Source organism: Hyperolius riggenbachi, chromosome 5 (genome assembly GCF_040937935.1).
Source record: "Hyperolius riggenbachi isolate aHypRig1 chromosome 5, aHypRig1.pri, whole genome shotgun sequence".
Classification (NCBI taxonomy): domain Eukaryota; kingdom Metazoa; phylum Chordata; class Amphibia; order Anura; family Hyperoliidae; genus Hyperolius; species Hyperolius riggenbachi.
Window position 1 is genome coordinate 384,968,652 of NC_090650.1, and position 999,459 is coordinate 385,968,110.

General features: G+C 44.2%; 2 protein-coding genes and 1 long non-coding RNA gene across 6 annotated transcripts; 1 reads left to right on the forward strand and 2 right to left on the reverse strand.

Annotated features, from left to right (window-relative positions):
* Window positions 1-77,972: 77,972 nt before the first annotated feature.
* On the reverse strand, window positions 77,973-654,532 carry CPQ (carboxypeptidase Q). Of its 3 annotated transcripts, none has more exons than XM_068237698.1 (8): window positions 654,514-654,532; window positions 555,224-555,679; window positions 425,433-425,640; window positions 384,093-384,300; window positions 227,128-227,239; window positions 180,066-180,157; window positions 144,231-144,432; window positions 77,973-78,906 (listed from the first exon to the last, which is right to left on the reverse strand). In XM_068237698.1, the coding sequence occupies exons 2-8, from the start codon at window positions 555,651-555,653 to the stop codon at window positions 78,746-78,748; spliced, it is 1,413 nt and encodes a 470-aa protein (XP_068093799.1). In that variant the 5' UTR covers window positions 555,654-555,679; window positions 654,514-654,532; the 3' UTR covers window positions 77,973-78,745. The 3 variants fall into 3 exon arrangements, with proteins under 3 accessions (XP_068093799.1, XP_068093798.1, XP_068093797.1); XM_068237697.1 differs by lacking the exon at window positions 654,514-654,532 and adding an exon at window positions 621,080-621,186; XM_068237696.1 differs by lacking the exon at window positions 654,514-654,532 and adding an exon at window positions 557,730-557,760.
* On the forward strand, window positions 621,249-729,724 carry LOC137519063 (uncharacterized). The gene is made up of 3 exons (XR_011020952.1): window positions 621,249-621,338; window positions 638,937-639,031; window positions 729,241-729,724. It is a non-coding gene; the product is annotated as an uncharacterized lncRNA (long non-coding RNA).
* Window positions 696,994-876,628, reverse strand: SDC2 (syndecan 2). Of its 2 annotated transcripts, none has more exons than XM_068237699.1 (5): window positions 876,190-876,628; window positions 727,436-727,547; window positions 718,768-718,910; window positions 709,724-709,838; window positions 696,994-702,039 (listed from the first exon to the last, which is right to left on the reverse strand). In XM_068237699.1, the coding sequence occupies exons 1-5, from the start codon at window positions 876,247-876,249 to the stop codon at window positions 701,876-701,878; spliced, it is 594 nt and encodes a 197-aa protein (XP_068093800.1). In that variant the 5' UTR covers window positions 876,250-876,628; the 3' UTR covers window positions 696,994-701,875. The 2 variants fall into 2 exon arrangements, with proteins under 2 accessions (XP_068093800.1, XP_068093801.1); XM_068237700.1 differs by lacking the exon at window positions 876,190-876,628 and adding an exon at window positions 870,829-870,887.
* Window positions 876,629-999,459: the final 122,831 nt, after the last annotated feature.

The following is a 999,459-nucleotide window of genomic DNA, read 5'->3' on the forward strand; positions in this document are numbered from 1 at the left end:
TGCCCCTTTAACAGTGTAAGAATGGCTGTAGTTTATATTTGACCAGTGAAATTTGTTTTTGGCTCCGCCCACTTTTTGTAACCTTGACACACAGTCACCCAATTACCAAGTTTGTGAGCTTTCAGGTTATTGGCATCAAAAATGTGTGAATGGAAGCAGTTTATCCAGCAAAGAAATCTGATAGGCTGTTTGTGGCCCCGCCCCTTTAGTGAATTTTGATCCTAGTCACCCAATGACCGACAGTAGCAGATTTGATGCCTCTGTCATAAACAGTGTAAGAATGGCAACAGTTTAAATTTTCCCCTTGAAAATCAATAGGTGAATTTTGATTGGCTGTTGTAGACTCCACCCACTTTCCTGAATATTAATCTCAGTCACCCAGTGACCAAGTGTGCCAAGTTTGAGAACCCTGCATTTAACAGTCTAAAAATGGCTGCAGTTTACATTTTCCCATTTAAAATGACTGGCTGAAATCTGATTTGCTGTTTTATGCTTTGCCCACTTTACTGGATTTGTAACCTCGGTCACCAAGTGACCAACTGTGCCAAGTGTGGGGACTCTGGCTTGACTTCTGTGAGAATGGCAGCCTTTTACATCTTTTCTATTGACATGAATGGGTAAAATCTGATTAGCTGTTTGAAGCTCCGCCCAGGTGTGCAGGGGGGACATGAGACCCCCAGAACATATCATCCCAGGTAGTAAGGGATCTGTATACCAAGTTTCATTCAAATTGGTCAAGCCGTTTTCGAGTGATCACGGCACATATATACACACATACAGGGCCGGCCTTAGGTTTCACAGCGCCCTGAGCGAACCAGATTTTGGTGCCCCCCCCCCCCCCCCCATTCATCCTCTTCACGCACGCAGACACAGATTGCACACATGCAGATCACACAGACACATGCAGATCTCGCACACACACATACACACACTCACAAATGCAGATCTCATACAAGCAGATCACACACACACGCAGATCTCGCTCTCGCGCGCACGCGCACACACACACACACACACACACACACACACACACACACACACACACAGATCTCGTACACACACATGCAGATCACACACACACATATACACACTCACACACATATACATATATATATATATATATATATATATATATATATATATATATATATATATATATATATACACACTCACACATGCTGATCACATACAAGCAGATCTCGCGCACACACACATGCGGATCTCACACATAGACATATACACACTCATACATGCAGATCACATACAAGCAGATCGCACACACACACAGATCACATACAAGCAGCACACACACACACGCAGATCACATACAAGCAGCACACACACACGCAGATCACATACAAGCAGCACACACACACACGCAGATCGCATACAAGCAGCACACACACACACACACACACGCAGATCACATACAAGCAGCACACACACACGGGCAGATCACATACAAGCAGCACACACACACGCGCAGATCACATACAAGCAGCACACACACACGGGCAGATCACATACAAGCAGCACACACACACGGGCAGATCACATACAAGCAGCACACACACACGCGCAGATCACATACAAGCAGCACACACACATGCGCAGATCACATACAAGCAGATCGCACATACGCAGAACACAAACACACACACACACACACACACACACCACACACACACACACTTACACACACACCACACACACACACAAATAAGAAGCCCCCTGGCACTCAGCTTCCCTCCCTCCAATAAAAGTATCTTTCCCCGGCACACAGCTTCCCTCCTTCCCTTTGATTAATGCGCCCCGCTCTGAGCACCTGTCATTTCCCTTCCTCCCTTCCTTCCTTCCCTCCCTCCCTCATAGAGAATGGTGCAGGCAGTGTCACTTACCATCCATCTCGCAAACAGCAGCTCTGGTCAGCTCCCGGGACATAAGGGCTTTGCTTGATGACCTCATCAAGCGAGCACCCTTAAAGCCACAATGCAGAAGAATGTCCCGGGAGCTCAGCTGAGCAAAGCTGCTGTTTGTTTGCGAGATAGACGGTGAGTCAGAGCCACTGCCTGCACCGTTCTCTAGGAGGGAGGGAAGGAAGGAAGGGAAATAAGAGGTGCTCAGAGCGGGCGCATAGGGAAAGAGGGAAGCTGTGCGGCGGCCGGCGGGGAAGATACTTTTATCTTAGGGAGGGAAGCGTTCGCCCCCCTGAAAGCAGGCGCCCTGAGCGACCGCTCCGGTCGCTCAGGTCAAAGGCCGGCCGTGCACACATATACACACACACACACACACACACACATACACATACTGTACATACATCTGACTTTATATATATATAGATTCAGGAAAACGGAATTCCACAAGCTGTTTGACAAGCTCATTTGCATAACAACTTCAATTTCTCAACTCTTGCTGTACTGGAAAACAGAAAGGGACCTCAAACAACATCTTAAAGTGGACCTGAACCCTTGCACAGGACAGAAGGAAAACGTAAAGAAATGCACCCTCAATGTATTTAGAGAGTTTAGCCTGTTAAATTCCCCTCATTCGTGTCTAATCATTGATGTAATTTGATCCTCCCCTGTGTCACATGACTGCCTAAGGCAGATAAACAGATAAACCTATTTGAAAGCACAGGTTGGAAACAATGTCTGCTTCCATGAATCAGGAAGTAGAAACTGCAGATTTATTTTAGGATTTGTATCAGCTGTAACAAAGAAATACTTTTTGTTTAAAGGTTATTATGCTGTTGTGTAGCTTTTAGAGCAGAGAGGAGGTCTAAGTTCATGTCCACTTTAAGAGGGCTTGTACTACATGTACCTACCGGTATGTTTACAGTATCTCATTATGCCACATGTCACTTCAGATATGCCTTACTGAAGTTCTGTTTTAGGAAGTCGGCAATGCACAGCACAATATATTTCAGCTTCTGCAGTGCCCTAGTATTATCTCACAGCTAGAGAGGGCCCGAACCTCCGATTTTAGGTTCGCACAAACTTTCGCGAACCGCAATAGACTTCAATGGGGAGGCGAACTTTGAAAACTAGAAACACTTATGCTGGCCAGAAAAGTAATGGAAAAGATGTATCAAGGGGTCTAATATCTGAGTTTTTGCATGGATGAGTGGGATAGACGGCAAAAGTCCCAGGGAAAAATCTGGATTTGGCGCAAAGCGTTTTTTAAGGGCAGAAATCACATTGAATGCTAAATTGCAGGCCTAAAGTGCTTTAAAACATCTTGCATGGGTATACATCAATCAGGGAGTGTAATTAGAGTACTGCTTCACACTGACACACCAAACTCACTGTGTAACGCACCGCAAACAGCTGTTTGTGTAGTGATGGCCGTGCTGGACTGGTGCGCATCATGACGAGAGTGCAGGTGATGGCGGCTTTCCAGCCCATATGGTTGCTGGGCTGAGGTAGCTGAATGACTGACAGTGACTGTCCAGCTGATCAAATTTGGTCTGTCCACAATGAAGCAACGAGTCTTTAGTCTTGGGGCAGGCAGTCACACGGCGTGCAGGCAGAGATGCTGTGTGTGCAGACTGACTTAGTCTTCGGGCAGGCCTGAGCATGCTTTGCAGACCAGGCATCCGTGGTCAGATGGACCCTTGACCCAACGCTGTGTGCCAGAGATGTCACCACTTGCCTTTCAAAATCACGGTACAGTTTAGGTATCGCCTTTTCTGAGAAAAAATTGCGGCCTGGTATCTTCCACTGCGGTGTGTGGCTTTGCTTTTGTGTGCTGCTTTTCCTCAGGTGGTCATCCCATTGCAGTTTGTGCTTTGTAATCATGTGCCTTCATAAGGTAGTTGTCCCAACATGGGTCTTGGTCTTTCCATGGCTCAATTTTCAGTGGCAGAGAGTACAGATGGCATTGCTCTCATCTGAGGCAGCCACACAAAAAAATGTCCACACTGCTGAGCCCTGGGGTGATGGCACTTGGTGGTGGCGGCCGACTAAGTGTTAAGTGGGGTGCCAGAATCAGAGCAGGAGGAGGAAGATATGTCACGCTTCCGTGTGGAAGCTGAGAAAGATGAGGTGTTCTGTGTTAAATAGTCAATTACGTCCTGACAATATTGGGGGTTGATGGCAGGTGCCTTCTTCTGAACACTGTACTTTGGTCGAGGGCCGCACGAAATCACGACAGCGCGACCTCGAACAGACCTGAGAGGTGGCCTGCCTCTGCCTTTTGTATTGTCCATATTGGGGGGGATGAAGTGAAAGGTATGCACTGACTTGACTAATACAATGTGCAGTCACACAGGTGCAGTTAACAGGTATGCACGGAGTGGTATATCACACTGCGTACACTCACGTAGGTAGGTGGGTGCACTGAACACAACAGGTAGATATACGCATTGATGGGTATTACAAATGTGCACCTGTCACACACACGTACCGTGAACAGGTAGAGTGACTGGTGGTATTAAATATCACACTGCGTGCGCTCACGTAGGTTGGTGGGTGCACTGAACAACAGGTTGGTATATGCAGTGATGGGTATTACAAATGTGCACCTGTCACACACACGTACCGTGAACCGGTATAGTGACTGGTGGTACTGAATATCACACTGCGTGCGCTCACGTAGGTAGGTGGGTGCACTGAAGTGAACAACAGGTAGGTATATGCAGTGATGGGTATTACAATGTGCACCTGTCACACACAGACAGGTACTGGACAGGCACAGTGACACTGCGTGAGCTCACGTAGGTAGGTGGGTACACTGTGAACAACAGGTAGGTATATGTAGTGATGGTTATTATAATGTGCACCTGTCACACGCAAAGGTAGTCACTGAATGTGCTGGACCGGGCAGTGGCACACACAGTAGGAATTACCAAGGCTGTCTATGCAACACAAATGTCTGTGACACACACACACACACAAAGATCACAAGAACAAGATTAGCTCTCAAAAGAGCTGTTGAGGGGTGCTTTTTTATCAATAAGAATCAGCAAGGAGCAAGCTAACGAGCCTACAAGAGCCTAACTAAGCTTTCCCTATGTGAGTCTGCAGCAGCTCTCCCTTCTCTAATTACTGCAGGCACACCAGTGAGTCCAATGCCTGACGCTGCCTGGGGGTGGGGCTCTAGGAGGGAGTGTAGTTTGATTGGCTACAATGTGCCTGCTGACTGTGATGTAGAAGGTCAAAGTTGACCCTAATGATGCACTATGGGGGCGAATCGAACTTCCGGAAAAGTTCGCAGTTCTCCGCGAACGCGAACCACCGAAGTTCGCCGGCCATCTCTACTCACAGCTTTTCAGTGTCTCCGTAGCTCAATTTTTGAGTAATGCAACCCCACTCATCCTCTCTCTTCTCTCCATAGAGTTGGTATGTGTAGGTTGGGAAGAAGGAATCACAGCTTGTTGTGCCTGGGAACCCAAAGAGATCTGAAATGGCCCTGGGGACAAGCCTTGCTTCTCTAAAATCCAAATACAGGTCCCTCTATTTTTCAGCAGCTATTTCATATGTACATCATAATGTATGAGCAGATTATTACATATAAATGACTAAGTATGACATTAAGTACATCAATTGATTAGAGTTGCTTAATTGATTGGGGCATTGTGTTCATTGATGGGGCAATGAGTCTGAAAAAATGATGATGCTATTATGTTCATTGACAGAAGGGAATATAATAATTAATTGAATATTTAAATGTTGAACTTTTGATTGGGTCAATTGTTATTGTGCTACGTAGGTGGAAAGATGTATTATACATTAGTTATTATCACAGCCATTCTGTTTATAGATTGGTGCATTATACATACTGTATGCTTATTACCTGGGTTTAATTAGGGTTTTGTTGGAACATGATTCAATTTTATTACATATAAATTAAAGAACATAGTCTTTGTGTTTATTGAGTCTCATTAAAGTGGCATTGCACTCAAATGTCATCTATGGTCTAAAGCATTAAAGTGGTCTGAAACTCAGACATAACTTTCAATAAAAATGTTTATTCCTACTTTTTATCACTCATACAGTTATCTTATTTGCTTTGCTTTTGTGCACAAGTAATATTGTCCATTTACAAGTTTCCAAAGCTGCCATTGTATTTTATTCACAGCTACTGTAATTATATATTAACATAGTAGTGGCTGGATAGTGTACTGGTTAAGGGCTCTGCCTTTGACATGGAAGACCAGGGTTCGAATCCTGGCCAGGGTCAGTACCTATTCAGTAAGGAGTTTAAGGCAAGAGGCCACCCTGCAGTCCATAACACTGCAGGGTGGCCTCTTGAGCGTGCTCCAGTGGCTGCATCTCGTGAGCGCTTTGAGTCTGCCAGGAGAAAAGCGCTATATAAATGTTCGGATTATTATAACATCTTCTAGTGAGCTCTTCTGAACTTTGTGCATGCTAGGAGCAGAGACAGCTCCTTCTAAACCAGGCATGGGCAAACTTGGCCCTCCAGCTGTTACGGAACTACAAGTCCCACAATGCATTTGCCTTTATGAGTCATGACTGTGGCTGTCAGACTCCTGTAATGCATTGTGGGACTTGTAGTTCCGTAACAGCTGGAGGGCCAAGTTTGCCCATGCCTGTTCTAAACATAGCTAAGAATGTAACAACATTGGAATGTAAACAAAACATAATGTTATCTCCTCTGTTGATGCGGATCATAAACTGAAGGGGCCTGTCATGGCAGGACTAAGTACGGTGTTTGACTGTTTGAATACAGTTCTGCTACTTTTTTTTTTTGTGCTAGTAGGTTTAAAGCTATAAGGAATCTTTTCGAGCAAAGAAGAAATGCTAAGTTTTAGACCACTGTAGCCTCCCTGGTGGTGGTAAGGATGAGGCTGACTCGTTGTTAAAAAACTTTCTACAAACGGTATGGACGAGTTAGCTTCATCCACGAAAACTAGCCTGGAAAGAGTTATAATGGTGTATGTGCACCACCTACTGGCAGTAGGCAGATATTACAGCATTACAGAAAATTCAGTTCTAGAATCTAGTAGCATACTTGATATTGTACACAGAATGACACTTATTGCCACACTGGTCTGAACTCGGCCGTGACAGACTATAACGACCACCATGGCTAAGAGTTGTGCAGCAGACCAGTGTGTGCAGCGGCCCAATGATGATCCCTAAAGATCTGGCATGTCGGACCTTTAGCTATGCCTAAGCATGACCCAACGACATTGTTCTTGGCACCTCCCCACCCGCTGTAAGCTGCTCCGTCAGATGCGCTTGTCGTTCCTTCTCCCCCCCGCACATCGCAACAGAGGCGCCATCAGCCAAACGCTGTACAGAAGTGTCATCAGCCTTTGCACACGACGTGTCTTTTGCTATGCAGGAGGAGCAGAGAAAGGATGACCGTGCGTAATGGAGAAGTTTCTGGTGGTGGGAGCAGCGAAAACAATGCTATTGTGCTGTACCCGAGCATTGCTAACAATCTAACACGGCATGCAATCTTCATGCAATCGTTGTGCGCCTGATGTAGTCACGCTGGTCTGACCATGATGACCACCCCCGCCAGGCAGTCGTTATGGTGTACCACTCAGAGTTCAGCCCAGCATGTGTATGGACCTTTAGGGCTGGTTCAGGCGGATGTCTCAATCACCTGCCCAGTGTCTCGTCCAAATGCTTTTCTGCAAGCGTGCAGAAAAGCATTTGTTGACTTTAAATGGCGATTCCCAGGGATCGTCATTTTTCATCCCGCAGGGGGACACAGAAGTGCGGTGCTAATGGACCCCAGAATGACCAGACCCTGCTGCTTCCAGACAATGGAAAAAATAAAGATCAAAATGCTGCTTTTGCATAAACAGCAGTAAATGACGTGCAAGTGTGCGTGTGAACTGGCCCTTAGTTGTACCACACAAGGGAGATGTTTTAGGTAAACACTGGACAGGATTTATTTCTGCATCTGTAGATTTATTTCTTCATCCATATTTGAGGAGGATTTTTCTATTTGTTATTAAAAAGTTTATTTTAGAAATGTAAATTCGACTTTTTGACATGATTTTGTATTTGAAACTTTTATTATACTCAAAATGGATACTAGACCCTTGCTTGACGGATTTTAGTAAGTTGCGAGCAAAAATTTCATAAAAATTAATTGAACCACTTTTTGCCCAGAAATTCTGCAGAAATTGAACGCTAGGGAGGTAAAACACAGCATGAAATTCACAGCTAAATCATCTATCGACTATTTTTCAAGCTATGAGAAAGATTAAAAACGTTTTAACTCATTTACCTGCTTATTGATGAGTCTTCTAGCATTATCAGATTGTTTTGGAAGTGTAATAAACTGTGTAAACAAAGTAGAAAAGTTCCTGTTGTATCCAACAGATAACTTTTTCTCCTTTATTTGCTCACAAATTACTTAATTAGGAGTCAATATGATAATTTGTCATACAACCTGCAGTGATGTCTTTTGGCTTCACTGAGGTGTAATGACATCAGAGCAGTCTTACAGTATTTTATATTCGTTTTTTTTTACTTTGTTTAAAGGACAACTATCAACAAAAACAAATTTTTAAAATTGCTGTATGTTAGGGCACATAGGGCTTGATTCACTAACCAGCCCTAAGTCGGTTAGTGTGCCCTAAGTGTTAGTGGGCGCAAACCACGGCGTTAGGTGGTTTGCGCCCACACAGTTGAAATAATCCCGCTCACTGCGCACGCAGAGCGCTTCACGGATAATAGTGCGCATTGCTGGCCCTTAAAAGTCGCACCCGATGCAACGAAAATGACACATCAGGTGCCCGTTAAGCAGCGATATGATGCGCCACTTCGGGGAACCCGATGCATCATTTTCGTCGCATCTGGTGTGACTTTTAGGGGCCAGCGGGTGCAACGCTATCGGCGCACCACGCACTAATATCGGCGCACCCGCGCTGCGCGCGCAGTGCACGGGGCCGCGTGCAAAGTAGGTTTGCGCAAACTAGCAGCCAAAAAGGGCTTTTCACACCGGCGCTGCCACTTAGCGCCGGTTAGTGAATCAAGCCCATACAGTATTAACACAAGTAATAGGAACAATTTATTTCTTAACAGGTCTGGCTCTCTGCTGTAAAATCATCAGCTGTTTATGAGCTGTATGAGCAGTGAAGGATGATTTTACAGCAGAGAGGCAGAGCTGTGTGAAGAAATAATGTGCCCCTAGCACTAGTGTAATGTGTACACTTATATCTATATATATATATATATATATATATATATATAATAGGCTAAGTGTCTCAACCTTCAAGCAAGAGCCCATCTGTGCTCCCCCTCTAGCTTAAGCTCAGCAGCAGCCGCCGCTATTAGTAAGAGGCACTGGGCGGGGATGACTCACCGCTTCCACGTTCCAGCGTGCGTTCCACTGTCGTCACTTCCTGCAATTCCGTCCACTTACAATACAGTGGGCGGCATTGCAGGAAGTGACGACAGTGGAACGCACACTGGAACGAGGAAGAGGTGAGTCATCCCCGCTCGCTGCCTCTTACTAATAGCGGCTGCGGCTGCTGCTGAGCTTAAGCTGAAGGGGGAGGGAGAGCGCAGATGGGAGACCCAGGTAAGGGAGGGGTGGTCCGACCCCCCTCCCCGCTGCTGTGCCCAATACCCCCTTGCTACCCGCTACCCTCTTATGCAACGTATGCTACGCCGCGGGTCCGCTAGTAGAGTTGTGTTTATAATTAGGTCTATGTCACAAGTATATGTCGGTATGTGTAGCTCTTTTACTGTTTATATTAGTTTTTTAACCACTTCAGCCCGCAGGTGTTTTCACCTTCAGGACGAAGGCAATTTTCCCCTGTCGGCGCTCCTCCCATTCATCCGCCAATAACTTTATCACTACTCATCACATGTAATGATCTGTACCTTGTTTTTTTGCCACCAATTAGGCTTTCTTTGAGTGGTACTTTTTGCTAAGAATTATTTTATTCTAAATGCATTTTAACAGGAATCATAAGAAAAAAATGGAAAAAATCATTATTTCTCAGTTTTCAGCCATTATAGTTTTAAAATAAAACGTTCTACTGTGGATAAAATCCACACATTTCTTTGCCCATTTGTCCTGGTTATTGCAACATTTAAAATATTTCCCTAGTACAATGTATGGCACCAATATTTTATTTAAAAATAAAGGTGCATTTTTTTAGTTTTGCGTCCATCACTAATTACAAGCCCATATGGGCTCAAGGTAATAAGGTGTATAGTAATATACCTTCACAACATACATATTGAAAAATTTTAGTCCCTAAGGTAACTATTTATGTATTTTTTTTAAACTGTAATTTTTTGTATTTTTTTTAAACGTTTTTATTTTTGTAGTTAATGGGCAGGGTGGGGAGTCAATCAGTTTTTATTTAGTTTTTTTTTTTTTTTTTTTTTTTTTTTTTTGCCCACTAGGTGGCGGTAAGCACTCTCCTGGAAGATACCAGGGAGTGTGAGATTTTTTTGTACATTTCACAGTTCCTGAATCAAATACCTACTGTTTGGAGGCATCTGATTCATTTGCAGGGAATCGTTTGCCTCCGGGGAACACTGGTTCCTCTTCAGCAATTGATCCCCTGTAATAGCGGCAGGGAATGAGCCGCCTGCAAGCAGATATGCGTGCACAAGGGCAGCAACACTGCTGGAAGGATATATTCGTCCAGATTGCCTTTGAGTGGCGATTTGTAGACAAATATATCCGCCCAGATTGGCTTAAAGGGAACCTGAAGCGAGTAAAATTATTTAAAATAAACACATCACATAGCTGCAAATGATATTACATACTAACATCACTGTCAGTTCCTTTCTTCTAAGAACGATCCCTTCCAGTTCTGACAAGATTTTGTCAGAACTGAAATATATCAGTTGCTGTCAGTTATATATAAGCAGCTGTCAGTCAGAGGCATTTCAGCGCCTGGGGACAAAGAATATTAATGCGCCCCCTAAGGTGAAGGGGGTGTGACCACATAATAAATGTGGGCGTGGTTATGGGTGGAGCCAAATGTACAGGAAGTTAGCAGGCTCACGCTCACCCACCCTCCCTCAGTATGTACCTTCCAGCATGTTCCAAGACAAATTCAGCAATCATGAGCCCCCCCAATCAAGACAAATTCAGCAATCATGAGGCCCCCAACATGACCAACTCAGCAATCATGAGGCCCCCAACAAGACAAATTTAGCAATCATGAGGCCCCCAACAAGACAAATTTAGCAATCATGAGGCCCCCAACAAGACAAATTCAGCAATCATGAGGCCCCCAACAAGACAAATTCAGCGATCATGAGGCCCCCAACAAATCATGAGGCCCCCAACAAGACAAATTCAGCAATCATGAGGCCCCTAACAAGACAAATTCAGTGATCTTAAGGCCCCCAACAAATTATGAGGCCCCCAACAAGACAAATTCAGTAACCATGAGGCCCCCAACAAGACAAATCCAGCAGTCATGAGGCACATAAATAGACAGCATTTCACATAAATAGACAGAATGCCCCCTTAATATGGTAGACACCTCTCACCTGGCAGCAGTTCCCCAAAATACACTCAATCTGACAGCAGTGGTTCCCCAAAAATAGGTAGCCCCAGGTCTATAGATGTCCCCAGAATAGGTGGTCAGCAGTATAGATGTCCCCAGAATAGGTGGCCAGCGGTATAGATGTCCCCAGAACAGCTAGCCAGGGGTAGAGATGTCCACAGAACAGGTAGCCATGGGTATATGTGCCCAGTATATGTAGCCAGGTGTATATGTGCCCAGTATATGTAGCCAGGTGTATATGTGCCCAGTATATGTAGTCAGGGTTATATGTGCCCAGTATATGGAGCCAGGGGTATATGTGCCCAGTATATGTAGTCAGGGGTATAATATGTGCCCAGTATATATAGTCAGGGGTATATGTGCCCAGTATATGTAGCCAGGGGTATATGTGCCCAGTATATGTAGCCAGGGGTATATATGCCCAGTATATGTAGCCAGCGGTATATGTGCCCAGTATATGTAGCCAGGGGTATATGTGCCCAGTATATATAGCCAGGGGTATAATATGTGCCCAGCATATATAGTCAGGGGTATATGTCCCAGTATATGTAGGCAGGGGTATATGTTTCAGTATATGTAGGCAGGGGTATATGTCCCAGTATATGTAGGCAGGTTTATATGTGCCCAGTATATGTAGGCAGGGGTATATGTCCCAGTATATGTAGGCAGGGGTATATGTCCCCAGTATATGTCCCCAGTATATGTAGTCAGGGGTATATGTGCCCAGTATATGTAGTCAGGGGTATATGTGCCCAGTATATGTAGGCAGGGGTATATGTGCCAGAATAGGTAGCCAGGGGTATATGTCCCAGTATATGTAGGCAGGGGTATATGTGCCAGAATAGGTAGCCAGGTGTCCCCCCAGCAGGAGGGGAGCAGCGCAGTGGAGGGAGAGCTATGGGCACAGTGGGAAAGGCGGACGTCTCCCCCCCTTCCCTCATCTTAGGGGCTCTCCCTCGCTCGCTCTCCTCTCCAGAAGTAATGTCCGGGTGGCTGGCAGCGGCGGGCGGAACTCCAGTGAAAATAATGTAATAAAAAAAGTCTTCCTCTCCCTGATTTACATTTTGACATTTATCACATGGTAACATTTTTACTGCTGGCAAGTGATGTCAGTGGAAGTAGCTGCTGCTTGCTTTTTTGGCAGTTGGAAACAGCTGTAAACAGCTATTTCCCACAATGCAACGAGGTTCACAGACAGGAAACTGCCAGGACCATGGTCCTCACAGTTTCCTGTGGGAGGTGTTTCACCACAATATCAGCCATACAGAGCCTTCTGATGATCCAATTGTGAAATGGAATACATTTCTTATGTGAAAGGGGGTATCAGCTTCAGCTACTGATTGGGATGAAGTTCAATTCTTGGTTACGGTTTCTCTTTAAGTTGTGTTTATGGATAGCTGACCTTTAATGCATTACGGCAAAAAATACATTTTGAGTGCAATCCCACAAGGATAAAGTAATACCACAAGGGATCTCAGTTTTGAGCTGCCTAGGTTCAGATTTCCTGTACTGTGTGTGACCTTGAAGTGTAATGTATAGGAAAGTGTGAGTCGTGATCAACGAGGAACAGTTGTTTGGTGAAGTTATGAACTACTTTCTTCCTCCACGCGTGCGGCTGGTGTGTCTCTTCTCTTTGTAACTCAGTACATCCGCTCAATGGACCATGCAGTGCTTTTGTTAAAACAGCATCTGTGCCTAATGTGATATTGCTGGAAGAAGCTTTGCCGCAATTTAAATATTAAAATTGTAATTATATCAAATCGCACTCCTTTCTTTAAAAAGACACATTATATTAATTATGTGAGAGATTTCAAGCCAGGAAGGCCGTGGGCAAACACTTTCGCAGAGCTCAACCCTCATTTTCTGGATTTTAAAGGGAAATTACGACGTCATTACCAGAAATGTATATCAGCACCGCACAAGCTTTTTTTTCCTTCCGTGGTTTAATGTTATAAAAAATGTTCCACTTCAGTTCTCAGCCAGTTTAAAATTTTCAGAGATGGGTAAAATCATTAAAATCCAGTCTCCCATTTTCCGTTCCGAGTTTCCAGCCTAGTTTCCTTTTTTGGGATTGATTTTCTGTTTTTTTATTGTGAGCCGATTTTTTCCAAACTCTACAATAGCGATCTTCTGAGTTCATAGTGAAGCCCCCAAACATCCTATCATGAGAAAATATAAGCATATAACTAGGGATGGACAATGAGATGCAAATAATTTCAAGTTGACACAGGATTATGCAAATTTTGTATGCAAATTTATAAAGCTTGAAAATGGACCAATTGAATTTTACCTCAACCAGATTTGTTTGGTTCATGTTCAAGATGCATACATTTTCATACAAAATTTGCGTAGTGCTGCATTAACGCTCATTGGCCATACCGACATATAACAGGCTCATGAGTGTGAACATGTAAAAACAAATGTTTTTTTAACATTTCGAGGAAATTGATTTTAAAGTTTTGGAGTGAAAACAGTATCAATTTACATTGCTTTTGGGCGTATTAGCTTCCCCATACTTCAATCAATAACATATTTTTTTTCTGGAGTGAATTGGCAAATCTTTAAAAATTAAGTGACAGTATTCATTTAACACATATTTGAAACACCAGATGGGGTCCCTCTTCTCAGTTCAGTTAAAGTGTAACTGCCGGGCATAAAATAAAAAATCAATTCTTTATTTTTATCTGGTAAACAAGTAATAGGGATGCTAACCAGGCAATCCAAAAGTTAAAATCTCTATTACTTTTCTTGTTTATAAATGATCATTCCCCAGTTTACTTGACTCTTATTTGGTACGTTGCCACAAAAAGGAAGTTGTACGGCATACTGGGTTGTCTTTTTTTGCTTCTTTATTCTTCCTCAGGCTAAACTAATGTACAGAAGCAAAAAAGGCCAACCCAGCATGCCCTGCAACTTCCTTTGTACGGCAATGCACCAAATAAGAGTCAAGTAAACTGGGGAATGATCATTTATCAACAAGAAAAGTAATAGTGATTTTAACTTTTGGATTGCCTGATTAGCATCCTTATTAGTTGTTTACCAGATAAAAATAAAGCATTGATTTTTGATTTTATGCCCGACAGTTACACTTTAAGTCCTTGTCCCCCCTGCAAGCTGATGTCCCCCAAAGAATTTAGAGCCTGCCAACAGTTTGGAGCTCAACTGAGCAATATCAACCTATATGGTTCATAAGATTGGGGGTAGAGATGATCAATGAAATGCAGATTGTTCTTAAATTATGCAAATTTGTATGCAAATGTATGCAGTTTTAAAATGGACCAATCAATTTAAATTGATTGGTCCATTTTCAAGCTGCATGCATTTGCATATAAATTTGCATAAACTTGGAACAATTTGCATCCCTAATTGGGGGTACCTTGCAGAGGGGTGGCGTCAAAGACTTCCCAACTCATCCTCAGTGTACTGCTGCCCAAATTTATGGACACCCTCACATCTGGTGGGAATGTGGAGGTGGGGGGGAACAAGCACCACTAATGTGGTGGTAGGCCTCAGAGGAAGGGCAGCTTATGGTGGAATCTTAAGTCCCCATTAATGTCAAGATGTCCACACTCCACCTAGGTAAAATGGGTATAAGGGGACCTCCGTCTTTTCCTAGACATTGATTGTAGATCCCTGCCCTGACACATCTCAACACGCGCTGCTCTTCCCCAACACTATGCTGACAAACTATCTGCTATGGGAGTTATCAGGTTTGCAGCAACTCCTGCATCAGAAAATAAGTTCCCATAACAGGGAGTTCCTCAGCTATAGTAAGTGCATAGTTTGTTGCATGGCTTGCAACCAACATTGATAAACTTCTAGCTATGAAAGTTGTTCAGCATAGTGTGGCCAGTGAGCAGGGTCTGCGCACTTGCAGTGGGGGTTCTTCAATCAAGAGCTAGAGGATATTGGCTTCACTACCCGCCTGTCCTCAATCTTGTCTTCTTCTTCTTCTCCTCATCATCTTTCCTTCCTTAAAGCATCTTCATTGCTTGACTGATATCTTCTCCTAGAAGCCATGGGGTACTTGCTGCTGCTGTCTCATTCAGGGCCGGTTCTAGTAACAGTGGGGCCCTGGGGCGGAATAAATCTGGGGGCCCCTAATAGACCAAAAAGCAGCCCTTTTTTGCAACAAATTCCCCTCCTGGGTCCCTGAGCCAGCTGCTGACCCTCCCTCCCAATCACCACCCAACTTAAATGTGCTCCCCGGGGCAGAGTATTTGGCAGTGTAGTTTTTCACCTGCCCCCAGTACAGATGAGACGCTACTCTACAAAATACTCTGCAGAGTCCCCAGTGAGCAATAGTTATGATGGGAGGAGACACCTTGGGGGCCCCTACAGGCTCTGGGACCCTGGGGCAATTGCCCCCTTTGCCACTATGGTAGCGCCGGCCCTGGTCTCATTAAGTTCAAGCCTCAGACTGACAGGAATGCTGGCCATTGTGTACATTTATAAACTTGGTTTCAGTGCTGAACAGTTTTTTTCTGGGACCTCATCTTTTATTCATGTACTTTTCATGGGTATATGATTTAGCCACTTAACTTATTTATTTATACATAATAATAATAATGTCTTTAAATATACAGAAAGGCTAAGCAATCATCTACCTGGTGCCACTATCAATGCATGCTTTGACCTCTAGAAAAAAATGATAAATGTGCCACACATAGTGTATCAAAATTTAATGCAAGAAGCCCACAAACACTTAAAACATGCTTACGTCTTGTAGAAGAGTGAAGTCTTCAAGTGAGTTTGAGCCAAAGTGGAAAAACCATGGCCAGTCTGTTGCAGGGCTTGCACTAAGCCTCGTCAAAGTGATAAAGAACATCGTACAGCTGCATGCCCAAACACTCCTCCCCCTGTGAGTAACACATCACAACATGTTTCGGGGCTCTCCCTATCAGACGGCCCCATCAGAAGCTAGAGGTGCCCCCAAGTATTAGGTAGCTAGAGGAACCTCAGTATTAAGTAGCTAGAGGTGCCCCTGACTGAAGGGAGATCTCGCCAGTGGAATGCAGAGAACAGGGTGAGTAACCTCTCATTTACACTCTGATCAGGACTCTGCATAGGGAAGGAGGGAGGGAGGCATTAGGGAAGGGAGTGAGCCGACTTTACATCATCTGGCGCCTGTAGGCACGTGCCTACAGTGCCCTATGGTAAATCAGGCCCTGACTATAAATGCTATTGCTTTTGCTAGACTCTTACTACAATCAGACATCCTGACATCCAAGGCTCTCAACTCCAAAATACTCCTCTGTTTATCAGAATCTATCCCACAACTTTGTGACACAGAAAAAATGATGAACAAAACTGTCAGTTTTCAGGATTTTTGAAAAAATCTACACATTTTTCCTGCAAAATTTCATCAGTTAAGAAGGTAAAACGAGGGTGGTATGAAGTGTTCTTTTTAGGGTTGCCACAGACTTCAAACTGTAACATCTCTGGGATGACAAAACTATACAAAAGACAAAACAATAGTCACATGGGATCCTTTACGCCGTCTTCCTGTTATTCTGTTTTCTATATCTATTGTTAGGTTCACTTTAATGAATGTCTACAGCATGATAAAGAAACAATGAACAAAATTGCAATCAAAGTTCAGAGTGTCAAGGAGGTACATCAACCGCCATATTATACTCATTTGCCTTTCTTGTGTATGAAGGTCATACTTACATACCTGTCCCTGGTACCGAAACGAGCAAGCGTGGCCACGCATGTGATGTCAAAATAGTTTAGGGTCGCTTAAAAATAAAAGCCATTCCTGCTACTAAAAAGCCAGCTAGAAACCTCAACCTCATAACAAATTATTTATTCAGGCTGTCACATTCCCGGTAATGACTGCTCAGTATGAGCCATCCTTGATCTTGCAAAGTCAATCAAGCAGTAAGTGAAATGAAAACAATAGTATGAATTTGTGAAAGATATTACCCATCCAAGACCAAGAAAAGTTCTGTGTTTGGAAAATGTTTCTCCAAACAAAAGCTATTTCTGTAGAACACCAGACTCTGTCCTGCAGAGAAGGAGCAGAGCTACAGGTGAGCGCGGTCTAAATAAAAATCATTTTCTCTCTTCACCTGTGGATTTCCCAGCAAGACCTTCAACATTATTTATGAAAATGTGACAATCCTGATATAGCCCATCAGCTGAAGAAAAATAAGAATCTCAGAACAGGAAGAAAACAATTTAGGATGCTGGATAAAATGACTGCAAAACAGCGTATGTAAATAGACAGTGCTTTCAAGTTTTATTTGTTCCCAGGAACATCGCTATGCTGTGACGATAGTGACAAATCACCTGATGAGTGACCCATTGGTCTGTCATTTTTTGCATCGGCTTCCTCTGGTGTACAGGAAAACTACAAAGTAAAACTACAAACAAAGCCTTCAAACAATTCCACATCTTATATTGGTTTTCTTAGCCACCAGGCATGCTCTCAGCTAGAACCTTATCTTCACTCCTGTACTTTTCTTCATCCTTGTCTCCCTTTGTACACAGTTTACTTAATTAACTTCTCTGGAACTGTCCATGCTGTCATAGACTCAAAAACGTTTTTTGTCTGAAAGCAGAACTCTGGACACGCATCCAAACATTCACGTGTGGCGAACAGCTGATACTGACTTCACCACTGATCTCCAGTTCTCCATATTCTTTCCCTGGTCAGTCCCTTCCCCTACCATGAAAGATCCTGCAGGCACATTTAACAAGATGTCTACCAGTCTTGGTCCGGTGAGCACTTGGCTTTACAGTAAAGTAAGATGGTGGTGTGGCACCTTCGATATGTCGTATCAAACGCATCATAAACTATGCAGTGTCATGTCAGCAGCAGGACTCTGAAGTGAATAAAAATTGCTATTTTTACCTGCCAATTCACTTCAGGAGCATGGGTGCTCGGATACCCCTTTGTAAAATCCGAATTGATTCGGATCCGGATACCCAGATATCCGGATCCAAATCGGATATCCGAATTCAAACTTTTGGCTATCCGAGTAGAATCGGATATCCGAACCCAATATCCGGTCGGATTCGGATATCCGGATAGAAAACCGGAAGTGGCCTTGAAAATGTTTCCAAAACGTTTTGGTAGGTAAAAAATCTCTCTCTCTCTCTCACCGAACTGAATTTGTCTTGAAAACCTTCTGCTCCGATACCACAATGAAAAATCCAACCAAGATTTCGGATTTCAAATAGAAATCCTAATTAACTCAGATAGTGCTATTCAGATTTGCACAGCTATCCGGAATCCAATCCAAAGTTCGGATAGGGCTAAAAAGTTCGGATTATCTGGGTAGTTCAAAAAACCGAATATTGGATGAGCACCACTGTTCAGGAGTCTCAGTAGAGGTAAACCACCACATCCCCGTGGCAAACCGAGGGGTTTATACCCTCCAAATCCCAGGGCAAAAAATCCATGACTTTCAAAGTCGTGGATTTTGCTGCCCGGGGAGGCAGAGCTTTGAGCTGTAGCATTGCTTCTACTGATGTCAATTGCTGTGCGGATCTCTGTCTCTCCCTGCCCCTCTCTGTGAAGGAAGACTGAGAGGGGTGGGGAGATGCAGCGATCAGCGGCGATTGACATTAGTAGAGGCAGAGCTGCAGCAGAATGCTCTACCTCTTTCAGGAAGCGCTCCCCGGTTTTTCCCCCAGGGATTTGGGGGGTCTAAAGCCCTCGTTTTGTCATGGGGATGCAGCGGCTTACCTCTACTGGGACTACTGAAGTGAACTACGAAGTAAAAAAAACTATTTTGATTTGCTTCAGTCTCTCTAACACTTGTCGGAGGCCCCCTGCTGTTTAGTAAGCGATCAATCTGGCATCAATGCTGACAGAAATTGTTAGGACAGACCTGTACCAGCAAGATCAGCTCCAAAACACCAGAGCCCATATGCAATTCACTTTTTCTCCTGAGTTTTCTCCTAGGAGATAATTTTTCATCTTTGATTTTGAATAACTTTTCAGCACTTTGCAATGGAAAAAAGTCCCAAAAAGTAGGTGAAAAACAGGTGCGTATCTGGGTAATATAGAGCCTATGACAAACCCTGAAATTGAGCCCCACCCCATTCAGAGCCCCCTTCCCCTCTAAAAACAGCATTGTTTCTCGTGTACAGTTGTTATGGTTGCCTGCATTTTTGGGTCGGGTTATTGCTTAAGTTACTTTTTTGGAATCTCTCTGTCCTCTTTTCTAACACTAAGCCAAGTGTGGGGCAGGCATGGCATAGTAGCACATGGGCAGGCATGGGGGTGCAGCACAGGGGCAAGCATGGCAGTGCAGCACAGTGGCAGACATTGGGGTGCAGCACAGGGGCAGGCATGGCACCCATGGTGCTGTGGCGCCCATGGCACAAGCCATGCCTGCACCCCTCTAGATACGCCTCTGGTGAAAAAGTACTATCACAATTATTTTGAGTATTTTTATTGCTCGCTGGTGGTTTAAAAGGCATTTTATTAACAAGTTTGAAAATATCACCTAGGAGAAAAGTCAGGAGAAAAAGTTAATTGTATAATTGTATATGGGCCCAGGGGTGCTAACAGGTCTGGAATTTCTACCGGCTTCAAAAAGATGCTTATTCTGCACACTGATGTTCACTAGCATGTCAGGCAACCCCCCATGAACAATTTGAAGTTAATATTTTCTTCACATTGCTCAATAATATTTTCTCCATATTTAATGTATTTCGAGCATTTAGAAGAATGCTAGCAAAACAATATCCAGCAAGTAGAAAAAGACGGTTGTGCACATCCCTTGATAAAACATCACTTTTATTTAGATTCTAAAAAAGGCATACTTTACATATTCCATGCAGTATAGAGAGAGGTACAAGGCTGGTGGGGAGGTCGACAGCTGTTTCGCGCCGTCACATGCTGTGGCGCATCATCAGCAAAACAATATTTTTAAACGGTATTAAGGATATTCTGAGGCCCATTCCAGGAAATTTTCAGGGAAAACGCACATTTACAACCTGAGATATGAAGGTTCTCGTGCATACTTTATTGTTTCATAATCATAATTCATATATGTGGATTCATAACACTCTACTGAATGTAAATATGTCATCTACTTTTTGATATGTCCTACGGACACTGAGAGACTGACAACGCTGGACTTTGCATGTCACAGCCCACCCATCAGGATGAGCATCTTAAGAGACCTGACACAACAGATCTCTGGGTCCTTTGTCATTCATCTGTTGTCAAAATACCATTCTGACAGGCTGGCAGGACAGCGACCACACATCATCATTTTAGATTATGAACTTCAAAGTCTTTACTGCTTACTGGACTTAGGACTCCAACACGGTATACTTCTACTGGCCCCTGCAGTTGCCCTGTGCCTGCGCCAGTACTCACGATCCTCTGGTCCCCTACTGCGGCTAAGTTTCGATTTTCCTCCACTGGCCAGTCGACGGCCACTGCGCCTGCGCGGCCGTGACCGCAAGCGTCCTCGCTCTCACTCCCATCGCTGGTAGCGTCCTGAACAGGCCTCGCTCTCTATGCAGGCCTCGCTCTCTACGCAGGACGTTCCTGTTGATGGGAGTATGAATGAGAATGTGCGCTGCCACGGCCGGGCAGGTGCAGTGGCCTCACTCTCTACGCAGGACGTTCCTGTTGATGGGAGTATGAATGAGAATGTGCGCACGGCCGGGCAGGTGCAGTGGCCTCACTCTCCACGGCCGGGCAGGTGCAGTGGCCTCACTCTCTATGCGGCCTGCTCTCTACGCAGGACGTTCCTGGTGATGGGAGCATGAATGAGAATGTGCGCAGCCACGGCCAGGCAGGTGCAGTGGCCATCGCCTTGCAAGTCGGGGGAAAGTGAAACTTAGCTGCGGCGGGCGAACAGAGGATCGTGAGTACTAGCATGGGCACAGGGCAACTGCAGGGGCCGGTAGTAGCCCCAGGTAAGTAAAACTTACTATGCTTTAGGTTCCCTTTATTCATTCCAGATTCACCCTTGTTACCTTATAATAGTTGCAATTATGCGCTTATCAGCAACTACGAAAACACAAGTTTCCCAGTAGCCACAATTAGAATTGCAGTCTATGTTGCACTAATTTTGCCAGGCGGCCACTGGCACCCAAATTACCTGCTTCACATTGTGAGGGCTGGTGCTGCCATTCAGATTATTATTAACATGAACATGTTGTCTTGATAAAGAGATCAATTAAGGTTTCAAGGTGTTGGCATAAGCATTGTTCTTCAATAAAGTTTGTTCATCATTTAAAGGATGATGGCTGTTACTGCAATTATGGCCTTATGTGTACAAGGCGTTACATCTTAAACCTGTAATGGGAGCCTCTCCTTCTGCACAGAAGGAGATAGTGCTTGCTTGATAGTTGGAAAAAGCTGTTATTTCCCACAATGCAACGAGTTTCATAGACAGCAAACTGTCAGGATCATGGTCATGACATCACACAGTGGGAGGGGTTTCACCCCAATAACTGCCATACAGACCCCCCTGATGATCTATTTGGGAAAAGGTAAAGATTTCTTATGGGAAGGAGGTGGAATGAAGTTCAATCCTGGGTTAAAGTTCCTCTTGAAGTACAGAATACACGGCATCATACTGTAAGAAAAAAAATAAATAAATAAATAAATAAAAAATTCTAAAAATAAAAAAACAAATGAACCTTCTGGCAATGGAAGCAATTTAATCTCATGTGGGCCTTCCGACATTCATTGCAGGACATTTCCTTTCATGTGACGCCACAAGACGTGAAGACAAGTGTTACCTTTTTCCGACGAGTCTATAAAATGTTCTGTCGTAGAATGGAATGAAATATAAAATCATTTATGAATCCTCCCTTGAAGGCATATTTAATTTATCTCCAAAAGCTGTATAAATATTTTTTTTGTTTGTTTTCGCAGACAACAAGTCCCTTCAGAAAAACAAACCAATCAATCATCATTTACAGCATAAGAGGAACATTAAGCACTCAGCAGACTGTATCCCACGTCTGGATCTGCCTCTTTCTTGTGGGGGAAGATATGGCTGCGTTGTAATCACTGATTGTCAGGGTTCGTATGGAATTAAGAATTTCTTGTTCCCATAGAAATGTATCAGCAGTATTGTTATAGAAAGAGTGAGCACTAGCAGTGCTTGCCGATAGGAACAGTGGTCCCATATAGGGTGCTTCCACTGCAGCCAAGGCCGGATTTATACTTTTTCTGCTCCTAGGCCAGGTATGTTAGGCCCCCTCTTTTATATGCAGCAGTGCCCCTCCCATTCCACCTGCAGCCCCCTCTTATCATCCATGTACTGTATCCCCTCTCTATTATGAATAGCTCCCTTGGGCACCAGTAGGGATGGCCCTGCTTAGGAGAACTCATGGAGAAGCATGTGATCAGTTTGATCAGCTGATAGATTTGTAAGGTCCTGATTTGCTGTGATGACTTTCTGGTTTAACACATGATCAGGACCAGCAAATCAGAACCTTACAAATCTATCAGCTGATAAAAATGATCACATGCTTCTCCATGAGTTCTCCTAAGCAGGGCCATCCCTAGGCACCAGTTTCACTTTTTCATGTGTTGCTCCCCATTTTCAGCCTCCTCTTTCATATGTAGCAGTCCCTCTTTCTTGTTCTGGTGCTCTCTCTTGAGCTGCAGCCGCCCAAGGCCTGGGCCTTTGTGGCCCGTCCAGAAATCCAGCCCTGACTGCAGCGTTAAAACAAGCATTAAAAAAAAAAGACTCTGTATCTGTTACCCAATGCCCCCGCTGTCCCCTGTTCAAAATTGACATCTTTGGGACTCCTCTGAAGGCCTCAAAAGTGCTTCCAAAGACAAGCACATCTGTAGTACGCATTTAGAGTAGGGATTTGCTTATTTTCAGAAGTACTGCTTGGCTCAGAGACATTAGTACTTCTGAATCCTACCCGAGGAGGGCCGAAGACAGTGCTACAATGTAACGTATGCGTTATTGTAACTTCCTGCATGCAGGCTTTGCATTAAAGTCTATGGCCAGTCCACATTGCAGTTCACAGTCATTATAACACATTGTGCTGAGAGGAACTGGAGGTGCCCGTGATCTGGGGAAATGGATATGTATCTCTCCCTATAAAGTAGTATCCAACTATATATAATAAAATTGTCCTACCTTATAGCTGTCTCTTCCTAAGCACTTGACAACACGTTTCACGGCGAGAGCCGCTTCGTCAGGTCAGTAATCGTGCCTGACAAAAATCACGTGCCCGGGAGCACAGCATCCTTATTGTCAGGCACGATTAATGACCTGAGGAAGCTGCTCTGGCAGTGAAACGTGTTGTCAAGTGCATTAGTAAAATAATTTTTAATTTTACCATGAACTACGAATTGTCTTTGCAGAGAATGAGACAGCTATAAGGTAGGACAATTTTATTATATATTGTTGGATACTACCTTATAGGGAGAAATACATATCCATTTCTCCAGATCACAGGCGCTTCCAGTTCCTCTTAGTACATTGGAAATACCCCTAGTTGTAGGGGGGATTAGTCTAAGGTTCATTCCTTGACCTCGAAAATCCTATTTTTTTGGAGCAGCAACCACTATTATACCGATTAAAGGCCGAGTGGGGACGGTACTTCTCCACAAGTGTTACCGAGCGGTTGCCTCTTAAAGCAACCCATTTTTGTGAGTAAAGGTATATTTCCTACTGTCTTCTCTATTTCCCTGGTGACCTAACGATATTGCACCAGATTAGGCTCCAGGATCTCCCTGTGTTTTGTTTCTCCACAACTCTACATTATAACACATTATAGCTCCTGCAATATGCAACTGACCACTGTGAACCTAGCCTAAAGGTGTCTTTGAGCTGCTCTTAAAGTGAACTTAAAGCCTGTTAAAAAAAAAATGAGATTAACTCACCTGGGGCTTCCCTCAGCCCCCTGCAGCCGATCGGTGCCCTCACAGCTCCGGTCTGATGCTTCTGGACCCGCCGGCGAACACTTCCGGTTTGTCCGTCACCGGCCGATGGGCATGGGAACGCGAGTGATTGTTCGCGTTCCCAGCCTGTATATCGCCCCCTATGCTGCTTTGGGACCTCCTGGCCTCTAGGGGGCGGGCGCGCCTGACAGACACGCCTTTATACTCTTAGGAAGCGTGTCAGCTGACCTGGAGATCAGTTAACATTTTAGCCTGCTCTGATTGGTTGCTGCCTGGGGTGGGGACTTCTCTCCCAGGCAGTATATAAGGAAGTGCTTTTCAGTCACACTTCGTCTGTGTTTGCGATACCCTGTGTCAGCATTCAGACCCAGTCAGCCTTGTCTCTGATATTGTGTTATATATTGGTTTATCACCAATATATACACATATTATTACTGTTTGATTTATCGTGTATGATTCTGTGCCTGTCTTGACTACTCCTCTGCTTCCTGATTTTGTACTTCGCCAGCCCGTACCGTTATCGACTATTGGCTTGGTTTCCGACTATTCTCTTGTCTCACGTTTCTGTACTGTTGCCGAACCTCATTTTGTCTGACCTTTCTCCCTTCAGTGGAACGTCTCCCACTGTAGGGTTCTATCAGAGGCTTGCCTCTTTGAGACAACCGCCACTAGCAAACCCTTGCTGCTAGAGGCCGAGACTCCTCCACTATGTTCTTTGGAGGATCTCACACACAGGGTTCCCATTCAGAGGTAACCACACCTCTGAGGAATTACGGTGTGGTGGATATTTCCACAGACTTGAATTTACACTGTATATTATTATTGTTGTCTGCTGTTCCAGCTTGCTGGAGGTTGTATCTCTGTGCCCTATAGAGATACTCTATTGTACCCAGCACCCTCTTGCGTACGATTGTATCGTGTCACGCTATACTTGCATTATTGGTGATTCTGCAGATCACCATATAATCAGGTATAGCATCTGTATTGTTGGTGATACTGCAGATCACCAATAATCAAAATAGCGGTGCTTGCTGACACCAATCGTTACGGGGGGGACGACGACACTCTATATTACCTAGATAGGCCGCTGAATGCAAACCAAAAAAAACACTCCAGATGTAGCTGGCATTTTGGAGTTCTGCATTTGAGTAGCTATTTAACTGTCCGTTGTCGTCCGTTTTTATCTTTATGACAATGCATTTTTGTCCATTTGTAACAGAAGCGTGGAAATGCTTTAAACCACACCCATCAACACATGAACACAAATAACAGTCAAATTAGACATAACAACTAAAAACAGCTAAACAGAAAAAAGGTTAAAAACACCAAAGAAAATCACTTCCACACATCAATTTAAAACAAAGTCGGCTCTTAAATTAACCAGAGCATTGGAGCTAATCAGGCAGAACTGAATCTGAACCAAACTGAGGCAAATTCAACCAACACTTATAAAGTGAGCAGGCACTAGCAGGTCAGTAAAGGTACCCACACACTACATCGATTTCCCACCGATATATAGCAGATTCAATCACTGTGTGAGGAAACGCGGAAAGCCGCCGCGTGTGCCAAGAGCTAGGCGGCTGACTCCGCGTCCTACGCGGCGGTTTGCACGCGTCTGGTTGTGTGTTGGATCGCGGAAAAGCCGCCGCATGTCATGACAGCAAAGCGGCTGTTTGCATGCAGCAGCGTGTGCTTGGTGTGGCGCGCGCGGGCCTGAATTCAGGACCTTTATACCAGCAGGGGAAGTGTCAGCTGATCAGGAAGGTCAGCTGATTCCTGCAGGACTCATGATTGGCTGAATGGTTCGGGCGGGGCGGCAGTGTCCAGCAACTATATATTCTGCTGCTTGGTCAGTTGCTGGTTGCCTGTCGTTGCAAACACATACGTGGGAGCACTCAGACCTGTAGTCAGATCCTTAAGTGTGCCGGGACCAGCTGGAGCTGTAATCCTACACTTAGCTAGATTCTGTTGATAGCTTAAAGTACTAGTTTGATTGTGATTATCTGTTATGACTTCCTGCTTGTCTGACTACTCTTCTGATATCTGACTCTGTACCTTGCCTTTCTGATTCTCCGTTGCCAACCTCCGCTAGCCCCTGACTCTGCCTCTTTCTTCTGATCCTGTACTTTGTTTGTCTGTGAGTTGCCGACCTGGCCTTCCCGACCCTGAGAACTATCTCTATCACTAGGAGATAGTTCATGCCTTGTATGTGCTGGGCACCTGCTTCACAGGGCCAGCTCTGTATGTGCTGGGCACCTGCTTCACAGGGCCAGCTCTGTATGTGCTGGGCACCTGCTTCACAGGGCCAGCTCTGTATTCGCTGGGCACCTGCTCCACAGGGCCAGCTCTGTATTCGCTGGGCACCTGCTCCCCAGGGCCTTCCCGACCCTGAGAACTGTCTCTATCGCTAGGAGATAGTTCATGCCTTGTATGTTCTGGGCACCTGCTCCACAGGGCCAGCTCTGTATGTGCTAGGCACCTGCTCCACAGGGCCAGCTCTGTATTTGCTGGGCACCTGCTCCACAGGGCCAGCTCTGTATTTGCTGCCTCAGGGCCCATCCTGTATTCATTGGGAACTTGCTCCTCAGGTTCCCCAAGCTTGTTACTATTCTGCTGTATTTTGATCTTGTACCTTGTCATTCTGATACCCTGTTGCCGAACCTCGGCTCGCTCTTAGACTCTGCATCTGATTCCTGATTCTGTACCCCGATATTTCTGATACACTGTTGCCGAACCCTGCTTGTTTATTAGACTCCGCCTCTGCTTTCTGAATCTGTACTGTATCTGTCCGTGTGTTACGACCTGGCTTGCCCGACTTCGAGAACTGACCTTACTGTTAGAGGCAGTTCCCAGATCTGTTAGTGACACTCTTTCCTAGGTGTCACTCACGTTCAGTCCTTCCTACGCTCCGCCTGACTCCTCCCCCAGGAGAGTCCAGGCCTTCGGAAGGAATCTGTATTGCTGCAGTACTTCATACTGTACAGCACTTGTTTCTGAGGCTTAGTCCTCACGGTATTACTGTTGCACCAAGCACTCACACTACTCAGGTGTTCAGAGGTTAGCGTTATATCGGATTATCGGTGATACTGCAGATCATCAATAATCAGATATATATCTGTATTCCCAGTGATACTGCAGACCACCGAGAATCAGACCCTCTCTGCTACACCGATCGTGACACACTGTTATTGAATCTGCTATGAAATCTTTAATCCAAATGTTGACCGATCAATCAATTTCCATCCGGAATAGATCAATTCAGTCTATATGTCCAGGCGGAAAATTTTGCTCGATCGCCGGCGGGTCGGGAGTGCTTCGTTAGTAGCGTTCGATTTGGAGACTAACGACGCAGAAATACTATCACCTGTCCACCGGCACGAGTCCGTGCTGTCCCTTCTTCCGGCTGGCCTTCTTCTCTTTCTCCTCTTCACTTCCTGTCCTGTCCTGTGAGAAGGGGAAGTTCCAACAGTAGAACGCCCTTGCGCAGGGGCGGCCAGGCACGAGCAGCTCCACAGGTTGTGAATCGATTTCATGCTGAAATCTTTTCCAAATCTGTGTAGTGTATGAACAGCCAATAGATCCCTCTCTGATCAGATTCGAGAGGGATCTATCTGTTGATCGATCTGGTGGTAATCGACCAGTGTATGGCAGCCTTAAAGTAAACCAGAGACGAAGCACCTTCATGTATTTTACCATATATATCAATGGGAACATGACTGTAAACACCTACTCTGCTCTTTGTTTCATTCCTCTCTGCTAAATCTGATAAGAATCCCCAACTGAGCATTCAGTCTAGCTTTGCCCCGAATGATTATAGCTGAGTCTGTCTTCTGTGATGTCTTTTCAAGCCCAGGTCTGCCCCCTTGTGGCTCTGCTTTCCTGTTATCAGGATACATAGCAGGAAAGCAGAGCCACAAGGGGGCAGACTTTGGCTTTAAAAGACATCACAGAAGAATGACTCAGCTATAATCATTTGATGGCAAAGCTAGACGGAATGCTCAGTCGGGGATTCTTATCAGAGCTGATAACAGGCAGATTTAGCAGAGAAGAATGAAACAGAGAGCAGAGTAGGTGTTTACTGTCATATCCCCATAGATATATATAGTAAAATACATGAGGGTGCTTAGTCTCTGGTTCTCTTTAAGGATCTAAGAATTGGTGCACCATCTACACCCCTTTTATTTTTTACCAAAACTACAAAGTCTTTTTACAAAACTTTTTAAAGGCATAATTAATTTAAAATAATGTCCTATTAAATGCATATAAAAACTGTGCCTGACTGGAGCTTTAAGTGGACTACTTCTTAAGCAATTATCCATTTTTTTATCCCTTTGATGTGGAACATATCTTCTTTTTTCTTGCAGCTCATTAACTGGCCCTTAGCAGAGTAAAGATGTGGGTGAAGCAATATGAAATATGTAACGGCATAATGAATTTGCTATTTCTTGTGGCTGGCAAGGAAAGCTTGCAATTATGTACAGTTACATAACATGAATAAAGCACAATACCTTAAGTGACTAAAAGCATATTTATCTGAAATGGATTTCCAGAAGTCAATAATGGAGGGCGAGGGCTACATTAAGCTTGTTACTCTGCCTATCACAGGTGTCTCATGGCTCCAACACTGGGAGACGACGAGTGACCCACCTCTGCTCACATCGAAGTGTATTACAGTTTCCTGCTGTTTTGTAGAGTTTCCCGCCTCCGACACCTTTTCAGGCTGTATACATTTATAGTACATACACAATTTGCACATTCCTGCATCAACTTGATATTATTTGCATCCCATTGATCATCCCTACTTCCCACATCCAAAAGATACACTGGTAAAATTACTAAATTCCCCTGACACACTGACTCCAGCTCCGTAGCATGACGTCGCGTATACCTGCCGGCAGGAAGATAGGTCTGGGAGCGCTTGTCACTGGGATTCATATTCCTGGGTCGCAAGGTGAGTGTTCAGCTTTAGTGATTCTGTAGGACAATGTGCAGCACTATAGAGACCCAATCTCCCCCCCCCCCCTTCCACACTCCGCTCTTATCGGAAAATGTGTGTCTTTCAGGTTTGCCCTCAAAGCTGTATGAAATAAGACTTTCCCACCATGACGTGTTCTGTATACTTTTTCCATGTAATAATAAAGTGTTCCACAGAGTCATACTGTAATTGGCTTGCAGTATTAGTGTCATTTTGGTACTATTTTCGAAGTGGGCTTGGCGCAAGTCTAGTTTAGGGGGCTGCTAATCTAGTTTAGGGGACCCAGCGGAAAACATCATAGACCAAAAGCTGCTCCCTGCCCACACTAATTTGATTGCTTTCCTGGGCATTATGCATAACAACATCACAACTGGCAAATGCTACCAAAACGCTCATCAGTGGATGCAAACATATGATACAGACAAGAAAGCATGTTCATGCAGGTAAACCATCAACACAACTGAGGAACCAGCATATTGAACATTGCTGTGTTTATAATATTAATTATTGTGATGTATCCTCTGAGTTCATAGTGCTGCCCATAATTACTCATAACCCTAGCACATTTTGACTTAACCACTTCAGGATCACAGGTTTTTTTCCCTGTAAAACCAAAACAATTTTCACATTTCAGCTCTCCTCCCATTCATTCAGCGATAACTTTATTGTTATTATCACTCTGAAATGATCTATATATTGTGTTTTTTTTGCCAAAAAATTGGGTTTTCTTTGGGTTGTACTTTTTGCTAAGAATTATTTTATTTTATTTGCATTGTAAAGGGAATAATAAGAAAAAAAATACATTATTTCTCAGTTTTCAGCCATTATAGTATTAAAATAAAATGTGCTTCGATATACAAAACCCACACGTTTTATTTGCCTATTTGTCCTGGTTATTACAATATTTAAATTGTGTCCCTAGTACAATGTGTGGCGATAATATTTTATCTGGAACAAAAGGTGTATATTTCAGTTTAGGGATTTTTAATACTATTTCACCTATTAAAGGACTTTATTTGAAAAATGAATAGTAGTATACCCTCATGACATACATAATATACAAGATCCTAAGGTAACTATTTACGTAAAAAAGTGTTTTATTTTGGTAACTATGGGGCAGGGTTGGAAGGAGTTAAACATAATAAAATAATACAAATTAATAATAATTTTTCTATGTGAAACAGTATAGAGGTGTAATTGGGTGTATTTTTACTTTTTGACCACAAGATGGTGTGACTGAGACCGTGTTCTATTAATAGAAGCACAGAAGTACCTGGTCTGAGAGAGTGTGTCTCCTTTGTACACGCTCTCGGAAGACACAGGAACGGTGATCGGGATTGAGAATAGTTGACTCTCATATCCCCATCACAGATCGAGGGGCTGCGATGGTGAGGTGAACGAAAATGGCGCGGGGATCGTGAACGCGGCGGTAAGTTAACAGTACGCATATCTACAGCCCTGATCCGCACGTCAAGTATACAGGGGCGTAGATATGCGTACCGGGGATCCTACAGTGGTTAAAGTTACTTACTTTTATTTACATTTGAGCAAAAAGTGTCCAGTCCAAAATTATTCATACTCTTCTCAATAATCAATAGAAAAGCTTTTATTGGCTATTACAGCAATCAAACGCTTCCTATAATTGCAGACCAGCTTTTGCATGTCTCCACTGGTATTTTTGCTCATTCATCTCTTGCAATGAGCTCCAAATCTTTCAGGTTGGAGGGTCTTCTTGCCATCTCCCTGATCTTTAGCTCCCTCCACAGATTCTCAATTGGATTCAAGTTAGGACTCTGGCTGGGCCACTCCAAAACGTTAATGTTGTTGTCTGCTAACCATTTCTTTACCACTTTTGCTGTGTGTTTTGGGTCATTGCCATGCTGAAATGTCCACTGGTGCCCAAGGCCAAGTTTCTCTGCAGACTGCTTGATGTTGTTGTTCAGAATCCTTATGTATTGCTCTTTTTCCATGGTGCCATTTACTGTGACTAGGTTCCCTGGTCCATTGGCTGAAAAACACCCCCAAAACATTAGGTTCCCACCACTATGTTTGAAAGTGTGCATGGTGTTCTTTGGGTTGACGGCTTCTCCTTTTTTTACGCCAAATGAAGGAAACATCATTGTGACCAAATAATTAAATTTTTGTTTCATCTGACCATAACACAGAAGACCATAAGTCTTCTTCTTTGTCCAGATGAGCATTTGCAAAGGCCAAGCAAGCTTTTGCATGCCCTATCTGGAGAAGTGGCATCCTCCTTGGTCTGCATCCGTGGAACCCAGCAGTGTGCAGTGTCCGTTGGATTGTCTGCCTTGAGACATTGCCACCAGCAGAGCCCAAATTCACCAGGATGGCCTTGGTGGTGATCCTTAGATTGTTTTTCGCCTCTCTCACTATCTTCCTGGCCAGCACAGATGTCACTTTTGGCTTCTGACCACGTCCTCTGAGATTTTCCACAGTGCTGAACAACTTGTATTTTTTAATACTTTGCACTGTAGCCACTGGAACTTGAAAACATTTAGAAATGGCCTTGTAGCCCTTTCCTGACTTGCAAGCATCCACAATGCACAGCCGCAGGTCCTCACTGAGCTCCTTTGTCTTAGCCATGACTGTCCACAAACCAACTGCAAAGAGCTGCTGTTTTTCACTTGTTGAGTTGATTAAAACAGCTGTTCCCAATTAATCAGGGTAATTAGGATGCTTTAGAGCAGCTTGGACTGTTTGGAATGGTATAAAACTTTGGATTTTCCCACAGACTGTGACAGTTTGTGAAGGGTATTAATAATTTTGAACTGGACACTTTCTGCTGAAATGTAAATAAAAGCTGAGAAATGTTTTTTTTTCTAAAATAATGGAAAAAAAATTACTTGCTGGTTGAATATAAGTAACTTTAAGTAAAAATTTGCCAGGAGTATGAATAATTATGGGCAGCACTGTAATTACCGTCTGAATAGGTTTAAATGAAAAAGGCAGCAAACAGGGAAGAACGATAGTATTGTGTAGCATTGGAAAGGACATGAAAGCTTTGCTGCACTCTGCTGAAATCATCTAACACAAATATCTGACCCAAAAGTTATTTGGATTGTAGTTTATTCATCATACATGCTGTACTTAGCCTATACATACTAGGGGTCTATTCAGTGGCGGACATACGGCCGTGCAGGCCGTGCCGCCGCACGAGGGCCCCTGAAGTTCCGTTTTCTTCAGGGGCCCATTAAGTATTTTTTTTTTTTTTATATTTTTTTTTTCCCCCGGGGGGCCCCGACTCCTATCCTCCCTCCCTCACCTCGGGGGTCCCCCTCCCGGTATGCGCGGCGGGAGAGCGGCAAATCCGGGTCTCCAGGCATCCGCTAGAGGGCTCAGCCGCTTGGTCTCCGATATGTCTCCAAGTTGGAGACATATTGGAGACTAAGCGGCTGGGCCTCTAGCGTCTGCCTGGAGAGCCCTGAAGACATCCTGTATTTGCCGCTCGCTCGCTCTCCCGCCGCGCATATCGGGAGGGGGGCCCCCCCGAGGTGAGGAAGGGAGGGAGGGAGGATAGGAGTCGGGCCCCCCACCCGGATAGCTACTCAAAGGGCTACCTGCCTACCCACCCGGCTACCTAACCACCTACCCACCCGGCTACCTACCCACCCACCAGGCTTCCTACCTACCTACCCACCCGACTACCTAACCACCCACCAGGCTTCCTACCTACCTACCCACCCGGCTACCTAACCACCCACCAGGCTTCCTATCTACCTACCCACCCGGCTACCTACCCACCCACCAGGCTTCCTACCTAACCACCCACCCGACTACCTAACCACCCACCCGGCTACCTACCCACCTACCAGGCTACCTACCTACCTACCCACCCGGCTACCTACCTACCTACCCACCCGGCTGCCTAACCACCTACCCACCCGGCTACCTACCCACCCACCAGGCTTCCTACCTACCCACCCGGCTACCTACCCACCCACCAGGCTTCCTACCTACCTACCCACCCGGCTACCTACCTACCCACCCGGGTACCTACCTAACCACCCACCCGGCTACCTACCGGGCTAGTTACCAACCCACCCACCAGGCTACCTACCCACCCACCCGGCTACCCACCCACCAGGCTACCTACCTACCCACCCACCCGGCTACCTACCCACCCACCCGGCTACCCACTCACCAGGCTTCCTACCTACCTACCCACCCGGCTACCTACTTAACCACCCACCCGGCTACCTACCTACCCACACGGCTACCTACCTAACCACCCACCCGGCTACCTACCGGGCTAGTTACCAACCCACCAGGCTACCTACCCACCCACCTGGCTACCCACCCACAAGGCTACCTACCTACCTACCCACCCAGCTACCTACCTACCCACCCAGCTACCTACCTAACCACCCACCCGGCTACTTACCTACCCACCTGGCTACCTACCTAACCACCCACCCGGCTACCTACCGGGCTAGTTACCAACCCACCCACCAGGCTACCTACCCACCCACCAGGCTACCTACCTACTCACCCACCCACCAGGCTACCTACCTACCCACCCACCAGGCTACCTACCTAACCACCCACCCGGCTACCTACCGGGCTAGTTACCAATCCACCCACCAGGCTACCTACCTACCCACCCACCCACCAGGCTACCTACCTACCTACCGGGCTAGTTACCCACCCACCCACCCACCAGGCTACCTACCCACCAGGCTACCTACCCACCCACCCACCAGGCTACCAACCCACCCACCCACCCACCAGGCTACCTATCCACCCAACCACCCATGGGAGCTGCGCGCCGGATGGAGGCTGGGACAGGAGGTCTGCTGCTGCAGGTGAGTAAATGTTTTTATTTTTTTATTTATATTAGCAGGTGTATGTTCTGGGCAGGTCGGCCACATGATTGCATGTATTTTCTGCGCAAATCTGCCGACATGATTGCATGTATTTTCTGGGCATATCTGCCGACATGATTGCACGTATTTTCTGGGCATATCTGCCGACTTGATTGCACGTATTTTCTGGGCATATCTGCCGACATGATTGCACGTATTTTCTGGGCATATCTGCCGACATGATGTGTATTTTATTGAGAAAACCTGCACAATTATGTGAATTTTCTGGGGAAAGGGTCACCAAAACTTGGGCCCACTGTCTTTGCGTTGCACTTTTCAAGGGAACCTGAGGTGAGAATAATCTTGAGGCTGCCATATTTCTCTCCTTTTAAGCAATACCAGTTGCCTGGCTGCCGTGCTGGTCCTCTGCCTCTTATTCTTTCAACCATAGACCCTGAACAAGCATGCAGCAGGTCAGGGGTTTCTGACAATATTGTCAGAACTGAGAAGATTAGCTGCATGCTTGTTGCTGGTGTAATTCAGTTTATTACTGCAGCCAAATAGATCAGCAGGGCAGCCAGGCAATTAGTATTGTTTAAAAGGAAATAAACCCTCACCCCGGGTTCGCTTTAAGTTACAGTTAGCTCCGCCCTCATCCGGTCATTGCCACGCCCATTTTTTTGCCACGGCGCTACGCGCCGCAGGTTCTATCCACTATTTAGCCACGCCCATATTTTGCCACAACGCGATACGCGCACCGCAGGTCGTGGGGGGCCCACAATTACAATTTTGCGCAGGGGCCCACTGCTGGCTGTGTCCACCACTGGATCTATTCTAGAGGGGAGCAGCTCCTGCAATCACAAGGGGGCCCAGAGCTGTGGGTGCCCCCCATCTACTAACCTTCCCTTCCTTCTATACAGGGGACTATACTTCAGATCAGGTGTTTTTTTCTGTTTACACTGATTATGGGTTTGAAGATCATGATGCCACATTTGTTTTATGACCCTTGTGAGATGGGGCCCAGGCTGTAAAGGGTACCAAAGGGAGGCAAGAGAAAGAGTGTGAATATCAGGATGGCTCCATCAAAGCATTGTTTGCATTATGCCACTGCAAAATGTGTACGTTATAAAAAGGTTGCAGAAGATAGCTGCTAGTAGAATATAAATAAAATTACTAAAATTACTGCCCACCTGGCTCTGCCTAACTCTAAGGCCACTCCCCCCCCCCCAACCCGGTGCTGCCTGATCCTAAAACACCCTTGGTATTGCCTAACCTTAAAGAAAACCCGAGGTGAGGTTCTGACAATGAAATCCGCAAACAATGGCTGGGTCTGCCTATACAGCCCAGCCTCTGTTGCTATCCAGATCCCCCCGACACGCAGCATGCCACAGCGGGCTGTGTTTACCTCTGCACTGTCAGACTGCTGCTCCCCCGCCTCCTGCATAGCTCCGGTCCCCGCCCGTGTTCCTTCCCTCCCCGCTGATTGGAGGGAAGGGACACGGGCGGGGACCGGAGCTATGCAGGAGGTGGGGGGAGAGCCGAGACTGACAATACAGAGGTAAACACAGCCCGCACAGAGCGGCTGCGATTTATGGGTGATCGCAGAGCGCAGGGGGTGCTTAGGTGGGACCTAGATAGCAACAGAGGCTGGGCTGTATAGGCAGACCCAGCCTCTGTTTGCGGATTTCATTGTCAGAACCCCACTTCGGGTTCTCTTTAACATTGTCACGTGTGGTGGCGCTATTTCCACCTGTTTCCATACAAGGGAAGCAGAAGTGAAAAACGGTATGGGTAACTCTGCACACTTTAACTATGGGCTAAGTACACAAGCATCAATCTCTCCGATTTTTACTAGTCATATTTTCCCCTCCAGAGTGTAAGTACTTCTGTAAAAGGCGGTGTTTCATGATAATAAGCCTGTTTAATGGAGGCAGAGAAGACAGCCAATAACATATTTTTAATAAAAATAAAGCACAGTTGTGTCTGTTAAACATAAAGGATCACGCCCATTAAAAAAACGCGTATTAAAGTTTGAACAACCAATGGCATCAATAACCTGAAGATGAGAAGCTTTGTTAAGTCGGAATTCACTTATGAGCCGAGGAAAGTTCCCAAAGTGGGTGTAATGCTGTTTCAAAGTGGGCTTAATGTGCTCTAAAAGGCTCTCTAATAAAAGCTCTTGACAAGACGAGGCTCGCGGGCCATGCTCCGCATTGGAAATGTATTTCTAATGCCACATAAATTGTGGGAGGAAAGACAAACCAACGCACTATTTCACCATTATTAGTTTTTTATACTGATAGAATGAACAATCATTGCCACTTTTTAAATACAAGGGCTTCCAGACCCGAAAAGAACAAGAGTATATTAGGAGTTGTTTTGCTACTTTCTATATCCATTTTTGTGAGCAGAAAAGTTCTGGGTCAAATAAAAGTTTCTTTGCTTCTTCAAAAGGATTTAAGGAACTGTAACCCAGGGCTTAACTTCATCCCAATCAGTAGCTGATACCACATTTCCGTCAAGAAATCTTTACCTTTTCTTGAATAGATCATTGGGGGCTGATATTGTGGTGAAACCATTCCCACAGTGTGATGTCAGGACTTAGGTCCTGACAGTTACTGTCTACGAGCCTTGTTGCATTGTGGGACATAACGTCTGTTTGCAACTGCCAAGCAACCAGTATCTCCCTCTGTGTATACAGTATGTATATCTATAAAAAAAAATATTTTTGACTATGACATTGTTAGGGGCGTGGTTATAGATGGCAGCAGTTTGTGATGTCTGTTGTTTTTTCTTGTCTGCCAGTATTATTATCATTATTATTGATTTATAGAGCGCCAACATATTCAGTGGTGCTGTACAAAGTAAGGAAACAAACATGGGATACATAATGATACAGACAATGATATACATAAAACATGGACACTGGTACAGAATGGTACAGAACTGGTGATTACAATGACAAATTTAACATGATGATACACTTTGCAGTGTGTTTACTATTATTTTTTCCCCTTTTGCCAAAAGTTCCTCTTTAAGGGATATACCACCATCTTTCTAATTTAATGAAAAAGTCTATACTGTAATAGAAAAACATAAAAGCAGGACTATTATTCTAATTCACCACTGTTTCTGCTGTTATCACTGTTCCGGCTGGTATCACCGTTCCTACTGGTATCGCTGTTCCGGCTGGTATTACTGTTCCTGCTGGTATCACTGTTCCTGATGTTATCACTGTTCCTGCTGTTATCACTGTTCCTGCTGTTATCACTGTTCCTGCTGGTATCACTGTACCGGCTGGTATCACTGTTCCTGCTGGTATCACTGTTCCTGCTGTTATCACTGTTCCTGCTGGTATCACTGTTCCTGCTGTTATCACTGTTCCTGCTGGTATAACTGTTCCGGCTGCTATCACTGTTCCGGCTGGTATCACTGTTCCTGCTGGTATCACTGTTCCTGCTGTTATCACTGTTCCTGCTGTTATCACTGTTACTGCTATTATCACTGTTCCTGCTGTTATCACTGTTCCTGCTGTTATCACTGTTCCTGCTGGTATCACTGTTCCTGCTGTTATCACTGTTCCTGCTGGTATCACTGTTCCTGCTGTTATCACTGTTCCTGCTGGTATAACTGTTCCTGCTGGTATCACTGTTCCTGCTGGTATCACTGTTCCGGCTGCTATCACTGTTCCGGCTGGTATCACTGTTCCTGCTGGTATCACTGTTCCTGCTGTTATCACTGTTCCTGCTGTTATCACTGTTCCTGCTGTTATCACTGTTACTGCTATTATCACTGTTCCTGCTGTTATCACTGTTCCTGCTGTTATCACTGTTCCTGCTGGTATCACTGTTACTGCTGTTATCACTGTTCCGGCTGGTATCACTGTTTCGGCTGTTATCACTGTTCCGGCTGGTATCACTGTTCCTTGCCAGGCTTTCCATGTAGCCTCTTATTATATTACTAGTAGATCTAAGTCCGTTACAATAACAGACTCAAGGCCTCCCTCACAAACCCCCTCCCGCCCGTTTTACCACCGCCATCTGCTGCCACCGCATGTTAGTGTGCATACGCGCGCACACACCCATGCACCATGCGCACACACGCACACCCCCTGGCCCCATCCTCCTCCTGTCCCAATGGCTGTCCGGGTGCGCGGTACACAAAAGCATGGGCACAGGGACACAGGGCTTTTATTGTATAGGATTATTTAGTATTATTATTATTTAGTATTTATATAGCTTCGACATATTCTGCAGCACTGTACAGAGTATGTAGTCATTAACTGTCCCATGGAGGAGCTCACAATCTAATCCGTGTGTCAAACACAAGGCCCAGGGGCTGAATCAGGCCCTTCCCACCATATTATATGGCCCTCAAGAGCTTCATATCTGCAAAATTGTAAGTAGTAAAAGAAATTAGGTAAATTGATCCTTGCTGTATACTTGTGTTTGTACCAACCGGCTTTGACATTTCCATGGAGACGGCAGGCCACTGCAGATGTATATTTGCAAAGGTAATTTTTTTGGCTTCTGCACATTAGTACCATTTTATCTATTTAGCTCTAATTTTCTGGTAGAGTGACATTATATTAAAGTGACATTACCCATCCTTACATTTTTTTTTTAATTTTATCTCTAAAATACATGCACTCTCCTTATCTCCCATTATGATTTGTTGTATACAGGTCTAATGTTAGCCAGGGCCAGATCTAGAAGGCCCCTCTCCCTGAGAGGAGAGACACATCAGACTTTGCGTTGCAGGCACTGGTACTATGCTTACCTCCTTCTGCTTTCACCAACACAGCATCGGACTTTGCGCTGCAGGCACTGGTACTAGGGATCAGTGAATAATGGCGCACAGTGCCTATGCATAGAAATGGCGCCGCATTAAAAAGATACGCTTATCGCTATTTATCGTCAGTACTGCATAATAATGGCGCACAGGGAAAAAAAGAAGAAAAATGGCACACAGTAATGTTATTTATCAATAGTGGCACACACTAACGTTATTTATCAATAGTGGCACACACTAACGTTATTTATCAATAGTGGCACACACTAACGTTATTTATCAATTGTGGCACACACTAACGCTATTTATCAATAGCGCCCTACATAAGCCAAACTGCAGAAGTTATTTACCTGCAAAACGATGAATGGATTTAATGTAACACTGTCAAGGTTAGGGTTAGGCACCACCAGGGGGGGTCTTAGGGTTAGGCACCACCAGGGGGGTGGTTAGGGTTAGGCACCACCAGGGGGTGGTTAGGGTTAGGCACCACCAGGGGGGTGGTTAGGGTTAGGCACCACTGGGGTGGGTCTTAGGGTTAGGCGCCACCAGGGGGGTGGTTAGGATTAGGCACCATCAGGGGGTTGGTTAGGGTTAGGCACCACCAGGGGGGTGGTTAGGGTTAGGCACCACTGGGGGTGGGTCTTAGGGTTAGGCACCACCAGGGGGGTGGTTAGGGTTAGGCACCACCAGGGGGTTGGTTAGGGTTAGGCACCACCAGGGGGTTGGTTAGGGTTAGGCACCACCAGGGGGGTGGTTAGGGTTAGGCACCACTGGGGGTGGGTCTTAGGGTTAGGCACCACCAGGGGGGTGGTTAGGGTTAGGCACCACCAGGGGGGGTTTATGGGTTAGGGGTAGGTACAGAGAGGGTTCTGAGTGTTAACGCTAAATAACAATAAGGCTTTAACGCTAAATAACAATAAGGCTTTAACGTTAAATAACAATAAGGCTTTAACGTTATATATCGATAAGCGGCAAACGGATTAGCGGCAACACTGTGCGCCATTATTCACAGGCGCCATTTTCAGATGTATGCCTGGTACTATGCTTACCTCCTTCTGCTTTCACCAACACAGCATCGGACTTTGTGTTGCAGGCACTGGTACTATGCTTACCTCCTTCTGCTTTCACCAACACAGCATCGGACTTTGCGTTGCAGACACTGGTACTATGCTTACCTTCTTCTGCTTTCACCAAGACAGCATCGGACTTTGTGTTGCAGGCACTGGTACTATGCTTACCTCCTTCTGCTTTCACCAAGACAGCATCGGACTTTGTGTTGCAGGCACTGGTACTATGCTTACCTCCTTCTGCTTTCACCAAGACAGCATCGGACTTTGTGTTGCAGGCACTGGTACTATGCTTACCTCCTTCTGCTTTCACCAAGACAGCATCGGACTTTGCGTTGCAGGCACTGGTACTATACTTACCTCCTTCTGCTTTCACCAAGACAGCATCTCCTTCCTGCTGGCCTGCAGCATCTGATCCCCAGGATGCCGGGTATGGGCTGCACCGGCACCACATCACTTACCCACTCTCAGCAGATTTGCGATGGGATAACCAGCCACATGTGAAGTTCTGCTTACTCTCTGACTACAGTGGCTCGTCATGTGACGGGGAAGACCATAGCAGGTCAGATGAGGCAACGCTGTAGCCATGGATACAGGATGCTGGGGATCTCATCCCTGGAACGCTGAGATCAGGTGAGTGAAGCAGCACCGTGCATCTAGGATTGGGGAGATGGGAAGTGCAAGGAGGGGAACATTTGGGGAGGGGAGCCGCCTCTTCTCGCCTTCTAATTGTTGCCGCCCTGAAGCATGTGATTCTTGTTGCTTCATTTGCTTTATGCCTTTAAAAGCATGGCATCTATCTATACCACTGAAATCTGCAAGCAAGCATTCCTTTTAAGCGAGACAATGTGACGTGTAAGTGTTGCTTTACATACATTTTCACAGGAAGGTGGGTCCCCTGTATGATATTTCATAGTGCTTTATGCAGAGGTTGCAGTACGGTCGCAACCTCTGTATCTTCTATTGCTATGCCACCAGCGGCATAACTAGAAATCACTGGACCCCCCTGGGAAACTTTGGATGGGGCCCCCTCCCACCAGTGGGGCTGGGCACTGTACACAAGAGCCTGATACACACTGAATAGGGACTGTCTACAAATCTTTGTCTGCAAAACTTCATATGATTCCTTATCAGTGGCTGAGCAGATGCAGTCAGTAGAACAATTGTGCAGAGAGCAGAAGGTTTTTACTCTCTTTTCCATTAGTGGTCAGTCTCTCAGGATGGCCCTCCCCCCCGTGGCTTCTGGACCCCCTTGCAGCTGCATCCCTTGCAGGGTCTATTGTTACGCCCCTGTACGCCACTGTCCCACCTTCCACTTTGATTCTTCATTTTCTTTGACGAATGTTTGGCAATTGGAAGTCCATTCCTCACAGGGAAACATTCGCTACTAGCCCAGCACCCCAGCATACATCTCAGATAAAATGAGGATAAAAACAGAAATACATTGTAGATCAGCATGTTCTGCTCAGCTAATAATGCCATGCTGTGAATCAGTGACAAAACTCACACGGCTCCTTCGCGCTGAGCCCAGAAAGTCAGCGGGGGGATTAGGATATAAGGAGGGAATAAATACTGAATTCATAATGACATATGTGTTCATCGGGAAACGTGTTAATGTGCTCCTGAAACAATGCCACGTTCTCATCACTTGCAAATAACACTATAAGCAAACACAAAAGTATTAAACTGTTCACGTAAACATTTCCAATTTCCTTTGATATTATAACAAAAAAGTCTGGTTAGGGCAGATAGATTCTGTTCTTATAGAAAAAGTTCAGGGTTCCATTTCTTAAAGTGAACCTCCAGACTAAAAATTTACTCAGCAGCACTGAAAAGGCTTGGTGTGTCTTTAACAGTTTTACAGCATCAGAACTTTGTTTTTCATACCCAAGCCTAATTTTTAGCTGCACAAAAGAAAACTGCCTGGGCATTTTTCCCCTTATGCTGTGAAAAACATGATGGGATTTCTGATGTTGTTGTTCTCGTACTGCTGTTTTGGGTGCACTTTTTTATTTGAATTTGAGATTTGAAGCCTAATGCGCGCAGCTGGGAGGGGTGATCAGGACACAGGACAGTTGGAACTGTGTCTCATGCTCCCTATCACCTCCTTTCAACCAAAAAGATGGCTGCTCCCATGAAAAAGATGACTGCCCCATGACATCACAAACATTTGCCTGTTCTTTTAAAACCGGGTGGGTAAGAGATTATATTACCTATCTATTTTAATTAGCATAACTAATGTAACTTAATAACAGTATGTTTGTTTAGGCTGAAGTTCCCCTTTAATTCATATCAAGGCAAATTTTCAGTAAAGACGCACCGTAGTGACATATTGTAAGACATGCAATACGTTTTTCAGAATACCACTTTTATGGTCATTTTCCTGGTTTCAGCATCAGAAACACTTCCTATATCTATATATTGCTATGTATTGAATGTAGCCCCACCCTCCCAGTGACATTTAGCCTAGGCTGTTTAGCTATACGGAATTCTCTCCCCCCCCCCCAAGAAAGGCATAAACAGTGCATGAGATTTGGGCGCAGTATGCGCTGCCATAGCCCACAATGTGATTTACAGCTATAGCGGCACTCAGACAGTAATTTGGGTGCCGTCAAGTCCAAATTACTATAAAAACAGCGTAATTGAATTACGTGTTACAAAAAAACCCAAGTGTCCCGAATTGTGAGGGACTTTCACGATTTTCAATGTCCTGTACCCGGCTATTTTCCCCTCTGGATTACAATAACGGGCGGGCGCTTGCTGCTGTTTCCCGACAGGATGACACACAGGCAAACTGCAGGACCTTTCAACTTGGCTGATCCGTGCAGATCACAGAGACTTTGCCTGGCTCCGCCCCTCCCGCCTCATTCACTGCTAGTTCCGACCACCCTGGCAAGCACATGAATGAAATGCAGGAGGAGAAATAATTCAGGGCATCTACAACAACAGGCAGGATCAGGAGGTGAGACACTCCTCTTGTGCAATCACAGCTGGCCAGCACTGCACACACACTCCTGTCTCATCCAGGGCAACCCTTCACTCACATGTCCTGCAGACTGCAGTCCTCCCTTACAGCATTCCAGTCTCTTTCCTTTATGTATTTTACCCACAATCCTATTACTGCTCACTTCCTCCTCAGGAGGAGTTCTTTCTTTGAGGACAGCTCTGTGTCCACTTATTTCATCTAGCACCCGATTATACAATGTTTTTTTTTTTTTTGCACAGAAGCAGATTTCTTTATCAATCACAAGCAGATAGGATATGCTGAAGATGAGCAAAAAATGGGAAACTTTCTGTTGATCTGACAGGAAAATTGCAATGTGTGTACAAGGTATAAGAGATTGGAATTTATAGGGGCAGGGGCGTAACTAGAAATCACTGGGCCCCCCTGCAAAACTTTGGATGGGCCCCCCTCACACTGAATAAGGACTGTCTGCAAATCTTTGTCTACAAAACTTTGTATGATTCATTATCAGTGGCTGAGCAGATACAGTCATTAGAACAATTGTGTAGACAGCAGGTAGTTTTTTCTCTCCTTGACCTTAGTTGTCAGTCTCTCAGGATGGGGCCCCATGTGGCTTCTGGGCCTCCCTGCGGCTGCATCCCTTGCAGGGTCTATTGTTATGCCCCTGTCTAGGGGCAACCAAAAGACAACAGGAATTTGTATTGGGAGGGGTCGCATGTAAAATTGGGGTGTGGCTTATTGTCCCTCTTTCCTGCCTTCAAAAGTTGGGAGGTATGGTCTTACCGCAGACTACATGTTAGCCTGGAGGGGGAAACGGCCCTTACCAAAGTGGCCAATGACCTTCTTACAGCTAAATCCAAAGGTCAATTTTCCATACTCATCCTTCTTGATCTATCATCAGCATTCAATACGGTCGACCACACCTTACTCTTACAAATACTTTCAAATGTAGGAATAAAGTGCCTTGCTCTCACATGGTTATCTTCCTACCTCTCTGGAAGGTCCTTCACAGTCTCCTACTCAGATCAGATCTCTTTTCCTCATGCTTTGTCTGTCGGGGTTCCTCAAGGCTCTGTCCTTGGTTCCCTCCTCTTTTCCATCTACATGCACAGTCTTGGTGACTTAATCAACTCTTTCGGGTTTTCAATACCACTTATATGCAGACGATACGCAACTGTACCTCTTGGACCCAGACCTTAACTCCCTCCTGAAACGTGTTCCTGACTGCTTGTCTGCTATATCCCCCTTCATGTCCTCTCGCTTCCTAAAACTTAATATGAGTAAAACAGAACTAATAATTTTTCCACCGTCTCTGGCCACTTCTCTGCCTGAAGTAACTATAAATGTTAATAACACTCCCATAATTTCAGTTCCCAAAGCACGGTGCTTGGGGGTAATATTCAACTCTTCTCTCTCTTTTATTCCTCATCTTAACTGCATAACCAGCTCCTGCCATCTCCAACTCAAAAATATATCTCGCATCCGTCCCTTTCTCACTCAAGACACAACCAAAATGTTAATACATGCTCTTATAATTTCTCGTCTGGACTACTGCAACGTACTACTTTGTGGACTACCTTCTAACAAACTGGCCCCGCTCCAGTCGGTACTGAACTCAGCTGCTCCTCTCATTCATCTTTCTTCTCGATCTTCCTCTGCTGACTCTCTCTGTCAAGCTCTTCACTGGCTGCCAATTAACCAGAGGATCCAGTTCAAACTCCTAAAGCGGTCCAATTTCTAGCGAAAAATCGTTCGAACGATCAGAAATTCTGATCGGACGAAAAATCGTTCACTACACCATCAACTAACCAATCATTGCTTCCTATCTATCACGACCAAAAAGAAAATCCAAATTTTTGTTCGACGAAAATTCATTCGGGCGACATTTTTTTCACTCGTTCATAATCGATTGTGTCCACCAATGGAGATTATTTACAACCAATCCAATCAGAATTTCTGATCGCTCAAACGATTTTTCGCTAGAAATTGGACTGTTAGTGGCCAGCTTAACCCTAATCTACAAAGCTCTCCACAATCTCTCTCCCCGGTACATATCCTCACTAATTTCCAGAAACAAACCCAATCGCAATCTCAGATCTGCACACAATCTTCTCTTGTCCTCCTCTAGAATCAAATCCTCACATTCATGCTTACAAGATTTTGCACGCGCTTCACCTCTTCTCTGGAATCCCCTCCCATAACACATCCGTCACTCGCCAACCTTTATTACTTTTAAACGCTCTCTAAAAACTCATTTGTTCCGGCAAGCATATGCGCTACCCTAGGCCACTTCCCTTTGTCCTAAGACCAAATTGCACTCCTACTAGGTATCCTAAAACACAAAGCCTCTATATATTTTATCGTATACTACCCCTCCTCTTGTTTCTCCCCATTCCCTTTAGATTGTAAGCTCGCAAGGGCAGGGCTCTCTCCTTTTGTGTCTTTGAAATCATTATACATTTTATTCATCATGTTACTTTTATCACTGTCATTACCACTTCTGTATTTTGTATTCTGTATGCTGTATCATTTTTTGTATTTTGTCATTAATTATGTATCTTGTATATTAGTGTACACCATTGTCTGTATTATTATGTACCCCATGTTTGTTTCTTACATTGTACAGCACCACGGAATATGTTGGCGCTTTATAAATCAATAATAATAATAGTAATTAACACTGCCGGGAATTTTGCAGGAGCAGGGTGAGACTTTTACGGCTTCGCCCTGCGCCCAAATGACCTGGAACCTTAATTACATGCATACCTCTACCCCAGGGCATGGAGGAAAGATTTTACAATGGGAAACACTAACTAAATCATTTATAAATGTATATTTATTTAGAATAAAAAATAAGCAATTATATTAATTATGTTATTTTCACTACAGTTCCTCTTTAATTGACAATGCACAATTTTGTTTGCATAGGATGACTTTTTGCAAAAAGTATATTTAAAATTCCTGGCTGGCTGCCTACTGGCTAGGTCCTTTAGTTCCCTTCTGCCAGCAAAGTGGAAGTTAGCACTTAGGGATCTTTCACACTAGGAGCTGATCCAAGCGTTTTAGCGGATCACTCCTGGGATGCGTTTAGAAAGGTAACATGAAAGTCTATTTGACTTTCATGTTAACGTTCACATTAGACAAAGCGTTCCAGAGCGTTACATTGTATGATTGCATGATGAGATGCGCCAGACGAGTCAAGTCGGGGCAGCAAACTTTTTGCCATCCAGCAGGAGACACGTTAAAAAAAATTCTGTCGAGGTTGCAAAATAAAAAAAAAAGGTTTGTTTAGCATGGGCAACACCGGATTTATAATTTTTGTGCCCCTAGGCAAAGGCCAAGTATGTTGTGTCTCCCCTTTCATGTGCAACACTGGCCCTCCCATTCCATGTTCCGCCCCCTCTTCCATGTGTATCATCCATGTACTGTAGCCCCTCTCTCTGGGCATTAGTTTCCCTTTTTCATGTGTTGCTCCCATTCAGCCTCCTCTTTCATGTGCAACAACTTCTCTTTCATGTTCAGGTGCTCCCTTGGGTTACAGCCACCCAAGGCCTGTGCCCTTGTGGCTTTTCCAGAAATCCAGGCCCGAGCATGGGTTCTTGTTACATCTCAATAATATGGGGTATATGTGATGGTTGATTTTACAGACTTCAATAATATGAGTTTAGCCACACTTGTGTCGGAAAGTAAAGAAGATTGAAGGCTGTCCATTTGCTACACTTGACAGACATTGCTATGCTGACTCCTACTCTCTCAGGTGATTCAGTCTCAAGACATAAATTGGAAATCTGTTAGATCCGCATCATAAATGCACAATTAGTCCTTCCGCTGTTGCACACCATTCTGTGTGCGTGTGAAGAATGATACATTTTGCTCAGTGGTCTATGTCTAATGAACTTGCAAAGGAGCTGATTCAAAAGGATTGCTGTAAGCAGCAGTATCCTGTGAAAACATTACCACCGGGCGTCACTGTATGCCTACTTCATTAAAGGACAACTGAAGTGAGAGGGATATGGAGGCTGCCATATTGATTTCATTTTAAAGCAATATCAGTTGCCTGGCTATCCTGCTGATCCTCTGCCCCTAATATTTTTAGCCATAGACCCTGAACAAGCATATGCAGATCAGGTGTTTCTGACTAGATTAGCTGCATGCTTGTCTCTAGTATAATTCAAACACTACTGCATTCAAATGGATCAGCAGGGCTGTCAGTAGAGATGGCCCAGCCTTGGAGAACTCATGGAGAAGCACATGATCAGTTTGATCAGCTGATAGATTTGTAAGCCTCTGATTTGCTGGTCATGATCATGTGTTAAACCAGAAAGTCATCTCAGCAAATCAGAGGCTTACAAATCTATCAGCTGATCAAACTGATCATGTGCTTCTCCATGAGTTCTCCAAGGCTGGGCCATCTCTAGCTGTCAGGCAACTGGCATTGTTGAAAAGAAAATAAATAGGGTAGCCTTCATATTCTTCTTACTTCAGTTGCCCTTTAACCCTTTCCACTCGGAGTTCTTTCCTAAAGGAAGTTGTTTCTACTCAGTTTTTTTTTTTAAAGAAATGCGCTCTCCCTCTTACTCCATCCCTCATTTTAACATGGAACATAACACCGTAACATGGTATATCTTATTTTAAAGAACACATTATAATGTTTAATTTGATGCCTTTTTTGGACAGTTTGGTGTCTTCTATTGGCTGGTAGCAGAGGAGAAACCAAGGTATGGTAAATTGAAAAACAGTTTCCTGGGTGTAATCCGGTCCTGCGTGAGAAAGTTTCGCAATAATAGGTGGTTTTATGCCCGCCACCCGGGGTCTTACTGTCCCTACACACAATGCAATTGTTGGCATTTCGATTGGGCAGATGAGCAATAAAATACTGGTAACAGTAAAAAAGGGCGCAGGAGGCTAGTGGACAAATCGGGCGCCGCCATTCACTCCCATAATAAATATCGTTTAATGGGCGCCCGATAGGAAAAAAGGGCGCCGGAGAAAAATAACGTTTTAAAAGCGGCGCCCGGAGACTTAATGTTTTATTACTGCTTCTCATGATTACACATTATTTAATGATTTATACATTTTTTCATATTATTTTTAAACGAAAAACAGTACAATATTTTTTTCAAACATTATTTTTAAACGAAAAACAGTACAATTTTTTTTTTTTACATTAATTTTAAACGAAAAAACCGCACAATATGTTTTTGAAACTTTATTAATGCTTATCACAGGGGGGTCTTAGGTTTAGGCACCAACAGGTGGGTCTTAGGTTTAGGCACCAACAGGGGGGTCTTAGGTTTAGGCACCAACAGGGGGGTCTTAGGTTTAGGCACCACCAGGGGGGTCTTAGGTTTAGGCACCACCAGGGGGGTCTTAGGTTTAGGCACCAACAGGGGGGTCTTAGGTTTAGGCACCAACAGGGGGTCTTAGGTTTAGGCACCAACAGGGGGGTCTTAGGTTTAGGCACCAACAGGGGGGGTCTTAGGTTTAGGCATCAACAGGGGGGTCTAGGGGTTAGGGGTAGGTACAGGGAGGGTCACTTAGTAATTTTTTTTAAAACGTTATTATAAGACAAGACAAGACAAATAACATTTATATTGCGCTTTTCTCCTTGCGGACTCAAAGCGCCAGAGCAGCAGCCACTAGGGCGCGCTCTATTGGCAGTAGCAGTGTAAGGGAGACTTGCCAAAGGTCTCCTACTGAATTAGTGCTGGCTTATACGTTTCACTATTTAAACGAAAGATTAACGTTTTTACAATTTCCCATTTAATGCACATTATTTAATGATTTATAACTTTATAAAACATTAATTTTAAACGAAATACAGTACAATACATTTTTAAACGTTATCCATGCTTATCGTTTAAAACCCCGCGCCCTTTTTTCCCAGCGCCCCTTTTTAACGTACGCTAAAATACTGGCTACTATTTACACCCTCCCCCAGTCCCTTCCATAGGATGCCATTGATTCCCTATGCAACTTTGCAGGCAATCTGCAAAATATCTCCAAGGAATCTGCATGGAACCTGCAGATTTGAATAGGGAACTATTTTTTATTAAAAAAAAAAAAAAAAAAAAAAAAACAGCAAAGAAGCAGGAGTGACATTTAAATGTACATGTCACTTCCTGTGGATGGCGATCACGGACATCCGGGATGGGGTAAGGGGGCACGGACTGTGTGGGCATGTAGTAATACATGCCCACTAAAGAGCGCACAGTGATCGGCAGTCTGCAGTGGTCCCGATGCGCCGCAAACCGCCTCTGCAGGGATGCCCCGCATGGTGGGACATACGAGCGCATCAGGACGTACGAGTGGAAAGGGTTAAAGGAAACCAGAGACGCTGTAAACTCAGGTTTTAGAGCACGCATTAATTTTCCTCAGGTAAGCAAACTCAGGTTTTAAGATGTCGCTCTCTGTACATATGAAAAGTATGGGGATACAGCCCTCCACCAAGGGTGGACTAGACTAAATGCAAATTTTTGAACAGAGGTGCCAAGAGGAATAAAAACGTCTAAAAACCATTTAAAAAGGGGGAAGTTTAGGTGGACTTACCTCGCTTGTAGATTAAAGTGAACCTAAAGCCGATAAAAAAAAATGAGATTAACTCACCTGGGGCCTCCCTCAGCCCCCTGCAGCCGATCGGTGCCCTCGCAGCTCCGCTCCGATGTCCCAGGACCCGCCGGTGAGCACTTCCGGTTTCGCCGTCACCGGCCGACAGGCATGGGAACGCGAGTGATTGTTCGCGTTCCCAGCCTGTATATCGCCCCCTATGCTGCTATTGCGGCCAGGAGGCCGCAATAGCAGCATAGGGGACGATATACAGGCTGGGAACGCGAACAATCACTCGCGTTCCCATGCCTGTCGGCCGGTGACGGCGAAACCGGAAGTGCTCACCGGCGGGTCCTGGGACATCGGAGCGGAGCTGCGAGGGCACCGATCGGCTGCAGGGGGCTGAGGGAGGCCCCAGGTGAGTTAATCTCATTTTTTTTTATCGGCTTTAGGTTCACTTTAACAGACTGAAAACAGTTATTTTCAAACAAAATAACATTTGTTTAGTGCTCCAAACTGAAATGCGTTTCACAGGTCGCAACCCCGCTTCACCAGGCAAAAAATGGAGAAAACTGGGGAAACAAGAATGCCAAAGGACACTAAGCTCAGGACCCATAAAAATATATTGCTGGTAATAACATTTTCAGGGAACAGTGATATCCATATTGTCATGTGTACAGATTGCCAATATATGAAACACACATCCTACTAATATAATAAATGGGAAAGTTCGGATGTTTGGATGTTTGTTACTCGATCACGCAAAAACGGCTGAACGGATTTGAATGAAATTTGGCACACACATAGTACATTACCTGGAATAAAGTATAGGATACTTTTTATTCCCATAACCAAAAAGAGACAAATACAAATTTCACTGGAAAATGTAAACTGCAGCCATACACTGTTACACTGGAGGTGTGTTTAGCTTCTAAGGGTAGAATTGTTAATTTGCATATATTCAGCAGTGATGCTCTAGGAGACATCTCAAGCTCACTCCAACCTGAATTATCGCAAATTCTTTCTGTTTTAAGAAAGCAAACGTTTGTTTTTCTTAACATCTTAGTAAAGGGGCTTTTAGGACCATTGTAGTCCCTTACACACTCCAATGAGTTCTGGGTCACCATGAGCTCGCTGGGTAGTCTGTACCTCTCGGTGTTACAAGCCCTACTGCATAGAGCCAAATTAATCTATGCCATGCACTGATGAGGATCAAACAATCCAAAACAGTCTGTATGCATGTTGGATTATTATGGCTCTGTACAATTTAACAAGCTGACACCTCATTGCATTCCAGCGGTTCTGGAGGTGTGTTTAGCTTCTAAGGGTAACAATGGTTATTTTGCATATTTTCAGCAGTGATGCACTGGGAGACATCTTGGTTATTGAGTAATTGAGTAATTGAGTGTTAGGGTTAGAAAAAGTGGGCGCAGCCAGCACCAGCCAAATACATAATCGGGCAATGCTGGGTCATCAGTAGGCGGAGACAAATACAAATTTCACTGAGAAAATTTAAACTGCAGCAATTCTTACACTATTAATTGTAGGGTTCTAAAACTTTGCACAGTTGGTCACTGGGTGACTGAGATTAATATTCAGAAAAGTGGGTGGAGCCTACAAAAGCCAATCAAAATCCACCTATTAATCTTTAAGGGGAATATTTAATTGATGCCATTCTTGCACTGTTAATGGCACAAGCCTCTTGCACTGTTAATCACCTGTACCTGGTACAGTTGGCCATTGGGTGATTGGGGTTCAAATTCAGAAAAGGGGTGGGGCCACAGACAATCACATTTATTTTATTTCAATGCAAATTATTGATGCCAAAGACCGCAAAGCTCACAAACTTGGTCATTGAGTAATTGAGTAATTGTGTGTTAGGGTTAGAAAAAGTGGGCGGAGCCAGCACCAGCCAAATACATACCTGGGCAATGCCGAGTCTTCAGTGGGCGGAGACAAACACAAATTTCACTGGGAAAATGTAAACTGCAGCCATTCTTACACTATTAATTGTAGGGTTCTAAAACTTTGCACAGTTGGTCACTGGGTGACTGGGAATAATATTCAGAAAAGTGGGTGAAGCCTACAAAAACCAATCACAATTCACCTATTGATTTTCAAGGCAAATATTTAATTGCTGCCATTTTTGCACTGTTAATGGCACAAGCCTCAAACCTGGTACAGTTGATCATCGGGTGACTGGGGTTAAATATTTAGAAAATGGGTGGGGCCGCAAACAGCAAATCAGATGTGTTTCATTTCAATGAAAATTATTCATGCCAAAGACCACAAATCTCACAAACTTGGTCATTGACTATTGACAATTGTGTGTTAGGGTTAGAAAAAGTGGCCACAGCCATCAGCAGCCAAATACATACCCGGGAAACATTAGAACATCAGTGGGTGGAGAAAATTACAAAGTTAACTGCCAGAATGTAAACTGAAATTTGGCACACACATAGTACATTACCTGGAATAAAGTATAGGATACTGTTTATTCCTATAACCAAAAAGGGGGCAGAGACAAATACAAATTTCACTGGAAAATGTAAACTGCAGCCATTCTTACACTGTTACACTGGAGGTGTGTTTAGCTTTTAAGGGCAGAATGGTTAATTTGCATATATTCAGCAGTGATGCCCTGGGAGACATCTCAAGCTCACTCCAACCTGAATTATCGCAAATTCTTTCTGTTTTAAGAAAGCAAACTTTTGTTTTTCTTAACATCTTAGTAAGGGGGCTTTTTAGGACCATTGTAGTCCCTTACACACTCCAATGAGTTCTGGGTCACCATGAGCTTGCTGGTTAGTCTGTACCTCTCGGTGTTACAAGCCCTACTGCATAGAGCCAAATTAATCCATGCCATGTACTGATGAGGATCAAACAATCCAAAACAGTCTGTATGCATGTTGGATTATTATGGCTCTGTACAAATTAACAAGAAGATGCATCATTGCATTCTAGCAGTTCTGGAGGTGTTTAGCTTTTAAGGGTAACAATGGTTAATTTGCATATATTTAACAGTGATGCACTGGGCGACATTTTAAGCTCACTCTAACCTGAATTATCGCAAATTCTTTCTGTTTTAAGAAAGCAAACTTTTGTTTTTCTTACACTGTCAATGGCAGGGTTCTTAAACTTTGCACAGTTGGTCACTGGGTGACTGGGATTAATATTCAGAAAAGTGGGTGGAGCCTACAAAAGCTAATCAAAATTCACCTATTGATTTTCAAAGGAGTGGAGCCACAGCCAATTAGATTTATTTCATTTCAATGCCAATTATTGATGCCAAAGACCACAAAGCTCACAAACTAGGTCATCCTTGAGTAATTGTGTGTTAGGATTAGAAAAAGTGGGCAGAGCTTACACTAGCCAATTACATACCCAGGCAACGCCGGGCGACCAGCTAGTATTGAATAAACAAAGAGAGATTATTTACTATATGATTATCCAAACTTTATATTCAATGCAGTGGCGTAGCTAAGGAGCTGTGGGCCCTGATGCAAGTTTTACAATGCCCCCCCCCCCCCCCCCCCAAGCACTCTATACATGACAATTGACACGGCGCACCAAAAACTGCCAATGGCAACTACAGTGTCAGAGGTGCAAGAAGGGGATGGGGAGCAGTTTGTTAATGATTACCACTATTCAAAGTATGCAAGTAAAGATCTGGGGTATTCTTGTTTTCCAGTTGCCACTGCTCATATTATGCAGGATTTAGCAAATAGAAGCTTTAAAAACACAAATAGAATATCACCTTCACTTATCATTTATTTCAGTGACTTCATTGACTGAGAAAAGGATCTAGTATGATATCATCTTGTATGCCTGACATCATTTATTTGTTTTATTTCTCGCTTGTTAGATTAATGTACATCCTTTTCTGAATCTAACAGTTTGGATGCTTTTGCTGTATACTTTCCATTGAAATTCCTTCCACGGCTTGTAATGACCTTGTAAAGGTTTTTCCTTATCCACAGAGCGATGATTACATTTCAGTGTTAATTGGCTTTCTCTTTTATATAAGTATTTACATGCTATTCATTAGGCTGAGATAAGCTTCAAAAGTTGATTTGCTCTGAAAAAAAAGTAAACAAATGACACCTGCTGTTAAGGGGCCCATACACTGGTCGATTTCAGCCATCGATCGATCGATCAAGTCTATAGAATCGATCGATCAATCAAATCAATTCTTTCAAATCGATCGATCGATTTATGGCGGATTTTGATGGATTTGATCTATCTGACAGGATGGAAGATCTAGGTCGATCAGATCCATGGCCCATAGAGTTACATTGGATCTAATGGTCCAATAATGAATTTAGATAGATTTCCAATAGATTTTATTCTGAAATGTATTGGAAATCTGTTCCTAGTGTGTGGCACATATCAGATAGATTCCTGTCAGATTCGACTTGACAGGCATCTGACAGAAATCTATCTGATGGCCTAATCTGCTACAAATCTGTAAGTGTATGGCCACCTTTAGTTAGCAGTGCTGCATTCACAGAACATTGTCAGCAATACTATTAATATATATATATATATATACACACACATATATATATATATATATATATATATATATATATATATATTCGAGTGTGTGTGTATGTACTGTATGTGCAGTGATCACTCAAAAACACCTTGACCAATTTCAATGACACTTGGTATACAGATCCCTTAGTACCTGGGATGATATTAATATTATTATTATTATTGATTTATAAAGCGCCGACATATTCCGTGGCGCTGTACAAAGTAAGAAACAAACATGGGGTGCATAATACAGACAAAGGTGTACACTAATATACAAGATACATAATTAGTAAGAAAATATTGAAAAATGATACAGCATACAGAATACAGAAGTGGTAATGACAGTGATAAAAGTAACATGATGAATAAAATGTATAATGATTTCCATGACACAAAGGGGGAGAGAGCCCTGCCCTTGCGAGCTTACAATCTAAAGATGATATGTTCTGGGGTCTCACCTCCCCACTGCACACCTGGGTGAAACCATAACAGCCAATCACATTTCACCCATTCATGTCAATGGAAAAAAATGTAAAAGCCTGCCATTCTCACAGTAATACAGCCAGAGTCCCCAAATGTGACACAGTTGGTCACTTGGTGACCGAGGTGAAAAATTGGGGGGGGGGGGGGAGTAGGCTGAGCATAAACAGCCAATGAAATGTCAGCGAATCATTTTCAATAGGAACATGTTAACTGCAGCAATTTTTAGACTGTTAATGGCAGGGTTTTCACGCTTGGCACACTTGGTCACTGAGTGACTGGGATTAATATTCAGGGAAGTGGAGCCTACAACAGCCAGTCAAAATTCACCTATTGACTTTCAAGGGGAATATTTAAACTTCTGCCATTCTTAGACTGTAAATGGCAGAGGCTTCAAACTTGCTACAGTCGGTCATTGTGTGACTGGGGTTCAAATTCACTAAAAGGGGCGGAGCGACAAACAGCTAATAAGATTTCTTTGCTGCATAAACTGCTTCCATTCACACATTTTCGATGCCAGGAACCCGAAAGCTCACAAACTTGGTCATTGAGTGACTGTGGTTACAAAAAGTAGGCGGGGCAAAAATTAAATTACACTGAGAATATGCAAACTGCAGCCATTCTTACAGTGTTAATGGCAGAAGGGTTCTCAAATTTGCACAGCTGGTCACTGGGTGACTAGGATTAATATTCAGGAAAGTGGGTGCAGCCTACAAATGCCAATCAAAATTCACCTATGTGGCTGGATGGTGTAATGGTTAAGGGCTCTGCCTCTGACACAGGAGACCAGGGTTCGAATCTCGGCGCTGCCTGTTCAGTAAGCCAACACATATTCAGTAGAGATGGCCCAAACGGTTCCAGGCGAACTTTAGGTAGTTTGCGTTCGCCGGCGAAGGTGAACTTTTGCGGAACATCGATTCGCCCCCATAATGCTCCATTGAGCACAACTTTGACCCTCTACATCACAGTCAGCAGGCACATTGTCCCCAATCAGACTACACTCACTCCTGAAGCCCCACCCCCCCTTATAAAAGGAAAGTTTCTCCTGTCAGTTTACTCACTCGTCTGCCTGAAGTAATTAGTTAAGGGACAGCTGCTGACAGACTCTGCTAGGGAGAGTTTAGTTACGCTCTTGTAGGCTTGTTCCTAGCTGATTTTTGTTCCTTAAATCGAGTGTCTTGTCTTCCAGGGAATTGTAGTATTTCAAAAGCCAGCTTACATACCTTGGCCGGGAATTGAACCCAGGTCTGAGTGCGTGGTACTAGGAGCAATTTGATTCCTCACACAGCTGTTCCTCTCAGCTGTAAAATCCTCCGTCAGTTTTGGCGTCAGTGTTGGATACAAAATGTATCTAATACTGAGCTCCCAGAGGGCTAGACCATGTCTCTGCAAAGGGGAGTTGCTATCAACTCCTCAGTTTATAGTTTAATTATCACCTTGCTGAAAGAATCTTGTTGATATGGTGGTAAGGGGTTAAAGATTCTAGCAATGTGTGTTTATTATCTTTGCTTCTCTTTACTGATAAAGATACTAATAATGCTAATTGTAGACAGTGGTCAGCGCTTCTCAGCAGCTTGTAAAGTGAATGCAGCCTGGAGTGAATCGCCTCAAGCAGGCAGCCAGTCTGAGTGTAAACACAGACTCCTGGTATAGCTAGTTATATTCCAGCTCATTTAGTTACCTGTTACCACCTCAGATCAGCCTATTTCTCCTCATGTCTCCTGCATGCTGTGAGTGACACAGTGAAATATATTTGTGAGCTGTGTGACAGAGTAACCAAGCAGCTCAGGGTGACCCAAACTACTATGAGCTGTGTGAGAAATGAATTTTTAAGCAGGGATAGTGAGAGAGACCTGGGTGAATAATTAAAGTGTCCCTAGCACTAGTGGTAATGTGTACACTAATATAGAGTATTAAAAAAAAAAGTCGTTTCAATCGATAGTACTCCTTTAAGGATTTGTAGTATGTCAAAAGCCAACTCACATTGGACAGGAATAGAACCCAGGCTTACCGCTCTGTAGGCTACTATACTAACCATTATACCACCAACACTACATGCTGAAACTTCTTGGAGCAGACTTACTTCCTCCCTCCAAAAGACACACATATATCCCCATAAAATCATTCAACAGCAACTGCGTGCACAGTCTTAGTGGTACACAGTCTCTGTGGCACAATTGGTTAGCGTGTTTGGCTGTAAACTGAAAGGTTGGTGATTCAAGCCCACACAGGCATGGCCTTGCCTTTTGTGTTCAACAGTTGTCCGAAGAGAACCCCAGATAGCCATGTAGATTCATCTCTCTCTCTCTCTCTAGTAGGGATGGTCACCGCTTTCCGCGGAATTGTATTTTCCGCAATTTTGGGCGGAAATTGGTCATTCCGTTCTGTTTGGTCAGAACGGATTTGCTTTTTCAAGCCAGCGGAATTCTGAAATTGCCTGTGAAATTCTGTCGGTATTCGTTGATGGTTTTAAGCTAAAAATTCACTTCAATGGCATCAAGTCCGAGAGAGAGAGAGAGAGAGAGAGCTCATTTTTATCTTGGGTATATCACAATGGTACATGCTAGGCTGGCTTCAGCATGTAGCATTGTAGTGTGTTGTGTTGGTGGTATAATGGTTAGTATAGCAGCCTACCACGCGGTAGGCTTGGGTTCTATTCCTGGCCAATGTGAGTTGACTACAAATCCTTAAGCAAGCTCATTTTTCTCTTGGATATATCATAATGGTACATGCTAGGCTGGCTTCAGCATGTAGCATTGTAGTGTGTTGTGTTGGTTGTATAATGGTTAGGATAGCAGCCTACAGAGCACTAGACCTGGGTTTGATTCCTAGCCAATGTATGTAAGCTGGCTTTTGAAATCCTACATTTCACTAAGCAAGCTCATTTTTCTCTTGGATATATCATAATGGTACATGCTAGGATGGCTTCAGCATGTAGTGTTGGTGGTGGTATAGTGGTGAAGAGAGCTACCTACCATGCATTCAGACCTGGGTTCAATCCCCAGCCAAGGTATGTAAGCTGGCTTTTGAAATACTACAATTCCCTGGAAGACAAGACCCTCCTCCCTCCGGGAGGAGGGAGAGATTACACTTCCTGATGTTGTAAAGCAGTGTAGGCCTGAAATTGAACATTCAATGAGATTTCTGATCTTAAAACCTACTTTGTGTTAAATCCAATTTTTTTCTGGGACTTTTGATGTGTATTTCACTCAACCATGTCTTCCTCCAGGTATTAGACCCATTAAAACATCTTTTCTATCATTTTTCTAGTCAGCAGAAATGTTTCTAAATTTTTAAGTTCGTCTCCCCATTGAAGTCTATTGCGGTTCGCAAAAGTTCGCGCAAACCGAACCTTTAACGAAAGTAGTTCGCAAACGGTGTTCGTAAACCGAATATCAGAGGTTCGCGACATCTCTAGTATTCAGTAGGAGACCTTAGGCAAGTCTTCCTAACACTGCTACTGCCTATAGAGCGCGTCCTAGTGGCTGCAGCTCTGGCGCTTTGAGTCCGCTAGGAGAATAGCGCGATATAAATGTTATTTGTCTTGTCTTGACCTATTAATAACATGTAAATTGCTGCCATTCTTTCACTGCTAATGGCACAAGCCTCAAACCTGCTAAAGTTGGTCATTGGGTGAATGGGGTTCAAATTCAGAAAAGGGGGTGGAGCCACAAACATATAAGCAGATTTGTTTCATTTCTGTGGGAAACACTGATTGCATTTATTGCATTCCAGCGGATCTGGAGGTGTATTTAGCTTTTAAGGGCAACAATGGTTAATTTGCATATATTCAGCAGGGATGCACATGGGAGACATCTCAGAGCTCACTACAATTATCGCAAATTCTTTCTGTTTTAAGAAAGCTAACTTTTGTTTTCCAGTGGGAAAATACAAATTATTAATGCCAAGGTCCCCAAAGCTCATAAACGTGGTCATGGAGTGATTGTTTGTCAAGGTTAGAAACAGTGGACGGAGTCAAAAACAACTAACTTTTTACACAGGAAAATATAAACTGCAGCCATTTTTATACTGTTAATGGTAGGGTTCTCAAACTTGACACAGTTGGCCACTTGGTGACTAGGATGGATATTCAAAAAGTTGGGGGAGCCTACAACAGCCAATCAAAATTCACCTATTGAAATTCAAGGGAAATATTTACATTGCTGCCATTCATACACTCTTAATGGCAGAGGCCTCAAACCTGATACAGTCAGTCATTGGGTGACTGGAGTTCAAATTCAGAAAAGGAGTTAGGCCACAAACAGGCAATCAGATTTGTTTAATTTCAATGGGAAAATGCAAATTATTAATGCCAAGGACCCCAAGGCTCATAAACTTGATCATTAATTGACTGTATGTCAAGGTTAGAAACAGTGGGCGGAGCCAAAACAACTAACTTTTTACATGGGGAAATATAAACTGTAGCCATTTTTACACTGTAATGGCAGAGTTCTCAAACTTGACAAAGTTGGCCACTGGGTGACTGGGATTAATATTCAGGAAAGTGGGTGGAGCCTACAACAGCCAATGAAAAATTCACCTGTTCATTTTCAAGGGGAATTTTTAAATTGCTGCCATTCTTACACTGCTAAACTGTTGTTCAGGAAATGCTTTTGAAAGCAAAAAAAAAAAACCATGGGAAGATGGTGTAGTCCAAAATCTGTCAGTTCTGTCCAATTGTAACTGCTTACTTTTTTTGCTGGAGTTGTCCTTTGACAAACTGTTTTCTTACTCTGATTATAGCTCTCTGACACTACAGGTGTTCTTGGTAGGTATTGAAGCTCCAAATCAGTAGAGGTCTTGGGGCCCGTGTAAAACTTGCACAATTCGTTATTATGCCACTGCGCATTTATTTTTGCCCTTTACAGCGCTTTGTGAAACTCCACTGCAGGATCTACCAGAAATAATTCCAAAGAATAATAAGCCTATGTGATTCCAGCAGCTGTGAGATACACTTTTTTGTCATTTAGCGAGATAAATTAAAGCGGGAAAATAATTACTCTGTGCATTAAGCCATTTCAGTAACGCCAAAAAGCTGTTATTATTTTGATCTGAGAAGTAAACTAACACATGAAAGTTATCAGGATGTTCCAAAGTGACTACTAAGAGATTATACGATGCCTCGAGCTCTTGGAGGAAGAAAAAAAACTATTTTAATATGATATCAGTATGATCTGAAAAACTGGAGATTCTGAGCTCATCAGGTTTAGACCTCAAACTGCTAATCTCTTGCAGAATTCTCTGAAGTCCTCTATAAAGGCTTTCTAAAGTATTATGAAGTTGAAATAGGATGTTTTTGATGTAAAATCTTTGAGCTTTGACAATAACTTAAAGTGTAACTGCATTTTTAAAGTTTCTTCTCAGAAAGCTTTAAAGGAAACCTGGGAGGATTTTAAAACCTGCCACTTTATTCCATTTGGCAAATTGTCATGATTTGTTCACTAGTGACTGGATAGTGTACTGGTTAAGGGCACTGCCTTCGACATGGGAGACCAGGGTTCAAATCCTGGGTATGGTCTGTACCTGTTCAGTAATGAGTTCAAGGCAAGACTCCCTAACACAGCAAGGCTACCTCTTGAGCGTGTCCTAGTGGCTGCAGCTCTTGAGCGCTTTGAGTACAACAGTAGAAAAGCGCTATCCAAATGTTTGGATTTATTATTATTATTATCTGGGTTCTACTCAGTGGCGTAGCAGTGCAAGTTTTACAGTGGACCTCCTCAAATGCTCTGCACAGAGGGGCCAAAAAATTAGAGACACCCCTTGTTTGAAAGTAAACCAGTTCTATGGTGATGTAGAGTGACGTAACAACACAGAGTTGCTTATGTAAGGAACGCTCAGCTTTGGATGACGTAGTTATTACAGAAGGTAATGTCCAAATGGGTAAAACTAAAGATTTAAGTGACTTTGAATGAGGGACAATCGTCAGTGCAAGAAGAGCTGGTACTCGCATCTCTGAAACCACAACTCTTTTGGGATTTTCTCACCCCAACAGTATCTTGGGTGTTTACAGAGTAGCAGTTGAGAAAAAATAAAACTTTGAGTGATAAGGACTATTCTGGTTGAAAAAGACTGGTGAATGAGGGAGGTGAAAGTCAAGTTGCTTGAATAGTCCGCACCCCCAGAAGGGCAACAACACGACAAATTACAGGTGAAATCAGTGCATGTGCATCACAAAGCAAACCCCAATGCACCACAAGAAGGACTTTGAAAAGGATGGGCTTTAACAGCAGGAGACCATCACAGGTGCCTTTGGTATCACAGAAAAATAGGAAAAGACGCCTGTTGGGCCCTTGCCACCATGCTCGATCAGTCTCAAATTGGTTTAAAGAACATACATCAGAGTTTAAACTGCTTCCATGGCCAGCTCAGTCCCCTGACCTCAATCCTATTGAGCATTTGTGGGACGAAGTCAAAAGATCACTCCAAAGCTTGGAAACGTCACCATCCAATCTGATCCAACTTAGAGCTGCCATTATGTCAGCAACGGGCAAACATTCCTCAGCAATGATATCAGCGTCTTATTGAGTCCATGCCAAGAAGAATATTGGCTGTGATCAGAGCTAACACGGGACCATTAATTTAAGGTAAATATTTATTGTTTAATAAGAATATTTTCAAATGCTGCCAGTGAACTACTCCTAAACTCATTTTGGGTGGGGCTTTCTTGATATTTAAGGGGGTTTCCAGATTGAACTATACGTTACCTCACAGGAACTACCACCACATACATAGAAGGTAGTTACCCACCAGGAGGGGTATCCCACTCTCTCATGCAGGGTACTGCCCAATCTTATGAACTATATGAAGATATAAGCTGAGACACCAAGTGCCCAGTATAGTGTAGTATGTACTGGAATTATGGTTATGGAGAGTAAATATAAAATAGTTATACTCAAAAACAAGGGTTACCGTCCAGGTAACCACTATGAAGGCAGGTGGGAGATTAGACCTGTCCACACTCAGGATTAAGAAGTCGCTCTCTGCAGAATTGGAGAAAGGAGGTAGCAATTTCCCTCCACCAAGGGTGGATTCAATGATATGCGGTTGTACAGAGGTGCCAGAAGAGTAAAAACAGTTTTTTAAAAAGTTTAAATTGAAGTAGGTAGTAGTGGACTTACCCCTCCAATGCAGACACAAAAATTGCTGGTTTTAACAACAAAATAGTTTATTTACATACTCCGAATAGAGTGCAACGCGTTTCGCGGATATATCCCACTTCCTCTGGAAATAGATAATAAATAAACTATTTTACTCTTCTGGCACCTCTGTACAACTGTATATTACGAACTATATGGTTTGGTATTGCTCAGGAGAAAGAGTCTAACACTGGTGGGCTTTGAATTCCCTGAGGAATACCAACTTATGCGCCACCCAACCCTACAGGGCTAGGGGCCGAGGGTCAAATCCAGAAGTGTAACTACAAATTATGGGGCTCCCCAGCAAAACTTTGATGGGGACCCCCCCCAAGTTCACACCCTTTTCCAGCACAGGTGCTGCCCATGACACCAGGTGAAACCTGGGCATCAGGTGGCATCATGTGGCTGAAACGGCATATCTCCCACCTCCTTCCCTGCGGCTGGCGCTTGTCTTACCTTCGCGGCCACCCCTATATAACAGTACCCCATTCCCCTCGCTAGCCGCTCCACTACACAAGACCTCAGATCAGCACGACCCGCTGTGCCGCTGTGAACAAGCAGATCAGATGCTTTGACACTAGTCTGACTCTGCTGGCTGCAGGCTTGTTGCAGTTGCGTGATTGAAAAGCAACTAAAGGCTAAAAGTCAACATTACAGCCAGGAAACAGGAATTGTTTATAAGGGAATGAAAATGGAAGCCTCTGTATTCCCCTCAATTCAGGTTCTCTTTATAGGACAGCTGAAGTGAGAGGGATATGGAGGCTGCCATATTTATTTCCTTTTAAACAATGAACAAAAGTTGCCTGCCTATCCTGCTGATCCTCTGCCTCTAATACTTTTAGCAATAGACCCTGAACAAGCATGCAGCAGATCATGTGTTTCTGAGATCTGACAGGATGAGCTGCATGCTTGTTTCAGGTGTTATTCAGACACTACTGCAGCCAAATAGATCAGCCGGACAGCCAGACAACTGATATTGTTTAAAAGGAAATAAATATGACAGCCTCCATATCCCTCTCACTTAAAGAGAACCAGAGACGGAGCACCCTCATGTATTTTATTACATTTATCAGTGGGAACATGACAGTAAACACCTACCCTGCTTTTAGTTTCATTCGTATCTGCTTAATTAGTCTATTAGCAGCTGTGATAAGAATCCCCGACTGGCTCAGTCTAGGTTTGACCTGGAATGATTATAGCTGAGTCACACTTCTGTGGAGTCTTTTCAAGCCCAAGCCTGCCACCTCCTGGATCAGATTTCCTGCTTTGCATACTGAGAGCTGTGATGACATGGGAGGGGCTGCTGCTGCTGAGAGAGAATCTCTGAAACAGACACGTGTGGCTGCAATATGATCTGTGTGCTCTGTGTGCACTCTGTCTCTGTAGATACTGATGATGACTGCAGTTTCATTCCTATGAGAGACACTTCCTACAGGCAGCTGCACATCATACCAAAATGAAAGCACACAGATGAAGGGCTGCAGCAGCCTTTCTCATATAGCAGCCTTGTCTCATATAGCCTAGACAGCACATCCAGAACAACTCATAACCCGGAAGGAGAAGGGATATGAGCCGGCGGCCATATTTGATTTTTCCTGGAGCAATAATGGATAAAAAACACTAAAAAAGGCACACCAGAGCGGCGAAATTATCAGGTAGAGCATTTATTCTTTACAAGCTATCGACTGATATGTTTATTTTGTGTGAAATGTTCATCTCTGGTTCCCTTTAAAGACTTCTGCTTCTTTCTCTATGCCTACTTGTGTGTTGTTGTGCCTGATGTTTGTTGTTGTTGTATGAAAGAGTACATGCAAAAAAAATAAAAGAAGGGACTGATTTCACAAATTAAAAAGAACTTTCCAAAATAGCTGTCCCAAAATGGCTTTTTTAACAGTATAGAAAAATATAACAACATTTTCAAACAACAAGTGTTCACCATTCAGAAAACTTCTACTAACAAGGTACATTTTTTTTCCAACTTCTGTAACTTTTAACCGCCTTCCTTTTTTATTATTATGTTACAGTTCTGACGTACGTTCACAGCTTGTGTAGAGTGGCCTGACAAGTGAGAACATTGAGTTTGCAATGTAGTTTATTCCATGGAAAATAAATGCTCATCACACTGAGGTAAGAAAGTAACTAGAAAAAATGTTGGCCGTACTGCCATGCATGAATGCAAAGACCAGCCCTCATTCAGGTGAAGGGAATAGTGCTTGTAAAATATTAGATGCAGGAATGGAATTTATCAGCTGGGCCAAGTCCATTGGTAGGCAAGGAGGCACCTGCCTGGGTTGCATCAGCAGTAGGGGAAGCCTGTTGCCCTTTTCTGATTAGTGGTGGTTCAGACTCATTACATGACAGGATTGAAAAGAAGCCCCAGGTATGTATTGGCCTTTTTTGAATTTAGGTTTCTTGCCATGGTGCTCCACACTGAGTCGTTCTCCTTCAAGGTGATCAGGTGTCGGGAGAATGAAGAGCAGCAACTGTACAGGTAAATGAATCCTCTCTGCTGCGGCCCCCTTCTGACAAAAAGGGTACCATTTTGCTTCACAAACCTGTGCTTGCTTATTCCTGATGAAGAGCTCTGATGAGGATTACTGCCCAGGAAATTGGATGGCAAGAGGGCTGCAGTGTTTCTTCCTGTCCTCCTTGTTGCAGAGCTGACAGCCAAGTGGCTGCATACAAGTCCCTGACGGTGTTGTCTTACTCCTGTCTTATCTCTTGAGTCACTCGCTTGTGCTCTGCTCTCCACCCCTCCCCTTGGCGTCATGGTCACAGGTAGGGGCGGAGCACACAGCAGATATCGGTGACCTGAGGTGAAGTTTGGAAAAACACCAACAGGGATAAGTAAAATACTGCAGCTCTCTAATGGCCCATACTCACGGGCTACTTTTGCTGCCTGTCGCTAGCACACGGGAGCATGTGCGCGACAGTTCGGCGACAGCTCGTCACCAGGTCCCTCCGCATACACACGCGGAAGTGGGACTAGGGTTGCGACGGAAGCTGTCGCCGACGTTCCTCCCCCTGCCGGAAACTCAATGCTATTAGGTTGCTGTCGCTAGCGCGGACTAACGACAGTTGCGGCAAGGTTGCGGCGGCAACTGTCGCCATGCGATTGACCGCCGCCAATCGCCTGGCGACAGCAGCGACAAGTGACGATTCGGGGTCCGCGCCTCATACTCACGGCCGACCTGTCGCCGCAATACACGCGCGCCACATGGTTGCGGCGACAATTGTAGCCCATGAGTATGGGCCATAAGGGGGCAATATTTTATACAAATTTAGCACTGATGCTGGTTTGTAGCTATGCCACTAGTTGGTAGGGTGTAAAATTGTGGGGCCCAGTATTGCATTTTATTCTCTTTCACTTCAGGTACCCTTTAAAGGGCAACTGAAGTGAGAGAGATGTGGAGGCTGTCATATTTATTTACTTTTAAGCAATAGCCCCTAAACAAGCATGCGGCAGATCAGGTGTTTCTGACATTATTGTCAGATCTGACAAGATTAGCTGCATGCTTGTTCCTGGTGTATTTCAGACACAATTGTAGCCAAATAGATCTGCAGGATAGCCGGGCAACTGGTATTGTTTAAAAGCAGATAAATATGGCAGCCACCATATCTCTCTCACTTCAGTTCCCCTTTAAGTAGCTTGAGAACCAGAATGCAGCCTAGAATGTGCCCCTGCCATGTGTGTGATCCCACACTGGTGCACCTTGCTTAGGCTTTCTGTGAGTGAGCACTGACTGTTTATAACTTGCTGTCTTATTATCCTTCACCATTGCACAAGAGCTTTGCATTATCTTGCTTATAGCAGTTAAAGAGACTCTGAAACGAGAATAAATCTCGCTTCAGAGCTCAGAGTTAGCAGGGTCACGTGTGCCCCTGCTAAACCGCCGCTATCGTGCGTCCCTTCACCCCCAAACCCACCCCCGCAATAGTTAGTCGTAGAGTTGGTCGTGATTTATGTCTTCCTGGAGGCAGGGCTAACGGCTGCAGCCCTGCCTCCAGTCGCGTCTATCAGATGCGCATCGCCGCCTCCCCCCCGCCCCTCTCAGTGAAGGAAGACTGAGAGGGGCGGGGGAGAGGCGGAGATACGCGCTGACAGACGCGCGTGGGGCAGGGCTGCGGCGGTTAGCCCTGCCCCAACCAGGAAGCGCTCCCCCGCTGCACCGAGGGGATTTGGGGGTGAAGGGACCCCCGTTAACCCGCGGGATAGCGGCGTTTTAGCAGGGGCACACATGCCCCTACTATCTATGAGGTCTGAAGCAAGATTTATTTTCACTTCAGACTCTCTTTAAGCCGGGTAAACACGTACGACAAATGTCACCCAACAGAGATCGCAACAGCGTTCCACACAGTTGCGTTTCTAGCCTGCAGGCATTCTGTTGCTATGGAGTAGAGAGGAGGGACAACAGAGCAGCAAGCTATGGATGGGGAAAGAACAATACCCTTGGCCGAGATGATCCACCGTGGTGGACAAGGCCGGGTTTACACTTTTTGTGCCCCTAGGCCAAGTATGTTGTGGCTCCCCTTTCTTGTTCAGCAGCATCCCTCCCATTCCATGTGCAGCCCCCTCTTCCATGTCTATCAACCATGTACAGCAGCCCCTTTATTTCATGAACATCTCCCTTGAGCTTCAGTTTACCTTTTGTATGGGCTGCTTCCCATTTTCAGCCTCCTCTTTCATATGAATCAATCAATCTTTCATGTTCATGTGCCCCTTTGTGTTGCACATACCTCCCAACTTTTTGAGATCAGAAAGAGGGACACTTAAGCTGCACCCGTAACCACGCCCCAATAAAATCCTAGTCACGCATAATATAATAATTTCAGTAGAAAAATATACATATTTGCACAAATCTTTACATTAGTCATGAAAGTTGGACTAATGAGGAATAAAGATGGACAATTGGATTTGGTGCCCAAAGAGGGACTGTGCCTCCAAAAGAGGCAAAAGAGGGACAGTTAGGAGTTATGAAGCAGAGGAACATACAGGAGGCAGGGGAACACACAGGAGGCAGAGGGACAAGAGACGGGGGACACACAGGAGGGCAGAGAGAGAGAAGACACACAGGAGGGCAGGGGAACACACAGGAGGCAGAGGGACAAGAGACATAAGATACACAGGAAGGCAGGGGAAAACATAGGAGGGCAGGGGGACAAGAGACAGGAGACACACAGGAGGGCAGGGGAAAACATAGGAGGGCAGGGGGACAAGAGACAGGAGACACACAGGAGGGCTAAGGACACACAGGAGGGCAGGGGGACAAGAGACAGGACACACAGGAGGGCAGAGGAGCACACAGGAGGCAGAGGGACAAGAGACAGGACACACAGGAGGGCTGGGGAACACACAGGAGGGCTGGAGAACACACAGGATAAAGCAGCACTAACTCACCAAAGCAGCTGCAGCATCCACTCTTCCTTTCTGCCTGAGCTCCAGTACACAGCACTACACCACAGGAGGCTGACCATGCAGGCAGTTGTCTCCGCAGCCAAGTCCCTGGCCTCCTTCCTCTCTGGGCTCTTCACAAAAGGGGCGGAGCTACACAGAGCTCAGCCAGACTGAGTTCCGCAGCACAGTGATGATGCGATAAGCATCATCAGCCAGTGGTGTGTGTATATGTGTAGTGTCTCCAGCATAGAGGGACAGAGCAGCATGGTGATCAGCCCTATTGCCCTGCACAACTCAGGATTTTGCCTGCAGAGGGGCGGGGCATGGACAAGAGAGGTGAAAATCGGGACAGTCCCACGAAAATTGGGACTCTTGGACCCTTTGGTGTTGCAGTCGCCCAAGGCCCAGGCCCTTAGAGGCCTTTCCAAAAATCTGACCTCAGTGGTGGTTCAGCTGCCGGAGCATTGTGGATGGTCAGGGCCTACTGTGTACACACTAGATTCCTTCACTGGCCACCTCTGCCATGAACTATCATATGTGGGTACGCAGGCTTACGGTTCGAAAGGAAGTCATATGAACTGCAAACTCTTTCATGTGTGTGAAACGATTACAGCCGCTTATTACAGGAAGGAGAGAAAACTGGAAGAAAGCAAGAAATGTAAAGGCAAAGTTAATGACTTCTAAAAGAGTCATAAAGTAAATATCTGAGCACGAAGCACTAAGGAGCTATATTGCAATCAGCTGTGACCAATCACAGAACATCGCCGTACATCTGCTGCCAGTATGAAAGCCCAAAGCAACATATCGGAGTTCATTCATTATCCTGCTCAATTCTAGATGTCATATGGATATTATCGCCATTAGCTATGTGTCACTGCTTTCCACTTACAAAAGACCCGAGCTTCCTTTACACTCTTAAAGATTTATGCAGATTCAGGATTAATGCATGCTGTGGTTATATAATGGAAATAGTCTATAATCGGGGCTCTAGGCATACCTGATGCACAGTATTACTTTAAAGGGAAAGGAGATTAAAGGGAAAATTAAAAGTGAAATTGAAAGAACTCTTGTAGTGACCATAAAGCTACACTATATATAGCTATCCCTGCCATCCCTGAAATGTTGTATTATACTGTATACAGTTATACTTATCATTATACTACATCAGTGTACTGGTTAAGGGCACCACCTTTGGCATGGAAGACCAGGGTTCAAATCCTGACAGGGGTCAGAAACTATTCAGTAAGGAGTTAAAGGCAAGACTCCCTAACACTGCGTCCCAGTGGCTGCAGTTCTTGAGCATTTGAGTCCAACAGGAGAAAAGTGCTATACAAATGTTCAGATCATTGTTATTACAGTTTTATTATTACATCAGTCTACAGCTGTCCCTTCTAAGACTGGTGCAGGGTTATGGCTATTGTATAATATACAGTGGGTTGCAAAAGTATTCTACCCCCTTGAAGTTTTCCACATTTTGTCACATTACTGCCACAAACATGCATCAATTTTATTGGAATTCCACGTGAAAGACCAATACAAAGTGGTGTACATGTGAGAAGTGGAACGAAAATCATACATCATTCCAAACATTTTTTACAAATAAATAACTGCAAAGTGGGGTGTGCGTAATTATTCGGTCCCCTGAGCCAATACTTTGTAGAACCACCTTTTGCTGCAATTACAGCTGCCAGTCTTTTAGGGTATGTCTCTACCAGCTTTGCACATCTAGAGACTGAAATCCTTGCCCATTCTTCTTTGCAAAACAGCTCCAGATCAGTCAGATTAGATAGACAGCGTTTCTGAACAGCAGTTTTCAGATCTTGCCACAGATTCTCGATTGGATTTAGATCTGGACTTTGACTGGGCAATTCTAACACATAGATATGTTTTGTTTTAAACCATTCCACTGTTGCCCTGGCTTTATGTTTAGGGTCATTGTCCTGCAAGAAGGTGAACCTTCGCCCCAGTCTCAAGTCTTTTGCAGACTCCAAGTGGTTTTCTTCCAAGTTTGCCCTGTATTTGGCTCCATCCATCTTCCCATCAACTCTGATCAGCTTCCCTGTCCCTGCTGAAGAGATGCACCCCCCAAGCATGATGCTGCCACCACCATATTTAACAGTGGGGATGGTGTGTTCAGAGTGATGTGCAGTGTTAGTTTTCCGCCACACATAGCGTTTTGCATTTTGGCCAAAAAGTTAAATTTTGGTCTCATCTGACCAGAGCACCTTCTTCCACATGTTGTGGCAAACTGCAAACGGGACTTCTTATGCTTTCTGTTAACAATGCCTTTCTTCTTCCCACTCTTCCATAAAGGCCAACTTTGTACAGTGCATGACTAATAGTTGTCCTATGGACAGAGTCTCCCACCTGAGCTGTCGATCTCTGCAGCTCGTCCAGAGTCACCATGGGCCTCTTGACTGCATTTCTGATCAGCGCTCTCCTTGTTCGGCCTGTGAGTTTAGGTGGATGGCCTTGTCTTGGTAGGTTTACAGTTGTGCCATACTGCTTTCACTTCTGAATGATCGCTTGAACAGTGCTCCATGGGATGTTCAAGGCTTTGGAAATCTTTTTGTAGCCTAAGCCTGCTTTAAATTTCTCAATAACTTGATCCCTGACCTGTCTTGTGTGGTCTTTGGACTTCACGGTGTTGTTGCTCCCAATATTCTCTTAGACAACCTCTGAGGCCCTCACAGAGCAGCTGTATTTGTACTGACATTAGATTACACACAGGTGCACTCTATTTAGTCATTAGCACTCATCAGGCAATGTCTATAGGCAACTGACTGCATTTAGATCAAAGGGGGCCGAATAATTATGCACACACCACTTTGCAGTTATTTATTTGTAAAAAATGTTTGGAATCATGTATGATTTTCATTCCACTTCTCATGTGTACACCACTGTGTGTTGGTCTTTCACGTGGAATTCCAATAAAATTGATTCATGTTTGTGGCAGTAATATGACAAATTGTGGAAAACTTCAAGGGGGCCGAATACTTTGCAACCCACTGTAAGTGATGAGTTTCAGTTATTGTAAATGGGGCCAGTTCTGAAGATTGTGTGGACTGCCCCCCCCAGCCCCCCCCCCCCCATGGGCACGGCGGTCCCTCCACCTTGGTTAAATAAGGAGTGTGGCCAGTGTTGTCCCCCCCCCCCACCTTACATTATGAAGAGCAGGCACAGCAGTGTACAATTACTCGGTCTATAGTCAGGTGCTCTTTGCTTCTTGAACTGTGCCTCTCATATTACCATGCAGCAGCGTCATTGCCTAGGCTCCTGGTGTCACATGACATGCATCGGGAGCCTATGGGGAGATGCTGCCACATGGTGATAGGAGAGGTACAGTACAGGAAAGATGGACCAGATAGTTGTGCTTCTGCTGCGGCCACTCTGCATATACAGATGTTGCCAGCCCTGCCTTCTAGAACAGCGCTGTCCAACTCATGGGCCACATCTAACCCACAAGAGGCGGCCTGTCCTGCTAGGAAACCAGAAGCCTGGCAGGCACATTCCCCATCTTACTGTACCTTATCAAAGGAGCAAGGCCGGCTCAGGGGGACCTAAATTTTCTATGTTACCTAGGGCCCCATTTCACATTAACCCTTCTCTGGTCTTTGTGGTCCGCTCTGCTCCACCTCCAGCTATGATCTATTCACAGGCTCTGCCCCATTTAGACCAAAAATCCAGGAGCCTTGGCTCTCCATGTCCACAAAGTTGGACAGCACTGCTCTAGATGTTCATCGTTGGATTCAGGTGGCTTCATGGTAGTGCCGACTCTGTAAGGAGTTTAATGTTAAGAGCCAGAAAGGGGATTATGCCAAGCATGAAGGTTAGGCTTAAGCATTAGGAAGGGGAAGGAATTTTTAGAATTGACATCAGGAATCAAATTATGTTAAACAGGGAGCTTTGGATTAGTCATTTGAAATAGCTGTAGAGTATTGTACAGTGTTAGCCATAATTAAAATTAAGAAGTTTTGAATTAGGATGATACCATTTATTGGCTAACTTAAAAGAATAAGAGTAAGCTTTCGGCTGTGCAGTTTTAATCAGACTTCAATTGCTCGTCTGATGAAGGCTGCACAGCAAAAAGCATCTTGGGGAGCCTTGGAGGGAAATTCAAAGATGCTTTTTGCTCTCAGCTATACTTATACTTAGTATAGCTGAGAGCGCCATCCTATGCGGACGCTTTGGTTGTTTGTCCTATGCGGACACTTTAGTTGAATATCCACAGAAATATTCTACGCCAATATCCTCTATTTTGGTTGAAGATCTCCACCGGCCTCCGTCACGCCACCACACACGACGCCCCACCACATCTCTCAGCTATACTAAGTATAGCCGAGAGTGCTGTCATCAGACGCTCCAACGCTGGCTCCTGCTATCCTACTCACCTGCCCACACTTATTACCCTCACCCATGCTGGCACCTAGTACACCCATGGGTGGGGGTTACAGGTGTGGGAGGTGGGGAGGACAGCGGGAGTCAGCGTTGGTTCATCTGATGACAGCGCACTCGGCTATACTTAGTATAGGGTGTCGTGTGTGGCGGAGGCCGGCGGAGATCTTCAATCAAAATAGAGGATATTGGCGTGGGACATTTTCGAGGATATTGGTGTGGGAACATTTTTTTTAAAGGTACAGGTAAGTATTTATGGTTAATTAAGAACATTAAAGGACTTTTTTCGTTGTTGTGTTTTTATTTCATTTAACCCTTTGTGGAAATGGGTAAGGGGTACTATGTACCCCTATACTCATTTCTCCCGGTGAGGGGACGGACATCTGGGGTCTCTTTCTTATGGGGACTCCTAGAAGCCACCATTAGCCCCCCAGGACGTCGGTGTCCCCACCTCCTCCTGGAGCACCGGAGATGGGGAAGAGCCCCCTGTCCATGGATTGGACAAGGGCTCTGAGGGAGAGGGGGAGGCTTGGCCACCCCTCTCACCAAGAGCTCCCCCATACCATGGACCATGCGGGCTAGTATAACTCAGGGTGCGAAGCCTCACGCGGCCGGGGCTCTGCATTCTGGCTATCTCAGTCTGCATGGGGGACAAGGGGTTAAAGAGGCTAAGAAGGGGATCCCCTCATAAATTATAAGGCCTTTTTGTTTCCTCTTATACCCACTGTCCTTCTCCACATGCCCTGAAAATGTGGTGTTTCTAGCACGTAAGGGGCTTTGCTATTAACCGCTAAAGTCGGCGGCCCTGGAAGCATTTAACACACTCAGAACGAGAACTTTAAAGTCCATGGCCCTGGGAAAATTTCCCATACTCAGAATGAGAACTTTCAAATCGATTTTCTCAAAAACTAAAGGTCTTTTTGAAAACATTTTTTCCCTGTTATACCCATTGTCCTCCTTAACATACCCTGAAAACACCACATTTTCAGGGTATGTGAAGGAGGACAGTGGGTACAAGAAGAATTTTTTTTTTCAAAAAGACTTTTTGTCCTCCTTCCCATACCTTGAAAATTTGGTGTTTATAGCATGTAAGGGGACTTTGCTTTTAACCGCTAAAGTCGACAGCCATTGACTTTAACGTAAAATGCAAATGCACATTTAATTAAAAAAAAAAAATTAAAAAAAAAAAAAGTGTGTTAAATGCAAACGGCAATCAGCCCAAGTTTGCCAGGAACTATTCGCCGGCGAACTGTTCGGGCCAACTCTATCCTCTAGGAACCTTTTGCATGTATGCATTTACATATGCTGGGACTGACATTAGCATTCAAGTTATATATTTAGTTGTGTTAAACAGTGATTATACTTTCTATCTATACCTAATACAGGTTTTATTTTAGTACCAATATGGCTTTTCCCTGTTGGTGTTCCATATGTCCTAGAATGCCCATGTGGCCTTCAATATGTAGGCTGTAGTTATATTAGGAGTTGATTCTAAGAGGATATAAGCACACCAGTTTAGCAGGAAAAAGCACGTTTTATTATGCTCAGCTCCCACAAGATACCGACATTGTTTTAGGGACCACGCAGGATCCCCCTTTATCTTCTGGGACTTGAATACAGGCGGCACTGCCTATACCACCGTATTGTGCACCGAAACTTCTGACAGAGCGCCTGCTCAAATCCATGGACTATATATAAGGAGCTGATGGAGCTCCCACAGCCTGTCTATTTTTAAAAAGCATATTCAGATATACTAGAGCGCATTCGTGCTTGGAGTTGAACGATTGCAAAGACATTGAAGAGAAAGTAATGCAAAGACATTGGACAGAAAGTAATATTGTCAAACGCCTTTCCCAGAGTGAGGCCAGGTGGATCCATCGTCTGGTTGTGCTGTGCCCATCTGGTCACAATCTGGAGATAGTCTTCAACCATGTTATTACTATGGACAAGTGATCTTATATTATTTTATCTTTTTTATGTTTTATAATGTGCCTATTGATTAGAATCCTTATATCTCGATTTATTTTCATGACTAATTTGAATATTTTATGAAGGACGTCTACAAAAATGATTTGTATTCAATATAAGGATTAATGATGATGAACATTAATTTGTGATGCTGTACTAACCTGAAGAGAGCAACAGATGACTATGTGGCCGTTTAACTCATTTACGACCGCGTGGCTCTGACTATGAGACTATGCTGTGTTCTTTTGGTTTTTCTCTGCCTGAAAGAGTTAAACATCAGGTATGCAAATGCCAGTTTCTGTCCGGGTCAGGACTGGGCCAGACTATAGAGTAACCCTCACTGATAAGGAATTACAGCTTTCCTGTCAGTAAATGGCTTCTGGGAGCAGGAAAGAGATTAAAAGGGTGAATAGTTCATGGATTTGCGCTCTGGCATACTTCAATGCATGTGTCATTGAGCAGAGAAAATGAAACAGTAAAAACGTAGAAAATAGATTTAACATAAAAAAGGGATTTCAATATAGAAAAAATAACTGTGGATATCTGGAAAAAGAGCGCACAACCACATGGAGGGGAACTCGCCCCCCCCCGCCTACTTCTACATTGGGATAGCCCAGCACGTCATCCCCTAGCCGCATTCGACTCTTCATTGCGGCTCTTTAGTGAGCCGGACTTCCCATCCAGCTAGAGACGAGTCTCTGCCAGAGAGTCTCTAGCAGGCTGCTCCTGTGACTCATGAGTCGACTCATGAGTCGACTCATGAGTCAAAGATTGCTGGCCTAGAATCTAGGGCAGCAATCTTTGATTCATGAGTCGACTCATGGGAGCAGCCAGAGCGAGCAGCCTGCTAGAGAAACTCTGAATAGCGTGGGGAACGGTTTTCCTCTCTGAAGGCTCAATTTGCGGTGGGGGCAGGGCGCCATGAATGGGAGCAGGACCAGAGGGGGGACGATTTATTTTTTGTTCTCCTGTTCAGTAACAGCTTTACTGTAACAATACATGAAATCTACTACACCAAAAACGCTTCACAAAACCGCAAAATGCTAGCTAAAACGCTACAGAAAAAGAAGAAAAAGCGCTGCAAAATCTGCTAGCATTTTTTTTTGGTGTGCACCAGGCCTAAATGTGTGAAAGCTTGTATTAAGATGTTTATTTCATTTACCCATTGTTGCCACATTCCTTGTAATTATCAGAAATATCTACATTTTTATTCCACATGTAACTGAAAGACGCCTACACAGTACTAAATCTCTGTTCACGCCTACACAGTACTAAATCTCTGTTCACCCCTACACAGTACTAAATCTCTGTTCACCCCTGCACAGTACTAAATCTCTGTTCACCCCTGCACAGTACTAAATCTCTGTTCACCCCTACACAGTACTAAATCTCTGTTCACGCCTACACAGTACTAAATCTCTGTTCACCCCTACACAGTACTAAATCTCTGTTCACCCCTGCACAGTACTAAATCTCTGTTCACCCCTGCACAGTACTAAATCTCTGTTCACCCCTACACAGTACTAAATCTCTGTTCACCCCTACACAGTACTAAATCTCTGTTCACCCCTGCACAGTACTAAATCTCTGTTCACCCCTGCACAGTACTAAATCTCTGTTCACCCCTGCACAGTACTAAATCTCTGTTCACCCCTGCACAGTACTAAATCTCTGTTCACCCCTACACAGTACTAAATCTCTGTTCACGCCTACACAGTACTAAATCTCTGTTCACCCCTACACAGTACTAAATCTCTGTTCACCCCTGCACAGTACTAAATCTCTGTTCACCCCTGCACAGTACTAAATCTCTGTTCACCCCTACACAGTACTAAATCTCTGTTCACCCCTACACAGTACTAAATCTCTGTTCACCCCTACACAGTACTAAATCTCTGTTCACCCCTACACAGTACTAAATCTCTGTTCACCCCTACACAGTACTAAATCTCTGTTCACCCCTGCACAGTACTAAATCTCTGTCCCCCCCTGCACAGTACTAAATCTCTGTCCACCCCTACACAGTACTAAATCTCTGTTCACCCCTACACAGTACTAAATCTCTGTTCACCCCTACACAGTACTAAATCTCTGTTCACCCCTACACAGTACTAAATCTCTGTTCACCCCTGCACAGTACTAAATCTCTGTTCACCCCTGCACAGTACTAAATCTCTGTTCACCCCTACACAGTACTAAATCTCTGTTCACCCCTACACAGTACTAAATCTCTGTTCACCCCTGCACAGTACTAAATCTCTGTTCACCCCTGCACAGTACTAAATCTCTGTTCACCCCTGCACAGTACTAAATCTCTGTTCACCCCTGCACAGTACTAAATCTCTGTTCACCCCTACACAGTACTAAATCTCTGTTCACGCCTACACAGTACTAAATCTCTGTTCACCCCTACACAGTACTAAATCTCTGTTCACCCCTGCACAGTACTAAATCTCTGTTCACCCCTGCACAGTACTAAATCTCTGTTCACCCCTACACAGTACTAAATCTCTGTTCACCCCTACACAGTACTAAATCTCTGTTCACCCCTACACAGTACTAAATCTCTGTTCACCCCTACACAGTACTAAATCTCTGTTCACCCCTACACAGTACTAAATCTCTGTTCACCCCTGCACAGTACTAAATCTCTGTCCCCCCCTGCACAGTACTAAATCTCTGTCCACCCCTACACAGTACTAAATCTCTGTTCACCCCTACACAGTATTAAATCTCTGTTCACCCCTACACAGTACTAAATCTCTGTTCACCCCTACACAGTACTAAATCTCTGTTCACCCCTACACAGTACTAAATCTCTGTTCACCCCTACACAGTACTAAATCTCTGTTCACCCCTACACAGTATTAAATCTCTGTTCACCCCTACACAGTACTAAATCTCTGTTCACGCCTACACAGTACTAAATCTCTGTTCACCCCTGCACAGTACTAAATCTCTGTTCACCCCTACACAGTACTAAATCTCTGTTCACCCCTACACAGTACTAAATCTCTGTTCACCCCTACACAGTACTAAATCTCTGTTCACCCCTACACAGTACTAAATCTCTGTTCACCCCTACACAGTACTAAATCTCTGTTCACCCCTACACAGTACTAAATCTCTGTTCACCCCTACACAGTACTAAATCTCTATTCACCCCTACACAGTACTAAATCTCTGTTCACCCCTACACAGTACTAAATCTCTGTTCACCCCTACACAGTACTAAATCTCTGTTCACCCCTACACAGTACTAAATCTCTGTTCACCCCTACACAGTACTAAATCTCTGTGAACCTCTCTACACAGTACTAAATCTCTGTTCACCCCTGCACAGTACTAAATCTCTGTTCACCCCTACACAGTACTAAATCTCTGTTCACGCCTACACAGTACTAAATCTCTGTTCACCCCTGCACAGTACTAAATCTCTGTTCACCCCTACACAGTACTAAATCTCTGTTCACCCCTACACAGTACTAAATCTCTGTTCACCCCTACACAGTACTAAATCTCTGTTCACCCCTACACAGTACTAAATCTCTGTTCACCCCTACACAGTACTAAATCTCTGTTCACCCCTACACAGTACTAAATCTCTGTTCACCCCTACACAGTACTAAATCTCTGTTCACCCCTACACAGTACTAAATCTCTGTTCACCCCTACACAGTACTAAATCTCTGTTCACCCCTACACAGTACTAAATCTCTTTTCACACCTACACAGTACTAAATCTCTGTGAACCTCTCTACACAGTACTTGTTTTGATATTACTTTTTACCAACTTTTAAGTACATTTTTTTATTTGTAGAATGCTTAAAGGTTATTTTAAAGATAATATGAAAATTGTCTCCTAGGAGATAACGCAGGAGAAAACATTAATTGCATATCGGCCACTGTGTATTTGTAGTCATATATAGAGTAATATACTGTAAGGTTTTGAGATACAAGACCCGCATGCATTGGGCATTATTGTTTTTTTCTCACATTTTACATTCGTAAGTGCATCTGCATATCTTGTGTTATTTTACCTACAACTTTCTATCTATGCTACGCTTTTCTACATCCCTGAGAACTTCATCTCCAGCACAGGGGTGTAGATGTGAGTCTCTCTGAGTTCGCTGCAATTCACATACGCGCCGCTGTCAGCCCACGATTGGTGAATTGGAACGGTTGTTCCAAAGCTGATCAATGTCAGCCAATCAATGATCAATCAATGATTACTGGCATCAATGAGATGCCGGTGGTCATTGACAAAGTAAACACATACACACATTATTTCCTTGTAAACTGCAAATGAGCAGTTGTAATTATATATACAGCATACACAAAACACAAGGAAGAAAAGGATACATCTTTATTTAAAATTAAAATATTGTTGCCATACCTTGTGCTAGCGACACAATTTAAATGTTGTAATAATCGGGGCAAATAAAAGGTGTGGGTTTTATCTACAGAAGAACTTTTTATTTTTAAATTATAATGGCCAAAATCGGAGAAATAATGAATTTTTCCAATTTTTTTCTTCTTCTTCCCTGTGAAATATTTATAAAATAAAATATTTCTTAGCAAAAAGTATCACCCAAAGAAAGTTTAATCTGTGGCAAGAAACAAAACAAAAAAACAATATATAGATCATTTTGGTGTGACAAGTAGAGATAACATTATTGGCAAATGAATGGGAGGAGCGTGATGTGAAAATTGCTGTGGTCTCGAAGGAGAAAAAAACCTGTGGTAGGGAAATGGTTAAGCAACTCTCGTATATCAAACTGCTCTGGAAGATTTCAGATCTGTGTAAATGAAACATGCAAAATGAGAATCTCCTGTATTGTCATTTCACTGGCTGAGGTCTTCTGTAAATACTGTATAGCACTGCGCTGCAAGCTAGGCAGTCTGCACTGCATTGATGCCTTCTTTGCTCCCATCTTGTCACATACTGTCATAATGATAAAATCACAGCAACACAAAAACATAAAAAGAGATGTAAAACTGCATGCAGAAAACGATGATCTGCACAAGTTCACCGGAAGGCCTGGCATATAAAAAAAATGGAGCAATAAACTGAATTACAGTAAGCCGCAGATCGGCTTCTTTATTTCAAGTAATCAGGCAGAAGTAGAATTTATACTGAAATTCAACCAGATTGGACAATAAAATAAAAACATAAACAAATGAAATATATGCATAGGAGTGATATTCCAACGGGAGTGAAATAAAAAGATATAATCAAGTTTGCTATAATAAAATTAAAAAAAGAAAATTAAAAAAGATTTTGGAATACAAAAGAGGAGGCAGATAGACAAACGTCTTCACATTGCGGGGTGTATGGCAACCTCTCATCACCTCGGCAGCATCTCCTCCAGGTCAGCAACCACGTAGGCCACGACGGTCCAGATGGCAGCACACAGATTCATCCATGCCGGGTCCTGCACTGTCATGGTGTCCCCTTCAGAGTGATGGAACCAGAAGTACCGACTGGCGTCATCCATTAGACTCGCACCTACAAAAGCAACAATGAGAATTATAACTTGATTTTCATACAGCTGTTAAGTTCCAAGTTAACATTATTAATTAACTTACTCAGCAACTATTAGTGCTAGTGTACCTATACTTAAAGGATACCTGTAGTCAGCTAGTGAAAAAAGGTTACATACTCACCTAAGAAGAGGGAAGGCTCTGGATCCTATAGAGCTTTCCCAGTCCTCTCTGCTGTCCCCCGCAGGCTGTGTCTTCGGCTCTCCTTGGAAGGCATCAGAAGTACTTGTTTCTCAGAGGACTTCCAAAGATGAGAGGCTCCGTACTGCTGATACTTCTGAAGCCTTCAGAGGAGGTCCGAAGGTTTCATCAACATTAAAGTGGGTTTGCTGCAATGGGGCTCGTCAGTGTGCAGTGGCGGCTTACTGCTCAGGCTCTGGCAGATCAGCCACATGCTTGCTTCAGGTGTGTAATTCAGACACTACCGATGCCAGAATGATCATCACAACTGCCAGGCAACTGGCATTGCTTAAATGGAACTAAATAGCCTCTATATGGTCTTTATATCGCTCTTACTTCAGGTTCCCTTTAACCCATTAGCAGCTTCAATAGACTAGAGCTATCTTGTAAGAGATAAGTTCACTGCTTTTGACCTCAGTCAGACCTTGTTGTGCTGTAAATTCTTGGAATGCTTTGATGTTCCTCTGCTAGCAGGAAATACAGAAACTGAAAGCAGTTCATACACATTACATCAGTACTAATTAGAAGCAAAGGAAATTGAACAAATAAGGAATTAAAAAAGTGCTAAAATAAATTGATCTGGAGCACCCTGCAAGCATCTTAAAGGGAAGCTAAAGTGAGAGGGATATGGATGTTTCCTTTTTAAACAATACCAGTTGTCTGGCAGTCCTGCTGATCTCTGACTGCAGCAGTGGCTGAATCGCACACCTGAAACAAGCGTGCAGCTAATCCAGTCTGACTTCAGTCAGAGCACCTGATCTGCATGCTTGTTCAGGGGCTGTGAATGAAAGTATTAGAAACATGAGATCAGCAGGAGAATCAGACAACTGGCATTATTTTTAAAAGGAAAAATCCATATCCTTCTCAGTTTAGGTTCCCTTTAAAAAATCGGCTGCTTAAAGTGGATTCAAGATGAAAAACTAACTATAACAAGTAACTTGTCTATATATCTTATCTCAAGTTTAGATAGTTTTCACAGTAAATCTGGCTGCATACAGCTTCAACAGTTAATGATGATTTATTCCTGTGATACAATGAAAGCGGCCATGTTCTGTTTGTCATCATTACACAGGTAATCTGCAACTGCATCTCCACCCCTCAGCCTGTGAAAAATTCACTCCCCCCCTCCTCTCTGCCATCAATGGCTAGTAACCTCCCCCTCCTCCTCCTGCCCAGACTGAGCTCCCATAAGCCCTTGCTACCTGGGACTGAGTGCCTTGGCGTTTTGGAGAAGCTGTGGGCGAGGCTTGTTTAGTTTATAAGGAATTAGAGTATTAAAAAAAATAGCATTTGGCTTGAGGAATGCCCTATAAACTATATGTAAGGAGCACAATTATGCAATGAATAAAAGTTTATCTCAGATGCACTTTAAGGGTTGAGGTTGATCCTGGTTGACTAGGGGGCTTATACACAGACAGAAGAAAGCTCTTGCACTGAGTGGTTACAGCACTAGGAAAGTGTCTTGTGTTTTAAGCTATGAGTTAACAAATTTTGAAGACAGTTTATCAGCTTAAAAAGTAAACCAGCCGCAGTCACTCTTTCTGCAGGAAGAGAAAGTGTTTATAAAAGTTAATTTGTATAAAATAAAGCCGAGTGGAGAGAAAGACAAATCTTTGATATAGATCTAGGGCCATTTTAATAGACGTATCAAATCCACTTAAATAGGAATGGATAGCCTGAAGCAGAAACAAAATAATAAATAAAATATACACTATAAGAGTAAATGGATTTTTCTTTAGAAAGCCCTCAATTACTTATATTCCATCTCCGTCCTCCGTGAACGGAATTTACATTTTGATTCCATTTCAGGCCTCTCAGCTTCCCTCCTCTTATCTTGCGCTGATAATTACTTCACTGCCAATAGAAATGGCGCAGCACCTTTACCAAAGTGGCAGTTAATTAAAGTTGAACACCCACTTCAAAGTTTAATGAATTATCTAGTAAAGGTCTTATGTAATATAATACAGACAGTAATCATGGGGGCTTAAGAAAACTCATTTATATTGACCTAGGCTGAAAAAAAAGAAAATACTTTTATTAAATATGACAGCCTTAGAATGTATTTCTGTAGAAATAGGAAAATGAGGGAAACTTTGCATAAAGCGAGGCAGAGCAGAAGTGATATTGAAATTGGAGCTGAGCAAATAAAAGTGAGCCCGAGGATTTGACATTATTTGACATGCGGGAAAATGGAGAGCTAGAAATAGCCACTTCTGAAAAAAAAATTAGATTGGTTTATTTAATAAGGCAAGAGTAAAGAGCAAGGATGTGTATTCATTCAGGACAGCCAATCACGTGTCGCCTCTGCGCAGCTCAGAATACCTTTGCAACGATAAAGGCTAAATCCGCCTGAAACAGCTGTTTGTATTCTAAGCTGGAATAAAGAGGTCCTGCAAAAATAACACTTTATGTAATTTAATTGGACGAGCCAGTCCTAACCGATACAATACCGCTGGTACGCATATCAATGCCCCAGAAAACTTCACTTGTGGACCAGGGGCGTAGATATGTGTATCTATTTATTTACATTGCCGCTTGTGAGCCCACCCATTCTCCTCCATCGCCATTATGCCGTCCCATGATCAGTGAATGGGAGCATGTGTTCCCAAAGCGGATCAAAGTGCCTGTAATGATCGAAAGCCGGCATCAGTGAGATGTCGGTGTTCATTCACATGGTAAAAGTAAAAAATACAGTGGGATGCGAAAGTTTGGGCAACCTTGGTAATCGTCATGATTTTGCTGTATAAATCATTGCTTGTTACAATAAAAAAATGTCAGTTAAATATATCATATAGGAGACACACACAGTGATATTTGAGAAGTGAAATGAAGTTTATTGGATTTACAGAAGATGCACAATAATTGTTTAAATAAAATTAGGCAGGTGCATAAATGTGGACACTGTTGTCATTTTATTGATTCCAAAACCTTCAGAACTAATTATTGGAACTCAAATTGGCTTGGTAAGCTCAGTGACCCCTGACCTACATACACAGGTGAATCCAATTATGAGAAAGAGTATTTAAGGGGGTCAATTGTAAGTTTCCCTCGACTTTTAATTTTCTAAAAGAGTAGCAACATGGGGGGCTCAAAACAACTCTCAAATGACCTGAAGACAAAGATTGTTCGCCATCATGGTTTAAGTAAAGGATACAGAAAGCTGTCTCAGAGATTTCAGCTGTCTGTTTCCACAGTTAGGAATAAATTGAGGAAATGGAAGACCACAGGCTCAGTTCAAGTTAAGGCTTGAAGTGGCAGACGAAGAAAAATCTCGGATAAACAGAAGCGGTGAATGGTGAGAACAGTCAGAGTCAACCCACACACCAGCAGCAAGACCTACAATATAATCTTTCTGCAGATGGAGTCACTGTGCATCGCTCAACCATTCGGCACACTTTACACAAGGAGATGTTGTATGTGAGAGTGATGCAGAGGAAGCATTTTCTCTGCCCACAGCACAAACAGAGCCGCTTGAGGTATGCTAAGGCACATTTGGACAAGCCAGCTTCATTTTGGAATAAGGTGCTGTGGACTGATGAAACTAAAATTGAGTTATTTGGGCATAACAAGGGGCGTTATGCATGGAGGAAAAACAACACAGCATTCCAAGAAAATCACCTGCTACCTACAGTAAAATATGGTGGTGGTTCCATAATGCTGTGGGGCTGTGTGGCCAGTGCAGGGATTGGGAATCTTGTCAAAACTGAGGGACGCATAATTTCCACTCAGTTTTAGCAGATTCTGGAGACCAATGTCCAGGAATCAGTGACAAAGCTGAAGCTGCGCCTGGGCTGGATCTTTCAACAAGACAAAGATTCTAAACGCTGCTCAAAATCCAGTAAGGCATTCATGCAGACAAACAAGGACAATGTTCTGGAATGGTCATCTCAATCCCCAGACATGAATATATTTAAAAACCTGTGGTGTGAGTTAAAGAGAGCTATTCATACTCAGAAGCCATCAAACCTGAATGAACTGGAGAAGTTTTGTAAAGAGGAATTGTCCAAAATACCTTCAACCAGAATCCAGACTCTCATTGGAACCTACAGGAAGCGTTTAGAGGCTGTAATTTCTGCAAAAGGAGGATCTACCAAATATTGATTTCATTTCTTTTTTGTGGTGCCCAAATTTATGCACCTGCCTAATTTTGTTTAAACAATTATTGCCCACTTTCTGTAAATCCAATAAACTTCATTTCACTTCTCAAATATCACTGTGTGTGTCTCCTATATGATATGGTAAAGGGGGAAGATGCGCCCAGAGCAGATAAAATACGTTAAAAACAAATAAAATGAAAAAAGTGAGGTGGCTTACCTCAATGAAGACAAATTCACGTATTAATAGAATTTTATTGCACTGGCAACGCGTTTCGTGGGTGCATACCCACTTCCTCAGGCCAAATAGCAGTGCCTAATAGTGCTTGTAGCCACAAATAAGGCGCCTCTGGAGGCGCCTTATTTGTGGCTACAAGCACTATTAGGCACTATTAGGCACTGGTTAAGCACTATTAGGCACTGCTATTTGGCCTGAGGAAGTGGGTATGCACCCACGAAACGCGTTGCCAGTGCAATAAAATTCTATTAATACGTGAATTTGTCTTCATTGAGGTAAGCCACCTCACTTTTTTCATTTTATTTGTTTTTAATGTATTTTATCTGCTCTGGGCGCCTCTTCCCCCTTTACCTTGTGCCTTCACCCTCCTTTTGGAGGGGGATCAACCCTCTTTGACCAGTTTAGGTCATTTGAGGTTTGCTTTTTATCAAGAGTGCGACCATCACCAGCTCCGTCTGGTCACCCGAGTGGAGTCGGGGTTGTACATCTCCACCTGCTTCTAGTGGTCGGTTGCCCTTCTGCAACCCACCTTTGTGAGTATAATACATTCGCATATTTTACAGGCTTCTGGTACTGTGACATACTGCACCATTTGGGCTCCTGTTGTCTCTGTGTTTTCTTCGTGCAGGGTGCAATTTTTATTATCCCTACTTTTTGTCCTATATGATATATTTAACTGACATTTTTTATCATAACAACCAATTTATACAGGAAAATCATGACGATTAACAAGGTTGCCCAATATCGTAATATCTATCTATAAAAAATAGTATTTGACCCCTTTCACCCCTACCCCATAGTTACAGCAACAACAACAACAACACATAACAAATAACATTTGTAAAGCGCTTTTCTCCCATGGGACTCAAATAGTTACCAAAATAAAAAGTGACATAATTAAAAAAAAAAACCATAGATAGTTCCTTAGGGACGTTTTTACATGGCTGGATAGTGTACTGGTTAAGGACTCTGCCTCTGACGCAGGAGACCAGGGTTTGAATCTTGGCTCTTCCTGTTCAGTAAGCCAGCATCTATTCATTAGGGAGACCTTGGGCATGTCTCCCTAACACTGCTACTGCCTACTGAGCGTGCCCTTGTGGAAGCAGCTCTGGTAGTCTGCAAGGAGAAAAGCACTATATAAATGTTCTGTGTCTTGTTTTTTAATATGTATGTGATGAGGGTATGTTACTGTTATTTTTGCAAATAAGGGTTTTTAATTCTTGATATAGTATATCAAACAAAATACGCCTTTATTTCCAAATAAAATATTATTGCCATACATTGTGTTAGGAGCATAATTTAAATGTTGTAATAACTGGGACAAATGGGTACATAAAATGTGTGGGTGTTATCTAAAATAGCGCATTTTATTTTAAAACTATATTGGCTGAAAACGAAATAAATAATGTTTGTTTGTTTTTTCATTTATTTTTCTTCTTGTTCTCTTTAAAATGCATACAAAATAAATTCATTTTTACAAAAAAATACCCAACAAGGAAAACCTAATTTGTGGCAAAAAAAAAAAAAATAGAGAGATCATTTCAATGTGATAAGTAGTGTTAAAGTTATTGGCAAATAAATGAGAGGAGCGTGAAGTGAAAATTGTTTTGGTATTTAAGAGAAAAAAACTTATGGTAGGGAAGTGGTTAATAGCAGTATAATAATTGTTATTTTCTGTTACATATCTTGTCTTTCTTGCTATAAACAAAAAAGCGTTGATCCCATATTTCTATCTTGTGTGACTTTGCCACTGCAGAGGAAGTAGAAGCCAGGAAGCAGATCACAAGTAATATGAGGTCAATTATGTGTTATATTTATAATACATAGAGAAAGTATTACCTTAAATTACATAAGGTACTGAGATAAGCTAAAAAGATCAGTTATTATTAATATTATTATTATTGATTCATAAAGTGCCAACATGCTTTCTAGCGCTGTACAGAGTAAGAAGCAAACATGTGACACATAATGGCTATTTTATTGATCCATTAGGTACACTGCAACTTCTATGTCATATCCCATATTACTAACTCAATCAAAGGCCACTTGATACATCCAATCATAGGTCGTGCAACGGTACTAGACCATTTGGGTCTAGCCATTCACACTGTTAATTTAGCTATATTATCTTACATATCAGCAGGGGCGTTGCTAGCCCCAATGGTCAGTGGCACGTGCCCCGGATCTATTCTGGGGTGCCCCGGATGTCCTCCAGGCAGTCAACTGTGGTGGCTCAATGATGGGCATGCTAATGGCTGCCACCTGTATAACCCTAGTAATGAAAAGAGAAGGGTGAAAAGCATGCGCTGAAATGTTCATAGGCTTGAAGGAGTGTTTATTTATCTTTGTATGTGTCAGCGTGGTGCAACTAAATATTTTGAATTAAAAAAATGTTTGGTTTGGGTCCACTTTAAAGGAATACTGTAGGGGGGTCAGGGGAAAATGAGTTGAACTTACCTGAAGCTTCTAATGGTCCCCCGTAGACGTCCTCTGCCTGCGCAGCCACTCACTGATGCTCTGGCCCCGCCTCCGGTTCACTTCTGGAATTTCAGACTTTAAAGGACTTACGAGGCCAAATAAAAAAAAAAAAAAGTTAAGTACCTGCATCATGTATGCACGGAGGACTCCATTCGCGCCCTCCGTGTAGTTCCGCCGGGTCCCCGCTACTGTGCGTGGATCGGGGGGGAGGCCCTAGAGCTGCGCAGCCGCACTCGCGTCTATGCGGACTGTGCAGCCACAGCCAGCTTTGGTGGCCATTTTACAAGAGGCAGGAGAGCCCGACCCGGGCTGTGGGGTCGGGAGCGGCCTAGGGGAGGGCGATTGAACTGTGGGGACCCGGCGGAACTGCACGGAGGGCGCGGATGGCGTCCTCCGTGCATTCAAACATGATGTAGGTACTTAACTTTTTTCTTATCAGTGAGGGTCACACTGAAGTCACTTCCTGTCTGAGTCAGAACTGAGTCAGCCACTAACATACCTGATATTTAACTCTTTCAGGCAGAGAAAGAAAAAAAAGGAACACAGCATAGTTATTTGTGTGCTAGGCACTGTACATACCCTTGTCTATATCATCATGTCACATGTCACTTCGGGTATCCTTTAAGTGTAGATATAAGCAGTAGAGTGTTGTACCGTGTTAGTCATCGGTAAAAGCAAGAAGTTTTGAATCAGGAAGATACCATTTATTGGTGATCTTGGAAGAAATGCAGTAAAGTTTCAGCTATGAAGCCTTCATCAGGTTTCATACTGAAATCAGTCTGATGAAGGCTTTATAGACGAAAGTTTAGTAAAGATAGAAGAAGGGGGGCAGGGAGGTGGCATCAGGGGCCGGATTTAGAGCAGGGACTTGGGGCTCTTGCCTAAACTGACTGTGACACTAGCTTTACATATTCCTGTAAAAAACTAAACAGGACATAAAGCAGAAGGTAAAGGTGACTTCTGTCAAACTTCCGTAAAAAAAACAAAAATAAAATCACTTTTATTAAGAATTACAGCTTGGAAATACGCAAATCGGCAAGGTTCAGCATGTAAATGAACCATGACAAATTCTCCTCGCAAACTGGGCGTACCTCCTACGAAAAATGATACATTATAAGGTTTAAAAGATTTATAGCCCCCTCGAAACACTGCATAATGATTACGTATCTACAAAGTTTACCCGAAACCTTCATGTTTGGCTCAGAAGATGGAGGTGAAGAGCGGCTGTCACGCAAATGATCTATTGATGTGCCGTACCCTGCGAGCATAATAATTCATCTCATTAAGGCTCAGAAAAACACTCCATTTCTAATAGGAAGGTAAAAAATAACAAGTAAAGTTGATTCATAGCAGTTGGTCATTCCAATTATCCAGACTTCTGCGTATAATTTATTTAAAAACTAAATTATGCATGAATGGTGCACAACTAATTACGGGGAGAGAAGGGAAATGTAATTTACATTCTTGATAAGAAAATTGTACTTTACAGAAAAAAAAATATGTAAAACAAGACAAAGTATAGAGTTAGTGAGGTTATTAGTGGAGTAAATTACTGTGGGTCACACAAGGAAGTTAGAGAGGGTGATGGACTCATTTCCATGCTGTATAGAGAGATTGTGTGTCGCAAGAACACAAACTTACACAGCAAAAAAAAAACAGCAGCCATGAAATATGGAACATTTTATTGCTATTTACAGACGGAAACAGAGAAAAAAAATACAGTAAAAAAAAACAAAAATAGTCTTGGGACAAAACGCCTATAAGGAATAAACCCATGTATGACTACAGAAACAGAAAAACCTACTTCCAGATCTCAACATACCGTTTAATGCTAATAGCTTTAAAGAAATCACCAGCTAAAAAATCAAAATCAGCTTTACTCACCTGGGGCTTTCTCCAGCCCTTTGCAGCCAACTGTCCCACGCTGACCGCTCCGCTCTCCGCTGCTGTCCCAGGCTCTCCTACTGCGCAGGGCAGTAGTTCGCACTAGTGGAAATCGTCCCTTAGCTTTGTTGATCGTTTAATGCATGAGGACACGTGAATGATTTTGCATGATTCAGTAATCATAATAATGCTGGGAGAATATTAGCCCTCCGGACCACACATAAAACTTATACAGACACAAATGGCTTTTTATTGTCCGATGCTTCTTTTCACCAGAGCAGTAGAAAGATGCTTCTTGCCTGCTATTTGTAGCCGTACTTCACATAGCAGGTGGTCCTGTCACACAGGCACCCTTTTAAACAGGACGCCAGGGGTCAAGGTTGGGCATCCTCGAGGGGGGGGGGGGGCACTGAGGCGAGGGGGGGATTTAAGGTTAGGGCATAGTTAAGGTGTTAAGGTTAAGCACCCTTAACCTTATGGTATGGAAAGGCCTCAGGGTGTCCCCAAGCATCCAACTGGTTAATGAGCTAAATGTGTTCTACTGCAGATTAGACCAACATTCCGAGCTGCTGGGGATACTGGCATCCCTGTCAACAACAGGTCCTTACCTCTCCTTCTGGGCCAGTGTGCCCCAGTAACGCTCGTAGCCCAGGAAGTAAACATTCTACAACACTTCTGCAAGCTTAACCCAAAAAAAGCCACTTTTAAAAAGATGTCCCATGGTGGTTATCACTAGTCCTATACCACCTGTGAACTGGTTTACAGTAGTAATGTGGCTTATCTACAAATCCTGGGGACAACCCAACGATTCCCTTGGTTGTCCTCACAACCTGGGGGACAGCATCTTGCAAGAGTCATAAAACAAATGTGGTCATCAAGAGCTTCGCTCCCATAACAAGTGTACTCACAATACACACCTTTATCTGAGGGAGAGAAGGTTATAAGTTACTCCCCCCCCCCCCCCGCTCTGCACCCCCTGAAGCAGTGGCTGCTCTTATAGTTATGACCTTATAGTAATAGAGGTTATAGCAGTGATGTGGCAGTATTGGGGATTATAGTACTAATATGGCAGTATTCCCTAGGTTGGTGCAGCACTAGAGGGGTGGCCATATTGGAGATAGGGATATTATGACACTACTGAGGGCAGTATTGCAACATTTGCACTAAAGCCATGATCATATAGCTACATTATTATTATTATTATTTATATAGTGCCAACATCTTCCGCAGAGCTGTGCAGAGTATATTGTCTTGACACTTATCTGTCCCTCAGAGGGGGCTCAAAATCTAATCTAATCCCTACCATAGTCATATGTCTATGTATGTATCGTGTAGTGTATATGTTGCCTTGTCTAGGGCCAATTAACGGAGAAGCCAATTAACTTATCAGTATGCTTGTGGAGTGTGGGAGGAATCCAGAGTGCCTGAAGGAAACCCACACAGACACAAGCAGAACATAAAAACTCCATGCAGATAGTGCCCTGGCTGTGATTCAGAGCGGGGTCCAGCGCTGCAAGGTGAGAGTGCTAACCACCACGCCACCGTTCTGCCCATTATGATCTATGTCACCCACACCAGTCTGACAAAGCAGAGCGTACTGCCTCCTCCCTGCCAGGTTCATTTTCAGCTTGCAGCTTATGAAATACACAACAGACATTTTTTTCCCCTCTAAGCCTGCGGTTCCCTTACTGTGACCCGAATCACGGCTATGCACGGTGAGTGAACTCTTCATCACATGCAAACCCGTAATTCTGAATATTCCCCTTCTATTGATCAGAGCAGAGACAGAAAAGCCATCGAACTATCCAACAAAGATCCCTCTGTTAATTTACTACATGATTGATTCTCCACACCTCAGGATGCCCAGAACATGTGATGGGCCTGTGACCGGACCGTTCCGCGCATCTCCACAGCTCCCGTCATGAACTTGTAACCCCTCTCATACACTTTCTGATGACTGTGTACTGAGCACAGGGGATGCGGCTGACAGAATTGCGACACAGAGAGAAATGCATGACTGGGGATGAGGTATTAATGCTGTGAGCGGAGCTGCTGTAAGCATTGTCACACACACAACGCCTGACCTTCCTATCTCCACCTCAATATAAACACAGAGGAATTCACTGAAGATGTACTGTTTACTAAACACCTGAAATCGCATGGATACAATGACCTTGTCAGAGAATCTCAGTTTCAGGGACCTGCAATTCTTCAGTAATGAGACAGTATCATGAAATGAACAAACATTATTCAGGTCTGATAACCTTTTCTGAGAACAATGCTATCTCACCATACCTAATCAGAGGGAACCAGCATGCTATAGGAAAGCACATAGATGGAGTTAAAGAGGAACTCCAGTGAAAATAACATAATGAAAAAAAGTGCTTAATTTTTACAATAATTACCGTATGTATAAATGCTTTAGTCAGTGTTTGCTCATTGTTAAATCTTTCCTCTCCCTGATTTACATTCTAACATTTATCACATGGTGACATTTTTACTGCTGGCAGGTGAGGTCAGTGGAAGTAGCTGCTGCTTGCTTTTTTTGGCAGTTGGAAACAGCTGTTATTTCCCACAATGCAACAAGGCTCCCACAGTGTGATGTCAGAAACATGGTCCTGACATCACACTGTGGGAGGGGTTTCAACACAATATCAGCCATACATAGCACTCTGAAGATCCGTTTGAAAAAAGGAAAAGATTTCTCATGGGAAAGATGGTATCAGCTAATGATTGGGATGAAGTTCAATCCTTGGTCATGGTTTCCCTTTAAAGAGACTCTGTAACAAAATGTTCAGCCTTATTTCTTCTATCTTATAAGTTCCTATACTTGTTCTAATGTGGTCTGTCTTACTGCAGCCTTTCCTAGTTGCACAGTGGCTGTATTATCTCTGTTATATAATCTAATCTTCTTTCCTTTGTTGGCTCAGGCAGGAATGTGCTGCTCTGCTGTGATAGGTAGAAGTTATACACACCCTCTCGACGTCCCCTCCAGGCTCTGTATCAGTCACAGACTGAGCTTCTCTCAGCCTATCACATGATGGTTAGCAGCCATGTTTTTGTTAGTGAACACTGCCTAAGACTGGCAATTACAAGCTAGGATTGCAGCAGGGAGTGGCAGAAACAACAAAGAGGGGCCCAGGAGAACATAATGAATAGAATGGTATGCTGTTTATTGTAAGAATTTTAGAGTACAGATTCTCTTTAAATTAAGGTGCCCATGCATTACTTAAGTTTGCAGATCAATCAACCTAGTTTTATTGAATCAGAGGAGAATTAGTGCCCCAATATGGCAGACTGATCAATCTTTCAATCATTTTCAGTCTGAAATTGGTCAAAAGGCTTGATTTGGAATGCTGGTAAAATCTTGTTCGCAAGGCCTTGATCGGGTGCAAAGTGGTAATGGTGTTTAAAATTGTGACCACCGACGGATTCAACGCAGCACCAGTTGGTGTCCTCCCAAGTGTATATGTGTCCCCACATGCCCGTGTGAAGAATTAAAGGATTACCTATCCACCTGGCGCAACTCATTGCGCCTTCCGGTGTCTGACGTCACCGCGAGGACCTGTTTCACGTGACATTGGCACATGTTGTGACGTCACAACATGTGCCAAGTCACGTGATACAGACACTCATGGTGACACCGAACACCGGAGGAGTCCTGGAGTTGCGGTGGTGGAGGGCTTTTAAGCTGAGCACAAACATGGAAGTGCACTTACACCTGGGGAGGCAGGCCGGTAGGTGGCGGCGTGAGGATGATTTCCAATAGCTTTCATGCTGAAGTCTATTGAAATTTGCTGTGCAATGTGTGACCTGGCGATAGATTCCTCTCTGATCAGATTCGATCGAGTGATGTATCACCTTTACTGACTCTCTTGCCATCCTCAATGTATATGCTATTCAAGGCATACCACAATGAAGACCAAACCATATTATTTATCTTTCATATGGGGCTATTATATGTATTTAAAAAAAAACACCAAAGATTTGATGCAGTCAGGAAGGCTGTGGAGCTAAAACTGAGCAGTGTACCTGGCAGACTGCTCTTATTTGCAGGGCTGTAAAGCATCTCATCTTTGGTCTTGGACACACCCATTATAGAAAGTGAAGGTGTCACAACATCACCCCTCCCCGCGATCATATTTGAGATAGTGAAGGTACTTTTTTTAATTTTAAGGGTTAAATGTTAGGCCTGCTTTACCCATGACAGAATTTGTGTGTGTTTTCTGCTTTTGCAAATTAGTGTTCACTGCACATCTAATGCAAGTCGATGATATCACATTTGACATGCGTTGTGTGAATTTTCGCATCCAAATATTCTGGGTAAAAAAAGGCCCACTTATATCCTTTTTTTTTGGAACAGATCTTGGAAAAATCGAAATGCGAAAATTCACCCAAAAACGCCTAAAAAAAGAGAATCAGATGTGAAAACCTCAATGCGCAGTATAGGTAATCTCCGACTTATGAACGCCCAACTTACGAACATCCCACTGATATGAACAACATATATTCTGTGATTCTGTGGGAACAAATCAAAACACAACAGAATGGTTAGGAGGAGCACCACAGTAGGTCACTCTGGTGTGCCAGGATCTCAGCCCCTATGTCCTCTGAGGCTCTCAGCAGTAGACATCCAGCAATGGATCGGCACCAGACAAAAATAAAGATGTATAAGCTCTTTTATTGCATCAAGAATCAAGCATAAGCAATGACAGATGCTGTTTCGGACATAGCCCTTTCTCAAATTGCATTAGCTAGCTAATAGCTAATACAATTTCGGAAAGGGCTATGCCCGAAACAGCGTCTGTCATTACTTATGCTTGATCCGTGATGCAATAAAAGATCGTATAAATCTTTATTTTCGTGTGGTGCCGATCCATTGCTGGAACAAATCAAAATAAAATTTCCAACTGGACTTGTAGTTTTTGAGAAAATCAATTTTAGAAAATTCAAATAAAAAATGGCTTTTAAACTTGTATAAACAGGTACAGGGGACAGAGGTGACACCGAGGGGGCCTGGGGAAGCACAGAGGAGGCACAGAGGGCAGAGATCGCACTGTGTTCCAACTTAAGAACAGATTCAGGTTAACCACATAAGGACCGCAGAATTTTCATATGATCTGTGCTGGGTGGGCTCTTCAGCCAACAGCACAGATCAGTTTTTAGCCAGGGCGATCAGACTTCCCCCCTTTTTTCCCCACTAGAGGGATGTCCTGCTGGGGGGGGGGGGGTGTCTGATCGCCGCTGTCTATCTGTGTTTAGCGGGGGGGCTCCTCAAAGCCCCCCTCTGCAGCGCTATTACCCCCTCCCTCACCTTCCCTCTATGGGCGGTACAGGACAGCGATCCGTCCCGTACCGCCTCTGATAGGCTTCAGCCTATCAGACGATGGCGATCCCCGGCCAATCAGAGGCCAGGGATAGCCGATCTCCTTTACGGTGCTGCTGTGACAGCAGCGCCATACGCTGTTTACATACGCTGTAAACACCGGGGATTTCTTCCCTGGGTGTTTACATTTCGCCTGTGAGCCGCGATCGGAGGCTCGCAGGCTGTTCACGGAGCCCCCCTCCGTGAACTGACATGGAACGGCCGCTCGAACGAGCAGCCGTTTCCATGGAAACACCACTGCGACCAGCCGCCGCCTATCGGCGTTGGCTGGTCGTTAAGTGGTTAAGGACGACCCTTAAGTTCCTGTCTCATTCATTAACCGGGGACAACCTGTATTGCAAATCTGAAAAGTCGTGCAAAAAGCAGGGCAAAAATCCAAGGATAAACAAGAAGGCACCCTTTATATAGCTAATTATTCAGTATGACTTGTCTTTTAACCACTTCCGGATCCTTGGGACATATATCCTTGGGACAGCCCCTGAAAACGTCACTTGTGGATCAGGTCTGTAGATATGGATCTCTGTTTTGCGGCTTGTGGGTGCGACTGCGCTTACCCCCTTTGCCGTTCTGCCGGTCCGTGATCAGTGAATGAGAACACGCTTTCCCAAAGCCAACCAAAGTAAATGCCTGTAGTAGCGAATGATCACCGGCATCAGTGAGATGCTATTGGTCATTCACAAAATGAAAGTACACAGGATACAGTGTGGGGACATCTAGTGGAAAAAAAGACAGAAATGAACATTTTATATGTATGTAGTTTACATTTTACAATTTTTTGTTATAGTGGTCCTTTAACCACTTTACCCCCGCCCGTACGAATTTCTCCGTCCCTTTTTCCATCCTTTAACCCCCAGGGACGGAGAAATCCGTACTTTCCGCGCTCCCGCCGCTGCCCGTGCTCCCGCTCGCTCTAGCGCGCACTCCCGCGGGTAAACACGCCGCCTGCCGCTTGCCCGGAGATCAATGAACGGGAAAATCCATTCCCGTTCGTTGATCTAAGCCCCGCAATTATCCGCTGCTTTTCCACTAAGCAGCGCGATTATTGTAAAAAAAAAAAAAAATTTACCCAGCCTCCTAGTACTTCCTCCAAGCGTCCAACATTTTTCACATACAAATGAATTACTTATACACAAAAAATTAACTCATTACCTCCCACACTCCCCATTTTTTTTTTTTTTTTGTAATTAAATTTTTTTTTTAAATTTACAATTAAAAAAAATACATAAATAGTTACCTTAGGGACTGAACTTTTTAAATATTTATGTCAGGAGGGTACAACACTGTTACTTTATAAAGTATGGGCTTGTAATTAGGGATGGACGCAAAACTGAAAAAAATGCACCTTTATTTCCAAATAAAATATTGGCGCCAAACATTGTGATAGGGACATAATTTAAACGGTTTTATAACCGCGACAAAAGGGCAAATACATTTCATGGGTTTTAATTACAGTAGCATGCATTATTTAAAAACTATAATGGCCGAAAACTGAAAAATAATTAATTTTTTCCCACATTTTTCCTATTTTCCCATTAAAACACATTTAGAATAAAATAATTCTTGGCATAATGTGCCACCTAATTGTCCCACCTAATTGGTGGCGGAAAAAACAAGATATAGTTCATTTCATTGTGATAAGTAATGATAAAGTTATAGACGAATGAATGGAAGGAGCGCTGAAAGGTGAAAATTGCTCTGGTGCTCAGGGGGTAAAACCCCTCAGTGGTGAAGTGGTTAATGCATAAATCTGCACTCAAATCACAACAATGGTCACCTGACCAGCAAGTGTAATTAGTTTACCAAAGAAGGCACAATTGTTTTCGTTTTTTCTGTGTTGATGGCTCAACAAGAACAGAATACTAGTACAGTATCTGGGAAAGTAAAACTCTGTAATATTTAACAGGTCTATGTTGGATGTTCATGTACAGTGGATATACATGAATGCTAATAAGAGGTGATTCAACACAGTGTTAGTTTAAAGGTGTGCACACTTAGGCCCGGTTCACATTAGCGGCTGCTATCCGGAATCGCCGTGCCGGAGCCGTGCCGGAGCCGGACCGCATGCGGACCGGACGAAACGGACGCACGGCATAGCAATGAAAGTCTATGCGACCGTTCACATGCGTCCGTTTCGTCCGGACCGGAGCCGGACCGGATCCGGACTCCGGCGTCCGTTCCAACATGCGCTATTTTTTGGTCCGGCTGGTCCGGCTGACGTATCCGGACCGGAGCCGGAATGTTGCATCCGGCCAATGGAAACCAATGAGAACCGGAGAGCGCACAACACACTGGCTATAAAAACCGGATGTTGTACCACACTTCCTATGCAGACTCTATGGTATGGTGGCCATTTTGGATGGGGACCACATGGCACCAGCGTTCACAGAGTGGAGCAGCAGTGACTTCATGCTGGAGCTCTTTGGCAGCAATATGGAGCAGGATCTGTCTGATAGCGAGGGGGTGAGGCCCTACACATCAGAAGACCTCATCCTACAGGTGCAGCAGGTACCAGCCCTGTGGGACAAGGGGGATGCGGACCACAGCAACATCAAAAAATGCAGAGGCCTGTGGAAAAAAATTGCCAAGCTGTATGTGGAGGACTTTGAGAACTTGAGCAAGAGACAGCAAGGCACAGAGGGTATGTTGACTAGAAGTTTTTTTGGGGGGGCTTGTGGTTTAAGCTTGTGATGTATTCAACTTTTGCTATGGATTTGTGTCACCCACGTGTTGCCCACCCACCTGTTCCCCACCCACCTGTACCCCACCTGTGCTGTATCCCACCCACCTGTGATGTATCCCACCCACCTGTACCCCACCTGTGCTGTATCCCACCCACCTGTGCTGTATCCCACCCACCTGTGATGTATCCCACCCACCTGTGATGTATCCCACCCACCTGTGCTGTATCCCACCCACCTCTACCCCACCTGTGATGTATCCCACCTGTGATGTATCCCACCCACCTGTACCCCACCTGTGATGTATCCCACCCACCTGTGATGTATCCCACCCACCAGTACCCCACCTGTGATGTATCCCACCCACCTGTACCCCACCTGTGCTGTATCCCACCCACCTGTGATGTATCACACCCACCTGTACCCCACCTGTGATGTATCCCACCTGTGATGTATCCCACCCACCAGTACCCCACCTGTGATGTATCCCACCCACCTGTACCCCACCTGTGATGTATCCCACCCACCTCTACCCCACCTGTGATGTATCCCACCCACCTCTACCCCACCTGTGATGTATCCCACCCACCTCTACCCCACCTGTGATGTATCCCACCCACCTCTACCCCACCTGTGATGTATCCCACTCACCAGTACCCCACCTGTGATGTATCCCACCCACCTCTACCCCACCTGTGATGTATCCCACCCACCAGTACCCCACCTGTGATGTATCCCACCCACCTCTACCCCACCTGTGATGTATCCCACCCACCAGTACCCCACCTGTGATGTATCCCACCCACCTCTACCCCACCTGTGATGTATCCCACCCACCTCTACCCCACCTGTGCTGTATCCCACCCACCAGTACCCCACCTGTGATGTATCCCACCCACCTGTACCCCACCTGTGATGTATCCCACCCACCTCTACCCCACCTGTGATGTATCCCACCCACCTCTACCCCACCTGTGATGTACCCCACCTGTGCTGTATCACACCCACCTGTACCCCACCTGTGCTGTATCCCACCCACCAGTACCCCACCTGTGATGTATCCCACCCACCTCTACCCCACCTGTGATGTATCCCACCCACCTGTACCCCACCTGTGCTGTATCCCACCCACCTGTGCTGTATCCCACCCACCTGTGCTGTATCCCACCCACCTGTGCTGTATCCCACCCACCTGTGCTGTATCCCACCCACCTGTGATGTATCCCACCCACCTGCGATGTACCCCACCTGTGCACATATAACATACACAATGACCAATTATTATACATCAATTTATTGTAAAAAATTAATACATTTAAATTCACTCAAACTTGAAACTCCAAAATAAACACATTTCAACAAAACATATTAAAAACCAAACATTCACCCTCGTCCAGGTGGTGTGGTAAAATAAAGTCTCAGTTGGTCCCTGTTCCGCAGTGACACTACCCTTGGCCTGGTTGCATACCTCCGCAGGGGCATTAGTGGAAGCACATTCGGGGGTTCCGGAGTCTCTCTTTCCTCCTGCCGCACAAAGTTGTGGAGGATGCATGCTGCCTTCACCACGACAACTGCGTTGCCCGGTTTCAGCAGCATGGGCGTGTGGAACACCCTCCACTTTGACACCAGGATCCCAAATGTGCACTCCACCATTCTCCTTGCACGGCTCAACCGAGCATTGAAGTGTAGCTGGCTGGCATCAAGTCCCCTGTCTGGGTACGGACGCATTACATGGTCGGACAGGGCGAAGGCCTCGTCCCCCACAAACACATAGGGGTAGGCCGGTGCCCTTGTCCCAGGCCAGGGTCTGTCACGGGGGAGACGCAGTCTGCCTTCCTCCATCAGCCGGCAAAGGGTCGTACGCTGGAAAATTCCAGAGTCATTGGAACTACCGTACGACCCCACGTCCACGTACACAAACTTGTAGTCCGCATCTGCCACTGCCATTAGAACAATGCTGAAGTATTTTTTATAGTTGAAATAATGGCTGCCACTCCCCACGGGTTTCTGAATCCGGATGTGTTTCCCATCCAGTGCGCCAACACAATTAGGAAACTTGCACTCGGTCCAGAAGCCCTGGGCGATCTCCTCCCATTTCGTGGTGTCCGGCACAGGCATGTATCTGGCCCTCAGTCGCGTCCAAAGGATCCTCGAAGTCCTCACGACGATGCCTGCCACCGTGCTCTTCCCAATACGAAATGTGACATGTAGCGATGTATATGTTTGTCCTGTTGCGATGTACCTACAAGAGAAATAATCGAAATCAAATTTTCATGTCATTACAGGAGAAAGGTACAAGACAAGGTGGCGGAATATACGGGATGCATATGTGAAATGGCTACGGAAGAAAAAACTTGCCGAACGAAGTGGCAGTGGCGGGGGAAGGCGACAAAAAGACTACCAATTTGCCAAGCAATTGTCTTTCATCAATGCAAGCCTGGAACCTAGACTGTAAGTACCACTACTGTGGGCAGGAACTGAGAGCTCATTTACCATGACTTCGGCCATGTATTGCTATGGCCTCAATTCCCATGGCTAGCGAACTTTTCTCACAAGCTTTATCAAATGTTGGGTAGAAACGGGTGATAAAGTGATTGCTAGTGTTTGCTAGCTCTGTGAATTGACGCCACATGCTGTTTGGCACACCAATAAATATTTTTTTTATCTACAGGACTGAAGACAATTTGGAGCAAGAGGAACCGACCCAGGAGGCACGGTTCAGCAGTGAGGAGAGCTTGGTGGATGATGACGTCGCCGATGTAACCTATTGCCCCGAGGCGAGGAGTAGGAGAAGGGAGTCCTTAATCACAACTCCGTCCTTTGATGATGACTTGGCAGAAGAGAGCTTGGATGTTGAGGTTGCAGGACCGAGTGTGGAAGAAGCTGAACCTCCACAATCGACCGCTATGGAAGCTCCAGGGGAACAAGAACAAAGTGAGGAGCACCGAGAGACTGCAGCACAACCAGCGCGCAGGGCAACCCCGACACAGGCCAGAGGACGGGAAGATGCTGCCACACCACCAGTGAGGACCACCACACCAGTGAGGCGTCGAGGTACCCTCCCCCCAACAAGGAGAGAGACAGAGTCCGAGATGTCCGGGGCTGTCTCCGGACTTCTCGGGATTCTTCAGAGCCACCAAACTCTCATAACCCGGCAGTTGCAAGATGAGGACAGGGGCCATATCATGGAGCAGTACAAGTCCCACATCACTACACTGCAATGTGAGCTCGACGCTGTACATGGGCACTACAGGGACGAGCTTAAAATGATGCATGAGATGCACAGAGGAGAAATCGACCAACTGCGTGCGCAGCATCATCAGTCGGTGGGCCAGCTGCAGAACATGATGCAGCAAATGCATCAACAAAGCAAGGAACTACTGAAATTGCAGGCACACCCGTGTTTTCACACTGTGATGTCTCTAATACCATATCTAGAAAAGGTGCCTTCACAAAACCTGATGGCGTGCCATTCCAATTTGCTGGAGGTGATTAAACAGCACATGGACACGCCATTATTGCAACCACCAATTTTTAGACCCCCACAACCAACAGCGGTGCCCACCTGGCAATCATCACAGATGTACACCGGCTACAGAGGCAGTCAATATGGGCCACCGCTGTCAGGGTCCAGCTCATCCACGACCAGCACCCAAGAGAGTCCAGATTTCCAGGCAGCAACTCCCACCTTTTCTAGTAGTGGTGCCGATACAATTTGAAAAAAAGTCAAATTGTTCCTGGACATGCTCCTCTGAATACCTCCGATCCTCGGAGGAAGGATACCATCACAGGGCTTTTTAACTTTTGGTTTTGCTGGACTTGAACTTTAGGGCCTGGTGTCCCCGAAAGACACTACCTGGGTCACAACCTTGTGCCTGTTGCACAGCACCTGTAGTCCTGCACCTGTGCCTTTGATTCCTCTTGTTCCTTACTTTGTTGATCCTAATCACTTGCACAAGACCCTTGGAGCCATGGGTGAAGGACACCTTCACTGGTCGGTGAGAGGCCTAGCCTTTTCACTGACCTGTGTCCTTCATCCATGGCTCAGAGGGTCCTGTGCCAGTCGTTAGGTTTTAGAAGCACTAATAATTTAGGGCCTGGTGTCCCCGAAAGACACTACCTGGGTCACAACCTTGTGCCTGTTGCACAGCACCTGTAGTCCTGCACCTGTGCCTTTGATTCCTCTTGTTCCTTACTTTGTTGATCCTAATCACTTGCACAAGACCCTTGGAGCCATGGGTGAAGGACACCTTCACTGGTCGGTGAGAGGCCTAGCCTTTTCACTGACCTGTGTCCTTCATCCATGGCTCAGAGGGTCATGTGCCAGTGGTTAGGTTTTTGAAGCACTTCAATTTTAGGGCCTAGTGTCCCCGAAAGACACTACCTGGGTCACAACCTTGTGCCTGTTGCACTGCACCTGTAGTCATGCACCTCTGCCATCGGTTCCTCTTGCTCCTCACTTTGTTCTTGTTCCTAACCACTTGCACAAGACCCTTGGAGCCATGGATGAAGGACACCTTGACTGGTCGGTGAGAGGCCTAGCCTTTTCACTGCCCTGTGTCCTTCATCCATGGCTCAGAGGGTCATGTGCCAGTGGTTAGGTTTTTGAAGCACTTCAACTTTAGGGCCTGGTGTCCCCGAAAGACACTACCTGGGTCACAACCTTGTGCCTGTTGCACAGCACCTGTAGTCCTGCACCTGTGCCTTTGATTCCTCTTGTTCCTTACTTTGTTGATCCTAATCACTTGCACAAGACCCTTGGAGCCATGGGTGAAGGACACCTTCACTGGTCGGTGAGAGGCCTAGCCTTTTCACTGACCTGTGTCCTTCATCCATGGCACAGAGGGTCCTGTGCCAGTCGTTAGGTTTTAGAAGCACTAATAATTTAGGGCCTGGTGTCCCCGAAAGACACTACCTGGGTCACAACCTTGTGCCTGTTGCACAGCACCTGTAGTCCTGCACCTGTGCCTTTGATTCCTCTTGTTCCTTACTTTGTTGATCCTAATCACTTGCACAAGACCCTTGGAGCCATGGGTGAAGGACACCTTGACTGGTCGGTGAGAGGCCTAGCCTTTTCACTGCCCTGTGTCCTTCATCCATGGCTCAGAGGGTCATGTGCCAGTGGTTAGGTTTTTGAAGCACTTCAATTTTAGGGCCTAGTGTCCCCGAAAGACACTACCTGGGTCACAACCTTGTGCCTGTTGCACTGCACCTGTAGTCATGCACCTCTGCCATCGGTTCCTCTTGCTCCTCACTTTGTTCTTGTTCCTAACCACTTGCACAAGACCCTTGGAGCCATGGATGAAGGACACCTTGACTGGTCGGTGAGAGGCCTAGCCTTTTCACTGCCCTGTGTCCTTCATCCATGGCTCAGAGGGTCATGTGCCAGTGGTTAGGTTTTTGAAGCACTTCAACTTTAGGGCCTGGTGTCCCCGAAAGACACTACCTGGGTCACAACCTTGTGCCTGTTGCACAGCACCTGTAGTCCTGCACCTGTGCCTTTGATTCCTCTTGTTCCTTACTTTGTTGATCCTAATCACTTGCACAAGACCCTTGGAGCCATGGATGAAGGACACCTTGACTGGTCGGTGAGAGGCCTAGCCTTTTCACTGCCCTGTGTCCTTCATCCATGGCTCAGAGGGTCATGTGCCAGTGGTTAGGTTTTTGAAGCACTTCAATTTTAGGGCCTAGTGTCCCCGAAAGACACTACCTGGGTCACAACCTTGTGCCTGTTGCACTGCACCTGTAGTCATGCACCTCTGCCATCGGTTCCTCTTGCTCCTCACTTTGTTCTTGTTCCTAACCACTTGCACAAGACCCTTGGAGCCATGGATGAAGGACACCTTGACTGGTCGGTGAGAGGCCTAGCCTTTTCACTGCCCTGTGTCCTTCATCCATGGCTCAGAGGGTCATGTGCCAGTGGTTAGGTTTTTGAAGCACTTCAACTTTAGGGCCTGGTGTCCCCGAAAGACACTACCTGGGTCACAACCTTGTGCCTGTTGCACTGCACCTGTAGTCATGCACCTCTGCCATCGGTTCCTCTTGCTCCTCACTTTGTTCTTGTTCCTAACCACTTGCACAAGACCCTTGGAGCCATGGATGAAGGACACCTTGACTGGTCGGTGAGAGGCCTAGCCTTTTCACTGCCCTGTGTCCTTCATCCATGGCTCAGAGGGTCATGTGCCAGTGGTTAGGTTTTTGAAGCACTTCAACTTTAGGGCCTGGTGTCCCCGAAAGACACTACCTGGGTCACAACCTTGTGCCTGTTGCACTGCACCTGTAGTCATGCACCTCTGCCATCGGTTCCTCTTGCTCCTCACTTTGTTCTTGTTCCTAACCACTTGCACAAGACCCTTGGAGCCATGGATGAAGGACACCTTGACTGGTCGGTGAGAGGCCTAGCCTTTTCACTGCCCTGTGTCCTTCATCCATGGCTCAGAGGGTCATGTGCCAGTGGTTAGGTTTTTGAAGCACTTCAATTTTAGGGCCTAGTGTCCCCGAAAGACACTTGGGCAGCTATGCCCTACAACTCTTCCAGCACAAAGTTGGTGGTTGGTGTTCCTTAAAACTGACCGGGCTATACCATAGATATGTTAATTTTTTGTCTTCCATGTTGGAAGAATGTTTCCATGTTGGAAAGTGGTTGTTTTTGCAATAAAAAAATTTGTTTTTACATACCTCAGTGTGATGAGTAGTTGTTCTTGTGGTGTGACTGCTCTCCTGAACGTGGTATCCTTCTTCCTAAGGTCATCCTTCACCATCTCCAAAAGGGTATCAAACCTGTCAGGAGATGTAAAGGAAGGTAAAGTATGTTGTGGGACAAGGTGTTGGGTGGAGGATGGGGGAGGTGTGTTTACAGAGGTTTGGGAGTGTTGTGGAGGGTGGGGGTGTAGTGTATAGCTAGGTATACAGGGGTGTGGGGGTCAGGGTGGTGTGTTTAGCTAGGTATACAGGGATGAGGTGTTGTGGGGGTGAGGGTGGGGTGTTTAGGAATGGTGGGGGTTGGTGTATTTAGGCCTATATACTTACAGGGGAATAGACATCCGAGTGTAGCTGTAGAACTTCTGTGGGTGTCGTCTGAGGTCCCGGTAGAGGGCCTGGAACTCTCCCTTCCTCTGCCTCCTGGCTAGTAGAGGGTGCACCCACCATCTCCTGCGAGGAGCACGCCTTCTCCCCACATAGTAGTAGGTAAACAACAGGAAGGAGAGAATTCCCAGGTAATAAGCGTAAAAAATGACTGGATCCATGGTCCCAACTGCTGTCTCTGTATCCAAGGATGGTCTCCACACGTCCAGCTGTCTCCAACAATGACCCCAGAGCTTCTGCTGACCTCCCAGAACCCCAGGTATTTATACAGGTTGTTATCTCTTTAAGAATCCGGATCCGGACCGCAACCGTGTTCATACCGCACGGAAACCGTATGCAACCGGACCGGATCCGGACCGGATCCGGACAGGAACCGTACGGTTTAGGTCCGATCCGGATCCGGTGCGGTCCGGACATCCGGTGCGGTTTTTGCAAAACCGCAAGTGTGAACGGGGCCTTATGCAACCAGTTTATTGAGTGTATTTTATTTTTTCTTCTAACAGATTTGTTTGTTTTTCAGTTGCACATTGTAGGTTTTAGGTCACATTAAAGGGAGAAAAAAATGAAATGATTTATTGTGTCACTCAGGGCCGGTTTAAGCAACAATGGGGCCCCAGCGCAAAATAAACCTGCCCCCCCCCCCCCCAACAGATACCCCAAAACAAAAATCTGCATTAAGGGACCTTTTTTTGCAACTGGTATAGTCAGGGTGTGAAGCCCCAATCGGTCGGAGCTCCACATTTTGGCTACCCCAGCCTGCATGGGGGAGAAGGGGTTAAAAAGTTTCAGGAGGGAGGACCCCACAATTTTTTAAAAAAAAATTCCCACACTCTAAACATAAAAAAAAATTGGGAAAATAGGAAAAAATGCCAGGGATCTTCATACAGCCATATGGCTATATCCCTGGCCAAAGCGCTGCGGCTGCGTATGGACCCCCTGGAAACCCCGTCAGAAAATGTATTGCTTTTTCTTTTGATGCATGTAAAATTACACTACCGTTAGGTTTGCTACTAAAAGTGACATTTACCGCATTTAAAAGTATACTTTTTTCCTTCGAAACTTTAAAATCGATTTTCTCAATAACTATAATGTCTTTTTGAAAAATTGTTTTTTCCTCTTATTCTCAATGATCTCCTTAACATACCCTGCATATTTAGAGTTTCTAGCATTTAAGGTGGATTTGCTATTAACCATTAAAGTCAGCAGGTTTTTAAATGTGAATTTTTTTTCCCTTGAAACTTTAAAATCGATTTTCTCAAAAACTATAAGGTCGATTTGAATTTTTTTCCCTCTTGTAGCCACTGGGGGCCCCTACAGGCTCTGGGGCCCTAGGGCAGCTGCCTCCTTTGCCTCTATGGTAGCGCCGGCCCTGGTGTTACTGTAAAAAAAAAAAAAGCTACTGTTGAACCACTCGGTCCCTGCCCAGTAGTTTTCTGACCAATAAGTAATTTAACATGTAGAAATGATATGCTAAAACACACATTGGCCCTCATGCAATTAACCTTTTCTCCTAAGTTTTCTCTTAGGAGATAATAAGCTTGATTCACTAAGACAAATAGCATGCCTTCCTTATTAGAAATAACACGCCTTATCAAAGTTAACACGCCTTGTCAGAGTAGCATAGCGAGCCCGCATCGGTTCAGGGCAGGACGAGTGGAGCTCTCGTCATTGCCAATTAGCAGGCATAAGTTCGTAGCGCTCGTTATGATACTCTGATAAGTCATGTTATCTCTGATAAAGCGTGTTACCTTGGATAAGGCATGCTATTTGTCTTAATGAATGAAGCCCAATGTGTCATCTTCTGCTTGAAATAACTTTTCAGCATTCTGCAATTGAAAAAGTACCAAAAAGTAGGTGAAAAAGTACTACTAAAATTATCCTGAGTATTTTCTTGCTGGCTGGTGTCTAAAAGGCATTTCATTGACAAGATGTGAAAATATCACCTTGGTGAAAACTCAGGAGAAAAAGTTAATTGCACAAGGGCCATTAAAGCGGACCTGAACTTTGCTCTAAAAGATACGCAACAGCATAATGACCTTTAAACAAAAACATTTCTTTGTTACAGCTGATACAAATCCTAAAATAAATCTGCACTGTTTCTACTTCCTGATTCATGGAAGCAGACATATTGTTAACATCCTGTGCTTTCAAATGGGCTTATCTGCCACCTCTGCTGTGGCGGTCAGTGATACACGGGAGAGATCAAATTACAACTTGTGATTATACAAATAATGGGGTACTAGACAGGCTCTTTAAATACACACATGGTGCATTTCTCTATGTTTTCCTTATGTCCTGTGCAGGAGTTCAGATCCACTTTAAGTCAAGGCACTTATCTTGGAAGGGACTTATGGTAGGGGACCCATATATACGAGTGTAAACATTGTAAATGCATCAAAATGGTCAAAAGCAGACCTAAAAGAACTTTCAAACCAGGGGTATAACGTACCGGTGTGATGGGGACATTAAAACCCATCTCTGGCATAAGTTTACAAAGTTCTCCATGCAGATGAAACATGCTTACTTCCTCAAGGAGTCTTCCTCTGCTACCTAAACCTCATCTTCTGTGTTTGAGACCCTTCTTTTTCCTTGGCACTGCTGTCACCCTCAGACAGATAACACAGAGTCTTCAGTGCTATCTGACCCACAGCTTCCAAACACCTTACTGGTAATTGAGTATCAGGCTTGCTAATCAAGGCTGCAGCCATAACTGTGCTACAGTGCAGGTTCTCAGAGGTGGCATGATATGGTGCTCACTTTGGAGGTGGCAGGCAGACAATCATTACTGGGGAAACAGCAGCATCCAAGGAATCAAAGGAAGTCTAGGGGCTTGATTCACTAAGACAAATAGCACACCTTACCAGAGTTAACACGCCTTATCAGAGTAGCATAGCGAGCGCTGCAAACTTATGCCTGTTAATTGGCAATGGCACTCGTCCTGCCCTGAGTCCCAGCGGGTCCAATCACTATAAATGACACATTTTCCCCGCACTTTGATTGGCCCAATAGGCTGCCTGTCAAGTTTCCTGTCAAGTGACAGGCAGCCTATTGGGCCAATCAAAGTGCGGGGATAATGTCCTTTAAAGTGATTGGACCCGCAGGGGCTCAGGGCAGGATGAGTGGAGCTCTCGTCTAGTGGCTGGATGGTGTAATGGTTAAGGGCTCTGCCTCTGACACAGGAGACCAGGGTATGCCTGTTCAGTAAGCCAGCACCTATTCAGTAGGAGACCTTAGGCAAGTCTCTCTAACACTGCTACTGCCTATAGTGCGCGCCCTAGTGGCTGCTGCTCTGGCGCTTTGAGCCCGCCAGGAGAAAAGCGCAATATAAATGTTATTTGTCTTGTCGTCAATGCCAATTAGCAGGCATAAGTTTGTAGCGCTCACTATGCTACTCTGATAAGGTGTGTTGACTCTGATATGGTGTGTTAACTCTGATGAAGCATGCTATTTGTATTAGTGAATTAAGCCCTTTGTGAGAGGGTAAAAATAATGTTTTCTCCAGTCAACATTGCCTTTGAACTCCGTTCCTAGGCCCTTATTCAATTCACTTTTTCTCTCATGTTTTCTCCTAGGTGATATTAGCACACCTTATCAATATAGTGCCCTTTAAAGAGAATCTGTATTGTTAAAATCGCACAAAAGTAAACATACCAGTGCGTTAGGGGACATCTCCTATTACCCTCTGACACAATTTCGCCGCTCCTCGCCGCATTAAAAGTGGTTAAAAACAGCTTTAAAAAGTTTGTTTATAAACAAACAAAATGGCCACCAAAACAGGAAGTAGATTGATGTACAGTATGTCCACACATACAAAATACATTCATACACAAGCAGGCTGTATACAGCCTTCCTTTTGAATCTCAAGAGATTATTTGTGTGTTTCTTTCCCCCTGTTCTCATGCACTGAAGTTTCAGGCTGCTTGTTTCTTCCTGCAAACAGCTTTGCCCTTGTCTGTAATTCTTCAGTATGTGAAAGCCCAGCCAGCTCAGAGGACGATTTATCCAGCTTGTAAAAGATAAGAGAGAAGCTGCTCTAATCCTAAATAACACACAGGCAGTGTGCATAGAGCGGCCTGGAAGGGGGAGTTCATAGCAGAACCACAACACTGAAGAACTTGGCAGCCTTCCAGACACAGGCTGACAAGTCTGACAAGAGCGAGACAAGTTGATTTATTACAGAGATGGTGATAGTAGAACGTGCTGCAGTAAGCCAGAACACATTAGAATAGCTTTTTGAACTTGTAGGATGATAAAAAACAGGATGCAATTTTTGTTACAGAGTCTCTTTAAGCAACCAGCTTAAATAGGCAGAATAATATTGACAATACTTTTTAGCCTATATTTTTGTCCTTTTTGTGCAGAGTGCTGGAAAAGGAATACCCAGAGGCTCATGGTGAACCAGAACCACCAGGAAGGTATAAAAGCAATGCTTAATGTAATGTTGCCTTCTTAAAACAGAAAGTATTTGCAATAATTCAGCTCTAAGTGAGCAACTGTGGTTTCCCAGGACGGATCACTCCCGAATATGCAAATCATCTCTTTATGCACTTTAACAGCAAGGCTGCACATCCAGAACCTCTGGTGCATAGTGAGCCTGTAGCTTATAAATGTTACAGAGCCACACCAATCCAACATCTATACACACTGTTTTGGACTTATTGGTCCTCATCAGTGCATGGTATGGATTGATATGTCTTTAAGGGATAGGGCTTGGCCCAGTACTAAAGATTGCCCAGACAGCTCATGGTGAAGAGTTATTTCAAAAAGAAGAAGAAAAACTATCTCCTAGGAGAAATCTTGAATAAGGGCCCCAGATTTCTATTATAACCAAGTAGATGACTAATTTCCTGTGCACATTCCAGAGAATGGCACAAAGCAGAATCATCCACATGGCATTCTAGGCAGGTGCTTGGGACCTAACAGGTGTCAAAGGGCCCACAAGTAATCAGAATCAGAATCAGAATCAGCTTTATTCGCCTAGTGCAACAGGTGCCGCACCCGGAATTATTTGTGGACACATGGCAGACATTGATGGTATTGCGAGTTGACAGCATTAGTAGTAGCTACATAGGAATGCAACAGTATAACAGCAGCAATATAGGAGTACGACATAGGAATACAACAGTTAACAGTGACAATATAACAACAACATTGATAGTAACAATAACCAAGCATAGTGTGGCTGAAACAGCCCCATTGTGCAAGAGTAGCGTGATACAATTATAAAACGTGGAACAGTGTGGACTACAGGCATGCACGCATGCTCTCATTCGTTGAGTAGGAGAACTGCCTGGGGGAAGAAGGTGTTTCTGTGCCTGGTGGTTTTGGTGGGGATGGTCCTGTAGCGACGGCCTGAGGGCAGGGGGTCGAAGAAGCCACTGCCAGGGTGGGATTGGTCGTCAGTAATCCTGTTGGCCCTGGACCTCATTCTGGATGTGTGGAGGAGGTCCAGGGGAGGCAGAGGTGACCCGATGATCTTCTCAGCGGTGCTGATTACCCTCTGAAGTTTGTGCTTGTCCTTTGTATTTGCCCCCGAGTACCAGACAATGATGGAGGAGCAGAGGACAGACTCAATGGTGGCCGTGTAGAAGCTAGTCATTAGCTCCCGCGGCATACCAAACTTCCTCAGCTGCCTTAAGAAGAACAGTCTCTGCTGGGCTTTTTTTTGAGTTACGGAGGTGTTCACATCCCACCTTAGGTTCTTAGTGATGGTGGTGCCAAGGAACCGTGCGCTGTGTACTCTGGAGACCTCAGTGCCATCAATGTAGACTGGACGGGGAGATGGGGCATTCCTTCTGAAGTCCACAATCAGTTCCACAGTTTTTGCTGCGTTTAGAACCACCCTCACCTCAGCTTACCAAAAGGACTATAGGGGGCGCCACTGCTACTGCCACGGCTATTGTCTTGCTTAGGGCCCCACTTTGCCTACCTACTTTGTGTACCTTAATTATAAATTACAGTTTGCTTTAAACCAAATAAGTTGCCAAGATATAATAAATCCCACCTAATAAAATGTGATTTTCTCACCCCCAGGGTCCTTATTCAGCATATGGTCTTGAAATCCCTGCCCCCAGTGTTAAGTTGGGTCAGTGCAATTTTTTTCTTTCCAAACCACAGGCGCAAAGGATGCTGGGGGATTGATGTCATAACCACACCCCTGATGTCCTGCTACCCGCCCACACCCACTGTGAAAAGAAATGTGATCTAATACAGGCAGGCAGACATTTGGGATAAGAATTACAGCAAACAGACATGATAAGACAGACTGCAGCTCTTCTGCTTTGTCTCCTCTCTCTTACACATTGTGAAAAGAGATGTAATTTGATCCAGGCAGGCAGAGGGCAGGGGAGGGAGCTGCAGGGGAGGGCAACAGGCTGGAGGGGAGGACACAATGCTGAGTGTGTACTTACAAGACATCAGCATGAGGAGAAAGATGGAGGTGCTACTACAGATGTGAATGTGCATCTGTTCTTTCCACTATGATGTACCAGATGTAAACTATATATATTCATCTAACTGTACACAGTGCATAGACTAAACATAGGTTTTGCCAAACGTTTTTTGGGGGGGCCGGAGGTTGTCTTTAATCCATCTCTTGAGCCGCAGAGCCATATAGAGATATACCATTATTGCTCCATTCAGCTACAAATGGTGGAATAAGGAAACAATTATCTAATTTCTGTGCATACTTTTAATTGACTATGCCCATCATTTGTATTTAGTGATATTAACAGCTGCTTCTTAAAGGATATCCGAGGTGACATGTGACATGATGAGAGACGTGTATGTACAGTGTCAAGCACACAAATAATTATGCTGTGTTCCTTTTTTTTCTTTCTCTGCCTGAAAGAGTTAAACATCAGTTATGTAAGTGGCAGAGGTCAGGACTGGGCCAGACTACAGTGTGATCCTCACTGATAAAAAAAAATAAAACTATAAAACACTTTCCTAGCAGACAATGGCTTCTGAGAGCAGGAAAGAGATAAAAAGGTTCAATAGTTCATAGATTTTACCTCTGGCACTTTTCAATGAATGTGTCATTGAGCAAAAACAATAAAATGTTAAAAAGTAGATTTAAATATACAATAAAACTGTTGAATATCTAAAAAGTCATTTTTACAAGAAGGAATATAGATACAAGTGTTTATTTTATTAGTTTATTTTCACCTCGGGTGTCCTTTAAGAAAAACAAAATCCCTGTTTTTTTTATTAGACCTGACTATTTGTTAAGCTGTAAATCCTGTCACAAAATCTACAGCAGATGTAATTTGTATACTCAGAACACTCAGATTTATAATAGGTTAACTATCCCTCCCCTCCTGATATTTGCTGGTGAAATGTAAGAGCATCAGCCAAGCCCCTGCAGTTGCTTGTGTTTAAGCTGTGGGGACACATGTGTGTGTGACAGCTGGGGGACTTACAATGCTGAGGTTGTGTAAATATCACATGAAGAAACCACTTATGACCTGGCACAGTGTCAGCATGCTGTTAGAGAACACAATGGCTTGGACAAGAATGCCGGCGGTCTTTATAACTGAGCCATTGTAATGTACACATCTAGGGTGACCACAGGCATACAAGACAGATCAGGAGTGTAGATACAATCCAACCACCCTGTTTTCTAGAAAGGATCTAAAAAATGTACTGGAGCTGGGGAGGAAAAAGAATGAGGCTCCAAGTGTTGCTTACCTCAGTGGCAACAGCAGCTGAGCAAGATCTTTAAACCTTCCTGACTGCAGGGGTGTATCTGAGTAATAAACTGTCTTTTTTGGACTATAAGACTTACTTTTTCTCCCCCAAAAGTGGGTAAAAAAGTCACTGTGGGGGGGATTTATCAACGCATTACCGACAGTTTTTTCTTCTTAATCTGTTCTAACCAGCAGGTAGAACAGTTCTGCATACTAATAAGAACCTTCTTAAATCCTAGGTAATAGTGGCAGTTTAGCATGAATTTGTAGAGCTGCACTACAGTTAAGAGAAGTGCAAATCCATCCCTAAACTAGCGCAGAATAAGCTTAAGTGCTTGACGGTAGTTCTACAGATGTAGAACTGATGTAGACATGATTGCAGAGTGCAGGCTAGACATGATTTGTGATGTGCTCCTCCCACCTGCTGAATTCCTCCTCAGAGCTTGCTGCTATCAGTACAGCAAGTGTGTTGGTTACCTCAGCAACAGCAATTCCCCTCACACACTGCCCTGTCTGAGAGACCTTCCTAGCTCCTCCTATTATACAACAGTTCTAGAAGGAATCTGCACTATCTAATGATTTTTTAAGATGCCTGAGACAGTTCTGCATGGATTTCTAAAAACCTACTAATTTTGTCTCAGACACTCTTGATAAATCTGGCCCTCTGTCTTATAGTCCAAATGCAGGGACTCCCTGCACTATGCCCATGCAGAGGAGGACACAGGGACACAAAAGGGGCATAGAGGAGAACACAAGGAGGACAGAGGCGGAATAGGAGTACAGAAGTGGGACAAAGGAGGACACAGGGAGACACAAGAGGTACAAGTGGGCATGAGGTACAAAGGGGGCATAATCCACAAGATGCCCCTTCACAATGGATACACCAGATTTAGTATTTTTTTTTATCCCTGCTTTTTGTCCTCTAAACCTAGGTGCGTCTTATGGTCAGGAGCATCTTATAGTCTAAAAATTATGGTAGACATAGCTCCCAACTGTCCCTCTTTTGGAGGGACAGTCCCTCTTTGGGAACTCGGTCCCTCTGTTCTCCTCATTTGTCCCTTTTTCAGAGCAAGGCATTCATGCAGAGGAACAAGTACAACGTTCTGGAATGGCCATCTCAGTCCCCAGACCTGAATATAATTGATAATCTGTGGTGTGAGTTAAAGAGAGCAGTCCATGCTCGGAAGCCATCAAACCTGAATGAACTAGAGATGTTTTGTAAAGAGCAATGGTCCAAAATACCTTCAATCAGAATCCAGACTCTCATTGGAACCTACAGGAAGCGTTTAGAGGCTGTAATTTCTGCAAATGGAGGATTTACTAAATATTTATTTAATTTCTTTTTTTTTGTGTTGCCCAAATTTACGCACCTGCCTAATTTTATTTAAACAATTATTGCGCACTTTCTGTAAATCCAATAAACTTCATTTAACTTCTCAAATATCACTGTGTGTGTCTTCTAAATGATATATTTAACTGACATTTTATATCATAACAACCAACGATTTATACTGGAAAATCCTGACGATTAACAAGGTTGCCCAAACTTTCGCATTCCACTGTTTAATTGACGCTAAACTTTATTCCCATACTTTAAATTGATATATTTCTTATTTTTAAATGTTATTGTGAAGGAAAATGAACCAGGATAGAAAGGACCAGTGTGTTTTGAATTATAAAACAACTTCTGCATTATAAAACATCTTTATGGTATGCATAACTAGGGATGTGTTGGGGGCGTGATAAGGGGTGTGGCAGGGGCGTGGCTTAAGTGTCCCTTTTTCTTACCTCAAACAGTTGGGAGGTATGAATATAGAGTCTATGGCAAACATTGAAATTGCGTCCCCTTCCCTGGTCAGAGCCCCCTTCCCCTCTAAAAACAGCATCCTTTCTGGCGTACATGTGTTATGTTTGCTTTGATTTGTCTTTGGATTTTGCTGAAGTTATTTTTTGGGGAAATATCTCTTCTTATTCCCTCTCTGTCCTCTTTTTTAACACTAAGCCAAGTGTGCTCTACATACATAAATTAAGTAGCCATCTTCCTCAGATGACAGAATTAATCTAATCTGAGGTGTAAGTGATAGGGAGGCACAAGGGCAGGCATGGCGGTGGAACAGAGGGACAGTTATGGCGCCCATGGTGCTGTGGCTCCCATGGCACGAGACATGCCCCCTCTAGATAAGCCTCTGATCTTTTGCATTTTTACATTTTTTTACCTAGAAAACTGGTTTGACTTCACCTTCCAAAATATTCACTAAGGCGTAATCAACGAATCAAAACTCCTCTCCCATCAGGCCCGGTTCACACTTGCGGTGGCCCTCCGGAATCGCCGTGCCGGAGCCGCACCGCCTGCAGAACGGACGGAACGGACGCACGGCATAGCAATTAAAGCCTATGCGTCCGTTCACATGGGTCCGTTCTGCAGAACCGGAGCCGGACCGGATCCGGGCCGGATCCGGACTCCGGCCTCTGTTCCAACATGCGCTATTTTTTCATCCGGCCCCTCCGGCAGCCGTATCCGGGGCGGAGCCGGACTGCACCATCCGGCCAATACAAACAAATGGGAACCGGAGGCCGCACAACACACTGGCTGAGAAATCCGGATGTTCTACCCCACTTCCTATGCGGATTTTTGCGGCGATATTGGCTGGGGACACCTGGGCAAGCATTTTGGAGTGGAGCAGCACGAGCTGGAGGTGTTGGCAGGATGTTGGCAGCATGTCGGAGGTGGAGGTGAGTGCTAAACAGCAGAGGGCCTGATTCCACAGGTCCCCCTTCTGCTGACCTCCCAGACCCCAACATTTTTTTTTTTTTTTTACGTTAACTTTGCCAAACGGATCCGGATCGCATCCTGATTACCACCTGATGCAACCTGACCGGATCCGGATCGGATCCGGATCAGAACCGTACGGTTTCCGATCCGGATCCGGTCCGGATCCGGTCAGGTCATCCGGTCCGTTTGGCAAACAACCGCTAATGTGAACCGGGTCTCAGTGTGACTACTCAATAATCTATGTACTAGGTTGTGTAAGGAAGTCCTATAGGCTTCCAACTTACTTGTGTCAAATTCTCCCGGCATGAATTATTTATTATTGTGTCCTTACTTGAGGGGTCAGACTGTTTCAGTTATTGTTGGATGCATGTCTTATGTTATTTTTTAGTGGTTTCTGAAGTGAGATCTCTTAGCATTACTTCTCCGCACCACTGAGATCTAAACGCAGATGGAGCAGAGCTGGGAACTTCAGCGAGATAAAACAAGCGAGTGATTGTCAGTTTTGGACAGCACAGTCTTTTATATCATACTTATGGATATTTCTAGTACAAACTCTGGGAAAAATAGATTTGTTTCTACAAAAAAATAAAGAGAACACCGAGAGCCCAATATAGTGTAGTATGTATTGAATTACGTTGGAAAATGAAAATGTGAGAATGAGATACTCACAAACCAGGGTTACTGTTATAAACTGTTCTTATCACCTTGCTTCGACACCATCGTCTCACAGACTGTGAGATCACTTGACTCTCCACACAGCAAACAGGAGATAGACTTTCTCAGGCTTCTTCAATGTTTACGTTATTTATTCAAGTCACAGAAAGACAGATAGATACAGTCATCATATCCTAGCTATGCCAATCTTCATGTTGCGTTACAAGCTCGTGATGAGACTCCCTGCTGAAGTCTATCAGGTACCTTCTTCCTAACTACGTTACACTAAACTACCTATGTACAGCATACATTATATCAGATTACAGAAAGGAAGAACATGCTTAGAAGTCGTCCCAGTCAGCCTTGCTAGCTAGTGCGGAAGGAAGAAGCAGAAGTGAGCTCTCATAGCTCCCTCAGCCTTTTATACCGACTAGGAAAGAGTTAAATATGACATCATCTTCGCCACCCCCTAGACCAGATTATTGGTGGACCCACTCGTGGTGTCATCATACACACCTACTTGATTAATAATCAATGAGGCATTTGACCCATATGCAGGAACGTGGATGTTTAGTAAATATGGCCAATGTTTTCTGTTCCTGTGGTGTAGTGTTAAGGTCAGAGTAGTCCAATGGCCTTCTTTTAGGAACATGTTCTCAGTATCTGCGTGTATCCTCTGCTACACGCAGACCCTGAGATGCCTTTGCCTGCATCACAAAACCTCTATTTATTTTAAAGGAATACACTGCGGACAAGCCTTTTACATAAAACTCAGGCCAAGTAACTGAGGCCTACTTAAATTATAACAGTTACCACATAGGCAACCACTGTACAGGCAGGTGAGGAGATTAGACCTGTCCTCACTCAGGATAAAGAAGTTGCTCTCTGTAGATCGGAAAGAAGGGGGCAGGTCACCCCTCCACCAGGGATGGACACGGTACAATTGCTAGAGAACAGAGGCGGCAGCAGGATAAAAAATATCTAAACATTTTAAAATGCTTGGGAGGCAGTGGTGGACTTACCTCCAAGAGGAAGACAAGGGCCTCAATTCATCAAGACTTATCGAATCAATTACCGACAGCTCGGTAAAATACAGAACTCGATAAGTTGATTTCAGGATTCATCAAAGTTATCTACAGCTGTTAGCGAGCATTCGGTAATCATTCGGTAATGATGCAATAAAACGGAAGAAAGTGCAATGATGAAAATGAAAGTGGGCGTGGTTTAGGTTTAGCGATACAGTTAGGATTAGTTAGCTCCTTTACTGCTCTGTCGTTATTCCTGTCAGATCATTGCTGGCAGAGAAGATGGAGCCATTTGAAGTGGTTATGTATCAACTGAGAGTGATGCAAAGGTGCAGGAGGGCAAGAATAAGGTCTAGAATCATACAAGAGAATAGATTTATTTGCTATAACAGGACATCTGCATTTCTCTTGAATCATCTTGTAAGAGAACACAGGCAGTGCCAGGGTTAACTAATTTGCTAGCTGCACTATATTTTTTTGTTAGAAAAGGTTCCTATCAAGCCGCAGCTGGCGAAATTGTGGGATTGTCCCAAGCCACTTCCAGAATCCTGGTCCAGGTGTTAAGCCCTATTCAGAATGTTGCTACGTGGTGTTCAAATGACTGCCTTTTACCCACAATTCCATGGGAATCTTATGGCCTTGTGTTAAATTACCGCTGTAAAATGGAAATATCGACACGTTACTGAATGGTTACCGAATTGTTACCGATATTTTATCGAATCTACACCGAATGCGGAAAAACCTTGATGAACACAACTAGAAATCGATAAACTCCGAATTCGGTAATTTAACAAACTGGAAAAAGTTATCTCAAAGACAACGATGAATCGAGGCCTTGATAACTGTCAATTCAAGCAAATTCATTTAGTGAATTAATTGGATCACTTTTTGCACAGAAATCCTGGGCAGATTGAACGCCAGGGAGGTTAAAGGACAACTGAAGTGAGAGGGCTATGGAGGCTGCCATATTTATTTCCTTTTAAACAATACCAGGTGCCTGGCAGCCCTGCTGGTCTATTTGGGTAAGTATTGTCTGAATCACACCAGAAACAAGCATGCAGCTAATCTTGTCAGATCTGACAGTAACGTCAGAAACCCCTGAGCTGCTGCATGCTTGTTCAGGGTCTATGGCTAAAAGTATTAGAGTCAGAGGATCAGCAGGATTACCCAGGCAACTGGTATTGCCTAAAAGGAAATAAATATGGCAGCCTCCATATCCCTTTCACTTCAATTGTCTTTTATAGGATACCCAAGGTGAGAGGGATATGAACGCTGCCATATTTATTTCCTTGTAAACAATGCCAGTTGCCTGGCAGCCTGTTGACCTTCTAACATAAGTAGTGTCTGAGTCAAACCCTGGTACAATAATATGGTTAATCCAGTAAAAATCTGAGTCAGCTGAGTCAGAGCAACTGCTGTATGCTTGTTCAGGGTCTATGGCTAAAAGTATTAGAGACTAAGGATCCAGAGGTCTGCCAGGCAACTGGTATACCTTAAAAGGGATTAAATATGGCAGCCTTCAAATCCCTCTCACCTCGGGTATCCTTTAAGGGCCAATTAACTCTGCATCAGATGAAAAACCGATCCCGTAAAAACTGATCCATTTTCAGTTTAAAAGGATCAGTTCCTTACATTGTGGATCAGTTTTTCATCCGGTTTTCCAATCCACTCCATTTGCTACCCACTCACCGCGTATTCCCACACCGCTGCTGCCGTCCATTCGCGTCCTCAGTTGCTGCTGCTGTCGTCCATTCAGGTTCCTGGATACTGAAAATGCTGGTAAACCAATCCCAGAGCCCCAGCAGAAAAATCACAGGCTTTATTGATTTGCAATAGACCAATGGGAATCGTCCCTCCCCCAAGGAGGTTTTTTATTGGTCCAATACTCAGTACTCGACTTGCCTTTGAGGATTACTACGTAAGTATGCGGTAATCCCCTTCTGGCTCACAGCCAAACAGTAAGTGACGCTTGCTGGTGCTTACTTCTTGTTTCGGAAATGCGGAAGTTCACGGAAGCATATTGTAAAAATACGTTCTTCATATGCGCGCCGAAACACCGCCACCAACATTTTTAAAACCCGTGTCGCCATTAACTTACATGACTTTTGGTTCACCACAGATCACCACAGGAGCCACACGGCAACGTAGGAATGCGCTCAGGTTAGATAGGGCACTTGTGGCGCTGTATACCGCACTGTAGGTAGTATGAAGTACCCCATAGACTTTCATTGTCCTGCGGTGTGGTGTGGAAAATTACCGCATTGCACCGCCCGTGTGAAAAGGCCCTCGGGTAACTATGTTGTTAAACTTCCAACATGAACTATGTCACTGAGGTACTCATCTGAATAACTGGACATGGGGTCTAACTCACTGATGGATGGGGGTTTTAAAAGCACCTACCACTATTAAACTAAATATGTTTATTTTCTATACAGTATTAAAAAAGTACTTTATTCAGTTGTCTTTATTTAAGATGTGTATTCAAAATATAATATTATTTAGCATAAGAAAGCTTTTCCTGAACTGAAGTTTTCACACTTTAATGAGAGAAAAGTGCTGTTTTGTAAGTTTAATGCAGCCATTTCATCAAATGTATTTTTTACTTAATTAACCACCCTGGCGTTCTGATTAAATCGCCAGGGTGGCTGCGGGAGGGTTTTTTTTAAATAAAAAAAAAACTATTTCATGCAGCCAACTGAAAGTTGGCTGCATGAAAGCCCACTAGAGGGCGCTCCGGAGGCGATCTTCCGATCGCCTCCGGCGCCCAGAATAAACAAGGAAGGCCGCAATGAGCGGCCTTCCTTGTTTCGCTTATATCGTCGCCATAGCGACGAGCGGAGTGACGTCATCGACGTCAGCCGACGTCCTGACGTCAGCCGCCTCCGATCCAGCCCTTAGCGCTGGCGGGAACTTTTTGTTCCGGCTACGCTGGGCTCAGGCGGCTAGGGGGGCCCTCTTTCGCCGCTGCTCGCGGCGAATCGCCGCAGAGCGGCGGCGATCAGGCAGCACACGCGGCTGGCAAAGTGCCGGCTGCGTGTGCTGCTTTTTATTTCGTTAAAATCGGCCCAGCAGGGCCTGAGCGGCAGCCGCTGGCGGTGTTGGACGAGCTGAGCTCGTCCAGACCGCTCAGCTGGTTAAAGTTATTCCTAGCAAACTTTTATCCTCCTAAATCTGACAGAATATAATTAGAAAGTCTTGACTAGTTGGTATTAAAGTAGGAAAAAAAAGTGGCTATTTTTCTTCTTTCAATTAATATTTTGCTTGTTGTGAAAATATAATAGGGCACAAAGTATGAGAAGCAGCGTGGCTGAACTAATCATATCAGAGCTCATGAGATACAAATGAAACTCATTAACTAGTCTAAAAGAGTTGTTATTTTTTTTGTTTCTCGTGGTTTAAATACACTTAGGCCTCTTTTTCATGAGCAGTTGATGGGCAGTGAAAAGCCTCTCAAACTTTCACAACTGCTTGCTGCTGCCTGGTAACTGCTTTCTGAGCACACATCCCAACTGCCCATGGAAATGAAATCTCAATGTATTCTGTGCTCTGTTACACAAACATGGCTGTCCATAAATGACCTCTGACGAGGCCTCCAAACACTACAGTAAACTGTCTATTTCAATTACTCCTCCATGATAGGGGCTGCCATATTGGTTAGACTGCTTGGGCACCATGCATGTGCCAAGGCTCCCTAACTCTGAATACATATAATTATTATTATTTTTATTTATAGAGCGCCAACATATTCTGTAGTGCTGTAAAACTTTCAAAACTTACCACAATGGGGATCATAGATACATGAGCAGTCCACCATAATGTACAATCAGGACACCCCGCGACATAAGTACCGATACATACAACTGATGTGTAGTTTGAATAACATCACCAATACTCATAGATGTTCATTTGACAAATTTCACAGAATAAGGAACAAGAAACAAAAGGGGGAGGTCCCTGCCCTTGCAAGTTTATAATCTAGTGTACAATCTAGTGATGGCAACACTGTCAGAATGGTCCCATGAGGCAGAGTTGCATTTTTTTTTTTGCCTAGGCAAAATTCCTTGGAGGAAGTTGTGGAAAAAGTTTTTTAAATAAAATGTTTGTTTTCTCAACACAAAAAAACATATGATGGTTAGCAGATAGTTTGATATGAAAGAAGAACATATAAGTAACTGCAGCCCTCTCGTAACTTAATGAATGTTCACCTTTTTTCTTGCTAATCTTTTCTCCACACAACCTTTTGTGTGCATTATCTTCTTTTTTTCTGTAATTTTTGTTTGCTTTCGGTTTTTCTTTTGTGCTGCTGTTGTTTTTTTTGTAATACAAACCATGATGTAATCTAATGCAAGGAACACGGTGATGAAGCCAGTCTTTATTACTTGGGAATACTATGGCTTAGCTGAGAGTTTGCAGGAAAAAAAAATATCTATGAATCGACAATTAAAAAGAGATTGTTCAAAAGTGTTTCCATGACGGAGTTGCAAAACATTTAGGAAGACACGAGTCCCGTTAGATCTGATGTGCAGCTAATGCAGCTTACCACCATTAAAAAAAAACAACAACAACATGATGGTAGTAGTATGATGGTGGGGGGATGCTTTACAGACTGTACAACTTGCTATAACTCTATAACTGAGGGAAACCTGAATTCATATACCAGAGACGCATGATGCAGAACGAGTGGTCACTAGTCCAGGACCTGAAGCTCAAATGCAGTTAATAATGCAGCAGGACAATGATCAGGAAAACAATTGACTGACTGAAAATTTAGAGTCTGTATTAGCCAAATGAAAGTCCTGACTTGAATCTCACTTAGATTCTGTAGTTGGACCATAAAAGGGCAGCACCATAAAGTGGCACAGCCAAGTATTAGAGTTTAAGGGGCAGCTACATTTTACTTTAATAAATCATACAGGCAATAGGCATTCAAATATTGTAAAGTGTCCAATCAAGTTGTAAATACTACATTTGTTGTTCTCTAGAGATAAGAAAACTACTATTACCATAATAAGCAAAAAATAAAGAAAAATAAGTACTTTTTCACACTACAAATAATCCGTACTACCTCCACCCAAATTGATAATAATAATTCAAACAATGAAAAAGTTGTGGATAAGAAGTGTAAGTGTTATTATAATAATAATAAAGCTAAAGCAAACTGGCGTTGTGAAGGAACAAGTATGAGATTTTGTTTGTGAAAGAAATCTACTTCTTCAGGTGACATAAACATTGAATGGTCTCTTTAAGGTGATTCTGAAGCACTCAGCATCTACGGGTTTTTCCCTTTTTTTAAATTGAAGAAAATGAAGTTGAACTAATAATTACTTTTGTGTTTGTGTCGGTGTTCCACCTGCACCCCAACCTGGCCATGAGGCACAATAGACTGTTGTTATACCGGTGCAGTGAAGATATCTCCAACATTACAATAGTAAAAAATAAACTACTGGGTGAACTACTGGGTGAAGGCACGCAAAACATGGTATTCACACCAAATCATTTACAGTATATTAAATATCACAAGTCGAATAGCAAGGGATGTAACCATCAGTATGAGCTTATTGAGGAATAACAGCCTCCTCTCTGGTTCCTAGGATCCTCGGTACTCAAGTCGTTGCACGCTTCATTTGGCTTTTGTATCAACAATCAACAAAAACTATAAATTACACCCTCCCATCAGGGTTGTATAGAGGATTACTACAGGATGGAGTCACCAAACATATAAAATAATTAAAAACAGTTTAAAAGGAGAAATGCTGGCTTTCCTCTCCCAAAGATAAACCCCAGGTGTATGTGGTGGAATATTTCAATTTTATTGCACAAAAACAATTTTATTTGTCCAATAAAATTGAAGGATTTCACCACATACATCTGGTGTGTGTCTTCAAGAGAGGTAAGCCAACATTATCTCTCCTTTTAAACTGTTTTTAAATATTTCATATATTTTAGGCAATTCCATTCGGTAGTTTATCCTTTATACATCTCTGATTGGAGGTTGAAATTTATAGGACCCTGGGACCAGTACCAGAGAGGAGGCTGGTATTCCTCAATAAGCTCAAACTGATGGTTGCATTCCTTGCAACGCGACTTGTGAGTGCATCTTTTGTATACAAATTATTTGATGCACATAAATACCAAACTATTGGCTCTTGGTCTCTGTCTTTATTTTTTTAGGTCCCCAGTGTTCTTAGAAGATCATCTGGTCCCCATCTCTCAAGTGATTAGAAAAGTAAAGTCCTCTGACTTGGTGACTGGGCAAGAGAAGAAATTGGTAAATGGAAATTTGGAGGCGTTCTTTGTGCCGAACTGTAACGATTGGTGTCAGCAACAGCTTTTCTGATTACTGGTGATCTGCAGTATCACCACTAATACAGATGCTATATCTGATTATATGGTGATCTGCAGAATCACCAATAATGCTGATATAGCGTCACCGACCAAGGTACTTGATATGTGTAGGGTGTTTGGTGCAACAGTAATACAAAGAGCACAAGCAAAAGATCAGGATCCCCTGAAGAGCAGGAGACTCTGACTGCATCAATGTAATTCACAAGAATGATACAGATACTACTGCAGCCGAGGATCTCAAATGCTAGGAGATCACGGTCTGCAAGGAGATTGAATCACCTGAGTGTGAGAGGTGATTCAGACCTTACTGCAGAAGTATATTCCCGAGGCGCGGGAATATCAAGAACCCCTCAGCCTGGGCTAGACCCAGTGCTGAGGGTAGAGTAGTCAGGCAGGCAGATTCGGTAACACACGGACAGAGGCAGTACAGGAGCAAGAGGCAAGATCAGAGTAGTGTCACAGGCAGAGTTCGGCAACTAGATCAGATAGGCAACGGCACAGAATCAGAAGACAGGAGAGTAGTCAGGCAAGCAAGAGGTCATAACAAATAATACAGTTCAATAGTACTTTAAGCTATCAAGGAATCTGACTAAGTGTGGATCCCCAGCTCCTGCTGGTTTTAGCACACTGTGGGATCTGACTCAGGTCTGAGAGCTAACACATATAGTATTCGCAACAGCAGACAAGGCTCAACTGACAGGCAGGGTCTATATATACTTGGATCACTCCTTAGCTCTGCCCCATTCACTCAACCAATCAGAAGGGCGGCTGGAGTCAGCTGACCGGCTGGTCAGCTGACTGCCCTTCTACTTGCATAAAGGTCCTGTCGCCTTGCGTGCGCGTGACCCTCAGCCTCTGTGTGTCAGAGAGACTATGTACAACGTCAGAATGTGAATGTGTGTTAAAGGCTGCCGGCTGGGTTGCAGGAACCGCCGCCATGTCGCCGGCGTCCCTGATGCCCTGCGACACAGGCGCTGTGCTGGGAAATGACTGTGCGATGGAAACCGCCGGCTGAGATGCAGAGACCGCCGCCATGTTGCTTACCACGGCGGCGGTACTTCTGCTAGCCCTTACAGTACCCCCTCCCCTTTGAGGAGTGGACTCCGGACACTTCCTACAAGGTTTCTCAGGATGTAACTGATGGAACCTCTTCCTCAATTTCTCAGCATGCATGCGATCCTCTGGTACCCAAGATCTGTCTTCCACACCATACCCCTTCCAGTGGACCAGATACTGCACAGAATTCTGTACCCGACGAGAATCCAAATTTTTTTCAACCTCATACTCTGTCTGGCCCTCCACTACCACTGTGGGGGGGGGGGGGAGGGGAGGAATCCACATACACTGCTGGCTTCAATAAAGAGACGTGGAATGATCTCCCACTTCTCATGCTGGCTGGGAGATCAATCACATAAGAGACATCATTGTCGTCGTTTTTGGCCACCGGATCAGGCCCTATGAACCTGGGACCCAACTTGGTGGACGGTTGTCTGAGTGCCAAATGTCTGGTAGACACCCATACCATGTCTCCTGGGGCAAAGTGCCACTCAACAGACCGCCTCTTGTCGGCCTGTTTCTTCTGATTTTGAAAGGCTACTCCTAAACTTTTCTTCACCTGTCCCCAAAGCTCCTTTAAAGCCTTCTGCCAATCTTTCAGGGCTGGGAAGGGAGAGGAACACACCGGCAATGGAGAAAATTTAGGAGACCTTCCTGATACAACCTGAAAAGGGGACAACCCCGTTGAAGAGCTTTTCAGATTGTTGTGCGCAAATTCTGCAAAGGGCAAAAACTTAACCCATTCTGTTTGCGCATCTGCCACATAACATCGGAGGAATTGTTCCAGTGCCTGATTAACCCTTTTGGTCTGCCCGTTGGTCTGTGGGTGATACCCAGACGAAAAGGACAGGTTCATACCCAAACTATGGCAAAAAGCCCTCCAAAACTTCGACACAAACTGGACTGCTCTATCAGAAACCACATCATCCGGGATTCTATGGAACCGGAAGATGTGTTGTACAAAGAGATCTGCCAACTCTTGAGCTGAAGGAAATCCTTTAAGAGGAACAGAATGGGCCATTTTGCTGAACCTGTCTACGACCACCCATATGACAGACATACCTTTGGACCTGGGGAGCTTGCCGACAAAATCCATGGTCACCTCGTGAGCAGATCCAGAGTGCGAGTGACACCAGGGTGACCTGCGTTCTTATGGGCATGGAACAACTGCATGATATGTAATCGGAAGGGAAGTGGTACAAACAGAACCCCTTCCAGTTTCCCTTCCGGAGTATCTAGCTGGTAGGTAGCTAATGTGACTGCCCAATCCTCCCAGGTCTCAGTGGCAGCTAGCACCACCTTGTGAGGTAGAGTGCTCTCGGGAAGTGCGGGCTGAGCTGTCTAAGGCTTGAAACATCTGGAGAGAGCATCCGCCTTGACGTTCTTACTACCTGGGGTGTACGTGATGACAAATCTGAAATGCGAGAAGAATAAGGACCAGCGGGCCTGTCGAGGACTAAGCCTCTTGGCCCCTTCAATGTACTCCAAATTCTTATGGTCAGTATATACAGTAATAGTGTGTTCTGCTCCTTCAAGCCAATGACGCCATTCCTCGAAGGCTAGCTTGATGGCAAGGAGTTCCCTATTGCCCACATCTTAGTTTCTCTCAGCAGGGGAAAACCTGCATGAGAAATAGGCGCAAGGGTGTATCTTGCCCTGCGGACCCGAGCGCTGAGACAACACAGCCCCCACCCCAATTTCTGAGGCATCCACTTCAACCATGAAGGGGAGGGTGACATAGACATGTCTTAGAATGGGTGCTGAGCAGAACAAACTCTTTAACTGAACAAATGCCTCCTGGGCCTCTGTGGACCAATGGTGAGAGTCAGCCCCCTTCTTTGTCATGCGAGTGAGGGGTGACACTACCGCAGAGAAGCCCTTTATAAACCTCCTGTAATAATTGGCGAAGCCAAGAAACCTCTGGAGTGCCTTTAAACCCACAGGTTGTGGCAAATCTAACACAGCAGAAACTTTTTGCGGATCCATAGAAAGGCCAGTGGTGGAAATGAGATTGCCTAAAAATGGAACTTCGGTGACCTCAAAAAGGCATTTATCCAACTTGGCATAAAGTGAATTCTGTCTCAACTTCCTTAACACATATTTCACGTAATTTCTGTGTTTAGTTAGATTAGGGGAAAAGATCAGTATATCATCCAAGTATATTAATACGAATTTTCCCAGAACCTCTCTAAAGACCTCATTAATCAGTTCTTGGAAGACAGCCGGGGCATTACACAACCCAAAGGGCATGACCAAGTACTCGTAGTCGCCATCGGGCGTGTTGAAGGCCGTCTTCCACTCGTCACCATCTCTAATGCGTACCAGATTATAAGCACCCCGTAAATCGAGTTTGGAGAAGATGCTAGCATCGGTTATCTGAGCAAACAGGTCATCAATCAAAGGTAAGGGATAACGATTCTTTACAGTGATTTTATTCAAACCACGATAATCGATACATGGTCTGAGACCACCGTCTTTCTTCTGTACAAAAAAGAACCTGGCCCCGGCTGGAGACCGAGAAGGACGGATGAACCCCTTAGCCAAATTCTCCTTAATGTATTCCTGCATAGCAAGCTTCTCAGGGCCTGACAGATTATACAAATGGCCTCTAGGGGGCATGCAACCTGATCTCAATTCAATCGGACAATCGAAGCTCCGATGAGGTGGGAGCTTATCAGCCGACTTGGGACAAAATACATCTGAAAACTCAATATATTGCTTTGGTACCCCCTTGACTTGAACCTTGGTAGCACGGATTGCAACTTTCTCCAAACAATGAGTACGACAATGCTCTGGCCAACTCAGTAATTGGCCCGAGGACCAGTCAATTTGAGGAGAATGTTGTTGCAACCAAGGAATCCCCAGGATGATGGTGGAGGTTGCCATCTGTAACACAAAAAACTGTAACTTCTCCTTATGTAAAACTCCTATGGAACACCCTAGAGATGGGGTTTGTGAAAGAGGGTGTTTACATTGCAGCGGGGAGTCATCTATGGCAGTAACCATGAACTGTCGGTTCAAGGCTGGACAGTATAATGGTTACGGGCTCTGCCTCTGACCCAGAAGACCTGGGTTCAAATCTCGGCTCTGCCTGTTCAGTAAGTCAGCACCTATTTCAGTAAGGAGTTTCTTGGGCAAGTCTCCTTAACACTGCTACTGCCTACTAAGTGCGCTCTAGTGGCTGCCTCGCAAGCGCTTTAAGTCCGACAGGAGAAAGGCGCTATACAAATACTGCCATTAAGGGAAGCATATGAATTCCCAATTTTATTACTAAATCGTAATCAATGAAATTGGCTTCAGAGCCAGAGTCCACTAATGCGTCAGTAGTGAACACCTGACCCTCCCAGGTAATGGAACATGGAAGATTTACTCGATTCTTATTTAGAGGTAAAAGTGGCTCGCCCAGGGTATTACCTCTGACTACACCTAGGAGGCAGCGTTTCCCGACTTCATTTTGACAATTCTGCACTACATGACCCACCTCATGCTCTGGAGGTAACCCATTTGCCCAGGTCTGTGAATCACCAGACAGTAGGGTCTTAATTAACGTAACCCTCTGGTGTTCAGATCCTGACAAGTTAGGCCTCATTTCAAAATAAGAAAGGACACGGTTCTTAAAATTCTGAAAATCGGATGTATGCCCTGAAAACTTTACAGGTATATCCATCTTGAGATCTGAGACAAAAGGGGATTGTAGTGCTTTTACAGCATTTTGAAGTACCTGAACAGACTCATATATTTGAGTAATCTGTGTCTGTTGAGTATTGACCACCCTGGTAAGAGTGTTTACAGCAGTGGTCAGGACTTCCATCTGGCTGTGCAGTATATCCATTATGTTTGATCTGCTGTTCTGTAACGATTGGTGTCAACAATAGCTTTTCTGATTACTGGTGATCTGCAGTATCACCACTAATACATATGCTATATCTGATTATATGGTGATCTGCAGAATCACCAATAATGCTGATATAGCGTCACCAAGGTACTTGATATGTGTAGGGTGTTTGGTGCAACAGTAATACAAAGAGCACAGGCAAAAGATCAGGATCCCCTGAAGAGCAGGAGACTCTGACTGCATCAATGTAATTCACAAGCATGATACAGATACTACTGCAGCCGAGGATTTTAAATGCTAGGAGATCACGGTCTGCAAGGAGATTGAATCACCTGAGTGTGAGAGGTGATTCAGACCTTACTGCAGAAGTATATTCCCGAGGAGCGGGAATAATAAGAACCCCTCAGCCTGGGCTAGACCCAGTGCTGAGGGTAGAGTAGTCAGACAGGCAGATTCGGTAACACACGGACAGAGGCAGTACAGGAGCAAGAGGCAAGATCAGAGTAGTGTCACAGGCAGAGTTCGGCAACTAGATCAGATAGGCAACGGCACAGAATCAGAATAAAGGAGAGTAGTCAGGCAAGCAAGAGGTCATAACAAATAATACAGTTCAATAGTACTTTAAGCTATCAAGGAATCTGACTAAGTGTGGATCCCCAGCTCCTGCTGGTTTTAGCACACTGTGGGATCTGACTCAGGTCTGAGAGCTAACACATATAGTATTCGCAACAGCAGACAAGGCTCAACTGACAGGCAGGGTCTATATATACATGGAGCACTCCTTAGCTCCGCCCCATTCACGCAACCAATCAGAAGGGCGGCTGGAGTCAGCTGACCCTTCTACTTGCATAAAGGTCCTGTCGCCCTCAGCCTCTGTGTGTCAGAGAGATTATGCACAACGTCAGAATGTGAATGTGTGTTAAAGGCTGCCGGCTGGGTTGCGGGAACCGCCGCCATGTCGCCGGCCGCGGTGTCCCTGCTGCCCTGCGACACAGGCGCTGTGCTGGGAAATGACTGTGCGGTGGAAACTGTCGGCTGAGATGCAGAGACCGCCGCCATGTTGCTTACCGCGGCGGCGGGACTTCTGCTAGCCCTTACACGAACAATGTAACGCTTTGGGAAGCGTGCTGATGAATTCTAGAAAATTATAACACGTTGCTAGTCATAGATTCATGATGTGGAAAATGTAATAATAGTGGTTAATGAATAATAATTGATTTTGCTGCTAGTATTTAAAGGCCATTTTACTATGAACCCGGGCGGCCTCAGTCAGGAATCCCCTGCAATTTTTATTTTTTGTTCAGCTAGGAAAGATTAATATAAACCCTAAAGCCTAAAAGTAGATTGTTTACTCTCTCAAAAAATAATCCAAACCTTCATTAAAGAGATACATTCCTACAAAAGTGAGCCAGGAAGGTGTCTATAAGATGTGAATAACTGACACTTTTTACCAAACCTCCCTTTATAGTACCTCTTGCCTTATAATAGATATATAAATAGACATACAGGCATCAGAGCAGGAAGATGCTGTGATGCTTTCTGCTTGCAGCTCGTAAACTGAAATCAAAATAATGGCTGCAACTGTCTGCATCCAGAAATATTTCCAAAATGCAGCTTGCAGGTCAGTTTTACTGTGATGAAGCTGATTAAACGCTGTGTAAAAAGAATATTATGTACCAGAAGACAGCTGTAAAAGTGCCATCTGATGTTGTAGAAGAAGCTTTCTGCTTAAAAACGCTTTTCTAGTAGAAGGAATACTTTTGTTTTGAATGCATCCCTTGCATGGGAAATATACATTGCTGCCCAAGGCTTGACTGACAAGTAGAATGACCTTTCTCCATTCTTGGCTACTGAGAACCCTCCTAGTACCTAAAGGACCACTATCACAAAAAAAAAAAAAATTTAAATTACTTATGTACACATTCTTATAAGAAGTATCCAGCATTTGCTGAATGGCAGTTGCTAAATCTAACTGCAAAAATAGTTAGGGAGGGTGGCTGGTATCTAACTATTTTTGGCAGATGAACTGCCATTCAGGAAATGCTTTTGAAAACAAAGAAAACCCTGAGAATTCCCATGAGGAGATGGGCCAGTCCAAAACCTGTTGGTTCTGGCAGAATTTAACTGCTTACTTTTTTCCCGCTGGAGTGGTTCTTTAAAGCGTAACTGTCAGGCATAAAATAAAAAATTAATTCTTTATTTGTATCTGGTAGACAAGTAATAAGGATGCTAATCAGGCAATCTAAAAGTTAAAAATCACTCTTACTTTTCATAAAAATTAAATAGATAAAATAGATAAAAAGATAAAAGATCATTCCCCAGTTTCCTTGGCTCTTATTTGGTACATCTGCCGCACAAAGGAAGTTGCAGGGCATGCTGGGTTGTCTTTTTTTGCTTTTTTACTTTCCCCTCAGACTTAACTAATGCAGCCAGATTGGCCGATGTCTCTTTCTCTCCTGTTTTCCCCTCCCACACCTCTGTTCCTCTCTGATTAGCCAATATTTCTCATGCTGAGAAGCTGCAGAGTCACACAATGACAATGCACTTTCTATTGCAGAGCTAGGTGGAAGTGTCTGAAGACTGTCTGTAATTGCATTGGCCACCCTCCTCCCAGAGTAAGGGAGACAATGATGTCGGGATTGGCTTCAAGTTAGACACAGTTAAGATGGAAAATCCTAAGAAGGATTTTCCCTTTTTTTTACTATAGAAAAATCACTAAAATCAAAATGTGGACAGTGCAATGCATACAGTGGGATGCAAAAGTTTGGGCAACCTTGTTAATCGTCATGATTTTCCTGTGTAAGTCGTTGGTTGTTACGATAAAAAATGTCAGTTAAATATATCACATAGGAGACACACACAGTGATATTTGAGAAGTGAAATAAAGTTTATTGGATTTACAGAAAGTGTGCAATAATTGTTTAAACAAAATTAGGTAGGTGCATAAATTTGGGCACCACAAAAAAGAAATGAAATCAATATTTAGTAGATCCTCCTTTTGCAGAAATTATAGCCTCTAAACGCTTCCTGTAGGTTCCAATGAGAGTCTGGATTCTGGTTGATGGTATTTTGGACCATTCCTTTTTACAAAACATCTCTAGCTCATTCAGGTTTGATGGCTTCCGAGCATGGACTGCTCTCTTTAACTCACACCATAGACTTTCAATTATATTCAGGTCTGGGTACTGAGATGACCATTCCAGAACATTATACTTGTTTCTCTGCATGAACGCCTTAGTGGATTTTGAGCTTTGAGCAGTGTTTAGGGTCGTTGTCTTGTTGAAAGAACCAACCGCGGTGCAGCTTCAGCTTTGTCACTGATTCCTGGACATTGGTCTCCGGAATCTGCTGATACTTAGTGAAATTCATGCGTCCCTCAACTTTTTACAAGATTCCCAGTCCCTGCACTGGCCACACTGCCCCACAGCATTATGGAACCATAACCATATTTTACCCAAGGTAGCAGGTGTTTTTCTTAGAATGCTGTATTCTTTTTCCTCCATGCATAACGCCCCTTGTTATGCCCAAATAACTAAATTTTAGTTTCCAAAATTAAGCTGGCTTGTCCAAATGTGCTTTAGCATACCTCAAGCAGCTCTGTTTGTGCTGTGGGTGGAGAAAAGGCTTCCTCTGCATCACTCTCGCATACAGCATCTCCTTGTGTAAAGTGCGCTGAATGGTTGAACGATGCACAGTGACTCCATCTGCAGCAAGATGATGTTGTAGGTCTTTGGTGCTGGTTTGTGGGTTGACTCTGACTGTTTTCACCATTCGTCGCTTTTGTCTATCCGAGATTTTTCTTGGTCTGCCACTTCAAGCCTTAACTTGAACTGAGCCCGTGATCTTCCATTTTCTCAATATGTTTCTAACTGTGAAAACAGACAGCTGAAATCTCTGAGACAGCTTTGTGTATCCTTCCCCTAAATCATGATGGTGATCAATCTTTGTCCACAGGTCATTTGAGAGTTGTTTTGCAATTATTGCACACTTTCTGTAAATCCAATAAACATTTCACTTCTCAAATATCACTGGGTGTATCTCCTATATGATATATTTAACTGACACTTTTTATCATAACAACCAACGATTTATACAGGAAAATCATGACAATTAACAAGGTTGCCCAAACCTTCGCATCCCACTGTATGTAAGTAGAGCAAGTATTTATTTACTTACTGTATATATGGGTTTTCTTTTCAGAGATAGTATGGCTGACAGCTCCTCTTTAAGTGATTTCTGTTACTAACTTATTGTTATGATGTAAGACTATTGTGAGAGAAAGATTCAATAAGTAAAAAGAACATTAATAATATCCTGTAGGCTGGTGAGTGTACTCATAGTCAGCCTTCTTCCACTCCTTGCTAGTATAGCCTTGTCCTCTCATATATCGTGCAAATCCAACTGTCACTGTAGTCCTCTGAAACTCAAGGGTAGAGGAAGATGGAAAAATCATGGAGGCTTGACCTGGATGCAGAATATTACTACTCCCATCCACTCCCCGTCATAGAGTCATAGCTTTGAGCCCAATCATTGAGGAATCAGGTGAGGAAGAAACACCCAGACTACTATGCTGGCAGCTCCATACTTTGTGCACACACATCCGGGTCATGTGACAGACTTTCTCTAAGGGAATTTCTCTGGATCAGCTGCATCAAACATGGATATTGTGTGACAAATGACATAGGGCCTGATGCAGTAAACTACTATAGCAACGTGTTACCACGGTAATGCACATGGTGCTAAGGGTTAACGGCCAGTGCTCCCCCTGCACTAGTAATGTTAAAATCTGCAAGAGCTCCCTTCACACAACAACGTTACCAGAGTTTACTGCATCAGGCCCACAGTTTCCTATTCAGATTTACCTACAACGGAAAATCCAGGAGGCTGAATAAGAGCTTTACAACAGCAAAAAACTTGTCTATTTTGTTTCTATGAGACTTTGCAACAGGCCAATGCCATGACAATGAGAGCGGCAGTCTCTTTCCTTCAGACTCCCCCCAGGCACAGCTGATTGCATTAATCAGTACCTTTATTTAACCAAAGGCCAGAGCAGAAGTAAAGCAAGCCTTCAATGGGCCAAAACTGCCGTCCAATCAGAGCTCAGCCACATCCATTATTTATGTGGATGATGGTTTTTATGCTGTTACGTTGTCATGTATTGTTTATGAGACAATAGAAGCCCTAATCACAAGCGGCATCTGGTTGCTAAACAATACGCAAGTCCTGGAAGAATCATTCCTTGTAATATTATATGATGTGCTTGCGAGATGCATAAAAAGATCATTCATTGGCTGGCACTTATCCGATGATCCCACAATGATCTAATGTTCACAGGCAGCTTCAGCACGTAAATGCAAGTCACATGACATAATTGCAGAATCCATCCCTGCCACCACCACAGAGATAATTACACCATATGGGTGGGTAAGAGGGAGAATTTCACAATGCCAGAAAGCTGCATTGGCTTTCATTTCAGAATATTATTTTGTGTGATATTTTTTAATTGAACACAGTGCAGATGTTTCCAAATTTCTCATAAACACTTCACTTAGAAACCATGACTTCCACTGACAACACTGTCACATGCCCTCCCCCGGACTGTGTTAGTTGCAGGAAAGTTACAATATAGTTATTAGAGATAGCATGTGCTGCTATAATGAGTAAGGATGTTTAAAGTGACCCATGCTTGCATTCAGCAACAATTTATTTATTAGCTTCTCCCGCACCGACGCAGTACAGATCTATGTCCAGCAGGTGGTGCTGCGGCCCCGACTGGACGTAGACTGTACGTTGCAGTAAATTACGCGTCCCCGCCTATAATGCTGATCTCACCGATCTGCACCTGCCGCAACTCACTCGCTCTGCCACGGCAGAGCTCTGTGAGCCGGTCAGGAGCCGCTTTCATTGGCTCCTGGCCCTGTCATCACTGTAAGCCTGGCCTTGTCATCACGGCAAGACCGGCGGGAGTGATGGATTATTGCAGCGATTCGTTGGTATTCGTCAGTAAGCGCCGTTGTACAGCTCCAACAGTCTCTGGTCCTTAAGCTCCCTGGCGTTCTATTAAGATCGCCAGGGCGGCTGCGGGAGGGTTTTTTTTAAATTAAAAAAAACTGTTTCATGCAGCCAACTGCAAGTTGGCTGCATGAAAGCCCACTAGAGGGCGCTCCGAAAGCGTCATTCTGATCGCCTCCGGCGACCAGAATAAACAAGGAAGGCCGCAATGAGCAGCCTTCCTTGTTTTGCTTACATCGTCGCCATAGCGACGAGCGGAGTGACGTCATGAACGTCAGCCGACGTCCTGACGTCAGCCGCCTCCGATCCAGCCCTTAGCGCTGGGCGGAACTTTTGTTCCGGCTGCGCAGGGCTCGGGCGGCAGAGGGGACCCTCTTTCGCCGCTGCTCGCGGCGGATCGCCGCAGAGCGGCGGCGATCAGGCAGCGCACGCGGCTGGCAAAGTGCCGGCTGCGTGTGCTGCTTTTTATTTCGCAAAAATCGGCCCAGCAGGGCCTGAGCGGCGACCTCCGGCGGTGATGGATGTATATATTCGTCCATACCGCTGAGGAGGTTAAGGGGGCAGAGACTGCTGGTACGGAAGTGGTTAAAGTGTACCTGATCTGACAGGTGATAAACATGTGAGTCATTGCATTTAACTGGGCTTTGTTCATTTTTTTACTTTTCTCCCTAAAACAGTTAATCATTCAGGTATGCAAGTGATGTAAATCAAACTATAGAGTAACCCTCATTGATAAGGAATTACAGCCATAAAACTTTTTCCTGGAAAAGAACAGTTTATGAGTGAAGGGGATAGAAAAAGTCAATAGTTCAGAGATACTGTGAAAAATAATAGAGTGCTGGATATAGCCGAGATGAGTGATTTCGGTTTCTAAAAGAGCTCAGGCAAGATAAGTGATTTTTTTTTGTATAAAAGGGCTCTAGATATAGCCAAGAAAAGTGATTTTAGTTATAAAAGGGTGCCAGACAGCCCAGTTTCTAGGGGCGGGCGAGACGGATGTCCGCCCCTGGTGCAGTAAGAGTGGAAGGCGCAGTAATAGAGGAGGGAGCAGTGGGCACACAGAGACTCAGCCTGGTGGAGGGGGCCAACTCCATCCCTCCGTGCCACCCATATTGCAACAGATTTATGGCAGCGGCAGGTAGCATTAGTAGTACAAACTCACCTTCTGGGCTCCATGCGAGGATCACATTTCCCCAGGTGCTCTATTTCCAGCACTGCTCACTACTTCATGAGTAGAGATAGTAGCGAGTGGCACAGTCTTCTCCGCCTCCATCAGTGTAATACCCCAGCCTGCCAAAGCTGAGGGGGGGGGGGGGCGCACCTATACCTGGCTGCTTTTACTGGTACACCTATGCCTGGCTAACCTATACTAGGGCACCTAAACCTGGCTAACCTATACTGAGACACGTATACCTGGCTAACCTATACTAGGACACCTATACCTGGCTAATCTATACTGGCACACCTATACGTGGCTAACCTATACTGCGGCACCTATACCTTGCTAACCTATACTGGTACACCTATGCCTGGCTAACCTATACTGGGGCACCTATACCTGGCTAACCTATACTGAGGCACCTATACCTGGCTAATCTACAGTGGTGTGAAAAACTATTTGTCCCCTTCCTGATTTCTTATTCTTTTGCATGTTTGTCACACTTAAATGTTTCTGCTCATCAAAAACCGTTAACTATTAGTCAAAGATAACATAATTGAACACAAAATGCAGTTTTAAATGATGGTTTTTATTATTTAGTGAGAAAAATAACTCAAAACCTACATGGCCCTGTGTGAAAAAGAAATTGCCCCCTGAACCTAACAACTGGTTAGGCCACCCTTAGCAGCAATAACTGCAATCAAGCGTTTGCGATAACTTGCAACGAGTCTTTTACAGCGCTCTGGAGGAATTTTGGCCCACTCATCTTTGCAGAATTGTTGTAATTCAGCTTTATTTGAGGGTTTTCTAGCATGAACCGCCTTTTTAAGGTCATGCCACAACATCTCAATAGGATTCAGGTCAGGACTTTGACTAGGCCACTCCAAAGTCTTCATTTTGTTTTTCTTCAGCCATTCAGAGGTGGATTTGCTGGTGTGTTTTGGGTCATTGTCCTGCTGCAGCACCCAAGATCGCTTCAGCTTGAGTTGACGAACAGATGGCCGGACATTCTCCTTCAGGATTTTTTGGTAGACAGTAGAATTCATGGTTCCATCTATCAGAGCAAGCCTTCCAGGTCCTGAAGCAGCAAAACAACCCCAGACCATCACAATACCACCACCATATTTTACTCTTGGTATGACGTTCTTTTGCTGAAATGCTGTGTTACTTCTACGCCAGATGTAACAGGACACGCACCTTCCAAAAAGTTCAACTTTTGTCTCGTCGGTCCACAAGGTATTTTCCCAAAAGTCTTGCCAATCATTGAGATGTTCTTTTAGCAAAATTGAGACCAGCCTTAATGTTCTTTTTGCTTAAAAGTGGTTTGCGCCTTGGATATCTGCCATACAGACCGTTTTTGCCCAGTCTCTTTCTTATGGTGGAGTCGTGAACAATGACCTTAATTGAGGCAAGTGAGGCCTGCAGTTCTTTAGGTGTTGTCCTGTGGTCTTTTGTGGCCTCTCGGATAAGTTTTCTCTGCGCTCTTGGGGTAATTTTGGTCGGCCAGCCACTCCTGGGAAGGTTCATCGCTGTTCCATGTTTTTGCCATGTGTGGATAATGGCTCTCACTGTGGTTCGCTGGAGTCCCAAAGCTTTAGAAATGGCTTTATAACCTTTACCAGACTGATAGATCTCAATTACAGTACTTTTGTTCTCATTTGTTCCTGAATTTCTTTGGATCTTGGCATGATGTCTAGCTTTTGAGGTGCTTTTGGTCTACTTCTCTGTGTCAGATAGCTCCTATTTAAGTGATTTCTTGATTGAAACAGGTGTGGCAGTAATCAGGCCTGGGGGTGACTACAGAAATTGAACTCAGGTGTGATAAACCACAGTTAAGTTATTTTTAACAAGGGGGGCAATTACTTTTTCACACAGGGCCATGTAGCTTTGGAGGTTTTTTTTCTCACTAAATAATAAAAACCATAATTTAAAACTGCATTTTGTGTTCAATTATGCTATCTTTGACTAATAGTTAACGGTTTTTGATGAGCAGAAACATTTAAGTGTGACAAACATGCAAAAGAATAAGAAATCAGGAAGGGGGCAAATAGTTTTTCACACCACTGTATACTGGGACACCTATACCTGGCTGCCTATACTGGTACACCTATGCCTGGCTAACCTATACTAGGGCACCTATACCTGGCTAACCTATACTGGGACACCTATACCTGGCTAATCTACACTGGGACACCTACACCTGGCTAACCTATACTGGTACACCTATGCCTGGCTAACCTATACTAGGGCACCTATACCTGGCTAACCTATACTGAGGCACCTATACCTGGCTAACCTATACTGGGGCACCTATACCTGGATAACCTATACTGGTACACCTATACCTGGATAACCTATACTGGGGCACCTATACCTGGCTAACCTATACTGGGACACCTATACCTGGCTAACCTATACTGGGACACCTGTACCTGGCTAATCTATACTGGGATACCTATACTTGGCTAATCGATACTGGGGAACCTATACTGGTGGCATTCATAACTGGCTACCTAAATTGGGGCACCTATACCTGGCTAACCTATACTTGGGCACCTATACCTGGCTAACCTATACTGGTACACCTATGCCTGGCTAACCTATACTGGTACACCTATGCCTGGCTAACCTATACTAGGGCACCTATACCTGGCTAACCTATACTGAGGCACCTATACCTGGCTAACCTATACTGGGGCACCTATACCTGGATAACCTATACTGGTACACCTATACCTGGATAACCTATACTGGGGCACCTATACCTGGCTAACCTATACCTTGCTAACCTATACTGGGACACCTATACATGGCTAATCTATACTGGGATATCTATACTTGGCTAATCGATACTGGGGAACCTATACTGGTGGCATTCATACCTGGCTACCTAAATTTGGACACCTATACCTGGCTAACCTATACTTGGGCACCTATATCTGGCTGCCTTTAATGGGGGGCTAAATACTGCATCATAAATAACGTTACCCATGGGTGGGTGCGCAAATTTGCTTCGCACCGCACAAGCGTTTACATTTACTGCATCCCTATAAACTAGCATTACTGCATAATACGTGTGGTAGGCATGGCATGTGGTAACACACTGTTGATTTTGTATTAGGATTGCATCGATTTAATTACTTCCGTCACACCATGTAGTACTAAGTATAAAAGTCTCCACAGACTGCCATTTACTTAGCTGCCTCTTGTGGATAAATTGCTTAACGCAACTTTACCGCAACACCATAGTGTGAAAGGGCCCTTAGTGCTACATAAGTTCTGGTGAGTTTGGAAGCAACTGGAGTTCTTCACTTTTCAGAACTAAACTCAGATAACCCAAGAAGAGGACCAGACAAAGTAGGTCTGAAGAACACAAAAGGTGCCAAATTTTGAGAAGAAGGTCCTCCATCATCTAGAAGATGTACTCTCCTGGACATGACAACAGACTTTATTCAGTTTAAGCTTTTGAGGCTCCTGTCTTGTAACCGCCGGAGTGTTTCCTTTGCCACCTTATTGTTCCCTAAGAGTGATGTACTGTGTTTTGTGCTGTCACTCAGAGTTTCATATCACAGACACTCTGTGATGAGCTAGGTGTGAATGTGACAATATATTTATTGCAAGACTGCACTTTGTGTTCCCGTCTGTCATTCGCTGTGCTGTTCTATTTACGACAGAGCAAAACGCACTGACCCCATCATTCTTTGAAATAATCCTTAATTATACCTCATTAGACTTGGCAGAAAATAGTCTCTGTGGGCATGAAGACTCCTTAGACGATAGTAGAAAAAAAAGGGGAGTTATTTTCTGCTACATTAAACAAATGTCGATGGCTTATTACGAGCATAAAATTATGGAATTCGGAGCGAGGATTGCAGTTCTAGATTTCTGGCTTGGTTGCTGAAATGTGTCGCTTGTTTTCAGTAACTTTCATGAATTGCTCTTTAATTGACTGGATAATGTTGGTGATTGTGACTACGCATTTCGCCTTTTTGCTTTTCTTGTAGAGTTACAGCAGAAACAGCAGCTTGATTTGCTACTCAGACCCGGAATGCCTCATTAGTGCCAATGCTGCCTGTATGCAGAGAATGTACCCTGGTGTTATACTGCAGAGTCAGACCTCATTGACTTCTTACAACCTGAGCTAGTCTTATAGTGGGAGCAATATAAGACTGACAAATAGAAAGCACAAATGGACTGAAAACAACACAAATGGTGATTGAAAGTTTAGAGGTATTTATCTAAAGAAAACCAGCTTCTGATGCCTCATATGTAATTGTCACCGCCGCAGCGCATTCCATTGCTATATGCCTTCACACTGCTTGAATGCATTTTCTACAACAGATTAAAGAGGCCCTGTAGTGACATATAATAGAATGCAGTAAATTATTCACTATATCATTTTACATATTCACATATCCACTTTTAAAGGATACCCGAGGTGACATGATGAGATAGACATGGGTACATACAGTGCCTAGCACACAAATAACTATGCTGTGCCCCTTTATTTCTTTCTCTGCCTGAAAGAGTTAAACATCAGGTATGTAAGTGGCTGACTCAGGAAGTGACTACAGTGTGACCCTCACTGATAAAAATGTACAACTATAAAACACTTTCCTGGCAGAAAATGGCTTCTGAGAGCAGGAAAGGGATAAAAAGGGTCAATAGTTCATAGATTGTAGCTCTGGCATACTTCAATCAATGTGTCATTGAGCATAAAGCAATAAAACAGTTGAAACTCTAAGTAGCGTTAAACATAAAATGAAACTGTGGAATATCTTAAAAAGTCATGTTTAGGAGAAGGAGGATAGATACAATTGTTTATTTCATTAGTTTATTTTAGCCTCGGGTGTCCTTTAAGGTAATTTTCAGCATCAAAGACACTTTTAATATCTTTATATTGGTGTATATTGGTTTGTAGCCCCGCCCTCCCGGTAATGTTTAGCCTCGTGTGTTTAGCAAAGCGGAATTCTCCTCCTAGAGCATAATTCCTGGAAGGCCAGGTATTATTTGTACTGACTCTCAGCAACCAAACATTCCGAAGAGATCACCTGACAGGTCTAAAGATGCCACCACCAGTGATACATTTCAGAATGTAAATCAGAGAGAGGAAAGATTGTACAATGTGCAAACACTGACTAAATTATTTATACATTAATATTGTAAAAAGAAATAAGCAATTTTATTCATTATGTTATTTTCACTGTAGTTCCTCTAAGAACTTGGCCCTTATCGGTTTGTCTCTCAATTAAAACACTCAGGGCCTGTTTCCACTCTACGCGGATTCTGGATGCAGAAAACCTGACTACAATGAAAGCCTATGGGCCTGTTTCCACTAAACGCAATTTTTCTGATGTAGATTTCCCATAGACATTCATTGGAGTCAGTTTTCTGGAATCCACGTGTAGTGGAAACAGGGCCTTACCTGAAATGGCACTTAAAATAGTGGCCAATGTTTTCCCTTAGAGCCAAAGGGACTTTTCCTTCCTCTTCTAGATTTTCCTCTGCATTTGACACTGTTGACCACCTTCTACACCAAAGGTGGTGAATGGGTGTCTGAAAAAGCACCCTTGTTCTTCATCCTTCCACAGTATTTTCAAAGTGGTGGACAGTATTGGCAGTTTGGAAGGTGGAGCGAATTTGCCACCATGTGGTTCGAAACCTGAAACCACTCATTTGGCACCATTTTAGCATGGAACAGAAGGAGGACTTCTTTCTCCAAGCTGAAAGGAGTAAAATAAAATGCACACCAGAACCAATAGGATTTTATGTGGTGGGCTACTTTTCTTCTTTCATGTCACACTACCCTCTTTCATTTTTTTTCCAGGTAACCAGTTGCAGTTTTAATACTAATTCCAATATTTGTATAGCACATTTTTCCCATTGGACTTGAAGCGCTTGTGAGGCAGCCACTAGAGCACACTCAGTAGGCAGTAGGTGTGTTAGGGAGTCTTGCCCAAGGCCTCCTACTGAATAGGTGCTGGCTTACTGAATAGGAGCAAGGTCCTGCACACACCAAGGATTTAGTTGACTCTAAAGCCCCATACACACATTCAACAGCGTTCTTTTAAGCTTTCACAGCTTTTGTTGTGAAACAAGTTGAAACACCTAAAAAAAGTATTTTGCTATTGTTCAAAGAGCTGATATGACTGGTAAGAAGTCAATCCAACTGTTGAATTTACTTCTTATCAGTCTTATCAGCTCTTTGAACAATAGCACAACAACCTAACTTTTCCTTGTATAACTTTGTTCTACGTTGTATAACTTTGTTATGTCTGTCATCCTTGTATCATTTTATATATTTATTGTCCAGCGCTGCGTAATATGTTGGCGCTTTATAAATACAATAAATAATAATAAAAATAATGTAAACAAACTCATGATTGCCATCTTGTGGCCAAATAATAGAACTACATCTACATGTTAAAAAAAATAATAAACACATTTACATAAAAAAAATTACTATTTACATCCCACCCTCCCAAAAATACTCCTAAAAAATGTTTAATAAAAAAAAATATTACAATAAAAAAAACGTAAATATTTACCTAAGGGTGTAACTTTTAAAATATCTATGAAAAGATGAAATATTTCTATTTTTTTTTATTATAAGCTTGTAAATAGTGATGGATTCAAAATGGAAAAAATGCACTTTTATTTCCAAATAAAATATTGTCACCATACATTATGATAGGGACATAATTTAAATGGTGTAATACCCGGGACTATTAGGCAAATACAATGCGTGGGTTTTAATTATGAAGGTATGTATTATTTTAAAACTATAATGGCCGAAAACTGTTTTTTTCTTATTCTTCCTGTTAAAATGCATTTACAGTAAAGTATCTCTTAGCAAAATGTGCCACCCAAAGAAAGCCTAAGTGGTGGTGGAAAAAAAAAAAGATATAGATCAGTTCATTGTGATAAGTAGTGATAAAGTTATAGGCAAATGAATGGGAGGGGAAAATTGCTCGGATGCATAAAGTGAAACACGACTGAGGGCTGAAGTGGTTAAAAAAAAATTATGAACATTGTGATGAAAATACTGAGGATAACAATGCGTTTAGAAATGAGGACCTCATATGGGACTATTCTTTTGCTCCTAATGTTACAAGCCACATCTCCCTGTAACAGCTACAACACTAGCAATGTCTTTACCATTCATCCATGGCATTCAGGCAATTGGAGGGGCAGCAGCTTTATTTAAATCAAAATAATACTTGCTGTACACAGAGGGCCAATGACTATTCTGCTGCTTCTGAGGATTTAAAAGGAAACTAAACGAAGAACTTCCTCTCTGCACTTAAAAATTTGCCACCGTATGATAACTTTTTTTTTTATATAGAAGCATGATAACTTTTATGGAAAAAAAAATATTTATTTCAATTTATGGAAATCCTAAATAAGAAAAAAAAAACTGAAGTTTTAATAGTTTCACTTTTGCAGAAGGCACTGAAGTTGTTAAGCCTCAGTGTTTACTATTTGGAGAGCTGTGTTGGCAAAGCTTTCCTGCAGTGTATTAAAAATGCCGATAAGAACTAAGGAACCTACCTAAACAAACAAATAACACAGATAAGTGCATTTGTACAGCAACTGTATGTGGAATAAAGACTTTTTATTGTGTGCTGTGCAAGTTTTCAGGTCTGCTTTAAAGGGACACTTAAGTCAAACAAAAAAAATGAGTTTTACTCACCTAGGGCTTCCAATAGCCCCCTGCAGCTGTCCGGTGCCCTCGCCGTCTCCATCCGATGCTCCTGGCCCCGCCGGCAGCCACTTCCTATTTCGGTGACAGGAGCTGACAGGCTGGGGACGCGAGTGATTCTTCGCGTTCCCAGACACATTAGCATCCTCTATGCTGCTATATGGTATATGATATATGCTATGGCAGCATAGATGGCGCTATTATGGTCAGGAACGCGAAGAATCACTCGCGTCCCCAGCCTGTCAGCTCCTGTCACCGAAACAGGAAGTGGCTGCCGGCGGGGCCAGGAGCATCGGATGGAGACGGCGAGGGCACCGGACAGCTGCAGGGTGCTATTGGAAGCCCCAGGTGAGTAAAACTCATTTATTTATTTTTTTACTTAAGTGTCCCTTTAAAAAGATAGGGGATGTTAGGAATCATTCTGCCATCTCTTACCTGCTGGTGGCAATATGGACTTGGACTGTCCAGGACTTCCACTGTCCACCAGCTAGTGGCTATATGCTGTTTTTGGCAGCCCTGGACTTCCGCCATCCACCAGCATGTGGCCTTCTGCTGACTTTAACCTCCTTGCCGGTCCAATTCCCGCCGGCAAGGAGGCAGCACTTTTTTAATTTTTTTTTTCAAATCATGTAGCGAGCCCAGGGCTCGCTACATGATAGCCGCTGAGTGGCGGCATCCCCCCACCCACTCCGATCGCCTCCGGCGATCAGAGTAAGCAGAAAATCCCGTTCAGAGCGGGATTTCCTGCAGGGCTTCCCCGGTCGCCATGGCGACGGGGCGGGATTACGTCACCGACGTCGGGACGTCAGAAGGAATCCCGATCCACCCCTAAGCGCTGCCTGGCACTGATTGGCCAGGCTGCACAGGGGTCTGGGGGGGGGGGGGGGGCGGCTCGTCGCGGCGGGTAACGGATAATTGGCGGGTAGCGGTGGCGATCGCTTACCACACGCAGCTAGCAAAGTGCTAGATGCGTGTAGGAAAAAATAATTATGCAAATCGGCCCAGCGGGGCCTGAGAAATCCTTCTGCGCAGGTTACCCCGAGCTGAGCTCGGGATAACCGGCAAGGAGGTTAAGAGAGACCTGCAGTTCTTTGTCTGGCCTGCAGGTGGTTCAGGAACACTTTCTGCAGGATCACACCACCAGCTGCTTCCTGTGTACAGGTAGTCCCCGAATTATCAACGCCCGACTTACGAACGACCTGCCGATACGAACGGCATGGATTCTGTGTTTCCATGGGAACAAGTCAAAAAACATGTTTTCAAATTGGACTTTTTGAAGTTTTTGAAAAATCAATTTTAAAAAATTCTGAGAAAAAATGGCTTTTAAACTTGTATAAGCAGGTACAGAGGGCAGAGGTGACACAGAGGGGGACACTGGAGGCACGGGGGGAGGGGGGGGCACAGAAGAGCTACAGGGGACAGAGATGGCACAGTGTTCCAATTTAAGAATAGATTCAGGTTAAGAACAAACCTACAGTCCTTATCTCGTTTGTTAACCGGGGACTACCTGTATAGGAAATGCATTGGCTATTTAAAGATTGCCGATACTTTGTACCTTCAGACCTGAGTCTCTTGAAATTCCTGTACCTGTTCCCTGATCTGTATCTGAATGTGTACTCAGTCTGAATCTGTACCTGAAAACCTCTTGGCAAACCTGTCTTCCGTCTTGACTTTTACTTGCGGCCTGCACCCTTGGTATTATGCCTGATTGTGTGTATATATATATATATATATATATATATATATATATATATATATATATATATGTCCTTAAAGCGGTATCGTCACCATAAAAATCAAATTTCAACAGCAACTGGTCTGAGTGTATTAAGTGATAAAGATGCTAATCCTGCATTCAAAACTTTCAAAACTTTTTCTGCTGTTATGATTTGGAGTTATCATATACCTTAGGAGCACTGGCTCTTTAGTAGTCAGTGCCAAAGAATTGCATGCTGGGGGTTCTTTTTATCTATAATATATTCCTCCTCTTCCCTTTATTTCTCTGCCTGCTGATTATCTGAAACCTGATCCCCTACTCACTTGTGTTTACAAGCAAGGCTTGGAGGAGACAAGAAAAAAAAGTAAAGGGCAGAAATGACATCACGAGTTAGCCTTAACTGTGGGCAGAGCAGGGACAAGGTCCTCCAGCACCCGAGGCTGAGACACCAAAGTGCGCCCCTCTATCCCTCCCACCCCAGCCTTCACACACTGATTGCTATTAGACTAAGAGGGCCACAGGGCCCACAACCTCCCCAACACCTTAATATCTAGTTATCTGGCTTGCAGTCACTGCTGTGTATCCCCTTTTCTTATTTCTTTCTGCTTCATACACAATTAGGAATGACAGCTGAATGAATTGTGCGCCCCCTCCTATACTGCGCCCTGAGGCTGGAGCCTCTCCAGCCTATGCCTCGGCCCAGCCCTGACTGTGGGCAAAAGACATGGCCCCCACCACTAACAGAAGTCTTGTCATTTACTATACAACATTCACTGAAATCAAAACGTGGACAGTACAATACATGTGTTATGTAAGTAGATCAAGTATTTATCTACTTATATATGTGTTTTTTTTTACCTGGAATAGTATGGCTGATCCTACTGCTTTAAAATAAAACTTGTCAATAAATTACCGTTTAAACCACCAGAAAGCAAAAAAAAATAAAAAAATACTCAAAATAACCTTGATAGTACTTTTTCACCCACTTTTTGGTACGTTTTCAATTGCAAAGTGCTGAAAAGTTAATTTTAAATCGAAGATGAAAAATCATCTCCTAGGTGAAAAATGTAATTGCATATGGGCCCTTATCTATAAAACTGGTGAAAGTAAGGTGAGATAAGAAAAGAACCATCCTTCATCTGTACAAATAACAGTAACTAATCACAATCAAAATATCATGTTTTACTACAACAAACTGAAAACATTTGGCTGTTCACATGGTGGTTTGATGTTTGCGCTGTATAAGAGATAAGAGAAATGCTTGCATAGTACTGTGTGGCATTGTACTGTACTGCTCACCTGGAACCCCCGCCTGCATCCAGAAGCTAATGTCTGTTCCGTCGGCCTCGTCGTACAGTTTGGTTACATTAATGGGTGCCAGCAGCTGCATAACTTCCAGCATGATGTCCCGGGCATCTGACTTCCCAGAGAAGCGGATACCGAGTGGCCTAAATGTGCCTATATCACTCTCCATTACCAGATCCATGTTTCCAATGTCTTTCTGTGAGAGAAAAGAAGCACAGTCACAAAACTGACAATTTATAGAACCCGTAGACATTCACACAAAAAAAGTATTAGAGAGGTTTAATTTAAGGAGGAATCACACCTGTGCGGTTCAGCAGCATTTTGCCGCAATGCGAAAAATTATGTAGTGCTTTTCTATGGGGCCGCTGCATTTTCAGGAGGCATCTCGATACTGCAGAGCGTGCAAAAAAAGATACAACCTGCCCTACTTTTCTGCACTGCACCTTAGCGCAAGGTTTTGCATCAACTTCAATGAATATTCAGCACTTAGCCAGCTTTTCTCACTTTAAATTGGAGGTTTTTTTTTTTTTTTTAATAGCCTCAAAAATCGGAATCGCATGTAAAATTGCATCAAAATCGGAATCATATGTAGTGTAAAACAGCCCCTAGACTGGTCTGCTGTCATTTGAAGGCATAAGGCTCGTACACACGTCTGATCAAAGGCAATAACGGGTCCGTCGTCACCTCCCGCTGGGCGTGTTTTCAGCAGACAATACAGCGTGTCTACAGTCTGTCGGTGGACTGATAAGGCTGTTTCTGAGCGATCAGTCCACCGACAGACTGTACACACGCTGTACTGTCTGCTGGAAACCCGCCAAGCGGGAGGTGACGACGGACCCGTCGTTGCCTTTGATCAGACGTGTGTACGAGCCTATAGTTACATTTTACAGAAGCTAACTGATAACATTGCTGACTGCAGGACAAATTATCAGATTTACTTGTAATTAAGTCATTACAGAGCAAATAAAGGAGAGAAAAGTTCTCTGCTCCTCCTGGATACATCAGAAAACTTTCTGCACTGTTTACAAGAGCTTAGCACACTTTTACAGAAAAATAAGAAAAAACAATAGGTAAAACTTTGATAATTACATGAAAAGTCACGGACATTCAACTCATTGAAATGCACTAGGAAAACATTTTTTAATTATGGCTTATAATAATTAATTATAATGGAGGGTAGGAAACACATTAGCGTGGTTACATTTTGTTCAGTCTATGTGGGGTGAGATCAGAGGGATAAAGTGCAAGAACGCAGGCCAAGCGATTTGGTGCAGGATCACCAGGGCTGCCATGTCTTAGTGAATTCTTCTAATCTGCTCATTTTAGACTACAATGGCAATCTTTTCTTTTAGCAGCTAAGTGAAGTGAAAAGTTTGAGTATTAACCCATCCAGTAATTCATATGTTGTAGTTCATATTGCTTTTAGCTATTAGTAGTTTCACCATAGATGAAATTTGGGTTTCACCTTACTTTAAGCAATGTTTGGTGAAATTTGCCTTCTTAAAAAAATAGAAGGAAACTTGCAATAATTCAGCTATGAATGAACATTTGTGGTTACCCACAATGCACCACTACTGAATATGCAAATGATCTCTTTTTTCGCCCCTGTAAGCCAGGCAACCGTCCAGAACCGCTGGTGTATAGCAAGCCTATTGCTTTAAATATTACACAGTCACATCGACCCCACATGTAGACAGCCTGTTTTGGACTTTTGGTCCTCATCAGTACAGGGATTGATATGGCTATATCGGATGGGGCTTGGACCAGTACAACCGAGTAACCAAGCAGCTCAGGGTGACCCAAACCACTAGGATTGTATAAGCAAACCTGAGCCAGCCCAAGAAAAAAAAATTACCTAGGTAGAGGGAAACCTCTGGACGGTCCAGAGGCTTCTCGTGTCCTTCTTGACCCCACCACGGCTGGCTGGGACCATCTCTTAGTTTGCGTTTGTGCTCCCCTTTGTGCACAAGTGTGGCCATACTCCACCTGTGTGAGTACAGCAACATCTGAGCAGAAGCAAAAAGCTGTTAATAATGGAGCGGCATCAGCTTGTTGCACAGGCTCGGTTGTACTCTTGCAAGTGTAGTACGGTTGTGCTCATTCAAGGTGGGGTGGGTGGCCATGAGAACATATCTGACAAGCTCTTTTGTTCAGAGGGTCCATGCGTTGCAATGGTGGGGTCGAGGAAGAGATGGGAAACCTATGGACTATCCAGAAGCTTACCTCCACCTACATAACCAGTTTGGGTTCACTTTCACATGCTTCAAAAACAAATGCCATGAAAGCCTGACTAGCTTCTTGAGGAGTGCTACACTATTTCTTTCTACATGAAAACCCTTTACTAGCAGGCATGATCACTACTGTCTACTTATCCTCAGGGTATTCCAAAAAAGTCACTTAAAGGAATACTATCAATGGCCAAGTGTTTTAAAATGACAATGTACAAATAATATCTAAGTAGCTGTGTTAACATTTTCCTACTTTTCATGTTAAATATCAGAGGCAAAAGCTGTAATTTATTGTGTGTAGGTTTTAGCTACGTTTGGAATGTCTCATTTACAGAGGTGACACGGGTTAAGCCGCTGGAGGGTGCCGCTCAGGCCCTGCTGGGCCGATTTACATAATTTTTTTTTCAAACACGCAGCTAGCACCTTGCTAGCTGCGTGTTTGGTCTGATCGCCGCCGCCCGCTGCGCTGCTACCTGCGCATACCCCTTGCGCAGCCTGGCCAATCGCCGCCAGGCTGCGCTATGGGGTGGATCGGGACTCCCTGTGACGTCACGACGTCGATGACGTCACTCCGTTCGTCGCCATGGCGATGAGGGAAGCCCTCAAGGAAATCCCGTTCAGAACGGGATTTCCTTATGGGCAAGCGGCGCCGGCAGCGATCGGAAGATACGGGGGGATGCCGCAGGGAGGGGGGAAGCATGTAGCTAGCGCTAGGCTAGCTACATGCTAAAAAAAAAAAAAAAAAGGTGAAAAAAACCCCTCCCGTACCGCCAGGGAGGTTAATCTGTATGAATCTTTGCAGTCTGACATGCTAATAACAGTGTAATATTGAAGCAGATTATTTGAAAACAGGTATCAGGTTTCACACACTACAGTATTACAAATGTTTATGTTGCACTTAAGATACATTTCCTCTGCTCTCTGTGAGAGAAAGCTCTGCCTGTCTCTGACTGATATCTCTGCACACAGAGATAACAGACACACTGTGAGGGAATTTTCCCCCTCCCCTCATGGCTGAGCCTGCCGTCAGAATTTCAGCAGAGTGCCGTCAGAATTTCAGCAGACTGCCGTCAGAAAAATGTGAAAGGAATTAGATAACAGTAATCAAATAGATAAGCAATGAAATGTATACACCAGTACTTAGCAGCACTTTCCAAACATTTCCTATCTCAATTGGAAAAAAACATGTTAATCGATAGTGTCCCTTTAACTACAACATATAATAGTAGCAGTAGAGTTAGCCATCAGTAAAAGCAAGAAGTTTCAGGATGATACCATGTATTACCTGGATACAGGAATCGAAGTCTGAGGAAGGCTTCATAGCCAAAAAGCTTACTCCTTTTCTTCTACGTTAGTCAATAAATGGTATCATCCTAATTCAAAACTTCTTTCTTCCACAACATACAGTATAACAAAGTGGGAATCAGACTTAGGAACAAAGTTAGAGGAGAAACTATCGCCAATTTGGAAATAAATTCCCAGAAACTCAATTTACTCTAATGCAATGGAAACTAACTATAAGGTATAAATAAGGTGGTACCTGACACCAGTTCGAATAGCCTACTATACTGTATACTTCTTATTATAATCTTGGTTGCTTTAGAGCCAGACACATAAAAATCCACTTACTGGCTATTCCACTGTATCGAAGAACATAGGAATGTAATTTTTGTTAAAGTAAACCTGAGTGGCAAAAAATGAAAAAAACAAAAAAAACAAAAAAACAGATACTACTTGAAAAAGATGGAAGAAGCCTCTGGATCCTCCAGAGGCTTCCCGTGTCCTCCTCCAGACCACCACCACTGCCCGGGACCCTCTTGAAAAAGATTGCATCTGCGTTTCTCTTCGTGCATGAGCATGGCTGTGCTGCACCCGTGTGAGCACGACCACGCCTGGGCAGTAGCATAAAACTGCTCAAGGACGAACACCTCCGGATTACTGCGCAGGCATGACCATACACGTGCAGATGCTATATGTGTTACGGCCAGAACCCGAACCCTGGCCACTTCAGGTTCTGGCTGGTCAAAAGTCAAAACTAGAAGTGGCCAACTCGCTGCGGTCAATGTGCGAAATGAATTGAATCCCAGTGGCTCTGTTCCTCGCCCCCCTCCCCTGCTCTGGCTCCTATTGGCTTCTGGCAGCCGGGGACACACGCAATGCAGTCAGAGTCATTCGTTGCGTGGCAGGAAAGCAGGAACTCATGCCGTTTGTTCCCGCAGAGTGGGTGCTGCAGAAGCAATGTCTGCAGCATTTCTGCTCTGCTTCCCTGCCGCGACAAACGACTCTGGCTGCACTGCGTGTGTCTACAGCTGCCAGAAACCAACAGGAGGGGGGCAGGGGAAGGAGCCAGATCCAGGGGACAGGAACGGAGACACCAGGATTCAATTCATTTCGCGCATTGGCCGCAGCGAGATGGCCGCTTCTAGTTTTGACCGGCCAGAACCCGAAGTGGCCAAACTTTGGGATCTGGCCGTAACATATGCAGTAAAGTTCCTCTTCAAAGGGAGTCTGAAGCGTAATTTAAAAAAAAAACAGATACTCACCTAAGGAGAGGGAAGGCTCTGGGTCTCCATGTCCCACTGCTGGCTCCCCCGTTAGCAGTCTCCGACTAATGGGTCGGAGACTGCTCTCTGCCCCTGCGAGAGGTTTCTGAAGTCTTCAGGAGCCCGAGTGCTCCTGAAGATGGGCCGATCTGTACTGCGCATGTACGAGCATGCATATTCCTGATGACTGCCAAAGCCACCTGGGGTGGGGGATTTGAACGGGGGAGCCAGCGCTGGAACGACAGGACCGGGAGTGGAAGGGGAAGGCTCTATGGCATCCAGAGCCTTCCCTCTCCTTAGGTGAGCACCGGTTGTTTTTTTGTTTTTTTAATTTGCTTCAGACTCACTTTCAGAATAATGGAATTCCACCCTAACGTTTGCAGCACTAGTTTTACATGTAACATTCAGAAAGCCCCACAATCTATGTTACGTCTTTTCACACCGCAAATAATGAACTGCCTATTCAGAGCTCTGTGTGTCCTCTCAGTGACAGTATGTTGTCCCTGGCCAGAGTGAGTTAATGACAAAGGGCTATAAAATACTCTATAGTTAGTACATGGGCTTCCCTGGAAATCTCCTGCACCCATGTGTTGCTGTGATTGCTCCTCTAACCACTCCACACACAAGGCGAGGACCCCCTGTAAGTCACATCATTGCGTAATTGGCATTGACGTTGCTGAATCACGTCTCAGTGTATCCATGAATCTCATTCTTCTTAGTGACCAGAAAACATAGCCTGACCTCGCCTGTCTACTGAATTCCCACAGAGCCTCATGATTCTACTCAAAACATAATATATATTTCAATGTATACAGTTCATACAGTGAGGTTAAGATCTCCTGCTGATTATGCTTGTTTGCTCTCTGACAAGAAATAACCAGTCTGTAATGGTAAGTTTATTGAAGCTGTGAGGTACAGAGTACCCAGCAAGCTCATGATGAACCAGCAGGGCCGCCATCAGAAATTTTGGGGCCCCTCACAAATCATCAGTCCGGGCCCCCCCCCCTCCCACAAACTGAGAAATGTGTGTAGCCATTACATGTTGGCAGAGCTAGTTGGAGGCTTGCTGTCCACAAATTAATCACGAATAACCACGGTGGATACTCGTGATTCAAGTTAGCTCTAATTGCCACAGCTGAGCGGCTAGATGCGGCGGGGTTAATTACCCAGAACGCCGATCTCCACCCAGCGTTTCAACGAGGTGCAAGTGTCTGAATGGACGCGTTGCAAGCCTCGATATCGAGCACTTCCTCCTTCAAGCCGGAAGGAGGAAGTGCTCCATCATTTTTTTAGAACCTCCCAGTTTTATTTTCTGTTTAAAAAAGCTAAAAAAGTAGGTTTAATGCTATTGTCTCATATGGTAATGATTCAGATTTTCCCATAGTCTCGCAGTTAGCAATCATGAGGCCCCCAACAAACCATGAGGCCCCCAACAAGACAAATTCAGCAATCATGAGGCCCCCAACAAGACAAATTCAGCAATCATGAAGCCCCCAACAAGACAAATTCAGCAATCATGAGGCCCCCAACAAGACAAATTCAGCATTCGTGAGACCCCCAACAAGACAAATTCAGCAATCATGAGGCCCCCAACAAATCATGAGGCCCACAACAAGACAAATTCAGCAATCTTGAGGCTCCCAACAAATCATGAGGCCCCCAACAAGTAAAAATTCAATCATTAGGCCCCCAACAAGACAAATTCAGCAGTCATGAGGCACATAAATAGACAGCATTTCACATAAATAGGCAGAATGCCCCCTTATTATGGTAGACACCTCTCACCTGGATTCTGACAGGGACCCCCAGGTTAGGTAGTGAGTGACATGGAGCCCTTTAGGCAGTGAGTGACAGGGAGCCCTTTTAGGTAGTGAGTGAGTGACAGGGAGCCCCTTTAGGTAGTGAGTGAGTGACAGGGAGCCCCTTTAGCTAGTGAGTGAGTGACAGGGAGGCCCTTTAGCTAGTGAGTGAGTGACAGGGAGGCCCTTTAGCTAGTGAGTGAGTGACAGGGAGGCCCTTTAGGGAGTGAGTGAGTGACAGGGAGGCCCTTTAGGGAGTGAGTGAGTGACAGGGAGGCCCTTTAGGGAGTGAGTGACAGGGAGGCCCTTTAGGTAGTGAGTGAGTGACAGGGAGGCCCTTCAAGTAGTGAGTGAGTGACAGGGAGGCCCTTTAAGTAGTGAGTGAGTGACAGGGAGGCCCTTTAGCTAGTGAGTGAGTGACAGGGAGGCCCTTTAGGGAGTGAGTGAGTGACAGGGAGGCCCTTTAAGTAGTGAGTGAGTGACAGGGAGGCCCTTTAGGTAGTGAGTGAGTGACAGGGAGGCCCTTTAGCTAGTGAGTGAGTGACAGGGAGGCCCTTTAGGGAGTGAGTGACAGGGAGGCCCTTTAGGGAGTGAGTGAGTGACAGGGAGGCCCTTTAGGTAGTGAGTGAGTGACAGGGAGGCCCTTTAGGGAGTGAGTGAGTGACAGGGAGGCCCTTTAGGGAGTGAGTGACAGGGAGGCCCTTTAGGTAGTGAGTGACAGGGAGGCCCTTTAGGTAGTGAGTGAGTGACAGGGAGGCCCTTTAGGGAGTGAGTGAGTGACAGGGAGGCCCTTTAGGTAGTGAGTGACAGGGAGGCCCTTTAGGTAGTGAGTGAGTGACAGGGAGGCCCTTCAAGTAGTGAGTGAGTGACAGGGAGGCCCTTTAAGTAGTGAGTGAGTGACAGGGAGGCCCTTTAGCTAGTGAGTGAGTGACAGGGAGGCCCTTTAGGAAGTGAGTGACAGGGAGGCCCTTTAGGGAGTGAGTGAGTGACAGGGAGGCCCTTTAGGGAGTGAGTGAGTGACAGGGAGGCCCTTTAGGTAGTGAGTGAGTGACAGGGAGGCCCTTTAGGTAGTGAGTGAGTGACAGGGAGGCCCTTTAGCTAGTGAGTGAGTGACAGGGAGGCCCTTTAGGGAGTGAGTGAGTGAGTGACAGGGAGGCCCTTTAAGTAGTGAGTGAGTGACAGGGAGGCCCTTTAGGTAGTGAGTGAGTGACAGGGAGGCCCTTTAGCTAGTGAGTGAGTGACAGGGAGGCCCTTTAGGGAGTGAGTGACAGGGAGGCCCTTTAGGGAGTGAGTGAGTGACAGGGAGGCCCTTTAGGGAGTGAGTGAGTGACAGGGAGGCCCTTTAGGTAGTGAGTGAGTGACAGGGAGGCCCTTTAGGGAGTGAGTGACAGGGAGGCCCTTTAGGTAGTGAGTGACAGGGAGGCCCTTTAGGTAGTGAGTGACAGGGAGGCCCTTTAGGTAGTGAGTGAGTGACAGGGAGGCCCTTTAGGGAGTGAGTGAGTGACAGGGAGGCCCTTTAGGGAGTGAGTGAGTGACAGGGAGGCCCTTTAGGTAGTGAGTGACAGGGAGGCCCTTTAGGTAGTGAGTGAGTGACAGGGAGGCCCTTCAAGTAGTGAGTGAGTGACAGGGAGGCCCTTTAAGTAGTGAGTGAGTGACAGGGAGGCCCTTTAGCTAGTGAGTGAGTGACAGGGAGGCCCTTTAGGAAGTGAGTGACAGGGAGGCCCTTTAGGGAGTGAGTGAGTGACAGGGAGGCCCTTTAGGGAGTGAGTGAGTGACAGGGAGGCCCTTTAGGTAGTGAGTGAGTGACAGGGAGGCCCTTTAGGTAGTGAGTGAGTGACAGGGAGGCCCTTCAAGTAGTGAGTGAGTGACAAGGAGGCCCTTTAAGTAGTGAGTGAGTGGCAGGGAGGCCCTTTAGGGAGTGAGTGACAGGGAGGCCCTTTAAGTAGTGGGTGAGTGACAGGGAGGCCCTTTAAGTAGTGGGTGAGTGACAGGGAGGCCCTTTAGGGAGTGAGTGACAGGGAGGCCCTTTAAGTAGTGGGTGAGTGACAGGGAGGCCCTTTAGGGAGTGAGTGACAGGGAGGCCCTTTAGGGAGTGAGTGACAGGGAGGCCCTTTAGCTAGTGAGCGAGTGACAGGGAGCCGCCGCCGTCGTCGTCGCTGCCGCCGCTGCCTCCCCTACCTTGCCAGTGAGTGCTGCCCAGCGTCAGACCTCAAGATCAGCGGCGACCCGACCAGAGCGGGCGCTGGACGCACCCGCTCTATATGCGGAAGTGACGTCACTTCCGCATATCAGTGCGGGCGCTGGGTCCTAGCGCCCGCACTATTGTCGCCGCCTGATCGGGGTCTGACTAGGCGGAGGCGGCGGAGGCGGCGGCGGCGGCTAGAGGGATGGAGGGAGAGGGAGGGAGAAGCGGTCAGGGGGGGTTGAGCGGCGGCCGGGCGGCACCCGGCAGGGCCGCGGCGGGGATGGGGCCCCCCTGCAGGGCCGGGGCCCGTGACGGGAGTCACGGATGTCCCCCCCTGATGGCGGGCCTGTGAACCAGAACTCCTAGGATTGTGTAAGAGGCTATAATGGACCTAAACGCCCCCTTACTAAAATGCTATGGAAAACAAAAGTTGGCTTTCTTAAAACAGAAAGTATTTGCGATAATTCAGGTTGGAGTGAGTTCCGAGATGTCTCACAGTGCATCACTGTTGAAATATGGATAATTTGCATATATTCAGCAGTGATGCGCAGGGAGACATCTCAGAGCTCAATTAATCCTGAATTATCACAAATACTTTCTGTTTTAAGAAAACAAACTTTTGGTTTTTTTTTTAGCTGTGAGAGACATAACAACAACAACAACAATAAGCAACATCCTTCAAAGACCCAGCACCAACAAGTAGAGTTTGACGAGCACTGTAATAAGTAGAAAAAGTCTCGATCCTTAATGGTTACCCGTAACCTCCAAATCTCTGCGAAATGAGAGAGACCAGGAGCCCAATGGTGCAGTATCGTTAGACAAAGGGATGTAGGCAACCATGTATAAGTATCATACTCACAAGGGTGGGTTGCAAGATTTACAACCACTGGCTAAGCCTGCAGGAATATAACCGTCCCCGCTCAGTGTCCCTGGTCGGTCGCTATCCTGGATTAGTTGTGAGGACTAAAGGTCCTTGTGACTAGAAAACCTCTCGAGAAGGTAAGAAACTAAGCTCTCATATATACAACATCTAGTAGTATCATATCATCAAGGGCACCTCCACCAGTGTGTTTTAGTATTTTAATAAGCAAAATTAGTATTTGATCCCCTATCAACCAGCAAGATTTTAGGATCCCAGTTGTCTTCACTGTACTCAGGTAAGGAGCTAAGGTTAGGAGTGCAGTCTGTAAGGGAATGCTCCTTCTCACACCTTTTTACATGAGATGTGTAAAAGACAACTGTCAACAGAAGCAATTCATTATATTCCAAACTAGGCACCAAGAGCTGTCCAAGTATGGTGAGGACAAGACTGTAGACCTGCACAATGCTGGACTGGGCTACAAGACTTGCACCAATCAGCTTGGTGAGACAGTGACAGTCTGCACAATAATTCACAAATGGAAGAAACACAAAGTAACTGTCAATCTACCTCGGTCTGGGGCTCCATGCACAATCTCACCTCATGGAGTGACAATGATCATGAGAATAGCGACGATGCAGCCCACAACTACACAGGGGGAACTTAGGGCAGCTGGGTCTATAGTCACTACACTACACTGTGAAGGACTCAAAACCTGCAGAGCTCGCATGTTTCTCCTGCTCAAGAGAGCACTTTAGCACACTGGGTTTTTGAAGGTTGTTAGTACTCTGTACCTCAGAGCTACAATAAACTACCTACCACTACAAGAATAGACTGGTCATTTATTGGTCAGAGGGAAAATGAGCAAAGTCAGCAGGGGATCAAATACTTCTTCCCCTCACTGTATATAGGAGGTGATACACATAAAACAAGTTTAAAAATGCAGTTGACTGATAAACCAAAATGTTAATCTCATCTCTGCATAAGCATTTGTAAATTAAAGTGGGACTCTAGTCTACATAGAAAAATAAACGTGACACCTGATTACCTTTATACAATACGGTGAGCTTGTCTAAAGGGGCCCATACACTCAGCCGATTTTTGGCCGATCGATCGATTGCAAATCGATTGACCAATCGATTTTTGGCCGATTTTGATCGATCTGACATGTTGGAAAATCTAGGTCGATCTGTTGAGATTGCTTATCATTTTGCATTGGCTCTAATTGAAATCTGATGGAAAAAAATGTAGTTATTTATTTTTTTGCATAGAAAGACAGAAAATACCTGACGCGCCAGTGCACCAGTGCATAGATCTTCAGTGATTGACAGCAGCTTGCTCACACCCAGCCTTCAGTCACATGGATATGTAGGGGGCGGAGAGTGATTGCTTTGCCAGCTGAAGCCCCACCTCCATGCTAACCTGTAGCCTGTCGTAGCTGCAGATTGGCCGGGAGAGGGAGTAAGCGGGAAGCTGCAATTTTCAGGATGGATGTGTGAACTACTGCAACACATTTTCCTTTGTTATTTCGGGAAAACCACATTCTTTCTTCCGGATTTACAACGATTTCCGGGGCACAATTAATTTAAAATGAGGTGCTATAAATGCATGTTTAAAAAAAGCTCAAACTGGGATTATACCTTAAATACTAAAAGAGAAAGGCTTTCTGGTGACTAGCCGGCACCTTCCCACAGCAAAGTCCTGGGAGCTGAGATGACTCCACACACGCCCTGTACATAAAGCCGGGTTTACAGCTGTGAATTGCGCTTTTGCTGGTGAGAATCTGAGACCGCAAGGCTGCTATTTTCCTATTTATAACTTTGCGGCATGTGCTTTTAATAATGAGCCACCCACATATTACAATTACAGTCCTTGTTAAAAAAAAACACACAGGCTTTTCGTACCTGAAAAAAATGATAAGCACATGGCGAAATAATTAACATTTGGAATAACTGGATGTAAAACTGTGTTTTTCACTGGAGGTATTAATATTTCAAAAGTGTTACATACTTGATTACTTTTACATTTCACTGCTGGTTTGTTATGGTAGAACGCAGTACCCTGTCCTGATCTACTGCTCAAAGCTGAAGAAAAGGGAAAAGTCTGGAAATCGCGAAGAACTGCTCCCAATAATAACCTGCTACAACAGACCACTACTAGCATCGGAGCAGCTAATTGTAGAACAACCAAAAATGGGCGCCTGCTATGGGAACTGCAGCAACCAATGGCGGGCCAAAGCATTAGTTATCAGTAGCCGCAGTTCCCATAGCGGACCACAATTTTTTGTCGCAGCTAGGGAGGGGGGTTATTAGATGCCTGGTGGAAGATTATTAGTTGCCCGAGGAGGACAGTTATTACTTGCAAGGGGGAAGGGTGATTAGATGCCCGGGGAGACTGGTATTAGTTGCCCGGGGGGCGGTTATTAGTTGCCCAGGGGGGCGGTTATTAGTTGCTCAGGGGGAGAGTAATTAGTTGCCTTGGAGGAGGGTTATTAGTTGCCGGGGGGAGGATTAATAATTGCCCAGGGAACAGGGTTATTAGTTGCCCGGTGGAGGGTTATTAGATGCCCCGGGGGGAGGGTTATTAGTTGCCAGGGAAGGGATATTAGTTGCCCAGGGGGAGAGTAATTAGTTGCCTTGGAGGAGGGTTATTAGTTGCCCGGGGGAGGGTTAATAATTGCCCAGGGGACAGGGTTATTAGTTGCGTGGTGGAGGGTTATTAGTTTCCCCGGAGGGAGAGTTATTAGTTGCCGGGGAAGGGTTATTAGTTGCCCGGGGGAGAGTTATTAGTTGCCCAGGGGGAGAGTAATTAGTTGCCTTGGAGGAGGGTTATTAGTTGCCTGGGGGCGGGTTAATAATTGCCCAGGGGACAGGGTTATTAGTTGCGTGGTGGAGGGTTATTAGTTTCCCCGGAGGGAGAGTTATTAGTTGCCGGGGAAGGGTTATTATTTGCCCGGGGGAGAGTTATTAGTTGCCCAGGGGGAGAGTAATTAGTTGCCTTGGAGGAGGGTTATTAGTTGCCTGGGGGCGGGTTAATAATTGCCCAGGGGACAGGGTTTTTAGGTGCCCGGTGGAGGGTTATTAGTGTCCCTGGGAGAGTTATTAGTTGCCTCTGGGGAAGGGTTATTAGTTGCCGGGGAGGGCTATTGCCATAGTGGTCATTTAAAGTACACCTGTATTGAAAAAAGTGCCATTAGGGGGTACTTACCTTGGAAGGTGGAAGCCTCCAGCGCAGAGACCCCCAAACTCTCAGCATCCGTAACAATCCTGTGACGTGCCTCGCAGTAGCGGCTTTACAGTGTGCTCTAGCAGAAATATCCAAGCCCAATCTGATCCCCTCTACTGCACAGGGGCAGACACCTCGTACCTGCGCAGTATAGCCGACCCAATCGGGCTAGGATATTTCCGCCGGAGCCTGAACAGAAAGCCGCAAGTGCACCTGTGTGAGGCGCGTCACAGGCTTGTTATGAGTCTGAAGCCAGATGACTACTGCGCCTTTGAATTTTCGGGGGCTGCCAGTGCTGGATCCCTGTGGCAGAGCAGGATGGGGGAAGCCTCTTTCGGATCCAGATGCTTCCCCCTCCCAAAGTAAGTACCCATAGGGGCCTTTTTTTTTCCTTACAGGTTCACTCTAAAGTACGATACACCTCTGACAAATTCTGCCAGGCTATATAAGTCTATGAGCACACCTGTAATGCATTTTTTTGCCATTTTCTTTTTTGCTGTTGATCAAATCCCTCTGATTTCAAACAAAGTGTTAGACAAATACCAGCGCGCTGAAAATGGTAATTGAAAACTGGAAACAACTGAATGCACAGAAAAGCCATTTTTATCGCCGGGCATAAGAACTCTCAGCCCAAAACGTCGAAGCGTACAACAGGAACATAAAGCGTAGCTCAACAACACCACCCCGCTAGAAATTACACTCATAACGCCAAGAGCCATTCTTGGCAAGCGTTTAGCGAGCACAATTAAACAGCTGGAAAAGGCACAGGCTGACTTTTTTGAATCCAGCTAAGTACAGACCTGAGGTGTTTTAAAGATTTTTTGAAAAGAAGTATTCCATTGCCCGACTCTGCCTGCCAATTTTCAGAAGGTCGAGGGATTTATGCATCGCGTTCCAGATCGAAAACCCTTAAGTAAAACCATCTTCCACATTATTTTGACAGGCAAAGATTAAAAAGGCCATTACGGCTTATCAGAAATAGGCTCGGGTAGTTTTTTTTCTCTCTCTTGTAAGTACTGCAAGTTAAATAAGATTACAATATAAACCGCGTTATAAATAGACTGTGGGCACAGCTGTTTCTAATGAATCTTGCTTAATGCTTTTAAATGTTTCGGCCTTTCAACATTCAAAGGGCTACTGGCACTGCTTCTACAAATGTCGAGACAGACAGTGTATTTATACGCGGGCATGGTTACCAACTTTACCTTTTTCCCATAGACCTTAAGTTGTCCCAAAAGACCCAGAACAGGGTTAATTTTAGCATGTGGTGTGAGCCAAGAAAAACTGTAAATCCCTAATAACTATAGTAAAGTTTAGAGGGCAGATAAGGCAAAGCTGTACAGTATAGAACATGATTAATATGGGAATGTTTATGAAGGAGGACATGTAAGCATGTGTGCAGCAAAATTAAAATAAGGGGAAAAAATAATGAAGTCCCTGTAATTAATTATGGTGTTTAAAAAGTCTGTGTGTCAGAAAAATAAATGCCTGAAGTTTCTCCCACCAACCTAAATAACAGGAGGAAGGTCTCTCACAGCTCCTCAACCCTTCTCATACTCACCTATTGGCAGGGTCGGGTTTACCATAAAGGCACTACAGGCGCGTGCCTACAGGCGCTTTATGTGGCAGAGATGGCTTCCCTCCCTTCCCGAATGTCCCCTCTTTCAGTAGAGCCAGAGGGCGATGTCACTCACCATCCAGATCCAGCCCAGCAGCCGCAGGCACGTAGTTGGGGTGGAAATCAGTGCCTCCTGTGAAAGTCAGAGTAGTGTGGTGGGCGGTGTGGGAAGTAGAGGGGGCCTTATCCCAAATTTTGCTGGGCAGGCCCACTCTTTGAATTACACCGCTGCTAGGTTTATGTACAATTAGCTCTGTATGTGATATAAGAAAATAAGAGCTGGGATTGGGGGTGTGGCCTGTGTTGAGGGTTGGAGTTTAGGGCCCTAGAATCTCTGTGGCTACAAGCTCCTAAAGTGTAAATCTGGCCCTGCCTATTGGGGTCCTTCACAGTAATCAGTGCCACATTATCCCACAAGGCCATGCCCTGTATGTGTCCCCCTCCAAACATCTTGTCAAACACCAACTCTCTAAGGCTGTTACCGCATTGAGAAGTAAAATTATCGACTTGTGAGGTAAATTACCGACTACTGAGGTTAATAACCAACTAGTGAGGTAAATGACCGACTTGAGGGTTAATACCTCAATAAATGTCAATTAACAAAGATTTAAGAATTTGGTAAAACAAATGTTCGGTACTTTAAGAGCTGCCTAGACTTGTTGGTAATTCGCAATCAGCATGCAGTAAAATTGACAGACTAAGGACTCATTTACATATAGCGTGCTTTCATTTGTGCTAGATAGACTGCACTGTCTGCCGTTTTTATTAATGCTAGGCGATTCACTGCTGAATCGAAGCGCATGGTTTGCTGCATTTCGGGGCACTTCAGCCTGCGATCCCATTCAGTATGTATTTAGTAATGAATGGGATTGCAAGCACCGCCTCAAAGTGACGCGCAGCATAGAGCCACGGGCTCTGCGCTGCATGGAAACGAGCCGTAAAGGAGACAGCCAGTAGGAAGAGCCAATTGGACCTGCTACTTACTCAATTTGATCCAAAGCTTTTTTTTGCATGTGCAGCTACAGGTAAGCACAGCTATGAAGTGGGCTTTTTTAATTTGAAAAGTTCAGTTTCAGAGGTAATACTTGTGGTTAAAACTTATTGATATGATTGCTTAAATAATTTGCCTGGTACAATTTTGGATTTCATTATACTTAAAGAAAACCTGTAACGACAAAACGTTCCCCTGGGGGGTACTCACCTCGGTAGGGGGAAGCCTCCGGATCTTATTGAGGCTTCCCCCGTCCTCCTGTGTCCCACGGTGGTGTCGCTCTGGCCCTCCGAACGGCGGGATGTAAATACTTACCTTCCCGGCTTCAGTGCAGGTGCAGTATCGGCTCTCTGCCTGGAGATAGGCAGAAATAGCCAATTGCTGTCGGGCCGCTCTACTGCGCAGGCGCAAGTCTTCTGCGGATGCGTAGTGGAACGACCCAACGGAGATCGGCTTTTTCTTCCTATCTCTGTGCTGAGAGCCGCAACAGCGCCCCCACTGGAGCCAGGAAAGGTAAATAAATGTAGCTTGTCAGGCTTGTCGAGCCTTGATTACCGGAGACTTCGGGGGAGCCAGCGCTGGATTGCCTGCAGTTACAGGAGGGAGAAGCCTTATTGGGACCCTGAGGCTTCCCCTACCGAGGTGAGTACCCTCCTGGGGAACTTTTTTTTTGTTACAGGTTCTCTTTAACAGTATAGTCCATTGCTTATCATGTATTTACAGGTATGCACAACAAATAGTTTAGATTTTATTACATTCAAAGACAGGTACTTCAGCAGACCTGATGAAAGAGCATCAGAAGGCCCCTTAAAGAGACACTGAAGCGAAAAAAAAATTATGATATTATGATTTGTATGTGTAGTACAGCTAAGAAATAAAACATTAAGATCAGATACATCAGTGTAATTGTTTCCAGTACAGGAAGAGTTAAGAAACTCCAGTTGTTATCTCTATGCAAACAAGCCATTAACTCTCGGACTAAGTCTTAGTAGTGGAGAGGGCTGTTATCTGACTTTTATTATCTCAACTGTAGGTGAACTGTTTACTTTTTCTCTGCTAGAGGAGAGGTCATTACTTCACAGACTGCTCTGAAAGACTCATTTTGAATGCTGAGTGTTGTGTAATCTGCACATAATATAGAATGATGCAATGTTAGAAAAAACACTATATACCTGAAAATAAAAGTATGAGAATATTTTCTTTGCTGCTAATCTTCTAGTAATTATTCATAGTACACAACCAATTCACTATATCATATTTTTTTTTCGCTTCAGTGTCTCTTTAAGGTTGCTGTAAGTAATTGTGGCAAGGTTTACAGTGAGAGTTGCATTGCATTCCCTGTAACAGCGGGAATGTAATGGAATTGCGGCACTGCACATTATCTGCACAACAGTCAATGAAAACTAAGCTTCACTGTACTGCTAACCGGATCGTTATTCTGTAAACACACTGCATACATTGAGTTGTGATACTGTACTCCATCAGACCGCACTGTGATTGTTGCATTCTTTTTGCATTGCTGATGTTGTGCGTTACAATGTGGCCGCTACATCGCACTGAAATGACCACTGTAAACCTGTCAGTGACAAGGATTAGGAAGCTGTTATTGTTGCAAAACCTGAGACTGATTGATCTAGAAACTACAGCAAAAGCGGATCTTTCCCCTTAACACCGACTGTCGGAATTACAAAGGCAGAACGCACCTAAGTGCCTCCCTGGGATGAAGTTTACTATGAATCTTGCAACTTCTGGTATTTAATTGGTCTCAAGGGGATTTTTTTGTTTTCGATAAAGCTGTAGGTTCCCTCTGAGGATTGTATTGAAAAAAAAACCTTTGAAGTGGACCCAAATTAAAAATACAAGATTTCAGAAATAAAATCTATTTTCTAAATTATAATAATAAATAGCGGGCTTTTTTCAGCTGCATGATGACAAATATAAAATATTTTACATTTAATGGAGGAACCCCTCCCTTCCTTTCATATTGCCGGGACAGAATCCGGCAGACTGGTGGAGTAGGTGGTGTCTGGCAAAGGAGGAATTGCTAATGGCTGCCACCTGTATAACACTAGTTATGAAAAGAGAAGGGTGAAAAGCATGCACTGAAATGCTCATAGGCTTGAAGGAGTGTTTATTTATCTTTGTATGTGTCAGAGTGGTGCAACTAAATATTTTGAATTAAAAAAAATGTTTGGTTTGGGTCCGCTTTAACTTTTTCTCTTTTTTTTTTGCAAGAAAATGACATTGTTGAAAGTAATGTTTAAAGCAAATCTGAAGCAAGAATAAATCTATGAGATAATGAATTGTATGTGTAGTACAGATAATAAAGAGCACATTAGTAGCAGTATTATAGCTTTATTTATAACATTGCATCATACTGTCACAGTGGCAGCATAGAATCCACACTCTCTATTTTAACTGGTTAATCCTATCTAGACAAATATTGTCGTCCAGATAGGAGCCGCGCATTGCCATCTGGACGTATATTTACATCCAGTGTAGCTGGGGTGCCCGCCACTCATTCATGTCAGGATTTAAATGGGAGTAATTGGTGAAGAGGAACATGTGTTCCCAGGGCCTATCAAAGTGCCTGGAATGGATGGACATGATCCTGATCAGGGGCCATCTTCATTTATAATAACAAAAGTAAAAAACACTTCCTAGTAACCTGGGATAATGTTTGTAGCACCATCTTGTGCCGGAAAAAAACTAAAAAAAAGCAGCCAGAATACATATTACTTAAAAATAAATACAATTAATCCATTCTAAAGCTCCCCCCTCACCCCCAGTTATCAAACAAAAACTTGCCATAGGGACTCATATCTTTTAATATGTATTTCATAAGGGTTAATAACTGTTTTTTCCCAAAAAGAGTTTGTAATTATTGACCAGATACAAAAAAAGCACAAAATAGAAAAAAAAAATCCATCTTTATTTTACACAGTATTGCTTGTTCCTCCAGGTTACTTATGGCGGGTTCTACCAGTAGGTCAGGCGCTTATTAGTGATATTGGATCAGTGCAAAAAATGGCTGCTTCTCCTGCACAGAGACAACAGGCACCAGGCTTACTTTGAGAACAAAAACTTGAAAGACACCCTTACTAGCTCCAATTATGTTGTTTTATGGTTGAAGGGAATTATTCACAGCAAGGCTACTGTAAACTATAACATAAAATCTAATTGAACCGATAAAAATAATGCACATTACCTCAGTGAGAAAATCCAGTTTTTAACAACCACTTTTATTGCTGTATTATTGGATGTCTGTTTTGTTTACTATTGCTCATGTATACAGCAGCTCAGAGGAAACTTTGGAGGGTAATCTACCTCAAGTATCAGAACTGTATGTGCTGCCTGCCACAATGAACAGTCTATGTACAGCAAAACCTTTTATTATTTTGCATTTACATAGCACTGACAATTTCCACAATTAATTGAACAGTTCATGTCACCAAGGGCCCTTACACACTGAAAATCGCAATTGCAGTGTGCTGTGTTCACAATTATCACATATTTATAAGCATTTTCAGATGTGATAAGCAATAAGGTAATTGTGTTTACTGGTTTTTCAAATAGGAGATCGCATAGCACCGCATTTGCTATGCTATTTAATGCGCTCCCATTCTTCTAACCCAATCACAAATGCAGGCAGACTAAGACCCCGTTTCCACTGCTGCGGGAATCGGGCCGAATCCACAGAGTTTCCCTGCAAACAAATTGTGCGGGGAAACTTTGCCATAGTAGATAATGCTGCCGCCGTCCGCATCGCTTGCCTTAGCAATTCCTCCGACATTGCAGAATTTTTCTGTGAGGGAAGCAGCGAATCCCATAGTCGTGCATGGCGCGACCTCTTAGATTCATCTGCGTACCCACAGACCAGGATGAGCCGCCGCACGTGGCGGCTAATGGAAACGGGCCCTAAAGCAGGCAGGCACTACATTTGCGATTGGGTCAAAAATGAATTGCACCACTCTGTTCAGGGCACCACGATTAATGTTAACCTCGTGCCTTTGCCAACGGCAAGGCACATGCACATCTGTGCACATCTGCGCCTGGCCGCACATGCGTGACAAAGCGCGACTCGGCCACCCGTGGAGACGGCGAAGGATTAGCGGCCCTGACGGGGCATAAAGTGTATCCAAGATTAACTTTTACTCATTGCATAATTGTGTACCTTTCCTATTATTTATAGGGCATTCCTCAAGCCAAATACTTTTTTGTTTTTGTTTAATACTCTAATTCCATATAAACTAAACAAGCTTCGCCCACAGGTTTCCAGAGAGCCAAGGCACTTTCAGACAGTAGCAAGGGCTCATGGAAGCTCAGTCTGGGCAGGAGGAGGGGAAGCTATTAGTAGCCAGAGATTTCAGGTGCAGAGGGGAGGAGGGGGGAAGAGGGGGGAATTAGGTTTTTTTCACAGGCTGAGTGCTGAAGATGCAGATAAGCTTGCCTGTGTGTAATGTTTACAAACAACATGGCTGCCCTCATTGTATCACAGGAAGAAATAATCATATACCGTAGAAGCGGTTTGCAGCTAGATTTGCTGTGTAAACTATCTAAACTTTAGATAAGATATATAGACAAGTTACTTGTTATGGTTAGTTTTTCATCTTGGATGCGCTTTAAGGATGCCCCAGGTGAGTATGGTACCTGAGATGCTTCTCGTCTCAGGTACACTTTAAATGCTAAAATATACAGCGACTTGCTTACAGCGAGCACATGAAAATGCTACATATATATGTACCAGGGGTCAGCTGGATAGTGTACTGGTAAGGGGTTGAATCCCGGCTCACTCCAGTGCATAGAACAGTACGGGGTCTTTGGGCAAGGCTCCCTAATGATCCTGGTTGCCCATGGAGAGTGTCTTAAAGCGGACCTGAACTCAGACCTCCTCTCTGCTCTAAAAGATACACAACAGCATAATAACCTTTAAAGAAAAAACATGTCTTTGTTACAGCTGATACAAATCCTGCAATAAATCTGCAGTTTTTCTACTTCCTGATTCATGGAAGCAGACATATTGTGTACAGCCTGTACTTTCAAATGGGCGTATCTTCCGTAGGCAGTCATGCAACACAGGGGGGAGATCAAATTACAACTAGTGATTGGACACAAATGAGGGGGAATTACACAGGCTAAACTCTTTAAATACATACATACAGGGTGCATTTCTGTTATGTTTTCTTTGTGTCCTGTGCAAGAGTTCAGGTCCACTTTAAGTGGTTGCAGCACTGGCACTTTAAGTCTGTCAGGAGAAAAGCGCGATATAAATGTTCTGTGTCTTGTCTTCCAAATGAAAAAAACAGTCAGAAATAAGAAGGGACAATCAAGTTTAAAGACACTGCTTGCAGCTTTTAAATTAAACATGACAGAGAATCATTCTCAAGCAGCTGAGCTCTCTTTGGTTTTATTTTTCTGTATGAAAGTTTCTTGTGAGCTGCAGGTACATGTCGTCCATGCTTTGATGTTTTATTGCTCTGTGATCTGTCTGGGGCCAAGCTCAGAACTCAGCTGGAACTGTGAGCGGATAGACAGCCGAAAGTCAGGAATGATAAACCCGCTGTAATGTCCCCACTGTGCAACCTAAAACTCCCTGTGCAGAGGAGAATTAACTACAAGACGCATTTAAAGACAATAATATTGTACTTTCGTATTCATTTTGTCAGGTTTTTTATTTCTTTTATTTTAGATATTTTTAGGAAGACGGGCTTTCAGAGGTTTGGTTCTCTAAAATCAAACATACGGAATGTTTCCAGGGCCGGTTCTCTCATGAAGCAAGGTGAAACATTTGCATCAGGCGCAGAGATTACAGGGGCAGCATGTGTGTGTTTTCACTAATAGCATGCAATCAGAGTAGGAGGAGAGCGAGGTGAAGAGGTCATCATTGGGGAAAAGCAGCTTGTTGTGCTGTGTGAGGAGTCTGACAGTTGGGGGGGGGGGAGAGAGCAGCAGTGTTTCATTTGACTTGCACAGCAGAAGGGAGAAGGTGGCACTGCTGTCCTGACGGCGGAGGATTGGAGTGGCTGAGGGTGAGCAGTTTGTTTATCACAGACAGAAAGTGTGCCAGTGTGCTATTGTGTTGAGCTGCAGCATGTCATGTGAGAACATTAAATGTAGCAGAGTAGCTTGCTAAATAGCAGCGAGAGCAGTGATTAGTCCAATGACAGCGCCATGGTCCCGCCCGCGGGATCATTGGCTCCAGTAATAACACAAGTTGCTATACTTTTTCCCCTTACTTCCACTAGGGCTTACTTTGGTGGTAGGGCTTATATTTAGAGCATGCTCGATATTTCTACTAGGGCTCACTATTGGGGGATGTCTTAATTTCAGGGAGACTTGGTAGTGAATGGCTGTTGCTCAGTCCATTCAAAATAGTGTGCAAACAAGTAGGGATGTTGGCCAACATATTTGTATAGGTCCTTTCCCTGGAGGAAAATATTAAAGGTGTTTAGTAAAGACTAAAGGAAATACTGAGAACTCCCCATGAGGAGATGGACTAGTCCCAGATCTGTCAGATTTTTACAACCCACTGTAAGTTACAACAATATAGGAAAAAAATCTCTAGGTCATTTTACTTCGGAAAAAAACAAGGGTACATTTTTTACACATGCATACATGTGCACTTTAAATTTGACATTTTTTTTGTCACAGTGTTCCTTTAAAGGGACACTGTACGGGGGTCAGGGGAAAATGAGTTGAAGTTATCCGGGGCTTCTAATGGTCCCCCACAGACATCCTGTGCCCGCGCAGTCACTCCCCAATGCTCCGGCCCCGCCTCTGGTTCACTTCTGGAATTTCAGACTTTAAAGTCTGAAAACCACTGCGCCTGCGTTGCCGTGTCCTCACTCCCGCTGATGGCACCAGGAGCGTACTGCACAGGCCCAGTATGGTCTGTGCCTGCGCCGTGCATTCCTGGAGACATCAGGGGTAGCGAGGACACGGCAACGCAGGCGCAGTGGTTTTCAGACTTTAAAGTCTGAAATTCCAGAAGTGAACCGGAGGCGGGGCCGGAGCATCGGTGAGTGGCTGCACGGGCACAAGATGCCTGTGGGGGACCATTAGAAGCCCTGGGTAACTTCAACTCATTTTCCCCCTACAGTATCCCTTTAAGTAATGAAATTAGAATGTTTTGTGTCCAGTGGCAACAAGTAGCAGATCTCTGGCAAAGTGACTCATGTTATGTGTTCCTCCTTTGCTTTATTTCTTCCATCGCTCATTCCCAAAGACACATTTCTGCCAAATGTCAGACTGAACTCTGCACAAATGGACTGTAATTTAGTGGTGTATTTGAATAATCCCACAAGTGACAATCCAAGTGGCACAGACAGTGAGTCACATAGCTGAGATGTTCCCTGTCCTCGCTGGTGTCATCGCCGTGTAGTCTCTGATCATCTGAGGTCACTGACACCCATTGATCCATGCACAGACTCTGCTAAATGTACTTAGCAAAGGTCACTGTATGGTAACCACTGTCTGTTATTGTTACCATTCTCAATGACTCATTTAGAGTACACTGGCTTGTGGTGCATTAAAACTGGCATCATTGTTTTGGGGTCCTCATAGGCAAACGCAGGGAGGGATTACAGCTGCCCAGAATCCCCCCTCAGACCAGGGCCAGTGCAGTGTCTGGGGACAGGCAAAAGTTGAAACACCAGAATATATGCAGGTATCCTGCAGCTCCCAGCACTGCCCCCTTTCTTTCCCTGCTACAGTTGACTTTGGATGGAGCAGCAGCATGTGTACAGAGCATGGAACAGCAGCGTGTGTACAGATCATGAAGCAGCAGCGTGTGTACAGAGCATGGAGCAGCAGTGTGTGTACAGAGCATAAAGCAGCAGCGTGTGTACAGAGCATGGAGCAGCAGCGTGTGTATAGAGCATGGAGCAGCTCTGGGGAACGTAACAGAGCACAGATCCAGGTATGAGCACAGCCCTGTGTCCTGCTGGGTGAATGCTTCACTTTCCCCTTCATTACCAATGCCGGCTGTCCTCATTATTATCTGTATCCAAACTGCTCCTGATCGCTACCTTTGTCGATTGGGAGATCGGACATATAGGAAATAATTGTCAGATCCTGTCAGTAGGATGGGAAATTGCATTATGTGTACCCAGCATGATCAGGGGAGGACTGGGGCCTTTTGGCCTGGAGGGAAACCACAAACTAGAGGCCCATTTTCACGGCAGCCCGGGCCCAAATTACATCACACACGTGCCCCACGTGCTATATGCCAAAAGGCACATGGGAAATACAGCAAGGACACATGAGGGACAGCGTGACAGGTAAAGTATAATGCACTGGCAATAGGGGGGGGGGGGGGGGAAACATAAAACATTTTGAGTTACAACGGCCAGGGTTTCCGTCGCGTTCATTGTTTGTGATTATCGCACTGGATCGACCACATCATCCTGAGATTTCCCAGCATCTCAGATCGATACTTTCAATCAATTTCCACCCGAAATCAGACAGATATTTTCCCACGGACCCTGCAGGCAAGCCTCTGCTCTGCATCATGCTGTTTATATTTACCAACTTGCCCACCCTCTAATTACTCTGTAATTAGGCATTGATTTCCCTCGGCCAGCCTAGTGGTTCACATTGCCTTATACAAAAACATGTACCAGGCACTGTACCAGCCCTAAATCATTAAATGAGAGGCAGCCTGGGGGGAAATTTCCCCCCTTCCCCCCTGGCCAGTCCTCCCCTGAGCATGATGATCTACCATATTATTATATTGTATTGTGCGTGGCTGAGGAAGACCATTCAGGAATCCCCCTTTGAAAATTCTGGGTTTGCCCCTGGTCCTGGAGTTGTTGACTAAAAAAGTTGCTAAACTGTTTCAGGAACAGTACATAGCCAAGTTTGCAGACGTGTATCTGGGACTTACATGCCGATAGGCACTCATAGGTAATTGAGGGAAATTTGGGTGCACATGGTGCTTGATTTTACCAGGTGGTGTTGGGGTCCAAATTTCCCTAAATTACCAACAATAACATGGGCGCCTATGGAACATCAAAACATCCACTGTACTTCCAGAATCCAAATTTCCTGTCACTCATACATGCAACCTCAGCTCTGATCATCTCCATGCAGGATCTTTTTGAAGCAACCGTCTCCTTCTTGGCTGCATTGTTGGCGTTCTCTTGGAAGGGGATATTTTAGGGGTTTTAGTTCTACTTTGAGGGCTCTTTCAGGTTTGGGGGAATAGTAGCAGGCATTGGAGAGGTTATGTTCTGCTTGGATGGGGATTATGGTAGTTGGCGGGTGGGACAGTATTAGGCACTGACAGTTATGTTAGGTATGGAAGCTTAAAGAGACTCTGTAACAAATTTTTAAGCCTTAGTTCTTCTATCCTATAAGTTCCTATGCCTGTTCTAATGTGCTCTGGCTTACTGCGGCCTTTCCTAATTGCACTGTCTCTGTAATAAATCTTATCTCCTTTCCTCTGTCGTGTCTGTCGGGCTAAGGCTTGAATGTGTGGAATGTGCAGGGCTGCTTGTGATTGGATAGAAGCGATACACACCCTCTGCAGGCCCCCTGCACACTCTGTATGACTCACACACTCTGTTTATGTGAGCCTATCACAAGCAGGTTAGTTTGTTTGTACACACTGCCTAAAACTGTTAATTACAAGCCAGGATTGCAGCAGAGAGTGGCAGAAACAGCACAGAGGGGCACAGGAGAAAATAAGGAATAGAATGGTATGCTTTTTAGTGTAAGAATATTACAGTACAGATTCTCTTTAAGGACAGGTTTTATGTCAACCTCCCTGGCGGTAAGCCCGACCTCAGGTCGGGCTACGCGCGCAGGAGGATTTCTCAGGCCCTGCTGGGCCGATTTGCATAATTTTTTTTCTGTACACGCAGCTAGCACTTTGCTAGCTGCGTGTACTTCCCGATCTCCGCCGCTCCTCGCTGATTCGCCGCTATCCACCATGCCGTACCGCCCCCCCCCCCCTAGACCCCTTGCGCAGCCTGACCTATCAGCGCCAGGCAGCGCTGAGGGGTGGATCGGGACTCCCCATGACATCACGACGTCCATGACGTCAATGACGACCGTCGCCATGGCGACCTGGGAAGCCCAGCAGGAAATCCCGTTCTGAACGGGATTTCCTGCTTCCTGCGATCGCAGTAGGTAGGGGGATGCCGCTGCTCGGCGGCTATCATGTAGCTAGTGCTAAGCTAGCTTCATGACTTTAAAAAAAAATATATAGTGCTGCGTTGCCCCCTGGCGGTTCTAATTGACCGCCAGGGAGGTTAAAGAGACACTGAAGCGAAAAAACAATTATGATATTATGATTTGTATGTGTAGTACAGCTAAGAAATAAAACATTAAGATCAGATACATCAGTCTAATTGTTTCCAGTACAGGAAGAGTTGAGAAACTCCAGTTGTTATTTCTATGCAAACAAGCCATTAAGCTCTCCGACTAATTTAGTCGTGGAGAGGGCTGTTATCTGACTTTTATTATCTCAACTGTTCCTGGACTATTTACTTTTCCTCTGCTAGAGGAGAGGTCATTACTTCACAGACTGCTCTGAAAGAATCATTTTGAATGCTGAGTGTTGTGTAATCTGCACATATTATAGAATAATGCAATGTTAGAAAAAACACTATATACCTGAAAATAAAAGTATGAGAATATTTTCTTTGCTGCAAATCTTCTAGTAATTATTCATAGTACACAACCAATTCATTATATCATATTTTTTTTTTCGCTTCAGTGTCTCTTTAAGCTTGAGGGAAGGCGCAGTTATAGGCACTGATAAGGGTCTATGCTCGGCTTAACAGAAGAATATTAATATTCTATCTCCAGAATGTTGTAATGTTGTGTAAGATTGCAGAATGAGATGATTCACCATATATACAGTAAATAGACAGTAAAACCTTGGATTGCAAGTAACTTAATTTGCAAGCGCTTTACAAGACAAGCAAACCTTTTTATGAAATTTTGACTTGATAAGTATAAGGAATCCGCCTTTGTACGGGCGTGATTCCGCCAAGACCTGGGTGGAATCTGCCGCTTACGGGTCTCGGCGCTTGTTCCCCGCTGAGGACGCTGCCGATGGCTCACAGGCCGTACATTCTGATAAGCGGAGGGCGCGTTCACAACGTACGCCCTCCACAACGATAAACAATATCTCCAGTCAGCTAACAGAGCAGTGTCAGCTGGCACCTAGGCAGGGCCTTGCTGTGTGATTGGATGCTGTATTGTATTTAAACCTGCAGAGTGCTCCCAGTCATCGCCCATGATAAGCATAGCTTTGGCTAGTTGCTGGGTACGCACTCTTTGATTACTGGTTTCTGGATATTGACCTTGGCTTTGACTGCTGTGATTAACCTTGCTTGCTTCCTGGATATCCCTTGCCTGCTGTCTAGACTGACCCTTGCTTGTTTACTGGATACTCTCTGCCTGCTGCCTGGACTGATCAGTGCCTGTTTACCGGATACCCTTGTCTGCCACCTGGACCGACCATTGCCTGTTATTGGATACCTCTTGCATGCTATCTGGATTGTCTGGGAACTTTCCTGTCATCCCTGCTACTACTGACACTCGACACTGATTGCCTCACTCCTCTGGACCCAGGTAATAACCTGTGTGATACTGCTGATTTGTTGAACTGTGTTACTAGCCTCATTAGTGGTTCTTGGTGGTAAGTCTGCCTTCTACGTCAGCTTGTGTGCTGTGCTCGCCTAAGTCCTAATTAGGGCCAGGTAGTGGTGCGCCAGGCAGGGGCAGCTAGGTAAAGAGCGAGACCTCTAGCCTGGGGCGTACACGCTGAATCCAAGAGTTATACCACCAAGCCTGACAATATGCAAGAAACATCTTGATTTACAAGTACAGGAAGTATATGCGCTGATGAGAACCAACCAGTCCAAAACAGGCTGTATGCATGATGGATTATCGTGGCTCAATTGTGTACAATTAACAAGCTAACACATCATTGCATTCCAGCGGTTCTGGAGGTGTGGTTAGCTTACAGGGGCAACAAAGGATGATTTGCATATTCAGCAGTGAAGCATTGTGGGAGACATCATATGCTCACTCCAATCTGAATAATCGCAAATACCTTCTGTTTTAAGAAGACAAACTTTTGTTTTGCATAACATTTTATTAACCTCCTTGCCGGTCTAAAAAATCCGGCAAGGAGGCAGCGCCGCACTTTTTTTTTTTTTTTTTTTTAAATCATGTAGCGAGCCAAGGGCTCGCTACATGATAGCCGCTGAGCGGCGGCATCCCCCTACCTACTCCGATCGCCTTCGGCGATCAGAGTATGCAAGAAATCCCGTTGAGAACGGGATTTCTTGCAGGGCTTCCCCGGTCGCCATGGCGACCGGGCGGGATGACGTCACCGACGTCATGGACGTCGTGACGTCAGAGGGAACCCCGATCTGCCCCTTAGCGCTGCCTGGCACTGATTGGCCAGGCTGCGCAGGGGTCTGGGGCGGGGGGGGGGCGGCTCGGCGCGGCGGGTAGCGGCGAATCGGCGGCGAGCGGCGGCGATCGCAAGTTACAAGCAGCTAGCAAAGTGCTAGCTGCTTGTAACAAAAAAAAAAAATATGCAAATCGGCCCAGCGGGGCCTGAGAAATCCTCCTGCGCAGGTTACCCCGAACTGTGTTCGGGATAACCGGCAAGGAGGTTAAGAGGGCTTTTTGGTCCATTGTAGCTTCTTACATACTCCTGGGAGTTCTGGTTCACCATGAGATTGCTGGGTTGTCTGCATCTCTGGGTGTTTCAAGTCCTACCCTATAGAGTCACATTAATCCATGCCACGCACTGATGAGGATCAACCAATCCAAAACTGTAAGCAAGGTCGGGGCCAGCTTGCTGGCACTGGGGACTTGTCCCCTGGGGACTTCGGTCCCCGCCCTGACTCCCTCTTGGGGGAGCCACCCAGACCATGTGGGTGTCCACATGGTCAGGCCCTGTGGGTAACCACAGGGCAGGTTGGGGTCCTCCAATACTTCGGGTGTCGGAAGATGCAAAAGCCCCCTGCGCCGAAGGCAAAGGGGAGGTTCCCTTTGGGGGACACCGGAAAGGGTCCTGCTTCGGTGGGGCCTGGGACTGCCCATGCACGTTTTTGTGGGGTGTTTCTGCACCTTCACTTTTTCCGTGCATGGGCATCAAGCCTTGCGTACTCCGGGCTCCTGTTGCATGCAACAGGGGCTAAGGAAGCTAAAAAAAACCAAAACTGTATGCATGTTGGTTTATTGTGGCTCTCTGTACAATAACAAGCTCCAAATCCAAACTTGGAATTCAAAGTTATGTCAGAGGCCTTTGTGTTTTGTTACTATCTGTGATGTGTCCCCCAAGTAATCTGCGATTTACAGGCAATGTATTTCCAGCCTAATTCTTGTATACAGCTATTTCTTAAAAACAGCTAGTTTCTTTAGAATGGCGTCTTGCCGAGGGACAGCAGGGCAATGACAACACCCAAAATGTCCAGCCAACAACATTCCTGCATAAAAAATAAATCCATTTCAGCTTTACTCTCCCTCCATCACATTACTCAGCCCTCAGCTTATTTGGTCAGTTGCTACAATAAAAACCAAAAAATATATTGCGGAGGATTGTTGTGCTGGTAATTCATTCTACATAGCTATGATTCGAGGTTCTGTGGGCATGGTAAAACAGAAAAAACAAAATAATTTGCCTTTTATAGATCTTTCAAAGCAGAGCTGTCAGCCATACTATCTCAGAAAAAAACACACATATATGAGTAGATAAATACTTGCACTACTTACATAACACGTGTATTGTACTGTCCACATTTTGAATCTAGTGATTTTTCTACAGTAAAAAAAGAGAAAATCCTTCTTAGCATTTCCCATTTTAAATGTGACTATTTTGAAGCCAATCCTGATGTCATTTCCTCCCTTACTCTCCTCTGCCTGATTTGCTCGCCCTTTACTATAGAAAGTGCTTTTAAAGAGAACCCGAGGTGGCATTGTATTACGTTAGTGGGGCACAGAGGCTGGTTGGGCACTCTAACACCAGCCTCTGTTGCCCCATCGTGTGCCTCAAAGACCCCCCTGCTCGCCGCTATAGCTTCCGCAGTGCTGGCGACACGCAGCGTGTCGCCAGCACAATATTTACCTAAGCGCTGTCTGTCAGCGCCGCTCCCCCGCCTCCTCCGCATTGCCGCTACCCGCCCGCGTCCCTTCCCTCCCGCTGATAGGAGGGAAGGGAAGCGGGCGGGTAGCGTCGATGCGGAGGAGGCGGGGGAGCGGCGCTTATAGACAGCGCTAGGGTAAACATTGTGCTGGCGACGCGCTGCGTGTCGCCAGCACTACGGGAGCTATAGCGGCGAGCAGGGGGGTCTTTGAGGCACACGATGGGGCAACAGAGGCTGGTGTTAGTGTGCCCAACCAGCCTCTGTGCCCCACTAACGTAATGAAATGCCACCTCGGGTTCTCTTTAACTCAGCATGAGAAATATTGGCCAATCAGAGAGGAACAGAGGTGTGGGAGGGGGAAACAGGAGGGAAAGGGGCTTCAGCCAATCAGGCTGCATTAGTTAAGTCTGAGCAGAAGTAGAGAAGCAAAAACGGACAACCCAGCATGCCCTACAACTTCCTTTTTTTGCGTAGCAAATTTTGTGTGTACCAAATAAGAGTCAGGTAAACTGGGGAAAAAGTAATAGCGATTTTAACTTTTGGATCACCTGGTTAGCATCCTTATTACTTGTTTACCAGATAAAAATAAAGAATTGATTTTTGATTTTATGCCTGACAGTTACTCTTTAACACATTCATAAAAGTACCCTGGCAGATTGCCCATGCAGTTTCAATAGATAAAATAGTTTAAATTATCTATATAAAAAATAAAATAAAATATGCACAAAGGGAAGAAGATGGATTTGCCTTTTGTAGACAAGAAAAAGAACCAATCTAGGGCTAATTTGCACTAGGTATTCTGGGTCCAATACAGCGTTCCGGACGTATGAATGTGTAATTTGCATGTGTCCTGGAAGGGGCCGTGCTATGAACCTCTATAGAGGGAAGCACGTTATCCAAGATTTTGCTGCAAGTGCGATTTCTGTTTCCGGATGTGAATGCACGCAGTTTCACGCATTAGGTTATTTTCAATGAGCTATTACATTGTCGCTGCAGACATCAGAAAAAGGCATAAACCAGGCACTCTGTCGGAGCGCAGTGGGCCACAATGATTTGAATAAAGTGATGATGTCCCAGAATCAGCCACTCCCAGCCCCTTGTGGTCAGTAGAAGTGCCTGGCTCTTCTACTGACCACATATGCTATTGCTCCGTTGTTATTGCCTGATGAAGCGGGATCAAACCTGCGAAACGCATTGCATATTTGGAGTTCATAAATAAAATATATTGACTGTGTTTACTACAGTCGTTGTGTGTCTACTTGGAGGAGGTAAGTCCACCACTACCTCCTCTATTTAGCAAGAATTTGGTTTTTAAGCTCATTTAGCTTCCTTTTATCCTTTTGGAGCCTCTGTTCTCCTGCCTAATCCTACTTAGAACTAGGCTGTGTTCCTTTCTTTATTTGACCATAATGCGCAGACAGCGACGGATGGCATTATATAGATGTATATTAATTTGTGTTTATTGTATTGCGTGGTTCCTTAGCACTTTAATTCTTGCACTCCTGACAAAGCCTCTATATGTGGTGAAACATGTAGGCTCACTAGTGTATTAATCGTTTTTAGGATAGGAGGAGCACTAGCCTGATCATATGCAATTTCTGTGAGGGATTTTACTGCATAGGATTTTTTTTTCCATTAATTTATTTGTATCTGTGTAGTACCCACACCTTTTAAAGTTATTATTAAAAGTTATCTTTTATATTCTAGTACCAATAGTCCTCTCTATAGTGTTCCTTATTGTGTTCTGAACCACAACAACTTACATTTGTTTCCTGACGATTTCAAGAAAAGAGATGCTAATATTTCTGGCATGAATGTATATTGAAAGCAAATTGTATGCAGCTTGGCAGTAGACCAATCAAATTGATAGAACTCAACTTCCTAAACGCCACCCTCAAATTCCCAAGCTGCTCATGTGTGTGATCTTTCTGCACAGGAGAACAATAATGAAGCACACCCTAAGTACAACGTTAATGCTCTGCTTTATGTATTTGAAAACAAGGTATATATAGACAGTCAGTGAATGTAGGATTTTACAGACCAATCAGCTGCTTAAACATTTCAGTGTGTTTACAGATCAATCAGATGCTCGTACAGGATGGCATACATGTTTGGCTAACTGACCCTAGTTTGTCATTATATTTACATACACAATAGCAATGCTTTCTACTTTAACACAATGGTGTACATTTTAGTATGTTTGGCTACCTGACTCTAGTTTGTCATATTTACATACACAATAGCAAAGACCCATATAAACAATGCATTCTAACTTACATAAGTGGTCCCAAGATCAATATGTATCTCCTTTAACAAATAGCAAACATTAACAGACTTGATCAACAACACTGAATTACACTGAGGGATTTTCCACAATGCACACTTGTTGTGTGAAGGACCAGAAATTCATATTGTCACTAAAGGTAAATAATTTGATCTTTATTATTATTATTATTATTTATTAGATTTATATAGCGCCAACATATTACGCAGCGCTGTACAATAAATAGGCTTACAGACAATGATAACAGGGTTGACAGAACAATACAGGTAACGGACCATAGATACAACAATACAGGTAATAGCAATAAGATACACAACACAATGCAGATAATAGTACAATGCCAGATCATAAACTGGAATGGTAGTGGTAAAAAATTACCAGTTCCAAATTCTGATCTTTAATTATATAACAGGTTCTTTACAACAATGCATGAAAGGAATCTTCTCATCTATGTTTCTGTCTACAATTTACCTGCCTTCCATATTCCATAAGAAATGTGCTTCCCTCAAACCCCACAGAATATTCAAACTAAGATTATACAGAAAATCTAACACACTATATGCCAAATTTAACAATTAGATCAGATAAAAGGCCTGTTAACACATTCATCCAGTCACACATATACACCCCCAGCAGAAGGGCCCTTCTACCCCTATGCGTTCCTGTGTGTGCACAAAAATAAAAACAAGTAGGGCAAAAAAGTTTTAAAAAGTATTATGCGGAATAAAATTAATCAATAAAAATAAATGAAAAAAATGTTCACATCCGTAAGGAGTCTGTCCCGAGAGTTTCTTCTAATGGATTTTCTTATGACCATCTATTGACACAGATCCTCCGATTAGGAGGTGTCCAGTCTATCTCATAGATTCACACTTCACACACACAGTAAATGTCGGAATAGGTAGGAAGGCAGTTGTTCCAATCCTTCTTCTCCTTCTTCTTTGTAGTAAATGTCTCCTTCATGTGACTCCACAGACAGTCCGTCTAGCTCAGGCATGGGCAAACTTGGCCCACCAGCTGTTGAGGAACTACAAGTCCCACAATGCAATGCAGGAGTCTTACAGCCACAGTCATGACTCATAAAGGCAAATGCATTGTGGGACTTGTAGTTCCTTAACAGCTGGAGGGCCAAGTTTGCCCATGCCTGGTCTAGCTCCTTGTCTCTCCGCTCCCCTAAAATTCTCACCGCTGCGAGTCCGGAGGAGTCTGGTAACAAAACAATCCGCTCGCTGTTCTCCAAGCTGGTGCTCCCGTGCGGCATACGTCACTTCCATGTGTTAGACTCAAGGGTTAGCTCGCCGCATTTCCGCCCAGCCGGTTCCAGCTCGTATTGGTTCCTATGGGTGACGTCACCACCAAAGGTCTCTGAGACTTTGCTTACAGGCTGCCGCTGCACGCTTCTACGGCTCGCTTCTTGTCTTGTCTTGGACCACCTGTTCTTTTATCACCTTGTGGGTTCTCCACTGAAGTCCATCAAAGTTTAACAGTGGGGATATCGGACAATTTTTGTGAATAGTATGGAAGAAGCTCAGCGTAAGCCTAATCAGTTCTTCTTAGTTATTTTGGTGTCGGGGTCAGGCAAGACTAGCTGGCTTTTACATTTACACAAACATTTAGTTTATCTAGGGGCATTTTGTTGATGTGTGTACTATAAAGCCGACCTAAACCCAGAACTTCCTCTCTGCACTAAAAGATAAGCAACGGTATCATAACCTTTAAAGAAAAATATTTCTTTGTTGCAAACCCCAGAACTCCTGCTGAGATGCTGCAGAGTGGTTATTACCTGGTTTCATGGCAGCACAGAAACAGATAACCTCCTATGTTTACATATTAGCCTGTCTGAACGGCACAAACGTCGGCACAGATCAGACAGAGATGACAGCTCAAATTACAGTGGCTCATTATTAGCAGATAAGGAAGAATTAGGCAGGCTGTTATCTGGTTTCTCTGTGTTTTCATTCTCTATTGTGGAAGAGTTTAGGTCTGCTTTAATTCTCAACCAAACTTTAAATTAATAGGGTCTCCCAAGGCTTGAAAACAATATATAACGTTTTTCATGACTACAAATGTATTTTATAAACAGTATAAACCCCTTTGAGCCATCCAGAGGTGTACCCAGTGAAAAAAGTGCCTATGGCTAAGACTGAAATATGCCCTGGAGTAGAGAAGGAGGGGGAGGTGTCACCATCCACAAATGTAAGATGTAGTCTGAGTTGAATTGTTTGGGTTGATGTGAAGCATGAACTGCAAGAATGAAGTATGGCAATATATCAGCTTGTACATTTTTCTTTAAAAACAATTTGGGCAGCTTGTCCCCCCAAATAATGTAATCAAGCAGAAAAATGCCTCCCCCCTCCCCCCCCGATAAAAACTGTAATCTAGATGGAGAACATCAGGGATGCTATGGAGCAGGCCCCTTAGTAGGAGGCGCCTATGGCACATGCATTACCTGCACCAGTGTAGATACGCCTCTGGAGCCATCCCATGCATGACAAGCTATGTCATGTACTGTAAATGTTTTAAGGTGGATGATCCTATATACTGAGTGGTATATATTTACTCCTATGTGCACAGGAGGAGCGATCTGGATAGGTGGTGTGAATTTGTAGAGACAACAGTTGTATGATGGTGGCGTGGTGCGGCTCTATGATGACCACTCACTGTGGTTAGTAGAATATCTGTGTAGACAGGGATGGGGTAGGGACAAGACAAAAGGGGAAGAGTGCACTCAATTTCAAAACAATATAGACATTCCACCACCACCTGCCCCCAAACCAGGAGGATTACAAGTACCAGCCAGCTTGGAGACCACACTTGGAAATACCAAGGCAGAGTTATCCTGCGACCAAAAGGAGACAGCAGGCGATCGGCGACACTGTATCCAGAGCCTATGTCCCTGGCCTACAAAGGGACAAAAGCGCTGACACTGACCAACCCATACGGGCGAGTCAGCAACTTATAGAGGTGAGAATATTCCACGGAGAGACTTGTCTCTATATTGTTTTGAAATTGAGTGCGCTCTTCCCCTTTTGTCTTGTCCCTACCCCATCCCTGTCTACACAGATATGTACTGTAAATGCCTTATACGCTCAAAAAACTTCCTGCTACAAAACAATATACAAAGTTCCCATCTGCAGATATTACCTGCTGCTAAAGTTCCTGTTAACTATCTTTATTCCTTATTTATGCTATTCAGTCGCTGCAGCAGTTGTCCCATTAGGCCGCGCGCACACAGCCTAATGATGGTGAATGGGACTATAGGAGTGCCAGGAACAGCTGAGACGCCAGTGTTCCTGAGCTCATGGGAAGCAGCCGCTTCAACAGCGAACATGTTCATCAGCATAAATAATGAATAAAAGAAGCTTTGACAGCAGGTATTACCTGCATATGAGAACTTTGTATATTGTTTTGAAGCCCTGGGAGACCCTGCTAATTAAACGTTTAATTGGTTGAGCTTTTAAGGGAACCCGAGGTGAGAGGTATATGGAGGCTGCCATATTTATCTCCTTTTAAACAATGCAAGTTACCTGGCTGCCCCACTGATCCTGTAACAAAAGACATAGCAAATGATAGGCTGAGAGTAGCTCAGTGCGTGAGTCATACAGAGTGTGCAGGGGGCCTGGAAAGGGTGTGTATAGCTTCTATCCAATCACAAGCAGCACAGCACATTCCAGCCTGACTGCCTCAGCCCAACAGAGCCGACAGAGGAGAGAAGATTAGATCATATAACAGAGATAATACAGCCACTGTGCAAATAGGAAAGGCTGCAGTAACACAGACCACATTAGAACTGGAACTTATAGGATAGAAGAAATAAGGCTCAAAGTTTTGTTACAGAGTCTCTTTAAGGGTGAGTTTCTAGCCCTAGCATCAGACAATTTTTTTTGTTCAACCTTCGTCCTCTTCAAAATTGGTATTTAAAAAAAAAACTGAATTAAAATTTGTGTGTATGTAGCAAGTAATTGGCAAAAGTAATTTCTTACCTTATGTCTTTCGTAATACTGGTTGGCACCCACACCTCCTTGTTCCTCTCCAGTCCACAGGACCAGGCGGACTGTTCTTTTAGGACGAAGACCTGAAAAAAAGAGGCAAAAATATGTAAACAACATACATATATGGACAGCAACACTCACTGTATCATTGATAATGGGTAGGATGCCGCCCAATGAGTGTTCTATTTTAATATTTTAAAATGCAAATAAAAAAATATATAATAAAAAGAGAGGTTATTGCTTACCTCTCCAGAAGATCTAGACACTAGTTTAACTGGAAAAAGTTTTTAATCAAAAAGCAACGTGTTTCACGGGTCATGGCCCACTTCCTCAGGTCAGTACAAAATGCCTTGATAGCATAGGGGAAAGATTGTGGGTGCCTCTAATCATAGGGGAAAGTGTGTGGGTGCCTCTAATCATAGGGTTAGAGTGTGGGCGCCTCTAGAGGCACCTACACGCTATCCCCTATGCTATCAAGGCATTTTGTATTGTCCTGAGGAAGCGGGCCATGACATGTGAAATGCGTTGTCAGATTGATAAAAACTTTTCCAGTTGAACTGGTGTCTATATCTTCCGGAGAGGTACCTCTCTTTTTATTATATCATTTTTTATTTGCATTTTAAAATACTAAAACAGAACATACATTGGGCGCCTCCAACCTACCCATTACCAGTCAGACCTCCTTTGGAGGAAATAGCTTTGCAGTTTTTCTGGAAAGTCTATCATATCACAGGAGAGCAACCATCCAGTATCCAGCAGGACCTGGAGTACCAAGCGGGGACGGTTATTCCCTGCAGGCCTATATGGTGGTTGTGAGTATATATATATAATGTTATCCTCCCTATACCTGACAATACTGCAGCATTGGGCTCCCGGTCTCTCCCTACTTCTCACCTAAGTATTCTTGTCTCCTACAAGAATCACCAAAGAAAAAAAAACCTATAACTGTGTCATTGAGCAGAGCTCTTAGCAAAAAATGATTTGATGATTATAAAAAGAGTACTCATAAGGGTCTGCACACTGAATGAGAGACATGGAAGTGGATGCAAGCCACATCTGGGTCTGCACAATACATGAATAAACAGGAGCAATCAGGGTCTGAAAGTACATTGAATGGGCGTACTTTCGGGGGTCCCTGGAATGGATGGGCGGAGGGTGACGGTGGAAGCCTCTTCAGGGTCCAGAGGCTTCCCCCTCGCGAGGTAGGTAGCCCCTAGGGGCACTTTTTTCACTACAGCTTTACTTTAAGAAATATGTGCTGATCTTATACCTACTTTGTTTAACAAATGATCATAGGAGAGACAAATATCTGTGGTCACCATCTTTGGAGCTCTTATGCAAACTTTTTTTACAACAGTTTTCAGCAGATCGATTGTTGATCGTTCAATTTTCAAAGACTTTTATATCACGTGTGTACGCAGCTTAGGAAACTTTAGCCATGCTCATAGCCACACTGTAGGGAATAAAGCAGAATCTTCCTTGTCCCTTTCCACCTCACCTTTCCAGTGATGGGACCCAGCAGAGCCTGCGCAGCCTTTCTCTGCAGAGCCCAAGCTGCTCCGTGCTACTGTACAGCCACATGGGGTCCTGCGGCCACATTCAACCATGGGTGGGAGCGTGGCCATGAACTTCCACGCTGTGCCTGTATCTGTGATAGCTGTTAGCGTCTCTGACTTCTATCAGAGGCGCTCACACTAACAGTTATTACAGTTACAGGCACAACTCTTTGAATTGACCTGAGGAAGCGGACAAGTACCCTTGAAACGCATTGTCATACCTTTTTGTGTTGACAAAAAAACCCTTTTTCTAACATGCTGGTGTCATATCGTCTAGAGAGGTAAGCAATTACCTCTTTTTACCTAATATGGTCATATACAACAAATTGCTTTAGATCTACTATAGATATACCGGGTGCCTCCACCACAGTTATCAGTATAAGCCTAGACTTCCAGGGAGGTTTTCCATAATTTTTCAGTTTTTTTAAACTATAAAGTTTTCCAGGAGAGCGACCACTTTGCCTGGCAACTGAACGGGAACAGTTATGTCTCCCTCAAGCGAGTATGGTGGTTGCTAGGATGGCAAACTACCTTTGTGATTATAGATTATTATTAGATTATATTGTATAGTATATATTGTATAGTATATTTAATATAGTATATTGTATATGTGATTTTATGGGCAGCACGGTGGCATAGCGGTGAGCGCTCTCGCCTTGCAGTGCTGGGTCCCGGTTCAAATCCCAGCCAGATCAACATCTGTAAGTAGTTTGTATGTTCTCCCCGTGTCTGTGTGGGTTTCCTCCAGGCACTCCAGTTTCCACCCACATCCCAAAAACATACAGTTAAGTTAATTGGCTTCCCTCTAAAATTGGCCCTAGACAACAATACATTCACTACACGATACATACGTAGACACATGACTATGGTAGGGATTAGATTGTGAGCCCCTCTGAGGGGCTCTTATACCTAACAGTACTGCACCATTGGGCTCCCAGCCTCTCTTATATTTCCTCTAGGGGGCATTATACCCATAATAGAGACCTTCAACACTTCTGCTGGGATGAAGTGGCAGACATGATAATAAACAAGACATGCGCTCTACCTCCTTGTGAGGAGAGAAGTTGAGATTTATTATCTTCATTTTGTATTTCTATAGCTTCGGGGGGAAAAAAATCCTCATTTGATGTTTTCCATGCAGCAGGGGAATATAATGCAGAGATTATGGGCCAGCCTTAATTAATACACCGCTAACATAATGTCTTTATATTTTGACGTCTCTTTGTGACCCTGTCAAAGAACAGGCGCTGCTTTCCGCTAACTAACATTCGTGTTACTTATTGGTTACCGTTCATTACGACGATAAAGATATCACAGCGCAAGTTGTGTGGGGCGAATCCACCGACAACAACATTACCATATTACTGTGCACCGGAACGCAATGCAATATTTAAAGGCTGATTCAATTATTTATATAATGTAAGGCAGTGTATTATCAATTCATTCAGCTGATTCTAAACACAGGTAAAAATAACAGCGCACTCTACCAGCTATGCGCTGACACTGTGTGGGGGGTATAAAACATATTTATATGAAGGCTTGTTAACAATGCATGTGTTGCTGAGCGGTGCAAAATGTTTGGCAACAGGCCTAAATTGCAGCTGGACAGATTTTGTATTAAGTCTGAAAGATAACTGTACTACACATTCGTACAGCAGTCTGTCATTCCAGAGCATCAGCATACTCGAAGCAGGGAAAAAAGACGCAGAAGCCCTTTTGGAAAAAACGGCACCACCATAGGCACCTATAATAAAAGCCACATTTTGCGGCTAGAAAGGGAAATTTGGGCACATGACGGCAGTCGCTATTGGGTGCCTCTGGGCGCTGAAAATGACCAAATCACACCTTTTATATTGGCCACAATATGCGGCAAAGCAGGTAAATTTCGGCACCCGGAGGCACCCAATTAGCAGCAATACAGTAAAATATCGGTGCCCAGATGCACCTGATAGAATCACAGGTCAGGGGGCTTATGGAAAAGCAAATTGCGGCAATGCATAACAGTCTCTGCGCACACAATTCTATTAGGCACCTCTGGGCACTAAAAAGTACTTGCTGTGCTGCAGATTTTAGGGTTAGGCACAAGGGGGGGGGGGGGAGTCTTAAGGTTAGGCACCACGGGTAGGGGGGATCTTAGGGTTAGGCACTACCCGGGGGGGTTAGGTTTAGGCACCACCAAGGGAGGGTCTTAGTGATAAGGCACCACAAGGGTGTCTTAGGGTTAGGCACCACTATGAAGGGTCAAAGGGTTAGGCACCACCAGGGGAGAGTTCTGTGTGAGTAGATAAAGTGTAGAGAAACCGAGAGCCCAATATAGTGTAGTATGTTAAGCATAAATGAAGTAAAGGTTATCGTGAGAAAATTATACTCACAAACGTGGGTTACCACAAAGGCAACCACTGTATAGGCAGGTGAGGAGAAAACTGTGGACTTCCACCGCTTCCTCCCAGCAAATTTTAAAGTTTTTATCCGCTTTTATCCTGCTGGCGCCTCTGTTCTCTTACTGCTATTCTGTGTGAGTAGGATTAGGTTTAGCCATAAACAGTAGTATAATATCACTAATTTTAGCGATATTCTATTAGTGGCTTTCCCCTGCACCTTTTTTTCATGTATGCCAAAATACTATACTGGAACTGCTGCCTAGTGTATACAGCTAACTCATGACATTGTTTAGCAATCCACGGCCGTAGATCACTAAACTACAATGGATAAGCGCATGTTCTTAGTTTGTCTGCCTAGCAACAAGATGCCGTTCGCTCATTCAACAATAATCTCCACCCAATGCATGGAACAGCGTACAAATCTCAGCTAAAGTCAAGCAGCAAGTCTGTAAAGTACTTGTTCCAAAAATTGAGCAAGACTACAGGGCCCCTTTCCAATCTCATGTCGGATTATGTCCGACATTGGCATTTTCCTCTATAGCAGCAATGATGGACATAGTCCGACATAAGAGAACACTGACTGCCACAAGATGGCGCTGTTGCACAGAGTCATCCTGTACAGATCAAACAAACAAACAAACAAACCAAGAAACAAGTATTGGTTCTGTACTGGAATGGATCATATTGGAGGATATACAATGATGTTTTGACCCTACAAGCACCTACTTTAACTGCTCAATGTCCACGTAATGCCAATGGGCGTGAACGTGGCTGCAGCCCCAGGACCGCCTAACGCCAATTGGAGTCAAGTCCTGGGGTGGGGTTTTGCAGGAGATTGCGCGCGCCGATGCTCCATTCCGTCATCAGTCTTCTAGCTGCGATCTACGGCAGTGCTGCACTGGGGACAGTGGTGTCACTTGGCTGTCCCCTCCGGCAGCACAAAAGCAATCATCTCTCATAGGGTGACGCCTACGACAGCCGATCGCTGTCATTGGGTAGCAGGGGGAGGGCATTAAAAAAAATAATTAATAAACTAGCAAAATGTATTTAAAAAAATAAACAAATAAATATTTATACAAAAATAAATAAACATAACAAGAGCAATCACAGCCCACCAACAGAAAGCTCTGTTGGTGGGCCCTGCAGCAAGCCCTTAAAGCTGCAGTGGCCTAATTAATGAAAAATAGCCTGGTCACTAGGGGGGTGTAAGCCTATGGTCCTGAAGAGGTTAAAATGAACCTCTGTTTTGGCTTCATTGACTTGGTGCAACTCGGCAAGGATATAGCCAGACTTTACCTTAAATAGGTTCATAATAAAAAATAAGAAAAATCCTGAACATCAACAACAACAAAAACTGCATCCGCAGCATACAAGAGAGCTCCTATAGAGTTCTCAAAATTCTTCCACTGCTAAGTGGTGAAAGGTATTTCTTTGCTTCTAAAGAAAGGCATACCTGGATTCCGTTCCACTGATTGCTCTATGAAAGCATAGAGGATTCTGTGCCCTGCTGCCTATCTGCTGCACAAATGATGTATTATTCAGAAGAAGGCTTACATGCACAGGCACGGAGCAGCATGCAGAAAGAAATAAGAAACAAGTTTGGAATAATGGCATATTGTTTTGTCTAAGACCCAGTATCACTTCTATGGAAACTATGTGGAATTCGAACATTTTTTTTGGGGGGGGGGGCTCTTTTGAATTGCAGGATTCAGAATAAACTATATTCAACAAGAACACCATTTCAAAGGTAGCAAAAAATAGCAACCATTGCTGGTTCCAGAATGAGGTCTGCATTCAGGAACGACTGTTACTGATTCCGCCATAGTGTTATTGGAGACATTCCGATGAAATGTTTACTGGTTCGAAGATAATTTCATTCCCATAGCTAAGTTATATTGTGCAAAGCATTTGTGTATATGGGAAGTATTATCAGCGAGGGACAACGAATGCAGAAAAGTACAGAAATACCTTTACTTTCTGCCTTTATTGGTGAACATTATCATTCCTGGTATATAAATGTCTTCCTGGTATCAGCGACTCATGGTAGAGAACTTGCAGAATACGCTGGATGGAATAGCAAATGTCCTTATCTTTTTTTTCCTTCCACAATCTCTATAGTTAGGATCTCACAGATATCACCTAGTCTTCGGAAACCAAATCTTGGTCAAGTCTCATTCTACAACCCTCAAAAAATTGAGAAATTTGATCACATTTCTCAATTGAATACAAAATAAAACAAAACCCTTTGATTTCTTGATAAAACTGATCATTTTAATTGAATTGGGGTAAAATCAAGCCAAAAAATGTTAATGAGTGTGACCGACTTTAGGCTGGGACATTGATAATTAGGCAAATTAGAGTCTTTGTGAAAATCTCATATAATGTAAGACATGGCTTCGAGTAATTTTAAATAGTATTCAGGCAACAACACTAGTTTGTTTGGAGCTGTAAAGTACCAAGTTACCTTTACCAGTGATGGTGCCGATGCCAGACCTCGGTCGGATTGCTCGCCCAACCGTGGTGAATTACCAAAAGCAAGAAAGAGGCGGCACACCACTGGCTGCAAAGATGCTCTGTATTGTGGAACATATACTATACACGGTGTATCTGTTCCACAATACAAAGCATCACTGCAGCCGGTGGTGTGCCGCTTTTTTCTTGCTTTTGCTTTACAGTAAAAAGACTCCCCCAGACCAGTTACATTGAATACAACAAGACACCTGTTCCCAAGGACCTAGCAATAAATCATGCCCCCCCCAGCAAAACTGTGATTGAGCCCCCATCACACCCTTTCTCTTGCCTATACCTTGTGACCTTCCCAACCTGGGGGCCCCATTTTCGAAAGGGTCATAGACAAGTGTGGTCATCGTAATCTTCACACCCATAATACGTGTAGCCACAAAAACCCCAGATCTGAAGGTTGGACCCCTCGATCAGAGGGAGTGAATAAGCAGTTGTGGCCCCCTTACAGCTCTGCCCTGCCCCCCCCCCTGCAGTTGCAGGGGATGCTCCCCTGTAGTTACGCGTCTGCCTGTTCCCACCAGGCATTCTCTGACACAATCTTTTGGGCGGAGAAGGAACACCACCATGCAGGCTAACCTCTCTTGGTTTGATATTTTTGTGAAGATCGACTGATGATGATCAAAAACCTAACGAAAACATTTTATATCTTTGTACAATAAAATTGAAATTATTTTTAAGGACTGCAACATATGCCTTGTGGTTTCTGTTGCGTTTTGATGTCCTTGTTAGACGAACAAGTGTCTAATCAGGGTGGGATGGATTACCTTATTAGGGATATTTTTTTGAGTTGCTTTCAAAAAGGTCCTCACAAATATGACATACTCTCCATTACAGACTGAAAACCCAATGCTCAGAAAGGTGAAAACATGCGTTAACCACAGTGGCAGCTTATATTCTGCAAACATTCCAAACAGAAGCTCCAAAGGCATTATGGAGCTGGTGTGTTTGTTACTGTTTGACCCATAAGGTCACTGCATGCCGAGAAGTGACCACGCTCAGGACCTGTTTTTGTGCATGATTGTTAGACTCATACGTACCCCACAGGCAAAATGAGCCAAGTTTAGATTCTATAAAGAAACTGAATTGGTGGGGTTCCTCAATTTCCCACAGTACATAAATTTACTGTCTAAAGAATTCTAGGTGGCTAAATGCACTACCTTGAAAAATTCCAGCCGCGTCCTGAAGTTGTATTAAATGATCTATTCATATTGACATTTATATTCTTTAACACTGGACAAAAAGCCTGAAGCTCTTTCATGGTGAATTAATTTACTGTGAGGCAAAGGGAACAGTATAGAAAGTACATTTCTCCTGCTGGTACCAAAAATGTCATGTAAATGTGATATTTATTTTCAGCGGAGCTGTGAGAGGAAGTGGCGTTCACATGCGTTGTATTTTAGAATGATTGCTGTTGACTGTTCTTTGAAGCTGCGGTGAAACTGCTGATGCTGTCCTGGGGATGTAGATCCTGATTATAAAGCCTTTGAATGAGAGCTGAAAGACCTGCTCCGAGCACACTGACCTATTTGGTTGTATGTCAAGTGGGGTTTCATTTTTTACTTCAATAATACCTTATATGTTCAGATAAGACAAAAGACAGAATACACCGAAGTCCAGATTAGTTTTATGATGAAACACTTTTAGCCGCGGGACTCAAAGAGTACTGTATAAGAAGCAAAGGAAATCTGCAACTACCATACTTACAGCATGCTTAGTAAGTTGGAAGAACTGAACTCAGAATTTCTTTGTTGCTCTAAAAGATAAGACACAGCATGATAACATCAGTGGACTAAAGGTAGCCATACATCTAGTGATTCTGATTCAATCTACAAAGCGATCAACTTTATTGGGGAATTTACTTCAGTATGGTTGATCAGAAGTTGACCAACTAAGTTCATCGGGGCATTCATGGAGGCGAAAACGCTGAGAAACGGGCTGAGGCGCAAATGTCCGGTTCTAGGCAGACCGCTGACGTCACTGGATCGCAGCCTGGCGCTCAGCTCCCATTGGATAAGCAGCGGACACGCTCTCAGTACACGCTCCGCCACTGTAAACAGTAACCACGTGTGTGTGTGTTGCGTGTCAGGTCTCTATTGGTTGTTTTCAATTCTGTTTGTTTCTGATTTGTTAGTCCTTGTATTTAAGCATGGTGAGCGCCCCCAGACATCGACCGTGATAGCATTAGCTTTTGGCTTGTTGCTGGGTATGCGCTCACAAAACCTTTTGACTCCTGTTGCCAATTTGCCTTGTATCTTGACCACGCTTATTCTAGATTGAGTCCCTGGTGCCGACTCTGCCTGTATCCTGACCACGCTCTATTGGATTAGCTGTTGCCGACTCTGCTATTACACCTGGGCTCTGTCTGTTTGCCGCCTAGATTGACCTCTGCCTGGATAAGGACTTGTAAAAACGCTGCCTGAACTGACTTCTGCTAGTACTGACTATGCTGACTATGCGTACTGACGATAACGCGGACTTTGCACGCGATCACGCTGAGTTTTGCAGGCGATCACGCGGATTTTTGCATGCGATCGGCCATGCAAAGTCCACGTTATCGCGTGCAAATGTCCGCGATAGCGCGATCGTGGCACTTTGCGCGCACAAAAGTCCACAAGCGGTACTTCACATGCTAACTGTTTAGCACGCCCGTGCTAAACAGTTAGCACGGCTTTGTGAATCAAGGCCCATCTGTCAGTCTGTATGCTACATCTACCTGCAGGGGTATTGTAGTTCTGTGCTAGGTAGGAGTTTGTGCAGGTGTTACGGGCTGGGCTATAAGTCAGTCAAATGGGCATACAGCCTGACCTATAGTCATTGACCAGACAAGCCTGACACCCACACACTACAAGCGATTCTTACGTGATTCAACTTCACTAATCGATCTGACTGATGTTCTGTCTCCATGCTCTGAATGCAAAAATTGATTCAGAGTCAATTGAATAATGCGTAAACAGTTGTCGATTCCTGTGCAATCGACCGATATCTTGCATCCTGCTTGATCCGCTAAGCTGGTCGATTCAACATGAAATCAGCCACTTTTCAACGATTGGGAATTCTGAAACACACTCGATTCCCTCTCGATTCGATAAAATTATCGAATCGAATGGTCAATCGTACAGCAAAATCGCTAGATGTATGGGTACCTTAAAGTGACTCCGAGCTCATCTAAAAAATAAAAGTTGTACTCACCAAGGGCTTTCTCCAGCCCAGTGCTGGTCGGGAGGTCCCACGCCGGCATCCTGGCTCCTCTCCTTCTCCCCGCTCCGGAATGGCTGGCAGGCCGCAGCCCGGGCGACACTCTCCCGAGTGTCGGGCTGCTTCTTCCACATATGACGCGGATTACGTCACACGCCGGCCGCCTCGCGTCATCACGGCGGCCGGCGTGAAAGTACTGCGCATGCCCTAGGCTCACTACATGATCTAAAAAAAAAAAATTACAAAAAATGGCTGCGCTGCCCCCTGGCGGTTTTTAATAGACCGCCAGGAGGGTTTTAAACTAAGTACACACCACCCGATGGGTGCAGCGGCATCCCCTTGACAACAAGCATTCGGCGATTCCTCTTCCTGCTTGTGGCGTCATGCGTCATTACACAACAGCACGCAACAGGCGTGAACGAGAAGTCAAGAGATTGTTGGAACTTTTCACAGAGTCGTCGGGGATCTTACTGATCCGATCTGCTGTGACGGTCGTTTTTGGCACGCGTTGCTAAACGTAGCTCGCGTGCCTGTACTCACATCGTGAGATCATGGAAACGACCGTTTGTCACTCAAAAAAACCCTCCGGTCGTCGAAAAATCACGTGGTGGGTACAGGCCTTAAGATGCCCACCTGGGAGCCTGGTACCAGGCAACAGTGCTAGCTCCTTCTATTGATAGTTTCTAATCTAAGGGGAAAAAAAGAACGATAAACATTTTGCATACAAAAACACAATAGCTCTGTTGCTGGTTGAGCAATACATTTGTGTATCTCCACACCTACTTTTTATGGCAACACGCAGAGTGAATATTTAGAGAATTTATAATTAGCAACATTAGATACTGCCTTGAGGCATTCCTAAACTAAATATAAAAATATCATTCTCTGAACAGTTCATTTTCCTGTAGTATTGCTCACTTGCGTAGCCAAGAACATGTCACGTATTATTAATAATTCAGTCTGATTTCCTAATGAAGAGGTCATTGCTTTGCAGCTGTGAACACAATCACGGCAGCGGCTGCCAGACTATAGCAACAACAGACAGAGGTGACAAGAGCAGCTGGACAACCACAGCACCCACACATGCACAACTGTCAGAACACACACATGCACAACTACAGCAATCACATATGCACAACTACAGCACACACACACATGCACAACTGTCAGAACACACACATGCACAACTATCAGAATGCACACATACACAACTACAGCACACATATATGCACAACTGTCAAAACACACACATGCACAACTACAGCACACACATGCACAACTACAGCACACAGACATGCACAACTGTCAGAACACACAGGCACAACTACAGCACCCACACATGCACAACTCTCAGAGCACACACATGCACAACTACAGCACACACACATGCACAACTGTCAGAACACACACACACATGCACAACTACAGCACACACACATGCACAACTGTAGCACACACACATGCACAACTGTCAGAACAACACACATGCACAACTGTCAGAACACACACATGCACAACTGTCAGAACACACACATGCACAACTACAGAACACAAATGCACAACTGTCAGAACACACACATGCACAACTACAGCACACACATATGCACAACTGTCAGAACACACACATGCACAACTACAGCACACACATATGCACAACTGTTAGGATACGCACATGCACAACTACAGCACCCACACATGCACAACTGTCAGAACACACACATGCACAACTACAGCAATCACATATGCACAACTACAGCACACACACACATGCACAACTGTCAGGACACACACATGCACAACTATCAGAATGCACACATGCACAACTACAGCACACATATATGCACAACTGTCAAAACACACACATGCACAACTACAGCACACAGACATGCACAACTGTCAGAACACACACATGCACAACTACAGCACACAGACATGCACAACTACAGCACACAGACATGCACAACTACAGCACACACACATGCACAACTACAGCACACACACATGCACAACTACAGCACACACACATGCACAACTACAGCACACACACATGCACAACTACAGCACACAGACATGCACAACTGTCAGAACGTGCTCTAATCTATGTTTTAGAAACCTACATGGACGATATGTGTCAGCCAAATGTGGGCCAAATGTTCTACATGAGCACTTCACCTATACATGCGCTGATCTTGAGCTGTAGGAGTCTGAAGAAACCAGCTGAGATAAAATGACACAGCCCTAATCAGGACTGGATTTCTGGAAAGGCCACAAAGGCCCGTGCCTTAGGCAGCTTCAGCCCCAGGGGCACCTGGACCTGAAATAGGGGTTGCTACAGATGAAACAGTAGACTGCAAATGGAGTACAACACATGGAAAAGGGAGGCTGGTGCTCAAGGGAGCTGTACATGAAAGAAAAGAGCTGCAGTACATGAATGTTACACATGAAAGAGTGGGTTACATGTGGACTGGGAAGGGTGTTGTTGCACATGAAAGGGAAGCCCTAACTTACAAGGCTTAGGGGCAGAAAAAGTATAAATCCAACCTAGGCCCTGATTTAGCTGGATCAGTTTCCCGATCTCATGGTTTTAGCCGATGACCGCCCACCAACTGTTGTATGGTGGGATCAATGAGTCATAATAAGTAGGGCTGGATATATCTGCAGCCTTCCCACATCCATCTACCTAAGGCTTTGTACACATGCTACTTGATTCTCAGCTAAGGCATCCTTTGCTGAGATTCTAGCTTATGTACTGTGGCCCCAATGCAAGAGATTTGGCATGTCGGATCATCTCCTCCAAACACAGGTTAAAGCCACTTTTCTCCTCTTTAGCCTTCCAGATCCATCATGTGCTTTGCCATTGTCCCTCCACCCCCCTCTATAGCAACAGAATGTACAGCTAGCCTATAGGCTATACAGCACTCACCTCTGAACTGTTGGCCAACCGATCAAGTATCTATCCATGTGGGTGACAGTCCTCATACATGTGGACAAGGCTTTCCTTTTACATGTATTGGTACCCTAGGCTACCGCAAAGACAGTGAGCGCATCTGCAAATGGTGAAAAGACAACAAGCTCATTTTGAACATGGCAATATCTGTTGAACTGACGGTTCGAAAGCGGTCTCTATCAAAGTTACTGTCTCGAGGGTATCAAGTGCTCGGTTCCTAGGCACCAACGACACCAAGGATTTGAGATTGGGGGAAGAACACTACCAAAACCCAGAAGAAGGCCCAGCAAAGGCTGTTCTTCATGTGACAAGTGAGGAAATTCGGAATGCCATGGGAGCTGTTGCCTAGCTTCTGCACTGCCACTATCGAATATATATTCTCTGCTCCTCCATCATCCTCTGGTACGCAGCAGCAACAGCACGCAACAGGCTCCTACCTCAAAAAGTAATTAACTTTGCAGAGAGGATCAACGGGTTCCCCCTGTCCTCGCTGGAACTCCTCTACACAACTAGACTGAGGTTCAGAGCCAACAGGATAACACACGACCCCTCTCACCCCCAGGAGTAAATACTTCATCCTTCTCCCGTCTAAACATCGCTACAGAACCATTCCCACCAAGACCTCCAGGTACAGGAACATATTTTACCCTTCAAGCAGTTCTCCTCATGAACTCTAGCCCCCTTCCCACTAAATCCCCCTAACCTTCCATACCCACCTCCCCAGCATATTTTGCTAATTGTAACTATGCCTAAAGACTCTTTCTTTTTCATTACCTCTCTTATCCACCAATTATACATATACTGATGTATAGCACCAGAAACATTTACACTAATCTTAAGAGCTGGAAAACATCACACGTTGAAAGCATGAACTTTAGGTGTGGATATACTAACAGGTTTAGCCTGGATAGAGCAGAACATAACCCTAATCAACAATATGATGACCTTTGCCTAAAAAATGTAACATTTAAAGCTTAACCTCTTCCAGATGACCATAGTTGAAATCTACGGCCTGTGTGGCCGCTTATTCTTTCAGGGTGTAGATTTCAACTTCCGCGTTCGTGTGCTCCCGCCGTTCCTGTGTTTTACACTGATAATGCAATGCTGCAGCTCGCTTGCTCTGCTGTCACACTGATAGCAGAGCTCCGTATCTTGGTCAGACCCCGTGATCACTGTGAGCCAAATACAGTAATCACAGCTCATTTTTTAATTAAAAAAAAAAAGTCTGTGTTCCTTATAGGGAGTCTAAAGTGAAATAAAAAAACAGATACTCACCTAAGGAGAGGGAAGGCTCTGGCTCTCAGTAGGAGGGTATCTGTTTGATCGTTTGGAACCACTAATGGACAAAAATCTCCTAACCAATCTAATCAGATTAATAAAATCGATCCAATTTTCGGATTGGTTAGGATATTTTTGTCCATTAGTGGTTCCAAACAATCATTTCTGATCATTCACATGAATAATCGTTTGTAAATGATCTTTCACCAAACTGTATCGTTAGTTGCCACCTTAACACCTTCAAATTTCTTATCAATGCTCTCAGTTCTTTCATTGAAAATATTAACATTAAAACTGGGATGAAATATATCTCATGTGGCTTAATTCCCTGTACGACACCAATGGTTGGATCCATTCTGAGAACCTCAGGGAACAGCATCCTCTTAGAACACATTCAGTATTTGCAAATTAAACACCTCTTCCTCTACCTCAAACCACCTGAGAATACATTCCCTGAGACTATCATACTTTGCTCCCAAGAACAACTTAAATTCATTAAAGGCATCTTGACACTCTACAATACTCACAGTTATTAGTGGAAACAGCTACCAGACATTCTAGAAAACAGGAAAAGGTGCATGACTTTTGAAGCCCATGGGCCATATGCAATTTAAGATGATGATAAGCTTGCAGCATGCCAGCTGCTCACTACTTGACATGGCTCAGGATTTACCTGCAGATTCAATTGCTGCCTTCACCTGAGAGGTCCAAGCGAGAAGAACTTTGTACAGGCATATAATAGCCATTCGTCTGAGCATTGCTCATAGTCATAGTTGTTGAGAGAGCCTTTGTGCTGTGGACCTGTCTTTCAGTACCATGTCACTGCTACCTTGCTCCTGTGCGCTCTGCCACACCCGTTGCACTCACCACTTCATTAGCTGGGCACCCAGCATACTCTCAACACCCCTCACTTGCTGCCACTCCTGCACCAGGAAACCGACTCTCACCCACATCAGTCTTTTATTTTCAGAAGATTCCACCATTTAACTAATCTGTTTTCCTCTGTACAACCTTTGATCCTTCTTCTTAGTAGTGTCTTGGGCATTGGTTCTGGGTCAGAACTGATGCTTTGTACATGCATGAGTGAGTCCCCTTAACGTATACCTATAATAGTGCCGCAAGTAAATAGGGGCACACAATAACAGTAATAGAATATCAGTCATTTTGCCAATATTCTATTAACTACTATAGTGGAATATAGGTAATTTTATCGATATTTTACTATGTCCTAACCCAACCCTATTGTCATACAGAACCCTCCTTCTTGATTCCTAACAATAACCAATACCCGAGGTGGTGCCTAACACTAAAACTCCCCTGGTAGGCACCTAACCTTACCCCCCCCCCCCCACGCCTAACCCTAGGTGGGTGACTAACCTGAACCTAACCCTAAAGACCAAATTCACCTGGGCGCCACCATAGACACAGATAAAAACCAACTCACATGTAAGATAAACCTCAACTTTTTTTTTTTTTGGTAACTTCCTACCAGAGGACATGAAAATAAGTCCCTGCACGGTTTATTCATCTCTGAGCTGTTAAAAAGGCTACAGAGTGGAAAACTAATGACAGCAACCCCCCCGGTGAAAGGCTGCGTTTTATGTCATGTTTTATGTTAATGTTGTGTGCGGTTTTTTTTGAGTATTTTTACTGCGCTTTTGGTGCATTTGCGATGCGTTTTTCATGCGTATTGCATGCGTTTTAATGCGTTTGCGGTCCGCATATACAAAATGCATATGCGTTTTCCATGCGTTTGTATATTTCCATCTATGCAAATCACTAGGAAGACAACAGGAAGCGGAAATACAGCAAAAAAGAATATTCATATATGCATTTCCATTGACTTTCATTATGTTCATTTTTAGACTTCCATTAGCAGCAAAAACACAGCGTTTTATGCAACGCTAGCGATTCTGCTATGTGTGCGCTCAGCCAGATTCTGTGCCGGATACATGATGGACACAAATAGGCTGTCTTAATAAACAGACGAGATAGACAAATAAAATGTGTGGGTTTAATGTACAACAACACTGTTGACATTAAAGCTATAATGGATAAAAAAGAATAAATAGTGTATTTTTTCCTTAAAATTCCCTTAAAATGCATAGACAATAAGGTAATTACTACAAAAAAAGTCACCCACAAAAAGCCTAATTTGTCCAGGAAAAACAACAACCAAAAAAACAATATATAGATCATTTAGGTGCAATACGTAGTGATAAAGTTATTGCCAAAGTAATCAGAACTGTGCTGAAATGTGAAAACAACCTCAGTAGCAAAGTGGTTGGGTGAGCAGCAAGCTGCGGTATCCACTCGTAATATGAGCGCCGGGGACTGCAGCTTACTGAGAGTCTGACGAATTTTAAGGAAATGACATAACGGTATTTAATTTTGATCAGCAATTCAACATTTCTTTGCCGTAAGCCAATATCCTGGAATTCCACATGAACCGGTTTCAACTGAAAACTGCACGCTTGCATTTAGACGTTTCCAGGAACAATACGAATATGAACAACTCCTTACAGTAAAGCAAACCCACATGTAGCTCGTCCCCTGGAGGATCACACATTTTATTACGGGATTGTGATATTAGACTGGGACACTGAAATGTGTGCTTGGAAATCATAAAATACATTCCTGAGAGTGAAATACAAGCTGTTTATCTGAGCAGAGCTGTTACAAAGTGAGAGATCAGGGGAAGGGGAGCCCAACTTCTTTCCAGAGTTGTGTGTTTGCAGGATATCTGCTCTGCAGGATATCTACTCTGCAGGCAAAATCTCGATTGATAATATCCGACAGATCCGATGACCTGCCGGATAGATTCCCCGCTCGATCCCCGCCGGCGGACAATAGCGGGGAATTGAGCGGCTGATTAGGAGCGCCTGCGGGGACGAGCGGGGATCGATCCACGCGGACGTGCATAGCCTGGGTGCGGCCAACCATGTAAAATTGAAAATTGAAATCTGCGCAAAAGGTGGATCAGCGCATCACCAGGCCGCCTCAGAATTTTCAATTTTACTTGGTTGGCCGCACCCAGGCTATGCTTATGCATAGGTTAGGATTTAGTTAGTGTTAGGTCCCCTCCCATCAAGGATGACTTCGCAGTGGGAGGGACGAGTACTTAACAAGTTGCATGCAAGCTGTTACAGGAAACCAACATCCTCCTCCAGTGGTAGACAGGTCATGTGTATGCTCGGTGTGTATTTTATCCCACAAGTGGGGCTTGCACTCTCTTGCAGGTAGGCACTTATCTGTTTTTAAGTAGCGCTGTTCATTTCCTTGCCATGTACTAAATAAAATAAATAAAGATATCAGTCATAGGGAACCCCCTGATGATCTATTTGAGAAGAGGTAAAGATTTTTTGTGGGAAAGTTCAATCCTTGTTCTAAGTTCCTCTGTAACCTTGATAGAATTTATGAATATCTGAGATAAGGAGAGAAGGAGAAGGCATCTATCGATTCTACCGCAAAAACAAAACGTGTGTTCCCAGCATTAGGTAAAACCTTCTAAGATGGATTGTCTAGTCCCTAGGTTCTAAACGTGTGGTACGCGTACCCCAGTGGGTACTTCTGATGATTCCAGGGGGTACTCAGGCTTGAAAAACTTAACCAAGAATAACAAATTTAGAGTTTTAGAAAAGGATAAATACTATTTAAACAACACCAAATTAGTGTTTTAGCTAATTAAAAGCAATTGTAAATGCTTAGAAATTGTTTAGAACCAATTATCATGTACTATGATTAAATATATATTTCTCAAGCGGTACTTGGAATAATGTTTACTATGCTAGGGGGTGCTTTGCAAGTACAGGGTTTGAAAAGGGGTACATACCAATAAAATGTTGAGAAACACTGGTCTAGTCCATAACTCACTCAAAACATTTTGCTGGAGACAATGAACTAAAAAAAAAATAAAAAAAGGAAAATGAAAGAATGCTAGTGAGACCCTTAAATATCTGAGATAATGAGATTTTCAGAAGAATTTAAGAAGGATTTAAAACTATTTTTTTAGAGCATAGTGGAATGTGGATCCCATAAGCTTTGGATTTCTCAGAATTAATGTATAATACAGAAGGATAACAGATATCATGGTGAAAAGAATGAGAATGAGATCAAAGGGTTCTAGAGAGTCAGTAGTATCATCTGTGTGGAAGCCAACCATCTTTAAAAGCCATCCAGATATTAAGGCATGACGTCTCATTGCAGATCTACAGCCAAAACAAACACCACATGCCATATTGTTGTCATTATTAAGGGCCCGTTTTCACTAGAGCGAATCTGCATGCGTTTCCTGGTTCGTTAGCTTCAGTATAAATAATATGTGCACAAATTATTCCCTACTAGACTTCCCCACGGCGGTGACAGGTCCTCTCGGGGAAGACCTACCGCTAGTCTAACGATAAAAACACGATTTTTTTTTCCTAGTGCTGCTAGTCGTAAAATGGTATACACATTTCTCTCAAACATACATCAAACAAATGACAGCGCTCATAGGCTGCAACTGAATTGTAGACCAACAGCAGGGCCGGCGCTACCGTAGAGGCAAAGGGGGCAATTGGCCCCCAGAGATTGTAGGGGCCCCCAGTGGCTACAAGGCGAAAACATTTTTTCAAAAAGACCTTATAGTTTTTGAGAAAATCGATTTTAAAGTTTCAAAGGGAAAAAAATACACATGTAAAAACCCGCCGACTTTAATGGTTAATAGAAAATCCACCTTAGATGCTAGAAACCCTAAATTTGCAGGATATATTAAGGAGATCATTGGGAATAAGAGGAAAAAACAATGTTTCAAAAAGACCTTATAGTTTTTGAGAAAATCGATTTTAAAGTTTCAAAGGGAAAAAAATACACATGTAAAAACCCGCCGACTTTAATGGTTAATAGCAAATCCACCTTAAATGCTAGAAACCCTAAATTTGCAGGCTATATTAAGGAGATCATTGGGAATAAGAGGAAAAAACAATTTTTCAAAAAGACCTTATAGTTTTTGAGAAAATCGATTTTAAAGTTTCTAAGGAAAAAGTATACTTTTAAATGCTGTAAATGTCACTTTTAATAGCAAACCTAACGGTAGTGTCATTTTACATGCATCAAAAGAAAGAGCAATACATTTCCTGACGGGGTTTCCAGGGGGTCCATACGCAGCCACAGCGCTTTGGCCAGGGATCGCTATATATGGTTGTATGAAGATCCCTGGCATTTTTTTCCTATTTTCCTAATTTTTCTTTTTATGTTTAGAGTGTGGTAATTTTTTTGTAAAAAATTATGTGGGGTCTCCCCTCCTGAAACTTTTTAACCCCTTGTCCCCCATGCAGGCTGGGATAGCCAGAATGTGGAGCTCCGACCGATTGGGGCTTCACACCCTGACTATACCAGCTGCAAAAAAAGGTCCCTTAATGCTGATTTTTGTTCCAGAGGTATCTGTTGGGGGGCCCCCCAGGTTTATTTTGCCCAGGGGCCCCATTGTTGCTTAAACCAGCCCTGACCAACAGAGGCATGCAGAGCCCCACAGGGCTGAATACAAGCCTTGAATGCAAATCAGATGCAAATCATGTACTAGTCCAGTGATGGCTAACCTTGGCACTCCAGCTGTGGTGAAACTACAAGTCCCATGAGGCATTTCAATACTCTGACAGCTCTAAGCATAACTCGGGGAGGCAGAGGCATGATGGGATTTTTGTCACAGCTGGAGTGCCAAGGTTAGCCATTACTGTACTAGTCCTAATCTATAATTTGAATGCAAATTGATGCACATGGATGCAGCTAGCCATAAGTATACTTACATATGTTTTGTACAGCAGGAGACATTGGCAGCACTTCCAAACAGAGGCTGCACCTGAATTGACTACCTGCAATAGATGTGCAGAGCTCCACAATTGTGGACTAAAATACACAACATGCATTCAAAACAGGTACAGCAAAGGAGGACGTTAGCTTCAGTATAAATAATATGTGCACAAATTATGCCCTACTAGACAGCACGATGGAACGCGGAAGAGGTGAGTGATTCCCCGCCCGTTGCCTCTTCATCATATGCACGCTGGTTACTTAACGCTGGAGGAGGAGCGCAGATCGAGGGACCCAGGCGAGGGAGGGGGGGTCCGACCCCCCTCCCCACCGCTAGGCCCAATACCCCCTTTCTGTCAGCTACCCCTCTAGCTCAGCGCCCCCCCCCCCCACCCACGGCTGGGGGGGAGGGGGGGCGGCGATTTTTTCTAATTTTGCCTCAGGCGGCAAAAAGTCTAGGGCCGGCCCTGCAGGTAAGAACATTTATTCTTACCATAGAAAACAGATATTTACTTTATACAATATCTGTGATCTCTTTGGGCGCCTCCAATAGTTTCGTCTGTTAGAACAATATTGGAAAGAGAGTACAACAATGCTGCATATTGTCACTCTATTTATTTAACTTATATGCAGAGTATATCATCCGAAGTGCTGGACTGGCCGAGGCAAAAGCTGGAATAAGAATTGCGGAAAGAAATTTCAAGAACCTCAGATTTGCAGATATATGACTCTCATGGCAAAAAGTGAAGAAGAATTAATAAACCTCTTGATGAGGGTGAAAAAGGAGAGAGCAAAAGTCGGCTTAAGGCTCGTTATAAAAAAAAATCATGGCATCAAGACCCATTCCCTCCTGGCATATAGAGGGGGAGAAATAAAAGCAGTACCAGACTTTGTGTTCTCGGGCTCAAAGATCACTGCGGAAGGAGAATGCGGCCATTAAATTAAAGACCTTTACTCCTTGGAAGGAAAGCAACGACAAACTTGGACAGTGTAATAAAAATCAAAAATGTAACCTTGTCATCAAAGGCTTGTATGGTGAAACCATGGTTTTTCCAATAGTAATGTACGGTTATGAGAGTTGGACCAAAAGGAAGAAGTAACGCCTTTGAATCGTGGTTCTGGAGAAGACTTTTGAGAGGCACTTGGACTGTAAGAAGATCCAAACAGTCAATCCTGAAAGACAACAACCCTGTTTTTTGAAGGAGCAAAGTTGAAGATGAAGCTGAAATACTTTGGACACAATGAGAAGGCGGGACTCATTGGAGAAGGCAGAGAATGAGATGGCTATATAGTATAACGGAAGAAACAAACAAGAGCTTGGAAAAGCTTCCAGAGGCAGTAGAAGATAGAGGGACCTGGTATGCTGAGGCCCATGAGTTGGGTACGACTGAAGAACGACTGAACAACAACAAAGAAGGCATTCAAACTCTAGAAGGTCAATAGAATGCAGCAATCACATTGCAGCATAGCATTCACTCCCGGCCTGAAAACGTCATCTTTTAATTTGTAAGAGGGGTTCATGAGATCACCGTATTTATGTACAGGTGAAGCAGAAAATCCCTTTTAGCCAGCCATTGAAAGCGCAGGATGTGGAACGCTGCAATTACTCAGCTTTAATGACAAAGCGTATAATCACATTGTTTTGTAATGGAGAGGGATAACCTTGGAGAAGCACTGTGTTAAATACTGCTTACTCTTAAATATGAATGCTAATGAATTCAGAATGAGTGGCTGATACAGGGCTCACAACAAACCGAGCTGAATACCCTCTTTGAACAACCTTCCCACTTAATGTTCTTCCTCTATGTAGGAAGTCCACAAACTATAATTTAGAAAGTCAATTCTATAAATTTTTCCGAAAACAAAGAAAAGAAGAGCGGTGAGGGAGCTCCTCTGGGTTAAACCGTCTCAGCTCTCACATGGATTTCAAGTACTCCAAAGAATAGCTAAATAATTACTTTAATTTCTGTACTAACAGCGAAAATAACGGCTAATAAAATATATACTTGTCTTTAAAAAAAATACAAGACACACAAAAAAAAACAAGACTTACATGCGGCAAAACTGTAATCTACAGTGAACTATAAGTCATTCTTGCCTCACCAGCCAAACTTTCATTGGGACCTCTTCAATGACTCCCACAACCAGGAGGCCCATCTACCGAGACAGCTATATACAGGAAGGGTAAGTATGACCAACATAACTCTCTGCACCCATGACAACATCTGCTCTGGAGGGAAGACCTAGTATACGGAGGAGGGGGGGGGGGGGTTAGAAGTTGGGACTCTTAACCCTTTAGCGGCCAATTTATTTGTGTATTTATAGTCAATTGTCACTAGGGGGCAGTGTGAGACAATAACAAAGGACTTTTACGCTCAGTTTCTATATTTTCTGCTAGTAGAGAGAGATCAAAGCATTTCAAAAATTACAGCACAACCAGTTCTGCTGACTGAGCTCAAAAGCAGTGCACTTATCTCCAACGAGATAACTCTATTGAAGTTGCTAACGGGTTAAAGCCCTGCCCCCCCCCCCCCACCACCCCCTACAGCTACAGGGGTAGACAGATTTTATCACTTCTTGTCAAGACAAAAAAAAAAAAGGAAACATCTCCTCGATGAACCAAATCAGCAATAAAAAGTACAAAGAATTTCTAAACCAGTGGTCCTCAAATTAAGGCCCGCGGGTCAAATGCGGCCCCTGAGGTTTTTTTACCGGCCCCCCATACACAAAATGTATTACTTATAGATGCAGTCAACTACATCTTTAAATAATGGTGGTCCACATATAGAATAGCAGTGCCGGCACCACCCATCCACATGGAAGCCAGAAAGCAGTCATTCGCTGGTTTCCAATCAAGCTCCACATCAAGTGACACTGTTGTCCAATTGGACTGCAGGTTGTCACATGGTTTAGACCAGGGGTCCAGAATGTTTGGGGACCCCTGTTCTAAACTATCCAAAACTGAAAACAAAAATGCCAGTGCTGAATCTTACCAAAAATACATAGGGCCTGAGCAGTTAAGTCTGGTAAAGTTGGTGTGCGCCAGGAGCACACAGAAATGTTACCTTTACTACCACAAGGAGAACATTGACCGTTAATACTTAGCGCCATCCGCGGTACCCTAGGGAAAAAAGCGCACTTGGTGATAAGGCCCAGTCTCTCTCTGTGCAAGTAATGCAATACAAACTTTACTGGACTTTACTGTATCAGGCCCATAGTGACTCACTAAATGGACATGATGGGCAAATCCATGTAATGGGCAGTTATTACCAATAACAGGCAGATACAGTAGCTTGCCAGTTATTGAGGTAGGCAAGTAGAAGTGATAGATAGCTTTTAGTGACAGGAAGGCAACGATGATAATATTCTAGTGACTAGCGAAAGACACACTGCAGTGACAGGCAGGCAGTGATAGGTAGATTATAGTGAGAGACAGCGGGAGATAGGTAGTACTGTAACTGACAGGCAGATAATGATACAAACTCTAATGATATGTGGTGGGTAAAAGACAGTAAGGCAGCAAGTGAAAGACAGTCAATGGTATGCAAGAGGTGACAGGCAGCAAGCAACAGACAGTAGATAACAAGTAGTGAAAAGCAGTAAGTGACAATTAGTGACAAGCCATTGGTGGCAAGTAGTGAACCCCAGTAAGTACATTACCCTTGGTGGTGGTGGGCTGCTGCAGTAGTAACTCCCTGGTGGCAGTGGGGTGGGGTGGAGATTCAGTAATGTGGTGGCTGGATAGTGCAATGGTTAAGGGCTCTGCCTCTGACACAGAAGACCTGGGTTCGAATCTTGGCTCTGCCTGTTCAGTAAGCCAGCAGCTATTCGGTAGGAGACCTTAGGCAAGTCTCCTTAACACTGCTACTGCCTATAGAGCGCGCCCTAGTGGCTGCAGCTCTGGCGCTTTGAGTCCGCCAGGAGAAAAGCGCGATATAAGTCTTTTTTTTGTTTGTTTAATCCCTTGGTGGTAGACTGGTGGGCTGGTTCATGCAGTGAAGAGTGTCATATCTACTCCATCCTCAGTCCTCCCTTATGCCCTAAAACACCCCCATCCATCTTTGCACAAGGGCTGCAGTTGTGCTCCCTCCTTCCCTTTGTTGGGCTGAACTGTCCACTCACACTAGAGCAAGGGTGTCAAACTCAAATACAAAGTGGGCCGAAATTGTACACTGGGACCTAGTCGCGGACCAACCTCAATGTCTACTGGCCACCTTTCTCCGTTATAAAGTTCTAAGGTGTCTTATGCCCCCCCCCCCCCTCCAACCCCCATGCAATTCCCTGGTGTCTAGTGGTCCTCCTTCCCCTATACACTTTCCCTGGTGTCTAGTGCTTTCCCCCTACCTCCCCCCACATGGCTTCCCTGGTGTTCTAGGGCTTCACCTCCAATATAGCTTCCCTGGTGGTCTAGAGTGGGCCAAACATAATGAAAAGTGGGGAAACCACTTGAGGGCCAAATGTAATGGCTCCGAGGGCCAGATTTGGCCTGACGTCCAGAGTTTGACATGTATGCACTAGAAGCAGGATACCAGGCAGCGCTCCGTTGGCTTAAAGGTGCCATGCTGCAGGGAAGGAGGCAGCAAGGACTATACCATATGTAGTTTGCCCACACCTCTAGGGGCCGCCCAAAACACAGGACTTAGTATAACATGCCTACAATTGGCCTGCCAACAATTCGTGGGCGCTGAGAAGAAGATGAAAGTCTGGTGCAGCAAATAGCTTCCATTTTTTTTTTTTTTTTTTAAACTATAAAATTATTATTATTATTTTTTTTTGTCAAATGCATATTGAATCACTTCACCCCAAAGCGTTTTTTACCCTAACGGACAAGAGCGATTTTCACCTTTCAGTTCTCATCCCTTTCATTTGCCAATAGCTTAATCACTACTAATCACAATGAAATGATCTATATCTTGTTTTTTCACCAACAATTTGTTTTCAGTAATTACTTTATTTTCTATGCATTTTAAAGGGATAAACAAGGAAATAAAATGAAAAAATACACTATTTCTCAAACTTTATTTGGAAATAAAGGTGTATTTTTTCTATGGTGTTTTTTCCCCCTAATCTCACGTGCAAGCAGGGGGGAACGCACGTGCATGAGTGGGAGCACGCGCGTGCACGCACATAGTGGCAGCAGCACTGTTTAACCTAAAAACATCATGGAGCCATTAAGAGGCTCTAGCAGGACGTTTTTTATAAATCTGCTTGTCATTAAGCGGTTAAAAACATTTTCAATAAAACTCCTGAAACATAAAAATGTACCTGAACTGGGACTTAAACGTTCAAAGTGTGATCAGAACATGCAAGGAAGCAGAGAAAGGCCACGCTGAACAGAACCTGTGTCCAGAGCAGGATCATCCACCAGGTAATCTAGGCAGGTGCTTGGGGCCTAGTGGGTGTCAAGGGGCCCATCTGTCACCTTCTTAGGCCTCTCTTTATTTCAGATTATCAAAAGAACCACAAGGTGGCGCCAAATCAACTACCTTGCCTAGGGCCCCATTACAGCTCAATCCATCTCTGACTGTGTCTGCCACTGTGAGAGCCATGAATGAATACCAGCTGCAGAAAGCAGAAACCAGCATCAAACTCTATTGACTCTGGGCACCGGCAGCCATTTTGTTCAATCACAGCCTCTACGGTTTTGTGGAAATGACTGCTTTGATCTAGCGGTTTACTCAGATGTTTCCACTTCTTTTTATGTACAGCATATAGCATCCATTCATCCCCGTATAAACGTTACACAGGAACCGTACTAGGCTACAATTTGATCATTTTCTTCCTGTAAACATCAAGCTCGGTAGAAGAAATTGAAATGTAAGATGGCATCACGAAATGACAGGAAGTAATTGAGCAATGTTTTCCCTGGTATGTGTAAATCTGATTTGGGTTTATTTACTGGATAGAAAGGTTTCACTGTACGAGCAGCAGATTGGAACAGGACATGGCTACATGAAATACACAGATGGACGCAAACATACCGGCTAAGTGCCTGCAAATCCAGCAGATATTTGTGTATTTTATGTTCAGTACTAAAATAGCCTTCTCAAATCTTATACAGGATTATTTCATAGTTACAATATGGAGATGGAGCGCCGGAGGGAAAGATAATGTAGGCCTCGAAAATTGTCTCAGATGAAAGTGGTGATTATAAACATGTAGAATGAATTCTACTGAACTGAACGTTAAAAGAGCTGCTTGTAATGTGAACCTTATTGCGTATTTTTGAGACACACCGACCTGAATGTGAATTGTTTCCAGGCCTTCCACCCATTACACTGCTCCTATAGGCCAACTATCTCTAGGCCAGTGACCACTAATCCTGTCACCAGTATCACATGACTACAGACAGGGGCGTAACAATAGACCCTGCAAGGGATGCAGCCGCAGGGGGGCCAACAAGGAGGCCCCGTCCTGAGAGACTGACAACTAAGGTCAAGGAGAGAAAAAAACTTTCTGCTCTCTGCACAATTGTTGTAAGGACTGCATCTGCTAAGCCACTGATAAGGAATCATACAAAGTTTTGCAGACAAAGCTTTGTAGACATTCCCTATTCAGTGTTCAGCAGGGTCTTTTATACACGCTGCTTTTTGGCAGGTTGGCTGAAGGGGGCCCCATCGAAAGTTTTGCAGGGGGGCCCAGTGATTTCTAGTTACGCCCCTGACTACAGATATAAACAGTTGTCCAATGGAGGCAGCTTAGTGGTGTACCTGTAGGGAAAAAGTGCCCCAATGATGTTATGCAGCATCAGCATTTCTTATTTACTCTAAAAGATTAGTTACAGCAGAAAATCTACAACCCCCCAAAAAAAAAAAAAACTGTAGCAGAACAGCATTCAAGCAGTTAAACAAAGCACTTTGTTCCTCAGCGGAAAGCTCCTTGCTTCAGTGGGCAGCTTCTGGCCGCATCCAAGATTTGGTAACATTAGCTTTTGTTTACATTCCTTTGTCAGATGCATTTAGTAAACATTAGCGAAGTGCTGAAACTGATCTGCACTGAGCTGAGGAGCAGAAAGAGCTGAGAAGTGATTAGTAGATAGACTTTAATATATAAATACAGTAGCTATGCAATAAAATGCAATGGCAGCTTTCAGAGCCGATAAACTGTACATGGAGACTTTGTAGACAGACAATTTTACTTGTGCACAAAATCAAATGTTATAACTGTATGGGTAATAACAAGTAGGAAAACACATTTTTATTGAATTTTATGTCAGAGTTTTATCTCACTTTAAAGAGAATCTGTACTCTAATATTCTTACACTAAAAAGCATACCATTCTATTCCTTATTTTCTCCTGGGCCCCTCTGTGCTGTTTCTGCCACTCTCTGCTGAAATCCTGGCTTGTAATTAACAGTTTTAGGCAGTGTTTACAAACAAACTAACCAGCTTGTGATAGGCTCACATAAGCAGAGTGTGTGAGTCATACAGAGTGTGCAGGGGGCCTGCAGAGGGTGTGTATCGCTCCTATCCAATCACAAGCAGCCCTGCACATTCCACACATTTAAGCCTTAGCCCGACATACACGACAGAGGAAAGGAGATACGATTTATTACAGAGACAGTGCAATTAGGAAAGGCTGCAGTAAGCCAGAGCACATTAGAACAGGCATAGGAACTTATAGGATAGAAGAACTAAGGCTGAAAAATTTGTTACAGAGTCTCTTTAAGCACTCAGGTACTGCAATGGTCTGATTTATAAAATCTCATGAAGTCTTGGCCATTCAGTAAGACCAACACCTTGCATTACAATTTTATTTGAAAAGCAAAGGTTAAAGCAATAATACAATATAAAACAGCCCTACTATTCAAGAATAATTGATTTTACAGGGATATTTTAGCTGTATTTAATTGCCCACAAGAATAGTAAAAAAATAGTTAAAAATACATGGTTATGCATATCTATAAAATGTTCATTTGCTCCATATTAAAATGCACTATCAGTTACTTTCTTTCCTGTCTTGCTGTCACTTACAGTAAGCAGTAGAAGTCTGACAGATCCGACATGTTTTAGAGTAGTCCATCTCCTTATATGGAAATCTCAGGGTTTTCTTTCATTTCAAAAACACTAACTGAATGGCAGTTGCCCTGTCCAACTGGCAAAATATGTGTGTAAGTGTGCCAGTGAGGAGGGAGGCTGGCCCGCATGTTTGTATAGGTCCTTTCCATGTAGTGGTTTTGTACAGCAAAAAGGAAATACTGAGCCCCCCCATGTGACAATGGACTAGTCCAAAACCTGTCAGATCTGGCAGGTATTCATTACCTACTGTAAGTGACAGCAACATAGGAGAAAAGTAATTTATAGTACATTTTACTTTGGGAGAAATGTACGTCTTACAACTATGCGTATTTTTCGGAATATAAGACGCTCCGGCATATAAGACGCACCTAGATTTAGAGGGCAAAAATCAGGAAAAAAAATAAACTAAACCTAGGTGCGTCTATGGTGCAGGGGCTTCTTATGGACCTCTAACTCCCCCAAAACTGTCTTTATCTAAGCTACACTGCCCATCTATACTAACACCTGCTACACTACACTTCACCCCTGCTGCCCCCATCAACTACACATTACTTCACTAACCCCTACTACAACTACACTACACTACACTACACTACACTACACTACAGTATACTACACTTCCCTCACTAACATCTGCAGCCAACCCAAACTACACTACACTTCACTAAGTAACCCCTTCAGCCAACCCAAACAACACTACACTACACCCCTGCTGCATCTCACCTGATCCTGTCGCCGCGATCCTCCCCTCCTCCATCTGCCTGTCATCACCCGAGAGTCGCAGCCGCCATCATCTGAGGGTCCCATTAGGTGTCATCAGAGGGTCCAGCAATCCCATCCAGTATCCCCGCTCTTTAAGTGTCCAGGTTGCCGGATCCTCTTCGCTGCAGTCATGCTTGTATGCAGCCCCGGGGTGATCACGCGGTGATTACGCGCTGCCGGGGCCGCCTTCCTCCATAGTTACAGCGTCCTCTTCTTAGATACAGTGCCCCGTTCTGCGTGACGAGCGGCGCACGTGCGCCTGACGTCATGCGTGACCCCGGCGCACATGCGCCGCTCGTCACACAGAAGGGGGCACTGTATCTAAGAAGAGGACGCCGTAACTATGGAGGAAGGCGGCCCTGGCAGCGCGTAATCACCGCGAGCCTGCATACAAGCATGACTGCAGTGAAGAGGAGCCGGCGACTTGGACACTTAAAGAGCGGGGATCAGTCGGGGATACTGGATGGGATTGCTGGACCCTCTGATGACGGCTGCTGCGACATTGGATGACGGCGGACAGACGAAGGAGGCTAGGATCGCGGCGGCAGGATCCGGTAAGTATGTTATGGGGCGAAAATACCGTACCTTTGGAATATAAGACGCACCCACTTTTTCCCCCCAGTTTTGGGGAAGAAAAAGTGCGTCTTATATTCCGAAAAATACGGTATTTTAAATTTGTTTGCGATAGCGGTCCATTAAGTGAGAATAAAATATTATCAAATAAGGCTCTGGCCAATAATGTTATATATTTGTATTACTTATTTTTGCTCTGTCTTACACACCAGCAGTGTCTCTCATCTCATGACTGGCTGATATGTACCGACAGATTACATGATTTGAGACACCGCTGGACCCATACAGACTGGGACTATGGAAGAGGAAGGACAGTGATCTCCTCACTGGAGCCTAAAGTTGTGAGATACCACACTGCTGGCACTCTGCATGGGAGCATCTAACTCTCTAATTCCTTGGGGGGTACCCATGGCTGCCTATACCAGAGGGGGACTATTATTGACTATACTGGGGGGACACCTCTGGCTAGCTTTACTGTAATTACTAGGGGGAGCAAATCTGACTAATGATACGGAGGTAGGAGGGATACCACTGACTACCTATGCTAGGGGGGACGTCTGGCTATCTAATTGCTGGGAGGCGCATCTGGCTACCAATAACTGGGGGACTTTGTATGCCTAAAACATGGATGACACCTCTGACTTCCTAATACTAGTTGGGAGACATATCTGTCTGTTCTGCTTCTTTTTTAAATTCCCTTTCATCTCATCTGTTCAGGTTGGGGATGAGGTAGGCTTATCCAAGGGTCTTGCGTTTTTGTTTTTTTAGGGAAAAGTGGAGATGTGGGGATTGGCTTATACACAAGATACGATGTAAGCTTTAAAGGGAACCAGAGATGAACGATTCACACAAAATAAACTTATCGGTCGATAGCTTGTAAAGAATAAATGCTCTACCTGATAATTTCGCCACTCTGGTGTGCCTTTTTGAGTGTTTTTTATCCATTATTGCTCCAGGAAATATCCAATATGGCCACCGGCTCATATCCCTTCTGCTTCCAGGCTATAAGCTGTTCCGGATGTGCTGTCTAGCCTCTATGAGACTATAGACAAGCAGGGCTGCTGCAGGCTTTCATCTGTGTGCTTTCAACTTTATTATTCTGGCATGCTGTATGGCTGCCTGTAGGAAGTGTCTCTCATAGAAGTGAAACTGCATACAGTAGATAATGACTGGCTGCACAATGCACACAGATACACTTGTCTGTTTCAGAGCTTCTTTCTCGGCAGCAGCAGCCCCTCCTATGTGAACAGCTCTGAGTAGGAAATTTGAGCCAGGAGGGGGCAGGCTTGGGCTTGAAAAGACTCCACAGAAGAGTGACTCAGCTATAATGATTCCAGGTCAAACCTAGACTGAATCAGTCGGTGGATTGTTATCACAGCTAATAACAGATAGATTAGACTGAGAAGCATAAAACTAAAAGCATGATAGGTGTTTACTGTCATGTTCTTACTGATAAATGTAATAAAATACATGAGAGCGCTTCGTCTCTGGTTCTCTTTAAACAGTGAAGCTTAAAGAGGACCTAAACTCTTCCACAGGAGAGAAGGAAAACAGAGACAAACCCACCCTGTTTATATTTAGAAATAAGGGGCTGTCTAATTCTCCCTTATCTGCTAGTAATAAATCACTGTAATTTGATCTATGTCTGATCTGTTCCCGATGTGTGCCTTTCAGACAGGCTGTATGTAAACAAAAGAGGTCAACTCTGAATGTGCTTCCATGAAACCAGGAAGTAACTACACTGCAGCATCTCTGAGAAGCTCTGTAAGCAGTAACAAGGGGATGTCTTTCTGTAGAGGTTATTATGCTGTTGCTTGTCTTTTAGAGTTGAGAGGAAGTCCTGGCTTCAGGTTCGCTTTAACGTGCATAGACTTTTATTCACATAAAATAACATGCGTCATGTTGAAGGATAACTTGTTAACTGACAGCTACAGCCTCAGAAAAATGGCCAACTGACACGTGGAGCCCTACTACAGCATAGCTCCCAACTGTTCCTCTTTTGGAGGGACAGTCCCTCTTTGGGAGCCCTGTCCCTCTTTCCTCCTCATTTGTCCCTCCTTCAGGACCTTGTCCCTCTTATTATGTAAATGTATATATTTCTCTACTTAAAAAATGTGTGTGTTTGACTCTAAACTTTATTCCCATCCTTTAAATGTATATATTACTAATTTAAAAATGTTAATATAAAGGAAAATGAACCAGGATAGAAAGGACCAGTGTGGTTTGATTCATAAAACAACATTTTTCTTATGACATCTTTATGGAATGCACGACTACGGGTGTGTTGGGGGCGTGATCAGGGGTGTGGCAAGGGCATGGCTTAAGTGGCTGGATAGTGTAATGGTTAAGGGCTCAGCCTCTGACACAGGAGACCTGGGTTCGAATCTCGGCTCTGCCTGTTCAGTAAGCCTGCACCTATTCAGTAGGAGACCTTGGGCAAGTCTCCCTAACACTGCTACTGCCTATAGAGCGCGTCCTAGTGGCAGCAGCTCTGGCGCTTTGAGTCCGTCAGGAGAAAAGCGCGATATAAATGTTCTGTGTTTGTTGTTTGTTTGTTTGTTAAGTGTCCCTCTTTCTCATCTCAAAAAGTTGTGAGGTATGCTATAGACAATCTGAGTGTTTCTGCATTTAGTAGGACCCCTGAAATGATGGACCGCAGATCATACACTGCTATATAGTTACATGCCTGGTTAGGGCATGTGAACGAATGGATGGAGTGTGAGAACAATATATGAACCATAGAAGTAGAGAATGAACCTTCACCCTTCTCCCCGCGTCTCGTGTCCTCATATATGAACCCAGCACGGGCCGGGAACTGTTATTTATCTCTCATGTCACATTCCATTTTCCTGTATATTTATGAACATTCTTTCTGCAGTCTGGCTTATTAAGAAATATATGAAGGGCGAGGCGGCCGCCAGGGACAGCAGGCCATTACTCTTTGTCAGCCAGTGAGACAATGTGCAGTGGATTAATGCGCTCTGTATGGGATCAGACCATTCTGTTTGGTTCTGCTCTCCTCTTTAGGTCAAGGTACAGCACAAACACAGAGTGTCAGCCATGGAGCGGTTCCCCTAAAAACAACATAAGGGTCTGTTATCTTAACTCTCTTCAACCAGGGAAAGGTATTTCTGGAATTATTTGCACATCTTTGATGTTGAAAAGAACCCACCGCTAGCACAAACTTTCACGGTTTATATATAGATGAGATGCCAGAAGTCCCTCGACATAAAAGCGCTCTTGATTTCGGAAACATTTACACTGGAGCCTTTTTTGGTCTTAAATAAAATCAGTGTACGCTCCTCACGCTGGGCCACAAGAGATAAACAGAAAAATTGCTCCGGTATATTAACAGCGTTTTATACCGTGTCAGGTATATTTTATCTGCTCTGTGGGTAGGACGCATTGTTTATGCATTCCGAGAGAAGGCAAAACTGAATCACCGCAGCCTTATATTCTGCAATGCCAAAACACACATCGATTTTTCCTTATGCTGTTCATCTATAAGGGGGAGGGGGGCGAACCAATTCTGCAGCATTTCTCAAAGTACATGGCATAGAGGCGCCCACACTTGCAACCATTGCAACTTAGGCACTTTATATTGACCTGAGGAAGCGGGCCAGTGCCCGTGAAACGCGTTGTCTTATGTGTATCAATAAATATTATACCAACCTCATGCGGTTTGTTTTTTTTGATGGAGGTAAGATCAAACTACTCCTAATCTTATATTCCTTATTTAGATTTAAAGCACCTTTAGGGTGCCTCCTACAGTCCTTTCTAGATAAAGTACATGGGCCATTTACATCCTATACAGCCTCTTGTCTGAGGGTGTCAGGTCTTGTGAGTAGGGCTGTTATTAGGATGGACAGGCACATGTACGTGTCACACAACACATAACTAGCCAGCAGTCCTGTACACCTTCCCTCCTCAGGCTTCTGCCATAGATAATGGCATCACTGTCAGTTCATCCATATGTCCATTCTTGATCATCACTTCCCTTGCCTTACTGATGTCTGAGTTGGTGTTTAAAGACTCAGCAGGTGCTAAAGGCTGATTAACAGGCGGAGGAATACCCATCAGCAAACAATATCAACCAAAAACACTGCCCTCCACAATCACGTAACCCCCACTACAGGGGTAATACAGATCAGCCCGTCTGGATGCTTTCACTCTTGCGTATCGGTACTCAAAGTACTAATCTCCAGTTCCTAATGTCAGCCACAGTCTCTGTACTCCACAGTCACATAACCCCCACTACAGAGGTAAAGCAGATCCACCCTGGGAATAAATCAAGCGTCGCACATAGTGCTGAATATCGCTTGAGTTAGGAGACCCATTCACCACAGTCTGCACTCCACCGGGATGTGCCCACAGATGGAAGTAATAATCACGCCCCCCCCCCCCTCCCCCCTCTGGGTATGCACTCACTGTCTAGATGCTTTCACCAATGCGTATCAGTACTCAAGGTACTAGACTTCAATTCCCATCGGGTCTCGCAAGTTTAAAGAGAATCTGTATTGTTAAAATCACACAAAAGTAAACATACCAGTGCATTAGGGGACATCTCCTATTCCCCTCTGTCACAATTTCGCCGCACCCCGCTGCATTAAAAGTAGTCAAAAACAGTTTTTAAAAGTTTGTTTATAAACAAACAAAATGGCTACCAAAACAGGAAGTAGGTTGATGTACAGTATGTCCACACATAGAAAATACATTCATACACAAGTAGGCTGTATACAGCCTTCCTTTTGAATCTCAAGAGATCATTTGTGTGTTTACCTCCTTCCCCCTTCCAGCTCTCATCCACTGAAGAGTGACAGGCTGATTGTTTCTTCCTGCAGACAGCTCTGCCAGTGTCTGTAATTCCTCAGCATGTGACAGCCCAGCTCCTTTCACAGCCTAACAGAGGACAATGTATCCAACTTGTAAAGCTCTCTTCTCTCACTGAGAGAGCAGAGAGGCTTCCTAATCTAAATAACACACATGGGAGTGTGCATAGAGGGGGCCTGAAGGGGGGGGGGGCGTGCATAACAGATCAACAACACTGAAGAGTTGACAGCCTTCCAGACACAGGGCGACAAATCCGACAGGAGAAAGATAAGTTGATTTATTACAGAGACTGCAGTAAGCCAGAGCACATTAGAATAGGATTAGGAACTTGTAGGATAGTAGAAAAAAGGATGACATTTTTGTTACAGAGTCTCTTTAAATCTCAGACTCCAGAGGTCCAGTAAAAAAGTTAATTTTTATTCCAATAAAAAACTCCCATAAAAAATTAATATAAAAGATAATAAAAAATATATATGTAGTTGTAGAGGATCAGCTTACTAGCTATGGCAACAAACAACAGCAGCTACAACAGCCACTGGAAATCACCATAATGATTTGTATGTGTTGTACAGTTAAGAAATAGAACATTAGTACCACAGATGTGAGTCTCCTATTGTTTCCAATACAGGAAGAGTTAAGAAACTTCCGTTATTATCTATGCAAAAGAGCTTATCTGAGCTCTCTGACTACTTTACTCAGAGAGCAGTGCTATTTTCTGAAGCACTTATCTCAACCTGTCTCTCCTTCTTTCTTGTTTGGTTAAGGTTTTACTGCAGAGCTAATTACCCTTTGAACTCTCCTGCTCTGTGTCACACTTTAAAATACAGAGTATAGTTTGTAAACTGCAAATATTAGAGAATGATACATTGTTATAAAAAAAAGCAATATAAGTGAAAATAAAAATATGAGGCTCTTTTCTTTGCTACTAATGTTCTATGAATTACCCATACTACACATACAGTTCATCATATCATACGTTTTTTTTCTTCGTTCCAGTGTCACTTTAAATGAAGGTGGTTCTGTGAAGTATCACAACACTTCATTAGCGGCCGCTACTGTGTTAACCATTTTCGCCTTTTGGACATTGCGCGCGCGATCATGTGTCCACCAGCACGCTCCTGTGCCCCCCCCCCCCCGGTAGCCCGGAGATCAATGAATGGGAACATTGTTCCCATTCATTGATCTAAGTCCCTGGTAGAAAAACCAACGGCTTCTTTTCAGAGGCCGCGGTCTTTCTGAAAAAAAAAATCATGTCCTTCTTGTAGTTCCTGTAAAATTACAATAATAAAAAAAAACGAAAAAATATAGTTACCTAAGGCTCTGAACATTTCTAATATGCATGTGAAAAGGGTATACAACTAATATTTTTTAAATTATAAGCTTGTAAATAGTGATGGATGCAAAAAAAAAAAAATGCACCTTTATTTCCAAATAAAATATTGGCACCATACATTGTGATAATTTAAATGGTGTAATAACTGGGACAAATGGGCAAATAAAATACGTGGGTTTTAATTACGGTAGCATGTATTATTTTAAAGCTATAATGGCTGAAAACTGAGAAATAATGATTTTTTTCAATTTTTTATTAATATTCCTGTTAAAATCCATTTAGAAAAAAATAATTCTTAGCAAAATGTACCACCCAAAGAAAGCCTAATTGGTGGCCAGAAAAACAAGATATAGATCAATTCATTGTGATAGTTAGTGATAAAGTTATTGGTAAATAAATGGGAGGTGAAAATTGCTCGTATGCATAAGGTGAAAAACGAATGAAGGCTGAAGTGGTTAATTAACATAGTTACTATGTTAGTTCACAGGACCACCCTCATTTAAAGTTACGCGTGTTGCTATGTAAGCAATGCGTGCAACTAAGGAAGGGACGTTCCTTACATAGCAACGAGCACTGCTATGCAAGGCGTGCATAGTGGCCACTCCTTTATTTTACAGAGCACTTCCTTCCTCAGTAATGCAGCTTAATGAGTCAAGCCCATAGTGACAGAACACATCATTAGCCTGAAGGCTAGCGATGTGTCTGTATACCATCAGTATCCAAATCAAGAGTCTGTTAGATCACAGTGAGTGTCTGTAGTTTCTCTCTAGCCCCTACCCCTTCTCACTTCTCAATGTCAGTTAGGTGGTCAGTCCACCCTCTGTCCATTCAAATTCAGTGTTTCAGCTTTATAGCCACAGCACTGACAATAACTGAATTTGTTTTACGGAACTAGCTATGCGATTACTAAAACATTTAAAATGTGCTGGTGCAGAATCCACTACATTGGATCCTCCTGCTTCTGCCCTATTCTTTTGCTGGAGCATTTTCAGATGGTTCCCACTACACTGCAGTCATCACTGTGTCTGTTCAGTACTGTTTGGTACCCATTGCTGTCCATTAAAGAGGGAATGAACAGCAACGGAGCAGAAAGCATAGGAAGGATAGAGGGAGAGTTCTAGGAGAAGGTGGGAGGGTAGTGACGGCTGGACCTGGTTGTGAAGGGAGGAGACGAGGTGGGAAGGATGAATAGGTAGTCGCTGTCCAATCAGCAGGCCAGAATGGGTCTGCTCGCTGCCAATGTGCAAAGCAGAGCCAGGGGGCAAGGGTGGCACACAGAGAAGAGAGGAAAAATCCTGCCAATAGCTGGAGAGGTACGCCACTGAAAGCTCTAGTGTTATCGTCTACATACATAGCATACGCAGTGTCTAGAAAGTTATGTGAGTCGAGACTAAGCGTTCCACTACTCCAACGGAGACAAAGGATACGTTGAAAACAGACATAGCTGAACGGGTCTTACAGTCAACATTGGATCTGTCAATATGTCCATTTATTAGTTAGTCTCTGTTGCGGTTTTGCGTGAATTGTGAACCCAAACAAATACTTTGGAGGAAGATTCTTTCCACAGCTGTTCATAGCGAGTGTATTTGCAAGGTTTATTTTATCTTACACAGTTTAGTTTATCTTTAAAGCGAACCTTAAGTCAACTAAAAAAATGAGATTTACTCACCTGGGGCTTCCCTCAGCCCCCAACAGACGATCGGTGCCCTCGCAGCTCCGCTCCGATGCCTCTGCACCCGCCGGCGACGACTTCCGGTTTCGCCGTCACCGGCCTCCTGGCCGCAATAGCAGCATAGGGGGCGATATACAGGCTGGGAACGCGAACAATCACTCGCGCTCCCATGCCTGTCGGCCGGTGACGGCGAAACCGGAAGTCGTCGCCGGCGGGTGCAGAGGCATCGGAGCGGAGCTGCGAGGGCACCGATCGTCTGCTGGGGGCTGAGGGAAGCCCCAGGTGAGTTCATCTCATTTTTTTTTTAGACTTTAGGTTATCTTTAAAGCTGAATAGCTGTGAGGAAGTGCTAAAGGGGAATCAACTTTCCTAATCAAATTTCTCCCAAGATAGTCAATTCTGCAATAGAGGGGATTTTAAGAAAAAAAAAACGCATCAGAAAACCCCACCACGGAACTCCACCACATTCTCAAAAACCTTAAAGCGGAATATAACCCTGCATTTCAACTTTGCTCTAAAACATTATTTACAGCCTATTATATGCAAAAAGCATTTTTTTTTTACTATACCAGCATTGGAAGGGTTAAACACAGAGGTTTAAAGTTCCATGGAGAGATATGCAGAAGTTCAGATTGTTACATTCTATTTAGTTATATGTATCTATTGAGAAATGTTACACACTCTTTGGCTGTCCTCCAAGTCCTTCTCAGTCAAAGAGATGAGTCACATTCAACACTATAATATACTGTAAATAATGTTTTAGAGCAAAGTTGAAATGCAGGGTTATATTCCGCTTTAAATAAAACTTGAAATATTAAAGGTGGATGTAAGTAAATGGAGAAGGCATGGCATAAATACTAGCTTGCTAGCTATCTAGATTGCATGACCTGAGAAAGTGTCGCACACATCCACGAAACACAATTTTTATGAAACTTTTTGGAGTCATTTGTGGTATGGGGCTTGTTTTGGGGAAGCAAATAGATTACATGGTCTTGGGGACCCTCTGGATTTGAGTGTTATTTATTATTTCGAACATCTAACATTTCTTGCCCTTGACATATCACACTAATGCTTTTTGTTCATGTCTTTTTCTCTTTAACTATTTATGAATTAGTGTAATTAAGACCTATAGGAGTGCTATAAACCAATAATTATGAAATGTTTTGCATCTTCTGCTCATTGTTTTGTATCAAACCACAATTGTATACCTATATAGAATAAAGAAACCGAAGAAATAGCACCACTCCATGATTTGGCAAAATTATATACAACTGATCTTTACTAGTAATGATCCGTCAAAAATGACAAAAAAGGCACTTCATGATTGTTCAACAATTAAAAACACTTAAAGTGAACCAGAGACGAAGCACCCTCATGTAGTTTCCCATATATATCCGTGGGAACATTAGAGGAAACACCTAACCTGCTTTCTGTTTCATTCTGCACTGATAAAATCCCTGATAAAATCCCCGACTGAGCATTCAGTCTGGCTTTGCTATAATGACTCCGCTATAAAAATTCCTGAGCAGAACCAGCAGGGGGCAGGCTTGGGCTTGAAAAGACATGAGAGAAGACAGACTGAGCTATAAATATTCCTGAGCAAAGCCAGACTGAATGCTCAGTCGGGGATTTTATCAGGGTTGATAAGAAGCAAGCTGTGCAGTGCACAATGAAACAGAAAGCAGGGTAGGTGTTTTCTCTAATGTTCCCACTGATATATATGGTAAAAAACATGAGGATGCTTCGGCTCTGGTTCTCTTTAAGAACATGATCCCATAAAACTCTCTGCCTGTAATAAACCAAATGCATAGCATGTATTGCACATGAATAATATGTTACCAAGCACTGGGGGTTCCGAAACTAAGCCCCCAGGTGGTTTAACGCGGGTTCATTAAGTGCACAGTGCTTAAATAAATAAATATCCACAGTATCACTAATCATTTCCTTCAATGTGCAAACCAATATAAACTATAAAACAATGAAATACAAAAATAATCAATTGTCAAGGTGTGCAAATTGCAATCAATAACCCTGAAAAGTGCTAATGTCAAAGTGAATACGACTGAGCATAATTATAGAGGATCATAGACCATAATGGAATCAGTGAAGGATAGTGAAAGTGCATAGAAAAAGAAACGTAGCCCAGTAGAGTAGTCAGGTACAGGCACTGGCGTGGCGGCAGAGAGAGACGGAATCAAACGGATCCACTAGTTCCGCGGGCGTTACCTCACTTTATCAAGCAGAGAGGGGGCGACCGAAAGCACACCCCTAGTGTTATCAACTAGGGATGTGCTTTCGGTCGCCCCCTTTGATACCTATATAGAATGTTAATGTGAGGATCCGCGTGGCTGCCTGACCACTGTTCAGGTCTGCATTCTGCAGGTCTCTGGAAGAGAGACCTTTTGTCAGTAGTGCAGCTTGCTGCTGAGGAATTTGCATACGTTTGTCATGCAGATTGCCTAGCCACATCCCTTGTGGGCTTGCTCTATAAAGAGCTATGTTTCCCACAGTAAGTTGCTGGTCATAAGAGTTAGTCCTGTGGAACACTCGCCTGGAGTGTCAGCCTTGCTCTTTGTTTGAAGATTAGCCTAGAGTAATTCCTGGAACTGCACTGGGCAGTTTCCCTAGTGCAGTTAGGATTGCATTATTTGTATTGCCTGTTCTGTCTGTCTGTGGGGTGCTAACCAGAGCAGCGGTTGTTGCTGGTTGGTCCTTCTGTTTTGTTGTTGCCTTACTTGGATCGCACTCGCTCTGACGGTAAGAGCAGTGGATCGTATCTCTTACGTATTCCTGTTTCCGTGTATCTGTCTTGTCTGCTACGAACGCTTGCTGGAGGCTCGGTGAGGTAACCGTTAAGCAAGCGCTCGCGTCCTCTGTTTTATGTTTGTCTGTCGGTGGTTAGTTAGGCATGCTTGTCCCTGTTGTGCTTATCACGTGGGGTCCGCGCATAAACCCGTGCACTGTTGCGAATGAGTGCGGTGTTCGTGTTTAGTTAGCGTTTGTTATTTTCCTTATCTCCTCATTGTATGATTTGCTGTGCCTTTGCTACTCTCTTGCTCTGCCTTGCTGTAGCCTTGTGTCACCTCTGGCAATCGCCTCTCCCGCGATTGCGTTCCTACTTCATATCTGCTGTTGTGTATGCACCGTCGCGGGTTGGCGACTAGTTTGGTGCACACACATACAATCTGTCCCTTTGCTCAATCTCTTTCAGGGCTATCTTGCCCTGCGTTTCTTCCCTTCGTGCAATTCCTGTCTGGCGTGTGTGGCAGGGCAGAGGAGCTGTTCCTCTGCACTCCACAGCTCCCCCTGTCGACAGGAATTTTCCTCTACAGGTGCATTGCACCTTTTGCTGGGTTCCCGCAAATTATACGCTTGTGGAGGATTTCCGCAGTGTCAGCGCACGTCTGGTGCGCTGATCACAGAGAGAATTCCACAATCGTTACAGTTAAAACTTAGCTTTTACTTAATATATATTACAAGAGTACAAAACATAATAAATAGTAGGCCTTCAATGATAAAGATACTTATTAAAGCAGCTCTTGACATATCTATGAGAGGCAATTATAGTTTGCAGGCTAAACAGGAGGCTGTATCAATTTGTATCCACCTAGTGTCTACCCTCTAAGCCAGAAAAAACTATTTGCGCACATCACTCCACCACAACCCAACATGTTTCACCCCCCTAAAAAAACTGGGGCTTCATCAGGGTAAATCATAGGTGCAAACAAATGCATAGGTGCATATAGTGCTATACAATGTAAATATGGTGCAAATGTCAAAAATGTCAATGGCAAATGTCACAGCTATCTTTGCAGGCCTGCAAATATGTATTTGTATTAAGTTCTACATAGGTATAACATTGTGTTTTGATAACTTAATCAGAAACTAAAGTAATTAAAGCAAAGCATTATGGGTGATCTATCTTGCACGGGGAAAGTTAGCACAGACAGCTTCTGTTTTAAAAAGATCTTATTGCACAATGATATTGTCAGTAGAGCATTATCAAGTTTAGAACAGCTGTATCTAAATAACTTCCCACCTCCAATGAATATATATTTCTGAGAATTATAAAGGGAGTTTTCCCACAGAACAACATAAAATAGGTCAGTGCTCTATAAAGATGGAAAGTTAGTGCTGAATATGAGCAAAGTGATTGTTTCCATTGCAATGGTGTTTTCCCTTTGAAGCGCATATATGGGCATTGCTGGGAAATTCTTTCCACCAGCCAATTTCCTGAGTCCCAGTGGGCTTTGCAAGTAATAAATTTCATCTATGTAAACCTGGAAATTGTGTGTCATTCCCAATCTCAGAAAAGTAGAAGCAGGTTACATTTCAAATGGAAGTAACATGCAAATGAGTTTCTTAGTAGGCCGCAAATGCCTTAAAATGCCATTCTCTTTCTCTGTCATCGCTGGATGATGCTGTTAGGGGAGTTTGTGTTCCAATCCGCTAATTCAAAACGTCAACTACAAAAATGAGTCGTGTTTTTCCAGCTTGTCAGCAATAGGTACGGAACTTGCATAAAGTCTGATTGCGTTTCATTATTTTGAGTGCCAGCCCCCCCCCTCCCCCCCCCCCCATTAAATAAATGCACTCTGTACAAAAAGCTCTCGCGGAGTGGGGAAGGGTTCGTTTTTATTGCTTTCTGTGTCAATATCCCTAAAATTTGTTTTTAAAATACGTGTAAACACATACAAATAAGAAGTATTTTTCTTACAGAGTACAATGAGCCATAAATTATTTTTCTCCTATGTTGCTGTCACAGTAAGTAGTAGAAATATGACAGAACCAACAGGTTTTGGACTAGTCCATCTCTTCATGGGGGATTCTCAGCAAGGCTCGTACTCTTTATAAAGACTTTATCTGAAAATAATTTATACAATGATGCTGGCCAGCTTCCCTGCTCGCTTCACGCTTTTTTGGGCAGTTGGACAGAGCAACTGCCATTCACTAAGTACTTTTGAATATAAAAAATGCCCTGAGGGTCGCTTTAGATGAGATGGGCTATTTGAAAAACCTGTCAGTTCTGTCAGATTTCTACTACCTACTGTAAGTGACAGCAACATAGCAGAAAAGTAATTTATGGCTCATTTTACTCTGGAAAAGATGCACTTCTTATCTGTATGTGTTTACATGTATTTTAAATGTTATGATTTTTGCAATAGTGGTCCTTTAATGCAGGAAGGTTTGAATCACAGTGCATAGGCAAGTTCAGGAGGAGGTGTGTGTGTGTGTGTGTGTGTGTGTGTGTGTGTGGTGTGTGTGTGTGTGTGATTGGGGGTGGGGGGGTTATAGGGGTGTGTGTGTGTGTGTGGGGGGGGGGGTGTTCAGGTTACAGATGCCAGTGCAGTGTCTGGGGAAAGGCACAAGTTGAGACACCAGAATGTCTGCAGGTATCTTGCAGCTCACAGCACTGCCCCCTTTCTTTTCTTGTAACAGTTGAATTTGGACGGAGCACCAGTGTGTGTACAGAGCACAGAGCAGCAGTGTGTGTACAGAGCATGGAGTAGCAGTGTGTGTACAGAGCATGGAGCAGCAACGTGTGTACAGAGTATGGAGCAGCAACGTGTGTACAGAGCATGGAGCAGCAGCATGTGTACAGAGCATGGAGCAGCAGCGTATGTACAGAGCACAGAGCAGCAGTGTGTGTACAGAGCATGGAGCAGCAGTGTGTGTACAGAGCATGGAGCAGCAGCCTGTGTACAGAGCATGGAGCAGCTCTGGGGAACTTAACAGAGCACAGAGTCAGGTATGAGTTCAGCCCTGTGCCCTGCTGTGCAAATGCTTCACTTTCCCCTTCATTACCAATGTCGGCTGTCCTCATTATTATCTGTATCTAAACTGCTCCTGATCAATCCCGATGTCGATCGGGAGCAGATCAGACATGTCAGAAATAATTGTCAGATACTTTCAAATGGAAAATTTCATTGTGTACCCAGGATGATGTCCTACCATATTATTATGCTGTATTGTGCGTGGCTGAGGGAGACCTTTACAGCGGACCCAAACCAAACAATTTTTTTAATTCAAAATATTTAGTTGTACCACTCTGACATATACAAAGATAAATAAACACTCCTTCAAGCCTATGAGCATTTCAGTGCATGCTTTTCACCCTTCTCTTTTCATTACTAGGGTTCTACAGGTGGCAGCCATTAGCAATTTTTCCTTTGCCAGACACCTGCTATTCCACCAGTCTGCCGGATCCTGTCCCGGCAATATGAAAGGAAGGGAGGAGTTCCTCCAATGAATGTAACATATTTTATATTTGTCATCATGCAGCTGAAAAAAGGCTGCTATTTATTATAATTTAGAAAATAGATTTTATTTCTGAAATCTTGTATTTTTAATTTGGGTCCACTTTAAGGAATCCCCCCCCCCCCCCCTCCTTGAAAAACCTGGGTTTGCCCCTGTAGTGATACCAATTAGCGATCTCTTTCTGCACTGCTTGCTTAAAACGGTATTGTCACCATAAAAATCAAATTTCAACAGCAACTGGTCTGAGTGTATTAAGTGATAAGGATGCTAATCCTGCATTCAAATCTTGCAAAACTTTTTCTGCTGTTATGGTTTGTAGTTATCATATACTTTAGGAGCACTGGCCCTAGTGCCAAACAGTTGAATGCTGGGAGTTCTTTTTATCTATAATATATTCCTCCTCTTCCATTTATTTCCCTGCCTAGCTGCTTATCAGAAACACCCTCTGATTACTTGTGTTTACAAGCAAGGCTGAGGTGACTCAGTGATTGGATGTGTAAATAAAAAAATAAAAATAGACAGTGCAGTTGTTATTATACACCTCAGTGGGAGTGTTTGAAGACTCTGGGAGGAGGGCAGCTAATGAATACACAATGAGCAAGAGAAGGAAGGGAGGGAAAATAAGAGTCAGGGAGGATATAATGTCAGCATTAGCTTGGCAAGATGGCCACTGCCTAGAATAGGATTTTCTGCTTTTCCTTTATAAAATTCACAGGAATCATAACGTGGATAGCACAATACATCTGCTATGTAAGTAGAAGTAGTATTTATCTACTTATATATGTGTTTTTTATTTCTAGGTTAGCATGGGTGTCACTTGTTCTTTAATGAGAGGTGTCAGAGGGGCAGCAAGTAAAATCAATCAATCAATGGGAACTCAACGCATGGTACATGTACCCTATGGGATACTTATGCATACCTCCCAACATTCTGAAATAATAAAGAGGAACTCCTTTAGGACATGCCCATGCCACACCCCTAGTGACGCCCCCACTATACCCCTAGCCAGGCATACCATAAAGAATTAATAAGCAAAAGTGTAATTTTATAATTCAAACCACACTGTTCCTTTTTATCGTCACTTCTTTTCCTTCATATTAACATTTAAAAATAAGACATATTCAATATCAATTTAAAAGATGAGAATAACATTTAGAGTAAATTAAATACATTTTTCAGTAGGAAAAGACAGATATTTATATCGATAGTTACATCAGTCCTAAAAGAGGAACAAATAAGGAAAAAATGAGGGACAGGGTTCCAAAAGAGGGACTGTCTCTCCAAAACAGGGAGAGTTGGGAGCTCTGCTTATGCTGGGCTTGATAGATACTCAAACGTGTTTCAGTTTGCTTGGGATTCTGAGCTTTTTTGCGTTCATCTTCGTTATTTTTTTCACGTTTCTTTCCGCAATTATGATTTTATTTTTTAGTATTAGGATTTTGTCATGTCAGTAAAGTTAAGGTTAGGCAGAAGTTTTAGGTACGACCAAACTAGGGCTAGGGTTCAGCACAAAAGAGACAAGAAGGTTAGTGCTAGTTATAGTTCAGGGCTAAAGTCAGTATTAAAGTGGACCCAAATAAAAAATACAAGATTTCAGAAATAAAATCTGTTTTCTAAATTATAATAATAAATAGCAGCCTTTTTTCAGCTGCATGATGACAAATATAAAATATTTTACATTTATTGGAGGAACCCCTCCCTTCCTTTCATATTGCCGGGACAGAATCCAGCAAACTGGTGGAGTAGGTGGTGTCTGGCAAAGGAGGAATTGCTAATGGCTGCCACCTGTATAACCCTAGTTATGAAAAGAGAAGGGTGAAAAGCATGCACTGAAATGCTCATAGGCTTGAAGGAGTGTTTATTTATCTTTGTATGTGTCAGAGTGGTGCAACTAAATATTTTGAATTAAAAAAATGTTTGGTTTGGGTCCGCTTTAACCACTTGAGGACCGTAGTGTTAAACCCCCCTAAAGACCAGGCCATTTTTCAACAAATGGGCCACTGCAGCTTTAAGGCCTTGCTGCAGGGCCGCAAAACTTAGCACACACGTGATTCCCTGACACGGCTGTCCCCTGTACAGCGCTGCCTTAGATCGCAGCGCTGTATTGAGTAAATAGACGGCGCTGGGAGACTGCTCCGCCATTAAAGCGAGGATGCGCATGTATCAGTGGGCGCGATCCCCTGCAAACTCCGCCCCAAGGACCTTACGCCAATCAGCGTGGTTGCAGAGGAGCTCGGTCGGCTCTAGATGCTGAACTGGCAGGCCTCTGGGGGTCCGGTAGAGTACTCGCTGTGCCTCCAGACAAACAGTAATGAACACTTAAGAAAAGGAACAAAGAGAATCCGGGCACCAGCTGAGTATGCAAATTACCACCGATTGATTTCATCCCCAGACAAGACAATACAAGCAAAAGATAGCTACGATCTGACAGCTGTTTCGCAAGCTGATAGCTTGCTTCCTCAGAGATGAGTCTCTCATACTCAGCTGGTGCCCAGATTCTCTTTGTTCCTTTTCAAGTGTTCATTACGCCAATCAGCATTAGGCGGTCCTGGGGCTGCCGCCGCGTCTAGGCCAATTGGCATGGAGTGGGCGTAAAGTGGTTAAGCTATAGTTGGTGGTTAGAGTCCAGGTAAGTTATTCAGGAGTATATACAATATATTCATGCCCAAGTCATTCAGCATCACAATATTAGTACTGCAAAGAACTTAAAGAGACACTGTAACAAAATGTTGAGCCTTATTTCTTCTATCCTATAAGTTCCTATACCTGTTCTAATGTGGTCTGGCTTACTGCAGCATTTTCTAGTTGCACTGTCTCTGTAATAAATCTTTTCTTCTTTCCTCTGTCGGCTGTCGGGTTCAGGCTGGAATGTGTGGAATGTGCAGCACTGCTTGTGATAGGCAGAAGCTTTACACACCCTCTCCAAGCTCTGCATGAGTCACACAGTAAGCTAGTTCTCAGCCTATGATACTCTGGTCAGATGCCAGTCTTTTGTTTGTAAACACTGCCTAAAACTGTTAATTACAAGCCAGGATTGCAGCAGGGAGTGGCAGAAACAGCACAGAGGGGCCCAGGAGAACATAATGAAGGGAATGGTATGCTTTTTATTGTAAGAATTTTAGAGTACAGATTCTCTTTAAAGAGTCAGTGTAAAGGACAGAGCCTGTCAAGTAAGGCTCTGTCTCAGGATTTGGGGGGGGGGGGGGGGGTGTCTGCTGGGCTGTAATTAGTTAGATAAATGCTGCACTCTATCCCCCCCCCTCCCCCCATGCCTGACTAGCTGCCTATTTTTCAAAAGTCCCAAGCTTAGCAGTCATGGCCTAATTGGTGGCTGCGGAGCTCAGGAGGCCTGCAGGAACGCAGGAGGGGGTGGCCACAGAGCTTCGGGAGACTTCAGAACTATGGCAACAGCTGCCCTGTCACTGGAGGAGGTGGAACATCCCCTCTATAGTGAATTACAGTTGAGCAGGTACGTTATCAACACTGAGCTATCCCCCCCACCCTCCCCACACTTTAGGGTTACCCTAACTCCCTGCAGCTTTAAGACTTAAAAGACTTTTACGCTGGAAGAGCTCTTTAGAAAAAGGAAAAATCGTAATGGGAGGCCATATCTGTTTCAAAATGGATCAGGCCTCTTTCAAGATGATCAAGAAATGTAGTTCAGATAGTGAATATCTTCCAGGTTGTGTGGTAAAAGCAGGACAAGTGGCCAAGTGGCCCAAATTAGCAAGCCGTTTCACAACCGTACGTGTTAATTTTTTCATTTGTTCCAAATGTATCTCATCTAGAATTAAGCAAAGAACACCCCACGTGTGAATTGATCCAAGTCGAAAAACAACCAGATCTTTTCTGTCAACTCCAAGTAAACATCTTTAATATGTTCCTTATTAAACATATTACGTATTACTCTGCAGAGATCAGACTATTTATAAATATTTACCAAGATCTCTAATAAGAGACAGAGCTTCCCATGAGATGAATGCTCCACCGCCATCGTCCATGGCTCCTTGCCCAACATCCCAGCTGTCCAGATGTCCACTGACAATCACAACCTAAGACATAAAACAAAAGTCGTGTATGAACAACTCTTACTCGTAACACTTCTGCTTCTTAGTAGACTCATTTATCAAACACCGTGTATTCCAAGGAGAGATGAAGTTATATGTATTACTGAACATAATAGATGAATTGCTATGACTATTGCTGGAGACCTTACAATGTGTTGTAGAAGAAGGTCCCTGGCAGCGGACTCAAGGAGCTGTTTTCTAATGGGATGACATGTTCATTCTGGAATGGGAACAAATACCGAAACAGCCGGAAACTGCTTGTCTCCGGGTGGGTGTAATTCCTAAATAGGCCTGTAAAAGCCATTTGGGCAGAACTTTCACCGAGGAGTTTCATGAGATCATAAAATTAGCAGAGATTCAGTTTCACAGTTTTCAGAGAAGACAGAACTATTTTAGGAGATGCTGTAAGGGAAGATAATAGGGGTAAATTGCTGAATTAGAGAAATCTGTTCTTATTTCTTGTAGGTCTCATAGGAGATACTTTCTTTTAGTGGAAAGTTTTCTCTCTCTTTCGGACAAAAGATGAACAATTGGAAATAAAGCAATATCAACTGTAGCGGTGAATATTAATAATAATAATGAAGATTAATGGACACATTTGAAAAAAGACGGTGGCCCAGACAATGTTCTTTGAAGGTAAATATTTCCTTATCTGCACAAAGTAAGATATTTCAAATACAAGGGATTTTACTGTGTAGTTTATTATTAATTTTTATTATGCTTTTAAAACGTTCCATATCACTTCATTTTCATTTCATTATTACATAAAACATTTCAGCCCTCACTCAATTCAATTTTTTGCCCGCATTTTCTCCTGGGTGATGTTTTTACACCTTGTCAATAAAATGCCAACAAGCAAGAAAATAATTTTGACAGTACTTTTTTGATGCTAAGTGCTGAAAATTTATTGTATTTTTTGACTATAAGACTCACTTTTTGTCCCCCCAAAAGTGAGCAAAAAAAGTAACTGCGTCTTATACTCCAAATGCAGTAGGTATCTGAGCCTGCCAATACGAATTTCCAACCCGCCGCAATGTCGTGCACTCCCTGTACTGTGCCCATGCAGAAGAGGACACCGGGGGACACACATGGGGACACAAAGGAGCATAGAGGAGGACATAGGGAGGACACAAGGGAGACACAAAGGAGCATAGAGGAGGACACAGGGGGACACAAAGGAGCATAGAGGAGGACACAAGGGAGACACAAAGGGGCATAGCTGAGGACAGAGGAGGACACATCGGGGACACTGGAGGACACAAGGGGGACAGAGGAGGACGCAGGGAGAGGTACAAGGGGACATGAGGAACAAAGGGGGCATAATCCACAAGATGCCCCTTCATCATGGATGCACCAGATTTAGTATATATATATATATATATATATATATATATATATATATATATATATATATATATATACATATATATATATATATATATATTTTATTTCCCCCCCCCCCCCCCCTGGTTTTTGTCCTCTAAACTAAGGTACGTTTTATAATCTGGAACATCTTATAGTCCAAAAAATAGTGTATTTTAAAGAGAAGATGAAAAATTATCTCTTAAGAAAAAACTTTTCCAATTTTTTTCTAACTTTTCTCCTAGGAGATAATTCTGCTTAAAGAGGAACTGTAACGACAAAACGTCCCCTGGGGGGTACTCACCTCGGGTGGGGGAAGCCTCCGGATCCTAATGAGGCTTCCCACGCTGTCCTCCATCCGTCAGGGGTCTCGCTGCAGCCCTCCGTGCAGCGGTGACGTAATATTTACCTTCCTGGCTCCTGCGCAGGCGCTCTGACGGCTGTCGGCTCCGAAGTAGGCGGAAATACCTGATCGTCGTCGGGTCTGCTCTACTGCGCAGGCGCAAGTTTCCGGCGCCTGCGCAGTAGAGTGGACCCGACGGAGATCGGGTATTTCCGTCTATTTCCGTGCCGAAAGCCGCCACAGCGCCCCCGCTGGAGCCAGCAAAGGTAAATATTGAAGCTACAGTCGGCTCTGTCGCCGGCTGTTCGGAGGGCTGCAGCGAGACCCCCGTGGGACATAGGACGGCGTGGGAAGCCTCATTAGGATCCGGAGGCTTCCCTCACCCGAGGTGAGTACCCCCCAGGGGAGGTTTTTGTTGTTACAGAGTCTCTTTAAATTATTCTTCTGTTTAAAATAACAAAAACATAATCGCAACTGTGTTCCTAACAAGAGGGGCAGAGCATCACCTGTGACCCAATGAGGCCTGAGACACCCCGTAATCCATCATCATCCTGTCATCTTTAAGCTATTCAATAGTTATCAAGGGTGACACATTTGCAATTGGTCACCCTGTGTACATATTATAACTCCAAACCTACGCCAAATGCTCACAGATGAAAGACTGCAACTCTCCTCCCTTACATGTCAGACTCAGTCTCATACTCTCTGTAAGAAATCCTCGCCGCTCATGACGGCGGAACGCCGACACCCATGCTGATGCACAAGCCTCTGGGCCTCGGCGGCTCTCTGACATCACTGGAGCGCACGGCGCCTCGCTCCCATTGAATAAGCGGCGGACACGCTCTCAGTACTTGCTCCGCCGCTGCAAGCAATGATGACAGGTGCACTGTACGTGTCAGCCTCTCAGATTTTTTCTGATTAGTTCTTTTTGGATTCCTTACTTTCTGATTGGTTAGTCTTTGTATAAATGAAAGGTGAGCGCCCTCAGTTATCGCCCGTGATAGCCGCTACTGGGCTTGTTGCTGAGACTGCGCTCACAGCTGCTGATCTTGCGCCGACTTTGTCTGTATCTTGACCAAGCTTATTTCCAGATTGATCTCCTGTTGCCGACCCCTGCTTGTTCCTGACAATGCTCCCTGATTGGATTACCCGTTGCCGACTCTGTTTGTTCCTGGATATCCCTGACTGCCGTCTGGATTGACCCCTGCATGTTTAAAGGTTCCTCCCATGAACTTTACCTGGTCTAACTTGGATTGGATTGACTACGCTATCTGTTTAGTGTCTGAACTGTCTACAACCTATCATCCCCAGCCTGTCAATACCTGTCTATCATTTGGACTGCCTACAACCTCACGCCTCAGGTGACTATATATCTGAGTTCACTGTGCTTATATTACTCATACTGCTTGGTTTGGTGAATGCTATCTGTCAACCTGTATGCTACATCTGCCTGCAGGGTATTGTAGAATTGTATTAGGTAGGAGTTTTGTGCAGGTGTTACGGGCTGGGCTATAGGTCAGTCACATGGGCATACAGCCTGACCTATTGTCATTGACCAGGCAAGCCTGACACTTTCTCTGTAGTTCAAGCTCAGTCAAGCTTTGTTCTAGTGAAGTGTTACTTATTTCAGAGCTGTTGTGCAGGGTTCTCAGAAAGACCGAAAGTAGACCTTCTGTAGCTAGCGTCACAGTACAAAAGAAAGGTCTCCCTCCTGCAAGTTCACATCCTTTATAAAAAAGTTTTCACACTAAGTGGATAAGTATCAATTTGAAGTATCGGTTTTATGGGAAATGCGTCTTCCTCTTTAATATTTTTTCTATTTTTCCTACATTAACAGTGGTGTTGAAGCAACCGGAATCCTGCCGTGGCCACTGCGCAGTCAGAAGACACGCATTACACGGCGGTGTTAAGTGGAGTCAATGTGTGCAGGAGACAGACAAGCTGGAATAATCTGACCTTATCTTCAGCACCATCATCCATTTTTATGGCTCTGCTTTAATTAATTCAAGACAACCAAGTCATTTTATCCAGCTGAATCCAGCCTTTCTACCCTCTGACATCACTTAAGCCGTGAACACTGACCAGCTTGTCTGGGGATGAACATTTGCATTAACCTGCGAAAGTTTCATAACTGGAGTTCTGCTCCCAGACTGTGCCGCCTCCTCCTATCAGTTTGGCAATCGTTTGCTCTGGCTTGGCTCCACGATCTGAAGCATCCCTGTCTCTTGACAGCTGAATCGAGGTCCTGTTCCTGCTGCCTGTGAGAGCCCTAGACAGAAGACTTGTTCTGACACTGCGCCGTTCCTGTTTAATGCTGCCTCTGTATGTGATGAAGCTAATACTGGCTTCACATTGATGACAGCAAACATGCTGGGCAACGGGATGTTGGATTTTCAGCTTAATGTGCTTTCCGCATTTGTAGTAATGAATGAATCCAGCAGTAAATGCAGTCATTTAAATTGACACCGTCCTTTACCACTTGACTTATGAAAAGAAAATATCCTCAAAATTTTGTCGGAAAGCTGGAAGACTGCAGTGTATTAAAGAGGAACTGTACTGAAAATAACAATGAATAAAATTGCTTTTTTTAATCTTTTTTTTCTATAAAATCTATAAGATTAATTTATAGATTATTAGCCAGTGTTTGCATTGGAAAATTTTTCTTCACTGCGACTTACATTCTGAAATTATCACATGTGGCAACATATTTAGTCCTGCCAGGGGATCTCTGCAGAATGTTTATTTCCTGAGAGTTTTGAAGCCAGTACAAAATGTACCTGGTCTCCCAGAATGCTCTGGGGTGGGGAGGGAATAATGCATAGCTAATCAGTCTAGGCTAAACTTCGTTGGGAAGGTATTCCCCTGTGGCCCCCCGCAGTAAGCACAGATTAGTGAATGGGAATATACGTTCCCAAAGCAAATGTAAGTGTCTAAATTGACAATGATCATTGTTGCAATGAGCAACAGTAATCATTGCACTGTAAATGACAGTAACTGTCATTTCCTGCAGGCTGGAACCAGGGACGGATCTAGGGGGGGGGGGGGGGGGGGGAAGGGGGGGGGGGCAAGCGGGTATCTTGCCCCAGGCGCAGTTTGTTGAATTCTTAAAAAGGCAGCAAAATTTGGATGAGGAATGGCAGTTTAGGCGCCAAAACCTGACCTTGCCCCAGGCGCAACTTGGTCTAGATCCGTTCCTGGCTGGAACGCAGCTGGAGCTGTGTTCTAACCAGACAGGAAAATGTTTGTGGATGTCTAAGGCCAAAAAGAAACAATAAAAAATTGAACAATAAAAAATTATAAAATATAAATTTCCTATCCCTATAACCTACCCATTAAACTATTCTGTTGCCTCCCTGCCTCCATATAACACAGTTGTAAAAAAAACAAAAACTAAAGAGACAAAATTTAAAAGAGGATACATAAATTGTCAACTTAAAGCGGATCCGAGATGAAAAACTAACTATAACAATATCTGCATCTTCAGCACTCAGCCTGTGAAAAAACCTAATCCCCCCTCCTCCCGTCTGCCTCTGAAATCTCTGGCTAGTAATACTTCCCCCTCCTCAGTCTGGGCGACTGAGCTCCCATAAGCCCTTGCTACTGTCTGAAAACGCTGCGTTTCGATGCGTGGCGGTACGACGCACCCGGGAGCATTTTATCATCGGGAATCGGCGTTTCCCTATCGGGTTAATTGATACTACCGCCGCTACTCAGCATCGCACCACAGCATCCCGACGACAGCCGCAGGCTAGTCAACACGTGCAGGAGAACGGCTCCTGCACGCGTTGTTAGATGTGAAAGGAGCCTTAGACATGAAGTGGTTAACTTCAATGGTATGCACGCAAAAATGACAAAAACACAGAGTCGCATACAAACTTTCTCAAGAAAAAACCCCTGAAAAGTTGGAAAAGTGGATTCATGAATGAGGGAAAACCTAGGCAGAAAACAATAGGGCGATTGTGAACGGCCCCTAACCGCTATTACTTCTATAAGTTCGCCATCTAATTTTGAGACTATTTTTTCATGGCAAACAGGGATTTCTATGTATAGTAAAAATAACCAAACACCAGCTTCCTCTCATCGCCATTAAGCCCAAAATAGAAAAATACATTTTTTGTATGTTCCTTCTCAATTAGGTCTAAAAATAATGCACCCAAAATAAAATCACTAATATTTAATCATAAAAATTATGGATAATATATCCTGGTTATGCGCTCCTCACTTCAAACCAATAATACCACTAAACAATAAAATATATACTAAAATCCACTCAATTACTATCACAATGGATGGATCGCCTTCTGTTATCTCCTGTGTGTGCCTCACAGTTCAACAATCATATATATAAAAAGACAAAATGGCGCTCAACACCCTTTCCACATATATCTGTCCTCAAGTTGAGCTCTGTTCCTTCCAAAGTCCTGCAAAATTCACTTGGTCTTCATGAAATAAAACATTTGAACGCTCACCAAAACTCGTGGCCGATCAATTACAATCAGCTTGTCACACTTTTGGCCCAGCCAGTATCTCTCAGACTCCCCGCTCTGCTTCAATTCCTCCACACATGTAAAGAGAAGTAAGGTACAGACACATAGCGTAATACTGCTATATACATATACACGCTTATGCACCAGTGTGTACCCCACTAATAGTCCAGCATCACCCGGTGTGTCCTCCACCAAAGTAATAATGCAAGCCTCTCACCAGATTGCCTGCGCTGACCAGCAGGGACCAGCAACAACAGCATGTGGCATCAGCCGAAGTTTTTATTGATGCTTAGATCACTTGTCCTAAGACTCAGAAAGATCCCAACATAGCATAATTCCGTTTTTATTAAAAAGAAGTTAAAAGTAGTGCACTTACAATCTCCAAAACATCAATGCGCATATAGAACAACGTGTAGCGTCTTCCGTGCTCCGTAAGCCACGCCCTACTAGTTTCGTCACTTGACTCATCAGGGGCTTGGCCTATCGGAGCAGCAAGACGCTATTTATTTACTTCCCCTTCTTGTAATGCAGCCTTAAGCGATGCATTCATTCGCCACGCGTTGTCACCTGACCGCAGGAACCTAATCCTATTGGTTCATATCTTCCACTAAGAACTACATTTCCCAGACCCACTAGTGCGCTGCCACCTGACTATAGAGCCTGTTCCTATTGGTCTGTGGTTTGTGTTGCGAACTACATTACCCAGAACATCGGCAAATTTTAGACCCGCACTAGCAATTGGCCGCGCAACCGACCCACTATTGACCAATGGCATACGCTGGGGATTATTTGAAATGAATCTCCCGATTCAGCCCCTATATTGCAACCTTTCGAATTATTGAACTGATAATTATACTAACGCTATCATGTTACTCACACAGGATTGTAAAAAAATGTATATATAAATATAAAATATAAAAATAATAATTAATAATAGCAGTTTCCCCCCCAAAAAGGGTAGATTCTGCTAATTTACTCATTTCTAGCTGAAAGAGCTAATGGCAGGCAAATTCCATGCACAACCAATGTGGTTTCTACCCAGAGAGGGAATTATTTACTTTCTAACCAGCTGCCCTTCATAACTTTAAACAGCTCATGAATATTGCATAAAGCTGCATTACACTATCCCACATATCAATTAGATATTAACAATAAAAATAGTAAACAAGCTGCCCCTCATAAAATAGGAGCAGCTTCCACAATGTCACATACAGCCCTTAGTATACATCAACAACTGATTTAATAACATTTCATAATCGAAAAAAAGAGAGAACAGGGACCTCCATCCCATATGTTACCCATGAACCCAAAAATAGCAAAAAACCCCATAAATTAGTTTCAGCGGACATCACAACTATTTTCATAACATTTCAACCTGGAAAAGAGAACATTCTCCCATATGTTACCCATAACCCCAACAAACAGCAAATATCCCCATAAATATCAGCGGACATCAGTCATCTGCTATGAAGCAATTGATGTCCACTTCCACATTGAGACCATTAGGGGTCAACGATTTCATGTCATATATCCACTTGGTCTCCATTTTAGATATCTCCCTAATCTTATGACACCCCCTCCATTTCGTAGTGAGCTTTTGTATCCCACAGAACCCCATCAAACTCGCATCGCAACCATGTCTATCCGCAAAATGTTTGGACACACTATGTCCCCTGTATCCATTAGTGATATTATTGATGTGTTCACCAATACGTTGTTTCAACTGTCTCTTAGTGCGACCCACATATTGCAGCCCGCACGGGCACCATAAAAGGTACACCACGTACGGGCTGCAGCAGTGGATAAACTCCCTGATCTTAAATTTATTGCCAGTAATGGATGACACCACCTCCTTCATCCTTTTCCCTTGGGCCCTTTCACATACACTACACTGACGACAAGGATAGAACCCCACATTACCCCAAATGTCCGTTTTGTTATTAACTTTAGGACCCTCTACATAAGTTTTCACCAAACTTTGTTGCAAATTTCTTGCTCTCCTATAAATAAATTTTGGTCGCCTTGGTAACACTTTACCCAAAACAGGGTCATTTTGCAGCAATTTCCACTGCCGTCTAAATACGTTCTCTACTTGCCTGTATTGAGAATTAAAACCCAACATTATCGCATACTCAAAAGCACTGGCGCCGTGTTTATCCTCCCTGCTTACACCATCTCGCAGGAACTCATCCCTCTCTTGATACATAATTGCCTCAGACATTTCCTCTAAATGCTGCCTGTTATAACCCTTCTCCACAAATCTATCAATGAGGACTTCTGCTTGCATCATATAATCAGTAATAGTGGAGCAGTTCCTCCTAATCCTGCTTAACTGTCCCTTGGGAATATTCCCCATCCACTTGGGGTGATGGCAGCTCTGCATTGGGATATATGAATTTCTGTCGGTCTTTTTAAAAAACGTTTTTGTGCCCAAATACCCATCTCTTTTCATAACTACTATATCCAAAAAATCTATCTCTTCTGTGCTATACTTCATTGTTAATTCAATCCCAAGTGGGTTGGCATTAAGCCACTGCACATATTGCTGCAAATCTTCTTCATTACCTTCCCATATCCAAAATAAATCATCGATAAAACGTCTCCAATTTTTTACCTGTCCACTACTGGGCATCCCCATTATCTTCCTCTCCCACTGATCCATAAATATGTTGGCTACGCTGGGGGCGAACTTCGCCCCCATAGCGCAGCCAACCTCCTGCACATAATATTTACCCTCATACCAAAAATAATTATGCGATAAACAAAAACCCAAAACTTCCAGAATAAACATAATCTGTTCTTCTTCCAATAAATTTTGCTCACCCAGTGCTATTCTTACGGCCTCCAGTGCTTTATCATGCGGAATGATGGTATATAACGCCGTCACATCCGCCGTGACCAAAAAAGTTTGTTCATTAACCTGTAATCCATTAATAGTTTGCAAGAAATGTTTGGTGTCCCTCAGTAGATAAGGTAAAGTTCTCACTATCGGCTGTAAGAATTTATCCACATATTCCCCCAGCCTCTGATTCAAAGAACCAATGCCACTAATAATAGGACGTCCAGGGGGGCTGGTTTGGCTTTTATGTATCTTAGGATTAATATAAATGACCGGAATTCGGGGGGCATCTATCATCAAATAACGAAATTCAGCATCATTCAGAATCCCTTTATCCAAACCTCCCCTAAGTATCTGCCTCATTGTTTCCTTATACTCACCTGTGGGGTCACTTCTTAATTTTTTGTATGTTACATTGTCAGCCAGAATTTTGGACACCTCCTGTTTGTACTGGTCCTTATGCATGATAACCACTCCTCCTCCCTTATCTGCAGGTCTAACAAGGATTTCTTTCCTTTCACTTAGTTCTCTGATTTTTTTAGATTCTACCGTACCCCCAGAATTTTTTAACTCCTCAATATCTTTGAGCACCATATTCTTAAAACTCACTATGGTGCTGTCCCTGGAGAAGTCTGGTGGGTTAAAAACTGATCGATTTTTGAGGCCAGTATGCACCACATGTTGATCCATCCCCCCCCTATTGATTCTATTTGTCGGCCCTTCCTTGGCTAAAAAATATTTCTTTAAATTCATCTTTCGGATAAACTTATGCGTGTCAATGTAGGTCTGGAACTTATTCACCCCTTGTTGGGGGGCATATTTTAGGCCCTTATCCAGTATCTTCAATTCTGCTTGACTCACCTCTACTCCACTAATATTGAAGATTCCTTTCCCAGCTATTTTCTTCTTTTCAAATCTGCCCCCTCTTCTACCTCTTCTATGTCTCTTTTGCGGACATTCCTCACCTGATACTCCATCTCCTCCCATTGTCCGTCCCTGTCCCTTCTGTTCTCTAAAAAATGATGGTGTACAGTTTCATCAGTTTCACGCTCCAAGGGTTCATATCTATTGTATGTGGGGAATGCTGAATCCCTTCTCTCCTTTTCCTCCCAACTTCCCCTTGCCGGTTGTTTTCTATAAGGACTGTATGGTTTCCTATAATTAGTATATGAACCTCCATTCCTCATTCCCATTTGAACACCCCTATCTCTTCCCCTGTTGTAATGGGGGGTCACCCATTTAGTATCCTTCTCATATCCAGGGTTTCTACCTACCGATTGTGCAAACGTGTTTCTTCCTAATTGGTTTCTCCCTCTTCCAGTGGATGGGCCCGCCATTTCCCATCGTGTATCTCCCATCCCATATCTTTCTTCTGAGTGGATAGAATCTAATATATTCCCCATAGCTTCACCACCTGGTCCGGGTCTATCAAACTGCCCATCTGCTCTCTTTGTTTCCTCCTCCTTTTTCTTTCTCTTATCCTGTTCTATCTGCCATTTGTATGCAACTCGTTTCTTGTATTCCTGCCAATCGTTTTGAAACCTGTTAATCCTAATCTCACTAACTTCCTTCTCACATTTCACTATAACCTTCCCGAGTGCACCTGCATTATTGATAAACTCCTCCTCCTCTTTAAACGGTTCTAGTTTGGCTTTAATACCCTCAATTTCTCTACCCAATCTATCCAATCGATTCTGCTTTCTTTTTGTTAATATTTTTAATAAACCAATTCCACAACCATTTAGGTATTCACCAAGTTCTCTATCATTCTCATCATTTTCCTCCCCATCACTGGGGAGAATATCCCATCTGAATCTTTTTGGGATTATACCCTCATTAGTTTGTTTCTTAAGACTGGCTAAGTCCCACCAAGCATTGGTTTCCCTAATCATCAGATGCTGCAGCTGTTTAAACAGACTTTCTGCACTCTGATTATTAGGGTCAGGTTCCTTCAAGAATACTTTATCCAAATCTATGACTCCCCTATTTCTAATGTTAAACACCTCCATTTCTTTTGTGAGTTTGCTGCACTCCACAACACAAGGTTACAAATATAAAAATTATGGATAATATATCCTGGTTATGCGCTCCTCACTTCAAACCAATAATACCACTAAACAATAAAATATATACTAAAATCCACTCAATTACTATCACAATGGATGGATCGCCTTCTGTTATCTCCTGTGTGTGCCTCACAGTTCAACAATCATATATATAAAAAGACAAAATGGCGCTCAACACCCTTTCCACATATATCTGTCCTCAAGTTGAGCTCTGTTCCTTCCAAAGTCCTGCAAAATTCACTTGGTCTTCATGAAATAAAACATTTGAACGCTCACCAAAACTCGTGGCCGATCAATTACAATCAGCTTGTCACACTTTTGGCCCAGCCAGTATCTCTCAGACTCCCCGCTCTGCTTCAATTCCTCCACACATGTAAAGAGAAGTAAGGTACAGACACATAGCGTAATACTGCTATATACATATACACGCTTATGCACCAGTGTGTACCCCACTAATAGTCCAGCATCACCCGGTGTGTCCTCCACCAAAGTAATAATGCAAGCCTCTCACCAGATTGCCTGCGCTGACCAGCAGGGACCAGCAACAACAGCATGTGGCATCAGCCGAAGTTTTTATTGATGCTTAGATCACTTGTCCTAAGACTCAGAAAGATCCCAACATAGCATAATTCCGTTTTTATTAAAAAGAAGTTAAAAGTAGTGCACTTACAATCTCCAAAACATCAATGCGCATATAGAACAACGTGTAGCGTCTTCCGTGCTCCGTAAGCCACGCCCTACTAGTTTCGTCACTTGACTCATCAGGGGCTTGGCCTATCGGAGCAGCAAGACGCTATTTATTTACTTCCCCTTCTTGTAATGCAGCCTTAAGCGATGCATTCATTCGCCACGCGTTGTCACCTGACCGCAGGAACCTAATCCTATTGGTTCATATCTTCCACTAAGAACTACATTTCCCAGACCCACTAGCGCGCTGCCACCTGACTATAGAGCCTGTTCCTATTGGTCTGTGGTTTGTGTTGCGAACTACATTACCCAGAACATCGGCAAATTTTAGACCCGCACTAGCAATTGGCCGCGCAACCGACCCACTATTGACCAATGGCATACGCTGGGGATTATTTGAAATGAATCTCCCGATTCAGCCCCTATATTGCAACCTTTCGAATTATTGAACTGATAATTATACTAACGCTATCATGTTACTCACACAGGATTGTAAAAAAATGTATATATAAATATCGGGTTAATTGATACTACCGCCGCTACTCAGCATCGCACCACAGCATCCCGACGACAGCCGCAGGCTAGTCAACACGTGCAGGAGAACGGCTCCTGCACGCGTTGTTAGATGTGAAAGGAGCCTTAGACATGAAGTGGTTAACTTCAATGGTATGCACGCAAAAATGACAAAAACACAGAGTCGCATACAAACTTTCTCAAGAAAAAGCCCCTGAAAAGTTGGAAAAGTGGATTCATGAATGAGGGAAAACCTAGGCAGAAAACAATAGGGCGATTGTGAACGGCCCCTAACCGCTATTACTTCTATAAGTTCGCCATCTAATTTTGAGACTATTTTTTCATGGCAAACAGGGATTTCTATGTATAGTAAAAATAACCAAACACCAGCTTCCTCTCATCGCCATTAAGCCCAAAATAGAAAAATACATTTTTTGTATGTTCCTTCTCAATTAGGTCTAAAAATAATGCACCCAAAATAAAATCACTAATATTTAATCATAAACATGAAAAGCTTTTAGAAAATACAATTTTAGACAGCCAAAAATACACTTTAATCTAATTTAGGAGTATAATAACACTTCCATATTAGTCTTTTATTCTGCACAAACACACACAATCCACACACTCACCACTCAAAATAGAGCCCTAAATGTTGTCTCACTGCTTGCCAAGAAAATTAGACCAATAATAACTATGAGTTTTCTCAACAGTCTTTTTTTTTTTTAAGACAAGAAACAGACCGTAGCCTTCACATGCTATTCAAACAGAAAGAAAATCCAGGCACTATCCAAAGGATTGTAGATTGCGATGCAGGCAGCATGTAAACAATTCGCAAACAGTAGGTGTGCACTGTAACGATTGGTGTCAGCAAGAACAGATTTTCTGATTATTGGTGATCTGCAGTATCACCAATAATACAGATGTTATACCTGATTATGTGATGATCTGCAGAATCACCAATAATACAAGTATAGCAAGACACAGGACACTCAGGTGTAAGATAGTGTTTGGTGCAACAGTAAATATTGATAGAGATACCTGTCAGGAATATACTGGGGTGCTTATGATGTAAGGATAATATTTTCATTTTCCTGTCTGCTATGTACTTCAGATGTGTATGTATGGGTGGTCATTTGGCTTTGGGGAAGCTGTACTTGTCTGTATGACAGTGTGGAATACAATTACCCTCAGTTCCTCTGGGAGCAGGGAGCTAATTAGAAGCCCCATTGTCCCATTATACAAATCAGGACAGAGTCAGGGAACTTCAAAGGCTAACAAAAGACTCTAGAATTTACATCTGACAGGCCTGCTGGGATGTGAAGGAAGCCTTAATCAATTGTCACCTGGAGTGGGGAAAAGACCTTTTTGATGATCTGAAAACTGAGACAGGAAAGGTTTAAAGTGGCATATCACAGGAAAGGATATGACGTTAGGTATGGACTAGGCCTGGAAATCCAATTATGACTGAGGATGTAATTAAATTTAGTTCCCCCCCGTCCACACAGGCTTACAGCCTCGAGGCGAATATTTCATTATAAAAACCAGGGGACAGATACCTCAAATCAGTCCCCTCCCGACGGTAGCTGCGGCTGGTCTCCTGGCCCAAGCTAGTGGACTCCTGGTCTAACCAGAATTGTGTCCGTCCACAAAAGTCCAAGGTTCTTCTATCTGGATCCCTCTATTTTGGTAAGCAAATTTCTTGGTGTGTATTTTTTGTAACTTTTACTTTTGTAACTTTTTAATTTCTTTTTTTTTTTGTAATCTTTTGTATATATTAAGTTCTGAATTGTTCCACGTTTTTTATGGAATATTAAATCGTTATTTAATAAGCCTGACTTCTGCTGTGCTAAACTAACACTCATAGCCTAGAAGAGATTGAAGTGTGTATAAATCCATGCCTATTTGTATGCTTGAGCAACACTACCATATGAGATTGTAATTGCATTGTGTGTGGGGGCGTTTGTCATACGTTGGCCTAAAGCGCGCAGCTGACCCAGCATACGAAAAACGCCCCCACGTCCCCTCTTCCAGATGGCGCCGGCGGATGATTCTAACGAATGGTCCTGCCAAAGCCGACACTGACGGCCGGGCCTGGGGGGGGGGGGTAACTCCTTAGCTCCAAGCTACAGGACTGGAAAGCTAGGTCAGGTTGCTGCAGTGTGTCATTGCCCCTGACAACCTGACGTAACCAACCAGGGGAATGAGGGTCAGTGACGACCGTGAATTCGCAACCATAGAGACGGTGCTGCAGCTGGGGAAGGGTTCCAACAGTCGCTACACGCACTTTCTCTATAGTGGTAGGAGCTATCTATCGGTCCCTTTGGGGAACGATTATCTGCCAGTCTGCCTCCTCCACTTTGGACAGCTCCGAGGGAACAACTTCCCAGAACCCTCTCAGCCTGCCCCTCCCAGCTGGTGACCTGCTGGCTAGCCCCCTGAGCTCTTCCAGGCTGCTGTCAAATCGAACAGCCCCAGTGCTGCCTGTCACACATTTCAGGAAGGCTGCAGACGGAGAGGCTCCTGGGCCCTCAGGGCCAGATTCCGAAGTGGATGTTGCTGACCCAGCAACATTTGTCACTTCAGTGGACAGTCCCTCAGCTGTAGACCCGCTAGCGCTGCGGGTTACCACTGCAGCTGAGGGAGCGTCCACATTACACGTATCATAAACCACATCACCTTTGGTCTTATAAACATCTGAAGGGGGAAGACCTGGCCTGGTGCCGTCTGCCCCTTCAGTGGGCAATCCATCTGCTGCAGCCCAGCGAGCCCCGCTGGTTACTCCTGCAGCCGACGGGGTGTCCACCGGACACACAGCATTATGTAGCACAACACATATGACATCAGCATTATCCGTCTTACACATATTGACATTTAGAACATTACATTCCACATCAACGTTATCTGTATCATTACACACATTGCTACTCAGCACTTCACAAGTATCATCAACAGTTCCTCCATCGATCGCCTCGATAGTCCGTGCGTCATAGATGACATCATCAGTTTCTGCATTCTCTGTATCAACAGGTCCCACTCCAGGCCTAGGCACTGGAGAATCACTAGGGCTGGCTCCTAGTATACAGTCCGTAGCCCCTGGGGCCTCACCAGCACTCCCCCCTTGCCCAGCATTATCAAACAGTACCTTGCAAGAGTCCTGAACTTCTGCTGGGGATGCAGGCTCCACGGGGTTTGGAGTAGGCTCATACCGGGCCACTAACCGTCCCAGGTCAGTACCCAGCAAAACGTTGGTGGGGATGTTGTCAGTTACCCCAACTTCCTTCATTCCGCTGCCGGTCCCCCAATCCAGGTGGACCAAGGCGGTGGGTATTGCAGGGGTGACACCCCCAACTCCTCTGACAGCAATCATTTTCCTAGGTATGTACTGCTCCGGGTTCACAAGCAGGGGATGTATGAGAGTCACTTCTGCTCCAGTGTCTCTCAGCCCAGTGGCAACTGTACCCCCAACCGTGACAAACTGCAGGTTCTCTGCATAGCGAGTGGCATTCCTGGTAGCACACAAAGCAGTTGGGACTTCACGGGGGTTTGAGGCCTCACTGGATTTTGGGGCCTCCCTCTTCCTCTCTGGGCAAGTCGTGCTGATATGACCCACCCTGTCACATACAAAGCATTTCCGAGTGTCAGTGGTTGGTTGCTTGAATCCAGGAGACAGCGGTGCTTGCCTCCTCTGGGTGCTGGGTGAAACAGGTTTAGCAATCTGTTCTCTCTTCCAGCTGGATGGAGTAGTCCTCCGGGACTCGGGTGCTCTATGGACCGTGTAGGAATCGGCCATTTCCGCAGCCTCATCCACGGTCTTTGGTTCTCAATCCAGCACAAACAGCCGGACCTCAACAGAACACGTGTGGAGGAACTGGTCTTTTATCATCAGTTCCTGCAGGGCATCCAAGGTTTCCACTGACAGTCCTTTTAGCCACTGCTGGAAGGCAGTGCGCAGGTTGCACGCATGATCCAGGTAACTGTCATTAGGACCTCGCTGCACTGTCCTGAAACGTTTTCGATACACCTCTTACGTGAGGTGGTATCGCGCAATGATGGCTTTCTTAATCGCCTCAAAGTTTGTTTCTTCCTCCTGGGGGAGACTCACAAACGCCTCCAGGGCCTTGCCTCTCAGCCCTGGTGTGAGGTATCTTGCCCACTGCTCACGGGGCACCCCATACTGCCGTCAAGTCCTTTCAAACCCCTGTAGGAAAGTGTCTATGTCAGAGTCCTTGTCCATATCGGGGAACTTATCTAGGGGAATTCTGTGGACTCGCTCACCTTCGCGTTATGCAGGTCCAGCAGACCGGTTCTGCTGCTGAAGTTTAGCCAGCTCCAGCTGGTGTCGCTGTGCAACTTGTTCCCTCTCGGCCTGGAGTCTTTCCCTCTCGGCCTGGAGTCGCTGGGCAGCTTGTTCCCTCTGGGCTTACCGTATTTCCCTCTCTGCTTGCCGATGTTCCAGAATCAGCTTTAGGTGCAGTTCGGGCTCAGCCGAACCTAGTAGCTGTAGGTCGGCTTCCAGAGATGTCATCTCCGCGTTCGGTGGATCATCCAGGACATCGTCTCCACTCGCATTCTGTGGTGGGAGCGATTCCTCCTCTGGCGTGTCGTGAGCTGCATCCGCTGACGTTGAAGCACGGGCTCGCTCTGCCTCATCATACTCCTCGAGCGCACGAACTAACTGCTCCTTAGTCTTGCCGCTTACCATCTCGATGCCTTTGTGCTCACACAGGTTGAGTAGTATCTCTTTGTTCTGCCTTGCATAGCTGGATGCTTTCTGAGCCATCGTGTTGCAAAAAATAAAAAGAAAAAAAGGGGGGGGGGGGGAGGGAAAGCAAAATACCAAGTGTGTATCTTTGAACAAAAAAAAAATTTATATAGATTCTGCACTGAGTAGACTTCTGTAGGCTAGTTGCTTCTAGCAAGCTTCCAGCCTTTAGTACTCAGAATAGCGAGCTAAACTGCGTACTAATGTACTAAACGATCCCACCACTGCCGCCAATTATGTCAGGAACTGGCCCGCGGCACGCCTGCGTATACGGTTCCCGACTGCGGGTTTGACCAGATCGAGAGGGGAAGCAGCCTTAGTCGAGCTAAAACAAGGCTGGGACCCCTCAGAACACCTCTCACTGCCACCACTAGCTGTTCGCTAGACACTTCCACTCTGCTGTTGAGTCCTCAGCGCGCACTCCGCGTTTTTCGTATTCGGGTCAGCTTTGCGCTTAGGCCGAATACGGGAACGCTTTGCACCCCCACACACACACAGTTGCAATCTTACACTGTAGTGAAGCAAAAAACCACTAACAGTCGTTCCGAACAATACTGTTAGCCACTCTGCTGTCGCTACTCGCATTGGCGTTTTTCGTACGCTGGGTCAGCTGCGCGCTTTAGGCCAACGTATGACAAACGCCCCCACACACAATGCAATTACAATCTCATATGGTAGTGTTGCTCAAGCATACAAATAGGCATGGATTTATACACACTTCAATCTCTTCTAGGCTATGAGTGTTAGTTTAGCACAGCAGAAGTCAGGCTTATTAAATAACGATTTAATATTCCATAAAAAACGTGGAACAATGCAGAGCTTAATATATACAAAAGATTACAAAGAAAAACAAAATAAAAAGTTACAAAAGTAAAAGTTACAAAAATACACACCAAGCAATTTGCTTACCAAAATACAGGGATCCAGATAGAAGAACCTTGGAGTTTTGTGGATGGACACAATTCTGGTTAGACCAGGAGTCCACTAGCTTGGGCCAGGAGACCAGCCGCAGCTACCGTCAGGAGGGGACTGATTTGAGGTATCTGTCCCCTGGTTTTTATAATGAAATATTCGCCTCGAGGCTGTAAGCCTGTGTGGACGGGGGGAACTAGATTTAATTACATCCTCAGTCATAATTTCATTTCCAGGCCTAGTCCATACCTAACGCGCGTCATATCCTTTCCTGTGATATGCCACTTTAAACCTTTCCTGTCTCAGTTTTCAGATCATCAAAAAGGTCTTTTCCCCACTCCAGGTGACAATTGATTAAGGCTTCCTCCACATCCCAGCAGGCCTGTCAGATGTAAATTCTAGAGTCTTTTGTTAGCCTTAGAAGTTCCCTGACTCTGTCCTGATTTGTATAATGGGACAATGGGGCTTCTAATTAGCTCCCTGCTCCAGGAGGAACTGAGGGTAATTGTATTCCACACTGTCATACAGACAAGTACAGCTTCCCCAAAGCCAGATGACCACCCATACATACGCATCTGAAGTACATAGCAGACAGGAAAATGAAAATATTATCCTTACATCATAAGCACCCCAGTATATTCCTGACAATACCCACAATCCCAGAGAGGCTGGTAGAAGGGGGTATCTCTAAAAAACACAGTAATCAGTACTCCAGCTGGCTGGAGACACAGAGGAATAGTGATAGTTTCACCCGAGGAGCGGGTGATGCCCGGTGAGACAATGTAGAGTGATCACTCGAGGAGTGAGTGATTCAGGCTGTACTGCAGTAGGTGATTCCCTGAGGGGCAGGAGATCTAGACAGTATGATATTAACTAGTCACCTGAGGAGCAGGTGATTAAGACTGTACTGCAGCTATCAACCTGAGGAGCAGGTGATTAAGACTGTACTGCAGCTATCAACCTGAGGAGCAGGTGATTAGGACTGTGCTGCAGCTATCACCCTGAGGAGCAGGTGATTCAGACTATACTGCAGCTATCAACCTGAGGAGCAGGTGATTAAGACCGTACTGCAGCTATCAACCTGAGGAGCAGGTGATTCAGACTATACTGCAGCTATCTACCTGAGGAGCAGGTAATAACTAAACTGAGAGTCCCTCACCAGGACTAAGCTCCCTGGTGAGGGCAGAAGAGTCAGACAAGCAGGTTTGGCAACACACGGACAGATACGGTACAGAGACAGGAAGCTAAATCAGAGTAGTAGTTCAGGCAGAGTCGGCAACTTATATCAGATAGGCAAAGGTACCGAATCAGAGAGCAGAAGAATAGTCAAACTAGCAGAAGGTCATAACAAATAATACAATTCAATTAGTACTTTAAGCTATCAACAGAATCTGGCTAAGTGTGGATCCCAAGCTCCAGCTGGTTCTAGCACACTTTGGGATCTGACTAGGTCTGAGTGCTAACACGTAGCATATGCAACAGCAGACACGGAGGAACTGGCAGTCAGGTCCTATATATACTAAACGCGCTCTATAACGCCGCCCTGATCACTCAGCCAATCCAGAGCATGGCTGGAGTCAGCTGACCAAGTGATCAGCTGACTCCCCTTCTAGATACATAAAGGTCCTTTCGCTCGGCGTGCGCGCGCGTACCCCTTAGTCTATGAGCGATAGAAGGACCAGGCAAAGCACCAGCATGTAACTGTGTGGCGGGAACCGCCGGCTGCGACGCGGAGATAGCCGCCATGCCAATTGCTGTTGCGGCGGTATCTCCGCTATCCATTACATGCACATAACATATGTGCAGTGCAGTCAGAGGTGCATACCTCCCAATTTTTTTAGATGACAAAGGACGACACTTAAAGCCACACCCTGCCACACCCCTGACCACGCCCCTGACACACCCCTAGGCATGCATACCATAAAGATTTCATAAGAAAAATATGCTGTTTTATAATTCAAACAACACTGGTCCTTTGGCTCATTTTCCTTCATATTAACATTTTAAAATTAGTAATATATCAATTTAAAGGATGGCAATAAAGTTTGAAGTCAAACAGATTTTTTAGTAGAGAAAGATATATATTTACATAGAAAGAGGGACACAGTCCTGAAAGAGGGACAAATGAAGAGGAAAGAGTGACAGAGGGACTGGGCTCCCAAAGAGGGACTGTTCCTCCAAAATGTATTTATATAGTATGTATATAGCACCAACATATTATGCAGCGCTGTACAATAACTAAGGTTACAGACATTGATAATGGGGGTGACAGTCAACACACAAGAGACAATAAGGTACACAATGCCAGATTATACATTGGAGTAATAATCAGTAATTCAGGTTCATGTTACTCTGTGTTATCTGTGATATTACACAGGAAGGGAGGGTCCTGCCAAAGGGGTTGGTAACACAAAAGGAGGTGGCTGAGTGGAAATTACTCTGATGTGACGTTGAATTGTGGGGAATTACTGGTGAATTCTGATAAATTCGATTCGATTGCTTTACCATTACAATGCTAACCTTTAAACGAGAACTGACTAGAGGCCTTGCTTATATACACAGCCACACAGCCAGAGCAAACCAGGATGGTCTACTCTCTACTCAGCTGAGTTAGCATATCAGCTGTGGGGGTAGTCTCCACAAGGCTCATGCATATCAAACAGGATTGTAGGCCTAACAGACTGTAATGCTGGGAATACACAATGAGATTTTTCTGAAGATTTACTGTCCGATCGATTTTCCGATCGTTTGATTGATTTGTTGAGATGACTCCGCATGTTTCCATTCCCCTCACAGAGTGTCGCGGATTCCTCCCTTACCTTTCAGTTTATTTGCTTTCAGTTAATCCCTTTTGATTAATTTCATTTTTGGCCTGTGCAATCACAGAAATGTGTATTTGTGAAAATAGTTAAATTAAGCTCTCTCTACAACTTTATTTGTAAGAAAGAGGTGGAGCTTAGTCATAATGGGTGTGTCATGACTATACGCTCTTCCTTCTGCCATTTAGACCAGATCTACTGTCTACTATAACATACTATTAAAAAACCTGTCTTTCGTATTATGTAACTCGTCTTTCACCCAAAAGTAATCCGTGTAAGAATTTTAATTCCTCATCTTGTCACATTCATCTAGTACAGGGGTCCCCAAACGTTTTGGGTTGAGGGCCGGGTCAACATACTTCAGACTGCTGAGGGGCCGCAGTATACATAAAATGATGTAGAAGTCTTTGCGGGCCAGACAGTGAAGCATACCCGGGTGACAACCTGCAGTCCAATTGGACATCACTGTCACCTGATGTGGAATTTGATTGGAAACCAGCAAATTACTGCTTTCTGGCTTCCATGTGGATGGGTGGTGCCAGCACTGCTATTCTATATGCGGACCACCAATATTTAAAGATGTAGCTGACCACATCTATAAGTAATACATTTTGTGTGTGGGGGGCCAGTAAAAAGCCTCAGGGGGCCACATTTGGCCCGCGGGCCTTAGTTTGAGGACCACTGATCTAGTATGTAAGCAGGAGCATAACTAGAGAAAAGCAGTCACTGCAACAGCAGGAGGGCCCAGAGCTGGGAGTGGGGCTCAACTACTAAATTCCCTCTTACTCTCTGATACAGGGGTCCAACCGACAGATCAGGTGTTTCTGTTGTTATGTGTATGCAGATAATGATGGCCACACTTGTTTTATGACCTTGCAAGATGGGGCCCCAGGCTATGGGGTAATAAGCGGAGGCAAGGGAAGAAGAGTAAACATTGACTGGGACCCCTCAATGTTTTGATAGGAGGGCCCCATGATTTGAAGTTATGACACTATATGGAAGCTTCTATCTTGTACAGAATGGTTCATTCTGCAGAATATTGATTTGTAAGAAGCAGGCTGCTTGGTATGAAACTGCACCAACAGCGCTCACGACCTCAGATCAGCAGGATCCATAAACTTGATCTCTCCCAGAGTGCACCTCAAAACCTTTGGAGCCAGAGCTTTATGTCATGCTGACCCTACCCTCTGGAATTCCCTACCACACCCAGTAAAGACAGCCCTACCCCAAGAGTTAACATTCCAAACTAGAATGCTTCACTTGTACCACAATTTACCAATCAACCAAATACTGGTCTGAGCCATGTTTATGGGCTTTGAGTTCTACCAGAGAAAAGCGCTTTACAAAGGTTGTTTGTTGTTGTACTTTCTGTTTGTGCCTTGCAAAGGTGTAGGAAGGAGCCTTTAGAATCCATGACAGCTTTTATTGCTGTCCTTCATTTCCTGTCCCCTGGACCAATAGTTTTAACAGGAAGTGGTTCAACATTTCTACAATGGAGACTCAGGCTGGGTGCACACATTGCAGAAATGCTAGCATTGCGTAAAACGCTAATGCACCTTCCTAAAGCACTACCTTTTGATGCTATGACATATGTGAGCCCAGCCACAAATGGCAATAATAATTATAACCCCCAAACATTTCTGTCTCTTTTCCAGACTAGCCTGATCCCTGTGCATTTGAGGGCTTGTTCAGACTATCCGTGCTGCCGTGCGCAATTTGGCATCGCGCATAGTGTGCGACACGCAAAAACGATACAAGGGCATAGACAGCCTTTCTATCGCTCCCATCATATGCGCTGCGCAGCTGCGAGATGCGCTATAGCGCCACTGCATGGATTTTTGGGAATCGCAGTGCATATCCCATTCACTGTAATGAATGGGATCTGCAGTGCAGCGCATAGTAGCGCAGATGGCGTGCTATCGTACGTGTTGTGTTCCAATCGCACAGACATCTGCGCTAAATGATCTGAACGAGGCCTAAAAACAGGAACATTTAAATACCTCAGTAGAGGGAAGCATCTGGATAATCCACAGGCTTCCCTTGACCCCCTTCATTCCAGCGCAAAGACTTCCCTGAAGCGCCTCAATAAGGGTTGTTGACGGGAGAGCGGCCGCACTGGGCAGGATGGCTCGCGCCTGAGTGGTAACACGGAGTTGCTCAGACTCGGCTTTTTCTGTCCAGCACGAGCAACTCCAACCTACTGTGCAGGCGCGAGCTGCTCTGTGCCGGGACGGTGTGCCGTGCTCATTCACGGATGGGAGTGCACCCACAAACTTTTCAGAGGGTCCCTGCATCTAATGATGGTCTCAAGGAGGACGTTGTAAGCCTCTGAACCAAGGAAAGTAACTTTTCTTTTTAATGAAGTCACAATGCACAAAGGTTTTAGACTAGTAGAAAGCAAATAATTTGTTTTCAAGTAATTCAATCTTACTAATCAAACTGCACCTTTCAGCAGAGCCGGGGGCTGTTACATCTGAATTATTACATCACTGCAGCTGTTGTTTGGGCTCATAACATAAGAGAGATGGTGAGATTCTGCCATCACCTCACACGACAGCCTCCAGCTCTATAAATAAGGAAGACGGATCCTCTGTGAGAAGAAACAGCAGAGGATGTGTGCGGAGCTTACTTCACGGGCAATCAGACAAATCAGGATTCACAACTCCTGACGCCAGCATCACTTCACAATCATCAAAGGTGAATCCAGACGGCTCTTCTCTTCAGGAGGCAGCAACCTGACTGAATCCCCCTCAGTCGCTGCCTCTGGCGCCTGGCTCTCTTTTTTTATCACTGGCAGGAATCCAGGAGCTGCAATGATGAAGAACACAGTTGTGTCTTGTAGTATGTTTTCCCCTAAAGACCAAGGCCTAGTCACAGGCACAGAGAGAGCCTCTCCGGGAACTAAGCAAGAACTCCTTTCTGAAGTGGGCAATAAGGCCAGACAGATCGAAAACAATCTTGTGAAGGCACAAACACTGAAATAACCATATAACCCTACCCACCTTCCCTTTCTGTACTCCAGTCCATGTAGTGTTTCCTAGAGATTGAGATAGCAAATGATTGCATGGCCCCGCCCACGTTTCTGCAAGATTTTCAGGAAGCCACATGTGGCAGCACTAGAGCTTGGATAGCGTACGTATGCATTAAATACTATTTCCCCATCCGAATTGTCACAACTCGGAGGGAGGTGTAATTCGGAGTCCAGCGATCGCCGGAGCCCCTAATAACCCTTACGCACCCTGCGCGGTATAACATTACTGATATGGGGCGCCTAGTTTCAGCACTCCGTGCTAAGCGGTGCGCCAAAACGTCCTGCTTCGCGTGGGCACACCGATATCAGCACAGGGTGCCTTTAACGAGAATCTGTTATGGAGGGCAAGTCTGCCATCCATTCAAGTGAAAGGTATGCACTGACTACCAGGTATAATACAATGTGCAGTCACAGATGCAGTGAAAGGTATGCAGTGACTGGTATTACAATACAATGTGCAGCTGTCACACAGGTGCAGGTAACAGGTATGCTCGGAGTGGTATATTACACAGCGTGCGGTCACACAGGTACTGTGAACAACTATGCAATGACTGGTATTACAAATGTGCACCTGTCACACACACAGGTACCGGACAGGCACAGTGACACTGCGTGCGCTCAAGTAGGTATGTGGGTGCACTGAAGTGAACAACAGGTAGTAGGTATATGCAGTAATGGGTATCACAATGTGCACCTGGCACACACACAGGTAGTCACTGAATGTGCTGGGCCTGGCAATGTCACACACAGTAGGAATTACCAAGGCTGTCTATGCAACACAAGTGTCAGAGGGCCACACACAAAAAAACAAAAACAAATAGATCACAAGAACAAGATTAGCTCTCAAAAGAGCTGTAGAGGGTGCTTTTTTAGCAATAAGAATCAGCAAGGAGCAAGCTAACAAGCCTACAAGAGCCTAACTAAGCTTTCCCTACTTTAATTAATGCAGGCACACGAGTGAGTGAAAAGCCTGACGCTGCCTGCCTTTTATAAGGGGGTAGTGGCTCCAGGAGGGAATGTAGCCTGATTGGCTACAATGTGCCTGCTGACTGTGATGTAGAGGGTCAAAGTTGACGCTCATGATGCACTATAGGGGCGAACCGAACTTCCGGAAAACTTTGTGGTTCTCCAAGATCGACAACCCCGGAAGTTCGACGGGAACCGTTCGCCGGCGAACCGTTCGGGCCATCTCTAGTGAGGTGGAGTGGAGAATTTGGAAAGGAGTTTTAGTGTGTAAAAAACACAAATATTCTTTAAGGTTTTGCTTGAGTAATTGTGTGTGGCTTCTAACTATACAATAATTGCATTTTTTTTTATTACCAAGCAGCCTGATATCTGAGCGTCTCTGCATGGCAAAGCATGACTACAGGTGGGGGCAGGGAACACATTATTCCGCTTCAGTTACATAAATCTACTTACTTAGCACCTTTCAAACTCGCTGAACTAAATCTCTCCATTCTGAAATCACCAGGTATTGTTCGGTTGGCGTTCAGCTTTATATTTAATTTCACTTATTATACAAAAGAATAATTCAGTTTTTTGAAACACCCCACCGCATTTCACAATAGGCTTTTGTTATGGATGTACTCAGATAATAATGATGGTGCATCTGAAAAGTTATTGAGAAATTACTCATTTTCATTTTAAATCTACTCTACGTTCTTGTTATGAAAAAGAGGACTTCTAATAGGATGACAAGGCTTGACGATCTTTTTTTCAACAAGTGCCATCATTGTGACATTGAGCTGGAAATGGCGACGCTGTATCTCAAGTCTGCAGACAGTCTGATATGGATCATGAAGCCCGGTGGATGCTTACACATCCAGTCACGCCCATCCCTCCTCTGCTATCCAAAGTCTATCTGTATGCCAGGCATGACGAATGGACACAGGGGGAAAGGGAGATTATTATATAGGATACTTCATCAAATCTATTGTAAGGAGTATAGCACAAGTTTTTAGAACAGTTCATTTTTAGAAATTTGAAGCATTTTACTATATAAATAATAGACGTATATACCGTATTTTTTTCGGACTATAAGACGCTCCGGACTATAAGACACACCCAAGTTTAGAGCATAAAAATCATAGGAAAAAAAAATTATACTAACCCCGGTAGGTCCATGGTCCAAGAGCATCTTGTATATGTTCTGCCCCAATTATTGTCCCCCTTGTGTCTTCCTTGTACACCTTGTGTCCTTATTTCCTCCTGTATCCCCCTATGTCCCCCTGTGTCATTTTTTGTCCCCCTGTTCCTGCGTACTCTGTCCTCCAGTGGCTTCTCTGATAAAATGACAGAAACTGCAATCTATTAACATTCACTAATTAGCTCCTTTAGCAGCTCTTCAGCTGAGTCCTGTCTTTAGCAGCAGATCACAGAGAAATCAGGCTCTCAGCTGGCTGGCCACTAGGATGATCGCCTGGAGAGGGAAGACAGTGCTACCAGGAGGTTGCCTGGCTGAAGAGATGCTGCTTTTCATTACCAATGCCAGCAGGTGGCTTCCAGCATTCTGTGTCCCTTCCACCTGTCCTTGGCCCCCTTGGGTATCACTGTGTACATTGTCCCCCCTCTGGTGTCTGCTGCCCCCTGCCCATCATCCCCTCTGGTATACACTGTCCCTCCCCTCTGGTGTCTGATGCCCCCTGCCCATCATCCCCTCTGGTATACACTGCCCCCCCTCCTCTGGTGTCTGCTGCCCCCTGCCTATCATCCCCTCTGGTATACACTGTCCCTCCCCTCTGGTGTCTGCTGCCCCCTGCCCATCATCCCCTCTGGTATACACTGCCCCCCCCTTTGGTGTCTGCTGCCCCCTGCCCATCATCCCCTCTGGTATACACTGCCCCCCCTCTGGTGTCTGCTGCCCCCTACCCATCATCCCCTCTGGTGTCTGCTGCCCCCTGCCCATCATCCCCTCTGGTATACACTGTCCCTCCCCTCTGGTGACTGCTGCCCCCTGCCCATCATCCCCTCTGGTATACACTGCCCCGCCCCTCTGGTGTCTGCTGCCCCCTACCCATCATCCCCTCTGGTGTCTGCTGCCCCCTGCCCATCATCCCCTCTGGTATACACTGCCCCCCCCCCCCTCCGCTGTCTGCTGCCCCGTGCCCATCATCCCCTCTGGTTTACACTGTCTCCCCCTCTGGTGTCTGCTCTCCCCCTGCCCCTCATCCCCTCTGGTGTATACTGCCACCCTCCCCCCGTGTCTGCTGCCCCCTGCCCATCATCCCTTCTGGTATACACTTGCCGCCCCCCCCCCAGTCTGGTGTCGCTGTCCCCCATGCCCCTCTGCTGTCCTCTGCCTCTTTAACATAGATAACAAAACCTCTGCAGATTAGCAAGTACCAGTATATACACACCAAGAAAAGTGGCCACACACAGACTTCACATATCCCTCCTCCGCTTGTGTCCTTTGCCCCCCGACAGACAATGCTGCATGTTACCGGCAAGTACCGGTATATGCACACCAAGAGAAGTGGCCACACAGCTTCACATATACCTCCTCCGCTCCGGTGTCCTTTTCCCCCCTCGACAGAAACCGCTACAGATGACCGGCAAACACGGAAAGGAGCCACGCAGCTTCAGAGCGCAATACCCAATCAGGCAGGTGGCGCTGCGCGAGACGGCCAATCACAGCCTTCCCGATAGTCTGGCGGGCGGGACAAGGGCTCTGTCATCAAGGCTCGTGATTGGGAGTAAGCAGTGAGCTGCGGGGGCTGTGATTGGCCGTCTCGCGCAGCGCCCCCTGCCTGATTGGACATTGCGTTCTGAAGCTGTATGTCTTCTTTCCGTGATTGTGAAAAAACTTGCCGGTTACCTGTAGCGTTCTCTGTAGCGGGGCAAAGGACACCGGCGTGGACGAGGTATATGTGAAGCTGTGTGGCCACTTCCCTTGGTGTGTATATACCGGTACTTGCCGGTAACCTGCAGCGGTTTTCTATCTATGTTAAAGTGACATAGGACAGCAGAGGGGTCACGGGGGATGGGGGATAGTGATAACAGGGAGGGGGGGACAGTGTACAAAAGAGGGGATGATGGGCAGGGGACAGCAGGCACCAGAGGGGACAAGGGGAAGGACAGGGGCAGTCACAAAATTTAGTATTCGGACTATAAGACGCACCAACTTTCCCCCCCCCCCAATTTTGGGGGAGAAAAAGTGTGTCTTATAGTCCGAAAAATACGGTAGATGTAATAATACATGTAGAACACTAAGATAGTCATTAAAGAGCCTGCCACACCATTGCTATGATAATGAGGTTGCTATTGTTATGTAATTTGCAGGAGTCTGAGTATCTGAGCAGCTTTTTCTCCTGCCCTTTGATCGATTATATACCTGCCTATGATGTTACCAGCAGCCCAGTATAATCAATTATTATAATTTGGTACTTGCCATGGTTGTCTGTTACTACCTCTAGCAGGCAGTTCTTATGGTGTCTGCCTGAGTTGCCTATGCCTATAAACGCCCCTGCTTCCTGTGCTAATAGGAGCTTAAAAAGTTTTGAATGGGTACATTTTTTAAGCAAGTGTACATTGACCCTTACGGTCCCTCCAAAGAGGTTACCAATTTTAGTGTTCAAAAAGAGCTTCATTGAAGAGCATGAATCATACAATTCTTCATAAGAAAAAGTCAAATTCAAGTTCAGCTCTTAGCATCACAAAATAATCAGTTTCTGCGATTAGTACAGTAACATAAATGTGACAGAAAAGACATAACAAACAGGATATGCAATGAACAATAATAATAATAATAATTTTTTAAAGTAAAAAAAAACCCCACACACAGAGAGGAACATCAGGGGCATCATTTGTAGAAATACACAAGTGTCCATTGGCAGTAGGGCTCAAGTGTGCAGCATAAGATAAAAAAAAATATATGCTACAAATAAGGTGCACACGATACCTTTTTTTAACCCAAATATGTAACTGGTGTGATGGTGTAATCCCACTTTTAATGTCCCTACCCTTATCATAGTCTAACATTCAACATGCAGTACATTCTAGAGCTAATCTGAGGGGAAGCCAGTAAGGCCACTCATATGTTTTATATTACAGAAGTCCCCATTATCCAACTCAGGCAACCAGAAGTCTCACCTAACCGGCAAGTGTGAGGGAATAATGGGAACTACCGTATGTTTTGGAGTTCTGTGTTTTTTTTTTGTTTTGTTTTTTTTTTGGGGGGGGGCGCCTTCTTCTTTCCTGTAGCTCCTAGCAGCTTTCCGGCGACCATGCCATACACAGAGGATGCGGGAACGCTGCAAGGAACTACAGGAATATTAGAGGATGGCACTGGACCAGGGGCGTAGCTAGGGGTGAGCGGGGTAGATCATGTGCCCCCAGGCGCATGGTACCTAGGGGTGCCCAGCCGTGACCGCCAGGTTTTTTTGTTCGTTCCCCGCAGGGAGCACAGAGAAGGGGGAGCGGTATGCACAACGGTGGGGAAGGGGGGACTTCTCCCCCCCTTCCCTCACCTTAGGGCTCCCCCCTCACTCGCACCCCCCTCCAGATATCAGCGGCGGCCAGCAGAACACTTACTCTATTTCCGACGCGGCTGATCTGAGCGCTGCTACTCTGGTCTAGACTAGACCAGAGTAGAGGCGCACAGATCAGCCGTGCCGGAAATAGAGTAAGTGTTCTGCCGCCCACCCGCCCGCTGCTCATATCTGGAGGGGGGAGCCCTAAGGTGAGGGAAGGGGGGGAGATGTCCCCCCTTCCCCACCGCTGTGCATACCGCTCCCCCTTCTCTGCACTCGCCCCTCCTACTGGGAAGGCACCTGGCTACCTATTCTGGGGACTACTATACCATTGGCTACATATACTGGGGACATATACCCCTGCCTATATACTTGGGACAGCTATACTGCCTACATATACTGGGGAAAGCTATACTGGCTATATATACTGAGGACATATACCCCTGGCTACATATACTTGGGAGAGCTATATTGGCTACATATACTTGGGAGAGCTATATTGGCTACATATACTGGGGACATATACCCCTGGCTACATACAGTATACTGGGGACAGCTATACACCTCGCTACATATACTGTGGACATATACCCCTGGCTACATATACTTGGACATATACCCCTGGCTACATATACTGGGACATATACCCCTGGCTACATATATTGGGGACAGCTATACACCTGGCTACATATACTGGGGACACCTATACCCCTGGCTACATATACTGGGCACATATACCCCTGGCTACATATACTGGGCACATATACCCCTGGCTACATATACTGGGGACACCTATACCCCTGGCTACATATACTGGGCACATATATCCCTGGCTACATATACTGGAGAAACCGATACCCCTGGGGACATAAACCCCTGGCTACATATACTTGGACATATACCCTGGCTACATATACTGGGGACATATACCCCTGACTACATATACTGGGGACACCTATACCCCTGGGGACATGTACCCCCGGCTAAATATACTGGGGACACCTATACCCCTGGCTACATATATTGGTGACAGCTATACTGGCTACATATACTGGGGACATATACCCCTGCCTACATATACTGGGGACATATACCCCTGGCTACATATACTGGGGACACCTATACCCCTGGCTACATATGCCCTTGGCTACATATACTGGACACATATACCCCTGGCTACATATACTGGGGACACCTATACCCCTGGCTACATATGCCCTTGGCTATATATACTGGGCACATATACCCCTGGCTACATATACTGGGGACACCTATACCCCTGGCTACATATACTGGGGACAGCTATACTGGCTACATATACCCCTGCCTACATATACTGGGGACATATACCCCTGGCTACATATACTGGGGACACCTAGACCCCTGGCTACATATGCCCTTGGCTACATATACTGGGGACATATACCCCCTGTCTACATATACTGGACATATACACCTGGCTACATATACTGAGGACATATACACCTGGCTACATATACTGGGGACATATACACCTGGTTACCTATACTGGGGACACCTATTTTGGGGGAACTGCTGCCAGATTAACTGCATTTTTGGGGAAGCGCTGCTGCCAGATTAAGTGTATTTTGGGGAACAGCTGCCAGATCATATGTATGTTGGGGGAACCACTGCTGCCAGATTATCTGTATTTTGGAGGAACCTCTGCCAAATTATGTGTATTTTTGGTGAAATGCTGTCAGATTACATGTATTTTAGGGGGAAACACTATGACAGAGCTCAAACTTCCCTGGCAGACCTTTTACTCCACTGCTAAGGTCATGTATATTTGGCCCCACCAATTACCATGCCCACATTCTGCTGTGTGGACACGGCCCTTTTGTGGCAAGTCCCTCCTTAGGGGGTGCATTAATAGTCTTTGTCCCCGGGCGCAGAAAGCCCTAGCTATGCCTCTGCACTGGACACTGTATTTTATGTTGCACGGGAGGAATGGGGGGGGGGGGGGATGTACTTTTTCGACAAGCACATGTATCTGGCATAAGGTGATCCTCATCGATGCCAGATACAGGGGACTTTGCTGTGTTTGAGAGGAAACTAGATTGCCCAGAGCAAGTTTACAAAAATGCAGGGAACACATGAAATCTCTGTGCACATGTACTGGGCAATAGTCAAATTTGGGATTACAGGGCTGCAAGGTGAGTGGACTATCCACATAGCCACCTATCCAGCCAAAAGCCAATCATGCAGGTACATCCCATTCTGTTAAGGAGGAACTCCTTAAAAAAAATAATGTAATAAAACAGTGCTTCATTTTTACAATAATTATGTATAAATGATTTGTACAAGCTTTCCTCTCCCTGATTTACATTTTGACATTTACCACATGGTGACATTTTTACTGCTGGCAGGTGATGTCAGTGGAAGGAGATGCTGCTTGCTTTTTTGGCAGTTGGACCCAGCTGTAAACGGCTGTTATTTCCCACAATGCAATGATGTTCACAGACAGGAAACTGTCATGACCATGGTCCTTACATCAAACGGAGGAAGGGGTTTCACCACAATATCAGCCATACAAAGCCCTCTGATGATCCGTTTGTGAAAAGGAAAAGATTTCTCATGGGAAAGGGGGTATTGTCTACTGATTGGGATGAAGTTCAATTCTTGGTCACGGTTTCTCTTTAAACTAATCATCTTCCCAAGTAAAGGGATGACACCATTTCTAATACACCGTTAGTACTTGCCACGTGAGCTATGTAGCACCACAATGCAACCCAAGCAGAGCTAGCTGCCACTAAAAAAACAAATCAAGTTTATTTCTAGTTCCCAATCCTTCAAGACCAGAATGAAAGGGCGAACCTGAAGATATTGGGAAGTTTATACGTCAGGTGTAAAAACATCTTCAAAATCAAACGTCTCTTCATAAAGTCATAATAAAAAGCGCTCTTGTAATGATCTCGGTTGATCCATCCATAAAGCTAAACCTACTTCACAATAAAGTTGAAGATGAAAAACAAGAAGGTCATACCGGGATAAAACATATGGAGATCAATGGAATGTGAGCATGCCAGGTGGAAGAGTTAACCCGCATATTATGATAGGTAAAAGATCAGGATTACAGAGGCTATTTACATACCCTCCATGTCACAGGCCTCATAAGCTGCCAGCATTCCCTCTCAAAGGGAATAAATAGTGATTTTTATGTTATCTCCATAAATAGTAGTGTTTAAAGAGGAACTTAACCATTTCAGGACCAGCACCCTCTGCCCCCTTAAGGACCAGAGGGTGATGGTCCAGTAAAGTGCCGCTTCCCGACGAATCGCCGCTAAAATCCGCCGCTCCCGCCGGTTACGTCGCTCTGTCCCCGCCGCAGGCTGCTCTCTCTGTCGTCGCTATGAAGGCAGAGCGCTGTGCGCAAGTCAGGAGCCGCTTTCATTGGCTCCTGACCCTGTCATTCCATGTAAGCCAATGGGAACGGCTTACATGAATGACAGGGCCAGGAGCCAATGAAAACAGCTCCTGACCGGCTCACAGTGCTCTGCCGTCATAGAGACGGCAGGGCAGCACATTGCGGCGGAGTTCGAGTGGCGACAGCGGCGGGGACGCGCGGTGAATAGGACGTAGAGTTTACGTCCGGTCAGAACCGCAGCGCCCCCTGCCCGCCGTAGATTTATACTGCGGCGGTCCGCAGGTAGTTAAGTGAAAAGGGGAAACAAATATAAATCAATACATTGCAAAGTGAGAAGTAAAAAAATAGATGAGAGATCAAGAACTGATTGATATTTACCATGTAATTTATGTTTTGTATGATCCACAATCAGCTTGCATGTAATCATCTTTACTACTAGCAGACATGAAAAAAAAAAAAGACAGACAGCACCAACTGCCATTATTTATAACCACTACCCCTAACTATGTGATAAGCTTAAAACATTTTTTTATAGATACACTTGTACACAGAGGGAGATACTGGTTGCTTGGCAGTTGGAAACAGCTGTCATTTCCCACAATGCAACAAGTTTCATAGGCAAGAAACTGTCCGGACCTAGATCCCGACATCACACTGTAGGAGGGGTTTCACCACAATATCAGCCATACAGACCCCCCTTGATTATCTATTCGAGAAAAGGTAAAGATTTATAATGGGAATGGGGGTATCAGCTACTGATTGATATAAGGTTCAATTCTTGGTTACAATTCCTCTTTAAGGCCTGGTGCACACCAAAAACCGCTAGCAGATCCGCAAAATGCTAGCAGATTTTGAAACGCTTTTTCTTATTCTCTGTAGCGTTTCAGCTAGCGTTTTGTGGTTTTGTGTAGGGATTTTGGTGTAGTAGATTTCATATATTGTTACAGTAAAGCTGTTACTGAACAGCTTCTGTAACAAAAACGCCGGCAAAACCGCTCTGAACAGGCGTTTTTCAGAGCGGTTTGCGTTTTTCCTATACTTAACATTGAGGCAGAAACGCATCCGCAATCCAATAAATGCCTCACCCCGGGAGGATTCGTTTCCGCAAAACGCCTCCCGCTCTGGTGTGAACCACCCCATTGAGATACATTGACCAAGCGTATCCGCAGCCGCAAGCGGCTGCAGAAACGCTGAAAAAGTCGCTCTGTGTGCACCAGCCCTCAAAATGTTTAGAACATTGAGATTTCTCTTTGCATTTATTGTGAAGAAAAAGTTGGTTGAAGCCGTACAGGATATAGACACAAAGGTAATTTAATAATACTTCACATATCAGTAAGGCCAATATGAACAAAAGGAAATAATACAAAAAACACAAACATAAAATCAAGTCTTTGGTGGTACAGCCAGACCAAAATGCAATTCCGAATAAAGCTTTCCCCATAAATAAAACTCGATGTCCAGGAAATGAGTCGGAATATAATGGGGTCAAAATCCCCGATAGACTATCCACTCCTCCCAAATAGCATAATACCGTAACCGATCCAATCTCTCAATGCTGGCACAGAAAATTCTATCTGTAAGCATAATGAGATCAAGCATGTTCTGTACAAACTGTATATCAAAAGCAGGATGTTTCCAGTTAAAGGCAATGGACCAGTGAGCTGACTATAACATATATGTCTACATAATTGTAACATGGAAAACCGTTTCATACAGCCCACACCAATAAGCCCAGAATTTGGTAGCTACTGACAATCCCAAAATCTATGAACAAACATTAAAGTAAACCTCTGATTTTAAAATGCTTGGAGGAACAAAGAGAAATCGAGAGCTCGATATGGTGTAGTATTGTTAAGTTGGTTGTGGTTAAAGCAAAATATTTAGATATACTCACAAACATGGGTTACCCATAGGCAACCACTTCAAGTGCAGGTGGGGAGTATTAGAACCTGACCCCACTCAGGTTTTTAAGATGTCGCTCTCTGTAGATAGGAAACAGGGTAGCACCCCGCCACCAAGGGTGGACTCAAGATTTCAGCAAGGCTTGGTGTACAGAGGCGCCAGAGTAGAATAAAAATGTTTAAAAACCGTCTAAAAGAGGGGGATGTTCAGGTGGACTTACCTCCCTCAAAAATATAAAACTCAATTGAGTCACAATATATCAATACAAAAATATTTTATTGAACTCCACTTAGTGCAACGCGTTTCACAGGTGTGATCCTGCTTCATCAGGCAAACAGAAGTATAACTCAATGGGTCTAGATGCAAAAGTGAGCGCCTCTGTCACAAATGAAATAAACTCATTATTTCTCAGTTTTCAGCTATTATAGTTTTAAAATAAAACGTGTTACCCTGGATAAAACCCACACATTTTATTTGCCCATTTGTCTCGGTTATTTCAATGTTGAAAATATGTCCCTACTACAATGTATGTTAGCTTTATAAGTATTTTGAGCGAAACAATTGTCGGTTGACTCATACAGTGCAAGCACAATCACAATAAAGTGTGCTGTTTTTACCTGCAAACTTGGTGTACTGATTTATCTTGGATTTTGTACTACAATGTATGGTGACAATATTTTATTTGTAAATAAAGGCGTATTTTTTCAGTTTGGCATCTGTCACTAATTACAAGCCCTTATTTACAAAAATGACAGTAATATACCCTCATGACATTCATATTAAACAAAAGTTGAGTCCCTAAGGTAGCTATTTATGTATTTTGTTTAAATGTCTGTTTTTTGTTAAACAAGTGTTTTATTTTGGTAACCATGGAAGGGGAGATAAGGGGTTAATTAATGGGAGATTTTATGTATTTTTATTTAATATTTTTATTTAATTTTATGCATGCAGGTGTAATTTTACTATTTAGCTACTAGATGCCCCCCACACTTTATTCCTGTGTACTGGGAACAGCATACAGGAAGTGTAGCATGTGTTTTCACTTTTATTTTCTCAATGACCAATGGCATTGACCAACTGTGTTCTCATTCACTGATCAGTGTACTAAAAGGCGGTGACGAGAAAACGTGCTTGGCAGGCAATCGTGGCGAGGCACGTATATCTACGCCACTGGGACTTTAGATGAAGTTCTGCGGGGGGTAAATATACTGACTCGGGATGCATAACTAGCTAAGAGCTAATACAGTGGTTGAAGGGGGGCTCTCTGGTCCAGTGCAGTCACAACCTCTACATCCCCTATTGCCATAGCTCCCAACTGTCCCTCTTTTGGAGGGACAGTCCCTCATAGGGAACCCTGTCCCTCTGTCCTCCTCATTTTTTGTCCCTCTTTCAGGGCTCATGCACAGATCTGTGTAAATATATGTATTTTTCTACTGAAAAATGTGTTTAATTGACTTTAAACATTATCCCCATCCTTTAAATTGATATATTTCCTATTTGCAAATGTTAATATGAAGGAAAATGAACCAGGATAGAACAGACCAGTGTGGTTTGAATTATAAAACAACATATTTTTCTTATGAAATCTTTATGGTATGTTAGACTAGGGTGTGTGCCAGGGCGTGGTTAGGGGTGTGGCTTAAGCATCCCTCCTTCTTATCTCAAAAGGTTGGGAGGTATGTGTATTGCTCCCCCACTGAACCCTACCCAGAGACCTGTGGAATACTTCCTGATCTGTGTGTGTATAAAGCAGAGGGACACCAAGAGCCCCAATAGTGTAATTCGTCTTGGGGACAACAAAATAAATGAGAAGTTAAAATTATACTTACAAACCAGGGTTACCAATAGGCAACCACTGTATAGGCAGGTGGGGAGAACAATCCTGACCCCACTCAGGAATAAAAAGTCGCTCTCTGTAGACAGGAAAATAGGGTAACAACCCTCCACCCAGGGTGGACTCAATGTAGTGTACAAGATACAGAGGCGCCAAAAGAATAAAAGGTAATTAAATGAACTTAAAAAACCAACTGGTTAAACAGAGGAGGCAGCGGTGGTCTTAACCCCTCCAAACAGACACAGGCAAGGACTGCGATTCAGACAGTCAACAATTTATTCGGAACTCCAAAAAACAATGCAACGCGTTTCACGGGCCATACATCCCGCTTCCTCAGGCAACATACAGTAGGAGTCACAGCATCTGTACTATATCAGCGAGCTCGGTGCCTCTGTGTGTGTATGTCTGTCTATCTCTCTGGCTCTTTCTCACATTATTTTCAGTACTGATGTCTGAGGAGATTAGATAATATAAAAAAAAATAAAGACAAGCTACCGGCAGTCTTTGTCAGTTACATAAACAATAAATAATATAAGCTTTTAAAAAATAATAGCAGAAATTCCCACAAGGCGTTCAACTTCATCTTGAGAACAGCATGGTGTTACTTGTACTGTGTACATCTCCATGCTCAATGCAAACACTTATAGTCAAGGTTATAGATTACAAAACACTTGTAACTGTCAGCTGTATATATTTAGAGACTCTGCTAATTTTTTGTTATCTAAAATAATGTAAAATACTTGTAGACTGAATAGCCTCCTATACTCCAAACTAATTCTAGGCTTATAAACTATAATGTAAAACAATTCTACCTATAGAAGCCTGATCTACTCCAAAACCAGTGGGGTAGCAATATGGGGTGCAGAGGTAGTGACTGCACTAGGGCCCCTAGACCAGAGGGGTCCATTAAGGAGCCTTCCTTCATCCATCTTATTAGCCTTTCATTGATGCTATGCTGGTAATAATCACCTCTATATCTGCATTGCAGTTATCCTTAACCGCTTGCCGACCGCGCCACACCGATGGGAGTGGCGGCAGCCCCAGGACCGCCTACCGCCAATCGGCATAAGGTCCTTGGGGGTGGGGGGGGGGGGGGGTGGGAAGTATTGCAGGAGATTGCGCATGCATCTCCACATGGATGACAGAGCGGAGCTTCGCCATCAGTCTCCCAGTGGCGATCGCTGCTAGGAGACTGTTAGGTGGCGAAACCGCCGTCTAATTAACTTGTACAGCGCTGCGATCTAAGGCAGCACTGTACTGGTGACAGCTGTGTGACACGGATGTCCCCTCCATTGGCTCAGGGGTGATCCGTTGTTATAGGATGAAGCCTATGACAGCCGATCACAGTGATAGGCTGGTGGGGGGAGGGAGGGGCCACTGCAAAAAAAATCAAAAAAATACACTATTTTATTTAAAAATAAAACCAAGAAATATTTGTAAAAAAAAAAAAACATTGGGTGAGGGATTAGACCCCACCAACAGAGAGCTCTGTTAGTGGGGAGAAAAGGCAGGAGCGGGATCACTTGTGTGCTGTGATAGGCCTTAAAGCTGCAGTGGCCCTTTTTGTGAAAAATGGCCAGGTCTTTAGGGGGGATTAACACTGCGGTCCTCATGTGGTTACAGAGAACCCGAGGTGAAAGGGATTTGGAGGCTGACATGTTTATTTCCTTTTCAAACAATGCAGGTTGTCTGGCTGTCATGCTGATCCTCTCCCTCTAATAATTTAAGCCAAAGACCCTGAACAAGCATGCAGATCAGATGTCTATGACAAATCTGACAAGATTAGCTTCATGCTTAGTTCAGGTGTGTGATCTAGACCCTACTAACCAGAAAGATCAGCAGGACTGCCAGGGAACTGGTATCGTTTAACCACTTGAGGACCACAGTCTTTCTACCCCTTAAGGACCAGAGCCTTTTTCTCCATTCAGACCACTGCAGCTTTCACGGTTTATTGCTCGGTCATACAACCTACCACCTAAATGAATTTTACCTCCTTTTCTTCTCACTAATACAGCTTTCTTTTGGTGCTATTTGATTGCTGCTGCGAGTTTTACTTTTTATTATATTCATCAAAAATGACATGAATTTTGTCAAAAAAATTACTTTTTTAACTTTCTGTGCTGACATTTTTCAAATAAAGTAAAATTTCCTATACATTTGAGCGCGAAAGTTATTCTGCTACATGTCTTTGATAAAAAAAAAAACATTCAGTGTATATTTATTGGATTGGGTAAAAGTTATAGCGTTTACAAACTATGGTGCCAAAAGTGAATTTTCCCATTTTCAAGCATCTCTGACTTTTCTGCCCACCTGTCATGTTTCATGAGGTGCTAAAATTCCAGGATAGTATAAATACCCCCCAAATGACCCCATTTTGGAAAGAAGACATCCCAAAGTATTCACTGAGAGGCATGGTGAGTTCATAGAAGATTTTTTTTTTGTCACAAGCGGAAAATGACACTTTGTGACAACAACAACAAAAAAAAAAAAGAGTTTCCATTTCTTCTAACTTGCGACAAAAAAAAAAATGAAATCTGCCACGGACTCACTATGCTCCTCTCTGAATACCTTGAAGGGTCTACTTTTCAAAATGGGGTCATTTGTGGGGTGTGTTTACTGTCCTGGCATTTTGGGGGGTGCTAAATTGTAAGCACCCCTGTAAAGCCTAAAGGTGCTCATTGGACTTTGGGCCCCTTAGCGCCGTTAGGCTGCAAAAAAGTGCCACACATGTGGTATTGCCGTACTCAGGAGAAGTAGTATAATGTGTTTTGGGGTGTATTTTTACACATACCCATGCTGGGTGGGAGAAATATCTCTGTACATGACAATTGTTTGATTTTTTTTACACACAATTGTCCATTTACAGAGATATTTCTCCCACTCAGCATGGGTATGTGTAAAAATACACCCCAAAACACATTATACTACTTCTCCTGAGTACGGCGATACCACATGTGTGACACTTTTTTTGCAGCCTAGGTGCGCTAAGGGGCCCAAAGTCCTATTCACAGGTCATTTTGAGGCATTTGTTTTCTAGACTACTCCTCACGGTTTAGGGCCCCTAAAATGCCAGGGCAGTATAGGAACCCCACAAGTGACCCCATTTTAGAAAGAAGACACCCCAAGGTATTCCGTTAGGTGTATGGCGAGTTCATAGAAATTTTATTTTTTGTCACAAGTTAGTGAAAAATGACACTTTGTGAAAAAAAAACAATAAAAATCAATTTCCGCTAACTTTTGACAAAAAATAAAATCTTCTATGAACTCATCATACACCTAACAGAATACCTTGGGGTGTATTTTTTCTAAAATGGGGTCACTTGTGGGGTTCCTATACCGCCCTGGCATTTTACGGGCCCAAAACCGTGAGTAGCCTGGAAACCAAATGTCTCAAAATGACTGTTCAGGGGTATAAGCATCTGCAAATTTTGATGACAGGTGGTCTATGAGGGGGCAAATTTTGTGGAACCGGTCATAAGCAGGGTGGCCTTTTAGATGACAGGTTGTATTGGGCCTGATCTGATGGATAGGAGTGCTAGGGGGGTGACAGGAGGTGATTGATGGGTGTCTCAGGGGGTGATTAGAGGGGAAAATAGATGCACTCAATGCACTGGGGAGGTGATCGGAAGGGGGTCTGAGGGGGATCTGAGGGTTTGGCCAAGTGATCAGGAGCCCACACGGGGCAAATTAGGGCCTGATCTGATGGGTAGGTGTGCTAGGGGGTGACAGGTGGTGACAGGAGGTGATTGATGGGTGTCTCAAGGTGTGATTAGTGGGGGGGATAGATGCAAGTAATGCACTGGCGAGGCAATCAGGGCTGGGGTCTGAGGGTGTGGGCGGGTGATTGGGTGCCCTAGGGGCAGATAGGGGTCTAATCTGATGGGTAGCAGTGACAGGTGGTGATTGATGGGTAATTAGTGGGTGTTTAGAGGAGAGAACAGATGCAATGCACTTGGGAGGCGATCTGACTGCGGGTCTGCAGGCGATCGGATGGTGTGGGTGGGTGATCAGATTGCCCGCAAGGGGCAGGTTAGGGGCTGATTGATGGGTGGCAGTGACAGGGGGTGATTGATGGGTGGCAGTGACAGGGGCTGATTGATGGGTGGCAGTGACAGGGGGTAACAGGGGGTGATTGATGGGTGATAGGTGATTGGCAGGTGATTGACAGGTGATCAGTGGGTTATTACAGGGAAGAACAGATGTAATTTAATGCACTGGCGAATTGATAAGGGGAAGGGGGGGGTCTGAGGGCAATCTGAGCGTGAGGGCGGGTGATTGGGTGCCCGCAAGGGGCAGATTAGGGTCTGATCTGATAGGTAACAGTGACAGGTGATGATAGGGGGTGGTTGATAGGTAATTAGTGGGTGTTTAGAGAAGATAACAGATGTAAACAATACATTTGGGAGGTAATCTGACGACGGGTTTGCAGGCGATCTAATGGTGTGGGTGGGTGATCAGATTGCCCGCAAGGGGCAGGTTAGGGGCTGATTGATGGGTGGCAGTGACAGGGGGTGATTGATGGGTGATAGGTGATTGGCAGGTGATTGACAGGTGATCAGTGGGTTATTACAGGGAAGAACAGATGTAATTAATGCACTGGTGAATTGATAAGGGGGGGGGGGGGGGTCAGAGGGCAATCTGAGCGTGTGGGCGGGTGATTGGGTGCCCGCAAGGGGCAGATTAGGGTCTGATCTGATAGGTAACAGTGACAGGTGGTGATAGGGGGTGATTGATGGGTAATTAGTGGGTGTTTAGAGAAGATAACAGATGTAAACAATACATTTGGGAGGTAATCTGACGACGGGTTTGCGCGCGATCTAATGGTGTGGGTGGGTGATCAGATTGCCCGCAAGGGGCAGGTTAGGGGCTGATTGATGAGTGGCAGTGACAGGGGGTGACAGGGGGTGATTGATGGGTGATAGGTGATTGGCAGGTGATCAGTGGGTTATTACAGGGAAGAACAGATGTAATAAATGCACTGGTGAATTGATAAGGGGGGGTCTGAGGGCAATCTGAGCGTGTAGGCGGGTGATTGGGTGCCCGCAAGGGGCAGATTAGGGTCTGATCTGATAGGTAACAGTGACAGGTGGTGATAGGGGGTGATTGATGGGTAATTGGCGGGTGTTTAGGGTAGAGAACAGATGTAAACACTGCACTTGGGAGGTGATCTGATGTCGGATCTGCGGGTGATCTATTGGTGTGGGTGGGTGATCAGATTGCCCGCAAGGGGCAGGTTAGGGGCTGATTGTTGGGTGGCAGTGACAGGGGGTGATTGATGGGTGATTGACAGGTGATCAGGGGGGATAGATGCATACAGTACACAGGGGGGGGGGGTGATCAGGAGGGAGCAGGGGGCAGGGGGGGGGGGGGATACAAAAAAATAGTGTTGACAGATAGTGAGTGACAGGGAGTGATTGATGGGTTATTAGGGGGGTGATTGGGTGCAAACAGTGGTCTGGGGGCTGGGCAGGGGGGGTCTGAGGGGTGCTGTGGGCGATCAGGGGGCGGGGGGGGGCAGATCAGTGTGTTTGGGTGCAGACTAGGGTGGCTGCAGCCTTCCCTGGTGGTCCCTCGGACACTGGGACCACCAGGGCAGGAGGCAGCTTGTATAATACACTTTGTATACATTACAAAGTGTATTATACACTTTGTAGCGGCGATCGCAGGGTTAACATCCCGCCGGCGCTTCCGTATGGCCGGCGGGATGTTGCGGCGGGTGGGCGGAGCCAGTTGCCGGGGGAAGCGCGCGTCATCAATGACGCGATCGCTCCCCCGGCATGCGAAAAGGACGCAACGCCCTTGGGCGTATTGCGGTCCTTTAGGGATCCACTTTGCCGCCGCCCATCGGCTGTGGGCGGTCGGCAAGTGGTTAAAAGGAAATAAATATGGCAGCTTCCATAAGTCTCATACTTTGGTTTCCTTTTAACCAGTTCACCCCCAAGGGTTTTTATCCTAACGGACCAGAGCAATTTTCAGTTGTCAGCGCTCCTCCCTTTTATTCCCTAATAACTTTATTACTACTTATCACAAGAAAATGATCTATACCTCGTTTTTTTCGCCACCAATTAGGCTTTCTGTGGATAGTACATTTTGCTAAGAATTTTTTTATTCTAAATGCATTTTAATGAGAAAAACAGAAAAAAAAGAAAAAAAATCATTATTTCTCAGTGTTCAGCCTTTATAGTTTTAAAATTAAACATTCTCCTGTGGATAAAACAAACACGTTGTATTTGCCCAGTGGTCCCGATAATTAAACCGTTTAGATTATGTCCCTACCACAATGTATGGCGACAGTATATTATTTTGAAATATAAGTGGTTATTTTTCTGTTTGTTCTGGCCATAATTACAAGCCCCTATGTAATAAATTAAAATTAATTTTCCCCCATAAAATATAGAATAAAAAAAGCTGAGTCCCTAAGGCAACTATTTTTTTTTTTTTTTAAGCTGATTTTTTTTTTTTACAAGTGTTTTTTTTTGGGGGGGAGGGTTGGAAGTGTAATTTTATTAATGATGTGTATATACTTGAAAATGTATGTATTTTGTAAGTGTAATATACTTTTTGGCCACAAGATGGCGCTGGTGAACACTCATAGGACGTGTTCACTTTTTTTTTTTTTTTTTACTACACACTTTATTAAACTGTTACATTTCCTGTTTATGTGAATGGACGTAGCCGCTGTTCGCGGTCACGTCCATTCACTCCAGGCACTGCGATTGGGTAGAGGACTGTTCAGTCCTCTTCCCCAATCGCCCAGCACGGGATCCCGACGGTAATGGCGGCGGTAGCGGCGGACACACGGCGGTAGCAGCGGCGGGAATGCGCGACGTATTAAAACGTCATGTTGCTGTTAATAGCGGTAAGCATGACGTTTTAATACGTTAGGATGGCAGTAAATGGTTAATAAACTGTTTCCTTACTCTAAATATACCTAGGAGAAAATTCAGGAGAAAAAGTTATTTGCATATGGCCCCTGGTCTCCCAGAGTGCTCTGGGAAGAGAGGACATCTGGTGGCTACCTATACTGAAGGGGGCGACGTATACTGCGGTGGGAGTCATCTGGCTATCTATACTGTTGTGGGGGGAGGAGATATCTAGCTACCTACACTTGGGGCTGGGTGGGGGACATCTAACTATTTACACTGAAGGGATCATCTGGTTACCTATTCTGACATTTGAACACCTGTATTGGCTAAGTAATTTAGCTACCTACAGTGCTGCCCATAATTATTCATACCCCTGGCAAATTGTGACTTAAAGTTACATTTATTTAACTGGCAAGCAATTTGTAAAAAAAAAAAAGAAAGGTTAGCAGACAACAATATTAACATTTTGGAGTGGCCCATCCAGAGTCCTGACTTGAATCCAATTGAGAATCTGTGGAGTAAGCTAAAGATCAGGGTGGTGGAAAGATTTGGAGTTCATTGCTAAAGATGAATGAGCAAAAATACTTGTGGACACATGCAAAAAGCTGGTCAGCAATTATAGGAAGCGTTTGATTGCTGTAGTAGCCAATAAAGGCTTTCTATTGATTATTGAGAAGGCTATGAATAATTTTGGACAGGACACTTTTTGCTCAAATGTAAATAAAAGCTGAGAAATGTGTTTTTATTCCCACAAAAATGCATTTGGGAGATACCTATGTCATTTCCCGTCAAAAAATTACTTGCTGTTTAAATAAAAGTAACTACGTCAAAATTTGCCAGGGGTATGAATAATTATGGGCAGCACGGTATACTAAAAGAAGGAGGGGCATCTGGCTTCCTAATACTGATATCCAGGGGCACATGGCCCCTATTTCATTCTTTTATCTTGAGGCACCTGACTACTTAATTCTTTTGGAGGCATGTGACTGTATAATGTTTTTCACTGGATACTTGTGACTATTTGATGTTTTTATCTTTAGGAATTTGAATACTTAATTCTCTTAAATGGGGGCATGTGACTACTTTATTTTTCAGGTCTTTGTTGCTATCCATTGTCAAAAACACCAAATACTACAATGGACACCAATGGATAAAAAAAAACAAAAAACAAAACATTGACACACACAGCAGATTCCTTAAAGGAAACATCTGGGAAACCCTAAAAAAAAAAATAAGATCTACGTACCTGAGGCTTCATTCAGCCCCTGGAGGCCTATGTATCCCTCGCTGCAGCTCTGCTCCAAGCCGGCCTCCCAGGGTCTACTCTGTAGTAGGAGCCAAACTGGTAAGGTCGTCGGCCACTGCACATGTGCAGAACGCTCTAGGCGCATGTGCAGTGCCTGGTAGGGGAACCCGGGAGACAGCCCTGGAACAGAGATACGGTCGAGGGACACATCGTGCTTCCAGGGGCTTGAGGAAGCCCCAGGTAAATAGATCTTATTTTTTGAAGTTTCCCAGAAGTTTCCTTTAAAAACATCAGATCCACTGAGTCTCTATACATTGCCAATCTGGCATAGTGTTGACCAAGCCTACATCAACAACAAACATTTATCCCTGACATATCACAGCCTGAGTCCAACTAGAGGGGGAAGAAGACTAGCCGTGGAGGAATCTCATTACTGAGATTTCCAGGAGATATCAAAAATATGCTCAGAGTTTCAAGCCATCAATGCCCACTCCGAAATTAATGTGGATTTGACCTTTGAAAATACTACAGCACAAGCAATCACAAAGAACCGGTGTGCATACAGAAATAGTGACACTAACTAACAGGAAGCAGGCTGGTGTTTTGTGAATCAGAGTGCTGTTGTCGGAACACCTGCAGGGAGACGGCTGAGCAGCCTGTGAGGGATCTGCTAAAAGCTCCAAAACCATAAAATGATTCACTTTCATCTCACCCTGTGGCCGATATACGCTGTAAATCTATTTTTTATGTCATATTCCGGCACTATATGTTATGGTAACAAAATGTGCAAGCAGCTGTACTGTCCAAGGAGTTGATTAGAGATAAATTATGAAATTGATACTGGTTGCTACTATAAAAAAAACGGAAGACTTCACATTACAGGAGAACTCAGTAAGGCCTCACTGGATTGGGCACTGACATTTGAAACGTACCAGTATACTTTTTATTTTGTCTTTGTTCTGTAAGTGTCCTTTCACACTATGCATTGCATTCCATTGCAATGATATTTCTATGGTACATTCACATCAGGTTTGGAGCAGCGGGTGCTGACACAGTAACACACTATGGCCTCAATTCACTAAGCTTATCTCCTGTCTTTAATAACGTTTCTAGAGTGGTCACCATGGTGATGAGGCATGTCGTATTCAGGAAACATTTTACCTCAGGCAAACCTAAAGTTTACTCTTCTGTCTTTAAGTTAACTCTTCAATCCTAAAAATAACTCCACAGTTAAAGACAGGCTGTTTATTAACTGCGTGTGAAAATAACTACAGAGGAGGTAACTTAAGGAATGAAGAGATAAAATAACTCTCTTAGGGCCCTTTTCCACCAGCGCGTTTGCGCTCGCTGAATCGCAAAAACGCAAACCGCTAGCGATTTTACAATCGCTACGGTTTGCTTTTTAACATAGGAATCGCGGTAGGTCATTTCCACTACCACGATTCGTTTTTGCCGGGAACGCGAACGCGCGGCGGAGCGATATTTGCCGCGATTTTGCTATGCAGTGCATAGCATAGCAAAATCGCGGCCGCAAACGTCGGGGAATCGCCGGTAATTGCGATTCAGCAATCGCTAGCGTTCAGCGTGAACGCTAGCGATTGCTAGTGGAAAAGGGCCCTTACTGTGTGGAGGTAAGTTTTCTCTTGCCTTATTATCTTCAGTATGATCTTAGTGAATTTAGGCCAATGTGATGTATGTTTACCAGATGATGTGCATGTTGGAAATAATCGATCGGACAGTAAATCTGTTAGAAAATTGCATTGTGTGTACCTAGCATTAAATTAAGTCAGATAAGTATAATCGTTAAACTTCAGTAAAGTGGCCATGTACAGGGCGCACAATGTAACGGGGGCCGCGATAATTGAGCAACATGCACTACTTTGTCAGCGTGGGTAGCGGTAGAGTCGATGTGTGCTAAATAACTAAATCATTACTTAATAGGTAAGAAAATTCATGAGATAAGGGTTTGTTCACACCTAGTAGGGCATTTTGCGGTTTTTTTAAGCGCAGACTATTTTCAAAATCGCCTTAAAAGCGTTTGTGCAATGATTCCCTATGAGAGTGTTTACATCTGAGGGGTTCGATTCCGATCCGCTCAGCAAAGCGCTGCCTGTACCATTTACAATGGAAGATATAGGAAAAACGCAAAACGCTTACAAAATTGCTTTGTGCTGCGATTGCGTTCGCACTTTTAAGAATAAATACATTGTATGTATTTTTTTCGGGGTCAAAGAGTTCACTTCCTGACTTGCGTCAGGAAGTGAAAAAAGAAAACGCTCTGCAAAAGCACTTTGAAAAGCGTTATACACAAAATCGTAGAGCGCAGGTAAGCGCCAGGGAGGGGAAAAAATCACTACCAAAATCGCAAAACGTGTCCGTCAGCGATTTCGATTTTAAATGTGAACAAAGCTTAAGTCTTGCAAATAAATCCCAATGTTTCCTGTTGTAGTAAAGTTCTGCAGCGGTGTCACCAACTCGCGCGCTCCATCGGCTTTCACAAACACGATTGTACACACAATGATGCCCTGATGTTATTTTATATTCCAGGGCTGCATTATATTCCCAGTACTTTTGTACACTAATCTATAAAGGAAGTAGATGGCTTGAGTTTTGGGACACAGACGGCTGTGTGAATAGAGAGGTGAAGTGCCATGTCATTGGAGATAATGGATTCAGCGATGTGTAATATTTTGGCACCAGTAGAAAGGACAAGCACACTGGCTGCAGTTCCAGCACATGGGAGCTGAGTGGTGTATGCTACGCAGAAGTCAGCAATCTCACAATGACATCCATTGGTGCTGAGGGACAAAGTGCCTAAATTACAGTAACATAAATGGGACTCCCCAGCACATTAATGTTATAAACTAAGTTGTATGTAATGTGAAGAGAAAATGTGTGAGCCTGTACTAAGATATTAATGTTGTAAGAAACTTGGAGACATTCACACCAGGCACGTTGCTGTCAGTTTTTTAATGTGCACACAAAAATGCACTTGAACTGACTGTCCCTGTTAATTAGTTGTCCTCGATGACATCTAACATGCTTTTGTGTGCTATTTAAAGAAACTGAGAAATGTCTTCATTTTTTAGCCTGTTGTTATTTAATAGGCAATTAGGCACGTTTCAAAAATGGGCGCTAGAAGCATTGACCCCCACGCACAGCGCCGTGGCTGCGCACCTGCACATTCAGCGCCTGACACGGGCACAGCTCATAAACGCAGGTACCAGTGCTTTAATTAGGTAGGATGTGGCTGAACACAGGAACTATAACACTATGGTCTCTATTATTTTAACTTTTAATCTCACAGGAGATAATTTCACACAATGGGCTTGATTCACTAAACCGTGAGAACTCAAATATCACACCTTATCAAAGATATCAAACATTAACAAAGTTAACACGCCTTATCAGAGTAGCATAGTGAGCGCTACGAACCCGCAGGGGCTCAGGGCAGGGCGAGTGCCATTGCCAATTAACAGGCATAAGTTTGTAGCGCTCGCTATGCTACTCTGATAAGGGGTGTTCACTTTGATAAGGTGTAATATCTTTGATAAGGTGTGATATTTGAGTTATCATGGTTTCGTGAATCAAGCTCGTTATCAGTAAAAAAAAAAATTGCCTCTAGTAAATAGTAGAAAAACAAACAAACAAAAAAGTTTGATACTACATTTTTGCTTGCTTTTTAGTATTTATTCAACTGTTAGGTGCTGAAAGGTAATTTGTGGAGAAGATGAAAAAATCTTGGGAGAAAACTCGGGACTTGGAAAAAAACTCATAGTTTTGAAGGCAGCTTGGAGTATCAAGAAAATTGTATGCCATTTCCATGCATACATAACCAAATATCCCATGGCTCTTAGTATTCCAGAAGTGGAAATTTAGAAACCTTCCAACAAAAGAATAGAATATTAAGTTTAAAACGAGGTAAAGCTCGGTAATCCATTCACTGTAAACTCAGGCGTTTGATGAGGCTGTTTTCACTCACCGACATTATTTCCGCTGGAGTTAGATCATGTTATCATAGAGTAGCAAGTAGAAAAAAATGATTGCAATGTGGGCTGGAAGAGCAGGACTTTGCAGATGACATTTGTTTGCTGGCAAATGCTTTGAAGAGATGGAAAATTAAAACTGGTGAAAATAGAGGGAAAAACATCTGCCACGGGATTACAGATTAATCACAGGATGGAAAAGAAGATGAGAATCACTGAATTGACCGTTTTAAGATGTTTTGATTGGCCAGTAATCCTTCAAGGAAATAGAAGATATGACTAAACGTTTGTAGGATTATTGGGGCGTGAGATGCAACCACGTTTTAGAAGATAATAAATAATGAAAGCAACATACTTTAGATACTGTTGTTCATATTGTTGGGATCCTGGATCCACTCCAGTCATCACTATAGAAACAAAAAGTCCTTCTGGTTAGCCGCCTATAAACAATGAAGTGAAGCAGACTCTTCTGTTACCTCCAACAACAACACTAAAGTAGCCTCATAAGCAGTATAAGCTTTCTTTCAGAGAGAAAGGATTACTTGTGGATTACATGACTAAACTGATTTGCTCATCTTGTGCTGTAATTTTGAGTACAGCATCACTGGCCTGACACAGTTCCATTAGCTGAACACGGTTCAGGATGAAGTAGGGATGGACGCAGTAAAGTTGGCTCAGGCTGAAATGAAAGCTGCCTTAGGTCTTTGAGTCTTTTATTACAGTTTGGACGTTAGCCGATATCTCCAGATGCGATTCCGCTGTGAATTGAATGTCTCATGTTAGGATTCAGTGATCATTTCTGAAAGGAGATTATTTTTTAGCTGCTAAAGCTCACCACATGCAAAACCTAACCTCAGTTATAAAGCATTGAGCTAAGGAGATACAGTGAGTACAGAAAACCTGAAACACACTTATCATAAGAGAAAGAAAAGAAAAGGATCTTTCATTTTCTACACTCACAAGTGAGATAATGGAATCAAACCGGCTGCATCATACAATGTAACGTACAAGAAAGGAGGGGCTATGCTCATCTTGCTTAGGGACCATGATTTTAAATGCAATAGCAGGTGCTGAGGGGGGTGGTCTAATTTACATATAAACAATCATTAGCTCTCTGCACTTACGACACTTACATCACGCTGAAACACTAGCAGTATTATAAACAACCAAGTTGCAAAATTATGCGATTGAAGAAAGGGGACGTTAGCTTCCAAAATGGATTGCATGCAATAGCATTGTGTACTAAACCCTTAAGCTGGGAATACACGGCTCAATTATGAGCCATTTAGATGGCTCGATAGATCGTTTCCGACATGACCGATCCCCCGCCTGATCGTTTTTCTGCTCAATTCAGCATTGAGGACAATGCAAAAAGATAAGAAAAAAGAGCAGAAGATAAGAGAATTGCCTGCGGAATCGAGCGGGGAATCAATCGAGCAGGAAAATCAAGCGGCAAAATCGAGCCGTCTATGCTAAGCATTACACAGCGATGAGGCCTCCCTGTTAATGGTAAGTGTACATCACCACGCATAAGCCGACTTTTTAACATGAATATTTTGGGCTAAAAGTGAGATGTCAAATTATTCGCAAGTAATATACGCGAGTAGTACTTTGCGGAGCCGCCCTCTGCAGAGCAGGCATTCTAAGCATGCTGGAAAGCATATCTACCTCTCCTTGATCCAGCTTGCATCCTCAATTTCAGGCTCACTGGGGTCACATGACAGTGAGTCTGAAGCTCCAGGGGCCAGTTAAGAAGCTATCAGGGAGATGAAAGGACGCAAGCTCCAGTGAGCAGAGGCAGCTAAGCTTTTACTGGCATGCTCCAACATGTGCTCTTCATAGGGTGCTAGGGTAGTACATTGAAGGGGTTGCCTTATCAGCAGGCCCTGACATTTGGCCTATAATAATTATTTGCACTGATCAGCATGTCTGCTTTCAGAATTTGCATGGTTTTGATTCCTTCCTCACTACCTGCATAAGTTTATACAGGTAGTCCCCGGTTAACGAACGAGATAGGGACTGTAGGTTCATTCTTAACCTGAATCTGTTCTTAAGTCGGAACACTGTGCCATCTCTGTCCCCTGTACCTTCTCTGTGAGCCCCCTCCCCCCCCCCCCCCCCCCCCCGTGCCTTGAGTTTCCTCCTCTGTGTCACCTCTGCCCTCTGTACCTTTCTTGTACAAGTTTAAAAGCCTTTTTTTCTTAGACTTTTTTAAAAATCGATTTTCTCAAAAACTACAAGTCCAATTTGAATTTTTTTTTTTACTTGTTCCCATGGAAACAATCCATGCATTTGTATCGGTGGGCCGTTTGTAAGTCGGGGACTACCTGTACTTCTCATGTGAATAAATAATTAACATCAAAGTTCATTTTTTGCACACTAAAAAGTGCTGGTCTCATCATATTTTTGCTTGTTTGCAAAAGAATACAATAGAAAATAAGTTGTTTTAACCCATCAAGTCCTTAGGGATGGTAAATGAGATGCAAATTATTCCAAGTTGAAACAAATTCTATGAACATTTATGACCCTGGTTCATGTTTAAGTTGCATCACATTGACCATCCCTGCTCAGAAGCACCTAGCAGCCACAAATGGCTGCAATGTCCTCTCTAACCACAGCTAGGAAGACCCAGATATCATCCAAAACACTTATTATACTGTAACTTGCTAGCATCCTCCACCTGACAGTGCCCTAGTCTTATTTACAGGGTATTTCTGCACTGTCTTATATTGGATGCACAGACAGTTGACATAGTGCACACATGTAAGTGGCCCACACCCCCTGAACACTCTGAGACAGTGTCGTTTTCACAAACCTGTCTTCACTCATCCCTGATCTCTATGCAGTCAGAGTGTAACATTGAACTTAGAGAATAAGCACCAGAAGAATGAGGCCGTTTGTGCAGAGATGTTGTTACTCCACACCAGATTGGCCAGACAACCTTCTAGAATTTTTAACATAGGTGCCAAGTAAGGATAACATACGTAAAAAAATGTTAAAATGGGAGGAAGTGGTGAGCTTACCTTCCCAGAAAGATTTGGACAATCATTATGCAATACAAAATTTATTTAATAATGGAATTTCAAAAAACGCAATGCATTTAACGGGATACAACCCGCTTCAATGGGCAGTAACGGGGGTAACTGTGTGTGAATCCAAGCTGGCAAAAGCGTCTCTGGCACCTTCAAGAATGGCAAGTGTTTGAAATAGGAGTATACTTATTATACCTTCTGTAACTGACATGGGGGCAGGTTTAGTCATTAGACCGGTTGATGGCACAGGAAGCTCAGGGATGGGGGGACTTAGAGACTTAAAGGGTTTGTTGTTGACAAAGTTGATAAACTGTGAATGAAAACTGAAAGTAAACGCCACTGTCAATCACTCGCACATGGGCTGGAGTGTTCTGGGCAGTAGTTTCGCGCCTGAGCAGAACACTCCAGCCCACATGCGAGTGGTTGCCAGCAACGCTCGCGCAGGCACAGTAGAGGACGACCTTGTGAGGTTGACCTCTGCATCGGCAGGGACCCCGGGGATGTGACTGCGAACAGAGCTGTGGCGTGGGATATGTCAGCTGCAAGGTGCTGGAGAAAGCCCCGGGTAAGTAGATCTGGGGTAGCTTAGAATGCCTGATGTTTCCTTTTAAAAAAAAATCTATCTGCAACATTCCAAGCTTTTCATAATAGAGAAAAATCAGGTACTTAGTGTCTGCTTTTTAATAAGCTTATGGAGCTTATCATTTCTTATGAAACGTGGGTGTTGACAGATCTGCAAGTAGAGATTACAGCTACCCTACCAAGGATTCTCTTAAACAGTCCGACACACTCCACTGATATGATAAGCTTAATTCAGGGACTCAGAGACAATATTTGCAAATTAGAACACTTGATTAAGGAGGTGAAAAAGATCAATCTCCAGAAAGATTTTACAGGATTATACCACCAAGACAGCTGATGGAACGGAGGAGGGAAAACCCACTTTATTAAATAATTAAGTCTATATTAAAGTGAAATTGAGATGAAAATGAACTGATGAAATAAACAATTATATTTATCCTCCTACTCCTAAAACGACCTTTTTGGGGTATCTGGAGTGTGTCGCCCTCTGGCTGCGCTATGTGGATGACATATTTGTCCTCTGGAAGGGTACCGAGGATCAATTAAAACAATTTGTTATTGGTTTAAAGTGTAACTGTCGGCCATAAAATCAAAAATCAATTCTTTATTTTTCTCTGGTAAACAAGTCATAAGGATGCTAACCAGGCAATCCAAAAGTTAAAAATCTATATTACTTTTCTTGTTTATAAATGATCATTCCCCAGTTTACATGACTCTTATTTGGTACACATAAAATTTAGTACACCAAAAAAAAGTTGCAGGGCATGCTGGGTTGTCATTTTTTGCTTCTGTACATTAGTTAAGTCTGAGGGGAAATAAAGAAGCAAACAAAGACAACCCAGCATGCCCTGCAACTTCCTTTGTGCGGCAACGTACCAAATAAGGGTCAGGTAAACTGGGGAATGATCATTTATAAACAAGAAAAGTAATAGAGATTTTAACTTTTGGCATCAAAAGACATGAGATCATAACCCTCTTTGGCCACAGGGGCAGTTGACAATCTATATATCATAATATGTCAATTTTCTGCCAGAAAAGAGAAAGAGTCTGAATTATACATTTCGTTATATGAGATAGTATGAGAAATATGAGATAGTATGAGAAAATTAAACTTAAAGAGAAACCGTAACCAAGAATTGAACTTCATCCCAATCAGTAGCTGATACCCCCTTTCCCATGAGAAAACTTTTCCTTTTCACAAACGGATCATCAGGGGGCGCTGTATGGCTGATGTTACGGTGAAACCCTTCCCACAAGTGTCTGTGCCTCAAAGCACTGAGGTCTTGACAACACACTGTGGGCGCCTTGTTGCATTGTGGGAAATAACAGCTGTTAACAGCTGTAACTGCCAAAAAAGCAAGCTGCATCTCCTTCCACTGACATCACCTGCCAGCAGTACAAATGTCACCATGTGATAAATGTCAGAATGTAAATCAGGGAGAGGAAAGATTTTACAATGGGCAAACAGTGACTAAATCATTTATACATAATTATAAGCACTTCTTTTATTACATTATTTTCACTGGAGTTCCTCTTTAAATGTGACATTTTCCTGATGCGCACATGAAGATGAAATCAGCAGACACTTCCCCACAGTTGTCAGGTCTTCTTCAACTTAACACAGAATAATTATGTTAGTCTGCTTTCTCCTGTTAGTGAAGTGTAAGCATGAACCATATGTTAACATGGCTCTCAAAAGTAAATTGAATCCACTACAATGAGATAATAAGAAAATTGTAATTACAATTATAATGCCCTTTCAGTGTGAATGCCGTGAGAGGTGTATCAAATCAAGGCTTTCCCTGACAATCATTGTTAGCGACCGCAGCTGTACAATCCAGTAATGAAGCTCCGAGTCCCGATACAATGCTACTAATAGCTTCATTCTCTTAGCAAAGAAGAGAACTAACTGCATGTCAATGACAAAACTCTATTGTACCTTTAACCCTTCTGGAAATCATATCAAAAAGACATGTTTATAGAGTTCAAGTCTATCTAATGAGCAAGATCTGGAGTTTTGTCTCCTGTGTATTTAACCTCCCTGGCGGTAGAATTATTTCCAGATTTTAGAGTCTAAAAGCAGTGCAGTTATTTTGCACGCCACAGACTCTAAAACCGGGAAAAAAATCGTGCTGCTAGAGAGATCTGCAGCAACCCAGCACTTACCTTCCTGTGATCCAGCGATGCAATTCTCCCTCCGTCCTCCAGGTGGCGCTGCAACCCTCAAGTGAGATAGCCGTCTGCTGTCATGACGACAAACAACGATCTCACCAGAGGGCTGCAGAGTCTCTGAGGAAAGGAAGAAGAATGGCTGGATCCGGGGAGATGAGTTGAAATGCCCGCTGCACGCTATGCTCTGCTCTGCACAGAACTCCCGGTGGGTACCTCGAGTCAGGCCCGGGGTTACCACTCTGAGCTGCGGTTTTCCTCCTCGAGTCTGACTCGGGGTTACCGCCAGGGAGAGTAAGGGAGGAAATGACATGAGGATGGGCTTCAGTCAGAGGCAGTAAAGATGGAAAACTCCTGAAACAGTTTTCTCTTTATTTACTATATAAAATTCACTGAAATCAAAGCATGAGCAGTACAATACATAGGTTATGTATGTAGAACAAGTATTTATCTACATATATATATATATATATCTTTTTTTCCTGGGATAGTATGGCTGTCCCTGCTGCTTTAAGGCAGAAAGCAAAGTAAATCAGTCCAAAGTAAATGGGAAAGGCAGAGCTCTGCCATTCTGCCTTTCTAACTGATTTCAACGTATTTTGCCTTTCAAAATCCACCTATCATCCTCAATTGTCATCTGGATAAATATTTGATGAAATAAGTATGTTTTTGAAATACTGTGCTTCAAGGCACGAGCTACTTATTCAGTTGAGTTTGAAAGCTAAATTTAATTTGTTTAATTTCATATATACTTTTGAAAGTTATTTTCGGTTTTAATTACCCTATCTTAACATCCCTTCAAATCTGATGGACTCCAGGCGCAGGGAGACTTTTGGACGCCTCCATGTATATTGTGTTAATCTGATTCCATCACACAAATATGCACAACATGAAAGACAGGCTGAAGTGCACTGCAAAATAAATCATCTTAATTATGTATTTCAAAATACACTAATTAAGGCTCATAACAGGTCTCAGGTTGTCCTTTGATGTGTTTATTAATAATAATTTATTTTGCATACTCACAAAAAGCAATTAAAACGAAGACCACTATTAATTATAAATTAATCACGGATAATCCCATCTTCAAGATTAAATAAATCCCTGCTGTATGTTTGCCCTGATAAAGTTAACATAATGCAAAATAATAGTTTCTTGCAGCACCGTATAAGTATAATTCCCTACTGTCCATTTTTATGGACCTCAATATGGTGTATTGTGCAATCCACAGAAGTGGGGATGGCTGAGAAAGATATGACTGTGCTGTGAAACTGGGCAGAGCCTGAATGTAGTTAGGATAAACCTTAAACACCACTATCATGAAAAATTGTAACATTTCAAATACATGTGTATGTATATACATATTTGTTCCCGAATAAAGTGTGCTATAAATTACAATAGGTTGCAATATTATGCACATGCATATTGTTAATTTTATATATGGATAGTGAATAAAAGTTCTATAGATTATCATTTCTCTGTTTGGGAGCGGAATGAACAGAAGTAATGTAAGTGTGTGCACACAGAAATAAACAAACTGTAAATTAATTAAATACATTTGTAATTTATTACAGGGGTATAAGTAAAGTTACTTCAATATACCTCAATAAGAATCACTTACCAAGTGCAATATCAAGATGTTTTGAATCAGGATGATACCATTTATTGGCTAACTTAGAGATGGATAAATAAACAGTGAGCTTTCGACTTATAAAAAGGCTTCCTCGGACTGGTTCCTGACCAAAACTGAAAAACACAGCTTATATACACTGACATACAGAGGAGAAACATTCTTTAGCAAACATAAATGTAATTAGATGCCTTAACTGTTACTGAGGAGGCTTTCCCAGGCATCCTATCTAAATTGATAAGATCAATAGAATCCTCAACATGACATAAAGCAGACTCTAGTGATGAAGAGACATCGTAAATTTCGAATTCAAATGGTAACTGGCCTGGTTACATGCACCATTAATTCTAAGCTTAAAGGACTTAGGAGGCAAATATCAGAAAAAATGTTAGTTACCTTATTGCAATATCAGACCTCAGGGCAGACGATCAGTGCCTCCCCTGTCAGTTTCAGGCGCTCTGTTATCTAAATCCAGGATTCATTACAGGCCCCCGACCCTCTGCAGGGTTGCCTGAACTGATGAGATAAGAATTGCCGCTTTAAACAGCAATGTGAGAGTTACACTCGTGGCCGCCACATAGCGGCTCCCTCCTCCGCTGTGAGCCGCTGCTAGAAGGGAGCCGCTGCTAGAAGGGAGCAGTGGTTCTTTGTTATGCGCTCGTACGTGAGCCGGCTCATATTGAGCAGAGAGTCACTGAGGAGCCGCTGGTGAGCCGGCTCACGCACGAGCGGAGTGCGGATAACAAAGAACCGCTGGTGAATCAGAATTCTGATTCTGATTCACCAGCGGTTCTTTGTTATGCGCTTGTACGTGAGCCGGCTCACCAGCGGCTCCTCAGTGACTCTCTGCTCAATATGAGCCAGCGGCTCTTCTTCAGTGACCGCATGTCAGCATGCCCAGAATTCCTCCGCAAAAGGGGGTAGATGTGCTGGCTGCTCGGCGGGTGGGGGAAGGGAGGCCGCGGCGTGTGAATGGATGATACCGGCAGGGCTGCCTACGATAGCAGCGGCTCCCTTCTAGCAGCGGCTCCCTCCTAGCAGCGGCTCACAGCGGGGGAGGGAGCCGCTATGTGGCGGCCACGAGTGTAACTCTCACATTGCTGTTTAAAGCGGCAATTCTTATCTCATCAGTTCAGGCGACCCTGCAGAGGGTCGGGGCCTGTAATGAATCCTGGATTTAGATAACAGAGCGCCTGAAACTGACAGGGGAGGCACTGATCGTCTGCCCTGAGGTCTGATATTGCAATAAGGTAACTAACATTTTTTCTGATATTCGCCTCCTAAGTCCTTTAAGAGAATTGTGGCATTTAAAGCCAGCACCTGAAAGCAAATAAAATGAATAGTGACAGTGAATTCCATCTTACACAGCATATGGCACAAAAATGAATGAAAAGATAGAAAAATTTAAATTAAAAGAATTGTGGCATTTATAACCCATCGTACCAGCACAAGAAGTTAGAGTCCTTGTTTAAACCATCTTCTACAGTTTTGAACCAATGTATAAACTTAGTTTCTGGTGTTAGTCTCATGTTTCCCGATTTGAAGCCACCCATTAATACAGTGACGCGAAAATCGCTTAAACTGTGTCCAGGTAAACAAAAGTGTGTTGGTATTGGGAGATCAGTATATTTTGCAATATCCTTTTTCCTGCTGTTAATAGTGGATCTGTGGTGTGTCATGCGATCACGCAGTGGTTGACTTGTTTCTCCCACATAAATTCCTTTGGGGCATTTTGCACACATGATCATGTATACCACATTAGATGAGTCGCAGGAAAAGGTGCCTTGTACTTTGTATTCCTGTTGTGTACCTGGTATTAGTATCCTGTCAGTGGAATGGATGTGTTTACAGGTCCCACACTTTTTTCCCTCGGCAGGGGACTGTTCCATTCTGTTCTTGCCTATTTAAGGCACTCCTCACTATCAGCTGCTTAAGATTGGGTGGCTGTCGGAACGCTAGGAGGGGAGGTTCAGGGAATATCTTTTTCAGTCTCCGATCCTTGTGTAGAACAGGATGAAGTTCTTTTGCAATCTTTCTTAAGATTTCCAGGCGTGGGTTGTAGGTTACTACCAGTGGGACACGGCTCTCTTCCTGGCTCTGCTTGTAATACAGGAGCTGAGTCCTAGGGATGTTGTTAGCTTTCTTGATTTGGGTCTCAGCCATTAGAGGATTGTATCCCTGTTTTATGAAATTCTTCTTCAGGTAATCCAGGTGTTTCTCTTTGTCATCCTTGTCAGAACAGATCCGATTGCATCTTATTGCCTGGCTGTAAATTATGGAATTCTTTATATGTTTGGGGTGGAAACTGTCATACCTGAGGTATGTGGGACGATCCGTCGGTTTGCGGTACATGGACGTTTGTAAGCTGTTCTCTCTGATGTATATGGTGGTGTCAAGAAAGTTAATCTCCCTGTGAGAGTAGCTCAATTTCAGTTTGATTGTGGGATGGAAGGCATTGAAGTTCCTGTGAAATTGGATAAGATCCTCCTCACTTGCAGACCAGATGATCAAGATGGCGTCGATAAAACGGAAGTAGGCCATGGGTTTTATATGACAAGTATTCAGGTATTCTTCTTCAATATTTGTCATGAAGAGATTTGCGTACTGCGGTGCAAACCATGAGCCCATTGCCCCTCCCATTTGCTGTAAATAGAGGTCCTCCCCAAAAGTGAAATAATTTTGGGTGAGAACGAATATCATTAGTCCAGCAATTAAGTTTATAGGTGTGCCCAAACCTTGAAGATATTTGCGACAGGCCGCAATACCATCATTGTGGGGAATGTTGGTGTACAGAGACTCTACATCCATAGTGGCAAGGATGGTGCCTCCAGGCACTGGGCCAATGGCTGCCAGTTGGTTCAGGAGGTGTGTAGTATCCTGTATGTAGCTGGGTCTTTTACAGACTAGAGGCTTCAAAATGTTTTCCAACCACCCTGAGATATTCTCTGTGAGAGTTCCATTCCCTGAGATTATGGGCCTGCCTGGGTTCCCCTCTTTGTGGACTTTGGGAAGCATGTAAAAGCAGGCGGTTCTCGGCTTTTCCGGGATAAGAGTCTGTACATGAAGCCTGGTGTTTACGGGCAATTTCTTTACCATCCCATTGAGTGCCATCCTGTACCAAGTGCAATATAAAGTGCTTTTAGTGCCGTCAGTGCGCTCAGACCACAGCCTAAAGCCTAACTAGTGTCATGGACCACTCCGCGTCATTGAGTCTCTGATGAAGCGGGGTGGAACGCAACACTGTTTAGGCTCTTACCGGAAAATGTGGTAGTCTGGGCACACTGGTGGTCTGGGCAGCGCTTCATATTGTGCTTTGTAAGTTGGACTAATTTATGTATATTCTTATTCTGGTATACAATTTTCTTTATTACAAATGGAATTGTAGTATCATTTGAATTTTGACCTATATACTATTTACTATGTATATTGATATTTTTGTATTTGTACTTACAATATACAATAACACGTAATGGTTATTTGTTTTTATTGATGCAATGGTTATTTCTATTTCAAAGGTTTTATTGAAATATTAACAAAATCAACAAATATACAATCAGCCAGCTGTATCATAAAATTAATGTACATAACAAAGACAGATACTAGGCATATGATCCTGTGTTTTGAACACTTACGACTAATTGGGTGGTCAAAGGCACACTTTAACAATACTTTATTTGAGGCTCTCAGGTTAATGCTATGGTCTCCAATATTTGGAAGTTAAAGGCTCAAATTTAAGCCTTCTATACCAGCAAAGATACTAATTTTGAGGAAGATGTTAAAGAAAGGTTAAAGGGAACTTGAAGCGAGTAAAATTATTTAAAATAAACACATGACGTACCTGCAAATGAATATAACATACTAACCTCACCGTTAGTTCCTCTCAGAAGCTCACCATTTTCTTACAGTGATCCCTTCTCATTCTGACAATATTTTGTCAGAACTGAAATATACCAGTTGCTGTCCGTTATATATCAGCAGCTGTCAGTTACAACTGAATGTGCAAGGTAATGTCAATGTTTTCCTATGGCTCAAGTGGGCGATATTACAGTTTAACAGTGTACTGACCAGGAAGCCTTATGGGGTATTGGACATTTTTAAAATAGAGGACGGAAAATTCCATTGATCACAGTGGACAAATGAAATGCAGGAGAGAAGAAAGATTGAGGAGTAGCCTACACAGGAGGCAAGTATGACCTGTGTATGGTTATTTTGACTTTTTATTTTCTGTTCAAATTTTCTTTAAGAAAGAATAAATAAAAGAAAAAGATTAAAACAAAAAAGAAAAAAATATAAGAAAGTCATAGTAGTCCAAAATCCCGGGGATGTATCCCCCTTTACTCGATTGCCATCATTTGTTTCAGTGGATCCCACATTTTAGCTACTTGGGTGGAGCAGAGATATTTATTATATATGATTTTACCTAAATAGCACTTTAATTCATTTTTGTTATGAGTATGATATGAATTGTTACACAGATATAATTTTTTTTCACATTATTATTTACTTTAAAAAAAAGTTTTGTGATGCAGATAGATATAAACTACTGGATATGAATATTCTGGTTAAGCTGCATTTTTTTTTAAACTGGGCACATACCGGTATTACAATCACATTAACCTTTTCTGGACCGCCTCTATTAGATCCTACGCCTCACTTGTGGCTGTTCTAGCCTGATGCGGCATAGGATCTACACTGCACGCCGTTAACAGTCCCCGACGCGATCATTAACACCCGAGACGGGAGATTAAGCTGTCATATGACATCACGTATGGCTGCTGATCATGTGATCACTATGATCACCGGCGGATCGTAGTGATCACCAGTAGCAGCTGAGGCGGTAAGGGGGAAAGAAGAGGATCCACTCACCTCCCTGCTGTTCCAGTGACGATCAGCACTCCCCACCGCTCTTGCTGGCATCTATGCTCCCTCTGACTTAAGCGCCGAGTCCCGGCTTGATGATGTCATCAAGCCGCAACCCGGAACTGAGCAGCAGAAGGAGCAGAGATGCCGGCCGGACCAGAGGGGTCCACTGCGGCTCATCACTGGAGCCTGGAAGGTGAGTGAAGGCTGCTGCACACAGGGGGGGAAACCTGGCCACCACGGGGACACACAGCCCAGCAAGCAAAACTGGGGATCCAGCTGCCTGAACCCCCCAAACGCAACCCCCCTCCCATGCGATGCAAAAACGCCTGGTCCTTAAGGGGGGTTAGGCGGCCGGTCTCCAAATGGTTAAAGTCTATACTCTTATTCAATTTTATGATATTTTCACAATTTAGCAAAAAAACGCCTTTTAAGCCAACAGCAAGCAAGAAACTACATTTTGACAGTACTTGTTTATCTATTGTTTGGTACTTTTTCAATTGCAGAGTGCTGAAAAGCTTTGAAAAGCTGAAAAATGATCTCTTAGGAGAAAACTCAGGAGACAAAGTTAATTGAATAAGGGTCCATGGCCCATATACAATAAACTTTTTTTCTCCTAGGAGATCACTTTTCAACTTCCATTTAGAATAACTTTCAGCATTTTGCAATTGAAAAAGTACCAAAAAGTAGGTGAAAAAGTACTATCACAATTATTAGTATATAGTATTTTCTTGCTTGCTGGTGGTTTTTAAGGCATTGTATTGACAAGTTTGAAAATATCAGAAAACTCAGGAGAAAAACTTAGTTGAATAAGGGTCTATATGTGTGTTGCCAGCATGCTGGTTAAACTTCTAAAAAGGGTAAGGCGTTATTCTGTCTACTTTTCTTATTTGGTTTGTTTTTGGTATATAAAACTCTGCAGCCCAAACTAAAGAGTTAAAGGAATACTATCGATACCCAAGTGTTCTAAAATGACAGTGTGCAAATAATGTCTAAGTAGCTGTGTAAACATTTTCCTACTTTTCATGTTAAATATCAGAGGCAAAAGCTTTAATTTATTGCGGGTAGGATTTAGCTATATTGGGACAAATCAATTGCAGAAGGGGTGTCTGCTTCAATGCACAGCCAGTGTTGCAGATCAGACTGCAGAAAGCAAATATCAAACATATTAAAGAGACACTGAAGCGAAAAAAATATATGATATAATGAATTGGTTGTGTACTATGAATAATTACTAGAAGATTAGCAGCAAAGAAAATATTGTCATATTTTTATTTTCACGTATATAGTGTTTTTTCTAACATTGCATCATTCTCTAATATGTGCAGATTATACAACACTCAGCATTCAAAATGATTCTTTCAGAGCAGTCTGTCAACTAATGACCTCTCCTCTAGCAGAGAAAAAGACATTTGTTTACTTATAGTTGAGATAATAAAAGTCATTAGACAGCCCTCTCCACGACTTTGAAAGTCGTAGAGCTTAATGGCTTTTTTGCATAGAGATAACAACTGGAGTTTCTTAACTCTTCCTGTACTGGAAACAATTAGACTGATGTATCTGATCTTAATGTTTTATTTCTTAGCTGTACTACACATACAAATCATAATATCATAATTTTTTTTCTGCTTCAGTGTCTCTTTAAACTCAAAGCAAAACAGTATGAATAAGCTGTGACAATTAGTTACATTTCCTTCAGACACTTCAGTCAGAAACACAGGAGCTGCTGCTGTTGGGAGCTCTCTTCTCTGTCACACACAGAGCTACACATAGAGTTAACTGATCAAGTGTGAGGGGAATTTCCCCTCTCCTCATGGCTCAGTCAGCCGTCAGTTTTGGCGTCAGTAAAGTTTGAATGTAGTTTGATAACAGTAAACAAAGAAGTTGCTACTAAAATGTATACACCAGTACTTAGCAGTACTTCCCAAACAATTCCTGTGTCAATTGAAAAAAATATGTGAATCGATAGTATTCCTTTAAGTTTCCGTCTCTTGGAACTAAAGTACCTGGTGTGTTGGACTGTAATCTGCCATTTTAAATTTATATTGAAAAAAATATTTTTTGCTGAAGAACAGATTGATAGTGACAGCACTACATAAATTTTAGTACGTGGCAAAACCAGAAGTGATGAACTGTACAGAACGTAAGAAAATAAGGAATGACCGCAGTGGTTTGGCATCTCTGACCTCTCTTCTCTCATAAAAGTTAGGAAATATTTTTAATAAAGGAAGAACCTGAGTCATTTACTCAAGATGTGCAGATGGAAGTAAATTGTAACTTACAGAACACAGGCTCAGCATAGAGCTCCAATGTGAATTTTCCATATATAGGCCTAACAGCGTTTAAAGAGCAACTGTAACATTTTATACCAGAACATAAAAAATTGCAGAATACCCACTTTACACCCCACCCTGGCAACTTCTTCCTCAATCTACTCCCATTGGGTCGCCGCCTCAGGACCATCGCCACTAAGACCTCCAGACACAGGAACTCTTTCTTTCCCCAAACTGTCCTGGCCCTCAACTCAGCCAACCCCCTCACCTAATCCAGCCACACACTCTGAAAAATGCAGTTGTTATACACACTGCGCTCCGAATGTGTATTGTAAAGTGTAAACTGTAAAGTGTAAACTGTATGGTATTGTAAACTGGATTGTAAATTGTAGAATTGTAGTATTGCAATTATGTTGCCAATTCTTGCAGTGTATTGTAACATGCACTGGAAATTGTTCATTGTACTATCATAATATGTTCCTCATTCTTTTATGTTCCTGTCCTGAAGGTTGCTGCTCTGTACTGCCGAAAACAATTCCTTGTACAATCCTGTACTTGGCGAATAAAATATATTCTGATTCTGATTATTCTGGTTATACCAACAGAAACACTTCTTATAACTACGTACAGTGGGATGCGAAAGTTTGGGCAACCTTGTTAATCGTCATAATTTTCCTGTATAAATTGTTGTTTATTACAATAAAAAATGTCAATTAAATATATAATTTAGGAGACACAAACAGTGATATTTGAGAAGTGAAATGAAGTTTATTGGATTTACAGAAAGTGCGCAATAATTGTTTAAATAAAATTAGGCAGGTGCATAAATGTCATTTTATTGATTCCAAAACCTTTAGAACTAATTATTGGAACTCAAATTGGCTTGGTAAGCTTAGTGACCCTTGACCTACATACACAGGTGAATTCAATTATGAGAAAGAGTATTTAAGGAGGTGAGATGTCAGTTTCCCTCCTCTTAATTTTCTCTGAAGAGTAGCAACATGGGGGGTCTCAAAACAACTTTCAAATGACCTAAAGACAAAGATTGTTCACCATCATGCTTTAGGGGAAGAATAAAGAAAGCTGTCTCAGAGATTTCAGCTGTTTCCACAGTTAGGAACATATTGAGGAAATGGAAGACCACAGGCTCAGTTCAAGTTAAGGCTTGAAGTGGCAGACAAAGAAAAATCTCGGATAAACAAAAGCGACGAATGGTGAGAACAGTCAGGCCCCGTTCACACTTGCGGTTTTGTAAAAACCGGAACGGATGTCCGGACCGCACCGGATCCGGACCGGACCTAATCCGTACGGTTCCTATCCGGATCAGGTCCGGATCCGGTCCGTTTGCATCCGTTTTCTGTGCGGTATGAACACGGTTGCGGTCCGGATCCGGTTTCTTAAAGATATAACAACCTGTAAATACCTGGGGTCTGGGAAGTCAGCAGAAGCTCTGGGGTCATTGTTGGAGACAGGTGGACATGTGGAGACCATCCGTGGATACAGAGACTGCAGTTGGGACCATGGATCCAGTCATTTTTTACTCGTACCTGGGAATTCTCTCCTTCCTGTTGTTCACCTACTACTATGTGGGGAGAAGGCCTCACCTCCTCGTTATCAGACATATCATCAGACATGTTGCTGCCAAAAAGCTCCAGCATGAAATCCCTGCTGCTCCACTCTGCCAAAATGGCCACTAGAAAAAGCATAGGAAGGGGGGTAGAACGTCCGGTTTTTATAGCCAGTGTGTTGTGCGCTCTCCGGTTCTCATTGGTTTGTATTGGCCGGATGCAACAGTCCGGCTCCGCTCCGGATACGTCTGCCGGAGGAGCCGGACCAAAAAATAGCGCATGTTGGATCTTATGCCGGAGTCTGGATCCGGTCCGGCTCCGGTCCGGACGAAACGGACGCATGTGAATGGACGCATAGACTTTCATTGCTATGCCGTGCGTCCGTTCCGTCCGTTCCGCATGCGGTCCGGCTCCGGCACGGCGATTCCGGACGGCGACCGCTAATGTGAACCGGGCCTCAGAGTCAGCCCACAGACCAGCACCAAATACCTACAACATCATTTTGCTGCAGATGGAGTCACTGTGCATCGTTCAACCATTCTGCGCACTTTACACAAGGAGGTGCTGTATGCAGGAGTGATGCAGAGGAAGCCTCTTCTCCACCCACAGTACAAACAAAGACGCTAAAGCACATTTGGAATAAGGTGCTGTGGACTGATTAAACAAAATTAAGTTAAATAGGCATAACATGGGGCGTTATGCATGGAGGACAAACAACGCAGCATTCCAAGAAAAACACCTGCTACCTACAGTAAAATATAGTGGTGGTTCCATCATGCTGTGGGGCTGTGTGGCCAGTGCAGGTACTGGAAATCTTGTCAAAGTTGAGGGATTCCTCTCAGTATCAGCCGATTCTGGAGACCAATGTCCAGGAATCAGTGACAAAGCTGAAGCTGCGCCAGGGCTGGATCTTTTAACAAGACAACGACACTAAACATTGTTAAAAATCCACTAAGGCATTCATGCAGAGGAACAAGTACAACACTCTGGAAGGGCCATCTCAGTCCCCAGACCTGAATATAATTGAAATCTGTGGTGTGAGTTGAGGGCTGTCAATGCTCGGAAGCCATCAAACCTGTCTGAACTAGAGATGTTTTGTAAAGAGGAATGGTCCAAAATACCTTCAACCAGAATCCAGAATCTCATTGGAACCCACAGGAAGCGTTTAGAGGCAGTAATTTCTGCAAAAGGAGGATCTACTAAATATTGATTTCATTTCTTTATCGTGGTGCCCAAATTTATGCACCTGCCTAATTTTATTTAAACAATTATTGCACACTTGCTGTAAATCCAATAAACTTCATTTCACTTCTCTAATATCACTGTGTGTGTGTCTCCTATACGATATATTTAACTGACATTTTTTATCATAACAAACCAACAATTTATACAGGAAAATCCTGTCGATTAACAAGGTTGCCCAAACTGTCGCATCCTATTGTATAACTGTATATTGGTATGTAAGCCCACTTAACCAGTGATGTTTAGCCTAGGCAATGATGTCACACAGCCTTCGGCCCCAGAGCACCCTGGGAAATAAACTGGCATTACTACTCATTACACAGAGGAGGAAATACCATCCAACCATTATTCCCCTTTCCAACAGTAAAGATTCAAGCATAACTGACAAATGTGAATGTAAATCAGGGTGAGGCAAATATTGACTACCTTATATTATAAGCCTAATTTTTCAGCACAATAAATGTGCTGAAAAGTTATCCCTCTTGAAAAAAAAAGATATATATCACTAAGATGGCATAAATAATTAAAAAGTTACAGCTGTATCAAAACAACACAGCTAAAGTGTCAAAAATGTCAGATTTCTTAGACCCTAATCAGTTGCTCTCAGTTATAGCTAAAAGAATAACTGATTTTAAAAGTAATGCCCATGGTTTCCTATGGCACAGTTCACACTTAACACATTTTAACTGAAATCTTTTTCACAATACACTGCTATGAAGAAGAAAACAAAACACGTACCAACTGATTAAGTGTAAACGGGGCCTTAAGGGATAAAAACCATGGAAACCGCGCAAGCCAGTTAAACTTTACAATATTTTTTATGATAGTAGTTCTTTTATTTTCCCTTCCTACTGCCACAGCTTACTGTCCAACCCACAGCAAACATCAACAGGCTTACATCCCTGTGTAAACTCTTCAAAGGGAGAGGGGGATTCAATTGCCTTCTGGTCACTGTGTCCTTATCTTATCCAAAATAGGAAGCTTCCTGTTGTTTGAATGCTGAGATAAGCTTCTTACTGTAACTAAAAACAAAAACATCCCACAATCCTGCAGGAACTGCACAGTTCCTGCAGTTAGGAAAGGGCCATACCAGGTAAAAAAGAATAAAAATTAGGGGACATAGAGCGAAAAAATGGTTTATATATATATACTGGATAGTTCTTATTTTTGGATGTTACAACTTCCTAAAAGGTTGATGGGAGAGTGTGAGTATATCTTCAGGTGACGTGGGTGGGGAATAATTCCTTAAACTGTACATATACCGTAACTACAAAATGCAGGGCAGCATTCATTGTCAGACTTCAGTTATGCTTTATGACCCATTACATAACATACTTTTTACATGATTGCTTTACAATGATTTCAGTTACAATAACTCAACTGCCAATGTCAAACCGCTTTTCCATACTTCCAGTCGGGGGTAATCACAACTTGGAAAAAATACTGCAAAAATAACTGTTTGCAACTGGATATTTCTGGTGAATCTATTTGCATGTAGAGCTTCCTTTCAGCATTTTATGAAAACAAAACAGACTAGGGCAGATCTCTAATTAGCCCCTATTAAGCTACAAAAACAGGCCTCCTAAGGCAGCCTCTGTGCCAAAAGCTTTCGCAGTTTTCAGGAAATTGTGTCAAGTGGTCACATTAAAAGAATTCAGGTTGACACAGGCAGCATAAACATGCAATGCATGTAAAACCGCAAAGAACATAGTGTTACCACTGAAAACCTCACATGCTGATAATAATGGTCCTTTCTGGCCAAATGGAAATCGAAGAAGTGATGGATCTGGCGTGCAGGGCAGTGACCTGTGCTGCGGCATGTGGGACAATTCCCAGATTCAACGCCTGCTGTTAGCCGATAAATGAGAGTATATATGCATCTCAATTGTGGATTTAAAGGATGTTTTTACCAGTTTTTTTTTTGTTTAATCCTGTTAAGCATCATACTACAAGTAGATTTGCCGCATTCCCGTTGCAAAGTTCCACGACTTTGTAGGTCGCAGATCGTGCTGCCCTGGAGAGGCAGAGCTTTGTGCTGTAGCTCTGCCTCTCCGCAATTAATCTCAGTGGATCTCCGCCCCTCTCAGTGAAAGAAGAGAGGGGCGGGGAGAGGCAGCGATCGGCAGAGATTGAGTGGAGTAGAGGAAGAGCTACAGCGTAAAGTTCTGCCTCTATGCGAAAATAGCCTCACCAGAGTCCAGGAGCTTTGCTGGGCCATTTCTCTGTTTTATAACAGCGGGAATGCAGCAAATCTACTTGGAATATGATGCTGAACAGGATTAAATGAAAAAAAAGGTAAAAAAAAAGAGACTTCAGAGTCTCTTTAAAGAGAATCTGTATTGTTAAAATCGCACAAAAGTAAACATACCAGTGCGTTAGGGGACATCTCCTATTACTCTCTGACACAATTTCGCCGCTCCTCGCCGCATTAAAAGTGGTTAAAAACAGTTTTAAAAAGTTTGTTTATAAACAAACAAAATGGCCACCAAAACAGGAAGTAGGTTGATGTACAGTATGTCCACACATAGAAAATACATCCATACACAAGCAGGCTGTATACAGCCTTCCTTTTGAATCTCAAGAGATCATTTGTGTGTTTCTTTCCCCCTGTTCTCATGCACTGAAGTTTCAGGATGCTCGTTTCTTCCTGCAAACAGCTTTGCCCTTGTCTGTAATTCTTGAGTATGTGAAAGCCCAGCCAGCTCAGAGGACGATTTATCCAGCTTGTAAAAGATAAGAGAGAAGCTGCTCTAATCTAAATAATACACAGGCAGTGTGCATAGAGGGGCCTGGAAGGGGGAGTTCATAGCAGAACCACAACACTGAAGAACTTGGCAGCCTTCCAGACACAGGCTGACAAGTCTGACAGGGGAAAGATACATTGATTTATTACAGAGACTGTGATAGTAGAAAGTGCTGCAGTAAGCTAGAACACATTATAATAGCTTTTGGAACTTGTAGGATGATAAAAAACAGGATGCAATTTTTGTTACGGAGTCTCTTTAAAGTGAGACTACAGTTTTATTTTTTTTTTTTATTATTTCTGATGACAAGGAAAAACTATTCTTTCTTTACCAACTGAAGAAGTTCGGTATGGCCCAGGAGCTTTTGACGAGCTTCTACTCTGCCACTATTGAATCTGTCTTCTCTTTTTCCATCTTGGTTTGGTATGCCGGCTCCTCTGCCAGCGACAGAATCAAACTACAGAGGGACATCAGAACAGCAGAGAGGATCATCTGGAAACCCCTCCTACTTTTGGACCTCCTCTACAACTCCAGACTGAACACCAGAGCAGTGAGGATTGTCAATGGTTCCTCACACCCAGGCCATCTCTTCTTCAGTCGGCTCCCATCAGGCTAGTGGTTTCAAGCCATCTCCACCAGGACCTCAAGGCACAGGAAACTGTTCGGCTGTCAACCCTCTGAACACTCGCCACGCTCTATCCCCGTAGGTTTTTCACTGCTTACCGAAAAATTGTATTTTCATGTCTGTGTACTGTGTGTATACTGTGCTACTCTACTGTTTTTCCTATCTCATGCTTTAAGTCCTGTATGTGCCAAACTAGTGATGAGCATATTGACCTAATTATGATTACGCGAAATTACAATTATGGCCGTAATTGTAAATTTGTAATTCCATGGAATTAACGTGAAATTTCAAAATTCCGATTGTTTTCTGTAATTACGATTATTTCCATAACTGAAATGAATTGGAATTTTGAACAACGTGGAAATTCGTCCATTCTCGAAATTGTGTTCAAGTCCAGAGCCTCCTGATACATTTAAAGTGACAGCACATGCACAAACCTTTGCATTATTATTATTATTGCAAGGCCCAAAACCAAGTGTCTCAGCATGCATGACCGCTAAGTGCACCTTGACAAAGAGCACCTGTCTTAGAAGTGGCTGCATGTAGAGCCTCCTGATACATTTAAAGCGACAGCACGTGCAGGGGCCTTTGTGTTATCAGTAATTGCAATCAAATGAGTGACTTTCGTCAGTTTAGTAAATACTTAAATTTGCATAATTACTATTAGGAACAAAATGTCATCCATTTTCGTAATTAAATAACTTTGTTTCTATAGAAAACACAAAATTTCGTGTTAAACGTGAATTTGCCGCAAAATGCAAAATTACGCAACTTAAATTACGCTTACAGAATTCCGAATGACTGTTTGTATGGCAATTACAAAATTAAGAATTTGCGTTGTAGTGCCAAAATTTGCGTCCGTAATTACGGAAACGCAAAATTGCACAAATTTCAGCTCAACACTGTGCCAAACCCAATTTCGAGCATGACCCAGTCGTGCTTGGCGAATAAAAATAATTCTGATTATTGACAAATGACCAGTCTGTTTGGTTTAGTTATACAGATTGCTTAGAGTATTGGAGAAAGTTATTTCAGTTCAGTTATCTTCTTTTTGTGCATGTAAATAGACAGCTTTTCCTCTGTGTTCCTAAGGTTTGGAACACATGATCCAGTATAGCTGGCTGATGGTGTAATGGTTAAGGGCTCTGCCTCTGACACAGGAGACCAGGGTTCGAATCTCGGCTCTGCCTGTTAAGTAAGCCAGCACTAATTCAGTAGGAGACCTTTGGCAAGTCTCCCTTACACTGCTACTGCCAATAGAGCGCGCCCTAGTGGCTGCTGCTCTGCTCTGGCGCTTTGAGTCCGCAAGGAGAAAAGCGCAATATAAATGTTATTTGTCTTGTCTTGTCTATTCGCTCCTGATTAACAACCAGCCCAATCTAATGCCAGCTTACACACCACTCCTGGAGCTGTACAGCGAGTATGTATTGGGTGCCCGAGTGGTGCTGCTAGTAAAAACTATTGGGAATTTATTTTACAATATACACTATGCACTTAACTGGAATCTGAGATGACGATAATAGATATTTTTATACTTACCTAGGGCTTCCTCCAGGACCTAAGAGGTGTGTGGGCTCCGTCACTGCCCTCTCCAGCCTTCCAATCCCCCGCCCTGGTAATCTGGCTGGCCGCACTCTTCTGCACATGCGTGGCTTGGCCGCACATGCAAACCCTTTACGCTCCCAGACACAGGAGCGCGGTGGGAGCATGCGCAGGGAAGCACATGACTGGCCACAATTGGTCAGATTACCGGGGGGGGGGGGGGATGGGCAAGTTAGAAGACGGAGGACGGCGAGGGAGTCCACACATCTCATGGGGCTAGAGGAAGCCCCAGGTAAGTATAAATATATCCATTATTGTCATCTCAGGTACACTTTAACCGAAACCCATTCTCACTTGAACTCTCCACTACTAGTGCCTAAAACTAACTTCTAACACTTAACACTAACACCCCTTCAGGTGCCTAAAACTAACTTACCACCCCTAGTCTCTAACACTAACCCCAGCTCCCAAATAACAGTTATTTGTAGGCAATCGTCTACTACCGTTATTTCCTGTGTAGTAGCCCTTCGGCTCCTATCCACACCTGGTGCCCAGCTCTCCACTTGGGCACCAGATTACTGATAATTAACACAGGTGTCTATTAGGTGCCTAATGATTCTTGCACCCAAATTACCTGATGGACAATACATACAATGGTACAAAGGATGACAGACGTAACAAGGTTATACAACAAAGCTATATAAGGCAAACAGGGTACAAGATACCTGATCATGCAAATCTGGGCTGGTTAGGTAGTTCCAGGAATACAAGTACGAGGCGGCCATGGGAAAAGAGCACAATGATGGGGCACATGATCATGTAGAATACACTAGGGAAGGGAGGACCCTGCCAAAGGCTTACAATCTAAGGTTTACCAACCAATATAGCCACCCCTGCTTGTTCCCCATACTGCATAGAGTCCCTGGTTCAGATCTTCTATTATGGGAGACTGTTGTGCACATGCTGTGGGAAGGGAAACCAGGGTGTACGTATTGGTATGCCCATAGTGAATTGGGCACAGGGTGAGCCAAATGAGGGCTCACCCTGCTGCTGCTCAAATTCCCGGCAGTGTAAAATACTATTCCCCCTCCGAGTCATCGCAACTCGCATGGAGATGTAATTCAGGGTGTGGCAATCGGCTAATTTCGATGCTCGTCGCTGAATGCCGAAACCACCTGCTTTGCAACCAGGCCCCTCCTCCCCTACCCGAGGGTGCAAAGATGAGTGAGGGAGGATGAGGATGAGGAAGAGGAAATCTTTTTATTGTGTACTCCAAAAGTGTACACAATAAAAAAAGAGTACAAACAAAAAGACTGGAATACACAATAAAAAGATGGTTTAATGACAAATGCGTAATCTTCTATGGGGAGGTAAGTGCTACTTCCCCTTGTTTCAATTATTTTAATTTTATTTTAATCTGATTGACACCTCCATTTTATTTGTTTACCATACTTCGAGTCCACCAAAGGTGCAGGGGTCTATCCCCATTTTTCCATACCTGCAGACAGTGACATCTTAAAGTGGCACTTAAGTCAAATAAAAAAAAATGTGTTTTACTCACCTGGGGCTTCCCTCAGCCCCCTGCAGCTGATCGGTGCCCACGTAGAGTCGCTCCGATCCTCCTGGATCCGCCGCCGGCCACTTCCGGTTTCGCCATCAGCCGCCGACAGGCTGGGAACGCGAGTGATTCTTCGTGTTCCCAGCCACAATATCACCCCCTATACTGCTATTGCGGCCTTCCTTGCCACAATAGCAGCATAGAGGGCGCTATTGTGGCTGGGAACGCAAAGAATCACTCGCGTTCCCAGCCTGTCAGCAGCTGACGGCGAAACCGGAAGTGGCCCCCAGCAGGTCCAGGAGGAGCGGAGCGACTCTACGTGGGCACCGATCAGCTGCAGGGGGCTGAGGGAAGCCCCAGGTGAGTAAAACTCATTTTTTTTATTTGACTTAAGGTTCACTTTAAATACCCTGAGGGGGGAGGGTTAAATTCCCCCGCTGCCTAAAAATTGGGTGCCTGCTGGTAACCCACACTTGTTAGTATATCTCTATACCCATTATTTTATGCCTATCTTGTTCTAATATACTACTCCATAGTGGGCTCACGATTCTTCCTTATATTCCGAGGCTCCCCCACCCATGACTGCTGCAAACTTAGGCACTTGTTATTGACCTGAGGAAGCGGGCCAGTACCCATGAAACGTGTTGTCCCATTGTGCATCATTAAAACGTTATGTCTACCCATGTAGTTTGCTCTTTTATGGAGGCAAGATTTATGTATTCCTATTCAGTATAATTTAGAGATTAGAATATATCTTTGGGCGCCTCCTATAGTTCTTCCATAGTTCTTCCTAGCATTCTTTATATTCCGTTTGTTATATAGGGCTCATTAGCAAATTATTAACATTTTTCAATCACCCTTTCCCTCAGAATCCTGCCACCAATGGTTGGGAGTTTGTGTTCTAAAACACACCAGTACATATGCCAATGTCAGTTTGATTAACACATAGTAAATTAAATGCGTTTGGCAACTTTAAGTCGGCATATGGCTTGGCACAGTAAGACATGATATTTAAAAAAAAATCTGTTACATAAAATGGATAATTTATGTAAAACTGTAAATTTTAAGATTGTGGCTGCTGAAGGAATATTATGTTATTGATGTATATAAATTGCAGTTACGCTGTAAAAATGGTGCAGAATAAATTTAGAAGAGAATCAAATTAAATAAAGTAAATCACCATACTCCCTGCTGAAATGTACTGAATAAAAACATATGCCGTTTAAGAATTCATTTAAATATTATTATACCTGTCTGGTGAGGAGGCTCCCTGGTATTAGCTTGGAAGAACTATACAGAAGAAACATGTACTGTATATTCTTCGCTGGTATACAGATCGAACAAGAAACTGTGCAAAGTGGCGCAGGGATATTTGGGCGCACCATGCGCCACCATAGGCTGTAAGGTGAATTATATCAGCACTCAGACAGTAATTTGGGCGCTGTCTAATTACTTTAAAAACAGCATAATTTAGCCACCAGCAGTAGCTGGCAGCAAAATTACCACTTGCCCAATCGCATCAACTGGTGCACGGAGAATACGTGAATCAGGTCCTAGTCCTGATTAACTGCCGGTGCCTTGTCTCAGCCGGATTGCTCCCACGGCTAATGGAATCTCCAAACAACAAAAGAGACGGCACACCACTGGCTGCAACAAACTTGTTGTATTGACGAACAAGTGACACTACATGTTACGGAACATTACTTCCTTCATCAGGTGATAAACAGCAAGTGAATAAACAAGCACCAATATATATACTCATAAGGTCACCACACCCATGGTGACTCCACCCCCTTCATCAGTTAACCCATTGTCCAGAATCCCAGTCTATGGTCATATGGCACTCCATTACGGCTACCAATTGTTAATAAATGACTGACCGTGATTCAGGCACTTCCGCAATGGACTGCCACTGACCCACCTAAAGGAGGGAGAAAACAAACAATAACATGTAAACAACCATTAATCGAACTTGCACATTATAAATACAAAATTTTAAATACAAAACTTTACATCACTGATCCTTATTGCACTGTTGGCCCAAATGACTTAATCTATAAAAAACATTTTAGGGGCAGCCTCTCGTTCATACCTCTAGGGGCCACCACATCCAAATCATGAATCCACTTCGCCTCTTTTTGCTTTAATAACTTTTCTAAATTACCTCCTCTAACTGAAGGATCCAGGGCCTCCGATACGCACCACCTCAGCTGCGCCGCACCATGGCCTGCCACGCCAAAGTGCCTCGCAACTGAGGTGTCATAACTCTTTCGTTCTCCCATGGCATACCTAGTAATTGCTCTCTTGTGTTCTTGGATACGTGTTCTGACTGGTCTCGTAGTCTCCCCTACGTACATTAGGCCACATGGGCATTTAAGCCCATATATGGCCCAAGGGGTGGAACAATAATGTCTCTCCCTGATCACAATTTTTCGTCCAGTATGTGGATGGCAAATAGCTTCTCCCTTTATTATGCCACTACATACATTGCAATTCAAACACGGGTGGGTCCCTGTTTTTCCTGTACTCAACTCCTTTTTGTTAGGGGCAGTATCAGTATGCCTAACTCTGTCCAGGATGGTCCTACCTCTCCTAATCGAAAAAAAGGGTTCATCTTTAAATAAAGGTCCTAATTCTTTATCCGTGCTCAAGAGGGGCCAGAATTTACGTATGGAATTTTTTATAAGCATTGTATTTTTTCCTAAGTTGGTTACAAACGGTATCCCTCTCTGATTTCTAGTTCTACCTGTTTTATGAAGCAGTCTAGACCTATCTAGGGTAGACACTTCCTGTCTGATTTCCTCAATTTTGTTTGCGTCATAACCCTTCTGTACAAATTTGTCACTTAATAAGCGACTGGCTTTCATGTACTCATCGTCACTGGTGCAGATCCGCCTGGCCCTGAGGAATTGCCCCCTCGGAATGGCTTTCACTACATGCCCTGCATGATGACTATCATGCCTTAATAAATTGTTACGATCTGTCGGTTTGCGAAATAATTTAGTAACAAACCGACCATTGGATATCTTAATGGATACATCTAAAAAATTAACACTATCCCTAGATGACTCTAAAGAGAATTTAATTGTGGGGTGCATGTGATTCACCTCATCCACCATTTCCAGGAGCAATTCCTCAGGGCCTTTCCATAGTAACAACACATCATCTACAAACCGAAAGTACTGAAAAATGTATGTTTGATACTTTGCATTGCTTAAAAACATAACACGCTCCAGTGACTCCACAAAAATATTCGCGATGGACGGAGCGGCCGGAGAACCCATGCTCGTTGTTTACATGTTATTGTTTGTTTTCTCCCTCCTTTAGGTGGGTCAGTGGCAGTCCATTGCGGAAGTGCCTGAATCACGGTCAGTCATTTATTAACAATTGGTAGCCGTAATGGAGTGCCATATGACCATAGACTGGGATTCTGGACAATGGGTTAACTGATGAAGGGGGTGGAGTCACCATGGGTGTGGTGACCTTATGAGTATATATATTGGTGCTTGTTTATTCACTTGCTGTTTATCACCTGATGAAGGAAGTAATGTTCCGTAACATGTAGTGTCACTTGTTCGTGAATACAACAAGTTTGTTGCAGCCAGTGGTGTGCCGTCTCTTTTGTTGTTTGGAAATTACCACTTGCCACCTGAGTCAATGGCGGCCTGGAGGGGGAGTAGTAATTAACGCCACTGGGACTTTTTCAGAAGCAGGTTGAGCCATTTTTCGGTTTCACCCTGGACCCCAATTTGCTGGTGCAGTTTTTGCATGTATGCTTTCTAACTTGGGATCATGTTCTAGGTGTGACAGAGTTACAGATTGCCCAGCAAGCTCATGGTGAACCAGAACTCCTAGGAGTGTGTAAGGGGCTAAAAAGGACCAAAAAGCCCTCTTACTAAAATGCTATGTAAGGGCTGGTTTACGCTTGAGTGGATGCAGAAAAAAAACGTAAGCGTATCCGCGAGTTGAATGCAAACCATCCGTTCTGCATCCGCATGCACAAATACAAAAATTTGCTGAAACAAGAATGCAGCTAATCCAGTCTGACTCCAGTCAGAGCACCTGATCTGCATGCTTGTTCAGGGGCTGTGGCTAAAAGTATTAAGAGGCCCATACACTAGTCGAATTCAGCCATTGATCAATCAATTTTATATAATCGATCAATCGATCAGAAATCAATTCCCCATTCGATCGATTTGCGGACGATTTTGATCGATTTCGATCGATTTGATCTATCTGACAGGATGGAAGATCTAGGTCTATCTGCTGCTGGCAGCACATCAATGGCCCATAGAGTTGTATTGGATATAATGGTGCAATAATGCATTTACTTTCTAATAGTTTTTATTCTGAAATCTATTGGAAATCTGTTCCTAGTGTGTGGCCCACATCAGATAGATCCCTGTCAGATTGTACTTGACAGGCATCTGCCAGAAATCTATCTGATGGTCGAATCTGCTGAAGATCTATAAGTGTATGGCCACCTTTAGAAACACAGAATCATCAGGAGAGTCAGGCAACTGGTATTATTTTAAAAAGAAAAATCCATATCCTTCTCAGTTTAGGTTCCCTTAAACAAGTGTGAACTGGCCCTAAATCAGAATGTTGCCTTCCTAAAACAGAATGTATTTGCAATTATCCAGGTTGGAGTGGGCATTTATATTCAGCAGTGATGCATTGTGGGATGCCTTATATGCTCACTCCAAACTGATATATGCGTTATATGCCTTATATGCTCACTACAAATTTACTTTGATTATTCCGTTAGATCGAATATATAGATTTTGCCAACATGTCTGATCAGATTTTTATAGAAAAAATGGATAATCGTTCGTTTTCTTGATAAAAAAAAAAAAAAAAAAAGATTCTTTTAAACTTTTATTCAATTCAATCATTTTAGTAAAAAAAAACGGGAAAATCTAAAGTTTTTATTGTACCGTGTATGGGTAACATCAGTGGATTGAAGCCTATGTCTATTGTATAACATCATAGAAAATGCTGGCACTATATAAATAAAACAAATATTAATGTTAAAAGAATCCGATTTTATGGGAGAGGAATCACGTCAGGGACTAAAATATGTGCAACAGGTGAGGGACCCAACTCAACTACTGCTGGGGCTTTTGTTTCATTCCAAGGTTCCAAATGTTCAAGGCTGTTGGAATCGCCGTGTAATCTCAATAATTAAAGAGTGGAATATCAGCAAAGCTGGCACCACATTCCCTCATTGTGAACTTCATGAGGTTCTTCACAAGTAAGATATCTATATGGATGTCCATACATTTCATAGTTTATATTGCATCCGAAAAAGAGACTCCTCTTGGTGAACTTAGGCCTGATCCTAACTAATTCTTGGAACACTTTTTCTCAAAATGCTGAAAAGATTTTTCATAATGTGCATCTGAAGAACTGGCTTATAAATTGTGAAGCAGATGGCGTTATAAGCCACTGAGACTACATCAATGTTTTCCAAGGCTTTGCTCCTCAGAGTTCCATGAGCCACCAAATCACAGATGCTGAGGACCTCACGCATCCAATTCTTAACCATTAAAGGGAAACTAATGCAGATCAAAACTGATGGAAACAACATATTTTGCTCTAAAGCTACTTACAGATTTCTATAATCTATACAGTAATTCTATTAACTTCATTTTTACATTGAAAACAAGCAAAACTAGTTATCTGATGAGAGGCGCATGTCACAACTCAAGGCTAAGTTTTCACCTAGGAGATAATTTATCATCTTCTTGTTTAAAATAACTTTTCAGCGCTCTGCAATTAAAAAAGTATTAAAAAGTAGGTGAAAGCGTACTGGTAAAATTATTCTGAGTGTTTTCTTTCTGGTTTAAACGGCATTTCATTGTTCAGGAGTGAAAATATCACCTAGGAGAAAACGTAAAGTAATGTCAACCAAACTAAAACAAAACCGATAGAGAGGGTGGGCTCTGGGTTCTATAGAGCAGGGGTCCCCAACCACCGGGCCGCGACCCACTGCCGGTCCGTGGGCAGTTGCCAACTGGGTCGCGGCGGGTCTGGCCTCTCGCCCCTCCTCCCCCCGCGGCCGCCGCTCCTGTCATCTTATGAGCTGGCGGCCGCTTCCTGTCAGATTCCCCGTAGCTGCTCTCCTCTGTGTAGCGTCTGCGTCTCCTATTACAGCAGCGCTTCCTGTGCGGCTGCTGTAAGGAGGGAAGGAGGCGGGGCAGCGGCGTTCGCCGTTACCATGGGAACCGCTGCCCCTCCTCCTTCCCTCCTTACTGCAGCCGTGCGACGCGCTGCTGTAAATAGAAGATGCTGCACGGAGGAGAGCGACTACGGGAATCTGTGACAGGAAGCGGCCGCCAGCTCATAAGGTAACAGGAGCGGCGGCCGCGGGGGGGGAGGGAGTCGGCTGCACTGGGGCACTATACTAGCTATCATGGGGCACTATTCTAGCTATACTGGGGCACATGGGGCGCTATACTGGGGCACTATGCTAGCTATACTGGGGCACATGGGGCACTATACTAGCTATACTGGGGCACACTGGGCACTATACTAGCTATACTGGGGCACACTGGGCACTATACTAGCTATACTGGGGCACACTGGGCACTATACTAGCTATACTGGGGCACACTGGGCACTATACTAGCTATCCTGGGGCACACTGGGCACTATACTAGCTATGCTGGGGCACACTGGGCACTATACTAGCTATGCTGGGGCACACTGGGCACTATACTAGCTATACTGGGGCACACTGGGCACTATACTAGCTATACTGGGGCACACTGGGCATTATACTAGCTATCCTGGGGCACACTGGGCACTATATTAGCTATACTGGGGCACACTGGGCACTATACTAGCTATACTGGGGCACACTGGGCACTATACTAGCTATGCTGGGGCACACTGGGCACTATACTAGCTATGCTGGGGCACACTGGGCACTATACTAGCTATACTGGGGCACACTGGGCACTATACTAGCTATCCTGGGGCACACTGGGCACTATACTAGCTATGCTGGGGCACACTGGGCACTATGCTAGCTATACTGGGGCACATGGGGCACTATACTAGCTATACTGGGGCAACTATACTTGGTCACTTTGATACTAATCATACTGGGGCACTATACTAGCTGTACCGGGGTAACTAGACTCCCTATACTGGGGCAACTGTGCTTGCTGTGTCGCCGCTCCAACCTCCAGACCCCCCCCCCCCCCCCCCCCCCCCGCCGGGCCCCAGAGAAAATTTTGGACGGTTACCGGTCCCCGGGCCGAAAAAGGTTGGGGACCCCTGCTATAGAGCCTTCCCATTCCTCTCCTGGTCCCCTAGTTCCAGCGCTGTCACCCCCTTTAGCAGTGTTCGACTGATTGGTCGAATACTGCTCTGTGCTGCCACAGGAGGCTTCAGACGTCTTCAGGAGCCCGAGTGCTCCCGAAGACTGGCGGCTTCATAATGCGCCTGTGCACTCTCTTTCTCGTGCTCATGCATGCGCAGTACAAAGCCGTCCATTTTTGGGAGCACTCGGGCTCACAAAGATTTCCAAAAACCTTCCTGGCTGCAGACTGAAACAAGGTGAGAGTGCTGGAAATAGGTGACGTGAGAGAAACGGTAAGGCTACCCAAACTGGGCATATGGGAATATTCTCAAGCATTCAAAATCTGGTAACTAGTATAGGTCAGCCAAGAACAGTAATAGTAATTAACTAGTTTAGCCTTTTGGACGTAGCTGCTAGGTTCTATTAGACGGCGAAATCGTAGATCGCAGTGCTGTGCTGGGGACAGCAGTGTCACTCGGCTGGCCCCTGGGGAGGCTCCAAACGCGATCCCCTCTCATAGGCTGATGCCTATGAGAGAGGATCGCTGGGATTGGCTGTCAGGGGGAGAGAGGAAAGGGTAAAAAAATAGATTAGTTTAAAAATGAAGCCTGCAGCAGCGATCAGAGCCCACCAACAGAAAGCTCTTGGTGGGCAGAAAAGGAGGGGGGATTCATTTGTGTGCTAAGTTGTATGGCTCTGCAGTGAGCTCTTAAAGCTACAGAGCACTGTAAAAAATAGCCTGGTCACTAGGGGGATGTAAGTCTATGGTCCTTAAGAGGTTAAAACGGATCCAAGATGAAAAACTAACTATAACAAGTAACTTGTAGTTTAGATAGTTACATATAAAATCTAGCTGCAACCAGCTTCAGCAGTATATGATTATTTATTCCTCCATTGAGAGCAGCCATATTCTGCTTGTCATCATTACACACAGGCAAGCTGCTCTGCATCTCCACCCCTCAGCCTGTGAAAATTCCACTCCCCTCTCCTCCCCTTGCCTCTGAAATCTCTGGCTGGTAATGCCTCCTCCTTCAGGAAAAGCCTCCTCTACCCCAGACTGAGCTCCCATGAGCACTTGCTGCATGGGACTCAGAATACCTACGCGCTGGAGGCGCTGTGGGCGAGGCTTGTTTAGTTTATAGGGAAGTACGGTATTAAAACAACAACGAAAAAAAGTAGTTGGCTTGAGGAATGCCCTATAAACTATAGGTAAGGGGCACAATTAAGCAATGAGTAAAAGTTTATCTAAGATCAACTTTAACATGAAAAGTAAAAAAAGCAGACTCTCTTTGGGCCGAGTGAGAGTGATAAACATTGACGGAGAGGAATATACAGTAATTAAAGGGTGAAAGCCGAGACAGATTCTCTTTCAGTAAGCTTGTTAATGTCTGAAGCTTCCCGTGCTGTTTTACCAGCGCAGCAACGTCACCCAACAGCTGTGATGAGGGAAAATGTCTGTAAAAACAAATGTTACTGCACAGCATCCATGAGAACCCGGGATCCCTGCCTGATTATTCCTCCAAGCGTTCCCTTGCCAGGAGAACAAAGATAATTATAATTATTATATATTCCGAGTACAGATGTTTAATATTGGAATGTCTGCTGGAAAGGATACCGCAAAAATATAGGTTTCACTGAATCATGACATCACCCGGGTCCATAAGTGCTGCACAAATATCATTATGGCCAGTTTGAAAATATCATTCTGCCCGATTCTCCAGAGCTGGCGCTTCATGTGGCTTGCGATACTCAGGTGCTAGATCATATGTTTTATTAGGAGGTACTGGCTGCCGTTCCTTCTCATCAGGACTCTGCTGCAGAATGACCTACATCAGGCAGTGACGGTACAAGGATGGAATGCTCGCTGCTCAGCCAACCCTCACATCGCAGTAGCCAGTGTTATGCTGAAAGTAGTGGAGCAGAACTCCAGCCAAAGCATATTGTTTTTGTTTTTTCTTCATGATTTTGCAGAGAGATGTTATAATTTCTGTTTGGCTTTTATTACTATATAACCCTGCTTTGTCTAGGCGTAAGATTTTGAAATGCATGTGCCTTCGTTCTGGGCTCCCAAAAACTTACTCCAACAAATTTGCCCGAGGAAGCGGATCCGCCCGCAAAACGCGTTGCACTTTGGAGTTTTTTTTATGAAAATAAAAAGTCTGACAACTACATTGCTTAGCTCAATCCTTGTTATCCACCCTCGGTGGAAGGGCGTTCTCCTTTTTCTACACTACAGAGAGCGACTTTTTACACCTCAGTGGGGACAGGTCTAATCTTCCCACTTGCCATTTACAGTGGTTACCTTTGAGGTAACCCTGTTTTGTGAGTATTAATATTCTTACTAATCTAGCAATTCGTAAATAAATTTAGATTTATCCCTAAGTATAGGCTTTCAAATTAATTCATTAATATGACCTCATACTACGAACCTTCACCTTACTATGCCAAATATTAACCTACCCCACACTATGCCTAAAGGTGCCCATATACAGTACAATAAAAATGTTTAATTTTCCGGTTTAATTAACCAAAATGACCGAATCGAGTGAAAGTTTAAAAGAATCTTTTTTTTTATCAAGAAAAAAGAATTGATCATCCTATTTTTTTCAATAAAAATCTGATCGGATGTGTTGGAAAAACTTTATATTTGATCTAATGGAATAGTCGAACAAAATTTTCTAATCGAAAAAAATGAAGAAATTGTACCATGTATGGGCACCATAACACTAACCCCGACCATGCACTCACAGAAACATACTTTTGACCTGCTCATTTGTCTTTTATCTCTATCCCATTGACTTGTAACTGTCTATATTTTGTACTCAATTTTGTACAGCACCATGGAAGATGCTGTGCTATATAAATCCAAAAGAATACAAATGATAATTTTGATTATGGGCTAGATTCAATGGTGTGCCGCAGGGTGCAGAATAGGGGCCAATTCTTTCCACTCTTTTACTAATGGGAGTGAATTGCCCCGTACCTCCAAGCAACATTAAAGTGAACCTCCGGACTAAAAATCTACTCAGCAGAACTGAAAAAGCTTGGTGTTTCTTTAACAGTTTCACAGCATCAGAACTTTGTTTTTCTTACCAAAGCATAATTTTTAGCTGCATTTTTAGCTAAGCTCCACCCATCAAAGAAAAAAAGCCCGGGCTTTTTTTCCCTGATGCTGTGCAGGAGCATGATGGGATTTCCTATGTTGTTATTCACGTTGCCTAGTAACGGAGAGGTGCTCAGGACAAAGGACAGTTGGTACTGTGTCTCATGCTCCCTGTCACCTCCTTTCATCCAAAAAGATGGATGCCCTCATGAAATCAAACATTTGCCTGTTCTTTTAAAACAGGGTGGGTAAGAGATTATATTACCTAACTATTTTAATTAACACAACTAATGTAACTTAATGACAGTATGTTTGTTTAGGCTGAAGTTCCTCTTTAAGGAGACAGAAACTAAAAATGATGATCCCCTTTTTATGCGTTTGCTCTGTAAGTCATTTCTGCCCCTTAAACTTAGTTGCTCTCCCTGCATGGGGTAAATACTACTGAGTATGGTGGTTAGGCTGTTTAATTGTAAACTTCCACACAAATTATTAAAATAAAAATTATACGGAATTACTAAAACTAAAACATCCCCGTGGTGTCATTTTTAGACCTTGTCCAAAATCAGTGACTTCCCCTCTAAACCTTAAAGAGGAACTGTAGTAAAAATAACATAATGAATAAATTTGCCATAATGAATAAAATTGCTCTTTTTTTACAGTATTCATTTAATAATTATGTGTTTGGTCATTGTAAATTATTTCCTCTGATTTACATTCTGAAATTTAACACAGGTGGCGACATCTTTAGTGCTGGCAAGGTGTATCGGCAAGGAATGTTTGTTTGCTGTGTGCAGGCATGGGCTTAAATTCGGATTCGGGTGATCCGGAAAGTTACTATCCAGATTTCATCCAGTAATGCTGTGCGGGTCGAAGGAGGAAGTGTTTGTAATCACGTGACGGCGCTTTGGAACGCATCGTGGGAGGCGCCGAGGGACGAGCAAAGAAGACGTCAGACGGGTAAGCTTGACCCCCCCACCCACACCACACAGCATTACTGGGTGAGATCCGGATAGTAACTATCCGGATAACCCGAATCCGAATTTAAGCCCATGCCTGGCTGTGTGTTCTGAGCTGAAAGGAAGAAACACCTGGTTTCCTAAAAGTGCACTGGGAGAAGAAAAGCACACAGCTTATCAGCCTAGGCTTGACATCACTTGGTGGGGTTGCATTTCAGTATACAGCAATATATAAGTATAGGAAGTGTTTCCAATGCTAAAACCAGCAATATTACCAAAAAAGCGGGTATCCTAAATTATTTACTGGATTCTACTGTATGTCATTACAGATCCTTTTTAACCACTTCCATACCAGCAGTGTCTGCCCCCTTAAGGACCAGAGACTGCTGGTACAGTACAACGGCGCTTACCAATGAATAGCCACAATAATTTGTAGCTCCCGCCGGTCACGCTGTTCTGTCCCCGCCACAGGCTTCTTCATCTTTCTGCCGTCTCTATGACGGTAGAGTGATGTGTGCCAGTCAGGAGCTGCTTTCATTGGCTCCGGACCCTGTCAATCAATGTAAGCCAATGGGGTTGGCTTACAGTGATGACAGGGCCAGGAGCCAATGAAAGCAGCTCCTGACCGGCTCAGTCAGGGCCGCAGCACCACCTGCTGGACGTAGATACGTACTGCGTCGGTCCAGGAGAGGTAAAACTTCTTGCCGACCTCTCCACACCGATTTGCGTGAACACGGCCCCAGGACCACTCCACGCTGTGAACGGCTTTCCATGGGGCTAGCAGGAGATCGCGCGCGCCGATACGCACGCATCTCCGCTTGGAAAGCGGAGATCGCTGCTCGGAGACTGTTAGACAGCGAAACCGCCGTCTATTAACATAGTACAGTGCTGCGATCTAAGGCAGCACTGTAATGGGGACAGCCGTGTGACACAGCTTTCCCCCTGGGACACAGGAGAGCTATCGGCTTTCATAGGCTGATCGCCGTGATTGGCTGGCTGGGGGGAGGAATTTAAGAGAAAAAAATAAATAGTAAAATGTATTAAAAAAAACAAATATTTATGAAAAAAAATAAACACTGGGGGAGCGATCAGACTCCACCAACAGAGAGCTCTGTTGGTGGGGAGAAAAGGGTGGGAATCACTTGTGTGCTGAGTTGTGCGGCCCTTAAAGCTGCAGTGGCCCAATTTAAGAAAAATGGCCTTGTCTTTAAGGGGGTTTAACACAGCGGTCTTTAAGTGGTTAAGCAATGTACACATATTCAAATTTAATCCATCCGGTGGCTATAGTGAGCTCTAACGTGATTGGTTGCTATAGGATGCTTTCCACATCATTAGTGTTGTTTGGATTGCCTTTCTTCACAAGCTCTGGTATAAAGTTGGATTGTAGCTTCAACAGCATGTCCAGGAACCTTCTGTGAGCAAACATGTTGTGTGATGAGAAAGACATGCGCCTCACATGGGGTTGTGAATCATTCACAGAAATGTGTTCTAATAATAAACAGAATAATCATATAGGTAGAGGAGAGAGCAGGGCCGAGCGTGCATATGTTAGTGCAATTAGCCTGGCCAGGAATCTGCCCAGCAGTACGCTGATTACATTCCATGTCTGCCAGGAAATTACCAATCTAACAATCAGGCCAGACACAATATTGTATTAAAATGAGGACTTGTTAATAAATACTTGTGTAATTATATACGCAGCTCTTCACACACAGAAAATAATAATAATAAAAAAAGGAACTAAACATTTCACATTTTCTGCAAAACAACATGCTTGGCTACTGAGTCATAACTTGACACAAAATAAAATTGTATTTGGCTGTCCGCAGATCTCTAAGTGGCGCTAAGGACGCCAATTTAGAAAGAACTGGCATGCCCATATGGTGACACCGTCGTGTAGCAACATGCTATGGAGAATTAACAGATAACAAACAAGATAAAAAAGAAAGGGGGGGGGGTTAAAGTGTACCCGAGGTGACATGTGACATGATTAGATAAACATGCGTATGTACAGTACAAAACATTAATAACCAGGCTGTTTTACTTGTTTTATTTGGCCTTTTAGGCATGGAAGTGACAGTTTAAGGGCCCTTTTCCACTGCGCTGCGATTTAGCAAAATCGCCAAACACTAGCGATTGTTCAATTGCTAGGGTTGCTACTTTAACATAGGAATTGCGGTAGGTATTTTCCACTACCGCAATTCAATTTTTTACAAAGCGCAATCGCTTTCTGGAGCGATTCTGAGAGCGATTTTCTATGTAAAATCGCAATCGCTTAACTAAATTAATGAAAAATCGCAATCGCAGGCGTTTAGCGATTGTGATTGCCATTGCCAGTGGAAAAGGGACTTTATTCTGCTGCATGAAATATTTAATTTCTAGGAATGGAAGTTACAGTTCCTGTCTTGTCAGCACCGTGTCTGGTAATCAGTAAACATTATTTTTAAGCAAATTAGTAAAATATGCTGCTATACTATTCTGCAGAAGGTGGAGGAGCAGATATCTCCCCCCTCCCCCCCCCCCCCCCCCCCCGCTCACTGTAGTTACGTCATGTGGTTTGAGACTGTTCAATAAATGCTACATTAATAAACAATTTGGCCCCTGACCTAGACTAGGTTTTAGATTTTGGCCTGTTACATGACTGAGTTTGACATCTCTGCTGTAGTAGACCAAGACTTACGCTACACATATGTATTTGCACATCCCACATTGTTAATAAAGTAGTTATAACTAAAAACACCCACCACAGCCCTTGTCTATTCATTTTGAACCACAAGATTTACACATTTTCTGATAATCTGAATTGATTTAGGACCTGTGTGTTTATAACCTCACTGGAGTTCCCTCAATGACATCACTTTTAATATAAGTAACTAATCCCAATGAGGGCCCGTTTCCACTGTAGCGTTACGAAATCGCCGGCGAATCACCGCAGGCAAATCGCATGCGGGTGCGATTCCGCATGCGTTTTTTGCCGCGATTTCGCATGCGATTTCGCATAGGTAAGGCTGTATGCGATGTCACTGCCTGTGTGAATTAACATGGGCACCTATGCGAAATCGCATGCGAAATCGCGGCAAAAAACGCATGGGGAAAACGCATGCGATTTCCCTATTAAATACATTGTGTGCGATTCGCCTGCATTCCACACGCAGGCGAATTCTGAGGCCCCTACCCTGCAGATTTTTTCTGCACAGAAAAACGTGCGGGGAAACGCACAAGTGGAAACAGTCCCATCCACTTCTACTGACTGTGCGGATCCGCATGCGTTGCCCGCATGCGGATTCGCGATAGTGGAAACGGGCCCTGAGTTAGTGATGTAATGATTATGATTATATCATTGAGCCTATTTGGTGTGTTAGGCCTTTCATTGTATCTCTAGTGATGTCAGTGAGGAGACCCCTGTCAGGCTATAAACACACCCGACAGCTGGGATACCCCATCCTATTACCACGTGACCTGGAGCATAGTGTCTCCTAGGAGAACATACACAAACAAAACAGTGACAAAGAAGTAAGAAGACTTAAAAAGTTGCAATTTAAAAACTGGTGGTTTAAAAAAAGAAAAGAAATAAAATTGCATCAAACACAACTTAAATCAAACCCCAGCTTTACTCCCTATCTCTCAGCAAAACCAAAATTAATACAGGCTCCAATATCAGACGATACGCTACTTCCGTGCTGCGTGTACTCTGCTTACACACATTGCACTTACACCGGAATGAGCGTTACCATTGTCAGCAGATAATGAAAAATAATAATGATAAAGATAAAGGATACCAGAGCCGAAAGGCTCTGGTAAAAAGTGAAGGTGCAGTCGGGGGGGGGGGGGGGGGGGGATAAGCAAATAGTTACCGCGCCTCCCGTTTCCCTCCGTCACTCTCCGTTCTCTTAAGATCAGTCCTGGTATCCTCGGCAACTTGGGCAACTGCTGACTCTGACATACTGCGCCGCATGTTCGCTCCAGGCTGTAGGAGTGAGCACGCTCCTGTCCTGTGACATCACTGCGCGGCCACAGGGGAGCAGAATGGACATACTGCGCATGCGCAGCGCAGTATGTCCGGGTTACAGGTCACTATAGTCACCTGAGTCTCCAGAGGATACCGGGACGGATCCTAGGAGAATGGAGAGTGATGAAGGGGAACCGGATGCGCAGTAAGTATTTGCTTCTGCCCCCCTACCCACGGCACCTTCACTTTTTACCAGAGCCTTTCAGCTCTGGTATCCTTTAAGGCAAAATAATGATTTTAACTTACCTCTGGCTTCTTCCAGCCACCTGGACTTGTACTGTGCCTACGACCTCCTCTTAATCCCCTATGACCAACCGCGGCCCTGAGCATTCTGTGCATGTGCAGAACGCTCCCGGCAATGGGAGCACGATCAGGGTCCACGCAGCTCGGGGGCCGCTTATGTGCAGTCGCCGCCGACTAGCCAGCTTTGCGGGGGTCACCGCTGCTGGCCGGAGGGGATCAAGCGGACATTGTGGGCACAGTACGAGTCCAGGGGGCTGGAAGAAGCCCCAGGTAAGATAAAATCATTTTAATTTTGCCTTAAAGGCACTCAGAGCTCGGGGAAATAAAAAGATTTATACATACCTGGGGCTTCCTCCAGCCCCATATGCTCCGATCGCTCCCACGCCGCCGCCCTCAGTCTTCTGCTGCGCCGGTACCGGGTCCCCATACTGCCATCAGTTGGAGCCAGTCTATGCAGGAGAAGTGCACTCTTCGCATTTCTCTCCAGCAGCTGCGTAGAGGGCGCACTTTTCTTACGTCAGACTGGCTCCGACTGATGGAAGTGCAGGGATCCAATACTGGCACTCCAGAAGACTGAGGGCGGCGGCGTGGGAGCGATCGGAGCGTATGGGGCTGGAGGAAACCCCAGGTATGTATAAATCTTTTTATTTCCCCGAGCTCTGGTACACTTTAAGCTTCCCTTTAAGCTGCACAAAACAGTCAATACATTCTAAACACATCAAGATAATACATATTCTCCGAACAGAGGCTTAGAACAAGATAAATGATCTTCCCTTTCATAGGAAATGTGGAGTTTGGGCTTTAGTGAAGTATAGCAGGGCTGTGCATTAGTTAAAGCAATATTGGATACACATGGCAAATTCCTGCGATAGGGCAGCATAAATCAGCAATCTCTGTCTAATGCATGTTCTATTACAGCCTGATTGGAAGCATTAAGAAGGAATTGATTAACTAATGAAAATATACAGTAACCAGATGAAAGTGAAATGAGGATTTCACAGTTCCAGACAAATTAAATAAACTTTTATTTACTGCTTGATTTATGGACGCCGAGTCCTCACGGTAGACGCTTTGTCAGCTGTAATGATCTGGAGATGGGATAGATCGAGGAAGGAAATTCTTGTTTCATCACAGTTTTCATGGACGTATATAAGTGACCGGTCAGACAGCTGCGACTCATTACTGGCTGTCACTGGCTGACGGCAGGTCCTTCCACTCTGTGTGTCTGAATTACATGATATGCTGGACTGTCAATTTTGTTTGAATTACATGAGCGGTTTAAAATAACATGAAGGTGAGTCATGAAGGTGTACTGAAGAGGCTGCAGTGTGGAGAGGCAGGATGTAAGGTTGCTTCTGCATACAAATAAGTGGCCTTAAAGCGGACCTGAACTCAGGACTTCCTCTCTCCTCTAAAAAATATGCAACAGTATGAAAACTTTTAAAGGACCTCCGTCACGAAAATCTTAAAATTTAAAATACACCTAAACATATACAAATAAAAAGTAGTTTTCTTCCAGAGTAAAATGAGCCATAAATTACTTTTCTCCTATGTTGCGATCATTTACAGTAGGTAGTAGAAATCTGACATTACCAACAGATTTTGGACTAGCCCATCTTCTCATGGGGGGGGGGAGGTTCTAAGGTTTTTTTTAAAAAAAAAGCAGTTAGTGAATGGCAGTTGCTCCGTTCAATTGCCAAAGAAGTGTACAGTGAGCAGGGAGGCTGGCCAACATCATTGTATAAATCTTTTTACAGGGAGTGTGTGTCTTTATAAAGAATAAAGACAATGCTGAGAATCCCCCATGAAGAGATGGACTAACCAAAAACCTGTCGGTAATGTCAGATTTCTACTACCTACTGTAAGTGACAGCAACATAGGAGGAAAGCAATTTATGGCTCATTTTACACTGGAAGAAGCATACTTCTTATTTGTATGTGTTTTACATTTTAAGATTTTTGCGACAGTTCCTCTTTAACCACTTAAAGACCACAGGATTACACCCCCCTATTTCTATTTCTTTTTACAAATTAGGGCTCTCCAGCTTTAATGGCTCGCTGCAGAGCCACACAACCAAGCACACAAATGACTCCCGCCAGCTTTCTGTTCTTTCTGATCGCTACTGCCAGTTGTAGTTTTTTTTCATACATTTTTTGTTATTACAGTAAATTTTGAATAAAAATGTAATATTAAAAAAAAAATGTATCCATCCTCCCTTCCCCCGATGTCCAATCAGGCCGATCCTTTCTCAAAGGCATCAGCCTATGAGAGGGGATCGCGTTGCGAGCCTCCCCAAGGGACAGCCAGCTGTCCCCAGTACAGTGCTGCCGTACATCGCAGCGCATTACAATGTAAATAGACAGCGGTTTCGCCGTCTAACAGTATGCTAGCGTGCCATCGCCGCTGGTAGTCTGATGGTAGTCTGTTTAGTCTGGGAGCGTTCTGCGGCTGCGCAGAGACGGAGAGAGACAGAGGAGCACACTGCGCATGCACCGACTGGCCACGACTAGCCGAAGTTACTGGACCCGGTACCAAAGAGGGAGAAGACTAAAGACTGCAGCGTGGGAGCGATCCGTGCAGATGGGGCTGGAGGAAGCCCCAGGTATGTATAAAACGTAATAATCTCTTCTCTGGTTTCCTTTAAGAAACTTCACTTGTTATCTATGCAAAAGAGCTTCTCTGAGCTCTCTAATTTAGAGAAGTGATAATTTCTGAAGCACTTATACATCAAAAAAACAATGAAAGACAACTTCAGATTAGCCCTGCTCTGTTTCACAGTTTAACCTTTTCGGGACCAGCCACCTACCCCCCCTTAAGGACCAGGCATTTTGCGTGTGAAGTGGGTGCGCGCGTTTGGGGGGGTCAGGCGGCCGGATCCCGTCTGTGGCTGCCTGGATTTGTGTCCCCCCATGGTGACCTGTGCCCCCCCCCCCCTTCTGCCAGCAGCCTTCACTTACCTTCCAGGCTCCAGCGATAAGCCGCACGGGACCCTCTTCTCCGGCCAGCATCTCCGTTCTGTCTGACGATCAGTTCCGGGTCGCGGCTTGATGACGTCATCAAGCCGGGACCCGGCGCTGACATCAGACGGAGCGGAGATGCTGGCCAGAGCGGAGGGGGGTGCCGATCATCGCGGGAGCGGCAGGGAGGTGAGTGGATCCTCTTCTTTTCCCCCCTGCCGCCGCAGCTGTCAAACTGATCACTGCGATCCGACGGCGATCGTAGTGATCACGTGATCAGCAGCCATACGCGATGGCTGCTGATCACTCAGGGGAGATGTCGGCTGTCATATGACAGCTTAATCTCCCCCTCCGGGTGCGCACGATCGCGTCGGGAGCGGAAATTGCGGGCCGGCGTAGATTCTACGCCGCATCAGGCTAGAACAGCCACAAGTGTGGCGTAGAATCTAATGCACGTGGTCCCGAAAAGGTTAAAATGCAAAGTGTAATTTGTAAACAGCAAACATGATAGAATGATGCAATGTTATAAAAAAAAGCTATATAACTGAAAAAATATGATACTCTTTTCTTTGCTACTAATATTCTATTCATTATTTGTACTACACATACAATATATATTTAAGAAAAAAACGGGGGCTTCTACCAGCCACCTGCAGCCGTCCTGTGCCCATGCCGGTCCGCAATGATCCTCCGTTTCCCCAGCTGCCAGCTAGTTTAGTTGGGCCACTGCACCTGCGCAGGACGCTCTTGCAGATGGCAATGCGTGCAAGGATACCCATTGCCAGGGCTGCGGAGGCACAGTAGGCCGCTGACTCTGAGTCGGCGAAAACGAAACTAGCTGGCGGCGGGGGAACGGATGATAATTGCGGACCGGCGTGGGTGCAGGATGGCTGCAGGGGGCTGGCAGGAGCCCCAGGTTATTGAAACTCTTTTTTTTATAGGTGACTTAAGTTTCCGTTCAAGTGTTTTGAATAGTGGTAACCATTCCTCTTCCTCTGCTTACACCTCTCTAACACAGTGACTGTCATTGGTAAGCTGGTTTTGGTGGTCTGTGCTATTGGGGCCCATTGCTCTATACCTCCGCCCCAGGTGGTAAGCATGGAGATCATGTACGCTTGAGGTCAAGTTTTACTATAATTTATATATATATAAATATATACATTAGAGAGGGGGAAAAAATACACTGTAAAGGCAATTCAAGTTCTTAGTACCAATTTCTGATTTCTGTGCTGGATGACGCACTGTCTCAGGAACTAGCGAGATGGGAAAGAGATAAGACATGAAAAGAGCAGAAGTCGCTGGATATTTTATGCCTTCTTCCTTCTGCTCAGAGCTCAGATCCCAGCAGTAAATCATTTATCTCTGCGAAGAGTGAAGTGCAAATACAGTGTAATGTGATTTACAGGTATAGGCCTCCCTGTGCACTATATACACCGGGGGAAGCCTGGAGATGTAGCAAAGCTCCATTTATCTCTCTCGGTTTCCTTGCCCCGGGATTTTAATTGAATTCTAAAGCTGCAATACCATAGGGTCTGTTTAGCCGATACATGACTTGCTTAAGAGAAAACAAGCCAAAGGGATGTGCAATTAAATAAAGAAAATGGAAACAATAGCTGCTGCTAAACAAGTGGAGAACCAGCCTAAATTATTTTAAGTGGACCTGAACTCGTGCACAGGACAGAAGGAAAACATAGAGAAATGCACCCTGTATGTATTTAGAGAGGTTAGCCTGTCTAATCCCCCCTCATTTGTGTCTAATCACTAGTGTAATTTGATCTCTCAGCTGTGTCAGGTGGATGCCGCAGCAGAGCAGCTAATTTGTAAACATGGGATGTTTACCCTTTGTCTGCTTCCATGAAAGCAGGAAGTAGACAAACTGCAGATTTATTGCAGGATTTCTATTAGCTTTAACAAAGAAATGTATTTCTTTAAAGCTTACTAGCCAACCCGCGTCGTAGCATTCGCCGCATCTATCTATCTATCTAATAGAGTACGTGCCTCAACCTTGAAGCAAGAAGAAGTAGGCTTTCCGTGAGAAAATGTATGCGTGCTCAAACACCAAGTTTAACCCTAGCAAGTCTGGCTTTGCAAATCCGGCCTAATTGGCTGGCTATTCATGAGGCAATGCTCATGCAAATATGCATTTGCTTTCACATGCCAAACTATGCAGGGTCAAAAAACCAATACTGCAAAGTGCTCTCTCGCTGCCTGGGAACCACAGCGGCACCCCTGTGGGTGCCCCCCCCCCCCCCCCCAAGCGTGGCCAGCGCTGGGGAGAGCCGTCCGCACCCACCTCCTAATATTAACCTCCTCAGCGGTATGGACGAATATATCCGTCCATCACCGCCGGAGGTCGCCGCTCAGGCCCTGCTGGGCCGATTTTTGCAAAATAAAAAGCAGCACACGCAGCCGGCACTTTGCCAGCCGCGTGTGCTGCCTGATCGCCGCCGCTCTGCGGCGATCCGCCGCGAGCAGCGGCGAAAGAGGGTCCCCCCAGCCGCCCGAGCCCTGCGCAGCCGGAACAAAAGTTCCGGACAGCGCTAAGGGCTGGATCGGAGGCGGCTGACGTCAGGACGTCGGCTGACGTCCATGACGTCACTCCGCTCGTCGCTATGGCGACGATGTAAGCAAAACAAGGAAGGCTGCTCATTGCGGCCTTCCTTGTTTATTCTGGTCGCCGGAGGCGATCAGAATGACGCTTCCGGAGCCCCCTCTAGTGGGCTTTCATGCAGCCAACTTTCAGTTGGCTGCATGAAACAGTTTTTTTTAATTAAAAAAAATCCCTCCCGCAGCCGCCCTGGCGATCTTAATAGAACGCCAGGGAGGTTAAAAACAGCCACTTACCTTAACGTCCATTGGGTTCTGCTACATGCGCATAAATTTTGTCATGGAAAGCATTTTGTGCAGTTTTTATCCTTTGGAGGCAGGTGGTGGATGGCTTGCTCCGGTGGTGTGAACCCTGGAGTGAGTGCGCCTGTCCTCCCCCCCTCTGGAGTGCTGTATGTGAGCCAGCCCTGAGCTCTAAAGCTCGGGGTGACCCATGCTTCTCTCCTTTCTCATGTGGTGCCCCCAAATTAATGCGCATGTAGCAGAACGCAATGGACGTTAAGGTAAGTGCCTGTTTTTAATATTGGGAGGTGGGTGCAGACGGTTCTCCCCGGCGCTGGCCACACTTGGGGGGGGGGTCATCCACGCCACCCAGCATCCCCCTCCGGGGTGCCGCTGTGGTTTCCAGGCAGTGAGAGAGCCTGGGACCCTGCGGTCCCCCCAGTTGTATAAAAAGGGGGCATTGGGAATGGTCCCCGTGGCGCTCCTGGAGGCCCGGAGCACACCAAAAACTGCTAGCAGACCCGCAAAATGCTAGCAGATTTTGAAACGCTTTTTCTTATTTTTCTGTAGCATTTCACCTAGCATTTTGCGGTTTTGTAAAGCGTTTTTGGTGTAGTAGATTTCATATATTGTTACAGTAAAGCTGTTACTGAACAGCTTCTGTAACAAAAACGCCTGCAAAACCACTCTGAACTGCCGTTTTTCAGAGCGGTTTGCGTTTTTCCTATACTTTACATTGGAGGCAGAAACGCCTCCGCAATCCAAAAAATGCCTCACCTCGGGAGGATGCGTTTCAGCAAAACGCCTCCCGCTCTGGTGTGCGCAAGCCCATTGAAATACATTACCCAAGCGTATCCGCAGCCGCAAGTGGATCGCAAAACGCTGCCGAACCGCTCTGGTGTGCACTAAGCCGGATAGTGCTAATGTAGCATGTAGCAGGGTGAGGGCCCGTTTCCACTAGTGCGGTGCGGAATCGCCGCATATCACCGCTGACAAAATCGCATGCGGATGCGATTCCGCATGCGTTTTTTGCCGCGATTTCGCATGCGATTTCGCATAGGCAGGGTATATGCGATTTTAACCATGTCACTGCCTGTGTCAATTTACATTACTTTCAATGCGAAATCGCACGCGAAATCGCAGCAAAAACGCATGCAAAAAACGCATGCGATTTCCCTATTAAATACATTGCCTGCGATTCGCCTGCATTCCACACGCAGGCGAATTCTGCAGGGTCTACCGTGCAGAAAAATCCTGCACATAAAAACGCAAATGAAAACTGACAAGTGGAAACCGTCCCATCCACTTGTATTGCCTATGCGAATCCGCATGCGTTGTCTGCATGCGAATTCACGCTAGTGGAAACGGGCCCTGAATGCTTTGTGGTATTGGTTTGTGCATGCATTTGCATGAGCATTGCCTCATGAATAGCCAATTAGGCCAGATTTGCAATGTCAGACTTGCTAGGGTAAGGCCTCTTTTCCATGGACTGTGAATAGGCAGTGAAATGCCTCTCAAACTCTCACAACTGCTCACTGCTGCCTGGTAACTGCTCACTGCTGCCTGGTATCTGCTCACTGCTGCCTGGTATCTGCTCACTGCTGCCTGGTATCTGCTCACTGCTGCCTGGTATCTGCTCACTGCTGCCTGGTATCTGCTCACTGCTGCCTGGTAACTGCTCGCTGCTGCCTGGTAACTGCTTGCTGCTGCCTGGTAACTGCTTGCTGCTGCCTGGTAACTGCTTGCTGCTGCCTGGTAACTGCTTGCTGCTGCCTGGTAACTGCTTGCTGCTGCCTGGTAACTGCTTGCTGCTGCCTGGTAACTGCTTGCTGCTGCCTGGTAACTGCTTGCTGCTGCCTGGTAACTGCTTGCTGCTGCCTGGTATCTGCTCACTGCTGCCTGGTAACTGCTTGCTGAGCACACAGCTCAACAGTCCGTGGAAAAGAGGCCTTAAACTTGGTGTTGGAGCACGCATAAATTTTCTCATGCAAAGTACTTCTTCTTCTTGTTTGAAGGTTAAGGCACTTAGTCTATTATATATATAGATTATGCTGTTGGGTAACTTTTAGAGCATAGAGGAAGTTCTGAGTTTAGGTCCGCTTTAAAGAGGAACTATACTGAAAAAATTGCGTGGGGGAGGGAATATATACATTGTAAATTGAGGAGTTAAAAAACAGAAGAGAGATCAAGAAATGATTGATATTCACCATGTAATGCATTCATGTTTTTTTAGCTACAATAAGCCGGCACGTCATCATCTTTACTACTGGAAGACATGAAAAAAACTAGACAGCATAAACTGATAATCTATAGCCACGCCCACTAACAATGCGATAGGCTAAAAGGTGTTTTTTTTTAATAGATATACATATGCACAGGAGGAGATAGTGGTTGCTTGGCAGTTGGAAACAGCTGTTATTTCCCACAATGCAACAAGGCTCACAGACAGGAAACGGTCATACCCATGGTCATGACATCACAGTGTTTCAGCACAATATAAAAGGGGGGTATCAGCTACTGATTGGGATGAAGTTCAATCTTTGGTTAAAGTTCCTCCTTACGGGACTGATTTACAACAGTGCCCAACAGCAGCAAACTGCTTAATTAATTCCCTCGGATGACTTTTTCCGCTGCAGACAATTCCAAAAAACATTATGACAACTTACTGAAGTTACTGCCACTCTTTTTTGTCTGGTCTCCACCTGCCTTTTTTATTCTATTAAATCAAGCCTGCGACTTTAAGGATGGTTTTACACTTTGTATTTTTGCAGCACAAATATAAGGCTTCAAATGACTCTGCGGCACAGTGCAGTGACAGGGTCATGTGCATAGGCCTGCCCCCCCAGCAAGTTACATGCTCCCTGCTGAGCAGAAAGTACGTAACTGGGATACCCGTTGTTCTGTGCTGCTAGGCGCTCCCGTCATGTACACTGCCTGTGACGCCCATTGTCTTGCATTACTGCATAATCTGTGCGGTGGGCACATGTCGTGCAGTAATGCTGTAGCCTGTGTATGAAAATTGCAGCGATTGGGGTACTTCAGGCACACCATGTCACATCTCGTGAATTGTGTAAGTCTTCATAGACTTGCACGGCCTTTGTGACAAGCTGGAGCAGGAGACACAACCGTGATGCGATGCAACCCTTAGGGCCGGTTTCCACTACTAAAGTGATGCGAATGCAGCTACCTAGCCGCATCACATCCCTTCCGCCGCCGGCCGCATCACTTCCGCATCTCCCGATGTGGAAGTGTATTGGAGGAGATGGGACGCGGCTGCGGGTGGATGCGGCTGTGCGAGAATCTGCAGCATGCTGCAGATTCCTGGATCACTCCATACAACATGCATGCAGTGGAAACTCTTGCATTGCTGTGCATGTGTTTCAGGACACCCGCAGTGTGATGCGGCTATTTAGCCGCTTCGCACCGCTCCTAGTGGAATCGGGCCCTTAGAGTGTGCAAGGGGCCTAAAAGGGGAGAAAATCACATAGTTCCCTCATAAGAGGAAAACCTCTGCATCCCCCAGAGGCTTCCCATGTCTTCCTTGAGATGCAGTGCAGGACACCTTGAGCCAGTTTCTAGGCTAAATTGCTCCCAGGTCGAGAGTGTATAAATTACGCTTTCCCCCCCCTCCTTGGGCTCGAAAAACATATTTGCGATGCAATATTAAAGAGAACCTGAACTGAAAATAAAAAGTTAAAATAACCATACACAGGTCATACTTACCTCCCATGTAGTCTACTCCTTAAAGGGATACTGTAGGGGGGTCGGGGGAAAATGAGTTGAAGTTACCCGGGGCTTCTAATGGTCCCCCAAAGGCATGCTGTGCCTGCGCAGCCACTCCCCAATGCTCCGGCCCCGCCTCTGGTTCACTTCTGGAATTTCAGACTTTAAAGTGAAAACCACTGCGCCTGCATTGCCGTGTCCTTGCTTCTGCTGATGGCACCAGAAGCGTACTGCGCAAGCCCAGTATGGTCTGTGCCTGCACCGTGCACTCCTGGTGACATCAGGGGAAGTAAGGACACGGCAACGCAGGCGCAGTGGTTTTCAGACTTTAAAGTCTGAAATTCCAGAAGTGAACCAGAGGCGGGGCCGGAGCATTGGGGAGTGGCTGCGCAGGCACAGCATGCCTTTGGGGGACCATTGGAAGCCCCGGGTAACTTCAACTCATTTTCCCCCGACCCCCCTACAGTATCCCTTTAATCTCTCTCTATCCTCTCCTGCGTCCCATTAGTACACAGTTATCAAGGGAATTCTCCGTCCTCCATTTAAAAAATGGCCATTACCCTATAACAGCTTCCTGGTCAGCACACTGTTAAACTGAAATATCACCCACTTGAGCCACAAGAGAAACATGGACATTACTTTACACATTCAGTTGTAACTAACAGCTGCTGATACATAACTGACAGCAACCGGTACTGTATATTTCAGTTCTGACAAAAATCTTGTCAGAACTGGAAGGGATTACTGTAAGAAAAAAATGGTGAGCTTCTGAGAGGAACTGATGGTGAGGTTAGTCTGTAATAATCATTTGCAGCTACGTCATGTGTTTATTTTAAATAATTTTACTCGCTTCAGGTCCCCTTTAAGCCCCCCCCCCCCCCCCAGTATAGGTAGCCAGCTATAGGTTCCCCGGTTTACATTTGCAGCTATGTCATGTGTTTATTTTAAATAATTTGGCTTGCTTCAGGTCCCATTTAAGCCCCCCCCCCCAGTATAGGCTAGCCAGCCATAGGTGCCCCTGTATAGGTTAGCCAGCCGTAGGTGACCCAATATTTGTTAGTCAGCCATAGGTGCTCCAGTATAGGTTAGCCAGCCATAGATGCGCCCCCCCCCCCCCTGGCTGTGGCAATATAGAGGAGGGGGAGCAGCGGCACAATGGGACTCATCCGCAGGGAGGGGGGCCCAACTCCCCTTTCCCTCTTCTCAGGTCTTCCTCCATGCTTTTTCTCCATTAAAGAAGTGCCCGGCAGCGGCAGCGAGGTGTTTGCAATTACTCACCTTCTGCCCTCCAGGTGATGTTCACTCACATGCCGCTGGGCTGCTCTGTGTACATCAGCGCATACAGGAAGTAGTGTAACTACTACTTCCTGTTAGTGGTGGTGTACACAGAGCAGCCCAGCGATATGTAAACTGATTATTTTTTTATTTGGGCTTTAGTAACCCACTAAAGTTTCAAAAGCTTGCAAAGAAATCTTATACAGTTAGTCATTAAAGGTATAAACTAAACAACTTTTGTTGTTATGTCTTTGGATTCTTCCCGTGACTTACACCGGACCACACACAACCAACATTCATTTTATTGCAACAGAATAAGGAAGAGCCCTCTAGGGGCTTTTCAAAGGTACTGCGGCTCTTAATTGACAGCTCTCCACACTGAATATGACAACCTCTCCATCGAAATTGAAGTGCAGCTTCAGCCAAATATACTATTTAGGTTTAAGATAGGGCCGCTAAACCATAAGTCAGGTTCCAGCAGCTGCCTGTGTTCCAACTAGGGAGATTTCTTTACTGCTCTCAGTGATCCTATTATCCGGATGTGTTATTTATGTGCCGCAAAGACTTTACACAAGCTTTTTTACAAAACACAATGCATTTTTATATAGCATAACTACAGCATAGACTATATGTCTCTATGATGTGCACTTTTCTTAGGAAAATATATCTGAGACAAGCTTATGCAATTTGGGTCCTGCAGGAGAAAAGCACTTCACAAATGTTCTGCTGTTGTTGTAGCTTAGCACACGTGTGCTAAGATGCACGCAACCCCACCCTTTTATGCAGGGGTATATCTGGGCAATATAGCTCACATGGCAAAAACTGAAATTGCGCCCCCAATCCTACCAATACTAATGGGTAGCCAGATGCACCCCCCAGTATTATGAAGCCAGAGGTGTCCCCAATGTTAGGACAGAGATGTGCCTCCAGTATAGGTATCCAGAGCTATACTCCCCAGTATAGGTAGCCAGAGGTGCCCAGTTTATTTAACCTCCTCAGTGTAAGTTGTGAGAGGTGTCCCCAGCCCCCCCCCCTTTCCCCATGAGCTTCTCTGATGTAGGTACCCCCCTACTAGGGCATTGCATTGGCATCAGAGGGCTCTCAATTACTCAAAGACCTCAGATCACCGGCAATCGAAGAGAGAGAGGGAGAGAAAGGATGCACAATAGCACCGTGGCACACTTCACATGCCGGAATTGACCAATGACGTCACTTCCTCATATGAAGTGCTCTGTGTCCACAGTCACTGTGCACACTCTCTCAATCAAGTTGCCCCTGATCTGAGGTTTGAGTGACGAGGAGGCACCGGGGCAGGCATGGTGGCGCAGCACCGGGGCAGGCATGGCACCCATGGCAAGAGCCATGCCTGCACCCCTCTAGATACGCCACTGTCTTTATGCACTTACATTTGTTACCCACACACTTTCATAGCCATGTTCTGCCTGAATCAAAAATGCATACTGCTGTGCAAAAATGTATCACACAACAATACACTGCACAGAAGTGAAGAGTACTAGGTCTTTGCAGATCTCACAACACGTGTGAAGCAGTAAAATGGATGGCATTCAGTGGCCTAAGGATCACCATAGCAGCCGTAGCACGGGAAGGTGTGGGGAAGTGTGCGTGGCCAGCGGTGATATGTGGGTCTGCTACAGGCCAGAGGCCACAATGCAGATTATATCTAGGTGAGGTACACACCAGTGGCCTAGCTTCAATTCATGGAGCTCCCAAGCAAAGTTTGAAGAAGACGGATCTCCCCCACATTCATACCTCCTTCTGGTACAGTGGCGGGTAGAGGGAAGCTTGTTATCTCCCCTCCTACATTCCTGCTCCTCACTGATTGGCTGATGGCAGTTTAGTGTGACATGAGTCTGAGAAGCGAAATACACCTCAATCCTCTGTAGAAGCTGCTGAAATACAATCTATGCTGTGTTCACATGTGTTTACAAAGCAAGCTAGATATGACGGTGCGGTTTCTAGGAGAAAACAAGAGTAAGTGAGGAAATGACATTAGGATTGGCTTCTGTCAGAGGCAGTAAAGCTGGAAAATGCCTGGAACAATTTTCTATTTATTTACTATGTAACATTCACTGACATCAACACGTGGACAATACAATACATATGTTATGTAAGTAGAACAAGTATTAATCTACTTATACATGTGGGTTTATTTCCTGGGATAGTACGGCTGTCCCTGCTGCTTTAAAAATTCTACACTTTTAGTCAAGTAACTTTAATCATTAACATAACCATTAAGAGCATCAATTAGGCTAGGTCTATTTCGTGGAGCATAATGTGAATAAGCCACACGTCTGGCTAAACTGGAGAAGTAGCTTGTATTAGCAATAAAATGTCTTCCAGCACACAAAGAGAACGTCCAGCTAAAACTGCCTGACTTCCCCTTAGATACACAATGGATAAATGAAAACATTCGCAGGCAATAACAGCAGTAATTAATCTACAGAAATGTAGTAAGGCCTTGCAGCAAATGTCAGCTCATCCCTCTTCCAGATTGCTGAATACTTCTCTGGATTAAGATGGATCTCACCACAAGGCAAAGCACGTGACACAAACTAACGTGTCTTCCAGGGTTTTTACTTGTTCTATATAAATTCCGAGTTTTGTACATCAGGGGACAACTTTTGCACATCAGTGTTTCCAAATGTTATTAATGAATGTGCGCCTTTATTAATGACAGTCCTAACCAAGTACAAGCTGCTATGGATAACATTACCTCAAGTTCCCTGTGACACATGTATATTTGTAAGGCGAGGTCCATCATTTTGTTCGATGTTTTCCACGTGCTCCCTTATGGTTTTAATTAACTGAGAAAATACTCACACTGGTTTCACTCATGTATGAGTTATCAATCTTTAATCCGAAAAACTATTCTAATTAATTAACTACAACAAGTTCAAGTACTCTCCTGAGCCAAGCCTGAGTATTCCCTGAGGTACACCTCACTTGTTGAGAACGTAGATTGTACACAAACGATCAGATATGATAGATTTGGAAGAATGGTCTTCCAATGGCCCTATAAAGAACAACTTTAACCAGGGATTGAGCTTCATCCCAATCAGTAGCTGATACCCCCATTCCCACAATAGCTGGACCGCTCATTGTATGGGCTGCATAGTCTCTAAAGTCTGTTTCCAGCATAAGCCACATAAGCAGTTTGAGATATATTGCTTCAAGAACTGGAAAACACAGAAGACTAAATGGCTACCTTGCTGCTCATGTCACAGAGTACATAGTGCTGATCCTGTTTATACCCAAAGAATAAACAGTGGCAGCTCAGTAAGCCTTAAAAACAGCCAAACGCTGGTATGTTTGTGATGAACTCTCCCCCCCCCCCCCCCCCCAAGAAAAAAAAATCACTGATTTCTTGTTTAGCTTCTCAAGTCCACTTGAAATACATGAATCAGGCTACGGAGAACTGCACAGGAAGCACAAGGGAGCCTGAATGGGCACATGTTGTCGACTCGAGCGGTTTCCCGCACTGAACTGTAAAGCCATCTTGTGAAATCACTGAGCACCGAAGGACGCTCTGTCTACTCTGTGCTCTGACAAATATTTAGGTAAGGGTTTTGGGAAATAGACTCTGGCAACCAGCCATCGGAGCTCGGTTTATCACATTTCCTCACATAAAACTGCAGTGAACTTGGAAAAAAACAAGCAGAAGAGGTCCGTCTGCTGAAGCAAAGATCGGAGCTTTATTGGCGCACAGCTTCCCGCAGAGGTTCCAGCTTCCAAAACTATTTTTCTGAAGTAAAAAAAAGTAGTCAATGCAGGGACATGGATAAATGTTCTGTAGCTCCTGGTCTGTTCTGGGGAACTGAAGCGTTTTATGAAATACAAAAGGTGTAATTAAAAAAAAGGAGTATAAAACTTGTTTTTCTAAATAGATAAAGGCTTTTTGGCAGAACTATGGTCAAGAATTCTCTGTTACTGCAAGAAGTTAGTCACATTATAAAAGTTGTAAGAACTACCTGTTAAAAGCTTTACTTTCGTTTTGCCTTGGGAACCTAATTAATCTGTCACACTGAGCTGCAGGTCAGATGTTGTATCTCTGACTGCATGAGATAAGGGACTTCTTTATAGTAGAGAGCTCCTCTGCGTAAGTTACACCGATTGCAATTTTATTTTCCTGACTGCAAAGCTTTGTGAATAAAAAAAAAATTGCATTATGCAAAATGTCTGCTTCCAGCAAGCTGACTGTTACTACAAGATAAATTGTGATTTCCACAAATAAGTCAAAAGCAGATAGGATAACTATATAGGAAAGAGGAATTAAAGGGACACTGAGCAGTATATAGAATAAAAAAATTCACTTACCTGGGGCTTTCTCCAGCCCAGTGTCCTCCTGGCTCCTCTCCCTGTCCCTCCGGCGGCTCTTGACACTTGGCGTCATCACGGCGGCCGGCGTGACAGTCCTGTGCATGCGCAGTTTTCTAACTCTAAACTGTGCATGTGCAGGACTGTCACGCCGGCCGCCGTGATGACACCAAGCGTCAAGACACAGGAAGAGCCGGCCCGGGTGTCGCTCGCCGGTAACGGGAACCGCCGGAGGGACACGGAGAGGATCCAGGAGGACGCCGAGGTACCTCGTGGCCTCCGGTGGGCTGGAGGAAGCCCAAGGTAAGTGACATTTTTTATTCTATATACTGCTCAGGGTCCCTTTAAGAGACAGTTTTTATAAGCAAATTATAGTTTTGATGTGGCTTTATTGCAGGGCAACTAGCACTGAACACTGATCCGGTGTGAACATGGAACAACCAATTAACAAAACAACAGTCATATTGGTGTAGACAGCGCATTTTAAGATTATTGGGATTCACACAATTTATGTAGCATTTAGCAAAGACAAATAGTGTATGTGGCTATATACAAGCATCCCTTACGCTGCCAGTTACCCAATGTAAGTGTTGCATGTATAAGGCAAGTTATGCAATTTGTCTAACTCACTACGTAAATTGTGTAAATCCCAGTAATCTAAATGTGCTGTCTGCACACGTTTAGGCCCCGTTTCCACTTGTGCGTGGCATGCGTCTTGTGAGATGCGATGCTGGCACAGCTGCTCGTGTCTCGCAGCTGAATCCCTCCACCGCGCTATGCACAGCTATAGGATTCGGACGGCGACACGCAGAATTATGCTGCAGGACCTCAGATTTTTCCCCAGCCATAAATTCAGATGCTCTGCATAGAGTTCTATAGGCTGCCAAATTCCATCCGAATTTGTGGCTGAGGAATCGGCCCAAATTCGCACAAATGGAAACCTAGCTTAAAGCTAATGGGAACCGTTTTTTTTTTAAAAGTCAGATACTCACCTAAGGAGAGGGAGGCTCTGGGTCCCATAGAGCACTCCCTCTCCTCTCCAGGTGCCCTCTGCTGTCCTGGCTCCCCGTATTGGTATTCAACCGTTTCGGTCAAATACCGCTTTCTCCCAGCCGAAGGGAGGCTTTGGAAATGCTTCGGGAGACCGAGTGCTCCCGAAGACGGGCCGCTCTACACTGCGCACGCGCCCCCTCTATGACGCACTCGCATGTGCGCCGCCTGTCTCTTCGGGAGGACTCGGCTCCCGAAGACTTCTGAAGTCCCCTCGGCGGGGGATACGAACGGAGGAGCCAGCGCAGCACCGAGGGCACCGGGAGAGGAAAGGGAAGGCTCAATAAGACCGAGCCTTCCCTCTCCTTAGGTGAGTATCTGTCTTTTTTTTCTTTTAAACGGGGTTACATTAGCTTTAAGATTACATTGTTTTTGTGAATGTTCCCCTACATCCCTCTGACTGCAAATTTCCTTTAATCTGTTTTTAAAGTAGCCCTAAACCTGGAAAGCAACTTGTCACCAGACATTGCCTGTCTCAAAGCTATAGCAGTGTGAACCGCTTTGCTAAGATTTACAGTAGCAATAAAAAGTATGTGAACCCTTTGGAATTATATGGATTTCTGTGCAAATTGTTCATAAAACGTGATCTGATCTTCATCTAAGTTACAGCAATAGAAAATCACAGTCTGTTTAAACTAATAGCACACAAATAATTAAATGTTCCCATGTTTTTATTGAACACACCATGTAAACATTCAAAATGCAGGTGGAAAAAGTATGTGAAATCCTAGACTACTGACATCTCCAAGAGCTAATTGGACTGAGGTCCAATTAGCTAGTTGGAGTCCAATCAATGAGATGAGATTGGAAGTGTTGGTTACAGCCGCTCTGCCCTATAAAAAAACATACTAGTTTTAAGTTTTCCCAAGAAGCATTGCCTGATGGGAATGATGCCTTGCACAAAACAGCACTCAGAAGACCTACAATTAAGAGTTGTTGACTTGCATAAAGCTGGAAACGGTTATTAAAGTATCTCCAAAAGCCTTGCTGTTCATCAGTCCACAGTAAGACAAATTGTCTATAAATGGAGAAAGCACAGCACTGCTGCTACTCTACCTAGGAGTGGCTGTCCTGTAAAGATGACTACAAGAGCACAGTGTAGAATGCTCAATGAGGTGAAGAAGAATCCTAGAGTGTCAGCTAAAGACTTTCAAAAGTCTCTGGCATATGCTAACATCTCTGTTAGCGAATCTATGATACGTAAAACACTAAACAAGGATGGAGTTCATTGGAGGATACCACAGAGGAAGCCACTGCTGTTCAAAAAAAAAACATTGATGCATGTTTAAAATTTGCAAAAGAGCACCTGGATGTTCCACAGCAGTACTGGCAAAATATTCTGTGGATAGATGAAACCAAAGTTGAGTTGTTTGGAAGAAACACACACTATGTGTGGAGAAAATGAAGCACAGCACACCAACATCAAAACCTCATCCCAACTGTGAGGTATGGTGGCGGAGGCAACATGGTGTGAGGCTGCTTTGCTGTATCAGGGCCTGCACAAATTGTTATCATCGAAGGAAACATGAATTCCCAAGTTTATCAAGAGATTTTGCAGGAGAACTTGATGCCATCTGTCCACCAGATGAAGCTCTGCAGAAGACTGGTGTTGCAACAGGACAATGACTCAAAGCATAGAAGTAAATCGAAAACAGTATGGCTTAAACATAAGAAAATACACCTTTTGGAGTGGCCCAATCAGAGTCCTGACTTCAACCCGATTAAGATGCTGTGGCATGAAATCAAGAAAGCCATTTACACCAGACATCCCAAAAATATTGCTGAACTGAAACCGTTCTGTAAAGAGGAATGGTCAAGAATTACTCCTGACCGTTGTGCACGTCTGATCAGCAACTACAGGAAAAGTTTGGTTGAAGTTATTGCTGCCAAAGGAGGTTCAACCAGTTATTACATCCAAGGGTGCACATACTTTTTCCACCTGCACTGTGAATGTTTACATGGTGTGTTCAATACAAACATGGAAACATTTAATTATTTGTGGGGTATTAGTTTAAGCAGACTGTGATTGTCTATTGGTGTGACTTAGATGAAGATCAGATCAAATTTTAGGACCAATTTGTGCAGAAACCCATATTACTTTGTACAGCGCCACGGAATATGTTGGCGCTTTATAAATCAATAATAATAATAATAATTCCAAAGGGTTCACATACTTTTTATTGCTACTGTATACTCACCAATAGAGGTCAATGAGATGCAAATAATTCGGATTTGCTTGTAAAATTAATGGAATTTAGAAGCAGCTTGGAAATGGAGGAATCAAATGCACGTCCTGCTGAGTATGATTGGTTCAATTGCAAAACCTGCATGGAAGTGAGAATTATTTGTTTGTCATTGACCAGCCGTCTTTTCCTGAGGATAAATCTCCTCCAGCCACGCCCCCTCAATCCACTCAATGGTACACCACTGTGGCGATACGTTAGTAAATGCAAGTGCTCTTGAGAGGGCTCATCATTGGTGGAGTGGCCAGAGGCTTTGTCTGTCAGTATGTATGCGCTGCAAGTGAACTTGTGGGAGGAGCAGACCCGTCTGGCAGAGCAACAAGGCCAACTACAGCACGAGATTACAGAGCACGGGTAATATTAGACACCAGGACAGTTATTTGGCTATTGATGCTGCTTGGGGAAGTTCTACAACAAACATAAGGCCATGTACTTAGTTAAAATGTAATTGAGTTTATGTCCCCTTTAACCTTTTCGGGACCGCGTGCATTAGATTCTACGCCGCACTTGTGGCTGTTCTAGCCTGATGCGGCGTAGAATCTACGCCGGCCCGCAATTTCCGCTCCCAACGCGATCGTGCGCCCCCGGAGGGGGAGATTAAGCTGTCATATGACAGCCGACATCTCCCCCGAGTGATCAGCAGCCATCGCGTATGGCTGCTGATCACGTGATCACTACGATCGCCGTCGGATCGTAGTGATCAGTTTGACAGCTGCGGCGGCCGGGGGGAAAAGAAGAGGATCCACTTACCTCCCTGCCGTTCCCGCGACGATCGGCACCCCCCTCCGCTCTGGCCGGCATCTCCGCTCCATCTGACGTCAGCGCCGGGTCCCGGCTTGATGACGTCATCAAGCCGCGACCCGGAACTGATCGTCAGACAGAACGGAGATGCCGGCCGGAGAAGAGGGTCCCGTGCGGTTCATCGCTGGAGCCTGGAAGGTAAGTGAAGGCTGCTGGCAGAAGGGGGGGGGGGCACAGGCCACCATGGGGGGACGCCAATCCAGCCAGCCACACACGGGATCCGGCCACCTGACCCCCCCCAAACGCACGCACCCCCCTCCCGCGCAAAATGCCTTGGTCCTTAAGAGGGGGTAGGCGGCCGGTCCCTTAAAGGTTAAAGTCTTGATACAAACAGTGCTCAGCAGGCAATTTTTTTGTATTAACAATACAACAATGTATAAATGGGATAAAGCAGAGCGGAGAGATGAAGAATTCAGGCAAACCGTTTTATTTTTAACTGCAGAGCTATGCTGATTTTACTAAAACCTATAATTTTAGAAAGGCTAATTTTATTCTTATAAAAGCAAATTGTCTGGGATGTTGTTTTTGTGAAAGGAATTCAGATGACTTGCGGATCTTCAAAAGGTTCTGGATAAATGTACTTGTATGAGGAAATACCCCAGGGGACGAAGCAAGAAGAACATATAAAAACTAAAATGACTTAAGAAAATAAAATAACTGAACACAAAGGAAGAGCAGGCGTTTCATTTAGATGCCAGAAGGAATGAAGACATAACTTGATTCCATTCCTCATAGACTGTTAACCATTTATTGAAGAAAATTCTCACTCGCCGAAAGCTCATTCTAATATTACATTTTAAACGGTTAGAAAAAAAGATGCCTGTTTAACCATTTCCCAGACCACAGCAGTTTTTACATTTCAGCTACGTTCCTATTGGTTTCAGCAATAACTTGTCTACTGCCTGTAACATTTTTTTCAGGACAAAAGGGACTTTTTTCAGGCCCTGTTCTCCTATTCTATTATAAAAAATTACATTTTTTTTTCTATGCATTTTAATTAGAATAAAAATTTGGGACAAACATGCTGTTCCTCAGTTCTCACACTTTATAGTTTTATGTTAAATAACAAAGTCAGCTGGTTATATTTCCACCACACGTCCTCTATTAGCAAGGAGTTGTGAAAGAGGATGGTACCATTTATTGGCAAACTTAAAAGAACAAGAGTAAGCTTTTGGCTGTGCAGCCTTCTTCAGACTTCAATCCTGTTTGCTTACAAAATGTTGGAACAGACAGCTATATGCACGCAACAACAAAATGGGTTTCATAGATTGTTTGCAAGCATATATACAGGTCATTAAGATGCCTTAAATGAAACATAACATCAAAATACGGTCTTAAGAGGATGTTAGCTGATTTTTGACGAATAGATAAGACTCCTTTGTTTACTTAACCACGTGTATGATGCCATGGAAACACCTGTTCAGGTATATGAAACCTGCTAGTATGCCGGTGCCGAGTCTCAACCGGATTGCTCAAAACGATCCTGGAACCAACAAAAATAAGAAAGAGGCTGTGCTCCTGTTCTGCAATACATAGCAACGTTTTGCAGCCAGTGGTGTGCTGCCTCTTTCTTATTGCCCTTGTATACGCAATCCTCACACAATTGGGAATGTCACAAAGGCATCGTAAATTCCAAGTTCATGTGTTCTGCTTCATTTAAGGCATCTTAGTGACAAGTATTTATGCTTGCAAAAAAATCGACGTATCCCTGTAAGGCCTGACAGGTTATGTCCCCAATCAGTCTCTATGCCCTAATCTATTGCCACAGCTCTGAGCCTGGCCCACGGTCTTTACCTATAGACAAGCTCCAGCATGAACAGGACACGTTATTTGTCTCCTGACTATGGTTACCCCCAGGTCTTAATGTGCAAGGCATACAGACTGAGGTAGAGAGGACAATAACCCGCCAGAACCCCATTGAGGCAAGTAACACAGTTCAATAGTTCATAAGTATCACACAGGACTATTACCTTGATTCAGGAGGATGAGGCCCTCAGCGTTGAATGCCAGTAATGCCAGATGTTTCAGGAACAGGCAGTGAATTGTCCAGGCAGTTTGTGAGAGAGTTCATGCAAGGTCCACATGCAAGGTTATTCAAGCATCAAGCAAGGATTAGTCCAGGTATAACTAGAGTGTCCAGTAACAAGCAATGGTCGGTCCAGGTAGCATGCAAGAGTATCCAGTTAACAAGCAGAAGTGGGTCCAGACGACAGGCAAGAGTATCCAGTTAACAGGCAGAAGTCAATCCGGGCAGCAAGCAAGAGTGTCCAGGAATCAAAGCAAGGGTTAATAACAGCAGACAAGAATGGTCAGATACAAGCCAAGGTCGAGATCCAGTAATTCAACAATGTGAATGCGCACCCAGCAACTAGCCACAGCTATGCTTATCACGGGCGATTACTGGGAGCACTCTGCAGGCTTGAATACAACTTTCATCCAATCAGTGGCCGGCCACAATGCGCACATCCAATCACACAGAGGTACACCTACCTAGGTGTCTGCTGTTACATCAGCTGACACCGCGCGGTTAGCTGACTGTGGTCAGCTGACTATTGTTTACATCTACTGGGCGTACTGGGAACACACCCTCCACCTATCAGGACGTGCGGCTTGCGTTCCAGCAGTGGTGGATTCCTGCCTGGGTCTCGGCGGAAACATTATTAATAACAGGCAGGTTCCTTATAAACCTCTTTTGAAGTTGCATGTATATAGCTGTGTGTTCCAACATCTTGTGAGCAAACAGGATTGAAGTCTGAAGAAGGCTGCACAGCTGAAAGCTTATTCTTATTCTTTTACGTTAGCCAATAAATGGTATCATCCTGATTCAAAACTTCTTGCTTTTACTTATGGCTAACATGGTGCAGTACTCTACTGCTACTAGTATGTCCTCTATTATTGTCCGCTATTACTTGGCTCTTTCTCTCCTTTTTTAGTGCTCGCGTTAGAGTGCCCCTTTTTTAGTGTCTCCTATCATAGTGCCTCCATATATAGTGTCCCCTCCACCATTCATAACATCCTCTATAGATACTCACCCTCATATTGACCTCACATATAGACAGCCATTTACACTGGTCCCATTATAGGGGCCCTAATTTAAAGTGCCTCCTATAAAGTGCCCCAATTTATTTACATAATTGTATTCAATGTAAACGTACCCCACCATCAGAAACAGTGAAGGTGTAATGCTGGGGAGGCGTGTGTGCTCCAGACTATGTAGCTGGGTAATGGAAGAAGCTCCACAGATGGACACAGGAGTAATGAAGGGAGCAAGATTGCCCAGAGCAACTGCAGCTCTGGGCCGCCTATCAGGCTAGATGCTATGTGATACAATACACAACAGACGGAGTTGGTAACAGGCTTGGGTCATACACGATAGATCAGATGGCAGTAATACAGAAGGGCTAGGCAGATTCGTAGTCAAGGGTTGGAACACAAAACAATATACAATATTACAGTAATACAAAACTGACTGACTAAAGTACATATGTATCGTGCTGATGCGCAATATATGAAATGTAGCTCTCAAATAACTCAATAGCTAAAGCACAAGTAGTGACAATTAACAAGACAGACAGCAGACAGACAGACGGAATGCTTAGACAATCTAGTCGCTGTTTTCAGTGACGACAGCATTCACACTGAGATAGACAGGACTAACAGGTAGGAGCGTAACTAATGGCAACTGCTGCTATAGTTCATCCTCAAGAACAAGGCTAGAAGGAATAGTACCAGTCACCAACATGGTGCTGGCAGAATCCAAACTATCAGGATCAGAAGGACTTTACTGACCTACGCAGGTCAGCAAACATCCAGCAGACATGACAATACAGAGCAAGGCATTATACAATAACAACTTTCACAGCAAAGACCCAACGACAACTCAAAGAGATGAACGCTATGTTGGGTGGGGTCTGAAATGGGAGACAGACTTTTATGTCGGCATCAGCCAATGGATGCAGGCATGCAAATTCCCACACAGCTGAATGGTAATTATGCAATCCTGAGCCAGCTTGATCACAAACTGCCAGCTGAAAGACTCTCATAACAAATACACGCAATACTATGCAACGACTTGCATGTAGGAAATCCAGGGATATCTGGCTGCAGTTCAACTGCAGCAAGCAAAGGGAAGAGTTATGACAGCATCCTGAGCTGCTCTGAACTTCAGAGTGACTGCAAATGACAATGAGACTTATTGCAAATGTGCAACTGAATGCAAGCAGATAAGTCAGAACTGCCCAGTTGCAGTCCCACTGCAACCGACAGAACATACTACAGGAGAGATCCTGACAGAAGGTGTGGTAGGGGTGCATGAAACAATGTGCTATGAAGCACTGCAATGATCACTGGCATGCCGAAAAGTGGCTACACTACTTGTCCTGGCATTGTTTCTGATCTTCTGATCCCTGTAGGGGTGGGGAGGAGGGTTGATCAGTCACTAGGATCAGTTGCCTAATTAGTCCACTACAGATTTCTGAGGGTAGCAAGCATAGGTGCCTGCTAGCATCCATCCTGTGCTCACTAACTGCTGAGGACGCAGATCCACATTCATGGCAGTTAGGTCTTGCTCTTAAGCTGAATGCTCACCTGACGACGCAGGAAGATGGATCCCAGCGACATCCGCCGTAGGGATAAACATGTGGTTAAAATATTATGCAGTAACCCGCTCACTGCAGTAGGACTGATGAAGAACTACGATCCGTAACATGTAGTGTTTCAGTTAAGCAGTGGTGTGCCGTCTCTTTCTTTGCAAGGTTTGACCTGGGACTGTGTGAGCCATCCGGTCGAGACCAGGCATTGGCCAGCTTTATAGGTTTTATACACCAGGATCGCTGGGTCCTTGGCACTACACATACAATCTTTATAATACATGGAAGGGTTAAAACTGGTCAGTGATTAGGCAATCATAATTGAAAGTGTGTACCAGGCTTTGGTTGTTCCAGTGGAAGTGGTAGTACCAGGCTTTGTTTAGTTGTTTGTGGTCACATGACTGGGGGAAAGGAATGTGATGTTGGAGCAGAGAGTACTAAAAAGCTTGAGAAAACCTAAAATTGATAATTGATAACTTTGATAATGTCGTTCTGTTATCAGTAATCAAGCATATAGTTTGGGAATTTTGGGAACAAAGTATTTTTTTCTCTGCAGATTACACAGACGCGCAGAAATGCTGCTGATGATGAAGTTTTACATCCTTGATCCCTGTTAGCAAATTGCTCTTTCTAGTCCAAAAGAGCAGTTAAGTGCTTTGTTCTAATGATTGCTCTGGCTGCCAGGCTGCTGAGCTAATGCCCAGAGTATCTTCATTATAGCAGTCCCCTGCTGTGGTAAGATTTAATTAAACGCCTCTGCCCATACACCTTACTGCAGGAATCTATGAGACAGCACCACAAAGCCATACCAACACAAGAGAGGGGAATGCATGCCTCGCCAACAGTGGAAACCAGGATATTAATGCTTCTATTTCTTTAAGGAACAAAACAATTATTCAGCAGTGGCATTTCAACTGGAAAAAAAAAAAAGAAATGTTTTAAGAGAAGATCAAAAAGGGATTTCTATGGTTTATATAGAAAAGATGTCAAATCCATAAGTAACAGAGTAAATACAATCTAAATCCCCCAGAGCTATATGGTCAGGCTCTCCCCTCCCATAAAAGAAACCAGTAGTGAGAGGGATATGAAGGCTGACATCTTTATTTTTCATTAACCTCCTTGGAGGTTCATTGTTTCTGCCAAGGAGACTGCATTGCAATTTTTTGGGAATTTTTTTTGTTTGTTTCATGTAACTACCTGAGTGGTAGCTACATGAAACACCACTAGAGGGCGCATGTGTCCCTCTAGTCCGATCGCCGCCGGCAACAACAGCAAACAGGAGATTGCGTATAGAACGCGATCTCCTGTTTGGCTTCTCCTGTCGCCATGGCTACGATCGAAATTACGTCATGGACATCAGCCGACGTCCTGACGTCAGAAGCATCCGATCCAGCCCTTTGCGCTGCCCGGGAGTGATTGGTCCGGGCTGCGCAGGGCTCTGGCGGGCCCTCTTCCGCCGCTACATGCAGCGCCGATCAAGCTGTACGCGCGGCTAGCAAAGTGCTAGCTGCGCGTACAGCAGTTTACAGATTGGAAATCGCCCCAGCAGGGGCCGAGATATCCTCCACGGCGGCTTACCCCGTGTCCAGCACGGGGTTACCGCTAAGGAGGTTAAACAGGTTTACTGTGGATTCCCGAGGTTAGATACACAAATAGCTGTAAACCATACGTAGTATATTGTTTACTTAGGGGTATTTTTATAATGAAGTGGTTAATGGTTACTAAATTGGTGCTCTGAAAAAGAGAAACAAAGCTCAGACACTGTCTTGTATTGACCCGAAAAAGTGGGTAGGTCCAGTGAAACGCGTCGTCTTTTTATTGGTGTTTAACAATAAAAATCTTAACCTCACTACACATTGTATCACAATTGGGGCGCCTCCTCCCATCTTGCATTGTCTCCTCCCCTGTCCCAAGGGTTACCTCTGCGACTACATCGAGTGGTCCTTTGTGTTTTCTGGAGCATGATCCACATGAGTTAACATAACCGAGTGGAAACGGTCCTTCTCCACATGGCCAAAATTGTGGTTGCCTATAGCAACCCACATTTGTGAGTAGTTGTTATTTCTTTACATTTCCCATTTTTCTGAAATATTACACTATTGGCGCTCTTGGAGCTCTTTTTTCTCTCCTATTCTGGTAACTGGGTTTCCAAATGTGAAATTGACCAGTGCTTTGATTGCCTACGGTAACTACTCTAAAATGGTGATCTTCAGCTCCATGGTCTTGACTGGCAAAAATTAAATAAAAGATTCTACTGGCTTCTACTGCTGTTTGGGCTTCCCCCCATTAGAATCTCTCCTAGGTATATCTTCCCCCCCCCCCAAAAAAAAAAGTAACAGCAATGATGCCACTGATGCCACGTTGGGTTGTTTCAGACCAGGTCCACTTCTGGAGGCAAGCCTCAACGTTGCTGCAATAGCCTGACCTCCCATATTGAAAACTATGAGAGGTCATAGCCCTTGCTCCACTTCTTTCTACTTCATCCCCTCCCTCCCTCCCTCCCTCCCTCCTGTTAAAGCCACAGTTCCCCGGTCAGCAGGTGATGTGGTTTCATTCATATGACACAACGGGAAGGAAGTTGTAGCCATGAAGGAGTGATGTGGGGCATTCTTGGGATTAGGGTTGCAACGGTATGAAATGCCACGGTATGATAACCGTCAAAAAAAAAATACCACGGTATGACGGTATTACACAATTATTTGGACCCGGGGACCCCCTCTGTAGCCAGTAGTAGGTGGCCGCAGCATAGGTAGCCCGGGATGGGTGTAGCCAGTAGTAAGTGGCCGCAGCATAGGTAGCCAGGGATAGGTGTAGCCAGTAGTAGGTGTCCGCAGCATAGGAAGCCAGGGATAGGTGTAGCCAGTAATAGGTGCTCGCAGCATAGGTGGCCAGGGATAGGTGTAGCCAGTAATAGGTGCTCGCAGCATAGGTGGCCAGGGATAGGTGTAGCCAGTAGTAGGTGCTCGCAACATAGGTAGCCCGGGATAAGTGTAGCCAGAATTAGGTGGCCGCAGCACAGAGAGCCGGGAGGGAGGGAGAGGGGACGCAGCAGCAGGGATAAATACTCACTTGTCGGAAGCAAGGTCCTTCACGATGTAAGGGCTTCATTCTACTTCCTGTCCTTGCATCATCTTGTAATAGCACCCAGGGGGCGCTGTTTCAGGGAATTGTGATACAAGAACAGGAAGTACAATGAAGCCAGTACATCGTTCAGGACGAGCTGGCTGCCGGCAAGTGAGTATTTGTATCCCTGCAGCTGTTTGTGCGCTCGCCGTGTCGCATCCCCACTGCTACATCGCCCGCCCCCCCAGTCGCCCCGCCCCCTAAAACCGGTAAACCGAAATTGTGCATGGTATGATTACCATGCACAATCAAACCGTTGAATATCGTCATACTAGTATACCGCGGCAACCCGACTTGGGATGCGGGTCAAAGGGCTTCACCACTAGTGATAATGATTCATGGAGAAGTATGTGGTTTGTTTGATCAGCTGATGGATTTTCAAATCTCTAATTTGCTGTGATCACATCCTGCTTTAGCACGTGATCATGACCAGCAAATCAGAGACTTACATATCTATGACCTGACCAAACTGATCACATGCTTCTCCATGAGTTCTCCTAGACATGACCATCACTATTCAGCATCATGGTTGCCCACCAGTGTTAGGTTAATTAGGAAATAACGAGAGTCTAGCCTATAAATAAAGTAAATCTGGAAAAGGGCTTTGAGCAGGTAGACACTTTTATTAAAGCGGACCCAAATATTTAGTTGCACCACTCTGACACATACAAAGATAAATAAACACTCCTTCAAGCCTATGAGCATTTCAGTGCATGCTTTTCACCATTTTATTTTTATTACTAGGGTTATACAGGTGGCAGCCATTAGCAATTCCTCCTTTGCTGGACACCATCTATTCCACCAGTTTGCCGGATTCTGTCCCGGCAATATGAAAGGAAGGGAGGGGTTTCTCCAATAAATGTAAAATATTTTATATTTGTCATCATGCAGCTGAAAAGAGGCTGCTATTTATTATTATAATTTAGAAAATAGATTTTATTTCTGAAATCTTGTATTTTTAATTTGGGTCCACTTTAATATGGTGATCTACAATACAATAATACAATAAAATTTGTAAAGCGCTTTTTTCTAAAAGGACTCAAAGCTCATGACTACAGATATACAGAAAAGTGGTGTTGTTTTTGTGGAAATAACAACACTTATTTGGCCACCTATAGATTGTGACCTTTATAAATAGCCCCCTTCAGATATAATACATCAAACAAAGTCCGAATCAAACCATCTGGAACATGATAGGAGATTACACAGACGGCATGTGCTATTCAGGTGAGAATAAATGACTCAAATTGAATGGGTTCCTAGATAACACAACAATCAGAACTTTAAATGTTCAAACAAACACATAAAACGCTTCATCTAAGCATCCCGAAGGAAAACAGGAAGTAAGTGAGAAACTCCCAAGACATGCCACATAGTGTATGAATATGAGGATCAATATAGGGATGAATTACAAGAAAAAAAAAGCCAATTTGTGAAGCTGCCTCTACCTGAGATAAGTCTGGACTAAATTTGAAAATCATGTGTCAAAAATAAACTGAAAGAACAAATATTTGTAGGAAGTAGGGATGTAAACGCAACAGAATAAATTATTCTGAGCCTGTCATAAAATATATGGAATATATAATAATTTATAAGAGTGTATTTTTGTGGTGCTTTCTGTGTATAGACATTTGTTTTATATGGGAGATGTGTTAGAGATTTAACAACATTATTACCTTAAACTGCAGTATCATAAAACAACCACAAGATGTCACTGTGTGTAAATGTGATGATGATTTTTATGGGATTGGCATTTCCTGTATTCTCTTAAGTTCCTGTCTGTTCTAAGTAAGCTGAATTACCTGATAGTGGTGTGTGACATATTTCTGCATGTTTTCTTCAGTAAAGAGTTCAAACTTGTTATACTGGGTGCCTAGCTGTGTATAAAGTAAGGCACACTTTGACATGAGAACACTGCTGGCAATAACTAAAGAGTCTGTGTGTAACAAAATCTTCAAATAATGGAAAGCAGATATCACATTAAAAATACCTAATAGGCATTAATATTATGTTTTCCAGGTTTGGAAGCAATCAAAATTAGAGCTTTCCCTATGGCCCAAGAAAGAAACTCATCGTAATGGCTGTTAAACTTACCAAAATCCTGCGCCGTCTTCTTCCATGAAAACACAGACACCCTTGTCTTACATACTTAAAGTGGATCCGAGATGAAAAACTAACTATAACAAGTAACTTGTCTATATATCTTATCTAAAGTTTAGATAGTTTACACAGCAAATCTAGCTGCAAACAACTTTAATAGAAAATGATTATTTCTTCCTCATCTTTGAATCATCTTTCTTTCCAGTCCATCTTGTATTGCCTTGGCCTGCACTTGTATCCAGCTCCGTTGACAAATCTTTTTTTTTTTCATTGTCCCAGTTTTGATCTTTCCACAATGCAGGGTCCACCATCCTATTCTTCTCGTCACCAGTGAGGGTAACTCCACGGAGGTCGTAACCTGGTGGTCAATTGCAGCAAACGTCTTGCTTACTGTTGGGAGTAGCATTACCCCTTGTGGGGTTTATCTGTCTAAGTAGACACACTACTAATGAAAATGGTCTAGACTGTGGACCAATGGGGAGCCCTTGAGGGAGCTTTAAAGATGCTTTGCCAGGGCTAAATAGACAGTAATTACAGAGATGTACACTGTAATTACAGTGTCGGGACTGGCGTCGAGAGACTGCGGGTGTTTAGCGGTGGTAGGTTAATTACTGACGGGTAGCAGGAGCAGCTGCGGGGGGCAGGTGTGCGCGCATCTATGTGAAGCGAGGCGGTGGTGCTGAAGAACAGCACCACAGCGTAAAACATTGCTCCCCATCGCCCGTAACATGGGAGCATCGCTCTGGCTTTCGCCTGAGTAATGCTCCCTAACGATCGGCTATCGCGCAAAGGAAACCGGCAATAGGATTTGCTGGTAATCCTCGTGTGATGGCAAGGTGATAAGTAGCACGCATCTGCAAGCTACTTATCCCCTTGTATACGATATGGTCCACATTGTTAAATCCCCTAACCCATATAGTTGAGACAAAGATATATGTAATACAGTTCTCATTCCTTTAGATATCCAGGATGAAGTCCAATGATTTCTTGGAAACACCTCTGGCAATATTTGGAAATGCAAAGTGGAATACATTTCCAACCCACAACATCTTAATGCAAGTATTTTACTTTCCAACACGTCAGTCTATTGAAGGATTACTGAATCCGAGTTATTTTTCTTAGCGTGATCCATGACAAATTATCTCTTAATATCTTGTTAAGCCTTCTTACATTCCAGCTAAAAATAGCATTTATGTCTCAGTGTACTGGATATGTCCCATGTGCACTCTTTTTATGGAACATTAGACAATGGCATAAACTGGTGTCTGTATTAAGAAAAAAAATGTAAGAAAGAAAGGGAAAAAAAGGAAAGAAACAGCTGCTAAATGTACTCTAAGGCATGCATGTAAAATGTTGGCCCTCAGAGCCATCAAATTTAGTCCTCAAGTGGTTTCACCACTTTGCATTATGTTTGGCCCACTCTAGACCACCAGAGAAGCTATATTGGAGGTAAAGCCCTAGAACACCAGGAAAGCAATAAGAGGGAGGTAGGAAGGAAGCCCTAAACACTAGGGAACTATATAGCAGAGGGTGGGGGCCTCGTCTAGACACTAGGGAACTGTATAGGGGAGGGAGGACCACTAGACACTAGGGAACTGTATAGGGGTTGGAGGGGGGCCATTAGATACCTCGGAACTTTATAAGGGAGGAAGGTGGCCTGTAGACATTGAGGTTGGCCCGCAACTAGGTCCCAGTGTACGATTTCGGCCCACTTTGTATTTGAGTTTGACACCTCTGGTCTAAGGTTTGGTTCACATTAGACATTGATGCATTGCTTATCACCCTCTGAGGAAGTAAGGTTGGTCCTTACGAAACGTGTCAGTGGTACTCTCTGAGCAGATGCACTATATGTATGTTTAATAAACCTCTAAACTTAAGCCCTGACCATAATATTGTCTATTTCACCCATTGATGGTGAAAAAAAATGGAACGGTCTAATCATTGGCTTATTGGAATAACAACCATCCATCCAGCGCTGTGCGCTAAAAGCCTTTATTGCTGAATCTTGTCACATGACATTAATCAGCCAACACTGAAGTGAGCACATTATCATATGTGTGTAACCGAATAAAACAACAGTCACACACAGGGTGCTGTTTTGTTTTCCCCATTCCCTTTTTTCTTTCTTGTTCCTTATGCCATATGCTGTACACATCTGCAGGCATTAACAGCATACCACAGGGGTCTCAAACTCGCGGCCCGCGGGCCATTTGCGGCCCGCGATACAACATTTTGTGGCCCCAGGGCCCTAGAGCTTGTAGGGGCCCCCAGTGGCTACAAGAGGAAAAAAAATTTTTTCAAATCGGCCTTATAGTTTTTGAGAAAATCGATTTTAACGTTGCAAAGGAAAAAAATACACATTTAAAAACCCGCCGACTTTAATGGTTAATAGCAAATCCACCTCAAATGCTAGAAACCCTAAATTTGCAGGATATGTTAAGGAGATCATTAGGAATAAGAGGAAAAAAACAATTTTTCAAAAAGACCTTATAGTTTTTGAGAAAATCGATTTTAAAGTTTCGAAGGAAAATAGTATACTTTTAAATGCGGTAAATGTCACTTTTAGTAGCAAACCTAACGGTAGTGTAATTTTACATGTATCAAAAGAAAGAGCAATACATTTCCAGACAGGGTTTCCAGGGGGTCCATACGCAGCCGCAGCGCTTTGGCCAGGGATCGCTATACAGCCGCAATATGGCTGTATGAAGATTCCTGGCATTTTTTCCTATTTTCCCATTTTTATTTTTTTTATGTTTAGAGTGTGGGAATTTTTTTTTAAAAAAATGATGTGGGGTCCCCCCTCCTGAAACTTTTTAACCCCTTGTCCCCCATGCAGGCTGGGGTAGCCAGAATGTGGAGCTCCGACCGATTGGGGCTTCACACCCTGACTATACCAGCTGCAAAAAAGGTCCCTTAATGCCGATTTTTGTTCCAGGGTATCTGTTGGGGGGAGGGAGGGCAGGTTTATTTTGCTCTGGGGCCCCATTGTTGCTTAAAATGGCCCTGCCTGCCGGCAAAAGCAAAAGAGACACGGAAGCGAACTATATTTGCCCATTTTACCTTATAGTTCGCTTCAGTGCTCCCAAGTAATCCGCCGCATCCCCGCCGCTAAACAAGGGCTGCAGACCCCCAAATCCCCCGCGCAAACATCCACGACTGCGCTGAGGGGCAGAGCTTCCAGCTGTAGCTCTGCCCCTCCTGACGTCAATCGCCGAATGGATCGCCGCCTCTCCCCCGCCCCTCTCTGTGAAGGAAGAGTGAGAGGGGCGGGCAGAGGCGGCGATCCGCCGCGATTGACGTCAGGAGGGGCAGAGCTGAAGCTGAAAGCTCTGCCCCTTCCAGGAAATGCCGGCGGATTGCCCCCCGGGGCAATTTGGGGGCTCTGCAGCCCTCGTTTTGCGGCGGGGACACGTGAACTCCCTTATGCGGCCCAGCCTCATCCTGACTTTGCCTCCTGCGGCCCCCGGGTAAATTGAGTTTGAGACCCCTGGCATACCAGGACACCGAGTGAAGCTTCCCCAGGCTAGCTGCACAAGGGTTCATTTCTACATTAAACTTTAGACATGCGTTTTAGTTTTGCAGAGTCCAATGCTGGGTCCACTGTGGGTCTAAGTGGGCTCATGACATTGGACAGACGACAATGGATTCTGCTGTCTAGGAAGATATTTGCAGCAGGACATTTCTGAAAAAAAAAAACAGAATACGGAAACGTACAAATACATTTTCAATCTTGAAAGAAAAACTACAGGGACACCGAGAGCCCAATATAGTGTAGTATGTATGGATTAGGGGAACCACTGTACCAGCAGGGGGACCCTGTGTGGCCCCCGAAACAATTGTCGGCTTAATATCCTTGTGGGAACACATGGCTCAATAAAGGAGCGTGAATTATTGAAAAATCGGTGTGCTGATACATTTGACTACAGGTGAGAACTTAAAAAACACTGCACACTGGCAGGAGGGACATTTTACACTTGGGGAGACAGCGTCAGGCATCCATGGAGTATGTTGGTCATTTTGATATTGAAAGCCGTTATTGCCGCGCATCCAATCAAGCATTTTCTACCAAGATTTTCTAGCGACATGACATGAGTAATTCAACATTGACAGTGAAAAAGCTCTTCAGAAAGTGTGTTACCATCACTGTCATCGCTCCAGCTAAAAATCAGCAAAATCAATTTGACTGGACAACCCATAACACTCATTGTTGGAAGTGGTAGTTCCTGAACAAGTGGATTGTTACAGTGATTTCTGTCTGATTTAGGAGAGAATAACAGTGCGGATGCATTTTTACAGAAAACAGACCTTCTCTAATTCTATTTCCTCTCTTACTTCCACTGCGCATTTTCTAAATTATGTGTAACAGCAACACTCCCCAGAACAGCTGGGCCACCTTAGATCAGATGCACATGAGGTAAGGCGGAGGAATTTATTAAGTCTTAGCCATGAAACACTGTTGCTATGATAACAACGTCCCAGTAAATGGATGTGACCATCTACGAGTATGAACTAAAGAGGGCAAGATCCAGAGCATCAATAAACATTGTCAGGATGGTGAGCTTTAACCACTTCGGTACCAGCAGCCTCTGCCCCCTTAAGGACTAGAGGCAGCTGGTACGCTAAAACGCACATACCGACGAATTGCCGCAATAATCCGTCGCTCTGTCCCCGCCGCAGGCTGCTCTCTCTGTCGTCTCTATGACGGCAGAGTGCTGTGCGCCGGTCAGGAGCCGCTTTCATTGGCTCCTGACCCTGTCACTCAATGTAAGCCAATGGGAACGGCTTACAGGAATGACAGGGCCAGGAGCCAATGAAAACGGCTCCTGCCCACCTCACAGTGCTCTGCCGTCATAGAGACGGCAGGGCAGCACATTGCGGCGGGGACAGAACGGCGAGAGTGGCAGGAACAGGTGAGGACGCGCGGTGAATGGGACGTAGAGTTTACGTCCGGTCAGAACCACAGCGCCACCCGCCCGACGTAGATGTAAACTGCGTTGGTCTGGAAGGAGTTAAAGTGAACCTGAACCGAGTAAAATAATTTAAAATAAACACATGATGTACCTGCAAATGAATATATTGCTGGGAATACACAATGAGATTTCTCAGTCGATTTACTGTCCCATCTTATTTCCAATCGATTTTCCGATCGATTTTCTTATCTTTTCTTATCAATTTCCATTCCCTTCTATGAGAAATTGATCTGGAAAACGATCGAAAATAAGATCGAACATGTCGGAAATTAGCTATCGAACCATCTATCTAACACAAAATCTAATGGTGTATTCCCAGCATTACATACTTACCTCTCGGTCAGTTCATCTCAGAAGCTCAACATTTTTTTCTAACAACAATTCCTTTCAATTCTGACAAGATTTTGTCAGAACTGAAATATATCGGTTGCTGTCAGGTATACAGTATATCAGTTGTTGTCAGTTATAACTGAAAGGACAACCGATGTCCAAGGTAATGTCCATGCTTCCCTAAGGCTCAAGTGGGCGGTATTACAATTTAACAGTGTGCTGACCAGGAAACTGTAATGGCCATTTTCAAAATGGAAGACGGAGAATTCCATTGATCACAGTGCACAAACAGGATGCAGGAGAGGAGAAAGAGATTGATGTGTAGACTACATGGGAGGTACATATGACATGTGTATGTTTATACTTTTAATTTCATTTCAGGTTTGCTTTAATTGCAGCTTGCAGGATCACTTCCTGTCATTATCACTTCTAAGGTAGAGTACACCGTAAGTAGGCAGCATGGTGGTGTAGTGGTTAGCACTCTCATCTTGCAGCGCTGGGTCCCTGGTTCAAACCCAGCCAGTGCACTATCTGCACAGAGTTTGTATGGTCTCCCCATGTTTGTGTGGGTTTCCTCCAGACACTCGGGTTTCCTCTCACATCCCAAAAATATACAGAAAAGTTAATTAAATCAATATATCGTATGTTCAGCGTACATCCTTAAACACATTTTACTTCTTAAAAGACAGTCCTATTTGCTGTGTCTTGCATCAACATCGGCAGTACCTCCACCATAGACACCCAGTAGTGAACAGACTCACCGGACGTATTGGCCACTGTTAGACTGGCCAACCATGCACAATTCCAGGAAGCCTAGGTGCTTCAGGATCCTGGTGTCAGTAACTGCCCAATATCGTTTTCTTACCTTGCAAGACCTCAGAAAAAAGCTTCACATAGCGTGATACTGTCGCTTTAAAATCACTTTTATTAAAAAATTACACTCACATGTCCAAGCTGTTAATCCGCACATAGAGTTTTTTTCCCCCGTTGCCAGGCTGGGCATGATGTAAATAATAACTCCCACTACTCAGGGACGGATCTAGGGGGGGCAAGCGGGTCTCTTGCCCCAGGCGCAGTTTGTTGAATTCTTAAAAAGGCGGCAAAATGTGGATGGGGAATGGCAGTTTAGGCGCCAAAACCTGACCTTGCCCCAGGCGCAACTTGGGGCAACTTGGTCTAGATCCGTCCCTGCCACTACTGGCTGCTGTCCACCCTAATCTCGATTTTTCGCTGCTCAGGGGGCCGCTCTGCTTGTCCTGGTACGTCCACCTCCTCCGGATAATAAAAATACACCTCTCTTATTTTTGTAAATATTTTATTATGGGTTTTCATGGGACAACACTGAAGATTTGACACTTTGATATGATAGTTTGCGTACAACTTATCTAACAGTGTAAATTTGCTATCCCATCAAAATGACTTAACACAGCCAGTAATGTTTAAACCGCTGGCAGCAAAAGTGAGTACATTCCTAAGGGCCCTTTTCCCCTAAGTACGAATATTCGCATTGAAATTGTAACCAATGCATCGTAGTTTCCATTAAAGAGGATCTGTAACATCAAAAGATCCCCTGGGGGGTACTCACCTCGGGTGGGGGAAGCCTCCGGATCCTAATGAGGCTTCCCCCGCCGTCCTCTGTCCCACGGGGGTCTCGCTGCAGCCCTCCGTACAAGATGACGTCATTATTTACCTTCCCGGCTCCTGCGCAGGCGCTTTGATGGCTGTCGGCTCGAACTACACGGAAATACCCGATGGCCGTCGGGTCTGCTCTACTGCGCAGGCGCAAGTTTCCGGCGCCTGCGCAGTAGAGCGGACCCGACTGAGATGGTGTATTTCCTTGTAGTTCGGAGCGGAAAGCAGCCACAGCGCCCCCGCTGGAGCCAGCAAAGGTAAATATTGATTTTACAGTCGGGCCTGTCGCCGGCTGTTCGGAGGGCTGCAGCGAGACCCCCGTGGGACAGAGGACGGCGTGGGAAGCCTCATTAGCATCCCGAGGCTTCCCCCACCCGAGGTGAGTACCCCCCAGGGGAACTTTTTGAGGTTACAGAGTCTCTTTAAAGGCAAATTTGCCATTGCAGTGTGATGCAGAAAAAATATGGGCTGCATGCTGACTGAATGATTGATAGAAACATCCGGATTTCTGCATTAACATTTGCAGTAAGTGAAGACTGTCAAAATTCTGCCCAATTAGACATTTTTTCCTCCCAGCGGTCATGTTAATCATTAGTGTTACAAGGTATAAGGTGTGAATGGGGAGCAGGTACAGTAAATTTGGTGTTATCGCTCTCACACTCTCTCCTACTGGTCACTGGAAGTTCAACAAGGCACCTCATGGCAGACAACTTTCTGAGGATCTTAAATAAAGAATTGTTGCTCTACCTAAAGATGTCCTGGGCTATAAGAAGTTTGCCAACACCTTCAAACTGAGCTGACGCACGGTAGCGAAGACCATAAAGCAATTTAACCCTCTGGGCGATACAATTGCATCGCCCAGGAGGGGGCGCAGCACTTTTTTTTTAAATTTTTTATTTTTTAAATCATGTAGCGAGCCCTGGGCTCGCTACATGATAGCCGCTACGTAGCGGCATCCCCCCACCCACTCCGATCGCCTTCGGCGATCAGAGTAAGCAGGAAATCCTGTTCAGAACGGGATTTCCTGCTGGGCTTCCCCGGTCGCCATGGCGACGGGGTGGGATGACGTCACCGACGTCATGGACGTCGTGACGTCAGAGGGAGTCTCGATCCACCCCTCAGCGCTGCCTGGCACTGATTGGCCAGGCTGCGCAAGGGGTCTGGGGGGGGGGGGGCTGCGCGGCACGGCGGGTAGCAGCGGATCGGCGGCGATCGGAAGTTACACGCAGCTAGCAAAGTGCTAGCTGCGTGTAACAAAAAAAAATTATGCAAATCGGCAAACCAGGGCCTGAGAAATCCTCCTGCGCGATATACCCAGAGCTCAGCTCGGGATTATCGCCCAGGAGGTTAACAGGTAAGGTTCTACTCAGAAAAGGCCTCACCAACAGTGGTGCTTATCCAATATTCGGGTATCCGATCTACCCAAATAATCCAAACTTTTTCCACTATCCGAACTTTGAATAGCAATTCGGATATTTGTTAAAATCCAAATAGCATTATCCGACAAAGTCGGATTTCCCATCCGAAATCCGGGCGGATAGTTTGTTCAGATATCCAAGCAGAAACCAAAATCACCTTCAATGGCAAAAATTCCATTCGAAGGGAGGGAGAGGGAGAGGGGGAGAGAGAGAGAGAGAGAGAGAGAGACAGAGAGAGAGAGAGAGAGAGAGAGAGAGAGAGAGAGAGAGAGCTCCGAAAGGGGGTTTTGCCATTTGAAGAGACTTTTGGAAGCATTTTAAACCATTTTCAGGTCACTTCCGGTTTTATATCCAGGTATCCGAATCCGGCTGGATATCCAGGATATTGGGTTCGGATATCCGAGTTTACTCGGATACCAAAAAGTTCTGATTCGGATATCCGGGTCAATTCGGATTTTGAAAAGGGGTATCCGAGCACCCCTGCTCACCATGGTCGACCAAAGGAGTTCAGTGCACGTGCTCAGCATCATATTCAGAGGTTGTCTTTTGGAAATAGACGTATGAGTGCTGGCAGTCATAAAATGTTTACTATGTTTACAAAGATTCACTGATACTGTAGATCAGGGGTCCCCAAACCGGGTCAACATACTTTAGACTGCTGGAGGGCTGAAACATACATAAAATGCTGTTGAAAAACATTACATCAAATCTAGGTATTGATTCCCCCCAATCATGCCCAGAGGAGACCTCCCAGCAGCAGCCATTCAGTCATGTTGCGCCCGAAGAACGTCTTTGTGCACCAGACAGTGAAGCACACCCAGGTGACAAACTGCCATCCAGTTGGACAGCAGTGTCACCTGATACAGAATTGGATTGGAAGCCAGCGAATTACTGCTCACTGGCTTCTACAGTATGTGGATGGGTGGTGCCAGCACTGCTATTCTATATGCGGGCCACTGATATTTAAAGGTGCAGTGGGCCACATCTATAAGTTGTACATTTTGTGTTTGGGGACCAGTGAAAGAGCCTTGGGGGCCGCATTCAGCCCGCGGGCCATAGTTGGAGGACCACTGATACACTCTACAGAAATGAGAGAGATACGTCACTCTGCAGAGACCTGACCAGTGGGTTATCTGGATGGACATTCAGGGCTGTTCAGTACAATCTGACCTCCAAAGTGATCTTTGCCGAAAAAATACAGTCAAATTATTATAACCAGATCTCATCATTCACTTGAACGTACAGTAGATTATAATGATACTGGATTCTGTTGACTTTAGTGGAACTCCACTATTTACCGTACATTATGCGGAGTATGATTTATGGAAATGCATGTTTTTGGAACACAATGGTGATCTAAGCTGAGAAGATTCCATACCGTTAACTGCGCAGAAAGGGTTCATCTTTTACATAAGCATTTCTTGAACATAATCCAGGTGGCTCCGGATGTAAGCCTGGCTTCAGGGGTCATAAAGAGATCATTTGCATATTCAGTAGTGATGCATTGTGGGAGACCAGAATTGCTCACTTAAAGAGACTCTGAAGCAAACAAAAATTGCTATTTTTACCTGGTAGTTCGCTTCAGTAGTCTCAGTAGATGTAAACCGCCGCATCCCAGAGCCAAAACGAGGGGTTTATACCCCCCAAATCCCAGGGCAAACATCCATGACTTTCTTGGTCGTGGATTTTGATGCCCGGGGAGGCAGAGCTTTGAGCTGCAGCTCTGCCTCTACTGATGTCAATCGCCGTGCAGATTTCCGCCTATCCCCGCCCCTCTCTGTGAAGGAAGAGTGAGAGGGGTGGGGAGAGGCGGAGATCCACGGCGATTGACATCAGTAGAGGCAGAGCTATAGCAGAAAGCTCTGCCTCTTTCAGGAAGTGCTGCCCGGTTTGCCCCCCAGGGATTTGGGCAGTCTAATGGCCCGTACTCACGGGCTGCAAAACTCGCCTGTCGCCAGCACACGTGAGCGTGTGGGCGACAGGCCGGCGACAGCTTCTCGCCAGGTCCCTCCGCGTACACATGCGGAAGAGGGACCAGCGGCAAGGCGGAAGCTGTCGCTGACGTTCCTCCTCCCCCCGCCGGAAGCTCACCGGAAGGTCTGTGAACCTCAATGGAGGTTGCTGTCGCTAGTCCGCGTACTCACGCGGACTAGCGACAGTTGCGGCGGGGGGGGCAGCGGCGACTGTCGCCATGCGATTGAAAGTTTCAATCGCATGGCGACATAGCGACGGGCGACAGTTCGGGGGCGCGCGCGCGTGCGACGGCCCATACTCACGGGCGACCTGTCGCCGCAACACGCGCGCGCCGCGTGTTGAGGCGACAAAAGTCCCTCGTGAGTATGGGCCATTAAGCCCTAGTTTTGGATCGGGATGCGGTGGTTTAAATCTACTGAGAGTACTGAAGCGAACTACTAAGAAAAAATAGCAATTTTTGTTCACTTCAATCTCTCTTTAAAGCTGAATTATCGCAAATACCTTCTGTTTTAAGAAGGCAAACCACACTAACCATTGCTTTTTAGTGGGAAGGCTTCCTAGACTCGTTTAGTCCCATACTTTCCTAGTGGTTTTGGTTCACCCTAAGCTGCTTAGGTACTCCATAATCCAGGTGTAAAAGAGAACCTATATACCATTCAGCTTCTCAGTAGGTGTTATGAGTTCACTGTAAAATACAAAGCTTTTTTTTTTCACTGTAGGTTTTATGAATTTAACATATATACATTTAGCCAACAAGACAACGTCCGCTTTAATGAGAAACCAGAATTCTATAAAACTGTACAAGCTGTACGGTGGAACGCCGATGTATTAACAGGAGATATATTAACAGACCACCGTTTCTATTTCTAAGACAGCTCTGGAATTTGAATGTCTTTGTGTCAAGATTAATGGCAGATAGACTCCTCTTCAATTAAGGAGATGGATCTTACAATTTATTAATCAAGACTGCAATCATTAGCATTCCCATGAGGCCATGTCTAAGTAGACCACCCGCATGTCCTGCACATGGCATGATTCAACGCAGAGAAAATAGAGAGCTGAAAACTGATTCAAATAAAAAAAAAACAGATTGCAAGAGATTTAAAGAAATAAAAAAAATAACAGTTATGGAAACGTGAGACCCAATACAGAACTGTGATTTAAGGAATCGTGATTCTATCTCTGGCATCCCATAAAAGATGTAGACGGATACATCAGATACATCAGCTTTTATTAGATACAGCTCAGCAGCAATTAGAGTTTATTATGTAGTCACATAAACTGTTTGTTATGTATTGCGGAGTTTTGAAATGTCTGTTATAAGCAAGGCACATGAAATTAAATGCTTAAGGGGAAATTATAATGGATTGTCAGGAAATGCACTTTTAAAGTTATAATTCTAAAGTTGAGCTGGACGTGACATTTTTGATGTGATTTTTACATTTTAATAGCTTGTCGTATCATATTTTCAGAACGTTATTTTATGCAAAGGTTCTTAAAGAGGAACTCCAATCAAGATTTTAACTTTATCCCAATCAGTAGCTGATACCCCCTTTTACATGAGAAATCTATTGCATTTCACAAACAGACCATCAGGGGGCGCTGTATGACTGATATTGTGGTGAAACCCCTCCCACAACAAGCTGTGAGTACCGCGGTACTCTGGACGAACTGCCACAATGTAACAAGGTTCACAGACAGGAAAGAGCTGCTTACAGCTGTCTCTAACAGCCAAAAGAGCTAGCAGCAGCTACATAACCTGCTCACAGTAAAAATGTCACCATGTAATAAATGTCAGAATGTAAATCTGGGAGAGGAAAGATTTTACAATGAGCAAACACTAACTAAATCATTTATACTTAATTATTGTAAAAATGAAGCACTTTTTTTATTACATATTTTTCACTGGAGTCCCTCTTTAAAGGCTATGTACACTTTCTGACAGTAGTTGCACTTCTGCTGCATTCTGCTGACATTGGGTGCAGGGGGCTGATTCACTCAGTGGCGTACCTACCAAAGAGCTGCAGGTGCTCACAGTACCGGGAGTAGCCATGGCTAGGGGTGCCGCTGTGGTGCTTAGCAACAGTGTACTTCCACCTGGGACCTTTTTTCAAAGTTTGGGCAACATTTGGGAAAATAGCAGCAGGCAGTCCATGGGACTGTTTTCTGCAGTCCTGATGAGAGTCCTTCCTGCCAATTCTCCTCCCCCACCAGGCTCTGTCTTGTGCCTCTACCTCTTTATCACCCTTTTTCCCCCGGGTCACAATCTAATCTTACCATAGTCATAGTCTAATGTCCTACCATATTCACAATCTAATCTTACCATAGTCATAGTCTAATGTCCTACCATATTATTATTGTGTATTCATATAGCACTGGCATCTTCTGCAGCACTGTATAGAGTACAGAGTTTTATAATGGTTAGCTCTGTCCACATCCTGACAACTCCTTTTACCCAAAAATTTGCAGCAACCCCCAACCCGTCAACCCTCCCATCAACAAAATAGGTTGTTTTGGGGGCTTGTCTGTAAATAATCAGCACCAGGTGTCAAGTTCCCCAGGTACACCACTGGATTCACTAAGCTTTTCTGTTGCATTGTCTCACCTTACTTATTAACTCACAAATTATCTCTTGTTAAATTACTTAAATCATGATTTAGCTCTTGTTAACTGACTTAACTCATGGTTTATGTCTTCTTATTTGACTCAACTTGTGATTTATTTCTCCTTATCTGTTTATCTCATGCGATAACTCTCTTTACAGTTAAGGTGGAAAATAAGTAAGCTTTGTGAATCGACCATACAGTAATAAGATCAAAACTCTGAGGTGCTTCGATTTTGGCTCTTGATACATCGTTGGCACTGTATTTGGCCTGAGGAAGCGGGTGCAGACCCACGAAATGCATTGCCTGTGCTTATTAAAATTCATATTAATATGAACTTGTCATTATTGAGCTAATTCCACCTCTATTTTTAGCATTTTTTAGCACAGTTTTATCTACCTTGGGTGCCTCTTACCCCCTTTGTGCTTTTTCCAAGAATGTGACTGTATCCAGTTCCTACTGGGCACCCGAGTGTAGTCGGGGTCATACATCTCCACCTGCTTTCAGTGGTTGGTTGCCCCTTATGCAACCTGCCTTTGTGAGTACCCAAAATTCTTTTGATTTCCATCATTCTTACTGTGACATACTGCACCATTAGGGCTCCCATTGTCCCTGTGTTTGTCTTTCTTTTTAGGGTGTTTAGTCACCCTCCATTGCAGTTGTGGGTGATATGGTTTTGAAGCACACACTTGCATAAAATTACGTTCTTCAGAACAGCTGATCATAATATCTGTTTTGGGTTAGGGCCGGTTCAGATAGATAACTATCGAGGATAGGGATCCATCATGTTGTAATTGAGATGAATAGCAGTGTTCATATCACAAAGTTTACCGTTGTTTACTCAAGCACCGCAGTCGAGTTTTCCCGGACTCTACATGTAGCTTCTGGAAACAGCAGCATTTGTGGTTACATTCTATCCCCTAGGATAGAATGTAAACGTGATGCGGCGACAAACAACGTCAACCGCTTTTCTGCGCAGTAGCAGAAAAAGAGTCAGATCTGTCAGATTTTTACTACCTACTATAAGTGACAGCAACATAGGGAAAATATTTTTAGTACATTTTACTCTGGAGGAAATATAAATTTTATATGCATGTAATTGAACCACTTATTGAAATTTAGACAGTATATCAATGTGTTACGGGAAGACTATTCCCATTTGGGGTGGGGGAGGGGTAGAAATACGTCTCCCTTCGTGATCGCCCAACGAGCGCGCCTGTGCGCTCTCCTGCATGCGTTCTCGTTGCCATAGAACACCACTCCCATTCACCGATCTAAGTGCCTGTGATCAATGATCACCGGCATCAATGAGATAGCGATGATCATTGACAAAAGTGAAAGTAAAGCATACACGCATTACTTCCTATAACGCAATAGGAATAAAGCAGGGAGGACATCTAGTGGCCAAATAGTAAAATGAAACCTACATACATCCCATTAACCACTTGCCGACCGCGCACTCATACCGCGCGTCGGCAAAGTGGCAGCTGCAGGACCAGCGACGCAGTACTGCGTCGCCAGCTGCAGGCTGATTAATCAGGAAGCAGCCGCTCGCGCGAGCGGCTGCTTCCTGTCAAATCACGGCGGGGGGCTCCGTGAATAGCCTGCGGGCCGCCGATGGCGGCTCGCAGGCTAAATGTAAACACAAGCGGAAATAATCCGCTTTGTTTACATTGTACGGCGCTGCTGCGCAGCAGCGCCGTAAGGCAGATCGGCGATCCCCGGCCAATCAGCGGCCGGGGATCGCCGCCATGTGACAGGGGACGTCCTGTCACTGGCTGCACAGGACGGATAGCGTCCTGTGCAGCCCGGAACACCAGGGGGGCCAGGTAGGAGAGGGAGGGGGGGGATTTCGCCGCGGAGGGGGGCTTTGAGGTGCCCCCCCCCGCAACACCGGCAGGCAGGAGCGATCAGACCCCCCCAGCACATCATCCCCATAGTGGGGGAAAAAGGGGGGCGATCTGATCGCTCTAGATGCACCCTGACCTGTGCTGGGGGCTGTAGAGCCCACCCAGCACAGATCACAAATAACAGCGCTGGTCCTTAAGGGGGGGTAAAGGGTGGGTCCTCAAGTGGTCAAATCAAAATACATAAAATACCCCTTTAACTAACCGCTTACCTCCCCCCCCATAGCTACCAAAATAAAACATTTTTATGTAAAAAAAAGACATTTAAAAGAAAAATACATAAATAGTTGCCTTAGGGTCTCAACTTTTTTTAATATGTATGTCATGAGTGTATATTACTGTTATTTTTGCAAATAAGGGCTTAGTGATGGATGCAAAACGGAAAAATACACCTTTATTCCCAAATAAAATATTGTCATCACACATTGATAGGTACATAATTTAAAATCGAAAATTGAAAATTACGCAAAAGGTGGATCAGCGCATCACCGGGCCGCCTCCGAATGGCCTACAATCAGAGGTGCGCTGAGCCCCCCCAGAAACTGCAAACTCAGCGCACCTCTGATTGTAGGCCATTCAGAGGTGGCCTGGTGATGCGCTGATCCACCTTTTGCGCAATTTTCAATTTTCGATTTTACTTGGTAGCGCACCCAGGCTATGCATATGCATAGGTTAGGATTTAGTTAGTGTTAGGCCCCTCCCATAGGGGGATGACTTTTCCGCAGTGGGAGGGACGAGTACTTAACAAGTTGCATGTAAGCTGTTATGGCCCATACTCACGGGCTACAATTGTCGCCCGTGAGTATGGGCCGTCGCATGGGCGCGCACCCCGAACTGTCGCCCGTCGCTGATGTCGCCAGGCGATTGAAAGTTTCAATCGCCTGGCGACAGTCGACGCCGCACCTCCGCCGCAACTGTCGCTAGTCCGCGTGAGTACGCGGACTAGCGACAGCAACCTCCATTGAGAATGTGTAGCTTCCGGCGGGGGAGGAGGAACGTCGGCGACAGCTTCCGTCGCGCCGCTGGTCCCTCTTCTGCGTGTGTACGCGGAGGGACCTGGCGAGGAGCTGTCGCCGGCCTGTCGCCCACACGCTCACGTGTGCTGGCGACAGGCAACTTTTGCTGCCCGTAAGTATGGGCCATTACAGGAAACCAACATCCTCCAGTGGTAGATAGGTCATGTGTATGCTAGGTGTGTATTTTATCCCACAAGTGGGGCTTGCACTCTCTTGCAGGTAGGCACTTATCTGTTTTTAAGTAGCGCTGTTCATTTCTTTGCTTTGTACTAATTTAATTCATTTTTGGTCAGCTGCTCCCACTTAACAGCCATGCTTTTGGTGTATATGCAGAGCTTCTGTTTGGGTTCAAGGTGCGTTTGCAGTTTCTGGGGGGGCTCAGCGCACCTCTGATTGTAGGTCATTCGGAGGCGGCCTGGTGATGCGCTGATCCACCTTTTACACATTGTGATAGGTACATAATTTAAACAGTGTAATAACTGGGACAAATCAGCAAATAAAATACATGGGTTTAAATTACAGAAACTTATTATTTTAGAACTATAATGGCTGAAATAAATACATTCTTTTTTTTCCATTTTTTTATTATTCCCGTTAAAATTAATTTAGAATAAAATAATTCTCAGCAAAATGTACCACCCAAAGAAAGTCTAAATGGTGGCGAAAAAAACAAGATATAGATCATTTCGTTGTGATAAAGTCATTGACAAATGAAAGGGAGGAGTGCTGAAATGTGAAAATTGCTCTAGTGCTGAAATGTGAAAATTGTTCTAGTCCATAAGGGAAAAAAAACCCTCAGTGGTGAAGTGGCTAAATTCTACAAATTTTAGTGATAGTGCTCCTTTAACCAATTGAATTCTTCCTGTCATGTAGCCATCACTAGAACTACCTGCGGCTCATCAACTATTCTTTCCTGCACTTTATTATATTCAAGGCCAATCTGTCCTATGACAGGAGAACATAACGAAAGCAACGCACAGGGAACAGGCTGCTTTATATTCTGTGCTGCGAGCCCAGATCAGATCCACTTTCATTTAACATGGTTATAAAAAATGATTGTTCATAAAAAAAAAAAGATATTGTGTAGATACCGTCACCGTAGTAACCATTTATTGCTTCTAAACAGTTCCTGACTTCCCCACAGTGCTGAAAGTCAGTGGGTGTGCCTGATTTGTGTCAGTGTTCCTGGCTAATTTGCAGTAATGAATAAATGCATAATCTGAGGTAATCAACCACTGGGATTTCAGCAAACGTGTGTTTTGTGTTTGCCGAGCTCAGTAACAGCACAGCTTCCCCCACGCGGGGTCTGTCATTTGTTATTCCTGAGGAGAAATGACGCGTTTCACTAAGAGAAACAAAGTGGAGCTGTCGTTTTTACAGTAATTAGACTCAGGGCTGATTAAAATAAGTGAAATAGTAAATATAATATGAATATAAGAAAAACAATAACATAAAGTAATTCTCAACTCTCCACATCGTCACCCCCGCTCTGTAAATCCCTGCACTGGCTCCCTATCGATTCAGGATAAGTTTCACGATTATATGCCTGGCCTATAAATCTGTGCACAAAATCTGCCCTACCTACATCTCGGAGCTTGTTCACAGGTATACACCAGGCTGCCCCCTCTAACAACCTTCCCCTAACTGCCCCATGAATTTCACATCCTCATGCACACCTGCAGGATTTCTCAAGAGCCCCCCCACCCTCTGGAACTCCCTCCCACTCCCCATCAGACTTGCTCCCTCCTTCAACACATTCAAGCAAGTCCTCAAAACCCACCTCTTTAAGATGGCCTGCCCATCCCCCACCACATAGTAACTCTCTACTGAATACTTATTAGTCCTACATAGTCCTACATAGTTATTATTAGTCCTACATACGGTCCTACATAGTGTGTCCCCTCCCTTTGCCAGGGTCCTCTCTTTCCTAGTGTATTCTACATGATTGTGTGCTCCTTTCCTATGACAACCTTGTACTTGTATTACTGAGCTTACCAAACCAGCACACAATCTCATAATCATGTACCTTGTACCCTGTTTGCCTTGTATAGCTTTGTCTTATGTTATACTAATAGACCTAAGCCCACTGAAAAACTGGCTCTAGGTCTGTCTATCACTGCCGCCGTCACCGCCGCATATCAGTGGATATGCGCGCGCACACGCCCCGGCTAACTGGCCCCGTCCTCCTGTCCCAACGGCTCTCCGTGCTGCACACATGCATGTACGCAGGGATAGTTAGGTTTTATTAGGTAGGATAACATTGTTACATTACGTCTGTCATCTTTTGTACCACTGTATGTATTTATAATGGATGGACTATAGAGAGCTCAAGTACCGCCTGAACCCTCCTAAAGTACCCCCAGGGCAGTTTTCTGCAAACTTGGCTCTCCAGCTGTTAAGGAACTACAAGTCCCACAATGCATTGTGGGAGTCTGACAGCCACAGTCATGATTCATAAAGGAAAATGCATTGTGCCATACCTGCACTGAGAAAAATTATTTAAAATAAACACACGATGTACCTCCAAATGAAAATTAGACAAGACACAGAACATTTATATCACACTTTTCTCCTGGCAGACTCAGGAGAAAGAGATATTAATCAGCACCTCCTGGCTAATGGCCCTTGGCTAATACACACCAAGAATACAACAACTTTATCAACAACTCACATTGCAGACACAGGATGTAAGTAGTAAGAACATTGCTACTAAAACAGCACTGCACACCCTGTGGTTAGCTGCTAATGCATCTTACCTACATATATACATAATAGACTATTGTTGCTAAATACACATTCATTCAAACAACTATCCCATCATGAAAACCAACTATCTCCCAAACCATTCGGGAATGTCTGCCAGCCTATGTTGGCTCTTTGCACTGCGGCATTTGTATATCACTTCTACAATGTACCAAACACACAAATGGAGAAACTCACTCCCAAACAGTTCTCTGCTGCTTTATAAAGCCTGCAGGCTGCTTATAAGCCAATGAGAAATGCACACATATATTACATCTAGCTTGCAGTGATTAATCAAACAGAAGCTGAGCAAGTCAGCCAGTCAGTTGGAGAGGGCTTCAGTTGCATATAGACAATGGCTATATGACCAGCAGGGGGCACCAGTGTGCAGGATATTCCCTCTCATCTGCCCCCCTCCTAACTAAACTGCATGGGATACTACAATAAAATTAAAAACAATGGTGCATGGTCTATATGCAACTGAAGCCCTCTCCAACTGACTGGCTGACTTGCTCAGCTTCTGTTTGATTAATCACTGCAAGCTAGGTGTAATATATGTGTGCATTTCTCATTGGCTTATAAGCAGCCTGCAGGCTTTATAAAGCAGCAGAGAACTGTTTGGGAGTGAGTTTCTCCATTTGTGTGTTTGGTAAGTTTTAAAGCAGTAGGAGACAGGCCTTGGGGGTGGCAGCTCCAAGGGTTTGGCTGCGCTCACATATGGTGTTAGATGCTGGTTCTGGGGCCCCGGGCAGTGAGAGTACCCGGGGCCCCAGGCTGGCTCATGCACCATTGTTTTTAATTTCACTTCTACAATGTGTTTTTGGACACAGTTTGAGCACCGTGTTGGAATTTAGAATGATATGTTTATGAAGTAATATAACACTTGTATTTGCAGTTGCTTTTACAAGAACTGTGTGATGTTTTGTAATCCTAGCCTGCCTTATTATGCTTCATTCAGAGGCGTATCTAGAGGGGTGCAGGCATGGCTCATGCCATGAGCACCACAGCACTAAGGGCGCCATGCCTGCTCCTGTGTTGCACAACCATGCCTGCCCCCGTGCCTCCCTGTCACTCAGCCCTCAAATCCGATTGATTCTGTAATCTGGAGAACATGACAGAGAGAGAATAAGAAGAGATATTTCCAAAAAAGTAACTTCAGCAATATGCCAAGCAAAAAAATACATGCAACCATAACACATGTACACGGGAAAGGATGCTGTTTTTGGAGTGGAAGGGTGCTGTAACTGGAGGGGGTGCAATTTCAGTGTTTGCCATAGGCTCTATATTACCCAGATACGTCCCTGCCTTCATTTGAAGTGCTTTGCAGATTGTTTTCAAATGGTAGTTTAACTTTCAAACTCCTCTCATTAGTTTGTCAAGTCATTGGAAGTGGCTCCTTTTCCAAGCACAAACCATCTATTCTGCTGATTCAGTAACCACCGTGTGGTTATGAACATGTAATAGTCGATGTACATTGCTGTACCAATTCTGTGACCAAATGTGATGAAAATAAAAGGGGATACCATTAGCAGTTATAACATAGCAAGGCGATAGCAAGGGACTGTTCCTATGAATTAGTCCTTAAAAGTGATAACCTGGGGATATTGGTTACACCGTATGCTTAGAAATCCCTCCCATTCACCGACAACCACAAACATAAAGGATGCATAAAAAATATTAAAGTATCAATATATAAAGTTACAGCAATGACATCACACTGAGGTTTCCGGTGCCCATAGGATGAGGAGGAGCAGTATGGCCAAATTAGAAGGAGAAGTATTGATCCCAGAAAGATGAGGAAGAGCAGTGTGGGCCAGTCAAAACTTCCTGGCTCCGTTAAATACTATTCCCCTTCCGAATTGTCGCAACTCGGAGGGAGGAGTAATTCGGGGTCTGGAAACCCCTGGAGCCCCAAATGACACTTACGCACCTTGCTCAGCATTACATTGCTGCAATGGGACGCTTAGTTAGTCGGCGTTGAGCGCTGTGTGCCGAAACAACCTGCTTTGTATCTTCCTACCTTTCACCCAAAGTAATGTTATCCATACCTCCCAACATTTTAAACTAAGAAACCGGGACACTGGCCACATCCCTAACCACACCCCTAACCACACCCCCAAGACACGCCTACCATCGTTTTTTGAAGATTTTTTTTGTATTAATATTTATGCCCTTATTCTTTTTTTTTACTAAATATACCCTCATACACCCTGCCCGTGGGTGGGGAGGAGGTTGAGGATGGGTGCCAAAAAAAGATCCAAGTCCCGGCGGCAGTGGGCAGCAGTAAAAAAAAAATGATCGAGGCGCCAGCCGCGCCTAAGTGGTATGCAGGATGTGGCCATATCATTACTACCTCCCTACCTCCTTCCCTTGAGATCTGCCCCCCTGTGTCCCCGTTAGCAGAGTGCGCAGCGAGCGGAGCGGGCTGTCATCTTACCTGCGTCCATGCACGCATACCGATGTCTTTATCCAGCTTCCTGCTTCCTGTGACTTCACAGGAAGCAGAGTGAAGCCGGACATTGGTACTCGTGCATGGACGCAGGTAATGACAGCCCGCTCCGCTCGCTGCGCACTCTGCTAACGGGGACACAGGGGGGCAGATCTCAAGGGAAGGAGGGAGGGAGGTAGTAATGATATGGCCGCATCCCGCATACCACGCGCGGCTGGCGCCTCGATCATTTTTTTTTTTTACTGCTGCCCACTGCCGCCGGGACTTGGGGGGCTCATACCGTGACAGCGAGAGAGCCCCCCCAAATCGTGACAGTCCCGACGAGATCGGGACGGTTGGCCCCTCTGATGTTATCTGTGTGAAAATCCCAATTCTTCCCCTAGTCAGAGCAACTAGCGTGGAAGCAGCCATCTTGCAGAATACTGCCATATCCAGATCGATATGTAAGCTGCCCACTGTTATTTTACTGCTTTTTTATTAGTTTATTAATTCCCTGCAGTCAGGGATAAAAGTGTAGGAATAAGGAGGTAACAGATCTAATGGCTGAAAGGGATACAGCGTTGAACACTGATAAGGCTCCCTGACAAACTGAAAGTAAACCTATTAACCCTTACAGACTCTTTTTTTTAAGAGTTTGCTTTCAGAATTTATAATACCGTGGCTAATCTATTAGGGTAGAGAGAAATTATGCCTGTAGTTCTACTTTAACATATCTAGATATGAATGGTCTTGTGGGATCTTAGGGCCAGATTTATCAAGAGTGTCTGAGACAAAACATTGGTAGGTTTTTAGAAATCCGTGCAGAACTGTCTCAGACATCCTAAGAAATCATGCAGATTCCTTTTAAAACTGTTGTATAATAGGAGGAGCTAGGAAGGTCTCTCAGACAGTGCAGTGTGTGAGGGGAATTGCTGTTGCTGAGGTAACCAACACACCTGCTGTATTGATAGCAGGAGGCTCTGAGGAGGCATTCAGCAGGGGGGGAGGAGCACCTCACAAATCATGTCTAGCCTGCACTCTGCAATTATGTCTAGCCAGCAGTTCTACATCTGTAGAACTGCTATCAAGCACTTCTTAATCTGCGCAAGTTTAGGGATGGATTTGTACTTTTCTTAACTGTAGTGCAGCTCTAGAAATACATTCTAAATTGCCACTATTAGCTAGGATTTAAGAAGGTTCTTATTATCACGCAGAACTGTTCTCCCTGCTGGTTAGAACAGATTAAGAAGAAAAAACTGTCGGTAATGCGTTGATAAATCTCCCCCTTTAGAGTCAGGAGTATAGGACGGTTTGCTTTAACCAATGACAAATATCCTTTAGACAGCTACATTGACAATCCCAATAAAACATGCTAATAAGAAGACACTATATTTTACAAGCGGACACACCAAACTGATGCATCTCTAATGAGATAACAGAGACAATCTATCGTCCTCACCCGCCAAGAATCCCACCAGCCATAAAACTGAGAGATTAAAAATGCTTCTTTCCATAATATAAAAAAAGGGTGTTTATCATAAAGTCTGATCCTTATAAAAGAAGAGAAAACACTTTTAAAATAGTCCTGTGCATAAAAGGTCAAATGTATATAAAAGTGGTATTTATGAGCTGGAGGCTTGACAGCTGCAACTAATCGAGTTTGGAAAATGTTCCTTTTTCAAACTTTATGTGTCTGAATAAGAAAAAATAAATAAAAATCACAGAAATACCTTTCACTGTCCTCTTCTGGGCTTTAGAAATAGTTATAATTTTAAAGAATGGTTATGTACTCGTAGCTACTCAGAATCAAAATTTAAATTAGACAGCGCTGCCAGCGGGAGAGGGGATGAAATAACCATGCGGCCGTCTGATCCGATGCATCCCGCGTCACGTTCCACATCACTCCCACGCTTCCTGCTTCAATCCAGGACGAAGCGTAGGAGTGACATGGAACATGATGTGAAGACGCGACATGGGACGCATCAGATCAGATGGCCACATGGGTATGTTAAAGTGAAAGTGAAAGTGAAAAAAAATGATATAATGAGTTGGATGTGTTTTTATTTTTATTTTCAGTTATACAGTGTTTTTTTTATAACATTGCATCATTCTCTTATATCTGCAGTTTACACACTACTCAGCATTCTAAATGATTTTACAGAGCAGGCCAGTGAACTTTTGAACTGTTCTCTGCAGAAGAAAAAACAATACAGTGCCAGACACTTGAGATAATAAGCTTCAGAAGACAGAGCTCTCTGTGACTTTGAAAGTCGTGGAGCTCAATGGCTCTTTTACATAGATAACAACTGGAGTTTCTTAACTCTTCCTGTTACTGGAAACAATAATAGACTTAGGTCTCTGCTCCTAATGTTTTATTTCTTAGCTGTACTACACATTCAAATCATTATATCATCTTCAGTGTCTCTTCCCATGGCCATAGCTGTCTAATTTAAATTTAATTTCCGAGTAGCTATGAGTACGTAGCTACCGTTACTTGGTAAAATCTTCACTATTTAGAAATACATTTACTACATTTCTGGTGAGTAGGTGCAAGCCCACTATTCTCCCCAGGCTCTTTTAGCTGGATGCTCCACCCAGCTAATTTTGGAGCGCACCCGGCTGTCATCAGCTTGCATCCTCATCCTCCTCCTATGCTGTAAGCAGAAATGTGCCAGCCCTGCATTCCCTCATCGTATCCCACCCGGCTAATTTTTCATGCCACCCGGCTGCGGAGAACACTGAAGCCTATATATAACTAAAAGAAGGAGCTGGGACTCCTTAGTTTTTTCATAAGGGGGTGAAACCACAAATCAAATAGCCATACATGCATTGATATTTTTGTTCGAACCTTCCAGTAATCTTTTGCTTCAACATATACAATCTCTTGACATTCGATAGATTTTGTGCAGTTTATCAATTGATAGCACATGTGAAGCTATGAACATGACTATGCAACATCTGAAAGAAGCAGTGATTGACACATTTGATCACAAATTCTCTCTGTGTAAAAAGGTATACTTTCACTGCAGAAAGCAGTGCAAGATGGCACATCTCTAGCTAATGGCCAGCGCCACGGACTATGTTGGTGCTTTATAAATCAATAAAACTAGTTTCTGGCGGAAGCTCTTTGAAGACATGTGCTTTCACTCTGCCCTCCCCCTTTTCTACTGAAGTGACTCAGCTGTTCCCAGCGTGCAAAGCAGTTCATTGCGGCGCCCAGCAGTGAACGATGAGTGCCGAAACTGGGCGCCGACATAGCAGCAATACTATGCTGCATGCCCTGCGTAATGGTAATTTGGGGCTCTGGGGGTTGCAAGAACCCCGAATTACATCTTCCTCCAAGTTGCTACAACTCGGATGGGGAATAGTATTTTACGCCTCCGTGGAGCTTAGCGGCAGCAGGGAGAGCCGAACTCCCCGGTGCTGTAATAACGTGTTCCCACCAGGGCCATGTGTCGGTTAGGCAGAGGGAGGGTGGAGGGAGCAGAAGAAGCAGAGAATATCCTCTGCCTTTGCTGATGAGAAAAAGCTATTTTATACTGCTCTCTGCAGTGAAAGTGTACATTTTTACACACAGAAAATGTGTGGGATTGCTTTAAAATGTTCTTTTATTTAACTTACAGTAGATACTGAATTTTTAGTTTCAAGGGTCGTTCTTTGCAGGAGAGGGACACCTTCTCCTGCACCAAAAACGCTCCTTCCTACCTCATTTACTGCTTCTCCCGCCTCTCACCCGCCCCTCCCTACCGCTTCCCCTCCTCTCTGTGCTCCGTGAGAGAGGAACAGATAGGAGATGCAGCATCGTGACCCCAAGTCGTGGCTAATCTTTTTTTTTACAAACGTGAATCCAGCTAATTACTGCCAGCAGGAGTGGCCAGGAGCGGCGGTAAGAAGCACTACCTGATCCGGCTGCCCCCTTGGATCAGGTAGTATATATTTTGTTTTTCACCATTATGACCAACTCAAGTCCACTTTAACAAATAAATTCCACAATAATTGAAAAAAAAAACCTGTCACTGGGTGGCCAAGAATGGAAGCCTAGAGCAGGGCTATATTAGCTGACTGTGACAGATATATTTCTATATTTATGGCATGACTTTGATATCTACATTATCTGCTTTCTCAGCATATAGACAGTCACAGCTCTACTGCATGGGTGAGCAGGGATCCAATAGTGTGGAAAAAAAGAAGATAAAATCTTGCAGTTTAATGAAGTGTCCCCCGCTGACCTGAGTCCAGCTGAGCATATTCTTGTTTCATAGGGAGGTAAACGCCATCTTCATGCACAGAGGAGGAGAGAGAAATAAAAAGTATACGAAAAACATCCTAAAGGGATGCATGACAGAGCTGTGTATCAAGCCCGAGCAGGAAATCACATAAAGGAGTAGCCTGGAAGAAAAGCACAAATCCTTTCAGATGATCTGTGATGCTTGACTTCTTTGTTCTGCTAAAACAGCTTTAAAAATGGGAGCCTTCAATAGAGATTAGTATATGTAGGTTGAGAAACAAAGTGCTGTGAGCTCTGAGGACTCAGCTGAATGAAAGTTTGTGAAGGTCGCCTCCTCCTGCACTTCCACCGCAAACACCATGAAAGGGAGAGTGGAGACCAACACATCTACTTCTCAAGAGCTTCAGCTCGTCTCTTTATCTAACAAAGAAAGAAGAGTTTTGCTTGCAAATTATTACTGCAAGCATAAAAGGAGACATGAGAGGGGACTTTCGTAGCCACATGTTCTTCTATATCCTCTCTTTAACCACTTGCATACCAGCAGTCTCTGGCCCCTTAACAGGGACTGCTGGTACCAAAAGGCGGCTCCTACCGACAACTCACTGCATGGACCCACCAACCTCGACGCTCACTAAAACTCTGTGAACCGGTCAGGAGCCAATGAAATTGGCTCCTGGCCCAGTGGTCAATGTGAGCCAATGAAATTGGCTCATAGTAATCACAGGGTCAGAAGCCAATGAAATGGGCTCCTGATCGGCTCATGGAGCTCTGACGTCATAGCGAGGGGCCTGCGGCAATGGGTAAGCAGCGCAATCGGTGGTAGCGGTGAGTCTGTGCTTGCATGGTAATTGAAATCTAAGTCATGCCAGGAATAAGGGGCCACAAACAGGGCATAGCGGTTAAAAAACTAACAAAAAACCGCCAAGCACAGGGCATCACACATATAAAGTGCTCAACTCCATCCAGGTGCATAAGTGAAAAGGGTAATCTTGACGAAACAAAGACACTGCAAGCTAGCTTCTTCCTTTTTTTTGTTCTTCATCTGTAACATTCTAGCTTGACTGAAGAATAGCTGAGATGTTGTCTGCTCTCACTGCTTCCCAGTAAAAAACAAGCCCAGGACTTGACATCATTGAATTTTAAGCCAAGCCTTCCCAAAAGTTCGATGGGTATGTCTGGATTTCTGAAAGGGCACAAAGGCCCAGGCCTTCGGCGGTAGCTGGACATGAAAAAAGAGGTTGCTGGATGTAGAAGAAAATACTGGAAATGGAATAGTGAAGGTACAAATGGGGAGAAACACAAAGAAGACAAGAGCTTCTACCTAAGGAAGTTGTACAAACAATGTATATTGCATTTTACGCTGGGCGAAATATACTGTATAATTTTACAGTTTTTCACAATAGTGATTCTTTAAAAAAGACCAGAAAAAAAAGAAAAGCCACAACACAATAATCCATGTAACCTGTTTCTGAGAATATCTGGTAAAAATAAACTGAAATAAAGAGGTATATACACTAGCAGGTGCTGAACTAGCGACATTTGGATTTGGAGTGTAAGCCAGAGACTCCGAAAATTCTGATATAACAGTGAATCTACTGCTTCCCCTGCTTGTCTGTCACATATCTCTGAGTTATGGACACAACAAACACATCCTAGATCTAACAGGCCAGTCCCCACTCACAGCTATTATTGCTGTAAAGGATTTCTGCTAGATGTCCCCAGTGAGATAACGTAAGAACTCTAGCTGTAATCTGTCAGTTATTATTACACTTAGCTCAGAGCTGAAGCAAGGTTCCCATGTGGTGCGGTCCCTACAAATTACATTGTGTGACCAGGGAGCAATGCCAGCCAAATCACAGCTCCCGATGTAATTCTGTTTCTCCTGCTCCGTCACATCTCCCCGGCATGTGCGCGATGCTGATATTCAGCGTGTGCTGGACTGAGTAATTGACGGGGAATCTGAAGCAGAACGCAGTGGGTTTCCATGTCCTCTCCAGGAGCAGATCCCGGGAGAATCTATCCCTGAACGGAATGTCATTCTTCAGTGTCACAACAGAAGGGCCTGGTGGTTTGCCAAGTGTCCCCAGAAGGGGGCATAGTGCCAATCTGAAGAGCATGGCTGCTGCTTTCAACCAAAGTTAAGAGACAAGACATGTCCGCAAGAGATGTCGCACACAAACTATTTTTACAGCTTTCTGCTTGTTTGTGGTTTGAGCTTTTCTTTTTGTGATTTTGCACATTCTTCATCAGAAAGCAGTCAGAAAATCAAATACCTTTTATTAGACACACTATTTAAAAAGTTCAACTACACCCATTGCTTTTGCTTCACTTTCTCCCCCTCAACCCCCTAAAAAAGGACACTGGCCCCCTTCCACTACCCCCTCCCTTCCCAATTATAGTCATGTGGACCTCCAAACGTTCCAAAGATGATGTCATGATGATGTTGGAACTTCTAGCCAAGATTATGTTAGTATTTAGAGGAGGGATGTCACATTACCCTTCTGCAGCCACATCTGGGAGAGGCCACAGAACACATCCCATCTGTCACCGAATGGACAGAAGTATGGTTGATTACATTTTTTCCGCTCCAGCTATTAGCCTCCACTTGATATATCAACCAATGGGACATGACTACACATCAGGGCAATGTAAAATTGAAGAGGGGGTTTCTGGTTTATGTTAGTAGGTAGACTTGGGAAAGTCGGTCCCAGAGTGGCTCAGAGCACAGTGGCTATTCTGCTTACACAGTAGAATCATTTGAAACCAAAGAAGAAGACCCCCACGGCGAGACTAGGTGGTTAGGGGCACAGCATCAAATTAGTAAGGAGGTGTGGGGGGGGGGGGGGGGGGGCGGGGGTGAAAGGGAAAGGCAAATGATTATTAAAATAAATAAATAAATAAAAATAATCATGGAATTGGAGTTTCAATGTTCTCGCAATGTTAAGCAGCACAGTTGTAAAAGAACCCTACACCTGTCTCTTTTTGTAAGAATCATCTGCTATCATTGCCCTTATATTCATATATCATTCATATATCATTGCCCTTATATTCATATTTCATTCATATATCATTGCCCTTATATTCATATATCATTCATATATCATTGCCCTTATATTCATATTTCATTCATATATCATTGCCCTTATATTCATATTTCATTCATATATCATTGCCCTTATATTCATATATCATTCATATATCATTGCCCTTATATTCATATTTCATTCATATATCATTGCCCTTATATTCATATATCATTCATATATCATTGCCCTTATAAAAAATGTATGGATTACTAATATAACATACTACAAGATTTGCATGCCTCAGCTGACATTAGATGACTGTATTATCAACGGCATGTCCAGATGGTCTCAGGTAGCACAGGCACCAGACCTGATTATGAGAGTTTTTAGAAGGTTTTGGATGGAAGGGTGGCTCACAGCAGGGGCGTTGTTGGCCCAAAGATCAGTGGCACGTGCCCCGGATCTATTCTGGGGTGCCCCGGATGTCAGAGTCAGTGGTGGTGCCTCAATGGGGGGCATGCTGGGAGCTGTGGTGCATCAGTTGCGGATATGCTGGGTGCTGTGATTAGTGATGCAAGTAATCTACGCATTTGTGTAATTACGCATCGTAGTTCAATTCGTAGTTCCAAAATTACACTTATGAATTTATGCGTAACTTAGTACCGCTATGCGTAATTACGCCCGCTACGCTTAGACCACATGTATATTGCGAAGTTAACTACGCATGTGTTAATGCATCTATTTTTATGCGTACGGATGTTCATGCATAAATTACGCATTGGACAGGGGAATGTACATGTAAGAGAGTTCCGCGCATACTTATTTGATGGATTAATGCGGAAATTTTTCCGCACGACGGCATATTCGTCCACCTCTGGGAGAAGCCACAGAACCCATCCACTCAGTTACTGAATGGAAAGAAGTTGTGTTATGGATTACGTGTAATTTTGTAGATTAATGCATAATTACGGTGCACATTAGTAGTTGAGCAAATTGAAACGTAACGTAATTTAACTTTGCGTAATTGCGGAAAATTACAAGTAATTCCAGAGTAGGGTAGAATGCTCCTTATCATCATCACTAGCTGTGATGCCTCTATGTGGGCATACTGGGTGCTGTGGTGCCATGCTGGGCACTGTGATGCCTTTCTGGGGGCATTCAGGGAGCTGTGGTTCTTCTATGGGGGCATTTTGCTGGGCAGGCCTACTTAGACCGCTATTAAGTTCATTTAAATTTGGCTCCACCCATGACCACACCCACATTATGGTGCATGGCCACACCCATTTTCTAGCGGAGTGCCCCGGATCTCTTCAGATCCTAGCAACGCCCCTGGCTCACCGGACACAGAAGTACAGCAATTTGCATGTATGCTCACATAGGAGGAATCCTACACTGGCCTACCAAAGGAGGAGGCAGCCAAAGGGACAAACAGGCACCTTTCTTGGTCAACCAGTTTATTCACAGGCACAATAACGCAGGAGGCACAGGTATTGCTGGGAATACACCATGAGATTTTTTGGCAGATAGATGGTGCGATGGAAAATTTCCGACAGGTCTGATCTGATTTTGGATCGTTCTTCTTATCAATTTCACATAGAAGTGAATCGAAATCGATCAGAAAAAAGATCAGAAAATCAATCGGACAGCACATCTGTTGAAAAATCTTATTATGTATTCCCAGCACTACTCTTATCCTACAAATAATACATACTGTTAACTAAGCTAAGCATACTGGTAAATGTGTACTTTTGCAAAAACTTCAGTACAGAAGGGCTACAGTGCATCCAGTGCTATGCAGCTAAAGTAATACTGAACATAAACACCACAGAGGTCATAGAGTACCACAGCTGGATCGCAGGTAAACATGAATGGATAAAACGTTCAGCAACTAAATGCTGTTGTCCAGTGACGTAAATAACACTGATTGACTTGATTCACAAAGCGGTGCTAACCTACTTAGCACGTCTAAAGTCTTTAGACGTGCTAACCAGGGTGCTAAGTAGGTTAGCACCGAATTTCTGAATCAGATCGCGCGCTAAGTACCGCGCACAAAGTCCTATGCGCGCACTAAGTCCCATAGGCTTTAATGGGCACTTTGCGCAGCGCCCTGCGCTCTGTGCAGTGCGCGAGTAAAGTTTTACGCGAATAAAGATTTGCGCGCGTAAAGTTTTGCATGCGAAAAGTTTATTTAGACATGCTAGGGGGGTTTTCACAGGTGTGCTAACAGTTAGCACCGCTTTGTGAATCAAGCCCATTGTCTCATTATAATGACATGTGTCAAGGGGTGATTTACAGGTATATCAGACAGCAAGTGGAATGCCAGTTCTTGCAGGTGATGTATAAGAAGCCAGATAAATGGATAGGTGTAAGAATCTCAGTAACTTTAAAACGGACCTAAACCCGAACTTCCTCTCTGCTATAGTAGATAAGCAACAGTACAATAACCTTTAACCTCCCTGGCGGTAAGCCCGTGCTGAGCACGGGCTATGCCGCCGGGAGGCACCGCTCAGGCCCCGCTGGGCCGATTTGCATAATTTTTTTTTTGCTACACGCAGCTAGCACTTTGCTAGCTGCGTGTAGCATCTGATCGCCGCCGCTACCCGCCGATCCGCCGCAATTCCTCTCGCCGCGGCCGCCCCCCCCCCCAGACCCCGTGCGCTGCCTGGCCAATCAGTGCCAGGCAGCGCTATGGGGCAGATCGGAGTCCCCTCTGACGTCACGACGTCGATGACGTCGGTGACGTCATCCCGCCCGTCGCCATGGCGACGGGGGAAGCCCTCCAGGAGATCCCGTTCTTTGAACGGGATCTCCTGATCTCCGATCGCCGGAGGCGATCGGAGGGGCTGGGGGGATGCCGCTGAGCAGCGGCTATCATGTAGCGAGACTTTGTCTCGCTACATGAAAAAAAAAAAAAAAAAATTTAAAAAAAAGATTTGCTGCCCCCTGGCGGATTTTTTGCAAACCGCCAGGGGGGTTAAAGGAAACATTTATTTGTTACCACTTATAAAACTTTTGTTATAAATCTGCATTCTACTTGGTTTCATGGGAGCACAGAAAGAGTTAACCTCCTGTGTTTACATAATTAGCACAAAAGTCAGCACACCCCTGGCACAGAGCTGACAGCTCAAATTACACTTGTGAATACTTGCAGACAGGGCAGCCATCAGGGGGGGGGGGGGCAACTGACACTGCAGTGAGGGGCCCAGGGCTTGTGGGGGCCCTGCCCCCCCCCCCAAAAGCGCTGGAAGGGCCACATGTGCTGGCTGCGGGCCTGTGGCTCACTAACCAGCACACCGTGTTCCAGCACTGAGAGAAGAGTGACATCAGCGCTTGAACGTGGGGAGCAGATGAGTGAGCCCGCTACAGCAGACTTTCTATACTGGGGCACCACCTATATCTGGCTACCTGTACTGGGGCTGGAACCACCTATGCATAGCTACCTATACTGGGGCACCACCTATACTTGGCTACCTTTACTGAGGGCACCACCTGTACCTGGCTACCTATACTGGGGCACCACCTATACTTGGCTACTTATACTGGGGTGCCTATAGCTTGCTACCTATACTGGGGGCACCTGTACTTGGCTACAGTGCAGTTTCTAGGCTAAAATGCACCCAGGGCGAGGGTGTAAAAATTGCGCCCCCCCCCCCCCCAGGCAAGGTATGGGTGCCCGCAGTATAGGTTAGCCAGGTCTAGTTGCACTTTGTATAGGTCCCCCCAGTATAGGTAGCCAAGAATAAGTACACCAGTATAGGTAGCCAGGCATAGGTGAGCCAGTATAGTTGCCCCCGCTATAGGTTAGCCAGGTAGGTGCCTCCAGTATAGGTAGCCAGTATAGTTGCCCCCAGTATAGGTTAGATAGGCAGGCGCCCCCGGTATAAGTTAGATAGGTAGGTGCCCCAATACAGGTTAGCTAGGTGGGTGCCTCTAATATAGGTAGCCAGAATAGTTGCCCCCAGCATAGGTTAGATAGGTAGGTGCCCCCAGTATAGGTTATTTAGGTAGGTGCCTGCAATATAGGTAGTCAGTATAGTTGCCACCTGTATAGGCTAGGTAGGTAGGTGCCCCCAATACAGGTTAGATAAGTGCCCCCAGTATAGGTTAGATAGGTAGCTGCCCCCCAGTATAGGTTAGATTAGGTAGCTGCCCCCAAGTCTAGGTTAGATAGGTAGCTGCCCCCCAGTATAGGTTAGATTAGGTAGCTGCCCCCCAGTCTAGGTTAGATAGGTAGCTGCCCCCCAGTGTAGGTTAGATAGGTAGCTGCCCCCCAGTGTACGTTAGATTAGGTAGGTGCCCCCAGTGTAGGTTAGATTAGGTAGTTGCCCCCCATCGTAGGTTAGATTAGGTAGCTGCTCCCCAGCGTAGGTTAGATTAGGTAGCTGCCCCCCAGTATAGATTAGATAGGTAGCTGCCCCTCAGTGTAGGTTAGATAGGTAGCTGCCCCCCAGTGTAGGTTAGATAGGTAGCTGCCCCCCAGTGTAGGTTAGATAGGTAGCTGCCCCCCAGTGTAGGTTAGATAGGTAGCTGCCCCCCAGTATAGATTAGATAGGTAGCTGCCCCCCAGTGTAGGTTAGATTAGGTAGCTGCCCTCCAGTGTATGTTAGATTAGGTAGGTGCCCCCCAGTGTATGTTAGATTAGGTGGGTGCCCCCCAGTATAGGTTAGATTAGGTAGGTGCCCCCCAGTGTAGGTTAGATTAGGTAGGTGCCCCCCAGTATAGGTTAGCTTAGGTAGGTGCCCCCCAGTGTATGTTAGATTAGGTAGGTGACCCCCAGTGTAGGTTAGATAGGTAGCTGCCCCCCAGTGTATGTTAGATTAGGTAGGTGCCCCCCAGTATAGGTTAGATTAGGTAGCTGCCCCCAGTATAGGTTAGATTAGGTAGGTGCCCCCCAGTGTATGTTAGATTAGGTAGGTTCCCCCCAGTGTAGGTTAGATAGGTAGCAGCCCCCCAGTGTAGGTTAGATTAGGTAGCTGCCCCCCAGCGTAGGTTAGATTAGGTAGCTGCCCCAGGATAGGTTAGATAGGTAGCTGTCCCCTATAATGGAGGGGGGAGCCGGAGCCGCGGGGAGGGCAGCCCGACCTCTCCCTCCCTCTCCCGGGCCGCCCTCCGCGCTCCCCCCTCAGATGCAGAGCGAGCGCAGCAGGAAGCACTGTTTACAACTCACCTGCCTGGCTCCAAGCGCTGCTCTCTCGCCGCCGGTCTTCTCTCTCTGCATAGATGCGGATACACACACACGCTGCTTCCGGCTAAACAGGAAGCAGCGTGTGTATCCGCATCTATGCAGAGAGAGGAGACAGGCGGCGAGAGAGCAGCACTTGGAGCCAGGCAGGTGAGTTGTAAACAGCGCTTCCTGCTGCGCTCGCTCTGCATCTGACGGGGGAGCATGGAGTGCGGCCCAGGAGAGGTCGGGCTGCCCTCCCCGCGGCTCCGGCTCCCCCCTCCATTATAGCGCCCCCCTCCCAACACCTAGAAACGGGCCTGCTTGGCTAACCTATACTGTGTCCGTAGTACACTTCGCGCACGGACATGGGGGTGAGGTGGCTAGTGGGCAGGCACAGCAACCAGTGGGTGGGCCGGGGGGGGGGCAGGCCTGATGATGTGTGAGGGGCCCCAAAATTTCTGATGGCGGCTCTGCTTGCAGATAAGGGAGAATTAGACAGACTGTTCTCTCTAAGTACGCCCAGGGTGGACTTCTCTGTGTTTTTCTTGTCTCCTGTGCATGAGTTTGGGTCTGCTTTAACAAACACCACGCCATAACAGTTAGATAACTAGATCAGAGCATCTCCAGAACCGCAGGCCTTGTGGTTACCATTCTATATTGCAACCAGTATTAGAACACCTGCCTTTACACACACACATGAATTTTAATGACGCCCCATTCTAAATGCATAGACTTTAATGGATTTGGCCCTGTTGCAAGTATAACAGTGTGTTTATGGGAATGTTTGACCATTCTTCCAGAAGAGCATTTATGAGGTCAGGCACTAATGTTGGCCAGGAACGTTTGACTCACAGTCTTCACACTAATTCATCCCAAAGGTATTCTGTCGGGTTGAGGTCAGGGCTCTGAGCAGGCCAGTCAGGTTTCTCCACCCCACACTTGCTCAAGCAACCTTGCTTTGTGCGCAGTCATGCTGGAACTGGAAGCATTCAGAGTTCCTTTCACTGGAACAAATGTGCCAAGCCCAACCTCTAACAAGCGTGTACCGTTCTCCTAGCCAAACCCAGATAGAGAAGTGTAATTTGTCACTCCAGAGAACATGTCTCTACTGCTGTACAGTGCAGTGGTGGTGTGCTTTACATCATTACATCCGGTGCTTTGCATTGTGCTCAGTGATGTAAGGCTTGGATGCAGACTGCTGTGCAGTGCAGTGGTGGTGTGCTTTACATCATTACATCTGGTGCTGTGCATTGCGCTCAGTGATGTAAGGCTTGGATGCAGACTGCTGTACAGTGCAGTGGTGTGCTTTACATCATTACATCCGGTGCTTTGCATTGTGCTCAGTGATGTAAGGCTTGGATGCAGACTGCTGTACAGTGCAGCGGTGGTGTGCTTTACATCATTACATCTGGTGCTTTGCATTGCGCTCAGTGATGTAAGGCTTGGATGCAGACTGCTGTGCAGTGCAGCGGTGGTGCGCTTTGCATCATTACATCTGGTGCTTTGCACTGCGCTCAGTGATGTAAGGCTTGGATGCCTACTGCTGTGCAGTGCAGTGGTGGTGTGCTTTATATCATTACATCCGGTGCTTTGCACTGTGCTCAGTGATGTAAGGCTTGGATGCAGACTGCTGTGCAGTGCAGTGGTGGTGTGCTTTATATCATTACATCCGGTGCTTTGCACTGTGCTCAGTGATGTAAGGCTTGGATGCAGACTGCTGTGCAGTGCAGTGGTGTGCTTTATATCATTACATCCGGTGCTTTGCACTGCGCTCAGTGATGTAAGGCTTGCATGCAGACTGCTGTGCAGTGCAGTGGTGGTGTGCTTTATATCATTACATCTGGTGCTTTGCACTGCGCTCAGTGATGTAAGGCTTGGATGCAGATTGCTATGCAGTGCAGTGGGGTGTGCTTTATATCATTACATCTGGTGCTTTGCACTGCGCTCAGTGATGTAAGGCTTGGATGCAGACTGCTGTGCAGTGCAGTGGGGTGTGCTTTATATCATTACATCCGGTGCTTTGCACTGCGCTCAGTGATGTAAGGCTTGGATGCAGACTGCTGTGCAGTGCAGTGGGGTGTGCTTTATATCATTACATCCGGTGCTTTGCACTGTGCTCAGTGATGTAAGGCTTGGATGCAGACTGCTGTGCAGTGCAGTGGGGTGTGCTTTATATCATTACATCTGGTGCTTTGCACTGCGCTCAGTGATGTAAGGCTTGGATGCAGATTGCTATGCAGTGCAGTGGGGTGTGCTTTATATCATTACATCTGGTGCTTTGCACTGCGCTCAGTGATGTAAGGCTTGGATGCAGACTGCTGTGCAGTGCAGTAGGGTGTGCTTTATATCATTACATCTGGTGCTTTGCACTGCGCTCAGTGATGTAAGGCTTGGATGCAGACTGCTGTGCAGTGCAGTGGGGTGTGCTTTGCATCATTATATCTGGTGCTTTGCACTGTGCTCAGTGATGTAAGGCTTGGATGCAGACTGCTGTGCAGTGCAGTGGGGTGTGCTTTATATCATTATATCTGGTGATTTGCACTGCGCTCAGTGATGTAAGGCTTGGATGCAGACTGCTGTGCAGTGCAGTGGGGTGTGCTTTATATCATTATATCTGGTGATTTGCACTGCGCTCAGTGATGTAAGGCTTGGATGCAGACTGCTGTGCAGTGCAGTGGGGTGTGCTTTATATCATTATATCTGGTGATTTGCACTGCGCTCAGTGATGTAAGGCTTGGATGCAGACTGCTGTGCAGTGCAGTGGGGTGTGCTTTACATCATTACATCCAGTGCTTTGCACTGCGCTCAGTGATGTAAGGCTTGGATGCAGACTGCTGTGCAGTGCAGTGGGGTGTGCTTTACATCATTACATCTGGTGATTTGCACTGCACTCAGTGATGTAAGGCTTGGATGAAGCTACTCAGTCATTTCATGAAGCTTTCTTCGCAGTGTTCTTGAGATAATCTGAAAGCAATACGAAGTTTGTAGATCAGTCTGTAGCTATTGACTCAGAAAGTTGTCAGCTTATGCAAAATGCGCTGACCCCATTCTGTGAATATGTGGCCTACAACTTTGTGGCTGCTTGTGAGTTACTGTTGTTTGTAGAATCTCTCTGCAGGCCTTCTAGGGGTATACATCGTTGGCCATAGAACACACAAATTCAATGATTTGCATGATTGATGATCTGTGGCGGTATTGATGATTAATGATTTGCTTAGGGTGTACCTACCAAAAGTGGTCCACAGAAGGACAATAGCAAACTGGCATGAGTGCTAAAATCTCCCTTCTGCATGTGGGCAATGTAGCAAACTGGCATGAGTGCTAAAATCTCCCTTCTGCATGTGGGCAATGTAAGCTAGATTGTCTGGCTTCATCACTCAACAAGAACACTGTCATTAATAATTAATAAATACTAAATAATAGTTAATAATTATAGTGTTAGAGCCCACAGTGTATCACAGCTTGTTGCTTACATGAGGTCTACATAACAACAAAACAGTCTGATTTACTACACACTGCACAAAAATCAAAAACAAAAAGTAAAGTCTTCACCTACAATGCTGAAAATTGCATCTATTAAAAATAGCCATAGTGCTACTGCAGGGACATCGAGCAGGAGGAAGCCCTGGTTGTCCCGAGCCTGTTTACTCTCCTTTCTATTGTACTCCTCCAGACTGTCACCACTAGGGATGATCATAATCTGCTAATTACCATTATGCACATTTTTGCATACATTTTCGCAATTACGGTCAAACATAATACTATTTGGACATTCAACTGGGCAAAGCTCCCTAACGATCCTGGTCGCCTGTGGAACGAGCCTCTTATGGCTGCAGCTCTAAAGTGCTTTGAGTCCGTCAGGAGAAAAGCACGATATAAATGTTCTGTGTCTTGTGTATATAGTGTATGTGACTGGACTGTAAATAATTATTATTGATTTACTAGTCATTTAGCCCACCCGTTAGATAACGGGCACTAGGGCTATGACGTCAGGACGCACAGCCTCGCTTCCCACCGGTTCACTTCTGGAATTTTCGACTTTAAAGTCGGAAAACCACTGCGTCTGCGCGGCCTTGTCCTTGCTCCCGCTGATGTCACCAAGAGTGTACTGTGCAGGACCATACTGGGCCTGCGCAACACACTGCTGGTGACGTCAGTGGGAGCGAGGACACAGCCGCGCAGGCGCAGTGGTTTTCGACTTATAAGTAAGAAATTCCAGAAGTGAACCGGCGGCAGAGACTGGAACATCGGTGAGTGGTTGCGCAGACAAAGGATGTCTGCGGGGGACCATTAGAAGCCCCAGGTAAGTTCCACTCTTTTTCCCCCTACCGCCTACAGTACTCCTTTAAAGGGTTATTATGCTGTTGCTTGTCTTTTAGAACAAAGAGGAAGTTCTGAGTTCAAGTGCTCTTTAAATGAAAAATGTTAAGACATTATTTGCTATTCCACTTCTTCAGAAAGCCTTGCTCAACCCCAACAAAGATATAATCTTTTATCAAACTACAGAGTGGGCCATTTATATGGATACAACTTAATAAAATGGGAATGGTTGGTGATATTAACTTCCTGTTTGTGGCACATTAGTATATGTGAGGGGGAAAACTTTTTAAGATGTGTGGTGACCATGGTGGCCATTTTGAAGTTGGCCATTTTGAATCCAACTTTTGTTTTTTCAATAGGAAGAGGGTCATGTGACACATCAAACATATTGGGAATTTCACAAGAAGAACAATGGTGTGCTTGGTTTTAACGTAAAGTTATTCTTTCATGAATTATTTACAAGTTTCTCTTTGTTTACAGTCATTGACATGTCGCCCGAGGTTAACACGTGAGGAGCGGATAGAAATTGTGTTGATGTCTGGTGAATGTAGTAACCGTGTCATTGCAGCAGATTTCAATGCAAGACACCCTACGAGATCACTCATCTCCCATGATACAGTTAGCAAACTGCTTGCTAAGTTTCGTAAAACTAGTTCAGTGTTGGATTTGCCAAAATGTGGACGCATGAAATCTGTCACTAATGAAGAAACATCAGTGGCTGCCCTAGCTTCGTTCAGCAAGAGCTCACAGCGTAGCACTCTCCGCATGTCACTGGAGAGTGGCATTAGTCAAACATCCCTTCGGCGTATATTAGCTTTTCACAAATGGCACCCTTACAAACTCCAGCTACTGCAGCATCTCAATGAGGATGCCCCAGATGGTCGCACTGAATTTGCAGAATTGGCAAAACAAAAATTGGCACAGGACCCTAAGTTTACGCAGAAGATTTTGTTCAGTGATGAGGCAAACTTTTATGTGAATGGTGAAGTTAACAAACAAAACCACCGCTTTTGGTCTGACACTAACCCACATTGGATAGATCCCTCCAAGACTGTTGGAACAAAAAAATTGATGGTATGGTGTGGTATATGGGGTACAACGATAGTTGGGGCCATTCTTCATCAATGGAAACCTCAAGGCCACTGGATATGCGAAATTGCTACATGATGATGTGTTTCCCTCTGTATGCACTGAAGCTGGCACGTTCCCTGAGTTTTTCCAGCAAGATGGTGCACCACCACATTATGGGTGTCAGGTCCGAGCATCCCTAGATGAACAGTTTCTTGGAAAGTGGATTGGTCATCGTGGGCCAGTTGAATGGCCCCAAGGTCTCCCGATCTGACCCCCTTAAACTTTTATCTTTGGGGTCATTTGAAGGCAATTGTCTATGCTGTGAAGATACGAGATGTGCAGCACCTAAAACTACGGATACTGGAAGCTTGTGCTAGCATTTCTCCTGCGGTGTTGCTATCAGTGTGTGAAGAGTGGGAGAAGAGGGTTGCATTGACAATCCAACACAATAGGCAGCACATTGAAATCATTTTATAAATGGTCAGAAACTTGTAAATAACTCATGAAAGAATAAAGTTACATTAAAACCAAGCACACCATTGTTTTTCTTGTGAAATTCCCAATAAGTTTGATGTGTCACATCACCCTCTTCCTGTTGAAAAAACAAAAGTTGAATTCAAATGGCCAACTTCAAAATGGCCATCATGGTCACCGCCCATCTTGAAAAGTTTTTCCCCTCACATATACTAATTCGCCACAAACAGGAAGATAATATCACCAACCATTCTCATTTTATTAAGGTGTATCCATATAAATGGCTCACCCTGTAGTTCAAAAAGCTTGTATACCACAAATATAAGAGAAGAAGTACAGTTTCAGCAAACAGTTCTTTCAGGTTATGATCAATGGTATTGAAGGAACCATCAGTCTGATAATCAGAAGAAAATGAGGCAACAAGTAAATATTAATGGTAAATACCATGACGCTTATTTTTACAAAAATCATGGAACCATAAAGTGTGTCCTACCAAATGGGCAAATTGCAGCTTATAGGCACAAACTGATGCCATCTTCTGGTCCACCACATACCTGTTCTGGATATTTGCTTCCAACAATTTCTGCCACTGTGTTAAAGGAATCAGCATCAGGGTGCTGGACAGCTCCCATTTTCAGTTGAACCACAACTTTGACTCCACGAGAGGTCAATCGAGCCATCAGTTCAGCATCTTCTATTGTAATGCACGCAGTGGGGATCTTGGGAACACCATCTTCGTAATCTTGCCATCCTGTGTGAGGGCTACAAGGAAAATGCAAATTCATATAAACAAAAGTTAAAATAATAGGTCCAAGCACAAAAACATGTAATTATTTTTACAATAAATAGGGTAAGTATCTTTGGTTCAAACCACAGGATCAGATACAGTTTATTAAACAAGTCATAAATAGTGGGCATGGCAAGGGATAAGCCAAGGAAAGTCAGGCATTGCCTCACCTTAAAGAGAACGCGAGGTGGATCTTCGAGGGGCAGATGGGACACAGAGCCATGTTCTCTGCATAATGACATGGCTCTATGTCCCCCAACCGCCGCCGCGCTATAGCCCCCCGAGTTTAGCGAGCAGATTTGTCGCTAACTTGTAGGTAAACACGGGAGAGGAATTCCCTGCGCAAAACGCCCACGAGGGACGTTCCTACAGGGTTTCCTGAGCTGCCATGGGGCAGCTCTCTCCCCTGGCCGCGCCTCCTGCCGCTCAACCGCTTCCCTGCACGCTGTGAGAGACAACACAGTCTCTCAGTGCAGTGTCATGACCCAGAGAGGTCACACAAGTGAAAATGGGCCACTGCAGCCCAGAGGAACGGTGGGGAGCTGCGGTTTTTGCTGCTACCTCATCCGCTCACCCCTGTGGATCAGGTAGCCTACTTTAAAAAAAAAAAAGCACACCTCGGGCTCTCTTTAAGGTAGCGACACACGGTACAATTTTTTTTTTAAATTAAACCGAGAAATTTGACTGAATGTCATTTTTTTCCCCTGATTTTTTTGACATCGGATGTGTTGGAAAATTCAGACCAACTTTACCAGAATTGTATGGTGTGTGGTAGATTGGCAAATTGTATTCAATCTGTATAAATTGTATGTAATGATTCAGTACATACAAAACTTAATTTATTATTTAAAGATGAACTGTCGCGGAAATCTTAAAATTTAAAACACAAGCAAATAAGAAATACATTTCTCCCAGAGTAAAATGAGCCATAAATTACTTTTCTCCTATGTTGCCGTCACTTACAGTAAGTAGTAGAGATCTGACTTTACAGACAGGTTTTGCACTAGCCCATCTCTCCATAAGGGATACTCAGCATGGTCTTTATTCTTTATAAAGACATTGGCCTCGATTCACCAAGCGGTGATAACTCAGTTATCACGCCTAAAGTACTTTAGGCGTGATGACCTCTTCACCACTGAGTTATCACCGCTTTTGCCTGCACTTCGCGCGAAGTTATCGCACGCAAAGTTTTGCGCGCGCACCCGCACAGGCGCGCGCGCAAAGTCCCATAGGGTTTAACGGGCGCATCGCGCGAAGCGCGAGGCGCTTCGCGCGCACGCGCGCTGGTGCGCGCGCAAAACTTTGCGCGCGGAAACTTCGCGCGAAGCCCTTCTTATCATGCCTAAAGTGAGTTTAGGCGTGAAGAGGGCCTTTTCACCACGGTGCTAACACTTTGCACCGCTTGGTGAATCGAGCCCATTGGGCTTGATTCACAAAGTGGTGCTAACAGTTAGCACGCTGGTAAAAAGCCCTTTATCATGCCTAAACTCAGTTTAGGCATGATAAGTTTAGGTGTGATAAGTTTAGGTGTGATAAGTTTAGGCATGATAAGTTTAGGTGTGATAAGTTTAGGCATGATAAGTTTAAGCGTCAACTGGGTTAGCACCGCAGTGCACAGCTGATCAAAAGTTTTACGCTAGCAATGTCTGGTGCACTTTGTACAAAGTTTAATGGCGCTGCTTTGCAAGCGATCTAAACTTATCTAAACTTATCATGCCTAAACTTATCACACCTAAACTTATCACGCCTAAACTTATCACACCTAAACTTATCACGCCTAAACTTATCACACCTAAACTGGCTTTTCACCAGCATGGTGCAATGGTTATAATGCCTAAAGTCTCTAACTGGGTTAGCACCGCTTTGTGAATCGAGCCCATTCCCTGAAAACTATTTATACAAAGATGCTGGCCAGCCTCCATGCTAACTGCACACTATTTTGGCACTTGGACGGAGCAACTGCCATTCACTAAGTGCTTTTAAAAATAAAGAAAACCCTGAGAACCCCCCTATGTGAAGATGGGCTAGTCAAAAATCTGTTGGTAATGACAGATTTCTACTTCTTATTGTAAGTGACATGAACATAGGAGAAAAGTAATTTATGGCTCATTTTACTCTGGGAGAAATGTACTTCTTATTTGTATGGGTTTTAAATCTTAAGATTTTTGCCACAGTTATTCTTTAAGTAGGAATGTGGTGTTCAGTGGTAATTGTAATGCTAAACAGAGCCGGAGAGAGCCAGAGGGAGCGCACTGCGCATGCTCAGACGCGCCACAAATGGCCAAAGTTACGGAACCCGGTACCAGAGCTGGAAAACACTGAGGACATCGGCGTGGGATCCATCCATGTAGATGGGGCTGGAGGAAGCCAGAGGTATGCATAAAACTTTCACTATTCTTCATCTCTGGTACACTTCAAAGTTATTATTCAGTAGTATCTTTTAGGCTGCTTCCACACAGGGACGTTACAGGCGCACGTTAGTGCAGCCTGTAACGCTCCCCAACTCACAGCAATAAAAAGTCAATGGGGCTGTTCACACTGCCCACGTTGCGTTACATGCTACATTCTTCTTCAGAACGTGCAGCATACTATAGCGTTCCAGTGGCTTAAGCCGCGTTAGACTGTTTGCACATGCTCAGTGTTGGGACAGAGAGGAGGCGGGGAGAGGCCACTACGTAGCCGCGCACATGGCTACTCAATATGCACTGCACTGGTGGCCGCTGATTGGCTGGCGGTACCACGTGATGCGGAGTGTTTCACTCCGCATCACGTGGTCCCGCCGGCCAATCAGCGCCACTCTCACTGCCCTAATGTGGAAAGAGCCGCTTGACGCGGCTCACTCAACGTCCTCTACCAACACCGGCAGGCGTTGCGTTAGGGGACGTTATGCGACCATAACGTCCACTATAACGCAACGTCCCGGTGTGTAACTAGCCTTAGAGCAGAGAGGAAGTTCTGAGGTCAGGTCTGCTTTAATGTTTTAAAGCACAGATGCAATCAGGTGTTTACCACTAATAGAAAGAAAAATGATGACTGAGATAGAACATTTACCCGGATGGTTGGTGTAGATTGGGCTTAATTAGCCCCTAGAATAGAAAAAAAAACGCAGGTCTTTCTTTTGCAATGAAGCACTTAATTACGGAGCTGCAATGTTAATAACCAGTTATATATTCTTGCACACTTTTTAGCAGGATTATTTTAATAGGAGAAAAGCAAAATTAATCTATTTTGGCGCCAAGAAAGAAATCAGCATAAAAGCATTCATCTAGGAAGCTGCAAATCCAAAGAAAATTGGTCTTTACAAAAAAAATAAAAAAAGGGAAAAATTACAGCGGACACTTTCCTGACTTGATATTTAGTAAGTTAATTGAATGCAGGCATAACTCTCTGAAAATTTCATTATAAAACAGTTTACTGCAGGAGAATACTGACTGTGCTAATAACCGCAATGTGTCTCTGCAAAATAGTATCCCATTAACGAAAATTAATTGAAAAATTGTCAAGCCTCACAATGTCTCTAACCCGGCAAACTGCCCCCGAACAGTTCCAGTAATTACATAATTAGAAAAGTACACTGGTGCATTTACTAATGGGTAACTTAATAGGCTGTTTGCAAACAGGTGCCGATGACTAGACTGATCTGCACATTTGCCTGTATTTCTGCATTGGGGAACATCTATGGACTACACTAATGTGTTGAACTTGACAATTGGCCTCAATTCTCAATTCTTTGCATTAATTTTACCAAAAATAGCTATTCTCATGAAAATCAGGGGGCATGTTAGCACATAATTTACTGATCAGTTTAAGACCTGCCAGTACCTGGAGGTAAAGTCAATTTGTATGCGTTTTGCAGTTTTTAGTGGAGTTCCTATTGCTGTTTTAGTGGATTTCCTATTCAGGCTGTGTAATAGAAAAGAATAGTAGAAATAAAACTCCAAATATTTACTAGATTTTTTTTTATAGGAGATGCCTATAAATATACTTTCCATAGGCTGCTACATAATTAAAGAGACTCTGAAGCGAGAATAAATCTCGCTTCAGAGCTCATAGTTAGCAGGGGCATGTGTGCCCCTGCTAAACCGCCGCTATCGCGCCACTAAACGGGGGTCCCTTCACCCCCAAACCCCCCCGCATACCTTGGTCGTAGATTTGGTCGTTCATGGAGGCAGGGCTAACGGCTGCAGCCCTGCCTCCAGTCGCGTCTATCAGCGGCGCATCGCCGCCTCTCCCCCGCCCCTCTCAGTGAAGGAAGACTGAGAGGGGCGGGGGAGAAGCAGAGATACGCGCTGACAGACGCGCGTGGGGCAGGGCTGCGGCGGTTAGCCCTGCCCCAACCAGGAGGAGGGGATGCGTTGCACGGAGGGAGATTTGGGGGTGAAGGGACCCCCGTTTAGCGGCGCAATAGCGGCGGTTTAGCAGGGGCACACATGCCCCTGCTATATATGAGGTCTGAAGCGAGATTTATTCTCGCTTCAGACTCTCTTTAAATACACCTTCCCCCCACCAGAAAAAAAAAAATCTTCCAAAGACTATCCTAACTTCTGGAATACAATTAAAGACTACTATTATTTATTTATTGCATGCTTACTGCTGAAATAGCTAATGTTTTACATCACTTTATGCATTTACCTCATTGTTTTACCTCATGTTCAGAAATGCAGAACAATCTTTAAGGCCTCTTGCACACTGCAAGCGATTCCTATTCAGATTCCGCTTTTTAATCGGTTTTTACATCCGATTCAGATTCCGATTTGCAGTGTGCAGGGATCAAACTGCAAATCTGAATCGGAATCGGATGTAAAAACTGATTAAAAAGCGGAATCTGAATCGGAATCGCTTGCAGTGTGCAAGAGGCCTAAGAATTGCTAAAAATACGAGGAAAATACCGCATGAGGTATTTTATCTGCAAAAAAAATATTTACTTCACGTAGCTACAAGAACTGGGGCCAATGGGCCTGATCCAATTCATTTTTTTCTCCCAAGTTTTCTCCTAGGTGACATTTTCACATCTTGTCAATAAAATGCTTAAAGAGGAACTCCAGTGAAAATATTGTAATAAAAAAGTGCTTAATTTTTTACAATAATTATGTATAAATGATTTAGTCAGTGTTTGCTCATTGTAAAATCTTTCCTCACCCCGATTTACATTCTGACATTTATTACATGGTGACATTTTTACTGTGGGCAGGTTATGTAGCTGCTGCTAGCTGTTTTGGCTGTTAGAGACAGCTGTAAGCAGCTATTTCCTGTCTGTGAACATTGTTACATTGTGGGAAACTGCCAAAAGTACCGCGGTCCTCAGAGCTTCTTGTGGGAGGGGTTTCACCACAATATTAGTCATACAGCGCCCCCTGAGGGTCTGTTTGTGAAAAGCAATAGATTTCTCATGTAAAAGGGGGTATCAGCTACTGATTGGGATAAAGTTAAATTCTTGGTTGCAGTTTTAAGCCCCCAGCAAGCAAGAAAATACTTGGCAGTACTTTTTCACCTACTTTTAGGCAATTTTTTAATTGCAGAGAGCTGAAAAGTTATTTTGAACAGAAGATGAAAAATTATCTCTTAGGAGAAAACTTAAAGTGGTATAAAAGCCACTATTTCTTCTTTGCTCTAAAAGATTATTTACAGCATATAATATACTACCACATTTCTTTTTTTAGCAGAACAGCATTCAAAGGGTTAAAACATAGGACTAATGCCTAGTACACAGCATACAATTTTCTGTTAGATTATTTTCTGTAGAGACTGGTCATTATATCTGGTGCATTGTCTTCTGGTTATCTCCTGCTGAGTAGAACAATGCCTAATTGCTAGGCAGATAAATGGTTAGATAGATAATTTACAACATGTCAGAAATTAACTATCTGGCAGGTAAATCTAATGCTGGGCATACAAGGGTCGTTTTTGAGCCATTTAGATGGCTCGATAGATAATTTCCGACATGTCCGATCTCCCGCTCAATGGTTTCGCTGCTTGATTCCTGATAGCAGTGAATGAGAAAAGATAAGAAAAACGAGCAGAAGATAAGTGAATCGACTGCAGAATCAAGTGGCGAAACGATCGAATGGGTGAATCGAGAGGCAAAAACGAGCCATGTATGCCCAGCATAACAGAAAATCTAACAGGAAATTGTATGGTGTATACCTAGCATTACTTTTTCAATAGCAAGCTCCCTGCAGGGAGATCCACATCCGAACTGGTGATAACATTAACTTGGGTTTACTTAAGGTGCGTACACACGCACTACTCTAATGAACGACGGGTCCGTCAGACCCTCCCGCTCAGCGGATCGTTCAGAAACAGCCTTATCAGTCTGCCGACAGACTGTACACACGCACTACTATCGGCAGAACGCCCGCCCGGCGGGAGGGTCTGAAGGACCAGTCGTTCATTAGAGTAGTGCGTGTGTTCGCACCTTGAATTGTAGCAGAGAGGAATGTAAACATTCCCTGACTGTGCAGAAACTTCTTCTTTTTTTCACAAATCAATTTTTATTTTTGAAAAGAACAAACATAGATACATTACATGAATAGCGTCCTGCTCCCACCACAGGGAGTCTAAAGCCAGTTAACACGGTATACAGCAGCAACATAGGAGAGGTCAACATACTTGTCATACATTAAGATGCATATGTAGGCAATCATTATACTGATTTAAAATGGACATAGAGTGCTACCCTATGAAGCCTGCGTTGCCTTATGTATATTCCCTACATTCGGAGCACCGTGCCATAGGAGCAGGGAAGCAGAAACTTCTTCTAATGTGTCCTGAACTGATACACTGCTTAGAAATCATTACTGGGCACATTACAATAAAAAATACACCAGTTATGAATAAAATGCAATGGCAGCTTTCAGAGCAAATAAAACTGTACTTTGTAATTTCTAAACAAATAATAATACTTATGTACAAAAGTAGGAAAACACATTTTTATTGAATAATATGTCAGAGTTTAATACTGCTTTAAGAGAAAAAGTGAATTGGCCCAATATGACTTTGGCTAATGGAACGGGAAGGCATTAGTCAAACTGTCTCATCATTGTACGCACTATTGTGCAAGTGTGTGCATTAAAAATTCAGGTGCAAATTTTCGCATCCAGGTATGCGAAAAAACGGAACTCTGCCTTAAAACTGCTGGACGAGCCAGACTTGTCCATAACAATTTTCAGCTATTTTTCCCTGGATGAGTCAGGCTCGTCCATACCACCAAAGAAATTAAAGGGAGCCTGCAGTGAGAAAAATGTAAATAAACTAAGACAGACCACCGCGTAGGGCACTGACTGTATTCACAGGTATTGCTGTCTGTTACCTGAAGTACAGTCAAAAGGAGAAAGAGATATACTCCCTAAACTGAGGAAATATCTGACTGGAAATGGGAGGAGTTTCCCTTAGTGTACTCAGGAGCATAACCAGTTACCACTGTTACAATAGCATAGCGGGTAAGAAAGATAAAACAACAACTGGTGCTACTATGCTGTAAACCCTACTATAATTTTTTGTTCCTACCTCACCTCATACATCTTTCATGTTAAGATTAGCCACGCATGTTAACATTAGCTGAAAAAACACAGCTTTTTGTTTCAGAATTATAAGAATCACGGTAATGGTAGGAATCACGTTATAGTAGCACCCAACAATCTTTAGTCAAACTATTGTCATGTCGTAGCAGATATCATCATACCTTCAGATTTTATTGTGAAGCTGAACACAGTAATAACTGACCACTGCATATGTCATTTTATCTGCAGCATGCCATGCTAAAAATTGCGCATTCATTTTAGTTTTTATACATAGCCCAGATGTCATATTAATTTGCGGACCATATGAATTATGTTCTGACTTTCAGCCCTATCTAAACTAGCTGGTGGCGCGTGGTATGGAGGAGAGTGCACACCATCTCTCTGGACATCACATTCACCATCTTGCCATACACATGCATGCCATCCCACTGTGCGCACCATTACACTGCATATGCGGGCCATGCACACAAGCATCATCCAATTAGCGTTGCATCAATTACAGTGGGGTGGGGCAGGAGGGGGCATATGTGGGGTGGGCGGACACAGAGCGGAGCAGGAGGAGGTGTGTCTGCGAGACAAAAGGACATACAGATATACAGCGACCGGCTTTGAAATATTATTATAGATACACAACTCTCTCTTCCCCCCCCCCCCCCACCCACCCAACTCCACACCCAATCTCTGTTTCATAACATTCCACATTATACTGTGTGAATTTTACAAAACAAATGGTTTACCTCAGAGTATAATATATGAACTTAGATGCACTGGAACGCCTTGATACGGTTATGGCAAGTCTATGAGCTGCTGCTCAACATTACAACCTAATACAGCAGAACTATGTACTTTCCTATTATAAATGTGAAGGGCTCACATAAAAACAGAACGGTGAGCTGGAATCCCCTACAGATGCCGTGAAATGCAGACCCTCCAAAACGGAAGATTAATAGACAGACTGAGGCCGAGAGGCAGAACTCTCTGACTCCAGTATTGATCAGTAAACACAGAGGCGGTGATTGCACCTGCTTATTGATCTCCATAGACTGCATACTCAAAGGCTAACCTGACCCCCTGTGCATTTTTCAGCTAAACTGATACCAGGGCAGGAAAGTAATCATCTTCACAGAGAGAAATCACAATGCCGGTACCAGCAAGCCTGCATTATGCCAGCTGCGGAGGTTCACTTTCTCCTCATTGCCATGTGAGAAGCAAAGAGAAATATCGTGCTGTGCCTGACGTTAACTGCAGACGGTTTGTAGACCAACTACTGTGGCATCAAGCAAAAGTCTGAACGTTCCCAGCAAAGCAGAACAGACACTTGTAAGCCCTGCGAAGAGAAATGATGCCACTTGGATAATGAGCACAATTTACAAAGTTTAGGATTTCACTTTCTGAGTTTAAAGTAAAACTCCTCTTCTGTTGTGAGCAGTCAGTTTAGTCCAGTGCTACAGATTGCTAGGATTCATTTCAAACATTTTATCTGGTTGGAGTGCAAACAAATGCACCACTATCCTACAGTGGGGGTGATGCAGGAAGCAGCGTTAATACTGCTATGTAGAGCAGGATCATTTACCAGGCAACCTAGGCAAGTGCTTGGAGCCCAGTGGGTGTCAAGGGGCCAGAAGGAATAAGCTAGCTAGGAAGTCAGACTCTGTGGCCTGGGCAGTTCCAGCCAATCAGGTCCATAACATGATTGGGGAGGAGTTTGCAACAAGAGGACTGGAATCTTTCCACTCTCTTGGCAGCCCCTTTTGTTCAAGTCAAGTGGCTCCTCTCCACCTTGTACTCAGGAAAGTGGGGGTAGCTAATAAGGAGAAACCAGATGTCTGGGTGAAAAGGAGGTCACTTGATCCCCCACCACCACCACCACTTTATAACCAATGGTTAACTTTAACATTTAATTGGCCCAATAGGCTGTCTGTCAAGTGATGTCAAGTGATAGACAGCCTATTGGGCCTATCAGAGTGCAGGGATCAGGTCCTTTAATGTGACTGGACCGGCTGGCGCTCAGGGCGGGAGGAGTGGAGCCAACGTTAATTACTAGCATTTGCTATGCTGCAATTCAGCACCACAGCATGCGCAAAGCGCCCGCTCCCCGATTACGCACGCTACGCTGCCAATAGCACGCGTTGCGTGCAGGGACACTAAATTGAGGCCCTCTGATTCATTAGCGCGCGTAACAGCAGCTAACTCGCGCTATTATGCAGCGCTAAGCTTAGTGAATCAAGCTCAATGTGGCTTCCACAATGAGCCTACCTGAGGTGCATACATGTAATTAAGGCACCGGAAAAGCCGAAACACGGCTCACCCTGCTTCTGCAAAAGTCCCAGCAGCGTTAATTACTATTCCCCTTCCAGGCCGCCACTGAATGGGTGATGAAACAAAATTCGGCTTCTAGCTATTGCTGGTGGCTGAATTACGCTGTTTTTAACATATTTTGGGCTACTTCTTTTGACGGTGCCAAAATTACCGATTGAGCGTCGTTACAGCCGCAATTCACATTATAGCCTATGGGGGTGCCAACTGCACCAAATTTTCAGTGTCGTTATTACCTGACTTGACCTGGGGTTGCCCATTAGACCAAAGGTACTAAACTTTGGGAGGGAAAACCATGACAATCTCTGTATATCACTGTATACGCCAGTCATGTGAGGGGTGGAAGCAAGTGTTATGTATAACTGCTCATGTTAGATGAGCCAGGGTTACGTTTGTCTGTGTGTGACTGATTGCCTCGCCATGTACGCTCTTCACATGCTGCTCGTTAGCTTATTTGAGCGAACCAATATTTTTCTTTTTCTCTTTCTGTGGTATATGCAGTCAGACATGGGATTCTCATGAGGGTTCCTTCTATTGTAAACTGGATCCAATTAAATTTACGACGTCAAGCTGAATCGCCAATCTCAAGTGGATTCATTGTCTATTTTTTCCCATCCAAATAAGTTACCCAGACATGATTTCACGCCCTTCCTCGTGACTCGATCTGGCTCTTTTGGCTACTTCCTGTTCTCTTCAAGACATTAGATGCCTTTGCAGAAATTCCACAGACATTTCTAAGGTCTTACAGAAATAGTACAGTGGCCATAAGAGTGGAGCAAAGCGATGCCCACACACAATGTCAAGGACTGGGATTTTCAATAAAGAAGACATGGCACAAGTTTTTGGAGAGGGGAGTACTCCTTCTGTACCCCCACCTACGGCCCTCATATGGCGATTGGTGGAGTTCTTCTTTAAAATGTACCTGAGGTAAACCTCAGGTACAAAAACACATACCTAAGTAAAGCAAAGCCTCTGCATCCGTCGTCAGGGCCGGTTCTCTCATGAAGCAAGGTGACACATTTGCATCAGGCGCAGAGATTATAGAGCAGCATGTGTGTACTGTGTGCTTACACTTACAGCATGCAGTCAGAGTAGGAGGAGAAGCAAGAGGAGAATAAGCGAGGTAAAGAGGTCATCATTGGGGAAAAGCAGCTTATTGTGCTGTGTGAGGAGTCTGACAGTGAGTGAGGAGGGGGGAGGCAGGAGAGCAGTAGTGTTTCAATTGACTTGCACAGCGGTCACAGGGTTGAGGGGGGGGGGGGACATCCACGCAAGCAAAAAGTCTAGAACTGGCCCTGTACGTCGTCTTCCGGTCTCCAGTTTTCGAGTAAGGCCCACAAAGAATTCTGAGGTCTTGTTGAAATGAACATTGGGGACATGCTCCTCTTCCGATATGAATGTGGCCATATTGTGCCAGTGCAGTAAGCCAGAGCTGCTCATGTGCAAGCGGCTCTATGCTACTGCACAGTCGCAGTCATGCTCGTGCAGGTGCAGCATGGTCTGGATCGTGTCAAAAGAGTAGCAAGGCTCCGATGTTCTGGAGGGACCAAGGCAGCGATGGGGGTCCAGAGGACAGCATGGGATGCCTCTGGAGGATCGAGAGGTTTCCCCCCCATAGGTAGGTATTTGATGTTTTACCCGAGGATCACCTTTTCAAGCCATTTGACATTCCAAACCATTTTTAACCTCCCTAGCAGAATGAGTACTTCCAGATTTTAAATTCTAAAAGCGGTGCAATTTTTTCACAAACTCTTAGGCCCTTAAAGCAGGAAAAAGTCATACCGCTAGATAGATCTGCGGCAGCCCTGAACATTACTTGCCTCTCCTGGAACTAGCATTGCAATTTTCCCTATGTCCACCGGGTGGCGTTCTACAACTATAGGGAGATCACCGACAGATGGCAATCTTACCAGAGCAATCGGGAGCCTCCAAGGACCAGAAGGAGGATGGCTGCCAGTGTCTGTATCCCAGGGAAGGTGAGTTACAAACCCTCACTGCGTGCAAGTTCTGCATATACCTCCTGGCAGCCAGGGATGCTCATCCGGACCCGAGTAAACCCGGGTACCCGACCATTTTTACGCTATCCGGGTTGGATCCAGATCCAGATACCTGGGCCAATATCTGGATAGCTCTATGCGGGTATCTGGCCGCATAATCCGGATACCCGTGGGTACCCGCGGATATCCGACAGATATCTGGATCTGGGTACTGTAACAAGGGAGATGATGTCATTGAGCCAATCAGAGGGCTCCCAGCCAATCAAAGGGCTTCCAGCAGAAGCCCTAGCAACCAATCACAGAGGGGAACTCTGGCCAGCCCCACCTGACCTCATTGAGCCAATCAGAGGCCTCCCAGCCTAAGCCCTGGCACCCATTCACATAAGGGAACCCTGGCCAGCCCCCCTGTGTAATAAGGAGGGCTGGCATGATGAGACAGATGCTTGTGTGGCTGGCTGGCTGGTCACTGACAGACTTGCTCCAGTGCTGTTGGCTTAGCAAGTGCTGTATACAGTGATAAACCTAAAGCTTTAAGTGCTAAACACCTTCACTACACTATTGTTCTATTGGTTTTTTTTTAGCTAGCTAGTGTAATTGTTTGATTTCATTCACTCAGTTAGGTCCTGTCTGTGTCTGTGTGTGCTGTGCAGGCCAGCAGGACAGTATAGGTTAGGGAATAGGATTACTGTGTTATTGTATTGTATTATATAGTTAGTTAGTACTGCAGTTAGTTGTTAGAGAGAGTAGTACTGTGTTAGCTTACTACAGATTACTGCAGTGCTGCTGTGCTGACCATTGTCAGTGTGACTGTTAGACACATTGGCCTCAATTCACTAAGATCATGCTGGAGATAATAAGGCAAGAGAAAACTTACCTCCACACAGTGAGAGAGTAATCTTATCTCTTCATTCCTTAAATTACCTCCTCTGTAGTTATTTTACCTCCTCTGTAGTTAATTTACCCTCTCTGTAGTTAATTTACCTCCTCTGTAGTTATTTTCACACGCCTGTCTTTAACTCTGGAGTTATTTTAAGGATTAGAGAGTTAACTTAAAGACAGAAGAGTTAACTTTAGGCTTGCCTGAGGTAAAATGTTTCCTGAATACTACATGCCTTATCACCATGGTAACAACTCTAGAAGAGTTATTAAAGACAGGAGATAAGCTTAGTGAATTGAGGCCATAGGCCTCAATTCACTAAAATCATGCTGGAGATAATAAGGCAAGAGAAAACTTACCTCCACACAGTGAGAGAGTTATCTTATCTCTTCATTCCTTAAGTTACCTCCTCTGTAGTTAAGTTACCTCCTCTGTAGTTAATTTACCTCCTCTGTAGTTATTTTTACACACAGTTAATTAACAGCCTGTCTTTAACTCTGGAGTTATTTTAAGGATTGAAGAGTTAACTTAAAGGATACCACAACTGAAATGTGACATAATGAGATAGACATGTGTATGTACAGTGCCTAGCACACAGATAACTATGCTTTGTTCCTTTTTTTCTTTCTCTGCCTGAAAGAGTTAAATATCAGGTATGTAAGTGGCTGACTCAGTCCTGACTCAGACAGGAAGCGACTACATTGTGACCCTCACTGATAAGAAATTCCAACTATAAAACACTTTCCTAGCAGAAAATGGCTTCTGAGAGCAAGAAAGAGGTAAAAAAGGGGAATTTCTTATCAGTGAGGGTCACACTGTAGTCACTTCCTGTCTGAGTCAGGACTGAGTCAGCCACTTACATACCTGATATTTAACTCTTTCAGGCAGAGAAAGAAAAAAAGGAACACAGCATAGTTATCTGTGTGCTAGGCACTGTACATACACATGTCTATCTCATTATGTCACATTTCAGTTGGGGTATCCTTTAAAGACAGAAGAATTAACTTTAGGTTTGCCTAAGGTAAAATGTTTCCTGAATACTGTATGCCTTATCACCATGGTAACAACTCTAGAAGAGTTATTAAAGACAGGAGATAAGCTTAGTGAATTGAGGCCATTGTGTGCACTGTCTGTCCTCTACTCTGCGGTCTGTCACTCCGTGCTGATTTGATTTAAAGTCCAAACCCGATTTCATTAACGTAAAAGTACCCCACATCATCTGGTGACATCATCACATCATCACATATCATCATCACATATAAGTCGTACTATGTCTGCTGGCACCGGCAGCCGGGAGAGGGGTAGCAAGGGCAAGAGGACAGGAAGCAACATTACAGCCACCCTCAGAAGGTCTGCCGTGTCAGTGTCGACCCCAGTGTGCAGCCTACCCTCAGTCAGCGAGCTTTTCGATCCAGGCGCCACGATTGAACTCAGGGCTGTTAGCCGCAAGGAGTTTGAGGAGGATGTTCTGGGTTTTGAGGAGGGGGGTATGATGTTGATGATGGGATGAAGGTCCGTGACTACCATCCACAGGATGGGGATGTCAGCTCTGACTCTGAGGAGGAGGATGCATCGGTGGGTTTGGCACGGAGGATCAGCATTACAGACAGTGGCCGTGGAATGCGGGACCCACCACATCCTTCTGCCGCTACCACCAGCCGCACTACTCAACCCCCAACCGCCACAGGGAGAAAAGCCGCAGCATCCCATTCAGGCCGCAGGGGAATCTTCACCTCCCCGATCTGGCGGTTTTTCACTCTGCCCTCATTGGACAGCAAGTTTGCCATATGCAAACTACAGATGAGCAGAGGTTGTGACCCCTACAAGTATGGCACCTCCAGCTTCATCACCCATCTGGCCAAAAAAACATGTTGTTGAGCATGAGGAGTACAAGAGGCTGAAGCAAGCTGGTGCTGGCTCCCACTGCCGCGGTGCCACAGGCCACTGCTGCTACTACCACCACCTATATTCAACCCAAAACACAATTGCGGTGTCATTTTTTGGAGGTATCTGGGCTGAAAACTGTCATGTCCCAGTTGTGCGATTGGATTTGGACACAATGTGGGCTGCACGACCGCTGTCTGGAACCTAGTCCTGATGTGAATAGGTCGGGTACCCGCGGGTAATTTGGTCGGATACCCGAATTCACTCGGGTATCCGCAACGTCGGATCCGGGTACCCGAATCTGATCCAGATATCTGGTTACCCGGATCCGGACAGGTATTAAAAAGTACTACCTGAGCAACCCTGCTGGCAGCTACCCCGACTCAGGCTCGGGGTTAACGCTCTGATTTGCGGATTTCTGGCCTGAGACTGACTCAGGGTTACCGCTAAGGAGTTTAATAAACTATACAGCTTTTCATCGGCAACAAGATTATATAGATACTGTATCTACTTTGTTTCTATGGGCTTATTGACAGAATAACAAATAAGAACAGCATTTTGAAAAGTTACCTCCTTAGTCTTAAAAATAAGTACATCACACTATATATAGTATATATACACATCAACATATATTTATGTTCTGTTTATAATTTATGAAGTATATTCTCTACAATTGATTTTACATCCCTGACAGAAAAAAACAAAACCCTGAAACTAAATTAGGTACATTATTAAAATCACCACATTACAGTTTTCATTGTGTAAAGAAATAAAAGCACTCAAATCTTATCTCTGAAAATTGTCTCGCCGCCTGCCAAGAAAATAAATCCCATTGTAACCATGAGCTTTATAAACAATCTATTTCAGAAGAGCTGAAGAGGATTATGGTTGTTTGTGGAGTACTCAAAGTAAGGAAGGGATTCATCTGCTCTCAGTTAATGCTTTTTATTTTATTTTTGTTTTCTGTTTAAAACGAACCTAAGCTTTTGCACAGGAGACAAGGAGAACATAGAGAAATCCACCCTGTGTATGTTTATAGAGAACAGCCTGTCTAATTCTCCCTTTACAGCAAGTAATGAGCTAGTGTAATGAGTTCCCAGCTACCTACCTGAATTATGAGTTAATGTGTAAACATGGGAGGGTAACCCTTTCTGTGCTCCCATGATACCAGGAAGTAATTACTCTGCAGAATCTCAGTAGTTATATAAGCTTTGTAATAGTGGAATATCCAGCTTTCTATGCTGTATTGATGAGCGGCATAAAGGTGGCCATACACTGGTCGATTTGCCATCAGATTCGACCAACAGATAGATCAGAGAGGGATCGTATGGCTGCCTTTACTGCAAACAGATTGTGAATCGATTTCAGCATGAAACCGATCACAATCTGTGGTGGTGGTGCTGCCGCTGATGCCCATCACTCCCCCCCCCCTTCCCCCCATTACATTACCTGCTCCGGCCGGCGCGAGTCCCCCGGTCTCCGCTGTCTTCTTCTCCGCTGGGTTCCGAACCGGCAGGCTTCACTTCTTTCTGTCCGGGGAAGTTTAAACAGTAGAGGGCGCTCTACTGTTTAAACTTCCTGCCGGGACAGGAAGTTCAGTGAAGCTGCAGCCCTGGAGCCCAGCGGAGAAGAGACAACGGAGACCGGGGGGCTCGCGCTGGTCGGAGCAGGAAATGTATTGGCGCTGTATTGCGTCGGTCGATGGGCATTCGAACGCCGCTGGCAGGAATCCTCGCTCGCACTGCCGTTAAGTTCTGGGTTTTGGCTTGATGACGTTATCAAGCCGGGACCCAAAACTTAACGCAGAGCGAACAGAAATGCCGGCCAGAGCAGAGGGGAGCAACAATCGCTGGGGGAACGTCAGGAAGGTGAGTACCCCTCCTCTTCTTCCCCTCAGATCACTGCTGCCAATAGTGATTGCTACAATCCGCTGGCGATCGTAGTGATCATGTAATCAGGAGCCAATCGCGATGGCTCCTGATCACTGAGAGGAGATGTCAGCTGTCATATGACAGCTTAATATCCCCTCTCAGGTGGGCACGATCACGTCAGGAGCAGAAAAGGAAGGTGGTGTAAATCCTACGCTGCAACAGGCTTAGGTAGCCACAAGTGCTGTGTAGGATGTACTAAACGCGGTCCCCAAAAGGTTAAACAAGTAGGGACCTGGGATTGCACATGAGTGAAAAGGACAAAGAAAAATGTATATTTCTTCAACTCAGCTACCCAAGCCAGCACCAAAATTCTCTCTTATCAGGTAGAAAAATATCAGTAAACCCTTGCAGGGTCCTCAAGGAACCCCGTTTGACAAACCATGGCCCAGGATGTTCGGTATAACAGTGTATAGAAGAATCTCACTAACAGGAGTTCCTATTTGCTTTAAAGAGGAATTGTCAGCCACAAAATAAAATTCCACTTACCCACTGCACTGTTTAATATGCAGCCTGCAACCTTACCCTGCATTGCAAGCACTCCAATCTATTCAGAAATGTTTCTGCTGTAATAAATCTTATCTCAGTCAGCCTGACTCTATTTGTGCCATTGCCAACGACAAGGAAGCTTGTCATCACCCCCTCCCACATTCCTGCTCCTCACTGATTGGCTGAGGGCAGTTTGGTGAGCTGCTGAAATCTGATCTATGCTGTGCTCACATGTGTTTACAAAGCAAGCTAGCTATGACAGTGCAGTTTACCAGGAAAAAAAAAAGTAAGAGAGGAAATATTAGGATTGGTTTCATTCAGAGGGAATCAAGATGGAAAATGCCAGAAATAGAATTCTCTTTATTTACTATATAAAATTCACTGAAATCGAAATGTAGACAGTAAAATACATCTGTTATGTATGTGGAACAAGTATTTATCTACTTATATATGTGTTTTTTCCCTGGGATAGTATGGCTGCCCCTGCTGCTTTAAAGTTATTTAATATTACTCCATGTTTATTTGAGTCTACCCTTCGCAGTGGCATCCTCTTTAAACCCCTGACAGAGTTTACAGTAAATTGTTGCTGTTCTGTGGGTGCCAGACGGTCGTTACCAATATCATCTGTAAGATCTGCAATCCCAACCCAGATCTCAAATTCTCCCAGAAAGATTTAATGAGCCATCTGGCAATATTTTTATTTTTTCATCCTGTGTACAGAAACTCCAGAAAGAGGATGAAACTCGGCATCAGAAGCAGAATTGTTTACCTCGGCGCTTGAAGATGCTGCCATTAACACTTCAGACGCATTTTCTGCTGAACGAGGTGTTGACACATGATTCCTTCTCCATGAGACAAGTGTTGGGACCGCATGAGAGCGGATACAGAATAGACTGAGGAGCTGTCAGTTTGCATCTGATGTTCCACAACTAATATCTGCCATGTTAGCAAAATAAACAAGAGGGTGCCCAGTTAAGGAGCAGATTTATTATGATGGCAATTTGTTTGGCATATTTAGCTGCCAGGAATGTTACCTGTTCCTGTCTACAATGACATTTTGATGCTGAAAGCTGCTAAGAACAGGGAACACACTGGAACATCACTCAAGTCCAGCTCCATGTTCAAACGTTTTCCTCACAGAGATATACGGAAGAGGTTGTGGTATTCACACCACTAAAGGTGGCCACACATGATACAATAAAATGATCCGATTTTACAGTAATTCGATAAAAACAAGCGTATCTCTCGAAAAAATCGAAACTTTTTTTTTTTTTATTCGACTGAAAAATCCGATCGGATTTCCAGATTTTTTTCTATTTAAATCGATCCGGAATGCCAGATAGTTCTCTTCAATCTCTACTAAAGATTGTATGGTGTGTGTTGGATTGTTAATTTATTAATATACACACCCTAGCAATTTTCTCTGAGTTTCCAATCATTTTTATCATAATTGAGGAGAAAATTGAACATAGGTGTGTGGTACATTGTTCATATATTTGGACTGTTACAATCAGTCAGAAAAATTGATTGCAATTCTTAAATTGAACAGATATTTTAAAAATTGTATGGTGTGTGGCCACCTTTACTCTCTTCCCTGCATCGTTGATTGGATGGAGGCATGGGTGTTACAATAAACTGTGTGCCAGTACAGGGGAGTTTAAGTGGAACTAAACTCAACACTTCCGCTCTGCTCTAAAAGATTATTCACAGCATGATAACCTTTATGGGTAAAAATATTCTTGATTGCAATTTATGGAAGTCATAAAGAAAAACATGGTGTTACTTCTCATTTTTGCAGAAGGCACTGAAAGTGTTGAGCCTCAGTGGGCCAGATTTATCAAAGCATTACTTACAGTTTTTTCTTCTTAAACAGTTCTAATCAGCAGGGGAGCTGTTCTGCATGATAAAAAAAAACGTATAAAATCCTACTTAAAGCGGACCCAAACCAAACATTTTTTTAATTAAAACTATTTAGTTGCACCACTCTGACACATACAAAGATAAATAAACACTCCTTCAAACCTATGATCATTTCAGTGCATGCTTTTCACCCTTCTCTTTTCATAGCTAGGGTTATACTGGGGGCAGCCATTAGCAATTTCTCCATTGCCGGACACCATCTACTCCACCAGTTTGCCGGAAAAATCCCGGCAATTTGAAAGGAAGGGAGGGGTTCCTCCAATAAATGTAAAATATTTTACATTTGTCATCATGCAGCTGAAAAAAGCCTGCTATATATTATTATAATTTAGAAAATAGATTTTATTGCTGAAATCTTGTATTTTTAATTTGGGTCCACTTTAATAGCAGGAGTTTAGCGTGAATTTCTAGAACTGCACTACAGTTAAGAAAAGTGCAAATCCATCCCTAAACTGCCACAGATTAAGTACTTAAAGAGAGTCTGAAGTGAGAATAAATCTCGCTTCAGACCTCATAGAGGGGCATGTGTGCCCCTGCTAAACCGCCGCTATCCCGCGGCTAAACGGGGGTCCCTTTACCCCCAAACCCACCCCCGCATACCTTGGTCGTAAACTTGGTCGTAAAATTTTCTCTTACTGGAGGCAGGGCTAACGGCTGCCAAATTTGTTTGGCATATTTAGCTGCCAGGAATGTTACCTGTTCCTGTCTACAATGACATTTTGATGCTGAAAGCTGCTAAGAACAGGGAACACACTGGAACATCACTCAAGTCCAGCTCCATGTTCAAACGTTTTCCTCACAGAGATATACGGAAGAGGTTGTGGTATTCACACCACTAAAGGTGGCCACACATGATACAATAAAATGATCCGATTTTACAGTAATTCGATAAAAACAAGCGTATCTCTCGAAAAAATCGAAACTTTTTTTTTTTTTATTCGACTGAAAAATCCGATCGGATTTCCAGATTTTTTTCTATTTAAATCGATCCGGAATGCCAGATAGTTCTCTTCAATCTCTACTAAAGATTGTATGGTGTGTGTTGGATTGTTAATTTATTAATATACACACCCTAGCAATTTTCTCTGAGTTTCCAATCATTTTTATCATAATTGAGGAGAAAATTGAACATAGGTGTGTGGTACATTGTTCATATATTTGGACTGTTACAATCAGTCAGAAAAATTGATTGCAATTCTTAAATTGAACAGATATTTTAAAAATTGTATGGTGTGTGGCCACCTTTACTCTCTTCCCTGCATCGTTGATTGGATGGAGGCATGGGTGTTACAATAAACTGTGTGCCAGTACAGGGGAGTTTAAGTGGAACTAAACTCAACACTTCCGCTCTGCTCTAAAAGATTATTCACAGCATGATAACCTTTATGGGTAAAAATATTCTTGATTGCAATTTATGGAAGTCATAAAGAAAAACATGGTGTTACTTCTCATTTTTGCAGAAGGCACTGAAAGTGTTGAGCCTCAGTGGGCCAGATTTATCAAAGCATTACTTACAGTTTTTTCTTCTTAAACAGTTCTAATCAGCAGGGGAGCTGTTCTGCATGATAAAAAAAAACGTATAAAATCCTACTTAAAGCGGACCCAAACCAAACATTTTTTTAATTAAAACTATTTAGTTGCACCACTCTGACACATACAAAGATAAATAAACACTCCTTCAAACCTATGATCATTTCAGTGCATGCTTTTCACCCTTCTCTTTTCATAGCTAGGGTTATACTGGGGGCAGCCATTAGCAATTTCTCCATTGCCGGACACCATCTACTCCACCAGTTTGCCGGAAAAATCCCGGCAATTTGAAAGGAAGGGAGGGGTTCCTCCAATAAATGTAAAATATTTTACATTTGTCATCATGCAGCTGAAAAAAGCCTGCTATATATTATTATAATTTAGAAAATAGATTTTATTGCTGAAATCTTGTATTTTTAATTTGGGTCCACTTTAATAGCAGGAGTTTAGCGTGAATTTCTAGAACTGCACTACAGTTAAGAAAAGTGCAAATCCATCCCTAAACTGCCACAGATTAAGTACTTAAAGAGAGTCTGAAGTGAGAATAAATCTCGCTTCAGACCTCATAGAGGGGCATGTGTGCCCCTGCTAAAACGCCGCTATCCCGTGGCTTAACGGGGGTCCCTTCACCCCCTAAATCCCCTCCGTGCAGCCGGGGAGCGCTTCCGCATTGGGGCAGGGCTAACCGCCGCAGCCCTGCCTCATGCGCGTCTATCAGACGCGTACCTCCGCCTCTCCCCCGCCCCTCTCAGTCTTCCTTCACTGAGAGGGGCGGGGGAGAGGCGGCGATGCGCATCTGATAGACGCGACTAGAGGCAGGGCTGCAGCCGTTAGCCCTGCCTCCAGTAAGAGAAAATTTTACGACCAAGTTTACGACCAAGGTATGCGGGGGTGGGTTTGGGGGTAAAGGGACCCCCGTTTAGCCGCGGGATAGCGGCGGTTTAGCAGGGGCACACATGCCCCTGCTAACTATGAGCTCTGAAGCGAGATTTATTCTCACTTCAGAGTCTCTTTAATAGCACATTCTACAGATTGTGCAGGCTAAGCATGATTTGAGAAAGGCTCCTCCTCCTTGTTGAATTCCTCACTTAGAAAACGTGTGTGTGTGAGAGAAGAGAAAGATAAGGGGAAAACAAAATTTGATGCTGCAAATTCCTAAGCTTGATTTTGTTTTAAGCTCTAATACATTTATATTATATATTTATTTACATTGCATTTTGTCAGTTAACCTAAAATAATCTTCCTTTAATAAAATGTTTATGCTATTATAATTTCTCTTTTCTGTATCTTTTCTGTATCACTACAGCAGATGTATTGGTTACCTCAGCAACAGCAATTTCCCTCACACACTGCACTGTCTGAGAAACCTTCCTAACTACTCCTATTTTAGAACAGTTTAAGAAGGCAACGGCACTATCCAGTGACTTCTTAAGATGTCTGAGACAGTCCTGCACAGATTTCTGAAAATCTACTAATATTTTCATACTCTTGATATATGCCCCCCAGTGTTTACTAGCTGCCTAGACAGAGCTCTCCTGCATTCTATTCACAGTTGCTGATAAGAACTTATTAGACAATTTGATCAGCCTAAACAAACATGGAACGCAGGGGGACATCTATGAAGAGTGTCTGAGACAAAATATTGGTAGGTTTTTAGAAATGCATGCAGAACATTTTAAGAAACCACTAGATAGTGCATTTTCCTTCTTACCAACTGTTCTAAAATATGAGGAGTTAAAAATGTTTCTCAGCCAGGGCAGTGTGTGGAGTGTACTGCACAGGCGCTGTAGTTCTGAGTCTGAGCAGTACACTCCACACCACATGCAAGTGATTGACAGCGGCTCTCGTGCAGGCGCAGTAGAGGACCACCTGGCGAGGTCGGCCTCTGCACCGTCGGGGGCCGGGAACCAGCACCTGAAAGTGGAGCTGAGGCGAGGGACATAGCGGCTGCTAAGGGCTGGAGGAAGCCCCGGGTAAGTAGATGTCCTTTTTTTATGCAACGCGGACATTCCCTTTAAGCACTTCTTAATCTGTGGCAGTTTAGGAATGCATTTGCACTTTTCTTAACTGTAGTGCAGTGCTAGAAATTCATGCTAAACTGCCGCTATTAAGTAGGATTTAAGAATTTTCTTATCATGCAGAACAGTTTTAAGAAGAAAAAACTGTGAGTAATGCTTTGACAAATCTGGCTCACAGAGAAGTGAATTTCTTTAGCAACTACATGTGGAATAAATACTTTTTATTGTGTGTTGTGCAAGCGTTCAGGTCCACTTTGAAAAGCTGTTGGGGAGACGCGAGAACTCAAGCTGGAGCAAGTACAGGTAGCTATGATTTCCTGTGTGCTCCCAATGCACGCTCTGCATAGGGGGGCCCACACATATAACTGCTGATAAGCCGACCCCACTTTTAGCCCCAACATTTGTGCTTATCTGAAGTGATATATAGTACATATTTATGGAATGATATCAACTTCTTGGGATTGTAAGTGCTCTTTGTTAAACTTAATAAAACTTTACCTGTTACATGTTAAACATTTGTTTTCCCAACAAAGCAACGTTGGGAAAATGGCTATTTTTAGCACTAGTGTGACTCTAAACTTAGAGTCTCTAATTTCCACAGAGCAGTAAAGAAACAGGGTTTTTTTTATTTTAAATTTATATTTATAAATTTAATTCCTCATTGTTTCTCATTCTATAACATGCTTTTTTCTGATGTACCTTTAAATATAATAAACAACATATGTCTGTTTGATACCAATTAACACATTTTGTAGTGGAACAATCTATGGAGCTAAACTGTTCTATGCTTCCAAATGAAACAAAGACAAACTTTCTTTGTTAAGTGAAAACCAGCTGTGAAGCCAGTTTTATTGTATATTCAGCCAGTTTTATTGTATATTCAGAGGAAAACTTCAGTGTACACAATGAATTAATATTTTTATAGGCCTCCCTAAGCAGAACTTAATTTGGGTCCTCCCAGGTTTCCCAGTGAAGACAGCAAATAGCCTTCCTCAGCTGACCTGAAACTAAAATAAGAAGAAAATACAGTTTACCCGGGTATTTCCACCTCTACTTCTTCAGTCTCTTAAAGAGAATCTGTACTCTAACATTTTTACAGCAAAAAGCATACCATTCTATTCATTATGTTCTCCTGGGCCCCTCTGTGCTGTTTCTGCCACTCTCTGCTGCAATCCTGGCTTGTAATTGCCAGTTTTAGGCAGTGTTTACAAACAAACTAACCAGCTTGTGATAGGCTCACATAAGCAGAGTGTGTGAGTCATACAGAGCCTGCAGGGGGCCTGCATCACTTCTATCCAATCACAAGCAGCCCTGCACATTCCACACATTCAAGCTTTAGCCCGACAGACGCGACAGAGGAAAGGAGATAAGATTTATTACAGGAAAGGCTGCAGTTAGCCTGAGCACATTAGAACAGGCTAAGGAACTTATAGGATATAAGAACTAAGGCTGAAGATTTTGTTACAGAGTCTCTTTAAAACAAAAGTAAATGAATTGTATGTGTAGAAGGATAATAAATAGAACATTAGTAGCAAAGAAAAGAGTCTCATATTTTGAATGTTCAGCTATATAGCTTTATTTATAACATTGCATCATACTGTCACAGTTGCAGTTTAGAAGCCACACTCTGGCCCATATGGACTTAACTTTTTCTCTTGAGTTTTCTCCTGGGTGATATTTTCAAACTTGTGTATAAAATGCCTTTTAAGTCACCAGCAAGCAAGAAAATACTTAAAATAGTTTTGATAGTACTTTTTTTCACCCACTTTTGGTACTTTTTTCAATTGCAAAGTCCTGAAAAGTTAGTCTAAATACAAGATGAAAAATTATCTCCTAGGAGAAAACTCCTGGATAAAAAGTAAATTGTACACAGGCCTCTAAAGTACATAAAAAAAAGGGCGCGTGGCAAAAAGGGAGCCGGATATAAGGTCTAATGTAAAACAATATTTTTCGTTTATAGCTTATAAATGAAAATCTAGTGCTAAACAGGTTGAATAAATGGAAATGAAACGGCAAAATACCATCTGCAACAAAAAACAAAATCGGAAAAGAAACGTCAAATAGCGTCTATGAAAAAAAAATGATATTTACAGTTATATTAAGCATAGGAATACAATGGTAGATTTTACAGGTATTTTACTGCAATTATACTTAACTGTAGGCGCACACAGATCTCTCCCTATCCCTATCCCCTAGAACCCCTCCCCCCTTTCTGTAAATATACATAATTTAATAAATTGTATATGTTACAAATATTGTACTGTAACTATTCCTAACCCTACTCTCACACAGAACCCTCCCTGTACCTAACCCTAACCTCCCCCCTGGTGGTGCCTAACCCTAACCACCCCCCTGGTGGTGCCTAACCCTAACCACCCCCCTGGTGGTGCCTAACCCTAACCTCCCCCCTGGTGGTGCCTAACCCTAACCTCCCCCCTGGTGGTGCCTAACCCTAACCACCCCCCTGGTGGTGCCTAACCCTAACCTCCCCCCTGGTGGTGCCTAACCCTAACCACCCCCCTGGTGGTGCCTAACCCTAACCACCCCCCTGGTGGTGCCTAACACTAACCATAAACTAAAATAACGGTAATATTAAAAGCGATATATTAGTAAGATAATAAATCTGAAAACTATAATCGACGCATTATAAGTCTAAAAAACAAAGTTAATTACTAAAGTGATGTATTTCTAATAGAATAAAGTTGAAAACGATATTTAAGCATTATACGTATGAAAACAAATTTTACAATGATAAAATAAATGCAAACGGAAATTTACTTGTTGCAGTCCTGAAAGCGAAATTTAAAAACGAAAAAATAAGTAAAACACAAAGTCAAACGAATTTGTAAATGATATTTGTAATAAACTTTATTCTGTAAACGAAAACTTTTGTTAACACCATCCCTGCAACCGCTATTTCTCGGGCGCCCAAATTTCTGGTCGGCCGACCAATAGCCGATATTTTGCATTGCAGTCTTTGGCAGTGCCCTTTTTGTCCATTAGCCATATGCGCCCTTTTTTACTGCTTTCAGGCATCTGTCCTTTAGACTCTAAAACAGAGCAGAGCTAATAACCTTTTGAACTTTCCTGCACTAAAACCATATCTCAAGCTGTCTCTCACTGTTTCTTGGCTGTTTAATCTCTTCAGAAAACAGGACTGACTTTCGATTTTCAACTCTGCCTAAATCTGGGCCTAATCTGGAGCATTTCCCCACTTAAGAGAGGGACGGGGGAAATTCTGTCTTTCTAACTAATGGCTTGCTGTACAGATCACACTGAAGTGTAATTCTGGATGGCATGCTACATATTTGTGCAGCACGCAGCCGAATCCCTGTTGTTGTGCATGGCAAGGCTTCGGGATTTGTGATGCGGCTACACAGCAGAACAGGAGCCGCGGCCACATAGGAAACAGCAGTGACTCCGACTGGAAACACACACTTAGGCCAAGTTCGTCAGACAGCTCAAAGAAGAACTTTTGCATGGATAACAACTGACGTTTTTTAACTCTTCCTGTACTGGAAGACAATATGAGACTCGTTTCTTTGCAACTCATGTTCTATTTATTATCCGTACTACACATACAATTAATAATATCATACGTTTATTTTTGATTCAGATTTGCTTTAAAATGGTAAATAAATCATATTTGAAGAAAATCAGTTTGTAATTATGATAGGCATTCTGGTTTTTGAATCTGGTCATACTGAAAACTGTACTGTCTCACTTCTGTGATTGGAGTTAAATTTTGTATGTGGCTTAAAGTGGAGCGGTCAGTCATACTATGTCAGAGAAAAATCCCACATATATAAGTAGATAAATACTTGCTCTTCTTACATAACATATGTTTTGCACTGTCCATGTTTTGATTTTAGTGATTTTTCTATAGTAAACAAAGAGAAAATCCTTCTTAGGATTTTCCATTTTGTCTGTGTCCATCTTGAAGCCAATCCTGACATTTTCTCCCTTACTCTGTCTGTGTATCTTTGCCTGCCCCCCTCCCAGTCTTCAGACACTCCAACCCAGGTCTGCAGGACAAAGTGCATTGGGAAATATTGGCCAATCAGGGAGGAACAGAGGTGTGGGAGGGGAAAACAGGAGGGAAAGAGGCTTCAGCCAATCAGGCTGCATTAGTTAAGTCTGAGGGGAAAGTAAAGAAGAAAAAAAAAAGACAACCCAGCATTCCCTGCAACTTCCTTTGTTGTACCAAATGTACCAAATGAGAGCCAGGTAAACTGGGGAATGACGTTTTATGGAGAAGAAAAGTAAGAGTGATTTTTAACTTTTGGATTGCCTGGTTAGCATCCTTATTACTTGTTTGCCAGATAAAAACAAATAATTGATTTTTGATTTTATGCCTGACAGTTACTCTTTAAAAGGTGCCAAAGTGAAATAAATACAAAAAGAAAATCGAGAGCCAATAGTGTAGTAAGTTAAAACAAGTGGTAAAAAGTGAGTAATTACAGAAAGGTGCTCACAAAAGTGGGTTACCACTTAGACAACCACTGTAAAAGCAGTTCGGTAAAAGTCGCTCTCTGTAGACAGGAAAGGAGATGGGGTAACACCCCCCCCCCCTCCCCCCACCAAGGGTGGACTAGATTCATTGAATGGCTAGGTTAATAGAGGCGCCAGCATAGCGTAAAACTAATTAAAAACCATTTTAAAAAAGGGAGGTAGTGGTGGACTTACCTCCCAAAAGACTAACGCTCAGTTTTATCAGTAAAAATCAATTTATTCTTAGCTCCAATTTTGCACAGTTGGAGATAATAATAAATTGATTTTTATTGATGCTGGCGCCTCTGTTAAACTAGCCATTCAGAAAAGTGAAATAAAATTATTAAAACTAGTTTAAAAAACAGGTGAGGTGAAGGTAAACTTACCTCCTCTCCTGGAAAAAAAATGGTGAGTTTTAGAGCTGTAATTTTATTTATCTAAATGATCAAAACTGTTATAGACTGCAATGCGTTTCTTGGGACTAGGTACACGCTTCCTCAGGTGCTAAACTCTACCACTCTTTATATGCCTGACAAAGCATGAACCTAGGACCCAAAAAATGCATTGCAAGCTATGAGAGTTTTGTTCATTTGAATCAATAAAATGATTGTTCTTAGCCTTACTGTTGAGTTTTTCCCTGAGAGGAAGTAAGTTTACCTTTACCGCCTGCATTTTTAAAATGTTTTTTAATTATTTATTCTCACTTTGGCACTTCTGAACCACGTGCATAATAATAATCACTTGAAGGGTTGTTTAGTTCATAACTGCGGACTACGACTTTTTAACCTGAGTGGCATCTGGTTTGTTCTCCACATAGCCTGCTGTGGCACACAAATGTGAGTATAAAAATTGTTTTAGTAATGTATTGTTTTAGTCCCTGTGTCAGAAACTTCCTATACTATATTGGCTCCTGATTTCCTCCCACATTCCCCTCCCTTTTTTTTCCTTAGCGTTATATTTTAAACAAAAAATAAAGATTCCAAGAAAATATTTTAAACTACTGATATAACAACTTCTGCAGCAACAACAAAAAATTCCATCTGATTTATTTTTTTTAATCTATTTATATAGTCCTGACATATTAAGCAGCGCTGTACAGAGTATATTGTCTTGTCACTAACTGTCCCTCAGAGGGGGCTCACAATCTAGTCCCTACCGTAGTCCTATGTCTATGTATGTATCGCGTAGTTTATGTATCATAGTCTAGGGCCAATATAGGGGGAAGCCAATTAACTTATTTGTATGTTTTTAGGATGTGGGAGGAAACTGGAGTGCCCGGAGGAAACCCACACAGACACAGGGAGAATGCTAACCACTACACCACCGTGCTGCCCTCTACATCACAGAAAAGAGTAGAGTATTGTACAGTGTTAGCCATCATTAAAAGCAAGACGTTTCTAATCAGGATGATACCATTTATTGGCTAACGTATTATTATTATTATTATTATAACCTAAAAAATAAGCTTTTGATTATTCTGCCTTCATCAGACTTGAATCCTGTATGCTTGTATGCTTCAAGTCTGATGAAGGCAGAATAGCCAAAAACGTATTCTTTCTTTAAAGGAGAACTGTAGTGAGAGGTATATGGAGGCTGCCATATTTATTTCCTTTTAACCCTCCTGGCGGTCTATTAAAAACCGCCAGGGGGCAGCGCAGCAGTTTTATGTTTTTTTCAAATCATGTAGCTAGCCTAGCACTAGCTACATGACAGCCGCTGTGCAGCGGAATCCCCCCACCCTCTTCGATCGCCTCCGGTGATCAAGCCGGTCCAGAAATCCCGTTCTGAATGGGATTTCCATTAGGGCTTCCCCCATCACCATGGTGACGGGCGGGATGACGTCATCGACGTCGTGACATCAAAGGGAGTCCCGATCCACCCCTCAGCGCTGCCTGGCACTGATTGGCCAGGCAGCGCATGGGGTCGGAGGGGGGGGGGCGTAGCGGTGGATAGCGGCAAATCAGCGCAGAGCAAAGTGCTAGCTGCGTGTAGCAAAAAAAAAAATTATGCAAATCGGCCCAGCAGGGCCTGAGAAATCCTCCTGCGCGGCTCACCCCGAACCGCCAGGAGGGTTAAGCAATACCAGTTTCTTGGCTGTTCTGCTGATCCTCTGTCTCTAATAGTATTAGCCACAAACCCTGAACAAGCATGCAGCAGATAAGGTGTTTCTGACATTTTTGTCAGATCTGACAAGATTAGCTGCATGTTTGGTTCTGGTGTGATTCACACTACTGCGGGCAAATAGCTCAGCAGGGCTGCCAGGCAACTGGTATTGCTTAAAAGGAAATCCAAATGGCAGCCTCCGGCGTGACTGTACAGCGCATGCGCGGTTTAATCGCGCATGCGCCGTACAGTCACGCCGGCCGGCATGTGAAGTCGGCAAATGACATTTACGGAAGAGGAGCCCGACACTTGTCCCAGTGTCGCCCGGCTGCCGCCCGCCAGCCATTTCTGCAGAAGTGATGGGAGAAGAGCCAGGACGCCGGCGTGGGACGTCCCAACCTACACTGGGCTGCAGAAAGCCCCAGGTGAGTGCTATTTTATTATTTATTTTGAGCTCAGAGTCCCTTAAAACCACTTTACCTTCAAGGGGATTTCCCCTTAAAAACAAGAGCAATTTTCACCTGTCAGCGCTCCATCCATTCATCTATAACTTTATTACTACTTATCACAACAAAACAATCTAGATCTTGTTATTTTCACAACCAATTAGGCTTTCTTTGGGGGGTACTTTTTAATAAGAATTATTTTATTCCAACTGCATTTTAACAGGAACAATAAGAAAAAATGGAAAAAATTATTATTTCCCAGTTTTCGGCAATTATAGTTTTAAAATAATACATGCTACCATAATTAAAACCCACACATTGTATTTGCCCATTTGTCCCGGTTATTGCAACGTTTTTCCCAAGTACAACGTATGTCGCCAATATTTTATTTGGAAATAAAGGTGCATTTTTTCAGTTTTGCGTCCATCTTGACATACTTATTAAAAAAAAGTTCAGTCCCTAAGGTAACTATTTATGTATTTTCAACACCTTCAAAAAGGCCCTCAAAACTCACCTTTTCACTCTTGCCTACCACCCCTCACAATTGCTCTAAACCCACAGCCGAACTCTGGTCCCCTACCTCTCGTGTCCCTACCTCTCCCTCTAAATTGTAAGCCTTTGGGCAGGGTCCTCACTCCTTTTGTGTCCTACCTGATCATGCACCTCTATTACTGTGCACCCATGCTATGCATTTGAGTGAACCTAACTTGCCTAACTCCATGCTCCCATCCAGTGACTGACTAAGCATTACCTGGTACTCATACTGTGCTGTGTGATCTGGTTTTCTTGTATTCCTGTATTGTCATATTGCTGTTTGTCACCCCTAAATATTGTCTGTAACCTAAATTAATGTCCAGCGCTGCGTAATATGTTGGCGCTTTATAAATACAACAAATAAATAAATAAATAAATAAATAATTGTATATTTTCTTAAAAATGTTTTTACAAAAAATACTTTAGGGTAACAATTGGGGAGTGTGGGAAGTATGGGGTTAATTTTAAATGAAAAAAAAAAATGTATTTTAATGAAAAAAAAAAGTTTGTACATGTAATTTTACTATTGGCCTCAAGATGTCCTTGCGCATAACTTTCCTATGCATAGCATTACTATACAGGAAATTATGCATGGACGTGTAAGTATCGTTTTTTTTGTGAATGACGGTGCCATCTCATTGATGGCCACGGTCATTCACACGGGGACTTAGATCAAGAAGAGGAACTGCGTTCCTATTCATTGATCTCCCGACGGTGGTAACCGACGTAGTTCTTTGTCACAGGGGAGGGGAAGTGGGGGCAATGCAGGGACTTAGAGACTTGTCCCGGGGGAGGGGAAGTGGTTAAGTTAGCCAATAAATGGTATCATCCTGATTCAAAACTACAGAAAAGAGATCAACCTCATGCAGACATGTGGGTCCTAAAAAATAAAGTCCCTAGGAAGCATTGAACTGGCCATCTGTTTACATTTAGCTTCTACTAAGCAGAGAAGAGGTGGCACAAATGTGAAGAGAATGGACTTTGGAATTTTTACAACATATGGTATGTTTTCTTGCCCTAGTTTTATGGCACAATCAGACTGTTATTTTGGTACTGAACACAATAGAATACTTCCTCACTGACCTAATCAAGCCCTTAATTGCTATGTAAGGAAAACATTTTTTTTCAGAATTCCTTTGAGCAACCATGGTAAATTCTAGGAAGCCTGGGCACAAGTAAACTGCAGAAACCTTATTAATCTTATTACACACGATCCAATGTGTTTTCTATCATATTTTAAAGAGAACATACGGTATTGCTTTTCAACTGCAGAAGTGGTGTTATTTATTTTTGTAATTGCTTTCTTAGATTTCAGAAAATACAGCATGCAAGAACCAATGTGGAATGCTCAAATGTGTTTTGACCTTGTGCCTTATTATGTAAATCCACAATGGATAACATACACTAATCAGTCAAAACATTACAGGACCACTGCAGCGAAAAAAAGCAAGCAGTTAAAAAGGAACTCCAGTGAAAATAATGTAATAAAAGAAGTGCTTAATTTTTACAATAATTATGTATAAATGATTTAGTCAGTGTTTGCCCAATATAAGATCTTTCCTCTCCCTGATTTACATTCTGACATTTATCACATGGTGACATTTTTAATCCTGGCAGGCGATGTCACTGGAAGGAGATGGCAGTTAGAAACAGCTGTTATTTCCCACCATGCAACAAGACTCCCACAGTGTGATGTCAGTACTGCAGACAGAACCAACAGATTTTGGACTAGTCCATCTCCACATGGGGGATTATCAGGGTTTTCTTTGTTTTCATAAGCATTTTCTGAACGGCAGTTACTAAGTTTAACTGACAAAATAGTGTGCAAGTGAGTAGGGAGGCTGGCTGGTATCTTACTATTTTGGCAGTTAAACTGCCATTCAGGAAAAGTTTTTGAAAAGAAAGAAAACCCTGAGAATCCCCCATGAGGAGATGGGCTGGCCCAAAATCTGTTGGTTCTGTCAGATTCTAACTGTTTACTTTTTTTTTGCTGGAGTGGTCCTTTAAGTCCCCTTTTACACCCGCATCTCAGCGCAGAAGCAATAATTGCCCCATGGGGCTATCTCACTTAATGCAGTGTGTTGTGGGGCAGTGGGTCCCCGCACAGTAACATACTGCATGCAGTGTATTACCGGCCAACTTCCGGGTATATCCCGGAAGTGAGGCATACTTTCAAATGAATATTTATTTCCTTTTAAACAATACTAGTTGCTTGCTATCCTGCTGATCTTCTGCCTCTAATACTTTAAAGGGAAGGTTCAGGGAGGGTGGGGAAAAAATAAAAATCAATTTCCACTTACCTGGGGCTTCCTCCAGCCCGTGGCAGGCAGGAGGTGCCCTCGCCGCTGCTCCGCAGGCTCCCGGTGGTCTCCGGTGGCCGACCCGACCTGGCCAGGCCGGCTGCCAGGTCGGGGCTCTTCTGCGCTCCAAGTCCTTGTACTTCTGCGTCCCACGCCGGCGCTCTGACGTCATCGGACGTCCGCCGGGCTGTACTGCGCATGCGCAGAACTACTGCGCATGCGCAGTACAGCCCGGCGGACGTCCGATGACGTCAGAGCGCCGGCGTGGGACGCAGAAGTACAAGGACTTGGAGCACAGAAGAGCCCGACCTGGCAGCCGGCCTGGCCAGGTCGGGTCGGCCACCGGAGACCACCGGGAGCCTGCGGAGCGGCGGCGAGGGCACCTCCTGCCTGCCACGGGCTGGAGGAAGCCCCAGGTAAGTGGAAATTGATTTTTATTTTTTCTCCACCCTCCCTGAACCTTCCCTTTAAGCCATAGCCCCTGAAGAAGCATGCAGCAGATCAGGTGTTTCAAACATTATGGTCACATCTGAAAAGTTTAGCTGCATGCTTGTTTCTGGTGCTATTTAGACACTACTGCAGCCAATTAGACCAGCAGGGCTGTCAGGCAACTGGTATTTTTTTTAAAGGAAATATTGTGGCAGCCTCCATGTCACACTCACTTCAGTTGTTCTGTATATGGATAGATAGATTTAAATTTACAAAAAGTAATCTTTGCTCCACTCACTATACTCAAACACAACACAAGCCACTTCCACAACAATGGCCAGTAAATTTGGAGATAATAAAAGACATGACATGTTTTGTACAAATATTGATAAAAGATTTCTCTTCAATCAGCAGCACAGCGTAGGCTTAAATCATAATTAGGTAAGCTTAATTTCAATCCAAAAAAAAAGACTAATGGCTACATCATATCCATCTAACCAGAAATACATCCTCATATTTCAATGCTGTGAATATAGCTGATATTACAGAAAGAAATAAGTACTTGATGCATGGTAGCACACAATTGTGGGAAAGAGGCGCCCTGGTGTAGATAAAACTATTAAAAACAGATAAAACTAAGAAAATGAGGTGGCTTACCTCAGTAACGAGATCTTTGTGTAAAGTAAACAAAGAAATTTTATTAACACAGGCAACGCATCTCACGGGTCTGAGCCCACTTCATCAGGCCAACAACAGTGCCAAGTACAAAAAACAGTCTGGCATAGGGAGCCTATTACTCATACATTACATGGCAGCAATGTATGAGTAACCGAAAATATCACAAGTACCCGGCCCCCAGATCAGGCCCATTTTAACAAGAAACAGAAGGGGGGTGGTTGCCCGGAGTGAAGCCAAAGGCAGGGGTGGAGAGCAGGCTTGCAGTGAGGGGGGAGGTGGGTGGTGGCTTGGAGTTAAGGCAGGGGTGGAGAGCAGGCTTGCAGTGAGGGGGAGGGGAAGGGGTGGCTTGGAGTGAAGGCAGGGGTGGAGAGCAGGCTTGCAGTGAGGGGGGAGGTGGGTGGTGGCCCAGAGTGAAGGCAGAGGTGGAGAGCAAGCTTGCAATCAGGTGGAAGGTGGGTGGTGGCCCAGAGTGAAGGCAGGGGCGGAGAGCAGGCTTGCAATGAGGGGGGTGGTGGCCCAGAGTGAAGGCAGGGTGGAATGCAGGCTTGCAATCATGGGGAAGATGGGTGGTGGCTCAGAGTGAAGGCAGGGGTGGAGAGCAGGCTTGCAATGAGAAGGGTAGTGGGTGGTGGCCCGGAGTGAAGGCAGAGGTGGAGAGCAGGCTTGCAATGAGGGGGGGAGGTGGGTGGTGGCCTGGAGCGAAGGCAGGGGTGGAGAGTAGGCTTGCAATGAGGGGGGGGAGGTGGGTGGTGGCCTGGAGTGAAGGCAGGGGTGGAGAGCAGGCGTGCAATAAGGGGTGGTGGTGGTCCGGAGTGAGGGTAGAGGTGGAGAGCAAGCTTGCAATGAGGGGGGGGGTGGCTTGGAGTGAAGCCAGGGGTGGAGAGCAGGCTTGCAGTGATGGTAGGGGGTGTTGGCCCAGGAGTGAAGGCAGGGGCGGAGAGAAGACTTGCAGTGAGGAGAGAAGGTGGGTGGTGGTGCGGAGTGAAGGCCGGGATGGAGAGCAGGCTTGTAGTGGGGGGGGGGGGGGGTGGCCCAGAGTGAAGGCAGGGGTGGAGAGCAGGCTTGCAGTGATGGTAGGGGGTGTTGGCCCAGGAGTGAAGGCAGGGGCGGAGAGAAGACTTGCAGTGAGGAGAGAAGGTGGGTGGTGGTGCGGAGTGAAGGCCGGGATGGAGAGCAGGCTTGTAGTGGGGGGGGGGTGGCCCAGAGTGAAGGCAGGGGTGGAGAGCAGGCTTGCAGTGATGGTAGGGGGTGTTGGCCCAGGAGTGAAGGCAGGGGCGGAGAGAAGACTTGCAGTGAGGAGAGAAGGTGGGTGGTGGTGCGGAGTGAAGGCCGGGATGGAGAGCAGGCTTGTAGTGGGGGGGGGGGGTGGCCCAGAGTGAAGGCAGGGGTGGAGAGCAGGCTTGCAGTGATGGTAGGGGGTGTTGGCCCGGAGTGAAGGCAGGGGCGGAGAGAAGACTTGCAGTGAGGAGGGAAGGTGGGTGGTGGCCCAGAGTGAAGGCAGGGGTACTGCACTCACATAAAATAACATGTAAAATAGCATAGAGTTTTATGTACGGCTCCCCCCCATTCAGTTGGCCTCGGCTGGGCCCTTACCGGGGTGCTGTCCTTGCAGTGGACCCCGAATGTGGCAGCGCATGAGTATTAGTGAAGTGTACTGTATCGAGAAGCGGCTGTGTGCCCGGAGTGCAGTACCCTTTTATACAGTGGTATAACTATAAATCAAGCCCCCTCCCCCCGCAAAACTTTGATTGGGCCCTCCAATGTTCACACCCCTTCCCTTGCCTCCCCCTGGTGCCCTTCACAGCCCGGGGGGCCCATCTGACAAGGGTCATAAAACAAGTGTGGCCATCATGATCTTCACACCCATAACAAGTGTAGCCACAAATCACCTGATCTGAAGTATAGTCCCCTATATCGGAGGAGAGGAAGGGTAGAAGTTTGGGTCCCCCAAAGCTCTGGGCCCCCCTAGGCCCATAGGGCCGGGTCTGCTCCCTTCTAGCTATGCCTCTTGTGTTTATACTATTAAACGGTTTGTATTCCGCTATTACCAAAGGCTTTTAGTCTGACACCAAGCGTACATATGCAAATACAGTACAGTTAAAGTGGACCTGAACTCTTGCACAGGACAAAAGGAAAACATAGAGAAATGCACCCTGTATGTATTTAGAGAGTTTAGCCTGTCTAATTCCCCCTCGTCTGTGACTAATCACAAGTTGTAATTTGATCCCTTAGCTGTGTCAGCTGACTGTCATGGCAGAGATCTCATTTGTAAGCACAGGATGTTAAAGTGTACCAGGCATAAAAGATTTATACATACCTGGGGCTTCCTCCTGCCCTTTCTGCGTAGATTACTTCCTCACCACGGTCTAGAGCCTTCTGGATCGTCCGGCGTCAGTCCCGTTCTCCTCAGCCAGTCAGCGCAGGCTCAGTGCAGCCAAACATGCTCCCCTGTCTTGCTCCCACGAGCAGTTCTTGCATGAGCCACCTTGCACTAGTAGTTCTGCGCAAGGTGGCCTAGATGTGGTTATTTAAAGGATACCCGAAGTGACATGTGAGCTGATGATAGCCGGGTGCTGGCAAAAATAATCTGGGTCAAACACTCGAATAAAAGAGCCCGGGGAGAACGCTGAACACTGGGAGAGCCCGGGGAGAACACTGAACACTGGGAGAACCCGGGGAGAACATTGAACACTGGGAGAGCCTGGGGAGAACACTGAACACTGGGAGAGCCTGGGGAGAACACTGAACACTGGGAGAGCCCGGGGAGAACACTGAACACTGGGAGAGCCCGGGGAGAACACTGAACACTGGGAGAGCCCGGGGAGAACACTGAACACTGGGAGAGCCCGGGGAGAACACTGAACACTGGGAGAGCCCGGGGAGAACACTGAACACTGGGAGAGCCCGGGGAGAACACTGGGAGAGCCCGGGGAGAACGCTGAACACTGGGAGAGCCCGGGGAGAACGCTGAACACTGGGAGAGCCCGGGGAGAACGCTGAACACTGGGAGAGCCCGGGGAGAACGCTGAACACTGGGAGAGCCCGGGGAGAACACTGAACACTGGGAGAGCCCGGGGAGAACACTGAACACTGGGAGAGCCCGGGGAGAACACTGAACACTGGGAGAGCCCGGGGAGAACACTGAACACTGGGAGAGCCCGGGGAGAACACTGAACACTGGGAGAGCCCGGGGAGAACACTGAACACTGGGAGAGCCCGGGGAGAACACTGAACACTGGGAGAGCCTGGGGAGAACACTGAACACTGGGAGAGCCTGGGGAGAACACTGAACACTGGGAGAGCCCGGGGAGAACACTGAACACTGGGAGAGCCCGGGGAGAACACTGAACACTGGGAGAGCCCGGGGAGAACATTGAACACTGGGAGAGCCCGGGGAGAACACTGAACACTGGGAGAGCCTGGGGAGAACACTGAACACTGGGAGAGCCCGGGGAGAACACTAAACACTCGGAGAGCCCGGGGAGAACACTGAACACTGGGAGAGCCTGGGGAGAACACTGAACACTGGGAGAGCCTGGGGAGAACATTGAAATCTATTTAATAGGAGAGCAAAGTGAGTGAGTACTTTAAACTGATACTTTGGCGCCGGGCCGTGCATGCACAGTACACCCAACTGGCCCAGGAGAACAGAACTGATATCCTTTAGACCGCGGCGAGGGAGCGATCTGCGCAGAGGGGGCTGGGGGAAGCCCCAGGTATGTTTCAATCTTTTATGCCCCTTTGTCTCAGGGTCACTTTAAGCCTATGCCTGCTTCCATGAAAGCAGGAAGTAGACAAACTGCAAATTTATTGCATAATTTCTATCAGCTGTAACACAGAAATGTTTTCCCTTAAAGGTTATTATGCTGTTGCTTATCTTTTAGAGCAGAGGTGAAGTTCTGAGTTCAGGTCCGCTTTAAAGGACTTCCGAGGCCAAATGTCAACTGTAGCGTGGATCGGGGGGGTTGGCCCTAGAGTTGCGCAGCCGCAATCGCAGCTATGAGGACTGCGCAGCCACAGCCAGCTCATGCGGCCATGTTAGTGCAGGCAGGAGAGCCCGACCGTGAGGTCGGGAGCCGGCCCGGGGGGCTATTGAGTGGCGGGGACCCGGCAGAACGGCACGGAGGGCATGGACGGCATCCTCCGTGCCTACAAAAGTGATGCAGGTATTTAACTTTTTTTGACATTTGGCCTCAGAAGTCCTTTAAATATTTATCCCAGACAGATAAAACTGCATTGCACCAGCTGTTCTAGGATTTAAATTCAGATAAATGGCAATTAGCAATAGGTTCAGTTTAAGAAATAAACAATGATCACGATATCCAAGGTCGGTATGATAATGAAGTTGGCATAAGCCGAGTACTGTGAATAAAGCGGCAGCATTATTCACAGCAGGATACCAGCAGTAACTTCTCCATTGTAGGTTAGAAAATCAGAAGAGACATCTGATTAGCGTAATTTATTTTACCAGAATAAAACAATAAGCAGTTTAATAAGAAAGGTTAATGAAAATGTAGGGTGTTTTTTTTTACATAAACTGCTACAGGAGCATTTTCGATTTCCCCAGTAAGCATTTACACACAAGAATTACACCCAGATCAATAATATCTGCTCTTCACTTAATTCTTTCATCAAACCCAATTAAAAATTAAACCATTCTAAAGGCTTGTTTAGAGTAAACAAAAAAGCTTTTCTAACATATATTTAAAGAGGCATTCCAGCCAAACAGTCTTACATGGCCCTGGGGAGGTAGGATTTAAGAAAAGAACGTCAAGGGAACATAAGGTGAGAGGGATATGGAGGCCGACATTGGTATTGCTTAAAGTGGACCTGAACTCTTGCACAGGACACAAGGAAAACATAACAGAAATGCACCCTGTATGTATTTAAAGAGTTTAGCCTGTGTAATTCCCCCTCATTTGTGTCCAATTACTAGTTGTAATTTGATCTTCTCTCTGTGTTACATGACTGCCTGTGGCAGATAAGCAGATAAGCCAAACTGAAAGCACAGGCTGTAAACAATTAGGGCTCGATTCACAAAGCAGTGAAAACTCAGTTATCACGCCTAAAAGACTTTAGGCGTGATAACCTTTGCACTAGCAAAGTTATCACCGCTTTGTGCTCTAACTCGCGCGAAGCTCCCGCGCGCAAAGTTTTGCGCGCGTACGCGCGCGCGCACAAAGTCCCATAGGGCTTAATGGGCACTTTGCGCGAAGCATGGTGCGCGTAGCGCAAAACTTTGCGCGCAGGAGTTCGCGCGAATTCCTTCAGATCACACCTAAACTAAGTTTAGGCGTGATAAAGGGCTTTTCACAGGCGTGCAAAGTGTTTGCACCGCTTTGTGAATCAGGCCCTATGTCTGCTTCCATGAATCAGGAAGTAGAAACTGTGCAGATTCAATTTAGGATTTTTATCAGCTGTAACAAAGAAATGTTTTTTGTTTAAAGGTCATTATGCTGTTGTCTATCTTTTACAGCAGAGAGGAGTTCTGAGTTCAGGTCCACTTTAAAGGGAAATAAATATGGCATAGCCCACTCTCCTCAGCAAGGCAGTTTCTAGGCTAAATTTCACCAAGGGCAAGAGTGTAAAAATTGCACCCCCACCCCCATGGACTTGCGAACCCTTACTTTTTAGGGACGGTCACACAGCCACAAGTAGATCTGCCTACTTACTAGTGACCGGTTGCTCATCCAGGAAGAAGCGAGGACCAGGAAAACACAGAGGCAAAGAGACTCCGACTCCTCCATGGGCGCCGCACACTGACAGCCTGCAGTACCGCTACAGGACATTAGGTGTCATCACGCGGTGGTGATGTCATGTGATGATGACTTGACCTCTGACGCAGGCAGCCAAGGAGGAGTTAAGGAAGGTGATTGCGCTAGTAATCTTTTTTCTTCTTCCATTTGGCTGCACAGCGTCACCAGCTCCCTAGCGGTTATGTCTTTCTGCCTGCGCCCCCCCTTCTTCTACTTGCCGGTCTGCGCCCAGGGAAGTCGCCCTGCCCGCGCTGCCCAAGAAACGGCCCTTCACCTCAGGTTCCCTTTCAGAAGAAGAGCCAACTGCAGTTATTTGAACTGCTGCCACCTGGTGTCCCTGAGGGCCCTGTACAGCCACAGAAGCATTCAGGCAGCCAGTCAGAGGCTGCACTTGCATTGTATGGACCCCTGGTGGCAGCAGTGATAACGGCTATGGGATACTCTACTCATCCCTTGCTGCCAACAGATGAATCTGTGTCAGCGCTAGTTCACACTGGGCGCTTTTTTAGCGCTTTGCTGATCGCCGGCGTTCAGCAAAGCGCTGTTGCTAATGTATCCCTATGGATACATTCACACTGCAGTGTTTGTGATTGCGATCTGCATGCAGCGTTTTGGGGGCGATCGCGCTGGGATTCTCATTCTATTGAACGGGAATCACAAGCGCAAATCGCAAGATTTCACCAGGACAGGAACGCAATCGTCGGGAAGCGCCCAGTGTGAACTTGCCCACACTGCAGTGCAACTAGAAACTAGGGAGGGATCACTACCTGTTTGTCATTAGTTAGTGTAACTTTTTTTACCAATCAAGGTCTGGTCCTTATTCTTTGTGGCACATGTTGTGACTAGGGGTGTGGCAGAGGCGTGACTAGAGGTGTGGCAGAGGCATGACTAGGGGTGTGGCAGAGGCGTGACTAGGGGTGTGGCAGAGGCATGACTAGAGGTGTGGCAGAGGCGTGACTAGAGGTGTGGCAGAGGCGTGACTAGAGGTGTGGCAGAGGCGTGACTAGAGGTGTGGCAGAGGTGTGACTAGAGGTGTGGCAGAGGCATGACTAGAGGTGTGGCAGAGGCGCGACTAGGGGAGTGGCAGAGGTGTGACTAGGGTGTGGCAGAGGCGTGTCTAAAGGTATTTATCCTTATCTTAGAAAAGTGGCAGCTATGCAGTATGTTTTTTTGATGGGCTTTACAAGTTTAGAGTGTGACACACATCACTATTTATTTAGGATAAAAGCACAAAACATGGCAAACAAAAAGATATGCAACAGCATAATAACCTTTAAAGGAAGACTTTTCTTTGTTACAGCTGATACAAATCCTTTAAAAAATCTGCAGTGTGTCTACTTCCTGCTTTCATGGAAGCAGACATATTGTTAACGCCCTGTGTTTACCAATTAGCTTCTCTGCTGTGGCAGCCAGCTGACAAAGCTGCAAGATCAAATTACAACTTGTGATTAGTCACAGATGAGGAAGAATCAGAGTGGCTAAACTCTCTTAATACATACAGGATGCATTTCTCTCCATTTTCCTTCTGTCCTGTGTAAGAGTTCAGGTCCAGTTTAACTATTTATCAAGAGCAAAGGATAGGGGAATAAGTATGCAAATAACCCTGGAAACTGCCCATACACTTCAAACAGCAGGTAGTTTGCATTCAGCCAATGCTTCTGTGTCACAGACGGGAACAACGCCAGCGACACCGCGGCCACCGCTGTTCGCACAGAAATGAAAAATGTATTTCCTTTTATATTATGGTGTATTTGAATTATTCATCAAAAAAGGCTTACAAAAGTATATTTGCTGTCAACATAAACACTGTCACCCGGCACCTGACAGCAGAACCGATCGGCGGAGAGCGAGAACATTTTCTGGCAGACAGAAGACAGAGAACAGACCTTACCTGTTAATGGAAAACGATGCTACAGATCTAATCAGAGATGCCACAGCACCAACTCTAGAAGCTTCAGCTGCTCCCCTCTCTCTGTATTCCACTGTCACCCCGTAGCTGACGTATGGCTGATTGTAAACAACAATCTTCCCTTTGGCTTCTTGTGCTCTTTTCTGCAGTTCATTGAAAGACGTCACGACAATCACCTCTGCTAATACTCCTGGAAGACAAAAACAAAAGCCAAATAAGTCTACTCAGTGTTTAATTATCCACAGCATTCACCTGCGGTAAAAAAAAAATGTTAAAGCCCCTCTCCGGGCACACATTTTATTTGCCCCTTGCCTGGGTATATGCAAGTTTTATTTGCCCTCTATTGCGCTCCCCCTCAGTGTTATAATGTTTTTTCAGTGCACTGGCTGGCTCCTCTTCCAATGTTCTGGGAAGCATGCCATTCAAACCATTCCCCCTTCAAGCATTCAACCTAAAGTGAACCCAAGCTAAGAGTGATATGGAGGCCGCCATATTTATTTCCTTTTAAGCAATACCAGTTGCCTGGCTGCCCTGCTGATCCTCTGCCCCTAATACTTTCAGCTATAGACCCTGAACAAGCATATGTAGATTACGTGTTTCTGACAATATTATATACAATACCTCGGGTTCACTTTAAGAGGAACTGTAACCGAGGATTGAACTTCATCCCAATCAGTAGCAATCTTTAACTTTTCTCTAATAGATCATCAGGGGGGTCTTTATGGCTGATATTGTGGTGAAATCCCTCCCACAATGTGATGTCAAGACCAAGGTGCAACCATACTCCCCTCGGAACCCAAAGACTTTTGTTTCCCGGAAGCTGCTCGGAGGGTCAACGCCACTTGTCCCTCTAAGAAGTTGGACACGGACCGCCGGGGTCGCGTAACTAGTGAGCATGGGGGGAGTCTCGTTCATTATCGGAATTAACCAGACAAATCACCCCACCAACTAAGAACGGCCATGCACATCCACCCACAGAATCGAGAAAGAGCTATCAATCTGTCAATTCTTTCCGTGTACGGATGGTTGAGGTTTCCCGTGTCAAGACTAAGGGCCTGTTCAGAGTATGTGCGTTCCTAGCCGTTTTTCAAGAACGCATACAGGCAGACTTTCCGCATAGAAACGGCTACTAATGTTTTGAGACGCATACGTTTCTCATCCGCATTGCTGCACTCAGTTCTGTGCGTCACGCATAGAAACGGACGCAATGAAGGTCTATGGACGCGTATCAAAAACGCGTACTATTGCGTTTTTAGTGTACGTTTCCCTCTGCGGTTCCCATAATTCTTTTTTTGTCCTGGGTCACGTGTGTGTGTGCAAAACGCAATAAAAAACGCATTCGAACACAAGAAAAACGCATGCGTTTTTCAACTTGCGTTTCTTTGAATTTATACGCGTTCTACAAACGCTGACAGTCTGAACATGGCCTTAGGTGCTGACAATTTCCTGCCTGTGAAAAGTGTTGCATTGTGGCAAATAACGTTTCCAACTGCCAAACATCCAGTACCAGTGGCGTAGCTTAGGAGTAGAGGTGGGCGAACAGTTTGGCTGTGTTAGCCGAACTGTTCGGGCTGCCCAATCTGTCATTTATCTATGCCTCTTACTACTTCCGGGTCGCAATGACCCAGAGTAGTACGTCTGCGCTGCCCGGCGGAGCGCGTCCTAGCGACGCGCTCCCGTTGCCGGCCACTTTCTGCGCATGTGCGTGACGTCATGAGAAAGTGCCCGGCAACGGGAGCGCGTCGCTAGGACGCGCTCCGCCGGGCAGCGCAGACGTACTACTCCGGGTCATTGCGACCCGGAAGTAGTAAGAGGCATAGATAAATGACAGATTGGGCAGCCCGAACAGTTCGGCTAACACAGCCAAACTGTTCGCCCATCTCTACTTAGGAGCTGTGGGCCCCCGATGCAAGTTTTACAACAGGGCCCTCCAAGCACTCAATACATAACAATTGATACGGCGCACCAAAACCTGCCAATGGCAACTACAGAGTCTGAGGTGCAAGATGGGGATGGAAAACAGTTTGTTAATGATTACCACTATTCAAAGTATCTATAGAAGTGATTATTATGTGCACAGGACCAATAAAGAGCTAATACTGTAGTTGAAGGAGGGTCCTTCGGGGCCCCTCTTGCCCAAAGGCCACGATGCGGTGGCTACTTAGTCTTAGTATAGCCTTAGTATAGACAGCTCCCCCAGCATACGTTAGGTAGCCAGATTATACCCCCACTTCAGTACCTCAGTATAAGTAGCCTGATGCACACCCCCCCCCAGCTGTGAGCAGAGCTGTATCACTCAGTTATGCAGGTTCCCCCACCACATCCCCAGGCTTCTTCTCCTCAGCACCACCTAGAGTCTAGTCTACATGGCTATAGCTGTTGCCTCTCCTTATGTGACTCGCTGGCAGGTACCAATGAGTCACCCAATGAGAGACCACAGATGGAGCTAAGTGGCACTGGGAAGAAGAAGCCTGGAGATGCGGCAAAGAGAGCCTGGAGAGGTGAGATTAAGGTTGAGAATGCACCCTAATGGGTCGGCACCCAGAGGCTGGGGCCTATTCAGCCTATGCCACGGCCTGCCCCTGCATACACATTACTTAGAAACACACTGTAGAAAGTCCACTCAGATAACATGATGTGCATACTGTGAGCGGACCTTAAATCTTCAAGCTATTCAATTACCAGTTGATTAAAAAAAAAATCAATTTTCCCATCGTGAAGCAGAACAATGTGAGTCTTGCTTTTGGTAAAATTGCTAAATTGCGTTAGACTGTTAAATTAAATTTGAAAATGTTCAAGCAAATACAATATAATAATAACCATCAAGAACAATAAAAAAATAATAATCAGAGACGGACGCACCAAGCGATGAAAAGTCACCGCCTCCTCCATGGCCAAAGCAGGGAGTGAGCGCTTAAATTATGCGCTCATTTTTCCTCCTCCCTAATGGAGGCTCTTTATTCATGTTTCCCGTCCCACTAAGCATCCGATTCCCTCGGAGAGATAACACAAGTGTCTCTGCGCTGATCACTGTCACCGGGCAGAGAGGGAAGCTGGTCTCTCTTTCAATTTCTCACCTGTTATACGAGCCGCACAGCCCCGCCGCCGGGTGCCCGCTGAGATTTACGCCTGCTACTTTCCATTTACAGTTTGCTGTGATTTATAAGATGTGTCAGGCAGAGCTGTGGTGATTTGGCTGGTTTGTTACAGGGAAATATGGTGTCTAGGGGGACGCTGACTCCAGCTTGTTTATTTAATGCTTGAGAGTGCAAAGAATTTTGCATTGGTATAATAAACGTGACCCCGGCTCTCTCCGATCGGCGGCCATTGTTGGGAGTGAGGCTGGCACTACTATAAATCAGGTGAGCGAGTGAACGCTGGTTAAAGTGAGACTTTGGGGCACAGACTTTGGTTTATGTCCAACTTTCCACTGCTGACTACTTATGCAATATTAAAACATTATTGAAAACAAAATCATGAGCTGCTTATGGTGCCCATGCATTAGCTCAATTTTCCTGGCAGAGTCAATCATTATGATGAGGAGATTCCGAGAGATCAATGCCACACAAGGGCGGTTTTTCCATGAAGCAATGTGAATCACGTGCATCAGGGCGGCAACAATTAGAGGGCAGCAGGAGGCGGCTCCTCTCCCCAAATGTCCCCCTCCTCCCACTCCCCATCTACCCCTCCCTAGATGTGTGGCGCCACTTCACTTACCTGCTCTCAATGTTCCGGCGATGGAATCTCCATCTGCCTGTCCAGCGTCCTATATCCATGGCTACAGCGGTGCCTCATGTGACTTGTTACATTCTGTTGGGTAACATGAGGCGCCGCTGTAGTCAGAGAGGAAGCAGGACTTCACGCGTGGCTGGTGATCCCATCGCAAATCTGCTGAGAGAGGGTGAGTGATGCGGAGCCGGTGCAGAACGTACCCGGCATCTTGTGGATCAGATGTTGCTGGCCAGCAGGGAGGTGATGCTGTCTTGGAGGAAGAAGAGGGAGATAAGCGTAGCGCAAGTGCCTGCATTGCCCAGCCCCGCATGCATCCCCACATGTATTGCTTGAGGTGGCAAAAAGTCTAGAGCTGGCCCTGATGCCGCAACAGGGCTGCCTAATTCTAACTATTGATCGCACAGGCTGAAAAGATTTTGGTTTAAAAGGGTAGGGTGTGCAGTGGTAGTGGCGTTGGATTTCCGGATGACACATGTAAAATGTGCTCCCCCTGGACCCGTTCTGAGTATTGCAGCAGAGCTCACACTCACCTATCCACTGGGGCGCTCCTCCTGTATCTTCTCTCCATCTGCAACGGAATGTAAGGGGTCACATATCGTATGTGCCACCGGGTCATGGGGACAGGCACCCGGAGCGAAGGAGAGTGCACTGGCGTATAGGTGAGCCTATGCTCCACTGCTCTGTACAGCCTGGGGGGGGGGGGGTTACATGAGGGAGCCCTGGAGGCCCAGAAGGTGGTGGTGGCTCAGCCTGGGAGAGAGAACATTTTACATGGGGAGACTTGGGAACCCAGCATGCAGTGGCAGCTCTACAGATTCTGTCATTTTCAAGAAAGTTCGCATTTTTGCCAACAGGTGTATCTTGTGAAAATCCATGATATGTTTGTGAAGTCGGGGAAAAATGAAAATATTAATGGCAAAAATCCAAGTTCATCCCCACTGCCTACACAGATTTAGGAAAATACATAAGCTTGGGGTGAGGATTTAAAGTGAATCTAAAGTGATAAACGTATGAGAATGGCCTCAATTCACTAACCTTAACTCCTGTCTTTAATAACTCTTCTGAGCTGTTTTACAGTTATCACAATTATATCACCATGGTGATAACTGTAAAACAGCTCAGAAGAGTTATTAAATACAGGAGTTAAGGTTAGTGAATTGAGGCCATGAATGGTATGAGTAGTACAGCTAAGAAATAGAACATTAATCTATATATATATGTATAAAATCGGATGCGTGTGTGCGTGTGCGTGTGTGTCGCGATCACTCAAAAACGGCTTGACCAATTTAAATGAAACTTGGTATACAGATCCCTGACTACCTGGAATGATAGGTTCTGGGGGTCTCATGTCCCCCCTGCACACATGGGCGGAGCTACAAGCAGCTAATCAGATTTCACCCATTCATGTCAATGGAAAAAATGGAAAAGGCTGCCATTCTCACAGTAATCAAGCCAGAGTCTCCACACTTGGCACAATTGGTCACTTGGTGACCAGGCATGGGCTGAAATTTGGCTTCAGGTGATCCGGATAGTTACTATCCGGATTTCACCCAGTAATGCTGTGCGGGCTGGGCGGAGGGGGGGGGGGGGGCAAGCTTACCTATCTGGCGTCTTCTTCGCTCGTCCCTCAGCGCCTCCCACGATGCGTTCCACGCGGCGTCACGTGACTACAAACACTACCTCCTTCAACCCAAAAGGAGAAAGTGTTTGTAGTCACGTGACGCCGCATGGAACGCATTGTGGGAGGTGCCGAGGGACAAGCGAAGAAGACATCAGATAGGCAAGCTTGACCCCCCCCCCGCCCAGCATTACTGGGTGAAATCCGGATAGTAACTATCCGGATCACCTGAAGCCGAATGCCTGTTGGTGACCGAGGTTACAAATCCAGGAAAAGTGGGTGGAGCATAAAACAGTCAATCAAATTTCAGCCATTTATTTTTAATGGGAAAATGTAAACTGCAGCCATTCTTAGACTGTTAATCAGAGAGTTCTTAAACTTGGCACACTTGGTTACTGGGTGAATGAGATTAAGATTCAGGAAAGTGGATGGAGCCTACAACAGCCAATTAAAATTCACCTATTGATTTTTAAGGGAAATACTTAAACTGCTGCTATTCCTACACTGTTAATGGCAAAGGCTTCAAACTTGCTACAGTCAGATTTACTTGGTGGATAAACTGCTTCCATTCACATATTTTTGATCCCAGGAACCTGAAAGCTCACAAAGTTGGTCATTGAGTGACTGTGTGTCAAGGTTACAAAAAGTGGGCGGAGCCAAAAACAAATTTCACTGGGAAAATATAAACTGCAGCCATGCTTACACTGTTAATGGCATGGTTGTCAAACTTTGCACAGTTGGTCACTGGGTGACTGGAATTAATATTCAGGAAAATGGGTGGAGCCTACAACAACCAATCAAAATTCACCTGTTGATTTTCAAGGGGAATATTTAAATTGCTGCCATTCTTACACTGTTAATAGCAGGTGCCTCTAACCTGGTACAGTGGGTCACTGGGTACCTGGGGTTCAAATTCAGAAAGGGGCGAAGCCACAAACAGCCAATCAGATTTGTTTAATTTAAATGGATATATACAAATTATTGATACCAAGGCCCCAAAACTCATAAACCTGGTCATTGAGTGACTGCATGTCAAGTTTAGGAAATGTGGGCGGCGCCAACAACTAAATTTTTTACATTGTAAAATATAAACTGCAACCATTCTTACACTGTTAATGGCAGTGTACTCAAACTTGGCACAGTTGGTCACTGAGTGACTGAGATTGATTGATTTTCAAGGGTATTATTTACATTGCTGCCCTTCATACACTCTTAATGGCAGAGGCCTCAAATCTGGTACAGTCAGTCACTGGGAGACTGGGGTTCAAATTTTGAAAAGGGGCGGGCCACAAACAGCCAATCAGATTTGTTTAATTTCAGTGGGAAATTGCAACTTATTGATGCAAAGCTCATAAACTTGATCATTGAGTGATTGAATGTCAAGGTGAGAAATCGTGGGCGGAGCCAAAAACAACTAACTTTTTACATGGGAAAATATAAACTGCAGCCATTCTTACACTGTTAATGGCAGGGTTCTCAAACTTGACACAGTTAGTCACTGGGTGACTGAGATTGATATTCAGAAATGTGGGTGGAGCCTAAAACAGCCAATGAAAATTCCTCCATTGATTTTCAAGGGGAATATTTACATTGCTACCATTCTTACACTGTTAATGGCAAAGGCCTCAAACCTAAAACAGTCCTTGGGTGACTGGGGTCCAAATTAACTAAAGGGGGTGGAGCCATAAACAGCCAATCAGATTTGTTAGATTGATTTCAGCCAATCAAAATTCACCTTTTGATTTTCAAGGGGAATATTGAAATGGCTTCCATTCTTACACTGTTAATGGCAGAGGCATCAAACCTGCTCGAGTCGGTCATTAAGTGACTGGGGTTCAAATTCACTAAAGGGGCAGAGCCACAAACAGCCAATCAGATTTCTTTGCTTGATAAAATGCTTCCATTCACACCATTTTGATGCCAGGAACCTGAAAGCTCAAAACTTGGTCATTGTGTGTCAAGATTACAAAAATTGGGTGGAGTCAAAAACAGATTTCCAAGGGAAAATGTAAAATGCAGCCCTTCTTCACTATTAATGGCAGGGTTCTCAAACTTTGCGCAGTTGGTTATTGGGTGACTGGGAATAATATTCAGAAAAGTGGGTTGAGCCTAAAAAAGCTAAACAAAGTTCACCTGTTGTTTTTGAAGGGGAAAATTGAAATTGCTGCCATTTTTGCACTGTTAATGGCACAAGCCTCAAACCTGGTACAGTTGGTCACTGGGGTTCAAAGTCAGAAAAGGGGGTGTAGCCACAGCCAATCAGATTTGATTCATTTCACTGGGAAAATACAAATTATTGATTTCAAGGACCCCAAAGCTCACAAAATTGGTCATTGAGTGACTGTGTGTCAAGGTTACAAAAAAGTGGGCGGAGCCAAAAACAAATTTTACTGGGAAATTATAAACTGCAGCCATTCTTACACTGTTAATGGCAGGGTTCTCAAACTTTGCCCAGATGATCACAGGGTGACTGATTCATATTCAGGGATGTGGGTGGAGCCTATAATAGCCAATCAAAATTCATGTGTTGATTTTCAAGGGGAATATTTAAATTGCTGCCATTTTTACATGGTTAATAGCAGATGTCTCAAACCTGCTACATTTGGTAATTGGATAAAATTCTGGAGAGGGGTGGAGCCACAAACAGTCTATCTCATTTGTTTGATTTCTATGAGAATATACAAATTATTGATGCCAAGGACCCCAAAGTTTACAAACATGGTCATTGAGTGTTTGTGTGTTAGGGTTAGGAAAAGTAGATGGAGCCAACACAAGCCAAATACATACCCGCCGGGCAAAGCCAGGTCATCAGCTAGTAGCAAATAAACAAGCCAAGTTATTTTTTTACAATATCCATGTATAGATTATTTAGTCAGCGTTTGCTCATTGTAAAAGCTTTCCTCTCTCTGATTTACATTCTGAAATGTATTACAAGTGGCCACAGTTTAAAGCGGAATATAACCCTGCATTTCAACTTTGCTCTAAAACATTATTTACAGTATATTATATGCAACCAGCATTTTTTTTTTACTAGACCAGCATTGGAAGGGTTACACAGGGCTTTAAAGTTCCTGGAGATTTCTGCAGACACATCCGAAGCTGAAATAGATACATTTTGTTTACATACATGTATCTAAGTGTTGAATGTGACTCATCTCTCTGACTGAGAAGGAGCTGGAGGACAGCCAAAGAATGTGTAACATTTATCAATAGATACATATAACTAAATAGAATGTAACAATCTGAACTTCTGCATATCTCTCCACGGAACTTTAAACCTCTGTGTTTAACCCTTTCAATGCTGGTCTAGTAAAAAAAAAATGCTTTTTGCATATAATATGCTGTAAATAATATTTTAGAGCAAAGTTGAAATACAGGGTTATATTCCGCGTTAAGTTCTGCCAGCTTTTCCATGCTGAATGTTCGCTACTGAGAGTTCTGTGCACAGAGGGAGATACTGGTTGGTTGGCAGTTGGAAAAAGCCATTATTTCCCATAATGCAACAAGGTTCACAGTCCATAAACTGTCAGTACCATGGTCACGACATCACAGTGTGGGAGGGGTTTCACCACAATATCAGCCACACAGATGTTCCGGATGAACTATTTAAAGTGAACCAGAGACGAAGCACCCTAATGTATTTTACCATATATATCAGTGGGAACATTAGAGAAAACACCTACCCTGCTCTCTGTTTCACTGCTCAGCCTGAATGTTATCAACCCTGATAAAATCCCCGACTGAGCATTCAGTCTGGCTTTGCTCAGGAATCATTATAGATGAGTCTGTCTTCTCTGATGTATTTTCAAGCCCAAGCCTGCCCTCTTCTGGTTCTGCTTTCCTGTTTTGTAATACTCACAGCATCACAGAGAGCTGTGATGAGATATAGGAGCTGCTAATGTTAGGTATATTGAAAAAGGTTTTTTTTACCTATATGTTAGTCATAAGACCTTTTTAGAAATATTGATTTTATTTTGCACACAGCCCAGTAAATAATATGCTTTTCTGATGAACTGTGTTTTGCATGGAATTTTAGTAAAAAAAACTCACAAAAAACGGCGCACCGGAGCAACGAAAGTATGCCAGGTATAGTATTGTATTTTGTAAAATCTATAGGGGGAAATATATTGGTTTACTTTGTGCCAAAGCGTTCATCTCTGGTTTCCTTTAAGAAAAGGTAAAGCTTTCTTGTGGGAAAGGGAGTATCAGCTACTGATTGGGATGAAGTTTAATCCTTGGTTACAGTTGCTGTGGGCAACAGAGACCGTTTCCTTTTAGAATCTATTATTCCTAAGTCCTGATCATTGCATGTTCTCCAATGAATTGGCCAGATATACAATACATCAATGGCCGGATCTACATGGCCTGGCTCGATCAACATTAAAAATTGAACAGTCATTAGGTTTTTAAATTGAAATGGCAGTCAGCGCAAGGAGAGGAAATGAAGTAATGCGTCATCTGTATTCTTTGTGTGACACAAGTAGGTCACCTGCAGATAAAAATACAGAAGTCGGTGATGACAAGGTCTCATTTCCTCGCGTTCAGAATGTGAGCAGCGGATCTGTCACCTGCCAGCGCTGCAAAAAAGGAAAATCTCACAGCAAACTCGAGTTCAGCAAAGAGAACACGTCTGTGGCGTGCGTGTCACATGGCGTCACCCATCACACACCACCAGACTCCTTCACAGACACAAACATCATTATCAGGGGGCTGTGCCAAGGACTAAAACCTTAAAGGGAACCTGAAGAGAGGGAAATTATTTAAAATAAACACATGACGTAGCTGCAAATGAATATTACATACTAACCTCACCGTCAGTTCCTCTCAGGAGCTCACCATTTTCTTCTTACAGTGATCCCTTCAAGTTCTGACAAGATTTTGTCAGAACTGAAATATACCAGTTGCTGTCAGTTTTATATCAGCAGCTGTCAGTTATAACTGAATGTGCAAGGTAATGTCCATGTTTCCCTATGGCTCAAGTGGGTGATATTACAGTTTAACAGTGTGCTGACCAGGAAGCTGTTATGGGGAAATGGCCATTTTTAAAATGGAGGATGGAGAATTCCATTGATCACAGTGGACAAACAGGGCGCAGGAGAGGAAAAAGAGATTGATGAGCAGACTACACAGCGTGTATGTATGACCTGTGTATGGTTATTTTGACTTTTTATTTTCAGTTCAGGTTCACGTTAAAGAGAAGCCGTGATCAAGAACTGAACTTCCTCCCAATCAGTAGCTGATACCCCCTTTTTCATGAGAAATCTATTCGTTTCCTCAAGCAGATCATCAGGGGGCTCTGTGTGGCTAATATTGTGGTGAAAACCCTCCCACAGGAAACTGTGAGGACCATGATCCTGGCAGTTTCCTGTCTGTGAACCTCATTGCATTGTGGAAAATAACATCTGTTTTACTGTTTACAGCTGTTTCCAACTACCAAAAAATGCAAGCAGCATCTCCTGTCACTGACCTCACCTGCCAGCAGTAAAAATATCACCATGTGATAAATGTCAGAATGTAAATCCGAGAGAGGAAAGATTTTACAATGGGCAAACACTGACTAAATAATTTATACATAATTATTGTAAAAATCACGATGCAATTTTCGGACATATTTACTGTCAGATCGATTATTTCCAACTTGTCCGAATTGATTTCTGATTGATTTTTCAATCGATTTTACATTCACGTCTATGAATTTTTTTTCGAAAAATCGATTGTAAATCAGATCGGACCAGTTGGAAATAATCGATCTGACAATAAATATGTCAGAAAATTACATTGTGTATACCTAGCATTAAGGCCCCCGAAACAAGTCCAACAAATCCGCCTGGTTGTTGTCTGAATTTGGTCTGTTGGGTGACAATCAGGCATGTGTACACGTGGCTAACGAATAGACGAGTGACTGATAACAGGCGGTTTGCCCGATCCATCTGGCTAATCAACTCACACAAATGTTGGGCTGATATCGGGCAATTAGCCACGTGTGTACAACGTTGTTTGAGTGCCGTGTGCTTCTTTTGAATGCGGCCATGTCATGCAGTCCATCGTTTCACTTGCAGTAAGTAAATAAGTTGGTCATTCAGTTGGGTGGTGTGTGCAAAATACAAGTCCTGTAAATGGTTTGTTGGGGTGTCGGAGTCATGTCATGGAGTTGGTCGTGCACTTTGTTGGAAGTGTGTGCGAGCCTTAAAGGATACCAGAGCCCAAAAACATTGGAAAAAGAGGGGGAGCAGGCATTTGCTACCATCTGTCCTTATGCCCACCGCTCCCCCCGTTCCCCTATCTGTCCCCCGCCCCTTTTCCGGTCGGTTCTTACTGCGCAGGCCCCGGCCGGGCTGGGCGCGTCCTACCACATGCGCCCATGGCCAGGAGCGCACTGCGCGTGCATATGATGTCATTGCGTCACGCAATAAGGACAGGTAGTAGTATATGTCTGCTCCCCCCCTGTTTCTCCAAAGTTTTTGGGCTCTGGTATCCTTTAAGACAAAAAAAAACCAACAAAAGTATTACCAGTAGTAAAGGTTTAAAGGGTACCCTGCAACTGCTGCAACTGGGGAGAAAATTAAGACCACATCTGAGTAGCTCCATTTTTCATTGAGAATTGCAATCACGATTGTGTTGCGATGCAATTTCAGGTATACCCATTCCGTGAGTTGCCAGCACAATTATTATGCGATATGACAGGTTTACATTACAATCAGTGGCATACCTACCATAAGGCTGCAGGTGCTCACAGCACCGGGTGTAGCCATAGCTAGTGGTTCCGCTGTGGTGCTCAGCCACTGCGTTCTTCCACTTGGGATCTTTTTTCATAGTTTGGGAAACATTTGGGACTAGCCGACCCGCAGCGTAGCATACGCCGCATAAGGGGGTAGAGGGCAGGAAGGGGGTATTGGGCACAGTGGCGGGGAGGGGGGTCGGACCCCCCCCCTCAACTGGGTCCCCCATGTGTGCTCCCCCTCCAGCTTAAGCTCAGCAGGAACCCCCCCCCTCCCTCACCTGGGTCCCCCATGTGCACTCCCCCTCCAGCTTAAGCTCAGCGGGAACCCCCCCTTCCTCACCTGGGTCCCCCATGTGCGCTCCCCAGGGGAGGACTGGCCCAGGGGGACGGGGGGCAATTGCCCCCCGGGCCGCCCGAATCTTAAGTAATTAGGGCTGCAGACATACCACAGGTGACAGGTTCGCAGTGGGGATCGCAACCCCGCGCGATATTTCCCGGCAAGTTGAAGTATCCAATCAAAGAAGGGGCTGAGGCGGCCGGCCGTGGTGTGCCCTTGTGCGTGGCTGCGCCTGCGGTGGATGTGAGCGGCACAAGGACACAAATAGCTTAGGTCCTCTCCGGCCCGGTGGGTTGACCCTGCTTGACTCCGCCCTCCGCCTGAAACCATTGCCGCCCGCAACGTGCTGCTGTGCCTGCGGTGTCATCGGAGTGAGCTGTCTCACTCTTCAGCTTTCTGTGCTGTGGGGGCTGGGGGCCTGGAGCTGTGGCTACGAGTGGCTGGCTGGAGAAGTCGGACACAGTCCTCCCCTGTGCTGCTGTGCCTGAGGTGTCGTCGGAGTGAGCTGTCTCACTCTTCAGCTTTCTGTGCTGGGGGGGCTGGGGGCCTGGAGCTGCGGCTACGAGTGGCTGGCTGGCTGTCCTGGCTGGAGGAGTCGGACACTCTGGGGGCTGGGAGTCGAAGATGCCACCTATAGCTGCTTGCTGTTGTGGAGGAGGAGGAGGTGTAGGACTGAGGAGACAGGAGGATAGAGGAGGTCGGGTCCAGGTTGCCAGAGGAGAAGGTGGTTTTTATAAATTTTGTTTCTGTACTTCTTCTCCCTTCTTGTCACTGAGTTACTCACACTTTGCTGCCTGCCTGCTACTGCTGTCAAATTCAATTCTCTGCCCAGGCCAGTGCCCTCTGAGTTTTTTTTGTGTGTGATAATCATCCCCATTCTGACCCTGGCCTGAGGGGGAACGTTTTTTCTTCTTGTGGTGTGATTGGCGGCAGGGGAGGGGGGAGGCAGGTAGGCACTGTCAAACAGGTAGTTGGAGGGGGGGTAGGTGTCAGACAAGTAGTTTGTATGGTGGGTGGGCAGGAGTGGGGTTAGGCATCACCAGGTAGGTAGGTTTGTGTGTGTGTGTGTGTGTGTGTGGGGGGGGGGTTGTTTAAAGGAGTTATCAGGCATTTTTAATGAAATAAGTGCTACTTACCCGGGGCTTCCTCCAGCCCCACGCTCCCAGCATGTCCCTCGCCGCAGCTCTGCAGTCAGCCATTCGCTGCCGCTGCCTCCCAGTTCCCGGCGATGGCACCAGTCCGACCTGGATGTCGGCCTGTACTGCGCCTGTGCGAGCAGCACTGTCAATCACCGCCACGTGGACCTGAGTGTACTGCGCAGGCGCAGTAGTTCTGCGTCTGCACAGTACGCTCTGGTCCATGTGGCGGTGATTGACAGCGCCGCTCGCACAGGCGCAGTCGGCCTGATGTCATCGCCGGGGGCTGGGAGGCAGCGGCAGCGAACAGCTGACTGCAGAGCTGCGGCAAGGGACATGCTGGGAGCTTGGGGCTGGACGAGCCCTGGGTAAGTAGCACTTATTTTCATAAAAAAAAAAAAGCCTGATAACTCCTTTAAGGTTAGGCATCAGACATAGACAGGTAGATTGTGCGGAGAAATGGGGTTAGGCATCAGGTACATAGTGTGTGTGTGTGTGTGTGTGTGTGTGGCTGGGGCTGTTAGTCATCACAATTTGAAGATTTGCACACAAGAAAGATATGGCTTTGGGCTGGGGATGCCGTGAAACGGGCCTCTAGTTTGTGTTGTCCCCCCAGGCCAAAAGGTCCCAGTCCTCCCCTGGCGCTCCCCCTCCTGCAGGACCACCCTCCCTCACCTGGGTCCCCCATGTGCGCTCCCCCTCCTGCTTAAGCTCAGCAGGACCCCCCTTCCTCACCTGGGTCCCCCATGTGCACTCCCCCTCCAGCTTAAGCTCAGCAGGAACCCCCCCTCACCTGGGTCCCCATGTGCATTCTCCCTGCAGCTTAAGCTCAGCAGGAACCCCCCCTGCCTCACCTGTGTCCCCCATGTGCGCTCCCCTCCTGCTTAAGCACAGTAGCAGCCGCCACTATTAGTAAGAGGCAGCAGGCGGGGATGCCTCACCTCTTCCGTGTTCCAGCGTGCGATCCACTGTTGTCACTTCCTGCAATGCTCCCCACTGTATTGGTGTAATTTGCCTTTTTAAAACAGAAGGAAATCTGCAATAATTCAGCTATAAGTGAACATTTTTAAATATGCAAATTATCCCTTTTCAACCTTAGTAATCCAAGCAGGCATCCAGAACCACTGGTGTATAGCAAGCTTATAGCTTTAAATTTTACACAGCTATATCAAACCCACATGTGACAGCCTGTTTCAGACTTTTGGTCCTCATCAGTACATAGCAGAGATTGATATGGCAGTATGAGATGGGGCTTGGACCAGTACAACAGAGTAACCAAGCAGCTCAGGGTGACCCAAACCACTCGGAATGTATAGGGGGATAAAAGGAACCAAAAAGACCTTCTACTAAAAAAAATCAAAGCTTGGTGTAATTTGGCTTCTTAAAACAGAAGAAAATCTGCAATAATTCAGCTATAAGTGAACATTTGTGGTTACCCACAATGCACCGCTACTAAATATGCAAACTATTTCTTTTCACTCTTGGTAAGTCAAGCAAGCCTATGGGCCTGATTCACAAAGCGGTGCAAACTGTTTAGCACGGTTGTGCTAAACAGTTAGCACGTGAAGTGCCGTTCGTGGACTTTTGCGCGCACAAAGTGCCGCGATTTGCATGATTGCGGTCTTTTGCGCGCGCAATTTGCCACAAATCGCGGTACTTTACACACGCAAAAGTCCACGATTGCGGTCTTTTGCGCGATTCACAGCACTTTCCACGCACAAAAGTCCACAAATGGCACTTCACGTGCTAACTGCTTAGCACACCCATGCTTAACAGTTTGCACCATTTTGCGAATCAGGCCCTATAGCTTTAAATTTTACACAGTCATATCAAACCCACATGTGACAGCCTATTTCAGACTTTTAGTCCTCATCAGTTCACAGCAGAGATTGATATGGCTGTCTGAGATAGGGCTTGGACCAGTACAACAGAGTAACCAAGCAGCTCAGGGTGACCCAAATTACTAAGAATGTATAGGGGGATAAAAGGGACCAAAAAGCCCTCCTACTAAAAAAAGCAAAGCTTGGTGTAATTTTTCTTCTTAAAATAGAAGCAAATCTGCAATAATTCAGCTATAAGTGAACATTTGTGGTTACCCACAATGCACTGCTACTGAATATGCAAATTATCCCTCTTTGCCCTTGGTTTGATATGACACTACTTCTTCTTGCTTGGACCAGCCCCTTCTTCTTGCTTGGACCGGCCCTGGGGGCAGGGCGCTACTTCTTCTTCTTGCTTGAAGGTTGAGGCACTTACTCAGTTATATATATAGATTCCCCCTCCAGGCCGCCATGGATAGTGGGGGAATGATATAATTCAGCTTCCAGCGATTGCTGGAGGTCGAATTATTGTGTTTTTTAAGCAACTTCGGCTCCGTCTTCTGACGGCGCTGACGTTACTCACTCAGCGCCGCTATAGACTGATTCCCATTACAGTCTATGGCGGCACTCGCTGCGCCCAAATCTAGCAGTGCTGAAAAGCACTGCTCCACGACCGCTTTGCAGTATTGGTTTTTTGACCCTGCATAGTTTGACATGCGAAAGCAAATGCATATTTGCATGAGCATTGCCTCATGAATAGTCAATTAGGCCAGATTTGCAAAGCCAGACTTGCTAGGGTTAAGCCTCCTTTCCACAGACTGTTGATAGGCAGTGAAATGCCTCTCAAACTCTCTCAACTGCTGCCTAGTAACTGCTTGTTGCTGCCTGATAACTGCTTGTTGCTGCCTGATAACTGCTTGTTGCTGCCTGATAACTGCTTGTTGCTGCCTGATAACTTCTTACCTGTGCCTGGTAACTGCTTGCTGAGCACACAGCTCAACAGTCCGTGGAAAGGAGGCATCAAACTTGGTCTTTGAGCACGCATACATTTTCTCATGTAAAGTACTTCTTCTTCTTGCTGGAAGGTTGAGGCCCTTATTCAATTATGAATAGCCAATTAGGCCAGATTTGCAAACCCAGACTTGCTAGGGTTAGGCCTCCTTTCCACCGACTGTTGATAGGCAGTGAAATGCCTCTCAAACTCTCTCAACTGCTCACTGCTGCCTAGTAACTGCTCATTGCTGCCTAGTAACTGCTTGTTGCTGCCTGATAACTGCTTGTTGCTGCCTGATAACTTCTTACCTGTGCCTGGTAACTGCTTGCTGAGCACACAGCTCAACAGTCCGTGGAAAGGAGGCCTCAAACTTGGTCTTTGAGCACGCATACATTTTCTCATGCAAAGTACTTCTTCTTCTTGCTGGACGGTTGAGGCACTTACTGAATTATATATATAGATAGATATTAGCAGCAGGCAGTGCAGGGGACTGCACTACTTCCTGCACTAGATGTAGCACCCCTCCCCCTTCCTGTCCCGTGGGCAATGTGTCTCCTCGCTCTCTACACAGAGCCTGCAGTGAGTGAATGTGCAGAGTAGCGGGGTGAGTAGAGAGAATGATTGCTGTGCTGCAGCTAGGAGGTTAGCAGGGAGAGGGGTAGCAGGATGTGTTTAGTGCTTCAGAAGTTGCCTGTCATTAGTAGCCATGTGCACTGGCTGCTGTAATACCAGAGTGCCCTAGACTATTGATTATTTATCCTGACCAGAGTCATTAATCAATAATGCAGGACTTTCTGCTGCTGCAGAAGCCAGTGGCACTGACATCTTCTGCAGCACTGTATAGCGTACAGAGTTTCATAACTGTTAGCTCCATCCACATCCTGATGACTCCTTTTCCACCAAAAATCCTGCAAAATTTGCATCAACACACTTGGCGCCCCCCAACCCGTCAACCCTCCCATCAAAAAAATTGGTTGTTTTTGGGGGTGTCTCTAAATAATTAACAGCAGGTGTCAAATTCCCTAGGTACGCCACTGACTACAATTAATATAAATCTACTACTGTCCAAGCCCTATCCCACAAAGCTATATCAATCATGCACTGATGAGGAGCAAAAAGTTAGAGACAGGCTCTATGTATGTTGGGTTGATGTGGCTCTGTAAAATTTGGCTCCCTATACCCCAGTGGTTCTGGATGTGTGCCTTTCTTTCAGGGACATAAAGAGATGATTTGCATATTTGGGAGTGATGCATCATGGGAAACCACCGCTGCTCACTTTCAACTAAATTAGGGCAAATACCTTGTATTTTATGAAAGCAAAACTGCATTTAGCATTGCTTTTTAATAGATGGCTTTTTGGTCTCCAAGCCCTTAATACCTTATAGGTGGTTCTGTTTAACCATGAGCTGTCTGGTTATTCCTTACAAAGTCAACAGCGCATTACCGAACAACTTCCGGGGCGGAGGTAATGGAAGTCAATGGCCGGCGCATACCTTTTAAAAAGGTTGGCGCCCCATTGCGGTGTGAATGCCAGAATGACGAGAATTTGATGAGGATCTCCTGGAATCCAAGTGATGCACTTCTTGTTAAGGAAGGCCCAGCGTGGGGCGTGTGTAAGGGCGGCGCTATGCTCATGACCCTGTTGGCGCACTCTGCCACAGGGTCATATGTTAGTCACTTTTTGTGTTGTGGTTGGAGGCAGCAGGGGGTGTCGCATTCCCACCGTAACGCAAAAATAAGATGTAAAACAGGCCAACAGCAAATGACTAGATAGGGCTGTGCCTTCATTTCGTACATTATAAAAACAAACAATATGCAGTGTGTGTTTTTACTTCATAGCGATTCCGCTGTCAGAGCCATAGAGAGCAGTGAGGACTGTGGCCGGCGGAGGGGAGTTATTCTTGGCATGCAGGTGTAAAGTGCTGATAGGTCGCAGCTGCCTGGAACGAACAACAGGTTCAGTATTCTTCCTGAGGAATGTCCCAAAGACAGGCTAATGCGGGGGCCTGGAAGACGGCCACTGCAAAGGAGGCCAGATAACTCGGCATTTCATATTCCATTAGAAAGCCGACGTCCCAGCAGGCTGGCACCGCAATCTACATTTCATATCTCCTAACTGATGAAAGAGGAATTACTGCAGTGCTTCATTTAGCCCAATCCTCGGCTCAGGCACCATGCGAAGACACCTAATGACATGCAATATGTTAGTGATTGCTCATCAGAGGAGGAAAATAACTTTTTGGCTTCACTTTCCTGCATAAATGATTAGACGAGAAAAAAAACCCCCCAAAAAATAATAATGCATCTGAAAATCATCTCCAAAAATTGACAGGGGGTTATGTAATCAACATAATGCTCATATCACAAAACACCAAGTGTGCAGACTACGTGGCTGGCTATTCTCCTTACAATCTATCTGTACAATATTTTGGCAAACAGAAAGAACACTTGAAGTGAAAGGATTATGAAGGTTGCCATTTCTATCTTAAAAAAAAAGTTATATACTTACCTCAGTAGGCGGTAGCCCCTGGATCGGCCAGAGGCATTCCCCGGTCTCACTACACCCTTCCTGCACTGTGCCTCAGTGTACAACTCCCGGTGTGTCATCTGACCTGCATCAGGTCACGTGACCCGCTGAGAGCAGTGCAGGGACGCCTGAAAAACCACTGGGAGCTGCAGAACGCGTAGAAGACGGTGCCTGCATGTCAGTGAGTAGTTTCTGCTACCCCGGATTGGGGAGGGGGGCAGTTTATAGGGATCCTGAGCAGTACATAAAATCAAAATCTGCACTTACCTGGGGCTTCTTCCAGCCCCCCTGTAGCCCGCAAGGTCCCTCGGCATCTTCTGGGGCCCTTCCATGGCTGGCAGTTCGGTAGTCTTCGAGAGCCCAAATGCTCCTGAAGATGGGAGAGCGCACTCGCGCATGCGCAATAGGAAGCCGCCCTCTTCGGGAGCGCCCGGGCTCCCGTAGTCTTCCGAAACCTCCTGTGGTGGCAGAGAGCAGTAGGGATGATCAATGAGATTCAAATTCTTCCAAAATTATGCAAATGTATGCAGTTTGAAAATGAACCCATCAATTTGAACCCAGGTCTAAATTGATTGGTCTATTTTCCAGCTGCATATATTTGCATACATTTTCATCAACTCAGAAGAATTGGCATATCTTTGATCATCCCTAGAGAGCAGTATTGAACCGATTGGTCAGATACTGCTACAGGGGGAGACAGCGCTGGAACATGGGGACCAGGAGAGAAGCGGGATGGCTCTATAGGACCCTCAGCCTTCCGTCTCCATAGATGAGTATCTGCAGGGCCGGATTTAACATAAGGCATTGTAGGCATGTGCCTACAGGCGTCTGATGATGAAAAGTCGGCTCACTCTCCTTCCCAAGTCATTCCCTCCTGCCATATCTATGCAAAGTCCTGAGAGGAGTGTAAATGAGAGGTTACTCACCCAGGTCTCAGCATTCCACTGACCCGATCTATCTCCCTTCACTTGGGGGCACCTCTAGCTATGCAACACTTGGAGGTAACTCTAGCTACCAATTACTAAGCATACAGATATTAGAAGAAAAAAGTGAGAGTTGGCTCTTGGGTGCATGGGAAAATACAAAAAAGTTTTATTATCTATCAAAATTCATCATAAAACATTAATCAACACCAAAATTATTGTAGAAAATCTAAAAACACTAGCTGAGTCACCCCCGGGATCCACTCCTAGAGAGAATTAATGAGGCTGCAGTCCTCAAAAATAAACCCCATGCAAGAGTCCAACTTCAAAACTAATTCAGATATCCAGAACAGGTGATGCATCCAAAGCAGTATTCTTACTGAAAAGAGCTTTAAACACAAGATGAGGTGTCCATCAAATTGTGAAGGGGCATCTGGTGGTCATAGGCCCTGAAATCATCACAATGAGTAGCTGCATCTGTTCACAATCAAAGGATAGATGTATAGTTTCTTTGCATAGCCGATCCACAACACAACTTTGGGCTTATCAGGCACAGATGTTAATAAGCAACGACGTTTCATTTCACCAAGGCAGCCATTAGTATAACCGTGACATATCCCCCAATCGCAGGGAAATTGAAGTAGGTAGATACTAGATTCTGAGCCATTTAGGTAAGTCAGCCGTGGATGTAAGTAGGCAGCATTATTGCATTTCATCTAGACAGCAATTGATATAGCAGTGGCATATGGGCATGAAAGTCTTAGATGTCCCCCAATCGCAGGGAAATTGAAGCAGATAGGCACTTGATGCAAGGCAATATATAGGATTAAGCAAAGCAGATGAAGCAGATGCACCGATATACGTCAATGTGCTAGGCAGCTCATGCACATGCATATGCAAAGTGGCAGTCCATAGTTACCATCCTGTTATAAGATTATTGGAACCTGTAGGCAGTTCAGTAGCTCAGTGACTCCTGGGGTGATGCCGGGGAGAGCTGGGTGCTGTCACAATGGCCTGACATGTTTCGCCACCTCTCGCGGCTTTTTCAAAGGCAGACAGCGGCATATGTGTCCTGCACGCCATAACGGCGTATATAACCCCACTGCGTGCGCCCTGGACCCGCCCACCCCTTCCCACGTCACCGCCTACGTCGACCAATGAGCGTCAAGGGCGCACCGAGCGGCCACACGTCACAAGGTACGCTCATCGACGCCCAACGCGGACCTGCGGGTGGCGCACTGCTGGAGCGCAAATGCGTCCCAACCAGGAAGCGCATAGCGCGACATGGTAGGATGAAACGCAGAGCGACGTCCAGGGACGGAGACAGGGCAGGGAGGGGCGGGACAGGGGCGCAAGCCCGGGCACATCTTACATACATCATAATACCAAAACATCAACATATCCCAATACCCTGTGACAAACTTATCATCAGGGTCGGGTCTATTATTGTATATAAGAAAACTTAAATAACAATAAGTACATGTTTCTTTCAATGTGTAAATGCAAATAAGGACTCGGGAGCCCCGCTGCTATGGCCCGGAAACAAATAACCGACCACAGCAGCAGGGACACAATCGCTAATGGCAGCCAAGTCCATAGCCAGAATATAGGCAAGAAACTAAAAATAAATGAAAAACATGGAGTTAAGGTGGGGGGAGCAGTCATGAAAATAATGCACAGCACTGGGTCCACAATTCGGCAGGCCCAGTGAGTAGTTGGTCAAACAAATGCCATATAGTTATGTTTTGACATTGAATTGTTTGTGAACATGAGTGATACTCACAAAACCTGCCTTACACTATGTCCTCTGACACTTTGTTTTCAGCTGTATGCTCCTTTTTGATTGGCCTGATGAAGCAGGATTGAGCCCGTGAAACGCGTTGCCTATTTTTACTGTGGAGTATAAATAAAATTGTTGTTTGACTGTTGATGCCACAGTCCTTCTTTTGTTTTCTTTGTATGCATGGATGGGATAGGCCCACCACTGCCCCATCGGTTTTAAGCTCGTTTAAGTGACTTTTATTCTATTGGCGCCTCTGGAAAGCTTCTACGTATTAACTACCGGGTTTTCTTATCTAACTAGGTTTGGATTGCTCGGTTGTTCGGCGTTGCTCCGCTCTGTTTTCTCCATGTGTGCCTCGCTTGTCCCCGATCTGCCTATGCCCTCTCTTTTCCCCCTGTGGCATTTGTTTGACCAACTACTCACTGGGCCTGCCGAATTGTGGACCCAGTGCTGTGCATTATTTTCATGACTGCTCCCCCCACCTTAACTCCATGTTTTTCATTTATTTTTAGTTTCTTGCCTATATTCTGGCTATGGACTTGGCTGCCATTAGCGATTGTGTCCCTGCTGCTGTGGTCGGTTATTTGTTTCCGGGCCATAGCAGCGGGGCTCCCTAATCCTTATTTGCATTTACACATTGAAAGAAACATGTACTTATTGTTATTTAAGTTTTCTTATATACAATAATAGACCCGACCCTGATGATAAGTTTGTCACAGGGTATTGGGATATGTTGATGTTTTGGTATTATGATGTATGTAAGATGTGCCCGGGCTTGCGCCCCTGTCCCGCCCCTCCCTGCCCTGTCTCCGTCCCTGGACGTCGCTCTGCGTTTCATCCTACCATGTCGCGCTATGCGCTTCCTGTTTGGGACGCATTTGCGCTCCAGCAGTGCGCCACCCGCGCGTCCGCGTTGGGCGTCGATGAGCGTACCTTGTGACGTGTGGCCGCTCGGTGCGCCCTTGACGCTCATTGGTCGACGTAGGCGGTGACGTGGGAAGGGGTGGGCGGGTCCAGGGCGCACGCAGTGGTGTTATATACGCCGTTATGGCGTGCAGGACACATATGCCGCTGTCTGCCTTTGAAAAAGCCGCGAGAGGTGGCGAAACATGTCAGGCCATTGTGACAGCACCCAGCTCTCCCCGGCATCACCCCAGGAGTCACTGAGCTACTTAACTGCCTACAGGTTCCAATAATCTTATAACAGGATCAGGGCCGGGCCAAGGCAGAGGCTGGAGAGGCTCCAGCCTCAGGGCGCAGTGTAGGAGGGGGCGCACAATTCATTCAGTTGTCATTCCCAATTGTGTTTGAAGCAGAAAGAAATAGGAAAAGGGGATACATGGCAGTGATTGCAAGTCAGATAACTAGAGATTAAGGTATTAGGGAGGTTGGGGGCCCTGGGGCGCCTCTTAGTCTAGCAGCAATCAGTGTGTGACGGCTGGGGGGGAGGGATGGAGGGGCGCACTTTGGTGTCTCAGCCTTGGGTGCTGAAGGACCTTGTCCCTGCTCTGAACAGGATGGTAACTATGGACTGCCACTTTGCATATGCATGTGCATGAGCTGCCTAGCACATTGACGTATATCGGTGCATCTGCTTCATCTGCTTTGCTTAATCCTATATATTGCCTTGCATCAAGTGCCTATCTGCTTCAATTTCCCTGCGATTGGGGGACATCTAAGACTTTCATGCCCATATGCCACTGCTATATCAATTGCTGTCTAGATGAAATGCAATAATGCTGCCTACTTACATCCACGGCTGACTTACCTAAATGGCTCAGAATCTAGTATCTACCTACTTCAATTTCCCTGCGATTGGGGGATATGTCACGGTTATACTAATGGCTGCCTTGATGAAATGAAACGTCGTTGCTTATTAACATCTGTGCCTGATAAGCCCAAAGTTGTGTTGTGGATCGGCTATGCAAAGAAACTATACATCTATCCTTTGATTGTGAACAGATGCAGCTACTCATTGTGATGATTTCAGGGCCTATGACCACCAGATGCCCCTTCACAATTTGATGGACACCTCATCTTGTGTTTAAAGCTCTTTTCAGTAAGAATACTGCTTTGGATGCATCACCTGTTCTGGATATCTGAATTAGTTTTTAAGTTGGACTCTTGCATGGGGTTTATTTTTGAGGACTGCAGCCTCATTAATTCTCTCTAGGAGTGGATCCCGGGGGTGACTCAGCTAGTGTTTTTAGATTTTCTACAATAATTTTGGTGTTGATTAATGTTTTATGACGAATTTTGATAGATAATAAAACTTTTTTGTATTTACCCATGCACCCAAGAGCCAACTCTCACTTTTTTCTTCTAATATATTTACATCGTTGGCAGGTTGCATGAGATCTGATATTACGAATTTCTAACCAAGTATATAGATTATTTGATTTCCCATTTAACCATCTTTTCCATACAGTGGGTTGCAAAAGTATTCGGCCCCCTTGAAGTTTTCCGCATTTTATCATATTACTGCCACAAACATGAATCAATTTTATTGGAATTCCACATGAAAGACCAACACAAAGTGGTGTACATGTGAGAAGTGGAACGAAAATCATACATGATTCCAAACATTTTTTTTATAAATAAATAACTGCAAAGTGGTGTGTGCATAATTATTCGCCCCCCTTTCATCTGAGTGCAGTCAGTTGCCTATAGACATTGCCTGATGAGTGCTAATGACTAAATAGAGTGCACCTGCGTGTAATCTAATGTCAGTACAAATCCAGCTGCTCTGTGAGGGCCTCAGAGGTTGTCTAAGAGAATATTGGGAGCAACAACACCGTGAAGTCCAAAGAACACACAAGACAGGTCAGGGGTCAAGTTATTGAGAAATTTAAAGCAGGCTTAGGCTACAAAAAGATTTCCAAAGCCTTGAACATCCCACGGAGCACTGTTCAAGCGATCATTCAGAAATTGAAGGAGTATGGCACAACTGTACACCTACCAAGACAAGGCCATCCACCTAAACTCAGAGGCCGAACAAGGAGAGCACTGATCAGAAATGCAGTCAAGAGGCCCATGGTGACTCTGGACGAGCTGCAGAGATCTACAGCTCAGGTGGGAGACTCTGTCCATAGGACAACTATTAGTCAAGCACTGTACAAAGTTGGCCTTTATGGAAGAGTGGCAAGAAGAAAAGCATTGTTAACAGAAAGCATAAGAAGTCCCGTTTGCAGTTTGCCACAAGCCATGTGGGGGACTCAGCAGCCATGTGGAAGAAGGTGCTCTGGTCAGATGAGACCAAAATGGAACTTTGTGGCCAAAATTCAAAACGCTATCTATGGCAGAAAACTAACACTGCACATCACTCTGAACACGCCATCCCCACTGTCAAATATGGTGGTGGCAGCATCATGCTCGGGGGTGCATCTCTTCAGCAGGGACAGGGAAGCTGGTCAGAGTTGATGGGAAGATGGATGGAGCCAAATACAGGACAAACTTGGAAGAAAACCTCTTGGAGACTGCAAAAGACTTGAGACTGGGTCGGAGGTTCACATTCCAGCAAGACAATGACCCTAAACATAAAGCCAGGGCAACAATGGAATGGTTTAAAACAAAACATATCTATGTGTTAGAATGGCCCAGTCAAAGTCCAGATCTAAATCCAATCGAGAATCTGTGGCAAGATCTGAAAACTGCTGTTCACAAACACTGTCCATCTAATCTGACTGAGCTGGAGCTATTTTGCAAAGAAGAATGGGCAAGGATAAAAGTCTCTAGATGTGCAAAGCTGGTACAGACATACCCTAACAGACTGGCAGCTGTAATTGCAGCAAAAGGTGGTTCTACAAAGTATGGACTCAGGGGGCCGAATAATTACGCACACCCTACTTTGCAGTTATTTATTTGTAAAACATTTTTGGAATGATGTATGATTCTCGATCCAATTCTCACATGTACACCACTTTGTATTGGTCTTTCGCGTGGAATTCCAATAAAATTGATTCATGTTTGTGGCAGTAATGTGACAAAATGTGGAAAACTTCAAGGGGGCCGAATACTTTTGCAACCCACTGTAGCTCTGGCTACCTAATACTAAGGGGCACCTGTAGCTACCTATGATGGGCAAGGGACCGAAGGGAGAAGTGACAACTGTGCCAGCCAGGTTTTGTTTAGGCTAATGAAGGAGGAGCCTCTAGGGTGCCTATAGGCTCCTGGGATGCAAATCCGGGCCTGAGTATCTGGGTTTTTTTTTTTTTGTTCAGCTAAAAGTGGATACGAGATAAACTTTTACTCATTGCATAATTGTGTTCCTTACATATAGTTTCTAGGGCAATCCTCAAGCCAAGTACTTTTTTTTTTGTTTTAATACTCAAATTTCCTATAAACGAAAAAAGCCTCGCCCACAGCTCAAAGTGCCTTGGCACTCCATGTAGCAAGGGCTTATGGGAGCTCAGTCTGGGCAGGAGGAGGAGGAGGTTACTAGCCATAGATTTCAGAGGCAGAGGGGAGGAGGGAGCAGGAGAGGGGAGTGAGCTGAGGGCTGGAGATGCAGTTGTCTGTGTGTAATGTGACAAACAAAACATGGCCGCTGTCATTGTATCACAAGAATAAATAAACATGAAACTGTTGAAGCTGTTTGCAGCTAGATTTGCTGTGTAAACTATCTAAACTTTAGAGAAGATACATAGGCAAGTTACTTGTCATAGTTAGTTTTTCATATCGTATCCACTTTAAAGAACAAGCGACACCCATGCTAACCTAGGAATAAAAAACACATATATAAGTAGATCAATACTACTTCTACTTACATAACAGATGTATTGTACTATCCACGTAATGCTTCCTTTGAATTTTACAAAGGAAAATCAGAAAATCTTTTTCCAGGCAGTGGCCATCTTGCCAAGCTAATGCTGACATCATATCCTTACTGACTCTTGTTTTCCCCCCTCCTTTCTCTTGCTCATTGTGTATTCATTAGCTGCCCTCCTCCCAGAGTCTTTTTTTTTTTTATTTACACATCCAATCACTGAGTCACCTCAGCCTTGCTTGTAAAATTACAAGTAATCAGAGGGTGTTTCTGATAAGAAGCTAAGTAGGGAAATAAATGGAAGAGGAGGAATATATTATAGATAAAAAGAACTCCCAGCATTCAAAAGAACTCCCAGCATTCAACTTTTTGGCACTGTTTGGCACTAGGGCCAGTGCTCCTAAAGTATGTGATAACTCCAAACCATAACAGCAGAAAAAGTTTTGAATGCAGGATTAGCATCTTTATTACTTAATACACTCAGACCAGTTGCTGTTGACATTTGATTGTTATGGTGACAATACCGCTTTAACATTCACTTTAATAATATTATACTACAAAAACCTTTGTGCAGCGCTGTTTAATGCTTACAGCAATTTTCTGTTCTTTAGCAAAAGTGGAAACTAACCTTCAAAAGATGGAGCTAAGCAAAGTTATTTCCACCATTATTTCTACATTGGAAACAAAGTGCTGTGAATTTGTCCACACATAAAGATGATATTTTTGTGCTACTGACTCCAGAATCCTCCCCAGGACAGAAATCCCCATCCAGCTTTACAGGCTGGCCACCGGCACATCCGCCAGGCCTTGTCCCATTAGTGTCACAGCTGTAAGAGGGGCATTGATGACAAAGAGTGGCAATCCTGCCGCCATTCATGTCATTGTGATTGCCAGCCGGCTGAATTACAGGGGAACACCTTAAATAATGCATCGTATACATCATTCAAAAACATAAAAACCACACAATTCAGCTCCCTGTAACCGTGCAACAATAAAGCTTGCATTCTAATGTCAGCCGTAATATGACAGCGCCTGAAAGGCAAGATATTACCATTATCTGTGAAACGCGAGGAAAGCTGCTTACAGTCACTCATAATGTCTCCCAAACGCGGGGCTTTCACCGTATTATCATAATAATGCTGCGTTCTGCCATATTGGAGACCGCACGAGGGCTGCGAGGAATGTTTCTGTGTCATTATCATTTGTGCATTATGGAAATGGAGCCAGATATAGGCATAAAACTCATCTCTCAGGCAACACTTTATCCACAGCATTTCCATTTTACGCATTTTTTCTTAACCCCTTGCCGACCGATCCACCCCGATTGGCGTGAAGGCGGCTGCAGCCCCAGGACCACTCCACGCCAATTGGCATGAAGTCCTGGGGCGGGGTTTTGCAGGAGATCGCATGCGGCGATGCGCGCACATCTCCACTTCAATGACAGAGCTCCGCTCCATCATAAGTCTCCTAGTGGCAATCGCCACTAGGAGACTGTTAGACAGCGAAACCATCGTCTAATAACACTATACAGTGCTGCGATCACAGCTGTCACCCTGGGAGGCACTGAAGCGATCCGATGTCATAGCCTGATGCCTATAACAGGCGATCGCGCTGATTGGCTGGTGGGGGAGGGAGGAAGGGTAAAACATTTTTTAAAAAGCACAAATTGATAATAAAAAAAGACAAATAAATACATAAATAAAAGATCCCTGCAGGGATCAGAGCCCACCAACAGAAAGCTCTGTTGGTGGGCAGAAAAGGGGGAGGGGAAATAACTTGTGTGCTAGGTTGTATGGCCCTGCAGCGAGGTCTTAAAGCTGCAGTGGCCTAATTAGTAAAAAATGGCCTGGTCACTAGGGGGGTTTAAGCCCGTGGTCCTTAAGTGGTTAAAGTGGACCTATACAGAAAGCTTATGAAAGCTGCCATTGCCGGCCATGCTCTAAAAATTATCACATTGAGCAGTATGTAACTTAATACAATTTAAAGATGACCTTAATTCACACATAGGGCCTAATTCATCAAGCTGCGGTGCTAAAGCAGCACAGCTTAATGTGCAGTAGTGCGCATTATGCACACCTAACATAGCAGCGCTCGCTGCTATATAGGAACGTGTCTTCCCTTAGTTACGCACATTGCTCCCTTAGCAACACGCATAACTTTCAATGCGGGCGGTCCTGTGAAGTATCGCTACCGTGATACTTCACTAACAGCCGCTACTATGACAACTAACATGTTAATTGTCATAGTAATTATTTTCAGTAATTACTAGCAAATAGCAATACAGGGTCTTTTTTCATCTTTTCGTGTTTCATATGAAGAAAATGACATTTACAGAGAACAGGTCTCACTGTGGGCATTACTATGGAGAATTGTGTCCAGCACATCCAGCATACAGAAACAATCGACTTTGACTGTGACTTGAATCTGTTCAGGATGATAAAAACATCAGAAATATAGCTTCAAATAGTGTGTAAATCATCATCAGCTGAAAGTATGTGTGTCTCTCTCTTTTTTTTCCACACAGGCTGTGCTGAGAGACCTCTGAAAAGCATTTTAGTGTTGCTAGCTAAAAGCTCTGTGTGGGGTTTACTGAAAAACAGTTTCTTTGATAGTTGTTCTTTAAACGTGTACTTTTCCCAACGGGTGACACTTGGTTTACACATTAAAAGATGCCAAGTCCTGTCCTGACAGTTTTTAACAGTTGGCATCAGTTTTATATGTGTTTCTATGGATGTGTTCACACATAAAAGTTGTACATTTCTGGTCCAGTCAGATAAAACTGATAGAAAACTGATGCAAATCTGACAGGACAGTACTGGACTGGACCTGAAAATGTACAAATGTATGTGTGAACCAAGCCTAACACCTGATTAACTAGCATATGTAACATAAGTTCAGTTTATACTGCCCATGTTTAGCTCTGGGTCACTTTAAGGAGGAGAACGGCACCAGAAAAACAGAAGATATGTGAAAAGTGGCACAGTCCCTAGACTGAGGAGTTATGTAAGGGCACATTGTTACTTATGTCCACATGTATTTTTCCCTGGAGATCTGCCCTGAGGAACGACTTCTTTTACTAGCAGAGCTGTTAAATGCACATGTGTTCCACAGTCGCCCTGTCCTGTTTATAAGCCTTACGCTCACATGCATTCACGCAGGGAGGAATACAAGGAAGCTTCCAACAGATGGAAAACACAGAGCGACTTTCCCAAAACACATGAGAGCAAACATGAGGCATTGTACAGATGTGGAGAAATCTGCGCCCCCATAGAGGACAACTTGTCTTCTGTTACTATGTGTAAACACCCCTGTAAAAACTGCACAAAGGGCATCTCACACAGGCCAGTAAACTCAACGAGTACTTTCATTTACTTTGTTTTTGTGACGTCCCATTCCTTATATATCCTCATTTCCTGCCTTATCAATCCCCTCTCATCTTTGAACTGGCCCTCCTCCCTCCTATGTTAACAGGGTTATCTCAGCAATGCTTGGAGGCAGACATTAAAGGGAACCTAAAGCAAGGCTTCCATATGTATTTCCATTTAAGCAATACCAGTTGCCTGGCTATCCTGATTTAAGTTTTTAAGTTTTTGGCTGCCATAGTGGCTGAATCACACACCTGAAACAAGCTTGCAGTTAATCCAGTCAGACTTCATCGGCATGCTTGTTCAGGGTCTTGTTCTATGGCTAAAAGTATTAGAGGCAGAGGATCAGCAGGACAGCCAGGCAATATGCATTGTCTAAAAGGAAATAAATATGGCAGCCTTCGTATCTCTCTTCCTTTAGTTCCCTTTCAAGCATCATACACACATTTGATTGTTCTCGCCCGAGGCAGCTGGGTAGAGCCATCTTGGGCAAAAATCAGGCTTATATGCAGGTGTCCACCAAAATCTGTTAAGGCCGCTTAATGATCCAGCATGTCTTTAAAGGTGGTCACTTACGATACAATTTGATGAAGGATTGTTTATGAACGATTATTCATATGAATGATCAAAAATTATCATCAATCTGATCTGATTGCTTAGGAGAATTTTGTCTGTTAGTGGTCTGAAACGGTCATTTCCGATCGTTCACACAAATAATCATTCGTAAACTATTGTTCAAACTATGAAATAGAATAAGGGAGGGGTGAGACCTGATTGAATACAAACAAGTCTTATTCCAAAATACAAAACTTTATTCAAAAACTTACTTATTATTTAAAACTTACGAATAAAACTCCCACCATGTTGGCCCATCCCCCACCCCTTCCATGCACGTTCCCACCCAGGTAATCCCCGACACACTCCCCCTCCTAATCACCAATACCCCTCTGGATCCTGTGCACCTATGATGCTGGCTAATAGATACAGAAAGATGGCCAAATAGCTTAATCTGAAAAAATGCTGCTGGATATGTCACCAGCGGAAATTATAGATGTTATAATCATTCGTAAACTATCCTTTTGCCGAATTGCATCATTAGTGGCCAGTGGACCAAAAAGACAGCCAGGCAATGTGCATAGTTTAGAAGAAAATAAATATGTCAGCCTCCATTTACCTCTCACTCAGGTTCACTTTAACAGTACACTGTGAGTTTCTATAGAGTAGGAACCACAGCGGTGACCTATCAGTGTGCTGCTGCTCTGCACCGTCCAATCAGCATGTCTTGACCGGTCTGCTTCGAGTTCTCAAAGCAAAAGTCAAGTCAATTAGCTGACTGTGCTGCCTTACTGGCTGGACTGCCTAGGCCAATTTAAATGTATAGGACTGGCTGGAGAGAACTACACATTTTTAGGCAGAAAAATGATTTCGCTTACGCCGCATTCTAGTTTGTGTATATTGCTGTATGCCCAGAGATCAGCTTTAATAGGCGCACTGAGAAATTGTTTGTGTGGTTTCCGAAGCAGCTGGTTACCCGCTGACTGCGCGAAATAATTATTCAATAGCAAAACAGATTGGTCTGATTTAGCAAAGCAACATCATTTTTTTTGGTCTTGTATTAAAAGTCGGTGAAGCATTTGTTCATCTTGTAAAGGATCTGCTAGTCAAAAGTGCCAGTAAACAAAGTTTGCCAGCCTAGATTCTTGCCAGAGACAGATGGGCTCTTGCCGAGCATTGGGGAATAGTTACAAATGACAGGCTTGACAGTGGACTATGAGCCTTCCAAGCATAAGGCAGGTCTCTACCTGCATATTAAGTGTTCAGACACAGAGGACCCGTGTCACACGCAAAACAATCCCGATAGCTACACAGAGGAACACACTGGCAACCTTCCATTTTAGCTGATTCTAATTAAATTGCTTATTTGTTGCTCTGTCCTGGCCAGCTATGGCTGCTATTGTTATGTGTTTACTCCATCTGCAACTTATTTACAAAAAAAGGATTTGCAGAGACTCGAAGAAATACCTGCCATGGCATTGCTCTAGGGCTAGGCAACCAGGGCCAGATTTACCATAAGGCACTGTAGGCACATGCCTACAGGCGCCTGATGATGGAAAGGCGTCTTCCTTCCCTCCCCAAGTGCCTCCCTCCCTCCTTCCTTATGCAGAGTCCTGAACAGAGAGTAAATGAGAGTTATTGACCCAGCCCTTGGCATTCCACTGACAAGATGTCCCTTCAGTCGAGGGGTCCTCTAGTTACTTAATACTGAGGGGACCTCTTGCTGCCTAAGGGACACCTGTAGCTACCTATGATGGGCAAAGGAAATAAGGGGGAAGTGACAGCTGGGCCAGCCAACACACTTGTGGTGCAGCTAGGTTGGGGTTAGTAGGTTCATGGATGGTGAAGTCTAGGGTGCCGGGATATCTGTGCCTATAGGCTCCTGTGATGTAAATCCGGGCCCGTAGGCAACGTAACTAAAGGAAGCCATACATCTAGCGATTCTGATTCAATCGACAAAGCAAGACAAAGCGATCGACTTTATTAAGCCATCAACTTCAGTATGGTTGATCGAAAGTATATCGACTAGTGGCCCACACACTTCAGGAGATATCCTATGCAATTCACCTTCACTGTTTGATCTGAACTATGTTGCGTCTCCATGTTCTGAATACAAAAATCGATTCAGAGTCAATCGAATGACGTATGAACAGTAGCCGATTCCTGTGCAATTCACCGATATCTTGCATCCTGTCCGATTTGACATGATATCAGCCTCTTTTCATCGATTGGGCATATTGGAACACACTCGATTCTCTCTAATGATCGAATTGAGTGGTTGATCGCAGTCGAACGTACAGCCAATTTGCTAGATGTATGGCTACCTCAAAAAAGGCCATACATCAGGCATCCAATCAAACATCCAATTTGATTATTATGATCGAATCAAATGAAAATCGGTGCTGCCAAGTGCATGCCTGATGGCCGAAATCTAGTAACGGGGCGTTAAACCCCCCCCCCCTTCCCCTGGACGTGCCCATGTGTATGGCGTAAGGAGTGTGCTCGGAGACTGCGGCGGCCAGGTAATGTATAGTGCACTGGGCACCTGGGGGGGGCACATTACATATTGGTGGACAGCGTCGGACCGGCGAGGTGGCCAATGAGCCGTCACAAGGCTGATTCTGGATCAATTTCAGCATGAGATTGATCGGGAATCGGCCTACGGTGTAGGGGCAGCCGACAGATATCTCTCTAATCATATTTAATTAGAGAGAAATTTGGCTCTTGGTCGAAACTGCCCATCATCATCTGCACAACGCGGCGTCATGTTTAGCCGATGCTATAAGCTTCTCTGCAAACTAGCAGAGAAGCCTGCAGAAATGAGTTGCGTTTATAACCCCTGCAGGGGAACCCGGAAGTGCACGCGACATGCAGGGCCCAGGACGAAACTATGGGAAACAGCGATATTAAGCACGGCGTTTAAGCCAACAGCAGTGAATTATCATACCACCAACTGTACATTAATTTTAATGGACATCGCTTAAATGGCAAGCACTACAGCCGTCGTTAAACGTACATTCAGCACCCATCTGAACCAGCGCTTACATACACTGAGGGAAAGGAGTATCTGATCCTCTGCTGATTTTGCTTGTTTTCTCTCTGAGGAATGGCCAGTCTATAATAGTAATGGAAGGTTTACTGTAGCTGTGAGAGAATAACAACAAAATAAGTAAAGTATTTGACCCTTATCAAAAGATGATTTAGTACTTGGTGGCAAAACCCTTGTTGGTAATCACAGAGGTCAGATGTTTCTAGTAGTTGGCCACCAGGTTTGCACACATCTCATGAGAAATTGCGGGCTGATGTTTGGCAACTCAAACCTTTAGCTGAGTACATGTGAAACAGCCACTTGTAATATGTACATAGGTGGAATCTGAGAGACCTGGCTCTAAACTAGCTCACAAATCTCCTTCACTGTGCTTCCCCCCCCCCTTCCCCCCCAGTATGTAGGAGAGTCTGAAGAGGAGGTAGACAGGCTGATCAGAAGAGGTGACAGGTAGCCAGTTGCTGTAATATTGTTGTAATAGAATTAGCAGTCAGGGAGATGTATACATACCACTCCTGACTGGCTGTTTGTGATACAGTATTACACTTCTGGCTGCATGCAGTGTAACTTCCAAGGCCCTGGCTGCTCTGCTGGAAGGGGGGAGACATACTGATAAAGAAACACTGATAATGCCTTTGTGAACAGTCAAAGAAGTGAACAAAAAACACACATTGCTGGAAACCTAAGGGAATCTGAAGTGAAAATAAACTTATGATATAGTGATTTGTATGTGTAGTACAGCTAAGAAATAAAACATTATTAGTACAGATATGAGTCTCATATTGGGCCTGATTCACAAAGCGGTGCTAACAGTTAGCACACTGGTGAAAAGCCCTTTATCACACCTAAACTCAGTTTAGGCATGATAAGTTTAGGTGTGATAAGTTTAGGTGCGATAAGTTTAGGCATGTTAAGTTTAGGTGTGATAAGTTTAGGCATGATAAGTTTAAGCACCAACTGGGTTAGCACCGCAGTGCACAGCTGATCAAAAGTTTTGCGCTAGCAAAGTCTGGTGCACTTCGCATAGAGTTTAATGGCGCTGCTTTGCGTGCAGGACTTTGCGTGCGATCTAAACTTATCTAAACTTATCATGCCTAAACTTATCATGCCTAAACTTATCACGCCTAAACTGGCTTTTCACCAACGTGGTGCAATGGTTATCATGCCTAAAGTCTCTAACTGGGTTAGCACCGCTTTGTGAATCGAGCCCATTGTTTTCAATACAGGAGACGTTAAGAAAAATCAGTTGTTATCTATGCAAAAGAGCTTCTTTGAGCTCTGCGACTTTGTAAAGTTGTGGACAGCACTAGGGCTGAACGGTTTTGCGGTTTTAAATGGAAACCGTGGTAATTGTCAAGACGATCTAGAGATCGTCATTAGCTGTGGTTCCCCGGCATCCTTCCCGGCTGCTCAGTACGGCTCCCCCCACCATCACACTGTCATATATGACGAGGGTCGTCACTGGCTGAAGCTGTGCTGCTCTATACTTAGACGGCTCCGCCTACCGCTGCCGCCGTCGCACAAAGTAGAGCCAGCCAGCGATGGGTAGAAGCTGAGCTGTTTGCAGAGAGAGAGCGGGCACAGAGTGAAGCAGAGCGGGAACAGAGAGGGCACAAAGAGACTCAGAGCGGGCACAGAGGGGGCACATAGAAACGCAGAGCGAGCACATAGGAGACACAGCGGGGCACAGAGAGGCGCAGAGCTAGCACGGAGAGGGCACAAAGACTGAGAGCAGGTACAGAGGGGTACATAGAAAAGCAGAGCGAGCACAGAGGAGACAGAGCGGGCACAGAGATGCAGAGTGGGCACAGAGAGGGTACAAAGACTCAGAGGGGGCACACAGAAACGCAGAGAGAGAACAGAGGGGGCACAGAGATGCAGAGGGGGTACAGACGCAGAGAGAGCACAAAGAGACACAAGAGGAACGGGCACAGAGAGGGCACATAGAAACCCACAGCTAGCACAGAGGAGACAGATCGGGCACAGAGAAATGCAGAGGAGGCACGGAACAGGCACAGAGGGGGCACATAGAAACACAGAGCTAGCACAGTGGAGACAGAGCAGGCACAGAGAGATGCAGAGGAGGCACAGAGGGGGCACATAGAAACGTGGAGCTAGCACAGAGGAAACGGAGCGGGCACAGAGACGCAGAGCGGGCACAGAGAGATGCAGAGCAGGCACAGAGGGGGCACATAGAAATGAAGCACAAGCACAGAGGAGACAGAGCGGGCACAGAGAGACGCTGAGTGGGCACAGAGGAGGCACAGAGAGGGCACAAGGAGATTTACAGCCGGCACAGAGGGGGCATATAGAAACGTGGAGCCAGCACAGAGGAAACAGAGCGGGCACAGAGACGCAGAGCGGGCACAGAGAGATGCAGAGCAGGCACAGAGGGGGCACATAGAAATGCAGCACAAGCACAGAGGAGACAGAGCAGGCACAGAGAGACGCTGAGCGGGCACAGAGGAGGCACAGAGAGGGCACAAAGAGATTTAGAGCCGGCACAGAGGGGGCATATAGAAACGTGGAGCTAGCACAGAGGAGACAGAGTGGGCACAGAGACGCAGAGCGTGCACAGAGAGATGCAGAGCAGGCACAGAGGAGGCACAGAGAGACGCAGAGCGGGCACAGAGGAGGCATGAAATGGGCACAGAGGGGGCACATAGAAACGCAGCACAAGCACAGAGGAGACAGAGCTGGCACAGAGAGACGCTGAGCGGGCACAGAGGAGGCACGAAGAGGGCACAGAGAGACTCAGAGCGGGCACAGAGGAGGCACGGAGCGGGCACAGAGAGACAGAGGGGGGAAACAAACAGGCACAGGGTGGACAAAGCATTGATTTGAAAAAAAATCATGAATCGAATCGAAATCGCGATTTCGGACATTTTCCTAAAATCGTTCAGGCCTAGACAGCACTGTCTTTCGAAGCTCTTATCTCAACTGTCTCTCATTGTTTCTTGTTTGTTTATGTTTTTTCTGGAGAGTAAAGTTCAAAGAACCAATAGCCTGCTCTGTGAGATTATTGAAAATGCTGAGTGTATTGTGGAAACTGCAATTATTAGAGAATGATGCAATGTTACAAATAAAAAAAGCTATATATATGAAAATTAACATGACACGATTTTCTTTGCTACTAATGTTCTATCAATTATCCGTATTACACAACCAATTCATTATATCATAAGTATTTTTTTCGCTTCAGTGTCACTTTAAACCCTTACCACCACCTGAATAAGATCATTTCAGCAAGGCCATTGCTAGAATATACACTGTGGAGTTCATAACAACCCCCATGTGCAGGAAAATGGTCCAGTCCTGTCTGAGCCATCAGATTCTGTGCTTGGGATGATTTTACAGCAGAGAGGCAGAGCTGTGCTGTGTGAAGAAAGAAATTGCTTATACAGTATAAAAAAAAAGAAAAACGTTGTTCTTACCGATAATTGTCCTTTAATCAACAGAAAACAAGAAAACCATCTTGTCTTCGATACAATAAACATACTGGGCCTGATTCACAAAGCGGTGCTAACAGTTAGCACCCCGGTGAAAAAAAGCCCTTTATCACGCCTAAACTCAGTTTAGGCATGATAAGTTTAGGTGTGATAAGTTTAGGTGTGATAAGTTTAGGCGTGATAAGTTTAGGCGTGATAAGTTTAAGCACCAACTGGGTTAGCACCGCAGTGCACAGCTGATCAAAAGTTTTGCGCTAGCAAAGTCTGGTGCACTTCGCTTAGAGTTTAATGGCGCTGCCTTGCGTGTGGGACTTTGCACGCGATCCAAACTTATCTAAACTTATCACGCCTAAACTTATCACACCTAAACTTATCACGCCTAAACTGGCTTTTCACCAGCGTGGTGCAATGGTTATCACGCCTAAAGTCTCTAACTGGGTTAGCACCGCTTTGTGAATCGAGCCCAATGTCTATCCCCAAACAACCCCCACCACCAGCACGCATGCACCCACACCTAAAGTCCCCTGCCCACACATACACCTACATTTATACCAGTCAGTCTCCGCACGAAAAGTCCTTTGGTGATGGCGGGTGGCCTCTTCTGACTCTGAGGAGGAACTCCAGTGAACATTTTACTGTTGGCAGGTGATGTAGCTGCTGCATGGTTTTTGGCAGTTGGAAACAGCTGTAAACAGCTATTTTCCACAATGCAACAAGGTTCACAGACAGGAAACTGCCAAAAGTTTGAACTTTTCTTGTGGGAGGGGTTTCTTGTGGGAGGGGTTTCACCACAATATCAGTCATACAGCGCCCCCTGATGGTCTGTTTGTGAAAAGAAATAGATTTCTCATGTAACAGGGGGTATCAGCTACTGATTAAGATAAAGTTCAATTTTTGGTTGGAGTTTCTCTTTAAAGGAGTTATCCGGGCTAGATAAAGAAAATAAAGGCTACTTACCGGGGGGTTCCTCCAGCCCCAAGCTCCCAGGACCTCCCTCGCCGCACCTCTGTGCGCAGCCATTCGCCGGAGCTCCATCCCGGTCCCCGGCGATGCCGTCAGAGCGACCTCTAGGCCGCTCTGTACTGCGCCTGCGCGAGCGGCGCTGTCAATCACCGCCACGTGGGCCGAATAGAATAACATAAATAACATGATCAGTTACAATGCAGTTCTGTGAACAGGCCTATAGAATTGTATGGGCCGTGAGATGACATGCACAATTATTCCGCAATACAACTGAAGCCCTGTGAACTAACCCTTAGGGAGGTAGAGCTACTTGAGGGTGTATAATGCCAATCTCCTTACCTGTCTCTGGCCCAATAGGGTGGCTTGATTAGGTCTGCTACCCAACCAACCTCAGGCTGTGTACTACAGGAGGGGATATGGTACAGAAGCCTCCTTTTTCCTCCACAGTGCCTCTTGAGGGACTACTCAATCACCTTAACTCCAGTGTAGTTCTATGGTTAGGGGATGCTGAAGCAAGCAGACATCCAGGTTCCTATTGAGTGTGAGGAGCAGGGCTGTGACGTCGGTACAAAAATCATCCAGCTCCTCAGTTTATGAAACCACCGACTCCAGGTAACCAAAACTGCTCCGACCCCTCCACTCTGACTCCACATCCCTCACAGGACTATAGAGTCGGTACAAAAATCATCCGTCTCCAACTCTGACTCCTCAAGTCTATAAAACCTCCAACCCGGACTCCAGGTCCCAAAACATTGGTCTGACTCCTCAACTCCACAACCCTGGTGAGCAGCAGTCTGCCTGACCCTCTGTGACTGCAGAATTTTTGGAAAGGCCACAAAGGCCCTGGCCTTGGCCAACAGCAGCCTAAAAGGGCACCTGAACATAAAAGAGGATGAAGCTACATAGGAAAGAGGAGGCTGAAAATGGAGAGCAACACATGAAAAACGGGAAACGGATGCCCAAGGGAGCTGTTCATGAAAAAGAGGGGCTATAGTAAAAACATGATACACATGGAAGAGTAGGCTGCACATGAAATGGGATGGGCGCTGCTGCACAAGATAAGGGAGCCACAACATACTTGGCCTAAAGCACAAAAAGTATAAATCCGGCCTTGTTCATAAGTATCAAGGGAAAGTTACGCACAGAATCTGTTAGTGAGGGAAGAATGAAAATCCTAAAGATAGACTCTAAACTAAAATGATGACAAGATTTCATTACAAGTTTAAACCAACATAACATGCAAGTTTGCCGGCACTTCATCGCTGCTCAGCATCACTCATATAATTGTCCTCTGCACATTTTGCTTTACTTTGGATCAGGTCTGAGGTCGTAATTATCAGCATTCTCTGCCGCGCTGCCATCCAGTAACCCCGGCTCCCACCGTTACCTCTCCGCACCTCCCATCACTCCCTTTTTTTCAAATGCCAACACTTAAGTCGCCCATTTCGCCTGCATAAAAGCGAACGCTTTAATAGACTCCACAACAGAGGAATAATTACACGGCTGGGAAACGTGTAATTAGAGCAAACTTAGAAGGAAAAACTATATTAAATTACATTTTTACATGCCGCTCAAATGATATATTGTCCTTGCGGAGAGAAAATGTGCATCCAGACAACGCAAAGCACGCATTGTGTGTCCAGAACAAAAAGTTCAAAATGATAATTACAGGCCCCGAGAAGTCGATATTCCCACACGCTCAGACGGCGCGCGCCACTCAGTGCAAGTGAACAGAACACGTGTTCCTGGCAGGAGACCGAGGTACAGTTGTGTTGTGCGACAGAGGGAAAGCATGAAATTCTGGTGTTGTCTACACACATCATGAAAAATGCAGCATTAAAGCGAACCTAGATTCAGAACTTCCTCTCTGCTCTAAAAGATAAGCAATAGCATAATAACGTTTAAAGGAAAACATTTTTGTTACAGCGGATACAAATCCTGCAATAAATCTGCAGTGTGTCTACTCCCTGCTTTCATGGAAGCAGATATAGGGTTACATTCTTTATTTTTATCTGGTAAACAAGTAATAAGGATGCTAACCAGGCAATCCAAAAGTTAAAATCACTATTACTTTTCTTGTTGATAAATGATCATTTCCCAGTTTACCTGACTCTTATTTGGTACACACAAAATTTGGTACACAAAAAGGAAGTTGCACGGCATGCTGGGTTGTCCTTTTTTGCTTCTACAGGATCTTCTCAAAAAATTTGCATATTGTGATAAAGTTCTTTATTTTCTGTAATGTACTGATAAACATTAGACTTTCATATATTTAAGATTCATTACACACAACTGAAGCAGTTCAAGCCTTTTTATTGTTTTAATATTGATGATTTTGGCATACAGCTCATGAAAACCCAAAATTCCTATCTCAAAAAATTAGCATACTGTGGTGTGAAAAACTATTTGCCACCTTCCTGATTTCTTATTCTTTTGCATGTTTGTCACACTTAAATGTTTCTGCTCATCAAAAACCGTTAACTATTAGTCAAAGATAACATAATTGAACACAAAATGCAGTTTTAAATGATGGTTTTTATTATTTAGTGAGAAAAAAAACTCAAAACCTACATGGCCCTGTGTGAAAAAGTGATTGCCCCCCTTGTTAAAAAAATAACTTAACTGTGGTTTATCACACCTGAGTTCAGTTTCTGTAGTCAGCCCCAGGCCTAATTACTGCCACACCTGTTTCAATCAAGAAATCACTTAAATAGGAGATATCTGACACAGAGAAGTAAACCAAAAGCACCTCAAAAGCTAGATATCATGCCAAGATCCAAAGAAATTCAGGAACAAATGAGAACAAAAGTGTAATTGAGATCTATCAGTCTGGTAAAGGTTATAAAGCCATTTCTAAAGCTTTGGGACTCCAGCGGACCACAGTGAGAGCCATTATCCACAAATGGCAAAAACATGGAACAGTGAAGAACCTTCCCAGGAGTGGCCAGCTGACCAAAATTACCCCAAGAGCGCGGAGAAAACTCATTCAAGAGGCCGCAAAAGACCTCAGGACAACATCTAAAGAACTGCAGGCCTCACTTGCCTCAATTAAGGTCAGTGTTCACGACTCCACCATAAGAAAGAGACTGGGCAAAAACGGCCTGCATGGCAGATATCCAAGGCGCAAACCACTTTTAAGCAAAAAGAACATTAAGACTCGTCTCAATTTTGCTAAAAAACATCTCAATGATTGCCGAACTACAGGCGCATCCGGATTTTTGCAAAGCCACATAGTCGGCACTCACTTGACCTGAGGAAGCGGCTTACGCCGAGAAACGCGTTGTCATTGTGCTGATCGCATTCAATAAATTAAATTATATTTTATTGCATATATTTTATTGCATTTTATTAAGAAACTTTGATTTTATTCTTCGGGAATAACACTTCCCTTCAATAGTGATCTTCCTCGAATTGAAGATCTATATTTGATATATTTGATTCCAATTGGGCGCCTCCAACCTTCCAAATTTATCAATGATTGCCAAGACTTTTTGGAAAATACCTTGTGGACCGACGAGACAAAAGTTGAACTTTTTGGAAGGTGCGTGTCCCATTACATCTGGCGTAGAAGTAACACAGCATTTCAGCAAGAGAACATCATACCAACAGTAAAATATGGTGGTGGTAGTGTGATGGTCTGGGGTTGTTTTGCTGCTTCAGGACCTGGAAGGCTTGCTGTGATAGATGGAACCATGAATTCTACTGTCTACCAAAAAATCCTGAAGGAGAATGTCCAGCCATCTGTTCGTCAACTCAAGCTGAAGCAATCTTGGGTGCTGCAGCAGGACAATGACCCAAAACACACCAGAAAATCCACCTCTGAATGGCTGAAGAAAAACAAAATGAAGACTTTGGAGTGGCCTAGTCAAAGTCCTGACCTGAATCCTATTGAGATGTTGTGGCATGACCTTAAAAAGGCGTTTCATGCTAGAAAACCCTCAAATAAAGCTGAATTACAACAATTCTGCAAAGATGAGTCGGCCAAAATTCCTCCAGAGTGCTGTAAAAGACTTGTTGCAAGTTATCGCAAACGCTTGATTGCAGTTATTGCTGCTAAGGGTGGCCCAACCAGTTATTAGGTTCAGGGGGCAATTTCTTTTTCACACAGGGCCATGTAGGTTTTGAGTTTTTGTTCTCACTAAATAATAAAAACCATCATTTAAAACTGCATTTTGTGTTCAATTATGTTATCTTTGACTAATAGTTAACGGTTTTTGATGAGTAGAAACATTTAAGTGTGACAAACATGCAAAAGAATAAGAAATCAGGAAGGGGGCAAATAGTTTTTCACACCACTGTATTTCATCCGACCAATAAAAGAAAAGTGTTTTTAAAACAAAAAAAGTCAACCTTCAAATAATTATGTTCAGTTATGCACTCAATACTTGGTCAGGAATCCTTTTGCAGAAATGACTGCTTCAATGCGGCGTGGCATGGAGGCAATCAGCCTGTGGCACTGCTCGGGTGTTATGGAGGCCCAGGATGCTTCGATAGCGGCCTTAAGCTCATCCAAAGTGTTGGGTCTTGCGTCTCTCAACTTTCTCTTCACAATATCCCACAGATTCTCTATGGGGTTCAGGTCAGGAGAGTTGGCAGGCCAATTGAGCACAGTAATACCATGGTCAGTAAACCATTTACCATTGGTTTTGACACTGTGAGCAGGTGCCAGGTCGTGCTGAAAAATGAAATCTTCATCTCCATAAAGCTTTTCAGCAGATGGAAGCATGCAGTGCTCCAAAATCTCCTGATAGCTAGCTGCATTGACCCTGCCCTTGATAGAACACAGTGGACCAACACCAGCAGTTGACATGGCACCCCAGACCATCACTGACTGTGGGTACTTGACACTGGACTTCAGGCATTTTGGCATTTCCCTCTCCCCAGTCTTCCTCCACACTCCTTGATTTCCGAATGACATGCAAAATTTGCTTTCATCCGAAAAAAGTACTTTGGACCACTGAGCAACAGTCCAGTGCTGCTTCTCTGTAGCCCAGGTCAGGCGCCTCTGCCGCTGTTTCTGGTTCAAAAGTGGGTTCATGCTTCCATCTGCTGAAAAGCTTTATGGAGATGAAGATTTCATTTTTCAGCACGACCTGGCACCTGCTCACAGTGCCAAAACCAATGGTAAATGGTTTACTGACCATGGTATTACTGTGCTCAACTGGTCTGCCAACTCCCCTGACCTGAAACCCATGGAGAATCTGTGGGATATTGTGAAGAGAAAGTTGAGAGACGCAAGACCCAACACTCCGGGTGAGCTTAAGGCCGCTATCGAAGCATCCTGGGCCTCCATAACACCTGAGCAGTGCCACAGGCTGATTGCCTCCATGCCACGCCGCATTGAAGCAGTCATTTCTGCAAAAGGATTCCCGACCAAGTATTGAGCGCATAACTGAACATAATTATTTGAAGGTTGACTTTTTTTGTTTCAAAAACACTTTTCGGATGAAATATGCTAATTTTTTGAGATAGGAATTTTGGGTTTTCATGAGCTGTATGCCAAAATCATCAATATTAAAACAATAAAAAGGCTTGAACTACTTCAGGTTTGTGTAATGAATCTAAAATATATGAAAGTCTAATGTTTATCAGTACATTACAGAAAATAATGAACTTTATCACAATATGCTAATTTTTTTAGAAGATCCTGTATACTTCCTCCACAGAGTTAACAAACGCAGCCTGATTGGCTGAAGCCTCTTTCCCTCCTGTTTTACCCTCTCACACCTCTGTTCCACTCTGATTGGCCAATATTTCTCATGCGGAGACAATGCACTTTCTACAGTGAAGGGCAATGCATACACAATCAGGCAGAGGAGGGTAATGGAGGAAATTACATCAGGATTGACTTCAAAATAGCCACACTTGAAATGGGAAATGCTAAGAAGGATTTTCTCTTTTTATACTGTAGAAAAATCACTAAAATCAAAACGTGGACAATGCAATACATATGTTATGTAAGTAGAGCAAGTATTTATCTACTTATATATGTGTTTTTTTATGAGATAGTACGGCTGACACTGACAGCTCTTCTTTAAGATCCTCTGTTTACAAATTAGCTGCTCTGCCGAGGCAGCCAGCTGACACAGCTGAGAAATCAAATTACAGTAGTGATTAGTCACAGATGAGGGGGAATTAGACAGACTAAACTCTCAAAATACATAAAGGGTACATATCTCTATGTTTTCCTTCTGTCCTGTGCAAGAGTTCAGGTCCACTTTAAAGTGGACCCAAATTAAAAATACAAGATTTCAAAAATAAAATCTATTTTCTAAATGATAATAATAAATAGCAGCCTTTTTTCAGCTGCATGATGATAAATATAAAATATTTTACAATTATTGAAGGAACCCCTCCCTTCCTTTCATATTCAGGAATTGCTAATGGCTGCCGCCTGTATAACCCTAGTTATGAAAAGAGAAGGGTGGAAAGCATGCACTGAAATGCTCATAGGCTTGAAGGACTGTTTATTTATCTTTGTATATGTCAGAGTGGTGCAACTAAATATTTTGAATTAAAAAAAAATATGTTTGGTTTGGGTCCACTTTAAACCTGGAATGGGAATCACACTAGCGTCAGAGTTGTAGTGAATAGAACCCTCACCTTGCAGAACTTAAGTCCTGGGTTTGACTCCCAGCTGGGACTTTATCTCCGTAGAGTTTGGGTGTTCTGGCCGTGCCTGTGTAGATTTGCTCTAGGAACTCTGGTTTTGTTTTAGATCGTCAAAAAACAATAAGGTTAAATCCCTCCATGGTGGCCCTAGATTACGGCAGGGTCATCAGACTGTGAGCTTCCTGAGCTTCTTTCTGGTGGCTGGATAGTGTACTGGTGAAGGGCTCTGCCTCTAACACAGGAGACCAGGGTTCGAATCTTGGCTCTTCCAGCACCTATTCAGTAAGGAGCTCAGGCAAGACTCCCTAACACTGGTACTGCCTATAGAGCGCATCCTTTGACGGACAGTTAGTACATTAACCAGTGTACGCCTTAAAGTGCTGTAGAAATCACTTCTTTGGGTCGGAACTCAATCCCTCAGGTAACAGTTTGGAGGCAGAGAGATGTACAGACACCATACACAAGTTAGATTATCAGCTGAGGTGTGTTTGAGGCATTAGAAAAGGTCTAGAGATAACACAAGAGTAAAGATGCCCATACACTTATTGATTTTCCCACTGTGATCTAATCTGCCGGAGAGAGACACCCCAACATGGCCTCCTGATTGTAATTTTGATCAATTTGCAGCCGAAATCAAACAATTCAAATGGAAGAATCTCGCTTGAAAGGGGGTGGGGCAGGTGCATGGCAGCAACGGCGGTAGATTAGCAGTCAATAGACAGACCCCCTCCAGTTCTCGCCCATTTAAAATAGTGCGCCCCGAGCCCATGGCTGTGGAGTCAGTATAAAAATCAGTTGACTACAACTCTGACTTTTTAGTTTATGAAACCACTGACTCCGACTACAGGTACCCAAAATTGCTCCAACTCCTCGACTCCTACTCCACAGCCCATGCAGGGCCATGGAGTGGGTACAAAAATCATTGGACTCCTCAGTTTAAGAAACCAGCGGCTCCGAATCCAGGTACCAATAAATTGCTTTGACTCCTCAACTCCGACTCCACAGCCCTGTTTGAGCCCATGCAGATTGTCAGTAGTGGTGGACACTCACCTGTCCACCAACACCCTTCCTCCTGTGTCCTCATCGGGGCACCTGTTCTCCGTGAACCAGCGGTATGTACATTACCTGACTACGTATATGCCATGGGGTCACATGGAAATGGGAGAGGACACAGGAGGAGCGGGCCAGCAGACAGATGCGTACAATCAGCTGCTAACAAATTCCAGGGGCCCCTGGGGGGAACACTAGAGGGGAGAAGACCTTGGTGGTCTGCCAGTCATCCATGCATTATGATTCAAGGTGAAATCTATTAAAAATCTATTTACAGTGTGTGGCAGTAATACATCCCTCCCTGATCAGATTTTACTTCATAGAGAATCTAACCCAAAAACAGCAAGTTTTAACCACTTACCCTCCCCAGGACGAGTAACTACATCCCTGCAAATTCCCATATCTTCTTGCAGGGGCGTAGCTACTACGTACCTTCAGGCTCGCCCCCTCGCACGATTCCACGATAGTTACCGTTGCCAATCGTTTGTCAGGAGATCAATGAATGGCAACACTGTTTCATTCCATTCATTGATCTAAGTCTCCATGTGAATGACCACAGCCGACACCACCATTCACAACAACCGATACTTACACATCCACGCAGTTATGTGCCAGGACATCTTGTGGCCAAATAGTGAAATTACATCTACACACTTTTTTTTTTCATTAAAAGACATTTTTTAACACCTGAAATTACCAGTAACCCCTCTCCAAAGTCTCCAATAGTCACCCCCCAAAAAATGTTATAAAAAAATACATACAGTAAATAGTAACCTTAGGGAGTGAACTTTTTTTTTTACTATGTATGGCAATATGTATGTCAAGAGGATATATTACTATAAAGGTGCGTACACACATGCAACTATAGTTGTTTAAAACGATCGTTCCCCGATCGTTTCAAACGACGATCGTTTAAAAAAAAGCAGCCAACGACCATTAAGTCTAACGACGGACGAGCTAGATCGTTAAAAACGAACGATCTAGCTTGGCGGATTTTTTCCAACGACGATCGTTTGCAAAAGTAGTACATCATTGGAAACGGTCGTTCGTACTAGGCTTGACATGCGCATTTCGCTATTTCTCCATGGAACTTTTCATTTTTATGCGCAAGCGCAATAGTTGCTTTACGGGATGTAACGTTCGTTCTAACGATCAGATCGTTACACACTTTTAAAAAACGAACTTTACTTAGGTCGTTCTTTCGTCAATTAAAAGTTTGTTCATTATTCACAACGAACGATCGTTGTCGCATGTGTGTACGTAGCTCTACTTTATAAATGATGGGCTTGTAATTGGGGATGGATGCAAAACTGAAAAAATGCACCTTAATTTCCAAATAAAATATTGGTGCCATACATTGTACTAGGGAAACATTTTAAATGTTACAACAACCAGGACAAATGGGCAAAACAAATGTGTGGGTTTTAATTATGATAGCATTTATTATTTTAAAACGATAATGGCCAAAAACTGAGAAATAATGAATAGTTTCAATATTGTTCTTCTTTTTCCTGATAAAATGTAGTTGGAATAAAATCATTCTTAGCAAAAAGTACCCCGCAAAGAAAGCCTAATTGGTGGCAAAAAAAAAAATCAAGATATAGATTGTTTTGTTGTGATAAGTAGTAATAAAGTTATAGGCGAATTAATGGAAAGAGAGGTGAAAATTGTTCTAGTTTTTTAAGGGGAAAAACTGTTGGAAGTGAAGTGGTTAAATAATAATGTAATAAACGTTACTGAAGGGGCACACCCAACACACAATTAAAAGATGAGAAGTATGTGAAATAGTCGTGGAGTAGCGTTTTTGTTAGAGAAGCTGTTCAGTTTACAGCTCTACTGTAACAAAATATAAAAAATGCTACACCAAAATGCTCCAAAAATCGCTAGGCATGCTTAGAAAAATGCTAGGCACATGCATAGAATCGCCTTAAAAAAATCACTTCAAAAAGCGACGAGCGCTTGCTTTTATGCTAGTGCTTTTTGGTGTGCACTGGCCCTTAAAAATAGACCAATTGAATTCCACTCTGATGGGATTCAACTGGTCCATTTTCATGTTGCAACAATGTGCATACAAAATGTGCATAATCCTACATCAACTCGGAATTATTTGCATCTCAATAAAAATCCACACACAGTTTAGTCCTCTTAACCCTCCTGGCGGTCTATTAAAAACCGCCAGGGGGCAGCGCAGCCGTTTTTTTTATTATTTTTTTTCTTTAAATCATGTAGCGAGCCTAGGGCTCGCTACATGATAGCCGCTGCTCAGCGGCATCCCCCCAGCCCCGCCGATCGCCTCCGGCGATAGGCGATCACGAAATCCCGTTCAAAGAACGGGATTTCCTGGAGGGCCCCCCCCCCGTCGCCATGGCGACGGGGCGGGATGACGTCACCGACGTCATGGACGTCGTGACGTCTAAGGGAGTCCCGATCCACCCCTTGCCGCTGCCTGGCGCTGATAGGCCAGGCAGCGCAGGGGTCTAGGGGGGGGGCTGTCTTGCGACGTGGATAGCGACGATCGAAGTGCTGACGCAGCTAGCAAAGTGCTAGCTGCGTACAGCAAAAAAAATATTATTCAAATCGGCCCAGCAGGGCCTGAGAAAACCTCCTGCGCGGCTTACCCCGAACTACGTTCGGGGTTACCGCCAGGAAGGTTAAAAGACAAATGAAGCGAAAGGGAAATGGAGGCTGCCATATTTCTATATATCCTGCTGATCCTCTGCCACTAATACATTTAGCCATAGACCCTGAACAAGCATGCAGCAGATCAGGTGTTTCTGACATTATTGTCGGATCTGACAAGATTAGCTACATGCTTGTTTCTGGTGTTATTCATACACTACTGCAGCCAAATAGATCAGCAGGACTGCCAGGCAACTGGTATTGTTTAAAAGGAAATAAATATGGCAACCTCCATATTCTTCTCACTACAGTTGTCCTTTAAAGAAATAGGAATATAATACTTAAAGAGGAACTTCAGCCTAAACAAACATACTGTCATTAAGTTACATTAGTTATGTTAATTAAAACAGATATGGCAATAGGCAACATAATCTCTTACCCACCCAGTTTTAAAAGAACAGGCAAATGTTTGCGATTTCATGGGGGCAGCCATCTTTTTCATGGGGGCAGCCATCTTTTTGGTTGAAAGGAGGTGACGGGGAGCATGAGACACAGTTCCAACTGTCCTGTGTCCTGATCACCCCTCCCAGCTGCGCGCGCTAGGCTTCAAATCTCAAATTCAACATTTAAAAAAAAAAATTGCACCAAAACAGCAGAACGAGAACATCCCAACATCAGAAATCCCATCATGCTTTGCACAGCATCTTCACTTTAAGAAATAAGGCCAGGTGTTTACTAGAAGGGCTGATGCTACTATTAAAACTTAAATACTTTGGTCGCATAATGAGAAGACCAGTTTTTTGGGAGAAATCCTTGATGATTGGAAAAATTAAGGGGAAAAGAAGAAATCCAAGAAGATATGAATAAGCCTGTGCAACAGCTGAAAGAAGCAGTGATTGACGGACACATCTGGCGAGCAAAATTACATATGGAGATGAAGAATCTGAGCCTACTAAACTTATGTGGGGAAGGGGGAGCAGTAGAGGGGGTCATTTTGGGTGCTTTTGGGTGGTCATTGAAGGGACCCACAGCAGCTGCCTGCTTGTGGCAATTTGATTGCGACCACTGATGAGCAACAGGGGCTGAAGGCCGAGGGCCAGGGTTCTGGTGTACAACGTTAAAATCGTTTTCAGCTTGGTCCTCTATTTCTTACAAATTAGTGGACACAACCAAAATGCCACGAGCAGGAAGGAGCTGTTGGTCTATTAGGTTTCCTGTTCAGTTCACCCCTTATTTAGATTAGGGCCTCACCTTGTTACAGAGCCTACCCTGTGCTGGCTGCTAATTAGGGATGCTATCCACCTGCTCTCCCCCCCCCTTTTCTACCCACAATGCTCTGTAGAAGTGGGTGTGTCTCAGACAGCAAGCATTTCAGAACATGCAGCATTCTGATTGGCGGAGCGAGACTGAAGTGAGCTGTGGTCACATGACTGCAGTTTCACATACAAAGAGGAGGCATTTAGCAATTTCTTTAGCAACACTATCTATTTACAATACAGGATTCGGGAGGTGGGGACTGCATTCTGCATTTGGTATAAATAGGGATAACATTTTCCTGGAATGTGACTTTGAAGCTTTGCAGATATTCATCTGAATCTGAATTTCCTTAAAGTAATTGACTGTACGGAAGGAAAGACTGCTTTGAAAGGACAACGGCATATAAAACTCGGTTGAGAAAAATCTTCACAGTCCACAGCAAGGCCGGAACTGCACTGAAATGTGCAAAGTGTCACAACTTGCGGTGATGAAAACCCCAGACTGAAGCCAAACACTGCTGGGTGTAGCCTGCACAGTCTGGTGGTGTCATTCCAAAAATAGTAGATTCGATTACATGGGAGAGACACTATGTCCAGAATATGATACTTTAACCTCATTTTGCAGAGGAAACAGTCATGTCATTTCGCTAAAGAATATAAACTCGGCAGTAATGCCTTGACTTCTGTTTGTGTTTCTAGCTACGAGATGAATATGATTAGGAAGATTTCATTCTGCAGCCCAGGATCATATGTCTGTGGCAGTCTCTCCATCACTGCTGCAGTCAGCACAGTCTATCTCTTTGTGGTATTGCCAAGCAACTCAAATAAACAGGCCCAGGGCCAGCGCTTCCATAGAGGAAAAGGGGAAAATTGCCCAAGGCCCGAGAGCCTGTGGGGGGGCCGCCTGAGGTGCCCCTCCAGCTATGGTGACCCATGAGAGCGGGGATGCTGTGTGTTTACTCTGTATAGGAAAAAGAGGTGGATAATGGGAACCCCAAAAAATGCTTCTTAGGAGAGATATGATGGACACCTAATGATACTAGCTTATGTCAATTGTTCCTGTGATTGTAACAACCCTCGGCTCATCTAAAAGACAAAAGGAGTCCAAGAGCCCAATGGTGCAGTATCTTGTTAAATTCAGAAAAGCAAATGCTAAGGATTTATATACTCACAAAGGCGGGTTGCAAATCCTTACAACCACCGTCAGAGCAGGTGGGAAATTAACCGTCCCCGCTCGGTTTTCCAGGTCTGTGACAGGAACTGGGTGGTCGCACTCCGGAAGTTCTTTAGGACAACTAAAAAACTATTACCTATGACAAGACACTTAAAACAGGGGTGAGGCGCCCAATGTATAAAAAAAAGGGTAAAAAGCTGTTAACCTTGTAAATAGAGAATTAATCTTACCTCTCTTAAAGAATTTGGACCGACACTTCCGGTTCCGGCGCCTCATGGAGTAGCCGCATTTCCTGGAGCTCCGTCTCCCTCCCTCATAATCTACATCCATCTACGTTCCTGGCTGCTAGAACTGCTCCCGCTTTGAAACTATTCCACACTGGAACCCCCTCCTGCGCTCGCTATGGATAAATTTGTGGCCAAAACCCCGCGGGCATCACGGACGGCTAAGTCCCAGGACCGGGTTGTCACGCGGGCCACCGCCCCGGCTGTGGACCAGGACTCTGCGAGCGAGGAAGACATCGCCGATGATACAGAAGGTAGGCCGACTCAACTAGATTACAAAAAGCTGGCCGCAGAAGTGGCAGCACACCTACAAAAAGACGTGACCGCCATTTTAGCAAAAACGATTGATGCGCACATGGCGCCGATCACAGCACAGCTTTCACAGCACGCTTCCCATCTTGCAAATATCGATCAGAAATACGACTCATTGCAGGGGAAGATTGACTCTTTGCAAGCCAAAGCTGAGCTGAGCGATAAAAAACAGCTGATCATGGCCGACCGTATCGAGGACTTAGAAAATAGATCTCGTCGCAACAACTTAAAGTTTGTCGGCCTACCCGAATCTTTTAAGCCCGAGGAACTAGCGGAAATATGCTCAGATGCTATACCTGATGCCCTTGGATTGTCTGGACCTTTTCGAGTTGAAAGAGCGCACAGATTAGGCCCCCTCAAACCTGAGTTCACTCGCCCGCGTGTGGTGATAGCACGCTACCTTGACTTTGCGGAAAAAACGCAAGTTCTAAAGGCCTTTCGTGCAAAGAAATTGCTCCAGGTACATGGCCATAAGCTCTTGGTGTTCGCAGACTACTCGGCGGAGGTGGCCAAGGCAAGGAAAGAGTTTGGCCCGACCTGCCAACTCCTGTTTAAAAAGAGGGTACGCTTCGCTTTGATCTACCCAGCAGTGTTGAAGATTTTTCCAGACAACGCTTCAGCGGAATCTTTTTCAACGCCAGCAGAGGCCTTCACTTACGCCAAGGCGCTTACAGAGGAATCTTCTAAACAATCGGAGGATCCAGGTGGCTTACCTGCTAACCCACGAAGTCGGAATCAAGATCGAGGGGGATCATCCCCTAAATCCCCACGCATACAGGAAAACGAAGAAGAGCGCCCACTTCAAACGGGCAGCGACTGGGCCTAGGCGGGAAGCTTTCGAAGCGGTTGGGACACGGACATTCTCCTATAGGATACCTGCAGGAGCGAATGGCTATTAAGCCCAACAAACGGGTGAAGTAGCACTAGATATTTAACTTTCAAGGATGCACCCGCAGAGGTTATTTATGTTTTTGTCTTCCCTTCTGACATTGACTTAATGCGGATGCACAGCACCTTTAATCAGTCGCACCTGCGGTTCCTAGAAAATTACATGTAGATATAATACAATTTAACCTGCTCATATAACGTTTATACTAATATGTTGGGGGTAGGGAGACGGGCTACTGGGGAAACAATATTGATTGTGAATGCTGTATGAGGGATCTGCTCGCTGCGGCCCGGGGCCCGACCTGGCAATAGCAAGACTGATTTTATCGGTTCTGATCGTTTCTTGTATTGGGTCGGGTTGTGCGGGTTGTGCCCTGGGCCGCCGTGGGAGATTGTTCTCTGTACATACTGAGGTTACTATTTGCATGGGGAAAAAAGGAAGTCCAGCGATTGACATTGCCCCATATGACTTCTTGATACCTAATTTGCATTCTTTATGTTCATGTTATAGGTTAATTTTAGTTTATTTCTGTTCTCCCATCGCAGTCCATCTGAGTTTAAGGATTAGGTCTAGCCATTCTTTGACAGGGGGGTGCTCGACTGGGACACCCTCGCCTGTCACAGTTACAACCTGGAGATTGTACATAAGTCTAACTTACTTTGACCCTCCTTGATGTCAAGGTTGTGACGTGGAATATAAAAGGGCTGAGAACAGGTGAAAAAAGGATGAAAGTTTTACGTCACTTACAAAAGCTGAAAGCGGATGTGGCCGTATTACAGGAAACGCATCTTGCGACAGAGGAACTAAAATTTCTCCAAAAGTTGTGGGTGGGAACAGTTACAGGAGCCCCCTCCGTCAGACGGAAGGCTGGCGTAGCCATCTTAATTCATAAAGCTCTTCAATGCCAAATAGAAGAGCAGCATTTCGATTCAACAGAAGGTAGGTGGGCAATGATCCGTCTAAACATCAGAGGCTACCATTTATCAGTTCTCAATGTCTATTGCCCCAATTCAGCGAGTGGTGCGTTTCTTGATACGGTTGCATCCCTTATTGCTCAGGAAGAACAATCCTCTAATCTTATAGTTACGGGTGACTTTAATGGTGTTGTTAATTCTAGTGAAGATAGACGTTATGAAGACCCAGCAGGGACAAAACATAGAATAAATGATAATGATCGTTCATTGGCGGAGTTTGTTGAAGTCACAGGTCTCGTGGATGCCTGGAGATTTCTTCATCCACTGCAAAGGGATTTTACCTTCTACTCCCCTCCCCATAAGTCACTGTCACGAATTGATTTATTTCTTGTCTCTCCTAATACCATGCGAATGATTAATACTTCAGAGATTCTAGATATTGTTATCTCGGATCACGCTCCCGTTACCTTGGATCTGCGGTTGCCTCTGACCAATGAGCGATCATTTGTTAGTTGGAGATTTCCCAGTCAGCTGGCACATGACGAGGATTTCTTGGCTCAGCTTGAACTATGGTGGCTAGATTATCGGAGAAACAATTTTCGACATGCAGACAATGTTTTGCTTTTCTGGGAGGCTGCCAAGGCGGTACTCCGTGGAGAAATAATATCATATGTCAGTGCCCGGAAAAAAAAGTCGTTTGCTGCTTATTCAGATGCAGCTTCTAAAGCCAGACAAACATATTTGGAGTATTTATCTGACATGACGGAACAATCCAGACAAAATTGGCTTGATGCCAAAGCAACTCTAGATCTTTGTTATGACAGATATGCCATGCTATGGAGAGCTCGCTCTGACTGGACCTTTTTCAAGTTTGGAAATAAGTCTGGAAAGTTGCTAGCTAATGTTGCGAGAGGTAAACGACATACTCAACATATTACTCACTTACGTGATGCAAAAGGAGTAGTTCACTCTGAGTCAAAAAAAATTATTAAAATTTTCCAAGACTACTATCAAAATCTATACAGTAGTCACACCCAGGACGAGGTCAAAGGACAGGAGTTTTTAAGTAAAGTACAGCTACCTAAATTGTCAGAGGAAGATATTCAATTCCTTAACGCCCCGGTAACGGAAAATGATGTTCTTACACTGCTGAAGACTGGCCCCAATGGCAAGGCTCCTGGCCCGGATGGTTTCTCATTGGAGTTCTATAAGGGCCTGAAAAAACATATATCCCCATGTCTGGCGAAACTATATAACCACATCTACGATAAAAAAATTTTCCCCCAGACAGGATACGAAGCCTATATAAAGGTGATCCCCAAAAAAGACAAGGACCCACTTGATCCCGGGTCTTTTAGACCCATATCATTATTAAACTGTGACATTAAGCTGATGTCTAAAATATTAGCCGATCGACTAGCAATAATATTGCCAAATCTGATCGAACCATCCCAAGTCGGCTTTATTCAAGGTAGGGCAGCAGTTTCCAATGTAAGGAAGGTGATGACAGTCCTGGAACATAATAGGCTCTCTTGCAATTCTCGGCACCCGGGGGCGATTTTGTCCCTGGATGCCGAGAAAGCTTTTGATAATGTTGGTTGGCAGTGGCTGCATCAGGTAATGTCCACTATGGGCTTCGAAGGCTCCTTCCAGGACTATATATCCTCTATGTATCTATGTCCTACGGCTAGACTTATAGTGGAGGGGGTGGCATCCTCTCCCATCCACTTACAAAAAGGCACACGTCAGGGATGCCCTTTGTCCCCTTTACTTTTTAATTTAGCCATTGAACCCCTGGCGGTTCACCTCAGACAAGGGACTTTGTTTCAAGGAATCACAGTAAAAGGTATGACATTGTTCTGCTCTCTATTTGCGGATGACATTTTGCTCTATCTCAATAACCCAGAGAGGGACCTCAATAATATATTTAAATTCTTTGAACAGGCTGGGTCATTTACCGGGTTTAAAGTAAATAGAGCAAAATCAGAGATGCTGATGTTATCGGGCCACATCAACGATACAAAAAAGACAAAGTCAATAGCCTCACGCTTGGGGATTCAAATTCCAACAATCTCCCTGAAATACCTGGGCATACATTTCTCACGAAATACTACCCAAATGTATAGGCTGAACTATACCCCTATTATAAATAAAGTGCTGCTCGAATTAAAAACCTGGAAAAATTTACCACTTTCTTTATTAGGTAGATGCCACTTAATAAAAATGATCAGCTTTGGACGCCTATTATACCCACTTCAAACCTTACCCCTTCTGCTTAGACATGGGGACACTCAGGCCCTTATTAGGGCTTTCAAAACTTTCCTATGGCAAGGGAAAAGATCCAGAATTCCTCTACGCTTACTGCAAAGACCTACACTTGCCATTGGGGCCAACTTCCCAAATATTAGAGCATATAATGTAGCGGCTCTTTTACGTCATTGCAGGGATTGGCTGGGAAATACAGAATTCTTCACTAACACTACCTTGGAACAACAACTAGTAAAACCATGGTCTCTGGCAGGAATCCTACATGTTAGAATTTCTCAACTTCCAATTCACATTAAACGCAATGTCCTGCTTAGGGACACCTGCATAGCACTAAGGGAAACGAGGAAGTTCTTGGCCCTGCCGGGACACCTCTCCCCCCTGATGCCTTTATGGTCATCCCCTTCTTTTCCGGGTGGTCAGGGGGGAGTGATGGCCAGAACTTGGAAGCGCAAGGGAATAGCATCTCTCTCACATGTTCTGAATCACAGAGGGACATTGCTTACCTTCCCAGAACTGCGGGCGCGCTTTCGCCTTCCTAACACTCATAGCTTCTTATACATTCAGCTGCAACACTTCTTCAAGTCTACCTTTGGTCACTCAGGCTCTCTACCAAATCATGATAATTTACTTAAACTGTTAGGTAATTTAAAAGAAAAAAAGTCGATCTCGGAAATATATAGTGAAATAAAAAATTTTAAGCTAGACCAGAGCCTTCCAAAATATCTGAATTATTGGGCTAAGTCTTTGGGGTGCACAACTGAAGAGCTATCTGTTCTAATGGAACAGGGCTGGCACAATGTTAGACAAGTTATAGTAGGGGAGGTGTGGAGGGAGATGCAACTAAAAATAATCTGCAAAGGATACTATGCATTCAACTTTAAAAAAACAACTAAGCCCACAAACTATCTGACTGCCTGCCCTAAATGTGGAGAACCCTCCCCAGATTTATTTCATCTTCTTTGGACATGTACGAAACTAAGATATTTCTGGGAGGGAGTGGGGAAACTCATATGCAAGGTAACTAAACTCACAAGAACTCTAGACCCGAAAATATGTATATTCCATAGTGTCCCTCAACAGCCCTCACTGAAATTAGCTCCTTTAAAACCTTTAGAACATCTGTTTCTTTTGGCGGCAAAAAAGTGTATCCTTAACTTATGGATATACTCGGAAGTCCCCTCTCAGAAACAGGTACTGGAGCTAATGCGCAAGTTGCTATATATAGCTAAGTTCAATGCAGAACAAGCCAAAAAGGTTAACACAAAAAAGTTTTTTAAGCTCTGGAGACCATTTATCATACAATTTGCTCCTAAAGCAGAAATAAAGCAAATAATGAGACCATTTACTTATACCACATGGTACTTGAAGGGGAAGATTGCAGGTTCTCTGGGGCCCCTGGAAATTAGTGATGATGACGTTTGACTCAGACCTAACTGAGTAGCCTACCAGAAGACATATACAGTGATAGTATTTCTATCAGCTCTCGCCCTTTGGATATTCATAATTATCTAGACCTGGACCCGCTACATCTACCTTATGCAGTGAGTGAGATGGCTGCGATGGGCAGTCCTGGACCCCCCTGATTCCGTCACGGCCGGAGTTATAAGGGGGGGGAGTCTGGGGCTGTGTGTTTTCTTTTTGGGGGAAGGGGTGGGTGGGTAAGGGTGGAGGGGATTTCTATATCTATATGTAAAGTTTTTTCTTTTTGGCTTACATATTCATTTCTCTTTTGAAATATAGCATATAGATATATATATAAGGGGTAAAACCCATGAAAATGTCAGATATATCTCTCAAACTGCTGCATACCTATGTTTATAGCTGCTTAAAAAATATGTTCTAACATGTATATACTGGAATATGTACATTTGGATGCTTTAATATGTAAAAATATATTTCCTCTGACTTTTCATGAAAATAAAAAGTTTTATAAAAAAAAAAAAGAATTTGGACCAGTTTATTGAAAAAGGTATTTTATTCGAGCACATAAAATTGACAGCACATTTCGCGGGTGCTTGCCCGCTTCCTCAGGTCAGTGAAAAAGCAGGTGCCTTAGAGCGGTATTGTCACCATAAAAATCAAATTTCAAAAGCAACTGGTCTGAGTGTATTAAGTGATTCAAAACTTGCAAAACTTTTTCTGCTATTATGGTTTGTAATTATCACATACTTTAGAAGCACTGGCCCTAGTGCCAAACAGTGCCAACGAGTTGAATGCTGGGAGTTCTTTTTATCTATAAGATATTCCTCCTCTTTCTTTTATTTCCCTGTCTCAGAAACACCCTCTGATTACTTGTGTTTACAAGCAAGGCTGAGGTGACTCAGTGATTGGATGTGTAAATAATAAAAAGGCAGTGCAGTTGTTAGTATACACCTCAGTGGGAGTGTCTGAAGACTCTGGGAGGAGGGCAGCTAATGAATACACAATGAGCAAGAGAAGGGAGGGGGGAAAACAAGAGTCAGGGAGGATATGATGTCAGCATTAGCTTGGCAAAATGGCCACTGCCTAGAATAGGATTTTCTGCTTTTCCTTTATAAAGTTCACAGGAATCATTACGTGGATAGCACAATACATCTGTTATGTAAGTAAAAGTAGTATTTATCTACTTATATGGGTTTTTTTATTTCTAGGTTAGCATGGGTATTGCTTGTTCTTTAACTGCCATGACTGTGTAGCAAGCATGAGTGCCTCTCTGTGACATTGGGCGCCTCCACCCTTGTTTTAAGTACCTAATGATACTGGGGTGGGATTGAATCGGGCCTGGCAGCTGACTCAGGGGCACGAGGGGTGATTTGTAGGATAGTAGAGAGAAAAAACACAGAGAGATCCGGGAGCCCAATCTGGTGCAATATGGTTAGTGGATCTGGACGTAGCTATTAAAAGCAGTAAATATACTCACAAACGTGGGTTGCAGTAAGGCAACCACTTGTGTCCGCAGGTGGGGAAGTACCGTCCCCACTCGGCCTTTAGGTCCTAGGTGGTCGCTGCTCCAAAGAAAACGATTTAACGGTCGACTAAAATCGGCCTAATCTCCCCTACTGACAAGAGGGGTGTAAACTTGCTGGGTACAGGTAGGAGGCGCCCGGGAAAGGATGTTCAATATAATACTCTATATGGCAGTATCCAACTACTACAAAATAGGTTGTCCTACCTTATAGGTGTCCCTTTAGGAAATAGAGACAATCAGAAGTAAAAAGGGAATAATTTTAATGGTGCACTAGATGACTAGTGCACCATTAAAATTATTCCCTTTTTACTTCTGATTGTCTCTATTTCCTAAAGGGACACCTATAAGGTAGGACAACCTATTTTGTAGTAGTTGGATACTGCCATATAGAGTATTATATTGAACATCCTTTCCCGGGCGCCTCCTACCTGTACCCAGCGAGGGGTGATTTGGTTGGAGGGGGGGCGTCAGGTGGCCCCCCCAAGTTACTTTTGCCCCAGGGCCTTTTGTGGCTAGAACTGGCTCTAAACAGGCCTGTTGGAAGGGACACAAAAGCTAATAGGCATACATTGACAATTCCAGACCAAATGTATTTATTTATTTATCTATTTATTTTTGTAGTTTTGGATAGAATGGGAAATGATTCATCAGCATAGCTACAGCCACATGGTTGTAGCAATCACCCCTGCGACCCCTGCCATTGTATGGGAGCCCAGAGGCTTTGGGGGCCCCTTCACCTCCCGCTCCCCAACCGCAAATGCAGCCAGTTAGCAAAAAAACCTCTCCATTCACTCACCAAAACCGTATGCAGGAGCGTGTGTATTTCTATCCTGCTTCCAGAGGCTGCTTCACAGCTGAACACTCTCTGCTGCCAATCACCAGCTCCTGATACCGTGCAGTTCGGGAACAAAGGGGGCCCCATGTTATCATTTCTGCAGGAGGGCCCTATTAAAGCGAATCCATGATGAAAAACTAACTATAACAAGTAACTTGTCTATATATCTTATCTAAAGTTTAGATATTTAACACAGCAAATCTAGCTGCAAACAGCTTCAACAGTTTATGATTATTTATTCATGTGATACAATGAGAGCAGCCATGTTCTGTTTGACACATTACACACAGGCAAGCTGCTCTGCATCTCCTCCCCTCAGCCTGTGAAAACTCCACTCCCCTCTCTTCCTCCTCTTGAGAGCAGCCATGTTATGTTTGTCACATTACACACAGGCAAACTGATCTGTATCTCCCACTCCACTCTCCTACTTCCTCCTCCCCTCTGCCTCTGAAATCTCTGGCTAGTAACCTCCTCCTCCTCCTGCCCAGACTGTGCTCCCCTAAGCCCTTGCAACATGAGTCTGAGAAAGCCAAGGCACTCTGGTGAAGCTGTGGGCGAGGCTTGTTTTGTTTATAGGGAATTAGAGTATTAAAAAAAAAAAAAAAGTATTTGGCTTGAGGAATGCCCTATAAACTATATGAAAGGAACACAATCATGCGAGTTTATCTCGAATCCACTGTAAGTCTAATTGTGCCCCTGTACATCCACATAAGCTAGGAGAGGGATGGTTCCCCTTTCTTATGTCACCTTCCTAACTTACTTTTACCCCAAACTATATGAGAGACACAGTGAGCTGAGAGTCAGGGGTCAGGAAATGTGAGGTGAGCAGCCTGTATAGATGATGTAATTCTGTGTAAGGTTGTCACTCAACCTGTGTAGCAAGATTGTAAAGTGAGTTGATCAATGTAACACAGCCCTCTCCCAGTAACAGTTTATCATGTCAAAGCAAGAATAACCTGGCAATAAAGGACTGGTGATAATGGCACTCCTCACATCAGCGCTCATCAGCAGACTGCACGTCTGAGGTAGCATTGCTGCAGCACACTCTATTTAATGCCTTCTTTACAGTCATCTGTGAATTCCAGTGTCTTTAGGTCTGAGGAAATGAGAGCATGCGAGGTGAGAAAGGTGGTGGGGGATACAGAAGAAAAATGAGGCCAATTGTAATGCCTATCATCAATAGTCTATCAATAATTCAATTTATGGACGTGGCCCTCCTTAGGACTCGTTTCCACAGACGACTGAATTGCTCGTTTGTCGAACAGTTCAGCATCCCATCTGTTTCCCACAACTGCCATTCAGGGGCAATTTAGATGCAGCCCAATGGCAGAATCTGTTACACGAGCGTTGACACGTGACGGAGTTGCCATCCAGCGAAAAAAGGCTCGCTGTGCTCAGATGAAACTCCATGGGGTGCTCCCTGTCTGCCACCCATGCCAAGCGCTAGCAAGCTTCCGGCTGGTGGACGGGAGCAGCTGGCACTTGGTAAATTCATCGCCTATCAGCTGCTCTTGGAAAAAAGGCCTAAGTAAATAGTAGCTGAAAAACTTTATTTAGCTGAGCAAACAATCTTGACAACAGAAGAGTGCTGAATAACTAATTATTTATTCTTGTTGGGAGCTGAATGAACCAAATTTTATGTTCACTGACATGTCTCCTATGCGCAATTCAGAAGTAAAACTTAATATATTAAACTGAAAATATGAGATACCAGGAAAATTCTTTAAATATCATTGCTACTACACATACAATTTATTATCTCAAGTTTATTTTCAGTTCAAGTTAGCTTTAATTATTCCACTCTTATGGGTCTCAATTCATGAGTTATTTCTCCTTTTGCTGTTTATCTCACAAATTAACTCTCCTTATACTTCAGAATGAACTCTCCTCTTCAGGCAAGCATACTCTCCTACTTAGGACACTTCAGCCACTGACCACCATTTCTATCACCTCATACACAGCTTCCCTTTACCTACTGTTCTATCCCTTAAACCTTAGACTGTAATGCCTAGTGCCCTAGTACACATGATGAGATTTTCTGGAATATTTACTGCCAGTTCGATTATTTCCAATATGTCCGATCTGATTTCTGAATGATTTTCCCTTCACTTCTATGGAAAATCGATTGGAAACCAGATGGGACATTTGAAAATAATTGATCTGGCATTACATTTGCCAGAAAATCTCATCGTGTGTACTAAGCATAAGACCTTTTGGGCAGGGCTCTCTTCCCCTTTTGTCTCACAGTGCTGTGTAATGTGTGCACATACCTCCCACCCCTGAGTAAAAATATGTAGTTAATTTGTTTACTGCATCAGCAGTAATCCACACTTGTCTTGTCTTATAGCGGATCTGAGATGAAAAACTAACTATAACGCGTAACTTGTCTATATATCTTTTCTAAAGTATAGATAGTATACTCAGCAAATCTAGCTGCAAACAGCTTCAACAGTTTATAATTATTTATTCCTGTGATACAATGAGAGCAGCCATGTTATGTTTGTCACATTACACACAGGCAAGCTGATTTGTATCTCCCACTCCACTCTCCTACTTCCTACTCCCCTCTGTCTCTAAAATCTCTGGCTAGTAACCTCCTCCTCCTCCTCCTGCCCAGACTGAGCTCCAATAAGCCCTTGCTACTAAGGCTGAGAAAGCCAAGGCTCTCTGGGGAAACTGTGGGTGAGGCTTGTTTCGTTTATAGGGAATTAGAGTATTAAAACAAAACAAAAAAAGTATTTGGCTTGAGGAATGCCCTATAAACTATATGAAAGGAACACAATTATGCGAGTTTATCTCTGATCCACTATAAGTCTAGTTGTGCCCCTGTACATCCACATAAGCTAGGAGAGGGATGGCCCCCCTTTCTTATGTCACCTTCCTAACTTACTTTTACCCCAAACTATATGAGAGACACAGTGAGCTGAGAGTCAGGGGTCAGGAAATGTGAGTAAAAGTTTATCTCAGATCCACTTTAACTGTTTTATTGTTTACCCTGTATGCTGTTGTACAGCGTCACTGAAGATGTTGGCGCTATATAAATCAATAATAATAATAATAATCTCCTTATAGGTGAAAACTTGAGGTGAAAACTAAGGAAGGTGAGACAATTCATGAGAAAAGCTTGGCGAATCAGTTCCAAGGATTTAGCAAAAATCTAATATTGACCACACTGCTGCCACCACTAACTTTGTGGGGGACAGTGTAGTACAAAGTTATGTAAATGCTAATCACATATCGTTCTCACTCAATATTTTGACTAAGAATATAAATGGATCCACCATAGTTTGTAATAGTTTTTCTCAAATCTTATGTCTAATCTATAAAAAAAAATCTAAAAATGTATGCCAAAATTAAGCTTTATATATTAGTATTATTAGTACTTATATAGTACCGATATCTTCCGCAGCGCTCTACAGAGAATATGTAGTCTTGTCACAAAGTGTCCCTCGGAGGAGCTATGGAAGACCAAACTTAGTCCTGAATTTGACTTGACTGTGTCTGTATGAGTCTCATCAACACTCTTTAGTGAAACATTCTCGTTTAGAAGGACTGCAATGTATCGGCAAAGGCGTTTCACATACATTTCACCAAAAAGACCCATTATTTGGAAATGTAGCACATGATCTCCCGGTTTAAGAAATGAAAACAATAGTTCTCTAGTTTAAGACGTAAACTTTGACTATATGGGTGTAGGAGACATTGTACCTGGAAGTAGGCCAAATGTTCCATTTAACACTCTGTATTGATAAAATCAGTAAAGGAATGAGTAATGCTGGACTACGGTAACAGCAGAGGGTGTCTAACCTGATGTCACCAGAAGTAGACTGCATGGCTAGAAGCAGACAAGGCCAAATCCTGTTTTAGAACATTGCTTTCTACATTATTTTGGCAAGATTATCTTTAAGCTGACCTGAAATCAGAACTACCACTCTGCTCTAAAGGATACGCAACAGCATAATAACCTTTAGAGAAAAACATTTATTTGTTACAGCTGATACAAATCCTGCAATAAATCTGCACTGTCTACGGGCTGGTGCACACCAAAAACCGCAAGCAGATCCGCAAAATGCTAGCAGATTTTTAAACGCTTTTTTTTATTTTTATGAGGCGTTTTGCTAGCGTTTTGCGGATTGCTGCTGCGGTTTTCAGTATAGTAGATTTCATATATTGTTACAGTAAAGCTGTTACTGAACAGCTTCTGTAACAAAAACGCCTGCAAAACCGCTCTGAAGTGCCGTTTTTCAGAGCGGTTTGCGTTTTTCCTATACTTAACATTGAGGCAGAAACGCACCCGCAATCCAAAAAATGCCTCACCCAGGCATTTTTCGTTTCTGCAAAACGCCCCCCGCTCTGGTGTGCACCACCCCATTGAGATACATTGACCAAGCAGATCCGCAGCCGCAAGCGGATCTGAAAACGCCCAAAAAGCCGCTCGGTGTGCACCAGCCCTACTTCCTGCTTTCATGGGAGCAGACATATTGTTAACATCCTGTGTTTACAAATTAGCTGATATGGAATGGCAGAGGAAATTCCTAAACTCACAAAGCTGAGAGATCAAATTACAATCACAGATGAGAGGAGATTAGGCTAAACTCTCTAAATACATACAGGGGGTATTCCTCTGTGTTTTCCTTCTGTCCTTTGCAGGAGTTCAGTTCCACTTTAAGTACTGCATTACACAGATATATTTAATATTAGTACATGGTAACTGTTTATAAACAATCTCCAAGCATTAAAGAGGAACTGTAGTGAAAATAACATAATGAATACAATTGCTTATTTTTTTTTACAATATTCATTTATAAACTATTTAGTCAGTGTTTGCCCCTTGTAAAATCTTTCCTCACCCTGATTTACATTCTGAAATGTATCACTGGTGGTGACATCTTTAGATCTGCCAGGTGATCTGTGTGGAATGTTCGTTAATTTTTGTTAATGAGAGATACTGCTTGCAGTTGGAAAAAGCAGTTATTTCCCACAATGCAACAAGGTTCACAGACAGGAAACTGTCAGGACCATGGCCATGACATCACACTGTGGGAGGGGTTTTACCACAATATCAGCCACACAGACACACCTATTGATCTATTCGAGAAAAGGTAAAGATTCCTCATGGGAAAGGGGGCACCAGGCTCAGCTACTGATCCTTGGTTAACGTTCCCTGTTTAAAGAGAACCCGAGGTGGGGATCTTAGAGTTAAATCTATACACAGAGGCTGGGTCTGGCTATAGTGCCCAGCCTCTGTTGCTAGTTGAATATTCCCTAAATCCCCCCTGCGCCCCGCTCTCCCCCATAAATTACAGCCGCGCTGTCGACACTGAGCGTGTCGCAGCGGGCTCTGTTTACCATTCTAATGCCACTCACGCCGCTCACCTGCCTCCTGCAGAGCGCCGATCCCCGCCCACGTCCCTTCCCTTGCCGCTGATTGGAGGGAAGGTACGCGGGCGGGGGCCGACTCTCTGCAGGAGGCGGGGGAGTGGCGTGAGTGGCACTAGAAAGGTAAACAGAGCCCGGCTGTCATTTATGGGCTAGAACGGAGCGCAGGGGGGACTTACGGGGGATTCAACTAGCAACAGAGGCTGGGCACTATAGCCAGACCCAGCCTCTGTGTATAGATTTAACTCTAAGATCCCCACATCGGGTTCTCTAACTATTGCTTTCAGTTAGCTAAAATACTAACTTGGTGGTGTCCATATAGGATTTATAATGTTGTAAAACTCTAAATTTGTTATACTTAATTAACTAAATCAACCTGAGTACCCCCTGGACCCACCAAAAGCACCCCCCCCCCCCCCGCCGGGGTACACGTACCACTTGTTGAGAACCTAGGCTATAGAGAATATTTGTGTTATATAATCAGTGGTCAAATGCCTGCAAAATTGTCAACCAACCAAATGACATTTCCAACAGTTAGCTTCTCCCGGGGTAGCTTACCGCCACTACTGCCTGATTCCATACACTAATGTTCGGGGCCCTACTGATAACAGTAGAATGGGTTACTTTACTATATGTTCTTATTTATTGATGATAATAATCAACTAATATTGTAATTGACAGCAACATGGGAGAAAAGTAACTTATAGTGCATCTTACAAGTGTACATTTTTTTTTCACTATTGAAAATATTGAGCAAAGATAAACATGTTATAACAAGTTGTAGAAATTCTGCTTAAAGGGATACTGTAATGGGGTCGGGGGAAAATGAGTTGAACTTACCCGGGGCTTCTAACGGTCCCCCGCAGACATCCTGTGCCCGCGCAGCCGCTCACCGATGCTCTGGCCCCGCCTCCGGTTCACTTCTAGAATTTCAGACTTTAAAGTCTGAAAACCACTGCGCCTGCGTTGCCATGTCCTCGATCCCGCTGATGTCACCAGGAGCGTACAGCGCAGGCACAGACCATACTGGGAATGCGCAGTACGCTCCTGGTGACATCAGCGGAAGCAAGGACATGGCAACGCAGGCTCAGTGGTTTTCAGCCTTTAAAGTCTGAAATTCCAGAAGTGAACCAGAGGCGGGGCCAGAGCATCGGTGAGCGGCTGCGCGGGCACAGGATGTCTGCGGGGGACCATTAGAAGCCCTGGGTAACTTCAACTCATTTTCCCCCGACCCCCCTACAGTATCCCTTTAAACAGATATACAGACTCCCGACGGCATCGAATACTATTAATAAAAGAAGAAATTGCATATTCTACAACGATAAACACCAACAAACGCAATCATGAGAGAACATTCTTGTATTCAAGTACTCATAGGGGAGCATAGTGACCATAATATACAGAGGAAAGAAAGGAAAAACAAAACAAGGAATCATTGAGTTGGCCACCCATAAAAACAATTTTTGGGTCAGGAAGAGGTGCTCATACCAGTCTGAGACGACAGCAAAACTGGCGCAATCTATATATATGTATAAAATTGGATGTATGTATGTGTTGCCATTCTTACACTGTTAATGGCAGAGGCTTCAAACTTGCTACAGTCGGTCATTGGGTGACTGAGGTTCAAATTCACTAAAGAGGGGGGAGCCACAAACAGCCAATCAGATTTCTTTGCTGGGTAAAATGCTTCCATTCACAAATCCTTGATGCCAGGAACCTGAAAGCTCACAAACTTGGTCATTGAGTGACTGTGTGTCAAGGTCACAAAAAGTGGGTGGAGGCAAACAAATTTCATTTGGAAAATATAAACTGCAGCCATTCTCACACTGTTATTGGCAGGCTTGTCAAACTTTGCACAGTTGGTCACTGGGTTACTAGGATTAATATTCAGAAAAATGGGTGGAGCCTACAACAGCAACATCAGATTTGTTAGATTGATTTCAGCCATTCTGTTATTAGCAGGGTTCTCAAACTTGACACAGTTGGTCACTGGATGACTGGGATTAATATTCAGGAGAGTAGGAGGAGCCTACAGCAGCCAATCAAAATTCACCTATTGATTGTCAAGGGGAATATTTACATTGCTGCCATTCTTACCCTGTTAATAGAAGATGGCTCAAACCTGGTACAATTGGTCACTGGGTGACTGGTGTTCAAATTAAAAAAGGGGTGGATCCATAAATAGTGAATAAGTTTTGTTGACAGCCAATCAAAATCCACCTATTGATTTTCAAGGGGGGTATTTACATTGCTACCATTCCTACACCGTTAATGGCAGCGGCCTCAAACCTGATAAAGTCAGAAATTGGGTGACTGGGATCCAAATTCACTAAAAGGGTGGAGCCACAAACAGCCAATCAGATTTGTTATATCGATTTCAGCCATTCTGTTATTGGCAGAATTCTCAAATTTGACACAGTTGGTCACTGGAATTAATATTCAAAAAAGTGGGAGGAGCCTACAGCAGCCAATCAAAATTCACCTATTGATTTTCAAGGGGAATATTTACATTGCTGCCATTCTTACCCTGTTAATAGAAGATGCCTCAAACCTGGTACAATTGGTCACTGGGTGACTGGGGTTCAAATTCAGAAAGGGGGCGGAGACACAAACAGTGAATCAGATTTGTTTAATTTCAGTGGGAATATACAAATTATTGATACCAAGGTCCCCAAAGCTCATAAACTTGGTAATTAAGTGACTGAATGTCAAGTGGCCGATGCAAACAACTACATTTTTTACATGGAAAAATATAAACTGCAACCATTCTTACACTGTTAATGGTAGGATTCTCAAGCTTGACACAGTTGGCCACTGGGTGACTAGAATTAATATTCAGAAATGTGGGTGGAGCCTACAACAGCCAATCAAAATCCACCTATTGATTTTCAAGGGGAATATTTACATTGCTACCATTCTTACATTGTTAATGGCAGAGGCCTCAAATCTGGTACAGTCAGTCACTGGGAGACTGAGGTTTAAATTCTGAAAAAGGGCCGGGCCACAAACAGACATTTGTTTAATTTCAATGGTAAAATGCAATTTATAAATGACAAGGACCCCAAAGCTCATAAATTTGGTTATTGAGTGACTGTATGTCAAGGTTAGAAACAGGGGCAGAGACAAAAAAAAACTAACTTTTTACATGGGAAAATATAAAATGCAGCCATTCTTACACTGTTAATGGCCGGGTTCTCACACTTGACACTGCTATACTGCTTACACTGTTAATAGCAGAGGCCTGAAACCTGCTACAGATGGTCATTAAGTGACTGGGGTTCAAATTCACTTAAGGGGCGGAGCCACAAACAGCCAATCAGATTTCCTTGCTTGATAAACTGCTTCCATTCACACAATTTTGATGCCAAGAACCCGAAAGCTCAAAAACTTGGTCATTGAGAGACTGTGTCAAGGTTACAAAAACTGGGTGGAGTCAAAAACAGAATTCCCTGGGAAAATGTAAACTGCAGTCCTTCTTCACTGTTAATGGCAGGGTTCTCAAACTTTGCACAGTTGTTTGCTGGGTGACTGGGATTAATATCCAAAAAAGTTGGAGAAGCCTAAAAAAGCCAATCAAAATTCACCTGTTGATTTTTTAAAGGGGAATATTAAAATTGCTGCCATTCTTGCACTGTTAATGGTACAAGACTCAAACCTGGTATAGTTGGTCGTTGGGTCACTGGGGTTCAAATTCAGAAAAGGAGGTGAAGCCACAAACTGGTAATCAGATTTGTTTGATTTCACTGGGAAAATATAAATTATTGTTGTCAAGGACCCCAAAGCTCACAAACTTGGTCATTGAGCGTTTGTGTGGTAGGGTTAGAAAAAGTGGGCAGAGCCAACAGCAGCCAAATACATACCCGGGCAACGCTGGGTCATCAGTAAATGATAAAGAGGACCAGACTCAAGAAATGTGTTCTTACATGCCAATAGAATTCCAAATCAACACACTTTGCTCAGCCCTTTCTTTAAAGTAAACCCGAGGTGAGAGTGATATGGAGGCTGCCATATTTATTTCCTTTTAAAGGAATGGTCCGCGGTAATTAAAAAACAAAATTCTACTTACCTGGGGCTTCCTTCAGCCCCTGGCAGCAGTCCTGTGCCCTCACCCTCACCGTAGCTCTGTTCCCAGCCGGCGGCCCAGGGTCCCTTCCGGTGTAGAAGACGATCTCGCCAGGTCGTCTTCAACTGCGCCTGCACGAGCGCCGCTGTCTATTACGCTGATGTCGCCTGGAGTGTACAGCGCAGTAGTTCTGCAGCTGCGAAGAAAACTCCAGATGATGTCAGCGCAACCGAGAAAGACTCTCACGCAGGCGCAGTAGATGAGCATCTGCATCTACACCAGTGGGGACCCAAGGCCAGTGCATGGAAGCAAACCTGCAGCAAGGAGCATATCGACTGCCAGGGGCTGGGGGAAGCCCTGGGTAAGTAGTTTTTTTGTTTTTATTCACCTTGCATCTGTCCTTTAAGCCAGTGCTTTTCAACCTGTGGTACGCGTACCACTTGTGGAACTTTGCATCTGGCCAGGTGCTGCGCTCTGGGGAGATGAAAAGATAGTGTCTGCTGGTTGTAGGGAGATCAAAGGGAAAAGTGATTTAGGGCCAGTCCAGTGCCTGTTGAATTCAGGTTTGTTAAGACAATGTGAATTACTAGCCTGGCTGATAAAAGTGCAATTACAGAGCAATTAGAGAAGAGGCAAGCTGGTAAATATACACAGCATGATGCAGAGCAGAGCTTGCCTTGAGGGTCTATGGGAAAACATTTGCCTGGTCTCTCCTCATTGTTATAATGACTGCATGTGCGGATAAGGTGTTAAACAGTTTGAAAAGTTTTTGACAGTCCCTAGACTCCAGAAGGGGTGCTGGCAGCTTGTGTAAGTGACTGGCAGGGACAGAAGTCATATCGGACATGTTGGAAATCGGACATGTTGGAAATAAACGAATCGACGGGAATCGAGCGGGAAATCAAGTGCGGGAACGCACCGTATGTATCCAGCATAAGGCAGCCATACATCAGAAGATTGTGGGCAGATTCGACAGAGACAGGTTTATCTTTAATTGAATCTGATTAGAGAGAGATTTGCACCCAGAAGTGGGAGGAAAGCTATTGTAGCTTTACTGCAATTTGGTTCCACATACTTGCGTGAGAAGGAGTTTTTTTCATTGACATGTATAAAAACTAAAGAAAGGAAGGTCTTCAGCTGGAATCTTACTTGATTCTATCAGTGTGTATTCTGCAGCCACGACTGCAAAGATTGATGTCAGAGAAACGGGCACAAATTTCCCATTAAGTGTAATATTGGTTAACACTGTATGTATCCCTAATTATTGGCCAGTGCTGAGTAATATGTTGGCGCTTTATAAATACAATAAATAATAAGTGTACATACTTTATCATTTTTTTTCACTTATTGAGTTGTTGACACCTTGCGAAATCACTGCTGGTACTTGAAGATTTCCATGCAATAAAAGTGGTACAATTTCTGAAAAGGTTGAAAAGCCCTGCTTTAAGAATTACCAGTTGCCTGGCTGTCCTGCTGATCCTCTGCCTCTAATACTTTTAGCCATACACCTGTAACGATCGGTGAAGCACAGAGAGGATCTGATTACCAGTGATCTGCAGAATCACTGGGAATACAGATGTATACCAGATTATACGTGATCTGCAGTATCACTGATAATCCGATATACTAGCTAACCTCTGTTCACCTGAGTAGAGTGTAGTGTTTGGTTTAACAGTAACACAGAGGACTAAGCCTCAATGCAGCAAGGAGTACCGCACAGATTCCTTCCGCAGACCTGAGCTTTCCAAGACGGGAGGAGTCAGACTGACAGTAGGAAGGCAGAACTGAAAGTGACACTCTGGAGGAGGTGTCACTGACAGGACGGGGAACCGCCTCCAACAGTGAGGTCGGTTCTCGAGGTCGGAAATGCCAGGTCGTACACACACGGACAGATATGGTACAGTATCGTAAAGCAAAGGCGGAGTCAAGGTACAGGCAGGGTTCGGCAACAGGATATCAGAAATATCGAGGTACAAGATCAGGAGGCAGAAACGGAGTCTAAGGACGAGCCGGTGTTCGGCAACAGAGTATCAGAAATATCGAGGTACAGGATCAAAGTTTCAAGAGGATAGTCAGGCAGGCAAATAGGTCATAACAGATAATCACAATCAAACTAGTACTTTAGCTATCAAAAGAATCTAGCTAAGTGTAGGATTACAGCTCCAGCTGGTCCCGGCACACTTGCGGATCTGACTACGGATCTGGGTGCTTCCACGTATGTGATCGCAACGCCAGACAAGGAACAAGTGAACAGCCAGCAGTATATATACACAAGGACCTTCCCAGGACCTCCCTAATTGCTGGACCAATCAGAGTTGTGGAAAATGTCAGCTGACCCGCCTGGTCAGCTGACTCACTTCTGGCTGTTATTTAAACTCAGCCTCTGAGCACGCGCGCGTGTAACTCTGAGCCTTGGTGGACTATCCGTCCCAGCCACACCAGTACTGTCTAACAATGTATTTTGTGAACCGCTTGCGGGGGCCGCCTCCAATGCGGATTCCGCCGTTCTCAATGCGGATTCCGCCGTTCCCAATGCGGATTCCGCCGTTCCCAATGCGGATTCCGCCGCTCTGCCTAAGCGGCATGCGGCGGTTTTTCCGCGTTGTGACGCCCTGCTGGACGCGGAAACAGCCGCCTCACTTTGAGAGACGACGGCTTTTCCGCGTTTCCTCACAGTACCCCCCCCCCCGAGGAGTGGACTCCGGACAACTCCCACCAGGTTTCTCGGGATGTAAGGCATGAAATTCCCTTCTTAATTCGTCTGCATGCATGCGTGTCCCCGGTACCCATTGCCTCTCCTCAATGCCGTACCCTTTCCAGTGTACGAGGTATTGTACCGAGTTTTGTACAGAGCGTGAATCTAGAATCTTCTCCACCTCATATTCGGGTTGGGCATCTACCAAGACAGGAGGAGGAGGAGTGGGACCCACCTGGACTGCTGGCTTAAGAAGGGACACGTGGAAGGACCTCACTCCCCGCATGCCAGAGGGAAGATCAACGGTGTAAGTAACATTATTGACTTTCTTGACAACCGGGAATGGACCCACAAACCTGGGACCAAGCTTATTCGAAGGCTGTCTTAGGGTCAAGTGACGTGTGGACACCCAGACCAAGTCCCCTGGTCGGAACTTCCACTCCAGCGACCGTCTCTTGTCAGCTTGACCCTTCTGACTCAAAAAGGCCTTCTCCAGGTTACTTCTAACCGTCCCCCAAAGGTCCTTCAATGACCTTTGCCAGGCCTCCAGGGCTGGGAATGGAGTGGAGGCTATAGGTAATGGGGAAAATTTGGGTGATCTCCCCGTCACCACCTGAAAAGGAGAGAATCCGGAGGATGAGTTTTTTAAATTATTCTGGGCAAATTCTGCGAAGGGCAGGAATCTGACCCAATCGTCCTGCGCCTCTGCCACATAACACCTTAAAAATTGCTCTAAAGACTGATTTATTCTCTCAGTCTGGCCGTTGGTCTGTGGGTGATAGCCAGATGAAAAAGACAGCTTTAGGCTCCCTGCACACTGCAAATCCGTTTTCCGATTCCGATTCCGATTCCGTTTCCGATTCCGTTTCCGATTTTCCTTGAATACATTCAACAGAAAAACGGATCAAAAAACGCAGCATGCAGTTAAGATTAAAAATCTGAATCGGAATCGGATGTAAAAACAGATTAAAAAGCGGAATCGGAATCTGAAATGCATGCAGTGTGCAAGAGGCCTTATGCCCATGAGGTGGCAAAAAGCTTTCCAAAATCGTGAGACAAATTGGACTCCCCTGTCTGAGACTATGTCTTCGGGAATGCCGTGTAAACGGAAGACATGAGTGATAAACAACTCGGCCAATTCCTAAGCCGAGGGGAGTCCTTTCAAAGGCACAAAGTGGTCCATCTTACTAAAGCGGTCGACCATCACCCAAATGACCGCCATACCTTCAGACCTGGGAAGCTCGCCCACAAAATCCATGGACAGGTGGGTCCACGGCTCATTCGGGGTGGGCAAAGGCTGCAAAGTACCGACAGGTGCCACCTGGGAGGGTTTACTCTTGGCACATATCAAACACTCTTTCACGTATTCCTTGCAATCCGCTGCCAAGGAAGGCCACCAGGCGCATCTGGCTACCAGATCCTGTGTTCTGGATGCCCCAGGATGCCCTGCATTCTTATGCGCATGGAACATCTCAAGAACCTGAAGGCGAAAAGGCAGAGGAATGAACAGGACCCCTGCGGGCTTCCCTTCTGGGATGTCTTGCTGAAAGGGAGCCAACGTCTCCCTCCAATCCTCCCAAGTTCCAGTGGCTGCCAGTATTAATCTCAAGGGAATAATGGTCTCTGGAACGGAGGGCTGTGCTGTCTCTGACTCAAAACATCTGGATAGAGCATCCGCCTTAACATTCTTGCTCCCTGGGGTGTACGTAATAATGAAACTAAACCTGGAGAAGAACAACGACCATCGAGCCTGGCGCGGGCTCAACCTCTTAGCCCCCTCGATGTACTCTAGGTTTTTGTGATCGGTGTAAACCGTGATGGTATGCTCAGCTCCCTCTAACCAATGTCGCCATTCCTCGAAAGCCAATTTGATGGCCAAGAGCTCCCTGTTGCCAATATCGTAATTCCTTTCTGCAGGGGAGAACCTGCAAGAGAAATACGCACACGGGTGCATTCTACCCTGCAAGCCTGACCGCTGAGACAGCACAGCCCCCACCCCAACCTCCGAGGCATCCACCTCCACAATGAACGGGAAAGAGGCATCCACATGTCTGAGGATGGGTGCTGAACAGAATAGGCCCTTCAGGGTGGCAAAAGCCTGTAAAGCCTCAGGAGACCAGTGGGTGGTATCTGCCCCCTTCTTAGTGAGACAGGTAAGGGGAGCAATGACCGTGGAGTACCCCTTTATAAACCGTCTATAGTAGTTGGCGAAGCCAAGAAAGCGCTGAAGGGATTTCAACCCAACCGGCTGTGGCCACTCCAGAACAGCAGAGACCTTGGCAGGATCCATAGATAGGCCCGTGGTGGAAATTATGTACCCCAAGAAAGCGACAGATGTTACTTCAAAGATGCACTTCTCAAGCTTTGCGTATAACGAGTTCTGCCTTAACTGATTCAACACAAACCTCACATGGTTTCTATGTCCAGCGAGGTTGTTGGAGAAGATAAGAATATCATCAAGATAAACTAGAACAAATTTCCCCAACACCTCCCGGAATACCTCGTTAATGAGTTCCTGGAAAACGGCCGGAGCATTACATAGCCCGAATGGCATCACCAGGTACTCATAATGCCCGTCTGGTGTATTAAAGGCCGTTTTCCACTCATCGCCCCTTCTTATACGTATCAGATTGTACGCACCCCGTAAATCTAGCTTAGAAAAGATTTTAGCGTCAGTAATCTGAGTGAACAAATCATCTATCAGTGGCAACGGATAGCGATTCTTTACAGTAATCTTGTTGAGACCGCGATAATCGATGCAGGGTCGCAGGCCTCCGTCTTTCTTTTTGACAAAAAAGAACCCTGCTCCAGCAGGTGACCGGGACGGGCGAATGAAACCCTTGGCCAAATTTTCACGGATGTACTCCTGCATAGCCAATTTTTCGGGCCCTGATAGATTGTACAAATGACCCCGGGGGGGTACACAACCTGAACGGAGATCAATGGGACAATCAAAAGGGCGATGTGGGGGCAATTTATCAGCTGCCTTGGGACAGAACACGTCGGAAAATTCAGAGTACTGATCTGGTACCCCTTCCACCTGAATTCTGGTTTGCCCCAAGGTCAACTTCCCCAAACACCGCTGAAAACAACGAGGTGACCAAGTGGTTAACTGACCCGTGGCCCAGTCTATTTGAGGTGAATGAAGTTGCAACCACGGCATGCCTAGGATAATAGTTGAGGTAGACATGTGCAATACAAAAAACGATAATTGTTCCCCATGCAGTACCCCTATGGTGACCTTCACCTCCGGGGTCTGTGACAGAGCACGATTCCGTTGCAGAGGGGAATCGTCTACTGCCGTGACCTGAATGGGGGGTGTCACAGGAGTGAGAGGAATACCCAACTCCTGAGCAAACTTAAAGTTCATAAAATTGGCCGCTGAGCCCGAATCAATGAAAGCCTCAGTGGCCACAGATTTCTTCTCCCATGTAATTGTACAGGGGAGAAGCAATTTCTTTTCTTGAAGGGGTGAAAATGGTGTGCCTAGGGTGTCACCCCCCACTACTCCTAGGCAAACTCGTTTCCCGACTTGTTCGGGCAGTTTCGCACCCTATGCCCTGCTTCTGCACAATACAAGCACAGCTGTTCCGTCATCCTCCGCCTTCGCTCCACCTGGGTCAATTTCGATCGACCAATCTGCATTGTTTCGGGTGGAGGCAAGGCCGGAGGGGATGAGACAGAGGGAGACGGTGTTACTAAGGGTGCAGCAGAGGGTGCCGCATAGGATGCCGCCCTTACACGGTGACTGCCTCGAATTTGCCTCTGATGGCGTAATCGACGGTCGACTCGGATGGCCGATGTGATGGCCTCATCGACTGTCCTGGGTTCGGGCAAAGTTAACATTAAATCGGAGACCTCCTTCGACAACCCAGACAAGAAGTAATCCATCAGGGCAAAATTATCAAATCTGGCAGTGACTGACCATCTGCAGAATTCTGCCGCGTAATCCTCGACTGAGCCTCTGCCTTGCCGCAAAAGTTTGAGCTTGCGCTCAGAGGTAGCCGCAAGGTCAGGGTCGTCGTATATCATGGCCATGGCCTTAAAAAATTCCTCTACCGAAGTTAGAGCAGTATCAGTGGGAGGCAGATTGTATGCCCAGGTCTGGGAGTCACCGGTTAAAAATGTTTTAATAAATATGACCCGTTGGGTCTCAGTCCCCGAGGATCGGGGTCTCAGCTCGAAGTATGACAACACTCTACTCCTAAAATTCCGGAAGTCAGACTTGTGGCCGGAAAATTTATCAGGTACAGGCATACGTATGTCATCACTAGGAGAGGATCGCACTGAATCAACTGACGTCTGAAGAGTTTGCACAGAGCCTTTTAGTGCATCAATTAAGGCTTTGTGCTGGCCCAGTGCTTGATGGATGGTATCCACCGAAGTGGCAAGCACAGTCAGAGGGTCAGCGCGTGCGTCCATCAGTATTGTGGTCTGGCGTTCTGTAACGATCGGTGAAGCACAGAGAGGATCTGATTACCAGTGATCTGCAGAATCACTGGGAATACAGATGTATACCAGATTATACGTGATCTGCAGTATCACTGATAATCCGATATACTAGCTAACCTCTGTTCACCTGAGTAGAGTGTAGTGTTTGGTTTAACAGTAACACAGAGGACTAAGCCTCAATGCAGCAAGGAGTACCGCACAGATTCCTTCCGCAGACCTGAGCTCTCCAAGACGGGAGGAGTCAGACTGACAGTAGGAAGGCAGAACTGAAAGTGACACTCTGGAGGAGGTGTCACTGACAGGACGGGGAACCGCCTCCAACAGTGAGGTCGGTTCTCGAGGTCGGAAAAGCCAGGTCGTACACACACGGACAGCTAACGTACAGTATCGTAAAGCAAAGGCGGAGTCAAGGTACAGGCAGGGTTCGGCAACAGGATATCAGAAATATCGAGGTACAAGATCAGGAGGCAGAAACGGAGTCTAAGGACGAGCCGGTGTTCGGCAACAGAGTATCAGAAATATCGAGGTACAGGATCAAAGTTTCAAGAGGATAGTCAGGCAGGCAAATAGGTCATAACAGATAATCACAATCAAACTAGTACTTTAGCTATCAAAAGACTCTAGCTAAGTGTAGGATTACAGCTCCAGCTGGTCCCGGCACACTTGCGGATCTGACTACGGATCTGGGTGCTTCCACGTATGTGATCGCAACGCCAGACAAGGAACAAGTGAACAGCCAGCAGTATATATACACAAGGACCTTCCCAGGACCTCCCTAATTGCTGGACCAATGAGAGTTGTGGAAAATGTCAGCTGACCCGCCTGGTCAGCTGACTCACTTCTGGCTGTTATTTAAACTCAGCCTCTGAGCACGCGCGCGTGTAACTCTGAGCCTTGGTGGACTATCCGTCCCAGCCACACCAGTACTGTCTTGCAATGTATCATGTGAACCTCTAGCGGGGGCCGCCTCTAATGCGGATTCCGCCGTTCTCAATGCGGATTCCGCCGTTCTCAATGCGGATTCCGCCGTTCCCAATGCGGATTCCGCCGCTCTGCCTAAGCGGCATGCGGCGGTTTTTCCGCGTTGTGACGCCCTGCTGGACGCGGAAACAGCCGCCTCACTTTGAGAGAAGACGGCTTTTCCGCGTTTCCTCACAACACCCTAAACAAGCATGCAGCAGATCAGGTGTTTCTGACATTGTCAGATCTGACAAGATTAGCTGCATGCTTATTTCTGGTGTACTTCGGACACTACAGCAGCCAAATAGATCAGCAGGGCTGCCAGGCAACTGGTATTGTTTAAAAGGAAATAAATCTGGGAGCCTCCATATCAATCTCATCTCATGTTCACTTTAACTCATTAGCAGCTTTAGAACAGTTATCTCGTTTGAGATAAGTGTACTGCTTTTGACCGTAGTCAGCAGAACTCGTCGTGCTGTAAATTCTTGGATTATTTTGATCACTCTCTACTAGCAGAACATATAGAAACTAAAAGCAGAAGTTCTCTGTTATTGCCTCACATTGTCCCCTAGTGAGAAATGGCCATAAATACACATTACAGCAGTACTAATTAGAAGCAAAGGAAATGTAACAAATAAGAAATAAAAAAGGTCAGGCCCAGATTTACCTCACAGGTGCCCATAGGCACAGCTGTCCTGGCACCTTAGACTTCACCATCCATGAACCCACAAAACTCAGCTGAACTGCACTGCAAGTGTGTTGGTTGGCCCAGCTGTCACTTCTCCTCTACTTCCTTTGCCTATCACAGATAGCAACAGGTGCCCTTTAGTAGTAGGTAACCAGAGCTATCCTCAATATTAAAGAGAACCAGAGACGAAGCACCCTCATGTATTTTATTACATTTATCAGTGGGAACATGACAGTAAACACCTACCCTGCTTTTAGTTTTATTCTTATCTGCTTAATTAGTCTATTAGCAGTTGTGATAAGAATCCCCGACTGGCTCAGTCTAGGTTTGACCTGGAATCATTATAGCTGAGTCACTCTTCTGTGGAGTCTTTTCAAGCCCAAGCCTGCCACCTCCTAGCTCAGATTTCCTGCTTTGCATACTGAGAGCTGTGATGACATGGGAGGGGCTGCTGCTGCTGAGAGAGAATCTCTGAAACAGACAAGTGTGACTGCAATATGATCCCTGTGTGCTCTGTGTGCACTCTGCATAATGATGATGACTGCAGTTTCATTCTTATGAGATAGACTTCCTACAGGCAGCTGCACATCATACCAAAATGAAAGCACACAGATGAAAGGCTGCAGCAGCCTTTCTCATATAGCCTAGATAGCAGCCTAGTCTCATATAGCCTAGATAGCAGCCTAGTCTCATATAGCCTAGACAGCACATCCAGAACAGTTCATAACGCGGAAGCAGAAGGGATATGAGCCGGCGGCCATATTTGATTTTTCCTGGAGCAATAATGGATAAAAAACACTAAAAAGGGCAAACCAGAGCGGCGAAATTATCTGGTAGAGCATTTATTCTTTACAAGCTATCGACTGATATGTTTATTTTGTGTAAAACGTTCATCTCTGGTTCCCTTTAAGTACCTAGAGGTGCCCCCAAATATTAGGTAGCTAGAAGAACCTCAGTATTAAGTAGCTAGAGGTGCTTCTGGCTGAAGTAAGCTCTCATCAGTGGAATGCAGAGAACATGGTGAGTAACCTCTTATTTAGACTCTCATCAGGACTCTGCATAGGAAAGGAGGTAGGGAGGCGGTCGGGGAGGGGAGAGAGCCGCCGTTCCATCATCAGACGCCTGTAGGCACGTGCCTACAGTGCCTTATGGTAAATCCGGAACTGAAAACGGTGCTAAAATAAATTGCCCTGAAGCCCTTGCAAGCCTCTAAATAAATTGGCTGCGTAAAGAGGTAAGTGTAACACTTATTAATTTAAATATTGTTATCTGCTGTATCTGCTGTATAGCTCCTTCTGTGTGTGCTGAGAAAAAGAAAGATGGCAGACTTCATGGAACAGAGACAGCAGATTCTGCAGCTCTGGCCAGCAAGGTGGGGAGACATTATGCACTAGTAAAACAAGGCTATGTATGTGTTAATAATGTATCAGCAATGGAATTGAGTAGAATAACATTTAGTTTATGATTGCTTTAAAGGGGTACCTGAACTGAAATATGACATGAAGAGATAAAAAATAGGTACACATAGCACTAGTCCTACTAATAACTCATCTGGGGTAACTTTAGATTTCCCTGCATTGCAACAGTTAAAAAAAAACTAGTGATGTTGTCTATGTTGATCAGCCAGTCGAACAGTAAGTTGAAATTTAATTGGATGTCATGAAAAGTAAATATAAAGCAAAACACATTTATTTGGCTGAGAAAACACTGCTAGTCACATTTTAGGGCTAAAAAGTTCAAAGGACCATTACTTCTGTTTGTTCAGCAGTTGAAGCAGATTTTCCATCAGACTGTCAAGGCTTCGGTTTTAGAATCCAGTCTTAAAATATAAAATACTAATTTCATTTATGTTTGGTATTCCGTCTGCTGCAAATTTTAGGAAGTACTGCACATTGCATCTAAAGATCAGCAATTGCTAAGGAAAGAGGTTGTAGCAAAAACCGGGCCAAAACGGCATGATTGTCACTATAAAAGCAAGACGGTTGAAAATAAAGCCGTTGATAGGAATGTAGAGCTGCAGACAGTGGTTTCTACCTTGTTATCGAATCAGAGGCGACATATTGAACAATACGGCCACAGTAGGTTATTACAAAACCGAAATGGAATAAACAATAATGGCCAATTGAGCAACTTCTGGAAACTGTACAGAAGAGATAAGAATGTGGACATGATGACTCTCAGGGTCACTTTTCACATACAAAATGTCACTGACAGTGAAATGTTTTCAGAGGACAACGAGAACACAGGTCAGCATGACACAACACACCTACTAGCTAAAACACGTACTGCTTGCTGAACTTTTACAGTTTATTGTTTGTGTAATAAAGTTAAACTACAGCTAAACTTTTTTCTTTTGATTTTTTTTTTTTTTGGTTTGTTTTATTTTTGGAGACCTGAAAGTCTTTTCATTACCCTTCATGACAACTGCCCAGCTTCTGCTGTTAAAACAATACTGAAGCCACCCTAAAAAAAAAAAAGTTCGATGCTCATCTATGGAGCCTTCGGAATACAACAACAAGCTGTAAGTGATACATTTAATGACTAACTGTACAAGATTTCTCTGCAAGCTTTCAAAACATTCAGTTTCTTCAGGCATCAAGTTCTGAAACATGCCTAAAGGTGGCCATACACTGGTCGATTTGCCATCAGATTCGACCAACAGATAGATCCCTCTCTGATCGAATCTGATCAGAAAGGGATCGTATGGCCACCTTTACTGGAAACAGATTGTGAACAGATTTCAGCCTGAAACCATTCACAATCTGTGGTGGTGCTGCGCCTCTCCCCCCCTCCCCGCATACATTACCTGCTCCGCCGGCGCGAATCCCCGCTGTCACTGCTGTCTTCTCCGCTCTAGTCTCTGGCATGCTTCACTTCTTCCTGCCCGGCAGGAAGTTTAAACAGTAGAGCGCCCTCTACTGTTTAAACTTCCTGCCGGGCAGGAAGAAGTGAAGCATGCCGGAGACCAGACCAGAGCAGACAAGACAGCAGTGACAGCGGGGATTCGCGCTGGCCGGAACAGGTAATGTATGCCCGCTGTATTGCGTCGGTCGTCGGGCATTCGAGCGCCGCTATCGACGCACTCCCGACCCGCCGGCGATCGAAAAAAATCTTCAGCACGGACTGATCATCGAGAATCGGCGGGAACGCGGCGTCAGCGGTGTGCGCGGCGATTTCACAGCCGATTCGATGACTGTGATAGAATCGGCCGTACATCGGCGGGAAAATCGTTAGGTGTATGGGCCCCTTTAAGAAGAAACTTAAAGTTTCAAAGGTTTGCAACTTTTGTTGTTGCCTTTGGATTCCCTCCATGACTAATATCAGACCACACCCAACTGGCTTAGAGCTTGCCATGTCCTCTGTCTGTGACCTTGGTCCTCCACTGTCCTTTGGTTAAAATTCCGCACCTTCGGGAGTCTTCAGAAGCACTCATGCCCTTGGGCGGGGGGGGGGGGGGGGGGGGGGGAGGGGAGGTTTAGGGAGCTGGACAATAGTGGATCAAGGGGACATAGAGAGGACCCCTTCATAGTTGAGTAACTTTTTTTTAGGCTGGCTCCAGTATAACTTTAATTGTACTTCCTTTCCCAACTCTGTGAAATGCATCCTCCATACAATTTACATAAGACACTCCACTAAAGGATGTGCTTTCAAGTACAGTTAGGGTCTATTTCCACTAGGATATTACCATTTGCATATCTTTTCCCATATGTGAAGTTTCAATTTTTTTATGCAAATTTTAATGCGTATGCAGCCAACAATCATTACATGCAAAACAGATGCGTGGTTCAAAAATCTGTAGCATGCAATCCATATTTTTCCTGCATTGCACCACATGCAAAATTTTGCATTCAATGGAAATGACTCCATTGACATTCATTGGTTTCATTTTTAATGTGAAAATTTGCATTGCGAATTCATACTTAGTGGAAACGGGCTTTAACCAACAATAATTGCTCCTTCCCACACCCTGCTCACAGGCACCAGGGATCACGTGATCTTGATGCCTCTCTCACATGGAAGGCTGAACTGCACTCTTGTCAAACTAACTTCAAATAGTGAGCGCTCTATCTTAAAGAGGAGCTGTCTGCCATACTATCTCAGAAAAAAACACATATATAAGTAAATACTTGCTCTACTTACATAACATATGTATTGCACTGTCCACATTTTGATTTTAGTGATTTTTCTACAGCAAAAAAAGAGAAAATCCTTCTTAGCATTTCCCATTTTAGCTGTGGCTATTTTGAAGCCAATCCTGATGTAAATTCCTCCCTTACACTCCTCTGCCTGGTGTATGCATAGCCCGCCCTTCATTATAGAAAGTGCATTGTCTCAGCATGAGAAATATTGGCGGATCAGAGAGGAACAGAGGTGTGGGAGGGGAAAACAGGAGGGAAAGAGGCTTCAGCCAATCAGGCTGCATTAGTTAAGTCTGAGGAGAAGTAGAGAAGTAAAAAAGGACAACCCAGCATGCCCTGCAACTTCCTTTGTGTGTACCAAATTTTGTGTGTACCAAATAAGAGTCAGGTAAACTGGGGAATGATCATTTATCAACAAGAAAAGTATTGCATGGTTAGCATCCTTACTACTTGTGTACCAGATAAAAATAAAGAATTGATTTTTTATTTTATGTCCGGCAGTTACACTTCAAACATTACACAGCTTTGGATAATTGCAGAGTCCAGATAAGTTCCACCAGGTCCAATAATCAGTGCTCCTTAGATGTTAATTAACTCATCCAAGCTTGTCCATCAGCACACCTCAGAGCGAGGAGACACACACACACAATGATTGATCTCCAGCAACCGCGGGAACTACTGAAGATCTCTAGGGAGACGGATGGTGATATGACATGCTTGTGTATTTTTACTTGATGTGGTGTACCTTTTTTTGTAGATTTGCCTAACTAGTGGACTATATACGGTATATGTGTATGCTCCCAGAAGCATCTGGAGAGTAGGGGCATAACGCAGGACCCCACGGGCAACCTTTGGTGGCAGTATCATGTCCCTGTTTAGTCCTCTGCATTTGCACCATGGTGGTGATTGCACAAGTGTAAGTTTTTACATTTTTGTGGCACTTTCATCTGTTTTTTCCTGAGGTGTGCTGACAGACAAGTTTGGATGAGTTAATTAACATCTAAGGAGCAATGACTATTGGACCTGATGGAACTTACCCGGACTCTGCAAATATCCAAAGCTGTGTAACTTTTAAAGATAAACCGTAAACAAGTATTGAACTTCATCCCAATCAGTAGCTGATACTCTCTTTTCCATGAGAAATCTATTCCTTTTCTCAAACAGATCATCAGGGAGCTCTGTATGACTGATATTGTGGTGAAACCCCTACCACAGTGTGATGTCAAGACCATGGTCCTGACAGTTTCCCATCTGTGACCCTCAATACATTGTGGGAAATAGCTGTTTACAGCTTTTTCCAACTGCCAAAAAAGCAAGCAGCATCTCCTTCCACTGACATCAGCAGTAAAAATTTACAACAGGCAAACACTGACTAAATCATTTATACATAATTATTGTAAAAATGAAGCACTTTTTTATTACATTATTTTCACTGGAGTTCCTAGAGCGCGCACTATTTGAAGTTGCCTTGTACAATCTGTAGTAGCAGTAGGATATTGTACCGTGTTAGCCATCAGTAAAAGCAAGAAGTTTTAAATCAGGATGATACCATTTATTTACAGTATATACATCCTGTAAGCCCGACGAAGTCTGCAAGGCCGAAAGCTTGCTTATTCTTATTCATTTTTAATTAGCCAATAAATGGTATCATCCTGATTTAAAGGATACCCAAATTGACATGTGACATGATGAGGTAGACATGTGTATGCACAGTGCCTAGCACACAAAAAACTATGCTGTGTTCCTTTTTTTCTTTCTCTGCCTGAAAGAGTTAAATATCAGGTATGTAAGTGGCTGACTCAGTCCTGACTCAGACAGGAAGTTACTACAGTGTGACCCTCACTGATAAGAAATTCCAACTATAAAACACTTTCCTAGCAGAAAATGGCTTCTGAGAGCAAGAAAGAGATAAAAAGGGAAATTTCTTATCAGTGAGGGTCACACTGTAATCACTTCCTGTCTGAGTCAGGACTGAGTCAGCCACTTACATACCTGATATTTAACTCTTTCAGGCAGAGAAAGAAAAAAAGGAACACAGCATACTTATTTGTGTGCTAGGCACTGCCCATACCCATGTCTATCTCATGTCGCATGTCAGTTCGGGTATCCTTTAAAACTTCTTGCTTGTACAATCTGTGTTGGGATTATTAGTGTGTGTGTTCCATCTATGTATAATTTATTTAGGACAGCATTATTTTATGTTTGTGCAGTTGAATAGCCATTGCCCTTGTCAAACTGTTTGATTTTAACTGAAGAGTGGGCCCAGCAGCTAAGGGCTCGTTTCCACTATTGCGGTGCAGAATCGCCTGGATTCCACCGCTGTTGAAATTGCATGAAATAGCATGCGGACGCGTTTTTTGCCGCAAATTCGTATGCGAATTCGCATAAGTGATGGTATATGCGAATTTAACCATGTCACTGCCTGTTTGAAGTTACATTGGTACCTATGCGAATTCGCTTGCGAATTCGCATTAAAATTCGCATACCATAGCCGCATGCGAATTTCCTATTAAATACATTAGCGGCGATTCACATGCATTCCACTCGCAGGCAAATTCGTTGGCTCTTTTGTGCGTTTTTTTACCGCTGAAAAAAAACGCACCTCAACAACGCTACAGTGGAAACAGGCCCATCCACTTGCATTACATGTGCGAATCTGCATGCGTTGGACGCATGCGGATTCGCGATAGTGGAACCGAGCCCTAAAAGTTATAATCTATATATTAATTTAGCATTAGCAATCTATGCATTTGGGACTATGGTACTCCTGATCGGTGTGACACACAATCTTGAAGCTAGGTCATTTTTTTAATCATAAACCCACTTTCGTTCTCCCAGGTTTGTGACAAGATCACTTCTTTTGTCACGTGTTTTCTATGTAGGAGTCATTAATTTAAAGTGGACCTGAACTCTTGCACAGGACAGAAGGAAAACATAGCAAAATGCACCCTGTATTTATTTAGAGTTTATCCTGTCGAATTCCCCCTCATATGTGACTAAGCAGAAGTTGTAAGTTGATTTCCCAGCTGTGTCAGCTGGCTGCCTTGGCAAAGCAGCTAATTTGTAAACACAGGATGTTAACCCTATATCTGCTTCCATAAGAGCAGGAAGTAGACACACTGCAGATTTATTGTAGGTACAAAGAAATGTTTTTGTTTAAAGGTTATTTTGCTGTTGCTTATCTTTGACAACAGAAAGGAAGTTCTGAGTTCAAGTCTGCTTTAAACTGTTCCATTCTAGTAATCCTTTATTCCTTGGATAACAATACAATCTGATTCACCCATTTCCAGCTCATAGGCTAAACAGACAGGAAACCAGCCTCTGAAAGACCTCAAAGGGTCAGACAGCTTGGTAGTGATTATATGAACTAAACTCCGGGTCAGGAGGTGTAAAGAGACTTTAATCATGTTTTTTTTCCCCATTTTTAAGCCGCTTGTCTCCATTAACAGACAGAAAAGCCTCTTTTTCTTCCCTATGAAACAATATTGTTGCTAGTTAATATTCAGTTTTACTCTGCAATGTTTTCATTGGAAATGTTATTGGACAGGTGACGAATATTTTATTGCTGTGAGTATTTCACAAGCCCCAGACAATGTGGCAAGCCAACGAGGATGTTAATATTATGGACTAAAGTCTTGCTGTTCATGGAATCTGTACAGCCTATTAATGAGTTTTCCACAGTTATTTTTATATGTTTTAGCCCGGGACAGATTTTTATATGGAGCCCGGGACAGATGTGTTACCCAGGGCCGGTTCTAGACTTTTTGCCACCTGACGCAAACTTGTGAGAAACCTCCGCCCCATCCCAGTATAACCCCCAGAGTAGGTAGCTTGGAGGGGGTAGCAAGCAGGAAGGGGGTATTGGGCACAGTGGCGGGGAGGGGGAGGGTCGGACCCCCCACTCCCTCACCCGGGTTTCCCGTTCCAGCGTGCGTGCCATTCTCGTCACTTCCTACAATGCCGTCCACTTCCAGTACAGTGGGCAGCATTGCAGGAAGTTACGAGAGTGGAACGCACGCTGGAAGAGGTGATTCATCCCCGCCCGCTGCCTGATTGCACTACGCTGATGCGCTTAATAGCTGGAGGGGGATTGCAGATCGGGGGACCCAGGTGAGGGGGACCCACCACTGTGCCCAATACGCCCTTCCTGCCCGCTACCCCCTCCAGCTCGGCGCCCCCCCGCGACTTTGCTGCCTGAGGAACCCGCCTCACCCTGCCTTATGGGCGTCCTGGCCCTGGTGTTACCCCCATATGCTATGGGGAACGCATCCACCTGTCCAGGGTTATCGCTGACAGCACAAAAGTGTGGTCCACTTACCACAATGGATCCCACAGATGGCAAGCGTGAAGTGTGAAAACTGAAAAGCGCAAAGAGAGGAGACTGGACAAAAACATGTCAGTTCTCAGCTCAAGTGGGAACAGTCTTCCTCTCTGTTCATTCTTACCCCCCCCCCCCCCCCACACACACACACACTATCCTTTCTCATCCTTTCCCCCACTCTCCCTCCCTCCCCTCTCACCTTCTCTTCTCTGATTTCCATTATCATTACATCATTTCCATATAAAAAGTCCATCTAAAACTAAGACTGAACAAGACACATTCTGAGAGCAATTATTCATATTTTCTTTACTCATAAAGCCCTAACCTATTACACGGTGCTGTACAATATATCAGGGAGACAACAACAGAAGAGGGCCATGCCCGGCCAGCGACATTCGCGTGGATAGATCACCTTTTTGGCCAAGAGGGAAAAAGACTGTGCCAGTGAATGAAACGAATCCACCTTGTATCCAGTCTTGTATCAAGTTCAAAGCTCCAACGTTCCATTTATCCAAGTGTGCAGATTACAGACATGGCCAGCACATAGCAACATTTCAAAAGGTACCTCCTTACTTGGCCACACTGCTATAGCTAGTAATCTTGACAAAGAGAGGAGGCACCTTGCTATGTGTTGGCCATGTCTGTACTATGCACACTTTAGTAAATGGAACGTTGAAACTTTGAACCCTATATAAGATGGTGCTGGATCAGTTATTTTCTTGGTACAATAAATAGGGGAGACATTACAACGTTAAACGATGGCACAGAGATAGGTCACATTTTACAAGATACAAGTGAGAGTCACTGGTCCTTATTCAGTTTCATCTTTTGTTTAAAATAACTTTTCAGCACTTTGCAATTTAAAAAGTTTCCAAAATTAGGTGAAAAAAGAACTGTCAAAAATTATTCTGAGTATTTTCTTGCTTGCTGGTGGCTTAAAAGACATTTTATTTATAAGGTGTGAAAATATCACTTAGAAAAGAAAGGAGAAAACGTGAATTGAATAAGGGACACTGAGTCCATTCGGTGGTGGAAACGTAACACGATGAGGAGGGCCCTGCCAAACATCCTTAAAATTTAATGGGGGGGGGACTCAATTGAAGGGTGGTGCATATATTCAGGCAAGGACCTAGGATAAAGAAGATGAGAGATAAGTGAAGATGAACAGATAGGTCTTTAGGACCTGCTTGAATGAGTCGAAGATGAGGGCAAGCCAGATCGGGGAGGGGTGGAAGAGAGTTCCAGAGAGTAGGGGCTGCTCTAGAGAAGTCCTGGAGTCTTGCATGTGAGTAGGTAATGCGTGGGATGAAGAGTGTTGGAAGGCCAATCATGTTGTTTGGCGTAAATTAGAAGTACTACCTATGGAAAACAACTTTTCAAACTGAAAATCCTTTGAGCAACTGTCTTTGTATCAGAGGCTTCCCCGGTTTGGAGTCAACAAGTCCAAGCTTGCTTGCAGCTGTGCTCCCCTCCTTGTATGAGCATGGCCTGCACTGCGCAGGCATGGCAGTGTAGCATGGAGCCACTGGTGCACAGGCAAAAAAATCAGTGCAGGAGCCGCTCCGCTGTGCGCACCATACTTTGCACAGTGTGTCCATGCTCATTCATGGAGGAGAGCATGGCTGCAAAAATTAAGAGGGTCCCGGCAGTGGAGGGATCACGTAGGATCAGAGAAGCCTCTAGAGCCTAGGTTCTTAACGTGTGGTACGCGTATCCCAGGGGGTACTTCTGATGGTTCCAGGGGGTACTCGGGATTGATACACTTAACCAAGAACAAATTTAGCATTTTAGAAAATCATAAATCTTATTTAATCAACACCAAATTAGTGTTTAAGCTAATTAAAAGCAACAGTAAATGCTTGTACGTTGTTTAGAACCACCAATTATAATGTACTACAATTAAATATATATTTGTCAAGGGGTACTTGTGATAATGTTTCCTATGCTAGGGGGTACTTGGTGTGTACAGGGTTTTAAAAGGGGTACATACCAATAAAATGTTGAGAAACACTGTTTTAGGGCAGTGTTTCTCAACATTTTATTGGTATGTACCTCTTTTAAAGCCCCGTACTCACCAAGTACACCAGCAAAGTAAACATTATGACAAGTACCCCTTAACAAATATACATTTAATCATAGTACATTATAATTGGTGGTTCTAAACAATGTACAAGCATTTACTGTTGCTTTTAATTAGCTAAAATACTAAATTGGTGTTTAAATAAGATTTATCATTTTCTAAAACTCTAAGGGCCTGATTCACAAAGCGGAGCTAACCCAGTTAGCACGCCTAAAAGACTTTAGGCGTGATAACCATTGCACCATGCTGGTGAAAAGCCAGTTTAGGCGTGATAAGTTTAGGCGTGATAAGTTTAGGAATGATAAGTTTAGGCATGATAAGTTTAGGCGTGCTAAGTTTAGATAAGTTTAGATCACACGCAAAGTCCCGCATGCGAAGTGCACCAGACTTTGCTAGCGCAAAACTTTTGATCAGCTGTGCACTGCGGTGCTAACCCAGTTGGTGCTTAAACTTATCATGCCTAAACTTATCACACCTAAACTTATCACACCTAAACTTATCATGCCTAAATAAAAATCACCTGCTTTAATCGAATGGGCATAATTGCACCATCAGATGAAGCCGCTCTTTGCTAGTGAATAAAAGACTATCATGCTAGAAATGAGCAGCTATTTTCATTTTTTTCATGTGCATACACTTGTAAGGTGGCTCAAGAGGCTACATGACATATAACCTGACTGCCTCCCATGAGAGTGACATACGATTGTGTTTAATCGATCCCTAGTAATAAAGGATCCAAACTATTTCTGATATTGATACCAGGGCCCTTTTTCAAATCACTTTATCTCCTAAGTTTTCCTCCTTGTTAGTATTTTCACATCTTGTCAATAAAATGCCATTAGAGCCACCAGCAAGCAAAAAGATACTCAAAATAATATTGACAGTACTTTTTCACCTTCTTTTTGGTACATTTCAATTGCAAAGTCCTGAAAAGTTATTTTTAAACAGACGATAAAAATATATCTCCAAGGAAAAAACTTGAGAAAAAAATGAATGAGGGCCCAGGTGTATGTATGACAAAGTACATCATGCCAATTGACCAGCACAAGGCTCTATCGCGAAAATACTTATCGAAACAAACAAACACAGAACATTTATATTGCGCTTTTCTCCTGGCGGACTCAAAGCGCCAGAGCTGCAGCCACTAGGACGCGCTCTATAGGCAGTAGCAGTGTTAGGGAGACTTGCCCAAAATCTCCTATTGAATAGGTGCTGGCTTACTTAACAGGCAGAGCCGAAATTCGAACCCTGGTCTCCCGTGTCAGAGGCAGAGCCCTTAACCATTACACTATCCAAACATAGATGCATTATAAGATATATACTGTATTTGTCCCAGAGTAAATGCACTATATATTTTTAAAGTCCTCTGAACCTCCCATGAGGAACTGGATGAGAAGCGCCCACGATAGCATGACAATAATGTGGATATCACAGTTAAAAAATATTAAAAAAAAGGTATCTTTCCTCCATAAGATGTCTAGACTTTTTTCTGAAAAATACCCTAATTTATTGCACAATTGAGACAACGCATTTCGTAAGTGAACAGCTCACTTCCTCAGGTCAGTGCTGTAGTATGAAACTCAGGGCACCCCTAAATTAGTTTTTATTCAGCCAAAAGTCTAAAAGTCTTATTGAGGAAATATACCGCCTTATATATTTTTCACTATAATATTCACATTATTGTTATACTCTCCTGGGTGCCTCTCATCCAGTTGTCCAGTTCTTTTACAAATTGCATTACCCTCCCTGAGAGGGACGGGCCTCTGGCACTGTTCTACTTTTTAGAGAGAGCGACAATACAGAGGGCAATCTTCTACACAACCCAAGTGCGGGACGAGTGTTCCCCCCACATGCAGAAGGTGGGTGCGGTCAGCAACCCTAGTTTATAAGTACCTAAGTCTCTCTCTTTTTTTTTTTCTTCTTTCCTTTGATATCCAATCAAGTGCCTAACATATCTCACTATACTGGGCTCCGGTCCTTCCTTTGTATTTTTTTTTTCTCCCAAGGTTTATTGACCAACCCCCTACCTCCAATGAGAAGATCAACCAATCCAAAACCTGTCAGGTCAATAAGAGTTCTGGAGGTGTCAGATTATAACACTTCCTTTATGTTACAGCTGCACAGGAAGTAAACAAATCTACAGAGTGTTAACTCTGGGCAAATGCTCATACAGCTCATATGCGGGCAGTTGCACCATATTTAACATTTTACAACAAACAATCTAACATGTACCATAAATGAGCACCTTTAGGATCACCATGACAGTCAGGCAATGTTCAAATTCTAAAAAGGAATCAGGCCGGTTGCCTTCCTATCCCTTTAAATTACATTTTGAAGCAACTAGAAATCATTATTAAAGCGGTAAGCTTGAGAAAAGTGTGCTTGAAAAACAACACACTTGAAAGCCTCATTGAAAATGACTGCAAGTGTCTGCCACATCACGTATTCTGTTTTGAGTTGAATAAACCGATCCAAAGCAATTAAAAGTCATTCTGTTCAAGCTCTGATTTTATTTAGGATTGAAGAAAAGATCAAAAAATAAATTGCACAATAAAATGTTTGGACTGAAATGGCATCAAGTCATTTCATAACTGCTTCTAACTTCAAAGTGCCACATGGGCCTTGTTATAAAGAAGAGGAGACATGATTGATCACATTGTCATTTCTTTGTTCGCCTTTTTAAATATATGGCTACTGGTGATTTCTGATTTTTACAGTGGTGATCTGGGCTTTCATTGCCTGCCATAACTACCCCAACCAGGCGATCTGTAGCCTTGGATCTCATTTCCTGGACAGCCATACACGACGCTCTCTGTCTACCTCTGAAAGTGTAGGTGCATCCAGGGTCTCGCCGAGGCAGAGGCGGGAGAGTGTAGGAGGGGCCAGTGGCGTAGCTATGGGCCCCGGTGCAAGTTTTACATTGGGCCCCCCAAGCACTCTATACATAACAATTGATACGGCGCACCAAAACCTGCCGAGGACAGCCACAGTGTCAGAGGTGCAAGAAGGGAATGGGCAACAATAGTAATGATTACTACTATTCAAAGCATCTATAGAAGTGATTATTACTAGCACAGGAGCAACAGAGAGCTAATGTTGTGCTTGAGGGAGGGCCCCTCAAGGCCCCTCTGGCCCAAGGGCCTAGATGCAGTCGCAACCTCTGCACCCCCTATTGCTATGCCACTGGAGGGGGCGCACAATTCACTCAGCTATCAATCCCCTATTGAGTTTGAAACAGAGAGAAATAACAAAAGGGGATACATGGAAGTGAATGCAACCAGATAACTAGAGATTAAGTTGTTGGGGGCCCATCAGCGTGTGACAGCTGGGGTAGAAGGGAAATAGGGACTCACTTTGGTGTGTCAGCCTTGGGTGGATCTTCTCCTGGCTCTGGGTGCATCACTTATAGTTACAGATTGCCCGGCAAGCTCATGGTTAACCAGAACTTCCACCGGTAGGAATGTGTGTGTAAGCTAAAAAGGACCAAAAAGCCCTCTTACTAAAATGCTATGCAATACAGAAATCACCATGAGCTTGCTGGGCAATCTGTAACACTGGGTGTTTTAAATCCTATACAATGTTATATATCAGCGCAACATTCACAAAACATAGAAGATTATGTGGAAAGAAAAGCAGCCAAAGTCCAACACTTCAGTATAGCATCTTCAACAAATGTCTATATAATCTTTTTTAAATCCTACCCCATAGAGCCACATTAATCCATGCCATGCACTGATGAGGACCAACAGTCTGAAACAGTCTGTACGCATATTGGATTATTGTGGCTCTGTACAATTAACAAGCTGACACATCATTGCATTTCCACTGTTTCTGGAGGTGTGTTTAGCTTTCAGGGCATCAGAGAGATGATTTGCATATTCAGCAGTGGTGCATTGTGGGACATCTCTGAGCTCACTCCAACCTGAATAATCGCAAATACCTTCTGTTTATAAAAACATGTTTCCTACTTTTTATATGCCATACGGTTATCATACTTGCTTTTGTGCATAAGTATTAGTATTCATTTAGAAATTATACGTTCCCAAAGTACACTTTTTTTGCTCTGAAAGCTGACTTTGCATTTTATTTATAACTGTTTTATTCATGTTCTTACAAGCAAAAATGCTTTCTAAATTGTCTGACTTTGTTCAGGGGACCCGGCAGTGTAGGAGAAGTGTTTATTTACATTCTTCACCTGATACAATTAAACACAAGATAACACTATCTACAACTTCGGATGCGTCCAGATTTCTCTGCACTGAACTTTCAAGTCCTGTGTGTAACCCTTTGAATGCTGTTCTAGTAAAAAAAATGCTGGTTGCATATAATATGCTGTAAGTAATCTATTAGAGCAAAGAAGAAATGCTGGGTTTCATTCCGCTTTAAGAAGGCAAATTTCTGCTTTGCATCACTTATAGGACTCAAAACTACACTCATCACTTCTGTAACTTGACCACAATTCTCTGCAGCAACCCACACAGCAGGAGGCACCATGTAGCCTAGGCGTTCACTGGCAATTTGCACCAAACTGGTTAATAGGGAGTATAAAACAAACACCTCTGTTCTTCATAGCAGCATATGGGTACTCTTATATAAATATGATCATTACAGTTACCTGGTGACCACTACAGGAAAGTAGGGATCTCAGATAGGTGTTTCTTGTTGCTTTCATAAAATTGGTGATCGTATTATCTGCTCCTAATATCTAATATCTAGTGTCCAACAGAATGCAGCAGTCACTGCAACGCATTTCAAGAGTCCAGGCCCACTTCCTCAGGCTATAACGAGTAACCGTTATTTGAATCTAAGCCTGCAAAGGGCCTTCCATAGGTGAAATGACCAAATGGACGCTGTCACTTTAATAACCTATATGTCTAGAATCCTGAAATGCTCCTTTATGATTGCCAACAAAATAATTTTAGTTAAACCTCTATCCTTTGCAGTAATAGCATTCTACTGAAGTATCAATTTGCCTGCTTTTCACTATTTGTTTTTTACAGGAGACAAAATCGATGCAATCTATGTAATAAAGCTCCATCATTATTTCACCTGGCTGCCAAATATTAAAGCTGAAGCAAGTTTGGGAGATTTGGAAAGTGCAGGCATCAGCTGTCTCTTATCTAATTCCAAGTCTATGAAACTTACTAAGCAAAGACGGGCAAGGCAAAAAATATCCAAGCGCAGCAGCAGCAGCAAGTAGAGGAGGATACGGGAGAGGAAATCTGATATTTTTAACCGTTTCACCTGACATCTCGGGTCGTGATATAAGTGATCCTGCAAATCTAGACCGGATTAAATTAATAATTGTGTGCTGAATGTCTGCAGAATGTAGAGCCATTCTGTGTCTTTTTCCATTCCCAGTGCGATCCCTCATGTCTCGATCTTGATTGCCACCACAACAAATAACACATAAAACACTAGAAACTTTGGCCCTGATTCAAGAAGCGGCACTCATGTCAAACTTTACGTTTATGCAAGTGACTTAAAGTGTACCTGAGATGGCGCCAAAGGAAAAATGTATACGCACCTGGCGCTTCCTCCAGCTCTTTCAGCCTGATCGCACCACAACCATCCTCCTCTGCCTCCTGGATCCTCCGCCACTGCGCAGAATGCTCACGGCCATGGGAGCGTTGCCAGGCAGCGCGTGTGCACTACGCCCCGACTGGCCGCATTACCAAGAGCCATAGCGGAGGATCTAGGTGGCAGAGGAGGACGGCGAGGGACTGATCAGGCCAAAGGGGGCTGGAAAAAGCCCCAGGTATGTGTAATTTTTTTCCTTTGGTGCCATCTCAGGGTCACTTTAAGAGCTTAGACTTGGTTCTTCCAGCTATTAGGTATATTTTATAACTAATGTAGCAGGTGTGTTAGCATGCAAAGCATGTTTCGGTTGAGCGCAATAAACATTTTTCCTTATTGTGGCTATTGTGGTTCTTTAGAGGCTCTTAATTAACCTGAATGTATTTATTGAAAATTTTCAAAATACAAGTAATGCATGGTGAAGATTCATACAAGCAGAAGTCAACCCTTAACAAACAGGGTTGTCCTAGTCAGGGCTGTGGAGTCGGAGTTGGAGTCGGAGTCTGAGCCATTTTGGGTACCCAGAGTCGGAGTTGGAGTAGGAGTCGTGATTTCATAAACTGAGGAGTCGGAGTTGGAGGCGGAAGATTTTTGTACCGACTCCACAGCCCTGGTCCTAGTACAAATAGCAGTGGATCTATATTTAAGTACAAAGGTATATACTTACTAGTATACAAGGCCTACAAACACATAATTTCCATTAAGATTTGGAAAAATTGGCGAAACAAAAGTACTTTCAAGAGTACAGGTAGTCCCCGACTTACAAACGACCTGCCAACACAAACAACATGGATTCTGTGTTTCCATGGGAACAAGTCAAAAACAAATTTTCAAATTGGACTAGTTTTTGAGAAAATTGATTCAAAAAAATCAAAGAAAAAATGGCTTTTAAACTTGTATAAGCAGGTACAGAAGGCAGAGGTGACACAAAGGAGGATACTGAAGGCACAGGGGGGCACAGAGGAGGTACAGGGGACAGAGATGGCACAATATTCTGACTTAAGAACATATTCAGGTTAAGAACGAACCTACAGTCCCTATCTTGTTCGTTAACCGGGGACTGCCTGTAATTCCGAACAGTATAACAGGTATTATAACAATAGCACACTCTAGCCTCTCTATGATCCTACTAAAGAGGAACTACTTGAGACAGGGGCTAGGCTCTCAATTAACCTGATGGAAATGGAATGTAGATCTCACAAAACATGGGGTTTTTTGTAGCTTTAATAAATCGTTCATTTGAATTTGGGCTTGATGAAATAATTGGAAGCCCATCACAACCCAATGAAGGGCAGCTCAGCAAGACCTCTCCATCCCAGAAAGCATCACATGACCGGTGTGCCAATGGAGGTATTTGGGAATGTTCGTATAACCTATAACATGTTATTTACCTGTTAGACAGGTGGCAAAAAGTATTAGTTAAAAAGGACCTTAATGGGAACCTTAAAGAGAATCTGTATTGTTAAAATCGCACAAAAGTAAACATATCAGTGCGTTAGGGGACATCTCCTATTACCCTCTGTCACAATTTCGCCGATCCTCGCTGCATTAAAAGTGATTAAAAACAGTTTTAAAAAGTTTGTTTATAAACAAACAAAATGGCCACCAAAACAGGAAGTAGGTTGATGTACAGTATGTCCACACATAGAAAATACATCCATACACAAGCAGGCTGTATACATCCATCCTTTTGAATCTCAAGAGATCATTTGTGTGTTTCTTTCCCCCTGCAGCTATCTTCCACTGAAGTGTCAGGCTATTTCTTCCTACAGAGTGCAGACAGCTCTGCCTGTATGTAATTCCTCATTATGTGAAAGCCCAGCCAGCTCAGAGGAGGATTTATCCAGCTTGTAAAAGATAATAGAACAGAGAGAAGCTGCACTAATCTAAATATCACACAGGCAGTGTGCAGAGAGGGGCCTGGATGGGGGAGTTCATAGCAGAACCACAACACTGAAGAACTTGGCAGCCTTCCAGACACAGGCCTGACAAGTCTGACAAGAGAGAGATACGTTGATTTATTACAGAGATAGTGATAGTAGAACGTGCTGCAGTAAGCCAGAACACATTAGAATAGCTTTTGGAACTTGTAGGATGATAAAAAACAGGATGCAATTTTTGTTACGGAGTCTCTTTAAGTGACATGTGACATGATGAGAAAGACGTGTATGTGGCAAGCATATAAAAACCTATACTGCGTTCCTTTTCTCCCTTGTCTGCCTGAAAAAAGTTAATATCCCGCTATGCAACTGACAGTTTCTCTCCAGCTGGGATCCAGTCAGACTATAGCGTCCCACACTCTTAAGGAATTAAAGCCATGAAACTTTTTCCTGGCAGAGAACTGGACTTCTGAGAGCAGGGGATATATAAAAAGGTTCAACAGTTCATTTATTTTAGCTTTCTGAGAAAAAGGACAGACTGTGTCATTGAGCTGAGACACAACAATAAATATAATTTTTTAAAGTTTTTAAACGTAACATTAATTGATGGGATATCTGAAAGTCAGGATTCAGGAGGATAGATATAATTGTTTATCTCAACAGTTTATTTTCACTTAAGGCTCTTTAAATATTGTTCTTTAGCCTTCAGCTGACTACCTGGCTTTCCTCAGTAAAGCATAAAAATGATGGCCAGTTCATGCATAACCAAAGCAACCCATTGGCTTCTTCTCAAGTCCTGCTAGCAATATACCCGTTTATGTGGATGTAGACATGAAACTTGGCCTAGAATAAAACTAACATCTAATTTTTTTTTTAAAAAAAGCAGTGAGTATGAAAAATTCAACATCTTTATTAAAATGTCTTGCATGTCGTCAGATAGAACATGTCCATGGCTTACCTATTCGAAGCCTGCAGGCTTCTGCTCTTAATTAGTCCATCAATTATTAATTCCACTGAAATGCCAGCTGCCAGTTAGCATCAGTATGTAAGTACAGAGGCAGCTAAAACATGGGCTACAAATTGCTAGCCCCAGATGATGCAAATATGACGTGAGGTCCATCACACCGGGAGTCTTCAGGCAACACCTATTAGCAATTCTGGAAGTGTAAGCCTATGCATATGCATTCGCATACGGTGTGAGTTTGGACATGAGTTTGGATCTAACAGATGCATTCAGACCAGGCTTGCTTCTATGTGTGTCATTGAAACAGTATATTGTGTTTAAAGAGAACCCAAAGCGTAAAAAAAACCTTCAAAACGTAAAAACCTACCTAAGGAGAGGGAAGTGTATAGAAATGCAAATATGCGTCGCACTCAACCATTAGGAATGTGCTATGGGCAGATATAGAGATTCAAGGTAAAAAGAAAGAAAAGGTCTCCCCATATGAACAGCACCACTCCAGGGTATATTCAAAAATATATAACAAGTTTATTGGTATCAAAAAACACACCACAGCTATGGACACACAATTAAAAACAATTAAAACCATCCACACTCCCTTGGGATCAAAGGTATAATTACATATATATTATCAGTATCACCTAGCAGGACCTTAGTAGACACACACTTGTTATCAATCTGATACAGTGTGTGTTGAACCCAGGTTCAGTATAAAGTACTAGGCAGAAAACTCAGTGTAAAAAGTGCAAACACAACAAAAAACACACATCAGTACATACAATGGCCATCTATATTAAATTATGCTGATAGTGGCTAGTGGGGTATAGGAGAGCATATATATACATCACCCTGGTAGGACAAACCAGGATTCCCAAGTACAGTGTGAGCATCTCAAGATTTCAGGGCGGACAAGACCACCGGTTCCGCAGGACGTAACCCTGCTTCATCAAGGACGAGGCCCTGTTTGAATGCACGCTGGTTCGGCATTAAACGGAGGAGAGAAAGGGCATGTGACACATCAGGAAATCGCGCCAGCGCGTACTTCCGGTTGCGTCAAATGCATACTTCTGGTTGCGTGGAGCGTGTATTTCCGGTTGCATAGTATGCGTACATTCATATGAAATAGAGGCATGGAATGCAAACAAATGATGCGTACACGTAATTTTAGCCGCATGCAAATATACCCTGGAGTGGTGCTGTTCATATGGGGAGACCTTTTCTTTCTTTTTACCTTAAAGTGAACCTCCGCACTAAAAATCTACTCAGCAGAACTGAAAGGCTTGGTGTTTCTTTAACAGTTTCACAGCATCAGAACTTTGTATTTCTTACCAAAGCATCATTTTTAGCTGCATTTTTAGCTAAGCTCCACCCATCAAAGAAAACTGCGTTTTTTCTTTGATGCTGTGCAAAGCATGATGGGATTTCCTATGTTTTTATTCACGTTGCCTAGCAACTGGGATCGGTGATCAGCACACAGGACAGTTGGAACTGTGTCTCATACTCCCTGTCACCTCCTTTCAACCAAAAAGATGGCTGCCGTCATGAAATCAAACATTTGCCTGTTCTTTTAAAACAGGGTGGGTAAGAGATTATATTACTTATTTTAATTAACATAACTAATGTAACTTAATGACAGTATTTTTGTTTAGGCTGAAGTTCCTCTTTAACCCATTTGCGTTCCGTCGTTTTCACTTGAGCAATGTTCACCTTCCATTGATTAGCCTATAACTTTATCACTACTTATCACAATAAACTGATCTATATCTTGTTTTTTTCGCCACCAATTAGGCTTTCTTTGAGGGGGGTACATTTTGCTAAGAGCCACTTTACTGTAAATGCATTTTAACAGGAAGAATAAGAAAAAACGGAAAAATTCATTATTTCTCAGTTTTCAGCCATTATAGTGTTAAAATAATACATGCCTCCATAATTAAATCTCACGTATTGTATTTGCCCATATGTCCCGGTTATTACTCCGTTAAAATTATGTCCCTATCACAATGTATGGCGACAATATTTTATTTGGAAATAAAGGTGCATTTTTTTCATTTTGCATCTATCACTATTCACAAGTTTAAAATAAAAAAAAAAAAAGAAATATTTCATCTTTACATTGATATTTAAAAAGTTTAGACCCTTAGGTAAATATTTACATGTTGTTTTTTTTTTTTTAACCACTTTACCCCCGCGCGTACGTATTTCTCCGCCCCTTTTTCCATCCTTTAAAAACCAGGGACGGAGAAACACGTACTTTCCGCGTTCCCGACGCTGCCCGCGCTCCCGCTCGTAAACACGCCGCCCGCCGCTAGTAAAACCGCCGCCGCCCGCTCGCCCAGAGATCAATGAACGGGAAAATCCATTCCCGTTCGTTGATCTAAGCCCCGCAATGATCAGCTGCTCTCCTATGGGCAGCGCGATCATTGTGAGAAAAAACTCACGTGTCCATGCTCATTATACTTCCTCCAAGCTTCCGGAAGGAAGCTTGGAGGTCGCATTAAAACAAAAAGTTACTGTGGCCATCTTGTGGCCAAATAGTAAACTACACCCTACACATTTTTCACATACAAATAAATGACTTTTACACATAAAATTAACTCATTACCTCCCACACTCCCCATTTTTTTTTTTTTTTGTAATTAAAAAAAAAATAAAAAATTTACAATTAAAAAAAATACATAAATAGTTACCTTAGGGACTGAACTTTTTAAATATTTATGTCAAGAGGGTATAACACTGTTACTTTATAAACTATGGGCTTGTAATTAGGGATGGACGCAAAACTGAAAAAAATGCACCTTTATTTCCAAATAAAATATTGGCGCCAAACATTGTGATAGGGACATAATTTAAATGTTTTATAACCGGGACAAAAGGGCAAATACGTTTCATGGGTTTTAATTACAGTAGCATGCATTATTTAAAAACTATAATGGCCGAAAACTGAAAAATAATTATTTTTTTCCCCACATTTTTCCTATTTTCCCATTAAAACACATTTAGAAAAAAATAATTCTTGGCATAATGTCCCACCTAAAGAAAGCCTAATTGGTGGCGAAAAAAACAAGATATAGTTCATTTCATTGCGATAAGTAATAATAAAGTTATAGACGAATGAATGGAAGGAGCGCTGAAAGGTGAAAATTGCTCTGGTGCTCAGGGGGTAAAACCCCTCAGTGGTGAAGTGGTTAATATTAAACATTTTATTTCGGTATTTTTGGGAGGGTGGGATGTAAACAATAGTTTTATAATGTAAATGTGTCTTGAGTTTTATTTTTTTTACTTTTAGTTGTAGTTTTACTTTTTGGCCACAAGATAGCTGCCATGAGTTTGTTTACATGACGTCACTCTAAGCGTAACATACGCTTAGAGAGATGCATGGGGGAGGCAACAGCCAGAAAAAGCTAAGCTTCCGAGAGAAGCTGTTGCTTTTTCAGCGGGGGAGAGGAATCAGTAATCGGGCACCATAGCCCGATTCACTGATTGCCTGGCTAACAAACCACGGGCTGGGAGCGCACGTGCGCGATCGGCCGCGGGAGCGCGCATGGTTCCTGGACGTAGTTTCTACGTCCAGGAACTAAAATAGGTTAAGGAGAGGGAATCCTCTGGATCCTTCAGGAGCTTTCCACACCGTCCTCTACAGGCCGTGGAGTCGGTACAAAAATCATTTGACTTCAACCCCAACTCCTCAGTTTATGAAACAACCGACTCCAGGTACCCAAAATTGCTCCGACTCTACTGCCTTGGCCCTCTGGTCCGCCGCCACTGCTCAGGACCCTCCTTAACATCAGAGCCGCGTTCCTCTTCTGTCACGAGCAAGGATGTGTTGTACCCGCATAAGCATGGCTACGCTCACCAACAAGCCCTTGTCGGTAATCTACAGGGGGTCCGCAAGTTGGCGATGGGGAAACAGAGCGTGGCATGGAAAGCCTCCATAGGATCCAGAGTCTTCCCTGTTCTTAGATAAATATTTCCTTTAGTACTCGAGGTTCGCCCCAGGTACACTTTGTGAGTGCTTCTCAAACTGATTAAGTGCTTCTCAGATTGTTTCAGTGAGTGCTTCTTAGATTAAAACATTATTGCAACTTATCAAAATCATACAGCTGTGGTACTTGATTAGCTGTCAAAGGCAGCAAATACTTCAACTCTCCTAATAATAAGATTTTCATAGGATATGAAAAAGTACTGCAGGCCAAGTCCTACATTTTTAGGAAGCGATACTAATGACTCATAGATCAAATGAGCTTGACATACAGTTATTAATAATAATGCAATGATGTCTTGCGGCCTGGTTTTAAAAATACAAATTGTCACAAAGGTCATGCATGAGTTGTGTAAGAAAATTTTTAGGCATACAAGGAAGCTATTATCGATTGCACAAAAAAAGGGGGTGACAGTTCCAACATGTCTCAGAGTACTTTAAAGCAGGAATCACACTTGAGTTTGTAGAAAATGGTAGCGGTTTTCCATGGGAGATTCTTTGCATTTTCGGCACACTAACGGCACACTAACTATTGGCAATAGAAATCGCATACAGTGTGTGAAAAAAAGCAACAAAGCTGGTATTTCAGTCTCCTGTAGTTGACACAGAACTGTGTGGTCTTGTCCATTTTGGGAACAAGAAAAACCGGTGCGGCCCATGGACTAGAGGATTTCTAAATGACTAATAACTGCAGCATCTCCTCAATCTCACTCCTCATCTCTGCCTGCACCTCAGGAGAGGTGCGATAGTGGAATTGCCGCATGGGCTTGTGGGTCCCAGTATCCATTCTGTGGACTGCTAAAGTGGTTTGCTCAGGTGTTCCTAGGAATGTTTGCCTATAGGGGCGGGGCCGGTTCTAAGACTTTTTGCTGCTTGAGGCAAACTTGTGCCCCCCCTGAAATGGAGTGATTGTATAGCACCCAACAATTTGCACCGCATGTTATAGCTGCGGTGAACCCCCATAAATCACCCTCAGTATAGGTAGGTAGCGACAAGAGTAGTGGGCAGGCACACAGAGACAACACACGTGGAGAGGACGTCTCAGATTGCGATGAGCAGTCTGAGTGCACATCTAAGCCTCAGAAGAAGCTATTGCAAGGAAACAGTCCTCAGGCCGTGCACCAGTCGGCACCCACTGGCCATCCCACACCCCCTCCATCATACTGTATGCACCATAAGTATTTTCATGAATGTCACTTATTTGAATATGAACTGACATTTTTTTGACAAGAATTGAATGAAAGTGCATCACCAATAAATCAACATTAGCAGTGCCAAGCTTGTCACTGTCTTTTTGTTGTTGCTGTATAGGTAGGTAGCCAGGTATACGTGCCCCAGTATTGGTATCTCGGTACAGTTGCCCCCCCCCCTCTCCGTATAGGCTAGACAGGTACAGTTGCCCCCAGTATAGGTTGGCCAGGCACTCTCTTCACTTCCTGTTGCTGCCTGGTGCTGCCCCCAGACTTCTGCCACCTGAGGAAGTCACCTCACTTGGCATCATGGGCGGACTAGGCCTGTATAGCTGCTCAGCACTTCCGCCTGAACTTGTTGGGAGTATGAGAGGTGGAGGTTAACTTCCTCTTCATCTACCGGGAATCAGTGCTGGAAGCCCCCAAACAACATGTGCAGCAAAATTTACATTCTGCGCTCCTGCACAGCTGCAGTATCAGCTTTCTGATTGGCTCAGGCAGAAATAGTCACACTCTATCACCTGAGCCACCTGCGCAACAGAGAAGACCCAACTGAGCTCCGCTATTTCCGCATGAGCCCGATCGAAAAGCATATATTGCAGCTGTGCAGGAGCGCAGACTGTAGATATTGCCACACGTGGTGTTCTGGGGCTGCCAGCTCTTGTTCCCGGAAGGTGAAGAGGATGAGGAAAGCGTCATTAGGAACCAGAGGCTTCCCCCTCCCGAGGTACATACCCATCATGGGGAGTTTGGTTTTCTTACAGATCCTTTGATTAAATGGGATTGTATCTGGACCCCGTCATTATAAATAGGGCCCCAATCAGTTTACACAGAGCAACAGTGTTACTTTTTACCAGGCTTGTATTTCTTCCAGTGTTCTCTAGTAATAATGTCCTCAGTTCATTCCATGGCCAGACATTCCACATGGCCAGACTGTCGGAGAACAGCTGAAAGTGCATTGCCTTCCTGTGCTGACAAGGGTATTCTGACCCTCACTACTAATCACTGCACTTCATATGCTCTTCACAAGGGTATATGCGGCTCATTTTTAGAGATAATTTAAGGGAGAGTTCACCTCAGTGTCAGAGCATGTAAGAGCACAGTAATTTCCCTAAAAACATCCATTCCATTAAACTCAGCAGAATCTTTACAAATATTAGCTTATTTCAGAGTTCTACAAAATGTACAACAGTAGTACTATCTCTATCCGCTCTACTTCAGCCTCTGCCCACTTCTTCAAGTCCTATGCTTTCAAATACATTCCTTTTTGCATACTGCTTATGTGGAGCAATCAGTGTCACAGCAATATATGTCAGTGACATTATCAGTGTAGTTATTCCTTAAAGGACACCTGAAGTGAGAAGGATACGGAGGCAGGCTGCTATATTATTTTTCTTTTAAACAATGAAAATTGCCTGGTAGTCCTGCTGAGCCTCTGCTTCTAATATTTTTAGCCACAGCCCCTGAACAAAGCATGTAGATGAGGCGTTTTACTGAAGTATGATTGGATATGCCACATGCTTGTTTCAAGTGTGTGATTCAGACACTACTGATTCCAGAAACCTCGGCATGGTAGCCAGGCAGGCAGCTGATATTGTTTAAAAGGAAATAAATATGGCAGCCTCCATATCCCACTCATCTATCTTAAACTATAGGTATCCTGAAATAAATGCCTGTGATCATTTTGAGTAAAAAAACAATTTGCTCCCATAAAAAGACAATAAAACAATTCTGTAGAGAAAAGAGTGAGGTAAAATTTCTCTACAACAACATTTAAAGCCTCGTACCCACCTGACGATTTTGCCGACGCTTTTCCCACCGACAGGCGATTTTTAAAGGAGAACTGTAGAGAGAGGTACATGGAGGCTGCCATATTGATTTCCTTTTAAGCAATACCAGTTGCCTGGCAACCCTGCTGAGCTATTTCCCTGCAGTAGTGTGAATCACACCAGAAACAAGCACGCAGCTAGTCTTGTCTGATCTGACAAAAATGTCAGAAACACCTGATCTGCTTTATGCTTGTTCAGGGTCTAGGCCTAAAAGTATTGGAGGCAGAGGATCGGCAGGACAGCCAGGCAACTGGTATTACTTAAAAAGAAATAAATATGGCAGCCACCATACACCTCTCACTACAGTTCTCCTTTAAACAACGTGGTGAAGTGGGTACAGGTGCACGATTGCGAACGTCACCTAGCATCGCGACGATGACGACAGACCGACACGGTGGATCGGATCTTTGAGATCCCTGACGGAACTGCACAAAGTACCGCGATCGTCTTGCTCGTGCCACTGTGTATGTCGCGTGACCTCCCGCTTTAACCCGCTGACAGGAAGATAATCAAAGTCCAGAGGAAGAATCCCACACCACTAATAACACAGAATGGTAACGGTACCATTCTGTGTTATTACCTTGACAAAGGGGACCCCTCGGGGCCCCGAAATGAATCGTTGACTTATGGAATGGAATTGTGTCATGTTTATTGAATAAAAGTAAACTTGGTCTACAAGTGAGAGTGCGGACCTTCTACATTTGCCGCTGACAGGAAGAAGCGTCACTAGCGATCGTCGTCAAGGAGACGTCGCTGGACCCGTTGCGCAGTGAAACATTTGACAGCAAATGCTAGTAAATGTGGCTAATGCGGATATTAAGTTTACAGTGGACCCAGTCACCTTTTCGCAAGTAATTTATTGATGTAGCTGGTTTCATGTTAAATGTTCAAAAAACAATATGAGTGTGGTTTTCTTTTATCCAGGTAGAAAAACAACATATTGTAAAATGACGCCTTTAATGGGCAAACTGTTAAAGTGTAACTGTCGGGCATAAAATAAAAAATCAATTCTTTTTATCTGGTAAACAAGTAATAAGGATGCTAATCAGGCAATCCAAAAGTTAAAATCACTATTACTTTTCTTTCTGATAAATGATCATTCCCCAGTTTACCTGACTCTTATTTGGTACGTTGCCGCACAAAGGAAGTTGCAGGGCATGCTGGGTTGTCCTTTTTTGCTTCTGTACATTAGTTTAGTCTGAGGGGAAATAAAGAAGCAAAAAAAAAGACAACCCAGCATGCCCTGCAACTTCCTTTTTGCGGCAACGTACCAAATAAGAGTCAGGTAAACCGGGGAATGATCATTTATAAACAAGAAAAGTAATAGAGATTTTAACTTTTGGATTGCCTGATTAGCATTCATATTACTTGTTTACCAGATAAAAATAAAGAATTGATTTTTGATTTTATGCCCGACAGTTACACTTTAAATTTTCCATAACTTTCATGGAGCGAGATCCCGTCTTCGGGGATATTATAAAGTAAACAGTTAAATACTGAAATAACAGCATTAGATTAAAATAAACCTCCATCAGCATTAAATGTCAATCCACATAATATCCTCCACAGAAGGAGAACTATGGTTAGCAAATCAGCAAGTCATGTGTTGTGCCTGCAGCACAGTAAATGAGGCAGATCTGCAAACAATACAAAAGGAGAGAGATGCTGATAATAACACTATGTCAGCACTGCAGAGGAACATCCATAGGAGACAAGAAAGAGGAACTTTAACCCAGGATTGAGCTTCATCCCAATCAGTAGCCGATACCCCCTTTCCCACGAGAAATCTTTTCCTTTTCTCTAATAGTGTATCAAGGAGGTATTGTATGGCTGATATTGTGGTGAAACCCTTCCCCCAGTGTGATGTCAAGGCCATGGCCATGACAGCTTCCTGTCTGTGAACTTTGTTGTACTGTGGGAACTAAGGGCTGTTGCTAACTGCCAAGAAAGCAGTATCTCCCTCTGTGCATATATATGTTACGGCTAAAACCTGAAGTCTGGCCACTCCAGGATCTGGCTGTCCAACAAGGAAAGAAACTGTGTTAAACTTACATTTTTAGACTTTGGCCAGCCAGAAAGTGAAATCATATAGGACACGGCCGGCCAAGTCCCGAAGCTGCAGGCACAGCCTACCTGTGCGGTGCCCAGCTGAAGAGTAATTCACTGCAAACACTCAATTTCTTGGTAGATGGGTTCACATGAAGCTGTTCTGCTCTGACCTCTGAGACTTCCTGACTCCATCCAGCACTGCCTTCTGCTCGTCGCAGGATGCAAAACAGCTATTAGCTGCCCCATATCATCACCAGGTACCCACCTGCTCTCCCCCCATCGTGTTGTAATCATCCTAGTCATTTCTTGTTGATTTGTCGTTTTATGTGGAGTCAAGTTTTGCCTTGACTGCTGCAGTGCCGGCTTCACCTCTTTTCAGAAGATAACTAATATGTTACCTTACCACGCATACAAGGGTGAGGGCGGGGCTAATTTCTGGAAAAGCCAAAAAGGCAGGGCTTAGAATGGCTGCAGCGGGCGGCTGGAAATAGAAGACAAATTGTTGCATATATGGAAGAGGAGGCTGTACATTGATAAGAAACCACACAAATAGGAAGCAACAAATGGAAGAAAAGATATGCTGTCCAAGGGACAGTGGTGCTCTTATGGGTCAATTATGAGAAATTTTGCGTAATTTTTCGCAATTACACATTGCATAATTGCGTTTATTTTACGTACAGCATACTACTTTTGTGAATTGTAATTACGCCTGTAATTATGTGTGCAATGCGTACAAATATTTGAATATATAAATGTGAAAAATGCGTTCATATGTGAAACAAAAATTGCGTTCAGCCAGCGTACTGCACATGTGCAGCTATTATATGAATATTCAATGAGAAAAATGCATTCGTATGCAAAAAAACGGTTGCGTCCAAAATTACGTGTAAATTAGCCTAACATGCACAACTACGGTTAAAAATTACGCTTCCATGCAAATTATTGTACATGCAATCTGCAATTTTTGCATTACAATTACGATGCATAATTACGCATAGGCGTTATTTCTGTCCACCACTGCAGGTTACACACCCAACTAACCAACAGCAAGTTGTGCCATACCAAACCTCCTACTACATTCTACTTAGACAAGTATCTAAATTGGGCACTTCCCCCTCTGCAGGTGCCCTAGTATTTGGGCTAGGTTAAAGTTGGTAATTAGACCCACTTAACATGTTCGGGGGTTAACGAACCTATCTTATGGTTATGCTTGCCATTATTTGGACTTCTACATAAGTAGACCTTTGAGTGCCATTTGAGAGTTATATTCAACCTGCCAAATGCTGCTGCATATGCTATAGTGCCTATTGCTTCCTGGTGAAGGAGCTGCAGAGGACACTCAGTGACAGGACAGACTGCAAGGGCAGGAAATCTCAATGACGGCAACATGGCAGACACCGAGACTGAGGGCCCTTCTCTTTAAACACATGAAACACGCAACCAATAACAGCTGTTCCAGAGAGAGCTGCGTGGTTTTGATTAGAAATGAAAGCACTTTAAAATAAGTGCTTTAATTTTCAATGGCTGCTAATCCTTTAAATCACACAGCGGATTTACTTTTCCCAGTAAATACAAATCAACACAAACATATGTGCATCTTTTCCTGGCCTGACCATGACACAAGCTTTAGGAAGTTTATAGTTAGTATCTTACAGCCTCTCATTAAAACGTCTATGCAAACCATATATTGCCTCTTAAAGGGTAAGTGTACTTTCCATTTGAAAATGTATAATTTGAATGTAGGTCATTTTGCAATCTACTGCATATAGGGAAAGATATGCCAATGAACAAATAGTCTGATGTTAAACTTTCAAATCAGAAAAAAACGAATAACCTAGAAATAAGCCATTTATCCACATCCTTGGTGGTCCTAGTACTCATTACTTAGGTTCACATGTGCCACTCCCCCTTATACAGTCTATACTGAGGAGCCCTTATGAGGAGATCTGCAATTGGAAACCATACAGAAAAGATACTACAGTACAGTCCTGGTGTAAGGGTTGCAGACAAATCATACACTGCACATCCAGCATAACGCTTTATGAGCAATGCCTGAATGCTGCAACCAAATGGAAATGTCACTGTTCAGGAAATGACTGAAATACTGAGGCAAGGGATCCGATACAATAATCTCCCTGTGTCGCTGCATTATTATTATTATTATTTTTTATTTATATAGCGCCAACATATTCCGCAGCGCTTTACAAAGCACAATACGACGACAAGGGGAACATAGATACAACTAACAAATATACAGCAGAGTTCCAAGCAGCACAAATATTGTTACAAAAACAGTAAACATTAGGAGGATGACCCTGCCCTTGCGAGCTTACAATCTAATGGGTAGTGGGGGACACACTAGGTAAGGGGGTGGAGGATGGATGAGGCAGTGATTCTTTGCCTCTGATTACATTGTGACAAATAAGTAAATAAAGGGCTATAGAATGTTATAAGCTTGTCTGAAAAGGTGTGTTTTAAGAGTGCGTTTGAAGATGTCCAGGTTTGGAGCATGACGTACAGGCTGTGGAAGAGAGTTCCAGATAAGGGCTGATGCTCGTGTAAAGTCCTGGATGCGAGCATGAGAGGAGGTGATCAGCTTAGAGGCCAGGAGAATTTCTTGGGAGGAGCGAAGGTTGCGGGAGGGACAATATCTTGAGATTAGTGAGGAGATGTATGGAGGAGACAACTCATGGAGGGCTTTGTATGTTAGAGTCAGGAGTTTGAACTGGATCCTCTGGGTAATGGGTAACCAGTGGAGAGAATGGCACAGTGGGGCTGCATCAGAAGAGCGTGTGGAAAGGTGAATGAGGCGGGCCGCTGCATTTAGAAGGGATTGGAGAGGAGCTAGCCTGTTTTTTGGTAGGCCACAGAGCAGGGTGTTGCAGTAGTCTAGGCGGGAGATGATTAAGGCATGAACAAGCATTTTGGTGGCCTCTTGTGTGAGGAAGGGACGGATACGGAATATATTTTTGAGCTGGAAATAGCAGGTGGTGGTTAATGAGGCAATGTGAGGTTTAAAGGAGAGCTCTGAGTCAAGTATAACCCCCAAGCAGCGGGCCTTAGTGGTTGAGGTTATTGGGGTGTTGTCTACCGTTATGGTTGCAATTGGTGGGGGTGTAGATAGCAATGGTGGAAAAATCACAATTTCCGTTTTAGTCATGTTGAGTTTGAGGAAGCGGGAGGACATGAATGCAGAAACGGCACGTAGACAGTCGGGGACTCTGGATAGTAGTGAGGACAGGTCAGGAGCTGAGAGATAGATTTGGGTGTCATCCGCATAAAGGTGATACTGGAAGCCAAAAGAGTTAATTAGTTGTCCCAGGCCACGGGTGTAGATTGAGAAAAGAAGTGGCCCAAGAACAGAGCCTTGAGGTACACCAACAGACAGTGGGTGTGGAGAGGACTTGGTGTTAGAGAAGGAGACAGTGTAAGAGCGTCCAGAGAGATAAGAGGAGATCCAGGAATGTGCTTGTCCCTTGATTCCTAAAGATGACAGTGTCTGCAGAAGCAGAGCATGATCAACCGTGTCAAAGGCAGAGGAAAGGTCAAGGAGTATTAGAATGGAGAACTGGCCTTTGGATTTAGCTACCAGTAGGTCATTAGCAACTTTCGTGAGGGCAGTTTCAGTGGAATGGTGTGTGCGGAATCCAGATTGAAAGGGGTCAAGTAAGGAGTTGGTAGAGAGAAAGGCAGACAATTCTGAATGGATGTGACGTTCCAGCAGTTTAGAAGCAAAGGGGAGGAGCGAGACAGGACGGTAGTTGGATAGAGAAGTTGGATCAAGAGAGGGTTTTTTGATTAGTGGTGTGATGATAGCTTGTTTGAATAAGGAAGGAAAAGTGCCAGTGGAGATAGAAAGGTTGAATAGAGTTGTTAGAGCGGGATTAAAGGAGGAGGAAAGCTGGGGGATTAGATGAGAGGGAATGGGGTCCAGGGCACAGGTAGTGAGATGCGCTTTGGAGATTAGTGAGGAAAGACACTGATCAGTTAGTGTGGTGAAAGATGTTAGAGTGGGAGACTGGTCTTGTGGAGCGGGGGGGAGGCAGTTAGTGGTGGGTGAGGGTGCAGGGCACCCTCACATGGACACTGTCCCTGTGTCCATGTTTTTGTGTAGCGCTCATGCGCGACACGCGGGCGGACTTTAGAGCAGGAGGAGGACAGGGTCAGGGGGACAGGCGGGTGCACGCGCAGGTTGGTGTGAGCAGTGTGCATGCATGCGGCCGGCGGCGGTGACGGGCGTGCGGGGGGGGGGGGGGGGGTTGTGAAGGTGGCCTAGAGCCCGTTATTGTAACTGGCTTAGGTCCAATAGTATTCATACACAGGATAGCAACAAGGAACAAGAATAAATTATATCAGGACACGGTTAACAAAGGCAGGTAACTAAGGCTAGGAGGGCCAGGACACAGAAACAATGAACTAGCGCTGGATTAGTGCTCAGGCTTGGTTTAAATCCTAGTGCTGAGATATCAGGCAACCATCCAAATCTCCTCCCAACAGTCTGCAGAGAAATACAAGCTATGGAGGAGTGAGCCCTCTGCTGGCAGGCAGAGAAACTACATGATTCTAGGCAAATTTCATGAGGACATCTGCTGGTGAAGAGAGGAAGTTCATGTACCATTTCACAGGGATGTCACCAGCAGAAGCAGAGCATGACACCCGATTATCCAGGACTCAACTAATCAGCTGTCTCAACCAACCAGCACAAATCTCTGGCAGTACTCACTGTGGTAAATGGTCAACTTCTTAGGCCGTTAGTGGGCTCTGCTGTGCTTAACCACTTAAGGACCACAGGCTTTACTCCCCCTAGTGACCAGGCTATTTTTTTTACAAATTAGGCCACTGCAGCGTTAAGGGATTGCTGCAGGGCCGTACAACTCAGCATGCAAGTGATCCCCCCCTTTTCTGTCCACCAACAGAGATTTCTGTTGGCGGGCTCTGATTGCTGCCAGCATGTTTGTTTAATTTTTTTTTTATTTGTTTATACATTTTTTTTAAAATACATTTTCCTATTTTCTTTTCTTTAGGTCAGAGCAATTCCCTCGGCTACCAACTTCTAAGGAATACCCAGTTAGCTCCTGGTGACCCAGAACAACGAGGAAGTCAATATAAACACTAGGAGGACCTGGCGCTTGGTGGCTGGAGGATGCAATGTCCCTGAAAACCAGCTGCTGTATTGAATATGTGAAAGCAGTACCTGCAAACAGCGTGAGTACAAGGGAAATACCTCCTGCTGCTACATGAAGTTCTCCGTGGGCATAAGTTCCGTGCTATGTGCACAAACACTAATTGCGAGGATGTACTGGATCTGACTGAGGACGCCGAGTCTCTCCACCAGCAGTGATGTCGCACGCTCTGCGCAGAGTGTGCGACATCACTGCTGGTGGCCGGTGACGGCCAAACCGGAAGTGGCCGCCGGCGAGACCAGGCGCATCGGAGGGACCCAGCGAGGGCACCGTTCAGCTGCAGGAGGCTGAGGGGAGCCCCAGGTGAGTAAAAGTCATTTTTTTTGTAGACTTAAGTATCCCTTTAAGGTCTGGAAACATAACTGGTCTAGGGGGCTTAATGGAATTGTTCACTAATGCACTACCTACATTAGGTGGACTCCTATATATAATGCAAGGATTTTTTTTTCTTTACGTCAGAGCAATTCCCTCGGCTACCAAGGGGGTTGCTCTCCACTGAATAATCACGAGTAACCACGGTGGGTACTCATGATTCAAATGAGCTCTAATTGCCGCAGCTGAGCGGCTAGATGCGGCGGGGTTAATTACCCAGACCGCCGCTCTCCGCCCAGCTTTCCAATGAGGTGCAAGGATCCGAATGGACGCGTTGCAAGCCTCACTATGGAGCATTTCCTAATGAGCAAGTGCTCCATAGCGAGGCTTGCACTCTGAAACGCTGACCGGATAGCGGCATTCTGGGTAATTAACCCGCATCTAGCTGCTCAGCTGCGGCAATTACAGCTCATTTGAATCACGAGTAACCACCGTGGTTACTCTTGATTATTCCGTGGAGAGCAACCCTAGCTACAAACTTCTAAGGAATACCCAGTTAGCTCCTGGTGACCCAGAACAACTAGGAAGGTGTAAAGGGCTAAAAGAGACTAAAAGGTCCTCTATTAAATAGCAATGCCAAATAAAATTAGCCTTCCAACTACTAATAAGAGCTCCTGGACCGTCACATGACTCAGTGCCAAGTTTGCCTGCAAGGGCCCAGAATTTGAAGGGTCTTTCCCATGTCAATATCTCTCCCAGGCCCAATGTCCCTACCAGCCATCCTTCCTAACATTGAGGGAAGCAGAGAAAGAAAGGAACATGTTTTATCTAGCTGCTTTCTTCTGAGCTGCAAAATCCACAGAGTAGCAGTCTGCCCTGTTGAGGAGCCAAACACCAAGTGGCAGGTACAAATAGATGTCTGTGAGCCAGGCAAGTTTGCCCAATGGATAGAAGACAGCGCACACCGCCGTCAGACTCTCCTATCACGCCGCCGGCTGTGGTGGATAGGATTTTGTTGGAATCTTCTTTTGCTGCGGATAAAAAGCTATTGATCCACCTATTGCTACATTGGTACAAGTATTCATCAGTGCTGTTTATAATTACCTATTAAGTGGGAATCAAGTAATATAAAAGGTCACCCTATTTTTATACATTTTTTACTTTTTATTTTTGCAATTTCATTCATATTCTTTCTTTTAATTTTTGCATGCAAATCTTTCCATTGCAGTGGCTAAGTGGATGTGGTTGGCGTGTGTATGTATGCAGGTTTTTATAGAATGATTCTGCACAATTTGCATACTAGCAATTGACATGAAGCTTACTAAATATCATTTTATGCACTAGCTTAGTGCTCATTGGATACAATCTGCATACCATTAATTGTTACAAGGTTTATTAAATACAATTTTATGCAACAGGATATGTATGCATGCAGACTCGTATGAGGTTTAATACATACAATTTTATGTAATAGTTTAGCGCTTACTGGATATTTATTTTTGTATTTATAATTAGCAGGGAATAAGCGGGATATTCCCCTTCCAGATATAGCTGCTGATTTATTAAAGGCCCAACACTGTTTATATCTCTAACAAATAGAAGCAGATTTTATTCTCTTATCAGTTATCAATGTGTCTATACAATGACCATCATTACAGAGCCATGCATGGTCCCCTTTGTCAAAGTACTGGACCACAACTGGGTAAATAAAGCCTGCACCTATTTACATTTAGTGCTTGTGCAGATAACCAACACAAGTGGGATTACACTCAAAATTAAATGTCTGCTCTTATGCATTAAACACTGTAAAAAAAAATGAATATGAAACACTATAAGTCTCTCCTGATGTCATTTGAATGCATATGAACACCTCACTGAAGCTTACTGATATCATTGGGGGCTGCAGGACAAATTATTAGATTGACCCCTAATTATTAGTGTACAAATAAAGGTCAGAAAGTTACTTTTTCAAGAAAATGAACACAAAGTAGTCTTCAGAATTCTGGAGAGCTCCATAGGTTCTCTGTTTTTCTTATTTCTTTGAAACAGTTGTGTACTTTTAAGAAGTCATGTTATGTTATCCAATATTACTCTATAAAAGCTTCTGGAAGTACATGGAGTTCTGTCTAAACGATTGTATGAGCCCCGAAGATGTTTCAGATCTAGAAGAACCGATTACATGAGCTTTTTCAGTTCTATTCCCAGGTCATTATGATTGTAGAAAAATAATTTCATTAAATAAAAGTACTCCCCGAGTTATAACAGTTATAATATTTCATATTAAACTCATTTATCATTGCTTTTATTCCACTTGAACAATCATGTAAACGGTTTCTTTTCCTACCGCGGAAAGGTTTATGTGTCATGGCCTGAATTTAAAGCAAACTTGTAAGGTTTGCATTCCAAAAATGTAGACACTTACCTGGGTAGAGGGAAGCTCCTGGGTCCTCCACCAGGCTGTTACAGCCCTGAGACCTCGAGCAGCGAACGCGGCTGCACTGCACCGATGCGCTAGCACAGAATTGCTTGATTTTGGGTGAAGGAGCAGAGAGAGACCAGCTCCATGCTATTGCACAGGTGGCTCAGCTTTTTCCACAGAAGCGTGATCAGGTCTGAGGCGTGACAAACCCGTGTTGATGGTCTTTCAGCGACGCAGCGCTGGCACATCCTGGTGAAGGAGGATATTGGAAGCCTCTGGAAGACCCAAAGGCTTCCCTCTCCCAAGATGGGTACCCCTTTGGGGTACGTTTCTTCCACAAACCATAAAAGCTCCTGCTATGTTAACAACGATAAGCAACACCTCCCAGACATTTTAGACATTTAATGGTTCCAGAAAAAGAAATCTGCTTTCTTTGTGCCTATCGGTCAAACAATTGTTCCCTCTCTCCCTCCCTCTGGGTCGAATAGCTCAGAGAAGTTCTTTTGCATAGATGACAATTGAAGTTTTTTTAACACTTCCTGTACTGGAAAACAATATGAGACCCTTTTCTTTGTTACTAATGTTCTATTTCGTAGCTGTACTACACATACAAATCATTATATCATAAGTTTATATTCGCTTTAGGTTTGCTTTAAAGAGAATCTAGAGTACTCTAAAATTATTACAATAAAAAGCATACCATTCTATTCATTATGTTCTCCTGGCCCCTTCTGTGCTGTTTCTGCCACTCCCTGCTGCAATCCTACCTTGTAATTGCCAGTTTTATCCAGTGTTTACAAACAAAAGACATAGCAAGTGATAGGTTCAGTGTGTGAGTCATACAGAGTGTGCAGGGGGCCTGGAGAGGGTGTGTATAGCTTTTATCCAATCACAAGCAGCACAGCACATTCCAGCCTGACTGCCTCAGCCCGACAGAGGAGAGAAGATTAGATCATATAACAGAGATAATACAGCCACTGTGCAATTAGGAATGGCTGCAGTTAGACAGAGCACATTAGAACAGGTATAGGAACTTATAGGATAGAAGAAATAAGGGTGAAAATTTTGTTACAGCGTCTCTTTAAAGTGTAAGAATTAATAAAGAACGTAGCTCTCTGGATAGTGTAAAGGGTTCAGTACTGAATCTTGAAATAGCAGAAATCTAGGTGTGTGTACGTAAGACATTGGGTCCAGGAGAACTAACACCACACATGAAACTGTCAGCTCAGAGGTCCTCATCATTACAGGAGTTTTCCTGGACTTACTTTTAGGACATGATCTTCGTCCAATGACTTTTCAGTCATAAAAGGTTCACTTTTAGAGCTAAGAATTTGAATTTCCTTTTGGCAAGTTAAGTGAACTTGTCCAAATCTGGTTTGTACACATAAAACGTTGCTGGCTAGTGCTGGGCTCCGCTCTGTCACCTCAGCCTGAGCTGTGTTTAAATTAGCTGTCAGGGGACTGAGCGCTGCCTGCCTTCACTCTCCGCTTAGATGATTCAGAAACACGAGTCGTTCCCTAAAGGCCTCGTATTGTCATCTCATTCAGACTCTTAATCTTCATTTTTTATTTTTTAATGCACTGTTTTTGCACATACGCGACCTGCCTGCAGGTGCTTCGCTTCAGCGTTATTGCTTCTCAGAATTGTAGCGGTAATAACTTTGTCACGCAGTCACTCACTTTGCTTAATTATCATCTTAGCTGGTGTCTCTATAAAGCAGAACTCCAGGGAAAAAACAGCAATCAATAACATCACTGAAGCCTAAAAATATATTAGCAAGGCTGCCTCGGCTTAGCTCCGCTTTAGGATGTTCCGCTAGTAAGAAACAAATAACATTCCGTAAAGCTTTGAGCTCATAGCAGGGGTGAAATGAATCTCTTAGACCGTACTAAAAACACTGGTGGAGGCGCCCTTGATTATATGCTACTATAGATAACTGTATTAAAGAGAAGTGTAATACCTTACCTTATCAGAAAGACAAACCATTGGTAAAAAGTCTATTTTATTATTGCACAATAGACAACATGTTTTCGGGTCTTGGCCCGCTTCTTTAGGTCAAAACAAGTGCCTATAAGTAAGGTAGGAAGCTGGCACATCCAATATGTATCATCCCTCTTTTACAGCTGTAGCACACCTTCCTGAGGTGCAATCCAGTTGTGAGTACGAGGCAACACAAATTCTTTGATCAATATAAGTGCGTGACAAGTTTTCAGTCAACCTTGTGAGTATAATACTTACACATGTATTCTTCTATTTACCCCATTGTCCAATAATACTGCACCATTGGGCTCCTGGTCTTTCTCATCCCACAGATACTTGGAGGTTACGAGTAACCCATCAAGGATCAAAAATTTCTTCTATCTCTTAGAGCAGTGCTTCTCAACACTATTCCATCATGTAGCCCTTTATGAAAGATAGTTTTTGGAGAATACCCCTTATTGAGGACAACATGCTTTCAAATACCCCTTGACGTAATAGTATTTGTTAGGATTATTAAATATTTGCGTATAAATTCTTTTCAAATATTCCTTCATGCTTTCCATTATTCATACATACAGTGGGTTGCAAAAGTATTCGGCCCCCTTGAAGTTTTCCACATTTTGTCACATTACTGCCACAAACATGCATCAATTTTATTGGAATTCCACATGAAAGACCAATACAAAGTGGTGTACATGTGAGAAGTGGATCGAAAATCATACATCATTCCAAACATTTTTTACAAATAAATAACTGCAAAGTGGGGTTTGCATAATTATTCGGCCCCCTAAGTCAATACTTTGTAGAACCACCTTTTGCTGCAATTACAGCTGCCAGTCCTTTAGGGCTGGTGCACACCGAGCGGCTTTTTCAGCGTTTCTGCAGCCGTTTGCGGCTGCGGATCCGCTTGGTCAATGTATCTCAATGGGGTGGTGCACACCAGAGTGGGAGGCGTTTTGCAGAAACGAATCCTCCCGGGGTGAGGCATTTTTTGGATTTCGGATGCATTTCTGCCTCAATGTTAAGTATAGGAAAAACGCAAACCGCTCTGAAAAACGCCTGTTCAGAGCGGTTTTGCCGGCGTTTTTGTTACAGAAGCTGTTCAGTAACAGCTTTAATGTAACAATATATGAAATCTACTACACCAAAACCGCTACACAAAACCGCAAAACGCTAGCTGAAACGCTACAGAAAAATAAGAAAAAGCGTTTCAAAATCTGCTAGCATTTTGCGGATCTGCTAGCGGTTTTTGGTGTGCACCAGGCCTTAGGGTATGTCTCTACCAGCTTTGCACATCTAGAGACTGAAATCCTTGCCCATTCTTCTTTGCAAAACAGCTCCAGCTCAGTCAGATAAGATGGACAGCGTTTGTGAACAGCAGTTTTCAGATCTTGCCACAGATTCTCGATTGGATTTAGATCTGGACTTTGACTGGGCCATTCTAACACATAGATATGTTTTGTTTTAAACCATTCCATTGTTGCCCTGGCTTTATGTTTAGGGTCGTTGTCCTGCTGGAAGGTGAACCTCTGCCCCAGTCTCAAGTCTTTTGCAGTCTCCAAGAGGTTTTCTTCCAAGTTTGCCCTGTATTTGGCTTCATCCATCTTCCCATCAACTCTGACCAGCTTCCCTGTCCCTGCTGAAGAGATGCATGATGCTGCCACCACCATATTTGACAGTGGGGATGGTGTGTTCAGAGTGATGTGCAGTGTTAGTTTTCTGCCACACATAGCGTTTTGCATTTTGGCCAAAAAGTTCCATTTTGGTCTCATCTGACCAGAGCACCTTCTTCCACATGGTTGCTGTGTCCCCCACATGGCTTGTGGCAAACTGCAAATGGGACTTCTTATGCTTTCTATTAACAATGCCTTTCTTCTTGCCACTCTTCCATAAAGGCCAACTTTGTACAGTGCATGACTAATAGTTGCCCTATGGACAGAGTCTCCCACCTGAGCTGTAGATCTCTGCAGCTCGTCCAGAGTCACCATGGGCCTCTTGACTGCATTTCTGATCAGCGCCCTCCTTGTTCGGCGTGTGAGTTTAGGTGGATGGCCTTGTCTTGGTAGGTTTACAGTTGTGCCATACTCCTTCCATTTCTGAATGATCACTTGAACAGTGCTCCTTGGGATGTTCAAAGCTTTGGAAATCTTTTTGTAGCCTAAGCCTGTTTTAAATTTCTCAATAACTTGATCCCTGACCTGTCTTGTGTGTTCTTTGGACTTCACGGTGTTGTTGCTCCCAATATTCTCTTAGACAACCTCTGAGGCCTTCACAGAGCAGCTGTATTTGTACTGACATTAGATTACACACAGGTGCACTCTATTTAGTCATTAGCACTCATCAGGCAATGTCTATAGGCAACTGACTGCACTCAGATCAAAGGGGGCCGAATAATTATGCACATACCACTTTGCAGTTAATTACTTGTAAAAAATGTTTGGAATCATGTATGATTTCCGTTCCACTTCTCACGTGTACACCACTTTGTGTGGGTCTTTCATGTGGAATTCCAATAAAATTGATTCATGTTTGTGTCAGTAATATGACAAAATGTAGAAAACTTCAAGGGGGCCGAATACTTTTGCAACCCACTGTATGTTTTCAAGCCTATTTATACTTGATTATGTTTAAATCCCACAATTCCCTGTATTAGATTAGCTATTTTGGGGGGTTTAAGTACCCTCAAAAACCAACCCAAGTACCCCCAGCAGCAGGGCTGTGGAGTCAGAGTCAAGGAGTCAGAGCAATATTTGGGTACTTAGAGTAGGAGGTTTCATAAACTGATGAGTCGAAGTTGGAGTCAGATGAATTTTGTACCGACTTCACAGCCCTGCCCAGTGGTACCCATACCACATGTTGAGAACCTAGATCTTAGACAACATTTCATTTCTAGGACCTCTCATTTTATCTACATTTTGCATCACTCTCAATTAACACTACTGTGCATCTTACCAGCCTCTATACTGCCCCCTATATTTATCTCTGAAGGTCTGCAACTTTGGCGTCATGGACCTTACCACTAACAGAACAGCTATGGAGCCTGAAGAACTTGGAGCTTTCGGAATGTCTGGAAACAAAACTGTTCCATCATCTTCCACTTCTACGACTCCTTCTCCCACTCTTCCCTGCATCCACTGCGTCTGCATCCCCACTTTTTACTTCTTGTAATTTACTGAGCAAGGCCTCCTCTGACATGTTTCAACTTCAAGTCAGACCAATCCAGAAGGTCTGAAATGAAGAGTGGTTTTATTATACCATCACAGCTTTAGTGTTAATATGGGGGATAGGAAGTAAGGGGCAAAGAAATTAGAAAGTGCACAGACTTTTAAGTTTGCCATATGGAGGATTATTGGACATCATAAGAGATCCACAAACCCTTTTTACACAGTGCGGTTTTATACATATATCAAGCAGCATGTCCCAGTGATAAACCAGACCTTCCTGACAAGCCACAGGAACAGATAGCACCTCATGAAAATCTGCAGGTAACAGACACTATCCCTATGACAAACCACAGTAAATACAGTCCTCCAATGGCAGACCATAATAACAGACATCCCCTCAGCTACAGACAGCCCCCCCCCAACCCCATGATAGACCATAGTACCAGACAGCACTCTGGCCCCCAATAACATCGCTCAGAAAATGCTGCAGGCAGCGCGGTTGCGTTTCAGTAAATTGCAAATCGCTTAGATGAGAACACTTCCATATAGGGTACTTTTCATTGTACAAGCATTTTTCAAAACGCTAGCGATTTTCAGTGATGCTGAAATCGCTTTTTAAAGCGCACAAGTGTGAATGGGCCCTAAGAGTCAAACTAGCCCATCTTGGGCTTCAATCAATAAACAGGTTTTTACCAGATATCGGGGGTACATGATACCTTTTGTCAGTCCACATCATGTGGGAAGAGGACTTTTGTTTTTCTATTTGAAAAATATATACTAAAATCACTCTGAAGTTCTCTCAGAGAAGTGCACAGGATTTATTTTCATCCCTATTGTTGTATAAACCTGAGGTAATTAAACAGCATTGTTGTGAAGATTCGCTCTGTACTGTCATTTCACCTCACATTCCTGTCAGACAGGCAAATTCTCAGCCCCTTGGGACTCTGATGTTAGATTTCTTTCACAGTTTACAAGTATTTTTTTGTTTTGTTTTTGTTTTTCACAGAAAAACATATAACAGTTTTCAAAGCATTTTTTTTGTTTAACAGATGTATATAAAGCAGTTTTTAATGTAATTTTTTTGTTTAACAGATGTTGAACCAGCAACACTTTCAAAGCAGTCTCTTTGAGAACTGGAATAGTTTCATGTTGTCTCTAGAAAAGCCAAAGGGGTTTGTTTTCAGGGAGATGCTGCATGAAATACAGTCTTCATATTTGATGCAGATATTCCAGAGATGTTGCCTTTAGGAAAAGTCAGTCATGTGACTTAGGATCTACCCACAAATGCTTGCAGTTATAAGGAGGCTGGGTAGCAGTGGCTGGATAGTATATTGGTTAAAGTGAACCTGAGGTGAAAATACACTGATGAGATAAACAATTATATTTATCCTCCTACTCCTAAAAATGACTTTTTTGAGTATCCCAGGGTTTTCTTTAATATTTAATGTGAACCTAAAGCCACACAAAAAAATGAGATGAACTCACCTGTGGCTTCCCTCAGCCCCCTGCAGCCGAGCGGTGCCCTCGCAGCTCCGATGCCTCTGCACCCGCACACTTCCGGTTTGGCCGCCACCGGCCGACAGGCATGGGAACACGAGTGATTGTTCGCGTTCCCAGCCTGTATATCGCCCCCTATGCTGCTATTGCAGCCTCCTGGCAATAGCGGCATAGGGGGCGATATACAGGCTGGGAACGCGAACAATCACTCACGTTCCCATGCCTGTCGGCCGGTGACGGAGACCGGAAGTGTTCGCCGGCGGGTGCAGAGGCATCGGAGCGGAGCTGCGAGGGCACCGATTGGCTGCAGGGGGCTGAGGGACGCCCCAGGTGAGTTTATCTCATTATTTTTGTGTGGCTTTAGGTTCACTTTAAACATTTACAAAGTAGGTTGAATGTTTCACTGTCTCTAATCAGTGGCCACCTGTGCCCCAGAGTTAGAAAATGGCCAGTAGTTCATGTATTTTGTCTCTCTCTGCCCTCAGAAGTTGCATTCTGCCAGGAAAACTTTAATAGCTGTAAAACCCCCCTTCTCCGCTGCAAATAATGTTCATACAAAAAGCGATATGTTCCTAAGACTATACATTTCAAAACGATAATTTACGTAATGATACTTCTCAAAACTAATTTCAAGATGATAAAAAGTAAAAAAACATAATTTACAAAATGGTGATTGCCGACTTCCGGTTCCGGCGCCTGTATGGGAGGAAGCAAGTAGCTGAGCTCCGTTAAGCCAGGCAGCCCGCGGCGGTGAAAAACCTACTCACACACCCGAGGATAGCACCACCGGGTGGCCCACAGTCTCCCGACCACGGAGACATCATCCATGGACCGCTACCTCACCCGCTCCACCAACGCGCGAGGTGAAACAGCGCAGCAAACACCACGAGGCAAGATGGCGCCTGGCACAGGGAAGCGCGGCTCCCGTCACGACTCCCAGGCCTCACAACCTGACTGGGGAGAGGACTCTGATGCACCCTCGGAAGACGGTAGGAGAGCCCCACCATCTCTAAACTATAAAGCCCTGGCCAAAGAAATGATGAAACATCTCACCCCAGACCTGGAAGCTGCAGTGGGGAAAGCTGTCTCCAAGGCCTTATCGTCCATTACTAAAGAGTTGCAGAAACACTCTGCCAGGCTAGATGATGCTGACCAACGCATTGCACAATGCAAAGGAGATCTAGACAAAGCATTCAACAAGATAGACTATCTTACTAAACAGAATGTTATCTCCCACGATCGCATTGAGGATCTGGAAAACAGATCAAGGCGGAATAACCTCCGCGTGGTGGGTCTGCCCGAGCATATACGCCCAGATACGCTACCTGAGTTTTGTGAGGTCACCCTTCCCCAGCTACTATCCCTGGAAGGGAACTTCAAAGTGGAAAGAGCCCACAGAGTAGGCCCACCTAAGTCGGAATCCGCGAAAGCTACCCCACGACTAGTCATGGTCCGCTATTTAGATTACAATGCGAAAGCCAAGATCCTCAGAGCGTTCAAGTCCCTAAAACAACCGCTACTCCATCAAGATAAAACCATCAGGTTATTCAATGATTATTCCTACGAAGTTTCCCAGAGACGCCAGACCTTCACCAAAGCCTGTTCCTTTCTTGCCTTAAGAAACATCAAATTCTCTCTCCTATACCCGGCCACTCTTAAAATAATGGAGGACGACGAGAAATTTCGCATCTTCAAAAATCCCAAAGACGCGGATTCTTACCTCCGTGCGCGATTCTCCTCTCCCAATCGGAAAGCCGCCTCTCCAGCGCCGCAGTCAAGAGATGATGATGATGATCCTGCGTGATTTTTAGCCCATCTGCTCAGGTCCAAGAGCACTGCTGCGGTCTGAGGGATCTCCCTCTCTGGCTTCGGATGCGAGGAAGCTTTGGAGCTACAGGGAAGAAGAGAAGTCCATGCTTCCGCATATTTTCTTAGTTCTTGTTATTCCAAGGAAGTTGGATTTGCTCCCTCCAACTATACCTCACTATCTTCAGCCACCATACGCTTTTATTTGGCGTAGGAAATCAATACTAAACTGTTGGAGCATAAGTTCTTTTTTTGGTTCCGCTATTTTTACTTCTATTTTTACTTTTATTTTTGGGTTGCTCTCTCTGGGGTTTGTTGTTCTCAATACATGGATTATGTCATTACTCATTATGCATATCTGTCTGTTCTTATCTGCTATACACTGCTCGCCACCATATACTCACTTTTTTGAAACACCCATAATATGAAAGTGATTTCTTGGAATGTCAAGGGTTTGAGGTCCCCTGTAAAACGAGCACAAGTTATACGACATCTTAAGCATAGTAATGCTGACATTGCTCTTTTGCAGGAGACACACCTGGGAGCCCAGGAAATACAATTCATGAACAAGAAATGGGTCTCCAAATGCTTTGGCTCCCCAGCTATCAATAAGAAAGCGGGAGTCCTTATACTAGTTAGTAAAAAAATTAACGCTTCAGTTGATCATATTTTCAATGATAAGGAGGGTAGATGTGTGGCGATCAGAATCAACTTTCCTGACGATCCTCTAATCATATTTAATGTATATGGTCCCCAAGAGGGGAAAAATAATTACTTCAAGCAAATTCACACCCAAATACTTGCTATCAATCCCCAACAAATGCTAATGGGGGGAGACTTCAATGATGTCATGCATACACTCGAAGATAGGAAGCTAAAGACACCCAAAATCACCCCAGGTCCAGCCAAACCCACCCCCTTATCTGAGCTCGCTAACTCCTTATCCCTACAAGACACTTGGAGATATCTCCATCCCTATGACAGAGAGTATTCTTTTTATTCTTCCCCACACGAATCCTTCTCCAGGATAGATTATCTATTCCTATCAGCATCACTTTGCTCCAGATTGGAGTCGGCTGAAATAATGGATCTCGTTGTATCTGACCACTCCCCTATATCTATAAATCTCCTAGAACATACACCCAGAGGAACCGACTATATCTGGCGATTTCCCTCCCACCTATACAATGATGAAGAATTTCACTCTTTACTTCAATCTTGGTGGCTGGAATACAAAGAAGATAACTCCCAACATCAAAAAGATCCCCATTTATTCTGGGACACAGCTAAAGCTGTGCTCAGAGGTCGAATTTTAGCTCACACAAGCTCCAAGAAACGTTTAGCGCTCCAAAAATATAACCAACAATTACAACTCACTAGACAAGCCTATATCCAATATAAGCAATCTCCCTCCCCTCACCGCAGAGCACAATGGCTAAAAGCCAAAGCTCTAACAGACAAGTGGGCTGAAATTGAGAGAAACCTTCACCAGACCATATCAGGCCCTCAAATTTTTTAAATTTGGCAATAAAGCCGGGAAGCTCCTAGCCACCTTAGCAAAGGGTAGAGTTGCCCCATCTCCCATATCAATGCTCCAAAATGACCTTGGAGAGCTCAAGCACCACCCAAAAGACATCAACGATATTTTCTCTAAGTTTTTCAAGAAACTCTATTCTTCTCCCGCTTCAGGTGATGAAAATAAAAGCCTCTCATGGCTAGAGAAAATCCCACTCAAAACCCTTAACCAGGATGAATTAGCAGACCTTAATGCCCCCATCACAGCCTCTGAAATCACACTAGTAATAAAAAATCTGTCGAATAATAAAGCGCCTGGACCTGACGGCTTATCCTCAGAATTTTATAAAATTCTCCAAAAAGATATATCTCCTACTCTAGCCAATGTATATGATGAGATCCTAAAAGACAGCCGATTCTTATCTTCAGCCAACGAAACCTATATCAAGCTGATTTTCAAGAAAAATAAAGATCCTACCAAACCAGAGTCCTATCGCCCCATCTCTCTTATAAATCAGGACCTAAAAATTCTAACAAAACTAATGGCCAACAGACTTGCCCCATATATGCCCAAACTCATCCATCCTAACCAAGTAGGATTTACACAGGGGCGGTCAGCAGTCTCCAATATCAGGAAGCTCCTCACTATCCTTGAACAAGTAAAGGCTTACCCTTCCACCCACCAAAACAGCGCAGTTCTACTACTAGATGCTCATAAAGCTTTTGATGAGGTAAACTGGAAATGGCTGGACCTGGTTCTCACGAAAATGGGGTTCTCAGGTAGCTTCATGAACCTCTATAGGTCAATGTATCACTCCCCCAAAGCACGCATTTACACCCCGGGTTTCCTTTCTTCTCCCTTCTTACTGCAAAAGGGCACCCGGCAGGGATGCTCCCTATCCCCCCTTCTATTTAACATTGCTCTGGAACCCCTTGCCAGATTGCTTGATGAGCTGATTGAAGGCATCACAATTGGGGGGGAGCGGACCACCCAGGCTCTCTTCGCTGATGACATCCTGTTATTCTTAAATAATCCCGTAGAGCAAGTGCCAAAGATATTTAAGTTAATACAGGAAATAGGACAAGAATCCGGCTTCCGGATCAATAAATCCAAAAGTGAACTTTTATTTCTATCAAATAGAACCCCTTTGGCAACCATAAATAATATCTCTGAGGTACAAATGACTAAAGGACCCATAACCTATCTAGGCATTCAATTCCACAAAGACCCTTCCTCTTTGTACAACCTTAATATAACCCCTCTTATCCGCAAATTAGCCACACAGCTACAAGGATGGTTTAATCTTCCTTTAAACCTAATGGGTAGAGCAGCATTGGTCAAAATGGTCACTTTTGGTAAACTCCTTTACCCCATGCAGGTACTACCCCTCCTACTCAAACACTCCGATACCCAGCTCCTAAACAGAGCTATCTCTCAATTCCTATGGAAAAACAAAAGAGCCAGAATTTCTCTCTCCAAATTACAGCTCCCAAAGAGCCTGGGTGGTCTCAATCTTCCTAATATCCGTCTCTACAATCTAGCTTGTATGCTAAGACATATTAGGGACTGGCTTTCTAAAACATCTGGCTTCTCAAATTATGCCTTAGAAAACGCCTTAATTGAACCATGGTCCCCGACAGGCCTTCTTCACTCCAATTGGGCTACTCTACCCTCTCGACTGAGACATAATGTCATTGTTCGAGACACTATCACTACGTGGAAGGAAACCAGAAAACTATTCCACCTACCCTGGAGGGTATCCAAGTACATGCCGTTCTGGGGCAATCCGGCCTTCGAACCTGGCATGCAACACGGAGCCTTCCTTAGATGGGAGGAACAGGGTCTAAATAAACTTAGCCAACTCTTTGAAATGCACAAATCTAAATGGTTCACTTTCCATAAAATTGCTCAAACCTGGAATTTACCTAAGTCGGATTTTTTAGTGTATGGTCAGATCAGATCTTATGTCCAAAAACATCTTGTAAATAAATCCTGCCTAGACACATTCACACCATTTGACTTGTTTATACGACCAGGAGGCGAGATACTCTCCCTTTCTACACTCCACCGAGGCCTTCAAAATATTCAAGCACCAAAATCAGCCCTGGCCAATTTAAAGCGATGGTCCAAATACTTTGATATACCTGAACTAGAAGGAAAAATATGAGAGGGACTTTAAACATATAATAGCTTAATAATAAACGAAACATGGCGTGAATCTCACTTACTATTCCTACACCATGCCAAATATGCATTCAACATTCACTATAAAGCCCCACCTCCCCACTATCATCCAGAATGCCCCAAATGTAACTTACCCAATGCTGACATGGTCCACTGTATGTGGCTATGCCCAAAAATCATACAATTCTGGGACCAAGTATGTCGGCTCCTCCAACGGTTAAAATGTGGCTCACATATTAGGGAACCTCTGCTCTATCTTTTTCACAATAAATCCAATCCCCCACCCCCATCACCCCATCCCCCAAAATATCCTGATATCCTGCACCTCACTTTAGCTGCTGCCAAGAAAGCTATACTCAATAGATGGATTTACTCCACCACCCCCACTATACAAGATGTCAAGGACATTCTCCTGGACCTTTTCCTAATGGATAAAGTTGATTCCCTATTACACAAGGAAAAAAATGCCAAGAAATTTTTCAAGAAATGGAAACATTTTATAACTCTGATTTTCACCGCTGAAGAAATACAATCCCTGGTTAGCCCTTTCCGCTATACAGGCTGGTACTGCACGGAAGACCTACATGACACCCTAGGTGTCTTCAAGCTCACTTCTTAAATTAGCCAAATGAGCCCTGACCACCCCCAAAAGGAGCAGACTCGGATATGACCTACTTTACAACTTTCAATAAGGACCTTACTTACTGGATTACCCCACGAGAGAGCAACCACAGGGAGGGAGGGGGGGAGGTTTAAAGGGAGGGGGGAGTTTGTACATTAAACTTGTTTTCCATTAAGGATCTATGATGCTATATTGCTCTGCTGTACACTATCACTGTTACCAGAAGACTCTGAAAATTCAGAGTCTCCTAGGAATTGGTTATCTAGCCCACCCAACATTCTATGATCAAAATGCATGTCAAAACGACAAGATTCTACCATTTCCTGGTTGTAATTTCTCATACTCGTTGTATATTTAAAAACCGAATAAACAAGTTTAAAAAAAAAAAAAAAAAATGGTGATTGCCAATTGAATTTCAAAACAATATTTTTCAAAACACTAATTCTCAAAACAAAAGTTTTTATCGGGCGCCCAAATTTCTTCTTTGGCACCCAATAGCCGATATTTTGCATTAGCACCTTTGAAGCACCCAAGTAGTCCATTTTCCCCAGGTGGCCAAATTTCCTGATTCCACTGACAGTGCGTACGAAACGCGTAGGACGGAGCCTTGGGACAGACACTGTTGGCATACTGAAAGCCTCCTTCTTCTTAAATGCTTGTAATTGGCAATTTTAATATGAGTGCAAGCTCTTCAGTTTGATAGGAAACCCCAAAAGCAATTGGAGGGGGATTAAAAAGCTGTGTGAGGGCTAGTTCACACTGCAGGCGTTTTGGTTTTTTTTCGGCCGCATGCGGTTTTTAAAAAAGACCGCGTGGCCAATAAATGTCAGCGCAGGTCATGCGTGGTGCGGCTAGCAAAGTGGTGCATGTTCCATTTTAGGGGCGATTCCGCCTCAATGGACAGTATAGGAAAATCGGAAAACGCGTACAAAAACGCGCAATAAGGCAATTGTGTTTGCGTTTTTAAGAATAAATACATTGTATTTATTATTTTCCGGGTCAAAGAGTTCACTTCCTGACTTGCGTTAGGGAGTGAATTACAAAACCGCTGAAAAAAAACGCTTAGAAAACCGCTAAGCACAAAAATGAATCGCCCACCCAAGCGCCGGGAATCAAAAAAAATATGCGTCAAAAAACGCCCAGAGCGGACGGAGACACGGACGGAATGCAATGTGAACAAGGTCTAAGGATTGAAGAGGTGGATGTGAAGGGGGGAGTCATTGAGTGCGGTTAGCTGTCTATGGTAGGGATTAGTGATTTATGAGTGAGGGAGTGAGGGACAGTTACAGTGGCTTGCAAAAGTATTCGGCCCCCTTGAAGTTTTCCACATTTTGTCACATTACTGCCACAAACCTGAATCAATATTATTAGAATTCCACGTGAAAGACCAATACAAAGTGGTGTACACATGAGAAGTGGAACGAAAATCATACATGATTCCAAACATTTTTTATGAATAAATAACTGCAAAGTGGGGTGTGCGTAATTATTCGGCCCCCTGAGTCAATACTTTGTAGAACCACCTTTTGCTGCAATTACCGCTGCCAGTCTTTTAGGGTATGACTCTACCAGCTTTGCACATCTAGAGACTGAAATCCTTGCCCAATCTTCTTTGCAAAACAGCTCCAGCTCAGTCAGATTAGATGGACAGTGTTTGTGAACAGCAGTTTTCAGATCTTGCCACAGATTCTCGATGGGATTTAGATCTGGACTTTGACTGGGCCATTCTAACACATGGATATGTTTTGTTTTAACGCATTCCATTGTTGCCCTGGCTTTATGTTTAGGGTCGTTGTCCTGCTGGAAGGTGAACCTTTGCCCCAGTCTCAAGTCTTTTGCAGACTCCAAGAGGTTTTCTTCCAAGATTACCCTGTATTTGGCTCCATCCATCTTCCCATCAACTCTGACCAGCTTCCCTGTCCCTGCTGAAGAGAAGCACCCCCAGAGCATGATGCTGCCACCACCATATTTTACAGTGGGGATGGTGTGTTCAGAGTGATGTGCAGTGTTAATTTTCTGCCACACAGCGTTTTCAATTTTGGCCAAAAAGTTCCATTTTGGTCTCATCTGACCAAAGCACCTTCTTCCACATGTTTGATGAGTCCCCCACATGGCTTGGGGCAAACTGCAAACGGGACTTCTTATGCTTTTCTGTTAACAATGGCTTTCTTCTTGCCACTCTTCCATAAAGGCCAATTTTGTGCAGTACACAACTGATAGTTGTCCTATGGACAGATTCCCCCACCTGAGTTGTAGATCTCTGCAGCTCGTCCAGAGTCACCATGGGCCTCTTGACTGCATTTCTGATCAGCGCCCTCCTTGTTCGGCGTGTGAGTTTAGGTGGACGGCCTTGTCTTGGTAGGTTTACAGTTGTCCCATACTCCTTCCATTTCTGAACGATCGCTTGAACAGTGCTCCGTGGGATGTTCAAGGCTTTGGAAATCTTTGTTTAACCTAAGCCTGCTTTAAATTTCTCAATAACTTTATTCCTGACCTGTCTTGTGTGTTCTTTGGACTTCATGGTGTTGTTGCTCCCAATATTCTCTTAGACAAACTCTGAGGCTGTCACAGAGCAGCTGTATTTGTACTGACAGTAGATTACACACAGGTGCACTCTATTTAGTCATTAGCACTCATCAGGCAATGTCTATGGGCAACTGACTGCACTCAGACCAAAGGGGGCTGAATAATTACGCACACCCCACTTTGCAGTTATTGATCTGTAAAAATGTTTGGAATCATGTATGATTTTTGTTCCACTTCTCACGTGTACACCACTTTGTATTGGTCTGTCACGTGGAATTCCAATAAAATTGATTCATGTTTGTGGCAGTAATGTGACAAAATGTAGAAAACGTCAAGAGGGCCGAATACTTTTGCAAGCCACTGTAGTGACAAGACTACTATACATTATGTTAAAAGCGCTGTGGAAGATGTCCGACACTATAAACACAACAAGAGACTTTCAAAAAAAAGTATGTGTTTTTGACATTTGATAATACGCCCAGTGATCTCTTTACCCTGAGAACAACCCTTAAATAGGCACTCCAGTGAAAATAATGTAATAAAAAAAGTGCTTCATTTCTACAATAATTATGTATAAATGATGTAGTCAGTGTTTGCCCATTGTAAAATCTTTTAAATCCCTGATCTACATTCGGACATTTATCACATGGTGACATTTTTACTGCTGGCAGGTGATGTAGCTGCTGCTTGCTGTTTTGGCAGTTGAAAACAGCTGTAAACAGCTATTCCCCACAATGCAACAAGGTTCACAGACAGGAAACTGCCAGGAGTACCATGGTTCTCAGAGTTTCTTGTGGGAGGGGTTTCACCACAAAATCAGCCATACAGAGCCCCCTGATGATCAGTTTGTGAAAAGGAATAGATTTCTCACGTAAATGGGGGTATCAGCTACTGATTGGGATAAAGTTCAATTCTTGGTCAGAGTTTTTCTTTAAAGCAGATCCAAGATGAAAAACTAACTTTAGCAACTTGTCTATATATCTTATCTAAAGTTTAGATGGTTTACACAGCATATCTAACAACTTCAACAGTATATGATTATTTCTTCCTGTGATACAATGAGAGCAGCCATATTCTGCTTGTATTCATTACACACAGGCAAGTTGCTCTGCATCTCCTCCCCTCAGCCTGTGAAAACTCCACCCCCCTATCCTTCCCTCTGAAATCTTGTGTATGCTTCAGCAAAAGCCTCCTCCTCCCCAGGCTGAGCTCCCATGAGCATTGCAGCATGGGACTTAGAATGCCTAGGCGCTGGAGGAGCTGGGGGCATGGATACATTCATCTACATGCAATAAGGTAATAAATACACTTTAAAAAAGCATTGGGGGGAAGAATGCCCAATTAACTACAGTATATGTGAGGTGCAAAAAAATGAAGGCAGCAAAAGTTTGCCTCGGATCCCCTTTAAGAAAGTAGCAACACTGTACCTTCTGGAGGCGTACCCACACTGCCGCCCAGTCCGAGTATGGCGAGTTTCTTCTTTCTTGGCTGCATCATCACGGCTGACTCTTCGCCGCGCTCCCAGTGGGGGATCTTCACGGGTTCCAGCGACACATTCTGTAGCTTATCTTCTTGCAGCGCACTGTACATGTACTTAATGGCCTTCTTCAGATTCTCTGACCCGCTAACCCTATTACCTATAGTATCAACAAACTGTGCCAGTCTCTCATAGGACCTGTTCTGAGCGTTGCCGTATACCGCCAGATTGATGATGGATTTAGCCACATCTTTGTAGTTGGCGACTTCTTGCCTAATGCTTTCCAATCTCTTTGCCTTGCCTCCATCGTGACGGTCTGTTCCGGAGCATATATGAAGAATATAAATCGTAACAACGCTTACTGTCGCAAAAAGCTTCATTTTAAGGATCTGTTGTAGATTAATTCCTACGGGAAGAAATAATAATAATAAAAAAAAATTATTTAAAAATTATTCTCGTAAAAAAAATGCACATATATCAACACAGTACTACCTACTGCCAGTTACTCTATGTTGGAGTAACCGGGTGCACTTTTTATTTAAAGTACAAATGTGTTTATTTATTTTTTTAAGTACGCCAGTCACAAACTCGCATTATATACAAGTCGCATTATAAAAATAAGTAAACAATGCAGCAAGGGTGTGTAGAGCGCTCATGTGTTAGCAAAAAATAATGTCAGAAAATCCACATTAACCTCCTTAGCGGTAACCCCGTGCTGGACACGGGGTAACCCGCCGCGCAGGATTCCTCAGGCCCTGCTGGGCCGATTTGCATAATTTTTTTTTCAAACACGCAGCTAGCACTTTGCTAGCTGTGTGTTTGGTCTGACCTCTCCACTCAGTTGTATCAGATGTGACATTTATTTTCCTAGAACTCCAGAGTCGGCAGCAATAACTATGTCGCTGCAGTCTGTGAAGACTTCATAGACTGCAGTGGGGTGACCTATACCCCAGATGCGAACACGGGCCCAGGTTGGCCACAACATCTGGTGAGTCAGGGTAATAAGGGGGGACTCACATGGTACCCTTTACCAATTAGCATTCAAATGGCACCCACTACTGTTTTGCATTATCTGCTGCTCAGTCAGCACCCAATAGGGGTTAGCTCCCCATACTACTTCTCCACTACAACTTAACACAAACAATGCCCACTGAAACTTGACAGAGACTGTACTTTGGCAACTCAGCACCCACTGCAACGTAGCACAAACTGGACCTTTGCATCTTAGCACCCACTGCACCTCGGCACTTACTGCAATTTTGCTAATGTTTAGCACCTACTGCACATTGGCAGCCACATCGTCTTTGCCTGAAAAGAAGCCTTGCGGCTGATCAAGAGAGACAGAGGTGAATCAGGGCCTACATCAGACTCCACTGTGTCTACTGTAATAGGGGGGCACCTATCACTGCTAATTTCAGGGTGGTTGAGCTGCTATCTAGGGGGTTGGGATAGGACATAACATCTGCCTGATACTGTAAAAAAAAAACAAGAGAGGGGGCAAAGATTGCCTAATACTGCTTTCTGGGGACGGATAATTGCATACATATTTTTCACAATTGGTTGATGCCCCCTTTTAAAATGTAAGCACCTCCTCTTGAGGATCCTCTACATGTTCCTTGCGCTATTGCAGCCAGAGCGAGCTACAGCGGGATCACCGTAAGCAAATCAGAACAACAGCCTTCCCATCCAGAGAAGCACACACATGGCAGCGTAGAGGAGCAATGTAATATTTACCTGCTCCAGCGATACATCGTATCTCTTCTGCTCTTCCCAGCAGCTGCACACCCTGTGCTTCTACACCTCCAGCTTCAGATCATGTGACATGACTCAGGAGCCAAAGATATGGCAGCACAGAGCGTGTGGCTGCCAGGAAAATTAAAGGAGACCCGAAGCAGCACTGGAGAAGGTAAGTATTAAACTGCTCCACTACACTACTCTACAGAAGGAGGAAGAGCAGGACTCTCTTGGTCGCTATAGTTACACCACATAGTTTGAGGCTGTTCAATAAATGTTAAATCTTAAAGAGACACTTAAATCATTAAAAAAAACTGACTGCGAGGGCACAGGGTGGCTGCAGGGGGCTGGTAGAAGCCCCAGGTGAGTAAAACTATTTTTTTTTAATGGCTTAAGTGTCACTTTAATGAACAATTTGGCCTGTGACTTAGACTAGGTTTTTGTCCCCTTACATGAATGAGTTTGACACCCCTGGCTTACTGGAACGCTGGAAAAGAAGGACACATCGGAAGTGGAAGGAAATGTAATGGGGAGGCCCCAGTGGTGTAGAAATAGAGGATACAAAGGCTGCGAACGCATTTGGGCCCTCGGGCCAGAGGGGCTCTGAGGGGCCCTCCCTCAAGCACAATATTAGCTCTCTTTTGGCCCTGTGCTGGAAATAATTACTTCTATAGATGCTTTAAATAGTAGTTATCACTAACAAACGGTTTCCCATCCCCTACCTGCACCGGGGCCCATAGCTCCTTAGTTACGTCACTGGAAGGCCCAGATGTTTTCCCCATAAAAAAGTTCAGACAACTCAACAACTGCACATGCCTGTCACCACTGATCCTAAAACACAGTTTGGAAATCAATGAGTTCGTGTTCTTGCAATTCCAGCTCTGTTCCTGCAAACAAGTTCATGCTTGAACAATAATAAATTCATGATTTTATTTTTGGTCACATTTTTCCTCTGTTTTGTTGTTCTGACACCGTGACATTCCCTGATTGTTTACATGCAAATCTCGTTCTAAGATGTGGAAGCATACACCATTCTTTGAGTACAAGCAGTAGACGTAGAATGGGGTCATGTCCACAAGTCCCAGCATGCACCACGGCTCCCAGTTAAAGCGGAACTTTAGTGAAAGGGGAAAAAAAGAAATCAATACATTGCAAAGCGAGAAGTTAAAAAATAGAAGAGAGATCAAGAAATGATTGAAATTTATCGTGCCATTTGTTCAAATTGTTCTGCCTGCACATCATCATCTTTACTACTGGCAGACATGGAAAAAAAAAATAGACAGCACCAACTGCCATTATCTATAACCACACCCCCTAACAATGCGATAGCTAAAAGGTTTTTTTATATATATATATATATATATATATATATATATATATATATATATATATATATATATATATATATGCACAGATGGAGATATTAGTTGCTTGGCAGCTGGAAAAAGCCGTTATTTCGCACAATGCAACAAGGCTCACAGACAGGAAATTATCGGGACCAGGTCCGGATTTACATCACAGGAGCCTATAGGCACAGATGTCCTGGCACCTTAGACTTCACCCTCCATAAACCTACAAACCCCCGACCAGCTGCACCGCAAGTGTGCTGGCTGGCCCAACTGTCACTTCTCACTTACTTCCCTTGCCCGTCATAGGTAGCTACAGGTGTCCCTTAGTATTAGGTAGACAGAGGTACCCTAAGTATTAAGTAGCTAGAAATGCCCCTGATTGAAGGGAAACAAGTGAGTAACCTCTCATTTTCATTCTCATCAGGACTCTGCATAGAGAAGGATGAAGACAGACACTTGCAGGGGAGTGAGCCGCCTTTCCTTCATAAGTGCCTGTAGGCACGTGCCTACAGTGTCTAATGGTAAATCCGGCCCTGGTCAGAACCATGGTCATGACATCACACTGTGGGAGAGGTTTCACCACAATATCAGCCATACAGACCCCCTTGCCCCCTGATGACCTATTTGAGAAAAGATGAAGATTTCTTGAGGGAAAGGGGTATCAGCTACTGATTGGGATGAAGTTTAATCCTGGGTTACAGTTCCTCTTTGAATCATCATGCAATAACTGCATAGAATATGAAATGTAGAGGAAAACAGAGGAGAGGTGCAGGCGTTCCTCTGAAGAATTGAGAGGAAATATTGGATGTAGCACACGTAGGTTGGACAAGGTCAGTGGACAACATAGAGCAGTAAAGACAGCAGCCTGCAGGACAGCGAGATATAATCTAATTGCAAAGCCAGAAGATGCAGCATGTTGGGTCACTGCTCCAGGTAAAAAGAAACGTTTCTGCAGAGTAATTCGAAGACTAACAAATATTTGATACTTTTTTTGTCTTTTAACAATTTTCAAATGCTATGGAAACACTTCAAAGCAGATAAAACTTGTTTTTTTCCTCTTGAAAAGGCGCCTTACAAGACAATTCCTTTTATATTGTGTGTTCTTCTCAACTGAATAAACGTTTATTCTAAACGCTAGTAATGGTCCTTCAGAACTGTTTGATTTTCTCCTTTGCACACTCTGGCGTGCGTTGGTGGGACTTTATTAGTCTATTCAAAACAACAGCCCACCAGCTAAAACAAAGAAGAAGAATTTCAATTGCTGCAAAGTTCCCTTTTCATTAAGGGACCTTTTACACTGGCGCGGTGCGGCATTTAATGCTAGCGCAATGAAAGCCTATGGGGTAGGTCACATGGCATTCGGTGCACGCATACCTACGTTTCCATGCGGCTCCTGCGGCGGACCGGAAGTCATGCAAGTCTACCTGTTGCGCGGAAGCGTATTTTAGCAATATGCTTCCGTGTACATCATTGATTCAGCCACAGGAAGTGAGCATCACTTTCTGCTTGGCCTGCTGCCAGACCGTGAGTACTAACCGCGTACTAATGCGGTAATCCCAGAAGGCCTGTTTTTGGTGGTGCGGTGTGGTACCCGGATCGCACCACACGGCTACCGCCAATATGCAGTGTGAAAACGGCCTAAAGGACACCTGAAGTGAGAATGATATGGAGGCTGCCATATTTATTTACGTTGAAATAATACCAGTTGCCTGCTGAGCCTTCATGCATCAGTAGTGTCTGTGGCCTCAATTCACAGAGCATTATCAAACGTTTATCAAACACTTTATCAAACGTTTGATAATTTTCCTCATGGGTAAAATCTCATTTTAAATTCACTAAGGTGTTATATATTTATCGAATGTTTTACCGATAAAACGTTCAACAAATCTATAACACCTTAGTGAATTCAAAATGAGATTTTACCCATGAGGTAAATTATCAAACGTTTCATAAAGTGTTTGATAAACGTTTGATAATGCTCCGTGAATTGAGGCCTGTATCACACACCTGAAACACGCATGTAGCAAATCCAGTCAAACTTACAGGACATATGAGGTGAGGGTATTAAAACTTACCTGGGTCTTCTTCCAGCCCCTTACAATCTAGTGGGAGAGGTAGGGGCACGAAAGGTAGGGGCACGAAAGGTAGGGGACCAGAGTTTAGCTGCGGGTTTAGAGCACAAGTGAGGGGTGGTAGGCCAGAGTGAAGAGGGGAGTTTTTATTTCCTTTTAAACAATGCACATTGCCTGGCTGACCTGCTGCTCCTCTGCCTCTAATGCTTTTAGCCATAGACCCTGAACTAGCATGCCTATCAGATATTTGACTTACAGGACATACGAGGTGAGGGTATTAAAACTAACTTTACTTACCTGGGTCTTCTTCCAGCCCCTACAAGTCACTCTGTCCCTGGCTGCAGCTCCGCTCCTCCCCCGTCTCCTGCTGTCAGTCTGTGAAGATCGGCGACCCCAGGACAGGGCGGGTCTTCTGCGCTTGTGCCTGAGCAGCTCCTGAACGTGCCTGCGTCCCCTCAAGCATACTGCACCTGTGCAGAAGTACTACTGCGCAGAAGACCTGCCCTGTCCTGGGGTCGCCGATCTTCACAGACTGACAGCAGGAGACGGGGAAGGAGTGGAGCTGCAGCCAGGGACAGAGTGACTTGTAGGGGCTGGAAGAAGACTCAGGTAAGTAAAGATAGTTTTAATACCGTCACCTCGTATGTCCTGTAAGTCAAATAGCTGATAGGCATGCTAGTTCAGGATCTATGGCTAAAAGCATTAGAGGCAGAGGAGCAGCAGGTCAGCCAGGCAATGTGCATTGTTTAAAAGGAAATAAAAACTCACCTTTTCACTCTGGCCTACCACCCCTCACTTGTGCTCTAAACCCGCAGCTGAACTCTGTTCCCCTACCTTTCATGTCCCAACCTCTCCCACTAGATTATAAGCCTTCGGCAGGGTCCTCCTCCTTGTGTCTCCTACCTGATCATGCACCTCCATTACTGGGAACCCATCCTATGGCTCTGATTGAACTTAGCTCACCTAATCTCCATGCTCCCATCCAGTGACTGACTGAGGCCCCATTCACACTAGAACGTTTTTGCCGCGATTTCGGCAAAAGCTTAAACGCTAGCGTTTTTTAAGTGCTAGCGTAATGAAACCCTATGGGCCCAGTTTTACTTGGGCAATTTGCACTAATCGCCGCAAATCGTCCCAAAACAGGCAAAAACGCAAATGCGTCACCTGCACCATTTTCAGGTGATTTCCCGGCGATCACGTTTCAGTGCTATAGAAGCGCTAAACGCGATCGCGGCAAAATCGCCGCACTGTTCTGTGATTTTTCCGCGTGAAATAGCGGAATAATCACTCCTGCAAAACACCGGAGAAAATCTCTGGCGTTTTGCGTTTCTAAGTGTGAATGGGGCCTAAGCATTACCTTGTACTCATACTGTGCTGCGTGATCTGGTCTTTCTTGTATTCCTGTATTGTCATATTGCTGTATGTCACCCCTAAATATTGTCTGTAACCTAAACTAATGTGCAGGGCTCTTTCACATCACAGCTTGGAGAACGCTCAAAGCATACGTTTTGTTGTATGCGTTTTAATGCGTTTTGATATGCATTGCACTGCAGTGAGTGTGCGTTTTTAATGCGTTTCAATGCGTTACAGCACATAGGAAAACGCAGGTAATTTTTTTTTCTTTTAGTTTTCAACTTTCTAGATTGTTCCTCTGTTGCATTCTGGGACTGATTACCTGCGTTAACGGTTTAAAAATGTGCATGGTGTGCGTTTTAAATTGACTAACATTGTAACGCATAAAGCTAGCGTCGGCCGAAAAACTGCTCCTGGGTGCAGTGTAACGCAACGCACAAAAAGGCTGCGCTATATGTGAAAGCTAAAATGAAAGTCTATGGACTTTCATTTTACCTTGGGTAACGCAAACTTTACGCGTTGCGTTGAAACGCAGAAAATCTGCCCTAATGTGAAAGAGCCCTAAGCGCTGCGTAATATGTTGGTGCTTTATAAATACAATAAATAAATATGGCAACCTCCATATCCCTCTCTAACTCATCAAGCATCTGAAGGTCACTTTACATGCATGACCCTGTATATACCTACACTTGTGGCAGTGCTTTGCTGTCAGGTGACCACACAGCACTTCCCCTCTGCCAGGCAAGCTTCACCAACCTGGAAATCCAAGGCCGTCATTGACCCTTCTCCTCCCAGAATGCTCTATGGCACCATGCTACACGGGACTGAGACACGGGACCTGCCCCCTCACCAGCCAGCAAAAACCAGTGGAAGAGTCAGAGTGGTGAAGTGGTCACATGACCACAAATATTTTCCAATAATTTCAGTACCTGATTGTGCAAAGTTTAATGCAGTTTTCCCTTATAGCATGCAAAACGTGGCTAAGCTACACATGGAATAAAAATAAACATCCCCTTGCTGACTTCCTTACCCTAAAGGGGTAAAAGCAAACCAAGTAATGCATGTGTATTGCTGGAGCAATTCATGTCATCAGGACCGGTTCTAGCTACAATGGGGCCCCAGGGCAAAAGTAACCTCGGGGCTCCCCTGACACCCTGCCCCATCCCCCATTATAGAAGTCAGAGGTGCCCGTAATGACCCCCCTAATGCTGCGGGGAGTGGGGGAGGGAGATAATTTAGTAGGGTGGTGGCAGGCACTTGGGCTTCACTATGGATGCTGGGGCCACGGGGCACTTGCCCCCTTTGCCCATATGGTAGCGCCGGCCCTGCAAGTCATGATCATTTGACATATCTAGCTGATGTTCACTATTGTCAAAATCTGCAGAGTTTTAAATAAACTTCTTTAAGATCTACAAGGCATCAATTACGACCAAATCAACGAAGTTATAGCTATTCCTTCAAAACTTGATAAGTTACAGGGATCACACTTCCAATGCTTAGGCTGGGGATGGAGAAAACAACCTTATTGGAGAACCAGTGGCGTAGCAGCAGGAGGTGCAGAGGATGACTCGTGCCAGAGCTCCTGGAACTGAGGGGTTCACATGGTCTCTCCCCATCACCATATTAGCGCTTTATTGAAGCTACAGTGGTAATGATCCCCTCCATATGAGCTTTGAAGAGTGGTGATCATTAACAAACCATTCCTTTTCCTCTGCTTAAACCTCCTCATGTTGTGGCTGCCCTTGGAAAGCCGCTTTGGTGGTCTGTATCATGTGATTATTATTTATACATTGCTGGAATGGGGACCAGTGTAAAATGTTCTTTTTGGCCAGTTTAGATTGTAAGCTCAAAAGGGCAGGACTCTCACCTTTTTGTGTCTTGAAATGTTTTATTCATATTGTAGCTTGCGCTCTGCTGTATATTTTATTCATCATGTTATATTTGTCATTGTAATTGTAAATTTACCAAAACAGAATGTACCAATTCTGTATTTTGTACCAGTGTCCATATTTGATGTATATCATTATCTGAATCATTATGTACCCCATGTTTGTTTTCTTACTTTGTACAGCACCACGGAATAGGTTGACCCTTTATAACTCAATAATAAAAAATAAAATAATAATAACCAATTCGAAACACCAGAATACTCCCATCTGCCAATTTTCAGCACCAAACAAGCAGACAAGGTCAGGAGGAGTTCACTGGCTTGTGAGTCATGTTGTGGTGCCAGTCTACTTTAGGGGACCTAGCAGAAAACCTCATAGAGAACAGTTGTCCAATCACAGCACCCTACAGCACAAAGCATTGTGACTGGCGGAATTGTGTGGGCCATACTTTACTACAACCTATTGGAAACCTAACAGTTTCAGAGGGTTCCCTCCACCCAATCACGGTAGGTAAACTTACCTATGAGGTTTCTTGCTGGGTCCCCTAAAGTAGACTAGCGCCCAAGTTGCTTCCTCCAGAAGAAGGAAGTATCAGAGTCGCATGAAACACAAGCCAGGGAACTACTTCTGACCCTGTCCGCTAGTTAACTGTATCCCTAATTAAGAACGTAACTAATTATCAGCTCAATTTTTGTTCACAAAAGAACTATGGCTGCCACACAAGCCCACAGCCTCAGCTATTGCTGTTTCCCTCTTTGTACAGGAAATGGTGGCTTTTTAAATTCATGTGCTGGAAGGATTGCTGATCCTTACATGTTCTAACAGTTGGATATTAATCAGACTTAGTGAATGAAGCAACTGAACCAGATAGGCAAACCAGAACAGAACAGGAATGATTATTCCAAGCGTTTAATTGCTCGTTCTAATAGAAAACCGATGCTACATCAGCAGGAAGCCATAACAGGAATACAGCGATGGTGGTGTAAGGCAGTGTTTCTCAACATTTTATTGGTATGTACCCCTTTTAAAGCCCTGTACTCACCAAGTACCCCCTAGCATAGAAAACATTATCACAAGTACCCCTTAACAAATATAATTTGTAAGATTTAGATTGTAGATTTACATTGTAAGCCTCTGGCAGGGCCCTCCTCCCTAGTGTTTCCAGCTTGATTATGCAATCTTACTGTCAATCGCCCCTCTTGTGGACTACAACAGTCTCTATTTTGACCTATGATACTGTACTGTTATCAAATCATTTGCATGATCTTGTTTTCGTTGTGAGATTTTTGTGTGTCCTACCTTGTATGTTAACCCAGCTATTGTGTAATATGTTGGCGCTTTATAAATACAATAAATAATAATAATAAATATATATTTAATTGTAGTATATGATAATTATTAAACAATTTCCAAGCATTTATTATTGCCTCTAATTAGCTAAAACACTAATTTGGTGTTTTTTTAACTAAGATTTATCATTTTTTTAAAACTCTAAATTTGTTATTCTTGGTCAAGTATAGCAAGCCTGAGTACCCCCTGGAACCATCAGAAGTACCCCCTGGGGTACGCGTACCACACGTTGAGAACCTAGGGTGTAAGGCTCACATTCCTATAAAGAGCTGTAGTAGTTTGTTGTAATTCCGGTGTACCATACAGCTTTTTATCTTTCTTTTTGTAAACATTAGTACACAACACCAGCCAAAACTGTTTTTGTTTTTGTCTTTTGCTTTAGATAGGAGGGTTAGAACACCTGCCATGGTTTTATTGCCGTTGATGTTCCCATTGGAAAGATTTCTACTCAATTCCTTGATTTGGTGACCCCCGTCAACAGGAGAGAAATCAAGGAAGACACAGACAGCACTGACACAGACAGCACTGAACAAACAACTCTATTTATTATGTTTTTTTTTCCACCCCCCCCCCCCCCCCCCAAAAAAAAAATTTGTTTTTTTGATAATATCATGTCAAAGTATAACACAAAAATGCAACATTGTTTAGATGCAAAAGTACCAGGTACAAGTGACTTCCGCATACAGCGGGTGAACTTTAACAGGAATAACATTCAGATGTCAGTAGCACCAAGGCATCCAATACTAACATCTTAACCCCCTCCCGACCGCCTAATGCCGATCAGCATCAGGAGGGTGGCAGCCCCAGGACAGCCTAACGCCGAAAGGCTCCAAGTCCTGGGGCGGTGTTTTGCAGGAGATCACGTGCGTCGGAGCTTGAATGACAAAGCTCCGCTCCGTCTTCATTCTCCCATCGGGGACCACGGATAAGAGACTGTTAGATGGCGAAACCGCTGTCTATTTACATTGTACAGTGCTGCAATCTACTGGGGACAGCTGCGTCACTCGGCTGTCTCCTGGGGAGACACAAGAGCGATCGGCTGTCATAGGCTGATGCCTATGACAGCTGATCGCTGTCATTGGCTGGCAGGGTGTGAAAACGAAACTGGTACTTACCTGGGGTTTCCTCCAGCCACCGTAGGCCGAAAGGTCTCCTGGCTTCTCTCCTGGTCCCGATGGCGCCTCCATTGCCGGTGACTTTCGGGCTGAAGGTCGGCCGGGTACTTCCTGAATGGAGATTCTCCACATCACGCCGGCTGCTACGCATCGTCGTGCTGGCCAGCGTGCATGCACAGTTCAGAGTTAGAAAACTACGCATGTGCAGGGCTGTCATGACGGCCGGCGCGATGACGTGGAGCGGGACCAAGAGTGGAGCCAGGAGGATGCCGGGGGACTTTGCGGCCTACGGTGGGCTGGAAGAAGCCCCAGGTAAGTACCAGTTTCATATTTTTTCCGGGGTCCCTTTAAGTCCCTTTAAGAAGGCAGGAAATTCCTTAGAAGTGAGCGATACAGCATAAAAGAAGAATGAGAGAGTTTTCATGTACATGAGACCACCCCAAGGAAGTGGGGGGAACCTGAGCATCACCTCAGCTCAGTATTTCAGTTATTTTTCTGGCAAAAAGTCAAATGTGATTACACAAATTCATTAATATTATTGATTATACAAACTAAAATAATTTCCAGTGTTTTGCAACTTCCTATATCATAAGCAGACTGACCCAGGACAAAATGTGTCCGGAGGATTAGATTCCTGGTAATTAGCTGAAGGCTAATAGAGTAGAAGAGAGAGTACAAGACAGAGATAAGGCCACGCGGATAGCACAGAAGGCCACATGGCTTCCATACAAACTGTGCGTACAAGAGGACCTGTCTGACTAAAAGGAACCTAATCTGAGAAAGATATGGATTTGTCCTTTTAAAATAATACCAGTTGCCTGACTCTCCTGCTGATCCTGTGTCTCGTACCTTTAGCCACAGCCCCTGAACAAGCATGCAGATCAGTTGCTCTGACTGAAATCAGACTGGATTAGCTGCATGCTTGTTTCAGGTGTGTGATTCAGCCACTACAGCAGCCAAAGAGATCATTAGTAGTGCCAAGCAACTGGTATTGTTTCAGGGCTCGTTTCCACTATCGCGAATCCGCATGCGTATAACGCATGCGGATTCGCACATGTAATGCAAGTGGATGGGCCTGTTTCCACTGTAGCGTTGTTGAGGTGCGGTTTTTTCAGCGGTGAAAAAACGCACAAAAGAGCCGCAGAATTCGCCTGCGAGTGGAATGCATGCGAATCGCATGCAATGTATTTAATAGGGAAATCGCATGCGATTTCTCCATGCGTTTTTTCCCGCGAATTCGCATGCGAATTCGCATAGGTACCAATGTAAATTCACACATGCAGTGACATGGTTAAAATCGCATACACCCTCACGTATGCGAATTCGCGGCAAAAAACGCATTGGGAATCGCATCCGCATGCGATTTCATCAGCGGTGGAATCCAGGCGATTCCGCACCGCAATAGTGGAAGCGAGCCCTAAAAGGAAACATCCATATCCCTCTCAGTTTAGGTTCCCTTTAAAGAGAATCTGTATTGTTAAAATCGCACAAAAGTAAACATACCAGTGTGTTAGGGGACATCTCCTATTACCCTCTGTCACAATTTTGCCGCTCCCTGCCGCATTAAAAGTAGTCAAAAACTGTTTTAAAAAGTTTGTTTGTAAACAAACAAAATGGCCACCAAAACAGGAAGTAGGTTGATGTACAGTATGCCCACACATAGAAAATACATCCATACACAATCAGGCTGTATACAGCATTCCTTTTGAATCTCAAGAGATCATTTGTGTGTTTCTTTCCCACTGCAGCTCACTGAAGAGTTACAAGCTGATTGTTTGTTTCTTCTTGCAGACAGCTCTGCCCGGTTGTCTGTAATTCTGCAGTATGTGACTCGTCAGTATGCGAATAGAGGATTTATCCAGCTTGTAAAAGATAAGAGAGCAGAGAAAAGCTGGCTAATGTAAATAACACACACACACACACAGGGGAGTGTGCATAGAGGGGGCATGCATAGCAGATCACACTGAAGAGTTGGCAGCCTTCCAGACACAGGAGGACAAGTCCGACAGGGGAAAGATAAGCTGATTTATAACAGGGATAGTGATAGTAGAAAGTGCTGCAGTAAGCCAGAGCACATTATAATAGGTTTAGGAACCTGTAGGATGGTAGAAAACACAATGACATTTTTGTTACAGAGTCCCTTTAAGCATTACCATTAAAATTATAAGGCACTATAAAGGTGGCCATACACTTACTTATAGGTTTGCAGCAGATTCGACCATCAGTTAGATTCCTATCAGGAACCTATCTGATGTGCGCCACACACTAGGAACAGATTTCCAATAGATTTCAGAATGAAATCTTTTGAAAATCGATCGAAATGCATTATTGCACCATTCGATCCAGTGCAAATCTTTGGGCCATCGATCTGCTGCCAGCAGCCAATCGACTACATTTTCCACCAGGACCGATCGAGCAAATCGAATAAAATCGGCTGGAAATCGATCAATCGGCCAATCGATTATGCTCCTGCTGCATCAATTTGTAGCTGATTCAATCAGAGCAGTCGAATCGATGGCTGAAATCGACCAGTGTATGGGCCTCTTAAAGAGACTCTGAAGCGAGAATAAATCTTGCTTCAGAGCTCATAGTTAGCAGGGGCACGTGTGCCCCTGCTAAACCGCCGCAATAGCGCCGCTAAACGGGGGTCCCTTGACCCCCAAGCCCCCCACTGCGACACTTGGTCGCAGACTTGGTCGCTCCTGGAGGCAGGGCTAACGGCTGCAGCCCGTCTCCAGTCGAGTCTATCAGCGGCGCATCGCCGCCTCTCCCCCGCCCCTCTCAGTGAAGGAAGACTGAGAGGGGCAGGGGAGAGGCGGAGATACGCGCTGACAGACACGCGTGGGGCAGGGCTGCGGCGGTTAGCCCTGCCCCAACCAGGAAGCACTCCCCTGCTGAAACGAGGGAATTTGGGCGATCAGGGACCCCCGTTAAGCCGTGGGATAGCGGCGGTTTAGCAGGGGCACACGTGCCCCTGCTATCTATGAGGTCTGAAGCGAGATTTATTCTCGCTTCAGACTCTCTTTAAGACGATGCAAGACATGAATAAACAATAGTAAAGCACAAATAACTTTGTACTTCATCAGGAAAGTCCCTGCCCTTCACAGTTCCTCCAACCGTGACCTCTTTACTGCTAGCTAATTCATTCTGCTGACCTGTAAAAACAAACAGAAAACAATGCGCCTCTATAGCGTATTACGTTTATTAAAATGTTTTACCACGCACATAAAAGTTATACTTAAAGGACAACTGAAGTGAAAAGAAAATGGAGGCTGCCATATTTATTTTCATTTAAATAATACCAGTTGCTAGTTGATCTTTCATCATCATGCACCAGTAGTGTCTTAATCGTACACCTGAAACAATCGAGCTAATCCAGTCAGACTTAAGTCAGAAATATCTGATCTGCGTGCTTCTTCAGGCTCTGTAGCTAAAAGTATTCGAGGCAGAGGATCAGCAGAATAGCCAGGCAACTGGTATTTGCTTAAAAGGAAATAAATATGGCATTCAGTTGTCCTTTAACTCCCAACTGAAGTATTGGGGCTGTGGGTGCCAACGATAGTAATGTCCAGATACAACAGTGGCTATGGAAGACCGGATCTCCGGACAAACTGCGCGCTCTCCTTAGCAGGACACCTCCTCCACCAGCACATCAGGATTATTGTCACTACATCACTACGAGTTTCGGGGACCCCCCCCCCTTCATCAGGTCAGGGGAGGGTCACCGAAACACGTAGTAATGTAGGAACTTTACTCCTGATGTGCTGGTGGAGGAATGCAGGAAGAAACCTGACAGCCTATGGTCATGTGACCTGGAGTGTTACACACAAAAAAACTAAAAGTTATTTCCTTTTTTTTCACAGCGAACCACTATTATGTATGCGGTATTCTAGGGTTGCAAGGAGTGACTAGCACAGTACTGGAATCTTCAATATATAGCACCCAGGTGTGATCTGTCAAAGTCAGTGACTGGATCTTCTTAATGAATAACAAGAGGGGGTTTGTTAGAATAATAATCCAACATTACTTCTATCCACAATACAACCACTAAAGCTTAAAGGATTTAAATTGTACAATTTGACCTGCATGAAAACACATACATAGAAAGTACATTTCTCCCACAATAAAATGTGTTATAAATTAACTTTATCTCATGTTGCTGTCACTTACAATAGGCAGTAGAAATCTGACAGGTTTTGGACTAGCCCATCTCCTCATAGGGGATTCACAGGGTTTTCCTTATTTTCAAAAGCACTTAGTGAATGGCAGTTACTCAGTCCAACTGCCAGAATAGTGTGCAAACAGGTAGGGGCGGCGGCCGGAAACTTTATATACATCCGTTCCAGGGAGTGATGTTGTAAAGAATAACTGAAATACTGGTAATCCCCTATGAAGAGATGGACTTGTCCAAAACTTGTTGGTTCCGTCACATTTCTACTAACTGCTGTATGTAACAGCAACATAGGAGAGAAGTAATCTAAAGGACCACTATCATGGAAAAGTATAAAATGTAAAATAAATGTAAACACATACAAATAAGAAACACATTTCTTCCAGAGTAAAATGAGCCATAAACTACCTTTCTCCTATGTTGCTGTCACTTACAGTAGGTGATAGAAATCTGATATTACAGACAGGTTTTGAGTTAGTCCATCTCTTCATGGGGGATTCTCTGCATGGCCTTTATTCTTTATAAAGACACTCCCTGAAAAGGATTTATACAGAGATGCTGGCCAGCCCCCCTTGCTCGCTGCACACTATTTTGGCAGTTGGATGGAGCAACTGCCATTTACTAAGTACTAAAGAAAACCCTGAGAACACCCCCCCCCCCCCCATGAGGAGATGAGCTGGTCTGAAACCTGTCAGTTCTGTCAGATTTCTATTACCTACTGTAAGTGACAGCAACACAGGAGAAAAGTAATTTATGGCTCATTTTACTCCGGGAAAACTATTATTTGTATATGTTTACATGTACTTTAAATTTTACAATTTCCACAATATGATCCTTAAAGCTCATTTTACTCTGGAAGAAACATACTTCTTATCTGTATGTGTTTACAGTACATGTATTTTACATTTTACACTTCCTCCCTATAGTGGTTCTTTAAAAACAATGATAGAAAACTGAGTGTTGGAAGCCTATTGGAAAATATAACGTATGAGGAATGATCACGGGTCTATAACGTCGGCATCACTGGAGTGGCTTATGGAAGATTTATGCCCTTTCAGAAATGGAGAGATTTGTATCTGCACATCGTACAGCAAAGAATACAATTTGTTGATGCAGATTAGTGGAGGAACTTAATCATATCTGTGTGGGGCTCTCTTTAGTGATAATAAGATCACATTAATACTCTGCGGCAACCATGAGCTAACGTTTCCTAGTTCAGGCCTGTCACTGTTACTATGGTGAAGGGATCTCTTGTTTTCTCTTGTGAAATAGTTGAGGACTTTCTGGATGAATATGTTCCAGAAAAATAGACTCACTCCCCGTATCTAATCCTCACATTCTAGTCCTCATTTAGAAAATGAAAAGTATATGCTAGGAAGCACACATCATTTCTATAGAAGAAATCTCTCTTACGTTATAAGCTGGTTGAGGCAGCCCCGCACATCCTATTTCTGCCGTGTGTCTTTGCATTTGGTACAGACCTTAAAAAGCAGAACTCCGGGATAAATAATGACTTTAGATTCCAAATGTGTCTCTGTTCCATTTTCCAATAGAAAGTCTTAAAGAGAACCCGAGGTGGGTTTGAAGAATGTTATCTGCATACAGAGGCTGGATCTGCCTATACAGCCCAGCCTCTGTTGCTATCCCAAACCCCCCTAAGGTCCCCCTGCGCTCTGCAATCCCTCATAAATCACAGCCACGCTGCTGACAAACAGCTTGTCAGAGCTGGCTGTGTTTATCTCTATAGTGTCAGTCTGCTGCTCTCCCCGCCTCCTGCAGAGCTCCAGTCCCCGCCTGCATCCCTTCCCTCCCTGCTGATTGGAGGGAAGGGACGGGGGCAGGGACCGGAGCTATGTAGGAGGCGGGGGAGCAGCCGAGACTGACACTACAGATGTAAACACAGCCTCACAGCACGGCTGTGATTTATGAGGGATTGCAGAGTGCAGGGGGACCTTAGTGGGGTTTGGGATAGCAACAGAGGCTGGGCTGTATAGGCAGATCCAGCCTCTGTATGCAGATAACATTCTTCAAACCCACCTCGGGTTCTCTTTAAAGGACAATTGTAGAAAGAAGAATATGGAGGCTGCCATATTTATTTCCTTTTAAAGTGGACCTGAACTCTTGAACAGGACAAAAGGAAAGCATAGAGAAATGCACCCTGTATGTATTTAGAGAGTTTAGCCTGTCTAATTTCCCTCATCTGTGACTAAGCACAGGTTGTAATTTGATCTCTCAGCTGTATCAGATCAGAAATCTCATCTGCCATGGTAGAGAGGTAATTGGTAAACACAGGATGTAAAAAATATGTCTGCTTCCATGAAAGCAGAAATTAGGCAAACTGCAGATTTATTGCAGCTGTAACAAAGAAATGTATCAGCTGTAACAAAGAAATTATTTTCTTTAAAGGTTATTATGCTGTTGTTTATCTTTTAGAGCAGAGAGGAAGTTCTGAGTTCAGGTGCTCTTTAAAGGATACCTGAACTAAGTCAAGGTAATACCTGGGCTTCTTCAGTGTCCCCATAAATTGCATGATCCCTCAGCTTAGCTGGTCTCTCCTCAGTGCCGGAGCTATGGCTCCATTGAAAGCTCCCACGGGGCAGTAGAAGTTTGTCTACACTGTGAACCCTTCTCAAACCTGAACGGTTGCGCACAGCCACCTTGTAAATTTTGATTCAGCTCAGGTGAGCTTTGAAAGGTTGCCCAAATTGATCCCCAAAATGATAAATGAAACGGAAGGTCCGAGCAGCAGCAAAAAAAGAATTTTACTTACTGGGGGCATCCTCCAGCCCCTAACAGCCTCTATGTTCCTCCCCGCAGCTCTGCAGTCAGCCGCTGGCTCCTGATCCCCTCCGCTGTAGAGGACGACCTTGCCAGGTCATCCTCTACTGCGTCTGCACCAGCGTTGTTTTCAATCACTCACGCGTGGTGTGGAGTGTACTGCGCAGGCAGCACACTTCACCTACCTCAGAGGGCATTGCTGCTTAGCTGAAGAAGGAGAGGGGGACAACAAGTTGCTAAAGTATTTCTGAAGGTTTATCTTCCAATACTTGAAGGAGAAGTTGGGCAGGAGGACAATACAAATTTATCCCTGTGAGATTCACAGTTCTAACATCAAAACACTTACCTTGATAGAGCCAAGCCACAGGATCCTCCAGAGGCTTCCCACATAAGACACTTACCTCAGTAGAGCCAATCCATAGGATCCTCCAGAGGCTTCCCACTTACCTCGGTAGAGCCAAGCCACAGGATCCTCCAGGGGCTTCCCACATAAGACACTTACCTCGGTAGAGCTAAGCCACAGGATCCTCCAGAGGCTTCCCACATATTCCTTCCGGCCAATGATCCAGCGCTGGGTTCCTCAAAAGAATGCAGTTAGATCATGAATTTGACTCAAGTTTGACTGGATTTGCCACATGCTTGTTTCACTTAACTGATTCAGACACTACTGATGCATGAAACATCAGCAGGGTGTCAGGCTGATATTTTTTAAAAGGACCTCTGCTTTCATTGTTCATGCACAATTTTACAGAACTGATATTGCACTCTGTACTTGCAATTGCATAGACAGTGGCACAGCTATGGAGCTCAGGACCCCCGGTGCGAGTTTTACATTGGGCCCCCCCCCCCTCAAGCACTCTAAACGTAACACTTGATACGGCGCAACAAAACCTGCCAAGGTCATCCACAGGAAGGGGATGGGGAACAGTATGTTAAGGATCACTACCATTCAAATCATCTATAGGAGTGATTATTACCAGCACAGGACCAATAACTAGCTTATACTTTGGTTTAGGAAGGGCCCCTCTGGCCCAAGGGCCCAGATGCGGTCGCTACCTCTGCAACCCCTATTGCTACGCCCCTGTGCATAGATAAGAGAACAGGGGGACAGTCTCTGCATGCGTAGAGACATATATTCCAGGATACAGTGGCAGAGCTCCACTGACATATGTTTGTTGTCAGGGCAGAAGCAGTTTATTTCAAACTAAACCCCACACTTATCACACTTTCACCAAGTGGTGCTCAAATACCCCTTTTCAAAATTCGAGTTAGGTCGAATTCGAATAGTAAATTATTCGAGGTCAGTCGAATATTCGAGTCGAATAATTTTTACTATTCGATTCGACCTCGGAATTCGAGCTCACTATTCGAGTCGGTATTCGAGCTCATTATTCGAGCTGACTATTCGAAATGGCCTTAAATAGCTTCCAACACTTGTTTTGAGGGTGAATGATGCAAGAAACCTCTTTTTAAGTAACAACAGCAAGTGATTATGTGGGGATGTTCCTTTAAAAAAAAAAAGTTGAAAAGAGAAGTTGTGTCCAGAAATTTGTTCAGTACTGTATATACTTCTTCTTCTTCTTCTTTATCTTCTATATCTTCTTCTTCTTCTTCTTCTATATCTTCTTCTTCTATATCTTCTTCTATATCTTCTTCTTCTTTTATATTGTCTTCTTCTTCATCTTCTTCATCTTCTTCATCATCATCTTCTTCTTCTTCATCTTCTTTTTCTTCATCTTCTTCATCTTCTTCTTCATCTTCTTCTTCATCTTCTTCATCTTCTTCTTCTTCATCTTCTTCTTCTTCATCTTCTTCTTCTTCTTCATCTTCTTCATCTTCTTCATCTTCTTCATCTTCTTCTTCATCTTCTTCATCTTCTTCATCTTCTTCTTCATCTTCTTCATCTTCATCTTCTTCTTCTTCATCTTCTTCTTCATCATCTTCTTCATCTTCTTCTTCTTCATCATCTTCATCTTCTTCATCTTCTTCATCTTCTTCTTCTTCTTCTTCTTCTTCATCTTCTATATCTTCTTCTTCTATATCTTCTTCTTCTATATCTTCTTCTATATCTTCTTCTTCTTTTATATTGTCTTCTTCTTCTTCTTCTTCTTCTTCATCATCATCATCATCTTCTTCTTCTTCTTCATCTTCTTTTTCTTCATCTTCTTCTTCATCTTCTTCATCTTCTTCTTCATCTTCTTCATCTTCTTCTTCTTCATCTTCTTCATCTTCTTCTTCATCTTCTTCATCTTCTTCATCTTCTTCTTCATCTTCTTCATCATCTTCATCTTCTTCATCTTCTTCATCTTCTTCATCATCTTCTTCTTCTTCATCATCTTCATCTTCTTCATCTTCTTCATCTTCTTCTCCTTCTTCTTCTTCTTCTTCTTCTTCTTCTTCATCTTCTTCTTCATCATCTTCTTCATCTTCTTCTATATCGTCTTCTTCTTCACTTATTTCTCTTTTCAAATTTTTTTTTTTAAAGAAATGCAGCTATTTTTGAGCGTAACAAATAGCTGGTGGCGCACGCATGTTGGAAGCGCCATTGTATGTGCTCCCTGGCAGTGGAAACACACAGACAGCAGGAGGTAAATTCAGCAGCAGGAGGAGGAGGATGAGTGTGTGGCAGCAGGCAGTCAATGAGGCAGGCAGCGTGACATAATAGTCCTGGTACCTAGCGGTGAAACCAGGGCTGTAAATAAACACAGCAGGCAGGAGGTCCCAGACAGCGGTCGTGCAGCCCACATTGTGTCCAATACACAACTGGGACAACACAGTTTTCAACCCGGGCACCTCAGAAAAATTAAACCTTTTTTTTTGTTTTTTTTTTTTTTTGTTTTGTTTTTACAACAAATTACACAGATATAGCTATTTTTTGACGTAATAGCTGGTGGCAGAGTGGCAGCAGAAGGTAAATCTGTGTACCCTGGCAGTGGGAAACACAGACAGACAGCAGCAGCAGCAGGAGGAATGGAGGAGTAATTATGTGTGCAGCTATTGTTTGACGTAATAGCTGGTGGCAGAGTGGCAGCAGAAGGTAAATCTGTGTACCCTGGCAGTGGGAAACACAGACAGACAGCAGCAGCAGCAGGAGGAATGGAGGAGTAATGTGAGCAGCTATTGTTTGACGTAATAGCTGGTGGCAGAGTGGCAGCAGAAGCTAATTCTGTGTACCTTGGCAGTGGGAAACACAGACAGACAGCAGCATCAGCAGGAGGAATGGAGGAGTAGTGTGAGTGTGGCAGCAGGTAGGCAGCGTGACATAATAGCCCTGGTACCTAGCGGTGATACCAGGCCGTAAATGAACACAACAGGAGGTCCCAGACAGCGGTCGTGCAGCCCACATCGTGTCCAATACACAACTGGGACAACACAGTTTTCAACCCGGGCACCTCAGAAAAATTAAACCTTTTTTTTTTTTTGGTTTTTTTTGTTTTGTTTTTACAACCAATTACACAGATATAGCTATTTTTTGACGTAATAGCTGGTGGCAGAGTGGCAGCAGAAGGTAAATCTGTGTACCCTGGCAGTGGGAAACACAGACAGACAGACAGCAGCAGCAGCAGGAGGAATGGAGGAGTAATTATGTGTGCAGCTATTGTTTGACGTAATAGCTGGTGGCAGACTGGCAGCAGAAGGTAATTCTGTGTACCCTGGCAGTGGGAAACACAGACAGACAGCAGCAGCAGGAGGAATGGAGGAGTAGTGTGAGTGTGGCAGCAGGCAGGCAGCGTGACATAATAGCCCTGGTACCTAGCGGTGATACCAGGCCATAAATGAACACAACAGGAGGTCCCAGACAGCGGTCGTGCAGCCCACATCGTGTCCAATACACAACTGGGACAACACAGTTTTCAACCCGGGCACCTCAGAAAAATTAAACCTTTTTTTTTTTTTTTTTTTTTTGTTTTGTTTTTACAACAAATTACACAGATATAGCTATTTTTTGACGTAATAGCTGGTGGCAGAGTGGCAGCAGAAGGTAAATCTGTGTACCCTGGCAGTGGGAAACACAGACAGACAGACAGCAGCAGCAGCAGGAGGAATGGAGGAGTAATTATGTGTGCAGCTATTGTTTGACGTAATAGCTGGTGGCAGACTGGCAGCAGAAGGTAATTCTGTGTACCCTGGCAGTGGGAAACACAGACAGACAGCAGAAGGGCAGTACACAGCAGCCCACTGTAGGTGTAAAATGTGTGGCTGCAGGCGACGTAATAGTCAAAGTGAACCAGGCTGGCTTAGTGAGCAGGAGCCAGGAGGTGGTAAAGGGTGGTAAGGCACATTAACGATGGTTCTTAGCCAGTTCATGTCCCCCTCTCGCCGACAACAGGGGCCAGGAACTCGCCTTCCACCCACGCCTGGTTCATCTTGAGAAACGTCAGTCTGTCCACAGACTTGTGAGACAGACGTGAGCGTTTCTCGGTGACCACACCACCAGCTGCACTGAAGCAGCGCTCGGACAGCACGCTGGAAGGGGGGCAGGACAGCACTTCCAGGGCGTACTGCGCCAGCTCGCTCCAGATCTCCAGGCGCTTGACCCAATACTCCATGGGATCAACAGGGGCATCGCTGTCAAGCCCGCTGTAGGACCCCATGTAGTCAGCCACCATGCGGGTCAGGCGCTGGCTGTGACCAGTGGAGGATGCTGCTGCATGCACCTCCTCTCTAGTCACTGCTGCCGGAGCCTCTACAGTCCTGTAGAGCTCATGGCTGAGAGACAGCAGGTCTGTGGGGCGCTTGCTGCTGGATGCAGGCACCTGCTGCTGCCTCTGTGCTGGCTGCTGGACAGTGGGGGTGGAAGGCTGGGGGAAGGCTTCCTCCAAGCGCTCAACAAGGGCCTGCTGCAAGCTCCTTATTTGTTGCGCTGGGTCTCCTCCTGCAGGCGGCAGGAACTGGCTCAACTTCCCCTTGAGGCGTGGGTCCAACATCATGCTGATCCAGATGTCCTCCCTCTGCTTCATCTGGATCACCCTGGGGTCTCTGCGCAGGCACGTCAGCATGTGCGCTGCCATTGGGAAGAGGCGGGCCACGTCTGCTGGCACATCGACGGCAGTGCTGCTGTCCTCATCCTCCTCCTCTGCCTCGTCAGCCTCATCCTCTCTCCACCCCCGCACCAACTCAGCTGCACTGTGCTGCTCCCCCTCATCACCAGCAAGGTCAGGGACCTCCACCAAGTCCTCCTCCTCCTCCCCCTCAGAGGTGGACTGTGCAGCTGCTTGCCGCTCCTGCTGGTCCAAGGCTGCCGCTCCCTGTTCCAGCAAAGCATCGAGGGCCCTGTTCAGCAGACAAACCAGGGGCACCCACTCGCAGACCATAGCATGGTCCCTGCTCACCATGTTAGTGGCCTGCAGAAAGGGAGCCAGCACTAAGCACACCTGCTGCATGTGCCTCCAGTCATCATCGGGGACGATGGACGGGATGTTGCTGGTCTTGTCCCTTCTCTGAGCGGCGGAAACAGTGGCCAGGGCAAGGTACTGGTTGACAGCGTGCTTCTGTTCAACCAGACGCTACAACATCGCCAGGGTGGAGTTCCAGCGAGTCGGAACGTCAAGGATCAGCCGATGGCGTGGCAGATCCAGCTCCTTTTGCACGTCTTCCAGGCTCGCACAGGCTGCAGCCGAGCGCCGGAAGTGACGCACAACGTTCCTTGCCGTTTCCAGCAGTTCGCCCATCCCCTGGTAGGTGCGCAAGAACTTCTGCACCACCAGGTTCAGCACGTGGGCAAGACAGGGGATGTGGGTCAGGTTTCCCCTGTCTATTGCGGCAACCAGATTGGCCCCATTGTCGGCCACCACCTCTCCGACTCTGAGGCCTCTGGGGGTCAGCCAAATCCTCTCCTGCTCCTGGAGTTTGGCCAACACATGGGTTGCCGTCAGCTTGGTCTTCCCAAGGCTGACCAAGTGCAGCAGCGCTTGGCAGTGGCGGGCCTTCACGCTGCTGCTGAGGCGGGGGGTTTGGCCAGGTGTGCCGGAGGATGGCAGAGGATCGGAGGAACCTGCTGCAGTTCCCCTGACCCTGCGGGGTGGCACCACCCACTGTGTTGCTGCTGCTGCTGTGCCCGCTGCTGCTCTCCCATCCTCACCCCCTTCCACCAAACTGACCCAGTGGACAGTGAAGGACAGGTAGCGGCCTGTCCCGAAGCGGCTGCTCCAGGAGTCCATGGTGACGTGGACCCTTTCACCAACTGCGTGCTCCAGCCCTCGCTCCACATTGGCCATCACAAAGCAGTGCAGTGCAGGAATGGCCTTGCGGGAGAAAAAGTGTCTGCTGGGGAGCTGCCAGTCTGGGGCTGCGCAAGCAAGCAGCGCACGAATGTCGCTCCCCTCCTGCACGAGCGTGTACGGCAGGAGTTGGGAGCACATGGCCCGTGCCAGCAAGCCGTTCAGCTGCCGCACGCGACGGCTGCTGGGAGGCAGAGCCCTAACCACCCCCTGGAAGGACTCGCTCAAAAGGCTCTGGCGTGGCCTTTTGCTGGCACGGGAATCAGCAGACACAGCGGAGGAGGCCACTGAGGACTGGCTGCCAGAACAGGCCTCAGTGTCGGCGGCAGGAGTTGCAGAGGGGGGAGGAGCAGTGCGTTTCCGCACTCCTGCTGGTGCTGCTGGAGGAGCAGGAGGGCGGGTGGCTGCTGTTGCTGCTGCTGCTGAAGGCTGTGCAGTGATGGGTGTGGTGCCACTGCCAGCACCAGATGCCTTCAGCCTCTGGAACTCCTCATGCTGGTGGAAATGTTTCGCAGCAAGGTGGTTGATGAGCGAGCTGGTGCTGAACTTTAAGGGGTCTGCACCTCTGCTCAACTTCCGCTGACAGTGGTTGCAAGTGGCGTACTTGCTGTACACAGTGGGCATGGTGAAATATCGCCAGATTGGTGACAGAAACATCCCCCTACGGCATGGAAGCGCTGCTGCCTGTCTCCCTGTGGTGGTTGGGGGGGGGGGGGGCTTGGGGGGCTTGGGTGCGGCTGGTGGTGGTACTGGCAGATGCTGCTGCTGCTGCTGCTGAGCCTGAGACACCAGCAGGCTGTGGGACCTGCCTACTGCTGCCAATGCTTGCAATGATGCGCCTCCTTGCAAGGCCCACAAGAGCATCCTCCTCCTCAGAGCTGCTGAGGACGACATCCCCTGGAGGTGGTGGCACCCAGTCTCTGTCTGTCACCGGGTCATCATCATCCTCCCCCTCCTGAAACATGTCCTGCTGGGATGATGACCCCCCAAACTCCTCTCCTGATGCATGGATGGGCTGCTTGACTGTCGCCACAGTCTTGCTGTCCAATCCCTCATCCCCCAAAGTGCCCATCAGCATCTCCTCCTCAAAATCGCCAACAACAGCAGACAATACCCTGATGGTGCCTGGGGTAAAAATACTGCTGAGTGAAAGGTCGCCAACTTGTGACGGTGAACTGGCCTCCTCCCCAGACCCTGCTGGGCGGCTGCTGCGAACAGGGGTGGTGGTGGTGGTGGTGAGGGTGGAGGCCTCGGATGCAGAGCTGATGGCGGGCTGCTCATCCTCCGTCATGAGTTGCACCACAGTGTCTGCATGCTTTTCCTCAATGGGACGTTTCCGACCCGGCTGGAGGAAAATCGGAGCAGGTGCTACACGCTGCTGCTGCTGTGTCTCTGCAGCGTGAGTTGCAGATGCTCCTGCTGGGCGGCGCCCAAGGCGTCCACGGCCAGTGGCTATGGGAGGAATGTTAGCCACTGACGCTGCTGCTGCGGAACTGTGCATGGTGGCGCGGCCGCGGCCTGCCACAATGCTGCTCCCTCTCCTCCTGATTCCCTTGCTGCCCTTCCCCTTGCCCAAACCGCGCTGGCTGCCACTTCCAGACATCTTCGATGTTTTGGGCGTATAGACAAAAGTTTTTTAAAAGGGCGGGTGAAAAGTGGGGTACTTTAATGGAGTGGGTTGGTGGGTGAGGTGACTGAGTGAGTGTCCCTAGTACAGTAAGTAAGTAGTAACAGTCAGGAAGTACAACTAGCAGTTACAATAATCAGTAGTAATCACAAGTAAATTTAGTGTGTGTACACTACAGACAGTGAGTGCACGCACGCGCAAACACGCGCAGGAGCTAGCCTATGAACAGTGACTGAGTGAGTGTCCCTAGTACAGTAAGTAAGTAAGTAGTAACAGTCAGTAAGTACAACTAACTAATTACAATAATCAATCAGTTATCAGAAGGAAATAGAGTGTGTGTAGTGTGTGTACACAGACAGTGAGTGCACACACGCAGGAGCTAGTAGCCTATGAACAGTGACTGAGTGTCCTAGACTCCTAGTACAGTAAGAGTAAGTAGTAACAGTAAGTACAACTAACTAATTACAATAATCAATCAGTTATCAGAAGGAAATAGAGTGTGTGTAGTGTGTACACAGACAGTGAGTGCACACACGCAGGAGCTAGTAGCCTATAAACAGTGACTGAGTGTCCTAGACTCCTAGTACAGTAAGTAGTAACAGTAAGTACAACTAACTAATTACAATAATCAATTACAATAATCAATCAGTTATCAGAAGGAAATAGAGTGTGTGTAGTGTGTGTACACAGACAGTGAGTGCACACACGCAGGAGCTAGTAGCCTATGAACAGTGACTGAGTGTCCTAGACTCCTAGTACAGTAAGAGTAAGTAGTAACAGTAAGTACAACTAACTAATTACAATAATGAATCAGTTATCAGAAGGAAATAGAGTGTGTGTAGTGTGTGTACACAGACAGTGAGTGCACACACGCAGGAGCTAGTAGACTATGAACAGTGACTGAGTGTCCTAGACTCCTAGTACAGTAAGAGTAAGTAGTAACAGTAAGTACAACTAACTAATTACAATAAGCAATCAGTTATCAGAAGGAAATAGAGTGTGTGTAGTGTGTGTACACAGACAGTGAGTGCACACACGCAGGAGCTAGTAGCCTATGAACAGTGACTGAGTGTCTTAGACTCCTAGTACAGTAAGTAGTAACAGTAAGTACAACTAACTAATTACAATAATCAATTACAATAATCAATCAGTTATCAGAAGGAAATAGAGTGTGTGTAGTGTGTACACAGAAAGTGAGTGCACACACGCAGGAGCTAGTAGCCTATGAACAGTGACTGAGTGTCCTAGACTCCTAGTACAGTAAGAGTAAGTAGTAAGAGTAAGTACAAACAACTAACTAATTACAATAATGAATCAGTTATCAGAAGGAAATAGAGTGTGTGTAGTGTGTGTACACAGACAGTGAGTGCACACACGCAGGAGCTAGTAGACTATGAACAGTGACTGAGTGTCCTAGACTCCTAGTACAGTAAGAGTAAGTAGTAACAGTAAGTACAACTAACTAATTACAATAAGCAATCAGTTATCAGAAGGAAATAGAGTGTGTGTAGTGTGTGTACACAGACAGTGAGTGCACACACGCAGGAGCTAGTAGCCTATGAACAGTGACTGAGTGTCCTAGACTCCTAGTACAGTAAGTAGTAACAGTAAGTACAACTAACTAATTACAATAATCAATTACAATAATCAATCAGTTATCAGAAGGAAATAGAGTGTGTGTAGTGTGTACACAGAAAGTGAGTGCACACACGCAGGAGCTAGTAGCCTATGAACAGTGACTGAGTGTCCTAGACTCCTAGTACAGTAAGAGTAAGTAGTAACAGTAAGTACAACTAACTAATTACAATAATGAATCAGTTATCAGAAGGAAATAGAGTGTGTGTAGTGTGTGTACACAGACAGTGAGTGCACACACGCAGGAGCTAGTAGCCTATGAACAGTGACTGAGTGTCCTAGACTCCTAGTACAGTAAGTAGTAACAGTAAGTACAACTAACTAATTACAATAATCAATTACAATAATCAATCAGTTATCAGAAGGAAATAGAGTGTGTGTAGTGTGTACACAGAAAGTGAGTGCACACACGCAGGAGCTAGTAGCCTATGAACAGTGACTTAGTGTCCTAGACTCCTAGTACAGTAAGAGTAAGTAGTAACAGTAAGTACAACTAACTAATTACAATAATGAATCAGTTATCAGAAGGAAATAGAGTGTGTGTAGTGTGTGTACACAGACAGTGAGTGCACACACGCAGGAGCTAGTAGCCTATGAACAGTGACTGAGTGTCCTAGACTTCTAGTACAGTAAGAGTAAGTAGTAACAGTAAGTACAAACAACTAACTAATTACAATAATCAATCAGTTATCAGAAGGAAATAGAGTGTGTGTAGTGTGTACACAGACAGTGAGTGCACACACGCAGGAGCTAGTAGCCTATGAACAGTGACTGAGTGTCCTAGACTCCTAGTACAGTAAGTAGTAACAGTAAGTACAACTAACTAATTACAATAATCAATCAGTTATCAGAAGGAAATAGAGTGTGTGTAGTGTGTACACAGACAGTGAGTGCACACACGCAGGAGCTAGTAGCCTATGAACAGTGACTGAGTGTCCTAGACTCCTAGTACAGTAAGTAGTAACAGTAAGTACAACTAACTAATTACAATAATCAATTACAATAATCAATCAGTTATCAGAAGGAAATAGAGTGTGTGTAGTGTGTACACAGAAAGTGAGTGCACACACGCAGGAGCAGCTAGTAGCCTATGAACAGTGACAGTGAGTGTCCTAGTACAGTTACAGTATATAACTACAATACTAATACAATCAGTAGTAAAGGACAGCAGAAATACTGGTATAGAATAGAGAGAAATAAACAGAGGACAGGAGGACAGCTGCCCACACAGGCAAGGCCCTGAGGCCTAAAGCTGTAAGCCTGCAGCAGCTGGCCTGTCTCTATGTAACACAAAAGCTACTAACTAAAATACAATGTCTAACTAACTAACAACAATATAGGTGTGTATAGGAGGTGTATGTGAGCAAAAACGCTAGGTAAATGACCACAATAGAGCTCTTGCTAAGCCAAAGCACAAAGGAGCAACTCTCTCTCTGTACAAGTCTCAGGCAAGCACGGAGAAACGGAACATGGCGGCCGCTATTTATAGGGTAGGGGCTGGCCAGGGTCCCCCTCTGTGATTGGCTGCCGTCAGAGGGCCTGGGAGCCCTCTGATTGGCTCTAAGGACATCAATCTGGGCTATGACGCTATTCGAGCTCGGTACCGAGCTCGAATAGCGCCGTTTGCTCGAATAGCTCGAATAGTGAATGGGCTATTCGAGTGTACTCGAATAGCCCATTCGAATAGCTACAGCTATTCGGAGCTCGAATACCGAGCTCGAATAGCTGGAAAAGAGCTCGAATATTCGAGCTACTCGAATATTCGAGCTCTGCTGAGCACCACTGCTTTCACCCAAGTCTTGAAATACAGTCTTACCAGCTTCAAGTCCCACACTCCATGCTAACTTTAAAGAGCTGAAGCCTTCCAAAAATCGTCCATTTATTTGACATTTATGTTAAGCACTTAGCTAAAACGCTGCATTCCCTGGCAGAATCATGTGATTAAACCTCCCAAATCCCCAGGGCAAAATTCGGGGCTCCTTCCTGGTAGAGACAGAGCTTAGTGCAGTAGCTCTGCCTCTACTCGCGTCAATCTCCGCGGATCTCCGCCTCCTTCCGCCCCTTTCAGTCTTCTTCTCTTCACTGAGAGGGTCGGGGAGAGGCGGCAATCAGCAGAGATTGGCGCTAATGTAGGCAGAGCTACAGCGCTAAACTCTGCCTCCTCCAGGTGGCAAAATCCACGACCTGGAAAGTCCTGGAATTTTGCTCCGGTATTTGGGGGGTTTGATTACATCGTTCTGCCATGGGAATGCAGCGTTTTAGCTATGCTCATAGTGCTTAACATAAATGTCAAATAAGAAGAGGATTTTTGGAAGGCTTCAGACTCTCTTTAATGCCACTAGATATACTTTGGAAAGGAGGGGCTGGTTGTGCTGAGAGGCATGAATGCCACAGATTAGTACTGACAGCTCTCTGCATTCAGTTAATGATCCTCACTAAACTAACAGGAATATAATGTGTATAAACAACAAAAGTCAATGCTATAATTTCTGTGAGCTGCAACTCTGTTCTGCTTGGACACAAGGGCCCATATGTAAAAATATCACCTAGGCGAAAACTCAGGAGAAAAAGTTAATTGCATGGGCCTAGGGATGATCAATGAGATGCAAATACTTCCAAAATTATGCACATTTTTATGCAACTATATGCAGCTTGAAAAAAGGACTAATCAATTTAAACCTGGGTTTACATTGATTGGTCAATTTTCAAACTGCACACATTTGCATAAAAATGTGCATAAATGTGCATCAACTCAAAAGAATTTGCATATCTTTGATCATCCCTATTGGACATGTGACATGCCACAGGAAAATGCAAAATGTAAACATGAGGTGAAAAAATAAAATATATACTTACCTTGATGATCTATAGGCCTCTCCAAGCGCCTCCAGGTAGAGGGGAAGCCACACATAATATGCAGCCTGGAGGCATCTGGAGGGCTCATAGATCCTGTAGGGTAGTATGTCTTTTAACTTTTTTTCCATGTAGGTATTCTTTAAAGAGGAACTGGACTGCCCCCAGACCCATCTGTTTACAGCCTTGGGCCAGGAATCCACTAGGAGCACTTTCTAAGCGCTAGTGATTTGAAAGAGCTCTTGCTAATGCAATGCTATGGGGGATTTTTATAAAATCACAGTGCTCAAGTGGGATCACACCCATAGCATTACATTAGCAACAATTTTGCGCTCAGAAAAACCCTCCTAGTGGGTTTCTGGCCTTACAGAGCTCCTCTGGCGGCCTTGTCTTCTCACCTCTCCTCAGGTTACTCTGCACCTCCTCTGTCCAAGCCCCGCCTCCCAGATCTTCAGGCTGTACATGTGCACAAAGCGATCATTGCGCAGCATGCACAGGAACAGCCTGGTCTGTACAACATTTCTGCCTCACCCTCTGCACCAATTCAAGGAAAGAGGAGCGATGTGTTAGGAGATTGAGGCCACTGTGAATATGCAGAGGACAGTTTTAGCTCATCTGAAAAGAAGATGCACACCTATTTCCTCTAAGGCTCTGCTCCCACTAGAGTGGAGAACAGACTTTTTTGTCCGTTCTCCGCTAATTGCTAAGCGGAGAGAGAATGTCTCCTATGTTATACATAGGAGCCGTTCAGACTTGTCACTCTGCAATGGATCCGTTGCAGTAAGCAGGCTGCACGTCTGTGCAGTCCGTGATAATCCCAGGCCAGGTGGATGCGTTCCCCCATATAATCTTGGCCATGCATCTGCCCTGATCTCCAGCCGTATCACTGCGGACCATCAGAGTGGACATTACACTGTCCACTCCCGCAGGCTGCACGTGATGTAGAAGTAAGTGGGAACACTGCCTAAAGAGTCCAAAAGGGGAGGGCAGAGTGTAGAAGAAAATGGGATTTTTACTGGTAAAGGTGGCCACTAACAGTCCAATTTCTAGTGAAAAGTCGTTAGAGCGATCAGAAATTCTGATCGGATTGGTAGTAAATAATCTCTATTGATGGGCACAATCGATTACGAACGATTATAAAAAAGATAGTCATCCGATTGGATTTTGGTCAAACCAAAATTAGGATTTTCTTGTTGGTTGCGATTGATGGGAAGCAAATATTGATACGTTGATGGTGTAGTGAACGATGTTTCTTCCAATCAGAATTTCTGATCACTCAAACGATTCTTCGCTAGAAATTGGACCGTTAATGGCCACCTTAAAGGGACTCCGAGCTCACAAAAAAAAGGAAAGTTGTACTCACCAGGGGCTTTCTCCAGCCCAGTGCTGGTCGGGAGGTCCCACGCCGGCGTCCTGGTTCCTCTCCTTCTCCCCGCTCCGGAATGGCTGACAGGCCGCAGCCCGGGCGACACTCGGTAGAGTGTCGGGCTGCAGCTTCCGCGTATGACGCGGATTACGTCACACGCCGGCCGCCTCGCGTCATCACGGCGGCCGGCGTGAAAGTACTGCGCATGCGCGATTAGAGCGCGCATGCGCAGTACTTTCACGCCGGCCGCCGTGATGACGCGAGGCGGCCGGCGTGTGACGTAATCCGCGTCATACGCGGAAGCTGCAGCCCGACACTCTGCCGAGTGTCGCCCGGGCTGCGGCCTGTCAGCCATTCCGGAGCGGGGAGAAGGAGAGGAGCCAGGACGCCGGCGTGGGACCTCCCGATCAGCACTGGGCTGGAGAAAGCCCCTGGTGAGTACAACTTTTCTTTTTTTTGTGAGCTCGGAGTCCCTTTAAGTATGTGCTTTATAATGAAAAACAAGGCGACCCCCTCCCACCAGGAGCACTATGCTATGGCTCTGGACATGCATTAGAAGCTAATGTATGTTTTATTCCACTTTAAAAGCTACATTTTCTCATAGAAGTTTTGAGCACACCAACTTTTTGTTAAAGTATCCTGGTCTATAATTATTTCCATATTTATGGTGGCATAAGTACACTACCACTATTAATACTGCTGGTAAAAGAAATCATAATGCTGTCATAAAATAACAGAAGCTAGTTTAAGCACTTTATAATAGCATCATTATGGTTGGAATGTATTTACATACGATTATTACAATTATTAGAGACTACAGCAGTGTTTTTCTTACATAATATATGGTTATAAGGCAGTACCGCATGCTATTCGCTGACAAGGCTTCGCGGCGTTCGCTTGGAGAATATCTTGGGCTACCGATCACTTAGTGAATTCAGAATGTCTGATTGCAGAGTGCGACCGTGGGCACATCAACGGGTACTTTTTTTGTTAACCGGTGATCATTGCTCTTTACACAAATACAACACATTGGCTTAAAGGATAACTAAAGTGACATGTGACATGACGAATGTCTATTAATGAATGGCAGCGCTCCTCTTGAAGGTATTGCATCTGTAAAAAATCAAAACATGCTCCACATAGTGCATTACTGCAAAATTATGTTAGACCCACCTGGATCTGAGGTGCCTATCATCTGGTGAGCGGCCACTTTTGTAGGAGAGCCTGGTGGATTGATACACGGTGTGGATCACGGTTGCATCACTGATCACTCGGGGTGTTTACATTTTTATAACATAATTTTGCAGTAATGCACTATGTGAAGCATGTTTTGATTTTTTACAGATGCAATACCTTCAAGAGGAGCGCTGCCATTCATTAATAGACTTTGATTTATGTGGAATTGTGGTGGCGAACACTCTAATTGTCACATAGAGGTTTGAGTTTGTGCATAACGGGCAGGCGCAGTTTGCAATTGTTACATGTGACATGACGAGAAACACACATATGTACATATAGTACTAGTCCTACTAAGGAATTGTCTGAAGCCCCTTTCTGTTTTTCTGTACAGCAAGTGTTAAAAAAACTAGAGCTGTTACTTATGCCTCTAACTATCCTAATGTTTGTTCTTAAAGTGACATCTCTATCCTTTAGTATCTTGTCTAAACTTGCCATAGCTTTTCTTCAAAGCAACAAGCATCTCTTAATCTCATGGCTGCAGTCACCTCATGCCTCTCCCTCTTCTAAAACACAGCTTGCAGTTTTTGCTCCATATATTGCTGCAGTCGGGCTTGTGATGCACTATACGTTACTTTCCTCCTATTTTGCTGTCACTTACAATAGGTAGGTTTTGGACTAGTCCACCTCCTGGGAGATTGTCAGTATTACCTTCACTCTTTACAAAATCACTCCCTGGAAAGAATCTATACAAAGATGCTGGATGGCCTTCCTAGTGGCTATTTTGTCAGTAGGACTGAGCAACTGCCATTCAGTAAGTGTTTTACAAAATAAAGAAAACCCTGAAAATACCCCAAGAGGAGATGGACTAGTCTAAAACCAGTTAGATGTCTTACCTCCTACTGTAAGTGACAGCGACATAGGAAAAGGACATTTATAGCGCAATGTCCTTTAAAGTGTACCTTTGGGGCCACAATAAAAAATTATCCATACCTGGGGCTTCCGCCAGCCCACTCCAACCTGATCGCTGCCATGCTGTCCTCTTCTGATTCCCCGTTCCCCACAATTGGCCCCGGAAAATCCTCCAGTTGGGGCCAGTCGGCGCTCCCCCGTCTCGATCCCGTTGTATAAGCAGTATGTGCAAAAGCAGAATACTCCCGGTGACATGAATGCATGTGCGCCCAGGCCGCACATGCGCAGCTGACCTCGGACCGGAGGACTTTCCGGGGCCAGTTGCGGGTGAAGCGGAGTCAGAAGAGGATGCTGTTGGAGTGATCAGGTCGGAGGGGGCTGGAGGAAGCCCCAGATACGTTTATTTTTTATTGTTGTTGCCTCATCTCAGGTTCCTTTTAATAAGTCCATTATAAAAGTGTTGGCTGTTTAAAGTGTTTAGAACAAATTTGCGGATCTGGACCGTGCTGCTATCTCAGCAATTATGTCCCCGACTGACACACGCAACAGTGGGACAGGAGCAGTGGTGACCACACATGAGGTCACAATCACATTACAGATTTTCATCTTCCTTGAAAACTCCCTTTAATACCATGATGAAAAAAAAATACTTCCTCTTTCTCTATGAAGAGAATACACAGCTATTTTCAGATCTCATCTGTTTCTGCCTATCCTGCTCTGCTGCTGTGCAATCTCACTGACCCGTGTCACAGAATATCCAAGCAGAAGAAAATGAATCTGTGTGTCTGAATCGTGTGACATCAGCACTAACGCTTTTACCTGCGCTCAGCACTTTTGTCTATCAATACCTGTTTATATGCTGTTACCTAGTTAATTATTTACATAGTTAGCTAGGATGAAGCAAAGACATGCGTTTTCCTCTATTAATAACTATTCAGACCCCCAGCAAGGCAAAGAAAACCTTGAGGTTGGCTTCAAACTGTAAACTGGCGGCAGCGATGCTGTGCGTCGCACCAGCAAACACAGACCTTCAGGGAACACCGCGTTAATACATGGTGTTACCTGTCTGGCAATTGGCCAAGCTGGAAGTGACGCGCTGCTTTGTGTATGCGGAAGTGCACAGACACCTTTTGTGACGTCTCTACGTCAACTTTTTAAAAACCCCTGCGTCGCCATAGACTAACATGATTCCCGGCCCGACACAGGTCACCGCAGGATCTGCACGGTAATGTAGGTATTTGCTAGGGTTAAATTTGGCACTTCTGGTGCAGTATACTGCAACGTGGGAATTATGATCTCCCCCATAGGGATTCATTACGCTGCGGTAGCAGTGCAGCAATTTGGCGCAACGCACAGCGCCAGTGTGAAAGGACCCCAAAGGATACTGTAGTCTTCAACCAAATCAGAAAATGGACGCCCTCTGTGTGTGTAAGGAGGTGGGTATAGGCTTACCGCACCTCCCGTGGCCCAGCGTCCCATCTCCGTTCAGCTGTAACCGGCCCTGTTTACAGGTCCCGGTCGACGGGGCGGCGCAAGTGCATTATGCCCGTGGGAAAATGCGCGCACTCCAATGGAAAGATGTAGAGAGCTCAATAGGCAGTGCAGGAAACCATGCGTTTTCAGCACTGTGCATGTTTTTTTTATTATTTTTTTGCTGCGTTTTTGTATGCATTTGCGTTTTTCATGCATTTCAAGGTTTGCATTTTTATTTACTTACATAATCAATGGAATAAACAACAGTAACACATTTAAAAAAATGCTACAAAAATGCATGTAAAAACACATTCCCCAACATTTCCACTGAGATACATTTTGTGCGTCTTACATGATTCTTTGAAAATTATGCGTTTTCAAAAAGCACCAAAATGCACAAAATAAAAAAATGTCAGTTAAATATATCATATAGGAGACACAAACAGTGATATTTGAGAAGTGAAATGAAGTTTATTTGATTTACAGAAAGTGCGCAATAATTGTTTAAATAAAATTAGGCAGGTGCATACATTTGTCATTTTATTGATTCCAAAACCTTTAGAACTAATTATTGGAACTCAAATTGGCTTGGTAAGTTCAGTGACCCCTGACCTACATACACAGGTGAATCCAATTATGAGAAAGAGTATTTAAGGGGGTCAATTGTAAGTTTCCCTCCTCTTTTAATTTTCTCTGAAGAGTAGCAACATAGGGGTCTCAAAACAACTCTCAAATGACCTGAAGACAAAGATTGTTCACCATCATGGTTTAGGGGAAGGATACAGAAAGCTGTCTCAGAGATTTCAGCTGTCTGAGGAAATGCAAGACCTCAAGTTAAGGCTCCAAGTGGCAGATCAGTAAAAAATCTCGGATAGATAAAAGCGATGAATGGTGAGGACAGTCAGAGTCAACCCACACACCAGCACCAAAAACCTGCAACATCATCTTGCTGCAGATGGAGTCACTGTGCATCGTTCAACCATTCGGCACACTTTACACAAGGAGATGCTGTATGCGAGAGTGGTGCAGAGGAAGCCTTTTCTCTGCCCACAGCACAAACAGAGCCGCTTGAGGTATGCTAAAGCACATTTGGACACACCAGCTTCATTTTGGAATAAGGTGCTGGGGACTGATGAAACTAAAATTTAGTTATTTGAGCATAACAAGGGGCATTATGCATGGAGGAAAAAGAACACAGCATTCCAAGTAAAACACCTCCTACCTACAGTAAAATATGGTGGTGGTTCCACCATACTGTGGGGCTGTGTGGCCAGTGCAGGGACTGGGAATCTTGTCAAAGTTGAGGGACGCATGGATTCCACTCAGTATCAGCAGATTCTGGAGACCAATGTCCAGGAATCCGTGAGAAAGCTGAAGCGGCGCCGGGGCTGAATCTTTCAACAAGACAACGAACCTAAATACTGCTCAAAATCCACTAAGGCATTCATGCAGACAAACAAGGACAATGTTCTGGAATGGCCATCTCAGTCCCCAGCCCTGAATATAAATGAAAATCTGTGGTGTGAGTTAAAGAGAGCTGTCCATGCTCGGAAGCCATCAAACCTGAATGAACTAGAGATTTTTTTTTGTAAAGAGAAATGGTCCAAAATACCTTCAACCAGAATCCAGACTCTCATTGTAACCTACGGGAAGCGTTTAGAGGCTATAATTTCTGCGAAAGGAGGATCTACTAAATATTGATTTCATTTCTTTTTTGTGGTGCCCAAATTTATGCACCTAATTTTGTTTAAACAATTATTGCGCACTTTCTGTAAATCCAACAAACTTAATTTCACTTCTCAAATATCACTGTGTGTGTCTCCTATATAATATATTTAACTGACATTTTTTATTGTAACAACCAATAATAATATTATTTATGACGATTAACAAGGTTGCCCAAACTTTTGCTACCCACTGTATATGTGTGTGTGTATATATATATATATATATATATATATATATATATATATACATATATACATATACACACAGTTGGATCTAGATTGGTCCACATCTGGAAAGTGACACGATTTCTGATTACATACTATTTGTCAAACAACAAAGGTTGATTTAAGGGGCCCATACACTGGAAGATTTCAGCCATCGATCGATTTGCACGATACACGATCGATTTGATCTATCTGACAGAATGGAAAATCTAGGTTGATTGGCTGCTGGCAGCAGATCGATGGCCCATAGAGCCATTGAATCTAATGGTCCAATTATGCATTTAGATCAATTTCCAGTAGATTTCCAATAGATTTCATCCTGAAACCTATAGGAAATCTGTTCCTAGTGTGTGGCACACATTAGATAGATTGCTGTCAGATACGCCCTGACAGGCATCTGACAGAAATCTATATGATGGTCGAATCTGCTGCAAATCTATCAGTTTATGGCCACCTTTAGGTAGTAATACATTCAATGATTGCAAGCTTTTAAAACTTACATAAGCCCTGTAGTGACATATAGTAGAATGCAGCACATTATTCAGGATACCCACTTTTACAGTCATTTTCCCAGTTACAGCACCAGAAACACTTCATATACAGTGGTGTGAAAAACTATTTGCCCCTTCCTGATTTCTAATTCTTTTGCATGGTTGTCACACTTAAATGTTTCTGCTCATCAAAAACCGTTAAATATTTGTCAAAGATAATATAATTGAACACAAAATGCAGTTTTAAATGATGGTTTTTATTATTTAGTGAGGAAAAAAAACTCCAAATCTACATGGCCCTGTGTGAAAAAGTAATTGCCCCCCTTGTTAAAAAATAACTTTATTGTGGTTTATCACACTTGAGTTCAATTTCTTTAGTCTCCCCCAAGCCTGATCACTGCCACACCTGTTTCAATCAAGAAATCACTTAAATAGGAGCTATCTGACACAGAGAAGTAGACCAAAAGCACCTCAAAAGCTAGACATCATGCCAAGATCCAAAGAAATTCAGGAACAAATGAGAACAAAAGTACTGTAATTGAGATCTATCAGTCTGGTAAAGGTTATAAAGCCATTTCTAAAGCTTTGGGACGCCAGCGAACCACAGTGAGAGCCATTATCCACAAATGGCAAACACATGGAACAGTGATGAACCTTCCCAGGAGTGGCCGGCCGACCAAAATTACCCCAATAGCGCAGAGAAAACTCATCCGAGAGGCCACAAAAGACCCCAGGACAACATCTAAAGAACTGCAGGCCTCACTTGCCTCAATTAAGGTCAGTGTTCACCACTCCACCATAAGAAAGAGACTGGGCAAAAACGGCCTGCATGGCAGATATCCAAGGCGCAAACCACTTTTAAGCAAAAAGAACATTAAGGCTCGTCTCAATTTTGCTAAAAAAAATCTCAATGATTGCCAAGACTTTGGGGAAAATACCTTGTGGATCGACGAGACAAAAGTTGAACTTTTTGGAAGGTGCGTGTCCCATTACATCTGGCGTAGAAGTAACACAGCATTTCAGCAAAAGAACATCATACCAACAGTAAAATATGGTGGTGGTAGTGTGATGGTCTGGGGCTGTTTTGCTGCTTCAGGACCTGGAAGGCTTGCTGTGATAGATGGAACCATGAATTCTATTGTCTACCAAAAAAATCCTGAAGGAGAATGTCCGGCCATCTGTTCATCAACTCAAGCTGAAGCGATCTTGGGTGCTGCAGCAGGGCAATGACCCAAAACACACCAGCAAATTCACCTCTGAATGGCTGAAGAAAAACAAAATGAAGACTGTGGAGTGGCCTAATCAAAGTCCTGACCTGAATCCTATTGAGATGTTGTGGCATGACCTTAAAAAGGCGGTTCATGCTAGAAAACCCTCAAATAAAGATGAATTACAACAATTCTGCAAAGATGAGTGGGCCAAAATTCCTCCAGAGCGCTGTAAAAGACTCGTTGCAAGTTATCACAAACACTTGATTGCAGTTATTGCTGCTAAGGGTGGCCCAATCAGTTATTAGGTTCAGGGGGCAATTTCTTTTTCACACAGAGCAATGTAGGTTTTGAGTTTTTTTCTCACTAAATAATAAAAACCATCATTTAAAACTGCATTTTGTGTTCAATTATGTTATTATTTGACTAATAGTTAACGGTTTTTGATGAGCAGAAACATTTAAGTGTGACAAACATGCAAAAGAATAAGAAATCAGGAAGGGGGCAAATAGTTTTTCACACCACTGTATATATTTATAGTTTCAAATTGGCATTTAGCTCCGCCCACCCAGTGATGCATCGCCTAAGCTATGTGGAAATTTTCTCCCAGAGCATTCTGGGAGGCCAGGCACTATTTTCACTGGCTTTGGAATTCTAAGAAACAAACATTTTTCAGAGCTGCACCTGAAAGGACTAAATTGAGACAGGTAATTTCGATGCAATGTTGCGTCAATGATTTCAGCTGCACCATAGGCCGTAATGCAAATAAAGGTTACTAATTTGGTCGCTGGCCATAATCTGAGGTCAAATTAGCAAAGCAACTAGGTAATTTGGCTGCTGGCATTCACTTTTTAACGCCACTCATGAGCTTTGCTAAAGCAGGATGAGCCGTGGTTCAAATTTGGCAGCGCCATTTTTCAATGCACGCCTTAAGATGATACTGCCTGTGATACATTTCAGAATGTAAATCAGGGAGAGGCAAGTACCTAAAAAAGAGACCCCTTACCTAATGCCTAACCCTAACACTGCCATGTAGGTGCCTAACCTTAATGCTCCCCCTACCTAATACCTAACCTTAACCAGCCCCCATCCTCCACCTGTTAGTGCCTAAATCTAACCTGGAAACCTGGCATCTAAACAACCGATAGTTGTAGATGATTAAGTACCATGTAGTAAATACCCTCTTTCCCTGAAAATAAGCCCTACATCGAAAATAAGCCCTAGTAGAAGTTAAAGAGGAGGATGTGGGGGTCAGCAAGCGGGGACACAGATGGGCAGTGCGGATTGGGCATCGGTCCTGTCATCCCAGCACACAGCAAGGTTGTCAGCTGTGTGCAAGGATGACATGTCAAATGCCTGATCAGTACAGTAGGGAACAGCACAGTACAAAGGAACAGGAAATGTTCTGCTGACACTTCCTGATAGAAATATAAGACACCCCCTGAAAATAAGCCCTAGCGCATCTTTTAGTGCAAAAATGAATATAAGGCACTGTCCTATTTTTGGGGAAACACGATAGCCATGTCAGGTTCCCAAATGATCGATTGGGCACCTAATTACCAAAAATTAACACAGGCGTCTATGAGTCGGTTGACCGGCTCCTTTGTCCCCTCACCCTTCTTCATCGGAAAGAACATGTACACTCACCCTGTGTCTAGCTTTCTAGCTTTACAATGGCCTGTACTTTAAACTTAGAGCAATATTTCCTTGTAAGTTGTTACTTTGCCATCATTTACATTTTTATATTATAATAATTTTATATATACCTCCAGTATAAAAGAGCTTATTGTAACAGCTCCCAGCTGAGATCGTAAATGAGCATAGAACTCATTTAATCATTTTCCTCAGCATGAAGAGAGGACTCTGGGAGTTTTAATAGAGGTGCTTTCATATTTTGGGGTCTCATTGCGCTGTGATGTTTTGCAGATTACTGGATGAAGAGGTAGACTAGCAATTAATCCTGAGAGGAGATGGGAAGCTAAACGCCAAGAAAATATTCATGTCAAAATCTGAAAGCTGTTTAACTCCGTCGTGAGCTGAGGGAAGAGAGCAACCTGTGGCTGGAGCAATTTCCTGGGTTTCGGATTTTATTTTCTATGGGATATATATACCGCTAAGAGCAGTGGCTATTAGGGATGATCAAAGAGATGCAAATACTTCAGAAAGTATGCAAATTTTTATGCTAATGTATGCAGCTTGAAAAAGGACCAATTAATTTTAAATTGATTAGTTTATTTTCAAACTGCATATATTTGCATAAAAAATTGCATTCATTTGCGTCAACTCAGAAGAATTTACATTTCATTGATTAGTACCTATTAAAAAAGAATATATAATGCATAATTATGGCTGTTATGAAGAACACTAAAGCAAGAATATACTCAGCTCTCACCTCTACTAAAGAGAATCTCCAACCTATCAGGCCATGGCTGCCGAGCTGGGGGTTTGGCCATGGCAACACAGGTGGGTGTGACCACAGAGCTCCGGATTTCAACAAGTTTCAGTCAAAGACCACCATGGAGGATTTGCAACGGGTGGCAGGGCTTAAGAATATTTGGGATTTATGGGCAGGCGGATGAGTAGTTTACCTTTTTAATAGCCGATTGTACCTTATATTTACATAAGGTACTTAACAAATTGATTATTTAGCAGTCTGGAGTTGCTCTTTAACTGTAGTAAACTCCTTAAAGGACACACAAGGCAAAAATAAACTAATGAAATAAACAATTGTATCTATCCTCCTACTTAAAATTATAGAGATATAAAGATATCCCACAGTTTTATATTTAAATCTACTTTTGAAGTTTTTACTGTTTTCTTGTTTTTGCTCAATGACACATTCGTTGAAGTATGCAAGAGCTAAAATATATGAACTATTGACCCCTTTTAACTTTTTCCTGCTCTCAGAAGCTATTTTCTGCTAGGGAAGTGTTTTATAGTTGTAATTTCTTATCAGTGAGGGTTAAACTGTAGTCTGACTCAGTTCCGACCCAGACAGGAACTGCCACGTACATACCTGATGTTTAACTATTTCAGGCAGAGAAAGAATAAAAGGAACACAGCATAGTTATTTGAATGGTTGGCATTGTACATACACATATATATCTCATTATGTCGCATGTCACCTCGGGGATCTTTAGTTATGTTAGACCGACTCCTCAGTGCCCTGATCTCCTCACCACCTTGGCCGTTGGAAGCCCCCAATCATGTGTCTTGGGCTTCCCCTCCAATGCTCCCATAGTAGCCACTACTGCTGAGTTCACAGGGAAGAAGTTTTATATTTGTTTACAAAGTGTAACTACGGTCTGGTAGGGTCTGTAGCTCATCCCAGTCTCTGTGCTAACTCCCTCCAGAGACAAGACGGTTGTTCTATGTGTTCAGTGCTGTCCAGGTGAGAAGAGGACTGCACTCATGAGTACAGACAGGATAACTCATCAGATGCGAGAGAGGAGGAGTCAGTTAGCAGCTTTGAGCAAAGCTACAAAGTATCAGACTATACTAAGGTCAGATTCTGACACAGATTTCAGCTGGCTGGATCAGAGGAGGAAACTTTTTGTACGGGATAAGAAGCAACAAAAATTAGTTTAGCGAGCACTTCTCTTTTCAGAATATAACAGTTGATTTATACTTTAACCCACTACAGGATCCCTTCAGGCCCCTTTCACAATGAGACGTTTTCATTGCGTTGCCCTTTTTTACCGCAGGCTGACACTAGTGTAATGAAAGTATATGGGGCCTTTCACACTGAGGGCTTGATTCACTAAACCGTGATAACTCAAATATCACACTGTATCAAAATTAACACGCCTTATCAGAGTAGCACAGTGAGCGCTACAAACTTATGCCTGCTAATTGGCAATGGCACTTGTCCTGCCCTGAGCCCCTGCGGGTTCGTAGCGCTCGCTATGCTACTCTGATAAGGTGTGTTAACTTTGATAAGGTGTGATATCTTTGATAAGGTGTGATATCTTTGATAAGGTGTGATATCTTTGATAAGGTATGATATCTTTGATAAGGTGTGATATCTTTGATAAGGTGTGATATCTTTGATAAGGTGTGATATCTTTGATAAGGTGTGATATTTGAATTATCATGTTTTGTGAATCAAGCCCTGAATGTGATGCGCCGCAAGTATCGCATCTGACGTGAAAGCATCAGGGCATTACCGTTGGACATGCATGGCGACGTACCACGAGCCAGAGGTCAGGTAAGTCTATGGCAAGGCAGAGATTTTAAAATCCTTGGCATTCGCGTTGCGGTGCCCATGCGCGGAAGTGTATTTTTTCAATACTCTTCCGTGCAATTCGTATTTCTGCCACAGGAAGTGAGCGCTAGAGAGCCTCATTAGCATATCTGAATCCCATTACCGCGCATTAGCGCAGGTATCTGGGAAGGCTTGTTTTGGTGATGCAACGCGATCATCCGATCGCACCGCATCAAAACCGCCAGTTCGCAGTGTGAAACAGCCCTCAGGGTTTAATAGGACAGTCATCAAAGAGTATATTATCATACTGGTAAAATAAAACTCGAAAGTAGCCAGTCATCATTCGTCAAACATGCCATTCATACAAAGACGTGTCTTATACAAGTAATAATTATTAAGATGTAAAGGAATGGGTTGTGAATGTCCCTTCTTTATTAAGCAGGTCTGATATCATTACCGTTCGCTTCAGGCTGATCAAGGCCGAGACCAGGAATAACTCCAGCATTTCAAATGTCCAATGTAATGGCGAGCTTCTGCTGGATGCAGAGAACAATATTAATCTGCAATTACCGCTGTCGCACGAGACGGAATGAGACGCTCTGCAGCCCGAGATCAGAGGGATCGCCAGCATGATGTACATACACTTGAATCCGTCTAAGGATGAATGCCATTATTATCCATTATTCTGGATATAATGTAATAAATGTGACATTGGATCGGTGAAATTACGTTATTTCAAATGTGACCTCCATTTACAGTAACCGGCGTCCAGAGGACGGCAAATGACTTCCTTTCTGCAGACTTCTATCTCTCTACTCTGTCAATATGATTGCTTTTACTACATATAATCCCGGCATAAAATATAATAACTACAATGAAAGCACAATGTGTCTGTGATTACTCAGTAGTGGAATAACATCATCCTTCTAAAGAGGCCCAGGCAGAGTCCGTCATGCTGCAGATGAGGATTCATGGGGATCTAGATAAGGTAAGAAAATTGCAGCCATCTATATAATCATTAGGGTGCCCTTTAAGGCACAATCCAGGCAAAAAGGCAGAAAAATTTCCCTACGTTTGGTTAGGCACTCTGTTGCAGAGCTTGTTCCCGTCGGTATGGAAGCTCCTTGATTAGCCAGTGGCAAAAAGAATACCTGGTCATGTGACCAAACACATCCTGGAATACAGACTGTCCTTGATGTGAACTGCAAACTTCTCAGAGAGATTCAGTTTATGCCCGCCCCCCCCCCCTCTGCAGTCTGAACAGCAGGGTGATGCAATCCAAGCAGCAGCCCGACACGTACAGAGCCTGACTGATAGTGACCGCCTTTACACAGCAGCTTTCAGTTTTATGTTTAAACTTCTAAGGGCTCTTTCACACCAGAGCCCTTTTTCCGCGTTTTAACGCAAAGTCTATACTTTGCGTTAACCAAGGTAAAGGAAAGTCCATAGTCTTTCCTTTTACCTTTCACACCCGACGCTGCGTTTCGATACGTTGCGGTACGACGCGTCCCGGTGCATTTTATCGTCGGGAATCGCCGTTTCCCCTTCGGGTTAATTAACTACTACCGCCGCTACTCAGCATCGCACCGGAGATTCCCGACGACACGCCGCAACGCGTGGCAGGAGCCGTTCTCCTGCACGCTTTCAGTGTGTAACCGGCCTTAGGCCAGGGTCAAACTTATATGAATTGCATGTGTTTTAGAAAACGCACATAATGATGGACCGCACAAAAAAACACATTGGTATGCGGTTTTTTAATGCATTTTTAGATGTGTTTTTAAAACACTCAAAAAGTTCATTCTTTCTGCATACTGTATTTCCTTTTAGAAAGTAACCAATTATTTTGGATCATTAGGTGGAAATCTATATGTGTATAGACAGCTTAACCATTTTAGCCTTTTGGACGTGGCAGTCATGTCCAAAAGGCTGCTGCTGCGGTGCTGCGCGCTCCCACGTGTGCCCCCGTGCCGCCCCCGTTAGCCTGGAGATCAATGAATGGGAACATAGTTCCCATTCATTGATCTAAGTCCCCGGTAGAAAAACCAATAGCTTCTCATCAGAAGCCGCGGTCTTTCTGGAAAAATAAAAAACACGTCTTCTTTATAGTTCCTGTAAGCAAGCGTGCTCACTCCCAGGATAGAAAAAAAAAAAAACACTGTGGCCATCTTGTGGCCAAATAGTAAAACTACATGCACATACATTTTTATCACAAAAAGACACAATAAATTACATTTAAAATTAACTGTTTAACCCCCACATCCAAAAAATACCCCCCCCCCCCTCAAAAAAAATTTTTTTTAACTAAATAAAAAAATTAAAAAAATTACAATTTAAAAAGAAAACAAAACATAAATAGTTACCTAAGGGTCCGAATTTTTTTAATATGCATGTGAAGAGGGTTTATAACTAATATTTTTTTAATTACAAGCTTGTTAATAGTGATGGACGCAAAACTAAAAAAATGCACCTATATTTCCAAATAAAATATCGGCACCATACATTGTGATAGGGACATCATTTAAATGGTGTTTTAACCGGCACAAATGGGCAAAAAAAATAGGTAGGTTTTAATTATGGTAGCATGGTATTATTTTAAAGCTATAATGGCTGAAAACTGAGAAATCATGAATTTTTTCCATTTTTTCTTAATATTCCTGTTAAAACGCATTTAGAAAAAAATAATTCTTAGCAAAATGTACCACCCAAAAAAGAAAGCCTAATTGGTGTCGGAAAAAACAAGATATGGATCAATTCATTGTGATAATTAGTGATAAAGTTATTGGCGAATGAATGGGTGGTGAAAATTGCTCAGATGCATAAGGTGAAAAACGACTGAAGGCTGAAGTGGTTAAGATACTTGGCTAAATGTAATTTGTCATAAGCAATAGAAAACTAGAAAACATCAATAAACTTAAGGTGAACCTTAACTCAGAACTTCCTCTCTGCTCTTAAAGATAAGCAACAGCACAATAACCTTTAATGAAAAACATTTCTTTGGTACAGCTGATACAAATCCTGCATTAAATATACAGTGTGTCTACTTCTGGTTTTCATGGAAGCAGACATACTGTTAACATCTTGTGTTTACAAATAAGCTGCTCTGCCAAGGCAGCCAGCTGGCACAGCTAAGAGATCAAATTACAGTTGTGATTAGTCACAGATGAGGGTTAATTAGACAGGCTTAAAAAACACTCCAAATACATACAGGGTGCATTTCTCTACATCAGGGGTCTCAAACTCAATTTACCTGGGGGGCCGCAGGAGGCAAAGTCAGGATGAGGCTGGGCCGCATAAGGAATTTCACAATCGCGGTGCATCGCCGCCTCTGCCCGCCCCTCTCATTCTTCCTTCACAGAGAGGGGCGGGGAGAGGCGGTGATCCGTGCGGCGATTGACGTCAGGAGGAGCACAGCTGAAGCTGAAAGCTCTGCCCCTTCCAGGAAATGCCGGCGGATTGCCCCCCGGGCGATTTGGGGGCTCTGCAGCCCTCGTTTAGCGGCGGGGATGCGGCGGATTACTTGGGAGCACTGAAGCGAACTATAAGGAAGCTTTTGCCGGTGAGGGCCACAAAATATTGTATCGAGGGCCGCAAATGGCCCGCGGGCCGCGAGTTTGAGACCCCTGCTGTACATCTTCCTTCTGTCATGTGCAAGAGATCAGGTCCACTCTCGTTTCAAAGGTTTTTATTGCCAAAATAGAAACCTCCTCACAAAGGAGGAGTCAATGAAAACAAGACAGCATAAACTATCCCCACGCAGGGGAAAACATACAACAACAACAACACATATTCATATAAATCATACAAAGTAATCATATGATAAGTGAGCCTACAAGCTTAGTCCATAGCACTGAAAAAGACGCTAAGTCCATCAGGATCTAAAGGATAAGAGAAAATTAGCTAGAGACAAAAGGAAAAGTGTCAAAAGAAGGTATCCCAAACCTATATTGTCGAGATCAGGTCACTTTAAAGCGGATCAGAGATGAAAAACTACCTATAACAAGTAACTTGTCTATATATCTTATCTAAAGTTTAGATTTACACAGCATATCTAGCTGCAAACAGCTTCAAAAGTTTATGATTATTTATTCCTGTGATACAATGAGGGCAGCCATGTTCTGTTTGTCACACTGGCTGAGGGCTGGAGATGCTATCAGCTTGCCTGTGTGTAAAGTCAGTCAATTTATTTACTAAAAAAATAAATTAAAAAAAATTACAATTTAAAAAAAAAACATAAATAGTTACCTAATGGTCTGAACTTTTTAAATATGCATGTCAAATGAGAATATTAATATAATTTTTTAAATTATGGGCTTGTAAATAGTGATGTATGCAAATTGAAAAAATGCACTTTTACTTCCAAATTAAATATCGGTGCCATACATTGTGACAGGGACATAATTTAAATGGTGTAATAAGCGGGACAAATGGGCAAATAAAATACACAGGTTTTAATTACGGTAGCATGTATTAATTTCAAACTATAACGGCCAAAAACTGAGAAATAATGATTTTTTTTCCATTTCTTTCTTAATATTCCTGTTAAAATGGATTTAGAATAAATTAATTCTTCGCCAAATGTATCACCCAAAGAAAGCCTAATTGGTGGTGGAAAAAACAAGATATAGATCAATTCATTGTGATGAGTAGTGATAAAGTTATTGGCAAATGAATGGGAGGTGAAAGTCGCTCAAATGCAAAAAATAAACAACCCTGTAGGCTGAAGTGGTTAACATACGTGGCTGTAATTTGTCATCAGCAATAGCAGTGTTCTCCCCAGAATTATTTTCCAGCCGGGTGGCATGAAAAAGCAGCCGGGTGGCATGAAAAAGCAGCCGGGTGGGTAGAGATGAAAATACAGGGCAACTCTGCTTACAGCATAGGAGGTGGTGAGGAGGTGAGCCAATGACAGCCGGGTGGTCACCAAAACTAGCCGGGTGGAGCACCCGGCTAAAAGAGCCTGGGGAGAACACTGAATAGAAATAAAACACCAATACACTTTAAAGCAGCATTGTAACACTTGTGGATCTCATGTAAAACAAAGTTCTTTTGATAAAGCGAACAGGTAGGGGAATAAACCCAGACCACTGTACTGAAGTGGCCTCCCTCTAACAGGTGTCTCTCCACACAGGAAGTTCAGACAGAGGGAACAATACTTTTATGAAAATGCAGGCGATCTTTAAGCAGACTTTGGTAATGAGACTCAATTATACCTCCTACATAATGTTTTTATGTAAGACTGGTGCACAGAGTTCAGCTACAGCAAAAACACGCAATTATAGCTAAAGCAGACCTAAAGTCATGTACATAATACTAGGTTAAGCCAATCGGTACTTGAGAGTAAACTTAAATAATGTAAAACAGCCATAAGAAAAACTCCAACTCGGATTCCAGAGATGTCAGTGCAATTGGTCAGTCTAGCGGTTAAATTGCTAACACACCCACCTTGCAGCACTACAGAGTCTCACTCAATACATTATTTGCATGGAGTTTGTATGTCTTTCCTGTATGGAGGGACGTAAATACAAATCATACCCCCCCCCCCCCCCCCCAGAAAAACATTGATAGGGTCCCCCAAGGTTCACAAGCCTTCCTTTGCCTCCCCTTGGTGACCCTCACAGCCTTAGGGGCCCATCTTACAAGTGCAGCCATCATAATATATCCACATCCATCACAAAAGTAGCCAAAAAACATCTGATCGGCACCCTTTTCTTAGAGAAGGTGAAGGTAAGTAGATGGGGCCCCCTCCCAGCTCTGGGCCCCTTTGCGAGTGAAGGGGCTGCTCCCCTGTAGTTATGCCCCTGCCTGTATGATTGTATGCGAGTTTCCTCTGTGTATTCAGGTTTCCTCCCAAACACATACTGCCATGTTATGTGGTCCATCACTCCGCACACTGACTTCAGAGGCAGCCATGCTGAGGGACAGAAGGGAGGGATTTATCAGAACCAGTGTAACTCCTAAGCACTTTGTCAGTCTTCCAAAACATGGCTGCAACTGCACTGCCGAGGAGGGGGCGGAGCATCACCCGTGACCCCAAGACAACAGGACAGGTAAGTATTTAACCCCACGACCACCCCAACCTATATCAAAGTCTGTCATTACATTTTTATCTTAAGTACTCTTTAACCAACCCCCTTGACATTAACCCTGTCCTGACATTTTATATTATTATTATTTAGTACTTATACAGCGCCGACATCTTCCGCAGCGCTGTACAGAATAATTTGTCTTGTCGCTTAACTGTCCCTCGGAGGAGCTCACAATCTAATCCCTACCATAGGTATATGTATGTATCATGTAGTGTATGTATTGTGGTCTAAGGACAATTTAGGGGAAGCCAAATAAAATATCTGCATTTTTGCAGTTTTGGGTTGTGGGAGGAAACTGGAGTGCCCTGAAGGAAACCCGCACAGACATAGAGAGAACATACAAACTCCATGCAGATAGAGCCCTGGCTGGGATTCGAACTGAACCCAGAGCTACAAGGCGAGAGCGCTAACCACTATGCTACCGTGCTGCCCAGAATATCCCATCTTAACCTCTTGATGCCGTTAACTCCTTGATGCCTAAAATTTACTTTCTAACCCTGGAGCTATCCTCTCCGAAACCTGTTCCCTAATCCTCCTTATCTACGCCTAACCCTAACCAGTACTTATCTTTTGCGGTCTTCATTGTCTGACATTTTGGCTGTGAATCAAGCTAAAAAGCTGACGCCAAAATGGTTTTACAACAGCCAGGCACTGGCTAAAGAGCCTTTGTACTGTGCCAATTTTAACTGGCTCCACTTCCAGGGTACTTTCCCTTTAAGACAACGGAGCACGTGCAGCTACATAAGTACAGTACAGAGCGCCCATCAAAACTTGGAAACAAGTGTTCAGATATTGAATGTAATCCTTCCATTACCATGTTGCTCCCCGAAGAGCTATTTGTTTTATTGTTTTCCGCAGAAATTAGGGCTGCCTATACGTGAGAATTTAGCAGCTGTCAACCTTTGAGTGTGTGCCGGTAAGATATGATTTGCACTGAAGACTGGAATTACAAAGTGAGATGTCAAGGAAACAAAAAGCGAGAAGAGGAAGGCAAGTTTTCTGGCATCTGTCGCTGCTGCAGAGAGGCTGATAAAAGGCGGCGTGCCTAGAATTCCCTACAAGCACAAGGGGTACCACAACAGAGGACAGCCAAGACGGAAGGGGGTCTGGGAGAAAGCAGAGTTTGGCAAGACAGATACTACTAGGTAATGTTTGTTTCCTCTGTCCGCATAATAAATCTATTTCACTGTCATATTACTTTTCCCGACTGGCTGGACTGCTTGGAATTAAGCAACTTTTTGCTGTTTGCAAAGTCAGGGCTGTCAGTCTACTTTTTCGGTTTCCTTCACGAACAAAAGCCTAAAAACTATGTATACATGCAAAAGATCCTGGGCTTGTGGTGGGAGACGAGGTGCGCGTGAAAACTGTATACTGTACAAACCCACGTGTCCCCATTATAGTGCTCCCATTACAGTATGTCATCCACCCAACTAAAGTACAAGTGTTATACACAAGGCCCGAGTGCCGAATCTGCCCCCCCCCCCCCCCCCCCCCACACACACACACACACACACACCTTTTTATGTGGCCATCAAGTTTCAAATTAAAGAGAACCCGAGGTGGGTTTGAAGAATATTATCTGCATACAGAGGCTGGATCTGCCTATACAGCCCAGCCTCTGTTGCTATCCCAAACCCCACTAAGGTCCCCCTGCACTCTGCAATCCCTCATAAATCACAGCCATGCTGCTGACAAACAGCTTGTCAGAGCTGGCTGTGTTTATCTCTATAGTGTCAGTCTGCTGCTCTCCCCGCCTCCTGCAGAACTCCAGTCCCCACCTGCATCCCTTCCCTCCCTGCTGATTGGAGGGAGGGGACGGGGGCAGGGACCGGAGCTATGCAGGAGGCGGGGGAGCAGCTGAGACTGACACTACAGATGTAAACACAGCCTCACAGCACGGCTGTGATTTATGAGGGATTGCAGAGTGCAGGGGGAGCTTAGTGGGGTTTGGGATAGCAACAGAGGCTGGGCTGTATAGGCAGATCCAGCCTCTGTATGCAGATAACATTCTTTAAACACACCTCGGGTTCTCTTTAAGGAAGCTAAGGAAATGAATCCATGCTGTATACTTGTGTTTGTACCGGTGGGCCACTGCAGATGTATGTACACACATGTCATTTTTTTGGCTTGTGCACATGTGTACCATTTTATCTTTTTTCATTAATTTTCTGGTATAGGGGCAATATATTTAAGTGACAGTTCCCATCCTTTTTTTTTTTTTTTTAGTTTTTTTTCTAAATACATGCACCCTCTCCATTGACCATTTTGATTTGTCGTAAAAGTCTACTGTTTGCGCACATTGGCGGCATGCATTTAAAATTCATGGAGTCTTTGCCCTTCCTGCCCATACCACTGAAAGCTGCGAGCCACCATCCTTTTAAAGCAAGACAGCTGTTAGTAGTGTGGAGCTGCTGCACTCCCTCCCTCCACTCCAACCCCACCCACTGGCCTGAGTATCTCACAATACACATGTAAAGTTTGGATTGCTGTGAGCAGATTTGTGGAATAAAGTATACAGCACACGTTGCTGCTCTCCATTGCCACCTTTCATTATCTGCAGATGACAGGTATTGCACCTGACACTTTTATGGTGCCCACTGGCGTACGAGAGATAACGGCGCCGGAGACTTGGGCGCAGGACACAGCCTGTAAATGGCTGATCCTGCTGCTGCACAAGTCCGGACCGTGTTAATTACTATTCCCCCTCCAGGCCGCCATGGATAGTGGGGGAATGAAATATTTCGGCTTCCAGCAATTGCTGGAGGCCGAATTATTGTTTAAAAGCAACTGGGGCGTGGCCTAGCGCTAATGGTGGATGGAAGCAAATTCTGCAGCTCCTCCACAGAACTCGGCAACCTACAGGCATCCAGCCTAATCCGACACCTTAACAACCCCTAAAACCCAGCTGGCAGCTGAAAGACTATCGGCAGAAGGGTAGAGCACCAGAATAAAGCTCCCCCAGCACACATATCGCCGGATCAGAGGTGACAGCAACAGACCTCCAGCACCAGCAACAAGCCTCCAGCAGCTCCGGCACAGAGAAGAAAAACGAGGTGGGTCCCCCAACAACTGACATCTTCACACCAAACACGAAGGGACACCCTCCTGACCCCCTCCTCAATCCAGCAACCTAAGCCTGAAAAAATTCAGAGCACCCGCGGAACTACCGCGCCAGACCCCTCCCGCGGCTCGGCCGCGACCATAAATTGAGGCCCAGGCTTTTCCAGCGCACTAGGCCGCAACTCCGGAAAACTGCCCAGAGAGCGCTTAAAAACATAAATAAACAGGAGGAAACTACCTTTAACCACCAGCTTGATCCCTTACTATTAAAAAGGGCCACTGCAAAACTTAAAAGAAACCCAGCAAACAGCAGCCCACGTTTGTCTCCTCCACTAATCTACCCCAATGCCATCCTAATGTGACTATTCCACTACAGGCATAATCTCCTGATCACTAGCGACTACTAAGCTACAAACCTCATTCTGACATTGCAATTCCTTCCTGCTTTCAGTAAAGTGCCCAAGCCTCTAACTGAAACCTACTATGGCTATGAAAAAGAAAGATGCAAAAAAGCAGTTAAAAAACTTACTGATTTTTATGTGAATGTACCTCACAACCCACAAGCTAAAAAACAGCTGCATATGGATACAAATATGTCACTAGACACTTAGCCATCCAATGCTCCTCCTGAACAAAGAAAACGCGGACACCCTGGACAATCCACTAATCAGAATTCAATGACACCCGTCAATCATAACTCTCCTCCGAACACCCCGACTACACAAAGTCCAGCCAGATCTAAACTCAGAACAAAAGATAACCTTGAATCAACAACACAAGATGACCATACCTTGGAAAGTGATGATGATACCTTAGATCCACTACAAGCACTACCAATAATAGATCAACCACTTTCTACAGCTATCCTAAAAAGCATGCTGATATCTTTAAGAGATTCTCTACAATCAGATCTTAAAGCAATAACAGATAGAGTTGATAAAAATATCGCTGACCTAGGTGACAGAGTATCACACATAGAAACAAGGATCTCTGAAATGACCACAGCACATAATGAGCTAGTCGACGCTCACACAGAAACCGCAGACGAAGTCGCCCAGCTTAAAGCTAAAATAGCCGACATGGAAGATAGAAACCGGCGCAACAACATTAAACTTAGAGGGATCCCAGAAAGTGTTGCTGACTCAGACCTCAGGCCTTTCCTTCAATCTCTCATCAAAACAATCTTACCTCAAACCACAGATCTCGATCTTACAATCGACAGAATTCACAGACTGCCTAAACCTAAATTTCTCCAACCCTCAGTTCCAAGGGATGTCATTGCCAGAATCCACTTCTACCACATTAAAGAGACATTTATGTATGCTACAAAGAATTTGGTGTCTCTCCCAGACCCATACCACCAGATCAAAATCTATACTGATCTATCACAAACAACACTACAACTCAGAAGAGGGCTAAACCCCATCACTGCAATACTGAGAAACAACAAAATCATATACAAATGGGGCTTTCCGGTCAAACTTCTGATCAACCGCGATGGTAGAACACACGTGATCCGCACTCCACAGGAAGGTAAAAATCTTCTCAACCTCTGGAACATCTTCCCAGAAAGAGAGCCTACACCAGCCCACCACTCACAAGAAAACTGCCTCACAGCAATGGATACCACTACGCCTCCAGAGAAGATATAATTAACTCAGAGGTCCTCTCCTGCAAACAGGAGTTATATTGCCTGAACTATACGTCTCCACCCTAACCTTATGGTTAGACCCCCACTTCAGGCAAACTTAGCTCTGTTGAGCGATTTACACTCGCCACTATTTGTTAACCTTACAACAGTTATGACAACAGTTATAGGATATGTTATTGTTTATCTCTTTCTCATCTACAGGTTCTCACTAACAATGAGTTCATCTCTATTGCTTAAAACGCACACTTACAATCCTACAACAGTTATGACAATAGATATAAGTTATGTTATTGTTATTGTTCATCTCTTTTTCATTTACAGGTCCTCACCAGCAATTAGCTTATCTCTAATGTTTAAAACTCGTACTCACTTATCTCACAAAAAACAACACTATATATCAAATGCCTCATATACCCGAAACTACTATGATGTGATATTGAATGGTACTACTATTGTGACATATATGGAAATACCTCATTTCACAACTCCCCATCCGTTAGAACCACATAGCAACACAAAGAAAAATCTACCGTACGCATTGTTACTAAATCTCATAAATGGCCCTTAACCTCCTATCATATAATGTTAAAGGCTTAAATACTCCCCAAAAAAGATATGCTATGTGGAAAGAAGTAACAAATCAACAAATCCACATTCTCTGTTTACAGGAGACTCATCTCACAATAGAATCAGCCCCAAAACTGACGCATCCTCAATTCTCTACGATGATCCATAGTAAATGCCATAAAAAGAAAAGAGGTGTTTCCATAGCCTTTCATAACTCACTACAGGTCTCTATAATAGAATCAGTTATTGACGAAAATGGTAGATATATAATAGTAGTGTGCTCCATAAATGATGTGATATACACGATTGCAAATGTCTATACCCCCAACACCAGGCAAATACGATTCTTGAACAGACTCATGAAAAAAACTAAAAAACTAGCAAAAGGACACCTCCTAATCTGTGGAGATTTTAATATAATTGCTGACCCCAGTCTAGACTCCTCCACCCTTAGTAATAAGAAAACAAAAAAAGCAATACCCTCCTTAAAGCCTTTTATCAGAACTAACGAACTATATGATACTTGGAGATCCATGCACGGGAGCGAAAAAGATGATACCTTTTACTCACATGTCCACCACTCATATTCTCGCTTAGACTACTGTCTAGTAGATAGATCACTCCTACAAGCAATCACGAAAACAAATATTGGTAATATTACATGGTCCGACCATGCCCCACTATACATAACAATTAACAAACAAGCTACCACAAATCCCCCCTCTACATGGAAACTAAACAACCACATAATTACAATAGATAAATACAAAAATAGAATAGCATCTGATCTTATAGACTTTTTTAATCTAAACACTAATGAAGAATGCCCCACGCCAACAGTATGGTGCTGCCATAAAGCGTATATTAGAGGGATAATTATCAAGATAAGCTCCGCCCACAAGAAAGAAAAAACCCTATTGATTAACAACTGGCTACAAAAAATTAAAACATTGGAACTATTAGACAAACAAAAAGCAGACCCTAAACTTCAATCTGAGCTATTCTACGCAAGAAACCAACTGAAATCAATTTTAGCTGAACAATATGAGAAATGGTCTAGATACAACAATACCTCTAGATATCTTGAAGCAGACAAGTCAGGGAGATATTTGGCCAACAAAATTAAAGCTAAAAGGATTAAATCCAGAATTTTAACATTAATTCACCCGCACACTAAAATATCCCACTCTAATCCCAAACATATAGCTAACACTTTCCGCGACTTTTATAGCTCCCTATATAACCTACACCAAGACCCGAACACCCCACAACCACAGAACGATAAAATTGATCACTATCTTCAAAACTTAAAACTCCCTACCCTAACCCAAGAGCAACTCCTAAAGATGAACACCCCCTTTACAAAGAAAGAAATACTAAAAACCATTAAATCCCTTCCAAGAAATAAAGCCCCAGGCCCAGACGGCTTCTCTAATGAATATTACAAAACATTTTCGAACATAATCGTACCACACCTAACTAAAACATTTAATGCAATAGCCTCCACATCTCCACCAAAAGAAATGCTAGAAGCCATAATAACTACGATCCCCAAACCAGGGAAAAACCCCAATGACCCAGCCAACTATCGCCCAATCTCTCTCCTTAACTCCGATATTAAAATTTACTCTAAAATTCTAGCAAACAGACTAACACACATTATGACCTATCTCGTTCACCCAGATCAAGTTGGCTTTGTGAGAGGAAGACAGGCCCCAGATGGTACAAGGAGGACTATTGATATACACCAATATCTCAAACAATCCAAAACCCCCTCTTTATTCCTATCCCTGGACGCTGAAAAAGCGTTTGACAGGGTACATTGGCAATATATGAAAGAAGTTCTCAGGAAATTCGGCTTCCAAGGCTTTATATTACAAGCAATACAGGGTTTATATACCTCCCCATCAGCAAAAGTATCCGCAAATAGCTTTCTCTCAGATAGCTTCAATATTACTAATGGAACGAGACAAGGCTGCCCGCTGTCTCCAATCATATTTACATTGATTATGGAACCATTTGCGGAGACTATCAGAACAAATGAAAAGATACAAGGAATAAAGATCGGCTCAGAAATACACAAACTGGGATTATTTGCAGATGACGTTATACTCTTCGTCACCAACCCTCCCACGTCTTTGCAAGCCATTAAAGAAGAATTAAGAAGCTTCGCCTCTGTCTCCTTCTACAAAGCCAATGAAACAAAATCCTTCATCTTACCAATCAATCTTAGGACAGACACTATACAGACATTAAAGACTAAATTCTCATTCCCATGGGCAGAAAACTACATTCAATACCTAGGAATTAATATCCCCATTAATATTAAAGACCTGTATAAATATAATCACGAAAAATGGCTCAAAAACTTACCTGCAATATTGAACCAAATCAATAAAACTGAAATATCTTGGATGGGTCGTATCAATGCCTACAAAATGCTATTTTTCCCCCAAATTTTATATTTATTCCGGACCATTCCTATCACTATACCGTACTCATTCTTCAAAAAATCCCAATCAATATTAACCTCTTTCATCTGGGCAGGAAAGAAACCTAGAGTCAAATTTAAAATCCTACAAATACACCCTGACCAAGGGGGGACGGGGTTACCTAACCTATATTATTATCATCAAGCAGCTATTTTAGACCAGATTAAACATATTTGGAACCATAACTCCCTTCCTAGATGGGTACAGATTGAGAATCATTCTTCAAGTCCACAAACACTTAAGGACATTCTTCTCCTGCTACCTGTTCTCTCAACCACACAAATCCCTAATTTACTATCAATCAAAGCTACCTGCACACACTGGCTGAACATACAAAAAGCATATATACCACCTAACCAAATGAAAGAACTAGAAATTCCCCTCCACAGCTTGATAAAACACACCAACCCCGTATTCATAAACCATCTAGCACAACATAAACTCCAGTGGATATCTCAATTCTTCGATAAAAACCAAGAAAGGCTTATCCCTTTCAACACATTAATAATATCCCTCAAACTATCCTATCCCTCCAATCTATATCTGAAACAAATTTATAATTTACTAAAAAAGGTCACAGCCCCTCGACTGATAATACATAGAGACATTTTTAATTTTCTAACGTATCCACAAAAAGTAATTAAAGGAATAAAAACCTTTTATAATACTCTATCCGAAACCCCAAATCCACAATACACTCAACGTAACAAATGGGAAACTCTCCTCAATACCACTATAACCACTCAACAATGGAATAGATCCATAACATACCTTAGAAAATGTTCACACTGTGTATCCCACTGGGAACTACTACTAAAAATTCAATGGCAATGGTATTACACCCCCACACTATTACAGAAATTTGATTGCACCAGCACAGATATGTGCTGGAGAGATTGCGGTCACAAAGGCGATATCCTACACATATTTTGGAAATGTCCTCTCCTTGCACCAATGTGGCAACAACTGAACTGTATAATAAAGAACATCTCCCAATCTACTATTAATTTATCACCACAAACTGCAATCCTCCACTTAGATATAGACTCATACCCTAAACATGCACGAGCTTCAATTACTCACTTATTAATTGCAGCAAAAAAAGCTATTGTTCTGTCATGGAAAACTAAAGATCCTCCACCACTACAACATATTCTATATATCTATCAATACAACATAGGAATTGAAGAATTCCATCGAAAGAAAAACCACTGTTCTTAGTAAATTTATGAGAATCAAATCTACTTGTAATATACACCATCTACCTGTAATGAGCATCACCCACCTGTAACAAACAAAACCAATATGTCACGTCATGTTCAGTTAACAAACCTTATGATTCAACACTTCTAAAGCTTCATACAATGTTTTTCAAGATAATGCTTGCGTATTAAGGAAACAATAACACTAACAGTATTTCTGAACCTGTTACTATCCAGAAGTTAGTTCTATTATAATTTTTATAATTTTATAACCTTAATTTTAGTTATGTTCTCACTTTGTTGTTTATATACATAACATTACAACCATACAGACTTGTTAATGTGATGATATACTAATTTCTGTACACGAAATGGACTAGGTTGTAACGTCAACTTCTGTTATTTTGCTTAAAATTTAAATAAACAAAGTTTAAAAAAAAAAAGCAACTTCAGCTCCGTCTTCTGACGGCGCTGAAGTTACTCCCTGTGCGCTGCTATAGCCGTAGTTCCTATTACGGCCTATGGTGGCGCCGGCTGCGCCCAAGTCTCCTGCGCTGCTGCGCCCACGTCTCCAGCGCTGGAATTAGAATGTTCGGCCCACTGGACCCCATCCCCCCACCCCATTACATGTTAATAAACAATAAGGCCCGCCAACTAAGACCATATTTCACATTTGGGCCCCTTATGTGATTGAGTTTGACCCCCCTGTACTAGGGCTTTTGTACACATGCTAGTTTTTGGCCAGATCGACTCATTCAGGCATCGGCTGAGGTCATTGTTCTCCTCTTTATCTCTCCCGCTCCACAGCAGTCTATTATGCGCCGCGCTATCAGTCCTCCCACCTTCATAGCAACAGAACGTGTCTCGAGTCAGCGTCAGTCCTGGCAAGTGACACTAATTGTGCGTGTGTACACTCCTTAAAGGGAACCCGAGGTGAGAGGGATATGAAGGCTGGCATGTTTGTTTCCTATTAAATTTGAATTGAATAGCACTCAGCCCCAAACTGCTGAGCCCTGGGCGACAGTCACTGTGTGTACAGGGTCAATTAACAGTCATTCTCAAAGCTTACTTCATACAGTGACATAAATAAGTGGTAATGTTCTGTGCACCTTGTACATAAAACTGAGCGTCTAGTTGTGTCGACAGCACTTACCAGAGAGAAAGCCCCAGCAGTGTCTTCATATCACACAGGCATCTTACATCCACACTTCATTCCTGACAAAGTCCAGGCAGCTAGAACTATCCCAGCATTTTATTCTCTACTGAGACACTTATGAATGCTCACTTAACTCTGGACTATGTTACACTACGATGCTAAGCTAAGTGCAATGCATGAATGAGAAGAGGGCTTGTCTCCTCTTACACCCTTGAAAACTGTTCCAAAATACCAAATCTTAAATATTTTAGAAGCCCAATGCCAAGTTTTTTTTTTTTATTAACCTCTCCTGGAGTCCCACTCACCCCCCCCCCCCCAACTAATCTATAGATGTACCCCCTCAACCCCCTCCCCTGTGAAGACCTCTACACCTATTATTATTGCTTTATAAAGCGCCAACATATTCTGTAGCGCTGTACAAAGTAAGAAACAAACATTGGGTACATAATAATTCAGACAATGGTATACTCCAATATACAAAATACAGAGTTGGTACAAAATACTGAATTGGTAATTACTGTGACAAAATTATTATGAATAAATGTGTAACTAATTCCACGACAGAAAAGGGTGAGAGAACCCTGCCCTTTGTGAACTTACAATCTAAAGGAATAGGGGAGAGAAGAAGAGGTGGGGTGGTATATAATATTCATACCTAGAGGCAGTGTATTTTAGGTTATCTAGCAGGAAGTACAACTCGGCCAGTGGTCAAAAGGTGAAGTAACCTAAGGTAGAGCATACGCTTGACAGAAAAAGTGAGTTTTGAGAGCACATTTATAGGTATCAGAGGATGGAGGGTGACGGATGTACTGTGGAAGAGGATTCCAGAGAAGGAGTGAAGCACGTGTGTATTTACTCATCCTATCTTCCTACCTATCTACTCAGTCTTCCATTACTCTCAGGCCATGCATCCCTTCACCTCACCTCGCTCCTATACTGAAGAATGAGAGGGGAGTTGAGTGGAAGGCTGATCCCTAACAACACAGTCCAAAAAATCCTGTGTCAATCCCACAATTCTACAGCAACCCATCTGCTCCTCATAATAATGTCATCCCAACCAAAATGATGCACCCTCCTCCACCTGCTGGTCATAATACGTACAGCAGATCTGTGACTGTAGCAGAGATGCTTCCCTTCCAACATGCAATGAAGGCTGGTGGGGATTGGTTTGTGCATCACACCCCAAATGCCGAGATATGCCTATGGGAGTTTGGGCTAGTGAGATCATCCAACAGGTGGGGTAAGGGGGTACAACAATGTACTTGGCCATTGACTGTCCAGCTTGCTGTATTATTAAGCAACTTCAAGAGACAGGTGTACAAATACCAGGTTCTCGGGTCAGACGAACCCGACTGGTCGCCAAGAAATCCGAAAAGGCTTAGAGTGTACCCAAAGCAAACTTCGGGTCAAAATAACAGATACTTACCTAAAAATAAGGAAGAAGCCTCTGGATTCTGTAGAGTCTTCCCACACCATCCTCTGGACCACCACTGCCGCTCACCGATCCCAGAAAGAAATCCAACAAGAGCATGGTAATAAACCTCTGTGCTAAACCGCTGAGCCCTGGAGGGTCCCGGCAAGCGGCGGTGGGGGGCGAGATGGACATGTGAAGCCTCTACAGAAGTTTAAAGCAACCTTGAAGCAAGAAAAAAGAAAGACTTACTCACTGAAGATTAACAGTATTGAAGCCTGAAGAAGGCTATACAGTTGAAAGCTTGCTTACTCTTATTCTTTTAAGTTAGCCAATAAGTGGTATCATCCTGATTCAAAACTTCTTGCTTTTACTTAACGTGAACCTCCGGACTAAAAATCTACTCAGCAGAACTGAAAACACTGTTTCTTTAACAGTTCCACAGCATCAGAACTTTGTTTTTCTTACCAAAGCATCATTTTTAGCTGCATTTTTAGCTAAGCTCCACCCATCAAAGAAAACTGCCGGCTTTTTTCCCCTGATGCTGTGCAAAGCATGATGGATTTCCTATGTTGTTATTCACGTTGCCTAGCAACTGGGAGGGGTGATCAGCACACAGGACAGTTGGAACTGTGTTTCATGCTCCCTGTCACCTCCTTTCAACCAAAAAGATGGCTGCCCTCATGAAACCAAACGTTTGCCTGTTCTTTTAAAACAGGGTGGGTAAGAGATTATATTACCTATCTATGTTAACTAACATAACTAATGTAACTTAATGACAGTATGTTTGTTTAGGCTGAAGTTCCTCTTTAAGAAGACGGAAGGCACTGGATCCCATAGAGTCTTCCCAGTTCTCTCTCTGTCATTTCCCTGCTGCCCCCCCCTGTTGAATTATTAAACCTGCGGGTCGAATACATCTTCAGTCCTCCTCGCGCAGCTTTCGGAGGTACTCGTGTCCCCTAGTACTCCCGAATGTGAGTGGATCCATACTGTGCTTGGCCATGCGCGGTACGGAAGCACCTATCTTTGGAAACACTTCGGGACTTGAGTGCTTTGAAACCTTCTGAGGAGTCCACTGTGAATAGGAGACAGTGGGGGAACAACTGTGTGGAAGGGTGAGCAATGCACCCTAAGAAGAAAACACAGGGACAACAGGAGCCCAAATGGAGCCGTACTTCACAAGATAGATCAACATGAAAATCAGGCAAAATGAATATTCACAAAGGGAGGTTGCATAGGGAGCAACCAACCACTGGTAGCAGGTAGAGATGCACAAACTTGACTCCACTCGGGTAACCAGAGAGAATTTTGATGCTCACACTCTTGAGAAACAGCAGTAAGGTCCTGACATGTAGCATCAGCCACCTGATGACTGAACACAGCCCTCACAAGGAAGGAAATAAGCATAAGGGGGGGGGGGGGGGGGGTAAGAGGCACCCAGGAGTGTATAAAACGGAGTTAAAAATAAATAAAAGAAAAAATGGGGAGATGGTTTTCCTCAATAACAACAAAATCATATACATAAATATAATTAACACCTACAGGACCACAGGCTTACACCCCCCTAGTGACCAGGCGATTTTTTACAATTCAGCACTGCACAGCTTTAACAATTTTTTGCCCAGCCATACAATTTACTACCAAAATGATTTTTTCCTCCTGTTCTTGCCACTAATGGAGGAATTTTTGGTGGTCTATGATTGCTGCTGTGATTATTATTTTATTTTTTTCATTAATTTTTCAAGTAATTTTTTTTTAATAATAATAATAAAAAAAAATCCTTTTCCCTCTCCCTCCCTCCCCCCTAAATTGGCACTGACTGCACTCTGTATACTTAATTTCCCTCTCATAGGTATCAGCCTATGAGAGGGATTAGATTGTGAGCCAATCAGAGGGACAACTAAATGACAGGGCTGTCCCCTGTACAGCTAAGATCGCAGCTCTGTACTAATGATTATTTGTCTTTTTTTGTTACATTGCAGCCTGCCAGCTCCAATCGCGGCTGGCAGGCTGCTAACGGATCCCCACTCTGTTGATGTGCAGGAAACGGGGGCGCATACGTGTGCTGGTTCCCTGCTAATCGCCCCTCCACCGCTGTTGACGCCAATCAGTGTTAAGCGGTCCCAGGAGAGCCACTCTGTGGCCGCCCATCGCAGAGTGCTTAATTTTTAATACGCACGGGTAACACGTTTCATGAGTCTCTGACCACTTCTTTAGGCCAAATAGAGTGCTGAAGGGTTTTAAAAGCCAAGTGCAGAACGCCTCTCAAAAGGTCCAAATGTGCACTACGCACCGACTGGCTGAATTACCGGGACCCAGAGCGGAGGATCCAGGTGGTGAAGGAGAACGGCGAGGGACTGATAAGCCTGAAGAGGGCTAGAGAAAGCCCCAAGTATGTATAATTGTTTTTTCATAACAGGTATACTTTAAGAAGGCAATACTGTAGTAGTAAAATGCTCAGACCTGATTTGTATTTCGGTCCCTTTGCAGACTATGGGGAGTGAGTGGTGGGGAATCTTATCTTCCACGCTCTGCATAATGTGCAGTCACAGGTGCCTATCAGCTCTCTCTGTGCTAATTCCTGAGATTTCCGCACCTATGGAAATATCAGCTCCTTCAGAGGCAATAGAGCTCTTCAGGCTGCAGTGAGATGGCGGATGGGACCTGAAACCTAATTGCAAGTGTGACAAGTGATGAGGAACTCTGAGGAGTCTATCGCGGCTCATCTGCCAAATTGCTCTCTATGTTTTGTCTGAAACCGGTCTTACTGCAGAGACTCTATTATGATTATTGCTTTCAAAACGAATTTGTGCCACCTGATTGTAATAAGCACTCATTAGCTGCAAGACGCAACTTCTGTTGCATGAAGAATAAGAGCGTTCAGTCTCTCATTAGGGAGGATTCTTCTAAACGGCATTAAAGGAAATGAGACCAATGTGATACGGCCTGACAACAAATCATGTGATCCTTTATTATGGGGTCCTATTACAGAGCAAGGGAGAGGTTTGTTTTCAGTCAATCCAAAGCAAATCAGCCAGAAGTAATATTATAATGTGACTGCATGTGACATTTCTACAAAACAGAATCTTCCTACATCTGCTAAAAAGTGCCTCCACCCAAAACAAATCTCACTGGTTTTCAGTGCTCCACCAGGTTTTTCTGCCCCTACATCCAATCAACAAAACAATCTGCACTCCAGAATCTAGAGAGCTTGAAGTGATAATAAAAATAAAAAACAGATACTCACCTAAGGAGAGGGAAGGCTCTGGGTCCTATAGAGCAGCGGTCCCCAACCTTTTTCGCCCCGGGGACCGCTATCCAGACCAAATGTTTCTCCGGGGGTTGGGGAGAGGTATAGTGTTGTGCGCAGCGGGTTCCCGTGGGGGCGGGGGGGGGGGGGGGGGTGTCGATGCAGAGGCCCCAGTATAAGTTGCCCCAGTATAGGTAGAATAGTTGGCCCAGTATAGCTAGTATAGTTGACCCAGTTTAAGGAGTATAGTTTAAGGATTATAGTTGCCCCAGTATCGGTAGTATATTTGCCCCAGTATAGCTAGTATAGTTGCCCCAGTATAGCTAGTATAGTTGCCACAGTATAGCTAGTATATTTGCTCCAGTATAGCTAGTATAGTTGCCCCAGTGTAAGGAGTATAGTATAAGGAGTATAGTTGCCCCAGTATAAGGAGTATAGTTGCCCCAGTATAAGGAGTATAGTTGCCCCAGCATCGGTAGTATATTTGCCCCAGTATAGCTAGTATAGTTGCCCCAGTATAGCTAGTATAGTTGCCCCAGTATAGCTAGTATATTTGCCCCAGTATAAGTAGTATATATGCTCCAGTATAGCTAGTAATGTTGCGCCAGTAGGTGGTGTAGTTGCCCCAGTATAGCTAGTATAGTTGCCCCAGTATAGCTAGTATAGTTGCCCCAGTATAGCTAGTATATTTGCCCCAGTATAAGTAGTATATATGCTCCAGTATAGCTAGTATAGTTGCCCCAGTATAAGGAGTATAGGTACCCCAGTATAGGTAGTATATTTGTCCCAGTATAGCTAGTATAGTTGCCCCAGTAGTTACACCAGTTACTGACCAGTATAGAAGTAGTGGCGGCCGCTTTTTGTTTCATGTTCTGCTGACCAGCCCCTCTCCTCCATGCTGCGTCTTCTTTCACAGCTCGCGTCCCCCAGCTGTTGTGAAGAGGCAGGAATCAGGACAGCAGTTCCCCTGGTAACGGCGATATACATCACCGCTACAGGAAGCCGCTCTCGTGCTTCTGCCTATTCACAGCAGCTACTGTGTTTATGGGGCGGAAGGAATCCCCGGGTAAGTATCAGAGCATCTCTATCTCTGAGTCTCTTTAAAGAGGATCTGTAACATCAAAAGATCCCCTGGGGGGTACTCACCTCGGGTAGGGGAAGCCTCCGGATCCTAATGAGGCTTCCCACACCGTCCTCTGTGCCACAGGGTTCCCCCAGGGGATGTTTTTGAGGTTACAGAGTCTCTTTAAAGTGTCCCTCTTATCTCAAAAAGTTTAGGAGCTATGTAAACATATGACTTTGGCTACCAGAGATCAGATAGGCATACCTCCCAACTTTTTGAGATGAGAAAAGGGGACACTTGAGCCATGTCCTTGCCACACCCCTAATCATGCCTCTGACACACCCCTAGTCATGCATACTATAAAGATTTAATAAAAAAAATGTTTTATCATTCAAACCACACTGGTCTTTCTATCCTGGTTCGTTTTCCTTCATAGTAACATTTTAAAATTAGTAATATATCAGTTGAAAGGATGGGAATAAAGTTTAGAGTCAATCAAACACATTTTTAGTATAGAAATGTATATATTTAAATTACATAGAAAGAGTGACAAAGTCCTGAAAGAGGGACAAATGAGGAGAAAAGAGGGACAGAGGGACAGGGCACCTAAAGAGGGACTGTCCCTCCAAAAGAGGGACAGTTGGGAGCTATGGATAGGTGAGCCCCTCTGAGGAACAGTTATTTAGTAACTAACTATATACTTTTTAAAGCGCTGTGGAACATGTCAGTGCTATATAAACACAAAATGAATAAAGCAACATTTGCCAAAACATCCATAGGAGTAACTTTTGAGCTCACTAAGACAGGAAATCAGCAATAAATATTCCTCTGAGCACCTCAAGCACTAATAACTACAGCAAAGTCAGTCAGAGGACGCCATTGTCACATCACAATAAGATTGTTATCCTTTGAATTGCCTCTTTCCAAACTGCAACTTACCACAGATAAGGGAGCGCCCGCCCGCAGACGATTTCAGCACACTGCAGACTTCCCTGTCTGCAATACCGAAAGCACGCCGTCCTGTCCATCCCTGCCTATCTGTGGTCTTCAAGAAAATGGCCGCCGCTGTAACTCAACTGCAGCCAGGAGGAGACACTTTTCACTTCCTGAATTTTTCTCTTCAGACAGAAACATAGAACTGCACAAACGTCGCCAAACAGCAGAGAAGAGAGCTGAAGAAGTTGCTGTAACAGAGATGGTATTTCAGAACTAGAATAACACATTTGAATAAAACGTGGAGTGCAGATATTTCCAGTTAAATAGTATACTACTAAGGTGGAGCTTAGACGCAGTCATTTGTTTCAGTATAAAACTTCAGTATTGCTCTGCAGTTCAGGCAGGGCTGTTGTACAAATACAGAGAATTTACTGTGTGGTTTGTGAGATTTACAGATTGTATTTGCACAACAAGTACACTTGAGCTGAGAGGCAAATATGCTGTATTTATTCCCTTCACTTGCCTGTCTGCATATCTCCCAACTGTCCTTTTTTTTTCTGAGGGACTTTGGGAACCAAATCTGTCTGTCCCTCTTTCTTCCTTATTTGTCCCTCTGTGAAGACTGATGTACAGATCTGTGTTATTTACATAGCTCCCAACTGTCCCTTTTTCGGAGGGACAGTCCCTCTTTGGGAGCCCTGTCCCTCTTTCCTCCTCATTTGTCCCTCTTTCAGGACTTTGTCCCTTTTTCTATGTAAATATATATATTTCTCTACTAAAAAGTTTGTGTGATTGACTAAACTTTATTCCCATCCTTTAAATTGATATATTACTAATTTTAAAATGTTTAAATGAAGGGAAAGGAACCAGGATAGAAAGGACTAGTGTGGTTTTAAATTATAAATCAACATATTTTTCTCATTACATTTTTTTGTATGCGTGACTAGGGCTGTGATGTGGGTGTGAAAATGGGCGTGGCTTAAGTGTCCCTCTTTGTCATCTCAAAAAGTTGGGAGTTATGGTTAACATATATGCTCCCTAAAGGTGGCCATACACTGGTCGATTTGCCATCAGATCGATCAACAGATAGATACCTCTCTGATCGAATCTGATCAGAGAGGGATCGTATGGCCGCCTTTACTGCAAACAGATTGTGAATCGATTTCAGCATGAAACCGATCACAATCTGTGAAGCTGCCGCTACCCCAGTACTCTCATCTATAATCAGTGGTGTAGCTTAGGAGCTCTGGGCCCCAGTGGACTTTTACATTGGGTCCCCTCAAGTGCTCTATACATAACAATTGATATGAAGCACCACAGCCTGCCCAACACAGCTGTAGTGTCAGAGAGGTGTAAGCTGGGGAGAAGTACAGCCTATTAATGGTTACAACTAAGTAAAGCACATATAGAGGTGATAAATACCAGCTTAGCATCAATAAAGTGTTCAAGGTTGGCTAGCACACCAATGAAGTTTTGCAAAGTGCGTTTTTATTCCTCAGTGCATTTGTCAGCATTGGTTTTGACAATTGTTTCGGTGCCACGGAGGGTCCCCTTCTTCAGAAAGTACAGACATACAAACATAACATCATAGTGCTCAAACATATATAGTCATAGTGATCACAAAGCGAAGCATGTCAATTGAGGGTAACACCCCCTCATTATTATGCATAATACAATGGATACAATAGATATGCATTTATATGATCAAAAATCATTGTCAAAAATAATCAGCTGACCTGCAGAAATCACCCTCTATCTCATTGGGTCACAAGTGTCCTTACAGCATATCCCTCCTCGCGGCCACTTCAGCACATCAGAGTGAAAAACTGCTATGGCAGGCAGCACTAATAAAGAGCTTATAAAGCAGTTGAAGGAAGGCCCCTTGGGTCCAGGGGCCCTGGTGCGGTCACTACCACTGCATCCCCAATTGCTATGCCACTGGCTATAACAGATCCCAATGCCGGATTTATACTTTTCCTGACCCTAGGCAAAGTGTATTGGGGTTCCCTTTCCATATGCAACAACGCTCCTCCCATTCCATATGTAGCCCCCTCTTCCATGTGTAACATATATGTGCTTCAACCCCTTTCTTTCATGTATAGCTCCCTTGGGCATCAGCTTCCCTTTTTCATCTGTTGCTCCCCATTTTCAGACTTCTCTTTCATATGTAGCAACTCCTCTTTCACTTTCTGGTGCAGCCGCCCAAGGCCTGGGCCTCTGTGGCCTTTCCAGAAATCCATCCCTGACAGGCCCTGTAGAAGGGTTTTGACAGAGCCGGTATCAGACAGCTGGAGATCATACATTCACCAGGCTGGGAAGTCCAGGCTGTCTGTTCTGTACAGAGCCTTCCACTCATCGGAGTCACTTAGCAGCCTTTCCTATTCCCCCTCACTACCAGCCGGATCTACTTTCCATTCCCTCTCAGTACTCTGACTGATTGCATTAGCTCCTATTTGTGGCTTGAAGCACAGCTATTCACCGCTTTCCCGGCAAGCCTGGCAGCCTGTGTTGTTTCATTAGATAAATCCGATTCATTTGGCCATGCGTCTCGCACTGATTTGATTTAACATGGACAACGAACGTTTTAACATGAAGGACGGCAGTGAGGTTTTTTTCATATCGCAAGCTGGAGACATAATCTAATAAGCTGGGAAACAAGATGTACAGACATTTTAAGAGCAGTAGGTTGTCATACTTGGCAGGATGCAGAAACATGTTCAGAACTCTGTCTGCATAATGGAAGTGTCAGAGAGGTTGAGAACTCAGCACTGTCTGTGAAATTCTTATTATTTATACCAAAGCCCAGTTCCAGAAGTTTTCACTACATTTCAGTGGAACCTTCACTTTTTCTTCTTCTCTTTCTTCTTGGGGGTAGGGGTGTTATTGCCATCTGCATCCCCATCTGAGAGCTTTGTGGCTTCAAGCCGGGTGCACACATAGAAAAAACGCTAGCGTAACGTAAGACACTGCGTTTTATGCAGCAATGTTAGTCTATGGGACGCAGAAGAAGCTGCGGAGCACTGCGTTTTTACAGTATGCGTTTCGCAAACGCTGGTAGTGTCGCATATTATGCAGGATGGCTGCCAAAACGCACATAATGAAAGTCTATGGTAATGCATATGCATTGCGTTTTGCATGCGTTTTTTAATGCGTTTTTGATTAAAAAAAAATAAAGATCTCTGATGCGTTTCCGCTTCCTGTTCTTCCTAGTGATTTGCATAAATGTATATAAAAAAAAAAAGCATTCAAAACACATATGCGTTTTACATTAGTGAACCGCAAATGCATTAAAATGCACGCAAAACGCTTGAAAAACGCATCTGCGTAAAAAAACACAATAAAAACGCAATAGAAAATCGCAAACGCACCATCCTGAAATGCTACTTTTTCACACTATATCATATGTGAACCCAGTCTTAAAGTAAACCTGAGGTGGAAAAAAATAATTCAGAGCCTGAGTTTTCCAGGCTCCAGCAGCATACGGTGACCAGGACAGGGTCTGTAAAAAAACTTTTTGTAACACAGAAAAACCGCAGCCTCTGATAAGAGGCTGTTGGCTTTTCTGCAGGGGGCTTCAAACAATGAATGGGATCTATAATCCCAATCATTGATTGCTGGGCTAACGGCCGGCGGCAGGAGCGCGTGCGGCCCGCGGGAGTGCGCGCAGCCCATCTGGACGAGAATGTACGTCCAGATGGGCTTAAAGAGACACTGAAGCGAAAAAAAAATTATGATATTATGATTTGTATGTGTAGTACAGCTAAGAAATAAAACATTAAGATCAGATACATCAGTCTAATTGTTTCCAGTACAGGAAGAGTTAAGAAACTCCAGTTGTTATCTCTATGCAAACAAGCCATTAACTCTCCGACTAAGGAGAGGGCTGTTATCTGACTTTTATTATCTCAACTGTAAGTGAACTGTTTACTTTTTCTCTGCTAGAGGAGAGGTCATTACTTCACAGACTACTCTGAAAGACTCATTTTGAATGCTGAGTGTTGTGTAATCTGCACATATTATAGAATGATGCAATGTTAGAAAAAACACTATATACCTGAAAATAAAAGTATAACTAAAAATGAGGGAGAGAAAAGAAACCCTATATATAGCACCACTCAGAAAACCAGTGTTTGGTATCCAAAATGTATATATGTATATCTTTATTGTATCAAAATAGATATTGTATTGCACTTCACATAATATTCATACATTTAAAAACAATTAAAAAGTTGGGGCACAACCCAACAAACAATCTCTGCCATTGTTTGTTGGGTTGTGCCCCAACTTTTTAATTGTTTTTAAATGTATGAATATTATGTGAAGTGCAATACAATATCTATTTTGATACAATAAAGATATACATATATACATTTTGGATACCAAACACCGGTTTTCTGAGTGGTGCTATATATAGGGTTTCTTTTCTCTCCCTCATTTTTAGTTGTACTATATCAACCCTAGCACACTGCAGACATATACTGGGGTAGCGGATCAACTTTTGTTGAAAATAAAAGTATGAGAATATTTTCTTTGCTGCTAATCTTCTAGTAATTATTCATAGTACACAACCAATTCATTATATCATATATTTTTTTTCGCTTCAGTGTCTCTTTAAGTGGCACTAAAAAAAGGTGTGTGTAGAGTTACACTTCCATACATTATACTGTATTGTAATCTTGGAAATCATTTTGAAAGCACAAGAGTAGCAGAAGCCTTTACCAAAGGGAAGTGTGAACTTTTACTTTTCTTTTAAATATAGGTATATCTTAGCTGCTTGTCTTGAATAAATTATTCCGAACAATATAACAGGATGTAAATTGCTGACTGAGAGGGCTCTGTTTAGTCTAAACAAAATGTCAAGGCGTAATATGTGGCTCTATTATGTCTTCAGGAAAGGATACTGGGGACGCTTCTCTGGGTACTGTTCAATCAAACGAAACATGACAAGTAGCTGCAAACAAGCTGAACGGTGACCAATAATTTATGTCATCGCTTGATATAAAGCTGTATACCTCAGAGAGCTCTGTTTAAACAGTAGAGGGATTAACGAACTTGGGTTATTTTATACAGTAAAATGGTCAAAGGCAATCCACGTTCCTCTGACAGCTTAGTCAAGTCCCAGCACATCCCGACAGCTAAAGGGGAGGCTTCTAAAGAGGGGGTAACAAATGAAGCTTCTCTTCTTCTGTAGAAGAAAACGTGCACAAGGCTGTTTCCAGGCTTCCAGACTTCTTTTAACACCAGGAAAGAAGTCCTGTGTCATCCCCTCCTACCCCCTGCAACAAAAATGCACACAAGAAGTGAATAAAAACCATGTGCCATATAGGAAGGCAAGGGAATCCCTGAGATACAAATAACCTGACAATCCTGTCCCATTTCGTTACGCACTCCCTTTCTGCACTCCCCTAGGTAGAGGGGGACTGAAGGAAGAACAAGGGGGCACAAAGGGGGACAGAAGGAGGCACAAAGTGGGACAGGAGGATGCACAATGGGGGGAGATGTGGCACAGAGGGACACAGTGGAGGCTGCCTGCAACTTACACTACCCGCCGTAGATCCCCATAAGACCCGCCATGACTACCTGACCCCCTTGGATATGGTCCGGGCAGAGCCAGATCATCCATAAGACTAACCTAGGCAGTTGCCCACGGCCTAGAAAAAGGGGCCTGGTGGATGCAAACCCCCATCCCCCGAAATCCTACTACAAAAAGCCAGGTGACCATCAGCAGTGGGCAAAAACTGCTATGTTAGCCTAGGGCCTCATTTCATCTTAATTATTATTAGTAGTATTTATATAGCGCCAACATCTTCCTCAGCACTGTACAGAGTATACTGTCTTGTCACTTAACTGTCCTTTAGAGGGTCTCACAGTCTTATCCCTCCCATATTCATATGTCTATGTATGTATCGTGTAGTGTCAGGCCAGGATTTACCTCACAGGAGCCCAGTGTTCTCCCCAGGCTCCTTAAGTCGGGTACTCCCCCCGGCTAGTTTTGGTGAGCACCCGGCTGTCATCAGCTCACCTCCTCCTCTGCTGTAAGCAGACAAGCGCCAGCCCTGCATTCTCTCATCACGCCCCACCCGGCTACTTTTCCGTGCCACCCGGCTGGAAAAAATTCTTGGGAGAACACTGGCACAAATGTCCTGGCACCTTAGCCCTTGCCCTCCATGAACCTGCAAACCCGCACCAAACCGCACTACAAGTGTGCTGCCTTTCCCAGATCAATAGAAGAAAAAGACTGGATCTCCACCTGGATAAATGCAATTGTAGCACTATTTTATTGCACCATAGTGACAAAACAACACAACGTTTCGGCCAGCAGGGTTTCCTGCCTGTCCCAGATGTCACTTCTCCATTACTTCCTTTGCCTGTCAAAGGTAGCAGCAGGTGCCCATTAGTATAAGGTAGCCAGCGGTACCCTCAGTATTAAGTAGCTAGAGCTGCCCACAAGTATTAAGTGGCTAGAGGAACTGCAGTAATAAGTAGCTAGAAGTCACTCTGACTAAAGGTAGATCCTGTCAGTGGAATGCTAAGTGCTGGGTGAGTAACCTCTCATTTACTGTCTTATTAGGACTCTGCATAGGGAGGGAGGGAGGCGCTCAGGGAGGGGAGTGAGCCACCTTTTCATCATCAGGCACCTGTAGGCAAGTACCTACAGTGCCCTATAGAGACTCTGAAGCGAGAATAAATCTCGCTTCAGACTCTCTTTAAGGTAAATCCAACCCTGTGTAGTGTATGTATTGTAATCTATGGCCACTTTTATGGGGAAGCCAATTAACTTATCTGTATGTTTTAGGGTGTGGGAAGAAACCCACGCAGACACAGGGCGAACATACAAACTCAGTGCAGATAGTGCCCTGGCGGCACAGGCACCAGGGCGCTATCTGCGAGGCGAGAGTGCTATCCACTACGCCAAAGTGCTGCCTTGGGTTTGGGCCCCATAGCAGGCATGCTTCAGAATCACAGAAATGATTATGAAGTCTCTAAGAGATACAAGGAACATTCCTGAAGCTTAACTAGCAGAAATACTACCCCTATGATATGAGCCAGTAGCACCTAGAGTTCAAAGTGCTTTAAAAGTGGAAACACTTCTGTAAATCTGCTTATGGCGACACAACTGAGTCACGTACCACAGAGCGGGTCTTTAATGCTGATAAGAATCCTGCATAAAAAAAAAATCTGTTTTCAAATCCGAGCAGTTTGATTTTCATGCCCTAATCCCTTTCATGCTGGCTGCCTTTACGTTATTTCCTGAAAAATCTGTGATAAGCATCTATAATAGCCGCTTGCCAGCTTCAATGTCAGAAAATATTAGAGGATGGATTTTGCTCTGCATACTTCTCTGCCTTTTAGTGAGAGGAAATCTCTTATCTTATGCACACTCCAATTCATATCACTGGAGAGCCGGTTTAAGGAAGTCATTTTTATATTGCTGATATCGTGCAGAGTCGACTTCAATCAGATGAATGGCAAAAATGAAGGTCAGAATGTAAAATGCTCATTGAGGGGGAGAGATGCATTTTCATAATTTAGCTTTTAACGAAACTGTGAAAGAAAAAGATATATATATATATATATATATATATATATATATATATATTATATATATATATACAGTATATGTGAGTGTTTTGTCCAGAATGTAGCAGCCTTTTCAGCAAGGCTTGGTGTACAGAGGCGCCAGAGTAGAATAAAAATGTTTAAAAACCGTCTAAAAGGGGGGATGTTCAGGTGCACTTACCTCCCTCAAAAATATAGAACTCAATTGAGTCACAATATATCAATACAAAAAACGTTTTATTTAACTCCACTTAGTGCAACGCGTTTCGCAGGTTGCACTAAGTGGAGTTAAATAAAACGTTTTTCATGCTGAAATCTTGATTCCACCCTCGGTGGAGGGGTGCTACCCCGTTTCCTATCTACAGAGAGCGACATCTTAATAACCTGAGTGGGTTCAGGTTATAATACTCCCCACCTGCACTTGAAGTGGTTGCCTATGGGTAACCCATGTTTGTGAGTATTTCTAAATATTTTGCTTTAAACCACAACCAACTTAACAATACTACACCGTATTGGGCTCTCGATTTCTCTTTGTTCTTCCAAGCAGAATGTAGCAGCCATTTGCTTTTATCCTCCACGCAAGGTATTCTTTAAGTGTCACTTAACTTGCATCTGTCAGCTTAACCTCTTCGCTCTCAACGCCACTTGTCACATGACTACAGAATGCTGGTAACTGTTTATTCAGCAGCATTAACATGCCACTCCCCCATCTCAATTCTTCCAATCCATAGGTGAGGAGTGTGATACTACTACTACTACTACTACAACAAAGAGATAAAAAAAAAACGATCTGATAAATGCTTAACCTTTTGCTGACCAGTCCACGCCAATTGGCATGCATGCCGCAGCAGCCCCAAGACCGCTCAATGCCAATCGGCGTGCAGTCCTGGGGGCGCGCGCTTCTCTGCTTGAATGACGGAGCTCCGCTCTATCAACAGTCTCCCAGTGGCGATTACCGCTAGGAGACTGTTAGACGGTGAAACCGCCATCTATTTGCAATATACAGCACTGCGATCTATGGCAACGCTGTACTGGGGACAGCTGTGTTACTCGGCTGTCCCCTCTGGAGACACATGAGCAATTGGCTGTCATATGACAGCTGATCGCTCTGATTGGCTGGTGGGAGGAAGGAGGTAGTATAAAAAAGTATGAAAAAAAGTGAGTAATTTTTTACAAATAAATAAACAAACAAATAATAAAAAAAACACACACAAGCATGCCAGCAGGGATCAGAAAGGAGGGGGGGGGGGATCACTTGTGTGCTGAGTTGTGGGCCCAATCCAATTCACTTTTTCTTCTAAGTTTTTTTCTTAGGGAATATTTTCACATTATACATAAAATGCCTTTTAAACTACCGCAAGCAAGAAAATACTCAGCACAATTTTGTACTTTTTCGCCTATTTTTTTTTGGGGGGGGTACTTTTTCAATTGTAGAGTGCATAAGTTATTTTAAACAGAAGATGAAAAATGATCTCCTAGCTAGGAGTGAACTTGGGAGAAAAAGTGTGGGTCTAAAATAAATGTAATGTTTCCTTAATTATACACTACAATGATATCACAACCTTTTAAAAGGGTTTATATTTCTATGTAAATGTAATCTAAATCATCAACTGATTTCTAAACATGTCTTAAAGAGGAACTGTAACGGTAAAACGTCCCCTGGGGGGTACTCACCTCGGGTGGGGGAAGCCTCAGGATCCTAATGAGGCTTCCCACGCCGTCCTCCGTCCCTTAGGGGTCTCGCTGTAGCCCTCCGTGCAGCGGTGACGCAATATTTACCTTCCTGGCTCCTGCGCAGGCGCTCTGATGGCTGTCGGCTCCGAAGTAGGCGGAAATACCCGATCGCCGTCGGGTCCGCTCTACTGCGCAGGCGCAAGTCTCCGGCGCCTGCGCAGTAGAGCGGACCCGGCTGAGATCGGGTATTTCCGTCTATTTCCGAGCCGAATGCAGCCACAGCGCCCCCGCTGGAGCCAGCAAAGGTAAATATTGAAATTACAGTCGGGCCTGTCGCCGGCTGTTCAGAGGGCTGCAGCGAGACCCCCGAGGGACGGAGAACGGCGTGGGAAGCCTCATTAGGATCCGGAGGCTTCCCCCACCCGAGGTGAGTACCCCCCAGGGGATCTTTTTCAAGTTACAGAGTCTCTTTAAAATTAAATAAACAAATCTTAGTTAAATAAATGGAACAAAATATTATACTTGGTCATGCATTTATTTAAAAAAAATGACCCAATAAAATATCAGCAATGTGGTAATAGTAAGTGGCTCATGCTTTCAGCATTTGGTGTAACTTCCTTGTGCAGCCATAATGGCTACTAAACGTTTGCAGTAACTATTGATCAGACCTGCACATCAAGTAATTCTAGCCCATTTCTCTATACCATAGTAGGTGTCAAACTCTAGCTTTCGAGGGCCATATCCATGCCAGTCTTTAGGATGGACTGAGAATTGTGTGCTGCTTGATGAACCACAACTTTCCCGATTCAGTCCCATCAATTAATTTGAGCTGTGCCAAAAATGTGTGAGGACCTCAGACCTCGAGGACTGGAGTTAGACACCCCTGCTATACAGAAAACCTTCAACTCTTGGATGATGGGTATTTTCAGATGTGCTGTCCAAATTCTGTTCCGTAGAACCTCAAAGACAGACAATATTGAGGACCCAAAACATGGTGGTCAGCACAAGGAGACATAACAAAGTACAAAAGAAGCCTCATGCTGGCTTCCCTTCACAGTCAGAATGACACCATTAGCTCAGTCCTGACAGAAACCAATGAGACCCTGATTCATCAGTCTACAGTTTGGAGAAGTCTCCTCAGATGTGGCCTTCATGGATGACTTACAGCTGCCTAGTCATACCTCCAAATGTCAAACTAAAGTCATGCTACGTGTCTATGTACAAAACACAAGAACTGGTGTTCGGTAAAATGGCAGCAGATGTGTCCAGATTTGAAACTTTTGAACGTAACAAAATAGAATTCATTCACTGAAGTCCAATAAAGCAGTAAAAATTTCCACCTACAACATTGATAGTTGGTGTAGGTTCCTTTCTGGTCTTGGGCTGCATTTCTGCACATGAGTTTAGAGATTTTGTCAAAATAAGGCTGGTTTCGTATTGGGACATTCATTGCAAGCCCGTGCAGGATTGCAATGGAACTTAGGTGAAAAGTTGCATGGAGTGGTATGTGTCTGCATACGGTGAAGCATCCAATAAATAAAAAGTATGCTTCAATGCAACGGTAAATGCCCTTGCTATCCGCTACTGTGCAGGATGCCTCGTCTTATTCCATCGGATTCCGTCACACTGCTAACGCACCAAATCAAAATCATAAAAAATATGTTCTGGTTCACCATGAGCTAGCTGGGCAATTTTGGGTCTTTCAAGTCCTACCCCATAGAGCCACATTACATTAATCTATGCCATGTACAGATGAGATACCACCCAGTCCGACACAGTCTGCATGCATGTTGGATTATTTTGACTCTGTACAATTAACAGGGTGACACATCATTGCATTCCAGCGGATATGGGGTGTGGTTAGCTTTCAGGGACAACAATGAAATGATTTGCATATTTAGCGTTGCATTGAGGGACACCTCAGAGCTCACTCCAACCTGAAGGATCACAAATTCCTTCTGTTTTAAAGGACAACTGTAAGGAGAGGTATGTGGAGGCTGCCATACTTATTTCCTGTTATACAATACCAGTTGCCTGGCTGCCCCGCTGATCTATTTGGCTGCCATAGTGTCTGAATAACACCAGAAACAAACATGCAGCTAATCTTGTCAGATTTGACAATAATGTCAGAAACACCTGACCTGCATATGCTTGTTCAGGGGCTATGGCTAAAAGTATTAGAGGCAGAGGATCAGCAGGACCGCCAGGCAGCTGGTATTACCTAGAAGGAAGTAAATATGGCAGCCTCCATATCCTTCTCATTACAGTTGTCCTTTAAGAAGGCAAATTTCTGTTTTGCATAGCATTTTAGTAAGAAGGCTTTTTGGTCCTTTGTAGCCCCTTACACACTGCTAGGAGTTCTGGTTCACCATGAGCTTGCTGGGTAATCTGTTATTCAGAACATACAACAACAATTCTTGGAAAAGCTAGTATGGCCATGAGGTCCAGTACGAACTGTACACCAGACCTCTTCCAACGGGTACATCAAAAAAGGGCGTCGGGAAAAAAGGGCGCGTGGTGTAAACGATAAACAGTATTATCGTTTATTGAAATATTGTGTAGAATTTCGTTTAGAAATAGTGTTTTAAGAATTTATAAATCACTAAATAATGTGTATGAGATCGGCAATTCTTAAAACGTTAATCTTCCCTATTTGTAAACTGAAACTTATTTTAACGTTTGTTAAAAACCCTCCCTGTACCTCTCCCTAACCCCTAGACCCCCTGTTGGTGCCTAAACCTAAGACCCCCCTGTTGGTGCCTAAACCTAAGACCCCCCTATTGGTGCCTAAACCTAAGACCCCCCCTGTTGGTGCCTAAACCTAAGACCCCCCTATTGGTGCATAAACCTAAGACCCCCCCTGTTGGTGCCTAAACCTAAGACCCCCCTGTTGGTGCCTAAACCTAAGACCCCCCTGTTGGTGCCTAAACCTAAGACCCCCCTGTTGGTGCCTAAACCTAAAACCCCCCTGTTGGTGCCTAAACCTAAGACCCCCCAGTTGGTGCCTAAACCTAAGACCCCCCCAGTTGGTGCCTAAACCTAAGACCCCCCAGTTGGTGCCTAAACCTAAGACCCCCCTGTTGGTGCCTAAACCTAAGACCCCCCTGTTGGTGCCTAAACCTAAGACCCCCCAGTTGGTGCCTAAACCTAAGACCCCCCTGTTGGTGCCTAAACCTAAGACCCCCTATGGATAATAATGTTTTACAGACATTAATAAATAAAAAATGTAAATAAAAAAATGTAATTAATTTTTTTGGGTGGATAATAATGTTTTAGAAATGTTTTATAAATAGTGATTTAGTATCTTTATAAACGTTATTCGTCACGGGCTGATTTTGTAAAGTTAAATCATCACAAACATAGTCATAAATCCTTAAAATTCTCCGGGCGCCGTTTGTTAAAACGTTAATAATCTCGGGCGCCTTTTTCTCCCTGTTCGGCGCCCGATAAACGATATTTATAATGGGAGTGAATGGGGCGCCCTTTTTGTCCACTTGTCTCATGCGCCCAAATCTACTGCTTCCTCTTCCAACACTGTACAAATAACAGTCTTATGATAAGAAGCTGCAGACCCTACTTCCAAGCATAGCTACAATGTGAGGGAGGTGTAGGGATGATGAGGGGAAAACATTTTAATGATTATCATTATTCAAAAGAAAAAAAAGTGATAATTACTATTATAGCATATGAAGAGCTAATATAGTGGTTGAATGAGGCTCCTAGGTGGGATGTCTGGCTGAGGGGCCTTGAAGCGCTCACACCCTCTACATCCTCTACTACTTTACCACTAATGAAAAGAGAACAAACTGAGAAAGCCTGAGGCTTCTTACACACTTTGCTGAATCCATTATGGTGTGATAATTCTTCAATTGCAGCGCAACATTCCTGAAAGTTTGCATCACACATTGACGATGCTATGCACCCATAAAGTACCATTCAAGAACGCCTGTCTTTCAATGTTAACGCGCACATTGTCCTGTTGACGCACTGTGTTACTGTGCTGTTATCCACTGCACTGCACAGCAATCAGTGTGATAGCCCCAAAGGGCTATTGTTGCATTTGCGTTGCTCCAATATGATGCAAAACACAACTGCAATAGTGTTAAAGGGCCCTAAATGCATGGAAGATTGGTGGTTAGTGCAATATCTCAGATCTGGACATGACCTTCATTTGTCCTCCTCTAGAATTTCAAACGTACTTCACCCCTCTTCTGCAATGCCTTTCCACAGCACATCCATCACTCTCCAACCTTTGGTAGCTTTAAACGGTCCCTCAAAACTCACTTTTTCCGACAAGCATCTACTCTGCCTTGGGCCATTCCCCCTTTGACCTAAGGCCAAGTTGCACTCTAACATTCCTACTAGATATCTTCAAAACACACTTCCTCTAGGTACACATATTGTATGCTATCCCACCTCTTGTGCCCCCCCCCCCCCTTCTTATTCATTTAAAGAGACACTAAAGCGTAAAAAATATGATATAATGATTTGTATGTGTAGTACAGCTAAAAAATAAAACATTAGGAGCTGAGACATACGTCTAATATTGTTTCCAGTACAGGAAGAGGTAAAAACGCCAGTTGTTATCTATGCAAAAAGCCAGTGAGCTCCACGGCTTTCAAAGTCGCAGAGTGCTCTGTCTTCTGAAGCTTGTCAGACATTGTATTGTTTTTTCTTCAGCAGAGGACAGGTCAATTATCCATACTACACAACCAATTCATTATATCATAATTTTTTTCCACTTGTTACTTTTGTCACTGTAAATATCCAATTCTGTATTTTGTATATTTGGTGTACACCATTGTCTGTATTATGTACCCCAAGTTTGTTTCTTACTTTGTACAGCGCCACGGAATATGCTGGCGCTTTATAAATCAATAATAACATTAATAATATGTGTGCAAGTATACCTGGAAGAACTGATGCTGTTTTGAAGGCTGGTCGCACCAAATATTCAGTTGTATAAAGTAAATGTCGATAAAATTTGCCATCTGCAGAAAGCGTATGACAATTTTTGAAGTATTTCTGACTCACAAACCAGGGCTGCAAGAAAGCAACCACTGACCGCGTGTGGGGAAAGCCCGTCCTGCTCTCAGGTGTTTGGAGGATCCCTTTACAAAAAAATGGGGGTCAGGTTAACAGTCCTGTGCCTCCAAAGGAGGTTATTGTAATGTTAAACGGGGTAAGAGGCTCCCAAAAGGGTTGGTGTTGAAATCGACAATTAAATATAAAGAGGTAGCCTACCTCAAAGCAGTGGTCTAAGCTTGTGTTCTCAGTTAGTATTTTTATTACACGACGGAGTACTCTGGACTTCATCCGTTGGCTACTTTGACACAGTATTGACATGAGGACATGAGGAAGTGGGTGTTTAGCCTGCGAAACACGTATTTTTTCATGCAATAAAAATATTAAATTGAGAACTTTAGGCGCCTCTTAACCCGTTTCAAAGCACAATGTACAGGCCCTAAATGAGGGTGGGCTAACACAAGAGACGAGGGGCACGCCAACTGAGCTAATCTAGAGGAGTTTTGGAAATGGGGATGGTCAATGAGTCAAACAGGAGAGATTTACGTCACAGGAGCGTATAGGCACAGATGTTCTGGCATCCTAGACTTTTCCCTCCACAAACCCACAAACTCCAGCTTTCATCTCCTCCCTACTTCCGCTGCCTGGGAGAGGTAGCCACAGGTGCCCCTTAGTATTAGGTAACAAGAAGTACCTTCAATATTAAGTAGCTAGAGGTGCCCCCAAGTATTAGGTAGCTAGAAATGCCCCCAGTGCTGAAGGGAGATCTGGTCAGTGGAATGCAGATAGCCTGGTGAGTAACCTACCATTTACGCTCTGCTCGGGACTCCTTATAAGGAAGCAAGGAGGGAGGCACTGGGGGAGGAGAGTGAGGCACCTTTCCATGATCAGACCCCTGTAGGCACGTGCCTACAGTGCCTTATGGTAAATCTGGCCCTGAATGCAAATAATTCTGAGTTGGTGCAAATATTAATGCTTATGTTATGCAAAGTTATGCAGCTTGACAATTGAGCAGTCAAATGCTGCAGCAGTCTTTACACTTTAAAAAAAATGCATTACATTCATGAAAAAAACAACACAAAAAGAGATTGGAGCCTTTAACCTGCCCAGGCACTTGTCTCTGATTTTCTCTGAGGTTTAATCACACACAGGGCCTCCTCCATTGTGATCACCCTGTTCAGACGCAGTCAAGCTCTTGAGACAGGTGAATGATTGCTCTGTATAATCTTCATTAGCAGTGGGGTGTGAGGCACATTGCTTTGTTCCGAGAGAATCAATCTTGTGCTTGTAAAGAGCACCTGGGAAATGCTGACCAATCTGTATCGATTTCTCCTGAAGGATTCTAGTTCTATTGACTGGAAGCTGATGCTTCTGGCTACTCTGGGTGGGCTGCAGCATGCAAGCTCCTCGTTTATAACAGGCAGTTCCCTAACTGAACATACATTGCGGAGATAGTCTTTTTCTTCTGTTCTTTGAAAGTAAAATCTTCTCTTGTGCCTTCAAGAGGTAAAGCTGCGTACATGGGTAAACTTCACCCGAAACAATCGCTGTACAGATTTTCTGCTCCACTAGCCTGGTACACCACTTTAATTTAGATTGGCCAATCACTGGTAGTATCATAGCCAACTCATTGTGAATACTATTCCAAGATTGTGTAGGTAAGCTCACATAGTAACTTAGTTTGGTTAAATAAAATGTTACAGGAATACCGAGGCGCTAAAAGAATAAAAGTATCTAAACATTTTAAAAATAGAGGAGGCAGTGATGGCCTCACCTCCTCCAAGCAGACACAAGATAATATCGATGTACTATCAATTTATACACTCCAAGGGATCATACAACGCATTTCGCGGAATCCAGCAAACCGCGTTTTATGATCCCTTGGAGTGTATAAATAAACTGCTTTATTGATAGTACATCGATATTATCTTGTGTCTGCTTGGAGGAGGGAAGTCCACCACTGCCTCCTCTATTTTAAATTTTTTTAGATACTTTTATTCTTTTAGCGCCTCTGTATTCCTGTAACATTGTACAAGTCCAGCCTTGGTGGAGGGGTGTTTTTTCCCCATTCTTTCCCATCTACAGAGAGCAACTTCTTAAAGAGAATCTGTACTCTAAAACTCTTACAATAAAAAGCACACCATTCTATTCATTATGTTCTCCTGGGCCCCTCTGTGCTGTTTCTGCCACTCCCTGCTGCGATCCTGGCTTGTAATTGCCAGTTTTAGGCAGTGTTTACAAACAAAAGACATGGCTGCTAACCAGCATGTGATAGGCTGAGAGGAGCTCAGTCTGTGACTCACACAGAGCCTGCAGGGGGCGTGGAGAGGGTGTGTATAGCTTATATCCAATCACAAGCAGCACAACACATTCCAGCCTGACTGCCTGAGCCCAACAAAGCCGACAGAGGAGATTAGATCATATAACAGAAATAATACAGCCACTGTGCAACTAGGAAAGGCTGCAGTAAGGCAGAGCACATTAGAACAGGTATAGGAACTTATAGGATAGAAGAAATAAGGCTGAACATTTTGTTACAGAGTCTCTTTAATCCTGAGTGGGGTCTAATCTCCCCACCTGCATCATCGACATCAGTGGTTGCCTGAGAGGTAACCCTGACTTGTGAGTATATTGTATTTATTCTATCATCTCTTCCTCTTATACCAGTACATACTACATCATATTGGGCTCTCGGTGTCCCTCTTTTGGCTGAATAAAGACATCCGTCCATCAAGTTCAACCAGAAAGGGGGGGGGGGGGGTAGTTTCCTTCCTTGTTACTGTTGACATTACCAGCGCAAGTGTGACCTGATGGCGCATGTGCAACACACGTCACGTGTGACCCCGCCACACGTGCATTGTCAGGTCACACAATAAAGGCAACAGTAACGAGGAAGGATGGTGGGGGCAGCAGGGGCTACAGTAGTGGAGCTGGTCAGTGTGGCTTAGATAGAATAGCTTAGAGACAGTTTGGGTGGAAAAGGTACATAAGATTCCCCTGACCCATAGACACACCAAGTTTAGTATTTTTTTTCCTTGATTTTTGCCCTCTAAACCTAGGTGTGTCTTAAGGTCCGTACACACGCCGGACTGCAGGAAACGACGGGTCCGTCGTCACCTCCCGCTGGGCGGGCGTTCCAGCGACAGTCCGGCGTGTGTACAGTCTGTCTGCAGACTGATACGGCTGTTTCTGAGCGATCCGCCCGGCGGATAGCTCAGGAACAGCCGTATTAGTATGCCGACAGACTGTACACACGCCGGACTGTCTGCTGAAAACACGCCCAGCAGGAGGTGACGACGGACACGTCGTTTCCTGCAGTCCAGCGTGTGTACGGACCTTTATAGTCCGAAAAATAAGGTATGCATGAAAAATCCCATTTGGATGAATAGATCTGAACAGAGGGAATATTTCTATCAGCAAAAATGGATTTTAACTTAAATGATGTACAAACCTAGTTCTACCCCCCAAAAAAGTTCCAGGGAGACGTATGTAAACTCTAAAGCACAGTTCCCCAACTCTGTCATCAAGGCACACCAACAGTACATGTTTTACATCTCTATCTCTTTTTTTTCCATGCCCTGGGCGTCCCGGACGCCTGCAGCTTGCTCCACCCTTCACTACTTACACCTTCCCAGTGAGGTGCCCCCACAACTCGTCATCAGGACCACGCTAAGTAACTTCTTTCCACATATCCTGGTAAGTGGATTTTCTTCTACTATACTTAGGAAAGCAACATTGAATTTTTTTCAGCACATGTTTGGTGCTGATAGGCAGATATCATTAACAGGCAGATATTTCCAAACATAAGCAAGCAGAAAATACCAATTGTTGGCAAACAGTACTGATATGCAAATATTACCAATGATAAGAATCTTTCAGTGACAGGTAGATAAAAGCAATGATAGGCAGATTGTCATAGGTAGGGATTGTCGGAAATGCCTATTTACGATTTAGCGGAAATTCATATTTCCGAATTTCCGTTTTTGCGATTTTCTGATTTTTAGATTTTTGTTTCACCGATTTCCGATTTTTAAAGGATACCCGAAGTGACATGTGACATGATGAAATAGACACGTGTATGTATAGTGCCTAGCATACAAATAACTATGCTGTGTTCCTTTTTTCTTCTTTCTCTGCCTCAAAGAGTTAAATATCAGGTATGTAAGTGGCTGATTTAGACAGGAAGTGACTACAGTGTGACCCTCACTGATAAGAAATTCCCCTTTTTATCTCTTTCTTGCTCTCAAAAGCCATTTTCTGCTAGGAAAGTGTTTTATAGTTGGAATTTGTTATCAGTGAGGGTCACACTGTAGTCACTTCCTGTCTGAGTCAGGACTGAGTCAGCCACTTGTATACCTGATATCTAACTATTTCAGGCAAAGAAAGAAAAAAAGGAACACAGCATAGTTATTTGTGTGCTAGGCTCTGTACATACCCATGTCTATCTCATCATGTCACATGTCACTTCGGGTATCCTTTAAGGAGACAATGCAAAAAATGAAACCAAAAGCCCTAAAAATGGAGATTGGGAAATTGGAAAAACGCAAAATTAGTGATTGGTCTAAAATTCAAATTCTGCAGAATAAAAAAATCTGCATTCTCTGACTGGTCTTTACTGAGTTGTGGTAAATTGGATTTGCGCGTTATTCCAATTTCCGATCAGAAATGCAGAAATTTCAGTTACGGTACTCAGAATACGATTTGAGCCTCCCTAGTCATCGGTCCTTTCTAGTGACATGCAGAACGTGATTGGTAGAAACTAGTGACAGCCAAAGAGTGATAGGTATATTCTCATACCATGACCCCAGAGATAACAGGAAATCCTAAACTTTTAATAGCTGGCATCTCTATTAATTCTGCCCAGATTTATTAACATCCTTTTATATGTACCTTGTATGTTCAAAGCCGTTCATTGTTATCTTTAATTTGTGTTTATCGTATTTTTTATCGATTTAACCACTTGAGGACCACAGGCTTACACCCCCCTAGTGACCAGGCGATTTTTTACAATTCAGCACTCTGCAGCTTTAACAGTTTATTACTCGGCCATACAACTTAGCAGTCAAATTAATCTTACCTATTTTTCTGCCCACCAACAGATCTTTCTGTTGGTGGTATCTGATTGCTGCTGAGATTTTTTTTTTATGAATTTTTTTTTTTTTTTAAATAAAAAATACTTTTTTTCCCTTCCCTCCCCCCGAGAGCCAATCACTGCAATCGCCTCTCATAAGCATCAGCCTATGATTAGGAATTAGAATGTGAGCCACTCCAGGGGACAGCCAAGTGACAGGGCTGTCCCTAGTACAGCGCTGCACTAGATCGTAGTGCTGTACAAATGAAAAAAGCTGGGTTTTTTTTAACAGCCTGTCAGCTCCCATCCCGGCTGGCAGGCTGATCACGGATCCTCGCTGTGTCACTCGGCAGGGAATGTGCACATATCCGCAAGAGCATTCCCCGCGAATCCCCTCCTACTGGACCTGACATCGGTGTTAGGCGGTCCTGGGGGAGCCGCTCTGCAGCCGCCAACTGGCGTAAGGCGATCGCAGAGCAGTTAACATTATATATACTAAAGTGTGTGCTACACCTGAAATCTTCTTGACACTCTCACTTGTGGGCTACGCCCATGAAGGCTACTCTCCTAGGGGTGTGGTCTAGACTACAGTATATATACCTTGTTGGATGTTTTATATGTTGGGCTATGATTAAGGACTCAGATCGGAATCATGATAGACATTTTATACTGTACCTGATTACTCAAATAAAAACTTTTGGGACTTTTCTAGGAGTTGAACTGTGCAGATCTTGCATTAGTACAGTTCCTGGCTACCTGATTCCCAGCACTTCCAGCAGAGTGGCGTAAGGTTGAGCGGTGTACTTCTACTTGTACAGATTTATTAGCAACTATATTATTAATTGCATAGATCCTTAGGGATCACTGGAATTGCTTTATTAAAGCAGATCCTTTGAGCCATATAATGGTTTCCATTAGTGGTGTACATATTTGTTGGGGAGGGGTGGGGCAAACAGTTTGCTAATGATTATCACAATTAAAAACACATACAGAGGTGATCATTCTCACAAGCCACTATGGCACTAATGAAGACAGGGACTGATTTTGGGCCCAGGGGCCCCAATGTGATCACCGCCTCTCCATCGCCTGTTGCTACATTGCAGTGCTTCAGGCACCCTGTTCCCATGGCAATGACAGTTGCCTCAGCCTAGAGATGAGGGATGTGTTGAAGGAATCCATCTGATATGGGTTATTTGTCGTTCAGATATAATAATGGATGGGAAGAGCTGTGGAAGAGCTGACATATAATGATCATCAGTGAAAAGGCTGTGTAGGGTTTTCACAGATTGAATGCCTACCTCACAGCTGCCTTCATTAACATTAATGGATCTTAACCAGCGATGTTTATTCCTACATACGGCTTGAATCATTCTTATGATTTATTGATGCAGATTAGATAATGACAGTGAAGACTATTTCCCTCTTTGGAAGAACACCCAGCATCTTTCTGACATGTGTAGCAATTACTGAGAAAAATGACACTAGGAAAGGATGGAAAGCAACAATCTATTCTATAATAGCAACCTAAAAATATGCTGGGAAAAGGTGTGGTCATACCTCCCAACTTTTTGAATTAAGAAAGAGGGACACTTAAGCCACACCCCTAACCACGCCCCTGGCACACCCCTAGTTATGCACACCATAAGAATTCATAAGAAAAATATGTTGTTTTTTAATTCAAACCACACCGGCCCAGAAAGTAACAGCTGTTTGCATTTAATCTGCCTCTCAAAGTATTCTTTCAGTGTAATTTAACTTGCATCTGTCAGGTTAATGCCTCCTCTCCCTGTCACATGACTGCAGAATAACGGCAACTGTTTGCTTAGCAGCATTAACATGAAGCCCCATTCCCATTTTATCCGACTCGTAGATGAGGAGTGTGATGCTACTACAACAAAGGAATTAAAAACTTTGTAAAAAAGTTATGATAAAGGCTTAAAATGTACCACAGCTGAGTAAACAGGACAGTTTTATACATACCTGGGGCATCCTCCAGCCCCATCTGCTCAGATCGCTCCCACACCGCTGTCCTCAATCTTTTTTGTCTTCTGTACCAGATCCCGTCACTTCCGCCAGTCAGAGCCAGTATACGTAGGAGAAGTGCACCCTCTACATATCAATGTTGCCCACCTTTCACGTTATTTTTTATTGACAAATAACTAAAAATTTACTGACAAAAGATTGTGTTTACTGACAAAATCCCCTGCGGGGCGCCGGAAAATGGGCGTGGTCACGCAACATAATGTGGGTGTGGTCATGGGTGGGGCCAAATATACATGATTTTAGTAGTGCTGTAAAAGGTCTGCCGGGAAAGTTTGAGCTCTGCCATAGTGTTTCCCCCCCCCCCTTCCCCCCAAAATAGATGTAATCTTACAGCATTTCACCAAAAATCCACGTAATCTGACAGAGGTTCTTCCAAAATACAGATAATATGTCAGTGGTTTCCTAAAAATAATCTGGCAGCAGCGATTCCCCCAACATACACATAATCTGGCAGCAGTTCCCCAAAATACACTTAATCTGACAGCAGTGGTTCCCCAAAAATAGGTAGCGCCAGGTCTATAGGTGTCCCCAGAATAGGTGGCCGGCAGTATAGATGTCCCCCAGAACAGGTAGCCAGGGGTAGAGATGTCCCCAGAACAGGTAGCCAGGGGTATATGTGCCCAGTATATGTAGGCAGGGGTATATGTCCCCAGTATATGTAACCAGAGGTGTATGTGCCCAGTATATGTAGTCAGGGTTATATGTGCCCAGTATATGAAGCCAGAGGTATATGTCCCCAGTATATCACAGGAGATCGCAAAGGCCGCCAACAGACCAGCCCAACTATTCCGCACAGTTGATAGACTATGTAATCCATCCTGTCTAAAACCCACTATAACTCCCTCAAAGGAGCTATGTGAGAAATTTGCCTGCTACTTTGCTGACAAAGTATCTTCTATTCGGTCTCTCATTCAGTCCACAGCACCCAAGACTCATGCAACTAATGGAAATAGCTGCAAAAACAACCTAACACCCTGGACTGATTTCAAAAGTATTAGTGAGGAAGAGATCTCAGACATCCTCTGTCGTCTCCGCCAGACAACCTGCGACCTGGACCCTGGACCAACTAAACATATGCTGAAATGCCCTGACATGCTTGGTCCAGCATTTCACAAAATAGTAAATTGCTCTCTGCAAGCAGGGAGGTTTCCTACCTCTCTAAAAGAAGGAATCATCAAGCCCCTTCTTAAAAAACCTTCCATGGATCCAGATGCTATGAGCAGCTACAGACCTGTCTCCAACCTCCCCTTCTTAGGTAAAGTTATTGAAAAGGCTGTCTATCTGCAACTTGAAACCAGGCTGTCAGTAAACAACATCCTGGACCCTCTACAATCTGGCTTTAAGAAACACCACAGCTGTGAAACAGCCCTCATCCAAGTCTGCAACGATCTGCTCATGGCAAGGGACAGAGGGGAATGCTCCATCCTAATCCTGTTGGATCTCTCAGCTGCTTTTGATACAGTTGACCATGAAATCCTGCTTAACAGACTGCAGGAGTACTGTGGCATCAGTGGATCAGTCCTCCAGTGGTTCAGATCATTCCTGACTGACAGAACACAGAGAGTATCCCTAGGACCTATAATGTCCAAACCTGCACCTCTACAATTCGGAAGTGCCACAAGGATCAATCCTATCCCCTCTGCTGTTTGCAATCTACATGTTGCCACTCGGTACACTTATCCAACGACATGGCCTGACGTACCACTGCTACGCCGATTACACACAGCTATACCTGTCCTTTAAACCTGGTGGAACAGACCCTACCCCAAAAATAAACTCTTGCTTAGCTGAGCTTCAGGCATGGATGAATGATAACTGGTTGAAACTGAATGCTGATAAAACTGAGGTCCTGTTTGTCCAAAGCCAGTGCTCGCCATCAAAACAGCTCTATCCTAAAGCAACACCAATCAGGATTGGGAATTCAGACATAAACAGCTCCAACCTTGTGCGCAGCCTTGGCGTACTAATCGATGGGGAATTGAGTTTCAGAAACCAAATTTCATCTGTAGTTAAATCTTCCTTCTTTCATCTGAAGAACATTGCAAAGATTAAACATCTGATTCCCCCAGAGGATCTTCAAACCCTAGTCCACGCCTTCATCACATCACGGCTGGACTACTGCAATGCCCTTTATGCTGGCCTCCCCAAAAAAGACCTGCGTCGCCTGCAATTAGTGCAGAATGCTGCTGCCAGATTGCTAACAAACCAGCCTCGCCACTGTCACATTACACCGATCCTTCGCTCACTGCACTGGCTACCAGTAGAATGGAGAATACTCTTCAAGATTGGACTGCTGACATTCAAATCCCTGCACAATCTGGGCCCTGGATACATGAAGGACTTGCTGAAGCTGCACCACACCTCTCACAACCTCAGATCAGCAAGTTCTATAAACTTGGTCACTCCCAGAGTGCACCTCAAAAAATCTGGAGACAGAGCCTTCTGTCATGCTGCCCCTACTCTTTGGAACTCCCTACCACACCCAGTAAAGACAGCACCATCCCTGGAGCTATTCAAATCCAGACTGAAAAGCCACCTGTTTAGCCTGGCATTTCCAGATTTATAAAATTCTTCCTCTGTACCACGATGGTCGGAGCCATGCTTATGCGCTTTGAGTCCCACGGGAGAAAAGCGCTTTACAAATGTTATTTGTTGTTGTTGTTGTTGTTGTTGTTGTATATGTAGGCAGGGGTATATGTCCCCAGTGTATGTAGCCAGAGGTATATGTGTCCAGTATATGTAGCCAGAGGTATATGTGCCCAGTATATGTAGCCAGAGGTATATGTCCCAGTATATGTAGGCAGGGGTATATGTCCCTAGTGTATGTAGGCAGGGATATATGTGCCCAGTATATGTAGGCAAGGGTATATGTCCCCAGTATATGTAGGCAGGGGTATATGTGCCCAGTATATGTAGTCAGGGGTTTATGTCCCAAGTATATGTAGGCAGGGGTATATGTGCCCAGTATAAGTAGCCAGATGTGCCCCCAGCAGGAGAGGGAGCAGCGCAGAGAGGGAGAGCTGTAGGCACAGTGGGTAAGGGGGGCCATCTCCCCCCTCCTTCCCTCACCTTAGGGCTCTCCCTACCTCGCTCTCCCCTCCAGAACTAAGTGTTGTGCGGTGGCAGGCAGCGGGCGGAACTTACCTCAGTCTAGTTGCAGGCGCAGGATGGTCTAATGGATTTGCCGCTAGTCTGGTCTGGTCCAGAGCAGCGGCACCAGAACTTCCGGCGCTTGGAACGAGACGGAGGTAAGTTCCGCCCACTGCCAGCCGCCACACAAGACTTAGTTCTGGAGGGGAGAGTGAGGGAGGGAGAGCTCTAAGGTGAGGGAAGGAGGGGGGAGACGTCCCCCCTTCCCCACTGTGCCCACAGCTCTCCCTCTTCTCTACGCTGCTCCCCTCCTGCTCGGCCACCCTTACGGACGCTGCTGAATTCCTTACGAAATTCACGGGCAGCTAAATTTCTAACAATTTACGGTATGCCCGTAAATTTACGGGCGGTTGGCAACACTGCTACATATCTCTCTAGCGGCTGCTGAAGAGATACACAAAGAGCACACTTCTCTTACGTCAGACTGGCCGCTACTGGAGGAAGTGACGGGATCCGGTAGAGAAGACAAATAAGACTGAGGACAGCAGCGTGGGAGCGATCTAAGCAGATGGGGCTGGAGGACGCCCCAGGTATGTATAAAAACTGTTATGTTTACTCAGCTCTGGTACACTTTAAGAAAAGGAGATGATTAACCACCCTGGCATTCTATTGACTGCGCCAGGGTGGCAGCGCAGCAGTATTTTTTGAATTTTGTTTTTAAAATCATGTAGCTAGCCTAGCGCTAGCTACATGATTCCCACCTCCCTGCGGCATTTCTCCCACCCCTCCGATCGCCACCGGCGATCAAGCCCGTCCGGAAATCCCGTTCTGAACGGGATTTCCTTTAGGGCTTCCCTCGTCGCCATGGTGACGAACGGAATGACATGATCGACATTGTGACATCACAGGGATTCCCGATCCACCCCTCAGCGCTGCCTGGCACTGATTGGCCAGGCTGCGCACGGGGTTTTGGGGGGGGGGGCTGTTACGCAGTGGGGAGTGGCGAATCGGCGGCGAATGGCGGCAGTCGTGTACAACACGCAGCTAGCAGAGTGCTAGCTGCGTGTTTTAAAAAAAAAAATTTGTGCAAATCGGCCCAGTAGGGCCGGAGCGGTGCACAGCGGCGGTCATGGACGAGCTGAGCTCATCCATGAACAAGCTGAGCTTGCCGCAATAGCAGTATAAGTGGTGCTATTGTGGATGGGAACGCGAAGAATCACTTGCATTCCCAGCCTGACGGCCGGTGACTGCGAAACCAGAAGTAGCCGGCGGCGGGTCCAGGAGCATCAGAGCGACTCTACGTGGGCACCGATCAGCTGCAGGGGACTGAAAGAAGCCCCAGGTGTGTAAAACTCATTTTTTATTTTTGACTTAAAGAGACACTGAAGCGAAAAAAAAATTATGATATTATGATTTGTATGTGTAGTACAGCTGAGAAATAAAACATTAAGATCAGATACATCAGTCTAATTGTTTCCAGTACAGGAAGAGCTAAGAAACTCCAGTTGTTATCTCTATGCAAAAAATCCATTAATCTCTACGACTAAGTTAGTCGTGGAGAGGGCTGTTATCTGACTTTTATTATCTCAACTGTAAGTGAACTGTTTTCTTTTTATCTGCTAGAGGAGAAGTCATTACTTCACAGACTGCTCTGAAAGACTCATTTTGAAAGCTTAAGCAGGCCATACACTGGCTCGATTCACGGCCTTTTCGACAGCAGATTCGATCCTGGGATCGAATCTGCTGCCAATCGTTCGCGGTAAACGCAGCCGCCGATCCGATTTCCTCCCGAAATCGGATCGGTCCGTCGATCGCGCCGTGCGGGAAATTACCCTCGATCGCCCGCGGGTAAAGTGCACGTCGCTAGCGGCAGCCGATCCGATCAAGTATACATTACCTGATGCTGGCTCCCGGGCGTCTTCTCCGCGCTGCACGGCTCTGTTCCGGCTCCATCACTGCAGTGACCAGGAAGTTCAAATAGAGGGCGCTCTATTTGAACTTCCTGGTCACGGAGTAACACAGGAAGCGCCGGGATGGAGCCGGAACAGAGCCGTGCAATGCAGAGAAGATGCCCGGGAGCCAGCATCAGGTAATGTATACGGGGGGGGGGGGGGGGACAGGGACAGGCGGCAGGAGCAGCTCAGCAGATGGTGAATCGGTTTCAGGCTGAAATCGATTCACAATCTGTTTGCAGTAAAGGCAGCCATACGATCCCTCTCTGATCAGATTCGATCAGATAGGGATCTGTCAGCTGGTCGATCTAATGGCAAATCGACCAGTGTATGGCCACCTTAGTGTTGTGTAATCTGCACATATTAGAGAATGATGCAATGTTGGAAAAAACACTATATACCTGAAAATAAAAGTATGAGAATATTTTCTTTGCTGCTAATCTTCTAGTAATTATTCATAGTACACAACCAATTCACTATATCATATATATTTTTTTTCGCTTCAGTGTCTCTTTAAGGTTCACTTTAAGCATTTTACAATCTAAAAAAATACCTAAAGTTTGTGAAAACCTACATTTAGATCAAAAAGGTAAAACGTGTTTCTTTTTAACAACTGTTGACAAAGCCAATTTCTCCAGCTAGATTCCACTGCCTCTTTTACTCTCTTTCTCGCATTCTCCACCGCCTTCTCCTTTTATTTCCTATCTTTTTTTTTTTTTTTCCTCATTAAATTGGTTTGGCTCATAACAACCATCTCCTTGAACATAAAATAGAGAAAACGGAGAGCCCAATATGGTGTAGTATGTTAAAGACAATTGGTAAGTGGTTTAGTGAGAGAATTTATACTCACAAACATTGGTTACCATTCAGGCAACCACTCAATATGCAGGTGAGGAGATTAGACCTGTCCTCACTCAGGATTAAGAAGTCGCTCTCTGTAGTAAAGAAACAAGAAAGGGGGTAGCACTCCCCTCCACCAGGAGTGGACACAGAGTATTTGTATGTAGAACAGAGGCGACAGCAGGATAAAAGTCAATAACATTTTTAAAAATTGCTTGGAGGAAGTGGTGGGCTTTCCTTCCAAAAGCAGACACGAGATCCGGTCTTCATATAAATCAATACATTTATTATACGGTACCCCAAAAACAGTGCAACGCGTTACGCAGGCCCAGCCCGCTTCATCAGGCAATAAAAGTGGGGACAAAACAGAATTTCGTCAATAGCAGGTGTATCGCCTGGTGAATGTGAGCTTATATCTCATTGCCAAAGCTATGGTTTTTATTTACCTCCCCTTTGATCCTTTGAGACAAACAGAGACTGAATTTAAATTTCGAAAAATTGTCAGATCGAACACATTTTGCCTGCAGAAGAGTGTATACAATGAAAATGGGCCCGATTTAGTAGCTTTTGTGACTTGGTTTGCATACTAGTACTTCCCCACTTATAACAGAGTAAGCAAAGTTTCCCGTTTTCCGTGCTAGCTGCCTGCGCATAATGCGTCATTCTCTGAATGCAGTACGTTGCTTTTAACTGACCTTCTCCACATTTAAATGGTGCAAAAACGGTTCTAAAACTGGCGTTCTCTCCCTGATTACAGCCATTAAGGTATTCGATTTATTTATTTATTTGATTTTTTATTTTTAAACACATTAGACATGACTGCCAGCATAAGGCAGAGATAATTAATTTGCGGAGTGGAGCCCCAAAGGTCAGCGTGTGTGTCAGCAGATGGCTGTGTTGGCTCAGTATTTCTATTCCCAGATTAAGCCGTAGTACACATGTTGTGAAAAGATTGGGAAAGCTGAAAAAATAAAAATGGAAAGCTCAGCATTTATGTAATAGCAACTTAGCTGTTTATGCAAAACCCCCCAAATATCTTACAAAATAGAAAAGAGCCGGGGTATCAAGCAAGCGCATTCCTGGGCTCACTGTCGCCTGAGGCAGCTGTGAGGATGCTGCTCTCCTCAGAGATTAGCCTCTCCTCTCCCGCAGACAGTTTTGCTGGTATAGACACTAGATAAACAGCACATCTGCTATGTCGAGTTGCCACTTTGGGAACTTTAAAGTGAATCTGCATTTTTACTAAAAAAAAATTACTATATCATATCTCTGTACTTTACGGTTAATTGCAGATTCTTACTTGCTTTTGCTGTGCAGGTATTGACACTGCAGTCAAGGCTGGTACTTTTTGTGCCCCTGGGCCTAGTATGTTGTGGCTCCCCTCTCGTGCAGCAGAACCCCTCCCATTCCATGTGCAACCCCCTCTTCCATGTGTATCGTCCATGTACTGCAGCCCCTCCCATTCCATGTGCAACCCCCTCTTCCATGTGTATCGTCCATGTACTGCAGCCCATTCCATGTGCAACCCCCTCTTCCATGTGTATTGTCCATGTACTGCAGCCCCTTCCCATTCCATGTGCAACCCCCTCTGCCATGTGTATCGTCCATGTACTGCAGCCCCTCCCATTCCATGTGCAACCCTCTCTTCCATGTATATCGTCCATGTACTGCAGCCCCTCCTATTCCATGTGCAACCCCCTCTTCCATGGGTATCGTCCATGTACTGCAGCCCCTCCCATTCCATGTGCAACCCCCTCTCCATGTGTATCGTCCATGTACTGCAGCCCCTCCCATTCCATGTGCAACAGCCTCTTCCATGTGTATCGTCCATGTACTGCAGCCCCTCCCATTCCATGTACAACCCCCTCTTCCATGTGTATCGTCCATGTACTGCAGCCCATTCCATGTGCAACCCCCTCTACCATGTGTATCGTCCATGTACTGCAGCCCCTCCCATTCCATGTACAACCCCCTCTTCCATGTGTATCGTCCATGTACTGCAGCCCCTCCCATTCCATGTGTAACCCCCTCTTCCATGTGTATCGTCCATGTACTGCAGCCCCTCCCATTCCATGTACAACCCCCTCTTCCATGTGTATCGTCCATGTATTGCAGCCCCTCCCATTCCATGTGCAACCCCCTCTTCCATGTGTATCGTCCATGTACTGCAGCCCCTCCCATTCCATGTGCAACCCCCTCTTCCATGTGTATCGTCCATGTACTGCAGCCCCTCCCATTCCATGTACAACCCCCTCTTCCATGTTTATCATCCATGTACTGCAGCCCCTCCCATTCCATGTGCAACCCCCTCTTCCATGTGTATCGTCCATGTACTGCAGCCCCTCCCATTCCATGTGCAACCCCTTCTTCCATGTGTATCGTCCATGTACTGCAGCCCCTCCCATTCCATGTGCAACCCCCTCTTCCATGTGTATCGTCCATGTACTGCAGCCCCTCCCATTCCATGTGCAACCCCTTCTTCCATGTGTATCGTCCATGTACTGCAGCCCCTCCCATTTAATGTGCAACCCCCTCTACCATGTGTATCGTCCATGTACTGCAGTCCCTCCCATTCCATGTGCATCCCCCTCTTCCATGTGTATCGTCCATGTACTGCAGCCCCTCCCATTCCATGTACAACCCTCTCTTCCATGTATATCGTCCATGTACTGCAGCCCCTCCTATTCCATGTACAACCTTCTCTTCCATGTGTATCGTCCATGTACTGCAGCCCCTCCCATTCCATGTGCAACCCCCTCTTCCATGTGTATCGTCCATGTACTGCAGCCCCTCCCATTCCATGTGCAACCCCTTCTTCTATGTGTATCATGCATTTACTGTAGCCCTTCACTTCACGAACCTTTGGTGGAGACAAGGGTTTGAATCCTGGTTGGAGCTCCAGTTACCTATTCAGAGAGGAGTCCTTAAACAAGACTCCCTAAAGGCAGCCATACACTGGTCGATTGCCACCACATCAACCAACAGATAAGTCCCTCTCTGATCTAATCTTATCACAGAGGGACCTATTGGCTGCCCATACACGGCAAACAGATTTTGAATCGATTTCAGCATGAAATCGATTCACAATCTGTGGAGCTGCCGCTGGCTGCTGCTCCCTGCGATATATTACCTCTCCTGACGGCATGAGTCCTCGCTGTCCCTTCTGTCTGCGCTGGCATCTTCTCTTTACTCCTTGTCACATCCTGTGAACAGCGGAAGTTCAAACAGTAGAGGGCGCTCTACTGTTTGAACGTCTGTTTGACAGGATGGGACAGATAGTAAAGAGAAGATGGCCAGCCGGAGAAGGGACAGTGGGGACTCGCGCCAGCGGAGAGGTAATATATTGCTGCTGCTTTGGTCGTCGGCCAATCTAATGCCGCTATCGACGTGCTCCCGACCCGCCGGGGATCGAGAGAAATTTTCCGCCGGGACAGATCGACAGGATAGAAATCGGTCGATCGGTCCACGTTTGCATTATGGATTTAACAGCAGATTCGATCACAGTGATAGAATCTGCTGTATATCGGCGGGAATTTGACGCAGTGTATAGGCACCTTAACACTGCTGTTGTGTGTTCCCTTAGTGGCTGCAGCACTCAAGTGTTTTGAGTTTAACAGTAGAATAGCACCTTACCGAGGTTAAAAGGAACCTAAAGCAAAAAACCGATCCCGCTCCCGTCGCCAGGAGCATCCTGTGGATGTTTAGTCCAAGATTTTCTCATACTGCGAATGCACAGGATGCGCCTGTCGACAGGAACGCAACTGAAGACCCGCCCAGGGTTGTGCATATGCAGTGGCCTTCGACTGGCTCAGTTGTCAGGAACTAAAACAGGGTCCCTGCGGGGGACCGGTTTGTCCCTGAGAGGGACCGGTTTGTCCAGCGGGGGACCGGTTTGTCCCGGCGCGGGCACAAGGTGGCTGCTGGGGGCCGGTAGAAGCCCCAGGTAAGTTAAACTGTCTTTTTTTTTGCTTTAGGTTTCCTTTAAAATTATTCTTTATTATAGTGTAGGCCGGCAAGACCAGACAATTAGTTCTGTAAGGCCAGGGATGTAATCTAGACAGCCACTCTTATCAAAGACAGAGAGCTCTCCAAAGAGATACATGCATTTACTGCTTAATATTGTGATATGTTATGGTATTTACTTATAGCAGACTAAATGTCAAGAACATTGTGTTATGAAGGGTTAGGAACCATAGCCTGATACTGAATGCTAAGTAAACCATAGCATGCCGTACAAGATGCGCTATACCAAAACAACAAGGATTATTACATGCTACAGGAAAAGTGGCAATACAGCAGCACCTTGGGTTGTGAAGGTACAACAATACTTTATTTAATTAATAAATTGTGCAAAAGCTTTAGACTTAGAGAAAGCCAGTACTCAGCCTGTGACAGTGTAGTAATATGCACCTTTACACACACATTGCACCTCACCAGTACAGTTTTATGCTGTTCCATTGAATTAAGAGTCACTGTAATCAGCACTTTATATCACGGTGGTTTAAACTTTTGATTGCTGCATCATTCTCTTTTTTGAACCCTGGTTCAGCACAGAGATGATTCTATTTTGAACTCACCAAAGGGAATCATTTAATATTTTGAATTATTGGATCATGGATGGAGAATTTTGAATATTGGCTTCCAGGCCCAGATTTACATCACAGCAGCCTATAGGAACAGATGTCCTGGCACCCTAGACTTCGCCCTCCATGAACCTACAAACCCTGAACAAACTGCACTGCAAGTGTGCCGACTGGCCCAGCTGTCACTCATCCCTTACTTCCCACGCTTTTCATAGGTAGCTACAGGTGACCCTTAGTATTAGTTAGTCAGTGGTACCCTCACTATTAAGTAGCTAGTGGTGCCCCAGACTTAAGTGAGGTCTCGTCAGTAGAATGCTGAGAGCAGGGTGAGTAACCTCTTATTTACACTCTGCTTGGGACTCTGCATAGGGAAAGGGGGAGGCACTAGGGGAGGGGAGTGAACCACCTTTCATTCACCAGGCGCCTGTAGGAACATGCCTACAGTGCCTTATGGTAAATTCGTTTTATGAATTGCATTGTATCATGCACTAAAGTATCTTCACAACTGAAGGTGCTGCTCTATTGCCATTCATTCTGTAGTATGTGATAATGAAACGGAATCCTCCTGAATTGTGAACCTATTTCACTGAGTTACTTGTAGTACGGTATAGGGCAGCACTGGGTCCCTGGTTCGAAACCCAGCTAGGGCATTATTTGTGTGGAGTTTGTATGTTCCTCCCAAGCTTGTGTGATTCCGTGGGTTTCCTCCGGGCCCTCTGGTTTTCTCCACATCCTCAAGACATACAGATAAGTTAATTACCTTTCCCCTAAAAAATGGGCCTAGACCAGGCATGGGCAAACTTGGCCCTCCAGCTGTTAAGGAACTTCAAGTCCCAAAATGCATTGCAGGAGTCTGACAGCCACAGTCATGACTCATAAAGGCAAATGCATTGTGGGACTTGTAGTTCCGTAACAGCTGGAGGGCCGAGTTTGCCCATGCCTGGCCTAGACCATGATGGACACCATCATAGTTTAAAAGCGCTACAGAAGATGTTGGTGCTGCATAAATAATAATAATATATGCTGCATACAAGACTGTTCTTATTGTAAATGTAATTCTGAATCTCCCGAGTGCAGACATCACATAGATATGCCAGTGCTGACGATGAGGTAAACGAAAGTTTTGAAAACATTAATCTAATTGAAAAAGTAATCCAAAGGTTAGAAAATAAAGTGCCACGATCAATTATCAGTACTGGAAAAGTCATTTTGTAACCTCTGTGCAATTATTTACATTTATGCAAATTCGTCCTGAGCAATAAAAGAATGTCATTGTCTGCATCTTCTTGCTGTCAGCCAATACAATACTGTATCTTTAACCTGCCTGCTCGGAATGTCAACGTTATTCAAAAATAGGGTGTGTCCTTTGCATTTGAATATGACAATATTATGTGGCATTAAATAGAAAAACAGTTATGTAAATGCTGGGAGGTTAACATTTGTTTAGCATTCTCTTCAGCTGCTCGTCTGACTGGCAAATAAACTCATATATCAGTGGACTGAAATTCAGTTATGAACAGGAATTATTCAAAGTGGGTTTCCAGGCAGAAAGTTACATATAAAGCTTAAATACAATAGTTTGATGGTAAGATATCTTACCTGCTAACAGATTTGTAATTTTGTGTCTAGTCAGTCCTGCGATTCAGGTAGTTTAGCAATATGAAATAGCCCTCCTATTCAGCTCTGTGCAATCTTTTGTCTATTCTCTACAGCCAAGTGACACACTCTGGGCAAAGCCCCGCCCCCTGCTGGGGAAAGCATGACTCTGCTCCTCCTCCTTCCTGAGCTCACAATGTCTGTAGTACTGTAGAGTGGTCCAACTGGCACAAAGTGCATCTCCCCCCCTTCCCCCCAAGTTTGTAATTGCAGCTGTGCAACAAGGAAAATCTGGTATTTTTACTTGCTGCATATACAAATGCATTAAAATGATGCAGTTTTCTGCAGCAAACTATAGAGTGTACTGCAGAGGTGTGGTTTTCACTGCATGGCTGTGACCAAGCAGCATGTACTGTTGAATGAAGAGGCAAGGCAGGCGAATTCAGGAACACAATCATAATAAATTATATTCATCTTTATATTTATTTTAAGCTGTGGCTGGTCGTTACGCCCCATTATGAGAAAATTGTAGTACATTTTATTAGAGTGACCATTTTTTGTTGGTTCAACCTGGGGGGGGCACGCGCCAAAAAATGGGTGTGGCCATGACATTGTATGGGCGGAGCTAACATAATGATGTAACAGTGAGGCATAAGAAAGCAGTGTTTACGCCATGATGTGGTCAGACGAGGTTTCGCATCATGGGTGTGCAGAAACTGTGTGATGCTATTTAATAGTATACCGTAACCCCAAAGCAGCAAACATAGCCAACTATGACCATTAAATAATAAAATGCAGCAACAGTTACCCCAGGCACCAGAAAATAAACGCAATGGGCTTGATTCACAAAGCGGTGCTAACCTACTTAGCACGTCTAAAGTCTTTAGACGCGCTAACCAGGGTGCTAAGTAGGTTAGCACCGGATTTCTCAATCAGATCGCGCGCATAGGCTTTAATGGGCACTTCGCGCGCGTAAAGTTTTATGCGCCAAAAGCTTGTTTAGACGTGCTAAGGGGGTTTTCACAGGCGTGCTAACAGTTAGCACCGCTTTGTGAATCAAGCCCAATGTGGGCAAAATTTCAGCACAAAATAAACGCAATGGGCAACATGTCAGCACAAAATAAACGCATTGTGGGCAACATGTCAGCACAAAATAAACGCATTGCGGGCACAAAATAAACGCACTGTGGGCAAACCTGTCAGCACAAAATAAACGCACTGTGGGCAACGTCAGTACAAAATAAACGCAATGTGGGCAACATGTCAGTACAAAATAAACGCAATGCGGGCAACATGTCAGCACAAAATAAACGAATGTGGGCAAATATGTCAGCACAAAATAAACGCACTGTGGGCAATGTCAGTACAAAATAAACGCACTGAGGGCAAACATGTCAGCACAAAATAAACGCACTGCGGGCAAACATGTCAGCACAAAATAAACGCACTGCGGGCAAACATGTCAGCACAAAATAAACGCACTGCGGGTAAACATGTCAGCACAAAATAAACGCACTGCGGGCAAACATTTCACCAGAAAATAAACGCATTGCGGGCAAACATGTCACCAGTAAATAAACACACACTGCGGGCAAACATGTCACCAGTAAATAAACACACTGCGGGCAAACATTTCACCAGAAAATAAACGCACTGCGGGCAAACATTTCACCAGAATATAAACGCAATGGGGGCAAACATGTCACCAGAAAATTAACGCAGTTCACCTGGAAAAACAAGCATTTACTCACCTGGCAGAAGTCTCCTCTGGCGCGCTGCTTCTGGGACTGTCTTGTTCCTCGTGCAGTCTCCCGCGCTCAGAGTGCAGGGCTACGGCAAGATGGCGCCCGTAGCCCTGTACTGGAGACACAAATAGTTTCCAGTACAGGGCTTCGGCAGCCATCTTGCCGTAGCCCTGCTCGCCTGCCGGTGTCGGAACAGACACCGGAAGACTAAGGAGGGTGGAGCGGGACTGCGGGCAATGAACTGGCACAGCGTCTATAGACGCCGCAGCCAGTTCATGCAATACAGTGACCAGAGTCCCGAGGCAGGGACGTCCCGCTGCTAAAAGCGGGATGTTTCCCGGGACCTCATGCAGCCTGGGACAGCGGGCCCCAAATCTGGGACGCGTCCCGGGCAATCTGGGACGCGTCCCTGGCAATCCGGGACGTCTGGTCACTCTAATTTTATATTACTACGCTAGATTTATATTTTAACGCTGTCTTGTATTGACCCGAGGAAGATGCTTTGTCTTTTTATTTGTGACTAATATTGCAAATCGTAACCTCTTATCATGAGGTAAGAGTGTTCCTATTACTTAACAGTTATAGGGCTTGATTCACTATGCGGTGCTAACCTACTTAGCACGTCTAAAGTCTTTAGGCACGCTAACCAGGGTGCTAAGTAGGTTAGCACCGGTTTTCTCAATCAGATCGCGCGCTAAGTACCGCGCGCAAAACTCCTATGTGCGCGGTAAGTCCCTTAGGCTTTAATGGGCACTTCGCGCGGAGCGCCCTGCGCTCTGTGCAGTGTGCGCGTAAAGTTTTATGCGCATAAAGTTTTGCGTGCGAAAAGCTCGTTTAGACGTGCTAAGGGGGTTTTCACAGGCGTGCTAACAGTTAGCACCGCTTTGTGAATCAAGCTCATTGTGTTGTCTTGCACACACTACAGGATCAAACCCATTGTCTCCAGGGCGAGTGCCTCAGCTGGAGAAAGACGGATGATGCCCTCTGTACAATGTTCAGTCAAAAAGAGCTGGCACATCCAAGGTGGCGTACGAGAGGAATCGGCGTGGGAGACCTGGGCACAGGATACAGGTATACTGGTATATGGCTGATCCTGCTGCTGCACAAGTTCCCGACCGTGTTAAATACTATTCCCCCTCCAGGCCGCCATGGATGGTGGGGAATAAAATAATTATTGTGTTTTAAAAGTAGCTTCAGCTCCATCTTCTGACGGCGCCGAAAGTTACTCCCTGTGCACTGCTATAGCCATTACGGCCTATGGTGGCGCCACAATAGACGTGGAGCTCCGCTCACAACCTCCATCCACCGACAGTGCAGGAAAACGGGCTGCCAAGACCTCGGATCCAAGACTGTAGAAAGTGAGATCCGCACGATGTCGGTAGAATTAGTATTGCTTTATTAGGCATTACACACAACAGGCTAAAATCCAGCACCACATGCTGACATGTTTCGGGCGTTACACGCCCTTAATCATAGCATAAGTGCAAGTGAGAGAAAGTTACTCATATATAGAGTGAGGTTACACCCAATATCACATGCTCAAATGACCCCACCCACAAAGAAGAGTGCATATAAAATAAGAGGACAAAAAAATCCCCCAGTTAGTGTAATCTAGTACATAAAAACATGATACAAACGTAAAAATGTAAATGCATACGATTAAACTCAATACAACGTTACACAGCAATAAGCATAATCATCTTCATAAAAATTAAAAAGCTCAGAGTTTGAGCATATAGCCACATGAAAACAAAAAGCAGAAATAAACATCCCAGCCACTTCAGGTGACTGTGTTAAGGTCCCATTTCGTATTGAGCCCTCCTGGCGAGCGTGTCCCTAATTGGAAAATCCAATATGCCTCCCGGGTAAGGAGACGTTTATAAATATGGTGGCGCCAGCTGCGCCTAAGTCTCCTGCGCTGGATTGACTGTGTTCGCCAAGGTGAATCTTTATTGGTTCCATATTCCAACACATATAGCCAACGTTTTGGAGCCACGTAAGGCCCCTTTGTCAAGGCACAATTTGCTCGTGAGCAAAAATCTGTCTACTGCTGTAATCAAGCTCCTGTAGTGTTAATGGGAGTAGACTCCTCTAGACACTCGGGCACAGCGATGTGTACTCAGCGGGTGGCACCACAGGAGCTTGATTACAGCGACAGACAGATTTTTGTAACCAAGCAAATTGTGCCTTAACAAAGGGGCCCTTGGATATGTTGACTCTTTTTGATTGTTCCTATTACTTACCTCCACCCACTACATATTGTTTCACAATTGGTGCACCGCCTCCCATCTTGCATTATCATGTAGAGGTCTGGCATGCTGGATTGCTAAGGAACATCATGGAAGATCCATGGACATACCAGAATCTCAGCTGAAAACTTGGCTTCAAATACAAATGCAAAACCAATATTAAATGATTAAAAATACTTGTACAAAACCATTATTCATTTCTGACAGTTTGCTTCTGATGATTGACCTTCATTTAATTCTTGCCTTACCTGACCTTGCCTTTGCCTGCTTCTTTGGTAATTGGTGTTCGGACTGCTTGATCTCCAGTCTTAGCTACACTTTGACCTTGTATTGATTGATTTTCATTTGCTGTCTTCTGCTGCCTTTAGACCTTATGCTGCTGTATATTCTGTTGCTGACTTCTTCTGCTGTTGTTTGACCTTGTTTCCATACACTTTGGAGTGTATGGATGAGGATGAGGTTGGAGGAGAAAGGCTGTGGTTCTCCCACTTGGCCAGGAATCTCATGTTGTTTGCTGATCTCAGGCCTATGCTGGTCTCCCCAGAGCTTCTCTTATTTCCTGCCTCTTCTGCTATCCATGGAAGTAATAGCAAAGAAAGAGGAGGAGGGAAGAATGCCCAAGTTGAGCACTTGCTTTTTTAGCTTATTCTCTTCTAGTGGCTTGCAAAAGTATTCGGCCCCCTTGAAGTTTTCCACATTTTGTCATATTACTGCCACAAACATGAATCAATTTTATTGGAATTCCACGTGAAAGACCAATACAAAGTGGTGTACACGGGACCAGTGGAACCAAAATCATACATGATTCCAAACATTTTTTACAAATCAATAACTGCAAAGTGTGGTGTGCGTAATTATTCAGCCCCCTTTGGTCTGAGTGTAGTCAGTTGCCCATAGACATTGCCTGATGAGTGCTAATGACTAAATAGAGTGCACCTGTGTGTAATCTAATGTCAGTACAAATACAGCTGCTCTGTGACGGCCTCAGAGGTTGTCTAAAAGAATATTGGGAGCAACAACACCATGAAGTCCAAAGAACACACCAGACAGGTCAGGGATAAAGTTATTTAGAAATTTAAAGCAGGCTTAGGCTACAAAAAGATTTCCAAAGCCTTGAACATCCCACAGAGCACTGTTCAATCGATCATTCAGAAATGGAAGGAGTATGGCACAACTGTAAACCTACCAAGACAAGGCCGTCCACCTAAACTCACAGGCCGAACATGGAGAGTGCTGATCAGAAATGCAGTCAAGAGGCCCATGGTGACTCTGGAACAAGCTGCAGAAATCTACAGCTCAGGTGGGGGAATCTTTCCATAGGACATCTATTAGTCGTGCACTGCACAAAGTTGGCCTTTATGCAAGAGTGGCAAGAAGAAAGCCATTATTAACAGAAAAGTATAAAAAGTCCCGTTTGCAGTTTGCCACAAGCCACGTGGGGGACGCAGCAAACATGTGGAAGAAGGTGCTCTGGTCGGATGACACCAAAATGGAACTTTTTGGCCAAAATGCTATGTGTGGCGGAAAACTAACACTGCACATCACTCTGAACACACCATCCTCACCGTCAAATATGGTGGTGGCAGCATCATGCTCGGGGGGTGCATCTCTTCAGCAGGGACAGGGAAGCTGGTCAGAGTTGATGGGAAGATGGATGGAGCCAAATACAGGGCAATCTTGGAAGAAAACCTCTTGGAGTCTGCAAAAGACTTGAGACTGGGGCGGAGGTTCACCTTCCAGCAGGACAACAACCCTAAACATAAAGCCAGGGCAACAATGGAATGGTTTAAAACAAAACATATCCATGTGTTAGAATGGCCCAGTCAAAGTCCAGATCTAAATCCAATCGAGAATCTGTGGCAAGATCTGAAAACTGCTGTTCACAAACGCTGTCCATCTAATCTGACTGAGCTGGAGCTGTTTTGCAAAGAGGAATGGGCAAGGATTTCAGTCTCTAGATGTGCGAAGCTGGTAGAGACATACCCTAAAAGACTGGCAGCTGTTATTGCAGCAAAAGGTGGTTCTACAAAGTATTGACTTAGGGGGCTGAATAATTACGCACACCCCACTTTGCAGTTATTTATTTGTAAAAAATGTTTGGAATCATGTATGATTTTCGTTCCACTTCTCACGTGCACACCACTTTGTATTGGTCTTACACGTGGTATTCCAATAAAATTGGTTCATGTTTGGGGCAGTAATGTGACAAAATATGGAAAACTTCAAGGGGGCCGAATACTTTTGCAAGTCACTGTATTTCAATCCCATCATGATGCGCAAGGCCACCGTTGTTTGAAACCTGGAACCACAAAAAGAGCCAAATCATAGTTGTCTAGGCTGAAAAACAGGCATGTGCCCATCAAGTTCAAATTCTTGAGCCTCATCACCTCAATTCATCGGAAAGGAAAGTCAAAAAGGCAGAATCTCCCTGACTGGATCAATTTATCATCTTCCTAACATAATACCTGTGGGTTCGCTTCAAAGTATGGAAAGCATCTAAGCCCCTTTTAAATGCAAACATTGTATTTGCCATAATTGCTCTATCTTGTAAGATATTTCACATTTTACCCACTCATACTGTGAAGGACCACTTTTGTAGATAAGTAGTAAATTCTCATTTCCTCCATGCGTAGTTTTCGTCTTCTTGTCCTTTGTGTAGACCTAGGGAGGTTAACTAGGACACCTAAGGACTTTAGTTCAAAAAGGGGACTATAGTAAAGTGTTGTAGGGCATACAGTTACTGTCTAGTACAGTCAGATTGTGCAGCACAGCAAAGAGCGGGAGGAAGAGGAGTTCAGAGGAGACGGTCTCCTCTCCAAATGTACGGTATCTTCACAATAGTAAAGCAAGGGCAAGACAGGTCAGTCAGGACGGAAATAAGATGAGGGCATCTTATCATAGTGCTGCTAGTAAAGTAGCAGAAATCCTAACTGTCCCCTTTTCAGAGGAATTTGGGAACTAAATCTCTCTGTCACTCTTTCTTCCTCATTTGTCCCTCTTTCAGGACTCATGAATCGATCTCAGTAAATATATGTATTTTTCTACTGAATAATGTGTTTAATAGATTCTATTATTATTATTTAGTATTTATATAAGCATCATCATCTTCCGCAGCGCTGTACAGAGTATATTGTCTTGGCGCTTAACTGTCCAACCGGTGACCTCACAATCTAATTCTTACCATAGCTATATGTCTATGTATCTATCATGTGATGTATGTATTGTAGTCTAGAGCCAATTTAGATGGGGAAGCCAATTAACTTATCTGTATGTTTTTGGGACATGGGAGGAAACCGGAGTGCCCCGGAGGAAACCCACGCTGACACGGGGAGAACATACAAACTCCATACAGATGGTGCATACAGATAATTGTATCTATTTCTTAGTTTTAAATGTTAAAATGAAGGATAACTAATGATGATAGAGAGGACCAGCGTGGTCTGAATTATAAAACTGCATCTTTTGCTTCTGAGTTCTTTTTGGTATCAATGACTGGGGTGTGTGGGTAGGGGTGTGATTAGGGGTGTGTCTTAAAGTGTCTGGTCCCTCTTTCTCATCTAAAAAAGTTAGGAGGTATGCAGTAGAGCATGCAGAGCATACGGCAAAGAGTGGGAGGAGTAAAAGGAAGGAAACTAGTTGTCTTCTTCTTCCTCCTCCTCCTCCTGCCCTTTGCTGTGTGGCCTGAATGCTCTGACTTTACTACTTTACCACATGTCCCCATTCTGATCTGATCCCTTGTATCATGCACTTTTGTAACTATGGCTTGATTTCGTATTGTACTATCCACAATGCATTGTTTAGGCACTTGCTGCCTGCAATAATATATATGTTTTTTGGATTTCACTTTTTAAATAGCTGTTTGAGATCAGGTAAACTTTAGTAAGGATTATTTAGAATTTAGAATTCAGGCCAGTGGCGTACCTACCATAAGGCTACATGTGCTCACAGCACAGGGTGTAGCCATGGCTAGGGGTGCTGCTGTAGTGCTCAGCCACTGTGTTTTTCCACTTGGGACCTTTTTTCATAGTTAGGGCAACATTCGGGAAAATAACAACAGGCAGTGCATGGGACTGTACTACTTCCTGCACTAGATGTAGCACCTCTTCCCCTTCCTGTCCCATGGGCAATGTCTTTACGCTCTCTACACACAGCCTGCAGTGAGTGAATGTGCAGAGCAGCAGGGTGAGTAGAGAGAAATATTGCTGTGCGGCAGCTGGGACATTAGCAGGGAGAGGTGGCAGGATGTGTTTAGCATTTCAGAAGTAGCTTGTCATTAGTAGCCATGTGCACTGCCTGCTGTAATACCAGAGTGCACTGGGCTATTGATTATTTATCCTGCACAGAGTAATTAATCAATAATGCAGGGCAGTCTGCTGTTGCAGACACCAGTGATACAGATGCTGACAGCCGACTTCTGTAGTGAGCAGAGAAGCAAGCTCCAGGCAATTTAGATTAGCTTGATTTAAGGTAATCCTATCTCTTTTCCCAGCTCTCTTTCCCACCCTATTGTCTTTCCCATGACCCTTTCCTCTTTTCAGATTTCAGTGGCTTTCTTTAACAGCATGTTCCTGCCAAACAGCACTGGTGATGTCTGCAGTCCTGGTGAGAGGCGTTCCTTGCATTTCCCCTCTCCCACCAGGCTCTTTGTCTTGTGCCTCTACCTATTTAACCCCCCCCCCCCCCCAACACACACACACAGCACAACCCTCCCATCCAAAAAATTGGTTGTTTTGGGGGGGCGAAGGTGTCTGTAAATAATCAGCACTGGATGTCATATTCCCTAGGTACGCCACTGATTTAAAACACACACACACACACATCCTGTGAGAGCGGAGGAGTTTTCTGGAGGACGTGACTGTTTTTAATAATTTTTTATTGTTTACTCTGCTGTCTGTACTTTTTGACTAAGGAATGCAATACATTAAATGTTTTGATATAATTCCATGAAACACCAGTGTCTCACACACACAAATACACATACACACAAATACACACACACACAAATATACACACACATATACACTCACACACACAAATACACACACACAAATATATACACACACACACACACACACACAATTACACATACATACAAATATACACACACACAAATACACACACACACACACACACACACAAATACACACACACACACAAATACACATACACAAATATACACACACAAATATACACACACAAATATACACACACACAAGTACACACACAAATATACACACACACAAATACACACACACACACACAAATACACACACAAACACACACACACAAATACACACACACACACAAATACACATACACACACACACACATACACACACACAAATACACACACACATACACACACACACTTACACACAAATACACACACACACACACACACACACAAATATACACACACACACAAACACACACACACACAAATATATACCCACACACACAAATACACACACACAAATATACACACACACAAATATATACACACACACACACAAATACACACACAAATATACACACACACAAATATATACACACACACACAAATACACACACACAAATATACACACACACACACAAATACACACACACAAATATACACACACACAAATATACACACACAAATATATACACACACACACATATACACACACACACAAATACACACACACAAATATACACACACACAAATATATACACACACACACACACACACAAATATACACACACACACACACACACACACACACACACACACACACACATATACACACACAAATATATACACACACACACACACACACACACACACAAATATACACACACAAATATATATACACACACACACACACATTTTAGACTAGTGTGAAGTGATGCTGTAAACCCAAGAGTGCTTTTAAAAATAGAGAGTTTATTTTTATCAATTAACAATGCAAAGTGAATGAACAAAAGCAAAAACGAAGGGCTGGTTCACACGGGCGATTGCACAACGTTTTCCGTCAGCCGTGTTGCTTGTCGTTCAAGTGAAAGGGCGGCGCCTGTACAGTCATTTACCATCATTTGTGTGAATGCTGCATTCCAATCCTGATTTTTCCTGTTTTTTCAACCAGCCCTGGAAGCAACATACTGCTTTCAGGGTCACTTACCGCCGCATCTGAAAAATGCAGAAAGCCACCGGAAGATGTCAAATGCTTTTCTACACGCTTGCAGAACGTTCTGGATTATATAGAGCCTTCCCTGTCCTCGCTTGGTCTCCTTGTTCCACCACTGTCACCAGTTCAAATTTCCTGCTGGCTGCGCTCTTGGGTCTCCTTGGAAAGCTTTTGAAATAAGATGTCCAGCAGAGCTAATAGCCTAGAGTTGGCAGAAATCTATTGAGACCCAAGTACACCAATATACTGTCCAGAGAAGTCTGACCAGAAGAGGAACCATCGAAGAGCTGAGGCTAAAAAAACATACTTCTGACTTAAAGGGAAGGTTCAGGGTGGCTCTTAAAAAAATAAAAATGCCCATCCACTTACCTGGGGCTTCCTCCAGCCGTGGGCAGCCAGGACGTGCCCTCGGCGCCGCTCCGCAGGCTCCCGGTCCCCTCCGGTGGCCGACCCGACCTGGCCAGGCCGGCTGCCAGGTCGGGCTCTTCTGCGTTTCAAAATGCGCCTCACGGGGGCGCGCTGACGTCATCGGACGTCCTCCGGGCTGTACTGCGCAGGCGCAGTAGTTCTATTTTTTTCTATTTTTTTCTGCTGTTAGCTCACTTTGCATTTTGAAAAACTGATAAGAATACAACAATTAGAATTTACACGTGTAAAGCATTATTTTTCTTTTACTGCATTTTTCCACACTTGCCTTAATAAACTTTTGCAATAGGCTGTACGTATTTGTATTTTCTCCCTCTATTTGCATGACAAAAACATACAAGCAAGTTACCTGGCTTCTCCCCAAAATTGGCCTTAGATTATAATGGGCATATGACTATGGTAGAGATTACATTGTGAGCTATAATTACCTTTCTCCTATGTTACTTTCACCTACAATAAGTAGTAAACATCTCACAGATCTGACAGGTTTTGGACTTGTTTATCTCCTCATGGGGATTCTCAGTTATTTCTTTATTTTCAAAAGCACTTACTGAATGGCAGTTGCCCAGTCCAGTTGAATAAAGGAGATACTAAAAATCCCCCATAAGGAAATGGACTAGTTAAAAACCTGTCAGTTCTGTAAACTTTCTACTACCTACTGTTAGAGACAGCAACACAGGAGAGAAGTAATTTATAGCTTATTTTACTCTGAATGAAAAGTAATTCTTATTAGTACATCTTTATGTGTATTCTTATATGTTCAGGTTTGTTCACGATAGTAGTCCTTTTAACCATTTATGCCGTACGGACGTGAGGTTCACGTCCGCAGTGGCAGCTGCTAGAGCCGCAGGGACGTGCTAGTCACGTCCCTGCAGCTTTGGGGGCTGTGCGGGCGATTCTGCAGGCAAATGCTCACGATCGCGCTGTTGCTGGGAGCAGGGGGGATTGGCTGCAGGGGACAAAAATCCCCTGTGCCAATCCGAACATGTCCGCCGAGAATAAACACTGTTTTTGTTCAAAAACAGTGTTTATTCTTTAACTTTTTGCCGACCGCATCACGCCGATGGGCGTGGCCACGGCGGTAGCCCCAGGACCGCCTAACGCCGATTGGCGTAAAGTCCTGTGGCTCTGTTTTGCAGGAGATCGCGCGCATCTCCTGCTTGGGGGGCGGAGCTCCGCCCCGCCTTCAGTCTCCGAGCGGCTATTGACACTCGGGAGACTGTTAGACGGCGTGATCGCCGTCTATTTACATGGTGCAGCGCTGCGATCAGCAGCAGCGCTGCACTGGGGACAGCCGTGTGACACGGCTGTCCCCCTGGGGGACAAGAGAGCGATCGGCTCTCATAGGGTGAAGCCTATGAGAGCTGATCGCTATGATTGGCTGGCTGGGGGAAGGGAGGGAGGGAGAACATTTAAAGAAACAGGTTTTTTTTATTTAAAAACGGCAACAATAATATTTATCACAAAAAAATAAACATGGGGGAGCGATCAGACCCCACCAACAGAGAGCTCTGTTGGTGGGGAGAAAAGGGAGGTGGGGGGGAAATCACTTGTGTGCTATGTTGTGCGGCCCTGCAGCTTGGCCTTAAAGCTGCAATGGTCAATTTGACTAAAAATGGCCTGGTCACTAGGGGGGTTTAGCCCTGTAGTCCTCGAGAGGTTAACTACAGCCGCCGTGCTATCTCCCACCATGATTTCCGCCGGTTTCCGCCACCGGATCATTAAATTTTTGAATGGGAACAACGTTCCCACTCATAATCTCCCCACCGGCACTGTGATCGCAGGCTTCCGATGGAAGCCTTACGTCACTTCCCTAGTTATAATGTAGTGATACATTGTATGCTCTGTAGCGTGTTTTCTATGCTAATAGGATTTTGCTCAGCGGGGACATCTTGTGGCCAAATAGTAAAATAACATCTACTGACATTTGGGGTTGATTCACAAAGCCGTGCAAACTGTTTAGCACGGGTGTGCTAAACAGTTAGCACGTAAAATAGCGTTCGCGGACTTTTGCGCGCAAAGTGCTGCGATTCGCGCAAACGTGGACTTTTGCGCACGCAAAGTGCCGCGATTCGCACGGTCACGGACGTATGCGTGCGCAATTTGCCACGATTCGCGCAAATCGTGGCAAATTGCGTGCGCAAAAGTCTACGATCGCGCGAATCGCGGCACTTTGCATGCGCAAAAGTCCGCGAACGGCACTTCGCGTGCTAACTGTTTAGCACACCCGTGCTAAACAATTTGTACGGCTTTGTGAATCAAGCCCTAGGGAATAAAAAAATCTATGTCAAGAGGGCATATAATTATTAAATAATGGGCTAAAAATTAGTGATAGATGTAAAACTGAAAAAATGCACCTTTATTTCCAATAAAATATTGTCACCATACATTATACTAGGGATATTATTTTAACGTTGCAATAACCGGAACAAATGGCCAAATAAAATGGGTGGATTTTAATTATAGTAGCATGAATTATTTTAAAACTATAATGGCTGAAAACTGAAAAATAATGATTTTTTTCCCATTTTTTTTTCTTATTATACACATTATAATGCATTTAGAATAAAATAATTCTTAGCATAATGTACCACCCAAAGAAAGCCTAATTGATGGCGGAAAAAACAAGGTATAGATAATTTTGTTGTGATAAGTAGTGATAAAGTAATTGGGGAATGAAAGGGAGGAGCGCTGAAACGTGAAAATTCCTCTCGTCCATTAGGTGAAAAATACGGAGGCTGAAATGGTTGAAGTGTAACTGTCGTGCATAAAATCAAAAAACAATTATTTTTTTTATCTGGTAAACAAGTAATAAGGATGCTAACCAGGCAATCCAAAAGTTAAAATCACTATTACTTTTCTTGTTGATAAATGATCATTCCCCAGTTTATCTGACTCTTATTTGGTACACACAAAATTTGGTATGCAAAAAGGAAGTTGCACGGCATGCTGGGTTATCCATTTTTGCTTATCTACTTCCCCTGCAGACTTAATTAATGCAGCCTGATTGGCTGAAGCCTCTTTTCCTCCTGCTTTTTCCCCCACACCTCTGTTCCTTTCTGATTGGCCAGTATTTCTCATGCTGAGACAATGCACTTTCTATAGTGGAGGGTGGGCAATGCATACACAATCAGGCAGAGGAGAGTATGGGAGGAAATTACATCAGGATTGGCTTCAAAATAGCCACACTAAACATGGGAAATTCTAAGAAGGACTTTCTCCTTTTTTTTTTAACTGTAGAAAAATCACTAATATCAAAACGTGGACAGCGCAATACATCTGTTATTTAAGTAGAGCAAGAATTTATCTACTTATATATGTTTTTTTTTCCTGAGATAGTATGGCTGACAGCTCCTCTTTAAGTATAGGCTCACTGCTATGCATAGCTATTTCAAAGTGATTTTGCATTTCTTGTACTACTCAGGAACAACCAGCTTAACTAAAATCCCTTGCAGAATTGAAAAACTGAAAATCGCAATTGCTTTTAAAATCGCTAAAAATTACAGGTATTGCTGCTGACATTGTTTTTTCACAACGCCTTAGTGACAATTACTTGGGAATTTTCGCCAAAGTAATTTTCGCATAGAAAATGCTATTTTGGATTTTGAGAAAATATTCGCAAAAATATACTGTAATTTTGCAATATGGTCAAAGGAAACCGATTTTCCAAATATAACAAACGTATTAAAAAATGTTTTCAATGGCATTTTCACTCGAAAAGTCGAATTTAATACAATTTTTGTCAAAATAAATGCGAAAAGAATATTGGCATTTTTGCTGATCACTGTTGATAAGCTTCTACGCACTGTGTAAAGCTCTGGGGAGGATGTCAGCACTATATAAACACAAAATAAATAAATGTGCTGTGCATCAGTTCAGCTTAAAAGACATTTATTTTTTTTCTAGCTATGATTTGTCTTTACTGGTACTTGTCAGTGATATCAAGCCTACCTGTTATAGCTTTTACTATGCCTGCTTTACCTGCATTCAAGAGGCTGCTGGGGCAATTTTATTCAGCGAATAATCTAACAAGTGTAAAAAGCAACATTTTATTTCACTTACAAAGAAGGTAAACAGCTTCGGGGGACTCAAGGACACATTTTAAATCTCAGCCTTCTCCTGTGAACTTCCAAGGCCGTGTCATTCAGTATGTGTGTGTGGGTGGCCACTTAAGTACATAAGCGTAGAATAAGTAAAGTGGTGAGCATAATATGTTTTCTCCCTGCTGTGTCTTTGTGAGATGTAAACACTGCGAAATCAGCCATTTGTCTTGACGTTTTCTCACCTAACACTCAGGGCCCTTTTCCACTAGCAGTCGCTAGCGTTCACGCTGAACGCTAGCGACTGCTGAATCGCAAAAGGTAAAAAATTACCGGCGATTCCCCGACGTTTGCGGCCGCGATTTTGCTATGCTATGCACTGCATAGCAAAATCGCGGCAAATGTCGCTCCGCGCCACGATCGCGTTTCAGGCAAAAACGAATCGCGGTAGTGGAAATACCCTACCGCGATTCCTATGTTATTTAGCAAACCCTAGCGATTGTAAAATCGCTAGCGGTTTGCGATTTTGCGATTCTGCTAGCGCAAACGCGCTAGTGGAAAAGGGCCCTTACAGATCCATACATCGCAATATATTTTTGAGGGACAATTGTTATCTTACTTTGGACCTTAAAAGACAGGGGGAAAAAAGAAGCAAACAAAACATGGTATTGCTAAATAAATGAAACCGGACTGTGCTAATTGTGTACAGACATGCCCTCATCATCTCCCGCCTTGACTACTGTAATGCCGTACTATCTGGCCTCCCCTTAAAAACGCATTGAACCCCTTCAATCAGTCATGAATGCAGCAGCTAGACTCATCAGACTTTCCCACCACTATCCCTCCACTTCTCCCCTCTGCGAAGCCCTACACTGGCTCCCTATCAGCTTCAGGATCAGTTTTAAGGTTTTGTGCCTTACCTACAAATCTGTGCACAAGACCTGCCCAACCTACATTTCTGAGCTCGTCAACAGATATATACCTGCCCGTCCGCTCCGGTCCGCCAATGATCTCCGCCTGAACTCCCCACGCATTTTTCATTCCCATGCACGCTTACAAGACTTCTCAAGAGCTGCCCCCACCCTATGGAACTCCCTTCCACTCCCCCTCAGACTCTCTCCTTCTTTCAACACCTTCAAGCAAGCCCTCAAAACACATTTCTTTAAAATAGCCTATCCCACATCTACCACACTCTAACTTTCTCAGTCAACCACCTTTTCCACAACCCACCTTATGTGTCCCTTCCCCACCCTTTAGATTGCAAGCCTTTGGCAGGGCTTCCCCCCTCCCTTAGTGTGTCCTTCTTAATTTTACTACTCCAGCAATTACACCCTTCTCATGGACTAACTCGTACTTGTTTTGCCGGGTCTCTGTAAAACGCATTTTATATCCTGATTGTATGTATAACCTTGTGCTATGTTGTATAACCGTTTGCTACCTCTCTGTCTGTCACCCCTTGTTACAATGTATGTATCCCTATTTATTGTCCAGCGCTGCGTAATATGTTGGCGCTTTATAAATACAATAAATAATAATAATAATAATGCCTTAACCTCCTTGCCGGTCTAATTAATCCAGCAAGGAGGCAGCGCAGCACTTTTTTTGAATTTTATTTTTTTTTTAAATCATGTAGCGAGCCCAGGGTAGCGGCAAATCGGCGGCGATCGCGTACTACACGCAGCTAGAAAAGTGCTAGCTGCGTGTAGGAAAAAAAAACTATGCAAATCGGCCCAGCGGGGCCTGAGAAATCCTCCTGCGCAGGTTACCCCGAACTGAGTCCGGGATAACCGGAAAGGAGGTTAAAGGGAACCTAAACTGAGAGGGATATGGATGTTTCCTTCTAAACAATACCAGTGGTTAAGGGGGATAACGGGGACAAAACTTTTGGGGTCTGCAGGGTATTAACTACTTCCTGATTCTCCACCGCCATCTTCTACCCATCCTGCTCCAAGCGGCTTTCTGCTGTCCATGCACGGCTCCTAACCTGTCACTGATGCAGGTCACATGACACGCCGAGAGCAGTACATAGAGGACATCTGCAAGCTGCTGGGAGCTACAGGGTAGAAGATGTCAACCGGAGGATCGAGAAGTAATTTCTGCTGCACAGGGGGAGGAGGAGAAGGTGTTTGTGCTATTTTTGGCCAGCTGCTCAAGCAACCGGCAAACACATGTATCTGGCATCAGGGAATCCCCATCTGTACCACATATTGGTGACTTTGCTGTATAAAGACATTTATGGAGAGCTTAAAACAGAAGGTATTTGAGACAGTTCAGCTTTAAGTGAGCGACTGTGGCCTCCCACAATGCACCTCTGCAGAATATGAAAATTATCTCTTTATGCCCCTGAAGCCAGGCTTACATTCAAAACCACTGGTGTATAGCAAGCCTATAGCTATGAATATTGCAGAGCCACATCAATCCAACCTGCAGGCAGCCTATTTCGGACAATTGGTCCTCCTCAGAACATGGCAGGGATTGATATGGCTCTAGGGCAGGGGTCAGCAACCCGCGGCTCCAGAGTCGCATGCGGCTCCTTTTCACCTTTGCCGCGGCTCAGGTAGTGTGTGTCAGTGGCTGCGGCGCGCGTGTGACGTGTGCTGCCATTGGCCGGCAGCCTATCAGAGAGGTCGCCGAACCGGTGCAGTGCAGGGCTTCGGGTGGCCATTTTCCCGTAGCCCTGCAGTGTAATGCTGGCAGGACGTGACGTCGGGAAGGAAGAGGATCGTGGGAGTTGCGAGCCACAAGGAGGTCGGGACCGAAGGTCTTCTGACTAGGTGAGTAAATTGTTTTTTCTTTTCATATCATATTGGGATCAGATCTGCTGAAGAATTGTGCATATTGGGGTCAGATCTGCTGCAGGATTGTGCATATTGGGGTCAGATCTGCTAAAGGATTGTGCATATTGGGGTCAGATCTGCTGAAGGATTGTGCATATTGGGGTCAGATCTGCTGAAGGATTGTGCATATTGGGGTCATATCTGCTGAAGGATTGTGCATATTGGGATCAGATCTGCTGAAGGATTGTGCATATTGGGGTCAGATCTGCTGCAGGATTGTGCATATTGGGATCAGATCTGCTGAAGGATTGTGCATATTGGGGTCAGATCTGCTGAAGGATTGTGCATATTGGGGTCAGATCTGCTGAAGGATTGTGCATATTGGGGTCAGATCTGCTGAAGGATTGTGCATATTGGGGTCAGATCTGCTGAAGGATTGTGCATATTGGGATCAGATCTGCTGAAGGATTGTGCATATTGGGGTCAGATCTGCTGAAGGATTGTGCATATTGGGGTCAGATCTGCTGAAGGATTGTGCATATTGGGGTCAGATCTGCTGAAGGATTGTGCATATTGGGGTCAGATCTGCTGAAGGATTGTGCATATTGGGGTCAGATCTGCTGAAGGATTGTGCATATTGGGGTCAGATCTGCTGAAGGATTGTGCATATTGGGGACAGATCTGCTGAAGAATTGTGCATATTGGGGTCAGATCTGCTGAAGGATTGTGCATATTGGGGTCAGATCTGCTGAAGGATTGTACATATTGGGGACAGATCTGCTGAAGAATTGTGCATATTGGGGACAGATCTGCTGAAGGATTGTGCATATTGGGATCACATCTGCTGAAGAAATTGTGCATATTGGGGTCAGATCTGCTGAAGGATTGTGCATATTGGGGGTCAGATCTGCTGAAGGATTGTGCATATTGGGGTCAGATCTGCTGAAGGATTGTGCATACTGGGGTCATATCTGCTAACAATTTGTGCATATTGGGGTCATATCTGCTAACAATTTGTGCATATTGGGGTCATATCTGCTAACAATTTGTGCATATTGGGGTCATATCTGCTAACGATTTGTGCATATTGGGGTCATATCTGCTGAAGGATTGTGCATATTGGGGTCAGATCTGCTGAAGGATTGTGCATACTGGGGTCATATCTGCTAACAATTTGTGCATATTGGGGTCATATCTGCTAACAATTTGTGCATATTGGGGTCATATCTGCTAACAATTTGTGCATATTGGGGTCATATCTGCTAACGATTTGTGCATATTGGGGTCATATCTGATCCTGTATATAGCATTAAGGTAAGAAACAATATATGCGGTGTTAGATTTGTTTTATAATGGTTTTGCGGCTCCCAGTTTTTTTCTCTTTTCGGAAACGGGTCCAAGGGGCTCTTTATGTATTAAAGGTTGCAGACCCCTGCTCTAGGGGATAGGGCTTGGACCAGAACACAATACCCAAGCAGCTCAGGGTGACCCCAAACCACTAGGAGAATATAGGGAACTAAAAGAGACCAAAAAGGCAAACTTCACTGAGCAATGGCTTTTTAGTAGGAGGGCTTTTTGGTCTCTCTTAGTCCCCTATACTTTCCTAGTGGTTCTGGGTCACCCTGAGCTGTGTTGGTATTCTGTTGTTACATAATTGTTTGTAAGGTTTTTCAGCTTTCCTTTGTGCTATTCAGATTGCTAGCAGGTTTTGAAGCTGTTTTTCAGAGTGATTCAAGGCATGTTTGGAGCAATTTTCCAAACATGCCTAGTTTTTTTGCAGCGTTTTGGTGTAGCATTTTTATATTTTGTTACAGTAAAGCTGTAATTGAACAGCTTCTGTAACAAAAACACTTGGAAAACCGCTCTGATCAAGCACTTTTCAGAGAGATTTTCCACTTTCCTATACTTTACATTGAGGCAGAAACACCTCAGAAATCAACAAAAATGCTGTCTGGGTTTGGGGAAAAAAACGAACCGCTCTGGTGTGCACCATCCCATTGCAATACATTAGCCAAGCGGTTATCAACCCGCAAGCGTTTAAAAAAATGTTCTTGGTGTGCACTAGCCCTTAGACAATGCCAATCTTTTAGAAAAAGAAAATGTACGACCCATTGGCATTATCCTGGCAGCAAAAACCAAATTACCTTTCTTCTCCTTAAAGGACTTCCGAGGCCAATTCTAAAAAAAAAAAGTTTTATACCTGCATCACATTTGAATGCACGGAGGACGCCGTCCGCGCCCTCCGTGCCGTTCTGCCGGGTCTCCGCCGCTCAATAGGCCCCTGGCCGGCTCCTGACCGTACGGCCCGGGTCGGGCTCTCCTGCCTCCACCAACATGGCCGCATGAGCTGGCCGCGGCTGCGCAGTCCGCATAGCAACGAGTGCGGCTGCGCAGTTCTAGGGCAAACCCCCCGATCCACGCAACAGGAAACAGCCTGTAGCGTGGATCGGGGGGTTGGCCCTAGAACTGCGCAGCCGCACTCGCGGCTATGCGGACTGCGCAGCCGTGGCCAGCTCATGCGGCCATGTTGGTGGAGGCAGGAGAGCACGACCCGGGCTGTGTGGTCGGGAGCCGGCCAGGGGTCTATTGAGCGGCGGAGACCCGGCGGAACGGCACGGAGGGCGCGGGCGGCATCCTCCGTGCATTCAATTGTGATGCAGGTATTTCACTTTATTTTCGATTTGGCCTCGGAAGTCCTTTAAGTAAATATCTATTAAAGATTTAGTTTTAATAATTTTGTCCTCAGGCAAACAAATAAAACTCCATTTTCGGAGTACCAATAAGAATACAACCCCCCCCCGCCCCCCAAAAACAAACAAAAAAAAACACCCAACAACAGCAGAACATGAAGGAAGAACAGTTTTTTTGCAATGCAAGGGGCACGCCAAAAAACCTACACCAGACAGTCTAATACAGAACGCCATCTCTCCACCCACCCAATGGATATAAGTGGACATCGCAATGGACAGTCATATTCAGCCCTGGGCCGCCCATGTTGCGGGGTGAGACAGGTTGCTCAGGCGGCCCTCGGGGAGGGGGGGGGGAAGGACAACGCCCACCTAGCCAGTGGATGGCGCAGAGCTGGAGGGAGTATCAGCCAGAATTGGGGGCAGCGGGTACAGCGGTGGTGGGGTCGGATTCCCCTCACCTGGGTCCCCGTCTGCTCTCCCCCTCCAGCTAATTGCGCAGCCGCCAGCAGGCACACACATAGGCAGCATGCAGGGGAGCAATTACTCGTCTCCTCCTTCTGCGTTCCAGCTGCTTACCACCGCTTGTCACGTCTTGCAATGCCGCCCACTTGAGTGACATTATGGGGCAATTATACTACCTGGGAGGGGGAAGGGGTGCTGCATCCTCACAAGTTTGCCTCAGGCGGCAAAAAGTCTATACAAGGTATAATGCATACAGAGGGTGTTCACAGAGACGTATAGATATACCCCCATCCGTATCATTCACGGATACCCACAATAAGTGTGGCTTTCCGCACATCATCTGGGGGCTGGGATCCTATATCAGAGGGAAGAAGGATAAGTACCGTATTTGCTGCCATATAAGAGGCACCTAGGTTTAGAGGGCTAAAAACTGGTAAAAAATATATATTCTAAACCTGGTGCATCCATATTCCAGAAGCGTCTTGTACATGTTCTCCGCCCCTACCCTTATGTGTCCTTTATGTGTTCCCATGTGTCCATAATGTGTCCTCCTGTGTCCCTTATATGTCCTCCTGTGTTTCCTAAGTATCCCTTACGTGTCCTCATGTGTCCCTTATGTGTCCTCCTGTGTCCATTTCGGTCCCAAGTGAGTGTGTCGGCTCCCCTGCCCCCTCCCCCATGTTTCTGCACATCCCCCCGGGTCTCCGCCCCTACCATGTAAGTGTGAAAGTGTATCTTTGTAGTTGGCTTTCCTAGTCCATGACGCCCGCAGGGATTGTAGTCTTCCTTCTCCTCCGCGCGGCTGGCTCTAGTAAACAGCTTGTACTGATTGTGTCATCAGTACAAGCCGTTCACTAGAGCCAGCCGTGCGGAGGAGAAGGAAGACTACAATCCCCGTGGGAGCATGGAGTAGGTAAGCCAGCTGCCAGACACACTTACACGGGGAGAGTGGAGACACAGGGTAGGGAGCGGAGGCATGCGGGCACACACAGGCAGGGAATCCCCGACGTGGCAGCGGGTCATATCAACGTACGTCTGTAAGTCGGGGATTCCCTACCTTTGCCGGAGGGACTTTTTCACCCCATTTTTGAGGAGAAAATGTGCATCTTATACGGTGGAAAATACGGTAGATTGGGGTCCCCCACAGAGTACATATGAACTGGCCATGTGGTAATTATGGCGCAGGAAGAAAAAAAACGATGGCTCTAGGTAATCATGGGGTATTTAACAAATATATTCCCCTACTGTTTACTATTAACTATTGCCAGCACCCAAATTACACAGTGAGCGCCACATTATGGCCTATGGCGGTGCCCTCAAACCCGGCACAGCATGGGCACCAATATCTTGTCTTGTCCCTGCGCCACCTGCGACTGTAGGGCTTTTTCCCCATATAGTTCCACCACTAATTGTTTGCTATGAATTATTACACTTTCTAAATCACTGTTTCCAACTTAGCTTCCTTACTGAAAACTCCCACAACTCTTGCGTCACCTCGGCAACATAAGCAACGCAGCACTTCCACAGTCTGCTATAACAGCTGGGAAATTAACAGCCCCATCCCTTCAGATAAATAATCTTATTTCTGTGCTTCTGTACAGTGAGCTGCTTTATGTTTTCAGCTTTTTATGTGTGGCGAGACATGTGAAGTATGCGTTTTTTTTATATAGTGTGTACATTATTTTTCTACACTGTTAGTTTTCGCACAGATGTGTGAAGACAACGATGGTCCTTTGTCATGTTTTGATTCTGAGGTCATACGGCCTTAGCATAACACCGCACAGCTGGTGAGCTCCAGCTAATGCCGTATGGAGGAAGCGGAAAAAAAAAAAAACCTCAGGACAGTGACTTGTGCATAATGTGCTCTACAGCTATAGCAATAAAGTACGCCCTAATGGAAGGGCATGGGGATATTTACATTAACCTAGCAACGGGGAGAGAGTAGAATTAACACAGTTTGGTAACAGCATGTGTGCAATTACTGGTAATCTTTTCAGAGCGCAAATGACTCCTTTTGGAAAGGTTATATAAGAAATGTTCATAATTCCTAATGCAGAAAAGATTACAGTTATAACATTGGGAAAAGTAAGTGTAGTCTTGTCTTTTAAACGGGAACACTTCTATATGTCGTGGCTAGAACAGAAAGATAGCCGCTTCGGGATCTGGTTGGCCAATGTGCTAAAGTGGCCGGCTGAAGCGGCCACTATGCCAAGAAACTTGTGGGTAACTTACATTTTAGGATTTTGGAAGGCCAGAACTCGAAATGGCAGGAGTGGCTGACCAAGAACCGAAGAAGCCAGTAGTGGCAGCGAGCAAAAGTTCAGCATGCAGCAAGTAGGTGCAGAGGTCCTCACTTCTGTTCCCTTTCCTAGTCTCCGCTTTGTACCCTTTGTTGGCTGGCTGGCTGCAGCTCTGGAGAAGGCTGTGGTGACGAGCAGTGGTGGTGAGCAGGTGCAGAGGTCCTCACCTCTGTTCCCTTTCCTGGTCTCCTCTCTGCGCCCTCTGTTGGCTGGCTGGCTGCAGCTCTGGAGAAGGCTGTAGTGACGAGCAGTGGTGGTGAGCAGGTGCAGAGGTCCTCACCTCTGTTCCCTTTCCTGGTCTCCGCTTTGTACCCTTTGTTGGCTGGCTGGCTGCAGCTCTGGAGAAGGCTGTGGTGACGAGCAGTGGTGGTGAGCAGGTGCAGAGGTCCTCACCTCTGTTCCCTTTCCTGGTCTCCTCTCTGCGCCCTCTGTTGGCTGGCTGGCTGCAGCTCTGGAGAAGGCTGTAGTGACGAGCAGTGGTGGTGAGCAGGTGCAGAGGTCCTCACCTCTGCTCCCTTTCCTGGTCTCCTCTCTGCGTCCTCTGTTGGCTGGCTGGCTGCAGCTCTGGAGAAGGCAGTGGTGACGAGCAGTGGTGGTGAGCAGGTGCAGAGGTCCTCACCTCTGTTCCCTTTCCTGGTCTCCTCTCTGCTCCCTGTTGGCTGGCTGGCTGGCTGGCTGCAGCTCTGGATAAGGCAGTGGTGACGAGCAGTGGTGGTGAGCAGGTGCAGAGGTCCTATCCTCCGCTGTTTCTATCACCTCAGTTTTCTTTCATATCTCTTCTCTACACCCTCTGTTGGCTGACTGGCTGGCCCTCTGAAGTGCCATTTCAATTTCTGTCTGGCCAAAGTTCAAATGTGTAAGTAAATACAGGGCCTTTATGCATATTGGCTGCATCAGACAGACACTTTGCACATAGGCCAACCAGATCCTGAAGTGGCCAACTTATGTGGCATAGAGCTAGTGTTTAAAGTGGTCTGAAAATGTGTTTTCCTACTTTTTATTACTCATACAGTTATCATATTTGCATTTGTGCATAAGTAATATTGTCTGTCTCTACATATTACAAGTTTCCAAAGTGTAGTTTATCTTGCCCTGAAAGCACAAGCAGGGGACCAGGAGGACAGTGAGGTAGCCAGTGGACTACAGGGGGGTTGAAGGAAACCCCAGGGAATATTAGAGCACTCAGAGAATATTAAAGGAAACCTAAGATGGGGCAGGAGAAAAAATTATACATATATCGCTCCCTCGTCGTCCTCCTCCGCCTCGTCCATCTTCTGCAATTCATCCCGTCTAGTTCTCCGGTCTGGGGCGTACTACGCATGTGCGGCCCCCATCTTCTGTGTCTGCGCAGTATTACCGTGTAGCTACAGATTGCTCCCAGCCACTCGAGCGCGATGAGGGAGCACACCCACCCAGACTGCACCTGCATCGGCTGGCAGGGACGGATCTAGGGGGGGGCAAGCGGGTCTCTTGCCCCAGGCGCAGTTTGTTGAATTCTTAAAAAGGCGGCAAAATGTGGATGGGGAATGGCAGTTTAGGCGGCAAAACCTGACCTTGCCCCAGGCGCAACTTGGGGCAACTTGGTCTAGATCCGTCCCTGTCGGCTGGCCCCGACTGGAGGACTTTCCGGGGCCAATTGTGGTGGATACAGAGACAGGCAGCACAGGTGTATGATGAGGGAGCAATCAGCCTGGAGAGGGCTGGAGAAAGTCCCAGGTATGTATAATTTTTTTCTCCTGCCCCATCAAATTACACTTTAAAGCATACTTATCTGCCAGAATAATGGAAACATTAAAAACTGAAATGATATAAAATTGGACCATATTATCATGATCTAAACAAAGAGCTGGTTTTCCTATTAGGCGTTTGTGGGCAAAGTGCCAGGATGTACGACATAATGGGGCCTATAATGAAGGGAGATTGTAAAAAGCAGAAAAAAATAAGGCTAAGGCAAAAACTAAGACAAGAATTTATGGCAGCAAAAGCTCCAAAATGGCTCAATGAAGCCATGATTCCAGAATATTCTGACATCTCCCAAGAAATATTCTTTCATTTGCTACCCTTTTCAGAGAAGTAATAGTGTCCTTAGAGTCCGTATTATGAGCAGTGTTGTTCTTTGTGCACAGCAGAATCATAGACAATGGGCAATCTTAACTCACAACTGAGTGCATGTAGTTCTGAAATTGTTCTCCCTCCATTGTAGCTGCCCTGTGTATATCGTGCCCGGCGCTCAGCTGCTCATTGTCGCTGAGGACATCAGTCAGTTGGAGGGAGGTAATGGGTAATCAAAGGCTACAGAAAGGTACACAATAAATAGCATAGCCAGAGACAGGCTCAATGGCTGTCGCTGTAAAGTCACTGCATAGAAAGCTACAGCTTACACAAAAGTCATCCCCAGACCCCCACTGCCTTCAGCACTTACTGCCCAAGTCTAGCCAAACTTTTATTAACTCTCTACCTCCTCCTCAACCCTACTCCATACCTTCCAACTTTTTTAAGATAAGAAAAAGGGAAACTTAAGCCACGCCCCTGCCACACCCCATAATCAGGCCCCCGACACACCCCTATTCAAGCACACCAAAAAGATTTCATATGAAAATGATGTTGTATTGTAATTAGTCCTTTCTATCCTGGTTCATTTTCTTCATATTAATATTTGAAAATAAGATATCTAAATTTAAAGGGACCATGAGCTCTGCACTTACCTGGGGCTTCCTCCAGGACTGCCCACCCCCCACAGTCGGTGAGGCCCCAGATAAGTGCAAATTTCATTTTTTATCAGTGCTCAGGGTCCCTTTAACTACCTAACGACCGCGTCACACCAACACCGCCTAGTCCAGGCATGGGCAAACTTGGCCCTCCAGCTGTTAAGGAACTACAAGTCCCACAATGCATTGCAGGAGTCTGACAGCCACAGTCGTGACTCATAAAGGCAAATGCATTGTGGGATTTGTAGTTCCTTAACAGCTGGAGGGCCAAGTTTGCCCATGCCTGGCCTAGTCCATGTCCTGGAGCTGCAGTTTACCAGGGAACGTGGGTGCATGCGCGATTGTTCCCTGCCAATTTACAGAGCGCTGCTCCGTGATCTGTGTAGAGCCAAAAGGGGAAGGTATTCCCCTTTGTTTACATTTGTACAGCACTGCTATCTCATGCAGCGCTGTACGAGGGACACTCGGCTGTCCCTCAGAGCGGCTCATACTGCATGCCTTCTCATTGGCTGATGCCTATGAGAGGCGGGGATGAGTGCCGATTGCTGTCCTATGGCGATTTAGAACGGCACAGGGGGGAGGGAGGGAGAGGGAGGAAAAAGCCTCCCTTTTGCTCATTAATAATAATAATTAAAAAAAAAAAAAGATTGCAGCAGCGATCAGAGACCTCCAGCAGAGTATCCTATTAAGGACAACAAAAGGAGGTAATATTCATTTGTGTGGTGAGTTGTAGGGCTGTGCAGCAACCTGACCAAGCTGTGTTGAGAAAAATTGCCTTTTACTGGCCACTTTACTCTGCAAGCAGGGGGGACACAGGGGGGCACATAAGGAGGGAGGGAGGAATGTATGTGATGCCAGGCATCAATCGTATTGCCGGCTGGCGCCTCGATCATTTTTTTTTTTTGCCTCCTCTCCAGTGGCACCCTCCTCCCCACCCACGGGCAGGGTATATTTATTCACTATGAAGGATTATTGATTAAAAAAATCTTTTTCCGTAAAAAAATCTTTATGGTATGCGGGACTAGGGGTGTGTTGGGGGTGTGGCCTAAGTGTCCCGGTTTCTGATTCCAAAATGTTAGGAGGTATGTAAGACACACCATGCTTGCATGATCTCACTAGTTGCTCCTCTGCATATTAATAGGAGCAAAGAATTATCGTGTACAGGGCTGCAGTGGAAACCACTTCCTGTGACAGCACTCTTCTCTGTAGTCTGAGGGAGAGAAACTTGCCCCGCCCAGCAGTCCATTGGTACCAATGGGTTGAGTAATTGGACAGGGTGACTCCTGCTATTGGCTTGTTGTCTGCTTTACATTTTGCCATATGCTGATTGTTAGTTATCAACAGCTCCTGGGTGAAAATAAATACCAATCATTTTGTTTTACAGCATGCTTGTTAATTGACATTTCTTGAGGTATCTACATTACAAGTTGGTAATTTATCTCATCGGTCAGTAAATCCAGCTTCCCATGTGGTAATAGCTTCAGGGCTTGTTTCCAATAGCCGCCAGGCGCGGCAGCACTTCCTGGTCTGCGATTACGCAGACGAATCTCAGAAGCTGTGCCATGCATGGCTATGGGGTTTGCTGCCTCCCGCACAAAAAAAAAATGCTGCAATGTCGGCCGAATCGCTAAGGCAAGCGATTTGGACGGCGGCAGCATTATCCCCTATGGCAGTTTCCCCGCTTGATTTTTTTGTGGGGAAACTGCGGATTTGGCCCGATTCTCGCAACAGTGGAAACGGGTCCTCAGCGATTTAACATTTTTTCAGTAAAATCAGATGTTTCCTGCATCACTGAATGTGGTAATGTTTTGTGAATTGAGTCCAATAGCTTGTAACTCATTACAGTGAATGGGAACCGCATTTTAAAAAAAATGAAGCAAATACTTACCTAAGGAGAGGGAAGGCTCTGGGTCAAATAGAGCCTTCTGTCTCCTCTCTCAGTGCTCTCTATCCTGTACTGGCTCCTCCCCATTTCAATCCCCCACTGAAAGGGTATTTGGAAGTCTTCGGGAGCCGTATCCTCCCTAAGACGTGCGGCTCCGTACTGCACAGGCGTGAGCGTGCAAGAGAGCGTGCTTGCGCAGGTGCAGTACAGGGCCGCCCTTCTTCAGGAGCACTCGGGCTCCCTGAAGACTTCTGAAGCCTCCTTCGGCCGGATAAAGCAGCATTTGACTAAATTAGTCAAATACTGCTACCGGGAGAGCCAGCACTGGAACGAGGGGACCAGGAGAGGAGCGGGAAGGCTCTATAGGACCCACAGCCCTCCCTCTCCTTGGGTAAGTATCTGTCTCATTTTTTTGAATGCGGTTCCCATTCACTTTAACCTCTACTGAATTATACTATCCTGATACTTTATGGGATTCTTCCTAAATACTAAAATAGATGGCAGATATACATATTTATTTACAACTCCATAAAGATGGTCTATGTAATGCTGGGCATACACGGGTCGTTTTCGAGCCATTTAGATGACTCGATAGATAATTTCCGATATGTCCGATCTCCGGTTCGATTGTTTCGCCACTCGATTCTTGATAGCAGTAAATGGAAAAAGATAAGAAAAACGAGCGGAAGATAAGAGAATCGACTGCAGAACCGAGCGGCGAAACGATCGAATTGGAGAATCGATCGGCAAAAGCAAGCCGTGTATGCCCAGCGTAAGAGATGATTACCATGTCACACATTGCTGAATATCACCAAAAGTGTATGCAGCTATGTATCGAGATAAAGTGGCTGTGATTTTAGTTCATGGGAAGAGGGGTCAGTGTTTTTCATGTAGAATTTGGAACTTGTAAACACAGACTGGGCAAGGGGGAAAAAAAGAGGAACATTTTGGTTCCTCAAATCAAGCTGAGAATGTGCAGCTTGCATGGATGTGATGGGAATTACAAACATCCCTTGAAGAAGGTTAACAAACAATTATGCAAATTCCCCATCATACGGGGACGGGCCAGCGGCTTTTGACTGGCGGGAGGTGGAAATTTATCTCCTTGGCCTGGTTTCCAGGTCAATCGAAATCCCCCTCCTACTCCCTTCCTCCCTTGTAATAAACTTTTGCTGCTTGGAATTGATCAGGTTATGGAGAGTTACAAACAGAAATAGAAAAACTTTCAAGGTCTTGTGAAATGAATCTGCAGTGGAATTAGAAGGACATCAGAGGGTGATGGACCATTTTACTGCAAAAAATGTAAAAGTAAGCTTCTTTTTACGAAATTGTTGTTTTTCCAAATACAGTATAATATCGTAATAAACTCGGGTATAGTAAACTACCTCTCCAGGTCCCGGCCAATCTCCATTATAAGTCTATGGGAGCAAGGCCTGTATAGTAAACCTGGATATAATAAAACTTGTTTATAGCAGACATGTTTTTTGGCTCCTACGTGACGTTGACTCTGGCTATATTAAAAAGTGGGCGGTGCACGCATCATATGTCAACGTGAAACCCATGGTCGGCTGCTCTCCTCAGGCTGGTGCTGCAAGTCCCGCCCGTGGAGGTATCTGAGCCACTCACAGGAAGAGAGTGGCTGCCTCTATTCAGTACCGGCTGCAATTTTTTATGGAGCCCTGAATAATGTGCTAATGATGTGTCCAGCCGGGGCTATGAAGCCCTAAGGTATATTTAACCTTGTAGTCCACCAAATGTGCAAGTGCTTGTACTGGGAGGACAGAGTCCTTTGCAGCAGTGGATGTACCAGGGCATCCTGGACCATTTATAGGACAACTTCTGATATAGTAAACCACTTTTCCTGGTCCCTTGGAGTTTACTATAACAAGATTATACTGTATTCTGTTAAAAGCAAAACATATTTCAGGAAAGAGGCCCAGAAATATCAGCATGATCTATACAGAGGAACCATAGTGCTCAGAAAGAGAATCTGGTTGACTTCTCTGGCTCCAATGTGGATTAATCACAGTCTGTTTATACTTAGAAGTGCAATACACAGAGCCTTTGATTGCCTGTGAGAGGCGCTCAGCGTTGATGATACTGGCAGATGCTGTTTACTCCTATCTGTTATTGCCTGATGAAGCGGGTTTGTACCCCGTGAAACGCGTTGCACTTTATTTGGAGTAGCCAATAAAATAGTTTTGACTGAAAATCCAGTCGTATGTTCTGCTTGGAGGAGGTAAGTCCACCACTACCGCCTCTATTACCAAGATGGTTTTTAAGTTCTTTTAGTGTTTTTTATCCTGTTAGCGCCTCTGGTATCCTATTATCTACGTCCACCCTTGGTGGAGGGTTGTACCCTTCCTTTTTCTACTACAGAGAGCGACTCTTTAATCCTGAGTGGGGTCAGGACAATCTCCCCACCTGCTTTAACAGTGGTTGCCTAATTGGTAACCCTGGCTTGTGAGTATTAAATTAATATTATTACTCTTCCAATTATACATTACCAGTACATACTACACTATACTGGGCTCTTGGTGTTCTCTCTTTTTCTAAAAGGAAATAAATAAGGCAGCCTCCATATCCCTTCTCAGGGCTGGTTCACACTTGGTGCTTGCCTGCGCTTGCCCGCAATCGAGTTCAGGCACGCGATTCATGGGCAAAATTTAGCGATTTGTGCTTGTGATTCCCATTCAATAGAACGAGAATCACAGCGCGATCGCCGCCAAAGCGCTACATGCAATCGCAAATGCTGCAGTGTGAATGCATCCATCAGCAAAGCGCCAAAAAAGCAGCCAGTCTGAACTAGTACTCAGTTCAGGTGTGGTTTAAGAAGTCGAGATGAATTTAACGCACTTCCATTAGCTATGCCTGGAAAGCGGTAAACCTTTACAGACATAGTGAATATTTGTTAACAGAAATGATAAGCTAGCCTTGGATGTACACTTGTCCTGTTATTAACACTTTTAAACTTGACCTTGGGCTCACCTTGACTATAACCTGCCTCGGCTGTTACCATAATGCTGGGAACAGACCCTGCAGATACCACTCAGGTCGGAAAGGCTTCGGCCAAGTCTGAGGTCAACAATCTACAAAGGAATGTCATTGTATGCGAGCAGCTACAATTTAAGATCAAACTAAACTTCCTTCTTTCATATTGTGAAAGAATGAGAAAAATGTAGCCATCTGTCAGCAGAACATATGAGACGTTAGCCAGGCATGGCAGACTTTGTCTTGGCAGTATGAGGAATGCACGCTTTGAAAGGAAGGCATAATATTTATTAAGAATATATTTCCCTGGATGTTTAGATTGAACTTGATGTTGGAGGGTTTTTATGGCGCAGAATTCTCTGTCGGTCGTCTTCTTGACAGTTTCTCCATAGGATCGAATGCTAAGAAGCTCTGAAGTGTCTTAAAGGAGTTTTAATTAATTAGGCTTCTGCAAACTGAAATACGTGCGAGAAGCAAGAAGTAAAGGCAAGATTCTCTGTAAAGCAAACTTGTGAAAATAAATGGATGAGATAAACAATTGTATCTATTCTCCTACTTCTAAAAATTACTTTGTTAGAATACCACAGTCTTATTTTCTGTGTATAAGCTTAAAGAGACGGTCTCGCTGCAGCCCACGGAATGCAGCCGACAATTTGTCAGGCTGTGCAATATTTAATTTTTCTGGCTCCAGCGGGGGCGCTGTTGTGGCTCTCCGCTCGGAAATAGGTGGAAATAGCCGATCTCTGTTGGATCTGCTCTACTGCCCTAGGAGACTTGTGCCTGCGCAGTACAGCGGCCCGACAGCGATCGGCTATATCCATCAACAGGAAATGATATCTGCACAGGAAAAAGAAGAGCTTTCTGGGTAAATTGTAAGGTTTGGTGGGTAAAAGCGCTGAAAAAACTCTGTTGACTATGACCAGCCCAGCGCTTCAATAGCGATTTAGCAGCACTCCTATACTTAACATTGATGCGCTAATCGCTCAGAAAATGCTGCATGCAACGCGTTTGCGTTTCAGCAAATCGCTTAAATAAGATCACTTCCATAGACTTTACACTGAACAAGCACTTTTTAAAACGCTAGCACTTTTCAGCGATACTGAAATCGCTTGCAAAGCGCACAAGTGTAAATAGGCCCTAATTCTTTCTTTCCAATGAGACTTACACTATAGTCGTTAGGTCCGGACTGGAGAAAAACGCGTATATCAAAAAAGGGCGCGGGGTGTAGCCGAAATTATAAGTTTGAATGCAAAACCGTATTTTTCGTTTAAGAGGTTATAAACGATAATTTAGTGCTAAATACGTTAAATAAACGGAAATGAAATGGCAAAATACCGTCTATAACAGTAAATGAATTCTGAAATGAAACGTCAAATAGCGTCTATAGCAAAAACGATATTTACACTTGTATTAAGCATAGTACTAGAATGGTAGGTTTTACAGGTATTTTACTACAATTATACCTAACTTTAGGGTCACAGATATCTCTCCTTATCCCTATCCCTCACACCTAGACCCCCCTTTGTGTAAATACACATAATGTAATAAATTGTATATATTACATATATTGTACTATAACTATATCTAACCTTACTCTCATACAGAGCCCTCCCTGTACCTATCCCTAACCCCTAGACCCCCCTGGTGGTGCCTAAACCTAAGACTCCCTTGGTGGTGCCTAAACCTAAGACCCCCTGTTGGTGCCTAAACCTAAGACTCCCCTGGTGGTGCCTAAACCTAAGACCCCCCTGTTGGTGCCTAAACCTAAGACCCCCCTGGTGGTGCCTAAACCTAAGACCCCCCTGTTGGTACCTAAACCTTAGACTCCCTTGGTGGTGCCTAAACCTAAGACCCCCCTGTTGGTGCCTAAACCTAAGACTCCCCTTCTGGTGCCTAAACCCAAGACCCCCCTGGTGGTGCCTAAACCTAAGACCCCCTGGTGGTGCCTAAACCTAAGACTCCCCTGGTGGTGCCTAAAACTAACCACCCCCCTGGTGGTGTATATTGCACTGTATGTATACCTAACCCTCCCTGTACCTATCCCTAACCCCTAGACCCCCCTGGTGGTGCCTAAACCTAAGACCCCCCTGGTGGTGCCTAAACCTAAGACTCCCCTGGTGGTGCCTAAACCTAAGACCCCCCTTCTGGTGCCTAAACCTAAGACCCCCCTGGTGGTGCCTAAAACTAACCACCACCATGGTCCTAACCCTCCCTGTACCTATCACTAACCCCTAGACCCCCTAGTAATGCCTAAACCTAACCATCCCCACTGCACAAAACACGCTAAACACATATAAACAATAATATATTTAATCCTTAAAATACTTCACTCCAAATAACATGAATAAAATAATTTATATATTTGTAATAGAATAACTAGCCTTAAAATCACGTAGAAATCATAAAATAACAGTAATTTGTAATAGAATAACTAGCCTTAAAATCACGTAGAAATCTTAAAATAACAGTAATATTTAAAGCGATATTTTAGTAACTATAATCAACGCATTAGAAGTGTAAAAACAAAGTTAATACCATAAGCGATATATTTCTAATACAATCAGCTTTAGAAACGTTATTTAAGCATTATACATATGAAAACGAATTTTAAATGATAAAAGAAGTGTAAACGAAATTTTAGTTGTTATAGTTTTATAAGCGCATTTTTAAAACGAAAAAACTAGTTAAAACCCATATAAGCGAAATTTACAAACGAAAAAATAAGTATAGTCTAAACGAACTTGTAAACGATATTTGTTATAAACTTTATCCTGTAAACGAAAAACCTTTGTTAACACGATCCCTGTAACCGCTATTTCTCGTGCGCCCTTTTTTCCTGTCGGGCGCCGAATAGCCGATATTTTGCATTGCAGTCTATGGCAGCGCCCTTTTTGTCCACTATCCCTGTGCGCCCTTTTTTACTAGTTCCGAGAAAAACTGCCACTTGCGTACCTGCACTTGCAAACGATTCCTGATAGACAATGCGAAATCAGTCAATTTCACAGGACAAAAATCTATAGCACATCTATAGTGGCGTTTGATTTGATGGCCACCTAAGCTACTCTCCCCTGTCCATGGCGCAGTTCCATTCTCTTCTCTGCCCTTCGCCTGCTTCTTCCTCTCTTAAAGGACACCCAAAGCGAAAACAAACTAATGCAATAAATTATTGTATCTATCGTCCTTCTCCTAAAAATGACTTTTTAAGATATTCCAGTTTTATTTTATGTTTAAATCTACTTTTTAAGTTTTAACTGTTAATTGTTTTTGCTCAATGACACATTCATTGAAGCATGCCAGAGCTAAAATCTATGAACTATTGACCCTTTCTATATCTTTCCTGCTCGCAGAAGCCATTTTCTGCTAGGAAAGTGTTTTATAGTTGGAATTTCTTATCAGTGAGGGTCACATTGTAGTCACTTCCTGTCTGAGTCAGCCACTTACATACCTGATATTTAACTCTTTCAGGCGGAGAAATAAAAAAAAGGAACACAGCATAGTTATTTGCGTGCTACACACTGTAGATACCCATGTCTATCTCATCATGTCACATGTCACTTTGGGTATCCTTTAACCCCCACCTTTCGGGGTGCCTGCGTGACAACCCTAATGCTAGAGGCCTCTAGTGGTCCTGTAATGTATGTGCTGCAGTGCCCCTAACGTTTATGTATTATATCACACATGCGCCCTGGCACTTGGGTGTGAAGAGACAGCAGCCAGCCAGCAGAGCAGAGGTGTAAAGAGACAGCATTCGGCAAGCAAAGACCGGGACTGCTGAGCTACACCACATAGCCTGGGGGGCGGGGTTAGTGGGAGACCCAGCAGGCAGGCAGGCAAAGATTTTCAAAGATTTCATGCTGAAATTGGTAGTAAATGTGTGCAGTGTGTGGAGGGATTTGAGCAGATATATTCCTCTCTGATCAGATAATGATCGAATCTGTCTGTTGGCCATATCCACCAGTGTATGACCAGCTTTAACATTATGCATGTTCATTTATTTAAGTTCATAGGAGATGGATGGCATTAAGCCACAAGGAAACAATAGATGTTCCCAGCTAAATCAGTCAGCTTAACTGGATCTTGTAGCAGCAGCATGAAAAACTGGCACGTTAGCTGTTTATCAAAGGGAAATCATACAGAGAGGTTCTAAAGCAGGGGTGTAAAATTTGAATACAAAGTGGGCGGAAATTGAACACTGGGACCTAGTCGCGGGCCAACCAATGTCTATTCGCAACTTTATAAAGTTCCCTAATGGCCCCCACCATCTCGAATACAGTTCTCTAGTGTATAGTGCTTACCCCCTCTCTTTCCCATATGGCTTCCCTGGTGATCTAGGGCAGGGCTTTTCAACCTTTTCACTAATTGCACCACTTATTGCATTAAAAATGCAAAGTACCACCAGTTTGCCTGCACAGTAGATCGGACCTGATCAGTCCCGGCTGTTTCCGCCAGAGCCTAATCGGTGAGCCGCTACTGTGCTTGCGTTCACGCCAACAAGAAGCTTCTTTAGGATCCAGAGGCTTCTTCCCCCTCTTGAGGTAAGTACCCCCGGGGCGCACTTTTTTCTTACAGGTACACTTTAAGAAAAGGGGGAACATATGGGCAGGGATGGATCTAGACCAAGTTGCGCCTGGGGCACGGTCAGGTTTTGGTGCCTAAACTGCCATTCCCCATCCAGTTTTGCCGCCTAAAGGCACCAAAGGCTTCATATACTTTCTGTATATGAAGTATACCTGCAGTCACTGTGCACCATTTGCCTGGCTGTCTCCTCACCGCTGAAGTATGCCGCAGGGCGCCACAGTGAAGAGCGAGCAAGGGGGAGCTGAACTTTGTGGAGGCAGGATGGGACCAGAACAAGAGGCAGGTGGGTAATTAAGTGGGCGGCAAACCTAGTGTGTACCACCTGGCCAATAGCAAAGTACCACTGGTGGTACGCGTACCACAGGTTGAAAAGCCCTGATCTAGGGCTTCACCTCCAATATAGCTTCCCTGGTGGTCTAGAGTGGGCCAAACATAATGCAAAGTGAGGAAACCACTGGAGGGCCAAATTTAATGGCTCTGAGGGCCAGATTTGGCACACGAGCCGGAGTTTGACATGTATGTTCTAGAGCATTTTTAGCCTTCATTCACTATAGGAATGGCTAATGCTCCAAATCCCTGCAATTTCATTTTTAGTGCAAATTGTGTCGGCTCTCTCACTACTTTATTCAATGAGGGCAATAATCCAATGAGATATATTTATGTCTGGTCAAAGTTTGCGAACAGGAAGAATTATTAATTCAGTTGAATGGAAAATCAGAGTACAATATTCTATGTAGGAAGGCTTGGCTTAAAAAGAATGTTTTATATATATACCAGATTTATTATTGATGCAACTTTGCTGAACCCCTTCAGCCACATCATTGGTGACAATTATCTCATCTTGGTCTAACTGCTGTCCCCCTGTCTATGCTTCCACCTTCCACACCCCATCCTACCTTATCCCTTCAGTGCAAAATGTACCCCTTCCCTCCTATTAACTCCCTGAGCCCTCCACCATTTCCCAGCTATCTCCCTCCCCATCTTGCTATCCCCCATCACCACATGCTCTACCTCCACCTCCTTCTACACCTTGTCCCCCTTTTGTTTCCCCGTACCCTCTCCCCTTCTGTCTTTAGACTCCCTTTTGGCCCTCAACCCCCATGCGCCTACCTTCCCTCCCCCCCACACTCTACCCACACACTCCCTCGGCATAACATTATTCCTATCCATCCTACCTCTAGGCACTCGCTCCCTGTTTCCTGTGGCTTCTGGAATGTCAGGTCCACCCGCAATAAGCTGCTCTCTGGAACTCGCTCCCACCAGCCACCAGACTCGCCCCCACCTTTAATATCTTCACACACGCTCTCAAGACTCACCCTTTCATGCTCGCATACCCCCCTACACCAGCACCATAATATGTTCTGTTAGACACCCTCTCAACAGATACACCTATTGTCTCCACCCCCACCCTTTAGATTGTAAGCCTCTGACAGGGCCCTCTCCCTTATGCTGGGAATACACGTTTCGTTTTTGCCTTCGTTTTAGCCTTCGATTCGTTTGGTAAACGAATCGAGTGTTGAAAACGTATGTGAAAATAGTCATAATCTCATTATAGTTTCGATTAATAGACCCCAAAAACGAACGACTAGTGATCGAACATGTTTGATATTATCTCTCTTTATCCATCTAATCGAACCATTGGTAGGCTTGATGGCTGTTCAGATCGATTATATATTCGTTTATGCCGTCCGTCCCTGTACTACGTTTCGTTTCTTTGCAGCCTTCGATCATTGGAAAAACGAAACCATCAGAATCGAAAAAAAAAAACGAAACCGTGGGTGGTGATATTAACCGTACGATCGATTATTTCGGGATCGAAAAGGACAAAAGGCACAATCGAAACGAAGGCAAAAACGAAACGTGTATTCCCAGCATAAGTGTTTCCAGCTTGATTATGCAATCTTACTGACAATCACCCCTTTTGTGGACTAGAACAATCTCTATTTTGACCTATGACACTGTATTATCAAATCATTTGCATGATCTTGTTTTGTTGCGAGTTTCCTGTATGTCCTACCTTGTATGTTACCCCTTTTATCTATTGTGCAGCGCTGCGCAATTTGTTGGCGCTTTATAAATACAATAAATAATAATAATAATATATATATATTTATTCACAAGGACCTCCTAAAGACAATTATTGAAGCTGTTCACCAAGAAGGAAAGGAATATAAGTCTACTGTAAATAGATAGGATTTTACTAGTCTGGTTTTATGAAAGATCATGTATAAATGGATTCAAGGCAATACTGTCATTAGGCTCCATAGAAAAGGTTGATCATCCAATATGACCCAAAGAGGCATGTAATGGGTTGGAGGAATTTTGGGGGGGGGGGGGGGGGTGACTCCCAGCGGCTCAAAGCATATAGACTTGTCTAAGTACAGTTGTGGTTTGGAATGCGTTACAGGAGAAAGTTATGTGATCATAAATGCCAGACTAAACAGGCTTTTCAGCTTTGATTTAAATGTCTCAAGGGTTGGAACTGTCTTGATTGGGTGTGGCAAGGTCTTCCAAAGGGTAGGGGCAACATGACAGAAGGCTCTGGCTCCAAATGTTTTGAGTTGTACTCTGGTAGTGGTCAAGTAATTAGAGCTTGTTGATCTGAAGTTATGAGAGGTGTGATGCAGTTGCAACAAATACTTTGGTTTTCCAGGGCTTAAAAGACAACTGAAGCCAAAGGTATATGGAGGCTGCCATATGTATTTCCTTTTAAGCAATACCAGTTACCTGGCTGTCCTGCTGATCCTCTGCCTCTAATACTTTTAGCCATAGACCCTGAACTAGCATGCAGCAGATCGAGTGTTTCTGACATCGTCAGATCTGACAAGAATAACTGTATGCTTTTTTCTGGTGTTATTCAGGCACAACTGCAGTCAAATAGACCAGCAGGATAGCCAGGCAACTGGTATTGTTTAACCACTTGCCGACCGCTCCACGATTGTCGTAGATGCAGCGGCAGCCCCAGGACTGCACAACGGCAATTGGCGTGAAGTCCAGGTGTGGGTTTTTTCAGGAGATTGCGTGCTGAGTTCTGCTCCACTCCCAGCTATTTACATTGTACAGCTCTGTGATCCACTGCAGCGATGTACTGGGGACAACCGTGTGACACAGCTGTCCCCCTGAAAAATAAAGAAACAATGCAGGGGGGGGGGGGGTAACGGAATCACTTACGTGCAGAGTTGTACGGCCCTGCAGCGAGTTACTAGAGCTGCATTGGCCTAAATTGTAATAAAAAAAAAAGTAGCCTGGTTGCTAAGGGGGTGTACGCCTATGGTTCTGAAGTGGTTACAAGGAAACAAATATGGCAACCTCCATATCCCTCTCGCTACAGTTGTCCTTTAAGTTGTATAGAGATATGAGTCATAGTAGGACAATTTTGAAGAGTATTCTCCATTTTACAGGAAGCCAGCGGAGTGATAAAAGGATCAGTGTTCTGTGGCAATAGCAGGGTTGGCTTGTCAACAGCTTTGCGGCAGTATTTTGTACTAGATGCAGCTGGTGAAGGTTTTTATTGGGAAGGCCTGTTTCACAACAGCTGAAATTGATTCCTGAAGTTTAATTCCCCACTGGGCACAGTGTCATTGCTAATTTAAAAAAAGGTAAATTAACACTAAGCTGGGCTTAAAAAGAAAAGGGGCAGAAGTGATGTCACTTTTGGCATCACAGTAGAAATTGAAACCAGCAGGAATTGTGTTTTCTTTTTTCATATCACATTTATCTTAAATCTGACAGTGAACACTAAAAACAACCAGATAGGATAGCTAAATAAATAATTATTAGATTATTAAATTAATTTTTTTTCAGTTAACTTCTTACTGCACCAGGTGCAGTATAATCACATCCTGGAAAACAATTCATATGAAGTCCCAGGGACGTGAAAGTTAGTCAATGGGAGCGGGCGGCCGCCACGCGCACTTTCATTACCGCCGGTTAGCGGGGACATGAATGAATGGAAACGCAGTTCCCGATTCAATGAACGTCAGCGTCTATGAGAGGCCTGCATTCATTGTATCTTCCGGTTGTAACAGTGCACGCATTACTTCCAATTCACGTCCTTATGTACGTGAATCGGAAATAATGACTAAGGACATCTTGAGGCCAAATAGTAAAACTACATCAAAAAACATTTAATAAAAAAAAAAAATACATAAATAGTTGCCTTAGGGACTGAACTTTTTAAAATAATTATTTTAAGGGGGTATATTACGGTTGTCTTTTAATTTGCAGGCTTATAAATAGTGATGGGACGCAAAATTGAAAAAATGCACCTTTATTTCCAAATATTGTTACCATACGCTGTACTAGGGAAAAATGTTAAACGTTGCAATAACCGGGACAAAGGGGCAAATAAAATGTGTGGGTTTTAGCCACAGTAGAATGTTTTATTTTAACACTATAATGGGCGAAAACAGAGAATTACTTTTTTTTTCTTATTATTCCAATTAAAATGAGTTTAGAATAAAATCATTCTTAGCATAATGTACCTCCCAAAGAAAGCATAATTGGTGGCAAAAACAAAACAAAAAACAAGATATAGAACATGTTGTGATTAGTTGTGATTAAGTTATTGGCAAAATAAGGGAGGAGCACTGACAGGTGAAAATTGCTGCTCTAGTCCTAAAGGGGACAAAACCCCTCAGTGGTCAAGTGGTTAAAGGGGCACTACAACGAAATATAAGCTCTTGGGATTTCCTTAATAGCAGGTTTCTATTAGAAAGAGCCCCACATATTAGATTTGTAATGTAATTTTGTAAACCAAAGCACTGTCGAATATGTGTTGCTCTAATAGAAACTTAATAGGAAAATCCCAAAACCTTATATTTCGCTGTAGTGCACCTTTAATATGGAGTTTCATCACACTTTAACCTCCCCATGTGGTGAGCCAGGTAATTTGTCCTCCACCAATTACGTCTATATTGCTGCCCGGTGTATAATTTGGGTACCGGGCTTATAGCTGGCGGGGGGTTATGTGCAGAAAGGGATGGGCAGTGTTAGGCGCAGGGTAGTAGACGGATTAGTTTTATGAGTAGCTAGGGCAAGCATGGGAAAACTTGGCCCTCCAGCTGTTACGGAACTACAAGTCCCACAATGCATTTGCCTTTATGAGTCATGGCTGTGGCTGTCAGACTCCTGCAATGCATTGTGGGACTTGTAGTTCCATAGCAGCTGGAGGGCCAAGTTTGCCCATGCCTGAGCTAGGGGGACAATCAGTGAATTGAGAAGGTAGAGGGAGGGTCAGTGTGAGAAGTGGTTTGATAAAGCGTAAGTAGAATAATAGCAGTATTGATATTCTACTAGGATTTCCCAATGCCCTTTCCCCATTATGCCCCGTGTGGGCCTCTCAGATCACAAGCTCTGCATCTTCAGTTGCTATACCACTGTCTTAACATATTAAACAAAAAAGTACCGCTCAGGCACGGTGGTTCCACTTAGGCCTGTGAGGTCACACTACACCACCAGGGATGCTCAAATTCGGCTTCGGGAGATATCCGGATTTTTGCTATCCGGATATCTCCCAGTAATGCTGTGCGGGCTGGGCGGGGGGGTCAAGCTTACCTCTCTGATGTCTTCTTCGGTCGTCCCTCGGCGCCTCCCACGATGCGCTCCAAGCGGCGGTCACCTGATTACAAACACTTCCTCCTTCAACCCGGAAGGAGGAAGTGTTTGTAATCACGTGACGCGCATGGAGCGCATCGTGGGAGGCGCCGAGGGACGGACAAACAAGACGTCAGAGAGGTAAGCTTGACCCCCCCGCCCAGCCCACACAGCATTACTGGGAGATATCCGGATAGCAAAAATCCGGATATCTCCCGAAGCCGAATTTGAGCATCCCTGTACACCACAGCCACAACATATATGGTCAACAATATCAGCACATGTACATAGAACCAATACATTCCATGGCCCCTTAACCTTCATGAACGTAGTTCGGGGTAAGCCGCGCAGGAGGATTTCTCAGGCCCTGCACTTTGCTAGCTGCGTGTGCACTCCGATCACCGCCACTCCGTGCCAATTAACCCCCCCCCCCAGACCCCGTGCACTGCCTGGCCAATTAGTTCCAGGCAGCGCTGAGGGGTGGATTGGGACTCCCAATGACGTCACGACGTCGGTGACGTCATCCCGCCCGTCGCCATGGCGACGAGGGAAGCCCTCCAGGAAATCCCATTCTTTGAACAGGATCTCCTGACCGGAGATCGCCGGAGGCGATCGAAGCGGGCGGGGGGATGCCGCTGCACAGCAACTATCATGTAGCTAGCCCTAGGCTCGCTACATGATTTGAAAAAAACAATTTAAAAACTGCTGCGCTGCCCCCTGGCGGTTTTTAATAGACCGCCAGGAGGGTTAAAGAGAACAAAGCAACACTTTTTTTCCTGGTTTCTAATAGCTATAGGAGCTGCCATGTTGCCCATTTCCCTTCTAGCTGCCCATTTATCCAGGGGAAGGTTTGAAGATAGACAGGGATGAGCAATGGATGAAATCCGAATGAGTTTCATTTGAATTCCATCCTCCTAATTAGTGCACCTAAGCAGGTGTGTGCAGGGGGGGGGGGGGCTAAACTTACCCAGCAGCCATCTTGTTTAACCCAACCCATCCCACGCTGCGTTTCAAGCTGCATCACATGACTACTATGCTTCCTCCTTCAACCCGGAAGGAGGACGTGTTTGTAGTCACATGACTGCAGCCGTGGGAAGGTTAAACAAGACAACTGTTGGGTAAATGTAACCCCCACCCCCTCCCCCCGACAGGTGCACTAATTAGAAAGAAAAAATCCAAATGAAACTCATTTGGATTTCATCCGAATTTAATCCGGAGAGTATCACTGAAGATAGCATCTCTGACTTTTCTAAACTCTTTAAAGCACAGTGTCCTATCTACCCACCCCCTGCTGATGAAAGCTTTTGTTTGCTTTCTGCTAATGAGTGCAATCAAATAATTATATCAGTCCTGATCTGACTAAAATTTCTGAGGTCAGACAGGCCCCGGAAGTAGGGTAATAAAAACCTCTGCTAAACTTTTAAATGTAAAAACAAGAGTTAAAATAGTTTTTATTATTAGTATTGACATGCATTTTAATGTGCCATTGAGATGCCATGTGTGCTAAAAAATGGTGCTTGATTCACTTTAAGCTTTCTCTCAGGAACAATCTTTGAGCAAGTGACAAGGGGAGTATTTTAATTTTTTTTTAATGTGTCTCTGCTGCACAAAAAAAAGTTATAAAAGAAGCATACTTCTGTCCAATGAGGATATTATTCTTGTTCAATGTCATCACCGCAAACCTCGTACTCATTTCTAGACAATGTAATACAGCAACAGAACAACACAAAAGACTATATTTCATAATCAACCTTTGATTTCATGTCCCTTGCCTACGTTTTTTTTATGACACAGCCTGTAAACACTATAATCCAGACTTGTCATTACCACAAAAGTAGGATGAGAAATAAAGACACGTAAATAGCCGCAATCAGGCCACATGTTTTTTTATTTAGTAGTGTTTATGTTCCCAAGTTACATTTTAGGTCTATTGAATGTAAGACTACAAAATTACCATTAGATTTTTTTTTTCTGTGCTTATAAAATACCAACATTTGTTTGTTTACTGTCATACACTCTGTAACACAGTCTGAAACAATTTACATGGAATCATAGGCACTTCAAAGGCTTAAAAAGACTTTTACAACTTAAATGCATGGAGGAGGAAAACAAAAACCTGCTCTTCAAACTTACTCGTACCTTTGGAGAAAAATAAAAATTAAGAAAAAAACAAAACAGAAATGAGTTTGTAACGTGGCCATATAGTTTGTCAGAATACTGTTCTGATCTTTGGATTTGGTTGTGTCATACAGTCCAGGCATCCATAGAAAGCTTTGGCTCTCCACTCATGTTGTACCTTCAGCTCTGCCACATGTATAAAAAAATGAGGCCAAAACTTTTTGACCTGAAGGTTTTTGAATTCATGTAAGAGGACTGCAGGGAAGCGGGTCAAGTGTGACTCCCAGGAAGTGACCCTGCTGCATTAAAAGCAACTCTAGTAAAGTACAGAGAGTGAGCCCAGTGTGTCTTACAGGCTTACGTCTTACTTTTAACCGGTTCCGGACCATGGTCATTGAAATCTACACCCGGTTTTGGAGCGGTTATCGCTGCCAGGGTGTAGATTTCAATTATCACGCCGCATGCCACTGCCGATCATGCTGCTCTCCCGCCGCTATGACAAGGCCAACAAAATCGCCTCCTGACCGGCTCACAGAGTTCTGCTGTCATACCCACAGCAGAGCAAGTGGGCTGCAGTGACGGGAGAGTGGCGCGAACGGCAAGAGAGACTAATCCGTGACATAACTCATGCATGCCCTGTATAGGTGAGCTTGTATACGGTTGGGAGCATGGCCACAAGAAAAAGATTGTTCTTTGCAGGAACGGTGGGCTCAAAAAAAAAAAAAAAAAGGATCTTGGAAGTCCAAACATGCAAGCAGGCATATAGTTCCATGTAGGCTAGAGAGCCAAATATTTCTTTACGGTTTGTGAACCCAAATCAGGTACTTCAAAACAATGTAAAGTTATATGTTCTGGTGGCTTCTTAGATCTCCGGAAGGTTTCAGTGGCAAGATATCCTGTTTTTGATCCCACTCTCAGCACTGAGTCACAGTGTACATGTGACATGAGTAGGGGTCTCTCCTGTCTGAACATTATTTAACATGAAAAATAGAACTCCACAGGAGTAGCAAGCTTTCCTTATGCTGGCTGTGGCAGTTTGGCAGAGACAGGAATTTGGGAGTGAAAATCTCACCGACCAAAGCCTTGTGAATAACAGGAAGCCACTGGGTGATATAGTCTTACAATGTTTAACAAGAAACTAAGATATCGGTTTTAGGTGTACTGATACTTCAAAACAGCAGCTCCTAAGACAATTTCAACTGATAGTTGAGGGAGGGTTCATGTCACCTTGAGAACTTTACTTCTGTCCAGGACTTTTGAGCATTCTTCCTCTGTCTCCACACCTTCATAGCAACCTACAATTAACATTGCAGCTTAGCTACGGTCACCACAGTGGGAATTCACTACATATTTATGATCATCAAGAATGGAGCTAAAAAAAAAAAGAAAATCTCTACCCTTCAGTCTCCAAGGTTGTCAGCATTTCAGACTCAAATAATTGGTAATTAGGCACCAATATGGTTTTCTGTATGTGATGGAGGGGGGGGGGGGGGGGGTAAAGCACTATTTTCATAAGGAGGGATATACGAAATGAATGTCAGCCAACAATGCTCTTGAGGATACATTATATGGGGATAACCAAAAGCTACTTACCAAAAACAATATTAAAATCTATGGTCTAATTCTGATCTCTGTGGTTAGTATATCTTTCCATTTGGTTCCATAGCATAGTGAAGAGTGACTGTGGGATAGAACCCTGCCTCACTACACCAAGTTTGAAAAATTCTGTTTAGTCTGGAGCTGTCCTTTAATGCAGGCCCGTCACCAAAGTATGCCATTTTAGCTTCCTGTTTGAGTGCTCCAAGATCCCAGAGGCAGCATAACATGCAAATACTGACTTTAAAAGGGAAAACCATTCTAGGCCCTCCACCTTTCAATTAGCATATCATTCTAATGGGCAACCTCGCTGACCAATAGTAAGTTCTGGGAGGTGGGAGGAGTGGGGCTTAGCATAACTTTTACCCAGAAAGTTGGTATTTGCGTGTTAGAGCTCACCAGGTATAAGGATGCCCAAGATCTCACAGAAGACTGTAGACAATCAACCCTAGCTGCTTGTGCTCTCTACAGAATGGTCACATGGGTGACAGGTTTACTTTAAGCTTGTGACAAGCTATACCAGCACAAAGCAACTTGTAATTCTCCAGAAATCGGTGCACTGCAAAACTCAGTGCACTCTGTCAGCTAGAGAGACTCCTCTTTTGGGCCTCATTAGTCAGTGTCCAGGAAAAGAACACCAGTGTAACGCCCCTAGACTTAACACTCTACGCTCTTCTAGAAATATAAAATTTGATTGGTTGCTAGGGGCAGTAACCTCAGTTCTTTTAAACACTTTGAAAAATAAAGCTCACCATCGTAACCTGGCTACAATGTATTTTATCTGTTATGTAAACAGAGCCACCAGCACTTCATTGTAGGTAAGGTGTTACTGGCCTTCTCCTGTAACGGAGGTCTTAAAGGTGCATCCGCTCTCTGCACTGCGGTGATGTCACTGAACTGCGACAAAGGAAGGAAATGGGTGTGGCCAACAGCAACTATACATCAGTTCCTGTTCATTCAGGATAGCTGGAAACTGGTTTAGTTTATATGTAAAAGCAGCAAGTCATAGCAGCCAAACTTTCGGTTTTCTGAAGTGAAACCCATAAGTGACTAATTCGAATTGCCTGCTACGGAGTATCCCTCTATCTATAGGGATCCCATTTATGGGACAATGAAGTAATATGCAGAGTAAATATCACAAAAATATATATCACAATACCATTTATTAGAGACTGAATTGTCTTTAAGATGCATTCTCCATTATATAAAAGCAAGACCCTGATCTATCATAGGATAGCAGTGAGAGGATTCTATATTGGATTTCCTCTGCAGAACAAAATACACTTGGGAATCCCTATTTATGGTCTGCAGTATCGGAACTGTAGGTGTTCTAGGTTACAGAAATATAAAAATGGCCCCTCCTTCAGCACTTAGCCCCACCCTCTTGCAGAGACATGCTGTGGCGTTTCCATGACACACTATTTCCAATGCAGAGTACCATGGAACTTATGTGCAAGGGCGCGGGGCTAGGCACCGGCTTACATGGGGCTCGAAGAGCGTGTTGAAAGAAAAGAAAAACTCTACAAGTAATAACTTTTTATTAAAAGAGGATCCTGTTAATGTCTAGTTTTGGCTTTATGGACTCCAAGGATAGATTTCTGCTAAGGGTTGAAGGCAAGAATCAAGGTATCAAAATTATGCTGTATATGTAATAAAAACAAAATGGAGATGACTGTGGTAGAAAGAACTTGCCGTCTTTAGTCCTAATTTGATATAACCAAATTGGGTGGAATAAATCATTCAAAAGAAAAAAACAACAACAAAAAAAAACTGCAGGCTAAGATAAATTTCTGCTTTTACTGCACCTACTGAAAAGTTTTTTCAATTTAAACCAAAGGCCAATAATGTCTTTTATAATGTGAAGATGCATTGAGGCAAAGAGCTAATCAAATCTCTGCTACACAAATTACGGGATCCACCAAAGTTAATGGGTAATAAAACCCAACACTGAAAATTCAGTATGAAATGTTATTTGATGTGATAACGAAAAACATTCTAGCTTGTTTGTTTCTCTTCATTACCCTTTGACTTTACATTGTATCACTGGCAAGTCTTTAATAGTTCAGGAGGCGTGGCTGTGATGACCTCTCTTTATTTCAACCCAGCTCGTTGCGCATTTCTAACTGTATAAAAAATTGTGCCCGCAGCAGACACATGAAAAATAGAGCAGCAATTATCATCAATTAAGAAACGCCCCTGAATTATTTCTAAAATAAGCTTCTATATTCAGTGACATGAGCCTTTAAAATCCTTAAAAATGTGAAATCGCACTTAAGAGGGGATGCACCTTTAAAACAAGATTAGCTTACGAAGTAACAGCTAGTAAATAGAGATTTCTTATTTTAATTTGATACATCAGTCAGGATATATCTCTTAAAAAGTACATTTAAAAAACAGAGCGGTAGAGTAAAAATTAAAAAAAAAAAATGAATATCAGACAGATTTATACAAATTTTAAGTTTACATAGAAAAAAAAAAAAGAAAAAAAGAAAAGAAAAAGTACATTTACACTAATATACTGTATATCTGAGTTACCCTAGGACAATTGCACCATATGACAACTACTAAAGGCATTTGTTTGGAAACAGATAAATTAATGAAATAAAACTAAAAATTTGAGCGATCTGAGACATGCTAAAAATATTTAAACAACCTTTCATAGACCCGAAGTTTGAAAGCAACCGTTTGTCCTTACGTTTTTCTTTATCATCCTGTACGTTTCTGCATAAAGATATGAAACATTTTGGTGAATACCAATGGTCATATAAAATAATACTTTGCCACTGCTACTCACTCAACAATGATTTTTTTTGTACTTTTTTGATTTTAAGGAATACATGAAAAGTTTTTTTTTTCTTAAATACAATGGGATTTTTTTTTCATATCATAAGTTGCCTCCGAGGCTCTTTAAAGAACAAGGAAAAAAAAAGAAAAAAAAAAAAAAAAAGAAAAGAAATCTTTACTCTATGCAAAAGCTTTATTTAAAAGAAAAACAAAAAAGTTCTGTGATCTCGAAAAAGAGTCACTAGGTAGGAGTTTTACGCGTAAAACTCTTTTGTAGGTGCCTTTTGGTAGACGGCGCTGGATGGTTTTCGTTCTCCCAGGTCATAGCTGCCTTCGTCCTTCTTCCTCATGCGATAAACCAGCAGCAGGATAAGGAAAACAGCAAAAAGGAAGCCGATGCCCCCACCAGCAATAACCGCTGCAAGACAAAAGGAGATATATGGTTAGACCTGAGAGTTTTGGCGAATGAAAAGCCCATGATTTTAGTTTTGGAGAGTGGGAAGATGTAAGAAACTGACAGGTCGGTACTACTGTCTAAGGACTTAGTGGGGAGGTCTCCTCCTACTTCCTGTTACTGTGATGCGCTTGTGCTCAAATTTAAAAACACGGGCCCATGTGCACTTTACTTTTTCTCATTGAAGATCATTTTTCAACTCCTTTTTAAAATAACTTTTCAGCACTTTACAACTTACACAGTATCAAAAAATTAGTGAAAAAGTACTGTCAAAATTATTGACTCGTTTGCTGGTGTTTTTTATTTGCTCATTTGCTGGTGGTGCAAATGGCATTTTATTGACAAGGTGTATAAATATATCACCTGGTTTCACTAGGGAAGTAAGCAATTGTGTCCCAGAAACACTTTCTTTAGTACAGGTAGCCCCCGACTTACAACGACCCGCTGATACGAACGGCATGGATTCTGTGTTTCCATGAGAACAAGTCAAACATTTTTTATTTTTTTTTTCAAATTGGACTTTTAGTTTTTGGGAAAATCGATTAAAAAAAATCAAAGAAATAATGGCTTATAAACCGGTACAAAGGGCAGAGGTGACAGAGGGGGACACTGGAGGCACAGGGGACAGAGACGGCACAATGTTCCGACTTAAGAACAGATTCAGGTTAAGAACAAACCTACAGTCCACATCTCGTTGTGAAAAAGAAATTAGGCAGGCAAAGATTGAAGCTGAAAAACAAATCGCTAAGGATATCAAATCTAACCCAAAAAAGTTTTACAAGTACATTAACTCTAAAAAAAGAAAGGTTCAGGCTAAGTTCACAGTGGGACGTTAAAGTCGCACGTTAAAACAGCATTTAACGCAGAATAACTCACTGCAATGGAAAATCAATGCCCCGTTCACAGTGCACACGTTACGTTAGTGACTAACGCTGCACGTTAAGTAAAAGTACTGCATGCAGTGCGTTATACACGTTATTAGCTGCGTTGGACTGTTTGCACATGCTCAGTAATGACTTGGATGCATACTTTTCATTGCCTGTATTTTTTACTGTATCTGCTGTATGCGACGGTAACGCTGCGTTGCCACTTTTTGGGCGCGTTGCGTTGTAAGCTTGCGGTGCGACTTTAACGTGGCATCAAAACGCAACGTCCCACTGTGAATCTAGCCTGACTGTATAGGACTCCTAAAGGATGAGGGTGGGAACTCAATGGTGGATGACCAAGGTAAGGCAGAGTTATTAAATGCTTTCTTTGCTTCTGTCTTCACAAAAGAAACAGCACTGTTGCAAACTACAGAGGCGGAAGAGTCTCAATCTTCTAATTGTAATATTAAATACTTAACGCAGGAAGAAGTGAAGGCAAGACTAAATAAATTAAAAATAGACAAGGCACCTGGCCCGGATGGCATGCATCCTCGGGTCCTAAGGGAATTAAGTTCAGTTATAGATAAACCCCTTTATCTTATCTTTTGTGACTCTCTTGCAACTGGCAGAGTCCCAGTGGATTGGCGTACAGCCCACGTTTTCCCATTATTTAAGAAGGGCAAAAAATCAGATCCAGGAAATTATAGACCTGTAAGCTTAACATCAGTTGTATGCAAACTATTTGAGGGGTTACTAAGAGATACTATACATGACTTCATAGTAGAAAATAATCTTATTTCTCAGCATCAACATGGGTTTACTAAAGACAGGCCCTGTTTGACTAACATGCTCAGCTTTTATGAGGTAGTGAATGCTAATATGGATATTGGGAATGCTGTAGATGTGATATACTTGGACTTTGCAAAGGCCTTCGACACTGTTCCCCACAAAAGTCTGGTTCAAAAGTTGAGGATGCAAGGACTGGGGAAGAGTCTGTGTTCATGGATAGGGAACTGGCTAATGGACAGAAAACAAAGAGTTGTGGTCAATGGATCGTACTCAAAATGGGAGACTGTTAGCAGTGGGGTCCCACAGGGGTCTGTTCTAGGTCCAGTGCTCTTCAATTTATTTATTAATGACCTAGTAGATGCAGTAGTGAGCAATGTTGCTATTTTTGCAGATGATACAAAATTGTGCAGAATCATCAACTCTCAGGAAGATAGTGTCATATTGCAACAGGATCTGGATAGGATGGCTATATGGGCACATACATGGCAGATGAAATTCAATGTTGACAAATGTAAAGTCATGCATTTTGGATGTACTAATGGTCTAGCACCATACAAAATAAATGGGATACAGTTGGGGACATCAAACTTGGAGTACTCATTGACAACAAGTTAAATAATCGTACTCAATGCCAAGCAGCTGCAGCTAAAGCTAACAAAATTTTGGGATGCATTAAAAGGGAAATAAAAACTTGAGATGCTAGCATAATATTGCCCCTGTTTAACTCTCTAGTAAGGCCACATCTGGAATATGGAATTCAGTTCTGGGCACCACATTACAAAAAAGATATTGCAGTTTTAGAGCAGGTGCAGAGACGAGCTACAAAATTGATACGTGGGATGGAAGGTCTCACTTATCAAGAAAGGTTAGATAAACTGGGTTTATTTAGTCTAGAGAAAAGACGCCTTAGAGGGGATCTAATTAACATGTATAAATACATCAGAGGGCAATATAATAGCTTGGCGGATGAGCTTTTTGTCCCTAGGCCTTCTCAAAGGACTAGAGGACATGATCTGCGCATTGAGGAAAAACGTTTTAGCCATTTATTTAGGAAAGGGTTCTTTACAGTAAGAGTGATTAAGGTGTGGAATGCATTGCCACAGGAAGTCGTTATGGCAAACTCTTTACCTGCATTTAAAGGGGGCTTAGATGCTTTCCTTGCGTTGAAAGACATCCATGGCTACAATTACTAGGTAATGCCTAATGATGTTGATCCAGGGATTTTATCTGATTGCCATCTGGAGTCGGGAAGGAATTTTTCCCTTTAGGGGCTAATTGGACCATGCCTCGTAAGAGTTTTTTCGCCTTCCTCTTGATCAACAGGGATATGTGAGGAAGCAGGCTGGAGTTGTACTTTATACTGGTTGAACTCGATGGACGTATGTCTTTTTTCAACCAAAATAACTATGTAACTATGTAACCGGGGACTACATCTACTGGTCCAAGGCCCATAGAGCCTTATCAATCCATACCATGAACTGAGGACCAAAAAGTCCAAAACAAGCTATACGTATATTATTATTTATTGGATTGATTGATATGGTATGACTCTGTAAAATGTATTAGCTATAGGTTTACTACACACTAGTGGCTCTGGATCCATAGCCTGGTTTTCAAGGGCATAAAGATAAAGAGATGATTTGCATATTCATGGTTGCTCACTTTAAAGAGACTCTGTAACAAAAATGTTCAGCCTTAGTTCTTCTATCCTATAAGTTCCTTTGCCTGTTCTAATGTGCTCTGGCTTACTGCAGCCTTTCCTAATTGCACAGTGGCTGTGTTATCTCTGTTATATGATCTAATCTGTTTTCTTCTGTCGGCTCTGTCGGGCTAGGCTGGAATGTGTGGAATGTGCAGGGTTGCTTGTGATTGGATAGTAGCGATACACACCCTCTGCAGGCCCCCTGCAGGCTCTGTATGACTCACACACTCTGCTTATGTGAGCCTATCACAAGCTGGTTAGTTTGTTTGTAAACACTGCCTAAAACTGGCATTTACAAGCCAGGATTGCAGCAGGGAGAGGCAGAAACAGCACAGAGGGACCCAGGAGAACATAATGAATAGAATGGTATGCTTTTTGCTGTAAAAATTTTAGAGTACAGATTCTCTTTAAGCTGAATTATCATAAGTACCTTCTGTTTTAAGAAGGCAAAATTACATTTAGAGAAGTAAGCAAGTACAGTAACAGTAAAAATTGGATAGAAGTTCTAATTGTTCCTGACTTCACAAGAAGAGATTTTCTTCATTATGGCGTTTGCCCCACTTCCTGTCTGGATAGGAAGTGAGAAAGATTCCCATAAATGGGGGACACCAAACTCTCCAAAAATAAAATACAAGTTTGGGTGGCGTTGGGTATGAAGTATAAAATAATGTTTGGAAATCAAACATCTGAAGGTCTGCATAATGATACGGTTGTTCATGGATGGTCAATAAGATAATTCCAAGTTGATGCAAATTTTATGCAGCTTGTATGGGCCTTTATACTTGAAATTGGAGCCCCCTGGAGATCCCTCCCAGTACTCATTACAACTTTATTTGGGCAGTTGTATGGACACTAGTGTCTCATTCACTCTACAGGGAAAAGATAAAGCTCTAGAGGACACAAGAGCTACACCTCAAAACATATGAAGCCGGCACTTAGAAGTCCAACTCCTAGTAGCTTTCCTCCATGATAAGATGGGAATCTCAGTTGTCCTAGACCCAAATACCAAAAAAAAATGTTTTTCTTCACCCATGACCAATGGGGTTGTCACATCTGATGTGGCCCACCCTCTGCACACATCTATTATAGCAGATTCTGGGACCCCTGTTGTTCCAACTACAATTTTTTTGTGAAACCGTTTTCAACTGCTTGGTTTTTGTTTTTACACTGTACTACAGCTTTAATTCAGCTGAGCGGTTTCAGGTAACATGAACACATTTTAAACCCTGATTTTTAGCTGTAGAAGCCTCGTTTGACAAAATAGTTCTCTTAATGCATTATGCTTACTAAGCCTGCATATAATGTAGTCTATTTTGTATTTAGTGCTATGCTTGGGGATGGGCTGTAGACAACTTAAAGAGGAACTCCAGTGAAAATATAATAATGAAAAAAAAGTGCTTAATTTTTACAACAAATTATTTAAAAAGGCTTTAGTAAATGTTTGCCCATTGTGAAATCTTTCCTCTCCCTGATTTACATTCTGACATTTTTCGCGTGGGGACATCTTTACTGCTGGTAGGTAATGTCTGTGGAAAGAGATGTTGCATTTTTGGCAGTTGGAAACAGCTGTTATCACACTGTGGGAGCCTTGTTGCATCATGGGAAATGTCATCACCCTGATCTCTTTGGCTGCAGTAGTTTCTGAATCACTCACATGAAACAAGTATGGGGCTAATCCAGTGCAGTCAAACACCTGATCTGCATGCTTGTTCAGGGTCTGCAGCTAAAGTGGACCCAAATTAAAAATACAAGATTTCAGAAATAAAATCTATTTTCTAAATTATAACAATAAATAGCAGGCTTTTTTAAGCTGCACGATGACAAATATAAAATATTTTACATTTATTGGAGGAACCCCTCCCTTCCTTTCATATTGCCGGGTCAGAATCCGGCAGACTGGTGGAGTAGGAGGTGTCTGGCAAAGGAGGAATTGCTAATGGCTGCCACCTGTATAACCCTAGTTATGAAAAGAGAAGGGTGAAAAGCATGCACTGAAATGCTCATAGGCTTGAAGGCGTGTTTATTTATCTTTGTATGTGTCAGAGTGGTGCAACTAAATAATTTGAATTAGAAAAATGTTTGGTTTGGGTCCGCTTTAAGTATTAGAGGCAGTGGATCAGGACAACCAGGCAATTTGCTTTGTTTAAAAGGAAATAAATATGTCAGCCTCCATATCCCTCTCACGTAGGGTGTGCTATAACCCTTCTTTGTATTTTTTGTACATTTTTGATTGTGGGTGCTTTTGTGGTGGATGTTTTTTGGTTTTAACTACTGCGCTTATATTTTCCATTGTGGCATATTGTGTGCCCATTATAATAAACTACTTTACATAGTGACTGTTAGTATTTTTTTTTCTTAATATTTATTTCACAAAATGATGCTTTTCCAGTGATTGGGCATTCATTCATTTTTCTCTCCCTTCCTCATCTGAACATGGACTACAAAACTGGCCTGGAACTGACAGCACAACTACGTGGTCTATATATAACTAGGAATTCAGAACATTCATACATCAGTGGGTTGTCGCCATGGGATTTATTTGGGTTCTGTAGCAGTGTGTAAATATTAGGCAGTGCTACGTCTCTCCAAAGATTCAGAGCAAATTTCTGTCAGCCTGGGAGAGAGAATTTACAAAAACAAATGTGCCGGGGTTTGCCCACTTTCTATAAGAGAAACTGTAACCAAGGATTGAACTTCATCCTAATGAGTAGCTGATACCCAGTTTCCCATGAGAAATCTTTTCCTTTTCTCAAACAGATCATCAGGGGGGTCTGTATGGCTGATATTGGGGTAAAACCTCTCCCACAGTGTGATGTCAGGACCAGGGTGCTGACATCACACTGTGGGGAGCCTTGTTGCATTGTGGGAAATAAAAGCGGTTTCCAAATGCCAAAAATGCATCATCTCTTTCCACATCACCTGCCAGCAGTAAAAATGTCACCATGTGATAAATGTCAGAATGTAAATCGGGGAGAGGTAAGATTTTACAATGGGCAATCACTGACTAAATCATTTAGTATTTATATAGCGCTGACATCTTCCACAGCGCTGCACATAGTATATTGTCTAGTCACTAACTGTCCCTCAAAGGAGCTCACAATCTAGTCCCTACCATAGTCATGTGTCTATGTTTGTATTGTGTAATGTATGTATTGTAGTCTAGGGTCAATTATCTGTATGTTTTTGGAATGTGGAAGGAAACTGGAGTGCCCAGAGGAAACCCACGCAGACACGGGGAGAACATACAAACTCCATGCAGATAGTGCCCAGGCTGGGATTAGAACCGGGGACCCAGCGCTTGCAAGGCGAGAGCACTAACCACTACGCCACCGTGCTGCCTAATAATTATTTATAAATAATTATTGTAAAAATTACGGACTTTTTTCTATGATGTTATTTTCACTGCAGTTCCTCTTTAAATATTACTCAATTTGTTTACAATTTTGCATACAGATCTTTACAATGAATTAAACCCAGGATTTGAGCAAAGTGACAATATTATAGAAACTTTTAAAATTCTCTAAGCTGTGCGTTTCAATTTTTCAAACTGTATGCAAATTTATTGAAGGTTTTCTTGATGTCCCCAATAGTACCGTAGCTATGTGGAGAGCCTTGATCACTAGATCGATCACACAGACAAGACAAGACACAGAATATTTATATCGCACTCTGGCGGACTCAAACAGCCAGAGCTGCAGCCACTAAGGTGCGCTCTATAGGCATTAGCAGTGATAGGGAGTCTTGTCTACAGTCTCCTCACTGAATAGGCACTGCCTTACTGAACAGAGAGAGCCGAGATTCATACTCTGGTCTCCTGTGTTAGAGGCGGAGCCCTTAAAGAGAAACTCCGACCAAGAATTGAACTTCAACCCAATCAGTAGCTGATACCCCCTTTTGCATGAGAAATATATTCCTTTTCACAAACAGACATTAGGGGGTGCTGTATGACTGATACTGTGTTGAAACCCCTCCCACAAGAAACTTTGAGGACTGTGGTACTTCTGGCAGTTTCCTGTCTGTGAACCTTGTTGCATTGTGGAAAATAGCGGTTTACTGCTGTTTCTAACTGGCAAAAAAGCATGCAGCAGCTACGTTACCTGCCAACAGTAAAAATGTCACCATGTAATAAATGACAATATGTAAATTCAGGGATTTAAAAGATTTTACAATGGGCAAACACTGACTAAATCATTTATACATAATTGTTGTAAAAATGAAGCACTTTTTTATTACATTATTTTCACTGGAGTTCCTCTTTAACCAGTACTTTCCAACTATAGACCGCTCTTACCTGCAAGTACTTCTGTTCTGTGGAAGAGGTTCTCTGACTGTTTCTCTGTGTACACTTCCACATCACTGTTGGGTTTAGCTCCTAGCGACCCTTCAGTCTTCCGTATCTGAGGCCCCTGAATTGATTGAACACAAGCCAAATGAACGAATGCTCAGACAGTTATGTTACACAGACAAGACATGTTTTCGTTAAACCAGGCCTGAACTGTGACTTTCAAAGTAAACACAAAGCAGCCTTATTTACTGATTTGTTTCTATTAAAGCAGATCTGAACTCTTGCACAGCACACAATGAAATACTTTATTCTACATACAGTTGCTGGAGAAATTCACTTCTCCATGCTCTGTGTTTGTTTTTCAAATCAAACTGTCTAATTATCAGCTCAAATCATTCTTATCAGCAACTGTGAATAGACTCTAAGTAAACACACACAGTAAACAATGAGTCTTAACCCTTTTTAGTGCTCCCTGCAGAAGTTAACCACTTACCGTAAGTACCAGCGGTCTCTGCCCCCTTAAGGACCAGAGACTACTGGTACAATAACGACGGAATACAGACGAATCGCCGCATATACCCGCCGCAACCGCCGTCCATGCCGCACACCGGGATCCTCAGGACACCCACTCTGCTGTCTCTATGACGGCAGAGTCATGTGAGCCAGTCAGGAGCCGCTTTCATTGGCTTCTGACCGTGTCTATCAATGTAAGCCTATGGGAGTTGCTTACGATGACAGACATACAATCGACTCCTGACCCACTCACAGGGCTCTGGCGCAGAGACAGGCAGAGCAAGTGAGCTGCAACGGGACACGGCGTGGAGACAGCGGCGAGATCAGCGGGATTGATGAAAGCGGCGGATTCGCACCGCGGTGGTGAATTGAAATACTCCCTGCCAGCCAGGTAACCATCAAAACTGCGTAGATTTAAATTACCTTGGTCCTTTAGTTAAACCAAGTTATAACTTCAGAAGCATGCTTCTAGTCATAGCTGATGAAAAGGGCGGTGGTGAGATAACTGCATAATGAGAGTGCAATCACAGTACATCTGCATTTAGAGACAAAGGCCCATATGTAATTAACTTTTTCTCCTGAGTTTTCTCCTAGCAGATGTTTCAACTTCTTTTTAAAATAACTTTGCAGTACGTTTTACATTGCAAAGTACTGAAAAGCAGGTGAAAAGAACATTCAAAAAATTATTTTGAGTATTTTTGTGTTTGCTGGTAGTTTTAAAGGCATTTTTTTGACTAGGTGAGAAAATATCACCTAGGAGAAAACTCAATTCACGTTTTCTCCCAAGTTTTTTCCTAGGAGATAATTTTTCATCTTTTCCTTTTTTAATTTTTCCCCTGGAGGGTACTCACCTCGGTAGGGGGAAGCCTCAGGGTCCCAATGAGGCTCCCCCTCCGCTGTAGCTGCAGGCAATCCAGCGCTGGCTCCCCCAAAGTCTCCTACAATCCTGGCTTGACAAGCCTGAAAAGGCTAGATCTATTTACCTTCCCTGGCTCCAGCGGGGGTGCTGTTGTGGCACTAAGCACAAAGATACTACGCAAGGGCAGGAGCCTTGCGCTTGTGCAGTAGAGCGGGCCGACAGAGTTCAGCTGTTTCCACCTATCTCAGAGTGGAGAGCCACTACTACGCCTGCGCTGGAGCCGGGAATGTAAATATTTACATCCCCGCTGTTCGGAGGGCCAGAGCGAGACTGCCGTGGGATGCCTCGATAGGATCCGGAGACTTCCCCCTACCGAGGTGAGTAATTTTTGTCGTTACAGGTTTTCTTTAAGAATTTGGGGGTGCCGGGCTTCACTTTAACACCATCACCCTGCATTGCCTGCTGCTAGCCGCGTCTAAATTACCTCCTTGGTGGGGTTGCCATAGCTGCTAACTTTATTGTGGGCCATTGCACCCAAATTCTCTGCTTCATATAGTGCAGTTCCGACTGTAAAATGGTGGACAATTGTGATACACCAAACAACACTGCACTTATGTCTTTTCATGTGGTGATTATCAATCAAAATTAATATGAACATTAAATATTTTCTATGCTTTAATTCAGCTTTAAAGGGATTAGCAGCGGCCATCTCCTTATTTCTTCCAATACAGGTGCAAGCAGGGTGGATAAAAATCAGATTTTGTTTTTTATTTAAATCACATTTTAAAAAAAATAAAATGTTTGAGGAAAATATATTACCAATACCATTCAAAGGTTATTCCATCATGAAATAAAGATTCGTTTTTTTTAATTAAGTAGAATAAGGCGGTATATGTTTAATTTTTTTTTTTGGGGGGGGGGGGGGTAAATAAATTCCATTATTTATTAAAATTGTTATTAAAGTAATGATTATTTTTCTCCTTCCTTCCTAAGTACAACAGAAAAGTTGTCCAAATATGAATAATTAACCTATTAACTACTTGACGACCGCATCACGTCAAGTGCCTTGAATGCGGCAGCAGCCGCCGGACCGCCTAACGCCAATTGGCGTGCAGTCCTGGGGGCGTGTTTTGCTGGGGATTGCGTGCGCCGATGCGTGCACATCCCAGAGTGAATGATGGAGCTCTGCTCAGTCATCAGACTCCCCGGCTGCCTATGACAGTCGATTGCTGTGATTGGCTGGCGGGAAAAAAAAAAAAGGGCAATTTTATATAAAAAAAGAAAAAAAAAAAAAGAAACCAGATAAATAAACAACCCAGCAGTGATCAGAGCCCTAACTGAAATTTCTGTTAGTGGGCAGAAAGAGGGGGTGTTACATATGTGTGCACGGTTGTATGGCTCTGCAGCGAGTTCTTAAAGCTGTAGAGTCTTAAATTGTAAAATATAGCCTAGTCACTAGGGGGGTGTAAGCCTATGGTCCTGAAGTGGTTACATTGGGGATAAAAAAAAACTAATATGAAAAGTTGTTATTCTAAAAATCTTCATCTACTTGCATATTAAATTTATACCAGCAAGAATTAGTCTTTAACCACTTGACCACTGAGGGGTTTTTCCTCTTTAGGACCAAAGCAATTTTAACCTGTCAGCGCTCCCTCCTATCCTTTTGCCAATAACTTAATCACTACTAATCACAACAAAATCATCTATATCTTGTTCTTTTCGCCACCAGTTAGGCTTTCTTTGGGAGGTACATTATGCTAAGAATTATTTTATTCTAAATGCATTTTAATTGAAATAATAAGAAAAAAAATGGAAAAAACTCAAAGTTCTCAGTCGGTGGATACAACCCACACATTGTATTTGCCCATTTGTCCCGGTTATTGCAACGTTTAAAATATTTCCCTAGTACAATGTAAAGCGCCATTATTTTATTTGGAAATAAAGGTGCATTTTTTTCAGTTTTGCGTCCATCACTAATTACAAGCCCGTAAATTAAAAAAATAACAGTAATATACCTCCTTGACATACCTATTAAAAAGTTCAGTCCCTAAGATAACTATTTATGTATTTATTTATGTAATTGTTTTACTTCTATAAAAAAAAAGTTTGGGTATTATGGGAGAATGTGGGAGGGAAATAGTTAATTTTAGATGGTAAGTGTTGGTATTTTTATTAAATAAAATGCATTTAGATGTAGTTTTACTATTTGGCGACAAGATGTCCTCAGGCATTTTTTCCAATTTGCGTATGTAAGTACGGGAATCAGAAGTAATGCGTGGCACTGTAACTCAAGGAAGATACAATAACGCAGGAATCTAATAGATGCCAATGTTCATTGACCCGGGACTTAGATTAATGAATGGGAACTGCATTCCCATTCATCTTCTTGTTAACGGGTGGCGACAGGAACGCATGCGGGAGCGAGCGGCGCTTGTCTGCCGCTGAAGTTGTGTATTCATGGACCTGAGACTTCAAATGAAGTTTTCCCAGGCCGTGATTATACTGCACCTGGTACAGTAAGTAGTTAAATCAAGCCTAACTGACTAGTGATTTAAATTGTGAATTGAATCAGTTTGATTTAAATCAAATCCACCCTGGTTACAAGCAACAAAAATGGGGGTGGCGCAGCACATATGTATATTAGAGGTGTGCACACAATTACAGTACAACAATTACAGTACAACACACCACTGTAGGATATCCAATATAGATCTGTTGTGGTTTCAAATATTACAAATATGTATTGGTCACATGGAATAAAAAGCAGTAGCACAACGACAGACTGCTGTTTCGAGCTTTCTCCACTCAACCTGACGAAGAGCGGAGAAATCTCGAAACAGCAGTCTGTTGTTGTGCTACTGCTTTTATCCCATGAGACTAAAGGTGCGTACACACGCACTACTGTAATGAACAACGGGTACGTCAGACCCTCCCGCTGGGCGGGCGTTCTGCCGACAGTAGTGCGTGTGTACAGTCTGTCGGCAGACTTATAAGGCTGTTTCGTTCAGAAACAGCTTTATCAGCGCCCTCTCCTGTTTAAACTTCCTGCCGGGCAGGAAGAAGTGAAGCATGCCGGAGACCAGAGCGGAGAAGACAGCAGTGACAGCGGGAACTCGCGCCGGACGGAACAGGTAATGTATACCCGCTGTATTGCATCGGTCGTCAGGCATTCCAACACCGCTATCGACGTACTCCCGACCCGCCAGCGATCGAGAAAAATCTTCCGCACGGACGGATCGTCGGGAACGATCGATTTCGGACGGAAATCGATCGTTCTGTCAACGGTGTGCGCGGCGATTTCACAGCCGATTCGATCACTGTGATCGAATCGGCCGTATATCGGCGGGAAAATAGTTAGGTGTATGGGCCCCTTAAGTCCTATCAGCTCTTTGAACAATAGCAAAAGACTTTCTTTTTAGGTGTTTCAACTTGTCACAACTAAAGTTGTGGAAGCATAAAAGAACGCTGTTAAGTGTGTGTTTGGGGCTTAATACATTTTTGTAATCTTTGAAACTACTACGGTGGTGCCTGATCTACATTGATTTTGAGCGTTATATAAAACTGCACTGGAAATCCAAACGTCATTCAGAAACCCCCTAGCAGAAAGGTTTCCTAGTTCTTGTCTTCTCTGCACAGCTATAAGCAGATATCTGCCTGATCCTGCTTTTAAACGAGGGGATTCTGAGAAGATTAAAAATGTACCTCTGGCAGGCGATAGCAAAAACCACAGGTGCTACTGACGCATTTCATCCAGCAGGTAAACATTGTAATGTGTTAGCTAAGAAATATACAGGTTTACAAACTGGTCTGGACAGACTTTCCACTCAAGTTTAATTTGCTTCATATGGGCAATGGAATATGTCAGTCAACTAGACAGAAAATAATTGCATTTAAATCTTGTTTTGTTTTGGACTACCATCAAGGAGGATATATAATATATCACACCCCAACCTTCCTTCCCCCAATAAACATCCACACACTAACTACTTGCCGTTCGCTCCACACCGATTGGTGTGAAGTTCTGGGGTGGGGTTTTGCAGGAGATTGCGTGTGCCGACCGCTTGAATGTGGCAATCGCCGCTAGGACACTGTTAGACAACGCCGGCTATTTACAATGTACAGTGCTGCGATCTATGGCAACGCTGTACGGGGGACAGCCGTGACACTCGGCTGTCCCCTTGGGAGGCACACAGAGATCAATCGACTGTCATAGGCTGACGCCTATGACAGCCAATCGCTGTGATTGGCTGGTGGGTGAAGGGAGGGATGAAAAAAAAATAATAAAAAAGGGCAAATTTATATAAAAAAAAAACATTAAAAACAAACAAACATCCCAGCAGCGATCAGAGCCCACCCACAGAAAGCTCTGTTGGTGGGCAGAAAAGGGGGGGGGGTAATCACTTGTTCTGAGCTGAGCCGTGCAGTGAGCCCTTAAAGCTGCAGTGGCCAAAATTGTAAAAAAAATAGCCTGGTCACTAGGGGGGTGTAAGCCTATGGTCTTGAAGTGGTTAACAGCAGTAACATTTTAACCTCCCCAGCATTTAATTTCCCTGCAATTTTCGTACCAAAAGTGGTAGATTTTTTTTAAACCTATATATTGCAAGCATTTTTATAGACCGCTTGCAAGTTGCAGTCTTACAAGCTGTCTGCAAGCATGTAAACAATATTTTTTTACACTTAGAATATTTTTTAGATTGGAACCAATGCAGAGGTTTGTATTGAATCCAATACAAATACAAAATTTAAATTTGCCGCCTGAAGTGATGACAGCCCGACACCAGGGGGCTCTCACAGCGTCATCAGAGGGACACGCCGTGGGACATGATCGCCAGGGGAGAGGAAGCAGATAAAGGAGGAAGAAGAGGAGCTTGCTGCAAATAAGACAGGAATACGCTTGCAGGGAAGCCGCGAGGTGCCGGCGAGGGATCCCGCACGTCAGGGACTGGATGAGCCTGACCTTCTTACTGATTCCAGCTTATTTTTAGGACCAGTCAGGCTCGTCCTTAATGCTAGGAAATTTTCAAACGAATGTCCATGCCTTGATAAAGGGGACTCGCTGTGGCCCCGAAACGTCACGTTGGTTTGCAGAATGAACATTTGGGACATGAGATAACGAACAGCTTGATTTGAGCTTATGGAGTGTGCGGACCTTTTGACATTTTCTGGACTATTGTACCGGTCCCGCATGTCACAATCCGGTCCTGCATGTCACAATAATGCTAGGAAGGTTAAAATAGACTGCATTTCACCACAAATCCCCCCTTTGTGGCCATACCATGCTGTCCATGGTATGGACCATGACCAAGACATTGAGGCCATCTCTCATGAAAGTGACTCAGCAGAGCGCATATGGCCATACGCACCCCCCATCACCCCCCCCCCCCCACACACACACACACACACACACTACACACTGTATAAGCTATTCCACATTTGCAGAAATAAATCATGCTGCAGACCCCAAAATGCTAGTCCTGTGGCCTTTGTGTATGTCTGGTTAAATCCTTCGGATCAGCTTACTGGTAGCTGGATTATCTTGCCTTGACTTGTGAGTACATAGATGGTCCATAAGATACTAATAATTCAGGGTTTGTATGCAACTTTGTATGCTGCTAATATAAGTAAGGCAAGTTCTTTTTAAACACGGACTATGTTTTAGAAATATTAAAGCGGAACTACTGACATAATCTACAATTAAAAAAACAACCTAACTCCTTAATGATCATAGGCTTTCATTTAAAGGATACCTGAAATGACATGTGACATGAGATAGACATGTGTATGTACAGTGCCTAGCACACAAATAACTATGCTGTGTTCCTTTTTTGTTTCTCTGTCTGAAAGAGTTAAATAGCAGGTATGTAAGTGGCTGACTCAGTCCTGACTCAGACAGGAAGCGACTACAGTGTGATCCTCACTGATAAGAAATTCCAACTATAAAACACTTTCCTAGCAGAAAATGGCTTCTGAGAGCAAGAAAGAGATAAAAAGGGGAATTTCTTATCATTGAGGGCACACTGTAGTCACTTCCAGTCAGGACTGAGTCAGCCACTTACATACCTGCTATTTAAACAAAAAAAGTAACACACCATAGTTATTTGTGTGCTAGGCACTGTGCATACACAGGTCTATCTCATCATGTTACATGTCACTTCGGGTATCCTTTAAAAAAAATAAAATCATAATTCCCACCGAAGTTACATTCTTCTTGTACTGTAAAGCTGCCATCTAGCATCAAAAAGTCATAGCCAGTTCAATCTGTAAGCAACACCCAGCGTTGTTTTTTTTGTTTTTTTTTTTACAGCACAGATTTCTCCCTTCACATGGAGATTTATCTCCTGTATTCTGATAAGAGGACATTCCCTGCAAGCCTTGAGAGCTCAGCTCTGTGTGCCAGAACTGCACAACTCAGTGACTGATAGGGCAGCAGGAGAAAATGAAACTTAACCTCTTAACCCTTTTAGACACTTTCTTGTTTTGTAAAAATAACAGTTTGTTTCCATTAGAAATCTTTACTTTTTTATTTTAAATAGACCAGGGGTCTGTGTAGCTGGTATTGTGATGAAACCCTCCCACAGTTTGTAACTCTGTAAACCAAGTTGCATTGTGGGAAAAAAAAACAGCCGTTCCCAACTGCCAAGCAACCAGTATCTTTCTCTGTACATATACCGTAATGTAAGCAATCTTTTAGCCTACAACATTGTTAATGGGTGTGTTTATAGATGATGGCAGTTGGTGCTGTCTTTTTTCCCCATGTCTCCCTGCAGTAAAGATGATGACCCTCAGGCTCATGGTGGATCAAACATGAATGAATTACACCGCGAGCATCAATCCTTACTTGATCTATCTTTTTTTTTTTTTTCTTAACTTCTTACGTTGCAATGTATTGATATATCCCCCTCCTCGCTAAGTTTTTCTTTAACCCTTTCTGGACCGGCCGCCGAACCCCCCTTCAGGACCAGGCATTTTTGCAGAAGGGGCGCGTTTGGGGGGTCAGGTAGCCGGATCCCTGCAGGGTCTTGCTGGGTAGTGTGTCCCCCCCCCCCCCCCCCCATGGTGGCCCCGTGTGCAGCAGCCATCACTCACCTTCCAGGCTCCAGCGACGAGCCGCAGCGGATCCCTCCACTCCGGCCGGCATCTCAGCTCCTACTGCCGCTCAGTTCCGGGTCGCGGCTTGATGAAGTCATCAAGCCGGGTCCCGGTGCTGACATCAGAAGGAGCAGAGATGCCGGTAAGAGCGGTGGGGGGGTGCCGATCGTCGCGGGAACGGCAGGGAGGTGAGTGGATCCTCTTTCCCCCCTACCGCTGCAGCTGTCAAATTGATCACTACGATCCGCCGGCGATCGTAGTGATCACGTGATCAGCAGCCATACGCGATGGCTGGTCATCACTGAGGGGAGATGCCAGCTGTCATATGACAGCTTAATCTCCACTCTCTGGTGCACACGATCGCGTCGGGGCGGTTCATTAGCGTGGACGTTGAATCAATGTCCGGTCAGAACGGTAGCACCACCTGCTGGATGTTGATTCAACGTACCTGGTCCCCAAAAGGTTAAAATTGTGTGGCTGGTCTATCGGATTAGTTTTGTTTTCATTACACATAAATAAGCACATTTGTAAATGACATGACACTTCATCACACAACAGTAATTGGCTGCTGGAGAAGCATGAAACGCACCTCGGGTGCTGCTACAATTTTTGTCTGCATCTTCGGTGTAGTCATGTTCATCACTGGAGCATCACTGGAGGGTGGACTCTCTGGAAGGGACCGTAGAGTCGTAAGCTGTACAGGAACTTCTTCAGTTTCAATGTCAGCCACCCCTGTTTAATGAGAGCAACAGAACATGATTTACCATAATGTTTTTTCTTTTCAAAACTGCTGTATGCTAAATAGCCTCACTTTACACTTCCAGATACAGATCAGGCGTTTCTGGCATTATAGTCAGATCTGACAAGATTAGCTGCATGCTTGTTTCTGGTGTGATTCATACACTACTGCAGCCAAATAGACCAGCAGACTTGCCAGGCAACTGGCATTGTTTAAAATGAAACATGGCAGCCTCCATATACCTCTGACTTCAGGTTTCCTTTAACAAATGTTGCTCACACATGACTGTTACACTGCTTCACAGCTATAGCCCAAAAGTTTTCAGTGTTCAATGGAGCAAAGCTTCCAGTGGATGAACTACAATGGACTGATTCATCCCAGTCATTCAGGGATTTGTGAGAGATTCCCAATAAGTGCTTAAAGGGACTCCGAGCAGTGCAGAAACTATGGAAAGATGCATATCATTTTAAAGCTCTCTTTCTCCTCTTTCCAATGATATATACACCGCCAACCTACGCCTTTTAGTTTTCGCTAGTTTCGCGATTGAAATTGCCGCGGCCGCGATTTCAATCGCGAAAATAATGAAAACTAAAAAGCGTAGGGCGACGATTTAGGTGTCGCGAGAAAGAGAGCTTTAAAATGATATCCATCTTTCCATAGTTACTTGTATTACACAGGACGACACTTTCCCCAGTGTCAGCAGCTCCATTCAGCAGAAAAAGTCGTCCTGTGTAATACAAGTAACTATGGAAAGATGGATATCATTTTAAAGCTCTCTTTCTCCTCTTTCTGGCGACACCTAAATCGTCGCTCTATGCTTTTTAGTTTTCTTTATTTTCGCGATTGAAATTGCGGCCGCGGCAATTTCAATCGTGAAAATAGCGAAAACTAAAAGGCGTAGGGCAGCGGTTTATATATCATCGGAAAGAGGAGAAAGAGAGCTTTAAGATGATATGCATCTTTCCATAGTTTCTGCACTGCTCGGAGTCCCTTTAAAAAAAAAAATCAAATGATCAATATATAACGGTCAAGCTTTATAAACCACTTCACTACTGAGGGGTTTATAGACTAGAGCAGTTTACACATTTCAGTGCTCTTCCCATTCATTTGGCAATAACTTTAAAGGGGAACTGAAGTAAGAGGTATATGGAGGCTGCCATATTTATTTCCTTTTAATCAATACCAGTTGCCTGGCAGCCCTGTTGGTCTATTTCTCTGCAGTAGTATCTGAATAACACCAGAAACAAGCATGCAGCTAGTCTTGTCAGATCTGTCTTTAAAGTCTGAAACACCTGAACTGCTGCATGCTTGTTCAGGGGCTATGGCTAATAGTATTAGAGGCAGAGGATCAGCAGGGCTGCCAGGCAACTGGTATTGCTTAAAAGGAAATAAATATGGCAGCCTCCGTATACCTCTTACTTCAGTTCCCCTTTAACACTATTTATCACACCAAAATGATCTACACATTGGGGTTTTTTTTCACCACAAATTGGGCCTTCTTTGGGTGGTACTTTTTGCTAATTTTTTTAAATTATTTTTTTAACTGGAATAAGAAGGAAAAAAAAAAATGAAAAAACAGTATTTCTTATACAAGTGATTTGGGTTGCTGGATCACTAAATAACTTTGTGGGCCATATGCTAGATCCTCGGTTGGCTTCTCTTGGAACAAACACCCCAAATTTTGAACAGTGCCTACCGAATTCAAAATCGTTTTTGGGTCATTAGCCTGAAGGCAAGCCAAGTGGCTACTGGAAATGCACAGGGACCCCATAACCTCCCCCCCCCCCCAATTATCTGGGAGGAAGAGAAGAACGAAGTCGGAATCCTACAGCTCCTGATGCACCATACTTTTTACTTTAGCATTTGCATCCCCTTTAACTTAATATACAGCATAACAGAATATGCTGGTGCTTTATTGTAGATGTATTTAAACAGGAACCTTAACCCAAGATTGACCATTATCCCGATCAGTAGCTCATACTCCTTTCCCACATGAGAAAAAAAAAAAAATCAGCATTTCTTAAATGGATCATCAGGAGGAGGGGGTGTCTGTATGGCGGATATTGCAGTAAAACCCCTCCCACAGTGTGAAGTCATAGCCTGACAGTTTGCTGTGTGTGAACCTCGTTGCATTGTGGGAAATGGCATCTTTTTCCAACTGCCAAGCAAGCAATATCTCCCTCTGTGCATAGAACTCTCAGTAACGAACATTCTGCACAGATCACCTGGCAGAACTAAAGATGTCACCACCAGTGATAAATTTCACAATGTAAATCGGAGTGAGGATAGATTTTGCAATAGGCAAACACTGGCTGAATACTTTATTATTGTAAACAATAAGCAATTTATTATGTCATTTTCGCTACAGTTCCTCGTTAATACTTTGAAAGTCTAGTTCCCCCTGTTCCCCAAGATAGGGGATTCCACAGGCAACTGCTGGTCTCTCACTTCTTCCCTCCCCTTAGCTATGGGGAACTTTAGTGGAACATAATTTCTAGAAGTTATTTAATATCCCAGAGAGCTTCTACATAATGCACTTCTATTTAGCAGACAGAAAGAGTTACACAGAACAATGGGAGCTCTGTGTGGTGATGGATGGGTCGTGGTCTTCTATTAACTGTTCTAATTTCTCAAGTGTTTCACCACAGTCTGTGAATAGCTTTTGTGTTGTCGATCTATTTTGTAATATTTACTAACTGATCTAATTTACTGTAAAAGCTAACCACAAAGACTGAAAATACTGGTATGGTTTAACAAAGGCCATTATCAGAAGACCGGATAACTGTCCACAGCCTCTCCTCCAGCAGACTGTGTAGCAACTGAAGTCATCCCAGCAGCTCCATAGGGCACAATGGCCTCAATTCACTAAGATAATGCTAGAGATAATAAGGCAAGAGAAAACGTACCTCCACACATCGATCTTGCCTTATTAAGGTGTAGAGATACGTTTTCACAGTGAGAGAGTTACCTTATCACTTCAGTCCTTAAAGAGAAACTCCAACCAAGAATTGAACTTCATCCCAATCAGTAGCCGATACCCCCTTTTACATGAGAAATGTATTCCTTTTCACAAACAGACCATCAGAGGGTTCTGTGTGGCTGATATTGTGGTGAAACCCCTCCCACAATAAACGCTGAGGACCGTGGTACTCCTGGCAGTTTCCTGTCTGTGAACCTTGCTGCATTGTGGGAAATAGCTGTTTACAGCTGTTTCTAACTGCCAAAAAAGCATGCAGCAGCTACATCACCTGCCAACAGTAAAAATGCCACCGTGTAATAAATGTCTGAATGTAAATCAGGGATTTAAAATATTTTAAAATGGGCAAACACTGACTAAATCATTTATACATAATTATTGTAAAAATTAAGCACCTTTTTATTACATTATTTTCACTGGAGTTCCTCTTTAAGTTACCTCCTCTGTAGTTATGTTCACATGCAGTTAAAGGGATACTGTAGGGGGTCGGGGGAAAAGGAGTTGAACTTACCCGGGGCTTCTGTGCCCGCGCAGCCACTCACCGATGCTCCGGCCCCGCCTCTGGTTCACTTCTGGAATTTTAGTCTGAAAACCACTGCGCCTGCGTTGCCGTGTGCTCGATCCCACTGATGTCACCAGGAGCATACTGCGCTGGGCCCAGTATGGTCTGTGTCTGCGCGGTATGCTCTTGGTGACATCAGCGGGATTGAGGACATGGCAACGCAGGCGCAGTGGTTTTCAGACTGAAATTCCAGAAGTGAACCGGAGGCCGGAGCATCGGTGAGTGGCTGTGCGGGCACAGGATGTCTGCGGGGAACCGTTAAAAGCCCAGGGTAAGTTCAACTCATTTTCCCCCGACCCCCCTACAGTATCCCTTTAACAGCCTGTCTTTAACTTTAGAATTCTGGAGTTATTTTAAGGATTGAAGAGTTAACTTATATATCGCAATAGAAAAAGCCTTTATTAAATCCATATAAATTAATAAAACCATAAAAACAATGGCACAAGAAATGATTGCAGCCCCAAATACAATGGTAATGTCACAGAGTCAGCATAAGACCATATGAACCAATATTAACCACTTCACCACTGAGGGGTTTTACCCCTTAAGCACCAGAGCAATTTTCACCTTTCAGCACTCCTTCCATTCATTCGTCTATAACTTTATCATTACTTATCACAATGAAATGAACTATATCTTGTTTTTTTTCACCACCAATTAGGCTTTCTTTAGGTGGGACATTATGCCAAGAATTATTTTATTCTATATGTGTTTTAATGGGAAAATAGGAAAAAATGTGGGAAAAAATGTATTATTTTTCAGTTTTCAGCCTTTATATAGTTTTTAAATAATGTATGCTACTGTAATTAAAACCCATGAAATGTATTTGCCCATTTGTCCCGGTTAGAAAACCGTTTAAATTATGTCCCTATCACAATGTTTGGTGCCAATATTTTATTTGGAAATAAAGGTGCATTTTTTTCAGTGTTGCGTCTATCCCTAATTACAAGCCCATAGTTTATAAAGTAACCGTGTTATACCCTCTTGACATAAATATTTAAAAAGTTCAGTCCCTAAGTTAACTATTTATGTATTTTTTTTAATTGTATTTTTTTTTATTACAAAAAAAATAAATAAATTGGGGAGTGTGGGAGGTAATGAGTTAATTTTTAATGTATAACTAATGTATTTGTATATGAAAAATGCTTTAGGGTGTAGTTTTACTATTTGGTCACAAGATGGCCACAGTGAGTTTTTGTTTATGCGACCTGCAAGCGTACAGGAAGTACGCTTGCAGGAAGTTCAGGGAGGCTGGGCAACTTTTTTTTTCACAATGATCGTGCTGCTTCTCGTAGAAGCAGCTGATCATTGCGGGGGGCTTGGATGAACGAACGGGAAAGGTTTTTTCCGTTCATTGATCTCCGGGCAAGCGGGAGGAGGCGTGCACGAGCACGGGGGCGCGTGGACGAGCGAGCGGGAGCGCGGACAGCGGCGGGAGTGGCGTCAGCTACGGATTTCTCTGTCCCTTGGTGGTAATAGGGTGGAAAAAGTGACGGAGAAATCCGTACCACTGGGGGTAAAGTGGTTAATAAATAAATGCTCAACTCAACAACACTGGTAAGGCATGGTGGTGAGAGTGAAAGGATTGCCTGACATGTAATTAAGGTAGACACCAAGTGCTGAATGGTGATGTGTGGAAGGAAAAAGACGTGTGCCAGATAAAGAAGACCCCAGGAAGATTGGGAACACTAGTGTGACTGCACGGAGCAGATGAGTGGTGAGGCAGCACGATCCCTGATGCAAGGGAAAAAAAAGTGTGAAGAAGGTGGAGAGCAGAGAAGAACAAGGAGGCTTACCAGCGGTGGGAGTGAGCGGGCAGCAGCGTGCCAAACCGTCGCGATTCGCCACACAGAGCGGATTCTTCCGGGCAACTTTTGGGGTCTTCTTTATCTGGCACGCGTCTTTTTCCTTCCACACATCACCATTCAGCACTTGGTGTCTACCTTCATTAAATGTCAGGCAATCCCTTCACTCTCATCACCATGCCTTACCAGTGTTGTTGAGTTGAGCATTTATTTATTAAAGAGAACCCGAGGTGGGTTTGAAGAATGTTATCTGCATACAGAGGCTGGATCTGCCTATACAGCCCAGCCTCTGTTGCTATCCCAAACCCCCCTAAGGTCCCCCTGCACTCTGCAATCCCTCATAAATCACAGCCACGCTGCTGACAAACAGCTTGTCAGAGCTGGCTGTGTTTATCTCTATAGTGTCAGTCTGCTGCTCTCCCCGCCTCCTGCAGAACTCCGGTCCCCGCCTGCATCCCTTCCCTCCCTGCTGATTGGAGGGAAGGGATGGGGGCAGGGACCAGAGCTATGCAGGAGGCAGGGGAGCAGCCGAGACTGACACTACAGATGTAAACACAGCCTCACAGCACGGCTGTGATTTATGGGGGATTGCAGAGTGCAGGGGGACCTTAGGGGGGTTTGGAATAGCAACAGAGGCTGAGCTGTATAGGCAGATCCAGCCTCTGTATGCAGATAACATTCTTCAAACCCACCTCGGGTTCTCTTTAATATTGGTTCATATGGTCTTATGCTGACTCTGTGACATTACCATTGTATTGGGGCTGCAATCATTTCTTGTGCCATTGTTTTTATGGTTTTATTAATTTATATGGATTTCATAAAGGATTTTGCTATTGCAATATATTTTGTGCTGCGGTTTTTGTAGGGCCAGTTCTTGCTTATTTTTTGGTCTGACCCCCTTCCAGTTCTGACAATATTTTGTTAGAACTGAAATATACCAGTTGTTGTCAGTTATACATCAGCAGCTGTCAGTTATAACTGAATGTGCAAGGTAATGTCCATGTTTCCCTATGGCTCAAGTGGGTGATATTACAGTTTAACAGTGTGCTGACCAGGAAGCTGTTAAGGGGTAATGGCCATTTTTAAAGAGGATCTGTAACCTCAAAAAATCCCCTGGGGGGTACTCACCTCGGGTGGGGGAAGCCTCCGGAGCCTAATGAGGCTTCCCACGCCGTCCTCTGTCCCACGGGGGTCTCGCTGCAGCCCTCCGTGCAGCCGTGACGTAATATTTACCTTCCTGGCTCCTGCGCAGGCGCTCTGACGGCTGTCGGCTCCGAACTACACGGAAATACCCGATCGCCGTCGGGTCTGCTCTACTGCGCAGGCGCAAGTTTCCGGCGCCTGCGCAGTAGAGCGGACCCGACTGAGATCGGGTATTTCCGTGTAGTTCGGAGAGGAAAGCAGCCACAGCGCCCCCGCTGGAGCCAGCAAAGGTAAATATTGAACTGACAGTCGGCACAGTCGCCGGCTGTTCGGAGGGCTGCAGCGAGACCCCCGTGGGACAGAGGATGGCGTGGGAAGCCTCATTAGGATCCGGAGGCTTCCCCCACCCGAGGTGAGTACCCCCCAGGGGATGTTTTTCATGTTACAGAGTCTCTTTAAAATGGAGGAGGACAGATAATTGTATTGATCACAATGGACAAATTAGATGCAGGAGAGGAGAAAGATTGAGAAGTAGACTACACGGGAGGCAACTATGACCTGTGTATGGTTATTTTGACTTTTTATTTTCAGTTCAGGTTCTCTTTAAAGTGAACCCGAGGTGAGAGTGATAAGGAGGCTGCCATATTTATTTCCTTTTAAGCAATACCAGTTGCCTAAATACTTTTAGCTAAAGACCCTGAACAATGATGCAGCAGATCAAGTGTTTCTGACAATATTGTTAGACCTGACAAGGTTAGCTGCATGCTAGTTTCAGGTGTGATTCAGACACTATTGCAGCTAAATAGACCAGCAGGACTGCCAGGCAACTGGTATTGTTTAAAAGGAAATAAATATGGCAGCCTCCATATCACGCTCACCTTGTGTTCACTTTAAGTTGGCTGAGTGGGCTGATAATGACCACCTCAGCCAATAATCAGTCGTGTGTAAGGTAGCCCCCGCCGCGCGAGCAAACTCACCACCAGTGATGCAAATACCCCCCCCCCCCCCCCCCGCATAACAACACAGCATAGCCCCTACATCCCAAAAACATACAGATACGTTTATCAGTTTTCACCTAAATTTGCCTTATGCTGCAAATATCGGCCGATTAGCCGCCGGATCGACTCTGGCGGCGTCAGCGCGGATCGCTCCTTATCAGCTACTCGATTCCCCGCCATTGTCCGCCGGCAGGGATCGAGCGGGCGCGGGTCGAGCAGCGTGATTGGACCAGCTGAATATTATCAGCTGGCCGGTTCAGCTGGTCGATACATGGTACAGAAACGTTCAGTGTATCCCCAGCATTAGAGTCTATCACAATGGACATGACTACATGGATAGGAGATTAGATTGTAAACCCCTTTGAGGGACAGTTATGACAAGACTATATACTCTGTAAAAGGGCTGTGGAAGTGGTCAGTGCTATATAAATACTAAATAATAATAATAGTAGGGTGAATGGGAAGGGCAAATATTGCTAATGGGCTAAAAGGGTGCACCATAGGCTGCAATGCAAAATATCGGCTATTGGGTGCCAAAGAAGAAATTAGGACACCCGTTAAATAGCTGTTGCTTGGACCATGTAATCAAAATATTTATCATATTTATCAGCTGATCAAACTGATCACATGCTTCCCTGTGATTCTCCTAGGCAGGGCCATCCCTACAGGAGAACATAAGTAGATGAAGCTCAGTGCATCACAAATACAGCCAGGCAGTTAGTAGCTTGAAATCTAAGCCAACAATGGCAGCCTGTCACTGAATCTCTTCAGCAATGGGCTGAAAAAAAAACAAACATAGAAAATGATCAGCTCAGAACAAATGCTTTTAAAATGCCTAAGTTCAGAGGTCCAGTCCTGCTATTTTTACTTTCAGGGGGAAACCCATTACAGAGATTACAAACAAGCTCCGGCGAGGTCTCCCTTCACAGGAAAGTGCATTTGTCTCCTGGTTTGGTTTGTCAGTGACAGATACGTCTATCTGAAATGTACACAAGCTGCTAAAAGGATAATGTAAAATAGTGGTGAACTTTACCTGAACCAGACCCAGATGAGTAGTCATCATCATCAATTGGGTATACTCCTGAACCCTCTTCAATTGAAGTGTTATCGATATATAAGTCTTTGTCTGACGTAGTAGCCAACCGCTGTAAAACAGGAACGGGGGGGAATGTTAGTCAATATTTCACACAGGTATAGGTTCAAAGGAAAATGGCTGAGCAAAACATTCTAACATGCAAATTTCCACCGACGCAGCAAGGAGCATCCTTTGTAAATGATACCATTTACATTTTTTTCTTTCCAGAATTATCAGCTGCCCAAATTTCAATATTCATTAAATTCTTTCTCTATTAGTTTCTATGCATGCGAGTCAGATAAATTACAGAAGCGAAAATGCTACTGCAGAGAAAAAGGAAGCCCCTTCCCTTCATCTTTACACATTGTAGTACCGTATCATCACAGATAAGCCAGCTTTTTGACAGCCACATTTTGACTGTAAAGTGAAAGGGGAGGCTTATGGTGTGTACACACTTGAAAGATAAATGAAAGATCTTAGACCAATTTTACCCCTTCCATGTAGTATGAGAGCCATAAGGTGCGTACTCACGCACTACGGCCACCAACGACGGGCCCGTCAGACCCTCCTGCTGGGCGGACTTTCAGGCGACAGTAGCGCGTGTGTACGCGCTGTCGACGGACTGATAAGGCTGTTTCTGAATGATCCGCTGAGCGGATCGCTCAGAAACTGCCTCATCAGTCCGCCGAAAGCTACTGTCGCCTGAAAGTCCGCCCAGCGGGAGGGTCTGATGGGCCCGTCGTTGGCGGCCGTAGTGCGTGTGTACGCACCTATACTCTACACAGTCTATCCTATTTAGCTGAACTCCCCATCAGATAAATCTTTGCAAGATGCTGCACACACAGATGCTGTACAGACACAAAAGATCAGTATCTGCAAAAGATCTGTTCCTGCAAAAGATCCGTTCCTGCAAATATATACGATATTTGGATATACGGTAATTAAATGCCAAGCCCCATTTCAGTAAGAATCCTCAACACAAGGTGCCGGATAGCATCCGAATGGTGGATATCCCTGTAATCATCCAGCCGCTCAACAACAAAACAGGCACATATAGGGTGACGAACACCACCAGGACTAAATGGTAGCCAATGGTCAGTAGGTCTAGTAAAAATTTATTCAGAAACCACATTACCCCTGACGACGGTGGAACGCCAAAATCTGTCGGGAATGGAGACATGGGGAAAAAAAGGTGAAACAGACGCAGGGGTACATAGAGGAGGCACAGGGGTCAGCGATGGCACAGTGTTTCGACTTCTGGACAGACTCTGTTAAAGGGACCCATACACTCAGCCGATTTTAGGCCGATCGATCGGTCAAAATCGATCGAACTTAAATCGATTGACCGATCGATTTGCGGCAGATTTCAATCGATTTCACACGATCTGACATGTTGGAAAATTTAGGCTCATCTCTTGAGATGGCTTATTTTGCATTGGACCCAATGGAAATCTGATGGCAACAAAATGCCATCAGATCGATTTTCAATAGATTTCATACTGAAATATATTGGAAATCTGTTCCTAGTAAAAAATGTTCCTAAACACATCAGATAGATCAGAAAATCTACTGATGATCTATCTGCTGCTAATCTAACGAGTGTATGACCACCATGAACCTACAGTCCCCCATCTTGTTCGTTTAGCGAAGACTACCTGTAATCAACACTTTGCATGTTTTTTTCAAAAAGTGGAAAAATTAAATAGTAACCGTCCCTTTTTGCTTTGTTATGTTGCTTGCTCTTCTTAATATATCCTATTTAGGTTGAATGAACCATCATGACAACATTGCAGTTTCACCGTGGGAAACCAACCAACGTACAAACCAAGACATAATAAAATACATCTGGCGTAAAACAATAACAAACACCTAAGACTTCCTTCCAAACGACAATTCTCTGCAAGGCATCCAGTGCAAAGCAAGTCTTGAAAATGGGTCGCTTAAGACAAATACACCTAAAACTGAAGTGAGATGGATAAATGAAGGCGTTGCCGGCTCAGCCCCAGGGAAACAAGTCAGAACCACTTATCTTCTACACGGCTAGGTTTGGGAACTTGCTGAAGTCGAACAATACTTTATTCATCTCTCTGTGTACTTCTGCAAACGGCAACTGCATCGCTATAGGCACAATCAAAGAAATGAATCTATAAACGTCACGCTGTGGGAAACGGCAGAACATAATTAATGTTGACAAGCCTCAGCACCTATGCAGATTTAGAGGAAAAATAAATACTTATGAAAACAAGATACATTTTGTTGTTAGTCAATTAGGCAGCATCTTAATCTCTGGTCTGACTGCAACGGCAAGCTATAAACAAAAGCTGTACTGTGCCCAGAGGTATCAATTAAAGCATAACTACAACCCAAACACAGGCTCGTGAAACCTGCTAATACCTGTGGAGTTCCCATATAATGCAATAAGACAGGTTCACACCACTGCAGTGACCCGGAAAAAAGACCAATCAGAAAGAAGGTTTCTCAGTGGCTCCAACAAGTGGTGATGAGCAAAGATCTTTATTAACCTTCCCGGCCATAGGCGGTACAATTTTTTTAAGCGTTTATGTTGTAAGCATTTTTGCGGACCGCTTGCAAGCTATGGTCTTGCAAGCTGTCAGCAAGCATGTGTAAAATATTTTTTTTAAAAAAACTTTTTTTTTACTTTATTTGCTGTTATGGCAGTATAGCTGCCGGTAGTTTTTTTTAACTAGAATTTTCTTTATTGGCTCCAATACAGATATTTGTATTGAATCCAATACAAAAAAATTGAATTGGCTGTCTGATGATGGCGCTGTATGGGCCGGACACCAGGGGGCGCACAAGCAGTGTCATCAGAGGGACAGGCCGGGGAATGTGATCGCTGAGGAATAGGAAGCAGCAAAGGAGGTGGAAGAGGGGATCGCCGAGAAGAAGACAAGAATATGCTCGCAGGGAAGAGGAGAATTGCCGGTGAGGGATCCCGCACGCCAGCGACACCTCAGGTGAGCAATTGTAATTACTGGAGGAGCCTGACTCGTCTTTACTGTTTCGAGCTAATTTTTTTTAGGAAGAGAGGTTAAGCAACATAAGAGTAAGTCCTTACCTCAAGCCTACATACAGCAACATTTTGTGTTAATCCTACACAATGTTTCCCTTTTAAAAATCCCTCTAGATGCAGAGGAAGGTCACATAGCTTCTTGTAGTAGTATACCAATGAAAGTGCAGCTCTTCCTGGTAGACTCAGGGAACTTCCTAGACTAATCTCCTCCCCGCTCCGTAAAACCCTACAGGACATGGGGGTTGAGCGGTATGCTGGCCACACCCTTCTTCTGCTTCCTGATTGGGAGGTTTAGTGAGAGCAGTGCAACTCAGAGGGACCCAAAGCTTTGATTCTTCAGAGTTGAGCTGCGATCATGTGACCAGCCCTAGGCACAGCAAGACTAAAGTCCTATTCCATATTTAGGTTGCATGAGCCATCATGACTGCATTGCAGTTTCGCAGTGGGAAACAAACCAATGTGCAAACCAAGCCATGCAGTCATCAAACCAACAAACGTTGATTCCGGTGAGACCTTTAATGACTAACTGATCCAGTTTTGTAGAATGCCTGAAGAAGGAACTTAATGTTTAGAAAGCTTGCAATAAACCATGTAGTCCGTAATTAAACGCATCACTGGAATTAACGTTTGTTGGTTTGAGGTCTGACTCGTTGACACATTTTACCACTAGTAGTATGAAAGCTTACCTTCACAATATCTGTTGGCCAGCATACTACATGGAGGGGTAACGTTGGCCAATCAAAGCCGAGTGTTTGCCAGCCTTTAGAAACAAATATAAAGAGGAGGTAGGCAGGGTCAGGTGATCAGCTCTATGTTCATAGTGAAAGACTAGTCAGCTGGGTAGCGTACTGGTAAGGTTTTACCTTTGATGTGGGATTTAAAGGGGAACTTCAGCCTAAACAAACATACTGTTATTAAGTTACATTAGTTATGTTAATTAGAATAGATAGGTAATATAATCTCTTACCCACACTGTTTTAAAAGAACAGGCAAATGTTTGTGATTCATGGGGGCTGCCATCTTTGTCATGGGGGCAGCCATCTTTGTCATGGGGGCAGCCATCTTTGTCATGGGGGCAGCCATCTTTGTCATGGAGGCTGCCATCTTTTTGGTTGAAAGGAGGTGACAAGAAGCATAAGACACAGTTCCAACTGTCCTGTGTCCTGATAACCCCTCCCAGCTGCACACGCTAGGCTTCAAATGTCAAATTCAAAATGTAAAAAAAAAAAAAAATTGCACCAAAACAGCAGAACGAGAACAACATCAGAAATCCCATCATGCTTTGCACAGCATAAAGGGAAAACTGCCCGGGCAGTTTTCTTCTGTGCAGCTAAAAATGAGGCTTTATAAGAGAAACAAAGTTCTGATGCTGTGAAACTGTTAAAGAAACACCAAGCCTTTTCAGTGCTGCTGAGTCGATTTTTAGTCTGGAGGTTCACTTTAAGCCTTTAACGAGTGTTAAAATCGCAGGCTCAAGCCAGTACGAAAACAGTAAGGAGCCTTTGGGCAAGGCCTCCTAATGATCCTGCTTGCCTGTGGGAGGCCACCCAAGTGGCTGCAGCCCTGAAGCACTTTGAGTCTGCCACGAGAAAAAGCGCAATATAAATGTTCCGTGTCTTATCTAGTTGGTGTTCCTCCTTGACTCCTTGTGCCATCATCACCCACAGGAGGAGGGCTCTGGAGTTGGAATTGAAGTCGGAGAGTGAGTCGGGGCAATTTTGGGTCCCTGAAGTTGGAGGTTTCATAAACTAAGGCATCGGAGTCTGAGTCGGATGATTTTTGTACCAAATCCACGGCCCTGGTAAGTATTCGACTATAAGGAGTCGGAGCCATTTTGGATACCTGGAGTCGGAGTTGGAGTCGGTGGTTCCTTAAACTGAGGAGTCAGATGATTTTTGTACCGACTCCACAGCCCTGCACAGGAGGTGAAGATCTGGCAGCTCGCTGTTCAGGATAACCAAGCAGCATCTGAGAAGGGCACAACAAGACTGTCTGCAAACCCAGAAAGCCAGGTAATAAGTGAATAATCCATAAATAGTTTTGGACAAACAAGCACAAAACTTTGCCAGGCCCCAGGATGAGGTCATTTAAAAGTGAATTACTTGACTTTATCTAATCACAGAGATTCTAAAGAGAAAAAAAAAACAAGCTCTGCAAATACAGAGACGTAGGACTGGGGCTTTAATTATAGTAATATTAAGTTACAAAATGGTTTGTGTATCAATGATATACATCAAATCATCTTTTTTTTCTATAATCAAAGCGGAGTTATGCAAGCCTCTGCAGTCATCACACACATTCAAATCAAATCCTAGCAAATGAGCGGGGCTTAATGTGAGCAATGTGGGCTCTCCCCAAGTGCGCCGCAGAGAAGGTAATATACTGCGCTCCGCTTCATAATCTCACGCTTCATTTCAATTTCCCCGAACTGATATTTTACAGCTGCATGGCGATTGCTAAGCCGCTTTACTCAAATGCAGAGTGCAGCCTAATAGGAGATATGTTAATGGAGAAAATAACTGCTCAGTGTCTCTGCATTTCTTACTGGATGGTAATAAATAGAAATGGGTGCATACACTGTGGAGGCCAACTTCAACAACTGCACAAATCTGTGTGCAACACACTATTGGATAGTCCTTAAATACTACACAGTAGCCCTAAACATGTTACAGTACTTTATGGACCTGAACATCAGCTTTGCTCTAAAAGATAAGCAACAGCATCCTAACGTTTGAAAAAAAATTCTGGGGAGAACACTGGCTGTAAATACTAAATGTTTTTATTCAGTCGGGTGGCATGAAAAAGTAGCCGGACAAAATATTCTCTAAAATCTTGGCCAATCGTCTATCAGGTGTCATTACAACACTCATATCCCCGGCCCAAACAGGATTTATACCGGGTAGGCAGACAACAGATAATACCAGACTGGCATGCAACATCCTCCAAGACGCTAAACGCCACAACCAAAGACTTTTAATGTTAGGTCTTGATCTCCATAAAGCCTTTGACTCAGTTCTTTGGCCATATCTCTATAAAGTCTTAGGAAAAATGGGTGTACATGGAGCTTTCATAGATGGAATAAAGGCATTATACCACACTCCCTCAGCTAGAATGAAACTCCCTGGAATCTTATCAAAGCCATTGGTTATAAGTAGAGGGACAAGACAGGGATGCCCCCTATCCCCCTTATTATTTTCCATTGCAATAGAGCCCCTTTCCTTAGCCATTCAGCAAAATCCTAACATTAAAGGATACATCAAAAATGATAAAGAATACAAAGTAAGTCTTTACGCAGACGATGCGTTATTATTCCTCTCTCAGCCCATAACCTCAATGCCCACCTTAATACCACTATTGGACCAGTTCAGCCTTTTTTCAGGCCTGAAAGTAAATATGGCCAAATCCCAAGCCCAAACCATTAATCTGCCCCCTCAGGTAATAAAATTATACAAAGCCAACTTTGATTTTAAATGGGTCCCTTCACAAATGTCCTATTTGGGCATACAAATTACACCTTCCTATGACTCTTTAGTCAAAGCAAACTACTTACCATTGCTCAAATCAACGGAAAATACCCTTAAAGAATGGGATAAATACAAAATATCCTGGCTTGGTAGAATCACTGCTATTAAGATGGTAATCCTTCCTCGCATTTTATACATCATGAGAGCTCTTCCACTTAATCCAACTAAAACCTGGATAATGAAGCTTCAAAAAATTATAAACTAATTCATCTGGTGCGGAAAACCAGCCAGATTCAAGAATATATACCTTTATAGATCCACACACAGAGGAGGTTTGGGAGTCCCTAATCTCTGGTATTACCTGCTGTCTGCACGCTTCTCTCAGATGCTCCCCTGCTTTAACCCAACATGCCCCTTATTGTGGGTTCAATTTGAAAGAGAATCCGTCTTACCATATAATATAATGATCACTCCTTATATCACTTTGAATCAGGCTAGGGGGGTGAAAGAAGGTAATCTATTGGTGTATGATACTCTACAGTTGTGGTATAAATACAGAAACGTTATGAAGCTGGGCTCTTTAAAACCCCCTAGACTTTCATTCATAGGACATCCCGCTTTCCCTCCAGCATACCCTGATAGTTCTCCATTCTCATGGTGGATAACTCATGGATACACCACCTCTAATAAATTCTGGATGTCAGATAAGTTTATCCCGTTTTCACTGCTACAGATGAACAGGAATATTCCTAAGGGCTCTTTTCCACTATGGAATGCGATCGCGATTGCGTTCGCGATTGCGATTGCAATCGCGTTTCAATTTCCACCATGCGATTGCGATTGAGCTACTATACTCATAGTCCAGCTCAATCGCATACAAAACGCGGCAGGACGACGATTGCGCTTTGACCAAAATCGCATCGCAATCGGATCGCACTAATGGAAATTGCTGCTGCAGTTTCCATTAGTTTAATGTACCTTGCGATTTGCGATCAGAAGCAAATCGCAAATCGCAGGCTAGTGGAAAAAGGCCCTTACTCCGAATACTATAGATATCTACAAATTAGAAATTTTTACTCGACCTCATCTGTTCCTAATGCACAATTCAACTGTACCTTTTTTGAAAACCTATACTTACTCACAGAACCAGTCACAGGGACTATTTCTAGACTATACTCTCGCCTGATAAATCTTGCACAGGAAAACAAGACAAAGCCTATGATTGAATGGGAGAAGGAACTGCAGTTTGATCTACCCCTATCTGATTGGTGCACCCTAGCCCAAAATCTACACACACTCACTAGAACACCCATGATCAGAGACACCGCAATGAAAATATTTACCAGATGGTATAGAACCCCTCTAAAACTGCACAAAATATTCCCTTCTGTTTCGGCACTCTGTTTTAGAGGCTGTGCGGAGGAGGGATCTTTTTCCCATATCTTTTGGGGCTGTATCAAAGTTCGCCACCTCTGGGACAAACTGCAGGAAATAATCTCCAATATCTCTTCTACCCAAATTGTCATTGAAGCTAAACACGCTCTATTATTTGCCCCAAATCAAAATGTCCCAAAGAAACTTAGAAGAATCTACCATGTATTTATATGCTCAATTCTATGGGCTATTGCCCGCCAATGGAAGCAAGCTGCAGTTCCTCTCATCATGGTAGCCAATAGAATAGAAGAAATACGCCTTATGGACTACCTATTTCATATTCTACACCACTCTGCCCTGAAATACTGTATTGAGTGGGAATCTTGGACCCCTATTTCTGTGGACTCAAATCTAACTCCAGGACATAGTACTTCCTGACCTCCCAAGGCTACTGCTACCAGTTTTTAGTATTATCACACACTCCAGTAATGATAGCTTGTGTAAGTTAATGTTACTATATACGACAGACATACCGAATTCTTTTTGTAGGACATACAACTTCTATATTTGTATAAAAATATGTAGTTTCAATTACTGTATTTAGATCAGATTCTGTGTAATGCTCATATTATGTCTGTAATACTTGGAATCTTTTTTTGCAATAAAACAAAGTAGAGAAAAAGTAGCCGGACAGGGCATGATGGGGGGAATGTAAGGCCATCCTACCTCTGCTTACAGCACAGGAGGAGGATGAGACAAGCAGATGACAGCCGGGTGCTCACCAAAATTAGCCGGGTGGACAGCCGGCTGAAAGATCCTGGGGAGAACACTGGTTACAACTGATACAAATCCTACAATAAATCTGCAAGGTGTCTACTTCCTGCTTTCATGGAAGTAGACATAGGATTAACATGCTGTGTTTACAAATAAGCTGCTGAGCCAAGGCAGCCAGCTGACAGCTGAGAGATCAAATTACACGCGTGATTTGTCACAGATGAGGGGAAATTCGACAGGCTAATCTCTCTAAATACATGCAGGGTGCATTTCTCAATGCTTTCCTTCTGTCCTGTGCAAAAGTTCAGGTCCACTTTAAAAGGTGGGCTAAATACTGAGTAAGTATTATCCCGGTAGCATTGTTATGGGAACGTGGAGAAGCCGAGAGACATTTCTCCCTGACTCATAGCAAAGTAGGGGAATATAACAAATATATTCCCCTGCTGATAACCTAGCCTCCCCCCTGGTGGCTTAATTCAGGGTCTGGCTATTATTGGCACCCGAATTTGAGCGTTTCCCCCTCCAGCACCACTACAGCCATCACAACATTCTGGGGTATGGCGGCCCCCAGGTCAGATGCAGCGCGACAAAGAGTGCGCACCAAAATGACCTGCTTCGTAAATATCTGTGTCCAACTGAAACACCAGCGCAAACGGAGCAATATTGACAAGAATGATTGTATACATTTCAGTCTGCAACCAGGTATGGCAATCTAAATCTGGTGAACAGCACACCCAAAGCTCTCCTCTAAGCAATCTCAGCAGTTCATCAGTTGTCACACCCTGTTATCACTTTCAGATCAGGTGCTCAATCAGCTTAGCTACTTCCCACAGCAGCTGTACAGCATATCTACCTCTACAACAAGCAACGTAAAGCTGGCCATACACTGGCCCGATTTGCCGCTGTTCGACAGCAGATTCAATCACTGGGATCGAATCTGCTGCCAATTGTTCGCGCTAAACGCACCCGCCGATCCGATTTCCTCCCGTCGATCGCGCTGTGCGAGAAATTACAGTCGATCGCCCGCTGGTAGGGAGCACGTCGCCAGCGGCGTCCGATCCGATACAGGTATACATTACCTGACGCTGGCTCCCGGGCATCTTCTCCACGCTGCACCGCTCTGTTTCTGCTCCATCCCAGCGTACATTAACTTCCTGTGTCACTCCAGTGACCAGGAAGTTCAAATAGAGGGCGCTCTATTTGAACTTCCTGGTCATGGAGTGACACAGTGTACGCTGGGATGCGGTGCAGCGCGGTACGGGGGGTGGGGGGGGGGGGGTGGAGAGACAGGAGGCAGGAGCAGCTCAACAGATTATGATCGGTTTCAGGCTGAAATCGATTCACAATCTGTTTGCAGTAAAGGCAGCCATACAATCCCTCTCTGATCAGATTCAATCAGATAGGGATCTGTCAGTTGGTCGATCTAATGGCAAATCGACCAGTGTATGGCTACCTTAAAGCGAACCTTAAGTCACCTAAAAAAATGAGATGAACTCACCTGGGGCTTCCCTCAGCCCCCAGCAGACGATCGGTGCCCTCGCAGCTCCGCTCCGATGTCCCAGGACCCGCCGGCGACGACTTCCGGTTTCGCCGTCACCGGCCGACAGGCATGGGAACGCGAGTGATTGTTCGCGTTCCCAGCCTGTATATCGCCCCCTATGCTGCTATTGCGGCCAGGGGGCTGAGGGAAGCCCCAGGTGAGTTCATCTCATTTTTTTTAGGTGACTTAAGGTTCGCTTTAAGACTATTCTCTAATGTTCATTGCAATACATGTAGTCCCCGACGTACAAACGACCCGCTGATACAAACGGCATGGATCCTGTGTTTCCATGGGAACAAGCCAAAAAATGTTTTCAAGTTGGACTTGTAGTTTTTGAGAAAATCGATTTTGAAAAATTCAAAGTAAAAATGGCTTTTAAACTTGTATAAGCAGGTACAGAGGGCAGAGGTGAGACAGAGGGGGACACTGGAGGCACAGGGGGGCACAGAGGAGGTACAGGGGACAGATATGGCACAGTGTTCCGACTTAAGAACAGATTCAGGTTAAGAACGAACCTACAAGTCCCTATCTCGTTCGTTAACAGGGGACTATCTGCATATAGAATATATATATATATATATATATATTTATTTGAGAGGAAATTTGTTTTCCCATAAACGTTTAGCTTTCCCTTGAACAATGTAATTAGAGGAAATAATTAATATTTAACTAGACTTAAAGTGAATGCACAGCCCCCTTTCCTCAGGTTTTCCTTACTTAATGAAGTTGCGTAATAAAACATAGGACTAGAATCTAGAAAATACTGATATTTACCCACGGTCATATGCTGCATTGACTAGAAAGAAGGCATGGTCAATGAAATGCTAATTATTCTGAGTTTTATGATAATTTTATCTAAATTATGCAGCATGCAAGTTGACCAATCAGATGCATTGAGACACACAAACAGTTTTACATTGATGCTCCTTTTTAAGAGATGACTATCACAGCCTGTGATTCACCAATGCCTCAGCTGGAAATACAAGCTACCAGAATGGATTCTTTACAACTGGGCACTGCGTACCATGGAAGCCCATCCAGCAATACATGGAGAGATCCTATTCCCCGCTATGGAGACACGTCCTACTGAAGTTTGTCATCTGAATCTAGGCCAGTAGGCAGAGAATGGTACTTGTCTGCAGATGTTTGCCAATGTATGCAGGCTAAAGTCTCTGGCTACCAATAGGCCTGGCATCACCAGAGATAGCATTGCGTTCACATCTCAAGATTGCAAGCCCCACCTCAGTGCTTGGAAAGCATGACGGGTTGTATCTTCCATCGCAGCAAGCCTTCATTTTTGGTTTTCAAGATGTTCAGTAAGGAAATAAGCTCTACAAGTAAACCAGTTGTATATGTGTAAACCCCCTGGTGCTAGTCTAGTTTAGGGGATCCAGCAGGAAACCTCATAGGGAAATTCCACTAATGTGATTGGGTAGACTGCACCCTCTCAAACTTTTAAGTTTCAGATAGGTGGTAGTACTACACTATTTGGCCAATCACAATGCTTCGTACTGTAGAGGGTGCTGTGATTGGAGTACTGCTCCCTATGACAGTGGGATTCTAGGAAAGCCCTATGTAGAACTAGAACTATTGATTCAATTGTTTAATGCTAGGTACAACATCCTACAATTTTCTGGCAGATTTACCTGCCAGATCGATTATTTCCTACATGTCCGATCTGAATTTAGATCGATTTCCATTGCAGTGAATGGAAATCGATCAGAAAATTGATCGGACAAATGACAAACATTGGGAATAATCGATCTGGCAGGTAAATCTGCCAGAAAGTTGTATAGTGTGTACCTAGCATTAGTCAACAGTTTACGTTTGCTTTGATTTTGCTAGGTTCCTTAGGAGAAGGTAGGTGGATTTCACGATAATAAACCATTTTCACCCAAAGTTATAACTTTCACAATGCATATATGGTAAACTTACCGGCATGGCATGTACTTAAAAATTGACTTTTAAAATTTGTATAATTAAACGTTATATTTTTTGTAGACTCCCATTAGGCCTGTAAAACTGCCACCTCCTTTGCTTGGGTTCCTTATTCATAATATTTAATGTACTTAGGGAGACACTGAAGTGAATCTTAAATCATGTTATTACTGTAAAGCACTATAGATGGTGCTAAACCGCCGCATCCCCGCTGCAAAAGGAGGGGTTTATACCCCCCAAATCTCCTCTGCAAAATCCACGACTTTCTTGGTGATGGATTGTGCTGCCCTGAATGGCAGAGCTTTGAGCTGCAGCTCTGCCTCCATGCGCGTCAATCGCCGTGCGGATCTCCCCCGCTCCTCTCTGTGAAGGCAGATTGAGAGGCGCGGGGAGGGGATTGATGCGCTAAGAGGCAGAGCTACAGCGCTAAGCTCTGCCTCATCAGGAAGCACTCCCCCGAGTTTGCAGAGGGGATTTGGGGGTATAAACCCCTCGTTTTGCCACGGGGATGCGGCGGTTTAGCACTATCTATAGTGCTTTACAGTAATGACATGCTTTAAGACTCGCTTCAAAGCCTATTTAAAGGACCACTATCCCTAAAAATTGTCAAAATTTAAAATACATGTGTATAAGAAGCACATTTCGCTCACACATTATTAATTACTTTTCTTTTTTCTGTTGCTGCCACTTACAGTAAGGAGTAATAATCTGACAGGTTTTCAACTAGTCAATCTCCACAAGGCGCATTCTTAGTATCTCCTTTATTCTTTACAAAAATCACTCCCTGGAAAGTCCCTACACAAAGATGCCAGCCAGCCTCCCTACTCGCGTGCACACTATTTCGGCAGTTGGACTGAGCAACAGCCATTCAGTAAGTGCTTTTGAAAATAAATTAAACCCTGAATCCCCCATGAAGAGATGGACGGGTCCAAAATCTCTCAGATTAATCAGATTTGTACAATCTATTTTTAAGTGGACCCAAATTAAAAATTCAAGATTTCAGAAATAAAATCTATTTTCTAAATTACAATAATAGCAGCCTTTTTTCAGCTGCACGATGACAAATATAAAATATTTTACATTTATTGGAGGAACCCCTCCCTTCCTTTCATTTTGCTGTGACAGAATCCGGCAGGCTGGTGGAGGAGATAAAAAACAAAAACAAAACACAGGCTGCTACTGATGATGTCATAGGGGAGGTGATCTCAGCTTGTGTGAGATTTCACATAGACGACGCCCCTGTGAGGGAGGGTAGCTGATGAAAAACACACCCGTGATCTAAAACCTCCTACTAAGCTCAGAAGTAATGGCTGCCACCTGTATAACCCTAGTTATGAAAAGGGTGAAAGGCCTGCACTGAAATGCTCATAGGCTTGAAGGAGTGTTTATCTCTGTATGTGTCAGAGTGGTGCAACTAAATATTTTGAATTAAAAAAATGTTTGGTTTGGGTCCGCTTTAAGCGACAGCAACACTGACAAAAAGAAAAAAAAAGGAAATGTACGGTGCATTTTACTCTTGAATAAAAATGTACATTTTATTAATATGCATACGGTACGTATGTATTTAACATTTTTTTGTGATGGTGGTCCATTCACTATTGCAGGGGAAGGAGAGGCTCCCTGCAGCAATAAGGGACAAAGCAATCCGCTAAATAATTGTGCAGCAGCTTATTACCAGTTTAATTGTTCAGGAACAATTGTTACGGCCATCAAGTGTCTGTACAGACTCTAAGCCTGGATATACTAAAAGCAAGCCATGGTTTACGGCCATTCTCTCTGACAAATGCTTTGCAATTGACCTTACAAGTTTCACTTTTAATTTTTTTTTTAAATTTCATTTCTCTGTCTTATTGTGATTTACAACTTTACGTAATCCTGTGATCTCGCAGCAATCCTCTGATTTATTGCCTACAGGATTGCTAGAGCACAATGATTAACGTCCAAATTACTCAATTACGGCAGTGCAGGCATTTCACAACGCAGCGCTGAGGCTTTTACCATGGACAGAGGACACAAGGCTGAGCTGTACAGGAGTAACCGTGGACAGAGGACACAAGGCTGAGCTGTACAGGAGTAACCATGGACAGAGGGCACAAGGCTGAGCTGTACAGGAGTAACCATGGACAGAGGGCACAAGGCTGAGCTGTACAGGAGTAGCCATGTACAGAGAACACAAGGCTGAGCTGTAGAGGAGTAACCATTGACAGAGGACACAAGGCTTAGCTGTACAGGAGTAACCATGGGCAGAGGACACAAGGCTGAGCTGTACAAGAGTAACCATGGACATAGAACACAAGGCTGAGCTGTAGAGGAGTAACCATTGACAGAGGACACAAGGCTGAGCTGTACAGGAGTAACCATGGACAGAGGACACAAGGCTGAGCTGTACAGGAGTAACCATGGACAGAGGACACAAGGCTGAGCTGTACAGGAGTAACCATGCGCAGAGGACACAAGGCTGAGCTGTACAGAGGACACAAGGCTGAGCTGTACAGGAGTAACCATGGCCAGAGGACACAACGCTGAGCTGTACAGGAGTAACCATGGGCAGAGGACACAAGGCTGAGCTGTACAGGAGTAACCATTGACAGAGGACACAAGGCTGGGCTGTACAGGAGTAACCATGGACAGAGAACACAAGGCTGAGCTGTAGAGGAGTAACCATTGACAGAGGACACAAGGCTGAGCTTTACAGGCGTAACCATGGACAAAGGACACAAGGCTGAGCTGTAGAGGAGTAACCATAGACAGAGGACACAAGGCTGAGCTGTACAGGAGTAAGCATGGACAGAAGACACAAGGCTGAGCTGTACAGGCGTAACCATGGACAGAGGACACAAGGCTGAGCTGTAGAGGAGTAAGCATGGACAGAGGACACAAGGCTGAGCTGTAGAGGAGTAAGCATGGACAGAGGACACAAGGCTGAGCTGTACAGGAGTAACCATGGACAGAGAACACAAGGCTGAGCTGTAGAGGAGTAACCATTGACAGAGGACACAAGGCTGAGCTGTACAGGAGTAAGCATGGACAGAGGACACAAGGCTGAGCTGTACAGGAGTAACCATGGACAGAGGACACAAGGCTAAGCTGTACAGGCCTAACCATGGACAGAGGACACAAGGCTGGCCAGCAAATATTGGGCAAAAGAAAGTCAGCGTTTATGAGCTTGCAATGCTGGATACACAGATAGGAATGTGTACACAGCCTGTCTCTTGTCCCAGATGTATCATGAACAGATGTTAAACAGATTACACTGTCTATATGTCTGTGGGTAGTACAGGTATGGGATCTATTAAGCAGAATCCTTGGGAATAGGGATTTTCCAATTTGCTAAATTAAGTTAATGCTAAAGTGAAATTCAGGCATTTCTGTTTAATTTTGCTTTACATGAATTTCAAATAAAAAAAATGTTGCTAGGTATGAATGATGAGCTTTTTGCAAAAACGATGTTTTAATATACAAGTCGTTTCACTAATTTATGCAAAATGGACATTTGGAAACAATCTTACCAAAACTATTTAGCAGAGCTGAGCTAACTTCGTTTGAATGTATACTGCAGGTATTATCGACTGTTATTACGAGCCGATAGGCCAGTTATTATAGGACTTAAATGCAGTGCACATGTTTTTGCACATCACTTGCACCTTAGCACTGAGCACTTTCTTCCCCTGACGAAGCCCCCTTTTGGGAGGCGGCTAAACATGTTGGGTTTTTGTGGGATAGTGTGAAAAGTTAATAAGCAGCTTTTGAGTGTCCCTACTCCCCAGCTCTAAAGACAAAGGCTGTGGGGTTATTGGTCATTATATGTGAACCCTCATCCTGCTAGGTTAGTCACAAGAGCCATTTTAGTTTGTTTTTAAAGGAAGATATATTAAAAGTTAAGTTTAATATACATTTTTAATAGTGCTCTCCTCCAACAAGGTTAACTCCTTCCCAACCGCTTAATGCCAATAGGCGCCAATTCCTGGGGCAGGGTCTTACAGGGAATCGCTCCATCATCAGCCTAACAGCGGCAATCGCCGCTATTAGACGGCTAGAGGGTGAAACCGCCGTCTATTTACATTGTACAGCGCTGCAATCTAAAAGAAATATAAAATAGCAAATTTTAAAAAAAAAATCAAATAAAAAATAAATAAACATAGCAGCAGAGATCAGAGCCCACTAACAGAAATCTCTGTTGGTGGGCAGAAAGGGGGGGTTCATTTGTGTGTTCAGTTGTGTGGCTCTGCAGCAAGCCATTAAAGCTGCAGAGCACCCATTTGTAAAAAAAAATCCTGGTCACAGGGGGGGGGGGGCAGGGTGTAAGCCTGTAGTCCTTAGGTGGTTAAAAAAATGTGTGCTGTACATTCAAATTCAGTTGTGTGTCCCCCTCATATACATAGAAGTGGTAACATTGTGCAATAAAGATTGTATAAATAATGGTCACCTTAAGTGCAAATAGGGCATTTATAAAAGTACAACAGTTTTGTTAAAGTGCATGCTCGCTGCTGAAGCGCATGTGCACACGCGTGCCTTTGAACCATTCAGCCCATGACATTAAGTGGTTATATCTAATGATCGAATAGATGCATATAGGGGGAAAAAATAACACTGTCAGAACTAGGACTCAAAGTAGCCCTGTTGATCGCTAAAGCAATGCTAGTTGAAACAAGTTTAAACCGTTTAGCAGGACTTGTTAAAACAGGATGTGGAAGAGGTTTTTGTATTATGCTCAATTTTGTTAATTCGTTCTGTGAAAAGTGAAATGCTTTACAACTTTAAGAGTGCAGATCATTTCTAAAACGTTGTGCACATCTATTTTGCTTCCATTCATGCAAGTTCTCATCCACCTGGACAGAACTTCTATACTATTTAGTATTAAAACTTTATTAGATGAGAACATTATTAAAGTTATTAAACTTGAGAACGTACAAGTCATAGAGCAGGTACTTCAGCATTGTCCATGCAGTAATAGATCACTAGCGATTACCGTATATTAGGCCTGAACGATAAACCGAATTTAAATCGAAATCGTGATTACGAAGCTCACAATTTCGGAATCTTTAAAGTGGCAATTTCTGCGATGAGGTTATTTCCACATGGGGGAAGTTTGAAGCAGCGGCTTCAAACGTCCCCCAAGTCTCAGCACGTGCGGTCTGCAACATCGACAGTGATGGACATAATTTCTGACAGGAGTCAAACGCTTTCCATCCTCTACCGCCGTCTGCCAGCTCTTGTGCACGGCATACTTCCTGGCTCCTGTGTGTCACATGACATACAGGCAGTATGCTGTGCATTAGAGCCTGCAGGAGGCCAAGTGGATACATGGGCATTGCTGGACTCCTGCTGGAAGGTATGTCCAGCACAGCTGCAGCTTGGGGGACAGAGGGGACAGATAGAGACCCAGAGGGTGCACCAATGAGGGAGAGGAGGACAGAGAGGCACAGAGGGGGAACAAAGCTTGATTTGAACGAAATAGTAAACTAAATCAAAATCGTGATTTCGGGCAGAAATCGATCAATTCAATTTTTTCCTAAAATCGTTCATGCCTACCGTATATACAAAATAGATAACATGATTCAAGGGCCATCAGCTGTTTATATGACCCTACAATTAATGGTATATGGGATACCATGAGCAAGTACCTGGAGAGAGAGAGAGAGAGAGAGAGAGAGAGAGAGAGAGAGAGAGAGAGAGAGAGAGAGAGAGAGAGAGAGAGAGAGAGAGAGAGAGAGAGAAAGAAAAGAAATAGAGCAGGAAAGCCATCTCGAACTCCCATCACTAGTCCACTCCCCATGTTATCCCTCTCAGTTAGAACCTATACTAGTCCAGACCACATTATGTAACCTAAGCCAATTTCCAAGTGGAACCTCAACAAAAGTTCCTAAGAGTGTCCAACCATATCCTTGGCCACTTGCAAGTCCCTAAAATCAACCCAGACTGCCCATGTGAAGACATATGCTTCGGTTCTATCTAGCGCCGCAAAGTATAGATTATGCATCCTACAAGCATCATTCATTTCGTTAAGTATCTGCAGCAGGAGAGATCATAAGGCTATTTCTGGGTTGAATAGGAGCTTCTGCAAATAGAGAGATTCATTAAAGTAAACCTGTGAGGAAAAATCCTACCCTGGGGGTACTCTCTTCAGAAGGGGGAAGCCTCTGGACTTGCAGACTCCAACCGCTGGGACCTCCATACACAGGTAAACAAAAAACAAACCCAGCCACCGCTGAGCGCAGGCGCAATAGCGGCTTTACGATGGCCTCCAGTGGCAATTGCAGAACCTGATCAGGTCTGCTCTACTGCACAAGCAGATCTTCGGGGGTCCCAGTACGAGATACACCTCTGGTGAGGAGGATAGGGGAAGAATCTTTAGGATCCAGAGACTTCCTCCTTCCAATATAAGTATCCTCTCCAGGGGCACTTTTACACTACAGGTATCCTTTAAGAGGACATATGGCCTTCCAAAAGGGTTGAATAACCAAGCAGCTCCACCATATATACATGTACCTACCCACCTCTGTACCACATCTAGCCTAGCAAAGATTTGATTCAGAACCCCTTTACTATGCACATATTACAACATATTATATAACAGAATAACAAAGAAAAAGAATCAGAATTCAAAATACCTCAGCAAAGAAGCTTGAATGATATAATCAGCTAGAAATCAGTCTAGAGATATACAAAAACTATCAGTTAAAGAACAAGTGACACCCATGCTAACCTAGAAATAAAAAACACATATACAAGTAGATAAATACTACTTCTACTTACATAACAGATGCATTGTGCTATCCACGTACTGATTCCTTTGAATTTTATAAAGGAAAAGCAGAAAATCCTATTCTAGGCAGTGGCCATCTTGCCAAGCTAATGCTGACATCATATCCTCCCTGACTCTTATTTTCCCCCCTCCCTTCTCTTGCTCATTGTGTATTCATTAGCTGCCCTCCTCCCAGTCTTCAGACACTCCCACTGAGGTGTATACTAGGATCTTCACTGTCTTTTTTTTTATTTACACATTCAATCACTGAGTTACCTCAGCCTTGCTTGTAAACACAAGTAATCAGAGGGTGTTTCTGATAAGCAGCTAGATAGGGAAATAAATGGAAGAGGAGGAATATATTATAGATAAAAAACTCCCAGCATTCAACTCTTTGGCACGGTTTGGCACTTGGGCCAGTGCTCCTAAAGTATGTGATAACTACAAGCCGTAACAGCAGAAAAAGTTTTGCAAGTGAGCATCTTTATCACTTGATACACTTAGACCAGTTGCTGTTGAAATTTGATTTTTATGGTGACAATACCGCTTTAATATACCTTACTAAACTGAACAGCCTCAAGAAAAATTACAGATTTTAATAAGTAAATGGAATTCCACTATAACTTTCCAGTAATATAAACACTAAAGACTAAGAGGAAGTAAAGTACAAAATAGCACCCTATAATTTCAAATGATGGCGTACACAGTCACGAGACTATAGCTTTCCCCAAAGCTCCTCCTACCGACTGCTTGGTGAAAAGTGTATTGCCATGTCCAATCCTACTTTAGCATAATAAACTGCCCTAAAGCGACCAGGCTTGTGGGGGTCCACAGATGGCTGCCAGATTACATCATAGCGAATGTGCCAGAAAATCAATCCTGCGTATGCCCCCTTAAAGTAGACCTAAGCTCTTACAAAAAACAGACTGAAAAGTGTTAATTCCACATAGAAATGCTGTAAAATTCAGCTGCACTGAGCTGTGCTTGTTTATTTAGCTTGGAGCTGGCGGTGCTGGATGTACAGGAAAAGACAAATGCTTTAACCCTTCCTTTGCTCCCTGAAAGTTCATCCAGTAAATTTTCAGGGCTTTTTTGGAGGATTTCTGTGCATTGTAACAAATAATTTTCCCGATTGTTTTCATACTGTGCCTAACCTTTTAGAGCAGAGAGGAAGTTCTGAGCTCAGATCCACTTTAAGTTTCCCATAAGTGCTGAATGGCTTTGAGAAAGGTACTGCACTTCACTGACTTTTACTGCTGGCATACAGCCTAATTAGAATCTGCTAAACGTACTACAAAGCACACATTACGTGACCTTATTTGCTGACAGTTGTGTTTCCGAAGCGGGCCGTGTGGAAAAGTTACTGGTAAAGAATAGAAGGCAGGTTTATAGTCTGGCATGAGAAGTAATATAGCAGACATAACCAGAATGACATGCTAACCTCTTATAAAAAGACAGCAGCCTCGCTTCAGTGTAAATAAAATTCCAAATCCCGTCATGGCCGCCTTCCAAACTCAAGGCTTGCTTTGTCCATATTCTGTACGGCAGGCGGCTTAAATGTTATATAATACCTGCTTTGCAGAGGAATCCTATTACATGTGATGTCTTATCAGGGAGGTTACACAGGCTCCCACAGGCCAGGTGTGGAAAGGAAGGGGGAACAAGACGACCCGTCTTGTACAATAAAAAAAAAAAAAGTTTCTTCCTGGCTACATAAATGTTCAGGGAAGTGTGGTTTATTATTAGATACATGGCATATTTAATGTATGCAACATACATAGTGCTGTGTATAAGCCAACTTTCTGGGACCAACCAATTGCCCCAAAAGTTAGAGGAAGCGGCTTATACTAGAGTCATTACATACTGAGACACATCTGGTTATCTATAACGGGGAGGAGGATACCTAATACTGGGGGCATATCTGGCTAGCTATACTGGGAAGGAGGATACCTAATACTGGGGGCACATCCGGCTATCTAGAACGGGGAGGAGGATACCTAATACTGGGGGCACATCTGGTTAGCTATACTGGGGAGAGGTGTTACTTAATACTGGGGGCACATCTGGCTATCTATAACAGGGAGGAGGATACCTAATACTGGGGGCATTTCTGGCTATGTATACTGGAGAAGGGGGTTTCCTAATACTAGGGGCACATCGGGGAGGAGGATACCTAATACTGGGCGCACATCTGGCTATCTATATTGTGGAGGGGGATACCCAATACTGGGGGCACATCTGTCTTTTCTGGGGAGCGAGATACCCAATACTGGGGGCATATCTGGCTGTTTATACTGGGGAGGGGTGCTGCTTACAACTGGGAGCACATCTTACTATGTATACTGTGCGATTTTATTGCCATTTATTTTGATTAAACACCAGTATCTGCTGCATTTCTTACCCTATACATATATACTTATACTCAAGTCAATACATTTTTCCTGCTTTTTTAGGTAAAAGTTGCTATTTCAGCTTATATTCTGGCCGGTTTATACTCCAATATATATGGTACTACATAAAAACATGTTGTCCCTTAAGTATTCAAGTTGAAGCTTAGGTATCCATTGAATAAACTTTTAAGTTAGTAAAAAAAAAAAGTTTTAAAAACTGATTTATAGTTTCTCATCTCCATTTTAAACTCCACCTTTCCAGCAGCTGGGTTCTATGGTAAGGAAGGGGGGTAATGAACTAGTGGTAGGCATTGTGCTGTGGGGATTGCAATAGGGTTAGGCAAATATTGTCCGCAGGAGAGGAAGCAACCACTGGGAGGGGCGCCTGTACACACTTGCAATTACTGTGCAGGTAAAACAGACTAAACCCCCCCCCCCTCCAAAAAAAACCGCAAAAAAAACACACACCCTTTACATTCTAAAGATAATCGTGAATATTCGAATTTGTGTGATAAAATAAATATCTTAAATAAATCACATAAATTGGTTCAACTCCTTCCATACAAAGAACGATGAATGACAAATCTGGAACCATTCATCTTACATTTGCGGCATAACACTGTTATTCCAAACATGTTTTTCAAAAATACATACCACTACACTTGGTATGCTGCTAGCTGCTTGCTCATGTCCAACAAAATCTGCATGGAAAGTAAACTAGGACCCCACTGATCCTACACAGATTTGTGCATGCAAGCATTGGCCAGCCACAGAGCAGAAATCCATTGCAGAGTGTGTCTTACTCCCGGGTGCATTGTGGAAACACAAGAGGCAGAGAGAGACAAGGAAGAACATTCAAAACTAAAGCTACCAATTCCTCCCCCTGACCTGATTTTTTCATGAAGAGCAAATTCAGAAATGTGTGTCAGGTAGCAGGGAGACTGATCTGCATACAATTGTATGATTATGTCATCTTTTCATCAAACCTATTATTTCAAGTGCATTTCCAAAGCGGTCTCTGCTTCCTTTTCCAGTCATACCTCTGAATTGCAGGGCTGTGAAGTCGGTACAAAAATCATCTGGCTCTAACTCCTTAGTTTATGAAACCACCGACTCCAGGTATCCAAAAACTGCTCAGACTCCACAGCTCTGCTGCATTGAGGGCTCAGATTGGATGGTTCCCAATGTTAATGACACTACTGGGTTCAACCCCCATGTTCTGTATGTTCTATTTTAGCATACACATAGTGTGTGTGTGTGTGTAATATATATTGTACAATGATTCTTGAGATATATATATATATATACATACACACACACACACACACAGTATGTATTCTGTATATTCCGGTGTTTTAGACGACTGGGCGTATAAGGCGACCCCCAATGTTTCCAGTTAAAATATAGTGTTTGGGATATACTCGCTGTATAAGACTACCCCTCTTCCACTACACACCAAATAAAAATTAAAAAGACATCATATACTGGTGCTATGTATGATCATATACTGGTGCTATACTGTATGTGGTACCCAGTGTATAACCGTATACAGGTGATTGAGTGGTTGGATTGATCAGCTCTCCCTGTTTATCAGAGCGGTATGGAAGAATAGATCGTGCTGTGCCCATAAAACACGCCTCTTTCACCCGTCTGGCCTGCCCTTGTATCCCATTTACCCCCTTCTCTGCCTCTCAGATCTCGCACATGTGCGCCTGCGCCGCTTCACTACACTCCTCAGCAGCGAGATCTGAGTCGGTAACAGGATAGGGTGTAGCACCCGGCATCAATGACACCCGGCGTATAAGACAACCCCTGACTTAAGACTTTCAAGAGTTAAAAAGTAGATTTATACTCCAGAATACACAGTACAATATATTTTCATTTACAATGATTTATAATAGGGCCACGTGAATTTCTCAGTGTTCTATTTAAAAGTGATCATAGGCAAGATTTGTTTTTCAGAACCTCAAGAAAGAAAAAGCACCATAACAAATGTTAAGCCCGGGGATAAAGCGTTCAGATGTCCTCACTGGTCAGAGCAATGTGCAATCACCGACATAAAAAGATTGCATTTTATCATCTCCAGCATTTATTGCCCTGCCTGATCATGAATTACAGCTCCGAGTTACCTGGAGAGCTCAGAACAGACCTCTGATTTATGGCTACAGCACTTGGCACCAATATTCTGATTAACACCCAACTTTCTAAATTACTGAAGTGAGATATTTTCTACATGGGCTATTCATCAATGGACCCGATCGATCCGACAGATCTGCTGTGGAGATTGGAGATAGACGCGGAAAAACAAAGATGAATAAGGTTCATTTATGTGCTGAACAATGACCTTTAAAAGCGAGCGCTACAACGCCGGCGTTCTGCCGATTCATAACAAGGGATGGGGAACAGATGAGAGGAACCAAGTGTTTATGATTTCCTAAATATATTCCGGTTATCCCAATAAAACGAGAGAAAAAAAGAGAAGAACCTGAACAGAAAAGGGTAAACCAATTTCTGAGGATTGGAATTATTTTCATCCAGGGAGCTGCACGATAGAGTTCTCCACAAGTCATCACAATATAGAAAGATTACTAAGCCCAGCAAATAAGAGTTTGAACAGGTTTGTTGCCATTTCTCCAGCTGCATAGTGACAGGTAATTCCTCCCTGTAAGAACCCGCACATTCTTTGGTCTCTTCCTGACATGTAAAACAAGCACATCACTCAAAATATCGCCATAAAACTGGTTTGGTGTTGGCAAATTGAACTTGTTTTTATTGAAACCGCTAAAATTGATCTGTTCTACTGAAATCAGATTCCTGTAACTGTACATTCTTTAAAGCGGAATATAACCCTGCATTTCAACTTTGCTCTAAAACATTATTTACAGCATATTATATGCAACCAGCATTTTTTTTTTACTAGACCAGCATTGGAAGGGTTACACACAGAGCTTTAAAGTTCCGTGGAGAGAAATGCAGACACATTCGAAGTTTAGATAGATACATTTAAACACAATGTAACAAGTGGTGAATGTTACACACTCTCTGGCTGTCCTACAGCTTCTGCACAGTCAGAGTGTGTGTCACATTCCACACTTGTTACATTGTGTTTAAATGTATCTATCTAAACTTCGGATGCGTCTGCATTTCTCTCCACGGAACTTTAAAGCTCTGTGTGTAACCCTTCCAATGCTGGTCTAGTAAAAAAAAAAAAATGCTGGTTGCATATAATATGCTGTAAATAATGTTTTAGAGCAAAGTTGAAACACAGGGTTATATTCCGCTTTAAGGATGTCCAAGCTAAAATAGAATTTAAAAAAAAAAGTTAAAGAGGATCTGTAAGAAAAAGAACCCCTTCCCTCCAACTGATACTTATCTCAGGAGGGGGAAGCCCCTGGATCCTAAGGAGGCTCCCCTCCCTCCTCCTCTGCCCCTCAGTTCCCCTGAAACCATTGCCATCTTCTCCACCTGACTGGCCGAGGCAACTGCAGTTTGTATGCACCGGGAGGTGTAGTCCGGGAATCAGAGTACAGAGAAGTATTCGCATCCACAAAACATTTCCTGGCATGCATTGCGGCATGCAAACAAACACTGCCAGGAAGTTAACAACTGTAGTTGCAGTTGGTCGGGTGGAGAAGATGGTGTATCCTAACCGGAAGAGAGTGTGTGTGTGTGTGTGTGTGTGTGTGTGTGTGTGTGTGGGGGGGGGGGGGGGGGGGGGGACCAAAGAAGCGCCCTGCCCACTGGTTAGAAATCTAGCAGGTGCACAACAGCTCCTGATCCCCCTCATTGCTCCGGCGAGCAATCTGCCTAGCTGAACATCTCGGCCGAGGCCAGGCAAAGGGCATTGTTCTCTCACTCGCCCGGCCCACTCCATTGTAGTTCACTCCACTGGCACTCCTACCCCCTGCATAGCAGTAGAATGGGAGGTTGTTAGCAACATGTCTTGGACAGCCTTGGCCCGAGTCCCAATCCTCGCTGGACAACAGTCTTCGAATGTATGTACAGGGCATTAAGCCCGCATGGATAGATGCAAAACTACACAAAAAGATTTTCCAATCTGAAAAGTTCTGTCCTAAATTATAAATTACAGTTAGCTTTAAACCTAATAAGTTGCCAAGATATAGTAAATCACACACAATAAAGTATGATTTACTCACCCCCAGGGTCTGTATGCCACATATTGGCCAATATGGAATTATTTTTTTCTCCTGAGTTTTCTCCAAGGTGATGTTTTCAAACTGTTCAATAAAATGCTTTCTAAACCACCAGAAAGCAAGAAAACACTTAAAATAATGTTGATAGTACTTTTTAAGCAACTTTTTGGTACTTTTTCAATTGCAGAGTGCTGAAAAATTAGTCTAAATAGAACATAAAAAATGATCTCCTAGGAGAAAACTGAGGTGAAAAAGTGAATTGCATAGGGCCCATTGTCTTAAAATCCCTGCCTCCTGTCTGAAATTGGGCCCAAGCATTTTTTTTAATTTTTTTTCTCTCCAAACCATAGGCACAAGGGATGCTGGGGGATTCAGGTCAAAACTCATCTCCCCCTCCCCCTATGTCCTGCTCCCAGCCCACAACCACTGTAAAAAGAGACAATCTAAATGAAGCAGGCAGACAGACATGTGAAAGAAGATTTATAGCAAACAGACATGATAAAACCAGTTCTGCTGTGTCTTCACCCCTACATACTGTGAAAAGAGATGTAATTTGATCCAGGCAGGCAGAGGGCAGGGGAAGGCACGAGGCTGGAGGGGAGGACACAATGCTGAGGTTGTACTTGCAAGGCATCATCATGGGGAGAAAGATGGAGGTGCTACTACAGATATAAATTGAGTCTATTCCATCCACTATGATGTACCAGATGTAAATGTTATGTACTGTGTACAATTAAATGTACATATAGACCACATATATGTACTGCCAGTCAAACTTTTTTTGGGGGGGCCGGAGGTAGTCTTTAAAGGGGTTCTGTGGAGTCCTGCAATAAACAAAAACAGACACTTACCTGGGGCTTATATCAGCCCCCTGTAGCTGTCATGTCCCACGCCCTCCTCCTACAATCACTCGTTTCCCCGCCGGTCCCTGTCTAATTACGCTTGTCACACGGCTGCACGGCCGTGTTTGCTCCCACTCGCGTCTCTGGGAGCTTACTGCGCAGGTGCAGTACTAGAAAACCTCATACTGCGCAGTAAGCTCCCGGAGACACGAGCGGGAGCGCGCATTATTTGTCTTGTTAGACGAATAATTGACTGGTGCCGGCGGTGGGGAATGGTAGAGGCCCCGGTAAGTGTCTGTTTTTGTTTTTTTGCCTTTCTCCACAGAACCCCTTTAAGGTAATAGTTACAGTTTACACAAATCAACATGATTGCCTTCAGAATTTATCTTGTTCCATTTGGGTTTAGTTTGCCTTTAAAGCTTACTATGTACAGAGCTGAAAGAAATGGATTGAGGTTTCCTTAACAAAAGTGGAATTTCCTTTTAAAGAGCATCCGATGACCAAGTAACAGCAGGGATTAATTCCATTCATGCAAAAAACCCCTTAGACAATAGTGCTGGTAATCAGGCTCTGAACTATGGAACCAAACATGTTACCCCATCTACTCTATTCTTACATGTTGCGAGATTTCAATCATACTTTTGTCCATCCCTTCCGACACTACCGGCAACATGCAGCCGATCACAGCTTCTGAGGGTGCGGGGGCTGCGCAGCGTTCACCTACCAGCCTTTCGCTCCGCTGCTCTCTTCTGCAGCAGCCACTTCCATCCTGGCAGCGGGCACATTGCAGGGCAGCCCCATGGCAACACATTCAACACTACTTAGGCTTCTACAGAAGAATGATGGCTTTAATACAGATTGTACTTGTTAAATCCTCATAAAAGCAGTTGTAATCAGATGTCTGGGGCTCGCTAGAAGGGACACATACTTGTTACTGTGGAAATCGAGCAAATAACTTTGGAAACAGAAAAAAAAATGTATTTTTTTATCAAGGTGCCCTATGGTAAGCTCTATTAAACTGCAGTTTGCTCAAAGAGCAAGTTAGTCACCCAATGGAGTGGAGAGACACATGGCTTCACCTAGCAATGGAATTGTTCTCCGCCCCTACAAACCCATTTGACGAACATGGGAGTGTTTCAGACTGACTGGGTGTGAGCAGGCTGCTGTTGGTCTATTGAGGAGAAAGTAGTAAACTGGAGCAGATGTACAAAAGTCTTAAAGGACATCCGAGATGACAAGTGACATTATGAGATAGACGTGTATGTACAGTGCTAAGCACACAAATACCTATGCTGTTCCTTTTTTCCTTTCTTTGCCTGAACGAGTTACAAATCAGCTATGCAAGTGACAGTTTATGTCCGGGTCAGACTATAGCGTAACCCTCACTGATAAGAAATTCTAGCCATAAAATACTTTCTTGGCAGAAAATGGCTTCTGAGAAAAGGAAGAAGATAAAAAAAGGGGTCAATAATTCATAGATTTTAGCTCTGGCATTCATGTGTCATTAGCAGGGACAATGAAACAGTAAAAACTTAAAAATAGATTTAAATATAAAATAAAACTGTGAGATAGCTAACAAAGTTATTTTTAGGAGGAGGAGGATAGATACAATTGTTTAACTCATAAGTTTATTTTTTAACCCCCGATGTCCATTAAGGACTTGGGCTTTAATAGATTGATTAATTGGTGCTTCTTTATTTATAAATACTGTAATCTATCTTCACCTAATGCTGGGAATACGCGTCGATTCTGGCGTTCGATTCTGCGCCCGATCGTTTTTGCCGCTCAATTCTGCGGGCGATTCTCTTATTTTCTGTTCCTTTTTCTTATCTTTTTTCATTGTTCTCAATGCAGACTCTAGCGCAAAATCGATCGGGTGGGAGCTTGGACATGTCGGAAATTATCTATCGAGCCATCTAAATTACTCCGTACCGAGCCATGTATTCCCAGCATTACATGATAGGCCTGGTAAACGGTCAATACAGGGAACTGGAAGACAGTTTGCCTGCTCTTTAAAAAATTATAGTGTATACATAGTATACACTAGTAGACATTAGGAGAGACTTCAGCAGAAACCTCGGCTACTATCGATTGCACCACTGCAGCAGCAAGCTACATGTTGCCCAATGAAAAAAAAAACAAAAAAAAAAAAACACAACCATACTGTGCAAATGCTGCTTGTATACTGCTTCTGCCTGAAGGATCCGGTCAGCATCAATCAAGAATGGAACAGGCATGTCCGATATAAAAGTTCAAATTTTGATTGAATATTCATCGTACTTGGATGCCATTATTTGAATAGATTTGATATTTTTTATTTCATTTTTGTAATACAAGCTGATAAGTTTGCAAGAATATGGAAGTTTATTTCTTGGCACAAACTTTTTTTTTCATATACTGTATTTGTGTCAGCACTTGAATGCAGAACTTTATAATGTTCTGGTCTTCAAGCTACTTGATTAGTGTCAAATAATTCACCGTCTACGCTATATACACTGCACTCTTATCAGATGGAATCAGTCTGTGCCTTCCTCCTCACAGTATGGACAGTGGAAATTATGCAATTGAGGCAACATCAGGAGCCACACCCATTAAGCCTCAGCATAGCTGCAGAATCTTCACTTTATACAGAAAAGGGGACATCTGAGAGCAATTCCATGACTAAGCTACAAGATGACATCTATAGAGCCAAGTCTGAAGACTGGCTTTAAAGGAAACCTATAACTCCACCCCCCCCCCCAAAAAAAAGAGTTCCACTCACACTCACCTACTCACCTGGGGCTTCTGCCTGCCCCCGGCAGCCTTCCTGTGCCTGCGCCTTGCAGTGGCTGTCAACTTGCAAGTTGTCAGTAAGCAAAGATAGCTGTAGCGGGGGCACAGGAAGGCTGCAGGTAAGTAAAAAAAAAAAATATTGTTTTGGGAGGGGGGGGGGGGGGGGGGGGGGAAGAGCTGGAAAACAATTCAATAGAAAAAAAATTGCCTTAATTTTAATATGTGTAGGAAATAGCCGTTGAGTACTTCTCTTTATTTTACGCCACCCTAGCTTTGACGTGCTTCTTATACCAAAGACGAGGGAAGAAACTTTGTTGCGTTTCCAAGCGGAGATCACAACACAGAGAATCAAAACAAAAAAGTAAAAAAAAAGGACTGGAAACCACGGCAATAACAATGTTGATGTGATTCTAAAAAAATTAAGTCAGCAACTGGGAGAATTAGACCACGATGTGAAGTTCTGCCAGAGGGAACACAGGTTTTTCTTCTATCTGCTGCATTTGAACTACAAAAATAATCCAGTCTGATGTGAAACAAATGATTTCCTTTATGTGCTCCCGGCTGGAGACGGCTCTAGCTGGGGACACAATGAAGAAATATTCCTCTAGCGTTAACATCTTCTGCGGAGCACAGCTGAGCTGCCATTCCCCCAGCCTTCGCCTCGTCTTAGTTGAGTCATTTCTTAGTTTCGTATAGTGTCGCTGATGCTGATGTGTTATTCAGCTTAGCCGGCTACACCAACTGGCAGAGCGCCTAATAAATGCTAAGCCCTAAAGCAGAGCTAGGCAGCCTGTTGCTCTTCAGCTGTTACGGAACAACAAATCCTACTTTCTTCAGCGAGCTGGACTTTGTAGTCCCATGGCAGCTGGAGAACCTTTAGCAGACCAGGCACAAATGTTCATCTACTCCTTTGTAGGTACACATTGGCAGAGCTCGCCGATGTAAAATAACTTTTATAGTACCTGGTCCACACAACTGAAGAGACCAGTCTATGCTATGCTGTATTGCTTGTGTGGGAAAAGCCAAAGGAGGTAAATCATTGGTGGAGGACTGTATATGGACAAATTCATACAGAATTCAAAAGCCAGTCTGTGCACTCCAGGAGCCAGAGGGACATTTTTAAGTCTCAACCAGGGATGACTAAAGAGTTAAGGTGTATGGGCAGATTGAGCATGAGATCGATCCCTCTCTGGAGAAGGCCAGAAGTCACACCGGCGGAGAGATGAGCCTTTATACACTGCATACGGGCACCGTGTAAGTATTGTCATAATACTGAACGCTGTTACTGCCTCCGACCCGAATTGAGCCCTTGCGACAGATATTACCAGCATTCGTGATTGATCCCTTTGACTGATTTCACTCTGAATTTCGATTAACTAAAAAAAAAAAAAAAGAAAGAAAAAAAAAAAAAAAAAAAGGATCAGGCGGCCGTGTGGCAGCCTGGATTTGTCTGCCGACAAATCCTTGGCTAGATGACTGCCAGGATGGTCAATCCCTGCATTACAAGGAGCTCCAGCTGCCTTACAGCACTGCCTGGCCAGTGTGTGCACTGCCTAGTCACGTGTTTGGGGAGCCATATTGTAAACCTGAAATCCCAGAGCGCCTGAATTTGCCCACTAGCGTAGTGTTGCTGTGAGGCAAGTACTCAAAAAAATTGAATCTCTCTCTCTTATCTAGTAGTAAGTTGGTATAGTACACAGCAGCACTAGTTGCCGTTATAAATGGGTCTTACTACCCCCCCCCTCCCCCCACCTCACCTAACATAATAGTATTAAAGAGGCTGAATAATGAAAATCACCAGATGACTTGAAGTGGGCATGGCTAGCACAGAAGGCCATGCCAGGGTCAGTGGCATACAGGGCTTATGAACTAGGAAGTCCATTTAAATTCCCAGGGTACAGCAGAGTCTTGTTACTGAGACCAGCCTGTGTCATTAACCACAATAGTGATATGATTATTTCCATATTTAGAGTCTGAAAGCGGTGCAATTTTTTTCATAAACTTTTAGACCCAAAAACCGAGAAAAAATGCCGCTGGATAAATCTGCAGAAGCCCAGCACATTACTCAACTCCCCTGGATCCAACGCTGCAATTCTCCTTCCGTCATGATGACAGACAGCGATCTCGCCCTCACAGGGATCGAGAGTCTCAGAGGACTGGAAGAATAATGGCTGCCAGAGTCTGGATCCCCAGAGAGGCAAGTTACAGACGCCCAGTGTGCACAGGCTCTGCACATACCTCCTGGCGGCTATCACCAGTCAGGCTTGGGGTTACTGCTCTGAGCTGCAGAATTCCAGCCCAATCCTGACTCAGGGGTTACCACTAAGGAGGTTAAGATAGTAAAACTGTATAAAACTGTATAAAACAGGGCTGTGGAGTCGGAGTCTGGGCAATTTTGGGTGCCTGGAGTCAGGAAAAAATGCACCGACTCCGACTCCTAATGAATTAAAACTGTAATTAAAATAGAAAATATGATAAAATGTTCTATTTCTAAGATAATAGTCATCATAAATAATTTATACATTACAGTAATAGCTGTGCTTAGTACACAAAAATGAAATAAACCAATCAAAATTAGTTACTTGTGCTGCTTCAATAAAGCAGTCCCTGTATTTTTTAAGTCAGATATACACATCTGATTGTGACTGTATATATGATATGTACACAGGAATCTCTTATATATACGAAATAACATCTATGCTGTAAGTATAAAGCCTGATGTGTAGCCGTGTCACTAACAGAGATGGTCAATGAGATGGAAATAATTCTGCGTTGATTCTGATTTATGCAAATGTACTCTTTGCTCATGAAATCAAATAATTTGATATGTTAAAATTTGGTTTGGTGACTACGAATTAAATGGTACCTGAAAAGGATGAAAAGAAAAGTTTTATACATACCTGGGACTTCTTCCAGCCCCCTTCAGGCTAATCAGTCCCTCGCTGTCCACCTCCACCACCTGGATCTTCTGCTATGAGTCCCGGTAATTCAGCCAGTCAGCGCAGTCCGGCCGCATGCCATTTCCACAGCCAGGAGCGTTCTGCACCTGCGCAACAGTGCTGCGCAGGTGTAGTACGCTCCCGGCGGTGGAGTGTATGCATGCGCACAACGCCTGACTGGCTCAAGTACCTGGACTCATAGCAGAAGATCCAGGTGCCGGAGGAGGACTGATCAGCCTGAAGGGGGCTGGAGGAAGCCCCAGGTATGTATAAAACTTTAATTTCATCTGTCTCAGGTTTACTTTGTTACACAGTAGTACTATACTCTACATATGCACTCCCCACAGAGATGCAGAGAATCCACTGAGAATGTTGTGCACATTGAACACAGAGGTGTTGTCTATCACCCATAAACCTCCTTATTCCCCTGCAGAGTACCTGCACATCACTCACTCTTACATGTAGCCACAGTTACATTGCCTAGGGCCTGATAGATGTTCTTTGTTCCGGCCTGTACTTTTTATAAGTACTCTTACCAAGGACTAGTTTTAGTCTATGACTAAAGGGAATAAATATGGCAGTCTCCATATCCTTCTCACTCCTGTCATCGTTTAAAATTCCTAAGCGTTGGCAGTTAAGAGACGAATTTCATGTTACATACTTTCAATCAACAAGATTGAAATATGCAAATTAGAGGAGTCGGAGTCGGAGTCTGAGTCGATAGAATCCTAAACTGAGGAGTCGGTGGATTTTTGTACCGACTCCACAGCCCTGGTATAAAATACAGCCTGTCAGACAAGAGAAGCAGCAACCCCACTATAGGGCCATTTTCATGTCAAAATAGGCCACTTCCTTCAAGGCATATCATTTTTTTAAAGTGTTAATTTTAAAGGGGTTCTGTGGAGGGGTTAAAAAAAAAAAACGACACTTTTCTAGGGCTTCTATCGGCCCCCTGCAGCGGTCATGTCCCGTGCCGTCCTCCTACGATCCTAGGCTCCCTGCCGCCAGTTTCAGTCTAATATTCGTCCAACTAGATGAATAGTGCTCACTTTCACGTCATCGGGAGCTTACTGCGCAGGACGTAGTTTTCTTGTACTGCACCTGCGCAGTAAGCTCCTGATGACGGCGTGGGACATGACAGCTGCAGGGGGCCAATAGAAGCCCCAGGAAAGTGTCTGTTTTTGTTTTTTAAACACATTAAGCACAATTCTAGACTTGCAAGCAACATACTTTGAGTTTACATTTCAAAAACAAACAACAAATTAACACCTTGATCAACTTTTTACAAGAGACGATGTAGAGTGCAGAACCCAACACACCTCTCCACAGTTCAGCACAGTGTTAGATGTTCCCATTGCATCATGGGTGTCTTCTTAGTGGAAAAGAACTCAGCTGTGATCTATACTGAAGTGAGGAGTGGCCACACATGGGAAAAATATGGTGGGACAACATAAAAACTAGCATTCTTTGCACAGAAAGGGCTGTGGTTTCTCTTACAAATGTAATGAGCTATGCATGATTCAGTTTACAGTCCCTCCCTGGTAAGAAAATGTGAACAATTCCAGGAGTACACAATGGGAACCTCATAAAAAAGCTACAGTAAACACCATTTACATGATCTACAGGCCAGCAGTGTCTGAGCACTACCAGCTTCTCATGCAGAGATACCAGCATGAACAACACCCTAACTACTTACATTGTCATTTAGTAAGCATTAGGGTTAATCAATGAGATGCAAATTTTTCCAAAATTATACAAATTGTTATGCAAATGTATGCAGTTTGAAAACTGACCAATCAATTTAAACGCAGGTTTAAATTGAGTGGTCCATTTTCACGCTGCATATATTTGCATAAACATTTGCATACATTTGCATCAACTTGGGACAATTTGCATATCTGTGATCATCCCTACTAAGCATAGCCCTTACATGAAGTTTAGCACTAATTCAGAAGCTTAACTCCAGCAAAATAAATCTGGTTATCCATCATTCGGAATGGATTTTAATAACTGGCCTGTATTTACCTGTATGGCTACTTCCTGTAACACAGGCCATCATTGCTATCGGCTGCAATCTTCTCAGAAAGATCCAGTCTGTACCTGCAACCTTGGAGTTTGAACAGCAAAAAGAAAAAAAAATCCATGAAGCAGCATCCCTACTCAAGGACTGAAACAGAACGCCACAGCACACATACTTCAGTTAATGTGTTCAAAATGCTGAAGAAAAAAAATCCTCTATCAATACAGAAAGGCAGCATATTAAGCACTCTGGTTATTAGGCTATCAGGTGGCAACTTGCCATTGTACCACAGGAGGGGCTTGAGGCAGTTTCACATGCTTTAAAAAGGAACTTTAGCCCAAGACTGAAATTCATCACAATCAGTAGCTGGGGGGGGGGGGGGGGGGAGGGGGGGGGGAAGAAACCCCAAGTGAGCAAAATTAAATTGTAATCATCACCTCAAATCCTTTAAGGCTCAGTTCACACTACAAAAACAATGGCTAGATGCTTAGCAGCGATTTTCTGAGTGATTTTTACAGGAATGTGCATTTTTTTTTCACATTTCCTTTAAGAAAAATCACTCAGAATTCTACATGCAGCAAGATTTCGATTTTCTAAAAATGGAAACACTGCTTTGAGAACACCCTCATAGGGCGACACTGCACTAGCATTTTGCCGATCACTGGCAAGAATAGCGCAGTCGCCCAAGTGTGAACCAGCTCTAACAGCTTTATAGGAAAAAAAAACAAAATATAGTCAAGAGCCAAAGACAACCACCAGCATAACATGACAAAACACAAAGCAAACGTCAGACCATCATCTGCACAAACAGCGACCCGAAGGAAAACAAAGCATCCTTTTATTAAAATGTTTCTTCTTAGTCTGTTCCAGGAAATGGTGCCCTGCCGCCGAGCCCATGCACATTAAATGGCATCACAAAGAGGCGTAATCTTTTTACCTATAATGTTGTGTATAAAACAAATCAATACTAACCCAATAATGGGAGCTGGCCTTCAGGAATGAAGCCTGTGTGTAAACCTCCCAGCACCACTTAACGCTTCTGAGGCTTCTATCGATCCTTTACCCTGCAGGTCGGTTCCATTTATGATAAATTGGTTTACAAAAGCTTACAATTAATATGTCTTCATGGTGGATCATCCTTGGTTAATACGAACCCTTATCGAGGACACCCGTTCACGTAAGCTTAGATGTTGAATTTAGCAGTGCTGATATATTTGGCAGCACTTTACAGAGCACATAGATTAATTCAGATTTGTCCCCGACTCAAAATAATGGCTAACATTTGTCCCAGAAGGAACACACAAACTAATAAGTCAAAGGAAAGTCCTATACAGGCACCAGTAGCAACCTGTTAACCACTAGAGGAGCGCAGTGTTAAACCCCCCCAAAGACCAGGCCATTTTTTTGTTAAATTGGCTCAGCACACAAGTGATCCCCATCCCCCCCAACAGAGCTCTCTTTTGGTGGGGTCTGATCGCTCCCCCAGGTTTTTTTTTTATATCATTTTTTTTAAAATAAATGATGCTATTTATTTTTCTCTAACTCCTCCCTCCCGCCAGTCAGCCAATCACGGCGATCGGCTGTCATAGGCTTCAGCCTACGAGAGCCGATCGCTCTCCTGTGTCCCAGGGGGACAGCCGTGTCACGCGTAGATCGCAGCGCTGTACAGCCTATAACAGTCTCCGAGTGGCTTTCGCCGCTGGGAGACTCTGCTCCTCCTACCAAGCGAAAATGCGCACGCATCGGCACGCGCGATCTCCTGCTAGACCCACAGAAGGCCGTTCACGCCAATCGGCGTGGAGCGGTTCTGGGGCTGCCGCCGTGTTCACACCAGTTGGCATGGAACAGTCGGCTAGAGGTTAAAGCAAACCTGAAGCGAAAATAAACTTATAAGATAATGAACTGTATGTGTAGTACAGCTTAGAAATATATCAGTAGCCTATACTTTGTGCTTGCAAAACTGGCCTTGTTATTGTTTATAGAAAGGGTGCTGTAGTCACAGTGCTAGCTAATACGGCATTAAAGGGAACCAAAAGTGAAAAAAAAATGGAGGCAGACATATATATTTCCTTTTAAACAATACCCGTTGCCTGGCAGCCCTACTGATCATACCAGCATCAGCAGTGTCCGAGTCACACACCTGAAACAAGCATCCAGCTAATCTTGTCAGATTTTTGTCAGAGCACCTGATCTGCATGCTGGTTCAGAGGCTGCGGCTAACAGTATCAGAGGCAGAGGATCAGCAGGACAGCCAGGCAACGTGTATTATTTAAAATTATATAAATGTGTCAGCCTCCATTTCTCTCCCTTCAGGTTTCCTTTAAAGAGGAGCCGTCAGCCTTACTATCTAAGGAAAAAAACAAAACAAATATATAAGTAGATAAATACTTGCACTACTTACATATGTATTGCACTGTCCACGTTGAATTGCTGTGAATTTTGTAAAGGAAAAGTAGAGAATCCTATTCTAGACAGTTCCCATATTTACTGTGGCTATTTTGAAACCAGTCGTGATGTAATATCCGCCCTTAGTCTCCTTAGCCTGATTTGCCCGCCCTTCACTATAGAAAGTGCATTGTTTCTGCCTGAGAAATTTTGGTCAATCAGAGAGGAACAGAGGTGTGGAAGGGGAAACAGGAGGGAAAGAGGCTTCAGCCAATCAGGCTGCATTAGTTAAGTCTGAGGGGAAGTAGAGAAGCAAAAAAAGATAACCCAGCATGCCCTGCAACTTCTCTTTTGTGTACCAAATTTTCAGTGTACCAAATAAGAGCCATGTAAACTGGGGGATGATCATTTATCAACAACAAAAATAATAGTGATTTTAACTTTTGGATTGCCTGATTAGCATCCTTATTACTTGTTTACCAGAAAAAAATAAAGAATTGATTTTTGATTTTATGCCCAACAGTTACTCTTTAACAAAAGCAAAGTAATAGTTTATTACATTTATTCCTAGGACAAAAATCCCCTTACAAATGAAGGAAAAAATAAAGTTTGGCATTCTTCAGTTTCCTCTCTGCTGTTGATGTAATGATGCATGCGGACTGTGTGGTCTGCACACTATAAGGGACCCCTCTGCTCTCGGAGACCTCTGTACGGACTGTCTGTTCCCCGAGTACAGAGAGAAGGTTTGGAAATAATGACCCGCTCTCCCACCCACAGCGGAGACGTCCAGCAAGAGCCGCACAAGCCTGACATGTGGCCTTTATGCTCTATAAAAATATAACAGGTTAAGAAAACACATCGCAAAGAACACAAATAATCTGGGAAAATAAATATAAATGTTTGTTCTCTTCAACAAAGAAAGTAAATAAGGAACATGCAGCTCCATTTATTAGTGAAACACCAAGATGATAACCTATATATATATATATAGACTGCTAGTTCAGGAGTGTGTGCGTGAATGTGTGTATGCATGTGTATTGTGTGTATGCATGTGTATTGTGTGTATGCGTGTGTATTGTGTGTGTGTGTGTGTGTGTGTGTGTGTGTGTGTGTGTGTGTGTGTGTGTGTGTGTGTGTGTGTGTGTGTGTGTGTGTGTGTGTGTGTGTGTGTGTGTGTGTGTGTGTGTGTGTGTGTGTGTGTAGTGCATGTATGTGTATTGTGTGTGTATGTGTATTGTGTGCGCGTGTATATATGTATAGTGTGCGCGTGTGTGTGTGCGTGTGCGTGTGTGTGGTGGTGGTGTGGGGCAGGGGCGTATCTGGGTAATATAGAGCCTATGGCAAACACTGAAATTGCGCCCCTTCCTCCCAGTCAGAGCCCTCTTCCCCTCTAAAAACAGCCTCCTTTCTTGTGTACATGTGTTAAGGTTGCCTGTGTTTTTCAGCTCAGGATATTGCTGAAGTTACTTTTTTGGAACTATCTCTGCATACATAAATTAAGTAGCCATGTTCGCCAGATAACAGAATTAATCTGGTCTGAGTGATGGGGAGGCACAGGGACAATCATGGTGCAGCACAGGGGCAGGCATCTATCGCAGTTTAGGGCCAGGCATGGCGCCCATGGTGCTATGGCGCCCATGGCATGAGCCATGCCTGCACCCCTCTAGATACGCCTCTGGTGTGGGGTGTGTGTGTGTCCCAAGTGCATGCTTGTGTACGAGTTGTGCAGTGCAACCAAATCATTTGCAGGGAGTGCAGAATTATTAGGCAAGTTGTATTTTTGAGGAATAATTTTATTATTGAACAACAACCATGTTCTCAATGAACCCAAAAAACTCAATATCAAAGCTGAATATTTTTGAAAGTAGTTTTTAGTTTGTTTTTAGTTTTAGCTATGTTAGGGGGATATCTGTGTGTGCAGGTGACTATTACTGTGCATAATTATTAGGCAACTTAACAAAAAACAAATATATACCCATTTCAATTATTTATTTTTACCAGTGAAACCAATATAACATCTCAACATTCACAAATACACATTTCTGACATTCAAAAACAAAACAAAAACAAATCAGTGACCAATATAGCCACCTTTCTTTGCAAGGACACTCAAAAGCCTGCCATCCATGGATTCTGTTAGTGTTTTGATCTGTTCACCATCAACATTGCGTGCAGCAGCAACCACAGACTCCCTGACACTGTTCAGAGAGGTGTACGGTTTTCCCTCCTTGTAAATCTCACATTTTATGATGGACCACAGGTTCTCAATGGGGTTCAGATCTGGTGAACAAGGAGGCCATGTCATTAGTTTTTCTTCTTTTATACCCTTTCTTGCCAGCCACGCTGTGGAGTACTTGGACGCGTGTGATGCAGCATTGTCCTGCATGAAAATCATGTTTTTCTTGAAGGATGCAGACTTCTTACTGTACCACTGCTTGAAGAAGGTGTCTTCCAGAAACTGGCAGTAGGAGTGGAAGTTGAGCTTGACTCCATCCTCAACCCGAAAAGGCCCCACAAGCTCATCTTTGATAATACCAGCCCAAACCAGTACTCCACCTCCATCTTGCTGGCGTCTGAGTCGGACTGGAGCTCTCTGCCCTTTACCAATCCAGCCACGGGCCCATCCATCTGGCCCATCAAGACTCACTCTCATTTCATCAGTCCATAAAACCTAAGAAAAATCAGTCTTGAGATATTTCTTGGCCCAGTCTTGACGTTTCAGCTTGTGTGTCTTGTTCAGTGGTGGTCGTCTTTCAGCCTTTCTTACCTTGGCCATGTCTCTGAGTATTGCACACCTTGTGCTTTTGGGCACTCCAGTGATGTTGCAGCTCTGAAATATGGCCAAACTGGTGGCAAGTGGCATCTTGGCAGCTGCACGCTTGACTTTTCTCAGTTCATGGGCAGTTATTTTGCGCCTTGGTTTTTCCACACGCTTCTTGCGACCCTGTTGACTATTGTGAATGAAACGCTTGATTGTTCGATGATCACGCTTCAGAAGCTTTGCAATTTTAAGAGTGCTGCATCCCTCTGCAAGATATCTCACTATTTTTGACTTTTCTGAGCCTGTCAAGTCCTTCTTTTGACCCATTTTGCCAAAGGAAAGGAAGTTGCCTAATAATTATGCACACCTTATATAGGGTGTTGATGTCATTAGACCACACCCCTTCTCATTACAGAGCTGCACATCACCTAATATGCTTAATTGGTAGTAGGCTTTCAAGTCTATACAGCTTGGAGTAAGACAACATGCATAAAGAGGATGATGTGGTCAAAATACTAATTTGCCTAATAATTCTGCACTCCATGTATACATAATGTTAAATACTTGGTGACCTGGTTTTGAAAAGCGTGAATGTCATATATAGCTTGATTAGACTGACTGCCATGGTCTGAACAGCCCAATCATCTCCCCTCTATCCCGTCATCCACACAAGGGAATAAGGGTGAAGCTGGGATGGGGGTGTTACGGTAGGTAGTCTTGACTATAATGCTTTAGGAACAGTTATATAAACAGTTATAAATATTGTATTGGTAGGTGATCCTCACTGCAATAAGAGCGATCTTATAAAAGAATAATTTTAAGTCAGGTACTTTTCATGGGTACTTTTGACCCGAGGAAGCAGAAAACGCCTGTGAAACATATTGTCTAACAATTTCTGTGCAAAAAACTTTTCTAATTCGTACTGAAGTTGTACTGGGTGCCATATTCTACAGGCGAGGTAAGCCAACCACTGCCATCTAGTTTATAAACGGATGTTCATTTCATTACTTTTGGGAACCTTCAGGTCGCTACTGTTTTATACCTCTGTTGGGAGGTTGATTTTCAGCCAAGATTCTCACAAGCCCAAGCGGTGGCAGGAAATCCTCTGCAAGCCTAATTTAGGCTCCTTTTACACTTCATCAGTTGCTCTCAGTTATAACTGAAAGAAAACTGATTTTCAAAGTAAGTCCCATGTTTTCCTATGGCACCTTTCACACTTAACGCGTTTTAACTGAAATCTTCTTCCCAATGCACTGCTATGGAAAAAACGCACACTAACGCGTACCAACTGATTAAGTGTAAAAGGGCCCTAAGGGTTGCATTTTATTGCAACCAGATAAGTGTGAGTAATTTTTTTCTAAGAGTTCTTTGGTACTTTTACATATTACACTATTGACTCCTGGTATTTTTATCCTTTTGAGTTTGAGTCCACCCCGCCCCCCCTTCTTCTAGTCTTACTATGCCCACCATACAGATTAACTTGGTAGCCAGCACTGCAGCTCTTCATTGCCTGAGCAGGTAGGACCTAGAAAAGTACTGATCAGTTTTATAATCAAGAATATTTCCTTTCCATCCCCCCAGCAGTGTGTTTATAACATAAAAAGTTCAATAAAAGAATAGTGAAACATGGCTTCCTACTGCATATATTCATTACCTTTATAAAGCTGCAGTGCTGGGCACAAAGATGAATCACCTAGCTGTGGAAGGAGGTGGGCTGGGTCAGCTGATCTGTCCTGTGCTGGGAAAACAACTCATATTCTACTGGCAAGGGGGAAAAAAAAGCCAATGACCCTTAACCAAGTTCTCCTTCCAAGTTTGTATGGGAATATTTTGGTCCTACAGTGTACTGAAGAAAAAACCCAAATGTTATCTGTACTTCTATCTAAAGAGCAAACTGTCCTGCTAATTCTTTATGCGGGCCGAGGAAACGTCTTAAAACTTTGTTAGATAGGCGTATTAATAAGTTTACTTCCAAGCAAGCTGACAGTCTTTACTGAGTGCACTCTGGGATGACTGCACAAAAAGTGAGCAAGCCAAAATAAATCCAGCCATTAATATTTGCAATGTATTAAGCTGAACGCACAAAATCCCCCTCCCAAACAAAAACAGAGTTTTGGCCTATGACAAAATAATGAAGTGATGAAAATGCCAAGTAAATTGCTTTCTTTTTAAGGGCCAACTGAAGTACGAAGAATATGGAGGCCGCCATATTTATTTCCTTTTAAACAATGCCAGTTGCCTGGCAGCCCTGCTGCTCTATTTGGCTGCATTAGTGTCTGAATAACACCAGGAGCAGGCATGCAGCTAATCTTGTCAGATCTGACAATAACATCAGAAACACCTGATCTGCTGCATGCTTGTTCAGGGTCTACGGCTAAAAAGTCTTAGCGGCAGAGGGTCAGCAGTAGAGCCAGGTAACTGGTATTGCTTAAAAGGAGATAAACATGGCAGCCTCCATATCCTTCTCACTTCAGTTGTCCTTTAAAGTGAATCAGAGACGAAGCACCCTCATGTATTTTACCATATATATCAGTGGGAACTTTAGAGAAAACACCTACCCTGCTCTCTGTTTCATTCTTCACTGCTCAGCCTGCTTGTTATCAGCCCTGATAAAATCCCTGACTGAGCATTCAGCCTGGCTTTGCTCAGGAATCATTATAGCGGAGTCTGTCTTTTCTGATGTCTTTTCAAGCCCAAGCCTGCCCCCTTCTGGCTCTGCTATAATGACTCAGCTAAAATGATTCCTGAGCAAAGTCAGACAGAATGCTCAGTCGGGGATTTTATCAGGGCTGATAAGAAGCAGGCTGAGCAGTGAAGGATAAAACAAAGAGCAGGGTAGGTGTTTTCTCTAATGTTCCCACTGATATATATGGTAAAATACATGAGGGTGCTTCGTCTCTTGTTCACTTTAAGGTGTACTACTATAAAATGTGTAAAAGTCAAAAAGAGGGTAAATACTTTTGCAAAATACAGTATAAATTATTTACTGGTAATAGAGTTATCCTTCAATTAGATTGATTGATCAGATTGTCATCCCCTCTAAGGGACAGTTCAGTGACAAAGCAACATACTCTGTTCAACACTGGGAAAGAGGTCGGCGCTATATAAATACTAAATAATAATAATAATTAGGACTTGTTTACACTTGGCGTAAATGCATGCGCTGTGCAGATACCCTCATTAAAATGTAAATTGCACCCCTTTTTCACCAGCACAATCAAAATCTCACCGATGCGCAAACAACGCACACTGCATTTCTGTGGGACTTGAGTTTGTCTGATTCACTGTAACAGAATAGACCTTGCAAGTGCATAGAAAACCACACAGCAAAAACACGCAGGAAACGCCTCTCCCTTTGGCAGGGTTCACACTTCATTAAAAATGTGTTGGGTAGTCATTTCTTGGTATCCATAGTAACCCGCACAGCAGCCCCATCTCTAAGGTGGACAGCAGAAAGTTGTCATATGATGAAACCGCCACCGCCAATAGACATTTGTGAAAAACTCGTCAGAACACTGAGCGGTTCCAGAGGTACAAGCTTTGGAAATCTGGTGGAGGGGGTGGAGCCAAAGTTGACTTTTACAACAAAAGGCTTCAGCTGGAAGTCTCTCTAGATATAATAACTAATTGATCTGGCAAGCTTTTTTTAAAGGATAACCGCAGTGAGAGGTATGTGGAGGCTGACATATTTATTTCCTTTTTTAAACAATTCCAGTTGCCTGGCAGCCCTGCTGATCTATTAGGCTACAGGAGTGCCTGAATAACACCAGAAACAAGCATGCAGCTAATCTTGTCAGATCTGACAATAATGTCAGAAACACCTGATGATCTGCTGTATGCTTGTTCAGGGTCTATGGCTAAATATTAGAGGCAGAGGAACAGCAGGATAGTGAGACAACAGCTAACTGCTATTTTATTGCTTAAAAGGAAATAAATATGGCTGCCTCCGCATACCTTTTGTTACGGTTGTCCTTTATATGCAGAAAACGTATCGGTGTGTATTTTTCCCTTGCATGATCCGTACAGGATGCCCAGGTGTGAGAGAAAAGAAAGTGTATGCACTTAAAGTGCATCTGCTACATCTCTTTACAGCCCATGACCGTAAATGCCATTTTTAGTCTTCTTCATATGTCCTTCAGCGTGTCATAGCCTTGCTTGTCTATAGCTTTTATTTTTAAAGCCTGCTTTTGTTCAGAAATGCTTTCTCTTCAGCGTTTGTAGGCATTAAAACGTTACATTTAGAAACCTTTTCAAAACTGAGGTATTCAGGGGAAAAAAAACCAGAACAGATTCTTTTTTGTACTAGCAAGGCTACAGGCATGCTCTGTGTGAGAAATGACTGCCTATGGAAGCAGGGTTGGCCAATCCACTGCTAATTATAGAGGACCTGCACTTACACATGACAGCACTATATATCTCTGGATGTAGCGGTCAGAGGGCCTGCATCCTCTGCCAGACTAATATTCATATATATATGCTCCTTTAGGAGATTTCTCCTCCAGACTTGTCTCAAAGACACAACAGGAGGGCTGATGGGACAAACTGAGGGGAAATTTGCCGTTTTGACCATTACCACCAGGTCCCCTTGTTCTACCTGGAAGATTTATAGCAGCACTCAAAATATTGGACTTCACCTCATTTTCTTTCCTAAATAGGCTAGGTTCCTACTTGAGCCAGACCACAAATGGCACGGCCAATGGTAGCAGACCGTGCAGTGCATGCTCTGTCTGGAGCCAGGGTTGGATGCATTTCAACTATAGGCTATATGGAAAATAGCACAGAAGCTTACTCACAATGGACAACAGTGAATGGATCCTATTCGTTGAAACCAGGGCTGTAGAGTTGGTATCAAAATCATACGACTCCAACTCTGACTTCTCAGTTTATGGAACCTTCAAATCCAGGTACCTAAAATTGCTTCAACTCTGACTCCTCGACTCCGACTCCACAGCCCTTGCAGGCCTACGGAGTGGGTACAAAAATTATCCGACTCCAACTACAACTCCTCAGTTTATGAAACAGACCCAGACTCCCCAGTATTGCTCCGACTCCACCGCCCTGGCTGAAACTCAAATTTTTCAAGGAGTGATTACAAGGACCGAGGTTAACAAGATGAAAAACGGACAAGGCACCGCGGTATGTGGATCCAGCATGAGCACACCTCTGTGCTTCCCTCAGGTATCCTAGCGGCATGGCTCGAACACAAAATGCAATGACCACATAAAACCAAAAAACTGTGAACTGCAGTTTTCTTGGCATTTTTGATGCTTGTACTGTATGGGATGGTTTGACCAGAATGCAATGTGGCTGGTGCTCTGCATTACCTAAGCAGTTCCTGAGCAGCTAAATGCTCCATTTTACTTCCATAGCCAGTGTTCTCCCTAGGCTCTTTTAGCGTTTTCCACCCGGCTAGTTTTGGTGAGCACAAGGCTGTCATTGGCTCACCTCCTCCTATGCCTTAAAGGGAACCTTAACTGGTGGGGAAAAAAAATTCACTTACCTGGGGGCTTTCCCGAGCCTCCTGCAGCCGTCCTGTGCCCGCGCCGGTCTTTCGGTGCCCTCCGGTCTCCCTCCGCGGCTAAGTTTCGTTTTCGTCCTCGGGCAAAGCGTCCTCTTCTTCTGCATTTCCCGTCGTAAAGAGCCGTAAAGCGCGTCCGCATGACGCAAAACGCGTCATTGGGAATGCGGAAGAAGAGGACGCTTTGCCCGAGGACGACTGGCAGTCGTCCGGAGGGCACCGAAGGACCGGCGCGGGCACAGGTCGGCTGCAGGAGGCTTGGGAAAGCCCCCAGGTAAGTGAATTTTTTTTCCCCACCAGTTAAGGTTCCCTTTAAGCCAGGGATGTCAAACCGGTCCTTCGAGGGCCGAGGTCCTCACACATTTTTGACACAGCTCAAATTAATTTATGGGCCTGAATCAGAAAAGGTGTGGTCCATCAGGTAGAACACACTCCACTCTTTCTCAGTCAATCCTAAACACTGGCATGGATCTGGCCCTCCAGGCCTGGAGTTCGACACCTGTGCCTTAAGCAGAGTTGTGCCGAGAAGCACCGGTCCAGCATTTTCTCATCTCGCCCCACCTGGCTACCATTTCATGCCACCCAGCTGGGAAAAAAATTCTGGGGAGAACACTGCATAGCCATGGGATAAATGCCATAAAAATGCCTGAAAACAACGCCAGAATGCAAAAAATGTAGTGGTTTCAAAACCGGCATATAATATTTTGCTGTAATGCCAGAGGTCCAGAAAGGTGCAACACTGGAGCAGGGATGGCTATGGAAGATGAGAGAGGTGAGAAATGCTGTTAGGAGGCATCAGAACACATTTACACCTCCAGATGAAACAAGATCCATCAGACAGACACTCCGGAAAGTGGAAGCGTTTATCTAAACAGATCTATGGTGTCTAATTGCTGTCTGGTCTGGAGTGAGAGCATCCAAGCATCACTACTACAAGCCTGCCCACAGAAAGCGGTCTGCATCCGTATACTAAACATGATATATCTACAAATGCCAATAAAGTATTTTCTTGCACTGCTGCAAATCGCTATTAGGGCTGGAACCCACAGGAGCGCTTTTGGCAGCGTTTTGGCAGCACTGCGATACGCTAGCAGTTTGCCAAAACGCTGGGCTAATGTTAATGGATGGGGCAACTTCCACAGGAGCGTTTGCGTTTCTCAGAAACGCAAACGCAGGACCTGCAGCATTTTGGGAGCGTTAGCGCTTCAATGTAAAGTATTGAACCGCTAGCGGAAACGCTCAGCAAAACCTAAACTGAGCGGTTTTGCTAGCGTTTTGCGGTTCAGCACACTGTAAGAAAATTAAAAATAATTCACAGGACCAATCAGGATAAAAACGCAAAACGCAAAACGCTAGGCACCCGCTGGGGAAAAAAATACAATGTTGCAAAACACAACCCAAAACGCGCATGAATCCGCTTGCAAACCGCTCAGACAAAACGCTAGCGGTTGCGTTTTGCGTTTGCGTTTTTCAGTGGGTTCCAGGCCTCAGGGCTGGGACTCATTAGAAATCTATTACACAAAATACAGAGCAATTTTCAAAACGATTTAAAGGGATGCAATTTTGCACCTGTATTCCTTCAACACAACAGCACTTTTGGGAGGTTCTAGAACTTGTGAGAATACCCAAGCAGCTCAGGGGTTCACTCTGGCATCGGATGTCGCTAAAGAGACAGGCACTTCAGTGGGCTCCCATACGCATGCCACAAATTTGTCAAAAAGAGCACAAACAAACATGGAGCAAAGGTTCTGCCTAAAGCAGCCAGTTGGAATTGGTTGCGGCTGGCAAGTATTTAAACTCTAAGGGCTCTTTTCCACTTGGACGTTGCATCAGATGAGACTTTAAGGTCGCATAATGTGCCCCTAACGCAACGCATGTTAGCTTTAATGTTGGACGTTATGTAGAGCCACGTTATGCGTCTCTTCATGCGTACGTGATGCGTACTTTTTGAAGCATACAATCGGACGAAAACGGCGCATGCGTCAAATATATTAAAAAAAAAAACCAGTACTGAGCATGTGCAAACATTTGAACGCAGCCACATACGAGTAGAACGCACAGCACACTGCACTTTCATGTACCGTGCTACGTTATACTCCAACGCAATGTGGGCACTGTGAACCAGGGCTGTGGAGTCGGTACAAAAATCTTCCGACTCCATTCCGACTCCTCAGTTTATGAAACCACGACTCCGACTCCGGGTGCCCAAAATTGCCCCGACTCAGACTCCTCGACCCTGACTCCACAGCCCTGCTGTCAACAGCCCAATCATTTATCATTGCTGTCAGTTGGGCTGCGTTACAGGCTGCTCTAACATGCTCTAACGTCAGATTTGTCAATAAATAAATAGGCTAGACAGATTCCAGGAATCAGGTACAGAAGATCACAAAAACACTGTTCAATATTTCACAAAATGGGAGAATGCATGCTATTACTATCCAAATTTCTGTCTAATTCAGCAAAAGAATGTACACTATCCACATGCATTCAGACACACACACACACACTAAAATATACATACCTGGGGCTTCCTCCAGCTGTCAGAAAATATATTAAAGTGGTCTGAAAGCCAGAATTTCTACTTTGCTCTAAAAAATTCCTTACAGCTTGAAATCTATACCAGATTTTTTTTTTTTTTTAGCATAAAATCACTGAAATGGTTAAACACAGCACTTTCTCCAGCTATTCAGCTTCGAATTCTCATCCAAACTGGAGATAACAGTATCTTTGTTTGCATTCTAATGTTGATAAATGTGTGTAAACACAGTGTAACAAGTGAAAAGGAGCTTTCTGTGCTTCAAGCACACAAACAGCTCAGAACAGCTGTCGGTGCATGCGCAGTCCGGCCAGGCACTTCCCCGTCTCGGCATGCACAATTGGCCCTGGACCAGAGGTCTTACCGGGTCCAATTGCAGGTGCACAGAAGGAGAGAAGAGGAAGGAAGAAGCCGGCACCATCTATTTCTTTTGCTCTTTTATTGCTTAAAGCATATATATATTCAGCAAACAATTGCAACGTTTCAAGGCTGCACGCCTCTTTGTCAAGCTTAGCTGGGAATTAAGCAATAAAAGAGGAGAAGAAATAGATGGTGCCGGCTTCTTACTTCCTGTATTGCTGATTGGTCCTGAGTGCTGTTGGATCGTTGGCCGGGCACGTCGATTTGAAATTACAAACAGAGAGTGCAGTCACATTACTACCAGAGGGAGAGAAGAGGACGCCGTGGGAGCCATCAAGCCGGAGGGGGCTGGAGGAAGTCGGAGGGGGCTGGAGGAAGTCGGAGGGGGCTGGAGGAAGCCCAGGTATTTATATTTTATTGGAGAATCGCCATCTCAGGGTCACTTGAAGTACAGCAGAGGCAACAAACAGCCTAAGAAGTTGGCCTTCACTGCCGAGTACTGCTGGCAGTTTGCGCTGGTTGGTTGAGACTTCTGGTTAGCTGAGCTTCAGAAAATCAGGACTCTACTGTATTTTCCTCAACATGATAATTTCATCAGATAGTGATCAAATGATCCGATCACTAAATTTATGGATGCCATTTCCCTCTTTCCAGAAACACACCCAGGAATAGGAGAAACAGGCAACACAATATTTGTCGGATAAAATTATCCATTACAACCACAGTACAAAAAAAAACGGTTTTCATCAAACAAACCTCTGGAAGGTTTCAGAAAGCCACAATGTCTGAAGTAAAACTGAAAACGTTTGATGGGTGTTTTTCCAAGCCCAGGACAAATAAATACCAGCATACCTGAGCATTACAGATTACATAACTAAAACAGAGATGCGTTTGTTGAAATAACCAAATATTTCACTGCATACCTGCCGTGCCTCAAACATCGGGCAAGCATTTCCAGTATGTGATTAGGGAAAAGGAGAAGGCTTGTCTGAAATAAATTCCCTTTCATCTCAGTTACATTTTTGAGGTGGGCCGAGATTCTGTGGCGGGTAAGCCATAAGAGCGCTACTGTGAGACCTCTGTGAGGAAAAATACTGTGAAGCCTTTCTAAAGGCCTTCCACCACCAGGAAGTATCACCTAGTTACTTTCCCGCAGAAAAACCTCACAAACATGAGAACTGCCGCTGAAGCAAGATATGTCCTCTCTCGCTTTCTCACAGAGGAGTTGTGTGAGAAAAACTGGTCCACAATACAATCAGCAAACCAGTTTTCCCAGAGAGAGAACCAGGACGACTGGCTGCCGGAATGTAACGAAGGAGGACACTTTGTTTCATGATTTACGTGTGGCTCTACATAATGTCACAAGAGAAAAAAAGAATATTCACGTTTTTGTCTTACGACAGTTGGCAAACAAGAGAGCTTTGGTACGCCAGCTACATTCTGTGACGTGTCTCTGAAGCAGGCTTATGGCTGGCTAGAAGCTGCTGCAGGTTCAGGTTACTGCTGGTGTGACAGTGAACAGAAGCTGCACTGAATAACAAAACCACAAAATTCACTACTCTGTGGTAGTAGAGGAGTTTACTTTGACAGCTATCAGTTAGGGCCCATTTCCACTATCGCGAATTCGCATGCGTTTTTCGCATGCAAATTCGCATAGCAATACAAGTGAATGGGACTGTTTCTACTTGTCAGGATTCCTTTGCGTTTTTCTGTGCAGAAAAAATTCGCATGGCAGAGCCATCAGAATTCGCATACCGCTATGCGAATCGCATACAATGTATATAACAGGAAATTCGCATGAGGTTTGAGTATGCGAATTTTCATGCGAATTCGCATAGAAACAATGGAAAAGCACACCAGCACTGGTTATATTCGCATACATCGTCACCCATGCAAATTCGCATGAAAATTCGCATCGCACCGCACAAGTGGAAATGCAGCCTCAAAGTGAACCGAGCACCATTTTTAGCACCCAGTGCATCTCAAGAGCACATGAAAAATGCATGCCAACAATGTGTTTCATTATAAGAAAAAAACTTCCAGTTTGCCTTTTTTTTTTACATTTAAAGTTTAGCACATGTTTTATTAGTGTACTACAGCAGGAAGGCCCGACTGCAGAGGTTTCAGGCAGCTAAGGGCTCGTTTCCACTACAGCGAATCCGCATGCGGACAGCCAATACAAGTGGATGGGCCTGTTTCCACTTGTGCGTTGTGCGGAGCGTTTTTGTGTGCGGGGAAAATCTGCACGGCAGAGCCGTCAGAATTCGCTCCCCGCACACCGCTAAGCGAATCGCATACAATGTATCTAATAGGGAAATCGCATGCGGTTTTGTCATACAGCGCCCCCTGATGATCCGTTTGTGAAAAGGAATAGAATTCTCACGGAAAAGGGGGTATCAGCTACTGACTGGGATGAAGTTCAATTCTTGGTCACAGTTTCTCTTTAAGTAATTATTTTATTGCACACAATACCAATAAGTAAACAATACCTTTTCATCAACAGAGGGGTGGGTAATTAGGACAACTTCTTCAAACTGCTTATCCAGAGGTAATGTGTGAAGATAGCATCTGTGACTTCTGTAATTAAGGATGGCAAGAAGGGGAGGAGGGAACATGGCAGCCCCTATAGCTACTGTATTACAAGCCAGGAGAAATTCCAGGAAAAGAAAGGTCCCCCTTAAGGCCTCCTTATTCAAAACTATCATCATGTGAAGTCGCGGTTGAAAATCTTACGATTATAGGAGTCCCTCAATCTCGTTATGTGATCCAAAGCGGCTTAATCCACTCAGCTATGTGTTGTCCCACTGTTGCGCTCCCCTCACCATTAAACAGTACATACCGCTCAGCTGAGAGTCATGTGTATATTATGCTCATAACCGACAGTATCACACCCACAAATTTTACAATCGATCCTCTAATATAAAGTTATAGCTACCGTACTTGCTGAATATTTTTGCTCCAAATCCCTCCCTGAGCCCAGTGTCCTCTGACATCTAGCACATAGCCCCGCCCTTTGCAGAAAAGTGCCATGGCACTTTATCTACCCAAAATAAAAAGTGGAGGCTGGAAGCAGGCAGGTACTGGGCCTAGGGAGGGATTTGGAGCAAAAACACTTGGCATGTAGTTGTTTTTATTAGAAATGCATCGATATAGTATGGAAATTTATGCTGAATTTATGCAGAAATTGCACTTTAAACTACAAAATGTCTAATCGAGCACTGCTTTGTACCAATTTTCAGTTAAAGTATAGTATCCCTTTAACATCTTAGTGCCATATAAACACAAGTCACCTTTACAAGTCGATTACAGACATAATTTGGTGGCTCGAGGAATAAGTACACAATACTAGGCATATGGGATTTAAAGTGAACCAAGAACAATTGTTTCCTCCTGCAGTTTCCCCTGGTTTCGAATAGCTACGGGAGTTGTCATCCCCCCCCACCCCCACCCCCCCCCCTTCTCTCTGCCCTTATCTATTCAGGGGAAGGTGTGAAAATAGCATCTGTGACTTCTCTAAACTGTTTGAAGTACAGTGTCCTACCCCCCTCCCCCAGCTGACAAAAGATTTCGTTTGCTCTCTGCTAACGTGTGAAATAAAAAGAATTACATCAGTCCTCATCTGTCTGAAATTTCTGGAGTCCTGGCGTCCGCAGAAGTAGGGTAATAAAAGCCTTTGCTAAACTTTTAAATGTAAAAAGTAAAACTGAAGGTTTTTTTCTTTTATTAAGCCACATAGTTAGCATGCACTTTTAATGTGCTACTGAGATGCCCTCAGGGCTAAAAACGGTGCTTGGTTCCCTTTAACATTAGAGTTCATCAACGGACATTGTCAAATAAAAAGTGCCCCAGAGGCTTTCCGAAAAGCAATTCAACCAGCTCAACTCAGCAAAGCACCCCAATTCTAATCACAGTTCTACATGTTTCCAGTTATTTCCGCTCTTTCTGGTTACCATGTGTAGCAGTCGGATACTTTGATTCTCTGCCAGACATAGAAGCTGCAGCCCGGAGAGCGGGCTCTGACCTGATCCCCTTTTCTTTAGGTTCAGCACACTCCTGGCAGAATGACTTCCTGAGAGGAAAACCTGTCAAGATAATGCCTGATATACAGCATGCAGAGCGGGCTCCACTCGGTTTCCGTATCTGTTAATAAGCTACACAAATCCTTCAGCAATAAAATACAGAACGCCTGCATCCCACTCGGCTCGGCGATATATAAAAAGCTATTAAGAGTTCACCTGAGGGTGAGAGCTCAGAGAGCAGGGGGAAGCAATATACAAGATGTTACACAAATAGGACACAAATGTGAACAATTGGATGAAAATCCACTTTCCCCGCTGACCCAAAACATTAGCACTCATCTACCTGCAGGCTGTTTGTTTAGTTCACTACCAGGAGGGTCAGCAGTGAAGTTGTTTTTCTTGAAAAGACGCCACAGCCAGCACAACAGAAGGCAAATGTAGCATGCGTAAGGGTAAATGGAGGGGTCTCCATCTTAATCTCTGAACAGATAAATACCAAGATAAGGAAATATATTTTTTAACCTCCTTAGCTTTCTGACTCTTTCCAGATTTTAGCATCTAAAAGCAATGCAATGCTTCAGAGAATCAGACCACTAAGTATGGGCAGCTAGAAAGCCCCCCCCCCCCTTCCCCCCAGTGTAGGTATCCTGAAAGAGTGACCCCCCATTATGGGTAACAGTCCGAAACAGTCCGTATGCATGTTGGATTATTATGGCTCTGTTCAAATTAACAAGCTGACACATCATTGCATTCCAGCGGTTCTGGAGGTGTGTTTAGCTTCTAAGGGTACAATGGGTAATTTGCATATATTCAGCAGTGTTGCTCTGGGAGACATCTCAAGCTCACTCCAACCTGAATTATCGCAAATTCTTTCTGTTTTAAGAAAGCAAACTTTTGTTTCACCATTATAGTTAGACAGACATTGACCTTCTGCCCTCCCCCCCCTCCCTATAGAAGGCCAGAGAGGTCCCAAAAGAATAGGAAGTAAGTCGCGTGTCCCCGCCCTTCTGTTAAAGGTAGCAAGACAGTGCCCCCCCCCCCATAGGTAGCCATGGAGTGCTACCCCCATTATAGACAACCATAGAAGTGCCATCAGTGCAGGTAGCCAGAGAGTGTTACAGCCCCATTACATGTAGTTTCAGTGCCCACCATTTAGTATAGGTTGCCATTTAGAGTCCCCCGTTGCCTATGCAGAAAGCGCACCCAGCAACCTAAACGCTGGCATGGATAGGGCCCTTGAGAACTGGAGTTTGACACGTGCTCTAAATCCTTTACAGGTTTTCAGCTACAGAGGAAAGTATCTGACTTTACGACCTCTCTACTTCAGGTGTGATTTAAGTCAATTTATCTGCAGAGATTCCCAACTGGTCAGTGAAACTGCTAATTAAGTGAAAGGAGAACTGGTTCCTCAGGCACCAATAATTAATTTACACTTAATAAAAAAAATAAAAATCACCCAGAGTCTCCCTCGCTGTTTAAAGAGCCGCTTTTCAAATTAGCCCATCTACTACTGCTTGATTTAAACTCTGGGCCATAGCTGTTCTCACAGGAGGAAGTTGTATCATGCAACCTTTTGAACTTTGCCAGCTTCTGTTCACTTTTATTGCTGTTTGCTCAACAGAACCTTCAAACTCTTTTTTTTGGGAACACCCTCTCCAAACTCACCCATCATCAGCCTTTCAGTTCAGACAGATGCAAATAATTCAGTTCTACAAGATTTAATGAGAGGGCTAAGGCAATCTCATGATGACTGTGTTTTATAGATGTAAATTACAATTTTATTAATGGAACCCTAAGGAACCCAGAAAGCCCCAGAGTTCTTCAGTCATCCAATTCAAAGGTCTGGGAGGAAGGAGTGGAGTCAAATCCGACTCAAAGGGGAAAAGTTACAATCGATTATTTTCCCAGCAGCTTGCATCTAGAACTATATATCACTCTGAGATGTGGCTTGAACCAAACTCCGGTATTTAGGGTAGCGACGTTATGAAATTCCACAGTATGATAACCATAAAAAAAAAAAAAAAAAAAAAAAAAAAAAAAGGTACTTATCCGTTAGCCGGGCGCATCCGGCAGGTGGCGCTAATTACTATTCCCCCTCCAGGCCGCCACGGATAGTAGGGAAAGATGTAACTCTGGTGGAGTTTTGTCGCCACCTGGAGGATGCGCCCAGCTAACGGATAAGTACCAAAAAAAATACGGTATTACAGTATACAGAATTATACAATTATTTGGAACCCCCCCACCCCTTTGGGATACATATTAAGCTGCCAGGAGATTTGGGGCGCCAGATAAAATTGTAAAAAGGCTCACCCTGCGCCTGCAAAAGTCCTGGTGGCATTAGAAGTAGGTGTAGCCAGTAGTAGGTGGCCGCAGCATAGGTAGCCAGGGATAGGTGTAGCCAGTAGTAGGTGGTCGCAGCATAGGTAGGCAGGGATAGGTGTAGCCAGTAATAGGTGGCCGCAGCATAGGTAGCCAGGGATAGGTGTAGCCAGTAGTAGGTGGTCGCAGCATAGGTAGGCAGGGATAGGTGTAGCCAGTAGTAGGTGGTCGCAGCATAGGTAGGCAGGGATAGGTGTAGCCAGTAGTAGGTGGCCGCAGCATAGGTAGCCAGGGATAGGTGTAGCCAGTAGTAGGTGGCCGTAGTATAGGAAGCCAGGGATAGGTGTAGCCAGTAGTAGGTGGCCGCAGCATAGGTAGCCAGGGATAGGTGTAGCCAGTAGTAGGTGGCCGCAGCAAAGGTAGCCAGGGATAGGTGTAGCCAGTAGTAGGTGGCCGTAGCATAGGAAGCCAGGGATAGGTGTAGCCAGTAGTAGGTGGCCGCAGCATAGGTAGCCAGGGATAGGTGTAGCCAGTAGTAGGTGGCCGCAGCATAGGTAGCCAGGGATAGGTGTAGCCAGTAGTAGGTGGCCGCAGCATAGGTAGCCAGGGATAGGTGTAGCCAGTAGTAGGTGGCCGCAGCATAGGTAGCCAGGGATCGGTGTAGCCAGTAGTAGGTCGCTGCAGCACAGGAAGCCAGGGATAGGTGTAGCCAGTAGTAGGTGGCCGCAGCATAGGTAGCCAGGGATAGGTGTAGCCAGTAGTAGGTGGCCGCAGCATAGGTAGCCAGGGATAGGTGTAGCCAGTAGTAGGTGGCCGCAGCATAGGTAGCCAGGGATCGGTGTAGCCAGTAGTAGGTCGCTGCAGCACAGGAAGCCAGGGATAGGTGTAGCCAGTAGTAGGTGGCCGCAGCATAGGTAGCCAGGGATAAATGTAACCAGTAGTAGGTGGCCGCAGCATAGGTAGCCAGGGATAGGTGTAGCCAGTAGTAGGTGGCCGCAGCATAGGTAGCCAGGGATAGGTGTAGCCAGTAGTAGGTGGCTGCAGCATAGATAGCCAGGGATAGGTGTAGCCAGTAGTAGGTGGCCGTAGCATAGGAATCCAGGGATAGGTGTAGCCAGTAGTAGGTGGCTGCAGCATAGGTAGCCAGGGATAGGTGTAGCCAGTAGTAGGTGGCCGCAGCATAGGAAGCCAGGGATAGGTGTAGCCAGTAATAGGTGGCTGCTGCATAGGTAGCCAGGGATAGGTGTAGCCAGTAGTAGGTGGCCGCAGCATAGGTAGCCAGGGATAAATGTAGCCAGTAGTAGGTGGCTGCAGCATAGGTAGCCAGGGATAGGTGTAGCCGGTAGTAGGTGGCCGTAGCATAGGAATCCAGGGATAGGTGTAGCCAGTAGTAGGTGGCTGCAGCATAGGTAGCCAGGGATAGGTGTAGCCAGTAGTAGGTGGCCGCAGCATAGGAAGCCAGGGATAGGTGTAGCCAGTAATAGGTGGCTGCTGCATAGGTAGCCAGGGATAGGTGTAGCCAGTAATAGGTGGCCGCAACATAGCTAGCCAGAGATAGGTGTAGGCAGGATAGGCGCCCGCAGTATAAAGAGCCGGGGGGGGGGGGGGGGGAATGGGACACGGCGGGGATAAATACTCACTTCCCGACGTGTCCTGCATAATGTACTGGCTTCATTCTCCTTCACCGTTTCAGGGAAATGGGACGCAAGAACAGGAAGGAGGAAGAAGTCAGTACGTGTGCAGAACCCGCCGGCATGTGAGTATCTGTTTCACCCCGCCGCTCTTCATGTACCCGTTATTGTGTCTCAGCCACACCGCTGCGTCGCCCCGCCTACTCCCACGGAAACCAGTTGCACAATCAAACCGTGGTATACCGCGGCAGCCCTACCGGTAATACCTACTTATTTTTCACATCATATACCAATTTAGAATTGGTGTGTTTGGCGCTAGTTGCACCCAATTTTTTTTGTGAAGAGATCTTCAAGGAGAACTGAAGTGAAGAATATGGAGGCTGCCATATTTATTTCCTTGTAAATACCAGTTGCCTGGCAGCCCTGACAATCCATTTGGCTGCAGCAGTGTCAGAAACAAGCACGTGGCTAATTTTGTCAAATCCGACAATGTCAGAAACACCTGATCTGCATATGCTTGTTCAGGGTCTATGGCTAAAAGTATTAGAGGCAGAGGATCAGCAGGGTAGCCAGGCAACTGGTATTGCTTAAAAGAAAATAAATATGGCAGCCTCCATATTCCTCTCGGTACAGTTGTCCTTTAAAGAGGAATACTGTATACAATCCATGTTCCATTTTAAAATGGGGCTCAGATGCTGAGTGACAACAAGGTTTACATGTCAAAACTGAAAACGTTCCATCTTTTCTTCCCGCCCACTCACACTTTCACCTACTTCCTCCCCAACACACACACCCAGGTTCTGGACTAAGCTTTCGAATTGGTACAGAGTGTGGGACAAGATGCAGAGGCTCTCCAGATTGAATTTACACTTTTGCTTCTCCTCAGAGATCACAGTTTCATCCCACCCTCTCTTCCATGTATCTCATCTCTCAAGCACTGTAACACATTTGCATCCTCTCTTTTCCTTGTGCTGCCTTCTATGTGCAGCAGCTGCCATCCTCCCCTGCACCTCTCCTCTTCCACATGCAGCCTCCCATTCCATGTGCAGCCTCCTGTCTAATAGAGCATTGCCCTAAGCGCTGGACCATGTAGCCTTTGCAGAAATATCTCACAAATTGGACATATACTAATGTTGAATAAACACTTTTCTCTTGGCGGACTCAAAGTGCCAGAGCTGAAGCCACTAGGGGCGCTCTGTAGGCAGTAGCAGTGTTAGGGGCTCTTGCCCAAGGTCTCCTACTCAATAGGTGCTGGTTTACTGAACAGGAAGAGCGGATATTTGAACCCTGGTCTCCTGTGTCAGAGGCAGAGCCCTTAAAGTGAACCAGAGACGAAGCACACTGAAGTATTTTACCATATACTGTAGATCAGTGTGAACATTAGAGAAAACACCTACCCTGCTCTCTGTTTCAGCCTTCACGTTATCAGCCCTGATAAAATCCCCAACTGAGCATTCAGTCTGGCTTTGCTCAGGAATTATTATAGCCAAGTCATTATAGCAGAGCTAGAAGGGGGCACCCTTGGGCTTGAAAAGACATCAGAGAAGACAGACTCAGCTATAATGATTCCTGAGCAAAGCCAGACTGAATGCTCAGTCAGGGATTTTATCAGGACTGGTAAGAAGCAAGCTGAGCAGTGAAGAATGAAACAGAGAGCAGGGTAGGTGTTTTCTCTAATGTTCCCACTAATATATATATGGTAAAATACATGAGGGTGCTTCGTCTCTGGTTCACTTTAATCAGTACACTATCCACTCAGCCACTGCTGAGGTAAGTGGATCCAGCATGAATATAGCTCTGCGCCTACCTTAGGTAGCTTTGTCAGGTATCCTTTAACAAGCACACTTCCTGTTTATTTTGAAGTTCCAAAGTTCCAAGTTGCATACAATGTGTATTTGCATGTCATTGACCAGTCCTATTTATGATCTAAATTATCTTGTGTTTCATGTGTAGTGCTGCATGATATGGGCAGTTGTTGTTAAATAGAATTACAAATTCCTCTGCCTTCCATCCAGCAACGATCACTTCATCCGAGGACAGGAACAATTGCATGAGGCTTGAAGTGAATATGCAAACTGCTCGCCACATTGGCCTCAAGTATAATTATGCACTATAGCAATTATCAGTCCATCAACACCCATAGAATTATTAAGACAAGTGTAAAGCCCAAGGTAATTAAGTATGCACATCACATACTGAGGGAGAACAACTGTCTATACGCATTAGGCCATAAATAAATCAACTGGGAAAGAAAAAATACAATTCACAGAGCTAGATGGACAGCAGAAGTTTTAACTTAAAGAGACACAGAAACGGAAAAATATAATGTACCGTAATGAATTGGTTGTGTAGTACCGATAATTACTAGAACATTAGTAGCAAAGAAAATATTCTCATTTTTAGTTTTCAGTTATATAGTGTTTTTTTTATAACATTGCATCATCCTATACAATAAAACCTAACTGTCCCTGCGTCATCAGCATCAGCTTTCCCTGTCTGTCCATCCGAAGCGTTTTTGTACTGCGCATGTGCGCAGTACAGAAAGCCGTTGGGACGGGAGGTGAGGCCAGGGAGCAGGGCGGTGGGTGCGTGCGTGCGCCGGGCAGGCGGGTGGCGATCGTTTCCCTACCTAGAGCCCGTTTTTATACGGGCATAGGTAGACTAGTTCTCTAATATTTGCAGTTTACACACTAAGCATTCTAAATTATTTTAAAGAGCAGGCCAGTGAACTATTGACCTGTCCTCTGAAGAGAAAAAGAAAATACAGTGACTGACAGTTGAGATAACAAGCTTCAGAAGACAGAGCTCTCTGTGACTTTGAAAGTCGTGGAGATCAATGGCTCTTTTGCACAGATAACAACTGGAGTTTCTTAGCTCTTCCTGTACTGGAAACAATATTAGACTTATGTCTCTACACATAGAAATCATCAATTTTTTTTCCGCTTCAGTGTCTCTTTAAAGGGAACGTGAAGCAAGAGGTATATGGGGTTGCCATATTCATTCATCCTTTTAAGCAATACCAGTTGCCTGGCTGTCCTGCTGACCCTCTGCCTCTAATGCATTTAGCCATAGTCTGAACAAGCATATACAGATCGGCCTGGAAACCACTGAAATCAGCAAACGCAAAACGCAACCGCTAGCGTTTTGTCTGAGCGGTTTGCAAGCGGATTCATGCACGTTTTTGGTCGTGTTTTGCAACATTGTATTTTTTTGCCCAGCGGGTGCCTAGCGTTTTGCGTTTTTATCCTGATTGGTCCTGTGAATTATTTTTAATTTTGTTACAGTGTGCTGAACCGCAAAACGCTAGCAAAACCGCTCAGTTTAGGTTTTGCTGAACGTTTCCGCTAGCGGTTCAATACTTTACATTGAAGCGCTAACGCTCCCAAAATGCTGCAGGTCCTGCGTTTGCGTTTCTGGGAAGTTGCCCCATCCATTAACATTAGCCCAGCGTTTTGGCAAACTGCTAGCGTATCGCAGTGCTGCCAAAACGCTGCCAAAAGCGCTCCTGTGGGTTCCAGCCCTTCCGGTGTTTTTATTTTATCAAATCTGCCAATATTAGCTGCATTCTTATTTCTAGGGTGATTCAGACACAACTGCAGCCAAGGAGATCAGCAGGATGCCAGGCAACTGGTATTGTTTAAAAGGAAATAAATATGGCAGCTTTTAAAGGGAACATTAAGTGAGAAAAATACAGAGGCTGCAATCTTCATTCTCTAATGAACAATGCTAGTTGCCTGGCTGTAATGCTTAACTTTTGGCTACACAGTAGAATCCCTTTATAGTAAACCCCAAGGGACTGTGCACAGTAGTTTACTATATCAGACGTTTACTGTATCGGAAATGGTCATACTCAAGCACAAAGTATACTCTTTAATGCTGTGTTAATTCAGTCAATAATTTGGAATCCTTTTTTCTTTTCAATGCTCCAGCAAGCGAGCACAGACATGGGAAAACTTGGCCCTCCAACTATAAAGGAACTACAAATCCCACAATGCATTTGCCTTTATGAGTTATGACTGTGGCTGTCAGACTCCTGCAATGCATTGTGGGACTTGTAATTCCTCAACAGCTGGAGGGCCAAGTTTGCTCATGCCTGGGCTACACAGCTTGCACAGAAAGCATAGGTCTCACCAGTTAACGCAAGTACAGTATTATTAGTGTACTCATCTGTCCACCTTTCTGTGCAGCCTGGTTGATACTACAGCGTTGCAGTCATGCACAAGCTAGTCACAGATGACAGGCAATTCCCTCAGTTATCAGGCAGCAGCTCACACAGCAAGCATAGGGGTCTCACTGGCCGGTGCTTTTGTGGCAATTCACTGCAAGTTACGGATGCATTGCGTCGCATACAGTCAATTAAAATAATGCTTTGCCATATTGGTTAACATGCGCATGCAGTGCGTTACCATACCGCAAAGCTCCTGCCGCAGTCTGATCATCACATAGGTTGTGCAGTACAGTGTGGTAAGCTACCTTAAAGAGGAACTTTAGTCTAAACAAACAGACTGCCATTAAGTTACATTATTTATGGTAGTTAAAATAGATAGGTAATATAATGTCTTGCCCACCCTGTTTTAAAGAACAGGCAAATGTTTGTGATTTCATGAGGGCAGCCATCTTTTTGGTTAAAAGAAGGTGACAAGGAGCATGAGAGAACCAACTGTCCTGCGTCCTGATCAACCCCCCCCCCCCTCCCAACTGCACGCGCTAGGCAACGAGAACATCAGAAATCCCATCATGCTTTGCACAGTATCAGGGAAAAAATGCCCGGGCAGATTTCTTTGATGGGGCGGAGCTTAGCTTCTGTACAGCTAAAAGTGAGGCTTGGGTAAGAAAAACTAAGTTCTAGTGCTGTGAAACGGTTTAAGAAACACCAAACCTTTTCAGTGCTGCTGGGTAGATTTTTACTCTGGAGGTTTACTTTAAAAAGCGATAGTTCCACTGCACCACTGATTACGAGGCCTTAGAGCAGGAGTATCAAAATCAATCACATAAGGGGCCAAAATCTGAAACACAGTCTGAGGGCTAGATTATATTTGAAGCACTAATCGCGATTGCGTAACTAAACTTGCGTTTTTACCACGATTTGCACTTGTGATCCTAGTTTAATAGAACAAGAATCACAACGCGATCATCCCCGAAGCGCTGCATGCAGTGCATTTGCAATTGATCGCAATTGCAGCAGTGAGAATATATCCATAGGGATACATTAGCACTCTGCTAATTGCCGGCGATCAGGAAAGCGCTGCAAAAGTGTGCAGTGTGAACCAGCCCTTAGTTGCAGGCCACATTGTTTAATGGATTTTGTGTGAACAGGAAATGGGAAATGGAAAAAAAAAAATTCATTTCTGTATAGAACCTACATTATTTTAAATCTGAACTTTGTATCCAGTTTGCAGTCTTAAGGGGCCCATACACTGGTCGATTTCAGCCATCGATCAAATCGATCGGCTGCAAATCGATGCACGATCAATCGATTTCGATCGATTTGATCTATCTGACAGGATGGAAAATCGATCGATGGCCCGTAGAGTTGCATTGGAACTAATGGTACAATAATGCATTTAGATCGATTTTCAATTGATTTCATTCTGAAATCTATTGGAAATCTGTTCCTAGTGTGTGGTACACATTTATTTATTTATTGTATTTATAAAGCGCCAACATATTACGCAGCACATCAGATTCTTAGATTCGACCTGACCGTCATCTGAAAGAAATCTGATGGTCGAATCTGCTGCAAATCTATCAGTGTATGGCCACCTTTAATTTTTTGCTCTCCTTCCTGACATATGGTGTACATTACACAAGAAGACCCATGCAGGTCTGATAAATGTATAGCAATTATTTTAAAATTGGAATCCCACTTGAAAGTCTGGATTAAAGGACAACTGAAGTGAGAAGGATATGGGGGCTGCCATATTTATTTCCATCTAAGCAATGCCAGTTGCCTGGCAGCCCTGCTGATCCTCTGCCTCTAATACTATTAGCCATAGCCCCTGAACAAGCATGCAGCAGATCAGGTGTTTCTGACATTAATGTCTGATCTGACAAGACTAGCTGCATGCTTGTTTCTGGTGTTATTCAGATATTACTGCAGAGAAATAGACCAGAAGGGCTGCAAGGCAACTGGTATTGATTAAAAGGAAATAAATATGGCAGCCTCCGTATACCTCTTACTTCAGTTCCCCTTTAAGGATTAGAAAAAGAAAAAAAGAAAACTAAAAAAAAATCACAAAACTGCAATGAAAAAAAAAAAAAACCTGTATATTAAAATTTTAGGTACATAATTTAAACATAAAAATAAGAAAGGAGTGATGTGTCCCTTTAAGCGTACATTCCTACAGCCTGAGATGAATAACTACCCTTCAAAAAAGATAAATGGCGACACCGTCTACCCACGTATCGCGCTCATCCCGCCGCGGAACCCGCGCACCGTGACAATTGTTTAACAAAGACTTTGGCACAGTTGTCAGTGCGGAAAGCAGCGCCATTAATCGTATACCCAAAAGATCAATAATAATGATTCAGCTGTAAATTCCGATTGCAATAACAAGGCAGGTTAATGTGGCCATAGGATTTTATGTCTTGTTCACTGTAAAGTAAACAAGACTGTTATGGCAAATATATTTGGGGGGGGGGGGGGGGGGGGAAGAGTACATAAATATGAAATTATTTACAACCCAACACCCTGCGGTAAAAAACACAGTAATATTACAGGCCACAGAGGAGTGATGGGACTGCATAATACAGCAGCCAACCAGTGCAGCTAATGATTTAACAGGGTGTTTCAGAAAAAAGCTGAACCGTGAAACTCAAATATTGGTATACAATATCTCTACTCTCTTCTAACCCCCCCCCCCCCCCCCCCCCCCCCCCCCCAAATCACAGAAATTGGACAGTGCTGCTTTGTATGCAGGTTGTTACACCTTTTATCATCATTCAAGGAAACTTTATAAAAAAAATGTTTTGTTTTTTTTCTCATCCTGATTTACAATCTGAAAGTGAACCCAAGGTGAGAGTGATATGGAGGCTGCCATTTTTATTTCCTTTTAAAGAGAACCCGAGGTGGCAGTGCATTATGTTACTGGGGCACAGAGGCTGGTTGGGCACAGTAACACCAGCCTCTGTTGCCCCATCGTGTGCCTCAAAGACCCCCCTGCTCGCCGCTATACTCCCCGCAGTGCTGGCGACACGCAGCGCATCGCCAGCACAATGTTTACCCTAGCGCTGTCTGTCAGCGCCGCTCCCCCGCCTCCTCCGCATCGCCGCTACCCGCCCGTGTCCCTTCCCTCTAATCAGCGGGAGGGAAGGGACACGGGCGGGTAGCAGCGATGCGGAGGAGGCGGCGGAGCGGCGCTGACAGACAGCGCTAGGGTAAACATTGTGCTGGCGATGCGCTGCGTGTCGCCAGCACTGCGGGGAGTATAGCGGCGAGCAGGGGGGTCTTTGAGGCACACAATGGGGCAACAGAGGCTGGTGTTACTGTGCCCAACCAGCCTCTGTGCCCCACTAGCATAATGCAATGCCACCTCGGGTTCTCTTTAAGCAATACTGGCTCTCCTGCTGATCCTCTGCCTCTAATACTTTTAGCCATAGGCCTGAACAAGCATGCAGCAGATCAGGTGTTTCTAACAATATTGTCAGAACTGACAAGATTAGCTGCATGCTTGTTTCTGGTGCAATTCGTACACTACTGTGGCCAAATGCATCAGCAGTCTGCCAGGCAAATGGTATGGTTTAAAAGAAAAAAAATATGGCAGCCTCCATATCACTCTACCTTTGGGTTCACGTTAAAGAGGAACACAAATGCAGTAAATTATTCAGGATGCCCATATCCTGGTTGCAGCATCAAAGACAGTCCCTATAGCTATATATTGCGGCTTACTGGTATGTAGCCCCCTCCCTCCCACTTAACAGAACAAAATTCGCCCCCCTCGCAGAGCATTCTGAGAGACCACAGATCTTTTCTACTGGCTTTAGAACTCTCAGTAAATGAACATTCTGCAGAGATCACTTGCCAGGACTAAAGAGAAAGATTTTACAATGGTGAAACACTGACTAAATACCATATTTTTCAGACTGTAAGATGCACCTAGGTTTAGAGGACAAAACCATCCTGCATCTCATGTGTCCCCCTGTGTCCTCAGTTTGTCCCTCCTCTGTCCCCCATGTGTCTCCCTGTGTCCTCCTCTGTCCCTCTTGTGTCATCCTGTGTCTCTCATGTGTCCCCCTGTGTCCTCCATTTGTCTCTGGGTCCTCCTCTGCATGGGCACAGTACAGGGAGTCCCCGACATTGCGGCGGGATGGAGGTTCATATTGGCAGGCATTCACAAGTCAGGAACTCCCTGCATTTTCCACTTTTGTGGGAGAAAAAGTGAGTCTTCTAGCCCCCCAAAAAATACGATTTTTAAATGAATACTGTAAAAAAAAAAAATTAAGCACTTTTATTCATTATGTTATTTTAATAACAGTTCTTCTTTCAGTGTCTTGCTGCACAAAGTGCTGCTCACCTGTGTACATGCGTGTGCAAACCATGCTGTACACTGTGGCTATGGGTAACGACTATGCCTTGTCTACAGGTACTTTCATCACAACATGTAAATCTCGACATCATCTAGTTCCTCCTAGCCGCTTGCCTGCACACTCGGCATTCGTGCCAATCCATGACTTGACTGAAGTTCTGACTTTGGGATTAACACATAAGCACTGCCGCCAATAACTCCCAGTCTTTAGCGGATTAATATTGTATCCTTTAAAGCCAGATGAGGCATCAATGACTTGCTTTTCAGCAAGAAAAAAAAAAAAACCTTAATTTAAGGCCTTTCCTATTCAGAGAGAAAACTTGCAGCACCAGATAATCGAGTAGATGTCTGTTGTAAGGTCCACTCGCTGCTCTCAGAAACTAAGCGGCTTCCTCGCGAAGCTTTTATGCCGATATTGCTATTCATAGATTCCTAAAATGCCAACGATTCTTCTTATTCAGTACCAAGAAACTCAGCAGCTTAATGAATTGAAGAAACCCTATATCTTAACAAAGGCAAGATGCTTGAGGAAGCACAAGGAATTTTCATTTGCTTTATCCAGACTTAAGCAGTTGCAGGCTGATACAAGGATGGATCACAGACCTGCAAGTGCCGCTTCCTAACTTCTAGCAAAAGAGGCCACACAATGTTCCTCCAGCCTCAGATCTGAAGTCATAACATAGGCTAAGCAATTATTATGCATAATAAAAGGGCCTTTTATTTATGGAGTGGAATCTAACAGCCACAATACAGAAAAATCAGACAAAGTCTCTAGTGGGTCTATTTATATGGTTTTCACATAGCAACAGACAAGCAAATAACCAGACAAGAACAAGTCTGAGAGCTTGTATTGTATTCAGATGCTCTGCGCAGGTAGAAGCTGCTAATGGGATTTATATCAGAATTCACAAAGCATTTATAAAGGGGTTTGAAGGATATTGCTGAGGCCTTCAAAAAACAGACTGCAAAAGTCCTTTCCTGATCTACATTCTAAAAATGTCACCCTCAATGCTTGTTGTATGACCGCTAAAATGACTTTATAGGGCACGAGTGCTGTACAGACACTCTGGCTACAGCCAAGCAGCATATACTGTGCGGTGGAGAGGGGAGGAGAGACGTTCGATGGTACATGAGCAAGCAGTGTTCTGAGCAAGCAGTGAACCTAAACCAAAATTATAAAAAAAAAAAACAAAAAAAAAAACACGTTTCACTAACCTGGGGCTTCTACCAGCCAAGTACTCAACGATCCTCCGGTCCCCTGCCGTGGCTCAGTTTCATTTTACAGTGACTGGCCAGTGCGCCACCGGGAGCCTCCTGTGCAGCACGAGATTCTTCAGTACTGAGCAAGCGCAGAATGCTCCCGGCAGCAGGAGCGCGAACGAGGAGGAGCGCGAACGAGGAGGAGCGCGGCCAAGGCGCAGACACGCTTGGCCATCGACTGGCCAGTCGTTATAAAACGTAACTAAGCCGTGGCAGGAGATTGGAGAATTGTAGAGGACCGGCACGGGCACAGGGCAGCTGCTGGGGGCTGGTAGAAGCCCCAGGTTGGTAAAACTTTTTTTATTTGCTTCAGTTTAGGTTCACTTTTAGGATGAAGTGTAGTGAAAATAATAAATAAAATTGCTTATTTTTTTTACAATATTCATTTACAGATTATTAGTTAGCGTTTGTCCATTGTAAAATCGTTCCTCACCTCCTGATATACATTCTGAAATGTATCACTGGTGGTGGTGACAGCTTTAGGTGATCTACATGGAATGTTTGTTACTGAGAGTTCTATCCACACAGAGGGAAGATATTGCTTGCTTGGCAGTTGGAAAAATCAGTTATTTCCTCACAACGCAACAAGGTTCACAGACCACAGACTGTCAGGACCATGGTCATGACATCACACTGTGGGAGTGGTTTCACCACAATATCAGTCACACAGACCCCCCCTGATGATCTATTCGAGAAAAGGAATATATTTAGCATGGTAAAGGGGGTTTCAGCTACTGATTGGGATTAAGTTCAATCCTTGGATAAAGTTCTTCTTTAAGTTGCCATGTGCAGGGAGCGCACAGCAATTTTACCATTTCTAGCGCAGGGGGAGCACTGTCCGTTAACCCATTGTCGGCACCCACATTGCCAGGTGACGTACGTGTAACAATAGCAATGTATGCGGTAACACACATGCCTGTAATGGGCTAAAGGCTGGTGCTACCCCCTACTCTAGTAACAGTAAAATTGCCGGACTTGCATCAGGCCCAATGGTCCTTATTCAATTCATTTTTTCTCAGAGAAAGTCACTTTTCATCCTCTCTTCAAAACAACTTTTTGGCACTCTGCAATTGAAAAAAATACCAAAAAGCAGGTGAAAAAAGTGCTGTCAAAAGTATTCAGAGCATTTTCTTTCTAGCTGGTGGCTCAGAAAGATTTAAGGTGTGAAAAAAAATCACCTAGAAGAAGACTTAGTAGAATGAGTGAATTGAATAAGGGCCAATATGTTCATATGTCGCTATTTGTTTAAGGAACTCTGGTGTGGCTAAACAGTGTCATGAGGCAAAAAAACTGCAACAGCAATTTCCAGACTTGGATAATGTTGTGCATTTGTGTCTATACGTAAATTACAAAGTGGTTGGATGTGCAAATGCTACGCCAGCATGTCCGTCAACTGTCAAAGTTCTCCAACAGCTAACACAAGCCGGAAGGGCCCAGTCACATCTCGCCATTCGTGAGTGCGCTACTTTTCCATATATTACATAGATGGAAGTTTCACACTTTAAATTAGCAAACTTACAAAATCCAAGTTCTCTTAGGTTCCTGGCCCTCAAGGACTAGCCAAAAAAGTATGCATTGTAAAGCACTCCACATGTGCTTCCCTGAGACTGTACTTACATTGCTGATAAGACAGGTGTAGGAGGCGCATTTTATTTTACTGGTTTTTGTACATTTATATAGTCCGGACATCCCCACAGGGCTCTCAGTGGATGCGCAGGTGGACAGGATATGTCCATAGACATTAACTGCCTCCATTCCTCCCATAAAACTTTGTCTATTCTCTCAGTACTGGGTCTACTTTTAAGACAAATGTAACACAAAACTGAACAAGGTAATTTTTTGAAGCAATCATACTGATTAGTGTAAAGTTTGGTTTTTAAGTAATGCTTCTCACTAATAAGTTCATACTTGTACACCTCACTCAGAAAGTTAAAGCAAACCTATGATAAAAAAAACAAAACAAAAGTTAGATACTTACCTCTCCAGAGGCTTCTCCGATCCTTCTTGAGCCCACCACTGGTCACCAGGTCTCTTCCTATTTGTGGTTGCACCAACGTCCATGAACGAGCACTGTAGCACTGCACAGGCCCACCGAATGCCTGTGCCAGTAACACGGGGCTCATGCGCAGAGAAAAAAGCTCAGTGCTACTGCAAAGGCGTAGGCTGCCTTGTGCCTGCGCAGTACATGGATGGGAATGCGGCCATGTGAGCCTATTAGACAAGCCCTTGTTGAATAGGTTTAGAGAGAGTCCCCAGAACTGGAACAGCAAACGCTAAAGCCTCTGGATTATCCAGAGGCTTTCTACTGAGGCAAGTATAATTTTTTCCCCAAAATTTGCCTTCAGGTACACTTTAAGCCACTAATGCACAGGTGTTGAACTCCAGTCCTCCAGAGCCATACCCATGCCAGAGTTTAGGATGGACTAAGATATAAAGATGCGTTCTAATTGATGGACCATAGCCTTCCTGATTCAGTCACACCAATTTGAGCTGCGCCAACAATAGGTGAGGACCTCGGCCCTTGAAGATTGGAGTTAGACACCCGTAGCTTAGCAGCTCCTTGTGAGCAGAGTGAGGTCTTAAAACTGTTCCACATCTACCGTACCTGTAGTAGCCATTGTTCTTTCAACTTTGGTTGGTACACAGTCACACCTGTCCCATCCAGCTGCTGCATCCAGAGAGGACAGGGCGTGAGCTGCAGTGGAGTTTGGCAAGCGTATCTGACGCATAAGCCAACTTTAGTTTGTCCATCACTCTGCTTCTATACCCTGTTTGTATTCACTTACGAACCCTAATATTTGCCTTGCTCAGTTATGGGTTTAGCGGGGATGTAGTACTGGCTCTTAGCTTGTTTTTTTTTAAATCACATCTCTGAATTTACCTACATTGTCAGCACACATGTAGGAGCAGAGTATAAAATACAGTAACCTATTAACAGTTTCAATAGAGTTATCTTGTTTGAGATAAGGGCACTGCTTTTGACCTCATTTGGCAGAACGTGTTCTGTAAATTTTAGGAAATTCTTTGCCCTCTCTCTACTAGCAGAACATATAGAAACTGAAAGCAGAAGTCCTTTGTTATCATCTCACACTGCCCCCTAGTGAAAAGTGGCTTTAACTACCTAACGCCCGCGTCACGCCAACATTTGTGATCGAGGCGGCAGCTCCAGGACCGCCTAATGCCAATTGGCGTCAAGTCCTGAAGCTGTGGTTTCCCAGGGAAAAGCCGAGCGCATGAGCGATCATTCTCTGGTGGTTCACAGAGCCCCGCTCCGTTATCAACCTGCTATCTGCCGATCGCGGCTAACAGGCTCTTTGTAAACGAAAAGGGGAAATAAATCCCTTTTGTTTACATGCGTACAGCGCTGCGGTCTCCAGCAGTGCTGTATGAGATCGGCGATCCCCGGCCTCTAATTGGCCGGGGTTCGCCGTCCCCTCATAGGCTGATGCCTATGAAAGGCGGAGAACAGGATGGATCACCGTCCTGTTTAATCCTGTAGGCGGAGGGGAGGGAGGAAGGAGAAGGAGGGGGATAGAGAGAGAGAGAGAGAGAGAGAGAGAGAGAGAGAGAGAGAGAGAGAGCCTCTGAGGCAAAAAAAAAAAAAATTCAAGTACAGCAGCGATCGGACACCTCCAGCATGCCGCTGTCCTTAGGGACAAAAATAGGAGGAGAGTCCGATCGCCATGCTCCTTGGCTAGGCTGTGCAGGAGGCAGAAAAGCCTGCACAGCCCAGTGCAGCAAAAAAGGGCCTGGTCGTTAGGGGGGTTTAAGGCCTAGGTCCTTAAGTGGTTAAATACACATTACAGCAGTACTAATTAGAAGCAGGAAAATGTAACAAAGAAATAAAAAAGGTGCTAAAACAAATTGGCCTGTAGCACTTGCTAGCCTCTAAATAAATTGGCTGCTAAAGGGTTAACTGCCAGCTGTGAAAGGGTTAAAATAGACCAACATCCTCATTCAGAAAAACAACGCAGGCATAAGTTATTTAAAACAAATACATTTTCAGCGCACCGGGGACTGTAAGCCCCTAGGCTGTAACTGTAAGAACAGTGCAGGTTTTGTTCAACAAGACAATACATTTTCCCAGATGCCAAGGACTGGTAGCATTTCAAGCTAAAAGGTTCCAAGGTTTAGGAAGGGAAAATGTGTTTATTTGCAGAGCCGGTAACCAGAGCCTGCAAACCGTGACATGCTGCTCTATAAAAACAGACAAAAGTATGTGATGTACAAAAAACCCAAAGCAAAAAAACAATGCGTGAGCAGGAATCGACATTTATGATAGCACATCTGGAAATGCTATGGAAAAACAAAAAATCATAGTTCACTGCTCTACTATACGAGCCCGAGAACAGCCCATTGGGGTTGCTGATGGAATTAGAAGAGAGAAAATTGTCTCCACTTATGGCTGGCTGGCCCCATCCCAGAAGCTGACAGCCAATCGGAAGCTGAGCTGGGAACATTGAAGCTCAGCATGAGAAAAACATTGGCGTAGTTTGCATCTAAGCCATAGATATGAGAAATAAATGTCCGCTTCTGTTCAACATCTCGCCAGCAATCAGGGCTCACCAATGATGCCGTTAATGGGAGCTTTGACTATTATAGTCGGTAAAGTTTCAACTTTCTTCCTCTGTTTCAGCCAAAGAACTTCAGATGATGATGTGCCGATTCAAAAGGGAATGGAGTTTATTTACCATCGGGACAGTTGCTATGGTTACATCATGCTCTACTTCGAGAATAACTCCCAGAAAACTGGATTTTCAGACAAGAAACTTTCTATAACAGCATTTTTGTCCAGTAGATGCTCAGCTGATCAGCAGTGTCAGTCTAATGCTGGGTACACACGTTGCGATTTCCAGCTCGTTCCACGGGATCGTTTCGATTATTTCCGACAAGTTCGATTGGGTTTCGATCGATACAACCATCGATTTTGCATACTTAACATGCAAAATCGACGGCTGTATCGAATCGAAAATGTCGGAAATAATCAATCCCGCGGATTGAGCGGGAAATCGCAACGTGTGTACCCAGCATAAAGCTACATACACACTGGGAGATCTCCATCCCCCAGCAGGGATTTGTACACAATCCCTTGGGAGATAGACCACTGCTGAAGCTGTACAGATGTGTCTCAGCCTCCAGGCTAGCGACATGTATTGCTATGGAGGGGGCACTAGTGGCGCACAACTGAGCACATTATTATAGGAATGGGGTGGAGAAAACAATATGATTGGATGGTGATTGGGCATCTCTAAAGATTCAGCATGCTTGATTTTTAACAGATGTAGCATGGCCACTGTAAACATGCAGTTTGACTCACCATTCTCAGATGAGGCAGCGTTTATTGCACAAGAGTTCAATCCAGCATGTGTACGCAGCCAAAAGGCAGTACGTATTTCAGCGTCACCGCATCAGCCTGTTGCCAGAAGGAGATGCAAACTCTAATAATGGTAATTTAAGTTACTAATAGTTTACTATATACTACTCTAAACCTAACCCTATAGGTAATCAAACTTTTATTAAAAAAAATAAAAATAAAATAAAAACACACACTCACTTGGTTTTGGAAAAAAAAACAAAAAAAAAACAGAGATAATGACCCTTGATCTTTACTTCGGTAAAACCTAACAAGTAGCATTATCTCACCGTTTCTCAGTGTTCTCCCCAGAATTTTTTATGAAAAAATAGCTGGGTGGGGCGAGAGGAGAGAATGCAGGGCTGGTGCTTCTCTGCTTACAGCAGAGGAGGAGGGGAGCAGATAACAGCCGGGTGGTCACCAAAACTAGCCGGGTGGAGCACCCGCCTAAAAGAGCCTGGGGAGAACACTGTTTCTATTTACTTTTCAGGAAACCAGGCTTTATTCAACAAGCTGATGACAAGCTTTGTTGCATAGATACCCTTTTTTTATCTCTTGCTGTACTGGAAAACAGTACAGCATGAGGCTAGTACTAGGTATACCGTGCGTGGGAACTAAAAACAAAAAACACGTCAAACCTGAGATAGCAAAAACATTAACACTTAAATTTTTTACTTTTAGATGCAAAATAAGAATTCAGGAAAGGTCCATTTAAGATTAGGGCTACAGGAACAATCATTTATGCTTGAAGAGTTCATTATTTCCACAGGATCTGTCTCACAAGGATAACGCCATCCTTTGCGTAGGAGGAGTTCAGTGATGGCAGCTTCCATGGCACGTGTACTTTAGGCTCAGCAGAGCCAGAATGCAATATTTCTGCCTCACATTCGTGCATGTATTTATTGTCTAGTTAAACCGCCATCCAGCGTACGTTATGCAAGGAGCGCGACACAAGCCTGCAATTTCCTCTGTCAAACATGAGTGAAATCTGCTTTGTATGTAACAGATGGCCGCACCAGCTGTGAGTGGCGATCCTGCTGGAGAGAGAAGACACACACACACACACAGAACATTACATAGACAGCGACAACAACCAGGGTAGGGAAGGATTAACCCACGCACGTGTGAGAGTGTGTACGAGGTGTGGGGGAGGGGGAGCCGCTTGTAGTATGAAGGAGGGAACAAATGAGGAGGGCTTTCTTCTGTGAGAACAATGGCGAGGTTGCAGAGTGCTCTGTAGACTTCCCCTGAAGTGAAGTTGGCCTTGTTACAGGGCGGCCCTGATCCCTCCGCTGCTGTTCAGGTGCGCACATTCCTCAGACAATACACAACTGTTCTATTCTTCATATCTTGGGATTGCTCAAGGGAAGAAGCAACCCTGCTAGAAGTACAATCAACGAGGCCTTTGGTTTTGCTCTCTATAATTGTAAGCTAATTAAAGGATTCTGAGCTTCATTAAAAAGGAAAAGGGAAAAAAATTGTTCTCACCTATGAACATTAGCAAACAATAGAGATATTATGAGCACTCTCACAGTACAGAGCACACCTGCAGCAGTTCAGATGAACGCTGAAGACAAATCAACACAAGCCGCTTCAGTAAGAGCAGTTTAGGCCTCGTTTCCACAGAAAAACATTTGCATTTTCTCTGTACGCTTTGTAGTTTTCAGTGTGCTTCTCATGCCATATTTGGAATGCTTACCAAGGCCCATTCCATCATACTGAACTGGACAGAAGTGCAATTGATTGCGAGTGGATTGGCAAGATCACATCACACTAGTGGGAGCAGCAATATGGGCCCTCTACAAAACAAAAAAAAAAACAAAACAAAAAAGCCCTTAGGTCACAGTTTTCTCAATCGTACGTGTTCCTGAAAAGTAGCAGTAGTGTTGCAGCAAACGAGACTTCACGGCCTAAGAAGGCTATGGAGTGGGTACCTAGTGGGGTTCATGTCATAGGCAGACACTGTACCAGGCAAAACTGAAAAGCCCAACTACACGTAAAACTTAATGTAAAAATATAATAGCAATCATGTCTAGGGGCCTAGCAGTGTAACTGTACAGCTCTCGGTCAAAAACAGTCACCGAGAATTTTTTTTTTTTATTTAGTTTTTTTTTCGTTTCTTTTTATTGTTTTATACAAAAGATAGAACACAGAAAGAATTCCCAAAACACTCAGGTTTAGGAACTGAACAGAATCGCAAAAAATAAAAAGAACCAAACAATACAGCCAACACAGTGCCCCTCCCCAACACTTCCCCCATAAATCATATACTTAGCAGCAATGAACAATAATATCATAAGCAGTAGGAGAACAGAGGCGCCAGCAGGATAAAAGTGGATAAAAACTTTAAAATTTGCTGGGAGGAAGTGGTGGACTTACCTCCATAAAGCAGACACGAAAGACTGTCTGAATAGTAGTCACATTTATTAATTAGTACCCCAAAACAGTGCAACGCGTTTCGCAGGCCCAGCCCGCTTCATCAGGCAATAAAAATGGGGACAAGACTGTAGACAAGAGACAGTACATTATGCTATAGTAAATTCTGCAAATTTGCATATTAATATATTGCATATCATAAAGCATACCATATGAAATAAATAGCTTCGTGGAGATGGCATAAAAGAGTTGGGTGTGCAAGTAGACAATAGGGGGTAGAGGCTATGGTGCTCGTGATAGTAATGGGCTATGGGGTGTTATTTTACACAGATTTGCAATGAGTGGTATTGGTAATGGAAAAGGGTATATGTCAGCAAGAGTAATGGGTAATAGAGCATTGAGAAGAGAACAGGGGGCCAGAAATACAGGGTAAAGTGTGCAAATAAAATAACATAAAGAACTCACCAGAATTTCAGCAATAGCAGGTGTAACGCCTCAGTGAAGTGGTGAGGACGCTCAGCTCCTTATATATACAGGTTCTTGCTAAAAGGGCCAATTAGATGTATGGGAGGTATTTGGTGGGCGGGGTTAGGGTGAGTGTGCGAGCAGCCAATGGGCTCTCGCCACCTGTGTTCAGTGAATTGGGTTTTTGGGAAGGGTGGGTGGGGTTAGGGCGGGCTTGTGAGTAGCCAATGGGCTCTCGCCACCTGTGTTCGGTGTATTGGGTAGTTGGGGGGCGGATACAGGTATCATGGTTACCAAATGTGCAGCTGAATAGTGTACTAGCTGAATAGAGTACTGGTTAAGGGCACTGCCTTTGACATGGGAGACCAGGGTTCAAATCCCGGCCGGGGCATTATCTACTCATTGGTGTTTGGATGCGTATCCAAACTGCATCCAAACACCAATGAGTAGATAATGCCCCGGCCGGGATTTGAACCCTGGTCTCCCATGTGGATAAAAACTTTACCCTGTATTTCTGGCCCCCTGTTCTCTTCTCAATGCTCTATTACCCATTACTCTTGCTGACATATACCCTTTTCCATTACCAATACCACTCATTGCAAATCTGTGTAAAATAACACCCCATAGCCCATTACTATCACGAGCACCATAGCCTCTACCCCCTATTGTCTACTTGCACACCCAACTCTTTTATGCCATCTCCACGAAGCTATTTATTTCATATGGTATGCTTTATGATATGCAATATATGAATATGCAAATTTGCAGAATTTACTATAGCATAATGTACTGTCTCTTGTCTACAGTCTTGTCCCCATTTTTATTGCCTGATGAAGCGGGCTGGGCCTGCGAAACGCGTTGCACTGTTTTGGGGTACTAATTAATAAATGTGACTACTATTCAGACAGTCTTTCGTGTCTGCTTTATGGAGGTAAGTCCACCACTTCCTCCCAGCAAATTTTAAAGTTTTTATCCACTTTTATCCTGCTGGCGCCTCTGTTCTCCTACTGCTATACCGTGTCCACCCCTGGTGGAGGGGTGATCTACCCCCTTTCGCATCTACAGAGAGTGACTTCTTATCCCTGAGTGAGGACAGGTCTAATCTCCTCACCTGCCTATACAGTGGTTGCCTGTGTGGTAACCCATGTTTGTGAGTATAATTTTCTCACGATAACCTTTACTTCATTTATGCTTAACATACTACACTATATTGGGCTCTCGGTTTCTCTACTCTTTAATAATATCATAAGCTTCAGTTCACCAATGTTGTTTTAGTACCAGTTTTAACATTTCGGTTGGATCTTTATTCGAAATCCTACGTTTCCAAATGTTGTCAAAATTCTGAGCACAGCCCCTCGCAACATATGCAGCCTTATAGAGATGTAGTGAGTTATCAATTTTTTCCAGAATTGTAGTGTTGGGGAATTATTTTGTTTCCAATTAAGGACTATGGCCTTCCTGCAGTAGAATAATAGAAGCCCAACTAGTAAGCTCTAGCACAGGCCAATGTGGTTGCGAGACCTAGAAGGCACCAAGTGGGGTTCAGAAGAACTTTTATTTACGGAGAATTATTTCTAACAATCAATTCAGGTGAATATATTTTAAAAAGGCAGTACGTAGTGTTAATGAAGATCAACTGCTGCTCAACAAGTAGTGAGTTGTCAATGGATTCAGTACACCATCAATGTCCATCACATGCAAGCAAGAGCTGCGGAGTCAGAGTCGAGAAGTCAGAGCAATTTTTAGGTACCTGGAGTCGGTGGTTTCAAAAACTGAGGAGTCGGGAGTATTTTTGTATCCACTCCTTAGCAATGCAAGGGCTGTGGAGTAGGAGTCGAGTAGTCTGAGCAATTTTGGGTTTCGGAGTATGAATCGGAGTCGGTGGTTTCATCGACTGAGGAGTCTGAGTGGGAGTCGGATGATTTTTGTACCGAATCCACAGCTCTGATGCAACCTGCAATAAGACTGGCGATAGATAGGGCATTACCAGATAACTCCATTGCCACCACCTGCCACCATGTCTAAAAATGGCAAACTCCCTGTGAGCTGTGAGGGTGATCCAGTCATGCAACTCCCACATACACAACGCTCCCCAGATAGAAGGCAATTTAAGCTTTCTGCATCATCTACTTGTTTACCAACCTGTAAGCAAAGCATGGATACCGTCACACCTCAAAGAAAGAACATCCACTCTTACTAAAATATAAACGCAACATTTCACTTATACAATCAGACGATATCGAATAACACTGAACAAACACGGCACATGTAAATTGAAGGCAAAATTTCATCAGATACTTTTCTCGTCTTCACTTTCAGCAGAATAGGAAAAGTCAAACAAGTAGAAAGACATAAGATTATCTGCATTTACAATTCCACAGCCCATAAACCGAACAAGGATTGTTTTCCAGATGAGCTGGCAAAGTAACCAACAGATGGAGGAGTACATCAGCAATGCAAGACCAGATCACAAAGACTCCTCATCATTCAGCTTCCTTTAACACACAACACACATCTTGGCACTATTTTTAGGCCCACACTTTATATGGAGCAGAAGGGAAAAGAATACAAGCTGGATCCACCATGGCTGGAATCATATGGAATGGCAGGAATAAGAGGCAATGAGGAATCTGTAACAATAACTGTCTGTGGTTCGTGGAATGCACACATCAGAAACCTCAAGAACCAATCAAACCTTTTCAATTACTTTTTGTAACTATGGAGGGACCACTGTAGCTACAGAGTAGAGATTGTCAATGAGGTGTCAGTTAGTGATTGTAGCTACTCTTAAATTGAATTTTAAATTACGTTGCCCGTGGTGGTGGGGGTTAACTCATCTATGCCACCACCTATAGCCGATGCGTTCCACTCACAGTCCACGTAATGCCACTACTTCCTCCTTCCGGGTTTGAAGGAGGAAGTAGTGGAGTTACATCGACTGCATGGCCTTTAGGCAGCGGCATAGGTAAGTTAAACCTCTTCCATGGGCAGAGCTATACAATTTAAATTTCAATTATGAGTACCTATATACTCCTAGCTACCATCACTAGTGCCAATTTCACAGAATTGATGCAAATTTGGTTGCAACTAATACGCAGATTGTGACAGGTCCAATTTCAATCTCAATACAACAAAAACAAATTTATATCAACTCAAAAAATGTACTACCCCATAGATTTTATACCAGAATTCCAATTTCTCACCTGCACAACCTTCTGAACCTTCTGGGGTCTTAAGGCCCACATTTGCAACTTCAGTTACCCAAAATTAATTTGATCAAAATCGTTCTGAGATCATTTTCAATGTATCGTTTGCCAAGAACCTCCACCAACCAGCTTGAACATGAGCAGATAAGCTGTAAAGCCACACCAGATTACAATTCTTATGTACCACCAATAGGTGTCAGAAGCTCCCGCTTGTTCCCGTTCTCTCCATACAGCAGAGAGCTGAAAGTGTAACTGTCAGGTATAAAATCAATTCTTTATTTTTATCTGATAAACAATAAGGATGCTAACCAGGCAATCCAAAAGTTAAAATCATTATTACCATTCTTGTTGATAAATGATCATTCCCCAGTTTACCTGACTCTTATTTGGTACACACAAAATTTGGTACACAAAAAGGAAGTTGCAGGGCATGCTGGGTTGTCCTTTTATGCTTCTCTATTTCCCTTCAGACTTCATTAATGCAGCCAAAGGGTTTAGTACAACGCGTTTCGCAGGTCTACACCAGCTTCATCAGGCAGTATAAAGTAGGAGCACATAGCAACGTAATGTCCGAGTAACAAAGGCGCCAGGTGTTACTCGGACATTACGTTGCTGTATGCTCCTACTTTATACTGCCTGATGAAGCGGGTGTAGACCTGCGAAACGCATTGTACTAAACCCTTTGGAGTATACCATTAAAATTTTTCCTATATTGAATTACACAGCTTTCCTGTGTCTGCTTGAGGTAGGTAAGTCCACCACTGCCTCCTAAGCAAACATTTTAAATATTGTTTTTACTCTTTTGGCGCCTCTGTTTAGTCTATAACACTTCAAATGGGAAATGCTAAGAAGGATTTTCTCTATACTGTAGAAAAATCACTAACATCAAAAACGTGGACAGTGCAATACATATGTTATGTAAGTAGAGCAAGTATTTATCTACTTAGGTTTGTTTTTTTCTGAGATAGTATGGCTGACAGCTCCTCTTGAACGGGGAAATTCTGTCCAAAATAATCAATGAGTATTTTACATGACAATTGTTGCAAGTGTGTACAGGCCTTTACTACATGGGGGTGTCAATTTCTTTCAAGGGTTGCGTTCCAAAATGGGCTCAGGCAAATCAAATCTCTCACAAGTGAAACAATTCCATTTTCACCAAAAAAGGGCTGTAATTGCTATACAGTAGTTCTGTTCCATTAGTATATTTCCTTACATCCTATAAGAGGTTATATGAAACCTTCCTGCACAGTTATCAGCAGGACTGTGGAGTCGGTCCAAAAATCCACCGACTCCGACTCAGACTCCTCAGTGTAGGATTCCTCCGACTCCGACTCCATGACTCCGACTCCTCTAATTTGCATATTACAATTTTGTTGATTAAAAGTATTTAACATGAAATTCGTCTCTTAACTGCCAACGCTTAGGAATTTTACAAGACAACTGAAGTGAGAAGGATATGTAGACTACTATATTTATTCCCTTTAGACTAAAACTAGTCCTTGGTAAGAGTACTTGTAAAAGGTACAAACCAGAACAAAGAACATCTATCAGGCCCAAGGCAATGTAAGTGTGGGTACATGTAAGAATGATGTGCAGGTACTCTGCAGGGGAATGAGGAGATTGTAAACAGACAACACCTCTGTGTTCAATGTGCACAGCATTCTCAGTGGATTCCCTGCAGCTCTGTGGGGAGTGCATATGTAGAGTATAGTACTACTGTGTAACAAAGTAAACCTGAGACAGATGAAATTAAAGTTTTATACATACCTGGGGCTTCCTCCAGCCGCCTTCAGGATAATCAGTCCCTCGTTGTCCTCCTCCACCACCTGGATCTTCTGCTATGAGTCCAGGTACTTGAGCCAGTCGGGCGTAGTGCGCATGCACACACTCCGCCGCCAGGAGCATACTACACCTGTGCAGCACTATTGCGCAGGTGCAGAATGTTCCTGGCTGTGGGAGCGGTATGCGGCCGGACAGCGCTGACTGGCTGAATTACCAGGACTCATAGCAGAAGATCCAGGAGGTGGAGGACAGCGAGGGACTGATTAGCCTGAAGGGGGCTGGAGGAAGCCCCAGGTATGTATAAAACTTTACTTTTCATCTGTCTCAGTTACCCTTTAATTTGTAGTTACCAAACCAAATTTTAATAACATATCACATTATTTGATTTCATGAGCAAAGGGAGTGCATACATTTGCATAAATCAGCATCAATGCAGAATTATTTCCATCTCATTGACCATCTCTATTAGTGACACAGCTACACATCAGGCTTTATTCTTACAGCATAGATGTTATTTAGTATTTATAAGAGATTCCTGTGTACACATCATATATACAGTCACAATCAGATATGTATATCTGACCTTAAAAATACGGGGACTGCTTTATTGAAGCAGCACAAGTAACTAATTTTAATTGGTTTATTTCATTTTTGTGGACTAAGCACAGCTATTACTGTATATATACATTATTTTTAATGACTATTATCTTAGAAATAGAACATTTTATCATATTTTCTATTTTAATTACAGTTACAAATTCATTAGGAGTCGGAGTCAGTGCATTTTTTACTGACTCCGACTCCAGGCACCCAAAATTGCCCGACTCCACAGCCCTGGTTATCAGTACAGGGAGCTCTAAGTTTAGTTTTGGGAACATGAATGCACTTGAAATGTTAGGGCAGCACGGTGGTATAGTGGTTAGCGCTCTTGCCTTGCAGCGCTGGGTCCCTGCTTAGAATCCCAGCCAGGTCACTATCTGCATGGAGCTTGTATGTTCTCCCCGTGTCTGTGTGGGTTTTCTCCGGGCACTCCGGTTTCCTCCCACGTCCCAAAAACCTACAGATAACTTAATTGGCTTCCTGCTAAATTGGACTTAGACTAGGATACCTGCACTACAAGATACATACATAGACATACGACTACGATAGGGATTAGATTGTGAGCCCCCTCTGAGGGACAGTAAGTGACAAGACAATACACTCTGTACAGCGATGCGTAATATGTCGGCGCTATATAAATACTTAAATAAATGTTGCATTGCTTATACAATATATTCCTACTTTAGACAATGGACATTTCTACAAGAATTGCAAAAATGAGAGCACAAACAAATCATAGCATACACATTATTCATCAACATGGTCCTAAGATCTAGCAGGTCTGTATAGAACTTGCATAACTTTTGTATTGCATAAGCTGCATGCATACATTCAGTAACTTTAATCGTAAAGTGCCAGTTAAGGTACTGCTAGTTTACTGTATATTGTACATGTAAAAAGGCTCCTAGAAAAAAAAGGGGGCGGGGATTGCCACTAGTAGAATATTGGTAAAATAACCAATATTCTACTACTCAATTCCAGTACTAAAATACTGTTAATTTTTATCAACATTTAACTACAGTATGTCTTAACCTAACCCTACTCTCACACAGGACCCTCCCTCTACTGATGCCTAGCCCTAACACCTCCCTCTACAAATGCCTACCCAAGACTTACAATGCCCAACCTTAAGACCTCCCTCTATCTATGCCTAACTATTAACCCCACTGAGGTGGTGCCTAACACTTATCCACCTCCTAACCTTAATCCCCCCCCCCCCCCCCCCCCCCTGCAAAACCATGATTTGCAGCAAAGAAGAACGCAAATTTGCAACCCAGAGTGCCGCCGCAAAGCGGGGATTAGCAGAAAAGGAGAGACAAAAAAAAGGAAAGGGGCGCTCCATAGTGTTTAACCTTTTAATAACAAATTTTACACTTACTGCAATAAAAGTAGTGGAGGCATGTAGAGGGACAAAGCCCTAGTAGATCCGCGGGAGGCAGCCCATCAGCCGCTGTGGCCTGCAGCGGTGGGGTGGTAATGGGATGCCAGCTGACTCTCTCTGCGGCACTTCCGTGTGCCAATCACGTCACAAAGCGTTTCGGCGTATCCACGCCTTCATCAGGTCACACACACGTTTGCATTAGATTAATAGCGTTTTGATTTGATAAATTCACAATGCAGTAACATTTACAAACATGACAGAAAGTTAAATCATCCTATCAATTTCATAGTATGATGTCATTTTCTGTCAACGCAAATTTGTAAAGGTTACTGTACATTGTGAATTTAATGCTAAAGCTTGAGTTGAAGAAAATTGTGAAAAAAAATGCAATTCAAATTTTTTTCCTAAAATCGTGCAGACCTATCCCACAGCTTATAAACAACGTTTTAGTAATTCCAGGATTATATAAACACACACTGATAAATGAGGTCCTTTGCAGCTACTTCCAGACAGTGGTCAGAAGTATTAGAAGAGATATGGGAGATCCTCCACAGCTCAACCTTTCATTCCCCAGGTCTCCTGCAGATCTCTGCTGATATAAACACTCTCTATAAATAACAGTGTCTGGCTTCCTTGAAGCCCAGGCCTCAGGTGATTCAGGAAATGGTGAACAAAAGGAGCCGACTGAAGAAAAAAACAAAACACAACAAAAAAAACTGGGTCATAAAAATAGCCAAGTGGCACACGGGAGCTGAACTACTGCTGTTTGTGTCACATTCCCATGGGGAGAGAGGCAAGCCTCACCAATCCGCTTTACCGGTAATGAAGGCCATGTTTGTCTAGCTAGAAATAAACACTCCAGTCACCTCTGCCACGATGCTGCAACACAGCACAATATTAAATCACATACTTAATTTGATGTTCCTCAGACAAGAAAGAAAGAGACAGTCTAGCCAAGCATGAAAACCAGCGATATGGATGATCCATAACGTTTCCAAAGTGTTCACCTTTACATGCATTGCCTTACTTCCCCACCTCAAACCACCACAGTGTTCTCCCCAGGCTCTTTTAGCCGAGTGCTCCACCCGGGCTAGTTTTGGTGAGCACCCAGCGGTCATCGACTCCCCCTCCTATTCTATAAGGCCGGTTACACATAAAAAGCGTGCAGGAGAACGGCTCCTGCACGCGTTGTGGCGTGTCGTCGGGAATCTGCAGTGCGACGCTGAGTAGCGGCGGTAGTAGTTAATTACCAGAAGGGGAAACGTCGATTCCCGACGATAAAATGCGCCCGGGTGCGTCGTACCGCAACTCATGGAAACGCAGCGTCGGGTGTGAAAGGTAAAATGAAAGTCTATGGACGTTCCTTTTACCTTGGTTAACGCAAAGTATAGACTTTGCGTTAAAACGTCGAAAAAGGGCTCTGGTGTGAAAGAGCCCTAAGCAGAGTTGCTCACAGAAGAACTGGCCCTGCATTCTCATCCCGCTACACCCGGCTACTATTTCATGACACCTTGCTGGAAAAAAATTCTGGGGAGAACACTGCACCACACAAGCCAAAACGGATGATACTTAATGGTGGGGTGGGGAAACAACTCCCAAGTAATAGGTTATTAGTCCCAGATCCCTATCACATGACCTAAGTAAAGCAATGCAGTTACAACTGCTGCTATAAAGTCTTTACAGTGTTGTCCTGTGCCCTGGCTTCTCATGCTCTAGATTATTCTAGTTCCTATCCACTTAGGAGGGCATTCCTGGGCAGATGAGGACATTACCAGCTCTCTTCACGAGAGGATTCTGTAAAACACTCTTCTGAAAGCACTCAGCTATACCTACAGGGCTGTTCCACGGACCTGCCCCATTCTGGATGACATGTGTGGAACAATGGATTTTGACCGAGGACAGGTCTTTGTGGGTAAAAAATTTAGGGCTTATTTCCACCAGGAGCTGCCGCCGTTTCCATGCACGGCTATGGTGATTCGGCTGCATGTTGCAGAAATCTGCAGCATGCTGCCCAGATTTGCACAGCAGTGCGATCTGGACTTCAAAGCAATTGTCAAGATAGGAGGAGTTTTCCCCGCCCCACTCGCCTGCTGGGAAACGCTGCAGACCCATGTACACAGCAGATTAAAGTTGGCTGCAACATCCACCTCTGCCGATAATCCAAACCGAAATTACTGGCTTTGGCCAATATTCCCCATACAGAATGTTTAAAGGACAACTGAAGTGAGATAGATACGGAGGCTGCCATATTTTTTTTTAAATAATGCACATTGTCTGGCTCTCCTGCTAATCATCTGCCTACAATACTTTTACCCAGAGACCTTGAACAAGCATGCAGATCAAATGTTTGATTGAAGCCTGACTGGATTTGCCACATGACTTCAACTCTTGCACAGGACACGAGGAAAACAGAGAGTAATGTACCCCGTGTGTTTTTAAAGAGAACCCGAGGTGGGTTTGAAGAATATTATCTGCATAAAGAGGCTGGATCTGCCTATACAGCCCAGCCTGTTGCTATCCCAAACCCCCCTAAGGTCCCCCTGCGCTCTGCTGACCCCCATAAATCACAGCCACGCTGCTGACAAACAGCTTGTCAGAGCTGGCCTTGTTTATCTCTATAGTGTCAGTCTGCTGCTCTCCCCGCCTCCTGCAGAACTCCGGTCCCCGCCTGCATCCCTTCCCTCCCTGCTGATTCGAGGGAAGGGACGGGGGCAGGGACCGGATCTATGCAGGAGGCGGGGGAGCAGCTGAGACTGACACTACAGATGTAAACACAGCCTCAAAGCACGGCTGTGATTTATGAGGGATTGCAGAGTGCAGGGGGACCTTAGTGGGGTTTGGGATAGCAGCAGAGGCTGGGCTGTATAGGCAGATCCAGCCTCTGTATGCAGATAACATTCTTTAAACACACCTCGGTTTCTCTTTAAAAAAGAGGAGACTGTCTAAGTGTAATTTGATCTCTCAGCAGTGCCAGAACAGAAATTTGGCAGTCCTTAGCAGACACAGACAATATGTAAACACAGGATGTTAACCCCTTTAATTTTGTATGGGGAGTAGGAAACGTTAAGTGGGAGTAGAGGCGATACTTTCTCACATCTAAAAATTCTCGGCTTTATCTAAACAGCAATGAGTTTCTTTTGTACTGCGCTTTACCTTTACAAGCCATTCGCACTTTTACTTCCAACAAAGACGTGTAGATACTTTGAAGATCCAAAAATAAAGATATAGCTCTTCTGCAATTGCCAATTTATACTCCAAACTAGTCAACACAATAAAGAACAAAAACCGCTGAATGCGCTTGAACATATTCTTTATATAGTATTTTAATTGCTGACAATGTGAAAAAAAAAGGCCTAAGATTAGCATAGAATACATTTACATGTATTAGCAAGGTGTGTAGTGAATACATTTCCAATCCTCAGAGCAGACTCCCTTTTCTTGCTCAAACCATTGTAGCAGAAAAATCTGAAAAAACGCCAGTGTTGCTCACCTGACTTTCAGGAAGAATGTGCGGAGAAACCAGGCCAAACACAAGGCATGCTCTAAGGCCTGCTACACACCATGCAATCTTCCCTTCAGATTCTAATCAATCAGATTGATATTCAGATCGCACAGTGAACAATACAAGACACAGAACATTTATATTGCACTTTTCTCCTGGCGGACTCAGTGTGCCAGAGCTGCAGCTACTAGGACATGCTCTGAAGGTAGTACCGGGTTTCCCCGAAAATAAGACTGTCATATTAATTTTTGCTCCAAAAGATGTGCTAGGGCTTATTTTCAGAGGATGTCTTAGTTTGGGGGGAAACACTAGTAGTTTTCCTATACAGAATGTATATACTGCATTCCATGCTGAAACACAAGCAGCATGCACAGAGCTTGTGGTTTGCAGATATTGGCTCTCGCTTACAAGAAATGGATTCTACTGATCATGTAAGTAACGGAGTCTATTTCTTGCAGGCAAAGAACTCTGTCAGGCTCCTCAGAGCTATGATAGGATAAGCTGTGCGTGTGTCCTGTGAAGAGGTGAAGGGCTGCTGATGCTTATCACTTTACAACAGATCAGGAGGGCTGGCTCCAACAAAAACACAAATTGCCTAACACATACAGGACTGTAGAATCACATTATACTGCTGCTCTCCTGTATCCAGGCTTTACTGGTATATTGAGCGTGACTTGCTGGTGTCATGTGGGCTGCTGCTAGGGCTTAAATTCGGGGGATGTCTTATATTTCAAGCATGCTTTGAATTCCTGCTAGGGCTTATTCTCAGGGGATGTCATACTTTAGGGGAAACACGGTAGCAGTAATAGGGAGTCTTGCCCATGTACTCCTCACTGAATAGGTGCAGGCTTACTTAAAGAGACTCTGAAGCCTTATATTTTAACATTCATCTTCTACACTATCACCCAAGCTAAAATGCCGCATCCCTGCGGCAGAACGCTGTAATGAACCCCCCCCTCAAATCCCGGGACAAAAATCATGGATTTTGCTGCCCGGTGAGGCAGAGCTTACCACTGTAGCTTTGCCTCCATTCGCATCAATCCGCGTGGATCTCTGCCTCTCCCCTGCCCCTTTCAGTGAAAGAAGACAGAGGGGCGGGGAGAGGCAGCGATTGAAGCAAGTAGAGGCAGAGCTACAGCCCTAAGCTCTACCTCTACCAGGAAGTGCTCCACACATTTTGCCCAGGGGATTTGTGGGGTTTAATTACAGGGTTCTGCCGCAGGGATGCAGCGTTTTAGCTTGGGTGATAGTGTTGAAGATGAATGTTAAATAAAAAAAGAGCAATTTTATACGGCTTCAGACTCTCTAACAGGAAAAGCAGAGATACGAACCCTGGTCTCCTGTGTCAGACACGTACGCGCTTTTTCCAAATTCCAATGAGATTTTGTGCTCAGTGATTCTGATGTCACTGTGGTCTGATGAGATGACAGTGTAATACTCCATACAACATAATGGCTGCCAGTAAGCAGACGGATATGTCTGAATGTAGCTTTATCGGGGATATCGCCATAGTGTAGTATTAACTACACTGCCCAGATTATCAAGCTCATCCTTTGTAAAGCTCATACGCCAATCTGTTCATGTCAGACTGTTTACCTCCAAGGCCAGCATCATAAGGAACAGAGCAAAGGTCCACTCAAGGATCCCTTCAGATCTAATCACTCATTCACACACATGACAAGAGCTGTTCACAGGGTCAAAAATAGGTATTTCACAGCCTGGTATAAAGCAGTACCACATACTGGCGGAGGCAGGGGAGGGATCTAGCAGTTCATGCACATTTGGCTCAGCTGATCGGCAAGTAATAACGTATTCTTACACAACAAAGTGGGAAGAGGGAGGAGAGGCAGAGCCCCACAGACAAGAGTACCTGTTCTGTTGTCCGCTTGTCACCTAAAGCCTCATACATATACACACACACACACACACACACACACACACACACACACACACACACGGCAAGTCACCCAGCAGGGGTTCGATCCCTCAAGCCAGATTCCAGGGCCGAGTATGTACAGGCAAGTCTCTACCCAGTGCTCTGTTAGTAGTATTAGTAGTAGTAGTAGGTGGGGGTGGGGGTGTGGGGGTGTGTGCGTGCGTGCGTGCGTGTGTGTGTTTTCATTTGGACTGGTGGTGATTTGCATTGTGAGTCCACAGACCACGCAATTAATGCATTTTGAGGAGCTTGTGTTAAGGGACCACGGTCGCGAAAATCATAACATTTAAAATACATGTAAACATTCAAATAAGAACATTTCTTCCAGATTAAGGTAAGCCATAACTCATTTTTCTCCTATGTTGCTTTCGCTTACAGTAGGTAGTAGAAGACACGTTTTGGAGTAGCCCATCTACTCGGGGGAGGGGGTTCTCAGGGCCAAAAAAAAGTGTGAAGCGAGCAGGGAGGCTGACCAGCATCTTTATATAAATCCTTTTCAGGGAGTGTCTTTATGAAAAATAAATGCCATGCTGAGAATCCCCCATGAGATGGGCTAGCCCAAAACCTGTTCTGTCAGATTTCTACTACCTACTGTAAGTGACAGCAATGTAGGAGAAAAGTAATTTATGGCTCATTTTACTCTGGAAGAAACACACTTATTTGTATGCATTTACATGTATTTTAAAATTTTACATTTTTTCACGATAGACAGTTTAAAGGGAACCTTAACTGAGAGGGATATGGAGGTTTCCTTTTAAACAATACCAGTTGCCTGGCAGTCCAGCTGATCTCTGTGGCTGCAGTAGTGGCTGAATCACACATCTGAAACAAGCATGCAGCTAATCCAGTCTGACTTCAGTCAGAGCACCTGATCTGCATGCTTGTTCAGGGGCTGTGGCTGAAAGTATTAGAGACACAGGATCAGCAGGAGAGTAAGGCAACTGGTATTATTTGAAAAGGAAAAATCCATATCCTTCTCAGTTTAGTTTGCCTTTAAGTTGTTGGTAAGTTTTATGGTTTAGATAAATTAGTTTTGCCCCAATAAAGAAAGGGCCACAGACCATTTTCTGACATACGGAAGCAGGTAAATATAACATTCCCTGCGTTACTCTGCTAGCGGATGGGAAGAGGCGGCCCCCAAAGACACCGGGCCCCCCTGTTATGTCCGTGCATGTGTTAATTATCTATAGATTCAGACCGAGTTCCCATCAGCGTTGGGCGTCCATCTCTGAGACCGATACAAGCACTTGTGCAGCTTGATCATGCATCTGAATCCCGGCCATGCAAAGCTACGGGGACTTGGGTGCGTTGTTTGGAATTCTAAAGCAGATTATTATTATTTATTTATTATTCTGAGGCAGCATACTGATTTGTATAGGGTGCAATTCTGGTTTAGAGTGTGAAATCGGGCAGAATCACCCATAGTGGAAATGAGTGCATGAGGTATGGTTATATTATATTTATACATCTAGTTTAGGTGTATAGCATGCACATGCATTCCCATGGCCACTGCTGGTGTCATGTATAGTCTGCTGTACGAGTTTCCATAAATGAGCTTAGCTGTGCTTTAATGGCAAAAGGTCAAGTCAAGACAGGTCCTCCTATTAGCAAAGGAAGTGACTGCGTTGTGCGAGCAATCACCTCATTAATTAGATCAGAGCTTTCCTTTTCTCCCTCACACTCTGTATCATCTCAAGCCTGTGTGCTGGTGAAGTGCACAGAACGCCACAGAAGAATGCTGCATCTCATTAATGTGGCTATACTGATGCCAGTGCTAATAGAAAGCAACTAAAGGCCCAAATCAGCTCCCACCGACTCAGGTCAATGTCTTATATAGTGAGACAAATACCACTGGTGGGACCTGCACTCGTCTGAGGAGGGACAGTCAGTATTTGTGCAAAGCCGAGAGAGTCAATGTGCTTAATCTACCACAGGGAACACAGCAAATCTATGTGCGATGGTTTCTACAGGCTCTACTGGATATTTTATAGAGAACAGAATGTATCCGATAAGGCAACTCCAAGGATCTCCAGAGAGGATATAATTGATCCAGTAGAAGTTAGGCGATTGTAGCTGTGTTATCACATTCAAGAATACCTACTTTACTTCCCTTCAAAACTTTTACACACTCTGAGAAAACATTCTGCCTCTAAGAGCTTTGAACGTTAAAACTACATCTAAAATGGATCCTGTATCATTGTTGGACACAAACATTAATGTGGTGTCTTGTTTTGCATGGAAATTTCCCTCAGGAAATATAAACTCAGGTTGTCCTTGAGCTATATTTATTAAAAAAATTCCACATCATGGGATGCCCATATGATGGTGAATAAGCAGTAATGTCCGAACAGAACGCCAATCCAGCGGCAAGCGCCAGCATGGACACTTCCACTGAAGCCCCATGTCTGCATTTTCAGCATTTCCCCAACATTGGACAAGAACAGGGAAATCCTGGTTTTAAGGTGGCCACACACCATACAATTTTCAAATATCTGTTCAATTTAAGAATTGCAATCAATTTTTCTGACTGATTGTAACATTTCAAAAAATCTGACCAATGTACCACACACCTATGTTTAATTTTTCCCCAATTATGATAAAAATGATTGGAAACTCTGAGAAAATTGCTTGGGTGTGTATATTAATAAATTGACAAACACACACCATACAATCTTTAGAGAAATTGAAGAAAAATATCTGGCATTCCGGATAGATAAAAATTGAAAAAAAATGGGAAATCCGATTGAGATTTTTCAGTCCAATGAAAAAAAAAGCTTTCAATTTTTTCGGGAGAGCCAATCATATTTATCGAATTGCTGTAAAATCGGATCATTTTATTGTATCGTGTGTGGCCACCTTAAGTGTGAATCTAGCCAGTATATTTATAGATCTGATAAAAGGAAGTTGTCCTGCCAAAAGTTAACCCTTCAACATTTATCCTTTTAGGCCTCTTTCACAGTAGGACGTTGCGTTTCAGTACGACGTTAAGGTCGCACAACGCGGCCCTAACGCACCGCATATAGACTTTAACTTCGACCGTATTTTGCGTTCTTTAAACTTGCGTTAAATGTTATGTCTTTCTTTATGCGTCTCTTGGTGCGACATTTTCCTCACACAGTGAGGACAATAAATTAAAAATGTTTTGGCTTAGTATTGTGGGCTGTTTGGTGATTACTTCAGATATCCCCCCAAAAATATAAACAAACAACTCGAGGATGCGCAATAACAAGAAAAATAAAACACGTGTATTTACTATGGAATGAAAATGGCACATGCGTTACGTTTAAACACACACACACACACACACACACACACACACACACACACACACACACACACACACACACACACACACACACACACACACACACACACACACACACACCTGAGCATGTGCAACACAAAACACAGCAGATTCATTGCTAAACGCACAGCATGCAGCACTTTCTAATAACGCTAGACACAAACGTAACGTGTGCACTGTGAATGTCGCACAGACTTTGTATTGCTGTACGTTAGTCTGCGTTGAAACATTTTCTAACGTGCGTCTTTAACGTCCTACTGATGCACTTCCTCTTTCTGGCTTGAAGGAGGAAGTGCACATAGTGAGGCATGCAACGCGTCCAATAGGATGCGTGCAAGCTGTTTGGAGCGCAGGGAGGACGACGGACTTATGGATAACTAACCCTTTGTCATTCAGCCGCACAGCTGAGGCAATTAAGCCTCATTTATATCACGAATTTGAGTCCTTAGAGACTCATGACTACTCCTGAGCCGATCACTGATTCAGCACAGCTAGGAATGTAGAAAACACAGGAATGTAAACAAAAGAATGTTATCACCTCTTCCGATGCGGCCAGAGGCTGCCCACTGAAGCAAGGAGCTTCCCACTAAAGGATAAAATGGTGTTTCCACTAAAGGATAAAATGCTTGGTGGGTCCAAGACTGTCACACTCTCGTAGAGCACAGGGGAGCCTGGAGGCCCTTTTCAAGAAAGAGAGCGTAGTAGTGTAAAAGTCAGAATTTTTCTTTTTACGATTGAACCTAGCAGCATTGAGTTTTTCAGTGGGTTGGAAGGATGTAATTTTGGTAATTCCTGGAAGTTTGCTTTAAGGAATAATAGGCCATGGATGATTGAGAGTTCACAAGAAAGGGTGAACACGCATATTTCCCCCAGAAAGCAGATAGTGGAAAGATCCATGTCATCTTCTTGTCTATCTTGGCCAGCAAGAGCTTGGTTCCTCCCCAAAACCTGGCTTGGTCTTCTGAAAGCAAACATCTTGAAACCTGACAATTAACATGACGCAGTGTACGCGGTTAATCAAGAGAATTCTCTCTGCATCAGAGATATTACGACGATACTAACCTTTACCCCGCCAGAACAGAATGCTTTTCTACAGAATCAACTCACCCTTCTGCATATTGGAACAATATGTGAGATCCAGATGTTCTCTCAGAATAATGAACAAAGGAAAATGTGTTTAAGCTGATATAATGGACGTTTTATGAGTCATTTATTTAAAAGTTGCAGAGGGAGGATAAAAACACATCAGTAAGGAAAATGATCACACTGTCATGGTATTTTCACCGGGGGGGGGGGGGGGGGGGGATTAATCTACTACCAGAGAGAAAGGACACTGACTGGTCGGTGGTTATTTTGTATAAGTCACCTGAATTTTTTAATTTGATCCAAAGATGCTGAATATTTTCTATACACATTTCTTAACCACTTCCTTACCAGTAGTCACTGGCCCCTTAGAGGCCAGACTTTTTGGTTAAAACAAAAAAAACATGGGTCTCATCGACAGCATGCCACGTGGACGTGTCTCTCGTCTATCGCGCCGCTCACCCGTCACTGCAGCCCACTCGCTCTGCTGTCAGTAAGACAGCAGAGCTCTGTGAGCCGGTCAGAAGCAGATTTCATTGGCTCCTGTCCCTGTGAGCCAATCAGTGATCACAGGGTCAGGATCCAATGAAATCAGCTCCAGTAGCGTTCTGTGCAGGTGCAGCTCTTAAACCTTGCAGTTGTGCATGCACAGAATACCTCCTGATTACGGGAGCGAGTTTGAGAAGGCACGTGGCCGTATATATGCACAGAAGCCCGCAATTTTAATTGGGGCACAGTGGCACAATGGTGCGGACCAGGAGGACAGCGAGGGACCTGATAGACTGGGGGGAGGGGCTGAAAAAGGCCCCAGGTAAGCACAGCTCAACTTTTTTACACATTCAAGATTCTTAAAAAGGGATTGTCAGCCACAAAATCAAATTCCATTTACCCACTGCTCTTTGTTGATTATGCAGCCTGCAACCCAACCCTGCATTATAAGCACTCCAATCTAATCAGAAATGTTTTTGCTGTAATAAATCTAATCTCAGTCAGCCAGGCTCTATTTGGTACATTGCTGACGAGAAGGAAGCTTGTCATCACCCCCTCCTACATTGCTGCTCCTCACTGATTGACTGAGGGCAGTTCAGTGTGAAGCTTCTGAAATATGATCAATGCTATGCTCACGTTTACAAAGCAAGTTAGATATGACAGTGCAGTTTATAAAGAGAAAAAAAAAGAGCAAGGAAGGAAATTACATCATGGGAGGAAATGACAGGATTGGCTTCAGTCATAAGAAGTCAAAATGGAAAATGCCAGGAAGAGTTCTCTTTAATTTACTGAAATTAAAAATTGTGGACAGTACAATACATCTGCTGTGCAAGTAGAACAAGTAGTTAACTTATATATGTGCTTTTTCCCTTGGGATAGTATGGCTGTCCATGCTGCTTTAAGGGCACCACCCTTGATGTAGGACACCAGAGTTCAAATCCTTCTTGGCCAAGACCCCGGATTCCAAGCCTTTTTCAAGTTGATGTAAAATGTGTTTCAATTTAAAAGAAGCTTTTAAACCATACCAAATTCAAGCAGACAAGAATGCATTTGACTGGTCCAATGTCAGGCTGCATACAAATAGCAACAGAATTTGCATTCAGCCACAAAAATTAGCAACTGAATCCTCACCTCTAGTCAGACACTAGAAGGACCCAATGGGTAGAATGAAAAAAATCCAAAGGGTCCGCAAACTTTGAAAATTAACGCGATTCATTTGCATAAAACACCAGCTGTCCATTCCAGTCCCCAACAACCGTTTCAGGGCCACAGCGGGTCCCCTTTGTCAAGGAATATAATTATTCTGTTAAATGCCCTGAAAAAGAGATCCTGCCGTAGGCCCAAAACGGTCGTTGGTGACTGGAATGGACATCTGGTGTGTTATGTGAATAAATCACATTCACTTTCACGGAGTGTGCAGACCCTTTGGATTTTTTCGCTTTGAGGACGTTTGGTCCAGCACCTCGAATTCCCTTATGGTGTGCAACTTCTTCTCTGCAATGTGTAGAATGGACCATACCATCTTATAACTCTAGGTTGGTAGTGGAAAACATATTGTGGCGAAGTTTGGCCAGTGTAATGTCTCTAGCTTTCTTCCAGCAGGCATATCATCTTTTTTATGTGAGAACCTTCGATAAACAAAGTCTTGTAAATAGCTCAATTACAGATGGCCTCATGCCAACATTCCTGTACAGTACAGAGCATTCACCATGTCATGTAAAGCCACCCGGGCCAGATTGTCAGCATATATCTCCTGTCAGGCTCAGCTCGCATTCAGGTCACACTATGCAGAGAGACGCCAGGTGGAGGCCAGGGGCACGGAACAGTACCCAGCACTATAAAAGTGATAACCTATCAAAAGTCGTTTAATCTTTCTGTTATCCGTATCAGCCTCAACATAGCCAGAAGCATAGGTCGGCAAGTACATATTTAAAGGAGTATAAGGCATGAGGAAATTAAATGTAGAAAATACATCTACAAAGGACTATGGTCACTAGACTTCACATACTTCAAATCAGTCCTTCAGTGTTAAGGTAGCCATACACTGGTCGATTTGCCATTAGATTTGACCAACAGATAGATCCCTCTCTGATCGAATCTGATCAGAGAGGGATTGTATGGCTGCATTTACTGCAAACAGATTGTGAATCGATTTCAGCATGAAACTGATCACAATCTGTGGAGCCGCCGCCTGCTATACATTACCTGATCTGGCCGGCGCGACTCCCCCGGTCTCCGCTGTCTTCTCCGCGCTGGTCTCCGGTCTGGCTGGCTCGCTTCACTGAACTTCCTGTCCAGGGGAAGTTTAAACAGTAGAGGGCGCTCTACTGTTTAAACTTCCTGCCGGGACAGGAAGTTCAGTGAAGCTGTAGCCCTGGAGCCCGAAGCAGAGAAGAAGACAGCGGAGACCGGGGGGAGTCAACCGGAACAGGTAATGTATCTCCGCTGTATTGCGTCGGTCGTCGGGCATTCGAACGTCGCTATCGACGCACTCCCGACCCACCGGCGATAAAGAAAAATCTTCCACACGGACAGATCGATGGGAATCGATGGGAACGATTGATTTCGGACGGAAATCGATGGTTCTGTCAGCGTTTGCGCAACGATTTCACAGCAGATTCGATCACAGTGACCGAATCTGCGTGAAAATCGTTAGGTGTATGGGCCCCTTTACTGCGATATGAGGCCACTAGCAGAAAGAAGGCAGCTGAAAGAACAGGCAATAAACCAAATAACCTCAGGGCACTCTCCGTGCAGACTCCCCATACGCTTGACTAAAGTCTTGTACACATTTACAAGGTAAATCGCCCAGCAGGGATCGGAACTCAATCCCTAGTGTGACATTGCAAGGCTGTGGCTGTACAGATGTGGCTGTGCTCAGGCAATTCGATCTGTTTGGGCTGATTGCTAGCTGAAGCGTCAAAGGGAGGGGGTGCAATGTGGAATGCTGTACACACGCTAGACTCTCACCAGAGACAGCTATCCTAACAGTTTTATAGTTATCCTAACAGTTGTATAACGCTTTTCTCCTGTTGGACTCAAAGCGCTCAAGACCTGCAGCCACTAATGGCATGCTCAAGCGGACACTCTGCAGTGTTAGGGAGTCTTGCCCAAGGACTTCTTACTGAACAGGTACTGACCCTAGCCAGGATTCAAACCCTGGTCTCCCATGTCAAAGGCGGTGCCCTTAACCTAGTTGCTGCCAGCCACCTCAATCGAACGTTAACACATCCATGTGATGCATTGGTTGTTACACCTGAGAAATCTGACCATTCAGTAAAATTGATTGTAATTCTGGAATCGGAAATAATGCATCATGTCTGGACCAGGTCTGTGGAGTCGGTACAAAAATCTTCCGATTCCAACTCCGACTCCGGGTACCCAAAATGGCTCATACTCCGACTCATTAGTCTAATACTTAACAGGGCTGTGGATTTTATACAAAAATCAACCCACTCCGACTCCTGACTGACTCCTCAGTTTATGAACTCAACGATTCCGACTCCGGGTGCCCAAAATTGCCTCGACTCCACAGCCCTGGTGTGGACACCATAAAACATGAGATCTAATTAACTTAAAGTGGACGTGAACTCTCAGGCCCCATTCACACTTACAAAACGCCCAGCGTTTTTTGCAGGAGTGATTTTTCCTGCGATTTCACGCGGAAAAAAAAAAAATCACTGAACACTGCGGCAATTCCGCCACAATCGCATTTAGCGCTTCTATAGCATTGAAATGCAATCGCCGGGAAATCGCCTGAAAATGGTGCAGGCGACGAGTTTGCGTTTCGCGTTTTGGTCGGTTTGGAGCTATTTGCGGCGATTAGCGCAAATCGCCCAAGTAAGAACGAGCCCATAGGATTTCATTACACTAGCGCTTTTAAAAACGCTAGCGTTTGAGGGTTTTGCCGAAATTGCGGCAAACCGCTCTAGTGTGAATGGGCCCTCCCACATGACAGAAGGAAAACAGAGAAATGCACTCTGTATGTATTAAGAGAGTGTAGCCTCTCCAATTCTCACTCATAATAATTTGATCTCTCAGCTGTGTCAGCTGTCTGCCTCGGTAAAGCAGCCAATTTGTATACACGCGGTTTTAACCCTATGTCTGCTTCCATGAAAGCAGTAGGTAGACACTGCAAACTTACTGCAGGATTTGTATCAGCTGTAACGAATAAATGTTTTTTCTTTAAAGGTTATTATGCTGTTGCTTACCTTTTAGAGCAGAGAGGAAGTTCTGAGTTCAAGTCTGCTTTAAAAATGACAGGGTTTGTTTGGGTTTTTTTTTTTTTGTTTGGTTGGTTTTTTCCAAAAGTGCCAAGACCACTTCTTTGCAAAGGTTATGTGTAGTTCCATTTACAGAAATGGGATAGTCCAGCTTTCTCCACAGCCTGCCTGAAAGGGATAGCCTGTTATTACAGGTAATTGTTTTCCCTGAATCCTATAATTATTATCTAGAAAGTGTTACGCAAGTGTTATGCGTTCTAAAAGCTTCCAACGCTTTTGAATGAATAGGTCAGATGATGATATTCTGAACAAGCATATAGGTGGCATGGCAACCTGGGGAGGGAATCCTCATACCACACACATGGAAGGAGGAGGAGTCAGATGCTGCAGGGACTTCCTGTGTGCTACTTTAACTACACTCCCCTAGCAACAGTCCTCACTGCTATTAGAAAACTTTGGCCCAGGTCACATGATGGTTAATCCAGGCTAACTGAAAGCTATTGGAGCCTGATTACATTTTGGCAAATGAGCACAATGTACCCTACCTTGTCAACAGAAAGGAGCGAATGTGCAGATAATTTTGGACTCTGTCCATATACTTTAAGCAAATTAAGCTGTCAAGAGATACAGTACAGTATAGATTACACACCAAGGACGCTTCTTGTTTTCTATCTATCTAGCCCTGTCACTGCAGGAATTGTTCTGCAGCACATAAAAGTCATAGAACAGGCCATCTGCAGAGATTTATAGCCTGTGAAGAGAAATATATATATATATAAAAAAAATTCACAGAATCTCTGGCATACAGTTTATATAATTTTGAAGGCAGAATACACTGTAAACCATGAGTGGCTGGAATGGATACTTTCCGTACAACGCTAAATGTGTTCTTTTTTTTCTTGGACATCCCTGGAAATCATAAAAATAATAATCCAGATCAGCGATATGCCATCTCTGAGGCGTATGTAATAAAAGGGCACCTGGAAATTTGGGAGCACAGGAAAACCGACAGTTGTATACCCGCACATTTACCGATATCTGCGGTTGATGGTTTGTTTTTGAACAACTGCCACACTGGATTGAATTGCGCAGGATCGTTACAATCTGAATTCACTTTTGCCGCGATCGTGTTATGTTTACATGATCATTCGTTTACGATGACGCCAACAAACACTCACATTCTGCCAGATGGATTGGGAAACCATTGTTAGTTGGCGGAAATCCTCAATCCATCTGGCCGTGGGTACTCAGCTTAAGTTTTGAAAACACTTTTATGAAGTTTATGACGACCTAAGGGACTCAGAGCTCAAAAAAATTAAGATTTTATACATACTTGGGGCTTCCTCCAGCCCCATCCTCTCTGATCGCTCCCGCGCTGGCATCCTCCGCTGCCTGCAGCTTTGGGAACCGGCTCCTGTCACTTCCGTCAGTCGGAGCCAATCTGACATAAGTGAAGTGCGCTGCTGTGAAGTGCAGTCCTCTGCATACGTAGAGGGCGCACTTCTCCTGTGTACACTGGCTCCAACTCACGTAAGTGACGGGACCTGTTTCCCAAAGCTGCGGGCAGCTGAGGACAGTGGCGTGGGAATGATCAGAGCGGATGGGGCTGGATGAAGCCCCAGGTATGTATAAAAAAACTATTTTTTTCAGCTCTGGTACACTTTAAAGCGGACCTGAACACAGAATCTCCTCTCTGCTCTAAAATATATACACAACAGCATAATAACCTTTAACAAAAAAAAAAAAAAAAAAAAAAAAAAAAAAAAAAAAAAACTTTTGTTACAGCTGATACAAATCCCAAAATAAATCTCCATTGTTTCTACTTCCTGATTCATAGAAGCAGACATATTAACATCCTGTGCTTTCCAATGAGCTTATCTGCCATAACAGTTGACACAGGGAGAGATTAAATTACAACCTGTGGTTAGACACAGATGAGGGGGAATTTACTCTCTAAATACATACAGTGTGCATTTTTCTCAGTTTTCCATCTGTCTTGTGCAAGAGTTCAGGTTCACTTTAGGGGAAAAAAAGGGGGGGGGGGGGGTCGGTTGGTGCGAAGGGAAGCAGCAGCAGCTCAGCTATGTCAGCTGCCATTTCTGTTATGCTCACGGGTTCACTTTAAGGACAGATGGATATAGTGCATTAGGTTCTTGTGGGCAGGAATCTCACACATGACGCTCTACAGTGCTGCAGCCCATGTTCCTGGAAACTATGCTAACAGGCTGGCAAGTCTTCTCTCAGGCACAGACTGTATGTTCATATTATATCCAGTAATAGAGATCCATCCTGGTCAGTTACTATGGACACTGAAGAAGAGGAATAGAGAGAGGAAGAGAAAAAAACAAAACACAAAACAAAACACAAAACAAAACAAAAACCACATGGACATTATAATTACTAGGGTGAAAGCAGTGAAGGCCAGTTCAGCCGGACGGCTTCCGGTGTTGGTCCTCGTTTACCGCCAGGATTTTACCTCCACAAACAAGCTTTCTGAAAAGCCACCTGTTTAGCCTGGCATTTCCGAACTTAGAGTTCTTCCTCTGTACCACAATTTACTAATCAACCAATTATTGGTCTGAGCCATGCTTATGCGCTTTGAGTCCTTTGGAAGAGAAGCGCTTTACAAATATTTGTTTGCTGTACTGGGCATGTTCTGGTCTTACTCGCACATGCCCAGTCTGGATGCGTTTCACCATGGTCAGCGCTTTAACAGTGAGCTGCTAGACTATCTGGACCATCCAAGCTTCCCACCACCAACGTATGTAACTACTTTTTTTCCCTTCTTCATACAAGTCACTGAAGGTGCCCTTTAATATATTGGGGCAGATTTATCAAACACTTTAAGAAGGAAATGGCACCTTCTAAAAATGTCTGAGACATTTCTCTCAGACACCATTGATAAACCAGGCCCACTACTACTCCTTTTCCTCCGCTTACACCCCTCTCATACAGTGGCTGTTCTTGGAAACCAGGTTTTGATGCTCACCCTCATGCAATTATCACACATGGAGTACGGAGTAAGGGTAGTGTAAAATTTGAGCTGAACCCATGTCTCTGTAGCTCTGCCACTATTTGCACCTGTAGCCCCCGTAATGTAGAAGGGCATGGGCTGCCCGTTCCCGGTTAGTAAGTGTGAAGTCCCATGCCGCGGCCTCTGCATGCCTGCGGTTGGGGAACACTTCAGTGCGTTCTTACATACTTCAGGGAGTTGCATTAGCACATATACAAGCCACGGCATATGTCAAAACTTCGTGCGGCGCAAATATTTCCTGCTTTAGCTTTTAGTTTAGTGCGTATATTGATTGCTTTAACAGGAACAGATGATTCTCAAGTGCGTGCGGAAGATGAAGAATTCTGACACCAGAGGGAAAACACAAAGCCAAAAAAGACATTAGAAGAACCCAATTAGGAATCACAAGAGGGTAAAAGCATGAAGCGACCATGCAACAGCAACACATTACAATCACCACTAACGTTACACTAATAAGCTTTCAAGGACACAAGTCAGCTGGGCCTGTCAATCTCATTTCCTGTTCAATCCCCAGCCCAGCGTCTCTCTATGAATAGAATTCTATGGCTTGTTTAATAAGCCTTCATGAAATAAAAAGGCACATGATAACCATTATCTCCTGACACCAGTGAACTCGTGCTATGTTATAATCTATATCACAGGTCTGACCCTGCATGAGGGGAGTGAGGAGGTCAAAGCTTGCCTGGGGAGCCCAAATCACTACAGATTTACCCATATGATAAGCCATGTAATAGCCTAAGGCTTCCCAACCCTGTCCTCAAGTACCACCAACAGAACATGATTCGCAGAAAACCACAAACACTCACAGGTGAGGTAATCAGCGTCTCAACAGAGGAAGCCAAAGTGAAAGGGATATGGAGGCTGACATATTTCCTTTTACAGTGAACTGGTGGTGAGAGTGATATGGAGGCTACCATATTTATTTTCTTTTAAAGAGAATCTGTATTGTTAAAATCGCACAAAAGTAAACATACCAGTGCGTTAGGGGACATCTCCTTTTACCCTCTGTCACAATTTCGCCGCTCCTCGCCGCATTAAAAGTGGTTAAAAACAGTTTTAAAAAGTTTGTTTATAAACAAACAATATGGCCACCAAAACAGGAAGTAGGTTGATGTACAGTATGTCCACACATAGAGAATACATCCATACACAAGCAGGCTGTATACAGCCTTACTTCTGAATCTCAAGAGATTATTTGTGTGTTTCTTTCCCCCTGCAGTTCTCATGCACTGAAGTTTCAGGCTGCTCGTTTCTTCCTGCAAACAGTTTTGCCCTTGTCTGTAATTCCTCAGTATGTGAAAGCCCAGCCAGCTCAGAGGAGGATTTGTCCAGCTTGTAAAAGATAAGAGAGAAGAGAGAAGCTGCCCTAATCTAAATAATACACAGGCAGTGTGCATAGAGGGGCCTGGAAGGGGAAGTTCATAGCAGAACCACAACACTGAAGAACTTGGCAGCCTTCCAGACACAGGCTGACAAGTCTGACAGGGGAAAGATACATTGATTTATTACAGAGACTGTGATAGTAGAAAGTGCTGCAGTAAGCCAGAACACATTAGAATAGCTTTTGGAACTTGTAGGATGATAAAAAACAGGATGCAATTTTTGTTACAGAGTCTCTTTAAGAGACTCTGCAACAAAATTTTCAGCCTTATTTCTTCGATCCTATAAGTTCCTATACCTGTTCTAATGTGGTCTGGCTTATTGCAGCCTTTCCTAGTTGCACAGTGGCTGTATTATCTCTGTTATATAATCTAATCTTCTTTCCTTTGTCGGCTCAGGCAGGAATGTGCTGCTCTGCTGTGATAAGATAGAAGCTATGCACACACTCTCCACGCCCCCTGCAGGCACTGTATGAGTCACACACTGAGCTTCTCTGAGCCCGTCACATGCTGGTTAGCAGCCATGTTTCTTGTTTGTAAACACTGCCTAAAACTAGCAATTACAAGCCAGGATCTCAACAGGGAGTGGCAGAAACAGCACAGAGGGGCCCAGGAGAACATAATGAATAGAATGGTATGCTTTTTATTGTAAGAATTTTAGAGTACAGATTCTCTTTAAGCAATACTAGTTGGCTGTCCTGCTGATCCTCTGCCTCTCATACTTGTAGCCATAGACCCTGAACAAGCATGCAGCAGATCAGGTGATTCTGACATTATTGTCAGATCTGACAAGATTAGCTGCATGCTTGTTTCTGGTGGGATTCAGACACTACTGCAGCCAAATAGATCAGCAGGGCTGACAGGCAACTGGTATTGTTTAAAAGGAAATACATATGGCAGCCTCCATAGCACTCTCACTTCAGGTTCACTTTAAAGAACTAGACCATATGTGAATTACTGCTATAGCAGTGCTCAGAGGATAATTTGGGCGTCGGCAAAATACGGAGCCCATATAATGAAAAAATATTCACCTTGTGCCCTTTTTACACGTATGTGTCTAAGAAACCCTTTTTATTTTCCTAATCAAGAGGTCAACTGAACAGATGTCCGAAACTTATCTTGGTCGGTCCTGTCAAGGAGTGGGGGGGGGGGGGGGGGGACTCAGAACTTCCTCTCTGCTCTAAAAGGTAAGCAACAGCATATTTTAAAAAAAGTTTCTTTAAAAGGTTTTTTTTTTGTTTGGTTGGTTTTTACAGCTGATACAAATCCTGCAATATAATCTGCAGTGTGTCTACTTCCAGCTTTCACGGAAGCAGACATACCCAACAATGGAATGGTTTAAAACAAAACCTATCCATGTGTTAGAATGGCCCAGTCAAAGTCCAGATCTAAATCCAATTAAGAATCTGTGGCAAGATCTGAAAACTGCTGTTCACAAACGCTGTCCATCTAATCTGACTGAGCTGGAGCTGTTTTGCAAAGAAGAATGGGCAAGGATTTCAGTCTCTAGATGTGCAAAGCTGGTAGAGACATACCCTAAAAGACTGGCAGCTGTAATTGCAGCAAAAGGTGGTTCTACAAAGTATTGACTCAGGGGGCTGAATAATTACGCACACCCCACTTTGCAGTTATTTATTTGTAAAAAATGTTTGGAATGATGTATGATTATCGTTCCACTTCTCACATATACACCACTTTGTATTGGTCTTTCACGTGGAATTCCAATAAAATTGATTCATGTTTGTGGCAGTAATGTGACAAAATGTGGAAAACTTCAAGGGGGGCGAATAATTTTGCAAACCACTGTATATACTTCTTTTGGATGCTAAACCTCCTTTCCCCTAGCAACGTTCCTGTGTGTTTATTTCCCACAAAGAAAACAAGCAATGCAAATCTCTGGAAAGAAGCCGTCTGAACTTCATGACATGCTTTGGCAATTATTATTATTCCCAGAAACAAAAACCCACACATACACATTTTGCTGCTTGTTCTTCGCCAAAAGGCGACACATCCGAGACATTGTGCTGCACTTAGTCAACCGCAAGATGTTATCTTCCCTCACTCAGGCGTCCCTCTGGAAATACATAATCCCTGTATCATTCCAGCGCGGGGTGTGAAGTCACATGACTGGCCTCATTTTCATAGATCTCTGGATACTGGTGGCGAAAAGGTATTTGCATTGCTGCTCACATGGCTATGAGGATGAAAGGACATGGCCTGCTCCATCATTTAACACTTTTGTGCAAAGAGCCCACAATGTCACAGTCATGTGCCAGGCCACAATGCACTATGGGAGTTCCATGGAAGATTGCTGCAGATATTCTGTGTAAGTCACAAGTGCATGAGAACAGTCCAGGGGAGAGTAGTTGATATCCCCTTTCCCATGAGAAATCTTTTCCTTTTCTCATATACACATCATCAGGGACGTTTGTATGGCTTATATTGTGGTGAAACCCCTCCCACCGTGTGATGTCAGGACCTAGGAAACAACCGGAGTTGCAGCGAGGGACACATGACCTCAAGGGGCTGGAAGAAGCTTTGTCTTTCTTGCCTAGGCATCACCAGCCGGGCATGTGAAATATTGAAATCGATAATATTTTGTACTATATGAATGTAGTATAATATTGGTAAATATACAGCTATACTACTACCGCTATCCTGTGCCCTTTTAAAAACTGGCATCTCTTCCAAATGTACACTTCAGAAGTAAATGCATTTGGCCTGTTGTACGAAAAGACATAACAAAAAAGGGCCTCAGTTACGGAAAGAACATAGAGAACATTCGTCGTTAGCTGAATGATTTACTTGTTCCCTGAAATTGCCCTTTAATTGTAACAGCCATTACACACAGAACACAGATGTGTTTATACAGTTTCAACAGGTTTGAGAGTTGTAATATAAACAGCCTGACAGCCTCGGTGCAATTCTAGAGCGGCAAATTAATCTTTAGCCGGAAATTGTAGCTCGCTTTATGACAGATGTCAGAAGCTCTGAGCTCTACGATGGACACTTGCGTGAACCCGGGATTATTCATCTGCAAGACGGCATTGGGGGGTGGGGGGGTGAATCAATTCTGGTAACTTTATACTTGATTGAGAAAGCTTGTCATTCCATCCCGCTAACCTCTGCACTCAAGATTTGTTCCAACGGCCCGAAGAGCCGTGAATATCCGGTTTCATTACGCGGGGTGATCCGGCGCTGGAGAGAAGAGATAGGCAATAAGACAGCGGACAATGGGGGAAGAGGACGGCCGTGGCAGTGATGCATTAAGCAATATGTTCTCACAAAGGAGCCATCGGATCACTGCACCTGGGAACGGGTGAATCGCAGACATTTATAACTCTAACACACACAGCTTTAATAAATCAAACCGAGCTTCATCTGAAAACCAGAATAATCCAGGTTTTAGAAGCCCAGAACTGGACATCCAGACCACAGAAGTTTCACATTTAAAAGGAAGTTTGAAAAATTTAGAGCAAGGTGTAAATTTGCAGCAAACTAAAACAAGTCATTATAAATTCCCTCGAGTTAAAGGAATACTGTGGGGGGGGGGGGGGGGGGATGAGTTGAACTTACCCGGGGCTTCTAATGGTCCCCCGCAGACATCCTGTGCCCGCGCAGCCTCTCATCGATGCTCCGGCCCCGCCTGTGCCTGCGTTGCCGTGTCCTCGCTCCTGCTGACGTCACCAGAAGTGTATTGCGCTGGCCCAGTAAGGTCTGTGCCTGCGCAGTACGCTCCTGGTGACATCAGCGGGATGTCTGAAATTCCAGAAGTGAACCGGAAGCGGGGCCGGCGCATCGGTCAGTGGCTGCGTGGGCACAGGATGTCTGCAGGGGGACCATTAAAAGCCCCGGGTAAGTTCAACTCATTTTCCTCCGACCCCCCACAGTATTCCTTTAAAGGACAGCTGCACTCTATTTGATAACTGTAACAGGGTCTAAACTCTAACTACTGTATTCTGTACAAGTGTGCTGCAGAGAACATGGATGCAGAACATGGATGAAACCTGTGCTGCACGGCATGCCGCCCAAATATTGCTCATTGATCAATGATGTCACTTCCTGCAGAGCAGTAGCCCCAAACTAAATGTATTGGAGCATGCTGCATCACTCAGCACAACCTCCCTGCAGGCTCTGCATTGAAAGATGCCCATCAACATTACAATTTCACGGCCAATTGTGCCAATTAACAGCCAAAAATGGTCATGCCCATTAGCCAAATTCCCGCTAACCAATCAGATCAACAGGATCAATATAAAAAAGAAAAAAAAAGGGATAAATTCCATAAATCTGATCGTATTGGTTAGCAAGAACTTTGGCATTAATGAGAGCATGACAATTACCACGGCAATCAGGAATGATCCATCAGCCGTAGAATTGTATAGTTAATGGCCACCCTAAAGGGGCATACACATCCAATTTGATTTTTTTTTACCCCCATTCAGGTAGTAAGAGAGCTTACCTAAACAATTTGTTCATAGCAGTCAAAATCTGTAGGCCCTCATACCATATGGAAGCTGCAAAACTGGCCTATCCAAATTGGATGCGTGTAACAAGCTTAAGAGTAGGCAACAAATTCACCATTTCCCACATGGTTTCCCCTCTGAGTCCTGTTGCTCAATCTGATCACCTGTGTCACACAACAGTTGTCTGGCAGGTCTTTCTCCAAAGACACAGCAAAAGTGCTACGATGTCTGTTGAAATGACTGCAAAATATATAGTAGAGATTATGCTGAAATTACTGCAATACATAGTAGAGACTATTTTCAAACTACTCCATGTTCTAAAACCTGGGTTTGGTTCGCTCATCTGTATAGTCCCCTTTTCTTCTTACAAGACCCAAAAAAAATAAATATACTGAAACTTAACTGGTCCTAAAGAGTAATAGAAAAATGACTGTATATTCCAAAACAAAACTAAGGCCTCCACTGCAACTAAATATAATCAATGAGATACAAATAATTCAGAGTTCATGCAGAATTATGCAAAATTTGAATGCACATTTATACAGTTTGAAAGTAGACCAAAGGAATAAAGCTGAGGTATAATTTGGCTGGTCCATTTTCACATTTTGCATCAACTCTGCATTATTTGCATCTCACTGACTAACCCTAATTGATACTGGACAGTGGACTCGACTGTAAACCAAGGGGGCCTTGCCAGTTGCACCTCACTCTGGTCCCCCTACTGGTCCCAAACACCTCCGCATAATATTTATGCAATGTGGTGCCAGTAGAGATGAAAGCGTCAGACTAATGCTGGGCATACATGGCTCGATTTTGCTGCTCAATCCTCCCGCTCGATTACGCAGTCAATTCTCTTATCTTCCGCCGGTTTTTTTTTATCTTTTTCCATTCACTTCAATCCGGAATCGAGCGGCGAAACGATGGGGTGGGAGATTGGACATGTCGGAAATTATCTATCGAGCCATCTTAATGGCTCAAAACCGAGCCGTGTATTCCCAGCATTAGTCTGACAATTTAATCAGAAATTGTCATAATCATTAATTGTCATAATCATTAATTGCGTCATTAGATGCCGAGAAGGCTTTTGACACAGTAGTATGGGCCTACTTATGGGAAGTGCTTAATAAATTCAAATTTGGGGAAAATTTTATTAAATATATTCAAGCTTTATACTACAACCCACGAGCACGTGTACGAACTGGGGGGAGAATCTCTTCTTTCTTCAACTTAGGCCGGGGTACACGCCAGGGGTGTCCACTTTCACCTGCTCTTTTTGCACTTGCGGTGGAACCTTTGGCGGCGTCCCTCCGGTCTAATAAAAATATAGTAGGTTTATGCAGATCAAATCTGGAGGAAAAAGTCTCATTGTATGCCGATGACTTATTACTATAGCTAGCAGACCCCTACGATTCCTTATCATCGGCACTCAATCTTATATCCACGTTTGGCGAATTCTCAGGCCTGCAGATAAATTGGACTAAGTCGTTGCTTTTACCCCTAGATCCTCTGCCGGAACACCCAGCTATCACTGCGCCACTACAGACAGTTACACAGATAACATACCTCGGGATAGAAATATCCCCAAAAGTAACTTCCTATTATGGTCTCAATGTGTTACCGCTACAAAACCATGTTAAGACCAAACTCCGCACCTGGAGCACCTTACCTCTGTCACTTATAGGTAGAGCTAATTTAATTAAAATGTGTATTCTACCACATTTTCTTTATGTATTTCGAAATACACCTCAGGCCCTGCTGGGCCGATTTGTCTAATTTTTTTTTTTGCTGGACGCAGCTAGCACTTTTGCGCCAGCACCCCGATTGCCGCCGCCGCGCGCCCGATCGCCGCTATCCGGTGCGGCGCGCGCCCCCCCCCCCCAGACCCCGTGCGCTGCCTGGCCAATCAGTGCCAGGCAGCGCCGAGGGGTGGCCCGGGACTCCCAATGTCGTCCCGACGTCAGTGACGTCATCCCGCCCCGTCGCCATGGCGACGGGGGAAGCCCTCCAGGAAATCCCGTTCTTTGAACGGGATTTCCTGATCGGAGATCGCCGAAGGCGATCGAAGAGGGCGGGGGGATGCCGCTGAGCAGCGGCTATCATGTAGCGAGCCCTGGGCTCGCTACATGATATAGAAAAAAAAAATTTAAAAAAAACTGCTGCGCTCCCTACTGGCGGATTTTTTTATACCGCCAGGAGGGTTAATACCAAACTGCTTCTTCTCTGCTATCAACAAACTAATTACCTCCTTTCTTTGGGGATCATCAACTCCACGAATTGCCCTGTCCACTTTTCAGCTGCCTGTTGAAAGGGGGGGACTGGCTTTGCCAAATTTTAAATTTTATTACTGGGCAGCGGTCCTACGTACGATCTATTGGTGGTTTCAACAATCCATATATAATCCAGCGACAGTATTAGAAGCCACCTATATAGGATCTTGCGTGGCACTGTCTGCCCTTCCATACCGTGGTCCTAAAGCCATTCCCTCCCTGACAGTTCCAATGAGGACTACAGCACGGGTCTGGGAAATAGCTCAACGCTTTCTGCTAAAAGATAATCAATGGTCTCCGCATACCCCTTTGTGGAACAATGTCAGTTTGAAAGAATTTACTACAATTCCTGATCCCTCTGTATGGGCGAATAAAGGTATCCTTAAATTGAGAGATATTGTGGGAGAGCAGGGACTCTTGCCATTTAATGTATTAAAAGCTCAATTTTCTCTTCCCAATTCTATGTTTTTTAGGTACCTGCAGCTCCGGCATGCGTTTGAGACACAATTTTATCACCTACCAATACAATTGTATTCCAGCGAGATGGAAAAAACAATGATGCACTCTGGTCTCACTGGGATTGTATCTCAACTATACGGTATTTTTACTTCACACCCTTCCAAACTGCCCAATAGAGCCCAAGCAGCATGGACAATACACTTTCCAGATCTGTCCCTCAAAGACTGGGAAGGAATAGTAGTAGACTTTCTTAAAATTCCAATAGCAGCTAAACACAAATTAAGTGCATTAAAATACTTGTATAGGGTATATTACACTCCCCGAAGACTCTCCCGAATTGGGCTTAATGTTGAGGACGCATGCTGGAGATGTAAGGCAGAGGGAGCAGGATTCTTCCATATCTTCTGGGAATGTAGGTGGATTAAGCAGTTCTGGTCACAGGTGCATGATCTGTTAACAGAGGTGATTGGTCCGCAGATCCCTTTCACAGCTGTCGCTATGTTACTCAACCACTTTGGGGATACCACTCTTAGTGACAAAAAATTATTTCTTGCTAAGCTCCTGCTTTTCTATGCTAGGCGAGCAATTGCTCTTGCATGGAAGAGACCAGAAGCGCCCTCTATTGCAGAATTTAAATCTTCTGTAAATCTCGATTTACCGATTTATAAAAATGTATATGAAAATCGTGGTTCTGTTAAAAAATTTTATAAGGTGTGGAAAAAATGGTTAAAAACTTTTGATATTGATATTTGATTCAGCCATAAGTTTCTCAAGTGCCAATTGGAGATATTCCATATTTATTATGAATACAATGTGGGGTGGAGGGAGGAGGGTCGATCTGGGGGGGGGGGGGGCGGTGGGAAGACTGTGTGGGAAGGGGGGTGGGAGGTACTTGGGTTATGTAATGTTTTGTATGTTAAATATATTTGAAAAGTTCAATAAAATATATTTTCAAAAAGATTAGATAGACGATGATGCGGCCCCCTCTAATCAGAATGTTCCGTGTTGTACACACCCAGAAAGTGGAGCGAAAAGGTTAGTATTACGAGGCTCGCAGCTAACTGCAATTTGAGTTCTAAAGGTAATTTTCAATCAAATTACAAAACAGCTTCTACAGCACTCCCTAAGGTAGCATAATGGCCAGCGATTCAGTGATGTATGACAATGGCCACTTTAATTATATTCTCAGTAATTTTTTTTTTCTCTTATGTGTCAGCATGGATGCAAGTCTGTCAGCACTTTAGTGCATTAAAGCCACTTAAATGAAGGCCGATTTGAGAGCCTGGGAGTATTATCTGTACAGAGAAGATAACGAAGTCAGCTGGTCTTGTGTGGAATATCTGCCTCTCAAAAAGGACCTGGATGGAAAGGAATCATTGGTACGGTAAGCAGATCCTTCGTACAGTCCATCCCCTGACAGAGGACTCAGAAAAGCGAACCACACAGTGCAATACCTGAAGTGCATAGATAAGTGCCTTCAAGGTCAAGGTCTGTTTGGGGGTACTCAAACATGCCATACCATGCTGTTGTAGACAAGTAGCAGCACTGCTTAATACCAAGTGCACTTGGCTGCACTTGCAATCCTAGTAATAGAATAAGCTCCACTGACAGCACAAAAGTGCTGATGAAGAACAGTTAAAATAGTTACAGCTACAATGTGCTGAGTAGCAGTGCCGGCTGCTCAAAGCTTGGTGTAACATGCTGCACTTGCGAATACGCTTCAGTAAACACCAATAGCAGAAACCAAGGTTTATGATGCCCAAGCACTTTACAATGCAGCTGGACATCAAAACTATAGCCCCTGTCTGGCAAAGATCATGGGGTTTTATTATCCTACAAGTACAACAGTGGTAATAAAATGATCACTGGCGAAAAACGGCCAACAATCAAATCTATTTTCTCTTAAAGGTGCCCATACATCAGGCACGATCAACTATCGGATTCGATTTTTATAATCGAATTGGATGAAAATGGGTGCCGCGAAGTGCATGCCCAACGAAATTTTCGGGACGAAAATTGGTCGCATTCTCGATCGCGCATGCTGAAATGGTGGGCAGTTTCGCGACGACCGATGATACCCCATCGCTGCCCCCCCTGTAAAGTATACATTGCCTGTCCGCGGCCTGCGCTTGTCCCTCCGCTGCTCCAGGTGCTTGCCGTTCTGCATACATGTGTGCCCCACGTGGTTTTTTAGTAAGGGCACACGTGTGTGACGTCACACGCGCGCCCTTGCTAGAGAACCACGTGGGGGCAGCGTGTATGCAGGAGGAATCCCGGGAACCAGCGGGGGGGGGGACAAGCTGGGCCGTGGAGAGGTAATGTATACTTTACACTGGGCACATGGTGGACATTTTACATTAAGGGACAGTATCGGGACGGCGGGTGCGGCGCACAAGGCCGATTCCGGATTGATTTTAGCATGAAATTGATCGGGAATCTGCCTATGGTATATGGGCAGCTGACATCTCTCTCTAATCAGATTCAATTAGAGAGAGATTTGTCTCTTGGTGGAATTTGCCCATACATCGCTAGATATCTTTAGAGTCTGGTGGATGAATTTCAGTGTTGTCTAATTCCAGTCCTGAAGGGCTGAGGTCCTCACACATTTTTGGCTCAGCTCAAATGAATTGATGGTACTGAATCAGAAAAGTGTGGTCCATAAAGTAGAACACATTTCTCAGTCCATCCCAAACCCTGCCATGGATATGGCCCTCGAGGACTGGAGTTGGAAAGCCCTATTGGCCTGGGTTAGTCTTTTTTGGATGATGGATGCTCTGCAAACATGAAAATAGTTTGCTTACAGCAACAAACAAGCCTTGGATAGTAAAAGCGTGTATTTATACACAATGGCCGAGATCAGTCGTGTGTGCGCGCTTTGCGCTTTACTTTTCATCAGTTTTCCACAAAAAAACTAAATTGAGAAACACATGCACTACTATCATTTAAAGGACACCCGAGGCGACATGTGTCATGATGAGATAGAAATGGGTATGTACAGTGTCTAGCATACACATAACTAGGATGTGTTCCTTTTTTTCTTTCTCTGTCTGAAAGAGTTAAATATCAGGTATGTAAGTGGCTGACTCAGTCCTGACTCTTTTCTAGCAGAAAATGGCTTCTGAGAGCAGGAAAGAGATAAAAATGGTAAATGGTTCATAGATTTTAGCTGTGGCATACTTCAATGTATGTGTAATTGAGCAAAAACAAAACAGTTAAAACTTAAAAAGTAGATTTAGACAAAATTAAACTGTTGAATATTTTAAAAAGTCATTTTTAGGAGACGAAAGATAGATACAAGTGTTTATTTCATTAGTTTATTTTCGCCTCGGGTGTCCTTTAAAGAGGAACTTTAACCTAGGATTGAACTTCATTACATTCAGTAGCTGATACTCCCTTTGAGTAGAAATCTTTACCTTTTCTCAAATACTGTAGATTATCAGGGAGATCTGTATGGCTGATATTGTGGTGAAACCCCTCCCACAGTGTGATGTCATGACCATGGTCCTGGCAGTTTCATGTCTGAACCTTGTTGCATTGAGAGAAATAATGGCTTTTTTCAACTGCCAAGCCAGCAATATCTCCCTCTGTGCATAGAGCACATAAATTGCGTAATGGACAGGGGCTCTTAAAGGAGTAGTTGTCGGGCATAAAATAAAAAAAAAAAATCAAATCTTTATTTGTATCTGGTAAACAAGTAATAAGGATGCTAACCAGGCAGTCAATAAGTTATTTAAAAAAACCAAAAAGAAACAAACTTATTTTTCTTAATAAAACATTCCCCATTTCTCTGGCTCTTATTTGGTACAACTGCCACACAAAGGAAGTTGCAGGGCATGCTGGGTTTTTTTTTTTCCTTTACTTTCCCCTCAGATGTAGCTAATGCAGCCTGATTGGCCTCTTTCCGTCCTGGTTTCCCTTTCCACACCTCTGTTCTGATTGGCCAATATTTCTCAATGCACTTTCTACTGCAGACCTGGGTGGGTGTGTCTGAAGATTGGGAGATGGGCGGGCAATGATATATAGACAGAGGAAAGGAGGAAATGATGTCAGGATTGGCTTCAAGATAGACAAAGACAAAATGGAAAATCCTAAGGATTTTCTCCTTTTTTACTATAGAAAAACGACTAAACTCAAAATGTAGACAGTGCAATACAGGTTATGTAAGTAGTACTTATAACGTATTTATCTACTTCTATATGTGGGCCCAGCTTGGTTTATCTACTTATATATGTGGGGTTTTTTTCTGAGATAGTATGGCTGACAACTCCTCTTTTAGAACAAAAAGTGAGTACATTAATGGTGTATAAGGACTGATTTTCATTTCACTAGCAACATATGCAATAAATCTGTAATCCTGTAGGGTGAATTACATTTATAAAGAGACCAGCACGTTGTTTACACAGAAAGTACCTAATGCTCATTAAAAAAGATATCCCACAACAAACCCCATTAAGTTAAAATTGGAGTTGGTCACAGTTTGATCCCTGCCCGGCTTTTAAACTGTTCCAGCTCCGTCATTACCAACCACTGTGCCGTCAAATAATAAAAAAAAAAAAAGGTGCCTAGTAAGTGGCCTTGCTCGCTGCTTTATATAGCAGAGTTATTTTTAGAAAATTAAACGCACAGAGCGCACATGAAAGTGACCTGAGTGAAAGTCAGGAATGGGGCCTAACCATGGAGTGAGGGCATTGTATCTTTTATCTGATAGAACACCAACCCAGCACATCCAGCGTGCCCTCTTTATGCTCTGTCAGAACAATGAGGAAAGGGAAAAAAATATTTCTACTGAAATTAACATATCCAAGGAGGAATGTTATTCTATGTGCTGCTCAGTGTGAGATGGTCACAATGTGACAAGCTGAGAGACCTTGAGATGGAACAGCAGGTGGGAGATTTCACTCATTGATGCGCTATAAGCCCTGAATAGCTCCCCTCTCACCCAGAATGTTTCCGAAGGAGGCTTCATCACCCAGGACTGAAAAGATCTCTTTGCCTATTTTAGGTCAAAGGAAAAAGAAAAAAAAGCACTATGGTGTCTCACTTGGTAGACAAAATCTATAAAATAAAATCAATGCTAGACTTAAGTTTTGTCTCTATAGCTGGCATGTCCTTCCATAAGTTAACTCGAAAGTGTCCTACTTATTTGAAATTCAAGTGAAATTGCTTTTCTTGTAAAACAAGCCAGCCCTACATTTTGTAAGCAAAAAATGCTTCTAATAATCAAATATGTTTTGACCTTGTATAAATAAATTAAAAGTTACTCTACGCTGAACTTCTCAGTCTTTGAAGAGTAGATTACAGAGTCTCTGATAGTCACTCTGTTACTGCAGTTGTAGAAAACAAGCAACAATTCTTTCTGCAAAAGTACAGATTCCAGACAAGAAAAATAATGCAAAATGGGCAGGGGTGCAGTCATTCCGGTTTTGAGCCTCCTTGTTATAGTAAGCACCTTATTACTATACTCTGCACTCTCTTAAGGGTTTTTAGGAATTCTCATTATATGTTTCTAATTGCCATTACTGCAAAAGTGTTTGTTATTTCAATAGTGTGTCTCATATATATAAAAAAAAAAAAAAAAAAACAAAGGTGGCCACACACACAATACATTTTGTTAATATTTCTTTTCAATTAAGGGTATACAATCAATTTTTCCGATTGATTCGATTGATTGTAAAACTGAGGAAATTGCTTCGCTGTATATATTAAGCAATTGGCAATCTACCCTACACCATATATAAAATATATATATAAAAATTGATCAGATACATCCACCCCTACCAATTTACAGTACAGTGAAGGAAAAAAAAGTTTGATTATTTGGGACTACCGATTGTTTTTACTGAAGTGCTGTAAAAATCGGATTATATCGTGTTGCCACCTTAAAGGCCCATACACACGTCGGATTTTTCCGAACGACGGGTCGTTTGAACGCCCCGTCGTTCAGTCGTCCGCACGCCAAATCGGGCGTGTGTACAGACTGTCGTTCGAGTGATAAGACTGGTCTTGAGCGGTCCGCCCGGCGTGTTTTCCACTAGTATTTGATGGTAAGTGGACTGGCTCCTAAAAATTCCAACTGCCCCCTGGATTAGACAGACTGACATCAATTCTATATTCATTTATCCATCCCAGATCGACCTTGTTTAGGGGGAAGGAATGCAGGCTGGGTTACTTTGGACAGACGTCCATGGTGGTGAGAAAAAGAATAAATGAACACAGAAGCAATATTAGAAATGATAAATCTGAAAAAGCAGAGAAGTCTGACAACCAAATTGATTCCCCTGTAGGGTGACACTTTTTGAATGTAAACACAAAGCTGGGGACCTGAGATGGTGTGTACTTAAGAAGGTGTTCTGCAGAAAGGTTGTGGAGCCCCAGACCTCCTTGTTACTCAAGGAAAGTACGGTAGATGGATCCTCGATCTGGGAATGCACACCCCGAATGGGATGAACGAGAACTTTAATTTGAAAGGTTTTCTGTAAACTTTCCTTTGTGATTAACATTATGGCTTGTCTCTACGTTTTGTCCCTACCCACCAATTTAGTGGGTGTGTTTTAGGCTAATTGTTGCAATAAAAATGTGGTTTTGCACAATAATTCCGTAAGCACTTGAGAAAGAACGCATTGGTCGAAACGTCGTGCTCTGCACTTTGGTACCTGCAATAATAATAAAAAAAAGCCAGTAGGCCTAAATCCTGGTTGAGACCCGGCCCTTTCTTTTGTCTGCAAGAAGAAAAGCAGACCTACAAATCAAATGCAAAACTGTCTAAAGACATCTCTTCCCACACCACTTCCCATTGTAGCAAGAATTAAACTTTAAAATTTAGCTGTGAAGTCGATAAAAATGTGCAATCACACCTATGGTCTCAAATCCATTACGCTGCAGCAGTTCTAGCAGAAAAGAATCTCACTTTAGAACCTCTAAAAGAAAAGCATAATCAACACAATTGTGTTTTGGTGGTAAATGAGATAGTTCCTGCATATTAATCAATCGTTATCACGCCATTGTCAAAAAATAGCTCAAGGCAACATGGAAGCAATTTATGGTGTTTTCCAGAACTGCTTTCTCCTCAATTTGTTGTGTGGAAAACAATAAAAGGATTTTTACTAATGATCATCAGTTTGAGAAGGTTGCAATCTTTTGTAGTCATGCCCTTTTTGAACACATCCAAAGAAATTCCTTCATGGTAAATTTATATTCGTCTGGCAGGGCAACCACTGGCCAGTCCTTCAATGTTTTCATCCAAAGTTCCTTCACTGATTGGGACTGGATCAGGAAAGCTGTAGTTTATATCAAGTAGAACATATTTCTCCATTTCTTTGTCCAGGCTAAACACTGGCATTGATATGGTCCTCAAAAACTAGCGCTTGACACCTGTGGCCTAGGCTTACCTAGGTCCAGACAGGACCTAGGACACAGACCTGGGTGCCCTGCACACAGTAGTGTGATCTATTATACACCCCAGAGAACCGCACACCTTTACCTGGTATTTTGTCTGTTTATGCCTTGACACAGGGGACCTGTTCTAAGCCCCGAAACGATCATCGGTTGGACGAGAATATGTTAGGCTTGATTCACAAAAGGGTGCTAACACAACACGCCTAAAAGCTTTGGACATGCAAACTAGGGTGCTAAGTAGTTTGCACATCCAAAGCTTTTACTGATTGCGCGTTAAGTTGGTGCGCCCGAAACGTCGCACCGCTCGTGTGTAAAATAGCTTTTCAGGCTATTTTGCGCGCGAACGGTGCGACGTTTCGCACGCATTGTGCGGCGCTAACCTTTGGGTGCGCAAACGCTTGCACGCATATTAGTGCGTGAAGCGGACGTTTTTGCGTCCTATGTGCCTTTTCACTGGCCTGCTAACACTTAGCCACCCTTTAGTGAATCGAGACCGTTGTATATGTGTGCATTGGGACAATAAAATACATATTGTGCCCTTAAGTCTGTGTGGGGACCCATCTCTTGTACATTGGATTATCAATTTTACACCCCATCAAAAAACATCATCCCTAATGCATTTTTCCTGCGTTTGCAATTGGTTTAAATTGAACAAGAGCACATGACACAGCAAACGTGACGCTATGCAATTTGCTTTGCAATCTTCCATTTGAAAAAAAACATTGCACAGTTTTTTTGTACTGACATGAAACGCTTATAAAATTACTCCTTTCTGGAAAATGGTCCGTTCTTAAAGATAATCTGTACTCTAAAATTCTTACAATAAAAAGCATACCATTCTATTCATTATGTTCTCCTGGGCCCCTTTGTGCTGTTTCTGCCACTCCCTGCTGCAATCCTGGCTTGTATTTGCCAGTTTTTAAGCAGTGTTTACAAACAAAAGACATGGCTTCTAACCAGCTTCTGATAGGCTAAGAGAAGCTCAGTCTGTGACTCACACAGAGCCTGCAGGGTGTGTGGAGAGGGTGTGTATAGCTTCTATCATATCACAAACAGAGCAGCACATTCCTGCCTTAGCCCGACAAAGCCGTCAGAGGAAAGAAGATTAGATTATATAACAGAGATAATACAGCCACTGTGCAACTAGGAAAAGCTGCAGTAAGACAGAGCACATTAGAACATGTATATGAAGTTATACGATAGAAGAAATAAGGCTGAACATTTTGTTACAGAGTCTCTTTAAGGCTCATGCATACGTCCCAACAATCTTGCGACCTTAGTCTGCTGGAAGACAGTTGGGCTTGTGTATGGCTGGCAAACTACCAAATGACCAACTGATAGCCGGTTGTTTGCCAGATCCAATCGGTGGATAAATCCGCCCAACTATCATGCAGGTTGGAAGGTGCGTACAAACGTCTTTTGAACGGCTTTGTTGTTTTTGAATCTGGACATGTTGTGCAGTTTGTCATTTAGTTTGCGCATATAGTATTTACGTGAGTTGGTTAAGTTGGTTGGCGTGTGTATGTACTTATCATGTAAACAACTTGTAGTGCAGTTGGTCGTGTTGCACGGTTGGTGGTGCATTAAGTTCGATGTGTGTATGAGCCTTAATGCAAAGTACACATGATGCAGTTTTGTGACAGATTTACTGTCAAATTGATTTCTAACAAGTCTGGTCTGATTTCCAATCGATTTTTAATATAAGTGAACGGGAAAATCAATGGAAAAATAGATCGGAAATCAGATTGGACATGTTGGAAATAATCGATCTGACAGTAATCTGTCAGAAAATTGCATTGTGTGTACCTAGCATTAGGGACAGTGTGAACATAGCTTGATACTGCCAGATAATTTCCTGAACACAAGCGGGTCATCACCAGATGCTATTGGTAAGACCACTGAGGGAGATCAGGTGTATTGCTGTGCCTCCAAACAGCAAGATCATGAATACAACCAATAAAGGATTGAAAGGATCTGGCCACAAAACCATCCAAACTTGCAGAAACCCCCTCAGTAGAAACAGACAAGACAGTGTGTACAGCCCAACAGCCGTTTCGCAGGCTATACCCGCTTTTGCGTCTGACGAAACCTTCAACTGCTGCAAGGACATAAGAGGCGCTCACAGCCAAAACTCTGGTCAGTGATTCAGAAACAGGTCAAATTATAAGCAAGCAAGTCTCCAAAAGTCCTCCAAATTCATCCTCAACATGCTCGGTTCACACAATTTCCTCACAAGCTGCTAGATTAAGCTAGTGTGAAAGGCCCATGTACACTAAATAAGAGTGTGAGATTTGCTTTGCCTTCATTTTCATGTTCCACTGAATGCTAACTGAAGTGAACTGAAGTGAAAAGCTTGTGCTCACTAGTCAGTACCCTGGAGAAATTGGCATCCTTTCAAAAAGGTACACTACGCTCTATAAAGTTTTCAAACAAGAAAACAGGCTGAACGCAAGGTTCTGTGGAGAAGTAAATAGGAAATTAGTGGCCATTTACACTAGATCTGTTCATGAACAACTAAACAACTGAGGTCACCCTTGTACCAGTAAAGAAGTAATGAGAGTTCACTCCTGTGTGGCGGTTGACAAGTTTCAAATGACAGGCTGTGGCATCTTTGACAGCAGCCCAAAACTGCTGTTAAATTCTCCCTTTTCTGTGCACACTACTGACATCACCAGCATGATAGCAGCTCTCATACTGGTAAAAATCAGACAGATATCAGGTATGGGAAAGAAGTGTGCATAGAAAGATATTGTATTAAGTACCAGTAGGTCTGTTACTTCAACATGCAGACAACCCCATATTTTTGTAATAATGACTTGAAGGTTTGCTTTAACCCTTTAGCAGCCAATTTATTTAGATGTTTGCAACTGCATCAGGCCAATTTATTTTAGCTTTTTTTTTTTATTTCTTATTTGTTTCATTTCCCTGCTTCTAATAAGTACTGCTGTAATGTGTATTTCTGATCGCTTGACACTAGGGGGCAGTGTGCGACAATAACAGAGGTCGTCTGCTTTCACATTCTATATTTTCTGCTAGTAAAGATCAAAGCATTCCAAGAATTTACAGCACAACTAAGGCGTGCTCAGTAGACAGTAGCAGTGCTACAGAGTCTTGCCCAAGATCTCCTCACTTAAAAGGTGCTGGCTTAAAATAGGATAGAAAAGGGATAATAGTTAACTTTAGAAAAATAGTTAAAAAGGTTAGCTACATGAAAAAAATGGGATTGTAATTGCATTTAGTTATGCGGTATGGTACACATACAGAGAAATGGAAAAGGAGAGTGGAAAGGGGGGGGGGGGGGGGGGGTTGGAACAGGCTATAGTTAAAGAGGATCTGTAACATAAAAAGATCCCCTGGGGGGTACTCACCTCGGGTGGGGGAAGCCTCCGGATCCTAATGAGGCTTCCCACGCCGTCCTCCATCCGTCAGGGGTCTCGCTGCAGCCCTCCGTGGAGTCCGGGCAGCGGTGACGTCATTATTTACCTTCCTGGCTCCAGCGCAGGCGCTCTGACGGCTGTCGGCTCCGAACTACACGGAAATACCCGATCGCCGTCGGGTCTGCTCTACTGCGCAGGCGCAAGTTTCCGGCGCCTGCGCAGTAGAGCGGACCCGACTGAGATCGGGTATTTCCGTGTAGTTCGGAACGGAAAGCCTCCACAGCGCCCCCCGCTGGAGCCAGCAAAGGTAAATATTAAACTAACAGTCGGCACAGTCGCCGGCTGTTCGGAGGGCTGCGGAGAGACCCCCGTGGGACAGAGGACGGCGTGGGAAGCCTCATTAGGATCCGGAGGCTTCCCCCACCCGAGGTGAGTACCCCCCAGGGGATCTTTTTAATGTTACAGAGTCTCTTTAAACATCTCCAATCATCCCCACTGATTTCAATCAACAACAGTGTAACAAATAGTGGGATTAATGGTAAACAAAAGACTACAAAGATTACTGAAAAGTATTATCTAGCTCTAAGCCAAATGAATAAGGAATTTGTTAATGTGAAAGTCTCTTTTCCCACGTGAGTCATAAAGCCACAGACTGATCAAAGGCAAGAAAATAAAAATAAGGAAAGCTAGTTACCTGGTAACAACAGACAGGATGCGGGAGCTATAGATACTGTACCAAAAACTACAGTAAAGTACCATCTTAGAATCAATAGATATAAAATGTAATCGATAATGCTAACCACATAATATAAAGTTATTAAGTGCATAATCAGATATGGTGGTCAGTGAGGTGCCAATAAACTTGATCCATGATTATTCAAATTCTTACTGTAAATGCATGCAGCTTGAAAATGGACCAATTAAAGTCCATCTCTAGATCATGAATTATTTGCACATGTCAAACTTGAACCCCCCCCCCCCCCTTCAAGAATGTCACAACAACAAACCAAAAACACTTCAAGAAATAACCTGTGGATCGTTAGCTATGAGCACATGCTGGTTTGAACTCTGCTGTAGTAAAAAATACAGACAGCTTCAGCTAATAATTGAGAGTCAGTCCAGCGTGTGTCCAGCGGCTGCATTACGTCCGCTGCTCAAGATCTGCAATGTGGAAAAGTGCATCTCCTAAGAGAAAAAGCTTAGGAGAAAAAGTGAATTGAATAAGGGCCATATACGATTAACCTTTTCTCCCAAGTTTTCTGCTAGATTTTCAAATAGTCAATAGAATGCCTTTTAAACCACCAGCAAGCAAGAAACAACAACAAATAACATTTGTAAAGCGCTTTTCTCCCATAGGACTCAAAGCGCATAAGCATGGCTCAGACCAGTGGTTGGTTGATTGGTAAATTGTGGTACAAAGGAAGACTTCTGTAAGTCTGCAAATGCCAGGCTAAACAGGTTGGTTTTTCAGTCTGGATTTGAATAGCTCCAGGGATGGGACTGTCTTTATTGGGTGTGGTAGGGAATTCCAAGGAGTAGGGGCGGCATGACAGAAAGCTCTGTCTCCAAAGGTTTTGAGGTGCACTCTGGGAGTGACCAAGTTTATGGATCCAGTTGATCTGGAGGTTGTGAGAGGTGTGGTGCAGTTTCTGCAAGTCCTTCATGTATCCAGGGCCCAAATTGTGCAGGGATTTGAATGTCAACAGTCCAATCTTGAAGAGTATTCTCCATTTTCCAGGTAGCCAGAGCAGTGAGTAAACAATCTGTGTAATGTGACAGTGGCGAGGCTGGTTTGTTAGTAATCTGGCAGCAGCATTCTCTACTGGCTGCAAGCAAGAAAATACTCAAATAATTTTGATAGTACTTTTTAAATTACTTTTTGGTACTTTTTCATTTGCAAAAAGTGTTAAAAAGTTATTTTAACTGGAAAAAGAAAAAAGATTTCCTAGGAGAAAAAAAAGTTAACTGCATATGGGCCCAAGTGTCTAAGATAACACTCTAACGCTGCCATAGGAGCCCATGTTATTAGCCAATCAGCGGCTATAACTGGGCATTTGAGTGCCAAGCCAGTGGCCATTTATTAGTGAAAATGGCACTATGATTGGCGGCGATTGTGGCAGGGGAGGTGTGTGTGAGACTGAGGGTTAGGCATCAGTTTGGAGTCGATTGAGGGTTAGGCATCAGTTTGGAGTCCTTTGAGGGTTAGGTATTGGTAGAGGGTGGGCTAGTTGGTGACATTATACTATCAGAATTAAGTAGTGGAATATCCGTAATTCTACCAATATTTCACTAGCTGCTTTCTCTGGCACCCAAATAAACATCTTACGTAGGGGGCAGGGGCAGATTGCTTAAAGGATATCCGAGAAGAAAATAAACAAATGAAACAACTGTATCTATCTTTCTAAAAACGACATAATATATTCTACAGTTGTATTTTACATTTAAAACTACTTTTTAATATTTTACTGTTTTGTTGTTTTTGCTCAATGACACATTCCTTGAAGTATGCCAGAGCTAAAATCTATGAACTAATGACCCTTTTTATCGCTTTCCTGCTCTCAGAAGCCATTTTCTGCTAGGAAAAAGTGTTTTATAGTTGTAATTTCTTATCAGTGAGGGTCACACTGTAGTCTGACTCAGTCCCGACCTCTGCCACTTACATACCTGATGTTTGACTCTTTCAGGCAGAGAAAGAAAAAAAAAAAAAGGAACAACACAGTTATTTGTGTGCTAGGCACTATACATACATATCTCATGTCACATGTCACCTCAATATCCTTTAAAACAACGCAACTTAAAGGGATACTGTAGGGGGGTTGGGGGAAAATGAGCTGAACTCACCCGGGGGTTCTAATGGTCCCCCGCAGACATCCTGTGTTGGCGCAGCCGCTCACCGATGCTCCGGCCCCGCCTCTGGTTCACTTCTGGAATTTCTGACTTTAAAGTCAGAAAACCACTGCGCCTGCGTTGCCGTGTCCTCAATCCCGCTGATGTCATCAAGAGCGCACAGCACAGGCCTAGTATGGTCTGTGTCTGCGCAGTACACTCCTGGTGACATCAGCGGGAGCGAGGACACGGCAACGCAGGCGCAGTGGTTTTCTGACTTTAAAGTCAGAAATTCCAGAAGTGAACCAGAGGCGGGGCCGGAGCATCGGTGAGCAGCTGCGCGGGCACAGGATGTCTGCGGGGGACCATTAGAAGCCCTGGGCAAGTTCAGCTCATTTTCCCCCGACCCCCCCTACAGTATCCCTTTAAAAAAAAGGAACTTTACTGAATGTAACTTATAGGAGGACCTGTAATGAAAATAATGTGATGAATAAAATGTACAAAAAACAAAAAAAAAAATTGCCTTGGGCAATGTACTGCTTTTTAAGGTCTATGGATGCCCAAAAAGTTTTCTGCATAGGGTTAAGGTGACCATGCATACATAACCATGTTGCTGCACATCTTGACCCAGAACTCATTGGAGTGTGTAAGGGACTACAATGGTCCTAAAAGCCCCCCAAATTAACCATTGTTACCCTTAGAAGCTTTTTGGGGGCTTTTAGGACCATTGTAGTCCCTTACACACTCCAATGAGTTCTGGGTCACCATGAGCTTGCTGGTTAGTCTGTCCCTCTCGGTGTTACAAGCCCTACCCCATAGAGCCAAATTAATCCATTACATGCACTGATGAGGATCAAACAATCCGAAACAGTCTGTATGCATGTTGGATTATTATGGCTCTGTACAAAATTAACAAGATGACACATCATTGCAATCCAGCGGTTCTGGAGGTGTGTTTAGCTTCTAATGGCAACAACGGTTAATTTGCATATATTCAGCAGTGATGCACTGGGAGACATCTCGTAGCTCACTCCAACCTGAATTATCACAAATTCTTTCTGTTTTAAGAAAGAAAACTCTTGTTTTTCGCTGCACATCTTGAATTATTTAAAAAAAAAAGTTAATTTTTCCCTCAGGTCCACTACACACACACGCACACGCACACTGCAATTCCGCTGTATATTCTGGGCTTTAGAAGAGATCTACGCATTATCACTATGGACGCTGCCCGCCGCCAGTGACACCATCCCGTGGATAATTGGTCATTCCTGACCAACTCTGTGTTCCACATAATACCCTCAGCAAGGATTGTTCTGCCTAACAGACTCAGACATAAGAACGACGGCCTAACAAGGAAGCCACAATAGAGGACTTGAAAAACATCTCCATCTTGTGTTTTTCCGGTTAGGAACACAAATATTGTCATGGATACATGTTTCAGCTCGTCTTCAGCTGAAAATCTCTTACCTTTGTAATTAAACTGAAAGGAGCTACACAACTGTGAAAAAAAACGCCTTAATACAGCTAAACTTGAATTCATGGTAAGCAGAGCATAGCAGCTTAAAGTAGGATAAAACCTTCACAAAATATTCAATAAAAAGGTTTTCCTACTTTTTATTACCCATACAGCTAGATTTGCTTTTGTGCACAAGTAATATGGTCTGCTTACACATGGCAAATTCCCAAAGTACAGCTTATCTGATCTGAAAGCTGCCATTGCATAGCTGCTGTATTTATATATTAAATTCTATTGATCACGTTTCAGCTTTTTCTGCTGCTCAGATCAGTACAGCTCAGTTTGCTAAGGTTTGCTAAATGTATCTGACACTGAATGTAAACATAAGATAATGTTATCAACTCTTTGGATGAGGCCTGAACCTTTCCACTGAAGAACAACGTGCAGTGTTTAACTGTTTGAATGCTGTTCTGCTACAATTTTTGTGGTAGTAGATTTTATGCTGTAAATAATCTTTTAGAACAAAGAGGAAATGCTGAGTTTTATACCACTTTAAACGTGTACCGGTAACACTGGAGATGGAATAGCATTACCATCATGCAAACCTGTCTCAGTGTAGAGCCAATTACAGCCCAGCTACAGATATCCAATCACGGTCACTGTCTCAGTCACCTGAGCAGGGCTCTTTAACTCACGAACGAACCCGATTTCATGCACGCGTTATGACCTGCGGTTCATCGGCGCTAGTTTAAGTTCACCCGACGGGAAATGCCTGTGCTGTCCGATTAAAAGCTCCCAGAAGCGTTACATCGTAATGCTCTGGAACGCATTGTCTAACGTGAATGGTAACATGAAAGTCAATACTTTCATGTTACCTTTATTACCGCATCCTAGGTGTCAAAATGGACGGAACAGCTCCTACTGTGATAAGAGCCCTAATGGCCCATACTCACGGGCTACAATTGTCGCCGCAACACGCAAAGTCACAATGCAGCATTACAACGTAGGGGAAAAAAAAAGTGGTGGTACCGTAAAGCACATTAACGCTGTGTTACCATTGCATACAGTAGGTACAGTAAAGCATACAGGCAATGACAAGTATGCGTTCCTGTACCTGGTAATGTGTGCGTTTAGAGGCAACGCTCTGCAGCAGTGTGTTACCATAACAACAACAAATAACATTTGTAAAGCGCTTTTCTCCCGTAGGACTCAAAGCGCATAAGCATGGCTCAGACCATCGTGGTAGAATTTTATAAGTCCCGAAATACCAGGCTAAACAGGTGGCTTTTCATTCTGGATTTGAATAGCTCCAGGGATGGTGCTGTCTTTACTGGGTGTGGCAGGGAGTTCCAAAGAGTAGGGGCAGGATTGTAACCAGGGCTGTGGAGTCAGAGTCGTGGAGTCGGGCAATTTTGGGTGCCTGGAGTTGGAGTCGGGAAAAAATGCACCGACTCCGACTCCTAATGAATTTGTAACTGTAATTAAAATAGAAAATATGATAAAATGTTCTATTTCTCAGATAAGAGTCATTACAAATAATGTATATATAGTATATATACAGTAATAGCTGTGCTTAGTCCACAAAAATGAAATAAACCAATCAAAATTAGTTACTTGTGCGGCTTCAGTAAAACAGTCCCCATATTTGTAAGGTCAGATATACATATCTGATTGTGACTGTATATATGATGTGTACACGGGAATCTCTTATATATACTAAATAACATCTATGCTGTAAGAATAAAGCCTGATGTGTAGCCGTGTCACTAATAGAGATGGTCAACGAGATGGAAATAATTCTGCATTGATGCTGGTTTATGCAAATGTACGCACTCCCTTTGCTGATGAAATCAAATCATTTGATATGTTAAAATTTGGTTTGGTGACTACAAATTAAAGGGTAACTGAGACGGATGAAAAGTAAAGCTTTATACATACCTGGGGCTTCCTAAAGCCCCCTTCAGGCTAATCAGTCCCTCGCTGTCCTCCACCACCCGGATCTTCTGCTATGAGTCCTAATTCAGCCAGTCAGCGCTGTCCGGCCGCATGCCGTTCCCACAGCCAGGAACATTCTGCACCTGTGCAATAGTGTTGCGCAGGTCTAGTATGCTCCCGGCGGCGGAGTGTGTGCATGCGCACTATGCCCGACTGGCTCAAGTACCTGGACTCATAGCAGAAGATCCAGGTGGTGGAGGAGGACAACGAGGGACTGATTATCCTGAAGGCGGCTGGAGAAAGCCCCAGGTATGTATAAAACTTTAATGTCATCAGTCTCAGGTTTACTTTGTTACACAGTAGCACTATACTCTACATATGCACTCCCCACAGAGCTGCAGGGAATCCACTGAGAATGCTGTGCACATTGAACACAGAGGTGTTGTCTGTTTACAATCTCCTCATTCCCCTGCAGAGTACCTGCACATCATTCTTACATGTACCCACACTTACATGGCCTAGGGCCTGATAGATGTTCTTTGTTCCGGTTTGTACCTTTTACAAGTACTCTTACCAAGGACTAGTTTTAGTCTAAAGGGAATAAATATAGTAGTCTACATATCCTTCTCACTTCAGTTGTCTTGTAAAATTCCTAAGCGTTGGCAGTTAGGAGACGAATTTCATGTTACATACTTTTAAACAAAATTGTAATATGCAAATTAGAGGAGTCGGAGTCGAGGAGTCGGAGGAATCCTAAACTGAGGAGTCGGAGTCGGTGGATTTTTGGACCGACTCCACAGCCCTGATTGTAACGCTACACATTACAATGCGACGCTAAGGTCACACTGTGAATGTCCCATAGGCTGATCATTGGAGTTCGGTAAGCTGCGTGATAAGAGTTTATAACACAGCTCTGCAACGTCCCACTGTCAGTGTAGCCTTAGGGCTATAGCCCACCAGAGTACTTTTAGCCATGTTTTGGAATCGCTGTGAACGACGGCTTTATGTAAATCCTGTTCAGCATCTGAAATGCTAGCCAATACGATTTTGGCAATGTATCAATTTAAAGTTACCCACAGTCCTTCACCTTTTCTCTGCAGTATAGTGTTCCTAATAAGTCTGTCCGCTCTCCATTTGCATTACATTCCTCCAAGTGCTCCAGATTTCTCCCATAACCCAAAAAGCATTTAGGGCCCATTCACACTCGCTGATCGCATAACGCTAGCGCATTTGCTGGAGTTTTGCTATGGCGATTTATGGGAAGAAATCACCATTCTCATTTGGTGATCTTTTCGCGAACGCGTTTAGCGCTTCTATAGCACTGAAACGCGATCACCGGGAAATCTCCTGAAAATGGTGCAGGCTATGCACTTGCGTTTAGGGGCGATTTGCGCAAATCGCCCAAGTAAGAACGGGCCCACCGGGTTTCATTACACTAGGGCTTTTAAAAAGCGATATCGTTTGAGCGTTTTCCCAAAATCGCGGCAAAACTCTCTAGTGTGAATGGGCCCTTAGCAGGATTTCTGTCCAAAAATGTAAACAAAGTCATGCAAGTAACAACTAAGCAAACAAATTTTGGGAATGCTTCATTAGCTACTGCAAATAAACGGTACTTTATGGTGCGGCTGGTTGGTTGAAACACAGGGTAACGTTTCTAAGGGCACCTTGGAGACAACGATGACCAAAGAGACTGTGCTGCTTCTCTTCACTATCCAATCAGAAGGCTGGGAGAACACCTTTTTGGCAGAACAGACCCATATTGCATATTAGTTGTGTACGGCATTGCCTTTTGAGGATTCCGCGTTAACAATATTCACAAAGAAAGAAACGTACAATAGCTTATGATACTCTAGATGATATTCCTAGAAGGCGGTAGCAATTGGCAAATTGTTGAGTATTGCCAAGGCATTCCGACAGTAAAATGACATAGATTATACATACATTATCCAGGCATCTCCGAGAGGCTGCAGGCATGAAGAATTGCTGAAATGCCGCATTAATGGCCCATCATAACATGCTGCTGTGAGACGCCGCAGACGATATCACAGCTCGTGCTGCTGCTAGATTAAACGCCTTCAGCGATATTTCAGCTTCCTCTGAATTTAAATAACGCATCTGCAAGTAACAGGACTGTGCCTACAAATATCAGCAAGTCCCTCTTGTCTATTGGGGGTTTTTCCCACTACGGAACGCATTCGTGTTTCCGGCTGTTTCCACTATTGCAATTTTTCCGCAATGCAATCGCAATCCATTAGGTGTATGGCGTGATACTTTTAGCCACAGACCCTGAACAAGCATGCAGATCACGTTTCTGACAAGATTAGCCACATACTTGTTTCAGGTGTGCGATTCAGACACTAATTTAGCCAGGATGATCAGCAGGACTGCCAGGCAACTGGTACTGTTTAAAAAGGACATGAATATGGCAACCTCCATATACCTCTCACTTCAGCTTTACTTTCAAAACAGACAAATATTAAAACATAAAACATGACATGTAAACACTGCAGAGGTTGCTAGTGGTACTGGAGCAGTATGGGGGATAAAGTCTACAGAAATAGACAAAGTCGTTTCTAATTGTACTCAATGCAAATTGCTGCTTTAAAGCAGACCTGGGGCATGATTCACAAAAGAGTGATAACTGTTAGCATGGCAGTTTTCGCGCGAATTTGCTGTTTTTTGCGCAATCGCGAATTTTCACGAGCAATTAAGCGGTTTCGCGTGCAAACACGAATTTTTGCATGAAATCGTTATCGTTTTCGCAAGCAAACGTGAAAATTCTCAGTGGGGGGCGAGAGGAGGCGGGGAGATGCCGCTACAGTAGCTGCGCACATGACTACTTAATATGCACTGCACTGGCGGCCGCTGATTGGCCGGCGGGACCACGTGATGCGGAGTGTCTCGCTCCGCATCACATGGTCCCGCCGGCCAATCAGCACCACCCTGGGAGACCTTATGCGGATAGAGCCGCCCAATGCGGCTCACTCTACCGTCGGCTCTTGCAGCACCATACGTTGTGTTAGGTGCACGTTATGCAACCTTAACGTGCCACCTAATGCAACGTCTTGGTGTGCAAGTAGCCTAAAGAAAAACATTTCTTTGTTATGCTGGGAATACACTGTTCATTTTTGAGCCATTTAGACGGCTCGATATATAATTTCCCACATGTCGATCTCCAGCCCGATCCTTTGCCGCTCGATTCCGCATTGAACACAAAGATAAGATAAGAAAACCGAGCGGAAGATAAGAGAATCGCCTGCAGAATCGAGCGAGAAATCAGCGCTAAAAATCGAGCCATGTATGCCCAAATTACAGATGATACAAATCCTGCAATAAATCTGCAGTTTATCTACTCCCTGCTTTCGTGGAAGCAGACATATTGTTAGCATCTTGTGTTTACAACTGAGCTATCTGCCATGGCAGTCAGCTGAAACAGCTAAGGGATCAAATTACAACTTGTGATTAGTCACAGATGAATGGGAATTAGACAGGCTAAACTCTCTAAATACATACAGGGTACATTTCTCTATGTTTTCCTTCTGTCCTGTGCAAGAGTTCAGGTCCACTTTAATATTTCCAACTGGTGCCTGAATTCCATATCATAATTGGCCACCCCTGTAGTTAAAACAAACAACCAAAAGAAAGAAAACTAAGCAAAACAAAAAAACACTATAAAAAGTGAAACTCTGGCCGTTTACAGAAATACAATGGAGATGCATCTGAAGTTTTACTACATGTTCTTGCTTTTGTTTTTTGCTGGAGACAAGAATAGTGTGAGGCAGTAATCAGAAGCCTTGTGATGAGCAGAACAGTGAAAGCAGCAGGACGATCGCAGCAGGAGCAGCGCTAAACCGGAAAACAACTCAAAATTAACAGTCCTCAGAGGAAACATTTTTTTTCCATATAAAGTAAACATATATCAAAGGGTAAATGTATGAAATTACTAATCAGCTGCAAATCCATTAAAAGCGGAGAGACAAAACATCTGTCCTGCTGTTCCAAGACTCCTGTTGCTTCTGCACATCAGACAATTGTGTCTTGACAGCATCTCCCATTTACATCTTACCAATGAGTGAAAAAAAAATAAAAATAAAAAAAATAAATAAAGGTGACAATCTCAAATATCGCCGTACATAGATACATCCATCAACCTTAAAGAGAAACTAACCTAGGATTGAACTTCATACCAATTAATAGTGGATACACCCTTTCCCATGGGAAATCTTTACCTGTGTTCTTGAATAGATCATTGGGGGGGAGGGGGGGGGGGAGCCCTGTATGGCTGATATTGTGGTGAAACCCCTCCCACAGTGTGATGTAAGGACCTAGGTCCTGACAGCTGCCTGTCTGTGAACCTTGTTGCATTGTGGGATATGACAGCCGTTTCCAACTGCCAAGCAACCAGTATCTCCCTCTGTGCATATGTATATATATGAAAAAACAAAATTAAAACAACAACACAACTTTTAGCCCATCGGGTGTGGTAATAAATAATGGCAGTTGGTGGTGTATTTTTTTTTTTTTCATATCTGCCAGACCAGTAGTAAGGCTGACCGTGAATCAAACACCAAACTAATTGCATATCATTTCTTTATCTTTCCTCTATTTTTTTTTTTTTTTTTAACTTTTCACTTTGCATTGTATTGATTTAATGTTTCCCCTCCTAAGCAGTCTTAAGCCCAGTGCACATCAAAGACCTCTAGCAGGTTCCTTCTTTTCCTATACTTTACATTGAGGCAGAAACGCATCTGCAAACCGCAAAAATGCTGCAGGAGCCATGTTTGCTAAAAACCTCAAACCGCTGGTGTGCACCATCCCATAGAGAAACATTAGCCAAGTGTTTTCACAGGCGGCAGCGGTTTTGAAAATGCTATCAAAAACGCTTAGTGTCCACCAGCCCTAATTCTGTGCATCAATAACCTTTCCATATACCCCATGGTGATGGCCTTAGACTTCAGGATCATGGGATCCCACCATTGGAACAGATAGCTAAAGTGACAAAAGCACTCAGAGGCTGCTCACCTCTTATTGATAATTTCCCCTATGTCTCCTCCCACAAGACGCCACTGCATTTCAGGAAAAACCACATCGTTGTACCACCTCCCGACTAGCGCATTACAACTCAATACAGTGCCCATCTCTGCTAGATATACCAGATAAAGATCATAAGGTGTAGTAAAAAAAAAAAAGTATGGGGTGCCCCAGGGCTCAATCCTTTCTCCCCTGCTTTTCATGATTTGCATGTTACCACTTGGAAAACTAATCCAAAAACACCTCCTGACATACCACTGCTATGCTGACGACACCCAACTATATCTTTCCTTCAAGCCTGGTGTGACGGACCCAACTCCAACAGCAATGGATGACAACTGGCTAAAACTAAAAGCAGATAAAACTTAAGTCCTTCTGATGGAGGGCAGCACATGATAACAAAGCAAATTCAGTTGCAGTCCTCATCACTGGGAATAGGAGGCACTGATCTACACAGCTCTGAGCATGTGCGTAGCCTGGGAGTTCTAATTGATGAGGATTTAAACTTCAGAACTCACATCTCTGCTGTGGTGAAATCATTTTAATTTTACCTGAAGAACATCGCAAAAATCAAGCACCTCATCCCCCCAGAAGATCTACCAACCTTAGTTCATGCCTTCATTACCTCCTGACTGAACTACTGTAATGCTCTCTACACTGGCCTTCCAAAAAAGGTCTTATACCGCCTACAGCTGATACAGAATACTGCTGCCAGACTGTTAAACCAACCTCATCACTGCTACATAACACCAGTCCTGCACTCCCTTCACTGGCTACCTATAAAATTAAGGGTCCGATTCAAGATCGGCCTACTGACATTTAAGTCACTACTTAATCTGGGCCCTGGATACATAAAGAAATATTACAGCTGCGTAGCAATCCCTGCAATCTCAGATCCACAGGTTCTAATAATCTAATCATACCCAGTGTCCACCTGGAAACTTTTGGTCCCAGAGCCTGCTGTCATGCTGCTCCTACGTTTTGGAACTCCTTACCTCAACAGATCAGGACAGCTCCATCTTGGGACATGTTTAAATCCAGACTGAAAACCCACCTGTTCAGTTTGGCATTTGCAGATATATAACTTTTGTTGTGTGAATACGTCATCCTACTACCAATTACTGAATCTGAAAGGGCCTAAGCGCTTTGAGTCCTATGGGAGAAAAGCGCTATAGAAATGTTTTTGTACAAAAGCCACGCTTCTCTGCAATCAGTGGAAAAGGGAGGGGGCAAGTGACACACACACACACACACACACACACACACACACACACACACACACGGAATATATGGTCTAACACAACTTCACTGCTCAAACTTCAGGCATCCAGGTGTTGGGGGAAGGGTTATCTAGAAAGGGGTGATGAGAAAACTCCAAAATTGAGCACAAGTGTAATTTTTGAATACCTTGGCCACCTGTCTCCCGGGATTTGTTCAGCCCTATTTATCTGTATGCTCCCCCTCCCATGCTGGTGCCTAAGCATCACCAGTAATCAGCATTGGCATTCCAAGGATTGAAGGAGAAAGTACTTCAGATGTCCCAAATTACATTAATAATGTTTACACTGGGGCTGGACTGTTTACTATAGTGCTGTGTGGATGGATTTAGCTCTCCTCAGAGCTGGACAGGGATAATTGATGGCAATCACTGATGAGAAAACCAAGATGTTCCTTCCACTCAGATGGACACATTTTGAACCATTTTCTCACACAGAGGGATGTCAATCTAGTTAGTAGCAACTCCCAAATCCCATGATGGTCACAGCAAAAGTACATAGCTACTAGAGATGGACTGATTGGCTGGCATGCAATTTTTTTATTTTTTTAATGTTTTTTAAATTTACGATCGTGGCAGAAATGCACGGAACAACGTGATTACAACGGAAATACCTGAATCCCCGTAACGTACTTCCTGTGCAGCAGTGAGTACGTCACTGGGTGAGGGGCGGTGAAGGATGTGCAGCGCTATGCAGATGACCCTGTTAGCACACTCTGCCGCAGGAGTCTGCAAGGAATTTTTTCCCTTTTAGGGCTAATTGGACCATGCCTTGTAAGGGTTTTTTGCTTTCCTCTGGATCAACAGGGATATGTGAGGGAGCAGGCTGGAGTTGTACTTTGTTCTCTGGTTGAACTCGATGGACGTATGCCTTTTTTCAACTCAAATAACTATGAAACTATGCAGGGTCATATGTAGTTTTTAGCGTTGCAGTGCAATGCGGGTGGATCATCGCAAGTCACATCGCCCCCCCCCCCCCCCCCCCCCAGTGTTACCACCCCTTCCCTTGCCTCCTTGTGGTGCCGTTCACAGCCTTGGACCCAATCTCATACAAGTGTGGTGGCCATCTTGATCTTCACACCCATAACAGGTGTAGCCATAAAACATTTGATCTGAAGTATAGTCCCCTGTATCGGAGGAAGGGAAGGTTAGTGGTTGGGGGTCCCCCACAGCTCTGGGTCCCCCAGCGGTCGCAGGAACTGCTCCCCTCTAGTTAAACTGTCTTCATTGAAAACATCCTGTTCTCTACCTCAGTATAATAAATACACTGTATATCAGTGTTCAGTATAATAATACACCAAATACTTGCAATAGATAAAATGTGTAACCGGGTATTTTTCTCATCCGAAAAGCTGTTTTTCAATCATACAACCAACTGCAAATCAGAAAAAACAGAAGCTATAAAGCAACTCTCTCAAACAAGACATAAACTTGGTGCAAATAATCATTATCCAATCAGCAACCATGAAGTCGAGACGATAGTGATCTAATATTTATAGCAGCAGATCCCGGGTTGCCTGCACAATTATTGCCTTTACCTGCAATAAAGAATGGTGGATGGAAACTGCCTGTCTTGAGGAAATAAACATTTACTCTCTGCCAATGCCGACATAAAACTTTCAATTCAAAACCAATAAACTTTCTGAAAGGCAGCGTGCCAAAACCAACAAAAAACAAAACAAGACACTATAGTAAATAAAATGACTCAATCGATACAGTTATTGCAGTTGGTGTTACATGTATAAAACAAAAAAACAAACAAAAAAAAAACAAAAACACAACAACTAGAATATATACACACCCCCTCAAGGGAAAAATAGACTGGTGTTCCCTCCTAGCGAATCCCTGGCTACCTTATCTGGGTGGAGATGGAATACAGGGAGGAGTTTGGAGACCACATAGCCAAGCCAAACAGATAAAAGCAGCATGGACAAATTTAGGCGCTCGCTAAATAGCAAGCCCCAGCTGCTATACGAACTGCCATTACTAATAGTGGGCGGGCCACAATTTGCATAGTGGGTGGCTCCAGCACCACCTATTTAGCAGGTGCCCAAATTTGTATTGGGGATGGGGTTAAGGTTGGTGCCCACCCGGGTGGGGGGTTAAGGTTTGGCATTAACAGGAGGGTCTGTGTTAGAGCAGGAAGGTGAGGTTAGGTCACAGTGAAATATCGGCAAATATTACAGAATATTATAACCAATATTTCACTATATGAATTAAGTAGTAGAAAATCTACTACTGCTATTTCCTGCACCCATTAAACCAAACTTTTTTTTTCCAGTTATCCTCGCGCCCAAATAATTGACTTGCATTAAAATTGCGGTAAAATGGCAGCAAAATTATCGCGATTTTTATGCAAGTTAATGGGAGGGGTTTTTTTTGTTTGTTTGTTTTGTAAGCAAAACAACAAACACAGCGCTGACGGCCAGAAAGTACTCTTCAGTGTCTCTGTAATGAGCAGAATATGGGGGGGATTTCATCTTCATTCTATAATAGACAATTATAGTAGCCCCGACTTCTGTGCTGATGCTCTGCCTCTAATGCTGGGCATACACGCCTGCCGCGTCCGCGCGTGCACCCGGATCGATTCCCTGTTCGCCCCTTCTCATCTTTCGCTCGATTCGCCGCTATTGTCCGCCCGCGGGTATCGAGCACGGAATCGATCCCCGCGGTGATCGGACACATTGGATATTATCAATCGAGCCATCAGCGGCTCGATTGATAAGCCTGCGTCGAGCCGTGTATGCCCAGCATAATGCTGGGCATAGACGGTACGTTTATGCGCCAGGATCGAGCCAGCGGCTCAATGCCAGCGCGTCACCGCTCGTCCATCGATTCCCGCTCGTCCCCGGGATCAAGCTGGGAATCGATCCACGCGGTGATCGGACACCTCGGAAATTATCAATCGAGCCATCAGCAGCTCGATTGATAAGAAAAAAAAACGTACAGTCTATGCCCCGCATTACACTACAAGTCACTGGCCTAGAATGACTATGCAGATCAGATGCTTTGACTGATCTGACTACTGGCTGCTTGCTTGTTGCAGGTCTGTGACTCAAACAACTAAAGCCAAAGGCCGGCTTCACACTGCATATTGGCGGCAGCGGTGGCAAGTTGTATTAAAACAAGCAGGTTGCCATAGACTTACATGCCTTCTGGTATGACGCAGATCGCTACACGAGCCGCGCGGTTATGTAGGCATGTCCGTTCGTTAGATAGGGCACTTCCAGCGCAGCGTACCACAACGTGGGGAGTGTGAACTACCCCACTGACTTTCACTATGCTGCGTTACATTTACCGCACCAGCGTGAAAGGGCCCAAAAGCTCAGCTCAACAGCCAGGCAACACGCATTTTTAAAAACGGAACGAAGATGGCAGCCTCCGTATTCTTCTTACTTCAAGTTCCCTTTAAATTGTTTAAAAAGGGAAGAAAATATGGCACCCTCTATATGCCTCCCACTATAAGTGAAAATCCTCCATCTACTCTCTCTCTCTCTCTGCTATGTAAACCAAACAGTCTTATCCTTTGAATTCTGTTGCAGAAGAAAAGGCTTGAGTCTAAATATTTTGATCTCTGTACTAAAGGAGAACTTCCTCAACATAGCGGATGGCTAATCTTCCCCTAAACAAACCCTACAGCCTGTAGGATTTTCCTGCTATTCACAGAAGTTTTTATATTCATCTGGAATGCTCAACCCCCCACCAGCCAGACACCTAAAAAAATAAGAAGACATGTTTTCTCTGGCCTCATCATGTGACTTTCCACATGCACCATAGACATAGGTTCACCCCTCCCCAATGAGATCATTGACATCTGGATTACACCAAGGTTGGAATAAAGTGGAGCCTTTGAAGCCGTGAGGGGAGAATGGAGTGAGTGACTGACAAACAGAGATTGCATAAATCTCAGTGGTAAATGCCGTGTGAAAATGACAGACAAACAGCGTGAAAGTAATTATAGGGTGCAAAGCCATGAATAACATTATGTGGAAGTGAAGTCTTCAAGTCCTGCAGACAGTGGAGGCAGCCCTACCTGAGCCCAGGCATTGTCTCACACGCCCAATTCTAGCAAACGCAACAACATCACATGAAGACTTTGCGGCCCATTTGTCAGCTGACTGCCAGAAATTGGCCTCATCTTTGCCAAAACACTAGGTTTTTAGCCGTTAATTTTTTTGCATGATTTATAAAGCGCTGACATCTTCTGCAGCACTTTACAGAGTACATAGTCATGTCACTATCTCTATGGGCCCGTTTCCACTACCGTTGTGGATGAGAGGCGATCGCCGCATCGCCCCGCAGGTACTTCTGATTGTCTTCTGTACAACCGGATGCGGCTTCCCGTCGGTGGCTGTGGAAAACTGGAGCATGCTATCCATAAATCCCCCCCGCGTTACATCGTGCCGGATCTCATAGGTCAATTTGAGTCAATGGAAACGACTCCATTGACGTGAATTGGTTGCAGTTTCTTTGCGTTGCGGTTTCCGAATAGCAGCGTGTGCAGTGGAAAAGGGCCCTAAAGCTAAACACCCGCGGCAGATGCGACCAGATGGATGAACGATCAGCACTGATAGCAACACATTCAAGTTAACACCTTTCCATCATTTCATATTTTCTTGTATTTTGACAGGTGCACTTTAAAGGTGGATTGAAGCATAAGAGTTCACTACAACAGTATATCCTGAAAAAAAAGTGTTTTAGTAAAAGTACTGTTACCATTTTCTACCTCAAGGACCCTTTTATACTGGCATTGCATTACCCCGTTTTACTACAGGGTGACGCAACGGCGATTCAAGCCATTCACACTTTTGGCGTTGTGCCGGAAGTATCCAATCTGCTGCAATCCCGACGCATAGCCTGAAGCACATTACCGCAAGCGGCACGCTTAAAGCACGGTACTTGGGGTAATGGAAATCTATGGGCAACGCAGGTAGCGTAAAGGACGCATTGTAGCGCACACCGATGGGAATCCCAATGAAGTAATTCTTGCCCAGCATGGAGTACGTAATTGAGCTGGGGGGGCTTTGGTAGCTAGGGTAGGGTAGGGGGCATATGACCCTGTCAGCTTACTCTGCCGCGGGTTAATACTATAGTAGTTTTTTGCATTGCCGTGGAATGCAGCAGAAGTATCGCATCAAAACCTAAAAAACAAAAAATGTAAAAAAAACTGTCCTGAAAAAGGAAAATTACAGCACTAAACAAAGAATCCCCTCTATAAACCCCCCCCCCCCCCTTTTCAAACGTTAAACAAAAGAAGTTAAGCATCCAAAACTTTCCCCCTCCAGGCCACGTCAACCGGTCACAACAAAACTCGCTCATTTATGGCGATTGCTATGCAAAAACTTCTGCCTGAGAAACTCAAGACCAGATGTTTTCACTCTGTAATTCCATTTTCACTCAATTGCTTCCAGAAGTTGAGCTATACAAAAAGAAGTGGTGGTATTTCAGTCACAGAAACGGCACCCCCTCCCCATTACAATGGAATGCGGAGATTGTATCAGTCCTATTTTCCATACAGCCTGGTTTTTGTTATGAGAGGCTGGGAGTTTTTTTTCTCTCTCTCTATTCAGAAAAGCAGAGGCAGGTCACTGAAATCACTAATGCTGGATACACACGGTGCGTTCGTGCACTCGATTTTCCCGTCGATTCCCGTCGATTCGTTTATTTCCAACATGTCCGATTTGGATTTCGATGGATCGTTAGGTCGATTCGGCATACTTTGCATGCGAATCGACCAAACGATCCATCGAAATCCAAATCGGACATGTTGGAAATAAACGAATCGACGGGAATCGACGGGAAAATCGAGTGCACGAACGCACCGTGTGTATCCATCATAAAACAGACTTAACAGCGGTCCTGTAAATGCCTAATTGGAGGCAGAATCTTCACTTACTAAATCTCTAGCTATTTTCACAACTGCTTTCTGAAGAAAAGATCCCATAGATAAATAAAATTATTATTATTTATATAGCGCCAACATATTTTGCGGCACTGTACAGAGAACAGTCTTGTCACTAACTGTCCCAACCATTTACCATTTGTTTTTCTGCTCGATTTTACACTCAATTCTCTTATCTTTTCTTATCAATTTCCATTTACTTCTATCAGAACTCGACCAGTAACACGATCGAAAGTGAGATCGGACATGTCAGAAATGATCTTTTGAACCAGCTATCTGTGAAGAAACGCATGGTGTATTCCCAGCATTAGAGGGGCTCACAATCTAATCCCTACCACAGTCATATGTCTACAGGGAGTTCAGAATTATTAGGCAAGTTGTATTTTTGGAGGAATAATTTTATTATTGAACAACAACCATGTTCTCAATGAACCCCCAAAAAACTCATTAATATCAAAGCTGAATATTTTTGAAAGTAGTTTTTAGTTTGTTTTTAGTTTTAGCTATTTTAGGGGAATATCTGTGTGTGCAGGTGACTATTACTGTGCATAGTTATTAGGCAACTTAACAAAAAACAAATATATACCCTTTTCAATTATTTATTTTTACCAGTGAAACCAATATAACGTCTCAACATTCACAAATGCACATTTCTGACGTTCAAAAACAAATCAGTGACCAATATAGCCACCTTTCTTTGCAAGGACACTCAAAAGCCTGCCATCCATGGATTCTGTCAGTGTTTTGATCTGTTCACCATCAACATTGCGTGCAGCAGCAACCACAGCCTCCCAGACACTGTTAAAGAGAATCTGTATTGTTAAAATCGCACAAAAGTAAACATACCAGTGCGTTAGGGGACATCTCCTATTACCCTCTGTCACAATTTCGCCGCTCCTCACCGCATTAAAAGTGGTTAAAAACAGTTTTAAAAAGTTTGTTTATAAACAAACAAAATGGCCACCAAAACAGGAAGTAGGTTGATGTACAGTATGTCCACACATAGAAAATACATTCATACACAAGCAGGCTGTATACACCCTTCCTTTTGAATCTCAAGAGATCATTTGTGTGTTTCTTTCCCCCTGCAGCTATCTTCCACTGAAGTGTCAGGCTGTTTCTTCCTGCAGAGTGCAGACAGCTGTGCCTGTATGTAATTCCTCAGTATGTGAAAGCCCAGCCAGCTCAGAGGAGGATTTATCCAGCTTGTAAAAGATAAGAGAGAAGCTGCCCTAATCTAAATAATACACAGGCAGTGTGCAGAGAGGGGCCTGGAGGGGGGAGATGCATCACAGAACCACAACACTGAAGAACTTGGCAGCCTTCCAGACACAGGCTGACAAGTCTGACAAGAGAGAGATAAGTTGATTTATTACAGAGATGGTGATAGTAGAACGTGCTGCAGTAAGCCAGAACACATTAGAATAGCTTTTGGAACTTGTAGGATGATAAAAAACAGGATGCAATTTTTGTTACGGAATCTCTTTAAGAGAGGTGTACTGTTTTCCCTCCTTGTAAATCTCCCATTTTATGATGGACCACAGGTTCTCAATGGGGTTCAGATCTGGTGAACAAGGAGGCCATGTCATTAGTTTTTCTTCTTTTATACCCTTGCTTGCCAGCCACGCTGTGGAGTACTTGGACGCGTGTGATGGAGCATTGTCCTGAATAAAAATCATGTTTTTCTTGAAGGATGCAGACTTCTTCCTGTACCACTGCTTGAAGAAGGTGTCTTCCAGAAACTGGCAGTAGGACTGGGAGTTGAGCTTGACTCCATCCTCAACCTGAAAAGGCCCCACAAGCTCATCTTTGATGATACCAGCCCAAACCAGTACTCCACCTCCACCTTGCTGGCGTCTGAGTCGGACTGGAGCTCTCTGCCCTTTACCAGTCCAGCCACGGGCCCATCCATCTGGCCCATCAAGACTCACTCTCATTTCATCAGTCCATAAAACCTTAGAAAAATCAGTTTTGAGATATTTCTTGGCCCAGTCTTGACGTTTCAGCTTGTGTGTCTTGTTCAGTGGTGGTCGTCTTTCAGCCTTTCTTACCTTGGCCATGTCTCTGAGTATTGCACACCTTGTGCTTTTGGGCACTCCAGTGATGTTGCAGCTCTGAAATATGGCCAAACTGGTGGCAAGTGGCATCTTGGCAGCTGCACGCTTGACTTTTCTCAGTTCATGGGAAGTTATTTTGCGCCTTGGTTTTTCCACACGCTTCTTGCGACCCTGTTGACTATTGTGAATGAAACGCTTGATTGTTCGATGATCACGCTTCAGAAGCTTTGCAATTTGAAGAGTGCTGCACCCCTCTGCAAGATATCTCACTATTTTTTACTTTTCTGAGCCTGTCAAGTCCTTCTTTTGACCCATTTTGCCAAAAGAAAGGAAGTTGCCTAATAATTATGCACACCTGATATAGGGTGTTGATGTCATTAGACCACACCCCTTCTCATTACAGAGATGCACATCACCTAATATGCTTAATTGGTAGTAGGCTTTTGAGCCTATACAGCTTGGAGTAAGACAACATGCATAAAAAGGATGATGTGGTCAAAATACTCATTTGCCTAATAATTCTGCACTCCCTGTATGTATGCATCATAGTCTAGGGCCAATGGATGTAGGAGGAAACTGGAGTGCCTAGAGGAAACCCACGCAGACACGGGGAGAACATACAAACTTCTTGCAGATGTTGACCTGGCTGGAATTCGAACCGGGACCCAGCGCTAATCAATACACCACTGTGCTGCTATAAATATTATTATTATTATTAATAAAGTCAGAAGGGGTGCCATTTTGCCAAGCAAGTGGACAACTCCCCATTCTTCGACCCTTCACTTCCAGTTTCCCTGCAATAATGTAGGATACCCGAACTGACATGTGACATGATGAGATAGACATGTGCATGTACAGTGCCAAGCACACAAATAACTATGCTGTGTTCCTTTTTTTCCTTTCTCTGTCTGAAAGAGTTAAATATCAGGTATGTAAGTGGCTGACTCAGTCCTGACTCAGACAGGAAGTGACCCTTACTGATAAGAAATGACTATAAAACACTTTCCTAGCAGAAAATGGCTTCTGAGAGCAAGAAAGAGGTAAAAGGGGGAATTTCTTATCAGTGAGGATCACACTGTAGTCGGAACTGAGTCAGCCACTTACATACCTGAAATTTAACTCTTTCAGGCAGAGAAAGAAAAAAAAAGGAACACAGCATAGTTATTTGTGTGCTGGGCACTGTACACACATGTCTATCTCATGTCACATGTCAGTTCAGGTATCCTTTAAAGAGAACCTGAGATGGCGCAAAAGGAAGAGATTAAATATACCAGACTGATCGGTCCCTCGCTGTCCTGCGCCGCCTGAATCCTCCACACTTTACGCAGCCCGGCTGCACACGCCCCTGTCGTTCTCCCATAGCAGGGAGCGTTCTGCACAGTACGCACCTGAGGACGTTCCGGGCAAATTGCAGAACATCCAGGCGGTGCAGAAGGACGCCAAGGGACCAATCAGCCTGGAGCGGGCTGGAGGCAGCCCCAAGAATGTATGATCTCTTCCTTTTATGCAATTTCAGGTTCTCTTTAATGTAATGAGAGTGATATGGAGGCTGCCATATTTATTTCCTTTTAAACAATACCAGTTGCATGGCTATCCTGCCGATCCTCTGTCTCTAATACTTTTAGCCATAGGCCCTGAACAAGCATGCAGCAGATCAGCGGTTTCTGACATTATTGTCAGATCTGACAAGGTTAGCCGCATGCTTGTTTCTGGTGCTATTCAGACACTACTGCAGCCAAATAGATCAGCAGGACTGCCAGGCAACTGTTAATGCTTAAAAGGAAATAAATATGGCAGCCTCCTTATGTTTATTACAGTAGTCCTTTAAGGATTTAAAAATAATAAGCCTCACATGTTCAAGAGCTAAAAACTGCTTAGAGCCCGTTTTAACTGCGTCCAAATTTGCAGCAATTTCCTGCATGCAAATCAGACAGAAAAACGCTGCCTACTCAGTCAATCGCCTTGCTGTCCGAATTGCATGCCGGTGCAATTTGGAGGCCACACTGCGGTTTTCCGCAGCACACACATGAATCCATATAGCCATTCATGGTTTAACTATAGCGATTTGGCTGCAGGCTCGCAAAAGCCCGGGTGCCCCATCAGATTCGGAGAGGGACGTGGTACCCCAGTGGAAACCGACCCTAAGGCTACGTTCACAATGGTGCATTGCAAAGCGGCTGCTTTGTAACGTGGCTTACCACGCCACAAAGCACCACCTACAGCATGTGACGTTCAGTGTGGTGGGAGCGCTGCGGTATAAGACAGCATCGTAACATGCAGCATCTAATGGCAAAAAAGTGTGTTAATAGTGACAAGTAGCAAAGGGCTTCCGAGTAGGAAGCCACTCGAATTTGTGATTAAAATTAGGCTTAATTGCCTCAGGTGTGCAGCTGGGCGAGTCCGTTGTCTTCTATGCGTTCCAAACGTCTTGCATGCGTCCTATTGGAAGACTCACTACCGCACACTTCCTCCTTCAAGCCGGAAGGAGAAAGTGCGCGGTAGTGAGTCTTGCAACGTGTCCAATAGGGCACGTGCAAGACGTTTGGAACGCATAGAAGACAACGGACTTGGGGCTTGATTCACTAACCGGCGCTAAGTGTTAGCGCCGGAGTGAAAAGCCACTTAGTGCCCGAAATGTAGCTTTGCGCGCATTGATAGCAGCACAAAGCTACATCACTCACAAGACCACCCACATTGCGCGCAGTGCGGCTGGATAGTAATAGTGTGCGGTGCGTCGTTATCGTCGCACCCGCTGCCTTGTAAACATCGCACCCGGTGCAACAAAGCGAAACGGTTGCTTCGGCGGGGTACCCGATGTGCCGTTTTGTTTTACAGGGCAGCGGGTGCGACGATAACGTCTCACCGCGCACTATTACTATCCAGCCGCACTGCGCACGAAGTGGGTGGTTCTGTGGGCGCAAACCACCCAACACTGTGGTTTGTGCCCATAAACTATTAAGGCCTCCTATCCGGCTTATCGAGGCCTTTATCAAAAAAGTCAGCACGAGAGCTCAGGCCCTCTCATGCACTACTCTTGTGTACTGCCATAATCGGGAAGTTCTTCCAGGGTCGCTGCCATTTTGGCTACTGAATACTGAAACCTTTCTACTGAAAGTTTTAAAAGCCGAGAAATTACTTAAAAAAAAAAAAAAAAAAAAAAATTGTAATTACCATTAAAATGTATTTAGAATAAAATTATTATTAGTAAAAAGTACCACCCAAAGAAAGCCTAACTGGTGGCAAAAAACAACAACGTACAGATCATTTTGCGCTGACACCTTCCACAGCGATGTACAGAATGTATTGTCTTGTCACTTCATTGTCCCTCAGAGGGGGCTCACAATCTAATCCCTCCCATAGTCATATGTCCATCGTAGTCTAGGGCCAATTTAAAGAGGAACCCCAGTGAAAATAATGTAATAAAAAAAGTGCTTCATTTTTACAATAATGTGTAAATGATTTAGTCAGTGTTTGACCACTGTTAAATATCTTTCCTGTCCCTGATTTACATTCTGACATTTATCATATGGTAACATTTTTACCGTTGGCAGGTGATGTTAGTGGAAGGAGATGCTGCTTGCTTTTTTTGTCAGTTGGAATCAGCTGTTATTTCCCACAATGCAACAAGGCTCCCACAGTGTGATGTCAGGACCTCTGAGCTGTGAGGCGCTGACATCACACTGTGGGAGGGTTTTCACCACAAAATCAGTTATACAGTGCTCCTTGAAGATCCGTTTGAGAAAAGGAAGCGATTTCTCATGGGAAAGCGGGCATCAGCTACTGATTGGGATGAAGTTCAGTTCTTGGTTATGGTTTCTCTTTAAGGTGAAGTCAATTAACCTATATGTACGTTTTTGGCATATGGGAGGAAACCAGAGTGCCCAAAGAAAGCCCACTGAACACTGAGATGCATTTCTGCAAGGAGATCATACAAAAATGTTACATTTGTTATGCAGCACAGATATGGATTACATCACGACACATTCTACTCAGGGAACTGCACGTGTCATGAAACCTATGCAAACAGCAGCCTATCCCTGGCTTGGCTTTGTGCACCAGCTGCAGTCACAATGCAAAAACATAACAAACAACAGAGCAGGCTAAATAAATAAGAACTATATGCTCGAAGTCAGCCATACACTAAAAATAAAAGCAGTTATATTACAGCTGTACTGCACTGACATCTTTACAAATCACAGAGTGTACAAAAGGTCATCATGAAAAAAAAAAATGCCACATAAAGGGGCTCCCCGCTTGCTCTTAGAAAATTATACTCGCTAGCGTATACTTGCACCGTTGTGGCTCTGTGAAGGAAGCCGCTAAGACGTTCTGTACTTACTTCCCTTCTCGAAACTGGTTGGTTTTTTTTTTAAAGGCATCATGGACACTAGATTAATTTTGTCTAAAATAATCTTTCATGATCACTCCAGTGCAAGCTTGCTCACAGTCAGTGTATGGAGGTGCTGCTCAACAGACAGCCAAACAGCCCCTGCTGTCCTTAGAGACAGGAGGATAAGCAGCAGGAGGCCTGCAGGGACTTTTATCTGTAACACCTCTTGCAGGTCATAGTGTGACAGTGCCACAGAAGTGGCTATCCTGAAGTTTCATTCTCGCCCCACCATCTCCCCGCACTTCATCATACTTATGGCCCACCCCCCTCCCTGTACTTATCTACCCGGCTACCCTCCGCATTAGCGCAAAGGAGAATTACATGATCATGTGAGGTTAGAGGGCTGACAGGGAGGAAGATACGCTAAAACGCAGGAGACCAATGATAAGGGAGAACTCTGCATGGCGCCACACACACCTCTCATCTGCTCCAAATGGACAGTATATTAAAACTTTACCTAGAAGCACCCTGCTTATGGAATGTATGCAATATCAACCCAGATGCAGCCTATATATTGGTCTCAATTCTAGTAGGGTTTTCAAACAAATTACCTCATGTACGGTAATTTACCACATGAGGTAATGGCATGTTGCAATTCTGGTAGGTTTTAGTCAGGTTTTACATCATACGGTAAATGATGAGGTAATTTGTGAGGTAATTTGCATTAATTTTACCGAAAATAGCTATTCTCATGGAAATTAGAGGGCATGTTAGCACACAATTTACCGATCAGTTTAAGACCTGCCTGTACCTGGAGGTAAAGTCAATTTGTATGCATTTTGCAGTTTTTAGTGGAGTTCCTATTCAGGCTGTGTAATGGAAAAGAATAGTAGAACACTTTTTTTTTAAAGGGGATGCCTATAAATATGCTGTTCATAGGCTGCTACATAATCAAATACTACCATGCACCCCCCCTCCCCCCCCCCCCCCCCCCCAAAAAAAAAAACACTTCCAAAAGACTATCCTACCTTATGGAAGACAATTATTTTACTGCAGGCTTACCGCTGAAATACCGCACCTTCGGAAATGCAGAAAAATATTTCAGAACTGCAAAAAAGGGGAAAATACCGCATGAGGTATTTTACCTACAAAAATATTTACCTCACATACCGTAGCTACCAGAATTGAGGCCATTGTATTTTTTCCCTTGAAGGTAGTAGTACTTTTAAAAGCAAAATGTGAAGAAGGAGAATCGGTGAATATTGTGGCTGCTTCTACAAAGTCCAGCCCACCCCCTCAGACATGGGCACACACCCACTCTCTGCATTGGTTTTCAATGGCCCAATAGCTTGGCACTATCAGGACATTCCCCTGTGTGCCGTGCACAACGTTGTCATCGCACACTTGGGAACATGCCAGGACAGCAGGCCCAGAGGTCACCAGAGCAAACACAAGTGAGAGGACAGGAAGGCTGCTTTCTGATTTATTTTTTTATATTTTGGGGGGGGGGGGGGGGGGGGTGCTTCAGCGGTTCCAGAAAGTTAAAGAGAAAATGCCCTCAAAGCATTAATGTGATCCCTGCAGCCCCATCTTCCAATTATTCCCAAACTAGTAGTTAGGGTGGCTAGGCCTAACACCCACTGGATGTGCACCAGTTACTAGAATAGGCTGGCATCTTCAAAAGGTAAATGACCACATGATTCAGACTGAAGGAAAGAAGAAAAAGAGAAAAAAGAGAAGGGCTTTGGGCCAATTACATGCAGTATGACTAGCGGTCAGCAACAGGGATGATGGGCAGACTGTAACCCAAGATAGCTTGTGGTTTGCCCTGAGATCACTTCAAGTGATGTCAATGTCCTGGAATTCTTACTCCATCCACCACCTGGTGATTGTCAACTTCCATCAGAGGCTTCTCATACAGTCACTGCACTCAGTGACAGCTTTCCTTCATCAGACCAGACAGAACACCTCTACATCTCTCAGCCAAGCTTGGTCAGTCATTGCAACTTGCTTAGCAGAAGCCTCTCAAAGTAATTCTCCAAATACATCACAAAAATAAAAAGTGTGGTTTTAGTTTGCATAGAATAACAACTTTGTAGAAGTTTTGTTTATTTAAAATTTAACAGGCAGGGCTGGCTTGGCCACATCCTTTGAGAAAATCCAGTATTGTTTGCAAAAGCGGCACCAAAGAAAAGAAGAGATTGTCCTACTTGTGGCAAAAACGTCAGCAAAATCCTTCAGCCTAGCCTAAAATGACTTCATGCTGCCGCTAAGGGGGAAAAGTAAGTGTAGGACTGACTTATCAGGACACATGAAATGACCATGTAAGACTGGAGGAACAAAGACTAGCAAAAGCAGAAAAATAAGCCTCCACTCCGAAGTGAGCTTTTCTGTACAGAAAGTTTCTCTTATTTCATCAAGTCTTCCCAGGAGTCTAGACAGTGAGCACTTCAGGGCAGACCCTGCAACCCACATTCATGTCTGAATTGCTCCTCCCCCACCCTTTCTCTATAAAAGCAGATGGGTTAAAAAGAAGAGATTCTTCTGAGATTTATGTCAGTCCGGGAAATAAATTCCACAACTGCCCTAAAGTCCTGGATGACGTTCATTATAAACAACCCAGAACTAGAGAAAACAAACTCTAATCTTCTCCTGAAAATACAGGGATTATCTGACGTCTCTGTGAGCCAAGTCAACGAAAGCTCATAGACAAAGCAGCGAAAATAAAAAGGCAGATCAGAAATGCCTAAAATCACACACACAAAGATGCTAAACCATGCTAAAAGTCTCAAAAACAAGTTCCCAGCCTGCCCTGGTCTGCTGGCTCTGTCAACAAAGGGGGCAATCTGTAGTGGATGAAGCTTGGCAGGAAGTGGGGGGAGGGGCACTGGATATCATAAACACAGCTGAAACACTGGGGGGCTCCCTTTTTGCCATCAACTAACTAGTTTCTGAAATTCTAGCTGCACTGAAGATGCCCACATCCACCACCACCACCTAAAGCATGTTTACAGTTTCCATCATCAGGGTTATCAAACGAAAAAAAAAACATATTAGCTGCTAGCCCATCCCCTTCTGAAATTAACTATAACTTCTACATTCCAGAACATTTGGAGCTGTGTAAACTCCATTACCTATGCAAGGACTGCTGGGACATTTACTACTCAGAACGTTAGTAAACCATTAAAAACCTGGTCGCAGGGAGCCAAGGGATTCGCAAGCTGAGTTACTGGTGCAATTCTAACAGGGAAAGAAAAAAAATGCATCTAATTTTACAGAATTCGCTTTAACGCTAAAAGCCAAGCCTTTAAATACTCTCCAGTACTGTTGGTTCCCCATTTTCAGCTGATCTTCATGCAGTGGGTTACGATAAATTGATTTTGTTTTACTCCCGAAACCCGATTGCAATCGACTAATGCTGCGTTGCTATAGTTATATGCGGCTGAACGCACTACAAAACCTAGCATTGGTAGAACAAGTTGCTGCCCAATCGAAGTTTTCATCGCCAATCTTGAGCGTGCCGATTTTGATTAACTTTCCAAAGTCGATTGCAAGTTAAAAGTAAGCCAGTAAGTAGATTTGATTAAAGCGATTAAGCTGGCTAGGAAAAATAAAAAATATTGATCTTAAAGTGGACCTGAACTCAGAACTTCCTCTCTACTCTAAGGCTTCTTGCACACAGGGACGTTACAGGCGCACGTTAGTGCAGCCTGTAACGCTCCCCCAACACACAGCAATGTAACACAATGTAACGCAGCAAAGTGCTGCATGCTGTGCGTTCTCCGACTGTTTGCACATGCTCAGTCATGTTGGGGGGGGGGGGGGGGGGGGGAGGGGAGAGCGGCCAGGCACATGGCTAATTAATATTCACTGCACTCAGTGACGTGCAGTGTTTACTTCCTGGAACGGCCGCTCTGTGCGGAGATTGGCCGGGCGGGACCACGTGATGCCGCATGCGTCCAAGAGTGCGCATCACGGACGCCAGCGTGAGCTGCACAACGCGGCTCACTCCGACGTCCACACCAGAGAGCACCAGGCGTTGCTTTAGGGGCACGTTATGTGCGTTATAACGTCCCCTAAACGCAACGTCCTGGTGTATAACTAGCCTAAAAGCTAAGCAAAAACATACGAACCTTCAATGAAAAACATTTCCTTGTTGCCTCTGATACATATCCTGCAATAAATCTGCATTGTGTCTACTTCCTGATGCAGACATATAGTTAACATCCTCTGATTACCAATTAGCTGCTCTGCTGTGGCAGTCAGCTGACAGAGTGATTAAATTTCAACTTGTGATTAGTGACAGATGAGGGCGAATTAGACTGGCTAAACTCTCTAAATGCATACAGGTTACATTTCTCTATGCTTTTCTTCTGTCCTGTGCAACAGTTCAGGTCCACTTTAAGTTATAAATGGTATATCCTTGGATGATTGGATATTATATTTGAGGCAAAATACACACACATATATATATATATTTAAAGGTTAAAAAAATTGATTGACAGGTGTCATCCTCAGCACCCTCCCACATCACCATCTTTGAGGGTCCCTCAATTGCATGATTACCAGTAGCCAATAGCAAACAAGCCTTCACACAACCTAGACATACATAGCTTAGCATTGCTCAATACAAGTAACTGGTCAGACATCTGTATTGGCTTTAGCAGACACACACAACAGATACAGTCTGATGCCTCCTGATCAAGAAAACAAATTATCAAAAAAGATCATATCAAAATCGTTCCCTTCTGACAACTTTCCACTTTTGTCTGCAAGCAGCCAAAAACACGATGTGTGGATGTGGCAGGGAAGGTTGCAGAATGAACAAACCACGTTATACCCGAAAATTATCTGATAAGATTACGGCTAATTAGCCTTTAAATATTCCCGCTGGAAAAAAAAAAATGTGTTTCCTAACTGAAGACCCGAATTATCCTAATTACTATTATTTGTTTACGAGTTACACCACAGCCAAGACAGCCCCTCGATATTTCACAGAACATCTGTAGGGAGGGTAAACCTTACTGGAAATTGTACTGGTGTACTTGGGGCGATTTATCCACCAGATTCAATCAAATCTGAAATCTGTTCACCTCTTTATTTCTAGCTGGCAAACTTTGGATTGATTTGGAACAGTTTATCGACAAAAGTGTGATCAGCAGTGAAGGTACATCAATCATTCAGCTGGTCTGTTGGAAGGCGCAGAGTTCTGTAATGCACTGACACGGCAATGGTGCGATTGTGTTTTCAATCAGATATTTGCTGAAGTGATGCATAGTATGATGCCCTGTGCTGCGGGTGCTCAGGAAGTCGCTTTCACATCATCCTATGTTTATAATCCTAAAACAAAGTGTTTGGGGTCTGTTACTTAGAACAACAACACTTCAGAATCTGGTCTCAATCAGTCTTTTTTTACTGAGAAGGAAGGACAGTGCAAAATCTGCAGCAGTATTGAGACCTATCAACCCTACCGGGATGTCATGTGTCAATCATTCCAACGGACGTGATCTCAATCAGAGAATCTGATGGAGATTTGATTGATGCCCCCCCCCCCAATGCTCTCAGAACTCAACTTTTGGATCATTCCAGCTAGCTTATTATTACTTATATAGCAACTACTGCTTCTATATGACAATACAAATATTGGGGAGCATAAACATTCGAAGTTCTCAACTCTGTACAACCAGTACATCCAGCAATACAAGTACATGCATAGTTGATGCGTGGTTATCGATTGGTAGCTTATCGATTGGAAAGGCGATCTGACATGTTGGACAAGAAAAAGAAAATATCAATCAATCTATGGCTGCATTGCTTTGTACAGCATCTAGCGACAAAATGTAAGCTAATCTCACATTTCCGCAGAGATCTAATGAAGTATTCGAGGAGGCAGAATCAATTGATCTTCGATCGGAGATCGATCGATTGCTTGCCATATGGGCTGTTATGGACCCACACAGTCTACCTAGTCAAAAGTGTCATCACTTTAAAGTGTGGTTGCAAAATTTGCACTTGTGTAGAGAATAAGCCCCCTCTTAGGCCTTATTCACACTGCGCTCGGCTCGTGTGTCCATCCGCATTGGGCTGTTTTTGAGACGTCTTGCCAAAAATGCCCGCTTGGAGTTCCGCTAGCCCGCAATCGCGTTGGGCTCCGCAATCAAGATTTTAACTTTAATCTTGCAATTCTGCCACGATTCGCGCTTGTGATTCCAGTTCAATAGAACAGGAATCACAGCAATCGCCCCCAAAACGCTGCATGCAGCGCATTTGCGATTGATCGAAATCGCAACCGCTGCAGTGTGAATGTATCCATGGGGATACATTGTAGCAGTGCTTTTCTGATCGCCGGCGATCAGCCAAAGCGCTCAAAAATCGCCCCAATGTGAACCAGCCCTTAGAGAATGAGCCCCATCTTAAAGCAGCAGGCTCACAGCTGCACACACACTGTTGCTCTGGGTGGAATGCAATGCAAGCAGTGTGTGTGCTGCACACAACACACATGCACTGGCAGTGTACACTCACCGTTTCCCCGGACACCAGGGCCAGCAAGCCACAGCTCAGCAGTATCCATATATTCCTCATTGTGAACCCCAGTACAAGGCTTCCCCAGCGGCACAAAGTTGCTCAGCCGGATCCCAGCGCTCACTTGTTGCTGTAGGAATTCCCAGCAGTGATCGCAGCCGCGCACAGACGCGTATATCCCGAGCAGAGCGCCTCTCCTCCCGTATGAAGTTCCTAGCCGCGGTCACACGTGTTCCTGGAGGAGGCAGCGAACGTTCGCTATGATCATGGAGCGATTCCGTGTCCTCCCCGGCTGCTGCTCCTGGTGCGGCGGAGACGCTCTGCCTGTCTGTGTGATCTCCCCTTCAGGCTGCCTGCGAGAGGAAAAAAAAAAGTCTGTTCCTCCCTCGCAGTCTCCTGAACAATAATGCGCTCCAGCGGACTAGTGCGACTCCTACTGTAGTAAAACCCAGGAGAAATGTGCATTCCCAGCCTGGCTGCAGCTCAATGCAGGAAGTGAGAGCTCTCTGCTTTTCTCCTTCCCCTTCCCTCTCCTGCACTTACTGCTCTGTTCAGAGGGATGATTAATAGAAAGGGTGCCTTATTGAAATTGCCTATTGACATTTAAATCACTAAATATTCTGGGTCCTGGATACATGAAAGAAATGTTACAGCTTCATAACAATCCCTGCAATCTCAGATCCACAGGTTCTAATAATCTAGTCATACCAAAAGTCCACTTGGAAACTTTTGGTACCAGAGCCTTCTGTCATGCTGCTCCTACGTTCTGGAACTCCTTACCTCAGCAAGTCAGGACAGCTCCTTCCCTGGATTTGTAAATCCAGACTGAAAACCCACCTGTTCAGTTTGGCATTTGCAGAAATATAACTTTTGTTGTGTGAATACTTCATCCTACTACCAACTACAGAATCTGAGAGAGCCTAAGCGCTTTGAGTCCTATGGGAGAAAAGCGCTATAGAAATGTTATTGTATTGTAGGGCTGGGGCACACCGAGCGGGTTTTTTGGCATTTTCGGATACGCTTGGTCAATGTATCTCAATGGGGTGGTTCACACCAGAGCTGGAGGCGTTTTGCTGAAACGCATACTCCCGGGGTGAGGCATTTTTTGGATTGTGGAGGCGTTTCTGCCTCCAATGTTAAGTATAGGAAAAACGCAAACCGCTCTGAAGAACGGCAGTTCAGAGCGGTTTTGCAGGCGTTTTTGTTACAGAAGCTGTTCAGTAACAGCTTTACTGTAACAATATATGAAATCTACTACACCAAAAACGCTTCCCAAAACCGCAAAATGCTAGGTGAAACGCTACAGAAAAATAAGAAAAAGCATTTCAAAAATCTGTTAGCATTTTGCGGATCTGCTAGCAGGTTTTGGTGTGCACCAGGCCGTATTGTAGGAAAACAAAATATGTAAAGGGATACTTAAAGAGAACCAGAGAAGTTGGAAAAAAGATTTTATACATACCTGGGGCTTCCTCAGCCCCAGCCCCATAAGCCTGGATCGCTCCCACGCCGCCATCCTCCACTGCCTCTGTCTGTCGGTACCGGGTCCCGTACTTTCGGCCAGTCGACGCAAGCGCAGTGCTTCACTGCCGGCGGACGCGGCCAATTGTATGCAAGAGCAGGGACTCCCTCCATATTCTTACGCATGTGCCTCCATACTACGCAGGCGCATGCGTAAGGGTATGGAGGGAGTCCCTGCTGTTGCGTACAATTGGCCGCGTCCGCCGGAAGTGACGGGACTCTGTAGCGGCGATAGAGGCAGCGGAGGACGGCGGTGTGGGAGAAATCCAGGCTTATGGGGCTGGAGGAAGCCCCAGGTATGTATAAAAGCTTTTTCATTTTTTTAATACTGTTCGTCTCTGGTTCCCTATAAAGCGGAACCAGGGGCGTAGCAATAGGGGGTACAAAGGTAGCCACCACATCGGGGCCCTTGGGCCAGAGGCGCCCTGAAGGGCCCTCCCTCAACTACAGTATTAGCTCTCTATTGGTCCTGTGCTCATAATAATCACTTCTATAGATACTTTGAATAGTGGTAATTATTAACAAACTGTTTCCCATCCACTTCTTGCACCTCTCACACTGTAGTTGCCTTTGGCAGGTTTTGGTGCGCCGTATCAATTGCTATGTATAGAGTGCTTGGGGGCCCTATTGTAAAACTTGCATCGGGGCCCACAGCTCCTTAGCTACGCCACTGAGCGGAACTGTAGATATGATTAAAACAAGCTGTTTCACTTACCTGGGGCTTTTGCAAGCCCCCAGCAGCCGTCCTGTCCCGCGCCGGTCCTCCACGAGCCTCCGTTTTCCCGTCGCTAGCTGCTTTTGGTTTCGCTGCCAGGCCACTGCGCCTGCACGGCTCTGGCCACACGTATCCTTTATTCGCTTTACATTCCGCAATGGCGCAATTGCAGACAGGAACATGTAGAAAGGATACGCTTGGCAGGGCTGTGCTGGCCTCGACTTACAAGTCGAGGATCGGGATGAATCGGCAGCAGGAGGACGGAAGCCCGTGGAGGACCGGCACGGGACAGGACGGCTGCCGGGGAAACAGTTTGTTTTAATCCTATCTACAGTTCCGCTTTAAGCCCTTAAAAAAAAAAAAACAGTATAACTTACCTGGCGCTTCTTGCAACTCCCTGCAGTCATCATGTGCCAACGCCATCATTCCGGACCCTACAGTCAGCAGCGGTGACCCACCACTCAAAGATGGCTGGTCGGGGCCAGTCGCATCCTGATCGTGCCCCCGTTGTTGGGAACATTCTGTGCATGCGCAGTACCGATAGCCCTGTACTGCGAGTAGGCAGAATGCTGCCGTGCACAGGGTCGCAATAAAGAGGCATGTGTGTTTTGAAAACAACTATGAGGTGGTCTCTGCTGCTAACTGGAGGGTCCCGGAAGGACTACGCGGGAACAGGATGACTGCAGGGGGCTGCAAGAAGCCCCAGAGTTTAGATTTCCTATAAAGGTGCCCATACATCATACCTCGCAACTTTTTGAGATCAGAAAGAGGGACACTTAAAGGAGTGGTCCAAGGAGGAAAAAAAAAGAAATCCACTTACCTCGGGCTTTCTCCAGCCCCCGACAACTGAACTGTGCCCTCGCCGCAGCTCTGTTGGCTCCTGGTTCTCTCGGGTGAAGAGGCCGACCTCGCCAGGTCGGCCTCTTCCACCATCTTGCTGCGTTCCACGGTGTGGCTCACTGAGTCGCACGGACGTCATCTGGGCTGTTCTACGCAGGCGCAGAACTACTGCGCCTGCGCAGTACAGTCCAGATGTCATCAGCGCAACTCTGAGAGCTGCTCGCGCAGGCGCAGTAGGAATCCAGCGCTGGAGAGGACCCAGGACCACCAGCGGTGATCAGAGCTGTGGCAAGGGCACGGAATGGCTGGCAGGGGCTGGAGAAAGCCCCAGGTAAGTGGACTTTTTTATTTCTAAACAGCTTGGATGTGTCCTTTAAGCCACACTTCTAATCATACCCCCGATACACCCCTAGTCACACATAATATAATGATTTCATAAGAATTTATCATTCAAACCACACTGTTTCCTTATTATTTTTCCTGTATATTAACATCATTTGAAAATAAGAAATATATAAATTTAAAGTATGGGGATAAAGTTTAGAGTCAATTTTTTCAGTAGAAAAAAATACATATATTTACATAAATCTGTCCATCTGTTCTGAAAGAGGGACAAATGAGAGTAAAAGTGGGGCAGAGGGATTTGGTTCCCAAAGCGGGACTGTTCCTCCGAACGCGGGACAGTAAGGCGCTATGGCATATGTGACTCAATCCGCGGCATCTATATCCCACAGATTCAATCATAATATTCGAATCTGGCAGATTTTGTTAGTCATTTTCTTTCTGTCCGAAGTCAATTGAAACACTCAGGCCCAGATTTACATCCCTGGAACCTATAGGCACAGATGTCCTGGCACCCTAGACTTCGCCCTCCATCTCCATGAACAATCCGCCCAACCACTACACAAGTATGCTGGCTGACCCAACTGTTTCTTCTCCTTTACTTCCCTTGCCCATCATAGGTAGCTACAGGTGTCCCTTAGCAGTAGGTAGCCAAAGGTACCCTCAGTAATATGTAGCTAGAGGTGAGAGCTGGGTGAGTAACCTCGTATTTACTCTCCGCTTGGAACTCTGCACAGGAAAGGAGAGAGGGAGGCACTAGGGGAGGGGGGTAAGCCGCCTCTCCATCATCAAGCGCCTGTAGGCACGTGCCTACAGTGCCTTATGGTAAATCCAGCCATGGAAACAAATGATATGTCATGTTGGAAACATTTCACTGGAGGGCTCAGTCAGGTGTGCTGCATTACCAGTGTACTCACTCTGCTGCCTATTTTGCTGCTACGTCAGCACATTTACTTGCACACAAGCGCAGCAAGATACATTTTCCCCTGCTATGTCATCTCATTTTCTCGCAAAATAATTCTAACATTTGTATAGCGCTTTTCTTTCCACTTTATATGAAAGCTGTCTCAGTTTTCACCAGTAGAAAGCAATCATCCAGTTTCATGCTTGGACTGTGTTTGCAAAAAGACCACAAGGTGGCACTGTCAATTTGGCTAAAGTACATGTTCAGTGTTATAGTCTGTTATGCCCCTTGATACCCACTAGGCACCAGGCACCTGCCTAGGTTGCCTGGTGGTCGATTCTGCTCTGTTGGGATTAGACTGAACCTAAAAATGTCCACAAACTGCTAACCCATTGTACTACTAACCCACCCTGCTCCATGTCCCCCATCCCCACACCCTGCTTTTGGAATGCCTGTATGAATCTTGGTCGTGCCAATAAAGCTATCTTTGATTTGATCTGTGAGCTCCTCTGAGCAGGGCCAGATTTCCGTAAAGGCCACCTAGCCCTGGGCCTTGGGCAGCAGCTGGCCAAGGGGCAGCGGGACATGACAGAAGGGCTGCTGCACATGGAAGAAGAGGCTCCAAATGGAATAGAAAGGTTGCAAATAACATAAGGAGCAATGCATGGAAATAGGCAGCTGCTACCCAAGGGACCTATATAGAACTGAAGGAGGCTGCTGTATATGAATATTATTGTTAGATATGGAAGAGGGGGCTGCACAAGGATTAGGAGGGGGTGCTGCACATGGAAGGGAAGCTGCAAGGAAGTTGGCCTAGGGGCAGAAAAAGTATAAATCCGGCTTTTCCTCTGAGGACAGTCAGTGACATGACTATGTACTCTGTAAAGTGCTGCAGAAGATATCAGCCCTATATAAATACAGAATAATAATTCTGAGTAGTCTGTAAGCTCTGAATAAATCCAGGAAATAATTACCTATATTGTAAGTAGCGTATGCCTGTTTATTTACACAATTCGGAGGCCACAGGTTTGTGTTGTGTTCCTACGTGCGTCTGTAATGACACTACCTACTATTTTTCTGGCGGTCGGAAAGTTGTGGCCGTTCCTCTCGCCCACATGCTGAATTTTCATGCTGTTCTCAGGTAATATTTACATGACCCAGTGTACTTGTGGGATAGTACGATGATTACATTCCTGATTCTAGTGTTTCCCATTGATTGGAAACTTGAGGACGTTGCCCACAGCTTCCTCCTCGGGCCACCTGTCCAAGCCTCGCGTCAGCAGAAACTCACCAGCTATTCAGTCCTTCAGTTTCAGCGCCATCTTGTCTCCCGAAACTTCCCACTTAGTCACACTGCTTACAAGTCAAGAAAAATACACAGATTTCAAGTCTGTCAAAACATCACTTCTTGCCTTTGCCAGGCCAGCATTTTATATGCAGCTCCTTGTTAAATGACAAGTAAACTTGACACATGAGATCGGTCCTGGGCTGCACTGATGAAACGTGTGCATCATGCATTTTTCAGCATCACACAGTGCAGTGCAAGACACCCTTATTTATTATTTTCATTTTTTATTTTGGAAAATACACCAGAGCAGTAGCCTCTTTCTGAAGTAGTAAGCAATGAGACCACTGCTTTTTGTCCACCTGCCAGACAGAGCTGGTGGGTGGTGGGCTTTCAAAATATACTCTTAAAGCAAACCTGAAGAGAAAAAAAAACGTATGATATAATGAAATGTATATGTGGTACGGATAATAATTAGAACATTAGTAGAAAAGAAAAGAATCTCATATTTTTATTTTCAGTTATATAGCTTTTTTTTTTATAACATTGTCATTTTTAAAACCACACTCTGTCTTTGAGGCTGCTTACACACCAAGACGTTACAGGCGCACGTTAGTGCGCCTGTAACGCTCCCCCAACGCACAGCAATGTAACACAAGTGGGCTGTTCACACAGCCCACGTTGCGTTACATGTAACGCTGCACGTTCTCCGCAAAGTGCAGCATGCTACGGCGTTGGAGCGGCTATAGCCGCGTTAGACTGTTTGCACATGCGCAGTGGGGGGCGGAGGAGGCGGGGAGAGCCAGCTACAGTAGCCGCGCACATGGCTACTTAATATTCACTGCACTGGCGGGCGCTGATTGGCCGGCGGGACCACGTGATGCGGAGTGTCTCGCTCCGCATCACGTGGACCCTCTGGCCAATCAGCGCCACTCTAGGAGAAATTGTAGGAATCGAGCCGCCTAACGCGGCTCACTCTACCGTCGGCTCTTGCAGCACCATACGTTGTGTTAGGTGCACATTATGCGACCTTAACGTAGCACCTAACGCAACGTCTTGGTGTGCAAGTAGCCTGAAGCTATAAGCAAAGAAGAAATAATGCCGCTTTGAATTTTCTTGCAGTAAAACCTTATCTCAAGCCGTCTCTTACTGATCCTTGGCTGTTTAAACTGTTCCCGAGGCGACATGTGACATGATGAGAAACCGTGTGTATGTAGAGTGCAACATACAGTATTAATAACTAGGCTGTTTTACTTGCTTTATATTGCTGCCTAAAAGTGTTAATTTTTAGGCATGGAAGTGACAGCTTCTGTCTTGTCGGTACCTTGTCGGATATATATTGCGCATTACTGATAAGCAAATTACAGTCATACAAGTTTTCTTGATAGAATACAACTTCTGAGAGCAGAGGAAGGCAGGAAAAGGTCAATAGTTCATGTATTTTCACTCAGGGACACTTAATAGGCTGCCACTGAGCAGACACAAAAAAAATTAATTTTCTTTGTAAATATTTAAATGTAAAACAGAACCATGAAATATCTAAAAAAGGAATAGGAATTTTTAGGAATAGGAGGATTCATACAATTGTTTATCTCATCAGTTTATTTTCACCTCAGAATCATTTAAAGTGCTTGAGAAAACAGGAATGTATTCGTACTCTTCCTGTACTGGAAAACAATATGAGACTCTTTTCTTTGCTACTAATGTTCTATTTCTTAGCTGCGCTACACATACAATTCATTATATCATATGTTTATTTTCGCTTCAGGTTTGCTTAAACCTCCCTAGTGGTAATGACGAGCCTGACTCGTCCAGCTAAAACCTGCTGAGATCGGTATGAACGACTCAGGCTCGTCCATGCTGCCAGGAAGATTCGCAGCTGCTCTGTGCCGCCGGCTCCGCTTTTGTTTTGCTTCTGTGGGCTTCCCTGGGACTGATGGATGCCTATCAGCACACTGTGGGTAACAATCTGAGCTACCCACAGAGTGCCACCCTGCATTCATTAGTCCCAGGGAAGAGCAGTGCCGCAACATGTCCTCCTCACTTCTTTCCTCCTCTCTGATCCCCCTCCCTTCCGATCCTTCCCACCTCCCTTTCCTGTGATCCTCCCTCCCTTCCGTCCGATCCGCCCTCCCTCCTCTCCATCCATTCCCTCTGATCCCCCTCCCTTCCGATCCTTCCCACCTCCCTTTCCTCTGATCCTCCCTCCCTTCCGTCCAATCCGCCCTCCCTCCTCTCCATCCATTCCCTCTGATCCCCCTCCCTTCTGATCCTTCCCATCTCCCTTTCCTCTGATCCTCCCTCCCTTCCGTCCGATCCGCCCTCCCTCCTCTCCATCCATTCCCTCTGATCCCCCTCCCTTCCGATCCTTCCCACCTCCCTTTCCTCTGATCCTCCCTCCCTTCCGTCCGATCCGCGCTCCCTCCTCTCCATCCAGTCCCTCTGATCTCCCTCCCTTCCGATCCTTCCCACCTCCCTTTCCTCTGATCCTCCCTCCCTTCCGTCCAATCTCCCCTCCCTCCTCTCCATCCATTCCCTCTGATCCCCCTCCCTTCCGATCCATCCCACCTCCCTTTCCTCTGATCCTCCCTCCCTTCCGTCCGATCCGCCCTCCCTCCTCTCCATCAATTCCATCTAATCCCCCTCCCTTCCGATCCTTCCCACCTCCCTTTCCTCTGATCCTCCCTCCTTCCGTCCGATCCGCCCTCCCTCCTCTCCATCCATTCCCTCTGATCCCCCTCCCTTCCGATCCTTCCCATCTCCCTTCCCTCTGATCCTCCCTCCCTTCCGTCCGATCCGCCCTCCCTCCTCTCCATCCATTCCCTCTGATCCCCCTCCCTTCCGATCCTTCCCACCTCCCTTTCCTCTGATCCTCCCTCCCTTCCGTCCGATCCGCCCTCCCTCCTCTCCATCCATTCCCTCTGATCCCCCTCCCTTCCGATCCTTCCCACCTCCCTTTCCTCTGATCCTCCCTCCCTTCCGTCCAATCTCCCCTCCCTCTTCTCCATCTATTCCCTCCGACCCCCCTTCCCTCCCTGGCGACCCCCCAGCGCTGTTAGATGAGTGGGTGGGTATGACTCACCGAGGCTCTCTCTCTCCAGTGATGACCCTTGGGACACTCATAGCTGGCTTATCTATACTATGGAATCTGTAGCTGGTTTACCTATGCTGGGAACACTCATACCTGGCTTACCTATACTGTGGCAGCTATAGCTGACTTACCTATACCTTGGCACCTATAGCTAGCACCATGGATCACTTTGGGTCTCAGGAAACCCATCAGTGATACATTTTAAAGGGACCCTGAGCTGTCATTTAAAATGAAATTGGGACTTACATGGGCGCTCCTCCACCTCACCGTAGGCCACGAGGTCCCCCAGCATCCTCCTGGCTCCTCTCCCGGTCCCGCGGGCGGCTCCGTTGCCGGCGACTTTCGGGCTGAAGTTGGCAGTACACTTTCTGGACTGGCATGTTATGCATCATCACACCGGCCGCTATGCGTCATCACACCGGCCGGCGTGACAGTCCTGCCCATGCGCGTTTTTCTAACTCTAAACCGCGCATGCGCAGGACCATCACGACGGCCGCTATGATGAAGCATAGCGGCCGGCATGATGACGGGTAGCGTTCCCGTCCAGGAAGTGTACAGCCGACCTTCTCCCAAAAGTCGCTGGTAACGGAGCTGCCCGCAGGACCAGGATAGGAGCCAGGAGGAAGCCGGGAGATCTCACGGCCTACAGTGGGCTGGAGGAAACCCAAGGTAAGTCCCAATTTCATAGTTCCGTAGTGACAGGGACCCCCAGTTAGGTAGTGACAGGTGCCCCTCACTCACCTCCCAGCAGCAGCAGCCCAGCATCAGACCTCAGTATCATCCGGCGATCCGACCAGTTAGAGCGGGTGCGCACGGACACACTACGCTGTATATGCGGAAGTGATGGCATACCAGTGCGGTGTCCGCTAGGTCCTAGCGCCTGAACTAGTGGTCGCTGGCTGATCGAGGTTTGATGCTGGCAGCGGCGGCCAGCAGGGTGGGGTTGGGGGGTTGCAGTAGCAGCCGGGGGGGGGGGGGGGGACAGCGGGCACCCCTTTAAATAGATTGGGGGCACCCTAGGCACAGGCCCCCCTAAAATAGGGCTAGCGACGCCAATGCCTGTAAACACAAATAGCATTTTCCCCCCAAGTTATTAAATTGGTACTTAATGGTGGTGTTTATACATCTGGCCCTATTGTACTTGTTTAATCCATAAGATAATCTAGACTGTTGTAGGTAGTTGATTTCTGCTTTTCCCTGGTCGGTTTCACCAAGAAAGGCCACTGTTTATGTAGAGAGCTGGTGAATTTATGTACATAAATCTAGTTTCAGTTATTCTGCATCCATGACTACCGAACACAACAATTATGTCATACTTTGTAAAGCTATGCCTGCACAGCATTGCCCCAGTAACTCCCCTCTTCTCTTCCTGCAGGAATAATTAGCTACACAAAGCAGGAAGCATTGCAACTCTGGAACAATCACCTGCAGCAAGCAGCAAAAGCACAAACCCAATAGCAGCAGCAATGTGGCAGGACATTTATCTATATTCATAAATCAAGGTTTTAAAAGCTGAAATAGTGTATGTCAGTGGGTTAGCTATAGAGCCATGGGCCATAATGCAACATTTCCCCTACTTCTTCACATGCCCACCCCAAGCACAGTATAAATAATAACCACCAAAACTGACTTTTAAGGAACAATCACGGTGTGAGTGAGGTGTAAGCACTAGCACAAATAGAGGTGATAATTAATACTACAGCAATAGTGGAGGAGGGCCCATGTGGGCCCCACTGGTTCAGGGGCGCTGGTGCTATTGCATCCTCTGCATCCCCTATTGTTGCACCAATGTTGTTGTCTTTTTCTGTGTTTTTTTGTTTTGTTTTGTTTTCTTCAAACATCTGAAATTAATTATTATTTTTTTTATTTTTATTTTGAGGGGGGGGGGGGGTGTGTGTGCAAGAGTGGAGTTCCACCTTAAGCAGCTGTGTCTGTTTAGACCTGCTGAATTCTGAATTCCCAGTGGGTTTGCTTTAAAGGATAAGTGAAGTGAGACAGATATGGAGGCTGCCATATTTATTTGCTTTTAAACAATTCCAGTTGCCTGGCAGCCCTGCCGATCTGTTTGGCTGCAGTAGTGTCTGAATCACACCAGAAACAAGCATAAAACTAATCTTGTCAGATCTGACAATAATGTCAGAAACACCTGATCTGCTGCATGCTTGTTCGGGGTCTATGGCTTAAAGTGTAGGCAGAGGATCAACAGGACTGCCAGGCAACTGGTATTGCTTAAAAGGAAATAAATATGGCAGCCTCCATATACCTCTTGTTAGTTGTCCTTTAAAGTGGATACAATATGAAATGTGCAGTCCTTACTCATTGCCTCTTTACATATATAGAACCATTCTCTGCAGAGAGCTGGGTGAATATTATCTCATTTACACTCTCATCAGGACTCTGCATAGGGAAGATGGGAGAGAGGCGCTCTGAGGAGGGAGCCGCCTTTCCATCATCAGGCGCCTGTAGGCTTGTGCCTACAATGCCTTATGGTAAATCCAGCCCTGTTTGTTCTGTATCCTTCGTATTACCTCATTAGGTAATGAAGCCCCCCTTCCCCCCCAATCTCTCCAAATGTCGCTGCGTTCCGAAGGCCAATATCGAAAGTGCTCCAGGATTGGACATGGCATGCCTTTTGTATTTTTGCTGTAGCGTTTGCATTTTTAAGGTGATGGTAGCCTGAATTTGTCACAGCATCCCACCTGATGGAAATGTTCTTCAATGGGTGAGGTTTAGCTAGGTATTATTGTTGAAATGTGAAATTTGGGCAACGGAGGCCCAACAGAAGTTTAAGCTCCCCATGGGCGCTTATGAAATTTGTGCCTTTAGGCTGCTTACACACAGGGACGTTACAGGCGCACGTTAGTGCGCCTGTAACGCTCCCCCAATGCACAGCAATGTAACACAAGTGGGCTGTTCACACAGCCCACGTTGCGTTACATGTAACGCTGCACGTTCTCCCGAAAGTGCAGCATGCTACGACGTTAGAGCGGCTATAGCCGCGTTAGACTGTTTGCACATGCTCAGTGGCGGGCAGAGAGGAGGCGGGGAGAGCCAGCTACAGTAGCCACGCACATGGCTACTTAATATTCACTGCACTGGCGGCAGCTGATTGGCCGGCGGGACCACGTGATGCGGAGTGTCTCGCTCCGCATCACGTGGTCCCGCCGGCCAATCAGCGCCACTCTGGGAGACCTTATAGGGATAGAGCCGCCTAATGCGGCTCACTCTACCGTCCTTTCTTGCAGCACCATACGTTGTGTTAGGTGCACGTTATGCGACCTTAACATAGCACCTAACGCAACGTCTTGGTGTGCAAGTAGCCTTAAAGGGAAATAGTGGGTAGCAGAGCTGACTGCTATTTGCAGCCGCAGTTTTTATAGCGGGTGGTGCTGGCTATTTCATTGGCTACCTCTCTCACCAGAATTTTGCTTTCTAGCTGCAATTAACATGGGCGCCTCTGCAGTGCCCAAAGTTTAGCGGCACCCGATAATGTACACATGAGGCAGTGCGGATATTGACAGTGGTGGCTGGATGGTGTAATGGTTAAGGGCTCTGCCTCTGACACAGGAGACCTGGGTTTGAATCTTGGCTCTGCCTGTTCAGTAAGCCAGCACCTATTCAGTAGGAGACCTTAGGCAAGTCTCCCTAACACTGCTATTGCCTATAGAGTGCGTCTCTGGCGCTTTGAGTCCGCCAGGAAATAAGTGCAATATAAATGTTCTGTGTCTGACAGGTTTGGGGGGGAAGGGGGGTTCTGAACCGGGACTAAGTCCTCCAGCACCCAAAGCAGAGACATCCCTCCCACCCCAGCCGACACACACTAATTGCTATTACACTATGAGGCGCCCCCGGGCCCCCAACATCTTTAATTTCTAGTTATTTGGCTTGCAGTCACTGCCATGTATCCCCTTTGCTTGTTTCTCTCTGCTTCAAACACAATAGAGGAATGATAGCTGAGTGAGCTGTGCGCCCCCTCCTACACTGCGCCCTGAGGCTGGTGCCTCTCTCGCCTCTGCCTCGGCCCAGTCCTGAGGGGGGGGCATTAGGGTTAGGCATCAGTTTGGGGGCAGTTAGGGTTAGGCATCGGTGGGGGGTTTTAGTGAAGGGTCTTTTATGCTTAGGCATTAGTGGGGGAGTCGTTTATGGTTATGCATCCGGGGGATCGGCTAGGGGGAGGGTTCATGCGTGAATAAATTTAGGTTTAGCATTAGTAAAATATATTACTGGAATTACCATTTCCCAATAGCGGAATATCAGTAATTTACAAATATGCTACTAGTGGCTATTTCTTGCCCCGTTGCCCTTTTTGCATGTACGCAGTGTGTTTTATGTTTATGTTCTGTTGGTGCAATGTATTCAAAGCTGTTTTTAGTTCAGTTCCTCTTTAAAAAAATTAGATAACAGGACGTTGGATAATGTTTTTATCCTGTTTCACTGCTCCTTTCTACAGTTCGCAAAGTGTAAATTTTAGGAGCGGCACTCTTTGCCGTAAATATCAGGGTGCTGAACAAAGCATCCAAAGCAACATCCTATGCAAGTCTAAGCAGTCCAAAGGATTGGTTCGCACACCAGCTTCTCAATGAACAAAAAGTGTTGTTTATTTTTCCATGACGTGTCAAACACTATGCATGACAATTGTTTTGGGGCCACCTAGGGTCGCCTTCTTTAGATAAGTGCAGACAAAAAACATTTTTTTGTCTGCACTTATCTGAAGGAAGAAGGGGAACCTAAGTGGCCCCAAAACAATTGTCATGCATTGGCCTCGATTCATAAAGCATTCCCGCATGCGGGAATGCTGAAAACGGCACACTTTACCGACCACACAGCAGAATCTGTATTCATAAAGGCTTTTTCCGCATGAAAAGCCGACTTTCGCGAGCAGAGTGATAAATCACCGCCTTGCGCGGTGATTATCATAGCAAAAGTAACAAGTAGTCAATTCATAAAGATTAGAGGTAGCGGTATGCGGACGGGTATTACCGCTACCTCTGATGTGGCGAGAAGCGTGCGGAATACAGTGCAGTGAATGGGACAGACCTCCCAAGCAGCTGCAGAGAGAACACCGCACGGAGGGACTGCGCCTGCTTCTCCTGTTTCCGCATGTCTCCCGACAGCCTTACGCCTGCCTACAGCGGAATATCTCCGCACGCCTGTCACAACTAGCAAAATTTTTATGAATTACCACCCTGAAGGCGGAAATACCGACAGCGGTGTTTCCCCGCTCGACGTTACCTTCCCGACAGCACTTTTATGAATCGAGGCCATAGTGTTTGACACGTCATGGAAAAATAAACAACACTTTTTGCTCATTGAGAAGCTGGTGTGTTAACCAATCCTCTGGACTCTTTCTACAGTTCGAGGTGCGATTTAGGTCTTTTGGCCTTTTTAATCTGCTTTTCTGTAACTTACAACTGCTTCTTGCTTTTAGGTCGAAAAACAGCATCGGGAAACACAAAGACATCTGGGTAATGGCAGCGCCTTGTTTTATAAAGAAGTGTGACGGTTTATTCAAATCCCTTCTTCTGCATGATTTGTGATTGCTATTAAGGATTTCCTTTTATCTATTTTTATATGTAAAGGCAGTTACTCCAGTTCCGTTGAAGGGGAGATGATGTTGGCTTAACATAAAAAGAAATGGAGAGATCTGAGATGTCCCAGAATAGGTTGTGGGAAGGAGGACAATGTGGAGAAAACGCGCTCTACGAAACTCCTATTGAAAATCATCTGCTGGAAAGAATAACAAATACAGGGGAGGATTCATCTTTTGCTCTCTATCTTTTGGAGCATGCCCTACGCTTTAGCAAAAGCGGTACACAAAAAAGTTGCCAAACACCTGTGCTGGGGAAATGGTGCAATAAGGTAACATGACGCCACGCTTGAGTAAACACCTATTGCTGCGATCCAAAGGTGAAGTGTACACACAGCCGCAACGGAGCTGTCTGCACATGAACGCACATGGACAAGGCGTGTTGACAAGTCTCACAGACAGCTCATCTCATTGTAGGTTATTAAATTGCCTATAATGGGTTGCAAAAATAATCTACTGAAAATGAGTACTAATCAACTTTTCCACGGACTGAAGCAGGGATCCCTACATGCAGCTCTCTGCAATCTAAAGGCCCACACACATGCCCTTAAAGCGCATCTCTGGTGTACATAAAGATGCAGAGGTGCGCTACTGATTGAAAGTCATAAATACCTGGCACGCCATCCGAGAGTCCGGAAACAGCCGGGTTCTGGTGCGTCGCTCCACCCCTTTGCCTAGAAAGGCAGAGGCCTTTCTGTACATCACGTAGGGTCTGATGCACTAAAGTACGGTAAAGTTGCAGTGCGCAGGGAGCGCATGGCAATTTTACATGGCAATTTTTACATGGCACGTTAGCACTGTGGTTGTTACCAAAGTAATGCATGCATTGCTATGGTAACGTGTTTCACCGTGCATTGCCATTGCAACGTGCAGGTTAACCCAGTGATGCCCATGGTGCTAAAGTGCTGCTCCTGAGCTAGTAATGGTAAAATTGCGGTGCGCTCCCTGAGCACTGCACCTTAGCCGTACTTCAGTGCACCAGACCCTTGATTTGGCAACCTCTTGTGGTCCTTTTGGTAAGCTAAAATAAAGAGAGATGCTAACCACAAGAAAATGTATGCGTGCTCAACACCAAGCTTAACCCTTACAAGTCTGGCTGTGCAAATCTGGCTAAATTGGCTTATCATGAGGCATTTCTCATGCAAAATTGCATTTGCTTTCGCATGCCAAACTTTGCAGGGTCAAAAACTAATACCGTGAAGCGGTTGCCCTGCGGAAATTAGTTCATGCTACCTAGCACTATCCAGGAGCGCCACGGGGAGGCTTCCCAATGCCCCCATACAACCGTGGGGGATGCGGGGCCCCAGGCTCTCTCACTGCCTAGGGACCACAGCAACACCCCGGAGGGGGAGGCTGGGTGGCGCAGATGACCCCCCCCCCCCCCATTATTTAATATTGGGAGGTTGGAGTGGACGGCTCCCCCCGGCGCTGGCCACGCTTGGGGGGGTCGCCTGCGCCACCCAGCCTCCCCCTCCGGGGTGCTGCTGTGGTTCCCAGGCGGTGAGAGTGCCTGGGACCCCGCAGTCCTCTGGTTGTATGGGGGCATTGGGAAGCCTCCTCGTGGCGCTCCTGGATAGTGCTAATGTGGCATGAACTAATTCCCGCAGGGCAACCGCTTTGCGGTATTCGGGGGGCAGTGATTTCTAGTTATGCCCCTAGTGATAATGAAGATATGATACCATTCTGTAGCATTATGTCAGCATGGCAATCACATTATATAACCTGGTTACAACACAATCAGTTTTGATGGCAGTAGTTGACTTCTATTTTAACCTGGTTACAACACAATCAGTTTTGATGGCAGTAGTTGACTTCTATTTTAACCTGGTAACAAAATTATTATTATTATTATTATTATTATTTAGTATTTATATAGCGCCAACATATTACGCAGCGCTGTACAGTGTATATATATATATATATATCTTGTCACTAACTGTCCCTCAAAGGAGCTCACAATCTAATCCCTACCATTGCCATATGTCTATATTATGTAGTGAACGTACTGTAGTCTAGGGGCAATTTTAGGGGAAGCCAATTAACTTATCCGTATGTTTTTTTTTGGAATGTGGGAGGAAACCGGAGTGCCCGGAGGAAACCCACGCAGACACGGAGAGAACATACAAACTCTTTGCAGATAGTTCCCTGGCTGGGATTCGAACCAGGGACCCAGCGCTGCAAGGCGAGAGAGCTAACCACTACGCCACCGTGCTGCCCAAAATAATGAGTTTTAATTGTTGTGGCACACTAGCAAATGCTAAATAGTTCTTATGAAATTGTAATTATCATATGCTGTATATGTGTAATCTCCCACTCCCTCCCTCTTATGAGCAACATGTTCTGTTCTGTTGATCAGAGATTCTCAAACTTGTCACCACCCCTTCATTAAAGGAACCTTGAAGTTATATGGAGGCAGCCATGGCAAAAAAAAAGCAGCAGGCTGGGCACATCCATATAAAGCACCTTTTTATTGAAAAAATGTAAAATCATGCAGCAATACACAGCAGAGACTGCATATGGAAAGAGGGTGCACAAGCAGCACAGAGGTCGACAGCTGTTTCGCACCCTTAGCTGGGGTGCTTCATCAGGTCCTGATGAAGCACCCCAGCTAAGGGTGCAAAACAGCTGTCGGCCTCTGTGCTGCTTGTGCACCCTCTATCCATATTCAGTCTCTGCTGTGTATTGCTGCATGCATCATCAGGTCCTGATGAAGCACCCCAGCTAAGGGTGCGAAACAGCTGTCGGCCTCTGTTCTGCTTGTGCACCCTCTATCCATATTCAGTCTCTGCTGTGTATTGCTGCATGCATCATCAGGTCCTGATGAAGCACCCCAGCTAAGGGTGCGAAACAGCTGTCGGCCTCTGTGCTGCTTGTGCACCCTCTATCCATATTCAGTCTCTGCTGTGTATTGCTGCATGCATCATCAGGTCCTGATGAAGCACCCCAGCTAAAGGTGCGAAACAGCTGTCGACCTCTGTGCTGCTTGTGCACCCTCTTTCCATATTCAGTCTCTGCTGTGTATTGCTGCATGCTTTTAAATATTTTTTTCAAAAACAGGCATTTTATATGGATGTGCCCAGCCTGCTGCTTTCTTTTTTTGCCAAGTCATGATGTCTTCTCTTGGGCCTAAAACACTCCATGGAGCCTAAAAGGTGTGTCCTGTGCACCTCATCTACCTACAACATATGGAGGCAGCCATATTTATTTACTTTTAACCACTTAATGACAAGCTGACTTAAAAAAAGGTCCTGCTAGAGCTTCTTAATGGCTCCAGGACATTTTTTTATAAGTCAGAGAGTTCTGCTGCGCTGTGCGAGTGCACATTCCTGCTCCTGCGCTTGCACGTGCGCGCTCCCGCGAGTGCACGTGCATTCCTGTGCATGTGCACGTGAAAATACTGAAGAAAAAAAAAAACAAAGAAAAAATACACCTTTAATTCCAAATACTATATTGTCACCATACTTTGGACTAGGGACATAATTAAAATCTTGTGATAACCAGGACAAATAGGCAAATAAAATGTGTGGGTTTTATGTACAGTAGCAGTGTTTATATTAAAACTATAGGGGATAGTGTATTTTTTCATTTTTTCCTTGTTTTTCCCTTTAAAATGCATAGAAAATAAAGTAATTACTGAAAACAAATATCAACCCCAAAAATCCCAATTGGTGGTGAAAAAAACAAGATATAGATCATTTCATTGTGATTAGTAGTGATTAAATGGGTCATCAGGGAGATTTACATAAAATAAGCGGTACTTACCGAGGGCTTCCTCCAGCCCCAAGCTCCCAGGATGTCCCTCACCGCAGCTCTGCCCGCAGCCGTTTGCCGCAAGTCCGTCCCGGTCCCCGGCAATGACGTCAGGGTGACCTCCAGGTCGCTCTGTACTGCGCCTGCGTGGGCTGGAGGAAGCCCCCGGTAAGTACCACTTATTTTATGTAAATCTCCCTGATGACCCCTTTAAGCTATTGGCAAATGAAAGGGATGAGCACTGAAAGGTGAAAATCGCTCTTGTCCGTTAGGGTAAAAACGCCTTTGTAGTGAAGTAGTTAAACAATACCAGTTGCCTGGCAGTCTAGCTGATCTATTTGACTGCAGTAATGTCTGAATCACTTCTGAAATAAACGTGCTGCTAATCCAGTCAGACTTAAGTCAGAAACGCCTGATTTGCATGCTTGTTCAGGGTCTAAGGCTAAACGTAATGGAGACACAGGATCAGCAGGACAGTCAGGCAACTGGTATTGTTTAAAATTAAATAAAAATGTCAGCCTCCATATCCTTCTCACTTCAGGTTCCCTTTAAGAGAAAACAAACAAAAGCACTACCAGTATATGCTGTTCAACCACCTGATATTTATTAAAGGAAAGGTTCAGGGAAACCTGTAAAAAAATAAAAATCCCTATCCACTTACCTGGGGCTCCCTCCAGCCCGTGGCAGGCAGGAGGTGCCCTCGCCGCCGCTCCAGAGGCTTCCGGTCGTCTTCGGTGGCCGACCCGACCTGGCCAGGCCGGCTGCCAGGTCGGGCTCTTCTGCGCTCCAAGGACGGGCTCTTCTGCGTCCCACGCGGGCGCGCTGACGTCATCGGACGTCTTCCGGGCTGTACTGCGCAGGCGCAGTAGTTCTGCGCATGCGCAGTACAGCCCGGAGGACGTCCGATGACATCAGCGCGCCCGCGTGGGACGCAGAAGAGCCCGTCCTTGGAGCGCAGAAGAGCCCGACCTGGCAGCCGGCCTGGCCAGGTCGGGTCGGCTACCGAAGACGACCGGAAGCCTCTGGAGCGGCGGCGAGGGCACCTCCTGCCTGCCACGGGCTGGAGGAAGCCCCAGGTAAGTGGATAGGGATTTTTATTTTTTTACAGGTTTCCCTGAACCTTCCCTTTAAAGATCAAAGAACCATTCATCTGGGTAAATCCCAATTGGGCTTATCAAAATTTATACGTATTGCACACAATTATAATGCACATTTGTCATTATGCGGGGTGTTCCCCCAATATGTCTCAGCAGGAAGTCTCAAACGGCTGTACACAGACCAGACCTCAGGTTGTGACAAAATTCACCATGTCGCATCCACACATGGGGAGAGGCAGACCCGGACACCTACAGTGCCAAGAGATTGAAGCATCTAATATGCCAATTGCCTGTCCAATTGTCCGCATTACCCCACGTGCCGACGATAATGGTGGTCAACAGCAATAAACATGCGCCCCCTCCTCCGCCCCCCTCTGCCCCCCCCCCCCCACAATCACAGCACCATGCCCTGCATATAGGCAATCTCGTAAAGGTTCTAGGTTATAGGGGTCGTCACCCCCCAAAAAAATTTCCCTTTCCCCTTTAAGGGAACCCATCTACTGGAGATACTCTACAGAAAATAATATCTGACTGACGTATATACTGTAATGTGAAGAGATATGAACCATGAGGAAGTACACATGAGAACCAACCTACCTCCTAGGTTCTGTTTTTTAAATGTTCTTTCTATTTTTTTTCTGTGTTTTTTTCCTTCACTGTTATGGTTTCTAAACCAGTGTTGTAAATCACAGTCTCTTTGCCAACTGATGAAGTCAGACTGCAGACAATTCTCGCTGATAACTAACAGGTGGTCATAAAACTTGTTTGCAGCTGAGACAAACCTTCCTGGCAGCAGTGGAGAGATAAGGAGCCCAAATAGTAAAGGTAGCCATACACTGGTCGATTTGCCATCAGATTCGACCAACAGATAGATCCCTCTCTCATCGAATCTGATCAGAGCGGGATCGTATGGCTGACTTTACTGCAAACAGATTGTGAATCGATTTCAGCCTGAAACCGATTCACCATCTGCTGAGCTGCTGCTGTCGCCTGTCCCTCCCTCCCCCCCCCCGCATACATTACCTGAAGCCTGGTCCCGGGCATCTTCTCCGCACCACGGCATCCGCGTATAACTTTCTGTCACTCCAGTGACAGTGGAAGTTCAAATAGAGCGCCCTCTATTTGTACTTCCGCTGTCACTGCAGTGACACAGGAAGTTATACACAGATGCCGGATGCCGTGATGCGGAAGGTGATGCGGAGAAGATGCCAGCCGGGAGGTGATGCGGAGAAGATGCCGGGAGCCAGCTTCAGGTAATGTATACCTGCGTCGACTGTACGCCGCTAACGACGGTAATTTCCCGCACGGTCGACGGTAATTTCCCGCACGGAGCGATCAACGGGACCGATCTATTTCGGGACGAAATCGATCAAAATTTAGTCTTTAGCGTGAACGATTTGACAGCAGATTCGATCCCAGTGATCGCATCTGCTGTCGATCGGCGGGTAATCGGCCTAGTGTATGGCCAGCTTTACTCTGTATGTGAGCTGAGCATATGCCAGTGAGACAGTTCAGTCTTTACACCTAGTACTTTAACTTTCAAAGGACACCTGAGTGGTCGTAAATTGTAAAAACAGGAGGGTGGTGGGTGGGTGGAGGGGAGCAGGCATGTGTAGGAAGCAGTCCTCATGCCCATTGCTCCCCCCCTTCCCCCAGTCCCTCAGTCCCTCTCTGTTATCTCCTAAAGGCCCCTCCCCCCCCCCCTCCAAAAAAAAGCTACTTCCTGGTCAGCCAGGTCGGTGAGTAGTGTGCTGCCTGGCAACATGCATCCTTGATTGTGCACCTGCAGCTAGGAGCACTTTGCGCATGCGCACAACATCACAACTTAGTAGTGCACGTGCGTATAGTGCTCCCACGGGCATGCGATCAAGGAGGCGTGTCACTGGGCAGTGCCTGCGCATTACTCACCAACCTGGCTGACCCGGATATAGTTTGGGGGGGGGCGTGGCTTTAGGAGATAACGGAGAGGGACAGGGGGAGCAGTGAGTATGAGGACTGCTTCCTACACATGCATGCTCCCCCCCCCCCCCCATCTTGTTTTTACAATGTACCGCCGAACAGGGATCCTTTAAAAACAAATACCATTATGGATCTCCAATCGAGTCCTGTATAGGTTGGTTCTATAGATTCTTTTATTTATGTCATCACTTTATTTTCACTTGAGTTAATGTAACTCTGGGCAAACTTGTCAACTTTAAGTTAGTTTTGATTTAGGGAAAGGGTAAAATCACTGTCATTTTTTAGCTTATCTTTATCTTTGTCCCCAGTGTAGAAATGTTCTGTTATTTCCTGTTCCAGGTGTCACTTAACCAGGATGTGAAGAAATACCCTCTCAAACACAACCTTAGATCCCAGATGGCAGATAGGAAAAAGTCCTTGGGCCATATGCAATTCACTTTTTCACCTTAGTTTTCTCCCAGGTGATATGTTGACAACTTGCAAATAAAATGCCTTTTACACCACTAGTAAGCAAACAAATGCTTAAAATGATTTCGACAAGACTATTAAAACTACTTTTTGGTACTTTTCCATTGCAAAGTGCTAAAAAGCTATTTTAAAGCAAAGATGAAAAAATATCTCCTAGGAGAAAACTCAGGGGGAAAGGTGAATTGCATATGGCCCCTAACCGCTTTGCTTTACCATAACCAAAACTAAGTAAAAGGAAGTTCTCACTGAAGTTTCTTAGAAATGTTCTCCTGAGTCTCACAGAAAGACCCACAAAATGTGCACTGCAGGAATCTGAAGACAGTTATGAGAACTTGGCTTTAATTCATGAGACCTCAATTTATACAAAATCCATCTTGAATAGAAATAGAATAGAATAGAAATAGAATAGAATAGAATCCAACCTGAATTATCGCAAATTCTTTCTGTTTTAGGAAAGCAAACTTTTGTTTTTCTTAACATCTTAGTAAGGGGGCTTTTAGGACCATTGTAGTCCCTTACACACCCCAATGAGTTCTGGGTCACCATGAGCTTGCTGGTTAGTCTGTGCCTCTCGGATTTACAAGCCCTACTCCATAGAGCCAAATTAAACCATGCCATGCACTGATGAGGATCAAACAATCCAAAACAGTCTGTATGCATGTTGGATTATTATGGCTCTGTACATATTAACAAGCTGACACATCATTGCATTCCAGCGGTTCTGGAGGTGTGTTTAGCTTCTAAGGGTACAATGGTTAATTTGCATATATTCAGCAGTGGTGCCTGGGAGACATCTCGAGCTCACTCCAACCTGAATTATCGCAAATTCTTTCTGTTTTAGGAAAGCAAACTTTTGTTTTTGAATAGAAATAGGCGTTTTGTTTGGACTGCAATCAAAACAAAGACACCAATTCTGCTTTGATTCCGGTTTGGTAAGATAGCAGACCTCAGCAGGAATCTCCGAGAGGCTTTCGGGAAACCCATGATGCTGCTTTTTTATGCTGGGCAAGATGATGCTACTCAACCATTTGGATTCCAGTCCTGATGTCATGACGTGCTAGAAAAACCTTCTTCTATTGGCCAGGATTCCTCAACAAATAAACAGCAGCACCCTGAATAATAGTGATAAAGAAAAATCATACAAACCAGTATCTCTTTTGAAGAAGAACTTTAACCCTGGAGTGAATTTCATCCCAATTGGTAGCCGATACCGCCTTTGCCATGAGAAATTTATACCTGTTCCGATATTCTTTTTGCATTCATTTTCACAAAAATAAAATTTGAAATTTTTTTCGCAGTAAAATAAATGATTTTTACAGCAAAAATAACAGATTTTCACAAATTTGTGCATCAGAAAAGGAAATGTATTTTCTTTGACCATATTGCAAAAATGCAATGTAGTTTTGCAAATATTTTCTCGAAAATAGCATTTTCTATGCGAAAATTAGTTTGGTGAAAATTTGCAAACGACACTGGTTGGAGGATGGGGGGAGGGAGTGGTGGTGATGTCATTGCTATGGCCCTGAAAGTTGCCTTGTTGTCTGTGAACCTCGGTGCAATGTGGGAAATAAGCAGGGCCGGCCCGCCCATGAGGCGGGGTGAAACTTTTGCCTCAGGCGGCACTTCTGGGGGGGCGGCACCCGCCCGTCCGTGGGTGTGAGGGGCCGACCGAGCTGAAGGGGATAGCGGGCAGGAAGGGGGTATTGGGCCTAGCGGCGGGGAGGGGGGTTGGACCCCCCCCTCCCTCGCCTGGTTCCCCCGTCCTACGCTCCCCTCCAGCTTTAAAAAGTTGCGTGGCTGGCTGCAGCTGTAAGAGGCAATGGGCGGGGATCACTCACCTCTTCCTCGTTCCAGCGTGCGCTCCACTGACGTCACTTCCTGCGGCGTTGCAGGAAGTGACGTCAGTGGAGCGCAGGCTGGAACGAGGAAGAGGTGAGTGATCCCCGCCCGTTGCCTCTTACAGCTGCAGCCAGCCACGCAACTTTTTAAAGCTGGAGGGGAGCGGAGGACGGGGGACCCAGGCGAGGGAGGACGGGGGGTCCGACCCCCCTCCCCGCCTAGGCCCAATACCCCCTTCCTGTCCGCTATCCGCTCCAGCTCCGGCGGCCCCTCACACCCACAGCTTGGGGGGGGGGGGGATTTGCTTAAAGCTTGCCTCAGCTTTCCGGGCCTGGAAATAAGGGCTGTTTCCAACTGCCAAACAAGCACTATTTACCCCTGTGCATGTCCTGATTTATTTCCCCCCCCCCCCTACTGCTATCTTTTGGTAACGTTCCTCTTTGAGAGTTTTGTGATAAGTGTTAACCACTTGAGGATCACATCTTTACACCCGCCTAGTGACCAGGCAATTTTTCACAAATCAGCACACTGCAGCTTTAACATAATATTGCTCGGTCATACAACTTACCACCCAAATGAAACTTACCTGCTTTTCTTGTCACTAGGAGGCCTTCCTTTTGGTGCTCTCTGATCGCTGCTGCGATCGTTAGTTTTTTTTTTATTTTGAAAAAAAAAAGCTTTTTTTAAAAAAAAAATCATCTTGTGCAATACAGCACTTTGCGTACGTAAACCTTGTAAGCATCATCTTGACAATAAAAACAACCGAGTGAGTAAGACTTGTGTCATGCCTTCGGTTTCTCAATATATATTTTTTATAGTGATATCGTTGGAATCACCGACACTGAAGAACCAGAACTAATGGCTTCACTAAGCATTTTGTATCAGACTCTCAGGACATGAGGTCATAGCTTGATGTGGCTGAAAAAAGCTTGGTCAGGCAACTGCTGTCATATCTATGGATACTTTCATAAATAACAAAAATTCCCTCATGTGTAATCAGCTACATTAAAGTCGCCCCCTCTCTCCCTTATGCTGTGTTTTTAACTAGCAAAATCTAAGGATGATGCACAAACTCAGACAACATAAACCATCTCTCTTAATTATTGACAGTAAATTCATCCATTGGATGTTTGACCCCTTTTCACCAGTGACTACATCTCTGCGAATATTCTTACTCACTTCCTGTTGTCGTCCCACATGCAGTGATTAAACTCTGTGGGACAAGGGTGACCTGAAAATGATGGTTAACTCATTAATATTTCAGGGTCAGTTTCCTAATTCGGGCTAGCTGCAGTGGACGGTTTGTCCAGAACGACTTTGTCTGGAAGATTTGTACATTGCGGTGAACAGATTTTTTTTTTCAGGTCAGGAATCACAGATGCACAAGGGTTGGATGGTGAAGCACACTGAGCACCCCTGTAAAATTCAGCATATTTCTTCTCACATGTAATGTTCTACTGTGCGGGTTTCCACCCACTGCAAAAACACAACTGTAGGAAGACTGTGGAATCTAGATTTACTAGCATACTGTTCTTCTCATATAATTTATTGAAGGAGAGGCCCCTCCCCCCGTACCACATGTTACTTTCTTACTAGTCAGCAAGTCTGTAAAAATACATTTTAATTTTGTTTTTTAATAGGTAAGATTCATTTCAGACTGCCGAATGATTCTTATAGTGTGCGGATGATGTACAGGAATGATGCTACAGAACATGAAATGAATCCCAACACTATCTGCATGGAGTTTATATGCAGTGGCGTAGCTAAGGAGCTGAGGACCCCGGTGCAAGTTTTACAATAGGGCCCCCAAGCACTCTATACATAGCAATTGATACGGCGCAGCAAAACCTGCCAATGGCAACTACAGTGTGAGAGGTGCAAGAGGTGGATGGGGGAGCAGTTTGTTAATGGTTACCACTATTCAAAGTATCTACAGAAGGGATTATTATAAGCACAGGAGCAATAGAGAACTAATACTGTAGTTGAGGGAGGGCCCTTCGGGCCCCGATTCGGTCGCAACCCCTATTGCTACGCCCCTGTTTATATGTTCTCTCCGTGTCTGTGTGGGTTCCCTCCGGGCACTCCAGTATCCTCCCACATTCCAAAAACTTACAGATAAGTGTATTGGCTTCACCCTAAATTGACCGCAGACTACGATACATACACTACACGATACATACCGTACATAGACATGTGACTATGGTAGGCATTAGATTATGACCCCCTCTGAGGACAGTTAAGTGACAAGACTATATACTCTGTACTGTGTTGCGGTGGAAGATGTTGGCGCTATATAAATACTTAATAATAATAATAACTGCATATAAACTGTAAGTGCTCAAAGAGTCTTTTGAACGTCTGCCATGGAGGACTTCAAGACTAGAATTTTTGATCTCAAAGGCAACTTTCTCATGCTGCCTGTTCACTTTCCATGTTTAGCAACTCCCCTTTCTGTGCGCAGCAACCTCCCTATGTCCATGAACAACTTCCCACCTTTCCATGTGCAGCTGCCTCCCCTGCATTCCATGTGTAGACCCATCTTCACGTGCAACAACAGCTTCTTCCATGACAGCAGCACCAACCCCCCTTCCATGCACAGCCATTCAGTCTTCCCTCTTAGGTAGCTCTGCTCCCACACTATGTATAGCCCCCTTTTCCATCAGCAGTCTCCATGTACAATGTCCATTGTTTCATGATAGCAGCCACTCTCCTTCATTTGCAACCTCCATTCTTAGGTAGTAGCTCCTCTGCTGCTCTCAATTTGCTACCTTTTTGTGCCATCTTCAGTCTGGATTTCCATGCATAGGATCTTCTTGTTTGATCACCAACTGGCCTTCTTGAGCAGCAGCTCCCCTACGTTTCAACCTTTTTAGCAGAAATCCAGCCATGCAAGCCTGCAGGGTCTAAACTTGAACCTGTGACTTCCTCAATACTGGCTTGGTGCATGGTGGCTGTTCTGGTCTTTGTATATCATCAACATTAATGCCATGTCAGTCTTGTTTGCTTATTCCACCCCTTCACACCTGTGTTTGATTACCCAGCAGTCTTTTAGGTATTTATATCCATGTTTTGCTGCAGAAGACTGGTGGAGCATTGGTTTCCTTGCTTGTGGCTATCTAGCCTCTGGGCTCTCTTGCAGGGTGTTTGACTGTTTGCCTAATGTTTGACCTGCCCTTATCTTGTCCTGTTGTTTCTTACTATTGCCTTAACCTATTTCCTGCAGTAATCCTATCTCTGTTTTGTCTTTGCTCTTAATATTCCATACACCTGGCTCTCCTACTGCTAGTGTTTGCCTGGTAAATCATTTAAGTATCCCTGCTCTTCGACACTCTGTCCTGTCTTTAATGTTGCTCTGGAATATTCAGAGCCAGAGGTGTAGTACAGGGGTGGTAGCAGATGCGACTAAAACCATTTTCCCAGGTACCCATGGGACTCTACTTCCATTTTGCACAAGGATTCAAGTTTAGAGTTGTGTTGAGTTTTATTTCCTGTACAAACAGCAAAACTACAAAATTGTAGGCTCACATCAGAGTTTCCCTTTCAAGTTAAAGTGAACCTCCAGACTAAAAATCGACTCAGCAGCACTGAAAAGGCCCACACCGGTTTAACAATTTAACTTTAACAATTTCACAGCATCAGAACTTTGTTTCTCTTATACAAGCCTCATTTGTAGTTGCACAGAAGAAAACTGCCCAGGCAGTTTTCCCCTTATGCTGTGCAAAGCATGATGGGATTTCTGATGTTGTTGTTCTCGTTCTGCTGTTTTGGTGCAATTTTTTTTTTTTTACATTTTGAATTTGACATTTGAAGCCTAGTGTGTGCAGCTGGGAGGGGTTATCAGGACACAGGATAGTTGGAACTGTGTCTCATGCTCCCTGTCACCTCCTTTCAACCAAAAAGATGGCTGCCCCCATAACAAAGATGGCAGCCCCCATGAATCACAAACACTTGCCTGTTCTTTTAAAACAGGGTGGGTAAAATATTATATTACCTATCTATTCTAATTAACATAACTAATGTAACTTACTGACAGTATGTTTGTTTAGGCTGAAGATGGAAGAGAGGACAGGGAACTAAAGCTGACTATTATGTAGGAAGGTTGAGCAGGCAACATGAAAGAGGGATGGGTGAGCTATGTGGCAGGTAACCTTATGCTTTGTGGCCTTTACCAGCCTATATGGGAAATAAAGGGTAAACAATGCTTGGAAGAGGGACCCTTATTTTAGTTCTGAGCTCTGAGCACCAATGTTTGTTTTAAAGGTACGAACATTTACCCGAGGAAACGTTTTATTTTTTTGGCCAGCAAAGTGCATAATAAAGTTAAGGAAAACTTTTGAATACTACCTGGCTTGAAGAATACTCATTGAACATAGGATCTGAACCTCATATCTTCTTGGGTAGCCGATAGCCAGTCCAATCAGTTTTATTTTAACACTCCATACACTGCAACATATTTATCAGTGAACTTTTTATTTATTTATTTATTGGGGGTTCCACCTACATTTTACCAATTTCCCTATTTTTCAACTCTTTTAAATAATAATTTCCGGTCGATGGCCCCAGCCATTTTACCCAATATATTGGAGGGTCCCACAATGGAACCAATAACCAATAATTCTGTTTACTGCAGTTTTGGCTATAAGGAAACATAACTCTTTTATGGAACTTCTGGACTTGTTTAGAAAGCTTTTGTCTGACTATGTTACTGGCTACAGATGGAAATACTTTAGAAGGCTCTAATTAAGAATTTATTTTCATTGCAGTCATTGAACATTGGTCTATTATATGTATTTAAAGCGGACCTAAACTCAGAACTTCCTCTCTGCTCTAAAAAATAAGCAACAGTTAATAACCTTTAAAGAAAAAAAAACATTTGTTACAAATTATAGAAATCCTACAAAAACCCTGCTGTGTTTACCTCCTGGTGAATACTGGGAGCACAGAAAGGGTTAACCTTCAGTGTTTACAAATTACCACAGAACCTCAGCACACCAAGGCACAGCTGACAGCCCTGATTTATACTTGCTGATTACTTGCTGATATTAGCTAATTAGACAGACTGCTTACACTAAACACACACAGAGTGAACTCCTTAGCAACTATATGTGCTTCCATTGTCTGCTGTGCAAGAGTTTAGGTCTGTTTAAAAGACAAAACTGAAGCGAGAGGGATATGAAGGCTACCATATCTATTCCCTTTTAAACAATACCAGTTGCCTGGCTGTCCTGCTGATCCTCTGCCTCTAATACTTTTAGCCATAGACCCTGAACAAGCATGCAGCAGATCAGGTGTTTCTGACATTACTGTTAGATCTGACAAGATTAGCTGCATGCTTGTTTCTGGTGTTTTTCAGACACTACTGCAGCCAAATAGATCAGATGTGCTGCCAGGCAACAGGTATTGTTTAAAATGAAATACATATGGCAGCCTCCATATTCTCCTCACTTCAGTTGTCCTTTAAGAAAACAAGCAACGGAGCACAAAGCCTAACACTATATTAAGCTGATGCAGCTTATAATTAGTGTTAAGAAGCGATGAGCTCGCTGTGGTGCCGAGACTGTGTTTTTACAGAATCAGCACTGGAGAGATTCATTTTTATACTGTCTAATGTTCTTTAAATGAAAAATAAGACAGCAACCTCATCCCTGTGCTTCCAGCTCAGCACACCAAATGTGTTAATTGCAATGGAGTCAGTGAGTTTGTGGTTCCCTGCCATCCTGATGCCAACCATTGTACCCCACAGATAATATCTTGGTGCCTGTGATTGTAACAACCCCAGGCTCATTTAAAAGACAAAAGGAGACCAGGAGCCCAATGGTGCAGAATTGTGTAAGATTCAGAAAAGCAAATGCTAAGGATGTATATACTCAAAAAGGTGGGATTCAAATCCTTGCAACCACTGTCAGAGCAGGCGGTAAATTAACTGCCCCCGCTCGGTTTTCCAGATCTGTAACAGGAACTGGTTGGTCGCAACCCAAATGTTCTTTAAAATAAACTAAAAGACTTTCACCTCTAATAAGGTATGACTAGACACTTAAAACAGGGGTGGAGGCGCTCAATGCATAAAAGATAGGCTAATAAGCTGTTGATCTTATAAACAGAGAGGTAATCTTACCTCCCTTGAAGAGAACCAGTTTATTAAAAAAAAAAGGTCTTTAATTTGAGCACATAAAATTGACAAAGCGTTTCGCTGGTGCTTGCCCACTTCCTCAGGTCAGTGAAAAAACAGGTGCCTTAACTGTTATGGCTGTGTAGCAACTAGCAAGCATTAGCACCTTTTATTTACATATTTATGAGTTGGATAGTTGACTACAAAGGACATTCAAAAACTGAATCAATAACAAATGTAATTTTGGTTAAAGAACCTTTATCACTTTTCAAACTTGGTGGGCCAAAGTCATATTGGTTGTCCCGGAGATGTTCACTTAGTGTAGTTGTATACCTTTTCTCAAACTGATGTACCATTCTTGAAGTATGGCCTCTGTGAGCTCAGTTCACACAATACCTGACCAAGCCATAGCAGGAAGCGTATCTGGTGCACTGTAACTGCCTTAGTGGTCTGTAAAGGTGCTCTGACTGTCTATGGAATGGAAGTGAACTATATCAGGTATATGGGAACACATCCGCTATCCTTAAAAAGTGTGCAAAATGGGAATGTGCGTTGCTGTAAAAAAATGTACAAGCCCAGATACTTTAAAAATGGATAACAACTAGTCATTCAATAATCTAGACAGGCAAAGGAGGCAGCCAATATGAGGAGCGACTCCGCCCTACTCCTCACCCCATTGGTACCGATGTATTTCTGGGTGGGACATCAGAAAGTTAAAGAAAAACAGGGGATGCAGGAACAGGGAACATTCATAGAGGCTTCCCTGTGAGTACATTTGAAATCGGCGCCGGTAGACTTGGGTGCAGGATACAGCGGTATATGGCTGAACCTGCTTCTGCACAAGTCCGGGCCGATTTAATTACTATTCCCCCTCCAGGCCGACATGGATAGTGGGGGATTGAAATAATTCGGCTTCCATCGATTGCTGGAGGCCGAATTATTGTGTTTTTAAGCAACTTCGGCTCCTTCTTCTGACGGAGCCGACGTTACTCACTGAGTGCTTCAATACGAGTGATTCATATTGAAGTCTATGGAGGCGCCGGCTGCGCCCAAATCTAGTAGCGCTGAGAAGCACTGCTCCGTTCCCTGTATCCATTTAGATGTGCACACACAGGAAGCACCCTCCAGTGGCATACATGCAGAACTAAACGGATGCTGGGGATGATTTTACTGTTGTGCACCGTCACAAGCAGCTCTTAGGGCTGGAACCCACAGGAGCGCTTTTGGCAGCGTTTTGGCAGCACTGCGATACGCTAGCAGTTTGCCAAAACGCTGGGCTAATGTTAATGGATGGGGCAACTTCCACAGGAGCGTTTGCGTTTCTCAGAAACGCAAACGCAGGACCTGCAGCATTTTGGGAGCGTTAGCGCTTCAATGTAAAGTATTGAACCGCTAGCGGAAACGCTCAGCAAAACCTAAACTGAGCGGTTTTGCTAGCGTTTTGCGGTTCAGCACACTGTAACAAAATGAAAAATAATTAACAGGACCAATCAGGATAAAAACGCAAAACGCAAAACGCTAGGCACCCGCTGGGGAAAAAAATACAATGTTGCAAAACACGACCAAAAACGCGCATGAATCCGCTTGCAAACCGCTCAGACAAAACGCTAGCGGTTGCGTTTTGCGTTTGCGGTTTTCAGTGGGTTCCAGGCCTTACAAAGGAACGGCTCATGTTTTAGGCAGACCACTTGTACCAGAAAACTCACCACAACTCTGGCAAGAGAACATCACTGTAGCAGAACACAGCTTGCTGCAGAGACTGGCTCTACTTTTTACCAAACAGATCTTTGTGAGTTGAAGCCATAATGTTAATCCTGCCTCGGGGTATTGACTTACACCCCCTCATCTAATTATTTCTAAGGAATCTTGTTTGTTTATTCATCACAGTTTTTTTTATAAAAGGAAGCAGGATTTTCTTTTATAGTTACAGAGTAATAAGCTTCACAAGGTCCTTTCAGTGCAAAGTTTAACCTTTTTTTATGCATCTTGGAAAGAGCAGAATAGATGTTGTTTTGATGATTTGCATTTACATCATTATATGTGGTAAGGATCAAGGGTTACCTGAAATGCCAAATGTCCAGAGACAGTTCATGAGGTTCTTCTGTAATGAGCTAGGTGTTACAATTGTCAGTTTCTCTCAGTCACAAGTGAAAGTTGTACTCGGTTTTAAAGGAATACTGTAATTAAAAAAAGTTAGTTTAACTTACCTGGGGCTTCTACTGGTCCCCCGCATATGTCCTGGCTGTGCGCGTCCTCGCTCCCGCTGACTTCACCGCGAGCTTCCTGCACAGGCGCAGCACGTGTACGCTCCCGGCAAAGTCAGTGGGAGTGAGGATGTGCCCAGCCAGGATTGCGCAGGCACAGTTGCTTGCGACATTAACCTCCTTGCCGGTTATCCCGAGCTGAGCTCGGGGTAACTTGCGCAGGAGGATTGCTCTGGCCCTACTGGGCCGATTTTCGCAATTTTTTTCCCTACACGCAGCTAGCACTTTGCTAGCTGCGTGTAGTACGCGATCGCCGCCGATACCCGCCGCGCCGCCCCCCCCCCCCAGACCCCTGCGCAGCCTGACCAATCAGTGCCAGGCAGCGCTGAGGGGTGGATCGGGATTTCCTCTGACGTGCCGACGTCCGTGACGTCATCGACATGGCGACGGGGGACGCCTTGCAGGAAATCCTGTTCTGAACGGGATTTCATGCTTGCAAAGATCGCCGGCAGCAATCGAAGTAGGTAGACGGATGCCGCTCGTCAGCGGCTATCATGTAGCTAGCGCTAGGCTAGCTACATGAATTAAAGAAAATTTTAAAAAAAAGTGCTGCGTCGCCCCCTTGATAATTGGAACGGCAAGGGGGTTAAAGTTGCCAATTCCTGGAAGAAAGCCACGGTGGGGGACCGGGACATCGTTTTGTCTCGGCGTAGGCACAGGACATCGGCGGGGGGCCGGTAGAAGCCTCAGGTAAGTTAAACTCACTTTTTTTTTTCATTATTGGTCAGACATGATACTATTCCACCTCAACTTATTGGCATTAAAATGGCTCTCTTGAGCACCAGTGAGTTTCTTCAATTAGTCGTAGAACCGGTTTCCTCTAGGAGCCATGTCCATTTCTGATTCAGCTGTGGCTACTGCACTGCTGCATAGCTAAGCTGTGCCATGCATGCCTATATTAATTTGGACGTGTACTGCAGAAATATGCAGCATGCAATCCAGAGTTGCACCACAGTGAGCAATAAAGGGGCAATCGCCTCAGAGCCTGTAGGGGCCCCAAGATGTCTCGCCCTCATTGTAGCTGTTGTTCCTCGGGGCCTCTGTAGAGTCTTTGGCAGATTAAGGTCTTACTTGTGCTGGTGGGCAGGTGAGGCGCTACACTACTAAAGACTCTGCAGGGGCCCCAGAGATCAAAATTAAGTTGGGAGATGATTTACATGGAGGGTCAACAGCTGGCTCAGGGGTCCAGGAGGGAAATTTGGCTGCAACAAAGGGCCCCTAATGCCACTTTTTAGTCAAGTAGTGTCTGTTGGGGGCCCCCCGGGTTAATTTTGCCCTGGGGCCCCATTGTTACTAGAACCGGCCCTGAAAGTGAGATCTGGGCAGCAAAACATTGAAGAGATAGGCAGCATTTCCCCGCCTCTCTCGCACGCAGGAAAACCCTGCACATTCGGCCTGGATTCGGGCTCAGTGGAAATAGGCCTTTAAAGTGGACCTGACCTCTTGCACAGCACACAATGAAAGGTTTTCATTCCACATACAGTATAATTGCTGCAGAAATTCACTGCACTTGTTTAGCTACATCAGAGTGTAATTAGCCTTATCAGTAGCTGTGAATGAGAACTCTGTCTGCACAGGAAAGGACTGAGGCTTAACCCTTTTTATGCTCCCTGGAAAGTTAATTCAGTTACAACTACACAGCGAGACCCCAGATCGGCCTCTGTTACAATGCAGATGCTAAGCAGCATTATCATGGGATTAGGTTGGGCTAGCAGTCAAGTATTCCTACACCCTCCCCTGTGTGTTTATAAAAGGTATGTTTACTTCTTTTCACCAGGTGCTGCCTGAAATAAGAAAGGAGGAGGCGTTTGAGCAGCTCATAGACTTTGTGTTCACTAATTCAAGCTGCCTTTGGCACAGAAAGACAAGTTTACAAACCTATACAGCCAGAAAATTATTCATTGAAAAATGGCTTAAGTGCAAAGCACAAAACATTATGCGATTATAACACTGTTTCCCAACCTGTGTGTTGCGACACATTTATGTGTCGTGGCAGCCTTGCGTATGTGTCGCCACTCACCGTCCTGCGCTCCATGTATAGTTAGAGCAGGTCTACAAGAAAATGGCCGCTGATGTCCACAAATGCGGACATCGGCTGCCATTTTTTGTAGCCCTGCTCTAACTATACAAAGAGCACAGGCAGAGAAACGGGGAATGAAACAGCTCTGGAATGCATGGAGCTGGTGAATGAGCCGCTGCCAGCACATGCTACTGGGGGCAACTATAGCTAGCTACCTATACTGGGGGCACCTACACATGGCTACTAATACTAGGGGCACTTATGCCTGGCTATCTATACTGGGGGCACTTATGCTTGACTACCTATACTGAGGGCACCTATACCTGACTTCCTACACTGGGGACACCTATGCCTGGCTACCTATACTGAGGGCACCTACACCTGACTACCTATACTGGGGGCACCTATACCCGGCTACCTATACTGGGGGCACCTACACCTGACTTCCTATACTGGGTACATCTACACCTGACTTCCTATACTGGGGGCACCTATGCCTGGCTACCTATACTGAGGGCACCTACACCTGACTACCTATACTGGGGGCACCTATACCTGGCTACCTATACTGGGGGCACCTATACCTGGCTACCTACCTTATCTGAGTCTGAGGGTATTTTCTTGGGGGGTGCGCCCTGTGGCTATAACGTGCAATACAAGTTGTTGGTGCTAAGCGATCATTCCAGATTAGATTGGGGCCCTAACTGGCATGATGTCTCACAACTTCAAAAAGGTTGGGAACCACTGGCTTACAGCGTAGCTCGCGGTACTTACTGGCGGAAGTAAGGGCAATGATGCCGTGCGCTGTCTGTGCAAGGCAATATTATGGCTGTTACGTGCATCAGGTCCAGGAAGTGGAAAGATTTTACAATGTGCAAACACTGACCAAATCATTTACAAATGAATATTGAAAAAAAAATACGCGATTTTATTAATTTTGTTATTTTGACTACAGTTCCCGATTAACAGCTCTATTCAAGCTGATAACAAAAAAAATGTCTTTTTGGAAGCAGCTGAATTTTTTTTTCTTCATTTAGTGCAGTGCCGATGCTAAAAGCTACCTGCTTCAGTCTGCAGGACCTGCTAGCTAACACTGTTGGCTCACGCTGCTGTAAAATAGGTTACATTAATTGAAGTGTAACATGGTTTGAAAACTCTCAAAACAGGGGCCAGACAAATGCTCATGATCAGCAAGAAATGCAAGAACCAGCGAGAATCCTTTCCGAATCGACCATTCTCGCTGCCTTTCTCTTGTTATAAACGAGACATTAATGCATGAAAAGCCAATTGCGCAGTATTCCAGTGCACCTCAAGAAATATTATTATCTCAAGGCACATTTGTAACCTACTGCTGTTTGTCTGCTGCCTTTGAAACATTTCATGCCCGGCACACAATGTCTTTCAGCAAGTTAAATGTCAGATCAGGCACAGGGAGATATCTATTTCCATTTAATAAGAGAAAAAGGGGAAAAAGTGCAGCCAAGTTTTTTTGTTTCTGTGGATGTGTCTGTGCAGAGCTGTGCCCTTCTGAAGATGGGAAACACACAATACATGAGTTTCTGCCTCTAAAACAGAATTGTAAAAATAACCCCAGCAGATAAAATGACTGTTATGGGGCCAGAACTGTGGGGGACCAATTTGTCCTTACACCACATTTTTTTTTGTGTGGTAACAAAATGTTCAGCCTTATTTCTTCTGTCCTATAAGTTCCTATACTTGTTCTAATGTGGTCTGGATTACTGCAGCCTTTTTTCTAGTTGCACTGTCTCTGTAATATATCTAATTTGCTTTTCTTTGTCAAGCTTTGTAGGCCCAGAGAGGAATGGGCTGCCTCTGTAATGAATACAAGTTGTGCACGCCCCCTGCAGGCTCTGTGTGCTTTGTTTACTCCTCACAGACAGCTCTCAGTTTCAGTTTGTCTGTGATGCAGTTTGTGAGGCCAAGGGGGAAGGAGCTGCCTGTCACATGCTGAGAAACTGTGAGAATCCCAGACTGGAGTTCAGATAATTCATTATGTAATAAGAACTTGTAGTATACTGTAACATGATATATATATATATATATATATATATATATATATACACACACATCCCTTCCTGGTTAGCGGCCATGTTTTTTGTTTGTAAACACTGCCTAAAACTGGCGATTAAAAGCCAGGATTGCAGCGGGGAGCGGTGGAAACGGCAAAGAGGGATCCAGGAGATCACAGTGGCTCGATTGGTATTTTTTTTATTGTACAAAACGGACAGTACAGATACTCTTTAAAGGATAGCCAAGCTGAAAAGGTTTGGAGAAACCGGGGGAGTAGGCATGTATGGGGAGGTGTCCTGATGGCCCCCGCACCCCCATTCTCCTCTGTCCCCCTCCTTACATACTTAAAGCCCCTCCAGCAGCCTCTTCTGGGTTGCCGGAGTCAGGGTTCAGTGCACAGGCGGTAGCCCGTCTGTGCGCAACCCTCAGCACGTGACCACGGCCAGGAGCGCTCTGCGCATGCACATGACGTCACGATTTCTCCAAACTTTTTTAGCTCTGGTATCCTTTATGGATGGAAGCAATTTCCCCCTGTAGTGCTCCTCCCATTCATTCGCCAATAACTTTATCACTACACACCTAAATGATCCATATCTTGTTTTTTTTCGCCACAACTTAGGCTTTTTGGAGGTAATATTTGCTTTTAGTAATTACTTTACTTTCTATGTATTTTATAGGGAAAAACAAAGAAAAAAATGAAAAAATACACAATTTCTTCAGTTCCATCCCCTGTAGTTTAAAAAATAAACAATGCTACTGTAAATAAAAGCCACACATTTTATTTGCCAGTTAGTCCCAGCTATCAAACATTTAAATTATGTTCCAAGTACAATATATGGGGACAATATTTTAAATTATGTTCTAAGTACAATGTATGCGGGCAATATATTATTTGGAAATAAATGTGTATTTTCTTCTGTTTCTACCCCATCAATAAGCAGCATTTGCAGCATTTATATGTGGAATGAAAACCTTTCATTGTGTGCTGTGCAAGAGGTCAGGTCCACTTTAAAGGGTAGAGAAAGATGAAAGCATCACAGCATATTTATTTATGTGCTATGCACTGTGTACATACATATGTCTATCTCACCATGTCAAATGTCACTTAAGCTTTCCTTTAAACCTAACCCTACAGAACCCTCCAATGCCATCGCAAACCACTTTCCTGATGTGTAACGTTAATTGTCCCCTCCGCCACAAAAAAACAGAAAATACCAGAGGCACTGCAGAATTTGCGTGCTGCCATAGGCCCCCATACTAATATTGTTTATGAGCGAAATTTCCAGTTTCTGTCCCCATCACCCTGTGACTGCCAGTCTGCCACACACTTGTATGTTATTAAAGTATATCTGACCCAAGGAATACTTAGCTAAGAAAAGCACAGGAGTTCGTTAATGCTGGGCTTACATACCCCTGTGCGTTGTCTGCTCCTCTCCTTCTGGTCCCTGTAATCATTCTTTGAAAATGTTGACTTTTGGCTGAAGTCAAATTTTCGGACAGAAAGAGGCAAACCTGCCACGATGTTCCCTCCTATCATCCTCCCATTCAGTCCTCATCCTCAACCCTAAAGGGGACAGCACTCTTGCCTTGCAGTGCTGGGAGCCCTGGTTTAAATCTGGGCCAATACACCCTCTGCATGGAGTTTGGATGTCATCCCTGTGTTTATGGGCTCTCTGTTTTTTTATCATGTCCCCCGAAACATATTCAGTTAAAATAACTGAAGAGAAACATATTCAGTTAAAATAAACCTGTGAGTTTCAGTAGGTATTAGGTATTTACCTTGAGAGATAAAAGCCTCCGGATCCTCTAGATCCTAGGTTCCTAGGTTCTCAACGTGTGGCACGCGTACCCCAGGGGGTACTTCTGATGGTTCCGGGGGGTACTCAGGCTTGATATACTTAACCAAGAATAACAAATTTATAGTTTTAGAAAATTATACCTCTTATTTAAACAACACCAAATTAGTATTTTAGCTAATTAAAATCAATAGTAAATGCTTGGAAATTGGTTAGAACCAATTATCATGTACTTCGATTAAATATATATTTGTAAAGGGGGTACTTGTGATAATGTTTACTATGCTAGGGGGTACTTGGTGAGTAAAGGGTTTTAAAAGGGGTACATACCAATAAAATGTTGAGAAACACTGCTCTAGACTACGCTTCCCCTGTCTTCCTCCACCAAGTTGTTTGTGAGCAGGGATCCCCAAAGCAAGTCCGTGCTAGTGTGCATGTGCGAGTCATCGACAAGTGTTTTTTTCAGGGTCCTGGAACAGGCTGATGGAGGAGGACAGGGGAGGCCTTTGAGGGATCTAGAAGTTTCATCCTCCCAAGATGAGTGCCCTTTAGGGACGCTTTTTCGTCACAATTCAAAGTAAAACTGTAACAAAAAACAAAAAAAACATCTTCCTCTTCACCCTTTAGGATCCAGTGCTGGAAGCCCCCGAAATTACAGTAGCACCTGCAATATTTAACTTCCCAGATCGATCCAGCGCAGGTGCAGTAGCAGCTTTCCAAAGGGCTCCAGCAGATAGCCAAGCCCCATCCACCAGAGCCCTTCAGAAAGCCACTTCTGCGCTGGAACCGGGAAGGTAAATATGTACATTGGAAGCCCCAAACGGTGGCAGTGCTGAACCCCAGGGGCTGAAGAGGATGGGGGTAGCCTCATTAGGACCCAGAGGCTTCCCCCTCCCGAGGTAAGTATCCACATGGTTTTTTTTTTGGGGGGGGGGGGGGGGGGAGGGGGGTTGCAGATTCTTTTTAATCCATTCCACCCAAAATTTGCCTTGTGTCACTGCAATGTTTTTAACAGCCAATGGTCAGATCTATTTTTTTTTGTCTGTAAGCAGCACTCAGGGGGCAGATAGTTATCTGTACTTATTTCCGTAAGTATAGTTTATCTTTTTGAATAACTCTCCACCTGTGTTAATGTACTACTATGAGGATCTATTCTTTTTTCGTGCCATTAGTGTTATGAGAATTTGCCTTTTTATACAGTGTAGACACAACAGAGTTCTCTGCTTTGTGGGATCAGACAGAAACACATATTTCATGTTTCCGGATATATTTTCCTGCAACTGCATTTCATTTCATGGAAGCAGCAGGATTCTGGTGTAATGAATGCAGAGCAGCTTATCGTTTGCAGCCTTTGGCGATTTTCGTTTCTTGTGGTTTCATTCTTGTTTGTTCCCGATGGATAGTCAAGATGAGTTTTTTGACTAAGCTAAGCCAAGAATAAAATTCTTTCAGAAATGTTTTATTTTTTACTGAATCAATTCAAATGTGTTTGTTTGCAAAGCGACAATATTATTGCCAATAAGAATGACCATGAAGTCTGATGAGCCGTGAACTGGGCTATTCCATGGAGCGAGGAAACAGTACATTGCATCTACTGGTGTTTCCAACCCACAGGCAGAGCAGGATCATCCACCAGGCAATCTAGGCAGGTGCTTGGGGCATAGTGGGTGTAAGGGGCCCACCTGCCACCTTTGACCTCTCTCCACTTTAGCTTACCTAAAGGACCACAAGAGGGCCCCAAATCTACTACATTGCCCAGGGCCCCATTACATCTTAACCACTTGCCGACCACCCACTACAAATTGGCGGCGGCAAAGTGGCACCCCCAGGACCACCTAACGCCAATCGGCGGCTGCACCTGGGGGACTGATCAGCCGGGGATCGCGCCCAGGGATGCGCGTGCACCCGCCAGCATTAGGCTCCGCTCACCCGCGATGTCAACCCGCCGGCCAATTAGTAGCGCCGGCGGGTTGCTAATCCCCGATCTGCCGCATACAATGTGTATAATACACGTTGTAATGTATACAAAGTGTATTATACAGGCTGCCTCCTCCCCTGGTGGTCCCAGTGATCGAGGGACCACCAGGGGAGGAGGCAGCCCTAGTTGTAAGCACACACACACTGATCCTGCCCCCCCACTCCCTGATCGCCCACAGCACCCCTCAGACCCCTCCCTGATCACCCCCTCAGACAACTGTTTGCACCCAATCACTCCCCTAATCACCCATCAATCACCCCCTGTCACTATTTGTCAATGCTATATTTTAGATTAGGTCCTAAACTGCCCCCTGGGGGCTCCTGATCACCCCCCCCCCCCACACACCCTCAGATCCTCCACAGTCCCCCCCCCCCTGTGTACTGAATACATCTATTCTCCCCTGTAATCACCCACTGATCACCTGATCACCTGTCAATCACCTGTCAATCACCCCCTGTCACCACCTGTCACTGCCACCCATCAGATCAGACCCTAACTTGCCCCTTGCGGGCACCCAATCACCCACCCACGCCCTCAGATCGCCCTCAGACCCCCTGATCACCTTGCCAGTGCATTGATTGCATCTACTCCCCCCTCTTATCACACCCTGAGACACCCATCACTCACCTCCTGTCACCACCTGTCACCCCCTAGCACACTTACCCATCAGCTCAGGCCCTAATTTGCCCCGTGTGGGCTCCTGATCACTCGGCCAAATCCTCAGATCCCCCTCAGACCCCCTTCCGATCACCTCCCCAGTGCATTGATTGTGATTGCATCTATTCTCCCCTCTAATCACCCCCTGAGACACCCATCAATCACCTCCTGTCACCACCTGTCACCCCCTTAGCACTCCCACTCATCAGATCAGGCCCTAATCTGCCCCCCTGCGGGCTTCTGATCACCCGGCCAAATCCTTATCCGCCCCACCACAGTGATAGAATTTTTTTTTCTAATCACTGCAAAAAACACTGTACAATAACTGTGGCACTGTAAAGATCAGTTTTGATTTGTTTTTTTTAATCAAAACTCAGTGACCACAGCTTTCTACTTCACAAGTACTCCCTTTTGCTAGGTAGGTGCTCTTTTTCCTGGGTAGTCTCAGAGGAATACCCCCTAAATTTAGCTTAATTTCCGCTGAAGAGGCCGCCGAGATTCTGGCCCAGTGGGGTGAGTGCGATTGGGAAGCCTCATCCGGGTCAGAATACGAACTGGTGAACAGCAGTGGCTCTCTGACCGATAGCAATGACGAGGTTGAGGTCCCGGCTAGAGCCAGGCATACCACACCCCATGTCACTGGACCGCAGGATCAGACTCTAGGGCAGCAGAGTGGTGCTAGCGCTGATCCGAGTTTTCTTGGTGAGGCATGCACCAGCAGCGTAGCATCTCCTGGACCTAGCACCAGTACTACCGTAGAGTCGTAGACCCTGGTGAAGTGGCGAGCACCAGCATGGTAGTAGAAACTGGTTCGGTGGCACGTGCATTAAGACCCGAGTCACAGCCACCAGCAAAAACGGGCCCATACTAGCCATAGTCTCCGAGAGGTGCTGGCAAATCCCAATTGGCAATCCCCTGGTTCCCGCCGCACACATACTGCCCCCTTTCACCGCCCAGTCTGGAGTCGAGGTTGAGACAGATAATCTAGGATCAGCCCTAGACTTTTTTCATTTGTTCTGCACCGTGGATCTCTATGACTTAATTGCCACATCATGTGACGCTTGGTGTAATGGAGCGCACACGCAGCCCAGACTAGACGGAGTAGTCAGCGTGCTTCTGAGCCGCTCGCTATGCGCCAGCCATAAGTGAAGATGGGAAGACATACTGTGCACAAAGGGCACAGTATGTCCGGGTGGGGGATCAATCAAGTCGCAGAACACCGGGACCTATATGAGACTAACGGCGGCAAATGGAGGGGGGCAGGACCGGCTAATGGTATGTACTTTTAACCCCCCACACAATGCAGCAAACTTGTTTCTCAGCTGGGGTATCCTTTAACCACCTTAGCGGTATGGACGAGCTCAGCTCGTCCATTACCGCCAGAGGGTGCCGCTCAGGCCCTGCTGGGCCGATTTGGATCAAATAAAGAGCAGCACACGCAGCCGGCACTTTGCCAGCCGCGCGTGCTGCCCGATCGCCGCCGCTCTGCGGCGATCCGCCGCGAGCAGCGGCGAAAGAGGGTCCCCCAGCCGCCTGAGCCCTGCGCAGCCGGAACAAATAGTTCCGGCCAGCGCTAAGGGCTGGATCGGAGGCGGCTGACGTCCATGACGTCACTCCGCTCGTCGCCATGGCGACAGGAGAAGCCAAACACGGAAGGCTGCTCATTGCGGCCTTCCGTGTTACTTTTGGCGATCAGAAGAACGCCTCCGGAGCGCCATCTAGTGGGCTTTCATGCAGCCAACTTTCAGTTGGCTGCATGAAATAGTTTTTTTTTTATTTACAAAAAACCCTCATGCAGCCGCCCTGGCGATCTTAATAGAACGCCAGGGTGGTTAAGTGGTTAATCCATCTCTGCCCACAGGAGACGCACGCTAAACCCAAATTCTAATAGAAGCAAGGATGGTAATTGAATATAAATAGTATATAGAACATAGGGCCTGATTCACAAAGCGGTGATAACTCAGTTATCACGCCTAAAAGACTTTAGGCGTGATAACCTTTGCACTAGCAAAGTTATTACCGCTTTGTGCAAAGTTTTGCGCGCAAGTCCCATAGGGCTTAATGGGCACTTCGCGCGAAGCTCGCTGCGCTGCGCGCGCACAACTTTGCGTGCGGGAGTTCGCGCGAATTCCTTCAGATCACGCCTAAACTAAGTTTAGGCGTGATAAAGGGCTTTTCACAGGCGTGCAAAGTGTTTGCACCGCTTTGTGAATCAGGCCCATAGTGTTAAATAGTCATGAGCCTAAATTTCGCGTTTTCATAATTATGACACAAAATTTACAATTACAACATGAAAATGTAATTCATAATTATCAGGAAATTCCTTATTTTGTCATTTGTAATTTCATGTTGAATTTACACATTAAATTGTAATTTCGTGTATTTTAAAATTGTGTTTAATTTCGTGTTGCTCATATTATCGTGTAAAACAAGAAAATTACATGAAATTATAGCTAACACCAAATCATAATTTCATGTTTTACGCAAAAATGAATCCCCAAAAAATACTCAATTACAAAAATGTCATCATGAAAATCATCGTAATTACAAAAATGATCGTAATTATGGAAAATTTTGCATAATATTCTGTGATTACGATTGTTCCATTAGGGTCATAATCATATTTATGAAAATAATGTGACATTTTACAAAATCATAGTTAGCACATTACGGTCAGCACTAGTGTTGGACAAAATACTGCTACATTTATGCAGCATGAAATCTGACCAATTCCACCTTCAATTCAATTCAGCAGGTTTCAATTGGTAATTTTCAAGCAGCTTCAATTTACATAAAAAAACTGGCATAATCCTGCATCAACTGTAAATCATTTGCATCTCATTGAGCATCCCTAGTGAGTTGCACGTGTAAAGGCGCATACACACATCAGACTATAGTCTTTAGAAAATGAAAGATCACAGACCAATCTTACCACCCTTCATGTAGTATGAGAGCCATACTCTACACAGTCTTTTCTATGGAGCTGAACTCCCCATCAGATAGAAATCTTTGCAAGATGCTGCACACACAGATGCTGTACAGACACAAAAGATCAGTATCTGCAAAAGATCTGTTCCTGCAAAAGATCCGTTCCTGCAAATTGCATTCATAGTCTATGAGATCTGCAAATCCCATACACACCTTGTTTAACTGACATTCATCTGCAGATCCGACAATCATCTGCAGATCTGAGAATCCATCCTGGTGGATCTGATCTGCAGATTAATGTCTGTTAAACAAGGTGTGTAGGATGATCTGCAGATCTCATAGACTATGAATGCATTTTGCAGGAACGGATCTTTTGCAGGAACAGATCTTTTGCAGATACTGATCTTTTGTGTCTGTACAGCATCTTTGTGTGCAGCATCTTGCAAAGATTTCTGTCTGATGGGGAGTTCAGCTCCATAGAATAGACTGTGTAGGTATGGCTCTCATACTACATGGAAGGGGGTAAAATTGGTCTGTGATCTTTCATTTTCCAAACACTATGGTCTGATATGTGTATGAGCCTTTATCCAGCATGCTGACTTAAAGCGGACCTGAAATCAGAACGTCTCTCTGCTCTAAAAGGTGACAACAGCATAATAACCGTTAAACAAAAACATTTCTTTGTTACAGCTGATACAAATTCTAAAATATATCTGCACTGTTTCTACTTCCAGATTCATAGAAGCAGACATATTGTTTAGAGCCTGTGCTTTCAAATGGGCTTATCTGCTTATCTGCCATGGCAGTCATGTGACACGGAGAAGATCAAATTACAATTTGTGATTAGACACAAATGAGGAGGGATTAAACAGGCTAAACTTCTAAATGCATACAGGGTGCATTTCTCTCTGTTTTTCTTCTGTCCTGTGCAAGAGTTCAGGTCCACTTTAAAGTGAAACAGAGGCAAAACTCAAGTCGAAAAACAGATACTTACCTAAGATGAGAGAAGCCTCTGGATCATGCATCTAATTTTCTAACTTTTTTTCAGCGTCACTTCAGTATTGCTTTAAGGCCCAGTGCACTCCAAAACCGCTAGCAGATCCACAAAACGCAAGCAGTTTTTGGTGCTGATTTCAGAGATTTGGCCCAGTGCACACCGAGCGGATTTGGATGCGATCCGCCGGGCGCATCCGCCTGTAAATCCGCTTGGCTATCTATTGTATTTCAATGGGCTGGTGCTCACCAGCGGTTTGAGGTTTTTAGCAAACCGCAAACATGTAGCAGGAGGCACGTTTGCGGTTTGCTACAAACCTCAAACCGCCGGTGTGCACCAGCCCATTGAAATACATTAGCCAAGCGGATTTACACGCGGATGTGGCCGGCAGATCGCATAAAAATCCGCTCGGTGTGCACTGGGCCTAAAGGTGCGTACACACCTGCCACTATAGTCGTTTGAAACTATCGTTCCCCGATCGTTTCAAACGACGATCGTTTAAAAAAAAGCAACCAACGATCATTAAGTCTAATGACGGACGAGCTAGATCGTTAAAAACGAACGATCTAGCTTGGCGGATTTTTACCAACGACGATCGTTTGCAAAAGTAGTACATCGTTGGAAACGGTCGTTCGTACTAGGCTTGACATGCGCATTTCGCTATTTCTCCATGAAACTTCTCATTTTGATGCGCAAGCGCAATAGTTGCTTTACGTGATGTAACGTTCGTTCTAACGATCAGATCGTTACACACATTTTAAAACTAACTTTACTTAGGTCGTTCTTTCATCAATTAAAAGTTCGTTCGTCGTTCTCAACGAACGATCGTTGTCTCATGTGTGTACGTAGCATCAGACTTGTACTGCAAATTGTTGGTTTTCAAGTGGAAACCAGTATCCGTGTAATTTAAGAGCCACGATCACTTTGTTACTGCTAAATGTTCTGGATAATATCAAATGTGTCAACACAACAAGAAGAAGTAAATTGGACGCATTTCTAACCATGGATTGCAGAGATGCACGATGTTCACAAGGAAGTGTAAGCTTTGTTAATGACGGCGATGGAAACATCGGGAACGAGTCTAATTGTTGCCTCGTAAATGATTTTTAGAACACCACAACATGACTATACACAGTGTCTTGTGCCGAGCTGGCAGATCCACACAGTGTCTACGCACTCATCCTACGACTTCCATAATAATTAACACGTTAACAACGCTGGTGACACCCATCAAAACCAGCCACATCTGGACGGCAGAAGGGATGAGCAAATCATAAACAAATGGAGGATGTTTGTATTGAATATCTACAATTGTATATGGTGGAGGAGGGGGCATTGGCTGGAGTTCACAGCATTCTGGAAGACTGAGTGGCTCTATAGGGGCTGCTCATAAAACAAAAGCAATAAAAATAACATTTGCTGAAATAACTTTAATTAACAAAGAAAGGCCCTTCTTTTTCCAATGGTCTCTTGTTTGCGTAAGCAGAAGATATTAAAAACATAAAAGGCAGTACAAAGCGCAGTAACGTAATACATGTTTAGAGAACTTAAAGGAATACTGTATGGGGGTAGGGAGAACAAGAATTGAACTTACCACCTGGGGCTTCTAATGGTCCCCGCAGACATCCTGTGCCCGCGCAGCAACTCACCAATGCTCCGGCCCCGCCTCCAGTTCACTTCTGGAATTTCCGACTTTAAAGTCGAAAAACCCTCGCTCCCACTGACTTCACCAGGAGTGTATAGCACAGGCCCAGTACGGTCTGCGCTTGTGCAGTACGCTGCTGGTGACCCGCGCGGGCTGCAGTGGTTTTCCAAACTTTAACGTTCTATATGTTCTGGTGTCCCTGTAATGCTTCGAGGGTCCTCTGTATGTAGGTTAATCCAGCATTCTGTGGTGCAGTTCTTGGCTGATGCTATGGCAGATCCCATACCATACCGTCTCTCAGGGTGCTTTGCCTAGGCCATAAAATAGGCCAAAAATGACCCTGACAGTGAGACATAATATATCTACAAGGGGACATGGTAAAAAGGTCCCAGGATCATTCCTTCACAGCTAGTCAGTGCCCCGCAGTGATAATCGTAATCAGCAAAATTACGATGTCACAAAATTTCGCATACATTTTCGCAGTTACGCCTATACATAATTACGATTTGCAAACTAAATTGATTTTGTAGTCATTCGTAACTTCCCATAAAATTTGCGAAATTTCGTGTAATTTTGGTGCTGACTTTGGAGGTTAATAGCAGAGCTCCCATACATGCTACTGACACCAACATTTCTACAAAAACTACAATGTCTTTGTGAAAAATTCTTTTTTTTACTTGTACCTTATATTCTCCTTAACATATGTACCAATTTTGGTAGCAATAGCATGTATGGGGGCTTTGCCTTTAACTGCCAAAGTTGGCACAAAATTTCACGAAATTGCTCGAAAATTACGTGAAAAATTATGCGAAATTATAAAATACTACTGTTACATACAAAATCAATTACGATTTTCCCTGAAATTTCACATTACGAATGCGTAAATGCGAACTTTGATGTGAAATTTCACTAGTGCCCCACATGATGCCATATTTATCTCTTATAGCTAAAACAGATATGTCAGAGGCACATACAGTAAAACCTTGGATTGAGAGTAATTTGGTTTGAGAGCGCTTTCCAAGACAAGCATTTTTGTGTGTGAAATTTTGACTTGATATACTGTACAAGCAACGTCTTGATAAACAGGCAAAACATGAGATGATTTTTCTCCCTTTGATGCTGCAGGATTGTACTTCATCAGAGTGTAGGGACTGTACAAATACCAAGGTTTTTTTTAAATCCTCAAACGTAATCAACAGCAACTGTCATTGAATACGTTCCTTGTTAAAGCCACACACACAAAAACAGGTTGGGATGAGCCAATAGATGGCAATGATTACATTTTTATTTTAAACCAGGGGCGTTTCTAGCCCCAATGATCAGTGGCACGTGCCCCGGATCTATGCTGGGGTGCCCGGATGTCCCCCAGGCAGAGTGAGCTGTGCTGCCTCAATGGTGGGTATGCTGGGAGCTGTGGTGCATCAATCGGGGTCATGCTGGGTGCTGTGGTGCTTCTATGTGGGCATACTGGGTGCTGTGGTGCCATGCTGGGTACTGTGATGCCTTTATGGGGGCATGCAGTAAGTTGTGGTTCTTATATGGGGGCATGCTGGGAGTTGTGCTGCCTCAATGTGAGGCCCATGGGAGCTATGGGGGGACTGTCAGACAACCTGGCATCAGGCCAGCCTACTCAGCAGAAAGCCAGACCAGTCAGCACAGAAGCCAGAGAACGCTGTCTAGTTACGCTTAAAGAGACTCCGTAACAAAAATTGCATCCTGTTTTTTATCATCCTACAAGTTCCAAAAGCTATTCTAATGTGTTCTGGCTAACTGCAGCACTTTCTACTAACACAGTCTCTGTAATAAATCAATGTATCTTTCCCCTGTCAGACTTGTCGGCCTGTGTCTGGAAGGCTGCCAAGTTCTTCAGTGTTGTGGTTCTGCTATGAACTCCCCTTTATGCACACTGCCTGTGTGTTATTTAGGATTAAAGCAGCTTCTCTCTTCTCTCTCTTATCTTTTACAAGCTGGATAAATCATCCTCTGAGCTGGCTGGGCTTTCACATACTGAGGAATAACAAACAAGGGCAAAGCTGTTTGCAGGAAGAAAAGAGCAGCCTGAAACTTCAGTGCATGGGGGAAAGAAACACACAAATGATCTCTTGAGATTAAAAAGGAAGGCTGTATACAGCCTGCTTGTGTATGGATGTATTTTCTATGTGTGGACATACTGTACATCAACCTACTTCCTGTTTTGGTGGCCATTTTGTTTGTTTACAAACAAACTTTTAAAAACTGTTTTTAACCACTTTTAATGCGGCGAGGAGCGGCGAAATTGTGACAGAGGGTAATAGGAGATGTCCCTTAACGCACTGGTATGTTTACTTTTGTGCGATTTTAACAATACAGATTCTCTTTAAGTGACACTCCCTATTTATGTGATATGCTGCACTTTTATTATTTTATATTAATTGAGAGAGGGGGCTTCATTCAACATTTTTCTGGGCAGGCCTACTTAGACTGCTGTTAAGTTCATGTAAATTTGGCTCCACCCATGACTACACCCACATTCCGGTGCATGGTCACACCCATTTTTCATCTGGAGTGCCCAAAAGTGCCCTGGATCTCTTAGGATCCTAGCAACGCCCCTGTTTTGAACAGTACAGTACTTTCTATTAAGTATTTTTCTATAACTGTTTTTGGATTGTGGAATGAATCACCTGAATTTCCATTAATCCACATGGGGAAATGTGTTTTGATACAAGAGTGCTTTGGATCACAAGCATGTTTCCAGAACTAATTATTCTCGCTAACTAAGGTTCCATTGTAACTGTAAATTCATGGTAATGGGAAGAGCCCCATGGATGCACCTCTGTTCTGCTTTAACAACGAAAGCTAAAGCTGGCCACTAACGGTTCAATTTCTAGCGAAAAATCGTTCGAGCGATCAGAAATTCTGATCGGACGAAAAATCGTTCACTACACCATCAACTAACCAATCATTGCTTCCTATCTATCACGACCACCAAGAAAATCCAAATTTTCGTTCGACGAAAATTCATTCGGGCGACATTTTTTTCACTCGTTCATAATCGATTGTGTCCACCAATGGAGATTATTTACAACCAATCCGATCAGAATTTCTGATTGCTCAAACGATTTTTCGCTAGAAATTGGACCGTTAGTGGCCAGCAGCATTACATGGGTCCATAATGGCCTGGTGTGGTAATCTGTTCGAACCCTCCCCACTAAAGCTGGCCACTAACGGTCCAATTTCTAGCGAAAAATCGTTAGAGCGATCAGAAATTCTGATCGGATTGGTTGTAAATAATCTCAGTTGATGGGCACAATCGATAATAAACGATTATAAAAACAATCGTCCGATTGAATATTCGTCGAACCAAAATTTGGATTTTCTTGTTGGTCGTGATAGATAGGAAGTAATGATTGGTTCGTCGATGGTGTAGTGAACGGTTTTTCGTCCGATCAGAATTTCTGATCACTCGAACGATTTTTCGCTAGAAATTGGACCGTTAGTGGCCACCTTAAGAGATCGATCAGCAACTAATAGTTCCTTCTACACTGCACACCTGATCTTTGATGCAGTGCCACAAGGGCCAGTTCTAGACTTTTTGCTGCCTGAGGCAAACTTGTGAGCATGACCGCCACCTGATTCAGAATAATTGCATAGCACCCGACAATTTACTCTGCTTCTTTAAAGTGGATCCGAGATGAAAAACTAACTAGAACAAGTAACTTGTCTATATACCTTATCTAAAGTTTAGATAGTTTACACAGCAAATATAGCTGCAAACAGCTTTAATAGAAAATGATTATTTTTTCCTGTGATAAAAAAAAAACTAATCCCCCCTCCTCCTCCCTCCTCCCCTCTGTCTCTGTAATCTCTGGCTAGTAATACCTCCCCCTCCTCCTGCCCAGACTGAGCTCCCATGAGCCCTTACTACTGTCTGAAAGTGCCTTGGCTCTCTGAAAACCTGTGGGCGTGGCTTGTTTAGTTTATAGGGAATTAGAGTATTAAAACAAAAAAGTATTTGGCTTGAGGAATGCCCTATAAAGAATAGGAAAGGAACACAATTATGCAATGTGTTAAAGTTCACCTCGGATCCACTTTAATGTTCTCGCATGACAAGCTGCAGATCAACACAATAGCACACTGGCTGGCTGTGAGTCTGTGAGTCTCATTTTCTTCCTACTCTAAAGGTGCGTACACACATGCGACTATAGTCGTTTGTAACGATCGTTCCCCGATCTTTACCAACGACGATCGTTACAAAAAACGAACCACCGACTATTAAGGCAAACGACGAACGAGCCAAATCGCTACAAAAGAAAGTTCTGTCTCGGCGGATTTTAACCAACGACGATCGTTTGCAAAAGTAGTACATCGTTGGAAACGATCGTTCGTACTAGGCTTGACATGCGCATTTCACTATTTCTCCATGAAACTTCTCATTTTTATGCGCAGGCGCAATAGTTGCTTTCTGTGATGTAACGTTCGTTCTAACGATCAGATCGTTACACACATTTTAAAACTACCTTTACTTAGGTCGTTCTTTCATCAATTAAAAGTTCGTTCGTCGTTCTTAACGAACGATCGTTGTCGCATGTGTGTACGTAGCATTAGGGCTGGGGCACACCGACCGGCTCTTTGAGCGTTTTTGCAGCCGCTTGCGGCTGTGGATTCGCTAGTATAATGTATTTCAATGGGGGTGTGCACACCACAGCGGGAGGCGTTTTGCAGAAACGAATCCTCCCGGGGTGAGGCATTTTTTGGATTGCGGAGGCGTTTCTGCCTCAATGTTAAGTATAGGAAAAACGCAAACCGCTCTGAAAAACGCCTCCGGCGATCAGAAGTAACAAGGAAGGCCACAATGAGCAGCCTTCCTTGTTTCGCTTTCCTCGTCGCCATGGCGACGAGCAGAGTGACGTCATGGACGTCAGCCGACGTCCTGACGTCTGCCGCCTCCGATCCAGCCCACTGTTTGTTCCGGCTGCGCTGGGCTCGGGTGGCTGGGGGGACCCTCTTTCGCCGTTGCGGCGGCGATCAGGTAGCACACGTGGCTGGCAAAGTGCCGGCTGCGTGTGCTCCTTTTTATTTGAAACAAATCGGCCCAGCAGGGCCTGAGCGGCACCCTCCGGTAGGTCCAGACCGCTAAGGAGGTTAACCCTTTCCAATACATTTTCACGATCACCCATGCTCCCCCCACTTTCTTTTTTCTGGTGTGCTGAGGAGGGGACATGGGTAATTGTGAAAATGAAGCTGCAGCAATGGTCCACAGTGTCTGGACCTCATCACTCTACAACACAGAGGTTATTAGCCATTGGGGAGAGGGTGGGGCCGGTATAGCTTGCACATTGTAGCTCTGCCCCATTGCAGCTTAATTTCATACCAGCGTAATTTCATTTTACTCAGCGCTGCGAGTTCCTACAGGGGATTAAAATGTAAGACTTTGTCCAACACTTTTACCCACATAGGGTGTCAGCCTGAATCTAACAACTGCGACGGCCACTGCATTGAATTAATGGCTATGGCCCATATGCAATTAACTTTTTTTCCTGAGTTATCTCCTAGGAGATAATTTTTTCGTCTTCTATTTAAAATAACTTTTCAGCATTTTAGAACTGCAAAAGTGCCAAAAAGTTGTAGAAAAAAGTACTACCAAAATGATTTTGAGTATTTTCTTACTTGCTGATGGTTTAAAAAGTATTTTATTGATGAGGTGTGGAAATATCACCTAGGAGAAAACTCTGGTGAAAAAGTGAATTGTGTATGGGCCATTGTCTCTCATAGTACTCACTCATTTTTTGTCTAAAGCTACCAACAACACAAACATACTTCACACTTTAAAAGTTCTCTTTCAGTTGACATACCAATAATTATTTGAGTGAAATGACTAAAAACTCAAATATTTGAATTACAATATTTTCGATTTGCTTACAGTTTTGTCAAAATGACCAGTGTGGACAAAAACTTTTCTTAGGGCCTGTACACACTGAAAAACGCAAGCAAAATCGCAAGCGCATGCGTTTTTAAAGTGCCTGTAGTTTTAAAAACGCATGCGCTTTTGCCTGCGTTTTTTGTGCGTTTGCGTTTTTCTTGTAATTGCTGATTGGCTAAAGAATCCTTTGTTTTTTTTCTAGTTTACATTTCAACAGGAATCAGGACATTGCAGAGTCTTCTGGGATACTGACTTCTGAAAAACGCAGGCAAAAATGCAAGCGCATGCGTTTTTAATGCGTTTTTCATGCGCTGCGCTTAAAAAAGCGCAGCAGGCACTGCGATTGCGTTTTTCTAAAAACGCATCGCACCAGTGTGTACAAGTCATCACGATTTTCATTCTTTTTCAAAAGACCTTGCGTTTTTAAAAACGCATGCGTTTTTAAAAACGCGACGCAAGCGCAGCAGTGTGTACAGGCCCTTAAAACATTTTTGATCGATTTGCCTCATTTGTGTGGAGTCATCTGAAGACACTAATTTGAAATTAGTGGAAATCATTGAAACCTGTAGAAAAACTTGCCATTCGTGTAGCATCCATTGCAAAGGACTCAGCTGAAACAAATGAAACTAAATTCTGACCAAACTGAAGTTGTGGTCATTGGAGGTCAGTGCCTGGCAGCAGAACTGCCACTATTCCACTCCTAAATATCACCACTGAGGGTACAGAGCTCCGAGCTAAACAGTTCTGGTTACATAAGCAGCTTGGCTGTATTAACTGATGGAGAATTAAAACTTCGAAAGCCAATCTCTATCACTGCAAAATGTTCACCTAAGGAACATCGCAAAAATGAACCACCTCATCAGTTTAGACTGGATCGGCCAACCCTAGCTCCTACTGTTATCACATAGTGGCTATTGCAGACTCCTTTACACACACACAATACAGAATGCCACTGCAAGGCTGTTAAAGTGGACCTGAAATCAGAACTTCCTCTCTGCTGTAAAAGATAAGCAAGATAAGCAACATTTCCTTCTTACAGATTATAGAACTCCTACTGAGATCCTGCAGAGTGGTTACTTCCTGGTATCCTGAGAGCACAGAACAGGTTAACTTCCCGTGTTTACACAAAAGGTGCACCAGGCAAGGGGAAGGGGGGGGGGGGGGAGAGATAATGGGTAGGCTGACCAAGGAATAAAGGCAGTCAGCAAACACCTATGAACCAACATTTGCACCCGCCTTTGAGAGTTCAATGGATAGGAGAGTTTAGGGTGACTAGAGGGCAATTAAAGGGTCATAATGTAACCCATAGTTAACATGTCACATCTATCGACGCTGACCGGACACCAGGAGTTGCCAATAGGAAGCGGCATACACATGCTAGATATCTACCATCCAATATGATCGTTCATGACAATCTAGCATGTGTGTCGGTGTTCCCCAATGTCCTTTGCCGAGCTGATCAGTCTTTAATCCGCTGTTCCGGTTGCTGCTGTGGGCTGCAGTCAGACTCCCCCTACTTATACTCCCCCATTCCTCTCCATACGACAGAAAGCAGAGCTGCATCTGCACTGATTTCTTGAAAACTCTTATCTTTAGCAAGCAATAAAGATCATTTTGAGGGACACCTATCCAAAATGTCTTCATTCCTACTTATACTTCTTTAGCCTCTGTTCGTTCCCAACCCTCCTAAATTCCCCCCAAAATAAACCTAATATTGTTGCTTTCAATGAAAAGCAGACTAGTGTTGGGCGAACATCTGGATGTTCGGGTTCGGTGTGGTTCGGCCGAACATGCCCCTGATGTTCGGCATGTTCGAGCCGAACACCGAACCCAACCCGAACATGTCCCTTTGGGGCCCCTATAGGGTCCCAGCATAAAGGGAGAGCATGCCCCGAGCGCGGGGGGGGGGGTCGGAAATGCCCCCCACCCCTCCCCGCTAAGCTCTCCCTTTTGCCGGTTCCCTATAATGTTAAATTTAAGCCCCCCAAAAGTACCTGAGGAGGAGGGCAGGAAGCGGGCAGCCGGAGATGCTAGGCGCTAGTACCGTCTGGTACTTCCGCCCTCTCTTGACGCACTTCCTGTTTACATTTGAAGTCTTAGATTGTAAGCCTCTGGCAGGGTCCTCCACTCCCTAGTGTAATCTACAGGATCATGTGCTCCTGTCCTATGACAGCCTGTACTTGTATTACTGGGCCTACCTAACCAGCCCATATTGCATGATCATGTATTTTGTACAATTTGTATGTATAACTTTGTTCTATGTGTATAACCCTATGTATGTCATCCTTGTATCATTGTATATATTTATTGTTCAGCGCTGCGTAATATGTTGGCGCTTTATAAATACAATAAATAATAATAATAATAATAATAATTTGAAGTCGCATCAAGAGAGCGCAGAAGTACCGCGATGACGCGTACGAGGGTACGTGTCATCATGTAGATGACGCGTACCCTCGTACGCGTCATTGCGGTACTTCTGCGCTCTCTTGACGCGACTTCAAATGTAAACAGGAAGTGCGTCAAAAGAGGGCGGAAGTACCAGATGGTACTAGCGCCTAGCATCTCCGGCTGCCCGCTTCCTGCCCTCCTCCTCAGGTACTTTTGGGGGGCTTAAATTTAACATTATAGGGAACCGGCAAAAGGGAGAGCTTAGCGGGGAGGGGTGGGGGGCATTTCCGACCCCCCCCCCCCGCGCTCGGGGCATGCTCTCCCTTTATGCTGGGACCCTATAGGGGGCTATGTTCGGTCGGACACGGCTGTGTTCGGCCGAACAAAGAAGGCCTGTTCGGGTTCGGGCAGCGTGCCCGAACACTCTCCCGAACACCATGAGGTGTTCGGGGGGTGCAGAACCGAACCCGAACAGGCCAAAATCCGGGCGAACCCGAACAGTGGCGAACACTGTTCGCCCATCACTAAAGCAGACACAGATGCATTATCGACATGCACAAATTACTAGCCAGCCATGAATTAGGTTAACTAAACATGGTACTTCATTAGCAGCATCTATTCTTAGCACATCAATGAAGACCTAAATGGTCTGTGATTGATGTCTTAATCATTAATTTATCTATTTATAATCACATATGCTGAAGAATACAAATCAAGCCTCAGTGCCGGTACACTCGTGGCAACTGTTGGAAAAGATTAGAATTTAAGACTGATTTACATTTAAAAAAAAGTTCATGAAAGGATAAATTATCCTTTTGGCAGGGAACACACTAGGCAGAAATGCTAGTGTTGCGGAAAATGCAGCGAAAAAACGCACATAATGCAAGTCAATGGGCCGCATGTAAAAACGCATATACAGTATTTCTGCTTCCTGTTGACTTCCTAGTGATTTGCATAAAATGCATATCAAAAACCCATGCGAACCGCAAATGCATTAAAACGCACGCAAAATGCAAGAAAAACGCATGTGCGGGTAAAAAACGCAAAGACAAAACGCACATAAAACTCACTAAAAACACACAAACGCATATGCAGCAAAACGCAACCTTTTCCACACTGCCAAGTGTGCACCCAGCCTTAAGCCTGGCACACACTTTCAATTATGATTTGCCAATCACTGACCAATTTTACCATCTCCATGTAGTAAGGTCAACAGATATTAAATACTATGACTAGATTGTGTAATTAAATACTCATACTACATGAAGGTGGTAAAATTGGTCAGTAATTGGCCAATCATAATTAAAAGTGTGTACCAGACTTTAGTCTTCCGTTGTTAGGCGAAGGGTCTGACCCAGGCACCCAGAGTTTAACAAGTTTATGGCAGATGGGGAAAAAAAACTGTTTTGCAGTCTGTATGTATGCGGATTGATCTAAAATGTCTACCTGATGGAGTGAGCTTAAACAAGGGCCTATATGCAATTAGCTTTTTCTATGGGCTGGTGCACATCGGAGCGGTTCTGGAGTGTTTCTTAAAACACTTGCAGGGGGAACACCGCTTTGCTAATGAAGGTGAATGGGCTGGTGCACACCAGAGAGGTTCGTTTTTTCCACAAACGCAAACTCTGGGGCTGCAGAATTTTTTTGATTTCTGAAGCGTCTCTGCCTCAATGTTAAAGTATAGGAAAGTGGAAAACCGCTCTGAAAAACACTAGATCAGAGCTTTTTTCCAGGTGTTTTTGTTACAGAAGCTGTTCAGTAATAGCTTTTACTGTAACAATATTTGTAATCTGCTACACAAAAACGCTCCAAAAAACGCTAGGCATGTTTATAAAATCTCTCTAAACATGCCTAGAATCGCTCTGAAATCTGCTTCAAAAATCTCTAGCGTTTTGCAGATCTGCTAGAAGTTTTTGGTGTGCACTGGGCCTTACAGGAGATAATTTTTTATCTACTATTTAAAATACCTTTTCAGCACTCTGCAACTGAAAAGTATTAAAAAGTAGATGAAAACTAGAGATGGCCCGAACAGTTCGCTCGCAAACTTATTCGCGCAAGCTTCGGTGGTTCGCGTTCGCGGTGAACCGCGAACTATAAGCGAGTTCGACCCGCCCCCTATTCTACATCATTAGAGTCAACTTTGACCCTCTCTATCACAGTCAGCAGACACAGGGTAGCCAATCAGGCTACACTCCCTCCTGGAGCCCCCCCCCCCCACTATAAAACGCAGGCAGCGTTAACCTTTTCACTCACTCGTGTGGCTGCAGTAATTAGACAAGGGAGAGAACCTGCTGACATAGGGAAAGCTTAGTTAGGCTCTTGTGTTAGGCTGAGGCTCATTAGCTTGCTCCTTGCTGATACTTATTGCTAAAAAGCATTCCTCAACAGCTCTTTTGAGAGCTAATGTTGTTCTTGTGATGTATTTTTTTTTTGTGTGTGTGTGTGTGTCTCACGGACACTTGTGTTGCATATACAGCCCTGTCAGTCAGTCGCAGCTGCTGGACCTTGGCCCTTTGATAATTCCTACTGTGCCACTGCCAGGCCCAGCACATTCAGTGACTACCTGTGTGTGTGACAGCTGCACATTTGTAATACCAATCCCTGCATACCTGTTTAGTAGTGCACCTACCTACGTGACCGCACGCAGTGTTATATTATATACTAGTCACTGCACCTGTTCACGGTACCTGTGTGTGTGACAGCTGCACATTTGTAATGCCAATCACTGCATACCTACCTGTTCAGTGCACCTACCTACATGAGCGCACACAGTGTTATATAATATACCAGTCACTGCACCTGTTCATGGTACCTGTGTGTGTGACAGCTGCACATCTGTAATACTAGTCATTGCATAATTGTGTGACCACACGCTGTGTAATATACCAGTCCGTGCATATCTGTTAACTGCACCTGCGTGACAGCTGCACATTGTATTGTAATACCAGGCACTGCATATCTTTCACTGCACCTGTGTGACTGCACATTGTATTAGTCAAGTCAGTGCATACCTTTCACTTCACCCCCTGCCGATATGGACAAAACAACAGGCAGAGGCAGAGCCAGAGGCAGACCCAGAGGCAGGCCACCCGGCAGGTCTGTTTGAGGTCATGCTGACGTGATTTCGTGCGACCCTGGCCCAAAGTATAGTGCTCTGAAGAAGGCACATCCCATCAACTCCCAAGATTGTCAGGACGTGGTTGACTATTTAACACAGAACACCTCATCTTCCGCAGCCACAAGCGTTACTACAAGCACCACATCCACTGCATTTGAAAATTCGTAGGTGTTATTTGGTGGAGAATTCACTGATTCACAGCCATTATTGTTACAAGAAGATGAAGGCGCTAAGCAAGTTACACCACCTCATATGTCTGAGTTAGGCGACACTATGGATGTAAGGTGTGAGGAGGAGGATGATGAAGTACTTGCTGTTGGTGCAGTTTATGACGTGTCTGAGTCAAGCGAAGCTGGGCAGGATGATTATGATGATGATGATACTGCCATGGATGCCACGTGGGATCCTAATAGACAAGATGACCAAGGGGACAGTTCACAGGGGGAGTCAGAGAGGAGTAGGAGGAGACGAGTTGCTGAAAGAAGCAGGGGGAGCTCGTCGTCAGAAACAGCTGGTGGCAGTGTCCGGTGCCATGTATTGCCACCTATGGACAGCCAGCCAACATGCCCTTCAACGTCAGCTGCTGATGCCACCATAGTGCCCACACCCCTGGGCTCAGCGGTGTGGAAATTTTTTTGTGTGTCTGCCTCAGATCAGAGCAATGCCATCTGTTCTCTCTGCCGCCATAAATTGAGCCGTGGAAAGGCCAACAGCCGCCTCCCCATTGAAGTCTATTGCGGTTCGAAAAGTTTGCGCGAACCGAACTTTTTGCGGAAGTCCACGTTCGAGGTTCGCGAACCTAAAATCGAAGGTTCGAGCCATCTCTAATGAAAACCTACCATCAAAATTATTTTGAGTTTTCTCTTTCTTTGCTGGAGGTTTAAAAGGCATTGACAATTTTAAAAATATCACCCAAGAGAAAACTAAGGAATAAAAGTTAATTGCAGTGTTTCTAGAGGCCCATATGCAATTCACTTTTTCGCCTACGTTTTCTCCTAGGTGATACATTTTCATTTTCTCTTTAAAATAACTTTTCAGCACCTTGTAATTAAAAAAGTACCAAAAGTAGAAGAAAAGGTACCATCAAAATGATTTTGTGTATTTTCTTGCTTGCTGGGAGTTTAAAAGCCATTTTATTAACTAACAAGGTGTGAAAATATCAACTTTGAGAAAACTAAGGAGAAAAAGTGAATTGCATATGGGCCAGCGAGTCTTATACAAGAGTTCAAGTGATGGTAGTTCAGAGCCGATAATGACCTCTGCTGTTTTTACAAGTCGCTTGCAGGGCTTCTCTACCAGCTTTGGAGCAGTTGATCTATGACACCTGTAAGTTGTGAGGTACAAAGATGGCATCTAACAATACGATCCATAGTGAGACGGATTGCGGAGAAACCGCCGTGCGTTCAGATAGTGAGGCGGCGGAATCCGCGCACAGAGCGCCGGTTTCCCCGCAGCAACATGCTTCTGGTTTGTCTGGACCTAGTAGTGCACACAGATGGAGAGCTGCGCGCGCCGCAAGACAGGCTCTTTATGCCAATAGGAGAAGGGTCAGCTGATCGAGGCGGTCAGCTGATCCCAGCTCAGCAGGTGATTGGTTGATGGGAGCTGGGCGGCGCTGTGGAGCGCTTTACTATATATATCTCTTGCTGTTTAGTTGCTGGTTGTCTGGCGTTGCGAATACCTATGTGTTAGCACTCAGACCTTAGTCAGATCCTTCAGTGTGGTTGAACCAGGTGGACCTGGGAATCCACACTTAGCCAGTTTACTGTGTTATTCTTTAGACCAGTTCCAGGGTGTAGAGACCACGGACCTCACACCCCAGACTAGGAATACTGTGTATCATCTGTGTTATTCCTTAGACCAGTTCCAGGGTGTAGAGACCACGGACCTCAAACCCCAGACTAGGAATACTGTGTATCATCTGTGTTATTCCTTAGACCAGTTCCAGGGTGTAGAGACCACGGACCTCACACCCAGACTAGGGAACCTGTGTTATCATTCTGTTATACATCAGACTAGTTCCAGGGTGTAGAGACCACGGACCTCACACCCAGACTAGGGAACCTGTGTTATCATTCTGTTATACATCAGACTAGTTCCAGGGTGTAGAGACCACGGACCTCACACCCAGACTAGGCATTGTTTGATATCTGTTATGACTTATTGCTTTCCTGACTTTCCCTCTGCTTTCTGATTCGGTACCTTGCATTTCTGATTACCTGTTGCCAAACCCTGCTTGCCTTGGATACCGAATCAGCTTCCTGTCTTTGTACTTTATCTGTCTGTGTGTTGCCGACCCGGCCTGCCCAACCTTTCTGGCTGTCACCCACTACTTGGGTGCTCAGCCTTCCTGCAGGGGCCCCCTGCTCCTCAGAGGGGGCACTGCTACAAAATCAGTCAGGGTCTCCTTCTCCTAGAGTCCTTGACTGCAGTAGAGTCTGTCTCTACTCATCGGACCACCTGCTACCCCGGTGGTCCAATTACTACTGTTACACCAAACACTTACACGCTTCAGGTGTCCAGAGGTTAGCAATATATCTGTATTATCGGTGATTCTGCAGATCATCAATAATCGGGTATATATCTGTATTCTTGGTGATACTGCAGATCACCAATAATCAGATTCTCTCTGCGTGCTGACACCACTCGTTACACATAGTAAACAAGACTGTTGCATAGATGGAACATTACTATATCATGAACTTTAACCTCCCTAGCGGTATGGATGAGCCTGACTCATTCTTAAAAAAATAGCTAGAATTGGTAAGGACGAGTCAGGCTCGTCCAGTAATTACAATTACCCATCTGTGGCGTCGCTGACGTGCGGGATCCTTCGCCGGCACCTCACAGCTTCCCTGCAAGTGTATAACCGTCTTCTTCTCGGTGATCTCCGGCAGCAATCTCCGTTCTTCCATGTTCGTCGCTTCCTGTACCTCGGCCAGAGCCGCTTCTTGGGCAGGCCGGCAAGTAGAAAAAGGGGGGGTGCAGGCAGAAGGACATAATTACTAGGGATTCGGGAAGTGGTGACGCACGGTGCAGCCAAATGAAAGAACAAAGAAGATTACCAGCGCAATCACCTTCTGTAACGATCGGTGTAACACAGAGAGGGCCTGATTAACGGTGAACTGCAGTATCACCAAGAATACAGAATATACCCGATTATTGATGATCTGCAGTATCACCGATAATCAGATATATCTACTAACCTCTGGACACCTGAGATATGCGAGTGTTGGTGCAACAGTAATACCTTGAGTACTGCACCTCAGTAGAAGGTACAGAAGCAGTAAGGAGTACTGCACAGAAGTATGTTCCTTCCGTTGGCCTAGACTCTCCCGGAGGAGGGGCTAGGCTGAAAGTAGGAAGGACAGAGCGTGAGTGACACCAGTGAGAGGGTGTCACTAACAGGTCTGGGAACTGCCTCTAACAGTAAGGCCAGTTCCCGAGGTCGGGCAAGCCAGGTCGTTAACACACAGACAGATAAGGTACAGATTCAGGAGACAGATACGGAATCCAATGAACAGGCAGGGTTTGGCAACGGAGTATCAGAATAGCAAGGTACAGAATCAGGAGGCAAATACAGAGTCCAGGAACGAGCAGAGTTTGGCAACAGGATTTCAGAAATAGCAAGGTACAGAATCAGAGTTCAGTGGAATAGTCAGGCAGGCAAAAGGTCATAACAAATAATACAGTTCAATATTCCTAATGCTAAGGTGTGAGCTCCTTAATCATCAACACCTTTGGAAACTATGCTAGAACACAGAAACAGACAAGGTCTGAGTGCTACCACGTAGTGATCGAAACGCCAGACACCAGAGAAATGACCAGCACCCAGTATATATACTATAGCGCTCTCCAGCGCCACCCCTAAGTGCTGGACCAATGGAAAGTGATGAAAATGTCAGCTGACCAGCTTGGTCAGCTGACTCTTCTCTGGCTGTCATATAAGCTCTGCCTCTCAGCGCGCGCGTCCTTCTGAACCTGTGTGGACTAGCAGTCCCAGCCACACCAGACATGTTTTGCAATGTATCCGCTGATTCGGGCGCGGGGGCTGCCGCAATGCTCTCCAAGCAAGCGGCAGCTTCCCCGCGTCCAACCACAATGTCAGTAGTATTGCTATGCGCGCAATCCGCCGCATCCAACGCGGACTCCACCGCTCTGCCCATGCGGTGGTTTCTTTGCGTTGTGCCGCCATGTTGGACGCGGAAACAGCCACCTCACTCTGAGCACTTGCGGCGGCTTTTCTGCGTGTCCTCACAGTACCCCCTCCCCTGAGGAGTGGACCCTGGACAACTCCTACCAGGCTTCTCTGGATGCAACACGTGGAACTCCCTTCTTAATTTGTCAGCATGCATGCGACCTTCAGGTACCCATGATCTCTCCTCAATACCATACCCTTTCCAATGAACCAGATATTGTACTGAGTTCTGAACTATGCGTGAGTCTAAAATCTTCTCTACTTCGTACTCAGGTTGGTCATCTATCATCACAGGAGGAGGCGGAGTGGGACCCACATGGACTGCTGGCTTAAGCAGGGACACATGAAAGGATCTTACGCCACGCATATTGGCAGGAAGATCAATGGCATAAGTAACATTGTTGATCATTCTAGTTACTGGAAACGGACCCACAAACCTGGGCCCCAACTTGTCTGAGGGCTGTTTCAAGGTCAAGTGACGTGTGGACACCCAGACTAAGTCTCCTGGTTGAAACCTCCACTCTAAGGAATGTGTTTTGTCAGCTTGACCTTTTTGACTTTGAAACGCCTTCTCCAAATTATTTTTCACGATCCACCACGTCTTTAAATGACCTTTGCCAGGCCTCCAGAGCTGAAAACGGAGTGGAGGCGACTGGCAATGGGGAGAATTTAGGCAACTTCCCGGTCACTATCTGAAATGGACAAAATCCCGAGGAAGAACTTTTCAAATTATTGTGCGCAAATTCTGCGAAGGGCAAAAACTTGACCCAATCATTTTGCGCTTCTGCAACGTAACACCTCAAAAATTGTTCCAATGATTGATTGACTCTTTCAGTCTGCCTATTGGTCTGTGGGTGGTAGCCCGACGCAAATGACAGTTCCATGCCCATTTGGTGACAAAATCCCCTTCAAAATCTCGAAACAAATTGGACTCCCCGATCCGACACTATGTTTTCCGGAATGCCATGCAATCGAAAAACGTGGCTGATGAACAAATCCGCCAACTCCTGGGCCGAGGGGAGTCCTTTCAAGGGCACAAAATGGGCTATTTTACTAAAGCGGTCGACTACCACCCAAATGACCGACATGCCCTCAGACCTGGGAAGTTCACCCACAAAATCCATGGACAAGTGGGTCCACGGCTCACTCGGGGTGGGCATGGGCTGCAACGTTCCCACAGGTGCCAGCCGGGAGGGCTTACTCTTCGCACACACCGCACACTCTCTAACATACTCCTTGCGATCTGTTGCCAGAGAAGGCCACCACGCACACCTGGCAACAAGATCCTGTGTTCTGGAGGCCCCAGGGTGTCCCGCATTTTTGTGTGAGTGGAACATCTGTAAAATCTGAAGAAGGAATGGCAGTGGTATAAACATAACCCCCTTGGGCTTCCCCTCTGGGACGTCCTGCTGAAAGGGACCTAAAGTCTCTGTCCAATCTTTCCAAGTCTCAGTTTTTGCTAGTACCAGTTTCTGTGGGACAATGGTCTCTGGGGCGGAGGGCTGTGCTGTCTCCGGCTCAAAGCATCTGGACAGGGCATCTGCCTTAATGTTTTTGGTACCCGGAGTGTACGTAATTATAAATCTGAACCTCGAGAAGAACAATGACCATCGAGCCTGACAGGGGCTTAATCTCTTAGCTCCCTCGATGTATTCCAAATTTTTGTGATCAGTGTAAACTGTAATCATATGTTCTGCTCCTTCCAACCAATGACGCCATTCTTCAAAGGCCAATTTGATGGCCAGGAGCTCCCTGTTGCCTATATCGTAGTTTCTCTCTGCCGGAGAGAACCTACGAGAAAAATAGGCACATGGGTGCAATCTACACTGCAACCCTGACCGCTGGGACAGCACAGCCCCTACCCCGACCTCCGAGGCGTCCACCTCAACAATAAAGGGATAGGAGGTGTCAACGTGTATTAGGATGGGTGCAGAGCAAAACAAATCTTTCAAAGTGGAGAATGCATGCAGAGCTTCTGGAGACCAGTGGGTAGTATCTGCCCCTTTCTTAGTGAGACTGGTGAGGGGTGCAATGACAGTGAAGTACCCCTTTATGAACCTTCTATAGTAATTGGCAAAGCCTAAAAAATCTCTGAAGAGATTTTAACCCCACTGGTTGAGGCCATTCCAACACAGCAGAGACCTTGGCAGGATCCATAGACAGGCCCGAGGTGGAAATTATGTACCCTAAAAAGGTGACAGATGTTACCTCGAAGATGCACTTCTCCAATTTAGCATAAAGCATGTTTTGCCTTAGTTTGTCCAATACAAACTTGATGTGTGTCCTGTGCTCAGAGAGGTTGTTTGAGAAAATAAGTATATCATCTAGGTATACTAACACGAATTTGCCCAACACCTCCCTGAATACCTCATTAATTAGTTCTTGGAAGACGTCCGGGGTGTTACACAGCCCGAAGGGCATCACTAGGTACTCGTAATGCCCGTCGGGCGTGTTAAAGGCCGTCTTCCATTCATCGCCCTTTCTAATCCGCACCAGGTTGTATGCACCCCGTAAATCCAATTTTGAAAAGATCTTAGCATCGGTAACCTGTGTAAACAAGTCATCTATCAGGGGCAATGGGTAGCGATTCTTCACTGTGATTTTATTCAGGCCCCGGCGGTAATCAATACATGGCCGCAGGCCTCCATCCTTGTTCTTAACAAAAAAGAACCCTGCGCCAGCGGGCGACCGGGAAGGGCGAATGAACCCCTTGGCTAAATTTTCACGAATGTACTCCTGCATGGCCACTTTCTCTGGCCCAGACAAATTGTAAAGATGACCCCTAGGGGGCATACAACCAGATCGGAGATCGATGGGGCAATCAAACGGGCGATGTGGAGGTAACTTATCAGCAGCCTTGGGACAGAACACATCGGAATACTCGGAATATTGTACTGGTACACCCTCCAAATGAATCCTGGTCTGGCCCAGTGTCACCCTCCCTAAACACTGCTGAAAACAATGAGTTGACCAGCTAGTTAGCTGACCAGTAGCCCAATTGATCTGTGGGGAGTGAAGGTGCAACCATGGCATGCCAAGGATGACTGTGGAGGTGGTCATGTGTAACACAAAAAACTGCAGTTTCTCCTTCTGTAGCACCCCTATAGTGACTTCCACCTCTGGTGTCTGAGACAGCGGATGATTACTTTGCAGGGGGGAATCATCTACTGCCGTAACCTGAATGGGTGGTTTTACCGGGGTGAGCGGAATACCCAATTTCTTTGCAAATTCGAAATCCATAAAATTAGCTGCAGAGCCGGAATCAACAAAAGCCTTAGAAACCTCAGTTTTATCTTCCCATGTAACAGTACAAGGAAGAAGTAATTGTTTATCTTCTAGGGGTAAAAGTCGTGCTCCTAGGGTGTTACCCCCTACAACTCCTAGGCGGTAGCGTTTCCCGACTTGTTAGGGCAATTACGTACTCTATGACCCCCCTCTGCGCAGTAAAGACACAGCCGCTCAGACATCCTACGTCTTCGCTCCACTTGGGATAGTTTCGACCAACCAATTTGCATTGGTTCGGGTGGAGGCGAGACGGGAGGAGGTGGAGTTACTGGAGGCGCAGCGTAGGACACCATTCTTACATGACTACTACCCCGGGTCTGTTTCTGATAGCGCAGCCTGCGGTCGACTCGAATGGCCGGTGAAATGGCCTCATCGACTGTTTTTGGTTCAGGCAGACTTAACATGAGATCTGAGACCTCATCTGACAACCCTGATAAGAAACAATCTAAGAGGGCATAGGTTTCCCACCTGGCTGAAACTGACCACCTCCTAAATTCGGCTGCGTAATCCTCGACCGGACCCTTGCCTTGACGCAAAAGCTTGAGCTTCCGCTCAGAAGTCACAGCAAGGTCTGGGTCGTCGTAAATTACTGCCATAGCTTTAAAAAATGCATCCACTGAGGTGAGGGCTAAGTCTCCGGTGGGCAAACTGTACGCCCACGTCTGAGAATCGCCTGATAACAAAGTCTTAATAAATGTGACCCTTTGGGCCACAGTTCCAGAAGATCGGGGTCTCAACTCAAAGTAAGATAACACTCTACTTCTAAAATTTCGGAAGTCAGATCTGTGACCAGAAAATTTCTCAGGTACAGGGCCAGGCAAACGTATGTCAGAGCTAGGAGGGGATCGCACCTCATCCACTGCTGTCTGGAGGGTTTGTAAAGAACCAGACAAGGCGTCAATCATAGTCTTGTGACTACCCAGCACTTGGTTGATGTTTTCCACCGAAGTGGCAAGTGCGCCCAGACGGTCAGTGTGTGCGTCCATTTGCATTTTGGTCTGGCGTTCTGTAACAATCGGTGTAACACAGAGAGGGTCTGATTAACGGTGAACTGCAGTATCACCGAGAATACAGAATATACCCGATTATTGATGATCTGCAGTATCACCGATAATCAGATATATCTACTAACCTCTGGACACCTGAGATATGCGAGTGTTGGTGCAACAGTAATACCTTGAGTACTGCACCTCAGGAGAAGGTACAGAAGCAGTAAGGAGTACTGCACAGAAGTATGTTCCTTCCGTTGGCCTAGACTTTCCCGGAGGAGGGGCTAGGCTGAAAGTAGGAAGGACAGAGCGTAAGTGACACCAGTGAGAGGGTGTCACTAACAGGTCTGGGAACTGCCTCTAACAGTAAGGCCAGTTCCCGAGGTCGGGCAAGCCAGGTCGTTAACACACAGACAGATAAGGTACAGATTCAGGAGACAGATACGGAATCCAATGAACAGGCAGGGTTTGGCAACGGAGTATCAGAATAGCAAGGTACAGAATCAGGAGGCAAATACAGAGTCCAGGAACGAGCAGAGTTTGGCAACAGGATTTCAGAAAAAGCAAGGTACAGAATCAGAGTTCAGAGGAATAGTCAGGCAGGCAAAAGGTCATAACAAATAATACAGTTCAATATTCCTAATGCTAAGGTGTGAGCTCCTTGATCATTAACACCTTTGGAAACTATGCTAGAACACAGAAACAGACAAGGTCTGAGTGCTACCACGTAGTGATCGCAACGCCAGACACCAGAGAAATGACCAGCACCCAGTATATATACTATAGCGCTCTCCAGCGCCACCCCTAAGTGCTGGACCAATGGAAAGTGGTGAAAATGTCAGCTGACCAGCTTGGTCAGCTGACTCTTCTCTGGCTGTCAATTAAAATGCTCTGCCTCTCAGCACGCGCGCGCGCGTCCTTCTGAACCTGTGTGGACTAGCAGTCCCAGCCACACCAGACATTTTTTGCAGTGTATCTGCTGATTCGGCCGCGGGGGCCGCCGCACTGCTCTCCAAGCAAGCGGCGGCTTCCCCGCGTCCAACCACAATGTCAGTAGTATTGCTATGTGCGCAATCCGCCGCATCCAATGCGGACTCCACCGCTCTGCCCATGCGGCGGTTTCTTCGCGTTGTGCCGCCATGTTAGACGCGGAAACAGCCGCCTCACTCTGAGCACTTGCGGCGGCTTTTCCGTGTTTCCTCACACCTTCCTTGATTCCTCCTGGGCTGCCTGCGCCCGATATCAAGTCATCATCATGTGATCACCGCGTGATGACACCTGATGTCCTGTAGTGGTACTGCAGGCTGTCAATGCCATGGAGGAGTCGGCTTTTCTGGCTCTCTTTGCCTGTGTGTTTTCCTGGTCCCTGCTTCCTCCTGGATGACCAGTTGGTCACTAGTAAATAGGCACATCTACTTGTGACCTGTGGCTGTGAGACTGTCCCTAAAGAATAAGGGTTCGCAAGTCCAAGGGGGTGGTGGCAGGGAGGGGTGCAATTTTTACACCCTCATCCTGGGTGCAATTTAGCCTAGAAACTGCCCTGCCCTCGGCGATCATGCCCCTCTGATGACTCTGCATGTGCTCCCTGGTGTCGCACGTACACAAGGTCATCACATCAGGTGGCAAATTCATTTTTTTTTTGTATTAGATTCAATACAAACATCTGTATTAGAAAAAACATTCTAAGTGTAATATTTTTTTTTAAAGCTATGGGCGGCACTACTGCCCATAGCAGCAAATAATAGAGTAATATATATATATTTTTAATAAAAATGTAGAAACTATAAAAATAATTTTAAAAAATGTATTTTTTAATAACATATGTATGCTTGCAGACAGCCTGCAAGATCTCATCTTGCAAGTGGTCCAGAAAAATGCTTTCAATACAAAGAAGCTTTAAATGTAACTTAAAGGGACTCCGAGCTCACAATAAAAAAGAAAGTTGAACTCACCTGGGGCTTTCTCCAGCCCAGTGCTGGTCGGGAGGTCCCACGACGGCGTCCTGGCTCCTCTCCAACACCCCGATCCGGAATGGCTGACAGGCCGCAGCCCGGGCGACACTCTCCCGAGTGTCGGGCTGCTCCTTCCGCGTATGACGCGGATGACGTCACATGCCGGCCGCCTCGCGTCATCACGGCGGCCGGCGTGAAAGTACTGCGCATGCGCGCTTTAATCGCGCATGCGCAGTACTTTCACGCCGGCCGCCGTGATGACGCGAGGCGGCCGGCGTGTGACGTCATCCGCGTCATACGCGGAAGGAGCAGCCCGACACTCGGGAGAGTGTCGCCCGGGCTGCGGCCTGTCAGCCATTCCGGATCGGGGTGTTGGAGAGGAGCCAGGACGCCGTCGTGGGACCTCCCGACCAGCACTGGGCTGGAGAAAGCCCCAGGTGAGTTCAACTTTCTTTTTTATTGTGAGCTCGGAGTCCCTTTAAAGGGATACTGTAGGGGGGGTCGGGGGAAAATGAGTTAAACTTACCCAGGGCTTCTAATGGTCCCCCGCAGGCATCCTGTGCCCGCGCAGCCGCTCACTGATGCTCCGGCCCCGCCTCCGGTTCACTTCTGTAATTTCTGACTTTAAAGTCAGAAAACCCCTGCGCCTGCGTTGCCGTGTCCTCGCTTCCCCTGATGTCACCAGGAGCGTACTGCGCAGGCACAGACCATACTGGGCTTGTGCTATACACTCCTGGTGACATCAGCGGGAATGAGGACACGGCAACGCAGGCGCAGGGGTTTTCTGACTTTAAAGTCGGAAATTCCAGAAGTGAGCCAGAGGCGGGGCCGGAGCATCGGTGAGTGGCTGCGCGGGCACAGGATGTCTGCGGAGGACCATAACAAGCCACGGGTAAGTTCAACTCATTTTCCCCCGACCCCCCTACAGTATTCCTTTAAAATTTTAAAAAAATTGTACCGCTTTTGGTACAACAAAAATTGCAGGGAAATTAAACATCGGGGAGGTTAAAAGCGCATTGCGCCCAATCTAATGTGTCCCTCTCCTGGATGAGTTGGTAACATGGGAACGTAAATAAGATATAGTGGGGAAGTCCCCCTGCTCACTTATCAGCAGCAGAAGCCACAAATCTGCTTCTCTACTCTGTTATGTCTTTTATCATTAAAAGAACTTCAATCCAATATTAATTCATTTTTGAAAAATCATTTTATTGAGTTTTAATAGTAAGAAAGAACAAAGGCACAGCATGAAACCCAGATGTTTCTTGGGTGAAATCTCTCCCCGTCCTGCTGAGCACCCAGGAAGAGCTATCCGAAGTGGCTATAAAATGGAAGTAAAAGAATTAATAATGATTATTATCCAGTTAAACATTTGCTTACTTGATTCAGAGCCAGATGTTCCTCATAAGTGAGTTATACTCTCAGAACTACCTTCACTTTAGCAAAGGTCACACAATATCAGGCAGTTTTTACTATACATCAGGGCTTTTTAACCTGTGGTACGCGTACCACCAGTGGTACTTTGCTGTTGGCCAGGTGGTACACACTAGGTTTGCCTGTCACTTAATTACCCACCTGCCTCTTGTCCTCGTACCGTCCAGCCTCCACAAAGTTCAGTTCCCACTCACTCGCTCCGCACTGTGCTGCCCTGCGGCATACTTCAGACCTCAGATCAGCGGTGTGGAGACAGCCAGGCAAATGGTGCACAGTGTCTGCGGGTATACTTCAAATACAGGAAGTGACATCACTCCACCAATGCCTCCTGCTATTCCCCTCCCATATATTCCCCCTTTTCTTAAAGTGTACCTGTAAGAAAGGGAAGCCTCTGGATTCTAAAGAAGCTCCTTGTCGGTGTAAATGCAAGCGCTGTAGCGGCTCTCCGCTTGGGCTCTGGCGGAAACAGCCGAGCCTGATTGGGTCCGATCTACTGTGCAGGCACACTGGTGGCCACACCATGCTAGCCACACATATATAGGTTTGAATTCAAGCACGGTGGTGTAGTGGTTAGCACTTTCACCTTGCAGCGCTGGGTCCCCATTTCGAATCCCAGCCGGGGCACTATCTGCAAGGAGTTTGTATGTTCTCGCCATCTCTGTGTGGGTTTCCTATGGACACTCCAAGTTGCCTACCACATCCCAAAAACATACAGATAAGGTAATTGGCTTCCCCCTAAATTGGTTGTAGACTATGATACATAAACCACACCTTAGGTTCTCAACGTGGGGTACGCATATCCCAGGGGGTACTTCTGATGGTTCCAGGGGGTACACAGACTTGATGAACTAAACCAAGAATAACACATTTAGGCAGGGAACACACTTGCAGGGCCGTTTTCCCCTGCGTTTCCCAGGTTTCCGTCGGGTTTTGCGGTCGCGTCTAACGCGTGCGTTTTTCCGCGTGCGTTTCCGCGTTTATGCGATTGCATGGCATGTAGTGCCATGCAATGTGCGGGAAAAAGCAGAAAACTGTGCGGGTACAAAACGCGGGAAAAAACGCAAACGCGCACCAACGCATGCGGCGCAGCGTTTCCTGAGCTAGGCTATTAATTTCAATAGCCTTTAAAATTGTGCGCGTTTTGCCGTTCGCGGCAAAACGCGCAAAAACGCATGTAGTGTGTGTTCCCTGCCGAGTTTTAGAAAATGATAAACCTTATTTAAGCAACACCAAATTAGTATTTTAGCTAATTAAAAGCAATAGTAAATGCTTGGAAATTGTTTAGAACCAATTATCATGTACTACAATTAAATATACACTTGTCAAGGGGTACTTGTGATAAAGTTTCCTATGCTGGGGGGTACTGGGTGTGTACAGGGTTTTAAAAGGGGCCATACCAATAAAATGTTGAGAAACACTGCACTACACGATACATACATAGACAAATGACTATGGTAGGCATTAGATTGTGATGTTGGTGTTATATAAATACTATATAATAATAATCAAGCTTCTTGATTATTGGAAAAAATATTATATTATTATTATTGGAAAAAATATTGTAAAATGTAAAATACATACATATAAAATGTACGTCTCCCAAAATAAAATGCTGTACAAATTACTTTTTTTCCCTATGATGCTGTCACTTACACTAGAAAAAAGCTGACCAATCTGACAGGGTTTGGACTTTTCCATTTCCTCATGGGGGATTCCCAGTACAGTAGAATCCTTTTATAGTAAACTATATCAGTTTTAAAATGATCAAGAAACAGCCTAAAGCAATCATTATTATTTAGTATTATATCACTCCGCCATCTTCTACAGCAATTAACTGAGTATATAGTCTTGTCGCTAAATATCCACCGGAAGGGCTCCCAATCTAACCCTTACCACAGCCATCCATTGCTCTCTAGGGGCCAAGTTTTAGGGGTAAGCCAGGTCAACTTATCTGTATGTTTGTGTCATGTGGGAAGGAACTGGAGTGCCCGGAGAAAACCCACACAGACAAGGGGAGAACATACAAACTCTGTGCAGATAGTGTCCCGGCTCAGGTTTAAACTTTCTCCTCTGTTCAATGGAAGCTTACTATTAAAGCACACCTGAAGTGAGAGGGATATGGAGGCTGCCATATTTATTTCTTTTTAAAAGAAAATCTGTAACAAAAAAAAATTCCCTAGGGGGTACTCACCTCGGGTGGGGGAAGCCTCCAGATCCTATTGAGGCTTCCCCTGTCCTCCTCGGTCCCACGGTTTGGCAGCAAAAATCCTCCCGGAGCGGCGGCGATGTAAATATTTACCTTTTGGCTCCAGCGCAGGCGCAGTGTGCGCTCCTTCCCACGGAGATAGGCAGAAATAGCCGATCACCGTCGGGCAGCTCTGCTGCGCAGGCGCAAGTCTGCACAGTGGAGCGGACCCGACGGAGATCGGCTAATTTCGCCTATCTCCGTCAGAAGAGTCGCAACAGCGCCCCCGCTGGAGCCTGGAAAGGTAAATATTGAACAGGCTGTCAGGCCGCTGTTCTGAGGGCTGCAGCGAGACCCCCGTGGGACAGAGGAGGACAGGGGAAGCCTTATTAGGATCCGGAGGCTTCCCCCTCCCGAGGTGAGCACGCCCCAGGGGACGTTTTTATTGTTACAGTGTCTCTTTAAACAATGCACATTGCCTGACTGTCCTGCTGCTAAGCCTCTGCCTCAAATAATTTTAGCCATAGACCCTGAACAGGTATGCACCTCAGATGTCTCTCTCTGCCAAAAATCTGACAGGATTAGCTCCATTTTTGTTTCAGGTATGATTCAGACACTACTAAGTATGAAATATCAGCAGGCCTGCAAGGCAACTGGTATTGCTTAAAGTGAGTCTGAAACAAATTAAAACAAACAGATTCTCACCTAAGGAGAGGGAAGGCTCTGGGTCCTATAGAGCCTCCCCATTCCTCTCCTGGTCCCCTCGTTTCACCGCCTGCTCCTCTGTTCAAATTTTCCGCCGCAGGAGGGTTTGAAAGTCTTCGGGAGTCCAAGTGCTCTCGAAGACGGATGGCTCCGTACTGCCCATCAACACGTGAGCGAGAGAGGGCGCTCGTGCATGTGCAGTACAGAGCGGCCCATCTTCGGGAGACTTCCGAAGCCTACCGCAGTGGCAGAGAGTAGTGTCTGACCCATCGGTCAGAGACTGCTAATGGAGTTGCCAGCGCAGGAACAACGGGAACGGGAAGACTCTATAGGACCCAGACCCTTCCCTCTCCGTTAAAGGAAATAAATATTGCAGCCTTCATATCATTCTCACTTCGGGTGTCCTTTAAAGGGAAGGTTCAGGGTGGCTCCAAAAAAAAATAAAAATGCCCATCCACTTACCTGGGGCTTCCTCCAGCCGTGGGCAGCCAGGACGTGCCCTCGGCGCCGCTCCGCAAGCTCCCGGTCCCCTCCGGTGGCCGGCCCGAACCTGGCCAGGCCGGCTGCCAGGTCGGGCTCTTCTGCGCTTCAAAATGCGCCTCACGGGGGCGCGCTGGCCAGGTCGGGTCGGCCACCGGAGGGGGACCGGGAGCCTGCGGAGCGGCGCCGAGGCACGTCCTGGCTGCCCACGGCTGAAGGAAGCCCCAGGTAAGTGGATGGGCATTTTTATTTTTTTTAAGAGCTACCCTGAACCTTTCCTTTAAGGAATAGCAGCTTAATAATATTCTAATTAATAAATTCCGATTTTGTTAGTCGGAACGGAATTTCTCATCCGGAATTCCGCGGAAATTTATAATTCCGACAGAATTTTTCGGAATCACATCAAAATATTCTCATTCTCTCTCTCTCTCTCTCTCTCTCTCTCTCTCTCTCTCTCTCTCTCTCTCTCTCTCTCTCTCTCTCTCTCTCTCTCTCTCTCTCTCTCTCCTCTCTCTCTCTCTCTCTCTCTCTCTCTCTCATCTCTCTCTCTCTCTCTCCTCTCTCTCTCTCTCTCTCTCTCACTCTCTCTCCTCTCTCTCTCTCTCTCTCTCTCTCTCTCTCTCTCTCTCTCATATCATCCAGTAGGAAATTGCAGATTTTCAAAACAGCTTATATACCATAGCTGGGATTTGAACCCAGGATGCATTGGTGCACCCCCCTCCCTACACTGCGCCCTGAGGCTGGAGCCTCTCCAGCCTCTGCCTCGGCCCGGCCCTGAGTGTGGTTGATGGTCTAGGGGGTAAGACAGATACCTACTACCATGTAGTGTGGTTCATGGTCTAGAGGTTAAGACAGATACCTACTAGCTACTACACACTGCATCTCTGGGTTCAAATCCCAGCTATGGTATATAAGCATGCTTTTCAAAAAGTACCGATCCTTAATCATACTACTTTTTCTATTGAATTGATCATAATGGTAGTATGGTTTATGCTAGGATAGCTTTACCATGTAGTGTGGTTCATGGTCTAGAGGTTAAGACAGATACCCTACTAGCTACTACACACTGCATACTGGGTTCAAATCCAGCTATGTTATATAAGCATGGCTTTTCAAAAAGTACCGATCCTTAATCATGCTACTTTTTCTATTGAATTGATCATAATGGTAGTATGGTTTATGCTAGGATAGCTTTACCATGTAGTGTGGTTCATGGTCTAAAGGTTAAGACAGATACCTACTAGCTACTACACACTGCATACTGGGTTCAAAATCCCAGCTATGGTATATAAGCATGCTTTTCAAAAAGTACCGATCCTTAATCATGCTACTTTTTCTATTGAATTGATCATAATGGTAGTATGGTTTTATGCTAGGATAGCTTTACCATGTAGTGTGGTTCATGGTCTAGAGGTTAAGACAGATACCTACTAGCTACTACACACTGCATCCTGGGTTCAAATCCCAGCTATGGTATATAAGCTGTTTTGAAAATCTGCAATTCCCTACTGGATGATGTGAGAGAGAGAGAGAGATATATAAAATTTTCTGACGGAATTCCGTGTATCTCGGAATTCCGCGGAACGGCTTAGGAATTCCCGCGGAATTTCGGTAGTGGCGGTATGCGGAATTACCACGGAATCGGAAATTGGCTATTCCGACCATGCCTGATACTGAAGACACAGGAAGCCAAAAATTGCAAAAATGTCAATTGTGCAGATGTTCATTCTATATATAAAGGCATGAAGAAGGGTCATCAACCCGAAACAAATCGATGTTGTTGCCTTTGTCAACCAGTTATATGCACTTTTTTACGTGATTAAAGTTTTTGTATACAAAATTCTGCACTTTTTTGAAAATTAAAAAGAAAAAGTATTTTTGCAATTTTTGGCTTCCTGGGTCTTCACTGCGCTGGCCTTGGTCTGAGGGGAGATTCTGGGCAGCTGTAATCTCCCCCTGCATTTGCCTATGAACTGACCCAGTGCTACAAATATATGCACTCCTGACATTGTATCCAATCTTTATAAATCATTATCATTGTGCCACTACTTTATAAAATAGACAAGTGTGTCTACTTTCATATGGAACAAAACAGGTAGGATTAGATAAGGTGATGAGGTGGTTTTCAATGTTGTAAATATTGTGCGATACAATGGCTAAGCATGCTGTACATTTCCACTCTGTACACTCTCTGTACATGAAAACTGGAACATAGATGCTTGGGAAGTGTTTGTATACAATACCTTTTCAGTATACAGCCTACCATTAGAATTCTTCGCCTCAGGCCACATGACCAACATTGCCAGGTGAATAAGGGAGACAGAAGCTGATGCATCAATCATTTCCCACCACAACTTTTCTCCACAGAGAGTTATTCATATGATGAGAGAAGCAGAGACAGGATGATGCCTCGAGAATAACTATCCTCCTCCACATCTTGTAAAAGACTTTCCAGGTAGTTGTGCTCTACAGTGGTCAGCCATGGTTCACCGCTATTACCTCATGTCTGCTTGCTGTCTTCACCCACATGACAGCTGATTTCATTCTCATTTCATTCTCTGTGCCCGTTCTGGGAACTGTACAGTTACGGTGGGATTGGGTAAGATAAAACTATCTATAAAGCTGGAAGCCTAATCCTCTTCTACATTTATTTATGTTACATCCTCCCAGTGATGTTTAGCCTAGGCTGATTAGCTACTGTATGAGGAATCCCCCGCTCCCTCCCCCCAGAGCATTCTGGGAGACAGGCCATTTTTAGAGGCGGGCAAGACATAGCTATAGCTATAGTTGCCCCTAGTATAGGTAGCCAGGTATACGTTCCCCCAGGTTAGGTAGCCTGGGGCACAGTGCACGAGAGGGGAGCAATGGGTGCAGATGGAAGGACCGCGCCAAATCATTGCAGTGCTGGGAGCGCACAAGGGGGGCCCAACTTCTATTCTCCCTCCCTTTGGACCCTCCTTCCTTTACCGTGCTCCCGTTCCCTATCTGCAAAGCAGTGCAGTGGAAGGACATTTAACTTACATGCTCACCTCCCCAGGATCCGGGCTTGACGCTAGAGGTCCAGGTCCAGTCTGTCTCCTCTGCACTTCCGATAACACCTCTTCCTGATTCAGTGCAAGCAGCAGTACAGAGGAGACAGAGTGGACCTGGACCTTTAGCCTCAAGCCCGGGGCCTGGTGAGGTAAGGGTGTAACTTCTCCTTCCACTGTGCCGCTCGTGCAGGCACGTCTAGTGGGGGTCAGTGTATAGTTGAAATGTATTCCTCTCTGAATTGATTCCAACCAGAGAGGAATCGATTGTTTGGTGCATTTCTAGTCACCCTTGTCACTGGATAGCTATACTGGCACCTATACCTAGCTACCTAAACTGGGGGAACCTATACCTGGCTACCTATACTAGGGGCAACTATACTTGGTAACTATACCGGGGGCACCTATACCAGGCTACCTTTACTGGGGGGGCACCTTTGGCTAACCCCTACTGGGGGCTGAAAAATACCGCACTGGAAATAGCCCAAGGGGCTATCTTTTACACCTTCGCCCTGGGTGCAATATGGCCTACAAACTGCCCTGCTGGGAGTCCAGGTAAATGTTGTACTGGCTTAGGAAGTTGCAGTAAACTTTTTGCAGTGATGCTCCTCGAGATCTGGTAGACTTACAACAATCAATACAGACCAAATTCTGATAACATTTCTGTTTCGTTTCATCAGCGCATTAATAGCTCTTGCTCTATCATAACCAGGTCTCCTTTGTTATTTTAGTCAGCAGTGCTCATATAGTTATTATGATAACCATGCTTATCGTTCTTAACAAAACTACCAGTTGGGTATAAGAATTCCATTTTGCACGGTGTGCTAATCTCTATGGTGCCCCCTCCTGAAGGTGTCACCCCAGATACCCGCCTTGATTGCTGATGTCTAAAAACGACCCAGACTACCAACATCCTCAGTGACATCCCTAGTCACAAAAGTTAAAAACAAAAGCTAAAAACAATTTAAAACACAGCATACCCTTATCAACCAGTAGCAAACAATAATATAAATAAATAAAAATGCAGATAACTCACCGCGTTTCTTTAGAGAGATATACAGATGAGCATTATTACTTGCCTGTTCATGTTAATATGCACTGATAAAACCTGATCAACGTTATATGTTAATTAAGCTATGAGCTGGAATCTGTTCTGCAGTCTACCTCAGTATTCTGTGCTCATTCAAGGGAACTACTGTGATTAAATGGGAGCCAAACGATTTCCCACTTGTTAAACATCTGAGGACGTGGACTGCCCTGGAGACAGGAGTCACAAGCAGTTGCAAGCAGGTACTCTGCGCAACTCCACTTCCTCTAATGCATAAGGGGCAGCACTGTGACTAAGTGGCTAATACTCTTTCCTTGCAAAATTACAATCCCAGGTTCAAATTCCATCCAGTCAGGGATACATTAAAGTGGGACAAAACTCTGACATAACATTCAATAAAAATGTCCTACTTTTTATTACCCATACCGTTATCATACTTGTTTTTGTGCACAAGTAATGTTGTGTGTCTACAAAGTACAAATTCCCAAATTACAGTTTATCTGCTCTGAAAGCTGCCATTGCATTTTATTGCATAGCTGCTGTATTTATATGTTATCTAGTGGCCACGCAGAGAGAGCTCAGTTTCAGCACTTTGCTAATGTTTACTAAATGTATCTGACAAAGGAATGTAAAATCTGACAAAGGAATGTAAACAAAAGATAATGTTATCACCTCTTTGGATGAGGCCGGAACCTTTCTACTGAAGCAAGGAGCTTTCCACTAAAGAACAAAGTGTTGTGTTTAACAGTTTGAATGCTGTTCTGCTACATTTTTTTTTGTGGTAGTAGATTTTATGCTGCAAATACTCTTTTAGAGCAAAGAGGAAATGCTGAGTTTCATACCACTTTAACCACTTCAGGGCCACAGGCTTTACCCCACTAAAGACCAGGCTATTTTTCACAAAAATGGCCACTGTAGCTTTAAGGCCAAGCTGCAGAGCCGCATGGCACAGCACACAAGTGATTCCCACCCCTTTTCTCCCCACCAACAGAGCTGTCTGTTGGTGGGGTCTGATCGCCCCCAGGTTTGTTTGTTTTTAATCAATATTTATAGTCTCGTTTTTTTATTACATTTTTTTTTTAATTATTTAAATTACCCTCCCTCCCCCCGTCTGCCTATCACAGCGATCGGCTGTGATAGGCTTCAGCCTATCACAGCGGATTGCTTCTGAGTCCCCCAGGGGGACAGCTGTGTCACACGGCTGTCCCCTGTACAGCGCTGCTGTAGATTGCAGCGCTGTACATGTTAATTAGACGGCAGTTTCGCCGTCTAACAGTCTTCTGAGCGGCGATCGCCACTCGGAGACTGAAGGCGGAGCTCAGCTCCGCCCACCGAGCAGGAGATGCGCACACAATCTCCTGCAAAGCAGAGCCCCAGGACTTTACGCCGATTGGCGCTAGGCGGTCCTAGGGCTGCCGCCGTGGCCACGCCCATTTACGCCGGTTGGCGTGACGCAGTCGGCAAGTAGTTAAAGTGGAACAGGCCCCTAGCCAAGGTAATAACGTCTGCTCCTCTTGCTTGTTACCTTGACATTCTGGTAAAGTGAGATGGGTATGGGGACACATAAGTGAAGCCAGTAAATGATGAAGTATGGATTAACACTGGTCAAGATCCTGTGCAGAAGTTAACCACTTCAGGACCATAGGCTTACACCCCCTAGTGAACAGGCTACTTTTTACAATTTTGGGCTCTGCAGCTTTAAAAGCTTGATGCAGCGATCGGCTCTCATAGGCTGATGCCTATGACAGCCGATCGCAGTGATCGGCTGGCGGGAAGGGAGGGGGGGAGGGAAATAATAAAAAAACCGGTGTATTTATTCAAAAAAGAAATAAATATATATATATATATATATATATATATATATATATTTATGTATGTATGTATGTATGTATGTACCTATATATATATATATATATATATATATATATATATATATATACACTGTACATATATATGGCAATGCACGGTAATCTCCCTCCTGGCTGCAAGCCAAGCAGGAAGCAAGGCTCTCTAGCGCACACTTCCTGGTCGAAATTAGAATTGCGCGGTAGTGTATTGAATAAAATACACTTCAGCAAATACGCACCGCAGCTTGAACACCAGACATTTTAAAATCTCTGCGTCGCCATAGACTTACATGACTTCTGGTCGCCGCACGTCATCATCGCCGATAACGCGCTGTTGCGGTAATATCTGTACTTCTGGCACATCGGATTGCAATGCGGTGGGTCTGCTAGGCATCATAGGTTTTCATTGCTATAGCGTTACCCTGTGGTAAAAAAGGGTAACACAACGCAATGGAAACAGGCCAGTGTGAAAGGGGCCTAAGGTTTTGTTTAAAGAGGAACTCCAGTGAACATTTTACTGTTGGCAGGTGATGTAGCTGCTGCATGTTTTTTGGCAGTTGGAAACAGCTGTAAACAGCTATTTCCCCACAATGCAATAAGGTTCACAGACAGGAAACTGCCAAAAGTTCGAACTTTTCTTGTGGGAGGGGTTACTTGTGTGAGGGGTTTCACCACAATATCAGTCATTCAGCGCCCACTGATGGTCTGTTTGTGAAAAGGAATAGATTTCTCATGTAAAAGGGGGTATCAGCTACTGATTGGGATAAAGTTCAATTTTTGGACGGAGTTTCTCTTTAAGTTAGCCAATAAATGGTATCATTCCTAACTTCCTGCAAGCATATTAGTCAGGGGAGGCAGGTGTGCTACAGCATGAGGAACACAGATGGAAAACTAAATATCAGAAGGTCAAAAATCTCTGAGATCTTCCAGCTGAATCCCTCTCTTCCCAAATCTGTCTACATCTGAGGACAGAGACATAACTTATGTATCTCAGGAGCAGCAATGTGAATTTTTGAAAGACAGGCATAAATTTGACTAAATTTCCACAGGGATAAAAAACACATTTTATACGTGACTAAATTACAAAACATACCTTTACATGATTCTTTCAAGTTTGAAAATAGCTTAAAGGGAACCTGAAGGGAGAGGGATATGGAAGCTAACATTTATTTAATATAAACACTACCAGTTACCTGGCTATACTGTTGATCCTTTGCCTCTAAAGGTAGGTACACACATGTGGCAAGCATTGACTTAAAGAGACACTGAAGCGAAAAAAAATATGATATAGTGAATTGGTTGTGTACTATGAATAATTACTAGAAGATTAGCAGCAAAGAAAATATTCTCATACTTTTATTTTCAGGTATATAGTGTTTTTTCTAACATTGCATCATTCTATAATATGTGCAGATTACACAACACTCAGCATTCAAAATGATTCTTTCAGAGCAGTCTGTGAAGTAATGACCTCTCCTCTAGCAGAGGAAAAGTAAATAGTCCAGGAACAGTTGAGATAATAAAAGTCAGATAACAGCCCTCTCCACAACTAACTTAGTCGGAGAGCTTAATGGCTTGTTTGCATAGAGATAACAACTGGAGTTTCTCAACTCTTCCTGTACTGGAAACAATTACACTGATGTATCTGATCTTAATGTTTTATTTCTTAGCTGTGCTACACATACAAATCATAATATCATCATTTTTTTCCGCTTCAGTGTCTCTTTAAAACAGCCAATAACGACCATTTCAGCCAACAATCGTTATGTGTGTACAGTGGCAGCCAATCAATGTTCATCCATCCTGTTGGATCCTTAACAACCCCTGATGTCCAAGCATAACTGATGATCTATCTGCTGCTAATCTAACGAGGTGGCCATACACTCATAAGATTAGCAGCAGATAGATCATCAGATAGATTTTCTGATCTATCTGATGTGTTTAGGAACATTTTTTACTAGGAACAGATTTCTAATAGATTTCAGTATAAAATCTATTAAAAAATCGATCTGATAGCATTTTTTGCATTTTTTTGCCATCAGATTTCCATTAGGTCCAATGCAAATTGATAAGCAATCTCATCAGATCGACATAGATTTTCCAGCATGTCAGATCAATTGAAATCGATCAAAATCGCCCGCAAATCGATCGATCGGGCAATCGATTTCTGCTCGATCGATCGGCCGCTAATCGGCTGAGTGTATGGGCCCCTTAATCACAATGCTATTTTAATCCTTCCCCTCCCCGACTGATAGAAGCTGCTCCATTGTTCGCTAATTGTTGTTCCCCTGCCCCCCCCCCCCCCCCCCCCCCCCAGCAACAAAAAAGCATAATTCCCTGAATTGTCGCCCAAAGCGATCGTTACCCGGCCGATCCCAGATGGGCTACAATTATCTATGTATATTTTACAGGTCAGTTTGATTTTGTGTTTTTAGTATAATTTACTATTCTTTATCCATTTGTATATTTTCAGTATCCCTTATTGTTCATGCAACTCTATGGACTTTGTAACATCTGTTGTACAGAACCACAGATGTTGAGGCTGTATAAATCCATAATACTAATGCTAATAATCTATTTTCTGTAGGATGTTTCCTCTGCGGTGTAAACTTTGTGCTCTTCATCGAAGACAAGAAAGTGTTAACTTGCATGTACCATGCATTTCGGTTGCTCCCAGGGGCGTAACAACAGACTCTGCAAGGGATGCAGCTATAGGGGCGCCAGTGGCGTAGCTAAGGAGCTGTGGGCCCCGATGCAAGTTTTACATGGGGCCCCCCAAGCACTCTATACTTAACAATTGCTACGGCGCACCAAAATCTTCCAATGGCAACTACAGTGTCAGAGGTGCAAGAAGGGGGTGGGAAATAGCTTGTTAATGATTACCACTATTCAAAGTATCTATAGAAGTGATTATTATGAGCACAGGACCACTAGAGAGCTAATACTGCAGTTGAGGGAGGGCCCTTCAGGGCCCCTCTGGCCCAAGGGCCCCGATGCGGTCGCAACCTCTGCAACCCCTATTGCTACGCCCCTGAGGGGCGCCCATAAGCCGCAGGGGGATACGTGGGGGGAGAAGTTTCTTTTCCCTATCCTGAGAGACTGACAACTAAGGGCATGGAGAAAAAAAAACTTTCTGCTCTCTGCACATTTGTTCTAATGACAGCATCTGCTCAGCCACTGATAAGGAATCATACAAAGTTTTGCAGAAAAAGATTTGTAGACAGTCCCTATTCAGTGTTCACTAGGGTCTTGTGTACAGCGCTGCTCTACACCCAGCAAGTTCTGTGTACTGTAGTGATGCTGGAGGAGTCTGCAGAGCCAGTTCTGCTCCATCAGAGATTGACAGAGTGAGTGTAATAAGCTGAGAGTAGCAGCACACTCGTCTTTCCATTTTCTGTATGCGTTTTCTGTACACCATGTGTGTCTGTATGTGGGAAATCATGCATGTTTTATCTCAGAAGCTAATGTAATTGATAGAGAAAATGCTCCCAGTGCTTCACTGCTGTCTGTTTTTATCTGCATGGGGAAAATACATTCAAGTGTGCACTGGCCAATAAAATAATATTGGTTCTCAGTTTACCTGTGCAGAAAGTGGGGGGATGGTTCCCCAGCCAAAGTTTCACAGGGGGGGCCAGTGATTTCTAGTTACGCCCCTGGTCGGTCCTCTGGTCATTCCTTAGCAGTCTCTCCACCCGTTCAACCAACAGGAAGCTACTGCTGTGATTAAATCAGAAGACTGTAAACATCCAGTTTCATCTATCAGCGGCCTCCTGAGAGATTGGATGGCGCTGAAGTTCTGCAGCACTTTCCAGCAGACTGGCTAATCAAGACATATTCATCTTGCAGATTAGAGGACACAGTAGTTAAATCTCAGTTTGCTCATCTTGGGTAACTTTGTTCTCCAGAACTTTTGACTCAGCATGCTCTTTTGTGTTTAACAGCAACAATCTCCCGACGTACGAGATTAGTTTTCAGATTTTGAATAGCCAAAATCAGACCTCCATCAAATTTACTTTTTAACCTCCCTGGCGGTATGATTATTCTGGGATTTTAGTGTCTGAAAGCGGTGCAATTTTTCACACGCTTTTAGACCCTAAAAATCATAGCGCTACATAGATCTGCGGCGGTCCTGCACATTACGCATCTCCCATGGATCCAGCTCAGGGTTACCGTCTTGAGCTGCGGATTTGAACACAGTAAAACGAATATGAAATAATACAAGACTGATCTAATGTCAGCTACATTGAAAACAAGTGGTATGTAAAAGCACATTATAACCTGCGTTATATAATGTATGCAATTCCACTTAAAGGAATACTATCGATTCACATATATTTTTCAATTGACACAGGAATTGTTTGGGAAGTGCTGCTAAGTACTGGTGTATACATTTTAGTAGCATCTTTGTTTACTGTTAGCAAAATACATTCAAAGTTTACTGACGCCAAAACTGACGGCTGACAGAGCCATGAGGAGAGGGGAAATTCCCCTCACACTTGATCAGTTAACTCTATGTGTAGCTCTGTGTGTGACAGAGAGAGACAGGACACAGGAGCTGCAGCTGTTGGGAGCTCTGTTTCTGACTGAAGTGTCTAAAGAGAGCAGAGGAAATGTAACTAATTGTCACAGTTTTTTCATATTGTTTTTGCTTTCAGAGTTTGAGATGTTTGATATTTGCTTTCTGTAGTCTGATATGCAACTCTGGCTGTGCAATGAAGCAGACACCCCTTCTGCAATTGATTTGTCCCAATATAGCTAAATCCTACCCTCAATAAATTACAGCTTTTGCCTCTGATATTTAACATGAAAAGTAGGAAAATGTTTACACAGCTACTTAGACATTATTTGTGCATTGTCATTTTAGAACACTTGGGTATCGATAGTATTCCTTTAATAAAAAGTTTTGAAAACAAAAGTAATCACCCCCCTCTTGGCAATGTTCATGTTTTATTGCCTTCCAACCTGGAATTCAAATAGATTGTTTGAGAGTTCGCACCATGATTTAATTCACAGGACATACCTACAACTTTGATGATATATCATTTGGTTTATTGTAAAGCAACCAAATAGGACAAAACAACTGAAAACTTCTGCGTGCATAACTATTAACCCCCCTACATTCAGTACTTTGTGGAGCCATCCTTAGCGGCAATTACAGCTGCAAGTCGCTTTAGATAAGTATCTTTGAGCTTGCCTCATCTTACCACAGAGATTTTTGTCCATTTTTTTTAAAAAGGACCAGAACTCAGAACTTCCTCCTTGCTCTAAAAGTTAAGCAATAGCATAATAACATTTAAAGAAAAACATTTTGTTGTTCCCACAGAACTCCTGCAATAAATCTGCAGTGTATCTACTTCCTGCTTTCATGGAAGCGGACAAAGAGTTAACATCCTGTGTTTACAAATTAGCTGAGGCTGCCAAGATTCCTATGCTGACACAGCTAAAAGCTCAAATTACAACTGTGATTACTTGCAGTTGAGGGGGAATTCGATAGGCTCTTAACACTAAACACAAACAGGGTGGATGAATCTGTGCTTTCCTTGTGTGAGTTCAGGTCCATTTTAAGACAAAACTGCTCCAGTTCATTCATGTTGGATGGCTTTTGCTTCTGAACAGCAATCTTCAAGTCTGACCACATACTCTCTATTGGAATGAGGTCTGGACTTTGTCTAGGCCATTCAAACAAACACATTTAAATGTTTCTCCTTAAACCACACAAGTGTTACTTTAGCAGTTTGCTTCAGGTCACTATCCTGATGGAAGGCGAACCTCCATCCCAGTCTCAAATCACTGGCAGACTGATGCAGGTTTAGCTCAAGAATATCTCTGTATAGCACCATCTTTCCCTCAATGCGGACCAGTTTTTCAGTCCCTGCTGCTGAAAGACATTCCCACAGCATGATGCTGCCACCACGTTTCACTATAGCGAATACGTTCTCAGGGTGATGGGATGAGTTGGGTTTGCTCCAGACATAGCATTTTTCTTGGTGGACAAAAAGTTCAATTTTGGTCTCATCTGAACAGAGCACCTTACTCCATACATTTGAGGAGTTGCCCACATGCCTTTTGGTAAACTCAAAACATGTATTTTTATTTTTAACACTTACTAGTGGCTTTTTTTTCATTAAGGACTATATGGTTTATTTTGGTCATATGAACAGATACTCCAGTCTCTGGTGTGGAACGCTGCAACTCCTGCAGGGTTGCTTTTGGTCTCTGTGTTGCCTCTCTGATTAATGTCCTCCTTGCCCGGTCTGTGTGTTTTGGTGGGTGGCCTTCTCTACACTGTTCTTTCCATTTAAAGATGATGGATTTGATGGTGCTCTGGGAGATATTCAAAGCTTTGGATAATTTTGTATAACTTAACCCTGACTTGTACTTCACAAAGACATTGTCCCTGACTTGCTTGGAGAGTTCCTTGGTCTTCATTGTGTGATGCCTCATGCTTGTGTGCATGGAGTCTTTATGAAAATGTGAGCTTATACTGTCAGATCATGCGACATATCATTTCACTAATTATGTGATTTTTACAATACAATAATACAATACAGTAACATTTGTAAACCGCTTTTCTCCCATAGGATTTAAAGCGCACTTTTGAAGGTAATTGGTTGCATTACGACTTTTTGGGGGCTTTATGTCAACAGGTGTGAATACATATGCCCATGCCAATTTTCAGTTTATTTGTTTTCTAATCAGTTTTTATATATATTTTTCTCATTTCACTTCACCAACTTTGACTATTGTGTGCAGATCCATCACATAAAATAAGATTAAAGGGACTCCGAGCTCATAAAAAAAATGAAAGTTGTACTCACCTGGGGCTTTCTCCAGCCCAGTGCTGGTCAGGAGGTCCCACGACGGCGTCCTGGCTCTTCTTCTTCTCCCCGCTCCAGAATGGCTGACAGGCCGCAGCCCAGGCGACACACTGCCGGCGTGGCAGTACGGTGCATGCGCGCTTTAATCGCGCATGCGCAGTACTTTCACGCCGGCCGCTGTGATGACGCGAGGCGGCCGGCGTGTGACGTAATCCACGTCATACGCGGAAGGAGCAGCCCGACACTCAGCAGAGTGTCGCCCGGGCTGCGGCCTGTCAGCTATACCGGAGCGGGGAGAAGGAGAAGAGCCAGGACGCCGGCGTGGGACCTCCCGACCAGCACTGGGCTGGAGAAAGCCCCAGGTGAGTACAACTTTCATTTTTTTTATGAGCTCAGAGTCCCTTAAAGAAATATTACAATTTCAGGTTGGACTGTAACAAAATAGGTACAAAGCCAAGCGTGGGAGGTAATACTTTTGTAAGCTGGGGGTGGGGGTAGACTGACCTGGAGCTCCATGGACTGAAAAAGATACAAGGGGACTAAAACTGGAGCAAATAGTGTAGTAAGTTATAAGGAATAAAAGGAAAACAGAGTAAGGAAAACTACTCACGCTCTTTGTGGTTGCAATGTCAATGCACCGACCAACATGGCTTGCAGAGGAATATCCGCCACCGCTCGGGCTTGTGAGGGTCCTAAATGGTCTCGCTCCTGGTGATTAGGTAGGATCCCTAAATAGGGGAACTAAACTAATAGAACGCCCCCGTAAAAGAGGTGTAAAACAGTAGTATTGGTGGGTGGAGGCACCCAATGATAAAATCAATGAGAAGAGGTACTTATAAGCTCACCTCTACTATAGATAAAATAGCCAATACAGTTCAATGTATCTTCATAAGATTTATTGCATAGAATTAGGGTTTAGACAACGCGTTTCACAGGTATAACTTGCTTCTTCAGGTCAAAAAATCCCAAGCTATAGTAAAAACTATAGTGCCCTGGGCTGCAGTGGAAGAGACTCAAGCAAGGCGTTGTTCCTCTGTGCTTACCTTGGGTAGCTTTGCCTCGGGTATACTTTAAAGACGAACTGCAGTGTAAATGACATAGTGAATAAAATTGCTTAGTTTTTACAATATTAATTTATAGATTATTTAGTCAGTGTTTCCCATTGTAAAATATTTTCTCTACATGATTTAAATTCAGAAAATTATTACAGGTTGCAACTTTTTTAGTTCTGCCAGGTGATCTGTACAGAATGGTCGTTACTGAGCATTCTATGCACAGAGGGAGATAGTGCTTGCTTGGTAGTTAGAAAAAGGCATTATTTCCCACAATACAACTCGGTTCACAGATGGCAAATTGTCAGCACCATGGCCCTGACATCACTGTGGGAGGGGTTTCACCACAATATCAGCCATACAGATGTCCCTAAAGATCTATTTTAGAAAAAGTAAAGATTTCTCGTGGGAAAGGGGGTATCAGCTACTGATTGGGATGAAGTTAAATCCTTGGTTCCTAGGACCAGGGGATTTGGCGCAGATCATTGCTGCGTGGGCTCTCCAGTCCACAGCACAGATCAGGAATCAGCCAGGGCGATCAGATTTCCCCCCCTTTTTCCCCACTAGGGGGATGTCCTGCTGGGGGGGGTCTGATCGCCGCCGGCTACTTGTGCCTTGCGGGGGGGGCTCTTCAAAGCCCCCCTCCGCAGCGATTCCCAGCCTCCCCGCCCTTCCCTCCCTCTCCCGCAGGCTATGGGCTTCAGCCTATCAGAATGCGGAGATCCCCGGCCAATCAGATGCCGGGTATCGCCGATCTCTTGTACAGCGCTGCTGCGCAGCAGCGCCGTATGATGTAAACAGCGGGGATTGCTTCCCCGCGTGTTTACATTTCGCCTGCGAGCTGCGATCGGAGGCTCGCAGGCAGTTCACGGAGACACCCTCCGTGAACTGACATGGAAAGGCCGTTTCCATGTAAAACCACTTAACACTTAGGTCCGCCGATCGACTGACCGTGGTCGTTAAGTGGTTAAGCACCATAGAGAACCTACAAAGTCATTTGTAGTTTGTGAGGTTTAAAACTGACGACATAACATTTCTTTAACATTCTCTGGGGATCCTGAATTAACCGTAACCCCTTTGCCTACACCTGTTAGTTTAAAACATTTTCTCTTGATTACAGACAAACGCTCTATTATTAATAAAGACAGAACATATAATATTGAAGGAACAGACAAATGGAGATTGGCTAATATATTCCTACTAACCGCTGCTGCTGGTGAAATTACACATGTCTACAGTACATTTTGCCTTTTTTTGCGCTTCAACTGCTTTTTATATGAATGGTTATTTAATGTAGCCACTTCGCTATGTTATTGTTCAAAGTGTTTAAGCAAAATGCTAATCCATTCCGCTAACAAAAAGGCACATCGGCAAGGAACCTCGAACAACCTTATATCACCGCCCGACAAAAAATAAAATGTGAAAAGGGATGGAGAGACATTTTCTTCATTTAAGCTATTTTTTTTTGTAGATGTAGAATAAAAAAAACAAAAAAACAACAACAAAAAACAAATTTTAAATGATTTATTTAAATAAGAGAAATCGCAAACCAAAATGTGACATTTGTACACAACTCCACCTACTGGTTGGACTGGCTTTAACCCTTAGCAACTTATCCAGGGCAGGTTAGGGTCCCAGCTCACTCTGCTTTTATGCTGGGAATGAGCCCCTCTCTCTGGGTCCTGCCAAAGTTACAACCCACCCAACCTCTTCCTCAGATCTGTGGTAAAAGGGTGTGTCATTGTGGGGCGGAACATACTGTCTGTTTGAAGAGGGGGAGGTGTATCTGAGGTTGGTCCCTACTGGGGAGATGGTGAACTGTTATTGGATGAAGTCATTTTTGACCAGTGAATAAAAAGTTAAAGGGAACCTGAAGTGAGAGGAATACGGAGGCTGCCATCGCCATTCTCTAATAACCAATGCCTGCTGCCTGACTTTAGTCCAGATGCTCTGCCCCAGTACTTGAAGTCACTGGCACAGAATGAGCATGCAGATCACATGCTGTGGCTACAATTCACAGAACCATGTTCGGTAAGAAAAAAAAGGATTGGTAATTTACTGAATGTGGTATTTTGACATTTTTAGAGCACTTCATCATTTTTTTTACCACCCTCCAGGAGAGTTTAAGGAGTGTTCAGTAGGAGGTGTAATTCGATTAGTATTGAAGCGGAGAGTGTTGGAAAAACGATTGGAAAACGCTCGGTAGTTGTGCGATAATCCTGAATTGTGTTTGGTATTCCTTCGCTTGAGAAGCAGGGAAGCAGAGAATTGTGGGTAGCAGGAGGAGGGTATTAACAGTCCGTGACCCAGTTTTGGCGCTAGTTGCTGTCAGATGTTTGCTAGAAAGGTGTGCGTCCTGTTGTTGTCTCCAGAGTAGCATAGAGACAACGAATGTCAGGTGGTTGTTGCGACGTGACTGGCTCTAGCTTTGCAAGATTGCCTGCATGCAGCAACCTCGAAAGAGATTTCTGGAGCTTCTCCATGGGTTTTTGGACCAGTTTTTTAGGGGGATGAAGTTAGTGGTTAAAGTTTATTATAAGTGTTGTGAGGAATTGTTTTAGAAATACATTTTATGGGAATCATATTTGAACAGTATGGTGCTGCTGCAGTAGTGTGTGTTATATTTATATTTACAAAGGGTTGGTGCAACTTTTTCTGAGGATTTTAGGAAACATGTGTTGCAGATCGGTAAACACATTAGAATTGTCCATGGGAGTGGATGAAATAACGCAAGCTACTTTTAGGTGATAAATTGCTCTTAACTACCGCATAAACACGCCTACTTTTTCCCTCTGTGAATTGCAGTTCTGTCCAATTTTCCAAATGCATACCGTATTCCTTCCGCACTGATACCGAACATTTATCGTCGTTAACTTGCACGATACTTTTCTATGAATTCTGATTTTCATTTACCGAACTCACATTATTACCGAACATGCGGTAATACATACGTTATCACTTTGTGAATTAAAGCCTGAGTGACTCGGATCCAACTCCACTGGTTGCATGCTTGTTGCAGGTGTGTGACTCAAAAACAGCTAAAACCTAAAACTCTGCATGACAGCCAGGCAACTAGCATTGATAATAAGGGAATCGGCATGGTAAGCTCTGTATTCCTCTCCTTACAGGTTTTTATTTTAAATATAAGGACAGATCATTTATAAGATCAACATATGAAAGATAACTCATGAGTTAGGACAGATTGGGCCATAATATGCAATTCACGTTTTCTTCTCTGTGATGTTTTAAAACTTGTCAATAAAATCCCTTTTACACCACCAGTAAGAAAAAAAATGCTCAAAATAATTTTGATAGCACTCTTTACCTACTTTTTGATACTTTTTCCCATTGAAAAGTGCTAAAAAGTTATTTTAAATCAAAGATAAAAAATTTTCTCCTAGGAGAAAACTCGGGTGAAAAAGTGAATTGCATATGGGCCATTATGAGTTAAAGGGACACTGTAGGGGGGTCAGGGGAAAATGAGCTGAAGTTACCCAGGTCTTCTAATGGTCCCCCACAGACATCCTGTGCCCGCGCAGCCACTCCCCAATGCTCTGGCCCCGCCTACAGTTCACTTCTGGAATTTCAGAGTTTAAAGTCTCAAAACCACTGCACCTGCGTTGCCGTGTCCTCACTCCCGCTGATGGCACTAGGAGGGTACTGCGCAGGCCCAGTATGGTCTGTGCCTGCACTGTGCACTCCTGGTGACATCAGCGGGAGCGAGGACACGGCAACGCAGGCGCAGTGGTTTTCAGACTTTAAAGCCTGAAATTCCAGAAGTGAACCAGAGGCGGGGCCGGAGCATCGGTGAGTGGCTGCACGGGCACAGGATGCCTGCAGGGGACCATTAGAAGCCCCGGGTAAGTTCAACTCATTTTCCCACGACCCCCATACAGTATTCCTTTAAGGCAGATAAGAGGATTGATTCCCAAAACTGGTGGGATGAATTACTTTTCCTTATCTGCTTGATTTATCACACGTTGGCCTATATGCAATTCACTTTTTCTCCTGAGTTTTCTCCTAGGAGATAAGTTTTCATTTTCAATTTAAAATAACTTTTCAACACTTTTTACCTAAAAAAGTACCAAAAAGTAGGTAGAAAAGTACTATCAAAATTATTTTCAGTCGTTCCTTGCTTTCTGGTGGTTTAAAAGACATTTTATTGGCAAGTTTATAAATATCACCTGGGAGAAAACTCAGGAGAAAAAGTGAATTGCATATGGCCCCTGTTGACCATTTCCGGGTGTCAGTGTTTGGTGTTTGGTGCTCTCACACAGCGGCACTGTCTGACTTAGAAAAACGTCATGGAGCTGTTAAGAGGCTCTAGCAGGACGTTTTTATAAGTCTGCTTGTCATTGAGTGGTTAATGTTTTTTTTAAATTTTGTATCTACCAGATTTCCCCACACACGTTATCGTGGGTACTTAGAACAGTGTTCTGAGTTAACAGGAAGTGTTTGTGTATGTGTTTGCTTTGTGTATGTGTTTGCCTTGTGTATGTGTTTGCTTTGTGTATGTGTTTGCTTTGTGTATGTGTTTGCTTTGTGTATGTGTTTGCATTGTGTATGTGTTTGCATTGTGTATGTGTTTGCTTTGTGTATGTGTTTGCCATGTGTATGTGTTTGCATTGTGTATGTGTTTGCTTTGTGTATGTGTTTGCTTTGTGAATGTGTTTGCTTTGTGTATGTGTTTGCTTTGTGTATGTGTTTGCATTGTGTATGTGTTTGCTTTGTGTATGTGTTTGCATTGTGTATGTGTTTGCTTTGTGTATGTGTTTGCCATGTGTATGTGTTTGCATTGTGTATGTGTTTGCTTTGTGTATGTGTTTGCTTTGTGAATGTGTTTGGTTTGTGTATGTGTTTGCTTTGTGTATGTGTTTGCTTTGTGTATGTGTTTGCTTTGTGTATGTGTTTGATTTGTGTATGTGTTTGATTTGTGTATGTGTTTGATTTGTGTATGTGTTTCCTTTGTGTATGTGTTTGCTTTGTGTATGTGTTTGCATTGTGTATGTGTTTGCATTGTGTATGTGTTTGCTTTGTGTATGTGTTTAATTTGTGTATGTGTTTGCCGTGTGTATGTGTTTGCATTGTGTATGTGTTTGCTTTGTGTATGTGTTTGCTTTGTGAATGTGTTTGCTTTGTGTATGTGTTTGCATTGTGTATGTGTTTGCATTGTGTATGTGTTTGCTTTTGTGTATGTGTTTGCATTGTGTATGTGTTTGCATTGTGTATGTGTTTGCTTTGTGTATGTGTTTGCCATGTGTATGTGTTTGCATTGTGTATGTGTTTGCTTTGTGTATGTGTTTGCTTTGTGTATGTGTTTGCTTTGTGTATGTGTTTGCATTGTGTATGTGTTTGCTTTGTGTATGTGTTTGCATTGTGTATGTGTTTGCTTTGTGTATGTGTTTGCATTGTGTATGTGTTTGCTTTGTGTATGTGTTTGCATAGTGTATGTGTTTGCTTTGTGTATGTGTTTGCATTGTGTATGTGTTTGCTTTGTGTATGTGTTTGCTTTGTGTATGTGTTTGCTTTGTGTATGTGTTTGCTTTGTGTATGTGTTTGCTTTGTGTATGTGTTTGATTTGTGTATGTGTTTGCTTTGTGTATGTGTTTGCTTTGTGTATGTGTTTGCATTGTGTATGTGTTTGCATTGTGTATGTGTTTGCTTTGTGTATGTGTTTGCTTTGTGTATGTGTTTGCTTTGTGTATGTGTTTGCTTTGTGTATGTGTTTGATTTGTGTATGTGTTTGCTTTGTGTATGTGTTTGCATTGTGTATGTGTTTGCATTGTGTATGTGTTTGCATTGTGTATGTGTTTGATTTGTGTATGTTTGATTTGTGTATGTGTTTGATTTGTGTATGTGTTTGCTTTGTGTATGTGTTTGCTTTGTGTATGTGTTTGCATTTGAATGGAATGAATGACCCTTTCCCTGTTTGTCCCCTCCCGGCTGATGATTGGCTACTGCAGAGCCCAGAGCATTTTAGGACAGCCTACTGAATCTTTCAAAACACTTTGCTGATGTTCAGTTCAATCCTTCTTGAATCTAAACCCTAATATTTAGGGAGAATTTCACATTTATCCAAACAGCTATGCAAGGGCCTCTGTAAAATACTGCAGGCATGTGCAGTAACCAACACTGAGCTATACACTGCTGTAGCCTACCAAGGCCAGTCTAACTCCTGCCTGTCTATTGATGTATTTGTATAGGTGTAAATTGTTGTAATGCTGTATGTCACTATTTAACTTGCGTTCATATTTAGTTTTGTTATGAAGCAGAACAAAAAATGTCCCTGATGCATTAAACCTTTCTCAGCAGTTTTCTAAGCTTATTTCTTTCTAGTCTTACACCACAGAATACCTTGGTGACATATAGAAAGGGTACTAAAAATATGACTTAATGCATCAGGGTTATAATGTCTTACATTGGAAGTACTGCTATGGCAACAGCATCTATTCATTTACTGTTTTTTTTCTACCTGGACTCTGCAAAAAACCTTCTCAACCTCTCCAGAATATTTAAGCTTGGTACACACTTTCAATTATGATTGGCCAATCACTGACCAACTTTTCCACCTCCATGAAGTTTGACAGTTTACCTACACAATCTGCTCATAGTATTTAATATCTGTTTCCCTTATACTACATGAAGACAGCAAACTGTCAGGACCATGGTAATGACATCACACTGTGGGAGGGGTTTACCCCAATATCAGCCATACAGATGTCCCTGATGACCTATTTGGCAAAAGGTAACGATTCCTCATGGCAAAGGAGATATTGGCTACTGATTGGAATGAGGCATGGCGTTCATTCCTGGGTTACAGTTACTCTTTAAAGACAAACTTTAACCCAGGATTGAACTTCATCCCAATCAGTAGCTGATACCCCCTTTCCCACAAGAAATCTTTACCTTTTCTTAAAGGAGAACTGTAGTGAGAGGTATATGGAAGCTGCCATATTTATTTCCATAAGCATTACCAGTTGCCTGGCTGTCCTGCCGCTCCTCTGCCTCTAATAATTTCAGGCATAGGCCCTGAACAGGCATGCAGCAGATCAGGTGTTTCTGACAATTTTGACAGATAAGGCAAGATTAGCTGCATGCTTGTTTCTGGTGTGATTCAAACACGTCTTCAGCCAAATAGATCAGCAGAGCTGCCAGGTAACTGGTATTGCTTAAAAGGAAATAAATATGGCGACCCCCATATACATTTCACTACAGTTCTCCTTTAAACATTGTCGGAATCATGGTTGGATCATCGGAAAGGGGGGGGGGGGGGGTCTGTATGGCTGATATTGTTGTGAAACCCCTCCCACAGTGTGATGTCATGACCATGGTCCTGACAACTTGCTGTCTGTGAACCTTGTTGCATTGTGGGGAATAACAGCATAGAAGAACTCTCAGTAATGAACATTCCGTATGGATCATGTAGCACAGGCATGGGCAAACTTGGCCCTCCAGCTGTTAACCTCTTGCCGACCGCGTCACGCCAGCAGGCGTGGCCGCGGCAGCAGCCCCAGGATGGCCTAACGCCAATTGGCGTAAAGTCCTTGGGCTCTGTTTTGCAGGAGATCGCGCGCAGGCTGCGCGCGCATCTCCTGCTTGGGGGGCGGAGCTCCGCCCCGCCTTCAGTCTCCGAGCGGCTATTGCCGCTCGGGAGACTGTTAGACGGCGTGATCGCCGTCTATTTACTCTGTGCAGCGCTGCGATCAGCAGCAGCGCTGCACTGGGGACAGCCGTGTAACACAGCTGTCCCCCTGGGGGACAAGAGAGCGATCGGCTCTCATAGGCAGAAGCCTATGACAGCCGATCGCCGTAATTGGCCGGCTGTGGGGAGGGAGGGAGCGAGGGAGGGAAGGGATTTAAGGGAAGAGGGTTTTTTTTTTTAAAAAGGGCAACACAAATATTTATTGAAAAATAAATAAACATGGGGGGAGCGATCAGACCCGACCAACAGAGAGCTCTGTTGGTGGGGAGAAAAGGGGGGGGGAATCACTCATGTGCTATGTTGTGCGGCCCTGCAGCTTGGCCTTAAAGCTGCAGTGGCCTTTTAAACTAAAAATTGCCTGGTCACTAGGGGGGTTTAGCCCTGCAGTCCTCAAGAGGTTAAGGAACTACAAATCCCACAATGCATTTTCCTTTGAGTCATGACTGTGGCTGTCAGACTCCTGCAATGCATTGTGGGATTTGGAGTTCCTCAACAGCTGGAGGGCCAAGGTTGCCCATGCCTGATGTAGCAGAACTAAAGATGTCGCCACCGGGGGTAAGTTTCAGAAAGTATACCAGGGAAAGAAAATATTTTACAATGAGCAAACACTGACTAAATAATCTACAAATATATATTGTAAATAATAAGCAATTTTATTAATTATGTCATTTTCACTACAGTTCCTCTTTAACCACTTAAGGACCGGGCTGTTGTTTGCTGATCTGTGCTGCGTGGGCTATCCAGCCCACAGCACAGGTCAGCAGTGAGGCAGGGCGACCAGACTTTCCCCCCCTTTTTCCCCACTAGGGGGATGACCTGCTGGGGGGGTCTGTTCGCCACCGCTCCGTGTGGCCGAGCGGGGGGGCTCCTCAAAGCCCTCCTCCGCAGTGCTATTCCTCCCTCCCTCTCCTTCCCTCCCTTCCCTTCGCTCCATGGGCGGCACAGGACGGCAATCCATTCTGCGCCACCTCTGATAGGCTTTAGCCTACCAATCAGAGGCCGGGGATCGCCGATCTCCTATGGATATAAACAGCAGGGATTTCTTCCCCACGTGTTTACAATTAGCCTGCGAGCCGCGATCGGAGGCTCGCAGGCTGTTCACGGAGACACCCTCCATGAACTGACATGGAACGGCCGCTCGTTTCCATGTAAAACCACAAACGACCAGCCGTCACCTATCGGCGTTAGGCGGTTGTTATTATGCTTTTAGAGAGAGAGTACATAGGAACATGTACAGTGAAAATGCCCAGGAGAAAGGTGCCTCCCCAAGCCTCAGAAAAAATACCAATACGGCAGCCCCTATGCTGATAAAGACACGGTAGTACATTTTTCACGTTGGCATTTGGGTCCAGAAAGGTATCAGCACACTAATATTGCAGGCAAAAGCACGCTTTATTGTGCTTCGGCTTCCACTGAAAAACCGACAGTTGTTACGGGGGCCACGCAGGGTTCCCCTTTATCAAGGAGTTTGGATCACACGCCTTGATAAAGGGGGACCCTGCGCAGCCCCCGAAATAATTGTCGGATTTTCAGTGGAAGCTGAAGCACAATAAAGCGTGCTTTTACCTGCAATATTGGTGTGCTGATACCTTTCTAGACTGACATTGCCAATGCACCCAACCTACAGGGTAGTGCCCACTCAATGAACTTTTTTTACAGCACGTTGGCATTTGAGGACTGCATCAAGGTCAATTTATGTGTTGTCAAGATTCAGTTTGTCGAGTATTTTTATCAAAGCAACATAGGCAGCACAGTGGCGTGGTGGTTAGTGCTCTCACCTTGCAGCGCTGGGTTCCTAGTTCAAATCCCAGCCAGGTCAACATCTGCAAGGAGTTTGTATGTTCTCCCTGTGTCTGCATGGGTTTCCTCCTACACCCCAGAAACATACAGATAAGTTAACCTTCTTGCCGGTTATCCCGAGCTCAGCTCGGGGTAACCTGCGCAGAAGTATTTCTCCGGCCCCGCTGGGCAGATTTTCACAATTTCTTTTTTACTGCACGCAGCTAGCACTTTGCTAGCTGCGTGCATATCCCGCTCACCGCCGCTCGCCGCCGATTTGCCGCTACCCGCTGCGCCGCCCCCCCATCCTCCAGACCCCTTGCGCAGCCTGGCCAATCAGTGCCAGGCAGCGCTTAGGGGTGGATCGGGATTCCCTCTGACGTCCATGACGTCGGTGACGTCATCCCGCCCTGTCGCCATTGCGAAGGGGGAAGCCCTGCAGGAAATCCCGTTCTGAACGGGATTTCCTGCTTGCAAAGATCGCCGGCGGCGATCGAACTAGGTAGGGGGATGCCGCTTGTCAGCCCTGGGCTCGCTACATGATTTAAAAAAATAATTTTTTTTTTAAAAAGTGCTGCGCCGCCCCCTTGCCGTCAGAATTGGAACGGCAAGGGGGTTAGCTTCCCCTTAAAATTGGTCCTAATACATGCACTACACAATATAGACATATGACTATGGTAGGGATTAGATTGTGAGCCCCTCTGAGGGACAAATAGTGACAAGGCAATATATTCTGTACAGCGCTGCATAATATGTTGGTGCGATATAAATACTTAAAGCGGACCCAAACCAAACATTTTTTTAATTCAAAATATTTAGTTGCACCACTCTGACACATACAAAGATAAATAAACACTCCTTCAACCCTATGAGCATTTCGGTGCATGCTTTTTACCCTTTTCTTTTTTAACTAGGGTTATACAGGTGGCAGCGATTAGCAATTCCTCATTTGCTGGACACCAGTTTGCCGGATTCTGTCCCGGCAATATGAAAGGAAGGGAGGAGTTCCTCCAATAAATGTAAAATATTTTATATTTGTCATCATGCAGCTGAAAAAAGGCTGCTATTTATTATTATAATTTAGAAAATAGATTTTATTTCTGAAAACTTGTATTTTTAGTTTGGGTCCATAATAAATAAATCAAACCTTTGACTTTTATTTAAAAAAAGTTAGAGCCATCTAGCTACATGGCTTTTATGCTTTTACTTAAAATTGGATTTATATTCTGCAATGGACATTGTGTGGAGTCATCTCATTTCTACACCCTGCCAAAGCTTGCGGAAAAAGCCAAACTTGTTTCGGCCCGCACTGCTGCGCATGTAAGGCTTGTCCAACATTTTCAGGGGGATACAGCACTGGGAAGGGTCAGTGGTGGAAGATGGGAGAAGCCTCTGGATTATACAGAGGCTTTCCTCTATTAAGGTGAGTAACAATTTGGAGCACCTTTTTTACCTACAGGTACACTTTATGTGTGTGTGCAAAGGCGTAACTACAGGAGAGCAGCCTCGGTGACCACAGGGGGGCCCAGAGCTACTACCACTACTTCACTTCATGTTTTTGTGGCTACTCCTGTTATGAATGTGAAGACTGAAGAGTATGATGTCCACACTTGTTTTATGACCATTGCAAGATAGGTTGTGAAGGTCACCAGGGGTCGGCAAGGGAAAGGGTGTGAGTATTGGGGGCCCCCATCAAAGCTTTGCTGGGGGGCGCCCATGACTTATAGTTTAGCCCCTGTAGTGTGTATGTGTGTTTTTTTTAAAGGGAGTTTGACGCAATTGTTTTTTGTTTTTTAAATTAGATACTTACCAAAGGAGAGGGGAGGCTCTGGTTCCTATCTTCCCATTCCTCTCCTGGTGCCCTCGTTCCTCTGCTGGCTCCTTTGTTAGCAGTCTCTGATTGATGGGAGACTGCTCTCTGCCACTGGAAGTCTTCTCTTTGGTTCCCCGTGTGCTCCAGAAGACGAGCCTCTCTATACTGCACATGTGTGAGCACGCTCTCTTGCGCACTCGCACATGCGCAGTATAAAGCCACCCGTATTTGAGAGCACTCGGGGTCCCAAAAACTTCTGGAGCCTGCTGCGGCTGGAGATTTGAATGGAGGAGCCTGCGGTAAAACAAGGGCACCAGGAGAGAAACGGGAAGGGTTTATAGGACCTAGAGCCTTTCCTCTCCTTAGGTTAGTATATGTTTTGTTTTCTTTAACTCACTTTAAACTTTGCCTAATACATCATAGCCCTACTTTAAAGAAATAATGGGTTATCCCTACTAACAAGACTCAGATGGGAACCCAAATCCTGCAGTTCCGCACATGACTGACAATTTACCATTTTAACACACACAAACCTTCAACCTTCTGTTTCCAACCCTCCATATATATGTAAAATGCTTTTGTAAAGTATGAGCTGAAGTCAATATTTTCATTTTGGTGGAATGAAAAATATCTCTAATTTCCTACTACGTCCAGCTCCCATCTATAATGTAGAAGAAAGGGATCCATTTGTCTTGTGGAGGAGCGGTTCCTGTGTCTTATAACCCAGATGCCTGTTCACTTATGTGAATTCACTGGCGCCTAGGAGCATTCATCGAATAAAGCAGAGGACCTTTTAAATGTGTTCCATGCCTCAGTAATGCTAAAAAGCTGCACAGGCTGCCTTCGCAGACATCTGTTTTTGAGTTCACGTGTTTAGATTATATTTCTGATTCCCGGCCTTGCCACATTTCCCACTTTCCTGTTTCTAGTTTCACTTGCTCGAAGTGTTGATGGTAGCTATTACAGCGAGTCAAAGCAGATTATTCGCTAGCAGAGCAAGAATCAGAAGCCAACACCTCATTTATGATATTTCTCAGGAATCGGTGGTTGCGTAGGGGCTCTTGTCTTCACATCAGCTGGAAGGGAGCACTCCAATATTCAGGACAGAACAGACCTTAGCTGCTGTGATGTGCATTGCTACTCAGCAGACGTATAATCTTTTTTGGGTATTGGCAAAACGTGGCCCCCAGAGCAGTTTTGGAAACCAAGATCCACCAGGAATTTTTCTGGCCAGTGAAAGCTATCTACTGACAAACCCTGCAATTCATCAGATCAGCAAAATTTACAAACAGGGGAGTTGATCACTGATGTCAAGGTTTGTAAACGTGCTAGGAAAAACTTGGCAAAGGTGATCATTCTGCAAGATCTCAGCCAAGTACCTAGTATGTATTCACAAGGTCCCCAACATCACTCCAACATTGCTTAAAGCAGTGTTCCCCCTGTCCTCAAGGCCCACCAACACTGCATGTTTTGTAGAAATCCACAGAGGTAGTTAATCAGCTCTACTGAGACACTAATTACCCCACCTGTGAATGTTTGTGGTTTCCTGCAAAACATGTACTGTTGTTGGGCCTTGAGGAATGGGTTGGGGAGCTCTGGTTTAAAGCATACCTCCCAGCTTTTTGAGTCTAGAAAAAGTGACACGTTGAGACACACCCCATGTCAAACATTTAGCCACACCCCTAGTCACACATATCACAAATAATTCAAAAGCAAAAGATGTAGTTTTATCATTCAAACCATGCTGGTTCCATTTATTATGATTAGTTATATTTCATAATAAAATTTGAAAATAAATAAGAAATATATTAATTTGAGGGATACGTACAAAGTTTAGAGTCAATTTAAAACATTTTTCAGGAGAAAAATACATATTGAATATTTCCACAGATACCTATGGAGAGGCAAGACTTTGGATCCTATTGAGCGTTCCTGGCTCTTTATCCCTGCCCTCAGTCCATCCCTGGAAGGCTTCAGAAGCACTACTATCCCCGCTTCTGAAGACAGGCGGCGTATGTGCAAGTGGGTACCAGTGCATGCGCAGTATGGCTCCTTGTCTTTGGAAGTACTCAAGGATGTGAGTACTTCTTAAGTCTTAATGTGGACTCCCAAAGGTGTATTCAACCAGTTGGCTGAAGAACTTTCACAGGGGACAGCAGTGGACCGAGGGCACGGAGAGAGAGGACCAGGAAGACTCTATGGGACGCAGAACCTTCCCTCTCCATAGGTGAGTATATAACTTTTCTTTCCAGGTTCACTTTAGTATTACCTTAACATGCCAGATTTATAAACAACAGTGATGACCGAGCAATGACGAGAACTTTGTTTTAGTACTTACCCCATCCGCTGGAAGTCGCTTGCTTGTGTGCTGCCCAATCAGCCACCTTTGCCCCCTCCACTGAAAAGTACAGAGTGCTCGGCCGAGTAGTGTGCTATATAATAATTGTGCTTCAAACTTTGGCCCTAATGGTTGATGCTCGGTCATTAAGAGCGACATTAATTATGTACGCATATCCTGTTGTTGTGTGCAGATAATACTTTTTTTTTTACTAACCATCTTATTTTAATCACCTGATTGGATGTTTGAAATCAAAACAGTGAAGCGTCAAGGCCCATTTGCTTCAATAATGCTGCTTTTACATTTAATCCCACCAGGGCTGGTGCTACCATAGCGGCAAAGGGGGCAATTGCCACAGGACCCCAGAGCCTGTAGGTAGTGCTGCTCGGATCCGATTTTCAAAATCCGGATCCAATTTGGATCCGGATACCCAGATATCCGACCTCAGTATCCGGGGTATCCGGTCGAATTCGGATATCTGGATAGAAAAACCGGAAGTGGCCTTTAAATTGCTTTAAAAACGTTTTTTAGGGTAAATGAGGCATGTAGCATCACTATTTTTTAAAGGGAAACACTAATTGATGATGTGGGGACTTAAAATCCCCCCCCCCCTCCAAAAAAGGCTGTTAATTAACATCAGGACTGGGTTCCAGACAGCGGTCGTGCAGCGCACATTGAGCTTGATTCACAAAGCGGTGCTAACCTACTTAGCACGTCTAAAGTCTTTAGACGCGCTAACCAGGGTGCTAAGTAGGTTAGCACCGGATTTCTCAATCAGATCACGCGCTAACTTTGCGCGCGTAAAGTTTTACGCGCGCTAAGTCCCATAGGCTTTAATGGGCACTTCGCGCGGTGCGCCCTGCGCTCTGTGCAGTACGCGCGTAAAGTTTTACGCGCATAAAGTTTTGCGCGCGTAAAGTTTTTTGTGCGAAAAGCTTGTTTAGACGTGCTAAGGGGGTTTTCACAGGCGTGCTAACAGTTAGCACCGCTTTGTGAATCAAGCCCATTGTGTCTAAAGTCCAACCGCACAACTGGGACATGACAGTTTTCAGCCAAGACACCTCCAAAAAATTACACAGCAATTGTGTTTTGGGTTAAATATAGGTGGTATCAGCACAGCAGCAGTGGCCTGTGGCACCCTGGCTGTGGGAGCTGCACAGGCAGCAGGAGCAGGGCAATGCAGCAGCAGCAGGTGTAACGTGTGCCAGGAGCATGCTGGACGTGTCACGTGGCACTTGGCACTTGTCACTTGCCACGTGTCACATGGCACATGTCCTGGCACACGTTACACCTGCTGCTGCTGCATTGCCCTGCTCATGAGAGCGTTATTTACGAGTGATTTATTTATTTCTCCTTTCAACGTTATGGTGCCAATTCGAGAAGATTCATTGCCAATGCTTTCTAATGCACAACTTTTTCACCTATGTAATTTTAAGCAAAGGCATTGATCTGGTAAGTAAGCAAAGCTTTTTGGCAATGATTGGCCAACCGGATAGAGTGATGTCTGCCCTTCTGCAATTATCTGCCTTCAATATAAAACAAAATAATGGAGAGAGACCGAGAGCCCCAATGGTGTAGTATGTTAAAGTAAGGGGAAGGAGATAATGGCTCGAATAATTCTCACAAGTCTGGGTCACCCCCAAGGCAACCACTGTGTAGGCAGGTGGGGATCACAGACCTGTCCCCACTCAGGTTTAAAAGTCTCTCTCTGTAGAAGGATAAGGGGAAACACCCCTCCCCCAAGGGTACTTAGGAGCCCATGAGAATAATATACAGTATTTTTCAGACTATAGACATAGTGGGGAGAAAAAGACCCTCTGTCATATAGTCAGAATACAAGGAGTCTCTGACTTACGAACGCCCACCAATATGAGCCGCCCCCCTCCCTGTACTGTCCCTGTGTCCTATGCTCCCCCTGTAGAAAGTAATTGGCGACAGCCGCTATCACTCACCTCATCCTGGGTGCCCGTGGCGATCAGCTGCATGTCCCTGGTGTGGTCCTCTGTGGCCCCGGTGTCCTGCTCTGCTCCAGCTCTGCAAATGTAATTAGCGTCGGTTGCCGCGAGTATCACTCACCACATCCTGTGAGTAGAGTTGGGCCGAACCTCCGATTTTAGGTTTGCGAACCCTGTTCGCGAACTTCCGCAAAAGGTTCGGTTCGCGAAAAAGTTCGCGAACCGCAATAGACTTCAATGGGGAGGCGAACTTTGGCTGGAAAAATGATAGAAAACATGTTTCAACAGCTCTAATACCTGGAGCCACACCTAATTGAGTGAAATACACATCACTGCTGGATGACCCACCCACCCTCCCTTCTCCAAGCAAGGCCCTTTATACCATTTGCCTGCCTACACTAATTAGTTATGGGACAGCTGCTACACACTCTGCTAGGGAGATTTTAATTGCCCTCCTACCCTCCTACCCTTCTACCCTCCTACCCTCCTACCCTCCTACCCTTCTACCCTCCTACCCTTCTACCCTCCTACCCTGCTACCCTCCTACCCTTCTACCCTCCTACCCTTCTACCCTCCTACCCTCCTACCCTTCTACCCTCCTACCCTTCTACCCTCCTACCCTTCTACCCTCCTACCCTCCTACCCATTCCCTCCTCCCTCCTACCAGAGGGAGGAGGGTCTCTTCTGCCAGGGAATTATACTATTTTAAAAACCAGTATACATCATACCATAGCTGGGAATCGAACCCAGATCTCACTGTGTGGTGGGCACGTCACCCTAAGCACTGTACCACTACAGTAGTAAGTGAAGCTAGCCTAAAATTTAACATTTATGCTCAATGCAATAGAACCATTAGGTTGCTTAAAGGAGAACTGTAGTGAAAGGTATATGGAGGCTACCATATTGATTTCCTTTTAAGCAATACCAGTTACCTGGCTATCCTGCAGATCCTCTGCCTCCAATACTTTTAGCCCTAGACCCTGAACAAGCATACAGCAGATCTGGTGTTTGACATTTTTGTAAGATCTGACAAGATTAGCTGCATGCTTGTTTCTGGTGTGATTCACACTACTGCAGCCAAATAGATCAGCAGGGCTGCCAGGCAACTGGTATAGCTTAAAAGGAAATCAATATGGCAGCCTCCATATACCTCTCACTACAGTTCTCCTTTAAGCAACCTAATGGTTCTATTGCATTGAGCATAAATGTTAAATTTTAGGCTAGCTTCACTTACTACTGTAGTGGTACAGTGCTTAGGGTGACGTGCCCACCACACAGTGAGATCTGGGTTCGATTCCCAGCTATGGTATGATGTATACTGGTTTTTAAAATAGTATAATTCCCTGGCAGAAGAGACCCTCCTCCCTCCGGTAGGAGGGAGGAGGGAATAGGTAGAAAGGGTGGAGGGTGGAGGGTGGAGGGTGGAGGGTGGAGGGTGGAGGGTGGAGGGAGGAGGGTGGAGGGTGGAGGGAGGAGGGTGGAGGGTGGAGGGTGGAGGGAGGAGGGTGTAGGGAGGAGGGTGGAGGGAGGAGGGTGTAGGGAGGAGGGTGGAGGGAGGAGGGCAATTAAAATCTCCCTAGCAGAGTGTGTAGCAGCTGTCCCATAATTAATTAGTGTAGGCAGACAACTGAGTAAAATGGTATAAAGGACCTAGCTTGAAGGGAGAGTGGGCGGGTTCTCTAGCACTGAGAGCAGTGTGTTTGACAATAACATGTCTGCTGTCAGTGATATGGAGGGTCAAAATTTTGCTCTAATAGAGCATTATGGGGCGAATCGAACTTCCGCAAAAGTTCGCCTGATGCAGGCGAACGCGAACCCCCAAAGTTCGCCTGGAACCGTTCGCAGGCGAACCGTTCGGCCCAACTCTACCTGTGAGCCCAGAGTGATCAGCTGCTTCTGTCTCTTACTCCTTCCCCTTAGTGCCAGCACTTCCTGGTTACGTCATTACAGATTGATTGCAATAGCTTGGGGAATACTTTAATATAACACATTTTGGAGCTCTCCTTTAGAGCAGTGAGTTGGGACTGCAGACAAAGCTGTCAGCTGTATGTAAACAATGAGGCTCTGTCGCCTTCTCATATTTCCCTGTATGGGACAAAATAATACTGCCATTTATTGTCATCATTTATCAGAGGACAAGGCTTGAAGGTTGGTGAGAACTCTGCAGTTATCCTTTAAATTATTTTGCAAATAATTTGTCTTTAATAAGCATGTGGCCTGTGCTCACAAATAAAACTTTATAATGGAAAAAGAACGACTGCAAATCTTGCTGTATTCCGCGAAAGAAAACAATTGTAATGCTGGACTTGGCACCTGAGACTCGCAACGCTGCCAAACGTTTCCTGCGGCCAAATCATCCCTGGTTAGGCAACAAATACAAGATCCACAGATGTACGCTACACGGTGGCTTACAATGACAAATGATCAATTAGTATTGGCTATAGCAACAACATCCAGAGATCCCATAAATAGAAGCAACCCATGGCAAAAAAAGAATCTGGGAACTGCAACAATAACATATGTAAAGACGTATACAAATATTCGCGTTAATAAAAGCAGATGTAAAGAAAAAGCTTTCCAATGCATAGTTGTAACACTTCAGCTGACCAAATGACAATTTTATTTTATAATTTGAAGCAGGGCCATAATTACAGGGTGAGCAATCCATGCAAGCGTAGGGGGCCCAGACCTGTGGGGGCTTCAACCAATTACCCTCCCCTGCGACTGCAGGGGGGCCCAGAGGTGAGGGGGCAGGGCTGGATTTGGACCAGGGCAAATTTTACCAGCTGCCCTTCTTCAGTATAGGTAGTGAGTTGACCCTCCTCCCCCCTTCCCTCCAGTATAGGTAGCCAGATGAGATGACCCCCTTCCCTCTAGTATAGGTAGCCTGTTGATCTCTCCCCCCTTTCCCTCCAGTACAGGTAGTCAGAGGACTTTCTTAATCACTCCTTCCACCCCCCACCCCCTTTCAGTATAGGTAGTCAGCTCACCTTCACACCGCAGCAGCAGCCATCCGTGTCACTTATTTCTCCGCTCGTCTCCAGTGCAGAAGCTTCCTCTTTCTTTCCATCTCCAATGCTATCCAAGTCCATAGCCGTCGGCCACAATGCAAATGGGCACAGAGAGCGTGGTGGCAGCTGCACAGTTAGCTAACAGCAGAGTACCGCAGTCACACGCTCACCTGATCTCCCTGCATTGCAAATGCTGCACCAGTTTAGCCTGCTGCTTTGGTGCCCTTGCTCCTGTGGTGCCCTAGGCCATGGCCTAGGTGGCCTTGGCCTAAATCCGGCCCTGTGTGGGGGGCCGTAACTACTAAGCTTCCCTTTCTCTGATACTCCAGATCAGGTGTTTTGTGGCTACACTTTTTATACAATAATACAATACAATACAATAACATTTGTAAAGCGCTTTTCTCCCATAGGACTCAAAGCGCATAGTTGTGTCTCAGATTATGGGTGTGAAGATCCTGATGGCCACACTTGTTTTATGACCCATGAAAGATGGACCCCAGGCTATGAAGGTCATCAAGGGTAGGTTGGTGAAGGGGTCTGACCATTAAGGGGCCCCATCAAAGTTTTGCTGGAGGGCCCCATGACTTGTAGTTTGCCCCTGCATGAGTCCATCCTCCAGTGTTATTGTGGGCATGCTTGTTACAGGTGGAAAGATCATGATGGCCATACATGTTATTTAATGGGAGTGTCCGGTAGATGAAATTCTAGAGGAGAACAGGGAAGACCAGGAGTGTTAGCATAGTGTAGTACTTCCAGGTAATCAGATACAGAGTCAAAACAAATACTACTTACAAAGCTGGGTTGCTATCAGGCAACTACAGAAATAGGCATGTGGAGAATCCTTTCTCCAGGTGGCTACAAGGCCTTCTTTATAATATGGTAAGTCGTACTCCTCTGAAGAGGAAGGTAAGAGGGCACCTGAGGGGAAGATGAGCCCTTTGTCCACTGATTGGTCAAGGGCTTTGGGGGAGAGGGGGAGGCTTTGTCGCCCTTCTCTTTTAAAGGTCCCCCATACCATGGACCATGCAGGCTGGTATAGCTCAGGCTGCAGAGCACCACATGGCCCAGACTCCACATTCTTGCTATCCCAGCCTGCATGGGTGACAAGGGGTTAAAGAGACTTGGAGGGGGAACCCCATGTTATTTTATTTATTATTTAGCTTTTTATAGTCTAAACCATAAGTACAGTTGCCATGGATCCTTATACAGCAATATTGCGGCTGTACAGCGATCCCTGGCCAAAGCGTTGCCAGTTTCACCGGTTTTCCAAGTGGTCATTTCTCACTGTTTACTGACCACGTGGAGTCCCCGGCATGAAATCTACTGCTCTTTATTTTAATTTTAATGTATGTAAATTTACAGTACCAATAGGTTGATACATTATTTGCATGTATCCACATTTAAAAAAAAATTCTCAAGCATTATAAGGCCTATAACTATAAGGTCTTTTTGAAGAATTTGTTTCCCTTGCTCCCACAATTCTCCTTAAAGGAACACTATCGAGTACCATGTTTTTACAAGATAGGAATTGTTTGGGGAGTGCTGCTAAGTACTGATGTACTGTATACATTTCCCTGGAAACCTCTTTGTTTACTGTTATTAAAATACTTCACACTTTACTGATGCCAAAACTGACGGCAGAATGAACCACGAGGGGAGGGGAAATTCCCCTCACACTTCATTTGTTAACCCTGTGTGTGTGAGAGAGAAAGCTCTTAGCTGCTGTATCCTTTGTCTCTAAAGTGTCTGACGAGAACAGAGGAAATGCATTTTGTTATAAACATTTGTAATTGTCTGTGACACCACAGCTTTTCATACTTTTTTTGCTTTCAGAGAAAAAAAACTCTGTAGTCTGATATGCAACACTGGCTGTGCATCGATGCAGACACCCCTTCTGCAATTGATTTGTCCCAATATAGTTAAATCCTACACTCAATAAATTAAAGATTTTGCCTCTGATATTTAATATGAAAAGTAGGAAAATGTTTACACTTCTACTTAGACATTATTTGTACATTGTCATTTTAGAACACTTGGTTATTGATAGTGTTCCTTTAACATACCCTGTATGGAGGCTTTGCTAAAGTTGGCGAGATTGACATGTCTTTTAAAAAACATTTTAAAAAAATGGGGGTGAAATTGATCCCCTTCTGCCATGCCACTATTCAGTACTTTCTGCACAGTTTTGACACCTTTTTAAAAGAAATTGTGGCTGAAATATGACCTGAAGGTTTTGAAATTAAACTGCCATTGAAGTCATTGGGATTGCCGCGAAAGCAAATTTTTGCAGTCAGCCAGCTCTGCACATGTGCACAATGTAGTCATGACATCTTATGCATACGTTGAGAGCTCCCGGCTTCGGGCGGCTTATCAAGGACGTGCGGAGACAGTACAGCACCTGCATACTAATGACCAACTAGAAAGTGGCTGTGGGGGGCTTTTGCGCAAGAAAGGAGGGGGACGGAGGAGAACAGGGGTAGTGGTGGGCATGAACTTTATGGCTTACCTCTTATCCTTTAAAGAGGCACTATAACAACATATTGTTAGGAATTCACCTGGAGGTTCCCACAATGCGACCGCTCCTGACGAGAGTTGTGCCGGGACCTCCACTTCCGCATGTCAACGGCCATCCTCCGCTGGTGATGTGTGCACTGGGGATTGCTCTGCGCATACTGGTGGGCGGCTGTCTCGCTCCTCTCGGCCACAGTATGGTCTGAGGCGGCGACAGAGGTAGTGTCAGCTGACAGTTGAGTCAGCTGACAGTTGAGTCAGCTGACAGGGGTTATTTAATAAATATAAAATACGAATACTGTCCCTGGCCGGAATTTAACCCTGGTCTCTCACGCCAGAGGCGATGCCTTTAACCAGTATGCTGTAGCTAATATACAGCCAGGAGGTTTTGTTAGTCAGCTGAGTAGTTAACCAACTAACATGTATTGCTACCTGTGTCAGCTGATCTCTTCAGCTGACACTTAAACAGGATTATTGCCTGCGTGTGATTGGCTGCTGTGTGCATGTGGTCGACCACTGATTGGTTGCATGAAGTATTTAAACCTGCTGAGTGCTTCCTGCGATTGCCCGTGATAGCTTTGGCTGTGTGCTTCTGCTGGGTGTGATTTACTGCTTATTGATTACCTGTGAACCGACCTCTGCCTGGAATCTAACTACGCTTTGCCTGCCGTCTGAACCGACCTTCTGCCTGATCCCTGACTATTCTCTGATCTCTGCCTGGACCGACCTAGGATTACCTGACCTTGATTTCGCCTGCTCCTTGTGTACCTCGATACTTCTGATTGGACGTGTATGACCTCGGATTGTTACTGGACTCTGCTTATCTCCTGTTAGGTTCTGGTGAGTTACATAGTTCACTCTACGTTCAGCTCCTATACCTTGCACCTACAAGGCCTGGGTGTAACCGAAGTCGGGCAGGTGTTGTTTCCTCACCTCCCGTTCAAGCGGGGACACGCCACATAGGGTGAAGAAGGTGGGGATAGATTGGGGCATAGGAGCTGAGCTGTGAGCTGATAACTTGCCAACCTTGACACTACACATATAGTAGAATACCCACTTTTACGATAATTTTTCTGGTATCTGCATCAGAAACACTTCCTATACCTATATATATTGGTATGTAGCCCCACCCTCTGAGTGATGTTTAGCCTAGGCGGATTAGCCATTTATTTATTGTATTTATAAAGCGCCAACATATTACGCAGTGCTGGACATTAGTTTAGGTTACAGACAATATTTAGGGGTGACATACAGCAAAATGACAATACATGAATACAAGAAAAACCAGATCACGCAGCACAGTATGAGTACCAGGTAATGCTTAGTCAGTCACTGGAGGGGAGCATGGAGATTAGGTAAGTTAGGTTCACTCAGATGCATAGCATGGGTTTACAGTAATGGAGGTGCATGATCAGGTAGGACACAAAAGGAGGGGGACCCTGCCCAAAGGCTTACAATCTAGAGGGTGAAAAGGTGAGATTTGAGGGCCTTCTTGAAGATGTTGAATGAGGGGGCTGCCTTAATGGGTGGAGGTAGGGAGTTCCATAGTGTTGGAGCAGCTCTTGAGAAGTCCTGGAGGCGTGCATGGGACTGGGTGATGCAGGGGGCGGTCAGGTGAAGTTCCCCCCACCCTCCCCAGAGCATCATGGGAGACCAGGTATATTTTGTTGCTACCATGTGATACATTTCAGAATGTGAATCAGGGTGAGGAAAGATTTTACAATGGGCAAACACTGACTAAATCATTTGCAAATTAATATTGTTTAAAAAAAGTATTCATTACATTATTTTCAGTTCAATTCCACTTTAATGGTCAATAATAATGTGACATTATTTTCTACTAGCTGATAGCCCGGCGTTGCCCGGTTATGTATTTGGGTAGTGTTGGCTTCGCCCACTTTTTCTAACCCTAACACACAATTACTCAATGACCAAGTTTGTGAGCTTTGCGGTCTTTGGCATCAATAATTTGTATTGAAATGAAACAAATCTGATTGGCTGTTTGTGGCTCCACCCCCTTTTCTGAATTTGAACCTTAGTCACCCAATGACCAACTGTACCAGTTTTGAGGCTTATGCCATTAACAGTGCAAGAATGGCAGTAAATAAATATTCCCCTTGAAAATCAATAGGTACATTTTGATTGGCTTTTGTAGGCTCCACCCACTTTCCTGAATATTGATCCCAGTCACCCAGTGACCAACTGTGCAAAGTTTGAGAACCCTGCCATTAACAGTTTAAGAATGGCTGCAGTTTACATTTTTAAATTTGGAATTGTCTCCCTTTTGCTTATGGGGATAAAAAGTATCCTATATATACAGATCGCTGCTACAGGGAGCCGCGCTCTTTCCTGCCCCCTGCATCGTCACAGCAGCAGCGCCGGGAGCGCTGCTGTGATACACTTACCGGTATATGCAACATGAGAAGGGGAACGCGGATTAGAGGAAGCCGCTGCCTAAGCAGGTAATAGCAGCGGCGGCTGCGGGGGGAGCGGGGAGCGCTATACTGGGGCACTACTGTGAAGAAGCGCGGAAGAGCCGCCGCCATGAGTCAGCGGCAGGCGGCTCTTTCCGCGCACGGCAGGGCAGAGCACGGGGAGGCTGCCGCCTCCACTCACTCTGAGGCGGCTGTCCCCGTGCAGGGCATGGCGGAGCGCGGAATAACCGCTGCGTTGGACGCGGCGGATAGCGCGCATGGCCCCATTACTGAGGCACCGCAGAGCAGTGCTGGTGTGGCTGGGACACATAGTCCCTCTAGGTTTAGAGTGACGCGCGCACTCAGGCAGGGAAAATATGACAGCCAGAAATGAGTCAGCTGACCAGGCTGGTCAGCTGACTCTGGCTCCACTCCTCATTGGTCCAGCACTTAGGGAGGTGCTGGAGGGATACCTGTGTATATATACTGCCAGCTGTTCAGTTGCTGGTTGTCTGGCGTTGCGAACACAACGTGAGAGCACTCAGACCTGTAGTCAGATCCTTAAAGGGGAACTGAAGAGAGAGGTATATGGAGGCTGTCATGTTTATTTCCTTTTAAGCAATACCAGTTGCCTGGCAGCCCTGATAATCCTCTGCCTCTAATACTATTAGTCATAGCCCCTGAACAAGCATTCAGCAGATCAGGTGTATCAGTGGTTCAGACTTTAAAGTCAGATCTGAAAAGACTAGCTGCATGCTTGTTTCTGGTTTTATTCAGATACTACTGCAGAGAAATAGACCAGCAGGCCTGCCAGGCAACTGGTATTGATGAAAAGGAAATAAACACTACAGCTCTCTCTTCAGTTCCCCTTTAAGTGTGCCGGGACCAGCTGGAGCTGTAATCCTACACTTAGCTAGATTCTGTTGATAGCTAAAGTACTAGTTTGATTGTGATTATCTGTTATGACTTTTTGCCTGCCTGGCTATCCTCCTGAACTCTGATCTTGTACCTTGCCATTCTGACATTCTGTTGCCGAACCCCGGCTCGTCCTTAGACTCTGCTTCTGCCTCCTGATCTTGTACCTCGATATTTCTGATACCCTGTTGCTGAACCCTGCCTGTACCTAGACTCCGCCTCTGCCTTCTGAATCTGTACTTTATCTGTCCGTGTGTTTACGACCTGGCTTGTCCGACCTCGAGAACCGACCTTACTATTGGAGGCGGTTCCCCGTCCTGTTAGTGACACTACCTCCTGAGTGTCACTTTCAGACAATCCTTCCTACTCTCGACCTGACTCCTCCCGCCTTGGAGAGTTCAGGTCTTCGGAAGGAATCCGTGCAGTACTCCTTACTGCGCGGAGGCCTAGTCCTCTAAGTGTTATTGTTGCACCTAACACTACACTCTACTCAGGTGAACAGAGGTTAGCTGGTATATCGGATTATCGGTGATACTGCAGATCACTTATAATCTGGTATATATCTGTATTCCCAGTGATACTGCAGATCACCGGTAATCAGATCCTCTCTGTGCTTCACCGATCGTTACAACTACCTACCTATACTGGGCACTATACTAGCTATACTGGGCATTTTACTGGCTATACTGGGCACTATACTGGCTATACTGGGCACTATACTAGCTAAACTGGGCACTATACTAGCTAAACTGGGCACTTTACTAGCTATACTGGACACCACCTACCTATACTGGGCACTATACTAGCTATACTGGACACTATCTACCTATACTGGGCACTATACTGGCTATACTGGGCACTTTACTAGCTATACTGGGCACTTTACTAGCTATACTGGGCACTTTACTAGCTATACCGGGCACTATACTAGCTATACTGGGCACTTTACTGGCTATACTGGGCACTTTACTGGCTATACTGGGCACTTTACTGGCTATACTGGGACACACTGGGAGGCTGCACCAATCCAGCATTTCCTACCCCCGGCTTATATGGGGGTCAATAATTTTTCCCTGGTTTTTCAGGGAAAAGTTGGGGGGTCGGTTTATATGCGGGTCGGCTTATATGCGAGTATATACGGTATTAGTGAGATTATGTAGAAATGCAAAAATCTTTGGAAATCTATTTTTGTCCCTATCTGCCCCCCATACCTTACTGTGCCCCATCTCGTACTGGCATTAGGGGTGACATCCTGTTGTTATCCCTATTGCCAGATCACCCCACCACCAGAGTGGACCACAGAGCGGCACTAACCACACACCCCACCCATAGACATCCGACTTTGATTGCTCCTTTTGCAATCCAGCAAAAGTCACAATTCCTTCCCATCCCGTACTGTGCACAGGTTAGAAGAAACAGTGTAGGAAAGCTGTAATTCTGATTCATTTCTGAATAGGTAGCTTTTCATTAGATTTTCCAGCCACCACAACTCACATCCTCTCCATTAATAACAAAGTTATAATGAATATCTGTGTATATTGGAAGCACGAGCTGGAATGTCATGGTGGAATGTTTCGGTCCAGGAAGATTGCCGTTTACGGGTGTCAGGACCACAAACAGAAGTGCAGAGCCAGCACAGCCTGGTGCAGATTGCCGCTTCCACACAGCTTAAGTGCATTTGACATTTATTAGCTAAAGATCAGAAAATATCAAAGCAGACTAATTAGGGGGTTACATTGTAGTTTAAAATAAATTGTTGGGATGACATTTTCTGCTGTAGTTGTGGATTTTAATGCATTCCTCAATAGAGATGGCCCGAACGGTTCGCACGCAAACTTATTCGCATGAACTTCGGTGGTTCGCGTTCACGGTGAACCGCGAACTATATGCGAGTTCGACCCGCCCCCTATACTACATCACAGAGCCGGGACAAGGTTCTCCAGCACCCAAGGCTGAGACACCAAAGTGCGCCCCCCCCATCCCTCCCACCCGGCCGTCACACACTGATTGTTATTAGACTAAGAGGGCCACAGGGCCCACAACCTCCCAAACACCTTAATATCTAGTTATCTGGCTTGCAGGCACTGCTATGTATCTCCTTTTCTTATTTCTTTCTGCTTCAAACACAATTAAGAATGACAACTGAATGAATTGTGCGCCCCCTCCTACACTGCGCCCTGAGGCTGGAGCCTCTCCAGCCTATGCCTCGGCCCGGCACTGCTACATCATTAGGGTCAACTTTGACCCTTTACATCACAGTCAGCAGACACAGGGTAGCCAATCAGGCTACACTCCCTCCTGGAGCCCCCCCCCCCCTATAAAACGCAGGCAGCGTCAGCCTTTTCACTCACTCGTGTGGCTGCAGTAAGGGAGAGAACCTGGCTGCTGACATGGGGAAAGCTTAGTTAGGAACTTGTGTTAGCCTTGTTAGGTTGCTCCTTCTTGCTGATACTTATTGCTAAAAAGCACTCCTCATCCTCAACAGCTCTTTTGAGAGCTAATGTTGTTCTTGTGATGTATTTTTTTTTTTGTGTGTGTGTGTCCCACAGACAGTGTCGCATATACTGCCCTGTCAGTCAGTCGCAGCTGCTGGACCTTGGCCCCTTGGTAATTCCTACTGTGCCACTGCCAGGCCCAGCACATTCAGTGACTACCTGTGTGTGTAACAGCTGCACATTTGTAATACCAATCACTGCACCTACCTACCCACGTGAGGGCACGCAGTGTTATATACCAGTCAGTCGCTGCACCTGTTCATGGTACCTGTGTGTGTGACAGCTGCACATTGTATTGATACCAGTCACTGCATAACTGTTCACTGCACCTGTGTGACTGCACATTGTATTAGTCAAGTCAGTGCATACCTTTCACTTCATCCCGCCCAATATGGGCAAAACAGGCAGAGGCAGAGCCACCCAGCAGGTCTGTTCGAGGTCGTGCTGTCGTGATTTCGTGCGGCCCTGGATCAAAGTACAGTGTTCAGAAGGCACGCGCCATCAACCCCCAGTCAGGACGTAGTTGACTATTTAACACAGAACACCTCATCTTCCTCAGCTTCTGCACGGCAGCGTGACATATCTTCCTCCTCATGCTCTGATTCTGGCACCCCATTTATCACTCAGTCGGCCGCCAGCACCAAAGTGCCATCACCCCAGGGCTCAGCGGTGTGCACATTTTTTTGTGTGTCTGACTCAGATGAGAGCAATGCCATCTGTACTCTCTGCCACCAAAAATTGAGCCATGGAAAGACCAAGACCCACGTAGGGACAACTTCCTTACAAAGGCACATGATGACAAAGCACAAACTACAATGGGATGACCACCTGAGGAAAAGCAGCACACAAAAGCAAAGCCACACACCGCAGTGGAAGATAAAAGGCCGCAATTATTTCTCAAAAAAGGTGATACCCAAACTGTACCGTGATGTTGAAAGGCAAGTGGTGTCATCTCTGGCACACAGCGTTGGGTCAAGGGTCCATCTTTCCAAGTGGTCTGCAAAGCACGGTCAGGCCTGCCCGAAGACTAAGTCAGTCCTCACACACAGCACCTCTGCCTACAGTGGAGCGCACGCTGGAACGAGGAAGAGGTGAGTGATCCCCGCCCATTGCCTCTTATAGCTGCAGCCAGCGACCTTACTTTTTAAAGCTGGAGGAGAGCGGAGGACGTCGGACCCAGGCGAGGGAGGGGGGGGGGTCCGACCCCCCTCCCCGCCGCTAGGCTCAATACCCCCTTCCTGCCCACTATCCCCTCCAGCTCGGATGGCCCCCCCACACCCACGGCTTGGGGGGGGCGGCGATTTCTTTAAAGCTTGCCTCAGGCGGCAAAAAGTCTAGGGCTGGGCCTGACTAGGACGCACTCTATAGGCAGTAGCAGTGTTAGGGAGACTTGCCCAAAGTCTAGGTGCTGGCTTACTGAACAGGCAGCGCCAAGATTCGAACCTAGGTCTCCTGTGTCAGAGGCAGAGCCCTTAACCATTACACTGTCCAGCCGCATAACTGAAAAAGTACCAAAAAGTAGGTGAAAAAGTACTGTCAAAATTATTTTAAGTGTTTTCTTGCTTGCTGGTGGTTTAAACAGCATTTTATGGACAAGTTTGAAAATATCACATAGGAAAAACTCAGAAGAAAAAGTAAATTGAATATGAGCCTGAGGGTTGACCTTGATGTCTGTAGTTAGCAGAAGACTATTCCCGTAACTGGATAATTGTTCTAAGCAAATACTATGAGTTATGAGTTTCTAAAAATGTAAGCATATATGTACTGTATAACTATGGTCTGTCCATCTATCCATAGGCACATGCAGGGGGGGATTACAGTTGCCCAGAATCCCCCCTCAGACCAGGGCCAGTGCAGTGTCTGGGGACAAGCACAAGTTGAAAAACCAGAATATCTGCAGGCATCTTGCAGCTCACAGCATTGCCCCCTTTCTTTCTCTGCTACAGTTGTCTTTAGATGTAGCAGCACTGATAGTACAAAGAATGGAGCAGCAGTGTGTGTACAGAGCATGGAGTAGCTCTGAAGAAATTAACAGAGTCAGGTATGAGCACAGCCCTGTGCCTCTGCTGTGTGAATGCTTCACTTTGCCCTTCATTACCAATGTTGGCTGTCCTCATTATTATCTGTATCCAAACAGCTCCTGATCGATCCCGTTGTTGGTTGGTCGGGCGGGAAATTGCATTATGTGTACGCAGCATGATGTCCTACCATATTATTATACTGTATTGTACGTGGCTGAGGTAGACCTTTCAGGAATCCCCCCCTTGAAAATCCTGGGTTTGCCCCTGCTATCTATCTATCTATCTATCTATCTAAATAGTGAGGGCAGCCTGGCATGATGAGATGACCTTCATTATCTAATTCAGGGAGGGCGGAGGTGTCTTGTCCTCAGAGGACTCATCTCCATCTTGATTTTCATGCTGGAATTTGCAGAGCTTCGCGGCTGCTTCAGAGCCTCATCTGGACATCGTTGACAGCTCAGGACGGATCCCCGGGAGTCAGAAGGGCAAAACAGGCCTTTATCTGAGCCTCAAGCGGGAGCTCTTTTCTAGCCAGGCCCGGTTCTCTTCTTTTTTGCTGTCTGAGGCAAACTTGTGAGGATGCTGCCCCCCCTACCATAGGTAGTATAATTTCCCCCCTCATGGGCGGCCGGGGCTGCTTCTAGCAGGTCTTTACCTCATGGACTTACTTTACAGCCGCGCCCTATCTATCTAGGAATATAATGGGGGGGGGGGGGGGGAGCAGCCCCTGCAACTGCGGTAGGACACAGAGGTGTGGGAGAGCCCCAACTACTAATCTTCACTTTCACTGATACTCCAGATCAAGTTATGGGTGTGCAGATCCTGATGGCCACACTTGTTTTATGACCCTTGTATGATGGATCCCCATGCTGTGAGAGTCACCAAGGGGAGGCAAGGGAAGGGTTCTGAACATTAAGGGGTCCTATTAAAGTTTTGCTGAAGGGGGCATGATTTGTAGTTATGCCCCTGTATCTATCTCGGATTTATCCATTTATCCATCTATCTAACTAACGTGTCACTGAATTCAGCAGACTCTAATCACACTTTACATGATGTCACAGTAGGATACATTTCCCATAATGCTCTGCTGCGAACGAGGCTATAAAAGTATACAAATATGTGACTAGAGACCAAATGAACAGCATTTCTGAAGAGAAACTGACAACATGAAAATCTGTGTTCTGAGTCACTCTCACAAGATGGATCTCTGGCTGCGGCTGGGGCCAGAACATGACACAATAATGCAGCAATGTGTGAGTCACTGGGCGTGTGGTGCAATTTTTCATCTATGTGCTTTCTTTCAAGCAGTTTTCACATTATAATCTGCATTCTTATGCTGTCTGTGACAATCAGTGTTAAATACCGATTTATAATCACTGGGAAATAAATATATATATATATATATATATATATATATATATATATATATATATATATATATATATATATATATATATATATATATAGATATATATATATATATATATATATATTTATATATATATATATACACTGACACAGGAAGTTGAGATGTCAGAGTTCAATCTAAAGAACAGATAACATCATGTAGTCAGAATGCTGATATCAGAAGATCTTTCTTAAAATGAATATACATCCATAGTATTTCGTGTTAATGTGAAATCTTAAAGAGAATCTGTATTGTTAAAATCGCACAAAAGTAAACATACCAGTGCGTTAGGGGACATCTCCTATTACCCTCTGTCACAATTTCGCCGCTCCTCGCCGCATTAAAAGTGGTTAAAAACAGTTTTAAAAAGTTTGTTTATAAACAAACAAAATGGCCACCAAAACAGGAAGTAGATTGATGTACAGTATGTCCACACATAGAAAATACATCCATACACAAGCAGGCTGTATACAGCCATCCTTTTGAATCTCAAGAGATCATTTGTGTGTTTCTTTCCCCTGCAGCTATCTTCCACTGAAGTGTCAGGCTATTTCTTCCTGCAGAGTGCAGACAGCTCTGCCTGTATGTAATTCCTCAGTATGTGAAAGCCCAGCCAGCTCCAGGGGCAAACGCAGGATTTTTAAGGGGGGGGTTCCTGAAAGGTCCAGAAGCACGTATGTCCCGAGTGCTTCCGAATACAGGTGGCTCCATACTGCCCATGCACAAAAGTGCGCTGGCGTATTACGGAGCTGCCTATCTTTGGAAGTACTCAAGGACACGAGTGTTTCTGAGGGCTTCTGGTAGCAGCAAATGTGAACGGGGGACAGCGCTGGAACAACTCCCCAAGAGAGGAACAGGAGATAGACTTAGTTTGGACAATTCAGTGGAATATGCTACATAGTTTCACATAGCGCAAGCGATACCCATATGATGCAGGGATATATGCATCTGCGGAAGATGTCGGCGCTACATAAATACTAAATAATATTATTTTGCCTCACCAGGATTGCACTTTTATTTAGCTTTCCTGTAAGACAAGAACACACAGTCAGCCAGCCAGCACTAGGGGAAGAGGGAAACAAAGGTGAATGAGGGAGGGCTGGTGCACACCAAGAGTGCTTCTGAGCGTTTTTCAAATCAACAGTGATTTGAAAAGCGCTTGGCTAATGTTACCCTATGTGGGTGTTCCCACAGCAGCGTTGTGATTTTTTCAAAATCGCAGGTGTACTGCATGTAGCATGTTTTTGAGCAATTCATTCAAAAATCGCTCTGAAAATCACTTCACAAAATCACACTCACAAATTGCTAGCGATTGCTATTGTCATTTTGGCGTGCACTAGCCCAGAGAGAGGAGTGGAGAAATTGAGAATAGCCCCGGAGATGGAGCAGAGAACTTATCTGTATTGAAGTCCCACATCACACAGGCTACTTGCCTGTAATCGGACTCCTGTCCCTGTCAGTCTCTCACACAAGTCAAAAAGAAGCCCTCCTGGAGTCTAGGGACTGTCAAAAACTTTTCAGCTTGTTATCCACAGTTCCACACCTTATCCACACATGCAGTCATTATAACAATGGGGAGAGACCAGACAGATGTTTGCACACGGACCCTGAGTCCAGGCAAGCTCTGCATCATGCTGTGCATATTTACCAGCTTGCCTGCACTCTAATTTCATCATGTCTGACACTTCTGTGCTGTGGAGAGTCCAGGACTCCATAATCAACATTCTCTCACTGTAGGCTGCATCTTCTTGTGAGGGTTGTGAGGGAAGCTCAGCTGCCTCTCTCATTCTATTAGCTGGAGGGAAGCACCAGAAGTAAGAAGGGAGGGAGAATGAGGCTGTTTATATTATGCGGGCTTCCCTGGCTGAATACACAGCTCAGTGCAGGGGGGAGGTTCCAGACACCCGGAACAGCCCCCTGAGTTCGCCAGTCAGAGGAGGATTTATCCAGCTTGTAAAAGATAATAGAACAGAGAGAAGCTGCCCTAATCGAAATATCACACAGGCAGTGTGCAGAGAGGGGCCTGGATGGGGGAGTTCATAGCAGAACCACAACACTGAAGAACTTTGCAGCCTTCCAGACGCAGGCCTGACAAGTCTGACAAGAGAGAGATAAGTTGATTTATTGCAGAGATGGTGATAGTAGAACGTGCTGCAGTAAGCCAGAACACATTAGAATAGCTTTTGGAACTTGTAGGATGATAAAAAACAGGATGCAATTTTTGTTTTACGGAGTCTCTTTAAAGCGGATGAAAAACTAACTATAACAAGTAACTTGTCTATACATCTTACCTAAAGTTTAGATAGCTTACACAGCAAATCTAGCTGCAAACAGCTTCAGTAGAATATGATTATTTCTTCCTGTTATACAATGACAGCAGCCATGTTGTTTGTAAACATTACACACAGCACTCAGCCTCTGACCTAATCCCCCCTCCTCCTCCCTTCTCCCCTCTGCCTCTGAAATCAATGGCTAGTAACACCTCCTCCTCCTCCTGCCCAGACTGAGCTCCCATGAGCCCTTGTTACTGCCAAGGCTCTCTGAAAACCTGTGGGTGTGGCTTCTTCAGTTTATAGGGAATTAGAGTATTAAAACAAAAATTTGGCTTGAGGAATGCCCTATAAACAATAGGAAAGGAACACAATTATGCAATGAGTAAAAGTTCATCTTGGATCCACTTTAAAGCTAATTTTATACATTTTCATGTAGATGAACTTCATGGGTATGCACTGAAAAATCACAGTACGAAAAATCAATGAATCAAAAAACAATGCAAAAAAGCAAAATACCAAAACAAAAAAACACAAAATGCAGGATCAGACATCTGAAAAAACATTGATAAAGGCACGAGGAATTTGCACGAAGAACAGTCAGCCACCCCCCAACCAACCCCCACCCTCCCTTTCAAAAAAAAAATAAAAATCTACATTGTGTCAAGCTGTAGCGGATCCCAAAAGTCTCAAAGAGGCTCACCCTTAGATTCACTAGGCATTTCTGGGTTCCACTTTCATATACCACTGACCAGTGGCGTAGTTAGAGATCATGGGGACCCATAGCAATGCTTTCATGGAGCCCTCAGGTGTAGGCACTATTAAGGATGGCCATGTGCCCCTTCCCTATGTATATCAGTAAATTGGGCTGTTTCCATTCTCATGCAATCAGCACTCTGCATAGGCCATGGGCACTGCAACAAAGTCAGAGGGTGGAGAAACACCGAAAGTGAATGGGAGGGGAAGCCTCTGGATCCTAGTGGCTGGATAGTGTAATGGTGGATGGATAGTGTAATGGGTAAAGGCTCTGCCTCTGACACAAGCGACCAGGGTTAAAATCTCAGCTCTACTTGTTCAGTAAGCCAGCACCTATTCAGTTGGAGACCTTAGGCAAGTCTCCCTAACACTGCTTCTGCCTATAGAGCATGCCCTAGTGGCTGCAGCTCTGGTGCTTTGAGTCCGCCAGGAGAAAAGCGTTATATAACTGTTATTTGTCTTGTTTAACGAGGCTTTCCTCGTCCTTCTCTGTCCCTCCGTTAATCTGCCCGGGTCCCCCGAAGTGCAGGGAGGTAAATATGTACATACCCTGATCCTGCGCAAGCGCACTAGCTGCTCTTCCTTTGGGTTAAGGCAGAAATAGCCGAACCCTACCGATCCGCTCTACTGCGCTGGCGCAGGTACATATTTACCTTGTCAGGCTTGTCGAGGGAGGATTACGGGAGGATTGGGGGGAGACAGTGCTGGATTGCCTGCAGCTACAGGGATGGGGGAAGCCTCATTGGGACTTTAAAGCTTCCCCCTCGCAAGGTAAATATCCCCCAGAGGGTTTTTTTGTTACAGAGTTTCTTTAAGTACCACCTGGGCCCCCTATGCTCCAGGGCCACATAGCAGCTGCTATGGCTATTGCTATGCCCCCTGCCACGGACCTCATAAGGCATTTTAGTACAGAACTATTTCCGTCTGCCGCGAATGTCTACAGGCGCTTTTGTTTCCCCATACTCCTGTATGACAGACATCTAACAGCGATTAGTACAAAGTTTTGGCTCAGTGCCAACGTTCTACTTGGTTTGAGATATGCAAAGAATTCTAAGTTGATGCACAAATATGCAAATGTTATTATAAAACCATGTAGCTTGAAAATGGACCAATCAAATGATTTCACTACAAGATAAATCCAGTTCAAGCATAGCTGGCACTGGCCTGAACTCTCGCACAGGTCCCACGGAAAACAGAGAGAATGCACCCTGTGCGCAGGGCGGGGCCGAGGCTGAGGCAAGGGAGGCTTTAGCCTAAGGGCGCAGTGTAGGAGGGGTTGCACAACTCACTCAGCTATCTTTCCCCTAGAAGCAGAGAGAAAAAAGAAAAGGTGATACATGGCAGCGACTGCAAGCCAGATAACTAGAGATTAAGGGGTTGGGGCGGTTGGGGGCTCTGGAACGAATCTTATTCTAATATCAATCAGTGTGTAACGGGCGGCTGGGATGGGAGGGATGGAGGGGCACACTTTGATGTCTCAGCCTTGGGTGCTGGGGGACCTTGTCCCGCCTCTGTTTGTGTGTTTTAGAGAGAAGAGCCTGTCTAATTCCCCCTCATCTTCAAATAATCACAAGTGTAATTTGAGCCCTCAGCTGTCTCAGCATACTCTCGGCAGACAGAGCTAATACATAAACACAGGAGGTTAACCCTTTCTCTGCTTCCATGAAACCAGGAAGTAGACACACTGCAGATTTATTACAGGATTTCTGCAAGCTGTAACAAAGAGATGTTTTTCTTTAAAGGTTATTATACTGTTGCTTATCTTTTAGGATACAGGAGAGAAAGTTCTGAGTTCAGGTCCTCTTTAAAAAAAATTGCTGGCGCTTAAGAGTTAATGTTACAGGGATAACAACTATAGTGACTTTACCTACAGGTGAACCCATTAATACCTGTAAAGCCACCTTTGATAATTAGGAGGATAAATTCCCTGCTTACACTTATCATCAATATTCATATCTCAGGAGTCACTATTGGACGCAAGCAACAGTAACTCGGCTAATCATGTTGTTTATCTTACTATCGGGATCCGTTTTGAAACCCGGGAAAATGTCTGCTGAAGTCCCAGCTGAAACGAGAAAGGATAATCAGATGGAAATGAGAAAATAAAAATTGATTTGCTAAATAAATTAGGCACATCCAGTATGCAGATCTGAAACTGAATATGTTTCAGAGTTTTATAAAGTATTCAGCAGGAGCCAGTGCTAAAGCGCTGAATCTTCTGCACTTCACAATATTTTATTACATCAAAATAAACAAAAATAAATAATTCATATTAGGCAATAATAACCCTATGCATCTCTGTCTACAATAGCAAAGTTACAGCTGGCTGTATTATTGAATTATTATGACTGCTAACGCTTTCAAAGGCTGACTCTGCGCGAGTGGCGCAGTGTTTAGCACTCTCACCTTGCAGCGATGGGTCCCTGGTCCAAATCCCAATCAGGGCACTATCTGCATGGAGTTTGTATGTTCTCCCCTTGTCAGTGTGGGTTTCCTCCGGGGCACTCCGGTTTCCTACAACATCCCCCTAAAAACATACAGATAAGTTAATTGGCTTTCCCCTAAAAGTGGCCCTCGACTATGATACATACACTACACCTTACATACATATACAGGGCCGGTCTGCCCATATGGCAGGGAGAGGCGGGTTCCTCAGGAGCCAAATTCGGGGGGCAGGACCTGCCTGGTTGTGAGTGGGGGGGCCGCCAAGCTGGAGGAAGTAGTGAGGAGGAAGGGGGTATGGGGCACAGTGGCCTGAGTCCCCCGCTCTGCGTTCCCCTCCGGCTATTAAATGCAGCAGCGAGCGTATATTGTCAGGCTGCGGGCGGGGAGGGAGGACTCACCTCTTCCGCGTTCCATCCTGCATTCCACTCTTGTCACTTCCTGCAATGCTGCCCACTGTACTGTAAGTGGGCCGAATTGCAGGAAGTGACGAGAGTGGAACGCACGATGGAACGCGGAAGAGGTGAGTTATCACCGCCCACTGCCAGATTATACTACGCTTGCTGCTGCATTGAATAGCCGGAGGGGTAGCACAGATCAGGGCACTCAGGTGAGGGAGGGGGGCCTGACCCCCTCCCCGCCACAGCGCCCAATACCCCCCTCTCGCTACCCCCTCCAGGCTACTTATTCTGGGGGGGTTACTATACTGGGGGGGGGGCGGCTTTTTTTTCACTAGTTTGCCTCAGGTGGCAAAAAGTGTAGAATTGGCATTGTACATATACATATGAATATGGTAGGGATTAGATTGTAAGCCCCTCTGAGGGACAGTTAAGTGACAAGACAATATACTGAGCATATGCAATCAGAAAATGAAGAGTACACCATTTAATGACACACTTTGGCTTTTTATTTGCTCTCTCACAACCCAATATTGCTCACAGATTGCACTGTGAAATAAAAAAATCCCAAAAAAAGTGCACTTACCTACCGGCCCTCATCACAGGGACCCGACAGAAGTACTTTGCTTTATATATAACGATGGGCATCGTTACCTCATCCACCATCCAGTCTGCCCTACCGGTTTCACAATACGTGTCATCAGGGGCTTAACTATATAGAACTGCAGCCCCTGAAGCCACGGGGGTGGGGGACCAGAGATATAAAGGAAAATAAATATAGCAGCCTCCATATCTTTT

Bases quoted from the DNA above. Each gene is read 5' to 3' on its own strand.
- CPQ (XM_068237696.1), bottom strand. The intron at 180,158-227,127 runs GTAAATATTTAT...TCTTTTTTTCAG, and splicing joins GTCTCTTATTAGAGATCTTG to GTCTTCGTCCTAAAAGAACA. The intron at 144,433-180,065 runs GTAAGAAATTAC...TTTCTCTCACAG, and splicing joins AGTATTACGAAAGACATAAG to AAAGACATTGGAAACATGGA.
- SDC2 (XM_068237699.1), bottom strand. From the start codon at position 876,249: ATGAGGAATATATGGATACTGCTGAGCTGTGGCTTGCTGGCCCTGGTG. The intron at 727,548-876,189 runs GTGAGTGTACAC...CCTGTTTTACAG, and splicing joins CCCTGGTGTCCGGGGAAACG to CGGTTGGCTACTACGTCAGA. The intron at 702,040-709,723 runs GTAAGAGCGGTC...TTTGTCTTGCAG, and splicing joins CAGAACAGAAGTACTTGCAG to CGGTTATTGCTGGTGGGGGC.